This window comes from Homo sapiens, chromosome 2, assembly GCF_000001405.40.
Source record: "Homo sapiens chromosome 2, GRCh38.p14 Primary Assembly".
Classification (NCBI taxonomy): Eukaryota; Metazoa; Chordata; class Mammalia; order Primates; family Hominidae; genus Homo; species Homo sapiens.
This window is the reverse complement of record NC_000002.12, coordinates 240,652,072-241,743,497: the sequence shown is the minus strand read 5'-3', so window position 1 is coordinate 241,743,497 and position 1,091,426 is coordinate 240,652,072. Positions and strand designations below refer to the sequence as shown.

The following is a 1,091,426-nucleotide window of genomic DNA, read 5'->3' as shown; positions in this document are numbered from 1 at the left end:
GAGGAGAAGAGGCACCCCCACATCGCTGGCCCAAGGACGAAAACATCTGGGCCTCACAGGACCTTTATAATTATGGTGACACAAAAAAAAAATGAGTAACATGAAAAGAGAGGAAAAAACTTCCCACCCCCACACACACTCGTGGAAAGGAGTAGAAGAGGGAAGATTCTCAGCTGGGGCTGATCCTGCCCTGGGCATGTGGGACAATGCCTGGGTTGGGGGTGCCATGGGCACCTTGTAGGCGGAGGCCAAGGATGCTGCTCAACACCCAACAGTGCAGGCGCCCGACCACAGAGTGACCGGGGCCTGGAGCCCGGCCTTGCGGGGAGAGGCCCAGCTCCAGAGCAGGACCCTGGCGCCCTGGGTCAGGATCCCCTCATGCCTGCCACGCCCTGGCACCCTGGGTCAGGATCCCCTCACGCCTGCCACGCCCTGGCGCCCTGGGTCAGGATCCCCTCACGCCTGCCACGCCCTGGCGCCCTGGGTCAGGATCCCCTCATGCCTGCCACGCTCTGGCGCCCTGGGTCAGGATCCCCTCACGCCTGCCACGCCCTGGCGCCCTGGGTCAGGATCCCCTCACGCCTGCCACGCCCTGGCGCCCTGGGTCAGGATCCCCTCATGCCTGCCACGCCCTGGCACCCTGGGTCAGGATCCCCTCACACATGCCACTCTGCACCTCACACACCTCTAGAGCGGGATGGAGTCGGAAGGGACCAGAATGACAAGCCCTCACCAGCACGCATGTCTGGAGGGGCCGGGCGAGGTGGGGCTAGGCGGCCAGGCTACAGACGCTGGTTCTTTCCCCAGCGCCGGCCCTAACTCATTCACCCACCCAAGCACCCCACAGTTGCAGACGCTGGCAAGGAAGAACTCCACCAGCACCAGGAGGGACTCCTGGGCCCCGACGGGTGGCACAGGCTTACCAGACACGCTGTGGAAGCTGAGGACCCGGTTCATGCGGGCAGTGGAGAGGATGATCTCGTCAAAGACGGGGACGCTGCCACCCACCATGCCTGTGTTGCCCCCCTGTGGGTTCACGGCCAGGTTCCTCTCGTGGCAGTGCCTGGGATGAGGACAGGAGGGACGTTGGGGCTCTGTCCCCACCCCTACGCCACCATCCCCAAGGACACGCCGCAGGACCAGTGCCTGACTCCAAATCCTGATTACCCTGCCCTGCCTGCAGCCTCAGCGGGGGCTCCTCCCCAGCCCACGCATGTGAGGGATTCTGAGGAAGGACAGAGGCCAATCCGAAAGCTGTGCACAGGGAGACGGAAGTGGAGGCCCCGATTCTGACGTCCTACAAGGCTTCCCTCAAAGGACAGAACGTCCTACACGCCCGGCTCCCATCCTTCCCGTTCACACCATGCTCACAGAGGGTCCAGCTCAGGGTTCCTCGACCGCACTGCCCCCACTGCCTTCCACCCTCTGCCTGCATCTCCCCACCCTCGGCCCATTATCCCCCAGACGTGTGCCCAAGGATACCTCCCTCCCAACCAGCCTGCACCTTTGCAAAGCCCCAAAGCCTAGAGCACACCCAGTGGCTAGGGGTTTGGAGAAACCAAAGTTCCGTGCTCTGGGAAAAGGAATCTGCCCATGTACATGAAATAAACCCTGGAGACAGCAAGCCCCACACATGAAATAAACCCTGGAGACAGCAAGCCCCACACATGAAATAAACCCTGGAGGCAGCAAGCCCCACACATGAAATAAACCCTGGAGACAGCAAGTCCCACACATGAAATAAACCCTGGAGACAGCAAGCCCCATACATGAAATAAACCCTGGAGACAGCAAGCCCCATACATGAAATAAACCCTGGAGACAGCAAGCCCCACACATGAAATAAACCCTGGAGACAGCAAGCCCCATACATGAAATAAACCCTGGAGACAGCAAGTCCCACACATGAAATAAACCCTGGAGACAGCAAGCCCCACACATGAAATAAACCCTGGAGGCAGCAAGCCCCACACATGAAATAAACCCTGGAGACAGCAAGCCCCACACATGAAATAAACCCTGGAGACAGCAAGTCCCAGGGATGGAGTTTAACAGAGTAAGTGCACGTTGCCCCAAAGCACCTGCTGAGGATGATCTAAAGCACTGTCCACAGTCATGGACACCCGGAGACCAGTGCCACCCTGTAGTGTGTTCATGGGGGAGGAGCTTTGCTGTTACAGACAGTGCCAAGAAATGGGCATGGGCATTGCCAAATGGGGGGAAATGATTACACACCACAGATGCATTGAGATAGCACCGAAAAACCACAGAACAAACACTGAGACACACAAACCAAGATGTCATCGGCTGGCTTCGCACCGCGTCACCCCAGCTGCCCACAGGCTCCATGAGGAAATGACCCACAGGCAACAGGGAAGGCTGGGGGAGCCGGGAGCCACCACCTCACCTGAGGATGTGGGACACCTCCTCCGACGTCCGTGGCCTCAGCAGCACCTTGCTACAGCCTGTGACAGGAAGAAGATCCTATGAGACAGCGTGGGGGGAGCTGCAGATGAGGCAAGTGGTCACTCGCCCCAGAGAGCGAGTTTTTTTTTTTGGAGACGGACTCTCACTCTGTTGCCCAGGCTGAAGTGCCACGATCCTGGCTCACTGCAACCTCTCCCTCCCAGGTTCAAGCGATTCTCCTGCCTCAGCCTCCCAAGTAGCTGGGATTATAGGCACCCGCCACCACACCTGGCTAATTTTTGTATTTTTAGTAGAGACAGGGTTTCACCACATTGGCCAGGCTGGTCTCGAACTCCTGACCTCGTGATCCGCCCACTGCGGCCTCCCAAAGTGCTGGGATTACAGGCATGAGCCACCATGCCCAGCCCCCAGAGAGTGATCTTATTTGGGAAGCTGAGGAGGGAGAATCATCTGAGTCCAGGAGGTCAAGGCTGCAGTGAGCTATGATCGCAACACTGCACTCCAGCCTGGGTGACAGAGCAAGAAGCCATCTCAAAAAAACCAAAACTAGGTCCCACATGGGAGGTGGTGGGCCGGGCACTGGGCACAGTGTGCAGAAGTGGGTAAGGCTGGGCCCATGGATGAGAGTCCCACAGGCCAGGCATTGGCAGCTCCAAGGTTGCCCACCCACTTGTGGTGAGGTCGGCTCGGTCCCACGGTAACGGGATGTCTGCAGGCTTCCCTCCTGCCACGCCACCACACTTCCTTTCGTGATGTGTGTGCACCTCACAAGCAGACGCTTGAGACTATGTGGACATCCTGTTGCTCCTCAAGCTTCACCCATTAACATCTTTGATTATCCTAGACCAAATCAGTTACTAGGATGGTTGCCAACTGGTGATTTTCCTAAATCCATCTGTCCACCTACACTTCCTTTTATTTCTTTTGAAACAGGGTCTCACTCCGTCACCCAGTCTGGAGTACAGTGACACAATCACAGCTCACTGCAGCCTCAACCTCCTGAGCTCAAGCGATCCTCCTGCTTCAGCCTCCCAAGCAGCTGGGACTACAGGTGCCTGCCACCATGCCCGGCTAATTTTGATATTTTTAGTAGAAACAGGGTTTCACCATGTTCCCCAGTCTGATCTTGAACTCATGGCCTCAAGCAATCCACCCACCTCAGCCTCCCTAAGGGCTGTGGTTACAGGCATGAGTCGCCGCGCCCGGCCTCTTAGCTGACTCTGCCACGAGGGAGGGCTTTCCCTTCGCTCTCACTGACGTGTTTATGTAGCTGCTTATTCACAGTGATGTGGGCTCTCGGCTTCTCACTTTATTCACTGGGCTATAAGTCTTGGCCGCCTTATTTGCTGAATGCCTGGATGTGACCAGTGGGAGCCCTCTGAGCTAGTTCGCCGGTGTTGCTAACCACTGCTGCCCCAAGTGAGCAGGCGTCTTTCTGCCTTTGGGTTTCCTTGAGACGACTTTCCCAGGTGATGGGGGCTGCAGAGAGGCAGCAGGTGCAGTCACGGGAGCCTGTCACCTCTTCGTGGAGCTCTGAGAACCAGGCTGTGGTGTCCACCTTGCTTTTCTGATCAGAAAGCCACTTATGTCTCTTTCATCAAATGAGCAATTTTTGCAGAGGGGCCTGCTGGGCACCTGGGCCTCGGCCCGACACTTCAGTGCGGCACCTGAGGGAACCCTGGCACCTGCGCTCACTGCGTCCCTGTCCCGAGTGGGCTCAGGAGCCCCAGGACTCATGGCAAAGCTTTCGACTCGGACACACTTGTGACGCGCCTGTGGCAGGGTTCTCAACACAAACATGAGTACCCCCCAAGAATGCAGGCCAGGCCGCGTTCCAGACACAGAATGAGCACAGAATTTCCCACTCCTGTGATGTTTACCTTCTAACGGGAAAGATGAAAAGGAGGGCTCCCTCCCGGTGGTCCAGTGTTAACGATGGGAGCCCCACAAAGACGGAGGGGGCCATGGGGGCAAGGCCGCCAGAGGTGACACAGGGGCCCAGCCTGTTTTCACACCGCGAAGCTCCCACCTTCCTGCCAGTGCAGGCGTGCTCACTAAACGTCTGCAGCATCCATCCTGAGCAAATGGTCTAGATTTTTGAATATGATGCTTAATGAGTTTTCAGAAGTCTAGACAAGCTCTCTCTCCAAAAGCAAGCCACATGAAGGGATAATTCACCTAAAATTCAACAACTAAGCCTCACATCAGCAAACACCTACTGAGCAGACATTCAGGACCAAACCTGTGGACTCAAACATGAGTGAAATTCAGCCTCGCCCTCACCAAACTCGGGGCAGCAGGACGCAGAGGAAGGCGCCCTCCCACAGGCACACACAGACACCGAGGGGCGGCCCTGCAGCAGGACAGGGTGTCCATGGCCACGGATTCCCAAAAAGGTGCTGACCAGAGAGCGGGGACCCAGGGGGACAGCCAGTTCTTGCCCAGTCAGGCTCAGGCAAGGCAGAGGAGAGGAAGAGCGTGGTCACCCCTCAATCTCAGTTACAGCTTCCTCCCCGCTCCTGCATGCCCCGGGGAGGTCCCTTGCCCATGAGGGCAGCAGCGGCATAGCCCAGGGTGCTGGCCTCCGAGCAGGCTGGGAGCACGGGAACCCAAGCATTGTGCTCAAGGCTCACGCTAGGTTCCTGCCCCACTTACCCGCACGGTGTTCCTGAGGCAGTGGCTCCAAGTCCCATTTTGTAGGGCAGGCACTGAGGGTCATCTGCCTAGGGCCACCCAGACAGCAGTGCTGAGCCAGGACTGGGGCCCGACTTAGCCAAGCCCAGGGTGGGCGTCCATCCTCACCTGCCTCCGGGGACAACATTCGTGAGCCCACAGGCCCTGGGCCATGGTGTGCACTCAGGGCAGCAGCTTGAGATCGCCCCAGAGGGGTCCTTACTTCGGGAGCAGGGTGAGGGTGGGGGCCCTTCCACTCAAGAGAGCTCCTACACAGTGACCATTGGTCCAGCGATTTCCAGTGACTCCCAGCCTTTCTGCAGGGAAAGAGCTGCTTCCATTATCTGAGCCTAGACCCCAGTTCAACTTGCTAACTTTCTGAACTGTTTTAACATACGCTGCACTCCCAGATTACACGGTCTGGAAACTTTCTGAGTGTTCTTAATAATTTCAATCTTCTACAAGGGCCAACAAAAAAAAGATAAAAACAATTCCAGATCTTCCCAATGACAGCACACCCTATGTTCAGCCCCAGGACCTGGTGCCAGTTCCACAGGTTTAAATATATCATTTTGTTGTAAATTAAGAGTCAACCAATTCTCTTCTACCTCGCTTTACTATTTTAGCACACAGACACATGCCACCATACCCGGCTAATTTTTAATTTTCTGTAGAGATAGAGTTTCACCATGTTGCTCAGGCTGGTCTTGAACTCCTGGGCTCAAGCGATCTCCCACAGAACTGGGTTACAGGCGTGTAACCCAGCTGTAGTCCCAGCTACTCAGGAGGCTGAGACAGGAAAATCGCTTGACCCCAGGAAGTGGAGGTTGCAGTAAGGGGAGATCGTGCCACTGCACTCCACCCTGAGTGACAGGGCAAGACTCCATCTCAAAAAAATAAAAAAAGAGAAAACTGGGCACTGTTACCAAAAGGAAGTGCCAGCCCCAGAGGCTGAGAAGTCCCTCATTCGTGCACAGACTTGTATGCCACTGGGCAGAAGTGCAGTGGGAGGAGAGGAGCAGGCATTGTTGGCCAGGAGCCCTGCATCTTACCTAATGGGCTCCAAAAAGATACGTCTGCTTCCCAATGCCCCAAGACCTGTGAATGGGACCTTATTTGAAAAAATGGGGCTGGGCATGGTGGCTCATGCCTGTAATCCCAGCACTTTGGGAGGCCGAGGCAGGCGGATCACGATGTCAGGAGATTGAGACCATCCTGGCTAACACGATAAAACCCTGTCTCTACTAAAAATACAAAAAGAATGAGCCGGGCGTGGTGGCGGGCGCCTGTAGTCCCAGCTACTCGGGAGGCGGAGGCAGGAGAATGGCGTGAAGCCAGGAGGCGGAGCTTGCAGTAAGCCGAGATCACGCCACTGCACTCCAGCCTGGGCAACAGAGCGAGACTCCGTCTCAAAAAAACAAAAAGAAAAAACGGTCCAGCTAAGTGCAGTGGCTCATGCCTGTCATCTCAGCACTTTGGGAGGCCAATGTGAGTGGATCACCCGAAGTCAGGAGTTCGAGACCAGCGTGGTCAACATGGTGAAACCCCGTCTCTACTAAAAATACAAAAATTAGCCGGGCATGGTGGCGGGCACCTGTAATCCCAGTTACTTGGGAGGCTGAATTGCTTACACCCAGGAGGGGAAGGTCGCAGTGAGCCAAGATTGCACCATTGCACTCCAGCCTGGGCAAAAAGAGTGAGACTTCATCTCCAAAAAAAAAAAAAACGGATAAACGGTCTTTGCAGATGTAATTAAGTTGACAGTACTGAGATACGATCATCCTGGATTAGGGTGGGCCCTCAATCCAATGAGAAGTGTCTTTATAAGACAACTGGAGAAGAGTCACAGAGAAGAAAAACCTGTATGAAAAACAGAGGCAGAGACTGGAGTAATTTGGTACCTGGGGCCACCAGGAGCTAGAGCTACAAGAGGCAGGAAGGAGCCTCCTCTGGAGGCTTTGGAGGGAGCGCAGCCCTGTGATACCCTGATTTCACACTTTTGGCCTCCAGAGCTTAGAGAACAAACTTGTGGGGTTTGGTGGGGAGGGGAATTCTGTTTTGTTTTAGAGATGTAGTCTTGCTCTGTTGCCCAGGCTGGAATGCAGTGGTGAGATCATAGTCCACTAAAACTGGAACTCCTGGGCTGGAGTAACTTTTTTACTTTTTGTTTTTTCAATCCTGGGCCGGCTACTTTTATTTATTTATTTTTATTTTTAGAGGTGAGTGGGGCGGGGGTTCTGGCTATGTTGCCCAGGCTGGTCTTGAACTCCTGGCTTCAGCCTCCAGGGCAGCTGAGATTACAGGCAGAGCCACTGCGCCAGGCAAACTTGGGTTGTTGGCAGGGCGGGGTGGCTCACGCCTGTAATCCCAGCAATTTGGGAAGCCGAGGCGGACGGATCACGAGGTCAAGAGATCGAGACCATCCTGGCCAACATGGTGAAACCCTGTCTCTACTAAAAATACAAAAATTAGCGGAACGTGGTGGCGGGCGCCTGTAGTCGCAGCTACTAGGGAGGCTGAGGCAGGCAAATCGCTTGAACCCGGGAGGCAGAGGTGGCAGTGAGCCGACGTCGCGCCACTGCACTCCGGCCTGGCGACAGAGTGAAACTCCGTGACTGCACTCCAGCCTGGCGACAGAGTGAGACTCCGTCTTAAAAAAAAGAAAAAACAAAACAACAACAACAACAAAACTTGGGTTGTTCTAAGCGACTCGTTCGTGGTCATTCATTCCAGCAGCCTGTGGCGGTGCACACGCCCCTCTCAGCGCAGCCAGGGGCTGGCACCCCCATCCAGGTTGTTCTCAGCCCGCTTTGAAGCCTCCACGGGAAGGCGCAGCGGAGCAGGGACGCGGAAACGCCGCAGCTTCCCAAGCCTCACCCACCTCGCAGCGTCCGCAACCAGTCCACGTTGGGAGCCTGCAGCGCTTCCGGGTCCGTGACGACCCCGCCGGGCACGATGCGCTCAAAGGCGGCCAGGTCCTGCTTAGACACCGTGGAGAACGGCAAGCGCCGCACGGGGTAGCGCTCCCGGGTCAGCGGCACCTCGGGGGTCCCCGGGGCGGAGCAGCAGCCTCTGCGGGCCAGGGGGCCAACCGGCCGACCCCAAGAACCCGCGGCTCCCGGAGCACCCCGCAACAGCCACGCGGGCCACGCCAGAGGCCGACGGGGCAGCATCGCCGCCGGGACGGAGACCTCGGGCTCCTCCTTGGTGGGGGGCCGGTACTCAGGGCCCGGAGGGGAAGGGCAGGGAGCCGCTGGCTGCGCGCCTGGAAGTGGCCAAGGGTAATTTCATGTTTTATGCACGTTGTACAAATTGAAACACGCTTGCAGAAGCAGGGAGGGGGCAGGAGGGCAGCGAAGGGAAGGCTCCGAGCACCCGGGCCCTCCCCCTGCCCGGGCCGCAACCCCGCGAGCGCGCGAAGCCCCACGCAGCAGGCCTGGACTTAGCGACGCGCAGGCTCGGGGCGGCCTCGCCGGGACCTTGCCCAGGACCCCGTTCCTCCGAGCTCGCCCCCCGAGGGGATCCCGCGGACGCGCGCGCGTGTTCCACGCGGTCACGTGACGAGCTGCAGCGCCGTCCCCCTCCCCCCACAGGCACCGACTGGCTGACGGCGCCCGAGATCGCGCCCCGCCACCCCGACCCGCGGCTGAACCGCAGACCGGGACCCTCAGCCCAGCGCTCCGCGCGGCCGCGCGCACGCACCCACGATCACGTCCCGAGCTCCAACCCGCAGCGCCCGCCGCAGGCCCAGAGCCGCCGAGCCGGAGTGGGCGGGGCGACGCCGCGCCTGCGCATTGACGGCTCCGCCCAGCGGCCGAAGCCCCGCCCCGCGCGCCTAACGGGCCCCGCCCCGCCTGCCCTCCAGGCCCAGCCCTGCGCGCCTACAGTCCCCGCCCCGCCGTCCAAGCCCCGCCCCGACTGGCACCGGAGGCTCGACGGCCACCGCCTCGTCCTGCGTTTCCTGAGGGCCTCCGGCGCGCCGGCTGTCGGGCGCATCCCTCCAGGTAGAGAAGGGACTAGGCTGAGCGCAGCCCAAGACGCCCAAGCAGCAGCTGGAGGGTTCTCCAGAACGAGGCCCGGGACGTGGGCTCGGCCGAGGGACCTGGGGGCCGGCCCGCTCCTCCGAGGCCGAGCCCAGGGGGCGCCCCTTTCCCCAGCGGCCTCCCCAGCTCCTGCACGGACCACCCCTCCTGGGTCCCCAGCCTTAGCTTAGGGGGCAGCTGCCTCCTGCAGGTGTTTTCTTGCCTCCCTGTCCCTTCTGCCTGTTCAGCCCTCCGTGCCCTCAAACCCTTTGCACACCTGGGGAGCTCCTGCCCTCCTGACGCAGTAACTGCTGTCCCGAGGAGCCTCCCGGCCTGGGATCCCCTGCCTGAGGCATCGCCAGCACTTGTTTTGTGTTTTTTTGAGACAGGGTCTAGCTCTGTTGCCCAGGCTGGAGTTCTGGGGTTGATCTCAGCTCACTGCAACCTCTGCCTCCCGAGCTCAAACCATCCTCCCACCTCGGCCACCCAAGTAGCTGGGACTACGGGCGTGCACCACCACACCCGGCTAATTTTTTGTTGTTGTTGTATTTTTGTAGAGATGAGGTCTCATGTGCTGCCCAGGCTGGTCTCGAACTCCTGGACTCAAGCGATCCGCCCGCGTCGGCCTCCCAAAGCACTTGTTACTTCAGCTCACCCAATTCCATAGAACCCTAGCGGGTGCAGAGGATGCCAATCTCTGAGCAGATGAGGGCAGAGAGCAGGAGACCACACTTGGCCCGAGGCAGGACTGCGGAGCTGTGCAAGAGGTGGAGGCTACGCCCGTGACAGCAGATGGGTCCTGGTAGTCACACAGAAAACCGGCGAGCTGGATTTGTCCTGGTGATGAGGCTCTGGAGCAGCAGTTGCAAGGAGTCATTCCTGTCCTCCTTAACCACATCCCCAGAGGCCACTCACCTTCTTCCCAGGTGAATCATTCATACAACCCTGGAAAGGAGACATCCACCTGGCCCTTCCTACCTGGCTGGCCCTTGCTCTGCAGATGAGTGTGGGAGTTTGCCCATTGTCAAGGGTAACTGTTGCAATTACACATTCAGGAACTGGAAAGACGACCACAGATGAGGTCTGTGGACCCCCTTACCACCTGACCTCCACACGCCCTCCCTTTGACTAGCAGGCCAGTGGCATCTTGGACCCCTGGGATTAGGAATGATTCAAAACCCATAAAGATTACCACCCATACCATCCCCTAAAATAACTGATTTTTCTGACCAGGCACGGTGGCTCACGCCCATAATACCAGCACTTTGGGAGGCTGAGGCAGGTGGATCACCTGAGGTCAGGAGTTCGATACCAACTGTGGGCGGCAAGCCACCCAGGTGCCGAGGCAAGAGACCGAAGACACGAGCTGTTCCAGTATAATAAAATAAGAATAGTTATACCAGATATAGATCTTAGATATGATTATATATGAATATCATTAATCATTAGTTGGTAGCAATTACTCTTTATTCCAATATTATAATAATCCTCGCTCTACAATCATAACCTAGGAAAAACCAGGCCATACAGAGATAGGAGCTGAGGGGACATAGTGAGGAGTGACCAGAAGAGTGCGAGCCTTCTGTTATGCCCAGACAGGGCCACCAGAGGGCTCCTTGGTCTAGCGGTGACGCCAGCGTCTGGGAAGACACCCGTTACCTAGCGGACCGTGGTCTAGCGGTAGCGAAAAGTGTCAAGAAACACCACCCGCTACTTAGCAGACCGGAAAAGGGAGTCTCCCTTTCCCCGGGGGAGTTTAGAGACGACTGTACTCCTCCACCTCTTGTGGAGGACCTGACATCAGTCAGGCTCGCCCGCAGTTATCCGGAGGCCTAACCGTCTCCCCGTGATGCTGTGCTTCAGTGGTCACGCTCCTAGTCCGCCTTCATGTTCCATCCTGTACACCTGGCTCTGCCTTCTAGATAGCAGTAGCAAAATTAGTGAAAGTACTAAAAGTCTCTAATAAGCAGAAATAATGGCGTAAGCTGTCTCTCTGTCTCCTCTCTCTCTCTGCCTCGGCTGCCAGGCAGGGAAGGGCCCCTGTCCAGTGGACACGTGACCCACATGACCTTACCTATCATTGGAGATGGCTCACTCTCCTTATCCTGACCCTTTGTCTTGTATCCAATAAATATCAGTGCAGCCTGGCATTCGGGGCCACTACCGGTCTCCGCAACTTAATGGTAGTGGTCCCCCAGGCCCAGCTGCCTTTTCTTTTATCTCTGTCTTGTGTCTTTATTTCTGTACTCTCTCGTCTCCGCACATGGGGAGAGACCCACCGACCCTGTGGGGCTGGTCCCTACACCAACCTGGCCAACATGGTGAAACCCTGTCTCTACCAACAATACAAAAATTAGCTGGGCATGGTGGTCGGTGCCTATAATCCCAGCTACTTGGGAGACTGAGGCAAGAGAATGGCTTGAACCTGGGAGGCAGAGGTTGCAGTAAGCTGAGATCACGCCACTGCACTCCAGCCTGGCGACAGAGTGAGATTCTGTCTCAAAAAAAAAAAAAAAAAACTGTCTCAGAAAATAATAACAACTGATTTTTCTTTTTCCCAGGGCATAGTCACCCTAGCAAAGCCCACATGTACCCTCAGAGAATGCTTGGAGGAAAATACGGCATGTGCTGGTTTCAGCGTTGTGGGGCCCTCACCCAGCATCTCAGCCTCCTCTTCCAGCGAGATGGCAGGTGCTGGTTTCCGCATTGTGAGGCCTTCCCCCAGCATCTCAGCCTCCTCTTCCAGCGAGATGGCAGGTGCTGGTTTCGGCGTTGTGGGGCCTTCCCCCAGCATCTCAGCCTCCTCTTCCAGCGAGGACTCCAGTCTACGGATTGGTTTTCACCTGGACGGTGGGTGAGAGGCCGACTGTACCTCGTGATGACCAAGCTCTTCCCGGGTTCTGTTAATGCACTCCTCAAGGCAACATCTTGAGACCCATCAGCTCCTGTTATGTTTGTGTCCCCCAGAATTCGTATGCAGAAGCTGTAACCCCCAATATGGCCGTATTTGGAGATGGAACTTCTGAAGAAGTAATTAAGGTTAAAGTCAGTCACAAGGGTGGGGTCCTGATCCGACAGGACAGGCATCCGTAAAATAAGAGACACCAGAGAGCTCCCTCTCCCAGTCAGTTTCGTAGGCACACATGAGAAGGCAGTGTTCACAACCCAAGGGAAGAGCCCTGGACAGGCACCAGACAACCCCAGCGCCTTAATCTTGGACTTCCAATCTCCAGAAATATAAGACATTTTTCTTAAGCCTCCCAGTCTGTGGTATTGTGATAACAGCCTGATATGGTTTGGATTTGTGTCCCCGCCCATAATCCCCAATGTTGGGGGAGGGGCCTGGTAGGAGGTGACTGGCTCATGGGCGCAGATTTCCCCTTGCTGTTCTTGTGGAGGTAAGTGAACTCTCAGGAGACCTGCTTGTTTAAAAGTGTGGCACCTTTCCCCTTTGCTCCCTTTCTCTCCTGGTCTGCCGTGGTAAAACGTGCTTGCTTCCCCTCCGCCTTCTGCCATGATGTAAGTTTCCTGAGGCCTCCGCACCACGCTTCCTGTACAGCCTGCAGAACTGTGAGTCAATTAAACCTCATTTCTTTATAAATTACACAGTCTCAGGTCGTTCTTTATAGCAATACAAGAATGGACTAATACAGAGCCTAAGCTGACTCCAGCAGCTTCCAAAAGGCAAGTGCAACACGGTAAGTCTTGCCCTTCCAGAGCAAGCACAGTACTCCTTTAGAAAGCAACTGCAGCGGCCGGGCGTGGTGGCTCACGCCTGTAATCCCAGCACTTTGGGAGGCCGAGGCAGGCGGATCACGAGGTCAGGAGATCGAGACCATCCTGGCTAACACGGTGAAACCCTGTCACTACTAAAAATACAAACAATTAGCCGGGCATGGTGGTGGGCGCCTGTAGTCCCAGCTACTCGGGACACAGGCAGGAGAATGGCGTGAACCTGGGAGGCGGAGCTTGCAGTGAGCAGAGATTGCACCACTGCACTCCAGCCTGGGCAACAGAGTGAGACTCCGTCTCAAACAAAAAAAAAAGAAAGCAACTGCAGCATTCTCACACGTCTTCCTTGGAAGTCAACTTGAGCCCCAGCACTGGCCACTGAGCTTCCTGAGCAACCACCCAAGGTAAGGCACAGGGTCCTCCCCAGACCCCCAGCCAGCAAGCTCCGCAAACCACTCTCCAATCACTGCATACCCCTTCAGAATTCAATTTCACACACCTGTCTCTGGGCACAACACTGACATTTTACACCTGTTTCCCAAAATGATGCTGAGTCTTGGGGGTGGTTCCCCCATACTTTTCTCGTGGTAGTGAATAAGTCTCACGAGATCTGATGGTTTTTTTAAGGGGAAACCCCTTTCACTTGGCTCTCATTTTCTATTGTCTGCTGCCATGTAAGATAAGCCTTTCGTCTCCCGCCATGATTGTGAGGCCTCCCCAGCCATGTGGAACTGAGGGTCCACCAGACCTCTTTTTCTGTCAGGTGCGGTGGCTCACGCCTGTAATCCCAACACTTTGGGAGGCTGAGGCAGGCAGATCACCTGAGGTCAGGAGTTCAAGACCAGCTTGGCCAACATGGCAAAACCCCATCTCTACTAAAAATACAAAAATTAGCAGGGCGTGGTGGCACGTGCCTGTAGTCCCAGCTACTCAGGAGGCTGAGGCAGGAGAATCACCTGAACCCGGGAGGCAGATGTTACAGTGAGCCGAAATCATGCAGTGCCATTGCACTCCAGCCTGGGTGACAGAGCAAGACTCCGTCTCAAAAAAAGAGAAAAGAAAATTTTTTTTAAAAAAAACCTCTTTTTCTTTACAAATTACCCAATCTCGGGTATGTCTTTATCAGCAGCGTGAAAACGGGCTAATACAGATGCACTTTCAATTGTTTGTTCCAAAAAATACTTTATTTATTAAACAATATATCCATAATCTATAACATGATCCAAAAATACTGATATACATCTTTACATTATCTAATAAAAAGATTTACAACATTATCTTTCCTTTACAAAGGGAACATAGATAATAATTCCTTGAAAATAAAAATGTAACATTCATGTTAAAGCTGCATCATCGTTTTGGATGAAACGTGGTTAAAGGTGGACACCACAAAATACATACAGAGGAAGAAAGAAACTCCAACACAATCTCTCCTGAATGGGAACATTTTCTTACACTTCCCCTGGCTTAAAATTCCTCTCAGCACAAGTATTGAAGGCCAATCACTGCTCACTAAAAATTTAAGAAAACCTTAAGTCTTCAATGCCCATAATTAACATCCCTCACGGTTTTACTCTAAACCATGAAGACCTAACCTAGGACAGGGCAGACCCTCGGCTCTGGGGTCATGTGGGAAGCTGCTCTGGGCCAGCGTCATTGCTCAAAGCAGCCCCAGCCAGGGCTCCCAACGACAGGACAGGAGGCCAAGTCCGGCAGGGCTGCTGGACACCAGACAAGCTGGCCGGTGTCCCCATCAGTCCCAGCAAACCCTCCCACCGCCACCAGTCTGCACAGCTGCTTCTCGCTGCTCCAGGCAGACTGGAAAACACCCACGCCACAAAGCCCTGGCCAACAGTGAGACGGGCGGTCAGCTGCTGCTCAGGCAGCCACGTAGGCCTCCGCACGGCGTCCCTGGCCAACAGTGGTCTCATGTCCACCCGCCCAGGGGTCCCGTCCAGCATGAGACGGGCGGTCAGCTGCTGCTCAGGAGGCCACGCAGGCCTCCGCTTGGCATCCATGTCCCCAGCAGCAGCACCTAGGGCACATTCGCAGATGCAGAGGGCTCGGTTTCACCAGCTCCTGTTTTCACTGCAGCCTGCCTTCCCCTACAGGATTTCCTCAGATCACTGACTGATACCGCAGCACTGAAAACAAGGAAAATGGGTAGAACGCTCCTTCCCATCGAGGTCAATCGCACAGCCACAGAGGACCCACACCTTCGGCTCAGATGAAGCTGCCACAGTGACCCACTGGTTCCAGCCCACACACCCTCAATCCAAGAGATGGGTCTGGGGCCGGGCAGCTGTGGAGGGGGGTCTGGTCCGAGACCAAATCCTTGAATCACCCCCAGGGAGAAGGCGGCCAGGCCTTCTGGAGCAAGGCGTGGATGGTGCAAATGGTGTGGCTTCTGTGTCCCTGCAGGGCGGGGGCCAGGCCAGGGGCCATGACCTTCTTTTCTGGCCAAACGGCCACTCCTGAGTGTGTCTCTCCCACGGGTAGACAGCGTCAGCCACAGAGCACTCAGGATTCAGTTGGGTCCAAACTACAGCCCAAGGAATTGTCTCATTCTGCTCATGTTTTCTATGTTTCTTCCAAAACTCTATGCATATTATTTTGGTGATATTATTGTAAGTGGCAAAAGTAAACATTAAAAACACTAAGCACAGAAACTTGAAAAGAAAAGGTCAAAATTCAATACCTGGGATGGTGCACAGTGGCAGGCAGGACCACATCATCACGTGTCAGACAAAAGCGTCCCACAGGGAAGCCAGTCATCTTTCCCCAAAAAGCAGCGAGACCTCAGGAAGCCGGGCAGCCAAAAGCATCAACAACCCCAGCGCTTTCCAGGGGTAGCCACAGGTGTGAACAGCTCAAAGGTGGAGCGCAATATCAAATTCATTTCTGAAAAATTGCCAGGCGCTGTTTCAGCACAAACTCCCTGCACTTACCTATCCCTCTTCCCAAAAATGGTAAAAGAGAGAAAAACATTTTCCACAATGTATCCTCCACGATCAATAAACATCTGTGTTGGCCGGGTGCGGTGGCTCATGCCTGTCATCCCAGCACTTTGGGAGGTCGAGGCGGGTGGATCACTTCAGGTCAGGAGTTCGAGACCAGCCTGGCCACACATGGTGAAACCCCATTTCTACTAAAAATACAAAAATTAGCTGGGCGTGGTGGTGGACGCCTATAATCCCAGCTGCTCGGGAGGCTAAGGCAAGAGAATCACTTGAACCCAGGAAGCAGAGGTTGCAGTGAGCCAAGATGGTGCCATTGCATTCCAGCCTGGGTGACAGAGCAAAACTCCGTTTCAAAAACACAAAACAAAAAACAAAACACACACACACACACACACACAAAACCTGTGCTAACAAAAAGTTAAGTCATTAAATGAAAATTCATCTCCCAGCTGAGCGCAGTGGCTGACACCTGTAATCCCAGCACTCTGGGAAGCCGACGCAGGCGGATCATTTGACCCCAGGAGTTTGAGACCAGTCTGGCCAATATGGTGAAACCCCGTCTCCAACAAAAATACAAACTTAGCTGGGTGGCCAGGCGCGGTGGCTCACGCCTGTAATCCCAGCACTCTGGGAAGCCGAGGCGGGCAAATCGTGAGGTCAGGAGATCGAGACCATCCTGGTTAACATGGTGAAACCCTGTCTCTACTAAAAATATAAAAAATTAGCCAGGCGTGGTGGCGGGCGCCTGTAGTCCCAGCTACTCGGGGGGGCTGAGGCAGGAGAATGGCGTGAACCCGGGAGGCGGAGCTTGCAGTGAGCCGAGATCACGCCACTGCTCTCCAGCCTGGGTGACAGAGCAAGACTCCGTCTCAAAAAAAAAAATTAACATACAAAACCCACCCATCTCCAGTTTCACAGCCGTGGCGAAGGGTGTGAAGCACTGTAGCCTGCCCTCTCTGGCGCTTTCCCTTCTAAGCCGCAGGAAGGCACCGCTTGGAGGGAGCCCCTTCAGGCCCAGACACTGGCAGGGACGAGCAGCAGCAGTGGCCGACCGCCCGCCTGCACCTGCCTGGCACCTGCGCCCGGAGGATCCACTCCCACCCACACCCTCGGAAAAGGACAGGTGGCCCAGAGGCATCCGTGTGTTCAAGAACCGCAGAACATGAATGTGGACACCATCCCAACCAGGACTGTTCAGGGTGTTCTTGTTCTCTTGTTCTCACTCACTGACTACCAGCTTCTCGACGGGAGGGCCCCGTCTGAGACACAGAGCTTCACACGTTCCTTCTGCTTTATTTCCTCTCCCTAGTGAAACATTAAACACAGGAGGAAAAGATACAGATGTAGCCATCAGAAGGAAGTGAGGCTGTCATTCCAAATGGCCCCCCACCATGAAGAAACCCAGGCTTCTTAAATCAGGAACCTCACGTCTCAGTTTTCCCTCAGGTTTCTTTCTGTGGTGTGAGGACAGAAACAGGCGTCCCTGCATTCCTCAGCAATCCTCTCCTTCCTCTAAAGGCACGGGAGAGGATTTCCGAGCGCCTGCGATGCTGTGGGGAACCGCAGGCTGGGCACCGTCACCAACGCGTCACAACAGAGCAAATCTGCATAGCCTTCCCCAACTACCACCGAAAGGATGGCTCCGGCTCAGCTTGGTGAACGCTCATTAAACAAAAAGCACACTCGAGTTTCCTAGCTTCATTCCAGAACTGCTATTGTGGCACAACAAATTCACAACAAATTCACATCGGAGTCCCCTCGACCGGGAGCTGCGGGCCTGGGAATGCACAGCACAGGCAGAAGCATTCGTGGTTCGTCAGCTCCTGGCAGACGGGACTCACTTCACGGACACACAGACCCACGATCTTCATGCTATTAGGGTAATTTCATCTTCACAGTAAAAAATCACCAATTCCCAGAGAAACGGAGCATCAGCCCAGCTGTCGCACAGGGTCTCGCGGGTGCTGGTCACGGGACCTGCGGCCACTCCAAGCTAATGAAGAGCCGTTTACTCCGGAGGTGAGTCCCCGAGGGAGGACTGAAGTCCAAGCTAAAAAGGCGGCGCCAGCGAAGCGGAGGCCGCTTCCTCCAGGGAAGAGCCCCCAGCCCTCCCGGGCCCATCCGAGGCGCCCCACGCGGGAGCGCACGGTGGCCGGAGGCGGCGCGGAGCCGAGTGTGAGGAGGGCAGCCGCCGCCACGGCAGTGGCCCCACGCGCGCCTCGGTGGCAGGTGCTCCAGCGGGCGGGGCACGCGGAGCCCGGGCTGTACCGGACAGTCCTGGAAAACCACAGGAAAGCTACGCGAGGGTGGCGGCCGCCCTCCGTGGACCAGGTTACCATGTCCCCGCCCGCACGCCCGGCCGGGCAGCCCGAGCTCACGCGCGCCCGCCCACGTCCGCCGGGGTCCCTGCTGATGCTCGGGGGGAGTCCTGTAAAAGCCACACTGAGGTCGCGGCGGCGAGTCCCTGCAAGGTCGCCCTTCTGTGCGAACAGGCTTTGGTGGTTCTTGTTCTAGGAAACATCCAGCGCTTCAACTGGCCACGGAGTTACTAAGTATCAACCGAACAAGGTAGTTTTAAAAGGAAGGGAAATATTGCGACACGAATGAAGGGACAGATTAACTTGCTCCTCGGATCCGGGCACACAGCTCCTCCTACTTCTTCTTCCTCTTTTCCTGGACACACCGTGGACAGAACCTGTGACAAGAAAGGCGCAGTGAGGCCCTGGGCGCCATTTCCGCCAGCGCGCAGGGTGCCCAGGGCCCGCCTCCCCATGTCTCCCAGGGCTGCTGGACGCCGGCAGGAGGGCACCAGGAGAGGCACACGCAGTGGGGCCGCGGCCCTCCCGCAGGGAAAATGCGCCGATGCACGTGCGGCTCTATGCAGGACGCCGGTTCTGAAGCTGACAGATACACCATCAATGAGCAAAACCGATTTGACACCCAGGCGTTCCTCCTTAACAGGTGGGTCCTTCTTCCCCGGCCGATGGCAGGGTCGCTGGTGCCCTCTGTCTGCAGTCTGTGGGGGCTGCAGGTACCAAGCACGCGTTGAGAGCATGGCAGCCCCTCAGGCCCACGGAAACCCAGCCAGGCACCCTGCACTGGCCCTGGAAGCTGCCGTCTCACAAGTGCTCCCTGGTGACTCTGAGCAAGTTCTGGAGCTGCACGCACAAGGGGCTCCTGAACAGAGGCAGCTGCTGACCACAGAGGACATTCCATAGGTTCCCCACGCAGGAGGCAGCCGACTCGCATGACGGCAACCGTCAACCACCGCCTGGCCCAGGCCCAAGCCTGCCCAGGGCCCTCCGCCCTAACAGCCTCCGTACCCCTTCTCAAAACCCTCGGTGCACCATCCCCCAGCCGCACGGCGTGGGGCACCACAGTGCCATGTGTCCCTGTGACAGGACAGCCTGTGTTGACGCCACATGACACCGTGAGCTCGGCCAGCCTCCGAGACACGGCATCCTTTCCCTGTGTCCTCACACCGAACACCAAGGATAACTGGCTCTTACCAACTCGGGCGAGTCTGCCGGAGTTTCAAACACGCTGCCACGATGACCTCTGAGTGCCACACAGAAGAGCACATTCCGATTTCATTTTCAGAACATAGATATCCATTTTTAGATTTTCAGCACAGGCAAACAAAGCCAGGTTTTTATCTTTTTATTTATTTATTTGAGACAGGGTCTTGCTCTCTCGCCCAGGCTGGAGTGCAGTGGCGCGATCTCAGCTCACTGAAGCCTCGGACTTCCAGGCTCAAGCCATCCTCCCGCCTCCGCCTCCCAGGTAGTTGGGACCACAGGCACGCACCACCACGCCCAGCTAATTTTTGTATTTTTTGTAGAGTTGGGGTCTCCCGATGTTGCCCAGACTACAGGTTTTTATTTAAATGAAATCTGAGGAACAACAATGCAGAAAGTTGCCATTGCCAAGGGGATGCAAGGGTCAGGTAGAGAAAACACACCCTTCTCCACTAGACAGAGCCAGGGGCAGAGCCCCAGATCCATGCCCCGGCTTCAGGGCTCACATCTCATGCTATATTTCCCAAATTTCCCTAGGGGACAAGAACCTCTCATTTCTGATTTAAGACGATCCCTACCTCCCAGAGTCCGGAAGGTTGTCCTTCAGGAGGGGCCATTAACGTGAATATCACGTAACCTGGTAACCACCATTCCTGGGTGACGGCATCCCTCTGCCAGCTCGGACAGGCACAGCAGCAAAGGGGGGATAAAGCCACACCCAGAGCAGCCACCAGCCAGCCACACTCCTTGAGGCCACAGTGGGGCATGCCTACGTGGCTACCGTGTCCCGCTAAGCCCGGCAAGATTCTGCCATGGAGCACCTTCTCCTGGGGAGGCCAGCAGCGCAACACCCAGCAGACTGGGAGAAAACAGAGCGAGCGTCCCCACACTCACCATTTTCCTTTGGGTTTCGTGGTAAGGTCCACGCAGGCAAAGTGAAACCACTCAATTGGACACTGCAAAGTAAAGGGAGAAACCGCAGTCAACACGCCTCATGTTCTGTATGCAAAACACAAGAAATGCCAACATCCGCCAGCCCTGCCCCACACAAGACCCCGCCCCATGGCGCGAATCCTGCAGGCGACACTCACGTCTGGATTGTCACAGCCAATCATCTCCCCATAGGAGACCTGGTGGCACAGGCAGTACGTGGGTTCGTTTGGGTCCACGGGCATGTCCAGCACATCAGAGGGGTGCACGGACAGGATGGTGTCAGTGAACTCAGACCTGCAGGGGACAGGGCACAGGCACCACTGAAGGCCATGGTGGGAAGTGAGGCGGCACGGACACCACGGGCCCTTCTGTCTCTGACTTAAGGCCCCCTCACCCCAAAACTGTGAAGACAATCATTCCAAGGGGGAAATTGGTACCGTGCTCTGAGCGACACATAATGAATAAGCTTGCTTCCATTTTTCCCATTGTCCTTTAGAAATGAATGCGACTCCAGGGCCAGCCACTGCAGTCATGCACTAACTGAATACACACCTTGTGGACGTTTTCTTCCTGGAGCACACATTTTCAAAACCTCAATAACCCCTCTGAACACGCAATGTTCTAAGAAGGCGCAGCAAGAAAATCATTAAGTATACGAACAGATTGTCAGCTGATGCTAGAAAGAACAGTTACCCACAAAAATCCAGGAACAGCAGCAGCTGGCAGCAGAGGGGTGGAGACCTCGCGCCCACCTTCGGGCCCAGGCAGGGGCATGGGGGCACAGAGGGCCCCCAGGAGGCCGTGAAGCGCAGCACTCACCCACAGCACCGGGGTTCTGGTCCCACTCTGGGGACGAGTCCACTCTCATCTCGGTCCCTCCTCCCAGACAGGACTCCCCCGGGGACCTCTGGACTCAACCCACTTCTGGGCCATCCCTCCAAAGACCCCGGCCCCTTTGGAAACAAGCACACGTCACCTCTGCCAGCAGACGGCTGACACCTGAGAGAAGCCTGCCAGCCTCCCACTCCAGACTGACAGGTGTCAGAGCAGCCCGCACAGTCAACAGCTCTCCCGTAACTGTGACCTCCTCCCAAGAGAACAGCCATGCGTCCTGCGCCCGGGCCCTCCACGCACCTACTCAGGCACCTCTGCCCCAATACTGACTCAACCAGCAGCTCCCCACACACTCCCTGGACCGCCCACCACCCACCCAGCTGTCCACCTGGCACAGGGCCCCTTCCGACCACACACCATCCTTGTCACTCCTTCATCCCCATCAGCTCCCACGTGGGTTTCTACACAGCAGCCTGGCAGGTGTTCCACCCCGTCTATGCCTCCCTCCAAGCCTGCCACCTGTAGCACCATGGCCGTCCCACCAGGACCACAGACCTCAGGTGGAGACTTTCCTGTTTGAAAGGGATGCACTTAGGGGGAAATTTACGCTTTTATATTTCAGTATTTTTCAAATAAACTTACAAGCTGCAGGTACTATAGACAGTGTATTCCCATTAGTACAGAAAGAAAAAGTATCTTCCCTATCCCACCCTCCAACCCACGAATATCTAGTTGGTATGTAAACACAGCAGGTTAGCAGGAGGAACGTGGCCGTGAGAAAAACAGTCACGATCAGGGAAAGCCAAGGAGCAGAAGTCTGGGTCCCAGAGGGAATCAACACTCAGCTTTTCCTTGGATACCTGTCTAAAGCTTTTCTACGCCTTTGCAATTGCCTGTACACATACACACACACTCGGGCTCAGCATGCACCCGGCCTCCCCGCTGCCCTCTGGCACAGGGGCGCCCACCTAAGTCTGTCCTTTGCAGGTAATCTGCTCTTCTGCTCTTTCTCTCTGTCTGGGAATAGACAGGGGTTTCTCTTTAGAGCTGAAATCCATCAGCGTCACAAGTCCAGGTCCAGGTGCTGCCGACACTGCTTTCAAGCAACAGTCTCAAGTAGTCTTCGGGTCTCTCCTCTGACAGCAGCACGCAAGGGTCTACGTCTCAGCCTCCTGCCGATTCCGGGATGCCACCTGTGGCTTCACCTCCAAGGGGCTCCTGCGGTCTCCTCGAGTCACCTCTCACCCGCGGAGAGCAGGGCAGCACCCTCTGCTGCCAACCGTCCCCGAAACGCTGACGCCCTCCTCTTCTGCGCCGAGTCCAATTCTGTCCACAAAGCCCGACCTGACATCTTGAGCTGCCACTTGACCTGTGTCTCAGCATCACCAGGTTCGAGGGCGCTGGCCAGATTTGATGGCTGTGGGAGAGGGCCGGGGGCCTGAGGGGACCGCCCAGCAAGGGCACCCCAGAAGCTGAGGCCACCGTGCAGGCCTCACTGGCCTCTCAGTCTCGCCTGAGGGAGCGCCATGGCGTGTGGCCAGGGAGTGCTGCTATCAGCCCTGAGGGAGGCAACCAGGAGGCCATGGGGAGCCCTGTCCCTTGCACAGGCCAGGGTGACCCCAACTGTCAGCGGCTGCTGACTCCCTTCAGCACCACTGCCACAAGAGGCACCCTCTGTGCTAACTCCCCAGGGTGTGGCAGGCACCCCTCGCCAGACGGTGCCAGCGAGCCCTTCCGCGCCCGGCCCCGATGGCTTCCCAGCACTCCACGTGGCTCCTAGCAGGGGGCTGGCTGCCTGTCCAAGCCCCGGGATTCCAGGTGCTACAGGTGACACTGCCCTTCATCCACACACACAGGTTCTGCCTCGCCAGAGCAAGGCCACAGGGCAGCAACAGTGCAGGGGGCAGCCTCAGGTCACGGGATCTCAGACGAGACACGGAGCATCTGTGCAGTCTAGGAACACTGCATTCCAGGAAGAGCCCCGGGCACGTGGGGAACAGGCCTGAAGAGGGCAGTCCACAGGGACAGGATGGTGCGTGCGCCTGGGTCCCCAGCAGGGAACAGGACCTGCCTTGAGGCAGAGCGGCCTGGCACCACAGCGTGACCACGAGGGGCGTGAATACCCACTGTGCTGATGGGTCAGGGACGCGCACCACAGAACTCCAGAGCCCAGGGGCAGGCGGGCTCCTGCACACACCCAGGATGATGCCCTTGGAGGCACCCGAGTGCACACTCCCGCCCCGGCAGGCCAGGCTTTGGGTCCAACCGACTGGTCCTCAGGATGACCCGTCTGCCCACCTGCACCATCCTCCTGTCCCTCTGGAAGGGGCCTCCTTGGCGCCTTGGACGTCAGAGCCCAGCTTCAGAGCTGGCCTTACCAGCCTGTCTCGACGTCTTGCAATGGGACAGGAGCAGCACTGCCACTTGGGGGCACAGAGAAGAAAGAGATTCACACACAAGCTAGATCCAGAGCCGCAGGGCCCCGCAACTGTCGCCATCGGTGATCACCCTTCTCATCTGTCACTACTGGGACCTGCACGGCAGGCAGCGCTGAGCTCCCAGGCTCCGCATTGCTACTAAACAGTGCTGGTCAGCGCACTGTCAGGACAGGAAAAGCCATGAGGCCACAGTGGATCTTCCTGTGTTTGCAGAGGTGCTGGCTGTTCCTGAGGTCTCTGAAGCTGGGCAGAGCCCTCAGGGAGGAAGCCCCGACCCCAACAGGGAGCTGGAGTCTCCTTCACCCCCACGAGGACCCCCAGTGCCTGCATTCCTTATGCCTAGCATACCCTTGAGAAACAGCACTGGGTGAGGAAGAGACCAGGAGGAGTCCCACTTTCACGCAGAAAAGGCACGGTCGGGACAGGGCCTTCAGGTTCCGAGCAGGAAGGAGCAGGAAGACTCAGAACGCTGTTGCCACTGAGTTAGAAAACACAAAACCCAGCAAGTCACAAAAACCACATTCTCAAAGATGTCGGGGAGCTGTGGAGCAACAAGAGCTAGATGACCTGCAGCCAGAGTGGGGGGTGTTGGGGGGTTGGGGGCGGCGTCCGCCTGCCTCATGCACTGAGTGAGGGCTGGGCTGGCCACTGGGCCACGCTGAGCCCACACAGCCACACATGGCGGCCGCGTCCCCACCGACATTTATAGTCCAGAGGCTGCACAGAGCAACTAAAAGCAGAGGGAAAATCCCTGCAACCTCGGAGTTCTCGAGCAAGGGGTCTGCTCGGGCACCGCTGGTCTCCTCCCCCGCACTTCTACCAACTGTGGAAGCCGCTGGGGCAGGAGGCGAGAGAGGAAACCTCAAGGTCCTCAAGGGGCCTCGGTGGAGCTGAAGCTGAGACCCTGCCCCGCCCCAGGCCCCCAGCCCTATTGGCCTGGACTAAAACAGAACGAACACCTCCTGGGGAGAACAGAAATTTCCCTCTCCACGCTTCCTTTATATCTAAAGTCAGACAGCTAATAAATCATGAGACATGTACCCTCAGCAGGGAAATAGGACTGATTATGTTTTTTTAAAAGCTGGTTACCAAGGAATGGTGGCACATGCCTGTGATCCCGGCTACTCAAGTGACCCTCCCACCTCAGCCTTCCAAAGTGCTGAGATTACAGGCATGAGCCAAAGCACCCAGCCCTACAATCTCTTAAATGAAAAATGTATTAAAGGAGATTAAAACTAACTTAGGGCCGGGCACAGCAGCTCACGCCTGTAATCCCAGCACATCGGGAGGCCAAAAACAGGCAGATCCACCTGAGGCCAGGAGTTCGAGACCAGCCTGCATAACACGGTGAAACCCTGTCTATACTAAAAATACAAAATTAGCCAGTCATGGTGGCACGTGCCTGTAATTCCAGCTACTTGGGAGGCTGAGGCAGAGAATCGCTTGAACTTGGGAGGCGGAGCTTGCAGTGAGCCAAGATTGTACCAGTGCACTCCAGCCTGGGTGACCAAGCAAGACCGTCTCAAAAAAAAAAAAAAAAAGACAGAAAGAGAAAAGAAGGAAGGAAGGAAGGAAGGGAGGGAGGGAGGAAGGGAGGGAGGGAGGGAAGGAGGAAGGAAGTGAGGGAGGGAGGGAGGAAGGGAGGAAAGAAGAAAGGAAGGAAGGAAAGAAAGAAGGAAAGGGAAGGTGAGAGGCTGAGCTGGGCGGATCACTTGAGGCCAGGAGTTTGAAACCAGCCTGGCCAACAGGCTGAAACCCCGACTCTACTAAAAATACAAAACTTAGCCGGGTGTGGTGACGCTCACCTGTAATCCCAGCTACTTGGAAGGCTGAGGCGGGAGAATGGCTTGAACCCGGGAGGCAGAGGCTGCGGTGAGCGGAGATTGCGCCACCGCACTCCAGCCTGGGCCACAGAGCCTGAACCTGTCTCATAAATAAATAAAGTAATAGAAACAAATCAAACTGAAGTACAGAAAGAAAAAAGCTTGCAGAAAGTAAGCAGAGCCTCGGTGAGCTGTGAGAAAATCTAAGCTAAGGAACGCACAGGGAGCTGGACAGCAGGAAGAGGAGAAAGGAGAGCACAAAAATACTGGAAGAACTGTCTGAAAATTTTCCAAATTCGATGCAAAGTATAAACCAACAGTTCAAAGATGCTCAACAAGTTCCACGCAAAATATACACAAAAAAATCACACCAATACACATCATAACCAAACTGTTAAGAGCCAGTGACAATGAGAAATCTTAAAAGCAAAAAAAAAAAAAGAAACCACCAAAAATAATTATTATCAGTAATTTATCATCAGAATCAATGAAAGACAGAAGAAAATGAGAGAACATCTTTAGCGATAAAAGAAAAAAGGTCAACCTAAAATTCTATACGCAGTGAAATAAAAGCATTTTCAGAGAAACAAAAACAGAGAATTCATCACCATCAGCATACATGTACTGCAAAAAATGTTAAAGTTCTTCAGTAGAGGAGAAATGACAAGACAGAAATTTGCATCCACATAAAGAAATATACGTAAGCAGAATATGTATGGAAAAAAAATTTTTAAAGAAAGAAAATAAATATTAAGAAATAATAGTTGGGCCAGGCGCGGTGGCTCATGCCTGTCATCCTGCCACTTTGGGAGGCTGAGGCGAGAGGGTCACTGGAGGCCAGGAGTTCGAGACCAGCCTGGCCAACATGGCAAAACCCCATCTCTACTAAAAATACAAAAATTAACCAGGTGAGTAGGTGGGTGTAATCTCAGCTACTCAGGAGGCTGAGGCACAAGAATCACTTGAACCTGGGAGGCAGAGGTTGCCGTGAGCTGAGATCGCACCACTGCACTCCAGCCTGGGACACAGAGCAAGACTCTGTCTCAAAAAAAAAAAAAAATGAAGGTTACCAGAAATGGCAACTATATGAGGTAACTATATATGGGGTGACTTTTGTGGTGAGAACACTTAAAATCTACACATTTTTTTGAGACTATATTGTTATTAACTGTAGTCACCATGTTGTAAAACGGATCTTTTGAACTTATTCCTCCTATCTAAATGAAATTCTGTATCCAACGTCTCCCCTGACCACCCCAGCGCCTGACCACCATTCTACTCTCTACTTCTGTGAGTTCAACATCTTTACATTCCACATATATTTTAAGGCGTGTTTCACGTCATCAGTGGTTTGCATCTAAGGTAATAACGTGCTGGGAAGCTCAGATCACAGGCAAAGTGAAGGACAACAGCACAAAGGCAGGAAATGGAAGAACACTTGTGTGGAGCCACACGTTAAACATCAAATAGTGTAATATCTGAAGCTCACTGTGATAACTTAAGGAAACTGAGTGCACACACTAGAACAATCCTTAAAATACAGGGGCCGGGGCAGTGGCTCACGCCTGTAATCCTAGCACTTTGGGAGGCCGAGGTGGGTGGATCACTTGGGGTCAGGGGTTCGAGACCAGCCTGGCCAAAATGGTGAAAACCTGTCTCTACTAAAAATACAAAAACATTAGCCGGGTGTGGTGGCGCACACCTATAATCCCAGCTACTGCGGAGGCTGAGGCATGAGAATCGCTTGAACCTGGGAAGCAGAGGTTGTAGTGAGCCAAGATCATGCCATTGCAAATTGTACTCCAGCCTGGGCAACAGTGCAAGACTCCGTCTCAAAAAAAAAAAAAAAAAAAAAAGCATGGCTAATAAGACAAGAGTGGGGAAAAAAACGGAATACTAAAAAATACCTGATTAGTCCAAAAGAAGACAGCAAAGGAGCAGAAGGAACAAACAGAAAACTAATAGCAAGATGGTGAACCTAAATCCCACCATATCATTAATTATGTTAAATATGAACAGACCAAATATTGCAATGAAGGCCGGGTGCGGTGGCTCATGCCTGTAATCCCAGCACTTTACAGGGAGGGGAGGCCAAGGTGGGCAGATCATTTGAGGTCAGGAGTTCGAGACCAGCCTGCCCAGCATGGTGAAATCCTGTCTCTGTTAAAAATACAAAAATTAGCTGGCTTTCAAAGGATTTCAATTATGTAATGTTCTTTGACCACAACAGAAGTCAACTAAAAAATTAAAATTAGAAAGGTATCTGAAAAATCCCAAATTATTTGGAAATTGAGACACATACTTCTACATAAGTTATAGGGCAAAGAAGTAGCATGAAAAAAAAAATTCTAGGTCAGGTGCGGTGGCTCACGCCTGTAATCCCAGTATGTTGGGAGGCCAAGGCAGGCAGATCACCTGAGGTCAGGAGTTCAAGACCAGCCTGGCCAACATGGTGAAACCCTGTCTCTACTAAAAATACAAAAAAAAATTAGCCAGGCATGGTGATACGTGCCTGTAATCCCAGCTACCCAGGAGGCTGAGGCAAGAGAATTGCTTGAACCTGGGAGGTGGAGGTTGCAGTGAGCCAAGATCACACCACTGCACTCAAGCCTGGGCAACAGAGTGAGGCTCCGTCTCACCAAAAAAAAAAAAAAAAAAAAAAAAATTCTATTCCAGCACTTTGGGAGGCCAACGTGGGTGGATCACTTGAGCTCAGGAGTTTAAGACCACCCTGGGCAACATGGTGAAACTCCATCTCTACCAAAAATATAAAAAATTAGCCAGGCATGGTGGCATGCACTTGTGGTCCCAGCTACTTGGGAGGCCGAAGTGGGAGGATCTCTTGAGCCCAGGAGGTGGAGGCTGCAGTGAGCCAGGATCATGCCACTACACTCCAGCCTGGGTGACAGAGTGAGACCTCATCTCAAAAAACAAGAAAAACATTCTAAAATATTTTAAATAGGTAAACGAAATAAAAATTTAAAACAATATCAAAATTATATCAAAATCATAATATATCAAAATTTGTGGAGTGCAACAAAGATAATAATTAGAACAAGGAAGATATAAAAATCAATTATGCAAGCTACTTCCACCTTAAAAAGCTAGAATAGTATAGGCAAAGTAAACCTGAGTAGAAAACAGGAAATAGAGAGTAGAAACAAATGCAATAGCAAACAAAAAAATAGAGAAAACAATAAAAATAATGAAACTAAAAGCTAGTTCTCTAAAAAGATCAAGACGGCCAGACGCAGTGGCTCACGCCTGTAATCTCAACACACGGAGAGGTTGAGGCAGGCGGACTGCTTGAGCCCAGATGTTTGAGACCAGCCTGGGCAACATGATGAAACCCTGTCTCTACAAAAAATTAGCCAGGCATAGTGGCGCATGTCTGTGGTCCCAGCTACTCGGGAGCTGAGGTGGGAGAATCACTTGAGCCTGGGGACAGGGAGGTGGAGGCTGCAGTGAGCCATGTGCATGCCACTGCACTCCAGCCTAGGTGACACAGCTAGACCCTGCCCTCAGGGAAAAAAAAAAAAGGATCAAGACAAAATGAGAGAAACATAAATTACCAGTATCAGGACTGAAAGAGGGGTCATCATAACAGACACATCAGAACCATAATAATGCAAAATTATTAACAACCTGATGTCAAAAAAATCTGACAACTTACATGAAACAAATTTCTTGAAAGACACAGATTTTTTCCAAAACTGACTCGAGAAGAAATAGAAAGCCTGAATACTTCCATAACTTTAAAGGAACTGAATGCAACATCAAACTGTACACTTAGAATAACATTTTATTGTATGTAAATTATTCCTTAATAAAGTTAATTTAAAAGGTTAGAAAAACAACAGGACTAAACTATAATGTATAGTGTCTAGGAATGCACTATAAAACTATTAAAGAAACAAGGAAATAAACACTATAGAAATCTGGATCATGTTTATTTGGGGGCAGGAGGAGTTTATGATTTTAACAGGGCATATGGAAGGCCTTCCAGCAGCAGTTAATCACTGACTAGGTGCTACTTACAAAGATCTTCACTTTACGGAAATTAATTAAACCATGTTTGTTCTGTGCGGTTTTCTGTATCTGTGCACTACTTTACAATACGAGAATGTTGGGATTTTTTTTTTTTTTTTGAGACGGAGTTTTGCTCTGTCACCCAGGCTGGGGTGCAGTGGTGTGATCTTGACTCACTGCAACCTCCACTTCCCGGGTTCAAACAATCTCCCTGCGTCAGCCTCCCGAGTAGCTGGGATTACAGGCAGCTGCCAACTACTCAGCTAAGTATTTTGCATTTTTGGTAGAGACGGGGTTTCACCATATTGGTCAGGCTGGTCTTGAACTCCTGACCTCAGGTGATTAACCTGCCTTGGCCTCCCAAAGTGCTGCGATTACAGGCATGAGCCACCTCGCCCGGCCAAAAGGCTAAGCACTAGCTAAAAAACTGAAAATTGGGGCTGGGCACAGTGGCTCACGCCTGTAATCCCAGCACTTTGGGAGGCCAAGGCAGGTGGATCACGAGGTCAGGAGATCAAGACTATCCTGACTAACAAGGTGAAACCTCATCTCTACAAAAAATAAAAAAAAATTGGCTGGGTGTGGTGGCATGCACCTGTAGTCCCAGCTACTTGGGAGGCTCAGGCAGGAGAACTGCTTGAACCTGGGAGGCAGAGGTTGCAGTGAGCTGAGATCGCGCCACCACACTCCAGCCTGAGGGACAGAGCAAGACTCCATCTCAAAAAAAAAAAAAAAAAAAAACTGAAAATTGGGTCGGGTGTGATGGCTCATGCCTGTAATCCCAGCACTTTGGGAGGCCGAGGCAGGTGGATCACCTGAGGTCAGGAGTTCGAGACCAGCCTGGCTAACATGGTGAAATCCCATCTCTACTAAAAATACAAAAACTTAGCCGGGCATGGTGGTGCGCACTTGTAGTTGCAGCTATCCAGGAGGGTGAGGCAGGAGAATCGCTTGAACCTGGGAGGCAGAGGTTGCAGTGAGCCGAGATGGCGCCATTGCACTCCAGCTTGGGCAACAAGAGCGAAACCCCATCTCAAAAAAAAAAAAAAAGAAAATTGTCCCTTTTTTGTCAAGAAGAACTCTTTTTTTCTCTTTATTTTTTTTTTTTGAGACAGAGTCTCATGCTGTGGCCCAGGCTGGAATGTAGTGGTGCGATCGTGGCTCATGATCCTCCCAGCTCAGCTTTCCCTAGTAGCTGGGACTACAGCCCACACCACCACCCTCAGCTAATTTTTTCTATTTTTTGTAGAGATGGGGGACTCACTTGGTTGCCCAGACTGGTCTCAGATTCCTGGGCTCAAGTGATCCTCCCGCCTTGGCCTCCCAAAGTGCGGGAATTATAGGCATGAGCTACCGTGCCCAAAACTTACACTCTTTGACCCTCCCTCTGTGAGATCATCTCCACAGAGGCTTCGTGGCATTTCAGCATTTTCTCTTTAGTCTAAATGTCACTCCTCTGAGGTAATGCTACGATCTCTTTGGAGGGTATACAACACCTTTGGCAGGGAGGGTGTCAGTGGGAGAATGCTTTAAATAAAGTATCTCAAAAAACTTCAAGTTAAATGACATGTCTATTTAATAAATGTGGCCACATAATTAACAATGAATATATGCACACTATATGTTGACACATAAAATAACTGACAGATATACAGAAATCTAGCTACTTAAAGAGTGGTCTACATTGGCCTCTGTCAACAACACGTTGCTCACCATCCTCCTGTCCCTAGTGGGGCAGCACACACTGTGGCTAAGAGGACAGGCACTGGAGTCAGACTCCAGGTGCAGCCCAGCCGCACCACAGCAGCCCTAAAGCCTGGGCAGGTCCCTGCGACACTGAAAATGCCCCTGACAACGGCACCCCCTCAAAGGCTGCGGTGAGGACAGGCTGACGACAGGCGCGCAGCGTAAGAATCAGAATACCACCCGGCACACGGGGTGCACTTCACTCGGGTCAGCTTCCATCAGTGTTCCTACATCCGGGATACAGGCTATGGGTATTCGTTCTTTTGGGAAAAAGAGGGGAAAGCCTCTTACCCTCCTTTGTGCTTCTTTTTCTTTGGTGTGTCTTCCTCTGATGTCCTCCTGCCTCGGCCCCGGGACCCTCTTTTTTCTTTCTGACCCCGGCCTTCTGAAAAATAATCAAGATGCAAATTATTTTTATAGAATTCTCTAAAGCAAGGCAAGTTTTGTGTTTTGTTTTTAAAAAGGGGTCTCGCTCTGTCTCCCAGGCTGGCTGGAGTGCAGCGGAGCAATCATAGCTCACCGCAGCCTTGACCTCCCGGGCTCAAGCAATCCACCCACCTCAGCCTCCCGAGTAGCTGGGACCACAGGTGTGCACCACCACACCTGGCTAATTTTTAAATTTTTTGTTGAGATGAGGTCTCGCTATGTTGCCCAGGTTGGTCTCAAACTCCTAGCCTCAAGTGATCCTCCTGCCTCAGCCTCCCAAAGTGCTGGGGTTACAGGCGTAAGCCACCACACCCAGCCTGCAAGACAAGGTTTACCCAAATATGATACTTACCCTAGTGATCATACTTTAATGATTTACCGTGACAAAACTCTTCAAAACTCCATAGTTAACAGTAATAAAATAAAGAAAAAAAATTAACAGACTTGCTTTTTAACCCTCGCCCTCCGGAGCTTTCAAAATCACTGCCCTCCATCTTGTCCTTCAGATCTGCTTCAAAGCGCGCCAGGTCTGCATCAAGCCTTCGAATGTGTTTATCCACCTACAAAAGGATACCCAAAGTCTTATTTTAAAGTAAAACCAAAACACCTCAGAATCACGAATGTACAAAAGTATCCACCAGGAAACACCTTCTTGCCCTTTAATTGAGTCTCCAATGAACAAACCTCTGCTAAAACAAGGCCCACTATTTCAAAGTCCATGCAAGGGTCTTGTGCTTTTTCTGCATATTTTGACATTGCAATGGAATAAATCCCATTTAGGGAAAAGACATGAGTGTGGGCAATAATGAGAAGCAGAGTTGTGAAATGCAGTGAACAAGGCCTGGGATATCTGACGCTGAACCCTACTTTAAAATATGGCTACCTGGAGGCCAGGTGCAGCGGCTCACACCTGTAATCCCAGCACTTTGGGAGGTCGAGGCAGTCTGATCACCTGAGGTCAGGAGTTCAAAACCAGCCTGACCAACATGGTAAAATCCCATCTCTAAAATAAATACAAAAATTAGGGCAGGCGCGGTGGCTCACGCCTGTAGTCCCAGCACTCTGGGAGACCGAGGCAGGTGGATCATTTGAGGTCAGGAATTCAAGACCAGCCTGGCCAACATGGCAAAACCCCATCTCTATTAAAAATACAGGCCAGGCACGGTGGCTCATACCTGTAATCCCAGCACTTTGGGAGGCTGAGGCAGGTCAATCACCTGAGGTCGGGAGTTCAGGACCAGCCTGACCAACATGGAGCAACCCCATCTCTACCAAAAATACAAAATTAGCCGGGCTTGGTGGCGCATGCCTGTAATCCCAGCTACTCAGGAGGCTGAAGCCGGAGAATCGCTTGAACCCAGGAGGCAGAGGTTGCAGTGAGCCAAGATCGTGGCATTGCACTCCAGCCTGAGCAACAAGAGCGAAGCTCTGTCTCAAAAAAAAAAACCAAAAACCAAAAACAAAAATTAGCCTGTTGGTAGTGGTGCACACCTGTAATCCCAGCTACTTAGGAGGCTGAGGCAGGAGAATCGCTTGAGCCTGGGAAGTGGAGGTTGCACTGAACTGCAGCCATGCCACTGCACCCTAGTCTGGGCGACACAGTGAGGCCCTGTCTCAAAAACTAAATAAATAATACAAAAATAAAAAAATAAAACTACAAAAATTAGCCAGGCTTCGTGGTGGGTGACTGTAATCCTAGCTACTCAGGAGGCTGAGGCAGGAGAATTGCTTGAACCTGCGAGGCACAGGTTGCAGTGAGCCGAGATAGCACCATTGCACTCCAGCCTGGGCAACAAGAGCAAAAGTCCATCTCAAAAATAATAATAATAATAAAGTATGGCTACTGCATGCCTGTAATCTCAGCTACTCGGGAGACTGAGGCAGGAGAATCGCTTAAACCCAGGAGGTGGAGGTTGCAGTGAGCCGTGATCACACCACTGCACTCCAGCCTGGGCGACAGAGCAAGACTCTGTCTCAAAAATAAATAAATAAATAAAATAAATAAATAAAATAAAATATGGCCACCTGGAGGTCGGGCACGGTGGCTCATGCCTGTAATCTCAGTATTTTGGGAGGCTGAGGCGAGTGGATCACTTGAAGTCAGGAGTTCGAGACCAGCATGGCCAACAGGGTGAAACCCCGTCTCTTCTAAAAATATAAAAATTAGCTGGGTGTGGTGCTGCATGCCTGTAATCACAGCTACTAGGGAGGCTAAGGCACAAGAATCACTTGAGCCTAGGAGGCGGAGGTTGCACTGAGCTGAAATCACACCACTGTACTCCACCGTGGACGACAAAGTGAGACTGTCTCAAAAAAAACCCAAATGGTTCCTCCGAGCAGATACACAAACAAAAAGGGCCCAGAAAAAAAAAAAAAAAAAACAGGGATGGTCCTACATGAAGTGTATTCCGTCTGCACTTCCTCCAGCAGCGTCAGCTACCAAAGCCAGCCTTCCACTTGGCTATGCCCATTTCCGGGCAGTTTTTACATTTTGTTGCATGAGAGGCAGGAGTAGAGGTCAGAGGAAGAGCCATGGCCCCCGCCCCGCCCTCACCATCTCGTAGGTCTGCATGGCCAGCTGCACTTTGTCGTCACTGTATTCCTTGCACTTGCTGTAGGCGTTCTGGATCTTCTGCAGGCGCTCCACGCGCTGGTCTGGAGACAGCGTCTTCACCGTGGAGATGTACTCTGCAGCCAGGATGTCAATCTCTGCTTTCTTATCTGATGGAGAAATGGGGGAAAAGCTAGCCCTGCACAAGACACCATGATGTGCTCACCAGACTGGCAACAACTAAAGTCAGCCAACGCCAAGTTGTGGCAAAGATGTAGGCTGACATGAACTCACGCTGTGCTGGTGGGAGCGCAAGTGGGCAGAACCGTTCTGCACAAACAGTCTGGGATCGTGTGAATGTGCAGACTTTACGGCAACGTGCCCAGGACAGTCCCAGCTCTGAATGTTACACAGCAAGTGGTCACAGTGCCTTCTTCGACTCTCAAACATCCTGTATGAATAACTTGTAGCCACCTTTCCTATGACCTGGCATACTACTCTTTTTTCCCTTTTCTTTTTTTCCGGTAGAGCAGTCAAGAAAGAACACACTACTCTTAAATACCCTAAACAAACCTTATGTCACCTAAAGAAATCCACACGGGAAACATTCATAAGAGCAGAAAACAGAAAACAACCCCAATGTCCAATCCTCAGTAAAATGGAGAAATAAGCTGTGGTCCCTTCAGACAACAGAGTGCTACTCAGCAACAAAAAGAGCAAACTACAGCCACACACAGCAACACGGATGATTCCCAGAGAAGGTGACACGGAGCAAAAAGAGCAAGAAACAAAAGAAAACATACTGGATGATTCCATTAATATGAAGAGCAGAAACAGACACAACTCTTAACCCTTCAGTTTAGAGGGGTAAGAAAACTAGGCCAGGCGTGGTGGCTCACGCCTGTAATCCCAGCACTTTTGGAGGCCGAGGCGGGCAGATCACGAGGTCAGGAGATCGAGACCATCCTGGCTAACTTGATGAAACCCCGTCTCTACTAAAAATACAAAAAATTAGCCGGGCGTGGTGGCGGGTGCCTATAGTCCCAGCTACTCGGGAGGCTGAGGCAGGAGAATGGCGTGAACCCAGGAGGCGGGGCTTGAAGAAAGCCAAGATAGCGCCACTGCAGTCCGGCCTGGGCGAAAGAGTGAGACTCCATCTCAAAAAAAAAAAACAAAAGAAAACTGTTGAAGGCCATGCACGGCGGCTCACGCCTGTGATCCCAGCACTTTGGGAGGCCAAGGCAGGAGGATCACGAGGTTAAGAGATGGAAACCATCCTGGCCAATGTGGTGAAACCCCGTCTCTTCTAAAAATACAACAATTAGCTGGGCATGGTGTTACGTGCCTATGGTCCCAGCTACTCAGGAGGCTGAGGCAGGAGAATCACTTGCACCCAGGAGGCAGAGGTTGCAGTGAGCCGAGACCGTGCCACTGCACTCCAGCCTGATGGTAAAGCGAGACTCCGTCTCAGAAAAAAAAAAGAAAACTACTGTTAAAGGTGGAAGGTGACTGTCACCAAACTCAGGATGGTCACCCCTTGGTTGGGGAGGGGTGTCATGACTAGGAGGGTCACAAAGGCCTTCAGGTGCCAAAGGGCTTGATTTCTCCATCTCGGTAGCAGACAACAGAGAGGTTCACCTGGTAATATTTGTTAAGCAATCTATAATTGTTGCACATTCATTTCCTGAATATATGTTACATTTCACAATAAAATAACTCTCTGTATTCCCTAGTCAAGATGCTGTACCTAAGGAAAAAAACACAGCTATCTCAGTCTTGCAAAACATGTGCCCAGGCCGGGTGTGGTACTCACGTCTGTAATCCCAGCACTTTGGGAGGCCAAGGCGGGTGGATGAACCTGAGGTCAGGAGTTCAAGACCAGCCTGACCAACATGGAGAAACCCCGTCTCTACTTAAAATACAAAAAATTAGCAGGGTGTGGTGGCGCATGCCTGTAATCCCAGCTACTCGGGAGGCTGAGGCAGGAGAATTGCTTGAACCCGGGAGGCGGAGGTTGCGGTGAGCTGAGATCGTGCCATTGCACTCCAGCCTGGACAACAAGAGCGAAACTCCATCTCAAAACAAAAAAAACAAACCTGTGCCCAGCATAATGAATAAAAAATCTCAGGCCAGGCACAGTGGCTCACACCTGTAATACCAGCACTTTGGGAGGCCAAGGCGGGCAGATCACCTGAGGTTGAGAGTTTGAGACCAACCTGATCAACATGGAGAAACCCCATCTCTATTAAAAATACAAAATTAGCTGGGCATGATGGTGCATGCCTGTAATCCCAGCTACTCGGGAGGCTGAGGCAGGAGAATCACTTGAACCTGGGAGGCAGAGGTTGTGTTGAGCCAAGATCGCGCCATCGCACGCCAGCCTGGGCAACAAGAGTGAAACTCCATCTCAAAAAAAAAAAAAAAAAAAATTGCCACACCAAAACACATTATCATGAAATTTAAAACTTCAGAGATAAAGGAAACATCTCAAAAGCTTCTGAATAGGAATAACAAAAAAAAAATAGATCACACATATAAAGGACCAAGAATCCAAACGGCACCAGATTTTCTGCAGCAACGTGGAAGCTAGGAGACAAGGCAGCAATGTCGCCAACTTCCTGAGTGAAAACAATTGTCAACCTAGGATTCTATACCCAACCAAACTATCAGCTGAGTATGAGGCTAGAACAAACACATTTTCAGACATGCAATGTTACAAGAAAATCTACCTTCCTTTTTTTCTTTTTTTTTTTTTTTTTTGAGATGGAGTTTCGCTCTTGTTGCCCAGGGTGGAGTGCAATGGTGCGATCTCCAGGTGCAACCTCCGCCTCCAGGTTCAAGTGATTCTCCTGCCTCAGCCTCCCAATTAGCTGGGATTATAGGCGTGCGCCACCACACCCGGCTAATTTTGTATTTTTAGTAGAGACGGGGTTTCTCCATGTCGATCAGGCTGGTCTCGAACTCCTGACCTCAGGTGATCTGCCCACCTCAGCCTCCCAAAGTGCTGGGATTACAGGCATGAGCCACCGTGCCTGGCCAAGAAAATCTACCTTCCTATGTGCCTTTTTTTCAGGAACCTACCAAAGGAAAGGCTCTATCAAAACAGGAGAGCAAGGGCAAAAAGAAGACATTTAAGATTCAGGGAAGAGGGTCCCACACTGAAGAGGGGTGAAAGGAGATCCCAGGAAAACCTCAGGGCAACAAGTGTGCAGTTGGCATGGAAACAATCAGGACTGTGGCCTCCAGGACAGAGGGCTCTGCGGAAAGAAAGCACACACAGAACTGTCAGGGTAGACAGCCTGACAGACCACAAGGAAAAGCCCAGCTGGGGAGACAAGGGTCGAATGCAGAAAACAAAGCCAACAAACAGGGCCATGAGTAACTCTAAGAAATACACAAAGTTATTCCAAAGAGGTCATATAAGCACAGCAGGTGGCATGGCTCAGTGTTAAAGTACCTACACAGCTGCCCAATGGAAGTCCCATCACTGGTCTCACCACAAATTCTAACAACCTACAGCCAGGAGATGGGGGAGCCAGGTGAGGGCATGTGAGGGTGTGGGGGCCACTGGAGAAGTACAGCTGCCTGTGCCATATACGTCTGAACAACGTCTAAAACTGACGAGAGATAAAATAAGAAACAGCAACAAAAACATGTTGTTTAGAAACAGGGAGTTTAAGGGCCGGGCGCGGTGGCTCATGCCTGTAATCCCAGCACTTTGGGAGGCCTAGGCAGGCGGATCATGAGGTCAGTAGATCAAGACCATCCTGGCTAACATGGTGAACATGGTGAAACCCTGTCTCTACTAAAAATACAAAAAATTAGCTGGGTGTGGTGGCATGTGACTGTAGTCCCAGCTACTCGGGAGGCTGAGGCAGGAGAATCACTTGAACCCGGGAGGTGGAGGTTGCAGTGAGCCAAGATCGTGCCACTGCACTCTAGCCTGGGCAACAGAGTGAGACTCTGTCTCAAAAAAAAAAAAAAAAAAAAAGAAAAAAACAGAGTTAGGGCCAGGCGAGGTGGCTCACGCTTGTAATCCCAGCACTTTGGGAGGCTGAGGCGGGCAGATCATGAGGTGAGGAGATCAAGACCATCCTGGCTAACACGGTGAAACCCCGTCTCTACTAAAAATACAAAAAAAAAATTAGCCAGGCGTGGTGGCGGGCACCTGTAGTCCCAGCTACTCAGGAGGCTGAGGCAAGAGAATGGTGTGAACCCAGGAGGCAGAGCTTGCAGTGAGCTGAGATCACGTCACTGCACTCCGGACTGGGCGACAAAGCAAGACTCCGTCTCAAAAAAAAAGAAACGGAGTTAAATATCAAACGGCCAAAAAGTACTACCAAACTTTTAAAACAATGCACGCACTACACACTTTGAAAATTGAAAATATTTAAAAGAAAAAATTGGCAATAAATATTTTGATTGGAAAGGGTGATGGTTATAAAAACATGATATAAAGATGTGTAAGAACCCAAGAAACAATGTGGCTTCAAAAGTATCAACACCTACTGCAAGACACTGAGTGATACCCACGGCCCAGGGCTAGGCCAATGCCCCACTAACCTGGGTCCCCTCAAAACCCTCTGCCCCCAGCCTTCAGGAGCTGCTGGCTCCCACCTGTCAGAACTCAGTTCTGGTTGTATGGAGAGGTCTGAACCCACCTTCCGTCCTCTGGTCCAGCTCTCGCATCAGCTGGAAGTTCCTCTGAAGTTCGCAGGGAAGGTTCTCGATACCTGAAACGCAAAAACACAGAAGCCATGTACCTCTCAGCAGCAAGACAAAAATTCACCTCCAAAGGTTTTCTGTCTTTTTTTTTTGAGATGGAGTTTCACTCTTGTTGCCCAGGCTGGAGTGCAGTGGTGCGATCTTGGCTCACTGCAACCTACACCTCCCAGGTTCAAGTGATTCTCACGCCTCCGCCTCCTGAGTAGCTGGGATTACAGGCACATGCCACCATGCCCGGCTAGTTTTTGTATTTTTAGTTGAGACGGGGTTTCACAAGGTTGGCCAGGCTTGTCTCGAACTCCTGACCTCAGGTGATCCGCCCACCTCGGCCTCTCAAAGTGCTGGGATTACAGGTGTGAGCCACCAGGACTGGCCAAAAGTTTTATACTTCAAGTCTACAAGCCCACTCTGTATTCTGTCTCTGTCAGGGTTTGCGGAGCGGAAGGACTGTGATCTCATTTTTAGATGCAGGTACCAAACAGTGCTGACAAGAGGCTGTGTGCACACTTCGGAAGCTGTCAGAAGTCAAAGAAGGGAGAGGGAAACTTGGAAACCAACAGCACAGGCAGGGGAGGCCAACTGACCCCACCCTCTAGGCTGCCCCCCCTCAGTGAGCAGCATCTTCCAAGGCTCAAGCCAAAATCCCCTGGGTCCTCCTTGATCTTCCCCTACTTTACCCAGAAATCCAGTGCATTGAGCAGTGTAGCCACGCTGCCCACGCGACTTTATGCAAGGATAGAAATGTTTCCTCTCTCGGATGGGCGTGGTGGCTCATACCTGTAATCCCAGCACTTTGGGAGATCAAGACAGGCAAATCAGTTGAGGTCAGGAGTTCAAGACCAGCCTGGCCAACATGGTGAAACCCTGTCTCTACTAAAAATACAAAAATTATCCAGGCGTGGTGGTGCACAGCTACAGTCCCAGCTACTCGAGAGGCTAGGGCATGAGAATTGCTTGAACCTGGGAGGTGGAGGTTGCAGTGTGCTGAGATCATACCCTCCAACCTGGGCAACAGGGTGAGACTCCATTTCAAAAAAAATCAAAAAAAGAAAAAGAAAAGAAATGTTCTCTCTGAGCTGCCCAAGACAGTGGTGGCCATAGGGAGCTACTGAGCACTGGAAATGGGACTAACGCCATTCAATTTTTAATTTTACTTAAATAGTCCCTGTGGCTAGCGCAACCATTCCCCACAGTCTGCCAGGAGGACCCCCGTGCTGCTTTCGCGTCTGCTTTGTTACCCCCTAGACCAGGCCAACCTCCGCCCCCTGCACAGCTGACACAGGCTCCTAAGGGGGGCTGCCTCCTCCAGTCTTGGCCACCCTCCCATCTGCTGTTCACAGTTACCAGGCAATCATTTTAAACCTAACTCTATCTTATGCATCTGATGCTTCCAGCCCCAGTGTTTTCCCAGCTCCCCTAGAGGACAGAGGCACAGCCTCCCGGCTGGCACAGCCTCCCAGACACACACAAAGTCAACCCTCCTTGGGAGGCCAGCCCACTGGCTGGGCACCAGGATAGAGAAGGCCTCCCCTCCAGCGTGCTCCCCAGCTTGACTCTTCTACCCAGGGAACCCCCCACTACTCAGACCCCCAAGAGACAGCGGAGCACATGGGCAGAATCGGGCGTCCCTCTAGGGCAGCGGTCTCCAGCTCCAGGCCACGGCTCACTCGCCACTGTCTCAGCCCCTGGGCGGGTGCCAGGCCGAAGACCATGAGGATCCCCAGTGCAGCGCCCCCACAAGGGCCCTCCAGAGCCACCCGGCACAACCCCAAACACCGCGACCCCAAAGCTGTGCCCATCCCGGGCCGACGTCAGGGGTCCCGCGTGGGGTCTGCCCCTCTACGAGCGGGAGACCCTGAGCAGGCTGCTCGGCAGCGCTGGACCTTCCCTGGTGTGTAAAGTGAGGGAAAGCACCGTCCGCTCAGCCGCTGGGGGCGCCGACCTGCTGCCACCTGGAAACAGCACAGCCCGCCCACCAGGGCCGACTCGGCACCGCCCTCCCCGCCTCCGCGCCGCAGTCCCCAGTGCCGGGGAGAGACGCCCCGCGGCCCGCACGCCCTCCCCAGCCGCGGTCACACAAGAGGCCGGCGCACACGGGCGCACAGCCAGGCGGAGGCCCAGACCCCGGAGCCCCCAAGGCCCGGAGCCCCGCAGCGGGCGCCAGCTCCTCCTGCAGACGGGACAGGGACGGGCGGGACCTGGCGGGGCCGGGGCCGGAGCTGGGGGCGGAGATGAGGCGGGGCCTGGGTAGGGGCGGGACCTAATATGTGGGCGGGGTCGAGGCCGCAAGCCCCGCCCAGCATCGCCAGGCCCCGCCCCGCCGTGACGCACCTGGAATTGGCGCGACCCAGCCGGCGGGACCCCCCGCGCCCGCCCCCCGCGCCCTCCCCTCCCTTGCGGCCCTGCCCCGCCCCGTCCGCGCGCCCCCCGTCGCGCCCGGCCGCGCCCGCCGCCCTCCCGAGCCCACGGGGTCTGCATGCGGTGCCCGGCGCGCGGGGGGCTGCGGCACGGAGGACTCCGCGTGGGCGGCGGGCGCGGGGCCCGTGGGGCGCGCTTACTGTCCAGATAGTGCTCCAAGTACATGGCGGTCGCCATCTTCGTCCGCGGCCGCGCTCGGGGTCTGCGCGGGCGGGCGGTGCCGCGGGAGGCGGGGGCGGGGCGGTGCCAGCGCGCTCACTATTCATGAGTCGCGCGCGCTGATTGGTCGCGCCCGGGGGCGGGGTCGGACACGCCTTTCAGCTTCCGGCGGGCGGCGGGCTGCGGGGCCCGGGCGGAGGTTGTGGCAGCGGCGTCGGGCAGCGAGCAGGACCCAGGGCCGCAGCGGATCGGAGGCCGAGGAGGAGCAGGGGTTCCCGGCCCCACCGCCCGGCGTGCGGCCCAGGGCACCCAGGTGGGCGTCTCCCCTCCGCACCTGTCAGCGACCCCTGGGCCACCAAACGCAAACACGTGGTCCCGGGGACCTCACGCCCGTCCTGACGGCGCCCACGCGACCCCTGCTCCCGGCCGGGTCCCGGACAGGCCGCCACGAGGCCCTCCCTTCCCGAAGGCTCCTTGGGACCTGTCTGGCTCAGCGCCTTTCCCCCGGACCCCGAGCCCCCGGGGCCTCAGCCCGGCCTGAGCCGAGGGCCGGCACCGCGTGGCCCGGGCGAGCTGCCCCTCCCTCAGGGCCTGGGCCCTGGCGCCCTTCCCCCGCCAACGCCGCCCCTTCCCTCCGAGGAAAGCGGCCGCCCCGCCCAGCACCAGTGAGGGCACTGGCTCCTTTGCTGCCACCTCTCGAGGCAGGCAGGACCCGCACCATCTGGATGCCTTGGCCGAAAAGGCACGTGCGGCAGTATGATATAGTTAATAAGATGGCGTGCAAAGGTGTGCCGTAAGATGCATGCAAAAATACTGGAGAAGGCCGGCGCGCTGGCGCACGCCTGTAATCCCATCACTTTGGGAGGCCGAGGCGGGCGGATCACTTGAGGGCAGGAATTTGAGACCAGCCTGGCCAACGTGTTGAAACCCCGACTCTACTAAAAATACAAAAAAAAAAAAAAATTAGCCAAGCGTGGTGGCGCACGCCTGTAGTCCCAGCTACTCCGGAGGCTGAGCCCGGGAGGCGGAGGTTGTAGTGAGCTGAGATCGCGTCTGCACTCCAGCCTGGGCGACAGAGCAAGACTCTGTCTTCAAAAAAAAAAAAGAAAATTTTAAGAAAAAAAAAATACTGGAGAAACATAATTAAAATATGTTTCAGACTCGGCACGGTGGCTCACGCCTGTAATCCCAACACTTTGGGAGGCCGAGGCGGGCGGATCACTTGAGGGCAGGAATTTGAGACCAGCCTGGCCAACGTGGCGAAATCATGTCTCTACTAAAAATACAAAAATTACCCGGGCGTGGTGGCGGGCGCCTGTACTCCCAGCTACTCGGAGACTGAGGCAGGAAAATTACTTGAACTTGGGAGAGGGAGGTTGCAGTGAGAAGAGATCATGTAACTGCACTGCAGCTTGGGTGACAAGAGCAAGACTCCGTCTCAAAATAATAATAATACAAAAACTAGCCGGGCATGGTGGCAAGTACCTGTAATCCCAGATACTCGGGAGGCTGAAACAGGAGAATCGCTTGAGCTTGGGAGGCGGAGGTTGCAGTGAGCCGAGATTGCACCACTGCACTCCAGCCTGGCCAGCAGAGCAAGATTCCATCTCAAAAATAAAATAAAATAGGGCAGGCGCGGTGGCTCACTCCTGTAATTCCAGCACTTTGGGAGGCCAAGGCGGGAGGATCACGAGGTCAGGAGATTGAGACCATCCTGCCTAACACGGTGAAACCCCATCTCTACTAAAACTACAAAAAAATTAGCTGGGCATGGTGGCGGGCGCCTGTAATCCCAGCTACTCGGGCGGCCGAGGCAGGAGAATGGCGTGAACCCGGGAGGCTGAGCTTGCGGTGAGCCGAGATCGTGCCATTGCACTCCAGCCTGGGCGACAGAGCAACACTCCGTCCCAAAAAAAAAAAAAAAAAAAAAAAACTTAGCCGGGCATAATGGCTGGTGCCTGTAATCCCAGCTACCCAGGAGGCTGAGGAAGGAGAATCACTTGAACCTGGTACGTGGAGGTTGCAGTGAGCCGAGATCGTGCCACTGCACTCCAGCCTGGGTGACAGAGCGAGACTCCATCTTAAAATATAAAATAAAATAATTTAAAGTGTTTAAATATTAGTCTTTGGGGTGATTCTTCTCTGCCTCCAAACTGTGTAGCATCATCATGCAGTGCTCACCAGTACCCATGTCACTCCTCTTCCCACTTCACCACTGGACGCCCCCAAGCTGGGGATCAAACTCATCTCTGGCAGGTCTTTCATGGGTGAGGTGTGTCACTTCCCAGTCCTGTCTCCACTCCCTGTGATCTCAAGAGGACGTCCCAAAGGCTCCCCGAGCCCCAAGAACTGATGACCACTAGATGTAACGTGTAGGCCCCAGAACCCCCCGCCCCACCCCCAGCCACATCCTTGACTTCCGAGATGCAACGTTGCTGGTCACACAAATTAGCATAAGCTGATCAAAGGAGCAGTACTTTCATTATTTAAAATGCATTTTTAAAGATATTAAGCCAGCTGCTGTGACTCAAATCCGTATGATCACCATGAGAGGCTGAGGCGGGAGGATGGCTTGAGCCCAGGAGGTCTAGGCTGCAGTGAGCCATGATCAAACCACTGTACTCTTGCCTGGGTGACGGAGACCCCCACCTAAAAAAACAAGCTATGTCCCCCTTGGTGGACTCTTCCCTAAACCCCAGTCAAATATTGAAAACCAGAAACAATGTTTTTGCCACTATTATGTTCATTATAAAAATTCAGGCCAGGCATGGTGGCTCACGCCTGTAATCCCAGCACTTTGGAAGGATGAGGTGGGTGGATCACCTGAGGTCAGGAGTTTGAGACCAGCCTGACCAACATGGAGAAACCCAGTCTCTACTAAAAATACAAAATTAGCCAGGCGTGGTGGGCATGGGCCTGCAATCTCAGCTGCTCGGGAGCCTGAGGCAGGAGAATCATTTGAACCTAGGAGGCAGAGGATGCAGTCAGCTGAGGTCATGCCATTGCACTCCAGCCTGGGCTACAAGAGCAAACCCCTCCCCCCCCAAAAAAAAATTCAGCTGGGGTGGTGGCTCACGCCTGTAATCCCAGCACTTTGGGAGGCCAAGGTGGGTGGATCACCTGAGGTCGGGAGTTCGAGACCAGCCTGACCAATACAGAGAAACCCCATCTCTATTAAAAATACAAAAGTAGCTGGTTGTGGTGGTAGCTGCCTGTAATCCCAGCTACTTGGGAAGGTGAGGCAGGAGAATCACTTGAACCCAGGAGGCAGAGGCTGCGGTGAGCCAAAATCATGCCATTGCATTCCAGCCTGGGCAACAAGAGCAAGACTCTGTCTCAAAAACAAAAAAATTAAACAATACAGGAACTTTTAGCTTCCCACCTCCCCAGGGGGCAGGACTGTGATTGCCTTGTTCAGCTTTCAGTCCTAATGTTAGCAGTTTGAGTGCATCCTTACTGGCCTCATTTAATTATAGACTATTTTTCCATCAGTTTTAGGTTTATTGAAAAGTTGAAGAGAAAGTAGACTTCTCATATACTCCTCCACACACACACACACACACACACACACACACACACACACACACTCCTCTATTATAAACATTTTGCATTAATGTGATACATTTGTTACAATCGATGAAACAATATTGATACTTTTTTTTTTTTTGAGACCTCAAATTAGCTGGGCTCGGCTCACTGCAAGCTCCACCTCCCGGATCCACGCCATTCTCCCGCCTCAGCCTCCTGAGTAGCTGGAACTACAGGTGCCCGCCACCATGCCCGGCTAATTTTTTGTATTTTCAGTAGAGACGGGGGTTTCACCGTGTTAGCCAGGATGGTCTTGATCACCTGACCTCATGATCCTCCTGCCTTGGCCTCCCAAAGTGCTGGGATTACAGGCGTGAGCCACCACGGCGGGCCCGATACATTATTATTAACCAAAGTCCATCATTATTTCCATAAGGGTTCATTCTGCCTTGTGCTTTTTTTTTTTTTTTTTTGAGATGGAGCCTGGCTTCTTCGCCCAGGATGGAGTGCAATGGTGCAATCTTGGCTTACTACAACCTCCGCCTTCTGGGTTCCAGCCATTCTCCTGCCTCAGCCTCCCAAGTAGCTGGGATTACAGGCAGGCACCACCACGCCTGGCTAAGTTTTGTATTTTAAGCAGAGATGGGGTTTCACCCTGTTGGCCAGGCTGGTTTCAAACTCCTAAACTTAGGTGATCCACTGGCATCAGCCTTCCAAAGTGTTGGGATTACGGGCGTGAGCCACCACGCCCAGTGCCTTGTGCATTCTTATAGGTTTTGACAAATGTATAATGTCAGCTACCCCCCATTACATGTCATACAGCATAGTTTTGTGGCCCTAAAAATCCCCTGCGCTTCCCGATTCATCCCTCTCCCCCTCCCGAGGCCCCTGGCAACCACTGATCATTTTACTGTTTCCAGTTTGCTTTTTCCAGAATGTCATGTAATTGGAATCATACAGTATGAGCCTTTTCAGAATGGCTTCTTTCACTCAGCAATATGCATTTAAGGTCCCAGCGTGCCTTTCCGTGGCTTAATAGCTAGTTCATGTTTAATTTGAAAAATATTCCAACGTCCGGATGTTCCACAGTTTACCCATGTACTTTTTTTTTTTTTTTTTTTGAGACAGAGTCTCGCTCTGTCACCCAGGCTGGAGTGCAGTGGCAGGATCTCGGCTCACTGCAAGCTCCGCCTCCCGGGTTCATGCCATTCTCCTGCCTCAGCCTCCCGAGTAGCTGGGACTACAGGCGCCCGACACCACGCCTGTCTAATTCTTTGTATTTTTAGTACACATGGGGTTTCACCGTGTTAGCCAGGATGGTCTTGATCTCCTGGCCTTGTGTTCCGCCTGCCCCGGCCTCCCAAAGTGCTAGGATTACAGGCATGAGCCACAGCCCCTGGCCACCCATGTACTTATTAAAGAGCATCTTGGTTACTTCCAATTTTTGATTATTATATTATTATTATTATTTTGAAACGGAGTCTGTCTCTCTGTCACCCAAGCTGGAGTGCCGTGGCGCAATCTCGGCTCACTGCAACCTCCGCCTCCTGGGTTAAAGCGATTCTCCTGCCTCTTCCTCCCAAGCAGCTGGGATTACAGGTGCCTGCCACCATGCCCAGCTAATTTTTGTATTTTTAGTAGAGACAAGGTTTCGCCACATTGGCCAGGATGGTCTCTATCTCTTGACCTTGTGATCTGCCCGCCTCGGCCTCCCAAAGTGCTGGGATGAGAGGCATAAGCCACCACACCCAGCCTTGGTTATTATTATTTTTAGAGTCAGGGTCTTGCTCTGTCACCCAGGCTGAAGTGCAGTGGCACAATCATGGCTCATGCAGCCTCGACCTCCTGGGTTCAAAGGACCTGTTGCCTCAGCCCTCAATATCTGGGACTACAAGCACACACCATGACACCTGGCTAATTTTTAATTTTTTTTCTGTAGAGTTGGGGTATCTATGTTGCCCAGGCTGGTCTCCAACTCCTGGGTTCAAGCACTCCTCCAGCCTCAGCCTCCCCAAGTGCTGGGATTACAGACATGAGCCACCGCACCCAGCACTTTTGCCCATTTTTTCATGGGGTTGTTCTTTTACTGACTCACCATTTTTCTACTACTTTTCATTCTGTTTTGTTTTTTGTTTTGGGGGGTTTTTGTTTTTGTTTTTGTTTTTGAGATGGAGTCTTGCACTGTCACCCCGGCTGGAGTGCAGTGGCGAGATCCCGGCTTGTTGCAACCTCCACCTCCCAGGTTCAAGCGATTCTCCGGCCTTGGCCTCCCGAGTAGCTAGGATTACAGGCACCCACCACCACACCCGGCTAATTTTTTGTATTTTTAGTAGACACGGGGTTTCACTATGTTGGCCAGGCTGGTCTCGAACTCCTCACCTCGTGATCTGCCCGCCTCGGCCTTCCAAAGTGGTGGGATTACAGGCATGAGACACCGAGCCCAGCCTGTTTTGTTTTTTGAGACAGGATCTCACATTGTCGCCCAGGCTGGAGGACAGTGGTGTGATCACAGTTCACTGCAGCTTGACCTCCTGGGCTCAAGCAATCTTCTTGCCTTGGCCTCCGCAAATGCTGGGACTATAGGTATAAGCTGCCGCACCCAGCCTGTCTTACATTTTTAGCTGAATACTCCTTGTGAGCATCTGGCCCTGCTTTACTCACCCTGCTTTGTCCCACTGACTAGATCTATTTCATTGTAGTGGTGTATCAGACTTTAACAAACTCTTTACAGATGTTCCCAATATTTCAGTATCATAAATCATGCTGTAATGAACATGGCTATACATAGAACTGCAAGTATCTGTTCCCATTATGTATCACCGCCTTACAGACCCCTGAAAACTTAGTGGTTTAAAAGAACCATTTTTTTTTAGACGGAATCTTGCTCTGTCACCCAGGCTGGAGTGTGGTGGCGCGATCTCAGCTCACTGCAACCTCCACCTCCTGGGTTCAAGCAATTCTGCTGCCTCAGCCTCCTGAGTAGGTGGGACTACAGGCGCGTGCCATCATGCCTAGCTAATTTTTGTATTTTTAGTAGAGATGGGCTTTCACCAAATTGGCCAAGCTGGTCTTGAACTCCTGACCTTGTGATCCACCCACCTTGGCCTCCCAAAGTGCTGGGATTACAGGCGTGAGCCACCGTGCCGCCAAGAACTATTTTGTTATATGTGACAGCGTGCCAGGAATTTCAGCAGCTCCACCAGGTGACTGTCCTGTCCAGTGTGACAGAAAAGAGATCACTGGGGTGGCTGGAAGGCTGATGTCAGCTGGCACCGTGGGCCAGAACACCCACATGTGGCCTCTCCAGCACAGCAGTCTCAGTAGCAGCGGGTCTCACAGAGTCCCAGGAGGCTGGGGTGGAAGCCACCGGCTCTTGTGACCTCACTTTGGTAGCCCTAAGACATCACCTCACTACATTCTATTGGTCAAGCAAGTCACTGGGGCCGACCCAGGTTGAATGGGAGAAACATTATACCCACAACTAACAGTGGGAGGAGGAGCAAGAATACCACATTGTCTTACCAGTCCTTTTTTTTTGAGACGGAGTCTTGCTCTGTCGCAAGGCTGGAGTGCGGTGGCGCAATCTCGGCTCACTGCAATCTCCTCCTCCTGGGTTCAAGCGATTCTCCTGCCTCAGCCTCCCAAGTAGCTGGGACTACAGGCGCCCGCCACCAAGCCCTACCAATTTTTTTTGTATTTTTAGTAGAGACCGGTTTTCACTATGTTGGCCAGGCTGGTCTCGAACTCCTGACCTCATCATCCACTCGCCTCGGCCTCCCAAAGTGCTAGAATTACAGTGTGAGCCACCATGCCTGGCCGAGTATTGCACATTTTAAGTGCTGATACTTATAAATGAATTGCCCAAAGGGAAGGTTATACCAACCAGCATGGCCACTGGTTGCTTTCCATACTTCTGCCAACCCTAGATTTCATCAGGCTTTTTAAATGTTTAACCTTCGCTAACTCATTAGAGGGGGGAAAAAGCCAACCTTAAATATTTTAATCACATTTATTTCATTTTAAGTGAAGCTAAACTTTTTTTTAACATATTTGTTGCCTATTTGTGGTTCTGTCCTTTTCTCCTTTATATCTTTTACTGATTCTTTTTTTTTTGAGATGGAGTCTCGCTCTGTCGCCCAGGCTGGAGTGCAGTGGTGTGATCTTGGCTCACTGCAAGCTCTGCCTCCCAGGTTCATGCCATTCTCCTGCCTCAGCCTCCCGAAAAGCTGGGACTACAGGCGCCCGCCACCACGCCGGGCTAATTTTTTGTATTTTTAGTAGAGATGGGGTTTCACCATGTTAGCCAGGATGGTCTCGATCTGCTGACCTTGTGATCCGCCCGCCTCGGTCTCCCAAAGTGCTGGGATTACAGGCGTGAGCCACCGCGCCTGGCCATCTTTTAGTGATTCTCTGTGTAGAAACTGGTCTTCATGTATTTTGTCTAAAAAAAAAAAATCTTTATTATTAAGGGTTATTGGCCCTCACATATCATATATTAAATATAACTCTCCCAGAGATCAATTTGTCTTCTTTCATTCACACACACAAAACTGGCAAACCCTTTTGAAGGGACCCTGTTTTAGAAACTGCCAGAGAGGGCCAGGCGCGGTGGCTCATGCCTGTAATCCCAGCAATTTAGGAGGCCAAGGCGGGTGGATCACCTGAGGTCAGGAGTTCGAGACCAGCCTGGCCAACATGGTGAAACACCCCGTCTCTACTAAAAATACAAAATTAGCCAGGCATGGTGGTGGGTGCCTGTAATCCCAGCTACTCGGGAGGCTGAGGCAGGAGAATTGCTTGAACCTGGGAGGTGGAGGTTGCAGTTAGCCGAGACTGCGCCATTGCACTCCAGCCTGGGCGACAGAGCAAGACTCAGTCTCAAAAAAAAAAAAAAAAAAAAAAAGAGTTGTATTTCTCAGTGCAACAACTCTAATGTGAACAGGCGGGACAGCACACTCCATGGGGCCTCTCAGGGACCCACATTCCTTCTTGTATGGTGTCTGTCCACAAAGGGCCTTGCCATCGTCTGCCTGGTCAAGGCTGGGTTGCAACAAGGGGTATGTCGGAGAGCGTAGGGGATGCAAGCCTGCTGTGTGAAGGTCCACATGCCACATCTACCTGCAAGGAGGGTTGGGAGTTTAGCAGAGCAGTGAGTACCAGCACAACTCGAAGCTCCTGGGAGCAGGTGAGGACATGGACTGAACTGTGTCCCTCAAAATTCCTGTGTTGAAGCCCTGACCCCCAACGTGACTGTTTGTAGATAGGGCCCTTAAGGAGCTTTGCTTTTTTTTTTTTTTTTTTTTGAGACAGTCTCGCCCTGTCGCCCAGGCTGGAGTGCAATAGGGCGATCTCAGCTGCAACCTCCGCCTCCTGGGTTCAAGCAATTCTCCTGCCTCAGCCTCCTGAGTAGCTGGGATTACAGGCGCCCGTCACCACACCCAGCTAATTTGTGTATATTTAGTAGAGACGGGGTTTCACCACGTTGGCCAGGCTGGTCTCGAGCTCCTGATCTCGTGATCTGCCCGCCTCTGCCTCCCAAAGTGCTGAGATTACAGGCGTGAGCCAACGCACCTGGCCAAGGAGCTAATTAAGGTTAAATGAAGTCCTAATGTGATAGGACCAACAGTTTTCATGTGTCTGCTGCACAGTTAACAGACCCATGATGCTCAGACAGCAGGGTTTGCAGCAGAGAAAGAGTTTAACAAGGCCCAGGTGAGGAGGTGAAAGGAGACGTCTCCTCAAATACATCTCCCTCAGGAGTTCTGAGCTAAGGTTTTTAAGGGGATCATGGAAGGTGAGGGGCTGGAAAATGGGGGTCGCTGACTGGCCAGGGTAAGGAGGATGATTCACTAGAATGTGGAAACTGCATTCCTTGCTGAGTCAGCTCCTGTGGGGTCCTTCAGAGCAGCTGGCATCAGTACTTTCACTGGTATGCAGGGCCTGAAAGAATCTCAGGCTGGGCGTGGTGGCTCATGCCTGCAATCCCAGGGCTTCAGGAGGCCGAGGCAGGATGACCGCTTGGGCCCACCAGTTCAAGACCAGCCTGGGCAACAGGGCAAGACCCCGTCAGTATTTAAAAAAAAAAAAAAGCCAGATGTGTGTGCCTGTAGTTCCAGATACTTCAGATGCTGAGGCAGGAGGATCACTCGAGACCAGAACCTCAAGGCTGCAGTGAGCTACGATTGTGCCACTGCACTTCAGCCTGAACAAGAGTGAGACCCTGTCTCTAAAAAGAAAAAAAAATTAAAATAAAAAAAAAATCTCAAAGGGAAAAGTTAAGGTTTCATAATGTTCAAGTTGTTATCTCTGGAGCAGTTAAGGGTAACTGTAATCTTATAACAAGAGTCTACCTGATTCTGAGGCACGAGGCGCCAGCTCAGAGGGGCTCACCACATGACTGGTGCTGCGTGTGCTGCAAGCTCGGTTATTCCATTTCCCCCTCCCCTCTTCCTTGATTAATTTTGTGTTTTTAGTGACGGTTTTCTTTTTTTATATTTTTTTAAAAATTGAGACAAGGTCTCACTCTGTCACCTGGGCTGGAGTGCAGTGGCGCAACCATGGCTCACTGCAGCCTCAACCTCCTAGGCTCAAGTGATCCTCCCACCTCAGCTTCCCAAGTAGCTGGGACTATAGGCACGCCCACCTATTTATTTTGTAGAGATAAATAAATCTACAAATAAGTCTATGTTGCCCAGGCTGGTCTCAAACTCCTGAGCTCAAGCAATCTACCTGCCTCCCAAAGTGCTGGGATTGTAGGTGTGAGCCACCATGCCTGGCCAGGGATGGTTTCAATAAGGGTGCAACCCTAATCCGATAGGGCTGGTACCCTCATGAGAAAAGGAAGAGGTACCAGAGCATTCTCTTTGCTATGTGCAACTCTAAAAGACAGCCCGTACCAGGCAGCAATCTGTCGGGCACCTTAATCTTGGACTTCCAGCCAATAAATGCCTATTGCTTCAGTTCCCCAGTCTAAGGTAGTCTGTCGTGACAGCCCCAGCCCACTGACGGTGAGAGACTTTATTCCCTGCGTGGTGGAAGTTGCAGCACACTAAGAAACAGGGACTAGCAAAAGAGCTTTCCTGCTCCTTCAGTTTTTTTGTTTTTGTTTTTTTTTTTTGAGACAGTGTCTCACTCTGTCACCCAGGCTGCAGTGCAGTGGCATGATCTCAGCTCACTGCAACCTCCACCTCCCAGGTTCAAGTGATTCTCCTGTCTCAACCTCCCAAGTAGCTGGGATTACAGGCATGTGCCACCACACCCAGCTAATTTTTGTATTTTTAGTAGAGACGGTGTTTCACCATGTTGTCTAGGCTGGTCTTGAACTCCTGACCTCAAATGATTCACCCACCTCGGCCTCCCAAAGTGCTGGGATTACAGGTGTCAGCCACAACACCCAGGTCCTTTTTTTTAAATGGAAAATCTCAAACACAAGAAAGCAGATAACCTGGCTGGGTGCGCTGGCTCACGCCTGTAATCCCAGCGCTTTGGGAGGCTGAGGCAGGTGGACTCACCTGAGGTCAGGAGTTCAAGACCAGCCTGGCCAACATGGTGAAATCCTGTCTCTACTAAAAATACAAAAAATTAGCCGGGTGTTGTGGCGGGCGCCTGTAAATCCCAGCTACTTGGGAGGCTGAGGCAGGAGAATCGTCTGAACCTAGGAGGTGGATGTTGCAGCGAGCTGAGATCACACCACTGGACTCCAGCCTGGGTAACAGACCGAGGCTGTCTGGGAAAAAAAGAAAAAAAAAAAAAGCAAGCAGAGAACCTAATGAACCCACGAACCCATGTGTTCACCTGCATCTTTCTGCAATTATCAGCCTGTGGCCAACTCCATTTCACCTGTATCTCTGACCACACAGACCCAGCATCCCACCATTTCCCCTATAAAGTGGATGTACTCACCTATCAGGCCTCCAGAGTCTCGTGGAGTGACTCTTGCTCCCATTGCTCCTGGACAGACAGTGCTGGAAATCAGGCCTGAGGCTGTCAGTGGCAGTACGAAGGACACTGGATGCTCAGCCACGCAGACCCTCCTATGCCCACGCCAGGGCTGAGGTCAGCAGGCTGGGGTGTGGCAGTCATCCTTTGATCACGCAGGAACACCAAGAGAACTGCTAGGATGTGGACCAACCTGATGTCACTGAGTCACGGGAGCAGCTCCTGCCTGCCTAACACTGGACTTCATGTAATGTCAGATGATTAAATATCTTAATGCTGTGAGCCACAGGAGGCTGGCTGGTATTCTGCTACCTGTGCTAAAAGGTATCCTAAGAGAGGTACACCATGCTGGAATAGGCAAAAGCAAACCTGTTTCTTGTATCTTAGTAACACACTTCAAGGTGCTTATGTGCTTGAGCAATTCCTGCAGTCAAATGGGCCCTCCACCCCCCAGTACACAAGGCCCAGCCAGCCAGATTCCCTCCATCTTCACCCTCCTCCCCCGTCCCAGGGGAGCCAGGAAAGCCATGCATCCACCAAGGCGGATGCGCTGTGTCCCTCTGCATCAGCCTGCTGAGTCCTCCTGGACCTGATGAGAGACAGTACCGCAGCCTTGCCCAGCCCCGGGAAGGTGGTCTTCCTTCCTACAATCCCCTTCATCCTCTGGAAGGTGGTCTTCCTTCCTACAATCCCCTTCATCCTCTGGAAGGTGGTCTTCCTTACTACAATCCCCTTCATCCTCTGGAAGGTGGTCTTCCTTACTACAATCCCCTTCATCCTCTGGAAGGCAACAAGATGGAATTTTATAAGGAGACATCAATCAGAAAAAAGGATATTACTTTTATTACTTATCTATGTAAGGGAATAGTAAGTACTATTCTTAGTACTTGTAAGCGTTCGCTAGGTTGTGCTGTGGTAACAAAGGATCCCGAAGTCTCAGTGACTCGAAATCACGATGGTTTACTTCTTGCTGGTGCTGCCCATCAGCTACAACGGCTGTACTTCATGGGCCTTTGTTACAGGATCTGGGGTGAAAAACCAGCCCTCACTGTGCACATGCTGTGTTCATGCTGGGGGCAGAAGGGGAGGGACCAAACCACAAAACACCCTTTAAAGCTTCTGCCTGAACAGGGCACATGACAGCAGACTACTTTACATTACCATTTGGAAGTCTCACCACTAAGCTTGACGTAAAGGAAGAAAGGGTAGGCCAGGTGCAGTGGTTCACGTCTGTAATCCCAGCACTTAGGGAGGCTGACGTGGGCGGATCACCCGAGGTCAGGAATTTGAGACCGGCCTGGCAAACATGGTGAAAACCCATCTCTACTAATACAAAAATTAGCTGGGCGTGGTGGCAGGTGCCTGTAATCTCAGCTACTTGGGAGGTTGATGCAGGAGAATAGGTTGAACCCGGGAAGTGGAGGTTGCAGTGAGCCAAGATCATGCCATTGCACTCCACTCTGGGCCACAAGACAGAAACTCCGTCTCAAAAAAAAAATTAAATTAAAAAATAAATTGGCCGGGCGCAGTGGCTCACGCCTGTAATCTCAGCACTTTGGGAGGCTGAGATGGGCGGATCATGAGGTCAGGAGATCGAGACCATCCTGGCTAACACGGTGAAACCCCGTCTCTACTAAAAAATACAAAAAAAATTAGCCGGGCATGATGGTGGGCACCTGTAGTCCCAGCTAGTGGGGAGGCTGAGGCAGGAGAATGGGATGAACTCGGGAGGTGGAGCTTGCAGTGAGCCAAGATTGCGCCACTGCACTCCAGCCTGGGCAACAGAGCAAGACTCCATCTCAAAAAAATAAAATAAAAATACAAAAATTAGCCGGGCGTGGTGGTGGGCGCCTGTAATCCCAGCTACTCAGGAGGCTGAGGCAGGAGAATAGCTTGAACCCGGGAGGTGGAGGGTGCAGTGAGCTGAGATCGCGCCACTGCACTCCAGCCTGGGGGACAGAGCAGGACTCCGTCTCAAATAAAATAAAAGCAATAAAAGTAAATTAAAAAGGAAGAAAGGGCATAACTGGTAATAACAATATAACCCATATCCTTCCAGAACCCCAAACTGAATTGGGGAGGCTTCAGTCTGGAAAACATAAAGCTACTCTAGGTATGCAATGATAATATAATCGCGAGCTTACACAAATGCTGGGAGTAAAGTCCGGGAAATTGTTGCCAATGACCTCAGCCCAAAGCACTGAAGTGGGTGGTGGTCTCAAGAGCTCATGGGGAAAAAACCAATGCAAACTCAACACTTAGAAAGCTACCAGCAATTTCTTGGTCTACATCAGAGGCAGGTGGTTCTGAAAACAGAACAGCTTTGAATTTCATCTATATTTCTGGCTGAGGGTGCCTCCCAAGAATAATCGCCTCGAAAGGTAAGAGTGCCTCGTCTGGTAGACTGTAATCCAGGGCTACACAGATGATTCTGGGAAATGCAGTTCCTACCATTTCTTCTGCTAAGCAGAGAAAGTGATGTCTAGCTGACAACTGACAATATGGCACATATAGATAGTAGTATTTTAGATATCTAAAATAACAAAAAGTCTCACCTGAGAAATGTCCAGGCAGCCTGATATCCCTAAGATAACAGCAAACACTACTGAGCGCTTTCTAGATACCGGGGACACTTCGCGGGACTTTTTCCACCTCTCTATGGCAGAGACAGTTTTTCCTATTATCATCATGACCCACATTTCAGAGGAGTTGGAGGCATGGAAAGAGGAAACAACTTGCCCGTTCCCTCTCCGTGCTATAATTTGTATACATCATCTTTTAAAACGGACTTTTCGGCCAGGCGCGGTGGCTCACGCCTGTAATCCCAGCACTCTGGGAGGCCGAGGCGGGCAGATCACGAGGTCAGATCAAGACCATCCTGGCTAACACGGTGAAACCCCGTCTCTACTAAAAATACAAAAAATTAGCCGGGCGTCGTGGCGGCCGCCTGCAGTCCCAGCTACTCGGGAGGCTGAGGCAGGAGAATCGCTTGAACCCGGGAGGCGGAGGTTGCAGTGAGCAGAGATCGCGCCACCGCACTCCAGCCTGGGTGACAGAGCGAGACTCTGTCTCAAACAAACAAAAACAACAAAAACACACACACGGACTTTCCAGAGCCCTGCAGTTTTGCGCTTCAGGGACAACAGTGAACATTTATCGATCCCATGGTTCTCCTACAATTGCCACGTGGCCAGCGTCTACACAGCCCCCCATCCTGCCCCTGCTGTCAAACACAGCGTTTCCAGAACGCAGTCGTGCTGGGCTCCAGGTGAGCTTTGGGAGGAGCCCCGGCTGAGCCCCTGCACTGGGCCCCGCGCTTCGGGAAGCATCTCGCTCGTTCGTCTCGCGCGCCGCGTGACCGGAGCCCTCACGCTGGCAGCGGGCACCGCAGGGCCCTGAGAGTCGGGCCCGCTGCGCGCAGCCAGGGGCCAACGAGAGCCGACGCTGGGCGGGCAGCGTCCGGGAGCCCCTCCGACCCTGCGCTCCCCTCGTCCGCGCCCTGACCCCGCGTCTCCGGCCGTCCAGCCCGCGCCGCGTCACCTCCCCTCCCGGAGCGAAGGGCCCTGCTCGCCCGAGGACGGAGGCCCGCACGGGACACGGGGCCCCAGTTTCCGCCCCGGAAGCCCAGGACACGGCTCCAGTGGCGGCGCGGCCCAGGGCGCAGGCGCGGGTGTCGGTCCCACCGCGCGTCGTCCTCGCCCCGGCCCCGGCCAATCCCTTCGAATTTGGCCGAGGCCGGGAAATACTAGCTAATCACGGCGCGCGCTGTTGACGCCGGCCAATGGGAGCTCCGGAAGGCTGCGTGGAGACGCCAGCGGCGGGCGGTGGACAGTCATGGCGGCCCGGCGCGGGGCTCTCATAGTGCTGGAGGGCGTGGACCGCGCCGGGAAGAGCACGCAGAGCCGCAAGCTGGTGGAAGCGCTGTGCGCCGCGGGCCACCGCGCCGAACTGCTCCGGTTCCCGGGTGGGTGCGCGCGGCGGGGGGTGCGCCGCGGCCTTCGGTGCCTCTGCCTTCCCAGGGGCTCTTTGCTCCGCTTCGTTGTCTGCGGCTGGCGTGCTGTGAACTGTGCGGTTTTTATTTTGAAAGACGGGCTTTCCCTGTGTCGCCCAGGCTGGAGTGCAGTGGCGCCATCTCGGCCCACGGCAGCCTGGACCTCCCGGGCTCAAGCGATCCTCCCGCCTCAGCCTCCCGGGTAGCCGGGAACATAGGCGCGCGCCACCGCGCCCGGTCCACGCTGCGTGTCTTTAAGTGCGGGGTATGGTGATGACTGACGTGTAAACCCGCGCGAAACCGTGGTGTCTCCCCCAAAAGTCTCCTCCAGCTCTTTTGTAATCCATGTCTCGTTTTTGTGGGTTTTTCTGGTGTTGTGTTTTGTTTGATGGCTGTTCGCGCTTTCAGGGGTTTTATAGCATATATTTAAAAGTTTTCAAGTGAAGCATTGACCTTAATCTTTGGCCACCCAGTCCACAAATTTTATAAATGCTTTCTTTGAAGTCTCTACTTTCTACCCGAGTTCTTTTTTCCTAAAGCATTTTTCATCCCAGCTTGTTTGCAGATTGCTGTTATTGCTCAGAGAAATTCCTTTGGCTTCCGCAGAAGATCCAAGCCTGTCTAGAGATTTAGTAAAGTAAAATTCAACGTGAGACTTGAGTCCGGGAGAAATTCAGTCCAAACTATATTGTAATATAGAGGGAAAGCCTGATCTCACTTGCATTTTGTGTGTTTCTCTTTTTTTCTAGAAAGATCAACTGAAATCGGCAAACTTCTGAGTTCCTACTTGCAAAAGAAAAGTGACGTGGAGGATCACTCGGTGCACCTGCTTTTTTCTGCAAATCGCTGGGAACAAGTGTAAAAACCATTGCACACTGCTCCCTCTGCCCTTGCCACTTTCCTTCCTCCTGAGATTCAGTGAACGCAGCACTCGATTCTGAATGACAGTGACAGTAGTGCTGGGCCTGATGTTCTTCTGTTTAGCAGTCCTGTGGGCAGAGGTGGTGAAGCGCCCTAGTTCCCAAAGGGCGCTAATGAATGCTGTTTCGTCCTCCTGCTCCCCACACCCCATAACTAATAGACTTCAGTTTTTCGGGTTTTTTTAGACGGAGTTCCGCTCTGTCGCCAGGCAGAGGTGTGATCTCGGCTCACTGCAACCTCCGCCTCCCAGGTTCAAGCGATTCTCCTGCGTCAGCCTCCCGAGTAGCTGGGACTACAGGCGCGCCCCAGCATGCTCAGCTAATTTTTGCAATTTTAATTTACTTTATTTTTAAATTTAATTTTTGTATTTTTAGTAGAGACAGGGTTTCACCATGTTGGCCAGGATGGTCTCTCTTGACCTTGTGATCCACTCGCCTCGGCCTCCCAAAGTTCTGGGATTACGCAGGTGTGAGCCACCGTACCTGGCCCTTTTTTTTTTATTTTTAAGACAAGGTATTGCTCTGTGGCCCAGGCTGGAGTGCAGTGGCACCCGATCATGGCTCACTGCAGCCTCAACTTCCTAGGCTCAAGCAGTCCTCCCACCTCAGCATCCTGAGTAGCTTAGGGCCATAGGGGCATGCTACCAAGCCCGGCTAATTTTTTTTTTTTTTTTTAATGTAGAGTCAAGGTCTCACCATATCACGCCCAGGCTGGTCTCAAACCCCTGGCCTCATAGACTTAATGTTTTAAAGATAGCTTTAGGTATATAGAAAAACTGATCAAAAAGTAGAGTATGTAGAGCGCTCCCTACATACTACCCCTGCCTTCCCCCCTTCCCCATTATTTATGTGCTGTGTTATGTTACATTTGTTAAAATTGATAACCAATATTGATACATTAGTAACTGAGTTTATATGAACTCTCCTACCACCTTTTTTTGTTTTACATCATTGTAGTAGGTTTCCTCTTCATTCAACACTTAATGTTGATGTGTGTTCTTTCAATGTTTTTATTTACATTTATATACATATGTAGAAACTACTATAGTTAGAATTTTGTTTTTTAACATAAATGAGGTCATACCATACAAATTATTTGGCAGCTTTCTTTCTAACTCTGCCTTACAGATTTCTGCACTTACAGATCCCCTAACTCTGCCCTTCTCATTCTCTTTAATTGTCGTCGCATTGTCTCTAGAACCACGGTACGTGTAGCCAGTTCCCTGCTGGTGAATCTTCAGTGGTTCCTCATCATCCGTGTTACATGAAACACTGCATTACTCTCCTCCGGCTTAGCTTTGTGTCTTGCTTGGAAAGGCTGTCCCCACTCCAAGTCTTAAATGAAAATGAGACCATTTTTAATAATCTTTTTAACACATCTAGAATTTATGGAGGCAATTGTTCTTCTGATTTTGCTTTTTGTGGCTTTGTAGAAAAGTGATGAAACACGTATATGCCCAATTTAAAATGAAGAATAATCCTGATTTTACTTTTTAGATAATAATCTTATCCCAGGTACCCAGGGCTACGTCTCTTGTGTCCATCTATTCTCCTACAGGTTACTTGTTTCCCTAATAGATATTTAAGTTTCCTCTATGTCTAACTGTGGCTTGATAGTTTTTTTTTGTTGTTTTGTTTTGGTTTTTTTTGAGACAAGAGTCTCGTTGTGTTGCTCAGGTTGGAGTGCAGTGGCTCAGTCTCGGCTCACTGCAACCGCCGCCTCCCGGGTTCAAGCATTTCTCCTGCCTCAGCCTCCTGAGTAGCTGGGATTACAGGCGCGTACGACCATGCACAGCTAATTTTTATGTTTTAGTAGAGACAGGGTTTCACCATGTTGGCCAGGGTGGTCTTGAACTCCTGACCTCAAGTGATCCTCCCACGTCGGCCTCCCACAGTGCTGGGATTACAGGCATGAGCCACCATGCCCGACCAATAGTTCATGTCTTTTTTGCCCTAATTAATAGTCCCTTGTTTGGATGTACCATAGTTCATTACCTACTAAAGGACATCTTTGTTGCTTCCAAGTTTTGGCAGTTATAAATCTGTTATAAACATCCTGGTGCAGGATTTTGTGTGGTCATAAGCTTTCACTTCTTTTGGGTAAATGCCAGGGAGCACCACTGCTTTAATATGTGGTAAGACTATTAATTTTTGTGAAGAACTGCTAAACCATGGGTATCCAGTCTTTTGGCTTCCCTGGGCCACATTGGAAGAAATGTCTTGGGCCACGCATAAAATACACTAACAATTGCTGATGAGCTTAAAAAAAAAAATCTCGTAACGTTTTGAGAAAGCTTAACAAATTTGTGTTGGGCTGCATGCAGCCTGCGGGCCTTGGGTTGGACAAGCTTGTGGTGAACTGTCTTCCAAAGTGGCTGCAGCATCTTGCATTCTCACCAGCAGTGAACAAGGGTTGCTATTGCTCCAGACCCTCACCAGCATTTGGTGTTGTCAGTGTTTGGATGTTTGCCATTCTGATAGGTGTGTGTGGCATCTCATTGTTCTAGTTTGCATTTCCCTGCTGACATATGATGTGGAGTATCTTTTCATATGCTTGTTTGCCATCTGTGTATCTGGTTTCGTAAGGGATCTGTTGAGTGCTTTGGCCCACTCTTTTTTTTGGGACAGGGTCTCAACCAGGCTAGAGTACAGTGGCACGGTCTTGGCTCACTGCAGCCTCTACTTCCCAGGCTCAAGCGATCCTCCTGCCTTAGCCTCCCAAGTAGCTGGGACTACAGGTGCATGCCACCATGCTAAGTTTTGTATTTCTTTTTTGTTTTCCTCGAGACAGTTTCATTCTTGTCGCCCAGACTGGAGTGCAATGGGGCGATCTTGGCTCACTGCAACCTACGCCTCGCAGGTTCAAGCGATTCTCCTGCCTCAGCCTCTCAAGTAGCTGTGATCACAGGTGCCCACCACCACGCCCGGCTAATTTTTCTATTTTTTAGTTAGTGATGGGGTTTCGTCATGTTGGCCAGGCTGGTCTTGAACTCCTGACCTCAGGTGATCCACCTGCTTTAGCCTCCCAAAGTGCTGGGATTACAGGCACGAGCCACCATGCCCGGCCAATTTTGTATTTTTTGAGGAAATGTGGTTTCACCATGTTTCCCAGGTTGGACTCAAATTCCTGGGCTCAAGTGATGAGCCTGCCTCCGCCTCCCAAAGTGTTGGGAATATAGGCATGAGCCATTACGCCCAGCCTTGGCCCACTTTTTAAGGGGGTTGGTTGATTTCTTATTTTTGAGTTTTAAGAATTCTTTGTATGCTTTAGATAACAGTCCTTTATAAAATGTGTCTTTTATACATATTTTCTCCTAGGCTGTGGTTTGCCTTTTCTGTTTTCTCACTCTCTTTCTCTCTTTTCTTTTTTTAGACAGGGTCTCTGTGTCATGCAGGCTGAGTGCAGTGCGCAATCACAGCTTACTGCAGCCTCGACCTCCCGGGTTCAAGTGATCTTCCCACCTCAGCCTCCCAAGTAGCTGCAACTATAGGCACGTTAACACACCTGGCTAATTTTTGTAAAATTTTTTGTAGCGATGGAGTCTCACTATTGTTGCCCAGGCTGGTCTTGAACTCCTGGACCCAAGCAGTCCTCCTGCCTTGGTTTCCCAAAGTGCTGTGATTAGAGGCATGAGCCACCCTGCCTGGCCTTATTTTTTTTTAGGAGAAATGTCTTGCTCTGTTGCCCAGGCTGGAATGTTGTGGCATGATCACAGCTTACTGCAGCCTTAAACTCCTGGGTTCAAGTGATCCTCCTGCCTCAGCCTCTGGAGTAGCTAGGACTACAGGTGCGTGCCACTATCCCTGGCTAATTTTTACATTTTTTGTAGAGATGGGGTCTCACTATTGTTACTCAGGCTGGTCTCAAACACCTGGCCTCAAGGGATCCATCCCGCCAAATGGCTTCCAAAAGTGCTGGGCTCACAGGCATGAGCCACCACGTCCGGCTGTCCTTTCCTTCTCTTGACAGTGTCTCTCACAAAGCACAAAGTTATTATTTTCGTGAAGTCCATCTTAATCAATTCTCTCATGGGCTGTGCCTTTGGTTTTGTATCTAAACAGTCTGCCAAACCCCAGGTGATCTAAGTTTTCTCCTGTGTTACTGTCTAGGAGTTGCATAGTTTTGCATTTTACATTTGGGTCTGTGATTCATTTTGTCTTTTTTTTCCCCCACTTTTTGTGGAGAACGGGGTCTCACTATATTGCCCAGGCAGGTCTCGAGCTCCTGGGCTCAAGCAATCCTCCTGCCTCTGCCTCCTTGAAAGCTGGGATTACAGGCGTGAGCCACCGTGCCAGGCCTGTGATTCATTTTGAATTTATGTTCGTGGAGGGTATACGGTCTGGTCTAGATTTATTCTCTTTCATGAGGATGTCCAGTTGTTCCAGCAGCGTTTATTGAGGAAAATGCCTTTGCACCATTGCATCCCTCTGCTGCTTTGTCAGAGGCCAGTTGACTCCTTATGTGGGTGCCCCTGTGATTTGAAGGCCCCAGTGAGACTGGCTGAGTCGAATGAATCGGACTTTTCTTTCTCTGTCTTGAGCAGTGCTTCTCACTAGTGTCAGGCCCCGTGTCTTTGTACATCTGTGATCTTGGCAGCTGTAGGGATGATGGTGGACTTGTGGTATTTGGCTGAGAACATCCTTGCAGTCCAGGCTAGGGGTCATGAGCATGGATGAGTCACCTGCTGGCTGTGCCCACGCTTCCCCCGCCACCATCCTCTGCTCTCTTCTTTGCCTGTGCTTTCTTCTTCCTCGACAGGGTAGAGCTGGCCTCTCTGACCAAGACAGCTGACAGTGCATCTCCTTTCCCCTGCCGTGTTTCTGGAACATTGAACTTTACCAGTTGTGTTTGTTACTATTTAGTAAGGTTATCTTCTCCATGTTGGGTTTTGCTGGAGGTGTGGGTATGGCATCTTCTAGAGAAGATCCAGACCTTTTTGGATTAAAAGTAAGGTTACAAATCACTGTGCTGTACTTGTTGTCATATGAGATTTCTGAGTTGTATTGTTGGGATAATTTTCTTTTTCTTTTTTTGAGATGGAGTCTCGCTGTGTCACCCAGGCTGGAATGCAGTGGTGTGATCTCGGCTCACTGCAACCTCCACCTCCTGGGTTCAAGCAATTCTCCTGCCTCAGCCTCCCGAGTAGCTGGGATTACAGGTGCCTGCCACCATGTCCAGCTAATATTTTGTATTAGTAGAGACAGGGTTTCACCATGTTAGCCAGGATGGTCTCGATCTCCTGACCTTGTGATCCGCCCGCCTCAGCCTCCCAAAGCGCTGGGATTATAGGGGTGAGCCACTGCGCACAGCCTGTTGGGATAATTTAAGCTTGACAGTTCAAGGCCTATGAAACAGGACCAGGGCTCAGGAGCATCCTCTTTTTCAGGCCGTTAATTAAGGAAAAGTTGAGCCAGGGCGTGACCCTCGTCGTGGACAGATACGCATTTTCTGGTGTGGCCTTCACCGGTGCCAAGGAGGTGAGTGCCACTTGGCCTCCTGTCAGGCGAGCACAGATGTGTGGACCCAGGACTGCCCTTGAATGCGAGTACGAGTGACATGCCTCAGATTACTCTGCAGAGTTTCGTGATTCTTATATTCCTTTTATCTCTTTGCTAGATTAATTTGGTTTTATCAATAAGAAGAGCAAACATTTATGTAGCTAGAGATTGTTTCACAGATAGAACCATAGTTGGTATTTGGATTATATTTTCCACACGCTTTTTTTTTTTTTTTTGGGGAGACAGTCTCTCATTCTGTCACCCAGGCTGGAGTGCAGTGGCACGATCTCAGCTCATTGCAACCTCTGCCTCCTGAGTTCAAGCGATTATCCTGCCTCAGTCTCCCGAGTATCTGGGATTATAGGCATGCACCACCGTGCCCAGCTAATTTTCATACTTTTAGTAGAGACGGGGTTTTACCATGTTGGCCAGGCTGGTCTCAAACTCCTGACCTCAAGTGATCCACTCATCTCAGCCTCCCAAAGTGCTAGGATTACAGGCATGAGCCACTGCACCCAGCCTCCAGATGCATTTTCAAAGATGGTTCATTTGTAGTACTTTTTTCCCCCGTTTTTTGAAAGAGGGCGTCTCCCTCTGTTGCCCAGGCTGGAGTACAGTGGAACAAGCAAAGCTCGCTATAACAACTCTTGGGCCCAAGTGATCCTCCCGCTTCAGCCTCCCAAAGTGCTGGGATTACAGGCGCGAGCCACCGTGCCCGGCCACGCCCTCACTTTTTAATTCTGCCATTTCTTCATGTGTTAGCTTGAGTCCTTCCCCTCTGAAGTATTACGTTGTATAATAAGGAGGACAAGACTCATGATTCCTTTGCTTCTTCCTGCTGTGCGGATCAGCTGACAGAGCCGCAGGCTCTGTGGGAGGTTCTCGTGGACGCCTTCCCTCAGCTCATTGTGCTGTTGTGTGATGTGTGGCCTGCAGTCACAGCCTTTCTGGTCCTACCTTTCCTCCGGAAACAGGACAGCATTTGGAGGGAGATGGGATGAGTAAGGGAGGGAGAGAGGGTGCTGGCACAGCCCTGGCAAGAAGGGCCAGTGGATGAGACTAGGCTGGCACATAACAGGCTCTAGGAGTGCCTGTCTTCTTCCTGCTCTTCCACGGGAGAGGAGACCCTGGCGTGTGTGTGGCAGAAAAGACACTGCCAAGGACCTCGTGCCTGTGTCCGGACCCAGCTGCTCTGTGCTGCAGGCGTTCTAGGCCGGGGGTCTCCAGGGGTTCTGTACATAGACTGTTTGCTCCTGGCCAGCAGGCCTGTAGCTGTGCTGGGAGGGCCTCCATGGGGCCTGGGCTGTGGGTGGCGGGGACTGGCAGCCGTTCTATCTACCTACTTTTCTGTCCACTTGTCTGTTTACAAAGGAAAAACAAAGGTGACACTGGAGAAACCGACACGTTTGAGGTTCTAAAAATTAAACGAGCCACAATATAAACAGTCTCACATCTTGGTACCTCACCAAATGTCCCCTCATTTTTTCCTGTTTTTACGACTTTCGAAACAAAAACCTAGACTACACTAAGCTTTAACTGTTGGGTTCTTTCTTGGCAGAATTTTTCCCTAGATTGGTGTAAACAGCCAGACGTGGGCCTTCCCAAACCCGACCTGGTCCTGTTCCTCCAGTTACAGCTGGCGGATGCTGCCAAGCGGGGAGCGTTTGGCCATGAGCGCTATGAGAACGGGGCTTTCCAGGAGCGGGCGCTCCGGTGTTTCCACCAGCTCATGAAAGACACGACTTTGAACTGGAAGGTGAGAATCCCAGAATTGCACACTAGGAAGCGTGGAGAAGTGGCTCAGGATGACACCGTGGTGGCTGGCACAGTTGTGTCAGCAAAGCTGCTGCCGTTTCCGTCTGGTCCTCCCAGATGTGGAGCCCCGGGAGTAGTCGTTCAGGGGTTCTCGGTGCCAGCAAATTCTTTTTTTTTTGAGACAGAATCTTGCTCTGGGTGCCAACCCAGGCTGGAGTGCAATGGCACGATCTCAGCTCACTGCAACCTCCGCTTCTTGGGTTCAAGTGATTCTCCTGCCTCAGCCTCCCGAGTAGCTGGGATTACAGGCACGTGCCATCATGCCTGGCTAATTTTTTTTGTAGAGATGGGGTTTCTCCACGTTGGTCAGGCTGGTCTCCAACTCCTGACCTCAGGTGATCTGCCCACCTCGGCCTCCCAAAGTGCTGGGATTATAGGCATGAGCCATCGCGCCCGGCCAGTGCCAGCAAATTCTAACCCGATGAGTTTTGCTAAATGTTGACATTTGGCGCTTTGTCTGGTGGGTCAGGTGAGAGTCTGCGCAATCCTCCACATCCTCAGCCCCTCTTCAGACACGAGCGCCAGCCTGTTCCTGCCACTGTGTCCTCTGGTGCGGCCTCTCGCTGGGCATGGGCCCTGCAGCAGCACCTGGCCATCTAAGTTCAGGAGGGTGCTGTGTGCTGCCTCTCCCTTCAGTCCTGCCTCCTTCAATCTCAGCAGTCCCAGGTCTGGCTCTGCTCCCAGGACGCTGGACTCTCCCCTCCCAGTGGACTCGCAGGCTGGCCGCCTCTGCTCCTCCCGACCGCAGCCCCTACCTCTCTCCCAGACTCCAGTCGCCCGTGCCCACCGCTGCCCACGTGGCCTCTTTCCAGGCGGCAGCCAGGGCTTCTGGCACGTCGGGCGCCAGCACTGTCGCTTGTGGCCACGGCCCGCGGAGCTTCAGTCCCTTGAGCTCCTCCTCCAGAGCAGGGCCGAGGGTCTCGCCCCAGCCCGACTGGCTGTGCCTGCAGATGATGCTGGTCACGCAGCTTTTCGTTTCCCGGAACGCAGGTGGGATAGCAGTGCCCTTTTCTGGCAGTGCGGCATTCTCTCTGGCAGTCATTCCGCCCGGAGAGGCTCATCTTGGGCGGTTCTGGGCGACAGCTGTGTGGCTGCACAGTGGCCAGTGAGAGGCATCTGGGAAGGTGGCCCTTGTGTAGGGAGTCACTCTCCTTCCGTCACGGTCACACCTCATGAAATGGTTAGATTCTTCCAAGTGCCTTCTACGCCCCTGGCAGATTTTCTAGAATTTGCTGTCCCAGAAGCTTGAGAAGGGTCCGGTGCCACCCGACAGCAGAAGCCGGGATGCCGCTGAGATGCCAGCGCTTCTGAGTCCCTCTCACTGCCTGCCTTCTGGTGGAGAGAAGGCTGTCCTGCGGGCTTATGCCCTCCCCACGCTCCTCGCACCGTTCACGCCATTGTGCAGCACAGCTGTTAGGACCAAATTCATCTTCCCCGCAAGGACGAGTCAGGCCCAGTGTTGCACTGGTCCTGCTGTCTGGCTTCTGCTGCGGAACTTCCTCACCTTCCAGGCAGGGCCCAGGAGCCACAGGAGCGTGGGCAGGGCAGGGTCTGCCCTCTGTGCTTCCGACTCGCCGCTTGCGAGCTGGAGGGACAGTCACCTCGACCTGGTGGGCTGGGTGGGTCTGGCTGTGCTGTGGGCTGTGCCTCACTCCTGCAAGTGGGCACTCAGCGGGGTTGGGGTCACGAGGCTGAGGTCGGCTTAAAGCAGGAGTGGGCAGTTGGCACATCATGTTTCTCCTGCATCAGGGCTGTGGCAGGAATGCCGGGTGACTACCGTAGACACTTGTCAAGGTTGAGGTTCAGAGAAAGGTGTGGGGTATCCCGGAGGTCACCACAGTGTGCCAGGAGGTTCAGGTTGGCCTTCCAGAGCCCGGCCTGTGTGAAATCCCCACGAGCACAGAGGACAGAACGAAACATGGTGTTGTTTTGAAACAGGGTGTTACTGTGTCACCCAGGCTGGAGTAGAGTGGTGCCACATTTTTTGTAGAGACGGGGTGTCCCTGTGTAGCCCAGGCTGGTCTTGAACTCCTGGGTACAAGCAGTCCTCCCTCGTGGGCCTCCCAAAGTGCTGGGATTACAGGCGTGGGCTCCCGTGACCAGCCTGGAACGTGCTGATGAGCCTCTTTTTCTCCTGAAACCCCGGTGGGAACAGATGGTGGATGCTTCCAAAAGCATCGAAGCTGTCCATGAGGACATCCGCGTGCTCTCTGAGGACGCCATCCGCACTGCCACAGAGAAGCCGCTGGGGGAGCTATGGAAGTGACCCAAGGCTGCCCACTGGAGACGCCTCTCCCTGCAGTCCCCCGAGAGGTGGGAGACTCGCGGAAGGCCCCGTCCCCAGCAGAGTCCAGACCCCACAACTTCAGGAGCTCTTTCCCGGCAGCAGAGATCTGCAGGCTGCCTCTTCTGCCCCGGAGCTGGGGTGCACTGGGGACCCCCGTGGTGGGGACCTTGGCAGTGTGGACATGAGCAGAGCGATGGAGCAGTCTCCTGCCCTCTCCCCTGTCCTGATGGCACTCTGTTGTATTTTCTTACTGAAGTTCAGTGATAACTCTGAGCAGTTTCATTGTGATCACTGTAAATGGTAATCAGTTGGAATTCTCCTAAATGTCTTCCAGACACTAGTAAAAAACGACCTGAAAATTGTTTGTGGAACGCTTCACTTTTCTTAGACTGAGGACGGAGCTGGCTTTGAATGGGAACCTCCATCCCAGGAGAGAAGAGCCTTCATTGGGCCCAGTAGGGCCTTCCTGGACCCTGGTTCCTGCCTAGTTGAGGGAGTCCCACTGTGGGTCTGAACAGTTGCAGCCATGCCCTGGGCTCGCTGGGTCCAGCCAGGCTATATCCGAGTGTCATCACAGCTTACGTCCTGAACTCACCTAAGTTAACTCTGCTATTTTCATTGCAACCCTGGAGCTTAACTTCTCATCCTATCCTTTATTTTTTATTTTTTTGGAAACAGGGTCTCACTGTCGCCCAGGCTGGAGTGCAGTGGCACGATCGTGGCTCACTGCAGCCTTGACCTCCTGGGCTCAGGTGATCCTCCTACTTCAGCCTCCTGAGTAGCTAGGCCTACAGGCCTTCACTGTGCCTGGGTAATTTTTTTGTGGAGACAGGATTTCGCTATGTTGCCAGCCAGGCTTGTCTTAAACTCCTGGGCTCAAGTGATCTACCTGCCTTGGCCTCCCCAAAGTGCTGGGAGTACAGGCATGAGCCACCATGCCGAGCCCATTGCATCCCCTTTTAAGTGACACTTAGAAGGAATGATTTGACACTCCTGGCAGAATCTGTCCCACAGAGCACACTCCGCATAGACAGCAGCATACAGTGTGCTGGAGTAGAAGGCAGGCAGGGTCCCCCATCTGTGGGGGCAGCAGCTGTGGGTCTCAGCACCCTTCTGTGGCCAAGAGACAAACCCAGGCAAAACAAAAGGATTTCACTCTTGGGTAAGCATTGCCAGGGGCTGTGGGATGGGCCTGGGTGAGGAACCTTCAGATGAGACTTTCCTGGACTATCCAGGTGGGCCCAGTGTCATCACAGGGGCCTTTTTTTGTTGTCTTAAGACTGGGTCTCACTCTGTCATCCAGGCTGGAGTGCAGTGGTGCAATCTTGACTCACTGCAGCCTCTCTTTCCTGGGCTCAAGTGATCCACCTTAGCCTCCCAAAGTGCTGGGATTACAGGCTGGCGCCACCATGCCTGGCCCATCACGGGTCCGCATAACAGGGAGGCAGGCGGTCCGAGTCAGGAAATGAGATGCCAACAGCAAAAGCTGGAGAGATGCCATGTTGCTGGCTGTGTGGTTGGAGGAAAGAGCCATGAGCCAAGCAGTTTCTGGCATCCAGAAGCTAGAAAGGCACAGCAACGTTCTCCCCTAGAGCCCACAGCACGATATGGCTGTCTGCCCTCCGGGTCTGGAAGAGGCTGTGCTGTTCCAGGCACTGAATGTGATCATCTTTTAGAGCAGCCACAAGAAGCGAATACGAGCATCGGAGAGGCCACAAGTCCTCAGCCACCTCACCGGGGACCCAGCAGGGCCCCCTCCGATCTGGCTTTGGGCCCTTCACACCTATACCAGGGCTGCCCACAGGGATGCACTGGCCAGAGTGAGCAATGTCCTCACCAAGCCCCCTGCTGTGCCCCAGGCATGGCCTCCCACAGGCCAGGACAGTCACTGCGCACTTGGGGAAGGCTTTGCTATGATTCAAATCGAGGCAAACCCTGCAACTCCAGGCACTTCCTGTGACTTCCTCCTGCTGAAGATGGGAACCGCCATTTTACTTTCCTAAAATCCTATTTTCCTTGCACTTTTTCCTTCTAGGGTTGTATGAGGTGGCTGATGCCACGGCTGGTAGAGAGCCAGGCTGCAGGCAGGACAGGCCCCCTGCCAGGGCTGGGGACACACCTGCTCAGGGCCCCACAGCCCGCCACGCAGGCAGCCACATCCTTTACGTGTGAACGGGCTGAAACATTCACTTATTTTTTTTCTGGAACTCACATTCAATTAGAACTTAAGGAAAAAATAGACACAAGGTTTGTTTTCTACTGAAACTTATTATTTGCCATTAAGAATTGCAAACTATACTACTAAGAATGAACAACATTCTCTTCATTAAGCCTTTTTCAAAACACACGAGACAAAGCTCCCCTTTGGTCAAGGTGTCCCACACATTACCACTGCAGCTCCCAGCACAGCGGCGCACCATGAACTCGGACGTGGAGCCCAAGGAATGGAGATCGCACCAGCCTTCCCTGCTTCCCCACCCCAACTACACCCAAGGGAGAAAGGATACGAGGAAATACACTATGTCTTCAATGCTTGGGGGGCTGGGGGTGTCCTCTGCTACCAGGTGGGCCGGTCAGTGCCGACTGTCCGGCGCGCGTCCTCGGGGATCTCTGGCTCCCCGACCTACACAAGCAGCAGCAGCAGCAGCGAGTCCTGCCAACGCCGCAGTAGCTGCTCATGAGAAAAGTGCCCACGCTCCCCAAGCCCTCCTGTTTACATTTCCTAGTGGGGCAAAGATACTTTCCCAGGACAGGCAGCAGAGCAGCGGGGCAGAGTGCACTCTGGGACCCGGGACAGCAGGTTACACAGGGTCAGGCGGTGGTGGGTGCTGGAATCGGGGCTGAGGTTCTGGAAATGCCACCAGGTGATGCCACCCTGTGGTGTCTGCCCACCACACACCACAAGACTCAAGTGGTTTTCCCCTTTTGGCCCTAAACCACCTAACACCTCAGCGGCATGGGAGGGCAATTCTCAGCAAGGCAAGGACATGGGGAAGGCTCCTGGGAGAGGCACGCCGTCCACCCTCAAGCCTGGCTGTCACAGGTGGAGGCCCCGCCCCCCCCCCGTCACCACACCTGGGGAAGCTGCCACAGAATGCCACAGCACTGGAAAGGGACACTCTGAGGGCAGGCTCCAGCAGCAGCTCCAGGACAGCCAGCCGCCCTTCTGCCCAGGCCGCCCACGCTGTGTCCTGTGCACGCCATCTTCAGGTTTCCCACACACCCACTTCCTGAATACTTTTCTCCCCAAAGCAAGGAGGAACCTCGCCTTCGTTCCTCCAACCTCATCTCCCACTGAGGTAGCCCTTGGTAAGCCAGGCTGGGCAGAGAGGACACAGCGGTGGGCGCGCCCCCCTCGAGAGCAGCCCAGTCCTTGGGCGTGGGGCCGCAGTGTGGCTGCCGCTCCTCTCACGCCAGCCTGCACAGGTCTTCTGAGACTCTGACTCAGGGAGCGCCCAGAAATTCATGTCTGTGTCTGACAACTTCAAACAGGACTTTAATTCCAAACCAACCACAGAACCGGCGCCTGGGAGCAAGTGGGACTGAGGCCCAGGTGCTAACACGGGGCTGGCAGTGTCGAGAGAACACTCTGGAAGCTCCTAACAGACGGCTCCGCGTGCGGATGCACAGGCCCTGACGGGCACTCTGAGCTGGGCAGTCTGACACCAAGCAGTAAGGCCTCCCGGGCAGCGCAGCCTCAGTCCACGAGCACAGCGGGTGGCCCTCTGGGGGGAGGCAGCACGGGGCGCAGCCCTCGGCAGGCGAGCGGGCGGGATGGATGAAACGCAGCGGCACCAGGAGCCCCAGGCTCTCACAGGTGCCACCCCCGACCCCAGGATTTTCAAAGGGACAGGATTTCAAAGTCTTCATCTTCTGAGTCGAAGAATCTTTCCAGTCGCTCTACATCAGAAGAATCTAGAAGGAACAGGACATAGCGCATCAGGCATCTTGGGTGGGCCACCTGGGTGTGAGTCAAGGGCCCTTGGCGTGGGGCAGACTGAGCAGTGCCTGCTCTGCAGCCCACAGACAGCTGTCCCCATGCGGGTGTGAACAGGTCCGGGGGTTGTGCAGACCTGCGAATATGGGGGGAGGGAGCAGAGAAGAGGAGCAGGGCAGGGTGAGGAGGGCAGGGGGCGGCCGGCACAATCTCAGGCCTGAGGGGCCTCTGTCCCGCGTCTGACCCTCGTGGTCATCAGGAGTGGTTCCATTGCCATTGCCTTGTTTGTAGAGTTTCCCACAGGGAGACAGAGATGAGGAGGACGCGCTCACGGCCACTCACTTCACTGCACGAGCCCAGGCCGGCTCCTGCGGCACGCTGGCCATGGTCCGAGGGGTCTACGCCACCCATGGCCAGTGGTGCCCAAGTGAACCAGTCCCCCACCCAGGACTGCGTCACCACAGAGCCTGCATGTTCTGTCTGCTCCAGACCCCTGAGGACTCCATGGTAGCACGCCCAGCTCCACAGCGCCCGGGCAGGCAGCGCTGGTGGGGAAGACGAGGTGGGTCCTGGGCTGCTGGGCGCAAGCTTGGAGGAGGGGACGCTCCACTCCATACCTGGTCTCACAGGCGAACCACTGCCAAGTGCTCACGGCTCAGGCTCACACACACCTTAATGGTCAAAACCAAGGGGGCCAGGACTGGGGAAGCAAGGGCACAGATCGTACCTCCGAGGGACCCCACCTGGACTTGGCAGCTCTCACCTAGGGACAGGTTCAGGACGTCGGGGCAGGCCAGATGTGAAGGCTGCAGCTCCACCAGCTCAAACATGGGCAGGGCACCTCCAAGCAGAGACAGCTGTTAGTGAGACATGGCCGTTAGGTGCAGCCTCACCCCAGTGCTTGCTGCGGCCAAGAGAAAGGGGCCAGCCGGCCACAGCCAGCGGACAAACCTGTCATCCCATCTCACTGATGAGAAAACAGAGGCAGCTCCACACTAAAGGCTACACGAGAACCCAGTGTGGTGATCAACACACAGCACAGTCTGACCACCACGGCAGAGGGGGGTGGGCCACACGCACTCGGCCGGCGTAGCTCAGCACCCCATCACCACCCCCATCTCAACAGGAGACGGATGAGGACACTGGAAATCCCATTCTAAAGTCAACACGCAACATCCGTCCCCAGGGTTGTTAACTGTGTTGCCAGATGGGCAATCCAGGACGCCCCACCCTGCTCAGCTACATAGCTGTGCCAGGCGGGACAAAGCTCCCCACGGCCCAGTGAGGCTGCCTGAGACCTGGACGCAGGCCTTCGACCCCTGCACGCCCCACTGCCTGTCTCCCTGGGTGGCTCAGCTCGGCTGTGGGTGTGGGGCGGCTACAAACCTTTTTGACTTGCTGGCACCAATCATTGAAGTCATCTTCAGTCTTACAGAAAAACCCCTAAAACGAAATGACGATGAGCAGAACACGACACCCCCATCTGCAGTCGGCTAAGAGGTGGGGGCTTCCATTCCCACTGCCAGTGGCGCAGCAGAGGCCCCCAGCATGCAGGTGCTGGACATTCCAGCCTGCCTTGGCTCCTGTGGCCAGGAACGGAGCTCCGAGGGTGCCCTGTGCATGGTCCCCTGCACCAGTGCCCGGCTCCCCTCAGGCTCCACTGCGTTGCTGTGCCTTGATTCGCCCACGAGATGTTACGTGGTGTGCATCTCTCAAACCTCACCGAGTGTTCCGGGATTGGGGCAGGTTATGAGTTAGGGCCAAGTGGGGAGCTCTTCTCTCTGTGACTGTGAGGCAGGGCCGCTGGGTCTCAGCCTTCGCCCAGCAGCTCCCTGGAAGCTTGGCGGCAAAGGCCACCGAGAACTGCCCAAGGACACCGTGACACAGGGAGCCTCCTGCTGAGGAGCCAGGAGACAGGGGACCGGCCAAGGGTCACCGGCAATCACATCCTTAAAGCTGCCGCCTGTAATGACAGTCACTAGGAATTCTCAACGCTGCCAGATGCGCAGATGTTAACACAAAAAGAAACGAAATGGGGGGAGAAGCTCAAACTGGGCACTCTCTTCCCCTGAAGACACCATTCTGCCGCCTCGGCGCTGGTGTAGGAGCACTCTCCCCCGGGGACAGGGGACATTCCTCCTCCTCACGGGTGAGGACAGTTATCCCACCAGGTGGCCCCTTTGGTCTCAACTCAACGTTCACGCGTCCACTCCTCTGTCTGCGGTGGCTGGCTCTCTAGCCTGACCTGACTGTTAGAGTGCCAATCACTGTAAGCCACCAAGCTGCGTTTACAGTAACAAACATACCTAATTCTAGTTCGACGAGGAATTCGTGACTAGGTTCTGGTAAGAAGTGTGCGCCAGGCTGCGCGCAGTGGCTCACGCCTGTAATCCCAGCACTTTGGGAGGCCGAGGTGGGTGGATCATGAGGTCAGGAGATCAAGACCATCCTGGCTAACACAGTGAAAACCCGTCTCTATTAAAAATACAGAAAATTAGCCAGGCGTGGTGGCGGGTGCCTGTAGTCCCAGCTAATCCAGAGGCTGAGGCAGGAGAATGGCGTGAACCTGGGAGGCGGAGCTTGCAGTGAGCCGAGATCGTGCCACTGCACTCCAGCCTGGGCGACAGAGTGAGACTCCGTCTCAAAAACAAACAAACAAACAAAAAGTGTGAGCCACAGAGCTCCAGCCCATGTTCCCCACTACTGCCACCCTGCCCAGGAGGTGCATGGAGCGTGGTGTGCACTCTGGGGCTGCGCCACAGCTCAGAGACCGTCCCATTTCAGGCCCAGATCTGCCTTCTTCCTCCTAAATGGGGCGGAGCATCCACAACAGAGCCCCCGATTCGGTTAACTGCTTCCCTGAGCATGTCACCGTCATTCATGATTTCTAGGGGGGTTTTTTGGCCTCTTTCCCCATCAAATATATTTGAGGGCAGGCAGGTCTGCATAAATCACACACCAAAAATCACAACTAGGTAATCAAAATGGAAAAACAGGGAAGCTCCTTCTTAGGAAATCCCCCAGAGAGGTCAAGTCAGAGCCTCCGGAAAACAAAAGGTGGTGCAGGAGTGGGTGGGTGGAGGGGCCGCCCGTGTTTAAATGTGGGTGTGACGAAGGTGGTGCAGGGGTGGGTGGAGGGGCCGCCCGTGTGTTTAAATGTAGGTGTGAGGGGGACACACTCACCATGGCTCACACTCATCCATGCACACTCAGCACGCGCCCACACACGCTCACATCCAGACACACGCTCTCTGGGCCACTCGAAGGCCATGAAGGCTGCACAGGAGGTGGTGCCTGGGGGAGGGACGTGAGGGTGCAAGGACACAGTTCCGGCTCTTATACCCTTCAGATTCCCAACCACGTGAACACAGTACTTATCCCAACATGCTGAAAAAAAAAACGCAAAAATCCGAAAGTTTTCCTCGTCATTCCCAAACAGCATTCAGCACCAAATGCCTGTGTGCTCAGGTGGCCGCCACGTACCACAGCGATGGACGGGTCAAGCTCCGCGATGCTCATGCGGCACGGCGGGTGCTGGCAGTGGAAGCTCTCGTCCGGGATGAAGCAGCCATCAGTGGGCTCCACGGCTGGCTGCGTGGTGTGGGGGTCCAGGTAGATGAGCTCCTCACCTGGGAGGATGAGGCAGGTGGGCAGGTGGGTGGCCGAGCCGGCAGAGGAAAGGGACAGAGGAGGCCGCATTTCAGACCCACTGCACCCACATCACACTGAGAAGCAGTGGGCAGGAGGTGGGGAGGGAGCCGAGGGCACCAGACCATCAGGGAAAGGGGCACACAGGAGGCCGCCCGCGACCAGGCTGAAAATGAACCCCAGGGCATGCTGCTTTTCCACCAGTGGCCTCAAGTGGTCACCTGGGGTGTGGTACCTGCTCATGGAATGCCCTTAAAAGGCCCAGGCCCACAGGGACACGGTGGGAACCCTGGACTCACCAACGTAGCCGATGAAGTAGTGGGCGCTGTTGGGCTTCCCTCCGATGACGCCCAGGGACTGGGGCATCATGAAGCAGTGCTGTGGAGGGGCGGGGGACTGAGCACAGGTCCCAGGTGGGAGCAGACGGTCCCCCCACCCACTGCCATAGGGGGCCCAAGGGCCTGCTGAGGCCCAACTGGGTGACACAAGAGGGGACAGGAGGGGACATGGTACCAAAGAGCTTACTGTCCAGGAAAGACCACAGGACATCCCACAGGCACAAGAAACCCAATCTGCAGGCTCAGCTCAGGGAAGCTTCATGTCAGAGGTGGGCTTTGGGGAGGCCGGGAGTGAGGGGGCCTGGCAGGAGATGTGAGCAGGGGTGCGGGAGGTGGCCCTGCTGAGTGCTTTGACCTGACAGGGCAGAAGCGATGGAGACGGGGCCTATGTGTGGGGGCAGCTGAGACCCCACAGGATGGGCAGAAGGCTGGACGGAGGGGCCAAGTTCAGACAACTGAATAATTTTAACAGGAAGCCACATTTCAGTTCCATACAAATGTGACTCCTTGGTCTAAAATTTGAGTTACCTGAAGAAAGGATGGTTTTCCCTTCTGCTTGCTTTTTTTTTTTTTTTATTTGAGATGGAGTCTCACTCTGTCACCCAGGATGGAGTGCAATGGCATGATCTCGGGTCACTGCAAGCTCCGCCTCCTGGGTTCAAGAGATTCTCCTGCCTCAGCCTCCTGTGTAGCTGGGACTACAGGCGCGCACCACCATGCCCGGCTAATTTTTATATTTTTAGTAGAGACAGGGTTTCACCATGTTGGCCAGGCTGGTCTCAGACTCCTGACCTCGTGATCTGCCCGCTTTGCCCTCCCAAAGTGCTGGGATTACAGTCATGAGCCACCGCTCCCCGCCCCCTTTTGCTTTCATGACATGGGGGAGCCTGTGGCTGGAGCTCCTCACACAGCCCTGCCCATCCCCAGGCCCTGCCCACACGTCCCTTCCTCACAGGCCAACCCACCCTCCGAAGGGACCTCAGGCCAAGAGGGCTGTGGGGGAGTGGGGTGGGCATGCCTGGGGCACAGTGGAGACCCGGGAGGGGGCGGGGCTCCCCGTCAGGCCGAGGAGTGGCACCTGGTTCCAAGGACCCCCTGCAAGCGCCTCATGCTTTCATCCTCGACACTCGCCTTGACACTTGCAGAACGAAAGCAGCACGTGCCTACTGATGGACGTGCCTCACGCCCACTCACCCCTTGGGCAACGGTGTAAACCAGGGTTGTTTACCCCTCCCCCGAGAGCCGGCTGCACAAATGGCCACGTGACGACGATGCGCTGAAAGTGACTAAGAACTGGGAGAAGGGGACGGGGACTCAGGGCAAGCGCCGCACGGCAGGACCCACCTTCAGCGTCTCCACGTAGGCCTCGTTGATGTCCGTGAGCCCCAGGCGCAGGGGAATGAGAAGTACCAGGGGTCTCCATGGCGACGGCCTGTTGGTGACCTCAGCTCCGGCAGGGAATCCGTTGCAGTGCCGGTCGGAATCTGCAGGAAACGCAGTGGCGCCTGCACAGGGAACGCTGGTCCTGCACAACCTTCCTAGAAAGGGAGACATGCTTTCACTAACCAAGCAGACCTGTGCAAAAGTGCTCCCACAACAAGCAAGCAAATGATGACTGTGTAACAGAAAAAGGGCGGTACAAAGCCAGGTGCTTACAGTGAAATTCAAACTTGGAAAATATAGAAAAGCGTAAGAAAATTTTTTCATAATCTTGCCACCCAGAGAAAAAAGAAATAGTTTCTATGCATACTTAATTCAAGAGTTTTATTGTGAAATAAAGCACACACACGAAACAGTGCAAGAAAAAGCCACGTGCACTTGAGAGGAAAATCACAGAAGTACCCACGCAGCCTGCCAGCCTGGCTAGTGCCAGCACAGCCAGAACCCGCTCCCTCCGGGCCTCCTCAGCAACGCCTTTCCTCGCTTCCACCCCTTCTGCCTACACACACCCGTGAGTCAATGGTCCGGAGGACACATCAACCGGAGGGTGCGGTGATGGGAGAAGACACTCCGGGAGCATGGAGCATGCCCGGCGTCTAGATCGAGGTTTCTCAACACCACTCCCCACTCAGAGGAGCCAGGCTGATTCCAGGGCCAGGCAGGGAATGTTCAGAGGTGCCTGCAGCATCTGCTTAACCCAGAACATAAGGGAGGGCTCAAAACATAAACGAAAAACGCCAGAACACGGCAAAAGACACCACCAGACTGAGGTGGCCACCGGCCAAAGGTGGAACCGTCAAGCATCAAAAAGATGGACAGTGACAGGTGACAGTGACAGTGACAGGTGACAGTGACTGACAGGTGACAGACAGGTGACAGGTAGCACACTGCACACTAAGTGATGGGAGAAAAGGCGGCTCTTCTCAGAACGCCAACCAATAAACGTGAAAGGAAAGGACAGGCTAGAAAAACCACCATTATCAGGCAGGAGTCACACAGCTCACCAGGACATGCTCAGTGTCACCACTGGATTATTCATTAATTACAAAGGAAAAAAGACACCATCTCCGGGGATCTGACATAGTGTCCCACTGCAGGCCCCGGATGGGAGAGCAGAGGACACTGCCACCCAGAGGCTACTCTCAGCCACAGGCTCAACCCAAGCCCAACTGTGAGGAAGCAGACAAATCCAGCGTGTGGGATGGTCAGCTGACCTGAACTCGTCAAAAATGCCACAAAGCAGCAACAACCACAACAAAGAGGCAGAACCTTCTCAATTAAAGACTAGAAAGACATCACAACTATATACACACAGCACCGGACCCTCAACCAGGAACACAAATCAGCGGCACGGGTTGTTCCCTGGACAGCAAGGGGCCAAGACGGACCCTGGTGAGTCGTGGCGTCACCTCTTTTGTGGTGATGAGGCTGTGTGGCTCTCAGGAACACTCTCATTCGTAGGAGGCTTGCTCATAAAAACCAAGCGTGTCAAAACACAATTGGTGGATCTAGGTGGAGGGTTTGTGGCCATGACTCACTGAACTTTTTTGTAGGACTCAAATTTCTCAAAACAGACAGCTGGAAAACAAGGATTCTGAGACAGAACTTTTTAAATTTCTTTTAGAGACGGGGTCTCACTCTGTCACCCAGGCTGCAGTGCAGTGGTGCAACCACAGCTCACTGCAGCCTCAAACACCTGCACTTAAGCAATCCTCCCGCCTCAGCCTCCCGAGTAGCTGGAACAACAGGTGTGGGCCACTGTGCCCCCTGACTTTTCTTTTTTGAAGCCGATTCTCTGTTGTCCAGGCTGGAGTGCAGTGGCATAATCTCGGTTCACTGCAACCTCCGCCTTCTGGGCTCAAGCAATTCTCCTGCCTCAGCCTCCCCAGTAGCTGGGATTACAGGTGTGTGTCACCACGCCCAGCTAATTTTTGTATTTTTAGTAGAGACGGGGTTTTGCCACATTGGCCGGGCTGGTCTCGAACTCCTGACCTCAAGTGATCTGCTCACCTCAGCCTCCCGAAGTGCTGAGATTACAGACATGAGCCATGTGCCTGGCCTCATTTTTCTATTTCTTATAGAGAGGGAGTTGTCCAGGTTGGTCTCAAGCAATCCTCCAACTCAGCCTCCCTGAGAGGTGCGATTATGGGTAGGAGCTACCACGCCCAGCCTTAAGGGAGTTGTTTGGGTTTCTGTTTGGTTTTTGAGACAGGGTCTTACTGTGTCACCCAGGCTGGAGTGAAGTGGTGCAATCATGTCTCACTGCAGCCTCAACCTCCCAGGCTCATGGGATCCTCCCACCTCAGACTCCCGAGTAGGTGGGACTACAGGTACATGCCCCCATGTCCGGCTAGTTTTTTTGTTTTGTTTTTTTGTAGAGATGAGGTTTTACCATGTTACCTAGGCGGCTGGTCTCAAACTCCTGGACTCAAGCAATCTGCCTGCCTCCACCTCCCAAAGTGCTAGGATTACAGGCGGGAGCCACAGTGCTTAGCCAAGGGAGGGATTTTAACTTTGATTTTTTTAAAACATATATGTTATTGCTTCAAAGAGCCAGTTCTAGTATGTGTTAGTTCTAATAAATTTAATTTTAAAATTTATTTTTAAAATATTTTATAGAATGAGGTCCAGGCACGGTGGCTCACGCCTGTAATCCCAGCACTCTGGGAGGCCAAGGTGGGCAGATCATGAGGTCAGGAGATCAAGACCATCCTGGCCAACATGGTGAAATATGGTGAAACCCCATCTCCACTAAAATACAAAAAATTAGCCAGGCGTGGTGGCATGCACCTGTAGTCTCAGCTACTCAGGAGGCTGAGGCAGGGGAATCACTTGAACCTGGGCAGCGGAAATTGCAGTGAGCCAAGATCGTGCCACCACTGCACTCCAGCCTGGCGACAGAGCAGAACTGTTCCAAAAAAAAAAAAAAAATAGACGTCTGGCTATGTTGCCCAGGCTGGTCTTGAATTCCTGGCTTTAAGCAATCCTCCTGCCTCAGCCTCACAAAGTGCTGGGATTACAAACATGAGCCACTACACCTGGCCTAATACATTTCTTCCTTTAAATCATTAATTTCTGTATTTGTCTTTAATATTATTCTTTGGTTTCTTCAGTTAATTTTGCTTTTTCCGAATTCTTGAGTTGTATGCTTATTTCATTAATTTTCACTTTGTAAAGAACCCATATACTAGTACTGAAGATACACAGGTTTTCTTCTGAGTTCTGTACACATCAGGTTCAGATACATAGTTACGGTCTCTACACTTGACTTTTTTGAGGTTTCACATTTCCAGGCAGCAGGGTTTTGTCCTTTTTTCATTTTATTCCGCATTAGTTTCATAGAAATTCCCAGGCACACTCTGCTGTCACAATCTAGGGTTTGACACGTATCTACTAAACTCTGCCTGTTGTGTTATCTGGGTCCCCTGTAGCTTTGATCTTTCCATAGCTAATCTGTTAATTATTCTGTTTTCTATATATTTTTATTATTTTTTGTTGTTTTGGTTTTTTGAGACACAGTCTTACTGTGTCACACAGGCTGGAGTGCAGTGGCATGATCTCAGCTCACTGTAGCCTCTGCCTCCCAGGTTCAAGCAATTCTCGTGCCTCAGCTTCCCGAGCAGCTGGGATTACGAGGGCGTGCCACCATGCCCAGCTAACTTTTTTTTTAGTAGACATGGGGTTTTACGATGTTGACCAGGCTGGTCTTTAACTCCTGACCTCATGTGATCTACCCACCTTGGCCTCCCGAAGTGCTGGGATTATAGGCGTGAGCCACCGCGCCCGGCCCGCTTTATTGGTTTTGAAGTTGGGATTATAGGCGTGAGCCACCATGCCCGGCCCGCTTTATTGATTTTGAAGTTGGGATTATAGGCGTGAGCCACCGCGCCCGGCCCACTTTATTGGTTTTGAAGTTGGGATTATAGGCGTGAGCCACCGCGCCCGGCCCGCTTTATTGATTTTGAAGTTGGGATTATAGGCGTGAGCCACCATGCCCGGCCCACTTTACTGATTTTGAAGTTATGTTTTGATAGAAAGGCTTCCCGGTGGTGAGTTTCCTGCTGACTGGTGCTTTGTTACCTGCACAGACCCTACTGTCTCAGGAATATGATCGAACACATGAATCGGCTCAAGGGCTGATGCGTAGCTGGGCCGGTTGCTTCTGTGCCTCCAGAGCCCAGCACTGAGTGTGTGACCTACCACGTCACAAACACCCTGCTGTCAACAGGGTGCAACGGGCTTTTGCCTATTCCTGCCACCACCTGAAATTTTCTCGTGTTCTCTTTATATTTTGAACACATTTAAAATTTATATTTCTCTATCAATGACAACTACACAGTACACATACCTACTCTCACCTCATGAAGCCAGGTCTTTTCTCAGAATTCTAAACATTTTCCAGTAGCATTTGGTATGGCACAAAGATGAGATGCCCAGGCCAGTTGAGACTGCCTTTCTTCAAAGCAGCTTAGTAGTGATACTATTATTTGGATGTTTAGAGAAGTTTCCCTTTACTTCTGCAATTTGGAAATATTATCAGGAACATGTATGTTTAAGTACTTCTGATAAAAAAATTTGGGGGTCTTTAGCTCTAAAGACTCAACTCTCACCAACTCAGGGGAATTTTCTCCTACTCCTTCAGTGGCCAACTCTCCCGAAAAGTTCTAATCCACATACTCTGCTCTCAGCTGCCTCTATTTGGCTGCACTGCCTCTCAGAGAGTTGAGTTCCAGCTATTGTGATTCTCCTCCCCACTCTGTTTCTGACTGTGCTTGCTCTGGTATTTACTTTTCTTTCATTGGAGTCATTTGTCCTCACTGCCAGACTGACACGTTTTCCAATCTGTATTTCCTCCCTACATTCAGTGACATTCTGTCTACTGTCGTTAGAAAGGTCTAAGCCCATCAACGTTAAGGACAAGAAGAGCATGCTAAGGATGTCCTGGCTGGCCTTTGACTGGGGGTGGACAGAAGGATGAGTTGCGGGGGGGATGGGTTGGTGGATGGGGACACTGTAGGCAGTAAGGTCTCCCCTTACCCCACAGGCTTCACCTAAAATCTGAGTGGGAACACCGTCAGGCAGCTCTTTCGCTGCAGGAAGAAGCTTTAGTGGAATTTCTGAATGGCATCAGTCTTCTCCTATCTAACTGCTCCTTCCACAAGCAGTTCCGAGAAACTAGAAGAAAAGTCCTTGCTTAGCCAAGGACACGTCTGTTTCTCTAGCTTCGGCTTTGCGGACTTCTTCCTCAGACGTCCTCCCTTGCGCACTCTTAGCAGCACGACTGAAAAAAGCAGCCTGCTTCCTGCCCTCCCCCCACTACTCCCTCCTGGGGCTTTTGGTAGGGGTCATTCAGAACGACCCCGATGTCCTCCTCACAACACCACGCCACACTCAGGAACCCAGAAACCCAAGCCTTGTGCATCAATGCCAGTGCCTTTGCTGGCTGGATGTGGATGCCTTTCTTCCTAAATGGGGGCATCAGGCACCTTCCACATGCTCCTGTGAGGAACAGTGTCCTTTCAGGCAGCTGACGCAGTGAGACGAAGCCAGTCAGACCAGGCAGCCTCCACATCCTCCCGGGAGCCACCATCCCCAGGGGCTGGGAAATGCAGATTCAAGCTCTTCCAGGACCTGACTCCACTCTCACTCTGACAAGCCACGTTTCAGCAGCACTGCTTTGGGCAGCCCTGAGACTCCCGAAGGGACGGAGCTGGAGTCCACACAGACAAGCTGCCCCCAACACTCCCACCAGTGCTACCTGCACCCAGAGGGACGGAGGTTCTAGGAAGCCCTGACCCTTGCGCCTTCCTGGCCACTGCACCCAGCAACAGCCTCCCTAATCCGAGGCCAGGGACTGAGGTGTGACTTGGTGAGATCCTGAGCACGCGTGCGGAACGAGGGGGTAAGTGATTTCCCCAAACACGGGAGGGAGGATGGGGCAGTGAACAGGGAACTAAGGTATAATAGTATATTGTGTAGCCAGTTAATAATTACAATGCTGTCACTCATGGCCAGGAGAAAATACTTAGGAAACTATGTAAGTTTTTGAAAAGCACAGGAGAAATACTGAGAGTAAGAATGTCAAAATGCTCATATGAGTTATTTCTGAGTGGTAAAATCAATAATTTTTCTCTTTCTTTGTACTCTTCCTGTGTTTCCAATGTTTTATAAAAATTTCAAGAAACAGAATGGAGGAAAAAGGCAGATGGAAGAAACAAACACCCTTTGGTTATGATCCCAAGTTCAAGTCTCTGAGGAACAGAATCCTGGAAGGAGAGCCTGCTGTGGCAAAGCTCTCAATGCTGCAGAAGCCAGCCTCACTCTCCCTTATAAAGTCCTGCCTCACTCCCTCCGCTGTGTCACAATGCCCCCGAGGATGGCCAGACGATGAAGAAACAGAATGGAGAGGCAGGGAAGGGGCGTGTCTGTGACCCAGCACACACCTGTGTGGTGACCTGGCACACCCACAGTCACAGGGCAGGACCCACTCCCACTGTGAATCTGTGCGCAGTTACGGCTGTGGCTCTGAATGAGGTCTTTTTTTTGGGGGGCGGGGGACGGATTCTCGCTCTGTGGCCAGGCTGGAGTGCAGTGGCGTGATCAAGGCTCACTGCAACCTCCGCCTCCCAGGTTCAAGCGATTCTTCTGCCTCAGCCTCCCGAGTAGCTGGGACTATAGGCGCGTGCCACCATGCCCAGCTAGTTTCTGTATTTTTAGTAGAGACGGGGTTTCACCATGTTGGCCAGGCTGGTCTTGAACTCCTGACCTCATGATCCACCCACCTCGGCCTCCCAAGGTGCTGGGATTACAGGCATGAGCCACCGCGCCCGGCCTAAATGAGCTCTTTCTTATGGAAAATTGGATTCAAGGCAATAGCCTACATGTAGAACTTCAATAAAATTGGAATTGAGGGAGTTTTGAGAAGTTCCTTGGGAAAAAGGTGGCCCTGAGTGAAAAAGGCAATGAGGCATTTTTAAGAGTTCTCAGCTTGGCTACATCATGGAAGGTGAAACATGAATTTGGAACTCACTCAATGAGCCCATTTGTTAAAACTGAGCCACAGTTTTCCTCCTAGATGTAAATGTTGCCACGCCCAGGTTCCTTCAGGGTTGCAGCAGACCTTTCTTCCAGAAAGCTGAAAAGAGCTCTGCCTTCACGACGTGCCTTTGCTCGAGATGGTGCAGCTAGAGATGGTTGCTACATCTCTCTGTCGCACATCAAGGCACGCAAAATAACTTCACCAGAATTCCCACACGAGGGCGCCTAAGCACAGCAGGGCCTTCATAAACGATTTGTAACCAAGACACAAAACACGACGTGAGATACCAAGTCGCGGCCTCCAGACAGCCTGGGCTCTCCTCTCTTGGTATGACCGCCGGGATAGGAGAGCGAGGCCACCGTGCATCTGGCTTGGCGCACAGGCCCCACGGAGCACCTGCACGGCATGGGGCGACTGACAACACTCGCCGAGGCTCCCGTGGGGACTCAGGCGAGGAAGTGTGTATGTTGCCCGTGATTTCAACTTTCTTGTCCATGGAAACTCTGAGCCACTTACTGATTTCCTCCATCACAACAGTGTTGTCCATTGCAATGTGGACCGCCAAGGAGCTCCACGTATCGAAGACAGCAAGCTTCCTACAGAGAGTAGGAGAATGACCATAAGCTTTTGTACAATTCAAAGACGGTTCATCTTTGCAGCTATAGCTGCGCGAAGGAGGGTTCGCGTTAGAGGTGCTTCTCGGATGAGAAGGGCCAAGGCTCCTAAAATCCGGGGCACAGCCAATGCCACAGACAGGAAGAAAGCTGAGGGTAAATCTGCTTCTTCTCGCCTGAGGCCCAGGGGTCCTGCCCTTGCCCCAGCCTCCATTCATAGAGAGCACACGCAAGAGGCTTTTGAGTGGCCTGGTTTTCTGGTCTCACTGGCACAGAGGCAGGAACTAGAACATGAACGCAGCTCTGAGACGCTGTGGGTTTTGCCAACTTTGAGGCAGGCCTCCCAGCACCTTCACGCTCTGCTCTGCTCTCCCCTCCACCAAACACGCTGAGCTGACAACCAAGGAATCTGAGTCCTTATAGAGAAATCTGCAGCTTAGTGGGAAGCACGACTGTGCACGCCAGTGAGGAGGAACCATGGCCTTGGATTTCCCCTTCTGAGGGAAGGGCAGATTCTGCAGCCAAAAGTCTAACACGACTCTGATCTCATCTCAGGTCTGGCGGAGGTGGGGTCAGAGGACCTCAACAAAAGGTAAAACAATAGAAAAGGCCCTGAGGCAGCAAAGACCTGGTGCTCCCGGGGACAGAATGCAAGACCTGTGGAGGGGAGCTGGGTGGGGGTGGAGCAGGGGACTGGGGTGACCACACAGAGCCCCTCCCAATGCACAAGCCCAGGGGGGACACTGGGAGGACAGCCTGCCCCCCACTGCCCCCCTGCCCCACCACCTTCCTCCTCCCATCTCCAGCCCAGCTGCAGTGCTGAAGATGGGAGGACAGCCTGCTTCCCCGCCCCACTCCCACACCACCTTCCTCCTCCCACCTCTAGCCCAGATGCAGTGCCGAAGACGCACCCACACACAAGGGACACAGCAGCACTGGCAAAGCTGACCTGGCGGAGGGCAAACAAGGAAGCAGCAGCCACGTGGGCCGGTGGTCAACACTGCAGAGAACAGTAACGCAGGAACGGGGAGTGGCACTACTAACGTAGCCACAGGGAAGACCTTGGTGCCAAAGGGTACCTGGGCAGACATGGGGCGCAACCCAGGCAGGTGTCGGGGGAACAGGGTCCAAGTGCCAGGCACCACACATGCAAAGGCCCTGAGGCTGGTGTGTCCCAGGAGCACAACGTGTCATGCCAGGGAGGTCGGGTAGAGCCCCGCCTGAGTCAGCAGTGAAGAGCCAGGGCGGTTCAAGGCAGAGCAGTGGCCAATATGTTTTATGCAGATGGCTCTGCTGTTATTTGCTAAAGAGACTCTAGGATGACAAAGAGAGAAGGAAGATCAACAAGAAAGAAGAAGATGGGGCTGGGACCAGCACAGGGAGTGAAAGGATGAACACTGGTCAGAGTCTGGACATATTTTGAATGGGCCCACTGAAAGAAAGAGGAATTGATATTTTGAATGGGCCCACTGAAATAAAGAGGAATTGGCCAGGAGCGGTGGCTCATGCCTGTAATCCCAGCACTTTGGGAGGATGAGGCAGGTGGATCACGAGGTCAGGAGTTCAAGACCAGCCTGGCTAACATGGTGAAACCTTGTCTCCACTAAAAATACAAAAATTAGTTGGGCATGGTGGCATGTGCCTATAATCCCAGCTACTGAAGAGGCTAAGGCAGGAGAATTGCTTGAACTGGGACCCGGGAGGCGGAGGTAGCAGTGAGCCCAAGATTGCACCACTGCACTCCAGCCTGGACTACAGAGCTAGACTCTGTCTCGGAAAAAAAATAAAAAAAAAAAAAAGAAAGAGAGGAGTCCTGGCCAGGCGCGGTGGCTCACGCCTGTAATCCCAGCACTCTGGGAGGCGAAGGCAGGTGGATCACGAGGTCAGGAGTTCAAGACCAGCCTGGCCAACATGGTGAAACCCCATCTCTACTAAAAATTGAAAAAATTAGCTGGGCATGGTGGCGGGTGCCTGTAATTCCAGGTACTGGGGAGGCTGAGGCAGGAGAACTGCTTGAACCGGGACCCAGGAGGTGGAGGAAGCAGTGAGCCCAAGATTGCACCACTGCACTCCAGCCCAGGCTACTGAGCTAGACTGTCTCAAAAAAAAAGAAAAAAGAGAGGAGTCCTGGCCAGGCACGGTGGCTCACGCCTGTAATCCCAGCACTTCGGGAGGCTGAGGCAGGAGAATCACTTGGGATTCTGAGCAGAGATCATGCCACTACACTCCAGCCTGGCGACAGAGCGAGACTCCGTCTCAAAAAGAGGGGTCTAGAACAATCCCAGATTTTGGTTTGAGCACCTGAAGGACCACTGTAGGAGAAGCAGGCTGGGGCCAGCACGGGCTCTGGCTGTCAGGTCACCATGCACACAGATACCCAGGTGGAAATGCAGAATAAGCAGCTGGACCTGAGCTTGGAGTCCAGGGACAAATCAGCCCTGGAAGCCGTCCATGTGCCTGAGTGCCACAGCACTTGCAGGTTGGGGAGGATCATCCAGCAACAGGGGCGGGGGCTGGTGGGGAGCAGGCAGGGGACCAGGAGAAACAGCGAGCATGGCGAGTGGCCTGGTGCTTCCAGAGAAACAGCGCTGACTTGGTGGGGCCACTCCAGGCAGCAGCAAGAGAAGTGTGAGTGGAAGGGTGTGGTGGGGGCTGGGGAGCTGCTGGACAGAGGACTCTGAAGGGCATGCAGTAGGGACTGAGCAGGTGCCACGCCAAACACAGGGCGGGCCCTGGAGACAGAGGGAGCAGCAGGCTGGGGATGTGGGACGGGGGTGACGTGGGACGCGGGTGACGTGGGATGTGGCAGAGACGGACTTGTGCAGGACCCCAGGGAACCTGACAGAAAAGCTGGGTGGAGACAGTGACTGCCATGCTGAGGAGCAGGCTGTGGGTGAGGGGAGACAGGGCCATTTCAGGAATGTGGAACGTGGGATGCCTGAGGGCCTTGAGTGGGATACAGAACAGGCAGATGCAGAAGGAGAGGCTTCAAGGGGGCCGTGGCTGAAGACAGGCTGGGGAGACGCTGGCCCTCAGACCAGTGGGGAGGAGACCCTGAGGGGACAAGTCCTGGGGGATCTGGCCAGAGCCTCCCCAAAAATGCTGGGATGCCAGGACACATGGAATCAGACCAAATGACCCTGGATGGGTCAAGAGGAGTGAAGAGTGGACACGAAGCTGAAACCACAGGCAAGTTTCTGGAACTGCAGGGAAGGTCATCTCAGAGGAATCTGGGGGGCGGGCACGCAATGGGGCTGAGTGAGGTGCGAAAGGAAGCGGTGCGGAGCAGGTGCAGAGCACACTTTCAGACGCTGAGGTGTATGGGAAGGTGAGCGAGGCTACAGGGAGTCTCCGGGTAGAGTGAGAAAGGCAGGTGGCAAGGCCCGCGGAGGGCAGCCTCCAACAAGCCTGCAGAGGTGGAAGGGCCCGGCACCCGCACAGATGGCTGCAGACTAGCTTCAGCTGCCCACCCCATCAGAAGCCACCATTACAGGTGGATCCATGCAGCAAAGAACAAGGGTCCAATGTGCCAGCCAGGATGTGGACTACGGTGTTCATTTTGTTAGAAAACATAAATTCCTATTCACAAGACCTCAACACAGTCATCGCTGAGAAACCTTCTGAGGGCCATGAAGTAAATAATTAGAGACCCCTTATTTCCTGTAGCCATGAAGACTCAAGGAGAATTTAACCCCCAGGGAACATCCCTGCTGCCCCATGCTCAGCAGTGGAAGCGCAGTACATACTTCAGGACCTGGGCGACAGTGTTGGGCCCGTACCACTGGCCTATGGACTTGCCTTCGCCAACTCCCATTTGCGCTGCAGGGAACAGATACACATTAGCAACACACACCCGCCCCCAGCCCTGACCTCTGGTGGCACGTGGTGCCAGGAGACACGTCACAGGAAGGCCTGGACAGCACCCGACCCAGCCTCCAGACGGAAGGATGCCCCAACAAGATCGGGGGAGGCATGAGGGGGCAAACAAGGTCTCAGGGACTGTCCTTCACTATGAACTTAGAAAAGGAGGGGAAATGAAGGGACCACTTCCTTCTATAAGTGAAAACACAGTGCTCAAAAGCCGGCCTTGCTTGCAAGAAAGGCCAACTCTTCTTTACTCACTCCACTTCAATCTGAGCATTCAGATTCACTGATGGGGCGAGGCCAATTTCCCCAGACTGTGCCGAGCACCAGGCACTGCAAGCCGCATGGACAGCAGGAAGGGCAAGGCCCAGGGTCTGGGCCTGGGTGGGACGGGGGTGATGTGGGATGACACGGGGGTGATGTGACAGCAGCGCACAGATGGTCAGAGGTCAGTGTTTACAGGTTTACAGCCTCCTGCTCCACATCCCACGACACCAGAAAAGCTCTGAGGGGAAACCGACCACTCCACCCTCTCCAGACAGCCCGGGTGGGGCCTGGCACATTCTGCAGCCTCCCACCTATCTGGTGAATGGAGTAGTAACTGTCCTTCCTGTCGATGAATGCGTTGAGGACGCTGAAGTAGCTGTCTGGCTGCCTCTTCCTTTGTGTCCACCTCCAATCTATTGGAAAAAAAATTACAGGTCAGCTCTACCATAAATATGAGAAACAAGTTTTCACTTTCACACTAAAGATACAGATGGCATCCAAACCTTTTTCAGAATCTTTTTTTTTTTTTTTTTTTTTTTAAACAGAGTCTCGCTCTCTCACCCAGGATGGAGTGCAATGGCGTGATCTCGGCTCACTGCAACCTCCACCTCCCGGGTTCAAGCGATTCTCCTGCTTCAGCCTCCCGAGTAGCTGGGACTACAGGCACATGTCACCAAGCCTAGCTAATTTTTGTGTTTTTAGTAGAGATGGGGTTTCACCATGCTGGCCAGGATGGTCTTGATCTCCTGACCTCGTGACCCACCCGCCTCGGCATCCCAAAGTGCTGGGATTACAGGCGTGAGCCACCACACCCAGCCCAGAATCTTTTAAAAGTAAAAACCCATGTTCTCCAGGATTTCAAATACATATACGCCAAGTTATCAAAACAAATCTGTACAGAAAACAGTTTCAGTAATTTAAAACATTTATTAGCATTCTTCTTCTTCTTTTTTTTTTTTTTTTTTTTTCAGATAGGGTCTAACTCTGTTGCAGAGGCTGGAGCGCAGTGGTGCGATCTCAGCTCACTGCAGCCTCCATCTCCTGGGTTCTAGCAATTCTCCACATCAGTCTCCGAAGTAGCTGGGACTACAGGCAGGAGCCACCACGCCTGGCTAATTTTTGTATTTTTTGTGAGACGGGGTCTCGCCATGTTGCCCATGCGGATTTATTAGCATTCTTTAAAGTCAGTTTTTTAAATCAAGAAAAACAAGTGGCTCATTACTCAAGAAACCCCCAAGTTCTACTTACTGTTTTACCTGTGGTCTGCTCTAAAGAGCCCTGACCCCACAGTCCCCTTTGCTTCCTGAGAACACCGTGGCCATGCGCCCTCCCCAGGGCTGTGACTCACCTCGGCCTAGGTGCCGGCACACCAGGGCTTGGGCAAAGATCATCTGTCCACACCGCAGCATGCAGCCCCAGCCTGTGTCCGAGGTGGGGCCTGTCCCCCCTGTCGTGGCAGACAGAGAGAGAAGTGCTCATGGCCAGATGGCCCCACAGGCCACAAGCCCACTGGCAGGAGGCAGCCGGTCAGTCCCACACCACAGGCACCGACTCCCTCCTCCATCAGCTCCACCTGGGGCAACACACACCTCTTAGGACTCAGTAACGCCAAGGGCCACATTTACTGGAGAGTGAAATGTCCCGACAACCTCCTCAAAATGGGCAAAACACATGAACAAGTCAGTCACGGAGCAAAAGGAATGTCTGACAAACATATGAAGACACTGACCCCCGTAAGTCATCCAGAAAATGCAAAGTTAAACAAAACAACGCATTTTCCAATTATCAGAAAGGCAGAAATTCAAACGCTTGATGACATCCAGTGCTGCTGAGAGCACAGGAAGGGCCGCAAGGGCAGCAACTCAGCCCTTCCAGCACAGGTGCCTGGGCCCTGCCCTCACGGCCACTCCCTGGGGCCCAGAAAGATGGACAACATGCACCATGGAACTGCGCGGCATGTGACAGGCACGTGGGAAACACTGCCAGCCCATAGCAGGGGTCCAGTGGAAGGCCACTGCACAGCTGTGACAACAGAGAGGGCCACCTGTGCAGCAGACAAGAGGCTGCTAGGTGGCTGCACACCAGGGTGAGAAGCAGAGATTCAGGGGTCAGACCACAAGGTTCGCCCTGTGCCCACCTCTGGGCTTCCGGCAGCTTCTCCATGCACTGGCACGGACAATAAACCCTGTGTCTTGGGGTAGTGGTGGCCGTCACCCACCAACAACCCAATCAGCAGTGCCCATGGTCACCCTCGCTCCACTGCTGATCGCTCTACTGCTGATAAAAACGTATCTCAGAGCCAGGCGTGGTGGTGTGCACCTGTAGTCCCAGACACTCAGGAGGCTGAGGAGGGAGAACTGCTTGAGCCCAGGAGTTCAAGTCCAGCCTGGGCAACATAGCGAAACCCCATCTATTAAAAAAATGAAAGTAATAATTTTAAAAAATTATCTCCGTGGGGCTAAGAAGGAAACACAGCACACTGCCCTTCAGAACTGCGACAGGGCTGCTTCATGTGCAGGCTCATCCCCAGCCTCTACCTCCTCCACAAGGCCTCTGCCAAACCAGAAAGGCTTCGCTCCAGTCCTGTTCTCCTTCCCAGCACGCGGCAGGGTAGCTGTGAAGGAGATGGAGGCTGGGGACAAACCTGCATCCAAGGCGGCCAAGAGAGCAGGTTCAGCGCAGCTGCGAAACAAGCGGAAACTGTGGAATGAGCAACTATTCCCAGGGCACATCTGACAAGGTATGTCATTAAAATATATCATTACATATCAATATTCCCAGGGTACATCTCACAAGGTGTATCATTAAATATCAACCTAAGGAGACACTGTCGTATGTCCCTACGCGTCAGTGTTCTCCAATGTCCAGCCGTTGTGGCTATTTGACTTCCACCTCACTTCAGGATAAAGAATGAAACCACCCCTAGAAGAGGGACCAAACCCTGACCTGGCACTGAGGAAGCATGACGCCAGCCCGGCCCTCACCTCCGGCCTCAGTTCTCCGCCGGTGAGAGGCAAGGCTGAGAACCAGTCCCCATCTCCTTCCAGCTCCAGGGTATACAACAATGATGAATGGCTTTTAACAGAATGCACCTTAGTGTTACATAAAAACATGTCACATTCACCTGGCCCTTCAAATCTCCCCACAGGTTAAGTGTGGAAAATACTAAAAAAGATGAGGGCTACAGAGAATGGCTTCCAAACATTCTGGACCTAAGTAAGAAACACATTGTACAGCTGTGACCCAGAACACACACTCAAACATGCAAACGAAAACGAAGATCCCTGAAGCGCCATGCTGCGTGCCCGTGGCGGACACACACCGCTTTCTATGACATTCTGTCCTACATTTAAAACAACGTTGGTCATAACTCATGATACTGATTTCCAGCTCCAGTAATAAGCTGGGATTTGCAGTTGAAAACACACTAGCCTAGAGTCAGGCGCCGTGGATTCTAGCTTTGCCACTACTACACGTGAGGCCTCGGCCAATTCAGTTAAGCAGGATTGCTGTGAAGATTCAAATGAAGTCAGTGGCATATTGAAGTCAAATCTACAAGCGTAAGTTTTCCTCCTTCCTAAAAACATATTTTGTCCCGCGTTGTAATAAAACAGAGTACTTACCAATGGCTGGAAAGTTTTTCCTGTATGTAAACCAAAGTCTAGATGCCACATCAGACAAGATCTCGTCCTTTTCTAGAGGTTGTTTAAAAGAAAAAAAACACACACACACAACGCCTTAAGTTTGCAAGTCACAAGTTATGGCAGAGTTAGCAGAGAACAGTGATCACAAAATGCTTCTGCAGGCCAAGCGGTCAGACCAGGGTGGGCTCCAGCATGGCCGATACCTGTGAAAATGCTGTATTTTCTACCCAGTATCCAAACGGGCTCTGAGGTCTCAGGAAAATCTTCAAACTCAGCAAACCGGAGAGTGTCGTAGGTCAGAGTAGCTGTTGAAACCAAAGATGCACAATCATCAGACACTTATAATTTCATAAACTAGTATCGAAAGAGGCCATTTACAGCATTTCTGTGCTGAAGAGAACAACTGTAAATTCTTGTAACAGCAGCACTCCCTCTCGTATCTCGGGCCTACCAAGACACCCACCATGGATGGAGTAAACTCTTAGGAAAGAGAAGGAGGCCCTGCTGGGCAGCTGCTCTGCTAAGGTATGGGGACAGGGAGGTGGGGCCAGCATGCTACTTCCTGAGCCTTTCATATTCTGAGCCACTGAGTCAGTGTCTAACAGCTGACACGAGGGTGAGAGGCCAAGTTAGGGGCCAACCTGAGGGGTGAGAAAGCAAAAAAATGAAAACCCACCCGATTCAAGCACTTACTTTAGACTTAAAAAGTAAAGGACAAAAATAAAGTTAAACCACCTCCTTCATCCTTGTACGCAAGGGAAGCCAAGAAGAAACAGGGCAAAGAGTCGTTTTCCATGGCCATCCTAAGGTTTACCAGATGTCACCATGGCAGCGTGTTCAGAGTCACTGTGATGAAGGCAGATGCTCCGGGGCAAGAAACACTGAGCTGCTGGGAAGACTGGGGTTCTGGTCTACCCCAATTTCCTGGTTAGGAGCAGGTGCTGGAGAAGCATGGGGTGCTACTCTCAGGTAGAAAGTTAACCCCTGGACACTGAGAGATCAAACTCTCTGCCAAGTCCCCAGAGGTACCCGGGTACAAAAAGCCTAGTGATCAAGGACTGAACCTGTTTTCATTTCAACAATGCTACCAGAAGAGCATGCCACCACTTCCATGGGGCAACACCCCACTTTCTAAGGAGGCAGCTGGCTGCAGAGCCATGGTGCTTACCTGCTGGGCTAATGATTAGCCCTGCATGCCATCTTACTCTGTTTTACTTCAATTAAGAAACTAGGCCAGGCACAGTGGCTCATGCCTGTGATCCCAGCACTCTGGGAGGCCGAGGTGGGCAGATCACCTGAGGCCAGGAGTTTGAGACCAGCCTGGTCAACATGGTGAAACTCCGTCTCTACTAAAAGTACAACAATTAGCCAGGCGTGGTGGCGGGCGCCTGTAATCCCAGCTACTAGGGAGACTGAGCCAAGAGAATCACTTGAACCCAGAAGGTGGAGGTTGCAGTGAGCTGAGATTGTGCCACTGCACTCCAGCCTGGGTGACAAGAGTGAAACTCCATCTCAAAAAAAAAAAAAAAAGAAAAAGAAAAGAAAAAGAAAAAAAAGAAAGAAAGAAACTAGAGAGGCCCAGGGTCTTCCTGTCCACAGAACTGTGGCTGAGGATACCCATGTCCCACAATGTTCCTGAAAAGAAGGCGCCAGCCAGCAGCAATGCACCAGCCCAAACACCCATGTGGCGAGATGCCCATTGCGTATTCTGGGGCGGCACCAGAGGCATCTCTCTCCAGCTGCTCTTCAGGGAACTGGGAACACACAATTCCCATCTGCTGCCTCTCCAGCTCTGATGGTGTCTGATCACTCATCCTTCACCAGCAACTTTACAGCAATCTTTTGAAAATCAATCACATATGAATTTCTCCCACATCTAAATTTACTTTTTGATAACAACCCCACACTTCAATAAGAATGACATATGCTAATCATAAAAAATTCTGAAGACTACAAAAATACACAAATCACGTGAAGCCTCGTTGCCCAGCAATGACTCTTTCCAGAAGTCTTTATGCACAGGTTCGTACGTGAAATCATACTATGCCTGTGGTTTCCTCAGCATTCTACATAAACACAGATCTCCACCTAAGCTGATACTAAAAAGCATCGTGTGTGAACTTCTGTGCTGTGCACAATCCCCTTGGGGAGGCAGGGGGCAGTCAGAATTTAAAGCCCAGCTTGGGTACTGGTAAACTGTAGTTTCCTGGGCCACTCACTTAACTTCTAAGTGTGAATGTTCCCTCATCCATAAAATGGGATAACAACAGGACAGCCTCAGCATATGGGTGTGACGTTTCAATGAAACACTTCCAATGAGGTGCTGGCTGGCAGACAGAAGGGCTGCAATGTCCGCTCTGTCATTAACATCGAGGACTCAGAACCACAGGGTCAAAGGCACACAAATTTTACTATACCCAAAAGCCTTAATTGTATGCGCAGCTAATTCCCAAACACAGGGTTCAGAAGCACCTGCAAGCATCTCCCTCGGTGCAGGCAGAACTACCAAATCCACAATAGAGGGCCCTACAGGCACTGTTTAAAGGATTCTCAGCTGTGGGAGACCCAGGCCCCTCTCTGCCCCTTTCCTAGAGTAGTGCTGTGGCTTCCTGAGCAAGATGACGGGCGTTGTGGAGCGGCTGCAGCCAGATGAAGCAAGCTTTCCACAGCAGGGCTTTGTCCAAGAGCTCTGCTCCTGTTTTTTTTTCTTTTTTTTTTTTGAGACCGGGACTCATTTTGTCACCCAGGCTGGAGTACAGTGGTGTAATCACAGCTTACTGCAGCCTCAAACTCCCAGGCTCAATCAATTCTCCGGTCTCAGCCTCCTGAGCAGCTGAGACTACAGGCATGTGCCACCACACCCAGCTAATTCTTGTATTTTTTGTAGAGATGAGGTCTAATCATGTTGTCAAGCTGGTCTCAAACTCCTAGGCTCAAGCAATCCACCTGCCTTAGCCTCCCGAAGGCTGGGATTACAGGCATGAGCCACTGCACCTGGCCCCCAAGAGCTCTGCTCTTACATATTTCACTTGTCCATGCTTTCAGAGACATTATCAACCAAACTGCTTGGTGACTGTGAATAAATAAAGTCCAAGTTTACATTCTCTCCTGCCTTTTTATATATATGTTACTTGTTTCTGCACATGATTACAAAAACTGAATTAGGATGAATTAAGGTCCATGCCTTTTTTTTATTCTTTTGTGATGGAGTCTCACTCTGTTGCCCAGGCTGAAGTGCAGTGGCATGATCTTGGCTCCCTGCAACCTCCACCTTCCGGGTTCAAGAAATTCTCCTGCCTCATCCTCCCGAGTAGCTGGGATTACAGACATCTGCCACCATGCCCGGCTAATTTTTGTATTTTTAGTAGAGACAGGGTTTCACTGTGTTAGCCAGGCTGGTCTCGATCTCCTGACCTCAAGTGATCCACCCACCTCGGCCTCCCAAAGTGCTGGGATTACAGGCGTGAGCCACAGCATCCGGCCCACTCCTATCTTTTTAAAGAGCTGAAAAACATCATGATGTCCCTGCTACCTCTCTAAAGCCACTCCTGAATCTTCAGAAGTCCCTACTATTCTTTGACCTGTAGGCTTTATTCAATATATAGACTAAAATCCAGAAAACTTATTCTCAAGGAAAAAGGATGAAAACACCACCGGTCTAATTTCTTTTCTTTTTTTTTTTTTTTTTTTTTGAGACGGAGTCTCACTCTGTCGCCCACCAGGCTGGAGTGCAGTAGCGCGATCTCGGCTCACTGCAAGCTCTGCCTCCCGGCTCATGCCATTCTCCTGCCTCAGCCTCCTGAGTAGCTGGGACTACAAGCGCCCGCCACCACGCCTGGCTAATTTTTTGTATTTTTTTTAGTAGAGACGGGGTTTCACTGTGTTAGCCAGGATGGTCTCAATCTCCTGACCTCATGATCCTCCCGCCTCGGCCTCCCAAAGTGCTGGGATTACAGGCGTGAGCCACTGCGCCTGGCCACCACCGGTCTAATTTCAACACTGCAAGACAATGATTCCATCTTGCTGTTGGAACATTCTTCTCATGTTTGACACCGTTCCAAGGCACCAGCTTTGAACTAAAGATACACATATCTTTTATTTAAAGTACAGCAGAGCTAAATGAACACTGGCAAGTATCTCTTTGTAGACTACAGATGTTCCTTAATTAGGATGGGATTATGTCCAATAAACCCATTGTAAATTGAAAATACTTAGGTCAAAAATGCACTGAGGCCAGGCACAGGGGCTCATGCCTGTAATCCCAGCACTTGGGGAGGCCAAGGCGGGTGGATCACCTGAGGTCAGGAGTTGGAGACCAGCCTGGTCAACATGGTGAAATCCCATCTCTATTAAAAACACAAAAAGTTACTCGGGCATGGTGGCAGGTGCCTGTAATCCCAGCTACTCGGGAGGCTGAGGCAGGAGAATTGCTTAAACCCAGGAGGCGGAGGCTGCAGTGACCTGAGATCGCGCCACTGCATTCCAGCCCAGGTGGGAGAGTGAAACTCTGTCTCAAAAAAAAAAAAAAAAAAAGCATTGAATACACGTAATCTACCTAACATCATAGCTTAGCCTAGCCTGCCTTAAATGTGCTCAGAACACTTACATTAGCCTACAGTTGGGCAAACTCAGCTGGCAACACAGTGCCCTGTAGAGCAGGGGTCATTCCCCCTTCTCATGATGTGGCTGACGAGGAGCTATCTGGCATCTCGAGAGTATCTGGAGGCATACTGCTAGCCCAGAAAAAGATCAAAATTCAAAACGTCAAGTATGGTTTCCATAGAATGCATACTGCTTTCACACTATCGTAAAGTCAAAAAATTGTAAGTCAAACCATGGTAGTTTGGAGACCATCTGTACTTCAGAAGAATGTGGCGTATGTCATCAGGAAAAGGACCATATTGTTGAATCAGTAACAGTCTGCAGTAACAGAATCTGGAAGCTGAGAAACTTCTAGGATGTCTAGTTTCCCATATTAAAAATATAAATGGTAAAGGAATGAGAGAAGTATAGATAAGGAAGAAAAGGAAAAAGGCTCCCTCTGAAAGCAGGGTCACGAGGCCTGAGCGGCTGTGAAGTTGAGGGATTTTCATCACGGACGCAGTAAAATGCACAGCAGGTGTATTTCTTAGGTTTATCACCAAACTTTATAGGCAAGGAAGCCAACTTCAGAGTGAAGGGAATAAGAGGTGTTCCATTAAGTTCAAATACACCACCACACCTCCAGCTATAACTGTGAAAATTACAGGTGTGTGGCCTCAGATTGCTCACTGTATAAACCATCAAGGAGACCAGGAAACCCCAGGGGAGCAAATCCAAGGAGCAATCACGGTGCTTGGCAGTGAACAGGAGTGGCGCAGCCACGGCGAACGTGACCCATGAGGTCCCTAAGGAGGGCTCCCACACCGTGCCCCAAGCTGCTCTGCTCCTCCGTCCAGAGAAACGCACTCCGGCCCTCCCCGAGAATCCTGCCCTCTGTTGGGAGCGAGTCATACATTCCCCTAGGGCTAGTGGCGGACACTCTGAAAACATGATCCCTTGCTTCTCCCACCACACTGCACCCTCCTCTCGGTACTGTGGAGGACGCTGCAAGTGGGGAGTGTCCACACGTCACACCTGGAGCACGTTCCTGACAGCTGGAGCGCCAGCTGTGGAGTCAGAAGTCTGAGCCCACCACTGAGCAGTCACGCAACCTTACAGGCTAGTGACCTTCTTGTGACTTGGTGTCCTCACTGTGAAACGGACAAGTCAAGGTGCAGGAAAAGCTCTAAACTGCACGGGAGCAGTAACCACTCTTTCAGGGCCAGCCTTCTCAGATCACTGAAACGGGTGAGCAGTCACGAACCGGCATGGATGGGAGGTATTCTGTAAGCAGAGGTGCAGCACAGAGTACAAGGTCAACAGAGACCCAACCAAACATGAGTCTCTTTACTAACACTGAATCCAACATAACGTCCTTTCCTCCAAGAGTGACTGCATTTAGAGAGCAAGAGCCTGCCCCCGGCCTCACGGGCTGGCTCCAAGGACCAAAGAGACCTGCAGCGATTCCTACAAAAGAGCCAATAAAGACTCTCAGACTCGCATCTCTTCAGTTATGAGGAGGTCTTCCCTGTACTCTAGGGGCCCCACACTGTCCCTCTCATGCTGGAGGACAGGAAGGAATGCCCTCGGCAGGCCCTCCGAGCAGAACTCACCCCTCCTGGACACCCTCGCAGCTCCAGCTGAAGAGGAAGACACAATGAGGAGCCATGGACTGAGGCATCAGAACGGTACAAAGACCTCCCTGACCTTCCAGATCTTACTTTATAATGGAGGAAGATAACTTTTTTGGAATTAACACTTCTAATTTCTTTCTTTTTTTTTTTTTGAGATGGAGTTTTGCTCGTCACCCAGGCTGGAGTGCAATGGCACGATCTCGGCTCACTGCAACCTCCGCCTCCCGGTTTCAAGCGATTCTCCTGCCTCAGCCTCCCGAGTAGCTGGGATTACAGGTGTGTGCCACCACGCCTGGCTAATTTTGTATTTTTAGTAGAGATGGGTTTCTCCCATGTTGGTCAGGCTGGTCTCGAACTCCTCATCTCAGATGATCCGCCCACATCAGCTTCCGAAAGTGCTGGGATTACAGGCATGAGCCACCGCAACCGGCCGACACTTCTGATTTCTACTGAGGTTTGGTTCTGGAGTCTGACAGCCTGCTCGATAGCTACAGGCAGACCGCGCCCGGCCAACACTTCTGATTCCTACTGAGGTTTGTTTCTGGAGTCTGAGAGCCTGGTCGATAGCTACAGGACAGACACAGGCCTGGACTTCTTCCAGCCTCAGTCTCCTCACCCATGAAATGGGGCACAGCCACCAGTTTTCCAAGTGGGGTGAGAACCCACAATGGGTGCAAAACTAACGCTCACAATCACTAACATCTGCAGATCGACCAACACGATGATTCCATTCCCAAACGTTCCTTCTGGCTCTGTCACCCAAGGGTCTGGCTCTGTCACCCAAGCTGGAGTGCAGTGGTGTGATCTCAGCTCACTGCAACCTCCCCCTTCCGGCCTCAAGGGATCCTCCCACCTCAGCCTCCTGAGTAGCTGGGACTACAGGCATGCACCGTCATGCCTAATTTTTGTATTTTTTGTAGAGGTGGGGTTTCCCTATGTTAAGCAGGCTGGTCTCAAACTCCTGGGCTCCAGTGATCCACCCACCTCAGCCTCCCAAAGTGCTGGGACTACAAGTGTGAGCCACCACACTTGTTCCTTCACTGACTCTCAGATGTATGAGATCCACTTAGGCCTGACACCAGCTGCCTCAGCAATTCGCCATGGAGAGGTTCCCTTGTCTTATTTCATAGCCCCTGTCATAATTTCATCATCTTCCCGTGCCACATCATGTGATTTATAAGGTAATTCATGTAGCTCCTGATAGAAAAGGAGTCAAACTTCGGAAAAAATATCCACTCGCCGGGTGCAGTGGCTCACACCTGTAATCCCAGCACTTTAGGAGGCCAAGGTGGGTGGATCACCTGAGGTCAAGGGTTCAAGACCAGCCTGGCCAACATGGCAAAACCCCGTTGCAGTGAGCCGAGATCACGCCACTGCACTCCAGCCTGGACGACGGGGGGGGGGGAAAATATATACATACACACACACACACACACGTATATATATATTTATACATATATGTGTATATATTTATGTGTATATATACGTATATATATGTTTATATATATATGTACATATATACATAAATAAATATATAGACCCATCTCTAGACTTCCAGGTAATGATATTAATTTGAAATAAGATGACATGTAAGGCCAGGTGCCGTGGCTCATGCCTGTAATCCCAGCACTTTAAGAAGCCAAGATGGGAGGATCACTTGAGCCCAGGAGTTTGAGACCAGCCTGGGCAATACAGGGAGACCCTGTCTCTCTTAAAAAAAAAAAAAAAAAAAAAATAGCTAGGCGTGGACATCTGTAGTCTTAGCTACTGAGGAATGTGAGGCAAGAAGATCACTTGAGCCCAGGAGGTCAAGGCTGCAATGAGCTGAGGCCGCAACACCATACTCCAGTCTGAGCGATGAAGTGAGACCCTGCCTCAAAAAAAGATGACACGCAGGAGGAACAAGATGAAGAAGTAGGTTGGGTGTGGTGGTTCACCTGTAATCCCAGCACTTTGGGAGGCCGAGGCGGGCAGATCACTTGAGGTCAGAAGTTCGAGAACAGCCTGGCCAACATGGTGAAACCCCATCTCTACTAAAAATATAAAAAAGTTAGCCAGGCATGGTGGTGCACACCTGTAATCCCAGCTACTCGGGAGGCTGAGGCAGGAGAATCTCTTGAACCCAGGAGGCGAAGGCTGCAGTGAGCTGAGATAGAGCCACTGCACTCCAGCCAGTCTGGGCGACAGTGAGACTCCGTCTTAAAAAAAAAAAAAAAAAAAAAAAAAAGGACGGAGAGGTGCTGTACACCTTAAGAAAGAGTCCCCCTTAGAAGCAGTTCTCCCATTTGGTCGGCTGGATCCCAGACACTTGATTTTCCACGCCCTCTTCCCTGGGACTTCTGCGATCACAAGCAGAAGAGGGCAGATGGCATTTTAATAATATAGTAATTCCATCAGAAAAAACATGTGACTTAGTACTACTAATCTGACAGGCAGAAATGTAGGGAATTGTACTCAATGAATTTAACCAACTTCTCTCCATTTAGTACCAATTACACTTCATTCAACCAGAGAGGACTACAAAAAAAAACGAGTAAATTTAAGAGCTTACTGTAAACCACTTCATTTCGAAGAAACCTTCCTAAAACACTTAGAAGTTATTTTCCAAAAGATTTATATTTTATAAATTCAACAAAGGTTCTTCTTTTCCTTTAGAAAGCTCTTAGGTTTAAGATAACAGTTTGCATATGATTACTACTTTTTTTTAAATCTCCAAGAGTTTACATGAGAATGCTAGTAGTTCAGTCCTGAATGAAAACAGAGAAAGAGAGAAAGGAACTCCAAATTTAGCTACATCAGAAAGCTAGAAAACACTGTTTCAGTGCACACACTGGGCAGATTGCGCACATTAAAACCCACTCCCCTAGATCGCGCCCACCGCACTCCAGCCTGGGAAACAGAGCAAGACTCCATCTCAAGAAAAAAAAAAAAACCACTCCCCAGCAGCCTCTGCATTCATTACATGTTATGCTAACATACTGGATTTATGTTAAACTCTACAAACTGAAAGCTTTGATAGTAGGGGAATGTGTAGGTTATTATTAATTCAAGTTCTGTTTTTTTTTTATTACCAACCACATGCCAGACACAAGTGATGCACTAGAAATGCAAGCACAAGACACCAGCTCTGTCCTCAAGGAATGGGCAGTGTGGCTATTTAAGTGCTGGCACCTGCCAGTCGTCTGAATGGGGAGCATGCTTTTAGGGACAGTGCTAGGGACTGGTGGAGAACACAGCCACACTGTGGTCTGCCTGCCACCTCCTGGACCTCTCCACACCCGCAGAGGCCTTTGGCCTCTTTTCTTTCCCACCCACATTCACACCCTGGGTGACCTCATCTGATGTGACCTCCAGTCTATCTCCAGCCCAGGCTTATTCTTTTAGCTCCAAACCTGTAGACCCAAAAGCCCACTGGACACTGCTCTACAAGGATGTCTAACATCCACCTCACATTCAACACACATAAATCCAAACTCGCAACAGAAAGCTTCCCACCAGACAGGACCTCCCCAAGTCTTCCCCATCTGAGTTTCTTTTTTTTTTTTTTTTTGAGACAGAGTCTCGCTCTGTCGCCCAGGCTGGAGTGCAGTGGCGCAGTCTTGGCTCACTGCAAGCTCCGCCTCCCGGGTTCACGCCATTCTCCTGCCTCAGCCTCCTGCGTAGCTGGGATCACAGGCGCCCGCCACTATGCCCGGCTAATTTTTTGTATTTTTAGTAGCGACGGGGTTTCACCGTGTTAGCCAGGATGGTCTCGATCTCCTGACCTTGTGATCCGCCCACCTCGGCCTCTCAAAGTGCTGGGATTACAGGCGTGAGCCACCACGCCCGCCCCCCTCCATCTGAGTTGCTTAGCTCAGGCCATACACTATGGGGCCATCTTTAACTCCTCCCTCTCTACCCATCCCTCTCCCAACTTCCAATCTACAAACAAATTCTATTGTCTCAACCTCCAAAACACATGCAGAAGTCAACCTCTTACCCACCCTGAGCTAATCCACTGGCATCTCCTTGCTGGCTTGTTCAACAGTCTCTTAGCTGGTCTCGCTGCCTCTGCCCTTGCCCCTCTGCAGTACATTCTCAAAAGAGATGCCAGAGCAAGCCTGTTGAACACAGTCTATCATGTGACTCCTCCTCTAGAATGAAACCTTCCAAACGGCTGCCATCCTGTTCAGAATAAACACTGAGTCCTCACTATGAGCTGCCATCCTGTTCAGAATAAACACCGAGTCCTCACTATGAGCTGGCAAGGCCCCACTACACTGAGCCTAAGTCACCTTTCTATCCTCAGCTCCTGCTTCTCCCACCGCCACCCGCTGCACCTGAGCCACACCAGGCTCTTGCTACCTGCCCTTCCTCCTACACTGCTTTAAGTCTTCGTCAAAACTTAAACCTTCAGAGTGAGACCCTTCCTGGCCATCCTGGCTACAATTCCAATCCTCCTCATCCTTGGCCCAAATCACCATCCCCCAGGAGCCACGCACTTCGCTGCTAATGCTGGTCTCATGTCTAGAACGTTAGCTACCCCAGGGCAATGGTTTTCATCTATGTTGTTACTTCTCTAGTCCTAGTGTCTAGAACAATGCCTAACACATATCTGACAGTCAGTAACAAACAGTGTATTGAATTAATGACTATCAGAACAGAAACTGTATTACACATGGTCAAGGAAGGCAGAATCTTCAAGAACTCTAGAGATCAAAGGAGGGCAGATCATTAATCATCTCTGAAAGGAAATACAGCATCAAGTCAGAAGGAAAATTCCCCATGATATCCTACAAACATCATATACGTTTTTATCAGCATAAACAGAGACCTTTAAATGCAAACACCTTTTCTACTCTGATCCCACATGCAGCAACATCCAGTGTCCTATTAAAGTATCACCATGTCAACACAGTTGTCAAGGGAAAATAAAAGATAAAATAAAGTATCGCCATGTAACAACATAACTGTTCTCCCAACTTGAACATGATGATTTTCACATTTTAGGTCATATGATCGACACTGAACCGTGTTTTTGACCTTAGCCAAGTCTCTCATATGATACTCCAGCCTCAAGGTATCGAAATGATAGAGGCAGGAGGCAGACAAATCCTAGGCAGAGAGGGGTGGGTCACCAGTGAAACCCAACCTTCAAGCCACAGTTTAAAGCCTGAAAGCCAAGCGACGAGTCTCGGATAAATCCACAGACTGGATTGCGAACCTCTCTTCCTGTTTGGTGCGCTTTCCTCTAATTAATCCCCACCCTTCACCTATTTTACATATACCTACTTTTCTCTAATTGGTTTATTACACTGTTGTGCCCACCTTTGAGTAGTGACTTTGTTTTAACCTTTTTTGCATACTCACAGACAAATCAGCACACACTCCCCATTCTGAGCCTATAAAAGCCCTGGACCCAGCCACACCAAGGGAGACCACCCGACTTTGGGTGGAAGACCACCCTTGAGTCCCCTCTCTGCTGAGGGGTGTTTCATCACTCAATAAAACTATTCTCCACCCTCCTCACCCTTCGATTGTCAGTGTTAAGTGTAGTCTCATTCTTCTTGGACGTGGGACAAGAACTAGGGACCCAATGAATGCAAGTACAAAGAAGGCTGTAACACTGTGGCCCTGGGCCCTCTGCCGGCAAAGGGCAGCCACCCACTGTGACACCCCACGTGACAGGAGGCAGCAAAGGGAAGCAGCGGGGACGGAGCCAGCCCCAGAGCTATAGCCTGGAGCAGGGCAATGGGAGTAACAGGGCTGCTGACACTCTGCAACACCCCCTCTTGGGCTTCAGGGTTGTAAGCACCCCTGCTTGGGCGCCACTACCTTCCCCTTGTCTGGACACCAGAATCCACTGTCCCTTTGTCTGGACGCTGGAGTCCGCCGTGGGAGTTGCTTGCCACATGTCTAGCTGTAAGCTCTGCAGAGCCCACTCTGGTGCCTGCGCTTGAAACAGCTGGCGGGACCCGGCACTCACTCACCCACACACCCACTCCCGCCAGGGGCTGAGCATACAGTCATGGTGGCCATGGTATCCGTGCCATAGTGCAAACCAGGTGCCCACCGGTGGACCAAGTAGATGGGGTATCTCCTGCGGCGAGCCTGGACCCAAGCAAGGCCTGGGCAGGGGCCTCGCCAGCCGGAGGTCTCTGGCTGCCAGAGTGGCTGAGAAAAATCCTGCATCACAAACAATAACACCTAAAAAGATATAATACAACAGTTGTAAAATAGTAAACAACAAATAGTACACAGCTGCAAATAGTTCAACCGTGAATGACGGTTATTCTAAAAGACAAACTTCACAAGATATACACCTGGTCAACATGCTCCTTAGGGAGTCAGGGCTCCTGTTTCCTCCAGCCACCTACCACATTTAAGTGGTGAGCTGCTACAAATCATTTTAATAGATATTGGCAATACACATTACAGTTTTCCAACTCAGATCTTAATAAATTTATGTTGTAGCTACCAGAAAAATAAAAAGTAAAAACAATCCCATTCAGAATGACAGAATTAAACCAGATGAAAATCTTTCTTTACAGATGGGGGATACTTGGTAAAAGGCAAATCAGTTCCCACAAAGAATGAATGAGCTAAAACTTCTGTGTAAAAATATTTCTAGGGCTACTGGGCTAGCGATGGGTTTGGCGCTGACTTAAAATAATCTTGCTAGCAAAAATGGAGCGGAAGCATGAAAGGATAGGAAAAAAACCAACACTCCCTATACACACACACACACACTCCTTCTCTTTCTCTCTCTCTTAGGACCCCAAGAAACTAAGACCCGATGATACAAATTCACTGTTTCTCTTTCTCGTCACGGAAAAGCAGCTTGGAGAATCTACTGGTTACTAAATTGAAGACAAAAACAAAAAAGATACGTATACTGTGATGAACACGTCACGTTTCTCTCCTCCAACCTACCAATAACTTCATAAAAGTTAAAGAGCTTCCATCCCTTCACGCTCAGCTGCGGAAAGGCTACGCTTTCGCCCGCCGCTCGCGTCCCCGGCCCGGACCGCGGCCGCCCCGTTCGCCGCCGCGCCTCTCCCCGCCCGGCAGGCTCCGCCGCCCTCCACGGCCGACCTGGCGCAAGGGCCTGTGCAGCCACAACCTCCGGAGCGCTCCGGACGGGACCGGAAAAGCAGAAGCTCCAGCGCAACCGACGGCGGGTTCCGCGGCGCAGTGCGCCGCCGTCCCCCTCCCGCTCCCACCGCCCACCACCCACCAACACCGCCCCGCGCTCCCGCAGCGCCCGCCGCCCCGGCCCAGCCTGGCCCGCACCGGCGTGCCCCGAGGCGAGTCGCGGCAGCCCGACCCGAGCAGGGGAGGCCAATGATAAGGCGAGCACCTCCTGCGGAAAGACCGACCCCCGGCAACTCCTCACCTGCGTCCATCTTCCCAGTCCGGCCGCCGACTGACCCGAGCGGCGTCGCTCCGACGGGCCAGCAACGCGACGCGGCGACGGGACGCCGCGGGGGCCAATAGGTGTGCCGGCGCAGGCGGCGAAGACGATACGGCGCGCGAGCGGAAATACGCGGGAGCCGCCATTTTGGCGTACGGCCGGGCCGACGCGAGCCCCGGGGCGCCCTGCGGGCGGCATGGGGTCGTGTCGTGGGACGACGGCTGGTTCTGCTGTCCGACGGGACACTGTGTGCCATGGGTGGCGCTTCCTCCTCTTAGAGGACCCAGGAGCAGTTGTCGAGGCGGCAGAGGCGAGCTCTGTCCCCGTCCGAGCAGCCATCTTGCGGTACGGACGTGCTCGGCGCGCCCATGTCGCGGTACGGACTTGCCCCGCCGGGGCGACTCCCCCGCCCGTCTGCCCGCCTGCCGACGGACGCTGCGAGGGGCCTGCGGCGCCCCGCTGGTCCGAAGACGCCCGAACCCGCGGCTGGCGAGGACGCGGGCGGGGGCTGGGGCGGGGGCGGGCCCGCTGCGGGCGCCTGCGCCTCCATCTTGCCGTACGGCGCGGACGCCGCGGGCCGGCCCACGTCCCGAGCCGTGTCGCCGCCGCGCTCCCTCCCTCGGGGCGGTCCGCGGGCGGGCGGGCGGCTAGGGCCGGGGCCTGGCTGCGCGGCTGGGCCAAGGCCCGCGATGGTGATCTGCTGTGCGGCCGTGAACTGCTCCAACCGGCAGGGAAAGGGCGAGAAGCGCGCCGTCTCCTTCCACAGGTACGCGGGCCCCGGGCCGCCACGCCCCCGCCCCGACCCGGCCCTGCGGGGAAACTGAGGCCCCGCGGCCGGCCCGAACGCGGGGGGCGGGGGCGCCGGGCCTCGGCGGCCGGGGCGCGGGGGAGCGGGCGTGGGCGCTGTGTGACCTTGGCCCGGCCGCCGTCTCTGGGCCGGGCGCCTCGGGCAGCGCAGCCGCCCCCACCCCGGCCGCCTGGGTCCGCCCTGCGCGCGATCGATCCGGCCGGCGCCTAGGCTTCAGAAGCCGCACGCTCTGGAAGCGCAGGTCCTGGGCCGATTGTCCTGCTCGGCCGCGACTGCTGACTCTCCGGACCGCGCGGGCCGTCGGCCTGGATGTCTGCGAGCAGGAGCGACCGGGCAGACGCGACCTGCGCCTCCGTAGCTGACAGCCCCCGAGAGGGCTTTCCGGGACTGGGCCCCCGAGCCCAGGACGCGGGTACGCGCGGAGAGTCTACGGGACGGCCGGCTGGGGACGGCATCCTCCTGCGCTCCCTTAGAGCCTGGCCCGGGGCTCTCGGCCGCTTCCCACGTGGGCCCCCGCGGCAGGGCCCAAACCCCTCTAAGGCCTTGTGAGTTCAGCCTATTTCAGTGAGATTTCTGCGGATTACACGCGGGAGGCACCAGAACCGCGAACAGACTTTAAAAACCACTTTGGAGATGTTTCTGTTTTATGTTGCATGGTGTTATTTAAGTTTTAAAGACGGGAATGGCACGTGTTATTTATAGGGTTATTGAAAGTTCACAGTAGTTTGCTGTAAGTCTTAAATCATTACAATGTATTATAAGAATTAGTAACATTAGATTATTTCACAAGTCAGCCAGCGCACTTTCTTGACAATTTCCTTCAGAGCTTGTGTCCTAGAAGTTTTGTTATTGTTTTTTGAAAACGAGGCAACGTGTTGCAACGGTCTAACATGGTATGGGAGGAAAGGACATCGGAATTGGGGGTGGGGGGGTACCTTTGCAGTTGGCCTCACAGTGTTCAGAAAGGAGGTTAGAAGGTCCTGTTGCTTAGAACGGCCCAGTCCATCCTGTTAGGATTTGTCCTGGTCCACACTGGCCTCAGGTGGAGCAAATAGCAGTTAGAACTGACCACCCTGTCCCTTATGTGCACATTAGGGCCTGGTTTTTTTTTCTTTTTTTCTCTTTTTTTTGAGAAGGAGTCTCCCTCTGTCGCCCAGGCTGGAGTGCATTGGTGCGATCTCGGCTCACTGCAACCCCCGCTCCTGGGTTCAAGCTATTCTCCTGCTTCAGCCTCCCAAGTAGCTGGGATTACAGGCAAGCGCCACCACGCCTGTCTAATTTTTTTGTATTTTTAGTAGAGACAGGGTTTCACCATATTGGCCAGGCTGGTCTCGAACTCTGGCCTCAAAGTCCTGACCTCAAGTGATCCACCCGCCTCGGCCTCCCAAAGTGCTGGGATTACAGGCATAAGCCACCCCGCCCGGCCCAGGCCTATGTTCTTAAACACAGAGTTTGCCTTAATGAAGAAATGGTTATGAAGGATCTTTATTAGGTAATAAAGAAATGACTAAACATCCTATTCAGTATCTTCCTGCGCTGGTTGCTTTTTTCTCACCATTTTTAAATTATGGTATAATACATGTAACATGAAATTTACCATCCTAACTTTTTTTGGAGACAGAGTCCCACTCTGTCACCCAGGCTGGAGTGCAATGGTATGACCGTAGCTCACTGCAGCCTCAGCCTCCTGGACCCAAGTGGTCCTCCCATCTCAGCCTCCAGAGTAGCTGGGATCACAGGCATGAGCCACGGCTCCCAGCCTTTCCTACCGCTTTTTCAGTGTACAATTCATGGCAACAAATACATTCACGTTGTTGTGCAGCTGTCACTACCATCCACCTCCAGAATTATTTTTATTTTGTAAAGCGGAATCTCTGGACTCATTAAACATTAATACCCCAGTCCTCCTCTCCCTAGGCTCTGGGAACCCGCATTCTCCTGTCTCTATGAATTTGATTACTCTGAGTACCTCATGTGAGTGGTATCATGCAGTGTTTGTTTTTTTGCACCTGCCCTATTTCATTCAGTATAATGTCCTCAAGGATCATCTGAGTTGGTTGATTTTTTTTGAGGGGAGAAGACCGGGTTTCACTCTGTTCCCCAGGATGGGGAGCAGTGGTGCAGTCTTAGCTCACTGTAACTTCGAATTTCTGGGCTCAAAGAACCCTCAAGCCTCAGGCTCCCAAGTAACTGGAACTGCAGGTGAGCACCATTGTGCCCTGTCCCTGGGCTGGTTGACTTTTAAAAGGAGCATTTTTACTCCTGGAGGTGGGCATGCAACAGGAACACAGAACTGTAGCTCTGGAGTCTTCTGGAGGTCTCCAGATTCTCAGCTGCTTGCGCACAGCCAGGGCTGCCTCCATGCAGTCCTGACCTCTCACGCCCTAGTGTCTGTGGATGCTGGCCCTGGTTTTGGTACCCAGAGTCCTACCTTCCAGGCAAGTTGGGAGGGTTGGTTAGCAGTCAGCTTCTAGGAGCTATTTCCTGCTGTCCTGAGGCCATCCTGGCACTGTCTGTCAGCATCCTGTGTCCCCATTGGGCATTTACCACAGCCTGGGGAGCAGTTGGTTACCTTCTTTCCCATCCGCCCTACAGACTATAAGCTCTGTATGGGTAGACAACGGGTCTTTCAGATTTCTACTCCAGTAATAACTGCAGGTAGAAGATGTTCTTTAAATCTTTTTGAAGTATTTTTTTAAGTGGATGAAGTCAATACGGCTTAGGGTGCGTGCAAAAATACTTGTTTTGCTTTTACAGTTGATTATTTTAAGGGGAGACATTTAATTATTTCTAATTACTTTTTGTCATTTGTCCTGTAGGTTCCCCCTAAAGGACTCAAAACGTCTAATCCAATGGTTAAAAGCTGTTCAGAGGGATAACTGGACTCCCACTAAGTATTCATTTCTCTGTAGTGAGCATTTCACCAAAGACAGCTTCTCCAAGAGGCTGGAGGACCAGCATCGCCTGCTGAAGCCCACGGCCGTGCCATCCATCTTCCACCTGACCGAGAAGAAGAGGGGGGCTGGAGGCCATGGCCGCACCCGGAGAAAAGATGCCAGCAAGGCCACAGGGGGTGTGAGGGGACACTCGAGTGCCGCCACCAGCAGAGGAGCTGCAGGTTGGTCACCGTCCTCGAGTGGAAACCCGATGGCCAAGCCAGAGTCCCGCAGGTTGAAGCAAGCTGCTCTGCAAGGTGAAGCCACACCCAGGGCGGCCCAGGAGGCCGCCAGCCAGGAGCAGGCCCAGCAAGCTCTGGAACGGACTCCAGGAGATGGACTGGCCACCATGGTGGCAGGCAGTCAGGGAAAAGCAGAAGCGTCTGCCACAGATGCTGGCGATGAGAGCGCCACTTCCTCCATCGAAGGGGGCGTGACAGATAAGAGTGGCATTTCTATGGATGACTTTACGCCCCCAGGATCTGGGGCGTGCAAATTTATCGGCTCACTTCATTCGTACAGTTTCTCCTCTAAGCACACCCGAGAAAGGCCATCTGTCCCCCGAGAGCCCATTGACCGCAAGAGGCTGAAGAAAGATGTGGAACCAAGCTGCAGTGGGAGCAGCCTGGGACCCGACAAGGGCCTGGCCCAGAGCCCTCCCAGCTCATCACTTACCGCGACACCGCAGAAGCCTTCCCAGAGCCCCTCTGCCCCTCCTGCCGACGTCACCCCAAAGCCAGCCACGGAAGCCGTGCAGAGCGAGCACAGCGACGCCAGCCCCATGTCCATCAACGAGGTCATCCTGTCGGCGTCAGGGGCCTGCAAGCTCATCGACTCACTGCACTCCTACTGCTTCTCCTCCCGGCAGAACAAGAGCCAGGTGTGCTGCCTGCGGGAGCAGGTGGAGAAGAAGAACGGCGAGCTGAAGAGCCTGCGGCAGAGGGTCAGCCGCTCCGACAGCCAGGTGCGGAAGCTACAGGAGAAGCTGGATGAGCTGAGGAGAGTGAGCGTCCCCTATCCAAGTAGCCTGCTGTCGCCCAGCCGCGGTCAGTACCGGAGCCTCGCGTACCCATGTTCCCTTCCCGTTAGGAGGGGTTTCTCTGCAAGGTGGCCAGCGTCCCCTGAGCATTTCTGGGAGGTGTCACAAGCTCCCTGCGCTCTCAGGAGGAAGCTCTGGTCGTAACCATACCTTGTGGATGAGGGAATCCAGGTTAGAAAGCAGGCCTCACTGCACCTGGTCCCACAAGAGGCATCTGTGTGTGTAGGGATGTAGGCCGTGAAGGAGGCAGGCAGCACGCGTCAGCCAGGAGTGCCTGAACGCCTCCGTGGAGAGTGCACAGGGAAAGATAGCTTCTGTTTCATACCTTATGCAACAGAAATTCCAGATGAGTTAGGAACTAGATGGAAAATAAGAGAGTAAACTCTCAGAAAAAGCAAATATCAGAAACTGTTAAAATCATGAGGAGGTTCTTTCTGTTCACGTTTTAAGGAATATCCTTGAAGTTAAATCATCATGAACATTAATAATTATTTTAACATCTATTCAATTAAAACATCTGTTGAGGCTGGACTCGGTGGCTCACACCTGTAATCCCAGTACTTTGGGAGGCTAAGGTGGGCAGATCACTTGAGGTCAGGAGTTCGAGACCACCCTGGCCAATATGGTGAAACATACAAAAACATACTACTAAAACATACAAAAACTAGCTGCACATGGTGGTGCACGCTTGTAATCCCAGTTATTGGGGAGGCTGGGGCAGGTGGATTGCTTGAACCTGGGAGGCAGAGGTTGCTGTGAGCCAGGATTGCACCACTTCACTCTGGCCTGGGTGACAGAATAAGACTCTGTCTCCAAAAAAAAAAGACACACATCTATTGAAACACATTCTCAGCCGGGCATGGTGGCACACTCCTGTAATGCCAGCTACTCAGGAGGCTGAGGCAGGAGAATAGCTTGAACCTGGGAGGCGGAGGTTGCAGTGAGCTGAGATGGCACCACTGCACTACTCTTTGTCAGCCTGCGTGACAAAGAGCACAACTCTGTCTCAAAAGAGAAAAAAAAAAAAAAAGAAATACAATACATTCTCTGTTGCAAAAATTAAAACTGCAGAAATAGACTAAGAAGTGGTAAAAAAATTATTGTTTGTCATCCACCTCCCAAGTTCTATTCCTTGTTGTTATTAAAAATTTGGTGTGTAAGCCAGGCACAGTAGCTCTTGCCTGTAATCTCAGCACTTCGGGAGGCCGAAGAGGGAAGGTTACTTGAGTCCAGAAGTTCAAACCAGCCTGGGCAACATAGGGAGACCCCATCTCTATAAATAATTTAAAAATTAGCCGAGTACCATGGTGCACGCCTGTGGTCCCAACTACTTGGGAGACTGAGGCAGAAGGATAGCTTGAGCCTGGGAGGTCGAGGCTGTAGTGAGCTGTGATTGCACCACTGTACTCCAGCCTAGGTGACAGTGAGACCCTGTCTCAAAAAACAAAATTTCCTGTGTAATCTTTGTATGTATATTAGCTCTATTTCTGTTTTTTCCCATATTTTACTGTTAAGTATTTCTTAAAATTGGTTTCTAGATGTTTACATATGGCGGATGGTTTCCTTTGCCTGTCGTGTACATAGGAAAACCATATTCCTACCACATTGTTGATTTCATCTGGATCAATGCTTGTCAATAAGTATATGATAGTGGGACAAGATTTTCAGGACCTCCTGGATCCTCAGGGTAACAGCTATTAGCACAACCGAAAACAAAGCCCATCCGACATGTTCTCCAGATGTGTCCTGGGGAGGAACGGTGCCACTGAGTACTGCTGACCTAGATTTTCAGATCAAATCTAGATTTTCGGATTCTTGGGTTGAAATTGTATACTGTTTTTCTCTTGGAATTTTATTTTATTTTTTGAGATGGCATCTCACTCTGTTGCCGAGGTTGGAGTGCAGTGGTGAGATCTCAGCTAACTGCAACCTCTGCCTCCCGGGTTCAAGCAGTTCTCCAACCTCTGCCTCCTGGGTTCAAGCAATTCTCCTACCTCAGCCTCCCAAGGAGCTAGGATTACAGGCCCCTATCACCACACCTGGCTAATTCTTATATTTTTAGTACAGATGATGTTTCACCATGTTGGCTACAGTTGTGAGCCACCACACCAGGCCTTCTCTCGGAATTTTTTTTTTTTTTTTTTGAGACGGAGTTTTGCTCTTGTTGCCCAGGCTGGAGTGCAATGGTGCAATCTTGGCTCACCGCAACCTCCACCTCCCGGGTTCAAGCAATTCTCTTGCCTCAGCCTCCCGAGTAGCTGGGATCACAGGCATGCGCCACCACACCCAGCTAATTTTGTATTTTTAGTAGAGACAGTGGTTTCTCCATGTTGGTCAGGCTGGTCTCGAACTCCCGACCTCAGGTGATCCACCCGCCTCGGCCTCCCAGCTTCTCTTGGAATTTTAAAGCTGTTTGTAGTTATCAGAGCTAATGCTGCTTTAGACAGCTTCTCTCTGTTCCTCTTGGTTAAACTTCCTGAAGTTTGTCTCCATTACAGGTTTTTGCAAACAGCCAGCCCTTCGTGTCTCTGAGTTGTTGTTTATGCTGGTTAATCCTTACATCTTTTTGCTTTGTTGGGTTTTTTCTTGTAGTTCTGGTTCCTGGCGTGTTCCTTAACCCTGCAATGGAGGCTGTGGCTCTGCTGTTCCTTGGGCTGCGTGCCATGGATCTGCCTCTCTCTGCTTTTGTTGCTGTTCATTTCTGAGTCGTTTGTAATTCCAGCCTCGATGCCCCCTTTAACCCTGTGGTTATTTAAAAGGGTGTTGACAGATTTTTCAGTGCACACAGATTGGGCGAGGGGAGCAAATTTTTTTGTAGTTACTTTAAAATTTGATTGCATTAAGGTCTAATGGTAAGGACTGAAGGAGTTCTGCTTTTTGGAATCCTTTGAGACTTCACTGTGGCTAACACAGTCCCTTTTTGTGACTGTTGCAGTGTAGTGCTAGAAGAATGTATCCTCACCACTCCTTGGTTATATTGTTCCCGCCTGAAGCTGGGCACTTGCTTACTTGTGTTAGTCAGCGGACCAGAGCGTTCCCTAGCTTCTTGTCAGGCTCTCGGTCTGCTGATTTCCAGGAAAGGTGAGGTAGACCTCCCCTGTGGTTCTGGAGGTGCCCGTTTCTGCTTGTATGTCCAAGTTTTGCTTTCTGCCTCAAGACCATGCTGTTTGATGCATAAGTTTTCCTGTTACCAACACAAGAAACTCCTTTTTGTCCCGTTTAACGTCTTATTTCTTCATTTCCTTATTTTCAACCTTTTCATCTTATTTTATAGTTATATTTTTAACTCAATCCAAAAGTCTTTTTGTAGAGTAATTTAGTCATTTACAATTGTGATTACTGATAAGTGGGAATTCGGGCCTACCTTTTTAATTTGTTAGGCTTCCTCACCGTTTTCTTATTATTCTTCTAGTGGATATGTTTCAATTTTTTCTTTTCTTTTTTTTTTTTTAAGAGACAGGGCTTTGCTCTGTCACCCAGGCTGGAGTGTGGTGGTCCTATCACAGCTCACTGCAGCCTTGACCTCCTGGGCTCAAGCCATCCTCCCACCTCAGCCTCTCGAGTAGCTGGGACTACAGGCACATACCACCACATCCGGCTAATTTTTAAAATTTTTTGTAGCAATAGGGTCTTACTATGTTGCCTGGGCTGGTCTTGAACCCTTGGCTTCAAGGGATCTTCCCGTCTCAGCCTCCCAAAGCTCTGGGTTTATAATTGTGAGCCACTGTGCCCAGCCCATCTTTCAGTTTTAAAAACAAACACGTGAGCCCCTCTTTGTGTAACTGTTGAGAGCTGATCGGTCCTGTGTGCCACCTTCCCTAGGTGGAGGCTGTATGTCATCTTAGTTCCGGTGCTTCTTATTCCCCCATCAAGCAACCATGATTATTAGATTGAAGTATACATTTTACTGGTTACTTTATTTACCATTGTTTGCTGTATCCAAGTTTCCCCTCCTTTTTGGCAGTATTTAATGACTTTTTTTTTTTTTTTTTTTTTTTGAGACAATCTCAGACTGGAGTGCAGTGGCATGATCTCGTCTTACTGCGGCCACGACCCCCTGGGCTCCAGCGATCCTCTCACCTGAGCCTCCTGAGTAGCTGGGACTACAGGCATGTGCCATCATGCCCGGCTAATTTTTTGTGTGTTTTTTTGTTTTTTTGTTTTTTTTGTTTTTTGTTTTTTTTTTTGTAGAGATGGGGTTTTGCCATGTTGGCCAGGTAAGCCACCGCACCCAGCCATGACTTTAAAAAAAAAAAATCCTATTCCAGTACAGTTTTGAGGGGGGCGCTGGTGACTGTTGTGGCAGTCCCAGGGTAGATGGCGATGGCTCAGACTTTAGGGAGGAAGTGGCGGTGGTAGCAATGCTGGAGTACTGGCTGGGTTCAGGGGGTTGAGAGGCAAAAGATCAGCAGGCCAGCTACAGGGATTAGGCTTGAGCACCTGGAGGATGCTAAGTGGGAGAGGCTTTTGGGGAGGAGCAGGAGATGGGGGTGAGGAACGGAGTTTGAGATGCTCTTGGGTGCTGAGGCCAGAGTTTGAACAGGCAGTCTGAGGCCAGCAGCTGGCCTCTGGGATTTGGGCATGTGAGTGTGGGGGTGGAGGGCAGAGGTGTTTGAAGCCTTGGGGGGTCGAGTGTGGTTCTAGGCTGGGCTTCAGTGCCCGGCCCAGGAGCAGGCCTCGCTGAGAGAGGGGCAGCCGAGGCGGGTCCAGGGGAAGGCTGAGGGGTTGTTCAGGAAAGAAGGGTGACTTGCTGTGCTGGGTGCTACTCTGACCAGAATGGAGAGAAGGGGGCTGGATGTGCCCCAGGATAGTGGAGAGAAGGGGGTTGGATGTGCTCCCAGGGTCGCTGGTTACTGGAATCTCACTGGAGAGGCTGGTGGAGCTGGGCGGAGAGGGGGCCAGTGATGAGGGGTCAGGGCCAGGTTTGGCCGTGAAGTGGAGTGAGGCAAGTAGACAGGAGCCAGAGGGAGTGTGGCTCCAAAGAGAGTGTGTCAGTGGGGAGGGCTGTGAAGGGCCAGGCTCTGGAGAGCAAGGGACAGGTGCAGGCACCACCCTGCATGCCTTGTGCCCCTCCAAAGGTGAGGCCAGGCCACGGCTGGGCATGCGGTGTGGGCACAGGGGTGGCAGGAGCGAGGGTGTGGTGGGGAGAGGACATCCTCTCCCTGGGGTTGCAGTCTGTCACGCCGGCGTCGCAGGCCCTGGGGTCTGCACTCTGTGGTTCTTGCTGTCCGTGTGGATTTGTTCTTCAGTGACAGACTCTTTGGGTCATTCTTTAGGGATTTATGTGGAAAGCGCCGCACACTTGTCTATTCAGCTCGCTAGCCAGTGTCTGCTTTTGGGCAGGTTCCCCAAACTGAAGGATGCGGGCCAGTGGGCTTCAGAGGTGGGTTGAAGCCACGCTCCAGAGGCAGTGCCCGGTGGCGTTCTGTGGACGTAGTGTTCTTCTCCGCCAGCAGCGATTCCTTGAGGGTACATTGTTAGCACGTCTATGAACCACGTGTTCGCGGTCTTGCTTGCCCACTGAGTTATAAACGTTCTTGATACAGTAAGGATACCAACGCCTGTTAAATATTATTCACCTGTTTCCTAAGTTCAGCAATTTAACACTTGCTTCAAAATCTGTTTTCTTTTTATTCCTTTATGGATTCATTATCTACATATAATTCTTGAAATCTGGATTGTCAAAATCCAAGTACAAAACAAGTGAACCTTAATGTAAACTATGGACCCTATTTGTAGCAATGAATCAGTATTGGTTCGTAACTTGAGACACACATACCCACACTAATGCAAGATGTTAATCATAGGGGAACAGGGCAGGGGGTGAGAGGGTGAAGGAATTCTCTGTACTACCTGCTGGATTTTTCTGTCCTAAAAACAATCTGTTAATAAATAATAAATGGAAGCTGAAGAGTTTGGAGAAGTGCAGACAAAACAGGAATGTCAGAAGAGTGATAAATGGTGAAACTAGGGACATGTGTGTGGATTTATTACACTAATCTGTTTAATTTGTAATGTTCAAGATTTTTCACAATATAAAGTTGTTCAAAAATCCAGATTAGCTGGGCTCAGTGACTCATGCCTGTAATCCCAACACTTTGGGAGGCCGAGGCAGGCAGATCACTTAAGGTCAAGAGTTTGAGACCAGCCTGGCCAACAGGGTGAAGCCCTGTCTCTACTAAAAATACAAAAATTAGCTGGGCATGGTGACACGTGCCTGTAATCCCAGCTTCTCAGGAGGCTGAGGCAGGAGGATCACTTGAACCCGGGAGGTGGAGGTTGCAGTGAGTCGAGATCACGCCACTGCACTCCATCCTGGGTGACAGAGCGAGACTCCGTCTAAAAAAAAAAAACAAAAACTGTTAAGAAATAGCAGAAATAATAACAGTGTTTTTTTTCCTCCTTATGATGTGAGCTGTAGTACTTTGTTGTTGTTTTTTGGTTTTTGTTTTTTTGTTTTGTTTTGTTTTTGTTTTTGTTTTGAGACGTAGTTTCGCTCTTGTTGCCCAGGCTAGAGTGCAATGGCGATATCTAGGCTCACTGCAACCTCCGACTCCCTGGTTAAAGCAATTCTCCTGCCTCAGCCTCCCAAGTAGCTGGGATTACAGGCATGTGCCACCATGTCCAGCTAATTTTTGTATTTTTAGTAGAGATGGGATTTCACCATGTTGGCCAGGCTGGTCTCGATCTCCTGACCTCATGATCTGCCCGCCTCAGCCTCCCAAAGTGCTGGGATTACAGGCGTGAGCCACCAAGCTGTAGTTTTTTTATATGTCCTTTATCAAGTTGACAGAATTCCCATTTATTCCTGTTGCTGAGAGCTGTTATCATGAATGGGATGTTGGAATGTGTCAGATGATTTTTTTGCACCTATTAATGTGATCCTGTGATTTACGGTCAGATGATTTGCCTGTTGATGTGACGGGTTACGTTAATCAATTTTAGAGCACAGAGCCAGCCTTGCATACCTGGAATAGATCTCACTGGGTCATGGCAAATAATTCTTTTTATACATTTTTTTTATTCAATCGCAAATGTTTTCTTAGAGATTTTTGCATCTGTGTTCATGAGAGATATTTGTCTGTAGTTTTCTTTTTTCTTTTTTTTTTTTTTTTTTTTTTTTTTTGAGACGGAGTCTTGCTCTGTTGCCCAGGCTGGAGTGCAGTGGCACGATCTCAGCTCACTGCAAAAACCACCTCCCGGGTTCAAGCAATTCTCCTGCCTCAGCCTCCCTAGTAGCTGGGACCACAGGCGCCCGCCATGACGCCCGGCTAATTTTTTGTATTTTTTAGTAGAGACGGGATTTCACTGTGTTAGCCATGGATGGTCTCGATCTCCTGACCTCGTGATCTGCCTGCCTCACCCTCCCAAAATGCTGGGATTACAGGCGTGATCCACACACCTGGACTCTTTTTCCTTTTTCCTTTTTTTTTTTTTTTTTTGAGACAGTGTCTCACTCTGTCACCCAGGCTGGAGTGCATAGTACAGAGGTGTGACCTCGGCTCACTGCTGCCTCAACCTCCTCGGCTCAGGTGACCCACCTGCCACAGCCTTTCGAGTAGCTGGGACTATGGACACGTGCCGTCACACTGGCTAGTTTTTTAATATTTTTGTACAGACAGGGTCCCAGCCTGTTGCCCAGGCTGGTCTCGAACTCCTGGGTCCAAGTGATTCTCCCAGCTTGGCCTCTGAAAGTGTTGGGACTACAGGTGTGAGCCACCACACCCGGCCTGTAGTTTTCTTGTAGTGTGCGTGTTTTGGTATTAGGGCCCTGCTGGACACACAGAATGAGTTAGGAAGCATTTCCTCTGCTACTGTTTTCTGGTTTCATTTCTTCCTTGAATGCTTGGTAAAATCCACCAATGAAGCTAGCAGGGCTTGGTGCTTTCTGTTTTGGAAAGCTATTAATTATTCCATTTCTTTAATAGATGCTGTGACATAATAAAAAAATATATTTAGTCTCTGCCCCAGAATATGGCCCAGAGCTCCTAAAACCCTTGTCGTCTCCTGAGCAAAATGGCGCTCCGACCACCTTCCGTTCTCATAGTCGGTCTTTGCTCTGTTCGTCATACAGAGCTCCTAATCCCTTGGAATGTTCTAATAAAGTGATTCTTGGGGGGCTCCCAGATGAGGGCTGCTCACCAGAAAGACCAAGCCATAAACAGAAGCTAGGGGCTTTGAGCCCCACCCCCTCCATCCTGCAGGAAGAGGAATGGGGTAGAGTTAATAATTGATCATGCCTATGTAATTAAGCCTCCATGAAAACTTCAGAACTACAGAATTTGGAGAGCTTCCAGGTTGGTGAACACATCTGTGTGCTGGATGAGGTGATGGTGCACCCCAACTCCACAGGGACAGACGCCCCTTGCCCGAGACCCTTCCAGACCTCTCCCTGAGCTCTTCCTCTGACTGTTTATTTGTATCTTTTTTTTTTTTTTGAGAAAGAGTCTCACTGTGTTGCCAGGCTGGAGTACAGTGGCGCGATCTCGGCTCATTGCAACCTCTGCCCCCTGGGTTCAAGCGATTCTCCTGCCTCAGCCTCCTGAGTAGCTGGGAGTACAGGCACGCGCCACCACACCCAGCTAATTTTTTGTATTTTTAGTAGAGACTGTGTTTCACCTTGTTAGCCAGGATGGTCTCGATCTCCTGACCTCGTGATCTGCCCGCCTCAGCCTCCCACAGTGCTGGGATTATAGGCGTGAGCCACCACGCCTGGCTATTTGTGTCTTTTAAAATATCCTTTGTAATAAATTGGTATTAGTAAATAAACTCTTTTTCTGGGTTCTGAGAGCCTCCTAGCAGATTATCAAACCCAGGGAAAGGGCTGTGGGAAGCCTGGATTTGTAGCCAGGTGGGGCAGAGGCTGTGAGTAACCTGGGACCCACTACTTGCCATCGTCCTCAGATGGGGGCAGTCTTGTGGGACTGAGCCCTTAACCTGTGGGATGTGCACGAACTCCAGTTCGTGTCAGAACTGAATTGACGTGCAGGACACCCAAATGGTATCAGAGAATTGGTCAGTGTGGGAAAAGACCTGCATGTGGCCACAGAAGTGTCCTGAGTGTGCGTATAGAGAAAGAGATTGTTTTTTTCCATATATTCAATATAGGCCTGTTCAGATTATCTATTTCTTCTTGTGTGAGTTTTGGTGGAGGTATCTTTCAGAGAATTGGTCCATCTCATCTATATGATTAAATTTGTGGGCATGGAAGTGTTTATGATACTGCTCTATTAAGCTTTTAATGGCCATGGGATTAACAGTGATTGACCCCCTCCCTTCTTTTTTTTTTAAATGATATCAATAATTTGTACCTTCTCTCTTTTTTTTTTTCCTTTTTTCTTTCTTGAGACAGGGTCTTGCTCTGACACCCAGGCTGAAGGGCACTGGTATGATTTTGGCTCACCGCAACCTCCGCCTCCTGAGCTGAGGTGATCCTCCCACTTAGCCTCCTAAGTAGGTGGGACTACAGATGCGTGCCACCATGCCCTGCTAATTTTTGTATGTTTTGTAGAGACAGGGTTTTGCCATGTTGCCCAAGCTGGTCTGGAACTCCTGAGCTCAAGCTATCTGCCTGGCTCAGCCTCCCAAAGTGCTGGGATTACAGACGTGAGCCACCATGCTGGCCTATCCCTTTACTTTTAATCTATGTTTTTATATTCAAAGTGGGGTTTTTTTGTTGTTGTTTTATTTTTATTATTATTATTATTTTTGACAGAGTCTCACTGTGTCACCAGGCTGGAGTGCTGTGGTGCAACGTTGGCTCACTGCAGCCTCCGACTCCCTGGTTCAAGTGATTCAGGAGGCCTTAGCCTCCTGAGTAGCTGGGATTACAGGCATGCACTACCACACCCAGCTAATTTTTGTATTTTTAGTAGAGACGGGGTTTCACCATGTTGGCCAGGGTGGTCTCGATCTCCTGACATTGTGATCCGCCCGCCTCGGCCTCCCAAAGTGCTGGGATTACAGCCGTGAGCCACCGTGCCTGGCCTCAAAGTGGGTTTCTTATAGTCAACATATATTCAGGGCCAGGTGAGGTGGCTCACACCTGTAATCTCAGCTTTGAGAGGCTGAGGTGTGAGGATTGCTTGAGCCCAGGAGTTTGAGACCAGCCTGGGCAACATAGTGAGACCCCATCTCTACAAAAAAAAATAAGAAAATTAGCTAGGCATGGTGATGCACACCTGTAGTCCCAGCTTCACAGGAGGCTGAGGTAGGAGGATCGCTTGAGCCCCGGAGGTTGAAGCTGCAGTGAGCCGTAATTATGCCACTGCACTCCAGCCTGGGAAACAGAACAAAACCCTATCTCAAAAAAAGAAAACTTTTTTTTTGTTTGTTTTCTGTTAGGTCAATTAAGAATAAGAAAAGATTTTATTTTACCTTCACTTACTTCTCTCTGATGCTCTCCCTTTTTTTACATACATTTTAGTTTCTGACGTATATCATATTCCTTCTCCCTGAAGAACTTTTAATATTTCTCAAAGGGAAGAGGTACTGCCAGTGAATTCTCTGTTTTTATTTAAAGAAATTTTTTTGTTTGTTTTTTGTTTTGTTTTGTTTGAGACAGAGCCTTGCTCTGTCGCCAGGCTGGGGTGCAGTGGCGTGATCATCTCAGCTCATTGCAACCTCCACCTCCCATGCTCAAGCAATTCTCCTGCCTCAGCCTTCTAAGTAGCTGGGATCACAGGCGCCCGCCACCAGCCCCAGTGTCGTATTTTTAGTAGAGACAGGGATTCACCACGTTGGCCAGACTGGTCTCGAACTCCTGACCTCAGGCGATCCACCCGCCTTGGCCTCCCAAAGTGTTGGGATTACAGGCGTGAGCCACCGCGCCCGCGTAAATAAGTCTTTATATTGAGTTTCTTTTTCAGAGATTTAGAAAAAAATGGGAAAAAAGTAAGTTCTTTACTTCTCCTTTGCACCCGAAGAATAGTTTCACTGGATGTAGAGTTGCACGTTTTTGGTTTGGTTTGGTTTTTTTTTTTGCTTGCGTGGTTTCTGACAAGTCTGCTGTAATTCTTATTCTTTCTGCTCTACATGTAAGGATTTTTTTTCCTTTTGATTCTCTTAGTCTTTGGTTTTCTGCAGTTTGAGTATGACATGCCTATGTGTAGATTCTTTGGTATTTATCTTGCTTGATGTTTTCCGAGCTTCCTGGATCTGTGGTTTGGTGTCATCGATAATTTTGGAAAACTCTGAACTATGGTTAATTCAAATACTTCTGCTCCTTTTATCTCTTTCTGGCATTCCCATTATGCTCATGTAACACTTTTGCCCCACAATTCTCCAATATTCTGATTTTTTTTTTCCGTTTTTTTCTCTTTGCATTTCAGTTTGGGAAGTTTCTATTGACATATCTTCAACTCAGTGATTCTTTCTTCAGCCATATCCATCCTATTGATGAGCCCTTAGAGATTCTTCATTTCAGTTAGCATTTTTGGTTTGCAGCAATTTCCTTTTTGTTCTTTTGTCCATCACTCCTCTTACATTGCCCATGTTTTCTTGCCTATCACCCACTTTTTCCATTAGAGCCCTTAGCATATTAATTGTACTGATTTTATTATTATTACTATTATTTTGAGATGGAGTCTTGCTCTGTTGCCCAGGCTGGAGTGCAGTGGCACAGTCTCGGCTCACTGCAACCTCTGCTTCCTGGGCTCAAGCAATTCTCCTACCTCAGCCTCCCGAGTAGATGGGATTACAGGCACCCGCCACCACGCCCAGCTAATTTTTGTATTTTTAGTAGAGATGGGGTTTCACCATGTTGGCCAGGCTGGTCTCGAACTCCTGACCTCAAGTGATCCACCCACCTTGGCCTCCCAAAGTGCTGGGATTACAGAGGTGAGCCACTGTCCCCAAACTAACCAGTAATTTTAATTTCTCCGTGTGGTAATTCTAAAATCTCTGCCGTACCTGAGTCTGGTTCTGATGCTCACTCTCTCTCTTCAGATTTTTTTTTTTGCCTTTTAGCATGTCTCGTTATTTTTGGTTGCAAAGTAGACATGAAATATCAGATCCAGCCGTGTGCTACATGATGATGTTTTGGTCAATGACAGACCACATACACCATGGTAGTCCCGTAAGATTATAATGGAGCTGAGAGAGTCCTGTCACCTAGTGACATTGTAGCCATTGTAACATCGTAGTACAATTTTTTTTAATCGATTTAGTGTAGCCTCTGTGCAGTATTGAGAAAGTCTACCATAGTGTACAGTCATCTCCCAGGCCTTTGCATTCACTCACCGCCGCAGTCACTGCCTCAGTCACCGACTCACTCACCCCTCACTCACTGACTCACTCACCCCTCACTCATCCCTCACTCACTGACTCACTCACCCTTCACCCCTCACTCACCGACTCACTCACTCCTGACTCACTCACCCCTCAGTCACCGACTCACTCACCCCTCACTCACTCCTCACTCACCCCTCACTCACTCCTCACTCACCAACTCACTCACCCCTCACTCATCCCTCACTCACTGACTCACTCACCCCTCACCCCTCACTCACCGACTCACTCTCCCCTCACTCACTGACTCACTCACCCCTCACCCCTCACTCACCGACTCACTCACCCCTCACTCACTGACTCACTCACCGACTCACTCACCCCTCACTCACGACTCACTCACCCCTCACTCACGACTCACTCACCCCTCACCCCTCACTCACTCCTCACTCACTCCTCACCCCTCACTCACCGACTCACTCACCCCTCACTCACTCCTCACCCCTCACTCACCGACTCACTCACCCCTCACTCACCGACTCACTCACCCCTCACCCCTCACTCACCGACTCACTTACCCCTCACCCCTCACTCACCGACTCACTCACCCCTCACTCACGACTCACTCACCCCTCACTCACCCCTCACTCACTCCTCACTCACCAACTCACCCCTCACTCATCCCTCACTCACTGACTCACTCACCCCTCACTCACCGACTCACTCACCCCTCACCCCTCACTCAATGACTCACTCACCCCTCACCCCTCACTCACCCCTCATTCACCCCTCACTCACGACTCACCCCTCACTCACCCCTCACTCACCGACTCCTCACTCACCCCTCACTCACCCCTCACTCACGACTCACAACTCACTCACCCCTCACTCACGACTCACGCACCCCTCACTCACCGACTCACTCACCCCTCACTCACCAACTCACTCACCCCTCACTCACCCCTCACCGACTCACTCACCCTTCACTCACCGACTCACTCACCCCTCACCCCTCACTTACCAACTTACTCACCAACTCACCCAGAGCAACTGCCCATGCTGCACACTCCAGTGCTGGTAAGTGCCTTATGCAGGTGAACCATTTTTTGTCTCTTATGCCATATTTTTACTGTAGGTTTTCTATGTTTAGATGTGTTTTAGGTACACACACCCTTGGCACTGTGTTACAACTGCCTACAGTATTCAGTAACACACTGGGGTGTGTAGCCTGGGAGCACAGGCTGTGCCATACAGCCTAGGTGCGTGGTACGCGGTAAGTGCACTCTGTGACGTTTGTACAATGATGAACTTGCCTCATGACGTGTTTGTCAACGCATCCCCCATCAGTAAGTGCTGCTTGACTGAAAGGTGAAGTAAGTGTGCCTTGTTTGGAGGGCATCCATCCCCTTAACCTGGCTGGCACTCGGGCTGTGTTTAATCCTGCAGTGGCTGTAAAATTCCTCGAGTGTCCTTGTTTTGTCTCCCTGTTGTCGTGGAGTTTCTCCGAGCATGCCTTCCACAGCCTGCGCCTGGGCCCTTTCCACTCCCACCCAGGATGTTATGCTGGAGCCTGCAGGGCTGGGAGGGGAAGCAGGCTCCAGCCTGTGACTCGATTTAAGCCCTTCAGTGGCCCGTGTCCCTGAGCCGTGACCTTCACACGTGTCTTTCCCTTTCTCCTCCCCGCTTGGGTGAGACGGAAGACTGGTGGGGCTGGAGCAGTGAAATGCCCTTCCCAGCTGAGATGAGGTCCTGGTGAAGTCAGCTTCGCTACAGAGCAGGCCTGGCCTTTGCCTGGAGAACGCTCTGGGCTCATTTCAAGGTGGTCACCTCCCCCTCCTCATCCCAGAGACATGAGGTGTTTTTTTTTTTCTTGGCTTTTCGTGGGGAGAACCTGATGGGGTTCCTGGAGGTGAAACCTATGAAAATGTAGGACCCCAGGAGATTCTCACACCTGCCATGTTCAGCCTCCAGCATTTTGTCCAAATCAAGTTCCCACCAGTTCCTTCCCCTGTAGACTGTAGATTCTGCTCCACGTGAGCTGATCTCACTGCTATTCTCTGTGGCAGGAGAGACATCTGTGACCTCACTTCCTTATGGATCCAAGAAAAGTTGTTGATTTTCACTTCTTTCAGTGTTTTTTGCTGTTGTTTTAAGGCTGTGGTATATGACTCCTAAGCTCTTTACATGTGAGAGTGGAAACCGGAAGCTTACTCCCCACCCATTATTTTTCGGTTATTGCTAGCGTGTGGGAAAGCTACCCATTTTAGTAATTGGCCATCTTATCAAATTCACTTGTAGATTCTAATAGTTCTTCAATTGAGACTCAGATTAACGAGGAAATCAAACATAACATTTGCAAATTATTTGTATCCACTTTATGGCCTTTTTATATTTTATAGAAATACTTGCTGTATTTTCTCTCCATCATGATTTCTGTTTTTCCCCTGGGCATGCAACTCCTTCCGTTTCATGGTTGATAAGTTGAGGGCCTTGATGTCACTTTAAAACAACAGTTCCCTGCTGGTATGCCTTGTCAGTGGACCCAAACATATCACGGTGTTCCTGGACAGCTCCTCCCCACCTTGGGACAGCTGGTGCGGGCCGCGCACCCTCAGCTTCCATGCACCCTGTTGTACTAAGCAGTAAGTGTCCCTTTCTGTGTGTGCCTTGGCAGGAAACAACGTGTCACTAACACAAAGAGATGTGAGGGTGGGAGCTCCAGGAAGGAGCCGTCCCCAGGTCCCAGTGGGTGCATTTGCTCACTTCCTGTCCTGGGTTCCCGGGCCGCTTGCCAGGAGACAGGACAGTCTCTGGAGCCTCCATGTCCAGGTGAAGATGAGTCTCCAGCCACCCTCTAGGAGACAGAAAAGGACATGCCAGGGGTGGCCAGAGGGACTGCTCTGGAGAGAGAAAGCATTTAGGATGTGCCTGTCTCTGTGGTGTTGCCTTCCTCTGCTGTAGCTGGTGGAGGAGGCTGAGGGTAGAAGCCGCACTCGTCACTCCGCCCAGACCTCTGGCCAGTCCCTCTTTCATAAAATTCACCTAACCTCCAAAGCTCCTTCCAGCTCTGAAATTCTGTGATCTGGGCTGTCATTGTCTTTTACTTTCTTCTGAGACGTGATCTTTCATAGTGGAACTACAATTCCCAGAATGCACCATTTAAAGTTAGCATTCACTTCCTGCAGAGCCATTAAGAGCCAGGTGCAAACATTTCCCGTCAATTGGCAGAAAACAACCTTGAGGAACCTTGACGAGTGTCCGGAGTTTAGAAAACTTAGGGATGGGTAAGCCTGCTTTCAGTGTCTTGGGCCAAAACATGAAAATTTAAATTTCTTGCAGGAAATTTAAATTTTTGTTTTTGTGTTTTGGTTGAGATTTCAATAAAAGAAAAATGAAATCAGAAAAGAAATGCCTAGAAAAGCCTGTCTGGTTTATTTAAAGAGGTGGAAAGTGACAAATAGACTAGGTCCTTTATAGTATTTTTTGTTTCATGTTTAAATTTATTTTTTTCTAATGAAGTATAATTTACAGAGAGTAAAATACACAGATATTGAGGTCACAGTTTGATGGATCTTAACATATATCTAGGCTCAAGTAACCTGATGTTTGGATTCTAAAATTCTCTTACTGGTCGTCCTCACCCCCACCCATGCTTCAGTGACAACAAGGAGGGACAGTGGCTAGGCTGCTGCCACGTTCCACGCGGCCCGAAGTGGTGGAGGGTGCAGGGGGAGCGGCCCCAGGAGCAGGTTAACCTGGTGAGGTGCAGTGTAGACAGAAGGAGGCGCCGCCGCTGCTTGTTTACTGCCTGACCTGTTGTCCCTGTCCAAATTAAACTCCATTAAGATTCAGAGCAAATAACAGCAAGCCAGGAGGGCGACAGGAAGGGAAGTATTTCTCACAGCCATTAGTTGCTCACAGCCGTAAGCCTCCATCTAGTTGCTTAGCCGCGTGCTCCTTCCTTTCCAGTCTGATGTTATTTTTTCTGCTCAAAAGCGTTTCTTCTGAATTTCAGAGCTATCTTAGAATTCTCTAGTTTTTTAAAAAGAAATTGCCACATAAGTGCTGCGTCCTGTCCTGTCCCCAAGTGTGGTGTGGGCCCTGTGCCCCTGAAGCAGCAGCCGCCTGCAGGGTAGCTTCTCTCCAGGGCCCGCGGGACTTGCTTCCCTGACCTGGCATGCACATAGCAAAGTCCACTCAAAAGCTCACTTTTAGCCAGAATTTTTGAGGCAGCCTCTCCCTACCTGTTCTTACCAGGACACCATCCCCCTGCTCAGGTGCCACTGCTTACCCGCTCTGTGGTGGGCCTCTCTGGTCCTGATGCCAGGGCTCGCCCTCAGCTCTCGTGCGCCTGCACCCGCCCTTCTCACTGATGTCACGGGTCGCCTTCCAAGCTGCCAGCAATGCCAGCTGCTGGCCATCTCCAGCCCACCCATCCCTCTTATCTCACTCTCATTTCCATCTCCCTTGGGCTAGTCGTCGAGGCAGAAAGCCCGGGCCACGTCCCTCCTACGTAAAAGGTTCTGGCCCATCCAGGCCCACTTGGGGGAATAGATGGTCCAGTTCAACTTGACCAGACTTCAGATAAGCCCAGTTCTTCTGAGGAGCCAGCTGTGCTCACCTGTCCTTGCCAGCCCCCTGACTGAGTTCTCCCAGGCGTCTTGTGGCAGGGGCTCTGGGCTGCTCCAGCTGCAGGACTGGGGCAGAGTGTGTCCCCATGGGCGCCCTCCTTGCTTCCAGGCCAGCCGGGCTGGGCCTGTGTCTAGAACCAGCTCCCCAGCATCCTGAGGAACGCGAAACCTACTCAGAAACACGGCTGAGGGCGGCGAAGAGCTCTCCTGATGTGTCGGGAACCGTGGGCTTGGGGCACGGGGATGTGCTGGGTGGCTGCCAGTGGCGTCCTCACTCCCACCTGGGAGAAGAGAGGAGTGAAGAGGAGAGGTGGGAGGTGAGAGGCACCGGGCAGGGCGCTGTGTGTGGCTCCAGCCCTCTCTGGCCCTCTGCACCTGCCCCAAGGTATGCGACTCACACCACAGTGGTGTCATTTGTTTTAATTTGAACAGATGTTTAGAAATTGGGATATTTTAGCCTAAAATCAGCTTCTGGCTTTTCTCGAAATATTAGATCTGCAGTAGGTGCTGCAGCTTGGATGGCAGCAGACCCTGGGGCCAGGAGCCAAGGCCCTGAGCTGTGAGGCCGACCTCACTCCCCACCACATCCCCTGCTCTGAGGCCACCCAGAACCCTGTGCTGCAGTAACATAGTAAACACTCTTGGGATAAAATGCTTTTAGTTTTTTTAAGTTTTCTGCTTTTTGAAATATTAATTTGTTTGGGGAGGTTTTTCTTTATAACATTTTTATTGAGGTGTAATTCGCATAAGTGAAACACAAGCTCCTAGGTGTTCCCGTGGTGAGTTTTGGCAGGTGCAGGCGCTTGTGCAGCCACACCCACGTCCAGCGGTCCAGGTTCTCCTTTGCACTCCCCTCCAAGCCCCTCCCCGTCACCGTTCAGATTCCCCACCCTCCATCCTTTCTGCCTGGTCTCGAATTTCATCTAATTGGAATCATAGAATATATACGTTTTTGTCTGGCTTCTTTCTTTTCGCGCAGTGTTTTCAAGGGACACCTGATTGATTTTCATTTCTAGTCTCACTGCATTGTGATCAGACAGTAGACTTCTTTCTGCTTTCTGGAACTTACAGGCTTTCTTTGACCATTTAGAAGGCCAGTTTGCATGACTGTTCCAGAGGAACTTGAAGAAGGCATTCCTTAGTTTTGTTTTTGTTTTTGTTTTTGTTTTTGTTTTGAGATGGAGTTTCGCTCTTGTCACCCAGGCTGGAGTGCAATGGTGCAATCTCGGCTCACCGCAACCTCTGCCTCCCAGTTTCAAGCGATTCTCCTGCCTCAGCCTCCCGAGTAGCTGAGATTACAGGCATGCACCACCACACCCGGCTAATTTTTTGTGTGTTTTTAGTAGAGACGGGGTTTCATCATGTTGGTCAGGCTGGTCTCGAACTCCTGACCTCAGGTGATCCACCCACTTCAGCCTCCCAAAGTGCTGGGATTACAGTCGTGAGCCACTGCGCCCGGCGGTATTCCCTAGTTTTAAGCTACAGAGTTCAATATGTATCAGTCAGAACTACCTTATTAATTATATTATTTGGGAATTTTGTTTTATTTGTATTCATTCAGACTTAGAGGTGAATTGCAATTTCATTTAGTTTCTTTCTCTCGACATCTTCGTGTGTCATCAGTAATTTCTGCTTTATAGATGTTGCTGTGCTTGGTGCATGAGTATCCCTCACGGTTACGTCTTCATTGTGCATTCTGCCCTTCATTCGGGAGAGCCATTCTTTGTCTAGTTCCATGCATTTTACGTGATGCTAAGATTGGGAAGCCTGCTTCCTTATTGCTTATTGCCCAGCTTTCTGGACTCTCTCTCTGAATTGCTTTATTTTAGGTGCATCTCTCATTTACAGCAAAAGAGGTGAGGGTCTTGCTTTGTGGTCCAATCTGAAAAGCCTTTTTTTTTTTTTTTCTCAAGGCAGGGTGTCTCTCCAGTTGCCCAGACTGGAGTGCAGTGGCGCGATCTTGGCTCACTGCAGCCTCAACCTCCTGGGCGCAAGTGATTCTCCCCACCTACCCTCCCAAGTAGCGGGGGCTACAGACACGCACCACCATGCCTGGCTAATTTTTTTGTATTTCTGGTAGAGATGGGGTTTCACTATGTTGCCCAGGCTGGTCTCGAATTTCTGGACTCAAGCAATCCACCCACCTCGGTCTCTCAAAGTTATGGGATTATAGGTATGAGCCATCATGCCCGGCCTTGAAAAGCTTTTTCATATGTAAGTTCAAGCATTTTTAGTCTTGGTTCTGTCATCTTATTTTATATTATGCTTGTTGTGTTTTACTTTTTTTTGTTTTGTTTTTGTTTTGTTTCTGAGACAGGGTCTCGCTCTGTCACCCAGGTTGGAGTGTAGTGATGTGCTCTCGGCTCATTGCGATCTCTGCCTCCCAGGCCCAAGCGATCCTCCCACCTCAGCCTCCTGAGTAGCTGGGACGACAGGCACGTGCCACCACGCCCAGCCAATTTTTTGTAGTTCTGGTAGAGACAGTGTTTTGCTATGTTGCCTGGGCTGGTCTCAAACTCCTGAGCTCAGGCAATCCACCCTCCTCGGCCTCCCAAAGGGCTGGGATTACAGATATGAGCCACTGCAACCGGCCCAGTTTTTAAAATGAAATCTTCCACTGCTACTTCATTTGTAAGCCTCTGTGGTGTCAGCTCTCAGGGACAAGACCAGTGGGGAGTTCTGCCCCTTCAAGGGTCCTATGAGTTGAGTGTCATGCCTGTACGACCAGGCATCTACCACCTATAACCAGTTTTTTTTTGTTGTTTCTATAACCGCTTTTTTTTTTTTTTTGGCTTAGTACATTCAGTGTTTACGGAGGTTTCTTTCCGCATCATTTCCCTATTGTCTCCTGATGACATCCAGCTGCTGGTAATGTCCTCAGGGAGAAGACATAGAAACAAAGCTCCTTGGGTGCCAAGGGTTGAAAACTCCATTCCTGCACTGTCGAAAAGGTCTAGAGAGTGAGTCTCTTATGTAGTTTAATATTTTCTAATAGCTACATTAAAAAGGTAAAAAGAAACAAGTGAAATCGATTTTAATAATATATTTTATTTAACCCGATATTATCTAAAAATTATTTCAACAGGCAACCACCCATACTATAAGATTATTGAATTATTTGAAGACTTTTTGGACTGAGTTTTCGGAATCTAGTTTGTAGCTCGCACTCACTGCACGTGTCAGTGAGCCAGCTCACGCGCCTGCAATCTGGAAGGATCGCTGTGGCCAGCCGTAGCATCCTTGCCACTCACCTTCCCTCCTCATGCGCCTTCTACGTGTGACTCTAGCGTCTTCTGCCACAGAACGCAGCTGTGGAGAAACACTGACCCACGTTCTGTCTCTGTAGATGTGTGTGTTCTGCACCTTTCACAGAAATGGAATTGCAGAATATGTGCTCTTTTGAGCCTGATTGCTTTCATATGGTGTGTTGTCAAGGGCCATTTGAATTGCAGCTTATATTAGTGCTTCATTTTTATGGCCAAATAACATTCCATTGTCTGGATATACTGCAGTTTGTTTACTCATTGGTTGACGGACATCTGTGTTGTTTCCACTTTGGGGCTGTTGGGAATGGTGCTGCTGTAAACATTCATGGGCAGCGTCCTGTGGGGACAGGTGTGTCATTTCTGCTGGGAGTGCATGTCTCCAGGAGTGGCAGTCCTGGGCCACTGCTCCACACTTAACCTCTCAGGCACATGCCAGATGGTCTTCACTAGGCTGTGCCAGTTCACGTCCCCATCAGCAGTGTGCCAGGCGTTCCCGTCCTTCTAACTTTGTTTCCATTTCTCTATCTTTTGTCTTTTTTTTTAACTCATTTCTGTCCTCTGTGTTCCGCTGTGTTTCCCGGTGTTTGTTTCTCCCTGTGCTGCTTCCAATCTCCACTTCATTTGGGTGGTGGCTTGATTTTTTTTCTTTTACTTTCTCGACTTCTGCCAGGTCATGTTTCACCTTCTCCTCTTTCCTTGCCGTTTCTCTCCTGAGTTCTTACATGTTTAGTTAGTGGTCTTTCTTCATGGAGCAGCTTCATTCAACTACTCGGGAGGCTGAGGCGGGAGAATCACTTGAGCCCCAGTGGTCTAGGCCGCAGTGAACCGTATTCATGCCACTGCACTCCAGCCTGGGTGACTGAGCAAGACCCTTTCTCTTAGTTTCACCTTTGCCCCATCAACATTTTGCAGTTTGTATGTTTTGCTGCTCTTGTTCACACTTGGTGTCTTGTCACCTTTTGTCCATCTCTGAACTCAGGCAGTGTCTTAGAGTCCATTAGTCCATTGCTGGAGAAGCAGAAGGTCTTCAGGAGCAGCATGCCTTTCTTTCTTAATTTTTTTTTTTTTTTTTTTGGAGACAGAGTCTCACCCTGTCACCCAGGCTGGAGTGCAGTGGCACAATCTCGGCTCACTGCAACCTGTGCCTCCGGGGTTCATGCCATTCTCCTGCCTCAGCCTCCCTAGTAGCTGGTACTACAGGCACCCGCCACCACGCCCGGCTAGTTTTTTATATTTTTAGTAGAGATGGGATTTCACCATGTTGGCCAGGCTGGTCTCGAACTCCTGACCTCAGATGATCCACCCGCCTTGGCCTCCCAAAGTGCTGGGATTATAGGCGTGAGCCACTGCGTCCAGCCGGCAGCACCCCTTTCTTTCGGAGTGGCGCATTACTTCTCTATGGCGGGTGGTGGGTAACCCTGCATGGAGGCCAGCCTGGGCCTTCAGCACCTGGGCGAACACCTGGGGTGTCCTGGGCAGACGCGTGGGGTGCCCTGGGCCTGCTGTTTGCAGGAGCTCCCTGTGGCAGAGCGGGGGCCAGAAGAGCCTCCAGGCTTCCCAAGTCCAGGGCTCCCCACTCCGCCCCAGGCCTCTGAGCCAGGCCAGACCCTGAGGCTTCTCAGGGGCCACCCCCCCAGCTCCCAGAGGCCCCTCCTGTCCTCCAGCGAGGCACTGACCCACCACTTCTCACAGCATCCGTATGTGTGTTTTGGTGGCTGTGGGTTGTATCTGTGACCTATTTTCCCTCAAAATCAAGTTCAGGGAAAAGGTTTTTTCGTTATTTTTGTTTTTTTTAATTCTTGGGAGGGAAGGTGATAATATTGTTACTTACCTGAGAGTCCCCCTCGGAGACCCCCAGAAGCTGGTTTTAAGGGAAGAAAGAGTAAGATCCCTTTCTGTGTCTCTGTCTCTGGCCCCGTCTCTGGCCCCATCCCCGTGTCTCTCTGGCCCTGTCTCTCTGTCTCTGTGTCTCTGTCCCCGTCCCGTCTCTCGCTGTCCCTGGCTCTGTCCGTCTTTCTTCCCCATTTAAGGAGCGCCTCCTCTCCGGTCCCCTCTGAGGAGCGCTGGATGGAGGACAGGGCCTCCCGGAGAGGACTCCACGGTGGGTGGTGGGAGGGAAAGACCAGGGGGAGGCAGAGGCTGCCGGTGAGAGGCGTCTGCCAAGTAGATGAGGGGCCGGGAGAAGACCCCGTGGCTGGGGAAGCAGGAGTGGGGAGGGCGGGGCCTCCGGGCCGAGGGGCGCGGTCGCTGTGGTCTGTGGAGGGGCTGGCGAGGCTCCCGCCTCTGCTCTTGCTGGAGCTCTTGAGTGAGCCCTGTGACGCCTGCTAGGTGAGGTGGCAGCCAGTGAGCGCGCCCCACCGCCCAGCGCCGCCCAGCCTCCGCCCTGACTCCTCTGCCGCTCCCCAAACAGGGCGCGGTGGCGTGACCCTGGCGCTGGGGGGCGAGCGCGGCCCTCCCGGTCCCGCAGGCGCAAGAGAGGGCGGAGATGCGGCGCCTGAGGCGGGGCTGCGCTTCCGGGGCGGGGCCGGCGGAGGCTGGAGGGGGCCGCCCGGGAGCAGAGGCAGGACTTGCGGCGCGTGCCCCTCACCCTAGCCCGGGGCTGTCCTGCCTCGTGGGGAGTGTGAAGGCCATGCCCGGCGCCGCGGCCCTGGTGCCCCTGTTCCACTGGGACCCTGGGGGGCGCCGCCAGGCCCCTTGGCCTCTTCCTCGGGGCCCTCGGGACCCAGGGGCCGGTGGTGGCCGTGCCGGGGACTCGGGCGTGAGGGGTGGAGATCGCGGCCCCGGTGCAGCAGCTCAGAACCTGGACTCTGGATCGCTGCTCCCCAGCGCCCGGGGTGCCGCTTCCCACAGGGTTCAGCTCCCATGCAGGCTGCGCTCACCAGTGGAAGTGGGTCCACCCGGTCCCAGGAGAGCCAGAGCCCCGTGGCAGTCGCTGTGGGGTGTGCTCCGCACAGGCCAGAGAGCCGGCCCAAAAACCTGAGGTTTGCAAAGCCTCTTTCTTTCTTTTTTTTTTTTTGAGAAAACGTCTCTGTCGCCCAGGCTGGAGAGCAGTGACACGACCTCGGCTCACTGCAACCTCCGCCTCCCGGGTTCAAGCAATTCTTGTACCTCAGCCTCCCGAGTAACTGGGATTACAGGCGTGTGCCACCACGCCCGGCTAATTTTTGTATTTTTAATAGAGACAGCGTTTCACCACGTTGGCCACGCTGGTCTCAAACTCCTGACCTGAGGTGATCTGCCCGTCTCGGCATCCCAAAGTGCTGGGATTACAGGTTCAGTGAGCCATTGCGCCCGGCCCAAAGCCTCTTTCTTTTCAGTGCTGAGCTGGATAAAGTCTACCAAACTGAAAGGTCTCCAAGGCTATAGCTGGCTGTCTGAGAAATTATGGTGTTTGTTTAGCCCATCTTAGGACTTGGGCTATCCCAGGTGACTGAGTTTTGCTGTTTCACACCTCCCAAGGTTCTTCTCATTCTTCCTTTTCTCCATTAATGGTAACTTGTCTTCTCAATTGCTCAGGCCAGAAACCTCCGTTACCATCTTTTCTTACGTGTTTCACATCCAAACCATCAGCACATCCGGGTGGCTCTGCCTTCAAGATAGATCCAGAAGCTAGGTCCTTTCCACTGCCTCCACCACGGCCACCTGGCCCAGGCCACCCTCCTCTGCCACAAGGGTTTTTGCCATTGCCCTCCCTGGCTTCCTGTGGTTGCAGTCAGAGACCTCGTCCCTCCCACTCAGCCTTCTCGAGGGCTTCTGTCTGCTCAGAGTCAAGGTCACGGCCCTTCCGAGGGGTGAGGATCTCCTTCCCCTGGCCACACTGGCCTCCTGTTCCTCTCCAGCAAGACCAGGCCTACGTACCCAGGACCTCCGTCTCTGGCACTTCCACCTGGTCTGCTCTTCTCCAGGGTAGCTGCAGGGACCCTGATCCCCTGCCTGGTCTGTGCACACTTCTCAGGGAGGGTGTCCTTGTCCCTTTTGGGTAGGTTTTCACAGTGCCCCAACAGCCCTGTCTCCCTTTCTGCCTCATCTCCTAATGTACATTCAGTTCTGCATCATTCACTCATTTCTTGTGTATTGTCTGCCCTCGCTAGGATGTATGCTCCGTAGGGATGTATGACTGTTCCGTCAGCTTCTCCCTGGAAGAGTGTCCAGCACGTTGAATGATGAAAGAATTGATCAGCTATGATAGATCACAAGCCTCGTTCCAGAGGCCACACATTGGATTCAGAAGCTTCTATTCCTTATCTCCGTGAAAGATTGCAACGAAAATCTTGATTTAAAAATTCTCTTATTGTCTAATTAGGAAAGTTTTATTGAAGTCCAAATATTCCCATCCTCACCTTCCCACTTTTCACCGGGAGTCTGAGGAGGAAATACTGATATAAAAAATTTTTAAATCATCATTTAAGAAAAACAAAAAAGGAAATACTGAAAGACCACAGGCCAGTCTGGAAAAGGAGCGGACTCTCCCACTCTCCTGCTTCAGGTCACCTATGTTTGCCCTGTGCAGCCAGCAGGCAGAGTGCTCATTACCTGCTCTCCACCCTCGGTTCTCACTCTGGGCCCCAGGGCTCGGCCACTGGGCCAGGCCACATGTGCGGCCCTCCTTGGTTCCAAGCTGTTCTTGGACGTGGTCTCCTCCACCCCCAGAGCCTTTGCTTTCCTTTCCCCCGATCTTCTTTTCCCAGACTTCCTGGAATTTATAATCCAAAGGTTGTGTAATTTCAGAAGCTGCGATGGTTCCAAGAACTCCTGTCCCCGTCAGTCCGTCTTCTGCTTGCGCGGGCCTGGAGGAGACACTGGGGGTCAGTCCTGATCCCGTCCCCATCAGTCTGTCTTCTGCTTTTGCGGGCCTGGAGGAGACGCCGGGGGTCAGTCCTGATCCTGTCCCCGTCAGCTGTCTTCTGCTTGCGCGGGCCTGGAGGAGACACTGGGGGTCAGTCCAATCCTGTCCCCATCAGTCCGTCTTCTGCTTGCGCGGGCCTGGAGGAGACACTGGGCATCAGTCCGATCCTGTCCCCGTCAGTCCGTCTTCTGCTTGCGCGGGCCTGGAGGAGACACTGGGGGTCAGTCCTGATCCTGTCCCCGTCAGTCCGTCTTCTGCTTGCGCGGGCCTGGAGGAGACGCCGGGGGTCAGTCCTGATGTGCAGGCCGGTCTCTGTGCTTGGGCATCTTTGGGCTCCGTAGATGAGGCTTGTGCGGCCACAGAGCTGCTTCTGTCCCTGCTGCTGCTCCTGGGTGTCAGTGTCCGTTCTGTCAATTGAAGCACTGAGACTTGAGGGTTAAGCAGGCCTGGGAAGCAGGTCTTTGGGATTGCCTCTGGGGATCAGTCCTTCTCTTCCAGCGCCCCTGATGGGTAGCATGCAGTGGGGCTTTCCTGTGGTCCCCGCACAGGTCTCCCTTAGAAAATGAGTAAGAGCAGGGCCCGTGCATCCAGCCAGGGTGAGGGTCATGTGAGTGAATCCTGAAAAGCCGCTCGGGAGCACCCAGTCCTTGCTGAGCGAGGCAGGAAGCAGGGGTCCCTTTGAGTTCGCCCAGCAGAACAGCCAACCCAGCGGCCCCTCCCTGCTGTCCTGTCACTGCACCCCCACCTCTGAGTTCCAGGCCTGTGGTGTCATCCTTCACACTTAGTGGGATGAGAGACTGAACCCCACAGGAGACCTTCTAAAGGGGTCTCCTGGCCACTACACAGGCTGCTGTGAAGCCCCAGCCCCTCCTCAGGGAAGCGGGGTCTTACTTCCCTTTTAAACCCCGCCTGCCCCTGGGCCCTCACACTCTGGCTGCTCCGAGACCCTGCATCCCCTTTCATTTTCTCCCTGATGCTCTTTGTCTCCTTCACACACTCTTCACGCCAGGGCACCGTGCCTCCCGTGTGAGCTGCTTTCAGCCTTGCTGTAGGACATGGAGGACCCCTGAGCTATTTGGGGTCACAAGGAAGCTGTTAGTATGTGGTTCTCATATTCTTAACTGTACAAGAAAGCAAAAGCCCCTTGAGGTCCCTCAGTATCCCTTCCCACCACCTGCACCCCACAGGTGGAGAAATTGCCTGCTTTTAGGGAGATAGCAGTGTAGGCCTCTTTGCTTGCGCCCTGCCTGGCCCCTGTTGGATCTCTTTTCTCTGCAGGAACTGCAGAGGCTTCTGAAGCTGGATCTTTCACTATGACATTTACAGTTGCTTGACCATTTTCTCCCGCTCTTGACAGGTCCCCCAGGATTAGCTGTGGCCACCAGAAGCAAGCGTCGATATGGAACGTGCATTCTGCTTAAAGCTCAGCAAGGCATGGTTGGAGGGAGGCCACTGATAGTCTCATTCTTTTGTCCTCAGAGCCCCCCAAGATGAACCCAGTGGTGGAGCCACTGTCCTGGATGCTGGGCACCTGGCTGTCGGACCCACCTGGAGCCGGGACCTACCCCACACTGCAGCCCTTCCAGTACCTGGAGGAGGTTCACATCTCCCACGTGGGCCAGCCCATGCTGAACTTCTCGTAAGTTGTCTCCCTCCACCCCACCCTGCTTGACTCATGGGCCGCCTAGGTCTCTGAAAATAATTCCAGACTGATCAAAGACAAAGGCCAAGCAGGAAGGTGTAAAAGGAACTTGTCCATCTATTTCAGAAAGGTGTCCTCTTGCCTGAATGTGCAACTGAGACACAGAGTGGTAAAAATGATACTTTCTGGTTCTGTTATATTTTTGGAGATATTAAGCTGACCACCAAATTACAGGCTTGTTAATCCAAACATAAAAACAAATGCATGTACTTAATTTATGTATCAAAATTAATCACCCTGGCCAGTGCGGTAGCTCATACCTGTAATCCCAGCACTTTAGAGGCTGAGTCAGGAGGATTGCTTGAGCTTAGGAATTGAAGACCAGCCTGGGCAACATAGTGAGACCTTGTCTCTACTGAAAAGTATTTAGCCAGGTGTGGTGACACATGCCTGTAGTCCCAGCTACTCGAGAAACTGAGGTGGGAGGATTGCTTGAACCCAGGGAGGGCCAAGGCTACAGTGAGCTGTGATCATAACACTGTACTCCAGCCTGGGTGACAGAGTGAGAACCTGTCTCAAAAAAAAAAAGAAAAAAATTAGTCACCCAATATTACTGAAAATAATAGTGCATGTTTGTATTTTACACGTACCCCTGAGCTATTTGGGGTCACAAGGAAGCTGTTAGTATGTGGTTCTCATATTCTTACCGTACAAGAAAGCAAAAGCCCCTTGAGGTCCCTCAGTATCCCTTCCCACCACCTGCTCCCCACAGGTGGAGAAATTGCCTGCTTTTAGGGAGATAGCAGTGTAGGCCTCTGAAGTAGAGGAGAGCCACCAGGGATGGGGAGTGGTTGAAGTATCTTTATTTTTTAATTATAGAAGTAATACACAGTTTTTTTAAAGTTTAAACAAAATATAAAAAGCAAACCCTCCCTTAGTCTCCATTACACAACTATATGTTAAGAATCTTATTAAACCAACTTGGTACTATTTGTATAATGCCTAGCAGTTTCAGAACGGGGCTGGGCACCTGGCTCTCAGACCCCCAGCTCTGAGACCCTCCATCCCCTTTTAGAAGATCTCATTGTTTTTAAAAATATCTCCTACCTTTTTATATTATTATTGATTGAATGCATGAGGTCAAAGTAATACATCTGCACATAAACCAAAAGGTGAGAATTCTGGGTAATACAAAATAACCCAGAACCCAAGCAGTCTTTTTTAAACTATAGATTATAACCCACGAAAAGGTCAGAAAGTCAATTTTGTGACTAGCATTCGAAGAAAAATGAACCAGAGTGGAAAATATATTTCAGTAAATGTGATGGTATGTGTGTTTGTGTGTGTGTCCTAGAATATGGTATAAATGTATTTCTTTGTCGGGGTTATGTTAGTGAGCATGTACCATTCTAGAAGGTGTAGCACCATCACTAGCCCAACAGAAATTTATCTTGGCCCAGCGCGGTGGCTCGTGCCTGTAATCCCAGCACTTTGGGAGGCCAAGGCGGGTGGATCACTTGAGTCCAGGAGTCCAAGACCAGCCTGGGCAACACAGTGAGACCCTAAAAAAATTTGTTTTAATAAATAAATAAGTTTATCTTGGCCAGGTGCGGTGGCTGACGCCTGTAATCCCAGCACTTTGGGAGGTCAAGGCAGGTGGATCACTAGAAGTCAAGAGTTCGAGACCAGCCTGGCCAATGTGGTGAAATTGTGTCTCTACTAAAAAAAAATACAAAAATACAAAAATTAGCCGGGTGTGTGGCTGGGCACAGTGGCTCACACCTGTAATCCCAGCACTTTGAGAGGCTGAGGTGGGCAGATCACCTGAGGTTGGGAGTTCAAGATCAGCCTGACCAACATGGAGAAACCTGGTCTCTACTAAAATTACAAAATTAGCCGGGCATGGTGGCGCATGCCTGTAATCCCAGCTACTCGGTAAGGCTGAGGCAGGAGAATCGCTTGAACTCAGGAGGCGGAGGTTGCAGTGAGCCAAGATAGCGCCATTGCACTCCAGCCTGGGCAACAAGAGAGAAACTCTGTCTCAAAAAATAAATAAATAAATAAATAAATAAATTAGCCGGGTGTGGTGGGCGCCTGTAATCCCAGCTACTCAGGAGGCTGAGACAGGAGAATCATTTCAACCCAGGAAGCGGAGGTTTCACTGAGCTGAGACCGCGACGAGCCTGGGTGACAGAGCAAAAAAATAAATAAATAAAGTTTATCTCTAAGAATCATAGAGATGGATTCCCTATAGAAACTCATAAGGTTGGTGAAATGATAAATGAGGCTTTTTTTTTTTTGGTTTGGTTTTTTTGTTTTTATTTTTGTAGAAACAGGGTCTGTGTTGCCCAGCCCTGTCTCAAATTCCTAGGCTCAAGAGATCTACCCGACTGGGCCCCTGAAGTGCTGGGATTACGGCCTTGAGTCACCATGCCAGCGAGTTAGTTTTTAAGCCGTGGTTTTGTGCCCTCAGTTCAAGATGCAGGTGCCTGTCTTTTACTGTTGAGAATTTGCACTAATGATGAAGGGTGATAAGAAACCATACCATAACTCAGCACCTGTTCTGTTTTTTACCGTAGGAATTGATTAGATTCTTACACAAGAGCATAGCTCAAAAGAGAAAGATTGTGTTAGGGTGAGGTTTACTGCAAGGGAGTGCTGAGGGCTGACACTGTGTGAGGCCTGGGCTAACGGGCCCAGGGCAAGGATATGCCCTGAGGTGATTAAGAACAGTGCTGTCTTCAGGAGCTGAGGGTCAGCAGGCAAGACAGACACAGCCAAAATGAGCAAGGTGGTGGAGGGGGCGGGCAGGTGTGCGGGTGTGGCTGGAACAGCCCGTCTTCAGGAGCTGAGGGTCAGCAGGTAAGACAGACACAGCCAAAATGAGCAAGGCGCTGGAGGGGGCGGGCAGGTGTGCGGGTGTGGCTGGAACAGCCCGTCTTCAGGAGCTGAGGGTCAGCAGGCAAGACAGACACAGCCAAAATGAGCAAGGTGGTGGAGGGGGCGGGCAGGTGTGTGGGCGTGGCTGGAACAGCCCGTCTTCAGGAGTGGAGGGTCAGCAGGTAAGACAGACACAGCCAAAATGAGCAAGGTGGTGGTAGGGGCAGACAGGTGTGCGGGTGTGGCTGGAGCAGCCACCTGGAGGGCACCCTGGACAGTTCTGGCATCCACGCAGCCCACGCCATCTTGGAGGCCAGTGCCTGGGCTTCTCAACTCCAACTTCCCGTCCAGGTTCAACTCCTTCCACCCGGACACGCGCAAGCCGATGCACAGAGAGTGTGGCTTCATTCGCCTCAAGCCCGACACCAACAAGGTGGCCTTTGTCAGCGCCCAGAACACAGGTGAGGCCCAGCTTGCGGGGCGGGAGGGCTGGCCATGGGAGGCTGCTGCCTGCATTCGAAGCAGGGGTGCAGGGATGCCCATGTGCAACCCTGCTGAGGCATGTGCTGGTGGGGACCGTGGGGATGGCCCTGAGTGTTGAGAGTGGTCCTGGGAGCCTGCGGGGCCGACTGTGTAGCTGTAGGGGCCTCCGGCACACAGGTTGTGTGCGTGCAGCCCCCTGACCATGAGGGCCCGTTTACCCAGTGCCACGTCTGCAGAAATGGCCATCAGCTGTGTGCATTCATTAGGAATTGCTGGAAAACAGGTTGGGCACAGTGGCTCACGCCTGTAATCCCAGCACTTTGGGAGGCCTAGGTGGGCAGATCACTTGAGGTCAGGAGTTCAAGACCAGCCTGGCCAACATACTGAAATCCCGTCTCTACTAAAAATACAAAAATTAGCTGGGTGTGGTGGTGCATGCCTGTAATCCCAAGCCACTTGGGAGGCTGAGGCAGGAGAATCACTTGAACCTGGGAGGCAGAGGTTGCGGTGAGCCAAGAATGCGCCACTGCACTCCAGCCTGGGCAACAGAGCGAGATTCTGTCTCAAAAAAAAAAGAAAAAAAAAAAAACCAGCCTGCGTGACTCTAGATCAGTGTTTCTTCCTGGACGTCCATTCCCACCTGCGACTTCTGCCACTGTATGTGCTAGGGGTGGTTCTGCCAGGCTGATTGGTGGGTGGAGGTGGGAGGGCTGGGGCCCAGTCTGGAGAGGGTGGCCTTCCATAGAGCACCTGCCTGTTCTGTGAGGAGAGTTGTGGCTTTCCCTCCGTATCCACAGGGTGAAGTGGGGAGGAGGAGAAATATCGTTGCTTCCACAGCTGCAGAGTTGGGGCCTCCTGTGGAGTCCCGGCTTGCAGGCAAGGAGAGTCAAGGCTGCCTCTCTGCAAGCCGAGCAGCTGCTGGGTGAGCTGACTGCCCTTCCCTTGCAGGCGTGGTGGAAGTGGAGGAGGGCGAGGTGAACGGGCAGGAGCTGTGCATCGCATCCCACTCCATCGCCAGGATCTCCTTCGCCAAGGAGCCCCACGTAGAGCAGGTGAGCCCAGCCCTGCTCCCAGCACGCTCCTGTCTTCTGTTTGCAGCGGTCTGTGGAGTCAGCCTCTTCCTCTTCCGTGAGGTAGTGCGTGTCTTGCCACTGTGTCTCACAGGCCTGTCTTCACTGTCTCCTTCTTTTCCCTTCTCGGACCATCCAGGGTGGATGTTCCCTAAATTCATTGCCCCCTCCTCGGCTGGTCAGTGGTGTGGTTTTTTTGAGGTTTGTTGTTTGTCACAAACATCCTTTTGCATTTGGGTTGTCCACGTTTACAGATATATCCATATCTATTGATAAATTTTTCCCAGTTAAATTGCTGGATCAAAGGACAGGTACATTTTAAATTTGATACACACTGTTAGATTGTATTTCTTCATGATTATCCTCCCACTATCTCTTGCATGAGGGCAGCTGGTTCCCTACTCCTTAACAACATGGTGTATTTTCAGAATTTCGGTCCTTTCAAATCTGAGAAATAAAAGATGAAATCTCACTCATGTTTTGAATCTAACTTAGAAGCAGGAGGGCTCATTCCCCATGCTCACTGGCTGTTTACGCTTCTTATTCTGTGCACTTGATATTTAAAGTCTTTGCCTGTTTTTCTGTGGATTGTTCTTTTTTGAGGCGGAGTTTCGCTCTGTTGCCCAGGCTGGAATGCAAAGGTGGGATCTCGGCTCATCGCAACCACCGCCTCTCAGGTTCAAGCGATTCTCCTGCCTCGGCCTCCTGGGTAGCTGGGATTACAGGCATGCGCCACCACGCCTGGCTAATTTTGTATTATTAGTAGAGACAGGGTTTCTCCATGTTGGTCAGGCTGGTCTTGAATTCCTGACTTCAGGTGATCCACCCGCCTCAGCCTCCCAAAGTGCTGGGATTACAGGTATGAACAACCGTGCCCGGCCAGATTGTCCTTTTTTTTTTTTAAAGATTTGTAGGAGCTTTCTGTATGCCATGGGTTAATCTGTTGTCTGCTTTATTTGTGACACATACTTCCCTAGTCTGTGGCCTGGTCCATGATGGGCTGTGCCCCACAGGTGCTCAGCTTTCCTGTTGTTGCCTCTGGGCTGTTTCCTTTACAATGTCTGGATTTGGGTTCTTGCTAAGGAAGTTGTTGTCCACTCCAAAATGATAAAAATATTCTCTCATTTTCTTTCTTTTTTTTTTTTTTTTTGAGACGGAGTCTCACTCTGTCACCCAGGCTGGAGTGCAGTGGAGCAATCTCGGCTCACTGCATGTTCTGCCTCCTGGGTTCACGCCATTCTCCTGCCTCAGCCTCCCGAGTAGCTGGGACTACAGGTGCCCGCCACCACACCCAGATCATTTTTTTGTGTTTTTAGTAGAGACGGGGTTTCGCTGTGTTAGCCAGGATGGTCTCGATCTCCTGACCTTGTGATCCACCTGCCTCGGCCTCCCAAAGTGCTAGGATTACAGGCGTGAGCCACCGCGCCCAGCCTGTTCTTTCATTTCTTGTATTCTTACAGCTTTCCTTTTTACATTACCACCTAGACCTTTAATCTCTCTCACATTTGTTTTTTGAGTGACGCAGCGTATAATTCTAACTCTTCCAGATGAGTGACCCAGTAGTCCCAACACCATTCATCGAATTCCATCCTGACTCCACAGATTTGGAATGTCATACATACATTAAAGCACATCCACATAAATATAGGGGTCTGTTTCTTTTTTTCTTTTTTCCTTTTTTTGAGAAGGAGTCTTGCTCTGTTGCCCAGGCTGGAGTGCAGTGGCACAATCTCAGCTCACTGTAGCCTCCACCTCTCGGGTTCAGGTGATTCTCCTGCCTCAGCCTCCCGAGTAGCTGGGATTACAGGCATGTGCCACCATGCCCAGCTAATTTTTGTATTTTTAGTAGCCATGTTGACCAGGCTGGTCACAAACTCCTGACCTCAAGTGATCCGCCTGCCTCAGCCTCCCAAGTGCTGGGATTACAGGCATGAGCCACTGTGCCCAGCCTCGTTTGTCTTTCTTCGTCTGCTTGTCCACTTCCTTACCAGTAACACATTTTTAGCTCTCACAGCTGTATATTACATGTTAATGTCTAAGGGAACGTTTCCCACATTTTTTCTCCAAATTTTCTTACTCATTCTTAAGCATTTCCTCTTCTAGATGAACTTTTGAATAAACATCTCAAGGCTTATAAAATGTACATCAAGACTGCATTGAATACATGAATGAATTTGGGTAGAATTGACATATTTTCATGGGTAGCAATATGCAGCGTGACAGTGTATTACGGTGACTTTAGGTCATGTTTTGTGTATTTTAGTATATAGAAAAGCTTTATTTCTTTATAGTTTTAATTATACAGGTCTTGTACATTTCATGTTAGGGTAAACTCAAGTGTTTTATCATTTTTGTTGCTTGTAAATAGATTTTTTCCCATTTAATCTTCAGATTGATTATTGATAATTGTGTGGACACTTCTGATTTCTCTGTGTTGAACTGGGCCACTGGTGTAACTTTCAGACAGCCAGGATCTTAGGCACAGCATGGATAGAACAACAGGCGTGAATGTTTGTTGCATGCTTGTCCCTGACTCTAGTGGAAATAGTTCTGTGTGTCACCACCTGTAAGATGCTCACTGTAGATTACTTACTGGTAGATAAGAAGGTAGCTTTTTTTTTTTTTTGAGACAGAGTCTCAATCTGTTGCCCAGGCTGGAATGCAGTGGCACGATCTCAGCTCACTGCAACCTCCGCCTCCTGAGTTCAAGCGATTCTCATGCCTCAGCCTCCCAAGTAGCTGGGGTTACAGGCATGCACCACCACACCCAGCTAATTTTTGTATTTTTAGTACAGATGGGGTTTCACCATGTTGGCCAGGCTGGTCTTGAATTCCTGATCTCAAGTGACCCACCCGGCTCAGCTTCCTAAAGTGTTGGGATTGGGCATGAGCCACTGCGCCCAGCCGGATAGCCTTTTTTTTAGTTGTAAAATTTTTCTACTTTTTTTTTTTTCCAGTGCAGGTGCGTATCTTGGTAAAGGCAGTCTTTTTCAGGTTAAGAAGATTCAGTTTCTAGTATGCCAAGAATTGTATTCAGAAATGAATTTTGAATTTCATCAAATGCTTTTATAACCTGTTGGGGATGAATCTGTTTTTCCCCCTTGTCTTCCTCTTGAAGCTGTTAATGCAGTCCTCACTGCAGGAGGTGAGTGGCCAGCAGGTGAGTGGGCATGACCTCCTGAGCTCCACCTCCTGTCCATCAGGTGGCAGCATTAGATTCTCATAGGAGCACGAACCCTGCTGTGAATTGTGCATATGAGGGATCTAGGTTTTGCTTCTAATGAGAATCTAATGCCTAATGATCTAAGATGGAACAGTTTCATCCCAAAACCACCCCCACCCCCACAGCTGTGGAAAAATTGTCTTCCATGAAACCAGTTCCTGGGGCCAAAAAGTTTGGGGACTGCTGTAATAAATTATATTAATAGCTCATCAGTGTTGGATCATGGTTGTTTTTGGGGGATAACCCTGAGTTGTCATGATATGTTGTTTTTAGACATCATTGTCCATTTTGGTATTGGAGTTATTCACAGGCTAGCTGGGAGCTTCTTAGCTTTTGCAAATGTTCTCTGGCAAAGGGTGGCCCCGTGGGAGTTGGTCGGCCTCTCTGGGAAGGTATCTGGTAACCAGACCTAAGCTGTGCTTTTACTTTGTTCCGTGACTGCTTGTCTCTCCACGTTCTTACTTGGCTCCATCTGCAAATTCATGTTCTCCTGCAAAAGTGTCCGTTTCATGAGATTTTCAGAATTTTTGGAAGAAGTAATAGATACTGTTTTCTCTTGATGTGCTGTTCTATGTCACTTCTCTTTTACTGATGTTTTGTGTGTGTTTTCTCTTTTTCTTGATCATACTTGTCAGAGGTTATCTATTTTATCAGGGTTTTTTGTTTTTTTTTTTTTGTTTGCATGTTTATTTTTGCTAAATAACTAGATTTGGGTTTTATTAATTTAACAAAAAGTGGCTCTTTTTCTGCAAATAGAGGGAGGAGACAGAGACGATGGAGTTGCGAAGCCTGGGCATGGCGCTTAGGGGAAGGCTCTGTGCCATGCAGCCCCTGCACCCTGGGGGCTTTGGGGACCTCTACCGAGCGACTTAATGGACAGAAGCTGGAAGCACAACCTGAGGGGCTGGGCCTCCCCATTGGGTTGACATCAGCAGGACTGAGGAAGCCAGGAAGCACACACAGAAGGCAGGGACCTTGAGGCTAGAAGGAGAGCAGGAGGCAAGAAGAGCTGGGTCTTGGAGGGCCAGTCCTACTAGGCTTGTGCGGGGGTGAAAGGAGCTGTCCCTGTTATTACAGTGTTGGGGGAATTTCCTGGGACTTTGTTTGTAGCCAAATACAAAGTCAGTGTTTATCATCTTTCCAATATGTATTGGGGGAAATGTGTCTTCCTTGTTAGGTTCAGAGTTCTGTAGCTTTATGTGCTGCATAAAGAAGTTTTCCAGCTGGGCGCAGTGGCTCACACCTCTAATCCCAGCACTTTGGGAGGCTGAGGCAGGTGGATTACCTGAGGTCAGGAGTTCGAGATCAGTCTGGCCAACATGGTGAAACCCTGTCTTTACTAAAAATACAAAAATTAGCCAGGCGTGATGGCGGGCGCTTGTAATCCCAGCTACTTGGGAGCCTGAAGCAGGAGAATCGCTTGAAACTGGTAGGCAGCGGAGGTTGCAGTGAGCCGAGATCGCGCCACTGCACTCCAGCCTGGGCGACAAGAGCGAAATTCCATCTTGGGGAAAAAAGAAGTTTCCTTCAGTGACGGACTGACAGACCCCACTTATGATGGTCAGGCCATAAGATTGTAATGGAGCTGAAAAATTTCTCACTTCATGAGTGAAAGAAGCCATCTAATGTAGCACAATTACTTTTTAAAAATAAAAATATGTTTATAAATTTAATGCAGCCTAACTGTACTGTATTTATAAAGTCTATGGTAGTGTACAGTCATGTCCTAGACCTTCACATTCACCCATCACTCACTCACTGACTCACCCAGAGCAACTGCCAGTCCCGCCAGCTCCACTCATGGTGCCTGCCCCAGACAGGTGGACTTTTTGTTGTTGTTGTTGTTTTTGAGACGGAGTCTCGCTTTGTGGCCCAGGCTGGAGTGCAGTGGTGCAGTCTCGGCTCACTGCAAGCTCTGTCTCCTGGGTTCACTCCATTCTCCTGCCTCAGCCTCCTGAGTAGCTGGGACTACAGGTGCGCGCCACCACGCCAGGCTAATTTCTTATATTTTTAGTAGAGTTGGGGTTTCACCGTGTTAGCCAGGATGGTCTCCATCTCCTGACCTCGTGATCTGCGCACCTCTGCCTCCCGAAGTGCTGGGATTACAGGCGTGAGCCACTGCGCCCGGCCTTTTTTTTTTTTTTTTGGAGACAGAGTCTCACTCTTGTCGCCCAGGCTGGCATGCAGTGGCATGATCTCGGCTCACTGCAACCTCTGCCTCCCAGGTTCAAGTGGTTCTCCTTCCTCAGCCTCCTAAGTAGCTGGGATTACAGGCTTATGCCACCATGCCTACCTAAATTTTATATTTTTAGTAGAGACGGGGTTTCACCATGTTGGCCAGGCTGTTCTCAAACTCCTGATGTCAGGTGATCCACCCTCCTCAGCCTCCCAGAATGCTGGGATTACAGGCGTGAGCCACTATGCCCCGCCCCAAGTTGCTTTTAATTTTATGTTTGTTTGTTTGTTTGTTTTGGTTCTGGATTGGATCTTATAGGCCACCTTTAGATGTCTGGGGTCCCTTGGACCACCCCCAGCCAGGTTCACTGGGAGGCCTCATAGGACGTGGCAGGAGCTGACTTATTACAGCGGAAGGACATGGAGCACGGTCAGCACAGGGCAGGGCACGGGGCAGAGTCTGGAGGAAACAGGTGTGAGCTTCCAGCATCCTTTCCACGTGCAGCCCACGGGACGCGCTCCATTGCCCAGCATCGCATTGTAGCGACAGGAGTGAAATGTCCCAACTAGGGAAGCCCTTCAGAACCTCAGTGCCCAGGGTCGTTCCGGGGCTGGTCTTACAGCAGCCTCTGCCTGGTTCTTGCTCCCAGTGTCTGGGCACAGCTGAGGCCCAGATTCTCATGTCACCCTCTGCTGGTAGAGGGAGGCACAGTTGCCTCGGTACGGGGAGCTGGTGGTGGAAGCTGGGGAGTGACTGCTGCTGCCTTGTTTGTGTCCATGTTTGTTTGCCATATACCTGTCACTCAGCATGTCTCATGTATTTCTTCTTCTTTTTTTTTTTTGAGACAGAGTTTCGCTCTTGTTGCCCAGGCTGGAGTGCAGTGGCGCCATCTCAGCTCATCGCAACCTCTGCCTCCTGGGTTCAAGCGATTCTCCTGCCTCAGCCTCCCGAGTAGCTGGGATTACAGGCACGTGCCATCATGCTGGGCTAATTTAATATTTTTATTAAAGATGGGGTTTCTCCATGGTGGTCAGGCTGGTCTTGAACTCCTGACCTTAGGTGATCCGCCCAGCTCAGCCTCCCAATGTGCCAGGATTACAGATGTGAGCCACTGCACCCGGCTGTCTCATGTATTTTTAACAGCTCTTTAAAGATATAATGCAGGGCTGAGTGCGGTGGCTCACGCCTGTAATCCCAGCTCTGTAGGAGGCCAAGGTGGGCATATCGCCTGAGGTCAGGAATTCGAGACCAGCCTGGACAACATGGTGAAACCCCATCTCTACTAAGAATACAAAAAAATTAGCCAGGCGTGGTGACAGGCACCTGTAATCCCAGCTACTGAGGAGGCTGAGGCAGGAGAATCGCTTGAACCTGGGAGGCAGAGGTTGCAATGAGCTGAGATGGCGCCACTGCACTCCAGCCTGGCGACCGAGCGAGACTCTGTTATCAGAAAAGAAAAAAAAAGATCTTCACATACTATTCAGATCGCTCACAGTGTGCAATTCTGTGGTTTTTAGTATGTTCACAGCACTGTGTACCCATCACTACAGTTAATTTCAGAACATTTATCTTCTGTGGCACAATCATAACTCACTGCAGCCTCAACCCCCCTGGACTCAGGTGATCCTCCCACCTCAGCCTCCTCAGTAGCTGGGACTGCGAATGCGCACCACCACACCTGGCTCATTTTTTTGTTTGTTTTTGATTTGGGGTTTTTCTTTAAGAGAGGGTCTCATTCCATCACCTAGGCTGGAATACAGTAGCAAGATCTTGGCTCGCTGCAACTTCTGGCTCCCAGGCTTGAGCGATCCTCCCACCTCGCCCTCCCAAGTAGCTGGGGCCACAGGTATGCACCAGCATGCCCGGTTTTTGTTGTTGTTGTTGTTGTTTTGTTTTGTTTTGTTTTTTGTATTTTTAGTAGAGATGGGGTCTTGCCACATTGCCCAGGCAGGTCTTGAACTCCTGAACTCAAGCAGTATACCCACCTGGGCCTCCCAAGATGCTGGGATTACAGGCATGAGCCACCTAATGAGCACGGCTACTTTATTTGTAGTTTTTGTAGAGACAAGCTTTTGCCATGTTGCCCAGGCTGGTCTCGAACTCCTGGGCTTAAGCAATCCTCCTGCCTTGGCCTCCCAAAGTGCTGGAATTACAGGCATAAGCCACAACCCCTGGCCAGAACATTTTTTATACCCCAAAAAGACACCTGGTACCCTTTAGCTGTCAGCCCCAACTTCCATCTCCCCCAACCCCTGGCTACCACTAATCTTCCTTCTCTGTAGATTGCCTGTCCTGAGCATTTCATAGAATTGGGGCCATAGACTGTCACTTAGTGTAAGGTTTCCAGAGTGTATCCAACTTGGAGCATGCCTCAGGCCTCACTCCTTTTCATGACTGAATTATTCCATTGGTGATGTGCTGTATTTTGTTTATCCATTCCTCATTGATGGGCAAGTTGTTCGTTACTGAATCTTGGCTGTTAAGAAGAATACTGTGCCTCGCGTGGTGGCTCACACGTGTAATCCCAACACTTTGTGGGGCTGAGGCAGGAGATCACTTGAGCCCAGGAGTTCAAGACCAGCCTGGACAACATAGCAAAACCTGGTTTCACAAAAAATACAAAAAGTAGCCGGGCTTGGGGAGGCATGCCTGTAGTTCCAGCTACTTGAGAGGGTGAGGTGGGAGAATCGCTTGAGCCTGGGAGCCGGAGGTTGCAGTGAGCAGTGATTGTGCCACTGCACTCCAGCCTGGGTGACAGAGTGAGACCCTGTCTCAAAATAAATACATGAAATAATACTGAATTGCCTCTGAAACACATTTTCAAGCAAACCTGCTGTTTTCAGCCTTCATCCACGGCCACTGGTAGAGACACTCAGGCCACGCCACGGAGCTTTTGTGGGGTGTTAAGGCAGGCTGTTCGCCTGTCCCCAGTGCTGCATTCAGCCTCGGCCTTCCTGGGTCGGCTGTGTCGGGTCCCCGTGTGCGTCTCATTTCCAGCCCCTCACGTTCTGTGGCTGTGTGCCGCCTCCCATCTTTCTCCTGCGGATTCATGCTGTGGACAGCATTCCTTCACTGCCATTCCAGTCGGGGGCTGTTGCAGGAGACACAGTGCTGTCCTCACCCGGGAGGCCTCACCTCAGAGCTCTGTGCCGGCTTGCTGGGTGAGCAAGATTTTCATCTACATTTTACCGTTTTTTTTAATTTTTTACTTTTTATTTTATTATTACTTTTTTTTAGACAGAGCCTTGCACTGTCGCCCAGGCTGGAGTGCAGCAGTGCGATCTCGGCTCACTGCAGCCTGCACCTCGTGGGCTCAAGCGATTCTCCCACATCTTCCTCCCAAGTAGCTGAGACTACAGGCGTTTACCACCACTCCCCGCTAATTTTTTGTATTTTTAATAGAGATGGGGGACTCACTTTGTTGCTCAGGCTGGTCTCAAACTCATGGCCTCAAGTGATCAACCCGCCTCAGCTTCCCAAAGTGCTGTGGTTATAGGTGTGAGCCACCGTGCCTGGCCAGCTTTTCCTTTTAAGATGCATGGTATTTGGGATTATTGTTTCTCTGTAGTGTGAGGTAGCAGTCCCATTTTCCCTTTTTCCCCGTACAGACGTCCCGTGGCCCTTGTTAGGCACTGTGGCCCCGCTGACTGCTGTTTGGGGCATTTCCCTCCTTGGCTGTCAGGATTGATGCTGCCGGCCATAGCGTCAGACACGGTGTCTGCATGTGGATGCAGAAGCACCCGGTTTTTCCCCCTCGCTCTGGAGGAGCGGGCTGGAACCTCTCGAAGAGACCGAGGCTTATGTTGGGGAAGTGAGGCTTTCCTTTAGCTGCTCCGTGGCATCTGGGGGATCAGGCTGGGATGGGACGTGTGAGTGTCTTTACTGTTTGTGTGGGTGTTGGTGGGCATGGCCCAGACTGCAGGCCCCACAGAGGGTAGCAATGCCTCAATGAGCTGTGTACTGAGCCTGGTGGAGCCTGTGAGCTGCCGAGGGTCCCTGGCCAGCTTGCCCCAGGGACAGCTTGTCACTCATGTCCGGTGACTGAGCAGTGGTGGCACACCCCAGGGGAGAACTGAGTGTGTTGGAAGAGGCTCGTGTGACTCTTTTTGGGAGGGCCTGAGGGGTCCCCAGGCTCCCGCTGACCTGCACATTCCCTGTGCTGTGTGTGTCTGTGCTTTGTAACTTCAGGGCCCCATGCAGTCTGTGTAGCACGTGCCTTGCAGCAGCCCTGAGACGAGGCAGGTCCAGGCCAGGCCCCATTTTACAGTGAGGCTCAGAGAGGCCCCCAGCCTGGCAGAGCCTCCCCGCTTCCTGCCTTATGTGGGTGGCTCTGGACCTAGCTTTGCAGCCTGGGCTGCCACCGGTGACCTGCGAGCTTGAGCATCTTTTCACGTCGTTGCTGGGTCATCCTCCAGCGAGGTGCCTGTTCAGGTCTGGTGACCATTTCCACTGTGCCTTTTCTGGCTGACATGTCAGAGTTCTTTATATGATTTGAATAAAGCTCTGTTAGCTAAATGTGTTGCAAATAGCTTTTTCGGTCTGTGATTATCTTTTGAGTTTTACAAATTGTTTTTGAAGAACAGAGGTTCTGGATTTTATGTGGTTCAGTTTGCCAATCTCTTCCTTTATGGATTCTGTTTTTAATGTCTTAGTTAAGCAGTCTTTCCTCACTAACAGGTCAAAATATGTATTCTGAATTTTTCTGGAAGCTTCACAGTTCAACCTAAAATCTTTCCTTTAGGTCATTAATCCACCTGGGGCTGAGTTGTGTGTATAGTGTGAAGTGCTGTCCCCTCTCCTTGTTCTCAGATGAGGGCCAGCTACCCTGCACCCTGCATGAAGAGCCCGGCCCCCCTGTTCACCCATGCAACTGCCCCCTGAGCCCCTCAGTATCCTTCATCAGGGGTCTGCTTCTCACCCTCTCTCTGGTTCCAGGTGGTCTGTTTGTCAGTCCCTGTGCCAATACCACACTGTCTTCATTATCATGGCTTCTACTTTTTAAAAATCACCTCTATTGAGGTATACTTTATATGGAATAAATGCATACACTTCAAGTGTGCAGTTTGATACATTTGGACAAGCATATATAATCTTGTAACGCTGCGCCAGTCAAGACTGAGAACAGTCCCAGCACCCTAGAAAGTCCCCGTGCTCCACAGGCAACCCCCGCTGCCCTCTCAAGCCCCCGGCCTGGTTTCTGCCACTGTAGACCGAGCAGCTCTGAGTGTCCTAGTGCCCATGATCATCAGCCGAGCAGTTCTGAGTGTCCTAGTGCCCATCATCATCAGCCGAGCAGCTCTGAGTGTCCTAGTGCCCATCATCGTCAGCCGGGCAGTTCTGAGTGTCCTAGTGCCCATCATCGTCAGCCTGGCAGTTCTGTCTGTCCTAGTGCCCATCATCATCAGCCGAGCAGCTCTGAGTGTCCTAGTGCCCATCATCGTCAGCCGGGCAGTTCTGTGTGTCCTAGTGCCCATTATTGTCAGCCGAGCAGCTCTGAGTGTCCTAGTGCCCATCATCGTCAGCCGAGCAGCTCTGTGTGTCCTAGTGCCCATCATCGTCAGCCGGGCAGTTCTGTGTGTCCTAGTGCCCATCATCGTCAGCCGGGCAGTTCTGTGTGTCCTAGTGCCCATTATCGTCAGCCGGGCAGCTCTGCGTGTCCTAGTGCCCATTATCATCAGCCGAGCAGCTCTGAGTGTCCTAGTGCCCCTCATCATCAGCCGGGCAGTTCTGAGTGTCCTAGTGCCCATGATCATCAGCCAAGCAGTTCTGTGTGTCCTAGTGCCCATCATCATCAGCCGAGCAGCTCTGAGTGTCCTAGTGCCCATCATCGTCAGCCGGGCAGCTCTGCGTGTCCTAGTGCCCATCATCATCAGCCGAGCAGCTCTGAGTGTCCTAGTGCCCCTCATCATCAGCCGGGCAGTTCTGAGTGTCCTAGTGCCCATCATCAGCCGAGCAGCTCTGTGTGTCCTAGTGCCCATTATCATCAGCCGAGCAGCTCTGAGTGTCCTAGTGCCCATTATCATCAGCCGAGCAGCTCTGCGTGTCCTAGTGCCCATTATCATCAGCCGAGCAGCTCTGAGTGTCCTAGTGCCCCTCATCATCAGCCGGGCAGTTCTGAGTGTCCTAGTGCCCATCATCATCAGCCGGGCAGCTCTGAGTGTCCTAGTGCCCCTCATCATCAGCCGGGCAGCTCTGAGTGTCCTAGTGCCCATTATCATCAGCCGAGCAGCTCTGAGTGTCCTAGTGCCCATTATCATCAGCCGAGCAGCTCTGTGTGTCCTAGTGCCCATTATCATCAGCCGGGCAGCTGAGTGTCCTAGTGCCCATTATCATCAGCCGAGCAGCTCTGAGTGTCCTAGTGCCCATCATCGTCAGCCGAGCAGCTCTGCGTGTCCTAGTGCCCATCATCGTCAGCCGAGCAGCTCTGCGTGTCCTAGTGCCCGTCATCGTCAGCCGAGCAGCTCTGAGTGTCCTAGTGCCCATCATCGTCAGCCGAGCAGCTCTGAGTGTCCTAGTGCCCATCATTATCATCAGTGGAGTCACAGCACACAACTCATTTGTTTCCGGTCTCCTTTCCTCACTGAAACGCTCTCAAGATTCAGCAGTTCTGCTGCATGTGCCACGTCTGCTTGTTGCTGTGTGGTGGTCCACCAGTGAGCTTGTCAGTTTTGTTTATCCTTTCTGTTGATGGATGTTTATTTTATTTGTTTCCAGTTCCGGGCTATTAGGAATAAAGCTGTAAGCATGTGTAGACCTAACTTTGTGTGGACACATGTTTTTTTTCCTCTTGGGTGCATACCTGGGATTGGAACTGCTGGGTTCTGTGGTAAGCACCAATCTCTTCCAGAGTGGCTGTCCCCCTTGACACCCCAGCAAGGTTGTCCCACAGCCTCGCCAAGGGTTGGCCTTTGAGTTTTATCCTGGCCACTACAGGGTGGTATTTTATTGTGATGTTAATTTGCACTTCCCTGCTGAGTAACGATGCTGCTCATCTTTTTGTTGTACTTATTTGCCACTTGTATTTCTTGTTTTGTGAAATGAACATTCAGATTTTTTGCCCATTTGTTTAAGTGTTTGTGTTATTCCTGAGTTGTAAGAGCCTGTTGTTTGTTCTGGGTATAAGTCCTTTATCAGGTGTACTTGCCAACACGATATTCCTATCCTGTGCCTTGCCTTTCTGTTTCCTAGACAGTACCATTTGAAGAACCAAATGTTGTTTTTTTTGGTGGGGGTGGGGGGTTTCTTTTCTTTTTCTTTTTTTTTTTTGAGACATTGTTTGCTCTCGTTGCCCAGGCTGGAATGCAATGGCCTGATCTCAGCTCACTGCAACCTCTACCTCCCAGATTCAAGCGATTATCCTCTCTCAGCCTCCCAAGTAGCTCGGATTACAGGCTCCCACCACCATGGCCGGCTAATTTTTTGTATTTTTAGTAAAGACGGGGTTTCACCATGTTGGCCAGGCCGGTCTCGACCTGACGTCAGGTGATCCACCCTCGTTGGTCTCCCAAAGCGCTGAGATGACAGGCGTGAGCCACCATGCGCAGTCTAGAACCAAATGTTTTAATTCTGTTACCATTTTTTTTCTCTAGTCAGTGCTTTTTGTGTCCTGTCTTAAAATTTTTCACCTAGCCCAGGCAGCAAAGATTTTCACCTGCATTTTCTTCAAGAAGTTTTATAGTTTTAAGATATATGCTATTTGGAATTGCTATTTCTAGATGGTATGAGGTAGTAGTCACGTTTTTTCCATTTTTCCTCATACAGATACCTCGTTTCCAGCACCATTTGTTGAAAAGAGAACCCTTAATTTATTAAAGTATGCAGTGCTTTTGTCGAAAATCAACTCACTTTGTGTGTGTGGTTCTTCCCCAGGACTCTCTCTTCTGTCCCACTCTTCTCTGTTTCGGTCTTTATACTGTTACCATGCTGTCTTGATCATTGTAGCTTTATATTGAATCAGGTGATAGAAGTTACCCAACTTTTCTTCTTTTTCTTTTTTCCAAAATTGTTTTGGCTATCCTAGGACCCTTTGCATTTCCTTATGAATTTCAGAATCAGCTTGTCAGTTTCTAGAAACATTTTCATTGGAACTACTTGAATTTCTAAATTAATTTGGGAAGAAGTGCCATCTTAGGCAAACTGAGTCCTCCAATCCAGTGCCATGGTAAGGTGCTCCATTTATTTAGATCAGTCTCATCCTATATTTTCTTGTAGTTTTCAACGTATTGGTTTTGCACACATTTTGTTAAATTTATTCCTACATATTTTGTGGTTTGGGATGCTATTATAAATGATTTTTTAATTTTCCACTTATTTGTTGCAAGTATATAGAAGTACAATTAGCTGTTGTATATTGATCTCGTATCATGTGACTTTGTTAAATTCATTCATTTCTGTAGTTTGTTTCTTTATTTTTCTTCTTTTCCTTCCCTCCCTCCCTCCCTCCCTTCCTTCCTTCCTTCTTTTCTCTCCTTTTTACTTTTTTCTTTCAATAAAAACAAGGTATTCTGTGTTGCCCAGGCTGGAGTAGAGTGGCTATTCTCTAGTGATTTTTTTCTTTTTTTTTGAGATGGAGTTTCTCTCTTGTTGCCCAGGCTGGAGTGCAGTGGCGCAATCTTGGCTCACTGCAACCCCCACCTCGCCAGTTCAAGTGATTCTCCTGTCTCAGCCTCCCGAGTAGCTGGGATTAAAGGCATGTGCCACCACACCCGGCTAATTTTGTAGTGATTTTTTTTTTCTTTGAACAGGGTTATTTAGAGATATGTTACTTATTTTCCAAATAATTGAGAATTTTTTAAATAGATTCTATTGCTCAGGATTTTTCATTCAATTCTATAAGGCCCAGACAACATACCCTCTAATATTTTAGTCTGTTAAAAAATGTTGGAGACTTATTTTACGCCCCAGTATATGGCCTAACTTCATGAATATTTCATGTACACTTAACGAATGTAGCATTCAATAGTTATAAAAGTCCCCTCCACAAGCTGGAAACCCTGGGATGCCAGTGTCATGGCTCAGTCCAAGTCCAAAGGCTTCAGAACCAGGGAAGTCAGTGGTGTCACTCTTGGTCCTGGGCCAAAGGTCTCAGAGCCCTGAGGAGAGAGGAGGTGCTGGTGACATCTGGGAGTCCAAAGGTCGGGGGGCCTGGAGGTGTCCAAGGACGGGGGAGGAAGAGTGTATCCCAGCTCCAGCAAACAGATGGACATATTCGCCTTATCTTTGTTTTTATTTTATCTGGGCCCCCAGCCTATTAGATGGTGCCCACCCTCATGGAGGGTAGATCTTCCTCACCTGGTCAGTCACCTCTGGAAACATCTTCTCAGACATACTCAAAATAATCCTTTACCGGGTTTCTAGGTGTTCCTTAATCGGTCACCTTTGACCTTTGACACCTAAAATTAACCATGACACCCACACCCACCTCTGGCTGCTTTCAAGTTTCTATTTTCTTGCCTTTGATTATCAGCCAAAGTTTTGCTGTGATATAATTAGAATTTGTGGCTTGATATATTTTGTTAGGCTCAGAAAATTGGCCATGATCTTTTCAAATATTGCTTGTGTTCTGTTGTCTTTCCTATCTTCTTCTGGGTCTCTGGTTACACATGTGTTCAGTCTTTTGCAATTTTCAATGTGTCCCTTATGCTTTCATCCATATTTTCCATTATTCTCTAAGCTTCAATGTGGATATTTCCTACTGATCATTTTCCATTTTACTAATCCTTTCTTCATCTGTGTCTAATTTGTCTATTTCATTATTGGGGCCTTAATTTGAGTTATTATGTTTTTCAGTTGTAGAATTTATATTTTAATCTTTTTGATAAATTCTGATTACCTGCAGAAATTCTCCATATTGTCTTCTAATAACTCCAGTATTGGTATCCCCTGGGTGAGGGTGGGGGAGGTGTCTATTTCCTGTTTTTTCTTTTGATCTTATCTCCTAGTAACCTAAGGAGTTTTTCTTTTTTTCTTGGATTCTAGACAATATGTGTGAAAAATTGTAGAGATGACTTGAGGCTTCCTTTGATGTTATCCTCACCAAAGAGCAGTTCTGTGCTTCTGCCTGTTGGTCAAGGATGGACAGCTCGTGTTCAGTAGAGGCTGAGCTGGTTTGAAACCGGACTTCCCAGCCTGTTTCTGGTTAACTCTTACTCCTGGGATGGGACCCTTCAGGGACCCCACCCAAAGCTGGGGTGCTTTTTTTTTTTTTTTTTTTTTTCCTCTTCAGATGGAGTCTCGCTCTGTTGCTCAGGCTGGAGTGCAGTGGCGCGATCTTGGCTCACTGCAAGCTCCGCCTCCTGGGTTCACGCCATTCTCCTGCCTCAGCCTCCTGAGTAGCTGGGACTACAGGCACCCGCCACCACACCCGGCTAATTTTTTTTGTATTTTTAGTAGAGACGGGGTTTCACCCTGTTAGCCAGGATGGTCTCGATCTCCTTACCTCGTGATCCGCCCGCCTCGGCCTCCCAAAGTGCTGGGATTACAGGCGTGAACCACCGTGCCCAACCTCAGGGTGCTTTTTTTCTTTCTTTTTCTTTTTCTTTTTTTTTTCTTTTTTTTTTTTTTTTTGAGAAGGAGTCTTGCTCTGTCACCCAGGCTGAAGTGCAGTGGCATGATCTCGGCTCACTGCAACCTCCACCTCTTGGGTTCAAGCAATTCTGCTGCCTCAACTTCCCGAGTAGCTGGGACTACATGTGCATACCACCATGCCCGGCTGCGCCTCTCCTCCTAGATGGACACTGAATTCCAGTGTTTGTCCCTCCAGCTCCATGAGTCTGAGAAGGCCCCACTTAGCTTCTCAGCCTCTTAGCTACCACATCCCTCTCAGCCTCCACCCCTTGAACCCCTTGACTTCCGGGCAGCAAAAGCATCGGGGCCAGTTGCTCCAAATTGGGTCTCACCTCCACACTTCCTTCTCTTTGGGGTGCTGGTCCTCGCTGACTTGGTGGTTCTCTGACACCTTTAAAGAAACTTCTTAAAACCTGGGTTGTTATCTGCAGGAGGGTTGGTCAGTTACAGAGTAGTCAGCCATGGCCATAAGCAGAACTCCGTTTCATCCACTTCTGGTGCCCCCCACCCCACATGACCCCCCACACATCTGGGGCACTAGAGAGATAGTGCCCATCAGAGAATTGTCTTTTGACAGTGGTCACTCTCACAATTTGCCGGCAAACATTCTGGGCATATAGGGCTGACTCATTCGGGACTTAGCTGCCATAGGCTTGGATTCTTGTTGGAAACAGCTGCTATAATTTATTCTGATGAATTACTGTTCCAAAGATGGTATTTCTGAGCTTTCCAAGAACACACTGGACATCAGTTCTAGTTACAGTGAAAGTGGGAGGCAGTGGAGAAGGGAAGCACTGGAAGCTCAGCGCTTGTCTGATCAGGTATATGATTTGTAGAGACCAAAAAAAGGTGACTTCTCCCATCCAAGTACTAACCAGGCCCGACCCTCCTTAGCTTCCGAGGTCAGACGAGATCAGGTGCGTTCAGGGTGGTATGGCCGTCGACAAAAAAGGTGACTTCTAAATAAACAATCCCTGTGTTCCCCTGGTGGTCTTCTGGAGGCAGCTGAAGGGCACCTGGATTGTGACATGCCCAGGGGCCCTGGGCTGTGTGTCTACCCTCCTCTGGCAGGGCCACTGCCTGGCTCACAGCCCGTGATGAGTGTGTGGCATGCAGTGGGCGCACAGGCATTGATTGAATCTTTTGAAGATAAAACTAAGCTATCTTTGTTCCATTCTCCTGCTCAGATCACCCGGAAGTTCAGGCTGAATTCTGAAGGCAAACTTGAGCAGACGGTCTCCATGGCAACCACGACACAGCCAATGACTCAGCATCTTCACGTCACCTACAAGAAGGTGACCCCGTAAACCTAGAGCTTCTGGAGCCCTCGGGAGGGCCTGGCTACTGTGCCTCAACGGTTCGGCTCCTCAACAGACAGTCCCTGCGGCAGAAGTGGGTGTGGCCGTGAGCCTCTGCAGGCTCAAGAGTGTTGTCCAGATGTTTCTGTACTGGCATAGAAAAACCAAATAAAAGGCCTTTATTTTTATGGCTGAGGATTTTGAATATTATCACTTGCGTAGGCTGTACATTTTTTTTTTATCTGCTGATGTTTGTTTTCCAAAGCGTTCCCTAAGAAATTAAGAAGGGGGCTGGGTGTGGTGGCTCACGCCTGTAATCCCAGTACTATGGGAGACCAAGGCTGGCGGATCACCTAAGGTCAGGAGTTCGAGACCAGCCTGACCAACATGGAGAAACCCCGTCTCTACTTAAAATACAAAAAATTAGCCAGGTGTGGTGGCGCATGCCTATAATCCTGGCTACTTGGGAGGCTAAGGCAGGAGAATCGCTTGAACCCAGGAGTTGGAGGTTGCAGTGAGCCAAGATCGCACCACTGCACTCCAGCCTGGGAGACAAGAGCAAGACTCTGTCTGGAAAAAAAAAAAAAAAAAAATTAAGAAGGGATGAATCTCTTTCCTTTTCTTTCTTCTTACAGTTTTGACAAGATCTAAAATATTTGTAAATCTTCTATAGAGTTGGCCGGGCGCAGTGGCTCACGCCTATAATCCCAGCACTTTGGGAGGCCAAGGCGAGGAAATGGCTTGAAGCCAGGAGTTTGGGACCAGCCTGGGCAACGTGGCAAAACCCCATCCCTACAAAAAAAAATAGAAATATTAGCCGAGTATGGTGGTCCATGCCTGTGGTCCCACCTACTCAGAAGGCTGAGGTGGGAGGATCCCTGGAGCCCGGGTGGTGGAGGTTGCAGTGAACCAAGATCACACCACTGCACTCCAACTTGGGTGACAGAGCAAGACCCTGTCTCCAAAAAAAAAAGATGGCAGTCATTTTCTCATTACTTTTAAAGAGCCGAGTCTATATTTTCCTACAGATGGAGCATTCCCAAGAGGCTAGCTGTGATCTTAACATCATCATGTAAGTTTTAGTTTGTAACTCTAATACAGCTTTCGTTTTTGTGGGGTTTTTTTCACTATGAAAGTTTCCAAACATACACTAAACCCTTGTACCTGTCACCCAGCTTCAGCACCTGCCAGCATTTTGCCCAAAGCACTTCCATCTTTTCCTCCCCCACTTCTGCGGGAATACACGTAAGCAAATTCCAGACATATTGTCACTTGCCCCTAAATCCTTTGGTAGGCATCACAAAACAACACAAAGCCATTTTCTTTCTCTTAACTCGTTGCCATATCAGAAGTCTCACCAGGCACATGGAGACGAGGCTACACGGGTGTTGGGAAGCAGAGTCAGAATAGGTAGCACACAGGCTGCGCAGGGTTAACATCCAGGGTAGCAACCGCAGGTACCACCTCCAGGGCTTGGGGACAAAAAGTATTACCAGGGTGGGGTTTCAGGGACCTCAGAGCTTACAGGATGTGCTTGGTTCTCGCAAGAGGGGCAGGAGGGCCTAGGACTGTACTCCAGGAGCCAAGGGGGCACCAAGGGACCTGGTGGCTGGGCTCAGAGCTGTCTCTGCTCCCAAAGTGATGCTGAAATAACCTGGGAACACCAGGGAGGTCCCAGCCCCAACTCCTGCATCCAGGGCTCCAGCACACCCAGCTGGAAGGGTGTGTGGAAGGGCAGCACTCAGGGCAGAGCACAGACAAGCCAAGAGACAAGAAGTCAATAACTGACGGCACAGTGCTGTTTTCACAAAATGCATAAGAATTCTGTAATGTTCTCTAACAGTCCTATTCGTATTTCCCTTACTGCCTAAGAAATATCCTCACACGATTGGATTATCAAAGCTTTATTCACGTTTGTGTTTGGCTACAAAGTCTTTTAGGATCCTTTTGATCCTAAAAGTCCCCCTCTTCCCTCCCCTGTGCCCTTGACTTGTTGGTGAAGCTGGTCACTTGTCCTCGAAGGTGTCCCCAGTCTGGACTTAGCATCCTCCTTGTAGTGTTTAACTTGTTCCTCTGTCCCCTCTATATCCTGTCGTCTGGAAGTTGGATCTAAAGTTGTGGCTGGAATCACACCCGGACGGTGCTCAGTTCCTCGTGTCACAGCCTCATGTCCAATTGTGTCACTTTGTTGAAGCATTAATAAGCTTGGATGGCGACAGCCTGACCCCTTTATCGTCAGTTTCCCCTCAACTGTTCCCCTGACAGTTTTGCCACCTGTGGGTGACCATTGCTAGAACCAGAACCTTCACTGGGACTGCAGAATTCTCGTCTTCTGTCTCATCAGAAGGACATTTAGTGGCTGGAATTCTCTCAGACCTTCCCTTTATCCATTAGGGTAAGTCAGGTTACCCTGAAGTGCGTTCATACTAGAAAGGCAGCATAAGCACTTAATTATTTCCCTTTAATGATCAATTTTTGGAGTAAGAATGTCCTGGCACCCTCCAGTGGTGCCAAAGGACTGGGAGTTCCTCACACCACTGCACTTACCCTTCCCGCTTCCCTACTCATGTTACGAGCTTAATGCTTTCATGTATACAGTCTGTCCTCAGTATCCACAGGGGTGCGTTACAGGACCCACACGGGTACCAAAATCAGATGCTCGAGTCTCTTGTATAAAATGGCATGGGATTTGCATGCAACTTATGCACATTCTCACATATACCTTAAGTCATCTCTAGATTGCTTATAATACCTGATACAGTGTAAATGCTCTGTACGCAGTTGTTATACTGTATATTTTTGGGGTTTTTTATTGTGGGCTTTTGGGGAATATTTTTATTTTTATTTATTTATTTATTTATTTATTTTTTGAGATGGAGTCTCGCTCTGTTGCCCAGGCTGAAGTGCAGTGGTGCGATCTCGGCTCACTGCAAGCTCTGCCTCCCGGGTTCATGCCATTCTACTGCCTCAGCCTCCCGAGTAGCTGGGACTACAGGCGCCCGCCACCACACCTGGCTAATTTTTTGTATTTTTAGTAGAGACGGGATTTCACCATGTTAGCCAGGCTGGTCTCGATCTCCTGACCTCGTGATCCACCCACCTCAGCCTCCCAAAGTGCTAGGATTACAGGTGTGAGCCACCATGCCCGGCCAGGAATATTTTTTATACACAGTTGAATCCACAGAAATGGAGGGCCAACTGTATTTGATATCATTTTAATCAAGTGCTGCGTATATCTTTGGCAAACAGGAGATGCTCAGATTATCTCGTAATTGGACAGAGGAGCCCCTCCATCCAGTGGGCTTTGATGCCTCCTTGCTCTGGGGCCACAGCTGCCTCTGACTTTTCCTGCCCAGAACCTGGAACTACCCATTTCTCCAGAGCCCTGGTTCTCGTTAGTGGGGAGTGGGAATTGGAGGGAGTGGGAATTGGAGGCCACAGACTGAGCACTGACTGCTTATGATGGCTGGGCTGCTCTACCTCCCAGCCTTTCCATGGACAAAACCAGAAAATTGTTCTAAAATTTATTTTCTCAGCTAGGCGCGGTGGCTCATGCCTGTAATCCCAGCACTTTGGGAGGCCGAGGTGGATGGATCACCTGAGGTAAGGAGTTCGAACCTGGCCAACATGACAAAACCCCATCTCTACTAAAAATACAAAAAATTAGTCAGGCATGGTGGCGGGCACCTGTAATCCCAGCTACTCGGGGGGCTGAGGCAGGAGAATTGCTTAAACCTGCGAGGCAGAGGTTGCAGTGAGCCGAGATCACACCATTGCACTCCAGCCTGGGCGACAGAGCAAGACACTCTCTCTCAAAAAAAAAAAAAAAAAAAAATTTCTGGTTTATTTTCTCTGAATCGTGAGGTTGTATTAGAGATCAGGACCCTTCACCCTTAACTACTTTAGCATGGGATATACACATGTATTTTTGAAAAATATGAATTCATACTGTTTTCCATTCAAATGTTAAGATTATAAGGGTTTTTAAATATTCTTTGATTTTACCTCTTAAGCTGAAAATCTTGGTTCATTACAACATTAACATTATTTGCTTTATTCTACATATAAATGCATATAATCATTTCAAAATAAGCCTGGGCAACATAGTAAGACCCCACCTCTACCAAAAAAGGTATTGTTAACAATGACTACTGGTCAAAGTTTTTTTCTGCTAGCTTTTTTAGACCTTTCCCTTTGAAGATACAAAGTTAAAATATGATGTAATTGGATTAACTACTCTGCGCTTCTGTCACCAACTTGATACACAAGTCCATTTGTTTAAATTCTAGAAATTGTTATAATTTGTTTTGCGAATACAAATCATTTGACTGGCTTTCTTGTCAGAACTGTAAAACCAGGCACATTTGCTCCACACAGGCCTCTAGCACAGCTACCGAGTGCTCCGGTAAGCTCGCCGTGGGTTAGCTCGCCGTGGATTAGCTCACCGTGGGTTAGCTCGCCGTGGATTAGCTCGCCGTGGGTTAGCTCGCCGTGGGTTAGCTCGCCGTGGGTAAGCTCGCCGTGGGTTAGCTCGCCGTGGGTTAGCTCGCCGTGGGTTAGCTCGCCGTGGGTAAGCTCGCCGTGGGTTAGCTCGCCGTGGGTTAGCTCGCCGTGGGTTAGCTCGCCGTGGGTAAGCTGGCCGTGGGTTAGCTCGCCGTGGGTTAGCTGGCCGTGGGTTAGCTGGCCGTGGGTAAGCTGGCCGTGGGTTAGCTGGCCGTGGGTTAGCTGGCCGTGGGTTAGCTCGCCGTGGGTTAGCTGGCCGTGGGTTAGCTCGCCGTGGGTTAGCTCGCCGTGGGTTAGCTGGCGGTGGGTTAGCTCGCCGTGGGTTAGCTCGCCGTGGGTTAGCTCGCCGTGGATTAGCTCACCGTGAGTTAGCCAGCAGATCCCCTCATGCTGGGCCTTGGGTTGTTTCCAGTCTTTGGCCAATCAAATGTCAGAGTTGGACCCAGCACCTCCGTTGGGACTGCAGAGTGCTTGTCTTCTAAGTCTGGTTAGAAGGGCATTTCCACATCCTTGTGGATTCTGGCCATCGTATCTTAAGGATACATTTCTGGAAGTGGGATTGCCAGTCGGCGGGGAGAGGCTCATCTGGCTTGTCTGGGTGTTGTCCCTGTCCCCAAGGGGCCAGGCGTTCTGCATCCCCACAGCATTGTAGGAAGTCCCTGCCCCCCTCAGCAGCCGAATCTGGTGTCAAATTTGGATTTGGGTCAATCTTGTAGGTGAGAAATGGAGTCTTGGGGTGGTTTTGGTTTGCATTTCTCTCTCTCTTTTTTTTTTTTAATCATTTTCTTGATTTTCCAAACTCATGAGCTCGTTTGAATAAGGAATATTAATCCTAATATTTCTCATTTTAAGTTATAATTTTTATTGAGGTAAAATATACATAAAACAACATTTTTATCAGAGTCCTATAGATGGTTAAAAAAATTCACCATTTTAACCATCTCTTAAAGTCTACAATTTAGCAGCATTTAATACATTCATAACGTACAACCATCACTTCTGTGTGCTTCCAAAGCCTTCATCACGCCAGAAGGAGACCCCGCGCCCGTTCAACACCATCCCCCCACCCTCAGTCCCCGACAGTCACTGCCCTGCTTCCCACTCAAGTCACCGACACTTTGAAAATGTGCTATGTTATAAAACTTTTTTCCCAGTATACATTTTGTCTTTTATCACTCCTGGGTTTTAAGTCATATTTAAGAAGATTTTGCCCACTCCCCGGTGATGAAGGAATTCACTTTTTCCTAGTACTTTTGACCCATTTGGAATTTGTCTTAGTGTATGGTATGAAGTGCAGATTCATTTTCGTCTTTCTCCAAGTGGTTAACGTTTAACCACTTGTATTAACAAGTCCATCCTTTCCTCACCGGTATCATATGCTACCTTATAGACTGAATGTTCTAGGCACTGGGGTCTGTCCCCGGGTTTTCATGTCCCTGGGCCTGCTTGCCTACATGGGTCCTGGTGTCATGTGGTTCCATTACGGAGGCCAGGAGATGGTTCGGGGGCAGAGGACCTCTCCATTTCTTTTGCAGAGTTTTCCTGGCTATTTTTACACTCCTGTGCACTTCCTCTCTCACATGAACTTTATAATTAGTTTTCTAGATCTGGGGAAAAGCATGCGGCGTTTTTATAAGGATTACATTACATTTATAAATTTACTTTTGTAGAATTGTCTTGCTTAGGAGAGTTTTCTTATCCAGGAACATGGTCTTTCTTTCTGTCTTAATTCATTTTCTGTTGCTATGACTGAATACCACAGAGTGGGTAAGTTATAAAGAAAAGAATTTTATTTCTTACAGTTCTGGAGGCAGGGAGTCCAAGGTATAGGAGTTGCATCTGGTGAGGACCTTCTTGCTGGTCAAGACTCTGCAGTCTCAAGTGGTGCCGGGCATTATGTGAGGGTCTCATGAGAGACGGCAAAGCTGGCTTTTATAACCAGCCCCCTGGTGATAACTGCTCCACTCCCTGAGAACCCATTAGTCCATGAATGGATTAGTCCTCATGAGCCAATCACCTCCCCAGAATCCCATCCCAGCACTGCTGCATTGGAGTCCAGGTTTCCAACACATGAACTTTTGGGGAATTCATTCAAACCATGGTGGTGTTAAAATCGACTTTGGTGTCTTTATGGTCTATTTAAAGTTTTTCCCATTTAGGGTTTCACATTTCTTTTACGCATGGGGATTTTTATCTTTTTGTTGCTGTTAAAAATGGGTCATCTCTTCCACTCTGTCTTTGAACTGAAAGTATGCACAAAGATCTCTGTGTGCTACTTTAAATCCTGCTGTTTCTCTGAATTCTCTTAGTGTTTGTAACATCACTTTCTTGTGCTGGAAATATAACAAAGTATTTGATCCAAGAAGCATCTGGCAGGAAGCCTGGGCAGGAGGGGCACCTTGAGCATGGGCTTCCTCCTCCCCTTTCCTCTGTCTCTTCTCCTACCGGCTGCTTTCCTTCTCTCCCATCTGCTGTCCACCAGGCAGGCGTTGCCAGACCACCCCAGAGGTCCCCTCTTCATGTTTCTTGAGGCTGCGTGGGGGGAGGGCATGATAGAGGGAGGCAGGGCTTCGAAGGAGGCACTCGGGGGAGGGGGGGGCGAGGAGAGGATGGGGCATGCGAGGGGGCCTTGTCCTCCAGCTTTGTCAGAAGCCTAATGTGCCCTGTGGCCTGAGCTGGCATCAGACAGGCTTTAAGAGGAGAATGTCAGCTGGGTGCGGTGGCTCACACCTGTAATTCTAGCACTTTGGGAGGCCGAGGTGGGTGGATCCCTTGAGGTCAGGAGTTCGAGACCAGCCTGGCCAACATGGCAAAACCCCATCTCTATGAAAAATAGAAAAATTAGCCAGGCGTGGTGGCAGGCGCCTGTAATTCCAGCTACTCAGGAGGCTGAGGCACAAGAATCACTTGAACCCGGGAGGCAGAGGTTGCAATGAGCCAAGACTGCGCCACTGCACTCCAGCCTGGGCGACAGAGTGAGGTCCTAAAAAGGGAAGAATATCGCTGCATCAGAAAGCAGGAAGGTGGGGCCTGCCCGGGGCCATGGCCCTGCAATGAGTTTGGCCCAGAGGCACAGACAGACAGGAGACCAAAGTGAAATGAATGAAAATGGACTGGACCCGATCGGAGGACTGAGGAGAGCCAGGCCTCAGGGCACCTGGCATTTGTTCCCTGGATGGATCAGGGGAACTGAGGAGAGCCGGGCCGCAGGGCACCCTGGCGTTTGTTCTCTGGGCGGATCAGGGGAACCGAGGAGAGCCGGGCCGCAGGGCACCCTGGCGTTTGTTCCCTGGATGGATCAGGGGAACCGAGGAGAGCCGGGCCGCAGGGCACCCTGGCGTTTGTTCCCAGGGTAGGGGAGCTCTAGCATGGCACACAGTAGCAGAAGATAGCAGGTTGTGGTCGGCCCATGTAGAGATTTTAGAAACATCTCACACTTCATGAGATCTTAGAAACATCTCACACTTCAGGTTCAGTCACCCGTGTCCAGTGTCCACAGGAAGGCCTGTGCAAGGCCTCATGGGAAACAGGGTGGTCCACCAGGCCTGCCCTCAAGGGGGCCCCGTCCCGGAGAAGCAGATGCACAAAGCTGAGGGACACAGGTCGTGGGCCTTCTTGTGTGGCTCCTTGGCCACGGCACCGCAGCACCTGAGAGCCACCGCTGGAGAGGCAAACGAGCCCTGCAGCAGGCCCGAACCAGAGTTCCTGGGCACGGCCGCGTGCACCCAGTCGGGAGCTTCCCTGCTAAGGGTCAGCGAAGGCTTGGGGTGCTGGCATTAGGGCTGGGTCCTGAGGGAAGATGAGGGAGAGAAGTATAGGAGGAGGAGGGAGTTGAAGGCTGCAGACAGGAGGAGGAAGGGGAGGGAGTAGGGCTGCCAGGGGAGGGGTGGAGGGCTGGATAAGGAGGAGGGCTACAAAGAAAAGAGTAGAGCTGCAGGGAAGGAGGGTGGAGGGCTGCAGCGGGAGGAGGAGAGGGAGGAAGGCTGCAAGGGGAGGAGGAGTATTGCAGGGGAGGGGGAGGAGAGCTGGCAGGGGAGGAGGAGGAGGGCTACAAAGAAAAGAGAACTGCAGTGGGAGAAGGAGAGTGGTGGAGAGTTGCAGGGGAAGGGGAGAGGGAGGAGGACTGGAGGAGGAGGAGGGATGTAGGAGGAGGGTAGTGGAGGGCTGCAGAGGAGGAGGAAGAGGAGAATAGGGAGGACAAATCCACTCTAGCAGGGGAACGAAAGCAGCATGGGGCAGACAAATCCACTCTAGCATTCCAATCTCCCTAAGCCTTTGAATCCCTTCTTCTACACTAACCATGGGCGGCCAGGCATGTCCAGTTATCCCATGGTGGGCCATGTTTTGGCCCATGTTTCAGCCAAGCAGCCAACCAACCAATTAGAGCCCTTTCTAAATGCGGAATCTCTGCTTAGTGAGCCCGTATCAATAAACTTGGCCTGATCTAACTCTGTGTTCCTCCTACCATTCTCCCAGGCCCTCAATATGCATTCCCACGGTCCTGGGATTTCTATGTAAACTGGAAAACTCACGTTCTCTTTGGTAAGTGCATCTCCTCATGGTCACGCCCTGTATCTCTAGGGGCTGCCCAACATCAGTCTAGTTCCATGTCTAGAAGCAAAGAGGGGTGGGGGCAGATCCTGGGAAGCAGCAGCTTGGTCCTGCTAGTCAGCAGCCTCAGGGCAGTCCCATTTCCTCAGGCAGTACAGGGTTAACCCACTCAGATGGAGTTGGGGAGGCTACCACTAGGGTTAGGAAGGCCTCTTCCACTGAAGACTCATCAGGATTTAGGGGTTGTCTTCACTGTTCATCAGGGTCACCCCACACATCCTCATCCCAACTGACAGGATCCCATTCCTTCCTAACCAATGCCTTCATTTGCACAGCAGACACCGTGAGGCTGGGAGTTCCACATGTGCTATAATCCAGCCACTGGAAGGGCGAGATTCTGGGTTTGATTTTCAGTAGTCTCAGACCCGCAGCTAAAGGAGGTAAGAGTCTCTCTTGGGACAGTCATAACTTTCAGATTATTCATGTGACACTTCAGCTGGGAATCTGAATCCTGAGCTCACTCCCATGATACTTTTTCTGAGATGGAGTCTCACTCTGTAGCCCAGGCTGGAATGCAGTGGGGCAATCCCAGCTCACTGCAACCTCTGCCTCCCAGGTGCAAGTAATTCTCCTGCCTCAGCCTCCCGAGTAGCTGGGATTACAGGTGCCTGCCACCACACTTGGCTAATTTCTGTATTTTTAGAAGAGTTGGGGTTTTGCCATGTTGGCCAAGGTGGTCTTGAACTCCTGACCTCAGGTGATCTGCCCGCCTCAGGCCTCCCAAAGTGCTGGGATTATAGGCGTGAGCCACCACACACGGCTTTTTTTTTTTGAGACAGGGTCTCACTGTGTTACCCAGGCCGGAGTACAGTGGTACAATCACAGCTAACTGCAGCGTCAACCTCTCAGATTCAACCAATCCTCCCACCTCAGCCTCCAGAGTAGCTGGAACCACAGGTGCAGGCCACCGTGCTTGACTAATTTTATTTTTTAGAGATGGGATCTTGTTATGTTGCCTAGGCTGGTCTTGAACTCCTGGCCTCAAGCCATCCTCCTGCCTCCCAAAGTGCTGGGATGACAGGTGTGAGCTACTGGTCCTGGCCCATTATACTCTAGTTTGATGAAAGTGTTCAAAAGCCACCGAGAACCCTGCCTTCTGCAAGTATTTAATTAGGAGCACCCAGTGGTGATACTATGCATACCTCTATTGCCACATCACACTATGGACTATCGGTGTTCTTTTTACTACTGGAAATCAGCATTAGTGCCTTTACATCTAATCAGGATAAAGACCCAATTCCAGGAACCCTCCCATCCCCACCCTCTCGCCACTCCCCACCCTCAATTATTTTCAAGCAAACCCTCCGCACCTCTTACCATGTTGTGTATAGGTAGAAGCTATTTAACACACACACAGTGACATTCTGTCTAAAATGACAACGATCGTTTGGAGAAGTTTATTACCACCCCTACCCTCCAGTGGGATCTCAATGTCACGATGAGTCCGGGGCTGGCTTTCCGCCGGGACCCTCCTGTCCTGGCACATGGCCCACCCCAGCACGAAGCCTGGCCGGGAGGGCTCAGGTGGGTGGCTGCTAGGCCAGGCCTCCCCAGAACGACTGCCCCATGTCCAGCCTGTATCTCCTGAGTGCCATGCTGCACTGGGGAGGGACAGGGCTGGCTCGGGGCTCCAGGAAAGATGCCTCACATGTGCCTAGAAATGTAGGCGTCAAGGGAAGGCTGTGTGTGGGGGCACCTGAGGGGCTGGGCTTCCCAGGCATCTGAGTTCTTACGGAGCCCTAATAGGCACATCCCCAAATGGTTGTATGAGGATGAGCACAAAAATAGCAGATGGGGTCACCCTCACCCTCCACTGACAATGGACTGGGATCCGACTCATGCAACATTCCTTCTCGGCCGTAGGTTCCACATCCATGGGTTAGGTGTGCTGGCCTGGAGCCCGCCGGCCCCGGTCCCCACCGCACAAGGACCCCATCACAAGTGGGTGTCATACTCTTCCTCCAGAAACGGATTAAGCAACCAGCATGTGAACCTTACGCTCTGTTTACAGGCTGAGTCCCCACAGCTCTTCCAGCTTCAGCCAGGCCAGGGTCACCTTCAGATTGAATGTGCAGGGCCCCTGAGGACTCATGTCCTGAGATGGCCCTTCTTCCTGGGATGGGACCCCCGGGTTCAGGTGAGAGGTGTTCCCGGGCCCCTTCACCTGGGGCTCAGGTGACAGGAGGTGTTCCGGGCCCCTTCACCTGGGGCTCAGGTGAGAGGAGGTGTTCCGGGCCCCTTCACCTGGGGCTCAGGTGAGAGCAAGTGTTCCGGGCCCCTTCACCGGGGGCTCAGGTGAGAGCAGGTGTTCCGGGCCCCTTCACCTGGGGCTCAGGTGAGAGCAAGTGTTCCGGGCCCCTTCACCAGGGGCTCAGGTGAGAGCAGGTGTTCCCGGGCCCCTTCACCTGGGGCTCAGGTGAGAGCAGGTGTTCCGGGCCCCTTCACCTGGGGCTCAGGTGAGAGCAGGTGTTCTGGGCCCCTTCACCTGGGGTTCAGGTGAGAGCAGGTGTTCCCGGGCCCCTTCACCTGGGGCTCAGGTGAGAGCAGGTGTTCCCGGGCCCCTTCACCTGGGGCTCAGGTGAGAGCAGGTGTTCCGGGCCCCTTCACCTGGGGCTCAGGTGAGAGCAGGTGTTCCGGGCCCCTTCACCTGGGGTTCAGGTGAGAGCAGGTGTTCCCGGGCCCCTTCACCTGGGGCTCAGGTGAGAGCAGGTGTTCCCGGGCCCCTTCACCTGGGGCTCAGGTGAGAGCAGGTGTTCTGGGCCCCTGCATCTGAGGCCTGGGAGTTGACCCTGACTTCCTGGCCCCAGAAAGAAAAGGGAAAACACAGAGATCACAGGAGAAGGGACACAAGCGGGGAGGGTCGCAGGCTGCCCCAAAGCCCAGCTCCAGGCTCAGGAAAGCCCCTCCCCACTCACCCCTTCCGGAGGGCCTGGGTCTGCGGAGGAACGGGGCTTAGGGGGTCTCCGAGGGTTAGAGTGCTCCAGGCTCGGGTGGGGAGGAGGAAGATGTGTTCGGGTGCTGAGGGCCTCCTGCGTTGGGCCCAGAGGGCCAGGCTGCGGCCACTGCCAGGTGGGCAGCTCATCTCTCTGGCAGCAGCACGAAGAAGGCAGCCTTCAGGAAGCGGCCGAAGCTGCAGAGTGCAGCCACCAGCCAGTGGGAGCGGAGGCCAGGGTCTGTGCTGACCACACACTTGAGGACATCAGTCTGGGAGGGAAGAGGGAGACCGTTAGAAAGCAGAGCCAGCACCGCCAGGCCCCCAGCACCGCCAGGCCCCCCAGCACCGTGCACCAGAATATCAGCAAAATTGCATGAAGGGAATGCAGGAGACTGTTCGGGAAGGAGGTCTGTGGCCTGGACTGAAGGCTCCAACACAAGACCAGACCCGATGCCGTGCACATTCAGACAGTGTGAAGGGCCAGGAGGCACGGGAGGTGGGGACAGATGGCAGCCAGGCAGGCCGGCCGGAGGGCCCCTGCCGAGCAGGAGAGAGGCCTTCATGGCCCTCGCTGGGGCTCCAGACATCCAGACCAGGGTGCCAGCTCCCCTCGGCCACCTGCCTGCTGCCCCCCAGGGGCTACAGGTATGCCGCCGTCATCCTCCTGTGGGGCCTTGGAGCCTGGGCTACCAGGAAGGGGCAAACCCAGCTTCATTCAGACTCTGCCTGGAACAACAGCAGGGACTGCGTTTCCGGAAGCCCACGGACTCCCTGGACTCTGAAGTTCCTTCTGGGGAAGTGAATGAACGTCCAATTCTCTTATTCCCTTCACTTCCTGCTAATACATGAAGGCTTTTCCCTGCAGCCTGGACCTGTGGCCTTGGCGTTGCTCAAAGTGTCGTCGCCCACTGGGCACACAGTGCCCAGCCCCATGCCAGACTCCACAGGAGGAAGACAGGAGGGGACGGAAGTCTTGGGGTTTCTGTGCTGAGGGACACCTGTAGCCATGTGCGACATCTTGGGACATTGCCCTCTGCACCCCCAATTCAGCCTTCAGAGGAGACCACAGCCCCCGCAGACCACGTGACCTCAATCTCTCGAGATGCTAAAGCTAAGGCCCCAGCAGAGGGGTCTGAGCGCTGTCACCCCTGGCCGCTGATTTACACACCAGGCCAACACCCGCTGTACAGGAAAGAAGGCTAGACTCTCGGCAGGGGAGCCACCCTCCACACCCAGGGCCCAGCGGCAACTGCGGTCTGGCCGGAGCAGGGCAGGAAGTTGGGGGCGTGGAGACAGAGGAAGGGTTTGGCTCTGACACCCACCCCTCGGGGCCTTGCTTTTCCCACTCGGGAGGGCGGGGGCTGGGGCAGCGGGTCCTTAGCACAGGGGTAGGATCGGGGGTAAGTCAGTGCTGGATCTGGGCAGAGGAGAGTCCAGGGCCTGCCTGTAGGTCTCGGCCCTTGCCCCACCCCCTGCCTCACCCATCTCCCCCAGGAGTGCTCAGGTGACCACCCATCCGCCACTCCCTCCCGTACCTCTGCACCCTCGCACCCCAGCTCTCCCACCCCCACAGGCGCTCAGACACTCACCCATCCGCCACTCCCTCCTGTACCTCTGCACCCTCGCACCCCAGCTCTCCCACCCCCACAGGCGCTCAGACACTCACCCATCCGCCACTCCCTCCCGTACGTCTGTACCCTCGCACCCCAGCTCTCCCACCCCCCAGGCGCTCAGAGGCTCACCCATCCACCACTCCCTCCTGTACCTCTGCACCCTCGCACCCCAGCTCTCCCACCCCCACAGGCGCTCAGACACTCACCCATCCGCCACTCCCTCCCGTACGTCTGTACCCTCGCACCCCAGCTCTCCCACCCCCCAGGCGCTCAGAGGCTCACCCATCCACCACTCCCTCCTGTACCTCTGCACCCTCGCACCCCAGCTCTCCCACCCCCACAGGCGCTCAGACACTCACCCATCCGCCACTCCCTCCCGTACGTCTGTACCCTCGCACCCCAGCTCTCCCACCCCCCAGGCGCTCAGAGGCTCACCCATCCGCCACTCCCTCCCGTACCTCTGCACCCTCGCACCCCAGCTCTCCCACCCCCCAGGCGCTCAGACACTCACCCATCCGCCACTCCCTCCCGTACGTCTGTACCCTCGCACCCCAGCTCTCCCACCCCCCAGGCGCTCAGAGGCTCACCCATCCACCACTCCCTCCTGTACCTCTGCACCCTCGCACCCCAGCTCTCCCACCCACACGGGCACTCAGGCGCTCACCCATCCGCCGCGTCTCCGCAGCCAGGTTGCCAGGGTCTTGCGCACGAACTCCCCCAGGCAGTCCACGAGGGCGTGGACCATGGCAGGCTGGGCCTGCCTCACACAGTCCACGGCCAGCCCCGCGGCCACCGCATACAGGGACACCACCTTGCCCCACGTGATGCCTGCAGGGAGAGAGATGGTCAAGATCAGGACTTGAATCCCGCCCACGGGAGCACTTAAGGAAGGGGCTGGGCCTCTCTGAGCCGCTGTCCTGCTTGCCGTCCAGCTAATGACCAGGGACCGTCCCAAGGGGGGACCGCTCCCTGACAGGATGCCTGTCAGGTAGTTCTTGGGCAGGCAGGTTTCTCGGCCTCCACTGCACACCTGCCCAGCCCACGTCTGTGCAGGAGGCCGCAGGGACAACGTGGGGTGAGGCGAGGGAACTGAGGGCAGCAGCAGATGGAGTGAGCAGCCAGTGACCTCACGGGTGGCACCCCTGGGCTGCCTGTTCCCACAACAGGCCTGGCGTCCACATTTTACACATAAAGAAGCTGAGGCCCGCAGAGAAACTGCCTTCCCCAGACCCCTAACCTGCTGAGGCTGAACTGAGATGGGAGCAGCCTTGAAAGAGAGGACGAAAGATGGTGACAGCGGGGGAAAGAATAAAAGGCAGGACACGACGCCTCAACACGGAAAGACGTCTTATACGTGAGCGAGAAAAGAGAGGCTTTCAAAAAAGAACTATGAGCACAGAACTGGAACAGCTGATTCACAAAAGAAAATTATAATAAGAGACACGAAAAATGTTTACCTTCATTAATAACCAAAGAAAGGCAAATTAAAACAAAATGTAATCTGTTGCATTAAAAGCTTTTACGCCAGGCGCGGTGGCTCACGCCTGGAATCCCAGCACTTTGGGAGGCCGAGGCGGGCAGATCACAAGGTTGGGAGTTCAAGAGCAGCCTGACCAACATGGTGAAACCGTCTCTACTAAAAATACACAAAAAATTAGCCAGGCGTGGTGGCACGCGCCTATAATCCCAGCTACTCGGGAGGCTGAAGCAGGAGAATCACTTGAACCCGGGGAGGCGGAGGTTGCAGTGAGCTGAGATCGCGCCAGTACACTCCAGCCTGGGCGACAGAGCGAGACCCCGTCTCTAAATAAATAAATAAATACATGCTTTTAAATGGCAGTGTGAGGATTCAGGCCACTGCACAGCCTTGTAAACCTTGGTGGGAAGCCCAGCTTGAGGGCACTGGCAGTATCTGAATGGCCACAAAACATGCAGCCCAGCAGTGATCCCCGCAGGGAGTTAGCAGCGGTCCCCGGAGGGAGTCAGCAGTGGTCCCTGGAGGGAGTTAGCCTGAGGACACTGTACATGCAAAGATGAAGCACTGCTCTCCAATCCACCCTCATACAGCGGCCAACCTGGATTTGTTATGAAAACATAAATCAGCTCAAACAAACACTCAGTCACAGACATTCACAGCAGCCAATTCACAATTGCCAAAAGGTGGAAAGAACCCAAGTATCCTTCAACAGATAAATGGATACAAATGTGGTGGATGTTACTCAGCCACAGAAGGCAGGCTGGGCACAGTGGCTCACGCCTATAATCCCAGCACCTTGGAAGGCCGAGGTGGGCAGATCACCTGAGGTCAGGAGTTCAAGACCAGCCCGGCCAACATGGTGAAACCCCATCTCTACTAAAAATACAAAAATTAGCCGGATATGGTGGTGGGCGCCTGTAATCCCAGCTACTCGGGAGGCTGAGGCAGGGCAATCACTTGAACCCAGGAGGTGGAGGTTTCAGTGAGCCCAGATCGCACCACTGTACTCCAGCCTGGGAGACAGAGCAAGATTCTATCTCAAAAAAATAAATAAATGGCTGGGCGCGGTGGCTCACGCCTGTAATCCCAGCATTTTGGGAGGCCGAGGCAGGTGGATCACGAGGTCAGGAGATCGAAACCATCCTGGCTAAAACGGTGAAACCCCATCTCTACTAAAAACACAAAAAATTAGCCGGGCATGGCGGCTGGTGCCTGTAGTCCCAGCTACTCGGGAGGCTGAGGCAGGAGAATGGTGTGAACCCAGGAGGCGGAGCTTGCAGTGAGCCGAGATCACGCCATTGCACTCTAGCCTGGGCAATAGAGTGAAAAAATAAATAAATAATAAATAAATAAAAGAAGGCATGGGGCTCTGAGGCAGGCTGGGCATGGATGGGCCTCAAAAACACATGCTTGGGTGGAAGCTGCCAGGCATAAAAAGCCACATACAGTGTGAGTCCGTGGATGCAAAATGTCCACAACAGTCAGGGACAGAGCTGGGACGCAGGCTCACGGCTGGCAGTGGGCGAGGGGTGGGGAATGGCGGTGGCGGCCACGGGCACAGGCATTCTGGGGTGATAAAGACCTCCTGAGACTAGTAGCTGGTGGCTGCTCCACACTGGGAATGTGGCAGATGCTGCTGAATTGCACACTTTTAAGTGGATAATTATGTCATGTGAGTTTAACGTCAATTAAAAGAAATGGGGAAAAACACAACTCAGACCATGTCACTCCCCTGCATAAAGCTCTCGTGTTGCTGTGACTTCCCGTGTCCTTCAAAGTAAACCCAAGTTTGAATTCCCAGCTGAGCTGGCCCCTGGCAGACTCCAGCCCTTTTCCTGCCACCCCAACCTCGAAGGTGCCCTTGTCATTGGTGGGATGCGCACACCCGGCACAGCCCCTGCTCTACCCGCTGCACTTCCCCAGCACGTGGGGCTGTTCCTCCTTCAAGGGCACGGCCATGCGGGGAGCGGAGCCTGATGTCAGCACTGCGTGTGGCTTGCGGGACAACCTGTTCTGAGGTGTCCGGTTCCATCAGAACAGTGCATTCCACGCTGGGTGCGGTGGCTCATGCCTATAATCCTAGCACTTGGGGAGGCTGAGGCAGACGGATCACCTGAGGTCAGGAGTTCAAGATCAGCCTGGCCAACATGGTGAAACCCCATCTCTACTAAAAATACAAACATTAGCCAAGCATGGTGGCGGGTGCCTGTAATCCCAGCTACTCAGGAGGGTGAAGCAGGAGAATCGCTTGAACCCGGGTGGCGGAGGTTGCAAGATCACAACTCTTCATTCCAGCCTCGGCAAAAGAGCAAAAATTAAAAAAAAAAAAAAGAACATACTATGTTCCGAGTGATGGCAACATTTCCACTCCAGAGGGGTGGATGGGAAAGAAAGACAGGAAGACAGGAGTCCGGAGGCACCAGCCTCGGCGTCCACTGTGTCCTTCCAGCTCTTCTGTGTCTTTTTAACTGATATAATTCCATTACCATAAAATTAATCTTTTAAAAGTGGGATATCTTTGAGCATATTCACAAAGCTGTGCAACCATCACCTCTATCTAATTCTAGAACATTTTCATCATCCCACGAGAAACCCCATGCCCACTAGCAGTCACTCCCTATTTCACCGACAGCCCCTGGCAGCCACTCATCTTACTTTCTGTCTCTGTAGATTTACCTACCCTGAAAATTTCACATAAGTGTAATCACACGGCTTGTTCATTTTGTGTCTGGCGTATTTCACAGGTTGAGGTGGCAGGAAAAGGGCTGGAGTCTGCCAGGGGCCAGCTCAGCTGGGAATTCAAACTTAGGTTTACTTTGAAAGACACGGGAAGTCACAGCAACACGAGAACTTTATGCAGGGAAGTGACATGGTCTGATTTGTGTTTTTTCCCAGCACTGTGGGAGGCCGAAGTGGGTGGATCACCTGAGGTCAGGAGTTCGAGACCAGCCTGGTTGACATGGTGAAACTCTGTCTGCTAATAATATAAATAATACTAACAATACAAAAATTAGCTAGGCGTGGTGGCACATACCTGTAATCCCAGCTACTCGAGAGGCTGAGGCAGGAGAACTGCTTGAACCCAGGAAATGGAGGTTGCAGTGAGCCGAGATCGCACCATTGCACCTCCAGCCTGGGCAACAAGAGTGAAACTCCATCTCAAAAAAAAAAAAGAAAAAAGAAAAAAAAGAAAGAATAGGGTCTGCCTCTGTCACCCAGGCTGGAGAGCAGTGGCACAATCTCGGCTCACCGCAACCTGCGCCTCCCGGGTTCAAGCGATTCTCCTGTCTCAGCCTCCCGAGTAGCTGAGATTACAGGCATGTGCCACCAAACCTGGCCAATTTTGTATTTTTATTAGAGACAGGGTTTCTTCTTTTTGGTCAGGCTGGTCTCAAACTCCCGACCTCAGGTGATCCACCCACCTCGGCCTCCCAAAGTGCTGGGATTACAGGCGTGAGTCACTGCACCCAGCCATTTTTATTTTTCTTATAATAAAACTATAATTAGAAGAATTATATAAAATTACATATGTATTTATAGAAAATACAATTCAAATTCAAAGAAAAAAATAAACACTATTGCCAACTTTTAAATGGGGAGGAAAATTGAGTTCTACCACTTTGGAGATGAGTTTTTCCAAAGTCCTGAGCAGGAACTTTGAAGCCCTAAATGAAAACAGCCAGAAACAACATTTGTTGGCCTCTGCCTTCGTGGGAGTCTCCTGGGGCTGGAGACTTGGAGACCCCCACGGAGCCCTGCCCTGCAGCCCTCACACGGCTCACAACACTAGCCAAGGCCCCAGCCCTGAGGTGCGGGCTGTGCAGCTTGCCTGCAGTGGAGGGGCTGGGCAGGGCGCACACCCTCAAGGGCGCCTGCTAAGAGGAGGAGAGGGAGGAAGACCGGGGGTCAGAGCGTGCAGGGATGGCTGGCGTGGGAGGGGCCTCAGGCAGGGAGGCAAGGATGTGTAAAGCACTTGGAGGCTGGAGGCTCGCCCTGTAGACAAAAGGGCCCAAGAGGACTGGGATGGACAAAGGTGAAGGGGGCTGGGGGTGCAACTGCCAGTGGGCCTGAGGGGCAGAAGGGGCGGCCCTGCCCTAGCTCCCTAGTCAGGTGGCTCTGGTTCAGGGAGGTTCAGAAACCCGTTGCAGGTCACGAGGCTCTTGGGCTTCAACCTGCGTGGCTCCCCTCGGGCAGGGCCGCCTCAGAGTAGCAGCAGGTGGGGGTGTGGGGGCTGCCACATGGCCAGAGCCGGGCCTGCGTGGGACAAGCCTGGGGCGCTGGGTGGGGTGGGGGATGCTGACCACAGGGGAGTGGGCTCCGGTTTTCCAGTGAAAACAAGACTTAAACTGAACTCTACACATAGCCCGGGCCACCTGGCCGGTGCCGCCCACATTCCCCGTCAGCTGTGTGCCCGCTCGTCCAGCCATCCCCTTCCCCTCAGCCCTCCCTGGCCCCCAGGTGCCCTCCCAGAACCAACCAGAGCCTTCCTAGGCACCGCCCCCACCTCAGGCCAGGCCCTGCTCAAGCAAGGCCGGGCGGGTAGGGGCATCCTGGCCCCATCCTCTCTCCCTGCCGAAGGGGGAGGCGCCCCACCTCTGGGCAGGCTGCTGCATTCTCAGAAATGACTGTTCCTTTTAAAGCCAGCCTGCAGCTCGTAAACCCAGCGGCCCCGAGACAGACACCCGGGTGGCCACCCACGCGCCGGCGTCGGCCAAGGGAGGGCTGAGAGTGGTCGTCAGCCCAGGATGCCTTCCACCCCTGGCTTCCTTCCGGGGCCCCACCCACTGCCTGCCCCGTGCCTGCCTGGGTCACCCTGGCGGCAGGAGGGGCGGGCACCAGCTTGCCAGCTCCTGCCACCATGCTTCCGCTGCCCACTGTGCCGTGAACCCTGCCCCCTGCCCACCCGGCCCCTGAGCCACACCACCTGCCCACTCCCCAGCCCCTACCCATATGCACCCCCAGCCGACTCAGGTCTGCCCCATGACACGCCTCAGCCTGGCCTGGGCCCGGCCCCCCACCCTCAGCTGCCACGTGGGGGCCTTGGAGCCAAACTGCCAATGAGGATTCATTTACGATCTCCCAAAGGAACACAGGAGCAGTGACAGAGTCCAGGCTCTGAGGCCACCCCAGGAGCGCCAGACAGGGAGTCTCGCCCGCACCCAGCTTGGTTCCGCCTCCTGACCCCACACCACAGCCTGAGGTCACTGCCCCTCCCCAGGTGTGGTCTGAGGCACTCCAGCACATGCTGTGGCAACAAGACAAGCCCGGAGGCAGGACCAGACCCCGCCTGGACTCCCATCCCTGGACTCAGCCTTCCCGCTCCAGCAGCCTGCCAGGTCGCCGCTGCATCCCAGCCACAGTAACTTCTGTCCAGGGAGGTCAGCAGTGAGCAAGCGTGGCACTGGAGAGGCCGGATTCTGTCAGAAAATGCTCGCAGCCCCCGCCGCCTTGGCCTCCAGCCGAGGGTGTCAGCCCCGCTCTGTCCCCATCTGGCTGGCCCACCAGGGGTCGGAGGAGACGTCTGGGAGAGGAGCTGGAGGACACCCCACAAAGGTGGGGTCTGCCTGAGCGAGAGGCAGTGGTCCTCACACTCCTGGCCTCTTCCCCTTGCCCTCCGGTGGGTGGAGGTCCCGAGGCCATCTGAAGACCCCTGGCTCTGAGGGTCACCCCGTGGCGTGGGATGCATCTCCCACAGCGAGGGTGTGGCTTCCTCTGGCGCCTGATGCCTGGCTCCTGCTGCTGTCAGGACTGCCTGGAGACAAGGCAGCTGAGGCCACAGAGATGACAGCAGGCCACAGTCACACAGCTGACTGGCCACGGACCCACACCAGCTCCCAGACAAGGGTGTGCAAGGCCTCCCTGCTGTCAGGGGTCTTCCAAAAAACTGCCCCAGGGGAACAGCATGCCCCTCCTCCAAGCTTCAGGGAATCCTGCGCACCCCGGGGTTCACTGGCCCAGAGCTGTGCCCAGCACCTGGACAGCACTTGGAAAACAGCTGAGGAATGTGCCAATCAGGGAGGTGCCACATCAGGGCCGGCGCACCACTCACCCCAACAGCAGCACCCAGCGCCTGCCACACCCAGGGGCAGCTCATAGCACGGGGTGCCAGGACAGGACCCAAGGTCACAGAGGTCAAAGGCAGGGGGCTGAGGTCTGCAGGGCCAGACCTGATGACATGGGGCAAGCGGACAGAAGCCACACTGGGCAAATCCAGGCCAAGGCAGCTGGACAAGTGGACAGCGGGCACCGAGTAGGGGAGACAAGCCCTAAGCCTCCCGTGGGCCTAGAAGCATGTGGACAGCCGGGAGCAGCAGGAGCAGGGAGGCAGGGCCAGGAGATGCCTCTCCAGGGCAGAGATGGGAGCGCACAGGAGGGTCACAGGTGAGGCAGGCACAGCCAGGTGAGATGCGCTGCTGTTCTCCGGATGCCCTCCGGGAGCCAGTCTGCTTGGACCCCCATGCTCTCCCCTCTCCTGGACGCTGGAGCCCTGAGGCTCGCTTCTGACCATCAGAATCCAGCAGAGTTACCCGTGACTTCTGAGGGTATATCCTAACAGCCTGGCAGCATCTACTCGGGAGCTGTCTGGGAAACCTGCTCCTTGCCACTCCTCCTTGGGACACAGCACCATGCTGTGAGAAGCCCAAGCCCCGCTCGGGGGCCCCTGCAGGAAACCAGGCAGCCCTAGGACGTGCCACCCCACAGGACTGCAGGTCACGCGGCCCCACGGATGCTGGACCACAACTACAACCAATCAAGAAGCCTGTGCCAGCTGCTCAGCATGCCCACCAGCCTGCAGAACCACAAGAGACCCTGAATGCTGTGGTTTGAGCCCACGCTGGTGGCTGGGCAGCTCCTGACACCTGCAGCAGTGAGATGGCACCGGTGGGCACTGGGCAGCGCCAGGATGGGTGGGGGCCAGCTCGTGGGGTCCCTGTGAGCCTGAGCCACAGACCCTGGATCCCTCCCTGAGGTCCCATGGGACGGGCAGGCTGGGCATACCTGCAGAGAAGATGTGGCCAGCCACGGCCAGGAACGCATCGGTCACCACAGGCTCAGACTGCAGGGAGATGTGCAGCTGACGCGCCACGTTGCGGTAGACGCTGGGCCGGATCATCTCCAGCTCATCGCCTGTGTGGTCACAAGAGCAGGTGAGAGGCAGCCCACGTCCCAGCTTCCTGGGACACGACTGGCTTGGGGCACACCCTGCACCTGACCCCCACCTGACCATGCTTGAATTCCAGCCTGTTCCTCACTTGTCTGATTCCCACCTCCACTTGACCCCATCTGACCTCCCTTGGGCCATCCCCCAACCTTGGCCCCTAGGGACCAGAAGACCAAGGAAGTACTGAAGGCGCCCCCAGTCCCGCCCCTCTGACGAGCCAGCCCCTAAGCCTAGCCGGCCAAGCCGGTGGGGCGGGAATCCTGCGAGAGCGTGGGCCGTGCCTGCTGGTGACTCACAGCCGACAGGCAGCCGAGCTGCCCAGAGCAGGAGGGACCAGGCAGACGGCCAGACCCCGACGTGGGGAGGGGCTGGGCAGAGAAAGCACTGGGGTGAGAGCAGGGGAGCCCGACGTGGGGAGGGGCTGGGCAGAGAAAGCATTGGGGTGAGAGCAGGGGACAGCCCGAGAGCCCGGCTCAGGCCCTAGCATGGCTCAGGGACCACTCAGATGCAGAGGCTGAGCCGCTGTCCTGGGCCACCCGCACTGCCACGCTCCCACCTGGGCTGGCTGGGCCGCTGTCCTGGGCCACCCGCACTGCCACGCTCCCACCTGGGCTGGCTGGGCCCCTGTCCTGGGCCACCCGCACTGCCACGCTCCCACCTGGGCTGGCTGGGCCGCTGTCCTGGGCCACCCGCACTGCCACGCTCCCACCTGGGCTGGCTGGGCCCCTGTCCTGGGCCACCCGCACTGCCACGCTCCCACCTGGGCTGGCTGGGCCGCTGTCCTGGGCCACCCGCACTGCCACGCTCCCACCTGGGCTGGCTGGGCCCCTGTCCTGGGCCACCCGCACTGCCACGCTCCCACCTGGGCTGGCTGGGCCGCTGTCCTGGGCCACCCTCACTGCCACGCTCCCACCTGGGCTCTTGCTGCCAAGGGGATGTGCTTGGAGGTGGCACTGCATCAGCCCTGCCCCTGGCAGCCGAGGATGGCCCCTACAGGCCCACCGCCCCAGTGCTGCCTGTGGCACCCTTGGCAGCAGCAGCGCACAGGCACGGGGCAGATGGTGCCGAGAATGCCACAGGGCCCTGGGATTGGGAGTCCGCAGCCCGGCCAGTTCTCCAGCCAAAGCAAACAGGGTAATGCTGCTGACCGGACCATCCCAGCTGATAAAGGCTGCTCTGTATCTCATTAATTAAGATCTGGAAGCAGAGCAGAGCCCATGAGAGGCTGGCTGGGGGCGGGGGACGACATGGAAATTCCCAGGACTGACCCGGCAGCTCCCAAACACAGATCTCCGGGGCTGCTGCAGGCTGGCCCCAGACTGAAGGTGGGGACACAACCCGGGCTTCTTCCTGTCTGCACTGCCCAAGGGCAGGGAGACAGCGCTGGCCTCAAGGGACTGACCCTGAGCAGCCGTGAGGGCAGATGCAGGTCTGAGCTGTGTCCCTCTGGGGTCCCCCTAGACATCTGGGACTTCTTCCCAGCCATTCCAGGGGTCTGGCATCATCTTTTCAGAAGGCCACTAAAAGGATCCCCTAGGGTCATTCTCAGAGCCCGACTAGAGGCAGCAGCAGGCGGCGGATCTCATGGAGCCCCACCAACCCCCTAGCTCCCACCCAGAGACCTCTCCCTCCTTCTGAACTTCTCAGATGGGACTCCACCTCCTCCTGGAGGCTCTGTGCTGGTCCCCATGGATTCTGTCTGCACCCCACACACACTCCTGGGCAGGCCAGGTCTACACAGCTTTGCTCTCTGGGCCCAGCCCACCACGTAAGGGCAGGGGCCACCTAGAGCCCATGCCAGCGCCAGCCTGAGAGGAGGCAGCGTGTCCCCTCACGGGGTCGTGCCCTCCGACTCCAACCCCCTGCCTGGAGAGCCACCGATTCAGTTTCACCTATGCTGTCACCTCCCCTTCCCGGGCTCAGCCACAGGCGCCCCATGTGCCCTCTTCGGGCATCACATAAACATTCCCAGGTGACGGCCACAGCCCAGCTGTGGTGAGGGGACTGGACAGTCACAGTGGGGCTGGTCCCTCCCTCTTGGGTCCAGACCTTGGAGACGGTGGGGGCAGCCAGTGGACCGTGTGTGACCCCAGAACCGAGCACCCCCAGATGTCCTCACAGCACCAACGAATACTGAGGTTTTGGCTACCCAGCCCGGTGGGCGCAGTTTCCAATGGGGGGGCCTCGGAGGCCTCGGAATCCAGAGGGCAGCGGGCGGGATCTCGGCCAGTAACAGCAAGAATCTGTTTTCCAAAATAAACATCGGGACACGTGCTCCTACAAAGGGTTTCTGTGCCCAGCTGAGAACAAGGGTCACTGTGGAAGCTTAGCCACCCACTAATAGATTATTCTTTCTGGAGCTTTCTATTGTTTATGGCCAGCATGACTGAAATCTGGGCTGAGCAGGCAGCTGATGGGGGGGCCTGTGGCGTGGGAGGCCTGAGAGGGCAGATCCGGGAGCACCCGCCTGGGTGGCCCTGTCCCGAGCGCCTGGCCGTCCCAGGCAGGGGGTGGGCGCCCCTGGGCCGGACCCCCATCTCGGCCTCGGAGGGAGGCTGCGGCCCAGCAGGGGAGGAGGCGCAGCTGGGGATCCCACCAGGGCGCACTCACCCAGGCGCAGCAGCACCGCGCACACCTCAGCCAGGCGTCCCGGGACCGGCGCGGCACGCTCGGGCGCGCTCCAGGAGAGGCCGGCGCGCAGCAGCCGCGCGTGCACGTACTCCCGGCCCAGCGCCTTGGCCTGGGCCACCAGCTCCTTGTCTGTGGGCGAGCGGTCAAAGGCGTCCATGATCTCGGCGGCGAAGACCGAGGAGCGCCGCAGCACCTCCATGGCGGCGACGCGGGTGGGGGGCGCCGCACCTGCGGGCACAAGCGCTCAGCCGGGTGGAGGGAGGCGGCGCGGGGAACGGGGCGCGCGGGGCGCCGGGCTGGGCGTGGCCCTCGGGAAGGGCCGTAGCCGGCGCCGGGTCCGCTCTCGTTTTTTGTGCCCCAAATCTTTAAAAACCCAGCGCCACCTTCTTTCAGAGCCCGAATTCAGCTACAGACATTCCCCGAGGCTGCCAGGGACCGGTGGGGCCGCGGGGAGACGGCGGTTTGCTCCGGGGCCGCCGGGCCCGCCCTCGAAGACGAGTGCGTGGGCGGCGGGGGCGGAGGGCACAGCCCAGCGCGTCCCCCACGGCGACTGCCAGGACCCGGCCCTCCCCGCCCCGGCCCGGGGCCGCCCACCTCCGCCGCTGGCGTCCTGCGCGCGTGTCCCCGGCCTCGCCGTTCCCGTGGCACCCCGGGCACCCCGGCACGGACGCCACGCCCGCCGCGCTCACCTCTCCCGCCGCATGGCGCGGGCGCCGGGGTGGAGTTCTGGCTTCAGGATCTGCTCGCCGCCGACGACGACCTCGACCCTTCCATTCAGACCCGCGAGGACGCGCGCCCCGCCCCGGCGCCCGCCCCGTCCACGCCCGAGCCGGGAGCGCCAGGTCCACGGGGCTTCCCGCGCTCTTGGGGGGCTCCTGCCGCGGCGTCGGGGGCCTGGGCAGCGAGGTGGGCAGCGCGCGACTCCCAGCTGGCGAGAGGCTGGGCTTGGGGCTTGGCCTTCTAAGGGAAAGGCAACCCTGGGGGCGGAGTCGGGGAGACGCTTTCCGAGCTTCCCCGCTTAAGGAGGACCGAGCGAGTTCCCTGGATGCGCCCGGAGAAGGCGACCAGGCCGGAGCGGCCCCCGCAAGGCAGAGCAGTGGGGACCTAGAGCCAGCCCCAGCCGCCTGGGTGTTCCCCGGGGTCCATTTGAAAATTGGGTTGTCTTCTTCGTTCGTAGAGGTTCTTTCCAGAGTCTGGAGACGTGTTCTTGGTCCGGACGCATGCCCTTTGTATTGTAGATGGATTATTGGATTCGCATTTATTGAAGTTATTGCAAATATCTTCCTCTATTTTGTGGTTTACTTTTGCTTTGGATGAACAGGAGTTACTCTTAGTGATGTCCAATTTATCAATATTTTCTTTATGGTTAGTACCTTTTTATTGGGATATCCTCCTGTATTTCCTTTTAGAAGCTTGTTTTAGGGCTCATATTTAGATCTATGATTGATTACATATTAATTATTGTGAATGGTGTGGTACGGGGCTAGAGCTCATTTTTTTTCGTGTAGATATCCAATTGACCTGGCATCATTTATTGAAAAGCATCATTTTTTTTCCACCGAATTGGAGGAGTCCCCAACATCTCAACATAAATCAGCTGAAGAGTGTGTGTGTGTGTGTGTGTGTGTCTCGGAACTCTATCCCACTGGTTTATTTCTTTATCCTTGAATCAACCTCACACAGTTTGAACAATAGGATTAACCAACTTGGCCTAATTCACGTGTGTACAACACTATAAAATACTTATTCTTCCCATGTGCACATAGGATGTTTATCGAAATAGACCATATCATGGACCTTATACAAGTCTCAGCAAATCTCAACGGATTGAAATCTTACAGTGTGTCCTCTCTGAATTAAAAGTCAATAACAGAAAAATTACTGGAAAATCTGCAAATGCTTGGAAATTACATGTCACACTTCTAAATAATCAATGGGTCAATAATCACAGTGGAAGATTAAAATATGTTGACAAGAACAGTGAAAAATAAGACATATCAAATGCTGTACAGTGCAACTAAAACACTGCTTAGAGGAAATTTGATAGCTTTAGAAGAAGGATTGAAAATTAGGCCAGGTGAAATGACTCAGACCTGTAATCCCAGCATTTTGGGAGGCCTAGGTGGGCAGATCACCTGAGCTCAGGAGTTTGAGACCAGCCGGGTCAAAATGGTGAAAACCCCGTCTCTACTAGAGATACAAAAAATGAGTTGGGTGTGGTGGCAGGTGTCTGTAATCCCAGCTACTAAGGAGGCTGAGGCAGGAGAATTGCTTGAACCTGGGAGGCGAAGGTTGCAGTGAGCAGAGATCATCCCACCTGCACTCCAGCCTGGACAACAGAGTGTGATTCCATCTCAAAAAAAAAAAAAAAAAAGGAAAAAGAAAAATAAAATTACTGCTCTAAGCTTCCACTCAAGAAGCTAGAAAAGAACAATAAAACTAAAGATGAAAGGAAATAATAAAAATAAGAGCAGAAATTAATGGAATAAAGCAAAAAATAGAGAAAATCAACAAAGCCAAAAATTGGTTCTTTGAAGAGATTAATAGAACTGATAAATCCCCAGAAAGATTGAGTAAGAAAAAAGATAACACAAATTTCACTATCAAGAATGAAAAAGAGGACATCACTGTAGATACTACAAGCATTAAAGGGATAAAAAGATAGTATGGAGGACTTTTTGACAGTGCATTTGAAATTTTAGATGATACACAACTTACCAAAACTGACACTAAAAGAAATAGAAAATCTGGATAGTCCTACACCAATTAAATGCATTGAATCTGTAATTTAAAATCTTCCCACAAAGAAAATTCTAGGTTCAGATGGTTTCATTGAGAAATTCTTCTCAACAGTTAAAAAAATACCACCAGTCTCATACAAACCTGCACAGAGACTAAAAATGAGGGAGTATTTCCCAACTCATTTTATGAGGTCAATGTAATTTTAATACCGAAACCTGTCAGGAACATTACCAGAAGCTAGGAAAGCTATGGAACTTCTATCTGCTATGACTTTCCTGTCTGGGAAGTAGGAAGAATAATAATACCTACCTCCTAGGATTGTTGAGAGGACTGAATTCTTTTTTTTTTTTTTTTTTTTTGAGACGGAGTCTCGCTCTGTTGCCAGGCTGGAGTGCAATGGCGTAAACTCGGCTCACTGCAACCCCGCCTCCTGGGCTCCAGCGATTCTCCTGCCTCAGCCTCCCGAGTAGCTGGGACTACAGGCACCTGACACCACGCCCGGCTAATTGTTTGTATTTTTGGTAGAGAGGGGGTTTCACCATGTTGGCCAGGATGGTCTCGATCTCTTGACCTCGTGATCTACCTGCCTTGGCATCACAAAGTTCTGGGATTATAGGCGTAAGCCACAGCGCCCAGCCTGGGAGGACTGAATTCTTAATCCATGTCATGTAGTAAGTGCTCAGTCATTGTTAGCTGCTTTTTCAGAAAAGCTGTAGTACAGTAAAATCTGAGGGTGCATTTTAATGAACTCTTTAATGTAGAGTCTAGAGCTCCTTGGACAGTGTGCGCCTCAGATTTCTGAAGAGCAGTCAGGTTTGGGATTCCCTGTAGATAGCATTACAGAAATGCAGAGAGGGAAAAGATCTCGCCCAAGGAGTCACTGCAAGACTGGGCATGGCCAGACTGTAAACCTTGGGGTCTAACTCCATGGTTCCTGAAGTACCTCTGTCAGGGGAAGAGCCTGTACTTGCAGGCAGGAGACCAGGAAGCTCACACCTGCAACCTTCCCGCTGTGTAGCCTCAGGCAACTTCCTGCCCCATTCACAGGCTCAGTTTCCTCCTGTGCAGAATGAACTCATACTTCCTGCTTCCTGTCTCCTGTTGGAGCCGTCTCCTGGGCTCTGACATGGGGGTAGTGGGCCACTGGGCATAATTGATAGACATGTTCTGCATCCCAGGAGCTGCAGAAACCAGGTAAAGCTGTGTCTCTGGATGTTCAATATGGAACATTGCTAGCAGTAAGGAACTGAAAATGACCTAAGTGTGCCAGGCGTGGTGGCTCATGCCTGTAATCCCAGCACTTTGGGAGGCTGAGGCATGTGGATCACCTGAGGTTAGGAGTTCGAGACCAGCTTGACCAACAAGGTGAGACTCCGTTTCTACTAAAAATACAAAAAATTAGCCAGGCGTGGTGGCGCATGTCTGTAATCCCAGCTACTCGGGAGGCTGAGACAGGAGAATTGCTTGAACCCAGGAGTCGGAGGTTGCGGTGAGCCGAGCTCATGCCACTGCACTCCAGCCTGGGCAACAGAACGAGACTTTGTCTCAAAAAAAAAAAAAAATGACCTCAGTGTTTATGAAGAGATCAAGCCCAGCATGGTGACACCGCACTAGTAGTCCCAGCTCCTTGGGAGACTGAAGCAAGAGGATTGCTTGAGCCCAGGAGTTCAGGGCTGTAGTGCCTGTGAATAGCCACTGCACTCAGCCTGGGCAACTTAGCAAAGACGGGTTTCTAAAACAAATTTTAAAAAGAGAGCAGATGAGGAGATTAAGCAATCTGGAGTACCTAGACCGCAAACCCTTATTCAGACCTTAAAAAACTTGGGTCATGCTGGAGTTAGCTGAGGTCTTCCTGTCCACTGAGACCTGGAGGAGGCCCAGTCCCAGCCCTCAATTTCCCAAGAGTGCTTTGACTTCTTGGGAGCCTACATTTCTCCGGTCACCTTTGGCCCTGATTTTCTGTCTCTGCAGAACTCTTACATCCACTCTTGCCATGCAACTGACTCCTCTCTCTGCCCCAGTGTTGACCTAGCATGGAACTCGGTCCCTGGTTGGTGAGTGGGCTTCTGAGCGCTGATACCAGCCCACCAGACTGGCTTAAGCACAGGGCAGTTTGTTGATTTGTGTGACCAGAGAGAGGTCGGTTGGTTTCAGGCATAGCTGGATCCAGGAGTCTCTTTCCATCTGTGCTCCCCTGTGATGGCTCCACTCTCAGACAGACTGTCCTGGTGTAATTGCAGGATAAAGCCCACAGCTCCCTGTATATACCTCACAAGTTCAGGCTTTGCCAGTGGAAAAAAGTCGGGCTGTCCAGGTAGCTCTGGGAGATCCCTTGGGGTGGGCAGCTTCTGTACTCTGTCCATTTCCAAGCCAGCTGTGGCTGGACATGGGGAAGGTGTTAAGCAGTCAGGCCTGGGTCTCATACCTGGCCCTGGATGGTGTGGAAGCGGGTGGGCCCCCATCAGCTCCTGTGGAATGTGACCTGGAGGATGCTGGATTTCCATAAGAGCCTGCTCACTCAAGGCTGCTGTGTGGTCACAGAGTGGGGCGCAGAGGGGTCCATAACCCAGTGATGCCCACATTCAACATTGCAAATTCAAGCCAGCCCTCAGGCTTGGGATTCTCCCAGCCTAGCCATTCACCTCCTCATGGCTCCTCTCTATCTCATCTCTCATGTGACGGCTGCTTGCCTCCCCCACCCTGGTCCTCTCTCCTCCTTGGCTCAGGCCCTGCCATACAGAGCCAGCCCCTGACGGCACAGAACGGGAGCATCCTGGTTGTCCTCCTGGAAGGCTGCTGTGGCCTTGTGCCGCCTTGGAGACTGAGCTGAGCCCTCCCTCCCACGGTGACAAATGTGTGGTGCCCCCCAGAAGCAGGGCACCTTCCTCTGTGCAGCCACCTGCCCTGGCCGGCTGCAAATCTCAGATGCTGTGAGTAGATCTGTCATCCATTTCCTTTGCCCAGTGGGTCTGAGGCAGATCTGAGACTCTACCCCTAGCATGGAGTGGGGAGGGAGGTCTGCCGGTCTTGGAAGGCTTCCAGAGCCCCCCTCCCTGTCTCCAGTGACTTCCCTCACTGAGGGGTACCCCTTGGGGTAGAGGCCACTCTACCCCGTTGCCCTTGGCAACGCTAGACCCTGAAGTGAGTTGTGTGGGTGATACAGCTTGGATCTGTGTCCCAGCTCAAATCTCCCGTCAAATTGTAAACCCCAGTGTTGGGGGAGGGGCCTGGTGGGAGATGATTGGATGATGGGGGCTGATTTGCAGTGCTCGTGATAGTGAGTGAGTTCTCACGAGATCTGCCTCTTTAAAAGCGTGTGGCACCTTCCGCTTCACTCTCTTCCTCCTTCCGCCTCGTAAGACACGTCTCTTTCCTCTTCGCCCTCCGCCATGATTGTAAGTTTCCTGAGGCCTCCCAGCCATGCTTCCTGTACAGCCTGTGGAACCGTGAGCCAATTAAATCTCTTTTCTTTATAAATTACCCAGTCTCGGCTGGATGCGGTGGCTCACACCTGTAATCCCAGCACTTTGGGAGGCTGAGGCGGGTGGATCACCTGAAGTCAGGAGTTGGAGACCACCCTGGCCAACATGGTGAAACCCCGTCTCTACTAAAAATACAAAAAATTAGCTGGGTGTGGTAGCGGGCACCTGTAATCCCAGCTGCTCCGGAGGCTGAGGCAGGAGAATTGCTTGAACCCAGGAGGCGGAGGTTGCAGTGAGCTGAGATCGTGCCACTGCACTGCAGCCTGGGCTACAAGGGTGAAACTCCATCTCAGAATAAATAAATAAATAACCCAGTCTCAGGTACACTGGGGATGCCATGCCGGGGGTGGGTGGGACTGGGCGGGCGTTCAGCCTGCAGGCCACGGGGGTCGGTGGCAGCAGAGTCCTTGGACTTTGTGCCGGCCACCTCACTCTGGACTGGCCTCTCCACCCACTACCCGGTGGCCTTCAGATGGTCCTTTTTTTGCAAAACCAGGCAGAGGGTTGTGTGGCGAGCCGCCCGGAATCTTTCTGCTGGGTAGTGTGTGTCTGCACGTGCCCCAGGCTGGCACCCCTCCGTCACCTCCCGGTCACTGCAGGCTGCCTCTGAGGAGGGCAGTACCTGCCCACAAAGGCCCACGGAGCCATGGCTTCTTCCCAGTGGTGATCCCTGATGGGCTGGAAGGTGACCGAACCGCTTGTCCTTTATAAGCTGGGCTTGCTGCTTGCCGTTGAGGAAGAGCTTGTCATGGGTGTCAGCGTTTAAAAGTGGAATGTGAGTTTCTGAACGCGCTGGCATTGCAGGGGAAAGTACATACTTGCAGGGAAAAAGACACGAAGGAGACACAGGAGACGGGGGCGGGGAACGGAGGGTTCAGCAGCGGCGGCAGCCTCAGGCATAGGTGGGTCCTGCCTGGCCCTACCACTCCGGCCTCATTCTTTAGAGGGTCTGTTCTGAGCCCAGCCCCTAAGGGGTACTGAGCTGTCAGTATGTGCAGGGGCGTGGATGGTATGAGTGGGCCGGACAGGGTGTGGACCGGCATGGCGCGGCGTGGAGAGGCCAGAGGGACTGGGTGGGGCCGAACACAAGCGGCTCGCAGGAAGCCTCTGGAGTGCAGGGCGTGCTGCGGGTGCAAGAGACAGGCTGCAGCGCTCTGAGGGAGTCCCGCATTCTGAGTTGGATCAGAGCCTGGTGTCTCTGGTGGGGCCAGGACATTCTCATTGGCCAGTTCCTGTGCATGGGGTGACCCAGGCTGCATGGAGGGAGCCGCTTGTGGGTGGGCCACACCTCTCGTTCTCCTTTCAAAATGCTCCTGAGGTAGCAGCTGCCTGGCTGCTTCGCCATTGCCACCCCGTCCCAGCCGCGCCACCTCCTTCCGGACAGCCCCAGCACCCTCAGTGAGACCAGAGCCCCTCCTGCCTCTGCAGCCTCCTCTCCCGCTCCTCGAAGATTACTTTCCTTCTTCCTGGAACATTCTTCCCCCATCTTCAAACTCTGCCACCCGGCGTTTCCTCAGAGAACGCCCCCCACCCCACCCCACGGGTCACCCCCACTCCAGGTTCAAGTGGCCGAGGTGAATACTGGGTGGGCAGGGCAGGAAGTGGGCGGCAAGACACCTCCACCATCCCAGCCCACCCTCGCTGCGGTCGAACCTTCCCACTAGAACTAAAATGAGATTCCTGTGTTTTCACTTGGCCAGCGCAAGCCTTCCTCCTGGGCGGAGGGACCCCCCTGAGGTCTCCCCACCTCCCGTGGGGGGTTTCCCTGTGCCTGGGAGGCAGATGGGCTGTGGTGAGCCCTGAGTGGACTCAGCCAACAGCAGGGGCTGCTGCTATTGTGCCCCCCACCCCCTTAGTGGGTCCCCCCAAGTCATCTGCGGCAGTGAGACCAGCTTATTCTAAACCTCGGAGTCCTTCCTTCCCCTTCTGTCTCGTGGCCCAGAATGTCTACTTCTTCATGAAGCAACGAAATGCTTCCTACCTGCAGTGAGCGATGGGGTGCGCTGGTTCCGAGTCACAGAAAAGCAGCCTCACGCTGCTTCTAGAAGGAAGGGAATGTATGATCTGCGCCTCCAGAAAAGGCACCCCCAGGCCCCGGCCTCTCTCTGGGAGGTCTAGGGCTGGGCCATGTGACCGATGCTGGCATAGTGAGGCTGCCAGAGGATCCTTGACCAAAAATTTATAGCATCCTCAAGCCCTGGAGATGTTTTAAGAGGACCAGCAGCAGAAGCTAATAAAGTGGTTAAGTGGGCATCAATTTGCAAACCCTCTCGGCTTGGCCCAGGCCCCTGGATGAGGTCATTGCCCTGGTTTCCAGATCAGAACCCTCCAAGGAGAGGCTTCGAGGTGATGGGCAGAGTCTGCAGTGGGCCAGTTCCAGGGAGGGTCCCTTGGGTGCTTCTGCAAGCACCCCATCCCACCATGGGCAGAAAGCCAGGGACTGTTTGCACCCCAGGAGGCGCAGCACTGCACAATAACCCCTACAGTTTGCACGGGCTGAACGAGGTCCCGTGAGAGCTGCTGTCAGGGCAGGTGACCCGGGTTGCCCCCTCGGGAGAGGTGTGTGGTGCAGAGACAGAGGGACAGGAGCTCCCTGGGCTGGAGGCTCTCCTCCCACAAGCTGCCTGGACCCCCTTCCCCATCTGGAAGGGGGGACGCGCCCCTGGTCTGCTGCTCATGCCGGGATCTGTGGTGACAGATGATCAGATGGGATGTACCTGACCAAGGGGGCACCATACACTTTCTGTGCCAAGGCCTGTGGGCCTGTTGCCCCATTTGCCCAGATGGCTCCCTGAGCAAACAGCCCCTCCCCATTCACTTTTCCCAGAAGCTCATTCCTCTTACTAATGAAGGATCAGAGCTTGGACCAGAAGGGTTTTGTATAAACTCAGATGAGTGCTAAGTAAACAGCCGGGAACCCGCACGGCTGGAGAGTTTGTCCACTAGCCTGGCAGCCAGGCAAGGGCAAGTGACCACAGGCCAAGCAGGGGCCACAGTCTCCTGCTTTTAGCACCCCCCATGCACCGACCCCCTTCCCTCCCTGGCAGGGTCTGGAAGAGTGGGCTTCAGCCAGGCCAGGGGGTCCTGATGCAGCCTCATGTCCAGGCTCAGCCAGGCCAGCCACATCCTCTTCCACTGTGGATAGAGCTGCCCCGGCTGGAACCTACCCCCTCTGGCAGCAACCTGCCAACCCCTTGATATTACAAAATCTTTTTTTTTTTTTTTTTTTTTTGAGACGGAGTCTCGCTCTTTCACCCAGGCTGGGCTGCAGTGGTGCTATCTCGGCTCACTGCAAGCTCCGCCTCCCGGGTTCATGCCATTCTCCTGCCTCAGCCTCCCGAGTAGCTGGGATTACAGACGCCCGCCACTGCGCCCGGCTAATTTTTTGTATTTTTAGTAGAGACGGGGTTTCACCGTGTTGGCCAGGATGGTCTCCATCTCTTGACGTCGTGATCCACCCGCCTCGGCCTCCCAAAGTGCTGGGATTACAGGCGTGAGCCACCGCACCCGGCCGATATTACAAAATCTGTAAGTATTGCTGATCCGGCAGATGAATGGTGACACCAGGTGGCTGTACTGTGCACATCCCAGGCCACCTGTAAGGCCAAGCGTGTTTCATCCCCCTGTTGCTCATTGGACTCTTGGGATCTCTAGGTAGAGAATTTGCCCATTTCTCTGGGAATTTTTTTTTTGTTGGTTATAAATGCTACAGATATTTCTCACCAGACTTTCACTGCAAACTCTTTCTCTTCCTGTGCAGAGATTGCGCATTTTGTCAGAGTCAAATGTACCCATCCTCCGCAGCCTCGGCCTGAACGGGGCTTCCCCGCCCCGAGACCAGGCACTGCTCGCCCAGGCTCTGTCCTGACCTTCTCGGTGTTTTGTTGTTTTGGTGTTTCATGTTGGCCTCATTTTACTTTTATGTGGTATTTGGAAAGGACGTATATCAGGACTCAGGAACTGAAGTGTTTTTTTTGTTTTTATCTTTATTTTTTTTGAGACGGGATCTCTGCAACCCAGGCTGGAGTGCAGTGGCGCGATCTCAGCTCACTGCAATCTCTGCCTCCCAAGTTCAAGCAATTCTCCTGCCTCAGCCTCCAAGTAGCTGGATTACAGGTGTGCACCACCATACCCAGCTAATTTTTGTATTTTTAGTAGAGATGGGGTTTCACCATGTTGTCCAGGCTGGTCTCAAAATCCAGACCTCAGGTGATTCACCCACCTCAGCCTCCCAAAGTGCTGGGATTACAGGTGTGAGTCATTGTGCCCAGCCGGGAACTGAAGTGGTTTTTATTTTTATTTTGTTTCTGTATTTATTTTAGAGACAGGGTCTTGCTCTATCACCGTGGCTAAAGTGCATTGGTGCCATCACAGGTCGCTGCAGCCTCAAGCTCCTGGGCTCAAGCAATCCTCTTGCCTCAGTCTCCCGAGTAGCTGGGACTACAGGCATGAGCCACCACACCCAGCTTGAAGTGGTTTTCAGAACCATTTTTGTGAATGTGAGAAAGCATTTACCTTTTTTTCTTCCCCAGATTGGCTTGGCTGTGGGTCCAAGGTGTCATCTCTTATCTCTCTGAGGATTGTCATGTTAGGGACCTTTTTGGTAGGTGGCATTTTCACTGCTCCTTGCTGTGCCTCAGTTTCCCCCAGGTACTCCTCTGTGTGCTTTGGTCCTTCCTTTTTGGGGGGAAGGCCTGCCTTTCCATAGGAGGAGCAAGACTAGCAACTCCTTGTGGGGTGTCCAGGTAGAGCCTGGGGGCTGGCCTGCTTCTTTCTCGGGGACCCCAAAAGGAGGTCTTTTCCCCAGGCAGTTCAGCATCTCCCAGGAAGGCCCCTGAGGTCTCCTGCTTGGGGTTGGGGGTCCCTGTCTAGCCAATGGCAGCCTGAGCCGAGTGCAGGAAGGGTTCCAGGGGCCACAAGTCAGGAGGCAGCCCCTCCTCCACCTTCTCCCCAGACCTTAGCCATCCCGTGTCCCTCAGCTGTAACCCCTTAGATCCAGTTTCTCCAGAGAAGACCTTGTTTTGTCAGCTTTGGAAGGGCCATCGGGCCTGGCTGTGGGAGGCAGGGAAGGGGTGTGGGTCCCCCATAGCAACCTGGGCTCCCAGCCCCAGCCCCGCCATTCATCCATGCTGTGGTCACAGTGCTCGTCATCCACGCCTGTGGGAGGAGGACAGTGTCCTGCAGGTGGGCCTGGGGCTGGGCCTCCTGATGTGCCTCAGCCAGTGCGGCATGGGCAGGTGATGACAATCCCTCCCAGCAGACGTTTGAGGAGCTGTGCCCCTTTCCGGCACAGGACGGCTCTGTCTCAGGGAGGGCTGCTGGCTTCTGGGGTAAAGTGGGAGGAGGATGGGGTGTGAGACAGCAGCAGAGCATCTGGGATAGGCGTGTGCCTGCGTGAGGAAGCAGCCTGGGCTGCCGGAGCCACTGGGATTCCAGGGCTGTTTGTTACCACAGCAGAGCTCCACCGAGGCTGACAGCTACACCTGCTAAGTCAGTCACCCTCCTCAGCTTTGGGCTAAAATGTGGGGGACATCAAAATCTCTCATCTTGCCAAGTGCGGTGGCTCACACCTGTAATCCCAACACTTTGGGAGGCCGATGTGGGTGGACCACTTGAGGTCAGGAGTTCGAGGCCAGCCTGGGCAACGTGGTGAAATCCCATCTCTACTAAAAATACAAAAATTAGCTGGGCATGGTGGCACACACCTGTCATCCCAGCTACTCAGGAGGCTTAGGCAGGAGAATCACTTGAACCCAGGAGGCAAAGGTTTGCCCGGCCTGGGCAACAGAGAGAGACTCGATCTCCCACCAAAAAAAAAAAAAAAAAATCTCTCATCTACTGTTGTCTCCTCCCCAGCTTTTTTTCTTTTTCTTGTGGGCTTTTCTCCTTTAGAGGGAAGTTTTTAAAATTCCTTTCCTGTTATTGTAGGAGGGTTTGGGAGGGAGAGAGGGCTAAGGAGACACAGATAACAGGGATCGTGGCTGCCCTGCGCTCTTTGGTTTACGATCAGCGCCTGTGGACTCCAGTGCATGCTTTGCTGGCCTCTGCCTGCTGTGTGGCTTCATTCCAGGGCCTTTTGTTTTCTCGTGGACAGTGTTGTCCCGTCATTCCTTCCCTTAAGCAGGCTTGTGGGGGCAAACTCCCTGAGTCCGGGTGGGTTTGCAAATGCCTGGAATTCCTCTCATGCTTGAAAGATGATGACTGCGGATAGATTTGAAGCTGTCACCCATTGGTCTTTATACTCCAGTTGTACGTGTCAATCTGATTTGTGTTCCTTCTTTACCTCATAGCCTTCCTCTCCCCCTCCTCCTCCTCCCTCCCTCCCGCATTAGTTTCCTGACACGAACCTGGCGGCTTAGGACAACACACACTTACTCTCTCACAGTTCCTGAGGCTGGAAGTCCAGAAGTCGGGGTGCTGGCAGGACGTGCTCTTCTGAAGCCTCCAGGGCAGGGCCAGCCGCATGCCCGTCTCCTCGCTTGGGCACCTGCCAGCGGTCCCCGGCGGTCCCCGGCTCATTGCTGCATGGCTCCAACGTCCGCCTCTCCCACCATGTGGCCTCCTCCTGGTGTCTCTGTGTCCAAATCTCCCGCTCTGTCTAAGGATAACAGTCACTGGTCATGGGACCCATCCTAATCCAGGGTGACCTCGTATTAACCTCATCACATCTGCAAAGACTATTTCCAAGTCAAGCCACACTCCCAGCTGCTGGGGGCGGGACTTGAACATATTTTTTGTGGGGACACAATTCCCCTCTCAGGTTTTAAGATTTGTCTTTATCATTAAAGTTTTCAAAACTAACTATCATGTGTCAGGTCAACATTTTGTTTTCCCCTTTTCACCTGAAAACTTACATTTCTCTTCAATTTGGGGAAATTTTTCCTGTGTGTGTCTGTGTCTGTGTCTGTGTGTGTCTATGTGGTGTGTCTGTGTTTTCTGTGTGGGTATGTGTGGTATGTGTGTTTTCTGTGTACGTGTGGTGTGCGTGTGTAGGTGGGTGGTCTCTGGTATTTGTGTATGTCTGGGTTTTCTGTGTATGTGTGGTATGTGTCTGTGTGTGTGCTTGTGTATCTGTGTGTGTGTTCATCTGTGTGTACGTGTGGTGTGTATCTCTGTGTGTGTGCTTGTGTATCTGTGTGTGTTCATCCGTTTGTGTGGTATGTGTCTCTGTGTGTGTGTATGCTTGTGTATCTCTGTTCATCTGTATGTGTGGTGTTTGCTTGTGTATCTGTATGTGTGTGTTCATCTGTATGTGTGGTATGTGTCTCTCTGTGTGTGTGCTTGTGTATCTGTGTCTTTCTGTGTGATGCATGTGTCTGTGTGTTCATCTGTGTGTACGTGTGGTGTGTATGTGGGGGGGGTTGTGTGGTATGTATGTGTGTATATGGGTGGTGTGTGAGTATGCATCTGTGTGGTGTGTGCATCTGTGTGTGTGGTATGTGTGTGTGTGCATCTGTGGGTCTGTGGGGGTGTGTGTCTGGTGTGTGTGTGTGTATGGGTGGTGTGTGAGTAGGCATCTGTGCGCATCTGTGTGTGTGGTATGTGTGTGTGATGTGTGTATCTGTGGTGTGTGTGTGCATCTGTGGGTCTGTGGTATGTGGGGAGGGTGTCTGTGGTATGTGTGTATGTGTAGGGTGTGAGTGTGCATCTGTGTGCATCTGTATGTGTGTGGTATGTATGTGTCTGTGCGATTGTCTGTGGTGTGTGTGTGCATCTGTGTGTCTGCGGTGTGTATGTGTGTGGTGTGTGTGTGGTGTGTGAGTGTGCATCTGTGTGCGCCTGTGTGTCCGTGTGTGGGTGGTGCCTCCTCTCTGCCCTCCTCCCTCTCTGTCCTCCTTCTGGAAAGCCTGCTGGATGGCTACGACGACGACTTGTGGATCTCACCTCCGTGTTTCTCAGCTTTTCCTTGACAATTTATTTCTAGGTCCACAATCTGCGGAGTCGCCTTCCTGGGCTCAGTCTTCATCCTGTCAATGTTTTCATCTTCATCCATTTTGCTACTCAGTCCCTTCACGGTGGCGTTTTATTTGAATTCATGTTTGTACTGTTCCTTTTCTTTCTCCAGCTGATCCCTCTCTGCACACACAGCATTCTCCTGGCTCTCGCCGAGATGTCTACACACATTCCGGAGTCTCCTAATTGCTTTCTCAGTTATGTTTCCCAGGGGCGGGAGTGGGGTGACTCCTTCCCTCGGTTGCGCTGCCGTTTCCTTTCTGTCTTGGCTGTCTTCCATGCTTGGTGTGGTAGCTGAATAACGGCCCCCAAAGATGTCCTGGTCCTGATCCCTGGCACCTGTGAATATGGGACCAAAAGGGACACTGATGATATGAGTAAGTTGAGGCTCTGGAGATGGGAGATTATCTCGGATTATCTAGGTGGTCCTAATGTCATCACAGACTCCTTATAATATGGAAGCAAGTGCTTAACGATGGGAATACATTAAAAAAGGAAAAAATGAAAACGGAAGCAAGAGGGTCAGAGAGATACGCCGCAGTGGGAGCAGGCCGGAGAGAGGCTCTGCTGCTGGCTTTGTAGGTGGAGAGGGGGCCATGAGCCGAGGGATGCAGGTGGCTTCTGGAAGCTGAAAAAGACAAGGAAACCAATTCTCTCCTAGGGCCTCCAGAGGAACCAGCGCTGCCGACTCCTTGATTCTAACCCACTGAGGCCTATTTTGGATTTCTGCACCCCAGAACTGTGGGAGAGTAAATTGTGCTGTTGAAGCCACCACATTTGTGGTGATCTGTTCCAGCTGCAGTAGGAAGCTCGTATGCTTGGCAGTTCTGATTGTGAACTCACCTTTATGTTGGAGATTCCTTTACACATAAGTCCCCTTATCCACAGCGGACAAATTCCATGACCCCCAGTGGATGCCTGAAATCGCGGAGAGTACTGAATCCTACATATAATGTGTTCTTTCCTATATGTATATGTATATATCTATATCTATGATACAGTCTAATTTATAAATTAGGCACAGTGAGAGATTAACAACAATAACTAATAGTAAAATAGGACAATGATGACAATATAATGTAATAAAAGTTTTGTGAATATGGTCTCTCTTCTCTCTCAAAATATCTTACTGTAAAATTAGCTGGCCATGGTGGCGTGTGCCTGTAGTCCCAGCTACTCAGGAGTGTGAGAAGGGAGGATCACTTAAGCCTAGGAGGTGGGGGCTGCAGTGAGCCAAAGATTGTGCCATTGCACACCAGCCTGGGCAACAGAGTGAGATCCTGTTTCTAAAAACAAACAAACAAAAAACAAACTTACTGAACTTATTGTACTGATATTTTTGAACCATGGTCGACTGTGGGTAACTGAAACCATGAAAAAGTGAAACCACTGATAAGGGGGATTGCTGTACTCCCTGCTGTGTCAGTGACTCAGCCTCCCTGGTGGAGGGAACGGCTGCTGGGGAACACATTGGAAGCTGGTCTTCTGGGTCCCCAGGAGGCAACCTATTCATGAAAATAATATGTTCATTTTATACAAGTTGGAAAATATAGAATAATATAAATAATTTGCATAAGACTCATAATCTGGTTCACAGGCAACCATTATAAATATTTGAAAAAAATTTTTTTTTTTTTTTAGACAAGAGTTTCGCTCTTGTTGCCCAAGCTGGAGCGCAATGGCGCGATCTCGGCTCACTGCAACCTCCGCTTCCCAGGTTCAAGCGATTCTCCTGCCTCAGCCTCCCGAGTAGCTGGGATTACAGGCACCCGCCATGACATCTGGCTAATTTTTTGTATTTTTAGTAGAAACGGGGTTTCACCATGTTAACCAGGCTGGTCTCGAACTCCTGACCTCAGGTGATCCACCTGCCTGGGCCTCCCAAAGTGCTGGGATTGCAGGTGTGAGCCACCGCACCCGGCCAAATGTTTGAAATATTTTTATGCAACTACAGGAGGGAAGAGAGAAAGAAAGAGGGAGAAGGGGAAGGGGGAAGTTGGGACCTAATAGGAGCACTTTTTCTGTCTGTTTTCCCCACTTACATTGTAGCTTGTGAGCACCTTGCTAAGCCATTACCATGTTTTATGCACAATAGTTTGATGGCTGCGCCATACTCCATGGGATGGATGTCTTATATAAATTGTTCATGTCATTGCGTATTTAAGTTGAAACAGCCCAGTGACATTTGAGCTACATCATTGTGCATCTCTGACATTTTCTCAGCACTAACACTCAAAAGTGGAGCCGCTGGCTCAGTGGGAAGGGGCGTTTTTAAAGCTCTGCATTTGGAACAAGTTACAAAGGAGAGTGCCATCCTGCGCAAGCCCACAGCCAGGGTCTGCATGCCAGAGAGGGCCAAGGAGTCTAGGCTCAGAAGGTAAAGCCAGTGTTTGGTCTGGGGTCTGATGCAGTCCAGTTAGTGACCAGGGTTGGTGTTGGCTGCCTCCAGGAGGCTGGGCGGGAGCCAGAGGCTGGGCAGCCAGTTAGGAGGCACCCGAAGGCACCTGGGCATCACCAAAACGGGTTTGAATGTTCCCAAAACTTAAATTCAGCTTCAGGGCTGGGTGTGGTGGCTCACGCCTGTAACCCCGGCACTTTGGGAGGCCGAGGTCAGGAGTTCGAGACCAGCCTGGCCAACAGGGTGAAACCCTGTCTCTGCTAAAAATACCAGAAAAATTAGCCAGGCGTGGTGGTGCATGCCTGTAGTCCCAGCTACTCGGGAGGCTGAGGCAGGAGGATTTCTTAACCTGGAAAGCGGAGGTTGCAGTGAGCTGAGGACACACCACTGCACACCAGCCTGGGCGACAAAGCAAGACTGTCTCCAAAAATAGAAAAAAAAAAATCATCTTCATCAGATGAAGAGCTGCCTCTGGTGAGGACAGAGAAGTGACCGAATCCCTGGGGTGCTGCCCAGCACTGCAACCTCTTGGGATATGTGGGCCAGGCTGCTTGGCCCAAGTCCAGGCGGGCACAGGGTGAGTCCCGGCTCAGGAGGGTTTTGTGAAGGACACTGAGGGACGCTGTTGCCATCCACTTGGAAACGCTGAGTGCCCCAGAGTGGCAGACACAGTGTCCAGTCCTGGCACTGAAGAGCTTGACTCCCGTCCGTCCCAGCAGCCGTCTCCCATAGTCTGGCGAGGCCGGGAGGCCCAGGCTGCCACACCGCACGCGCCTTCCCTGTGTCCTTCACCCATCTCGCCCCTGAACGGGATGCCCACTCTACGCCCAGCTGGCCAGGCGCCGGAGACAGTGGTGGGCACACTGGACAGAGCTGGGCGTCCCCTTGGGGCAGACTCTTGTCCCTGGGTTACACAGCTTCGGGGGTTGGGTTGGGTGGGGTTGGGGCGGACGTCCCGTGCAGGGCAGGACAGGTCAGGGCGCACTGGTCGGAGCTGGGGCCTGAGGCTACCGGGCGCTGAGGACGGGCGGCAGGTGTCCGCGCACACACCGGGCGCAGCCCTGTCCCCGCTGCCAAACCCTCCGCAGCGGCCGCGCTTACTCCTCGGCCAAGCCTGCTCTGCAGAGGGGGAAACGGAGGCTCCGGCCAGCGGGGCCCCAGCTGGTCAGCGCGTCTCAGCCTAGCGGAAGCCTGCGTCCCTGGGCTTCCCTGGTGCCGCTTCCCCGCTGTCCGCGCCTGGCGCCCTGGGAGCGGGGGTCAGAGTCGTGACCCGAGGAATCTTGGGGCCGATGAAGCAGGAGGACAGGACCCTCCTGGAGCCGGGGGACGACGGTGCCCGGTGCCCGGCAGGTCAGGTGGCGCCGGAATCGCGGGGCAGGGGTCCCTCCGGCCGCGCCCCTTCCCTTCCGCGGCACATTCTGAAGGTTCTGCCGATGGAGAGAGTGGGGCTGGAGAGCGAGATGCTGGACGGGGCCGAGGGACAGGGATCTGCTGTTGGGGAACGGAGGGCTGCGCGGACCACGCACCGGCCCCAATCCCCCAATCGTCCACACCCCTCCTTGTGGCTGGAAACCCTCGGGTACCCCCACCTGCCCCAGGCACCCGTCTCCAACAAGGGCACTTCTGCCCTGTGGGGCCGCTACTGCGCTCTTGAAGCCGGGAGCTTCGCACCTGTGCGCAGAGAAGCCCCGCCCCTCCCAGCGGCCACGCCCCAACAACCACGCCCCCACGCGTGGCCCCGCACGGTCCTCGCCTCGGAGGCAGCCCCACCCCTCTCTTCGGTCCTCTCATGACCACGCCCCTTCTCACCCCGCCCCTGGTGACAGGCCCCGCCCCCGCCGCGGCCCCGCCCCACACGACCACACCCGCCTCGGCCCCGCCCCTCGCCTGGCCCCGCCTTTCATGGCCGCGCCCCGCCCCTGGCCGCGGCCGGTGTCGTCCTCCGTGGGCGCCGGGGCTGCTGCTTTCCTTGGCGTCGCGAGCGAGCGGTGGACTTGCCGGCTGGGTGCAAGCAGGGCGGGCGCGGAGCGGGGCTCATCTGGGGCGGCCGGGCCCCACCTGCAGCCGAGCGACGGACGGCAGGCCCTGTCCTCCCACAGGGACACCTGTCCTTTCCCTTCGCAGGCGTTCTTTTTCTTCAGCTGTTTCCCGCTTCCTGAGATCTGGAGGCCTTCTTTTTGCACAAATATGTTGTTTTGAAACACTGGGCATTGTTCTGAGGCTTCAGTCACGGCCTGCAGCCAAACGCAACTCGCATTTCAACCGAGCGCCCCGGCACTCTGGGGAATTAGGGGAGCGGATGAAAGATTTAAAAATCCACGGTCACTGTGCAGAGATAAGGAAATGTGATTCGTGTGTGGCTCTGAAACATGACTTTTCACTGAACGTCGCGTCCTGGGCATGTTCCCAGGCGATCCTTCACATTCCTAAAGGCCTGGTAATGCACCCATACCTGGAACCCCGGGCCACCCTCCAGAGTGACCTCATCCTCAGCACTGCCTCAGACTCAGACACCCGAAGCTGCAGAGGTGGGACCCCGCATCACAAGTGGGAAGGCGAGGCCTGCCTGGGGTGTGGACTCCCAGCTGCTGGAGGAACATTGTCCTTTGGCTCAGAAGAGAAAGCCAGTTTCTCTTCCGGCCTTTCCAGTTCCAGAGGAGCCCCCAGGGTGTCCCTGGTTTGGGGACAGTTCCCACTTACAAGCTGAAGGAGAATCCCACTCACCATTGGACAGAGGAGAAACAGGCCCAGCGAGGGGAGTGCTTGCCTGTACAGAGTGAGTTGGTGGGGAGGTGGATAAAAGTCTCGGGGTGGGAGAGACCCCCAGGGGTCCAGACTGAGCCCACACCAGGATGGTCGGACGACCCAGGGCCACCTCTGCCCCAGGAGCTCACCTGACAACCCAGGGGGCGGTGAGACCTCCTTGTTGGGGGCATCCTCCTTGATGATGCAAAGCTGCCAGAGCATCCCAGGGACACCCCCAGGGGCTCTGACACCTGCTGTCAGAGTCACTTTCCCCAAAAGGACCTTCTCCTGTAGCCCCCAATGTTGTCCTCAGCTCCCCCACTTCTCTTGATCCACCAGGCTTCATGGCCAAGATGGGTGGGCCCACTGTGTGACTGGGGGTCCCCTGGGGGAGAGTCAGCAGTCTACCCCACCCCTCTTTGAGGGCCCATGGAACCTGGGGATTCCCTTCTGGAACCCACTCCCAGGGAGAAAGCAAAGTACCTGGCCAGGAAGGTGAAGCCCAAAGACAGCCCGAGCCGCTCACCGCCCCCGCCCCGTGTTCTCTGTGAGGGAGCCCCCTGGAAGGGGGTGCTTCTCTGACTCTCCCAAAGTGGGAGAAGCCCACTGGGTGGCACAGAGGCCTCCAGCCTAGGCCCAGAGCAGGGGTGGCTGGCAGAATTCTATTCCCAGCACCCAGGTCACAGCATCACTGCTGCCACTCAAATGCCACAGGACAGACTGGACAGGCGGAGAGAGACAACAGCTTCACCTCCCCTCCTCCTCTAGGCCCCTGGGACCCCAAGGGAGAATCTGAACTCTAGCAGACGAGCCTCTGTCTTTGGCCTAATCATCTACCCACCTGGGAGACCGTTGCCCTCACACAGCATGGCCTGGCAAGGAGAGAGGTGTGGGCCACATCCCAGCCTTCTTGTTAAGTGTGAAGTCCAGGTCCTCCTCCCCCAGCACCTTTCTTTCCCACTCAGCACATTCAGAGCCTGGCTACGGCCACTTCCTTTCTGTTCCAGGTATGGGGGACGTCACACGGCCTTTAGGAACGTGAAGAAACACCTGGGAACACATCCAGGGCACGATGTTTGGCAAAAACACGTTTCAGAGCCGCACGTGAATTTTGTACAAATGTGAATTCTCTCACAAGCATGGATTTTTAAATCTCTCATCCACTCTCCTAATTCCTCAGAGTGCTTGAGCGCTCAGTTGAAATGCATGTTACGTTTGGCTGTGGGCCGTGACTGAAACCTCAGAACAATGCCCAGTCTCTGCCCCCCTCCCCCTGCCCCTCTCTTGAAGTGGCCTCTGCCCTGTGTGGTGACCCCCAACCTCAGCTTCTGGGTGGGCCTCTGGCTAAGTTGGAAGTGGCTGCCACCCCACACCTCAGAGTGTTTCTGACAACACTGAAATTGCACCTTCGTTTACGCTGAACCTTGCAGCCTAAATCAGCAGCCCCTTTCTGACTCCTTTAAATTTGGTGGAAAGATTTTCTCTCCCCATGGGACATCTTTCCTGCCTCTGGCTTGGCCACTCCTCCCTCCAGGAGGCTCACCTGGGCCCTCCTGGCTTTCACCTCTCTCCTTGTCAGCCCAGTGTCTGCACATCCGCTTTGCTTTTCCTTCGCCTCTGGGCCTGACATGTGTGTTTCTGGCGTGTTCCTTCAGTGAGTCTCGTATCACGTCACGGATTCTGCATCTGCCAACAGCTTCCATGACTTAAGCATACCTCCCTCCCTACTCCCCAGGCGGTTGATCCTCATCCTTCCAGGGGTGTCCCCCATCAGACCCACAGCCAGGACTCCCCATTAGGGACACAGATGTAATCGCAGTGAATTCATATCATTTTATGTTGCCCCAGCTTTCAATTTTAAATACTTTTATTTTACTTTTTTTTGGAGACAGAGTCTTGCTCTGTCACCCAGGCTGGAGTGCGTGGTGCCATCTTGGCTCACTGCAACCTCCACCTCCCAGGTTCAAGCAGTTCTCCTGCCGCAGCCTCCCAAGTAGCTGAGACTACAGGCATGCACCACCATGCCCAGCTAATTTTTATATGTTTAGTAGAAACTGGGTTTCACCCTGTTGACCAGGCTGGTCTTGAACTCATGACCTCAGGTGATCCACCTGCCTCGGCCTCCCAAAGTGATGGGATTACAAGCGTGAGCTACCGTGCCTGGCATATTTTACTTTATTTTTTAATTGATACAATAATTGTATAAATTTATGGGGTACATAATGATGTTTCCATACATATATAGTGATTAGATCAGGGTAATTAGCTTATCATCTCAAACATTTATCATTTTTTCATGTTGGAAACATTCAGTATTCTCCTTCTGGCTATTTGAAGCTATAGGAGATATTATTGTTAACTATAAAGCATCCATTTTGCATACAGATGCTCCTGGACTTACGATGAAGCTGCATCCCAATAAACACATCATAAGTTGAAAATATCGCAAGTCAAAAATGCATTGAATACACATAACCTACCAAACATCATAGCTTAGCCTGGCTTTCCATAAACGTGTTCAGAACACTAACATCAGCCTGCAGCTGGGCAAACTCACCTGGGGACACAGTGGCCTGCAGAGTGAGTCGCTTACCCTCCGCCTGGTGCGGCTGACCCGGAGCTTCAGCTTCCTGCCATGGGTATGGTAGGACGTATGGCTAGCCCAGGAAAGATCAAAATTCAAAGTACAGTTTCTACTGAATGCATATTGCTTTAGCATCATTGTAAAGCTGAAAATTCCTAAATTGAACCATCATAAGTCGGATACTCTCGGCATGAGTTCAACTTTCTTGTATCTGAAGCAGGACAGGCTCCGACAGTTCATGAAACTTGGCCACTCGCTTTAACCTTTTTCCATTTTAGAAAAAAAAAAATTCAGCTCCCTGCTAGCGCTCATTTAATTTTACATAAACATACTCTTTGAGGCTGAAGCAAATCTGACTAATTTTTAATGTGAAAATAAAATATAAATCTATTCTTGGAGGCCAGGAGTGGTGGTGCACACCTGTGGTCCCAGCTACTCAGGGGGCTGAGGTGGGAGGATCGCTTGAGCCTAGGGGGTCAAGGTGGCAGTGAGCTGTGTTCGTGCCATCCCACTCCGGCCTAGGTGACAGAGTGAGACACTGCCTCAAAAAAAAGAAAAGAAAAAACTGTTCTTGGAGTTATTTCTAAACAGAACTAACGTCAAAATCATCTGAATCATTAGAATGATCCATCTGGGGCTGGGCGTGGTGGCTCACGCCTGTAATCCCAGCACTTTGGGAGGCCGAGGTGGGTGGATCACTTGAGGTCAGGAGTTGAAGACCAGCCTGGCCAACACTGTAAAACCCCGTCTCTACTAAAAATACAAAAATTGGCCAGGTGTGGTGGTGCATGCCTTTAGTCCCAGCTACTCGGGAGGCTGAGGCAGGAGAACTGCTTGAACCCAGGAGGCGGAGGTTGTAGTGAGCCGAGCTGGTGCCACTGCACTCCAGCCTGGGTGACAGAGTGAGACTCCATCTCCAAAAAAAAAAAAGTAATCTATTTGTGAAAAATTTATCAAACGGATCTTCAGCCAACAACTGTTTGAGGACAATATTAACATCACGTGTAGGAATGCTGTGTTTTCTAGGACTTGAGGTTTTCAGCCATAGAGAATGACTATATTTTGTGAATGGAAACATCACTACTAAAGCCAGAATGCTATGAATCGTGACGTCTTTTGTTTCCGAAGTCAATATACCAGAGTGATGTGAAAATAATGAAAGTGAGATATTGTGTGGCAAAGTTATCTCTGGGTAAATGCTGCAGCCGCAAGCGCTGTTGGTGACTATTCTTGGGGCAAATGGGAAAAGGGTTAAACCTGCTAGTTGGAACTCCCCAAGGGGAGCCTGCCTGGGTAGGACCCTGGGGCCCAGGAAAGGGCTCAGCCACAGCCCCTCCCGCGCTGTCCGGCTCCCACCTGCTGGCTGACATGTGTGTCCCGGAAGGCTTCCTCCTTCCCACTGGCCCTGCGAGGTTTGCTGCCCTGTTCCCTCTGGGATCTGAGTCACGAAACTGCTTCTGTAGCTTCACGTGTTAGTGGGGCCAGCTCCTCTGTGTCTCCCCTGACTGACACACCTGAACCTAACTTCTTTCCCAGTTAGGGCTCTCCTAGAGAGTGGACCACTTAGCAGGAATAAACCCAACACAGGTCAGACCAGAGCCACAAGGGCACCTGCTGGTGTAAACAAGCCCCTGGTCACAGGTCAGGCCCCCAGGCATTAAGCCGTCTGCCAGGATAAAGAAGTGTCCCTGAAAGCTCACTGTGCCCACCCACCACCACCAGCTCCCCCGGAGCTAGATTTTATGTCCACTCTCCAGAGAGAGCAACCCTAGACCAAACTAGAGTAAAACACAACAAGAGTAGAAAAATGTAGTAAAATAATTAGGAAGTGATGAGTTTCCAGTATTTATTATCCATGTTTGTATTTGTGTGTGTGTTTGAGACAGCGTCTCAGCTGACTTAGCTAGACTCCCAGGCTAGAATGCAGCGGTACCATCACGGCTTACTGCAGTCTCTGACTCCTGGGCTCAAGTGATCCTCCCACCTCAGCCTCCTGAGTAGCTGGGACTACAGGCATGAACTGCTATGCTCTGATAATTTATTGTTTAAGAGATGGGGTTTTACTATGTTGTCCAGGCTGGTCTCAAACTCCTGGGTTCAAATGATCCACTCACCTTGGCCTCCCAAAGTGCCGGGATTACAGGTATGAGTCACTGCACCCACCTCTTATTATCTGTGTTTTTAAAATATAACTCATTTGGTTATAAGTGTTTATAATTAATTTTTAATAATGACTGTGTTTTAACAACCAGCTCAGAATTCCTGTAAATTTAAGGCTGGGCTCCCGAGACCCCCGGGAATTGGCTCCAGCACATCTCGAGGCCCTGCAGCTCCTACAGTGTTTCTTGGGTTCCCTTTTGCAGTCTGAACCCCACGACCTTGGGATGCAGACAACAGCAGCCTCCGCACCTCCAAAACTGTCACCCCAAACTCTCAACCCAGTGCCTTTTCCAGTGCCTGCCTGATCTACGTGTGGCCACATTTTCTCTGGAATTGTCCAAGGTTGGGGGACCCAGTTGCTGTCATAGGCCCTCTGTGAATATCTCAGGAAGTGCCCCCCAGCAGTCTCTGGGCGTCTGTCCTGGAGTGAGATGAGACTGTCTGTAAGCCACCCTGGGCCTCCTGGTGCCCGGGCTAATGGTGATTCTCCAAGCCAGTTACCCAGGCACAGGCCTCAGATTTGGGTCAGTCTCCCAGCTGTGGCCACTTCCGCAGAGGAAGAGAGGGGCCCAGAAGTGCTTCTTGTTCCATCCTGAGGTCAGTGACCCTCCCTGGGTGAAGCAAGGTCAGGACCCTGCCATTTAAAGCCAGTCCAGGCTGATGGGCTTGACCGACCCGAGGTGGCCTGAGAGCACTGTCTGGAGGGGGATGGGTCGACTCAGGATGCAGCGGGGCAGAGTGAAGTTCACAGCAGTACACTGTGGGTGGCAAGCAGCCCCGACCCGCACCAGCTCACCTGCGTCTGGTCCCAGCGTCCCTGGGGTCTCAGTCTGCGCACTGAGAGACGCCCACTCAGAACCTCTGGGGCTGCACCCGTTGGCTCCTGCCACCTTTCCCGGGGCCCTACCCCTCATTCTACCCTGCAGACCCCACCAGGGAGTGTCCACCTGGTCCCGTCTGGCCCTGTCCAGGGAGCAAGTCCTACCACTGAGCTCACCAAGACTGAAGCAATTTCAATTCCAGTTCCTGCTGGCTCTGACTTAATACCTTCATTCATTGCTTGGCTTTTCAGCCTCATCTCTGCAGTGGGGCTTGAACCCCGTCCTCCTGTGGGACATTGGTCCCCGCCGGCTGAGGCTGGACGCCAGGCCACTGTCGCCTGCTTCCAGACACAGAGCACAGCAATCCCAGCCCACTGCTTTGAGTTCCTCATCCGTTTCTATACCAGAGTCCAGCCATGTCTTCTTTCTAGTTTATCCCTCATTGATGTAGTTGGAGCTAGAAGAATGCCCTGTGAATTCACAGTCATTTGGGGCTGAGATTAAAGAATAGAAGTTGACATTGGGTGGGCCGGGACTCTTGGCCGGGTGCTGGGGAGGGATTCCCATCATCTGCCCCGTTGCTGCTGGCACCTGGATCCAAAGGTGGCACATTCTAAATGAGGTCAAAATGGCTAAAATGCCATATGGCATGATGCAGAAAAGGAATGCAAAGACTGAGAGAGACAAGCATATTATAGCAGATAACACTGCACCCTACTCTACCTAGGCCCCCAGAGGGACCCAAAGACCCTCCCTTCCCAAGGGGCTTAGAAATACTCTGGTGGGGCTGGGCGTGGTGGCTCATGCCACCCAGCACTTTGGGAGGCCGAGGCGGGCGGATCACGAGGTCAGGAGATCGAGACCATCCTGGCTAACACGGGGAAACCCCGTCTGTACTGAAAATACAAAAAATTAGCCGGGTGTGGTGGCGGGTGCCTGTAGTCCCAGCTGCTTGGCAGGCTGAGGCAGGAGAATCGCTTGAACCCAGGAGTCGGAGCTTGCAGTGAGCTGAGACCACACCAGCTGACTCCAGCTGACTCCAGCCTGGGCGACAGTGCAAGACTCCGTCTAAAAAAAAAAAAAAAGAAAGAAAAAAGACTTACTCTGGTGGGGGGATGCCACCCTGGGCCAGCTCTTAAGGACAGAAGGTGCACAGGGGCACCCTGCAGCTGGCATGGATACCTTGATGAAGCAGGTGCATTGAGTAGCTACTCCCTGACTGGCAGCAAGAGGGAGAGGTGGCAGGGGCTGGGGGGGGGCCTGCAGAGATCCCTGGTGCCTTCCGGTGGTTGTGGGATCCGCTGGACCACACAAAGGGCAGCCACTAAGGTTAACAATTGGTGAGGGCAGTGGGCTGAGAAAACCCAGGTCTGGAGCAGCCCTGGGGAAGTCCTCGCCCTCACCCAGCTCCCAGGCCTGAGTCATTCTGTGACCTGGGGCCCTGTGCTAAGGAGGAAGGTGGGCGACCTGGAGGAAGAGCATGGTCGTAGTCCCAGAAGTGAGACCCCCAGGCCTGCCCCCACACCTCGGGGTGGCCTTCCTTGTGTCGTGGGGGAGTGATCTGTCCTCCCTGCGATGGGGTCTGCACTCCTGGCTGCAGCACCTCTCAGCCATGGCCTCCTGGAACCCCTCAAGGGACAGTGAGTGAAGGGGCTGGGGAGCTGATGGTGGCCTTCCAGAAGCAGCTGCCGAACGGACGGACCGGCGGAGCTGATGATGGCCTTCCAGAAGCAGCTGCTGAGCGGACGGACCGGTGGGACCCATTGGAGGCTCCGTCACGGGGCCCTGGCTGGAGTCACACCTGGAGGTCTGCAAAAGGGCAAGGTCCTCATCCGTGAGGCCTACAGCCAAATGTGCAGCCCAGGGCAGTGACAGAGCTGCTGCCACCCTGCGGCCGTGCCCCTCTGACTTGGGGGTTTGTACTGGAGGGGTGGCTTGCCCAGTCGTGGCACTCCGGTGGGACTGAGGCTGAACTTGCTTTGGCGTGGTGGGTCAGCTGGCTCTGGGCCCTCAGCTCCCCCGGGCGAGGCAGCCCTGCTTGTTGTCTCCACATCTCCTCTTCCCTCCGTTTCCGTGGCCCCTGGTTGGAGGGTGGTGCTCACCCATCCTGGGGGCTTTGCCCTCCTCCAGCCCCTCCCCAAGGCCAAGCTGCAGCTTCTGCAGGAGACGGGGCTGGGGGCCTGGTGGGGTGTCCTTAGACACCCTGGGGTATGGGACTTTCCAGGAAGATGTGCCACCATCACACCACTGTACCCCAACTTGAGGGAGTGTGCAGTCTGATAAAGACCACCTGGGCTTGCGGGAGAGGAGGTGGGCTTCCCACAGAAGCCAAGAAGCCCACGAGCCTTGCCACCTACTGCCAAGCGCAGGAGAAGGGCGCTGAGGAACAGGGAGGTGGCACCGGGTCCAAAGGCCAGTTTGTGGCCTCCACAGACTGGAGGCTCGATATCCTCCGCTGCTCCGTTGCAGGGGCAAAAAGAGAGTTAAGAGACAAGGAAACAGGTGTGGAGGGATGGAAGTGTGAACCAATGGTATGCAGTTGCTCTTGGGAAATCCTATGTACAGATAGGAAATCTGGACACTGACTCCATATGGGATGACATTTAGGAATTATTAATTTAAAAGCTTTCATTTAAAAATTAACATACAGGGCCGGGCATGGTGGCTCACGCCTGTAATCCCAGCATTTTGGAAGGCTGAGGAGGGCGCATCATTTGAGGTCAGGAGTTTGAGATCAGCCTGGCCAACATGGTGAGACCCCATCTCTACTAAAAATATAAAAATTAGCGAGTATGATGGTGCATGCCTGTAATCCCAGCTACTCGGGAGGCTGAGGCAGAACTGCTTGAACCTGGGAGATGGAGGCTGCAGTGAGCCAAGAGCATGCCACTGTGCTCCATCCTGGGCTTCAGAGTGAGACTCCGTCTCAAAAATAAATAAAATAAAACAAAATTAACGTACAGCAGAACGGACTTTTTTAGTGTGGAGTTCTAGCAATGTTCCTGCCTGTATGGGTTTGTGCGATGCTCCCCTCTGCACACACCATCCACACGCAGCGTGATCCCATCACCCCAGAAAGCCCCTCATGGCGCTCCTCTGCAGGACCAGGCTTCCTGACCCCTGGAAGCCGCCGGTTACTTCTCCATGGCTTGTGTCCTTTTGACAACATTGGACAAATGGAATCATAGCCAGATGTGGTGGCTAGAGCCTGTAATCCCAGCCACTCTGGAGGCTGAGGCGGGAGGATCACTCCAGTCCAGGAGCTGGAGATCAGCCTGGGCAACACAGTGAGACCCTGTCTCAAAAAACTAATCATACATAATAATAAGTAAATGGAATCCTACAGTATGTAATGTTTGAGGCTGGCTTCTTTCTCTCCAACGTGCCTCCAAGGCTCACCCTTTCCACTCGGGAGCGTGATCTGCTGCATGCGTGCCCCGCAGCCTGGCCGCTGCTCACTTGATCAGATCTTGAAGGACGTCTGTGTCATTTCCAGGTTCTGGCTGTCACAAGCAGTCATGCTCTAGACATTTATGTATGGGTTTTCGTGTGAGGACAGGTTTCCGTTTCTCCAGGATAAACACCTGGTAGTGAGAATGCTCAATATTCAGTTTGTAGGTAACTGCCTGGCTGTTGTCCAGAGTGGCCACACTATCTCGCATGGCCACTGTCCCAACGTGTGAGCTCCAGATGCTGCCCGTGCTCGCCCAGAGTGACCAATCACTGCACTTTGTCCGGGTCTGAGGAGTTTCCTGGGATTTGAGACTTTCCATGCAAAAATCAGGAAACTCCTGGACAAACTAGGACATGGGTCACCTTTCTCTTTGATGGTTAATTTTACGTCAGCTCGACTGGGCTGAGGGATGCCTGGATGCTGGGGAGACACTGTTTCTGAGGGTGTCTGTGAAGGGGTTTCTGGAGGAGATGAGCATTTGAGCCTCCTACTTAGTAAACTGGATCTGCCCTCACCATGCAGGCAGCCAGCATCCAATCCACTCAGGGCTCGGGTAGAACAAAAAGGCAAGGGAGGGTGAATTTTCTCTCCGAGCTGGGACCTCCATCTTCTCCTGCCCGCAGCATCAGCCCACCGGTTCCTGGGCCTTCGGACCTGGACTGGGTCAGACTGCTGGCTTTCCTGGTGTGCCAGCTTGCAGACAACACTGTGGGACTTCTCAGCCTCCGTTTGGATGAGTCAATTCCTATAATAAATCTCTCTCTCTCTCTGTCTCCACCCCATATAGATATAGATACAGAGAGACAGATACATAGATAGATACAGATATATCTCCTGTTGGTCAGTTTCTATGGAGAACCCTGACTTATATACTTGTCAACACTTGGTATTATCAGTGGTTTGTTAAATTTTAGCCATTCTAATTGTTGTGTAGTTGGGATCTCATCGTGGTCTTAGTTTGCGTTTCCCTGGGGGCTAAAGGTGTTGAGCAGCTGTTCATGTGTCTCTTAGCCACTTGTAGGCCTCCTTTGATGGAGTGTCTATTCCAATCTCTTCTCAATTTTTTTCTTATTGGGTTGTTGGTTGTTTTTTTTTTTTTTTTTTCTTTGAGACGGAGTCTCGTTTGTATCACCCAGGCTGGAGTGCAGTGGCTCAATCTCGGCTCACTGCAACCTCTGCCTCCCGGGTTCAAGCAATTCTCCTGTCTCAGCCCCCTGAGTAGCTGGGATTACAGGCACACGCCACCACACCTGGCTAATTTTTGTATTTTTAGTAGAGACAGGGTTTCACCATGTTGGCCAGGCTGGTCTTGAACTCCTGACCTCAGGTGATCCACCTGCCTTGGCCTCCCAAACTGCTGGGACTACAGGCGTGAGCCATCATGCCTGGCCTTGATTTTCTTACTGTTGAGCTTTGGGAGTTCTTTATACATTTTTGAGACATATCCTTTGATGGATATGTGACGTGTCATTTTTTTTCTCCCAGTCTTTAGTTAATTTTAGTTTTTTTGAGACAGAGTCTCACTCTGTCACCCAGGCTGGAGTGCAGTGGCACAATCTCAGCTCACTGCAACCTCTGCCTCCCAGGTTCAACTGATTCTCCTGCCTCAGCCTCCCAAGTAGCTGAGACTACAGGTGCCCGCCACCATGCCTAGCTAATTTTTGTTTTTTTTAGTAGAGATGGGGTTTTATCATGTTGGCCAGGCTGGTCTCGAACTCCTGATCTCAAGTGATCCGCCTGCCTCAGCCTCCCAAAGTGCTAGGGTTACAGGCGTGAGCCACTGCACCTGGACTAGTTTGTCTTTTGTCTTAACAGTGTCTTTCTCAAAACAAAACTTAAAAATGTTCATAAAGTCCAATTTATCACTACTTTTTTATGGTAAAATATACATAATGTAAAATGTACCATGTTAACCATTGTTTTTGAGACGGAGTCTTGCTCTGTCGCCCAGGCTGGATTGCAGTGGTGCCATCTCCGCTCACCCACGTGCCACCACACCCAGTTAATTTTTGTATTTTTAGTAGAGATGAGGTTTCACCTTGTTGGCCAGGCTGGTCTCGAACTCCTGATCTCGTGATCTGCCTGCCTCAGCCTCCCAAAGTGCTGGGATTACAGGTGTAATTACAGTTTGCAGTGGTGCGATCTCCGCTCACCCGCGTGCCACCACACCCAACCTACGTTAACCATTTTTAAGTGTACAGTGGCGTTAAGTAAATTCACAATGTTGTGTCACTATCACCACTATCTAGTTCCCGAACTTTTTCATCACCCCAAACAGAAGCTCTGTACTCATTCAGCAGCATCTGCTGGTCCCCTCCCCACGTAACTTTGATTCCACTTTCTGTTGCTGTGAACTTGCCTATTCCTGCTGCTAGTATAAGTGGAATCGCACAATGTTTGGCCTTTTGTGTTTGGCTTATTTCACTCAGCATGTTTCCAAGGTTCATCTATGCTGTAGCATGCATCTGAGCATTATTAATTATATTACATTATATTATATTGTACGTATGTATTTATTTATTTTGAGATGGAGTCTTGCTTTATCACCCAGGCTGGAGTGGAGTGGTGCCATCTCAGCTCACTGCAACGTCTGCCTCCCGGGTTTGAGCGATTTCACCTGCCTCAGCCTCCCAAGTAGCTAGGACCACAGGCTTGTGCCACCATGCCCGGCTTTTTGTTTGTTTATTTGTTTTTTGAGACAGTATCTCATTCTGTTGCCCAGACTGGAATGACTGCTCACCACAACCTCCACCTCTCAGGCTCAAGAGATTCTCCTGCCTCAGCCTCCCTAGTAGCTGGGATTACAGGCGTGTGCCACCATGTCCAGCTAATTTTTGTGTTTTTAGTAGAGATGGGGTTTCACCATGTTGGCCAGGCTGGTCTCGAACTCCTGTCCTCAAGTGATCTGCCCACCTTTGCCTCCCAAAGTGCTGGGATTACAGGTGTGAGCCACCCGGCCCAGCCTATTATATTTAACTGTGGTAAAGTACACATAACATAAATGTTACCATCTTAACCATTTTTGTACAGTTCAATGGCGTTATGTTTACATTGTTGCGCAACCAGTCTCCAGAAGTCTTTTCATCTTTCAGAACTGAAACCCTTTATCCATTAAAGAACAGCTTCCCAGCCCCCTCCCAGCCCCTCGCAACCACCTTTCTGCTTTTTGTTTCTATGAATTTGACTAGATTTCCTCATATAAAAGGAATCAATCATGCAGCATTTGTCCCTTTGTGACTGGCTTATTTCACTGAGCATAAAGTCCTTTCGGTTTATCCATGTTGTGGTCAGGAATTCTGTCCTTTTAAGGCTAATAATATTCCAGTGCATGGATAGGCCACATTTTATATATCCATTCGTTGATGGACTTCGGGTTTTTCCCCACCTCTTGGCTATTGCGCATAATGCTGCTATGAACATGGAATACAAATATCTCTTTAAAGGGGCCGGGTGCAGTGTCTCATGCCTGTAATCCCAGCACTTTGGGAGGCCAAGGCAGGAGTATTGCTTGAGTCCAGGAGTTTGAGACCAACCTGAGCAACATAGTGAGACCTTATCTCTAATTTAAAAAATAAGAGGCTGGGCCTGTAATCCCAGCACTCTGGGAGGCCGAGGTGGGTGGATCACCTGAGGTCAGGAGGTCGAGACCAGCCTGATCAACATGGAGAAACCCTGTCTCTACCAAAAATTCAAAATTAGCCCAGCGTGGTAGCGCATGCCTGTAATCCCAGCTACTCGGGAGGCTGAGGCAGGAGAATCACTTTTACCCAGGAGGCGGAGGTTTCAGTGAGCCGAGATGGTGCCATTGCACTCCAGCCTGGGCAATAAGAGTGAAACTCCGTCTTAAAAAAAAAAAAAGAAAGAAAGAAAAGAAGGCCGGGCACGGTGGCTCACGCCTGTAATCCCATCACTTTGGGAGGCTGAGGCAGGTGGATGACAAGGTCTAGGAGTTTGAGACCAGCCTGGTCAGTATGTTGACACCATGTCTCTATTAAAAATACAAAAATTATCTGGGCATGGTGGCCTCGCGCCTGTAGTCCCAGCTACTCGGGAGGCTGAGGCAGAAGAATCGCTTGAACCCAGGAGGCGGACGTTGCAGTGAGCTGAGATGGTGCCACTGCACTCCGGCTGAGGTGGGTGGATCACGAGGTCAGGAGATCAAGACCATCCTGGCCAATATGGTGAAACCTTGTCTCTACTAAAAATACAAAAATTAGCTGGGCATGGTGGTGTGCACCTGTAGTCCAAGCTATTCAGGAGGCTGAGGCAGGACAACTGCTTGAACCCAGGAGGCACAGGCTGCAGTGAGCAGAGATCGCGCCACTGCACTCCAGCCTGGGTGACAGAGCAAGACTCTGTCTCAAAAAAAAAAAAGAAAAAAAAAGAAAAAGAAAAGAAAACAAATATCTCTTTAAGCTCCTGTTTTTAATTTGTGGGGAGTATATGCCCAGAAGTGGGATTCCTGGATCATACAGGGCTACGGTTTGAATGTGTGCAGCAAAGTTCATGTGTTGAAAACCTAATCCTCAAAATGCAGTGGTGTCGGGAGGTGGGGCCTAGTAAGAGCCATTTAGGGCACGAGGACTCTGCCACCATGAATGGTTTCATGCTGTTATCGCGTGAGTGTGTCAGTTAGCTCACAAGTGGCTTTGTTATAAGTGAATACGGCCCCTCTTGCTCTCGTGCCCTTTCGCTGTCTCTCTCTCTTGCCCTTCCACCTTCCACTACAGACGACGCAGGAAGGCCCTCACCAGATGCTGGTGCCCTGCCCTTGGACCTCTCAGCCTCCAGAACCATGAGTCAAATAAACATCTATTGCTTATCAATTACCCAGTTATCAGGGGAACCCGCTCCTAATATTTCAACGTAGGTTCTATTTTCCATAAGTGTCGGCTGGTCTGAGAAATAGAGAAAGAGTACAAAGAGAGGAATGTTACAGCTGGGCCGCCGGGGGTGACATCACATATCGGTAGGACCGTGATGCCTGCCTGAGCCACAAAACCAGCAGGTTTTATTAAGGATTTCAAAAGGCGGGGCGGGGGGGTATGAACAGGGAGTAGGAACAAAGATCACATGCTTCAAAGGGCAAAAGGCAGAACAAAGATCGCATGCTTCTGAGGAAACGGGACAAGGCAAAACAGAACTACTGATAAGGGTCCATGTTCAGCGGTGCACGTATTATCTTGATAAACGTCTTAAACAACAGAAAACAGGGTTCGAGAGCAGAGAACCGGTCTGACCTCAAATTTACCAGGGTGGGGTTTTTCTCTACCCTAGTAAACCTGAGGGTACTGCAGGAGACCAGGGCGTATCTCAGTCCTTATCTCAACCGCATAGGACAGACATTCTCAGAGCGGCCGTTTATAGACCTCCCCCCAGGAATGCAATTCTTTTCCCAGAGTATTAATATCAATATTCCTTGCTAGGAAAAGAATTTAGCGATATCTTCCCTACTTGCACATCTGTTTATAGGCTGTCTGCAAGAAGAAAAATATGGCTCTTTTTGCCCGACCCCGCAGGCAGTCAGGCCTTATGGTTGTCTTCCCTTGTTCCCTAAAATCGCTGTTATTCTGTTTTTTCAAGGTGCACTGATTTCATATTGTTCAAACACACATTTTACAATCAATTTGTACAGTTAACACAATTATCACAGGGTCCTGAGGTGACGTACTTTCCCAGTTTACGAAGATAACAGGATTAAGAGATTAAAGTAAGACAGGTGTAAGAAATTATAAGAGTATTATTTGGGAAGTGATAAATGTCCATGAAATCTTCACAATTTATGTTCCTCTATCGCAGCTCCAGCTGGTCCCTCCGTTCGGGGTCCCTGAATTCCCGCAACACCTGTCTTAGGTATTCTGCTATAGCAACACACAGTGAGCTATGATGTATGGGAATTCTGTTTTTAGTTTTTTGAGGAACCACCATTCTGTTTTCCACAGCAGCTATACCATTTTACAATCCCACCAACAGTGCACAGGTTCCAATTTTCCCACAGCTGTGCCAACACTGGTTATTTTATGTTTCTTTGATAGTAACCATCCTGATGGGTGTAAAGTGGTATCTCAGTGGGATTTTGATCTGTTTCCCTAATGATTAGTGATGGCGGGCATCTTTTTGTGTGCTTCTTGGCCATTTGTATGTTTTCTTTGGGAAAATGTCTATTAAAGTTGTCTATTCTTCAATTGAGTTGTTTGATGTTGCTGAGTTGTAGGAGTTCCTTATATATTCTGGATATTAAACTCTTATCAGATATATAATTTGCAAGCATTTTCTTCCACGGATTCTCTTTTCACTCTCTTGAGAGTGTCCTTTGATGTACACAAGTTTTAATTTTGATGCAGTTCAATTTAATTTTTCTTTTGCTGCTTGTCCTTTTGGTGTCACATTTCAGAAACCATCACCAAATCCAAGATCACAAAGATTTTTTTCTGATGTTTTCTTCTGGGAGTTTTATAGCTTTAGCATGGTTTTGGTTCTATGGATTGTGCTTTGGTATTATATCTAAGAACTCTTTTCCCAGGTCACAAGGATTTTAGATATTTTCACCTAAAAATTTTATAATGTTATATTTTTTACATTTAGACCTATGACCCATTTATATCAATTTTTGTATAAAGCTTGTGGTTTAAGTTGAGATTACCTCTTTTTTTGGTATATGAATGTCCAATTGTTCCAGCGCCCTTCATTGAAAAGACTATTCTTCTCTCTGTTGACTTGTTTTTGCACCTTGTCAGAAATCAGTTAGCTGTATGTGTGTGGCCTACTGCTGGATCCTATTGTTCAAATGACCTGTGTATATATCCCTTTACCCAAACTACACTGCTTATAGGAAGGCTTAAAAGTGGGGAGTACGATTTAACTTTATTTTTCTGTTTGAAAATTGTTTAGAGTATTATAGTGTCTTTGCTTTTCCATATGCATTTTAGAATCAGCTTGTCTATGTCTTGTCATAGCTTGTCCAGACCGAGAGACATCTGGGGACAACCAATGGGTAACTCATAGCCATTCAGTGGTACTTTGAATTCTGGTTGTATTAGTCCATTTTCACACTGCTGATAAAGACATATCTGAGACTGGGTAATTTATAAAGAAAAAGAGGTTTAATGGACTCACAGTTCCACATGGCTGGGGAGGCCTCACAATCGTGGCAGAAGGCAAAGACATGTCTTACATGGTGACAGGCAAGAGAGAAAATGAGAACCAAGCAAAAGTGGTTTCCCCCTTTTATAAAACCGTTAGATCTCGTGAGACTTACTAGTTACCATGAGAACAGTATGGGAGGAACCGCCCCCGTGATTCAATTATCTCCCACCAGGTCCCTCCCACAACACGTGGGAATTATGGGAGCTACAATTCAAGATGAGATTTGGGTGGGGACACAGCCAAACCATATCACTGGTCTTTCCTAATCCACCTGCTGCTATTTCCTGCTCAGAAACCTCAAGTATCTGCTCCATTAGTTGCGTCCAGATTTTATAGCTGCATTCCACAGGAGAGGCAGGTGGAACTTGCTTACTCCATCTTACCTGGAATTGAAACCCTCTTGTTAATTTTTAATAGTGTGATAATGGCATTGTAGTTATATTTTTAAAGCCCTTATCTTTTATTTATTTATTTATTTATTTATTTATTTTTTGAGTCGGAGTCTCGCTCTGTCTCCCAGGCTAGAGTGCAGTGGCGCGATCTCGGCTCACTGCAAACTCCGCCTCCCAGGTTCACGCTATTCTCCTGCCTCAGCCTCCCGAGTAGCTGGGACTACAGGCACCCACCACCACGCCCGTCTAATTTTTTTGTATTTTTAGTAGAGACGGGGTTTCACCATGTTAGCCAGGATGGTCTCGATCTCCTGACCTTGTGATCCACCCGCCTCGGCCTCCCAAAGTGCTGGGATTACAGGCGTGAGCCACCGCGCCTGGCCTTAAAGCCCTTATCTTTTAGAGATGTAAACAGAAATATATATGGATTAAATAATTATTTAATTATTTATTTATTTTTATTTTTTTGAGACAGAGTCTCGCCCTGTTGCCCAGGCAGGAGTGCAGTAGCATTATCGGCTCATTGCAACCTCCACCTCCAGGTACAAGCGATTCTCCTGCCTCAGCCTCCCAAGTAGCTGAGATTACAGGCATGTGCCACCACGCCCTGCTAATTTTCGTATTGTTAGTAGAGATGGGGTTTCACTGTGCTGGGCAGGCTGGTCTTGAACTCCTGACCTCTAGCGATCCGCCTGCCTCGGCCTCCCAAAGTACTGGGATTATAGGCATGAGCCACCGCACCTGGCCTGGATTAAATGATTTTTTTAAGCCACAATGAGAACTATTTTTAAAAAATATATCAGATTAGCAAGGATAAAAAAGTTTGTTAATGGAAAAGCAGCAGGAGGCAGTCGTGTGGACACTGCAGCCAGGCTTCCTGGGTTCCAACCCTAGCCCCTCACCTTCACAAACGTGGCCTTGAGCTGCTGCTAGCCTCCCTCAGCTGTAATGGGGACAATCATAGACCCTTCTCCCAGGGTGTGGGGTGGACAAAATGAGTTGAAAGGCGGAATCACTTACAACCTGCGAGTGAATCTGAGCTGTTTGTTACTTACCCCAGGGGTGGGGAGAAGTGTCAGAAGGGTGCAGCCCCATGGAGGGCAGTCTCCTGTGTCAGCATTTTCAACACTTGTCCCTGTTGACTCAGCAACTCTCCTTCTAGGAATCGTGCCTGTATGCTCTCATAGGGGAGGCCACTTCAGGGTTCGTGGTAACAGCAAAGGTCAGGAGACCCCTAAATATTCATCCACAGGGACACGTTCCATTATGGCTGAGTGCTAATTTGTTTAGAATAGAATCCTATAGATGTCTATTGTTCTGTTGTGGGAAGTTAGGTCTATGTTGTGGTGCAGAGGGAAGGGCACAGCCGGCTACCATTTGTATAAAAATAGAAGAATACACACGTAGGTGTGTCTGCCTCTCCACACACAGATGCTCCACAAAGGCCCCGAGGGCCCAGCAGTGGTGTCCCTCAGAGAGGAGAGCTGCAGACAGGTAGTGTGCGAGGGCAACTCAGTTTTCACCGAGTATCTTCTCTTACTTTTTTTTTTTTTTGAGACGGAGTCTCGCTCTGTCGCCCAGGCTGGAGTGCAGGGGCGCGATCTCGGCTCACTGCAAGCTCTGCCTCCCGGGTTCACGCCATTCTCCTGGCTCAGCCTCCCGAGTAGCTGGGACCACAGGCGCCCACCACCACACCCGGCTAATTTTTTTGTATTTTTAGTAGAGACGGGGTTTCACCATGTTAACCAGGATGGTCTCGATCTGCCGACCTCATGATCCGCTCGCCTCGGCCTCCCAAAGCGTTGCAATTACAGGCGTGAGCCACCGTGCCCGGCCTTTCTCTTACTTTTTAACTATTATAACATCTACATATATTATCTTCTCAAAAGAAGTTGAAAATAATAGTAAAAAGGAAATAATTCATACTATTGATCTATAGATTCCATGCAATTCCTCTCCAAATTCCAATGACATTCTTCAACGAAATAGAAAAAAAATCCTAAAATTGTTTAGAATCACAGAAGAGGCTAGGCCTGGTGGCTCATGCTTGTAATCTCAGCACTTTCCCGATTAACTGGGAAAGGTTTCTGGAGAAAACAAGAGTTGAGTGGGCTTTCTCACCTCCGTGCCTTTCCTTCAGTCACAGTACAGGACCGACGGGAGGAAGTGGGGGGCCGAGGTGGGACGATCAGCAACATAGGGAGACCCCATCCCTACAAAAAATGTAAAAATTAGTGGGGCGTGGGTGGCACCGTGGTCCCAGCTGCTCAGGAGGCTGAGGTGGGAGGATTGCTTGAGCATTGGAGGTTGCAGCTGCAGTGAGCTAGGATCATGCCGCTGTACTTCAGCCGGAGCCATAGAGCAAGACCCTGTTTTAAACAAGCCAACCAACCAAAAAATGTGATACACACACACACAAATATTATTCAGTCTTCAAAAAGAAGGAAATGATCCTGTCATTTGTGACAGACAACATGGATGAAACTGGAGGACACTGTGCCCAGTGAAACAAGCCAGGCATCAACAGACAAATACTGCATTATTTCACTTATTACGGAAAGCAAAAAGGGTGAACTCACGGCAACAAGGAACAGAAGGGGTAGTCACCAGGTCCTGGGAGGTAGGATAAACAGGGAAACGTTGGTAGAAGGGTACAAACTGTCAGCTATAAGATGAATAATCACGTCTCGTACACTTGATATTGGCTAAGAGAGATCTTGTATCCTAACCACGCACACACACACACACGCACACACACACACAAACGTAACTCTGTGAGGTGAGGAACATGTTAGCTCAATTGTGGTAATCATTTTAAAGTACGTATGTGCATCAAATCATCATGTTGCATGCCCTAAGTACATACAGTTTTAAATTTTGAATTGTACCTGAATAAAGCTGGAAAAAAATAAAAATTAACTGGGAAAGGTTTCTGGAGGAAACAAGGGTTGAGTGGACTTTCTCACCTCAGAGCCTTGCCCTCAGTCACAGTTCAGGACTGTGGGAGGAAGTGGGGTGAGGCCCCTCCCTTCTTTTGATTTAACTTTTTTTTTTCGAGATAGGGTCTTTCTCCATCATCCAGGCTGGAGTGCAGTGGCAAAATCACAGCTCACTGCAGCCTCGACCTCCTGGGTTCAAGTGATCCCCCCCACCTCAGTCTTACAAGTAAATGGGACCACAGGCAGCTGCCACCATGCCCAGCTAATTTGTAAATTTTGTGTAAAGGCAGGGTCTCCTTATGTTGCCCAGGTTGGTCTCAAACTCCTGGGCTCAAACAGTCCTCTTACTGTGACCTCCCCAAGTGCTGGATCATAGGCATGAGCCACCATACCCGGTCTTTTTATTTTATTTTATTTTGTGGGTTCAAGCAATCCTCCCACCTCAGCCACCTAAGAAGCTGGGACTACAGGCATACCCCATGCCTGGCTAATTTTTTAAATTTTTTGTATAGACTGGGTCTTGCTATGTTGCCCAGGGCTGGTCTTTAACCCCTGGCCTCAAGCAGTCCTCCCGCGTCAGCCTCCTGAGTAGCCAGGATTACAGGTATGAGCCACCATGCCCGGCAGGGGCCTTCTTCAGCAAGTTTTCTTCATTTTTTCATTGAATTATTACCCCCATATACTCCAAATAAACAGCCTCCACAAGCGTTTATCACTCCTATTTAGAAATAAAGAAATTTTAATTCAAAAAGGTTAAGTAACTTGCCCAAGGCCACACAGGGACGTGTGCCTGACGCTACCGCACACATCCGTCTTCCTGGGGAGAAGTGAGTATGTGGGAATAGGAGGCAGCAGTCTGGGGACTTGGATTTTAGCTCTACTCTACTAGGGAACCTGGAGCAACCAACCTCCGTGAGTTAAACTCAGAGTCCAGGCAGCTGTGGCTGAAGCCTCCCTTCTGCCTGAGGCCAGGAGGGGCTGCTGGAGGCTCAGATGTGTTGCTTTTCCCCAGGGAGGGTTTATGTCCTGAGTAAGTGCAGCTACCTGCGGTTTTTCACTCACTCCATGCGAACACATCCTAGATCGTCGCATGGCTCAATGGCACTCTTTGTTTATAGAAATTCTTCTTTCTGCCGGGCGCAGTGCCTCACGCCTGTAATCCCAACATTTTGGGAGGCTGAGGTGGGTGGATCACGAGATCAGGATTTCGAGACCAGCCTGACCAACATAGTGAAACCCCATCTCTATTAAAAATACAAAAATTAGCCGGGCGTGGTGGCACACGCCTGTAATTCTAGCTACTCAGGAGGCTGAGGCAAGAGACTTGTTTGAACCTGGGAGGCGGAGGTTGCAGTGAGCCGAGATGGTGCCATTGCACTCCAGACTGGGTGACAGAGCGCAACTCTGTCTCAAAAAATAAAAATAAAAAAGTAATTCTTCTTTCTGTTTCATTTTGCATATTTCTATCACTATGTTTTCAAATTATCTAAACTTTTAAAAAAATTTTTTTTTATTGAGATGGGGTCTCATTATGTTGCCCAGGTTGGTCCCAAACTGCTGGCCTCAAATGCTCCTCCCGCCTTGGCCTCCCAGAATGCTGGGATTACAGGCGAGGGCCACACTCACTAGGCTCTTCCTCTGCGGTGTCTTGTCTGCTGTGAATCCCGTCCTGTGTATCTTTCATATCACACATTGCAGTTTCAACTCTAGAAAATTACTTTCGGGCGTTTTTATAAGGTCCATGTTTCTACTTAACTTTTCTCATATGTAAAATACAGTTATAATAACTTTTAATATACTTGTCTGTTAATTCTAACATTCGTGTTAACTACGAGTTGTTTTTGATTGGTTGATTTTTCTCCTCAAGGCTAATATATATATATTTTGAGATGGAGTCTCGCTCTGTTGCCAGGATGGAGTGCAGTGCTGTGAACTTGGCTCACTGCAACCTCCGCCTACCGGGTTCAAGAGATTCTCCTGCCTCAGCCCCCTGAGTAGCTGGGACTACAGGCGCGCACCACCACACCCAGCTAATTTTTGTATTTTTAGTAGAGACGAGGTTTCACCGTGTTGGCCAGGATGGTCTCGATCTCTTGACCTCGTGATCTGCCTGCCTTGGCCTCCCAAAGTGCTGGGATTACAGGCGTGAGCCACTGCACCCAACCAAGGCTAACATTTTCCTGCTGTTTGCATGCCTGCTAACTTTCCATGAGATTATCATTGTCATGTAATTTACTTGGTTGGGTGCTGCATATTTTTGTATTCCTATAAATATTCCTGAGCTTTGTTCTTTGATGCAATTAAGTTACTTGGAAACGGTTGGATCTTTTCAGGTCTTGGTCTAATATTTGTTATGCAGGAATGAGTAGTTTTCAGTTGATGGGTAATTGTTCCTTTAGGGTGCTAGGTAAAATACAGAACACACAGTGGAATTTTAATTTCAGATAAACAACGTTTTAATATAAATATTAATATATCCCCTGCTTTTTTTTTTTTTTTTTTTTTTTGAGACAGGGTCTTGCTCTACTCCCCTCGCTGGAGTGGAGCAAGCTCACGGCTCACTGCTGCCTCTACCTTCCAAGCTCAAGTGATCCTCTAACCTCAGCCTCCTGAGTAACTGGGACCACAGGCATGTACAACCACGCCTGGCTAATTTTCTTAATTATTTGTAGAGATGAGATCTTGCTCTGCTGCCCAGGCTGGTCTCACACTTCCGGGCTCAAGCCATCCTTCCACCTCAGCTTCCCAAAGTGCTGGGGTTAGAGGTGTGAGCCACCATGCCTAGCCCTGCCCATTTTTAAATTGGGTTATTTATATTTTTATTATTGCATTGTAAGAACTTTTTAAAATATATATCTTGGATACAAGTCCCTTATCAGACAGATGATTTGCAGATACTTTCTCCCATTTGGTAGGTTGCCTTTTCACTTTCTTGATGGTGTCCTTTGAAGCATACAAGTTTTCAATTTGGTGAATTTGAATTAATCTATTTTTAAATTTTGTCTCTTGTGCATTTGTCATATCTAATAAGCTATTTTATAGTTTTAGCGCTTACATTCAAATTCATGATCCGTTTTTAGTTGATTGGGTCTAACTTCATTCTTTTGCATGTGGATATCCAGTTGTGTGTGTGTGTGTTGGATGTGTGTGTTGGGGTTTGTGTGTTGGGGTGTGTGTACGTGTATGTGTTGTGTATGTTTGTGTGTTGGTGTGGGGTGTTGTGTGTATTAGTGTATTAGTGTGTGTGTTGGGTATGTGTGTTGTGTGTGTGTTGAGGTGTCTACGTGTTGTGTGTTGGGTATGTGTATTGTGTGTGTTGAGGTATCTACGTGTTGTGTGTTGGTGTGTGTGTGTTTTGTGTGTGTTTCGTGTGTGTTGGGTATGTGTATGTTGTATGTGTTGGGGTGTGTGTTGGGTGTTGCGTATGTACATTATGTATGTATTGGGATGTGTGTTGGGTATATGTGTGTGTTGGGCATGTGTGTATTGGGGCTGTGTATTTGTGTGTTGGGCGTGTGTTGTGTGTATTGGGGGTGTATATGTGTGTGTTGTGTATGTTTGTGTGTGTGTTGGGTGTGTGTATATGTCAGGTGTGTGTGTTGGGTATATGTGTGTGTTGGGGTGTGTGTGTTGGTGTTGTGTGTGTTGGGTGTGTGTTTTGTGTATTGGGTGTGTTGTGTTGGGTGTGTTGAGTGTGTATTGGGGGTGTGCATGTGTGTGTTGCGTGTTGGGTATGTGTATGTGTGTTGGGTGTGTGTGTGTGTTGGGGTGTGTGTGTTGGGGGTGTGTGTTGGGTGTGTGTGTGTTGGGTGTGTGTGTGTTGGGGGTGTGTGTTGGGTGTGTGTGTTGGGTGTGCACGTTGTGTGGTGGGGTGTGTGTGTTGGGGGTGTGTGTTGGGTGTGTGTGTGTTGGGTGTGTTTGTGTGTGTGTTGGGGGTGTGTTTGGGGTGTGTGTGTTGGGTGTGTGTTCGGGGTGTGTGTTGGGTGTGTTTGTTGGGGGTGTGTGTGTGTTGGGGGTGTGTTTGTGTTGGGTGTGTGTGTATGTTGTGTATGTGTTGGGATGTGTGTTGGGTATATGTGTTGGGCGTGTGTGTGTGTTGGGTGTGTGTTGTGTGTATTGGGTGTGTTGTGTTGGGTGTGTTGAGTGTGTATTGGGGGTGTGCATGTGTGTTGCGTGTTGGGTATGTGTATGTGTGTGTTGGAGTTGTGTGTGTGTTGGGTATGTGTTGTGTGTGTGTTCAGTGTGTGTGTTGGGTATGTGTGTGTGTTGGGGTGTGTGTGTTGGGTGTGTGTTGGGGTGTGTGTGTTGGGTGTGTGTTGGGGGTGTGTGTTGGGTGTGTGTGTGTTGTGTGCGTGTGTTGGGGGTGTGCGTGTGTTGGGGGTGTGTGTGCTGGGGGTGTGTGTGTTGGGTGTGTGTGTGTGTTGGGTGTGTTTGTGTGTGTGTTGTGGGGGTGTGAGCACAGAGCTTATCTGCCCTCCCTGGGCATGCTGCCCTCCAGCAGCTTGCACATGTTCAGGTATCTGCAAGATCCCAGCACCATTTGTTGAAAAAATTACTCTTCCCCTTTGTTCACTGGCTGGAACAGAGCTAAAACAAAACAATTAAAATAAAGTAATTATTTCCCAACTGAATTGTCTTGGCATACTTTTAAAAAATCAATTGATCATAAGTCTATTTCTGGTAATGAATTTGATTTCATTAATCTACGTATCTTTTTTTGTTTGTTGTTTGAGATGGAGTCTCACTCTGTCACCCAGGCTGGAGTGCAGTGGCACAGTCTCAGCTCACTGCAACCTCCACCTCCCAGGTTCAAAAGATTCTCCCGCTTCAGCTTCCGGAGTAGCTGGGACTACAGGCGCCCGCCACCAGGCCCAGTTAATTTTTTTTTTTTTTCCCGAGACGTAGTCTAGCTCTGTCACCCAGTTTGGAGTGCAATGACACAATCTCAGCTCACTGCAACCTCCGCCTCCTGGGTTCAAGTGATTCTTGTGCCTCAGCCTCCTGAGTAGCTCACATCACAGACGTGTGCCACCATACCCAGCTAATTTTTTGTATTTTTAGTAGAGATGGGGTTTCACTATGTTGGTCAGGCTGGTTTCAAACTCCTGACCTCAAATGATCCGCCCGCCTCGGCCTCCCAGTGTTGGAATTACAGGCATGAGCCACCTTGCCCTGCTGTACTCACTCTTAATTATTATATGGTACATATGTAAACGTCCCGTAGACTTGGAGTTTTAAAACATTCTTTACCCACCGAAGTGTCCTATGCTTTCTTCTCACACCAAAAAAACCTTAGCTTTTGTGGCCAGGCAGCAGTTCATATTGTTGTCTTTGCTCTCGGTGGCTTGAAACTAAAAGTGATTCTGACATTTTCTGAACTAAGACTGAAGTGCAGTTTCCCTTTCTCTTCTCCTACTTCTAGATGCCATTTTTCTATCTTCTTCCTTACTTCTACTTCTACATGGTTAAAGTGGAAAACCTTCACGTTCTATAGAGAATAATTATAAATGTTAAAAATCAACATATGGGAATTACATTATTAAGCCTAAGACATTACTGCTGAGCCTGTGACAGCTATAATTCCCTCATCTTTGTGTTTTCCAAAGATGGCCTCAACATTACCTCCCTCCTCTATGTTTGTCTCACAATGTGAGTTACATGCTTTCCCCCCTTAAATCTGGGTGAGCCATGACGATGGTGGAAGTGGTGCTAACCAGCTGCCAGGTCATTACGAAGCCATGCACTGTGCCAGGTCATTACGAAGCCATGCACTGGCACCTTTTCCTTCCAGAATGCTAGCCTTTGGAATCTCCTGCTGCAGACTCATTTGTGTCTCTTCTACTCCAAAGTTCATATGCTGAAGCCCTAACCGTCAATGTATTTGGAGATAAAGCTTACAAGGAGTTAATGCAAGTTAAATGAGTTCATAAGGGTGGATCCCTGATCCAACAGGATCGGGCCCTCATGAAAAGAGACACCAGAGAGCTCTCTGTCTGCCATGTGAGGACACAGTGAGAAGGCAGCCATTTGCAAGCCAGGAAGAGGGCCTCACCAGGAACTGAATCAGCCAGCATCTTAATCTCAGACTTCCTAGCCTCCAAAACCGTCAGAAATAAATGTCTATTGTCATAGTCATAGGCTGGTATTTTGTTATAGCAGCCTGAGCAGACTAATGCAACCTTCTCATCCCCTCTCCTGCCTACCACACTGTGAGAAAGCTCGAGAAGCCAGTGAGAAGAATGGAGGCCCCAGGCTCACAGCCCTGGATGAGCTCCAGCCTTCAACCAGTACAGACCGAGTGGCCACATAAGCGAGTTTTCTTCAACTTGGATCCTCCAGCCCCAGCTGGCACATGTGAAGCAGAAAAGAGGTGCCCCATCAAGACCTGTCCAAATTGCAGATTCTTGAGCAAAACAAAGTATTGTTTTTAGCCGCTGAGTTTTGGAGTTGTCATGCAGCAACAGACACCTGATACATTTGCTTGTAAACTTTTTGCTTTCCCAAGTAGTGCAAATCTGAAAATGTCTTTATTACATTCTTATACTTGGTAACCAATTCTGTGTTGACAACTGTTTCACCTCTACATTTTGAATGTATTTCTCCACTATCTTCTAGCATCCCATGTTGCTGATGAGAAGTGATGCCCTCTGATTCTTCATCCCTTGAAGGAATTCTTTTTTTTTTTTTTTTTTTTTTTGAGGCAGAGTCTCGCTTTGTTGCCCAGGCTGGAGTGCAGTGGCACCATCTCGGCTCACTGCAAGCTCCGCCTCCCAGGTTCACGCCATTCTCCTGCCTCAGCCTCCCGAGTAGCTGGGACTACAGGTGCCCGCCACCATGCCCAGCTAATTTTTTTTGTATTTTTAGTAGAGACGGGGTTTCACGCTGTTAGCCAGGATGGTCTTGATCTCCTGACCTCGTGATCCACCCGCCTCGGCCTCCCAAAGTGCTGGGATTACAGGCATGAGCCTGCACCCAGCCCATCCCTTGAAGGAATTCTGTATTTTCCTCTTGGAAACTTTTAGGGTCTTCTGCTGATCCTTGCTCTCTTGGTTTTTCATACCAATGTGTCTTGGTTTGGTCCTCTCCTATTCACCATGGGGGGAGCTCAGTGCCTCCTTTTACCCAGAGACCAAAATCCTTGAACTCTGGGAAATGAAGATTTCTTGGCCGGACACGGTGGCTCACGCCTGTAATCCCAGCACTCTGGGAGGAGGAGGCCCGTGGATCACGAGGTCAAGAGATCAAGACCATCCTGGCCAACATGGTGAAACCCTGTCTCTACTAAAAATACAAAAATTAGCTGGGTGTGGTGGCGCATGCCTGTAGTCCCAGCTACTCAGGAGGCTGAGGCAGAATTGCTTGAACCTGGGAGACGGTGGTTGCAGTGAGCTGAAATCATGCCACTGCACTCCAGCCTGGTGACAGAGCAAGACTCAAAAAAAAAAAAAAAAAAAAAAAAGGAATTTTTGGCACTTTCTTCCTCTCTGGAATTCCCATTAGTTTGGTACTGGACTTGAACTTCTAAGCTTATCTTACTTCCTGAGTTCCTTAATTTTATCTTCCAACTAAACTTTTCTTTTCTCTTTTTGGAGACAGGGTCTCACTCTGTTGCCCAGACTGGAGTGCAGTGGTATGATCGCAGCTCACTGCAGCCTCCACTTCCCCGAGTTCAAGCAATCCTCCCACCTGAGCCTCCCAACTAGCTGGGACCATAGGTACACACTACCACATCCAGCTAATTTTTTTGCATTTTTTGCATACATAGTGCTTTGCCATGTTGCCCAGGCTGGTCTCAAACTCCTGGACACAGGTGATTCTCCCACCTTGACCTTCCAACATGCTGAAATTATAAACTTTTTCTTTTTTTTTTGAGACAAAGTCTTGCTCTGTCGCCCAGGCTGGAGTGCAATGGCATGATCTCAGCTCACTGCAACCTCCACCTCCCAGGTTCAGGCAATTCTTCTGCTTCAGCCTCCCAAGTAGCTGGGACTATAGGCGTGTGCCACCATGCCCAGCTAATTTTTGTATTTTTAGTAGAGACGGGGTTTCACCATGTTGGCCAGGCTGGTCTCAAACTCCTGACCTCAAGTGATCCACCAGCCTGAGCCTCCCAAAGTGCTGGGATTACAGGCGTGAGCCACCGCGCCCAGTCTAAACTTTACTTTTCTTAAAACATGTTATCAATGTCTTTGGTTCTGTGGGTTCACTGAGCCCAGCTGAGTGGCTCCTCCTAAGAGTTGTGGTGACAGAACCTAGGGGTGGTGCTGTCTGAAGGCTCACCTAGGCTGGAATTCCATTTCCATTCATGTGTCTGACATTGGGGTGGCCACACAGCTCAGGGCTGGCTCTGCATCTACCTTTGTGTGTCTTTTCCACATGAGTTTCTGGGTAGATTTCTTAGGCTGACTTCTCCAAAAGTAAGAATCCAAGAGCCTGCGGTAATTTTAATCTATTGTCATTTTATCTCCTGATAGCCTTTTCTTGGGCTGTTTCTTGAAGCATTCTGTGTTTGTTCTAGGAATGTTCTAACGAGGTTCCAGAATGCTCTTCATTTCTCTGTGTTTCTATTTCTTCTCACGTCATCTTTCTAATTTACGTTGGTCTCTATTGTTCATGTTGAAAGTCTTCCCAAATACCCAATATCCTTAGCAGTCTTAAAGAGACTAAGACTGAGGTGTTAGGAAGCTCACAAGGAGTTTGCATTCAAAAGCAGGACTTGTCAAGCGCTGGGCTTTGCTGTAGAGACTGTGTAGGAAGCCCACTCTCAGGCCAGCCTAAATCCCACCTTACAGGGGTGTCTTTTTCTGGAATACCCCCACATTATTTATGCTAGGAAACCCTGTTGCTGTATGATTTGTGTGTGTGAGGGGATGGAGGGATGAGGAGTGGGAAGCTGTTGACTCATGCACATACCTGTCTCCATGGTGTCTCTGCTGTCGACCTCCTCTCCCCCAGCTCCAGCCCCTCACCTTTCCAGGGCTCTGTATCCAATGGAGGGGGCTCAAGTGAAGGCTTCTTCCCCCCATTTCACTGTCACCAAGCTTTACCTCTGGACATTTGTGGCACTCACCTGCTGGGAACCCACTCCTTTCTCTGAACAGTTTCAGGGTTTAGCCTCCCTTCCTGAGCCCCTTTTGACAAGTTATCAGGTCCCTGGTAGGGAAAGAAGAACAAGCTCAAGTGCCCGATCTCTTATCTTAATCAGAAGGGGAACCCAGTTCTAATCCAGATGCTGCTATGCTGTCCTCTTTCTGGGTTTCATTTCCTTGTCTGTCAAACCAGAGGGTGGCTTGGCCAACTCACACCTGACCCAGGTTGACACAAAGTCCAACTCCAGCTTCTCTCCACTCCTACCTGAATTCCCAGCAGCATACAAACAGGACTCAGGAGACCTGGGTTCAATCCTGTCTTTGCCATATTCTGGTTGTGGCCTTGGGCACGTCCCTTTACCTCTTAGTTATCCCTTGCCTGCCTCGGAGGGCTGTTGCAGTCACCAAGTGACTGGACCTGAAGGTAAGCTGCCCAAGGGGCTCAATTGTGAGTGTTCCCTCCTCCCACCCAAGGTCAGCCTTGTCAATAATAAACACAGTGACTCTCTGAGCACCTGCCAAGGGCCAGGCCCGCCACATACGGTGTTATTCTCACAATCTACAAGAAAAGTACTATTAGCGCCATATTCCCAAGGAAGAAAGTGAGTGCCCAGAGAAAAAACTAAAATTTCTTGGAGGTGAAAAATAGAGACCAGGCTCAGTGGCTCACACCTGTACTCTGAAAGCACTTTGGAAGGCTGAGGCGGAAGGATCACTTGAGCTCAGGAGTTTGAGAACAGCCTGGACAGCATGGGGAGACCCCGTCTCCACAAAAATTAGCTGGGTGTGGTGACATGTGCCTGTGGACCCAGCTACATGGGGAGCTGAGGTGGGAGAACTGCTTGAGCCTGGGAGGTCGAGGTTGCAGTAAGCCAAAATTGCCGCACTGCATTCCAGCCTGGGTGGCAGAGTAAGACCTTATCTGGGAAAAAAAAAGAAAGAATCACTGAAAAGAAAATTTTTATATGAAAGTTGAAAGATAAAACCGAAGAATAAGGCCGAGCGTGGTGGCTCATGCCTGTAATCCCAGCACTTTGGGAGGCAGAGGTGGGCAGATCACGAGGTCAGGAGTTTGAGACTAGCCTGACCAACATGACCAACATGATGAAACCCCGTCTCTACTCAAAATACAAAAATTAGCCGGGGGTGGTGGCGCACGCCTATAATCCCAGCTACTCAGGACGCTGAGGCAGGAGAATCGCTTGAACCTGGGAAGCGGAGGTTACAGTGAGCCAAGATCGCACCACTGCACTCCAGCCTGGGAGACAGAGTGAGACTCCGTCTCAAAACAAACACACAAACAAACAAAAACCCCGAAGAATAACAGAAGTATACAACAACAAAAAAGAAATGGAAAACAAGAGAAACGGGATGAAGGGCCTGGAAGGTCAATGCAGGAAAAGACATGGTGATGATCACGTCCGGACGGCAGCTTAGCAAGACAGCAGCCAGGAGCAAAGGGTTAACAATTGGCCAAAAGCAGGCAAAGGCTGAAAAACTCTTCTAGGCACTTTTATTAATTTGTTTTTTGAGGCAGAGCCTTGCTCGGTCTCCCAGGCTGGAGTACTGTGGCATGATCTTGACTCACAGCAACCTCCAACTCCCAGGTTCAAGCGATTCTCCTGACTCAGCCTCCCTAGTAGCTGGGACTACAGGCACGCACTACCATGCCTGGCTAATTTTTGTATTTTTAGTAGAGATGAAGTTTCACCATGTTGGCTAGGCTGGCCCCGAACTCCCAACCTCAAGTGATCTGCCTGCCTCAGCCTCCCAAAGTGCTGGGATTACAGGTGTGAGCCACTGCTCCCAGCCTCTTCTAGGCACTTCGGAAAAGTGCAGCGATTACTGACCACACGAAGGCCAGAGATGCAGCAGGCATCTATTTACATGCATTAAATACATATATTATCTTCATGCATTTACACATTCATTCAACAAACATTACTGAGCGCCTGCCGTGGGCTGGCATGGTCCTGGGCACAGCTCCGCTTGCAGGAAGCCCACTTTCTCCTGGGGAGTCAAAGCACAAACAAAGCCAAGTCAGTACGTAAAGAAGCAGGGGTGATGAGAGATGCGGACCCAGGAGGGGTTCAAGGGGCTGTCCTGGACGCATGACAGGGAAGCATAGCTTCTTAAAGGACTCGGCAGTGCACCATGAGAAGACACGCACCAGGGAGCAGAGAGAAACGCCAGAACCCTCTCGAAGAAGGAGGGATGTGAGGAGGTCAGGATAGTCACCTGTGCTGAGCCATCATGGAGAGTGAGGGCCTGTAAGGGTGGACACAGTATGCAGGAGGGACAAATCTTCCTCACCGGACAGGTGGGGATCCCTGCGGTGCACTAGGGGAATGCACACAGGGGGCACTATGACCTGGCGGCCCACGGGGCACGGGGACGCACCAGGTAGCCTTGGGATCTGCAAGTCCCTCCCGGACCCTGGGGAGTGCCATGACGGCTTCCAGCAGCAGTCACTGTCCTGGGCGCGTCCCGCGCTCTAGCCCAGGTGGGTCCCACAACGGTGTGACCAAGGACGTCCTATGACCACCCCTTGACAGGTAAGGAAACTGAGGCAGGAGAGGCGAAGCAACTCGCCCAAGGAATGGGCTGTGCCGGTAGCTTCTCCAAGGCCTGGTGCGCCCTGGCCTGTGCGCGTGATCCCGGGCGGGGTCTCAGTACGAACAGGGGCTTCGCGATGTGGCCAGCGCGGGCTTATCTCCGTGCCGTGACGACAAGGCTAGAAGCCTGGGCGGCCGCGGTGGATCCTCGTGGCGAGGCGGGGAGGGCGCCGGGCCTCACTGGCCCGCTCGAACCAGGGCTGCGCAGGGCAGAGCCCAAGGGAGAGGGCCGCGCGGCCGCCGTAACGTCGGAGACGACGCCTGGCAGGCGCCAGCAAACGCAGAAGACCCGCGAGGGCGAGGCAGGGAGGGCGCGACGCGACAACGACCACGTGCCCCGCCCGCCCAGGCGCGCGGCCTGCCGGGAGACGCAGTCCAAACCTTTCGGGAGCAGGACTAGGGGTCCCAGAGAGCCTCGCGGCGCGCATGCGAGCCCCGGCCCCCTCTCGCGCAGCCTGCCGGGACTTGTAGTCCAACGCCAGCAGGCTTCCGGGCCCGGAGTGGGCGGTGGGACTCGGGGTCCCAGAGAGCCGTGCGCGGGCCGCGACGCCGAGCACCGCCCTCGCCGTCGCCTCCGGGCTTTCTCCGGTCGCTGCCGCCACCACCGTTGCTTCGCGGGCTGGGAGGCCCGGGGTCCCCGGGCGAACAGAGGCTGCGGGTGGGAGCCTTCGCGGGCGCTGCAGAGCGGGCCGGGGGAGGCCGGGATGGAGCCCCGCGGAGGTGGGCGCGCTGCCGGGCGGGGCGCTTGCGGCGATTGGGGAGGGGGCAGAGGGAGGGGCCCGGGGCGGGGCTCGGTGGCGGGGACACCGGGGCGGGGGCACCGGGAGGAAGCTGCCTTGGAAGAGGTGGGGGCGGCGACGGGAGGGGCGGCGAGCCCCCGGGAGCCTGGGCGTTAGGCCCGGGCGTGGCGGGGCCCCGGCGGCCTGGGGGGTCTCCTGGGCCCCCCCCCACCCATGGAGCCCGCCGCCCCGGAGGTCGGTCTCAGATGACTGAACTGGGCACCGAGCGCCCCTGGTGTCCCTCGCAGTGGACTGACGCCGCAGGGGCGAGCTAGCCGGCTCCGCGCCTCTCCGCGGGATCCAGACGCCTCCTGGGGCTGCTGGCGGAGGGTCTGAGGCGGCGCGGCCATGGCTCACCTCCGGGGATTTGCCAACCAGGTGAGAAGGGTGCAGGTCAGGAAGACTAGCGGCCTCTCACCGAGGGGCTCCAGAGTCTCCTGGGGGTTCAGAGGGGAGCGCCACGCCGGAGCGGGCAGTGGGGTGAGGGAAGGAGCGCGCGTCGTGCGACCAGCGGAGCCGTCCTGAGGTGGGCGCAGGGCGGCCCCGGGGCTCTGCCGTGTGCCTGTGGCGTTTTGCGTGGCAGAAGCTCGCAGGCCTCTAGAAACCGAGCCCCTGGTGGCTCCGCCTGTGCGAGGGCGGTGGAGGTGCGTGAAGAGACACCGGCGCAGGGACGGGGCGCTGCCCCCAGCGCGGGGCGGGAACCTCATGTCAGCATCCGAAGGCAGTGGAAGGTCGGGGGCCACCCTGCGGCCTCGGCCTGGGCCGCGGGTCATTCTGGCCGTGTTGGGCTGGGCAGGGGCTGTAGGGGAGACCCTGGCGGGCGCTGAGGGGCTGAGATTGTGGAGAAGCAGATCTGAGTGGCCGGTGTGCAGGGAAAGCAGAGAACACGTGTGTGCTTTGGCCCAGGGGAGGGTGAAAAGGCTGCTCTGTCAGGACCGTTTAACCCCTGCGACGGGCGGTTGCCCGAACATGAGACTCATCTTTCTTCTTTAAAGAAGTCGTTTCCACTATGGAGCCACCTTTAAGCGTCTGGTGGGACAGCCTCGGAGGGAGCCACTACGGCGAGCCCTTAGCCTGGAATGAGGACCAGCTGCTGGTGCCAAAGGGCTTGCCGGGGAAGGAGGGTGGGGTCAGCCAACCTGGGGCCTGGGGACTTGCATTCTCTACCCCTCCCCACTTTTTTGACTCTGGCCGCTGGGTTTTCTTACATCTTAGCTGTTCGGTTTTATTCTCCTTGATGCCTTGGCTCTACCTAAGGCGTTGGAATCGCCGCTAAAATGTGTGGCCCTCCTTGTTCACTCCTATGTGCTGAATGGAGAGTTGGGCCTGCAGTGGAACAGGAAGGGCGTCTGTTCGCGTAGGGGCAGGAACTGGAGTCAGGGCTGCTTTGGAGGAAACCGGACCAGCCTAGAGACCCGGAACACCATGTGCAGCTGTTGGGCCAGGCAACCTGGACCTGCGTGGTCACAGATGAGACTGGGGCTTGCTGACTGTTGCTGAATTAAGCTAACAGATTTTTGGTTTGCTTTTGGCATTCTGTATCTGGTAACTTACATGACTAAGGTGCTGGGAGAAAAATCTGCCACCAGTTTATTTTACTTTATTTTTATTTTTTTGAGACGGAGTTTCGCTTTTGTTGCCCAGGTTGGAGTGCAATGGTGCAATCTCAGCTCACTGCACCCTCTGCCTCCCAAGTACAAGCGATTCTCCTGTCTTGGCCTCCCAAGTAGCTTGGATTACAGGCATGCGCCACCATGCCCAGCTAATTTTGTATTTTTAGTAGAGACGGAGTTTCACCATGTTGGTCAGGCTGGTCTCAAACTCCTGACCTCAGGTGATCTGCTTGCCCTGGCCTCCCAACGTGCTGGGATTACAGGCATGAGCCACCGCGCTCGGCCACCAGTTTATTTTTAAGAACTGCAGAAATAACTCCTTTGGGTCACAGGATGAGAAATTGGAGCTCCGAGGTGCCCTGTAACTGTGTGCTATTGGTTCTTGGTGCGATCGCACACAGGGAAGGGAGTGCGGGCACATTGGAGAAGGGATTCCAAAGGTAGGAAGCTCCTTTTGTCCTTTTAGGGATCCCTTTGTCCCAGCCTGGATGATGAGAGACTTGACTTCATATAGTGGCAGAAAACCTGAGGGGCTGTGGTTTTCTCCTGAGATGGTTGCCATGGTGTCCTGTGGACCTGTGGGGCAGCCCCTTTGTGGGAGAGTGGGGCGCGTTCCCCCCATAGCCTGTGCTCCTGCCTTAGACTTCTCCCCTCTACCTGGCCAGTTCCTGCCTGGCCCTGGAGGGCCCGAATGGCTGTGGGGTGCCAGAGCACTGTATCACCACTCAGCTATGTGTGCTGGGTCATTCCCCTTGTTTTGTGGGGCAACACTGACAGCAGACACATTGGCAAGTGGAGGCCCCAGACCTGGCAGCCCCAGGGCTAATGTGGAGAACAGGTGTCCACCGCTCGAGTCAGCTGAGTGGCCCGAGTGATCATCCAGGCCACAGCTGCTGCTACATCCAAAAGAGGATTCGCAGCCTCCAGGCCAGGGGCCCACTTACCCTTTCTTCTCCAGGTGGGGGTGGGGATGGCTTGCCTTGGCTTGGCCTGCGATGTCATTGTAGGGCCAGGATCACAGCCAAGAGGGTTCCTGTCACACAGTTTCTGCTTGGGCTGATGAGCCCTGGCTCTGGCTTAGGGGTCCGCTGTGCTCCCCTGCTGTGAAGCAGTAGAGGTCTGAGTGCCCACCCAGGGGTTTCCCTACCGGGGCTGCTGTGATGGAGCAGATTCAGCTCCAGGCCCTGTGTGGAGAGCAGCATGGCCTCAGCAGGGAGCAGGGAGTAGAGCAGGGCGGGAGGACGCGTCATCCAGAGAGGCCTGAAGAGTCGGAGGGGTGGTGGTGCTGGGTAATGCTGCCAGGTCATGGCCCTGCTTTCTCCAGGCCCTCTCTCAGGCCACCTTAGACAGGAGTAGATGGGAGGACACAAGCTCAGGGCACCAACAGACCTCTGGAATCCCCAGGAGGACTCCCTTGGGGTCTTTCCGGGTGCTTGGGCAGGGTTGGGTTGAGGCTGAGGCCAGGCCTACAGGCTAACGGCTCGGTGGAGCAGCGTCCCAGGGCCCCGAGTAAGCGTTGATGGGCTGAGCAAACAGGGAGGATTTGACAAGGTGGCGTTGGGCCTGCTGGAGGAGGAGCAGGCAGAAGAGGGGCTGCTTCTGCAGATCACCTGAGGTCAGGAGTTCGAGACTAGCCTGGCCAACATGGTGAAACCCTGTCTCTACAAAAATTCAAAAAAAAAAAAAATTAACGGGGCATGATGGCGGGTGCCTGTAAGTCCGGCTACTCGGGAGGCTGAGGTGGAAGAATCGCTTGAACCTGGGAGGCGGAGGTTGCAGTGAGCCGAGATCACGCCACTGCACTCCAGCCTGGGCAACAGAGTGAGACTCTATCTCAAAAAAAAAAAGAAAAAGAAGAGGGGCTGCTTCTTAACCTTGTCCTGCACCTGGCATCCAGGACTGGGCTAGGAACGGGTGGTCCTCCACCAGAAATGGAGCAAACAGGGAGGAGGAAACGGAGATGATGCTCTCTATGGCAGGAGGGTGATATTTTAACACTGACTGCTTACCTATGACAGCCAGTGGGCTGATGAGCTTATGCTTTGACATGCACTTGTGGGCCCAGCTACTCAGGAGGCTGAGGAGACCAGCCTGGGCACACAGCGAGACCCCCCATCTCAAAAAAAGATTGCATGTTCTGGGTTGACTTTCCTTTCAGATAGGGGCTGGTTCTCACCTCATCTGTGCCACCCACCCTCAACCCGGAGACAGCTGAGCACCTGTGACTTGTCAGCTTTGAATTTTTCCTGGCTTCTCTTTAGAACACATGGTCAGCAGCAGTGATGGGGCTGGGGGCAGACACAGCTCACCTTGACCGGAATGACCCCAGGCAGTACTCAGCTCTCTCTATCCTGCCGAGTTTCTTGACCTTGGCTTTGGGGACTCCTGGTAGCAGGTGGGCTCAAGGCACCCCCTGCTGTTTCCTCCATGGGTACTGGCTTTAGGACTGGGCTGCTGTACTGATGAGAGAATGAGAAAGGTCACTTTTGACTCGACCAGCTGTCTCAACTGGCCAGACCTTTGGGCTAAGCAAGGGTCTGTGTGTACACTGCAGCTGGCCTGCTCTAGCTGCTGCATGGAGGCCACCTGCACACCCCCGGGCCTTGACAAGCCAGCCTTGCAGGGAAAGGTTAGGTGGCCTCTGGCCCTCCCCTAACTGCCTTTCCTTCCCCAGAGTTCCAGTCACCTCGAGGTCTGGCACTCAAAAAGGGATGTGCAGCGGCATGTTTCAAGGTGGGGGCCTGTGTGCCGCCCCTTCCACCCTCCTGGTTAGGAACCCTGGGAGGTCAGCTAATTGGCAGTTTCACACGGAAGTGTCGCCTCAGGCTGGTGCGATGTCCAGTTGGCTTCAGCCAGCTCCTCCGCTGGGCTTAGGCCTGGGGTGGACCCAGCACACAGGTGTCCAGGGGGTGAGTGTGAGGGCTGTGTGTGGTGTACCCCATCCTTCTTGGTGGGCACGGTCTCCGCAGGCCCAGGAACGTGCAGGGCACCCCCACCCAAGGACCTGTCCTGTCTTCAGTGTTTTTTTTTGTGGCATAATTAGTCGTTTTGCCTTTTTTTTTTTTTTTTTTTTTGAGACGGAGTCTTGCTCTGTCGCCCAGGCTGGAGTGCAGTGGCACGATCTCCGCCTCCTGGGTTCATGATATTATCCTGCCTCAGCCTCCCGAGTAGCTGGGACTGCAGGCGCCCACCACCACACCCGGCTAATTTTTTGTATTTTTTAGTAGAGACGGGGTTTCACCATGTTAGCCAGGGTGGTCTTGATCTCCTGACCTCGTGATCTGCCCGCCTCGGCCTCCCAAAGTGTTGGGATTACAGGCGTGAACCACCGCGCCCAGGCTGTTTTGCCTTTTTATGCTCTGCCACACTAAATTGGCATCAAGACCCTTGATGTTGTTAGGGGAGGGGCCGTGCGTGGTGGCTCACGCCTGTAATCCCAGCACTTTGGGAGGCTGAGATGGGCAGATCACCTGAAGTCAGGAGTTCGAGACCAGCCTGGCCAACATGGTGAAACCTTATCTCTACTAAAAATACAAAAAATTAACTGGGAGTGGTGGTGCATGCCTGTAATTCCAGCTACTTGGGAGGCTGAGGCAGAAGAATCGCTTGAACCCAGGAGGCAGAGGTTGCAGTGAGCCAAGATTGCACCACTACACTCCAGCCTGGGTGACAGAGTGAGAAGCCATCTCAAAAACATTTAAAAAAGGGTCGAGGCTTGAGGACACACCTCTGCTGGCTTCCCCTGGACTCTGGGCCTGGGCCACAGACCCCAGGCACCTTCCACACCACTGGCTCAGAAACTTTTAGGCATTGCTTCTTTAAATCTGAGGACTGTGTGAGGCAGCTTTCTGCATCAAGAAAGCATCAAGTTTCTAACTCCGCGCTGGTGTAGCTGTCAGGAGGACTTATGGAGGGGTGAGGGAAGCCCTTTCTAAATACGTGACTTTCAGGAGTGGAGGAGAACTTGGTTAACACATACTGAGGTTTTTTGTTTTTGATGAGGTTTTTTTTTTTAAATTTTTTATTTTTTTGAGACCTAGTTTCGCTCTTGTTGCCCAGGCTGGAGTGCGATGGTGCGATCTCGGCTCACCGCAACCTCCGCTTCCCTGATTCAAGTGATTCTTCTGTCTTGGACTCTCAAGTAGCTCGGATCACAGGCATACGCAACCTCGCCCGGCTAATTTTTTTTGTATTCAGTAGAGATGGGGTTTTACCATGTTAGTCAGGCTGGTTGCGAACTCCTGACTTCAGGTGATCAACCCGCCTTGGCCTCCCAGAGTGCTGGGATTTCAGGTGTGCACCACCAAGCCTGGCCTGATGAGTTTATTTTTTAGTAATTTCAGATTTATAACAAATTAAGTAAGAGCTCCCAAATCCCCCCTCACCCCCAGGGGCCATTCACCTATTAACATCTGTCACGGGGCTGGCATGTTGTTCGGGTTAGATGAGGCAACCTTCATGCCGTGTCATCACCTAAAGCTCCTGTTTCCAGCAGGGTTCATCGAGTTGGCCTGGCCTCTTTATACTTTCTGGGGACTTTTTCCCTTGCATGGAAAGTTCAGTTTAGGTTTTTTTGTTGTTGTTATTTGTTTGTTTGTTTGTTTTTTTAATGGAGTTTGATTCTTGTTGCCCAGGTTGGAGTGCAATGGTGCGGTCTTGGCTCACTGCAACCTCCGCCTCCCGGGTTCAAGCAATTCTCCTGCCTCAGCCTCCTGAGTAGCTGGGATTACAGGCATGAGCCGCCACGCCCAGATAATTTTTTTGTATTAGAGATGGGGTTTCACCATGCTGGCCAGGCTGGTCTCGAACTCCTGACCTCAAGTGATCCACCTGCCTCGGCCTCCCAAAGTGCTAGAATTACAGGCGTGAGCCACCACGCCCGGCCAAGTTTAGTTTTTGAACAAAAAGGGAGAAAGGAAGAAACCAGAGAAGAATTGAGGTGCGCTCCCTTGGACTCCCCCTTCCCTACAGGTCCCTTCCTCCCCAGCAGGGCAGCCTCTGCCTGTCCCCCGCCTCTTGTGACCGGCGCTGTCTGCCCTCTGTCCCCGCCCTGGCCCCACAGCACTCTCGAGTGGACCCTGAGGAGCTCTTCACCAAGCTCGACCGCATTGGCAAGGGCTCGTTTGGGGAGGTCTACAAGGGCATCGATAACCACACAAAGGAGGTGGTGGCCATCAAGATCATCGACCTGGAGGAGGCCGAGGATGAGATCGAGGACATCCAGCAGGAGATCACTGTCCTCAGTCAGTGCGACAGCCCCTACATCACCCGCTACTTTGGCTCCTACCTAAAGGTGCCTGTTGTGGGGAGGCGGGGACCCTGCTGGTGCTGTGCCCGGCTCTCTTCCATGTCAGAGGGACTGAGTGACATGCCAGAGGGTGCAAGGCGGTCTTGACGGTTCAGTGCATGCCCTCCGGGAAACTGCCCTGGGCAGGCAGGGTGTGAGCCCTCGTCCACGAGGGTCAGTTGGCTCTAAATGGCCATTGGGACCCACTTGCCTGCCTGTGGTAATGCAGTGAGGGCGCTGCTAGGAGCACTCTGGGGGGCCCCTACTGGCAGTGGTGAGTGGGCCTGTGAGGAGCAGGTGGCTGGTGGTGCCAGTGTCTGGGGTGTAGGGAACGCTGTGGCCATCCTGCCCAGGAGGGTGATGGGTGTGTCGGGTCACATGCTTGCCAGCCATGCCCTCTTCCCAGCCCTGTAGGACTGGATCAGCAGCCTGGTTTTTGATGGGGTCTTGGTGAAGTGGAGTCAGCCACTGCTGTGTGTACTCAACCTGTCCTCTGAGCATCTGTAGCAGTAGTGTGGCAGGAGGGGAAGATGGGCAAGGCCGAGAGAGCCCTTTCCTGTTCAGGGTTCTTGGCAGGGATGGGACCGGTGGGGCCTGGGCCCTGGCTGACTCCGGCCTGTGACTCCCACCCTGGAGCATGCCCTTCCTCTTGCTGCCAAATGCTGATGGGTTTGTCTCCGGTCCCAGAGCACCAAGCTATGGATCATCATGGAGTACCTGGGCGGCGGCTCAGCACTGGACTTGGTGAGGCATAGGCCATGGCAGTGGGGGGTCATGCAGTGTCCGAGTCCCCTGCCCCTCAGACTCATGGGCTCCAGGGGCCACCTCTCGTTTGGTGTCATGGCACGTTAGGTGTTAATTAGGAATCGTCTAAAGCAAAAATGAACTGCCATCTGCACGTCTGCCCAGTTGGTGCTGAAAGGGGTCCTGGCCTGTGGGAGTGGGCGGGGGCAGGCCTGCTGGGAGATGGCTGGGAGCCTATTTTTCTGTTACATGACAGTAAGGTGAGGCTGGTTTATATGCTTTAGAAAGAGCCTCCACCACCCCACTCCCATCTGAAACTTAGTTCTGTTTGGGAAGTAAAGGAACACGAAGCCCCCAGCTATCTGCAGGGACAGCCCTTCCCTGTGAGAGAGGCAGAGAACTCAGGCATTGGGCCTGGGACAGGAGCTGAGGCCCTGCTGTCGCACCTTCCTCTCCAGCTTAAACCAGGTCCCCTGGAGGAGACATACATTGCCACGATCCTGCGGGAGATTCTGAAGGGCCTGGATTATCTGCACTCCGAACGCAAGATCCACCGAGACATCAAAGGTCCTGCTGGGGGTGGATGTGGCTCTTGTAACGTCCTGAGCCCCACTGACCTTAGAGAGGCCGGGGCCTGTGAGGGGCAAGTGGCTAGTGGTGCCCAGGGTCTGGAGTATAGAGAACCTTGTGGCCACCCTGAAACTGAGCAGTCCTGTCTCGCTCCCTTTCCAGAAGATACTACTTGTAACGGTTTCCTTGTACGCTGAGGAAACCAGCTGTGGACTGAGTGTAGGAAAGGGCCACACTTGGCTGGAGTTGTTGGTTCCCTGTGGTGCACGGCACAGCAGCAGGTGTAGAATTGAGTAGCCCCAGCGTGTGGTCTGGCCCTGCTGAGAGCAGACGGGAGGCTGGGCCAGCCCATGGGGAGGGACTTGCCACTGGCAACGAGCCATCTCTGTCATGTAGGGGACGATTCTGGTGGAGCAGGGGGCTTCCTGGCAGGCCCGTGTTGGCTACACCCTTGGTCAGGGTCACCTCTGCGGTAGCCCCCAGTGGGCGAAGTCGCTTGTCGTTGGGATTTGTCGTAAAAGCCAAATGCAGGAAGAGCCCTGGAGCTCGGAGTGGAGCCGTTGGGCTCCTGCTGGCAGTGCCCCTGTGGCCCTAGGTGGCCCTGGGTTTGAGAGTGGCAAGGAGGGCTGAGGTCCTGAGGACAGCCCTGCTGTGCCCTAGGAGGCCAGGTGGATGGTACCCTGGCCCTTCTCAGGGGGCCCGGGGTGGAGCCACGTGGAGCCTGGGATGACGCCTGCCTGTCCTGTGTCAAGCAGCTGCCAACGTGCTACTCTCGGAGCAGGGTGACGTGAAGCTGGCGGACTTTGGGGTAGCAGGGCAGCTCACAGACACGCAGATTAAGAGGAACACATTCGTGGGCACCCCCTTCTGGATGGCACCTGAGGTCATCAAGCAGTCGGCCTACGACTTCAAGGTGGGTGCAGCGGGCGGGCAGGTGCGGGCACCATGCCTGGCTCGGGTGCTCAGGGCAGCAACAGTCCTTGTGTTCTGTCCAGGCTGACATCTGGTCCCTGGGGATCACAGCCATCGAGCTGGCCAAGGGGGAGCCTCCAAACTCTGACCTCCACCCCATGCGCGTCCTGTTCCTGATTCCCAAGAACAGCCCACCCACACTGGAGGGCCAGCACAGCAAGCCCTTCAAGGAGTTCGTGGAGGCCTGCCTCAACAAAGACCCCCGATTCGTAAGGCCCGCCTCTGGCCCGGTCCCTTCTAGACAGGACGTGGAGGGAGGGCGTTCGCTTGGGGTGGGCGGCACAGCCCGGAGGCCCAGGCCCACCAGCCTTGTAGCTGTGAGGGCCCGCCCCGGTCCAGGCTGCCTCACGTTTGCTTCCCTTAGGCAGAGCTTGGCTGGGCCCAGTGACTAGTGTTCCCCTGACCCCCTGCAGCGGCCCACGGCCAAGGAGCTCCTGAAGCACAAGTTCATCACACGCTACACCAAGAAGACCTCCTTCCTCACGGAGCTCATCGACCGCTATAAGCGCTGGAAGTCAGAGGGGCATGGCGAGGAGTCCAGCTCTGAGGACTCTGACATGTAGGGACCTGGTTTATCCTCATGGTGACCCTAGGTGCTGTGACGTGGGTGGTCCCCACTCCAGAAGCAGGGGCGTGGGCCCTGGGGGTGAGGGTGACCAGATATAGTGTTGGGCAGGGACCCCCTCAAGGCTGCAGGACAGGGCCTGCTGAGGCATCAGCTGGACCCCGTGGCCTGGCAGAGCCCCGTCTGGTACCTCGGGTTTCCCTTGGCCGTGAGGTGTGCCCTGAGGCCCTCATGCCTCCTGGCCCTCTCCCCACTGGCCCTGGCAACTCCTCATCCTCTTCAGTGATGGCGAGGCGGAGGACGGGGAGCAGGGCCCCATCTGGACGTTCCCCCCTACCATCCGGCCGAGTCCACACAGCAAGCTTCACAAGGGGACGGCCCTGCACAGTTCACAGAAGGTCTGTTCCTGGCCTGGCCTTTGCCCTCTGTGCACCCCTGGGGCCGTGGGATGGGCTGGATGCGGGACCCAGCTTTGTCCACCCAGTGTCTGGAGCTTGGACAAGGAGCTTGGGAAAGGCAGGGGTGGTCTGAAGCCCACTGTGGCACTAGGCCTGGTGTGGAGACCCCGAGCCCCAGCATGTGCCGGGAAGATGAGGGCCTGTTTGGAGCCAAATTTGTGAGGAGAGGGTGGGAGTCACAGGCCCTCAGAGTCAGGAGAGGGTGGGAGTCACAAGCCCTCAGAGTCAGGAGAGGGTGGGAGTCACAGGCCCTCAGAGTCAGGAGAGGGTGGGAGTCACAGGCCCTCAGAGTCAGGAGAGGGTGGGAGTCGCCCTCAGAGTCAGGCCATCCGGGTGGCTTGATGGTTTTGGGGCCGGCCCTGGACATGTGCCCCGACAGGCTGCTCCCAGCCTCTGTCTCTTCAAGGCTAGAGCCTGGGCAGGGATGGGAGTGCCCTGCCTGTCACCTGCACTGCCCTGCTCACCCTGGGCCTCCACTCCTTTGCAGCCTGCGGAGCCCGTCAAGAGGCAGCCGAGGTCCCAGTGCCTGTCCACGCTGGTCCGGCCCGTCTTCGGAGAGGTGAGGATGGGGCTGGGACTGGGCCTGGAGTCCCGTCAAGGACAAGGCTGTGACACTGTTGCACGGAGATGTCTCCCTCACAGCACTGTGGGGTGGTTTCAGCTTCTAGCTTTCCTGCAGCTGATTGTGGGCTGGGTTTTCTGAGTGGAAGGAGCAGAATCTGCTGCAATGACTCCTTTTGTACTCCCAGACCTGCCAAGGTTCTCTGGGTTCCTAGGGTGACTTTTTTTTCTTCAGGTGCAAACACAGATGATCCTTCTATAGAGAAAGCAGAGAAGGTTTAGTCGGGGTCCATCCCCGGGCAGGTGCCGCCCTGGTTAGTCACGTGACCCTGCATCAACGTCACCTGCTGATGGGCAGTCAGCACCGTCCTCAGAAATGTGATACAGCCAGGATCTGTGTGCCCAGGGCGTGGCCAGCGGGCTTGGGCCCAGGTGTGCCCTCCAGGAGCCCCACCTGGAGCCTGGGGAGGGAGGATGGAGGATGTGGGTGAGAGGTGGTGAAGGCAGGGCCTGCCTGAGGACGGCAAAGGGAGGAGCACGGTCGAGGGACGTTGGCCCCAGCCCATGTGGAGGCCCCAGCGGGAAGCAGCCACTCGGGTCCAGGTCCTGGGCAGCCTGCTGATCCAGCCACAGCCCCCCGAGGGTGGGTGACACCCGGTGACAGGAGGCTCAGATGCTGGTGTCCTGATGGAGGTCAGATCTGGGCCTGGCGGTGCCGTGTGCTTTGGGGGTTTCTGGGCTTCGTGTTTTTGGGTCTGATTAGACCCATTGAGTGGCTTCCATGACCCTCGGCTGGGAGGAAGCCATCTGGTCCCCTCCTGAGAACCGAGGTCCGAGATTCCCCGGAGTGTAGGGGGAAGGTAGGTGCTGTGGGGAAGGACCACTAGGGTCCCCGTTGGCAGGGCAGGGGCAGAGGCTTCCTTGGGCCACCTCACTTCCCGGCTTGCTGAAGGGCTCCCGGGTGTGGCTCCTAGGCGAGAGCCCTGAAGGCCTCCGGCATCACTGTGGCCGAGCAAAGGAGCAGGCTCCCTGAAGGCCTGTCCTGGGGTCCAGGGTCAGGCGTGGTGGTCTTTTCACAGCTCAAAGAGAAGCACAAGCAGAGCGGCGGGAGCGTGGGTGCGCTGGAGGAGCTGGAGAACGCCTTCAGCCTGGCCGAGGAGTCCTGCCCCGGCATCTCAGACAAGCTGATGGTGCACCTGGTGGAGCGAGTGCAGAGGTGAGGGCGGCCGTGCCATAGGGTCGGGGAGAGCACCCCCACCAAGAAGCTGGACGTGGGGTGAGGTCCAGTGCTCACTCGTGGGTGTGGCTGCATTTGGCACTACATGGGCTCGCTTCACTCTGGGAAGGCGCGGCGTGGCATCCTCTTCCTTGTTTGGACCCAGCTCACAGGGCCATGGAGACTTTGGGGCTGGAGAGAGTGGGCAGGGCCTTTCCAGTCTAAGGGTCTGAGGCAGTGTCTCAGGGTCCCGGCCTCAGTGGCCACATGGCTGTCCTCAGCTGGCCTCTGCCCCTCCACCTGGTGGCTCCCGGGAGCTACTCTGACACGCTGGTGGCAAAACGTCAGAGCTGCCCCTGTGCTGACTCGAGTCCTTAGCAAAGAGACAGGGCAGGACAGATGCTGGGCCCTCCACCGCCCAACGGACTTAGGGTCCAACCGCCATGCCGCCGGCAGATGCGCCAAGTCCTGGTCCACACACAGGGACCCCTTCCCGGCGCCCCTGGGCAGCAGCTCTGGGGGTGGGGTCTGGGCCAGTCATTGCTGCTCCTGAGACCCTGTGCATTGGGGACACCTTCAGACCCACGTGGTGCGGTGGCTTGTCAGGGCTGCCACCGCAGACTGCACACCCAAGAGGCCGTCAGGAGCCTGGGCACAGAGGTGCACGCACGCAGCAGTGGGCTCTTCTCTCTGCAGGTTTTCACACAACAGAAACCACCTGACATCCACCCGCTGAAGCGCACTGCTGTTCAGATAGGGGACGGAAGGTCGTTTGTTTTTGTTCTGAGCTCCATAAGAACTGTGCTGACTTGGAAGGTGCCCTGTGCTATGTCGTGCCTGCAGGGACACGTCGGATCCCGTGGGCCTCACATGCCAGGTCACCAGGTCACCGTCTCCTTCCACCCCTGCAGTGTGCTGTTGTGCACGTCAGGGACGCTGTTCTCTATGCCCACTGCCCTCCTCCCTCTCCTGGCCCAGCAGTATTGCTCACGGGGGCTCCAGCCGCCGGCGTGGCCCTCATGAGCTACGCCTGGGTCTTCTGCAGACTCATGCAGCCCTATGGCCGCTCAGACCAAGGCGCAGAGCAACTATCAGGGCAGCTCTGCCTCCTCCTCCCATGAGGTGGGGAGAGGCAACAGGGCAGCCCCCAGAGGAGTGTCCTGGCCGCTGTCCTCCCGGGGCCCATGATGGCCATAGATTTGCCTTGTGGTGTTGGATCAGGTACTGTGTCTGCTCATAAGTACTTGTGTCATCCAGAATGTTTTGTTTTTTAAGAAAATTGAATTACTTGTTTCCTGAAATATTCTGAGGTTAATATGTTAGTTTTCATAGAACATTGAGAGGCCCCTGCCACTTTCAATAAAGACCTGACTTGGAGACATGCAGGTGTGTGTGGTGGGGCCCGGGCCATGCGGGGCTGCAGCGTCCCTGGTCCCGAGTCCTCATCACAGCACGCAGAGACGGCAGCCCAGCCCCCCTTCGAAACTTCCCTGTGACGGATTCCTGGGCTCTGCTTGGCCCACCGGAAGAACAGAGCAGGCAGAGGAGAATGCAGGTGGGGAGATGCTGTTTGTTTATTTTTAATCAAATGTGTGTGAACAAAGCAGTCGCCCATCTACTTCCCGTTGGAAGGAATGCTGGGCAGTAATAAATTAGACGGCCCCACCCTCCCAGGGCACAGGGGGACTTTGGTTTCTGCTTCTCTAGAGGTACATGGGGAACAAGCGTGGCTTCTGCCAGACTTGTTTAGCTGTGACCTGCAGGGCAGGCCCCTGGGGCTGCCACTTGGTTCACCAGATGGAAGGTCAGCATGGCTGTGCCACGCTTGTCTGAGAGGGTCCTGGCAGTGGGTACGCAGGGTGTATGGCAGGGCCTCTTTTCCAGTGCTTGCTCTAGGCCAGTCCTCGGCAGGGACCCTGCTCTGGGGAGAGAGGCAGGGTGTGCCCAGGCTTTGGTCCGATGCCGAGAGCACTGCTCAGGCCTTGTCTGCGTCTTTGAGCCAGGGGCCTGGGAGCTGTGGCTTGAGCGGCTCCGCGCTCAAGACTCGCACATTTTTCCCAGGGCCCCAGATAGCTGCTGGCATGCACTAGGTCCTGGGTGGGGGGATGAAGCCCCTCCCAGATGTTACATGAGGCCCACCCACACTGCTGGTGCCAGTGGGGATCCAGTGAGACCACAGCCACTTCCCATCTGTTGAGAAGCCTCAGGACAGAGGTCACCTCTGTGTCCTGCTGTTCTTTGTAGTTGTGTCCAAACCTGGGCAGGTTGAGCGTCATTCCTCCTTCCCCCTGACCATCCCCTCCAGCCCTGAGGAGGGTTGGGGGCCATCCTGCACGATGCTTGGGGCCCTCCCGGCTGAGCTGCTGGCCCCCTGGATCACCTCCATCCACCTGGAGGAGAGGGCGGCCATCAGACCAGTGAGCCATCTTGTGCTCAGACACTGTCCCAAGAACAACCCAGGATATGGGACAAGCAGGACAAAAGAAGGGTTAAAAACCTGGGGCCGGGTGCGGTGGCTCATGCCTATAATCCCAGCACTTTGGGAGGCTGAGGCAGATGGATCACTTGAGGTCAGGAGTTCGAGACCAGCCTGGCCAACATGGTGAAACCCTGTCTCTACTAAAAATACAAAAATTAGCCAGGCGGCGTGGCGTGCATGCCTGTAATCTCAGTTACTCAGGAGGCTGAGGCAGAAGAATCGCTTGAACCCTGGAGGTGCAGGTTATAGTGAGCCAAGATTGTATCACTGCACTCCAGCCTGAGTGACAGAGGGAGACGCCATCTCCAAAAAAAAAAAAAACAAAGCATTGCTGTTTTTTGGAAATGCTGGAAGCATTGCTCAGCCCTTCCTTTCCAGGGCCCAGAAAACTTGCCTCCACCACCATGAGTAGAAATGGGAGCTGAGCGGACATCGAAATGGGCAGCTGACCAGGGCTGCCTCCTGCAAAATTACCTTTCAAATGTGTACTTGCTCTCAGCCCGGAAGAAGTAGACGTGGGATTTGAACTGGAGCTTGAAAACATAGTCTTTGTGTATGCCATCGGCCTCCCTGGGGATGCTCACGCTGTAGCCCAGCAGCGGGAGGCTGGCCAGTGGGTAGTCATCCTGCAAGACAGCATAGGGACACGGGTTCCAGGGGCTGGGTTGCCACAGGGAATGCCCATTCCTCTGCTACCTGCACAACGGTGGCACGTACAAATGCCCACGGGCCAAGGGAGCCAGTTTCCCTGTTCACACAGCACAGGGTGTGTGGGCAAAGCATGGGAGGGCAGAACCAAAATACAAAAGGGACACAGGTGAGCAGGGTTAAGTGTCTGTCTGCTAGCATCACCTGCATTGGGCTCCAGTGAAACTCCAGTACCTGATGAGTTTTGTAGAAGAACAAACAGAAGTTGGTAAAGACGACCCAGAGCTTCTGCCAGCCATGACTGTTTTTGAACTTTCTTAGCAGATATCCTGAAAGCTGGTTCTGTCAATAAAGGAAAAATGCAGGTGCATTAACCAGCACCCAGGACCCCTTGTGGGAGTGGGTTTGCTCCCCAAGACTAAGCCTCTGCATGCTTTCTCCAGCTGAGGCCTTGGTTTTACCTCTGGACTGCTATGAACAGCAGCTTTATCAGTACTTAAGTCCAACAGAAGCATGTTAAAAACCTAGAGTGACATTCCAGGCACCAAGTAAAGTGAGTTCCCTTTCCCTGTGCACAATAAAGTCAGTGTTCAGTAACCAACCATCCACAAACCCATCCAACAGCCAGAAGAGAGAAGATACCTTAAGAGACAGTACATTGAGCCAAGTCTGGAAGGTTCTTTAAAATGATGGGTGGGGGAGAGGCAAGTAAAGGCACACACAAGATGCCCCACTGCAGCCCTGTCCCTAAGCATGTGGCATCTGTTCTGCCAGGATTAGGCATGGCTTTGGCGCTGGAGTGGCTGGGCTCATGGGGCTCACATGAGCCTCCCGCCTTCAGGGTGGTATTCAGGGGTTGCACTCTAAGATGGCGGAGCGGGCCTAGCTAGGACCCTGCTTAGATCTCAGGTGTCCTGGACTGGCCATAAGCTGGTGGGCCCAGGTCAGGGACCTGCTGCACCCTGACCTACCCAGGGTCATCAGGGGAGAGGCTCGGGCTCAGCCCCCTCACGGGGGTGCTGGGGTAGCTCCTGAGCCCCTGCCCAGCCGATTGTGGCTGGGGTGAATTATGGGGAGACAGCAAAAAAGACAAGAGCTCTGGGTGGAGTAAGACAGCAGGCTTGGGGAAGGGTGTGGGGGCACCAGGCTGAGGAACCTGGTGACCCACAATGGCAGACCGGGCCCATGCAGTGAGATAGAGCTGACAACCTTCTATGGCAGGGTGCCTGGGCAGAGCCTCGAGCTCCAAGCCCGAGGTGAAGGGTTTTGGAGGCACTGGGACGGGGGGCTGCAGGGGATGTGTCTGGGAAGGCTTTTCTCAGCTCCACTACACACCAGCTCCAGGCCCTGAGGACACGCCCCGCCTGCTGGACTTCATCAGACACCAGACCTGAAACACCCTTTTCAAAGAGGGCTTGACTGGATGAGGGGCACTTTCCATACCAACTTCTACCAAGGGGAGAGTAAGAGGCAGTCCTCTGGGGCCAAGCCTGCCTGCTGGTACCCTCCTGAGGTCCCCTCCTCAGCAGCCAAGTGCAGAGACAGCTGGGAACATTCCAGATGCACTGAGGTGGTGCTCATGCGGTCGTACCTCGACAGCTGCACTGTGGTCTGCCCTGGACACGCTGGTGTTCCGGTACCAGCACACGTGCATTGTGGTGTTGGCCCGGTGCTGGCCATGCCCCTCCAGGGAGCTGCGGACACCCCGAGCATCATCTTCTGACTCCTGCTCCAGAGATACCTCGTTGGGGGATCCTGGGGAGAAGTCAGCAGCGTCTCAGGGGGAACCCCCTGTGGCCTCTGCTTGCCAAATACTTCCACCCCTTGGGTTCCTCTCGGGGGTCCTGGGGAAATGGGGAGCCCTTGGTGCTAGGCCAGCTGCTGGCTGAGAGCAAAACTACAGGTGCTTCTGCCAGAGCAGCTGATTGACACCTCTTCCCGCCCAGGCATGAGGCGTAGCCTGGAACATTCCTTGTGGAAGGGGATTGTGTGGGAACTTAGCGGGCCAATGGGGACCAAGGAAAACAGTTTCCAAAAAAAGCCTCCTTAGGTGTAGTGGAGGTCTCCTGGGGGGTTGTGGCCAGCACTCACTGGGGGGACGAGTGCACACAGTGCGGCCTGGCAGTGCAGGGGCCGTGTCACCGCCACTCTTGGCTGCTTGGATCGCGGAGTTCAGGTCCAGCATCCACTTCTCTTTCTCCAGCCGAGTGCTGCAGGGAGAAGGGCAAGGCTCAGTGGCTCTGCTCTTCCTTGTGTAGGGCCCCAGCCCTCAAGGGAGGGCGAGCCGTCAGGGCACCTGTTCTCTCACATTCTGCTTTGTCCTGCCTGGTGAGAGGACTGGGAAACGTGTCCCCTCCAGCGAGAATAGCAGGGAGGAGAGCTGGGAGGGACCTGCATCAGCCTGACCTCCAGGGTGCTGTGACAGGGTTGTGGGTGCCAGGGCAGGGCCCCGGTCCTAGAACAGGGGGTCTGCAGGGGTATTTGTTCCTGAAATGATGTTCTCTACATCTGTGATGCTGAAATGCAAGATTGGCCCTGGTTCATGATTAAGTGAGCATTTCCTGGTGGGAACTGAGTGCCCTGTGCTCTGATGCTGGCCAGGGCGCTGCAGAGTCAGAGCTGAGACTCCTCACAGAGCACAGTGTGGTGCTGGTGACCATGCAGGGGCCCCTGCATCCTGGCCGCCAAATGAGCTCAGTGTCATCCTTCTGTTGATCTTATCTGGGGAGGAGGGAGCTGTTTCCACTTGATTCTGTGCCATAGCCTGGGCTGCCTCATGTGAGTCTATACCACACTGGGACTGGGAGGCAGTGTTTGGCTGGGCTGGGTGTAAGCTGCCCTGTTGGGGCTTTGACCACTAGCTGCTGGCACTTCTTGACGTGAGGGTTGGGGAAGCGCCTGTGCCCTGGGAGACCACAGGAGCCTGCCCACTCACCCGTCCTGTCTTTGGAGGCACTGTGAACCGGAGGGCAGAGGGAGCGGCTCCACAGCACTGGGGCCTGCCACTTGTGGGGTGTTGTCAGGTTGGCAAGCAGCCCTGCCCCTGACAAGGGCGAGGCTGCTCCTTTGGTTGTGTGACTTGGAAGCAGAGCTCAGAGTCAAAGGGGGCACAACCCCATGAGGCTACATGGCTCCTCACAGCTCAGAGGACTCAGAGGCTCATGGCGAGGAAGTCCCCACCCCTCCATCCAGGGCTGCTCAGGATGGAGACATGGAAGACCCTTACCTGGCTGCCACCACGATTGTTTTCTGAGCCGCGTAGATGGTGAAACAGTGTGGAACAGACCACTCGTTATCACTTTCTTCCACCTGTGGGTGGGAGAAACGGTCCAAGTCTTGTGGCCAAGAAGGAACTGACAGCCTAAGCCTGAGCAGGACACAAGGTGACTGCTGGCAATGCTAGGTGGGGCTTGGAAGCCCAGTGCTGTCCAAGTGCACACAGACTCTACAAGAGGCCAAGGAGGACACTGGTATCCCTGCGCCATGGCAGCTGCACCCCAGGGGGTGAGCCATGGGCCAGAGGGCACCCAAATACTCACCGGGGGGTCCAGCACTATTAGCTGAAAATCAAGCAAAGGAAAAAATGTTGAGCATTTTGATTATCCAAAAGGGAGTTGGACAATTCATTTATGAACCAAAGACCAAAACCTAACAGAGCTAGATTCAAAGAAAACCCACTGTGGATTAATTTTAATTTTAAGTAGTTAGATGAAATAATTGCAAAATAAAATATTACCAAATCTAATCTAAAAGCATGTAACAAGGAATTGTCCCACGATCAAGTAAGGTTGTTTGGGGAATGCAAGGATCGTTCGGCATTAGAAAGCTGATTGATAACATTCATCCTATCAGAAGTCAAAGAGAAAAAGGGAAATCCATTCTCTACATGCTGAAAATGCCTTTGCCAAAATCCAAGGTGTTATTTCTGATAATACCTCTTAGAAACAGAAGGAAACTGTGTTAACATGATAAAGATGATCTTTTCAAGCCAAGAGCCATCATCCTTCCCTTAACAGTCAGGAACGAGGGCCAGTTCTCTGTCCCCAGGACCAGCCAGTTACCAACAACTCCACAGAATGGACAGCTTCCCTGTGCAGAGCCTGATACACCAACCAAGCCTCTCACTGGACATCAAAAATCTGAATCAACATAAGCAAGGGCAGGCAAAACATTGTCCAGATGTTAGTCTTCCCGTAAGTTAACACAAAAATTTAATGCAATTTCAACTGAAATCTCCATGGTGTTTTTGTAAGGAATTTGTCCAATGACTTAGAAGATTACTTGGAAGAATTAAATGCTTGAGAATAGCAAAGAATCTTTTTTAAAAGGAGGCAGAATAAGGGATGGAATGTGTTCACCAAACAGTGACTATCTCATATGACACCACTAATGAGAGAGAGTGGACTGATGCTGGACAGACAGGAATGGAGCAGAATGCCCAGAAAGAACTCGAGTGCAAAGACACAGGCTTCCATTTGATAAAGTCTGAGATCAGTGAGAAAATGAAGGATTCAACAAATAATGGGGAGAAATGTTACATCTCAATCTAATATCTATCAAAACAAATTCTAGGCCAGGCACGGTGGCTCACACCTGTAATCCCAGCACTTTGGGAGGCCGAGGCGGGCGGATCACAAGGTCAGGAGATCGAGACCATCCTGGCTAACACGGTGAAACCCCGTCTCTACTAAAAATACAAAAAATTAGCCACCTGTAGTCCCAGCTACTTGGGAGGCTGAGGCAGGAGAATGGTGTGAACCCAGGAGGCGGAGTTTGCAGTGAGCCGAGATCGTGCCTGGGCACTCCAGCCTGGGACACAGAGCAAGACTCCATCTAAAAAAAAAAAAAAAAAAACCAAAAAAGTAAAAAAACAAATTCTAGGGAGATTAATTAAATGAGAAAACTGAAACCATTAAAAGGTGCCAATATAATATTGGCATGGGGAAGAACTTCCTGAGCCCATACTAAGGATAGAAACCCTCAAGGAAAAGACAGCCAGAGCTGACCCTGATAGGCCCTGATTTTTCAACTTTATGATGGTGTGAAAGTGATAAGCATTCAGTAGAAACGGAACTTCAAGTGCCCATACGACCATTCTGTTTTTCACTTCCAGTTTGGTATTCAACAAATTATGTGAGATATTCAACACTTTGTTATAAAATAGGCTTCATATTAGATGATTTTGCCCAACTGTAAGCTAATGTATGTTCTGAGCACATTTAGAGTAGGCTAGGCTGGCTCACGCCTGTAATCCCAGCACTTTGGGAGGCCGAGGCGGGTGGATCACGAGGTCAGGAGATCGAGACCATCCTGCCTAACACGGTGAAACCCCGTCTCTACTAAAAAATACAAAAAATTAGCCAGGCGTGGTGGCGGGCGCCTGTAGTCCCAGCTACTCAGGAAGCTGAGGTAGGAGAATGGCGTGAACCCGGGAGGTGGAGCTTGCAGAGAGCCAAGATGGCACCACTGCACTCCAGCCTGGGCGACAGAGCGATTCCATCTCAAAAAAAAAAAAAAAAAAAAAGAGTAGGCTAGGCTAAGCTATGACATCAGAGAGGTTAAGTGTATTAAATGCATTTTCTTTTCTTTCTTTTTTTTTTTTTTGAGAGGGAGTCTTGTTCTGTCACCCAGGCTGGAGTGCAGTGGTGTGATCTCGGCTCAGTGCAACCTCCGCCTCCCAGGTTCAAGTGATTCTTGTGCTTAGCCTCCCGAGTAGTTGGGACTACAGGTGCCCACCACCACGCCTGGCTAATTTTTGTATTTTTAGTAGAGACAGGGTTTCGCCCTGTTGGCCAGGCTGGTCTTAAACTCCTGACCTTAGGTGATTCACCCACCTCAGCCTCCCAAAGTGCTGGGATTACAGACGTGAGCCACCGTGCCCTGTTAAATGCATTTTTGACTATACTATTTTCCTCTTACAATGGGTTTATCAGGGCATAGCCCCATCATAAGTTGAGGAGTGTCTGTTTCAATTCACACCTTCAACAAGCATTTGCTGGGTTCCCTATATGTGCCAGATGCCATTCTAGAGTAAGAGAAACAGAACCCATCAAGATGGAGTTTAAATTCTACAAGGTAAAACTAAATTGTAGGCAAAGTAAAAAGCAGTTACTGAGAAAATAATTTGTGACTTAATAGTGTTGGTGAGCATTATCATATAAACATTTCACTAATGTGTACAAAAAACTCACAGACCAATGGAGACCAGAGTGACCAGCACGCTGAGTGATTCCTGAGAGGAAAAGCATGGAATGCCAGGACACAGGGGCCAGGCTGGCCTCACCGACAGTCCGCAGGGATGCAAAGTGAAATGATGGGGCTGCTCGATGGGGCTGCTTACCTTACCCACTTGGGAAGAGTAAGAGAGACAGGTGCCTAGCACTTTCCATGGTGGAGGGAAAGATGCATGTTTAGACCTAGCTCCTGCAGGTGGGAAGGTCAGCTGGCGCAGGTGCTCCAACAGCAATTTAGCAGGAGTGCCCAAGGCCGTAAACACCTTTGCTCAGACAAATCTACATTTTGGAATTGATCTGAAGGACATAATTAAGGATGTGCAGAAAGACAGAGATCCAACAATGTTACAGTCCTCAACAACCAGCCACAGCCAAGCGTCCAGTGACAGGTGACTAGTTAAGTGAACTGGGGCTGCCATGAAAGGAAAGGAAAACCAGTGTCCTGACAAAACAGCCCGTGGGTGATGGCAACCATGCAGCAGATGCCTGCAGCCATCACTGCTGAGTGGGTACGATGATAGAGTTCTTTTTCTTGTTTCTTTTCTCTGTGTTTTTTTTTTTTTTTTTTTTTTTTTTGAGACGAGGTCTCACTCTGTCACTGGGGCTGGAGTGCAGTGGTACGATCACGGCTCACTACAGCCTTGACCTCCTGGGCTTAAGTGATTCTCCCATCTCAGCCTCCCAAGTAGCTGGGACTACAGGCACACACCACTTTTGCTCAGCTAATTAAAAAAAAAAAAAAAAAAAAAAGATTTTTGGAGATTTGGCTTCGCCATGTTCCCCAGGCAGGTCTCAAACTCTCAGCTTCAAGCGATCCTACCATCTTGACCTCCTAAAGTGCTGGCATTACAGGCGTGAGCCACAGCAACTGGCCAGTGATGAGTGATTTCTGTCTTATACTTTCAATTATTTTTTTCTATAATAAAGGTGTAATTTTTAAAAGTATACTTTAAAACAAATGGGGTCTGCTTCCGGTGGTGGCAGATGAGCTAATTCAAACTGACCTCTTCTTGCTGAGGGCCTGAGAAGTGGAATTAAATTTTACAAACACCTGCCTGAGGGTTTTGGCGCTCATTGTCAGGAGGAGGCAGTGCAGAGGGATAAGACCCTTGAAGAAAGAACAGGGAAAGAGGACCCCAGGGAGGGAGGACCCCACTGGGGGAGGAAGGACTCCAGGGAGGGAGGACCCCAGGGAGAGAGGATCTCAGGGAAGGAGGACCCTACTGGGGGAGGGCCCTGGGGGAGGAAGACCATGGGGAGGGAAAATCCCAGGGAGGGAGGACCACAGGGAGCAAAGGAGGACCCCAGGAAGGGAAGATCCTAGGGAAGGAGGACCCCAGGGAGGGAGATCCCAGGAAGGGAAGATCACAGGGAGTGAGGGAGGACCTCAGGGAGGGAGGACTCCAGGGAGGGAATATCCCAGGGAGAGAGGACTACAGGGAGCAAGGGAGGACTCCAGGAAGGGAAGATCCTAGGGAAGGAGGACCCCAGGGAGGGAAGATCCCAGGAAGGGGAGATCACAGGGAGTGAGGGAGGACCTCAGGGAGGGAGGGAGAAGCCGATGGAGGGAAGATCCCAGGGAGGGAGGGAGGACTCTAGGAAGGGAAGATCCTAGGAAAGGAGGATCCCAGGGAGGGAGGACCACAGGGAGGGAAGATGCCAGAGAGGGAGGGAAGATCCTAGGAAGGGAAGATCCCAGGGAATGAGGGAAGATCCCAGGAAGGGAAGATCCCAGGGAGGGAGGGAGGACTCTAGGGAGGGAAGATCCTAGGAAAGGAGGATCCCAGGGAGGGAGGACTACAGGGAGGAAAGACACCAGAGAGGGAAGACCACAGGGAGTGAGGAAGGACCTTGGGGAGGGAGGGAGGACCCCAGGGAGGGAAGATTACAAGAAGGGAGGATCTCAAGGAGAGAAGATCACTGACAGGGAGGACCACAAGGAGGGAGTGAGGACCACTGTAGCACTGTAGTCAAGGCAAATAAGCCAAGAGGGATAGGGCAGAGCTGGGGATTAGAGCCCCTGTCCTTGGCGCCCTGGCAGGCCCATGGGGAGAGACAGTCACTGTGACGTGGTGTCCTGGACGAATGGCACATCCTTATGGCAAGTCCTGGACTTGGCTACCTGTCTGTACCGTTCTAGGCCTAGTGCAGGGACACGCTCAGGGCAAGTGGACATAGCCTCTAGAGCTGCATGAAAGTCTCCCCATGACCTGAGAACAGTATTTCTATTGAACACAAAAAGCACTAACCACAAAGGACAAAGTTGATGAACTGGATCATGCTAAAATGAGGAATTTCTCTTCCCATCCCAGGCATGTGCCTACATGGGACAGAGGGCTGGCATGGATGTCACACAGGTGGCACAGCCTGAGGAAGATGCTGCTGCAGAGGCTGACTCTAAGCTTGCGGGGAGCAGGCCTTGTCCTGCCAGGTGCTGACAGAGACCACAGGCTGAGTCCAGGTTTCCCTAGAAGGGAACCATGGACTAGAGACAGGGCAGTTTGAGCATCAATAACAACAATGACCATGAGGGTCAGAAACAACCAACAAGAAATGCCCAGCAGGTGCTGCTCCCAGTGCGGCCAAATACTCAGCAGGTGCTGCTCTCAGTGTTGCTGGGTAAGGATTCGCCTCTGCAGGAGAGAGGTAGGTGGGGCCCAGCCCAGCACCACGTGGAAATCCCAGGCAGGGTGCAAGACCACTCACCAGCATGCCTTGGAGGGGAAGGAGGCCCCGGATCCGGAAGTGGCTGGTCCCTGCAACTCCTTTGCTTGTGTACAGCAACATATCTGAGAACTGAGAAGCAGCAAGCTTTACATCCATGAACTTCACAAACAAGTGTCTTAATAGTCAGACCAACTTGGACTCTGGCTGCTCATCATGTGGACATCAGATCTGTGCAGCTTGCTGGAGATTTTTGGCAGAAAGGGGACTTTTATTCATTCATTTGGTCGTTTTTGACCAGAGGCAGGAAAGGGCCACAGGAACCAGTGCATCTGCTGGGTCAGCTCCCAGCTAGCTTGGCTGAGAAGCTGGAGGCAGTAAGGAATTCTGGCTGGTGCTGACTCAGTTACCTCCTCATCCACATGTTTCAGGCTGGAACCCACTAACTGGTAGGAACAAGGACATGCTGGGAGGGGCTTCTGAGCCAACAGTGAAACTGTCCCGACTGGCCATTGGGCCATCAGTAGCACCTTCTTGCAGCCACATGTATGTGGACTTTACAATCTTTTGGCTTCTGTTTGTCCCATAGTCAGGTGCTCAGAACCTGGAATGAAGAAGGAGGCTGGCCCTGGGGTGGGTGGGGAAGCTGTTTTCTGCTTCTTCCCACTCTGTGACCCTCCCCTGGCCCTGTCTGACTCCAACGCTACCCACCTGGACCAAAGCCTCCAAGTGCTAAACTACCCAGAGGCCAATGGGCTGCCGCTGCAGGCGATGTCCCTAACAGAACTGCTGCCCATCCCCCTCGGGGGGAAGCACAGCTTGAGTGGGGAGAGAACCTACCAGAAAAAACATCCTCTGCTGCAGGCCCTTCTTGGTGAGCTTGTGAAGGCAGCCCTCACGGATGAACTCCTGAAAGACAGAGACAGAGTCCCCTTTCAGCGGGCTGAGGGCAGCTGGCGGATGCACTAGCCGGGCTGAGGGTCAGGAATAGCCTTGTGGCCGCTTGTGCTCCTCTGGCTCCTCCCAATGAGGGTCCTCTAGTGGAGCCTCCCAATGGGGCTCCTCTACCCTCAGCAGTGCCCTTGGTCACCAGGTCCTGTCTTGGTGCCAACAAATTCAGTCCTCAAACCATCTACTGAGCACCTGCTCTGGGCTAGGAGCCCTGGAGCCCTGATACAACCAAGAGGTAGAGCCCGGAGTATTGTTCTTGCTGAGGAGAAGCTTCTGGAAGGTTCAGCCACAAAGATGTCATCTGAGATCAGCTTTGAAAACATTGGACAGGAGCAGGTTCGAGAATGGGAGGAGGAAAGGAGGGTTCTCCTAAGTATTCAAATTAGCACCAGGAGCAGGTTCGAGAATGGGAGGAGGAAAGGAGGGTTCTCCCGAGTATTCAAATTAGCACCAAGAGCAGGTTCGAGAATGGGAGGAGGAAAGGAGGGTTCTCCTAAGTATTCAAATTAGCACCACCTCGTCCACCACAGGGCGTTAGATAAGAAAAAAGAATCCTGCCAGTATCAGACACCTGCGCAGATAGGGTAAGCGAGAGTCCTGGGAGCCCCTCAGATTCCTAACCTGGACTGCTCTGGAGCCCTTCCACCATCTGTTCCTTTCAGACAAACAGGAGGAGCAGCAGGTGTCCGGAGAATGTGCTAGGGGCCTCCTAGTATGAGCAGTCCCAACATACTGCGTGAAGGCAGAAGGAGGAGCACACTACACAGATAATCCTCACAGAAACGCAGGATGAAAAACCAGCCCAAACAGAAACGTCCACCCCACACAATGAAGAAGGTGGTCATATGGATGCATTTGCGTTAACTGGATGGGGCCGGTAACTAAGCTTGTGGCTCTCACTCCACATCTGCCTCCTAGCCCTACTCTGAGAGGCCACAGGGGCGTGACAGGGAGCCCTGGAGACCGCACGCCGAGGTCCCTGTGAGCTGCTGGCAATTGCTTGGCCCTGGGAGTGGCCGTTCCTTCCAGCCACAGGTAGCAGCATCACCCTCAGAGACCCCAGCACTGGCTAAGCAGCAGCCCCCTCTCCAGAGCTCCCTCACAGGATGTGCGTCCCAGACCCACGGGGCGCCTTCTCCACCATGCACTGGCCCCGCTGCCAGCTGTGAGGCTCAGCACCGTGGGCCTTTGACCAAGCTGTCAAATTTGTTCCCCAGCCCTAGGGTAGTAACTGTGGCTCACAGTTCTGCCACCTCCCTGACACTTCACAGTTCTTTTTACCCTTTGGCACCTCATCAACTTTATACCTGGTTAACAATCCTTGCTATTACATCCTCTGCTCAAATAACTGGCATGGTTTCTGTCTGTTGACTGACACACATATTTAACTCAGGAAGACAAGAAATTCTGGGCTATCCAGACATGACTTTAGAGATTTTGACTAATAATAACAAATTATTATTTGAATTTGCACAGCATCTACTTCATGCAAGGCCCAGGGCTGAGCAGCTGACATAGATTCCCTGTTCATCCTCAAGACCTCCTGCCTCAGAGAGGGGGCGCAGCCTGCCCAGGCCACATGGGAAGTGTGGAGAGCCTGAGTTTGATGCATGGCTCAAGAGCCTACACCTTTGCCTATGTAGCTACTCTCAACTGTCTTTTCATTGACAGTTCCCTGGGCCACCATCTATAAGACCCAGTGACAGTTCCCTGGGCCACCATCTATAAGACCCTGCACAGAGGTTACTAGGAGAAATAACACTATGTAACATGAGCCCTACTTCCAGGAGTTCCCAGCCAGCAGCAACAGCTCAAAGCTATGCAGCCAAGGAGAGAAATGAAAGAGTGGTGGTCCTAGCACCTGATCAAAGCCCAGACTCCCAAAGTGGGGAAGGTTTCCTGTATATTACAGGCTAATTCATTTCTCCAAGCTTGCAGTTCCACATTTTCAATACCTTCTTCTAACAAGGCTAACACAGAACATGATTCATACACATGCTTCAATGAACATGTGTGTGCAGAGACAGGAAACATCTCCATGTAATTTTTAAAACAATTTTTTATGTTGAGAGTATTGAGTTCAAAGCAAAAAGTACTAGTGACAGAAAGTAACTGGCCCAATGGACATATAGACCATGGGATAGAATCAAGAGTCCAGAAATAAATCCATATGTTTACAGTCCATTTATTTTTTTGTTTTTGTTTTCACTCTGTTGCCTAGGCTGGAGTGCAGTGGTACGATCACGGTTCACTCTAGCCTTGACCTCCTGGGCTCAAGTGATCCACTTGCCTCAGCCTCCTGGGTAGCTGGGACCACAGGTGTGTGCCACCATGCCAGGAATTTTTTTTTTTTTTTTTTTTTTTTTGGTAGAGACAAGGTATCAGTATGTTGCCCAGGCTAGTCTCAATCTCCTGGCCTCAAGTGATCCTTCTGCCGTGGCCTCCCAAAGTGCTGGGACTATAGGCTTGAGCCACTATGCCCAGCCCCCATTGAACTTCTACAAGGGTTACATGGCAGACAGTTCAATCAATGCTGCCGGGAAAACTGGACCTCCACATGCAAAAGAATGAAGTTGGACTCCTACCTTCCACTATACACAAAAACTAACTCAAAATGGATCAAAGATTTAAATGGAAGAGGTAAAACATAAAACTATTAGAAGAAAAGAAACAGAAGGGTAAATCTTCATACCCTGGGTTAGGCTTTCTTTCTTTCTTCCTTTCTTTTTTTTCATAAATACACAGTTTTGTTTGCTATTTTCAGGGGAAACTTAGGCATTCAACTATAAGCTGATAAAATACCATACCTAAAAAAGTATAAAAGTATAAATATCCCCTTAGAATAAATTTTAGTGAATTGTCTTAATATCTTTAAATTTAAAAAAAAAAACACAACACAAGCCTATCTATTGTATCAAGGTCAAAAATCAAACAATGCTAAGGGGCCAGCAGCTCCCCAGAGAGTACACCCTGAGGGCCCACAGTGGCTGCCTTCCTCCAGAGCTCTGCTGGGGAGGACAGGTCATCCCATGGCTAAGTCTGCCCTCTAGAAAGGCTTTTATAAATTGTCTAAGCCAAACATTTAACAGCATACAAGAGACCTTACAAAGAGGAGGTGGTAAGTCCTAATGCTGGAGAACTTGGTTAATCAGGTTATTGGCAAAGAAGAAGATGAGGCCTAGGCAAGAAGTCTCCAGAAGCACTGGAAACCAGACAGTGTCAGAGCCTCTGACCTGCACATGGGCAGCTGGTGGTCAGTCTGCACAGTGCCCCTTGGGAAGCTGGAGTTCCAGAAACAAAGAGCTTGGAGCATGCCCTGCACCCCAGGTCCCCAGACTCTGACAGGTCCCTACAACCAGCTGAGAAAGGTCTGTTTTCAAAGCATGTGGGCAGTGGTTTCTAAAAGAATCCTATCAGCTCCCATGTCATGTTGGGTGGAGCCCAGGAAGGTCGACTGAAGTCCCAAACATCCCAGAAAGGCTGCACAGTTATACAAAGAAAATGAGAGAGTGGTGAGAGAAAGGCATTTGTGATGCTCCATAAACATCTCGAATTTTCACTGTGATCCAGACCTTCAGCTCCAGAAGCCAGCAGACAGGCTTCCAGCCCAACCTCTATGCCAGGAGCGACATGGCACTGACAGGCACCAGCTCCCCCGTGAGCCCACAGAGTGGGGGACAAGGCAACACTGCTACCTCACGCTAACGGGTTGAACAGATCAGTCTGAATGCAGCAATCCTTGTGGGCACTTCCAGAGTATAAGCACTGGGGAGTCTATCCACACTGAAAAGGGGTACAAAGTTCTCTCGCCTGGAAAATACAAATTGAAAAGCCTTGACTGTCCCAGGCTGAGTCAGGCAGGATCATAGCCTGTGTCGGAAAGAGGCCTGGCCTTGAAACGGCACTCAGAAGTAGTGATGATGCAGAAGCCACCTTTGTCAGGAGCTCTGTGAGGCTGATAGCAACCAGCGATCCCACCTGGGAGGCAGAGCAGACTCCTGACTGAGCCTAAGGCCTGGCAGCCAGACCCGAGGCCACGGCGTGCTGGATGCCGATGAGGCCGTGGCCGCTTCCTGCCAGTGAAGCGCAGGCTGCTTTTACAGACTATGTGTAGTACCAAGAACTCTGTCCTTTACATGATCTTCGGGGATTGAGTGGGCTGACTGGGAGCATCTGCCTCAGTCTCTGGCCCCCCTCAAGAGATAGTACCCACCTGGCCAGAATGCTCCTCCCCTTGGGGACACCTGGCCTTGGACAGCTGGACCTGTCTCTCACCACCCACCTCAGAAGCACAAAAGGATTCACACCCAGATCTCTAGAAAAATGATCAAAAGCAGGTTCCTTCTCGCAGCCAAGCTTCCTGGACATGGTAGTTCATTGCATCTTGGGAAAGAGTAAATCATTTTTTCAGCTGTCAATACTGTGTCCCTCACATCCTTGAACCTTGTTCTTGCAAAATCTTGGCCTTCTTTCTGGGTTCACTGGCCATACTGTATGGGGTGTTGTGAAGTTTCTTGGACACCACATAGAGGAACTTGGCCTGATCTTCATTCCCATAGTTGTAAGAAGAGCCATTGCTGACCAGTTGTTCAAACTTCCAGCTGTCGGACATGGTGGACACCACCTGTGTGAGTTCCTCCTCCTGACACTGAAGCACGTGGTACACATGCTTCATGGGCACCTGTGATGTTTTGCTCTCTTGTTCTCTAATTTTGTCCTTTACAAGTTTTATTAATGAAGTGATACTGTAAAATTCTGCTTTTTCCAACACTCCTTCCTCCACAAGGTCTTTGTTAATCACCAGCTTGCCACGTCTCAGGTAGTTCAACACAGGCCCAAAATAGGTGGGGTCTCTGTCCATTAAATAGGCAACAGTTTCATCCTTGTCGGGGTTAGCCTGATACAAGGAGTACAGGAAGTATTTCAGGTCCTGGCACAGCATCTGCTGGGTGGTGAGAAAGTAGGTGCCACCAATGTTGAGCCAGAGCCATTTGGACAAGCTACCGGGTGCTGGGCCACGGCACTCTGAGTCTTGCACTGCAGCAGCACAGGTCGCCCCCGCCAGCCCTGCCCTAAGGCTGCCCCAGGCAGGTGGCAGTGCTCGCATTAATTCCTTTTTTTCTGAGACAGGGTCTCACTCTGTTGTCCAGGCTAAAGTGCAGTGGTGGGATCATAGCTCACTGCAACGTTGAACTCCTGGGCTCAAGCAATGCTCCTACCTTAGCCTCCCGAGTAGCTGGGTCTATAGGTGTGCACCGCTACACTTGGCTGACAATAGTTTCTTAGATATAACATCTAAGACACAAGCAACTAAAGAAAAAAAATAGATAAATTAAAAGCTTTCATGTTGTAAATGAAGGCCACATCAAGACAGTGAAAAGACAACCCACACAATGGGAGAAAATGTTTGCAAATCATAGTCTGATAAAGGTCTAGCATTCAGAATATATAAAGAACTCTTAAAACTCAACAGGTTGTCTTTTTACTATTGGGTTTTAAGAGTTCTTTACAATTTCTGAATAAAATAAAAGGTGGGCAAAGGATTTGAATAGACATTTCTCCAAAAAAGGCCTACAAATGGCCAATAAGCACATGAAAAGATGCTCAATATCATTAGCTATCAGGGAAATACAAATTGTAACCACACAAGACAGCATTACACACTCACTAAAATGGCTAGAACCAAAAAGTGACACATGATGTGAGAAACTGGAAGTCTCATACGAGTTGGTGGGAATGAAAAATGGTTCAGTCACTTTGGAAAACAGTTTGGCAGTTCCTCAAAATGTTAAACATGGAATTACCATATGAACCTGTATATGGTATATACTCAAAACTGAAAACATAAGTCCACACAAAACTTGTACATGAACGTCCACAGCAGCACTATTCGTAACAGCCAAGAAGTGGAAATAACCCAGTGTCCATCAGATGAGTGGAGAGACGTGTGATACATGCATGATGGAGTATGATTCAGCCACAAAAAGGAACATGAGGCCGGGCACGGTGGCTCATGCGTGTAATCCCAGCACTTTGGGAGGCCAAGGTGGGTGGATCACAAGGTCAAGAGCTTGAGACCATCCTGGCCAACATGGTGAAACCCTGTCTCTGCTAAAAATACAAAAATTAGCTGGGCATAGTGGTATGTGCCTGTAGTCCCAGCTACTTGGGAGGCTGAGGCAGGAGAATCACTTGAACCTGGGAGGCGGAGGTTGCAGTGAGCCAAGATCGCGGCACTGCACCCCAGCCTGGTGACAGAGCAAGACTCTGTCTCAAATAAAAAAAAAAAAAAAAAAAAAGGAACATGAATGAACCTTGAAAAGATTATTCTGAGTGAAAGAAGAGTCACAAGAGGCCACATTAATGTGTGATACCATTTCTATGAAATGCCCAGACAGGTAACTCCTTAGAGACAGAAAGCAGATCAGTGGTTGCCAGGGGTTAGGGAGCAGAACGAGGTCCCCACAGAACAGCATCCCCACCCAGAACAGGGTTACCTCAGAACAGAGTCTCCTGAGAACAGGGTTCCCTTCAAAATAGTGATGGGAAGTGACTGTTAATTGCTGTGGGGGTTTCACTTTGGGGTGATGAAAATGTTCTGAATTCGACATTGATGGCTACATAACCTTGTGAAGATACTAAAACCCACTCAATTATATATTTTTTGTATGTATGTATGTGTGTATGTATGTATATATGTACCTATTTTATTTTATTTTATTTATTTTATTTTGAGACGGAGTTTCGCTCATGTTACCCAGGCTAGAGTGCAATGGCGTGATCTTGGTTCACTGCAACCTCCACCTCCCGGGTTCAAGCGATTCTCCTGCCTCAGCCTCCTGCGTAGCTGGGATTACAGGCATGTGCCACCATGCCCTGCTAATTTTTTGTATTTTTAGTAGAGACAGGGTTTCTCCATGTTGGTCTGGCTGGTCTCGAACTCCCAACCTCAGGTGATCTGTCTGCCTTGGCCTCCCAAAGTGCTGGGATTACAGGCGTGAGCCACTGTGCCTGGCTGTATTTACTCATTTTTAACAGAGACAGGGTCTTGCTCTGTTGTCAGGCTGGAGTGCAGTGCTGTGATCAGGGCTTACTCCAGCCTCGACCTCCTTGGCTCAAGCGATCCTCCCATCTCAGTCTCCTGAGTAGCTGGGACCACAGGTGTGCGCCACCACACCCAGCAATTCTTTTTTTTTTTTTTTTTTTTTAATTCATAGAAATGGGGTTTCCCTGTGTTGCTCAGTCTGGTCTTGAACTCCTGGGCTCAAGCGATCCTCCCACCTCAGCCTCCCAAAGTATTCAGATTACAGGTATGAGCCACTGTGCCTGGCCAAAATTATACATTTTAAAATGGTGACTTTTGTGGTATGTAAATTATATCTCAATTGAAAAACCAAAGTAGCTCAAAAAACATTCCCAGAGCAAGGTCACTCACCCTGCCAGGAGCAATGAGGTTCTCTATGCCCACCAGGTCCCGCTGCAGCTCCGTTAGCTTCTGCAGGTTCTCCAGCCGGATGAGAATGTGCTGTAGTGTGGTGGTCACCTCTGTGATGGCTTTCAGGGCGTCTGTGTGGAGAGACCCCTCAGTACAGGTGTACAGGCAGTGGTGTGCACAGCACCCTCCACCCACCACCTTGTGACAGGAACCAGCATTCTAAAAGGCAGTTCTAATTAGAGGTACATCCTACTCGACTCCTTATAGCAGCGGTCCCCAACATTTTTGGTACCAGGGATGGGTTTCATGGAAGACAATTTTTCCACAGACCAGAGGTGGTAGGAATGGTTTGGGGATGAAACTGTTCCACCTCAGATCATCAGGCATTTGTTAGATTCTCACAAGGAGCATACAAACTAGATCCCCCACATGTGCAGTTCACAATAGGGTTTGTGCTCCCATGAGAATCTAATGTTGCTGCTGATCTGACAGGAGGAGGAGCTCAGGTGGTAATGCAAGCAATGGGGAGTGGCTGTAAATACAGAGAAGCTTCACTTGCCCGCCACTCACCTCCTGCCGTGTGGCCTGGTTCCTAACAGGCTATGGACTGGACTGGTACTAGTCCATAGCCATGGGCACTGGGGACCCCTGCCTTATAGGACTTATAGGACTGCTGCCTACTATGTGCAGCCACCAGGCGCCTGCTCCTGCAGATACCCCTGAGGCCTTCAGGTTGTTCAACCCAAACTGTTGGCCAGCCCATATTCTGGTTTGGCAAAGAGGATAGGCTTTGTAAATAACCATTTAATGTTATGGGTAAGGCAGTATTTGCTCTTAAAGGAAAATGATTTATTGTACTTTAAAGGCTAAATGATTTGCACCTTCAAAGCAATTGTAACTTTCTCTTTTAACCAGGAACAGATGCTAATCTTATAGTTCAAGCAAAGATAAGAGAAAGTTTATAATCTGGACAGGAAACTTAAAACACAAAGTTATACTAAGAGTGGTCTGCCCAGCTCTGAGGCCATGCTGAGAGTGGTGGCGTAGCATAGCTGAGCCTGCTCCCAACTCTGATGATGCCTGGAGCACAGGGTCTGCATCCTCCTTGCTGGAATCACTCATGGGGACCACTTTCCCCCTTCTTTCTTTTTATTTATTTATTTATTTATTTATTTATTTATTTATTATTATTATTAGAGACAGGGTCTCACTCTGTCTCCCAGGCTGGAGTGCAGTGGCACGATCTTGGCTCACTGAAACCTCCGCCTCTCAAGTTCAAGCAACTCTTGTGCCTCAGCCTCCCGAGTAGCGGGGACTACAGATGCCCGCCACAACGCCTGGCTAATTTTTTGTATTTTTAGTAGAGACAGGGTTTCACCATGTTGGCCAGGCTGGTCTCCCACTCCTGACGTCAGATGATCTACTCACCTTGGCCTCCCAAAGTGCTGGGATTATAAGCGTGACCCACCATGCCCGGCCACCTTCTCCCTTGTTTCTATCATGACTCCCTCTTATTTCCTGGCCACAAAGCTTCTCCATGACAAGGTCCACACCCCTCACCCAGCACTGCCCAGTGCTCAGCTCTAGCCCTGGGCAGATTTGTTAGCATGAAGTCACCTGACTGTTCCAGCTCTATCTTTTTTTTTTTTTTTTTTTTTTTTTTTTTTTTTGAGACGGAATCTCGCTCTGCGCTCTGTCGCCCAGGCTGGAGTGCAGTGGCACGATCTCGGCTCACTGCAAGCTCAGCTCCGCCTCCCGGGTTCATGCCATTCTCCTGCCTCAGCCTCCCGAGTAGCTGGGACTACAGGCACCCGCCACCACGCCCGGCTAATTTTTTGTATTTTTAGTAGAGACGGGGTTTCACTGTGTTAGCCAGGATGGTCTCGATCTCCTGACCTCGTGATCTGCCAGCCTCGGCCTCCCAAAGTGCTAGGATTACAGGCGTGAGCCACCGCGCCCGGCCTGCAGCTCTATCCTTTCCAGTGGGGGTGACAACAGCCCCTTACAGCTTTCAGAGGATAAAGTCAGAAAAGAATGAAGTAGGTGAAGAGATCATCATTGACAAAGAAAATTGACTGACAAAATTCACTTTCTGTCAATGATACCTGCATGACACTGAAAATGAGGAAGAACTTCAGTGAAGCCAGCATAGGTCTTGGCAGCTACCAACCCTATTGCTCTGTGCAGATTTCTAAGCTCCTGCCCCCATCCCCTGGCTCTCCCAGGCTGGCCATCCCTCAAGCACTTGGGTCTGAGCCCTTCCTTCCAGACATCATGTCAGGCAGAGACTCATCACGCCATGTCCATTTGCTGCATGGCTGCTTGAATCCACTCAAAGAGCACCAGTGCCACCCTGCCCTCAAATGCTGAGTCCACACAGTTGCAGGGCTGGGAGCCTGACTGCCACATGGACACTGTGCTGCACCTCGGTAGGGACTGGCAGCTGCTGGAAGCTCAGGACACATTTTGGACCTGATGGCACGATAATGATCCTATACATCACCTGACCTGCCTTGACATTCTCCACAGAACCCACAGAACAGGGTCTCCACAGAGTAGTGCCCCCTGCAGAACAGGGTCCCTCAGAAAAGGGTCCCTCTCAGAACATGGCCCCCACAGAATAGCATCTGCCACAGAACAGGGTCCTCTTGGAACATGGTCCCCTCAGAAGAGGGTACCTTCAGAACAGCATCTCACTCAGAAAAGGGTCCCCTCAGAACAGGGTCCCTATAGAGCAGGGTCACCACAGAACAGGGTCCCCTTAGAAAAGGGTCCTCACAGAACAGAATCCACACAGAACAGGATGCCCACAGAACAGAATCCCCCACAGAACAGAGTCCCCTCAGAAAAAGAGTCCTCATAGAACAGGATCCCCACAGAACAGCGTCCACCTCAGAACAGGGTCCCCAGAGAACATAATGCCCTCACAACAGGGTCCCCTCAGAACTGCATCACCCTTGGAACAGAGGCCACATAGAGCAGCAGCCCCCTCAGAACAGGGTCCCCACAGAAAAGGATCCCTTCAGAACAGGGTCCTCTCAGAATAGCATCCCCCTCAGAATAGGGTCCCCTCAGAACAGCATCCCCCTCAAAAGAGGTTCCCCTCAGAACAGGATCCCTCTCAGAACAGGGTCCCCGCAGAACAGCATCACATTCAGAATAGCGTCCCCTCAGAACAGGGTGCCCTCAGAACTGAGTCCCTTCAGAACAGCATCTCCCACATAAAAGGGTCCCCTCAGAACAGAATCCACACAGAATAGGGTCTCCTCAGAGCAGCAGCATCCTCAGAACAGAGTCCCCTCAGAACAGAGTCCCCTCAAAACAGCATCACCTTCAGAACAGCGTCTACACAGAACAAAATCCCTACAGAACACGGTCTCCTCAGAATAGCATTCCCTTCAGAACAGGGTCCTCTCAGAACAGGTTCCCCACAGAACAGGGTCCTCACAGAATGAGATGCCCCACAGAACAGGGTCCCTTCAGATCAGAATCCCCACAGAACACCATAAAACAGGGTCCCCTCAGAACAGGGTCCCCACAGAAAAGAATCTCCCTCAGAACAGGGTCGCCTCAAAACAGCATCCCCGTCTGAACAGGATCCCCCTCAGAATGGCATCCCCCACATAACAGAATCCCCACAGAACAGGGTCCCCTGAGAACAGCATCTCAAGGAATCCAAGCAGGATTCCTTCATAACAGGATCACCACAGAACAGAATCCCCTCACAACAGGGTTCCCACAGAAGAGGTTCCCCACAGAACATGGTCCCCTCAGAACAGGGTTCCCATGGAACAGCATCCCCCTCAGAACAGGATCCCCCTAAGAACAGGGTCCCCTCAGAACAGGGTCCCCTCAAAACAGCACTACCCTCAGAATAGGGTCTCCACAGAACAGAACCCCCCCAGAACAGGATCCCCTCAAAATGGCATCCCCCTCCAAACAGGGTCTTCTCAGAACAGTGTTCCCAGAAAACAGGTTCCCCACATAACAGGTTCTCCTCAAAACAGCCTCCTGCTCACAACAGGATTCCTTCAGAACAGGATCACCACAGAACATAATCCCCTCAGAACAGGGTCCCCACAGAACATGGTCCTCTCAGAACAGGATCCTGACAGAACAGGTTCCCTTCAGAACAGCGTCCTCACAAGAACAAGATGCCCCACAAAATAGGGTCTCCGTAGAACAGCAACCCCGGCTGGGCGCGGTGGCTCATGCCTGTAATCCCAGCACTTTGGGAGGCTGAGGCGGGCGGATCACGAGGTCAGGAGATCGAGACCATCCTGGCTAACACGGTGAAACCCCGTCTCTATTAAAAATACAAAAAAAATTAGACAGGCGTGGTGTCGGGCGCCTGTCGTCCCAGCTACTCGGGAGGCTGAGGCAGGAGAATGGCATGAACCCAGGAGGCGGAGCTTGCAGTGAGCCGAGATCCTGCCACTGCACTCCAGCCTGGGTGACAGAGCGAGACTCCGTCTCACACAAAAAAAAAAAAAAAAAAAAAAAAGAAGAAGAGCAACCCCCTCAGAACAGGGTCCCCACAGAACACGGTCCTCACAGAATCAAATCCCCTGTAGAACAGGGTCCCCTTAGAACAGCATCCCACTCAGAACAGGGTTTCCACAGAACAGGATCCCCACAAAACAGGGTCCCCTCAGATCAGCATCCCCTCAGAATAGTGTCCCCTCACAACAGCGTCCCCCTCAGAACAGTATTCCCCGCAGAACAGGGTCCCCTCAGAACGGCATCCCACTCGGAACAGGGTCCCCTCAGAACAGTATCCCGTTATAACAGGGTCCCCTCAGAAGAACATCCCCCTCAGAACAGGACCCCCGTCAGAACAGAGACCCCTCAGAACAGAATCCTCCTCAGAACAGGGTCCTTCTCAGAGCAGAATCCCCCACAGAACAGGGTCCCCTTCAGAACAGCATCCTCCTCAGAACATGTTCCCCCATGACACTATTCCCCACTTAGAACGAGATCCGCTCAGGGTAGTGTCCCCCCCAGAATAACATTCCCCTCACATAAGAGTTCCCTCAGGGTAGTGAGCACCCAGAACAGGGTCCCCCTCTGAATAGGGTCTCCTCAAAACAAGGTCCTCTCAGAGCATCCCCCTGCGAACAGCATCTCTTCAGAACAGGGTCCCCTGAGAGCAGCATCCACCTGAGAGCAGAGTCCCCACAGCACAGTATCCTCCTAAGAACAGGGTCCCCACAGAATAGAGTCTCCTCAGAGTATGGACCCCTCCCTCAGAGCAGGGTCCTCCTCAGTCCAAGATCCCCTCAGAGTGCATCCCCATCAGAACAGGACCCCCTGAGAGCAGTATCTCCCTCATAACTGAGTCCCCTCAGAACAGTGTCCCCCTCAAAAAAGGGTCCCCCTCAGAAGAAGGTTCTCTTAGAGTAGTGTTTCCCTCAAAACAGAGTCCCCCCTCAGAACACTGTCCCCTTTAGAACAGAGTCCTCCTCCAACTATGGTCCCCTTAGAACAGAATCTCCTCAGAGCAGTGTTCTTAGAACAGGGTCCCCTCAGAATTGGGTCCCCCTCCGTCCAAGATCCCTTCAGAGCGCATCCCCATCAGAACAGGACCCCCTGAGAGCCACGTCCCCTCGTAACTGAGTCCCCTCAGAAAAGGGTCCCCCTCAGAACAGGTTCCCCCACAGCAGTAGGCAGAGCAGGTGCATGATAGAATGGATCAACAACATACACTTAACATCCAGCACCCTTGGAAACTCTCATCAAAATGAAGGATAAATAAAATTGCAAGGCTGGCTTCTGCCAGCCCCAACAAATGTACTCCCTTTTGTCCAAGAGAATTCTATTCAAGTTCTCAGGAAGACCAAGAGGCTGGTAACATTTGCACACCAAAGGCCATTTTCCAAGAAGGCCCTTCTTGACAAGCATTCCTGTGTCCCACATTTGGAGAGTGGGGTCATGGAGGGAAAGGAGCCTGCCATAGTGTCAGCTGAGAATGTTTCATCGACTGGGCTCTCACTGCGCTTCAGAGATGGCTGAGGTCTGAAGCAAACCTAGGGAGGCTGATGGTTATCAGTGTTCTGTTGAGTTGACAACTTCAAAGCACTTTCACAAACAGCTTCACAGAGGTTTTGCACCAGTCTATACATTTTACTGATGAAAAACCTGTCATGTTGTGAGGTACAGGAATCCCTCCAAAGTCCTATGTACCTCAAGCACATGGTAGATGTGGCCAGAACCTGGGCCCCAGTCTTCTCCATGGCATGGCTTCCCTGGTGGCCCGGGCCCAGGCCAACCTCTGCTCCAGCACTCTGCCTACCTAACTACTGTGGTATAATGACTGACAATGAGAAACATTTTAAACATGGTGTGGTTATGTCATGTTTTCCTTAAAATGTTTGAAAATGTTTTCTATAATTTTGTCCTTCTCCTTTTTAACAAACATGAAACATTTTCTTTTAGAATGAAAAGAAAGAGAATCGTCAACATTGTATGATCCATTCTATTTCTTGCTAATCAGAAAGCATCCTTATTTATATCTATTCATGGCTATGGGAAACCAGCTAGAGGAAATGCTAAGTATTTTTTCATCTATTTTTAATGACAATGATAAAATTTACTTGTAAAAACCTCCTCATGTGGTGGCTCACACCTGTAATCCCAGCACTTTGGGAGGTTGAGGCAGGCGGATCACGAGGTCAGGAGTTCGAGACTAGCCTGGCCAACACGGTGAAACCCTATCTCTACTAAAAATACAAAAATTAGCTGGGTGTGGTGGCGGGCGCCTGTAATACCGGCTACTTGGGAGGCTGAGGCAGGAGAATCACTTGAACCCGGGAAGTGGAGATTGCAGTAAGCCAAGATCACACCACTGAACTCCAGCCTGGGCGACAAGAATGAAACTCCGTCTCAAAAAAAAAAACCACAAAACCATAAACATAAACAAAAACAAAAACAAAAAACCTCCTGATAAGCATAAAGTTCCCATCAGAACACATCCCCATTAGAATAGGTCCCCATTAGAGCAATGTTCCCCTCATGCCTGAGTCATCTCAGAAAAGGGGACTAAATTTACAATAAAATTAGAAATCCTATTTTTAGGTTAAAAAGGTCAGAGTTTACTCTTTTATCCCTTTAATAAACATCAAAAATTACAAAGGCTGCCTATGTTAAAAACTTCTAACAGGTCACCTTGGCCCAATCTTTTGTACGTTTTAGAGCCAAGGCCTCCAGGACAGAAACATCCATAGGCAGCAGGTTGCTCTGGGGGTTGCACCCCATTCCCCAGTGCACTTGTGGGGGCTGTGGGGTCCCCAGCAGGAGCATGCCCTGTGACTCCTGCAGGGCAATCAGAGTCATCCCCTACACTGCTCAGACGTGGAGATGGGCAGGGCCTTGCCTGAGGGTGGAGGAGCAGAATAGACAGAGACCTGGTGTAGCCTGGGACCTGCCCTCTGCCAGCAGCCAGAGGAGACGGGAAGGAAGGCCAGGGCCAATGCTGACCACTGTGGTCCAGGCCCTAATGGGGTGGACTCCTGCGCTTCCCAGTGAAGGAAGTCTTCAGGTCTGGCAAAGCCGCCCCTGCCTCCCAGCCACGCACGCTGATCCTTGAGATGCAGGGCCGCACCCACACTCACCATGGCAGTCAGCGTAGTCATGGTGCCCGGGGCTGTAATGTCCGCATAGGCGGCGCAGCAGCAGGCGGTAGTGCAGCAGCCGCTGGATGGGCTTCAGCAGGAACGTGTTGAGAGGCAAGTAGCAGACCTTCTGCAGCTCAAACTCCTTGTACACTGCCTCCAACTTCTTACAGCGTTTGGTAGCCTTTTCCAGTTCTGTTAGGACCTCGTCATGTCTTTGGAAGTAGCTGGTAAACTCCTGTGGAGGCGCAAGAGTGGGGCCTTTAGGTGAGGAGATGTAGGAGTCCAGGGGGAGACTGGCCTGTTTTCCTTGATGGCAGGTGCCGGCTGGAAATCCCCACAGGGCAAATGGACCAGTGGCCCAGCGTGCGCCAGCGGGGGCTTTCTAGCCTCCACGGAATGCATCTCAACCCGTCTCAGATGCCATGTGACCTGCACCTCATTCCACCAATTCACTGCTACATGCACCACTAACCGGCCCCATATCACATGCACTGAGTGGACCAGGGCCACCTCCCCACTGGACAGATGAAGAATTGAGGATGGGAAGGCTGCAGCTGGCTGCGTGGGACACAGTAAGGGAGTGCAGGGCAGGGGTTAAACAAAGCCCACCCGAGTCCTGCCCAGTCTTAGGGCTCGCTCCAGAAACTTCTCTCAAGAGTGGAACTAAGCGGTTGTGCTGGCACAGTTACTGGACAGAGGGAATAACCACACCTGACTTTTTTTTTTTTTTTTTGAGACTGGATCTAGCTCTGTCGCCCAGGCTGGCGTACAGTGGTGGGATCTTAGCTCACTGCAACCTCTGCCTCCCGGGTTCAAGTGATCCTCCCACCTTAGCCCCCCGCAAGAACAGGCATGTGCCACCACGCCCGGCTCATTTTTTAAATATTTTTTATAGAGATGGGGGTCTCACCATGTTGCCCAGGCTGGTCTCGAACTCCTGAGCTTAAGCAATCCACCCATCTCAGCCTCCCAAAGTGCTGGGATTACAGGTTTGAACCACTATGCCTGGCCCATATCTGATGATTTTACAACACATGTATACATGTATGTGGATTCTGAGTATTACACAGACATATTAAACTAAACTATTCTCTAACTTAAAGTTTTTTTGTTTGTTTGGATACAAGGTCTCACTCTGTCACCTAGGCTGGAGTGCAGTGGTGCGATCATAGCTCACTGCAGCCTCAACCTCCCTGGTCTCAGGTAATTCTCCTGCTTCAGCCCCCTGAGTACCTGGGATCACAGGCGCACACCACCACACCCAGCTAATTTTTGTATTTTTTGTAGAGATGGGGTTTTGCTATGTTGGCCAGGCTGGTTTCAAACTCCTGGACTCAAGCGATCCACCTGCCTCAGCCTCCCAAAGTGCTGGGATTACAGGCATGAGCCACTGCGCTCAGCTAAAGGGTTACATTTTTTTTTTTTTTAACAAAACACTTTTATTTGGTCCACTGGAGCCTGAGTCGGAAACCACTGTGGAGAATCCTATCATAAAGGAATGGGGACTGACAGTTGATAAAACAGCTTCTGTGTCACAAGAGCTGGCCGTATTTACATATTTAGGGGTTAAAAATATTCACAGTTCAGGGTACAGGGAGGCCAAAGGGGAGTGGGGAATGTTTCTCCAGGTGTAAAAGCTCTGGAAGCCCCTAGGAGGGTACGGGTGGTGGTGGTGGGGGGGGGGGTGGTTGGAAGGGGAGTGAAGGCGGGGCTGGCCCGCTGCCTGGGGGTGAGGGGTGGTGAGGGCCAGGTGGGGATGCAGGAAGCTGGGCTCAGATGTCTATGCATCCACACTCGCTAGGCTTCTAGCGGGAGGTGGAAGTGGCCAAGCCCTGCCGATGCCCATGATGGGCTGGGGTCCCTCTCTGTGGCAGGGCCGGGCCAAGGGACAGGGTTGGCTGAGGAGTCTGCTGGTCCCCGGCCTGCCTGGCAGTGGTGAGTGGTGCTGAGGACCAGTGCCCACCCACAGCGGGCCTGGCACCCACCTGCACCTGGTCATGGCTTCAATCCTGGCAGGCGCTCCAGGAGTTGTATAGTGTCGCTGAGGGGTGGCTGGCCAAGGGCCCCTCTTTCCAAGACAAGCACTACTCCGGGACTCACCACTCCACACCGGGGCTCCAGGGACCACACTTGCACTGTAGGGGGACAGGGGCCCGGGCTCTGGGGGAAAACTGACCTTATGCCCCGTGAGGGGGTGGTCCCTGATCCCAACCTGGGGTCTTGGCCTCTGACACCCAGATTTGGTTTTGTGGACAGAGCTCTTGGCTGCCTCCCCAGAGCTAAAGGGTTTTAATATCAAATCCCTTTGTTTTAATGAACATTAAAGATGACTACAGTATGATAATCTGGATCAAACAGATTTGTGTATATTTCAATTTTAAATTAGTGCAACTGCCTTTGGGATAAGTAGAACTTTCTCATTAACAACCTGACTCAGCTTCCGTCGAGGCAGGAAAAGGGCACCTAGGCTGAATGCAGTTCTTCAAGTGGGGCTATCTCAACACAGAACAGCAAAACCTATAGTCCCTTGGGAACTCTAGGTGTGAGGAGTGGCCAGAGTCTCGCAGGATTGGGTAGAAGGTGGGACAGGCGAGGGATGGAGGAGGGGGAGCTTGAGTCGTCGTCGTCACTGTGGCTCAGCTTCATGGTGTTATGCAGAGCTCCACACCTTGGGCGGTCACGTGGTGAACTCATGAGCAGCCTGAGAGGGAGGGAGAACTGTTCCAGGCACGTTAAGCAAGAGTGAGACCCCTGAACAGTCAATGCACGACCTGCACTGTTGTCCACATGTGAACACCTGTACCGTTGCTCCTATTGAAGAGAAATCTCACTTCCCCCAGTGCTGCCCCTGCCTATCCAAAAGTCTACTCCATTTTTGTGACCCCTGCTACATGCCCTTCGTGGAGCTGGAACACCTGAAAGAAAAACCTATGAGCCTAGCAGCCAAGGTGGAAACAAGTCCCAGGGCCCTGCCCTCCCCACAGCAGCTATGGGGACTCTGCCCTGAACAGGTCCTGCCCTGGGGAGGGGGGACTCTGTCCTGAGAATGATGTTCTGAGGAAGACTCTGTTCTGTGGGGAACCCTGATCTGAGGGAGGCCCTGTTCTGAAGAGGATGCTGTTCTGGGCAGACCCATTGAGGAGGACAATGTTCTGGGGGAGAATCCTGCTCTGAGGTGAACACTGTTCTGGGGGAGTCCTGTCCTGATGGAAATGGGGACACTGTCCTCAAGGGAATGCTATTATCAGTGGAGAAAAAGGTTCTGAAGAGAACAATGTTCTGGGGCTGGTAAGGGCCCTGATCTAAGGCAAACAATGTTTTAAGGTGGAGTCTGTTCTGGGGGTAGTTCTGATTGGAGGGAGACCATGTTCTGGGGGACCCTGTTGTGAGGGGTATGCTGTTTTCAGGGGCATCCTATTCTTGGAGAGCCCTTATTGAGGGATGCGGTGAGGAGGGAACTTGTTCTGAGGGAAACAGTGTCCTGATGGGGCCCTGGACATTGCCCTGAGCCAGACTCTTTTCTGAGGGAAACAAGATTCTGAGGGAGACCCCATCCAGAGTAGGATCCTGTTTGAGGAAGATAGAGTTCTGAGGAGACCCTGTTCTGAGGGTGATGCTGTTCTGGGGAACCTTGTTCTAATGGGAATGATGCTTCAAGGGAGACCCTGTTCTGAGGGGGCTGCTGCTCTGAGAAGGACTCTGTTTTGAGGGAACTTTATTCTGAGGGAATCCTGTTCTGAGAGCCTGAGGGGGATGCTATTCTGAGAAGACCCTGTTCTGAGAGGACCCTGTTTTGGGTGGACCCTGCTCTGGAGGGACCCTGCTTTAGGGGGGACTCTGCTCTGGGGAAACCCTGCTTTGAGTAGGAACCTGTTCTGAGATGGACTCTGTTCTGAGAAAATCCTTTTCTGAGGGGGCCCCTGTTTTGAGGGGTCCCCTGCTCTGAGGGGATGCTGTTCTGAGGGTACCCTGCACTAAGGGGACCCTGCTCTGAGGGGGTCCCTGTTCTGAGGAGACCCCGCTCTTAGGGGACCCTGCTCTGGGGGGACCCTGCTCTGAGGGGACCCTGTTTTGAGGAAACCCCACTCTGAGGGGAACCCTGTTCTCAGGAAACCTTGTTTTGAGGAGACCCTGCTCTGAGGGGGACCCTGGTCTGGGGGGGATCCTATTCTGAGGGGACCCTGCTCTGAGGAGACTGTTCTGAGGGGGACCCTGGTCTGGAGGGATCCTGCTCTGAGGGGGCCCTGTTCTAAGGAGACCCTACTCTGAGGGGGATCCTGTTCTGAGGGGACCCTTTTCTGAGGGGACGCTGTTCTGACGGGCCTCAGCTTCGGGAAGATGGTTTTGCTCCCATAAACAGCATTCATGTAGGCAGTAGTCACCATGCAGCCTACCTTTAACTGGCGCATGTTCCTGAGCAGGATGTCCCCGATTCGTTGATGACTGCCTTTTGTGTGGGCTTTGGAGGGCCCTTCCCTGAGTAAAAAGAAACAAAGTCATCCTAAACATGGTGAAAGCTTGCAGAAGGCACTGTAATCTGACGCAGGGTGACAGCTGCCTTGGTTCCAGCTGGAGGAAGGTGGTGAAGCTCTGAGGTGGAAGAGGCCGCAGGGCAGGGCCTGCCCTGGATGGAAGCTGCTATTATGTGTCTGGCCATTCTCTAAAACAGATAGTAACCAGGCAAAAAGGGATCTTCCATTTTTAACTTGCTCCTTGCACTCTCTTTTCTGGAAGAGGGTGAATAAAGGGTATTATTACATCTGTACCTCTCCCCACAGGCTCCTAAAAATATGCTCCAGTGAAAAAATGGCTCTTCTGAATTAGTTTCTGAAGCTGGGAAGTTCCTAAGAGCGGTGATGATGAGTTGGTGTGGGAGTCTCCCGTGTGGGGGCTGAAGGGGTGTTACCAGAGTGCCAGCCTCTGCTCCACCTCGCGCAGGAAGCCTCTGTGGAACTCATAGATGGGATCGATGTTGGAGAAGAGCAGCGTCATCAGAGTCGCAGGCATGGCGTCCTCCTTCACCACTGCGCTGCGGAACCACTGTGGGAAGAGTGTGGTGTGATGGGAGGTGTGGCTCTTGTTGGGGACTGAGAAACTGTGCCCCTGAGGGCCTGTAGCCATAGGTCACCCAGTGATGACCCTCCAGTCACCGCCTACAAAGAGGGTTCAGATCAGCACTACAGCCATCCTCTTTGTTGACCATCCAGTTTTCAAATATAATGAAACTATCCTACATCAAAAGTTTCAAATGGACACTTTGCAGCTTTATAGCTTCACAAAAACTTGGACCCAATGTTCTGACCTGACTTAGAATAGTTTTAAAACAGATATATTTAACAAAATATATACAAGCAAGTCTCATGATTATCAAGAGATATTTCTTGGCTGGGCGGTGGCTCATACCTGTAATCCCAGCACTTTGGGAGGCTGACCAAGGTGGGCAGGTCACTTGAGGTCAGGAGTTTGGGACCAGCCTGGCCAACATGGTGAAACCCCACCTCTACTAAAAATACAAAAATTAGCTGGGTGTGGTGGTGGGCGCCTGTAATCCTAGCTACTAGGGAGGCTGAGGCAGAAGAATCACTTGAACCCAGAAGGCGGAGGTTGCAGTGAGCTGAGATCATGCCACCGCACTCCAGCCTGGGTGACAGAGTGAGGCTCCATCTCAAAAAAAGAAAAAAAGAAAAAAAAGAGATATTTCTCTGTGTTCAGATGAGAGATTTATTTTAAAAAAAAATCAAAGTAATCAAGGACTTTCGTACCACGGTAATAACTTCTAAATCCTTGAGGTATGTTCGTTCTGTAGCGAGAATCTCTTTGACTATGAAGTAGGCCTCGTCTGCAGGCACGCGCTGAAAGAAGCAGAGAGCTGTAAGTGTGCGTCCCTGGGACATGGGACCCTCCCACGCTCAGGGAGCCTGAAGTTGGTAATGTTTGCTTTCTTCTGCTCAAGGTAACATCGTCATGGGGTTTTCACCTTCAACTTCTGAAGAGATTTATCCCTGAGTAAAAACATAATCCTGTTATTCTTTTGGAAAAAAGAATTGCTGTTCAAATATCACCATATGTAAACAGGGTTGAAGTTTATTATTGGTTTTGTGATAAAATCATTTTTTATATATCACTGCCAGTGGCATAGCTGGTTAGCAGACACAGGTCCATGAGTGTGTGTGTGCTTATAAATTATTAAACCTAACCCATACAAAAGTCATTAAAATGAGCAAACAGTGCGCATTCTAAGTGTGCCTGCATCAGAGCGCCAGACTTGCTGGTGCACTTCCTGATGCAGACGTGGAACATACCCCGGGCCCAGTTTTCCGTGCCCTGCTAGAGACAGCCCAGCCCTGAGCGATCCTATAGCTGGCAGGGCTATCTCTGCCCAAGGTGCTGGTGCCAAGCAGGCAAGCTGGCCATAGGGGACCCTCTACACCTCACCCAACACAGTGTTCCTGGCAAAGCACATGCCTCATGATGGCCTTGGCAGGCACTGGGTCCTGTCCCTGCAGGGCCTCTCCCCACCCTGAACCCTCCAAGAGCCACCCTCTGTTGAGGTAAAACTTAACAGCCTCTTCTCCGTCCTCTCCCTGCCCAGAAACCATGATCCTGCTCTGCCCTGGCAGCTCGCCTGCCCCACCTCCAGACTGTGGCCAGCTTCAGGGTAGGTGGGCCGTGCAAATATCCATGGAGCAGGTGTCAGCTCCGAATAGGCGCCTGGACACTGCCCCCTGCCCCTGTGAGGGTGTCCTACCAGGAGAAGACAGGCAAGAAGCACAGAGGGCTGTACAAGACATAACGCAGAGCAGAGGAGGGGCTGGAGGCTGGGGGACACAGTAGGCCGCAGCCTCACTCAGAGCAGACCGGGCAGCCTGTGGGACAGGTCAGAGGTCAAGGGGCTGGAGCAATGTGGGGAGGTCAGAGGGAATAGACAGGCTATTGGTGGGGAAGCAGGCCACGTGGGCCTTCTGGACCCTTTGGGGTCTACCTGAATGTGCTGTGACACACTTGGGCCCCAGGATGAGAGCAGACCAGGAGGGCAGAGAGGCTGCCGGTGGACCTCAGCACCACCCGGCGAGACAGCACTGGCTTGGGGGGCGCGGAGGGGTGAGGGGTGAGATCCTGGACACATTCTGAAGGTCCGGTGTGGAGGTAAGGTGTGAGGGTTGGAGGCAGGAGGGGTGACTGCCGCAGTTTTTGGCCTAAGCCAAGGGAAAGACCAGCTGCCATGACTGGAGGTTTGGGAGGAGTATCAGGAGCTGGGTTTGCAAGTGAGCAAGTAGCTGAGGTGGCATGTGGAGCCATGTCTTCTTCCTTGTACTGCTGTGAAGTTTAGCAGAGCCTGCAGGGTTGTCTACCCTCGTGGATGAGAGGACAACAGAGGCACATTTATCCTGTGAGTCCTGAGCCCATGGATATAGCCAGCTGTGAAGGGATAGCACCCTACAGTCTACTGAGATGCTGCTGCCTAGAGCCCTCCAGTGCCCAGGTGCTGTGCCTCCCCCGCCAGAGTCCTGCACACGTCCACTGCTGTTCTCTCAGCTCTTCCCCATGGCTGGCAGCCTGCCTGGCTCCCACAGCCCTGCCACCATGTGGCTCTGCCACCAGCTCAGCCCCCACCTCTTGGTGCACTGGCCTCCTCCCCACAGAGAAGCTGAACCACCTTTCCAGCCTTTAGGCTTTTTCTATTTTTTCTTTTTGAGCTTCATGATATTAAAAATGACTTTTTTATCTTTCAAATGAAAGGTTGAGCCCATCTTTCAAATCCAAATTCAGTAAAATCTCTTTACAAAGTCTTTTCTTGGCTGGATGTGGTGGCTCATGACTCTAATTCCAGCACTTTGGGAGGCTGATATGGGAGGATCACTCGAGGCCAGGAGTTTGAGACCAGCCTGGGCAACATAGTGAGACCCTGTCTCTTAAAAAAAAAAAAGGTTAGCCAAGCAGGTGGTCACACCTGTAATCCCAGCTCCTGGGAGCCTGAGTTGGGAGGATCACTTGGGCACAGAAGTACAAGGCTGCAGTGAGCTGTGGCTGCACCACTGCACTCCAGCCTGGGCAACAGAGACGGACCCCATCTCTAAAAAAAGAAGTCATTTCTCCACCTGAGCTTGATATGCCCAGTGAATTCTCTGGGGGCAGAGCTGGTCCCGTCCCCAGAGGCCCATGTTTATGGTCTGGGAGGCCCCAGCCTTCCCCACACAGCTGAGGGACAGGGATGTTACATGTTAATGCCCCACAAACTGTTGGCCTTGGGCCCTGGGGGAGAGTCTGGTAGAGGGAGGACAACTTCCTAGCCACAGTCACCGTGGCATGGAGTCCAAAGGCAATGTCCTAACTCTGAATGTTGTTCTATAGAAAGAAACAGGATGCTCGAGTCCCGGAGCAGCTCCACTCCTCCAGGGGCGAGGCACATAGAGACACATACGCCATCAGAGAGCCACAGCAGTCGCTGATGAGACTTCTCATCACAGGTGCCACCAGTGGGTCACAGGGGAGTCAGGGGAGCAGACTGGCCAAGAGAAGGGTCTTCCGTCCCGCCCCTGCCCCCGCCCCGCCCCGCCCAATCAGCCCAAGGAATACCGTGAGAAGACTCTCAGGGACAGAAAATACAGCAGCTGCCACGCTGCCCCCACCTCTAGATCAATGTCAAACCTGACCCCCAGCAAGCTGGGCTGCAGGCCAGGGATGAGACGGCGGCCAGGGATAGGCCCAGAGGAGCATGCAATTCCTGTGAGCTTCGCCACCTGTCCCCACATGAAGGGTCTATGTGCCCATGCAGAGCGTGGAAGAGGCTTCTGCCACCTTTGGCTTTCCTACCTTTCGACTGTGGCCGATCCTCACAAATCTCTATTAAAAAGGGGACAAACAGTGCATCAAGTGGGAGACACTGGGGAGGAGGGCACCAGCTGGCGAGGGTGGGCTGGAGGGTGGGCAGCTCTTTGCCCCTCCCCGCACAGCCCAGCAACTGGGTGCAAGTGCAAAAGCTTGACGGGTGGCCTCAGTGGCAGCACGTGCTTCTCAGACCCCTGTCACCCTGGCTCCCCAGGAGAGTGGTCTGCCAGGCCTTGCCAGCAGAACCGTCAGTGAATGTGGGGCCGGGGTCTCCCCAGAACCTGTTGCAGCCTGGCTGGGCACACTGGTTCATGAGGTCAGCACAGAGGGGTACTCTGGTGGGAACCTACCTCTGGGTCAAACCAGCAGCCCCTGCATGGTGATGAAAGGGCCATCCTTGCCATCTCGGAGCCCACCTGTGCTGGGCAACAGCCTTGCTATCTCAACTCACACACACAGAATTGAAGCAGAGCCCAGAGCCCTCCCTCCAGAGCCCAGGTGTTGAGGAGAGGCAACAGGAGACACCACGTCAGGGCTGAGGGTGCCCACACGCAGGGGCTGGGCCCAAGGGCTGCCGAATCTTTCTCTGCAGTGACCCAGCCACCAACTCCTCAAGGGCATGGCTCGGTGAGGACCCTGAGGTGCCCCCATCCCAGAGGGCCTTGCCATGCTGCTGGCCCCATGCCACGTCATGACTCACAGGCTTCTCCCAGGGCCACTTGCCACCAGCCCAATTATCCTCAGATGTGACAAGCTGTCATCCTATAGAACCATCTAAAGAATCAACTGATTTTTGTAATATAAAAAGTTACAAATTAAAATTTAGTCTTAATAACAGACTGCTTGGTAGCCATTTTTTTTTTTGTACCAAAGAAACAGTGAACTAAAGAGATTGTCATTAGGTTTCCAAAATAAAATAAAAAGACATCTTTTTTGGAAACAGTCTTGCTGCCAGGGCCCAGAACTAGCCCTCACTTGCAGGCCTCGTGCAGCAGTACGTTTAATATCCTTTGCTGCCTCCAGACCAGGGGGCTCCTTCCACTCCAGTGGGATCCAGGGGGACCCTCAGGGCACCAGGAAGGAGGAGACTGCCCTGCCTGTGCCATCCTACCTGCTGAGAGTCCCAGCATCCCACGGGTAGCCCTGGCATCTGGAAGGCAGGCCTTGGACAGAATATCCTCTGGCCAATTCGGGCCAAAGCAGGAGTGCTGAGGTGTCACAATGACATACCTCCCCCTGTACCAGCACTGACTCCCTCCCTCCTAGAGGCCCCATGGCCTCTTCCCATCCAGCTGCCACTCAGGGACCCCATGTCTCCCTTCTCTGTGGACTCCAGGCCCAATATAGTCTACAAACTCCCTGGACCCTGAGTCTTTTCTTTTAGGGTCCATCTGCAAAACCGTAGCTGTAGGCAGACTCCCCTGGGCTAGGAGAGTGGAGGCCACCCTGAGGCCACAGCATCCCTGCCCCTGGTTGCCCTGTGCCTGCCAGCAGTGAGCTTCTCTGCTCGGTCACTTTCTCCCTGCAGACTCTCAGTTTGTGCCCTTATTCCTATCATCTCTGATAAAAAGAGACCCATAGGGGACACTGCCTCAACTTTGTCATAAAGCCTCACCCCTGTCTGTGGCCCATGTGCCCCCCTCCCCGTGCCACAACAGCAGAGAACCGCCCCCTCGCCCCAGGTGGCTCCTCCACTGTCTCCAACATCGACACGGGGTCTCCCGCCCAAGAGCCTCTCCAGAACCCAAAGCGGTCCCTAGTGCACCCTCCCTTAGCACCCAGATGTTTCTACACTGGGTCTCCCGCCCAAGAGCCTCTCCAGAACCCAAAGCGGTCCTTAGTGCACCCTCCCTTAGCACCCAGATCTTTCTACACTGGGTCTCCCGCCCAAGAGCCTCTCCGGAACCCAAAGCGGTCCCTAGTGTACCCTCCCTTAGCACCCAGATCTTTCTACACTGGGTCTCCCGCCCAAGAGCCTCTCCGGAACCCAAAGCGGTCCCTAGTGCACCCTCCCTTAGCACCCAGATCTTTCTACACTGGGTCTCCCGCCCAAGAGCCTCTCCGGAACCCAAAGCGGTCCCTAGTGTACCCTCCCTTAGCACCCAGATCTTTCTACACTGGGCCTCCTGCCCAAGAGCCTCTCCGGAACCCAAAGCAGTCCCTAGTGCACCCTCCCTTAGCACCCAGATCTTTCCTCCCAGTTACTCAATTGTCAAAGTAGAAGCTTGACCAAGCAGGGAGAGAAGAAAGGAGCAAAGGAGGGAGGACGGGAGGGAGAAATGAGGAAGGTGGGAAGGAAGGAAGGAAGAGTGGGGGAGGCTGGAAGATCCAGCCTGACACATGGAGCCTGTGGGTTCCAGGGACCGTTTGCTAAATGAATAAGGAAACTCGTTTTTGTACGAAGGAACCTGGAGTCCCAGAGATAAGAGGAAAGTCTCAGGAAGGTTTTGCTAGGGAAGGCGGCCCAGTACCTCCTCTCTGCTCAGGAGGCTGGTAAGGCGGCTGTGAGTGCAGAGCCCTTCCCTGCCCCGCCCCAGGGTCCCCACCAGCACCACCCGAAGGAACAGTGAAAACAGGCCCACCCTGCAACCCTCTGCTAGCTTCTCAGCCTCGAGGGGCCCACCTTGTGTCTGGGCTCCTCGCAGTCCATCCCGGCTCCGCCAGCATCACTGAGGACAGGGCTCAGGAGTGGGGATGAGCCCTGTTCAGCTGGGCCCAAAGGCACCTGAAATGCAGGGCTCAGACTCAGGGGGCTCTTCCGGCTGGAGGGAGAAGGCTGAGGACTCTTCGTGGAAAGGCCTGGAAATGAACGGGGAGGGGGATGGAGCGAGAAATGAGAAAGGGCTGTGAGGCTGGCTTAGAGCCGCTACTACTCTCCTGACCATTCAACCGCCAGCCTCACACAGTGCCAGGCGCTTCCTGTAAAATGTGTATGTACAGCCTCTATCACACACAATTCTAAACATGACATAAAATGAAAATGAGGGTTGATGGTTCATCTACCCAATTTCAGAGAGCAATCCACAGACAGTGTGGATCCTCCCCGGACTCTAGGGGGGCCTGGATACCAACCTTGTGTTTCTAGGGGCTTCTTTTGGGCTCTGCAGAATATGTAACTATGATAAAACTAAGCACCACAAAGTGTGTAAAGCAAAAGGCACCACCAGGACGGGGGAACACTTTCTATGTGCATTGCTAGAGGTTAGAGACTTAAGATGTCAAACCAGGGCTAACATCTGAAAAGACAATGTCTATTTTAAGGCCAAACTTATTATTCATTAAAAAACGGATCATATAAAACTGCTCAATTCATGATACTGTTTTCCAGTTCCTTGAGTTTTTCATTAATGGGGATTTTATTTTGGTTTTCTAAAACACAGTAATAATTTTCCCCTTCTTAAAACCATGTTTGTTTTCGAATAAATAGGTGCCAAATTTGCAGCCCAATTCTAAAGATGATGAAATATATTTCATTGTGTATTTTATAATAAAAAAATCCTTTTCTATTTAAAAAAATTCTCAAAGGTTAATTTCTAATGTTTTTCTATGGGAAACCAGTAACTATTAAGTGCCAAATTTTAAAGATAACTTTACCTCGCTAACACGGTGAAACCCCATCTCTACTAAAAATACAAAAAATTAGCCGGGCATGGTGGCAGGTGCTTGTAGTCCCAGCTACTCGGGAGGCTGAGGCAGGAGAATGGCATGAACCCAGGAGGCAGAGCTTGCAGTGAGCCGAGATCGCACCACTGCACTCCAGCCTGGATGACAGAGCAAGACTCCATCTCAAAAAAAAAAAAAAAAAAAAAAGAAAACTTTAGAGTTTTAGAGAAGGAATTTAACTGCTGTTTAAAAATCACCAAAGGCCAGGCATGGTGGCTCATACCTGTAATCCCAGCACTTTGGGAGGCTGAGGGGGGTGGACCACCTGACGTCAGGAGTTAGAGACCAGCCTGGCCAACATGGTGAAACTCCATCCCTACTAAAAATACAAAAAATTAGCCGGGCATGGCGGCGGGTGCCTGTAATCCCAGATACTTGGGAGGCTGAGGCAGGAGAATCGCTTGAACCTAGGAGGCAGAGGTTGCAGTGAGCTGAGGTTGTACCATTGCCCTCCAGCCTGGGCAACAAGAGTGAGACTCCATCTCAAAACAAACAAAACTATCAAAGATGTAAATTTATGTTTCCAAGTGTACAGTGTTTGAACACTGAAACTATCATGATTTCTAACGATGATTGCTGAGTCAGCTTACCAAATGTTGCAACAGAAGTAACTCAATTTGAACCCCTGGTCGCATAAATGCCACACCATGGTGACTCCTTACTCCACCCACAACTGGTTTTAAAGCAAGATTCTCTCACACTACTGTTGGCACCTTCAGATGCAGTTGCTTATAGTGACCAGTTTATAGAACCCAAACTTGGTTCACTTAACCTAAAACATGTAAGTGTACAGGCAGATTAGTATAGAGCAGCTTCTTGAGAGCAGCTGACATCATGATTCCCTGTTTGCTGGGTTGGCATAAGCAACTCAACAGGTTAACCCTCCAGTGGGACATGGGAGATGGAGGGGAGGGAGTCCTTATTTTCACATTGACAAATCAGGAGCCCTGGAAAGATCTTGCCTGCTGCTAGGAATTCTAGTTATTAGGATTCTTAAGATGAAATATCAGTGCTCATGATAGCAGAGCTTTCCTCTGGAATTTTTCACAAGATACATTGAAAACACAAGGAAACATTCATTGCTATAGAAAACCTAGGTAACATCACTATAGGAAATTATTAACAACAAATTTATTAGAATTTGCTTTTATTACACCTTCAGTTAAAGTACACTAAGCAACCTTAAAACAGCATGAAATTCCTACTTCCGCCTTGCCTCACATACTGGGCCACATTTGGTCTTTGTCACTTCTGAAGGACTCAAAGTGGAACTGTGGCTTTGTGCTAGCCCCTGAAGCGTGGATTACTTCTTATGTTGAAAACAGGCATGTTTCCGAAGATGCGCTGTTTGGGGTTTGTGTTCCAGAATCTTCTTTGTCCTCAATAAGCCAGAATTTCACAAGGAGATATTTTATGTGATGAGAATTCGGAAAAAGTCTAGAAGCTACTAGTGTCTATTTACTCTTCACAACTGTGTTGCTCAGGGTGTGGCAGGAAGATGTCTCCCACTCATTGCTTCTGGAAGTCAGCGTCGGCCTTCACTATTCTGCCCTTGTGTCCTTCCAGGGGTCCTCACAGCACCTCACTCAGAGAAGTACAGTCCAACAGCAAGCCACTAGTTGACAGTTTACCAAAAAGTTGCTGCAAAATCTGCCTTTAAGTTGCAGGAGGTAAAACTTGAGGAAACGGCATACTCACGAGGCCCATCATAATGTGTGCTGCTATGACGCTGCTGGGGTTGCAAACAGGCCATGGCTAGGGTGGGGTAATAGGGCTGTAAATTAGAAAGGGCCACTCCTGGCCGGGTGCGGTGACTCATGGCTATAATCCCAACACTTTGGGAGGCCGAGGTGGGTGGATCACGAGGTCAGGAGTTCGAGACCAGCTTGGCCAAGATGGTGAAACCCTGTCTCTACTAAAAAAATACAAAAATTAGCCAGGTGTGGTGGCATGTGCCCGTAATACCACCTACTCAGGAGGCTGAGGCAGGAGAATTGCTTGAACCCGGGAGGTGGAGGTTGCAGTGAGCCACGATTGCACCACTGCACTCCAGCCTGGGCAACAGAGGAAGGCCCCATCTCAAAAAAAAAAAAAAAAAAAAAAAAAAAAAAAACCAGTAAGTGCCACTCCCAGTAAACAACCCCTCATAAAGGAAGGACACTCCACTTTAGGATACACTGCTCATTTGGAATAAACATTTTTGGTCCTACGGAGGTTAAAAGTCATCATTTGATAATATTATAAATACTTTTTTTTTTTTTGAGACAGAGTCTCGCTCTTTCACCCAGGCTGGAGTGCAGTGACACGATCTCGGCTCACTGCAAGCTCCGCCTCCCAGGTTCATGCCATTCTCCTGCCTCAGCCTCCCGAGTAGCTGGGACTACAGGCTCCCACCACCATGCCTGGCTAATTTTTTGTATTTTTAGTAGAGACGGGGTTTCACCATGTTAGCCAGGATGGTCTCGATCTCCTGACCTTGTGATCTGCCCGCCTTGGCCTCCCAAAGTGCTGGGATTACAGGCATGAGCCACCGCGCCCAGCCACAAATACATTTTTTGAGACAAAGTCTCTGTCGCCCAGGTTGGAGTGCAGTAGCACGATCTCGGCTCACTTCAACCTCTGCTTCCTGGGTTCATGCCATTCTTGTGCCTCAGCCTCCTGAGTAGCTGGGACTAGAGATGCACGCCACCATGCCCGGCTAATTTTTGTATTTTTAGTACAGACAGGGTTTCACCATGTTGGCCAGGTTGGTCTCAAACTCCTGACCTCAAGTGATCCGCCCGCCTTGGCCTCCCAGAGTGCTGGGATTACAGGTGTGAGCCACCGCTCCGGCCCTATTATAAATAATTTCTATTTAACAAAAAATGGTCAACTCACAACTTAGTGGATACATTAAAAAGTACCACAAATTACCGTTAAACATTTTTCTTTTTTTTTTTTGAGACCGAGTCTCTCACTCTGTCGCCCAGGCTGGAGTGCAATGGCATGATCTCGGCTCACTGCAATCTCTGCCTCCTGGGTTCAAGCGATTCTCGTGCCTCAGCCTCCCGAGTAGCTGGGACTACACATGCCCGCCACCATGCCCAGCTAATTTTTGTATTTTTAGTAGAGATGTGGTTTCACCATGTTGGCCAGGCTGGTCTCGAACTCATGACTTCAGGTGCTCCACTTGCCTTGGCCTCCCAAAGTGCTGGGATTACAGATGTGAGCCACTGTGCCCAGACTCTTTTTCTTTCTTTTTTTTTTTAATGGATGGGATCTTATGAAGTCCAATCTGAACTTGAACTCCTGGCCTCAAACAGTCCTCTTGCCTTAGCCTTCTGTGTAGCTAGGACTACAGGCATGCACCACTGTGCCTAATTTAAACATTTCTTTAAATGTTAGCTATAGCAAACCTTATAAATCAAGCCTACTTCAAATTACACAAACACAGATCCTACATGAAAGTCAGTAAATCTGTGGGGAGACTTTTTTTTTTTATTTTTAAAACAAGCAACTGGCGATGAATGTGTAACTTTATTTATACACGAAGTTGTTGGACTGTGTCCTCATGCCTGATTTTGTATGGGCTGTTGCATTTATCCCTGGGGAACAGGTTTAGCTGAAGTCACCAACACAGATGTACTCCACAGTGAGAAAACAAGTGTGGGAACATGGCTCTGAAGAGTGCTTTCCACAGTGACATACGACAGGATAAAGTTAGTGCCTTTTAGGCTCTGCAATTTTGAATTCTGTGGATATCATAAAAGGACACTTGGCCGTAGTGCTCCTCTGTCTTAGAAAATCTTTTTGACACTGATAATGCATATCAGAATGCATGGTTAAAAGCAGATGTTGGCCGGGCTTACGCCTGTAATCCCAGCACTTTGGGAAGCTCAAGCAGGTGAATCACATGAGGTCAGGAGTTTGAGAGAAGCCTGGCCAGCATGGTGAAACCCCATCTCTACTAAAAATACAAAAATTTGCCGGGTGTGGTTGTGCATGCCTGTAATTCTAGCTACTCGGGAGGCTGAGGTAGGAGAATCGCTTGAACCCGGGAGGTGGAGGGTGCAGTGAGCCAAGATCGTACCACTGCACTCCAGCCTGGGGAACAGAGTGAGACTGTGTCTCAAAAAAAGAAAAAAAAAGGCAGAGAAGTTTTAAAATGCTAAATATCAAGTTTTAGGTGCCACAGAATATGTTTAGCTTTACTTGACATGGTAAATAATTAATCTTAGGTATCTGTAAAAAATAAACTCTAAATCCGAGGTCATCTACTGAGAAACAGCCAGTAAGAATCAGTCTTGCTCTGAGTTTCGAGAGTCCCTTTTATAAAATTCGTATCATATACAACTCATAGGAGGACACACCGACCACACACAAAGATGAGGCCCAGCTATCTCACTATATCCTCAAGGACTGATTTCTTTACCCATAGACAAGACTTCAATTGCCAACATTAAAAGACTTGAAATTGAGAGATACAAACAGTAGTTATGTTTTACTGAGCTCTGCACTTTTGCTGGGATGGATCACAAACTGTCCACTGGCTGTTCACCAATGGGCTTCATTGCATAGACTGCACTTTGGGAAAAGAATAACATCTGAAATACTCTCAAAGCGGCAAATTGGCCAGGAGTGGTGGCTCATGCCTGTAATCTCAGCACTTTGGAAGGTCGAAGTGGGTGGATTACTTGAGCCCAGGAGTTTGAGACCAGCCTTGGCAACACAGTGAAACCCTGTCTCTACAAAAACAAAAAAATTAATAAAATTATCAAAAATTTAGCCAGGTGTGGTGGTGTGCTTGCCTGTAGTCCCAGCTACTCAGGAGGTGGAGGTGGAAGAAATGCCTGAGCCTGGGAAGTCAAGGCTGCAGTGAGCCATGATCAGGCCACCACACTCCAGCAAATAACAAGATTTGATCATCTTCAAAATATATATATTTATTTTTCTTTAGACAGTCTTGCTCTGTTGCCCAGGCTGGAGTGCAGTGGCGCAATCTCAGCTCACTACAACCTCCGCTTCCTGGATTCAAACGATTCTCAGGCCTTAGCCTCCCAAGTAGCGGGGATTACAGGCATGTGCCACTGTGCCTGGCTAATTGTTTTGTATTTTTAGTAGAGACAGTTTTTGCCATGTTGGTCTCAAATTCCTAGCCTCAAGTGATTGGCCCACCTCAGCCTCCCGAATTGCTGGGATTACAGGTGTGAGCCACCATGCCCAGCCTTTTTTGAGACTGAGTCTCGCTCTGTCTCCCAGGCTGGAGTGCAATTGCAGTGGCTCAATCTCAGCTCACTGCAGCCTCTACCTCCTGGGTTCAAGCAATTCTCCTGCCTCAGCCTCCTGAGTAGCTGGGATTACAGGCACACACCACCATACCCAGCTAATTTTCGTATTTTTAGTAGAGACGGGGTTTCACCATGTTGGCCAGGCTGGTCTTGAACTCCTGACCTCGTGATCCGCCCACCTCAGCCTCCCAAAGTGCTGGGACTACAGGCGTGAGCCACCGCGCCTGGCCTTTTTTGTTTTGTTTTTTTGGTTGAGACAGGGTCTTGCACTGTTGCCCAGGCTGGAGTGGAGTGCCACAATCATGGCTCACTGCAGCTTTGCCTTGACCTCCAGGCTCGATCCTCCCACCTCAGCCTTCCGAGTAGCTGGAATCACAGGCACATGTCACTGTGCCCAGCTATGTTTTAGTTTTTTGTAGAGATGGGGTCTTGCTATGTTGCTCAGGCTGGTCTTGAACTTCTCACTCCCTCCCTGGGCTAAAATGATCCTCCCACCTTGGCTTCCCAAAGTGCTCTGATTCCTGGCCAAAAGACATAAAATTTAAAACTGTTATTTCAGACTGTCGGCAGTGGGCATCTCTGGCAGATGATTTTCTTTTTTTTTTTTTTGAGATGGAGTCTTGCACTGTCACCCAGGCTGGAGTGCAATGGAGCGATCTCAGCTCACTCCAACCTCTGCCTCCCGGGTTCAAGTGATTCTCCTGCCTCAGCCTCCTGAATAGCTGGGATTACAGGCACCCGCCACCATGCCTAGCTAATTTTTGTGTGTGTGTGTATTTTTAGTAGAGATGGGGTTTCACTGTGTTGGCCAGGCTAGTCTCGAACTCCTGACCTTGTGATCCACCCTCCTTCGCCTCCCAAAGTGCTGGGATTACAGGCGGGAGCCACTGCGCCCGGTCTGGCAGGTGATTTTCTTTGTGGCAGTCTCTTTACTTCCAGAATTTTCTCAATATTCATCATATGATTTCTGAAATGCCATTTAAAAATCACAATGTTAATTAAACTTTTGTGCTTACCTTCACTTTTCCCTTCAAGACACTGTTTTTATTCATCTAACTAGATGATGAAAGAGAAATATCACATTTAGAGAAAAAGGTAAAGTTATTTTTATTTCATACTTTTAAATTCTCCTCTTTAAAACTCTAACAAATGATTCTTGAAAATATTTGCCTATTAGTGGAGGAAGAATCAGCTCCTGCTTGGCAAAATTCAAGGTCAAGTTGAAGGTTGACTTCAGAGGCGGTACAGGAAACTGAGGCTCAATGAATGAATTGTTACGCTTATTTTTTTTGTCTTTCTTTTTTTTTTTTCCTTTTTCTGGAGAACCGGGTCTCGCTATATTGCCCAGGCAGGTCTCGAAGTCCTGGGCTCAAGCTATCCTCCCGCCTCTTGCCTCCCTGAGAGCTGGGATTACAGGCGTGAGCCACCGCGCCCGGCCAAATGAATTGTTAATTCCAGAAGAAAAGGAAAATGTGGAACTATCCAAGGGATCCAAGTAAATGTGAACCTGATGAGTTAGCCGAAAATTATTTCTGGCTTCTCTACTGGAAGAGGATGTCATGAGTGGATCTTACACAAAATCTGGCTCAAAGAATACAAGCGGGAGATAGAAAAATGGTTAATGGCAAGGGGTCCAGGTATTGGTTCATCTCTTACTGTGCATTCAGCTCACCTCCCTACCCGGCATCACTGCCCACAGGACAGGACGTGAAGGTGTGATGCATGGCACAGCTTTCCCAAGGGCCATTTGGGGTTTTAACGAGCTGACACACGAAGCCTTGGACCACGGCTTGGTAGGCAGCACACGGTGGAGCCACCGCTGCTGCTCTCCCATGGTTCAGACAACTGTATCAACACACGAAGTGCTCCCAATAATCTTTGTTTCTTTCCTGTTTTGCGCTAAATAAACGAGACCTTTTCCTTCCTAAGAAAAACAGGTGTTCTAACCTATAACAGCAAGTTGTGCTTTGGGCCATTTGTCCAGATCTGCTATCTGCCAGGTGTACGGTCTCCTCTTGAATAAGTGAAGGTGCTCCACAGCCTCTATGTTTTTGTTCTAATACATTGTGTCCAAAACTTTGAGAAGCATGCTCTGACTTATTAATCTTTCTATTGGAACAATGGAGGCAAGGTCCCGAAAACAAACTATTAAAGTAAACTAAATAAAGGGTGATAGTTATTAGGATTAGGAAAGAAATATAATCTGAACTGACATATTTGAAGAACATAAAGGCCACATGGTTTTTACCATCTAAATCAGTCAACTTATAGACCTCATACAGAAATGCTTTTGAGCAGTTTCTTGAAATCAGGATTTAGGCACCCAGGTGCCTCCCACTTCATCCTTAGGCAGCGGATGCTGGGCAGGGGTGGCCCCAGGACCAGGAGGGTGATGGTCAGGGAGCAGGGCTGGCATGATGTAGGGGGGGTAAGTGAGGCCCCTGGGACTCTTTTCCCTCTCCTCTAAGTGGGAAGTAACTACCCATCCATGGGCTCTGAGGAGACCCATGAGTTTGTTCTGACAAGTGCCTTTCTAGAACATGCTGCTGCCACAGCCCCTCTGCTCTGGTGTGGCAGGTACAATTGCTGAGCTCCAGGAAGGGCTTACTGCCAGGTGCCTCCCACCCTGGCCTCAGGTGCTCACTGAGCACCCTGCCCACTGGGCAGCAGGTGCTTTAGAGCCCCGGGGAGGCACCACCACCTTCCCAGAGGCGCCTGACATCAGTGGCTGCAGCTCTGTGCTGCTCCAAGGTCCGAAAAGGGCAAGGTGAGGAGCCTATCCTCACAGGGCTCAAAAGCAGGAGGCAGTGTCCAAAGCCCTGCCCCCACCCCCGCAGGCGTGTGTGGGGCTAGAGAGGCATGGACATTCCACGGAGGCAGCAGAAACTCGTGTTGGCCAAATGGGAAACTCAAGCTCAGAGTGGAATAAAGCCTTGCCCAGAACCTGCAGAGCTGTTGCACTCTGGGGCAGGGGTCTCTTGTTCACGTCCTCCCCTGTAATTTACAGGGTGGTTTTGGCTGACTGTGGAAAAAACAGGCAATAATAACCTCATTTTCAGAATTTTAAGCCAACAGCATCTGTTCTGTGCACGGTAAAAGTGCAAGGACACAAGGCCCGCCCCGTGGGGTGTGGTGGGGGCCTGCACGGCACGTCCTCCCCGACACCCAGCTCTGCCGTGCAGGCCACACCAGGCGAGAGCAGGAAGCACTGACAGAGCTAAGACCAAGAAGAAGCAAGGCACCTTTCCCCACTGGCCTTCCACAGACATCATCACCCATATTAAAACAAGACAATCTGCACAAGAGTCATGGTGCCTGTTCCCTGTTTCTTGCTCAGAAGCCTATGAAGATGTCAGTGACACTGTTATAAAAAATATGCAGCTGCTTCAGGGATTAATATGCAAAAGAATCTTTAACTTATATAAATCAAAACTAAAAGTAGAGGGAAAGAAAGCTAAAAAGCCCATTTAAAAATTCACAGTAAATATATCCTTATTTTATTGAACACTTAAAAAAATCTAAATTAGTACATATCTGCAAATTTATAAATGGCAATTTCAATGGAAAACAAATTTTATAAGTACCACAAAGCAGACAACAAAAATGTCTCTTTAAAAAATGAACAAATTCAAATGTATAAGGAAATTTCAGCTCATTTTTTCTTCATTTCCTAGGGGAACGCAATTGTTTTCATGCTAAAGATGGCGCTTCCTTGAACTAGGGGACACGTCAGGCATGGACCACCACGTGGAGAGGGAGGCTAACAGCATCTGCCCACATCCCAGCCGCCTGTGACAGAATCTTCCATACACATGGCTCCCAGATGAGCACCAAAGGGAGACCACAGCAGATACGATTCTGTGGACTTGAGAACCAAATCTATACAAATATTTTCAACTCTAAGTCCCCAAGAGAACATTAACATTTTTGTCTATGAAATAATTTTTCCAGCAATGAATTTTTTTGATATTCCACGAGCTGGGAGGGAACAAGCATACCTTGAAGACATATGTATTGGCATCAAATGTCACATAAACACACAACAGCTGGGAACACACATGCTATGTATGTCACCATGTGATCACAACCACAGCACATGTGAAGTGCTACAATTACTCCTCAGAGCGGTGGAATGGCAGAGGAGCTTGCATGAAAAATCAGAACATACCCGTACACCAAAGCAATTCAAAAGGACCAAGTCACCCTCAGCAAAATGACATTAATGGGAATGACTTAACCAACAGGTTTAAATTTTTCATACTAAACTCTTTTTTTTTTGGTGTGCTATTGTCCATCCCTCAATCATCAGTACTAATTTAAAAATGTGTGTTAAGTGGAGCAGAGAATCCTAATCTAATTCCATATTTAGAGAATCTCTTGGTAATATAAAAAAGGCACATATCAATACCTAGTGATTTGAAAAATTACATAGCATATGCTATTACATATTTTTCGTGTAGTCAGTTGTATTAACATATAACTGTGCTACTGTTAGACTTGAAATATTTATACATTGGCCTACATAAAGTACCTGGACTTTTGGAAACTTAAATACAAAAACAGTTTGACAGCTAATAAAAATATTCTACCTAAAGCAGAGTATATAATTAGTGGTGGACTTCATGGGTCCAACAGGCACTGTCTGCTGGTGGCCTCTCATTGACGGGGACTGCTGCAGGATTGCGTCCCCTCTGAGTAGACACACCTGGCTATGACGGTGACCCATGGGTAAGTCCTCCTGGGAGCTACCAGTGCAGCCCCTGATGCGCCCTGCCTGAGACTGCGGGCGGAGGATGACAACTGTGCGGCTTTAAGGTTCTGGATGTAACTGAGGAGATCAATAGATTGAGAGAGAACTGTTAATATTTTGCAGGCACTTTCACCTCCACACTCTCAGTGAGCTGTATCCAGACACTTCCAGGAGTGCTGAGTCAAATCTGCATACTTCTTTCAATTTCAGGGTTTATCAGGCCACACCTCTCAGGCTGTGCACTACCCAACACTGGCTTGAAGAAGAGCCACAAAGCACAAAGCAGAAACAAAAGCAGAGCCCAATGCTGCTGCAGGGCACTATGGCCTCAGGCTGAATTGCTCCTGGAGTTTTGCTATTTAACCACTGTAAACTGTCTTGTTAAGGTGGAAAAGAGCAACGTCAGTGCCTCATTAACTGTTACAAGTGGAAAGACAGAATCTGTAGAGGGAAATGTCTTCCTTATGGTTCTAAAGCCATGGTGCCCACGCTTGCCTTCCCTTCCGTGTCTAAATCCCCTCTGGGTGGACATTACAACCCACTCACAAGAGAAAGGGGTAAGAGGGCTGTGAGCAGTAACTCGGAAGAAAGCCTTGATTGATTTTTTTTTTTTTTTTTTTTGAGACAGGGCCTCGCTCTAGCACCCAGGCTCATGCCTGCAATTCTGGCACTTTGGGAGGCTGAGACAGGAGGACTGCTGGAGCCCAGGAATTCAAGACCATCCTGGGCAACATGAAGAGAACCTGTCTCCACAAAAATTTTTTAAAAATTAGCTGGGCGCAGTGATGTGTGCCTGTAGTCCCAGCTACTCAGGAGGCTGGGGTGGGGGGATGGCTTGAGCCCAGGAGGTTGAGGCTGCAGTGAGATGTGACTGTGCCACCATACTCCAGCCTGGGTGACAGGAGTGAGGCCCTGTCTCTAAAACAGTAATAATAAAATACTTTAGCAACAAAATACCCAAGGAAAGAAAAAAGGCACAGCTGGGGCAAGCATGGTCAAGTGTGGGTAACACTGAATTTGAGGTGATGCGGGTTCCTTACATTCCTGCTTTGTATATTTTGAAAACTTCCTAAATAAAAAACTAAAGAATTATCTCTAGAAAGTGAGGTTCCATTAACACAAACCAAAAACAGCAAGATCTATTTTATAGGAGGCCTAGTAGAAGATGCCCAAGAACAAAATTTATTTAGAATCTCGCACATGAGCGAGTGATGAGATACCTCTGCTGGGGTAGGGGCATGATCCCACTCCTTAGGAAGGAACATTCCAGCTTCCACAGCATTAGCTTCACCAGGGAGCGGCCACCCCTGCCCCACAGCAGTGCTAGCTCAAAACCACCCAAACCTAACCTGCTGTCCAGACGCCAGGGTGGGTTCCCTTAAAAACAAAAAGACAACTTTGTTAGTTCACAGCATCAGCAAGGACCGTCGTCAGGCAACAGTAATGAAGGGGAGAGGAACCATCAGCTACCATATGAATACTAAGGTTTAGGAAAACGTTTTAAATGTTATCTATACTCATTTCTCCCCAGCACACAAATCCAAGGTTTATTTTTGGAGTGACAGTAAGAAAAGAAGAACCTCCCAAACAGTCCTGTCCTGACCTCAGGTTCACTGCTGCGCTTCTGTCTGTTAACATTTTCACAGGTATTTGTTAGCCAATGTAGAAAGCTGTGCCCAATGGCCCCTAAAGCATCAAGAAGGCAGGTCTAAATTACCAGGGACAGAATGAATAACAACTATACAGACTGAAACTTCTAGCTGCATAAGCAAAATGATGAGACTGCGGTTTAGGTATAACAAAGCTACAAAAATGGGAAACTGCCTGATGTGGTTAGCCACAAAACCCCTGCTGGCATCCAGCCAACACTGATGAGAAAAGGAAAACCAGCCCTTGCAAGATGCCCTCAATGGCTCAGACACCTGAGCCACGTGGTCCCTGTGCAATCACAGTAAATCCATCCAGGCAAAACATCAGAGATCTTACAATGTGAACAGGAATGAAATGTAAAGTTTCCACAAGACATTCTGGGAAGAGAATTAAACTTTAAATGTGGTATTGCACTACTAGGTAAGATCAGAAAAGAAAAACAACAAAAACCCCAACCCTATCTGTGGACTTGACAAATTGAACAGTGTCATCTAGGGCTGGCCTGAGACCGGCACTTGTGGGTGCTGAGCTGCATGGCAGTGGTTTCCCCATGACGTCCCTGGATGGACCTACCCACTCTGTGCCACAAACATCAGCCTTGACTTTTATGGTGGTTTAGACTGAGAAGCTCTCCATGTGGTACCCAGCAGGGCCCATGGCACCTGGTATGTGTTTACGGGTACGCTGGATGGGTGGGCAGGGCCACCTTGGCACACCTGCCCCTGGGACCCTTCCCATTGTCCTGGGACAGAATGATGCCCATGGTGTGTCTGGTTCTGCTTTTTTTGCAACCACGTATCTTCTAGTTCCCAATTAAGCTGAAGAAAAGAAAACAGCTCAAACTTACATAAGTGCATTTTAAACCAACGCCTCTCCAAGACCACTATCTACACACAGCACTATTTCTGGGTCTCAAGTCAATAATGAGGCAGTGGCCCTTTGACACCTTTAAAAAAAAAAATGACATGGTGCCTTTGGCACTGGGACAGTTCCAGGCATCCCCTCACCCCCAACCCCAGTGCAATGGATGACTGTCCCCCCAGAGTCCCAGTGGGACTCTTTCTCCACTTGTCTGTGCAAAAGGGTTGCTGAAGAAAAGGCTAATGTCTACGGGGGCCTTAGGGTCTCAGAGTCCCACGAGTTTGACCACAGCACACAGGAGGCCATGGCCTATGGCCATCTTTCCCAGGGTTAGGGCTGTAGAGGCATACTCAAGGTTTTGTGTAGCGCAGTGGCTGGACAAGTGAGACAAAACCTGTGTCCTAGTTAATTATAGGCAACAGGGCTCATCTTGAAAAGCAGCATCAATAGTGTAATACACATATTCTATTGAAGATCAACATGAACAGAATTGTGTAACATTCAGAATGTATAGCACCAGTTCTTACTTGAATCAAAGCATATGGCAAAAAACATAAACTACAAAGACTAATTTATCGGTCCTCTAGGAGGACTGGCTGGAGTACTCAGGTCTAAGACCGGAGGCATAGCTTTTACGTCATTCCAAGTGAAAGGTCAAATTTTTTGACATTCAAAAAAGTATAATAAATCAGGAAATTAAAAAAAAATTGAATATCTATCCATGAAATGAAAGTCACTTTCTGTGTTTAAACCAAACAATTCTGAGCTCTAAACCACACAGCGTGGGTGAGTGGGTTGCCTTGTAAAGGAACCCAGAGTGGTCAAGATGGGTTTTTATCTATTTGCTCTCCTGGAGTCAAATTCTTTAAATTGTTCTGTAAATCAAAAGGGACTCTTTCTCCACTTGTGTGTGCAAAAGGGTTGCTGAAGAAAAGGCTTATGTCTAGGGGGGCCTCGGTTTCAGAGTCCCATGAGTCTGACTCTGTGCTGCTGGAGTCCTCGGCCGTCGTGGGTGGGTAGCTGAGCTGCTCTAACTGGTCGATGATGTCAGAGAACTGGAAGGCCGAGCTGGACTCAGAGCGGACTGAGTAGGCTGGGAAGTTGACCATGGAGCTGGCCTCAGATTGACTGGCTGAGCTGCATGTGTGCACAGACAGCCCACCACGTAGTGGCATGTTATTGAGGGAGCTGTTTTCAGACTGGCTGTTTCTCAGTGAGCTGGTCTCAGAAGGACCCAGCAGGCGCTGCATCCGGCTGGCCTGCGCCTTCACCTCAAATAGCTCCGAGGTGTCTGAGGGGTGTGCGTTCCCATTGAAGTCACTTTCCTCCTCAAATGCAAAACCGTCTTCTGTGTTCATATCTACTGCCTCCATGGAGTACCTGTCTGGGCTGGACCGAGCAGACCCTGGAAGCTCACACAAAGGAGGGGCCACCAGAGGCTGGGCAGAGGCCTGAGATTCCTGTGGGACTACAGAGCCATAAGGAAAAGAAAACGCCTCAGAGCCTCCAGCAAAGAAGGAGATGTCTGCTGGGTCATCGTCTATGAACTCCTCAGATACCTGCAGCTGGGCATTTGTCAATGTGAAAGCAGGGGCCCCCCCACGACACTGCCGGTCACACCGGTGCTCCCCACCGGAAGGAAATGAGCCTGTGGTAAAGTCATCCCCACCATTGTCATTTTTACAAGCAGCGCTGAGCTCCCTACCGGCCCTCCCTGTGTCTAGGTCTAAGGCACTGAAACTCTGCCCCCCAGCACAGACAGAACCACAGCTGCTCACGACATGACAAAACCCGACACCTGGACCAGGCTGGAGTGCGGGGGGCCCGAGGGGCTGGGCCGATGGTGTGTCGGGGCCTCCAGCCACTGCTCCACTGCGCCTCTCTGCAGCTGGACTCTTGACGTAGGAAACCTGGGGATCTGTGAGGGAGCTGCTGCTGTCCTTAAACTCTGGCAGGCCAGAGGGGACCAGAGTGGAGGGAGAGAGCGAGTAAAAGGCATTCGCTGAAGATGGGGAGGCAGGAGTCCTCAATCCCTCGGGGAATGAGATGCTCTGGGAACCAAAGTTAAGAAAAGAAAAAAAGGATATAAAATTACAAATTACCACTAGAAGTTGCAAAGCCACCTGGCCTAACTTAGGGCATCCACACATTTCTATCACAGCTTTCATGAAAATGGGCAATTCACTAGACTTTCCCTTGTAGAACTGAAGATTTGTAAAAGTAGCATTGCAAATCAACCCAGGATCGTCTGTTTACAAACCCTTACAATTCCATTTTTTTCTCTTATGACATGAAATATCCACAATAAAGAAAAGTTTTTAAAATTAAATTACAATTTTTAATTTTTTTAGAGACAGGGTATTGCTCTGTTGCCCAGGGTGGAGTACAGTGGTGCCATCATAGCTCAAACTCCTGGCCTCAAGTGATCCACCCATCTTCGCCTTCCAACATGCTGGGATTACAGGTACATGCCACCATGCCTGGCCAAGAAAACCTCCATCTTGCAGAACCTAATGACACGTGGTCCACGTCTTCCTGGAATCCCGTTACCAGGAGATTCATAGTTTTGTTGAGGGGTAAAATACAGCTGGAGAGGGAGTGAACCATTCCACTCAGCCAATAGAACCCTAAACCACAGTACTGACAGGTGAGTAACAAGTCCAAGTTCTACAGTAATGCGCACTCATCTGTCAGAGATGTATCGTCGCGAGGGAGTTAGGACACACACCAATCCACTCATACATGTAAGGGAAGGTTGAGGGTCACTGCCTAGGATGCCCTTTGCCAATGGGAGTGGCACAAGAGACCTGGGGCCTTCCAAAAGCACAGGAGTGGCCACAAGTCTGAGGGAGAAGCAGCTCCCAAGCAGGATGAGGAAATACTGAGGGGCCAGGACCAGATGTCCAGTGGCTATGCTGCATCACCTGCTACTCCATAGGTGCCCTAACACATCCTCCCCTCATGGTTCCACACACAAGGACACGGCTGAGCCCCCTCTACTCACTAAGCGTCACTCCTCGCGCGCTATCACGGGATGCAGTCACGCTTTGGGGACATCCCTTACTATATATACACACGCCACATCGTTAAGAGTGTGGTCAGACCAAAATATAACCAAACACAACTGAATAACTTTTTGTGCAATATGTACACAGGCAATATACACATGCACGTGTTACCATATGTAAAAAGTGCAAATGTAACTGCACAAGGCTTAGTTACTAGGCTTTCAGAAACAAAATAGTAGGCCACAGTCCATAAGATTAACCTATTTTCAAATGCTGATCTTATCATGTCTCAATTATTCAACCATATTCAATATTCTCATGTGGCTTTTAAAATGGAATGGAAGAAAATTGAAAGCGTAAAGGTTTTATTTATTTATTTATTTATTTTTGAGATGAAGTTTCACTCTTGTCACTCAGGCTGGAGTGCAATGTGCCATCTCGGCTCACTGCAACCTCCACCTCCCAGGTTCAAGCAATTCTCCGGTCTCAGCCTCCCGAGTAGCTGGGATTATACGCGCCTACCATGCCTCACTAATTTTTGTATTTTATTAAACCTGGGGTTTCACCATGTTGGCCAAGCTGGTCTCGAACTCTTGACCTCAGGAGATCTGCCCGCCTTGACCTCCCAAAGTGCTGGTATTACAGCTGTTGAGTCACTGTGCCTGTCCTTAAAGGTAACTTTTAGATGATTCTTATTTTGACATTAAATTCTTTTGAAGGCCGGGCATGGTGGCTCACGCCTGTAATCCCAGCACTTTGGGAGGCCGAGTCGGGCGGATCATGAGTTCAGGAGATCAAGACCATCCTGGCTAACACGGTGAAACCCTGTCTCTCCAAAAAATACAAAAAATCAGCCAGGCATTGTGGCATGCACCTGTAGTCCCAGCCACCTGGGAGGCTGAGGCAGGAGAATCACTTGAACCCGGGAGGTGGAGGTTGCAATGAACCAAGATCGCACCACTGCACTCCAGCCTGGGCAACAGAGCGAGACTCTGTCTCAAAAAAAAGAAAAAAAAATTCTAACTTTGTGGTTGGGTATGCTGGCTCATGCCTGTAATCCCAACATTTTGGGAGGCTGAGGCAGAAGGATCACTTGAGCCCAGGAGTTTGAGACCAGCCTGGGCAACATGGTGAGACTCTGTCTCTACAAAAAAAAATACAAAATTAGCTGGGTGCGGTGGCATGCACCTGTAGTCTCAGCTACTTGGGAGGCTGAGGTGGAAGGATCACCGGAGCCTGGGAGGTTGAGGCTGCAACGAGCTGTGATCATGCAGCCGAGATGATAGAGTGAGACCCTGTCTCCAAAAAAAAAGAAAAAAAAATCAAACTGTGTAAAGGAACAATTAAAAATACATTTCCCTTTAATTTCAATTGAATTAACAAGAAATTTCTAAAGAGGAAACATATCTAAAAGAGTTGGCCGGGCGCGGTGGCTCACGCCTGTAATCCCAGCACTTTGGGAGGCTGAGCAGGTGGATCATGGGGTCAGGAGATTGAGACCATCCTGGCTAACACAGTGAAACCCCGTCTCCACTGAAAAATAAAAAAAAATTACCAGGCATGGTGGCGGGCACCTGTAGTCCCAGCTACTCAGGAGGCTGAGGCAGGAGAATGGCGTGAACCCGGGAGGCGGAGCTTGCAGTGAGCCAAGATCGCGCCACTGCACTCCAGCCTGGGCGACAGAGCGAGACTCTGTCTCAAAAAAAAAAAAACAAAAAAAAAAAACCAGAGAGTTTAAGAAGGTTTTCATGTACCCATGAAAAAACCTGGGATACCATGAGCTTTACTTTTTGAGACATTCTTACCCTGTTGTCTAGTCTGGGGTGCAGTGGTACAATTGTGGCTCACTGCAGTCTTGAACTCCTGGGCTCAAGTGATCCTCATACCTCAGCCTCCCAAGTAGCTGGGACTATAGTTCAGTGCCACCACACCTGGCTAATTTAAAAAAAAATCTTCAGATAGATAGGTCTCACTATGTTGTCCAGGCTGGTCTCAAACTCCTGGCTTCAAGCAATCCTCCAGCCTTAGCCTCTTGAGTAGTTGGGATTAAGGGTGTGAGCCATTGTGCCCAGTTCACATGACCTTTAATATAATGAGGTGCAAGTGTAGCTTCTGAAGTGCTATGACAGTATAAATGACAAACCATTAAAAAAATTGACACTGTACAGAGATAAAAGTTGAAACTGTAGCACCATGAAGAAAGAGTTATGATATGTTACATAAAAATAGCAAGATTCTGACTAGGCATGGTGGCTCATGCCTATAATCCAAGCACTTTGGGAGGCCAAGGCAGGCGTATCACTTGAGGCCAGGAGTTCGAGACCAGCCTGGCCAACATGGTGAAACCATGTCTCTACTAAAAAACACAAAAATCAGCCAGGCGGCTGGGCGTGGTGGCTCATGCCTGTATTCCCAGCACTTTGGGAGGCCGAGGCGGGCAGATCATGAGGTCAGGAGATCAAGACCATCCTGGCTGACACAGTGAAACCCCGTCTCTACTAAAAATACAAACAAATTAGCCAGGCGTGGTGGCGGGCACCTGCAGTCCCAGCTACTCGGGAGGCTGAGGCAGGTGAATGGTGTGAACACGGGAGGTGGAGCTTGCAGTGAGCCGAGATCGCGCCACTATACTCCAGCCTGGGCGACAGAGCAAGACTCCGTCTCAAAAAAAAAAAATAAATAAATAAATAAATAAATATATATATATGTATATGTCAGCGAGGCATGATGGTATGTGCCTGTAATCACAGCTACTTGGGAGGCTGAGGAATGAGAATCACTTGAACCCAGGAAGCAGAGGTTGCAGTGAGCCTAGATCATGCCACTGCACTCCAGCCTGGGCAAGAGAGTAAGACTCTCTCTGGTAAAACAAAACAAAACATGCAAGATTCAATGTAAAAATATGCTTGCATATGGAAGTTAACATGCCAGCATAAAAATGGGAAGGGACTGTAGTGAAGTAGACCTGAAACATGAGAAGGTCGCTGATGTCCCATCACAGTGGCACGGAACAGCTGTTGTCACATTCTGGGACATTCTTGTCAAATGTTTTTGTATGAAGTGTCTGTGTGAGTTGGTGTATCTTTGTTTTGATATAGTTGCAATCATGCCAAAGACATAGAGATACAAATTTGTTTCCTGCTTTTCATTTGTAACATAACAGCAAGAATTTCTCCATGTTACCACATACTCTTTTTAAGCCATGCTTTCAGCAGTTAACAAAAAATCCTACTAAGTGAATACAGCTAAAAACATAGTTAGTAAGTCATCTGGCACAGATGAGAGTTGTCAGGATTTTGTGGTGTATTACACACAACACTATGATGCACATCTCAACATACAGGCTTTCTCTCTTTTTTTTGAGACAGGATCTTGTTCTGTCATCCAGGCTGGAGTGTAGTGCCACTATCTTGGCTCACTGTAGCCCCAACTTCCTGGGCTCAAGACATTCTTCCACCTCAGCTCCCTGAGTAGCTGAGACTACCCGTGCGCCACCATCATGCTCGGCTAATTTTTGTATTTTTTGTAGAGACAAGATTTTGCCATGTTGCCCAGGCTGGTCTCGAATTCCTGGACTGAAGCAACCCTCCTGCCCTGGCCTCCCAAGGAGCTGGGATTACAGGCATGGGCCACTGCCCTGCTGGCTTTCTATTCAGGACCCCTTTCTGAAAACAGAGTCCCAGGATTACAATTGCTGCATTAAATAATATGATTAATTTTAAGACTCTTGTTACAATACTGACAGACTATTTTCCAAAAGAGTACAGGGAACTCCTACTGCCCCCATGTTGAACCGGAAGAGACTAACCTGTTTTGGTAGGTCTGCAGTCAGAGCTCGAACGGACGTGTGGGTCTTGCTGTGCCTTCTGCAAAACAGAGGACGAGCTGTGAGAAACCAAGCCCTCCCCTTCTCAGCGCCTGTTTTTAAAGCAGCAAGCATGTACTGTATCCATGAAGAAAACCTCACAAGAAAATGTAGCTAAGAGGTATCTAACTTGAAAGGGGCAGGAGAATGGAAAACAAGAATTCAAATAAAAAACAGAGGTCCCAAGAGAGGTAAGATTACACACCCACACTAAAGGAAAAAATTCCACGTGCGGAGAAACAACAAGAATTTTCAGATTAAATGTTTACTATAGGCCGGGCGCAGTGGCTCACACCTGTAATCCCAGCACTTTGGGAGGCCGAGGCGGGTGGATCACGAGGTCAGATCAAGACCATCCTGGCTAACATTATGAAACCCCGTCTCTATTAAAAATACAAAAAATTAGCTGGGTGTGGTGGTGGGTGCCTGTAGTCCCAGCTACTTGGGAGGCTGAGGCAAGAGAATGGCGTGAACCCAGGAGGTGGAGCTTGCAGTGAGCCGAGATCACACTACTGCACTCCAGCCTGGACGACAGAGCAAGACTCCATCTCAAAAAAAAAAAAAAAAAAAAAATTTACTATACTATGTAAAAATATATATAAGCTAAGCTATACAGAAGAGAAACTAAAAATATCTCTATGTGTATACAATGTCTATATAAAAATATTACAGGCCGGGGGCAGTGGCTCACACCTGTAATCCCAGCACTTTGGGAGGCCGAGGCGGGTGGATCATGAGGTCAGGAGGTCGAGACCACCCTGGCTAACACAGTGAAACCCCATCTCTACTAAAAATACAAAAGATTTGCCAGGCGTGGTGGCAGGCGCCTGCAGTCCCAGCTACTCGGGAGGCTGAGGCAGAAGAATGGTGTGAACCCGGGAGGCGGAGCTTGCAGTGAGCCGAGATCGCACCACTGCACTCCAGCTTGGGCGACAGAGCGAGACTCCGTCTCAAAAAAAAAAAAAAAAAAATTACAAATCCACTTTCTTTAAAACATTGAAACTGAACTCCTGTAAAAATACACATTCATGTATTTGAAGTGACTTTCAGTCAAGTAAAGATTAATATTTAAAATAGGCTGGGCATGGTGGCTCACACCTATAATCGCAGCACTTTGGGAGGCTGAGGTTGGAGGATTACTTGAGCCCACATGTTTGAGACCAGCCTGGGCAACATAGCAAGACCTTGTCTCTACAGAAAAAAAAAAAAAACAAAAAAAACTAGCCAGGGGATAGTGGTGTGCGCCTATATTCCCAGCTACTCGGGAGGCTGAGGTGGGAGGATTGCTTGAGCCCAGGAGTCTGAAGCTGCAGTGAGCCGTGATCATGCCACTGTATTCCAGCTTAGGTGACGGAGCAAGACTCAGTCTCTCTTTTCGCTCTCTCTCCATATATATATTTAAATTTTAATTTTAAAAGCACACACTTTACATCATAAAGGCCAGAGCTTACCTTTCATATGGAATTCTCTTCATTCCACTGTCTTTGAAATAATCTACTAGTTGTTTCTGAGTTCTTCCACTGTGAATAAAGATTCAGATTTTTAATAAAGAACAGTAAGTCAGCATTAATTTTTCAGAGTAAAAGACAAAAGAAAAGATTTACCCATCCTCTCTCATAAATATACACACATATATTTTATTTTTTGAGACTGAGTCTCGCTCTATTGCCCAGGGTGGAGTGCAGTGGCGTGATCTCTGCCTCATGGGTTTAAGCGATTCTCATGCCTCAGCCTCCCGAGTAGCTGGGATTACAGGTGCCCGCTAACACGCCCAGCTAATTTTTGTATTTTTAGTAGAGATGGGGTTTCACCATGTTGGCCAGGCTGATATCGAATTCCTGACCTCAAATGATCCACCCGCCTTGGCCTTCCAAAGTGCTGGGATTACAGGTGTGAGCCACCGGGCTCGGCCCACATACATATTTTAAAGTTATACTTTGTAGTAAGCGTAACTGAATTTGTAAGCAAAGTTTTTATTAAGCGTATTTTTTCCGTTATTTTATTTCATATGCTTCCTCTAGTTATTCTTTCACAATACCTCCACTTTGTGTGTAATTCTCTGAAATATTTTATAACACTTCTTTCTTGACTAGGAATTACCTATTTTCTCAGCTTTACAAACCAGTGAGGGGCCCATGCAAGCCACGGCATGGCCCCTACCTGTATCTGAAGGAGGAGCCCCGGCTGAAGAAGACGGCTTTTGCTTTTGGCTTAGGTTGGTCCAAAAGTCTAAAAAAGGTGTGATACTCCACACAAATCTTCCAGAAGTTCTTACATTCATCTCTACTACCCAACAAAAATTCTAATGTGTCCTGGTAAGGTCCCTAGAAACAAAACACAAAGGTTAATTAATTCAAGAATGAAGTATTGGACAAGAGAAAGTACATTTAGGAAGCAGATCACACGATAGGGAATTCCAAAATTAAAAATCAGTAAGGTTTTTTTTTGAGACAGGATCTTGCTCTGTGCCCAGGCTGGAGTGCAATGGCGTGATCTTGGCTCACTGCAACTTCAACCTCCCAGGCTCAAACAATCCTCCCACCTCAGCCGCTCCCCTCCTACTGCTCAGTAGGGACTACAGGCTCACAACACCAAGCCCAGCTGATTTTTGTATTTTTTGTAGAAAAAGGGTTTTGCCATGTTGGCCAGGCTGGTCTTGAACTCCTGAGCCCAAGTGATCTGCCCATCTCAGCCTCCCAAGGTACTGGGATTACAGGTGTGCACCACTGCACCCAGCCCAGGAAGGGTTTTTCTAAAAGTTGTATACAAAGTCTTCTGGTTCCATCTGCTTAATTAAGAAAAGATAGACAGTATATATATTCATAGTAGAACTAGCAGAAAAATGAAGTCACCCACAATCACACAACTATCAACATTCTGAATTCTATCTTTGTAAACACTTTTTCTACCTAGCCTTGGCATTTTTCATGCCAACTGACATATTTACATGTTATTACTGAATTGTTTCTACATGGTATATATTTTTAAAATCTAGGATATTTTAGATGTCCAGGACATGCAGTTTTCAGGCCTACAAATATTGCCCTGAAGGAACTGCATTCACTCTCAGTTATTCCTTAGGATAAATTCCTAGAAATGGAAATCTGAGCTCAAAGACTGCACATTTTTGAACCTGCTGATGTATGTTACCCAATTACCTTCCACAAAGACTGTAATACTTTGAATCTAACATTTAGTCTTTAAAACGTGCTTAGGTAAGTAAAATGTAACTTTGCTAAGTGCAGATGCAAACAGTTCTGGGCTTTGACTTATCGCCCTATTCAAGTTAATAGCTGCTTTGGTGAACTTTCCCTATCATCTCGAATAACTGCAGGAAACTTTTTTTTTTTTTACTTACAGAGTAAAACAGCTTTTACTTGTGTTTCGTATGTGTGTTTGGCATTCCTTCTACTTCCCCTTCATCCACAGGACAGATATTTGTACAACAATTAAAGCCACTTTCAAGCCTTCTACCAAAAGCAAACACACTTACACAAAGCACGTGAACCCAGTGTGTACCAAAAGCCCTACTACTCAAGTGCCTTTTAAAGGCGTAGGCAAAGCTTTTCTTCTGACTGGCCCAAAGGCTCTAAATCTCCCATAACCCAAAATGTGTCTGGGCTGACACAGGCATGGCCATCTCTTAAGCTTCAAACCCCATGGTAGCTTGGCAAATCTACTTTTTATTTTCTAACTCCTTTTGTACAACGGAAATGCAGCAACTGGAACATCTTTGAATAACTGGAAGTACTGGATTTTACCAAATACACTGCACAGGCATTTATTTTTTCCATTTTTACTCATTTCAGTAAATTCATATGTAATTATTATTTTATTAATGAGCAGTCAGTAAAGAAGGGAATATTTACTCCCTGATAATCAAGGCTTCTTCAATTAGAGCTATTCAAAGATCAATTTCTGAATGAAGGACACAAGAGAACACTGGGGATACTCCTCAGTTCATTCTGAAGCTCTCAGCTGCTGTAGGGCTTCAGATCATTTTGAGCACTTTGTTCTTCAGCTTCCTTACCTAGAGAACAAAGAGGCTGCAATAACCATGGTTCTTAGCAACCCCTAGGAGCTTGTCAGATGTGCACCTTCTTGGGTTCATCCCAGACCCGCTGAAGCTGAAACCCTGGGGTTTTGAGCCAGCAACACGTGAGTGACAAAGTTCCTGGGGGAGGTAAGTGTGAGACCAGCTAGGCAGACTGCCCTCAGCCCCTCCAGACCTAAGTCCCGAATCCTGTCCTTGAGTTCTTGTGTGCATTATGCTGAAATGATTTACAAAGTAATTATGTTTTAGCAGAATAAATTATGAGTTAAAAAATGGTCAAAATAGGCTGGGCATGGTGGCTCACGCCTGTAATCCCAGCACTTTGTGAGCCTGTAATCCCAGCACTTTGGGAGGCCAAGGCGGGTGGATCACCTAAGGTCAGGAGTTCGAGACCAGCCTGAACAACATGGAGAAACCCTGTCTCTACAAAAATACAAAATTAGCCAGGTGTGGTGGCGCATGCCTGTAATCCCAGCTACTTGGGAGGCTGAGGCAGGAGAATCGCTTGAACCCGGGAGGCAGAGGGTTGCGGTGAGCCGAGATCATGCCATTGCACTCCAGCCTGGGCAACAAGAGCGAAACTCCGTCTCAAAAAAATAAATAAATAAATAAATAAAATAAAATAAAAATAAAAAGTTGAAAATAATACTTACATGAACCTCTGGATGAAGTTTGATAAGAAATCTTTTCCTCTTGAAGCTTAGTTTACGGACCTTGGACCAGTTGAAAGTGTTGATTTTGGTGGTGCCCTGAAATGCAAGAGACAGACAGATTACATTTGTATCTGGCACATAACCCCTTTCTCATGAAATAGGGAATGCTTAAATTACATCCTTGCCAACACAGCACTCTACTTGGCATTTTACCATTATATCTGAGATAGCTGACTTAAAATGTCAATAACTAAACATATTAATCTATCTGTTCTAGAAAGATAATTTAATTTTTTTTTGAGATGGAGTCTTGCTCTGTTGCCCAGGCTAGAGTGCAGTGGTACCAATCTCCGCTCACTGCAGCCTCAAACTCCTGGGCTCAAGCAATCATCCTGCCTCAGCCTCTGGAGCAGCTGGGACTACAGACACCAGACACCACTCTTGCCTAATTTTCTATTTTTAATTTTTTTTGTAGAGATGAGGTCTTGCTCTGTTGCCCAGGCTGGTCTCAAACTCGAGGCACATCTGGAACACAAGGACACTGAAAGGTTCAAAGAGATGGAAAAAGATGTACTTAACAACTGACCAAAAGAAAGCTGCTGGAGCAATATTATCATCAGACACAGTGCATGAGAAAGAGGGCTTACATCATCTAAAAGCAATTCACCAGGAAGATACACTGGGACTTGTATCTCTCCTCATATTGTTTCAAATATTTATAGGAAATGGAAAATTAGAAGTGGAAAGATTTGCACTTTTTTTCTTTTTTTTTTTTGAGACAGAGTCTCACTCTATCACCTAGGCTGGAGTGCAGTGGTACAATCTCCATTCGCTGTAACCTCCGCCTCCTGGGTTCAAGCAGTTCTCCTGCCTCAGCCTCCTGAGTAGCTGGGACTACAGGTGTGTGCCACCACACCTAATTTTTGTATTTTTAGTAGAGATGGGGTTTCACCATGTTGGCCAGGCTGCTCTTGAACTCCTGACCTCAGGTGATTAGTCCACCTTGCCTCCCAAAGTGCTGGGATTACAGGCATGACCCACTGTGCCTGGCTAATTTTAATTTCTTTGATAAGGTTTTATTGCAAAATTTTAAAATCAATGTTAATATACATTTTTTGAAGTTCACTCCTGCAAGGAGGGTGGTCTGGAAGGGGCAGTGATAGTGGCCAGGCAGGGCAGGGAGTAGAGTCAGGTTTCTCACTGAAGCTAGAACACAGTGCTAGAGTGTAACAGGAGCGAATGATGGGAATTCCTGGTTTCAGCAGATACAGACACAGATATAGAGGTAAATATAGATATATGAGGTGAGTGGGTATATGTACATGTGTGTAGCATTGTCTGTTGAGAGGGCCAGAAGTGGTGATACCCCACAAAGCAATGGGCACACTGAGTGCATGGATCTTGGTCTCTAAATACCAGTCTTCACTAAAACGGCTGGGCTCTGTGGGGAAATGGCTGACTCCACAGTGAAGCAGGCAAAGTACAAAACAAGCCTGGCATGTCTTATTCTGTAAGAAAGCAAAGAAGTGTTCATAAAATGAAAGGACATGTGAGAAGGACACAAGAGGCAGCTTGAAGAGTCTCCCTTGGGCCAAATGTGGGAAAGTTAAAGATAAAAATAAATAATGAAACCAACAGATTATCAAGTATCAGATTTGAATCTATGAATCCACAGTGACATAAACTAAATAAATGGAGAGAAAACTCTTCCTTCCAGTAGTAGGAAGAATGGGATTTAAAGAGTCATCATTGGGCAACCATCATAGTGATCTAACTAGAAGATGAGTGTGATGAGGTACAAGATATTTACTTAGTCTCAAAGTATCGCTCCACAAAATACTTAGTAACAAAGGACAAAAAGTAACCTTTCTTTCCTTAAGAGATAAGGAGTCTCAAACTCCTGGGCTTAAGCAATCATCCTGTCTCAGCCTCTGGAGCAGCTGGGAATACAGGCACCTGATACCAATCCTGGCTAATTTTCTATTTTTAATTTTTTCTTGTTTAACGAGTTAAAGGCAGATGGGCATCTCAGGTAAAGGCCAGCAGGACCTTTTGTAGAGATGGGGTCTTGCTATGTTGCCCAGGCTGGTCTCAAACACCTGGCCTCAAGTGATCCTCCTGCTTCAGCCTCTGTTGGGACTATAGGCATGAGCCACTACCTAGTCAAAAACAACTTTGTATACAGAAAAGCTGGCAAACATCATCTTGACCAAGTGATCAATGTTACCACCACCACCACCAATGGGACAGATGGACCCTATGTGCCACATGAATCAGGACGCATCATCACTCTGGGAGTTTCTCACCTAGGCAGTGAGCCCAGGGTCTGATCCTGGGGAAGCACTGCACAATCCCATATCATAAACATTCTACAAAATGACTGCCCTGTAATCTTCCAAAATGTCAAGGTCATGAAAACCAAGGAAAGGAGGAAGAATGTTCCAGATTGCAGAGACCAGAGAGACATAATGCCTGGGTACAGCATTTGCTCCTAGATTGGACCTTCTGTAGTAAACAACACTGAGACAACCAGTTAAAGGCAGACGGGCATCTCAGGTAAAGGCCAGCAGGACCTTTCTGTGCTGTTTGTGTAGCTTTTCTATAAGCTTGAAATGGTTTCAAAATAAAATTTTAAAAACGTCTGAGACACTGCTTGGGCATTTCAGCGACTATACGTTTGATGTTACCAACATTTACTCTTACCTGCAAACTCAGTGTAAGAGGCAGCAAGGTTAGGGACACAGTCCCCTCAGAGACAGCTCCAAAGGAAAAAACAAACCCCTTTAGCCATAAGGAGTAAAACACTGATACATGCTACCACATGAGTGAACCTGGAAACAAGGAAACACTACACACAACAGACCGCATGTTTGTATGATCCCACTTATATGAAATATCTAAAATAGGGAAATCCATAGAGAGGGAATATCCTGATGGGTGCCTGTTCTGGATACCAGTGGTTGCTGGGGGCTGGCGGAGTAACTGCTAAAGAGTATGAGGGTCTCTTTTTGGGATGATGAAAACGTTCTGAAATTAGATAGTAGTGACGGTCATACAACTGTGTAAGTATCCTAAAACAACTGAATTGTATACTTCAACATGGTGAATTTTATGGCATACACATTTTATCTCAATTAAAAAAAAAAAAATCCTGAGTTAGATGTTCTCAAAGCCAAGATACAAACATTAGGGTCTAAATGAGGACTTAAGCTTCCTAGTTCCCAAAATATTGCCCCAACACTAAGTCGTTCTAATTTCTACTGAAAGTAAAATATTGAAGGCCAGGTGCTGTGGCTGACGCCTGTGATCCCAGCACTTTGGGAGGCTGAGGTGAGCAGATCACCTGAGGTCAGGAATTAAAAAAAAAAAAAAATTAGCTGGACATGGTGGCCAGTGCCTGTAATCCTAGCTACTCAGCAGGCTGAGGCAGGAAAATCATTTGAACCCAGGAGGCGCAGGTTGCAGTGAGCAGAGACTGCGCCACTGTACTCCAGCCTGGACGACAAAGGGAGACTCCGTCTCAAAAAAAAAAAAAAAAAAGTAAAATATTGGAGGATTTTCAACTACATTCTCAAAATTTCTGTCCTAAATTGTATTCTCAAAAACAAAGCAAAACAAAACATCAACAAAAGGAAACAAAATCCCCATAGCCCCAGTTCTAGATATTATTTATATATCCAGGACAGAGTCTTAAAAAACCGAGGGCCTAGGCTGGGCGTGGTGGCTCATGCCTGTAATCCCAGCACTTTGGGAGGCCAAGGCGGGCGGATCACGAGGTCAGGAGATCGAGACCATCCTGGCTAACACAGTGAAACCCCGCCTCTACTAAAAATACAAAAAATTAGCCAGACGTGGTGGCAGGCGCCTCTAAGTCCCAGCTACTCGGGAGGCTGAGGCAGGAGAATCGCTTGAAGCTGGGAGGCGGAGGTTGCAGTGAGCTGAGATCGCGCCACTGTACTCCCACCTGGGCGACAGAGTGAGACTCCATCTCAAAAACAAAACAAAAAACCGAGGGCCTGCCACGGAGGTAAGAGATGAAGCCCTCCCAAGAAGTGGGCCAACAATAGCTCAGAGGCCCCCAAATAACTGCTCCAGCTGCTTGTTCAATCCCTTCTGGTCAAAATAAGAAATTTCTACAGCTGTCTCTTGGTATCTGTAGGGGATTGGTTCCAGGACCCTCTACCCCAGTACCCCAATCTATAAATCTTGAGGCTCTGATAGAAAATGGTGTAGTATTTGCATATAACCTACACACACCATCTCTACAAAAAAACCTACAATTTTTGTAGAGATGAGGTCTTGCTTTGCTGCTAAGGCTGGTCTCCCGAGCTCTGGTGATTCTCTTGCCTTGACCTTCCAAAGTGCTGGGATTACAGGCTTGAGCTACCACGCTGGGCTTCCTGTATACTTTAATAAAATCATTTCTAGATTACTTATGTACCTAATACAATGTAAACGTCACATAGTTTTACTGTACTGTGTTAAATTTGTATTTTTTAAAAAATTACACAGACACATATATGTGTGTGTGTGTGTTTTGAGACAGAGTTTCGCTCTTGTTGCCCAGGCTGGAGTGCAATGGTGCGATCTTGGCTCACTGTAACCTCGGCCTCCTGGATTCAAGCGATTCTCCTACCTCAGCCTCCTGAGTAGCTGGCATTACAGGCACCTGCCACCACACCTGGCTAATTTTTGTATTTTTAGTAGAGATGGGGTTTCACCATGTTGGCCAGGCTGGTCTCGAACTTGTGACCTCAGGTGATCTACCAGCCTTGGCCTCCCAAAGTTCTGGGATTACAGGTGTGAGCCACCGCGCCCAGCCTGTATTGTTTTTTATCGTTTATTTTCCTGCGGATATGGAGGGCCAACTGTATATCCCAGGGTCTTGACCACCATGATAAAAGGAGAAATAAATAGAAAATCCAAGGACAATCACAGCTTTCATCTACTGCACCCTGACTTGACAGACTTTAAGACAACACTTTTAAACCTGCACAGTTAGCTGTGGAATGCTAAAATCTACTGTTTTCATTTTCATATTCATCCAATAATCCAGGGCATATCTGAAAATGCCATATAGACTACACGACTGGAAACAAACTGCCAGGTCAGGGTCACCCACTCCACATCAAGTCCTCTTCCTCAGACAGAACCAGCTTCACCTCTCTTGGCTGCCTTTCTGGGATTTACTCTCATGCATCCATTCATTCACCCGTATTTCTGAAAAGCACATTTATGACAGCTAGCACATTCTCCACTTTGAAATCTTGCCTCCTCAACATCTGTCACTGCCAATACCTCACACCTACCCCTCCCCACACTCTCCTAATTGTTGGTAAATTTTAAATTCAGTATTTATATTAATGGTCATGTAAGCATTGCTCACAAGCTGAGCTATAGTGAATTTAACTACTTTTTTTATATTATAAAGTAAAGCTTCCTTCTTCAAAATTTCCTTGAGAATCCTAATTGCCTCGTTTCATTTGCTTCACCGGCATGTACCTATCCCTAGTTAACACTCTTCCACACCGTCCAGCAAAAGAAATGAGTCCCTGGTCTACCCTCTCTCCCGGGGCCCTGCCCTCTGCTCTGGTATTGGTGGATGCTCTCTTGGCAGGCAGAACCTGTGTCTTCCTCTGCCTGTCTCGGATGTGGAGCACCCTATTTCCTTCTTTCTCACTTTTAGTTCATTCTCTCCTCTAGTTTTTCCTTACAAAGGGAGAGTAGTAGTTAAATTTTTTAAAAATCTACATGTGTGAAAAAAGGTTTTCTCTGTACAGAAGTCATGTGGAACAGAGCACAGAATTCTAGTCTAGAGCCCCACACACACCAAATTTAAAAAAAAAATCGCCAAATGCTCGGGGAAACTGATTTGAGTAATAATAAAACTGTAGTCTCAAAAAAAAAAAAACAAAAGAATTAGTTTGGAAATAATTTCCTTTTAATGTTTGAGATGCTGCCATTGCAGTGACATTGCACTCCAGCCTGGGCAACAAGAATGAAACTCTGTCTCAAAAAAAAAAAAAAAAAAAAGAGAGAGAGAGAAATTGTACCAGCTCTTCTTTGTACCTCTGGTTGAATTCAGCTGTGAATCCATCTGGTCCTGGGCTACTTTTTTTTTTTTTTTTTTTTTTTTTTTTACTTGGTAGGATATTATTGCCTCAATTTCACAACACATTTCTAGTCTATTCAGGGATTCAATTTCCCCCTGGCTCGGAAAGCCCCGTTGCTTTCTAGCTTCCAGTACTGCTACGGAATAGTTCCAGGCCATTTTAAATCACACTTCTTTCTCTCTTCTTCCTGGGAGTTCTTGGGTCTTCTCCACTATTATCCTTTGTTGGATGGATAGACTGCAAAATTTTTCTCCCATTCTGTAGGGTTGTCTGTTCACTCTGATGATAGTTTCTTTTGCTGTGCATAAGCTTTTCAGTTTAATTAAATCTCATTTATCAATTTTTGCTTTTGTTGCAATTGCTTTTGGCATTTTCGTCATGAAATCCTTCCTGTGCCTGTGTCCTGAATGGCATTGCCTAGATTTTCTTCCAGGGTTTTTTTTGTTTTTGTTTTTGAGACAGGGTCGCACTTCATCGCCCAGACTGGAGTATAGTGGCTTGATTTTGGCTCACTGCAACCTCCGCCTCCCAGGCTCAAGCGGTTCTCCTTCCTCAGTCTCTCAAGTAGCTGGGGTTATAGGCACCCACTATCATGCCTGGCTAATTATTATATTAGTAGAGACAGGGTTTTACCATGTTGGCCCCAGGCTGGTCTTGAACTCCTGACATCAAGTGATCTGCCCCCATTGGCCTCCGAAAGTGCTGGGATTCAGACGTGAGCCACTGTGTCTAGCCCTCATCTAGGGTTTTTATAAGTTTCTTTCTGGTTCAGTCTTGGGAGAGCGTATGTGTCCAGGAATTTATCAGTTTCTTTTAGATTTTCCACTTTATGTGCATAGAGGTGTTTATAGCATTCTCTGATGATCGTTTATATTTCCGTGGGTTCAGTGGTGATATTCCCCTATCATTTCAGATTGTTCATTTGATTATTCTCTATTATCTTCTTTACTAGTCTAGCTAGCAGTCTATTTTATTAATTTTTTCAAAAAACCAGCTCCTGGATTTGATTTTTTGAAGGGGTTTTTGTGTCTCTATCTCTTCAGTTCAGCTCTGATCTTGGCTATTTCTTGTCTTCTGCTAGCTTTGAGGTTTGTTTGCTCTTGATTTTTTAGTTCTTTTAGTTGAGATGTTAGGTTGTTAACCTGAGATCTTTCTAGCTTTTTGATGTGGGCATTTAGTACTATAAATTTCCCTCTTAACAATGCTTTAGCTGCATCCCAGATTCTGATATGTTATCTCTTAGTTCTCATTAGTTTCAAATAATTCTTGATTTCTACCTTAATTTCATTATTTACCCAAGAGTCATTCAGGAGCAGGTTGTTCAATTTCCATATAGTTGTGTGGTTTTCAGTGAATGTTTAAATCTTGAGTTCTAATTTGATTGTGCTGTGGTGTAAGAGACTGTTTGTTATGATTTCAGTTCTTATGCATTTGCTGAGGAGTGTTTTGCTTCCGATTATGTGATCAGTTTTAGACAAAGTGCCATGTGGTGATGAGAAGAATTTATATTCTTTTGTTTTTGGGGGGACAGTTCTGTAGCTATCTATAAGGTCACTTTATCCAGGGCTGAGTTCAGGTCCTGAATATTTTCAGAAAGTTAACTTTCTGTCTTGATGATCTGTCTAATATTGTCAGTGGGGTGTTAAAGTCTCCTATTATTATTGTGTGGGAGTCTAAGTCGTTTTTTAGATCTTTAAGAACTTGCTTTATGAATCTGGGGGCTCCTGTATTGGGTGCATATATATTTAGGATAATTAGCTCTTCTTGTTGAACCCTTTACCATTATATAATGCCCATCTTTGTCTTTTTTAATCTTTGTTGCTTTAAAGTCTGTTCTGTCAGAAACTAGGATTGCAAGCCTTGTTTTTTTCTGTTTTCCATTTGCTTGGTAAATTTTATTCCATCCCTTCATTTTGAGTCTATGTGTGTCTTTGCACGTGAGACAGGTCTCTTGAAGACAGCATACCCATAGGTCTTGGCTCTTTATCCAGCTTGCCATTCTGTGTCTTTTAATTGGGGGCATTTAGCCCATTTACATTTAAGGTTAATATTGTTATATGTGAATTTCATCCTGTCATCATGGTCCTAGCTGGTTATTTTGCAGACTTGTTTTTGTGGTTGCTTTATAGTGTCACTGGTCTATGTATTTCAGTGTGTTTTTGCAGTGGCTGTTAACAGTTTTTCCTTTCTGTATTTAGTGCTTCCTTCAGGAGCTCTTGCAAAGCAGGCCTGGTGGTGATGAATTCCCTAAGCACTTGCTTGTCTGAAAAGAATCTTATTTCTGTTTTGCTTATGAAGTTTAGTTTGGCCAGATATGAAATTCTGGGTTGGAAATTTTTTCCTAAGAATGTTGAATATTGGCCCCCAATCTCTTCTGGCTTGTAGGGTTTCTGCTGAGAGGTCCCCTGTTAGTCTGAAGGGATTCCCTTTGTAGATGACCTGGCCTTTCTCTCTGGCTGCCTTTAATATTTTTTCTTTTATTTCAACCTTGGAGAATCTGATGATTATATGTCTTGGGGCAGATCTTCTTGTGGAGTATCTTACTGGGGTTCTCTGCATTTCCTGAATTTGAATATTAGCCTGTCTCGTTAGGTTGGGGAAATTCTCCTGGATGATATCCCAAAGTATGTTTTCCAACTTGATTCCATTCTCCCTGTCTCTTTTGGGTAACCCAATCAGTTATAGGTTTGGTCTCTTCACATAATCCCATATTTCTTGGAGGTTCTGTCATTCCTTTTCATTCTTTTCTCTCTATTCTTGTCTGCCTATTTCAGAAAGATAGTCTTCAATGCTCTGAGATTCTTTCCTCTGCTTGGCCTATTCTGCTATTGATACTTGTGATTGCAATGTGAGGTTCTCGTGTTGTGTTTTTCAGCTACATCAGGTAGGTTATGTTTCTCTCAAAACCGGCTATAAGCTCCTGTGTTGTTTTATCATGGTCCTTAGCTTCTTTGCATTGGGTTACAACATGCTCCTTTAGCTCAGCAAAGTTCATTATTACCCACCTTCCAAAGCCTGCTTCTGTCAATAATGCTATCTCAGCCTCAGCCCCAGCCCATTTCTATGCCCTTGCCAGAGAGGTATTGTGGTCATTTGGAGGAGAAGAGGCACTCTGACTTTTTGAGTGTTCAGCATTTTTGTGTTGATTTTCTCATCTCTGTGGGTTTATCAAACTTTGATCTTTGAGGTTGCTGACCTTTGAATGGGGCTTTTATGGGTTTTTTGGTTCATGTTGTTGTTGTTTTCTGTTTTTTTTTTTGATACAGGGTCTCACTTTGTCACCCAGGGTGGAGTGCAGTGGCACGATCTTGGCTCACTGCAACCTCTGCCTCACAGATTCAAGCAGTTCTCCCTCCTCAGCCTACCGCTGTGCGTGGTTAATTTTTTTTTTTTTTTTTTTTGTATTTTTAGTAGAGATGGGGTTTCACCACTTGGCCAGGCTGGTCTTGAACTTCTGACCTTAGGTGATCTGCTTGTTTCAGCCTCCCACAGTGCTGGGATTACAGGTGTTTGTTTTTTGAGACAGTCTCGCTCTGTTGCCCAGGGTGGAGTGCAGTGGTGTGATCTCAGCTCACTGCAACCTCTGCCTCCCCGTGTTCAAGTGATTCTCCTGTCTCAGCCTCCTAAATAGCTGGGACTACAGGTGCCCACCACTACACCCAGCTAATTTTCGTATTTTTAGTAGAGATGGTGTTTCAACATGTTGTCCAGGCTGGTCTTGAACTCCTGACCTCAAGTGATCTGCCCACCTCAGCCTCCCAAAGTGCTGGGATTACAGGTGTGAGCCACTACGCCTGGCCTGTTGTTTTTAGGGCTGCTGCAGTTTGCTGGGAGTTGCTCCAGACCCTAGTTGCCTAGGTTTTTCTGTACCTGGAGGTATCACCAGCAAAGCCTGTGAAACAGAAAAGATAGCAGGCAGCTTTCTCCTCTAAAAGCTTTATATCCCAGGAGGGTACTGACTTGTTGCTGGCCCAAATGCACCTGTAGGGGGTGGCTCACCCAGTCAGGAGGAACAGGGTCAGGGGCCCACTTAAAGCAGCAGCCTGGCTGCTTTTTGCAGAGTACGTATGCTGCATGTGGGGGAACTCTTCCTTATCCAGACTCCAAAGCCAGCAGGCTAAAATGGCTGAGTCAACCAAACTAGAGATGGTGGCCACCCCGCCCCCGCAGGAACTTGGATCCATCTCAGGCAGATTTCCAGCCTGCTGCTGTTGGCTGGCTAGAATTCCAAGCCAGTGGGTCTTAACTTGTGAGGTGCTGTGGAAGTGGGCCTCACAGAATGATACTGCTTGGCTCCTTGGATTCAGCCTCCTTCTTAGGGATTTGTACAAACAGATTTCCCACCTTGCTGGGGGTCCTGAGGCTGAAGTATGTGAAACTCCTAGGTCTCTGTGTGTGCCTCAGTGGCTGCTCTGCTGAGACTGAACACAACTCTGTGTATTGGACCCAAGGTCCTAGTGGCATGGGCTCATGAGGAGATCTCCTGATCTGTGGGTTGCAAACATCTGTGGGAGAGGTGTAGTTTCCTGGGTGAGGTTGCACAGTCACTCACCATTTCTCTTGGCTGGGGATGGGGGTTCCTTTGGCTCCATGCTGCTCTTGGGTGGGCCATCAACCCCCACCCTCGCTTTTCTTCATCCTCTGTGGGTTGAGTTGTTCGCCTAGTTAGTTTCAGTGCAAGAACCTGAATATTTCAGTTGAAGGTGAATCCACTCACCCCTTTTCTTTCCTCTTCGTGAGTGGTGTGAACCTCAGTTGCTTCTAATCAGCCATCTTGGATCCTCCTATATTATAATTTTAAATATCTGTGCTTAGAACTGAGGCTGTCATAACTCTGTGGATGATGGAGATGAAATTGTGGAGCCCAGGGTCTGCTGGGGTTGGGTTCCTATTGTTGCATGTGGGGCCAGGCAGTAAACCTGCTAAAAAGTAGCAGAGCATGTGCCAGCACAACTCTGCAGGACAAAGAGGCTGATGACCCCTGCCTGGCGTGCAGACCAGGTAGGAGACATGGGGTGGGGATGGACTGGGGCAGCCTGTATTTTAATTTGCAAATGTTTTTATGTTCTCCATTTGTTTCTATCATGGTATCCTGCTCATTTCAGAGATGCAGTGTTTTATTCCTGTGAAGGTTTTGTGAAAATGTAATACAGTGATACATTCACAAGGCTCAAATTCTGAAGGTTCAAAAATGAGTCCACAGTGCAAGTCTCCCTCTCAGCACTGTTCCAAAGCCTGCCAGCTTGGCCACTCTTCCCTGGGGCCATTAATGTCACCAGTTCATTTAATAGTGTGGAATATAGTGCACATATAATTTTCTCTCTTTTCCCCACAAGCAGTAGCTACTATACAGAGTTTTCAATCTTTTCTCCATGTAATGATGCATCTTGAAGGATGTCTCATTATTGGGACATAAAGAGCTGCTTCCTTGTTTGTACAGTTGCCCAATATTCTGTTCACATGGATGCACCACCATTTATTTAGCTGGCTTTTATTTATGTACTTATTTAGAGACAGGGTCTCACTCAAGGTGCCCAGGCTGCAGTGCAGTGGCACGATCTCGGCTCACTGTAGCCTCGACCTCCTGGGCTCAGGTGATTCTCCCACCTCAGCCTCCTGAGTAGCTGGGACTACAGGTACATGCCACTACACCCAATGAATTTTTGGTATTTTTAGTAGAGATGAGGTTTCTCCATGTTGCTCCAGCTGGTCTCAAACTCCTGGACTCAAGCAATCTGCCCACCTTAGCCTCCCAAAGTGCTGAGATTACAGGTGTGAACCACTGTGCCAGGCTATTTAACTGGCTTTCTAACGGTTAATTCCCAGAATTTTACTATCACAAACAAGGCTGATAAAAATAAAAAAATTACAAGATAAAATTTTACATTTCTGATAAAGAAGTATTCCTATTTCTCATAAGCATGAACTGTGAGCCCTTTCTGGGGCTCCTGGGAACATGTTGGCTTGCACTGTGACTTTGCCGCTGAAGGCTGTGAGATTCCAGCCTTCCCTACTCTGCAAAGTCAGGTCCCACTCCCTGTTTCATTTCCCAGCTTCCAAACATTGCTGCTATCCTCATCTTTCGTGGGCTGTTTTCCCATTCTTTGTTCTTACGGATTTAAATGTTTAAAAAATTCCTTCAACTGTCATTGTGTTCAGGGTTTTGAGGGAATAAAAATAAATACATATATTCAGTCTGCTATCTTCAAACTGAAGTTTCTAATCCCTTGCTTTTACAACTTCTTTAGGTTGTATTATTTGTTTTTTTCTGGAAATGTGGCAATGGCTCAGTTTGGATATGAGGTTTTCATCTCTGTGCAATGGGGGAACACTCATCAGCAGGTGTAGGCAGGGGATGCTCAGACCCTCCACCTGAAGGCATGGATTGCTAAGGCTGGTCTCTATCATGGATTTTTATTGCTCTCTAATCACATTTAGTATGAAATGTAACATAATACTCTAAATTCAAAATTAATTTTTTTTCTGACAGGAAATTGAAACTTGATGGCTAGGTTAAGAAAAATAAGGAAAAGAAAACAATAATAAACATGGCTTGATGAGGGAGGCCTGAATCAGACCAAGCTCTTTTTGATAGTCACAGGTTAAAAGAGCCCACAAAGAAACAGCAGCTCATGCAGGCAATGGGCTCCCAGACTGCAATAGTGACAATTCCCACAATATTCAGCATTGAGGAGACCTTTTCAGGATTACCGTAGTCTATCAGAGGTGCAAAATTTTACAAGGGCCAGTGACTGGAGTGCTCCCAAAAGGAGGGGCCCAGACAAGTTGGACATATTTAGCCTGGGTGCGAGGGGACTTGGGGAGCCCCCGCAAGAGCTTTCTTCAGATATGCAAAGGGCCTGAATAAGGAGAAAAGCTCCTTCTAGTCGGCACTAGCAGTCACACTTAAGCTTCTTGGACATCACAAACCCCAGCATACACACACATAACCACAAATGGAAGTGAGCAGGCCATGCCCACCATTTATGTAATTATTTACCTATGCATCACAACTAATACAAACACTTCAGAAGACAACACTGACTCTTATCACAAGCAATCCCTCTGATATTTTCTATTCTATTCTAGTTTGTTTACTGAAATGATTACTGTAACCCACTCTAAAGCGCTCACAGTCCAGCCCAGATCACATCCACAGCACAGAGACTGCTCCACTGGAAAAAAAACAGGGTTGTGGTTTAGGATCCTAAGGGGGTAGGCCGAATCCCAGGAGGGAATGCGAAGTCCCAGAGGCAGTGGGCAGCCCTGGGGGGCAGGAGGCAGTGGGGAATCCAAGGAGGCGGGAGGCAGTCCCAGGAAGCAGTGGGCTCCATGACATGGAGGACAGTCACACGTGTGTCAGAGAAGGACAAAAGATTAATTTTCCCACTGAGTAAGAGGTTGGATTGGATGATATGCAAAGCCCCTCTTCCAAATCGAGGCCCGTACTCATCAGGACAAATATTTACTAACATCTATAAGAACAAACCCCACCAGGTTGCAGAAAACCTCCCCTGCCCTGTTCTCACCCCTCCCTTCCCCACTGGCCTACCTGGAACACGAGTACACCCATGTGGGAAACTGCCAGTTGAATCTTGGTTCCTTCCCTGTCAGAAGCCATGTGAAATCTGATGCCGTACATTTCCAACTTTCGAGCAATTTCGAGCACCTGGAAATCCGACTCAGCAGGTGTCTGGCCCCTGTAATAAAAAATGGTAGAATCATACACTACAAACACTTGATTTCTGAAAGAGCCAAAATGCATTATAGAAGCGATCAGGAAAACCAACAATGAAGGCTTTGTGTGTTTAGAGGGCAGATGGTTCACTGTCTGTGTTTACCCACTACAAAAACAGCATACCACACGTGCAGGCCAAAGACATCCTCAGTTTTCTTCTATTCTGTAACTACTTTGTAACGGGTAGAACACTTTCTTTGCATACACTAGCTACTCAGCCTTACATCTGCTCCATAGTGACAAGGTTATACACAAATACTACTGGCAGAGACAAATTTTAATCAGAAGAAACACCACAGAGGGCCGGGCACAGTGGCTGACGCCTGTAATCCCAGCACCTTGGGAGGCAGAGGCGGGTGGATCACCTGAGGTCAAGAGTTTGAGACCAGCCTGGACAACATGGCGAAACCCTGTCTCTGCTAAAAATACAAAAATTAGCCAGGCGTGGTGGCGGAGGTTGCAGTGAGCTGAGATCATGCCACTGCACTTCAGCCTGGGTGACAGAGCGAGACTCCATCTCTAACAATAATAATACTAATAATAAAATGAAATGAAAAAGAAAGAAAATGAGTGTGACGGGATAGTAGTGTTATCTATGGTATTTCTTTTCTTTTCTTTTTTTTTTTTTGATGGAGTCTCACTCTGCTGCTCAGGCTGGAGTGAAATGGTGCAATCTTGGCTCACTGCAACCTCTGCCTCCCAGGTTCAAGCGGATTCTCCTGCCTCAGCCTCCTGAGTAGCTGGGACGACAGGTGCACGCTACCATGCCCAGCTTTTTGTATTTTTAGTAGAGACGGGGTTTGCCATGTTGGCCGGGCTGGTCTCAAACTCCTGACCTCAGGTGATCCGCCCACCTTGGCTTCTCAAAGTGCTGGGATTACAGGCGAGAGCCACTGCGCCCGGCCATCTCCTTTTCATCTTAAAAAATATTTTTTACTATCTGAAACACTTGTGTCTTATAAACCCGTTTTCTCACTCACTCACTCACTCACCCACTCACTCGCTCATTCGTTTAGAGACAGGGTCTCACTCTGTCGCCCAGGCTGGAGTGTAGTGGCATAATCTTGGCTCACTGCAAGCTCTGCCTCCCAGGCTCAAGCGATCCTTTCGCCTCAGTCTCCTGAGTAGCTGAGACCACAGGCACGCACCACCACACTTGGCTAATTGTTTGTAGAGACAGGGTTTTGTCATGTTGCCCAGGGTGTCTTGAACTCCTGGACTCAAACTTGTTGGCCTCTCAAAGTGTTGGGATTACAGGCATGAGCCACTGTGCCCGACTTTTCTCTCCAGTTTCAAAGATCCAAAAGCAATGTGATAAAGTCAAGAAAAACACTTCTTTAATATCCTATTCAGTGATTATAAAGGTGTTTTCAGTGGATCACTGAAGAACCATCAGAATCATAAGACAATGTAAGAAATGTATAATAATTAAAATAAAGGTACAATATTGTCTTTAAAAAAAAACCTGAAGGATTATCAAAAGAAATAAGATGTGCAACGAAGCTGTGGTGACTGTGACAGACACAGTCTCAAATTAACACAGTGAAGGCCTACAACGTAGAGCAGAGCTTCCTGCTTCCGGGCTTATTCGGCAAGAGTTCAACTGTATTCCCGTATGAAGCAGACCACATGGCTCACCCTTCTCGTACCGGCTTTCTAGGGTTTTTAGCGGATACATGTGCACATGTAAGGACACACACATGCAGAGACACAGGCACAAGAACATGTGCAAGTACACATAACCACAGTATACAATGTACACAGGAACACACATCAACACACATGAACATATGAGCCACACACAGAAACACACACAATGCATGCATAGGAACACATATACATGCACACACGACCACACAGCCACACATGTATACACAGAACACACCCAGACACACACACACACACACACACACACACACACACACACACACACAGAACTACCCTGAGGGTCCAGTTCTTTGTTCTTCCACAGGCAGGCTTCTCGACATAAGTGCCCAAAGATGTTGTCACTGCCTCCTCACTGCACTTTCAGTGTACTTGAATCTAGAATTCACCCTCACCACTCACTGAAGCTGCTGAAGGCGATACACTGCCACACTGCCAAGCTCAGAAACCTGCTCCTGTGCCTACCTCCCCAGGCCTGTAGTCTCCACACAAGAGGCTGTGGCCACTATCCTAAAACATGCTCTCTTGGCACCTGTGCCCTTCCATGCTTCTGGCTGCTAAAGGCTCTTGTGGGTGCCTCCTCCTGCACTCAGCCTCTCAAATGTCAGTTCTTCAGGGGTTCATCCTGGGCTCTTCTCCCTTCCTGACCTGTATCTGCCCTCTGCCTAGCTGATTTCACCCACTGCACAGGTTAGCCCAGCCTACGTGCTGACAACACTCTCCCCAGCATCCCAAACCCACCCATCCACTAGGGACTGTCCTTCAGGTTGGACAGTTCGCAGCACAATGCCCAATTCTCCCTTCCTCATGTCCAGCCCCTGCTGTGTGTCTCAGCAGGGAGAGACTATCCCCAACCCTAGGAATGCAGACTGAACCAGTGACCGTTTCCTGCTGGGATGGCACACAACACTAGCAGAGGGCCCTTGGCTCCATGGGTCAAGGTCTGGATGTGACACTCAGAACAGCTGTACCTTCCTCACTACCAGCTAGAATAATGGCAACACTTGAAAGAGGCAAAGCCAAGGGTACCTGGGAGAATAGAGCAGGAGCTCTACCTGTACTGCCCTGCATGGAGGCCTCCTCAAGGTCAGGTCAGGCAAATGGATGAGAAGCACCGACTTACACACACAAGATGCCCCACACCGTCATGTCCGAGATGGAGCTCTGCACGCATGGTCTGACCGTATGTACAATGGAGTAAAACAGTGCATGCCATGATGTGGGTTTGAGGATTACACAAAAATGCTCGTAAGAGCTGTCCGTAATTGCCACTACAGCCTCTCCAGTATCAGTTGGCACTTCTACCTCCAGCCCTTGAACCCAAACTGCCCAAGCCATGCTGGAACCTCCCTCTCCTCTCTGCTTCCTTCTCCCTCCCTTCCCAGGCTGGTGCTTTGCCTGGAATGCTTCCTCCCTGGCTTTGTCCGCCTAGGTCCTCCCACGAGCCTCCTTGAGCCTGCCCTCGGCCTTCTTTCAGCTCACAGCGTATGAGCTATGCTCCCGCTACACTGCACACATTCTCATCTGTAGAAACGCATCTGTATATCTCATGACTGCCATGCTGTCGGGCACACAAAAGGCACTCCCCTGCAAACACAAGAGATCCCCCACACTGGGAGTGGTGAGGTGCACGAAATCCACACAATCTTACGGGGTAAGGTAAGATCTGTATGGGTAGGCACCTCAGTCTGTGCCGTTCAAACCAGCTCCCCAGTGCTGACAGCAGTGGTGGATGCATAGCTGGCACTCATACTTTGAAGGTGTGAAAGGGCAGCTGCCAGCAGGTCCCGGTAGAGCCTTAACGACACACATGAACATACATGATCTGACAAACAAACCTGCATCTCAACAGGATGTGTCACAAAGGCAAGGCTAAGTCCTCCTGACTCACTTTCACCAGCTGAGTGCTCCCCTTTGGTGACTAAAGCTCCCAGCCACCTGGGCCAGAGCCCAGAGCCCTTTCCCATACCGTTCTTCAATCCTTTTCCCCTTAGCTAGCACTCCTTCTCTAGGTCTCTATCACTTCCATCCAGAAAAACCCACCAGTGTCAAGTCTTAGAGAAATCAAAACAAGATGAGATGAAGGCCATGGGTGCCAGGCGATTCCCAATGCCCTGACACAGGCAGACACTGTTAGCCTCACACAGTCCCCTCCTCCTCTACCACAGCACAGTGTCTTCCCCGTAGAGGACTCTTTCTGCCACACTGCAGAGACACTGCAGCAGCTGACACCCCCCCAATAGCCACCCCATCCTGCTCAGTAGCATCCTCCTCCCCCAGACCCTGATGTCTTTTCCAGCACCTTTTTTTTTTTTTTTGAGACGGAGTTTCACTCTGGTGCCAGGCTGGAGTGTAGTGGCACGATCTTGTCTCACTGTAACCTCCACCTCCTGGGTTCAAGCGATTCTCCTGCCTCACCTCCTGAGTAGCTGGGACTACAGGTGCCTGCCATTAGCCCAGCTAATTTTTTGTATTTTTAGTAGAGATGGGGTCTCACTATGTTGGCCAGGCTGGTCTCAAACTCCTGACCTCAGGCAATCCACCTGCCTCAGCCTCCCAGGGTGCTGGGATAACAGGCATGAGCCACCGTGCCTGGCTTCTTCCAGCACCTTCTAAAGCAGCACATCGTGCAGGTGTGAAGGTGCTTCAGGCCAGGGCACCTGTGTGTCTGTGTGTCTGCCAAGCTGCCTCTGGCAGCAGCTGCACATCCTGAGGCCAGGAGCAATGGTCCTTATGTTAGAATCTTGCAGAAGTCACGACAACAGTCCTTTCTCGTTACACACTCTTTAGTCATTACTGTGGTGACAATGTGTTGACAGACAATTGTGATGACTTACACGTGCTTCTGATGGAATTCTAGTATCTTCTCAAGGCAGTGCTGCTGGCCAGGCAAATACTCGTTCACTTTGAGGTGCTCTCGGTCCAGCGTTTCATCGTAATCTCCTATTTCCGCTGAGATAGGTTAAAAGTAAGTAACTAATTTTTAAATAAACTACAAGCATTTGTATGTGTCATTGCATACATTAAAAGTAAAAAAAAATTATCCCAAATTTGTAGCAAAAGAATATATCCCTAAAAAAGCAAGATTTTTTATTTAATTTTTCCAAATATTTTATGCTGTTAAAAGGCAAATATAATGGGAAGTGAAGAGGATTTCTTGAAGAACAAAGGCCTGATTAGTAACTCCAGGGAGGCAAACATTGATGAGTTTAATGTGTTTATTATTATTTTGACACAAGGTCTCGTTCTGTTGACCAGGCTGGAGTGCAATGGTGCAATCACTACTCACTGCAGCCTCAACCTTCTGGACTCAAGCAATCTGCCCGCCTCAGCCTCCTAAGTAGCTGGGACTATAGGTAAGCACCATCATGCCCAGCTAATTTTTGTATTTTTTGTAGAGATAAGGTTTTGCCACATTGCCCAGGCTGGTCTCAAACTCCTGGACTTAAGCAATCCTCCTGCCTTGGCCTCCCAAATGTGCTGGGAATATAGGCATGAGCTACTGCACCTGGACTACTATTATTTTTAAACTACACCTTAAACCTAAATTGTCTCAAGATTATCATGATCAGGCTGAAGTATTTTATTTATTTTAGGATAATGTATTTTAAATGATTTTTTTCCTTCAGACCTTCTCAAATTTCTTGATGAATAATGTCTCTGTCTAATTTCATGTATTTTAAGGCCACAATGTCTTAATAACATAAAGTTCAATAATTTAAAGCAATATGCTTTTATTTTTAGACAATCTCATATTCACAGAGAAGTTACAAGCACAGTACAAGAGTTTTTTCTCCTTTGAGCCATTTGAGAGTGAGTTGCTAACATGTTACTTGCCATACTTCAGTATGGACTTCCTATAAACTATGACATTTGATACGGTTTGGCTGTGTTCCCACCCAAATCTCATCTTGAATTATAACTCCCACAAGTCCCACTTACTGTGGGAGGGACCCAGTGGGAGGTAACTGACTCATGGGGGCGGATCTTTTCCGTGCTGTTCTTGTAATAGTGAGACTTTCATGAGATCTGATGATTTTACAAGGGGCCATTTCCCTGTACAAGCCTCTCTCGCTGCCGCCACATCTCTATCAGCAGTGTGGAAATGGACTAATACAATATTCTTACCCGCAGCCTTGTAAAACTACCCAGATCAGGAACAGGGCCACGATCTGAGGCTCCATCCCAGATGTGGACCCTAGTCATATTTTACCAACTGCCCAATTATGTTTTTTATAGCAAAAAGATCTGGTTCAGTCATACATTGCATTCGTTGCCATGTGTCTACCTGAGAAGTCTTTCAGCCAAATGAGTAAGAACCAAAGTCACTTTGAAAACTTTTATTAATCAACACGTCCCCTGGTGGAGGATAGCAAACCCATAATAAAATTTATTATTTGAAGAAGGTATGTCTGGGGAAGGACCAAGGAAGCTGCAAATAACCTATATACTTATTAATTCCTAAAATTTTGGAACTTTCTATGTCATATTTCCTGGATTCAAATTTCAGAAACATTAGTTCTGTGCTAGCTGTGGTCCCACCTCTAGTCCAGGAGCAATGTGGGTATTTCTGTTTTTCTATTCCCATCGCTGGGGGCTCGGCAAGGTGCCAGAACCTCCTCTTACACTTCTCATGGTTTATTTTTGAAGTAACTATAATTCTTGACACAGTTCTGAACCATCTCTTGATCTGTGTGAGATACTGAAGAAATGTCTTCTTTTTCCTTCATGGCTAATGCTTTACTAATCTGAGAGGACTGTAACTTTTATCCCAGTGAGGCCCTTTCCAGGGTTTGCTCAGAGTTTGGTTTATATTCTGACTCTTAGACTGAATATGCATTGCTGGTAAAATGCACAAAGGCATAAATGAGAGACAACCCAAAAGAAGGAACGTGGCTACAGATTTTGGCCTTGGCCTGTGTTTGCTACGTGGAAACTATTTGCCTCAAGGAGTTCCACTTTACAGAAGTTAATCTGTAGCTTATAAAAAACACTGAAGTTGAAACACCTCATTCTATGGTCAGGCTCACTAACTAGGCAAATACATCAGCAACTAATTGTAGTTCTGAGTGCGGGTATATCTGTGCCATGGTCAGTGAATGCTCCCCGCTGGCGGGGAGATACTCACACTGCAGGAGATGGGACGTGAGAAGGGCCGCTGTGGTGTCAGCACAGGTCAAACGCTCTTCCAGCAGGTCTCTCTTAAGTTGCAAGGCAAACAAGTATCTAGAAGAGAGTTCAAAATAAGACAGAGATCAATTCCAAATGTTCTCTGAATGTAACATAGACATGTCTCCACAGCAAGACAGCAAATGAGCCCTGGGAAGTGGCAGTGACCCAACAGTGAGCAAAACGCAAGGCGGTCACGAAACAGCAAAGTCACAAAAGGCCTTTCATGAAACAAACAGTCACCAAGTGAAGGTCAGATGATAAACCAACTCAGCAGACTGAGTCACACACATGGGAGAGCGCAAAGGAAGTGCTGAACACACTAAGGCACTCTGATGTGAACAATAAAAAAAAGAAATTGGCCAGGGGCGATGGCTCCCGCCTGTAATCCCAGCACTTTGGGAGGCTGGGGCGGGTGGATCACCTGAGGTCAGGAGTTCGAGACCAGCCTGACCAACACTGTGAAACCCTGTCTCTAAAAAAAGTGCAAAAACCACCTGGGCGTGGTGTGCACACCTGTAATCCCAGCTACTTGGGAGGCTGAGGCAGGAGAATCGCCTGAACCCGGATGCAGAGGTTGCAGTGAGCTGAGATCATGCCACTGCACTCCATGTTAGGCAACAAGAGCGAAACTCTGTCTCGAAAAAAAAAAAAAAGAAAGAAATTAGCCTTTTCAGGCATACCATCTACCCACATATAATTACACATCTGCAGCCATACCTTCAAGGAGGAAGGTCACAAATTCACATTACTTCTGTTAGTCACATAAAACTGCACTCACAGTTTTGGATGAAATAGGAGAAATATCCAATGAAAACACAGCTTAAAGCATGGCTGTGAAATTTTTTAACGGATTGATAATATCTGGTCTTGGCTAGGATCTGAGAAACAGGCACTTTGGAATACCATTAGTGAGAATGTAATGAGAGAAGGCAATTGAAAATATTTATATGTTCATTTATTCCATCAGCAAATAATTACTGAGCGTGAATTACGTTCTAGGTACTGTTCTGGGAGCTGGAAATGCAAAGGTAAGCAAGACCAACCCCCTGTCCCTAGTGGAATTCATGCCCCAGTGCACAATATTAAAATTTACCACATTCTCTTAAAATTCAGGATGTACATACCCTTTAACACAGCAATTCCATTTCTACAAACTTTCCTAGACTAATATTCCCATAGTTCACAAAGGTATGTGAACAATGTTTCTCTGCAGCATTATAACAGAGAAATATTGGAAATATGGATGAATATGAGAATGATGAAATTATGTTACAGCCTAATTTAGTATATTTTTATATACGATATGGAAAAATGTCCACAGCATGCTTAATAAGTGGGGGGAAAAATCAACCTACAGTTCAATACGTATCATTTGATATTGTTTTATAACATTTGTAATTTCTTTAAAGTTCTGATATCTATGTGTTTATTGCACATCTATGCTTTCATCTGAAAGATACGTACTTATGCGGAGAATAAGGTGCTGAGTAAATGGAGAACTTTTACTTTTTACTTATCTTTGTTTACTTATTTTTTTTGAGACAGGCTCTCACTCTATTGCCCAGGCTGGAGTGCAGTGGCGCTACCACAGCTCACTGCAGCCTCAACCTCCTGGGCTCAAGTGATACTCCTGCCTCAGCCTCCAGAGTAGCTGGACTACAGGTGCATGCCACCATGCCTGGCTAATTTTTTGATATTTTGTAGAGATGAGGTCTCCCCATGTTGCCTAGGCTGGTCTTGAACTCCTGAGCTCAACTGATCCCCCCACCTTGGCGTCCTGAAGTGCTGGAATTACAGGTGTGAGCCGTTGCACCTGGCCCTTAGCTTTATTTGGAAAAAAAATTCTTTTACCACAAACATGTACATTTTTATAAACAGAAAAAAGAATCCTCCACATAAATATGGGGGAGAAGGGAGTAACTATAATACTGAGTTATCAGCATGAGTCCTAGAACTTGAGACCCAGGATCCTGAATGAGGGGACACTTTGTTATCCATCATTTTCAGGTATCTATCTATCTATCTATCTATCTATCTATCTATCTATCATCTATCTATCTATCTATCTCTATTTAAAAGTGATTCCCTCAAAAGAGACTTTTTTTTTGGTAAATGTCAGGCATTTAATACACTATTAAGATCTATGGTCACTCATAAAAATACTTTTTGCCATCTTTGGAGTTTCCTAAACCTTTAAAAATAAGAGGGTGAACTAATGTGGTCTCTCCATTTCCTTGCAGCTGACATTCTACGATTTTGTGTTGCTAAAATGATATGCAGAAACCTTTAAAAGAGAGTTCATAAGACATCTGATTCATTTATGAGTACACTTTTAGCCAGAAGGCAAAAAAGTTATTGATACCACTACAACATCATAGTTCTCTTTTATATCTAATTTTGGGTTTTCAGTTGCTTTTTAGGTTATTCCTCTATTCTTCATAATATAATTGATATGTGAACAAATACAAAAAATACAAAGAAAAACCTTCCATAACCTTACTGTCCAGATGAAACAATTGTTAATATTTTCTTTTTTTTTTTTTTTGAGACAGAGTTTCGCTCTTGTTGCCCAGGCTGGACTGAAATGCCAATCTCGGCTCACTGCAACCTCTGCCTCCTGGATTCAACAGATTCTCCTGCCTCAGCCTCCCAATTAGCTGGGATTAAAGATGCCTGCCACCACGCCTGGATAATTTTCTTTTCTTTTTTTTTTTTGAGACGGAGTCTCGCTCTGTCACCCAGGCTAGAGTGCAGTGATGTGATCTTGACTCACTGCAAACTCCGCCTCTCGGGTTCATGCCACTCTCCTGCCTCAGCCTCCTGAGTAGCTGGGACTACAGGTGCCCGCCACCATGCCCGGCTTATTTTTTGTATTTTTAGTGGAGACGGGGTTTCAAAACTGTGTTAGCCAGGATGGTCTCGATCTCCTGACCTCGTGATCTGCCCGCCTTGGCCTCCCAAAATGCTGGGATTACAGGCGTGAGCCATTGCACCCTGCCATCTTTAGATCATTCCTATAAAGAATTGATCTTTAATTCAAAATAGTAGCACAAAAGAAGTGACCCAAAGTATTTCTGCTCCATAAATCCATAAGAACTAACACACTGGGTACTTCTACCAATTAAGTATATTTTATTGATAAATAAGTATATATGAGCAAAATCCCTGAGAACCTTATGAACATGCATAAATCTATGTTCATTTGGAAAATGTAAGTTCAACATGACCCTAACATCCCATTCCATTTTTTATTTTCAAATTTGTACTGTAAACCTTACACTGAAGTCTTATTCACATGTGTTTGTGCAAGGGTCAACTGCCAACATGCTTCTGTTAACCACTCTACACTCATGGTCACTTTTCTGTGTATATCAGGCTTATTCATTCTTTCAATGAGCCAGGTGCTGTGGGAGATAACAGGTGAATACAAGATTCCTGCTGACAACAGCTTCAGCTCTGTGAGCTCTTTACCTTGTATATTCTTCTTGTAGCTGACCAGGATCAGGTGGAAAAAATTTTACAGCTAGGCGAAGCACCACATTCTTTGGCCCTATAACAAAAAAATTTAAACTTCACAAATAAGGCCGATCTTTGCATTTATTCTCTTTTCATATATTACTGTATAACTGAGGTCATGCTTCCAAGTGGACTGTTACAGCAAATCTTTTCAAATAATATGATATTAAGAAATTTCTGCCCAGGTGTGGTGGTGTGTGCCTGTAATCCCACCCCTTTGGGAGGCTGAGGTGAAAGGATGGCTTGAGGCCAGCAGTCTGAGGTTGCAGTGTGCTACAACTGCACCACTGCACTCCAGCCTGGGCAGCAGGGTGAGACCCTGTCTCCGAACAAAAGAAAAAACAAAGAAGCATTTCCTGTATATGAATTTATGAGTCCCAAGTACCAATCACATATATATATAGAATTTTAAAATCTTTTGCATTCAGCAGGGATTACTCAAGGAAGCCTTAAAAACAAGTAGGGCTGGGCGCGGTGGCTCACGCCTGTAATCCCAGCACTTTGGGAGGCTGAGGGGGGCGGATCACAAGGTCAGGAGATCGAGACCATCCTGGCCAACACAGTGAAACCCCGTCTCTATTAAAAATACAAAAAAATTAGCCGGGCGTGGTGGCGGGTGACTGTAGTCCCAGCTACTCCAGAGGCTGAGGCAGGACAATGGCGTGAACCCGGGAGGCGGGGATTGCAGTGAGCCGCGATCGTGCCACTGCACTCCAGTCTGGGCGACAGAGCGAGACTCCGTCTCAAAAAATAAATAAATAAATAAATAAAAACAAGTAGGAAATTGCACATTAAAAAATTTAAATAGGCTGGGTGCAGTGGCTCACATCTGTAATCCCAGCACTTTGGGAGGCGGAGGCTGGTGGATCACTTGAACCCAGGAGTTTCAGACCAGCCTGCGCAACATGGTGAAATCCCATCTCTACCCGCCCCTCTCCCCCCCAAAAAAACCCCAAATTAGCCAGATATGGTGGCGCATGCCTGAAGTTCCAGCTACTTGGGAGGCCAAGGTGGGAGGACTGGTGGAGCCCAGGAGGCAGAGGCTGCACTGAGCTGAGATCACACCACTGCACTCCAGGCTGGGTGACAGAACGAGATTGCCCACCCCTCCACACACAAAAACATGCGCGTGCTCTCTCTCTCTCTCTCTATATATATACACACAGACATATATATACCCACACATACATATATATATATATAAAGAGAGAGAGAGAGACATTTTTTCCCCAGTTTATGTTTTTGTTTTGTTTTGGTTTTTTTGAGACAGAGTCTCTCTCTGTCGCCCAGGCTGGAGTGCAGTGACGTGATCTCGGCTCACTGCAAGCTCCGCCTTCCAGGTTCATGCCATTCTCCTGCCCCAGCCTCCTGAGTAGCTGGGACTACAGGCGCCCCCCACCATGCCCCTACACCCGGCTAATTTATATTTTTAGTAGAGGCGGAGTTTCACCATGTTAGCCAGGATGGTCTCGATCTCCTGACCTTGTGATCTGCCCACCTTGGCCTCCCAAAGTGCTGGGATTACAGGCGTGAGCCACCGTGCCCGGCCCCCAGTTTATGTTTTAGGGAAAAAAATGATAAATGAAAAAGTTTTTTTTAAAAAAAAGTTAATGTGTTTACATCTACTTTTTTTTTCTCAGATGCAGTCTCAATCTGTTGCCCAGGCTGGAGTGCAGTGGTGTCATCTTGGCTCACTGCAACCTCCGCCTTCCAGGCTCAAGTGATTCTCCTGCCTCAGCCTCCTGAGTAGCTGAGATTATAGGCATGCGCCATCACGCCTAGCTAATTTTTGTATTTTTAGTAGAGACAGGGTTTCACCATGTTGGCGAGGCTGGTCTCGAACTCCTGACCTCAGGTGATCTGCCCGCTTGGGCCTCCCAAATTGCTAAGATTACAGGCATGAGCCCCACACCGGGCCAGTATTATTAATAGTAATAAAAACACATTATTTTTGAAATCTGATTACTGTAAAGGTACATTATCTTAGTTTATTGGTATAAAATAGTTATTTTTTCTTTCCTCAGAGATCCTTGTTCTGATATAATGAAGTTATTTCTACACGTTTTTCTTCAATTTATAATAGTAATACAAAAAATTATGGGTGACTCAGACAACTATAGACTTCATCTGACACAATTACAGAAGAACTGAGAAGTGCTACTACATGCCTTAGTTTAAAAAATTTAATAAGTAGATGAACGAAAATAATTATCTTGAGACTGAGGTGGGAAGACAGCTTGAACCCAGGAGGTTGAGGCTGCAGAGAACTGTGTTCACACCACTACACTCCAGCCTGGGCAACAAATAGCGAGACCCTGTCTCAAAAATAATAATATAATTGTTATTATTATATTCACAATTACAATTATGTTTATAACTGTAAAACAGTATCAACTATTTTATTAAAAGCTACTTAAAAGAAGAATCTCAATGTCTTTTCATAATCAAGGGAGAAACTGCAGTTATTTTTGCATATTGGCCAAAAATTAAGACGATATCAAACAGCATATGCTCTTATTTCCGAATGTGAAGCAAGTCACCTAGAATCTTCTGAGTTAAAATTACTAAAACTAAACAGCAAAATGACTTCCAAGTTTGTCCGCTATTGGTGATTACTTCTTGCTAACCATACACGGTGGTGAGAATGAACAGTTGAACATGCCTTTTAAACATTCCAGGACAACACATCTTAAACAAACAGATTTTAAAGAGTCAAACCAAGGACTTACTTCGTATTTGCCTAATGATGGGTTTCATAGGTTCAAGCCAAATCTAAAGAAGAGTTAACAGAAGAAATCCAATCTATTAAATAATGTCTCTATTTAACAAGTATGCTATAAAAACAAAAATGGTTATAATAAGATAAATTTTTATGTCAGGAAAATTTTGACTCTACCCCCCCTCTTAAAGGTTGAATCCTGATAAAACAAACTGTACAAGAAGGACAGCAATGCCTGCTTTGGGAAGCATGGGAAGACGTTAAAATTGCTATATGATACTGGGATACCTCTATTCAGTTGCTGCTATGCGCAGAATGGGTCCCAATAATTATTTGTGGGAATTTGTTAACACCAAACAAATATTTGGTACTACTGCATTTGTGAACAAACTGATGAGCGGGCTTCTGCAAAAAAGAGGTACGTCATGTCACCAGAACAGGAGACTTGGATAAATCTGGTCGCACTGCCAAGGGTATCTGAAAGGCTGGACAGAACTTAATAACGCTGACATGCTTTTTGAACTAAAGGGTTGATGTATGGTTCTTTAAAACAGTTCTATCTATAAATATTAAAACTCCACACTTTTTAAGGTTGCATCTATTAAGTAAAATGAGGCATAACTGGTTAAGTTTGCTACAAGTCCACTTTCGAAATGATTTTCATACAGGATGTATTAGAGGTTGCTTTTATACCTTTTAAGAGAGTTTCCTCAGCACATGTGCTAACAAACAGAACACATTTAGGGAGAGTGTGAATTCAGGCTTGGATTAAAGGCAGACATATTCTCTACAGCTAACAAGAATATATTTTAATAGCAAAAACATTTAATGCTGATGATGTGGCAATGATGAAAGATCTTGCGGCTGTCATCACAGCAGGCCCAAAGGCTCCACGCCTGGGCACGTCATAAGCACTTACCCAGTAGGACTGAGTATTTTGAAACTCCATCCCGAAGTAGTCACATTCTACCAGGTTTAAACGCTTCCACACTTGTGTCAGTAATACCTGGCCATCGCATTTAGGCTGTGCAGAGAGAGATGGGAAAAATAACAAGGATTGAAAGACTAAACAGCAAGGGTTTATGAAAACTGTGCATAAAACTACTTTCCCACACATAAAATCACTTTGTCTTCCAGTGTATAACTAAGATTTATAAACTATATATAAAAAAAAAAGTCTGAAGCATTTGTGCTCAGAAACTGGCAACAAAATAAATAAAGCTAAAAAATTCCTTCCATTTTACATTTAGTGTGTTTTCAGTCCTATTTCTTTGTAACTTTAAGCTATAGAAACCATTTCTAGTTTTGGTAAATATTTTATCAAATAATTTCGATATTTACACCAGGTGCGGTGGCTCACGCCTATAATACCAGCAATTTGAGGCTGAGGTGGGTGGATTGCTTGAGCCCAGGAGTTTGAGACCAACCTAGGCAATACAGTGACACCTCACCTCTACCCAAATTAAAAAATTAGCCGAGCACAGCGGTGCCCACCTGTATTCCCAGCTACTCAGGTGGCTGAGGTGTGAGGATTGCTTGAACTTGCAAGAAGGAGGCTGCAGTGAGCCATGATCGTGCCACTGCACTCCAGCCTGGGTGACAGAGTGAGACTTTGTCTCAAAAAAAAAGTAATTTTAATATTTACTAAAAAGCTAAAGTCTTAAGAGTCTTTATTTATATAAGATCCCAGTAAATAATTATTTGGTCAATCGGAAATTACAAAGAGAAAAAAAATATTATTTGGTAGCATTTCACATCAATGAGAAGAACTGTTCATAAAGGAGGTGGGGCAACGGACTCTCCCATTAAGGAAAAGAATGGGCTGAGCATGGTGGGATCACGCCTGTAATCCCAGCACTTTGTGGGGCTGAGGCAGGAGAATTTCTTGAGTACAGGAGTTCAGGATAAGCCTGGGCAACATGGCAAAACACTGTCTCTACAAAAAAAAAAAAAAAAAAAAAAAAAAAAAAATATATATATATATATATATATATATATATATATATATATATATAAATTAGCTGGGTGTAGTGGCGTGCACCTGTAGTCCCAGCTAACTCAGGAGGCTGAGGTGGGAGGATCACCTGAGCCCAGGAGGCAGAGGTTGCAGTGAGTTGAGATTGTGCCACTGCATTCCACCTTGGGTGACAGAGTAAGACCCTGTTTCAAAAAACAGAAGAAGAAAAATGGAAATAGAGTTTTATTGTACATTACTCACAAAAATAAATTCCAGTGGACCTAAAGACCAGAATCAAACAGAGAAGAATCTCTATAATCTTGGGAAAGGTAAAGTCTTCCTAAGCATAGCAAAAAGGAAAGATGGACAGACTTGACTTAAATAAAAGTGAAAAACATCTGAACAGAAACACATTTAACAAAGTTATCTAGAATCACAATGGAAAAAGTTACAATGTTTTATTTTGCTCTTATTAGATGAAGATGTACAAATGGCTACTATGCATTTAAAAAGATACTAAATTTCTTTAATAATAAAACAGTAAGATATTTTTCACCCATCAAAGAGGGTTAGAATGATGATGCCAATATTGGTGTGTCTGTGAGAAACAGCCACTTTCACAGAGTGCTGGGAAGAATGTAAGTTCATATGACCTGATAATTTGAAAACACCTTTGAAAATTTAAAGTGTGCATTTACCTTTGCCCAGTAATTCTACTTCTAGAACTTTTTCCTACAGATACTTTCATACAACTGTACAGACCTAAACATGTTAAGGACAAATTCAGTAAAGAATTGGTAAAATAGGCCGGGCACGGTGGTTCATGCCTGTAATCCTAGCACTTTGGGAGGCTGAGGTGGGTGGATCACCTGAGCTCAGGAGTTCGAGACCAGCCTAGCCAACATGGCAAAACCTTGTCTCTACTAAAAATACAAAAATTGGCCGGGTATGGTGGTGCACGCCTGTAATCCCAGATACTCAGGAGGCTGAGGCGGGAGAATAGCTTGAACCCGGGAGGCGGATGTTGCAGTAAGCCGTGAGCCAAGATTGCGCCATTGCACTCCAGCCTGGGCGACGAGCGAAACTCCGTCTCAAAAAAAAAAAGAATTGGTAAAATAAATAATGACATATCCATAATGGACAACTATGCAACCCTTAAAAAGAACACAGAACTCTCTATTGTGTTATCATTGAAAAAAGTCTACAACACATAGTTTAATTAAGAAAAAAATAAAAGGGACTCTGGGCATGGTAGCTCACGCCTGTGAACTCAGCAACCTGAGGGAGGAGGATTGCTTGAGGCCTGGAGTTCAAGATCAGACGGCACAACAGAGACCCTGTCTCTACAAAAGATAAAAATTAAAAGGAAAAAGAAAAAAAGGCCTCCATTTCTATACAATGTATAAAACGATTCCATTTTATTAAAAACACATATGCCCCATGGATACATTTATATGTAATAAAAATAAGTTTGGAAAGCTGTTCACTAAATCTTTAAAAGTAACCATCATTAAAGAACTAAGCAGAGGTGGAGGTGGGGCAAGAGCATTCTTACTTCTTCACTTCTATAACATCTCAATTTTTAACCAATAGGCATATATCATCTTCACAATTAATAAACAATATGTGCAAACTGGGGGAGGCAAATCTCATTGTTCCAAAGGACATTATGGCCCTTGAGGTTTAGTCACCAGATTCTCACTGTGTAAGAAATAAAACCTTGCAAATCCATTGTAACAAAGCAGCATACGGAATGAAAGTACAAGGAACGCCTCTTTAAAATGGAAAGGTGAGCTACGAAGTGACCTGACATTGTACATACAATTTCTAAAGAACAAAAGGGCAAATCTGTGTTGAACTTGCTCTGACATAATCTCTTAGGGCCTTCTCCAGTAAGAACTTACTCTGATGCCTGTGGGCATCTGGGAGGAGGCATGCCAGCGCTCCACATGTGGTCCATCAGGATGGGGAGAATGCAGCCAGACCAGGGTTTCTGAGACTGTTAACTAGTCAGAAATTATGAACCGTGGAGTATGCTGCACTAACTCACTGTGGGCCCAAACAACCCTATGAAGTTCTTTCAAAGCCATACTGTCTGTCCACACTTCCATCCAGGATCACCAGGACAGTCCTCCTCATGACTCTCCCTGAGTCAGTACTTGGGGTGGGGAGGCTACATACAACCAAGTCCCTCACCCTGATACAGCCTCACACTACCTGGCTTCACCTGAGTGCAGGGATAATGACATGCCCAGGCTATTCCCTTAGAGAAGAATTCTCTCTCACTTCCCTTCTATCAGTCTCCAGTGAATGCTTTGAGAATCTGATAAAAAGTCAGCTCATTTGTGGTCTCTCTTCATCCAGTCAATTCTACCTAATTACACACCAGTTGGTACTCGACTCTAGAACTGCCCTTTGGCATTGCTGCTGACTGTGACCCGTTTATTTGTTTGGGTGTGTTCCTCCTACCAGATGGCAAGTTTAAAGGGCAAGGACTGCACCTTCTCCATCCTAGTAGCTCCAGCTCTGGCTCACAGGAGAGGCACCACACACGGCCAGATTCCCGGACTGTCCACCACTGCTCCTGATTCTGACGGCTGTTGTGGGAGCTTGAGTGTGCACTTCAGGTGGCACAGAGAATATGAAATTCTCTTAGCTGTACCCTTTTTCAACTACCTGGCTGCCCCTGTGAGTCAATGGGGAGGTCAGGGTTCCCCGTCCTACCTGAGCCCCTGCACTGCCTAGAGTAGTGCAGCCAGAGTGTGCTCCAGGAGCCCTGCCTGACTACACTAATGAAGGCGATAGACACTAACCACGCAGGTGCAAGCACATTCACAAGGCACCTGTTAACCAGCAATGTCCAACACCCAGGACAGGGTTTGTAAATACGGGCACAAAAATTCACAGTTATATGGGTATTTGTATATATACACACAAACAAACATATGTATGTGTGTTTAACCTTCAGTACAGGGAGGATGATCTTTTCATGAATGGTGCCAGGGAAACTGCATATCCATACAGGTGAAAATAAGCACTGACTCCAACCTCACACCATGCACAAAATTAATTCAATATGAATCACGGAAAGGCACAACAATAAAGCTTGGGGTAGGCAAATATTTCTCAAACAGGACACAAAAAACACTAGCTCCCCCACCCCCAAAAGACTGATATCGACTACCTGAATATTACAACCTTCTGTATATCAAAAGACACTGTTAAGATAGGAAAAAGGCAAGCCACAAAATAGAAGATAGTTGCAATACAAAAACCCAACAAAGAGGCTGGGTGTGGTGGCTCATGCCTGTAATCCCAGCACTTTGGGAGGCCGAGGCAGATGGATCATGTGAGGTCAGGAGTTTGAGATCAGCCTGACTAAAAATACAAAACTTTCACTACTCTCTACTAAAAACACAAAAATTAGCCGGGTGTGGCGGCGTGTGCCTGTAGTTCCAGCTACTTGGGAGGCTGAGACAGGAGAATTGCTTGAACCTGGGAGTGGAGGTTGCAGTAAGCTGGGATCATGCCACTGCACTCCAGCCTGTGCGAGAGAGCTAGACTCCGTCTCAAAAACAAACAAACAAACCCAACAAAGGTCTTGTAGTCAACATATATAAAGATCTACAAATCATAAGGAAAAACCAGACAACCCAATTAATGACAAATGGGCCGAAAGACTTAAATAGGCACTTCACAAAAGAGGATATTCAAATGTCCAATAAACAACAAGAAAAGTTGGACAATATTACATCAAGGAAATGCACACTAAAACCACAATAAGATACCACTAGACCCTCACCAGAATAGCTGAGAATATAAAAATGGATAATCCTAATGTTGGCAAGAAAAGTAGAACATCTGGAGTCTCAAACACTGTAAATTTGTATTATCTCTTTGGAAAACTGACAGTATCTACTAAAGGTATACAGAAGTATACCCTATAACCTAGCAATTCCAGTCCGGGGTATAAACCCAACAGAAATATCTGTTTATAGAGACCTAAAGACAAATTCAAGAATGTCTGGTTGGATGCGGTGGCTCACGCCTGTAATCCTAGCACTTTGGGAAGCCGAGGCAGGCAGATCACCTGAGGTCAGGAGTTCAAGACCAGCCTGATCAACATGGTGAAACCCCATCTCTATTAAAAATACAAAAATTAGCCGGGCGTGGTGGCACAGCCTGTAATCCCAGCTACTTGGGAGGCTGAGGCAGGAGAGTTGCCTGAACCTGGGAGGCAGAGGTTGCAGTGAGCCAAGATTGCACCACTGCACTCCAGCCTGGGAGACAAAGCAAGACTCTGTCTCAAAAAAAAAAAAAAAGAATGTTCACAGAAGCTTTACTCATAGGAGCTCAAAACTGGAAACTACCAAAATGTCAATTAAACAGCAGAATGGATAAACAGTGATTTGTTTTTACAATGGAATACTACCCAGCAACGAACAAACAAGCAAACCACAGCTATACCAACAACACTGATAATTTTCACATAGTACATATTGTATTCATGTACCTGATAAATATATACATACTTAAATGAACCTGAAGATCTGGCAAAACTAATTTATAATGCTAAAGATCAAAACACTGGCTACTTTTGGGGGTCATAACTGAGACAGGCACAGGGAGCCTGTTCTACTCCATTCTCTGGGTGGGGATACATAAGTGTATACATATGAAAAATTATCAAGCTGCACACATAAGACACATGCACTTTCTTATGTAAGTTATATTTCAATAAGAATGTAATTAAAAGGAAAAAAGGGCCAGGCATGGTGGCTCACGCCTGTAATCCCAGCACTTTGGGAGGCCGAGGCGGGCGGATCACGAGGTCAGGAGATCGAGACCATCCTGGCTAACATGGTGAAACCCCATCTCTACTAAAAATGCAAAAAAAATTAGCCGGGCATGGTGGCAGGCGCCTGTAGTCCCAGCTACTTGGGAGGCTGAGGTAGGAGAATGGTGTGAACCTGGGAGGTGGAGGTTGCAGTGAGCCAAGATCACGCCACTGCACTCCAGCCTGGGCGACAGAGCGAGACTGTCTCAAAAAAAAAAAAAAAAAAGGAAAAAAGGTTTAAAAAACCTTTGGAGTTCATGAAAATTGATCTTTCACATTTTATAATAATCCTCTCTACAAAAGTCTCTGAGCTGTGAACTTCGCCTCTGCTTGATACACCAAGAACCTACAACTCAATGAAGCAGCTGATTCTACCGCTGGACAGTTCTGCTTGAAAATAATTCCTAGCCTTTCGTCTAAATGTCTCTCCAACCTCTACCTCCCTAAATCCTCACCTGATCAATCTCTTCTGGACACAGTTCAGCTTACCAAGGTCTCTTTTAAAATGGTCACGCAGAACAGAATACATATCACAGAAATTACCCAAAAAAAGACAAGTTTGGTACAGTGTCTACACTATGAAGTTTGATCACTTAACATAGATCACTGTATGCAAGTTAAGTTATTCAGAGAACAAAACTTTATACTTCATGAGAACAAATTTTCTAAGGGGACTACACCAAAACACACATCAATCTAGTTTATTTATTTATTTTTATTATTATTATACTTTAAGTTTTAGGGTACATGTGCACAATGTGCAGGTTAGTTACATATGTATACATGTGCCATGCTGGTGTGCAGCACCCATCAACTCGTCATTTAGCACTAGGTATATCTCCTAATGCTATCCCTCCTCCCTCCCCTCGCCGCACAACAGTCCCCAGAGTGTGATGTTCCCCTTCCTGTGTCCACGTGTTCTCACTGTTCAATTCCCATCTATGAGTGAGAACATGCGGTGTTTGGTTTTTTGTCCTTGAGATAGTTTACTGAGAATGATGATTTCCAATTTCACCCATGTCCCTACAAAGGACATGAACTCATCATTTTTTATGGCTGCATAGTATTCCATGCTGTATATGTGCCACATTTTCTTAATCCAGTCTATCATTGTTGGACATTTGGGTTGGTTCCAAGTCTTTGCCATTGTGAATAGTGCCGCAAGAAACACACGTGTGCATGTGTCTTTATAGCAGCATGATTTATAGTCCTTTGGGTATATACCCAGTAATGGGATGGCTGGGTCAAATGGTATTTCTAGTTCTAGATCCCTGAGGAATCGCCACACTGACTTCCACAATGGTTGAACTAGTTTACAGTCCCACCAACAGTGTAAAAGCGTTCCTATTTCTCCACATCCTCTCCAGCACCTGTTGCTCCCTGACTTTTTAATGATCGCCATTCTAACTGGTGTGAGATGGTATCTCATTGTGGTTTTGATTTGCATTTCTCTGATGGCCAGTGATGATGAGCATTTTTTCATGTGTTTGTTGGCTGCATAAATGTCTTCTTTTGAGAAGTGTCTGTTCATGTCCTTCACCCACTTTTTGATGGGGTTGTTTGATTTTTCTTGTAAATTTGTTTGAGTTCATTGTAGATTCTGGATATTAGCCCTTTGTCAGATGAGTAGGTTGTGAAAATTTTCTCCCATTTTGTAGGTTGCCTGTTCACTCTGATGGTAGTTTCTTTTGCTGTGCAGAAGCTCTTTAGTTTAATTAGATCCCATTTGTCAATTTTGGCTTTTGTTGCTATTGCTTTTGGTGTTTTAGAAATGAAGTCCTTGCCCATGCCTATGTCCTGAATGGTAATGCCTAGGTTTTCTTCTAGGGTTTTTATGGTTTTAGGTCTAACGTTTAAGTCTTTAATCCATCTTGAATTAATTTTTGTATAAGGTGTAAGGAAGGGATCCAGTTTCAGCTTTCTACATATGGCTAGCCAGTTTTCCCAGCACCATTTATTAAACAGGGAATCCTTTCCCCATTGCTTGTTTTTCTCAGGTTTGTCAAAGATCAGATAGTTGTATCATCACTCTAGTTTAATTTTTTAATATATCATTTTTAAAGTACTAAACATAAAAATAGATAATTTGTAGGCCATATGTTTCAGGAGGGCAGAAACCATATTATGAACTTTGATCAATAATTAGATCACCACACTCTTGGAGACTTTCAACAGAAAGAATTATCCCTGAGGACAGAATCCCAGGTAGTTCCTGATACTTCAACTGAAATTATTGGAAAACAAACAAACAAACAAACAACAACAACAAAAAAACAACTGTCAGGAGAGCCCTTTTTTCCCCCCACATAGTAGGCACTCAGATGTCTATTAATGAAAAAACAAATCACTTCATAACTGGAAGAAACATTTCTGTTATGACCATAAATACTGAAGTCCAACCTGACATAAGTTATTAAAAGGTGGGCAATTCAACATGACCAGAAGTAGCAGGCAGTGTGTGAGGTACAATGCAGGCCACAAAGAAAGGCTCTGCAAACCAGCCAGGTGACCACAGGGATCTGGGCCATTCTTGAGCTTCTCTGCAATGGCATAAATGCATGGTTTCCAAGGATGTCAAGAAATCTGGGAAGAGGCTGACCTGTTATTTTTCAAACCTAAAGAAGACCAAAATAGAAAAAACAGATTTAATTTGAATAGCTAAATGTAAGGAAGAATTGATGGTCAAAATGATAAATATAAAATAAGGTATAGAGATATATTTTTAGCTCTTTGAACTTTTTGGTATATTGTATAATCATCTCTAAAACAGTACCAACAGCCATTAAGCCAAGGGTCAGTCATCCTCTGCTCTAAGTAGAAGAGGAGCAGATATTCTCCAGGCCCTTTGTGGCTCCTGAGTTGATCACAAGGAACAGGTTTCCTCACACCGTCCTAAGGGCAGAGGCTTTGGAGTAGGAATCCTGGTTTCCACTTGGTGGGTATGCTTAGGCTCGGCTTCCTCAATTGAAGAACAACACAACTCTTACCCTGAATGGGTTTTATGGGAGTGTAATAAGGTAGCACAGGAAAGCCGCTGAGCACCATGCCTGGCACACGGCCTCTCCAAGTCCAATACTGCTGCTCGCTGTCTGCCCACACAGAACAGTGTGAGCATCACCAGAAAACATCACACACAGCGAGGGCTCATGCCCCTCCTGAGTAGGGAGTAGGGTTCATTCGGGACAGGTCCTCAAGCGTGCAAAACAGCTTCTTAATAAGGTCTACAAAAAGTAAGACCACAGATGAGAGGGAGAGCCCTTTGATTCCATGATGGGTGCATGTTACTCAACACAGCATCCAATAATTTCTTTTTCCTGCCAACATGTAAAACATATTTTAAAAATCAAAATATTTTCCATAATGTACTTTAAAGAAACCAAACTTTTTTCAAGAATTCTTGCCAAAGTAATTTTCCACAGGTTCACTCTCCATAATTTGTATAGATGCCTTACGACCTGGACAGTAGGTCATAAAGTGTCATAATCAGTTCTATTTTCAGTGTCACTTGTATCAGTCACATGTCTTTTTTTTTTTTTTTTTGAGATGGAGTCTCGCACTGTCACCCAGGCTGGAGTGCAGTGGCGCGATCTCGGCTCACTACAAGCTCCGCCTCCTGGATTCATGCCATTCTCCTGCCTCAGCCTCCTGAGTAGCTGGGACTACAGGTGCCCGCCATCACGCCCAGCTATTTTTTTGTATTTTTAGTAGAGATGGGGTTTCACCGTGTTAGCCAGGATGGTCTCAATCTCCTGACCTCGTGATCAGCCTGCCTCGGCCTCCCAAAGTGCTGGGATTACAGGCGTGAGCCAAAGCACCTGGCCCACATGTCCACTTTTATCCTTTCAAATCTTCTCGACTTAAAACATACCTTCTGGTCCTAAAAATACAGAAATTCACTATCAGGTGGACTACAATAATCACTGCATGTTCCCAAAGTACCAAATGATCAGATGAAACAAGATTCTCCCTGCACTAGGTCGGAAGGGCCTCACAGCCAGTTAGAGCACTGGCATCATCCAGATGCTCAGAATGGAAGAAAACCCCGCCATCACACTGTGCTTCCTGCTGAACTCAACATTGACTCAAATCAGAACTGTTTCAATACTAGGCTGGAGGAGAAACAGTATTAAGAACATAGTATAAAAAATACAAGTTAAAAAGCAAAACTTTTTGTTCAGTGTTTCCAGTTTTCTAGTTGGTCATGGTGTTAAGGTCCTTTTCCAGGCTTAGGTATAAACAATATTGTTAAAAACTTACATTTACAAAACTATTAAAGGTTGTGTCTAGATGAAAATGGGCGACAAAGGCCTGGCTAACAAAGTACTTCTTTATTCTTTGTCTTAAGCTCTGTGGGAAAATTCTTCTTGAAACAGCTTTTGTCCTTTAACTTGTTTCATGTGCTCATTTACAGTTCATTTGCCAAATTATAACTCCTCTATCTATCTAGATGGCCCCTCCTATTATATAATTCATATCTGTACTGTAAGTTTCATTACTTAAGATTTTTATTGCCTAATTAGATCAATCCCAAATTTCCTTTTATAATATTATACTGTACAATGAAAATAATCTTGAGCGCTCAAAAGGAAACTGTAGCTACATTCTTTGAAAGGTCACCAACATTTTTGATAGGCATTTCACTCTCATTTTGGCACATTTTCAAATCTTGGGTTCTCACATATTCCTAAAATACTGTACACCAAACTTCTACTCCAAATTGCACTAAGAACCATAAGGAGGCCGGGTGCAGTGGCTCACGTCTTTCATCCCAGCACTTTGGGAGACCGAGGCGGGTGGATCACCTGAGCTCAGGAGTTTGAGACCAGCCTTACCAACAAGGTGAAACCCTGTCTCTACTAAAAATACAAAAATTAGCCGGGTGTGGTGGCAGGTGCCTGTAGTCCCAGCTACTCAGAAGGCTGAGACAGGAGAATTGCTTGAACCCAGGAGGCAGAGGTTGCAATGAGCTGAGATGCCACCACTGCACTCCAGCCTGGGCAATGGAGTGAGATTCCATCTCAAAAAAGAGAGAGAAAAAAAAGAACCATCAGGAGTAGCGTTAAATCTCAGCAAAAAGATGTTAACTGCTACTTCTGCTTTTTTTTTTTCTTTTTTGAGATGGAGTCTCGCTCTATTGCCCAGGCTGGAGTGTAGTGGTGCCATCTCGGCTCACTGCAACTTCTGCCTCCCGGGTTCAAGTGATTCTCCTGCCTCAGCCTCCTAAGTAGTTGGGATTACAGGCATACATCACCACACCCAGATAATAGGTTTTGGATTTTTAGCAGAGATAGGGCTTCACTATGTTGGCTGGGCTGGCCTCAAACTCCTAACCTCAGGTAATCCATCCGCCTCAGCCTCCCAAAGTGCTGCAATTAGAAGTATGAGCCAACACATCCAGACTGCTACTTCTGCTTCTAAGGGAAGGGTTCTGTATCATAGAGGGACAAATGAATCCCCAGGCACTTCATCTTTCTAGACTGAAGAGACCAACTGGCAGATAAATCATCTCTACCATGAGATGTGGGCAAAAACTGAGCTTATGTATCAATGGATTCATTCATACCCTAGCTCTTCTACAATCGTTTCTCTTAAACTACTCAAGGAAACAGTACAACATGAAATCCCCCAATTTGAACCTGTTAATACTGGTGACTCAATTACTTATTTATTGCCTTTCCATTCCAAACCCACCCTTCTTTACCCTGCTTTGTGACACTGGAGTAGCACCCTGTAGACATTCCTTTTACACAAGCTGGCTTTGCCAGTAGAGGGCTCTGGGGAGATACAACAAGAAGGGCCTTCTCTCCCCATTTCTGGGCTTTTGGCTTTCTTGCTAGCTGTGTGCAGGAGAGCCAGCGGCTCACACCATCCTATGAGTTTCACTGGCATTCCGGTCCCACTGGTGGGCAGTTTCCTCCCTGCCAGCCGGTTCCTATGGCACCTTAGTGAACTTCACCATCCAATGCCAATGGGTCTGCACCTCAGCCTTGCGAGAGAAGGCCTCTTTCAACTTTGCTGCTTCTTTGGATATTCCTTCCCTCAGCCCTGGTGTGGCAGCTGCTCACCATATCTCCTGGTCCTATATTCTTTAGCATCTCCCTCCCGTCTTAGTAGTTAATCCTCTGTTGCTGGTTAATCATTATTTCTATTAAATTTCCCTGTTCAAATTACTGGTACAGTTTCTGTCTCCTGACTGGCCCTTGAACGATTCAATGGTATTCTCTGGAAAACGACTGTACAGCTTTAACATCTTGAGCTTGGGAAAAAGGGTTCTTCCCCAAGAGTGGGGAGAAAAAAAGCCAAATCCACAGTGGTCCTCCTAACTACTGCAATGTAGTGGTAGCAGAAGCTCTGCACGACCAGATGAGGTTGAAAACTGGAAGAAGAGTCATTAAATGGAGGTTCACTTGGCGTCTATTCTGCTAGCTGCCTACTTGAATTCCCAAATTCATCAGGAGAGAAAATTGTGCCTTCTAGTGCTCTCAGAAGTGGGGGAAGGTGGGCCCGAGAATACAAAACCTGCGATGAGCTTCCTCACAGAGACACCAGTGGAAATGTGGAGGGGATTGCCATCTGAGCACAAAAGCAGGTGATGTAGAACACTCGCCCATTACTGCTTTATGTCTATTAAAGTCTTCCACCTGGGCAAGGGCACATCAAGAAGGACACACCCCAAGGTGAAGGAGGCCCCGCTTCACTACAACCCCATCTTCCCAGCACATTTGCAGACAGTGTATGCCAAACACCAGAAGCCAAAGAAGCAACCTGCTACTAACTGGCTTGTTTTAGGAGTTGGGCACAAAACATATAATTATTTTCTTCTTTACTGTCTTTTACTTAGCATCTGAGAAAAAGCAAAACAGAAGAGTAGCTTAGTTCAGCAGTAAGATCTCTCAAAGCAAGCTCTTAAGCAATTCCTTTCTTTCTTCTTCATCAACCAAAAGAGTTCCAGCAGCTTGCCTGTCCTTACTTGTGCGTACTTGTGAAAACTCACAAAAAGGAAACGTGTCTGTCAGCGTCCCCACCCACTCACTATGGTCAGGACGCAGCTCACTCCCACAGCCCTGTGGCCAGGTGGCTGTCATTTTCAGAAGGGAAGCCTGCCTGGGAAATCAAATAGCAGCCTTTAAAAAAGGCCAATAAGACCATTATTGATCAACCTGAACCTCATTTGCAAAAATACACAGACACTAAGAATGGTTAGACATTTAAACCAAACTCTTGAACTACAGAGACCTACCTGAAAAGCAGAGAAATTAGTCACCGAAGAATGAGTAAACCTGGTATACCAAAGAAAACATAATCTAAAAAAATAAGATCCTATGTACAACTATTGCCTTTGTATAAAAATTAATAAAAATGGGAAAAAATTAAAATTAAAGAAAAAAATAAGATCCCCAAAAAGGTCAGTGTTAGAGGTAAAGGTATTCATAAAATGAGAGGAGACTGGAAAAAGAATCCAACTAAATAATGAAAAGGGGATATTACAAAGATGACTCCAGAAACCGAACCTCAACAGGAGGCCCAAACAACAGATGGACAAGACTTGAATTGGAATCAGTGGTGTGGAAAAATAAACAGATGCATTCTTCTAGAGATAAAAATGATGAAAGAAAATCCAAATTTAGGAATCACAAATGTGTCTACGAGGAACCTAGGAGAGGGGCTGTAGCAGACACTGGGGTATGATAATCCAGAAGATGCCTCGTGACTCCTGTCCTGAAGACGGCAGTGCCAGCTGTCATCTCCTTAGTCATTTGCTGGACTCGTTCAAAATCAAAAAGGTAAATAAGAAACTCTATTTTCAGCAAAAGTAGGAACTCTCAAATCCTGCATCACAAAACTGTGGGGAGAAGCACCACTAGCAATAGGGACAGAGCAAGGGGTTGGGCATCTGTAGTGGGGGCACAAGCACTATGCCACGGGGCCAACTTCAGCAGAAGCCCTAAGAACACTTATCAAAGGTGAAGGGCACAGTGAGGTGCAAAACTTCAGTCCCTTGCTTGTAAGAGCAAGGATGGGAAGAGACCTGGGTAGCAGGGTCCAAGTGTGGGCCCAGTTTGGCTTAGAAGAGCAGAGGTGATAGACCAAAGAAGAAATCTCAAGCAAGTCACATCCAAACCCACATACCAAGCTCGAGTCATGGCATGAACTTTACATTTCAATGAGTCTATGACCAGCCAATCCCCAAGAGAACCTCCTTAAAATAGCCAACCTGTGAATAACTTATCTGCTTCAAAGATGGGTGATCAAAATAGAATAAGCGCTGCAAATATTAAAAGGTATTCAAGATAAAAAAGAAACAGATATTAAAAACTATTTAATAAAGCAACTGCCTCTATAATACAAGAGCACAAAACTACAGTATCAGAGCTCCAGAAAGAGAAGGAAAGACAACTGTTATTCAAAGAAAGTGGATCACCTGGGTGAGAATTCTTGAGTTCCTGCGTAACCTTGAGTAAGATTTTAAATTGGGTTGTTTTACAGAGTTGTAAGATGTCTTAGTTGGTTCAGGCTGCTATAATAAATACACCATAGACTGGGCAGTTTCAACAACAAACATTTATTTCTCATAGTTCTGGAGGCTGGAAGTCTGCAGTCAAGCTGGCAGTAGATAAAGTTTCTGGTGATGTATAAGGCTTGGTTAACAGATGGCCATTTTCTTCTATTCACAAGTGGAGTAGCACAGAGAGAGAGGAAGAAAATTCCCTTATGTCTCTTCTTCTTTTTTTCTTTTTAAGTCCGAAGAGTTTTTGTTTGTTTGATTGTTTGTTTTTTTGAGACGAAGTCTTGCTCTGTCATCCAGGCTGGAGGGCAGTGGCACACTTGGCTCACTGCAGCCTCTGCCTCCCGGGTTCAAGCAATTCTCCTGCCTCAGCCTCCCAAGTAGTTGGAATTATAGGCACCCACCACAATGCCCAGCTGATTTTTGTACTTTTAGTAGAGATGAGGCTTTACCATGTTGGCCAGGCTGGTTTCTAACTCTTGACCTCAAGTGATCCGCCCACCTTGGCATCCCAAAGGGCTGGGATTACAGGCATGAGCCACCTCACCCCGCCTCATGTCTATTCTTATAAGGGCACTAATCCCACTCGTGAGGGCTCCACCCTCATGGCCTAATCACCCCAAAGGTCCTATCTCCAAATACCACCATATTGGTGGTAAGGCTTCAATACAAAACTTTTGGGAGAACACAAACACCTAGTCCATAGCATTAGAGATATTTTTTTGGGACAGGATCTCACTCTGTTACCCAGGCTGGAGTGCAGTGGCATGATCACGGCTCACTGCAGCCTTGATCTCCTGGGCTTAAGCAATCCTCCCACCTCTGCCTCCCAAGTAACTAGGACTCTAGGCAAGTGACACCACACCTGGCTAATTTTTTTTGTAGTGACGGGATCTTGCTATGTTGCCCAGGCTATAAGAGTTATTTTAAAAAGTATATTCTAGATGTAAGTTCCTTATCAGATATATCTTTTGCAAATATTTTCTCTCATTATTTTTACTTTCTTGATAGCATCTTTATTTGTTCTTTTATCACTTTGGAATTTGGTGTCATATCTACTCCTAGGTTTTCTTCTAAGAGTTTTACAGTCTCAACTCTGACATTTACATTAATGATCCATTTTAAATTAGTTTTTGAGTATGATGTGAAGTAGGGGTCCAAATTCATTCTTTGCATGTGGATATTCACTTGCCTAGGCACCATCTGTGGAAGACTATTAGTTCTCCCATTGATTGTCTTGACATTCTTTTTGAAAATATCAATTAACCATAAATGTAAGGGCTTATTTGTGGATTCTCAAGTCTATTTCATTGATCTATAAGTCTATCCTTATGCCATACCACATTGCCTTGATTATTGAAGCTTTACAATAAGTTTTGCTATGGAAAAGTGTGAGTCCTCCAACTTTTTTCTTTTCTGAGATTGTTTTTGGCTATTTTAGGTTTTTGGCTATCCCTTGCATTTCTATATACATTGTAAGATCTGCTGTCAATTTCTACTAAAAAGCTAGCTGAGATTTTGATGGAAATCATATTGAATCTGTAGAGCAGTTTGAGAGTATTGCCATCTTAACAATATTAAGTATTCTGATCCATGAACATTGTCTTTCAACTTATTTAGATGATCTTTGATTTTTTTCAATACTTTTATGATTTTCTGTGTACAAGTTTTAAGGTTCTTTTGTTAAATTGAATCCAAAGTATTTTATTATTTTTAATGCTACTGTAAATAAAACAATTTTCTTTTTTTTTTTTTTTTTTTGAGACAGTCTCACACTGTCACCCAGGCTGGAGTGCAGTGGTGCGAGCTCGGCTCACTGCAAGCTCCGCCTCCCGGGTTCACGCCATTCTCTTGCCTCAGCCTCCTGAGTACCTGGGACTACAGGCACCCACCACCACGCCTGGCTAATTTTTTGTATTTTTAGTAGAGACGGGGTTTCACCGTGTTAGCCAGGATGGTCTCGATCTCCTGACCTCGTGATCAGCCCACCTCAGCCTCCCAAAGTGCTGGGATTACAGGCATGAGCCACTGCGTCTGGCCAATAAAACAATTTTCTTAATTTTATTTTGGAATTGTTCATTGCTAGTGCATAGAAATGCAATTGATCTTGGTATATTAATCTTGTATCCTGCAACCTTCCTGAAATCGTTTATTAGTTCTAATAGCTTTTTTTAAAAGAGAGACAGGTATGTTAAACTTTTCTATATACAACGTAGTGTCATGTGTAAACAGTTTTTACCTCCTTTCCAGTGTGGACGGCCTCCCTCTCTTCCTTTCTTTTCTCCTCCCTCCTTTTCTTTCTTCCCAGCTGCTCTGGCTGGAGCCTCTAGTATCGGGTACGTCTTTCAAAAACATCTCTGTCCCTCCGTTTCCCAAGTATAAAAGAGAAGACTAGTTCTAACAGAGAGGACCGAATAAAACAACGCAGACAAGGGGTTTTAGAAGAGCAACTAGAATGTGGCGAACGCTCAACATGAGCCATTAGGCTGTATATAAGAAACATATTTCAAACACATTAAATGATTCAGAAAGGCTGAAAATAAAAGAAGGACATGGGTATCCCAAGTATATTCCAAACAAACAAAAAAGCAAGGGGACCTTGGTTACATGGTTGAATATAAGGTTGAATTTAGGCCAAAAAGGTACAAGTGAGACAATAAAAGGACACTTATTAGAGGAAAAAGTGTTATTGAAACCATATCCCAAACAGTTAAAGAAACCAGTGACTAACAGAAAAGCTTGAACTTACAGGATGGCAGATAAGAAAAACAGCAGCTTGCTGAAACTCCCTCTGTTTGTAAGATAACAAATCTGGGTGAAATTGGTGGGAACCAAGGTGGCCAGCTGGAGCCTGCACAGAAGGAGCTTGCTAACAGCACAGCTGGAATCTCTACCACGTTCCATACTCCCCCTGAATCTGCACATGCAATGCACGAAGACGCGTGAAGAGACAGCTGCACATGCCCAGGGGGCTTTCCAAACCTCCCCTTTCCCTTTGACAATCGCTAACCAATCTTTAAACGCTTCCCCCAAAATCTCTCCCTTAAATATACTGTCTTAAGGACAGAATGGGGAGACAGATCTGAGCCGGCCTCCTGTCTCCTTGTTGGTTGACTGGCAATAAAGCTTTTCTTTTCTCAAAATCCACTGCTGAGCGGGGAGCAATGACTCGCGCCTGTAATCCCAGCTACTCAAGAGAATCAGGCCGGAGGATCACTTGGGGCCAGGTTCACTTGAGCTCAGGCTCAAGCTAGCCTGAGCAACAACAGCGGGACCCCATCTCTAAAATTAAAAAATATATATTTTTTAATTGGCTGGGTGTGGTGGGGCACTTGGAAGGCTGAGATGGGCAGATCACTTGAGCCTTGGAGTTCAAGGATGCAGTGAGCTATGATCATGCTACTGCACTCAAGCCTGGGTTACAGAGCAAGACCCCATCTCTAAAAAAATCAAATCAAAGCAAGCTGGTGCCATATGCACATCAGGCAGCCAGCCCCTTTGCTCAGTAACCTTGTATCCATTAAGATCTAACAGTTATGTATATCTTTGGACAAATAACCATAGTGTTGACATTCATAAAATAAAAATTACAGGAGGTAAAGAGAGAAATACATATAAGCACATTCACAATGGGAAGCTAATTCTTCTCAGTACTTATGTAATCAAAAGGACAGAAGTAGTGATATAGATGGGGTGTGTGTATATAAAAGTGCATAAGTAAGTGCAAAAAATGTCTAGAAGAGTTAAATGGATGATATGACGTAAATGTTGAAGACGTTAATTCTGGGTGTGGGCAAATAGGTAATTAAAATTTTTTTTTCTCTTTTTTTTTGAGACAAGGTCTGGCTCTGTCACCCAGGCTGGAGTGCAGTGGTGCAATCACGGCTCACTGCAACTTCCACCACTAGGGCTCAGGTGATCCTCCCACCTTAGCCTCCTGAGTAGCTGGGACTACAGGCGTGAGCCACCATGCCTGGCTAATTTTTGTATTTTTAGTAGAGACAGTTTCGCTATGTTGCCCAGAATTGTCTCGAGCTCCTGAGCTCAAATGATCCACTTGCCTTGGCCTCCAAAAGTGCCGGGATTATAGGTATGAGCCACTGTGCCCATCCTACTCATTTATATTGACTGAATTTTTTGTTGGATGTATAAATTTTATAATTTAAGAAATATATTAAAAAATTTTCTAAGGTAGAAAACATACAATATACAACAAAATACTATTATTTTATAAACTACTTGACTTGAATGATTTAAAAAGCAGCATCAATTTCTTTACTGAGGAAAATTAACAGCAATAAAAGAGTTTTAGTTTTTATAACTTACTTTCTAGCAACCATTTCCAAAACAAGTTTGCCCTCCTCTAGTGTTCTCAGTTTTCTCCAAATTTGATTCCTCTAAATAAGTAAAATTTGAAGATTCATTACGAAATCCTGTGTTTTACTAAGAGCTGATGAAAGACTCGCAAGATGGTTGTTTTTGCTTATGTTAAGCTAACAAGTCTAATTTTATATGATGTTAGGACTTATGTACAATTTACAATTTCATTTCTTAATACAATTAATATTCATAATTAAATTTAGGACATGTTTCTATTATTTTCTATGTTTTTAAGAAATTTACAATTGATGTAAATTAAAGCCAGAAGCAAACAATATAAAGCTGAATAACCTTGATTTAAGATGTTTACTTTAAAAGAGCTCACTGTGTATTTTTAGCATGTATGTTCCAACATTTTTCCTAGGATAGTAATGTCTAGAGCCTTTAAGCCATGTTTGAGTTGTCTTAATTGAAAATTGCTTTAATAAAAAAGAGGTTTTTCTTCTGCTACAAAGATCTGACTTTACCAGTTTCAAATATCAATACATGCAAAAAGCATATGGATGCATATTAGCAAGGACCAAACAAATCTAAAAAGTGTAATTATGAGAAAACATCATCAATATCTAAAACCAGAAGATTAAGAAGGAATGTATTTTTCATAATCAGGAATATTAGATTTATTTCAAAGAAATATATTTTAGATTGATCCATGAACTTATCAGTTGCATCTCCAGGATGCAACGGATTCTCATCACTAGCTTTTCAGAAGTTTATTAGTTCCAGGCAAGTGTTTAAGATTGTGGATCAAGGAGGAAAGAATATCTTTCTGACTTTCCTAGAAACCAGAAAAAGCCTTTAAGTAGGACTGGGATCCCCTCTACCACTGTGGCAAAAAGCTGCTGCTATATAAAGTGCAAAACTGTACATGTAAAGCATCATTCATGTGCATAGAACATTCCAGAGCATTCCAATAACAACAGTTGGAAGTGCCAACAGATACTTTTCATGTTTCTCTTTAATGACCAGTCTAAATTTCTCTAAGAATAAAAGTTCAGAAGTCGAAGACTGATGACAGTTTAGAAAAGCTGTCTTTGGGTGACTGCAATGTCACCCAAAGGCTTCCACTAGGTCATGGTGAATGCCAAGTGTCAGAATATCTCTGACACTTGGCATTCACCATGACCCAGCGGGATAACAGTGGTGGCTTCACAGAAGGGCAATGTTAGCACCTTCTGGAAGGTCACAGCAATGGCCGCCTTGCATCTGGTGCACTGAAAAGAGCTCACATTCCTTCAGGACATAGCAACAACGCTTCTTCCCACCAAGCCCAGTGCCTGAGAACCCTCTCCTCAGATGCCTAATGAGCCTCTTCGACTCCACATGGCCCCAAACCAAAGCAGCTCTTCCCATGGGCTCCCTAGTGCAGGACATGGGAGCTCAGGCCCAGTCCTTGCACCATGTTGGCTCCTGGGTTTCTGATCCTCCACATCAGCACCAGCAAATTCTGCAGGCTCCACCTTCAAAATCTCTCCAGGATGCAACTGGTTCTCACTACCTCCCTTGCTCCCTTCTGCCCAAGCCACATCCTGGGTCACCGCAAATGTCACCCAAAGGCTCCCCTCTTGTCCTGACCTGGTTCTGGACCAAGTCATCACGTCCTGGGTGGAGTTCCATTTCCCTCCATGTGAGCAGAAGCCCTCCTAGATGCCTCTCTGCTCCACTCCCACCACATGGTCTCTTGCTAATCCCCAAACGTGCCAGATGGGGGTCACCTAATGGCACCTGCATGTGCTGTTCCATCCACCTGAACACTGTTCTCAAGAACAGAGATCTGTGCCGGCCCCTCCCACCACAGGAACAGGGCTGTGGGAGTGTGGGATGTGGATCTCCATCTGAGCGCAGCTCCATGTCTCCTGCTCCCTCCGTGCTTTATTTCTCTCCTGGGCACTAAGCACTTCGCAGTATACCTTGTCCACTGTTGAGCTCCCCACTGCCGAACAAGCGCAAGGAGGCAGAGCTCCTGTCTGCTACGTTCACTTTGGCACTCCCAGCTCCGACGGCAGAGGGTGGTGCACACCGAGGCTCAGCAAATACCTGCCAAACACGTGCTGGCCTAAGGCTGTTGGGGTGAGCACAGCCCAAACCCACATCCCATCTGTGTGGCTTTCCGTAATTTTTCTATCCTTTCCTTCACCATAAGTAATCACTTTCTGCGAAGTCTCCAGCACTCCTCGATTCTTATTTCCTTTTTTATTTTACTTCCAACACAATGTATTCAGTATCTTCCCAACTCTTAAGTTATTTTTAAACTTCAAATATGATGTAGACCAAAAACACCAAAAACTGCACAAAACAAAAAATAAAACAGACAAGTCTGATGAAAATGTGAATAAAAATCCTAACTTTTGCCTATTAAACAGGAGATGTTACTAAAAATTGTAATATGAAATGTCCATAAAGGTGAGAGAAATGAACACCTGCATATACCACTGGTAGGGGCATGAGGTGCTTCTGCTGTTTCTGGAATACAATTTCACAACATGTATCAAAGACCTCAAAACTGTACATACACTTTGATGAAGAACCTCCACTTCTATACGTTTACCCCAAGGAGATAATAAAAAATGTGTATAAAGATTTTGTATAGACTGGGTGTGGTGGCTCACACCTGTAATCCTAGCACTTTGGGAGGCTAAGGCTGGTATACGGCTTGAGCCCAGGAGTTCAAGACTAGCCTAGGCAACATGGGGAAACCCCATCTCTCCAAAAAATGCAAAATTAGCCGGGCATGGTGGCACACATCTGTAGTCCCAGCTACTTGGGAGGCTGAGGTGTGAGGATCGCTTGAGCCCAGGAGGCGGAGGTTGGATTGCACCACCGCACTCCAGCCTGGGCAACAGAATGAGACCCTGCCTCAAAAAAAAAAAAAAAAAAAATAGATTTTGTACAGAGAAACTGAAAATAGAACACTATATAGCCATTAAAAACTTTTAAAAGACCATATAAAAAAAGTTCAGAATATAATGTTTAATTTTTGAAAAGACTACAAAAATGCACATAGTTCAGTCCCAATTTTGTTTAATATAGGTGAACATATAAAAGGCCAGAAGGGTATTCAGAAAAATGTGAATGGTTGTTCTCTCTGGGTAGTTATCTTTGGCTGTGGGCCACTGTGAGTTCCTGTTTTTCTGCAGCGTACAAGTATTAATGGTATAATGAAAACCGAATTACATTTTGGATGAATTCCCTCTAAAAAAAGAAGCATGAGGAACCTTGAGAGATGGCGTTGATTGGTCTTCTAGCTGCAGCATGTAACCCAATGGGCCTTTGCTCGACATGCAGGAAAGGACTTGGGGGGCTTCACCAGGGGCAGCTTCATCCCCAGAAAGCTGAGATGCTGCAGTGCAAGTGTTAAACCACTGTGAACACATAATCTGTGAAATAATCATATAACTTGAAAAATATACATGTAACACTTGGTAAGGTAAAAAAGTAGAATGCACTCTCTCAAAGAACAGAGATCACTGTAATTCTACCATCAGCTCTCTGGAGATTCATGACTACTTTCTATACCTAAAAAGGAACAATAATGTAGAATTAGCTTCCTTACGTGAGGCCGATATGACTGAAAAATGCCCCCAGAAGTGAAGTGCCAGCAGAACCCTGAAAAGCACTGCACCTTCCAGCTGTGGAGAAGAGGGCTCTGAGGTCTGTTGTGTTCAAGGATGAACAGAAGGGGAGAAATGAGGGTGAGAAAGAAATGGCATCAGCAAAAGGTGCCTGATGGATGAGGCAGGCTGAGGGGAGCTCAGGTGGGAAGTCCACGCTCCAGAGCCTGTGAACTCTTCTCAAAGTCAGCGGTCCTCAATCCTGCCTAGAGCACCTTGAGGAATTTCTCCACAATACAACAACAAGCAGCAGGCCGGGGTACAGCTGAGTCTAAAAGGTTTTGGGCACTAGAGGGGAGTGGCACCCCAGGACAAAGTGGCTGGCGGTGGCAATCAGAACAGGCCAGGAGCGGCACTACTTATAGCCCACAACAGGCCAGGTACAGGGCCCACAGCAGAGTGGGGTTTCCAGAGGAGGGAAACGGACACAGAGAACAAAGAGACTGGCAGAACACCAGCGGCACGAGGCAATCCCCTAGGATGGGCCCATGTTGGGAAAGAGAATGTAATCTCCAGCCCTGGAAGAGACTCATGTCCACATTCCATCAGGGGGGTAAGGGCTGAGATTTAAAACCTGGTCCTAACCTGCCCCAGGTGGAAGCCAGCTACAGAGTGGGGATGGGCACACTGGTCATGGAGGCCCAGAAGAACCTGCTCAGTGGAGGCAGGGCATGTTCAACACGCACTACCCACCCACTCCTCCTCCTGATTCTGACCTCTTTGCAGGGAGTTGGGCCAAGAATGTAGACATTTGAAGTTTCAGGGGAGGGATGAGAAGAACTGAAGGGTAGTGGCAATTCAGAGGCAGTCAAGTAAAATATAGTATGGGTTGAGCATCCCATATAATATAATCCCATATAATATAATATATTATTATTATAATATAATAATCTGAAATCTGAAATGCTCCAAAATTCAAAAAATTTTAGTGCCAACATGATGTTCAAAGGAAATGCTCATGGAACAATTCAGGTTTTGGATTTTCAGATTCGGGATGCTTGACTAATAAGCATAATGCAAATATTCCAAAATCTGAAAAAAATCTGAAACTCTTCTGATCCTAAGCATGTTAGATAAGGGATACTCAACCTGTACAAGCTCAGCTTTTCTAGCCTCCCACGAATCAAATAACAACAGAATCAAATTCTCTCCTGATCAAAAATGGGGGAGTTACATGGGCACGAGTAGATCAAGGGGTTTCTGAGTTGGCGCTCACAGCTCACATGGGTCAGCCACTGCCTGTGTCACCTGATATGTGATCAACATTGGGTGCTAGAACTCTCAGGTGCTCAACAAATGGTGTGCGAGTCCAGGTGACCCAGTCAGCAAGTTTCATTCCCACAACCCTCTGCTGCGATCCTGAAATAACTTGGTTATTCTCTGCTATACAACCACTGTCATGGCGTCTTCACTGGTACAGGGATCAATAGGATGACATTTCCCTATTCTTTTCCATTTGCTGGCCTAACTTCTTCATCAGTCGCCCTTGCTGTGTAATCTAACACAGACTGTGACTTACCAACCTTGCTTGTGTATGTGTGTTAGGGCTTGGTGGGGGAGCTGGCTCTGGGAGTGCCAACATCACCACTGGAAAACTAAGAATAAAAATGTCCACATCTCTGCTGTGCACCACCCTACCACATTCTTGAGCATCAGGGTCAAAGGAATAGATCAACTTTCCAAGACAAAATAACAGGTTTTAAAAGCTAGGGCAGAGTCACATAATAGCTTGGTATCCCAGAAACACATAAGAGCTTTTGTATAAAACCTCTATTATCCCCAAATTTCAGAAGCTGAGTTACTTTTTCTTCTGAGGTCAGACCAAAATAAGTTCTAAGGCAGTTTATTTGCTATATTTAGGATGTTCGTGTGGGAGCAATGACAAACATCTGGCTACAATACTTTCTGGAATTTTGACTATTTCTTCCTGCCAGAATGAAAACATTAAGTTTTTACTGGAATAGCAAGTTAAAGTCTTCTAGCACAGAACTTCGTGACTGAGAATTTGTCTTCCTACTTGTCACTATTTAACCTAAAGCCTCTGCAATTCTAAAGAAAAAAAGAAAGAAAAGGAAAGTCCACCCTAACAACTGTGAGTATGTTAAAGAAAAGGGGAACGTGAGAAAGTAGATGAACAATAATGAAGAAAACCCTCATGCTCATTAGATGCAATCCCCACTTGTCAGCAAAGGCAAAGGACATTCGCTGCCAGGGGCAAGGCCTCACACCCTTAAACTGCATCCCAGGTTGTTCTTTTAATCATTACATATCTCTTCTCCATAATACTAACTTTCAGATAATAGAAAACCTTTAAATCGCATTAACTCCTAAACCTAAGAGTTAATTATGAATTAATGAGAGTATAATTGTTCTAGACATCTTACCCTCTAAAGATCTGGGAAGACTTTCTAGAACGGGGTCTCAGTTATGCACCTCAACTCTCCTTCCACTGCATCCAGCAATGGAGTTAGACACTTTTCACACCTGGCATGGTTTGGAGCTGAAAGTATTTCTACCCGATGACTTAGCACACAAGACAAGGCAAGCTGACACACAACTTTCAGATGGTTTTAAAACAATTATGGCTCAAAAACAAGATTCTTTAGAGCTGAGGCCAGATTTCTATGTTCAAAACCACAGAATTTGTTTAATCAACTAAAAACAAATCAAGACTTTCCTAGATAAAAAAACTAGTCACTGACCTTTGATTAGCTAAATATCCCATTAATAAATGCCAAAAGTGGCTTAAAATAAAACATAATTGAAGTCAACATCCACAAATAGGCCTCCACCCTAAATACATCATACAGATTTCTCTCCTGATCAAAAATCAGTTTACGAGTTGGCTTCTGGCTAGGTGTGGTAGCTCACACCTATAATCCCAGCACTTTGGGAGGCTGAGGCAGGAGGATTGCTAGAGACCAAGAGTTTGAGACAAATGGGTAATGTGGGGAGACCCCATCTCTACAAAAATTTAACAAATTAGCCAGCATGGTGGTACACGCCTGTAGTTCCAGCTACTCAAGAGGCTGAGGCAGGACGATCACCTGAACCCGGGGAGGTCAAGGCTGCAGTGAGTTTTGACTATGCCACTGCACTCCAGTCTGGGTGACAGAGTGAGATCCTGACTCAAAAAAAAAAAAATAGGCCAGGCATGGTGGCTGGCACCTGTAATCCCAAAACTTTGGGAGGCCGAGGGGGGGAGGCGGATCACTTAAGGTCAGGAGTTCAAAACCAGCCTGGCCAACATGATGAAACCCCGTCTCTACTAAAAATACAAAAAAAAAAAATATTAGCCGGGCATGGTGGTGGGCGCCTGTAATCCCAACTACTCAGTAGGCTGAGGCAGGAGAATTGTTTGAGCCCAGGAGGCAGAGGTTGCAGTGAGCTGAAATCATGCCATTGCACTCCAGCCTGAGCGACAGAGTGAAATTCTGCCTCAAAAAAAAAATAATAAAATAAAAATAAAAATATCATCTCAAACCACAATGAGATACTACTACACACCTACTAGGATGGCTAGAATAAAAAAGTCAGAAAAAAATAAGTGTTGGCAAATATGTGGAGAAATTGGAACATATAACATTGCTGGCAGGAATGCAAAATGGCACAGCTACTTTGGAAAACAGTCTGGCAGTTCCTTTAATGATTAGACCTAGATTTCCCATGTGACCCAGCAATTCTACTCCTAGGTATTCTGTCAGTCCTCTGTATCCACAGGTTTGGCATCCACAGATTTGATAAATCCACCTGATGATCAAAAAGGATAAAAACAACCCCACCAAAATGATAAAAAGTAATAGTACAATGAGAGATAATAGAAAAAAAAAGTCAATACAGTATAACAAGTATTCACATAGTGTTTCCATTGTATGAGGTATTATAAGTAATCTAGAGATGAGTTAAAGTACACCAGATGGCCAGGCGCAGTGGCTCACGCCTGTAATCCCAGCACTATGGGAGGCCAAGGCAGGTGGATCACCTGAGGTCAGGAGATCGAGACCATCCTGGCTAACAAGGTGAAACCCCGTCTCTACTAAAAATACAAAAAATTAGCCAGGCGCGGTGGCGGGCGCCTATAGTCCCAGCTACTCGGGAGGCTGAGGCAGGAGAATGGCGTGAACCCAGGAAGCGGAGCTTGCAGTGAGCCGAGATTGCGCCACTGCAGTCCGCAGTCCGGCCTGGGCGACAGAGCGAGACTCTGTCTCAAAAAAAAAAAAAAAAAAAGAAACCAACAAAACATCAAAATTTCCCCTATGTTAAAAAGGCTCCTGAAATGTAAACTTCCAATATCAACTTGGGGAATCTGCACAGCACCACACAATGTCAGTGTTTTCTGGCCATGAGAATACAGAAGAAGCTAGTGCTTTTCAAGTTTAATATCAGCACATCTCCCTGGAAGAACACTACTGTTTAAGACTTAAGTGAAATGATAATCTAGTAAACTGACAAATAAGATAGGTGCATATGGCCAGAAAACCCCAAAACAAAACAAAATTGAATTCCTGAGGTTAGAAAACACTGCTATAGAGGGAAAAATTCAAAACATTCTTAAAGTCTGTTAACCAAATCTAACTTTCGATTTCATTCATTTAACACGTTTACTCAGCAAGGCCCTGTTCCAAACACCAGAGGCACAGAAGTAGATACAATACAGCCTTTCCTTCCCAGAACTTGCATTTCAGGAGCAGGGAGACAGCAAGCAGGCACTAGGATGTGGTGTCTTCACCAAGACAGACCTGCCCAGCCAGGGGTCTCACTGCTCAGTGCACCCGACACCCTGTAGCCGAATGTCTGCCTCAGTCTACAGGTCCAACAGCAAAAACCACCTGACCACAGTCTGTCTCTTGGTTCCAATGTAAAGTCAAGAGGCAGAAAGACAGAATACGAATGAGACAAGTGGACAAACGACAGCAAGACAGTGATGGTGGGCTCGGGTCAGGCAACCAGCCTTGATCCAAAGACAACAAGGAAGGGGGGCGGGACAAGCCTGCCTCTGTGGGGCTATGCAGGGTGGACTTCCCCAGGAGGGGGACTCTGCCCACTCAGGGCAGGCCCTACACACCAGCCCACTGACACCAAACCTTAGAGTGGCACAGACAATTGCACTTCCAGAGGCTGTATCCTGGTACACTGGCAATATTTGTCAGGGTAGATTACAAAAAATGCTCACCAATTCCTGGCCGCTCTCTCATCAAGGTGCCTCTACTTCTCCACCCCTCGAATCAGAGCTAGCCTGGTAGCTTGCTTTGATTAATAAAATGTGGCAGAAGTGACAATGGACAAACTCCAAGCCAAGAGCCCAAAGGACACTGCAGTGCCCACTTCTGGACTGAGAACGTTTCTGTGACCACAAAAATGAGGCCAAGTGGGCTGGAGGGAGAATGAGATTCTGCACATGAGGTTCCAACCAGGGTGCCAAATGTGTGGGTAAGGCAATCCCAGGTTGCCCAACCCTCCAAGTCAGCCTAGTAGAGCCTCCAAACCAACAAACAGACCTGTGATTTAAGCTCCATGTTTGGGATGGTTTGTTACTTAACAAAGCTAACTGATGCAGTTGTGGAGGACAGGGTACTTGGAAGCAGAATACAACCAACTTACAATATATTGAATTTTAGCTCTCCCTAAAGGTGTGTATCAGCAGGCAACACAATGTAAAAAATACCCCAAGCTGGCACAGTGGCTCACACCTGTAGTCCTAGCTACTTGGGAGGCTGAGGCAGGAGGATCACTTGAGTCCAAGAGTTAGAGGCTGGCCTGGGGAACATAGCAAGATCCTGTCTCTTAAAAAAAAAAAGTACCCCATCCAACCCAGGATATTCAGAATATGCAAGACCATTTTCTTTTGCTTCAGATAAAAGTTCTTTAATTTCTGGTAACTCTGCCAGATATCTCAAATACCAAACATGACGGTTATATTTAACTGAAACCATAATCTCAATTTATTAAAACTGACAAGCTCTAAATATTGTAAAACCTTCACAAAATGGCATCTCTTATTTTCTTAGGTATAAAATGACTCATACTCAGTAAAGGTGAATTTCTTAGAGAAGAATTTACATCTTATTTATGACTCAACAACAAATGTGTGCTTTTTTCTTCTGGGTCCTAGTTTTAGTTGATAAAGTCCAGTAGGCAGAACAAAAAAAAAAGACACTCTAAAAGTAAACCTATTAGTACAATTATTTTTCTTTCACTTTTTTTCTCTTAAATTTTGCACCTATTACAAGCCTAGACAATGGTAAATGTGTTTATTGGAGGATGACTACATGGTGGAAATTCCTCCAAACACTTGATTGAAAAGATTTGGGGCTGGGCGCGGTGGCTCACACCTGTAATTCCAGCACTTTGGGAGGCCGAAGCGGGCGGATCACGAGGTCAGGGGATCGAGACCATACTGGCTAACATGGTGAAACTCCGTCTCTACCAAAAACACAAAAAAAGAAATAAGCTGGGCATGGTGGCGGGCGCCTGTAGTCCCAGCTACTCGGGAGGCTGAGGCAGGAGAATGGTGTGAACCCGGGAGGCAGAGCTTGCAGTGAGCCGAGATCATGCCGTGGCACTCCAGCCTGGGTGACAGGGCAAGACTCCGCCTCAAAAAAGAAAAAGATTTGGGAGCCTAATTAAGTGTCCAGACTTTAACCTATTTCCTACAGGAAAGTCACCCAAGAGCTGGTGAAAGGGCAGCCGACTGCTACTCTTCAGGGTTCAAAGGTTGCCCAGCTTCAGACCTCCTTCTCTGCAACAGAAGTGATGTGGGAAGTTGGACAGACAGGTCCTACCAGTTTCAGTTACCATGGCCCTGATGAAATTATCTTTCACTTCCTCCTCAGATAAGCACTTCAGAAAAGCACCCAGGTTCCCTGAGTTCTTACACCCTCCATACTTGCCTTCAAACAACACTCAAACCCAGAGACCACCTTGCTCAGAGCTTCACTGCCCCACCCACCAAGCTCCCCTCCTCTGTGTTCCCTCTTCCCTCCTTCCCACCCCATGCAATGCATTCCGCAATAAGGTCCACAGCTCAATAATAGTTTTGTTTTCTGTGTGGCATCTTGACTCCTCAAAAGAAATTCCCAAGTGTAAATAAACCTCCTGCTAGTTTAAATTCATTCTCTTGTCCTTACTTTTGTGCCATTAAGAGCAAGAAAAGCTTCTAAAGATGTTACTTGAAAGCCAGAAAAAATTAGAAAAAAGAGAATGTATTTGTGTATTACATATGAAAATAAATAATTTTAAAAAGAACTTTTGGCTGGGCACGGTGGCTTACACCTATAATCCTAGCACTTGGGAGGCTGAGGTAGGAGGATCCCTTGAGCCCAGGAGTTTGAGGCCAGCCTGGGCAACATGGCAAAACCCTGTTTCTACTAAAAGTACAAAAATTAGCCAGGCGTGGTGGTGCATGCTTGTAATCCCAGCTACTCCCGGGGTTGAGGAGGGCGGATCGCTTGAGCCCATGAGGTCCAGGCTGCAGTGAGGCATGATCGCACCACTGCACTCCAGCCTGGGTTGACAGAACAACACCCTTTCTCAAAAAAAAAAAAAAGTAAAAGATGAATAAAAAGAACTTTCATGCTAATAACATGTAGAAAAACAAAAAAATGTTTTCTAATACATCACATGGATCTAAAAAATAGTGTTACTTAAATATTGATATATGCATATATTCTTAGTATATTTAATTGTTCTTGCTAATATTACCAGTGCAATCTTCTATCAGGGAATTTTCAAAATAAAAACTGTATTATCATTGACCTAGAAAATTAAGTTATATGTTAACACCATACAACACCTCCTGCATGACAGGCTCTGTGTGTTTGCTCAATCCTCTCACCAGCAGCTCTGAGAAAGAGGGATTATAATTGTCCCTCTGTTTCAGAAAAGGAAGCTGACACACATGGAAGCTAAGTGGCATCCCCGCATCCAGGTGGCCTGGGCCTCGCTGAGACCAGGTGGCTTAAGCTGGGAAGGTCTGGGTGTACCATCTGGCTCCAGTCTGCACCTTCCAGCAGTCTCTTAGCCAGCCTCTCACGAAAGAAGATGAGTAGAAAGACCAAATTGTACTACAATTTTAAACAAAAGATACAATACCACTTTCCAAATAAAAGGAGAAATTCAGATTTACTGTTTCTAAGGATTTTCTCATGTGTTACCAAAGCTACTCTTGATCAACTTAATATGCAAAGTCTAACCAGCAAAATGGAATTTGGTACATAATTTGACTGTTAGAAGATATAAGGAAATATGCCTCCAAAAATCATGCTTCTTACCTCAATGTCAAATATTTCCATGGTGTTGTCCAGCAGCTTTACTCTGAGGTGCAGGTGCTTCTCTTGCATTCTGGGCAAGAGAGTCTGCCCAGGCTCAAGGGTGCTAACTCCCACAGGGGTCTGGGCACCCAAGCGCATCCCTGCAGTCTGCAGGACTCTGTATGTTCCTTCTATCTCCCCCATTCTTCACCATGAGTGAAGAAAACACTAAAATGAAAAAAAAAAAAACCACATGAAGGAATTATCACATTATTTAGGTACTAAAACAAGGTAAAAGACAAATTATCGGAGACACGGGAATCCTCTGTACTATTACTGCAACTTCTGTGAGTCTTAATCACGTCAAAAGAAAGTGTTACAAAAGATTATTTTCTACTCAGGCACTCATAGGTGGAGCATAAAATAACAAGCACCACCCTCAATAACAATATTTCCAGATGCTCTATGAGCCAGGCATACCCATTAACTCATTTAACCTGTTAGACCTCACAAACGAGTGACATCACCACCACCCACCCACCCAGCAGAGGCAAGAGAGCCCAGGGCTGCCACACCAACCCTAGGCTGCCCACTCCCTGGCACACCTCTCGCCACCAGCCCAAACAGTTATTGTGGTGATGATCCTTTTTAAGTACTAGATGGTGCCATTTCTACCAAACGTAAACAGGCTCCACAAAGCACAGCATCAACGCGTGTCAGGCAGTGCACAGCAAGAGCTGAGGCATTCGTGCAGCTGTTCTTCCCCTCTGCTGACTTTATGTGGAGTAAAGGGCTACTCCAGCTGAGGAAAAATGCCAATAAAGGAGATGAAAACAGCCAGGTTTGTCTTTGCCAGCTTTGTAACCCGCGATTTTTCTAACGTGTCTCGCCAGGGTGGAGTGGGTGCCACTGGTAGTCTGGGATGTAATTTCACATATGGAACTGAATGACAGCCTGGATAAGGGTAACAAGGACCACATGCCTGGTAGCAGGAGGCACCTGCCCCTGGTCAGGCCCTTCCCAGCTCCTGCCCATTCTCACAATAACCCCCATACTCACAATAACCCCCTCATCACTATCCACAGCCCACTTAACAGATGACAATGAGGGCCCAAGAAGGTCAAACACCTGGCCTAGGGAGGAGCTCAGGTCCTTTTCAACTCTCCTTTTGTGCCAAGGGAAAGGTCTCTGCTTGCAAGCTGTTAAGTCTAACAGTGCTATGCTTGTCATTATTTATTTAATGCACTGTAGATTTTATTTTTCCATTCAAATTGGGTATATATTTTTTAAAACAGATTTTATTGTGTATATTTGAAGTCTGCAACATGATGGCACGGGACACACAAAGATAGTAAAATGTGTCTTCATTGTTTTTAACGAAGATCAGGCTAGTATTAGGTACTAAATATTTAGTATTAAGTATCAGCTAAAATTAATAATACTAGCTTGTTTTTAATATTTATTAATAATCTATTATTTATGGCAACTTCCCTTGTGAAATGTCTTATGTTTAAAAATCAATTTTTAAATATTTAATACAATAAAACATAGTATGGCAAAAAATATGGCAAAACTGGTGGAGGTGAGATACAAATGCTCGGTGTTTAATCAACAAAGCATGTAGCACTGCACGCATTATTTTATCTCACCCAATCACTCTCAGAGTCTTCCGCTAATCTGTAACCTTTTAAAGAGTTAATCTCACTCAATTTCTAGCCCAGTCCCCTTGCACGACAACTTAATTGCTCCGAGTCTCCTGGCCCTTTCCTCTTTTTCATGCTTATTTTGTCATCAAGACAAGCAAATCAAGAACCCCCGGCTATTTTTGGAGACGGAGTCTTGCTCTGTTGCCCAGGCTGAAGTGCACTGGCCCCATCTTGGTTCACTGCAACCTCCACCTCCCGGGCTCAAGCAATTCTCCCACCTCAGCCTCTGGCGTAGCTGGGACCACAGGCATGCGCCATCACACCCAGCTAATTTTTTGTATTTTTAGTAGAGATGGGGTTTCACCATGTTGGCCAGGCTGGTTTTCAACTCCTGGCCTCAACTCATCCTCCGACCTTGGCCTCCCAAAGTGCTGGGATTACAGGCGAGCCACCACACCTAGAAAAGAACCTTTTTAATCTCTTAATTTCAAATAGGCTCTCAGTGACTTACTGCCAGGCATTTCCTACTGTACACTTAAACCTTACCCACAAAGACAACCTTTTGAACTTCTGCACACGTCCAATTTATCAAACAAGAAAGCAAAAAATGAAGAGCTAAATCCTCCGGGAGAAGCAAAATGTGAGTACTATGAACAAAACAACAAGGCAGTGCAAGGTCCCATCCTAATTCCTAAACAAAGCCACTGACTGACACATTTATTACCTGAGCTGCACGTTTGGCACAGGTTGGCAGTTACCCATCATCTTCAGCTGTCTTTCTCCATGCTGGATGCTCCTTGAGGGAAGGAACTAAATTCTTACTGTAAACATTTGCTAAGTATTTACTTAATGTCACTGGCACCAAAAAACATGAACTGGTACATCATGAAATGTACTGTAAAGATGATAACAGCAAAAGACAAAAGACTACAACCACAAACAGAACAACACTTTAACAAAATTACCGTTTTTGCAACACTAATATTAAACATGAGATATATGAAGTTCTGAGAATCATAAACGAGCCTTTTCATTTCAGTTCCACAAACTTTTACTTAATTTTTATGAGTGCATAATTGTACATGTTTATGGGGTATGTGATTTTTTTTCTTATTTTTTAATTGACAGAAATTGTATATACTTATCATGTACAACATGATGCCCTGAAATATGTCTACACTACGGGATGGCCAAATTGAGGCAATTAACATATGCAAGACCTCACAAACTTCAAATTTTTTGTGGTGAGAACACTTAAAATCCACAAAAATTAGTAATGTTCAGAAATACGGTATGTATCTTAGCAATTTTCAGAAATACAATACTAACTAGAGTCACCATGCTATATAATAGATCTTCTAAACTGCTGTCTAACTCAAGTTTTGTATCCTTATACAAGCAAACAATGTGTAATGGTCAAATTAGGGTATTTGGGATATCCTCGACCTCAAACATTTACAAATTCTTTCTGTTGGGAACATTCCAAATCCACTCCTCCAGTTATTTTGAAATATACAATAAGGTATTAACTATAGTTGCCCTATTGTGCTACCAAACAATAGATCTTATTTCTTCTTACTGCATTTTTGTACCCATTAATTAATCCTTCTTAATTTCCCACCCCCTACTACCCTTCCCAACCTCTGGTAACCATCACTTTTTTTCAGTTCCCACATATGAGTGAGAATATATGATATTTGTCTTTTTCACAAACTTTTATTTATTGAGTAGTTAATGCAAAAGTAAGAGAATGCAAATGAAGAAGACTTCCACTTTGAAGGTTCCTCCAACGTGAAAACATGAAAATAAAAATAAGTGATCTATATGTTCTTGGTCAGCTCACAACATTTATTAAATATAGAACCACCAACAGTGGGTTCTTCTGAAACAAAGGATAGGATGTTTTACTTTGGTCACCAAAGGCATTCTTTCCCTTAAGTAATGCTACAAATCTGTAAACATTTATACAACTGAAATACATTTTTAGAAGTCATTTCTCTTATTTATTCTACTGTATAATTCTCATTTATGTTTTCTTAAGTATAGCTTTAAAAATTTCTTCAGGTTCTTTCTCTTCTACTCATTATAAGAAAGTCATGTCTAAACATCTACTGCTAAAAAAAAAAAATAGACAAGACTAACCTGTACTCCCTAGAGGTGCACATTCCACTGATAAAACCATAAAGAGAAAACACCAGGAAGTTATTACTAAAGTGGTCCCTTCTTGATGGGAGAGAGGGACTGTCACTGGGATGGAACACAGAGAAGGAGTTCTTAGGTGGGCAGGGCACAGTTTTATTTCTTGATCTGGACAGTGTTCATTTTATAATTCATTAAGCCATATATCTGATTCATGTTTTTATGTGTGTTTATTTTATAACAAAAATGTTTAAAACAAGTTTTTTAACATTGCTTCCTCTTCCACGAGAACATGACACACTAGACAAATAAAAAACACTTTTCCTAGCTTAAGGAATATCAAACTCTCTTCTCAAATATGTGGCTCACAGAGGAAATCTTTACACGTTTGCACACTTTCCAAGCAGCGACTTACATCCTCATTTTCATTTAGCCCAGACAGACGTCAACATGGCTGCAGCTGAGATGCAGGGCCACAACAAGATACCCTTGTTCATGAGACTGATCTTAAGAAGACAGATTCACTTGAGAGGAGATGACCCTGTGGTACTCTGTTGCTGATATCCCAAAGAAAAATCTGTTTGTTGTCACATAATAGTAACGTGGCATAAACTATCCGTTTAATAATTACTCAGCTTTAAGATTAAGACTAAGACTTATATTTAAGACTTTAACACTAAATTTAAGACTAAGACTTAAGTTTAAGACTTTAAGTTTATTACTAAGCTTATGAAAACTTAAAAAGACCTTAATAAAGCCAGGAATAGTGGCGCACACCTATAATCTCAGCTACTCAGGAGACTGAGGTGGGAGGATCACTTGAGAATAGCAGTTTGAAACCAGCCTGGGCAACATAGTGAGACTCTATCTCTAAAGAAATGTAAAAAAATACATTAATAGAATACCGGCAGGTAACCCCATTGTTGTGACTGTCGGTTAACCTCGGTGTCAAAGCCTGTCAATCCCAGCTACTCGGGAGGCTGAGGCTGTTTCACATAAATTTTGACTAATGAAAATTACATTTGTTTTGCTTTGTGCGCTTATAAACAAGTATTAAAGAGGCAAGAACACACAGGCTAGACTAGGAACACGGCAAGGCCATGAACAGTCCTTGGCGCACCATGTTCTGTGGTCCCAGGAACCTGGTGCCAACCTCTGCCCATCCCTGCTCCTGCCAGCGAAACCTCCCAGATACCCAGAGGAAAGTGGCAAAGTAAACAACCAAGAATCTGTGGGGGACTCAGCTTATTGTGCCATCTTCTTTCAACGTGAATGAAATGCTTTGCAGTCTTCATTCCTAAAAACATTTCTGGTGGCCGATACAATTTGCACTACTGACATTTGGTCCTGCCTACTACAAACTCGGCTCTTGTGGGTATAGTCTCATTTAATAATAAAAGAAAACCCCGTGACATGTCATTTCCATTTTAAAGTTGGAAAATTCAGCTCAAAAGTCTGCCAAAGCTTTGGGTGATAATGATGTACTGAGTAGGTTTGTAACAAATGGACCACTCTAGTGACAAATGTTGACAGTAGGGGATGCTGTGTGTATGTGGGGGTGGAGGGTATATGGAAAATCTCTTTATCTCCTGCTTAATTTTGCTATTAACCTAAAACTGCTCTAAAAAATAAAATCTATTAAAAAAAAAAAGGCCTGCCAAGGAACAAATAACTCAGAAGTGACAGAGCTAGGACTTGGGCCCAGACTTGGCTACCAAAACTCTTCCCCTTCTGCTGGAAAATCAGCACATGGCTTTTTAGACAAAAGCATAGTCCACCATCCACAGTAACGGGTAGAGGCTAACATTTCTATTTTGCAATTTAAAAAAAATCACCTTTCCTAAAATATTTTTCACTGTCTGCTTTGGGAAAATAAAAAACTAAACTCCTCTACGACCAACCCAAGAAACCAGAATATGAACTTAATATTTCACTACACTCATCTAATATGAAAGTCCACTGCAGCATTGGGAAGAAACTTCACTGCTGATGATGTTCAAATGGAATTCCTCCTCAATCCCTCGGCCCTGGGGCGCATTACCTCTTTACTGCAGCACAGCAAGAGACGGATCCTTCTTTATTCTCTTTCTAAGCATTAGTAACTTTTAGAATAAGGAACTAAATAGTCAATGTGAGGAAGCAGAGAAAAATGTCAAGACCTGTACTGTAAAGTAAGGCCTTCAAACTGCTAATGAGAAATGGCTGGCTGGGCAGGTGGGCTTGCACACCCTCCCCAGAACACTGCTGCATAAAAACACACCAACACTGCTACAGTGTTGTCTGAAGGCAGTGTGGCCCCAGCATCACAGAAACCACGCTTGGCCCCAGAAGCTTGGGGAGAAGGGTGCTGCAGAACTCATCTGCACACACTTCTCCAGCAGGCGCTTCAGGATGGCTGTGTCACTTGCACAGAGCTGACCACTGAGGAGGATCCATATGTGGGCAACCCTGTCCCTCAAACACCAGGAAGGGCAGTCAACAACTCAAGAACTCTGCTGATGGAAGAGCGCTTACTGACACAGAAAGGTATCTACCAAGCTGTGATTTAAAAAAGACCAAATAAAAAGGCAGGTGCTAATGGGGAACAAGGAAGGAGGCAGCAGCAGCTGGGGATGGTGGAAATTCAGGGCCAGCACACTCAGGTTTCAATTTCAACTCTGCCATTAACAAACTGAGTCACGGCACCACTCCCAGCCCCAGCTTTTTCAACTGGAAAATGACAGAGGAAGGGAAGGGTTAATCAGATATTTTTCAGGTCTAAGAATCCATGATTCTGTGATAAGGCAGCTCAATGTGAGAACAAATGGAAAGAAAATGTGTTCTTGATTTCTACTAATTTATAGTGTTTGGTAGCCAAAAATTAAATATACCCCATAAAATCATGTTATCACAATCTTCCTACCTTAGCATAATGCAACAGTGGCTAAATGTGTGCAAGAAAAGGAAGATCACTTTCAGACAAATTCAGCAACATAGTACACAGACTAATTGTTCCAAAGAGATTTCTTTCTACATAACTAATATTTGAAAATCTTACTTTTACTCCCCAGGTTATTTTTTTTAATTGCCTGAACACTAAACGGATGTATTATTTCCTTTAGAGTGTATTTTAGATCCTCTACAACCTGGTATCCTGATTTTATGTTAAACAAAATTCTACAAACTGAAAAGCAGAAGTTTTAGGAGCTGAAGTGAATCTGGATAACTGATTCTCAACACTTCTGTGGGGGATGGTATGAAGCCATCCAATTTAACATCAAAATCTTTACAGAAAAAAGCAAGATCTGTATATGCTGCTTTGGTGTGAAAGTGAATAAAAGGTGCAAAACCAGGTGCATGGCATGCTAACCTCTGTTAAAAGAGGAAGAAAATATATATGTGTGTGTGTATATATATATATATACGTATATATATATATATATTTTTTTTTTTTTAGTAGTGATGAGGTCTCACTAGGTTACCCAGGCTGGTCTCGAACTCTCAGGCTCAAGTGATGCCACTGCTTTAACCTCCCAAAGTGGTATGTATTTGTTTATATTAAAAAAAAAAAAAGAGCATAAACCAAAAACTAATGAAAATGGTTACCTATGAGGGAGGAAGTGAAAGGGGTAAACAATGTTGGAAACTGTACACGGTGTTTAGTAGTTTTGATACGGGAACCTCATAAATGGTTTCACATAATTAGAAAGCAAAATTAAATCAATATTTTAGAAAAGCAAGTCCTAAAAACCCAAACGAAATGAAACAAATGGTCTTAACTGTAAATCAAGACATCAGCTAAACTAAAGAAAATTACTTCAAGTGACTTCAAAGCCCAGTAACTTCATTCTACGTCACCAGGAAAATATATCCTAAGGAATAAAAGAACCACAAAGAAATCCTACAGGAGAAATGACCTTGTCTCTTTGGTAAATGGCAACAAAAAAAGGAAACGGTGTGTGTATGTGTGTAAATAAAAACTACTAAGACATGTTATCTATAAGGTATGATGTTATCAAATGCTATATATAGGACCTCATTTGAATCCTGAATCAAATATTTACAGATCAGAGAAATACGAATGCTAACTAAGCATCAGATGATATTAAGAGGTTAATATTATTTTCTAGTGTTTTAGTGGTATTGTGGGTACATGAAGGGGAAAAAAGTCCCTCTCTTAGAGATGGATACTAAAGCATTTATGGATAAAATGAAATAATATCTAGCATTTACTTAAAAATAATCCAACGAGTTGGGGATCAGTGGAAGTGGGTACAGGAAAAAAAGATTGTCCATGTGTTGATTATTGATGCTGTATACATGGGCTTTGATTTATTATTTTCTCTACTTTTGTGAATGTTTGGAATTTTCCACAAGTCAAAACAAAAAACAAATCTAGCAATAATTTTTGATGTACATAAGGATTCAAGGAACCCATGCAAGAGTTCAAGCTGAGAGAGAGGGAGAGAGAAGCTCCTACTTTATGAAATCCTGGCCCAGTCTCTACTTTCCATAAGAAACTACAGCCTTGAAAACGAAGCTGCTTGCTCAAGGCCACAGACCTGATTTGTGCAGGGGTGAGACTAATATCCGGCATGGCTCCCAGTCCAACAGATTACAGTGCAAATTCTTCAAGACTAAAAAACATAAGACTATATTTACAGGGATTATTTCTACAGTTCATTACTAGAGAAGTTTCTCTCAGGATGTAGAGCAGAAAAGATATATTAAAAATGACTGTGAAGGAATAGTTGTCAAGAAAAAATGAAAAGTATTAAAAAGATTAAAAACAAACAAAAAACTGATTTAAAGAACTGTAAATCCATGCATTATGAATTCACTCTTTCATCCATTTTATTTCAGTTATTGTATTTTTCACTAAAATTCCCACTTCTTTATATCTTCTGTTTTCTTGCCAAGACTTTCTATATTTCCATCTGTTTCAAGAGTAGCTTTACTTCTTGGACTATTTTAATAATAGGGGCTTTATAAAGTTTTATTTATTTTTTAACTGTAGCCTTAACAAATTTCCACAAACTTAGCAGCTTAAAATAACAGCCTTTTATTATCTCACAGTGTCTACGGGTTAGAAGTTTGAGTGTAATGTAACTCACCAGAATTCTCTGCTTAGGGTCTCAAAAGGTCTAAGTCAAGGTGTCAGCTGACCTGGGGTCTTATGTGGATTTCCTTGGGGGAGAATACACTTACAGGCTCATTCAAGTCTGTGTGGGTAGAGGACTGAGGTCCTTAGTTCTTGCTGGCTGTCAGCTGTTTGTCATTCTCATTCCTTGGCTCATGGCCCCTTCCATCTTCCATGCCAGAAATGTTACGTTGAAAACTTCTTATACTTCCAGTCTCTCTGCCTTCCCCATCTGCTACCAGCTGGAGGAAGATCCCTGCTTTTAAAGGCTCATATAATTACCTAAGGCCCACCTGGATAATCTAGACAACGAATCCAGGCTAGTTGATTCGTACCCTTCATTACATCTGCAATGTGCTTTTGCCAAATCAGTCACATACTCCCAGGATAAACACTAGGAGGTCAAGCTCATGGAGGCCACAAATCTGCAGACCACAGTCTATCAGATAATTCCAACATAGGCACCACCTCAGCTTTAGCCTGTGTCTTTTTTCACGAGTTATTTTCCTGGTTCTTCACATGCTGAGTAAATTTTGCATTGTATCCTGGACATTTTTAACATCACACTCTTAGAGACTCTTGATCTTGTTTAAATCCTATGGGGAATGCTGGTATTTTGTTGAGCAGGCACTGGCCTGGCTGGATTCAGTCCCCAGGTCCTGACCAGCCTTCTGTAGAACATGGTATCAGTGTCACTTTCACTTTCAAAGCCTTTGCAGTGCTCCTCAGCAATGTCCTGCGGTCCCTACTTGCTTGGTGGCCAGCCTGCCTTCCAGGCGATGGTCTATCCCATAGCCGAGTTCCGTCTTTGGCAACCTGTTCTGGCTCACATCACGCGTGCATAGCTCAGTGTTGAGCCTATAAGTTAACTAACAACTTCATGGGGTCACTTTCCTGAGCAATTCCCTCTCTGGAATCTCCCTAGTATCCCTTCCAGTGACCTGGGCTCCCCTTTTCAGACTCCAACCAGAAACCTACGGCTTTAATTACTCCGTTTAGCCATGCTATTCTTGTGCCTGCATCTTGCCTGGGACTGAGCTGCAGGAGGGAAGAGAATAAAAAGGCAACTGGGGTTTTCCCCATTCCCTAAGAGTTTTAGGTGTTCACACACTCCTGCCACTGCAGGGCTGAGTGGAGGAGAGGAAGCAAGAGGGAAAAAAATAATGGCTTTCTCCCACTTTCTGTCTTGGGGCCCAACTACAAAACTACTCTGTAGCTCTCCCTGTTCATACTGGGTACCTGCCTTCAGGTTTTGGACAGCCAGAGTCCAGGGCAGGGGATGCTGAAGGGAAGACAAGAAACTCACTACTGGTGCAAAGTGGTGCTTCAAATTCTGGCCTTCTCTCCCATCCGCCTGTTACCGTTTACTTGTCGGAGTCCTCAACAGCTGCTCCATGCACATGTCCAGGTCTTACAGCCACAGACAGTGGGAGAGGCAAGATGGAGTATGCTCCCTCCACCTCCCAGAACCACAGCTCCACATCCATGCATTTTAAAATACATTTATAGTGGTTATCATTGGGAGGGGTAAGAGGATTGATTTTTATTTCCTTCTTCCTAATTTTCTGTATTTGTCAAATCACCTACAGTGACGAGTATACATTATCTTTGAAGTCAGATGGTTTCTCTGCAGAATCCTGCAGAAGTACTACCAGCTTTAAAAGTCTTAACTGATAGGGGCTACCTACAGTATGCCATTACTTACCTTCCAAGAGAAAGCTGGAATAACTGTCTTTCCCCTTAGAGTTGTATTTGCTCTTCTTTCAAAAATAGTTCAATTAAAAATTAATATATATATATATTTTTGAGATGGAGTCTTGCTCTGTCACCCAGGCTGGAGAGCAGTGGCGCAATCTCGCCTCACTGCAAGCTCCGCCTCCTGGGTTCACGCCATTCTCCTGCCTCAGCCTCCCGAGTAGTTGGGATCACAGGCGCCCGCCACCATGCCCGGCTAATTTTTTGTGTTTTTAGTGAGATGGGGTTTCACCATGTTAGCCAGGATGACCTTGATCTCCTGACCTCATGATCTGCCCACCTCAGCCTCCCAGAGTGCTGGGATTACAGGCATGAGCCACCACGCCTGGCCAAAATTAATATTTTTAAACACTCTCTGGGTTCCATTTCTTGTTCAGATACTGATACTTGTTTTCCAACATTCATCTTATTAACTACTATACTAACAAAGCAACTGAGATTTTAATCATAAAGGGGGACCGGGCGTGATGGCTCACACCTGTAATCCCAGCACTTTGGGAGACGGAGGCAGGTGGTTTACTTGAGGTCAGGAGTTTGAGACCAGCCTGGCCAACATGGCGAAACCCTGTCTCTACTAAAAATACAAAAAAATTGGCTGGGCGTGGTGGCGTGTGCCTGTAATCCCAGCTACTTGGGAGACTGAGGCAGGAGAATCGCTTGAATGTGGGAGGCGGAGGTTGCAGTGAGCCAAGATTGCACCACTGCACTCCAGCCTGGGTGACAGAGTGAAACTCTGTCTAAAAAAAAATAAATAAATAAAAAATAAAAATAATAATAATAATAAAGGGGACAAGAAATTTATAAAAGCCTAGTAATTTAAACAATTTCTAAAAGTAGTTCCTCCTTCACAAACACATTCCCACTAGCTCCTGGAAGATTCACTTAGCACCTTCACCTCACATTCCCCTACTGGGTTATCTGGCATCAAGCCAGGGACCAGGAAACTACCCCCACTAAAGCAGTTTGACTATAGAGCTAGTCTGGCTCAGGTTTCTGGGCCCTCACTTGCACCAACTCCTTCCAAGGTCCCGAGAAAGGCCCTAAGCAGAGTGTCCCTATGGTCATACACTTTTGTAAAATTTACCCCCAAAATATTCTAATTGCAATAAATTAAGACTACTGCCTTTTCCCACTGCAACTCTGCCTCTGTTCCTCTTCCCCTTCATGTCAGGTAGCTTGGGAGGTGCTGCTGGCATTTTTGAGATCCACGTAAGGGTACATTAAGTTGGAGAAAGACACTTAGTTTGGGTTTAACAGGACACATTTATGCTGTTTACAGTTACTTCTACTATGCAAACCTAGGTGATTACCAGCAATCTCAATGCGGGTATTCCTTCTAGAAATACTATCACCCACTGTGCTGGTTCACCAGGGCTTTTATGAAATAAAGGTGAAGGGCCAGGGATCCTGTGGCAATGTGAATAGGTCCAATGGGGTCTGACTCAGGGAAGTGTGTGGGCAGTGGAAAGGAAACATGGTTTGAAATGGAGGGAGCCAGTTGCTTGTTTGTGGGGAATTTACCATCAGACGTGCTAAAATATAAGCGAATAGATCAGTTACCAGAAAAATAATCAATATAGCAGTACAATTCTGTGTGCCTAAGATGTGTGTTTTTTTTTTTTTTCTTTTTTGAATGGAATTGTGCGAAACAGGATTTACCTGAACACCTGTTTTTCTGGGACACCAACCTGTAGCAGTACTAGAAACAGCAAATACGTCTATGTGAAACCATAAGTTTTATGTACCCTATCAACAATAAAAATTTATCTACTGTGCTAGAGGAATCACTGAGTTCTTTCTATATCCTGTCATATGAAAATGTGATTAAAAAGTACACAGCCAAAGGAAGAAATATTACACAGGTGTGTTAGATAATTAACAAACGTTATTTTTCTCAATTTAGCCATTTGCATTATTCATCAGCTTTTTCAAATTTGTTACGTTCTCATTCTAAATATTCACTTTTTTTTTTTTTTTTTGAGACAGAGTCTCGCTCTGTCACCCAGGCTGGAGTGCAGTGGCGTGATCACGGCTCACTGCAACCTCCACCTCTCGGGTTCAAGTGATTCTCCTGCCTCAGCCTCCTGAGAAGCTGGGAATACAGGCACATGCCACCACACTTGGCTCATTTTTTGTATTTTTAGTAGAGACGGGGGGTTTCACTGTGTTAGCCAGGATGGTCTTCATCTCTTGACCTTGTGATCCACCTGCCTCTCCATCTCTTGACCTCGTGATCCACCCACCTCGGCCTCCCAAAGTGCTATGATTACAGGCGTGAGCCACCGCTCCCAGCCTCACTTTCTAAATTAGTTTTTATTTGTAACTTTGCATTCTTTCTCTTAAAGAGTTCTCCCCTTCCCCCAAATTGTATACCTTCAAGCTCCATAAAACCTGGCATCTACCTCTGCCTCAGAAGAAATCTGATTAATTCATTCAAATATTTATTGAGCTCTATTCTGTTTCAGGCAAGTCTAAATGCTTAGGGATACAGGAGTTCCTAAGAGAGAAAAATTCCCCCCTATATAGTGGACAAATACAAAGAAGAGAGTACCTAATATATATTAAATGGTGATTTAAGTGCCTTGGAGTGAGTAAAGTGAGGGTGGTAGAGAGGAAGTTGGCAGCTGGAGGGAGACAGGGAGGAGGCTTCATCAAGAGGACAAGGTCCAAGACAAGGCCTCAAAAATGCACTGGTACACATTACAACAGCTACCGTGTCCTGTATGACCACCACTGCAAGGAGATGCATGTCAAGCCCTTCGCTTATGTCATCTCATTTAATCCTCACAATAACCATGTGCAGCTGGCATCAAGGAACTCAGGCTCAGAAAGGTTAGTGATTTGTTAGCAGTCACTCAGCTCCACAAGCGGCCTCAACCCCATCGTGATTGCATGGTGTGCACAGAGCACACAAAGATACAGAAGTTTAATTCAGAAAGGGAGACGACTGAGAAAGTAACCAGTACTACCTGCCCACTGCAGTCACAGAGAGAGCAGAAAGAAAGAGGCAGCACCGCTGGCTAGCCTGACCTGGAGCAGCTTTCCTCACAGGGGAACAGGAGACCAGGTGGACAAAGGACATAGTGTGTGCACAGGCAGAGGACTACATAGAAACTGCAGGAGCAGCTGGGAAAGGATGAGTATAGTTGGGCTGAGACACCCGAGGGGAGGTGGGGAGGTGGCCTGGGGTTGTGCTGCGCGAGCTCTAGTGGGCCAACTGGTTGGAATCTCATACCAAAGTAGGTTTTGCAGCTGGGATAGGACATGACCACATTTTCATTTTGGGAAGCAATCAGGAGGATGGGCGGGGAAGGGGAAAGATGGGATTAAGCAAGATTCATCACTGCATCCTACAACATTATAGGGCCTTTTTGTTTTTGAATTTTAAAATGGCAATAAGCTAAAACACCAGTTTAGGGGAAAACAATTCATGACTCTTAAAATAAAACCACTTACAACACTCTAACTACCCTCCTGATCCTGTTCACCTCCTCATGTATTTTTACAACACTATGATTGCTGTGTACACACCATTTCAACTTTTCAGTTAAGTCACATTTTAAAGCATATTTCCATGGATCAAAATGGTTCAAATTTTCCTTGGATGGGAGGATGGGATTCAGCTTGTGGAAGCATGTTTACTTGCTATGGAGTACTCTACCCTACTGACACAACAAAGTTTATCAGATTGTTTTGAAAAGTGTGATTCCAAAATCAAAATCTTTGCCACATACTGCTACTTTCCAAAAAGATTAGACCAATTTATAGAATCACTGTCAACTAAACGCTCCCCAGAAAATCACCAAAGACTGGGCTTTATCATATTGCTTTGTAGGATCCTCAACTTTTCAACTCCCTGTGGCATTGACAAATACGCTATGGTCAAAGGACTCTATATTCTGATCTCAGAGAACATGACCGGAATTACCTCAGCTCAGTATCCAACACTACAATGGGGTTTTGCCTGTATATCTAGCACTATGCTGTGTTTATGAAGCTCATGACGCACTGAGTAAAGGGGAAGCTGGCAAGCTGATATGAAAGTGGGTGAAGGAAAAATAAGAACAAAACTGAAAGGACAAGCAGCAGTAAGAAAAATCTGTTACTGTCCGAATATAGAAGAGGTATTGATGTGACTAGAAGCAGGGGTGTTTGGAAAGGAAGGAAGCAACTGAATTCTTTGGGCCAAATGGATTTAAATGAGCTCACATGGAATTGCCCATGCATTGATCTTTGCTTTGGCAATCCAGTTCATACCATTCCCTCTAAACAGGATAAATTTGCTTAATTATTGCCTAATTTTTTCTCTACTGTTTTTTGTAAATATCCAGGGTTAGCTTGTTCTACTTTCTACTCGGATTATTTGTCCACCTGATAATAATAATGGCTAACATTTATTAAGCACTTACCTTGTGCCAGGCATCTTGTTAACACAGCTTTTTTTATTTATTTTTTTATTTTTTTGAGACAGAGTCTCGCTCTGTCGCCCAGGATGAAGTGCAGTGGCACAATCTTGGCTCAATGCAACCTCCACCTCCTGGGTTCAAGTGATTCTCGTGCCTCAGCCTCTCAAGTAGCTATGATTACAGGCGTGCGCCACCAGCCCAGCTAATTTTTGTATTTTTAGTAGAGATGGGGTTTCGCCCTGTTGAGCAGGCTGGTCTGGAACCCCTGAGCTCATGCAATCTGCCTGCCTCGGCCTCCCAAAGTGCTGGGATTACAGCCACTGTGCCTGGCCAAGTAAATTTTAAACTCATTTTTTGAATAAGGAACCTGAGGCAGAGAGAAATGAATACACCTTATATCAACTTCCTCTTTGGGAAAGGAATTAGTATACAAGGAACCTGGAAATTTACTAACGACTGATAGTCCTATAGGTAAATAAGCCAGCAAACGTCTGCAGTCCAGGAAACTGCATCATCAGCATTTAGTTTGTTAACAGTGAACCACCTAATGAGAATCTGCAACAAGGATAGGGCACATGAGAAGTACAGATGGTATTTGCAAGTACCCTAGGTGTGACCCTAAACTGGTCATTCCACCTCTCTCAACCTCCCTTTCCTCTACTTTAAAACGGGGCTGTGCAACTTGGTCATGTCTCTGAAGAGTTTTGGAAAACTGAATAAATAACGAGCATGAAGTGCTTCCTAAACCTTTAAGGACCTCAAAAAACAAAACAAAACAAAACTTTCAACAAGCAGATGTAGAAAATTTAAATTATATTTGGCCTACAAGTAAAGGTTACTCCATGCTTCCCTACCTCAAATGTCCTCTCCCATCTCTCTGGTACTGAGAAAATCTGTGTCGCCTGTTATAAGGCAGTCTACACAAGACCAACACGCTAACCCACTGCCACCTCAGGGTTATCAAACATTTACACAGTGGCCCAGACAAAAATATCCCACGGAAACAAAACAAAAACAAAAACCCAGAGAGAAAAACCACCCTTTAAAGATTTGGCCTTGGGTTTTAAATTTGCCCATCCCTTTTTAACACTATGTATTGACAATCTTTCCTTCAATGATGCCTTGTTCTAATTTCTGCTTTTCACATCCATTAATGGCACATGATAGGCCAGGGGTTGCTGCCATAGCGTAAACGGAAAAGGTGCCCGTAATTCGGGTGTGTAATGTACTGGGCCATATTCTGGTCCCCAGTTTTCATGGGTTTCCCAAAGGCTACCCACTGGCTTATGAGTATTTCTAGCCCTTAGTGGAGTAAAAATATTAACACCTAACACTTGATTCCCACCTTTAAGATACAATTTAAAGAAATGCTAAAAAGGCAAACGGCTCAAAATGCCTCCACCAGGCACCTCCAGGCCCATACCCTGCGGGTCCCTATGGCCCACTCTGGGGTGTCCTTCCGGGATGGGACACTCCCCGGCCCACGGCCCTGCCGGCCTCCACGGGGCACAACTCAACCCGCGAGTCCACGCGGGACACTCCCCGGTCTACAGCCCCACCGGCCTCCTCCACGCGGCACCCCTCAACCCGGGAGTCCACGCGGGCCACTCCCCGGCCCACCGCCCCGCCTGCCCCCACGCGGCAGGCTCCCTACAGACGGACGCTCCTCTAACCCGGACCCGCCTAGGAGCTCCAGCCGCCTCACGATGGCCTTCAGAGGCCGGGCGGGACCATCTCTGGTGGACCGCGGCCTCAGCGCCCCCCCCGCCTGGGCCTCTCGCCTCGGGCCTCGGGCTTCGCCGCCCACCCGGAGAGGCCCACCCCTGCCCCACGCGCCCAGGCCGCTTCACGTCCTCACCCTCGGCCTCTCGCTCGCCCGCCGCGTCCTCACCGGCCTCGCCCGGCCTCCGCAGTCGCAAGCAGCAGCCGCCAGACTCGCGTCGGCGTCGCCTGCTCCCAACTGCCCGCCGGCAGCCCCCGCGCAGCGCGCCCCGCCCTGACCCCGCCCCCGCGACGCGGACGCGCAGTCGATTGGCCTGCGGGGCGCCAGGGCGGAGCCTTCCCGTCCCGCGGCCTGAAAGCGCAAGATCGAGTTCTGATTGGTGAACGGACGGAGAAGGGGCGGGAGCAGGCAGGCAGCTGCGTAGGATATAAATCTGTGCAGCGCTCGGCTCGTTGGGCGGGGCGTCGGCTTGCTGAGCGAGGCAATGTCCTAGGCGAAGCCAAGGCTCGCTGGGCGGGGCTAGATCTTGGGCGGGGAGTCGGCTCGTTGGGTGGGGCTAGGTCCTGGGCGGGGAGTCGGCTCGCTGGGCGGGGCTAGGTCCTGGGCGGGGAGTCGGCTCGCTGGGCGGGGCTAGGTCCTGGGCGGGGAGTCGGCTCGCTGGGCGGGGCTAGGTCCTGGGCGGGGAGTCGGCTCGCTGGGCGGGGCTAGGTCCTGGGCGGGGAGTCGGCTCGCTGGGCGGGGCTAGGTCCTGGGCGGGGAGTCGGCTCGCTGGGCGGGGCTAGGTCCTGGGCGGGGAGTCGGCTCGCTGGGCGGGGCTAGGTCCTGGGCGGGGAGTCGGCTCGCTGGGCGGGGCTAGGTCCTGGGCGGGGAGTCGGCTCGCTGGGCGGGGCTAGGTCCTGGGCGGGGAGTCGGCTCGCTGGGCGGGGCTAGGTCTTGGGCGAGGTCTAGGCTCGCTGGGCGCGGATAGGTGCTGGGCGAGGCCTAGGCTTGCTGGGCGCGGATAGGTGCTGGGCGAGGCCTAGGCTTGCTGGGCGCGGATAGGTGCTGGGCGAGGCCTGGCTCGCTGGGCGGGGATAGGTCTTGGCCCGGGCCTTGCCGGCTGTCCTTGCACCCTTTGGCTCAGTCCCTGGCTGCCAGCCTCCTCCTTCCTCCAACGCATTGCATCCCTCGTGGGACTACAGGGACCGAAGGGGATCATCGAAGGATCGCGCGAGGCTGTGCTAAGGCTGAGACAGGCTGCTCCGTGGTGGCGGCCAGGACGGCCTTCCTCTGGCCTAGGGACCCCCACCCGAGAATGGAAGACTGACTTGCTGTGGCACACTTCCCTTCTCTTGAGAAGTTCATTGAACTCCTATGTGTTCTTCAAGACCCTACCCATCGTGCTCTCCTAGCCCGGCCCTGTCACCCACTGTCACCATGTGGCTGTTGAGGGAATAATTAACTTCAGGAAACACCCGGGCACTTAAGAGACTCCTCCTATGGTGCTGTGGATTCCAGAGTGAAACCTGACCCTTCGTTTCCCAGAAGCCCAGACAGGAGAAATGCTGGCTCAGGGGAACCTCCATTTCTCCTGAGACAACTATGGGGTCTGAGACCCAGGCACACCAAGACTGGGCTCAGCTGTGCGGGATGCTCCCCTCATGTGCCACCCACCTCTGGGGCTTTTCCTTTAACCAACCCCCAATGACACCACCAGGCCCAGAGTGGTGCACACACCCCAGAACAGAGGATCCCTGCCTGCAGACGGGCAGGGCCGGGTGGGGATAGTGCAGGTGAGAGCCTGGCCAGAGGGTGGTACTGACCCCTGGTAGGATGCAGGGTGTGTGCTGGTGACCTGAGGCTGGCAGTCTGGAGGGAAGGCAGCAGGCGTGGCAGCTGTCAGCTGAGGAACTAGAGAGAGCAAGTTTCAGTATCCAGGGGTCTGTCTATAAGGAAGCTCAGAAAACACTGATAGCAAGGTAAAAGGGGCCCAAGGTGGTCCTGGGATGATCAGTCCAGTGGGCAGGAAGAAGGCTAGAGGCCTTGGAGTGTAGGTGTCCAGCCACCCAGATCAATTCAGGTTTCCAGTTTCCTTTACTCAAGTGGCAGAGCCGCCTTAGCCTATTCTTGAAAATTTATAGGTTAGAAATTTCTTCCTAGATATATTTCAATCATTCACTTATATTTCCAGTAATTTAGTAGTTGCTATTATCAATGCGATTTCTTTTCTCACTACATTTTCTAATTAGAAAATAGATATCACTGACTTCTTAGTGTTAATTTTCACCAGATGTCTTGTACTTTCTAAGTAGATGTTCTGATCACCTGTAAATAATTCCTTTCCAATCTTTTGTGCTTTCTTTTGGGCTGGATCTCCAATACGTACAAACTTGTCCAGTACTGACACTATTGATTCAAGTAATTTTTCTTGATTTTATACAAAGATGTTGTCAAGACTTTGAATTTTCCCAGAAAACCTCACAACTTTCCCTTGCAAATAACCAAGAGAAATACTCATTTAATATCTAAACAATAGTGCTTTATTGATAAAAGGTTAGTTTAAATGGATACAAAATTGCTGTGTAAAATAAGTGTTTTCAAAATACATTTCTATAGGTAGAGACTATGTCTTAGTAAAAGAGCAGTTATCTATTATCAAAAGTATCTATTTAGATTTGGGTAGTAAAACCAAAGGGGATCAGAAGTGTAGCAGTGTGGGTCCTCCCTCCCTGCATAGCTGTTACCAGGAGGCAGCGTGCCTGAAGTACTTTCACTCACATATGCGGGGCTTAGTCACTAGCAAACTTGTTTTTCTTTTTTACAGATTTTCCAGCAAAGTTATTAAATGTCAAACTCAAATAATGGACTCCGCATGGATGTACTCTGAAGTCATGGAACACCACTTCTTAGTTACCTTCACACAATAAGCCATAACATATAGCTTTTGGCTGTTCACAATTAAGCAACAGTGAAGGGCAAAGTTAGCAAGAACACCAGATTATTTTCTGTAGCACACCTTCATTAACTATTATTATTTAACTGCCTCATTTTATGTTTTTTCTAGCCCCCACAAAAATGAAAAAACCCTGTCTCATCCTCAGATTAAGCATTTTCTCCATCTCCCTACACAACCATTGTCTCCTTTCATCTGTCAATTTCTGGGGTTGAATTTCCCAACTTCAGTAGAAATGATAAAAAAGGCAACCGCTGGAGTGTACCATAAGGAGACACAAGAAGAAAGGTGACACTAAGGCTACAGTGCACAGAAAACAGACCAGGTGTGGCTTCGACTGTGCGGACCTGCCCACTAGCCTATGCTACAGATTTGAAATGTCTTTCACTTTGACATGACACACGGTTTATATTACACAAAATGAATGAAACGACAATGGCTAAAAATAAATGAGACAGCCTGCACACAAAAAGATGATGACTGCTACTTTCCTCCCATCAGAAAATTACTCAAAAAGGGAGTATTTAAAGGAAACTCAAATCAGGAGAACCCGGTAGGCATCAGAGGTTCAGGGCACCAAGGCCTTAGGGCGGGAACACTTTTCAACCCAAGCCAGGCTTCAGGGGCACGCCCACCAACAGACCCCAATTTCCACAGGGGAGGCAGATCTTCTATACCTACAGTGACAGAAAATACACTAAAGTGCAGTATAAAATATAAAAAGGTTTGATTCTGAATAGACCAACTGCTAATTTTCCTTAAAAAAATTTTTAATTTGGTTGAGTAAAAACCAAATTAGTTCACTGAATCTCATTTTGTAGGTAAGAGTCTTATTTGCAATACGAAAACTGGAGCTTATGACTGCTTTGATTTTCTCTGTAGCACAGGATAACCAGTATTAGTGGAGAACACTACAAAAGGTGGCTTGTGGTGAGTTCTTTGCATAGTGGTTTTAAAAACAACCTAGCATCAGAATTAAGAGACTTCTTTAAAACTCACCTCTAAAAAAGCTGTTTAAGTATAAAGATATATCTCATTAGGAAATTCTATTATGTTTTATTTGGTTAACAGATAAAATCGCAGACGAATCAACAGTATAGAATTATAGCAGCAAAACTGGTTTTAGGTGTTGTGTACAAACATAAAAGCAAGGAAGCAAAGATCTCCAAGTGGTGTGATGTGGTAAGCAGATGGCCTTGCACCAAGTCAGTGTATCTTTCTACATCACTAGGCACACACCTCTACCACTAAGGAACATTATGGTAAATCTGAATGTTCTAGATAAAAATCAGGAGTGCTCATCAATGGTTAGTCAGTTGTTAAGTCAGTTAAATCAAAGAAATTCAGTATTAAGTATACATGCCGATTCTTGGAAATCAATTCTAACATTAGTGGTTAGGGAGAAAGAAAAGGAAGACATTCACCTCACAAAACACAGAGTGTGACACAGCAATGAAATACATACGTTAAAAGTACTTCATACAAAAACACATCAAAGTCTTTTAAAAATTAAATTCTCAGGCACAGGTACTGTTAAAATGTGGATGGCACCCTCCCAAGGATTGAAAACACACAGCTGGATCATGCATCTGGAATGTTTTCTTTTTTATCCAGGAAAGTGTTTTCTAGAAAAAAGAAAACAAAACACACTTAAGTGGGAGTGAGGCAATGTCTGCTGCGTTAATTATTAACAGTTCTACTTTTCTCCTTAACAAAGGTCATAAACTGAGCAAAAGGCAGGGCTTACATGACCACAAAGTTAACTAAACCAAAAAGCCATTCATGAGGCTCCTGGAAACTGGAAATGCTGCAAAACTAGAAAGTATACAGAAATAAAATTTTATCGATCTAAAAGTAAAATTTTCATTCCATAAAGGTTGAAAATGAAGCTCAGAGAAAATAAGCAAACACCTGTCACTGCTTCCTGCTTCAAATGAGCTGCATCGCTGAGGCATCCTTGTCTCTTTCCACTGTACCCTCACTTCCCCAGTCACATGCCATTAACTGGTTATGCAGGACCAGCCTCTAGAGTCAGCAGGCCATCGTTTAAAAGTCATGGCACCATCAGCAAATACTTTTAAACTCTCGGAGCGGCAACAATTTCCTCATCAGTAAAGTGTGAACTAAGCACATACCCTCAGGACTATTCTAAGGTGTCACTGTGATGATGAAACTAAAGCAACCAACTTGGACTCAGTTGGGGGTGACATGGATGTTTTCCTTACAGTAACTTATTAAACTGTACATACGTATTTTTGTGCATTTTGTGTAAATACCGTATTTTACAATGAACACCTTTCCCACTAAGCTGCAAGAGCGTTTGGTGACTAAGGCTCCAGCAAGTCACTCTGGGTCCTTCCTCAGCCACCTGTCCACATGCTGTGGAGGCCTCAAGACTCCCTGCCTTCTGCCTAACCCACCCTGCCGTATGTCGTTGAAGGCTCAAGTCCCCTCCCTGTTTTCATGAACACACTCATGCTTCCAGAATGAGGTCCCTGAATTGTAGTAGAGACCTTCTACCAAATTCCCAGCGTTTCATCCTCAGATCTTGGCCAACTCAAACTCTCTTTCAAGCTCTAATCAGATCTCTTGTATGAGGTTTGTTTGCCTTTACCCCAGCTCCATGTGACCTACCCTCTTCTTTGGACTCTTAGGTCATTACTTAACTTTACCTTTCATGCTTTTCCTCTGGCAAGTGATGGGAGTGGCCACCTGGACAGTTCAGAGAGCCTGCCTGTCCATAAGATACATAAGATACAGGGGAGTGGGCATCTGCCTTTTCCTGGTCCTGAGTCTCTGGAGTCTGCAGATTCTTTTCAAGCAGGCAGACCAGCATACACCATGCCAGACAGATCTATTCACTAATGACCATCAGTCGGGACAAAGCTATCTGAGGAACAGGAGGTCAGCAGTCACCATCCAGGGAACCCTTATCTACCTCACATAATTCTTCTTCCTTGTGCCATCTCTACTTTTAATCTGTACAAGCTGTTTTAATAACACGTTTTTATTCCCTTTAAAGAGATGTTTTAACAATTAACAAATTTCCAATAATACAACTAATAAAAGTGCTTTAATACATAATTTCCTTCTAATGTTGGTATTTGCAAGCTTAGAAAATAACCTGCAAATGTACCCCAATAAAATAAAAGTTGAAATTATTTAAAAAAAAAAGAAGAGACAAAAATATGAAAAATCTTTACTAGAAAGTAGGTGGCAAAGTAGTGGCTTCTGTTTTTCAGGAGCAATCTCTCCTTGTTTAAGATTAGTGATGGAGTTACTTCAAAATGCAAAATATTAATGAGGCTTAAGGAGGAACCTGTCATATTTAAGCTGACACAATGTTAGTAACTGCCTGTCTTCCAGGCTAAGGGACAACAGGGCCTACCTCTGACTTCTTGATATGTGCACATCACCTTACACGTGGTGCCCGAGAGCCCCGCCATCGCCATCCCCGCCCTGCATCTGCATCTGCATCTGCGCCTGCATCCTTGCAATCATCTCTTGCATGCGGCGGAGCTGTGAACACACACACACATTATAGGTTTTCAAGGTTTGCTGTCTTTGAACATTATTTCTGGGTGTTCTGTGATTCCTAAAATTTCAACTTCTACACCTTCCCAAAATATGACAGGAGTTATTACATAAAGACTTTTTACCAATCAATAAAAAAAGCAACAGCTAAAGAGAAAATCAAGTAAATGATACGAATATGCAAGCCAAACAGAAACAATAACCAAAGAAAGATAAGACAATATGATAAATTTTCTTAAGACAGAGTCTCACTCTGTCTCCTAGGCTGGAGTGCAGTGGCGCAATCTCGGCTCACTGCTACCTCCGCCTCCCGGGTTCAAGCGATTCTCCTGCCTCAGCCTCCTGAGTAGCTGGGATTACAGGCACACACCACCACGCCCAGCTGATTTTTGTATTTTCAGTAGAGACGGGGTTTCACCACATTGGTCAGGCTGGTCTCAAACTCCTGACCTCGTGATCCACCCGCCTCCGCCTCCCAAAGTGCTGGGATTACAAGCGTGAGCCACCGCGCCCGGCCAATATGAGAAGTTTTCTAACCTAAAAGGAGGGAAAGAGACTGATGACAGTGAGAAATGCAAAGTAAAGGGGAATGGGAATGAATCAGCTTTTCTGGAGGGCAATGAAGGCCTCACAATAAAAATAATATATATACATACATATACATATATATATATTTTTTTTTTTTTAAAGGGATGGGATCTTGCTCTTTCACCTAGGCTAGACTGCAGTGGCACAATCATAGCTCACTGCATCCTTGAACTCCTGGGCTCAGGGGATCCTTCTGCCTCAGCCTCCCGAGTAGCTGGGACTACAGGTGCATGCCGACATGCATGGCTAATTATTTTTTAATTTTTTTCTAGAGAACGAGGGGGGTCTCACTCTGTTGCCCTAGCTGGTCTTAAACTCCTGGCATGAAGTGATTCTCCCACCTTGGCCTCCTAAAGTGCTGGGACTATAAGTGTAACCCACAGTGCCTGGCCAAAAATAGTAAATGTTAATTCATCTTTATCCTTATCATTATGATTTGTATGTGTTCAGAAATGCCTCCAGGAAAGTATTATAAAACATTTAAATTTTCTTCAGGTGACTTTGTGGTTATTTTTAACATTTAAATATTTGATCAATATTGAATTAATTTGACCAAAGAAGTATTTTCTTTTTGTTTCCAAAAGGCTAGCCCATTATGATCCTATTGTTTACTGAATAATGTGTTTGCCTTCCAAAACTCCAGCAGATCTGAATGCCACCTTTACAACAGAGCATATTTCCATATTTATGATCTACTTACAAATATCAGTGACATTACTAAATTGTCTCCAAAGTCTTTCAGCTAAATATATGAAGCATCATGTATGCTATGTAAATATCCATGTTTATTATTATATATAGATGTGTATATATAGTAATAAAGTAGTTATATGTATCCTCCTCAACAAATTAAAAAAAAAACTATAAACTTTAAGTTAATTACCAATGATATCTACGGATGTAAACAAAACACCTTCAGTCACAAGAATAGTACTTTTTGGCTGGGCACGGTGGCTCACACCTGTAATCCCAGCACTTTGGGAGGCCAAGGTGGGCAGATCACCTGAGGTTAGGAGTTCGAGACCAGCCTGGCCAACATGATGAAACCCCGTCTCTACTAAAAATACAAAAACAACTAGCCAGGCATGGTGGCGGGCACCTGTAGTCCCAGCTACTCGGGAGGCTGAGGCAGGAGAATCACTTGAACCCGGGAGGCAGAGGTTGCAGTGAGCCGAGATCACGCCACTGCACTCCAGCCTGGGCAATGGTGCAAAACTCTGTCTCAAAACAAACAAAACAACCAACCAACCAACCAACCAATAGTACTTTCCTACTTACCTCAGCTTCTTTTTCCAGCAAGATCTGGTCTTTATTCATGTCCTCATTCTCCACTTTCCTAAGAATCGAAAGAAATCAGAATCATAACACTGCAACAAATAGTTATTTGCTACCCCCCCAAAAAATTCTACTTTAAAATTTAAAATGACATGTATTTATCATTTCTCTTTTTATATTGAGATGGTGTCTCACTCTGTCGCACGGGCTGGAGTGTAGTGGCATGATCTTGGCTCACTGCAACCTCCACCTCCTAGGTTCAAGCAATTCTCCCACCTTAGCCTCCTGGGTAACTGGCATTACAGGCACGTGCTACCACGCCCAGCTAATTTTTTTTGTGTTTAGTAGAGATGGGGTTTTGCCACGTTGGCCAGGCTGGTGTTGAACCTCAAGTGATCCGCCCACCTTGGCCTCCCAAAGTGCTGGGAATACAGGCATGAGCCACCACGCCCAGCCTATCATTTTTCTAATTAAAGATATAATGAATAAAAAGGGAACAGAATGATTTTAAAAAGTTCGAACAACATGAAATGGAACATTCAAGAGACTTTTCTTACTCTAAGCTTGAGCGACAACACTTGCTGTTACCCACTCAAAAATAGGTATTATCTGAAGAATTTGCTTTGAGATGTTATTCTTTATTAATGCGAATGTAGTCACCACATTTAAGGAGCAGGATCTGCGTGAGTGAACGAGGGGCAAAGGGTAAGCTCCCCAAGCACACCTGAGAACTGTGCTCTGCAAAGCACACTAATCTCCATCTCAGGGCCAGCGCCTACTCAGCTTCCAGAGGGTGGAATTTTCTTGCTGCCTCTAAAATCTTTCTTAATGTCTCATTTCCAAACTCATAATTAGACTTCAATGTGTACAACATATGTATCTAGAAATCCATCAAATTATTAGAATGTGAGAATTTTAATGAATTACAACACAGGAAACTTTTGTTGTTGAGACAGGGTCTCACTCTGTTGCCCAGTCTGGAGCGTGGTGGTGCGACCATAGCTCACTGCAGCCTGGACCTACTGGGCTCAAGGAATCCTCCCCCTAGTAGCTGGGACCACAGGCATGCACCACCACATCTGGCTAATTTAAAAAAAATTTTTATAGAGGCGAGGTCTCCCTATGTTGCCAGGGCCGGTCTCAAACTACTGGGTTCAAGTGATCCACTTGCCTTGGCCTCCCAGAAAACTTATATAAAAACATATTAGAATGGTTAAAAAGAAAAGGTGAGTGAGGATGGCTGCAGGACTTTGCGAGGATCGAAGCTGCTGCTTCAACGGCCACTGGCTGCTTGGATGCCACTCATCCTGGCCTCACCCTTAACTCAGGTGCTGCAGTTTCCTAATGGCAACAAGTTTGTCCTCACGTACAGAGTGATGCTTTTGAAGGAGAACTCGACACAAGCCTCTGGCCTTTCCATCTAAAGTTTTTGTTTGTTTTTTGAGACAGGGTCTTGTTTTATTGCCCAGGATAAAGTGCAGTGGTGCAATTATGGCTCACTGCACCTCCCAGGCTCAACTGCTCCTCCCAACTCAGCCTCCCGAGTAGCTGGGATTATAGGTGTGTGCCACCATGCCCGGCTAAATTAATTTTTTTTTTTTTAAATTTTTGTAGAGATGGGACTTCACCATGTAATCTCATGGTCTCAAAACTCCTGCGCTCAGGCAATCTACCTTGCCTTGGTCTCCCAAGGTGCTGGGATTACAGGCATGAGCCACCGTGCCTGGCCTAAAGTTTTTACGTGCATATCATTAAATGTACTTTTTCTTAAAAAGGCTAAAAGAGCATAATTTGATTAAATTAACAACTCTTTTATAATAACTTTTGAGTAGGAAACCAAACCATGTTGCTTAATGGTCAAGAAGGCTGAGCTGAACACATAGAGGAGGAGGAACATTGTGGCTCAGGGTGACACAATACAGAGAAAGGGGCACAGTGTGATGACCTGCCGCCTCTCTTGAGTCTCTCAGAACGGAAGTTTTCATAATGAAGGTCCTGGGTCACCTCCTGGAGATCCTGCATGTGGGTGCTGAAAGAGAAGAGGAATGCACCAAGGTGGCATCATGCACATGACATTCTCATGAGAAAAAAAACCACCCATCAAGTACATAGAAGAAATAGCAGTAATTAAAATTACTTGGTAAATTGTACATAAAGCTGCTGGGATTTCAGGATAATGAGTATGGCCGTGGAAATGTCTAGTGAGGTGTAGCTCTCCCTTTCTTCCCCAATAAATGATATACAAACACAGGTCTCGACTGAGTCTCTCAGGGGGATTTCTGCTAGAGGCACTGCCACCCCTGTGTGAGGCCATCACTACCACAGGATGGCAGACAGATTTTAAGAGATTTTCAGGTCAACAATGTCTGAAATAGAAGACACTCTTCTAAAAGGACTTACGGAAAATGTAATGAAAATATTCATGCCTCCTATAACTCAAAATTTATATATTACTCTCATATGAGAAAAAAGAGTTGGTTAGCTTAAGCTATGTACAAGACCATAAAGTGAAGGACTAATATTCTGGATCCAAGAATATTAGTCAGCAACTTAACCTTCCATTCATCTTATGAAGCACTCTTAAAAAATTTTTTTTAATTGCCTAGCTTATTCAAAATACTTAAAAGCAGGCAAGAATGAGCAAACATTGTAACACGTTCCTATTGATTCAGGATCCAGGGAAATGGATTGAGATAGCCAAGGAGTGGCTCACTCTACCTCATTGTGAGAAACACACAACTGACACTAAAGTAAAGTCCCCAAACCCTGTCTTCAGCCTCTACACCCCCCTCAATAATGGGGATCAGGATAGCCACAAGGATGCAGCCCTGGAGGGGCTGAGTGCGCTTAACTTCTTACACAACCATTAAATTGTGTTTGACACAGCTTGGATGGTAACATGCTTACTTATTTTAACTCACTACAAATTGCTAAACTAAGTGAGACATGCGGCAAATATGTAGCGACTTTCAGCTAATCAAAACACTGATTTATCCACATCAGTCATTCTTTGAAGTCCTCTGATTAAAGAGGTATAGTTTAAGCAATACTCTCAGCCTGTTCTTTTTGGTTTTTTTTTTTGAGATGAAGTCTTGCTCTTGTTGCCCAGGCTGGAGTGCAGTGGCGCAATCCCGGCTCACTGCAACCTCCACCTCCAGGTTCAGGCGATTCTCCTGCCTCAGCCTCCCAAGTAGCTGAGAATACCGGCACCCACCACCACACTCGGCTAATTTTTTTGTATTTTTAGTAGAGACAGGGTTTCACCATGTTGGCCAGGCTGGTTTCACCATGTCGGCCAGGCTGGTTTCACCATGTCAGCCAGGCTGGTTTCAAACTCCTGACCTCAAGTGATCCGCCCGCCTGGGCCTCCCAAAATGCCAGGAGTACAGGCATGAGCCACCGCACCCGGCCTCAGCCTCTTTTTTCAAGAGTAAAAGCAATGTATGCATGTTACAATATGTGAAATTTATTTATTTAATTTATTATTTTTTTGAGACAGAGTCTCGCTCTGTCGCCCAGGCTGGAGTGCAGTGGTGCAATCTTGGCTCACTGCAACCTCTGCCTCCTGGTTCAACAGTGATTCTCCTGCCTCAGCCTCCTGAGTAGCTGGGATTACAGGTGCGCACCACCACGCTTGGCTAATTTATTTTTTGCACTTTAAGTACAGATGGGGTTTCACCATGTTGGTCAGGCTGGTCTTGAACTCCTGACCTCGTGATCTGCCTGCCTCAGCCTCCCAAAGTGCTGGGATTACAGGTGTGAGCCACCACGCCCAGCCATGAAATTCATTTTTAAAGAAGACTATTTTTGTAGTCAGGTCTGTAATTGCTATTAATAATAAATGGAAGACACAAAAAGCTAACCAGGGCCATACAATGAGTCTCAGACTGGTGAGCAGGGCACCAGGGGTGGCTCAGCCTGGAGCAGTGGACCAGGGGCCTATACAGCCTGACTGTTTCCTTACCAGCACTGGGGACCTCTCAGACCCCAGTTTAGGTTCTAGTCTCCTTTTCTCCTTTTAACATCAAAGATGTAAGATCTTAGCAAGAAGGAAAGGTACTGCAGGCTACAGGCCACAGGCAGAAGCGCTAGTTTAGTAGTGCCACAGAGGGCCCCTGGGTGAGGGTTCTCAGCACCAATCTGCAACAGCCCCACACCACTTCTGCGATGTGAGAAACACTGAGGGCGGCAATGAAGCTGCTGGCTGCAACTATCTTGGGGGCCAAGTGTACACCCCGTCTGAAATCCATATTCTTCACGCCAAATTCTGCCAGAAGGAACACACCAAATGTCTTACATGAGCATGGTTCTCAGCTTCAGAAAGTCATTGTGCTCTGGGTTCTCCACTTCCACAACACCCCAGGGGTAGAGGCGGCCTCTGACCTTCTTTCCTTTGGCTTCAATCAACTGATTGGATCCAACCACAGAGAATGGGATGCTAGCCTAGAAAGAGACACACAGAGTAGACAGGCTCCACACAGGGAACCCCAGAGTTCACTGGCAACACGAGAACATTAGCACAGACTTAACACATTGCTGTTGACTACAAAACTGAATTGGAAAGCTGGGGGTATGTAACATTTTCTTGAAAAGTGTCAGATACTTTCTACATGGGACAAATTGTACGAAAACAAATTAAACCTACAATAAAATTTCTAAGCTTTAGGTGATAGCTGTATCAAATTTTTTTTTTTTTTGAGACAGAGTCTTGCTCTGTCGCCAGGCTAGAGTGCAGAGGCGCGATCTCGGCTCACTGCAACCTCTGCCTCCTGGGTTCAAGTGATTCTCCTGCCTTAGCCTCCCGAGTGGCTGGGACTACAGGTGTGCACCACCACATCCACCTAATTTTTGTATTTTTGATGGAGATGAGATTTCACCATGTTGGCCAGGATGGTCTGGAACTCCTGGCCTCAACTGATCCATCTGCCTTGGCCTCTCAAAGTGCTGGGATTATAGGCATGAGCCACTGCATGAGGTCTTAAAATATATTGAAAGCAAAAATACTCTCGTAACTGAACATACCCAGGCAATCTCTCTCACCTCAACATGGACAACAGTAAACAGGAGTTATTTATGTTGTGGATCTGAAGCCAGTTCTTACCTTGAGAAGTCTAGTCTGCTCTTTAAAATCTTCATCTTCATCTGATTCTGCATCAGGTAAGTGATAGATTTTGATGTTATGTTCTTCAATTTCATCCAGAATCTGAGAGAATGACAAAACCAGGATCAATTTTAGCAAACTGCGTATGTTATTGTAGCCAATTCTAGCTCATCTTGTAAGAAATATATTGGAAATCATACAAATGTCAATAATCAAACTGATGACGAAAGTTACTGTCAAATAAATTTATAAAACTGCGGCCGGGTGTGGTGGCTCACGTCTGTAATCCCAGCACTTTGGGACGCCGAGGCAGGTGGATCACAAGGTCAGGAGATGGAGACCATCCTGGCTAACATGGTGAAACCCTGTCTCTACTAAAAATACAAAAAAATTAGCTAAGCGTGGCAGTGGACGCCTGTAGTCCCAGCTGCTGGGGAGGCTGAGGCAGGAGAATGGCGTGAACCCGGGAGGCGGAGCTTGCAGTGAGCTGAGACCACTGCACTTCAGCCTGGGTGACGGAGCAAGACTCCGTCTCAAAAAAAAAAAAAAAAAAAAAAAATTTACAAAACTGCTAGAAAGGTATTTATACTTGAATTTTGAGGATCCTCTGTACAGAATAAAAATAACATTAGCAATAATGCACCACTACCCTCAATGTACAAAGCAGCAGGAAGACTAACGATAGCCCCAGCACAACAGCTAAAATGGAAATCACACCACAATCAGCCTCAAGAAGGGTAATTGCCACAGAGAAGCTACAGGCATGAGAAGACCCTGGAGAACAGGCAGGAGTCTTAAAAGCAGAGAGAAGGGAGAAGTACCCCAGATGGAAAAAAAGGAAGAAAGAAAGAAAAAAAAACAAAACCTCGTCAAAGGCACAGAGAGGACACATGGGGTGCATTTTGAGAATAAGAAATTCAAAAGGTTGGAATCTAAGACATCCAGTTGGATAAGGAAACAAAAATTGGAATTACAAAGTGGAGAGTTCCATCAACACCAGGCTAGCGACCTGGGGATCTGTATTTCATTCAACAGGCAGCCAGCAGTCAGCAGTGAAATCCCACAATCGGACCTATCAAGCAGGCAGTAGTGTGGGGGATGGGGCTTGAGGGGAGAAAGAACTGGGCTGAAGTTGAAATACGAATGCATTCATCAGTCAATCAATTAAAACCCTAGCACTCAAATGCTCATTGCATGGTGGGCATTCTCACAGGCACCAGGCAGGCCACAGTTTTGTTTGGTCTCACCTCAGTACCTGAGCCATTCAGGGAAGAGAGAACAAGAGCAACGTGAGCAGAAAATATCCCGACCTCAAACTGTGCACTGGATTTGCTTTCTGGTTTTTAAGAATGGAAAGCCTTAATGTGACCTAAAAAGGGCCTTGAATGGTCAGAGATTTGGTCTTAGTACAATGTCTGCACTAATTCAGAACTCCAGAAAAGGCCCTCCTCTCTACATCCTTTACTCTGTAACTCGACCTTCAGTCTTTTCATAAATCCTTATTCCTAAATGGGAGGAACCATCTTATCTCTGGGAGAAACTGAGCAATAAGAAGCATGAACTTGCTCACCTGTCCTCATCTTACGGCCCCTTTCCTGGTCTACTATCCATCCATGCTAACCTCATCTTTTGTCCTATGCTGGCCTCATAAAGATGGAGCTTACACTTTGGAGGAGAGAAGAGTTCGGAAACAGTTAGTAAGCTATTTAAAAGTGAGCAGAGGAGTCAGAAGTGATGAGTAAAAAATAATTTACACATTTCTCAGTCTGGATGATTTCAAGAATTGTGGGACCATTTAAAGAGACAGGGGAGCTGGAAGGACAGGAGTCCATCAGTGGTCAAAAGAGGACTCCTGTGGGTAAATGTGGTTCACAACAAGAAATAAGATACCTGGAAGGGCAAATCAGAAGCCACAGAAATAATGTGATCAAAATAATACTAAGGAATACTGACCTTCAGGGATCAGGAAGGAAGGTGGTAAAAAACAGCAGATAGAAAAGCAAACACAGTGGTTCAGCAGCCAAGGAAGGGAAGTTTCAGAAGTAGAATTGCCAATCACACAAACCCCACAGGTGGGGCCCACATCTGAGAACTGAACTGTTGGCCAAGCCCATGAGAGAGCAATTGCAGGTGGATGACAGGAAGCCTGAGTGAACAGGATCATGGGGAGGGCAGATAACAGCTACCAGTAAGTGTCTGACTAGAAGAAAGGCTGGTGAAGGCAAGAAGCTAGTAGAGGCTGGCAGGAGGCAAGAGGTTCTTGTAGATAGGGCAGAATGAACAAACTGGTAGGCATCAAGGAGAAACTGGAGGAAGAGAAGTGATTAATGAGGCCCAAGAAGGAAGGGATAAAAGCTCGAAGTATTTCGATTCATCTCAGATGTTGTAATCCAGCACTAAATGTTTCGCATACAGGATTAGAGATTAGAATTACAGCATTCTAACCCTGACACCACCCCCATTTCTACCTCAAAGAAATTTAATATAGCAGAGTACAAAAGGTGAAGTTCCCTTAAGTAGGAATTACTAAAGTATTTATTAGCATAAAAACGTCTACGCTTCCAGGGGTTCTTCAAAGGTTCAAATACTTTCTAAAAAACTGGCAGGCACTTGAGACAATTTAGGAAAAGGCTGCCAAACATGACTACATGCTGCTTAAAAATTGCTTTGGAAAAAAGCACCAAGAAAAATGTGAAAAAATGAAAGTCAAACCAGGTGAAATCATCTGCAACGTGATAGTCAACATCTAAAAATAAGTATATGTGTTAAGTCAATAAAAAAGCAAGAGCCAAGTCCCTGCAACCTGAGAGAATACACCAACCGGCATCAACACCAGCACAGATACTCACATCGGCAATCAAGGAAAGGCAAATTCAAATGAGATACAATTTCTCAGACAGGAAACACATTACAAAAACTGGCAACATAACCAGGACAGTTTTAGGGGGTGGAGAGAAGAGTACACTTTGGAAATGTAAATTGTTACAAACTTACTTTAGAGCAAATTTAGTCATCCTTCAAAAATTTAAATGTATACTTATTTCCTAAGAATTCGTTTGGCTCACACAATTGTGAAAAGATAGATGTACACCAGTGTTCATTACAACAATTATGCAACAAATCTATTATGTGCCAGACATTATTCGGAACTCTGGGAATACATAAGTGAACAAAGCAGATTCCTGATCTCAGGACCTGGGGTCAGGGGTCAGGAGAAGCCAAAAAACACGCTAGAGAAATACTTTATGCAGTGTGGGGGGAGTGCTACCAGCAGAGCAGGGGATGGAGATGTGAAATCTTGTGTGCAGCGTTGGGCTCAGTGAGGGAGTTCCCCACACAGGTATCTGAGGGAAGACTGTTCCAGGCAGAGGGTATCACTAGCAAAAGCAGCGAGCAAGGGGCAAAGAAACAGTAAATTTGGTCAAAGAAGAAAAGGGGCCAGAGTAAAACAAAAAGTAAGCCAAATATTCATCAGCAGGAAACTGGACAAGTTAGAGTATATTCATATGGTGGAATGCTGTGCATCCAGGAAGAATTAGGATACAGTATATATATGAGGATGCTTCCAAATATTTTTAAATAGAAAAATCAAATGGCAGAATAGTATTACTATGTGATTTCATTCTGCAAAACCAAAAACATAAGCTATGTTCTAGAAGGATATATACTTAACAGTTGTTCTTTCTGTGGGTAATTACAGAAATTCTTTTTTTTTTTTCTTGAGACGGAGTCTTGCTCTGTCACCCAGGCTGGACTGCAAACAACCTCTGCCTCCTGGGTTGAAGCGATTCTTTTGCTTCAGCCTCCTGAGTGGCTGGGACTACAGATGCCCGCCACCACGCCCGGCTAACTTTTGTAATTTTTTAGAGACGGAGTTTTGCCATGTTGGCCAGGCTGGTCTCGACCTCCTGACCTCTGGTGATGTGCCTGCCTCAGCCTTCCAAAGTGCAGGGATTACAGGCGTGAGCCACCACACTCGGCCTAGAAACTCTTTTATTTTAAAAAATATATGTATATTATATTTATATATATATAATATATAAAAATGTATATATAATATGTATATAAATATAATGTATAAATATAATATTTATATATATTTATAAATATATTTATATATTATATTTATAATATATATTATATATATAATATATATAATAAATATATGTACAATTATATATATTATATATAATATATATAATATATATTATAGATATATTAAATATATATATTTTTATATATATTATATATTTATTATATATATTATATATAAATAATATAAATATAATATGTATTATATATAAATAATATAAATATAATATATATAAACAATATAAATATATTACATATAAATAATATAATATATATAATATATTATATAAATAATATAAATATAATATATATTACATATGTAATATAAATAATATAGATATAATATATATGTAATATATATTATATATATTTATTAATTATATATTATATATATAAAATATATATATATATTTTTTTAGAGACAGCGTATTGCTATGTTGCTGAGGTTGGCCTCCAACTTCTGGGCTCAAGTGATCCTCCTGCCTGAACCCCCTGCTGTATCCCCCTACCCTGCCCCAGCAACTGTGATTACACGCACAGATCGGTATGTTCATTTAGGGATTTGTATTTTTATGCACGTACCGGTATGTTCAGTTAGGGATTTGTATTTTTAGAGTTTAGCATATATAAACTATTTGGACTTTCTTAAGGAGCATATAATCAGAACAAAGTAAGCAATTTAAAAATATATAGCAGAGAATCAATAAAGAGGCTTTACAGACATACACGGAAGAGGCACTAAAACTGGGACACCACAGGAGCTGCTGGCGGGTGAGAGGCGCTTCGCTGGCTGACAACTGCTATGTTTCCAAACAGAACAGAGAACCAGTCTACTTAGATACATCCTTGTATGGGTCATTTGCAGTAAAGAATTTAGGTAAAATAACAAACTTCATGGAGAGATCACATTTCTATATTTGAGTCATTTAACTCCCATGGAAGGTACTTGTGTGTAACCAACTGCTACTCATCGAGGGCATTTTAAATATAAGGAGAATTTAAAGAATAGAAATTTGATACCTTCATGAAGGCAAAAATTAAAATTTGTAACCATCAGGTTCTCCTTGAAAACCACCACTAAAATGCAGGAAAAATTCTCCCGCCCTGCCTCCCGACACCTGAGCAGACTGAGCGTGGGAACACACTCCTTTCTTCATCCCCATGCCCCCGAGTCGCACCCAGAGGGAGGGCAGGACGCCAGCCTCACTCACCCTTTTCTTCAGCCGCTCCCGTTCCTTCAGGGTGAGAGTGTCAGCTTTTGCAATGACAGGCACAATATTCACCTTGTTGTGTATTGCCTTCATAAACGCCACATCTAAGGGCTTAAGTCTAAAATTAATTTTAGAATTGTCACTTATTTAAAAAAAATACATACAAAACTCTTCTCTCTCAAATTATCTTAATTCTTATATTAAAATACACAGTTTGGGTAAAACTTACAAACCCATGTAGTAAAGCATTTCTCCACGATAAACAATTACTTACCCATGTCCAAAAGGTGAAATAAAGTAAAAGCAACAATGCACCCTATTATCAATGATGTGCCGCCTGTTCAAGCCGCTCTCGTCATGCAGGTACCTCTCAAATTGCTCATCAATATAGGAGATAATTGTCTTAAAACTGAGAGAAACAGAAACATTAACAATAATCATAGGGTATAAAACAGGGGGTCCCTGACTTCAAAGGGAAAACAAGTGCCTCCGCCCAAATATACATAATTTAATAATTCATTTTCAAGATGAGAACAGAAGACTGACTTTTAGATTTGGCAAATGGAAGTTTTTGGAAACTATGCCAAGCATAACTGCCCCTAAGTGCTGAGAGTCAAAAGCCTGAATGGAATAGGTTATGATGCACCTGAGAGAGGGCCAGTGTAGACAGGGCTGCCAATTCGTTCTTTTTTTTTTTGAGACTGAGTCTTGCACTGTTGCCCAGGCTGGAGTGCAGTGGCGTGATCTCGGCTCACTGCAACCTCTGCTTCCAGGGTTCAAGCGATTCTCCTGCCTCAGCCTCCCAAGTAGCTGGGATTATAGGCACACGCCACCACGCCCGGCTAATTTTTGTATTTTTAGTAGAGACAGGGTTTCACCATGTTGGCCAGGCTGGTCTCGAACTCCTGACCTTGTGATCAGCCCACCTCAGCCTCCCAAAGTGCTGGGATTACAGGCATGAGCCATCGCACCCAGCCAGGGCTGCCAATTCTTTTCAGGAACGTGACTGTGAAAAGGGGCAGAGGAACAGGGTGGTAGAGAACATGGGTCAAGAACAGGTTTATCTGAGCTGGGAAACAGCATTTAACTGAGCTGGGAAACAGTACAGCACTTTCACATGTAAGAAGGGAGAAATTCCTAAATGTAGGAGAAAGATAACAGAACCTTCCCCTTTTCATCTAGTGGTGGAAACCTGATGCTTTATGTTGACAGGAATAGAACCAGGAGGGAGTTTGTACAACAAAAGTGGCATTCTTTGCACGGTACAGGTGACAGACTGCTCTATCTTCTACTTCTTCATTTCCTTATTTGTGAAAATGATGCCAATGAGCAGTCATTTACAGACACTACGACTCAACCCACTCTCTAACAGGTTTCACTTCCTTCCACATAGAAAGGATGTACTACAGTATCTCGGTCACCAACCACGGCTCAAATCCAGGTGTTTCATTTATACTAGCAGTCTATGGATGACTGGCTTTGCGATCTCAAATTACAGTAGAGTACCAGAAAAAAATTACTCTCTATAAAATTCCTTATTTAAAAAGTCAACATTTAACACGCTTTAAATTGTCTAGGTGTTTTATTATATACAGCAATCCCAAACTTAATAATCACTCATTAACACTATCTATAAATTTATGAAGTATATTAAGTAAACAAATGCAGATCCCTGGGCATGGGGGAGCATACCAATCTCTGCAGTTGATAGCGTCACCATAGCCAGGGGTATCTACCACTGTCAGGCGTAGCTTGACCCCTCGCTCTTCAATTTCAACAGTTGAAGCCTCAATCTGGACAGTTCTTTCAATTTTTTCTAGAAAAGAAACAAACTTAATAGGGAATATAAGCAGCATGTGAAGAGGAAAGCTCACGTTCTTACGACAGGTGACTTCAGAGTCTACTGCCTCTCTACAGAGGTAGGTTCTCCAAAGATACCATGGGGATTAAGAAAAAAAGATCCCAGAGAAGTCAGAAAGGGGAAGGTTAAAGCTAAGATTATTGTGCTACTGGGGAAGGTTAAAAACACAAATGTTAAAAATTATAATTTCTGTTCCTGGGAAAAAGAAAGCAATTTACGAATTCATTTAAAAACTGAATTCAAAAATATTCTGAAAGGGCTACATATTCTTGCAGCAGCCCAAGTCTTAGGCTCTCACTATGTGTGCCTATTTCATTCAACAGTCATTTGTGGATGCTGGTGTCCTGTGCTGGAACTTTCTGACAGTAGATGAATTCGAACATCTATCCTAGTAATCTTCTAGTTACACAGCATTTTTGATGTAAAACATTCTCACTTAATCCTTCCATCAAATATTTAATATAGGCAGAAACTACTTATTACATTTTACAGACAAACTCAAGAGAGGATGGATCCATGGATACGTGTCAAAGAAAGTCTACAACCCAAATCCAAGGACCTCGGTGCAGCACACCTACCCCATAAAAGTGTTTTCCTTGTGTTCAAAGCTGAACAAGAACAAACAAAACACACAGCTAAGACATAAAATATTAATTAGGCAGTCTTCAGCATCTTTCATGTAGAATTACACTTACAGTAACATAAGAATGTTTTTACCTGCTGCTCCAGGTATGACTCTTTCTGGGTACAGATCAGTTAGGAATAGGCTGTTTATGAGAGTCGATTTTCCTAGACCTGATTCACCTTTAAATAAAAAGAAAAACCTTGTCATGACCTTATTCATATGACACCATTCAATCGGTTAAGTGTTTACATAAGGCCTGGTACTGGGCTAAGTACCTCACAAACATCATTCTGTGTTTAGTACCTACAGTACTACTATGTTTGCAGTATGATCTTTGAGGGTACTCAAAGAAACTCTAATTTGCCCAAGGTCAGAGTACTATCCAGAGCAGGGCCAAGATTTGAATCCAGGTCTATGAGACTACAGAACTTGAACATCATATAATTAGAAACATAACTGTTCACAAATGTGAGGAATGTACTTTAGAGGTTGGTTTTTATTTTTGACAAATAGAATGCAAAGCAGGTTTTCAATTATCAGTTCTGCTAGTCACTAAACTCACCACATTTTCAGAAAACTGAACATATCTATCCCATAGTGTCAACAACCCTTGTGCTTCCCGAGCTGCAGAAACGTGTGAGCAGGACAGGGCCTGTGGTCTGGTGGGCTCACATGCACACCCTCACTCTGCAACCTCCCCCTTCTGCCACCTTGTCTTCTTCCTGCTTTAAATCCATCCCCGTTTCCCAGCACTGGCAACTGTCATATGTCGGGCAACTTTCCCGCTCACTTTGTTGAGTTCACACGACTAATTCAGGTGACACATATCCATGTAAGCTTTCAATGAGGTGAGAATCTCTCTTGAACTACTGTGACTACATATTCTGAATATTTGAAATTTAACTTCAAAAAAGATGCAAAATACCAAAAATTAAATTTTACATTTGAAGGAAGCACAAATCCCACTGCTTCATTGCAGATGATCATCTAGGTCTCAATTCTGCATGGAGAACTGCTTCTGATCTTGGTACTACTGGTGCTGGACTGTCCTCTGGGTACCCTAAACCACCCTCTGTTAAGTTCTGCAAAGCATGAGGAAGGAGTACACATCTCTTTTGAAAAATTATTTCTGGCTGGGCATAGTGGCTCACACCTATAATCCCAGCACTTTAGCAGACCAAGGCTGGAGGATCACTTGAGGCTAAGAATTCAAGACCCCGCCTGGGCAAAATAGTGAGACCCCCATCTCCCAAAAAACCAAAACAAAGTAAAAAAAACCCCAAAACCTTAGCCAGGTGTTGTGGCTTGTACCTAGAGTCCCAGCTACTTGGGAGGCTAGGGCAGAAGGATTGCTTGAGCCCAGGAGTTAGAGATTACAGCAGGCTATGATCATGCCACTGCACTTCAGCCTAGGTGACAGAGTGAGACCCTGTCCCTTACAGAATAAAACAATTCTGGGAAAATCAAGAACAAATAAGTGAATTTGCAATGTGCAGACGCACAGCCGGGCGCGGTGGCCCACGCCTGTAATCCCAGCACTTTGGGAGGCCGAGGCAGGCGGATCATGAGGTCAGGAGTTCAAGACCATCCTGGCTAACATGGTGAAACCCCGTCTCTACTAAAAATACAAAAAATTAGCCGGGCGTGGTGGCGGGCGCCTGTAGTCCCAGCTACTCGGGAGGCAGGAGAATGGCGTGAACCCGGGAGGCGGAGCTTGCAGTGAGCCGAGATCGCACCACTGCACTCCAGCGTGGGCGACTGAGCGAGACTCCATCTCAAAAAACAAAACAAAACAAAAAGAAACATGCAGACATACAAAATTAGGACTGCATTTTAAGTGAACTGCAATTTTCACACATGAAAAGAACAAAACAATGTGTTGAACATGCCTAAATATGAGTGTAAAAATTTGACTAAATGCCTGTTATCCCATTAAGTCATCCTTTTAATAAACGGTGGTGCAATGCCCCTTTACCTGTTTCTTTAGAAGTCTGACAAAATTTTAAAAACTGCCTTTCCTCTTCAATAGTCTCTCATTTACTAATTAGGTGTGTTAGGGTTTTCCTGATACACCCATTTTTCTTGAGCTATTAATACTACAATTTAAAAGTTGAGGATTCTTGTGGCTTTCTAGTTTTACTTTTCACTACTCACCCTCAACCCCCTACCTGTTTTATTTTAAAGCCACTTTGAGGCACGATTTACAAATACTAAAATACACCCATTTAAACTGTACAGTTTTGACAAAAGTAGATACTCAGATAATCAAACTCCACTCAAGATAAAGATTATTTTCATAACCCTAGAGTTGCTTTGTGTAACTGTGAAGTCTACCCTCTCCAGTCCCCACCGCAGGCAAACACCAATCTACTTTGTCACTATGTATCAGCTTTGCTTATTCTAAAACTTTTAAATGGCATCATACAACATGGCCTGTTTTGTGTCTGGCTGCTTTTGCTCAACAAAGCTCTGAGACTGATGCATGTTGTTGCATCTACGAGTAGTTCGTTTCTTTGTAGTGCTTGGCAATATTCCATTGTATGGCTACACCACAATTTGTTAATCCACTCTCTAGATACCTCTGCTGTCCCCAGTTTGGGGCTATTTTGAGAAAAGTAGCTATGAATATTCATATACAAATCTTTATGGACATGTTTTCATTTCTTGTGGGTAAACACATACAAGCAGTATTGCTGGGTCTTAACTGTTAAGGAAGTACCAAACTGGCTTCCATACTGGTTGTGGCATTTTTACATGCTCACTAGTAAGAGTTCCAGTTGTTTCACATCCTTGCTGACACCTGGAGTGCCTGCCTCTTAGTGGCTGGGTAGTGGCATCTCATGGTTTCAATGCGTATTCCCCTGACCACCAAAGATGTGGACACCTTTATGTGGGTTTATTGGCTATTTGTTTATCTTCCTTAGTGAAATGTCTATTCAGATCTTTTGCCCCCTCTTTGTAAGTGGGTCATTCGTCTTACTGATCTGTGCAATATTTTTATATATTCTGGACACATATCCTTTGTCAGATATGGTACTATGAATACTTTCTGAGTTCCTCACGTTTTATTTTCCTATTGATGTCTTTTCAAGAAGGCAAACTTTTAATAATGCACAATTGTTTTTATAATTTCTATTCTTCATGTCTTAAGAAATCTGCTTACTACAAAGTCATAAAAATTTTTTTGCCCATTTTCTTGTAGTTTTTATAGCTTTACATTTAAATCTACTATAATTTCAGGTTGTGATATACAGTGTGAAGCAGGAGTTGAAGTTCATTTTTTCACACATAATCATCTAGTTGTTACAGACTGTAAAAAGACTAAACTTGCCCCCACTGAATCAACTTGGCTTTTTTCTCAAAAAACGAAACCAAAAAAACAATTGAACTTATTATATTGATGGGTCTACTTCTTGGCTGTTGCTCTGTTTAGTAGATCTGTGTATCTACCCTTACCACACTGTCTTGATTACTGCTGTTAAGTCTTGAAATCAGGGACTGTAATCCTCCAACTCTGCTCTTTTTCTAAACTGTTTTTGTCTGTTCTAGGCCCTCTACATTTACATTTAAACTTCCGAATCAGCTTGTTAATTTTTATTTCTGAAAGTTGGAGCTGGACGCTGTGGCTCATGCCAGTAGTAATCCTTGTACTTTGGGAGGCTGAGAAGGGTGGATCACTTCAGGCTAGGAGTTTAACACCAGCCTGGCCAATATGACAAAATGCCATTTCTACTAAAAATACAAAAATTAGATGGGCGTGGTGGCGCATGCCTGTAGTCCCAGCTACTTGGGGAGGCTGAGAAACGAGAATCACTTAAACCTGGGAGGTGGAGGTTGCCAAAATCATACCATTGCACTCTAGCCTGGATGACAGAGCAAGACTGTCTCAGAAAAAATATGGGACAATTTGGGGGAGAAAGGGCATAATAGTTCCAATCCACAAATGGGGCAGATCTTAACAACTTTAGATTTTAATTTCTCTCAGCACTGTTTTGTAGTTTTCAGTGTATAGGTCTTGCACGTTTTGTTAAATTTATCTCTGAACAATATTTTTTGTGACTGTTAAGTGGTACTGTCTTAAAATTATTAATACTCTTGTTTGTGATTTTTTTCTTTTGTTTTTTTTGAGACGGAGTCTCGCTCTGTCATGCAGGCTGGAGTGCAGTGGCATGACCTCGGCTCACTGAAACCTCCCCCTCCCAGATTCAAGCGATTCTCCCGCCTCAGCCTCCAGCATAGCTGAAATTACAGGCACCCACCATCACGGCCGGCTAATTTCAGTACTTTACAAAAGTACTAAAGAGATGAAGTTTTACCATGTTGGGGGGGCTGGTCTTAAACTCCTGACCTCAGGTGATCTGCCAGCCTCGGGCTCCCAAAGTGCTGGGATTACAGGTGTTAGCCACTGCACTCAGCCTAATTTCTTATCTTTAGTGGGTCCTGGATTTTTACAAATTCGTTTTTCAGCTAACATCATCTTCCTCCTTGATAACTACACTGCATGACAATGACTTTGAATGTTGCATCATGTATTCCTAAGATAAACTCCATTTGTTTAGTCAGTCCTAATTTGAAAATGAGAATTTGTTCCAATGGGATTGATACATTACGGAACAATAGCAGAGTAATACAAATTTCGTATTTGCTTATTATATATGATCTCATTGGTGAGAAACTAGGAGAATACAGAAGACAGTGTTTAATTCTGCATCCAACAGAATCAAACCACTTGGGGATATTCCCAACACACACCCCTAAATATCTATCAGCTATCTTTCTTCACTGCCTGTTATGAGCCACACCCATTTACACGTAGTGTTATGACTTTCCAACTTTAGAAAACCCTCCCTCCACAGCTACACAAAAGCACACAAGCTGCAACCCTCCTGATGTCCACTTGCACAAACCAACCTCAGGGCTTCTATGGTGCAGTCATTATTTTTTAACCATTTACATGTGGACTGGTATAATTCTTACGTTCCTATCTTTTTTCCCATTGTGTCGCTGATGAAGGTTCTGAGTATTGTGTCCCTGTTTTCTGCACAAGCCCTGTGGTGTTTATTCATCATGCTGTATGGCATGGTGATTTTTTTAGAAACACACGGGTTGCATCATAGCAGGACTCAGTGCATTGACTTTTTATTTAGATATATTGCTGGACTCGGTAAGATTTAATTAAGATGTCCATGTCTAGCTCGTGTATATGTAAAAAGTAGAGGCTCCTCTTTAAAGGCTTTACTCCCCGTCTAATTAGGAATAATACTAACTTCTCTTAGAAGCATAATTTATTCAAAGACCTGTGCTAACATTCTTAAATATCTGCTGGCCGTAATGAGGAAATCAAAGTACTTTATGTTCTTAGCTCGCACAATTCAGCCTAAATATTTGCCCTGGCATGCTTATGCTGGTCCAAGCAAGCATTAGGTCATAGCCTGTTGCTCTTCCTTATTTGAAGGTGATTTTACCTTTCTCAACATTCCTCCTTCCTTTGTTCTCCTCTGCCTTTGCCTCTTTTAAGAAGTTCTAAGTTGCTAGCCAATCAGGACAAATACAGAATGTGAGGTACCGTTCCAGCCAGTGGAAACCAGACACAGCAGTAAGGTAGACGCATCAGGTTATAAATGACCCAGGTTACAAATGATCCTCTTTGTTCGGTGTACCCTCTTGACAAAACTGCTGGCGAGTGTACCCTTTCTGTAGAAAGTAAAAATGGCCTTGCTGAGGAAACTGAATTTATGTTCAAGTACTATTTCTTTATGGCACCGAAAAACAAGCATTTCTAACATATATTAGTCTGTAGTTTTCTTGTCATTTGTAATAGGATAATGCTGGCTTAATAAAATAGGCTGGTAGGTGTTTCCTACTCATCTATTTCATGAAGATGTCTGTGTAAGATTTATATTAATCCTAGCGCTTTGAGAGGCCGAGGCGGGCGGATCACGAAGTCAGGAGATCGAGACCATCATGGCTAACACGGTGAAACCCCGTCTCTACTAAAAATACAGAAACAAAATTAGCCAGGTGTGGTGGCGGGTGCCTGTAATCTTAGCTACTTGGAGGCTGAGGTGGGAGAATGGCGTGAACCCGGGAGGTGGAGCTTGCAGTGAGCCAAGATCGTGCCACTGCACTCCAGCCTGGGCAACAGAGCGAGGCTCCATCTCAAACCATCTCAAAAACAAAACACACAAACAAAACAACAACAACAACAAAAGATTTACATTACTTCTACTCCCCGCCACATACACCTTTTCTCATTTTTAAATCTCTACCTTTTTTGTGTGTGAGAGATGGAGTTTCACTCTTGTTGCCCAGGCTGGAGTGCAATGGCGCGATCTCGGCTCACCGCAACCTCCACCTCCCGGGTTCAAGTGATTCTCCTGCCTCAGCCTCCCAAGTAGCTAGGATTACAGGCCTCCACCACCATGCCCGGCTAATTTTGTATTTTTACTAGAGATGGGGTTTCTCCATGTTGGTCAGGCTGGTCTCGAACTTGCCACCTCAGGTGATCCACCCGCCTAGCCTCCTCAAGTGCTGGGATTACAGGCGTGAGCCACCGTGTTTTGAGATGGAGTTTCTCTCTTGTTGCCCCGGCTGGAGTGCAATGATGGGATCTCGGCTCACTGCAACCTCCACCTCCTAGGTTCAAGTGATTCTCCGGCCTCAGCCTCCCGAGTAGCTGGGATTACAGGCATGTGCCAACACGCCCAGCTAATTTAGTATTTTTTTTTTTAGTAAAGGCAGGATTTCTCCATGTTGGTCAGGCTGGTCTTGAACTCCCAACCTCAGGTGATCTGCCCACCTCAGCCTCCCAAGATGCTGTGATTACAGGCATGAGCCACCACACCCAGCCAATTTCTACTTAATTTTATTTTTTGAGACGGAGTCTTGCTCTGTCGCCAGACTAAAGTGCTGTGGCGCAATCTTGGCTCACTGCAACCTCTGCCTCCCTGGTTCAAGTGATACTCCTGGCCTCAGCCTCCCAAGTAGCTGGGTCACAGGCATGCACCACCACGCCCAGGTTTTTGTATTTTTAGTAGAGATGGGGTTTTGCCATGTTGGCCAGGCTGGTCTCAAACTCCTGACCTCAAATGATCCACCCGCTCTGGCCTCCCAGAGTGCTGGGATTACAGGCATGAGCCATCACGCCCGACCAGTTATGTTATTCCTAATGACAATTCAGTGGTCACTCCTCTTATCTTCAATCCCCTGTATGTAATAAATTTCTTTGTTCTGGCTACTTTTTTCTTTTCTTGAGACAAGGTCTCACTCTGTCACCCAGACTGGAGCGCAGTGGCACGATGACAGCTCACCATAGGCCTGACGTCTCAGGCTGAGGTGATCCTCCTGCCTCAGCCTCTCAAGTAGCTGTGACTACCGGCATCCCCCACCAAGGCTGGCTAATTTTTATATCTTTTGTACAGACAGGGTTTCACCATGTTGCTCTTGAACTGGTCTTGAACTCCTGGGCTGAAGTGATCCACCCATGTTGGCCTCCCAAAGTGCTAGGATTACAGGCATGAGCCACCACACCAGGCCTGATCTGGCTACTTTTAAAGACCTTTCTGTTTATCTATGGTCTATTTGCTTATTACAGGCTTTGGTGTGCTTTTCTCTATTATTTCTTCTGCTTGTTGTCTCATCAGTAGTTTCTGGTAGCGTGTTATGATGCGTCCTGGTGTAGTTTTCTTTATATTTATTTTGCCTGGTATTTGTCAAGCTTCTTGGATCTGTGCATTTACAACTTTGCTGAAAATTGCACAATTCCCAGGCATTATTTTTTCATGTTTTTTTTTTTTGCTTTCCTGTCTTCTCTGTGAATATAATCCATATATTAGACTGTTCACAATGTACCAAAGGACACTGAGGGCACATTCAATTTCTTTTTTTTTTCCAGCTTTTCCCTTACTGTGCTTCTACTGTGCTTTTTCTCCTGCAGTGTATAATGTGCTGTCAGGCTTATCATGAAAATTTCTTATTTCGGTTGTATCTTAATCTTTAGAAGTTCCACTTGGTTTTCTGTTGTATCTTTCCTTTATCTTATTATATTCATGCTTTCCTTTAAGTAATAGAGTTCTTCTTTGCCATCGAGATCCATTTCTATCATTTCTGGATCTGTTTCTATTGCCTGCTTTTTCTCCTGATTATGTACAGTTTTTGTTTCTTTGATGCCACACAATTTTCTATTAGACATTAGACATTGTGAATGTTACACTGTAAATGCCTGGATTTTTTTTTTTTTTTTTTTTTTTTTTTTGAGACAAGGTTTCATTCACCCAGGCTTGAGGCTTGAGTGCAGTGGCATGATCTCAGCTTACTGCAGCCTCAACCTCCTGGACTCAGGTGAGAGGAACTACAGGTACATGCCACCATGCCTGGCTAGTTTTCATATTTTCTGTAGAGACAGGGTTTCACCATGTTGCCCAGCCTGATCTTCAACTCCTGCCTGCCTCGGCCTCCCAAAGTGCTAAGATTACAGGTGTGAGCCGCCATGCCTGGCCTGGAGGATATTTCTGAAACGGGTCACTTACACAGCCATTGGCAGGCCTTGGTTCCTTACTTGGTGGGCTTCCCTGTAAGGCTGCTTGAGTGTTCTCTTGACATGACAGCTGGCTTCCTCCAGAGTGAGTAATTTGAGAAGAGGCAAGGTGGGGGGCCATAATGCCTTTTATGACCTAGTCTTAGAAAATGACAACACTTTCATCTCCACAATGTCCTACTGGCTACACAGGTAAAACCCTATTCAATGCAGGAAGGGCTGGCTTCCTCCAGAGTGAGTAATTTGAGAAGAGGCAAGGTGGGGGGCCATAATGCCTTTTATGACCTAGTCTTAGAAAATGACAACACTTTCATCTCCACAATGTCCTACTGGCTACACAGGTAAAACCCTATTCAATGCAGGAAGGGACAAGAAAGTTGTGAATACCAGGAGATAAGAATCACTGGGGGCCATTTTGGAGCCTAGCTGACACAATGAGTAAACTTTCACTACATATAAATAAGAAAGTGACAGAAAAATAATTTTGCTCCTGAGAAAAATTTTCTAATGAATACACATATATTTGTTCAAATTCTCAAGTTATTTGACTCTGCCAAATTTTCCTCTTTCTTTATAGGTCACGTTATCATACTCCAGAGATTGGAAAGGGGAGATATTTATTTAGTAAGTTGGAGACTATAGATTAATTTCTTACCGACCACCATCAGTGTGAACTCAAAACCTTTTTTCACTGATTTTCGGTGAACTTGATTGGGGAGGTTTGCAAATCCAACATAGCCAGGTGTTTCTGGATTTATAAACTGAGTTGGCTGTTGCTAAATAAGATTAAAAAACAAACAAACTAATAAACACCTTAGTAGTTGCTTTTAAGATATAATCAGTTAGACATGAAACAAACATAGGTTATCAGTTTTCACAAATTTTTTAAAAAGTATAAACACTTCCAGAAGGTCATACTTCTATCAGAAAACCAGTAGTATTCAACTAGGAGCATTAAAAAAAGAAAAACTTATCTAGTATAACTCCTTAGTTGTATGCGACTGAAAATTAACATTTTGTTAATCAGTATTCTGTTTAGGAATTTAACAATACATAGAAGATACATGCTTAATACATCTTAATGCAATTTCAAATTTCGACTTGAGAGACTATGGAGTTCCAGGAAAATCAGTCAAGCTTACAAAGTACTGCTACAGCTGACAGTACTTTGAATGAATGGTTTCATTCAACAAACTTGGCTAAAGAATAGCTTCTCCCAGGTATTAGGTGCAATGCATTTCTGAAAAGTATCGAGGAAAAAAGCATCTCTCTTGCTGTGCTTCTAGCTCTATAGAACAGAGTTTCATCAAGGGTGAGGCAGGCAAATTAGGGGTGGGATGTTGAGTATCTAGTGTCAAAGACCAAGAAAGAAAAGACAGAATGAGAAGATCATAGATGACTACACTGAAGCATCAATATTCCTTGACAGAAGGGTATCTGATGAGAGAGAGGACAGAGATATGAGAAGGCAAGAATAGCAGAAGTAACCAGAATCTAGACAGTGGCATACTGAAAATGAGAAGAAATTTTAAAAATCAATTTATTAATTGAAAAAGGCAAGATACAAAATAGTATTTCCTTTAGGATTACATTTTGTAAATGTATAGTCAAATGCACACACAGGTGAAAAAGAATATATGTAACATATTAACAGTGGTTATTCCTGAGTGGTGAAATAATGACTTTTTTTTTTGCTTATCTGTGTTCCATGCTAACACTGGTATAAAATGCAAAAACTGGTATGATGATTTTGCATTGGACAGTAATGAACACCCACAGGATTCAAAGATAAAAAAAAAACAGAAATAATAATCTTGCAATGTTAACCACAAGTTCTGCTTTTCTCAGAATATGTTCTTTAGCACTAATTTATCTCTGAACTAACTTGCAAAGGCTGATTTAAACCAATTTATCAAGTCTAAGAGCCCCATCAATTTCATCATAATAAATTATCAGAATTCTAAATTATCTGGTCTGCTGGGAATGAACTAAGGGGGCCAAAAGGACTGTTACTGATGTGTGTAGAGAAAAGAAAGTAGAAGCCTGAAAAAAGAGAAAGCTCCAAGCTTTTAAGATGACAATTAGGCCAGGCACGGTGGCTCACACCTGTAATCCCAACACTTCGGGGGGCCAAAGCGGGTGGATCACGAGGTCAACAGATCAAGGCCATCCTGGCCAACACGGTGAAACCCCGAATTTACTAAAATCCAAAAAATTAGCCAGCGTGGTGGCACGTGTCTGCAGTCCCAGCTACTCCGGAGGCTGAGCCAGGGGAATCGCTTGAACGTGGGAGGCAGAAGTTGCAGTGAGCTGAGATCATGCCACTGCACTCCAGCCTGGTGACAGAACAAGACTCCCGTCTCAAAAAAAAAAAAAAAAAGACAACTAAATTAGAACTCTTTGTGTTAATGAATCAAATGTATCAGTTGTATTAAAAATAATGAATCATATAAGTCCCGACTGTCAACAGTCTGAAAACATAAAGCAATTTCTCCTTATGCTGTAGATACATGAAGTATGATCTTACCTTAGACATCTTTTGTGAAGCTTCGTCTGTTAAAAAAAAAACACACAGACACACATAAACGCACATACATAGTATGTATGTATACGCACGTATATTTAACAGCGTGAACTGACCTGAAGAAGACTTACACATACATAGGCAATGTAAAAAGAAAATACAATTTCAGGACCTTCCAAATGCATTAGGCCAAAGGGAAAAGTTAAGCACTGACAGCTGGCTCGTGTAACATCACTACTTTTATTCTTTCTGACTTTTGTGTTTAGATGTATATATTAACCAGACCCCCTATTCTTTATTCAAAACTAGACTAAATGACTGGGAGATGAGAGATCCTTATGACTGTTACTTCTTTACAAAAGGAAGTTAAACAAATCCCTTCAAGTGTAATCAATAGTAGCCAATCAAATTTGTATCTTTAAATGAGCCTTAGTTCCGAAAATGTTATAATTCTGTTTGGCACCTCCATTTTGCCTATATAAACAATCCTCATTTTTCCCCACCCTGGGAGCGCTAATCACCATTCTTTGGTGTAGCTCGCTTACACTCTGTACTTAAATGAATTCTTTTAACTGAATCAGGAGCCTTTTGATTATTTTAGGTGACAGCATCTCAATTACTTCAAATATTTCCCTAGGAATAAGACAAGCATCTATCATTACAAAAATAAATTCGATTAAAAAAATTAGGCCAGACGTGATGCTCACGCCTGTAATTCCAGCACTTTGGGAGGCCGAGGTAGGCAGACCACTTGAGGTCAGGAGTTCAAGACCAGCCTGGCCAACATGGTGAAACCCCATCTCTACTAAAAATACTGATTCAGCCAGGCATGGTGGCGCTTGAGGTCAGGAGTTCAAGACCAGCCTGGCCAACATGGTGAAACCCCGTCTCTACTAAAAATACTGATTCAGCCAGGCGTGGTGGTGCGTGCCTGTGATCCCAGCTACTCAGAAGGCTGAGACAGGAGAATCGCTTGAACCTGGGAGGCGGAGGTTGCAGTGAGCCGAGATCATGCCACTGCACTCCAACCTGGGCAACAGAGTGAGACTCCATTAAAAAAAAAAAAAAAATTAGATGGTGGCTGGGTGCAGTGGCTGACGCCTGTAATCCCAGCAGTTTGGGAAGCAGAGGCAGGACTGCTTGAAGCCAAAAATTCAACACCAATCTGGGCAACATAGCAAAACCCTATCTCTACAAAAAATTAAAAAATTAAAAAAATTTTTAAGTTGATAAAAGCAACTGTATATATATATGTACGCACATATTCCATATTTTCAATAATATTCAAATTTTTTTTCAGTACTGACTATATGTTAGACACTAGGGACACAAATGGGATACACACGGATACATACTTCCCTGACCTCTGGAATTATGTCATTTCCCCTCTCTCTTTGAAACCTTTCAAGGAGTAAGGGACTTCATTACATAGAGCACTGTAACTTGAACATGTTTGCCACCCACTGGAGTTTCCTAGAGCTACCTGAGAACTAGATTTTGACACTGGGGTACAGAGAGCAATGTGAACTACATTTATGAGGAAAGGAAATAGTACTGAAGGCATCTGAGTGTCTGAAAAATGTGACAATATTTTTAAAGATATGTGGAATTTTTTTTTCTCTTTTCTTTTTTTTTTTTTGAGACGGAGTCTCGCATTGTCTCCCGGGCTGAAGTACAGTGGGTGATCTCAGCTCACTGCAACCTCCACCTCCTGGGTTCACGCCCTTCTCCTGCCTCAGCCTCCCGAGTAGCTGGGACTACAGGCGCCCGCCACCATGCCCGGCTAATTTTTTTTTAATTTTTAGTAGAGATGGGGTTTCACTGTGTTAGCCAGGATGGTCTCGATCTCCTGACCTCATGACCCGCCCGCCTCAGCCTCCCAAGGTGCTGGGATTACAGGTGTGAGCCACTGTGCCCAGCCAGAGATATGTGGAATTTTTAAACAAATTTTAGAAACCCTGAAGCTTTGGAAAGCATGGAGTCTGTTGGCTAACCTTCAGTAACAACCCCAAGAAAGATGACTGCTGTCAAATTTGGTTCCCTCTGGAGCTTAGAAACTTATTAAAAAGCTTCTCTCACTTTGCCTCTCGATTCCCCTCCCCCAAATCTTAACTTCCTGAATACTGTGTCCTCTGTTTCCCTTTTGACTGGAAATGTTCCCAGCTACTTTGGAAGAAATGAGATCCCTGCATCCCCAGTGTTATTTGGCTTGGTTAACCAAGGGATAGTAGCAGTAAGGTTCAAGAGCCTTTAATTTCAGCAAAACCTAAGAATTGAGAGCAAGTGTGAGTGTGGAGGAGTAGAACTTCCTAAAGGGAAAGAGAAGGGTCAGATGTAATACAGACAGTTTTGGCAGAAGGAGTTGGCATCTCGTTTTCAAATAATACAGAGATAAGTATCTGATTATGAAAGTAAAAAAAAAGGTAATCATTAAAGAAAATAACAATGAGAACTTCCAAATTAAGAGAAAAATATGGAGGAAACAGCAACTTCATCAAACCAGCAAAAATATGGAAAAGGAACAAGAAGAAACAAAATCAGAAGTAATCCTAAATCAAGACAATGGGGACAAAATTCAAGAATATCAGTTATCAGTATAAATGTGAAATAACCAAATTCTCTGCTTAAAGGAGAAGACAGATTGGCCTGAAAAACCAAGGGAAAAAAAAAACAAAAACAACAAACCGTCCAGCTATAACGTATATGCTTAAAGCAAAAGGAACAAAGAGAGGCTGAAAATAAAGGGACAAGGTAAAAAATAGCAGGCTAGTGCAAACATGGAGGAGAGACAACACTACTATCAGCCAAGGTGGGAATTAAAGTAAAAATAAGCAGAATAACAGGGATAACAAGCTATAATGATAAAAGAAACAATTTATAGGGAAGATGTAATATTCATAAGCCTGTATATTCAAATAATCACTGTAGATAAACACATAAAGCAAGGACTAGGAAAAATACAAACTTAAAAAAAAAAATTCAAGTGAGAAACTTTAATAGAGTTCTCTGAGAACCGGACAGATTCAGTAAACACAGTATGTGCAAGGACAGAGAAGAACTGAGTAATACAACAAATACATCTGATTTAGCAGACATAGAGAAATTTGAATCAATACCTTAAAAAATGTTTGAAGTCATGTATCTACCATAAAAAAAAGCCTAAACAAAATTTGAAAAACATTTTTACAGTCAATGTTCTCAAATAATTATCTGCTTAAATTGGGTGGAAAAAGATGAAAAGTAACTCCCAGTAATTTGTTACATTACTGGATATCCCCAGGATCAAGGAGGGTAACAAAAGCAAAGCCATAAGCAATCTCTAGAAAGCAATGGAAGGAAGATAAAAGCAAAACTTAGGAGATAAAACAGGAAATCAATAAAGAGAAAAAATGAATTATGAGGGGGGGAAAAAGAAGGGTAAACAAATCCAAAAGCTGGTTTTCTTTTTGTTTTTTGAGATGGAGTTTTGCTCTTGTTGCCCAGGCTGGAGTGCACTGGCGCGATCTCAGCTCACTACAACCTCTGCCTCCTGGATTCATGCAATTCTCCTGCCTCAGCCTCCGGAATAGCTGAGATTATAGGTGCCCGCCACCACGCCCAGCTAATTTTAGTATTTTTAGTAGAGATGGGGTCTCACCATGCTGGCCAGGTGAAACTTCCTGACCTCAGGTGATCCTCCCACCCTGGTTTCCCAAAGTGCTGGGATTACCGGCCTGAGCCACCGTGCTTGGCCGCAAAAGCTGGTTTTCTAAAACAAATTCCTCACAAGCCCAATTCAGGAAAAAATAGCAAATATAGAAAAGTAGCTAAAATAATGACAGAGAAGACTACATGTAGCAAAATGGCCCCAAATCTGAAAATGCAGAAAAAATGGGCACTGTAAATTACCAATACAGAACCAAAAACTGGAAAATCTGACTAAAACAAGTATCACTAAGCAGCTGATTAAAGACATACCAATGAAAAGGACCAAGACTTGACGTTAGAGTTGAACTCCATCTAACCTTGGACAAGACCAAAGTCATTTAACTATTCCAAGCCTCTACAGAGAAAAGGGAAAACAATTTGTTTTATGAAGACAGCACAGTTTTAATAACAAACCCAGATGGAGACATAAGAAAGGAACAAAGGAATGAATGAACGCCATAGGCCAATCTCACTCACAAATATAAATGCAAAAATCCTGAATACAATATTTGCTAGCAATTAGATTCCAGGAATGTATCAAAAGCATCTACCAATATTAATCCAACAACACAGTATAGGGGAAAAAAAATCATGCATTAATAGATGCTGATGAGGCATATGAAATTCAGCAACCAATCATAATGAAAACAGTAAGAAAACTGCTGGCAGAGTGTGGTGGCTCACGCCTGTAATACCAGCACTTTGGGAAGCTGAGGCAGGAGGAGCGCTTGAGCTCAGGAGTTCAAGACCAGTCTGGACAACATGGTGAAACACTGTCTCTACAAAAAATACAAAAAAATTAGCTGGGTGTGGTGGCGGGCACCCGTAATCCCAGCTAAGTGGGAGACTGAGGTGGGAGGATCCCTTGAGCCCAGGAGGTGAAGGCTGTAGTGAGCCGAGATGGTGCTGCTGCACTCCAGCCTGGGTGACAGAGTGAGACTGTCTCAAAAAAAGAAAAAAAGGAAAACTGCTTAAATCTAATTCAGGATATTTCTGAAAACCAAAGGCAAATACTGTTTTCTAAACAATAGAAAATTAAATCTATTTAAATTACAACCGATAATTCGGCAGGAATGCCCTTCCATAATTATTTTTAAGCACTTACATGAAAACTTTTACATGAAGACCTATACAAAAAGCAAACAAAACCCCCATGTGCTATCCATTATCCAGCTTCAACAATTAGCAACTGAAGGTCAATAATGTTTCATCTATTTCCACAATCATCAATGCCACTGCCTGGATGATTATGAAGCAAATACGAGATGTAACATTTCATTTATATTCCACTACACATATCTAAAAATAAGGGCTCCTAAAAATGACAAACCATTACACATAGCTAGTTCTTTAATGCAATCAAATATCCAATCAGTATTCATATTCTCTATTCTCTCATTTTTTTCATGTGAATCAAGATCCAAGTAAGATCCAGATATTGCAATTTCACCATGATTATTTAATACTACCTTGGTGAGTTTACTGAATATAATGAAACAAGAAAATCAAAAGAAAACACTTTTTTGCTGATTGGACTGAATACACAGAAAATACAAATACTCGGCTGGGTGCGGTAGCTCATGCCTGTAATCCCAGCATTTTGGGAGGCCAAGACGGGCATATCACGAGGTCAAAAGATTGAGACCATCCTGGCCAACATGGTGAAACCCCGTCTCTACCAAAAATACAAAAATTAGCCAGGTGTGGTGGCGCCTGCCTGTAATCCCAGCTACCCAGGAGGCTGAGGCAGAATCACTTGAACCCGGGAGGTGGAGGGTGCAGTGAGCTGAGATCGCACCACTGCACTCCAGCCTGGCAACAGAGCAAGACTTTGTCTCAAAAAAAAAAAAAAAAAGAAAATACAAATACTCTGGTTAAAAAAATTCTAGAATACGATAATTTAGTAAGGTAGCTAAATATAAGATCTCAAGTAAGTCAAGTACCAGCAACAAATATCAAGGAATAGAAATGGGGGCACATCATTTACAACAGAATTTTTAAAAATCCAAACAAGTAGGGACCAAACTAGAAAACAGGTCCTACATAAATCAAATCATTTTTATTTTCCCCAAATGAGTATGTTATTTAGTCCATTTCTAACTGGAATCCCTAACGGTGTGGCTTTTTTCTTAAAGGATTGGATAAAATGAGCTTTAAGTTCACATGGAAAGATTAAATGCCAATGCTGAGGATAGAAAAGAGCAGGCACTTACCTTATCACCTATTACATGTATCTGATTTCAAACCCACACAGTGCAACATAGAAATACCATAGAGCACCTCTCCCGCACCTCCACAGAACCCCTCAGCCTCACTGAACCCTGTGCACACATATGGGAAAATGGAGAAACTATTTGTCTTAAACTGACATTTCAACTTTGCTTTGACTTTACCAAGTTTCTCCTGCCATCTTTTTTTTTTCCTGTTTTTTTTTTTCTGAAACATAACTTGGATCCACAATGTTTTCTCTCATAATTTATTAACTAATGTGAAATGGAAGGTGAAAGAGGAATTATGAACCTCTGAAGCACATGGTTTTCAGTGAGAAAGCCTTGATCCAGCAACACAAACTGCCAAGCACTGTGATTAACTTAAACACTGGGTGCAAATTGGACCAAAAATGTAGTCAAATGAAAATTTTGTTCCTTCAGATCGTGTTTATTCCACATGCCAGAAGTTGTTTAAAGTTCTTTAATCTTGACCCACAGCTTATTTCTTCCACAGAATAACCCCAATACACATAAAAAACCAATTTTCGCAAAACAAAAGATAGAAGATGAACAACATCTGGCGATGTAGAACCCGGAAGGTCCATGATCTTATTCAAAGCATCTGGATTCTTTGGATTCGGGGAAGGTCCACGTTCAGTATACCCACATAACACTCCTAACAGGGACTGGGGCAGGGATAAGTGGCATGTATGACTACTAACAGAACAGACAATACAAATGGCCTTACCTCACCTCTGCTGCCAAATGAGTTTTGGTGTCCCCATTCCTCCAGACAAAAAAAAAAAAAAAAATACCCACAACTTCTTCTTTTACAGCAGTTTCTGTATGCTGGTATTGGGGATAAAAAGGGGCCCTGAATTACATTTATGAATGATAGAGGGAAACCCTGGCCCCTTTCCCTAGGTCACCTTGCTAGTTTAAGAGCCAGTCAGAATGTAAATCTGATCTAATTAAAACGCTCTTGTTCTTTATTCCTGGCTGTGGCACTGGTGAGAGAAATCAAGGTGGAAGTTGAGGAAAAAAAATCAGGACAACCTTTATAGCTAATGAGATCAATGCCAAGATTATACATAACAGTACACATCATGAGTTAGGATGCTGGGTGGTGCAAAGAACCCATTAATGGGAGCTATCAAAAATCACTGAAAACAATGAGGCTCAAATCAGAAGTATCAAGAATCAGCTTTCATGACCCCTACACCATGATGTTTTTCTTTATGACGGCAGAACTATTTTGAAACATTAAATATATCGGCAGGCACTGTGATTCAAAAAGTATTTGAGAACCTACTAGGTGCTAGACACCAACCGAGGCAATGAGTATGGGTGACAACATGTGCCCTGCCCTCACAGCACCAATAGTCCACTGGACAAATACCATCTGGAACATCAGGTAAACACCTAAGCCTGTCTGGAGGAAATCTAATTTGGGCGGAATCCCACAAGCACAGACTAGGTAAGGAGAAGGCAGTTAAGGTGGGAAGTAGCCAGATTTAAGAGTTTGGGCAATGGCCAAAGGTGCAGAAGTTTGAACTACAAGAAGTTCAGTGTAGTTGGTTCGTGTGTTTCCGTGGAGAGAGGACAAGGTCTGGTGGCACTGACAAGAATTAGACCGAAAAGGTAAAAAAGCAAGCCAGGTTTGTCTGGGCCAGTAGGCCAGGTCACAGTTGGGACTCCACTGAGACCACGGAAGCCACAGGTTTGCTCCTCATCCCCGGGCCAACTCGGCGGCCTCCAACCCTATACCCTACCCCCTGCTGCCTGTCCGTGCCTCGCTGGTGCAGACCTTCGTCGCCTCTCCTCGCCGAAGGTACCCGCAGACAGGGCCTAGTCGCTCTCCCCTCGCTTATCCACGGCATCCAGCCGATGGGCTTGGAGGTTTGGGGGCTGGCCAGTCCTCCACGCCTCAGGGAGGAAATGGCACCGTTAGAAAGACAAGATGGCCACACAAGCTCTAAGTGTTTGTCGGGCCTAAACCTGTATCCTCCCTCCAAGCACCAAACCTCCCGACCTCGACCGCACTCGACGCCCCGAGGCCCAGCACCGACGACAGTGCAGAGGAATTCCCGCAGGGTCAACAAGGGGTCACCGGAATCCCCACTCCCGCGCCCGGGCCTGCCCGTGTCGGAGCCACTGTCGCCGGCACTAGGACCGCCCGGGACGGGGGAGCCCACGATAAGTGCCGAAGAGCCTGGGCTCGGCCGCCCCTCCCCCACACCGCCCCGCCGGCACCCCAGAGCCAGCCGACCACCGCCCGAGAGTATGGGACGAGCGGCGCGTCCCCCGCAGCTCCTCGGGAGGGCCGGCCCACAACTTGTGCGGGGTACACCGGCGAGACACTCACCCGCCAAACAGCCCGAGAACAGGCGCCGACCGACCGCGCCGCGGACCCGCCCAGCGCTCGCGGTCCGCTCACAGCCCGCCCCAGCCCGCCCCGCCCCGCCCAGCGCGCAGGCGGATTGCGTCACCGCGTCACCCCGCCCCTTTGCCAACTGCTTCCTGGCTCAGTGCGACCTGGCCTTCTTCCCCTCCCCCATGCGGCCGGCTTCCGAGTGCGCAAGCCCAGAGTCGTCCGCGTTGTCCGCCTCTGCGCAAGCGCCGTGCTCCTCCCACGGCAGTTGGCCATATAGAGGCTGGGGGTGGGGGGGGAGGTCAAGCGTAGCCTCTTCTCCTTTACCAAGATGGCGGCTTGTCCCTGTTTCGCCACAGTTCCTACCTTATGAGCTCGGTTTTCTTATGCTTATAAGAGTGGAACAGGTAATGAGAATCTTCGCCTTGCGGTGGGTAACTGGAGTGGGGGGAAGGCCGTTTGTTAGAAGGAGACAAGTGCCCACTGAGGAGGAGAGAGGCGGTCGCGGGAGGGCAGGTGGTGGCGGGAGTGCGGAGCGATCACGGGGAGGGGGAGCCTTCGCCTCTCCTCCTGTCCTCCAAGAAGATGGCGGCAGCACCGAGCTGGGGCGCCGAGTACGACTGGGCGGGGGACGGCGAGCGGCCGCGCGAAACTCGTCTAGCCCACCACCGCCGCCGTCTCGATGATCGGGGGGCCTCTCTGGGATTGGCTGCGCGCACGTCACGTGGGGCCGACGGGCCCTGCGCAGACCATCGAGTCGGGCGTCCCTCCCCGGGGACGTGGCCTTCCTGTGCCCGGGCTGGGGCCCGCCGCCCCGCGGGGGAGGGCGGAGCTGGCGCGGCCCCTAGCTTTCTCCTTCTGGTGTGGGGCCCGAGGTGAGACCTGGGGAGTGCTCCGCGAGCCCACGAGCAGCGACGTGGCTCGGGGACGGGAGGGTGCCGTGCCTGGCTGCGGCCTGAGCGGGATGGGCGCGGGCGGCTCCGGCCCGCGGGTTGTGCCCCGGCCCGGGGTGTCCTTTCCTCCCTCCCGCGTGGCCTGGAGGCACTGCAACTGTTCGAGACTCACGTCAAGGCTTGGCGCAAATACCCCTCGTTCAGGAAGCCTTCCTAGGTTTCCCCCGCTTAGAGGAAACACTTCCTGAGTTCCTAATGGCTGACCCGCATGGTGTTGGGAACCTGAGCCTTTCTGACACCGTGGCATGTTGCTAGGGTATTTTTGTGCGTAGCTCCTTTGAAAAGTGGTTAGGTGCTCAAGGCTAGCTGCTACATATCCTCTCCATTCGACTTAAAAAATGAGAGGGTCAGACTTGACATGGTGTTTGGACGCCATGTAAAATCGAAGGAAGTCGACTTGGGCTTTGCTTATTAAACAGTGCCTATTATGGTGAAATTAAACGGCTGAAGGAATGTGGATGAGTCGTAATCTTAAGGAACATGACGATTTGCCCCTCAGTTTTGCGTTTTATGTCCTCAGATTCATAGCTACCTATACCCTAAGCCCTCAATCAATGACTTCACATTTATTTGGTGTCTGCTTAAGGATAGTCACTTTCTTAGCAGCTAACTTCCTTAAAACCCTATTAAGATAGGTTAAGTCACAATTAGGGTTTTGTCTAAGGCTCCTGGTAGCGGCACATTGCATAATAAGCTTAATGTTCATTTAGGGAAGCAAATCTGGGATGCTGAAACACTGGATGAAACGTAGTGCTTAGGTTTATATTTTGATTTTTTGACATGTAAAAGTATCCCTAGGCTAAATTCATTAAGTACACATGATATTAGGATGCTTGGCAACAGTATTTAAAAATAGTTGAAAAGGTGTTTGGGTAAGAATTATTTCCATCATTTGGATTACCGAATCTCTGAGTCTGAAACATCAACCTATCAAGTTTTAGACTTGGGGAAAATGGAGCTGGAGCCTACTGCCTCAAGTCTCAGGGACAGCGTTTGAAACCCCATTAAATAATTCATCATGAGGATTAAACTTTCCTGTTACTGCTATTAGTTTTGCTTGGTGCCAAGCACTGTTGAAGGGACTTAGCTCATCTTATCAGGAGTCAAATTAACGTCATTCGGGTAAAAGTGCATTGAGTGTAAGGAGAGCACCTCAAAGATATAGTTGACCTATATCACGTCCCTCAGCGCCACTAGGCTTACTTGAATCCCTGTTACAGTGTCCTCTCCAGTGGGCAAAGCTAACTTCTCAGTGGCCTGGTGGGAGAATTTCTTCTTGAGTAAATACGTATTTTTCCAGGTTTTGTTGTTTTGGCCTTCCAGTTGTCTGACTTCAGCCTCATGACCTCACTTCTTCATTTCAATTCAAAAAAATATTTGCTGGAAATTGCTGTGTAGGGTTAAGGGTTCTGCAGATACAAAGGTTGAGAGGATATAGTCTTTTCGACCAGGTGCAGTGGCTCACGCTTGTAATCCCAGCACTTTGGGAGGTCGAGGCGGGTGGACACTTGAGGTCAGGAGTTCGAGACCAGCCTGACCAACATGGTGAAACCCTGTCTCTACTAAAAATACAAAAATTAGCCTGGCATGGTGGCGCGCGCCTGTAATCCCAGCTGCTCAAGAGGCTGAGGCATGAGAATCGCTTGAACCCAGGAGGCGGAGGTTGCAGTGAGCCGAGATTGTAGCACTGCACTCTAGCCTGGGCGACAGAGTGAGACTGTGTCTCAAAAAGCCAACAAAAAAAGAGGATATAGACTTTTCTTTTCCTCAGGCAGCTTGTGGTCTAGTGTGAGAGACTTATTTGTAGAAGAGTAATTACATTATGGTGTGATAAGTGCAATGATAGAAATATGTGTAAGGTGTGGACATAGGAAATAGGCAGTGGTTACCTGTTGGAAAGTCTTCCTACAGAATGTGGTCCTTGAACTGCGGTTTAAAAGACGAGTAAGAGTTTTTCCAGGTGGTGCTGAGTGGACAGGAAGACTAGGAAAGAGGAGGCTGACATTTATAGTTGGTGGCATACGTGAGCAACAGGTTTAGAATTTGGTATACTCTTGCCATGGCAAATGGTAGAGGGCTTGGCTCAGACTGTGTACTGAAGGACTTGATGCCCTTCAGTGAGTTTTATCTAAGATACTCTGACCTGAACAGAATTTGAGATGATTGTGCCGGGTCCACTGGGATATCTTACGATCCTTCGTGGGTCATATGGATTCTCCATTAGTGCGTCCCAGCTGAAACTTACAGAAAGGGCTTAAGCAGAGAACATGCTTTTTGGAGTACAAAGTGATATTTTTATTTGGTATGGCCCGTTCATTGTGCATCCATCCCATAGGCAAATGGTGATACGAAAGCTTTTCCCTCTTTTGGTAAGAAGTAACCAAGTTCTGAAAGAAGCATATCATGCGGCTTTCCCAATTGCCAAGTTATGATGACACAAAGTCCAAAATGCGTGTAAAGGTTTTTGACCAAGTAGAAAAGCAGAGAACCCCAACCAGTATAATGTGTCAGAATGCTTTTTCTCTTCAATTGTAAAAGCACCACAACGTTCAACATCTGGAAACCAAGAAAATAATGAAAAGAACCTTTTTTCATGTGTATAATATTTTAAAACTTGGTTACATGTTATTTTTTGGTATTTCTAAAGTCAGAGACATTTTAGAAGTGAAATCCCTAGTAGGCTATTGTTTTACCAAGCACACTGAAGTTCCTCGAATACCGTTGAAGATGAGCTAGACATTTGTTCTGAGACGTGTCTGGACATCATGTGGTTGTGTTAGTCATCTTGTTGATACTTGTTGTTAATTTGGTAAGAATACATTGACTACATACTCTCCCTTACTACTTTTTATTAGCATTCATATTAATCTTATTTCAAATCAAGGTTACAGCTTCATGTCATTTGTAGAGTCAGATAATCCTAGAAAGGCTTGTAAGAAAGAAGTGCCAACATCCTTCCCCTAATCATGTTTCCTCCCCTGCAGAGTATCTACTTCAGCCTTAGTAGATTTCCTTGATCTTTGCCTCCAACTCTAAAGAGCATATTTGCTTGACGTCTGTATTTGTGTCTCCTACCCCTGTTTCATGTGATGTCTCTTCGCTTGACACTGAGAATAGGTAGGAAGTTCCTAGCTTTCTTTCACCCTCTGCCTTCTCAGTGCAAACGGATCCATGGCTGCCCAAAGTGATATATCCTTAATTTGGTTAGTTCAGTATTGATTGTTTATATTATGACTACATATTGCCATTTACAGCTGGACGAAGTGGTATAATAGGATTGTTTTCACTTTTCTGGATAACTTTTTGTTTTCCTGGGTTATTACAAGTCTTATTTGTTTTTGTTTGCTTGCTGCTTGCTCAGTTTTCTATATTTTGTCACTACAATTCAACCCCAAATTCTGAAGCAATTATCTAAATCTTTCAAGAAATTGTCCGTTTTCTTTTGAAGAAAATTAGTATTCCTATCATTTTATCTTGAATAAATCTCTCCCAGCGCCTCCAATCTGCTGCAGGCTTGTCTGTGCCTGAAATCTTCCTGTAACTCTCCTCACTCCCTCTTGTGTTGGAGCCTCACTTTTCTGGAACCTATGTCATTCTCTTGATTTGACTGTCTCACTTCGATGGAGCACATCCTTCACTAGTTGCCTGAGAAGTGCATGGCAGATGAAGTTTTCAGAATTTGTATGTACGAAAGTGCCTCGTTCTGCTCTTATCCTGAGTAGGAATTTGGACATCATTTTGCTCCGCGGTCTCTAAGTTTCCAGTGTTGTTGAAGTCTTAAGCCGTTCTGATTCTCTTTTATTGATACGTAACATTTTTAGAGCCTTTGTGTGTGACTATGTTTTCCTCCATGAAACCTGAAGGTTTTTGTTTCTTTTTTTTCTTCTTTCTTTCTTTTGTTTTTTTTTGAGACACAGCGTCTTGCTCTGTTGCTCAGGCTGTAGTGCGGTGGCGCTGTCATAGCTCACTGCAGCTGCAATCTCCTGGGCTTGAGTGATGCTCCTGCCTCGGCCTCCCAAGTACCTGGGACTACAGGCATGCACCGCCACACCTGGATAATTTTAAAAACTTTTTGTAGACATGAGCTCTCTATGTTGCCCAGGCTGATCTTGAACTCCTGGCCTCAAGTGATTCTCCTGCCTCAGACTCCCGAAGTGCTGGGAGTGAAGGCTTTGCATCTGGCCTCAGAGGCTTTTCTTTCTGTGAAATTCAGAACTCCCAGAACAGTGATGTCCCTTGGAGACTGTTTTCATCCATCGTCTTGCCTACTCTTTGGTCCTGTTTATTTGCAACTCATGTTCTTCAACGCTGGGCATTTTTTTGATTTATTGCTTTGATTTCTTCCTATTTGCTTTCTCTCTCTCTCTCTAGAATTCTACTCTTGGACTTTCTGGATTGGCACTCATAATTTTCTTAAGGTTTCTTTTTCCCCCCTCTAAAATTTTTGTTTTTGTTTTTATCTTTTAAATTGTAAATTGACAAATTATACTTGTACATATTTAGGGGGTACAAAGTGATGTTACGATTTATGGATACAATAAATAATAAAATCAAGTTAACATAATTCATCACTTCAAATACTTTAAGTTTTTTGTGGTGAAAGCATATGAGATTACTGTCAGCACTTTTGAAATCGACATTATTATTTACTATATTCACCGTGCTGTACAATATATCTCATAAAAGAAAACCACATTCCTCCTGTCTAATTGATGTTTTGTACCCTTTGGTTTTTCATTTTCTTTCTGGAAGTTATTCTCAAGTTTGTCTTCCAGCCCTTCTACCAAGGTTTTTCTCATTTCTAAGAGCTTTTTCTTGTTCCCTCTATTCCTATTTTATAACCTATTTTTTGTTTCATGAATGTGGTATCTCCTGTTAACTGTTGGAAGATATTGATGAGGTTTTATTTTTCCCTGTTTTCTTTTTCCTTAAGTCACTATTGAGGCTGCTCTGGTTTGTTGTGGGTTTTTGGCTTTTGTCAGCCTTTTCTGGGCTATGCAGTGATGTTCTTGTGCCTGCTCGTGAGTCAGAGGGCCTCTGAGCCTGTGTCTGTGGCTGACTGTGGCTTTCACTGCAGAGGCACCTGGCTGGGCCATTTCCTTACAGCACCCTTGTCAGCTTCTTTGGGTTTCTTCAGATTCCCCAGAGAAATATCTTGTAGCCCTTTGCCTGGCTGAGTGGCCAAGTGAGGAGAGAGGCCTGGGAGCACAGCAGTAACCATAAAAGAGCTTACTTCCCTCTTTTCAGAATTGTTTCCCTCCTCTGTAACTGGTGTCCCCAGTCCAAAGATTCTACTTCCCTTTGCAGACAGAAAAGCGATACCTTTTTGCCAGGATAGGAGAGGGACTGTGCAGGTTGGCTCTGTGTGGCTGTGCAGAGTTGTGGGGTGCATCTTAGGGATCTTCGTGCCTTTTAAACCTATCAGCCAACTCTGTTTTTAATTCAGGTCTCCTGGCTTCCAGTCATATTGCCAGTTGGCCTTCCCCATTGCCGATACAGGATTCAGCCCTTTTAGGTCTGTTTCCAGTTTCTAGCCTCCAGTATTTTAATGTTCTTATCTCTATTCTTATTCTTTGCTTTCGTGATTTGTATCTTAAAAAAAGAAAAAATCGTTTACTATCATTTTAGTGGTGCTTCACGAAGTAGTGTAAATGTATTGATCTGACAACGGCTCGTGCTGGAGACACTGTTCCAGGAAGTGGGACACAGTAAGGAAAATGCAAGTGTGTTCTCCTGCACTTTCACGGAGGTCACGTTTTGGTAAGCGGTGTCAGGCAGTCAGCAGACCAGCAGATATGCAGTATGTCCAATGTGGACAAGAAGAAAGGAGGAAAATAAAGTATCGAGGGGAGTGGAGTGGGGGACACAGTGGCAGTTTGGCATAGTGGGGAGGCCTTGCTGATTGAGCGACAGTTGATTCAAACTTGAGATGAGCAAACAAGCCATGGGCAGCGATCTGGGGAAGAGCGTTATAAGAGGAATGGACAGGAGGTGAAAAGCACGGGGGCAGGACTGTGTTGTGCACGTTAGAGGAATGTGGAACACCAGTTATTAGACCAGTGTGGAGCAGGACCAGAGGGTGTAGGAGACGGGCAGGTCAGGGAAGAAGCCGGGGCTCCTAGCAGTCGGATCTTGATGCCTTTGGAGAGCTGGAGCAGAGTGACCCAGTACTGGTGGTGGATCGTGGTGAAGTGACCATGGGCCACACCATTCACGACATTTCTTACTTTTCCTGTCACCTGTAGGAGGCAAGTATTGTTGTTATCACAGGTCGAGGTAGACCCTGAGGCAAAGGCTAGAGTTAGTGGTTTGGCTCCAGTTTGTGCCTTCAGCTACTTCACTGCTTCCCTAACCTGGCCTTGTCAGTCAGCCTCAGTCTACCATCTACCCAGGTCTGCATACCCCGCAAAACAGTATACACTTTGACGCTTTTCTGCAAGCACAATTACCTTTTGGGGGAGCCCTTCTCTTAAAGCAGAGTAGGTTAATGTTTGTGAATGAAACGGAACTTTGGCAGGCTGAGGTGTCTCAGGTCATCAGCTTACGTTGTCTACTGTGTGACTAATTGAGGCAAAAGATGTCCTTTTTAATAGTATTTTCTCATCACTTTTGCCTGGGTGCCCTTTAGGAATGTTATTTTTGGCATACAACTTGAGTTTCACTTAAATTTATAATTCTTTCTGTTCATTCCTACTGCTCTGTTGCCCAGATGTGGATTTTGCTTTGTCTCACAAGCGTTGCTGAAACACTGGTAGAAAGGTGGACGACGGATTGGTTGTGATTAGTTTGATCTTCACAGTACAGAAATTCAAAAGGTCAATAAGCTCAACAAGATTGCTGTCTCACTGATGATCAGAGTTGCCATTAAAATCGTATTTCCCGCACATCAGGCTGGAAAAAAGAATAAACATGATCATTTTAGTTGTCCTCAAAGGAGAAGAGGACAGGTATTCTGTAATCAGGTGTTGTGAGTGTAACTAGTTAAACTCTTTGGGAGGTGGGCAGTTTTACCTTGGCAATATCTATCAATGCATTGCCTGTCATCATATAATTCCATTTCCAATTCAATTTATCCTGTGGGGGTAGAGGCCCAAGTGAGCAGAGGATGTTCTTTCCAGCATTGTTTATAATCGCAAAAAAAAAAAAAAATTAGTTCAAGGGTCCTATCAGTAGGGGATTTATTAAGGTATGTTTACTCCACTCAACATGTAGTTGTTAACAAATGAGGTAAATTTGTATTTGGTACTCGGAAAGATGGCCATGGTGTCTTTTCAAATGAAAATAAGTGTAGCAGATGGTGAAAGAATGCATGTAAGATCCTATTTTTATTTAAATCATGTATTAAAATTATAATTAAAGTATAATTAAAATTACAGTTTTGAAGATACAGTTTAGAATATATTTTTTGGTAAAGCCTCATGGGGGGGTTGCCAGTTTTTACATTGTTTTGTTGAGTTATCTTTTAGAATATTTTTAAAGCTAAAAAATCAAGTTCCTTGGTAGACCATCACTACAGCAAGCCCACTGCAGTATTAATCTATTAATACTGTCAATGTTAATTAAACCATTATTCGTGTAGCCCCTACCCATCCCATTCCAGTCTCTCAGGAGGCTTAGCTGTATCCCAGAGACCCCAGTGCTATGACCGCAGGTCTCTCCTGGGGCAGGAAGAGGTAAGAAGTGGCTGATGTCAAAGTCAACAGTCAGCAAGTGGCGTGAGCAGTCTCGATGAATTCTTTCAAATAAGCGTTTTTCAGATCCACTCTAGGGCTTGCCTTTTCCCTCTGTTGTAGTCTCAGAAGTTCTTGAGGTAGACCTTGTGAGACCTGCAGCAGTACTTGCTGTCTTAGGTACAGAAGGCAGGATATTGATTATTTCTCCCTGACTCAACAAAGAGTTGAGATGTTTATCCAGGTTAGGATGACACTGCCCCCCTGTCCCCCCCGCCCCCCAAAAAAGAAACAAAAATGAAAGGATGGTGTCTTTGACTGTACTGGGAGTCAGGAGACCTCACTTCAATTTTGGGCTTTTCCTCGTTTTTTTTTTTTTTTTGAATAGGTTCAGAGCTACTCCCTGGACCTGTTCTTATCAGCCTTATGACTTGGGGACTTGGGATACTTTTTTTTTTTTTTTTAATTTATTGAGACAGAGTCTCTCCCTGTCACCCAGGCTGGAGTATGACAGCATGATCTCCGCTCACTGCAACTTCCGCCTCCCGGGTTCAAGCAATTCTCCTGCCTCAGCCTCCTGAGTAGCTGGGACTACAGGCATGCACAATAGTAGAGATAGGGTTTTGCCGTGTTGGCCAGGCTGGTCTCGAATTCCTGACCTCAAATGATCTGCCAGCCTCGGCCTCCCAATGAAGTGCTGTGATAATAGGCATGAGCCACTGCTCCCAGCCTGACTTGGGGTACTTTTTGACCTGTAGGATTTCAGCTCCTTTCTTTTAAAAATAAGAAAGCTGAGGCCAGGCGCAGTGGCTCACGCCTGTAGTCCCAGCACTTTGGGAGGCTGAGGCGGGCAGATCACCTGAGGTCAGGAGTTCGAGACTGGCCTGACCAACATGGAGAAGCCCCGTCTCTACTAAAAATACAAAACTAGCCGGGCGTGGTGGCTCATGCCTGTAATCCCAGCTGTGGGAGGCTGAGGCAGGAGAATTGCCTGAACCTGGGAGGCAGAGGTTGCAGTGAGCCGAGATCACGCCATTGCACTCCAGCCAGGGCAACAAGAACAAGACTCCATCTCAAAAAAAAAAAGCTGAATCTCTGAGTGGGTTTTTCATTTTTCATTTTTTTTTTTAAACAGATGCCTCAGAACCTGGGTAACTCAGTTTATCAGAAATTCAGTTTTCAAGTTTGGAAGGATAACACTTGGAGCTGGTAGTCACTCATAAAACATCTGATTTTGTGATCACGTTTAAGAATCCATGAATGATATAAAAATCCTCACCTATTAAAACTTTTTGGCCGGGCGCGGTGACTCACACCTGTCATCCCAGCACTTTGGGAGGCTGAGGTGGGTGGATCACGAGGTCAGGAGATCGAGACCATCCTGGCTAACACGGTGAGACCCCGTCTCTACTAAAAATACAAAAAATTAGTTGAGCATGGTGGCGGATGCCTGTAGTCCCAGCTACTCGGGAGGCTGAGGCAGGAGAATGGCGTGAACCCGGGAGGCGGAACTTTGCAGTGAGCCGAGATCACGCCACTGCACTCCAGCCTGGGCGACAGAGCGAGACTCCATCTCAAAAAAAAAAAAAAAAACAAATAAACAACTTTGTATTCATTGCTTCCTATATACTAGTCATCACGCTATTTATTTCTAGCAGTGGTTATCACCAGGGTGATTTTTGTTACCCAGGGCACATCTGGCAGTGTCCAGAGACCTTTGTGGTTGTCGTGACCTACAATCATCTGGTGGTTGTGGCCAGAGATGCTTACATCCTGTGGTACACAGGGCAGCCCCCGCAACAGAAGTATTCGACTCAAAATGTCAGCAGCGCTGAGGTTGAGGAGCCCTGCTGTAAAGGGTCAGTCCTTGAAAGGGCTCTAGGGTATAGCCATCACAGGCCCCGTTTTTTTGGTTGGAAAGAGTAGAGCCTGGCCAGGTCCGGTGGTTCACGCCTGTAATCCCAGCACTTTGGGAGGCTGAGGCGGGTGGATCACCTGAGGTCAGGAGTTCGAGACCAGCCTGTCCAACATGGTGAAACCCCATCTCTACTAAAAATACAGAATTAGCCGGGTGTAGTGACACATGCCTGTAGTCGCAGCTACTCAGCAGGCTGAGACAGGAAGATAACTTTAACCCAGGAGTTGGAGGCTGCAGTGAGCCAAGATCGCGCCACTGCACTCTAGCCTGGGAGAGACAGAGCGAGACTCCGTCTCAAAAATGAAAAAGTAGAGCCTGGTAGAGTGAAGCCACTTGCAGGAGTCGTTTAGTTAGGGCTGTGTTGCCTTACAGTGCTGGTGTCCTCACAGATGATAATAGTAATAAAAAACACCACACCGGTTTATTGTGTGCCAGCTCGGGTTAAGTGCTGTCTATGTATATGCTCATGGTAACACAAAAGGCATTAATATCAACTTTTTATAGGAGAAGAGACAGGCCCAGGAAATCAAGATCTGTAATTATTTCTTCTTTTTGTTATCTTGGCCCTTAACTTTTAGAAGTTCACACATTTAAACATTCCATCTTGACAGATTTACCCAGCGTTTGAGTGTCTGTGGGGCTTCTCTAAAGCTCAGGGTCAAAGGGGATATCCTGCCCACACAGCACTTTCTAGTTCAGGAGTGGGACCAACCAGGCCTTTGCAGCAAGATAGGTATTCGGTGCTGAAATACACGCTGTAAAGTTGTCCTGTGTTTCTTGGGATTTTGAATATCTTTCATTGATTCAATTGGCATTTATTTTTCACCAAGTACATATTCAGTAAATGTGTTTTGGAAAAACAGTGAACAAATCAAAGTCCCAGCCCTAAAGCCATTTAGGCACTCACGGCCTATCTCTGCAGTAACCTGCTGCTTGTTAGCACTGGGACCAAGTCCATCTGTGGCTGCCTTCGGGGGATTGGCTTCTAGTCTAGACTCTTGCTGGGTTAGTGTTTCCATCATTCTGTCAAGGATCCAGCTCTAAGGCTGATAGCCACTTCCCTGAATTCATGTGATGGATGCACAAGCCTCTTGGACTAACTCCCCTCTTCATTTTACTGCTTCCACCCCAAGCCTGGGTTACACGTGAAGCCATTGGTGTGCTATTAATGTATTGGTGATGCTTTTACTTGGTTTGGATCCCTATGGCTTAGCAGAGTAACTTGATCATGGCAGGTGCCATATACGTATTTTGAGGGATGAACAGATAGCATAGTGTTGATTGCTAAAAAGGTAATGATCTGGCCGGGCATGGTGGCTTATGCCTGTAATACATACACATGCACTTTGTAATCCCAGCATTCTGGGAAGCTGAGGCAGGGGGATCACTGGAGCCTAGGAGTTTGAGACCAGCCTAGGCAACAAAGTGAGACCCCCATCTCTACAAAATATAGAAAAAAGTTAGCTGGACCTGGTGGTGTGCCTTTGTGGTCCCAGCTACTCAGGAGACTGAGGTGGGAGGCACGTTTGAGCCCAGGAGGTCGAGGCTGCAGTGAGCTGTAGTCACACCACTGCACTCCATTCTGGGTCACAGAGTGAGACTCCGTCTCCAAAAAAAGAAGTAATATTCTGAACTTGTCCTTTCTTGACTTTTTGGTGAATTATAACGGGCTGCCAGAATCTAGATCAGCTTTTTAGGCTCTGAGAGATATGCTTCATGTAGAAATAATCCAGTCTGAAGGCCAGGTCTCAAGGTGTCACTTTTGTATTCTTGGATGACTGTTGAATGTGTGGTCTCGACGAATGGCTTTGTGGAGCAGCTTTCTCCAGAGACTTGCATGTGCTTGGATTAACAAACTTGCGATCCAGGGATGCTAAGCAGGTGCCTTCTGTGACCAAGCTCAGTATTGAGGGCGCTGCTGTCCTTGAGGCAGCCAAGTGTTCTTGTATACAGCTGTGTTGTGTAGCAGGTTAAGTGCTGCCTCTCTCCTGTTGCTTGTTTTCTGTAATATGTCACCTTTCTTGGCATGATTCCTTTGTCCAGTCTTCCAGCGTCCTGTTGTATGGTGTGGGTGGGCTGGGGACTGCATAAATGAGTTGGAGCAGTGATGTTCTTGGCCTTGCTCTGTCCTGTGAGAGAGGACCCTGCACCATCTGGGGCTCCTGGAGTGGCACCCTGCACCAGCAGGACGCAGCTCTTCCTGGCCCTTCTGTCGGCCTCTAAACACAGTGCAGGCTGACTTTCTTATCACAGCTCGTTTGGCTGGCTGGACCAAATGCTGCTTGTTTCTTTCTGGAGTGGGGAAATAACTTCAACCAGGTGCAGTCAGTGTGTATTCTTATCTCAGCTGCAAAAGCTGTTCTAAATGCCCTTCTAGGGAACTTTTGCGGTGTGAATTTAGTGGTTGTGCTGCGTGTTAGTCCTGCCCAACACTAGGCCCAGGCAGCTAGAGTTAAGTCGTTGGGCATTGGTAGGGCACTGTGAGCAAAGACTCTCTTACCTCGGGCCAGGCAGAGAAGGACACAGTGGCTGAGCTCACCTGCTCCTTGGTCATCCTTCAAACCTCTGAGTGTGTGTGGTTCCTTGGGGAGAGAAAGCAGTTTTCTCGTGGGTGCCAAGACAGCAGCTACCTGCATAGCAACTGCTCCTGGCCTAGTAGGAGATTTACATGTGGAGACTCTGGAGAGAGCTGCACTTCTAAAGGGGTTGCCACAACAGACAGCCTTAGGGGAAATGGGGAAACTGGAGAAAAGGGCTCTTATCCCAAAAGGACCAGATCCATTGGAACAGATAGAGGTAAGGAGGCAAAGAGAAAGCAACAGTACAAGTGTAAAATTGGGAGAAATAGTTTTTAAAGGGGGTCATTTATTTGGCACTTTTACCAATTTGTTTTGAAACAGAGTCTCAGTCTGTCGCCCAGGCTGGAGTGCAGTGCTGTGATCACAACTCATTGCAGCTTCTAACTCCTGAGCTCAAGTAATCCTCCTGCTTCTGCCGAGTAGCTAGGACTATAGGGTGCCTGGCTAATTTTTATTTTTTTTGTCAAAATGGAGGTTTGCTATGTTGCCCAGGCTGGTCTTGTACTCCTGGACTCAAGTCCTTCTGCTTCAGCCTCCCAAAGTGCAAAGTGCTGGGATTACAGGTGTGAACCACCTAACCTGGCCTCTAGTTTGTTTGTTTGACACAGGGTCTTGCTCAGTCACTAGTTGGAGTACAGTGACACTATCATAGCTCACTGCAGTCTCGAACTCCTGGGCTCAAATGATCCTTTTGCCTCCGCCTCCTGAGTAGCTGGGAAGCATACTACAGGCACTGTACCTGGCTAATTAAATTTTTTTTTTTTTTTTGTAGAGATGGGAGTTGTGGGGGGTCTCACTCTGTTTTGCTATATTGCCCAAGCTGATCTTGAACTTCCGACCTCAAGCAGTCCTCCCACCTCGGCCTCCCAAAGTGTTGGGATTACAGGTGTGAGCCACTGTGCCTGGCCCTCGGCCTCTTTTACCATTTTTGAAATTGAGGTTTTGAAACAAGTGACTTGCTCAGAAACAGTTTTACCCCTTAGGGCTTCCTTTTCAATATTATAAGATGTATGGTTTCTGATTTATTTATTAGAATAGGAAACTTTTTGCCTTAAATCTTTTTCTTGAAAAATTAAAAAAAAAAACAAAACGAAAGGAAAGGATGGCCCTTTGGGATCTTTTCTGCCTGTCTGCTGTAACCATTCGACAGTTGAGAACCATGTTGCTTGGTGTCTTGTAGCTTGTAAATAGAAGACTGAAGTGTGTGTGAGTAGAACCTTAAAATTCACTTTTCCTTTGCTTTGTCTTCTTTATGTTGGAGTTTGCTTACTCCTGAGTGTATATTATTAGATGATTACAGGTGTGTAGTATTCACCCCAGTATTTGCTGGCTAGTGTGAACAAAATGAAATACACTGCATCATCCGAATGTGTTTTATTTTGTAGCAATGTGTATATTACTCTTAATTTTCACTCTTCTTACGTGATATGCTTTCTAATTTTATTAATACCTAGCTCATTTGACTGTTTCAAATGATATTACTGATTTAATTATATTTACTTTTTAAACATTTGCTGATAAGTAGACGATTAGGTGGTCTTATAGCATTGGTTTAAATCAGTATGTGTGTGGCCGGGTGCAGTGGCTCATGCCTGTAATCCCAGCACTTTGGGAGGCCTAGGTGGGCAGATCACGAGGTCAGGAGATCGAGACCATCCTGGCTAACACGATGAAGCCCCGTCTCTACTAAAAATACCAAAAAAAAAAAAAAAATTAGCCGGGCCTGGTGGCGGGCGCCTGTAGTCCCAGCTGCTGGGGAGGCTGAGGCAGGAGAATGGCATGAACCCAGGAGGCGGAGCTTGCAGTGAGCAGAGATGGCACCACTGCACTCCAGCCTGGGTGACAGAGTGAGACTCGTCTCAAAATAATAATAATAATAATAATAATAATAATAATAATAATAATAGTATGTGTGCATGAAATCAGTTCACTTTGAAGAATACAATTTTTTTCTTTTGAAACAAGGCTTCTATTTTGATCTAATTGCTCATGCTTGGAGCTGCCTGGCCAGCCCCTGAGACCCAAGTTCTGTGTTCCCTTTGTCGTCTGCACAACGAGCTCAGCAGACTGCTGGCTGCGTGTTACAGGGCTCTGGGGTGTCCCCGGGTTCAGCCCTACTGTCTCAGAGAGAGGAGGACCTGGCCTGTGAAGGACTGAGGTGGTGATGTGAAGGTCTTTTCTCCATCAAATCTTGCGCCAGTTACCTTGTATAGTATTTAGATTGTTGTTATCAGTTGGTCATATGGCTTTATTGAAGGCTGGTTTAGCATATTTAGAACTTATTTGGCATGCATTAGGATTCTTCTTCTTAGAGTATTTTAATTCCAGTATGTACTTATGCTTGTCTTCTCTACCTGCCCCCAGTCTTGAAGTGGTGGAAATGTGTGTGTGTGCATGTGTGTGTACTTTCCTTAAGCCCTTGCTGATTGATGCAGTCACTTGCTTTCACCCTGCTTAAATATTCCTAATTCTCGCTGGGCAGTGTTCCTGTTACATGTCGTGGGTTACTCCGATTTGCCTAGTGTCTGAGTTTTGCCTCTTGTTCGTCTTTTAGGGCAGTGTACGACTGGGGCTCAGCAGTGCTAGTGGCTGGCCCAGATGGAGCACCGGGGGGCGCCCGCCTTCTACTAGGAAGAACTGGGCGGGGTGGGGGGAGTTCCCCATGTGGACCTCGAAGTTGTTTGGGATGTGCTGCTGTGCATATCTAGGTTGTGCTGTGGCTTTCTTGATGCTTTCTGGTGGTTTAAAAATCTACTTTCTCATGAAAGAACGTGAACCAGAAAAAAAAAATCTTTTATGAAGTTTGAGAAAATGATTGGGTGACAGACTTTAGAATCGTGACAATATGCTTTGCTACATAAAGTTTGGGTGCAATGTGCATTCATTTTGTAGTTGAACTCGTGATTAAACAGATATAGTCAAAATTTGTTTTTTGTTTGTTTGAGACGGAATCTCGCTCTGTCCCCCAGGCTGGAGTGCAGTGGTGGGATCTCGGCTCACTGCAAGCTCTGCCTCCTGGGTTCACGCTGTTCTCCTGCCTCAGCCTCCCCAGTAGCTGGAACTATGGGTGCCCGCCATCATGTGCGGCTAATTTTTTGTGTTTTTAGTAGAGATAGGGTTTCACCGTGTTAGCCAGGATGATCTCGATCTCCTGACCTCGTGATCCACCTGCCTAGGCCTCCCAGAGTGCTGGGATTACAGGCGTGAGCCACCGCGCCCCGCCCAAAATTTGGGTTTTGACTTTGAACTGGAATGGTCAGTGTTATCTGCCATCCCTCTCCTATATTGATGTTTATTTCCAAATTAGGGTGTTTAGTTTTCCTTTCTTTTTTTTTTTTTTTTTTTTTTTTTGAGACGGAGCCAGGCTGGAGTTCAGTGGTGCCATCTTGGCTCACTGCAACCTCTGCCTCCTGGGTTCAAGTAGTGATTCTCCTGCCTCAGCCTCCCGAGTAGCTGGTACTACAGATGCACGCCACCATGCCTGGCTAATTTTTGTATTTTTAGTAGAGACGGTTTCACCATATTGGTCAGGCTGGTCTTGAACTCCTGACCTTGTGATCCACCTGCCTCGGCCTCCCAAAGTGCTGGGATTACAGGCGTGAGCCACCGCGCCCGGCCTTAGGGTGTTTAGTTTTTCTAATCACAGTAGTAGTACATATCCTCCATTAATTTTTTTAAAAAACGATCCTGAATTTACAGAGGAGGTACGGGTACCGTACAGCTCTTTATCTGAACCACCTGAGAGTAAGTTGGGACTACGAACCTCACCCTGGGATATTTTGGTATGTTTACTTATAGACAAGACACCTTCCTCCTTAACCGCAATACAGCCATCAAAGTCAGGAAATCAACATGAATGCGTTGCCGCCTTCTGATCAGGCAGCGCATTCTCATTCCACTGAAAGGATCTAGTTCAGAACCACAGTTCATTGTCAGATCTCTTTAGTCTCTTTCAAACTGGAATGGTTCCTCTGCCTGAGCTTGACACTTTTAATGATTACCAGCAGTTATTTTGTGGGGTCCCTTATTGTGGGTTTGTTTGGTGTTTCCTTTTGATTAGATCTAGGTTTTGCGCCTCTGGCTGGAACAGTACAAGGAGGAGGCTGGGTTCTTCTCTGCATCCTAATAGGTGGTGCAGAATTCAGTTAGTCCCCTTAGTGGTGATGTGCACTTTACTTGCTTGATTCAGGTGCTGCCTTCCAGCTTCTCCACTGTGAAATCTTTGTAATTGTTAAGTATATAGTAGGGAGATACTTTTGAAATAAAATCAAACTTTCAGTTATCTCAACTATCTCAACTTTAATCAGAGTTCAATTTGCTTATTTATGTCAATATTGGCTCATGGTTTCCCCAGTTAATTCGGTTGATTGTTACCCTTTTGCCATGACTTTATTTGATGTTCATCATCTCAGGTTTGCCCCTGAGAGCCCCTCAAGCTCCTGTGTCCTTTATTTATTTATCTATTTATTTTTTTCATTATTATTATTTTTTCAGACTGAGTCTCACTCTGTCGCCCAGGCAGGAGTGCAATGGCGCCATCTCGGCTGACTGCAAACTCCACCTCCCGGGTTCAAGCGATTCTCCTGCCTCAGTCTCCTGAGTAGCTGAGATTACAGGCACGCGCCACCACGCCCAGCTAATTTTCTGTATTTTTAGTAGAGACAGGGTTTCACCACGTGGCCCAGGCTGGTCTCAAACTCCTGAGCTCAGGCAGCCTCCTGCTTCTGCCTCCCAAAGTGCTAGGATTACAGGCATGAGCCACCATGCCTGGCCCTTTTTTTTTTTTTTTTTTTTTTTTTTTTTTTTTTTTTGAGACAGGGTCTCACTCTGTCCAGGCCTGGAGTGCAGTAGCGAGCTCTCGGCTCACTGCAACCTCTGCCTCCTGGGTTCAAGTGATTCTCCCGCCTCAGCCTCCCCGGTAGCTGGGACTGCAGATGTGTGCCACCACGCCCGGCTAATTTTTTTATTTTTAGTAGAGAGAAGGTTTCACCATGTTGGCCGGTCTTGAACTCCTGACCTCAGGTGATCCACCCGCCTTGGCCTCCCAAAGTGCTGGGATTACTGTCTGTGTCCTTCTGATATGTCCTCATTATTCTCTGTCTCTTTCTCTTCTCTTCTCTTTCTTTCTTGTACCACAGGATATTCTGGGCTCTTCATGTACCTTCCCTGCCCCAGACCTGGATTCTGCCTTTTCTTCAAGAAGGCCTGCTTCCCTTTTATGGCAGTTGGCTCTCAGAGAAACAGGGTCTAGGCACCAGCTAGGTTGCTGGAGTGTTACTATACCCAGGCCCTCTCAGTCAACAGAGTATGTGTATACATACATATACAAAACATACCTACAGCTACATGCGTGTGTATTTTTAACACAGTCTCATTTTTTAATATCTCCATGTATTGAAAAGCATGAGTTTATTCCAGTACCCCCATTTCCAATGTAGTAGCACAGGGTTTATTCTAGTTTCTCGCTTTCCAAGTGGATAACTCCGTTTCCCAACAGTGACAATCTTAGATCCCAGTGTCTCTAATATGTTTACTTCCTTGATTATTCACCCTGTATGGAACGAGGCTCCTCTTGTTGACCTTCCTGCTTGGATGCCCGCTGCCTCCTCATCTCACTCAGCTGCTGTCATCCTGCACCTCCACCCACCATGAGCATCTTCCTCACTCCACTTGGGCTCTGATACCCTAGCTATGTAGATATTCTCTTATGTGGAAGCCCGTATCCCCAGTTTAAAAACAAAAAAAGTCCAAGTCCTACACGCTCTCTTTTTGCAGCTTGATCATTTTCATTTAATGTACAGTAGTCTGTGCTTTTTCCAGACTGATACGTGAGCCGTTGGATTCTTGTTGGTAACAGCGCCTTACTGTGTGGTGTCCTTGTCCCACTTAGTATGACTGCCTTCGTGCTGACGCACACTCGTGTTCTTCCAGTTCTTTGCCTGTGGCATGCTGTTGTGAGCCTCACCTGTCACACCTATGCTTCTGTATTCTTTTGCAGGCACTTCTGGAGAGTAGCATTTTTGAAGTGTGATTGCTGACTTAGATTGTATATTTCTATTTTTTGTTATGTGTTTCTAAATTGCCTTCTAATTTTATACTTCCTCAATGGTTGAGTAGTCTTTTTTCCCCCTCACCATTATAAACACTGAATGATCACTTTTGTTCATCTTTGCGGATCTCATAAAGGCTGCATGAAGATGAACATCTATTCGTGTGTTTGTGGGCAATTTTATGTTAATTTTCTGTGATTTGTGTGTTCATATGTCCTAACCTATTCAGATGTTTTCCAGACATTGAAAAACTCCATTTGTATCTTGACTTCTATATTAGTGTTCTATAAAATTCTTATGCTCTGATAGGGTCAAATAAATCAATATCTTCCTCAGTGGTTTTTACAGTATATGTTGTTGGAGACTTTTTGCAGCCCCAAATCACAGGTTTTCCTCCTTAATCTTCAGGGCTTCAGGGTTTGATTGTTTACATCCAGATCTCCAATCCAGCTGAAATTTATTTTAGAGTATGTTGTGAGGTAGGGATCAAACTTTATATGTTTTCAAAATGGATAACAAATTGGCCCAATTCCTTGCTGATTTGAAATGGCACTTGTATCAAATAATAAATTCACAGGTACACGTGAGTCTGTTTCATGCATCAAGTGCCTCTTTCTTAGCCAGTAACACCAAGTGCTAATTACCATTGCTTTGTAGTATGCTTTGCTAATTTTAGTTGAATCCCAGCTTTTTTTTTTTTTTTTTTGCAAAATTTTCTAGCCTGGTTTTATGTTTAGGTGAATTTTTAGGAGAATCCTTGTTAGAGTTAAAAAAATATCCTACTGGGATGTTGTGTTACTTTCCCAGGGCTGCCGTAACAAATTACCACACATTTGGTGGCTTACAACAGGAATGTATTCTCTCGCAGTTTTGGAGACTGGAAATCTGAAATCTGGCAGGGCCACACTCCCTCTGGGGGATAGGAGAGAGATTGTTCTTTGCTTCTTCGTCTTCCAGCTCCTGCCCCACAGTCCTTGGCTTGCAGCTGCATGGTTCCCACCCCTGCCTCCCTCTTCACGTGGCTTTCTCGTCTGTCACGGGTGGCATTTAGAACCCACCCAGATAATCCAGGATCATCTCCTCATCTTAGTATCTTTCACTTAATGTCATCTGAAAAGACCCCTTTTCCAAGAAAAGTAAAACAAATTTCAGGGATTGGGATTCCCTATCTTTGGGTGGCCATTTTTCAGCCTATCACAGATGTTATTTGGAGTGTGATTGGGGGTGTAGATGAACTTGGAATAGAACAGACATCTTTTGTGATGAATCTCCTGGCTAAGTCTTGGCATCATCTCCATGATTCAGGCTTCTCGTGTATATGTGTGTGTGTAAAATTTTTGTTTTGCCAACTTGCCAAGCTTGCCTTCACTGTTACTAGAGCTTCATTATAATAGAGAGGTTTTCTAAACAGGTCATCTGCAGACAGTGGTATTTGTCTCCTTGCTTCATTCTGTCTCTTTAGATGGCCTATTGGACAGTCTTTGACAATAGTAACATCTTGGTCATTCTGTTGCTTATTTTAATACTATACTATTAGCTTTTTAGTAAATATGTTACTTTGGGGAAATATTGTTCATATAGCCATTTGCTGATGTTAAACTCCATAGAAAGTAAATAATACATGCTGAATTTCATCAGTTTTTTGGGCATTTTTGAAATGGTCGTCGGTCAGCCACGTATATGTTTATTTGTCCTTTTTTTCTTTGAGACAGAGTTTTGCTCTGTCGCCCAGGCTGGAGTGCAGTGGTGCAATCTCGGCTCACTGCAGCCTCCGCCTCCCGGGTTCAAGAGATTCTCCTGCCTCAGCCTCCCGAGTAGCTGGGATCACAGGCACCCACCACCATGCCTGGCTAATTTTTAGTGTTTTTAGTAGAGATGGGGTTTCACCATGTTGACCAGGCTGGTCTTGAACTCCTGACCTCAGGTGACCCACCTGTCTCGGCCTCCCAAAGTGCTGGGATTACAGGTGTGAGCCACTGGGTCTGGCCTATTTGTCCTCCTTTTAGCCATAAGTATATATTTTCTAATTTTAAAACTGTATCCCTAGAACAGACCATTCTTAGTCATGATGTCTTGTTCTCTAAATTTAGTGATCAATTAATTAGGCTCGTGTTTTGTTTAAAATTTTACATGTTTTCTAGCTTGGGCAATATAGCAGGACCTGTCTCTTGGAGAAAAAATTAGTTGGGCATGGTGTACGCACCTGTAGTCGCAGCGCCTTAGGAGTCTGAGGTGGAAAGGATGGCTTGAGCCCAGGAGTTCAAGGCTACAGTGAGCTATCTTGCATCACTGTACTGCAGCCTGGGCAGCAGAGCGAGACTCTGTCTCAAATAAATAAATAATAAAATAAAATAGAAATTTACGTGTCTGTAGAATAGTCTATAATGATTAATCTCTGCAACATCTACTCATTGTTTTGGGAAGACAAAACAATGCCGATTTTCCTTTGGGGAACAACTCTTTCTACCATGTGTAAACCATGTGTTTTAGATAGAATGGCTCAGCTGCATGGGTGGACCTGGTTGGCTGTGGCTACTAGACATAACACATGCCCTTGGCCCCCTGATTATAGTTATTGGTCCCTAACGAGATCAGAACCCAATTAATGCCAATGAGTTACAAAAATAATTCGTGGCACCCGTGAGACAAAGAAGCTCTTATTTCCTTGGGAGCTACCAGAAGATACAATTACTGCCATTTATAACACTTCTTATTTCAAAACCAGGCAAAGATAATATTGTATCATTGTAATCTCGGGTGTGTGTTCTTTTCTTTTGTCAGGCTAGAGAGAGTTAATTGCTCTTCAATTGCTTTTTTCAAAGAAACTGATTTTGCTTTTGATTGACCAAGTAGCTATGTTTCTGTTTTTGTTTTTTTTTTTTTTTGAGGCAGGGTCTCGCACCCTCACCCAGGCTGGATTGCAGTGGTGCAATCACGGCTCACTGCAGGCTCAACCTCCTGGGCTCAGGCGATCTTCCTGCCGCAGCCTCCCAAGTAGCTGGGGACTACAGGCACGTGCCACCATGCCAGGCTAATTTTTTGTATTTTTGGTAGAGATGAGGTTTCGCTATGTTGCCCAGGCTGGTCTTAAACTCCTGGACTCAAGCGATCTGCCTGCCTCAGCCTCTCAAAGTGCTGGGATTACAGGTGTGAGTCACTGCACTTGGCCTGTTTTGTTTTGTTTTAATTTTTTTTGAGGCAGAGTCTCGCTCTGTCACCCAGGCTGGAGTTCAGTGGTGCAATCATGGCTCACTGCAGGCTCAACCTCCTGGGCTCAGGCGATCTTCCTGCCCCAGCCTTCCAAGTAGCTGGGACTACAGGCACGTGCCACCCAGGCTGGGAGTGCAGTAGCGTGATTATAACTCACTCACTGTAACCTTGAACTCCTGGGCTCAAGGGATCCTCCTGCCTCAGCCTCTCAGTAGCTGGGACTACAGGTGTGTGCCATCATGCATGGCTTTTCTTATTTTATTTTATTGTATTTTTTATTTTTTTGTGGAGATGGGGTCTTGCTTTGTTGTCCAAGCTGGTCTCAAACTCCTGGGCTTAAGTGATCCTAAAGTGCTGAGATTACAGGTTTGAGACACTGCACCTGGTCTTATATTTCATCAATTCTTTTTGTTCCTTCTACTTTGGTTTTCACTTTACATCTTGACTTGAATGCTTAGTTCATTCATCTTCATTAATAAAGTTTACAAGTTTGATTCACCCTGTGAGTGTAGCTTTAGCAGTGCTCTGTAGACGTTGATAAGTGGTCCTCTTTGCTCTTTCTTCTTTTCTGAGACGGGGTCTCGCTTTGTTGCCCAGGCCGAGTGCAGTGGCACAGCTCACTGCAGCCCCAGCCTCCCCGCACTCAAGTGATCCTCCTGCCTCAGCCTCCCTAGTAGCTAGGGCCACAGGTGTACACCGCCACACCTGGCTGATTTTTTGTTTTCTATTTTTATTTTTGTACAGGCAGTCTCACTATATTGCCCAGGTTTCTTTTCCTTTTTTAAACCTTGTTGGGAAAACTTCAAAATATACCACAAAATAAAAGAGAATAGAAGAGAATCATATGCCTGTCACCCAGCTTTCACAGTTGTCAGCATTTTACTATAGCCCTGCCCACTCCCAATATTTTATATTTTTCATTTGAGTATTTTAAAGCAAATCTCAGACTTTTAGTCACCTCTAAATACTTTAGCATGTATTTTTTAGGAAACGGCTTTAAAAAACATAACCACAATACCTTCATCATAGCTAACACCACCAACCACGCTCATTAATATTATCTAATATTTATTCTGTGTTTGGTTTTCTCCAGATGTCATAAAAAGCCTTTTTACACTTTGTTTGCTTGAATTGAAATCCAAAGAAGGTCTCCACATTGCATTTGGTTTAAGCCTCTTAGCTCTTTGAAAATCTATAGCTTGCAGCTTCTTTTCCCTTTTTTAGTTTTTGTTTTTAATGCCATTTATTTATGAAGGCAATAGGGTTGTTTGTGCTGTGGAACGTCCCAGGTTTGGGATTTGGTTGACTGTGTTGTGGCACTATCTAATGTGTTTTTCTAATCCTCATACTTCCTGTAGCTAGGTCAGGATGCTTAATTGGTTTCAGGCTGTTTGTTGTTGGGGGGGTGGGGGGCAGTGGTTTCAAGGATATTCCACAGACTGTGCTCTGTGTTGCACGTTGAGCAGCCAGGTTACATGATGTCGGGTGCGGTGTCAGTAGGTTGAATTATAGAGTTCTTTATCAACCAGTTCTCTACTGGGTTTAACGGCCATTTGCTTGTTGCTTGTACCCGTTATTTAGTTGGTGTATTACTTTCCTATTGCTGCTGTACCAAATTACAACACTGTGGCTGAAATCAGTCTCACTGGTCTAGAGTCTGGGTATCTGGGTGCCATCAGGCAGCTCTGGAGAGTATCTGCTTCCTGGCCTTTTCCAGCTCGTGGCAGCCATTTTTTGGCTATGGCCCCTTCCTCCATCATTAGAGCACATGATCTAAAGGACACTTGTGATTGTGGTTACGTCCCACCCATATAATCCAAAATGATCTCCCATCTCAAGATTCTTAATTCATCTGTAACATATCCAAATCCAGAAATTAGGACTTGAATATCTTTGGAGGCCATTGTTCAGCCTACAGCTGACAATTATAAAGTGAAGATTTTTCTAATTCTATTCTTATTTAAAGAAGATTTCCTGTATCAATTTTGGAGGTTCTGAAATGTGGTTCCTGCTGGGGAGAAAGAAGAAATGAATGATTTCTTTCCTTTATCAGTGTTTAGGATGCACTGGAACTAATAGCTTCCAAAGTTGAAGTTCATTTCTGTAGCATTTCCCCCTAGTACTATAAACCTGGGGATGTGATTGTGCTTCAACCCGTGGAAGCCGTATTTTGGTGCTTCTGTTGTTCTACCCAAGTTGGCTTGTGTCATCTTTGGGTGTGACTCCTTGGTTTGTGACTGCTCCCTGCCTGCCTGTCACAGGAGGGTGTTGTACCTCGTCCGTGTTCTGCTTAGACCTAGAGTCAGTCATGTTTCTAAGGAACCCCAGTCTCTTGCCGTGAGATGGTGTTTATATATCAGTCAGTTCAATGTGTATCATTTTCTTAGGCTAAAATCTTGGTTCTTAATGATATTAACTCGCTTACCTATTCTAAATTTTGTGACTCTGCTTTTCACTGATTTGTAGTAGCCGACGATGCTTAAGCATCTTTTATTCCCTTTCTAGATGGAGGCATCTTTGAAAAGTAAAGCGCCTCGTGTGATACAGAGCTTCCCCTCCTGCAGATAAGTCTCACAAACACTTAGCATGTGTCTGTCCAGAGTTTCCTGTTAAAACACACTTTCAGAGGCGTGTAGTGTATGAATAAGTGCCATTTTCATGGCACATATTTTTCATACAATATATTCTTACAGTAACGATACTGACATTATTAGGATATATCCCATTTGGAATATATTGTCAAATTATTGTGTTTTAAAGTTAAATAATTCTCTGATGCTTAGGCCGCCGCTCTGACATTGTTAGATACATTTGTTTCCATTTTCTAAGTAGACTTTTTATTGAGGTATAATAAACATGCACTTTTTAATGTATATAGCTCAGTGAATTTTCACTAACTGAACTCACTCATATAACCAGCATTGAGATAAAGAAGTGGAACGTTTTATTTTTAGAGTTTAGAGTCTGATTTTTTTTTTTTTCCTTTGAGACAGAGTTTTGTTCTTGTTGCCCAGGCTGGAGTGCAATGGCGCGATCTCGGCTCACCACAACCTCCGCCTCTTGGGTTCAAGCATTTCTCCTGCCTCAGCCTCCCGAGTAGCTGGGATTACAGGCATGTGCCGCCACGCCCGGCTAATTTTGTATTTTTAGTAGAGACGGGGTTCCTCCATGTTGGTCAGGCTGGTCTCGAACTCCCGACCTCAGGTAATCCACCCACCTTGGCCTTTCAAGGTGCTGGGATTACAGGCGTAAACCACTGTACCCGGCCTCTTCTGATGTTTATGGTTCTAAAACAGAGCTGTTACTCTTGTTCTGCTCAGATGAGCTTGATTTCCATCCCTGTCCCCTGTCCCTTCTTTCCTTACCCCAACATTTTCTTCTTGTTTCTTTCTGAAAATATAAACAGACATACACATTTCTATTTCTGACTCTTTCTTACAGAAAGGTAGCATACCCTGCACCTGCTGGCCTCCGTTGCTCTTTTCATTAACTGTGTACCCCGAAGACTATGCATAGTAGTGTATGGAGGCTTTCCTTCTACCTTTTATGCTATGTGTTGCTTCACTGCATGGACACAAAGTGGTTTCTTCAGCCCATCTGCATATTGAAGTTGTGTTACTTTCCAGATTTTTTTTTTTTAGCTTTTTATGTCTCGCTATCTCTGCTGTTGCCCTTCTGAAGTCCATTCATCCCACACGTGCAGTAGCTGGAGTTTCCTTTTTATCTAATACTTGAGTTTCCCACTGCCATACTCACCCCACGTTGATGCCTAATGTCTTCTTGAGGTTTCCTTTAGAGGGCACTCCTTACCTTTGGTGCCAGCCATTCTGCTATTCTGATCCTACTTCCCCTCATTACTGATCTTCCTTCTCTGCCATCCTGACCCCTTCCTGTCCTTGGATGCCTTTGGAGTTGCAGAGAAGCTGTCTTTATCTTCCTGGTGTGATACTTGTTTTCTAATAGTAGGAAATAGTGTTTTCTTGTTCTGCCCAGTTTTCTCTCTTTATAGATGAGACATCTAAGTTCCTGCTCCCTGGATGTATGTCAGTTTTTCTCTTACATGGTAATGTTCTGATCTGAGTCCGGTATCTCCATTGTCTAACTTTGCATAGAGGAACATACCTGTGCTTTGGTGGGGACGTTGTGCTTGTATTCGTGCAGTTTAATGTTGAATTAGCTCTTTGTGGAGACAGTTATATAAGTAAGCGTTTCTAGGGAGTCTTTATATCCAAAAGTGAGGCTTAATCTCTGAAGAGTAGACTGATAGGAAGAGAGTACCTGGAGAGATGATGCAGTCCCACCTTCTCATGAGACAAAGGAGGAAGCAGGCCAAGTGAAGAGGGTGATGTGCCAAGCAGTGTCAGCAGCAGATCGCACATTGGAGTGCCACATGCTCTCCACCCTTGAGAGGAGAAAACCTGAAGACTTGGGTTTTCCTGATGTGTGTTTTCTTGTTTGTAGAAAAGTATTGTTTCTATTTGGATAGGACTGAGCCCAAGATTAATCTTTCAGATTCTTAAGTATTTTCCACCCATGGCGTTAGCTAGCTTTGTATCCATAACAGAGTTCTTTATAAACATGAGCTAAGCTAATTCTAGCTCATAGAACTTTCCTATGTAAATTGTAGGAAGGAAAAAATCATCAAGTGTAAATTGTTGCCCTGGGTCAAACTTCAAATTATTTTGTTTCTTGTAGTTTAATGAGATTTATAGTGAGGAGATGGAAGGGATTTTTAAATTGCAGGACTAAAGGGGAATGGCCCTTCCTACAGCCATTCTGTTCCCATCCCCTTCCCAGGAACACCATTACAGTTGGGGTGGGGGCCTGCGTGGGCTTCAAGCCCTGGTGAGGAGTATGTGTGTGTGCAGGAGCTGCCATGAAACACCTTTCAGCGGCTCAGGGTGGCAGACTAGTGTTACCATGGCAGTTAGAGACATCAGTAAACCCATGGGTCATACGGATGCATTTCCACCTAGAAGCAGTGGTTTGTTTCTTCAGTGAGTCAAAGAAACTTAAGATGGAGGAGACCCTAAGGAGTCATGTAAGTTAAATGATCACCCAGTGGAGAGTACACTTCACAGTGGGAATAAGCTCTGCCCATTTTTTTTCCTAGGTGCTAATTCAGGAAAGCATGCTCACTCTTAGTGATCCTTTTCTTCATGTTGAGATGAAATGTGTCTTCAGAATTGTTCTTAGTTGTGCAGGCAACTGGACAGAACTCAGTCCCCCTTTAAATGCTCTCCACATGGTAAAGACAGCTCTTATGTATCTTGTTCTCAGTTTCCAAGGCTTGAATAGGTTCATGTAAAGTCATCACCACTTCCTCAAAAGGAAATTAACAAAAAAAAATTTTAATTCAGACGTCTTGCAGATAACGTGGCAATTGTAATGAGAATAGCACAGCAGAGAAAATAAATTTTGTGACTCTGTTTTTCACTGATTTGTAGTACCTGGTGATACTTAAGTGTCCTCTTTTCCCTCTCCAGGTGGAGGTATTTTTGTTGAAAAGTAAAGAGCCTCATATAATACAGAGCTTTCCCCTTCTGCTGATAACTCTCACAAACACTTAGCATATGTCCATCCATAGTTTCCTATTAAAACACACTTTGGGGGTATGTGGTGTAGGAATATGTGCCATTTTTCATGGTCTTCCCTCCCGTCTTCACATTCTACAGCTTCACAGCAGAATTGTCTTTTCAAGTCCATCTTTTACCCAGCTGTTCATGTTGATGCTTGTTGAGGACTGGGCTCTGGACTTCCTGTCCTTTTGCTATTCTCAATGACTTGAGTTTCCTTCTAGAGAGGTCTTATGCATGTACAAACATGTATATCTTTTAACACGACTGGTTACATATCAACGTAACACATAGCTGCAGGCCAGGCGCAGTGGCTCACACCTGTAATCCCAGCACTTTGGGAGGCCAAGGCAGGCAGATCACTGAGGCCAGGAGTTCAACACCAACCTGGCCAATGTGGTAAAATCCTGTCTCTACAAAAAAATATACAAAAATTAGCCAGGCATAGTGGCGCACACCTGTAGTCCAGCTACTTGGGAGGCTGAGGTGGGAGAATCGCTTGAACCTGGGAGGCAGAGGTTGCAGTGAGCTGCGATTGTGCTGCTGCACTCCAGCCTGGGCAACAGAGTAAGACCCTGTCTCAGAAAAAAAAAAAAAAAAGAAAGAAAGAAATAGGCCGGGCGCGGTGGCTTATGCCTGTAATTCCAGCACTTTGGGAGACAGGCGGGTGGATCACGGTGTCAGAAGTTTGAGACCAGCCTGGCCAACAATGTGAAACCCTGTGTCTACTAAGAATACAAAAATCAGCCAGGTGTGGTGGCGCACGCCTGTAGTCCCAGCTACTCGGGAGGCTGAGGCAAGAGAATCGCTTGAACCCAGGAGGCGGAGGTTTCGGTGAGCCAAGATCACGCCACTGCACTCCAGCCTGGGCAGTAGAGTGAGACTCTGTCTCAAAACAACAACAACAAACTGCCTCTTCTTGTTCACTGACACTGGGTGTATGGTTAAAGCCCCCTTAACTGACCTGTTTTGAGGCACAGAGGTTTATTTAATCACCAGTCATTTGATACAGGGTGAAGACCTATTTGAAATGGGACTGGCTGGATTCTACATGTTTTCTTTTTTTTTTTTTTTGGAAACAGGGTCTTGCTGTGTTGTCCAGGCTGGAGTGCAGTGGTGCCATCATGGCTCACTGCTCAACCCCTGGGGCTCAGGTGATCCTCCCACCTCAGCTTCCACACTGAGTAACTGGCACTACAGGTGCATACTACCATGCCTGGCTAATTTTTATTTTTATTTTTATTTTTTATTTTTTGGTAGAGACAGGGTTTCACCATTGTAAACCCAGGAAATCTGACAAGTCTCAGTTAATTTAGAAAGCTTACTTTGCCAAGGGTGAGGACGCGCACCCGTGACCCAGCCTCAGGAGGTCCTGATGACGTGTGCCCAAGGTGGGCAGAGCACAGTCTGGCTTTATACATTGTAGGGAGACATGAGACATCAGTCAGCATATACAGGACGAACATTGGTTCGGTCTGGAGAGGCAGGATGGCTCGAAGCAAAGGCAGGAAGACTCCAAGTGGGGAGGGGACTTCCAAGTCACAGGCAGGTAAGAGACAAATGGTTGCATTCTTTGGAGTTTCTGATGAGCCTCTCCAAAGGAGGCAGTCAGATACGCATTTATCTCAGTGAACAGAGGGGAGACTTTGAAGAGAATGGGAAGCACGTTGGCCCTAAGCAGTTCCCAGCTAGACTTTTCCTTTTAACTTAGTGATTTGGGGGCCCCAAGATTTATTTTCCTTTCAGACTATGTTGCCTGTGTTGGTTTTGAACTCCTGGGCTCAAGCGATCTACCCACCTCAACCTCCCAAAGTGCTGGGATTACAGGCATGAGCCACCATGCCTGGCCACATACTCTCTTCTTATGTAAATGAAATTGATAATATGTCGTCTAGGATTTTCAGCATTCATTTAAGTGGAACAAAAATTTAAGAAACTCATAATCAGTGTAGATTCTCTGAGATTTTAAAGGTTTTCCTCCATTTGACTTTTTCTTTTAAACAAACAGGTCTTGCTCTTTTTCCCAGGCTGGAGTGCTGTGGCACGATTGTAACTCACTGCAGCTTCAAATTGGGTTCAAATGATCCTTCTGCCTCAGTCTCCTGAGTAACTAGGATTACAGGCACAGGCTAATTGTTTTTATTTTTTATTTTTTTAAGAAATGAGGTCTCACTTTGTTGCCCAGGCTGGTCTCAAACTTTTGGCCTCAAGTGATCCTTCTGCCTTGGCCTCCCAAAGTGCTAGGATTATAGGCATGAGTCACCATGTCCAGCCATAATTTTTTTAAGGCAACTTGTTTTTCTTGAAATTTCAGTGTGGTAAATTTAATATCCATAGATAAATTTCTCTTCACTCCTTCATTATTTTGAATTATTTCTAAATGTAGTTACATTAACTAGTGAAACTGGCATAAACAGGTTTGAGAGCAAGTAAAACTGAGTCTTACTAAGCACACATCATCACTGGTGGGGATCGGTGTTCAGGGCACACTAGAAGGCACTCTGCTCATGACATCAATTAATATTTTACTGTGGGGGTGGAGACTTGGTCATTCATCAGGTCGTTTATGGAGGTCAGTGATAGTGCTTTGTGTTCTGCCACCCTTTGTTTACCCAGTCCCGGACTGAACCAATGCAAATGTTTAATCTTCTGACTCTACAAAAATGCTACAGTGCACATCAGGCACACTGCAGAGACACTGCAGGTTTGTGATACCACCACAAGAAAGCCTGACATCCCAATAAAGCACATCACATGAGTTTTACGTTTCCCAGTGCATATAAAAGCTGTAACATGTTTAGAAAAACAATGGTATATACTTTAATTTAAAATAATGGTTAAGGCTGGGCGCAGTGGCTCAGGCCTGTAATCCAGCACATTGGGAGGCCAAGGTGGGTGGATCACCTGAGGTCAGGAGTTCGAGACCAGCCTGGCCAACATGGTGAAACCCCGCCTCTACTAAAAGTACGAAAATTAGCTGGGTGTGGCGGAGCACACCTGTAATCCCAGCTACTTGGGAGGCTGAGGCGGGAGAGTCACTTGAACCCGGGAGGTGGAGGTTGCAGTAAGCCAAGATCAAGACTGTGCCACTGCACTCCAGTCTGGGCAACTGAGTGAGACTCCATCTCAAAAAATAATAATAAAATATTGGTTAAAAAATGCTCATGATCATTGAGCCTTCAGCAAGTCTTAATCTTTTTGCTGCTGGAAGGTCTCGCTTTGATGTTGATGGCTGCTGACTGATCAGAGCAGAGGTTGCTACATGTTGGGGTGACTGGCAATTTTGTAAAATCAGACAACAATGAAGTTTACTGCATTGATTGACTCTTCCACAAAAGATTTCTCTGTAGCACGTGATGTTGTTTGATTGCATTTTCCCACAATAGAACTACTTTCAGAATTGGACTCAATCCTCTCAAACACTGCCATTGCTTTATCAGCTAAGTTTATGTAATATTCTAAATCCTCTGTTGTCATTTCAACAATGTTCACAACATCTTCATTCAGCATCTACTTCCTGAGTAGATTCTATCTTAGGAAACCACTTTCTCTGCTCATCCATAAGAAGCAACTCCTCATCTGTTCACGTTTTATCATGAGATTGCAGCAATTCAGTCCCATCTTCAGGCTCCACTTTTAATTCTAGTTCTCTTGCTGTTTCTACCACACTTGCAGTTGCTTTCTCCACTGAAGTCTTGAACCCCTCAAAGTCATGGCATCCGGAATGGTGAATCCTTTACAGGAGGTTTTCAATGGACTTTGCCCAAATCCATGAGAGGAATAACTATCTATGGCAGCTGTAGCCTTAAAAATAATTTCTTAAGTATTAAGTCTTGAAAGTCGAAATTACTTCTTGATCCATGGGCTGCAGAATGGCTGTTAGCAGGCATGAAAACAACATTCATCTCCTTGTACATCTCCATCAGAGCTCTTGGGTGACCAGATGCTTTGCCAATCAGCAGTAATGTTTTGAAAGGAATCTTTTTTTTTTTTCTGGGCAGTAGATCTTAACGGTGAGCTTAAAATACTCAGTAAATCGTTTTAAACAGATGTGCTGTCATCCAGGCTTTGTTTCATTCATACAGCACAGGCAGAGTATATTTAGTGTAATTCTTCAGACCCCTAGGATTTTCAGAATGGTAAATGAGCATTGGCTTTAACATAAAGTCACTGGCTGCACTAGCCCCTAACAAGAGAGTCAGCCTTTTGAAGCTTTGAAGGCTTCTCTTAGAAGCGATCTAGCTATTGGCTGGGCGCAGTAGCTCACGCCTGTAATCCCAGCACTTCGGGAGGCTGAGGTGGGCGGATCACGAGGTCAGGAGATCGAGACCATCCTGGCTAACACGGTGAAACCCCATCTCTACTAAAAATACAAAAAATTAGCCGGGCGTGGTGGTGGGCGCCTGTAGTCCCAGCTACTCGGGAGGCTGAGGCAGGAGAATGGTGTGAACCTGGGAGGCAGAGGTTACACTGAGCAGAGATCATGCCACTGCACTCCAGCCTGGGCCATAGAGCGAGACTCTGTCTCAAGAAAAAAAAAAAAAAAGAAGCCATCTAGCTATCAAAGTCCTTAGATGGCATCTTCTTGCACTATGAGGCTGTCTCATTTACACTGAAAATCTGTTTAGTGCAGCTACTTTCATCAGTGACCTTAGCTAAATCTTCATAACTCACTGCAGCTTCTACATCAGCACTTGCTGCTTCACCGTGCACTTTCATGTTAGAGAGATCTTAAACTTCAAGAACCAACCTCTGCTAGCTTGAGACATTTTTTCCTGCAGCTTCCTCACCTCTCTCAGCCTTCATGGAATTAAAGAGAGTTAGGGCCTTGCTCTGGATTAGGCTTTGGTTTAAGGGAATTTTGAGACTGGTTTAATCTTCTAGCCAGACCACTCAAACTTTCTCCTTATCAGCGATAAGGCTGTTTCGCTCTCTTACCATTTATGTGTTCACTGGAGTAGCACTTTTCCTTCAGCCTTTTTTCTTTGCATTCACAGCTTGGCTATTTGGTGCAAGAGGCCTAGCTTTTGGCGTGTCTTAGCTTTTAACAACTCTTCTTCACGTGCCTTCTTAATCATTTCTAGCTTTTGATTTAATATGAGAGACGTGCAGCTCTTCCTTTCACTTGAACACTTAGAAGCAATTGTTGGGTTATTAATTGGTTTCCCCTCAATATTGTGTCTAGGGATCGGGCGGCATGAGGAGAGGGAGAGAGATGGGAGTGGCCAGTTGGAGCAGTCAGAACACACACAGCATTGATTGATTAAGTTCTCTGCCTTGTATGAGCGTGGTTTGTGGCACTCCAAAACAATTACAGTAGTAACATCAAGGATTACAGATCACCATAACAGATACAATGACAATGAAAACGTTTGAAATATTGCTAGAATTACCAAAATGTGCTGTTGGAAAAGAGGCATGGAAAGACCTGCAGAGTTGCCAAAACCTTCAGCCTATAATAAACACAATGTCTAAAAAACCCAAGTAAGAGAAGCACTGTAAGCTGAAGTGTGCCTCTATCTTTGGGCACATGTGTGAGAAATTCTTAGAAGTAGGAAGTGTTAGATCAAAGAATATTGATGTTTTAAATCTCAGTCCACAATCAAATATGTACGCTCTCCAAAGAGACCACACCAATTATTCCTCCAGCCACACCTGTTTTCCCACACTTTTTTTTGAGTCTTCAGATTTTATTTTTGCCAAACTGAGGTGAAATGTAGAATCTTATTCTACTTTTCACTTGCATTTTAAAATACAAATTGAATAAATGTTTCCTGCATTTCCATGAAAGGCCTGCTTGTATCTTTTGCCCATTTTTTAAAAATGGGTTATTAAAGAGTCCTTTAGGAAATACTGTAAACGTAACGTGCTCCTCTTTTCCCCAGAAATGTTTGAGCCTGCCACGTGTGCCATGTTTGTGTTTGTGGTAGAGGAGATGCTTTCATGATTGAGAAGAAGACGCATTTTATACTCTTTTCCCCTAATGTAAATTTATTCATTAAACACAAAAGATTTGTAATAAAATATTTTTTCCTTAAGATTGTTATATAAAGTTTACTAATGAGAAAAACTCCCTTGTCAGTTTATAGTTTAGCTTTGGTTTGAAAATACAGACACTGTAGCACTGCTGTCCAATATGAGCCACATATATTTAAAATTTTCCAACATCTGCCTTAAAAATATAAAAATAAACAAGTGAAGTTAATTTTAATAATATTGTTTCACCCAATGTAAGATACTACCATTTTACATGTAATCCATCCTAAAACTAATAATAAAATGTTTTAGATAGTATTTCTTGTACTAAATCTTCAAAATCTGATGTATATTTTAGACTTACAGCACATATCATTTTAAACTAGCCACGTGTGAAGGCTGTAGTGACATGTGGCCAGTAGATGTTGGCCAGCACAGCTCAAAAGAGTAGTCTATTTCTATGAAAATCCATCAATTTATTCTTTTGGACCTAACATTTGTCCTATCCTCTTTTTTATTTTTTTGAGACAGGGTCTCACTTGGTCAGCCAGGCTGGAGTGCAGTGTCACGATCTCAACTCATTGCAACCCCCACCTCCTAGGCCCAAGCAATTCTCCCACCTCAGCCTCCCGAGTAGCTGGGATTACAGGCACGTGCCACCATGCCTGGCTTATTTATTTATTTATTTTTAAGACGGAGTTTCACTCCTGTTGCACAGGCTGGAGTGCAATGGCGCGATCTCGGCTCACTGCAACCTCTGCCTCCCGGGTTCAAGCGATTCTCCCACCTCAGCCTCCCGAGTAGCTGGGATTACAGGCATGCACCCCCAAGCCCGAGTAATTTTGTGTTTTAGTAGAGATGGGGTTTCTCCCTGTTGGTCAGGCTGATCTCGATCTCTCGACCTCAAGTGATCCGCCCACCTCGGCCTCCCAAAGTGCTGGGATTACAGGCGTGAGCCACCGCGCCCAGCCCCCCATCTTATTAAGAAAATAAATTGTATTTATCTGACACATGTTCTTTAATTAGGCTCTAAGTAAATATTATTCTTTACTCAGCTGTAGAAATATGTGCTGATTGTTTCTGTATTTGTAAAATTAATGTAGTGGCATACTCCACTAAATGTATTAATTTAGTGGAAAGTAGTGAGTTTAGTGGTTTAGTGGAATTAAATGTTAGCATTCCCAAACAGTGAGATACCTATTAAAGGGCAGGTTCTTTTAGATACCATTTTCCTTGATCTTTTTAACAACTTGCAGAAAAGGCCCCAAAACTTAGAAATGTGAATTATTAAAGTTGAGAGCTTAAACAACTAGCCAAGGTGACCCAAATTATATCTGAGCAAGATTCTGAAAGCAGGTATCCTGGCAACAAGTTTGGTGTTCTTTATACAATTTGTTCTCATTATAGGTGCCTATAATGACTCGGATAAAACACAAGTTACGTATTTTCACCTTACCTAGAAATACGTGAATCAAAGAAATAAGCCAGAGAACAGTGTCACTGGAGAATATACTAAGTTACCTTTTCTGTTACTTCCTGAAAAGTAGTGAAACTGACAGAATTAGTTAGTGGAGAAAGAACAAGGCAAATTTACAGGAAACCCTGGACTGCAAGGTCTTTGTTTCTGTCTCATCTGAACTTTCGTGAGACTTTATTTTAGGGCTGGGAGTTTAATGTAATAATATATACTGTAATATATATTAGCAGTAAATACATGTGAGCCAAAGAAAAGTTGTTCCTTATTAGAATATGCTACAAGTCAAATTAAACTGAGTATAAATAAGCTTAATTATAAAATTAGTTTGTGCTAATAAAAATGTAATATGAGCCACATATAATTTTAAATTTTCAGCTTTCAAATGGGATGGAAACATTTCTTTGACCTGACTTTGACCACCACACTCAGTATGGGAGTGCAAATTGTGCTAAACTTAGCTCCCATCCCATGGTGCCAATAACTTCCTATAAGACTGCACTGCTGCCAAGGAAGTGGTGGGCGCCTGTCCTCCACATCTCTGCTCCCACAGCCTTGGAGATGACCCCTGGTCCGCTGCTCCTCCTAACCCCTTCAGCATGGCTCCACTGCAGCGGGTTCCTGTCAGGTGATAAGTTAAAGCAAAGAGAGGAGTAGGCTGCATAAATTGTATACCTCTGTTTATCCATGTTATCCACTGACAATTAGGTTCTTAAAAATTTGTTGACTATTACTAGCAGTGCAGTGAGATGAGCATTCTTGTACATATTTCCTTTTGCCCAGGAAAGCTTTTTCCTGAAGTACGTCTCCAGAAGTGGGATCGTTCGCTCGTGGAGTATTTGCTTCTTAAGCCTTAATAGGCCTTGCAAATGGTGTCAAATAAGGACCTAGTTTTTCCCTCCTACTGTAGATAACCAGTTTTCCCAGAGCCATTGATTGCATCATCCATCTCCCTGCTGATCCACACGACCACATCTGAGGCAGGCAATGTCAGTGTCTGTGGTGTCTGCGTTGGGCCCACTCTGCTGCTCCCTTGTTCTCTGTGTCTGTCCCCGGCACTAGCACCACAGCCTGAATTACTGACACTGGAGAGAGCAAGCCCTCCTCCACGTTGTTTTCTTCAGAGTTATATTAGCTGTTCTTGGTCCTTGATCTTTTGTATAAATTTTGTTGTGTAAATATGATTGTATTTGTAACTATTCTAAAAATGGTGTATATAAATAATTTTTTTTACAATTCAGTGTTTGCAATGCAACATTATAAAAATTACATATAGAAAACTTGTATAAATAAAAATTGTATAAAATCTGGTTGTAAAATTCCATACACACACATACCTTTTGGGATTTAAGTTACATTTGCATTGAATTTCTAGTCTAATTAGGGGAGAATTACTATCCATGATTAAGTCTTTCTTTAGATGACCATGGCCTGTCTCCATTTATTAAGGTCATTTCTGTATTTTGACAAAGGTTTTTATAAGTTCTATAAATCACATTTTTTTTCTTAATTAGATTTTAAAAAATTTTTTTAGAGGGGTGGAGAGGGGACAGAGTCTCACGCTGTTGCTCACGCGGCAGTGCAGTGGCGTGATCTTGGTTCACTGCAGCATCCGCCTCCTGGGTTCAAGCGATTCTCGTGTCTCAGCCCCCCAAGTAGCTGGGACTACAGGCATGCATCACCACACCCGGCTTAGATTTATTTTTAATAGTTTGTTGCTGGTGTTTTGGAAACATAATTGATTGTGTGTATTGGTTTTATTTCCAGAAAACTTACTGAACTTTTTAATTAGTTCTAATAGTGTGTCCATACATCCTCCTGGATTTTCTTCCAGCACAGTTATATTGTCTGTGAATACTGGCAGTTTTGGTTCATTTTCAATTCTGGTAACTTTCTTTTCTTGCCATACTGCCCTGGCTTATATTCCTAGTTGCTATTAGGAATGGGTTAATTAGTTGAGATTCTTCATTTGAATTTTTTTTTTTTTGGAGATGGAGTCTTGCTCTGTTGCCCAGGCTGGAGTGCAGTGGCACCATCTTGTTTCACTGCAACCTCCACCTCCCGGGTTCAAGCAATCCTCCTGCCTCAGCCTCCCAAGTAGCTGGGAGTACAGGCATGTGCCACCATGCCCGGCTAATGTTTGTATGTTTAGTAGAGACGGAGTTTCGCCATATTGGCCAGGCTGGTCTCGAACTCTTGACCTCAGGTATCTGCCTGCCTCAGCCTCCCAAAGTGCTGGGATTACAGGCACGAGCCACCGTGCCCAGCCTATTTGAATCTTTTGAAATGATCAAATTATCTTTGCCCCTCATGCTGTTAATGTGGCGAGTAACTTTACTCTGTTTTTCTAATATTGTACCCCCCCACATTACTGGATTAAACTTCATCGTGATAATATTTGTTTTTCTATTTCTGGGTCAGTTTGCAAGATTGTTTCAGGCTTTGGCTTTTAAATACCTAGGTGAGATTCACCTACTCCTTTGTCTGTGATGAGTCCAAGCCCCCTAGCTTTGTGTGGGAGATAATCTCTGAAAGCTTCCTTACAAAAGCATTTGGAGACCCGCCTTTTTGTTGTATTATTTTGTTGTTGTTGTTTTTTGGTTTTTTTTGAGATGGAGTTTCACTTTTGTTTCCCAGACTGGAGTGCAATGGCGTGGTCTCGGCCCACGGCAACCTCCACCTCCCAGGTACAAGCGATTCTCCTGCCTCGGCCTCCTGAGTAGCTGGGATTACAGGCATGCACCACCACGCCCAACTAATTTTGCATTTTTAGTAGAGATAGGGTTTCATCATGTTGGTCAGGCTGGTCTCGAACTCCCAACCTCAGGTGATCCGCCCGCCTCGGCCTCCCAAAGTGCTGGGATTATAGGCGTGAGCCACCTCGCCCGGCCTTGTTGTAAGTTTTATATTTGTTTCTTTGAAGATTGGGGAAGGTTGGTTATTGAAACTATATTTCTAACTCAGTTTGGGTAACTTATTTTTCTAGAATTTGCCCATTTCATCTGTTTTCGAGTTTTTGACACTACTCTTCTCAATAGAATTCTTACATGATTTTTCAAAGTCTCCATTTTAGCTGTAGTTTTTGACCCCCTTTTAATTCTTAATATTGCCTACTTATACTGTCCTTTTTTCAGGAATCATTTTTGCCAGAGATTGAACTTGTCTTTTAAAAAATTTGGATGTAGGTTTTGTTTATCCTTTGTGGTATATGTCTTTTAGTTCATTAATATCTTATCTTTATTTCCTTCTACCTTTCTTTTGTTTATTCTGGTGTTTTTTGTTCTAGTTTCAGTAGTGGATGATTAGCTTATTTTATTTTTTTCCTCTTCACTAATAGGATGGCTTAAAGTTACAAGGCTTTAAGCAACAATCTTGTTTCATTCCACAAGGTGGGATATATAATTGCTTAATGGCTTAGTTTTAAATGTTTTCAGATTTCTTCCTTGTTCCATGAGTTACTTAGAAGCAAGTTTTAAAACTTATATAGTCTTTAAATTTTTAAGTTGAGTTCTAATTGAGTGGTGGTCTGAGAATGTTACTATGATTTAATTCTTTACTATTTGTTTAATTTTTTTTTTTTTTTTAGCTCCTGGCCAGGTTTTATGGTTTTTTAAAAAGGTGTCACTTTTAATCATGTGTTCAATAAAGTAGATTTATTAATTGTGTTTGCATCCTCTATACATTTTCCAATCCCATAACCTGTGTTACCAAGAGAGTTGGGTCAGTCTCACCCTTTAACCTTGGATATATCAATTTCTCCTAGTAACCTTCAGTTTTTACTTTATATGTTTTGCAGCTATGTTATTAGATACATGTAATCAGAGTTACTGAATTTTTAAGTTCTTGACCTTCTCTGTTCTTAATAATGATTTTTATCCTACAGTCTGTGTTATCTGAAAATAATATAACCAACTTTCATATGGTTAGTATTTGCTCGGAGTACTTCTTCCATCTCTTTATTTCAGCCTATATGTCTGTATGGTTTAGGACTGTTGAATGGCCTATAGCTGCTGTTAGAGTTGGTCAGTTTAGTCTGTTAACACGTATTTAGATTACTGATGGGTTTGAATTCATTCCTCTCATCAGTTTTGTGTTTTATTTACCTTGCTTTTTCATTGCTTCTTTTACTTTTCTTGCCTCCTATTCTTTTTTCTTGTTTTCTCTCTTTTCTTTAACAATTATTAATACAGTATAATGTAACCAGTAATAATGTACATCGTAATGAATACCGCTGAACCTACCACCTAATCCAAGATCTAGAACATTGCCAATAACTTCCATTTGAGTAAGAGTTTAGTTTGAATGTTAAAAACTCTTTGTTTTTCCTAGATTGTCTTTAAATTTTTAACATTCATTCTCAACAAGGGCTAAAATTAGTATCTCTAGCCTCTCCCCAAATAATAAGAATCTTGAAACCTTGCAACTTCATATCCCCCTTCCACCTTATATATTATTGCTGCCTAAGCATTTTAATTCTGTCTTTTATTTTATTTTGTACTTGCATATTCTGCTTACGTACCTATCTATAATTTAATTCCCTTCAAATTTTATTGTTGATATTAGTATAGGGTCACCACTTGTTTCACTTTATCTAGGTTGCTGGTTTATCAGTATTCCTTCTTTCTGGTCTCTCTGGCTTTCATTTTCTTGCTGAAATATGTCCTTTAGTAGGTCTGTCAGCAGGGATCTATTGGTAGTAGTTGCTTTATCTTTGAATATGTCTATTCTCATTCTTAAATGAAAAAGAATTCTTAAATCCAAATTGACAGTTATTTCTTTCGCCATAATTTATATATAGCCATTATCCTCTGGTATGTATTGTTTTAAGTGGTCTGCCTTTGGTCTCATAGTATTCTTTATGAGTAACCTGTCTTTTCTCTCTAGTTGCTTTTAAGGTCCTGCTCTTGTCTTTGGTGCTCTGAGGTTACTCTGTAGTGTGTTTTGATTTGGATTAGTTTAAATTATCCTGCTAGACACCTTCTCTGTCTTTTTTGGGATGAGGGAAGAATGTTGTATCATTAAATCTTAGAATTTTCTCAGCTATTTTAAAAAATGTTTCTTCTCTGTTCTTTGGATTTTTTCTTTTCTCTTTTTGTTTTGGAACTCCAGTTATAGACATATGTTAGAGTTTCTCATTCCATGGTTCTTAGCTCTTTCATTCGTTCCATCTCTCGATTTTTTTTCTAAAATGTCACCTTTATGTCTCTTATGCTTTTTTATTGTCTCAATCTTAGTTCTGTCTCCCGAAGTTCTTGAGTCTAATCCTACTTCTAATCCATCCTTCCTTCTTTTTGAGCTTTGGGCTTTTAGCCTCTCTACCATTTGTGCTGATCTGTGGGTATCCTTTTTAGCCTGGTATGAGGTTTATTCTTTCCTGAGGCGGGGTGGGGGGGAATTGCTTTCTGTTTTGTTAATATCTCAGTTTGGGCTAGGGGTTCCTGGACAAATGGGCTTGGTTGTAGAGTACTAGTCCATTGTCCCTACAGCTCAAGAGATGCTTCTGTCTGCCAGCTCAGGATAGTCAGAGAAGGCATCCTGTAGTCCCCTCTACACTAGTGGGCTTTTCTTCTTCTTTTTTTGATCTACCTATCTTCTGGTAAGTGTAGCCCTTTTGGGGATCATGACTTTATGGAATAGGAGGGTATCTCTTCTCACCTCCTACCTTGAGCAGACCCAAACTTCTCCCCCGTCCCTTTGAGGGCTGAAAACTCAAATGTCACAGACAGACGTTCACACTTCATTTGGTCTGAATATTGCTAGCCATGGAATTTCTAAAATTTGCTTCTACGAACTATTTATTAGTTTCAGTGTGCTAAGCCTGCTGGGAGGAAATGCTGGTTGTGAGCATCAGCACAGAAGCATTCTGGACGGTTATTAGCACAAAGTTAGCATATGATTTTGTAATCTCTTCTGCTAACAGTGTTTTTTAAACTAACTCTTTACGGTGTCCTGTGTACTAGGTACTGTGCCTGTGCTGACTTCCTAGCTTTATTGGAAGTTCCTTGACAGCGGACCGAATCCCTACCCGTTACTCTTTCTCCATCTCCCTCTGCAGTGCTGAGCCCTCAAAAACAAAACAGCAACAAAAAACACACTTGCACTAGTTGCTGATTGGTTAATCCCCACGGAAAGGTTACCAACAAACCACAGCAGTGACACAGAAGGGAATGCCTATTTCCACATCTAGGGAGGCCCACCTGCCCAGTTCCGTGCTGCTGACTTAGAGCACGGCTTTGCTGATGATATCCTTGGCTCCTTCTCTGCGTCAAGCCGCAGGTGTTCTCTGCCTTCTGTGATTCTGCTCCCCTCCCTAGGTGGTGTCATGAAGTGCATGGTATTTCTGCTGGCTCCTAGGCTTTTCCCCTGACCTTGCACATACAGTTGCCTGCTCCACTTCCCCACCTGCCCAGTCAGGGCATCACACCCCCTTATCCATCCAGTCTTCCTTGAATTTTACCCACCTCAGTGAGGGCAGCTCTTCCCAGTCACTCAGGCCAAGAACCTGTGTCTTTCTTAACTTCTTTTACACCCCTCTTCTGGTCAATAAGGAACTTCTTGGTGCTTCTTTCTGAATATATACCAAATCTGGCCATTTATTTCCTCCATTATGCCCACCATAATGCAAGCCATTGTCATCTTTAGACTGAACTATAGTAGGCCTCCCCTGCCCTCCCCTCCCCTGCCACTTAGTGTCAGTGTTCCACGAAAAAAAAAAAAACACGTCTGATCCTGCCTTCTGCTGCTTGCAGCCCCCACCCAGCTCCCACCATCCTCAACAGCACCCGTGGCCTGGCTGCAGGCTGTGCGGACCTGACCCCATTCCCTGGGTAAGGCTGGGTGTGCCCCTACCTCTTCCCCTGTGTGGGACGGTCTTGTCCCCAGATACCTGTAGTTGATCCTGTGCCCTATGCAGGATTCTGTTGACCTGCGACTTTGCCAGAGGTTCAGACTGACATCTCTACAGATTGCTCGACTCCCTTTATACCCTTAAAAGAAACAGTGGCAGTTATCACTTAGTAAACACAATGGATGCAGAAGTGACAAGTCCTTCCCGGAGGGTGGAGACCCCGAGAGTAGGGATTCCGTTCCGCCCAGTCCTGCGTATCCACCGTGGGCTCAGAGGCCACACACCGGTTCTTTTGCGTGTATACATCTATGTAGAGATGGAGCCATAAGTAATACACGCTTTAAAGGAAGGGGATTTTACATTTTGGGGGGGAGATTAAGTTGATTGCCAAGGAATCGGGTGGGGATAGTTTATAAAAGTGAGGGACATAAGGAATAGGCACGCAGGAATGAGGGAATGAAAGCCCTGGAGCCGCCTGGGAGCCTCACTGCGCTGTAGGACCTCGTGCCAGTGTGGCCATCCGTTTACGATGTGGTGGGCATCCTTTGAGGTTTTTCTTCTGATTTTGGGGAGGTGGGCGGTACTGGTGACATCTGCTTCCAGAGCAGCCGTCCTTCCTGCTCCCTTTCTGGTCTTCGGTTGTTTCCACTCGGGTTCTTGCGGGGCGCGCTCCCTCTGCTTTCTGGAGGTGATTAATTTCCCAACTCCTCGGCACCGCCTTCCCCACCCGAAAAAAGGATGCAGAACCACGCCTGCAGTTGGGTGGGCCTCCCGGGTGCTGGGCGGCCCGGGGCGGCGGGGACCCCAGCGGCGGGGCGGGCGGGCGCTGACGTGTCCAGGCGGGATTGGGCCGCCGCCCTATATAGCAGCCGGGGCCCGGGCGCCGCGCCTCGGAGCGTCCCGGCTTCTCCCGCGCGGGGGGCGAGTAAGCCAGCGGCAGGACCAGCGGGCGGGGGCCCACGAGTGAGCGCGCAACACGGGGCTGGGAGGCCTGGGCGGGCGGGCGGACGGGGCGGGCGGGCTGCCGGGCGGGGGGGTGGGGGGTGGCTGCTGACGTGGAGGCCGCGGAGGGGGAGGGGCCCGGGTGCCGCGGCCCCCACCCGGGCCCCAGGCTGCGGCCCCCGCCCGCGGGTGTCCTGCTTACCGCGCGTGGCGGTTCCGGGCCAGACCTGGGGCCGGCTCCGAGTCTCTTCTGCGCGTGGCCGTGGCGCGGAGGGGCGCGCACAAACTTTCTCAAGTCCGGTGGCGCCGCTGGGCCGCTCTTGGCTGCAAGCTGGGCTCCCCCGCCTCCTCCCGGGGCTTCGGTGGGGCACCCCTGGTGCCGTGGCCGCACGGCGCGGAGGGGCGGCCGACCTGAGCCCAGGTCGCTGACGTTGGCGGGGCCGGCCCTCCCCTCCCCCGCTCCGGCGGGGGCGCCGTGTGCGGCCAGGGTGGGGGTCCCTGGGAGGCCAGCGGGGTCCTTCCCCCCAGGTGGCGGCGGGGCGGGGGTCTGGGCGCAGACCGGGCGGCGGGGCCCCCGCAGCACCTCCACCTGCCGCGCGGGGCCCGCGTCAGTCTACGTGTTCGGGGGTGGGGAAAGCTGCTCTTCTTGGGCCTGGAGTGCAACTTGGACGTGCCCCAGGGTCGTGGATGAAAAATACATTACGGAAAAGTACCGAATTTGGATGAAAGGCGGGGAGGCCGAGGGGTTGCTGTCCCTTTAAGCCTGTCCCCGCCCGCGGGCCCTCGTGGCCTGTGGGAGGGCCGTGCTGAGGTGGCATCTGCGAAAGTTCCTCCATGCAGGATGGGTGCCGACTTCCAGAACTTGGTGAGAAGTGCGGAGCGGAGCCTGCCTTCTGCTCGCCAGTCGCCTGTGGTCTCTCCTAGATTTCGATCTTGTGATCTCTGAGTGGATCAGGATTTTATTTTCCCATTCTGAACTTTGGTTTGTGGTCTTGAGTAATTTTAGTTTTGGAAGAGGAGAAGTCTGGGTTTCAGCCGGAGGCTTTTTTGGTGCCCTCCATACCCGGTCCTGTCTGGTGCTTTAAAGCACTTGCGGGTCTCATTAACTGAGGCTGAAATGAAATTCTTCCTGGAGTATTACTGATAATTCTCTTCGAAGACTGTTGCCCCTTGAATATGTAGTTGGCAAAACTTATCACAAGGGAATCAACTTAATTACTTCCTCGTTTAAAAGCAAAAAAGTAGAACCCCTCATGTGAAGCCTTTTTTGTTGCTGTCAGAAACCTGTTAGACTTGTGCTAAACTTGTAAGCACCAGGTTTCCCACGCAACACACAGCTCTGTCAGGACTCCACGTTTTGCTCTACACGTATTAGGGCGGAAAGGGGTCTTGGTTCCTGCCCTCCTTCCTTTAGTTCTAGTTCTGTTTGCTGAAAGTTAAATTCTGAGATGTGACCTTTTTTGCTTTGGATGTTTGCACTCTGGGAAACAAAATTAAAAGTCCAGGTTCAGTATAGTTTGAGGTTTACATTAGGTGGACCTGGACACTGATTGATCCGAGCTTCCTATGGGAAAAGTAGTTGGGAGAGCCAGAATCACGAAGGGACTGGGGCCATATGGGAGGGACTGAAGGAGACAGGAGATAGGGCTCACCTACCAGAAGGAGCCTTGGAGGAGAGCGGACTTGTTCTCCATGGCCAGAAAGGGGAAAGAAGTTGTAGATTTTGTCATAACTTGAGGTGGAGCGTTTACAGCCATGCAGGGGTGGACCCGGGCCCTGAGAAGGCCATGAATTTCCTGTCCCTGGTGGTATTAAGAAATGGGATTAGATTAATATCTGAGGTTCCTTTCAATCCTGATTTGGACAGTACTGTTAGATCCAGTGAGAATCTGAGATACCCGATGTTAGCCTCTGTTCTTGGGTATCTAGGCCTGCCCAAGGTATCCTGGGAACTTCAGATAGCAAGTGGAGTTGCCTGGCGCTGTCCTGGGGTTGCTGAAAGATCCACATGGAACAGGATTAAACCCTCGTGGGTGTTGTCTGTGAAGGCAGAGCCAGGAGCAGGGCGTAGCAGTGCGGGGTGGACATGGGGCTGTAGGGTCAGCTTCTTAGGTGCTGCTTTGTTGAACCAGAGGCAGGTGGACCCCTGGGCTGTGCCTCACTGGATTGGGAGCACAGAAGGAGAATGAGACTGACTTTTAAGAAAATCTCACCCAGAATTTCAGGTGGGGACAGGGTCTGCATTTACATGTGGGTCATCAAATGCTTGCTTAAAACGCAGTCTTCGAAAACAGGTTTTTGAGTTGTTTAGAAGAAAAACAAAATGTTGTTTGATGATACCAGAACCCTAGATGTTAAATGTGTCTCTAGTTGTGAACCATTCGTTACACGCTCTGACAAACTGCCACTTGGAATCTGGAGGCTAGGGACCCAGTATAGCCTGTCAAACCAGTCTGGAGTTTTCTGGAGGTCTGCCTTCTGCCTTACCTGGCTGCCTGAGGGTCTGTGCACGCCTGAGGAACATGAGAGGCTCTGCTCCAGGGTCTCCCTCAGACACAGGAGTAGGTTCCCTTATGTTGAGACTCCTTTCAGTATAGGGTCCGGCTGGACTTGGCTTCTGAAGGGTGTGTGAGTGGTCTCAGAAGAGACTGACACTGGGTGCACAGTGGGGATTGGCTCATCACAGCTCCGTGCTGGAGAGTCGGTGCGGGCTGACATGGACGGAACTGCATTTTGCAGACTTCTAGTGTGGCTGTCACTGGGCACTAGAGACTTGCCCAGAACCTAGCTTGATAAGGGGGTGGGTGTCTGGGTTTAAGAAGTGACATTGGAGCCCGGGACAACCTTGAGTGAGAGACCATGCCAGGTGAGAGTCAGCAAGCAAGCGTGGGAGGGCGGAGGGTGGATGCGGGAGACCAGAGGCAAGTGTCACTGGACACCTGTTGGGGCACCTTAGCCTGGAGTGCCCTGCCCTGTTTTGCTCCCAGACTGGACAGACACTTGGAATCTCAAGGAGCTCTTGCCGAGTTGTGAATGTGCTAATCTGACACTTTGGAGAAATTTTCTTACTTTAATCTTTAAAACTTGCAAACTAGAATTTTGGTGATGCTTTTAAATGGAATACTCTTGATCAGTTTGTCCCAGCTTTCCCCTTCAGTCTTGGGGTACATCTGTGTGTCTGGTGCATCTGGGGCCCCATAGTGTCTCTGGTTTGTGGCAGGTTCCCTGTGTGACTCAAGCCCTGTATTTAGAGTTTTTAAAAAACTCATGACCAAGATTAGAATCCAGAAATACCACCAGTCCACATCCTCTGCTGGAAAGGCGAGACCCTTTAATCCAGTCTACTGGATGCTCCCCCATTGCCATGAACCGCCTTCTCAGCTCCGGACCCATGTGTCGTAAGGGCAAGATTATTGTCACGGTACGAGTAGTCTTCTCCAGTTGAGTGGGGTGTTCCTGTTACTGTCATTGCTTTTCCCATTTTAGACACATGCCTCACTCCTGTCAGCAGTTCCACCTTTTCATGGTTGAGGAGCACATGTGGTCGCCAGCCTCCCATCTCCAGAGTCCCCTAAGGCAAGGTGACTCACCCTCCTACTTCACAGAGTTCTTGGTCCTCCCCAGACAGCCTTTGAAGGTTCCTTTCAATCCTGCGATTTCATGACCTGGTTTCTAGATCCCCAGTGGATTAGAAAGGACTGAAGGACTTTTACAGGCTAACAGCAAGAAGAACAAAGTAACTGCAAAATAGACGGAGAATTCTTGAAGACGGTAGCTCTTGGTCACCATAAGCGCTGCAGAGACCCCGAGGTCCACATTCTGTTGTAGGTCAGAGCCCAGCACAACAACCCTTCTTCTGGTTCAGCCGCCCAGCGGTTATGTGGGGTACGGGAAAGATGATCCAGCCATGCAGGAGAGCACCAGTGGTTCTGTGAGGATTTTACTTCAAAATAGTTAAGTTTAGAAGTTTGGCACTTAAAAGATCACTCCCTCAGGTCCCTGGAATAGTTGTCCTCTGCAAGTTGGAGCTGGTTCATGTTTTGTTTTAATATGTTTTGTTTCAAGCTAACGTTTTTTTTTTCTTCCAAGAAACTTGCCTGAGTATTGGTGTTAGTAACCAAAGCATAAATATCTTGACCTTTTCTGATTTTGAGGTAAAAAGATCTGAGTTGTAAAATGTAGATAAGTAACTTTTCTCTGGTTTCCTCTCTCTCCTCTCCCACTTCCCATCCCATACCAGCAAAAGCTGGCAGGCTGACAGAGGCGGCCTCAGGACGGACCTTCTGGCTACTGACCGTTTTGCTGGTAAGTTTGACCCTGTCTGAAGACTTCCTGTCCCTGGGCTGTGTGTGGACCTGGGGGCGCAGGGATGCGTATTTTCTTAGTCCTGTGTGTACCTTCTTTCTTTATATCACACCTTCAAGTTTCTCGTGGTTCGTCAGAGATGTCTCCATAGCTTCACCTCCCAGCAGGAACCATCTATAGACGTGTGTCCCTTAGATGTGTCATCTGGCTTCCGTCTGTTTTTAATCTTTTATTTCTTAAATGTGAATTATGTTTATTCAGTATTATCTGAATTGGGGTCTTGCTTCTCTTTAGGATTGCAGGCCTTAACTTTTCTTCAACTTGGGGAGAGGTCTTAATTATGTTATAAAAATTATGCAAAATTCACTCCTTATTACTTGGCCTTGTTGTGCGAGTAATTGATGCGTAATTGTGTAAAGAAAATGGGTTCTTCCTCACTGTAGTAGTTTGGAGCTCACCTGGAACTGGGGAGAGGGAAGGAGAGGGAAGGAGAGGAAGCTAACATTCCTACCTCAGAATGCTGAATGTACCCCATTTTTCACATAAGGGAGCTGTGGCTTTCGGAGCCCATATCCCGCTGAGCACTGTGGCTGTGCTAATGAGAAACTCAGCGCCCTTGGGCCAGGTTTCCCCTGCTGTGCGAGTTCTGTCCCACACCTGGAGGGATGGGAGAATAACCAGTCAGTGTGGATCAAGGGCATTTAGCGCAATTTGTGGGTCTGTTACTGTTGCTACAAAGCACTGAGGCTGCTTTTTCCTGTCACGCAGCTACCACTTATAACCACCTGGTTAAGTCGAGATTTGGAGGTGGTTTAGTTTGGGGCCTGGATGCACCTTGCAGAGAGAGACCGCTGGCTTTTTGTAGCAACTGTCATGATGCATTTTGTAAGCATTAAGAGGTGTGTGGTGAGCAAATTGACAGAATAACCAAGGTCGCTGTTAGGAGAACGATCCTGGTGTTGATCTATGCCTGGAGCCTGGGTCAGGCAGGTGGCAGGTTCCATGGTCCCCCCACCCCTGCGGTTAGGGGTGGTGTTGACTGTGTCTCTGTGGCCCCTGGGGTGGAGAAATGGATGCAGACTGCCCCAAGTGGAGGATGAGCTCCTCCATTACAGGCAACTTTTGAGGGGACAGTTAACCAGCTGTTCTAGGACAAACTTGTCTAACCCGAGGCCCAGGACAGCTTTGAACATGGCCCAACACAAATTTCTTAAACTTTCTTAAAACATGAGGTTTTTTTTTGTTTGTTTTGTTTTGTTTTTGTTTGTTTATTAGCTATCATTAGTTTATTTTATGTGTGTCCCAAGATCATTCTTCTTGCATTGTGGCCCAGGGAAGACAAAAGATTGGCCACCCCTGTTCTAGGACCTCCTTTACTTGCATTTTCCCCCCTTTTTATCACTTGGTGAGAGTTTGGGTATCAGCTTACATCAGAGGTTGTGAGGAAAATAAAAAGGTATAGTTTGCTGGTAAAAAAGAGAGTAAAACTTTGCTAAAACTCTTAGGTTAACAATCTCATAGATAATTGAGGGTTGTACTTTGACTTCTGATTTATTCTTCTTTGCTTTAGTGGTTTTCCCGGATTGTGTGTAGGTGTGAGATCAACCATGAGTTCCGTTGCAGTTTTGACCCAAGAGAGTTTTGCTGAACACCGAAGTGGGCTGGTTCCGCAACAAATCAAAGGTGACAGCCCTTTTATGTGCTCTTCCTGGTAATGTCTAAGGCATTGCTCCCTCTAAAGCCTTTACCAAATCCCATGCCCTTTCTAGAAGTACCTTTTGGCCCTGTGGTTGTGGGGCAGGGAGGGTCCAACATCTTGTGCACTGTTTTCGCATTGCTGTGCGTGCAGGGGCGACTGGCCAGGCATGAGGAAATGAATCAAGTACAGTGAGATTTAACATGTGGGCAGCTTTCTGGAAAGCCAGCGAATTTGACCATTGGTAATTAATGCAGTCCTTTTCAAAACTGCTTTTTCCTAATTGTGGTAAACTAAAATCTGGGCTCTGAAGCATCCCAGAGCATTGCTTAAGCCTGCCTTGAGGATGAAGGCTGGACCCTGGCTTCGGAGTTCTCGAACGCCACTGGCTGGGATTAAGAGCAGTGCTGTACAGTAGAATAGACTACAAGCCACGTGTACAATTTTTAGGATTCTCTGGTACTTATTAAAAGGGAACAGGTGAAATTAATTTTGATATTTTACCCCAATATGTCTAATACACTGTCATTTCAACATCTCTAATGTAAAAAAAAGGGGGGGAACCATTGATATTTGAGATTATTTCTCTTCGAAGTCTGATGTGTATTTACAACGGTGGGACATTTCCTTCCATTTGAATGCCAGATTTTCATCCAAAATCCTTGATCTGTGTTTAGATGTTATAAAATCTTCATTTGAAAGAGCAGATTGTTCTACTCCAGGTTGTTCGAAACACACTTAAAAGTTTTCCAATAACTAAATTGAGTATTAGTTCTTAAAATTAATTAAAATATAAAATTAACTTTTCCTTAGTCACACTAGCCACATTTCAGAAGCTCATTTCTGGTGGCTGCTGTGTCAGGTGTTGGAACCCGAGAAGCTGCTTTGTTCTGGGGGCCTGGGATCCTCCTCCTGGAGCCAGCTTCCCTGTGAAGTCTGTGTTTCCCTTTCTAGAGAGGGAAGACGGCACTGAAAGAATGCTTCCACCTGTCCTGTCAGCGCTGTCGGGTAGATGGGCATGCAGCTGGGAAGCGATGGGCCTGGACTTGGGCATGAGCCTGTCTGATTCCAGAGATCATCCCCCTGTTCTCTGTCACATCCATTCATGGTGTTTTTCACTGGGCCTTGCTATTGCCAAGACGCCATGCTCAGTCCTGGGGATTTGGGTTATCCAAAACAGTCACACCCTTGATTTCATGGAGATTGTGGCTAATGGCACAAACACATGAACAAATAGGGCACTATGGAAGATGGAAGTGATGATAATCAGGGAACCTGATTTCCACAAGCCTTGCTGTCCTCTGCCTTGGGCAGGGCAGGGGGAGATCAGCGGTGACAATTGCCACTGCAGTCTTTTTTTTTGAGACGGAGTTTTGCTCTTGTTGCCCAGGCTGGAGTGCAATGGCGCAGTCTTGGCTCACTGCAACCTCTGCCTCCCGGGTTCAAGCGATTGTTCTGCCTCAGCCTCCCGAGTAGCTGGGATTACAGGCATGCACCACCCACACCTGGCTAATTTGTATTATTAGTAGAGACAGGGTTTCTCCATGTTGGTCAGGCTGGTCTCGAACTCCCGACCTCAGGTGATCTGCCTGCCTCGGCCTCCCAAAGTGCTGGGATTACAGGTGTGAGCCACCACGCCCGGCCTCCACGGCAATCATTTTTAACCTTGTATGTTACAGTGGAAAATCAGAGTTTGCTTCAAAGGCAATTCTCACAGGTGGTGCTGGGTAGGACCATTGTTTTGCAAATGCAGGGGTCTGCTCTGTGCCTGGCATTGCCATAGTTGTGATTTTTTTAAGTGTGTTATTAGACTCTAGAGGACTTAAAAATTGACGTAGCAAGGCTTGCTTTCAAGGGACTCACCCCGTTAGGGGAGTGGGGCTCACAATGTCTGAGCTGATGTTTACCAAGGAGGCCATGTGGATGGGGGTAGGTTCGCTGTCAGAGACTGGGAGTCTCTGGCCTCCTCTAGCTCTCACACTCAGGGTGCTGGGCCTGGTGACCTCCTGGGGCCTTTTCCTATCACTATGAATTAGAAGAGAGGGGTGGGGGGAGTTGTCCTTGGAGCATTTGATGGTTCTTGTTTGTCTGTTTTTAAGCACTAAAACCCTTAAAAGTGTTTTTCATGTAATGCTAAAAGTAGTGCTTCCTTTTAATCTGTGTTGGCTGGTCCAGTTGCCACTCTAAATTCAGAAGAGGAGAGCGACCCTCCAACCTACAAGGATGCCTTCCCTCCACTTCCTGAGAAAGCTGCTTGCCTGGAAAGTGCCCAGGAACCCGCTGGAGCCTGGGGGAACAAGATCCGACCCATCAAGGCTTCTGTCATCACTCAGGTAGAAACACCATTCTTTCTTTTAAAAATTTTATCATGTAACATGTCTATGTAAATTTTTAAATTTTTTTTCTTTTTTTTTTTTTTGAGACAGAGTCCCGCTCTGTCGCCCAGGCTGGAGTGCAGTGGTGCGATCTCGGCTCACTGCACGCTCCGCCTCCCGGGTTCACGCCATTCTCCTGCCTCAGCCTCCCGAGTAGCTGGGACTACAGGTGCCCGCCACCACGCCCGGCTAATTTTTGTATTTTTAGTAGAGACGGGGTTTCACCATCTTAACAAGGATGGTCTCCATCTCCTGACCTCGTGATCCGCCTTCCTCGGCCTCCCAAAGTGCTGGGATTATAGGCATGAGCCACCGCGCCCGGCCAGTTTTTTAAATTTTTAAAAATTAATTGCTGTTCTTTCTTAACCTATCCTTCCAAGCGTAGAATCTGATGGAAGAGTTTCTGAATGTGCAAGATTGAGAATGCTTTGAGTAGCTAAAGGGAGAAGGCCTTCAATTTAAATCATCCCCCACCCCAGAGATGTTTCTGTCGACCACTTCTCTCATGTCCACCCTGTATGCTAGCACTCAGTAGGACAGGCACGTGGTCGTTTTGCAGGCAGTGTTTGTCAGATGAATGGGTCCTGTTTTCTGTTCTCTATTCATTATCCTGCTTTCTCGAAGAGGTTAACCAGTTTCCTGGTTTTCTTTGGCTTCAGTAGCCCTTCTCTCTGCTACCTGAATTTGAGATGTTAGTGAGTTTCAAAACTTTTATATAAATTCATATCATCTGGTCATGGTGGAAAATTACTATCTCGCTGCCAGTGTCTTCCCTGAATTTTAGGCTCATAAACAGTTGCATCCCAATCCTTCCATTTTCACCTGTCTGCTATCTTGTTAATGGTTTTGTTAAATGTACCACTGTCTACTTGGTGACTGTGGTCTCACACCAGGGTAGTTGATCCCTCTTGCTTCCACCTTGTCCCTCCTCAGTTCTTCTCCATAAAGCAACGGGAGGGACCCTGCACCATCAAGCAGAATGCCTCCTGCTGAAAAGCCTGTGTTGACTTTTACTACAGGGTGGGATGGGTGATCCTCTTCACTGTCCCCCTCTGGTGTGTGCACCAGGCTCCGCCCCCATCCACCTCCTCCGCTTTCCTGCCTGTACACCCTTAGTTCCCTCACCTCTTAACATGGATAGCTGCCTCGTGCTTCAGGACGGTGTTTCCTGGCCGTCCCCAGGGTCCACCTCCCACTTTCTCTCAAACTCTCTTGCCCCTGTTGATTTCATCACAGCACTTGCTAGCTGCCTCATTCATTTGTGCAGCTGATGTGGTTCTCTCCTTAGGATGTCAGCCTCTTGACCTTGGCCCTTTCTCCTTGTCTTTCGGCTGCTTTATCCCAGGGCTTCGAGCAGTGCCTGTGGGCAGGGTGGGGCTGCTTTGTGAGTGGATGGTGATGAACACATGTTCTTTACTCCCTATCTGTTGGCCTTCTTTTAATCTCTTAACCTTTCCTTTTTTGATCTTTTTTGAGCAGGTGTTCCATGTACCCCTGGAGGAGAGAAAATACAAGGATATGAACCAGTTTGGAGAAGGTGAACAAGCAAAAATCTGCCTTGAGATCATGCAGAGAACTGGTGCTCACTTGGAGCTGTCTTTGGCCAAAGACCAAGGCCTCTCCATCATGGTGTCAGGAAAGCTGGATGCTGTCATGAAAGCTCGGAAGGACATTGTTGCTAGACTGCAGACTCAGGTGGGTAGCCTGAGGCCTACTTCTCCCCAGTGACTGTGTACCCGTTCCATTACCCGGCTCCTGATGCAGGCTAGAACGTCACTGGACCCTTCCTACCAGTGGGACAGTTCCGTCTTTTGGAGGTAGGACAGCAACATTCAGAGTCCTCTGGCATTTTTAGTGGAAAAACTCACTAAACTAATAATAGAACTGGGACACTTACCATTTTTGCTCTTTGAGTGAATGAACTTGAAAGTAATAATAATTTTTTTTTTAAGAGACAGAGTCTCACCTTGTTGTCTAGGCTCTTGTGCAGTGGCTATTCACAAGTGTGGTTATAGTACACTGTGGCCTCAAACTCCTGGGCTCAGGCAATCCACCTAGCCTCCCAGTTAGCTGGGATTACAGGCACACCACCACATCTGGCCAAACTGAAAATTAGAAGCTTGTCCCAGAGTTTGAGACACTTAAAAGAAGCTGGGCTTGCTGAATGGTAAAGATGGGTGGTTCCCATTGCTTTGCTAGTATGTTCACTAACTACACATTTCCAGGCCCCAAATTGAGGAGATTACAAGTTCAAATTCTGTTTTAAGCCAGTTTCCTCGTCTTTGGCAGTCTGATGCCAGTACTTGGACTTTATTTAAGAACATTTGTAATAAGCAAATCTCTGATGCATTTCTCCCTAAGTGGTAGCACTTAAAGACCAAGAAAAATGTAAAGAATCTTACTAAAGTGTTGCGTGACTGCTGTTGTACTAGATAGGCTTATTTAGGAATGGGGGTTCTTCCCATCTGCTACTGAGTCTCCTTGATCTTGTGGGAGCTGGATCTGGAGCACCCTGGAGCATGGTGATTGGACGATGGGGATTTGATGGGAGAGGGCCTGAGGGGTAGGAGTGCAGGGTGTAGCCAGGAGGCGAGGCAGAGGAGTGCCACCTAATGCAGGTCCAGCTGTGCCACTTAACCACATGGGGGCATCGGGACAGTCCCCAACCCCAGCTGGCTTCATGGAGTTAAACCATTAAGTGTTAGGAAGGTGAAAGTGTTGCTTATAATTGTCCAGCATGGTGGCCAGTGCATAATAGGCTCTGAAAGTTTTCCAGGTGTCTGCTAGTCAGTGGATATTTGAGCTTCTGTTTTGTAATCAACACTGTAGGGGAAAGGGCCACTTCACTGAATATATGGATCAGAATGAAGACATTGACCCCTGACACTCTCCTACTCCTCAATTATCTTCAGACAAATCCCAGATACATTATTGTGCCTTAGTTCAGATCTTCCCGTTTTCATGTATACATATATATAGTCATTGTGCTCCTAACTCATGTAATCATATTGATAGTGGTTTCTTAATATTATACCTTTTTAACCCAGTCTCTGTTTGGACTTTCCTCATCATCTCCAAGATGTTTCTTTCAGTTGGTCTTTTCAAGTCAGTGTCCAAACAAGGTCACAATGTTGCATTTGATTATAGAGTCCTGTCTCTCATTCTTTAACAGTGCTTACTCCCTCCTACCCCCTTTTTTTTTTTTTTTTTTGAGACAGGATCTCACTTTGTTGCCCAGGCTGGAGTGCAGTGGTGCAGACACAGCTCATGGCAGCCTTGACCTCCTGGGCTCAAGTGATCCTCCTGACTCAGCCCTTCAAGTAGTTGAGACTGCAGGCATGCACCATCAGGCCCGGCTTTTTTTTTGTTTGTTTTTTGGCAGATGCGGGTTTTCACCATGTTGCCCACTCTGGTCTCAAACCCCTAGGCTCAAATGATCCACTCATTTCAGCCTACCAAAGTGTTGGAATTACAGGTGTGAGCCACCACGCCCAGCCAATCCTCCCCTTTTTTAATGCCATTGATTAGTGGGGACCGTAGGTTTTTGGTTCTGCTATTGACTGATTATTTTTGGTGAACTGGTGTTAGATCTCTAGGGGCTTGGTTACTTCCACAGTCAGCTTGTTGGGCAAGAAGACCCTGTAGGTGGTGCTGAGTCTGTGCTGTGATAGCTGGTTGTTCTGCTTTGAACTGATTTTGAGATTGATCATTAGGCTCAGGTCTGGGTCTTCCCTTGTAAAGTTCCCTATCAGTGCTTTGTGTAATCATTTTACTATCAATTGGTGATTGCCCAAATTCGTTAAGGGTTGCAAATTATGCTTTTCTAATTCTCTCCCTGCTCATACATTAGTTGATAATTCTTGTAAAGAAGAATTTTTCTTCATCAGCAGTTGGGTGGGAAGTACCAGATAAATAATCGATTCTTTGGCGCTCCGGCGACTTCAGTGTTGATCAGTGACTCTCTTTAGTGTCATTATGAACTCAGGCATTGTCCATCATTCTTCATGCTGGAGCTGCTTCATCTTTGGCCAGTGGGTCCCCTCCTTTCAGTTTTGTTCCCTGCAGCTTTCTGTCATGACCTATTAATATCAATACCTTCTGGCCAGGTGCAGTGGCTCACGCCTATAATCCTAGCACTTTGGGAGGCTGAGGCGGGCAGATCACCTCAGGTCAGGAGTTTGAGACCAGCCTGGCCAGTATGGCGAAACCCCATCTCTACTAAAAATACAAAAAAATTAGCCAGGCGTGGCGGTGGGTGCTTGCAATCTCAGCTACTTGGGAGGCTGAGGCAGGAGAATCACTTGAACCCGGGAGGCAGAGGTTGCAGTGAGCCAAGATCATGCCATTGCACTCCAGCCTGTGCAACAGGAGCAAAACTCTGTCTCAAAATAATAAATAAATAAATAAATAACTTCTTAATTTCTAACACAGAAAGATGCCTCAGGCTAATCTTACATATTTCCTTCCACAGACCTTGAGTCAGCTGTTTCTCTCTGAACTCTGAACCTTTTGAGTAGGAAATTGCAGTTGGAGACTCCAGTCTCCATAGGTGCACGTCGCAACTAGGTTGTCAGAGCTTCTAGGCTTTTTCAGAAGACAGAGCTAGGATAATTGTACTTTTAAGAAAGGAAAAGCAGGCGGTGACTCTCACGCCTGTAATCCTAGCACTTTGGGAGGCCGAGGTGAGCAGATTGCATGAGCACAGGAATTTGAGACCAGCCTGGGCAACATGGTCAGACCCCATCTCTACAAAAAATAGTGGTGGCGTGCTCACCTGTAATCCCAGCTACTTAGAAGTCTGAGGAGAAAGGATTGTTTGAGCCTGGGATGTGGAGGCTTCTGTGAGCAGTGTTTGCACCACCACAGCCCAGCCTGGGTGACAGAGTCCCAGAAAAGGAAAATCATGAGTTCAAAATCACTTGAAGTAATTCCTTTTTTCTGAGTTTTTCTGTCATCTTGATATAGTTAGGTACATTTGTTTCCATTTACTGTCAATTTTTAAAGTATTTCAACATTTACATGCTTGCAAAGTCAACGTTATATAATAAAGTACTTTCAGAGAAATCTCCCCTGCCTGTTACCTTCACCCTGCTCCCTCCTCACCTTTGCAGGCGGCCATTCCTGGTCCTGGTTTATCCTTTGTTGTTTGTTGTTTGAGAGCAGAAGCAAAATACAGCTTGCCATACACCCTGTTCTATGCCTTGCTTTTTTTCTTTTATTATTTTTTGGAGGTGTCTGCATATCAGTAAGTAGTGATTTTTCTCATTTCTTTGTTCAGCAGTGTAATATTCTGTGGGCGTACTGTAATTTACCCAGGCTTTCCTACTGATGGGCATTTGGGTAGTTTCCAGACTTTAGCTGTTACAAATTATGTTACAGTAGCAATCGTGTGCATATGCTATTTCCTGTTTTACCCAGTGTATCTTGGGATAGATTCCTAGAAGTGAGATGGCTGGGTCAGAGGGTGGCTGCATGTGGAATCGGGCCATCGGATGCTAAATTTCCTTCCTTAGGAATTAGTGTTTTGCCGTCTCATCAGCAGTATGCAAGAGCCAGGCTCTTCACATTCTTGGGTTTTAGCCGATGTGAGAGGCAACCAAATATACTTTAAATTTGCATTTTTCTGATGAGCAAGATTGAGCACCTTTTCAATATATAAGGGCCACTTGCATTTTTTATTATCTTGAGTCATTGTTAGGAAAGTTTTTTCACTATCAGGTCATAAGAAAGTTTATCTTTTCTTCTGCTGCTTGTAAATGTGTTCTTACATTTCAGTTTCTGATCTATTTGGAATTTATTGCAAATAGGGTTGAGGCACTGATTGAGTTTCACTTTTTTCCATACGGCTTTCGAGTTGTCAGCACTATTTTTTTGTTTGTTGTAACACAGGGTCTCAGCCTGCCACATAAGCTGAAGTGCCATGGCATGATCACGGCTCACCGGAGCCTCAACCTCCTAGGCTCAGGCAGTTCTCCTGCCTCAGCCACCCCAGTAGCTGGGACCACAGGCACACGTCACCATGGCCAGCTAATTTTTTTTTTTTTTTTTTTTTTTTTTTTGAGACGGAGTCTTGCTCTGTCGCCCAGGCTGGAGTGCAGTGGCGCGATCTCGGCTCACTGCAAGCTCCGCCTCCCGGGTTCACGCCATTCGCCTGCCTCAGCCTCCCGAGTAGCTGGGATTACAGGCGCCTGCCACCATGCTAATTTTTGTATTTTTGGTGACCTCGTGATCCACCCACCTCGGCCTCCCAAAGTGCTGGGATTACAGGCGTGAGCCACTGCGCCTGGCCTTGGCCAGCTTATTTTTAAAATTTTTGTAGAAGTCAGGTCTCACCATGTTGCCCAGGCTGATCTTGGACTCCTGGGCTCAAACAATCCTCTCATCTCGGCTTCCCGGAGTGCTGGGATTACAGGCGTGCCATCACTGTCTTGAAAAGACGTTTTGCTCTAGTGAACTTGAGTGGCTGCTTTTATCATGTCCTAAATGTTTATATTAACTTAGCTCTGTTTCTGGGTTTTCAGTTCAGACCAGCAGGTCTTTCCGTATACTGGTATTTCCTGTGTTAATGATAATGGTTTCATGTTTAATGTCTAGGACCACTGTTAACACCTCCACCCTGCACTATTCTTTTTCAGGGTTTTCTTGTTCATTTTTGTTGGTTCTGTGTTACAACCTTTATAATCAACTGTTTGAAATTGTATTAATATTTTAAAGTTAATTGGGATGATCGCCATCTACTTAAACCTTCTGTTAGCTATTTTAAGGAGTGTTTTCTAATTTCGAATGCACATACTCCACCTTGTGTTGGGCTTGTGTCTTGCTATTTTCTTGTCCTTTTTTCTTTTTTCCTTTTTTCTATTAGAAACACATCTTTTGGCCAGGCGCAGTGGCTCACACCTGCAATCCCAGCACTTTGGGAGGCTGAGGTGGGCGGATCACAAGGTCAGGAATTCGAGACCATCGGGGCCAACATGGTGAAACCCTGCCTCTACTAAAAATATAAAAATTAGCTGGGCATGGTGGCGCACGCCTGTAGTCCCAGCTAATCGAGAGGCTGAGGCAGGAGAATCCCTTGAACCCAGGAGGCAGAGGTTACAGTGAGCCAAGATGGCACCACTGCACTCCAGCCTGACGTCAGAGCGAGACTCCGTCTCAAAAAAAAAGAAACGCATCTCTTTCATTACATCTTCTAAGTAGTTGTTGTTTGTGGAAGTTAATGTTGTTAACTTCTTGATTTCAGTCTTTTCTCTTTGCTATAAATAGAATTTCACCCAGTAGTTTTTTCAGGGTTTCTGGATATGCAGTCATGCTTCTTCCTGTCCAGCTTTTGTGGATGTTAACTCTTGTCTCCCTTTGTGGGTGTATATTCCAGTGGATGTTAAGTAGTGGTGCAGATACACTCGAACTTACCCTAACCTGGGAGTCAGGGCAACCTTCCCCAAGCATGTGATGTTTAAGCTCATGCTGTTTTAATGGATGAGTTGGTGCTGCTGGGCAGGAATAAGCAAAGATGGTGTTTCTGCCAGAATGTCTTGGAAAAATATGCTCCTTCAGAACCTACAAATATTCTTGTTTTCTTTTATTCTCTTCTTGCTATAGGCCTCAGCAACTGTTGCCATTCCCAAAGAACACCATCGCTTTGTTATTGGCAAAAATGGAGAGAAACTGCAAGACTTGGAGCTAAAAACTGCAACCAAAATCCAGATCCCACGCCCAGATGACCCCAGCAATCAGATCAAGATCACTGGCACCAAAGAGGGCATCGAGAAAGCTCGCCATGAAGTCTTACTCATCTCTGCCGAGCAGGTGAGGCCTGTGTGAGTGCCTCGTGCCCCTGCCTACCTGCTTGTGCAGACCTCACTCCCTCATGGGTTGCCGTGTCCAGTGTGGACTTCAAGGCATAATGTGGTGGGGGTGGAGGGCTTGACTCCAACTCTAAAAAGCCCTGTCTGTCCCCAGTTTGTTTTCAAAGGCCTGTTCTCATCAGATCATCCCTTCCTTTCCAGGACAAACGTGCTGTGGAGAGGCTAGAAGTAGAAAAGGCATTCCACCCCTTCATCGCTGGGCCGTATAATAGACTGGTTGGCGAGATCATGCAGGAGACAGGCACGCGCATCAACATCCCCCCACCCAGCGTGAACCGGACAGAGATTGTCTTCACTGGAGAGAAGGAACAGTTGGCTCAGGCTGTGGCTCGCATCAAGAAGATTTATGAGGAGAAGGTACACGATTTAGAGGAGGCAAATCCCCATGGGCAGGAATAGAAATGAGGATTTGGGTCTGGAGATTCAGTTAAGGCCTGGTTCTGCCCCTTATCTTTTTGTCCTTGATGAAGATGCTTATTGTCTCTACACTTGAGTGACCCGGGTGAGATCGGTGCCCGCCCCCCCTTGCTGTTGAGCATCTGCCTGGCAGTTGTCCTTGCCGTCCTGGGCCTCTGACTGTGCTGACAGGCTGCCAGCTGGGCTGCCCCGGGTCAGATGCACATCCCGGACTTGTTCACGTCTTAGATTAAGCTGTTAGCTCAGCTTAGTGAACTTTGAGGTCTGAAACGTGTTCCTTAATTGAGGGAAAGGATTGGGTGTTTTGCAGTGTTCAAGGACGAAGTTATCAGCCGGCGGGTGACTAGACTGAGGGGAAAAATCCAGTCCTTGAACAGTGAAGTTTCTGGGGATTGGCTAGTCCTGATCACTTGTTGTTCACTTCTTGGGATCAGCATCTATAGTCTGGGCCGCTTTGGCTTGCTTTCTGCAGCAGTGGCCATGCCCACCTGCCCGCTTCCCACACCTTTCCCTTTGACTGCCCCTTATGGTGCTCTTATTTAGAAAAAGAAGACTACAACCATTGCAGTGGAAGTGAAGAAATCCCAACACAAGTATGTCATTGGGCCCAAGGGCAATTCATTGCAGGAGATCCTTGAGAGAACTGGAGTTTCCGTTGAGATCCCACCCTCAGACAGCATCTCTGAGACTGTAATACTTCGAGGCGAACCTGAAAAGTTAGGTCAGGCGTTGACTGAAGTCTATGCCAAGGTAACTGCCTCCGAGCATGAAGTGTGTCTCCTTTGAGTGGAGTCCGCGGGGCCTTCATGGATGAGCTCTCGATTTGTAAATCCTGGGGCCTGGACACAGTGCAGGTGCCCAGGTTTGGGGAGAGCGTGCCTCTGAGCCCCAGGTGAGCAGCCTGGCTTTCACTGTGACACGACCTTGAGCTCTGCAAACCCATGGCTGTTCTCCCATTTTCTTAGGCCAATAGCTTCACCGTCTCCTCTGTCGCCGCCCCTTCCTGGCTTCACCGTTTCATCATTGGCAAGAAAGGGCAGAACCTGGCCAAAATCACTCAGCAGATGCCAAAGGTAAGGACACGTTTTTCACCTGTTGTATTGAATTTGTCTTGTTTTCTGTCTTTCTGTTTCTGATATTGCTTTGTTGACCTTTGTACTGTGGATGCCCTTGAAAACTGGTGTATTTTTCTGAATTAACTGGCCTGTTTGACATGGTCAACTTCCGTGTTAGCTTAAAGAACAGCAGAATAAATGTCTGTAGATGTCTGTACCATCCTTCTGGCCTTTAACCAGAGAGGATTGTATGTTCTTAGGTTTCATAAGTATCTTAAGAAACATGTCATTTAGTAATTATGGTGAAATAACTTCATGATACTTTGGCGGGCCGGGTGCGGTGGCTCATGAGGTCAGGAGATCGAGACCATCCTGGCTAACATGGTGAAACCCCGACTCTACTAAAAATACAAAAAATTAGCCGGGCTTGGTGGCGGGCACCTGTGGTCCCAGCTGCTTGGGAGGCTGAGGCAGGAGAATGGCGTGAACCCGGGAGGTGGAGCTTGCAGTGAGCCGAGATGGCACCACTGCATTCCAGCCTTGGCGACAGAGCGAGACTCTGTCTCAAAAAAAAAAAAAAAATACTTTGAAGAGCAGAACTTGTATACAAATTGTATTAAGTGTGAATTTAAAGCGTTCTCAGTTTACCAAAGGAGATTGTAGCCCCCAGGAAACATGAACAAAAAAGAAATACCAGAGAATCCAACCATCATATTTAATTCCTGTTTTATTTAAACTTTGTTTCCAATTAATGTTACAGTCCTTTTTAAAAATTAAATTTTTTTTATTTTATTCCTTTTTTTTAGTGACAAAGCCTCACTCTGTCACCCAGGCTGGGGTGCAGTAGCGCAGTCATAGCTCACTGCAGCCTTGAACTCATGGGTCAAGTGATCCGCTCGTCTCAGCTTCCCAAGTAGCTGGCACTACAGGCGCCCCAGGCTAGTTTTCGTGGAGGCAGAGTCTTACTAGTTGCCCAGGTTGATCTCGAACTCGTGGGATCAAGTAGTCCTCCTACCTCAGCCTCCCAAAATATTGAGGTTATGGGTGTGAGTCACTGTGCCCAGCCCCTTTTACTTTGTATAGCTTCATATAAGGACCAGTCTGCCTTCCTTAACTCCTTACCTGGAGGATAATAAACCAGGAACTCTGGCAGCCTTGTCTATGTCAAGCAAGTTACTTTACCACCTTGGTACAGCTATACGAGTTTTAAAATTCCATCCGTGCTCTGTCTCATTCTTTATGCAACTCAAGAGGACCAGGCCTTGTAAAAGTTCAGATGGTGGAGGAGCATGTCGCATGTCGCATGCTTTATGTTAGTGGCTTCTGTGGGGCAAACGGTGTCCTTAGTGAGAGGCAGGATTATTCGGCCACAGTATTTAGTTTCCTGACTATGGCTCCCTAACCCTCCCTTTCAACTTTGTTTGATGGCTGTGGATATGTCCCTCCCTCCCTCACATCTATGTGAAGCAGTTTGGGATCAGAAGCCGCTCCGAAGAGAGCTCCCACTGGGAGCTCAGGGGCTGCAGCTGTGCCATTCTGTTTTAGCTATCTCTTTGGTTTTGGTGTGGTAGGTTCACATCGAGTTCACAGAGGGCGAAGACAAGATCACCCTGGAGGGCCCTACAGAGGATGTCAATGTGGCCCAGGAACAGATAGAAGGCATGGTCAAAGATTTGGTAAGGTACCCCTTGGAATGTTGTGTGTGCTGGTGACAAGGGAGGCTCTGAGTTGGGCATGGGCGGTCATCTCTCGATGACATCCCACATGTCCGGGCACAGACACCCAGGGCATCCTAGCTGGGTGAGTAATAGGTTCTGAAACAACCAGAAGCTGGTCGAAGTCCTGGAATAATCGTGGGTGGAGGAAACTTCATCTTGAAGAAGGCATCTTTCAGGGGAGATGCAGGGGCAGTCTCCAACAATTCCTGACAGCTGAGTGGTCAGAAAAGGCAACCGTGGAGACTGCTGGGTTTTGGTTCAGCTCATTGGCCAAGTAACCAGGCGCATCCATGGACCTCTGTGCTCCTCCTGCAGATTAACCGGATGGACTATGTGGAGATCAACATCGACCACAAGTTCCACAGGCACCTCATTGGGAAGAGCGGTGCCAACAGTGAGTGAGGCTGTCTGTTGCGGTGGGGCCAGTGTGCCCTGAGACCCTTGTGGGGGGTGTCAGCTGTGAGAACTGTGACGTCCGTGCAGACAGTCCAGGCCCATTGCTGCCTGTAATGGGAGTTACAGACTTTACATCCTCCTGCCTGCTGGAAGAGGCCACTTTTCCTTTTCCCTTTGGTGCAGTGGTTGGATTAGAGCTGCTTGGCCAGTGGGTGAATTGTCACTTTTGGAAATCCATCTAAGCCCTCCCCAAATAACCCACAGAGGCCATGTTGAAGGCATGCCCAAGGGCAGCATTCTCTATATTTCCGTCAGACCTGCTAGGTTAGCCAATCAGTGTTGGTAGTACTCATGCCTTCTGAACGTGGAAACTGCTGATCTGGAACTCACTGAAGAGTAAAAACATTCTAGATTTGTGCCCAAGTAAAACAACATGGGGAGGGATACTTTTTTGAGACAGGGTCTCACTCTGTCACCCAGGCTGGAGTGCAGTGGCGTGATCTCAGCTCACTACAACCTCTGCCTACCGGGCTCAAGCAATTCTCCAGCTTCAGCCTCCTGAGTAGCTGGGACTACAGGTGCATGCCACCACAGCCAATTAATTTTTGTATTTTTAGAAGAGACGGGGTTTCACCATGTTGGCCAGGCTTGTCTCAAATTCCTGGGCTCAGGTGATCTGCCCACCTTGGCCTCCCAAGGTGCTGGGATTAAAAGTGTGAGCCACCACACCCAGCAGGGGGATTCTGTTGAAGAGGCAGTGATATGTCAGCCAAGGTCGCTATATGCCTCACCTGTGCCAGGTTGTAGGTGTAGCACAGTTACAGGACACTGTTGGAAGTATGTCATGTGGGCCAAGGTCGCTGTGTGCCTCACCTGTGCCAGGTTGCAGGTGTAGCACAGTTACAGGATGCTGTTAGAAGTGTGTCGTGGGCATTCTGCTGCAGGTCCAAGGATGTTTTGTGTTGTTTGTTTGTTTTTTGGGACGGAGTCTCGCTCTGTCACCAGGCTGGAGTGCAGTGGCGTGATCTCAGTTCACTGCAACGTCCACCTCCCAGGTTCAAGCGATTCTCCTGCCTCAGCCTCCCAAGTAGCTGGGATTACAGGCGTGCACCACCACACCCAGCTAATTTTTTTGTATTTTTAGTAGAGATGGAATTTCACCATGTTGTCTAGGCTGGTGTCAAACTGCTGACCTTAGTTGATCTGCCCACCTCGGCCTCCCAAAGTGCTGGGATTACAGGCATGAGCCACTGTGCCCAACCAAGAATGTTTTTTTACACCTCTTTGTTTAACTGTATGGCTATACTCACACACTCGCGTGTTCTGAAAACAAGTGCACACGTCGCGTGTGTTACCTTTGGGTGGAAGGTGAGAAGGCAAGCACGTCCTCCATTCCTGGATAGTTCAGTGGATGAAGGAGCCTTTCCCAGGTAGTGGGACACCGACCTGCATAACATGACTGACGTCCGTGTATCCGTTTTTGTTATGAGTAAACATAGCCTTGGCAGCTGTGCTGTGGCCTGTGCAATGGTGAGCTCTCTGGTGTCAGTCTTATGTTTTGTGGGCATTTTACGTGACAGCGACGAGAGTCTGTAGGCACAAAGTGACCTTTTTGCGCACTACTTGAACCACACATACACCATAAACTTGCTTTTACGGTTTTGTTTTGGTTTTGGTTAACTGTAGCGTTTGTTTAGGCCTGACACGGTGGCTCTTGCCTGTAATCCCAGCATTTTGGGAGACCAAGGCAGGAGGATCACTTGAGCCCAGGAGTTCGAGATGAGCCTGGGCAACATAGTGAGACCCCTGTCTCTACAAAAAAGAAAAATTTAGCCAGGCCTGTGGTCCCCGCTGCTCTGGAGGCTGAGGCAGGAATATCACTTGAGCCCAGGAAGTCAAGGCTGCAGTGAGCTGTGATTGTATCGTGCCACTGCATTTTAGCCTGGGTGACAGAGCAAGACCCTGTCTCAAAACACATATATATGGAAGTACAGTAGTGTAAATCTAACATTAATTTCTGGTTTCTGCCCCCGAGAAATTGCAGAATGTAGCTTAGTCAGTCATGTCTGTTCTGTTTTCTTCTCATGCAGTTCCTAACTCTTGTCTTCTTTCGTAATCTAAAAAAACCTGCTGCCCAGCTCCCATGTCCTCTGCTTCTCTTGTCTTGTGTTGCTTCACCTGGCACAGCTGCATGTCCATGTTCCCCCCTCAGTGCATCGCCTCGTTGCTGCCTCTGCGTGTGCATGTGTTTGGGATGGACGCACAAAAAGCCCTCCTCGTGGTCCTTCCAGCAAGCTGGGCTTCCCTTTACTGCACAGTGGGCAAGATTCCTGCCTTGTTTCCTGATGATACGGCTTCTCCAGAGTTTGGGGGGCCTGGAACTCTTAACTTGGGGGTACTGGGTTCTATCCAGAGAGGTTGACAGCAGGAGGGTTTGCAACAGCACTTGTCTTGCAGACACAGTGAAGTGCTCAGTGTGAATCTGAGCCAACAGTAGATGGGGTCTCTGGGCAGCAGCATGGGCCCCACAAGGCTCTTAGGCGTCAGTGAGTGCTTTTGTGTGGAGTTAATGTGTGTGGTTTTTTTAACTTGAGAATAGTAGTTCCCAAACTTACTGCACATTAGAAACACCTGGAATCCTTCAACTATTCTGAAGCCCTGGCCAATACCCCAGACGAGCTAAATCCCAGACTGAGTGGCCCCAACCGTCAGTTATTTGAAGGTCTCGGGGCATTTCCAGCTTCTGGTCCAGGCTGAGAGCCTGTCCTCCAGAACCCTTGTGATCCAGGTGAAGATCATAACTGGCCCCCATTCTAGACAATGGAGATTTTTGTTTGGGAAGCTAAGCATCGTTTTTGGTGATGGGAATCACAGATAAGGTTATTTAGCGCTTTAGCGCTGTCCTGCCCAGTTATGTCATTGGCAGAATGTTGTTGGTCTGTGTCCTAAATGTGTTTCCTTTTGTGTTCCTAAGTAAACAGAATCAAAGACCAGTACAAGGTGTCCGTGCGCATCCCTCCTGACAGTGAGAAGAGCAATTTGATCCGCATCGAGGGGGACCCACAGGGCGTGCAGCAGGCCAAGCGAGAGCTGCTGGAGCTTGCATCTCGCATGGTAAGTGCCATGGCTGGGCCCTCTAGAAAGGCACTGGCCTTGCGTCTCTTGGCCCCCTCTAAGGAGTAGCGTGTTGTGGTGTGCGGCCTTAGAGAATGGAAGTCGACAAATCCCACGTTGCACTGGAACCGGATTGGACTCCCTGGGGCCACATTTCCTTTATCCTCCCCAGGTCACCTGCACGTCTTGTTCTCCATGGCTGTGTGCTGTGCTAGAAGGGCACAGAGACTGTGTGGCAGCGTCTTGGCCTTGGCCACACCCTGGGTGCCCAGATGCCTGGGTACCATCTCCAGAGATTGTGACAGACATTTCTGGATTCTCAAAGGCATCCCAGGTGGTTCTCATGTAAGGCCAGACTCGAGGATCACTGCAAACCTGAAGTGGGGGCTGTTGCTCTCTACCACCTGGCAGAAGCACTGCACTGCTCTGGGCTCCCCGACGTTTCATACATGCTTATGCCAAGCTGTGAGCACCCTTGCTTCTGTGAGTCAGATACCCACACTTGAAAGTCTCTGGGTGCCTTTAAGTATCCAGAGAAGTCAAATACTGCGTGAGTGCCTGCAGCAGCACTTTGGCCTGACTGTGTGAGGAACAAGCCCCAGGGTTCCCTGTCATTCGCTTAGGGGATTCTTTGTTCACCTCACCCCAGTACCCACACGAGGAATCTCAAATTGGCAGACCTCTTTTATAGCCCTGAGCTGCATTCCAGGGCGTGATGCAGCCTCCCACTGCTTGTGGCCTTCCCGGAGCTCATTCCCCAGTCTCATATTCCAGGTTCTCCTCTTAGCCTGGCCTCCAGCCCAGGTCCCTTGTCCTGGCTGCTTTATGCCCTTCCTGATTGCTGAGCCCTTACTTCTCTGTCAGCCAATAGCCGTTTGATCCAGAATCTCTCAGAATTCTTGGAAATGTTTGGTTGGCTGTTGGTGTTCTTCCCTGAATTCCAGCTCTGCTTATTCTGTATTTCTTCTGACATTTTAATGGGGCCTGTGGAGGAGTTGAGAGCCATGTGGGTTCAGTGCCCTGTGTTGAACGTTCTTAGCCATGCGGGGAAAGTGGTCCGAGCCACCCTCTGTTCAGAAGGGATCACTCACTGCTATGCAGAATGCCAGGCCTCCAAGTAGAAGAGCTGGGCCTCCCCTGTAGTACCTGTTAAAACAGAAGTGCTCACTGAATTGCTTTGGTGATTACTGCTATCATGATAGCACTTTTGGTTGAAGGGTCCTACAGCGAGTTCCTTAATTGGACTTTGTTCAGGGAAGTGACGTGCAGCCCATGTTGCGGAGTGTAGCGATGCTTGGTGAGAGCACTCATTATGCGCTGTGCACACTCTTAACAGCTGGTTGCTCCCGGGGTGCTACGAGGTGCCACCTGGAGACCACCTCACCTGCTCCATGAAGGACTGTGCCCAGGGCTCCCTGGTGTCCCCTTGTGTCAGTGGGGAGTTGCTCGCCGTGCTTGTGATAAATGACATCTACTTTAATTGTATTTTTAGGAAAATGAGCGTACCAAGGATCTAATCATTGAGCAAAGATTTCATCGCACAATCATTGGGCAGAAGGGTGAACGGATCCGTGAAATTCGTGACAAATTCCCAGAGGTAAAGTTTCCCAGAGACATTCTGTAACTCTATAGGAGTGATCCAAGTCACACTTCAGGAATATTTGATATTTGGGATATATGTCCTTCCTCATACTTGAACTTAGTCTCCCCATGATTTGTTCTAGGTCATCATTAACTTTCCAGACCCAGCACAAAAAAGTGACATTGTCCAGCTCAGAGGACCTAAGAATGAGGTGGAAAAATGCACAAAATACATGCAGAAGATGGTGGCAGATCTGGTAGGGGTGTTTCACATCCTTTCTTGTATGACAGCACCTGGGGTGGGTGGGGCATGCGTCCTGTCAGAAGTCCTGACCCCCACAGGACCCCTGCTCTGGGGAAAGCACATAGGCCCTGGGCTGGCCTTCCATCTCAGGGACTTGGGACAAAGTGGTGACGGCTTCTCACTTAATACCTGGATGTTTAGATTGGCAGTCATTGTTAAGACTGCAGTGTTTGTGGAATTCAGGTGGGGAGATTTGCCTTTTCTCATGCCCAGTTACCTTGTTTCCTTGAGGAGTCTTCAGATACTTAGAGAAATTGTCCCATCCAGTAAGATAAGAGGTATAACAGGTGACATGAGGAGTCATATACTGATTTATTATTTTTCTCAAAAACTGACGTGGGAACAGGTTTAGAAAGTGTAGTGAGTAGTGGATGAGAAGGCCACAGGCAGCCATGTATTTCCGTGGGCTTCACCTTAGCTGATGGCTGCCCTGGGAGAGGCGATGGTGAAGGACTCCAGCACTGTGAGCTGCTGTCACATCACTGCCGTGAGTGCAGAATTGCCCAGAGCGTAGGGGTCCGTGCTGTCTCCATGTGTGTTCTGAGCCCCTTCCTTAACCAGCTCTGATCCTGGCATGGGACATGAACTCTCTCTTAGCCAAAAAGTAGACTTGCATCGATTGACTGTAATTTGCAACGTAAGTTAGTTGTTGGACAAATGATCTATCTCACTTACCCTCATGACAAACCTCTGAAGGTTTGTTTGCAAATACCAGTGCTCTGTCGTGTTCATGCTACCCTTAGGGGTAGAAGGGATACTGTATTTTACTCTCTAGCACAGGTGGTGAATCGGGCTGTGTTTTTTGTCTTTAAGGTGGAAAATAGCTATTCAATTTCTGTTCCGATCTTCAAACAGTTTCACAAGAATATCATTGGGAAAGGAGGCGCAAACATTAAAAAGGTGATAACTTGTCCGCTGCATCTTGCTTCTTCTTGCCTTGTCCTCTGTAGCCCTGCACCATTTTGGTTTTAGACTAGGAGGGACTCTTCCTTACTTCTAGCCCTGTGCTCAACTGTGTCTCAACTCTGGGAGAGCTCTAGTCAGCTTCTCATGGTGATCTCTCTCCCTGTAGATTCGTGAAGAAAGCAACACCAAAATCGACCTTCCAGCAGAGAATAGCAATTCAGAGACCATTATCATCACAGGCAAGCGAGCCAACTGCGAAGCTGCCCGGAGCAGGATTCTGTCTATTCAGAAAGACCTGGTAATGGGAGATGTTTTCTAATGGAGATCCTCCAGTAAAATCTCTAACAGCCTCTAAGATTGAGCCTGGGGTTGAGTCACGCAGGGTCATTGGGCCAGCGCAGGCTGATGTGGAAGATTGCACCTTTCAATCCAGGCTACTGATGAGTTGGTCAGCAGTTTTCTGCCTTTGTCTCTCACGATACTTACTTACCTGGACCCTGCAGCAGTAACATTTGACGTGGGCACTTGTCTTATTAGACATTTTCTTCTTGTTACCTGAAAATCTTATCTGAAGGTATTTACGGTATTTTCTTTCCTTTAAAAAAAATTGACATGCAGTAAATTGTACATATTTACAGTGTACAATGTAATAGTTTTGACGTGTGTATACATCCATGGAATCATTCCCACCATCACCCCAAAAATGTCCCATGCCATTTTGTATTACAGTCTCCCTCCATCCCACTTGGCAGCTCCTGAAAACCACACTCCCCCCACCCCCACTTCTATCCCCAGGCAACCCCCAGTCTGCTTTCGGCCACAGTAGATGCTTTTGGATTGTCTACGCTTTTGTGTGAATGGAATCATAACATCTACTCTTTATTGGGCCCATCTGCTTTCACTTTGCAGGATATTTTGACATTTGTGTGTGTTGTCACCTGTATTGTTGGTTTGTTCTTTTTTATTTCAGGATAATATTGCACTGTAGGGATAGATCATCTGTTTCTTTGTGTGTACTTGGTAATTAGTGTCTTTCAAGGGGTTTTCTATTTTCTCCAAGGTGTCAAATGTATTAACATGAAGTTTTTTAGAATAGTCCTGCATTATCCTTTTGCTGTCAATACTGACGTCACCTCTCTTTCACAGTATATGTAATCTGTGCCATTATAAAATGATGCCTTTTCCCTGGTAGTATGCTTGGCTCCAAAGTCTATGTTATTTTTTTCCCCCTTATATTTAAAATTTTTTTGGAGATGAGGTCTTGCTGTCGTCCAGGCTGGAGTGCAGTGGTGCAGTCATGGCTCACTACAGCCTTGGCTTTCCAGACTCAAGCAGTCCTCCCACCTTAGCCTTCCAAGTAGCTGGGACCACAGGTGCATGCTACCGCACCAGGCTAATTTTTTTCTTCTTTTAGTTAGTAGAGATGAGGTCTTGTTATGTTGTCCAGGCTGGTCTCAAACTCCTCAAGTGATCCTCTCGCCTTGGCCTTCCAAACTGCTGGGATTACAGGTGTGAGCCACTGCACCCAGCCTCCTTTATATGATACTAAAGTGAGTTTCTTTTTGGCAGCTTGCTTTTTAAATTAAATCTATCTACTAATCCCAGCACTTTGGGAGGCTCAGGTGGGCGGATCACTTGAGCTCACAAGTTCAAGACCAGCCTGGGCAAAACCCCGTCACTACTAAAACTACAAAAAGAATTAGCCAGTAATGGTGCTGCATGCTTGTAGTCTCAGCCACTCAGGAGGTTGAGGTGAGAGGATGGCTTGAGCCTGGGAGGTGGAGGTTGCAGTGAGCTGAGATTGCGCTGCTGCACTCCAGCCTGGGCCATAGAGCCAGACCTTGTCTCAAAAAAAAAAAAAAGAAAAAAGATTATGATGTTTGCATTTAATTACAGTTGTGATTATATATGTTATATATCACATATTTATATTTATTACATATGTTTAACAAACACGGTTAAATAACTTACTGTAATTTTTTTCCTCAATTGTGGTAAAATATACATAGCAGAATGTATCATTTTAATCGTTTTTTAATGGTTAATTCAACTGAGTACATTCACAAGGTTGTGCAACCATCACCCTGTCCATTTTCAGAGCATTTCCATCATCTTACACAGAAACTACACCCATTAAACAGCAACTACCACCATCCCCACGTGCTCAGCCACCATGATGTCATGATTTTATATGATTGGCTTTCAGTCCACCATTTACATTATTAACCTTTAAAAAAAATTCCATTATTTTTTAAAGAGATTTAAATAATATGAAAAAATGTATGTATTTATCCACACAGTTGCCATTTCTAGAGCTCTTCATTTCTTGGCGTGATCCTTGTCTTCATTTTCCTTCTGTCTGAAGGAAACCACTCAACATCTCTCGTAGTGTGTATCCGGTAATGACTTCTTTCACATTCTGTATGTCTGCAAGTATTTTTTTCCTTCACTTTCGAAAAGCTGTTTCTGCTGCATAAAGGTTTCTAGGTTGGCAGTTTTTTTCCTTTCCAGACTTGGCTTCATTGCCGTCTCCTGTTGTTTCTGATGAGAAAGCTGATGGTGCCCCTGGCTTTGTTCCTCTGTCCATGACAAACCTTCTCCCTCTGGCTGCTGTTAGGGTTTTACCACCGTCTCTGAGCAAGTTAGGATGTGTCTCTGTGTAGTTTTCTTCATGTCTCTTAGCTTGGTGTTTATTGAGCTTCTTGAATATATGTGTTCAGAATTTCATCAAATGTGGACAATTTTTGGTCACTATGAGCATTTTGTTGTGTTAGCCCCTTGCTGTCTCCCCGTCAGGGACTCTGGTGACCAGGGTATTTAGTTGTCTTCTACTTGTGCTCTGTTTATTTGAGTTGAGGGGAGGAGCGATATTGGTTTTCTCCATGAGTTTCTTTAAATTCATTAATTCTTTGCAGTGTTCTAATCTGCCTCATTTCATCTAATATCATTTTCATTTTAGATGTTGTTTTCTTCCCTAGAAGTTCACTCTGAATTAGTATCTTCTGTATTTTCAGTTCTTAACATGTTCAGTCTTTCTGCTTTTGGCCATAGACAATACAGTTAAATACCTGTTTTTCTGTCCTTGGCTGGCTGATTCTAACACTGTCATTTCTGGGTGGTTTTCTATTTTCTTTTCCTCGTTATGGGTTTTCCCCCTATTCTTTGCATTTCTGGTGTTTCTTAATGAGGGTGTTTTTGTATTCCTCTGAATATTATTTTGTGTTTGTGAAGTCACTCTGAAACATTTTGCTCCTTTTAGGACTTGCTTTTAACGTTTATTAGGGAGGATCAGAGCAGTATTTAGTTCAGGCCCAAATATTTCCACTGCTGAGATAAGATCCTTCTGAGTACTCCACGTCCCAGAAAGTTGAAACTGCTGAGGACGGTTCTGGACCAGGCTCCGACTGAGCTGCAGGCACTGTTTCCTGGTGTCTGAGCTGTAGGTACTATACCAGGCCCCGACTGAGCTGCAGGCACTGTTTCCTGGTGACTGAGCTGCAGGTACTGTACCAGGCCCCGACTGAGCTGCAGGCACTGTTTCCTGGTGTCTGAGCTGCAGGTACTGTACCAGGCTCCAACTGAGCTAAAAGCACTGTTTCCTGGTGTCTGAGCTGTAGGCCACTATACCCGGCCCTGACTGACCTAAAGGCACTGTATGAGGCCCAGCTGAGCTGCAGGCACTGTTTCCTGTGATCCTTCTGGGGATTCTTTCCCAGGCCCAGGGTGATTTCTTCACGCGTATCAGTATATGAGTGGCTGGTCTCCGGATCTCAGAGGTTCTCGATGCCAGTCTCTTTGGGCTCTGATCTCCGGATGGTTCTGTTTCCTCACCTTCCCGTACTGTGGCAGCAACTTGGGGCAGCTGTAGGGCTCACCTTGTTTCCTGTCTCCAGGGTCTTGAAAGTCACCATTAGGCGGTAAGTTCAGTCCAGTCCCTGGTACTGCATCTTGGCTGAAAGCAGAATCTTTGGTTTTAATAGGAAAAGTTTATGTATCCATAGGCATATGGAGCCACCTCTGGCAGAGCCGGAGCGTTGACTGAAGAAATAGAGCATTATGTGTGGTCTGAAATTACCACGCTCCCACCTCCCAATCCAGCATAGATTCACGAGGACTCTGGGTCCTGTTGAGTTAAACACCTCCCAGCGCGCCTGCTCTGCTGGGCGCACCCCACTCTCCCCAGGACGTGCACTCTCCTCCCCCGTGCAGGTCAAAAATGGCTTGGAGAAGTTTGGTCAGTGCTTGTAAGTGGCATCTCCAGGGCTCTAGGCCTGCGTGTTCATCACCACCAAAGATGATAGTTTATCTTTTCCTCTGCCCTTTTTGCCACAAAAATGTGACTTCCTCCTCCTGCCCTGTGTTTGGTTTCAGGCCAACATAGCCGAGGTAGAGGTCTCCATCCCTGCCAAGCTGCACAACTCCCTCATTGGCACCAAGGGCCGTCTGATCCGCTCCATCATGGAGGAGTGCGGCGGGGTCCACATTCACTTTCCCGTGGAAGGTTCAGGAAGCGACACCGTTGTTATCAGGGGCCCTTCCTCGGATGTGGAGAAGGCCAAGAAGCAGCTCCTGCATCTGGCGGAGGAGAAGGTGAGCATGGGGAGGGAGCGTGACTCTTGGCAGGAAGCCTGGTCCTCAGTACAGTGTTCTCGCTTCTCACTGTGGAAACCCCTGAATGCCCTTCCTTTGTGGCGGGTCAGAAAACAGCTCTATAATGTACTGTTTATGCGTCTTTGTTTTTGCTGTTACTGGAGGGCCTTTCCAGGTCCAAACGCTCACATATGCAATATATAAAAGTTGGTCTTTGGCTTATTAGTTTTGGGGTGCTTTTGTTTTTTAAATATGATTTACAGTAAAATTGGCCATTCTTCAGGTATAGTTGAGTTTTAAGTAACATGCAGTCATGTGACCACAATCATCAAAATTCATTTTCCATCACCCCTAAAGATTGCCCATGGAATTGCTGTTGTCCTTGTGTCAAAACCCATCTGTGGGTATGTTTCCGGGCTCTTCTGGTGACACCAGGTTTATGGGAAGTCTGGAAATCAGTAGTGTGAGCCCTCTTAACTTTGGCTGTTCTACACCCCTTGCTGATCAGCCTGTCAATTTGTAGGAAAAAAGCACTTTCACGTTTTGATTGGGATTGTGTGAAATTTGAAGATGAGACTGGCGAGGATTGACAGCTCAGCAGTTTTGACTTTTGCAGGCATTTCTCCATTTTTTTTAGGTCTGTGATTCTTTATTGGTGTTTTATAATTTTTAGCACATTTTTATGTTCGACTTAACAGATCTAACTACTGTTACTCTTTTAGTGCTATTGTAAATGGCACTTTTTTTCCATTTCCAGTTGTTAGCACATGGAAGTGCCTGTGGTTTTTGTATGTTGACCTTCACGAGGCTGCTAAATAAAGCTCATGTATATTAGCGCCAGTCACTGTTTTGTGGATTTTTTTTTTTTTTTTTTTTTTTTTTTTTTTTTTTTTGAGACGGAGTCTTGCTCTGTCGCCCAGGCTGGAGTGTAGTGGCGCAATCTCGCCTCACTGCAAGCTCCGCCTCCTGGGTTCACGCCATTCTCCTGCCTCAGCCTCCCGAGTAGCTGGGACCACAGGCGCCCGACACCTCACCCAGCTAATTTTTTGTATTTTTAGTAGAGATGGGGTTTCACAGTGTTAGCTAGGATGGTCTCGATCTCCTGACCTCGTGATCCGCCCGCCTCGGCCTCCCAAAGTGCTGGGATTACAGGCGTGAGCCACTGCGCCCGGCCCACTGTTTTGTGGATCCTTATTTTATATGTCACAATCACGTGGTCTGTGGACAGTTACATTTCTCTCTAATCTGGAGCCTTGTATTTCTTGTCTTTTTTGTTGTTGTTATTAGATTGATGTTTTTGTCTTTGTGTTTAACCAGCCTTGCGTTTCTGGGGTAATCCCTGCTTGGTTTGGTAGGTTGTCTTTGGCCATATTGCTAGATTGCATTTGCCTAATTGATTGCCTAATGTTTGACTAATGCTGCTATTTGTGGATGTCTTTGAAAAGTAGCAGAGTCTCTAGGTGGTATTTGGTGAAACCTGCACTTAAAAGGTAGCAAAGTTGTTATTTAATATTTTTGTGCTAGCATGTTTTTCTTTGGTATTTTTGCTTGCGGGCCAGATCTTGGGTCCGGAGAAAGGCAAGAGCTCCCCGTGTGGACCTGAGTCCCGTGGAGCAGCGCCCTTCTCGGGGCCCCTGCGTGGGTCTGCCAGAAGCACTGGTGTCCACAAGCAGTGTCCGGGGCCTTTCCAGGACCCTCGTTTTCTTACTGCCACACAAGGGCGTCGCACTACACGAGGCCTCTGAGGACCGGTCTCTAACTGTAGCCTTGGTTGGCTTGTGTCCCTCTGAGCTTGAGCTTGAGCCTGGGGAGTGGCTGGTTTTGTGGAGGCTGATCTGTAGCACTCGTGGGAAGAAAGGGAGCCTGGCCCAGATTTGTGTGTGCTTGGTCTGGAAGCAGGTAGAAGAGTGGGAGCATGGTGCACACCTCTTGGGCAGCTTGCTTCCTGCTCTGCTGGGCACACCCCACGCTCCCCAGGACGTGCACTCCGCCAACATATCGTCCGGCGCGTTGCTCCCACCTCCCCCTGTGCAGATCAAAAATGGCTTGGAGAAGTTTGGTCAGTGCTTGTAAGTGGCAGGACCAGGGTTCTAAGCCTGTGTGTTCATCCCACCAGCATCTGGTTGTTGTGGAAGAGAAGTAGGTGTGCAGTCTGGGTATTCATCTGTTTATTCAGTGAGGTGTGCTAGCCCCATTTTGGGGGTATTGGTGCAACATCAGGACACTGGTGACAATGTAAGGGGAGCCCGAGCTTGCTGTCCTACAGACCCTCTTGTCTTCCTCACTGTGGTCCAGGCACGTGGTGTCAGGCTAACACAGTGGGATTGGTTTCTGCAGCAAACCAAGAGTTTCACTGTTGACATCCGCGCCAAGCCAGAATACCACAAATTCCTCATCGGCAAGGGGGGCGGCAAAATTCGCAAGGTGCGCGACAGCACTGGAGCACGTGTCATCTTCCCTGCGGCTGAGGACAAGGACCAGGACCTGATCACCATCATTGGAAAGGAGGACGCCGTCCGAGAGGCACAGAAGGAGCTGGAGGCCTTGATCCAAAACCTGGTAGGGAGCGGGCCTCGGCGGCCGACTCTGCTGGGGCCGTGATGGGGTGGCTTATCTTCCATCTCTTCTTAACACTGCAGGATAATGTGGTGGAAGACTCCATGCTGGTGGACCCCAAGCACCACCGCCACTTCGTCATCCGCAGAGGCCAGGTCTTGCGGGAGATTGCTGAAGAGTATGGCGGGGTGATGGTCAGCTTCCCACGCTCTGGCACACAGAGCGACAAAGTCACCCTCAAGGGCGCCAAGGACTGTGTGGAGGCAGCCAAGAAACGCATTCAGGAGATCATTGAGGACCTGGTAGGCACTTGGGTGCTCGGGGAGGGGTTCTCACCCCCCAGTGGCCACTCACCGAAGCCGTGTATGAGTGTTCGCTCCACCCTGTAGGGAGGTGACTCCCTCATACAGCCCTGGAAGGCTTCAGAAGGGGCTTTCTGGTGCTCGCTCTTCTTTCCTCAGCCTGTCTGGCCTCCTTCCTGATAGTTGGTGAGAATTCTGCCTGCGAGAAGCACTTAAAAAAAAAAAGAGAGAGAGAAGGAGAAGAGGAGAGGGGAGAGAGAGAGAGGAAAGAAAGCAAGAGAAAGAAAGAAAATGCATTCTGTATAAGGGATCAGGAAAAATGAAAATGCAGTCTAAGGGGTCAGCTCTCTTCTCCCCTCTGTGAAGGAAAGAAAATCGATTTGAGGGCATCCACGTGAATCCATGGGAAGTCATGAGAAGACGTGGTCTTTAGAAGCAGTCTTTAGAGAGTGTCCCCTCCAGGCCACTCCCCTGCCAGGGCCTTGGATTCCCTTTCCCTAATAATCAAGTCTGATGCCTCCTCATGGAGTCAGAGGCTACCCCAGGAGGTCCCACTCCTTTGGCTGAATTGGCCACCCTCCAGGGATGGCACCTGGCCTTCTGGGACACATTTCAGAGGAGGCCCACCCCCTTAGACCTGTCCTGCTACCTCCCTCCTCCCTGCGCCTGGAGCCCTGGACTCGGGAGAAGGGGAGCATCTGTGCCAAGTGGCTGTAGAGGACAGGGAGGAAGGTGGTGTGAAGAGTGCTGTAAAACTTGCCCTAAGGAATTTAATCTTTGCTCTTTTCTTTTTTCTTTGTGTACCTCCCTCCAGGAAGCTCAGGTGACATTAGAATGTGCTATACCCCAGAAATTCCATCGATCTGTCATGGGCCCCAAAGGTTCCAGAATCCAGCAGATTACTCGGGATTTCAGTGTTCAAATTAAATTCCCAGACAGAGAGGAGAACGCAGGTGGGTCCCCCATTAGCCCTGCTCTGCTTGTTAATAGTGGCGCCTCCCATGTGAGAGGCGGGGCTGTCGCACATACTGGTGAGGCTCTTTCCTGTCTCTGCTGGAAAACCATCTATGTATTCTGGGGGCTTCCAGAGGTTCAGGGTCACTCCCTGGCCTTTAAAAGATGGACCACGTCAGTTACTGACAGAGTGACCAGGTGACCTTCATAGGTCCTAGAGACACACAAGGTAGCCAGTCCCAAGGCGATGAGGAGCGTGCAGCCTCATCCTCGGGTGTCCCGAGTTCAGTCCCAGTGATTCTCATGACATCGTTTGGATCGCATGAGCCCCGTCGTAGAGCTTCCTCCTCCACATCTCCCATCACTGTGGGGTGTCCCCTGTGAGGCAGGCAGCTGCAGCCTCTGGCTGGCCAGAGGGCACCATCCAAGTGGCCGGCAGTTCTAGGAGAGCATTCAGTTCCCCGTACCATGCTTGCCCCCAGCTCTGCTCATGCACCTGGTGGTGGGGAGGCGACCTGTGGGATGCGGGTCGGTTGCCTCTCTCTCACTTGCTCTGCATTTGTGAAACAAAAGGTATGCCCTCCACTCTGTGTTATCAGATGCCCGCCCTCCACTCTGTGTTATCAGTCTTGGTTGAGCTGTTTGGGCGGCAGGTGGCCCTGCAGCCTGCTGAGTGCACATAGTGTCATCTCTCTGGGCATCCAGGAAGCATGTCACACACAGCCATTCAAGCCCCTTTGTTTTCCTGAGAATACAGGGTGTTTTGAGTAGGAAACTAATAAACTCATACTGCACTCTGTCTATGTTTTACACTTCAGTGGTTATTTAAAACTTTGATTTTGATAGAATTTCACAGAATAGTATAAAGACACATCCTGTGGCACCAGTTTCTTTTCTCAACTTCTCCCCTTTTACACACGTTTTTTTTCTGAATGTCATTTTTAGACATGTCCCTTTATTCATGGTGGGTATTTTCTTAGAACAAGGACATTCTCTTACATAATTCTAGCACATTTATCGGAATCGGATTTAACATTATATAACAGTAGTATCTAATATGTTGTCGGTATTCAAATTTGCCAGTTTTTCTCCTTCAGAAACACCTACTTCCCCATCCTAGGATCACCCTTGATTTCAGGCAGGCGTCTGTCTGGTCTCCTGCTCATTTATTTACATCACACACCTCCTGGGTTCTGTCTTAGTGATAATTATTGTTGTGTCTGTTTTGTGACACTTATTGTTGTGGTGTCTATTTTGGTACACACGCGGTGTCCCAGTGTGGCCTGTAGGAGCCCCTCCAGCTGTCTTCTGTGTCCTGTTCACACGCCTCTTCACTTCTGGGGCTCTCGCTTTCTGGCATAAGGAGCTGGCACAGGTTTACCTTGGCCTTGCCCTTTCTGTCTCCCCTAGACCTCTCACCCCCCTTCCCACTGCCTCTCCTGGGTGGGGCTGCGTGCTGGCCGCCTTCCCTGATGAGCCCTGCCTCACAGTCAAGCCTCACTTGTGCAGTGGGTCTGCCCTGTGTTCCTCCCATGAACTAACTCATCTGATCTCACTGAAGCCTCTGCTGTAGTTAGTTGCTGTTAGCTTCATCTTCAAGGTGAAGAAGGGAGACACAGAGCTCACGGCCTCCCGGCAAAGCCTTCATTGCCGCCCCCCCCCCCCCCCCCAAGGTCTGGGAGCCCTCTTTGAGGCTGCTGTGGGGACGTCCTATCTGCTCTCCCTGACCAGACCAAGACCTCCTGAAGGACAGGAGTGGTTTTCCCTCCCTTTTACCACCCAGCACCCAGCAGGTGCCTCACAGACATATGCATTCTGAACAAGGTGTGGGGTCTCTTCCAGCAGCTGTCAGCTGTCCCTTTTCCCCTTTCTCTCTAGTTCACAGTACAGAGCCAGTTGTCCAGGAGAATGGGGACGAAGCTGGGGAGGGGAGAGAGGCTAAAGATTGTGACCCCGGCTCTCCAAGGAGGTGTGACATCATCATCATCTCTGGCCGGAAAGAAAAGTGTGAGGCTGCCAAGGAAGCTCTGGAGGTATGTGTCCATGTGCCCCCCTCCACCCCCCGCCAAGGCCCAGTCAGCAGGCACCTGGGGAGACGCGTGGCCTGGATGGGATGGACGGTTGCCCAAGCGGCAGTGGCAGTGGAGGTAGCCCTCTTGCTCCTACCGTGTGCGCACGGGCTGTGCTTCTCGGCTGGACACAGAGTTTGGGGAGGCCACTTCCCTTCACCAAGGCTCGGGGTTCTATAGCCCCTTTCTGGGACAGCTGCATGGGATCCGGCCTCTCAGGCCCACGGTGGGTGCGGGGGCTGTGGAAGGGTCTCAGCTGCAGGGGGATGAATGTGACCTCCAGTTGCAACGTCTCCCCCCGCGTGAGTGGGGTTATCAGGCCTAGCTCACCTTGTGTGCAGTCAGTGTCGAGTGCCACCTGCGTACTGGATGCTGCTCTCAGTGCTGCGGTGCCACAGCACACAAAAATAGTTCTCACGTTGCCGTGGAGAGACAAGCAGTCAACGCAGATATATCCTGTGGCAAGTGATGGTAAATGCTGTGGCAAGAAAGCAGGTTCTGGAGGTGAAGGGCGGTGGGGGAGACAGGGCAGGGAAGGTGAGCAGCGGTCTGAGAGTCCCTTGTGGCACCTCGTGGGCATTAGCCAAAGCCGTCCTGATCCCAAGGGACAGGGCAGGGAAGGTGAGTAGTGGTCCGAGAGTCCCTTGTGGCACCTCATGGGCATCGGTCAAAGCCGTCATGACCCCGAGGATGTGCCAGGAGTCAGGGCCTCTCCTCCTACGTGGGCCTGAAGGGGCTGCTGTAATTCAGGAGGGTAGGCTTGGGATGAAGGGTCTGGAATTTCTGTCTGCCAGCATTAGCCTAATGCAAATCTTTTCCTATTCTTTTCTATTGAGTTAAAGGTCCTGGTGGCATTGTCGGGTGGGGCACATTGCTGTTGTCATAGGGCTGTTTGCCTTGTGTTTCGTGGAGCCCCATTGCTGAGCTTACAACGTCACTCTGCTCTCAGCTCCCACGGCCTAACCATGACCATCCTCCCTGCAGGCATTGGTTCCTGTCACCATTGAAGTAGAGGTGCCCTTTGACCTTCACCGTTACGTTATTGGGCAGAAAGGAAGTGGGATCCGCAAGATGATGGATGAGTTTGAGGTAGACCCCTTTCCCGGGAGGCCATGTCACAGGAGTGGCCTGTCGCATCCTCTCCCGAGTGCCAGTGTCCTTTCTCAACTTCCTGTTGACTCTGCCTCCTCCTGCTCGGACTGGGCACTGACTTCCCTTCACGGCGGGTGGCCTTCCCTCTCACCACTTCTGGGTCCCAGGGCCAATGGACTCTTTCCTGTTCTCTGGGGTCCTGAACGTCAAGTCAGCCCCCTCTTCACGTAGGTGAACATACATGTCCCGGCACCTGAGCTGCAGTCTGACATCATCGCCATCACGGGCCTCGCTGCAAATTTGGACCGGGCCAAGGCTGGACTGCTGGAGCGTGTGAAGGAGCTACAGGCCGAGCAGGAGGACCGGGTGAGCAGGAGGTGGCCGGGGCACTGCCCAGAGCCATGGTGCTCAGCTTTGGGCACATGTCAGAATCTAGGGAAGTTCTTCAGGATCCCAGCATCCCAGCGACATCTGGCTGGAGGTGAGATGCAGGCAGTGCCAGGACGCAGTCAGCATCCAGGGGTCTTGCTGTGGAACTAGCCAAGAGCATGGCACCTTTCTCTTTTTCATAAAAAAGTGACAAAGTTGGACTTCCGTGTAAATTTGCAGTTTCTCTCAAAACCAAATCAGAGTGGTACCTCAGACCTACAAGAAAGGTCAAGGTTGCGAGAGGCCCCCAAGCATGTGCTATGCAGTGAGGACGAGCATCGGGGACCCCCACTAACCTCTAGCACAGGGTGGTCAAAGGGCGAATGACTTCCTGGTAAGCAGGGATGAAACCCCCCCAACCTCTGGCAAGGCTGACGTTTGAAGGATTGTATGAGCGGAGCGCTGCAGACGCCCAGCCTCTGGCAGGGCTGACATTTGGAGGATTGTGTGAGCAGAGTGCTGCAGACAGGAGCAGGGGTTCTGGAACTTGGAGCAGACTGTGCTGGGGTGCTGGTTTGCTAAGGGGGTTGGCTTTCCACTCCTCCCGTGAGCACGTCGAGTCTGGTGAATGGGGTGGAGCTCGTGAACCTCACATGGTGTCAGTGTACCCCTGCGTGGACTCTGGGTTGTCTCCTGCAGCCAGGTCATACCTGTAGCCTTTGGCCATGGGTGTTCAGGGGCTGTGGCTGCCCCCTCTTCTTGGTCTGCATCTGCCCCAGTCCTAAAAAGATCCAGAGCATTTCTGTGCGTATCCATCAGATCCCTGTTTGACAAATGAGGAGAGCGGGGCCCCAAGCTCGTGACTCACTGCCTAGCTCTGTCAGTTCCTGAGCACGATCCTCGCAAGTGGTCCCAAGCCCTCTTTTGAAGGATTTATAGACCTCCTTGTGGAGCAGCCAAGTTCCCTGGTTCTCATTATTAGCAGATAATGGAAGGTGGCAGAGGTCGGACCAGAGAGATGGCGGACCATTCCGGACCACGGGTTACAGAACACTGCAGCATCTCCAGTGTCCTATGACCAGGGTGGAAGGGGAATGGAGTCACAGGGTGGATCAGCTCAATCTTTGCCTCATTCTTGCTCCTTTCATTTGTAGGCTTTAAGGAGTTTTAAGCTGAGTGTCACTGTAGACCCCAAATACCATCCCAAGATTATCGGGAGAAAGGGGGCAGTAATTACCCAAATCCGGTTGGAGCATGACGTGAACATCCAGTTTCCTGATAAGGACGATGGGAACCAGGTGAGAGCCTCGGTTGGAGCGTGTCGGGGGCAGAGGTGCTTGTTGACCTTTCCTGTGACTTGGGAGCAGTAACCAGATGTGCCTAGATGGGGGTTCGAGGGCCAAGTTGAGAGTGGCAAGTCTCTCAGGACCTAATTCTGGCTTGAGGTTTGGGCTGTGTCTCGGTACTTGCCAGATGGGTGAGGTCTCTGGCACTATGTATCATCTGGGGCCTGGAGCATTTTCTCCTGCGTCTCCTTCCAGAAAATGAGCAGGAGCTCCAGCTGGGTCCTTGATCAGTGGCGCCTCCAGGTGTAGCTCATTCACCTGTCACCCGGGCCTCTCTGAGGCTCCCAAGGGCTCTCATTCACCTGTCACCTGGGCCTCTTGGGGTCAGGTGGACATTTCTCTGCAGCCCCAGCTGCAAACACCGTTGTGCTTGCCAGATGGTCCTTAGTAAACTCTTGTTGTTACTTCCTCCAAATTGCAGTGCCACCCCCCTGCCACTGGCCCTCATGGCCTCCTGCTTCACTCAGAACAAAATGAAAGGCAGCCCCATCCCCTCTCTGGGCCCTGCCACCTGGCATGCAGGGCAGCCTCACCCAACACCCCCTCTTGCACACACTTCCCAGGCTTGGTCTTTCCTGGCTCTGGCATCCTGCTGGGGTGTCTGCTTCCTAGGCGTGTCCAGCACAGCTTTGCCCACAGTGGGAGACTAGCAAGCCTTGGTGGCCACAGTTGTGCTGGTTTCCAGAAACAGCAAACCCCCTGGCAGCAGAGCCCCTCCACGCCCCTCGCTCCCACTGTGGATGTGCCGCCCAGGGTTTTCCGCTGCTTCCCCTTCCCCTTCCCCTTCTTCCTCCCCAGCTTCTTGTTCCCTTTTGGATCTTTGAGTCACACACACACCAGCCAGGCCAGGAGGGCCCTCCTGCACCCTGCCTCCTCCAGCTCCCACGTCCTCTTCCCTCCCCACATACATTTTTTAATTTTTAGTCTTGATCTTGAGAGTTTAGTTCTTTTTTTTGAGAGAGATAGTCTTTGTCTTGTTGCCCCAGGTGGAGTGCAGTGGCGCGATCTCGGCTCACTGTAACCTCTGCCTCCCGGGTTGAAGTGATTCTCGTGCCTCAACCTCCCAAGTAGCTGGGACTACAGCTGTGAGCCACCGCTCCCAGCCCAAGAGTTTAGCTCTTTTAAGCCCCTCACCCTTATTGCCTTTTATTTCCCTCTACTATTCTATATAATTATCAATCTTAAAAGTCATTATAGGTGAGTCACAGTGGCTCACGCCTGTAATCCCAACACTTTTGGAGGCCGAGGCGGGTGGATCCCCTGAGGTCAGGAGTTCAAGGCCAACCTGACCAACATGGCGAAAGCCTGTCTCTACTAAAAATATGAAAATTAGCCAGGCGTGGTCGCGTGCACCTGTAATCCCAGCTACTCGGGAGACTGAGACGTGAGAATCGCTTGAACGCAGGAGGCGGAGGCTGCAGTGAGCTGAGATCATGCCATTGCACTCCAGCCTGGGCGACAGAGTGAGACTCTGTCTTTAAAAAAAAAAAAAAAAAGTCATTGTTTAGCAATTAGACTATTCCATCTAATACACCATGAGCCAAGTGGGGTGGAGCAGTCATTTCTTCACAGGCAGCTTTTTCCTGTGAGCTGTGCTTCCGATCTTGAGGTTCTGTACCTGGCAGCACGCGGGTGGTGCCTGAGGCTGTCAGCTCTGCTGGGCCACGGTGGGTGGGGCTGCTGCCTCCCACTCTGGCATTTTGCTTCAATCTGGACAGAAGCTTCTTGGGCTGCTGCTCTGTTGTCTCTAGGTTAGGTCTTTCTGCTCATTTCCTTTCCAGGCATTTGTCCCTGTCCTCTAGTCCTGTTGCGTGATGATGGTTCCGTGTTGTGATTTGTCCCTGTCCTCTAGTCCTGTTGCGTGATGGTTGTGATTTGTCCCCGTCCTCTAGTCCTGTTGCATGGTGGTTTTTGTGTTGTGGACATGTTGTTTTCGCCGATTGTGGGCTACAGGTGTTTTGTTACCACGTTTCCTTCTCTATGCCCTGAACTGTCTGCTTGGTCTGCTTGTCTGCTATCCCAAGTCTGGTATGGTGTCTCCTGTCCATTTGTGTGGCCCAAGGAAGGCCTGAGCAGGTGGGATCTCTGAGTGAGGGAGGGGCTCGCTGAGGAATGCCAGCCAGCCTCCAGCCTCCAGCACAAAGATGCCTCCAGACTGTGGCCCACGTGGGCAAAGAAGCAGGAAGCTGAGGGGCTTGGGGCTTTGTCTTTGCCCCGCTGTCCTTGAGTCCAGAATTCTTGCCTGTTAGTGTCTCTCCTTTGTCTTTGAGGACAAATGTCCTTTTTCGTTCTGTAATTCACTGTCTTTTGGGTAGAGTTTGGGAAGAGATGGAAGCTGAGTGGACATAGGTTTTTTGTGGGGTGTTTTTTTTTTGTTTTTTTTTTTTTGAGATGGAGTTTTGCTCTGTTGCCCAGGCTGGAGTGCAGTGGCGCAATCTCGGCTCACAGCAACCTCCGCCTCCCGGGTTCAAGCAATTCTCGTGCCTCAGCCCCGGGAGTAGCTGGGATTACAGGCGTGCACCACCACGCCCGGCTAATATTGTATTTTTAGTAGAGGCGGGGTTTCTCCATGTTGGTCAGGCTGGTCACGAATTCCGGACCTCAGGTGATCCGCCTGCCTCGGCCTCCCAAAGTGCTGGGATTACAGGCGTGAGCCACCGTGCCCGGCCCTGAGTGGACATTGTTAACCTCTTGTTTTAAATCAGCCGTGACGTTGCTTTCCATCTTCTCTCCTGAGCTGTTTTCCTCAGCAGTGGGGGCCGGCTCTTGCCCCTGACGGGAATCCCAGTAAGGCATCCCCTTTTCTGACTACATTCTCCTTTTTTAGCCCCAGGACCAAATTACCATCACAGGGTACGAAAAGAACACAGAAGCTGCCAGGGATGCTATACTGAGAATTGTGGGTGAACTTGAGCAGATGGTTTCTGAGGACGTCCCGCTGGACCACCGCGTTCACGCCCGCATCATTGGTGCCCGCGGCAAAGCCATTCGCAAAATCATGGACGAATTCAAGGTGAGCCGGCTGGAAGCACAGTGGGTGAGAATCCTCTCTCACCGGGGGCACCTGGCTGGCCAGAAGAAAGAGCAGGGCATGGCCTTCCCCTCAAGATGATGAGGCCACAACCCCAGGGCTGGCAGTGGAACTGTCCTCATGGACACCACGGGTCAGTGCAGGCGACGGCCTGTGTGAGGCTGCACTGCCACGGTGGCCATTAGGAGGGCATCTCCTTGACAGCTGCCTGGCGAGCTCGTCCTCTGTGGGTGGGAATTTCATGCAAGAGCGCACAGTACGTGCTGCGGCCCTCTGTCTGCTGGGAACAAGGTGCTCCTGAGATACACCTAACTTGGTGTGGTGATGAGGCTGACTGACTTCAGAACAACTCTGAAACCAGATTTTAAAACGTTTGCTAACTCAGAAAATGCTTCACTAGAAATTGACACATAATTTTAACCCTTTTCCTCGCTTGGAGTCCCCTCATCTGACGTTGTACACCCCTTCCAGGTGGACATTCGCTTCCCACAGAGCGGAGCCCCAGACCCCAACTGCGTCACTGTGACGGGGCTCCCAGAGAATGTGGAGGAAGCCATCGACCACATCCTCAATCTGGAGGAGGAATACGTGAGTCTCTGTGGGCCTTGGAGCCCTGAGGCGCCCTGGCACGTCCACCGGCCTGAGGCCCAGCCAGGAGCTTCAGGGGACAAGGTGGCACTTGTGTTTCCAGAGGCAGGCGAGGTGCAGGGGTGAGCAGGCGGGCGGGATGCTGGGGGTGCTGGGCAGACTGACCCTGTCTTCCTGTCTTCTGCCTGCAGCTAGCTGACGTGGTGGACAGTGAGGCGCTGCAGGTATACATGAAACCCCCAGCACACGAAGAGGCCAAGGCACCTTCCAGAGGCTTTGTGGTGCGGGACGCACCCTGGACCGCCAGCAGCAGTGAGAAGGTCAGATGCGGGCTTCTGCCCTCCTGGGTCCCAGGGAGGGTGGGCGGGCAGGCGGGCTTGGTGTCCTGAGGGTGGCAACTGCGTCGGAAGCTGCTTGCGAGTTGGGGAGCATCCCCTCCTGAAGCCGTGTCCTCTCTCTGCACAGGCTCCTGACATGAGCAGCTCTGAGGAATTTCCCAGCTTTGGGGCTCAGGTGGCTCCCAAGACCCTCCCTTGGGGCCCCAAACGATAATGATCAAAAAGAACAGAACCCTCTCCAGCCTGCTGACCCAAACCCAACCACACAATGGTTTGTCTCAATCTGACCCAGCGGCTGGACCCTCCGTAAATTGTTGACGCTCTTCCCCCTTCCCGAGGTCCCGCAGGGAGCCTAGCGCCTGGCTGTGTGTGCGGCCGCTCCTCCAGGCCTGGCCGTGCCCGCTCAGGACCTGCTCCACTGTTTAACACTAAACCAAGGTCATGAGCATTCGTGCTAAGATAACAGACTCCAGCTCCTGGTCCACCCGGCATGTCAGTCAGCACTCTGGCCTTCATCACGAGAGCTCCGCAGCCGTGGCTAGGATTCCACTTCCTGTGTCATGACCTCAGGAAATAAACGTCCTTGACTTTATAAAAGCCAAACGTTTGCCCTCTTCCTTTCCCACCTCCCTCCTGCCAGTTTCCCTTGGTCCAGACAGTCCTGTTTGTGGAGTGCAATCAGCCTCCTCCAGCTGCCAGAGCGCCTCAGCACAGGTGTCAGGGTGCAAGGAAGACCTGGCAATGGACAGCAGGAGGCAGGTTCCTGGAGCTGGGGGGTGACCTGAGAGGCAGAGGGTGACGGGTTCTCAGGCAGTCCTGATTTTACCTGCCGTGGGGTCTGAAAGCACCAAGGGTCCCTGCCCCTACCTCCACTGCCAGACCCTCAGCCTGAGGTCTGGTGAGTGGAGCCTGGAGGCAAGGTGGTAGGCACCATCTGGGTCCCCTGTGGCCGTCACAGTGTCTGCTGTGATTGAGATGCGCACAGGTTGGGGGAGGTAGGGCCTTACGCTTGTCCTCAGTGGGGGCAGTTTGCCTTAGATGACAGCTGGGCTCTTCTTCACACCACCTGCAGCCCCTCCCTGCCCCTGCCCTAGCTGCTGTGTGTTCAGTTGCCTTCTTTCTACCTCAGCCGGCGTGGAGTGGTCTCTGTGCAGTTAGTGCCACCCCACACACCCGTCTCTTGATTGAGATGTTTCTGGTGGTTATGGGTTTCCCGTGGAGCTGGGGGTGGGCGCCGTGTACCTAAGCTGGAGGCTGGCGCTCTCCCTCAGCACAGGTGGGTCAGTGGCCAGCAGGCCCATCTGGAGTGGGAGTGGGCACTTCCACCCCGCCCACAGGCCATCCGGCTGTGCAGGCCAGCCCCTAGGAGCAGGTCCCGGGTGACTGGCAGTTTTCACGGTCTAGGGCCGAGACGATGGCATGGGGCCTAGAGCATGAGGTAGAGCAGAATGCAGACCACGCCGCTGGATGCCGAGAGACCCTGCTCTCCGAGGGAGGCATCTGTGTCATGCTGTGAGGGCTGAGGACGGGGCCCTAGTCTCTGGTTTTCTGGTCTTAACATCCTTATCTGTGTCCGCCACGGAGGTGACTGAGCTGCTAGCGAGTTGTCCTGTCCCAGGTACTTGAGTTTTGGAAAAGCTGACTCACGCCCATCCATCTCACAGCCCTTCCCTGGGGACAGTCGCTTCCGCCTTGACACCTCACTCTCAGTTGAATAACTCAAGCTTGGTCATCTTCAGACTCGAATTCTTGAGTAGACCCAGACGGCTTAGCCCAAGTCTAGTTGCAGCTGCCTCGGCAAGTCCCCATTTGCTCAGGCAGCCCTGAATGGGCCTGTTTACAGGAATGGTAAATTGGGATTGGAAGGAATATAGCTTCCAGCTTCATAGGCTAGGGTGACCACGGCTTAGGAAACAGGGAAAGAAAGCAAGGCCCTTTTCCTGCCTTTCCCGGGATCTGTCTACTCCACCTCCACGGGGGAGGCCAGTGGGGAAGGGCTGTCACCTCTTCCCCATCTGCATGAGTTCTGGAACTCTGTCCTGTTGGCTGCTTGCTTCCAGCTCCCCCCAATCTCCATCGCAGCGGGTTCCTCCTGTCTTTTCTACAGTGTCATAAAACATCCTGCCCCTACCCTCTCCCAAAGGTCAATTTTAATTCTCACCAAGTTTTGCACATCTCTGTATGTCGCTTGATGTCTTAGACGCGAGCCCTTTCCTAAACTGTTCAGCGCTCTCTTTTCCTTTGGGTGGTTGTTGCAAGGGTGATGACATGACTGTCCCCAGGCCTGTCTCCCTGAAGCGTCTGTGCTGTCAGGACAGCCCTGGGCAGAGATGAGGCAGGGGTGAGGCGTGCGTGTGCTTTTCCTCCTTGTTGGATGTCTTCCATATCATCTGTTTCCATAGCTACAATCCATCCCTTGGCCTTAACTTTGGAATTTGGAGATTATATGCAAACATGTGTAAAGGCTCATGAATATGGATGACACTGGAATTTTATAAATTCTAAAATAAAACCCGAAACCAGATGTAGCATGCTGGGACTCATTTTGTCACGCTGCCGCCTGTGTGTTCTCTTTCTCGTCACCCTGGAGTGGTGACTGGCATCTGTGGGTAGTTCGTCTTTGGTGTGATTTTCTCAGCAGTTCTCAACACTGTGTTCAACGGCCCCTCGGGAGCCACACTGAGGGAGACCCAGGTGTGGTCATGGCAAGAGGGTGGCTGCCTGTCCCTGTCCTCTGGCTGCCAGACAGTCAGCAGTTGCCCTGCAGCCCTCATTGAGGGTGGACAACCGTCCTTGTGGAGCAGCACCTGCCACTCCCTTTTAGGACTCTGCCAGCCTCAGTGGCATTCCTGGCACCCTGGACCCGGCCTGTGAGTTATGACGAGCTGAGTTGGGTGGTGGGGGGTGCGGGCGGAGGCCTCGGCTGGAGGAGGAGGAGGGAGGGGCGTTGAGTGGGAGGAGCCACCCCAGTCACCTGAGTGGCAGGAGATAACGGGAAGAGTCAAGAGGGAATAGGTGTTCCTGCTGCTGACTGGGCTGGTCCCCACCTGGGAAGACGGGTATGGCAGTTCCTCTTAAAGCCAAACATGTTGGCCGGGTACGGTGGCTCACGCCTGTAATCCCAGCACTTTGGGAAGCCGAGGTGGGCGGATCACGAGGTCAGGAGATCAAGACCATCCTGGCTAACACGGTGAAACCCCGTCTCTATTAAAAATGCAAAAAATTAGCTGGGTGTGGTGGCGGGCGCCTGTAGTCCCAGCTACTCGGGAGGCTGAGGCAGGAGAATGGCGTGAACCCGGGAGGCAGAGCTTGCAGTGAGCCGAGATCGTACCACTGCACTCCAGCCTGGGTGACAGAGCGAGACTCCATCTCAAAAAAAAAAAAATGCCGAACATGTTTATCCCTGACCCAGCAGTTCTGTTGGGCCCTAAATATGCAACCCACAGCAAAGCACACAACTGCAAAATGACCCTAAGCCAAACACGAAGCAGCCCAGCAGCCAGGAGGGGCTGAGATGGATGCTCGGCACGGATGGAGCTCGCGCAATGTCCCACGGCAGACGCCAAATGCAAAGTCCCCAGTTCCATCTCTGCTTGGTGGCTAAGGTGGTGGCTACTCTGGATGGGAAAGGGTCACAGGCAGGGTAGGGCGCATGTGGGCATCAGGGCCCTGGATGGGAGAGGGTCACAGGGTAGGGCGCACGTGGGCATCGGGGAGCTTCCACGTCGGGTGATGTGGAACTTGCCTTTTACCCACGTGCTGGTTACAACAGTTTGTTCACCTGGAAGCCTGTATGAACTGAGCATTTTCGTACGTTTCAATAAATTCACCTTAAAACTTTGGAGTTTAAGACAGCAACAATAAAAAGCAACCAGCTGGAAGGAAGTACACGTGGGTTTGTAGTAAGCATTGTGCTGAGCGAAAGCACACGTGGAATGGCTGAGCTCCCCATCTGTGTAAAGTTTCCAAGGTTCCCGCCCCGGGCCGTGTGTGCTGTCCGCCATGCTCCGGCCGGTGGTGTCCAGCCCCAGGGCGCTGTGAGCCTGCATCCCTGCCGGAAGAGCCCTTCCATGGAGGCAGGGCACAGTGCTCCTAAGAGGCAGGTGAACAAGTAGCAAATCCTCAAGAAATGCTACAAGCAAGCACGCCGCCCTCAGGCCAGGCATCACGGTGGGTGAAATAGAACGCAGGCGAGGATGTTCAGAAAGAGGCCTTTTCTGTGGAGTAAGTTTGGCAGTACTCATCAAAGCACATTAAAACCACATATTCTTTTTGTGTGTGTGTGTTCCCGAGACGGAGTCTTGCTCTGTCGCCCAGGCTGTAGTGCAGTGTTGAGATCTCAGCTCACTACAACCTCCGCCTCCCGGGTTCAAACGATTCTCCTGCCTCAGCCTCCCAAATAGCTGGGATTACAGATGCCCGCCACCACACCCAGAATAATTTTTGCATTTTTAGTAAAGACAGGGTTTCACCATGTTGGACAGGCTAGTCCCGAACTCCTGACCTTGTAATCCTCCTGCCTCAGCCTCCCAAAGTCCTGGGATTACAGGTGTGAGCCACCACGCTCAGCTAAAAACCACATATTCTTTTTGACACTTAAGTTCCACTTGTAGAACTCCAAGGACATCAATACAGATGAGCACAGATCCATTTTTTAGCAAGCAGACGGCCACACTGGGATTGCTGCGGGGTAGCAAGTTAGCCAGGGGAAGCTTCATGTGGCTCCCCAGCACAGGGCAGAACTGCACGTCACATTATGATCCAGCGTGGAAAACAATTATGTATGAACACAAACTTCTGGGGGAAGAGCCACCAGATGTTACAGGTATACACGTTTCCTCCTCTCATCCCAAAACCTCCCCCATTTGGGTGCTTGCTGGGTACTAGGCCCCAAGGAACAGAGGTAAAAACAGCAAGAGGGGCCCTGGGCCAGGGGCCAGGAGCTGGGAGAGGGAGGGAAGTTGGGCAAGGATCAAAAGGACACATGTAATTGCTGCAGAATGCAAGTAAAGCGGCACTGTCAGAGGCTGCCTGTAGTGGCTAGGGGGAAAGCAGAGCCTGATTCAAGAAACAGAAGAATCCAGAGGACCCAGATAACTGGGAATGGAGGGAGGGGTTCAACAGACCTTTGCTGTGGCCTGGGACACAGAGCTGCAGGGTCCGAGAGCTGGGGCATGTGGGTGATGTCCCTGCGCAAACAGGGCAGGAAGGGGCGGGTGGGTCCAGAGGACACGAGGGAGAACGGCCCTGCGCTCTGAAACATTCGAAGGTCACCAGGTGTAAGAGGAGAGGGCGATGTGGCCAGGGGCGGCGAGGACCACAAAGCCCACCTGCCTGAGGAGAACTGTCGTGTCCAGGGGCCTGGGGAGGCCACCGAGGGACAGGGTCCCTTGGGTGCAGGGGCCCCTTGGGCTTATGTCTGGGAGCAGGAAACAAAGAGGGCCTTGTGAGCTGACGGTCCCTCCCTGCCGGGGATGGAGTGACAGGCGCTCTGAGGAGAGAAGCCGGCGCTGGGGGGAAGCAGGCAATGTGCCCAGAGATGAGGCACAACAGCAGCCAGCGGTTCACACAGCCGCTGCCTGAGGGAAGAGGAAAAGGACGCTGCTCGCAGGGCTCAGGAGGGGCCACTCCCCTAAGGACCACCAGATGTCCTTCCAGGCGTCACTGCTGCAGCTGGCTGGCCTTGGGAACCGTGAAGGGTGTCCAGTGGGAGCTGAGCTGGGGAGAGGGTTGGGGGCAGGGACAAGTCAGACTAGGGCCAGGAGCAGGCCATGGCCACGAGGCACAGTGGGCGGCTGGGCAGGGCCCTGTGACCTCAGGGAGTGCACGGGGCAGGGGCCTGGCTGCTCCCAGACTTGCCTCTGAGCCCTCGGGCTGCTCATCCTTTGTTCCGTTCGTTCCAAAAAGAACCTGTCCCCAAAAAAGGGCAGCAAGAGGAAGAGGGATGTGACTCAGTGTCCGGAGGTAGAGCAGCCACTGACAAGGATAGGGAGAGGGCTGGGGGGAGGGCCGAGACTGGGCTGTACAGTTCACCTCATTCTCAGCCAGTGCCTGCTTAGCCAGGTAGTACTCCCGCTTCACTTTGATCTCCACAGACTCTGGGATGTCAGGCACCAGGAGGTCCAGGAGGCGGCCAACGGAGAAAACCACATGCTGGGAGCAGAGGAAGGCACTCACGCCCACCCAAACGCCCAGAGTGGCCTTCACAGGGCCAGGCAGGCCGGGGCTCCGGCACCTGCTCCCAGCTGTGGGTGGAGTCAGAAAGCAGCTGTGCAGGAAAAGGAACCCCAGAAGGGGCAGAGGCCACCCCAGCTTTCGTGGCCCTGGGGCTCCTGTGGAGACACCCACAATGTCCACACCACAACCCAGGGATGAGGCCAGGCAGGGAAAACGCAGGTGCAGAGAAGAGCTCTGATTTGACCAAGATGACACAGCAGGAAGTGACGGCACCGACCCCTCACCACGTGCTCGAATTAGGCAAAGCACAGGGTCGGGGCCTCATGCCATGGATGGGAGAACCAGCAGGTGCCTCGGCTACCTCAAACACAATGACGAAGGCCAGGCGGATGGCAAGAAGATTCCAGTAGGTCTGGGAATAATGTCCATCGTCATCCCGGAAAGCCCGATACCTGCAGCAGACACAGGACTCAGTGCGCGCAGCCAGGGCTGAGTGTTGGCTGGGCAGGTGCCTCTGGAATTAGCCTATCTCCCCTTTTTCCACCATTTCGCTCTCTCATCCCATGTTCCTGGCCTGGCTCTTCATCGAGGGTGCCTGAAATGGGAATTCTTCCCAAACAGGATACTCTGACAATACCTTTAACTGGTGGGTTCCAAAGGTGGATGTGCTGGGTTGTCCCCCATTGGGCTAAACTGGACCCTCCCCACCCCCCAGGTGGCAGATGCTTTATTTTCTAGTAGATGTGACAGTCCAGTACGTCTGTGCTTCTACGGATGACTTCAGTCTACTTACACGGTGAAAATCCGCCGATTGCTGACCTCTGTGAGATCAGCAGTTCACCTGCTCAGAGACTGTCCCTGTCCAGCAGAGCCCTCCCTCCCTATCATAAGCTACATTCAGCTTCACTTGCTATTTCAGACTTTGACATCTTCCTGTGTCTCTGTCCCATGGTAAAGATGTGACATTCCATTTTCTAATATAAAGTTACATGTTGCACTCCATGAAAACTATTACCAGGGTCAACTTTGTAGGAAAATAAAAAAAACAAAAAACCAAATATTGCAAGTTAAAAATATAGCCATTGGAAAAAAAATCCCTCAAATGAATGGAATAAACTTTTAAGTGGCCAGACACAGCAGAAGAGAGACTGGGGACTGGGAGACAGTGACGACGAGACCACCCTGCGGCAACACAGAGAGCACACTTGGGGGGAAGCAGGCCACAGCCCAGTGGGAGTTCCAGACGACAATGGACAAGCAGAGAAGCACTGCTGGAAGGAGTAAGATGGAGACATTTCCAGAACTAAACAAAGACGTAACTCTTTCAGCCGGGCGCGGTGGCTCATGCCTGTAATCCCAGCACTTTATTTATTTATTTATTTATTTATTTATTTATTTATTTATGAGACAGAGTCTCGCTCTGTTGCCCAGGCTGGAGTGCAGTGGCGTGATCTTCGCTTACTGCAACCTCCGCCTCCTGGGTTCAAGCGATTCTCCTGCCTCAGCCTCCTGAGTAGCTGGGACTACAGGCCCGTGCCACAATGCCCAGCTAATTTTTTGTATTTTTAGTCAAGACGGGGTTTCACCGTGTTAGCCAGGATGGTCTCAATCTTCTGACTTTGTGATCCACCGGCCTCGGCCTCCCACAGTGCTGGGAATACAGGCATGAGCCCCCGCGCCCGGCCATCCCAGTGCTTTAGAAGGCTGAGACAGGTGGATCACTTGAGGTCAGGAGTTCGAAACTAGCCTGGCCAACATGGTGAAACCTCCGTCTCTACTAAAAATATAAAAGAGTAGCTGGGCATGGTGGCAGGCACCTGTAATCCCAGCTACTCAGGAGGCTGAGGCAGGAGAATCGCTTGAACCTGGGAGGTGGAGGTTGCAGTGAGCCAAAATCATGCCACTGCACTCCAGCCTTGGCGACAAGAGGAAAACTCCATCTCAAAAGAAAAAAAAGAAATAATCCCTTCCCTAGGCCAAGTGCAGTGGCTCAACACTTTGGGAGGCTGAAGTGGGCAGATACCTGAGGTTCGGAGTTTGAGACCAGCCTGGCCAACATGGTGAAACCTTTGTCTCTACTAAAAATACAAAAAAAAAAAAATCATCTGGGTGTGGTAGCGCACGCCTGTAATCCCAGCTACTTGGCAGGCTGATGCACAAGAACCCAGGAGGCGGGGGTTGCAGTGAGCCCAGATCACACCACTGTACTCCAGCCTGGGTGACAGAGCAAGACTCTGTCCCAAAGAAAAAAGAGAATAGGACGGGCGTGAAAGGTGGCTCAGGCCTGTAATCCCAGCACTTTGGGAGGCCGAGGCAGGCGGATCACCTGAGGTCAGGAGTTCAAGACCAGCTTTGCCCACATGGTGAAACCTCATCTCTACTAAATATACAAAAATTAGCTGGGCATGGTGGTGGGCGCCTGTAATCCCAGCTACTTGTGAGGCTGAGGCAGGAGAATCGCTTGAACCCGGGAGGCGGAGGTTGCGTGCAGTGAGCCAAGATCGCGCCATTGCACTCCAGCCTGGGCAACAGAGCAAGACTCCGTCTCAAAAAAATAATAATAAAATAAAATAAATAAAAAAATAAAAATATCATTTTCTTTGATTTGTTTCACCAGCAGGCATCTGTAAAGGTAGTGCTTTTTTCTTTTTTTCTTTTTTTTTTCCTGAGACAGCGTCTCATTCTGTTGCCCAGGCTGGAGTGCAGTGGCGCCATCTCGGCTCACTGCAACCTCCGCCTCCCGAGTTGAAATGATCCTCCTGCCCCAGCCTCCAGAGCAGCTGAGATTACAGGCGTGAACTGCCACAGCCAGGTTTTGTTTGTTGTTCTTGTTTTTCTGAGACGGAGCCTTGCTCTGTTGCCCAGGCTGGAGTGCAGTGGCACAATCTCGGCTCACTGAAAGCTCTGCCTCCTGGATTCACGCCATTCTCCCGCCTCAGCCTCCCGAGTAGCTGGGACTACAGGCGTCCAGCACCACGCCCAGCTAATTTTTGTATTTTTAGTAGAGATGGGGTTTCACGGTGTTAACCAGGATGGTCTTGGCCTCCCAAAGTGCTGGGAACATAGGCATGAGCCACTGTGTGCAGCCTTTTTTTGTATTTTTAACAGGGATGGAGTTTCACCATGTTGGTCAGGCTGGTCTCGAACTCCTGACCTCAAATGATCCACCTGCCTCGGCCTCCCAAAGTGCTGGGATTATAAGCATGAGGTACCATGCCCAGCCAGAAAAATTCTTAAATGCTATGAATGCTTCCAATCAGAAAAGCCAAGTCACAAAAGAATAATATTTCCAAAGAACTGAGAGAAAATAACTCGACCTATACTTTTATATCCGCTATTTGAAGGACAAAAATGCATGGCAATATTATCATACATATGCGTGATACATATTTCTATGCATACATATGTGTATGCATTTCTGCATGTGAAGACCCCACTAACCACATACCTTTACTGAAAGAATTACTAAAGGATATACTTCAGCAAGAAAAAAAAGACTCGGAGAAGGCAATACATAAGAAATTACTGTAACCACAGAAGTTAACAAAATACACAAATAAATTTGATGAACAGATGACTGAAAATGTTTTTTCATGTGTGTTTTTAACAGTAAAACTAAAACTCCATGTAACAATAATAAGATGGAGAGATTGCTGCTTACTAGGTGGTAAGGCATGTGAAGATCCTAGTCATACACAGAGAGAGGAAACAAAACTGAGTTCATTCAGGCTTTGTTAGGATAATATATAGTTTAGAACGTGTGCTAGCCGGGTGTGGTGGCTTGTGCCTGTAATCCCAGTGCTTTGGGAGGCCAGGGCATTGCTTGAGGCCAGGAGTTTGAGACTAGCCTGAGTAACATAACATAGTAAGACCCCATCTCTTTAAAGAAAAAAAAAAAAAAAAAAAGCCAGGCCTGGTGGCACACGCCTGTAGTTCTGGCTTCTCGGGAAGCTGAGGTGGGAGGATTGCTTGAGCCCAGGAAGTCTAGGGTGCAGTGAGCTATAATTGTGGCAGTGCATTCTAGAATGGGATACAGAGCAAGACCCAGTCTCTAAAAAAAAAGAAAAAAGAAAAGAATGTATGCTAAACATATGAGTAACCCCTAAAATAATAGAAATATATGCCATCGGTTCCAAATAAGCAAAAGAATAATAATAAAAAAAACAACCAGAACACTTTTACCCATCCACCAGAAGTCAGGAGAGGAGGAATAAAAAAGATAAAGAATAAAAGGAAAAAGTAAGTATCCATTATGAAGAGATCACAAGTATGAATTCGTACACAACTAAAAAGCTCAAAATACATAGAGCAAAAGCAAAACCTGAGAGAGACCGATATGAAAAGACTGATAACCCTATGGTTTCGTAATTTTACTGCTGAGATTTGCTCCAACATTAGGAGACTATGATGCTTTTCAAGTTTATTGAAACACATGCAAAACTTCATTGTAACCAGATCACAAAGGAAGTCTCCACAACTGCGGGTGAAGTACATCTACCTGCTCTGCAGGTTCTATTATGGTATGAGGCCACCACTTCTCCTGTTGTCCTTCCCAGTTTCTCCCCAACCTCCCCTTTTCCCTAGTTTATAAGACAGGAGAAAAGGAAGAAAGCAAAAAGCTGGAAAGAAACAGAAGATAAATAGCTAGATGACCTTGGCGCCACCACCTGGCCCTGGCGGTTAAAATAACAATAATATTAACCCCTGACCAAAACTACTGGTGTTATGTGTGAATTCCAGACGCTGTATGAGAAAGCACCGTAAAACTTTTTGTACCGTTAGCTGATGTATGTAGCCCACAGTCACGTTCCTCACGCTTACTTGATCTATTATGACTCTTTCACGTAGACCCTTAGAGTTGTAAGCCCTTCAAAGGGCTAAGAATTTCTTTTTCGGCGAGCTCCGCTCTGAAGACACGAGTCTGCCGACGCCCCCGGCCGAATAAAAAAACCTCTTCCTTCTTTAATCCGGTGTCTGAGGAGTTCTGTCTGCGACTCGTCCTGCTACACTATGACCAACTAGCAATTCACCTAGAATCCACGATTTGCCCTCCAGCCCCGCAAAGCTCCGTCCCTTACCGCGGGGAACCTCCCCCCAGCCCCTGCCCACGGCGCCCCCAGCTCCCCCCCTCCCCCGGCCTTGCCCGGCGGCGCCCGCCCCTCCCGGCTCCCCACCGCCGCACCCCCACCCCACCCGAGCCCCGCTCCGCCTCGTCCTCGTGCGCCCGCGGCCCCCTCCACCTGGCGCGGGGCTCACCTGCACGTGCGGTTGTGCGCGGCGGCGAAGGAGGACGGGGCTCGCGCCAGCGTGAAGTTGAGGAAGCCGCGCAGGTCGTGGGCGCGGGTCCACCGGTAGTAGGCGCGCGGCAGGAAGTCGGACGAGAAGGCCAGGAGGAAGGCCTGGGCGCCGGAGGGGTCAGCGCGAGGCGGCCCCCGCTCCGCCCCTGCGCGCCCCCGCTCCGCCCCTGCGCGCCCCCGCTGCCCCCCCGCCCCGCCCCTGCGCGCCCCCGCTCCGCCCCTGCGCGCCCCCGCTGCCCCCCCCGCCCCGCCCCTGCGCGCCCCCGCTGCCCCCCGCCCCTGCCCGCCCCCGCCGCCCCCCCGCCCCGCCCCTACGAGCCCCCGATGCCCCCAGCCCCGCCCCTGCGCGCCCCCGCTGCCCCCGGCCCGCCCCTGCGCGCCCCCGCTGCCCCCCCCGCCCCCGCCCCTGCGCGCCCCCGCCCCGCCCCGCGCTCCCGCCCGGGCCTCACGTTGCTGATGACCGCCAGGTGCGTGAGGCCCGCCAGGATGTGGAACCAGATGCCGATGTCCTGGGCGCGCTCGGCCACCGGGCGCCGGTACTCGCAGACGAACTTGCGCGCGTCCAAGCGGATCTCCACCCAGTTGTTGAGCAGGGCGAAGAGCGGCGCGAGCGGACAGGCGGCCACGAAGATGGTGACGAAGCCGAACTGCAGCACTGCGGGGAGGGGGTCACGGCCGGGCTCTCCGCCACCGTCCGCCCTCAGCCCTCGGAACGCGCCCCCCGCGGAGGACCGGCCAGTCCACGTGGTGCCGCCACCCCATCGCGGCTCATTCCGCCCCCACCTCCTGGTCTCCCTCGTCCTGGACCGCGCAGCGCCAGGGCCGCCTCTCCTGACCGGCCTCAGGCCGGCTGTCCTGCCCTGCGCTCCGTGCTTCTGGCTGGTCACGGGCCTTCTCCGGCTCGGTGAGCTCAGGAACTAACTCAGGGCAGGCGTTGGGGCAGAAACCTGCTCCTGATTTTACAACCAGCTTCTCCAGTCACCCCACAGGGGAGCTGTTAGGAGAGGGCTCTTTGGAAGGGGCTTCTGGGTCTTCGCCGAGAATTACTAGTGAGATCATTGGGGTCCAGGGTTCAGTGGAGGAGGGTCAGGGCGTCCACTCCTCGCCCTGGGAACTGGCCTGCTCCCTTTCCACAGATGCCGCGGCTACGCTGGGGAGCTCCGGGGCCTGCCGGCTCACATGCCCGCTTGCTAGGTTAAGAGCTGCCTGCCGGGCACAGTTTCTCACGCCTGTAATCCCCAGCACTTTGGGAGGCTGAGGCAGGTGGATCACCTGAGGTCAGGAGTTCGAGACCAGCCTGGCCAACACGGTGAAACTCCGCCTCTACTAAAAATACAAAATTAGCCGGGCGTGGTGGTGGGCGCCTGTAATCCCAGCTACTCGGGAGGCTGAGGCAGGAGAATTGCTTGAACCTGGGAGGTGGAGGTTGGAGTGAGCCGAGATGGCGCCACTGCACTCCAGCCTGGGCGACAGAGGGAGACTCCGTCTCAAAAAACAAAACAAAAACAAACAAACAAACTGCCTGATGATTCCTTCTCCCTTTTGTCAGCTCAGAGTCAGACCCTGCACTGCAGGGACGGCACAGGTGATACAGACCCACCCTCCAGAGTGCACCACCCGTGCAGGCAGTGAGCCCCTGGCACTGGCCACCACCTGGTAAGGTGACAGTGGTAGGTCTGCAAATAGCGTGGGCATTGAGATTTCTGGGAACATTGGCTCTCCAGGCCGCTGCCTCCCACTGTGGCTTCACCCTTGGAGGACTTCTGTCAGCCCCCAGGGCCTGCTCTCCTAATTCTTCCCTTGCTCTGGCCCATGCTTTCTAGGTCCAGGGACCCCAGGGGAGCTCTGCAACGGCCGCGGGGGCCTCCTCCCCGTGCCGGTGCCCCTCTGTCCTCAGCCAACCCTCTTGGGCACTCTCAGGGGAAAAGAATTCCTTTCTGGATTCTCCACAGGCCCGACCCTCTGTTCCCACCCCACCCCCACAGCACATTTCAGGGCAGATGCAGACACAGGAATGTCAGGCTGGGAGGCCCTTGAGCAGAGTGGCCACCCATCCCTGCCCACGGCGCCAGCCATTGCCGCAGCTGCTAACGGGCTCCTACCCATTTCCAGGTACTCGTCAAACAGACCCTCACAGGGCACAAGCTCATAGTCGTCCTCCCAGGGCCCCTGGCTAGCCCCTGCAGAAGCTCCCGCCTTCCTCTTCTTGGAGCGAAGCCGGAACTTCTGCCACCAGCCCTTTAGCTTCCTGGGGACGGGAATACAGGAAAATGGCCTTTGATCCAACATGGGTCTCAGTGGCTGCTATAGTCCTTGGGGGAGATGTGGCCGGGACAAGCCTGTTGCTTTGCAATTGAAGGGCAGCAGGGAGGGATGGGGTCTGGGGCTGAGGGGTGGACGCAGTGAGAGCCAACAGCTTTGCAGATCGGACTCAGTGAAAGCGTCTGTGTCTGTTGGTCAGATGTGGGAGGGCAGTCCACCCGCCCAGCCCCCCGCATTGTTCCTTAAGGCTTTAGGGGTAATGGGCTCCTCCCGGAATTGCAAAGCAGTGCCAAGAGCTCTGCCAAGGTTGGGAGGGAGTGGACGAGGACGACTGTGGTGTCCCAGGGAAAGCAGATGTGGAGGCCCACGTGTTGGGTTCGTCCTACACAGGGGCATGTGTGCATGTTGCCTTATCACACTGTCACTCATCCGTGCCCTGCTCCTGCCAGGCACAGAGCTCCACCCTGCACCTTATGGTCTTGTGGTTTCACAGCACCAATAGTTCCAAGAGGCAGGGCCATCTCTCGGGATGTGGCATGGCCACCATCTCCCAACTGCTATTCCTGGTGGCCCAGAAATGTCAGTGCTGATTTGGGAGCTGCCTTCTGGGGGCAGATCAGGTGTTCAGGGGGCGCTGGGAGGGCGTTCAGGTCAGTCTGGCCTTGAGCGGGAGGCGAGGCCCTGGGCAGCCTCTTTGAAGGACTCTGGCTATGGGAGCCTTGTGGTCAGGGTGTCCCTGGCAGGGGCATCTGAGGCAGACGTGTGTCTGAGGATCAACCCTGGGACCTCCTTTTCCTCCTCCCTCTTGTGCTGCGTTGGGGCCTGGGGATGCCAAGGAATACTCTGGCCCAGCCGCAGCATCTCTGAACGGACAGAGCCATCACCCCAGCCTTGGGTCCAGGAGCCCAGACCCCCTCCCCAGCCAAAGCTGGTCCCAGGGGTAGCGTCTCCCACAACTACAACCCAGAAGACCTCAGCCAGCCACAGGGCAGCTGCAGGGCGGGCAGCCCAGAGCCCGGGGCAGACGGCCGGGCACACTCCCCCTCCCCCTCCCCAGGCAAGGTGCCTTCCCTTCACCTCTTCTCCCAGCTAGGGCCGGGCTGGAGGCTGCTACTGCCAGGTGCTCTGGGGTCCCTCGGTCCTTGGATGCCACCCAGGGAGGAGTGGGGGACTCACGGGATGAGGACCTCCTGCATGTTGTTGATGACCTGCTTGCCCACCATGATGACCAGGAGCTCCTGTGCCAGCTCGATCAGGCAGCCTCCAGCCGCGCACTACGGCAGCAGGGCTCAGGTTAGCTGGGAGAGGGGGACCAGCCACTCACCCACGCATCCCTTCTTGTCTCAAAGCTGGCCCTCATCCCGGCCCCCACCTCCCTCCTGACATGCCTTGGGCACCTGGAGGGTTGCAGAGATGCTCCCACCATAACACTCCCTCCCGACCTCACAGGAGCCCCCAGGTCCAGCTGGAAGACTGCATTGGAAAGCTGCAGGGGGCACTGCTATATGTACCTAATGGCACCCCAGTTTTCCTTTGGAGACCCACAAGGGGTTACATGGGGCTGACTGTAGCCTCTGGCTTCAAGACAGACCCACGAGGCAGGCCCCACCAATCGGTGACCCAGTTCGAGCCAGTGGGAGGTGGAGTTCCTGGGAACACGTGCCTTGCAAGGGGTGCTAAGTCCGAGAGTGTCGGCCGCACTGCAGGGCACCTTCCCTCCAGATGGGGATAATCTTTCTGAGAACACAGGCAATGCTGGGAATAGCAGTGCAGCATTTTTAACACCTGGATCATTCATACCTAAGCCCGCGTAGCCCTGAGCGTTTTCAGTACAGGAGCCAAGAAAACTCCCTGCAGCCTCCACCTCCTGGGTTCAAGCAATTCTTCTGCCTCAGCCTCCCGAGTAGCTGAGACTACAGGTGCGTGCCATCACGCCTGGCCAATTTTTGCATTTTTAGTAGAGACGGGATTTCACCATATTGGCCAGGCTATTCTCGAACTCCTGACCTCATGATCCACCTGCCTTGGCCTCCCAAAGTGCTGGGATTACAGGCATGAGCCACCACGCCTGGCCGAAAACTCCCTTTTTCGTTTAAGCCAGTTTGAGTTGGGAACTTTTCCCACTTAACAATTGAGAGCCCTCTGGCTGGTCCGTTGTGGCACCCGCAGCCACACTCCCCACTCCATCCCCAGCCTTCCCTTTCCCCTCTCACATGAAATGGACACCACCCCTTTGGGGGCAGCCACTTTGCAGTTGGGCTGGCTCATGGCCCAGACCCCATGCGAAGTTTCTCTCCTCCTCCTCCTCTTCCAAAAGGAGAAGAGGTCTTTCAGGCCAGGGGTCACTCAGCAGGGGTCCACTTAGGTCCCAGCCCAGCCCAGAGGCCACCTGTGGATGGCTCCAGATGCACCCACCCTGCTGCCTGCGACCCCAGCTGCTGGGACATGCCTGGCCCTCACCCAGGAGGGGCTGTGCGTCGGGAACAGTTTTGAGGGCTTCTCTACGGTGTCTTGGAGGGGCTGTGGCACAGTGGAGACTACTTCTGGGGTGATGCACACGTCAGTTACTTGCACCAGAATCTCTGTCTTGGGGTCTGCTTTGCAGGGACCCCCGTGACAACAACGCTTCATCCTCCACCAGGTGAACTTCCATTTGCTTTCTGAAAAACCAGGTTCACGCCTGGCTCTCAGAGATACGGAGTAGCTAAGGCTCTTAGAGATACAGTCACAGGCAGAGCCCACTGTGCTGATGGGGAGAGGACAGCTGGCCACAGGGAGATCCCTGACAGCCATGGCGGCAGCACGCCAAGCCTGTGAGGAGGCCAGCCCCTGCGACCCCTGTGTGCCATGAGGAGGCCAGCCCCTGCGGGCCGTGTGCCATGAGGAGGCCAGCCCCTGCGGGCCTGTGTGCCATGAGGAGGCCAGCCCCTGCGGGCCGTGTGCCATGAGGAGGCCAGCCTCTGCGGGCCTGTGTGCCAGAGGCTCTGCGCCCACCGTAATGGCTCACACTTTTCTCAGGTGTGAATTGGGTTAAAATGGGGAAAGAGTAATACGGGCTGGGACAGCTGGGGTGGGGTAGGGTTTTTGGTTTGCTTTTTTATTAATTTTTGTGGCGATGAGGACTCACTATGTTGTCCAAGCTGGTCTCGTACTCTTGGGCTTAAGCGATCCTCCTCCCTCAGCCTCCCTAAGTGCTGAGATTACAGGCGTGAGCCACTGTGCCCGGCCTGGAGTGTTTTGGTGTGGTTCTGAATGGGGCATATCGGGGGTCAGAATAAGTGGTGAAGAGAGGCTGGGAGCCCTGAGTGGTCAGCTGCACAGCTGGCCCTGGCTGGGCGATGGAAATAGCCGGTGGTGGGAGGAATTGCTGCAAATCAAAGCTCGAATGGAAGAATGGAAGTGAGAGGAAGCACACAGCTCATCCCCCAGTCCCGGGCCTCAGGCACACTCACCTCCTCATTGCGGACTCCAAACAAGGTGTGGTAGTTGCCTGGGTATCCCACAAACCTAGGAGAAAGTCAAGATCATGAGCCTTGATGGGATCCTTCCTGTCTCCTCCCACTTCCCTGGGCTCTGGAGGCCTCAGCAGAGCTGCTGCACCTGCCCTGGAGGAAGCACGAACTGTGGCGTAGAGTCCCGGTTGTGAGCTGGGCCTCCTGTGGACCCCCGAGCTGGGTAGGGACCAAGAGGTGGGCAGCCCCTGTTTGCTCAGAGGTGCCAGGAGGCATGGGCCCCTGTCCCCTGCCTGGGTCTCCGGTTCCGTCCTCCACCTGCCTGAGCACGGCTGGATGACGCCTGGTACCCAGGCAGCGGGAAACATGAGCAGAACTAAGCCGGGACAAGCTGTGGCCAGAGGGAGAGGTGCCCACCAACCTGCCCTTGAAGAAGGCAATGTAGACGGGTGAGGAGTAGAAGTTGACGAACTGGAAGATGAACACCTTGAGGGTGAAGGCGTCCTCGAACTTGGTCTGGGTGCGGTGCATTTCTGTGGCATGGAGAGCCTGGGCTCAGTCCCTGGGGGAGTCACCAGCATCCAACTAGGGGCCCCCTCTCCTAGGACCACCTTGCCACACACGGGTGAGGAAAAGGCCATATCATCCAGATATTTAAAAGAAGGAGACAAAGTGTGACATTTCCGAAGTCACCCAAAAACATGTTGATTAACAGGAGTTGGGAAAATTGATAATACCCTATATCCCAACACTAATAATGAATGTGGTGCACACGGGTGAGTGGTCAGGGGATGGGTCAGAGAAACAGAATAGAGGCTCGGTGCCAAGGCTGCGCAGCGGACTGGGCTCCGGTGCAGGTGCCGGAGGCAGGAGCATCAAAGGCTGAAGGTTACAGGAGGGAAAGAGGGAGGCTCAACACCCCACAGCAACCCCACAGTTGCAGAAACAAATGGGTGGCTCCCCTCAGAGCCCTACCCTTGGCCATCCAGAACCAGGAACCTCTCCCTGAGACACCTGCCACCTGCAAAGGTCTTTCCCTGACACCCACCTTCCCCTGGCCACCCACCAGGAGGCACTTCCTCCTCAGCACTTAAGCCCTCTCCCATTCTCTGTAGCTGTGCAGGCAGCCAGTTCTGTCCCCTCTCCTAGAACCTGGGCTCCAGGGTGGGGCTGCCAGCTTTTGTTCAAGACTATTCACCCCCAGGGCTAGAGCAGGGCTAGTGAGAGGCAGCAGCTTATGGAATGAATAGGTTGGTCGTAAGTGTTTGTCCTCAGGAAATGAGACAGAGAAAAAGACCGATGGGAGAGGAAGGGGGAGGGAAGAACTGAGAGGTGGCTGCCCAGCCCAGCAGCCGATACCCCACACCACCCAACAGAGGCTCAGCGGCCCTATCCTAGAGGGACATCTCCCACCTGGGGGACCTTGCAGCCTGGAGGGGGGCCCTGTGGAGGGGTGAGAACTCTTTGGGTGCTGGAGTGCCCCCAGGGTCTTTTATCTCCAGGAAGGCCCTGCTCACTGCTCTTTTAAGGGGGCCTCTGGGGAGGCTCAGACAACTCCAATCTGTACCACATTTAGAAATAGGGAGCACTGGCTTCCTAACCCAGGGATTGTTTGTGTCCCACCTGGGGTGCCAAAAACAAAAAATAAGAGAAAGAAAACCAGGTGCTGTGGCTCATGCCTGTAATCCCAGCACTTTGAGAGGCCTAGGCAGGAGGATCCCTTGAGGCCAGGAGCTCGAGACCAGCCTGAGCCACACAGTGAGACCCCTGTCTCTATCAAAAAAAAAAAAAATTTCAGCTGGGCACAGTGGTCCAGGTACTGAGGAGGCTGAGGCAGGAGGATCCCTTGAGCCTGGGAGGTCAAGGCTACAGTGAGCCATGATCGTGCCAGTGCACTCCAGCTTGGGCAACAGAGTGAGATCCTGTCTCAAAAGAAAAAAGAAGAAAGAAATAGAAATGAGGGCCATGTGTGTCAGTGAGTGAGAAAGTCACGTTCTGGCTGGCGGCCGGCAGGGTGGGCCCCTGGTCAGTGCCTGGCCGGCCTCAGCCCACTCACCCCATCGTGTCAGGACGTGGGCCAGGGATACATAGATCTTGGAGAGGATGAGGATGAAGACGAGGTTCACTACAGACCCCGTGAGGCTGGCGATGCGAGAGGCCTAACGGGAGACAGGCCGTCAGAGCCGGATGAGGGGCCGCTCAGGGCCCCCCGAGGCAGGCAGCAGAGGCTCACCCAGGCTGCGAGAAGGGTGTTGCCCGACCTGGACACCACGATGGCCATGATGGCACGGTACAGGATGATAGACACGAGGCACATGACCACCACGGCCACCTGCGGGGGCAGGGAGGCCCGTGAGACCCTTCACGGTGTCTTGGGCACCCCAGCACCCTCAGGCCATGGCCCCCGACAGCTCTTCTAGTCCACTGCTGGCCCCAGCACTGCCACCTCTAGGAAGGCCCCTGCCTCCAGCCCCGGCTGTGCTCCCAGGCTATGTCCTTCCTGATGAGTTGCTCAGGCAGAGGTGGGGTGGGGTTAGAGTTAGAGGCTGGGCCACATCTGGGTGTCAAGGCAGCCACTGTGAGTGTTGGAGAGCCATCCCATCCCAGGAATTGGGGATTCCTGACATCTTGGCAGGGGAGTGAGAGGTCCTATTAGGAAGCCCCTTTGGCTGGAAGGCAAGACAGGGTGCAGTGAATGGCCCTGCTGGGGTGCCCGCCTCTCTTTTCCTTGAAACCAACCCCCTTGCTTGAAAAATGCCCCATGCCCGCACCCACGGGGAGACCCTCCCAGGCCCTCCGTATGACTCACACCTGCTCTCAGCCGGGACCCCACGGCCGAGCCCGGGCACATGGGGGCCTCTCTGCGGGGAGTGAGGGTTCTGTGCCCAGAGGAGGCATCTGGCCACGGCACCAAGGTGAGATGGGGGACAAAACCACCCCACATGGTGCAGGAGGATGGAGGCGTGAGCGGAGGGCAGGGGGACCGCATACCATCACCACGATCACCACAGAGCCGGCCAGCATGCGGCGCGCGCGGCTCCTCTCAGGGAAGTAGGGCTCGTCCTCACCCGTGATGGGGTTCGGGGCTGTCATGGGGGCTGAGGCGGCAAACTGGGGCCGAGGCCTCTCCTGGAAGGGAGCCGGTGCTCAGTGGCGGCCCTCGCCGGGTGTGACCGTGGTCCAGCGGGGGTGGCTCACCTCAGTGTCCTCGTAGTCAGAGCAGTCCCAGCGGTAGGCCAGCGTGGCGCTCTTCCGCTTCCAGTACTCCAGCAGCAGCACGGCCCACAGTGCCATGAACAAGCTGAAGAACACGGTGCCGCCGTGGTCGAACAGCCGGCCGGCCTGTGGCAGGGAGCGGGGGCGTCCAGACTTGCTTGGGACTGGAGGCCCCTTGTTCCTTCCAGTGTTCCTTCCTCCTGGAATGGGAGTGTGCATCCCACACACATCCCCCGACTGTGTATTTTTTGTTTGTTTGCTTGAGACGGAGTCTGGCTCTGTCACCCAGGCTGGAGTGCAGTGGCGCGATCTCGGCTCACTGCACGCTTCGCCTCCCGGGTTCACGCCATTCTCCTGCCTCAGCCTCCCAAGTAGCTGGGACTACAGGCGCCCGCCACCACGCCCGGCTAAATTTTTGTATTTTTAGTAGAGACGAGGTTTCACCGTGTTAGCCAGGATGGTCTCGATCTTCTGACCTTGTGATCCACCCGCCTTGGCCTCCCAAAGTGCTGGGATTACAGGCGTGAGCCACCGTGCCCAGCCCCCTGACTGTGTTTTGGAAGCACAGACCCACAGAGGGAGAGGAATTTTGCCTCAGGACGGCTCACACCCAGGTCTCACCCACACCTGACTTTGAGGATGCGATTTGGGACTTTCTGAGCTGATATTTTCATGAGGTTTTGGACCTAGAGTTAATGCTGTAAGAGGTTGAGACTTTGGAGGATGCTGGGATGAGGTGAGTGTATTTTGCACGTGGGATGGACATGAAGTTTTGGAACCAGAGGATGACCTGTAGTGAGTTGAATTCTGGCCCCCAAAAGATATGTTCGTTGGGAACCTCAGAATGTAATCTTATTTGAATAAGGGCCTTTGTAGATGTAAGGTAAGGATCTCCAGATGAGAGTACTCTGGACAAACCCTTACAAGAGGGGAGAAGAGGAACCAGCACGCAGACACAGAAGGGAAGGCCAGGTGGAGATGGAAGCAGAGATTGGAATGAGGCGGCCACAAGCCAGGGAGGACCAAGGACTGCCAGCAGCACCAGAAACCAGGAGAGAGGCCTGGGGCTGAGTCCCCAGAAGTGGCCAAGCCTGCCAACAGCTTGATTCTGGACTCTGGCCCCGGGCCTGTGAGAATAAGCTTCTGCTGTTTTAAGTCCCCATTTGTGGTCCTAGGAAACATCCAAGTGGATTCCCAGAAGTGAGGTCAAACGGCGTCTGGCCCACCAGTAGTGCCAAGGGCTCTGGGTCCAGTGCATGTGGGGTACAAGCGAGGCCCTGAGGCCCCTGGGAAGGTGGACAGACCCAGGAAGCATGCCAGGCGGGAGGGGGGACAGTGGGGCTCAGAGACTGCAGGAGCCTCCCGCCCAGGTCTTGTAAGTTGGGAATTCTGCTCAAAACCTTTGGTTTTGCCTGTGCCCTGGGGTCTCCAGGGTTTGTCCGCCTTGGAGCCAAGGGCCAGGTGCCCCCAGAGTGCCAGAGCTAGAGTCCTGGTGTGGGGTGTCCTCAAGTGGGAAGCACTAACATGGGCCACTCTGCCAAGTGCTGGGAGGTGTGTGCCGGGTGTAACCCCAGTTCCAGGCAAGAGAACAAAGGTTAAGGAGCTCATGGAGCGTTCTGCCTTTAGCTGGTGACAAGCAGGACAGGGGCTGGTGCAGGCAGAGTCAGGACCAGGACAAGGGGAGCTGCCCTCCTCATCCCCGACTCTCAAATCCCTTACCCCACCCACCTCTTCTCGTACCTGGGCCAGGGCACAGGCGCTGGAGAGCAGCCAGAAAGGGCAGTCGAGGCAAAGTGGGCACATCTCGAAGCTGTCCTTGCTGCCACACAGTTCCTGCCTGCAAGGCATGGAGCGGAGGGGTGGGAGCTAATGGGGGAGGGGGGCTGCTTGCTCCTCCCAGCCAGGCGCCTCCCTTGTCCTCTCTCTCCCTTGTCCTCTCTGTCCACCACTGCCTTTGCCAGGCCCAGCATTTCTTAAAAAAAATAGTTGTTTTAAAATATATGCCATGACAATGTCTGAGTTAAGTTTCTGAATTTCAGTTCCATGATAAACTAAAACACAAGCCCATTTATTAATATTATAAGAAAGCTTACATTATTATAATAAACAAGAGTGCCAATAAAATTAGCATGGGAGCACTCCTGCCCATCTGTCAGCCTTGGAACACTCCTGTCCACCTGTGTCAGCCTGGGAGCACTCCTGTCCACCTGTCAGACTGGGAGCACTCCTGACCACCTGTGTCAGCCTGGGAGCACTCCTGTCCACCTGTCAGCCTGGGAGCACTCCTGTCCACCTGTCAGACTGGGAGCACTCCTGTCTACCTGTGTCAGCCTGGGAGCACTCCTGTCCACCTGTCAGCCTGGGAGCACTCCTGTCCACCTGTGTCAGCCTGGGAGCACTCCTGCCCACCTGTGTCAGGCTGGGAGCATTCCTGCCCACCTGTCAGCCTGGGAGCACTCCTGTCCACCTGTCAGACTGGGAGCACTCCTGTCCACTTGTGTCAACCTGGGAGCACTCCTGTCCACCTGTCAGCCTTGGAGCACTCCTGTCCACCTGTGTCAGGCTGGGAGCACTCCTGCCCACCTGTGTCAGGCTGGGAGCACTCCTGTCCACCTGTGTCAGCCTGGGAGCACTCCTGTCCACCTGTCAGGCTGGGAGCACTCCTGTCCACCTATGTCAGCCTGGGAGCACTCCTGTCCACCTGTGTCAGCCTGGTAGCACTCCTGCCCACCTGTGTCTGGCTGGGAGCACTCCTGCCCACCTGTCAGCCTGGGAGCACTCCTGTCCACCTGTCAGCCTGGGAGCACTCCTGTCCACCTGTCAGACTGGGAGCACTCCTGTCCACCTGTCAGCCTGGGAGCACTCCTGTCCACTTGTCAGACTGGGAACACTCCTGTCCACCTGTGTCAGCCTTGGAGCACTCCTGTCCACCTGTGTCAGGCTGGGAGCACTCCTGCCCACCTGTGTCAGGCTGGGAGCACTCCTGTCCACCTGTGTCAGCCTGGGAGCACTCCTGTCCACCTGTCAGACTGGGAGCACTCCTGACCACCTGTGTCAGCCTGGGAGCACTCCTGTCCACCTGTCAGCCTGGGAGCACTCCTGTCCACCTGTCAGACTGGGAGCACTCCTGTCTACCTGTGTCAGCCTGGGAGCACTCCTGTCCACCTGTCAGCCTGGGAGCACTCCTGTCCACCTGTGTCAGCCTGGGAGCACTCCTGCCCACCTGTGTCAGGCTGGGAGCATTCCTGCCCAGCTGTCAGCCTGGGAGCACTCCTGTCCACCTGTCAGACTGGGAGCACTCCTGTCCACTTGTGTCAACCTGGGAGCACTCCTGTCCACCTGTCAGCCTTGGAGCACTCCTGTCCACCTGTGTCAGGCTGGGAGCACTCCTGCCCACCTGTGTCAGGCTGGGAGCACTCCTGTCCACCTGTGTCAGCCTGGGAGCACTCCTGTCCACCTGTCAGGCTGGGAGCACTCCTGTCCACCTATGTCAGCCTGGGAGCACTCCTGTCCACCTGTGTCAGCCTGGTAGCACTCCTGCCCACCTGTGTCAGGCTGGGAGCACTCCTGCCCACCTGTCAGCCTGGGAGCACTCCTGTCCACCTGTCAGACTGGGAGCACTCCTGTCCACCTGTCAGACTGGGAGCACTCCTGTCCACCTGTCAGCCTGGGAGCACTCCTGTCCACTTGTCAGACTGGGAACACTCCTGTCCACCTGTGTCAGCCTTGGAGCACTCCTGTCCACCTGTGTCAGGCTGGGAGCACTCCTGCCCACCTGTGTCAGGCTGGGAGCACTCCTGTCCACCTGTGTCAGCCTGGGAGCACTCCTGTCCACCTGTCAGACTGGGAGCACTCCTGTCCACCTGTGTCAGCCTTGGAGCACTCCTGTCCACCTGTCAGACTGGGAGCACTCCTGTCCACCTGTGTCAGCCTTGGAGCACTCTTATCCACCTGTGTCAGCCTGAGAGCACACCTGTCTACCTGTTTCAGCCTGAGAGCAGTCCTAGCTACCTGTCAGCCTGGGAGCACTCCTGTCCACCTATCAGCCTGGGAGCACTCCTGACCACCTGTCAGCCTGGGAGCACTCCTATCCACCGGTGCCAGCCTGGGAGCACTCCTGACTACCTGTCAGCCTGGGAGCGCCCCGTCTGCCTGTCAGTCTGGGAGTGCTCCTGACCACCTGTCAGTTTGGGAGCACTCCTGTCCACCTGTCAGCCTGGGAGCACTCCTGTCCACCTGTCAGCCTGGGAGCACTCCTGTCCACCTGCCAGCCTTTCAGCCATGTCCACAAGGCCCTCTGTGACACTCCTGAAGACAGGCATGTGCTCACCTCACACCTCAATCACCTCAAGCACCAGCTGTCTGCACAGGACCTAGCACCTAGGGGTCCCCCCGCCCCACACCCATCTGGAGGCCCAGCACCAGGCCCCAGAGCTGCGGAGAGGGAACACTCACGTGGGTATGTCTGAGAACACCAGGAAGCAGCCCACCAGGAACACCAGTGTGCCCACCACTGCCGCTGGCAGGAGCCAGCCTGTGTAAAACCCTGTAGAGAGGATGGCAGGGGTCCACCATCAGGAACCCAGGCTTGGGGGCCCCAGGTAGGGGTCTGCACAGCCATGCTTGTCCCCTAGGGACCACCCTCAGCCCAGCTTGGGGGCTGGGGCCCTATGTGAGGAGGCCAAGAGGTACACAGCTCTCCCTGGCAGCTCTGGCACGGCCCACCCTCCTGGGCCTCTGCCCTAGACTCTGGACACCCCTACCACATTGACCCCAACACCAGTGCTGCTGGGGCTCCAGCCCACCAGGCTCTCCACCTCTGGATGCCTTCTCCTCAGCCAGCTCACTCCAACCAACCTGCCCGGGACGGACAGAGAAGTCCCTCTACATCCTGCCCACCACAGAGCTGTGGGCCCACCCGTGTTCCAGCCCCAGGGAAACCACGAGTCATTCCGGGTACCTCCCTCCCCACCACCCAACCCCCACCCTGGCCCCTGCCTCATCTGACCACAGCCGCAATCCCTCAGTTACCCCAGGCCCTCAGCATGTACCCCCACTGCCTCCCATAGGGCTAGTCCAGTCCCAGGCCTGGTGTCCTGTCTCCTGCCTGACTCTCTGCTGGCCAAAGTGACTGCTGTGAAACGCAAGTCTGCCTGGAGCCCAGATCCAGCCCTGGCCCTGCTTGCCCCCAGAAGCCCCCAGCCTGGCCGTGCTGTCCCAGGGTTGCTGCTCCAGGTCCTGAGATGGCCGGGTGAGTCCTGGCACACAGGAGCTGTCCCTCTGCCCCGATGCTGTGCCCCGGCTGCCCTTCCATGCCTGCCGGCCCCGCCCGCTGCCCTGGCTGGCTCTATTGTCTGGGTCCACGGTGGGGCTGTGTGTGCGGATGAGAAAGGGCTTTGGAAGTTCTGGGGCACAGAATGAAGGGGTTGGGTCTGACCCAGGATGGGGAAGGGAGGGTGCCAAGAGCTGAGTGGGGTGAGGGCAGCCAGGACCCAGGAGGAACAGCTCTGGGGTTGCCTGGGGCAGATGGCCTGCTTGGAGGAGATGAGAGGCTTGGCCTGGACCCAGGCAGGGGCGACCTCCCTAGGATGGAAGTTCCTGGGGTTGCCCCAGGGCCTCATGGGCCAGTGACATTCGGGGAGGGAGTCAGGAGAGACCCCCACCAGCAGAAGCGGCTCTCAGCACTGTTACTGGAGCATTAGGAGGCCAGGGCCCGGCATCGTCATGGCGCCCAGTTAGAGTGAGTGGGCTTGAGGGGAGCCAGGAGGGCAGCCCGGTCGAGCCAAGAGCTGCGCCCACCGTCCAGGCCCCCACGCACGCTGCCCTCCAGGGGTACGGACTGGCAAATTGTTACAACCTGACACCAAGCTGGGGGGGCCCAGGTGGTCTGGGGGGCAGCGGGGGGGACTCACCGAGCCAGGCGAAGTAGAGGGCCACCTTCTCCCCGAAGTACCTGCGCACGTGGTCCAGGGGCTGGTACTTGTTCCACTTGCCCCAGCGCGCCCAGTGCTGGAAAAGGACTTGGCGCTGGTTGAGGCGTGGAGCCTGCGGGCCCTCTGGGGGCGTCTTGAAGGGGCCCTGGGGGCGAGCGGCCTGTGGGTGGGAGGCTCCCCCAGCTGACCCCACTGGGCACTGTTGTAGGTGCAGGGGCTTCAGTGTGGGACATGGGCAGACAGGCCTGGGAGTCTGGGATTGCTCCATGAAGAAAAAATAGAGTAATGTGGAGGGGTGGGTACAGGGTGGTCCGGGAGGACCTCTCTGAGGAGGGGACATATGTGGTGAGGCCCCTCTGACTCCTGGACTTCGAGGGTTCAGGGCGGGGAAGGGCCTGGAGAGGCCACCCTGAGAGAAGCCAGTGGCGGTGGTCCAGGGTCCAGCACCTTCTCTGGGTTGGAGAGTCCCCAGGCTCGTGTCCTGTGCTGTGCATTCTGGGCCCTGGCTGGCGGGAGGAGCCACCCCAGCAAGGTGGGACACCTGGCATTTCCACACCCACTTTTTCATTTAACCCTCATGACGGCGTTGGGGCAGGACTGGACCCCTGGCCATGCAGCAGTGGGCTCAGGCCTGACCAGGCCCCAGATGCCCTGGCTGCCTGCAAGGCCCCTCCCCTGCTCGGCCAAGGGGGAAGGCTTGGGCGGGTGGGGGAATAAATGGCCTTCTGCTCCCCACAGTGGCTGTTTTCTCAGGGATGATGGTAACGCTGATAGGAACAGGTGCAGCGGCAGCTGCCCTGGTCAGTGCCCGCTTTGGCATTGCCTCAGTTTACCCAGCTTCTGGAGGGGGATAGGAGACCTCACTGTCTTTCCCAGCAAGAGACGCTACCCAGAGAGACAGAGCCATAGCATCTAGAGCCCAGGGACCGGCCTGTTCCCGTGTTGGGCACCGCAGTGTGGGCTGCAGTCCCCGCAGAGCCGGACCTGAGGCCCCGGACAGGCCACGGGATGGCCTGATCACATCGCCGCATGTGTGTGCATTTAGTGTTCTGACTCCTGGGTGGCCACGCCGGCTGACCATGCCTGCCCCACACCCGCCTCCCTGGGGGCCAACAGGACCCAAGGGGACTCATCTCCCATACCCAGGCTGGAGCCCCCAGCCCCCGAGCTCACGTCATGCAGGGGGAAGGCGGCACTGAGGACACCCTCTGCCAGCAGCTGGTGGATCCCAAGCAGGTTTTTCTTCTCGTGGCCATACGGGGTCTTGGCCAGGATCTCAAACAGCTGCAGGGGATGTGGAGGATGGCGCAGGTCACTTGTCACGTGATAGCAGAACAGGGAAGTCCTAGCTAGCCTGTCTTTAGGCCAAGGCCATGGACGGCCTCCCTCAGCCTTCTGGTGACAATAGCGATCTGATGGAAAGGCTTGGGACTTTGTGTCACCACCGCACATGCACATGCAGGACGCCCCTGTGCCAGGGTAGTGCTCATTCTCCCACTGTGCAGGCTCAGAGTCCTTGACCAGAGCCACACGGCATGTGGGAGTCGAGTCTGCACCTGAAGCTGGGCCCCTGCCTGGCCGTGCGCAGCCCACTCTGGACCTGCACCCTGGGTGACGGTGAACACTGCAGCCTGGCAGCTGTGTCCAGGGTGTGCCCTGCCCCCTACCTGGGCAGCCACGTGACTGTGTGCCCTGTGGTGGTCAGCAGGGCCTCTCTTGGGTAGGCCTCAGGAACAGGCCTCCTGCCGGGTGCCTTGGGCCTGCCCCGCCTGGGGCCACCCTTCCTCCGACGCTGCAGGGCAGGTCTGCTCCCAGCCGGCAGGACCCACCCTGCCTGGGGCTAGTCTCGGCTGTCCCACATGTCCATAGATCCAATATCTATTTTGAGCCCTGGGGTCCCGGAGGGGAACTGGGCCCTTCCCCACCCCTTCCCAATCCCAGGTCATGGCCTGCCCTGTGTAGCGAGGTGAGGTCAGCCTCTAAAGTTTCCAAAGCCTCCGGGCTCCAGGCCTCGGCCCTCTGGTCTCAAGCAGGCCTTTCTGCATCCATGGAGGCTGGGGGCTGGCAGGATCCTCAGAGCCAGGTCAGGGTTTGGGGCCCGCGGCAGGGAACCCCCACTCACAATTTGGTGCCTCTTGGTGCTTGTGAAGAAGGTGTCCTGGTTGTCACTCCCGAGGAAGCTGTGGGCATGTGAACAGTGCAGAAGGTTTGGAGGAAGCTGTGGGCATGTGAACGGTGCAGAAGGTTTGGAGGAAGCTGCGGGCATGTGAACGGTGCAGAAGGTTTGGGGCCCGGGTGCTGGCGCGCACGCAGAAGCACAGGCCTGCGGACACAGCCCTCGCCCCAGGAGAAGCAGCTGGCTCCCCGGCAGGTCAGCAGCTCCCGATTATGCCTTTTCACATCCCCAGGAACAGGAGGCCACAGCAGGCCCCCAGATACCCAGAACCCCTCACCACACACAGGGTGGGGGGAAGCAAACTGTGGTTGGGCACAGGGCAGGGCGGTGTAGAGAGGGCCAGGCTGGCCAGGGAGCCCCATCCCGTGTGCCGCCCTGAAGCTCCGTCATGGGGCCGAGGGTGCTCGTGGGCAGTGCGGACAGTGACTGGGTAGGGGCCCTCCCTGGGAAACCAGAATCTTGGGAAGCCATAGGTGGGGCAACACGGAGTGAGGCTGAATTTCCCACCAGCCCCAAAAGGAGGCATCCCGTGTGGCAGAAAGGCCGCCTTCAGCACTGGTTCCCCGACAGTGGTCCCTGCCACTTCTGGACTCCCCTAGTCTGTAGGCCTGGTGCCATAGTGCAACTGGCTTTGTCCAGTAGTAATGTGTGTGGACGACACACGTGTCGTTTCCAGGAGGGAGCCAGCATGGGCCAAACGTGTCCCTGTATTCTACCTCCACAGTTGGGGACGCTGTGACGAGACAGAGCCTCCATCGCCCGGGCCCTGAGAGACCGTGGTGAGCAGGTACCGCGCCGCCCCACCACACGTGTGCCTGAGCAGGAACTAGACCTCGCGTGTCCAGCCACTGGGCCTTGGGGGGGTTATCTGTCCTGCAGCACAACCGCCCCAGCCCGGCTGACGCAGCGGCATTTGGAAATGCAGACACGCGATAAGCGTGCGCACCTGGCCTCAGATTCCCTGCCGAAAACTCCAGGTGAGGAGAGTCCTGGGGAAGCACCAAGTTCCGCTCACTCATTCACCGACTCCCACTCACTCCTGTTCTTTCCTCCGACTGGCAGGGCCCCTGCCTTACCGTGGCAGCTTGTTCACTCTGAACCGGCAGGAGTAGTACTCGGGGGGTACGTCTGGCACAACCTCCAGCAGGACGTTGGGGATGCCCAGCCATGCCAGCAGGCCGGCCGACCAGTTGGAGGCCTGGTTGGGTAACTCCTGGAAGGAAACGTCAGTGGCTCCTCCCACTCCCGGGAGGAGGGCAAATGCCCCAGGTGGGAGTGGAGGTTGTGCAAGTTTGCAAATTGGGCAATGGGCGAAGGGGCTCCAGCAGAGGGAAGGAGCGTGGTAGACCCTGTGAGGGCCCAGGTGAGCCCCTTCCCCTCTCAGGGCCTCAGGCTCTGAGGCTGCTCAGCTTGTCAATTTGTAGCCCAGAGACCCTCAAGTGGAAAAGGGGTGGGAACTGGTAAGTAGCGTGTCTCCCACCCGCACGCAGTGAGGGTCAGGCCAGCCAGTGCGGTGGGAGGCGGACCCACGTCCAGGCCCATCTTCCTGAGGTCACCTGGAGGCAGCCTTCTCCACCCCATGTTCATAGGCAGGGCCCTCAGCAGGTGGCCTGGCGGGGGTCTGGGCCTGGAGGGGCCAGCTCAGTGCACACGCACTGTTCACCCGACCCCACCTCCCGGGAGCCCACTGTGGGGGATGCCACCACCTGCCCTGTTTGCCCAGTGAGGTTTCTTGGGGCCTGGTGTCGGGGTGGGTAGGAGGAGCCCCTGAGGCCTCTGAGCAGGGAGCCCTCCTGAGGCTGTCGGCACTGGCAGCTGAACGCAGTGTGTGGGGACCGGGACCTCCAGGCCCACCCTGTCCCCATGCCTCCCACGTACCTGCAAGGGCAGCTTCAGGCGCAGGTCTTCGGCGTAGTAGCAGAGCACAGCCCAGGAGGCGCTGAGGAGGGCGTAGTGCACTGTGGTGTTCCCGTCCTGGACGTCCTGCTGTAGGCACCCAGGGCTCCGTGAGAGCCTGAGGGTGCATGTGTGCACGTATGCACATGTGTGTGTCCATTCGCACTCTTAGGAAAAGACTGGCATTTCTGTAGCCGTGGTAACAGCTGACTTTGAATCTCCTATTTGATACATGACACCTACTCCCATGGATACGCCTCTGAAAGCCAACCGGGCCTCGACAGCCCCGTTTGGGAGTCGGCCCCAGCAACAGATTTGCTGCAGACAGCATGCTGTTGGGACCGGCGTCACCTGCAGCCTCCCCTAAGGCTAGGGAGAGCCTTGCCCTGCTGGCCAGACTATGCTGACACACGCCTGCCTCCTGGCTTGAGGGGCAGTGCCTCCAGCTTTTGGTTTTCAACATCGAACGTCGCCTCACCTTTGATCGGTCACCAGGTGTACATGCATGCTGTGCACGGACATGTTTCCGTGTGTATGTGTGTGTACATATAGGTGAGCACTACTGTCTATGTTCACATGTGCACATGTGTGCCAACATGTGACAGGTGCTCCTGGAGCCCGGGGTGGGTTGAGACAGGGATCTGATTCAGTCCAGTGCAGAAGTGCCTCCTCTGAGTGCATAACTGCTTTTCAGCACCATCCCATTTAGTCCAGTGGTCCTCAGCCCTCACAGCCATCTGGGGTTCCCTAAGTGCCAAAGTCCCGGCCCCACCTTGGGCGAAGTGGAACAGAGTCAAGGGCAGACCCTGGCCCCCAGCTGGCCGTGATGTTCTGTGAGAGCTGAGAACTGTCCTGCAGACCGCAGACCAGGCACACTTTGGGCAACGTGCTGGGGCCACCGGCGTCCCCTGCAGTAGTCCCCCCTGCCCTCAACTAAAGGGCAAACCTGCTCGAGTCTGGATGATGACCTTGAAAACTCATGGGACCACGCCACCCAATCAGCTCTGTCCATAATAAAAGCAGGTGTCTTTCACCTCCACCTCCCAGACACTGAAGCAGATCCAAACTCAGGAGTGGGGTGGCTGTTAGCTCTGTGGGCTCCATGTGCCAACACCTGAGAAGGACTGGAAGGAAGCCAGGGAGAGCGGGGCAGGGAGGGGCACCCTGGGGTGGGGTGATGTGGCAAGTAGGGGCTGCTCCCTGTGTGTTCTGGACAAGGAGTAGGCAACGTGGGAATGAGAAGGTGGGTGAGGGAAGAAAGGCACGGAAGGTGGAGGGGAGTCGGACGCAGGACTAACTCAGTCCACAGCAGGTTAAAACCAACCAGGACACCATCATGACCAGGACAGCCAGCCAGGACTGGGGAAAGATGTCTGTCACACACGCCACCAGCAATGGCTAAGTGTCCAGAACAGACAACAAGCTCCTAAGCCTTAATAAGGAAGAGGGAGGTGAGGCCGGGCGTGGTGGCTCATGCCTGTGATCCCGGCACTTTGGGAGGCTGAGACAGGCAGATCCCTTGAGGTCAGGAGTTCATGACCAGCCTGGCCAACATAGGGTAACCCCGCCTCTACTAAAAATACAAAAATTAGCTGGGTGTGGTGGTACACACCTGTAATCCCAGCTACTCGGGAGGCTGAGGCAGGAGAATCACTTGAACCCAGGAGACAGAAGTTGTAGTGAGCCAAGATCACACCACTGTACTCCAGCCTGGGTGACAGATTCAGACCCTGTCTAAAAAAAAAAAAAAAAAAGGGCAGGTGACTTGGGAGGCTAAGGCAGGCAGATTGCTTGAGCCCAGGAGTTCCAAACCAGCCAGGGCAACAAAGTGAGACCTCATCTCTACAAAAAATTAGCCGGGCATGGTGGTGTGGGCCTGTAGTCCCAGCTACTCAGGAGGCTGAGCTGGGAAGATGGCTTGAGCCTCGGGAGATTGAGGCTGCAGAGAGCCGTGACTGCACCACTGCACTCCGGCCAGGGCAACAGAACAAGACCCTGTCTCGTTAGGCCTGGCGCGGTGGCTCACGCCTGTAATCCCAGCGCTTTGGGAGGCCGAGGCGGGTGGATCACCTGAGGTCAGGAGTTCAAGACCAGCCTGGGCAATACGGTGAAACCCCGTCTCTACTAAAAATACAAAAATTGGCTGGGCGTGGTGGTGGGTGCCTGTAATCTCAGGTACTCGAGAAACTGAGGCAAAAGAATCTCTTGAACCCGGGAGGTGGAGGTTGCAGTGAGCCAAGATCTCGCCATTGCACTCCAGCCTGGGCAACAGAGCGAGACTCTCTCTCAAAAACAAACAAACAAACAAGCACACAAACCACGGTGAGCCACCACTATATCCCAACTGGTTGGTAAAACGTTAAAAGTCTGCAGTATCAAGTGTTGAGAAGATACAGAGCAAGGGGCCTCAGGCCACTGCCGATGGTGGAAATGGGGCCACCACGTGGGGAGTGGTTGGCCATATGCACATGCCTCGGCCCGGCACCCCTACTCCCAGAAGTCCCTGCACACAGGCACAAGGACACACACACACACACACACACACACACACACACACACACACACACGAATGAATTGACAGTAGCTGATTTTCATAATCATCCCAGACTGGGAACAAGTCAAATGCCCATTCTCACGGCATCCATAAGCAAAGACCGGCATTCACATGTGAGCTGCCTGCGGCAAGGCAAGGGTGGGCCCCGGGGCAGCAGTCACTGGCCATATGGGCGGGCCTCACCGCAGGAATGACCCCGCATGAGATTCAGCTCTGCCGATCTCAAACAGACAAAGCCAGGCTGTATTGCTTGATTATGTAAAATTGGCGCTAAAATGGTAAAGAAACCCCGAGTGGGATGAACATAAAACTCAGGATCGATTACTCTGTGGAGAGGGAGAGGACAGGTGACAGCACAGCCTGCTCCTGGGGACAGAGGAAGGTGGTCAGAGGAGGGCAGAGAAGGAAGGAGCCGCTTGGACAGACCTGGCAATGAGTGGGGGACACAGCAGGGTGAGAGCTGGGCTCTGCACCCCAATCCCCAGCTGCCCCAAGCCCCACCTGCGCCTGCCTGTGCCCGCACACCCAGCATCCTCACGCCTAGTTCCTGTTTCTCACGCTCCCCGGACCTGTTGCTTAAATGATTCTAAGTGGTACCTACCATTATCACCGAAAGCAAACATGTGAAAGGACTTTTTAAGCTGTTAATTCTATAAGCACACTGAGAGTCATAAACACAAATGACACGCCTACCCAAAAGCTTTAATGTTGGAGACGGGACAGGTGAATGGCAAAGGTAGTGTCAGAGTTTTCAGGTGACCCTGAGGGCTCCGACTTCCATGAGAGAGCTGAGTGTGCAGGAGGGATCAATGTTTACCTCCGCCTCTGGACAGCAGCTCCCTAGCCACACGGAGGAGCTCACGGTGGCTGGGGGGTCCAGCAGGACTTTGGGGCCTGATCTGCTCTGGGACTCTGGACACCATGCCCTCAGGCCTCATGCGGCAAGGTCATGGGTCACTGAGTGGATGCAGGGCCTAGGGCCCTGCCCATGACAGCCTCCACGTACCTGGTCTACACACAGCCCAGCCGCACGAAGATTATCCAGAAAAGTCTCCCGCCAGGTCCTGTGCATGTCTGTTCTGTCCCGGGCGGCACTGTCCTGCTGCCTGTCTAGCTTCAGGTCCTCCTCCCAAACGAGGACGAAGTCTGCTGGGAGCCAACAGGGACAGAGGCAGGAGCCTGGCTAAGTGGCAGTGGCCGGCCCAGGGAAGGGATGCCAGCATCCCAGCCGGGACGCAGTGGGGAGCCATGCACTTGGACACTCAGGGCCGGTTCCTTCCCGATCCCCTCTCTGGTCCCAGCCAGGGCTAGGAGGACTCCAGGAGCACTTCCAGGTTCCAGGACAGCCCTGCATTGGCCTGGGTGGGGAACGGAGGCCTGGAGAGGGGCTGGGTATGGCCCTCTGAGATTCCTGCTATGGTGCTCATCCCTGCAGGGTAAGTCCCAGACTCCTACAGGGGTCTTCAAGGACCTCAGGTGCAAGTCACTGTCAGACTTCCCGTCCTGCCATAGAGAATCATCAAAGCTGAAGAAAGTTTCCGAAGCCCCTGATTTTCTGGCATGAGACAGCAATGGATGCTGGGCTCAGGCGCTCCAGATAAGAGGAGCGTGCGAGGTGAGCCTTCCCTTCCCTTCACTTCCTCCTGGGGCATTTCCCAAACGACAGGGAGGGCAATAGAGCCCAAGCAGAGGCATTGGTGGGTGAGGCGAATGGGCATTTGAATTAGGTGCTGCTAAGGGGGCTGGAGCTTGGGAAGAAGACGGAGCCACCGGGTCTGTGAGAAAGTCCCCCAGGCCCTTGGAGCACCAAGCTATTCATACACAGAGGCAGCTGCTGGAGGCCCATGGCTGACAAAGATTCCAGAGGATACACAGTGCTGGGGAATCTGAGCTCCAGCTGGAACACGCTGGTCATCCAGCAGAGACTCGCAGGCCACACCCGAGGAGTAAGGACAACGGAGTCCCCTTAACTGCAGGGGATCTATCCAAGAACCCGGTGGATGCCTGAAACTGTGCAGAGTAACAAACCTATATATACTGTCTTTCCCTATACATACCTATAATACGTACATACCTATGATATACATTCCTATGGTGAAGGTTAATTTATGAATTAGGTAAAGTAAGAGATGAACAATAACTAATAATAAAACAGAATAATTATAACAAAATGCTGCAGTAAAAGTTATGTGAATGTGGGCATTCTGTCTCGCTCTTTTACAATATCTTATTGTGGCTGGGTTTGGTGGCTCACGCCTGTCATCCCAGCAATTTGGGAGGCTGAGGCAGGTGGATCACGAGGTCAGGAGATCAAGACCATCCTGGCTAACACGGTGAAACCCCATATCTACTAAAAATACAAAAACAAAATTAGCTGGGCGTGGTGGCCGGCACCTGTAGTCCCAGCTACTCAGGAGGCTGAGGCGGGAGAATGGTGTGAACCCAGGAGACGGAGCTTGCAGTGAGCTGAGATCACGCCACTGCACTCCAGCCTGGGCAACAGGGCAACAGAGCGAGACTCCATCTCAAAAAAAAAAAAAAAAGGAAATAAATAATTTCTATATACCTATGACACATAGGCAGTGAAATTTTCCAAGTAATGCTATTTGGAATACATCTACTAAAAGATGTGCAAGATCTCACGAAAGCAGCAAAAAAAAAAAAAAAAAAAATTAAAGGCCAGGTACGGTGGCTCACGCCTGTAATCCCAGCACTTTGGGAGGCCGAGGCAGGCAGATCACTTGAAGTCAGGAGTTCGAGACCAGCCTGGCCAACATGGCGAAACCCTGTCTCTACTAAAAATACAAAATTAGCCAGGCGTGGTGGCACATGCCTGTAATCCCAGCTACTTGGGAGGCTGAGGCCAGAGATCACTTGAACCTGGGAGGTGGAGGTTGCAGTGAGCCAAGATCGTGCCCTTGCATTCCAGATGGGCAACAAGAGCGAAACTCTGTCTCAAAAAGAAAAAAAGAAAGAAAGAAAAGAGAAATTAAAGTAGACCTAAATAAATGGAGAAAATACCATATTTGAGGATTGAAAGACTCACTTTCTAAATATGGGAAATAATACATCAGGCATACGTTAATCCCTTTGACACAAAACAGAACACACAAAACTGACAAAACTTTAACAATACCAGGCCAAATGGATTTTAAGACACAAAGCATGATTATGGATAGACAATTTTCTAGGCACAATTAATATTGATAAAAGGCATGATTTTCTCAGAGGATAGAATATATTCTACCTTTATATGAAAGTTTAAAACGATTGTATCTTGGGAGGTGCTGTCTTGGAATGAAGGGTGGGGAGCTTCTGGTAGCAGGAGATGTGGTCTGAGGGCCTGGTGGGGCTGGGAGGGAGGGGTAGGCCTGTGGCTGCACAGGCAGCTGCGAGGATGCCTTAAGCCTCACACACACAGAGGGGGCGTGTGGAGGATTTTGAGAAAATAAGGGCTGTCTACGTTTTAAAAAACCATCTTAGGCTGGGCGTGGCGGCTCACACTTATAATCCCAGCACTTTTGGAGGCCAAGGCGGGCGGATCACCTGAGGTCAGGAGTTCAAGACCTGCCCAACCAACATGGCGAAACCCCGTCTCTACTACAAACACAAAAATTAACCGGGCGTGGTGGGGCGCACCTGTAGTCCCAGCTACTCGGGAGGCTGAGGCAGGAGAATGGTGCGAAGGGAGGCAGAGGTTGCAGTGAGCCGAGATTGTGCCACTGCATTCCAGCCTGGGTGAGAGTGAGACTCCATCTCAAAAAAAACACAAAAAACAAAAAACAAAAAACCAACCAACCAAACAAAAAACCATCTTAACCACATTTAAGTGTACAGGTCATTGGTACTAAGGACATTGACATTCTTGTGCAGCCATGACCACCATCCATCTCCACTGAATCCCTACGCCCATTAAGCACTAACTCCCCCTCCCCGTCCCCAGCCCCTGGCACCCACCATTCTACCTTCTCTCTCTATGAATTTGACTCTCTGGGGACCTCATATAAGTGGAATCACATTTGTCCTTTTGTGACTGGCTGATTTCACGTAGCATACTGTCCACAAGGCGCATCCCCGTTGCAGCCTGTGTCAGACTTTTCTGCCTTTTTAAGGCTGAATAAATCCGTTGGATGTAAATACCACATTTTGCTTATCTAGTCATCTGTAGGTGGACACGTGGATGGCTTCCACCTTGATATGGGCTGAACTAAGTTTCTCCAAAATTTGTATGTCAAAGCCCCACCCCACAGTCCTCAGAATGAAACTGTATTTGGAGATTAGGTCATTAAAGACACGTGATGGCTATTAGGGTGTGCCCTAATCCATGACAACTCGTGTCCTTATAGGAGGAAGAGACCCCGGGGGTGTGAGGACACAGGGAGAAGGCGCGTCTGCAAAAGCCAAAAGAGAGGCCTCTAAGCCACCAGCCCTGCCTCACCCTCACCTCGGGCTTCAGCCCCAAGACTGTGAGAAAAGAAAGTTCTGCCATCTAAGCCCCGCAGGCCGTGGTACTTTTTTTTTTCTTGGAGATGGAGTTTTGCTCTTGCTGCCCAGGCTGGAGTGCAATGGCGCGACCTCGGTTCACCGCTACCTCCGCCTTTTGGGTTCAAGCGATTCTCCTGCCTCAGCCTCCCGAGTAGCTGGAATTACAGGCATGTGCCACCACGCCTGGCTAATTTTGTATTTTTAGTTTCTCCATGTTGATCAGGCTGGTCTCGAACTCCCGACCTCAGGTGATCCACCCGCCTTGGCCTCCCAAAGTGCTGGGATTACAGGCATGAGCCACTGTGCCTGGCCCAGGCTGTGGTACTTCTTATGACAGTCCCAGCAGACGAATGCACGCCTTCCAGCTACAGTGAATGACATTGCGGGTGTACAGATATCTCCCCGGGGCCCCCATCCCGTGCTCGTGGGCGCTCACCCAGGGAAGACATACTGGCTTTTACGGGAACTCTGTGCTGAATTCTCTGAGGAACTGCTGTTTTCCTTAGCAGCTGTACCATTTTACACTCCCTCCAGCAATGCACAAGTGAGCCAGTTTCCGCTCATCCTCATCAACACTTGTGATTTTTTTTAAGTAGTAGCCATCCTAGTGGGAGGAGGTTAGGGTCTCTCTGGTGCTGAGGGGACAGCAGGGTGGGCGGGGTGGGTGCTGGGAGCCCGGCTGGTGCTGGTGCAATCCCCTGGAGTCGGTGGTAGCTCCGGGCAGACAGAGGCAGTGGGTTGGGGGTGGATCAAAGAGATTTTGAAGGTACAAAAGGGGTGGAGTGCAAGAGATAAGAGTCAGAAATGACCTGAGTTGTGGCTGAACAGCTGGAGGATGGTGGAGGGGACTGGAGCAGGAGGGAGGGGGCAGCCCTGTCCACTCTCCAGAGCCCTTCCGGCCCCACCCCATCAGTAGGGAGCCCCCTTTCCTGCTGTTCTTCCCACTGTGGTTTGCTCACCCCGAGGCCCTCACCCCAGTGCCCCATCCCCAAGCAACTGGCCCCAGAGTGGCTACTGAGGAGGCTACCCCAGCCTGCTGCCCCTGGGGGCACCCCCGTGGTGTCCCCACCCTCAGGACCAACACGGGTGTGGTACAGGTGCTGGGAGGGGCTCACCGATCCGGGGCTTGGCAGGACTCCCAGCTCTGCAGGCGGCCGCTTGCTGTCCACCTGGCTGGAAGGCATGGAGGATGGAGAAGCATATCAGCATCAGCATCTGCCCTCGACAACTACACCCACCCCGCCCCACCCTGAAGCCGTCCTCGCCTCCAACCCGTCCCCGCCCTGCCCCAGAACACTCAGGACCACAGAAGAATGTTCGGCGGGTGGGTAGGGGGTGGAGGGGGAAGCCCCTCTGCTGTGTGGGGGCACAGGATGCGCAGGCGCGGGGAGCGGCAGGCAGGGCCAGAGGGCACCACCAGCCCTGGGCCTCCAGCCGGCTCCCCTCCTCCTTGGGCCAGGCCCATGGCAAGGGTCAGGTTGGCGGGAAGCATGGCCAGGACCAGGGGTGCCTGCCTTGCTGGCCTCCAGGGGCAGAGGGGAGCCGGACTGCTCCCAAAGGGGCCCTGAGGACAGAGTTGGCCATGGCGACCGAGAGTGTCTGGATGCTTGAGGTGAGAGGCCCTGTGCCCTCCCTGGAGGCTCATCTCAGCTGTGCTTGGGGCGGCAGGAAGGGGTCCCGTGTCCACCCGCAGGCTGCTGGGGCAGACGTGTGGCCCAGGAGAACCAGGAAGAGGGCCCTCCACGGCCAGGGCCTCCCGCATGGCCTTGAAGGCCCGGGACCCAGCCTCTCCCCACAGGCTCACAGCGCATCCATGGCCTCCTAGTGACAAGGTGGAGCCCTACAGATGGCCCTGGGTGCTGCTGTGGCCCTGCACTGACTGGGACTGACACCACAGGGAGGGCCCCGCCCTGGTCTTGCCTTTGCCTGGCCAGGCCCCCCTTACCCTCCTGGAGCTCCTGTCTGAACATCAGTGGGTTCTGCTCGGTTCTCCACAGCCAGGCCAGGCCAGGAGAGCGGTGATCTGACTGTGTGTGTTGAGGACTGGGTGGCGAGGGCTTGGGGGTTGCCGGGGGATGCAGGAGAAACACGGTGATGCCCATCCACCCCCAGAGGCTCTGGGCCCAGGGTGGGGGCATAGACCCAGGCAGGGGAGGACCTCTCAAGTCGCACCACAGTCTCCTGGGTGCTGTTACCTCCGAGGCGTGGGCTGTGCTCCCGTAAGAGCCCCTCTTCTCTGCCTCAGGGGGGCTCACATCGATCAGGACGGTGCTGTCCTCTTCCTGGGCCCGTCGCCGCAGCATCCTGCTCCTGCACCCAGCAAGGCCGGGTGGGGATGGGGGTCAGAGAGGGGATGGGTGAGACCCGTTCCTGGGGCCACCACACTGCCTGCAGTGAGCTCACTTTACAGACTCGACTCGGAGTAGAATGGGGCTGGGCTGGCTCGGCAGACTCTCCTGGCCATGAGCACATGGAGAACCCCCTAGCCAGCCACGAGCTCCAGGAAGAAACCAGTGCCGGGGCGGGAGCGTCTGGCAGGCCTGGCACAGCAGGCGTCTGTCTGTCCATCCAGTGAGTGCCCGTGTCCCCCAGCCCTGAATGCCGTCCACTCTGCCTGGGTACTCAGTGGAGCCTGAGAAGGCCCAGAAAGGTGGGCCTGGAGTACAGACACCTCTCCCTCTCTTATCCGTAGGGTGGAGCCATGTGAGCCAGGGACAGGAAACCCCTCAAGTCGCCTGCCTTCGCTCATGGCCTGAGGACCCAGTGCCAGGACCCATAGGCCCTGAGCTCCCCAGCAAGGCGGGCCTGATGGAGCCCGGCCTCACAACTCTTGGGGGTCCCAGCTTCCTCCCGCACCTTCGCCCCGGGGGTCTCTCTCTGTGGGAGGACAGGTGCCGTGGCTCCTAGTCTTGGGCTGGCAAAACGGGGCCAGGAGCACGACATCTGTGGCCCTGGAAGGAGAGGGTTCGAGCTGGGGCTGGCATTTGGAGCTGCGACGATGACCGGAGGGTGTGACCATGGAGGCGCCGCAGGAGGTCGGAGGGGCAGCCTTCTAGTTCTACCCTTCACTTCACATTAGCGGAGGCCCAGAGGGACAGAGACTGAGCCTGGGCCGCCTGCACCTGCCTAACCCTGAAGCCCGAGCCAGGTCTCAGTGTTAGGACTCGGCCCCGGCCCCAGGCTGGGAGCCTCACTACGGACTGTGGGGTGTTCCTGGAGGAAAGTCCCCGAGGAGTTTCGGCCACCCAGCAGCCCCTCATGCCCCCATCCTTCTGTGGTGGGCAGGCGGGCCCCTCCTCAGAGCTCTCTGCAGAAAGAATGGGGATGCCCCCCACCCCAACGAAGGGACCTGCTCCATGGGGGAGCCCCTGGGCAGGCAGGAAGCCAACCCCAGCTGGGTGTACCCCGTCCAGAGCCGCACTGAGTGTGTGTCCCTCCTCGTGCCCCAAGGGGCTTTGGGGACCAGGGCGGGCCCTGGCACTGCCTCCCCACAGGCCAGGGTGTGTGAAAGTCCCGGTGGGCTGGGGTGCCGCCCTGCCTCCCTAGAGTCCAACGCTCCACCTTCTCCCTGTGGCCCACACGTCTAGGCTGGGTCCCCACCTGGCACAGTGGCTTCCGGAAGAGGTCTCGGAGGTCATGGCCCACCTCTCAGCGTGAGCCTGGTCTCGGCAGTAGAGTCCCGTCCTCACTGCGGGACAGAGGGTGGGGAGGGGTGGCCCTTGGAGCCCCGCCCAGGCAGTGGCAGCCATTCGCATGCCCTCACCTTGCCTGCAAGTGGGCCAGGAAGCAGGCAGGGGAGGTGCCCAGCACAGCTGGCCAGGGCAAGGCTTCCCGGCTCCTGGAGCAGGATCTATCTTTGTTTAAATAGGGGGTGTGGGGCTCAGAGCTGCAGACAGAGGCAGCCCACTTGGCTGGGCTTTCACACACCCGCATGCAAATGCTGCCGTCCTCCTGGGAACCTTATTTGCTTAGAGATTTCAGGGCTGGCATCAGCTGTCATAGTTGCTGCCTTGGAGGGTCTCGAGGAGGTGGGATTCCACAGGAACAGCCACAAGTGCCACCTCTGCTGGAAGCCTTGCCAGGCAGACCTCGTAAGCTCTGTTTATGTGGGGGGAAACTGAGGCTCCTTGAGGTTACGTAGCATGTGCTGAGTGGTGGGCCAGGGTTTCACCCGGGGGCTGGGGAGATTGGGAGACCCAGATCACACTGCTGGCTCTGCTAATGCCTGAGGGGTGACCTCAGGCACATCCCATGCTCAGGGCCCCATCTGCAAAAGGACAGGAGGGGTCCTAGCCTTCCTCCCATCCTTTCCGCCCTCCTCCTCGTCCTCATTCTCCTCCTAGCCCTCCTCTTTCTCCTCCTAGCCCTCCTCCCCCTCCTCCTTTCTCCCCCTCCTCCTATCCTTTCTCCCCACCTTCCCTCTCCTCCTTCTCCTCCTATTGTTTCTCCCCCCTACTCCTCCCTCTCCTTCTCCTCCTATCCGTTCTCCCCTCTCCCTCTCCTCCTATCATTTCTCCCCCCAACTCCTCCTCCTCCTCCTCTTTCTCCCCACTCCCCCTCCTCCTATCGTTTCTCCCCCTCCCCCCCACTTCTCCCTCTCCTCTTCCTTCTCCTCCTTTCTCCCCACTCCCCTCCTCCTGTTTCTCCCCCTCCCCCCACTTCTCCCTCTCCTCCTCCTTCTCCTCCTATCCTTTCTCCCCGCCCCTCCTCTTCCCCTCTCCCTCCCCCTCCCCCTTTCCTCCTTGGTGCCTGGCAGTGTCTGAGAACCTACCACCCGTGCTCCTCGCCCTCCATGCACAACTGCACTGGGGAGCCCCAAGCTCAGCTTGCTGTTCCAGGTGCCCCCTTCTGCCTGTTGAAATCCCTCCAGGCGGACCCTCATCCTGGCTGCAGCTTTCCCTTATACCTATGCCCCTCTGTGCTTGGCACCTCCCAAGGGGCCCTGTTCTTGGACCTGTGTTGTGCCTCGGAACAGCGGGAAGGCCCTGCAGGCCGGGTTCCCTGTCAGCACCAGCAGAGCCTGGGCGGCAGGACCTTGGGGCCCTGGGCCTCAGGGCATCTGCATGAGAGGTCTCTGCTTGGCCAAGCTCAGCCTGCAGGCGCCTGAGGTGGATCCCTGGACGAGGGCTGGACTGGGGAAGTGCTCCAGAAACCAGGAAAGGAGTCGGGAGGCAGGAGGGGAGGGAGGATGAGCGGGGCACCATCTCCCCAAGACCTGTGGAGGGTGGCCTCAGCCTGCCATGGGCACTCTGCAGGGGAGGCAAGACGAAGCGTTTCCTCACCTGGATGCAACTGTAGGCTCTTACTCTGCTCAGTCATTGGCCAAGGACCCTCCCAGGAAGACATGCCACCTCCCAGGAGCTCCTGGCTCTCTGCTCTTGGTGACAAAGTGGCTCTGGTGGCCTCAGGGCTGTCTACTCAAGAGCTTCAGGGCCGGCTGCTGGAGGTGACCACACCCCAGTGGGAGCCCTTTCAGCGACAGTGCACGCACAACACCTAAAGGGGGTTCGGCCCTGAGGAGTGTCTTTCCATTTTTACTTCATACAACTCTGTTTGGGTGGGTGGTTTTTTCAAGTTGTGTTACTTCTGAGGGAAAGGAAGGAAGGGAGGGAGGGAGAAAAGCCGCAACCAGCACAGGGGGCCCGCCAGGTTCCAGGCCTTGGGAAGAGCCCAGGCCCAGAATCTGCTGCACCATCTTTCTTTGGCTGTAACATTTTTTTTTTTGAGACGGAGTCTCGCTCTGTCGCCCAGGCTGGAGTGCAATGGCGCCATCTCGGCTCACTGCAAGCTCTGCCTCCCGGGTTCATGCCATTCTCCTGGCTCAGCCTCCGGAGTAGCTGGGACTACAGGCGCCCGCCACCACGCCCGGCTAATTTTTTATATTTTTAGTAGAGACGGGGTTTCACCTTGTTAGCCAGGATGGTCTTGATCTCCTGACCTCGTGATCCGCCCGCCTCGGCCTCCCAAAGTGCTGGGATTCCAGGCGTGAGCCACCGTGCCCGGCTGGCTGTAACATTTATGGACATACTTAGGGTGTAGTTAGTGGAGGTGGAAGTGGTGGTGAAGAGCCCACACTGAAGTTCAGCCTCTTTCTGAGGCTCCTTCTGAGGCTGGAGGCGCGTGCAGGGCTCCCTCCATGAGGACCCTGGCACTGCGCCCCAGCCACATGGGAGCCCTGCTGGACGGACGGTGGCTGGGTCGCAGGGGACAGACTCTTGGATGCCTGCACTGCCCGCTTTCTAACCTTCCTGTCTGCAGGTGCAGCCAGCAGCCCAGCTTCCTGTGAGCGGCGGCTCCACACAGGCCACTGGCCCCTGGTGTCTGAGTTGCCCACTCTGGCCCTTGGCCTGCGTTTCCGTCAGGATTCCTGTCTCCTTTATTTGATGTGTGGGAGTTCTAAATGGTAAGCCTTGCCAGTTTTAAAAGCTGCAAACGCCTTCTCTTAATCTACTGTTGCCATTATTCAGGTATTATTCATTATTTTTGTTCTATGTAAAATTTTATGTAAATAAACCCATCAAAATCTTGTCTTACAGTTGTGTTTGTGGAGTTTTTTTTTCGAGATAGAGTCTTGCTCTGTTGGCCAGGCTGGGGTGCAATGGCGCAATCTCAGCTCACTGCAACCTCCACCTCCTGGGTTCAAGCAATTCTCTTGCTTCAGCCTCCTCGAGTAGCTGGGATTACAGGTGCCTGCCACCATGCCCGGCTAATTTTTTGTATTTTTAGTAGAGACGGGGTTTCACTATGTTGGCCAGGCTGGTCTCGAACTCCTGACCTTGTGATCTGCCCACCTCGGCCTCCCAAAGTGCTGGGATTACAGGCATGAGCCACCGCACCCGGCCTTGGGGAGTTTTCTCTACTGCTAGCTCACATATCCGCCTTCCCACATTCTTTTTTCTTTTTTGGGGGTGTGAGACAGGGTCTCACTCTGTCGCCCAGGCTGGAGTGCTAGTGGCGAGATCTCAGTTCACTGCAACCTCTGCCTCCCGGGTTCAAGCGATTCTGCCACCTTAGCCTCCCGAGTAGCTGGGACTACAGGTGGCTGCCACCACGCCCGGCTAAGTTTTGTGTTTTTTTAAAGTAGAGATGGGTTTTCACCGTGTTACCCAGGCTGGTTTTGAACTCCTGAGGTCAAGCAATCCACTCGCCTTGACCTCCGAAAGTGCTACGATTACAGGCACGAGCCACCATGCCCAGTCTCCCACATTATTTTCTACTGATTTCCTATTTCACCACCGCCCATGAATCACCAATTGCTCTGGAGCCTATCCTGTGTGTGATGCCAGGGAGGGGCAGTGTTCATTTTTCCACATAGTGCACTCTGCCAACATCATGAGGACACTGTCCACCCCTCCCCGACCCCCGGACACTTTTCCCAGTCCCCGAGTCCCCTGGGTTCCTGCTGAGGTGTCCCTGTCTTGGTGCTGTTAGGTCAGGCCTCCCCCCACACTCTCACTGTGGGTTTGCAGCACTCAGGATCTGGTAGGAAAGCGTCTCTCCCAGCTCTTTTTCAAAATGAATTGAATCACAATGTTGACTTTTTTCTTCCATATACATTTTAGAATTTGTCGGGCACGGTAGCTCATGCCTATAATCCCAGCTTTTAGGAAGGCAGAGGTGGGAGGACAGCTTGAGCCTAGGAGTTTGAGACTTGCCTGGGCAATATAGCAAGACCCTGTTCGCCAAAAAAGGAAAAAGAAAAAGCCGGGCACGGTGGCTCACTCCTGTAATCCCAGCACTTTGGGAGGCAGAGGCAGGTGGATCATGAGGTCAAGAGATCAAGACCATCCTGGCCAACATGGTGAAACCCCGTCTCTTCTAAAAATATAAAAATTAGCTGGGTGTGGTGGCATGTGCCTGTAGTCCTACCTACTCAGGAGGCTGAGGCGGGAGAATCGCTTGAGCCCGGGACGCGGAGTTTGCAGTGAGCACAGATCGCGCCACTGCACTCCAGCCTAGCGACAGAGCGAGACTCTGTCTCAGAAAAAAAAGGAAAAAAAATTAAATTTTAGAATTTAATGTGTCTCAAAAAATCAAATGGTGGCTGGGTGCGGTGGCTCACCCCTGTAATTCCGGCATTTTGGGAGGCTGAGGTGGGCGAATCACCTGAGGTCAGGAGTTTGGGACCAGCCCGGCAACATGGCAAAACCCCATCTCTACTAAAAATACAAAAATCAGCTGGGTGTGGTGGCGGGTGCCTGTAATCCCAGCTACTAGGGAGGGTGAGGCAGGAGAATCGCTTGAACCTGGGAGGTGGTGGCTGCAGTGAGCTGAGATTGCGCCATTGCACTCCAGCCTGGGTGACAGAGAATGACTCCTTAAAAAAAAAAAAAATCAAATGGCATTTTGATTAGGATTGTGCTGGATTTAGCATACCTTTCCTCATCACTTCCACATTTTTTGTATGTTTGTAAAAATGTCTGTTAAAGAACAGATGGCTGGGTATTAATTTGGAGCCTTTTAAAACTTGAGACAGGGTCTCCCTCTGTCACCCAGGCTGGAGTGGGTACAATCATGGCTCACTGCAGCCTCGCCCACATTGGACAGTACGGTTCTAGAGTCCTGGTTCCTCAAGTAGACGGTTCTAGAGTCTAGAGTCCCGGAGGCAGAAGGGACCTTGGTGACCACATGATGTGGCCCTCATTCTGCAGGAGGAGAAATCTGAGACCCTGGGAGGTGACGATGCCCTGGTAGCATTAAATCCAGACTTCGGGTGTCTGTCAATGTACATTTTATATTAAAAAAGCCAAAATAACAATGGGGTGAGAACAGGAGGCCACTATACCAGTGGCCAAGAGTTCAGATCCTTGGAGGCCGTCTTTGGAGAGGCTCAATGGGACTCGTATTCTGGCAGCAGCACAGCACCGTGTGGGACACAGGACACCCTCCCCACACCTGAGCTTTCACCCACAGGCAAGGGATGTGGCGAGAACTGACGGGCACACGTGAAAACAGTCAGCCCTGCCCGGCGCTCTTTGAAGGAGAGCTCTAAGGAACACAAGCACACAGGGCTGAGTCAGCTTTTACCCAGCTTTTTTAACTTACCTAATTTTTAAAAAATTGAAAATGGCTGGGTTAAAAGACTAAAAAACCTCGGTTGTTGCAGGTCAAGACTGCCTGAACCCTGCACACCAGGACTAGGGCCAGCTAGGCCAGCCCCCGAATGCCACTCGGACAGCACGTGAATGCCTGTAAAGCACTCTCAGGCCCTGTGTTTCACACGACTCAGGTAGGGACTGTGACTGCCTTCTGAGAGAAGGAAACAGGGATTTCTAGCGAATGAACGCAACGTGTCTTATGTTCTCTCTGTGGCTACAATAACTGTCAACAATCACCCAGGAGGACAGTGTGGCAAGATTTAATTGCAACGGCATCTGAAAATGGTGTGTGACGTCGCGCGCGCCAGCTATCGTCAGTGCCTTTATTGCCATTGGGTTTGTGACTGTTGATATAGTGACGACCTCAGGAGCAACAGGTGGGTTAAAAACCCGTGGCTGGGCAGTTCTTCCGAGGAGAGGGACCACATGAGGAGCCAAGAAGGACTCAGAACCTGACGAACGTGGCATCGATCTGCCGCACGGAGGGGAGGGCGAGCATGACCTTCCGCCGGTACTGGGGGTCCTTCTGCAAGGGGTTCCGCTCCAGGTACACTGTCTCCAGGCTCCTGGCTCCCTTCAGCTCGTCGAGGTCGCTCCAGCTCTCAAGGAGATTGTCGTTCATCTGGGGACACACACAGCAGAAAAGCCTTTAGAACCAAACAGCCCAGCCCTCGACTCTGGTGGGGTCCACTAGCCACCCTCCTCCTTCCCACTCAGAAGATGGCGAGCAGGTGTGGGTCTTCCCTGGCACCTCATGGGACCTTCCATGGCCTCTTGGTGCATCCTGGCCACCTTCAGCTGCATCCCAAGTACAAGTTACCTGTCCATAGCCAACCCTGGGCCAGTCACTATGACGGGGCCAAGTCCACATTCAGGTCAGCAGAGGAAGGACAAAGCAGTTCTGGCCACCTGCCTGCTACACTTGTCCATAGGCAAGTGTCAAAGCAGGGTGGGCTGCACTTTCTACAAACCAGTTCTCAGCCATCATTCCCAAGGCTGCACTCTGCGCCATCACTGTGACACAGCAGACAGAGGCCGCTCTACTTAAAACTCTCAACTCTTCTGTAAATTACCTCTATGGCTCTCTCCACAAGGAAGTCCCAGCTGCTGCTTTCACCCAATACCAAGTGCAGGGACACAAATCGTGAGCAGGTGGGATTCAGAGGTCTGAGTTGCAGGCTACATTTTACCATCTTGGCCCTGCCATGCCCAGTTGGAGGGACCTGCCTTTGGCAGGAAGAGTTCTCTTGCATTTTTTTTTTTTTTGAGACAGAGTCTCGCTCTGTCGCCCAGGCTGGAGTGCAGTGGTGCCATCTCCAGAACAAGGGGAGCCAGTCCAGCTTCAAACCCTGTTGGTCTGACCCTCCCTTTCAAACACCCTGTGTGTAGAAATCACATGTTCAGAGCTGCCCGGCCTCAGGGCCTGCCAGGCAAACCGCGGTGGCAAGAGCACGGGCACTGCTCCTGAAGAGGCAGCTGGACTTGACTGTGAACCTACAATGGGCACAGGCAGGGGCACTCGTTATAGGGTGACAGACTTCGACTCCTTTTACAGGGAAGTTAGGAAGGGAACTGTCCATGTGGAACGGAAGGCAAGCAGGGGCGTTCTACTCTGGGGCCCACACTGCCCACTGCCCTGCCCACAGCTGTGGTCCGACTGGGGGGTCCCTGCATGGACTTCTGGACCTCTGCTCTGCACAGCTCCCCTTCTCTCTGGGGCCCTGTCTGGCACACTCTAGCTGCCAGAGATGTTGATCTCTGCCTCTTCCACTCAGAAGTACTGTGTTCTGCTTGGGAAACATCCCAGGTAAGGAGTGGGGTGATCACGGGGCTCGCGCTGGAACTCCCTCCTCAGAGCCTGCAGGTGCGTGCTGCCTGCTGTCCACTGCCTGAATAGAGTTGTTTCATATTTTTCTATCTGTCTGTGGCAGGAGGGCTAGTTTTGCACCAGGTCCACTGTCACAGCCAGGCTGTCTTTAGTAACTTACCGTGTGTCAGGGGCTTCCCAGAGAGGAATATAACGTGCATCTCACAGGTTTGCCTGTTTGAGGAACCCTATTTTCTTTTTTTTGAGAGGGAGTCTCGCTCTGTCGCCCAGGCTGGAGTGCAATGGGGCAATCTCTGCTCACTGCAACTTCCGCCTCCTGGGTTCAAGCGATTCTCCCACCTCAGCCTCCCAAGTAGCTGGGATTACAGGCACTCGCCATCATGCTCGGCTAATTTTTGTATTTTTGTAGAGATGGGGTTTCACCACGTTGGCCAGCCTGGTCTTGAACTCCTGACCTCAAGTGATCCACCCGCCTCAGCCTCCCAAAGTGCTGGGATTACAGGCGTGAGCCACTGCGCCTGGCCTGAGGGACCCTATTTTCACAGAACCTTTTGTGGGACTAGTGCGTACCAGCCTTGGGAAACCAAGAATTCCAAATCCTAGAGCTTAGCCCTTGAAGAGGGACTGACACCTGCTGGGAGGAGCTGCACCACCAGGGCTGGTGCCCTGCTGCTGCTGTCCCGACCAGTGCCTCCATGTGGACGGGACGTGAGCGTACCTTCTTAAATGCTACTCTGTTACTACACTCGCACCGCCCCGCTGGTTGTGTGGCCAGTGCAGAGCCTGCAACACTAGAATTACAGGGGAAGCCATCCACCTGCCAGGCCTGTGATTGGCCGGTCACTGGTCAGTTAACAGAAAGAGCCCCTTAAAGTGGAGAGTCACGAAAATGATGCACACACACGCCTTAAACCAAGCTTGTCCAACCCACGGCCTGCAGGCTGTAAATGGCCTAGGATGGCTTTGAATGAGGCCCAACGCAAATCTGTAAGCTTAAAAACATTTTGAGATTTTTTTGCGATTTTTTCACTTTTTTTTTTTTTTTTTTTTTTAGCTCACCAGCGATCGTTAGAGTATTTTATGTGTAGCCCAAGACAATTCTTCTTTTTTCCAGTGTGGCCCAGGGAAGCCCAAAGACTGAACACCACTGCCTTAACCACTTCTACCACAAAACACACAAAAAGGACATTCATTTAATGAAAGTAGCAATATCACACTGTTTGGAAGAAGTAAGATTTTCTTGTAGCATAGTCTATTTAAAAAATGATTCAAAACACCACTGGCAGTTGACTCAGGCTTTCAGCTCTGGCGTGGGAGGTCTTCAAGCTGTGTCACCTCCTTCTTTCTCGATATGTGATGTATTTGTGTTTGTCACACACCAGATGCTTCTTGTCTCACACATCACAGCATTTTCCAATGTCATTATTAGTCTAGATGGGCGGACCATCTTTATAAATTGCAGATGTTGTAATTTTCCATAGCACTGCCAATCTCAGAGCAGTTTTCTCCAGGACTTAGTAAACCTAACACGGGGAATTCTACTCACCACCAATGGTGCATTGTAAATAATGTGTAAATAATGTGTTTGATACTGGTAACTTTCAGAGATTCTTATCTTTGCATTTTTCCAAAATGGAACTAAAAACATTCACTTGTATGAGACTCTGTCTCCATAGACATTCCAGAGGCTCCTGAATCCCAGGATGGGGCAAAGATGTTACACTCATCATGGAAAAAAGATGACCTTATGTTTCTCTTATCAAGTTCTGCACACTGGGGCTGTCAGGGAGCCTGGCTGGGGAGCGCGGGCACATTCCTTTCCCCCAGAGGGACCACTTCAGTCTCTTCTAATCTTGAGCACCTCCCATGTCCTTCTCACACTGTTTTTTAAAAACTAAAATTGGCTTCTTGAAGAACTGTCTTGTAAAGTATCCCTCACTGTCATTTAGCTTGTTCTTCTAGCTCTTACACTTCCCATAAACTCAAAGTTAGGTATGAATGCTTGGTTAGATCAGACTAAACATTTTTGGTAGGTATACTGCACAGATGACTCACACTGGGGACACAGCACTTCAGGTGGTCCCACAATTAGGGATGCTAAGTTTTATCATGCAGATCAGCTGGTGACCCCAGATGACTCTGGGAACATGCTTTCCCTTTGCAATTAGCGAGTTCTCTGTGGCATGATCCTTGGGCCTGTGTGCAAACATCCCTTCTTCAACATCCTTCCCAGTAATCTCAGCAGCTGATCCCTTGCCCGAACCAACGGCTGGGATTCTGCTAGAGAACATCTTCTTGGCTGACGTTTTCCTGGCAGACTCTTTTGGTTTTTGGAACCCAAACTTGCATTTTGTATTTATGGGGTTTTCTATCTGTGTATTTTGCATATACATACATAGGATACCTGTATTTCCCTTCACAATTTTTTTGGCTGATATTATAGAAAATTCACATTAATTACCCCAAACTCAGTAATGTTTTAAGCAAAAGATGGGTAGAATTCTTAAGATACATTTCATAAACAACTGGTAGAATGTAAAAATCACTTATTTTCTGAAAATCTCCATGACAGTTTAACAAAGGAGATGCGTGACACAGGCACGGCCCATCAAGAGCCGTCCGTGGGGATGGTGAGGCTGCCAGACACAGGCACGGCCACATCGAGAGCTGTCCGTGGGGATGGTGAGCTACTCGGGAGGCTGAGGCAAGAGAATCCCTTGAACCCGGGAGGCGGAGGTTACAGTGAGCGGAGATTGCGCCACTGCACTCCAGCCTGGGGGACAGAGCCAGACTCCGTCTAAAAAAAAAAAAAAAAAATTAGCGGAGCGTGGTGGCGGGCACCTGTAGTCCTAGCTACTCGGGAGGTTGAGGCAGGAGAATGGTGTGAACCCAGGAGGTGGAGCTTGCAGTGAGCCGAGATCACGCCACTGCACTCCAGCCTGGGTGACAGAGCCAGACTCTGTCTCAAAAAAAAAAAAAAAAGCTGAAGACCAGTGACAAAGTAAAGTATCTGCAACACAGATGACATACTAAGGTTTAGTATCATTCATTGATAGAATCTCTATAAGTTAATAATAAAAGGGAAAATGCACTGGACTAAAGCTAGCAGAAAGTATCAAGAGGGAACAAAAGGACAAAGTGGTTGAAAACAGAGGCGCCAGGGTTAGACTCATCTGTAATTAAAGGAATGCAACTGAAACCTAATGAAATGGCCATCACTAGACTGAAGGGGAGCAGAAAGTGGGCCCAGGCCAGGCACACATGCTGGGAGGGAGGCACACAGCCTCTCCTCGAGCAGCCCCTACCTGTGCCCCCCGCTCCTTGCAGCTCACACCCAGACAGCCCTGGGTCAGGGGTGCCAAGCTGGCACAGGCTGCTTGTGCAGGGCGCTGCCTACAGGAAAGCATTCCATCAAGAGGGCTGAGGAAGCACAGCTGTGGCATGGAGCAGGCCTGCAATGTAATTTAAATGGCATCACTTGGCTTAAACGAGCGGGCAGCATCTGCCAACAGAGCATCTGGGAGGGTCCTGGGGAAGCCCCTGTGCCAGCAGGGCAGTGGGCAGATGGGCTCCATGCCGGCATCAGACACCATGAGGGTGGAAACTTTCCTGCCAAATGTTTCTCCTCCCCTGGCTACTGCCTTTGGTCACTGTGATGCTACCTTTCCCCTGGATTACTGGGAAGAGGGTGGGGGCCTGAGCAGGGCAGTGCTGGTCTCAGCCCACCCTCCAGGCCCTGGATGTCAGCTTGAAACAAGTCGCGTATGGCAGGGGCGGGATGCATCATATTGGTGAACTGTGTATTGCTATCCTCCACCTATTTTTCTATTGAATCGCTTTCTTTCACTTTAAAGAACTTTTTGTATGTCATAGAAAATAACCTTAACCTTAACCTCTCAGGCGACCAATGGACTCTTTCATCATGCAAAATACATACGCTTTATAAAATTAGATATACCTATTCTTTCTTTTTTCACTGATTTTTAAATCTTGGTTAGGAAGCTCTCTATGATTTTTTTTTTTTTAAGGTGGAGTCTAGCTTTGTCGCCAGGCTAGAGTGCAGTGGCACAATCTTGGCTCACTGCAACCTCTGCCTCCCAGGTTCAAGCGATTCTCCTGCCTCAGCCTCCCGAGTAGTGGTGACTACAGGCGCGTGCCACCACATCCAGCTAAATTTTTGTATTTTAGTAGAGACAGGGTTTCACCATGTTGGCTAGGATGGTCTCGATCTCCTGACCTGATCGTGCAGTGGCACGATCTTGGCTCACTGCAACCTCCGCCTCCTGGGTTCAAGCAATTCTCCTGTCTCAGCCTCTCCAGTAGCTGAGACTATAGGTGCATGCCGCCACGCCTGGCTCATTTTTGTATTTTTAGTAGAGATGGGGTTTCACCATATTGGTTAGACTAGTCTCAAACTCCTGACCTTAGGTGACCCACCCGTCTCAGCCTCCCAAAGTGCTGGGATGACAGGTGTGAGCCACCGTGCCCAGCTGCATGTGGTATTTTTAAGGCTCTAAATGCCCTACAGAAAACTTGTATGAAACACAGCTATCTCCGTAGTCACGAGAGTGCCTGCTGCCATCACAGGCTGGTTGCAGCTGCATTCTATGAGTCTTCACCAACCTGACAGATAACACTGTATCTCACTGTTTTAGTAGATTTTAAAAGTTAATGAGATATGGCCAGGCACAGTGGCTCACGCCTGTAATCCCAACACTTTGGGAAGCCGAGGCAGGCAGATCACTGGAGGCCAGGAGTTCAAGACCAGCCTGGCCAACATGGCAAAACCCCGTCTCTACTAAAAATACAAAAATTAGCCAGGCATGGTGGTGGCAGCCACCTGTAATCCCAACTACTTGGGAGGCTGAGGCAGGAGAATCACTTGAACCCGGGAGGTGGAGGTTGCAGTGAGCCGAGATCGTGCCACTACACTCTAGCCTGGACGACAGGAGCAAAGCTCCATCTCAAAAAAAAAAAAAAGAAAGAAAAAAAAATTAATGAGATAGGAAATGCTTTATGTATTTACAAGCAACTGTTACTTCTTGCTCTGTGAACACCCTAGTTTTCAAGTGGTACCTGGGTGTGAGCTGTTTTTAATGTAAGGATGTTAGCCCTGCATCTGACACATGTGGATAACATATTTTCCAATGTTATCTGTAGCTGGCCTCCACCCAGTTGGCCAGCCTTTTCTATGTTCCTTCTGCTCATTCAAATATGTTTCAGGCACTGACTGGGCATGGTGGCTCACACCTGTAATCCCAGCACTTTGGGAGGCCCAGGCAGGAGGATTGCTTGAGTTCAGGAGTTTGAGACCAGCCTGGACACCACAGTGAGACCTTGTCTCTACAAAAGATTTTAAAATGGTCCAGACATAGTGGCTCACTCCTGTAATCCCAGCACTTTGGGAAGCCGAGGTGGGCGGATTACCTGAGGTCAGGAGTTTGAGACCATCCTGGCCAACATGGTGAAACCCCGTCTCTGCTAAAAATGCAAAAATTAGCCAGGCGTGGTGGCATTCACCTGTAATCCCAGCTACTGAGAGGCTGAGGCAGGAGAATCGTTTGAACCTGGAAAGCGGAGGCTGCAGTGAGATTGTGCCATTGCACTCCAGCCTGGGTGACAAGAGCAAAACTCCATCTCAAAAAAACAAAAAACGAAACAAAACAAAAAACCCACAAATGTAGCCAGGTCATTGGTGCACACCTGCAGTCCCAGCTACTTGGGAGGCTGAGGTGGGAGGATCACTTGAACTCAGGAGGCCAAGGCTTCAGTGAGCCATGATCATGCTACTGCACTCTAGCCTGGGTGACAGAACAAGACTCTGTCTCAAAAGAAAAAAGTGTATCAGGCACTATTCCAGATGCTGGTGAGATAAGAGTGAACAAAACAATATCCATACTGCGGAATATTATTTGGCCCTAAAAAGAAAGGCAATTCTGACACATGCTTACAGAATGGGTGAATCTTCAGGTCAATATGCTGAGTGAAGTAAGCCAGTCACAAAAATAAATACTGCATGATTCCAGTGATATGAGGTCTGTAGTTAAATTCATAGAGACAGAAAGTAGAAGGGTCATTGTCAAGGTCTGGGAAGGGGAAAATAGGGAGTTATTGTTTAATGGGTACAGAGTTCCAGTTTTATAAGTTGAAAAGAGTCCTGGAGATGGACGGTGGTGATGGCTGTGCACCATTACGAATGTGCTGAATACCACTCACTGTACACTTCCACATGGTTAAGATGGTGAGTTTTATTTTATGCATGTTTTACCACAATAAAGAAATTGGGAGGGAAAACAAAGTAAACCAAACACTAATTTCCCTGCCCTTATGAGGTTTGTATTATACAGTGGGGGAGACAGACACAAAAGTAAGATAAATAAGTAGGACTTCTGTTTCAAGCCATGACAGAATAGCTGGTGCTGAGCTCCTGCCTTTGTCACAAGCTACTAGAAAATAGGATAGAATAGGCCGGGCGCGGTGGCTCACACCTGTAATCCCAGCACCTGGGGAGGCCAAGGCGGGCGGATCATGAGGTCAGGAGATGGAGACTGTCCTGGCTAACACAGTGAAACCCTGTCTCTACTAAAATACAAAAAAAATTAGCCAGGCGTGGTGGCGGGCACCGGTAGTCCCAGCTACTCAGGAGACTGAGGCAGGAGAATGGTGTGAACCCAGGAGGCGGAGCTTGCAGTGAGCTGAGATCGCGCCACTGCACTCCAGCCTGGGCGACAGAGCAAGACTCTATCTCAAAAAAAAAAAAAAGAGGATAAAATATATGAAATAATTGTTTTTATACATCAGACAACAGGCAACACAGATAGTGATTCTTGAGAGACAGGAAACAAATGAGGTGGGTGGTGTGATCATCCCGGCCTTCTGCCTGGAGGAACTTTCAGGACCACAAGGAGGCGGAACCCAAGCAGAGCCTGGTGGCCACACAGAGTTGAGATGGTGATTGTAGTTTGGGGAGGCAAAGGGAGCTGGAATGTATAGATAGGAGTGAGCTATGTAGGGAAAAAGCCTCCAGAAATCCACATGGTATCCTGTGGAATCCTGGACTGAAGATGAAGCTGTGCTAGGCAGAGTGAAAAGCTAAAGGCTGGTCGAAGAACTACTAAGCAGCCCCAAGATGCAGAATGCCCAGAGCTCACCCATAGCAGGTCCATGTTTGTGTTCCCGTCAACCACAGTGGAGAGAACTTAAATACACAGGATATTCACCAGAGATCCTAGGAGGGCCACAGCTTCAAAACAGTGCTAGATTAATCTTACGGAGTAGACTATTTAGATGTACTCTAATAAAGCTTAAAAACAAGCCTCAAAAGGATCAAGCTGTAACTTAATTGCCTGTCAGATAAAGTTCAGTATGTTTTGAAGGAAAACAACATAAATTCCAGACATTCAACAATTGAACACCATAAAGCCCAGGATCTAATAAAAAATTACAAGACGTGAAGAAGGAAGGACTTAAAGGAAAACATGAATCTAATGAAGAGAGAAAAATAATCTACCAAAAAAAAAAAAATAAAGCCAAATGTTCTTTTAGAGTTGAGAAAAATACAGTATCTGAAATAAAAAATTCATGACATGGGCTTAACAGCAGATAGGCTACTACAGATGATAAGATCATGATCTTGAAGATTTAACAACAGAAATTATACAAACAAGCACAGCAAGATGAAAGCCCAAGGGGTGGAGCAGGGTGGAGGCAATGGCCTCAGGGGCCTCGCTAGTGCCAGGGGAACATGCATAACTGGGTTTTCAGAGAGAAACCGGGGTGAGGAGCAAGGGCAGAAGCAGTTTTAGAGAAAATAGTCTCCAGAAGCTTTCCACATTTGATGAAGACCATAGATTCACAGACCCAGTTAACCCTGACACATCACAGAAAATAAACTACACCATGGCACGCTATATTCAAGTTGCAAAAAACAAAACAAAATAAGAAACAATGATTAAAAAGAACATTAAAAAGCAGCCAGAGGAAAAAAGATAAAAATGACTGCTGGCTTCTTATTAGAAATAATGCAAACCAGGGCCGTGTGTGGTGGCTCACACCTGTACTCCCAGCCCTTTGGGAGGCTGAGGCAGGAGGACTGTCTGAGCTCAGGAGTTCGAGACCAGTCTGGGCAACATGGCAAGATCCCGTCCTTTTTTTTTTTTTTTTTTTTTTTTGAGAAAGTCTTGCTCTGTTGCCCAAGTTGGACTACAGTGGCATGATCTTGGCTCACTGCAACCTCTGCCTCCTGGATTCAAGCGATTCTCCTGTCTCAGCCTCCCCAGTAGCTGGGACTACAGGCACGTGCCACCACGCCCAGCTAATTTTTGAATTTTTAGTTGAGACGGGGTTTCGCCATGTTGGTCAGGTTGGTCTCAAACTCCTGACCTGAAGTGATCCACCTTGGGATTACAGGTGTGAGCCACCGTGTCTGGCCCCATCTCTATTTATTTTTAAAAAATATTTTTAAAATAATAAAAATTTTATAAAGGAGAAATAATGCAAACCAGAGGATGAAAGAACAAAGTATTTAATGTACTTAAAAAGGAAAAAAAAATCTCTCAAGCTAGAATTGTGTATCCATAATATTAAATTCCAAAAATGCAGGCAAATTAAATAGATTTTTCAAACAAATCAAAGTGAAGGATTGGTTTACTGCAGAATGCACGACAAAACAATAGAATTCTTCAGGTGGAAGGGAAATACCAAGTGGAAACTCAGATCCACACGAAAGAATAAACAATGCCAGAAAAGGTAAAATAAGTGAGTTTTCTTGTTTTTAAATTTCTTTTTTTTTTTTTTTGAGACGGAGTTTCACTTTTTTGCCCAGGCTGGAGTGCAGTGGCACGATCTTGGCCCACTGCAATCTCCACTTGCCAGGTTCAAGTGATTGTCGTGCCTTAGCCTCCTGAGTAGCTTGGACTACAGCATGTGCCACCATGCCCAGCTAAGTTTTGCATTTTTAGTAGAGACAGGGTTTCACCACGTTGGCCAGGCTGGTCTCAAACTCCTGATCTCAGGTGATCCACCTGCCTTGGCCTCCCAAAGTGCTAGGATTACAGGCATGAGCCACTGCGCCTGGCCATTTTTAAATTTCTTTAAAAGATAAGGTATCATGGGGATCGTAAGATATTTAAATGTAAAATATATAGATGGTGAAAATTAAAAATGTATTTTTAAATTCTAATCGCTAAAACAACCCTCCCTCCAAACAATCAACAAGAAAACACTAATACAGAGGTATAGCAAATAAGCCAATAATAGAGTTAAAATAGACTGCAAAAAAAAAAAAGTCACTCCAAAAAGTAGGTAGGAAAGAGTAAACAAAGAATAGATGAGACAAATAAAAAACAAATACTAAGATGATAGACTTAAACTCAACCATTACACAAAATGTAATTAAATGTAATTATATTAAATGTAAGCAGTCTAAAGACACCACTTAAAAGGCAGAGATTCTCAGACTGGAGAAGAAAGCAAGATCTAGTTACATACTTTTTATGAAAAACACATTTTAATTATAAAGGCATGGGTTAAGAGGAAATGGATGGAGAAAGATTCCATGAGAGCGCTAATCATAAGACAGATGAAGGGGCTGTGTTAATAACAGACAAGATACCCTTCCAGGACAAGGATAAAGAGGATAAGCAAGAAAGAAGAACATTTCATATGATAAATGGATCAATTCATCAAGAATTCCTCAATTCTAAATATGTATGCACCTGATAACAGACTTTCAAAATACAAGAAACAAAAACTGATGGAACTGAAAGGAGAAATGGATCCATTGACAATTATAGTTGGAAGGTTTCAACATTCTCCTCTCAGTAATTGGAACAAATAGGCAGAAAAATCAACAAACATAGTATGTGGGTTATCAGAAACTTGTTAAGACTGGTTTTCTATTTCTGCCTTAGAGATGAATGATGTGCCTCTCAAATGTGATATGAGCATGGAACTGAGTTTGAGAATTCCTGGTTTGCAGCTTTCCTTCCTGGAATGCAATTCTTTACCTGTAAAATGGGGTAATATGACCTTATCCACATGGTTGCTGTGATAATTGGATCAGAATGGAGAGAGGTATGGACACCATAAAGCGCTGTGCAAATTCTGGCTATTTTTTACTATCTTTGGTGGCCTAAGGAACAGGATTCTTCTGTGTTACAGGGTCAGGCACTACCTGGCCCCTAGTGATTGATCACCAGCCTGCCTGCCTCCCTGCTAGCTGTGGTACCCAGGTTGGCCCCTGCCTGTGGTCTCAGCACTCTGTGCCCCATGCTCTGTTCCTAGGCAGGGCATGCAGAAGGAATCGTTACGCTTCAGGAACATTGCTTCAGTATCAGCTCGTTTCCCAAACCTGCTCCCTAATTTTTTGCCAGGTGCCCTTTCCCTATCACCTGGTCCTCTGTCTCTGGACTCCTTATTCCTGTTGTTTGGTTTCTTTGTGTTGTTCCCTGGCTTCTTTGCCAACTCCCTATGCACTAATTCAACCAGCCTACCACCAGCCACACCTTCCTTCAAGGGTGGGCTGCACATAGACCCACCTGGACTCATTGAGGCTCCCCCTGGCCTGGTACATCTTTATCACCTGCCAAATTCTGGCTCTGATCTTCCCAGACATGCTCTGGTATCCCATCATGACACTACTCAAGACCCAGTGCCACTAATAAGGGGCAAGGAACATTTGCAGCAGGCCACCTGTGTTCTAGGGAAACTTGGATGACCTTTTAAAGTGGGGAAAGGAGAAAGCACAGGACATAAGCAGGGTCAGCAGCACGGCTAGAGGAGAGACAAGGAAGAATGATGCCTTACACTCAGCATGAATCCTGGATTAGACTGAATGTATCTGAGGACACTACTACATTCCCAGCATCACAGGGTGACACCTGTGCCGCAGTCTCTGCAGGGCCACGTGCTAGCGGAAAGGCAATAAACCTTAGGAGATTTCTCTAAGGGAATCCTAGCACTGAAGACTTCCACTCGGGGATCATTTCCCAACCCCTTTAGAGGAACTGCAAAAACTTCTTATATTCTGTTTCTCTTCCTGCTGACTCCACAACACTACTCCTGAAACCATACCTGTGACAAGACAAATACAAGGCAAATTCCAAGATGACTAACTGCAGAAACCCATCCAACATTTCCTTCTGTTGTGCTGGAATATATCTGTAGGGAATGCGTCTGCCTCTCTGCTGAGGTTTGCAAACCATTTGGTCAAATGACAATTGTAGGTTCTACCCATACCTAGATCAGGGCTTCTCCAACCTTTGTGTGTACTGCAATCACCCGGAGTCTTGTAAAGCAAAGATTTTGACTCAGTTTTCATCTGGGCTATGGTGGGGCCCAAGATTTTGCATTTCTAACAAGCTATGTCAATGCTGCTGATCTGTGGCTCACGCTGAGGAGCACAGACAACACCCAATACAAGTCTACAAGAGCGCCCACCCCAAATCTCATGATGTGCGGAGTCACTCAGCATGAAGGCTTACAGGAGATTCTTGTATTCATTCATAAGACATTTTAATCAGTGAGACCAGTTTAGTCAAAGTGTCATCAACCCCAGCGTGTATTAAACTTACCCAGAACTCTTGCAGCTCTGTTAGATGGCTGATATTTTCAATCTTTTTGATTCTATTTGATGCAATGTCCAACATCGTGAGTTTGTTCTAAAAGAAGGAAATAAAATGTTTCCTGGATTACCTCTGATCAACAGTGATTTGCATGACCACGCAGGCAGTGTCAAGTGCTGACCTTAGGGCTGCAGGTGCACTGCCCTCTCTGCCCTCACAGGGTAAGGGCATGCTATGGAGGGTGACGAGACCTGCTTGCTTCCTGCAGCCCTCCCTGGGACAGTGTTTCCATCAGAGCCTGCCCAGCTATCTCCCTGAGCTCTCCTGATCGCTGGAATTTGAGACTGTGTCAGACTCCAAGCCCAGTCCTCCCAGATCCCTGTCCATTGAGACAGACCTAGTGAGACTGATGGTCCCAGGAAGAACCGAGTAACCCCCTGACGCTCTGAAGAAAGGCTGACAATTGTAGAAACATTTACTTAGTGCTCATCACGAGGAAATGTACGACCAAGTAATCTTCAAAACAAAGTTCCTCTCTTCATTTAGGGATGAGGAACTTGGGGCTCAGTGGGGCTAAGAATCTGCCCAGGCGCACAGTAGCAGTGGGAGAGGCAGGACTCTCAGACCCCAGGCCTACACTCTTGTCTGGGAAAAGGGTCCCGGGAGCATAAGTGCAGAGAAGGGACCCATGCTGAGGACTGGGTGCTGGGCCTGCTGAGCACCTGCTGCAGGGTGTGTGCCCCCACTGGGAGACAAGAGTGTGTTTTTAGGATCTTCTACTCTGAAAATGCACATCAGTTACTCACTTTCCAATACATGTTAGCTAAGCCTGAGTAATAATTTTGTTTCTCATCAAAAGGAAAACATTTACAAGCTGTCTGAGAACCTCTGACAAAGTTCATTCCCTTCTCTGCCCTCACGCTCTGCTCCCTCCTGAGTCCCTTCCTTGGTTTTCTACTGCATTTTTGGTATTCCAATTCCAAAGCCTTCTAAGTTTTAAGGGAAAGTTAAAAAATTTCTCAAAAGCAAATACTCCTCCCCCCATCTCCCCTGAAATGTACCCAGCCAGTAGCTTTCCCAATTCGAAAGCGCTATGGCTGTGGCCTGGGAGCTCCTCTGGCTGTACCACCCTTGCTGCCTTGGCGCCCAGCACCCCAGCTGGCACCAGCTGCGTGTGTCAAGTCTGACGCCACTCTCCAGCAGGCTATACGTGGCATGCTGCCTAGGAGGTGCCTTCAAACCACCCCATCTCGGTGCCCTGGTCAGGTCTGCTCACAGAGTATCAGGCTCAACAGTGTGCGAGGGAGCTCAGTGGGGCGGGTTCAGAGCAAAAAGGACTGCAGGAAAATGTTGCAGAAGACGCGACTGTGGGTAATCCAACGACACACCGCCTGGCGGTGGGGCTGGAACAGGCCTCTCTAGCACGGACGGCAGCTCTCCCCCGCACTCTGCACCATTCTGAGATGCTCATGGTCATCTGGTATGCAAGCCCAGAAACTGGCAAAATGAAAGTGGCCTGGAACACACGCAGGATTTGAGCCTCGTGAGGTCCAAGCACCAAGGCTCAGCACGAGGGGCAGAGCCGGTGGTGGGCTCTGGCTGTCAGAACCGGTCCATCACCTCTGAGCTCAGGGATCCATGTAGGCACTCAACACTATTTCACGTTTTTCTACAGGAGCTGGACAATGTTGTGAAAACTCATCCAAAAGCAAACTAGTAAGAACTGCTTAAGAAACAGAAAAAAAGAATGGAACAGGGTGAGGAGAGCAGGCACACCAAAGGGCATGACACAACGCCACAGAAACTACACCTGTCAGGGACCACTGCAAACATATTCTAGACCAACGGGAGAGCCCAGAGCTGGAGAAGACACGAAGAACAAGACAGGAGTCGTGAGACACTGGGATGGGGGGTGTCGTCTAAGTTCCCACCTGGGACAAAACTACATTTACTTTCTTATTTCCCACCATAAAAATAAATTCCAGATAAATTAAGAAACAAAACTTAGGAGAAAATATTTGTCTGATCTTTAGTTGAAAAAAATGGCAGAAGAAAGACTGTCACATTTGATCATGATGAAGATTACAATAACGTAATTACCTTTAATACAACAATTTTTTTTTTTCTGTTTTGTTTCAGAGGCCCAAGAATAATCTGGTGTTTAACCAAGATCACAGTGTAGCACTTCTACTGGTAAAATTCTGAACCACACTTCTTTCCAGTTTTCCTGGGACTGGCTGCTTATGTGAACTGTGCTGCAGATTGTCTGTCTCCCGGTGGATGCTTGGTGGTGACTGCAGGGCCTTGGCTCAGGGAGGCCAGGGTGCAGGAGGGCACCAGGGCTCCCTGCTGCGCACCCCACCCGGCCCCAACCCCAGCCCCTGCCACACAGTCCTCAGCGCCATTCCACTGCAGGCACGTCTCGACTTACCACTCTAAACTACACAGGTGAACACTTGGTTTGCATGCTAGTTTTATAAACTTTTAATTTCAATGCAAAGTCAAAGGAAGGTGACCAAACTTTCCACAGGCAAATTTGAATTTTTCCAAAATTTTATGCAGGTGTTGGTGAAATTTACTGCTGCCAACTAGGCCCTGGGGTTGAGGCACAAAGGCCTTTAATGAGATTGAAACACTATGTTTATAGACCAATCTGGTTGTATTTGCTGGCAATTTAACAAAACAGAAAAAAACAAGTAAAATTGAATGAGAAAAAGTCTTTTATTTGTCTTGAACACCGCACTGGGGCAGAGCAGGGTGAGCTGGAGGCAGCTGAGGAGGGTGGGGGCTCTGTGAGCACACTTCCCCTCAGTACGTGAGGCTGTCCTGCACCTGAGTGAGAAGGGCCGGGGAGGGAGGGAGGAGCATGAACAGGTGAGGACAGGTGTGGAAAGCAGGCAGGGAGGAATGGGGGAGGAGGAAGCTGCTCATACTGTAAGAAGAGGAAGGGGCTGGGACTGAGAGCTGGTCCTGTGCTCTCTGTGGGCTGGGAAGTAGGGGCTGAGGCCAGTGGACCCATGGACAGGTCAGTGGCCTAAAGGGATGCCAGTCACCCTCATACAGGGCCCTTTACGAGCAGGTTGGGTTTGTTTTTTTCAAATCTTGCAAAATGCCTGCAGTGCACAGTGGGTGTGCAATGGATGCTGCCCCATTGAGGAAGCCTAGGGAAGCCTGTGCTGAAATCCCACATAAAGCGTCAGCCCTTCAAGGCACACTCAGGGCAGAGGGCCAACAGGCACACACAGCTCCTGCACTTTTCAGTATGAGGAAAGGGTCCCTTAGTTTTTAGGATGGGAAGGTCTTTCTGATAAACCTCCAGAGGCAGGGCATCTTCCTGACACCGGCCCGAGAGGCCAGTGTGTGCTGGCTGGCCAGGTGCCTGCCCGCCTGGTGCCCACCGCCCACACAGCCCCAGACAGACAGTGGGTGTCTTACATTGTTCTCCAGGCCCTCGATGACCTCGATGCCATTGTGGCTAAGGTACAGCTCCCGCAGGTTCACCAGGTTCTGCAGACCCTCGATCTTGGTCAGCCGGTTGCTCTGCAAGAGGGAGAGCACACAGCTGTCAGAACAGTACAGAAGGTATGAAATGAAACGGTTTTTAGGAAACGAGGTTTTGTGTTATCTTGAAGAATTCTAAGAACAGAGAATTTCACTTAAAACATGCTAGAATGGGGCCGGGCGCGGTGGCTCATGCCTGTAATCCCAGCACTTTGGGAGGCCGAGTGGGGCAGATCACGAGGTCAGGAGATCGAGACCATCCTGGCTAACGTGGTGAAACTCCATCTCTACTAAAAATACAAAAAATTAGCCAGGTGTGATGATGGGCGCCTGTAGTCCCAGCTACTCGGGAGGCTGAGGCAGGAGAACGGCGTGAACCCGGGAGGCGGAGATTGCAGTGAGCCAAGATCATGCCACTGCACTCCAGCCTGGGCAACAGAGCGAGACTCCATCTCAAAAAAAAATATATATATATAAAGGGCTGGGCACGGTGGCTCACGCCTGTAATCCCAGCACTTTGGGAGGCCGAGGCGAGAGGATCATGAGGTTATGAGATCGAGACCATCCTGGCTAACACGGTGAAACCCCGTCTCTACGAAAAAAATACAAAAAAAATTAGCCGGGCGTGGTGGCGGGTGCCTGTAGTCCCAGCTACTTGGGAGGCTGAGGCAGGAGAATGGCGTAAACCTGGGAGGTGGAGCTTGCAGTGAGCCGAGATTGCACCATTGCACTCCAGCCTGGGTGACAGAGCGAGACTCCGTCTCAAAACGAACAAACAAACAAACAAAAAACATGCTAGAATGGGACTCATGTAGAGAGAAAAAGAGGATCAAAATTTTGAGCCTGCTGTACTGAGCTAAAATTCATGCATGGGAATTACATGTTTTTTATATAAAGAATTCATTGTTAGGCCAGGTGCAGTGGCTCTCACCTATAATCCCAGCACTTTGGGAGGCCAAGGCAGGAGGATCACCTGAGGTCAGGAGTTTGAGACCAGCCTGGCCAACATGGTGAAACCTGTCTCCACTAAAAATACAAAAAATTAGCCGGGCGTGGTGGTGCACACCTGTAATCTCAGCTCCTTGGGAGACTGAGGCAGGAGAATCGCTTGAACCCAGAAGCTGAGGTTGCAGTGAGCCGAGATTGCACCCCTGTGCTCCAGCCTGGGCAATAAGAGCGAAATTCCATCTCAAAAAAAAACCAAAAAAAAGAACTCATTGTTAAAAGATACATTTGGTGAAGGTTTACCTGATTTAATAATTTTAAAGTGTAAAAATTACTGAATATTTTAAAGTAAATTAATTATAATTTCTTTCTTTCTTTTTTTTGAGATGGACTCTCGCTCTGTCACCCAGGCTGGAGTGCAGTGGCACAACCTTGGCTCACTGCAATGTCCTCCTCCTGGATTCAAGCATTTCTCCTGCCTCATCCTCTTGAGTAGCTGGGATTACAGGCGCCCGCCACCATGCCTGGCTAATTTTTGTATTTTCAGTAGAGATGAGATTTCACCATGTTGGCCAGGCTGGTCTCAAACTCCTGACCTCAAATGAACCGCCTGCCTTGGCCTCCCAAAGGGCTGGGATTACAGGCGTGAGCCACCACGCCTGGCCTAAGAGCTTTTTTTTATATTTTTAATTTTTTTAGAGATGGGCTCTCACTATGTTGCCCAGGCTGGTCTTGAACTCCTGGGCTCAAGCGATCTGACCGCCTAGATCTCCCGAAGTGCTGAGGTTACAGGCATGAGCCACTGTACCAGGCCAAGAACTTTCTTAAAGAAGCCTGACAAACTTCTGCTTCACCAAGGGTTAAGAGCGGTTTCCACATGCCCCTCAGTATCAGTCGAAGGGATCAGGGATCAACTAACCATACCGGGCCTCGTCCCCAGAGCACTCTGTTCCATCTCGCTTCAAGGGTCCAATTCTGCTAATTTGCTTCCAACACAAAAGGTAAACAGGAGCCTAGGCACACCCAAGTGCTTACCAACTCCCAAATGCAGAAGTCTAACAGGGTTGATATTCTCTGTGCAATGGAAGGAATTGCTTTTACCATTGAGCCAAACACTTTAGAATTTAGAATAAGCTCCACCTTCTGAAGAAGTCCCCTTTGGCTAAAAACCATCTATGACTGCTACTGGGGCAGAAGGGGGAGGTGGGTGGGTGGAAAAAGCCAAAAACATGGCACTTAAGAAAGAAATTTTTTGGGAGGCCAAGGCAGGAGGTTTGCTTGAGTCCAGGAGTTCAAGACCACCCTGGGCAACATAGGGAAACCCCTTCTCTACATAAAATACAAAAATTAGCCAGGCATGGTGCTGTGTACCTGCAGTCCCAGCTACTTGGGAGGCTGAGGAGGGAAGATTGCTTGAGCCTAGGAGTGTGAGGCTATAGTGAGCTATGAATGCACTTGTCACTGCACTCCTGCCTGGATGACAGAGTGAGACCTTGTCTCTTAAAAAAAAAAGAAAGGCCACGAGTGGTGACTCATGCTTGTAAACCCAGCATTTTGGGTGGCCAAGGCAGGAAGATCACTTGAGGTCAAGAGTTCAAGACCAGCCTAGGCAACATAGTGAGACCTCATCTCTTCCATTCCTCACCCCCTTGACAAAATATTAGCTGAAGGTCGTGGTGCATGCCTGTAGTCCTACCGACTTGGTAGGCTGAGGTGGGAAGCTGGCTTGAGCCCAGGAGTTGGAGGCTGCAGTGAGCTATGACAGCACCACTGCACTGCAGCCTGAGTGACAGATAAAGACCCTGTTTCTAAAAAAGTGAAAAAAATAAATAAAAAATAAAAAAGAGAATCAAGTTTTTGCTTGGCACATGTGTGTATAAAGTCTATGGCATCTAATGTTTCAATTGCTTACTAATAGTGCAACGAAGTGCCAATTGTGAAGGCAGTGAAGGATAAAAACTAAGATTGTGTCCAGCAGCGCTGGCCCTGCCAGGGCTCGCAGGGAAGGGCGGCTCAGGAAGCTCCGTACCTGCATACTGAGGACTGTCAGGTTGGTGAGCGCATCCAGGTTCTGAAGTTTAGTAATTTTGTTTTTCCCCAAAAACAAACTCTCCAGGTTGGTTAAGGTGTCGATATTTTCGATTGCCTGTGGAAAGGACAGAACAGCAATGAGTACTGCAGTTGACAGGCTGCCCCAGGCAGCCAGCAGGTGCCTGGACCGGGGCAGAGCTATGTGGGCTTCAGCTCTGCGATGTGGGGCTAGTGACGTATCTGCTAAGACTTCCAGTGGAAATCCTACTTGAAGGTAGAATACAATAGTGGCGAGTCCAAGACTGTCTTGAGCTCATTCCCAACCCTCAGATTTCCTGGGGTGCTGAGGAACAGTCTCAGAACCCAAGGACCAGTAGATTCCCAAGTCCCTTCCAGTTCTAAATTTGTGAGCTGACACATTAAAATGTCCCCCTGTCGGGCGTGGAAATCCCAGCACTTTGAGAAGCTGAGGCAGGTGGATCACAAGGTCAGATAGAGACCATCCTGGCTAACACGGTGAAACCCTGTCTTTATTAAAAATACAAAAAAATTAGCTGGGCGTGGCGGCGGGTGCCTGTAGTTCCAGCTACTCCGGAGGCTGAGGCAGGAGAATGGCGTGAACCCAGGAGGCAGAGCTTGCAGTGAGCCGAGATTGTGCCACTGCACTCTAGCCTGGGCAACAGCACGAGACTCCGTCTCAAAAAAAAAAAAAAAAAGTCCTCCCAAGAGCCTCAGTCTCTACAGAAGAGAGGTACGGGGCACTCTGACCTCAAGTCTTTGAAATCCTGGGACCCTCACTTAGGATTCCTGGGGGGCCCTCACACCACAGCACTCTGCCCCTCTTGCCCAGTTTCCACACCCTCCTACATCACTCTTGCTGTGATCGTGTGCTCCTCTATTCAACCATAAACCTCCAGAGGCAGTGACCACGCTGCCCTGTCTGGTCTCCCCATGGTGACTTGCCTACAGCAGGATGTTTAATGACTGTTTATTGATTTGACTTCAGTTTCCCTCCTCTGTCAGTTCACTCTCTCTCAGAACAAGTCATTCTTTAAATATTTCAGCAGACACAAAATAACCAGATAAGGTGCATGCTAACCAGGTGGGGACTCTAGGAGGGGAGATGGTGTGCTAATCCACACACCACTGCAGGACTTGGCGGGGGCAGGGGCATCCTCACATGCTGTAGCCTGCATTAATTTGTGATGAGCCACTGTTGCCCTAGAAAGTTCCATAGTGAGACACTTGGTAAAATGCGGACATCTGGGCTGCTCTCTAGTTTTAAATGTGCTGCTTTGCTATTTGTGGCCATGACATCTCTAACAATAACTGTCAAGAGACTGTTGCCAAAACCACCCTCCCTTGGTTTGTATCCTGTCCAAGCTCTCAAGGGCCCAGGACAGACAGAGAATGCTGTAATACTTCCAGAAGCCAAGTAGAGGGGCATTCTGAACATGGGCAGGGGCGGATGTGCTTAGACACAGCTGCCAAAGCCACTAAGCCAGGCCGGGGGAGCAAAGGCTCCGTGCCATGACCCTGATTAGGAGCCAGGCACGGGGCTCAAGTGTTCTTCTGGCTGAGAGAAGTCCTCCTTCCTGCCCACGGGAACCCTCCCTCCTCCCTGCCTGGCAGATCCACCTCCAATGTCAGTCCTCCTGGGACGCCCTCCCAAGTTCCCCTCCAGCACATGACGGTGGTTATGAGTCAGCTGGTGAAGACTTGATCCTGCTTCTGTGGAACACCAGATCACTTTTCAAAATTCTTTTATTTCCATTCTGTCCCACGTTTTCAAGGTCAAATGGATCCTGGAGAACAGATCTAATCCTGCTGGGGACGGTGTCCAGGAGTATAAAGCTGTCCAGGGAGGAAGGCCCAACTCAGCACTGCCTTTGGGAGTGTGTCAGCATCAAGAGGTTTTCTAAAGCCCCCGGTATGTACATCAGTTCACTCCAAGTGACCACTTTGCTGGGCTTGGGAAACTTTCATCTCGAAGAAGCATGCCAGAGAAGATGACCATGATCAAGAGGCTTTCTAAAGCCCCGGTATGTACATCAGTTCACTCCAAGTGACCACTTTGCTGGGCTTGGGAAACTTTCATCTCGAAGAAGCATGCCAGAGAAGATGACCATGATCAAGAGGCTTTCTAAAGCCCCGGTATGTACATCAGTTCACTCCAAGTGACCACTTTGCTGGGCTTGGGAAACTTTCATCTCGAAGAAGTATGCCAGAGAAGATGACCATGATCAAGAGGCTTTCTAAAGCCCCGGTATGTACATCAATTCACTCCAAGTGACCACTTTGCTGGGCTTGGGAAACTTTCATCTCGAAGAAGCATGCCAGAGAAGATGACCATGATCAAGAGGCTTTCTAAAGCCCCGGTATGTACATCAATTCACTCCAAGTGACCACTTTGCTGGGCTTGGGAAACTTTCATCTCGAAGAAGTATGCCAGAGAAGATGACCATGATCAAGAGGCTTTCTAAAGCCCCGGTATGTACATCAGTTCACTCCAAGTGACCACTTTGCTGGGCTTGGGAAACTTTCATCTCGAAGAAGCATGCCAGAGAAGATGACCATGAGGAAGTTCAAGAGCAAGGCATTCAGGTTGGTTGGTTCATCTCAGGCAGAATGTAACTGGGAACAGTGTGATTCAGGGTCATGATCTGGATGAAGAGCAACTGAAATCTACGTGCGGAAGAAAGGCTAGACCACTCAGGACTTACTGATACTGACTTTCAGTTAGCATTTTTTCTTAAAAAAATAGTAATTTCCTTGTTCATGAAAAAAATCACAGCATTGTAAGAAATGCAGACTCACCATGCATTCTACATACACCCACTGAGTCCACACACAGCCCGCTAGCTGCCTCTCCCTGAATATACTAGTCAGGGCTGTCTGCACCTACCCGGATGCGGTTAGATCCCAGCTCTAGCATCTGTAGTTGATGTAAGTTGCTTAAGTTCTCAATTTTACTGATTTTATTGTTGACCAAGAAGAGTTTTTTCAGTCGTGTCAACTTGTCAACCCCTTCGATGTTTCTCAGCAGATTAAAAGAAATATCTAGAATCCTGAGAACAACCAAAACAGTTTTTTAAAAAAATTTCACGAGCATAGGTTGCATAGAACTCACAATTTAACCACTAAAGGTGGCGTCCCCATCAGGGGACGGCAGTCACTACCGGGTGGGAGAGGGTGGGGGGTTCTGACTGTGCCCCTGCTGCCGCCTGGCTCACACTGATGCTGTCATGAGGGATTTGGAGGCTGCCCAGGAGCCCGGAGCAAGCCAGAGGCAGCCTACAGGCTCCTGATGCCCTGGCTCCCAGTATGGTATTTGAGGCAGAAACTATGTTTTGTTCACACTTGTGCCCATGACAGGACCTCACACCAGGCTCTGCACACAGAAGGGGCCTGAGAAGTATTGAATTAGAAACAGAAACAAAACAAGCAAAAATGAATGAGCGACAAAGGGCAGAAATCCAGGTAAAGTTATAACTAGGACCTGGCTCCTTCTTTTTTAATTTTAATTTTAATTTTTGTAGACAGGGTCTTGTTATGTTGCCCAGGCTATCTCGAACTTCTAGGCTCAAGTGATCCTCCCAATTTGGCCTCCCAAAGCACTGAGATTACAGGTATGCACCACTGCACCTGGCCTAGGACCTGACTCCTTAAATTAGAAATGTCACTTTTTTTTGTAATTAAAAAAAAGAGTATTCAAAAGGCAAGAGGCAATTCTGGATTAACTTTCCTCTCTACCGATCTCAGTATCATCCCTGAATGGAGGCTTTCCAGAAGTCCCCACTGCAGCCTTCCCATCAAAGATTTACTTTGGAAGTCAGGATTGTTCAGGAAGCCAAAGACATGCATGAAGCCGATGAGGCCTCCTGGAGCCCTGAAAACAGGAGGCAGAGACTTGGGATTCAGATGCAGGGCAGGACCCTGTGGCAGAGGCAGCCTCTCAAGGGCTAAGAGCCAGCAGGAGGTTGGCTCTGGAGACTGGACACCCCCCACCCAGTGGCCTTCCCACCATGCTGTTCTCCTGTGGGTCTCATGACTCACTCCAGCTCTGTTAGCGCCTCCAGATTCTCAATCTTCTTGATCTGGTTGTCGTAAAGATCCAGCTCTCGAAGACTCTGTAGCTCCTCCAGATTCTCAATGCATTTAATTAAATTTTGGCGGAGGCAGAGAGTCTGGGGGATGGGAAAAGGGACAATTGACACAGGCAAGGGGGAGGCCACGAGAAGGCCTCAGCTGATACTGGAGGACACAAGAAAGGCCTTTCTGGTAGAAGGACATGTCTTCATTCTCCTGCTGTTTCCTAGAAAGGTGCTGACCTTTGAGAGGCAGGTGGGCAAGGGCACTAAGCTATAATTCCTTAACACACCTGAGGAAGGGCGGGAACCCAAAGGGAGGCAGGAGGCAGGCTCCCCACCAAGCAGGCCAGTTGGGGAGGGAGGCGTTGGCCTGGGGTGTGGGTGTCTGCCACTTCCTGGCAGAACATAAGAACCTTTGGTGGGCTCAATTTTGACAAATTCCAATGAGAGGCACGGAGGACTGTAAAAGTCAGCGAGTGCCTAATTGAACACAGGCACAGAAACCGAGGCAGGCCAGAGTCACAGGTCACTGGCTGCCTGGGCTCAGGAGAGCCAGCCCCAGGGCTGTGCCTCAAGTCCCTCGACTGCTGTCTCACACCTGCTGTGCTCCCAGTAAAGAAAGGCCTGCTACAAGGTGGAGGCAGCCACGCCGCCCACAGGCTGGGACAAGGACCACAACTCAGGACTGACTGCTCGATTCTGGACTTATCCACATCCTATGGGTGAGCGTCATAGTCCCCTCATAAGAGTCCCTCTCACCTTCACTTTCTTCAGTACCTCAAATCCTTCAATCTTCCCTATGCGATAGTGATTCAAATCAACATCCTGAAACAAAGCAGAAATCTATACTCAGCTATAGCAAAGTGGCTGGAGACCTGTGTCGTCCTAGAAGAGGCGGCCTGGAAGTGGGCAGCAGTGGGGGAGGCAGTGCCAGGTGGGTCTGCAGCAGACAGATGTCAGTGACAAGGTGTGCTGCGGGGGCTCTTTGGCTTAGTGATGACTAAGTTTTATGTAAAACTGGCCCTTAAAATGATTGGTACATGACATCTTTTTCTCATTCCTTAGATCCTGTATGCACAAAACATAAGCTCAGGTTCTGAGGATATGCACCCCATCCCATCACCATCAGAGACACGCTGTGGGCTCAGGAGGCCCAGTGGCCAGTCATACACAGCCTGGGGCCATTGGGACCCTCATGTATAATGTAATCATCAGACCCAGACAATGTATGAGTCAAAGGCATCTCATCTGCCACACAATCCTCAAGGGTCGAATAGACATGGGGATAACAATCACTGGTAAGAAAAACATGAACACGGGACTCTGACTCAACCAAGGGAGGCTTAGGCCACCTCTCTAGGGAAATAACTTACTAATCTCATACAAGATAACCTGACAGGGTGGTCCATCACCACGCCCAAGGCTGGGCTGAGCAGGCGGCATTACCTCTGCATCTCTGTCCAGGTTGATGGTTTCCATGTCCACAGGCAGCTCATGTTCTTCTGAAAAAATAAGAAAAAGAGATTTGTTCAGAACCCCATTAACAGGAGGCACTGGTGAAGAGCTGCTTCTGGCTGAGGTCTGGGGCTGTTTGGTGCCCAGAGCCAGCTCAAACCCCGAGGAGGAACCAATGGGAAGGTTTGCTGAGGACCTGGAGAATGTGGCAGGGTTAGACCCTGCTCCAACAATAGTGATGTTTTAAGCATTCTGAATTTCCTGAATTCAGATATTGGCAAAGGTCACCAAACATCCATCTGTGCCTTTGAACTTCCTGAGAAAGGAAATGTGTTTTGAACCTGTTAGTGGGAAGGAGGGGAGGAAGTAGCTGAGTGCAGGTGAGCAGGGTAGCACTACTGCCTTTCCGTGACTCCCAGAGCTGCAGAACTGGCAGCAGCCTGCCTCCCATGTAGCTTTTCTCTTTTTGTTTGTGGCAATAAACCAGGCCATTAGAATCTAGACCATGCTGGGCACATCAGATGCTCTAGGATGGGCCTTTTATTGCTTTGGAAGGTGGCCCAGCATCTACAAACACTTCCCTCTGCAAAGAGCAAAACAAAACAAAACATAGTTCAACAGATAGGATCAAAGAAGCTCACTGAATAATTTAAACACACTTCTCAGTGGGGAGACTGGTGAACTCACTCCAGCAGAGAAGCCCATTGGATTTCACGAGGACTCTCTACCCCGGAGCCGGCATCCTCTGTGCGGAGGAGGGAGAGAGCTGCTCTCCCTGCTGAGGCGACAGCTTCCCTGTTAAGCACTTCCTCATTTCATTTCATTGGAACCTACTTCAGCATGTGTGCTGAAAAGGACTAAGACACACACAGATGCACACACACACGCATGCACAAAGACACACAGGCACGTATGCACACTACACAGACACACGCATGCACAACAGTGGTATACACAGACTCATGCAGACACACAAACACGCACACTCACCCCTCAAAACACTTAAAAAAATTAACAGTAATTCCTCAATATCACCAAAGATTGTCAGTGTTCGTATTTCCTCAACTGTCTTAACATTTCTTTCCTTAGTTTACTTGCATTATGATCCAAATAAGGCTGTATATTGTGACTAGATGGTATTTCTCTTTTAAAAAACTTTTTTAAATTAATTTTTTTTTAAGAGACAGGGTCTCACTCTGCTGTTCAGGCTGGAGTATAGTGGTGTGATCATAGCTCACTGCAGCCTTGAACTTGTGGGCTCAAGCAATCCTTGTCTTAGGCTCCCAGGAAGCTGAGACTACGGGTGTGTGCTACCATGCCTGGCTAATTTTTTAAAACCATGTTTTGTACAATCAGGGTCTCGCTATGTTGCCCAGGCTGGTCTGGAACTCCTAGCCTCAAGTGATCCTCCCACCTTGGCCTCCCAAAGTGCCAGGATTATAGGCACGAGCCACTGCACCCAGCCCAGCATTTTTCTTAAATTTCTTTTTTCCCCTTGCAGTTTTCTGTTGTAGGAAAACAAGCTGTTTGTCTTGTAGTGCTTCTCCCAGTCTGGAGTCTGTGAATTATATGCATAGGATGTTCTTTCTCCTGTAAACAGATTGTCATTGTCACTACCTTACAGGGCTGTCAGTGCTGTTACTGTGGCTCTTCCTAGAGCAAACGTGCACTTGCTTCTGCAGGGGAGTGAGCTCACACAGCCCTGGACCCCATGCCAAGGGCTGGCTCCTCCAGCCTGGCTCCTCCTCTCACCTGGAGGCCTCTGAGAGGAGCACCTGACATCAGACCAGCTTAACAAAGTCATGATCCCACATGGTTGCATTCACTTCATTGTTTTCCACTATGCCTTTTCTATAACCATCAACTGTGGTTAGTTAAAAAAAAAAGTTTACTATAGTTTATCCACAACTGTAAAGGATACCAACCTAAGAATTAAATAAAAGGAACTGGGCAAAACCAAGAGATAGATAACAAATCACCTCAAAAGACAGTGTCAAGTCACCGTTCATAAACTCAGGAAGTTGCACTGGAAGAGGTGCTACAATTAAGGCAGGGCGCCCAGGTCATGTAGTCCAAACCAGGACCCTTTGAGAGCAGAAGGGCACAGTTATGCTGGGCCAGCAGGCAGAAACGGGCTGTGCCAGGCTCCTCAGGACACACGGTCGCATGGCTTTAAGGGGTCTTGTTTGTAATACAGCCAGCAGGGCTGGCCGCTCACCACTCAAAATGTCAGCTAACCTCTGAAACAAGGTTTCCAGCCTAGAATGCCCTTCTGAGTGTATTATATATTCATCATATTTTAAAAATAATTTAAGGAAAATAGGTAGAAGGTAACAGTTGACATGATTAAATTTGTTTTAATTGAATTTAAGACTTAAATAAATACAGGTAGGAGCAAGTCTTGGCTCCTCTAAGGGCTAGAAATGCATATTCCCAGAAAATTCATAATCAGCTAATCATCTCGAAGAAAAAACTTGGATTTTTCCAGGCCAGGCCAGCTGGTCTGCCTTGTAGCCGTGTGCCCTTGGACAAGCTGCAGAGAGTCTCATTTTCCTCATCTATAACACATTACCACACTGGTGTACTTACAGAACATGATGACAACATGATTAGCCTGTGCTAGTGAGCCAGGGAAAGAAAGCACACAAGGCTTGCTCTGCCAACTCTCAAGTCCTCCATAAACACCCAATGTCTCAGCAGCACCCATCTGAGGATAGCGGGGGCTCCTACCGCTCCACTGTTGGTGACTAAGTCAGGCGATGACGGAAGCTTCCATCTATCACTCCCATGCACTTTATTCCACCCACATCACTTCCAGAACATCAGCCTCAAAGTTCCAAAGTGAATGTGACTGGTACTTTTGTGGTAATCTCCTTGTGACTTAAAAGTAGGTTGCCATAGTTACCAATCATCTTTGCTGGCACAGAGAGCACAATGTTATTTTAAAAATTAGGTTTGTTTCTTCATAAATTTATTTTCATAAGGGATGCATGATTATTCATACACTGTATACAAATCTAGAAAACACAAAATGTATAGATCCTTCTTAAACCTGCTGTTTGGACAGACTCAGCCCGTTTGATGTGTTTTCTTTCTTTAGCAGGTAAAAGTACATACATGCATGCATACTGTTCAGAAACTTTTTTGTTTTGAGATGGAGTCTCATTCTGACCCCGGCTGGAGTGCAGTGGTGTGATCTCAGCTTACTGCAACCTCTGCCTCCCTGGTTCAAGCGATTCTCCTGCCTCAGCCTCCTGAGTAGCTGGGACTACAGGTGCACACCACCATGCCTGGCTAATTTTTCTTTTTTTCTTTTTTTTGTATTTTTAGTAGAGACAGGGTTTCACCATGTTGGCCAGGCTGGTCTCGAACTCCTGACCTCAAGTGATCCACCCGCCTTGGCCTTCCAAAGTGCTAGGATTACAGGCGTAAGCCATTACGCCCGGCCACATCTAGGCACTTTAGAAGTCAATCCTCAGGCCTATAAAAATGGTAAGGCAAGACTCAGAAATAATTTCTCTCAGAGATTAAAGGTTTCTATTGCTATGGTAGGACATAGAAACACAGCAGTCAGCCATAACATTTATTTCGAATCTCATTTCCTAAACATATGGTTAATATAACAATATTGCGGTTCTTTTCTTTTTCCTTTTTTTTTTTTTTTTTTTTTTTTTGAGAAGGAGTATCCCTCTGTCACCTAGGCTGGAGTGCAGTGGTGTGTTCTCGGCTCACTGCAACCTCCACCTCCTGGGTTCAAGCGGTTCTCCTGCCTCAGCCTCCTGAGTAACTGGGATTACAGGCACACGCTGCCACGCCCAGCTAATTTTTGTATTTTTTGTAGAGACAGGGTTTCACCATGTTGGCCAGGATGGGCTTGATCTCCTGACCTCGTGATCCACCCGCCTTGGCCTTCCAAAGTGCTGGGATTACAGGCATGAGCCACTGCATCTGGCCAACAATGTCATGGTTCTGTCTCAGACGGCATACTAGTACCCATATTTGTGCTAGGATTTGCCTTCAGTGGAATTGGAAAAAACCACATCCTTTTTGCAAACGCCATCAATGAGTCAGCCTGCTGAAGGAGCACCTCAAAGAGCATATCCACCTGCCCTGGGCCACTGAGGACCCCTAAGGAGCACGGCAGTCCTTCTCCAGACCGACACAGCACCCACACCCAGGGCCAGACCACGTGCAGCACAGCCCACATCCCCCAACCAGCAGATGTCCCCAAGGGAGCTGGGCCTGGTACCTTCTGGGTCCTCCTCCCCCCGCTCCTCCCCATCCTTCAGGCTCTGTTCACTGAGGTCGGCCACGATGCCACTGCTGTGTTTCTTCCCTTCTTCATCGCCGGATTCTTCAGACTCGACCCGCCTGTCAACTGAACCCACACATGTCAATGAGAATTCACATCCACTTTATGGGACTTTGAGGAACATATAATAAACACCCGGTTGTAAGTCAAAAGGATTTCATTTAAACATGTTTGTTGAATCCAGTTCAACGAACATCTGAGTGTCTCCCATGTCCCAGCACCATTTGAGGCATATGGCCGCGGGGAGAATGGGGAGCAGAGTGTGGAGCCCACATGGATACTTAGGTGAGGAACACACTACTTCTGCCCTCAAGGAGCTTGTGAAGAATTGCCCAGTGTTCTGAAAGCCTTGGATCACCTGTGATTAAATCCACTAATGGAACCCGGTAGTGAAGCACCTCCTGAGTGCCTTTCACTTTTGGGCTGGGGGATCACCACTGTGACCCTTCTGCCACATACCTCCATCCATGCTCCACTATTTATCTGGCTAAGAAAACCAGCCAAGTTCACAGGCCCACGTTCTGAAAGAAATCAAGACTAACTCAAATCAGACTGTGGGCAGGGAGGATCACTAAGGAAAAGGAGAATACAGCCAATAGTGCTGACCGCCCACAGAAAGCTCATTGGTGTGAAATGAGCTTTCACACTGGACACTGGACAGAGTGTTAGCAACTTAAGGCTTTTAAAGGTTCATAAATATTTTTTGAATTAAAGAATAAGGCAATTCAATGTGTCAGGTAAAAATTCTTTGGTAAGGTTGTCAAATCATTTTTCTTTTTTATAACTTTACTCATGACCTCTTTTGGAAGTCTGTCTGGAAAACATGAGGCACTAACACATTACTTGGAATTATCAACCATACTGAAAATACTCTTTCCTGACTATGGTTTATCTACAAAGAGATGTGCTCTTTGAGGGAAAAAGTTCAACTTCATCTTTGTACTTCCCGCTTAGCCTAGCAAAGTAAAACCCAAGAAAGGATTGCTGTAGAAAACAAGTCCTTATAAAACCCACCTCCAAAACCTCCAAATCCATCTCTTCTTCCCTACCCCCGCAATGACGGTGGCTCACTTACTTATTAGCTGCAGCCTGGGCTCCTGCCCTGCCTCCTAACTCGTCTCTGTGACTTGTCTTGCCCTGCTTAACCTATTCTCCCCTGCCAGAGAGTCTGATCTAATTCTAAAATCCAAATCTGATCTTTTGAGTCCAAAAGTATTTCTGGAATGCTCTTCCTGAGTTTGCATCTTGCTGCTAGAGATGCAGCTTTGGCAAATCGTTTCCATTTGAAAGCCTCAATCTCCTAGTCTGTGGAAGGGAGCTAGTATAGCACCTATGCCTCAGCAAGTTGCTGTCACGGTTAAATTAGAAAAGGCACAAGAGCAGTTAGCACGTGCATGACATGCAGTAGATATATAACAAATTAGTCACCACCAGGCACAGGTCACTTGGTGGTCCAGGCTCAGGGAGAGAAAGTTCTACTGCATGACAATCTGGCACAAAAACCCCAGTAAGAGGAGGAGTGGTGTGAGGTTAGCAAAGGCTTAGCTAACGAAGGTTGGCCAAAGTGAAGCCTGAGGGCAGCAGAGAGGGTCTGGAACATGGGACAGTGGCTCTGCATGTAAGAAAATGACTTTGGTGTACTGGGGATGATGGGCTGGTGAACAGGGACAATCAATCTAGCCTAGAGATGATGAAGGTCTGAGTTAAGGTACTGGCAATGGGAATGGAGGACGTATCGGAGATTTGGAGATACTTTCAAAAGTAAAAGTCAGAGCTCCTTGACTAACAGGACATGGGTGGGAGTGGGACAGTGAGAAAAGCCGGGCTTTTATATCTGTCATTTACCAAGACATGGAAACAGCTGAAGAGGGAGTGGGAGGATATGAAGAGGCGCTTCTTAAAAAGACTCAAAGGGTATGAAGTCCAAGACCCTTAACACTACCGCCCCCATCCCCACCACATACGATTTGGTCAAACTCTCCTCCACACCTTTTGACAGCAGTTTTCTCCGTCTTGAGTGATTCTTGCTCTTTTCCCTCACCCTATCCCCAACCTCGTTGCCTTCGAGTTATTCTTCAGGCTCCAGCTCAGAGCTCGCCCTGCTTCTGCAGCTGTCACCACTCCCTAACATGTCAGGCCTTCCTGCTGCACCCGCCCTCCTTCCCCAGCTCCACATTCCTCTTCCCTACCCCTTTCACATAAGGCAGTGACTGCTCTTCTGGGAGGTCTGTACCCCTCACCAAACCATGGGACCCAAAAGTACTTAAGCTGATGACACAACTGATTCCCCAGTTGCTAAGTGGGTGTGTGCACGCATTTTTACACACATACTGTACGTGCACGTATATGACTGTACCTACAGATATGCAGAAAATTATAAACACATGTGTACGTATAACATATACATATATGCATGTGGTTTTTTTTTCCAACAAAGTGAATGAGGAGGAAGAAAGTTGAATTCAGACTTTTTGGAACTATGACAGCTTTGAAAACAGGTATCACCTTGTGTAACTCAATCTTCCGGTTCCTTGTTACCCCTTCCCAACAGTCCATTCGATTTCAAGAGAAGACCCTTCTCCACCCTCACCACGTGAACCAAGGAGCAGACTCTGGTAGATCCCAGCGCCTCAGTTTCCTCGTCAGCTGACCGAGGAGGCTCCCCCGCCCGTCAATCTCAGAGGCTCGGGGCGAGGCTCCAACTGGACTGAATGGAGCCACCGCGTCCCATTCAGCCCCACCCCCGGCCTGGCCTCGCGCCGCCGCTCTCCCCCTAGCTCTGGGTCCTTCCCGGCCGCTGCCGCCCCCGGGCCGGGGCTCCCCCGAGGTCCAGCGCCTCCCCCGCTCCCCCGGGTCCGGCTGTCAGCTGTCAGGGGGCCGCGCGGCGGCGGCCAGAGGCAGGACGTGGAGTTTCTCTCAGGCACGGAGCAGTTCCAGCCCGCAGCTCCCCCCGCCCGCTGGGCCCTTGGGCCGCCGCCCGCAGGGGCCGCTCACCCTCCATCATCTCCTGCGACTGTTGCTGCCCCGCGCCGCGTTCCGCCGCCATGTTGGCTGCTCTTCCCCTTTCCGGAATCTGTCGCCTCAGACCCCTCAGCCAATCAGGGCTCCCGCCTCAGAGCCGGCCCTGCCAATGGGATTCCGGCGCGGCGACTTCAGCCGCGCCGCGCCTGCGTGGGCCCAGCGCCTCATGGGAGTTGTAGTTCCGTCATGAGGCCGCGCGCCGCGCCTCCCCCAGAGCAGGTAATTTCAGGCGGCGGAGCCGGAACAGTCTGGAGGCGAGAAGCTGGGAAGGAAAGCAGAGGGAGTCGAAGCGGGACGCACAGAGCCGTAGCTGCAGGCAGACGGAGTGGACGTCTAGGCAGAGTGGAGAGACGCCCTGGGCTTGAGAGTTGACTTATGTCACTGTCTCGACCTCGGAGGCGTGGAGGGGCCGCGGGCCAGGCGGATCTTTCCGTGGCTGCAAGGTGCGGGCCAGTCCTACGTGCATCCCTGACCTCTGCGAGCCTCGCTGGCTGCGTCTGTACAATGGGCCGAACGGCAAGAGCAACAACATTCTCCCGGCGTCCCCGCGCGGATTTTACCCATGCGAAATGCCGCCTTCTCTTGACGCTCGGAGCAGGCGGGCAGGTGCGGGGCACTTGCGCTGGTGGGGCCGCTAGCCAGCTGGCTGGCTCCGGGGCGCCAGCTGGGCTCCCCTTGCAAGTCGTTCCCAGCCCAGTGCGGACGCTGCAGCCTTCGTCTACCCTGCGGAGCCACCCGGCCCATGAACGAGCCGCCCCGCGTCCTCCGCCTTCAGAAAGAGGCCTCCAAGAGGCGAGCTCTGCGCTACTCACCCATTTTGATCGCGAGTCGGGAGGAAACCGCATCTGCCCGGCCCGGGGGCGGAGGCGCCCATTATTCCTTTGGCTCCTCCGAAGCGCCGTAGGGGTGTTTGGTGCGTCCCTAGCAACCCTTAGCGCGGGCTTCTAGACTCTGGCTAGCTTAGTCCCGCCCATACGCGCAAGTGGCTGGTCCGTGGAGCTTGTCAATCGGTGCTAGTCGCTGTGCGATTGGTCGGTGGGATAAAAGCGCGGAAGGGCTCCTTTCCGTGGTGTGTAGCCGGCTTGGCGTGACCCTCGCCTGATCCAGGTGAGATACCTGCGCTCGGGAGAGCGGGCCGGGCTCCGCCATCTCCCCAGGGCGGCTGTGGGGCCTGCGCGGCTCCGCGCCCCTGGCCCAGGAGGATCCGCCGCCCGACTCTTAGACCAGCCCGACCCCGGGTCTCCCGCCCCTGCGCCCGTCGCCCTTCGCGCACCGCCGAGCCCGCGTCCTCTCCGTGCCCAAATCGCGGCGGGGTTGCGGCCGTTGGCCCTGGGCCCCGCGCCCCCAGCGTCTTCGGGGTGCCCTTCAGTGTAGCCTGCCCGGTGGGCGCCGAGGCCCCGCGCCTCGGGTCGCCTCGGGACCCTGCGCTCTCTTCACCGCAGCCGGCCCTGCGGGGCGAGCTCCAGGAGAACCAGCCCGGATCCCGCCAGCCTCCTGCACTGGGCGTGTGGGTCCCTGCGGGCTCAGCCGGCGCCGCGGGGTCGGGGGCGCGCGCCGCCGGCGCTCGTGGTTACAGCAAAGACCTGGACTTGAGCCTTAATTTTTTCACTAATTTTTCTTTCCCAGAGTACGGCAGGGGCCTGCGCTGCCGTCTTGAGGCCTTTCTCGTCCTTACCTTCCGCATCTCAGTACCATTCGATGTCCATTTTTCTCTTAGGGGTTCCCTCTCTTCATCTTTCTGCTGCTACCTTAATTTAAGACTTTATAATTTCTTGCCTGGATTACTGTAGCCTTTCTCCTGCTTTCCAGCCTTGCACCGACATGGTCCCTGGAGTAATCTTTGTAAAATGCATATCTGGCCATGTTACTCCTAAGCATTGAATCCTTAAAAGTTCATTTTGGGGATAAAATTAAGACTTTGGGCAGGCATAGGAGGCTCTGGGCTCATGCTTGGCCCTTCCAGGCCCACGTCCACCTACTCTTCTGGGTACTGAACTCCTCTCTGGGAGGCTTTGCCTCTGAAAGACTTCTTCACTCTGCTTGGTAGGGCCCGGCTCTGCAGGTGCCTCCTCCAGGACTGACATCCTTGCTGTGTTCTACTGCACTGTTCACCTTGTTGGCCTCATCCTGAAACTGGTTCTCCTTTTTGTTGTACAGCTGTGCTGACAGCAATGGGAGCTGTTTGCTTCTTAGCTTATGTTCTGGTGGGAGGGGGACAGTTGCTTCTAGAAGTTCGCCGAGATGCTCCCTGCAAAGTTGTCCTTGCTTCTGTTTGGTCTGAGGTGGGGTCACTTGTGTCTTCTGGAATCAAAACTAGCAATGGGAATATGGTTACTCGGTGGCACCATTAGGTGCTGTCTGCTGGGTTTGGGTTCCCGTGTCTGCAGCTCACAGTGGATACAAAGGACAATTTTAAAAATTTGGGCCTGGACGTGCAGGTATTTCTGGTTAACGTCTGAGTCAAAATTTAGTGATCTAAGGTCATGTGAAGCCAGACTCTGTTCTTTCTTGAGGCCAGGCTGTGGCTGTGGAGTGCACGGGAGGCTCCAGGGGCCTATGCTGTTCAGTGACAAACTGGCCCACGTGGACTTCAGATGCCCAGGAGGCACAGCGGGAAAAAGGATGCATCTTTCCTGCTGTCCTCCCCGCTCCCGCAGAGGGTCCCATCAGTTTCCCTCCTGGATAGGCTTGTAACTCTCAGTAACCTAATTAAACTTCCACAACTTTAGTTGGTATTTATTTACTTTCTCCCATGAAGGACAAAAAATTGCATGCCCTTACCCTCCCTTTGCTTTTTTTCCCCCTTTCCATTTCATGTTAGTTACTTTTACAAAGAAACTTCTGTAACATTTACAATATATTCTGAATAGTTATATTACTTTTTTATTATTTTATTTTTTGAGACAGGGTCTTGCTCTGTGGCCCAGGCTGGAGTGCAGTGGTGCTGTGTCCTCTCACTGCAGCCTCCGCCTCCTGGGCTGAAGCGATTCTCCCACCTCAACCTCCCAAGCAGCTGGGACTACCAGCATGTGCCACCACACCTTGCTAATTTTTAATTTTTTTTTTGTAGAGATGGGGTCTCCCTATGTTGCCCAGGCTGATCTCGAACTCCTGGGCTCAAGTAATCTGCCTGGCCTCCCAAAGTACTGGGTATATGACTTTTTAAAATAGTTTTGTAACATTGACATTGCAGTCTGAAGAGTTATATTTTTTAGGAATTAAAGTTTTCTAACAATGTATTCTGAAGAGTTATATTACTTTTTTAAGAAAGTAAGGTTTTACAACATTTACAATGTATTCTGAAGCTATAATTAAGTGTCCTGAGCTTTGTCTATAGGTTGGTTCTAAAAGTAGAAAAAACTGCCTCACACTATAATCATGTCATTGTTATTTATTATGGCAATAATTAGTGCATTTGGATGCTTAGAGAAGGAGATGTAAACCTGTAACTAAAGGTCCCATTCATTGTTGCTGCTTGTAGGAAAGCTGCACACTCGAACCCCAAACCCTATATGTAATAGCTTCCTACACATCTGCAGGTTTGCAGAGCCTTTGCCTTCCAGGGTCCTAGGCTGGGTTTGTGTGTGAATGTCTCTGAATTTTTTGGCCGTATCAGTTTATTCATACAAAAGAATAAAGGCAGTGTTAGTCATGAATTGTACCAGCAGAGTGGATGCATTTGAACCCATCACCCTAGGAAATCAGGGGACCTGTGCCCTTGTGCCTCTTCCCCACTCTTGCACCTGCCTGACCCAGAGGGAACCACCTGCCTGAAATTTAGGTTTACCAGTCTCTTATTTAAGAAGTAGTTTAATTACATAGGTGTGTTTCCCTGAACTACTTATTTAGATTATTTCATGACAAAGGAATCCTCCTGCTGATTGTCTTCCGTAACTTGATTTTTTCCACTCGTATATGGCTAAGATTCACCCTTGTGTGTAGTTTATTTGTTTTCACTGCTGTAATTAGTGGTATGAATATACCAGAATTTAAAATCTATCTTCTTGTTAAAGAGTGTTTGGGTTTCATTTCCTTTTTTCCTCCCTCTCTCCCGCACTCCCTCCCTTTCTTCCCTCCCTTTTTTCTGCCTGTCTCTTTGCCATTGAGAACCATATTGTCCCGAACATTCTGGTGTCTTCTTATCTGTTTGCAAAAATTTCTCTGAAATATAAATCTAAGTGAAAAGTGCTGTATCCATATAGACAAATGTTTCACTTGAATTGTTTTCTAAAGAGATTATATTAATGTATTAAGAGTTCCTGTTGATCCAAATCCTTTTTGACATTGGGTATTACTAGATTCTTCATTTCTGCTGACTTAGTAGGTATAACATCATCATGATTAGGATTTCCTCTCCTGTAAAACGCTTGTTCCTATTTCTTGACATTTTTTATTGGGCCATGTGTCTTTTAAAAATGTTTAAATTTTAAATAGTTGATCTTTTAAAGCTATTCTGGATATTAATTTTCTGTTGGTTATGTATGTGGCAAATATCTTCTCCCAAATTGTGGCTTGTTCTTTCGTTTTCTTTATGGTATTCTTTGTGAAGCTGTGTTCTCATTTTTTTTTTTCTTTTTTTTGGGGGGGACGGAGTCTCGCTGTGTCGCCAGGCTGGAGTGCAGTGGCGTGATCTCAGCTCATTGCAACCTCCACCTGCCAGGTTGTGTCGCCAGGCTGGAGGGCAGTGGTGTCATCTCGGCTCATTACAACCTCCACCTCCCAGGTTCAAGCGATTCTCCTGCCTCTGCCTCCAGAGTAGCTGGGAATACAGGTGTGTGCCACCATGCTCAGCTAATTTTTTTTTTTTTAGTAGAGATGGGGTTTCACCACATTGGTCAGGATGGTCTTGATCTCTTGACCTCGTGATCTGCTTGCCTCGGCCTCCCAAAGTGCTGGGATTACAGGTGTGATGTGTTCTCAATTTTAACGTTAAACTTATTAATCTTATTTTATAGCTAGAGTTTTTTGTGCCTTGTTTAAGAAAACTTTCCCTACCCCAAAGTCTTACAGATAGCCTCTTTTCTCCTAAAAACTTAGTGATTTTATTTTATATTTTATTTGGTTTGACAGGTCTCGCTTTGTTGCCTAGGCTGGCCTCCATCTCCCTGGGCTCAAGCAATTATCCTGCCTTAGCTTCTAGAGTGGCTCGGACTATAGGTGCAGGCCACGAGACCTGCCTGGCTAAAAAGTTTAGTGTTTTGACTTCCACAGATCAGATCTTTTATGCCCTGGGCACCATAGTGAGACCTCATCTCCTAGTTAAAAAAAAAGATGGCCATGTGAAGATACATACAAACAGGGAGAAGTCGGCCGGGCGCGGTGGCTCACGCCTGTAATCCCAGCAGTTTGGGAGGCCGCAGCAGGTGGATCACGAGGTCAGGAGATCGAGACCATCTTGGCTAACACGGTGAAACCCTGACTCTACTAAAAATACCAAAAATTAGCCAGGCGTGGTGGCGGCTGCCTGTAGTCCCAGCTACTCGGGAGGCTGAGGCAGGAGAATGGCGTGAACCCGGGAGGCGGAGGTTGCAGTGAGCCGAAGTCGCGCCACTGCACTCCACCCTGGGCGACACAGCGAGACTCTGTCTCAAAAAAAAGAAACAAACAAACAGGGAGAAGCTCTGTGATGGCGAAGGCGGAGACTGGAGTGACGCAGCTGCAGGTCAAGAACACCAAAGATGGCCAGTATGGCCAGTAGCCACCAGATGCTAGGATAAGGCAAGGAGGGGGGACTCCTTGGAGTTCCATATTGGAAGAGGTGGTGTTGGGAGGGCCACCTCCCCTTTCCTCTTCACCCCAGGCCTGCCTTGTCTTGGAAGGGCCTCGTGTGGGCATCCTGCTAGCTTGTCCAAGCTCGCTATTCCTGGAAGGCTGCTCCTCAGCCAGTTCACGGCTATAGGTGTGCCAGTGTGGGAGGACCTGGGTGGAAAGAGGCCTGTGTGTGTCTTAGAAGTGGGCACCAGACCCTTTGGCTGGGAACTCTGGGGTTCTGGATACCCAGAAGGTGGTCCAGAAGAGGGTATATGGGGTGTGGTTGGGCTTGCCTTGGCCCCAGGGTCTCCTCATTTCGTGGGGGAAACTCCAGCCATGGTTCTGGTATTGGCCACAGCCTCCTCTTGCTGTTTATCTAAAGCCTGGATGACCAGGTGGGGGCTTCCTGCCAGTAGAGGAAATCTTCTTGCTTTAAGGGCTCTTTTTGTTGAGTTTGGCCATGAGGACAGGGTATTGGTAAATGTGTACTTGTGTTTCAAGTGCTTGCCAATATGCAGGATGGAACTCTTAAGTATCTCCACTCTGCAGGGTGGTCACATGAATGTATACATGTGACAAGACTGCATGGAACACGTGCTCACATGCGCGCACACACACACGCTCATGTACACATGTGCACACGCACACACACGCACGGACACACACGCACACCCACACACACACACACCTGCAGGTAAATGCCTTGAAATCTGGACGAGGCTGATGGATGGTATCAAGTCAGTTTCCTGGCTGTGACACTCTCCTGTAAGATGTCACCATGAGAGGGAACTCGGAAGAGTATGTGAGATTTTCCTGTATTTCCACCCTGTATCAGCATTTGAATCATGTATAAGAGAAAAGCTAAAAATACAAATCTCTGGTGCCAGGCCTGTCTCTAGGAGACATGGCCTCTTGGCCATGGCCCCCGCGACCTCACTTGTTGGCAGCACCCAGGTGATTCTGTGCACAGCTGGTCGGATGGTCAGGACTCACTGTTTAGGGGAAAGCTGAGACCATGGGAGCTGTGCAGCCCCCACGTGCTGATGGGTTCATCATGACCTGGGAGTATTTTCAGTTGGTGTGTACCTGCAGTCCCTGCCTTCCCTCATGGCTCCTTCCCACCCTGTTCTTTGTTTTCCTCTCTCTCTCCTTCCCTCTTTCCCATATCTTCCTATGTATTTTTCTTGGAAAGAGCTTCTTTTTTTTTTTCTTTTTTTTTGACATGGAGTCTCTCTCTATCGCCCAGGCTGGAGTGCAGTGGTGTGATCTCGGCTCACTGCAAGCTCTGCCTCCCGGGTTCACACCATTCTTCTGCCTCAGCCTCCCGAGTAGCTGGGACTACAGGCACCCGCCACCATGCCCGGCTAATTTTTTGTATTTTTAGTGGAGACGGAGTTTCACAGTGTTAGTCAGGATGGTCTCGATCTCCTCGATCTCCTGACCTCGTGATCCGCCCTCCTCAGCCTCCCAAAGTGCTGGGATGACAGGCGTGCGCCACCGTGCCTGGCCCGGAAAGAGCTTCTTTTAGCACCACTTTGGGTGGACCATTCTCCCATTGCGGGTTCTGACCCAGGATGGCGGTTGGTGGTGTATGTCTTTTGGGGCCGAGCTGAACTCAGCATTATAAATTAGTTGGTTAAACTGTCTTTGTGTTTTTGCATTGCAGATGTTAATCAGCTTCATGTTGTTTTCTAGTTGTTAGAGTTGGAAGCTTGGCAGTTGGCCTCCCTTCTTCCCATGGAGGACGGGGGCTTAACAGCCTTTGAAGAGGACCAGAGATGCCTTTCCCAGAGCCTCCCCTTGCCAGTGTCAGCAGAGGGCCCAGCTGCACAGACCACTGCTGAGCCCAGCAGGTCGTTTTCCTCAGCCCACAGACACCTGAGCAGAAGGAATGGGCTTTCCAGACTCTGCCAGAGCAGGACAGCGCTCTCTGGTAATGACCTTCGACCACTGCAGGCCTTAGCGCGTGGAAATACAAATGTGGAGTTGCTCTGTGTTCTCATGGAAACCCTCTCACCAGGGATTGAAGTCACTCTATTCCTGCAGAGAAAAGTTCGTGGTTTAAGTGCTCGGCTCATGCTGGCAGATGACTCCGGCAGGACCCTTCCTGCTGCTTTTACTCTGCTGTGATTCCCAGGCAGCTGGCGCTTCTTTTCAGGCAGCAGGTGGAACTCACCTTCACATTTCAGGGTCAAGTTACAACAAAATGTTATTTCTTACTTTAGAGTATGTGAGAACGCTGTTCTAGGTTAGGCTATTTTACTTAGGGAATTGCAGCTTTGCTCGTGCAGTTTACTGAGCTAAACGCGGTTTAGCTGGTGGACCAAGAATCATGGGGCAGAAGTCTGTTGGTGCCTCCTATGTCCAGATTCCGTTGGTGCCTCCTTTGTCCAGGCACCCCAAAGGACTGGGCCATGGTGAGGAAGGAAGCGTCACTTGCCTTTCAGGGGCTGTCTGATGGAGGCACTTGGGGAGACAGCAGGCTGTGTGCTTGAAGTTGGGGTAGACCTGGAAAATGGGGAAGTGGGGCATAGAGCTGCGGGAAATGGTGGCTGGGAGTCTGGTCTCCAGGTCAAGGAGCACTTCGACACTGGAGTAGGAGGGTGTTGGAGCTGAGCTTGTGCACTGGAGTGTCTGAGGGTGTAGAGCGGAGGGCCCTGTGGAGAGTGCCCAGGATACTGCAGGGAGGGGTGGGCTGGGAGGCACACAGCGCCCTTGGGAGTGGGCTTCACCCAGGCGCTGATCAGGAATGTTCTCAGTGAGTGTTGACAGGTGTGTTCCTTTTTTGGAGCATCATTCTGGTGGCTGCATGAGGAGCAGGGGTGGGAGCCGGAGGTACAGGGCCTTGAGACATGAGAAGGAGCTGCGCTTGGTGACTGCTGTCTGGGGAAGAGCAGGGGCGAGAGTGGCTGGATGGCCACGTGGTTTCCAGCCTCAGAGAATGGTCGGGGTCAGGCCACTCACTGAGAAAGTCAGGGGTCCTGGCTGGAGGACATGGAGGGGAGGGGATGGGAGAGAAATGGAAGGGTCAGGTCTTGAGTGCTTGGTTTTGAGCACTGGAAGAATGTATCTGGTGTCTCCAGAGATGGGGAAGCAGGCGAGTGGGCCGTGGGAGGTCCAGGCTGGAGGTGCGAGTGTGAGAGTCTTCAGTGCATTTCTAATTAGATGTATTTAAAGCTACCGAGGAATGGGTGAGATGGAGCCAGGGTCACTGAGAGGTGGGAGGTGGGGGAGCCCAGGTGCCCGAGGAGGGTGGTGTGGGAGGAGGGTGAGGCCTGAGGAATGACGGGGCTGAGGGTTTTGGGAGCCATTGGAGGCGTTGCTGAGAGAACGCTGCACAAGGAGCTCTTGAATCGTAGGAACGCTTCCAAGGAGGAGGTGACGGGGCAGCCACCGGAGTGGCCATGGGGTCTTGGAATGACTGACAGAGGACAGAAGGTGGGAAGGAAGGAACCTTTGAGTGTAATTAAGCTTTTTTGTTTTTTGGGACAAGGTCTGACTGTTGCTCAGGCTGGAGTGCAGTGGCGCAGTCATAGCTCGCTGCAGTCTCAAACTCCTGGGCTCAGGCAATCCTCCTGCCTTAGCCTCCTGAGTAGATGGGGCTGCAAGGGCACGCCACTATGCCCAACTGATTTTTACAAATTTTATTTTTAGTAGGGACAGGGTCTCGCTGTGTTGTCCAGGCTGGTCTTGAACTCCTGAACTCAAGCAACCTTCCTGCCTCAGCCTTCCAAAGAACTGGGATTATAGGCACGCCTGGCTTTGAGTGTAATTTAGACACAGAAGTGTTGATCTTATGCTGTTTGTGCTTCCGAGTGGACCTGGTGGTTGCCTAAGTGGATTCTGGGGACCATGTTCAGACACGCAGTGAGAGTGTGTGTTAGCTGTGCAGACTGACTTAATCCTTAGATCTTTTTGCAGGAGTTGAGGGCAAGGGCTGTGTGCTTTGCCTGTTTCAGAAGGTGGACTCTGGCAGCTGTGTGAAGTCTAAAGCTTCGCTTCGCTTCTCTTTTCAGAAGACAGATGGAGCTCCTATTGTCTATCATCACTGGCTGCCCAGAATATTTGTACAAGTAAACTGCACTGCCCTGCTGCCCCTGAGCACACGGACCCGTCCGAACCGCGGGGCAGTGTGTCCTGCTGCTCCCTGCTGCGGGGACTGTCCTCAGGGTGGTCCTCACCTCTGCTTCCGGCCCCTGTGTGCAACCCTAACAAGGCCATCTTCACGGTGGATGCCAAGACCACAGAGGTATTTGCTTCTCTTTTAGATCCAGCTGTGTAGATGTGGATTTGTGGTTTGTGCCTTAAACCTGGGATTTGTGTGTTTTAATGCAATTAGAAAAACATTTGGGCACTTCGGGAGGTGGGAAGTTTGCTTGAGCCCAGGAGTTCAAGACCAGCCTGGGCAACATAGCAAGATCCCATCTCTACAAAGAAATTAGCCAGGTGCGGTGGCACACACCTGTAGTCCCAGCTACCAGGGAGGCTGAGGCAGGAGGATCACTTGAACCCAGGAGTTCAAGGTTGCAGTGAGCTCTGATTGCGCCGCTGCAGTGAGCTCTGATTGCGCCACTGCACTCCAGCCTGGGCAACAGAGTGAGACCCTGTCTGTCAGGAAAAGGCTGGCTTCTGCATGGTCGTCCTGGGCTGTTCTGGGCAGCTGGTGGAGCTGCTGGGGATGTCTGCATCCTTGCTCCTCTTTGTGATTCCTCAGATCCTGGTTGCTAACGACAAAGCTTGCGGGCTCCTGGGGTACAGCAGCCAGGACCTGATTGGCCAGAAGCTCACGCAGTTCTTTCTGAGGTCAGATTCTGATGTGGTGGAGGCCCTCAGCGAGGAGCACATGGAGGCCGACGGCCACGCTGCGGTGGTGTTTGGCACGGTGGTGAGTGGATGCGGGTGCAGCGTTCAGTCTGGCCTCAAGACCAGCAGTGTGTGGCAGGAACAGCTCAGTGTTCCCTACCAGGAGCTCTGCTGGGGGTTGGGTGGCACCAGGACATCTCAGCTTCTTCAGCTGAAAATGTCATCCCAGGCGCCGTTTCCCCGCTTCAGCTGCAGTGGGGGTGGGGGCCCTTTAAGAACGAATCATCGCAGGAATGGACACTGTGGCTGTGGCTGGACTCCTGGGAGGTGTCGTGGGTGGCCCTTGCTTTGTCTGAGGGCTGTAGCTTCACTAATGTTTTGCAGTCCTGCCGGGCAGCACATCAGATGCTCAAGAGTAATATGGTTTTATTGTCTATTGATTTTTACATTCTGTTTGGTGTTTGTGGGAGCGGGCGGGGGTGTTGGCCTGGAAGCATTTCCCTAGACAGTGTTGATTCTCTCACCTGTGCCATGTGTCCAACCTGGATGTTGACAGGTGAGCTGAGTTGGATGTGGAGGACTGAGCCCAAGGCATGGAAAAAGCCCAAGGCATGGCTGATTGTAGGGTTTCCCCTCGTCAGCCGGTCGGGGACTGGGGGAGTAGCGTTGGAGGGCAGTGGAGGTTGGGGTATGATCTGAGGCTCTAGTAGTCATCCAGATCCTCCAGGTTGCCTGTTTCCCACCTAGTGTGTGGCTTTCACACAGAAGACCCCATTGCTTGAACTGAACTGATGTCACAGGCTTAGGACCAATTGTATCAGAAAATCACTGGTTCAAGAAACTGACTACTAAGAAGAAAAAAACTAAGATATTCACCATGTGTTGGTGTCTGTTTCTTTAAGAAATAACAGATACTGCTTTTTTCACCCTGCAATATTACCATGAACTGAGAATGAAATCTACTCTCTTGATAAAACTTGCACTTGGAGATTTTAATGTTCAGTATGGGAAATCTTGTTTGTGCTTTGGTAAATTTCTGAAATGAAAATCAGGTAAGCAGAAGTTGAAAACGTTGCAGTGCCTGGAGTTTGGGCCTCCTGGAGGCAGGTGCCCCACCCATACTGGTCTTTTGGGTTCATGGCATGCAGGTGTGAACCTGTCTGTTTCCACAGGTGGACATCATCAGCCGTAGTGGGGAGAAGATTCCAGTGTCTGTGTGGATGAAGAGGATGCGGCAGGAGCGCCGCCTATGCTGCGTGGTGGTCCTGGAGCCCGTGGAGAGGGTCTCGACCTGGGTCGCTTTCCAGAGCGATGTGAGTGTGCAACTTTGCCTCATGTCTCATGGACGCTGGAGCCGGCGTCGTTCTCCTCTTCAGCAAGTGCTGGTCCCTGTCTCATTCCTTTGGGAAGAAAGAGAGGATGAGGAGCCTGGAGGGTCTGCCCAGTGGTACCCTCGCTGATTGCGTGTGCTTGGGCAGGGAACGAACTTCCTATACTTCAGTTCCTCACCTGTGAACTGGGGCATAATCATAACTCCTCATAAGATTGTTTCAACATTTAAATGAGATAATATATGTAAACCCCCCAGGATAGTAGCTGGCATTAGAGACAGCCCTCATATGTGAACTGGGATGTTATTAATGAGCTGTGGTGTGGGCCAGGCTCCTGAAGAACAAGAAGGCCCACAATTTAGGTACGTCTCTGGTAGAAGGAGACAGATGATGAAGCTCTTATCAAATTCATGTGTATATGTCTCTTGCCCTTCCGATGGAGAAGTCATGTTGGGGTCTTGCTTTTGGCTTGAACATATTGAAGCTTAGTTAAATTTACAGCTGGAGCACAAGAAGCTTTTATGATAAGCACGGGGCTTTTCCTCCAGGGCACCGTCACGTCATGTGACAGTCTCTTTGCTCATCTTCACGGGTACGTGTCTGGGGAGGACGTGGCTGGGCAGCATATCACAGACCTGATCCCTTCTGTGCAGCTCCCTCCTTCTGGCCAGCACATCCCAAAGGTAGGGCTCCTGACCTCCCGCACTGTGTGATGGGGTGGAGTTCTTAGCTCTGAATCCATAACTGGAGACGCAGACCAAGGGTTTCTGAAGGCAAGGGTGGCCTTAGGGGTGGGACATGCTCAGTTTTGAGCTTCCTGTGCGCTGAGGCCTTGACCAAGGGCCGGAGCCTATGTGGTCTCCCAGCTGACCACTCTTGTCCCCTGAGTCTTCTCCCAGGAGCTGGGCCACCCACAGAGGTGGATGCTGGGACGCTGCCCAAGGCTGAGGGGTGGGAGGTAACATCCACAGCTGCGCAGCTGGTGTAGTGCTGCCTGTGGGGCCAGTATCCTGGTGCCAGATCAAGGATGGCACAGTTGCCAGTGGCGTGGCTGAGCCCCGAGCCTGAGCCCCACAGTCCTCCCTCCCTCCCTCCCTGCTGGTGCCCGGCCCCTCACTGGGGTGTCTCACTTGCCCTGGGGTTGCTGTGCCTGGGGCGGCTCTGGACACTGAGTCCTCCCCACCCACAGAAGGGCTCTTTCCTGGGCCAGCTGGGCCTGGGAGGAGAGGGAAGGCAGAGCAGTGTGGGTGTGAGATGTCCTGGGGACCTTCCCCGATGACGTGGGGTAGAAGTCGGGTCGGACGCAGCACAGACTCAGTGCTCTGTCCACGTGAAACACGGCTTAAGCCAAACGACAAGCCTTTCTTTCAGAATCTCAAGATTCAGAGGTCTGTTGGAAGAGCCAGGGACGGTACCACCTTCCCTCTGAGCTTAAAGCTGAAATCCCAACCCAGCAGCGAGGAGGCGACCACCGGTGAGGCGGCCCCTGTGAGCGGCTACCGGGCATCTGTCTGGGTGTTCTGCACCATCAGTGGCCTCATCACCCTCCTGCCGGATGGGACCATCCACGGCATCAACCACAGCTTCGCGCTGACACTGTTTGGTTACGGAAAGACGGAGCTCCTGGGCAAGGTGGGGCTGCCCTGGGCGCCTGGCTCCCGTTCCCTGGGAGGAAGCTGCTGTGCTCTGCAGTGCGGGCTTGCGTGTGGCACAGGCCTCGCACCCGGCAAGCTCTCCAGCTCGCTCCTTTACCCAGGAAGGACCTTGGGTCCAGGGAGGGAGGTCCCTGCTCATGGCTGCCAAGCTCCTTCCTCTCCACCCTTCCCCAGCAACCACCGTCGGAGGGAGAGGAGCACTGTGCTTCGAAGCCCTGAGAGATCTGGTCTGACTGATGGACCAGGGTTTACGACACAACTGCGGGGGTTCATTTCTCACCCTAGTAGAAATACTAAAAAGTAGCTAAGCTGAATTGTAGTTACGTTAAATTTAAGTTAGTTAAAAAGCAGTTAGTGTTCTTCCTGGATGAGGGGTTCCCACAGGAGCTGAGGGCATTGAGACCTTGCAGGGATTTTGGGGGCATGGACACTTGTGCCCTCTGTGAGGTTAGAGCGGGTTCTGGCATTACAGCTATGGGCAGTGTCCCGGTGAGGGGGCCACACACAGGTTCAGAGGAAGCATCTGTCAGAGCAGCTCCTGGCCTGGGAGGAAGGCCCCACAGTCCTTCTGTCCTGGGTGCATGTCACTGTTCCGGCCACCAGTGAGCCGCGTGAGGTGAGGCTTGCAAACACAGGCTCCCAGATCCATCTAAACATGGGGCCAAAGGCCAGATGTCTGCTCCAAAGATGTGTCGATGTCACTGTAACTTGCCGCAGAGTATGTTTTTACCTTTTTCTTAAGGGGAAAATCACAGATCACATGTTGAGCATCTGAGGGGCTTCAGGTGCGTCGAAGGGCATTTGGCCCGAGGCCTTTCCTGACCTTAAGGGTGAACCCTCAGGGACTGGCTCTCCTTGTGTTCATTCCTCCCCCAGGGGGACGGTCCAGTGGGTCAGCGTGGATCCTCCAGGTTCTGAAATGTCCCTGCTTTGTTTTCTAGAATATCACTTTCCTGATTCCTGGTTTCTACAGCTACATGGACCTTGCGTACAACAGCTCATTACAGCTCCCAGACCTGGCCAGCTGCCTGGACGTCGGCAATGAGAGTGGGTGTGGGGAGAGAACCTTGGACCCGTGGCAGGGCCAGGACCCAGCTGAGGGGGGCCAGGGTAAGACGTCCTCTTCCTCCTGAATGCGCCTGTAGCTGCTGAGCCCCAGACAGCCCCATGCCTCTGAGACAGGGCTGGGAGGAGCAGGAGCTATTGTCCCTCCAGAGGCTCAGGGGTGGTGGGGGGCGGAGTAGGGGGTGACTGTTTTCTGGTTTGATGTTCCTCTCTGTCTCGGGGGCTGTGACATATTCTTATAAACATATGAGCATAGAGAAGAGAATAGAAAACCCCCCAAGAGTGCATCACCAGTGCCCATGATATCCGAGACACAGCATCCGAGACACAGCTAACTGACCGTCTTGTCTTTTCTAAGTAAACTTATATAGCTTCATGTAGTTTAAGTGAAGCCATGTAGCATATCGGATTACCGCTGACCCTTGAACAACTGGGTTTGACATTAGAGGGTCCACTTATACACAGATTCTTTTCAACCTCAGAAATCCAGTACTGGTGGGAGGTGAAGTTGGCGTATATGGAGGGCTGACTTTCCATGCACCTGCGTTCCACGGGTGGGCTGTGGGACTTGAGGGTGCTCGGATTTTGGCATTCTGGGGGTCCTGGAACCCATCCCCTGAGTGTACTGAGGGTTGACTGCAATTCCTAAATTGAATGTTCTACCAGTATTTCCTGGTTTAATTATGTTTATCCCACATAGTTTTAATTTAACATTTTAAATGATTTCAACAAATACTCCGAGTCCCTTTCATATGCACAGTCTTAGGTGTGTGGCTTGTGAAGACAGGGTGAGCACACTGCCTCCTGTCCCGAGGGACCCACTCTGGCTGGGAGCAATGAGGGGCAGTAGAACCCGCTGATGTCCTGGCAGGGCCCACGCCTGAGCTCCTGGTAAGGAGCAGGCCCCTGGCTGCTTCCACAGTGCTCATTCTTGTTGACAAGCATGGGGTGGGGGTGCGCCCTGTCCCTGGCTCTGCCCTGGTGGGGACCCCGGAACTCTGCCTCCAGGGCCTCTGCCCACCTGGAGCGTGGGCTCACTGGGTGTGGTTCTGGAGTTCCTGGGGCAGGCTGGGGCCCAAGGGTCCAGGTGATGGTGTGGCAGGGGTGTCAGGTGGGGGGGTCTCTGTTCTATGGAAGGACACAGTGGGGGTGAGAGAGAGAGAGTGGCCAGTGCTGGCAGAAAGCACAGCCACCTCGGGGCTCTGCATCGTGGTGGGGCCAGGCGGGTCGGCAGGTGCTGGCTTGCGAGGTTGTCCTGCATGCGGTCACTCGGGTATCGAATGAGTGCGAAAGTGGATTTAATACAGTCACTGAGAAAAACTACAGCTTCACGAGACTGACCAGCCTGGTGAGATAAACATTTACCGTCAGACACTCTTTAGCTGTCTGGGCATTGTGTGAGTTCTTTGGCACATGCGCCCAGCCTCCTTCCCCACAGGGTCTCGCCTGGGGCATTAGAAGCTGGATTGTAACATTTGTTTTAAAAGATACTTTGTTAGGCTGTTGGTTCTCCTTACAATCCCGGCTTTCCTTAGCATGTGGTTCCCTTCATTGTATCTGGGTTTTTCTATCTCAGTCTGTCCTTTATACAAGCTTTTTCCTCTAGCACTAATTATATTCCCCTTCCCCTTTTTCCAGAATTCCAAATTCTGACCTGTGCATGCATGCCTGTGTTGAGTACATGCTGTTTGTCGGATATTTGGTGGTGGGGGGAGGGGATCACATTTCTGTTACTCTCGCATTGTTTCCTTAGGATGAATTCTTAGAAGTGGAACTTCTGGATTCAGGGAATGAACACGTTTGCTAGTTACTGTCAAAAATGCCTCTTGGAGAAGTTATGCCGAACCACCCAACTGTCCTGGTCACAGAGCAGGCTTCTCTCGGCTTGGGGCTAGGGTTCTTTCTGGGGTCGTCCTTTTTTTTTTTTTTTTTTGAGACAGAGTTTCGCTCTTGTTGCTGAGGCTGGAGTGCAGTGGCACCATCTCGTCTCACTGCAACCTCTGCCTCCTGGGTTCAGGTGATTCTCCTGTCCCAGCCTTCCGAGTAGCTGGGATTACAGGGATGTAGCACCATGCCTGGCTAATTTTGTGTTTTTAGTGGAGACGGGGTTTCTCCATGTTGGTCAGGCTGGTCTCGAACTCCCAGCCTCAGGTGATCTGCCCGCCTCGGTCTCCCAAAGTGCTGGGATTACAGGTGTGAGCCACTGTGCGTGGCCTCCCAGGGTCCTTCCTAATGCAGGCTGCTTTCTCTCATGTAACCAAGAGACATACATTCATCCCCTACCACGTGCCAGGCTGCACTGCGTGCAGATGCCCCTGCGCTCACGGGGACTGGAGGGAGCCAGGTGACATGGAGCCCAGGAAGTGGCCAGAGCTCGGGAGGAAGGCAAAGAGGGGAAGAGGGCATGCAGTCTTAGGCTTGGGGTCCCAGGAGGCCTAGGGAAGCCTTGTAGATACCCAGGTACAGCATTTCTGGGATCAGGAGCCATGATCCCAAGGCCTCTAATACTTCAGATATGGCAGGGAGGCCAGGTGGAGAGACCTGGAGGAGTGAGGCCACAGAGTTGGGGGGCCATGGCCGAGACTTCGGCTTCTATCCAGAGTCAGATGGGAGCTGTTGGAGGGTTGTCAGCAGGTGAGTGCCGTGCTCTGACTTGGGTGTTAATAGGATCATGGTAGCTGGCTGCAGGTGTCCTGGGCCAAGGAGCAGGGAGACAGGAGGCAGAGAAGAGGGCGCTGGGTTGGACCTGGGACGCCTGGGGTGGTGAGAGGTGGTCGATGCTGGTCATGCTGTGAAGCAGTCTCAGTGAGTTCCAGGCGAATGAGCAGATTCGTTTTAGGGAGTGCCTGTGAAGAGCAAACGCTCTTTTTTGGTGTTGCTGCCAGATCCAAGGATTAATGTCGTGCTTGCTGGTGGCCACGTTGTGCCCCGAGATGAGATCCGGAAGCTGATGGAAAGCCAAGACATCTTCACCGGGACTCAGACTGAGCTGATTGCTGGAGGCCAGCTCCTTTCCTGCCTCTCACCTCAGCCTGCTCCAGGGTAAGTCCCTTGGTGGGAGGTTGCAGGTTTACTAAAAGTCCAGACAGATGGTAGGTGAATGAGGAACAAGTCAGAGAGAAATGTTCAGCCTATTATTCATAGTAACATTGAAAACTCACATGTGTTGAGCACCTGCTCTCTTCCACACACACTGACTGCTGGGTTTTCTGTGCTGCCTGGCTGAGTCCTTATCAGCCTGTATGGGAGGGCACCATGGTGTTACTGTCTCACTGTAGGGATAAGGAAACAGGCTGTGGAGAGTTCCAGAATGTTGAGGTAGATTTCAGAGAACTGATGGAATCATAATTTTATCATTTTCTTTTTTTTTTTTTTTTTTTTTTTTTTTAGACAGAGTCTCGCTGTGTCACCCAGGCTGGAGTGCAGTGGTGCGATCTCAGCTCATTGCTCATTGCATTGCAAGCTCCGCCTCCCGGGTTCACACCATTCTCCTGCCTCAGCCTCCCGAGTAGCTGGGGACTACAGGCGCCCGCCACCACGCCCGGTTACTTTTTTGTATTTTTTTTAGTTTCACCATGTTGGCCAGGATGGTCTCGATTTCCTGACTTTGTTATCCACCCGCCTTGGCCTCCCAAAGTGCTGGGATTAATTTTATCATTTTCAAAGTCATATGAAGCTGTTCTCTTTGCACATTTTAAAATATTCTATTTAGAGTAAAGAAAGTTTATATTAGAGAATTAGGAACATTTGGAAAAGTAGAAATAAAAACTTGTTCTATTCTCATAGTCGTATTGTACATAGCACGTGTGTGTGTATTTTTAACCCATTTTCTTCTTCGGAATCTTTTTTTTTTTTTTTTTTTTGAGATGGAGTCTCACTCAGCTGCCCAGGCTAGAGTGCAGTGGCGTGATCTTGGTTCACTGTAACTTCTGCCCCCTGGTTCAAGTGATTCTCCTGCCTCAGCCTCCTGAGTAGCTGAGACTACAGGCACCTGCCACCACGCCCGGCTAATTTTTGTATTTTTACTAGAGGCGGGGTTTCACTATGTTGGCCAGACTGGTCTCGATCCCTTGACCTCATGGTCCACCCGCCTTGGCCTCCCAAAGTCCTGGGATTACAGGTGTGAGCCACCATACCTGACCCAGAATCTTTTCTTATGCACAGCATGCAGTAAAGGTGCCCAAACTGTAGGTGCCCAGGTGGCCCAGGACCCTTTCTTGGCTGCCTGCAGACCCTGGGTCCCTTCCTGCACTGTGCCCCCTACACCCTGCTGCCCTGGGTCAGGGCAGAGGTTAGACTGCCTGCCGTTGAGCCTGACGCATGCATTTCCTTCTGTCTGCCTTCTGCTTATTGCTGTGTCTGTGATATTTATCCACATAGTTGTGTTTTCTAGTCTTGAAATTATTTAAAAAATATGTAATAGATACATATAAAGTATGTATGTATGTTTAAAAATATGTAATGCATGGGCCAGGCGCGGTGGATCACGCCTATAATCCCAGCACTTTGGGAGGCTGAAGTGGGTGGATCATGAGGTCGGCAGATGGAGACCATCCTGGCTAACACGGTGCAACCCCGTCTCTACTAAAAATACAAAAAATTAGCCAGGCATGGTGGCGGGCGCCTGTAGTCCCAGCTACTCGGGAGGCTGAGGCAGGAGAATGGTGTGAACCTGGGAGGCGGAGCTTGCAGTGAGCCTAGATCGCGCCACTGCACTCCAGCCTGGGCGACAGAGTGAGACTCCGTCTCAAAAAAAAAAAAAAAATGTAATACATGCATATGTGTTTTTTTAATTATAGAAGAATAATGGTAAAAGCAATAGTTCCCCTGGCCGTCTTCCAATCCCCCTCCTCCAATCCTACTCTTTCCCCCAGGGGACCGCAGTCAGCAGTTAGAGCCTTCCAGGCCTTCTTTCTTGTGCATTTAACTATAGTTGTATATTATACTTCTATGTGTGCATGTGCATATGTGTGCTCACATGTAACTGCTTCTGTTCCCTGAGCACGGCTGGGATTATACCATACACAGTGTCCTAAATGTGTGTGTATGTGTACGCACACACATGTCCTGCAGATCTTCCTCTACAGGCCTCCTCGGAACCGAAGCCTCCTGGATGGCACCCTAGCTCATGGGCCACTTTCCCACTGGCCGATGTGCCGGTGCTTTCTCTTGTTTGCTTAGCCTCCCTGATTTTCCCTTTGCCACTGTGGGTCCGCGTTGAGTGGCGTGAGAGGGTAGCTGTTGGCTCTATTTGCTCTACTTCCACTGCGAGTGGAACAGAGCAGGCGCTCAACACGTGAGTTTTCAATATTACTATGAATAATATTGCTGTGCGCACCTCTCCAGAGGTGCCACCAAGCTGAAGTGGGGCGGCCGTGGTTGAGGGCCCAAGTCTGACCCGTGGGTGCTCAACAGCACTAGCGGCCGGGCCCCCTTGCCAGTGCTCCCGTTGTCTGGGACATCTTGGTGGACAGAGGCCACGTGGCCCGTTGCTATCCTCAGGACCTTGGACACAACTCATCTTCCAGGACTTGGTGGTACCAAGGGAGTTGCCCAAGATCAGCCAATTCCTAGTCTTTCTATTGCATTGGACGTTTCTGGATGTCACAGTTCTGAGAGTTTGATTAGCATCCACTGCACAGCTAGTGCAGTTATGACTATAGAGATTTATCCATTCATTCCCCGCTCAGTCATTCACTCACTCGTTCGCTTATTCAACAAATAAGCATTACAGAAGACTTGGGGTGTGTCCCTAAGAATTGTAGTCTGGTCAGGACAATAAGCTGAAACAGTAAGACAGAACAGGGTTAGGAAGCATGAAGGAAGGAGGTGAGCTGTACGGAGTGCTTTTGTGTTTTAGGGACTACGTTGGGTGCTTCCTCGTAAGTTGTCTCCTTTAGTTCTCCTGGTAATCCTGGGAGTGTAGTCTGATTTTTAGCAAATGGATGCTGAAGCTGAGTGAATTGTTACACTGGGCATCAGGTCCTCGAAGAGACCCCAGGTGATGTGCTCAGACAGCAGGTGGGGGTCTCGGGTCTCCACGGGGGTCAGGTCCTGGTGCTTCCCCACTGGAGGACCTACGGTCCCTGGGGCTGCCCTGGGTTGAGGTCCCAGCAGCTCAAGGCCTGTGTGCAGTCGGCAGATCACATCCTTCATGCCCTGACTGCATGCTGGCCAGAACTGAGTGGCGTGGCGATGCCTGGCTGCCAGGGCAGCTGGAGGATGTCCTCATGTTTCCTGAGTTGCTGTCATGCTGAAAGTCAGAGATCCACAGTTTCACAATCTCTTAGCCAAAATTATGAAATCCAAAAAGCCCCCAACACTGAAATATTTTTCTTAGAATTGATGCTAAAAGCATTGGACGGTCAAATTGGCCCTAAGCACGTGAGAAGCTGTTTGTGGTTTTCCCTTGACCTCTGCAGTTTGAGTGTTCAGAGGCCTTGCTGCAGACACAGGGCAGTGGATGCCCGTGAAGCCCTCTCCCCAGCCTGCTGGGGTCTCCCTAGCAAGTGGTCATATGACTTTTCTGAAATCCCCAAACACATCTGGCCCAAGGGTTTTGATGGAAGGGCCGTGGACCCAGGTGACTGTGGAGAGAACGGGTACTGAGGCTGCAGCAGCCCGCTAAGGCCCCAAGAGCATGGGTGAAGATGCAGTGCTGCCCAGGGGCCTCAGCTTTGTGTCTGGACTGTGCCCCAGAAGTTGCCCAGACTCTTTGGCAAGGGGCTTTGTGAGACCCTCGTGGTGTGCATTCGCCTCCTGTCTTACCTGATCCTGCAGGAGGATGTGCAGTTTCCTAGCATTTGCATGGGGTTTGTCTCAAGCATGGGATGGATGGAGAGCGGGAGAGGGAGGTACAGGGGAGAGAGAGATGGGAGACATGGAGGGAGAGAGGCGGGAGACATGGAGGGAGAGAGGCAGGCAGACGCAGACCCTCAGCCTCCCCCTCAGTTCCCCTCAGAAAACTGCTTTTCCTCAGAACTTGGCTCACAATCCCTTTCTCTGTGGAACCCACCCTTGGGTTGTATCCTTCCTCTTCCGTCTTTTTTTTTTTGAGATGGTCTTGGCCATTGCCCAGGCTGGAGTGCAGTGGTGCGATCACAGCTCACTGCAGCCTAGACTCCTGTGCTCAAGCGAGGTTCCCGCTTCAGCCTCCCAAGTAGCTGAGACTACAGGTGTGTGTCACCACGCTGGCTAATTTTTAAATGTTTTGTAGAGACGAGGTCTCACTATGTTGCCCAGGCTGGTCTCGAACTCCTGGGCTCAGCCTCCCACAGTGCTGGGATTACAGGTGTGGGCCACTGTGCCCGATCCTGTCCTCTTTCTGAGCCTCTGGTATACCTTTATTAGGTTGCTGATGTTAACCTGTGTGTCTGTCCCCGAGTGAGGTGGTGCGGTCACATTCTGTGCATCTGGTGCCCAGTGTCAGTCTGTCATGTGGAGGCCAGTGGCTGGGCTGACAGGAGGCCTGGGTCCCTTGGCTCTGTGATCATCCTGTCTGGACTGTGGCAGCCTCCTCATGGGTCACCATGTGCTGAATGCTGGAGGACATTGTGTGCCACCTCTTAGGAGCCGCCCTCACCAGCCTCCTCTCTCTTTTTCGGCCCGTGTCCCCTTCTTTTTTTGTTTGTGTTTGAGACGGAGTCTCACTCTGTCACCCATCTCACCAGTGAGCTGGTACAATCTCAGCTCACTGCAACCTCTGCCTCCCAGGCTCAAACCATTCTCCTGCCTCAGCCTCCAAGTAGCTGGGATTATAGGTGCCTGCCACCTCACCGGGCTAATTTTTGTATTTTTAGTAGAGACAGGACTTTGCCATGTTGGCCAGTCTGGTCTCGAACCTCCTGACCTCAAGTGATCTGCCCACCTCGGCCTCCCAAAGTGCTGGGATTACAGGCGTGAGCCACCACGCCCGGCCCCCTGGCCCCTGGCCCCTTCTGTGTGGGCCCCATCTGAGAGCCATTTCCCAAATCTGAGAGCCATTTCCCTAGTCGGCTGTGAAATCGGATGGTGTTTGTAGTCAATCAGTTGTTTTTTTACTGTTGTGGAGTTTACCAGGGACTCTCCAATCTCTCTCTCGTTTCCTCTCACACCTCCTCAAGGCAGCAGCACGGACTTCCCCTTGCAGGTGGGGCCGAGGCTAGGCTGCACGGCTGACGGGGGGTTTGGGGGCCCTGAGATGAAGCGAGAGCGCTGACCAAAGCATTGGCAAGTTCTCCTGTACTTTACTGTTGGGCTTTTGGTAGCATTCTCTGCAAAATCATTTCTAAATGTGGACTTAATTTGGAGAAATTTGAGACTAAGTGCTTTATTTTTTAACTTGGTCACAAAATTTGGTCTTTTTCTTGTTATAAATTGGTGGCATTAAATGCTTTGTACTTAGTTCTAATGGAGAATCGGTGCAATCTCTCCTTTTGACTCATCTGTGGCCCTACATGATGGTCACCCATGTCATTATCCCCAGGGTGGACAATGTCCCAGAAGGAAGCCTGCCAGTGCACGGTGAACAGGCGCTGCCCAAGGACCAGCAAATCACTGCCTTGGGGAGAGAGGAACCTGTGGCAATAGAGAGCCCCGGACAGGATCTTCTGGGAGAAAGCAGGTCTGAACCAGTGGATGTGAAGCCATTTGCTTCCTGCGAAGATTCTGAAGCTCCAGTCCCAGCTGAGGATGGGGGCAGTGATGCTGGCATGTGTGGCCTGTGTCAGAAGGCCCAGCTAGAGCGGATGGGAGTCAGTGGTCCCAGCGGTTCAGACCTTTGGGCTGGGGCTGCCGTGGCCAAGCCCCAGGCCAAGGGTCAGCTGGCGGGGGGCAGCCTCCTGATGCACTGCCCTTGCTATGGGAGTGAATGGGGCTTGTGGTGGCGAAGCCAGGACTTGGCCCCCAGCCCCTCTGGGATGGCAGGCCTCTCGTTTGGGACACCTACTCTAGATGAGCCGTGGCTGGGAGTGGAAAACGACCGAGAAGAGCTGCAGACCTGCTTGATTAAGGAGCAGCTGTCCCAGTTGAGCCTTGCAGGAGCCCTGGATGTCCCCCACGCCGAACTCGTTCCGACAGAGTGCCAGGCTGTCACCGCTCCTGTGTCGTCCTGCGATCTGGGAGGCAGAGACCTGTGCGGTGGCTGCACGGGCAGCTCCTCAGCCTGCTATGCCTTGGCCACGGACCTCCCTGGGGGCCTGGAAGCAGTGGAGGCCCAGGAGGTTGATGTGAATTCGTTTTCCTGGAACCTCAAGGAACTCTTTTTCAGTGACCAGACAGACCAAACGTCATCAAATTGTTCCTGTGCTACGTCTGAACTCAGAGAGACACCCTCTTCCTTGGCAGTGGGCTCCGATCCAGATGTAGGCAGTCTCCAGGAACAGGGGTCGTGTGTCCTGGATGACAGGGAGCTGTTACTACTGACCGGCACCTGTGTTGACCTTGGCCAAGGCCGACGGTTCCGGGAGAGCTGTGTGGGACATGATCCAACAGAACCGCTTGAGGTTTGTTTGGTGTCCTCTGAGCATTATGCAGCAAGCGACAGAGAAAGCCCAGGACACGTTCCTTCCACGTTGGATGCTGGCCCTGAGGACACGTGCCCATCAGCAGAGGAGCCAAGGCTGAACGTCCAGGTCACCTCCACGCCCGTGATCGTGATGCGCGGGGCTGCTGGCCTGCAGCGGGAGATCCAGGAGGGTGCCTACTCCGGGAGCTGCTACCATCGAGATGGCTTACGGCTGAGTATGTCCCGGGCCCCATAGGAAGAAGTGTGGTGCTCCCAGAGCACAGTGCAGTGGGGGTGCAGGGCCTTCCTTGTTCTGGGGTCTGATGGGGTTTCACCCTGGAATAGTGTTAGCAGAAATCATGTTTTCAAGGAGAATGCATATCATCCACCCCTAGAAAATTAAGATTACGAATGTGTGTGCCTGGGGAGGGTGGCGCCCAAGGTCCCAGGCCACCTGCCCCATGCCCGTCAGTTCCAGCTGTGCCCCCTGACTCAGGCCATACACTTAGAGAGCCGCTCCTCCCAGCAGCCTGGGGAGATCCCGTCGGGAGCAGGAGAAGCGTGGGGGTGTCACGCTAGAGTCTGTCTCTCCACCTCCCACCAGCCCCCACCTCAGTGGTCACACAGACAGGCCGAGAGGGATGTGAGCGTGGTGAGATGCTCACGTGTTCTTCTTCCGTGCTTTTGGTGTTTAGGCTGCCCTGATCTCTGAAAAACCTGCCCTTCTGTGAGGGTCATGTGATCGGGCCCCTCTGCTTGCCCCTTTGAGATTGATTCTGTTTTACTTTCTTTTTTATTTTCATTTCTTTTTTTTTTTTTTTTCTTTTTTTTTGAGACAGAGTCTCTCTCTGTTGCCCAGGCTGGAGTGCAGTAGCGCGATCTCAGCTTACTGCAAGCTCCGCCTCCCGGGTTCATGCCATTCTCCTGCCTCAGCCTCCCTAGTAGCTGGGACTACAGGCACCCACCAGCACGCCCGGCTAATTTTTTCTATTTTTAGTAGAGACGGGATTTCACTGTGTTAGCCAGGATGGTCTCGTTCTCCTGACGTCGTGATCCGCCCGCCTCGGCTTCCCAAAATGCTGGGATTACAGGTGTGAGCCACCGTGCCCGGCCTATTTTTTTTATTTTTTGAGACAGAGTCTTACTCTGTCCACCCTAGCTGGAGTGCAATGGCATGGTCTCGGCTTACTGCAACCTCCGCCTCCTGGGTTCAAATGATTCTCCTGCCCCAGCCTCCTGAGTAGCTGGGACTACAGGCGTGTGCCACCACACCCAGCTAATTTTTTTGTTTTTTTAGTAGAGACAGTGTTTCACTATGATGGCCAGGCTGGTCTCGAACTCCTGACCTTGTGATCCACCTGCCTCGGCCTCCCAAAGTGCTGGGATTACAGGCGTGAGCCACTGAGCCAGGCTAATTTTTTGTATTTTTAGTAGAGATGGGGTTTCACCGTGTTAGCCAGGATGGTCTCGATCTCCTGACCTCGTGATCCGCCCGCCTCGGCCTCCCAAAGTGCTGAGATTACAGGCATGAGCCACCATGCCTGGCTGTATTTTCCTCATTTCTTAATAGGTCCACATTATTTTAGCCAGTTGTTTCCATATTGCTGATTTTGTAGTGTTGATAGCTAGGGTTTTTTTCTTACACTTAAAAGAATTTTGTAAATAATACGTGTTATTTGTAGAAACATTAGAAATATAAACAAGAAGAAAATAAAATGGGCTGTAAACCCCCACCACCAAAGAAAGCTAACCACACTTATGTTGGTGTATAGCTAGGAGGCTGTGGAAAATGCACACATGCTTTCTCTATGTAAGTGGGTATGGAATTGAATATGGCTGTTAGTGAGTAGAGTAGGTACATGTGTACATGCTTTTAATGTAAGCCATTCACATTCTTGTCACTGGAAGGCCGAAGACCCACCGTGTGTAGGGCACGTTGAGTGCAGGTTCTCCCGGCTATTCTGAGTTGGGGGTTGTCTGCACCCTCCGCTACAGGCCTCTCTGGAGGGCTTCCTTGGCCTCTGGCTGCCCTGAGTGAGGAGGTGTGGTTGTTGCAGGCCTGCAGGCTATGCCCCAGGGGTCTTTCCCTGGCCGGCCCTGACAGCTTTCCTCCAGGCCTTGGTGCTGCCTGCCTCTGCCTGGGCTGCTCTCTGGTCTGTGTTCTGGGGATTGAACTTTCTAACTTAAAGCTGCTGGGGATTGGACTGTTGCATTCTGGGGACTGGACTTTTCTAACCTAAAGCTGCTGTCTAGCCAGGTCAGCACAGGCCTGTGCGTTCTTACCTTCTCACCCTTCAGGTATACAGTTTGAGGTGAGGCGGGTGGAGCTCCAGGGCCCCACACCTCTGTTCTGCTGCTGGCTGGTGAAAGACCTCCTCCACAGCCAACGCGACTCAGCCGCCAGGACCCGCCTGTTCCTTGCCAGCCTGCCCGGCTCCACCCACTCTACCGCTGCTGAGCTCACCGGACCCAGCCTGGTGGAAGTGGGTATTTGCAATCAATGCCTGCCCTGGACTTGCCTTGTACTGTGTGGCAAATATCCTAGTTGGCATCTCTCTCTGTTTCCTTGGGGACGGGAATACAGTCTGTTTGTAGCTTTTTTTTTTTTTTTCTGGGACGGAGTCTTGCTCTTGTTCCCCAGGCTGGAGTGCAATGGTGCTTTCTCAGCTCACTGCAACCTCTGCTTCCCGGGTTCAAGTGATTCGCCCGCCTCAGCCTCCCGAGTAGTGGGGATTACAGGCACGCGCCACCACGCCTGGCTAATTTTGTATTTTTAGTAGAGACTGGGTTTCTCCATGTTGGCAAGGCTGGTATTGAACCTCCTGACCTCAGGCGATCCACCTGCCTCAGCCTCCCAAAGTGCTGGGATTATAGGCGTGAGCCATTGCGCCTGGCCCTCTTTGTAACTTTTCACACTGTCTTTTAATATCCAGTGTGACTATGAAGCCACTTTAGGTCGGGCATGGTGGCTCAAGCCTGTAATCCCAGCACTTTGGGAGGCCAAGGCGGGTGGATCACGAGGTCAGGAGATCAAGACCATCCTGGCTAACACAGTGAAACCCCATCTCTACTAAAAAAAATACAAAAATTTAGCCGGGCATAGTGGTGGGCGCCTGTAGTCCCAGCTACTCGGGAGGCTGAGGCAGGAGAATGGCGTGAACCTGGGAGGCGGAGCTTGCAGTGAGCCGAGATTGCGCCACTGCACTCCAGCCTGGGCGACAGAGCCAGACTCCGTCTAAAAAAAAAAAAAAAAAAAAGAAGCCACTTTAAATCTGCCTAGGCCCATGTATATGGTGGGGTGTAAACACGTTTCGACATGTGTGCCAGTTGGGATCAGTGTGCTGAGGCTGCTTGGGGTGCCCTGTGGAGATAGGCTTTCAGACCTGTCTGAGAGCATGGGAGGAGAGGGGACTGGAGTGCAGGGCACACCTGCCTCGGGCGGCTGCTGAAGACGCAGGGGGACCACTGTGGGTGCTGCACCTCTGCCCGGTGCAGTTGCATGTGACCCCACAGACCTTCTTCTGCATTGCAGGTGCTCAGAGCCAGACCCTGGTTTGAGGAGCCCCCCAAGGCTGTGGAACTGGAGGGGTTGGCGGCCTGTGAGGGCGAGTACTCCCAAAAGTACAGTACCATGAGCCCGCTGGGCAGTGGGGCCTTCGGCTTCGTGTGGACTGCTGTGGACAAGGAAAAAAACAAGGAGGTAACCTGGCTGTGGGGGGGGAGTGGCGCCGGGCACCACTTCACATGGCTCTCGACTTTTGGTCCCAGTTCTCAAACCTGGGGTTTTTGGAGGAGTCCTCTAGGTATGGCACCAAGCACACAACCTGGCATGTGGGCGGTTTCCGGATTCAAAGAGGCTCTCCCAGCAGCACACACGTTGACATCCAGGGTTGCTGATCCCGTCCAATTGTAGATTCAGACCTCGAACAGGCCAGGCTCAGGGCTTCGCCTCCTGCCATTGTGTTGAGATCCCACATCTGGACCTGTGTTCCCTCCTTTCTGAGCCTGGGGCTTGCACCATTCTCCTACTCCCCACTGAGATGCTCATATCTCACGGGCACTGCACATGCATGCTGAAAACATGCTTAATCTTTTCAAATAACCTGCTTTGGGTTTCATTAATTTTTCTTATTTATAATCTATTTTCAATCTTGTGACTTTTCTCTTATTATAAAAAATTTTTTTCATTATTTTTTCTTACTTTGGATTTAATTTTATTTTCTTCTTCTATTTTCCTAAGGTGGTATCTTAGATCATTTATTTGAGCTATGCTTTTTTCTAATATAATCATTTAATGTTTTAATTTTTCTCCAACCCCAGCTTTATCTGTGTATCACATATTTTCATATGTTGTGCTTTCACATTCATTCATTTACAAATACGTTGTTACTTTGTGTTATTTAGAAGTGTGTTGTTTAATTGCCAATTATTTGGTGATTGTTCAGATATCTTTTTGTTTTTAATTTCTTTATAGAGAACATACTTTGTATAATGTCAGTTTCTTTAAATTTGTTGATGCTTGTATTATGTTTTGAAGTCTCTACCTATACTTGTGGATTTGCTTGTTTCCCTTTGTAATCCTCCCAGATTTTACTTCATATATTTGGAAGCTCTGTTGTTATAGGAATACCCATTTAGTATCATAGCATCTTCTTGATGAACTAATTCCTAATTTGATATGCCTTGTTCTGAAGTCTACTTTGATATTAGTATGACTACTCCAGCTTTCATTTGATTTGTGTTCACATAGTAAACTTTTCTCATTCTTTTACTTTTAGTCATTTATGTCTATATTTAAAATGGTCTTCTGTAGGCAGCATACACTTGGATCTTGCTTTTGAAATTCAGTCTGAAAGTCTCTAATTGAGGTGTTTATACCGTTGATGTTTAATGAAATTACTGATATGGCTGGATTTAAATCTATAATCTAAATCTAGATGTTTTCTATTGTTTCTGGATATTTCTGTGCTTTGTTATTTTCCCCTCTATTTTTCCTACTTTCTGTTGACTATATTTTATTATGTCATGTTTTTGTTTCTTGTTAGTTTTTAATATTTCATCATGATTTTTGGCATCGGTATTGAGATATAGTTCACATACCATATAATTCACCCATTTAGAGTGAACAGTTCAGTAGATTTTAGTATATACAGAATTGTGCAACCATCACCACAAACGAAGAACATTTCATGACCTCAGAAAGAAACCTCATACCCATCAGTAGTCAGTCGCATAACCCCCGTCCTGCTCGAATTTCCTCCATCCCATCCTGGGCAACCACAAATCTACTTTCTGTCTCAATAGATTTGCCTATTCTGGACACTTCATATAAATGGAATCATGCACAGCATGCTCTTTTGTCACTGGATTCTTTCATCTAACATAATGTTTTCAAGGTTCATCCATATTGCAGCATGTATAAGTACTTCATTCTTTTTTATGACCGAGTAATATTCCATTATATGAACAGACACCATATTTTGTTTATCCGTTTATCAGCTGATGGACATTTGTGTTGTTTCCATTTTTTGGCCATTAGGAATAATGCTTCTATGAACAATTGTATATAAGATTTGTGTGAACATATGTTTTCAGTTCTAGGCATATACCTAGTAGTGCACTTCATGGGTCATGTCGTAACTCTGTGTCTAATGTTTTGAGGAACTGCTGAACAGTTTTCTAAAAAGGTTATACTGTTTTTACATTCCCATCAGCAGTGTACAAGGGTTCCTGGTCTACATATCCTTGTCAACACTTATTATTGTCTTTTCATTTCTAGCCATTCTAGGGGGTGTGAAGGGGTAGCTCACTGTGGTTATGATTTGCATTTCCCTGATGACTAATGATGTCAAGTGTCTTTTCATGATCTTATTGGCTGTTTGTAAATCTTCTTTGGAGAAATGTCTGTTCTGATCCTTTGCCCATTTTTTTTTTCTTTTGAGACAGAGTCTTGCTTTGTCGCCCAGGCTGGAGTGCAGTGGCACAATCTTGGCTCACTGCAACCTCCACCTCCCAGGTTCAAGCGATTCTCCTGCCTTAGCCTCCTGAGTAGCTGGGATCACAGGTGCACACCACCAGGCCCAGCTGATTTTTGTATTTTTAGTAGAGATGGGGTTGCACCATGTTGGCCAGGCTGGTCTCGAACTCCTGACCTCAGGTTATCTACCCGCCTTAGCCTCCCAAAGTGCTAGGATTACAGGTGTGAGCCACTGTGCCTGGCCCTGCCCCTTTGCCTACTTTTAAATTGGGTTGTCTTTTTATTATTAAATTGTATGAGTTCTGTATTTTAGATACAATTTCTTGATCAGATATATGATTTGCAAATATTTTCTCCATTAAATGTGTTGTCTTTTCACTTTCTTGATGTTTCATTTGAAGCACATTTTATTTTATTTTATTAATTTTATTATTTATTTTCTCACATTGATTGTACTTTATGGATGGTTTATAGGAGGTAAGGACTTTCTGCTTAAAATATTTAAAATTTACATGTGTACACAAACATACACATGTTCCCCCACCCGTGGGGAAGGACAAGATGACTCTGAATAGAGGATGGAGGAGGAGGAGAGGGTGTAGACAGAGGGCCCTTGACTCCTACAGGGGCAGCAGGATAAGGAACAGAGTGGGGCAGAAGGTGGGTTATTAAGAAGCATCTTGCAGGCCGGGCGCGGTGGCTCATGCCTGTAATCCCAGCACTTTGGGAGGCCAAGGCAGGTGGATCACGAGGTCAGGAGATCGAGACCATCCTGGCTAACACGGTGAAACCCTGTCTCTACTAAAAATACAAAAAAATTAGCCGGGCGTGGTGGCGGGCACCTGTAGTTCCAGCTACTCAGGAGGCTGAGGCAGGAGAATGGCATGAACCCGGGAGGCGGAGCTTGCAGTGAGCCGAGATTGCGCCACTGCACTCCAGCCTGGGCGACAGAGCAAGACTCTTGTCTCCAAAAAAAAAAAAAAAAAGAAGCATCTTGCTTACTGACATGAAGCCACATGCCCAGCGAGAGCATGGATGAGGCCTCATTGGTGTAGAGGAGGCCCTTGGAGGGTGGGCACATGATGCCCAACTAGCCAGCCAAGGCCAACGTCCCAGGGGTAGGGCGGAAGTGGGGTGGCGTGCACAGGGCACGCAGCCCAGGCCTCTGCTGTCCCCACCTCCCTCCCCACCCTCCGAAAGAAAAGACAGTTTGGGCCTCAGCCATGGACGGACGCCGTTACTGGCAGCGTCTCCTTAAACTACAGAGATACAATGTGTATCAACAGGGTGATCGCTTCTGACCCACTCAGGCAGACACCTAGAGGTGCTGCATGGGCCAGAACCAGTCCTATGGTATCTTTGGTTTGTGGGCTTCCCTCCCGACTTGAATCCTCCCTCTGTCCAGCCTCTGGGGTGGGCCTCAGGGCTGGGAACGGGCTGCTCGATGGCGCAAGGCCCAGCCTGACAGCCCTTGGAGGCTGGGGGTGCTGCCCTTGCCAGCCACGGGCAGCTTACTCACTGGGGTGCTGGGACTTGTATGAGAAGATCTCGGCAGCCAGCTGCTGCGGGTCCAGGAGCTGCGGGAAGTGCCCCATCATGGCCTCCACCGGGTGCGGGGTGTGTACACCACACAGCTTGGTGTACACGCTGGCCTGTTCCTTGGCCAGGCTGTCTGCCCTGCGCCGTGGGCCCCTGCCAGCCCCTGGGCTTTGCACTGGGGGCTCCTGAAGACTGGGAAGCAGAAACATTTTAAATGGATGACGTTTAGTTGGTCTCTTTTACCGTTTGTCACTTGTGTTTTGGTGTTATATCTAGGAAGACTCTGCCAAGCCCAAGGTCATAAAGATTTACTCCCATGTTTTCTCTAAGAGTCTTATGGTTTTAGATTTTACATGTAAGTCTTTGATCTATTTTTGAAGTTAATTTTTGTGTGTGGTGTGAGACTGGGGTTGGACTTCACCCTTTCGTATGTGGATATCTAGTTGTACTAGCACTGCTTGTTGAAGACTGTCCTCTCCCCATTGAGTGGTTTTTGGCACCCTTGTCAAAAATCAGTTGACCATAGATGCATGGATTTGTTTCTGGACTCTGAATTCTATTCCATTGATCTATAGTCTGTCTTTCTATCTTAAGTGTGTCCTTAAGCCAGTACCACACTGTCTTGATTACTGTAGCTCTGTAGTAAGTTATGAAACTGGAAAATGCTAGTCCTTCAACTTTGTGTTTTTTTTTTTTCCAAGCTTGTTTTGGCTATTTTGAGATTGTTTTGGCCATTTTTCACTTTCTTAAGGATTTTAGGATGAGCTTGTCAGTTTTGCAAAAAAGCCAGCTGAGATTCTCATAGGAATCACATTGAATCTGTAGCTCACTTTGGAGAGTATTGTCATCTTAACAATATTTAGTCTCCTGATCTGTGAACGTGGAAAGTTTTCTATTCATTTAGATCTTTAATTTCTTTCGGTAGTGTTTTGTAATTTCAGTGTACAAGTCTTGTTGTTCTTTTGTTAAGTCTCCATTATTTTTATGTCCAGTTTCTTCTTTTTTCCAGGTTTATTTTTCATTTGCTAGAATATATTCGTTGCCAGTTTTTCCAGGAAGGATTCATGGGTACTATACATTCAGTCCTTGTATGTATTAAAGTGTGTTTATTTTTCTCTCATATTTTAGTGATGATATGCCTTTCTCCTCTCAGAACTTTTTAGACCTGTATCTGTTGTAATCTAGCATTATTTTGAAGTGAATTTTGCTGACAGCAAAACGTGATTTATTTTTCTTTCTAGATGTAAAATCTTTGTCTTTCAAAGTTTTCACCAGGATGTCTTTAGGGGTTTATGTTTGTGTGTGTTTTCTTTATTCTTGCTTGATACTTGGTAAGACTTTGATCTGAATATTTAAAGCTTCCGTTCTTTGGTTCCGTTAATTCTTTCCTTCTCCCTCCTCCTGACACTCATTTTAGGTGTGCATGGGCCCCCCTGGAGGAGCCTGCCCTCTTGTCTCCTTGGCCCTGCAGCTGGACAGGCCGCAGGCCTCTTCACCTAGAGTGTCAGGGCTCCCGCCCTCCCGGAGGCTTCTGGAGCTCTGCCACATCTCAGCAGGCCCTTCTTTTGCTCCTCAGGACCACAGCCTGCTTCCCCTCGTCTTCTTGCTTTCCCTCAGTCTCACTTCTGGCCTTTTGGGCCATAGTGACCCTCCCGTCAAAGGGTCTTCAGAATTTGTCTCCTTTCACCTCTCACAGGCTGGCACCCAAGTTGCCCCCTTCTCTCCTGATGACGGTGAGAGGCCTGGATGTTGCCCAGGCTCCGATGATTCTTCCTGCTCCCGCCCTGGCCCCGATGCCCTCCCGATGCCCACTTACGTTGCCTGCCCAGCCCCCCGCCTCCCTCACACCTCCTCACAGCTCAGGTGCGCTCTGCCACAGTCCTGTGCTCCCGCTGCCCTCTGCCTGGAGGGCCTTCCCCGAGGCGCTCAGAAGCTGCCTTCCCGGGACTCACTCCCTATCCCATGCACCTCGCAGGGGCTGCACCCCCGCGGCACTTCCTGCCCCATCTTTTTTTCCTTCTTGGCACTCATCGTTCCTTGGTGCGTGATCTCACTCAGCATCTCTTCCTGACACCTGAACAGGCCCATCCTGTGGTTGGCACCCGCTGGGTTGCCCATCGCTCCTTCAGCTGCGTGCCGACACCCACGTAGCAGCAGGCGTTGTGTTGGGCGACCAGATTTTCAGCGACTTGCAGTGTTCTTTCTTTTGTGAATGGTATCTTTTTCTGTTACACTTTGACTATCATTGACTGTGGTAGCACTGTTTTTCTTATATTTACCTTATGTCTGTCAGTCTTGCTAAAGTCTGATTAATCTCAGAGTCAATGTTGAAAACATGTCTAAGAGTGATAGCTTTTCTTTGTATTTTCTAGTTTTCTGGCTTCTTCGTTTATTCTCTTGGCCAGGGCTTTCCAGTCCTTGGTTGAGAAGTCGGGGTGACGTGGATGTTCTCCGGGGCACATGCCCTGAGGCCTCTGGGGCCCTCTCTCCAGCCCAGGTTATGGCTCCCTCAGCTCCACCTGGATTCTCCATCTCACCCATCTGTCCACCTTACAGAATGGGCAGTAATGACGCTGCATTTCTGGTCAGCTGCTGACCCCCTTCTGTGCTTCCTTGTGCTGCAGGCGTTTATCACTTTGTTTCTTCTTTCATGTCCGTGGGACTTAGGGGAGGTAAATGCAGGGGATGTGTCTGCCGCATGGACCAATGGTGGCCCTGGTGTAATGGGATGCTTGAGGACTGGGTGGCCCTGGTGGAATGGGATGCTTGAGGACTGGGTGGCCCTGGTGTAATGGGATGCTTGAGGATTGGGTGTCCCTGGTGTAATGGGATGCTGGAGGACTGGGTGTCTCTGGTGTAATGGGATGCTTGAGGACTGGGTGGCCCTGGCGTAATGGGATGCTTGAGGACCGATGGTGGCCCCTGGTGTAATGGGATGCTTGAGGACCAGGTGGCCCCGGCGTAATGGGATGCTTGAGGACTGATGGTGGCCCCTGGTGTAACGGGATGCTTGAGGACCGAGTGGCCCCTGGCGTAACGGGATGCTTGGGGACCGGGTGGCCCCGGCGTAATGGGATGCTTGAGGACTGGGTGGCCCCTGGTGTAACGGGATGCTTGGGGACCGGGTGGCCCTGGCGTAATGGGATGCTTGAGGACCGGTGGCCCCTGGTGTAACGGGATGCTTGGGGACCGGGTGGCCCCGGTGTAATGGGATGCTTGAGGACTGGGTGGCCCTGGTGTAATGGGATGCTTGAGGACCGGGTGTCCCTGGTGTAATGGGATGCTTGAGGACTGGGTGTCCCTGGTGTAATGGGATGCTTGGGGACCGGGTGGCCCTGGTGTAATGGGATGCTTGGGGACCAGGTGGCCCTGGTGTAATGGGATGCTTGAGGACCGGGTGGCCCTGGTGTAATGGGATGCTTGAGGACTGGGTGGCCCTGGTGCAATGGGATGCTTGAGGACTGGCTCCAGCTATTTCCACTACGCTCTGTCTTCCTCACAGGTGGTGGTGAAGTTTATTAAGAAGGAGAAGGTCTTGGAGGATTGTTGGATTGAGGATCCCAAACTTGGGAAAGTTACTTTAGAGATCGCAATTCTATCCAGGGTGGAGCACGCCAATATCATCAAGGTGATGGTTTCCTCTTCAGAGATACCCTAACTTGGCTCATGTCAAATGTCTTCAATTTGTTGACTTGAAGATGTTTTGGTAGAGTTGGACTTGGCTTTGTCTCTTCCTAGGTATTGGATATATTTGAAAACCAAGGGTTCTTCCAGCTTGTGATGGAGAAGCACGGCTCCGGCCTAGACCTCTTCGCTTTCATCGACCGCCACCCCAGGCTGGATGAGCCCCTGGCGAGCTACATCTTCCGACAAGTGAGAGCAGGCCAGAGCCGTGTTAGTGTGAACGCAGGCCTGGGTGCCTGGGTCCGGTGGCTGCAAAGATCAGTGATCCATACTCGGTTCTCTCTCTGAGCTGGATCTAGCCTTCTGTGTGGGGATTTCATGGAGTAGGATATATATTTTGAGAAGAAAATTCTATGATTGAAGTAGAGAAAGTGAGGTTGGGAAGGAAGGATGAGGCCAGATACAGTCCTGGAATGACTGAGAAAGTATGTTTAATGGTTAAGGTTTATTTACATACATAAAATATCCACAACAATCATAAAAATTAACCAGTAAGGGTTAGGATGCAGCCAGAGAGCGTCTCAAAGGCATGTGTGCGGCACAGCGGCCTGCAGGTTGTAAGTGCCCACTAAATGGTGGCTGTTGAGGTAATTAACCAGCAAAACTGAGATCCTGACATTCTCACTTTTCAGTAAGTATTTGTCTTGATCTGTTTCGTGTCTAATTACATATTGAACTTCGGCCATTATTTTATTGGAATGGGAGAGTGATGATCCAAATAGGAAGGCACCCTAGCAGAGGGACAGGGGGAAGAAACGGTAACTCGTGTTGGGTTTTAAGGAGAGGGTGGCGGTTCCATCCTGTACTGCTCCCAGCTCCCCCAGAAGAACTGGAGAAATACCAGCAAAGGGCTGTGTAGACAACTCACATTTGCTCTTGGATTGTTTGCTGGGGACAACTCGATTTCTAATGACAGCTTCCGTGAATCAACATTTCTTCCTTAAAGCTACACACTCTCGGGTTGTTGGGTTTCCGAAGTTTAGTTTCTCAGGCTCCTACTTGTAAGTTTCAGATATTATGGTTCTGCAAAAAAGGGTCACCTCTCTCCCTCTTCCTGTGTTGGAAGGTGACGTCCTCCCTTTAGTTTGTGGCCAACACTTGTTTCTGAAACTTTTTACAGCAAACAGAGTATCTGTATGAGGTTATGTTGAGGGTCGCTTGTTAAAAGCTGCTGCCTGACAGCTGTTAATTCTGGGGCTAGTGAGACACATAATTATGGTGTTTATACTCTAAAATTTTTGCCAAAAGAATCTCTACCCCTTTTGTAAATATATAGACATAAATGTTATTCTATGTAAATACAGATGCACAATTTTATAAAGTATATGATCGCACATCAATGTATGTAGGAATCATGCTGGTTCTCAGGGCATTGCCTGTCAGCTCCAGATTCATCAGGACCTGCTCAGCAGCGGGGTCGGGGAGCTGGGCCTGGGAACAGCCCTGGCTTGGTTCAGGCCGCTCCAGGGCAGCATGGCCAGTCCAGGGCACAGAAGCATCTGCAGGAAGAGCAGCTTTCTTCAAGTCGCTCTTTAGCCCTTTGTGGTTAATCTCTCAGTACTAGTTAATAAATCTTAATGAAACTTTCCATGTTCAAGTTCATGTGTGATTTCTGTCTCCTGATTGGATCCTGACTGATTTGTATATATCTACATATATATGTAAGTATGTATGCATGCATGCTTGTATATGTGTATTTATGTGTGTACCTATGTACAAGTATATGTTATGTGTATAGGTATGCACACGTGTGTATGCAGGTGTGTATATATGTGCACATGTATGTATCTAAATGTATGTATAAATATGCAGGTATGTATATATAAATATGCAGGTATGTATATATAAATATGCAGGTATGTATATGTTTGTATATATGTGTATAAATATGCGTATATTTATTAAATGTAAGTTAATCGGGCTTAGCTAACCTGTGATTATTGCTCCTGATTTGAAAGATACTCATTTGTAAATATAAATTTGTCTCAAAAGATCAACATGATACATCCATGAAGTCACTAAGTTGATTGGTATAATGGGTGTCCAAATTATGACAGTCAGACGTTTAATTCATCCTAGTTGAGCTAAACTGAAAGGCCGATGTTGCTGGCCTCTGTTATTGGAGAGGCAGAGTGGGCAGGCAGTGGAGCACTGCAGCTGCACCTCCGTGGGAACGAAGCCCGTTTCCAGTGTAACTGCTTTAAGTCTGCATCATTGAGTAGCCACACATTTGGGGAAAGGATGGCTGATACGTCATGCTGCTCTCTGAGAAGCCACTGAGGCTGTGCTCCCAGCTCTGCCCCAAATTGCTGCCTGAACTCTGGGCAAGTCACTTTCCCTCCCTGTGAGCTGAGGTTATCGACTTGGTGCTTTCTCTTGGGTACTTCCCACTTAACACCAAACCTGCACCCATTCACTTGCCCACCATGAGTGTCTTTGAGCTGTGGCTTTGTGGCCTGTCTTTCCTCCTGAAATAGGCATGGTGTGCGTTGGTGGGGGCGAGTGTCTGCTGGGAAGCTTTTCTCAGCAGCAAACAGAACTCACGAGTCTCATTGATGTTGCCACCTTGCCGGCTAACGTGGCCATCCCCAGTGAACACGCCTCCTGAAGGGCTTTGTTTCCTGTTTGCTTCCAATCATATCTTCAGCATTGAAAAATCTTTCCTGTCCCCAGTTCATTATGAGTCGGAGGTTTATTTTTTCTTTGTGTTTTTTTTTGTTCCAGTTTATTTTAAATGCATATTTTAGTTGAATTGCTTTTTTAAAAAGCCCCCTCTGGCCTCCTGATTCCAGCTAGTGTCAGCAGTGGGATACCTGCGCTTGAAGGACATCATCCACCGTGACATCAAGGATGAGAACATCGTGATCGCCGAGGACTTCACAATCAAGCTGATAGACTTTGGCTCGGCCGCCTACTTGGAAAGGGGAAAATTATTTTATACTTTTTGTGGGACCATCGAGTACTGTGCACCGGAAGTTCTCATGGGGAATCCGTACGTATGCGGCTGCGGTGCGGCCCGTCCTCGTGTCCTCTGTCAGGACCCTGAGGGTGGCTTGATTTTGGGTGGGAAAATGGCTTCCTTTGTGCCTCTTTGTGATGAGTGTTGAGTGGTCAGGGTGATATGCTGGAAAGTAAGTGGGCAGGCAGGCAAGGTCATATTGGGCAAAGGCACTGGGCGATGGATATAGGAGTTAATAATTTTATTTTCTCAGCTTTTATTTGTTTGGAGTTTCATATAATAAAAAGCCAAGAAAAATATTGAAGAGTCCCCCAAAATGGCACTCTTCAAATAAGTGAAGAGGATTCTTTTTAGTTAGGTTTATTTATTTTGATGACAGGAATAATATCTATTTCAATAAAATACCGCGGGGCTGACCATACAAGAAATCAAGCACTAGAGAAAGTCCCGAGGCAGAGGATTCGTGCTGAAGGTGGAGCCCTTGGCTGGAGGGGCTGTCGCTGACCAGCCAGACTCCATGTCACTGGAGTGGGCCAGCTGAGCCTCTGCTCTGCTGTGGGGAGAAGCGGCGTCCTTGGGTGTGTGGCTGAGTTTGCATCTCTGCAGTCTGGGGAGCCTGTGAGTCGGGGGCCGGCCTGGGCAGGGCCTCCTCTCGGGGGACTTTAGAGAGGAAAGCAAAACGGAAAGGAAGATTGTGGTTCATTTGTAGGGCCTGAGTGGAGACTGTCTGCTGACGTGCCCGATCACTGTCTCATCTGCCTGTAAACCAAATGTGTCTATGTGTATGAAATAGACTTTATTAAGTCAGAAATAGATAGCAGGTGTTTTCCACTAACACCTACATGTATTTTAGAGAGGTGTGGTTGGAATGCATCTCTAGGTGAGTTCATGGTTAGAGAGTCGGATGATCACAGCACTGCTTGGACCCTCCTGGCCCTCTGCTGCAGTGCTCTGCTGCACCGCCCATATCTGCTCCATGTGGTTCTCTAGGAGGGAAGCTGATGCTGCCCCCACAGGAGAGGCACACGGGGTCCCTCACAGACCTGCTGCACCTGACCTGGTGGCCTGAGGCCAGGGCATTTGCTCGCAGTCACGCACGAGCTCCATGCCGTGCCTTGGGCTCTCGGGAGGGCCTCAGCATTGGGGAGAGGAGTGGCTGGGCTCTGGATCCTGGTGTCTGCTTAGGCCATATTTCATTAGGAGGTGCAGGTTCCAGGCTGCACACCCTGAGTCCTCAGAGCCCAGCAGCCTCAGCCTGCGCCAACCTCTCCATGCCAGGCAGCGTTGAGCTCTTCTGGGCCTGGATGCCCTGTGTGCAGAGTATGGAGGAAGTGAAAATGGGCTCTTCCCCGCTAGAACCTCCATGCATCTTCAGAGCCACCAAACAGCGTGAAATATCGAAGGGGGTTGGTCTAAGAAGGGCCGTGGAGTTTCCCTTCAGATCTAGTTTGGTTGCCCTAGAGCCTGGTGGGCGCTGGTGGGCTCTGCCTGCCCTGCAGTGGTTGTCGTGCCCTCCGTGCTGGAGGGAACTGCCTGTCCCCTGTCCACTGACCCATGATGCCTGCTGCATGGCTTGTCACCCCTTCCTGTACCCAGGCCGTGAAGCTTGGGGAGGGTGCAGGGGGGATCCAACCTGGGCGAGAGCTCAGTGCTGCTTGGCCACCTTGGCCCTGCCTCCCAGAGCTGTGGCTCCCACCCTCTCCCTGAGCGCCTGCCCTGCCAGGGCTCTGCCCTGCCTCCTGGCCTCTCCTTTCTGGCTGTGAGCGGTGTACTGCTCCTGGGCCTGCGGGGCTGCAGGCCTCCTCTCAGGAGCTCCTTCCTCCCTCCTGCGTCCTCTCCCCATCTCCCTGGATGAAAGGGTTTCTGAGTTCTTATTCTCAATCCCATCCTCAGGGCCCTGGCTTCTGTCTTGTCATCTTCATCTCCGTCTACTCCAGGGTCGGCAGACTGTGGCCTTAGGTCCCTCTTCCCCTTCCTCAGGCCCTGGCAGCTGCCATTCTGCTATTTTCTCTATGAATCTGACTACTCTAGGGACCTCCTATACGTGGAATCGTACAGCATTTGCCTTTTGGTGACTGGCTTATTTCACTTTGCATAAAGTCCTCAAGGTCCATCCATGTTGTGGCCTGTGCCAGCATCTTCCTTTTCAAGGCTGAATTTGATTGCGTTTTCTGGATATGCTGTACTTATTCATCTGTCAGTGGACATTTGTGTTGCTTCTACCTTTTGCTTCCATCTTTATGTTGTTCGTGATGCTGCTACAAACGTGTGTGCAAACATCCCCTGCCTCTTGTTTCTATAAATAAAGTTTTATTGGAATGGAGCTGTGCTCATTTGCTTATGTGTCGTCTGTAGCTGCCTTTGTCCTACATGACAGAGTTGAGTTGCAGTGGGGACCATGTGGCCCAAAACCTGAAATATTTACTATTTGACCCTTCACAGGAAAAGTTTGCCAACCTCTGTTCTGTTCTATTGGATATTTCTCTTCAGCTTCTAAACATCTTGAAATCTCTCTAAAAAACAGAAACAACACAAAAACAAAAACTGCTGAAACTGATTTTCTTGCTCTAGCCCCTACAGCTCTCATCCGTCCGCTCAGCTTCCCTGCGGTCTGTGCTAGCCACCCCACCACCCTGCTGACTCAGCCTGGGGGCCCGACTTTCACCCACGCTGCTGCTCTGGCCTCTGTGATCTGCCCTCTTGAGCCCTCCCCTCCCCTCCCCTCCCCTCCCTCCCAGCCCCTCTTCTCCGAGTCCAGCCCGGGGCTCTGTCCGTGCCACTCTTCTCACTGCTGTGGTTTCTCTTGGCTCCCTTGTCTAATTCTGGTTCTGAGAACAGGCTGCTGCTTCCCAGACCTCTTCTGGGGACAGACCCCCAGCTGCGGACCTGGAGACGCATGGCCTTGGCCAGTGCAGGGGCAGGGCTGTGGGTGCTGGTGACCTGGCTCTGGTGCGTGCTTGGCAGCAACTTCACCTCACCAAGCCTTGCTCTTCTGTGCAAAATGAAAGTCATATTTATCTTGCTAGGTTGTTGTGAGGATTTGGGTTAAGCCATGTAAAATGCTGGTACAGCATTGGCATCTCTAGGTACCCAATAGATGGTAGCATGGATGAGGATGTTTACGGTGACAGGAAATAAATGGTAGCATGGATGAGGATGTTTACGGTGACAGGAAATAAATGGTAGCGTGGATGAGGATGTTTACGGCGACAGGAAATAAATGGTAGCGTGGATGAGGATGTTTACGGTGACAGGAAATAAATGGTAGCGTGGATGAGGATGTTTACGGTGACAGGAAATAAATGGTAGCGTGGATGAGGATGTTTACGGCGACAGGAAGTAACAATAGTCCTTTGGGTGTCTTCTCCCTGAAGCTTGCTCCTCCATTTGGCCCACTGTGTGAACACCCACCTTCACCACGTCCTTCTTGTTTGCTTTCATCCTTCGGTGTTTTTCCCTGTTCAGTCTCGTCCTGCAGCACCCTTCACATCGTCGCCACAGCCATCTTCCTAAAGGGCATGTGTGTCCATGGTCACACCAAGCCCGTTCACACCAAGATCGTGAACATGCCTGATCACGTCTGAAGGGCACGTGACCCTGTTCTGAAGTGGCCTGCAGCTCCCGTGGCCCTCAGCAAAGCCAATGGACGTGTACTCTGCTTCCTCCAGGAAGCCCTCCCCCCGCTCCCCCCTCTGGTAGACACGTCTTGTGGTTGGTGTCCACAAGGAAGTTCCTGATTAGCCTCGGAGCTGCCCGATGGCCTCTCCACTCCTGGCACATGGCCTGCTGGCTGGCCTGGGGCAGAAGTGCGTGGAAATGGAGGGCGTGTTTGAGGGGTGGAGTGACCCTCCTCTTGGGAAACCACTGCCTGGCCTGTGTGCTGGTCGGGAAGGGCCATGGTGCTTCCCATGGGCGGGCTTGGCAAGCCTGCGCTGAGTGCCGTGGCGTCCTGATGCCTCCTCCTCCTCACAGCTACAGAGGGCCGGAGCTGGAGATGTGGTCTCTGGGAGTCACTCTGTACACGCTGGTCTTTGAGGAGAACCCCTTCTGTGAGCTGGAGGAGACCGTGGAGGCTGCCATACACCCGCCATACCTGGTGTCCAAAGGTGAGCGTGAGCTGCAAGTGGTAGACAGTCGACACTGTCCTTAGAGACCAGCCACTTTTTTTTCCCATTTCCTCATTCCTCAGTGTATCTCTGTCCATATCAACAGTCTCATTTGTTTCTTTTCTATTCATCAAATAATTTGCATATGACTTTAAAACATCTTGATAATTTAGTTTTTGTTAATGTTCCTCTTTGGATCTTAGAGGCCCTCTTGTGAGAAACACACTTGCAGTCAGGACAGGGAGGCTCCAAGTGGCCCTGTTGACTTGGTGCCTACATGGTTAAAGGAACTGGGGCCCGAATCCAGATGCAAGGCTGGGGGCTTCTCTCAGCTTGTGCTGGCATCCCCTCACCTGTCATGTTAACCCTGCGTTATTCACAGCTCTGCATTGCCAGAGCCCCTGAGAATAGAGCAGTTAGGAACCTCTGCACCACCTGGATTTTGGTTGAGTGGGATGGCATCTTGAACTCCAAGCTTTCATTTCAGAGGCAATGAATGTTTCCTGCAGCTTCTGTCCAAGCACAGCTGGGCCCTGCACTAGAGGTTCCTGGGCCGCCACCTGCCCAGTCAGAGGCTCTGCGGGGGGGTGGTGAGCACCCAGGAATCTGAGATGTGCTCCACTTCATCCCAATCTGGACCTACCATCTGTGTTCTTTGTGTCCCCAGAACTCATGAGCCTTGTGTCTGGGCTGCTGCAGCCAGTCCCTGAGAGACGCACCACCTTGGAGAAGCTGGTGACAGACCCGTGGGTAACACAGCCTGTGAATCTTGCTGACTATACATGGGAAGAGGTGTTTCGAGTAAACAAGCCAGGTGAGGCTTCTCAGCATCCCTCCACCCCACATGACTTCACTTGGAATAACGAGGTCCCCAGGCTGCCTTCCTAGGTCAAAAGGAGGAAAAGGAGGCTCTCTCCCCCATGCTGTCTTGGACACAAATGTCAGGGCCTATAGCTGACCTGTCACCTGTGAGAGGGGGTTTGATTCTGTCCCGAGGCCTCTGGACACCACTGGGGTTCAGGGTGTGGCTTTGGACCTTGGAGGGTGGGCAGGTGTCATGGGAGCTCCTGGCAGAAGGGGTCGGAACCCTCAAAGATGGTTTGAGGAATGCAGCTGGTGATGGTCTGACTGGGCCGAAGGGGAGGATGAGGCCACAGATGCTGAGAGTGATTCTCTAGCAGCCGGCGGGGCCGAGGGCTCTTCAGACAAGGCTCTGGCCACAGAGCCAAAACCACTGCTCAGAGCATTTGGACCAAGCTGCGGTTGATGGCCCTGGGCTTAGATCCCCACCTTGGCAGGATCTGTACTTCCGGGACATTGCCAGTTGGATTTCTGAGGGCCTCACCTTAGGCTTTTGTTCTAGGACTTCTTCAAGTGAGAAGCAAAGTATTTTAGAACCTTAAGTTGTTAGCACGTGATACAGTTACCTTCTTGTTTCTTCAGAAAGTGGAGTTCTGTCCGCTGCGAGCCTGGAGATGGGGAACAGGAGCCTGAGTGATGTGGCCCAGGCTCAGGAGCTTTGTGGGGGCCCCGTTCCAGGCGAGGCTCCTAATGGCCAAGGCTGTTTGCATCCCGGGGATCCCCGTCTGCTGACCAGCTAAACACCAATTTCTTCCTGCTTTTCTCCACTTGGTTTGGAAAATCACACAGTTTTCAGGCTCCATCTGTTTGGAGAAAATACATTCTGAAGCATCCCCAATTCACCTTCTAAAAACTCATGTGCAGGTTTGATAAACACCAGAACAGAAGACAGTGATGCTGTATTATTTTAGATTTATTACATAGATTTGGAATTCACTTTTTTCATGACCTAGAAAAAAACATTCCAGTGTTCAACTGTTTTATATTATTAAAGGGCTTTTAATTTGTGAACTTCTGAAGGCATGAGTGTTTTCTCTTTCTACTTTTGTATATGTGCATGTTTTGTTTCCTCTGACTTGGTATATGCTCATCTGAGTGACGGATATGTGAAATTTGTAGAACTGGTTAGTCAAATGGCCAGACTATTTCATTAATTTATTTCCTCAAATGCTTTTCAAATTAAAGCACCTTTGTTAGTAAACAGTTATCCTGACTTGGATGTTGTGAACTGTTCCCGTGTGCTAAGTGTGAGAAATACCTGGTTTCCTCATTTTTCCATGTGTGCACCCCACTTGCCACAGTTGGAGAGAAGTCTAGCCTTGGCCATTCTGGGGTTCCTTTTACAAGCAGGCCCTGCCAGGGGTGGGCCTAGGGCTCTGAAGCTTGCTCCATCTGGTAAGACGGGGGAGGGTGGCTTCCTCAGGGACCTCCCTTCTGTCTGTAGCAAGACTCTGCTGTCAAACACGTGGCTGGCTCACTGCCAGCAGTCCCCAAATATCCCATGGCCAGCCAGCTCCCACCTCTGTCCACATGAGGGGCTTCCTGGCCCAGCCCCCACCTCTGGTCTGTGTGAGGGGCTCCAGCCCTGTATTCCTCCGAGCTGCTCAGGTTCCAGGGTGTTTGTCAGATACTCAACTGGCTGCTTCCCTCCCTTAGACTCCAGTCCATCCCCCTCAGACAGACTTGGCTAGGTCAAGTACTTAGGATTGTTTTATTTCATGTCTGTGTTAGAGAGGAGGGAATAGCTAGAGGTGAGAGCAGAACCTTTCATTTTTTTCCCCTGCTGAGACAGTAGGAAAAAAACCAAAAACCTAAACCCCTACCCTTTTCCCACATGTCATCACTTGCAGACGGTTTTTCCACATTCTGAGACTCCTGCCCAGAACCCTCTGGAAGCTGCCTGGGAGCCAGGCTGCCTCCTGCGTGGTTCTGAGCTATTTCTAGTGGTTATTTAGGAGGCACTCAACTGTTTTGGGATGATCAGAGTTAATTTTAGTCCCATCTAGTAGGATATGGGCTATTGCCATCCCTTTCTTCAGAAAGTGCTGCCTGAGCCTCGCTGCCACCACAAGTGACTGATGGAGTTGGTGGGGGAGGACCCTCCTCTATCAGGGACATTCAAGGTACAAGGGTTTTACAGGTGTGTATTAAAGTCAGTGATGTTCACTCTTCAGAATTCAAAGAGTTTTCTGATGTTTTAAGAACCCCTACCTTGTAGTGTTTATGGTGCTTATAACACAGAGGATGTTATAGAATGGTGTTTGTTTGTTTGTTTATTTATTTAGAGACAGAGTCTTATACTGTCGCCTGGGCTGGAGTGCAATGGTGCGATCTCAGCTCACTGCAACCTCCGCCTCCCAGGTTCAAGCAATTCTGCCTCAGCCTCCCAAGTAGCTGGGATTACAGGTGCCCACCACCACGCCTGGCTAAATTTTTGTATTTTTAGTAGAGACGAGGTTTCACTATGTTGGCCAGGCTGGTCTCAAACTCCTGACCTCATGATCCGCCCGCCTCGGCCTCCCAAAATGTTGGGATTACAGGCATGAGCCACTGCGTTCGGCCACAATGGTGTTTGCAGACAGGTGTTTAATGGGTTGAGAATGCATAGTCTGAGCTTTCTAAGAACTGTTACTTCTTTATAAGAAAAAATAATTAAAGCTCATCTGACTTCATGGCAGTGGAAGGTCTGGTATTTTGCAAACGTTCTTTGCAGAAAGAACCCAGAGAGGAAAGTTCTGAGGCTGAGGCTGACAATTTTTCCACTCCATTTTTTTTTTTTTTTTTAAGATGGAATCTTGCTCTGTCACCCAGGCTGGAGTGCAATGGTGCAATCTCGGCTCACTGCAACCTCCGTTCCCTGGGTTCAAGCAATTCTCCTGCCTCAGCCTCCCGAGTAGCTGGGATTACAAGTGTGCGTTATCACGTTACCTGGCTAATTTTTGTATTTTTAGTAGAGGCAGGGTTTCACTATATTGGCCAGGCTGGTCTCGAACTCCTGACCTCAGGTGATCCACCCATCTCAGCCTCTCAAAGTGCTGGGATTACAAGCATGAGCCACCGTGCCCAACCCACTGCATATTTTTAAAGTATGGTTCGAGAGAGCAAAGTTTTCACACAAGACTGAAGGTGATGTCAAATTTTTTTTTTTTTTTTTTGAGAAGTACTTTCGCTTTTGTTGCCCAGGCTGCAGTACAATGGCGTGATCTTGGCTCACTGCAACCTCCGCCTCCCAGGTTCAAGTGATTCTCCTGCCTCAGCCTCCTGAGTAGCTGACACTACAGGTGCCCACCACCATGCCTGGCTAATTTTTGTATTTTTAGTAGAGATGGGGTTTCACCATGTTTTCCAGGCTGGTCTCAAACCCCTGACCTCAGGTGATCTGCCCACCTCGGCCTCCCAAAGTGCTGGGATTACAGGCGTGAGCCACCACACCCGGGCTCATGTCAATTTTTCATAGTAATCCCCATGTCCCAGCTGTCATTTTATTTCTAGAGCTAGACAAACTGTTCAGGTTCCTTGATTCTTTCCAGGGAGTTGGGGTGGCTCATGGGATTTTCTTAGGCTTTTGGTGTAGCATTAACACAATTTATTGTGAGATGTTGACAGTTGAGTATTTTGAGAAGAAAATTACATTATAAAAAACAACAAAGGCAACCAATTTTTTTTTTCCTTTTGTTTTTTGAGACAAGGTCTTGCTCTGTTACGCAGGCTGGAGTGCAGTGGTGCAATCATGGCTCACTGCAGCCTCAACCTCCTGGACTCAAGTGATCCTCCCACTTCAGGCTCCTGAGTAGCTGGGACTACAGGTGCACGCCACTACTCCCGGCTAATTTTTTATTTTTTGTAGAGACAGGATTTTCCTATGTTGCTCAGGTTGGTCTTGAACTCCTGAGCCCAGGCAATCCCCCCCACCTCAGCCTCTCACAGTGCTGGGATTACAGGCGTGGGCCACTGCACTCTGCCAAAGCAACCAATTCTTTAGTTTCTACACGGATTAGAACCTTCCTTTTCTTTGACATAATCCTTTTGTCAAAAGACAGTTTTACATAAATTGTTTGGCACCCCACTCCATGCCTGGCGCAAAGCAGATATGTAAATGTGTGCCCATGCAAGAATCAAATCCTTTATGTCAGTCCAGAATGAAGTAGATAAAACAAGAAATGCTTATAAATTAAGGCTTTGGTGGCAGGATTTAGGCAGCTGAGAAAGCACACCTTTTTATTCTTCACAAGCATCACCTTGTGAAAGATGCCTACGCTCTTAGGTCGAGAGAGGAAATTTAAGAATGAATACACATTGGGCTAAAACTTTACTATATTTCATCCTAAGAGGGAACCAGACCTCGAAGTTGGGAAGGCTCTTGCTTATAAAGGGAAATGTGCCGTAATTCCTGTCATTTTACTTGGGTCTTTTAAAAACGGCAAATTCTCATCTTCCACTGGCTGAGAGTAAAAAGAAAGAAAAGCGGTAAAGACTTCTTTTTGTGCGTAGGTGGCCCCGGTGTTCACGCTGAATACAGATTTTTACACAATAAAATCTTAAATATCTCTACATGGAACGGAATCCATTTTTCCTGCCTCGGGAAGGATTTCTGCGCTCTCGGGTGAAGTTCCCGAAGCAAGGAACCAGTTCCCCTCTACCTGTACTCTTGAGAGGAATTCTCAGGTCATCTGAAACACAAGTATGGGCCAGGACGACCCATTCGTTCACGCGGCCCAGAGCTCTGCGAAACGGGACACGGCAGTGCAACGGGAACAACCGGACACCGAGGCCCCCGAAGGCTGAGGCCGCGGCAGAGGCGGCGGCACGGTGACGGGCGCGACTCCGGCCTTCCGGCTTTCTAAGGGGCGGCCCCGGGACACCTGAGCCCCGCGGGGCCGTGAACGCTCAGCACAGCTCCGGGCCGGAATCACGATCCACCACACCGCGCTGGCGCTGGGAACGGCGTCGGTGACGGACCGGGGGCCGGAAGTGAAGGACGGGGGAGGACCGCTGCTTCCGGCGCCGTAACTGCTGCCATCTTCTCCGCGCTATGGCTGCGTTCGGCCGTCAGGTAAGCTCGAGCTGGGCGCGCGGGCTTCTCCGGGTCGCAGGCGGGCGGGCAGCGACGCAGAGGAACCGCGGCCGCCGAGTGTTTCACGGCCAGGTCGTGGAGCCCTCCCGGAGGTCCGTGCACGCTGACCTGGTTTTGGCATCCTGGACCCGTGGCTCTGCTCAATTATTGTGGGATATAGAGTTGACATTTTTTTTTTTTGAGACAAAGTCTCGCTCTGTCTCCAGGCTGGAGTGCAATGGCGCGATCTCGGCTCACTGCAACCTCCGCCTCCCGGGTTCAAGCAATTCTACTGCTTCAGCCTCCCAAGTAGCTGGGATTACAGGCGCCCGCCACCATGCCTGGCTAATTTTTGTATTTTTAGTAGAGACGGGGTTTCACCGTGTTGGCCAGTCTGGTCTGTAACTTCTGGCCTCAGGTGATCCACCCGCCTCGAACTCCCAAAGTGCTGGGATTACAGGCGTGAGCCACCGCGCCCGGCCTGAGTTGACTGTTGAACAAGAGTTTGAACTTCACAAGGAAGATAACATGTACTTTTCATTAAGAGGAAGCGGAATCAGCATAGAGGTCTTTAGGCTTGAGCCCAGTTCCACGGGCCGCGCCCGCTGACCCCAGCGACTGCCAGGTGTTCCTGGCGGAGGGAGCATCTGGACAGGGGAGGCTGGAGAGCAGCCAGAGCTTGGGCTTGGCAGGGTGGCCCCAGGGCGACAATCGATGACGCTGGAGAAGGGGTTGGGACCGATGTGAAGGTTTTAGAGCAGGGGTTCCCCAACCCCCGGTACCGTCCCTTGCCTATTAGGAACCAGGCTGCACAGCAGGAGGTGAGCGGCAAGTGAGCCAGCCAGACTGTATTTACAGCCGCTCCCTTCGCTGGCATTACCGCCTGAGCTCCGCCTCCTGTCAGACCAGCCGCCTTAGATTCTCACTGGAGCGCGAACCCTATTGTGAACTGCGCCTTTGAGGGGTCCAGGTTGCGCTCCTTATGAGAATCTGATGCCCGATGATCTGTCACTGTTTCCCATCAACCCCAGATGGCACCTCCTGGTTGTAGGAAAACAAGCTCAGGGCTCCCAGTGATTCTACATTATGGTGAGTTGTATAATTATTTCATCTTATATTACAACGTGAAAATAACAGAAATAAAGTGCACAACAAATGTAATATGCTTGAATCATCCTGAAACCCCTCACCAGTCTGTGGAAAAATTGTCTTCCATGAAGCCAGTCCCTGGTGCCAAAAACGTTGAAGACTGCTGGCTTAGAGTGCCTGGATGATTTGTGCATAGTTTGTTAAGCACCAGCCTGAACCACTGAAGACTTTTGAGGTCAACTGGAATTGTGTATGCAAGTTGACTAATTACTGTGACCCTTGAACAACACAGGGGTTAGGGGCACCAGACCGCCCCCACACCAGTTGAAAATCAGTGTATAACGTTTGACTCCTCCAAAACTCAACTACTAATAGCCTACTCATGACTGGAAGCCTTACCGACAACATAAACAGTTAACACATATCTTGTATATATATATATTGCATTCTGTATTCTTAAAGTAAGCTAGAGAAAAGAAAACGTTATTCAGAAAATCATAAGGGCAAAACCCCGTCTCTACAAAAAATACAAAAATTAGCAGGGTGTAGTGTGCACCTGTAGTCCCAGCTACTCAGAAGGCTGAGGTGGGAGGATTACCTCAGCCTGGGGAAGTCAAGGCTGCAGTGAGCCATGATTGCACCACTGCACTCCAGCCTGGGCAACAGAGTGAGACCCCCGTCTCAAAAAACAAAAAGAAAATCCTAAGAGAAAATGTATTTACTATTCATTAAGAGGAAGTAGATCCTCATAAGGTCTTTAGGCTGAAGAGGAGGTGAAGGAGAGTTTGGTCTTGGTGTCTCAAGGGTGGCAGAGGCGGAAGAAAATCCACATATAAGTGGATCCAAGCAGTTCAAACCCTTGTTGTTCAAGGGCCAACTCTGTATCCCACAAGATTCTTCTCGTGGAATGAATTTAAGAACATGAATCTGGAAAGTAGTCTGAGGTCCAGACTTTTCTGGCACACATGACCAGGTGGCCTAGAAATAGTTTTTCCCTCTTCCTCCATGTCCCTGCTCCCATCCTTAAAGCTGCAAAAGCTAACAATATTGTACCTGCTTGACTCCCATCTCTGTGGCCTTGAAATACCCTGTTCTTTGTGAGCTTCCTTCTCTGTAGGCTTAAGTTCAGATAGGATTTTGCAGATTGCTTATAAAAATTGTATGTTTGTGTGGAACCAAGGCAGTAAGTACTCTGGCTCAGAAGTCTTATGGTGTCCATTACACTGGAATAGTGAGGAATTAATTGTCTTTTGGTCCTGTGTCTTACAGGTCCTTGATTGGCACCGCCTGATCCCCCTCACCTGGGCCTGTATGGCTAGGCAGACTCCTCATCTTGGAGAACAGAGAAGGACGACAGCTTCTTTGTTGCGCAAACTGACTACAGCCTCCAATGGAGGGGTCATTGAGGAGTTATCTTGTGTTAGATCCAATAACTATGTGCAGGAACCAGAGTGCAGGAGGAATCTTGTTCAGTGCCTCCTTGAGAAGCAGGGGACTCCTGTGGTACAAGGGTCCTTGGAGCTAGAGAGGGTCATGAGTTCCCTCCTGGACATGGGTTTCAGCAATGCCCATATTAATGAATTGCTCAGTGTACGGCGAGGTGCCAGTCTTCAACAGTTGCTGGACATCATTTCAGAATTTATTCTCTTGGGTCTGAATCCAGAGCCTGTGTGTGTGGTCTTGAAGAAAAGTCCCCAGTTATTGAAACTGCCTATTATGCAAATGAGGAAGCGCTCCAGTTACCTGCAAAAGCTTGGGCTTGGAGAAGGTACAAGAAGTTGCAGATTTTGGCTGGGTGCGGTGGCTCATGCCTGTAATCCCAGATCTTTGGGAGGCCGAGGCAGGCAGATCACTTGAGGTCAGGGGTTCAAGATCAGCCTGGCCAACATGGTGAAACCCTGACTCAACTAAAAATAGAAAAATTAGCTGGGCTTGGTGGCACGCACCTGTAATTCCAGCTACTTGGGAGGCTGAGGCATGAAAATCGCTTGAACCCAGGAGGCGGAGGTTGCAGTGAGCTGAGATGGCGCCACTGCACTCCAGCCTGGGTGACAGCAAGGCTGTCTCAAAAAAAAAAAAAAAGATTTTATATAGTGTGACAGGAGCCAGAGGTGGGGAAAGAGCAGCCTAAGGTGAGATGGATTAGGGGAGGTTTCTGAGTATGTCAGTGTTCCTGGAGAGGACTGTATAATTTGGCTTGGAGGTGAGGAATAGGAGTGGCTTTCTGTGCAGAATACATTTTGAGAGGGAAGGAGGAGGAGTTAAGACTAGAAGAAAAAATTGAGTGCCAGGGCAGAGACTCTTGTCTGCCTTGTTCACCGTGGGATCTTCAGCACCTAGTGCAGTGGTGGGCATATGGTATGTGTTCAGTGGGTTGATGCTGATAATGTGATGTTGATAAATATGTGTACATATAGCATTTGATGTTTAAATCAACATGAAATGGTCTTAGTGCTCTGTCTCTGTGATGTGATGTCAAACCAACATCTCTTGTAAAGACTTAGATTCTAGTCGAGTGTTTAGATTTACTCTGGAACATGAGAGATCTGGCCAGGTTCCTGGGATACTCGTGGAGTGGCCTTCCCTTCTATTTATCCCCCACTCCTGCCCCCAACAATATTCACATCTCAAGGATGCTCAAAGTTCCTTGAATCTCTTTAAGGGCCTTCTGGAGGAGTTGGGGGTCTCCAAGGACCCTTACCCACTTTGACCAGAGGAGTTCCACTATTATTTCTTTGCATTATTGACTCTTCCTGGTAAGATGTTTTTTGAGGCAGTGGTAGAAGGTTTAGGATCCACCATTTCACAGCATCTCTACAGGCCTCCTTCTCTAGAAGATAAGAAAAAGGTAGCCTTGTATATTTTTCTTAACAGATTCTTACAGTGTAATCTAAAAGTCTAAATATATTATGTGTGGTGGTGATTAATTAGCAAACTCAGCACAGCCTTAAGAAATGAAGATAAACCTAAACTGAAATTCCTCACATATTAAGATAATCACTAACTCAAATGTTAGGAAAATTTTAATTAACAGTTTAAATAGTTGACTTTAAGTTTCCCATTACTGAATTTTGCTCAGCTATCCCTAGGAAGGCCTGGAATAGTCCCAGTTTACACCAGTTAGTGCGGTTTTAATAGGGCCTCTTTCACTCAAGGTGCCCTGGCTTGGAGAAGATATATGGTGACCCTGGTAACCAGGACGTCAGCATTGGTGTTGTGTGTCCTCATGATTACTATTATTGTTATTACTGTTATGATGACGATGGTGATGGAACTCCTTTTCATTGAGTTCAGCTTGAGAATGTTAGTTGTGAATGCTTCAATGACTATTTTATTATAGAAGGAAACATCAACCCAAACCAGCAATATGGAGGAAACTACTCTCCCATATTACTCTCTGATCTTTCCAGTAAATGCCTGGGAAATTCTTTTCCAAGTGAGGAGGGCAAGAGGAGACCCAAAATACAAAGTTGGCACCTTTCAGGTGGGAGGCCAGAATAAAGCAGGAATATAGGGAGGGAAGGATGGTGAGTCTGAGGAGTGTCAGGAAGTCAGTGGGGAGATGTATCATTTCCATGGTGCTTCTGGGAAGATAGATCTGAAATTGCCACTTGCTCTGTGGAAGGAGAGGATCCTTGTTTGTTTTTAAATGTGGACTTAAATTGGGTGCAGCTAGCTCCTTGAGTTTCTGGAGTATCCTGAAATTATATGCTTGCCTTTTTTGAATGTTCTGCAGGGAAATTAAAGAGGGTGCTTTACTGTTGCCCTGAAATTTTCACCATGCGCCAGCAGGACATTAACGACACTGTCAGGCTTCTCAAGGAGAAGTGCCTTTTCACGGTACAGCAAGTCACCAAGATTTTGCACAGTTGCCCCTCTGTTCTTCGAGAGGACCTGGGTCAACTGGAATACAAGTTTCAGGTGAGAATGACTGATAGCGTGATTAGCGTAGTTTCAGGTGAGAATGACTGGTAATGGGATTAGCGTAGTTTCAGGTGAGAATGACTGGTACCGTGATTAGTGTAGTAACAGCAAGTTTCTCAGGTTTTTCAAATGTAGTGAAGGTCAGTTATATGGATAAGAAGCCTCGGACACCTCATATTTGAGTGGAGGAAGTGAAAGACTAGATTCTCTGCATACATCAGCCAAAGAGAAATCTTTAATTTCTTTACTACAGATCAAACCTATTCTTCAACTTTTCTGCCATTAATAATGAATGATCCAGTCCTATTCTTAGAGTCTAAGTGGGGACTCTGAAATAGCTAATTTTAAAATAGCTGAAACCTTCCTGTCCTTAGAATCTATTTTGCATGTTGATTTTGAAAATGTAATTTTAACAGTTGTCCGATTTTTTGGTAATAATTATGACAACTTAGGTCGAATTTCTAGATGTTTTCTGAATGTTTTGCCTATTCTTTCCATATTCATCCTTTTCCTTCCCCATTTAAAGAAAAATACCACCTCTTCCTTCTGCCCCTTCTCCCTCCTGCCCCTTTTCCCTCCCACCCCTTTATTTCCTGCTCCATGTTTCTCAGGATGAATTTGAAAGTGTTTTGAAACTGCTGGCTGTCACACAAATGTCAGTATCCTAGACTGGGTATTCGCTGTTGTCAATTAGGCAATTCTTTTTGAATCCTTTTGTACAACTTAAGTTTTTATGGTTTATAGAATGATAGGTTTCAATACTCTGTATCTGGGACTCCTAAGTGTGTTTGTGTCTTCCAGTATGCATACTTCAGGATGGGAATTAAGCATCCAGACATTGTAAAGAGTGAGTACTTGCAGTATTCACTAACCAAGATTAAGCAGAGACACATTTACCTGGAGCGCCTGGGACGGTACCAAACCCCTGATAAGAAGGGGCAGACACAGATCCCTAACCCATTGCTCAAGGACATTCTCAGAGTTTCAGAAGCTGAGTTTTTGGCCAGGACAGCCTGTACTTCTGTTGAGGAGTTTCAAGTTTTTAAGAAGCTCCTGGCTCGGGAGGAGGAGGAGTCTGAGAGCAGCACATCTGATGACAAAAGGGCAAGTCTGGATGAGGATGAGGATGACGATGATGAGGAGGACAATGATGAGGATGACAATGATGAGGATGACGATGATGAGGACGACGACGAGGCGGAGGACAATGATGAGGATGAGGACGACGACGAGGAGGAATAGCTGTGATGGAAGGACTAGAGCGAAAGGGCCCAGAGATATCAAGGAAGCTTTTCATTCTCTTAAAGCTTTTGGGTCCTTTACTTGAATCTTCTCAAGTTATTTTTTATTCTAAAACTGGTCTCTTGATGAAAAAAATTATAAGTCACCTGAGAGGCAGACAGATCAAACCAAACAGGAAACAGGAAATGCATGTTTGATCTGTTGTCACGTGTCTGTGGGGAGGGCCCTGTCCCATCCTGAATAAGATACTTATGTTGAGCTATTCACATCAAGGGGACTCAATATATCAACAATTGGTTTTATTTTTTTCTCTTTTGAATATGTTGGTGATAATTCCGTGACAGTTGGAAGATGGGGTTCATTCTTCCGGTTCAGGAATCACTATGTATTTCCTTCTTGTGATAAAAATAAAATTACGAGAAGGCAATGTGAGGTTTTAGTACATCATAGCACTTTATTTTATGAAAACATGTAGCAGATTTTCCACAAAAATGCTTATTTTTAATCCAAAAGTATATTGCTTCATAATGGTATTCAGTGCACAGCAGAGTAAAAGAAGTTAATTCATGATGTACTGGTTAATTTTGCATGGCTTCTTAAGGCCAGCAAAATGCTGGCAGTTTTCTTTATCTTTGTGAAGAACAGGCCCTTCCTGTTTGGGGAAGTTGGCTTTTATGTCAGCTCTTGGCCAGTGGTCACTTCCAAGCCTGGTGTCTCCGGCCCTGTAGTCTGTAGTGCCAGACTGTGCTGGCCTGGAGAGTGCTGGGGCAGGTGGAGGCCAGGGAATGGTCCCATACAGTTATCTCCCCTGCCCTGGTTACAGACAGCTTCGAGAACCAGAGGAGAAGAGCATAGGGTCATGGAGCAGGTGGGCTGAAGCCAGGGCCACAGGGAGCAATCCGTGACCCCCCAAGGTGGGTGTGGGGGGGGGGGGGGGCGTGTCACCTTAGGGAACTCAATGAGTCCGAAGAACAATTTGAAATGTTGGGAAAAGAGAAGAGGAATTTGATGTCAGCCGGGGTGATCCCTGAGATAGAGGCCTGTCTCTGATGGCATGAGCTCTAAGAGGGTCCTGGAGGATTGGTACATCCTAGAACATTCCAGTTAGCCCTCTTTTAGGGGAAACTGGCATAGGATTGATGCAGAAGGCATTTTTGATGATGGGACCAAAATTCAAGTCTCCTTGGTAGCATTCTAGGATCAACTAGATCCTAGGATCTGGTAGATTGTAGGATTCTAGTGGGTAGAGGCCAGGGGTGCTGTGAAACATCCTGCAGTGCACAGGATGGTCCCACAAGAGAGGATGATCCGGCCCAGAATGTCAGTGCTGAGCCTGAGAAACTCATCTAAGGCCTGGTCCACAACAGTAATGTGACTGTTCACTCGTGACAACTTCAGATGGTAAATGGACTTAGGATCGTATTATTTTATTTAAAAGAAAAATAAGGAGCTGGTTTTTCAGCCGGGTTCCTTTCCCCTATGCACTGGAATACCCCTGGTAGGTGTGAGCTGCATGCAATTGTGGGGATTCAGCACTGAAATCTAGGTGCTTTTGTTTTCTCCAGCAGCCTCGTCTTACAGCGTGACTGCAAAGAAAAAGACTTTTGTTTTGCAAAAGAAAAGCAGCTCGGTGACTCCGTCCACATCGCCACAGTTGAGTCAGATGGCAGTGGCAGTCCTTTGCCAGTGGAAGGAGTTCCTGCTAAGGGGAGGTGCAGGAGGTGAGCTGATACCTGAGTGGGGCCCTTGCCTGTTGGGTTCTCTACTGGAGGACAGTGGGCACAGCAAAGATTCCCTTACTTGTACCTGGCAGCCCACACGCAATGGGGAAAAGGGAGAGTTTGTCTTTATTGCCTTGCTTGGCCATAGGCAAAACTGTTTGGAAATGAGACATTTCACTGTGCCAGTGTTTTCATTTTCTCTTCCATTGTGGCATCCCGGTCACTGCCACCCTCCCTAGAACCTAGGCTGTTGTTGTACCCAGTCGGAGGACTAAGTAGAATCCTCAGTCTGCACTTGGTTAGATGATCAGTCCATCCCGGTTTCATTAGCAGATGGGTAATTCAGCAACTCAGGATTGCTTCTTTCATTTTGATACAGAAATCTTTATGCTCCTGACAGTTTTCTGATTCTATTATTACTAATTTCCTTGGGTGGACTTTGAGTATTTTCAAGGAAGCCATTTGAGTTTTTAAAAGAAGCCACATGGGAAAAGCTGTGGTGGCCTCTTTGGAATGTTTCAAGAACGAACTGTAATTCCTGAGCACCAGGAAGTCTTTTTACTTGATATTTAATGTGGAAAACATCCCAATGGGCAAGTCCTGTGACAGCACTTGGGACTCAGGAGCCAGTTCTTGTTGACACAAGGCTTCTAAGCTAACACTGGAGCATATTAGCATTTGCTGTGTGGCACCAAGCTTGGGACTCAGGAGCCAGTTCTTGTTGACACAAGGCTTCTAAGCTAACACTGGAGCATATTAGCATTTGCTGTGTGGCACCAAGCTTGGGACTCAGGAGCCAGTTCTTGTTGACACAAGGCTTCTAAGCTAACACTGGAGCATATTAGCATTTGCTGTGTGGCTGAGGGGCTTGAGGTCCTAGTAGGGAGTAGAAAGTTTCCTAGTAGGATTCACCTACTTTTCCAGTGATATCACTCGATCTTAGCATCTGCTAGTAATGCTGTAGCTTACATGGACAAACAGTGACAGGTCCCAGGGCGGCAGGAAGTCCGCAGTACGCGTTTGTGAACGTGGTTTCTCTCAGTTCACCCAGTGACCCTTCGCTGAGCTCGAGACCCTTCATTGAGCTCCACCTTCTGCTCTCAAGTGGGTCTGGAGCCTGGGGAACAGCTCGGGAGTACAGGTGAAACTTCGCGAATTGCCTGTTCCTTCTTTCTGAAAATGACAAATTGCAGAATACACAGACACATGCACATGAAATTTTAATAAAGATAAAAAGCCTAAAATATACTCTAACTCTTCAAAAAACATTTTTATGAAAGAGGAAAGGAAGGAGGCCCTCTTTGTGGCTGGAATGCTGGCTCTGAGCAGAGTCAGGGTGACGCGGCAGGGCGCTGGCTTTCCAGCTGGGTCAGCGGTCGTGAGGCTCAACACGAGAGGAGGTGGGGTGGCTGCTTTGGTTGTAACATTAGCAGGGGGAAGACAGCTGCTTAGAAGCATGGTGGGAAGCAGATGTGGTGAAGTGCCGTACTGTTCTGCTTACAAAGATGGGGATGTCTAAGATCGTGTTTACTACCTGATAGCCTAAAACAGTATCACTTGAGTCATGGACTAAAAGGAACCTTAAACATTGTCCAGCCCAGCCCAGGTGTCCATCTCTGTTGCACTGAGACTTGTAAGGCGTCCTTGCTGCTTCGTGGCAGTGTGCCTTAGCTTTCCAAGCAGGGGTCTGAATAGCTTTTTCCATGAAAATTCAGGGGTCTTTCTTTGATACCCTTGTGACTTGTCATTCAGGGGATGGCTTCCACTGTTTAAGGCTGAAGCCTAGGTGATCTCATAGAACAGGGTTCACCAAATAAGGCCCATGGGCCAATTTGGCCACCACCTGTTATTGTAAATAAGTTTTTATTGGAACATAGCCGCAGCCATTCAATGACATGCCTGTGGCTGTGTCTGCGCTACTGTAGCCACAGGGACCTCTGGTCTGCAAAGCTGAAAACGTTTACCGTCTGACCCTTGATAGAGAAAGGCTGCCAGTCGCGCCGTTGTCTAAAAAAGTCTGAACTCCACCTTAGTGTTAACTAGTCCATAGGATGGCTCGTCGACCTGCACGAGCGTCATAAACACGCTGGAGGACCAGAGCAGGGGCGGCTGTGTCTGCAACCCGGCTTTCCTTCTGACATCACCTGGTCTCTGCCCTTCAGCCCCTGCCCCCGTCTCTGTTTTGGAAGTGGTCCATCACAGTTCCTTCTCAATTTGTTGGGCCTCGAAGGGAGAATTCTTTCTCTGGCTTTGGAGTCTAAGAACAGGTTTCTGCATACTGCAGAAGCGTGGCTGACTGACAGCCTCACTGATTCCGGGGAATGGCGAGCTGTCATCTCATCCGCAGAGACACAGACTACACCTTCAGGAACTGCAGCTTGGGTGAGGGCACAGGCTGCTTAAACGCATCGCAGGACTCACAGGTGGTTGGTCCCAGAGGGGTCTCTCAGGGTGGGCTGGTGTGTGCACAGGCCTGGCCATCTGTCCTCTAGAGGCCTGAGGAGAGAGGTCACAGAGGGGACTGACTCCAGCTAGGACCTTTTCTCAGGGTGTCCTTTTTCATCCAGTTTTTAGACCTCATCTTCCTGGGTGTTAGAAACTCGTGAGGTTGGTGGAGTGTAACAAGAACGTCTTAAATCCTTTGAAGAAAAAACAAAGTGAAGCATGAGGAGAATGACAGGCATTCCCACTCCTCTTTAAATGGGCTGCTTCCTGCTTCTCTTAGTGGCCCTCAGGGCCTCTGTCACCCAGAGGACCCCACGTTCTTAGAGCACCAGGATTCTACCATATGGCAGTGCACACGGGGAGGACCCCGCGTTCTTAGAGCACCAGGATTCTACCATATGGCAGTGCACACGGGGAGGGGCAGCCTCCACCGACTACATCCCCATCTTTAGGAACATGTGGGCTCAGCATTGCAACTTTTAAATGTGAAATCACAGCCTGTTCCTCTTCCCTGCCCTCCTCCTTCCGGTAACGACTCTGGGTCTTTTCTCCAAGGGCACAGCTGTGTCAGGTTGCTCTGGGTTGAAATGAATTCTCGTGTTGTTCTTGGATGGGTGTCTGGGTGCGTGTGTTTCTGTTTCCTGCTTTTTTGTGTGTTGTCTCCATTATTTCAAGAATAGGTATTCTATAAGTCAGTATTTGATAATTAGTTGGGGGTTTCTGATTTGTTTTTATGGGAGTGGATGTGCTAGGCAAGCATTTAAAAAGATACATTAATATTTCAGGTGACTTACCACCGTATAAATATCTCAAACCCAAATTATGTTTGTGGATTCTTAATCCTAGTACAGTTAGGCACTGCACGATGAAGGACCGCGCGCATGACAGTGGTCCCATGAGATTACAGTGGAGCTGAGGTCATAGCCATCGTACAGAATTCTTTTTTCTTTTTTTTTTTTTTTTGAGACAGAGGGTCTTGCTCAGTTGCCTAAGCTGTAGTATAGTGGCGCAATCTCAGCCCACTGCAACCTCTGCCTTCCAAGTTCAAGTGATTTTCCTGACTCAGCCTCTTCAGTAGCTGAGATTACAGGTGCCCACCACCATGTCTGACTAATTTTTGTATTTTTAGTAGAGACAGGGTTTCATCATGTTGGCCAGGCTGGTCTCGAACTCCTGGCCTCAAGTGATCCGCCGGCCTCGGCCTCCCAAAGTGCTAGAATAATTCTTTTTGTGTTTGTGGTGATGCTGGTGTATACAAACCTACTGCACTGCCCTGTGTATAGAAGTCTAGCACATACAATTATGTAGAGTACATAATACTTGATGATAATTTGTGATGTTACTGGTTTACGTATTTACTATACTCTTCATCATTATTTTAGAGTGTACTCCTTCTACTTATGAAAAAAAGTTAACTATAAAATGGCCTCAGGCAGGTCCTTCAGGAGGTTTCCAGAAGAAGGCATCATTGTCACAGGAGGTGGCAGCTCCATGTGTGTTACTGGGACACGATGTGGAAGTGGAAGAAGGTGACATGGATGATCCTGCCCCTGTGTAGGCATAAGCCAATGTGTGTGTTTGTGTCTTAGTTTTTAACAAAAGTTAAATAGTAAAAAACAATTAAAAATTTTAAAAACAGAGAAAAGCACTAAGGACAGAAAACAATTTTGAACATCCGTACAGTGTGTTTGTATTTTAAGCTGTTATTAAAAAGAGTTAAAAAGTAAAAATTAAAAATGTATAAAGTAAAAAAGTTACAGTAAGCTAAGGTTAATTTCTTATTGCAGGACTAATTTATTATTGTGCAACTGCCAGTCCTGCGCATTCCAGCTACGCTAAGCGCCCTGCCCAGGTATACCATTTTTTATCTTTTATATCTATTTTTACTGTAGGTTTTCTACGTTTAGATACACACACACTTGGCACTGTGTTACGACCGCCTACAGTATTCAGTAACACGCTGTGGTGTGTAGCCCGGGAGCATGGGCTCTGCCACACAGCCTAGGTGCGCAGTACGCGGTGCCATCTAGGTTTGTTCTAAGTATGCGCTATGATGTTCGCCCAGATGAAATTGCCTCACAAAGCATTTCTCAGAATGCATCTCCATTGTTAAGTGATGCTCGGCTGTAGGAAATTGCTTACAAGCCTGGAGTGTGCTTAGTGTGTGTGTCTTTGGAGGGTGAGGTGGGAGCGGGAAGTGATTCCCTCGAGTCAACAGGAAGTGAATGCTGCCGGCTACTCTCTTATGGAGAGACTTTCCACATCCGAAGAGGCAGATGCATGCACTCTGTCATGGCCAACTCAGAGCTCAAGTTCCTGCCATGTGCGGAGCTCCGGCCCAGACCTTTCCCCCAAGGGGGTGTGGACACTCTTCCTTTGGTGTGTGTGAGCCTATATCTGAAAAGCTGTTTTGCTTCTGTTTGTTTTTAAAGGTTCCTGAATGACATTTCTCCTTTATTTTTTTAGGCACGTAACAAAACATAGACCTGTTTTGAAGTGGCTTGTTACCCAAGGGTGCCTCACTCATCTGCGCCACCAGGAAGATGAACTGTGAGGGCTCCTATAAGGGGCAGGAAGAGCAAAGCTGTCCTAGGCCAACCAGAGATTCATCTTTCATGCAGTGACATGTTGATAAAAAATGATGGTCAGTATGAAACTGGTAACAGGTTGTAGATGGCTTTCTATGGTATATCCCAGTCTCTTGCAAACGATTGTGAAGAATGCCAGTGTTGTTTAAGATTCGGCAGTTTGTGTGGGGAGGTGGGGGCAGGATGGGGTTTGGTTGCCAAAAGAGTTTGGGAAATGCTGGCTTAAACAAAGGCGAGAGGAAGTTCCTTTCACGTCAGGATTTATGAATGCCTATGAGCCCAGTGTCAGTGACGACTTTCTAGCGGCGGTCTTCAACACTTTCTAAATATTAAGCGATCAAGGCCCCTGCCCCACTTTTAGTTCCAACAGAATGCCGTTCACAAGATCTGGGAGGCACTCTCTCAGCCCTCTCCTGGAGCCCCCGGAATTTCTCAGCAGCCCAGGCCCTCCCGCTGCCCGTGGCCCCTCCTCCCAGGTGCCAGGTGGTCTTCCAGCCTCTCCAAGGGCCCACCCCCCTGCCTCTTCCTCCCACTGCAGCTGATCTAGGGGTTTCTTGGCCACATTTCCCTTGAGAGAGAGTGGGATTTGCCCTATCCACAGAGAGCCTCATTTCCACCTGAAGGTGTATTTGTCAGTGGCTAGACCAGGTTCATGTCTGTTTCCCCTTGGGGACTTCTGAACCTTCCTGCCCGGGAGTCTGTAACACAGCAGCACAGGACCGCGCTTCCTTTAGCAGTGCTGAGTAAGCAGGCAGCGGCACTCTGAGATCCCGGGGCTGGGCAGTCGCCCCCCACTTCCCAGCAGCTCTGTGGTAGTGGGGCGGGAGCAGCAGGGACGTACCTTAAGATTTCTCCAGTGTCTGACTCTTACTTTGTTTCCTGAAATAATTAGAGAAAAGTCGTTTAATGAAAAAGAGACTGTGTACCTTGAATTCTACAGCTACCTCAGTCCAGGCTGCCTGCTGAGATCCTGTCTTTAGCTCACATACATTCCACGGTGGGGGACACCATTAGTCCAGACACCGCTGTGGAGATTAGCATTTTAGTTTGTGTGCGCCCGCCTGGCTTGAGGCAGTAGTTTAGGAATGACAAGGCTAGAAACCTGGCTGGCTGTGAGTCAGAGAGAGAGAGGATGGACGTGGGAGAAAGCAAGCAAAAGCTACCCTAGGGAAGAGCCGGTGACGTGCACAGGCCGAGCAGCACGGCTGGTGAGCTGCAGGCTGCGGCCTTGCCCGGACACTTGGTAATGCCAAACAAGTACGTGTGGCTACTCATTGGTCTATGAGGACGATGACAGGCTTCGACTCTGTGGTTTCTAAAGCATATAATATTCTCACGTACTTCTTTCAGCAAACGCCAAACAGTAGTAATTCTTGTAACTACCTTGAACCCTTTGTGGAAAGAACCTGGGTGTGAGTGAATAAAAAGTAAAGAGCGACGCGCTATATCGGCCATTAAATACTCGGGGCTGTCCGTAACACCCTGTGCTTCCCAATTGTAGCACCATGTTCTGTGTGAATATGCATAACCAGAGTGACCCCCCCCAGCACCCAGCATGCCCGGCTGTGCCCCTCTGGGTATGCTCACATGCACATATATGGACATACAGTTTCGTAGCAGAACGTGGCTGCCCAGGGGCTGCCTATCTGGGCGAGTAGACCGCCTGGCTCAGCCCACAGGCCTGCAGCATCCCATAGCACCCCGCCCTTGCCCCATCACCCTGTGGGCTACATGCAGGACACGGCATGGGCCTGCTCCCCAGAGGCACCTGTTTGGGGTCTTCTTGAGGCTTGTGCTTTCACAGCTCTCTTTGAAGCAGATGTCTTGGTGAACTCGGTAGACTCTTTTATACCTGTTGTCACAAGAAAGCTTTGTAAAACCAGACAGTGAAGCAAAATGTTGCCAACTGCTTAACCTAGGCTATGTGAACCCACAGTAAACCTGAAGGTGTTTGAGGGAAAAACTGCTATTTTCTGAATGAAACGTGACCTCCTATTGATGTATTAAAATGTCTAACATAAAGGTCATGTGATTTGTAATAAATTTATTGTGGTACAGTAATATGCATAAAATAAACCCATTTTAATGTGCATTCTGATGAGCACTGACAAAGGATATGGTACTAAAAATAAAATGTGAAATGTCAAAGACATGTCAGTGCTAGAGGCAGCCACCTGGCCGGAGGCCTGGGGAAGGTATGGCCTCGCTTTTCTGTTTTTCTGGGTATTTCACAGAGAAGTTTGAGGAGTGTTGGGGATTCGGGATTCGGATGTAGGCATTGTAGAACAGGAGACCCGATTTCATCTCCTGCCTCTTCCATTTATTAACCAGGCTACTTTGAGCAAGTCTCTTCAAGTTTTAAGCCTCGGTTGCAGGTAAAAATGGGACCTACTCATACCATCTCTCTTACAAGTTTGTAGATAATAATGGATGGGAAGGCGTTTTGTCTTTTGTTAAAGTTCTCAAATGTCAGAGCTGTTTAAAAGGGAAATCCAAGGAGTTCAGCAGGCAAAGCTCCAACTCATATGCTAAGTCTCATAGAACCTTTAGGATCGAAAACCTGTGGTAAGACTTCCATTTCTGGACATGAAAGAGTAACAGAATCTGGAATTAACCTCCCAATGTGAACAACCAGAGAACTGGACAAAATATAGTAAGTAACTGTATGTCAGATGTTAGAAAACAGACAACACGAGACTGTAATCCCTGAGAGAGGAGAAACAGATGAGATGAGTCCTGTGGTCAGCCTGGAATTCAGCCTAGAGAAGTTTTTGGATGGCATCACAGAGAAAGGGGATCCAAGCAGTGGTCACACTGAGTTGAGGAAACAGAGATTGAAGTTGGGGAGACAGAGGCAGCTGGAATTTGTGGGGCAGTACTGAAGAGGAGGGAACTATGCAGAGGAGGAACTCCAGAATCTGTGTAGGGTCCCCTTGGGCCTGTGGTTGGAAATAAAGCTGTGCATGCATAGGGTGAATCCCCACAAGGCAAAGAAGAACTACTGAGGAGTTGAACGATTTCCAGAGCCAGAGTAGAGAGATCTTGTTTATTAGGCCATCCATAGAAACCCCAGACAGGGCCAGGTGCGGTGGCTCACTCCTGTAATACCAGCACTTTGGGAGGCCAAGGCGGGCCGATCACTTGAGGTCAGGAGTTTGAGGCCAGCCTGGCCAACATGGTGAAACCCTGTCTCTACTAAAATACAAAAATTAGCTGGGCATGGTGGTGAGTGCCTGTAATCCCAGCTACTTGGGAGTCTGAGGCAGGAGAATAGCTTGAACCCAGGAGGGCGGAGGTTGTAGTGAGCTGAGATCGCTCCACTGCACTCCAGCCTGGGCGACAGAGCAAGACACTGTCTCAAAAAAAAAAAAAAAAAAAAAAAAGAAACCGCAGAAAGGCCATGCCATAGAACTAGGGCAAAATTAACCCCAGAATAAAGGCTACTCCAAAGCCACCTAAAACAAGCCTCAGAAGGATCAAACTATACTCAGATAATGCCTTGCAGAGAAAAAACATTCTTGAAAAGAAAACAAACAAACAAACAAATCCAGCGTCAGTAACATAAAACTTACAATGCCCAGCATCCAATAAAAAACTATAAGACATTCAAGAATCATTTGAATAATCAAAAAAGTGACCCATAACCTAGAGAAAAATAATCAAATAGAATAAGACCCAGACATGAGAGTGATGACAGAAATAGCAGATGAGGACCTTAAAATATCTATTATAAATTTGTTCCACATGTTCAGTGAGCTAAAGGAAAATATAAAGATAATGAAGATAGAAATTGGAGCATCTAAGAAACAACTAAATGAAACTTCTGGAGATGATAAAACACAGTATTAATAAAACTTTTGTTGAACAGGATTAATGGTAGATGCTGCAGAAGAAAAGATCAATGACCTTGAGTGCATAGCAATAGAATCTGTCCAAAATGAAAAGACTGAAAAAGTTGAGAAGAGCTGCAGTGACCTGTGGGACAATATCAGTCTAATACACGCATAACTGGAGTCCCAGAAGTAGAAGAAATGGAGGGACAGGAAAAATATATGAAGAAATAATGGCAAAAATTTTACGAAGTTTGACAAAATTAAAACCCAGAAATACAAGAAGCTTAAACTCCAGAGAATCAAAACGTAGCCATACCGAGAAGCACATCATAATTAAATTGTCCAAAAACAGTCATAAAGGGAAAACATAAAAGGGGCAGGAAGACACATTCCATACAGTGTAACACAGGTAAGAATGACTGCAGTCTTCTTGTCTGGAACTATGCAAGCCAGAAGACAAAGCCATGACAACTTTTAAGTCATGAAAGAAAAAAATATAACTGTCAATCAAGAAGTCTATATTCAGCAAATATATTCTTCAAAAATGAAGGTGAAAAAAAAATAGTTTCAGACAAAAGCAGAGAGAATTCATCTCCTGCAGACCTGTGCTATAGGAGATGTTAGAGTTAAGTTCTTATGGCAAAGAGAAATGATACCAGATGGAATCCTAGATCTACAAAAAGGAATGAAGAGTGCTGGAGTCGGCAGGCAGATGTACAATAAATACAAAATACTTTACTTTCAATATCTAAAACAAGATAATTTTTGAGTGCAAAAATAACGTATAGTGCAGTTCACAGCATATGTGGAAGGAAAAAGTCTGATAATAATTCAAAGGATGGGAGGGAAGTGGAAGCTTGATGTCAGCCGCTGCCATGGATACTGAAGTTGTCTACTAGTGATTAAAGGTATGCGGCGTGAAGTTGAAGATGTGTATGGTAAATCCTAGACACTGCTGGCCGGGCACAGTCACTCACGCCTGTAATCCCAGCACTTTGGGAGGGCAAGGTGGGTGGATCACCTGAGGTCATGAGTTTGAGACCAGCCTGGCCAACATGGTGAAACCCTGTCTCTACGTAAACTTTGTCTCTACTAAAAATACAAAAATTAGCAGGGTGTGGTGGCAGGCGCCTGTAATCCCAGCTACTCGGGGGGCTGAGGCAGGAGAATTGCTTGAACCCAGGAGGCAGAGGTTGCGATGAGCCAAGATCGCACCATCGCACTCCAGCCTGGGGGACAAGAGGGAGACTTTGTCTCAAAAAAAAAAAAAAAAAAATCCTAGACGCTGCCATCATATTGAACTCGTACAATAGTAATTAAGGGTACATTGTGTTAAGGTGAAGATGTGTATGGCAAATCCCAGAGCAACCTCTAAACAATAAACCTAAGAAGTATAACCAGTAAGCCCATAGTGGAGACAAAATGGAATCCTAAAAAGTAATCCAAAATTAGGCAGGAAAAAAGAAAAAAGGAACAAAAAGCAGGTGGGAAAAATAGAAAACAAATAGTAATATGGCAGTTTAAATCCAACCACATCAGCCATTATGTGGAAGGTAGTAAATGGTCTAAATACTCCAATAAAAACCAGACTGTCAGACTAGATATCCAGCAAGACCCACCTCTATGTTAAATACTAGAAAGTCACTTGAAATATGCAGATAGGTTAAAAGTGAAAGGATAGAATGCTTTCAGGAAGTGAAGGGTCTTCTTGTTGGATACTTGGTGGTCACCAGCAGGCACTGGTGTAACTAAGCACAGCGGGAAGATGGCAGATACTGTGGATTCGGACTCTCACTGCATAGAATCCGAATTCAGTGGGCTGTCAACACGGCTTCCCAAATCCCAACACAGATTAGTATCTCATATGTGTTCCTGCTACATATTACACCTGGCTTCATGTCCAAGCTCTAATGAAGCTTCTACCCTTGCCCGTCTACATCCCATTCTCCACAGAGCATCCAAAGTAGTGTAATCGAACATGTCACTCTTCTGCTCAGAACCCTTCAGTAGCTCCTCCCCATTTCATGCCGGACAAACACCAGAGTCCTTCTGTGGGTCTCCATGGCCCCGAGGGTTCCCTGTCCCTCACCTCTCACCACTCTCCACTTCTCCCCCAACATGCCAGGGACACTCCTGACTTGGGGCCCTGGTAACTGTCCTCTGGCTCTGGAATGTCCATCCCTCCTCCATGTCTGTTCAGCATCGCCCTCCCCAGGAGGCTGCCCTCTTGCTGCACCAGCCCTGCCCATCCCCAGCAGGCTCTCCTGGTCTCGTCCTGTCATCTCGTCCTTTTTCCCTTTGCACTCACCACCTGCCACACCACACACCACACTCTCACTGCTGTCTGTTGTCTGTCCCCTCATCTGCAATGAACGGGTCCTGAAGGCAGGGCTTTGGTCTGCTCTGTTCTGATGTGTGCTGAGTATCTAGAACAGTGCCCGGCACACAGCAGGTACTCAGTAAGTCATCTGTTGACTAAATGGACAGTGCCCGGCACACAGCAGGTGCTCAGTAAGTCATCTGTTGACTAAATGGACTGTGTGACCGACAGAGTCATAGAGTGTTAGCAAGAAAGGACCTAAGAGATGGGCTGGGCATCTCTCCCTCCACAGCCCATTTTGGAGATGGGGGGCCTAAGGCCACATCATGAGTTAATGGCAGAACTGGGGCCGGCATTCTCATGAGCTGTTTGTTTTTCCAGGGGGCTCTGAGGAAGAGAAGAGAGGAAGGTCACATCAGTTGGCTCTGCCATCCAGTGGGGACTGGGCTGATGTGTGGGAAGGAAGGCCTGGGGGCCTGGGGACCAGGAGCCTGCGTTCTTCTCAGCCCCTGCTCCTGAGCTGCATGGACTTGGGGCAGTTATTCGGTTTTTCTGCCTCAGCTGCCTAATTTGTGACATGGAGGGAATCGATGGTCAAAGCAAGTCCCTTCTGTGACTGCAGCCATCGTCCCTCCTCAGGGTTAGCTGGGTAGCTTTGAGACAGCACTTTGAGGAGTCAAGAACACACGACAAATGCGGTAAGGCGGAGGACAGAAACCAACTTACACGTGGTGACAGACGCCTCCCTCCCAGACTGGAAAGGCCTTTGTCTCGGAGAACAGCCTTGTGCAGGGGCGGGACACCTTTATACAGGCTGCGACAAAGAAGGGCAGTGGCTCACCAGGTGCTCCTGACGGCTCCTCCTGCCCCTCTTGAGAGGCCTTGCCCAAGGGAGAGGGCCCGGGGGTCCTTAGGCTGGCTTCCTCCAAGGCGGGATGGTGGGAGAGGGCCCGGGGGTCTGCAGCTGGCTTCCTCTAAGGCCGGGGTGGGTTGGTATTGTGGGGGTGGAGAGTCCCTTCTCCTGACACCGCTCTGGCTGGGTCAGGGAGCCCTCCGAAGCTGTGCCTCGCATGCTGTGGCTGTTCTGACCCCCGTGATGGGCAGCACCTCTCATCCTGGTGCTTGGGGCAGCAGCGCAGCCCCTGGGGGCTCAGGGGTCAGCCCCGTGCACCAGACTCCCTGTCTGGCACCTCATCGTTTGGAGGCTCCCGTGGCAAACCCAGCTGTGGCCCAGCAGTCCTAGGCTGAGGCACAGGCTGTGTTGGAAGGGGCGCCCTGAGGCCAAGCCCCGACTTACCGAGCTCGCAGCGTCTGCCTTTGAACCCTGGCCCGCAGTCACAGCTGTGGGCGTCTGCGCCCGGCACACAAGTGCCTCCGTTCTGACAGGGGTTTTCTGAACAGTTGCCAGGGACGTCTGGAAACAGAGGTCACGAGAGGTTAGTCACTGGAACCCCAGGACAGGCCTGCCTCATGGACATGTTGCTGTCCCTTCCTTGATGACCTGATGCAGGGTGGCCGTGCACTCCTCTGTGGTGTGCTGCGGTGGCCTCCCAAACGCCTCTGGGCCCTAGAGCGTGGTCCCAGTTCAGGTGTTGAGAGAGAGCAGAGGTGAGGAGACAGGCCGCAGTGTGCTCGGCCCTGACCTCATTACTGGAAGGAAGGAAGACAAACAAAAACAAGGAGGAGGAGAAGGAGGAGGGAGAGGGAGGGAGGAGCGGGGCCTTCAGTGCTGAGCCCCCACTGGCCTGTGGCCCCTCCCCACCCCGACCCTTGCTGGCTTTGCCCCTGAACACGGTTTCTGCTGCTTGGATCCTGAGGTCCCTCCTGGTGCTCTAATGGATGTGACTTACTGCTCACTTGATCCCACCCCTGTGTTTCCTGTGAACTCTCACTAGAGAGAGGTGCTTGATAGGATTTAGGTTCAGATGGTCTTTGCAGGGCTGCTGCCCAGGGATGCGTGTGCACCCCCAGCCAGCCCAGGCGGCCTGTGATGTGTCCAAGTCCCACTCGAGTGACACGAGGACTGGTCACTGGTCCAGTGCTGGCAGCCTGACCAACCCAGAAAAAAGTCCCCACGGGCCTTGCACCTGATGGCTCGAGCAAGACATCGAGATCCCTGATCCAAGGGCTGTCCTCTCACAGACCTGTGTCTGTCCCTGTCGCTCCTGCCCTCACCAGCTGGAGAGTGGTCTGTGAAGACAGGCTTTCCCTCACCTACCCCGTGGTCACCCTGGACTGGTCCACACAGGCACGGCAGCGTGAAGGCTCCACCCTGCTCCTTTGCTTGTGTGCCTGCAGACCGAGTTGGTCCTCAGCAAGCTCCAAAGTTGCCCACTAGGTTGCTTCTTCTTTCTGAGCATCACGATGAACACAGAGATATTGGTATATTTCATGGGCTTCCGTCCATTGCTGTCAGTTGTTTTCCTGATGCTCAATTTATTCTGTCTTTGGACAGCGGGAGCCCTTCAGGTTGGCTCCCCGCCCTCAGGACATGGTCTGCTGTTTTGAAAGCTTGCTTGCTTTTTACACAACATGTCCTGGGCTTATTTTGTCCACATCCTGCTTCAGTCTTGGAATCACCCATTTCTCCAAAGATCACTGGCTTCTTGGTGAGAACGAGATCTAGAGCCCACAGCCTGGCACTCACACCGCTCCCTATTATGGGATGTCACAGCTTCAGGCCTTTCAATGAACAGAACTAGAAAATTAGGCTTCTTTAAAAAATAAACACATTATGAGTTCATACTAATATTTCCATTTCAAATTAACAGAATCAAAAGACAAACAAGATTTTATTTATTTATTTTGAGATGGAGTCTTGCTCTGTTGCCCAGGCTGGAGTGCAGTGTCGCGATCTCAGCTCACTGTAACCTCTGCCTCCTGGGTTCAAGTGATTCTCCCACCTCAGCCTCCCGAGTAGCTGGTACTACAGGCGCGCACCACCATGCCTGGCTAATTTTTGTATTTTAGTAGAGACGGGGTTTCACCATGTTGTCCAGGCTGGATTCAAACTCCTGACCTCAAGTCAACTGCCCGTTTCAGCCTCCCAAAGTGCTGGGATTACAGGTGTGAGCCACTGCGCCCAGCCAAAACAAACAAGATTTTTAACTTCTTTCATTTTATATTTTTAATTCTTTACACTGAAAATCTTGGTGGCGTTAACAATTATTTTCTTTATCCTACCATATACATGCAATCATTTCAAAATAACAATTCAGGTATTACTACTAACATTAAGATCACTGAGTATAGCCTAACATTCCTTGGCGATGCTTTTTATCCTTAGACCATATTCCATTAGGGGTGAACAGACTACTCTTATTAAAATCGCTTGCAATGATATTTTTTTCCTGTGTGGTTATGCCATCCACATGATAACTAGGTTTACTTATTTCAGTATGTTTTCAATTTTTAGGTGTTGCCTTTTCTTTTTATTGTTTTTAAAACCTTTTTTTTGGTTCTAAAGTCAAAACTGTAAAACAAGGTTCATTCAGAGAAGCCTCGCCGATCTCCAGTCCCATTATGCAGTTCTTTCCCTCCTCATTTAGTGAACCATCTTATTAGTTTCATTTCTTTATTAAAATGAGGACAAAATTTGTATTTCCCTTCTCCATTTTCCTACACAAAAGACAACATACTGAAAACACTGTTCTGCACGTTACTTTTTTTTTTTTTTTTTGAGATGGAGTCTCACTCTGTCGCCCAGGCTGGAGTGCAGTGGGGCGATCTTGGCTCACTGCAAGCTCCGCCTCCTGGGTTCATGCCATTCTCCTGCCTCAGCCTCCTGAGTAGCTGGGACTACAGGCGCCTGCCACTGCGCCCGGCTAATTTTTTGTATTTTTAGTAGAGATGGGGTTTCACCATGTTAGCCAGGATGGTCTCGATCTCCTGAACTTGTGATCCACCTGCCTCGGCCTCCCAAAGTGCTGGGATTACAGATGTGAGCCACCGCGCCCGGCCTTTTTTTTTTTTTTTTTGAGATGGAGTCTTACCCTGTCACCCAGGCTGGAGTGCAATGGTGCGATCTCGGCTCGCTGCAGCCTCCGCCTCCTGGGTTCAAGCAATTCTTCTGCCTCAGCCTCCTGAATAGCTGGGATTATAGGCGTGTGCCACCATGCCTGGCTAATTTTTGTATTTTTAGTAGAGACAGGGTTTCCCTATGTTGGCCAGGCTGGTCTCGAACTCCTGACCTCAAGTGATCCACCTGCCTCAGCCTCCCAAAGTGCTGGGATTACAGGCATGAGCCACCGTGCCTGGCCTGCACATAACTTTTTTAAAGCAGGCATTATTGAGATAATTCATATAACATAAAATTCACCCAAAGTGTACAATTTATTGGTTTTAAGCATATTCACAGATACAGGCATCCATCAGCACAATTTTAGAACATTTTCGTGACCTCAGAAAGAAACCTTGTACCTTTTAGCTGTTACTGCCTTCCCCATCCCCTCCACCCTCCAGTCCTGAGCAACCGCTAATGTACTTTCTGTCACTAGAGAGCTCCCTCTGCTGGACTTTCATATGAATGGAATCATAGTACATAGAGTCTTCTGTGTCTGGCTTCTTCCACTTAGCATGTTTTCAAGATTCATCCATGTTGTAGCATGCAGCATGCGTCCTTGTTTTATGGTTGAATCGTGTTCCATTGAGTGGATATACCATGTTTTGCTTATCCTTTCTTTTCTTTCTTTCTTTTTTTTTTTTTTTTGAGACGGAGTCTAGTTCTGTCTCCCAGGCTGCAGTGCAGTGGCGCGATCTCACCTCACTGCAAACTCCACCTCCCGGGTTCAAGCGATTCTCCTGCCTCAGCCTCCTGAGGAGCTGGGACTACAGGCGCCCGCCACCACGCCCAGCTAATTTTTGTATTTTTAGTAGAGACGGGGTTTCACCGCGTTGGCCAGACTTGTCTCGAACGCCTGACCTGGTGATCTGCCCGCCTCGGCCTCCCAAAGTGCTGGGATTACAGGCGTGAGCCACCGCGCCCGGCCACTTTTCCTTTCGTTAGTTGATTGACACTTTGGTGGTTTCTACTTTCTGGCTTTTGTGCTGTGCTGCTATAAATATTTGTGTACAGGACCTCATGTGGACATAGGTTTTCATTTCTCTTGGGTATATACCTAGGAGTGCAATTACTGGGTCATGCGGTAACTATTGGTTTAATCCTTTAAGGAACTGCCAGACTGTTTTCCAGAGCAGCTGTACCACTTTACAGTCCCACCAGCAGCGTAGAGGGTTCTGATCTCTCCACGTCCTCACCAATGCTTATTATTATCTGACTTTTTAATTCCCGCCATCCTAGTGGTTTTGATGTGCATTTCCCTGCTGACTAATGATGTCAAGGATCTTTTCGGTGTGATTACTGGCCATTTGCATATCTTCCTTGCAGAAATGTCTTTTTAGGTCCTTTGCCCCTGTCTGAATTGGGTTGTCTTTTTATTGTTTAGTTGTCAGAGCTCTTTATTTTAGATATGGGTCTCTGATCAGGTATGATTTGCCCATGTCTGAACTGGGTTGTTTGTCTTTTTATTGTTCAGTTGTCAGAGCTCTTTATTTTAGACGCGGGTCTCTGATCAGGTATGATTTGCATGTTTCCTCCACTCCACAGGTTGTCATGTCACTTCCTTGATGGCATCCTTTGAGGCACAGAAGTTTTAAGTTTTGATGAAGAGTAGTTTATATATAGATTTTTGTTGTTGCTCATACTTTTATTGTTGAGCCTAAGGACCCTCATGATCGAAGGTCATGAAGATTTACTCCTATGTTTTCTTCTAAGAGTTTTGGTTTTAGCTCCTAACATTTAGGTTGTTGGTCAATTTGTGGTAATTTGTGTTATGAGGTATATGGTACGAGGGCTCCGGCCTCATTCTTTTTGCATGTGGATATCCAGCTGTCCCAGCACCATTTGCTGAGACTATTCTTTCCACATTGAATGGTTTCAGCCCCCTTGTAGAAGTCAGTTGGCCATTGACGTGTGGTTTATTTCCAGACTCTCAATTCTTTTTTTTTTTTTTTGAGACGGAGTCTCGCTCTGTCGCCCAGGCTGGAGTGCAGTGGCGCAATCTCAGCTCACTGCAAGCTCCACCTCCCGGGTTCACGCCATTCTCCTGCCTCAGCCTCCGGAGTAGCTGGGACCACAGGCGCCCGCCACCATGCCCAGCTAATTTTTTGTATTTTTAGTAGAGACGGGGTTTCACCATGGTCTCGATCTCCTGACCTGGTGATCCGCCCGCCTCGGCCTCCCAAAGTGCTGGGATTACAGGCCTGAGCCACTGCGCCCGGCCCTGGACTCTCAGTTCTTTTCCACGGATTACAGGCGTGAGCCCCCGCGCCCGGCCCTGGACTCTCAGTTCTTTTCCACTGATCTAAATGCCTATCCTTAACCCATTACCACACCAACAGGTTTCACCATGTTGGCCAGGCTAGTCTTGAACTCCTTCCTGGCCTCAAGTGATTCACCTGCCTAGGCCTCCCAAAGTGCTGGGATTACAGGTGTGAGCAGGTCTGAGTTTTAAAAGGCAAACAATTAATCTTTAAAAGGATATGATTTTATATATATATAGAAAACCCCAAAGAATGTATGACAAGAATAGGAGAGTTTGGCAAGATGGTTGGCTATAAGGTCAGTATGCAAAGGTCAAATAAATATCTATACTCCAGTAATAAATAATCAGGAAAAGTAACTTTTAAAGTATATACTAGTATCAAACTATATAATAGTATCAAACTATAAAATACCTAGGAATAAGTCTGAATTCCATATAAAACTTTACTGAAAGATATTAAATAAGTCATAATGTCATATATGGAGAGACATCCCATGTCCATGGATATAGACTTACTATCCTAAAGATGTCAATTTTCACAAAAATGGTCAATGGATTGAATGCACACCCAGTCATCATTATCTCAAAGGCCTTTTCCATAGAGTGTGACTAGATTTGAAGGTGTATATGTGGAAGAAAAAAGGCCAAGGGTAGCAATGATACTTCTGAAGATGAAGAGTAAAGGAAAGGAACTTTGCCAATCAGTTCCAGGACTTACAAAGTTAGAGTGAACACAGGGCAGTATTGGCACAGATGTATCAAATTGACGCCGCCAGAATTCTACTTTTATATGTGGAATTTTGATACTGACAGTGGGGGAAAAAGGGACTTTTTAGCATGAAGAGATGAAAAATCCAGTTTACCCATATGCATAAAAAATGAAATTGTAGCCCAACTTCTCACACACACACAGTCTAACAGATTAATGACCTACAGGTCAAAAGCAAAACTTTACATCTTTGTGAAAAAAATATACATGAATAACTTTCTAACTTTGGTGTGGGGAAGGATATTTTTTAAAGAAGGCTCCCAACTTGTTAACCACTAATGCTTGATAAATTTGATTATGAACTTTTCTCTATTAGGAAGTACCACCAAGAACAGGGAAGGACAAGCCAGAGGCTGGAGGAAGATACCTGCAGAACACAGACCTGACAAAGGATCAGTATCAAAACATATAAGAATTTTGACAAATGAATAAAAAGAGTACAAATAACCCAACATAAAGTCAAAAGGCGTGATCAGGCATTTCACAGAAGCAAACACCTTTGGTGGATGCCCATGAGGAGAGGCGCAGTCACATCAGTGCCCAGGAGATGCAAACCCAGATCCCAGGGGTGTGCATCCCACCCGTTCTGCCTGTAGGATCTGCAAACCCGGCAAAACCTAGTTCTAGAGAGACTGGATTCACTGCATGTCTTCATCACTGCTGGAGGGAGCGCAGACTGCTATCGCCTCTTAGAAAATGACTTAGTTCTCATGTAATTTGGGCATTCACACATCCTCATCCTAGATCCAGCTTTTCCACTCCCGCACACGTACTGGAAAACCTGTACAGGAACATCCACTGCAGCACTGCTCATACCAAACACAACCTACATGTTCTCTGCACAGAGAGGGGAGAAGAGCCGGTCAGTTCACTCAGTGGACTCTGTGCTCAATAGTAGGTGTGAATAAGCCGCAGCCGCCCAGACCGCATGGGCCAACCTCAGTCCGAGAATGCGGAGTGAAAACACAGGTCTAACGATCACACATGGCAAGATAATTATCTTGCAAAGAAAACTCACTTATTGTTCTGCCATACATATATGTACCATAGAATCACTCCCCGCACCTTCCACTCTGAAAAAACAAAGGAATTCTAGGCACAAAGTTCAGGATCATGGTTAACTGAGGGGAGAGAACAGGGAGTATGATGGCAAGATAGAAGGTATCGTTCACATCCAAGTTTATAGGTTGGGTTCTTGATTTAGTCATTATTCAAAGGCTAATAACTAAATAAAAGGTAGCTAGCGTGAGAGTGCAACATGAACCAAAGATCATGACTGGCTTTGCGCATCGAGGGGCCATTAAAGAGTCTACTTTTCATGTTATCACTTAAAATCATTTTGCACCCACCAGGGCATGAGCATCTCGTGCTGGCAAACACCACATGACCGTGGTGACCTCAGGGCCAGCCCGGGGGTCATCTTGAATCTCTCCTGCTGAAGAGACCCAGGAGGGTAACACACGCCCCTCCAATCTCTGAGTTCTAGGAAATGAACACCTGGTATTTAAAGGGGCTGACATAATGCAAATCATCTGATGAAATGTTTGTTTTAGTTCACTTAAAGATCAACACGAGAGTCTTCACTCTGAATGGGCCACACCTGAATTAAGAGAATCCTTCACTCTCTGCGTCGGATGCACAAACCAGTCCTCCTGGTGCTCACAGGGGCTAGCAGCAAGTCCAGACCTTGTATGGTGAGGGCGGGGGGGGGATGGTGAACTTAGGGTTCAGCGAAACCGCCACTTGCAAACACACCCCACCGCAGGTGCCCTTGATGTGTACACATGTCCTTGAGAAGCTGGGGGCAAGGCCTTGCGGGTGAGACCACGCTCAGCAGCTCACACCTTTACCAAGTACTAGGACTTCTTTGGGGTTGGGTTGAGGGGTGATCCCAATCTGAGTCTATGGTATGACTCAGGGGAGAACAGGTCACCGGGTGCTAGGAGAGCTGTCCATAGAGGACACAGCCCCAAAGGATTAGAACCAGGAGAAAGGTAGAGTCTGACTCAGGGTGAGGAACACACATGTATTGGTGCTGCCCGAAGGGGAACTGCCTCGTGAGCGTCTGGGAACTCTTACTGCAGGTGCTCAGCAGATGCTTGGTGCCCTGCAGGGACGTGCTGGCCTCGATCCTCACGAGGCAGAGCCCCGGACTAGGAGACAGTTCAGGTCCTGCATAACCTGAGTGTCCACAGGGCCCAGCTAGTCCTCAAGCTGGGGCTCGCCCAGTGGCTGCTCCCTCTGCTTCTCCCATCCTGACTCCGCCTGCTCCTCTTTGGAGAAGTGAGGGGTGAGGGGCCCAGAGGCAGGGGCTGGGGTGGGCTCTGCTGCATGTGGAGGCGAAGGAGGAGAGGGGAGGGGAGGCAGCATCAAAGCCAGTCTCTCTAGCTCAGACTCTGGGTGGTTTGGGTGGGTCCTGCCCCCTGGCCTGTTCCCGTCTGTGGGGTCCCACTGCTTGGGTGGTGTAGCTTCACCCCATCTTCCCACACCGGGGTGCCTGGTGCTCAGCCTCCCCTCAGGTAGGCTCTGTGCCTCCTGATTCCTCACCGTGGGTGGTCCCTCCTGCCTGCAGCCTCTAAGGCCCCTGAGAGCAGTCAGTCAGTCCCAAAGTCCCCACCAGCGCTGCTGACTCACTTCCGATGTCCTTGCTGCCGTGTTCAGGGAGCTGGAGGGCCAGGCTGACCCGCTTGGGGGCTTCCTCCATGTTCTCGAGCTGCGCCGAGGCTGTGGGTTCTAGGAGAAGCCAGGCGGTGACCACACGGCGCAGCTGCTTTGCACCCGGGATGGTCCTGGGGCCACCCTTTTGAGTGCTTCTATATCTCAGGGAGCACGGATGTCCCTGGTGGGGACCAGGCTCCCTGCGTGGCCCCAGCACCTGTCGGCCCCAGAGCTGCCTCCCCTGAAGGGCTGGCCTCACCCTCCTGCTGACCCTCTGGAGGGGCTCGGCCTTCCCCTTGCAGGGCCCCCTCAGAGCTGCTTCAGGGACAGCCACCACTGATCATGCTGAGAGGCCCCATCCTCACGGCTGATGCGGTTGCTTTCTTCTTAGGGTCAAATTCTGCATTCCTCTCCTTCCACCCCTGCTTCTTGGAGGCTGTGGCACCCCCTGCTCTTTCTGAGCTGCCCTCAGTCTGTACTGACCTTCCTCATGCCCTCGCCCCCAACTGCATCACTTCTTATGCAGGGATCTCAACCGCACCCTCGGGCACTTCATATCCGCTTCCATAGCTGCAAGTACAACGGGCCCCCCTCTGTACTCCAGATCTCACCTGCCCACCACTGGGCATCCCGGGCAGCTGCCTGCCCTCTCCTCAGACACCTTGCTGGGGGCTCTCTCCCCTGCTCACCGTGCGGCAGGGACCCCAGGGCTCTGGTCCCTGCTTGCCACTCTCCTTGCTGCATTTCCCTCCCTCCTCTGCCTGAGGAGTTTTTGCTCAGAGCGTGTTCATTAAACTGGTGACTAGGCTCTGTTGGGGAGTTCCATGAGGATGACCACCTGGCCTTCCAGGTGAGAGGCAAGGGCCAGAGAGGTCCCCTCTGGGGCAGGGTCGCGCCTGCCTCACTCCTGCCAACATGTCTCAGGGCTTCTGTGTCAGAATCACAGGCAGATTCCCAGAGCGGCACTCACCCAGTAAACCCGGTGGGAAGGGCCCAAGGCACCTGGGCCCATCAGCCTTGCTGCCACCGGGAAGATCTTGCCAGGACAGTGGCGGAGGATTTGCCGGACCACACTCGGAGTGGCGGGTTAGACCCTCATGGCCTCCTGCCCATGGTTTACTAAAACAAAGCTCAGAGCCCTACTTTGGCAAATAAAGCTGCTGTAATGTCTCAGACCTGCTTCTAAAATGTTTATCTTCTCTTGCGTGCCCTACCAGCAGCCTGCGCCTCCAGCCCACACACTGACGTGAGGCCCTCACGAGCTGCCCCTCCTGCCATGGAGGTGCATGCTGCCGGCGGCCCACGAGCCCCGCGCCTTGTGCACAGTCGGGGTGGGGGTCACTGGCTGGAGACTGCGCTGGCGGTGGGGGTGGGCTCATCATGTAGGGGACAGGACCTGGTGAGAGTGGCAGTGAGGACGAGGGTGGGCCACCAAGGTGGGTGGGGAGGCCCTGGCACTCACGTGATCTCACGGTGGCTGCTTTGCTGGGTGAGCCACCGAACCTGGCGCTCACTCTTCCTCTGCCGTCCACAAGCTCCGAGAACCTGCAGAGAGGGTGGGAGGGTCACCACAGTCCGAGCGCCGCCTCGGGCGATGGGGCCGATGGGTGGGGCATGTACCTGGGGGGCTGGGTGGGGGTCTCGGGGGCGCTGTGGTCATTGAGCAGGCGCAGCTCCGGCAGGCGCGCCGGGGGCGGTCTGTTCTTGAGCACCCGAGGGTGGTGTCCTCCCTGGTGCCAGCGTCTGTCAGCGCCATCCCTGGGGGCTGCAGAGCAGGCAGGAGGAAGGGGCTGGTCTGGGGCTGCCCTCTGCTCCTGTCCCTGCCCCTGTGGCATGGGTGGTGCCCCTCACACTCAGCCGTGCTTGGAGAAGGGAAGGGGGGCATGTGCGTGGGCCGTGGTCATCCAAGGTGCTTGTGGCTTCCCCAGATGCCCTGGGTTCCCTTCCAGCCCACCCGCCGCATCCCTTCTGAGGAGGAGCCATGCGCAGCCATGACACAGGCGTGCACTGGCCTGGGAGTCATGAGGCAGGGCTGAGTCTAGGCCCCTGCCCGTCACTCAAGTTCTCAAGGGGCTGGGCACTCGGGCTCGGACTCAGGTCCCAGGCTGCCCTGGAGACACAGTGCTTCTCCCCAGTGGCCTCCTGATGGGACGCTTCAGCTGGGAGTCCCCACCCCAGCATGTGCCCTGAGAGTGAGGGTGCATCTGTCACCCTAACAGCGTCCTTCAGCCTCCCAGGCTGGGCCCTCCTTCCCCTTCCCTCTCCCTCTCACTCTGACGCCGGCTCACAGAGGTCCCAGCCTGCCCCTTCTGCCTGGCTGGTGGGCTTGGCCCCAAGCTGGTGGGGGTGGCAGGGTTGGGTCTGAGAACTCGGCAAGCTTATGCACTTCGTGTCCCCAGCACAGCCTCACGGGTTGGGGAGGAGCCTGGGGTCAGAGCCCTCTCTTCCCTGGGGAGCCGCGCACTGCTCTGCTCTGTCCCGCCGTGGCCTCTCCTCCCTGCTTGTCTCCGTCTCTTTCTTCTCTCCCTGTTCTGCTCCTGCATTTTCCCACTGCTCCTTCTGTGAACTTGGAAGACCTAAGTGGGGCGTTCGGGACCCTGGTGGAGCCTGGAAGGGCCACCCCTGCACTTGGGAGCAGACCTGAGCCCTTCGGAGCATCTGTCCCCACTCCGAGCGGCTTCTGCCCTGTGCCTCTGCTCCCCAGCATTCCTGCCTGCCTTGCAGGCCCCTGCCTGTGGCCTCCTGGCCCTTTGTCTGTCTGTGTCCAGTGGCTCTTCGTGGGTCAGGCCTGGGCTGCAATGCAGGCCACTTCCGGGGGCTTCCTCCTCGCTGCCACCCTCGGCACCCGTTTTCAGGTGATGCTCGGCCTGTCTGGGATCTACGGGAGGGTCCGGCACAAACTGAGGCTCAATGTGCTTATTATTCCAGTTGTTGGTGCCACCTGCCCATGAGTCCTTCCTTTCCTTGTGGGTTTGAAAAGCCTCCACTTTCATACACAGACTCCTCCCCTGCTAACACGGTCCTGTTTCTAGGCTGTCTGCCTGGCATCCCAGGCCCCTGCAGGGCCAGGTCAGTCCTGAACAGGGTGGAGGGCTGGCAAACACTGGCCCCGCCCACGCGCAGGGCCCACGGCACTCACAGGTGATGATGTAGAGGTGGGCGGGCTCGCTGTGCTGCGGCCCGAGCTCCGTGCTCTGCACTGCTATCACAGAGAGCTGGTACCGCCGTCCCGGCAGCAGGTCGCGCACCGTGTAGGACGCCAGCTTCCCGTTGGGGACATAGCGGCTCTTGGTGCTCTGGCTGGTGGTCACATTGATGACATAAGCCTCCAGCAAGCTGCCTGGAGTCGGGGCATCCCAGACCACGTGGGCAGAGGTGGCAGTGACTCGGGCGGCGGTCAGGTTTGCTGGAGGCAGGGGCCCTGGATGAGGCAGGAGCAGGGAGAGGTGAGGGGGTGCCCACAGGGTCTTCTGGCAAGAACACGGTTTGAGAACCGGACATGGGCTGCCGCAGCCTTGCTGGAAGCCAGATTCTTTATTATGGAGAATGGTACAGTGCCGAGGCGGGGTGTGGGCTGGCACGTACAGCACAATCTTCCAACCGAGAGACCTGCAGGCCCCTGGTTGCCACCCTCCCCTCGGGTTAGGATCCACCCTGTGAAGCCCCCAGGCCCTGGCCCGTCAGCTGGCGCCCTCCCTGCGGCACAGTCGGTTCCCCTGAGCCTGGCTGCGTGGAGCCCTGTGCAGACTCCCCTGCCCCACCAGCCTTTCCCATGCCAGGCGGGCAGCATCTGAGTGCACAGGTGGGCAGGGGTCTGCTTAAGCCTCTGTTCCTCACAGAGGGAGCTGCAGCCTCCCCTCTGCCCAGTTCACCTGTCCCTCCCCTGCGCGCTGACTGTCCATGCTGTCACCCCTCCCATGCACTGGGGAGGGGGTGTGGGCCTAGTGACACCAGGAACTTAGGGAGCTTAGCTAGAGGGGGCTGGTTGCAAGGTACAAGGGCCCTGGATAGCATGGGTATCCCTGGCCCAGTGAGGTCCTCTGGCCCTCTGGTCGGTGTCCAGTAGGAACTCCATGCTGAGGAGCTACCAGGAGCCTTTAGAGATGGAGACTGCCCTGGACAGCTGTCCCAGCACAAGGGCCCAGCCCAGCCCAGCGGCTCCTGCCCAGTGGCCCCAGCGGAAGAGACATCTGGGAGGCCAGGGGCTGGGTTTCTGGTGTTGTGGACGCTTTGGAGAGGACTAGGGGAGGCTGGAAGGAAGCCAGAGCTTCTAGAAGACGGCCTTTCGTGTGCCGGGGGCCGCGCTGCTCTACTCACGGGTCCACACGTGCGTCGGCGCGGTGGCCAGGCTCTCTGTGGGGTGCTCCTCTCCCCTGAGCCCACTGAGGGTGGTCAGCTGGATGGTGTACCTCTTCCCAGGCAGCAGGGCCCTGTGGGCAGGAGGTGACAAAGAGAGAACAGGGATGTCTGGGACCTGTGTGTGACTCTGCTGCCAGACCGCAGCTCCCCCAGGCAGGAGGTGACTGCGGGGAGGTCATCCTGCTGCTGGTGGCCCAGGCAACCTCCACGAGGGGCAGACTCATGGCCCTCAGAGCCGTGTGCTCCTAGGGCGGGAAGCCAACCCATAGTCCGGGCAGCGGAGGAGGATCGGGTGCGCTTGGGGCTGCTACAGTATGGTCAGAGGGCCGGTGTTCAGCTGGGAGAGGCCAGAGAAGGGGGAAGTGGTCACTGTGCAGGGATGGGGGACGGGCCCTCAGCACAGGTGAGTTGATGTAAATTCTCAGGAAACCACAGGACAACGTGAGGCCAATGCCACCCCAGCCCCAGGAAGCTGCTGGCTGGAGTCTTCCTTCCCACTCGCTCTCCGATCTTTTCCTGCACCCCTGCCTGCGCTGAGCACGATTCGGAAGCTTTCTCTTTGGTTGGCGACCAAATCACAGGGGTCCACTGTGGGACTCCTGGGAGAGCTCGGGGCTGCTACCATCTACCCTCGCTGGCCGCTGCTCTCTGAGGGGTCCACTGTGGGACTCCTGGGAGAGCTCGGGGCTGCTACCATCTACCCTCGCTGGCCGCTGCTCTCTGAGGGGCCAAGTCACTCTCATGATCTGTGTGGAAAGTGTGCCCCCGGATTTTCTGAGCTTTTCCTGCTCTTTTTGGACACTTTAAAACACTACCAAGGTGTATCCTCTCTTGGCAGCCCTGATGAGGTGAGGCGGGAGTGAAGCCTCCAGGGTCTGAGGCTGGCTCACCTGAGACCTTTGTCTCCGCTCAGGTGAGGAGCGGCAGGTGGTACAGTCCACACACGGAGAATGTGCCCGAGACCTGGGCCCCGTGTCCCCGAGCCCCCACCCCTGCCTTCACCCCAGCCCCATGCTCTGGGTGTCCCTTCTTACCTAAAGGTGAACCTGTCCACACTCCTGTCCACATCGGTGGCCTGGTCCCTGAGGGCCTCAGGGTGGCGGATGGACACACGGACCCCACTGACGGTGGCATGGCGGATCCTGTGCAGGGCCCACTGCACTGAGATGGTGCTAGCCGTCACATTGGTGACCTCGAAGCCTTCCACAGGGCGGGGTCCTAGGGGGAATGGACTGTTCAGCAGGTGCCGGCCCCTCCTTGCTCCTGGGGGAGTGCAGGGGCTCAAGATGAAACCAGGCTTGGGAGGGTGCTGGGGGCCACAGAGAGGCACTGGAGAGGGTGTCCCATCAACTGCTCAGGGAACTCGGGCTGAGTGGGATGCCCAGGCTCTGGCCTCCAGGGCTGACAGCTGCAGAACCCGCTGTGAGCATGACGGCTGCAGAGCCCGCTGTGGGCCAGCCCGTCTTACCAGAGGCAGGGGTCTTAGTCTCCATTTAGATGTGGCAGTGACATGGCAGGGGATGGGCCGGAGTCCCTCTGGACATGAGTAACCCGGACCTCCCCTTTTCTGTGCCAGTTGACTATTTTGGTCTAAGAGCACACATCCGGGCCTGGTCTGGGCAACGCTGTCTTAGGAGGACAGACATACAGAACTCCCAGCAACTGCAGGGAAGGGGCCACTTGTGAGCTCCGCTTCCCGCCCAGCCAGTCTCCTCCGAAGCTCCAGTGCCACTGCTGATGCACCAGGCAGAGCCCAGAGGGCAGCGCTCAGCTCCCGGCAACTCAGCACCCCGGTCTGTGGACAGCGGTCCCTTCCACCCACCATGGCTGGCTGGAGCCCCAACTCTGCAGCGGGCAGGGCGGGCTCTGTCTTCACTCCAGATACCTTCCGAGGGCAGATCTCACATGGGGCGGCCTTGCAGGTGCTTCTTCCTAAAACAGCCCAGGCGAGCCACCCCTACTCAGCCCCTGGCAGCTCCTGCTGACACCTGCTCAGTGCCACCCGCACATGCGCCCAGGCTCTCCACTGGCCGAGGTGTGCTCTGTGTCCTTGCTGTGTTGGGAACTCCAGCCCCTTGGTGGTCAACTCCTGCAGGACAGGCCCTTGTGGGCCTCTGGGTGGGCTCAAGCTGCCTTGAATGCCTTCTCCTGTCCCTCAATGCCCTTGGCATTGGCATCAAGCTAGGGCCCAGGTGTGGCCAGGAGGCTTTCCTCCTGTGAGAACCGCCGAGCTCCTCCCCACCTACCCGCCATGCTACCCATAGGTTTCACCAAACTCACGTGGCCGCCCCGCAGGGCCCTGCTGGATGCTTAGGCCTCCCTGAAGCCCTGGCCACCCACCCACCCATCCATCCATCACGCCACTTCGCAGCAGTCTGTGCTCTCAGCACCTTTTCCTCTTTCCTCGAGCCTCTAGCACCCCTTCCCCATTCTTGCTCCTGTGTCTGGAGGCCACAGGCATGTTGGGTGAGAGTCCCATGGCCCCATGGCCCTGCACCCCACTTGGTTCCTGCCCAGCCTGTTCCGAGATCCCCTGTGCTCTAGCTGATGCGGCCGGGCTCCGTGGAAGGCCAGCCCTCTGCTTTCTTCCGGCCCTGCCCCTGTCCGTCCACTGCCATGTTCTAGGGCTCCTTTCTCCTTCCCAGAATCCCTCCCAGCAGCACACAAGCCCGCTAAGCCCTGACGCCTTCCCTAGAGCGCTCAGCATCTTCTGCTCCCCGACACGGCAACAACCCCACAGGCTGTGCACAACCCGGGCCTCCCCTGCAATCTTGGTGGCTCAGGCTCTGAGGAGGCTCCTCCTAGGACCCCCTCTTCAGGGGTCACATCTGGTCACAGCTTTCAGTGCCAGCTCCAGGTGGAGGCTCTGGGTCTGTCATTCCATCTAGGGCCTGCCCCACGGCTCTTCCCGATTGAGCCACCGATGCCTCCCCTTAGCACACCTCAGCGCCTACATATCCCTGTGAGCAGGTGCCTCTTTCAAACTCTCCCCAGGCCTTCAGAGCACCCCAGAGTCCCAGCCCCCCCAAGCCCACCCCCGCGGCCCCTGTCTCCCACACTGGCTCCTTCTAGGGACCCTTTTGGGAAGCCCCCATTCCTCCCCAGTCCCACTTCCTAGCTCCATGCCTGGGGGTTGTGCTGCTCCCACTCTTGGCTCGATTCTATGCGCCCCAATCCCATGCCTGTATCTTGTGGACCCAAGGCCACTCCCACACAGCTCTGTCTCCAGCAGGGCGGTGCCTCCAACCCCCAGCTCAGCTGTCTGTCTTGCTGCTGCAAGAACTAGGAGGGTGGACGGCATGACAGCCGCCCTGCAGGTGCCGGGGCCAGCGCTGCCCTCGAGGGGCAGGGGCTGGGCAGGGACGGCCAGGCTCGGGGACACTCACGCGTGCGGGCCAGCAGCACGGCAGGCCTGCTGATGTCATTCTTGTTGTTACTGTTTCGCTTCACTGAGAAGACGGAGATGTTGTAGGCCCTGCCGGCCGCCAGGGCCTGGAGCTGGTGCGAGGAGCGGGTCCTGTCCACAAAGTCTGTGCGGCGGTAGGAGCCGTCGGAGGAGACGTAGGTGACCGCGTAGCCATCAAGCATCTGCCTGGCGGCTGGACCATTGGGCGGGTTCCAGGAGATAGAGACCCCACTCTCCTCCACTCTCTCCATCTTGAGGGCCGTCGGTGGGAAGAGCTCTTCAGGGTTTGGGTCAAAACAAGGGGAGGGGACTGGTCAGCCGTTAGCTATGCATGCCTGGCTCCCGTCGGCGGCTCAGCCGGGTCTGGCTCTTGGGCCTGACACAGCCATCGCTGGCAGAGTCCTTCTTTGTCCCTGGCCACGTACCTCCAGGAGGGTCACACTTTTGAATGTGTGACCGTGTTTCAAGCCCACCGGGGGATTTTATCCCCTCCCTGTTCCTCAGGGAAGGGGCCTGGGCAAGCAGCGGCCAGACGCTCTGCCCTTGGAGACCGTTGGGCCCTCTAGGGAGAGGGGACCCCCTCGTGGCTCCCTCACTGGAGGCGCCCTCGCCACCCACCTTTGGCGCAGTCCTCGCCCGTGTAGCCCACTTTGCAGGTGCAGCTGTGGGAGCCGTTGCTGGCCAGGCAATAGCCACGGCCCCCACAGGGGCTGGAGAAGCAGGGGTCACTCACTGAGGGGAGAAAAAGTGGCAGTGTATGTTGGGGCGTGGCCAGGGGTCCCTGCTCCAGCCCCGCCCTTGCTCCTGGGGCACTGGGTCCCTCCTGCGTGGGTGTGGAGGGGCGGGGGGCACAGGACAGCTACTGCCTCCCTTCGGTTCTGCCACCTCCACTGCCCTGCGGGGCCCAACCCAGCAGCTCCTCCACCCTCCACAGCGGAGTGCCACCAGCCGGACTGGCTGAGGGGAGGAGACACTGGATCAGGACAGGACAGGCCACCACCCCAGTGACAGTCCTGCTTGAGGAGGGGAGGTCAGTGGTCAGGGAAGCCTCATCAGGAGGTATCCCACTGGGGGCTGATTAGGGAGAATGTTCCAGATGGAAGGACAGCCAGGGGCCAGACCTGGGTGTGCAAGAAACTTGGCCTGTCCAAGGGCAGCAGGGCCTATGTGTGGACGTGAGGCCCCACCCCTGGGTGTGTCCTCGGGTGAAGAGGGGTGTCTGGGGGGTGAGCGCAGGAGATGGGGAGGTTTAGAAGGCACCATTGTGGGACCAAGGGAGACAGGCGGAGGGCCACTGGCCTGAGAAGGGGACTTCCAAGGCGGCGGGCAGAGGGCGGGGAGCAGGCGGGCAGAGGGCGGGGAGCAGGCGGGCAGAGGGCGGGCAGCAGGCGGGCAGAGGGCGGGGAGCAGGCGGGCAGAGGGCGGGGAGCAGGCAGGCCTGCCGCCCTACCTGTCTCGCAGTGGTAGCCGAAGAAGCTCTCTGGGCAGACGCACAGGTAGGCCCCGCCGCCGCTCTCACACCGGCCTCCATGCTGGCAGGGGCTGGAGTCGCAGGCGTCCACCTCTGGAGAACACCCAGAGAGTGGGCCCAAGCTGCAAGGGGGGAGTCTGGGGGAGGGAGGAGAGGACAGCGGGAAGAAGGGAAAGGAGGAGTCTAGGGGCGGAGGCCAGGAGAGAGGGGCAGTGGGCAGGTCCCGCCCCTCAGCCCTCCCCAGCACCCTCACCTCCACCCCTCCCTCCCAAGGTGGCCGCAGCCCTGGGGGTCCCTCTCCCCAGGTGGCCTGCCCAGCAGGGAATGTGGGGATGCCCCACCTCCTCTCTGATCTTCCAGAGGCCCAGGCTCTGCATGTGGGGCCCACTGGAGGGAGCCCCTACCTGTCTCACAGTGGACTCCAACGAAGCCTGCAGGGCACCGGCAGACATAGGCCCCTGGGAGGTTCCTGCAGGACCCTCCATTTCTGCACGGGTGAGCTCGGCACTCATCCCTCTCTGCACAGAGAAGGGGTGTCAAGGGTGTTGCTGGCTCAAGTCTGAGGCGCCCACATGCCCCCAGGATTCCGTGCATTTCCTGGGGCTTCAGTTACCCCTTTCCCAGCTGGGAGCAACTACTCAGGACATGTGCTTTTTCTTCCATCAGCCCCAAACCCACCCCTCCTCGGGAGGCGTGCCACCTCCACTGCCTGCTGGCAAAGCCCCACCTCCAGGCCATGCCTTCCTCCAGGCCACTCCGCAATGGGAGGCTCCCCAGGGCCACGACTGGGCACGGCTCCCTGGGCCTTGCCCTCCCTGGAGCCTGCGTTTCTCAGGCTTAGAGCCCTAGCGAGGTACAAGAGTGTGCAGGGCTCATGGGGCAGGCCTCCCCTCCCTCCACTGGCTGGAAGCACCGACCAGGTGTCAGAGACTGTGACCTGCCCTCTCCGACGCCCACCTTCTCTGCGCCCTGAAGCCAGGCCAGCATTTCTCAGCTGGGCTCTCAGTCTCCCCTGGGGAGGTGCAGGAAGGGATATTTGTAAAATCTTTGTCTTGGATGTCAGAGCTGGCAGGGGCCCGAGAAAGCATGCAGTGGCCACCCTGGCCATCCAGACAGAGACCTGTCCGGGGGACCCAGTGCCTCAGGCACATGGCCAGTGTGCTGCAGCTGTCACCCCAGCGGGGCCAGGGCCCCTCTTACCCAGCTCACAGTGGGCGCCCTCATAGCCTGTGCTGCAGAGGCACAGGTACCCAGCAACGCGGTCCTGACAAGAGCCCCCATGCAGGCACGGCTGAGACCGGCACTCATCGATTTCTGAGAGGAGAGAGCCCAAGAATAAAGCAATGTGGCCACGATTAAGCCAAATTAAGATGCACATAAACTAGTCCTGAGGGGCCAGACAGAATTCGATGATACATCATCAGTGGTTGGAAAGGCCAGAGACCAGGGCTGGATATCCTTGGAGTCGGGGCAGGGCAGTGGGCCTGGGGCTCAGTGCCTGGCTGTGTCTGTGAAGCAGCAGGGCGGGCTTGAAACCACCCCAGGGCTCCCAGAAGACGCTGTGGGACTTAATTCCAGTGGTTCAGGCCGACAGGACAAAGGCCTCAGGGGTTTGACAGAAAATGTCTCATGTCCCATCTTGCCATTTCAATGTATAATAGTCACCTGTGAAACCAGTCCATCTGGGACAAATCTTGGTTTTAAATGATTCACCACAGCTTTCTTTTCAAGCGGGAGTTGTGCTCCTGAATTTAAATATTTATTTTTTTAAAGTTTAATTTCATGCTTAAAAAGTAAATAAATGGTAATGACTTAGTGACATCTGGGACTAGCAGCCACCCCGGCAGCCAGAATGCTGAATGGGCTCATCCGACCGTGTACCCTTCTCTTCCCTTGCGATAAGAATCTCTGGGTTTATAATTTCCTTGTCTTTAAAAACTAGGTTTTCTGGCAGTAAAATATGTAATTAAAATTAGCTTAAAAATTTTATAAATTGCCTAAACAATAGTGAATGTTTTTGTTGTTTATGAACTTTATTCATAGTACATCATGATATATATTGTCTTCTCTCAGCATTATATGAAGAAGAGAACTCCACACTGTAGGTCACTGTGGTTCATAGATTTTCACTGCTGAATAACATTACACAGTGTGGTTATATCATACTTCACCCATTCTCACTGGCTGGGTCTTTGGGTTGGTTCTAGACTTTTTCCTTTTTTTGTTTTCTTTTTTTCTTTTTTTTTTTTTGGGGGGATGGAGTTTCGCTCGTTGCCCAGGCTGGAGTGCAGTGGCATGATCTTGGCTCACCACAACCTCCGCCTCCCGAGTAGCTGGGACTAAAGGCGCCCACCACCATGCCCGACTAATTTTTGTATTTTTAGTAGAGATGGGGTTTCACTATGTTGGCCAGGCTGGTCTCGAACTCCTGACTTCGTGATCCGCCTGCCTCAGCCTCCCAAAGTGCTGGGATTACAGGCATGAGTCTACGCCCAGCCTAGACTTTTTGCTTTTACAAAAAATGTTGCTGTGTATATTCTTTCCCATCTCCTGGTGCAGACGTGAAGTTTTTCTTAGGTTTATACCCAGAAGTGCAATTGCTGGAACACAGTTGACGTAAATGAGCAACAGTGGGCAGATTGCTCAACAGGCAGAGTGCCACATTGTTTTCAAAGTGCTTCTAGCAATTTATACTCTTGCCAGCAATGCATAAGAAATCTTGTTGATCCACATTCTCACCGGTATAGGCTTTTCAGACTTCTGAAAATTTACCAGCTGAATGTACCTCATTGCACTTTTGATTTGCATTTCCCTGATTACTAATGAAATAGAATATTTCTTTTTATGTTTGTTGGCCTTTTGTATCTCTTCTTCCATGAAATGCCTATGCATGTTTTTTTTTCTATTTTCCTATTAGGTTGTTTTCTCATTGATTTATCAGAGTTCTTCATGTAGTCTTGAGACTATTTATCTCTTCTCCCAGTTTGTAGTTTAGATTTCACTTTCTTAAGGTTTATGGATTTAGGTTCTAATTTTCATATGGTCAAGTATGTTCATCATTTCTTTTTAAATTCTTTTTGTGGCTTAAGGAGTCTTTCACTACCCCAAAGTCAAAAATATATTTACCTATATTTTCCACACAAAATTATATAGTTTTTTTTGGTTGTTTTTTTTTGAGACAGGGTCTCACCCTGTCCCCCAAGCTGGAATGCAGCGGTGCAATCACAGTTCACTGCAGCTTTGAACTCCGGTTTCAAGTGATCTTCCCACCCTAGCCTCCTGAGTAGCTGGGACTACAGGTGCATGCCACTACGCCTGGTTAATTTTAGTTTATTTTTGTAGAGTTGGGGGTCTCTCTATGCTGCACAGGCTGGGCTCAAACAAAACTCCTGTCTTGGCCTCCCAAAGTGCTGGGATTATAGGCATGAGCCATGTGCCCGGCCCTGTATAGTTTTTTTTTAAAGAAACATTTAGGTCTTTAATCCACCTGGATTTAATTCCAGTGTATGAAAAATAGAGAACCAATATAATATTTTTCCAAGTACAAAACCATTGTATTCCAGCTCTCATGAATATTTTCTCATATGCTTTTGTATTTCTTTCTTTTAGAAGTTTATAGTTAGGGACGGGCATGGTGGCTCGCGCCTGTAATCCAGCACTTTGGGAGCCCAAGGCGGGTGGATCACCAGAGGTCAGGAGTTCAAGACCAGCCTGGCCAACATGGTGAAACCCCGTCTCTATTAGGAATACAAAAATTAGCTGGGTATGGTGGTGAGTGCCTGTAATCCCAGCTACTTGGGAGACTGAGGCAGGAGAATCGCTTGAACCAGGGAGGCGGAGGTTGCAGTGAGCCGAGATTGTGCCACTGCACTCCAGCCTGGGCAAGAGTGAGATTCTGTCTCAAAAAAAAAAAAAAAGTTTATAGTTTTAGCTTTTACATTTATGTTTATAGTTCCTTTTACGCATTTAAAAATTTATCATGTTTTTGATGCTATTAATGTAACACTTTCATTTCAAAGTGTTCACTGCTACAACAGGTTCTATATACTGACCCTGTATCCTGGGATCTAGTTGAATTCACTTGTTAGTTCTATAGCTTCTTTTGTAGAATTTCCTTAGGATTTTCTATGCATACAATCATGTGATCTCTAATTCTTTCTTCCTTTCCTTCCTTTTATTTCCTTTTCTTGTCATCTGGCACTGTCTAGGGCCTCCAGGAAAATGCTGGGAATACGTACTGAATGGACACCTTGCCTTGTACGGATTCCAGGTGGAGTCTTTCACCACTGAGTACACTGGTAGCTGAGGTTTTTAATGGATGTCCTTTATCAGGTTGAGGAAATTATCTTCTACTCTTAGTTGACTAAGAATTTTAAATACCAGTTGAATTTGTCAAATAATTTCCTGCATCTATTGAGATATATAGTTTTCTCTTTCATCTCCTAATATGATGAAGTACATTGATTGACATTAAAAGTTAGACCAACCTGTGTCCTTGAGAAAAATCCCACTTGGTCATGACTGTATCATTCTTTTATATAGTACTGAGCTTGACTTAGTAATATTTTGTTTGGATTGTTGTGTCTATGTTCTTGAGAGATACCAGTCTGTAACTTCAAATTTTGTAGTGTCTGTGTCTGGTTTTGGTATCAAGGTGAGTTGAGAAGTTATCAAATAAGTTGGGTATCAATTGAGTTTGGTATCAAATGAGAAGTGTTCTTCCCTCCTAGATTTTCTAAAAAATATGTAGCTCTTTCTAAAAGAGGTTGTACAAAGTTGGTATCATTCCTTTCTTAAACATTTGGTAGAATTCATCCGTGAAGCAATCTGACACAGCTGTTCTGAGGAAGGTTTTTAATTACAAATTAAGTGTAACAGATATAAGGCTGTATATGTTTTCTATTATTCTTGTGTCAGTTCTGGTAATTTGTCTTTCAGGGTATCCATTTCCCCTAAGTTGTCAGATACATTGGCCTAAAATTGCTCATAGGTGTTCTCTTGTCCTTTAAGTACTGGCAGGATCTTTAATGTTTAAAGGACTCCACTGTAAACACGAGGTAGGATCTCCTTTTCTATTTTGATCTTGCTAATTTCTCTCTTTTTTTCCTGATCAGTCTAGCTAGGGTTTATCAATGTTAATGATTTTTTTTTTTTTGAAACAGAGTCTTGCTGTGTCACCCAGGCTGGAGTGCAGTGGTGCGATCTTGGCTCACTGCAAGCTCCGCCTCCCAGGTTCACACCATTCTCCTGCCTCAGCCTCCTGAGTAGCTGGGACTACAGGCGCCCGCCACCTCGCCCAGCTAATTTTTTGTATTTTTAGTAGAGACGGGGTTTCACCGTGTTAGCCAGGATGGTATCCATCTCCTGACCTTGTGATGTGCCTGCCTCGGCCTCCTAAAGTGCTGCGATTACAGGCATGAGCCACCGCGCCCGGCCCAATTTTAATGATCTTTTCAAGGAAATAGCTTTTGGTTTCATTGATCTTTCTCTGTATCTGTCTTTTTTATAATTACATTTTCTAATTGTTGGTTGCTGATACATAAGCACATAATTAATTTTGTTGTAATCTATATCCACTAAACATGTTACATTAGGCTTTTCAAAGAACTAATTTTGGCTTGTCCTTTCTTTTGTATCTTGGATCTCTACTTCATTAATTATGGCTTTTACCTTTATTCCTCTTTCCTTCTACTTTTTTCAGCATCATTTCGTATTTTTTTTCCTAACTTCTGAAGTCAGACATTTAATTAATCAAGTTTGAAATTTTCTTCTTTTCTAACATTGGTATTAATGTCAGTTTCTTAATTTTTGCTTTATATATATTGAGATTATTGTATTAGATGCTTGAATATTTATAATAATTGTATCTTCTTCGTGAACGGAACCAATTATCATTGAGAGACACCCTCTCATTCTTAATGATGCTTTTCGTCTTATACTCTTCTTTTTCTGATAGTAATATAGCTAATACGCCAGCTTTGATTTGTATACACCTATTTTTTTCCTTTCACTTTCATTCTTTGTATAGTCTTATGTTTTAGGAATGTCTAAGAGTGCTAGCTTGTTTTATACCACATCTGGCAATCTCTCACCTGGAGAGTTAGTCCATTCATATTTGTATTTTTTCTATCATAATTCTTTCCAATCTTAATATTTGCCATGTTCTTCTGATTACTTTTTTCTCCTTTTGGATAGTGACAAGTCTTACCATGAAATCTGATAACTCTCCCTTCTCTTAACTGGGTTTATCTTATTATCTTATTATTATCTTACTTCTTTCAGAAAAGGACACTTTTTTTTGCTAAGCCTCTGAAGCTGTGTTTGTATGAGAATATATTTTTTTATGGTCTCACATTTGAATAACAATTTGACTGAATAAAGATATTTAGGTATTAAGTTTATTTCTTAATTTTTAATTTTTTAGAGACAGGGTCTTGCTGTCACCCAGGCTGGAGGGCAGTGGCATGATCATAGCTCACTATAGCCTCGAATTCCTGGGCTCAAGTGATCCTCTCACCTCAGCCTCTTGAGTAGTTGGGACTACAGGAGCATGCCACCATGCCTGGCTAATTTTTAAAGTTTTTTGTAGAGTTGGGGTCTTGCTATGTGGCCCAGACTGGTCTTGAACTGCTGGGCTCAAATGATCGTCTTGCCTTGACCTCCCATTATATGTGTGAGCCACTGCGTATGGCATATATATATATATATATATATATATATATATTTTGAGATGGAGTTTTGCTCGTCGCCCAGGCTGGAGTGCAATGGCGCAATCTCGGCTCATTGCAACCTCCGCCTCCGAGGTTCAAGCAATTCTACTGCTTCAGCCTCCTGAGTAGCTGAGATTACAGGTGCCCACCACCATGCCCAGCTAATTTTTGTATTTTTAGTAGAGATGGGGTTTCACCATGTTGGCCAGGCTGGTCTCAAACTCCTGACCTCAGGTGATCCTCCCACCTTGGCCTCCCAAAGTGCTGGAATTACAGGTGTGAGCCACTGCACCCAACCTATTTCAATATTTATACTGTTTGGGATTTGCTGAGCTTTTTGAATTTGTGGGTTGATGTATTTCTTCATTTTTAGAAAATGTCCAATTATTATCTCTTCAAATATTCTTTTGCCCATTCTGTCCTCTATTTCTGGGACTTCAATTATGTGCTTGTTTGCCTGTTTGATATTGTCCCACAGATCTCTGATGCTGTTTTTTAAAACATTCACTTATTTGGCCCGGCGCAGTGGCTCATGCCTGTAATCCCAGCACTGTGGGAGGCTGAGGCGGGTGGATCACGAGGTCAGGAGATCGAGACCATCCTGGCTAACACGGTGAAACCCTGTCTCTACTAAATATAAAAAAAAATTAGCCGGGCGTGGTGATGGGCGCCTGTAGTCCCAGCTACTCGGGAGGCTGAGGCAGGAGAATGGCGTGAACCCAGGAGGCGGAGATTGCAGTGAGCCGAGATCGTGCCACTGCACTCCAGCCTGGAAGACAGAGCGAGACTCCGTCTCAAAAAAAAAAAAAAAAAATTTCACTTATTCAGAATTCCTAATTCATTTTTAAATTATTTTTTCTCTCTGATCTGCAGTTTAGATAATTTTGTTGTCCTGTCTTTGAGTTCTATGGTTTTTTTTCTTCTGTTGTATCCATTTTGTTGTATCCATTTTGTTAAGCCTATCCAATTTATTCATTTCAGCTGGGCACAGTGGTTCATGCCTGTAATCCCAGCAGCTTGGGAGGCAGAGGCAGGAGGATCTCTTGAGCTCAGGAGTTCAAGACCAACCTGGGCAACACCATGAGATCCTGTTTCTACAAAAATAAATAACAAATAAAACAATTTATTCATTTCGGATATATTTTCAGTTCTAGATTTTCTATTTTGTTACTTTTTTTCTCTGCTCAAATTTTCTATTCTCTCAATCATTCTGCCTCTCGTTTTTCTTTAACATAAAGAAAATTTTTCATGGAATTTTAAAGTCTTTGTCTAAATTCCAACACTTGGGTGATCCATAAGGTCTTTTTCTATCGATTGTTTCTTCTTTAGATTATGTGTCATCATTTCTTGCTTCTTAGACATAGTGCGTATAAGAACAGTGGAAATCAAAGTAGAAAATTTCACACTAGGATGAACATACTGTATTCTCTACTAGGTAGCGAAGCTGAGTAGCTGACCTGTGATATCATTAGGAGTTGAGCTGGGTTGGGGCTAGAGCAGTTTTAAGTAGTTTCAGCTCAAGATTGGTTTTAAACGCTTAAGGATTTGGACAGGCCTCTCCCTCCAGGTGGACTTGGAATCTAATCCTTGTGAGACTATGAAATCTATCTCTGCTTTACAGACCAGTCCCTGGCTTCTCATGCATTTGTAATGATCCTGTGGGTGAGACCTGGTAGGTGCTGAGAACTTACTCTCTGCATCTGTGGCTTCTCTTGATTTCAATCCATTGTGCTTGCCCCTGCAGCATGACAAATTTGGCTGGAGGATGAAAGCAGCCAACAGCCTCAACTTCTCTGCCTCCTCAACTCTTTAATAGGTGAAAAGATAGGATTTCATAGGCTTCATGATGTTCCTTTAACATTACAGTGACAGTGGTGGTATTCTGTGACTGTCTACACCCTAACCAAATGGATCTCTTCAGTATTTAAAAAAATTCACTGTCTTATATCTGATATTGCTGTTGAGAAGTTTGATGTCAAGCTGATTCTTGTTCCTTTGTACATGACCTGATTTTCCCTCTGGAAGTTAAAACTTTTTCTGTTTGTCTAGGATATTCTCGTATTTTACTATAATGTGTCTGGTGTTTGTTTCCCCTTTGCTCCTGTCTGACGTTCTGTGGGCCCTTTTAATCTGCTGTTCATCTGGAACTCTGGGAATTTAACTCCCTAGCCACTTATCCTTTACATTTTCATTTTCTCTTCTTCTTGGGCTCCGATTATCTCAGCTTTAGCACACCTTCTACCCTCTACAGCACAAATATTTTTTCTTTTTTTTTTTTGAGACAGAGTCTTACTCTATCACCCAAGTAGGAGTTCAGTGGCACGATCTCACCTCACTGCAACCTCCGCCTCCCAGGCTCAAGCGATTCTCCTGCCTCAGCCTCCTGAGTAGCTGGGATTACAGGCATGTGCCACCACACCCGGCTAGTTTTTGTATTTTAAGTAGGGACGGAGTTTCACTATGTTGGCCAGGCTGGTCTCGAACTCCTGACCTCAGGTGATCCACCTGCCTCGGCCTCCCAAAGTGCTGGGATTACAGGCGTGAGCCACAGCACCTGGCCCCAACATTTTCTTTTTTATTTATTTATCTTTCCCTGCTTCTTTCTGGAAGAGTTCTTCAAGCTGATCTTTCAACTCACTAACTTACTCTTCATCTGCATCCATTTATAAATTATGTCTGTTATTTCAACTATTATAGTTTTTAATCTGCTTATTCCCACTGTTTTTAAAATAATTTATCGATCCTGTTTTGGATGGCCAATGCCATGTTTACTTTGTAAATTTGTCACGGTTATTTTATACCGTTAATCCATTTTCTTTTTTTGTATGAGGTGGGGTCTTGCTCTGCTACCCAGGCTGGAGTACAGTGGCAGGCTCATGGCTCACTGCAGCCTTGACCTCCCAGGTTCAAGTGATCTCCTGCCTCAGTCTCCCAAGTAGCTGGGACTACAGGCATGTGCCACCACGCCGGGCTAGTTTTTAAATTTTTTTGTAGAGATGAGGTCTCCCTATGTTGCCCTTGCTGGTCTTGAACTCCTGTGTTAGTCTGTCTTCTACACTTCTGCTTCCGATCATACATATTTTCTGGACTTTTATTATTGTTTTCTGAGGCAATCGTACTTTTCAGGTGTCTCGATATCCTGGCTGGTTGCTCATATTCTCTGAGGATATCGGCTTCTCATCTTCTGGCAACATATAGGTGGGGAAGTAGCATTGGGAGGGGGGGTCATCTCCAAGACAGTCAGGAGCTCACCTGGGGCTTGAAATCCCAGAAGGAAAGGAGGGATGCTTGAAGCCAGGTGTTCCCAGAACCCTTCGCCTGAGACCACGCAGGTTGGCCTTGGCTTTGCGGGGCATGTGGGGGACAGGGATGGGCTTATGTGCCCCACTCAAATCTGGGTGCTGTCACCCACTGTTCCTAAGCTTGTTTTAAAATCCTTGCTTCGTAAAAACTAGCTCACATCACACAGACTTTCTGATGGACAGTTTGGACTCCTCTGGCATAATGCGATGCACCTGCAGGGTGTTAATGGCCCTACTTCTCCAGGGGCTTCGGTCAGAGGGAGCCTTGTCTCTAGGCTGTGCACTCCCAGCTCCCAAGCCAGACAGGGGTGGGACCTCAGTGGCAATGCTCTCTGGAGCAGCACTCCTCAAATGCCTGCAGGGGGAAGGGGGATCTTGTTCTGATTCCACAAGTCTTCAAGGGGCCAGGAGTAAGAGGTAGGTCCTGAATCCGTATCTGGCTCTTTAGGACTCTGCCCCTGGGCTACCTCTTGGCCTCAGCTGCTGCATCTGCAGAGTGGGTATTTGGGTGTTTGACCTCCTGCTCCGGGCTGCTCTGAGGATGGGGAAGCCTTTAGTGAATGCCCCAGAGCAAAGTTGACTGTGATCATCACCACTGTCACCCCAAGGTCCACATTCACAGACAGGAGACTGAGGGGAGCAGGGGCAGGACCAGGTCAGAGCTGGGCATCCAGGCTTGGGCCTGCAGCCCCTGTGCTCCTCCACATGGCCAGGATGAGGAGGGTGTGGGCCCCACCTGCCCCACCCCAAGGGCCCACAGAATCACCAAGGCACTGGGGAGGCTCACTCCAGACACCGTGTGGCTGGCAGACCCGGATGCGGCTGGGGGCGCTCAGGCTGTAGCCACGGTCACATGCATACAGGGCCACCGCGCCCAGCCGCGTGCCGTTGAAGCGCAGTGTGGCGTGCTTCACCTCCTCCGGGGGGCCGCAGTCCACCTCTGCAAGGCACGGCAGCCTGTCTCGCACGGTCCTGTGCCTTCCTGGCCCCTCCCCACCGCCCTGCCTCTGCCCGACCCGACTGCAGGGCCCAGGGATGTCCTGCTCCCACACTGCCCTTCACCGGGGAAAGGTGCCTCGACTTCTGGGGCCTGGTTGCCGTGATACGTTTCCTTCTTCCCATTCCTGCCTTGCCCAGCTCTGCAGGGATTAGCAAGAAATCCCACGCTCCCCACTTGACCCCCCTCTAGCCCTCTCACCTGCCTGCCACTGGTATCCCATGTACCCTGCTCGGCCCCCCGGCCATCTCACCTGCCTGACACCGGCATCCCATGTACCCTGCTTGGGCCCCCCAGGCCTTACCTGCCTGACACCAGCATCCCATGTACCCTGCTTGGCCCCCCGGCCCTCTCACCTGCCTGGCACTGGTATCCCATGTACCCTGCTTGACCCCCCCCCCCCCCGCCGACCCTCTCACCTGCCTGGCACCGGTGTCCCATGTACCCTGCTTGGCCCCCCGGCCCTCTCACCTGCCTGGCACTGGTATCCCATATATCCTGCTTGGCCCCCTGGCCCTCTCACCTGCCTGGCACTGGTATCCCATGTACCCTGCTTGGGCCCTGGCCATCTCACCTGCCTGGCACTGGTATCCCATGTACCCTGCTTGATCCCCCTGACCCTCTCACCTGCCTGGCACCGGCGTCCCATGTACCCTGCTTGGCAGTGGCAGAAGAAATCCGTGTCCCGGTCCTCGCAGGTGCCCCCATTCACACACGGGCTCCGGAAGCAGGGGGAGGGGGCTGCCAGAATGCAGGAAGGTCCTGGCCACTGTGTCTTCCCTGAAGGCTCGGGACTGTGTGGGGCATCCTGCCTCCTGCACCCAGCTCCACCTCCTGCGCCTCCAGGGCCTGGACCAGCCCTGCCCATGGGCCTGTTTTCACATCTGCAGAGAGGGTTCACCCCTGGCCGCCCTGGCCTGGCCTCCCACCCACCTTACCTATCTCGCAGTGCCGCCCGGAGAAGCCTGGGGGACAGTCACACTTGTATTTGCCAATGTAGTGGAAGCAGGTGCCGCCGTTGTGACAGGGGCCAGAGGCACACGAGTCTGGCTTCCCTGGAAACAGAAGCCAGGTCAGGGTCACAGCCCACTGCCCCTCCCACGTTCCCCAACATCCCAGAGCTGGGGCCTCTTCATGAGAAGCAGACCCACAGCTGGCAGGGAGGGTGCATCAGGGGCCCCAGCTCAGGGCTGGCCCGTCGTTCCTGCCCTCCCCCCTGCCCCTGGGGGCCGCACCGATCTCACAGTGCCTCCCAGTGAAGCGGTAGGGGCAGCTGCAGTGGTACTCGCCGCCCGCCTCCTTGCACGTGCCCCCGTTCCGGCAGGGCCCTGAGCTGCACAGGTGTGGCCGGGCTGTGTGGAAGGACAGAGAGGCAGATGAACGGGGCCAGGCTGCTGGCCCCACAGAGCCACTATACCCTCCTGGCATCTCCTCAGTCCTCTGGTGCTGGTGGGGCCTTCTCGACGAAGCCCTGGGGCCTGGCTGCAGCAGGGGCCAAGCAGGTCCGCACACATGGTGGGGGCTGGGGTGGGGCTCACAGGCTGGAGACCCCAACTCAGTCACAGGTGGGCCCTTTGCTTGCCTGTCCTCTTTTCTGCCCAGGCTCTGGCAATGGCTGGGCCCTTCCTGTGGAGAACCGGCCCCAACACTGCAGCGGGCGCAGCACTCCCTCCCTCCTGCACACGGGCATTCCCCATCTGACAGGAAGCAGCTGAGTCTCATCTGCCGTGACATCAGGGTCCCCAGCAGTCAATCTGGATTTCTGTGTGTTCTGTACCTGCATTGGCATTGCCACATTTTCCCTGGGTCCTAACAGTTCCTGGAACCCGAGGAGCTCAGACGGCCGGGCCTGTGCTTGAGGCAAGCACATATTTAAAGGTGTCTGCGAAACCAAGCACATCTGTCCTGCCACCTTGACAATCACACTGTCAAAGGGCCAGTGAGGAGTGCCGAATCCTTGGACCCCTGGGTGTTCTGAGTGGCGGGAGGGGCCTGCCCCACTGTGCTCGCTCCTCTCCTGCCAGCCATCCCACGCTGCAGGTCCAAGCTCTGGCTGCCCCACCCCTGAGGACAGCCATCCTTGTCCCTTCCGTACTCCCTCCGGGGTCAGAGGTGTCCACATTGGTGGCCTGTGTGCTCACGGAAGCTGGGATGCTGGGGGAGGGCTGTGCAGTTCCTGGGGCGGGCACAGAACCTTTGGGGCAGGGACACTGGGTACCAGCAGTCTGGTCTAGTGAGGAGATGTGGGCTCTGGTAGGACCCCCACCTTGGGTACAGTGGACTTCATACCACTGGCAGGTGTGAGCTGGAGTAGGGCCAGAGTCAGCTCTGGGCAGGGCCCATGAAGGGCCTCAGGGTGGTCCTAGGAGTGTGTTGAGAGACAAAGACCTCGTCAGAGCTTGCAAAGAACCAAGCAGTTGGGGTCTTCTCTTTGGAAACCTGTTCTACCTCTGCTGCAGTGGTTGGGGGAGCCACGGGGTCCAGGGCTCAGACTTCAGGGTCTTTCCCTCAGGGACAAGGAACAGAGCAGGGGAGGGGCCGTGGAAGGCTCCACACCAGTCCAGGCTGCGGGGGTGCCTGGGGCTGAGCCCCTGGAGAGGGTGCCAGGTCACTCTGCGGTCAGGCAGCCCCCTCTGGGCACTGACCACTGAGATGCTGAACAGGTCTGGGGGTGACTGATGGGAGTCCTGACTGTTGCTTCAAACTGCACAGAAGGGACAGTCCTGGGTGGGGCCTGGCGGGGATAGCTACGCCTGCAGTGTGCTTACAGAAGGACACTTCTATTCTCAAGCGACTAAATGTAATAAAATTCGACATTTTCCATGCTGAATTAGATTGAGCAAAATCCTATGGAAATTTTAAAAATAAAATTTGATATAATGATTCTAAAATCTATTTGGAAAAATGCTGAGCAGGCAATGAAGCCTATTTTCAGAAGAGCAAGGTAATGACCAGCAGGCCTGGCACTGGTGCAGATCAGAACCATCCAAACAGTGAGGTGCTCACCTCTAAATACACAGAACAGAGCAGCACATCAGGCAAGGCTCTAGACGAGGTCAGCAATTCGCGAAACAAGGAGAGAGACAGCAGAGAAGCAGGACGGCGGACCGCGGGCGCTCTCCAGGGTGCTGACGCCGGCCCGGACGCCCCTGCCCGCCATACCTTTCTCGCAGTGCTTGCCGTGGAACCCGCGCGGGCACTCGCAGGTGTAGGAGTCGTCATGGGCATCGCAGGAGCCTCCGTTGAAGCAGGGGTCCGAGTCGCAGGGTGATGGCAGGGCTGGGGGCGGGGGACAGAGGGTGGTCCTGGAGCTTACGCCGCATCTGTGCGGGCGGCAAGAGGCTGGCGGGCACCTTGCCTGCCAGGGTTACCCTGACATCCTGTCTGGAACCAAGGCCACTGAAAATACACTCTGTGGGCATCTTGATTCCTCAGAGTGGGCTCTAGGGCCCCTCCCTGGAATTTCTCTTTTTCTCGATTTTAGCAGAATTCACCCTTCCGTCTTCTACGAGGCAGGACTGAGCTGTGATACAGAAACGCCTTCCTGTCATCACTGCCAGCATCACATCATTATTCTATATAACTATACGTGATGCAAGTGATTAACCATCTCATCTATACACTAACAAACGTATAGTAGTGATACATTTCATTACACATGCCTAATTATGTATGCATTAAATATTTTAATAGCTTGTGTTGGGGCTTAGGTAAGATACCACATGGTGTTTGTATACTTGCAGAAGTGCTTTTCCCCCTGTGAGCTTACTCCACTGGGGAAGAGGAGATGTCTAGCCCCATATTACAGGAAGGCTATTGAGAGAGGCTTCCCCAGGTGCCAGCTCTCCCGAGAGTCAGAAGGGAAGTAGGGACTCTGGCCTCTGCCTGCCTCATCCACCGCTTTCTCCCTGGCTTCTGTCCGGGCCCCCGGCCCAGCAGGCTCGTCCCCGAGCTACTCACAGTGGCTGGCATTGTGGTCGGTGTGGCAGACGCAGAGGTAGCTCCCGCCGTGCTCCATGCAGTAGCCCCCATCTGGGCACTGTGTGTTCATGTTGCAGGGCATGGCTGTGATTTCTAGAGAGAAAGGAGGAAGCCCCATCCCATATTCCACATGTCTTCCAGCAGACCTCGAGTCCTTGTCAAGGATGGGGCCTCCCAAGACCCAGTGGCCCCAACAGGTTCAGGCACTCTTGTGGCCAGTCCCTCCTGGGTGGGGGTAGAACCAATGGTCGACAGTCTGGACCTACGGACCCCGGCCGAAGCCACCATTCATTTCCCGATTATGAGGATGCTCAGGGACAGGGCAGGAAGGGTGACCTGGGCACCTACCAAATTCACAGAGAAGCCCAAAGAATCCCAGGGGGCACTGGCAGAGGGTGGTGTTGGCGCCCAGGCATCTGCCTCCGTTGCGGCACTCACAGTCATCGGGGACTCCTGCCACGAAGAGAGGGAGGAGCCTCCCATGTGGGGGCGCAGAAAGATGGCACCCTCGCTCCAGACCCTGCCCTGCTCCTGGCCAACTTCCCATACAAATTGCAGTGGACGCGCACTCACACGTTTCTTTTCGGGGCGTTTCCTGCATGCACCCACAGGAAGGCCCTCCCTGGGTCTCCTGCCCCAGCCCTAAAACGGCAGCCCTTGCAGCCCAGACGCACTCTCCCTGCAGTCCAGGCCCATGAAGCCTTCGGGGCACTCGCACACGTAGCCCTGGTCCGCATCCACACAGGTGCCCCCATTGTGGCAAGGGGCCGAGAGGCAGGCGTCTGGCACTGGATGGTCTCCTGCAAGAAAGACGGCAGTCACCAGCGGCCACGCAGGGAATGTGGGGAGAGTGGTCTCCCCGCCCAGCTCCAATGGCACCTTTGGGTTTTCACCTCTGTTGTCATTCCCAAGTGGAATTTAAGCCAGAAGCTTATTTCTGGAAATGGATTTGTAGCTGCGCTGCACCCCATGGAGCTCAGCATCTCCCAGCTCCTTCCTCGACAGAACAAGAAGCACCAGAGAAACCACCCAGGATTGGACAGAACAAGAAGCACCGGAGAGACCACCCAGGATTGGACAGAACAAGAAGCACCGGAGAGACCACCCAGGATTGGACAGAACAAGAAGCACCAGAGAGACCACCCAGGATTGGACAGAACAAGAAGCACCAGAGAGACCACCCAGGATTGGACAGAACAAGAAGCACCGGAGAGACCACCCAGGATTGGACAGAACAAGAAGCACCAGAGAAGCCACCCGGGATTGGACAGAACAAGAAGCACCAGAGAAACCACCTGGGAATGGACAGAACAAGAAACACCAGAGAGACCACCCAGGATTGGATAGAACAAGAAGCACCAGAGAAGCCACCCAGGAATGGACAGAACAAGAAGGACCAGAGAGACCACCCAGGGGCCAGGGGCCTCCAAACGTTTCTGGTCAGGCATCCCTATCAGTGAAGTATTTGGGATTTTCCAGATATCTTTCTGCTGATCTCTAGTTTAATTTTGCTATGGTCAGAAAACACAATCCTTTTCAATGTATTGGGCCTTACTTATGGCTCACAATATGGCCTATGATGGCCAAGAGCACTTGAGAATAACGTGAGTGCTCTATAAATGCCAAGTAGGCCAAGCCCAAGTCTCCTCTAGCTTTACTGATTTCCTGTGTACATGTTCTATGAACCACTGAGAGGGGAGTGTCGAAATCTCCACCAATAATTATGGACCTATTTCTCCTTGCAGTTCAGTCAGCTTTTGCTTCATGTGAATAGGTGTTAATAGGTACAAGTATATCTAGAGTTATGTCTTCTGGATGAATTGACCCCTCTATCGTTATAAAAGGTCCCTCCTAATTCCCAGCAGTATTCCCCATTCTAAAGTTTAATTTATTCGATATTAATATAGCCACTGCAGCATTATCTTGATTAGTTTACCTAATTTACTTTTTTTTTTTTTTTTTTTTTTTGACAGAGTCTCGCTCTCTTGCCAGGCTGGAGTGCAGTGCAGTGGCGCGATCTCGGCTCACTGCAACCTCCAACTCCCTGGGGTTCAAGTGATTCTCCTGCCTCAGCTTCCCGAGTAGCTGGGATTATAAGCACGTGCTACCACACCCAGCTAATTTTTGTATTTTTAGTAGAGATGGGGTTTCACTCTGTTGGCCAGGATGGTCTTGATCTCCTGACCTCGTGATCCGCCTGCCTTGGCCTCCCAAAGTGCTGGGATTACAGGGGTGAGCCACCACGCCAGCTACTTTTTGGTTTTTAAAAGATGTTCAGTTTCTTCACGTGCTTTCAAAATGTGTCTTTGTAAATCAGTATACAGTAAAATTGACTTTTGTTCACCACACCTCTATGAATTTTAACACATATATAGATTTGTTTAACCCCCACCACAGTCAGGATACAGAACATTCCATCTCCCTGAAAGACTTCTTTGGTCTATCTCTTCAGAGTCACAGAGCTCCTGTTACCCCTCAGTCCCTGGCAACTACTGATTTGTTCATCACTATAGTTTTGTTTTACGAAGAATGCCATTTAGTGGAACCATACAGGATATAATCTTTGAGACTGGCTTCTTTCACTCAGCATAATTCCCCTGAGATCCATCTAAGTTGTCGTATGTATCTATAATTGGTCCTTTTTATGACTGAGTAGTATTCCACCATACAGAGGTTCCACAATTTGTCTATCCATTCACCCAGTGAAGGGTATTTGAGTTTTGGGGTTTGGTGATTATAAATAGAAATAATATAAACATCTGTATATGGATTTGTGTGTAAACATAAGTTTTCATCTCTTTAGAGTTAATACAAGGAGTGGGATTGCTGGGGCATATTATAAGCATATACTTAACCTTATAAAAAACCTGCCAAACTGTTTTTAGAGTGGCTGAACCATTTTGCATTTCCACTAAAAATGTGTGAGAGTTCCAGTTGCTCTGTATCTACACCAGGTCAGTATTATTTTTTTTAGGCATTCTAATGAGTTTGTTGTGATTCCTCGTAGTGGCTTTTATTTGCATTTCACTAATGGCTGATATTAATGACAAGAGTATTTTTCCATCCGTTTATTCACCTCCATATATGTATCTTTTGTGGCCAAGTATCCGTTCAAGTCTTTTGTCCATTTTTAAAATTGGGTTGTTTGTTTTCTCACAGTTGAGATTTGAGAATTCTTGGTGTATTCTGATCACAAGTCCTTTGTTGGGTATGAGTTTTGCAAACGTTTTCTCCTGGTCTGTAGCTTGTCTTTTTATTCTTTTAACCATGTCTTTCACAAAGCAAAAGTTTTAAATTTTGATGAAGTCTAATTTATCTTTTTCTTTTTAATGAATCATGCTTTTGCTGTCTTATCTAAGAACACTTTGCTTAAGACCAGGTCATAAATTTTTTTTTTTTTTGCCTATGTTTTCTTCTAAAAATCTTATAGTTTATGTTTTTCCATTTAGGTCTATGATCCATTTTGAGTTAATCTTTGTATAAGGTGTGAGGTTGAAGTTGAGGTTTTTTTTTTATACATATAAGGATATTTAATTGTTTCAACCCCATTTGTTGAAAAGATTATCATTTCTCCATTGGATTTAAATCTTTTTCAAAAATTAATTGGCTATATTTGTTTGGGCTTAATTCTGAATTTCCTCTCCTGTTTCATTGATCCATGTGTCAGTCCCTTTGCCAATATCACACTGAATTGATCACTGTGGCTTTACAGTAAATCTTAATACTCAGTAGTGTGATTCCTCAAAATTTATTCTTCATCAAAATTGTTTTGGTTTTCTAAATTCTTTTTCTTGCCATATAAATTTTAGAAGCAGTTTGTCTACATTTACAAAAGATTCTGCTGAGACCTCTGTTGGAATCATGTTAAATCTATAAATCAATTTAGAGAGCACTGCCATATTTACTACGTTGAGTCTTCTAATCCATGAACATGGTATGTCTGTCCATTTACTTGATCTTGATTTCTTTCATCAGCACTTTGTAGTTTTTCAGCATGCAAATTCTCTAATGTTTTAGTAGATTTATACTAAAGTCTTTCAATTTGAGAGGAGCTATTATAAATGGTATTGTCAATACAATTTAGATCAGATTACACAGATTCCTTCAACTTGGGGGAGCTCAGGAGTTCATAAGTAACTTTATGGAGTTGCTGTCCCAAGATTCACCCTCCAGTTTCCCCAGTACTTTCCAGTTTTCTGGGGCTACCTTTTTCAGTCCTCTGGCAAAAACGCTGCGGCTTTTATTTCCCTACCTTGCCACTTTTATAATGATGGCATTCATGGCTGGGACCAAGTAATGGGATGACAGACAAAGGGAAAAACAACAGGAAAGGGAAAAACAATACCCAACCCCTTTGAAACCACAGCACCTCCAACTGGAGAGGAAGGTTTCTTCCTTCGCAGTTTAAGGGCACTTGAGGATTCCCCAACTTCTGCACTGTCAGCCCTGCTTCTTAAGCTGGACTAGAGGGCTTCTCCTGGAGCACTCTTTCTGTCCGTGTGGATGCCCACTTCTGGTTTTGAGGTGGCTTTGAGTCCTGGCTGGGGGGATACCAAAGCAAAAAACAAAAAATGGTAAACTCACCACTGGTTTGGTGGTACTTCGAAGCTTGGTCTTCTTCCCCAATCCACCTGCTACTATTTACTTTTCAGAGTCCTCTGACAGCTACTCCATGCATTCTGTCCAGGATTGTAGCTGTATTCAGTGGGGGAGAGACAGGGGTAGACTGTGCTTACTCTATCTTTTTCAGAACCAGAAACCCATTCTATTACTTTACAATTACCTGTGTCTTTATACTTAGAGTGGGTTCTTGTGACAGCATATAGTTGGGTATTGCTTTTCAATTCAATTTGACAATCTTTGCCTTTTATTTGTATGTTTAATCATTTTACATTTTAATGTAACTACCAATATGACTAGACTGAACCTATCATCTTGCTATCGGCTTTTACTTGTCCCACTTCTTTCTTTTTTTCCTCTCTTCCTGCCTTCTGGATTGAGTATTTTTAGGATTCAATTTCTATCTCCACAATTGGTTTATTAGCTGTAATTCTTTATTATTATTTTTCACTTGTTTTGGGTTTACAATGTATATCTTTTACTTACACAGCCTACCTTCAAACAGTATATACCACTTTATGTAATATAGGGACCTTACAATATTATACTTCCATTTCTTCTTATCTTTTACATTGGAGTTGGTAAACTATAACCCACAGACCAAATCTTGCCTGCCATCAATTTTTAAAAGTACAGTTTTATTGGAACACAGCCATACCTATTCATTTACATATTGTCTATGGCTGGCTGCTTTCACATTACAATGGTAGAGTTGAGTTGTGATAGAGACCATATGGCTCACAAAGCCAAAAGTATTTACTTTCTGGCCCTTTACAGAAAAAGTTTGCACAGCTTGGTTTATGTTATTGGAGTCATCTATTTTATTTCTGCATGTAAGTTTTATTATTTTAAAATTTTTCTTTAAAGGGATTAAAAAGTCTTCAACCCACATATTTATCATTTTTAACACTCTTCATTCTTTTGTGTAGATCCAGATTTTCCCTTGGTACCAGTTTTTTTTTGCTTCTGACTAAATAATTTCCTTTAACATTTTTTTGTAATGCAGGTATGCTGGTGATGAATGCTCTTCATTTTTGTTTGTGTAAAAAAGTCTTTATTTCAGCTTAACTTTTGAAATGTAGTTTTGCTGGTAATACAGTACACTAGGTTGATGGTTTTTTCTTTCAGTGCTTTGAAGGTGTTACTCCAGTGTCTCCTGGCTTGCATTGTTTTTGACGAGAAGTCTGTTTCATTCTTGTTTCGCTGTATGTAATGTGGCTTTTTCCTCTGGCTGTTTTTGAGGTTTTTTATCATTAGTTTTCAGCAATTTGATTATGGTATGGCTTTGCATGGTTTTCTTCATGCTTTTCTTGGAAATGTGGGTTTTAGTTTTCATCAAATGTGGAAAATGTTTGGGTATTATTTCTTCACATACTTTTTCTATAACACTCCTTTCCACACCCATCTCCATCCTCCTTCGCAGACTCCAAATACGTGGATCCCAGGCTGCTTAATATTGTTCTCCATCCTCCTTTGCAGACTGCACATACATGGATCCCAGGCTGCTTGATACTGTTCTTCATCCTCCTTCACAGACTCCAAATACGTGGATCCCAGGCTGCTTGATACTGTTCTCCATCCTCCTTCGCAGACTCCAGATACGTGGATCCTATTACCCTAATATCGTTCTGCAGGTTGCTGAAGATCTCTTCTTTTTCTTTTAGTCTTATTCTCTCTGTGATGCATATTGAATTGTTTCTGTTTCACTCTTCAGGTTCATTGATCTTTCCTTCTGCAATATCTAACCTGCTGTAAATACTATTCAGTGTATTTTAAAAACTCAGATATATTTTTCATTTCTACAAGTTTTTAAAAATACCTTCTACTTCTCATTAGGTTTTTTTCCCCTCAACAATCTTGATTATAGGAGCATATTCATAATAGATAATTAAACATTTGTATCTGCTAATTCTGTCATTTCTGGTGCCTGTTTCTATTGATCTATTTTTCTCCTGACTGTGAGTTATATGTTACTTCTTTGTAGACCTGATAATTTTTGACTGGGTATTTTGGAGTTCTGGATTCTGTTGTATTATTGATATACTCCTGTTGAGGAGTATAGGATTTTATTCTGGCACATGGCTCAATGACTTAGGATCAGTTTGATCCTTTTAAGCTTTCTTTAAGATCTGTTAGGGCAGGTCGACATTAGTCTTTAGTTCAGCACTACTAAAGTGACACCCCACTGAGGACTCTATGCAATAGACTCCCAGCCCTGTTTGAGCTCCAGGAAGTGTTTGACTTACTGCTTTCTAGTGGTTCTTTCCCCAGCCTTGCAGATTTCATCCTGAGCCTGATAATAATAAGCCAAAATTCAGGGAGGTCTCCTCTTGATCTCATGCTCCCTCCTGCCTCAGGAGCACCATCCTGTAGCCACTGAACTAGGATCTTTGTCTCCTCAATTCAAAGGGACTGCTGGACTCTCAGTTCCTCCTCCCAGCACAGTGGAGTGGAAACTGCCCCAGGCAGAATCTGGGGCAATTGTAGGGCTCACCTCATTTGATTCCCTTTTCTCAGGGGTGACAGGCTTGTGCTGTCTGTTGTCTAATGGCTGAAAAGGGTTTCACAGATTTTGTCTGTTTTTCTAGGTGTTGATGGTGAGAGGGAAATTCCAAGAGCAGTTAATTCTTGTTGGCCAGAAGCAGAAGACTAGAGACTCTTTTTTGTAGTGTCCAATTTGTGGCCCACTTCCTGTCAGACCTGATTAGACTGTCAGCATCTGCGCCTTGTAATACAGTCAATCAGTCATTACGTTAGCACCACCGTCAGTCTGTTGTTTCTTTCTTCTTCCTCTTTTGTTTTTTTTTAGACAGAGTCTCACTCATTCTGTTACCCAGGGTGGAGTGCAGTGGTGCGATCTCAGCTCACTGCAACCTCTGCCTCCCGGGTTCAAGCAATGCTCCAGCCTCAACCTCCCGAGTAGCTGGGATTACAGGCATGCAGCACCACGTCTGGCTAACTTTTGTATTTTTGGTACAGATGGGGTTTCACCACGTTGGCCAGGCTGGTCTTGAACTCCTGACCTCAAGTGATCCGCCCGCCTCAGCCTCCCAAAGTGCTGGGATTACAGGCATAAGCCACCACACCCGGCCAGTCTGTTTCTTATTATTCACTCTACTTGCATCATTATTCTGTAGAAAACACGGTTTATTTGCAAAAAATTTTTGAAACCACTTATCCGTTTCCTGACATGAATTTAGTGAAATACATTGATATTTAGATAACAATCTGGGCAAAGTGAGCTGTGACACGGAACAGTGACTTTAAAGCAGCCAAATAGGTGAGGCTGCCTCCTCCCGCTCCTGCCCCACCCTCCCCTCAGGACACACCCTGGCCTCCCATGCACTCGGCAAAGACTGATGGAGGGCCCATGACCCTCTGTGTCTTACGGGTAAAACAGAATTTCCTCCTGAATTTTTTAAACTAAAAATAACCTGAATAGTTTGTCTTTAGCATCTCCCTGGAGAGAAGCAGCACCTGGTGCGTCCACAGAAGTCGGCACAGTGGGTGAGCCTCTGGAGGCAGGTGCAACAATCAGACACGAAAGCCATTTTTATACTGTAGGCTGCAATCTCCAGTTGGCCTTTTAATTCCTCTAACAAGTCACAACTAGCAGTTAAACAACACAAAATAGAATAGAAAATAGTGAAAGGTCAGTTTTCTTTCTGATTCCCGTTACTTTCCCTTGTGTGCTGAGGGTTCTAGAGTAGGAGAGGAAGATGTTAAAAAAGTCAAGAGTCACCCAGGCTGGAAGAGGAGACTTGTGAACTTTGTCATCCCTCCTGGCATTTCACAGATGGAAACCAAGGCCCAGAGAGGGGAAGGGGTTGCTCAGCCTCACACAGCACCCTGGAGGCAGCATCCATCTTTTGCTTCCTATTTTCCCTGCAGTTGGTGGCTTAGGATCCAGGCTGAGCGGGAAGCGCTGGGGAGTGGGAAGGGGGCAGAGGCATCCTCCCACCCCAGAGACAGGTGTGAGGTGAGTCAGATGGCAAGGAAGGAAGGGGAAAGTGGCTATGGGGGTGTTCACGGCACAAAGCCACCATCAGCCATGGTGGCCTGCAGGCACTTGGCCAGTTACCTGTCTCACAGCGAAGTCCCTTGAAGGGCTCGGCACACAAGCAGGTGTAATTCCCCACTAGGTCAACACAAGAGCCTCCATTCAGGCAGGGGTCAGGGCTGCAGTCGTCCACATCTGAGGGGCAGCAGAGGTGCGGGCTTGGCTTGAGCCAGGCCACAACCACCCTGTGCCCAGCACCTGGCCACGGGCAGGAGCCCCTCTCCAATCCGAAGCCAGGCCACTCACCCATCTCGCAGGCTGCTCCGGTGTATCCGGCCTGGCACACACACACCGCAGAGCCATTCTCCACCTGGCACTGGCCACCATGTTGACACTCTTTGGTGTCACAGGGGGATTGGGCTAGAGTGAGGAGGTGTAGACAGGACGATGGACTCCCAGTTATGGTTACCTGAGGGGACAGAAACCCCTGGGACGTACACTGAGCCCCACCCCCAACTGGCTTACATTGCAGGGGGGCCTGGCAGGCAGGTTTCTGAGCGGGCGACAGGCAAGAAAGAGGCCTGGCCAGGCAGTCCTGACTGGCCACCCGAAGCTCTGTCTGAACTGGGTCTAATTCAGCAAACCTGGGATGGAGGGATGGGTGTGTATGCTGGGCAGGGGCAAATGGGGGTGCATGGAAATCACTCCCACTCTTGGGGGATGGTCCCTCCCTAGGTGGCTCTTATTCCAAGTGGACTGTGAGAAGAGCTGTGGTCAAGGATGCAGGCTGTGACTGAGCCTGGAAGGGTGTGCAGCACCCAGGGTGTAGGAGTGGCCCCTGGGGCGAGAGGCTGGGTGGGGCAGGCAGTGGCCTGTGCAGGAACGGCCAGGGCAAAGGGACTCTGGCCCCCAGTTACTGAGTGGGAGTGAGCTAGGGGAGCCCACCCTCTGCCCTCCCTCCTCACCGGATGCTGGCCCTCCTTGAGTCCAGAGCACCTGGCCCACACATCCCAGGTCTCTCCTTTGCCCTGGCCAGCAGAGCCAGACGCAGAGGAGAACCACATCCCCTGTCTTACTGACAGCTCATACCCAGAACAAACTCAGAAACAAGAGTGATAGCCAAAGCGTGTGTCCCTCCCTGGAGTCATGGGGGAATGGTGGGGCCCTCTCTTTGGCATAGGAAGGAGACAGGAGGGCCTGACTACTCCCCCAGGAGGTGTGAAAGCCCTTTGGTGGCTGATGGGACATGGTGATCCCTGTCTCCCTGACCCCAACTCCGCTAGGTGGAGGAGCATGCACACCCTAGCCTTTAGTTGCGGGCGCCCCTGCTGTTATGGGTTCTGGGGGCCAAGGTGGCTTCCAAGATCAGGGAGCCCCTGTGGGGGGTCGAGGCGGGAAGGCTTGTACCCAAGGCTTGTGCCACAGCTGCACTGAGAAAGTGAAGGCTCACGGTCCGAGGCCACACGTACAACTGACATGCTGCAGACCCAAGACCTGAACCAGCCTCCTGGCGCCAAGCCTCAAGCCCTCTTAGGGGACCTCACCAGGCTGCACATCACAGAGGGGCTCCTGGAGCCTGGGGCATAGCCGAGGAGCAGCCCATTCCTGGGAAGCTCTGCCCAGTCACCCTTGGGGACCCTCATCATAGGCCTGGGTCCTCCCGCAGCCAGGCCCCTGGCCAGCACCGCACAGGGAGAGCACTGAGCAAGAGGAAGGAGATCCTGCCAGCCTCCCTGGCCTTTACCAAGGGACAGACGCCTGCAGGGCTGAGTCTGCCACGGCACCAATGCCACAGAAGCCCGACTCCCACCCGTCTCACGTTGAGAGCACGTGGGCAAGCAGGGCAGGAGTTTCTGGATGAAGAAAGGCTCCTATGAATGGAGCTTGCTCCGACACTGGCTGTGGGAAGACAGTGGCAGGGCTCGGGGAGCAAGGGATAACTGGGGTCACTGTGCTGTCACCTATGTGTGATCTGTAAACACACTGGCAAGCCCATCTCGCCAGGTGGGAATTGTGCTTCACTGCTTTGGACCTTGAAGTCACATTTCCATTGCATTCCTGCAGAACTTCATTCTAATGTACTTTCAGGTGCAAAAGTCCCTTACTGCCATTCAACTATAGCTCTCTCCAATACCAATATGTGTAAACACAGGAAGGAAGTACTTTAAAAAACCTCCCATGACCATAAATATCTGATAAGAATTGTTTTTTTCTAGATTGAGATATTGATATAGTCACTATTTGAATGCATTGATCTAAACAATCTATTACATGTTTTTGTAAGCGACTGTCACACAGGACACGCACACCTGGCTGAGCTGGGTGGGGAGCAGCAGGTCACGGTGCTTTGATTTTAGGGGCTCCCTTTGCAAAGCTCCCTGAGCAGAGCCCTATGGTGAGATGGAGAGCAGGAATTGGGGGGGGGTCCACCTTTCTTTACCAGGTGGGTGAAGGGCATGGGTGAGGGGCCTAAAGAGGTGCCGGGGGAAGGGCAGTAAGTAGAGGCTGACTCTGATGACAACTGCTTCGAAAGAGCTGGGCTCTGAACTGGGAGGGCAAGCTGAGGTTTGGTAGCAGCAGTGAGGATGGAGAGGGACTCCAGGCCCCACCTAGGCTGTGAGACCCCCTTTCCCTGAAGGCAGGGGCAGGAGAGAAACAGCGTCCAGGAGCAGCCGCAGGGAGCGGCAGGGACCGTGTGGCTGTGCCCTTCCTGCCCCACAGCCAGCCCATCTGACCCCAGAAGCACTTCACGTTCCCCTCAAGCTGGTCCTGGGCTGAGAGGGGGTCTGACGGCCCCACCACATCCCCAGCGGGCTCCCATCCGGGCTCTGGTGCCTGTCTGACCCTGATCCTGGCCTGGTTTGGGACCTGGGCACTGGCCTGTTCTGAGGCCCCATCCCTGGTCCGAATGCCATGGTCTAGGAAGCCTGTGTGACTGGTCATGGCTCCTGCCCCCTACCCAGATATGGGCCTTTCCCTGGGCATCTGGGCTCCTCCACTCCTCGAGGGTGGCTTCTCTGGGCTGTCTACCTTGCAGCATGCACAGCTGCTGGACCTTCCAAGACCTCAGCCTTGTCCAGCTGTGTCTCCCGCTATCCTGCCCCCAGCAGGGCCCCGTGGGCCCCGGTGGGTTCCTCTTACCTGTCTCACAGGTGGGTCCCCCAAAGCCAGCCGGGCACTGGCAGCGGAAACTGTTGATGCCGTGAGTACAGGTCCCACCATTCTGACAGGGCTGGGAGGCACATTCGTTCACGTCTGAAACATGGGGCAGGCTGAGGCCTCAGCGGCGGGAACCCGGATGAGGAGTTTTCTCTAAGGGCTCGGGTTGGGCCGGGGACGGAGGAGGAGCAAGCCCGAGATTGGCTCAGAGAGGGCAGCAACTGCACCCGCCCATGGTGCTCACTCCAGGGGGCCATGGCCTTTGGTCCCCAGTGGTCCCCTAAGCAAGTCACCCACACCCTGGGGACAGAGACTCCTGACCTGGGACCCTGGGCGCCCAGGGCCACTGGCGGAGCCTACAGTGCTCCTCCTGAGCCCAGCGCAGCCAGCGGGTGGTCCCGCCCTGGGCCAGTCACTCACCCAGGTGGCACCTCCGCCCCGTGAAGCCCGAGAGGCAGGAGCAGGTGTAGGAGGGGTTGCCCGTGACGCAGTCGTCGATGCACTTGCCGCCGTTGAGGCAGGGGCGCAGGGCCAGGCACACGGACGCTGCAGACATAGGGAGGGGCTGGAGCCTCAGCCGCTGCCTCCGGACTCGGCAGGAGAGCCACTCCCATCCGCATCTCCCTTCCCTCCCCTGACCCAAAAGGTCGGCCTCTGGGTGCCCGGGTGACCGCAGCAAAGCAGCCAGGTTTCAGGTTTCACTTTAGGTCGGAGCAGGGGAGCAGGGGAGCAGGGGCGGTGCTGTTGGCGTGGCCTCTGGGGAGGTGGCTTCGTGTGGGGCGGACTCCCTGAAGCGACTCACACCAGCACCCCGTCCCCTCCATCCCTCTCAGCGCTGCCGTGGACAGGTCTAAAAACTGGCACACTCCGCCTCCCCTCCAGGGTTCCTGGCGTGGAAAACCCGAGGCTGGCACTCAGCCGTCATGTCAGCGTTTCTGGGACAAGGCGGGCCACGCAGGGGGTGTGGCTGGGGGCTGCAGGAGGGCTGTGTCCCTCGGATGCTGGGCGGCCGCTCTGGGCTCCCCGCCCCGTGAGCCCGGACTCCCTAAGCTCAGATGCAAGCGGGGGCCTGTTCGTGCCCCAGTGTGTGGGTAGCTCGGGCTCCTCGGGCCTCCTTCGTCGCGGCACCACCTGCAGCCCTCAGATGGGTCTTCCCGCCCTGCGACTGCATCTTTCCTCTTCCCATGAGCGCGCGGTGCTCTCCCCACCCCGTGGCGCGCCTCTACTCCCCAACCCCCACCCCGTGATGCGCCTCCACCCCCCACCCCCCACCCTGTGACGCACCTCCACCCCCCACCCACCCCGTGACGCACCTCCACCCCCCACTCCCCTCCCCGTGACGCGCCTCCGCCCCCCACCCCTACTACGCCCCACCTCCAACCCCGTGGCACACCTGCACCCCCCACCCCTCCACCCCGTGGCACGCCTGCACCCCCCACCCCATGGCACGCCCCCACCTCCCACACCCTCTACCCCTCACTCCCAACCCTGTGGCGCGCCTGCACCCCCCATCCCCACACCATCTACCCCTCATCCCCAACCCTGTGGCGCACCTGCATACCCCATCCCCCACCCCCACACTCTCTACCCCTCATCCCCCACCCCATGGCGCGCCTGCACCCCGCCTCCGCCCCGACAGTGGTGCGCGCGCATCTGCTACCCCTGTCGTGTTCTCTGGGGACTCAGTGTTGCGGAGATGCGGCCCCTCTCCCCTCTCGTAGCCTAGATGCTCGCGGCTGGGAGGCGAGTCTGGGGCAGGTCCCGGTGCGAGCCTCACTGCGGCCCCAGGCTTGGCAGGGCTTGTGATGCGCCGCCCTCAGTGGAGCGGATCAGTCGCTTGCCCTCGCCCCAAGTGTAAGCAGTGATTTCTGAAGGCTCCTTGGCTCCCAAGGCCGCACAGCAGCAGGGCTAAGGCTACCATCTATGGCTCTGCTGCCGCCCTGGCTGTTCCCACAAACCACGTGCCCACCCCTGGGAGGGACACCCACCCCGTCCGTTTGTGCACTGTGGGCTGGAAGGACCCCTGGAACTCCCCTGTAGACGTGATGCTTGGGTTTGTCAAGCAGTCACCAAATCCCACCAAGCAGCAAGCCCGCTGGCAAAAATGAGGACCTGGGTGGTAAGAGGACCTGCCTCATGGGTGGCCCTGAGGGTCAGAGACCACATGCTGCTCCTCCCCCAGCCCAGGCAGGAGGCTGGGTGGGAATAAGGGGAGAGTAGGGACCACATGGTCCCAGGGAGAGGTGTCCCTGGGCTCCTCCTCCCCTGAGGACCCAGAACTCTTTACCCCCGAAACCCGCAGTCTCCAGAGGGTTCCCTCCAACCCACAGCAGTGTGTGTGCGGGATCTTCTCTAGGGCACAGTCTCCAGAGGGTTCCCTCCAACCCAGAGCAGTGTGTGTGTGGGGTCTTCTCTAGGGGAAGCTGAGGCTGCAGGACCAGCCAGGCTTTCCTTAGTTTCACACGCCTGAGGTGGGCTGGGCTGGACACCCAAGTGCTCCTGCTCTCCCCGTCAGCATCCAGCCCCCTTCGTCTCCACCTCTCCTCTGCCATCAACCCCCTTCCTCAGCCCGCTCCCACCCCAAGCTGCTCCTCTGTCCTCTTACTTGTATGGCCGCAGCCCCCCACGCGCACCTGGGCATCATCGATTCTGAACGCCCAGCGCCCGGGCACACCCACGTTGGTGGTGGTCTCCACCTCGGCCATGTCTGCTGTGCGCGAGCCGGGGATACTGAAGTAACGCTGCCCATCGCCTGCGTTGAAGCCAGCCTGGGGGTGGGGTGGGGGCAGAGTGAGGGAGGCCAGTTCCCCAGGTCTACAGAGGTGGGGGTTACCCTGCCCCCACCATGTTCCTGCCAGGGTCGGCAACCTCCCAGCCAGGTCCTGACCTCAGCCAACCGTTCCTGGGAGCCAAGGAGAGGGCTGGCCCTGGCTCCCCAGCCCAGTCCTCCGGCAGCTCACCTCTGGGCTCTTGGGCCTCCCCTGGGGCCAGGGGCAAGTATGAACCCAAGAGAAAGCAGGTGGCCAGGAGGTGAGTGGGGGTGCGCACAGCCCAAAGGCACTCTCGGGCCTGGGGAGCACTGACCCTGTGGCCATTGTCCTGTTTCATTCCCTCCACACCCGGGGTTTCCTGCCGGCTGTGGTCCCTTGTGTCACTGGCTAGGCCAGACTGCAGGGCACAAGGAGCAGAGGACATTTCTGTTGCTGTTGCAGCTGTTAAAGGGGACTGCAGGGGCAGGGCGGGGCAGGTCAGGGGGACAAAGGTGCCTTTGGGCCTGAGGATGTTTCTGTTTTTGGGCAGTGAGAGGCCTCAGGGATGGTTGTGGATGTCTCTCGTTGGCCTCTGCACGGTACTGGGGGATCTGCCTATGGTGAGCCCCTGCCTACCTCATCAGCTCATGACAGTCCTGGCTGTGGGGAGCAGGGGTTCTGAACACAGAGCACCGACTGCACTCGCCTACCTGGGCTGCGATGCCCCCGAGGCCAGTGGCGTTGCCCCCGCTGCTGGCGTGTGTGCCTGTGGTCCACACGATGGACTCATAGTTGAAGATGGTGAAGGAGAGCTTGCCGTCTGTGATGAGCACAGTCTGGAATGTGTTGACCTGCCGGGGAGAGGGGGCTGAACAGGGCCCTGCACTCCCCTTGGCCCAGGGAAGCCCTGCCCTGTCCACCATCCTGGTGCACTGTCATTGTCCACTGGGCCCCTGGCTTGCTCAATGTCTGTGTCTTCCAGCTGGACGGGCAGCCGAGGCAGGACCTTGGTGGCCTCATCCTCTGCTGTCTCCCAGCGCCTGCCACTCAGCAGAGGCCGTCTGCAACCCACAACTATTGCTGGGGTGAGTGAAACACCTGGGGTGGGTGCGGGGCCCACAGATGGGAGCAGACACTGTCCCCTGCCCTTAGCCAGATCCACAAAATCTCCTGTGTGAAATGAGCAAAATTGCAAAAAGGAAAAGAGGAAAGGTAAAAAGAAGCAAGGAAGAGCCGTGCTGCAGCGTTTAACAGTCAGGCCTTATGGTTTTCACAGAATTCTACTGCAAGGAAATATTGGCAGGCAGCGTACAGATGAGGTACGCCAGATGAGAATCAAGCAAAGGATCGGGACTGTTTAAGAAATGATCTTGGGACAAACAGGAAACCCCCTGAAAAAGAATCAGATCAGGGTCCTGCCTTTCACCACACACAAAAAGTAATCCCAAATCAAATAAGGTTTTAAAGTGAAAGAAAAGTCCTAGAAGAAAATACAGGCATATATGTATAACTCAGGAAAGGGAAAGGACTTTTAAGTGTGATGTTTGTTCACAGCAAAAACCAAAAGGGAGAATTAAACATTTGACTGCAAAGGGCTTCCGAATACTTAAAAAAATCCATAAGATCAAATTGAATGGCAAACAGCAATGTGAAAAACCTATTTATAACGCATACAGCAGATAAAATTATCGAGACCCTTAATTCAAGAACTACAGATCAATAAGAAAAAGACCAAAAGTATTACAGAAAAAATGTCAGAGGGTATGAAGAGACACATCACAGTAGAATACAAGTAACCAATAATATTAGAACAAATTCAGCACCCCTAGAAATTAAAGATATGTAAGTTAAAAAGTAGCACTCATTGTTTTGTCTATTGAGTTGGCAAAGTTGGAAAATGACAGCTGGGGTGCAAGGAAACCAGCACTTTTTTTATTATTTTTTATTTTTTATTATACTTTAAGTTCTAGGGTACATGTGCACAACGTGCAGGTTTGTTACATATGTATACATGTGCCATGTTGGTGTGCTGCACCCATTACCTAGTCATTTACATTAGGTGTGTCTCCTAATGCTATCCCTCCCCCGACCCCCCCACCCCACGACAGGCCCTGGTGTGTGATGTTCCCCTTCCTGTGTCCAAGCGTTCTCACTCATAGGTGGGAACTGAACAATGGAAACTGGCACTTCTAAATGTGGCTCCGAGTATGAACGTGTAGATTTTTTTTTTTTATTTGAGATGGAATCTCCCTCTGTCACCCAGGCCGGAGTGCAGTGGCATGATCTCGGCTCACTGCAACCTCTGCCTCCCGGGTTCAAGCAATTCTCCTGCCTCAGCCTCCCGAGTAGCTGGGATTACAGGCACCCGCCATCACACCCGGCTGACTTCGGTATTTTTAGTAGAGAGGGGAGTTCGTCATGTTGGCCAGGCTGATCTCAAACTCCTGACCTCAGGTGATCCCTCTGACTTGGCCTCCCAAAGTGCTGGAATTACAGGGGTGAGCCATCGCACCCTGCCTGAATATGTAGATTTTTGAGAGGAAAACTGGAATTCTGCAGGTGGCAATCTCCCTTCTAAACATGTGTACCAGGACAGGATCATGCATAAGGCGACTTGGGCTATGCCGTGCCCGCCTCAGGCCCCTGGTATTGCAGCTGTCCAGTCATGGGGTGCAGGTGAAACAAATTCACGTGCCGCTTGGTGCTGGGCTAGTTTGTAGTCACTGAGAAAGATGGGTGATCATACAGTGTACATTCCACTTATGTAAAAGTCAACATTAGAGAAACTACGTGCTCTGCTTCAGGAAGGCGAACGTAAGTGCTAACACTCGGAAAACAAACAAAGACGCGAGGGCCGTAGAATTGGGGTGGTGGCACCGTCTAGGGGACAGGGCGGACTAGAGCCAGTAAGGGCCCATGGTGGGGCTCTGGGAGCCGAGAGGCGCAATGAGGAGATGCATGAAGCTGAACTGTCCACTTTCTGTCAATGAACCTGCTCCTGGAAGTGCCCCTGGCTGGGTTATGCTTCTGAGCACTTCCTGATGCCTTGCTAGAGTGACCCCACGGGGCAGATGCGTCTTGTCTGCTTCGTCCAGGGCTGTCTGCCCAGTGCCTAGAACACTTGCCTGTCACTTGGAAGGTGCTCTTAAAAAGTGTTTATTAGGAGGCCGAGGTGGGCGGATCACCTGAGGTCAGGAGTTCGAGACCAGCCTGGCCAATATGGGGAAACCCCCTCTCTACTGAAAATACAAAAATAAGCTGGGTGTGGTGATGCATGCCTGTAATCCTAGCTGCTCAGGAGGCTGAGGCAGGAGAATGGCTTGAACCTGGGAGGTGGAGGTTGCAGTGAGCTGAGATCGTGCTATTGCACTCCAGCCTGGGCGACAGAGCAAGACGCCATCTCAAAAAAAAAAAAGTGTTTATTAAATGCATGAACAAACAGCTCTGAAAATGGCGGTTCTGCACCCAGCGCCTCTTTTCTAGGGAGTCACTGTCTGTCTTGCACAGTCATGACCCAGTGCCCAGTGCAGGCCTGGCCACAGTAGGTGCTGAGTAAATACATCTGCCACCGGAGTGGGCAGGTGTCCTCGTTAGGGAGTGTCAGCCCACCATAACTCATCAAGCCTGCAAAGTGGCTGATTATTCTTGAGTCAATGTTTCTGTCATGTTTGGCATTATCAAGGAAGGGTATAAAACAGAATAACCTTCCAGTCTAACCTTTTGAGTACTGGGCCATTCCAAATGGAAATCCTCCTAACACCTCTCTCTGACATGTGAGCTGCTGCTTTGGGGAATTTGGTGTTTCCTGGAGGCAAGTGGCTTCCAGGAGCATTGGGGAAGGTTGGGGACGTGTCCTCTTCTGCTCTGGCTCTGTGGTTTTGACCACGTGTTCCCCTCTTGGGTATGGACCAGTGACTGCACCACACCCACATCAGCAAGAGGGAGCCCTGGTGCGGGGAGACCCTGGGCCCTAGCCACACACCCACCCTCCCCAGGACAAGTGCCTGGACTCACAGGGGATGAGGAACTGCCTCCAAAGAAGGTCACTCGGTACCAGGTGGCAACAAAAACCCAGGTGGCATTGAAGTCCAGGAGCTCGGGGAAGTAGTGCCTGACGTCCTCCGTGGCTCGGCGCAGCATGGCTGGGTCGGTGGCCTCCCGGTAGTACACGTCGCCTGCACGCCGGTTGTCCACATCTGCCCAGAAGGCTGCCACCACGCAGCGGTCCTTGGCAATGGGGAAGGCCACTGGGGTGAACTGAGAAACCTCCTTCAGGAAGGAGATGATCCCGTTGTTGTTCACCTGGGAGGCAGAAAGCCAGAGCGGGGATTGACTGGGGGCTGTGGGCAGGCGGGTGGGCCCAGCAGCCTCCCCAGCCCCTGCCACCAGGCACCCTCTGAGGGGAAGCCAGTCCTGGGCAGGGTATCCCCAGGGTGGCCTGACAGCCCCCCGTCCCTGAGATGGGCCCAGCATGGCCTGCTCCACCCCCTCCTGTCATGCTGTGTGCTCAGGGCACAGGCTCTGACCTGTGTGCAGTACCCGATGCCCTGTGGAGTGCCCAGTCCTGGTTGGCTGCTATAGGGGGTAGGAAAGTCCCCCTTTGGGCCCTGGCCTCAGTCAGTGGGGCACTTGGGCCTGCCCAGCAGCTACTGCTCCTCAGCTCTGCTCCGGCTGGGGCCGCAGGAGGCGAGGCGGAGCCCCAGTATCTGAGCTAAGCCTGAAAGGGTGGGCAGGGGTCACACAAGGTGGGCTTCGGGGAGGGGTGCCCCCACTAGAGCGGAGGGGGATGGCCAGGGGCCAGCATGGCCGGGGAGGCTGCAGGGGCCAAGTAGGGGAGCCTGTGCTCGGCCTCCAGGCAGCGGGGAGCCCCATAACGTTTCTGAGCAGCACCTCTGCAGTGAGATACACATGCTTCCATCCTGGCCCCACACTCCATGCCACTGGCTGCGCATCCATCAGTGACACAGTTCAGCTGCCGACCTCTCTGTGCTCTGGTTTTCTTACTTATAACAGGGGGCTATGGTTGGAATGTTTGTGTCCCCCCAAATTCCTATGTTGAGATCCGAACTCCCACAGAGATAGTGTTAGCAGGTGGGGCCTTTGGAAGGTGATTAGGCAATAAAGGTAGAGCCCTGGTGAATGGGATTAGTGCCCTAAGAAAAGAAGCCCCAGAGAGCTGCCTTCTGCCATGGGAGGATACACAAGAAGATGCCATCTATGGCCCAGGAAGTGGGCCCTCACCAGTCACTGAGGCTGACTGACAGTGCCTTGATCTTGGACTTCCCAGCCTCAAGAGCTATACAAAATATATTTCTGTTGCTTATGAGCCACTCAATCTAAGGCATTTTACTGCAGCAGCTCGAGCTGACCAGGGCACTGGCTCTGACCTGACAGGGTGCTGGGCCCAGGTGAATGAGTTGCTGGTCACAGTGGTCAGCTCTGCGCTGTCATTATTTGCTACTGGGAAGAATGTGACCAGAACCATGCTTTTAGAAAAGACCCTCTGGACTTCCCCTTTGGGTGAAGCCTGGAACGGGCACTAAGGGGGTCCCAGACTGGCAGCACCCCTGCCTTCTACACAGAGGCAAAGGAAAACCCTCTCTGGAGGAAGATGGCATCATCTTAGGCCTCAAGTTATTCCTGCAAATAATTTTACAAATACGCAGTCCAGGACACAGCCAAAAATAATCGGGCACCCAAGGAAGCATGATACCACCAAGAGGAATAGACAGAAATGAGAGAAACAGCAGATACTGGAATTATCAGACTCAGAACATAAAATAACTAGGTTCAAAGAGATCAATGCAAACTTTAGAATTTTATCAGAGTAGTCAAAACAATCTTGGAAAGGAAGTACAATATTGGAGGACTTACACTTCCAGATTTCAAAACTTACTACAAATCTCCAGTAATCAGTGTGGTACTGGCATAAAGACAGATATACAGACTGATGGAATGAAACAGAACCCAGAAATAAGCCTTCGATATATAATCAAACGATTTTCACAAGGGTGTCAAGAGCATTCAGTGAGGAAAGGACAGTCTTTTTAACAAATGGTGCCAGCAAAACTGGACATCCACATACAAAAGGATGAAGTTGGGCCCTTACCTAACACCATATACAAAAATTAACTCAATATAGAGCCAAAACCTAAACATAAGAGCTAAGACTGTAAAACTCTTAGAAGAAACAATAGGGCAAAAGCTTCATGACGCTGGATTTGGAAATGATTTCTTGGATATTACACTAAAGGCACAGGCAACAAAAGAAAAAACAGACAAATCGGACTTCATGAAAATTAAAAATTTTCCTGCATCAAAATACACTATTAACAGAGTAAAAAGGCAGCCTGAAAACAAAATAACAGAAAATATTTGCAAATCATATATCTGATAAAGGATTAATATCCTGAATATAGAGAGAGCTCCTAAAACTCAACAACAAAAAACCCTTGTTTCAAAAATGAGAAAGGACTTGAACAGACATTTCTCCAAAGAACCAATGAGCACCTGGAAACATGTTCAACATCACTGCTATTAAAAAAACAAACCTGGCCCGGCGCGGTGGCTCACGCCTGTAATCCCATCACTCTGGGAGGCCGAGGTGGGTGGATCACGAGGTCAGGAGATCAAGACCATCCTGGCTAACATGGTGAAACCCTGTCTCTACTAGAAATACAAAAAATTAGCCAGGCATGGTGGTGGGTGCCTGTAGTCCCAGCTACTCAGGAGGCTGAGGCAGGAGAATGGCGTGAACCCGGGAGGCGGAGCTTGCAGTGAGCCGAGATCGTGCCACTGCACTCCAGCCTGGGTCACAGTGCGAGACTCCACCTTAAAAAAAAAAAAAAAAAACAGAAGAAAATAACAAGGGTTGGTGAAGATGTGGAGAAATTGGAACCCTTGTGCACTGTTCGTGAGAATGGAAAATGGTACAACTGCTGTGAAAAACAATATGGTGGTTCCTCAAAATTAAAAACAGAATTACCATATGACCCAGCAATTTCACTTCTGGGTCTATAACGAAAAGAATCAAAAGCAGGGTCTTGAAGAGATTTGTATTTGTACACACATGTTCATAGCATTATTATTCACAATAGCTAACAGCTGGCAGGAACCTGAGTGTCCACTGAGGATGAATGGGTAAACAAAATGTAGCACATCCATACAATGGAATATTATTTAGCCTTAAAAAGTAAGGAAATCTTGGCCAGGCACAGTGGCTCATGCCTGTAATCCCAACACTTTTGGTGGCTGAGGCAGGTGGATCACCTGAGGTCAGGAGTTCAAGACCAGCCCAGCCAACATGGCAAAACTCTATTTCTACTAAAAATACAAACATTAGCTGGGCATGGTGGCACATACCTGTAATCCCAGCTACTCAGGAGGCTGAAGCACAAGGATCACTTGAACCTGGGAGGTGGAGGTTGCAGTGAGCCAAGATCATGCCACTGCACTCCAGACTGCGTGACAGAGTGAGACCCTGTCTTTAAAAAAAAAAAAAGTAGGGAAATCTGTCATAGGTTACAACATAGTTGAACCTTAAAGACACTATGCTAAGTAAAATAAGCCAGTCAGAAAGACAAATACTATATGATTCCACCTATATGAGGTACCTAGCAGAGTCAAATTCATAGAGACAGAAAGTAGAAAGATGGTTTCCAGGTGTTGAAGGAAGAGGGGAATAGGGACTTATTATTTAATGGGATTAGAGTTTCAATTTTGAAAGATGAAAAGAATTCTGTGGGTGGATGGTGGTAATGATTACACAATAATGTGAATGTACTTTAATCATTGAACCACACATTTAAAAATGGCTATGATATTAAATTTTATGTTATGTGTTTTACCACAATGAAAAACTTGACAGAAAAGCACTAGATTAAAAAAATTAATCAGGAATGTAAATTATTTAATCAAAAGACATTTTAAAGAACCAAATGAATACGATATAAGTAACTAAATAACAGAAATTAAGAACTAACTGGATAGATTGAAGAGTGGACTTGATGCATTAAGAAAGAATTATGAACTGGAACTAAAAGGTCAGAAGAAACTATCCAGAATTTTAAAGGAGACAAAAAGATGGAGAATACAGAAGAAAGGATGAGACATAATGGAAAACAGTAAGATGACCAAACAAATGCACAACTTGGAGCACCAGAAGGAAAGGAGACACAAAGACAATGGTGAGAATTTTCCAGAACTGATGAAAGACATCAAGCCATATGCTCAACAATCCCACTGATTCACTAGCTAGAAAAATAAAAACAGGCTGGGCGCAGTGGCTCACGCCTATAATCCCAGCACTTTGGGAGGCTGAGGTGGGTGGATCATGAGGTCAGGGGTTCGAGACAAGCCTGACCAACATGGTGAAACCCCATCTCTACTAAAAATACAAAAAACTTAGCTGGTCGTGGTGTTGGGTGCCTGTAATCCCAGCTACTCAGGAGGCTGAGGCAGGAGAATTGCTTGAACCCGGGAGGCGGAGGTTGCAGTGAGCCAAGATCGTGCCACTGCACTCCAGCCTGGGTGACAGAGCAAGACTCTGTCTCAAAAAAAAAAAAAAAAAAAAAAAAGGAAAAGAAAAACAAAGCCACATCAACAAATGTCAGAAATGCACAAGATCAATGACAAGGAGACAATCTTCATTTTTTTTTTCTTTTTCTATTGCTGCTGCACAAATTATTCACAAGGAGACAATCTTAAAAAGAAAAAAACAGGTTACCATTAGGGGCATTGCAAGTAGACTGACAGCTGACTTCTCATATACAACAATGAAAGCCAGAAAACAGTGGAATCATATTTTCAACGTGCTAAAAGAAAACAACTGCCAACATAAAGTCTTATATCCAGATAAAATACCCTTTACTATGGAAGGCAAAATAAAGATAATTCAGGTAAATAAATAATAAACAGCAGACCCACACTAAAAGAGATGCTAACAGATCAACTTCAAGTCAGAGGGAAATGTAAGATCAGAGATGCAAGAAGGAAAGAAGGGCAAATGAAATATAAAGAAATAATATATATTGCCTTATGAAATGGTGTAAAAAATCTATAGAATTAAAACTCATTACAATAATATACATTGAAAGATGACAAATCATGTTGAAGTGTTCCAAGGTCATTGCATTTCCCAGGAGGAGAGTAAACGTATAAATGAACTTGGTAGTGAATATTAATAAGTTAAAAGTGTATATCGTGTTGTCTAGGGCAGTGGTCCCCAACCTTTTTGGTAGCAGGGACCAGTTTCATAGAAGACAATTTTTCCATGGACTGGGGTGGGGGTGTGGGGATGGTTTGCAGATGAAACTGTTCCATCTCAGATCATCAGGTATTAGTCTCATAAGGAGCACACAACCTAGATCCCTCGCATGCATAGTTCACAATAGGGTTTGTGCTCCTATTAGAATCAAATGCCGCCACTGATCTTACAGGAGGCAGAGCTCAGGTGGTAATGCTCACTCTCCTGCTGCTTGCTGCCTGCTGTGAGGCCACAGACCAGTACTGGTCTGCAGCCCCAGGGACTGGGGACCCCTGGTCTAGGGTAATCACCAAAATAGAAACAGTGTCCATATTCTATACTGATAGAGGGGATAATATGGCATGATTGGCCAGGCATGGTGGCTCATGCCTGTAATCCCAACACTTTGGGAGGCTGAGGCACATGGATCACCTAAGGTCAGGAGTTTGAGACCAGCCTGGCCAACATGGTGAAACCCAGTCTCTACTAAAAATACAAAAAAATTTAGTCAGGTGTGGTGGCAGCACCAGTAATCCCAGCTACTTGGGAGGCTGAGGCAGGAGAATTGCTTGAACCTGGGAGGCAGAGTTTGCAGTAAGCCAAGATCACACCATTGCACTCCAGCCTGGGCAACAGAGCGAGACTCTGTCTCAAAAATAAATAAAATAAAATAAAATAAAATAAAATAAGATAAAATAAGGCATGATTAAAATATTCAACATAAAACATGCCAAGAAAGGAGAGAGAGAAAAAATATAAAACAGTGGGAAATTTTGCACAAAAAAGGTAGTAGGGTGGCTGGGTGCGGTGGCTTACACCTGTAATCCCAGCATTTTGGAGGCCGAGGTGAGTGGATCACAAGGTCAGGAGTTCAAGACCAGCCTGGCCAACATAGTGAAACCCTGTCTCTACTAAAAATACAAAAAAAATTAGCTGGGTGTAGTGGTGGGCACCTGTAGTCCCAGCTACTTGGGAGGCTGAGGCAGGAGAATTGCTTGAACCTGGGAGGTGGAGGTTGCAGTGAGCCAAGATAGCACCACTGCACTCCAGCCTGGGTGACACAGCAAGACTCTGTCTAAAAAAAAAAAAAAAAAAAAAAAAAAAAAGGTAGTAGAGTGAAATACAACTACACCAGACATGCATTGAATGAAAATGAATAAGGTTGGGCATGGTGGCTCCTGCCTGTAATCCCAGGACTTTGGGAGGCCCAGGCAGGCACTTGAGGTCAGGAGTTTGAGACCAGCCATGGCCAACATGGTGAAACCTCGTTTCTACTAAAAATACAAAAATTAGCTGGGTGTGGTGGCACATGCCTGTAGTCTCAGCTACTTAGGAGGCTGAGGCAGGAGAATTGCCTGAACCCGGGGGGTGGAGGCTGCAGCAGAGATTCCGTCACTGCACTCCAGCCTGGGCCACAGAGCAAGTCTCTGTCTCAAAAAAAAAAAAAAAAAAAGGAAAAAAAAAGAAAAAAAGAGAGAAAATAAATTAAATGTTCCAGTTTAAAGATATACTATCCAAATGCTAATCAAAAGCAAGAGCTGGTATAATCACATTATTATCAGATTAAAAAGGCCATAAGGCAAAAAGCATTGCTAGTGGTAAAGAGGATCAATTCATCATGATAAAGATATAAGAGCTCTGCATTTGTGTATACCCTATAGCAAGGCCTCAGCATACATAAATGAAAAATTGACAAAAGGAAATAGTTCAACTCACAATCATGGTGGGATACTCAATGTATCTTCTCTAGTAAAAGACCAGGCACAGACAAAGATAATATGTCAGAATAAAGAAAATCTGAACAATGCAAATAATAAATGACCTAATAGATATCACAAATGGAACATTTTTTTTTTTACCACATATTGGGCCATAAAGCAATTGCCAACAAATTTCAAATGACTGCAAACCTTACAGAGCTTGTTCTTTATCCACAATGTAATTATACTAGAAATAACAACTTAAAAAGTAGAGGTTAAGAAATATAAATTCTAATCACCAGGAAATGGAGGCAAAAAGAAAACAGAAATATAAATAACTGTATAAAGAAATGTAACAAAAATGCTATTTAGCAAAAACTTGTGAGGATGTGAAGAAAGCAGAACTTCAATGGAAATTTATAGTATTGCATGCATATTTTAGTATCTATATATAGTAAATAAACACAAAATTTAGTAAACAAACTCATATATAGTAAGTAAATATACTAAACAAAGTTTAGTAAATAAAATCATGTATAATAAACTCCTATGTAAAAGAAGAAAAAAATAAAAATTAAGAGCAGAAGTTAATAAAATAGAAAAATACTGAATAAAGTGAATCATCAATGAAGCCAAAACTTGTTTAAACTAATAAAATACATAAACCTCTGGTGAGAGTGATCAAGTAAGAAAGAGAAGGCACAAATTGCTTAGGACTGAAAAAGAGGCTACCATTTCAGCCCCTGATGTTATCAGAGAAGGTAATCAGAGGATTTTATAAACAGCTTTATAATAATACTTTCAAAAATTTTAGGTAAAATAGAAAATTTTCTTGAAAAATGCAACTTACCAAAACTGGCTTAAGAAGAAACAATGGAGGGAAGAATGTTAGCATGACAGAATAATGACTTTCTGGAAGAGGAAGGACAAAGGCCACCATAGCTCATATTAGGAGAAATGAGAAGTCTTCCAGGATCCCAGTGGAGAATGTTCTCCACAAGTGGTAAGTGTTTGCAGTGGTGTGGGGTGGGGAGAGTGAGGTTCCTCTATATCCTACCTGTTGATGAAGCTGAGTAGTGAGAGGTAGGCTGGAAACAAGGCCAACTGATTTGGGTGTTGTCATGACAAGGGTGCCAAGGTTATTCAGTGGGGGAAAGAACAGTATCTTCAACAAATGGTGCTGGTAAGACTGGATATACTTATGAAAAGTATAAAGCTAGACCCCTACCTCACACCATATACAAAAATTAACTCAAGATGGATCAAAGACCTAATGTAAGAGCTAAAATTATAAAACTCTTAGAATAAAACAGAGGTGTAAATCTTTGTGACCTTGGATTATCCCATGGTTTCTTGGATATGACACCAAAAGCATAGGCAACAAAAGAAAACATAGATGAACTGAATATTATCAGAATTCAAAACATTTGTGCTTCAAAGGACACCTTTAGGAAATGAAAAGACAACCCACAGGATGGGAGAATGTACCTGCAAATCATAATCAGATAAGGGATATATATCTAGAAGATATAAAGTACTATTACAACTCAATAATAAAAGCTTCAATAGGCATTACTCTAGAGCAGATTTAGAAGGAGCCAATAACATACAAAAAGATGCTTGACAGCATTAACCATTAGGGAGATGCAGATTGAAAACACAAGATACCACTTTTCACCTGGCAGGATGGCTGTAATGAAAAAAGTAGATAATAACCCGTGTTGATGAGAAATTGGAACCCTCATACATTGCTAGTGGAATATAAAATGGTACAGCTGCTTTGGAAATAGTCTGGCATTTCCTCAAATAATTAAACAAAGAATTAATATACACACCAGCAATTCCACTTATACTACCATATATACTCAAGAAAATGGAAACATGTCCACACAAAAATGTTTATGTAAATATTCAAAGCAGCTTTATTCATAATAGCCAAAAAAGTAGAACCAATCCCAGTGTCTATCAACTCATGAATGGATACATAAAAACAAATAAAATATTATTTGGCAATAAAAAGAAATGAAGTTCTGATCCATGCTACAACATGAATAAACTTTGAAAACACTATGTTAAATGAAAGAAGCCAGTCCCAAAAGACTATGACTCTATTTGTATGAAATGTCCAGAACAGACAAATCCAGGGGAGACAGAACATAGATTGTGACTGTCTGGAGCTGCAGTGGATGGGGGGCTGGGGTGTGAGGGCTAAAGGGCATGGAGTTTCTATTCAGGGTAAGGAAAAATGTTCCACAATGGATTGTGGTGATGGATATACAACGCTGTAAATATATGAAAAGCTACTAATTCGTATACTTTAAAAGAGTGAACTGCATGGTGTGTGAATAAACAGGGAGGGAAGGACAAAGGAAGGGAGGGGCCTCTGAGCCTGGACCCTCTCTGGATGTGGGAAGCGCAGTGGTGGGGAAGAGCAATGGGCACTGACAAGGAGCTAACAGCTGGAGGGGGCAAGTGGCCCAGCAGTTCTGCGACACTCTCTACTCTTGTGGTCCCGGACAGCTGTGCTGAGCCCCCAATTCCTATGCATACTAAACCCCTCAGAGGTGTTCCCATAGGGAAGAAGGCACTAGAATTAAAGCGAGGGGGTTGCAGTGGGGATGCTTAAGTGAGCTTGAGGATGGAACCTGGGTGTGTGCAGCTGTCACATCTGAAGGTGGAATTGCTGTTGACGTGGTGTTTCCTGCCTGCATGTTCCCGTCCTGTGGTGTCAGGGGACTTTCAGGGACTGTGGCATGCAGAGGTAAGAGGGGGCCCGTAGATGGCCTCTTCCTGCTTCTTTGTCCCTTCTGCAGAAACAGTGTGGAGTCCAAGAGAAGGGAAGCCTGCTGGAGTCGAGAGGCCATTTCCCAGTCCAGCAGCAGCCCCTACCCAGGGCAGTACTCCACTGCACCCCCTTTAAGGTGGGGTGGCTACTGGCCTGCAGCGAGCACTTGTAGAAGTAGAGTGTGACCCTTGAGGGCTCTGTGACTCACTGACCTGACACCCCCATTTTGGGGGTTTTAAACTTGATCACATAAGGGCAGCGCCCAACAGGTCCTGGTGGCCTAAAGGAAATGGTATGTTCAAGAGTACCAAAGCCAAGAGCCATCTTGGATTTACAAGAAAAATGGCAGCTACCCCTTGGGGAAGCTCACCTTCCGGTCCAGTGCCTGACGTGAGCCACTGGCTCTGCGGGGTGCTCGAGTCACGGGGCCCCCGATGCCTGGGCCTGGTTCAAGGATGGTCCGGCTAAGCTGGAGCCCAATGGCGTCCCCTGGGCAGTGGCTGTCCAGCCCCAGCGCCAACTCTGGGAGACAGCAGAAGACCAGTGAGTATTGGGGCTGGGCTGGAAGCTGCCACCCTGGCCTTAGGACTCTTAAGGACCAGAAACATTGAAGTTTTACTGAATTTTGGTTGTTGCAAATGGTGTGGTCTGCCCAAGGGCCAGCAGACTTTCTGGGAAGGGCCAGATCGCAAATATTTCTGGCCCTGTGGACCACACGTGGTCTCTGTTGCATATTCTTTTTTGTTCTTTTTGTTTTTGCAGCCCTTTAAAAGTATTAAGAACATTCTTAGTTCACAGGTCATACACAAACAGGCCTTGGGTCAGATGTGGCCATCCATCCTCTGTGGACCCCAGCCTGGTTTCAGAAACAGGGTTTGTGGGAGCACGGCTGAGCACACTCACGTACTTACTGTCTACGGCTGCTTTTTCGTGACAACAGCAGAGACCCTGTGGCCTGAAAAGCTGAAAATAGTCACTACCTGGCCCTCTACAGAAAAAGCCTGCTGCCCCAGTCTGCGGTCTGGTCTGCCACTTGGAAGACCACAGCCTGAGACACTAACACCCTCATATTTGGGGCCCGCTGGTGTTGCAAACAAATCCTGGTCACTGATTTGACAGCCTGGGCCGCTCGTGCAGGTGCCCACGGTAAGGGTGCTCTCCGATCGGACCGCGCTGCCTCTTGGATCCCTCTTGGGCCGGAAGTGGCCATGCAGCCATCATTGTGGACGAGGCGATGACAGGGACCCTGTGCCGCCTGTGTGAGCTGGCGTGCATGAGTTGGCAAAAACAACTTCCACATACCAGGCTAAAGTCTCCTGACAGAAGCTGGCCTCCCTGCCTCACTGTGGGGCACGCCTGCCCCTGCCCCCAGGACCACCAGTGGGGTCTCCGCTCTCCAGGTTATTGTGTTGCTGTTCCAGTCCAATTAGCCTGCCCTGGCTATACCGCTGAGCGCTTTTGACTTTCTGGACGATTTGCATCTGACAGTGATGCTCCCTTTGTCTCAGGTCACTCAGCCATGGGTCACTAATCACGTATTGATGGATATTCCAGGATCCCTCCCATCCACAGGCTCCTGGCATTTTCAAGCTCTAGATCAGCCTCCTCAAGAATCAACTCCGAAAGACTCCAGCCTCTGCCTCCCTGCCTGCTCCTGGTCCACACACCATGGGCATGTGCTCCTGGTCCACACACCATGGGCATGTGCTCCTGGTCCACACACCATGGGCATGTGCTCCTGGTCCACACACCATGGGCATGTGCTCCTGGTCCACACACCATGGGCATGTGCTCCTGGTCCTGAACATGGTCATCCCATCCTCCAAAAGGGTTCTTCTCCGCTTGGCCACCCTTTGGGTAATGACAGGACAAAATGTGGGGCCTCTGCGGGGTGACACAGACCTACCTGGAAGCCTTGAGGTTTGGCCCTGACCGTTTCTGGGCCTGATAAGGCTCTTTCCCTGACAGCTGCCCCAGCCCGCCTGGTTGGTTTGCTCTCCAGGTGGCAGCCAGGCCAAAAAGGGGCCTCAGGAATTCACTCAGCTCTGGTTCGGCCACCTGGGTTCTCCTGTGGGGCTGACACAGTCCTGAGTCATGAACATGTGGGTGGCTTGGTTGACGGCACTGCTAGCTGGGTTCATCTGCGGTGGTCTGTGGGTGCCAGCCTGGGAGCAGGGCGTCTCTGTGGCTCTCACACGGGTGCTCCTGCTGGCCTTGTGCCTGCACCGCCCTGTGACAGGTCTGGGTGTGAGTTGGGGACAAACTGGGGAAAGGTGAGTGAAAGTTCCTGGGATGTGCATTCTGGCTTCCTGGCTGAAGAGAGAGAACGCCAGTCCCGGCTCCTGACCAGGGACCACCTTAGACCCCGGGACGTGCAGGGGGCTGAGTGAACAACGAATGTTCTTTGCCCCTTAAATCCAGCACCTGGCAAGGTGCCTCATGGCCTGCCTGAGTCAGGCTACTGCTGAGCTGGCAACCTGACCTGCGCTGGGTTCCCCATCTCTGTCCTGTGGATCCAGGTGGTATCTGCACCCAAACGTGCCCCCATGTAAGTGCATGTGTGGGCACAACCTTGCTTCCATCTTGCTGACTTGAATTCATAGCTTCCCCGTCATCTGAGCGCCTGTGGGTTACGTCGTGTATGGTGACCAAAGCTGCAAATGCGCGGTGACATGGCAAAAAGACTTAACCAAATCAGCACAGCAGGGACCACGGCAAGGCGAATGGCGGTTCTCAGACAGAGCTACTCGGGTTGCGTGTTACCTGGGAGGGAGTGAGCCTTGGAATGCCTCTCCAGTCGGGAAAGGGATCAAGGTACCCACCACCTTGGTTTGCCTGGAACTGAGGGGGTCCCCGGGACATGAGACTTTCAATTCCGGATAAACCAGGACGAGTTGGTCATCGTAGCGGGAGCTGCTTTTTTGGCTCATTCATTGCCTCTGTAATTATTGACGGTGGCGTCAACAGGGCAGTCAAACTCCTTGCATGGGCCACAGGGATAACAGCCAGGCCTTAGGCTGCATCCTGGCTCTCTCAAATTAGACCTACGGGGCTCTGCAGGATTCTTCACAGCTGGCTGTGCCTGGGCCCCTGAGGGTCATGGTTGAGGTCCCGCTGTGGGATTCCTGTGGACGGCAGCCTTCACCCACTTGCCGTGGGAGGAGATCAGAAGGATTTGGTTCTGGCTGCTGGCATGGCGTATACTGGTATGAACATTTGAGTTTGGCCAAGAATGTGTGGGGCTGAGGAGGTAGCTTGGTAAGAGAGGCACTCTGCTGTGCCTCTGCACTTTTTTGCCAACTACAAGAGAATACAAGGCCCTGTCCACTCTTTGCCTGGGTCATTTCTTAGGGTTGTGTTTGCAGAGATCCACCTTGAGGGATGAACCGTCGCCTTGGGGGCAAAAAGCAGGCTTGCTATGGAACAGCTGCACTCCCCAGGCTCCATGTTTCTTGGCTGTGATGTAAACCCACTGTGTACGGCGTCTCCTTGGTCCCCTCCACGCCATGCTGGCAGGACTTAGACAGCAACAGAACCCAACACAAACCACTCTTGCTACTTGCTGTGCCATGAGGCTCTAACATGAGAGTCTCATGCTTTCTGCCGGCACCCATCAACCAGTAACAGGGCAACTTGTTAGTTTGTAAGAAGGGTACAATCCTGACATTTTATATAAAATGAAAAATGTTCTAGAAAAATGCAACTTGGCTGGGTGTGGTGGCTCACGCCTGGAATCCCAGCACTTTGGGAGGCCAAGGTGGGTGGATCACCTGAGGTCGGGAGTTCGAGACCAGCCTGACCAACATGGAGAAACCCCGTCTCTACTAAAAATACAAATTAGCCAGGCATGGAGGTGCATGCCTGTAATCCCAGCTACTCGGGAGGCTGAGGCAGGAGAATTGCTTGAACCCGGGAGGCAGAGGTTGCAGTGAGCCGAGATTGTGCCATTGAACTCCAGCCTGGGCGACAAGAGCAAAACCTCCGTCTCAAAAAAAAAAAAAAAAAAGAAAGAAAGAAAAATGCAACTTATCAAATGTAAGTGGAAATAGAAAATGCAACTTTTTATATAATCATTAAATTGAATGAATATTCAAAATTTTCCCAGCAAGAAACTCTAGGTCCATATAGCATCACCAGTGAGTTACACCAAACATTCAAGAAATAATTCCAGAGACACATAGACTCTTCTAGATAGAAAAATCCATTTTATGAGGCTACCATAACCTGGATACTAAAATTTAACAAAGACAGTACATGAATGGACAACTCCAGGCCAATTTCACATTAAGTTGCTAAAACCTTAAATGAATTATTAGCAAACTGATTCAGCAATATACAAAGAGGATAAATAATCCACCATGGGCCGGGCGTGGTGGCTCACGCCTGTAATCCCAGCACTTTGGGAGGCCGAGGCAGGAGGATCATGAGGTCAGATCGAGACCATCCTGGCTAACATGGTGAAACCCCATCTCTACTAAAAAAATACAAAAAGAATTAGCCGGGCAAGGTGGTGGGTGCCTGTGGTCCCAGCTACTCGGGAGGCTAAGGCAGGAGAATAGCGTGAACCCCGGGTGGTGGAGCTTGCAGTGAGCCAAGATCGTGCCACTGCACTCCAGCCTGGGCGACAGAGCAAGACTCCATCTCAAAAAAAAAAAAAAAAAAAAAAAATCCACCATGACAGAGTGGGCTTTTGTTAGGAACACAGCTATGCTTTACATCAGAAAACCAATTAATTTAATTTGCCATTAAATTAACTTTATTAATTTAATTTGCCATTAAATTAACTTTATTAATTTAATTTGCCATTAATTTGATTAATTTAAATGACCAATTTAACAGATTAAAGGAGAAAATCATATTATCATCTGAAGAGGTATAGAGAAGGCATGGAATAAAAGTCAACGTCCATTTGTGATTAAAAACGCTGGGAATACAAGGAGAAGGCTGCCGGCAATCTGAAGAAGGCTTCAGACACACAAGTGCACACATCGTATTCAATGCTGAACCCGGAACACTTGCTTTTTGAGACTAGGAACAAGTCAAGGGTTCCACCAACACCACCGCTATGAGACGATTCACGGGAGGCCTTGGCCAGCACAGGCACCAACACCACCGCTATGAGACGATTCATTGGAGGCCTCGGCCAGCACAGGCACCAACACCACCGCTATGAGACGATTCATGGGAGGCCTCGGCCAGCACAGGCACCAACACCACCGCTATGAGACGATTCACGGGAGGCCTCAGCCAGCGCAGGAAGACACAAAAATGTGTCACAAAGTAAAATGAGTAGAAAGGAGCCCCACTGCTGCTGTGACTGAATGTGGATGTAGAAACCCCATGGACTCTGCACATAGATGATTTATCAAGATTCATATGGGATTTTGTCAGGCAGTTGGATATAAAGTTAGAAAATGTAAAAAATCAATTATAGTTCTATGTGCCAGCAATAACCAGAAAATGAGATTAAAGACACTATTTACGATAGTGTGAAAAAAACCAAGTACCTAAGAGTAACTCTAACAAAAGATGTGCAAAACTTCTCTGCACTCGATTCTGAAACCTTACTGAAAATGTTAAAGTCAACTAAGTAAATCCAGAAATATGCCAGGTTCCTAGATTGCACGACTCAATATGGTAAAGGTATCAGTTTTCCTCACATTGATCTGTATAGTCAATGCAATCCCAATAAATATCACAACAGGTGTGTGTATACGTGTGTGTAACTTGATAAGCCAATTCTACATTTTATGTGAAAATGCAAAGTCCAAAATAACCAAGACTGTCTTGTGAAAAGCAAGGTGGAAGGGCTTGTTCTAGGAGACACCAGCCTTTCTCGTCAGGCCACAGTTAGCCCAACGCTCCTGGCTCAGGGACAGAGAAGCAGGAGGGAGAGCCCGGGAACAGCCACAACGGCGCTGGGGGTGTGTGGGGAGAGGCGGCTTTTCAACAAGGGTGCTGGCTCTGCTTTCATTTCCTCCAAAATGGAACCTGCGTGACTCTACCTCGGGCCCCAAGAGAAGATCACCTCCAGGTGTATTAGAGACCTGCGTGTGAAGGACAAAATGAAACAGCTGCAAGACTGTTGGAAAGCAATATGGAGAATTTACTACAGTAAAATTAACACCTTCTATCCACCCAAGGATGCCATTAAAGAGGATGAAACGAGTGCAGAATGAGAAAAGATATTTGCAGCACCTATGACCTGGTGTTACCAAGAACCCCCACGAATCGGCGAGAAAGAAGATAACTCTGTAGAAAAGAGGGAAAACACTTGAACAGTCACTCCACAAAAGATGAAATCCAATGGTAAGTGAACATATGAGACTGGCTCAGCCTCATTCATAGAAAAGAAAAGGAGACCATGGTGACCTCCCACCATGTAGCTGCTCCATTTGCAGAAGCGTCGGCCGGGGTGTGGCCCTGGGCAGCATCCACACACAGCACATCCCACGGCTCAGAAATCCCACTCCTGGGTGTGGACTTGACACAAATGTGGACTTGTGTGCACTGGGACATGCCTTCAAGAGTTTTCACAAACAGCATTGTTAAGAGTAGTCTAGGCCTGGCATGGTGGCTCACACCTTTGAGAGGCTGAGGTGGGCAGATCACCTGAGGCCAGGAGTTCGAGACCAGCCTGGCCAACATGGTGAAACCCTGTCTCTCCTAAAAATACAAAACTTAGCCAGGCATGGTGGCATGCAGTTGTAATCCTAGCTACTTGGGAGGCTGAGGCACAAGAATCACTTGAACCTGGGAGGCAGAGGTTGCAGTGAACTGAGATCGCACCACTGCGCTCCAGCCTGGACAAGACAGCGAGACTCCATCTTAAAAAAAAAAAAGAAAAGAAAAAAGAGTAGTCTAAAGCTAGGAACAGCCCCACCTAAAAAATTAAAAATAGAACTGACATATGGCCTAGCAATCCCACTTCTGAGTATATACCCAATGAAATGAAACCAGTATCTCATAGAATAGCTGCACTCCCATAAGCAAGATATAGACTCAACCTAAGTGTTTGCTGACGGATGAATGGATAAACAAAATGTGGTGTATATATACAGACATATGTACACACAAGGGAATATTATTCAGCCATGACAAAGAGAGGGATCCTGCCATTTGCAACAACATGGATGAAACTGAAGGACATTATGCTCAGTGAAATAAGCCAGGCGCAGAAAGACACTTATATGTGGAATCTAAAATAGCTGAACTCAGCCAGGTGTGGTGGTTCACGCCTATAACCCCCAGCACTTTGGGAGGCTGAGGCAGGAGGATCTCTTGAGGCCAGGAGTTCAAGACCAGCCTGGACAACATAGCAAGACCCTGTCTCTACAAAAAAAGAAAAATAAAAAAATATAGCTGGAGGTGGTGGTGCGTGCCTATAATCCCAGCTACTAGGGCCAGCGGGGTGGGGTGGAGTGGGGTGTGGCTGAAGTGGGAGGATCACTGGAGCCCATGAGTTCGAGGTTACAGTGAGCTAGGCTCAGGCCACTGCACTCCAGCCTGGTGACAGAGTGAGACCCTGTCTCTCAAATAAAATAAATAAAATGAAAATTAAGTTGAGTTCATAGAAGCAGAGAGTAGAAGGATGGTTACCAGGGGCTGAGGTGGGAAATGGGGAAATGTTGATTGGAGGGTGCAAACCTTCAGTCAGACAGGATGAGTAAGTTCTGGGGTCTCCATGTAATGCATGGCAACCGTAGTTAACAGTACTGCTCGTGGCCGGGCGCGGTGGCTCACGCCTGTAATCCCATCACTTTGGGAGGCTGAGACAGGCGGATCACGAGGTCAGGAGATCGAGACCATCCTGGCTAACATGGTGAAACCCTGTCTCTACTGAAAATACAAAAAATTAGCGGGCGTGGTGGCGGGCACCTGTAGTCCCAGCTACTCGGGAGGCTGAGGCAGGAGGATGGCGTGAACCCAGGAGGCGGAGCTTGCAGTGAGCTGAGATCACGTCACTGCACTCCAGCCTGGGCGAAAGAGCGAGACTCCATCTCAAAAACAACAACAAAAAAAAAAAAAAAAGAAAAAAAAAACACAGTACTGCCTCGTTTAATTGAAATTTGCTAAGAGAGTAATCTTAAGTGTTCTTGTCACACACGTGCACACACACGGTAACTGGGTGGTGATGGATGTATAGATTCATGCGATTCTGGTCGTCATTTCACAATGTGTAGGTATATTAAATCACACAATTTTGTCTGTCAATTTTGTCTCAATAAGGCTGGAAAAATTCAATTAAAACAACAACAATAGCAGACCCAAATGTGTACCACTGTAAAACAAATAGCCTGTGGTCTATTCATACAACGATACAGAGGTGATGATGAAGTAACAGCACCACCAGAGATGTGGATGAGCCACCCTAAAAACACCAGGGAGGGAAAAAGGCGAGTGTGAGAAGGCGCTTTCACAGGCCGGAGGGGCTGCCCTGGGGTGGCGATGCAGGGTGGGGCGGTGGCAGCGTCTGCTCTCGGCCTGGCAGTGGGCCCACCAGGGTTTGCGTTACGTTTGATCTTTTTTTGCACGTTTATGTTTTGTACCCTTTTTGGCATGTGTTTTGGAAAAAAGAGCTAAGGGTTAGAAGTGACAAGTGGTACCTCTGGGTTGGGGGAGAAGCATCTGGGGGCAGGAGGCCGCTGTGGCCGAGGTCCCTGGGGCTGGGCCACCTGCCTGGTGTGGGGGACCTCCCTGCTCTGCCCCTCGCCGCACCCCCCATGCTCTTCCTTAGCTGGCCCCACTCCCTGCTTGGCTCCTGAGCCGCTGCCCTGAGTTTTCTGTCGGCCTTTGAAGTGGGAGCCTAGCTTGCAGGTGTGCGGTGTGCAGAGGCCTCGGGCCCACCCGCCGCCTGCCCCGCTCCAGCTTTCCTCTCTCCCCACCCCAGAGAGCTGCTGCCCTCCCCGCTGGGGGCTGAGCCAGGGAGGAGGCAGAACAAGCCGGCCCTGTCCCCTGCCAGGACAGGGCAGCCAGGACAGGGCAGCGCCAGCACCGCAGTGCAGGGCAGAGGCCCGCGGGACTTCCTTTCTCCAGATGTGGACGTCCCAACGTCTGGTGGAAGGGGGCTAGTGGGCAAGGCCCAGGCCAGAGGGCCCAGGAGCTAGAAGCAGGGCAGGGAGCCATGTGGCAACCCCTCTCTCCCCAGCACTGGGGTCCCTCTCCTTCTTCAGGGCTGGGAAAACGCTACTTCCCAAAAAGTGACAATTCTATTATTGTTATTTGCCTACTTGCTATAGCACCTTGTAAAACATGTCATAGAGATGTGGAAAACAAGGGGAAAGGATTAGCCTGTCTCCCAGCCGACGCCCCTGTTCATGGCTAGGTGTGGACCTGAGCACTCGTAGAGGAACAGTGCGGGTTTAGTCCCTCGTCCTGACTTCGGGGGCGGGAATGCCAGCAGGCTGCCCAGCGCTGGCACCTCAGACACCTGCTGAGGGCCAGTGTTTGTCTGCTGGGGTCTGGGGCCTGAGGCCAGCCTGGCAGTCCTGCCCAGCGCCACTGGGACACTTGTAGAAATGTAACCACTCCATGTGCCAGGAGACCCAGGAGACCTGCCACCCCCAGGAAACCCAGGAGACCCAGGAGACCTGCCACCCCCAGGAGACCCAGGAGACCTGCAACCCCCAGGAGACCCAGGAGACCCAGGAGACCTGCCACCCCCAGGAGACCCAGGAGACCCAGGAGACCTGCCACCCCCAGGAGACCCAGGAGAACCAGGAGACCTGCCACCCCCAGGAGACCCAGGAGACCTGCCACCCCCAGGAGACCCAGGAGACCCAGGAGACCTGCCACCCCCAGGCAGGGAGGGAGGGCAGTGTGCTTGTTCTGGGTCTGCAGGGTAGAGATGCTGCGGCAGGCCCTGGCTGCATCCCCCAGAACTCCAGTCTCTCCCTGTGGATCCCATCGTCCAGGGCCTCCCCGTGGCCACCGTCTGGTCTCCTTTGGGGTCCCGGCTCTGCCTGCAGCCTGAAGCCCAGGCCCTGGATCAGTGCTGGCATCGCTCTCCTCCCAGCCAAGCACCAGCTGCTGAGAAAAACAAGATTGCCACCTGGATGTTACAGTCCCAGGTAGGTGACAAAGGTCCTGGGAGGGGCTCACACACAGGCCGCCTGGAAAAAGCTCTGCGTTGGACACAGCTGAGCACCTTAGGCACCCCGGTGAGTGCCCCACGCCCCGCCCTCACCCTCCTCTCTCAGGCTGTGGTCAAGGCCAGCCAGCCTCACGGTGGCCTTGCCATGGAGGGGATGCTCTGACCCCTCTGAGCAGGCTGAGATTCTTGGGCTGCTGGTCAGCTGCTAACTGGGGAGGCCCCAGGCCACATGGAACCTGGAGCTGCAGTGACTTGGGGACTTGGAGGAGGCTCCTCGCCCTCCTCCATTGGGGGCGGGGCTGGCCAGGGGCACTCAGGGCTCTCCTGCCTTTCCTGCAGGACGGGGCTGACCCTCTGCTGGCTCAGGAGGAAGCACAGAGACGTGCTCCAGTGGCATTTCCGACTTGGATGAAAGCAGGAAAGAGCTGAAGCGTCTGGGGAGCCTCCAGGAGGTGACCTCGGGCTGAAAGTGCCGATATGCAACAGCCTGCTCCCCCGGACCTGAGCCAAGGGGCTGCTCTGAGCAGGGCAGGGTGGGCCTGGAGGGGAGCCAGGGACCCAAGAGACTTCCGAGGGCCCCAGGAGCCAGGAAGCAGCACCCTGGCTCCGCAAACGTTAGATCACAAAGGGCGGCTCTGCGGTTCCCTGCTTTGACTCCTCTGCCAAGAGTGAAACAGCACAGCCTCGAGGTGTTTTAGAAGCTTGTTTTGAAAAATGCAGGCATGTCTTTTATTTCCTGGCAGCTTTCTGGGCAATTAGGATTCCTCCCACAGGCACAGCGGGGGCTGGCGTCCTGGGCCGGGGGATGGGCAGGGCCTCCGGGGCTGAAGGGGATGGTCTCCTGCTGAGCGGCCTCACGCCAGCCCTGAAGGGAAGGAGGCTGGCCCCTGGCCCAGCCACCGACGGCAATACTGGGCTAGGCCTCCGGGGAAACACACATGGGACGCCTCCGGGGAAACACACATGGGACAGAAGCAGTCACCCAAGGGGTTGTTCCAGTGGGAGGGAAGAGAGCTACCACCAGGGAGAGCCAGGGTGACTTCCTGGAGGAGGGGACATCTGAGCTGCATTCAGCGCCCCCGGACAGGGGAGGGGTAAGGGAGGGGCTCCCAGGAGAGTGTTGATGCCATGTCCTCTCTCTCCTGCAGACTGAGGTGCTGGGTCTCCCTGTGGCTTCCCTGTCCCCATGGGGCCATGCCCCCAGCCCCCGTGCCCTTTCTCATGCCCTGTCCCTCTTGCTGCCCTCACAGCCTCTCCCTCTCCACCAGCCCCTCTGCTTCCTTGTGTTGACAGCAGCTCCTGCCGCCTGCTCCTTGCCTCACTTGCTTCCCACTTTGGCCAGGTGCTCCACCAGTCCCTATGGTCAGCAGGGCCACAGCCCAATCCCCTAGAGGCCCCAGGGTGTGCCTGGCCTGGAGGCAGTGGCCCCACACTGTCTGGGTGTCCACACCTGCCCTTTCCATCCATCTCCAGCCTGGGCTGCTGCCTCCTGGGCTCTTGAGATCTTGCTGCCTTCAGCCTGTCCACACCTCAGAGGGAGGGGCCTCCTCACAGTCACCCTGCATCTCTGCAGTGGCCACTGGGCCACTGTCACCTCCAGCCACCACCATCAGAGATGCAATCTTGAGATGCAAACCTGGTCTGTCCCCCACTCCCCACATACCTGAGAGTCTTACTCATGGGCACCCCCGTCACTCCTTCAGGACCCAAGCTCCATCCCCATGTCCTGCCCCCAGTGAGCCTCCAAGGCTGCCTTGCCTGCTCCACTTTGCCGCCTCCAACCCACCCCAGAGCTGATGGCAGGAAATGTTTGCTGAAAGATGGGTTTGAGGGCCCAAGAGGCCGTGCCTGACCCTTGACAAGCTCCTGGACAAGCTCAGAGGACAGTGTGATCCTGGGCTGCCCTCCTGTGTGGAGGCATTGGGGTCAGGGGCCTGGGCTGGCCACAGTCCTGCTCCCACTTGGTGCTCCCTGACTGGCCCGCAGAGCCCAGAGGCGACTTCAGCATGTGCTGAGCCCCGGGCACCACGGGAGCAGGGCAGGGGCTGCACACAGTGGTGTCTAATAACTGACACCTGCTGGCTGAATGAATGACTTGCCCTGCTTTGCAAAGAACAAGAGAATGGATGCCAAGGCACCTAGGTGTTGAGGCTGGTCCCCGTAGATGATGTATGGGGTGTCCCACCTGCCTGGTCGCAGACAGACGGCAGTGTGACCAGGCCCCGACCCTTCCAGCCTGTCTTGCCCTTGGATCTGCCCAGAGCTTCCACCCCCACCACCAGTCAGAACACCAGGACACCCTGTCTGGCCTAGAAGCCCATGGACAGAAGGAGTGCAAGGAGTGCTATCAGGTGGGACCCTGTGGGGGCAGCTTGTCCTGGCCACCCCTTCGTGGTGAATAGGAGGCAGGAGGAGACTGGAGCCTGCAGAGTAGGTTAGTTAGGAGTGCCCCGGGTCACCACGAGCAGCCCTCGGAGGGAGGGGCTGTGCTTCCCAGGTGGGGCTCTGAGCCAGCCCCAGGAGCCCCTGGTCACGGCACTGACTCTGTTCCCCCACTTGGGATCTGCCCTGGGTGGTCTGCATTCCTGCCACGCCCCCAGGTGGCCCTGGAGCAGCACAGAAGCCTGCTTTGGAGACACACGTGGTCCGGACCTGTCAGAGCTGGGGAGCTGCCACCTCCGGGCTGTGCTCAGTGAGTCAGGTGGTACGGCCGCCTTCACCCACGGCAGGGTGTAACTGCGAATGCCCTTCTGGGCAGTGGCAGACAGAAGGAAGGTGCCCTGAAAAGCTCCCTGCCTTGGATCCAGTGAGCCCACGTGGGGCAGTTTATTGCAAGGGAGGGAAAGAGAGGGAGGCCTGCACGAAGGCCCGTGTAGGACAGACACACATCGATTCAGGAGACTGAAACACCACAGAGCCAATAACTAGCGGCCGGTTAAACCAATCACAGTGTAGCCATAGAATGGAATCTTGTATTGTCATGAAAAAGCATGTTTTCACAGAAAAGTTAGGGCATGGGTAAATGCTCGTGGCGTAACATTGAAAGAAATAGGCAACACAGAGACCCATATGAGATGGTAACCCGAAGTCTGTTTTGTAAAACCCTACCCTTGAAAACAGATAAGGAAGAACTTCACCAAAATGTTAAAAGCACTTATTTTTGGGTGATGGAATTACGGATATATCATCCCAATGATCACAAGATGAACAATAGTTATTTACTGAGCGGCTTCTAGGAGTAGCACTGTTCCGGAAGCCTGACAGCACAGCGAACAAAACAGACAAAAATAAATACATTTAATACTAAAAAAAGACGCATTGCTGCTCTTCCGTCTCCTTAAATCAGAGCAAGGGTGCAATCAAGGTTTTGGACTGAAGGAACGAACAAATGAAGTAGTGAGTAAGTCAACAGTGAATGAATGCACCAAGTTTCTGTGGGGAGCTGCCTGGGAGAACGCGGTTTGGCCGGCTGGCCACTTCTCTGACAAGAAGCTCTAGCTTCACCTTATCACCAAAAACTCAGGAGGATATGAGAATAAGCTGTAGACCTCATGACCCTCTGCACCCTAAACATTTTAGTATTTCCCATCAACAAGGATATTCTCTCATGTAAGCATATACAGTCACCCACAGCAGGAAATTTAACACTGATGCAAAGCTATCAATACTGTTTTCCCCCTCATTTATATGTTTCATCATTTATTTACTTACATCAGTGTGAAGCCACGGATTTCTCCTTTAATAGATTAGAATCTGTACCTATCATTATTTGTTTTAATGCTCCAATTGTCCCAAACACTGCCAGTGGGAGCCCCTTCTGGAGGGCCTCTGTGTCCTTTTGATCCATCTCCATCCTTCTCCTAGTGTTTCCTTACTTTATGGCACAACAAGATGTTCCAGGCTCATCTTGCACTTCTCTTGCCACGACCCTAGGATCTCCAAGGCACCCTGGTTCTTTTTAGTGGAGACTAGTGTTTAGCAGCCAAGATCTGAGCATGGAAGTGCCCTCTGCTATTGAGGTATTATTGCTTCCATTTCTCTCAGTGGACAGAGCTAGGAACTGTGGATGTAGGTAGACACACAGATGTATATACCCATGTCTACACCCATCTGTCATAATACACACACGGAAATATGTGCTATGAAGTTATACTGATATGCTGAAGTCAAATCTAACACAAAGCCACAGGTTTCATTTGATGTTTCCTCCTTTCCATATCTGCAACTCGTATCTTCAAGAGAAGCGCATACCATTCTCAATCTATTTACTCACTGGCTCAACAGCCTCAACATTTCCAACCCATACCACTGTGGAAAACAATGCTACACTTGGAGTTTCATCATTGTTCACCATTCTTTTCACTTTTGTTCACAGATACATAGTCAAAGTATTGCATTAAAAAGTATATGCTGAAATTAGTAGACAGTAATTTTAAAGCAATTATTATAAAGATGAAAAATATGCTAGGATAGAAAAGGAAATGTCAACATAATGAGGGAAGAAATGAAAAATGCAGAAAAGATCCAAATACAACTTATAGGAGTAAAAAGTGAAATAGATGAAACAAACATACTCTGAATGGGATGAATAGGTTAGACCGTGTAGAAAAAAAAATCAGTGAATTTGAAAACATAACAATAGAAATATTCAAAATGAAGGACAGGCAAAAAAGACTTTAAAATAACAAAGCCTCATTCTCATTCTCAATGAGCTCTAGGACAATAGTAAGAAGTTTAATGTACATACAATTTGAGTCTTCAAAAGAGAGGAGAGAAAGGACAGAAAAAATATGTGAAGATGGCTGAGATTTTTTTCAAATTTCATGGAAACTATACGCTCACAAATCATGAGTCTTAATGAAACCAAGCAGAAGAAATATTTTTAAAGCCCTACAACAATACACCTAATAACCAAATTGCTGAAAAGCAGTGATAAAAAGAATATCTTAAAAGGAATCAGAGAAAAAAGATGCATATGCGGAGGGACAAAGATGGGAATGACAGCAGACTTCTCATTACAAACTATGCCAATCAGAAGACAACAGAGCAGCATCTTCAAAAAATTTAAAACACAAACAAAATCCAAAGTCAGTTTGGAATTCTACACCCACCCAGCAGAGCTATCTTTCAAAAAATGAAGATAAAGAGATTTTCAGATTTTAAAAAAACAGTGATAATTTATGCCAGCAGGTCTACACTATAAGAAATATTAGAGGAAGTCCTTCAAGCAGAAGGAAAATGATATAAAAATGGAAATCTGGGCCAGGCATGGTGGCTAAGGTCTGTAATCCTAGCACTTTGGGAGGCTGAGGCAGGCAGGTCACTTGAGGCCAGGAATTCCAGATCAGCCTAACCAACATGGTGAAACCTCATCTCTACTAAAAATACAAAAATTAGCTGGGGGTGATGGTGGGCACCTGTAGTCCCAGGTACTCAGGAGGCTGAGGCAGGAGAATCATTTGAACCCGGGAGGCAGAGGTTGCAGTGAGCTGAGATCATGCCACTGCACTGTAGCCTGGATGACAGAGTAAGTAAGAATCCATCTCAAAACAAAAACAAAAACAAAAACAGAAACTAAACTAAACTAAAATTTAAAAAATAAAAATTTTTTAAAAAAAGAAATCTGGACCTACACAAAGAAATGAAGAAGACTGGAAATAGTAAATATGTGGGTAAATATAAAAGACTTTCTAATTTTAATCTCTTTAAATGATAATTGACTGTTTTAAAGAAAAAAAACATTGGCCAGGCATGGTGGCCTACATCTGTAATCCCAGCACTTTGTGAGGCTGAGGTGGGTGGATCACGAGATCAGGAGTTCAAGACCAGCCTGGCCAAGATGGTGAAACCCCGTCTCTACTAAAAATAAAAAAAACTAGCTAGGTGTGGTCGTGGGCGCCTATAATCCCAGCTATTCAGGGGGCTGAGGCACAGAATTGCTTGAACCTGGGAGGCAGAGGTTGCAGTGAGCCGAGATCACGCCACTGCACTCCAACCTGGCGACAGAGTGAGACTCCATCTCAAAAAAACAAACAAACAAAAAGTTAACAGTGCATTATTGGGTTTATAACATGTGTAAAGTAATATATATGACAACAATAGCATGAGGGCCAGAAGGAAAATGGATGTATGCTGTTATAAGATTATTATATCATACTTGAAAGAGTATAATATTATTTGAAGGTAAACTATGTTAAAAATGTGTTTTAAATCTAGAATAATCACAAAAAAATAAAATCAGAGGTGTAGGTAATAAGCCAATAGTATAGATAATATGAAATTATTTTTAAAAATCCAAAAGAAGAAACTATAGAGAACAGATGTAACAAATAGGAAGATGATAGGTTAAAATTCAACCATATTGATAATTACATTAAATGTAAATGGTCTAAAACACTCTAATTAAAAGGAAGAGATTTGTCAGGCTGGATTAAAAAAAATCAGTACTACACTTCTTTTTTTTAGCATTTACAAGAAAGACAATCAAGGCCACAGTCATTAAGGTGTGGTAAGGGTTTTGCTGAAGATTTCACAGGAAGCCAGAACAAGAAGCCACAACAAATGCTCAGACTGCAGTTTTATCAGTGTTGTGCCCACTACCTATATACATCTCCTTTCTTCATGGCTCCCCTGGTGGGATGTGGGGATCATTTTGTGCCTCAAGCAGAGGCCAGCCTCACCCCCAGGCTCATCCCCACTCCAGGATCTTCCCCTCCATACATGCATCAGCTTCTCTCCTTCCTCACATAGGACAGCCTGGCCCTGTCCAGCCCAGGGGCTTCCAGCCCTATTCCAGCTCACTCAGCCAAGAAAGGGCTCATCAGAAACCAGAGATGTTAGAAGGCAGAGGGCAGTATAAATGATAACCAACATTTTTTTGGTCACCTTTACAAATTGCTGCTCCTGTGTGCAGCCTTATGGCTTCTCGTGGCCCATCACACACAGAAGTGTCACAGATAACACTTCATGTCAGTATCACACAAACTGACCTGTCTTCCCTGTGAGTCTCTTCTCTAAGCAGGTCACCTGCAGAGGTGGGGCAGTGCAGACAGAGACTTTCCTTATGGGGCCCAGCATGCAGCCAGGACCCCCTACCACACTACCATGTTCCAACAGCTGTGCCTGTGCCATGGGTCAGGCCAGTCCTGGGAGGGAGTCGGCTGTGGGCTGAGGCTGAAGTGTGCAGGTCCTGCATCTCTGTGTGGAAAAGCTGACTCCCAGGCTAAGGCTCACCCTGTCAGGGAAGGTGGGACTGCTTCTGCTTTGGGGAACACACGGTGCAGAAATGTGCTGGTGGCCAAGACCATGAGCCCACCATGTGGATGTGGCACAGGAGGACTTACTGCTCAGGGTGCAGGCATCTTGCTGCATGCATCCTCTGGCCTCAGCAGGGGTGGAAGAGAGAGTCCTTCACCAGGGCACCACCACCACTGCAGCCCCAGGCTGTCGTCTGAGGCCTATTCTGAGCCCAACACCAGAATGGTGGCATGAGGATGGATGTGGTCCCTGCCTTCATGGGGTGCACATCCCAACACCTCCCAAACAAGAAAACTAAGGAGCAACCCAGCTGAGGTCAGAACCAACAAGCTGCAGTGAGCACAGAGGGTGGGGCTGGGGGAGTGCCTGAGCGGGGGGCCCGGGGGAGGGCGGAGGGGGGCAGGGAAGCGTAGCGGGGATTCTGGCGAGGAGAGACAGGATCCCACTGGTGTTTTGTATGGCTCCCTTGGTCACTCTGCACAGAGGAGGGCAGGCTGGAGGGAAAGGCCAAGAGCTGGAGGTCAGCAAGGGGGTGCTGCAGGTGTCCAGGCAAGTGGGGATGGACAGCTGGGAAGTGGTCCAAGTAGAGAGGCAGGCGGAGCTGCTGCTGACGTGGAGGGTGAGGGAGAGGAGGGAGGCATTGGGGAGGCTCTCAGGGGTTTATTCATGGAGATGGGTGGGCGCCAGGGAGGAAGCAGGACTTCTGTTTGGGTCCCACTGAGTTTGGGGTGGCACAGTAAGAGGCAGCTGGACGCAGGAGTCTGAAGGCCCCTGAATCTGCATTCTGAGCCTCGGTTTCCTCATCTGCACTGGGCATGACGTCCTGCTCCATCCTCTCAGGGGCTGCCTGTGAGGTCCAGGCAGATCACAGCTGTCCTGGGCTCATGGCCTTGACCTGGAGTCATCAGGCTCTCTCACTCCAGCATCCTCCTCGACTCCAGCCCCATTCCACTTCCCCAGGATCCCCTTCCATCTGCTTCCGTCACACCCAGGCAGCAGCAAGAAGGGCATGCTGATGAGGGGCAGGACCACCTTGGCCAAGCCCATAGCAGGGGGTGGGCCAGCCCGGGAACCTCAGTGAATAGGGCAGCCAAGGGGAAGCCCAGGACCCTCCTCCCAGCCAAGGGGCTCCTGCATTTGCTGGGGTGTTCCATGAGCTCAGAAGAGAGCAGAGATGGCAGTGATTTCTCCCCACATGTCTGCTCCCAGATCCACTCATGCGCAGGCCTCGGTCCCACTGAGACAGTCCCTGTGGGTCAGGGTGGATTTTCCAGATGGCTTGGAGCTGGCGACCACACAACCGTGACAGTGATGGGGTGTGTCACAGGTATGACCTGATGGGGGAGCTTCACCACACAGATGGGGAGACAGAGGCTCAGGGAGGAAATGACCAGGCAAAGGTCACAGGCTGCATGTGAACTCCCACACCAGAGCAGCTGCCCTGGGCTCCGTGTTCTGGGAGGGGTAGGGCCGGGACTGTGCCTGGATGGTAATGTTGTGCAGAGCCAGAGCCAGCAGACTTGCGGTGTGGCACGAAGCCTCAGGGCACAGAGTGGGGGTTTAGCCAGCACCAGCGAGGGTCAGTCTGACTGTCCACATTCCTCCTTCTTGCCTGCGGGCTCTGCAGGGCACCACCCACTCTTGACCCTCAAATCCTCCCTGCCTCTGCTCAGGGCTCTGTCGGGGGTCCTGATGCCAAAGAAACTGAGATCCTCCCATGGCCCAGAGACCATGCTGTGGATGGGGGCAGTGCTTGGAGCCAGGAGCTTCAGTGTAGGGGGCACCAGGAAGATTTCGTCTCTCATTCCCTGCACCTGCCCCTAGGAAACCACTCCACCTGCATAAGCCCCACAGACCGCGGCAAGCTCCGTCTTAATGCAGACACTGGCAGTTCCTGCATGGCAGGATAGCGGCAGCATGCCACACTCCTCAGCACGCCACACTCCTCGGCGCGCCACGCTCCTCGGCTGCATTATCTTTGTCTGTGTGTAGAACCTTAGCAATAAAATGCACTTTCAACACTTTTCAGAGCCTTACGACTTACCACACACATACAGCTACTATGACATGAGAAAGAAGCAAAACAATGGGTCCCTTCTGGAAAGGGGGCCACTCCATGTGTGGCAGAGCTGTCTTGCTAGGGCAGTAATCCATGTGCTATTTCTGATGAAGACAGAAGAAGCACCCATCTCATGCAAGAGCACTTCTAATTTCTACCTGTGACTTGCAGGCAGTGTCAGAGGGAGGCACATTCATTCATTCAGACAACAAGCCTACTCTTGGTCAAGCGACAGGCTGGGGGCGGAGGAGCGCAGAGGTCACTGCAGTGGGATGGGGGCTGGAGGGTCCTGGCTGGGCCTGACATGGGAGTCTGAGTCCAGGGCCAGCAGACACGAGGCCCCTATAGACTGGAGCTGGACAAGGGCCAGAGCCAGGGGCCTCAGAAGAGGGTCCGCTCGGCCTGGGTGGGCGTGGGAGGCCCCAGGCAGGTCCACTTCCTTCAGAACAAATGCCTCCCTTCTTTCCACCTGGCTTCAGCCCTAACCTGCTGCCAAGCACCCCTTTCTCTCTCCCTGCTTGACCACAGAGTCCGCACAGTTACTTCAGGCAAGGTGTCCTGGGCAACGCAGCCTCAAGCCTCCTGCTGAGCAAACAGAAAGGTGAAGTGCACTGCAGGCACTGTGTCCACATCGGCAAATGGTTTTCAAATAATATCTTTGTTTCAGGAAAAAGCTCCGATGGAGATAAATGTTTTGTTAGCAGCCAGAAGGTTCATTTCTGACGAAACCCTAGTTCTCCTAGCAGATCTTCCCACGTTAGAGCTGTTTCCCCTAGTTGCTCTGGCAAGGGCAGATGTTTTTGGTGAGGCTGTTAAGTGGGTTAACCATTTTAATAATATTTTCACCTGTGACTGTGAGTGGGAAAGCTGAGCCTGGCCCAAATGCTTAAGGAGCCTCTTGAGTTCTGTTCGGATGGTGCCAATGTGAGTGTCCCATACCTCAAGTGGACAGGCCTCCTCCAGCTCGGGCCAACGCTGAGCACCATTCTGTCCTACCCACTTCGTACTTCCAGGAGTCAGTCCCGTTCCTCTGTCCAAGTCCCGGTCCAGAGGGACTTTCAGGGGGTAGCACCGACAGCATGGCTGCCCCTCCCACCAGTCAGGTCACCCAGTGCTGCCACCGAGGTGGGGAGGCCTTCCTGAGCAGGTGTGGAAAACGCAGTGGGCGCTGTGGATGGTGTTGGCAGTTGTGGGGTGGGAGGCGCACTAGAGGGCATGTGGTGGAGGAGGCCCTGTGGATGGAGGTGGGGAGGGATGATGACAACCATGCAGAGGATGTGGATGGTGACGACGGGAAGCTGGGGACCATGGGGAAGGTGGTGGTGGAGGCAGTGCTGCTGGTGGTGGGGTTGAAGGAGGTGGTGTTGACGGAGGAGTTGGCAGTACAGGTGGTGTTACTCCGGGCAGCACAGATGGCAGAGGCGATGTGGCTGGCAGTGGGTTGAGGCTGGAGGTGGGCGAGGGTATGAGAGGGCTGATGGTGGAGGTGGCCGTGGTGACGGAGCTGGAGGGGACTCTACTTGAGGCTGGCCCAGCAGTTTTCTAGATATGATCTGGGGTGTTTCAGGGAACCACCAGGTACCAGTGCACCGTGGCCTACTCAGGGCGAGTGCTCCATGCAGTTACCAGGTGCATTTCATTCCCTGGGCTGCCATAAGGGCTTGGCCTGGGGTCACACTCTGGGAGCCATGGAGACAGAACCGGCACTCGGGCCTGTTCCTTCAGCTGAGCTGAGCCTGCTGTCATGAGTCCCTGGCCCCAGGAGTCCCACTGGGAGTCCTGTTTGGAGAGTCTGAGCCTGAGCGGCCAGCCCCCAGACTGCGGAGAGGACGGCAGGGAGGGGCAAGCCTGTTGCTAGCCCGCCTAGGAGGGTCAGCGAAGAAGCAGGCCCTGCCCTGAGCGCCTGGGCAAGGGGTCCAGCCTCCTGGCTCTGGGCCGCACTGGCGTCCACGGGGGGCGGGGCTGAAATGGCCCAAGGAGGGGCTGCAACCTTCGCAGGCCCGGCGCCCCACTTGGGAAACTGAGGCCCGGGAAGCCCGTGCCCACGGCCACATTGCCATGTGTGAAAACCAGGGCAGTACCAGGACCCCTGCTCTCCCCTGGGAATCAGGCGCCGGGAAGACGCGCTCGGCAGGTCTGGCAGGGGCCGGGGCGCCGCGCTCCACTCGCCCCCGCCTCGGTGCCCGGCGGCTGCCGCCCCCGCCCCGCCCGCGCGCCTCTCCCGCGGGCCGCTGTCCGGCCTTGGCCGCCGAGGAGGAAGCGCTGTCCTCATTCCACCTCGGGCCGCCCCGGTGCCAAGTGGCTGGCGGCGGCGGCGGGAGTCCGGGCCCGGCGGGCAGCGGCCGGGGCGCAGCTCCCTCCCCTCCCGGGCGCCCCGCGAGCCCGGGGGTTACTCACGTAGAGTCCGGAGTGCTCGGCACCGAAGAACGGGAAGGGCACCGAGAGCGGCCGCAGCCCCGAGCCGCCGTCGTCCTGCTTGGGGGTGACGGCGTCGCCGCGCTCGGCGCCGAACGGGTAGAAGTCGGCAAGGGCCACCGCGCCGCGCACCCCGCGCGCCCCAAGCCCCAGGGCCGCGGCCACCAGCAGCGCCCAGGCGACGCCGTGCCGCATCGCGGAGGTGTGCGGGCGGGACGGGGCGCTGGCGGAGCAGGGCGCTGGGGGACTAGGCTGCGCGCGGGGGTGGCCGGCAGGGCCAGGCGGGGTGCGGGGAGCGCGGGCGCGCCCGCTGGCCGCGCCGTCGGGGGCTCCGCGTCCCGCGCCCGTTCGGCCGGGCCGCGCTCTCGCCGCAGCTCCGCAGAGGAAAGCGCCGGGCGGGACCGCGTTCGGGGCCAGCCCCGCCCCTGGGGCCACGATTTAAATATCCAGCCCGGCGGTCACTCGGGGGGGCGGGGCCATGCAAATCGGGCGTCTCTTAAAGCGCCAGGCCCCGTGGGAGGGCGCGGGCGCGCGGGGAGCTCAGTCCCCTGGCGTGGGCACAGGCAAGGTGAGGGCTCTGCGGGCGCGCGCCCTGTGGTGGGGCCATGCTCCGCCCTGGGTCCCTACCCTGGTGGAGGCGCCTGGGCCCTCAGTGCCGTCCTGGGACAGACCTGTGTCCCTAAGGCCTGAGACGCTGGGCCCGCCCTGAAGGCGTGTCATCACGCGGGGGGCGGGAGGGGACCCTGGCCAGGCAGTGCCTGAATGAACCCGTTCCGTGCTGCCCCCTTCCCAGCCCTGAGCATGGGGACGCCAGGCTTCCAGCCACAGGGGCAGACTAACCCCGGAGCCCACTCCCTGCCTGGGTCTGTGTGAGGAAGAGCCCGGGCCGGAGACTAGGAGGCATGGAACAAAGTGTTTGCATCTGCGTGGCCGCATCAGGAGAAATTCCTGGGAGGCTCGGGACCTCGGGGCGACCCCTGGGTAAAGCAAACCCTCCGTGGGGAAGACTGACCCACTCAGGCCCTGGGGGCAAGTGCGTGCATGACACCGGCCTTGGCAGGTGGGGGCAGGACTCTGAGTCCCAGTATTTGAATTCAGGGTCCCCACCCTGTGGCCTGCCAGCCCTGCCCCCTGTCTCTTGGGCTGCTGGCCTGGGCTGCCTGTCTGTCCTTCCTCAGGGCCTCAGCCGGGACCACCTCTATGTCCCCAGGCCCATGGCAGGGTCTGATTCCTGGAACTCACCCGGCCCACCGTGGTCTCTTCTCTTAGATCCTGGTGTTGGGTGGTGTTGGCTGCGTGCCACACTGGGGCCCCCAAAGATAAGAGTGCACCCCTCGAAGACAAGCAGGAAAGGCCGGGCTGATGGTAACTGCATCTACCACTGAGGTGCTGGGTGGTTTTTTGTTTGTCTTTGCGTTTGTATCTTCTGAAATATCTCAAGTGAGCACGTGTTGTTTTTCAGTGAGAGCCAGGCACAGTCAATGTTATTTTTAAGAAGCAGCGGAGGGTTCTCTGCGTGTGACTGGGTGTTGCCGGTTCTCACAGATCCTGCACTTGGTGTTTTCACTCAGAGGTTCATGACCCTTTAGACTTGGTGTCAGGGCCGGGTGCAGAATTGTTAAGGAGGAGCTGACCCTGCACTGGCACCTCCTGAAAGCTTGCCCCTGGCGCCTCTCCCACCCTGCATGGGGTGGCAATTCTGTTTGCAGAGAGGCAAACTGGGCCTGGGAGGGGAAGGGCTCTGTCCCGCAGTTAGCCCTTAGGTCACCGTCCCAGCTTTCAGAGCTCCAGGACAGCAGCACAGCCATGGTTCCAGGGCCAGAAAGGTCAAGGCCTCCTGTCTTTGGAGGGAGGCACCAGAGAGGGCGTGGAACTGTAGAATCCCTACTTGAGGCCGGCTCTCGGTGAGAGCCTGGCAAGGAGAGACATGTCTCCACGCACATGCACACACGTCCACGCACACATGCATACTTATTCACATGCACGGAGGCAGCATATGCCCATACGTGGGGCCTCAAGAACATGCTTTAACCCCTTCCTCAGCCCAGCCCTGGCCTCCCTGGTCAGGGAGGGCTGCTCCCACCTCTGGCTGGCACAGGCCGTGGAGTCAGGACAAGGCCCCATGTAGCAGCGTTGGGAACAGAGCTGCCAGGCGTCACCGTGGCGGGAATCAGGGAGAACGCTTTTCTATTTGTCTTTTTTCTAGAAAAACCTGGCAGCCCTCTACCCTCTTTTCAGTGCATTTGGGGCCTGGCTGGAAGGCCCCTCCGGTGAGTTTGCGAAGGTGGGAGGCGGCAGTGCCAACCCCAGGGCAGGATTTCTCCGCTGAAGAGGTGTTGTCATGGGGACGTGAGGCTTTGACCCCCACTAGGGCTGGCCCACCTCCTGCCCTGTCCCTACTACCCATCCACTTCCCACCACATGCTCCTGCTCTGCTCTCAGAGCCCAGCCTGGGGTGCTGCCTCCCAGCCAGCTGCCCAGGCCAGGCGCCCTTCTCCCCACTGCTGACCTTCTCTTGAGCACACAAGACAGGGACCTGGGTAACAACCCATTTCTGGGCTGGGTTTGGGTCAACTTGGGGGCAGGGCCGCCCAGGGCACCTTGGGGCACACAGTGGCACTCAGTGGCTGCACCGAGTGGAGGCCTGTTTCTTCAGGCGGGTGGGCTGGTGGGCCTCACGGGGGTCGCTGAGCAGTGCTGGAAACGCTCAGGCCCGTCCTCGTCCCAGAGAGTCAGAGCTCATGGGCCTGGGGCGTGGCTGGCAGTGGGCCAGACCCTGCTCATGGCCCAGAGAGGCCACACTTCCTCGGGCCTGTACCCTGCTGACCAGCCTCGGCCTGCACCCTGTGCAGATTTTCAGCCGGGCCCGGGGAGCTGGGGGTTAACAAAAGGCCCCGCTGCTGCTGGGCATTACATTTCATTAAAAAAAAAAAAAACAAAAAAAAAACAACACAACTCTGCAGGCAAAAAAGAGAAAAAAAAATGTTTTTCTCAGGTGCTAAAAATATTATCAGGAAATACTTTTCAGCAATGTGCTGTTTTAGGCTCCCCTCTGGACTCAAGGGCGCCTTTGTCTCTGCCACAGAAAATCCACATTTATCAAAACCAAAATTGTTTTATCAAGCAGGCTCATGTTCTGTGGCCAGGAAACCCGAGCCTCCCCAACCGGCCTGTGACATTTTAATTTAGGGCCTGAGCGTGTGTGCAATTTAGATGGGGTGCCCCGGGAGCTGCCCTCAGGATGCCCCAGGACTCGGGGCTCCACGCAGGCCAAGGTGGGGGTGCCCTCCCCAACCTGCACCTGGTTGGCTGGGCCTGTTTGGTCTTCACAGGGTGGAAGATCCTGGGGGTTCAGGCCTGAGCTGCCAGGGGCAGGGGCTGGCTGGCTGTAGCCCACCCTAACTTTCTCTCCTTCTCTCCCAGAAGTGGCAGGTGGAGTGCAGGTCCCCTGCCCCAGAAGCGCTGATCCCAAGTAAACCTCCACATGCTCCGGAATGAGGCCAGGAGGTCACAGGGACCAAGGGCCGCTCCACCTGCTCACCTGGTCACTGTCCTGTGTGGCTGGTTGGGGTCTTGGTGCAGTTGGCCCTGAGGGAGTGTGGGGGCCATGCAGCCTGCCCTGTACCTCCTCTTCTCATGCACACGGAGCCGCACACACATTGACTCCCATGACGGGACTTCTGTGGTTGCTCTTAGGGAAACGATGGGACTGGGGTTCAACACTTCCTTCCCAGGATGTTCACTGCTGCGTGGGCTCAGGCATCGGCTCTCCCTGTCCTGGGGATGACGAGACCCTGCCTCCCGTTGAGAGCCTTGTCCATCTCCTGAGTGCCCAAGACAGGACAGAGCCCCATTCTCTGTGGGCTCCAGGATGGCAGGGACAGCCAGCAGTGGAGGGACACTCAGGCCCAGGGTCCTCCGATGCCCCGGAGCTTCCGCAGCAAAAAAACCATGCTCTGAGACGTTTTTAGTGATTCGGGAAAACTCTAACGGTATTGTGTCAAGCAAAAGTTTTAAAAAATAGTACTCTGAGTAGCATCCACGCTATGGCCTCAACCGTCCTAAGCACACGTGTGCTAGAAAAAGGGAGAGTTGGGTGTCACCTCGGGGCTCTGCAGGTCACAGATTATGGTGGTGGTTACATTCTCCTTTCTATGTTTCCCTGCTAACATTTTTTGCAATTAATTTGAAAAGTATGAATGTTTTGGAAGCCCAGATAAACAATGCCCTTGGTTCCAGCTGGCCGGCTTCCTGCCCCGGCTTCAGCCAACCAAAGCTTGTGCTTCCCTCAACCTGGGGTGCTTCAGAGGGCTGGCCTGTCCTTGGGTGCCGCCGTCTGCGTTCAACATGGCCCCTCCTCCAGTGCCCCCTCCCCAGGGGGCCTTCCTCTCCCATTTGTCCCCTCCCTGTGTTGGTCTGCAACCCCTGGATGCCTGCAAAGGGTGCTGCCCCCGGACCCAGGCACCTGAGGGCCTGTCAGAGCGTCGGAGCTTCCTGGCCAGAGGCTGGATGGGACCCTCCAACAGCCCCTGCGTGCCCCACATTCCTCGGCGAGCCTCAAGGGTGGCAGGAATCCGAAGGGATTTTGTGTTCTGTCTCAGACAGGAGCTGGGCCCCTGCCTGCATCCCTGCCTTGTGTGGGGGAGGGTCTCCTGGCTTTCGGAAACCTCAGGCACATTTATCACCTCTGCCCACCGGAGAGGGCAGGCAGAGGAAGAGCCAGACCATGGAGGCCTCCAAGGTCGCAAGCGTATGTGTGGCTCCAGCTCCATGAGGTGGTTCTGGGGGTCCATCCCCTGCAGGGACAGGCCTGAGAGCCACCTCTGAGTTTTCACTGACACCCAGACTCTCTGTGGGTTCTAGAGGTAGACCCTGAGAGTACCCTCCCCTTGGGAACATCACGGATCTGCGCCGCCTCCACCAGGCTGGCCTCAGGGGCTGCTCCCTCGAGTACCCTGGCCCTGCTGGACCGTGGCTGGGGATGGCAGCAAGGAGATGGACATGGCACTCCCAGAGCCGTGGCTGCTGCAGGTGACAGTGCCTCCACCGTTAGCTGAGTGCTTCTGGCCTCAGCCTGGGCGATACTTCACGTAGGACACACCATGGCCCTCTGGGGCTGGGGTCACCCCACTTTATAGACAGGGAAACCAAAACCTAAAGAATCTGTCCAGGGTTGGGTTGCACAGCTGGTGGGGGCACAGCTGGGACCCCCGTGCAGGCAGGCCTGGGCTGGAGGCCACGCATGGTCTTTTCCCCTTGACTCTGGGGAGTGCGTGGGAAGGGGTCCAGCCCTTTCTTCCCTTGGCCTTGCCTCCATGAAGGGGCAGGGGGACCCCAGCATCTGGGGCATATCCTCTGGTTAACACGGCTCTGCCTGCCCCCTCACTGGGCAGATGGGTCTGGGGCGAGGCCGGTGGAGGGGGAGCCCTGGCCTGGGCTGTCGGGTCCCTGGGCCTGACCCCTCCTGTCGACCTGGTGCAGACTTGTCCCAAAGCAAGGCTTCCTCCTCATCTGCAAACCAGGTGCTCAAAGGGCTGCTGCGAGAACAGAGGGAGAGCTCTCCAAACCCCAGCACGGTTCTCAGTCATCATGAGACCGGAACACAGAGGCCCACACACGACCGCTGGACATGTTTAAGAAAATGCCAATGTATTTCCACTAGAAAAATCCTCTTTTCCTAAATACATGTCTCTATGTTGAATAAGTTAAAATAGCATCTCCTACGCTGATTCAACTATTTATTAAAATTCAAAATTCGGAGGCCCCCACATGCATTTCAAATGTTCCCCATGAGCAGCCAGGGCAAGGAGGGTCCTGAAACTGCCGAGAGCGAGCTGTCTCATCACGGGTGCCTTTCACTGTGACGCTGAGAAATCAGCTGGGCCCCTCCCACCTGCGGTGCGTTCCCTTCCTCTGCAGCCACGCTGGGCGCCTCCCCTGTGCTGGGAGCTTCAGTCCCTTTGGGCGCTGCAGGGATGCAAAGAGGGAGGCGTGGACACCGCATTCCCGGGGACACATGGGGGCTCCTGCTGCCGGGGGCTGGAGGGACCGATGCTGAGTCTCCTGCCCACAACTGGGAACCTTGAACTTCTGTTCCTCCCTCCCGCCCTGGCCATCCCTCAGGCCCTTCTGCTGGGCTGCAGAGCGGGAGGCCCCCTCTATGAGGAGACTGCGAATGGGGAAGGAAGGCAGGGAAGGGACATGCCTACTAAGTGCCAGGCCCTGAGCACCACACGCTGCCTCTCAGTGACCCCCTCCACCCACCATCTGGCAGAGCACTCTCCAGCAGTGGGGGCAGGCCTGCCTGCTGTCCTCCACCCCTGACTGGCCATGGCAGGGGGTGCCTATCGGGGCACCTGTGCCACCACTGACTCCTCCTTTGCCCAGAGTAACATCCACTCATGGGTCACCAAGCTCTTCCCCTCAGAGCCCAGGCTGAGCCTCAGAATCCTTCTCAACACAGCCACCAACAATCAGGCAGAGGTAACAGACAGGAAGGAGCCTATATGCCCACCTCTCTTGAGTTATTGATTTTGCATGATTTACAGCATATGGTAACTCCATTACTAAATCCACCAGAAAACCAGGTGTGCCAGGACAGACTATTTTAAGTCCCAGAGTGATCTTGAAATAGACACTGTTGCACATTCAGCCAAGGCTCACAGTAACTGTGATGGGGTGGGGGCCGGGAGCCTCTGGCCTTGCACCCTTAGGCCAGAGTCCTTGCGACTGGGACGGGAGGCCCCTGTGGCACATGCAGGGATTCACTGGGCTGGCTGGTGCCCCACAGATATCACAAATGACCACCTATAAAGCATGCGGCCCTTTGGAGAGGAGAACAAGTCACTCTGAGCAACGGTGATGGAGACGAGGGGTGCAGATGGACACAGGTGGCCCACGCCACAGGCCCAAGATGGCCGCCTGGGTCTCCATAGCAACCCAGCCGGAGTCCCACAGGACCGTTCCCAGCATTTCCAGGCCGGGAACATGGGAGGCTCTGTAACAGCTTTAAGTGTTACACTCCCCTTCTTCTGGCGGCCAGTGAGTCACGGGGACTTGAATCTGAGTCACTTCCAGCCACCTGCCACCGTGACGGCCGCAGTTCCTGGATGCGGAGGCTCACAGCCGCTGGGCGTGGGGATGTGGTGGCTGGCCTTGCAGGACATTATGTTTTTGGCTCCGGTTGGTGGAAATGTTTCCCACGTGTTTTCCCGTGTTTACAGAGCTGAGGGCACGGAATGAAGCCGGGGAAGCCAGCCTGACAGGGCCTGGCCCCGGGGGTCTGGTCAGAGCAGCTCCTCCAAAGCAGAAACGGAGTGCCAGGCGGGGGCAGGCTGGGAGGGTGCCAGGCGGGGGCAGGCTGGGAGGATGCCCAAGCCCCTGCTCTCTGCCGGAGGGGAAGGGGCTGTCAGAGATGAGCGACCCGCAGCATGGTCCAGCACCAGCTGCAGGCTGAGTCTCCAGGGGTGGGAGGAGCTCTGCGGTCAGCGGGCTCAGAGTGTGCCACTGCCTGAGGACCCTGAAGAGTGAGTGGTGGCCCGGGCGGTGGCTGCCTGCACCCTGTGCTTTCTGCTGTCATCGTGCCCACCCCATTTGAGCTTTGTCCCTCTTGTGCAGAGCACAAGGCATTGGTTTTCCCAACAGTGGTTCCCCCAGCAGCCTAGGGCCTCCAGCACCTTCCCCAGGGCCGCCTGCCCCTGGCCAGTCAGGGCTGAAGGCAGCTAGGCTGCTGGGTGGTATGCAGCAGGGCTCACTGTCCTGTCTGGAAGGCCTGGCCGAGGTGGGCCTGTTGCCGCCACTGCACTTCCTGGTCCAGTTGCTCCTTCAGGCTGGCCACCTGGGGACAGGACAGTGGCTCAGGTCAGGTGGGCAGGCTGCACGGCCAGGGCCCCAGGGCATAGAGGCATGGAGGGCTCTGTGACAGGAAGGGCTGGAGGCCATGGTCCACAGCTCCCAAGGAGAGGTGGCATGCATGGGACAGAAACATCAGGCAGACGTCAGACTGACTCCTTTGCTGCCAGAGAGGGATGCGCAGTTCCACCTCTCACCACGGATCCCCCACCTGTGGAGGCCTCAGGAGTATGGCCACCGCGCACCCTTGGTGGATGGGCCCGCTTCTGTTCAGGCACTCAGAATGAGGCTGGGTGCAGTGGCTCACGCCTGTAATCCCAGCACTTTGGGTGGCCGAGGTGGGCCTTGGGCATCAGGATCACCTGAGGTCAGGAGTTTGAGACCAGGCTGGCCAACATGGTGAAACCCCGTCTCTACTAACAATACAAAAAATTAGCCAGGCATGGTGGTGGGTGCCTGCAATCCCCGCTACTCTGGAGGCTGAGGCAGGAGAATCGCTTGAACCCAGCAGGTGGAGGTTGCAGTGAGCCGAGATCGCGCCACTGCACACCAACCCAGGTGACAGAGTGAGAATCCATTTCAAACAAAACAAAACAAAACAAAACAAAACACTCAGAATGATAAGGAAATAAATAAATGTCCTTTTGCTAATAAATTTAGCAAAAGTGCCTTGGTGGTTGGGGACCCTAACTTGGGGATGACACTGGGCAGTCAGGTCACCTCCTGGGCCTCAGTTTCCTCATCTGTAAAATGAACAGACAGCTCTAAGGTCCTGATAGCTCTGAGCTCTAAGGCTCAGTGGTTCAGCCCAGCAGGTCTGTCACGTGTACATATGCATGTGTGGGTGTGCAGTGCACACACACGCCCAAGGCTTGGCTATGCTTCCTTATCCACCTCACTGTGCCCACCTCATCCCCACAGATGCCACGTGTGCCATTGTTTTCCCTTTGTGACTCTGAAGGACAGGTGCAGAGGCCACCTCTGCTACAACTGTGCATGCTGGGTGCTGTCTAAGCACCTCACACATAATGACAGCTCAGTCGCCCAGTGACCCCTGACAGGAGCTGTCCTCACTACCCCACTTTAGAGACAGGGCAATGGAGGCTCAGAGAGGGTGGTGACCTGCCCCAGAATCCACACTTCACCTCCCAGTGGGATAAACCTCGTGCCGTCGAGAGCAAAGAAGTGCAGGCAGTGCCCGGAGCAGGTCTGGAGCCCACTGGGTGGCAGTGGAGAGCCCCTGTTGCTAGAGGACTTCAAGAAGTCACCCCTACTGGGTGACTGCGGGGATGCCAGTCCTCTGTCCCTGCCTCTTCCCTCACCCAGGGGGCTGGGGTCCCGACCTTACCTGCTCTTCCAGCACCTTTACCTGCTGCTGGTGGGTCCATTCTTGGGACTCCAGGGCCTGCGTGGCCTGCGGCCGGGCCCCATGGAGACGCTCTGCCTCTGTGGCCAGGTCCCGCTGGTGCTGAGCTGTCAGGTCCTGGAGCCGCTGGGTGTGGGCCTGCTCCATCTCTGTCATCTGGGCCTGGAGTGAGAACTTGGGCATCTCACTGCTGTCTCTCACTGAGGGCCGCACAGAATCCCAGGGCAGGAGTGCCACAGGGTGTTTCACCTGTCCTTGTGGGCCCCACTGCCCTCTGCCGGTGTTGACCTGGCCAGGACTGCCCAGCAGACCTGGGGTTAGGTGCACATGTTCAGCCCGTGGGCCTTGGGTTTGGCTTTGGCTGGGCTGGAGACTAAGCCACAGCCTCCAGGGTGGGCCTAAAATCTGTTTTCATGGCACCCCAGGTTCCTTTTGGCTGGGCTGGGTGTCCGGAGGGCATCGAAGTTTGATTCTTGCCCATCCTGCCCCCATCCCCTGCTGGTTTCTGAGGATGGGGGTATGTCCAATGTGGACAGGATGAATGAAGCCTCTGAGGCCCCTTCTGTGGGTGTCAGGCCCCTAGGCCTCAGGGGATTTCCTCGCCCTAACACAAGCAGGTAGCAGCCTCTGGCCATGCCCCACAGGCCTCTCTGACCTCCCTCACCTGGCCCTTGTGCTGCTCTACAGAGCCCGGGCCTGGCTCCCATGGGGACTTCAATGTCTCAAGAAGGGCAGGAGCCTTGGGTCCTGGTTCCAGCTCTGCCTGGGGCCTTGGTCTGAGTCTGTATCCATCACATGCAGAAGCTGGTCCAGCCACCCTCCCCATGTGTGCACGTGTGAGATGGAGGTACACCAGCCACCCCTCTGGAACTGACACCCTCCTGGATCCCACCCCAGGTCTGCCCCCAGGCCTGGGGTATGCAGAGCTCCACTGGCCCAGTTGACCTGCAGCTGCTGATTTTGCCTCAGGGCTCCGTCCACCTCCTGGTGCAGGCTGTTCAGAGACTGGTCCAGCTGCTCCTTCTCAGCCCCCAGCCTCGCCACATCCTCCTCCCTCTTCAGTGTCTCTTGCTCCATCTGCAGAGATCCCAGGAGGCAGAACCTGTGGCCTCCTGGCAGGGAGTGAGGTCAGGCCAGCCCTCCTCTGGGAGCACAGGGTTGCCTCTGGGAAGGACTCTGAATTCCCCTAAGAGCTGGCAGCGTCAGGAAGGGCACTGCCCTGGGCCAGGACCCCTGGCCTCACCCAGGTCTATCCAATATCTGCAGCCAGAGTGACAGCTTAAGGAGGAGCATAGGGCCAAGTCCCCATCCAGCTACAGAGCAGCAGATGGCCCCATCAACATCCTCAATGGGGGACTCCCTACATCTTTTAAGGTGACATCCCAGGAGCTACCCCGCAAACCCCTTCTCAGTGTTCCTCCAGGTCTCATGAGCCATGATCCCCTGCACTCTCTGGCACCTGCCTTCTGCTGTTGGCACTCAGGATCTGCTGAGCTCGTACAGGCACAGGCCCTGAGAGCTGGGTACACTTGCTGTCTCAATCCCAACAAGCCTGTGGCATTGGCATCACTATCCCCACCGTCTGTCCTCCTTGTAGGCTGTAGGCTGCCCCAATGTGCTCCCTCCTTAGTCACCCACTCCCTACCCCATGGGTACAGGTCAGGAGGGATAAGCTCCAGGTTAAAAATCAGGGAAGGTTACCCAGGAAACAGACATTTTCTATGGGAAAGTTGGCAGGGACCTTTTGTTCCCTTGCGAATGGGCCCTCTGGAGGAAAGGATTGAATCTAAGAGTTCTCTCTTACAGAGAGCAGCACTGGGAGAGGAACACCGTCCACCAGCCCCAGACAGCCTGCTTCCAGCACCCCCAGATGGCCTGGGGCATGCCTCATGGGGAGTTGGTGTGGAAGGGATCCCATGATGTCACAGGCTCATTGGGCCAGGCAGGCGCTGAGGCAGGCCTGGAACCCAGGCCCTGCTCTCCCAACCAGGCTGCCTCCAGGCTCTGCCGTGCCCAGCCCCGAGGGTCATGCCTGCTGGGGCTGTGTCCACAGGGGTGACAGCCTTGGGCTGGAGTGCCAGGTCAGTCCTCTGTTGGCCCCAATGCCCTCTGTCGGGTGCTGGCCCTGGCCCAGGATTGGGCAGCAGACCTGGGGCTCAGTGCACACACTTGGCACACCACAAACCTGCCCTCTTAGCTTCAGGGCTGGAGCAGGCCTGGTTTCGGGCCCTAAGACAGAGGGGATAATTTGCATGGGTAAAGTTTGTTACAGGGTCAGTGGTTGGAACTTTACAAAAAATAAGGGTTCCTTTCTTCTTCAGGACTGAGAAAAACAGAGAGTCCCCTGCACTGAAAAAGGAAGTCCTGTTTCTTTAAAAATCCAGTTACACTCCTGGAAGTGCATGTTATAAAGAGAAGAGAAAAGTGAAATCCAAAATAAATAAACGGCCACATCCGGGTTTCCCCTCCTGAGACACCAATAAAGGGTTTATGGGTTTGTGGGCCCCTCACAGCTGACCTCCTGGAACTCATTAGCTGTTCCTTCCCTCCCCCTCCTCAGGCTCCAGGGACTCACGGTGGGCACTGTGCCCACAGCTGGCTCTGCGTCCCCGGGCAGTGCTGTCGCAACCAGGGCTGATGCAAGCCCCCTGCTCCTCCACCCCCAGCAGCGTCCACGGGAGGCCCCAACACCCTGGCTCCATGGCGCTGGGCCCCCTTCAGTAATAGCAGCAGGGGCTGGTGACTGGACCCCATTGGCTGGCCCTACTCTGGAGGGCAGGTGGTCCTTTGTGGACAAGCTGGCTGGTGGCTTTCGTGACTGTCCTGACCTGCTGGCCCCTGTTCCCTGGGCAGGCTGGGCTGCGGGGCCTTCTGCAGGTGGCAGTGAGTCCTTGGGAAGGGCCACCCTGCTCTGGGGTTCACCCCTGAGGCCTCAGCACCTGCCTTCCCCACTTCACAGATGGGGGCCCCCTGCCTACTCCCAGAAGGGGGCTGTGAGGGCATCAGAACCCTGGGCCCACAGCTGGTGCAGCCCACTCTGCAGGGCCAGCCTGGGTGGCTGTGTGGGCACCTTCCCTGTTCCTGCAGGGCCTCAGCAGCACACAGCAGAGGGACAAGGGGCTGTCCCCCAGGCTCCACGGATGGAAGTCCAAAGACACCTGCCCTTCCCACCCCTCCCCCTGCGCCATCCAGCCTGGGATGGTGAACAAACTTCCCAAGGAGAACAAGCTCGAGTCCCCCAGGACGCTGGAGGTGGGAGCTTGTGGATGGGTCGTGGAGCCGGCAACACCGGCTCGGCTTTCCAGGCCTGTCCCTACAGCTGGGTGACCCACAGGTTACCTTGACCTCTGGCTCTCCTTGATCTTGGCGGCCACTCTGAGGCTGCATGAGCAAGGGTGGCAGGAGAGTAGCTGGGAGGGGGTGGGTGTGGGGCTCTGGGGTCAAGGGGCCATGAGGAGGCCTGGGTAGTGGGCAACAGGGCCCATGGATGCCGAGCTGGAGGCAGCCCCTCCAAAAGCATCCGGTCCAGAGGGAGGTGGGCACAGCTTCCGCGGGGACTCTGGCCTCAGGCCACCAGGACTACCCCACCCTGCACCTTGGACCCACAGGGTGGGTGGGAGCTGTGCCCATGTGCCCATGTGATGCACCACCCTCTCCACTCAGCCCCGTTTGTGAGCCAGTCGCGGTGCAGGACACTGATGGTGCCCTGGAGTCATTTAAACAACGCATGCTGTAGAAAGGGCAGTGTCCAGCCCTGAAGCCCTGGAGAGCCACCATGTCCCCATCAGGGAGGAGCCCAACTGTGCAGACAGCTTGAGAGGCCGGCATCAAGGAGAGGAGGATGAACAGAAAGAGGGATCGGTGTGAGGCCACCCCGTGGGCTGGGGCCATGTGCCCACTCTGCCCTCACCTGCCAGGTGGGGGCCCTGCATGCACCCAGACCCTGCTGTGGGGGGCAGTGAGACCCCCAGTGTGAGTGCCTGGGTGTGTGTGGAGTGAGTGCCTGGGTGTGTGTGGAGTGGGTGCCTGGGTGTGTGCTGAGTGCCTGGGTGTGTGTGGAGTGAGTGCCTGGGTGTGTGTGTGGAGTGAGTGCCTGGGTGTGTGTGTGTGGAGTGAGTGCCTGGGTGTGTGTGGAGTGAGTGCCTGGGTGTGTGTGCTGGGTGTGTGTGGAGTGAGTGCCTGGGTGTGTGTGGAGTGAGTGTCTGGGTGTGTGTGGAGTGAGTGCCTGGGTGTGTGTGCTGGGTGTGTGCAGTGAGTGCCTGGGTGTGTGTGTGTGGAGTGAGTGCCTGGGTGTGTGTGTAGAGTGAGTGCCTGGGTGTGTGTGTGGAGTGAGTGCCTGGGTGTGTGTGTGTGGTGGAGTGAGTGCCTGGGTGTGTGTGTGGAGTGAGTGCCTGGGTGTGTGTGTGTGGAGTGCCTGGGTGTGTGTGTGGAGTGAGTGCCTGGGTTTGTGTGTGGAGTGAGTGCCTGGGTGTGTGTGTGTGGTGGAGTGAGTGCCTGGGTGTGTGTGTGGAGTGAGTGCCTGGGTGTGTGTGTGTGGAGTGCCTGGGTGTGTGTGTGGAGTGAGTGCCTGGGTGTGTGTGTGGAGTGAGTGCCTGGGTGTGTGTGTGTGGTGGAGTGAGTGCCTGGGTGTGTGTGTGGAGTGAGAGCCTGGGTGTGTGTGTGGAGTGAGTGCCTGGGTGTGTGTGGAGTGAGTGCCTGGGTGTGTGTGTGGAGTGAGTGCCTGGGTGTGTGTGTGTGGAGTGAGTGCCTGGGTGTGTGTGTGTGGAGTGAGTGCCTGGGTGTGTGTGTGGAGTGAGTGCCTGGGTGTGTGTGTGTGGAGTGAGTGCCTGGGTGTGTGTGTGGAGTGAGTGCCTGGGTGTGTGTGTGTGGAGTGAGTGCCTGGGTGTGTGTGTGGAGTGAGTGCCTGGGTGTGTGTGTGTGGAGTGAGTGCCTGGGTGTGTGTGGAGTGAGTGCCTGGGTGTGTGTGTGTGGAGTGCCTGGGTGTGTGTGTGGATTGAGTGCCTGGGTGTGTGTGTGGAGTGAGTGCCTGGGTGTGTGTGGAGTGAGTGCCTGGGTGTGTGTGTGTGGAGTGCCTGGGTGTGTGTGTGGATTGAGTGCCTGGGTGTGTGTGTGGAGTGAGTGCCTGGGTGTGTGTGTGTGGTGGAGTGAGTGCCTGGGTGTGTGTGTGTGGAGTGAGTGCCTGGGTGTGTGTGTGGAGTGAGTGCCTGGGTGTGTGTGGAGTGAGTGCCTGGGTGTGTGTGGAGTGAGTGCCTGGGTGTGTGTGGAGTGAGTGCCTGGGTGTGTGTGGAATGCTCACAGAGGACAAGAGAGCTGCCTCTCAGGTGATGGGGAGGGGGTGTTGTACATAGCAGGCTCCTCCTCGGTGGGCCCAGAGTGACGGCTGGGGTGCAGGCTCCCAGAAGCTCTGCCTGCTTCCTGGAATGCCATTTCCTCTTTATTGGGCTGTTTCCCTATCAGTCGACCTGGCGGCTGTGCGCCCCTCATCTCCCCGCGAATGGTTCTGCTCCGTCTGGTTTCATGCGTGGAAGCCAGGTCCACCTGCGTCCAGGGTCCGAGCTCAGTGGCCAGGACCACTGGATCACCCACCCGCCAGCAGGGTGCCTCCACCTGGCCTCACCTCTGCGGCCCACCCCTGGACACAGTGGTCTACGTTTGTCTGACCTTTGGGCTTGGAAACCCTGTCTTGCACCGGGGAGGCCGGGGGATGACAGGACTGGGTGATGACCGTCACTTCACCCCTTGACCACTGAGCTCTTCCTGGTCTCTCACCCTGTCTGCCCAGGCCCTACCGGGAGCTCAGGGGCCACTATCCTTGTGAGCGTTGAGAGGGGAGGTTGTGGGGCACCTGCACAGGCTGGCCCACCTGTTGCTCCAGCCGCAGGGCACACCCCTGGGGAGGGGCTATCTCCACCATGAGCAGGGGCCTCTGGGGCTCTGGGGTGTGTGATGTGTCAGGCCACTCGGTTTCCAGCAAAGCTGGGCTCAGACACTGGAGACAAAGCCGGGGATTTGCCCCCACCCATGGTGCCTCCCCAGGGAGAGCCAAGGCAGGGCGCACACGACACCACTGGCAGGGCTGTGGCCACCTGCGGGCGTCCTGACCCTGAGCTTAGTGCCACCCCGCCGGCAGGTGAGGACACAGAAGCATGCGTGGGCCAGCGCCTCTCCCAGCCGCGCCCCTGCGGACCCCAGCCAGGAGCTCCTCCTTCCTCTCTAAGGACCACCGCTGCCGCCTACCTGTGCGAGCTGAGCGCGCAGCGCCGCGAGCTCCCCCTGCAGACGCGCCCGCTCGGTGCGCAGCGCCGCCGTCTGCTCCTGCAGGACGCGCCTCTCCGCCTGCGCCTCGGCCGCCTCCTGCCCGCCGCTGAGCCTCTGCGGCCTGCAGAGCACCTGGGCCGAAGACGCTGGGCGTGGGCCAGGGATTGGGAGGGCCCGAGTTTCTGAGAGCGGGGTCGTTCCATCTAAGGCTGGCTCTGGCCTCAACTTATTTTCTCCTAAACGGCGTGTCCACAGCTGACTCCTCTGTTGTAGGGGTGCTTACTGTACGGCAAGAAATCCAGCCCCCTGACTCCCTGTGGGCCCCTCCAGGCTCAGTTTCCCCATCTGTCAGCGGGGGACTGGATGGTGCCTGGGTCTCTGCAGGCCTGCTCACCTGCCTCCAGCATCTCTCTAGGCCTCCCTTCATGTTGAGGGACTGATTCTGCAAAGGACCACAGGGCCTCTTCCCTGTAGGCCTGTTCACCGCCTCCTGGTGACAGCGTACCCTGCCCTCCTGGTCACCCTCACCTGTCGCAGGGGCTCCAGCGATACCTCAGCCTTCTGGCACCTGTGCTCCAAGTTGGTGAGCTGTTCTTCCAGCAGCTTCCCCTGCTTGGCCAGACCTTGGCTGTGCCTCCTGCTCTCTTCAAGAGCCTGGCGCAGCGTTTCCAGTTGCTCCTGGGGGGAAGGAGACACAGGGTCCACCTGGAGACACTGGGGGTGGGAGGCCCTGCAGGGAAACCCTGGCCTCAGGGCATCTGCCTAGACCGTCTGGCAGGACCGTATCGCTGGGATGAAAACAGCAAGAACGTGGTTAAGGACAACCTGAAGTGCGTTGATCAGGTGATTGTGTTTGCAATGTAACCTCAAAGGTGTGGACCCCCAGGAAGCCTGAGACGAAAGTCCTGGGGGTCTGGTCTAGCGTGGGCAAAGACTTGGGCTTGGCAGGTTCTCTGCTGCAGCCAGTGGTCTCAGAGGGCACATCAGTGGCATCCCTGCCCTGCCTCCAGCCTTGGTGGCTCCTACTGCCCTTGGGATAAAGCCTGAGGTGACCCTCCCCAAGGCTCCTGGAGCCTGTTCGGCTCAGGCCCTGCTTGCCCCTTCTGCCATCACACTGCATGTTCTCCTGCTTCAGCTCCCACCTGGGGACATGGCTAGTCCCAAACTAAGCTCAGGAGCTCCAGAGTCCGTGAAGCTGGGATGGCCCATGATCCCCGCTGTGTCCCTCACCCCTGCGCCCTCTTCTCAGCCCCTCTGCCTTCAGCTTGTCCAAACCGCCATCATCCACTTGGGACCAGTGACAGCCCTTCAGTTTCCTCACTGTCCCCAGGTGCTACCCCATGATGGCTGAGGGTGCATTTCACTTGACTATCATCGGCCATGCCACTGCCTTGCTCTGGGCCTGTGGTGCTCCCAGCTGCCCCCAGGACACTGCCCGGGGAACTCGCCATCCCTTCGATCACGTGCACCTGCTGCCCTCTGTGCACAGCCTCCCCGCTGGCGCCCCCACCCTACGCTGCTGCCTTCTCCTCCTGCTTGCAGGAATCCTGCCTCCCTGTCATCCCAGGAGGGAGGATGGCACCCGACGTGTCCCCTGAGCCCCAGAGCTGGCAGCTGTTGGGCCTTGAGAGGACCCCAGACGTGTGAAGGAGATTGCAAGGCGTCCGTCATTGGAAGCTTGTTGACTGCAAGTTGGCCTGGTCAGGTCTTGATGAGCCCCGAGCCCTTGCACCTTCCTGAGGGTTTTGTGGGAGAAATGGCCAGCTCCTTCTGGGGTGGCCGGATTCTGAAAACACTTTTTTTTTTGGTCCGACACTTTGTTACTTTAAAAAAGGAAAAGAAGGAAGACAATGCTTGTACCTAAGACTGTGATGCTTCACCCTTCGTGCAATTTTGAAAATTATAATTTTCTATATAATTTTCCAGTAGAAAAGCAGAAGTTTTCTGCAAATATGGCTTAAATATTTCATGGCAGTTTTAAGAGGTCCCAAACCTCTTGTAATGACTCAGCTTTTATGGAATTTGAATGAACCGTAATAATTGAGTGGTACTCCCTTAATGCACAGCCCCACTGGCCCCAGTGAGTTGCTCTCATCTCTTGTGTCCCTTTGGCTCTAAATCCTGATGCTGTGTGAGAGGCAGGCTGGCAAAACAAACCTTGAAAACGTGGATTCAGTCTGAGGGCTTAAGTAGCTACAGGAAAGAACCCCAGCCCTTCTCCCCCAGAGCTGAGTGCTCAGGGATGAGCCTGGGCTCCGGAGGCTCCTACCCCAGAGCCTGAGCAGGGATGAGCCTGGGCTCCAGAGGCTCCTACCCCAGAGACTGAGCAGGGATGAGCCTGGGCTCCTGAGGCTCCTACCCCAGAGACTGAGCAGGGATGAGCCTGGGCTCCAGAGGCTCCTACCCCAGAGACTGAGCAGGGATGAGCCTGGGATCCTGAGGCTCCTACCCCAGAGACTGAGCAGGGATGAGCCTGGGATCCTGAGGCTCCTGACCCAGAGACTGAGCAGGGATGAGCCTGGGCTCCTGAGGCTCCTACCCCAGAGACTGAGCAGGGATGAGTCTGGGATCCTGAGGCTCCTACCCCAGAGCCTGAGCAGGGATGAGCCTGGGCTCCTGAGGCTCCTACCCCAGAGCTTGAGCAGGGATGAGCCTGGGCTCCTGAGGCTCCTACCCCAGAGACTGAGCAGGGATGAGCCTGGGATCCTGAGGCTCCTACCCCAGAGCTTGAGCAGGGATGAGCCTGGGCTCCTGAGGCTCCTACCCCAGAGACTGAGCAGGGATGAGCCTGGGATCCTGAGGCTCCTACCCCAGAGCTTGAGCAGGGATGAGCCTGGGATCCTGAGGCTCCTACCACAGAGACGGAGCAGGGATGAGCCTGGGATCCTGAGGCTCCTACCCCAGAGCTTGAGCAGGGATGAGCCTGGGCTCCTGAGGCTCCTACCCCAGAGACTGAGCAGGGATGAGCCTGGGATCCTGAGGCTCCTACCCCAGAGCTTGAGCAGGGATGAGCCTGGGATCCTGAGGCTCCTACCCCAGAGCCTGAGCAGGGATGAGCCTGGGATCCTGAGGCTCCTACCCCAGAGACTGAGCAGGGATGAGCCTGGGCTCCTGAGGCTCCTACCCCAGAGACTGAGCAGGGATGAGCCTGGGCTCCTGAGGCTCCTACCCCAGAGACTGAGCAGGGATGAGCCTGGGATCCTGAGGCTCCTACCCCAGAGCCTGAGCAGGGATGAGCCTGGGCTCCAGAGGCTCCTACCCCAGAGACTGAGCAGGGATGAGCCTGGGCTCCTGAGGCTCCTACCCCAGAGACTGAGCAGGGATGAGCCTGGGCTCCTGAGGCTCCTACCCCAGAGCTTGAGCAGGGATGAGTCTGGGCTCCTGAGGCTCCTACCCCAGAGACTGAGCAGGGATGAGCCTGGGCTCCTGAGGCTCCTACCCCAGAGACTGAGCAGGGATGAGCCTGGGATCCTGAGGCTCCTACCCCAGAGACTGAGCAGGGATGAGCCTGGGATCCTGAGGCTCCTACCCCAGAGCTTGAGCAGGGATGAGCCTGGGATCCTGAGGCTCCTACCCCAGAGCCTGAGCAGGGATGAGCCTGGGATCCTGAGGCTCCTACCCCAGAGACGGAGCAGGGATGAGCCTGGGATCCTGAGGCTCCTACCCCAGAGACTGAGCAGGGATGAGCCTGGGCTCCAGAGGCTCCTACCCCAGAGACTGAGCAGGGATGAGTCTGGGCTCCTGAGGCTCCTACCCCAGAGACTGAGCAGGGATGAGCCTGGGCTCCAGAGGCTCCTACCCCAGAGACTGAGCAGGGATGAGCCTGGGCTCCTGAGGCTCCTACCCCAGAGACTGAGCAGGGATGAGCCTGGGCTCCTGAGGCTCCTACCCCAGAGACTGAGCAGGGATGAGCCTGGGCTCCTGAGGCTCCTACCCCAGAGCCTGAGCAGGGATGAGCCTGGGCTCCTGAGGCTCCTACCCCAGAGCTTGAGCAGGGATGAGCCTGGGCTCCTGAGGCTCCTACCCCAGAGCCTGAGCAGGGATGAGCCTGGGCTCCTGAGGCTCCTACCCCAGAGACTGAGCAGGGATGAGCCTGGGATCCTGAGGCTCCTACCCCAGAGCTTGAGCAGGGATGAGCCTGGGCTCCTGAGGCTCCTACCCCAGAGACTGAGCAGGGATGAGCCTGGGATCCTGAGGCTCCTACCCCAGAGCTTGAGCAGGGATGAGCCTGGGATCCTGAGGCTCCTACCCCAGAGCTTGAGCAGGGATGAGCCTGGGATCCTGAGGCTCCTACCCCAGAGACTGAGCAGGGATGAGCCTGGGCTCCAGAGGCTCCTACCCCAGAGACTGAGCAGGGATGAGTCTGGGCTCCTGAGGCTCCTACCCCAGAGACTGAGCAGGGATGAGCCTGGGCTCCAGAGGCTCCTACCCCAGAGACTGAGCAGGGATGAGCCTGGGCTCCTGAGGCTCCTACCCCAGAGACTGAGCAGGGATGAGCCTGGGCTCCTGAGGCTCCTACCCCAGAGACTGAGCAGGGATGAGCCTGGGCTCCTGAGGCTCCTACCCCAGAGCCTGAGCAGGGATGAGCCTGGGCTCCTGAGGCTCCTACCCCAGAGACTGAGCAGGGATGAGCCTGGGATCCTGAGGCTCCTACCCCAGAGCTTGAGCAGGGATGAGCCTGGGCTCCTGAGGCTCCTACCCCAGAGACTGAGCAGGGATGAGCCTGGGATCCTGAGGCTCCTACCCCAGAGCTTGAGCAGGGATGAGCCTGGGATCCTGAGGCTCCTACCACAGAGACGGAGCAGGGATGAGCCTGGGATCCTGAGGCTCCTACCCCAGAGCTTGAGCAGGGATGAGCCTGGGCTCCTGAGGCTCCTACCCCAGAGACTGAGCAGGGATGAGCCTGGGATCCTGAGGCTCCTACCCCAGAGCTTGAGCAGGGATGAGCCTGGGATCCTGAGGCTCCTACCCCAGAGCCTGAGCAGGGATGAGCCTGGGATCCTGAGGCTCCTACCCCAGAGACTGAGCAGGGATGAGCCTGGGCTCCTGAGGCTCCTACCCCAGAGACTGAGCAGGGATGAGCCTGGGCTCCTGAGGCTCGTACCCCAGAGACTGAGCAGGGATGAGCCTGGGCTCCTGAGGCTCCTACCCCAGAGACTGAGCAGGGATGAGTCTGGGCTCCTGAGGCTCCTACCCCAGAGACTGAGCAGGGATGAGCCTGGGCTCCAGAGGCTCCTACCCCAGAGACTGAGGAGGGGTGAGCCTGGGATCCTGAGGCTCCTACCCCAGAGACTGAGCAGGGATGAGCCTGGGATCCTGAGGCTCCTACCCCAGAGACTGAGCAGGGATGAGCCTGGGCTCCTGAGGCTCCTACCCCAGAGACTGAGCAGGGATGAGCCTGGGATCCTGAGGCTCCTACCCCAGAGCCTGAGCAGGGATGAGCCTGGGCTCCTGAGGCTCCTACCCCAGAGCCTGAGCAGGGATGAGCCTGGGCTCCTGAGGCTCCTACCCCAGAGACTGAGCAGGGATGAGCCTGGGATCCTGAGGCTCCTACCCCAGAGCTTGAGCAGGGATGAGCCTGGGATCCTGAGGCTCCTACCCCAGAGACTGAGCAGGGATGAGCCTGGGATCCTGAGGCTCCTACCCCAGAGCTTGAGCAGGGATGAGCCTGGGCTCCTGAGGCTCCTACCCCAGAGACTGAGCAGGGATGAGCCTGGGATCCTGAGGCTCCTACCCCAGAGACTGAGCAGGGATGAGCCTGGGATCCTGAGGCTCCTACCCCAGAGCCTGAGCAGGGATGAGTCTGGGCTCCTGAGGCTCCTACCCCAGAGCCTGAGCAGGGATGAGCCTGGGCTCCTGAGGCTCCTACCCCAGAGCTTGAGCAGGGATGAGCCTGGGCTCCTGAGGCTCCTACCCCAGAGCTTGAGCAGGGATGAGCCTGGGATCCTGAGGCTCCTACCCCAGAGCTTGAGCAGGGATGAGCCTGGGCTCCTGAGGCTCCTACCCCAGAGACTGAGCAGGGATGAGCCTGGGATCCTGAGGCTCCTACCCCAGAGCTTGAGCAGGGATGAGCCTGGGATCCTGAGGCTCCTACCCCAGAGCTTGAGCAGGGATGAGCCTGGGATCCTGAGGCTCCTACCCCAGAGACTGAGCAGGGATGAGCCTGGGCTCCAGAGGCTCCTACCCCAGAGACTGAGCAGGGATGAGTCTGGGCTCCTGAGGCTCCTACCCCAGAGACTGAGCAGGGATGAGCCTGGGCTCCAGAGGCTCCTACCCCAGAGACTGAGCAGGGATGAGCCTGGGCTCCTGAGGCTCCTACCCCAGAGACTGAGCAGGGATGAGCCTGGGCTCCTGAGGCTCCTACCCCAGAGACTGAGCAGGGATGAGCCTGGGCTCCTGAGGCTCCTACCCCAGAGCCTGAGCAGGGATGAGCCTGGGCTCCTGAGGCTCCTACCCCAGAGCCTGAGCAGGGATGAGCCTGGGCTCCTGAGGCTCCTACCCCAGAGCTTGAGCAGGGATGAGCCTGGGATCCTGAGGCTCCTACCCCAGAGACTGAGCAGGGATGAGCCTGGGATCCTGAGGCTCCTACCCCAGAGACTGAGCAGGGATGAGCCTGGGCTCCAGAGGCTCCTACCCCAGAGACTGAGCAGGGATGAGTCTGGGCTCCTGAGGCTCCTACCCCAGAGACTGAGCAGGGATGAGCCTGGGCTCCAGAGGCTCCTACCCCAGAGACTGAGCAGGGATGAGCCTGGGCTCCTGAGGCTCCTACCCCAGAGCCTGAGCAGGGATGAGCCTGGGCTCCTGAGGCTCCTACCCCAGAGCCTGAGCAGGGATGAGCCTGGGCTCCTGAGGCTCCTACCCCAGAGACTGAGCAGGGATGAGCCTGGGCTCCTGAGGCTCCTACCCCAGAGCTTGAGCAGGGATGAGCCTGGGCTCCTGAGGCTCCTACCCCAGAGACTGAGCAGGGATAAGCCTGGGATCCTGAGGCTCCTACCCCAGAGCTTGAGCAGGGATGAGCCTGGGCTCCTGAGGCTCCTACCCCAGAGACTGAGCAGGGATGAGCCTGGGATCCTGAGGCTCCTACCCCAGAGACTGAGCAGGGATGAGCCTGGGATCCTGAGGCTCCTACCCCAGAGACTGAGCAGGGATGAGCCTGGGCTCCAGAGGCTCCTACCCCAGAGACTGAGCAGGGATGAGCCTGGGCTCCTGAGGCTCCTACCCCAGAGACTGAGCAGGGATGAGCCTGGGCTCCAGAGGCTCCTACCCCAGAGACTGAGCAGGGATGAGCCTGGGATCCTGAGGCTCCTACCCCAGAGACTGAGCAGGGATGAGCCTGGGCTCCAGAGGCTCCTACCCCAGAGACTGAGCAGGGATGAGCCTGGGCTTCTGAGGCTCCTACCCCAGAGACTGAGCAGGGATGAGCCCGGTCTTGGAGCCAGCATGTGGGGCTGCAGTGTCAGTCTCCCCATCTGGGGCATGGGTATGATGCAGTCTCACAGGGGTCTCGTTGAGACCAAAAGAAGGCTGGGCTGGGCGCTGTGGCTCATTCCTGTAATCCCAGCACTTTGGGAGGCTGAGATGGGCAGATTTTCTGAGGTCAGGAGTTCGAGACCAGCCTGGACAACACAATGAAGCCCCAGTCCTACTAAAAATACAAAAAATTAGCCGGGCGTGGTGGCGGGCGCCTGTAATCTCAGCTACTTGGGAGGCTGAGGCAGGAGAATCACTTGAACCTGGGAGGCAGAGGTTGCAGTGAACCAAGACCGTGCCACTGCACTCCAGCCTGGGCAACGAGAGCAAAACTCTGTCTCAAAAAAAAAAAAAAAAAAAAAAAAAAAGCAGGCTGGTTGGATGCTGGATTCTGAGATGCCCCCAGGGAAGCTGTTACAAATGAAGGGCTTGCATGGAAGGCTGGGAGCGAAGGCTGGGAAATATCTGAACAGGAGCAGAAGGGACAAAGGCCTCGTTAAGCGTCCTGCCGGCTGCACAGAGAAGGACAGGACACGTCATAAACACTCGCCAAATCCATCCTTTGGGCTCTGGAATTGGGGTCCTCAGCCTCATACCCATTTATCCACTGGGCGACGATGGGCCAATTTGATTGCCCACTGGCAGGTATCCCCTGGTCTCCCTGCACTGGCGAGCTGCCCCGTCCTGCCCTCAGGCCAGTCACAGGACAGAGTTAGCTCTGGACAGTCCTCAGATACAAGGGGATTGGAGCCCTTCACTCCACACAGTGGGACTCTGGGGCCAGACAGAGGGCAGGGTCTGGTGCCAGTTCATGGTGGCAGGGCCTCCTCTGGACTCTGGCCTGCCCTGCTGCCTCTGCATCTATTCTACCAGCCTCTCCTGCTTTGACCATACTAGCATTATAGCCTGTTGTACTATTCACTTTCAAAATTTTCTTGGAAAATCTCAAACATCTATTCTTTCCTGTAAACTTTGCAATCAGTTTGTCCAGTATTCTCTAAACACATCACAAACAAATAGACAAAACCAAACCAAAAAAGCAAACGACCAATAAACAACTGACAAAGCAGGAGCATAAACAAAGATCCACCCAGACACTGATCAAAAGAAAACCGTCATCCCTGCCCAAAGCCACAGCCTCTCCAGGAAGATGACGTAAGCAATAAAAAGTGGCACAAACACACACTCATGCTTTCAAATAACCCCCAAATTTAAGAAGAAATAAAAATGGAAACTTCTAGAAAACTGGTAAAAAGGAAAAGAACTCACATCAAAAACTGATGGGACACGTACCAAACCACAATTAGGGAAAATGGGATCACATTAAATGCTCTTACTATTAAAGAGAAAGCCCAAGCATAAACAAATTACTTATTCCTTTCAAGAAATAAGAAAAATTACAACAAAAAGAGGGTGTTGGCTGGGTGTGGTGGCTCATGCCTGTAATCCCAGCACTTTGGGAGGCTGAGGTGGGTGGATCACTTGAGCTCAGGAGTTTGAGACTAGCCTAGGCAACATGGTTTAACACCATCTCTACAAAAAAAAAAAAAAAAGAAAAAAAAGAAAGAAAATACAAAAGTTAGCCAGGTGTAGTGGCATGTGCCTGTAGTCCCAGCTACTCAAGAGGCTGAAGTGGGAGGATCGCTTGAGCCCAGGAGGTAGAGACTGCAGTGAGCCGAAATCATGCCACTGCACTCTAGCCTGGGTGACAGAGCAAGACCCTCAAAAAAAAAAAAAAAAGTAAACTAAAAATAAAAATAGAGTGTTCCTAGAAATAAAAGCTGAAATCAATAAACTAAACAAAAATAAAAGAAGAGATACATTGATTCTTTGAAAAGAGGAATAAAACATGAACCGTTGGCAAATCAGATTAAGGGAAAGAAACAAATCTCCAACACGAAGGAGAGAAACAGATATAACTCCACATGTAAATAAGGTACAACTACGCATATAAAGCAGGTGTAACTGCTGACAAGACCATGTATATAACGAAGATGATGCTAAGCAGACGTATGTGCAGGTCTTTGGCAACGTATTGAATGTGTAAGATAAGTTACACTCCCACAGGGCAAAACTGACCCGAGAAGAAATGGAAAACGAAAGCAGACCCTTGACAGAAAAGAGATTGGAAAGGGAATTAAAGTGTATTCTTTATGATGACAGCTGCGGAATATGTACAGGGGAGTTCAATGAACCTCTCAAGAAAAGTTATTTTGAGTGTTCCAGGTGATGGAAAAAGTGGAAAGCCCACCAACTCATTTTATAAAATAATACAATTTTCTTAACACAAATAAATCTGAAAACTATGTCACCATAAAGGAATTACAGATGCAAAAATTCTTGACAAAACACTGAGAGTAATCAAGTCTGACTGTGGCTCAGTGTCCACCTTGTGGGCCCCGCTGGCCCTAAGCTGCTCTGCTAGCTGTGGGCATATGTGGACCCCGGAAACTTTTAGAACCTGTGACTGACGCTGAGTTGAGCCCCCACAGGCGGGTGACCTGCAAGGCTGGCACTGGGGATGTGGGGAGCTGGGGGGGTGGGTGTGGCACGTGGGCACAGTGGGGGAAGGAGGCCTGGGCAAGAGTCCAAGAACGCCGTGAGCTTCCCTGAGCCACGGAGGCTGTGACTGGGCGCCAGTCCAAGGGTGGCATGGGGGGCCTTTCTGAGCGGGCATGAGGCTGTGGGTGATGCTGAGTGAGTGCCAGGCCTCCCGCCTGCTCAGAGACCTGGCCAGCTACTTGGGCACTGCTGCTGCGTTCCGTGCGTGTCCTGACACCACGGGCTGGTCCTGCACGGCTGTTCTATTGAATTCCCAGGGTAGCCTTGGAAACGGGGAGGGATTTGCTCTCAAACAAGAATCTTACTGTTTGCATAGCACAGCCTACCATTTAATTAGAAAAATATGTTTTTAATTAACTTTCTCTTGACAAACACATCGGCTTATGTGAAACAGGGGAAAAACCAACCCATGAAAGCAAAAGAAGTTGTGTCAAAGGCAGAGCTGGCTCTAGACTGTGCCGGGAGCTTGGCAGAGCCAGGAGAGGCACCAGGCCTGCCCTACTGGACCCTAGCACCCCCCTGCTCAGCAAGGGGCATGGGGCAGCAGGGAGCATGGCTATGTTCCCAGCCCCCTGGCTGGCTAGAAAATTTCAACCCTGAGCTCTCTGCCTGGGTTTGCTGTGTGTCAAAAGCGGGGGCCTCTGGTGACTTAGGTGTGTCTGAATCCAGAAACCTATCACAATGACTCATAGATTACAAAAAGTTGGGAAAAACTTTCCTCAGAGCTGGAGACCAGGGACTTGGAGGACTCCCGAGGGCAGATGAGACCAACTTGGCCTAAAAATGGGTGAAATAATAATTGCCAGAATTGTAAGAAAACGTTGACACCATAATGATAGATTTTAGCACATTTCACTAAAAAAGTTGAGCAAATTCTAGACCAAGCAGAAAAATGCATACAGACAAAGGTCTGGTCAATGTCAGAGACGTCCTCTGCACTCATTGTGGAGACCCAAAGTTGGACCCCCATGTCCCCATACCCTGACTCAGAAGGGCGAGGGCTGGAGGGAGCTGCAGGGGTGTTGGGGAGGCAACTCTGTACTACCAGGACCTCAGGGAAGAGGGTTGCTGTGGCTGGGGGACCCGGGGAGCCCTCCATCCCTGTGAGGCAAGCAGCTGGGGAGGTGGAGGACCGCACCGTGACCGTGCACCGGAGAGCGCCGCTCCCACCCCGCCCACTTCAGGAACAGAACAGCTCCGGGAGGGCCAGAACTCCACTGCTGGCTCCCCATATTCCCCATGGCTCCCTGTGGCTGCAGGATCTTGGAACCCTTCTCTCTGCCTTTCTTTTGAGCCTGAAATATTTGGATGGGGACACATAAAGTCCCTGATGGGTTCCTCTCCACTCCCAACTTCAAACGAGGCCAGAACTCCTTTCTTTAAAGACACGCAAAGGAAAAAAATCACAAAACTAGTATCCACTGGGGTTTGAGAAAATAAAGTCGATCTGAGGAATCAGATCTGAGAGTCTCTAATTAAACAGAGAAGTGAGCTACTGACACACACCAGAAGATGGTAACTAGTGTTCTCAAGGTGAGGACAGGGCAGGGGTCTTGAGGTGGACAATCCAAAATGAAAACTCAGGCCGAACGAGGCCACCGTGGGGACAGGAGCAGCAGACGAGATGCGGCAGATCCTGAGATTAGCTGAGTAGGAGTAAGACCTGAAATTCTCCTGGGACCTTGGGGAAAACCGAGATGACAAGGAGAAATTCAAGATTGAAGCCAGGAGGACAGGTCCAGGGGATCAGTATTGGGATGCTGAGAATTCCAGGACAAAAGAACAGAGAAGAGGGAGAAGGAGAAGAGATGTTTTTTTTACAGTGGAAGGAACCTCTGTAAACAGAAGGTAGATTTGATTCTGCAAGTAGGGAGGGTTTGCCGGGGTAGGTAAAAATAATGAAAGGGGCCGACACGCCCACATTTTGGTGACATTTTTGAATTTCAAAAACAAGGAGGCCTCTGGCTGCCACTCTGGAAAGAGCACTGACAAGAAAAACACAAAGAACCCAGGGAATCCGCACATTTCTTGAACCCATCTGAACTCAAGGTCAGAGGCAAACAAGGAGCCTGGAATCGAATGAAAGCCAGGCCCCTCCAGGAGAGATGCCATGAGCGGCCCCACCCATCAAACCAGCGGCATGGAGTTCACCAAAGCTGGTAACATGTTGCTCGGACCCACGTGGCAGGCAGAGCCCTCAGAGGGCCCTGTGAGCTCTGGCCCTGACGTTATCCTGTGATTACGTTGGATTCATGGCCAGGGGACTTTGTGGATGTGAAGAGTTGACTCTGAGTTAAGCAAAGGGTGACCACCCAGGTGGGTCTCACCCACTCACGCACACCCTCGGGTGTCGGCAGAAGGGAGCCATGAGGTGTGAGGCACGTGGAGATGGGGGGCGTGGGGTGCAGGTGCTGCTGCCACACTGTGGCACAGCCAAGGAAGCCCCTGGCTAGGAGTGGGGAGCCCTTGGCCGACCGCACAGAAATGAGGCTCAGCCCGACAACGCAAAGAGCTGGACTCGCCACGCTGGGATGAGCCCGGATGCCCCCAGAAGCACCTGGATGAACCCAGAGGAGGACTCTTCCCCGTGGCCTCGGGTGGCCCAGCCTACCCCATGACTGTGAGACCCAGAGGGGAGACGCCAGTCACACCATGCCAGGCTTCTCACCTATGGGACTGGGGGCTCAAAAGTGGGGTTAAGTCATCAGTAATTTGTTGCAAAAAGTAGTGCACCAGGTGTGGGCTGCTGTGGGTAGAGAGCCCTGGGGTCCACAGACACCAAGAGAAGTTCAACCTACAGGCAGGAGAGCCCAGAGCCCCCCTGGGGAGCAGGTTTGGAAGAGGGGATTGTCCAGAGCAGGAAATTCTAAGGAGCAAAAGTCTTAGCTCCTAGGGCGCAGGTGGAAGCAGTGCAGCTGGGAAGGGAAGGGACAAGACCCTCGGCCCCTGGAGGGGGCAGGGCGCTGTCCTGGCCCAGCCATAAGATGCCCTGGATGCAAATGCTAAGGGAAAAGAGGATGAATAAATCATCCCTGCCATGCAAGACAGGACAGGCAGGAAAGACACACGGAAAGGAGAAAGTGTCCTATGAACAACCTAAGGAAAAACAGAGCATGGGTTACCACAAAACTTCTACATGGGACAAATTCCCCCAGAAGAGGCAGAGACTCTAAGGTGAGATTGAAACCAGAGCCAGGCTGATGAAATGAAGGCTGAAACCACAAACACCAAAAAAGCAGAGGCCAAGAGGAAGACAAACAGCAGTCACAGGACATGCAGGCCACTCAGGAAAAGTTAACCGAGAAACTTCAAATTCGAAGAGTCAAGAAATCTAGAAGTCAAATACCCTTGGAAATAAAAGGAGACATTGACAAAAAGAATTGTAGTGGGAAAATTCAACACATCATCCTTAGTTTTGATAAATTCAGGAACTGGATCAAATGTGGCCTATTTGAATAATGCATTTGTAAAGGTTGATTTAAAAGGTGTATTTCAGAACTGGGCACGGTGGCTCACACCTGTAATCCCAGCACTTTGGGAAGCTGAGGCAGGCAGATCATTTAAGGTCAGGAGTTCAAGACCAGTCTGGCCAACATGGTGTGAAACCTGTCTCTACTAAAAATACAAAAAAATTAGGTGTATTGGCGGGTGCCTGTAATCCCGACTACTTGGGAAGCTGAGGCAGGAGAATCACTTGAACCTGGGAGGCGGAGGTTGCTGTGAGCCAAGATGGTGCCACTGCACTCCAGCCTGGGTGACAGAATGAGACTCCATCTCAAAAAATAAAATAAAATAGAAGGTCTCTTTCAAAATGTGTAACCTGTGAGCAGAGCACGTTATTTCTGCATGCATGTGGGAGACATACATGTGACTATACACATAAAATGAAACTTGGCCCAACTCAGCCCGCTCCAGGTCCCCTGACTTCTCAGGTGCCCCCATCTCCTGGGCATCTCACAAGTCCTGACCCCATCCCTGGCCAGGCCGCCTGGGTCTTTCCACAGACGTCTCTAGTCTTACTGCCCCAGCAGCTGTCACCAGAAGGGTCTTTCCAAAACAGAAATTTCCAAACTGCTGGCTAATGAGGACCTTGCTCTCTCTGCAGCCTGGCCTCTGCTCTCTGCCCCCTCCCCTCTCCCCTGCAGAAGCCACCTCCTCAGAGGCTCAGGGCCTACTGGGAACTCAGAGCCTGCCTGCTAGTCTGAGTGCTGACAGCCCTCTGGTGGCCTCTGAGGGCCACCAGGCTCCGGGGCTGAGCCCCGCGTGGAACAGCACAGGCCTGGCCGGCTGCCCTTGGGGCCTTTCTGCCAACCTGCAAGGCCGTCCCTCCTGATGGCTCACCCAGGCCTCCCTCATTGGAGGGACACTTGGAGAGGAGTGGCTCCCCGGTCTCTGTGCCCTGTCTCCTCTGCACTGTGCTGGCCCCCTCTTTCCAGAATGGGTTGAGGGACGCCTGGGGGCAGTTGCCCTGGGGAGCCTCAGCCAGGCACGCTGTTCTCTGGCCCCTGGGGCCTGCAAGGGAGCTCTCTGGAGCGGAACAGTTGTCCCCTGGCCCAGTCCTGACAAGAGGATCTCAGGACACCCCGGGGGCTGCTTGGACCTGTGGGGCTGGGCTGGCTGGGCCTGGGGCTCCCCACCAGCACTGAGGACCAAGGCCTGGGCCAGGCCTCCATCCACCACTGCCTGGCCGTTCCATTTCCAGGCCCAGGCTCCTCACCTGAAAACCTCAGACCCAGCGGGCACCTCCCCAGCACAAAGCCTGGCATGTAGGGACACTGACTTCAGCCCTTCCTGAGAGGCCCCTTCTGTGTCTGAGCCACATGGAATGAAAAGTGGTCTTGGAGCAGGACAGTGTGACCCTATAAAGAGCCCCAAGGCTGGGCCAGGGCCGCCCCATGCCTGCCGCTGTGGCCTCAGCAAGAAGAAAGGGCCTAGACTTGGGGCTCTGCCCCCCACTCGCTGTGCCCCCAGGGCCAAGTCCTCAGTTTCCCCAACCTGTAAAACAAGGGCTAGAACCACCGTAAGGACAGCTCTGCTAAGGACGACCCCAGTCCCGATGACCCCAAAGCCGCCTGCCACAGCCCAGCCTGCACCTCTGCCCCAGGGCCCCACCGGGCTGGCTCCAGCCCCGAACACCCACAGAAGCCCTTGCAGACCCCTCTCTCCCACCTCCCGGCCCTGTGGCCTCCCTGCAGGGTGTGAGGGTGACCGAGAGGCCTTGTTCTTGTGCCCCACCTGGGACCCACCCTGCCGCCTGCCCCACCTGCAGCCGCCGCTTCTCCTGGCCTGCCGCACGCACGCTCGCCAGGTGCTCCAACTCCAGCCTGCGGAGCGCCTCCTTCTGCAGGGCACGTGCTGCCCGGGCGCTGCTCAGCGCGCCCTCCACCCGGCGCTGGCCTGTGGGGCAAGCAGGGTGGCTTGAGGGGCCCCCATGCCCCTCCCAGGTCACAGGCAGGCAATGCAGGGCTCTGTGGACTTGAGTGACTGGCTCCCACGTGGAGGTGGGGGTCCATCCTTGCAGCTCAAGGGTCCTGGGGCTGCCCCAGGGTCCCGGCTTCCCACCCATCCTTCCCTCCTGCCTCTTTCCTTTAATTGAGGGGCAATAAGCAGAGAAACTCGTGAGTGTGAGGCAGTGGGGGGCAGAAGGAAGGGGCCTCTCTGAGGGGGTGACGAGGGGCAGGGCCTGCCCGGGGAGAGCCGTGTGGCTGTCTGGGGGAGAGGGTGCCAGGCAGAGGGCACAGCCAGGGCAAAGGCCCCCAGTGGGAACTGCAGGAGGCCAGGGTGGGGCAGGGGGGCAGAGGATGCTGGGGGCCGGATCGGGAGGGCCCTGATGGGCCTGTGGACGTCACTCCTCTGTGCTGGGGAAGTCGCTGCTGAGAACTCCGATGCCAAGCGCTGACCCAGCCTCGCCAGGCCTGGTGGTTTGGGTGTTGCCCCCAGGCTCCCTTCCCACCGAGCTGCCCCAGGGACTGAAAGCTTATAGCCGGCAGCAGTGGGGACATGGTGGTGCCACTCTCACAGCCACTCCCAGGGTGGGCGGGGCAGGGCAAGGGAGGTCACCTTCTTCCGCCTCAGCCAGGGCTTTCTGCAGCTGCCCCACGCGGCTCTGGGCCCGGGCACACCTGCACTCTGCCTCGCTCAGCCGGCTGCTCAGGGTCGCCATCTGGATGCGGGAGTCATCCTGGGCAGAAGGACTGAGGTCAGCGGGGGCAGTCCAATGGGCGGGTGGAGGGCCAAGGTGTCTGCTAGAGGGTCGGGGCCAGCTGGGGCCGCTCACGGTCTGGCCTGCAGGTGTGCAGGGCAGGGCAGTGGGTGGTGTGGGCCGTGGGCTCGGGGAAGGTGCGGGGAAGGTGATCACACTGGGAAGCTGCGCTGACCTGCAGGCCTGGGGAGGTGGAGGCGCCCAGTGAGACTCGGCCTAAAGGGTCCAGGTTTCAAGCACAGGTGTGGTGTGGGAGAGCTGGCAGGTGGCGGCCCACAGCCTGTGGTCAGGGGGACCGGTAGGGGCTGCCCCTGGCGGGACTTGGGGCTGAGTGCAGACGGGACCCTGCCCCCTGGGGCTGGCAGCGGTGGGAGGGTGGGCCCGAAGGGAAGGAGTGTGCACAGAGGACCCTGGCCAGGGCTCAGGGCCTGCCTCTGTCTTTCCCACAGTCCTGCCCACTGGAGTCATCCAGCGAGGTGGGAGGGGGCCGCTCACGGGTGGTTCTGTGGGAGCCCTGAAGCCAGGAGCAGCCACTGGGGAGCTTGGCCCCACCGGAGGGGTCTTTGGGAGCATTGAGGGGAGCTTGCTGGCTCTGTCCTGCAGTTGCCCAGCCCCGGCAGCTCTTCAGGGGTGGCATGAGTTGCAGAATGCCCTACCCTGGGCCCTGGTGGGTGTCACAGCAGGGCCTGGCTCCAGGGGCTTTTCAGCCTGGTATAAGGAAGGGGGCGGCCTCCAGCCACCCAAGGCACTTGGGCTTGGGGGCCATGGTGGTGCTGGTGTTTATCACAACAAACAGGACGGCCTGGACACTGACCCTCAGACCCAGGGACGCGCGGATGGATGGACAGCAGGTGTTCTTCCCAGAGACCCCCGGGGGGTGCCGCCGTGGGCGGGAGGACCCCAGCCCCCATTACCCGCTCCCGCTGGGCTTCCCGGAGCTTCTGCACAAAGTCCCGCAGGATGTCCTGCACGGTGGCCACATCCATGAGCTCTGAGCTGCGGCCTCCGGGTGTGGGCGAGGGCCATCGGAGGGGCGAGTGGGGCCTGGCTGGGGGGCTGGTACCCTGTTGCCCAGGGAGAGCCTGGGAGCTGTCGGAGCCTGCGGGAGGTGACAGCGGAGGGGTCGTGGACAGGAACACAGTGACAGATACACGCCCTTCCCCTTTCCTCTCTGCTGCCCCAGCCATGGGAGGTTGGGGAGACGGCCACAGGTTCCTACAATTGCCTGTCCGAGTCCCTCACTGTGTGAGTTGTGAGGCCTGAAAGAGAGGTGCCAGGCCAGGGACTGAGCTGGGAGAGGGGCCCGCCTGCCTCCACTGAGGACTCTGACCTTTGGTGGGGGAACCAGGCTGCTCCGGGGAGGCCCACGGGCTCTGTCTCTGGAGCCCCAGGCCACGGCGGAGCGTGGAGCACAGCCGGCCCAGCTGGGCCTCCGCATCCTGCCTTGCACCCTCAGCCTGGGCCAGCTCCTGCTCCAGGCTGTGGATTCGGTGACAGGCCTGGTCCAGGCGAGCCTGGAGAGCATCAGCCACACCACTGGCTTCCTGCAGCTTCCTGGTGACACTGTGCAGCTCTGCTCGGAGGGTCTGCTCAGCCCCCCGGCTCTCACGGAGGTGCTCCTGGAGCCGCTGTCCATGGGCCTCCCCTGCGGCCTCCACCTCTGCCAACTTCCTCTGCAATCCCAGGACCTGTAGGAGGGATGTTGGGGTGCGCCCGTGGGAGACAGTGAGGAAGTGGGGTGGGCCTCCTCCCTCTGCTCCCCGACGCCCAGCTCCTTCCCTTCTGACCACAGGCAGCCCTCCCACCTCCTTCCGGGCACCCTCGTGCTTGGCCTCTGCCTTGGCTGCCTGCCTCCGCAGCTCCAGCACCTCCTGCGAGCACTGCGCCTGCAGCTCATGGGCCTCTCCACTCCTCCTCTGGTTCTCGGCCTTCAGTGTCCTCACCTGGGAGCGTGGGGCCGCACGGACAGGGTCACTGGTCTCTGTGCTGGAACCCAGGCAGCCTCCCTGCCTCCTGCCTCCGCTCACACGTCCCTTGAGGGCAGCTGGCCACACTTAGGGAGGCTTGGGCTAAGGTGCCCCAAAGGACCTTGCCCTGGGAGTTGTCACCCTCAGCCACTCTGTAGACACCTACCTGGGACCTCCTCGGAACCTCCTTGGAGGACCTGGGACAAGGAGGAGGCTCAGGTGGGGCGGGGTGGGCACTGATTAGGGAGTGTGGGCAGTGGCTGGGGTGCATTGGACCCAACTGCCCCGAGGCCGCCATTACAGGAGGGAGCCAGGCCTTGGGGGGACCCGGCTTGCCAGCACCCTGCCCTGCAGAGGCCAGGCCTCCCCTCTAGCCTGCCTGAGTTCCCGAGCGCCACCGGAAGGTGTTGCATGTAGGATACTTCCGTGTGCTGCTGTGCATGCCGGAAGGTGTTGCATGTAGGATACTTCCGTGTGCTGCTGGGCATGGTTCCCTTCCTCCTCGCTAAAGCATTCCTGGTTTTGCCCTCTCCAGTCTTGTCATCTGTGCCCCATGGGGACAGACCCAACCAGGGACCCTGTGAGCCTGAGCAGGGCGTGGCCCAAAGTCTGGGGACAGAGTGGTTCAAAGGCGGCAGCAAGGCCAGGGCTGGGGGCTCCCCTGGGAGGAGCCGGGACCCACCAGGCGGGAGGGTGCCTGGTTGGATGTTGACCCCTCCCTGCCGCCCTACCTGTCTGTGGAGTTCCCGGAGCTCCTGACGGGCGTCCCCCCCTGCCTGCTCCAGCTCCCACAGGTGGGCCCGCAGTGCACTGGCCTCCTGCTGCAACGCCGCCTGGGCCTCCTCCAGGATGAGCAGCTTCTGCTCCTTCTCCTCCTTGGACCGCTTAAAACTGACGAGGGTGCCACAGGCTGGGGCCCCCGCACCTCCTGGTGGGGCCAGCACAGCTGCCCAGCAGGTCTCTGCCTCCCCTAGTGAGGCACTGGCCCCAGTCTTGACTCTGCACAGTGTCCTCAAACTCAGCCTCTGCAGGGTTCCCTGTCACCTTACAGACATATGTCCACCCAGGTCCCGGTGCCGGCCGCATGGCCCCTGTCCACTATCCACCTCTTCAGCCCCTCCTCACCTCATCCCTCCCTGTCTCCCCCTCTCTGTCACACTCCCGGACGCTCAACATCCAGCCTAGCCTGGTACCTCTGCCACCTGCTGTGAGGGCTGTGCCATCCTGCCCAGCTGCCCCACAGGGGCCTTTCTAGAGCCCCAGCCAGGCCGTTGGCCTCCCTCTGCTCCCCAGCTCTGCACCACCTCCTGGAGGCCACCTGTGACCTATCTTGCCTGCTGGATGGGAACTCCCTGTGGGCAGGGACAGGTGTGTCCATGTCCTCAGCCATCCCTCGCACTGGCCAGCATTGCAGACCTCTTGGACTGGGCAGCGGGAGGCCTGCTTGGCATGTCTACCCCACCATCAGTGGGGCCCAAGTCAACAGGACGCCCCTGCCTAGCCCCCTTGCCCCATCCTCCCTACGGCCTGGGTGGGCAGCAGGCTGCAGGGCACCCCCAGCTGCTCCTGGGTGGCCGCCATACCTGGCCTTCTCCTGTTCGGCCCTGCAGATGGTGGCCCGCAGCTCGCTGTTGAAAAGCAACAGTACGTCCTTCTCGCGGGCCTCGTCACTCAGCGCCCGGCGGGCCTCCTGGGCCTCCCTGTGCAGCCCCTCCCGGCTCTCCTCGACGCCCTGCAGCTCCTGGCGCAGTGCGGCCAGTCCCTCCTGGGCCACGGTCAGCTGTGCCCGCAGCCTCTCAGCCTGGGGAGGACCATTCAGCTCTAGAGGCCCGCTGGGGACCACTGCTCCAGGGATAGCCACAGGGGCCTGTGGCCTCTGACATGGTGTGGCAGGCACAGGTGCCCTGCCCAACTTGGTCCCCATGCGCTTTGCTCACCCCATGGAGCCACCAATCCCTAGTGCTGCGGAGGCTGCAGGGCGGCTTCCACGGGCTGAGGCAGGGCCAGCCTAAGAGCCCAGAAGACCCCACCTTGAGCCCCTGGGCCCGGCCCCACGCTGCGGCCTCTCTGGACCCCCAGGACGCTGACCACTGGTAAGCAAGGCCTACCTGGGATGCGGCTCAGCACACGTGTCTGCACTGTCACTGCCTGGGGCCCTTCCCACCTCCTGCCCCCGGCGTCTAGTCCTCTCCTTAGGTGACAGTGTGGTGCCCAGGCCGCTGCCTGTCCTAGTGTGGGCAGCAGCCTCAGCAGGCAGGCTGGGCCTGACCCTGGCACAGTGACCCTGGCCCAGTGACCCCGGCACAGTGACTCTGCCACAGTGGGGGCTCACCCACTCCCTTGGCCTTCCTTCCCCCGTTGGCATGGGAGGCAGTGGGAGGAGGATCTCTGGCAATGGGGGGGCAGTGGGAGGAGGGTCTTGGTTTCCCGCTCCGGACACCAGGCATCTCACAGTGCCCGGGAGAACCCAGGGGTGGGGTCCGGAGGACAGTTGCAGCCTGGCAGGAAGGCCCTCCCCAGCACCTACGCTCTGGGGGTGGGGACTTGCTGGGGCTCGGCCCTGGCGCCCAGTCTCCTGCCTCCCAGGTCTGAGCTCTGGGCCTGACCAGAAACCCTGGAGAAGGCTCCATTCCGGCTCTCGTGTGTCCCAGAGGAGGAGGCGGAGGTAGCCAGCGGGGCATGCCCAGAGATGGAAGCCACAAAGACTCCGCGATGTCAAGTCGCTGGCTTGACAAAAGCAAACCCCTCTTTCTGGCTGTTTTCACGGGATATTGTCCAGGCCCCCGACCGGCCTGGCTCCCGAGGCTGCCGCTGTTATTGTTGTTCTGTTTTTGGGAAGGGCCAGAGCCTCCCCTCCGCTCCCCTCCACCCCCACACGTGGGAGCCATGACCGTGCTGAGCATTTTCCGCCGAGCTCAGCAGAAACCCGCCCAGAAGGTCAAGGACCAGCAAAAGGGCCCATGCATCATAAAAGAAACTGTTTTCATTTCCCAGCGCAGAGGAGATGAAAACAAGCAAAACAAATGCAGGGGAGGGCCTGCCCCCACTCCCGCCCCCACCCCACCCGCTCCCTCTGCCTCATGAGAACAGCCATCCCTTTTACAGGAATTTTACGGCCAAATCACTTAATGTGATTATAATAATTATTTCTTTGCTAGAAATTGTATAAACAGCCTCTTTTAAAAATCTCCTACAGGGAGGCAGCTCCAGAGCTCTGCAGGGAGGAGGGGCTGTGGAGGGAAAGCAGGGGAGGGTGAGAGTGTGTGTGTGTGTGTGAGTGTGAGTGCGTGTGAGTGTGAGTGTATGTGTGTGCGCGTGTGTGCGTGCGTGTGTGTGTGTGTGTGTGGGTGATGAGTGTGTGTGTGGGCCGGTGCAAGTGTCCTCTCTGTACGTGGTGTGCATACGTGTGTGTGCATGCATGTGTGTGCACGTCCGTATGCCTGTGCATGCACTACGTGTGTGTGTACATGTGTGTGATGAGCATGTGTGATGAGTGTGTGCGTGTGTGTCATGAGTGTATGTGTGCGTGCGTGTGTGTGAGTGTATGTGAGTGTATGTGTGAGTGCGTGTGTGTGATGAGTGTGTGTGTGTGAGAGCCAGTGCAGGTGTCCACTCTGTACGTGGTGTGCATACGTGTGTGTGCATGCATGTGTGTGCACGTCCGTATGCCTGTGCATGCACTACGTGTGTGTGTACGTGTGTGTGATGAGCGTGTGTGATGAGCGTGTGCATGTGTCATGAGTGTATGTGTGAGTGCGTGTGTGTGTGTGAGTGTATGTGTGATGAGTGTGTGAGTGTGATGAGTGTGTGTGTGTGAGCCAGTGCAGGTGTCCACTCTGTATGTGGTGTGCATACGTGTGTGCATGTATGTGTGTGCACGTCTGTATGCCTGTGCATGCACTACGTATGTGCATGTGTGCGCACACATGCGTGTGTGTGCTTGGTGCACGTTTCTGTGCACGCCTGTGTGCACTGTGTGGTGTCCATATGTGATTCCAGCGTGAGTGTGTGTGAGTGTGTGAGGCTTGTGTGTCTGCATTCAGCATGCACACACCACTCTGAGTGTCAAGTGTACACCGGTGTGTGTGGTCTCACTGCGTGGATGATGTGTATGCATGTGTGTGCACACGTGTGGACCTCAGGCAGGGTCTGAGAGACTGGAAGTTCCTCCAGTTTAAAGGTTGTGAAAAAGTTATGGTTTCCATGGTGACCCTGGGCCAGCCTGGCGCCTGCACGGGCTCTGCTTGCTTTTCTCTGTGATTGTTCCTCTTGTCCCCCTTAACCGTCCTCAGCTTTTAGCCCCCACTCCCTTTCTGGGCACCCTGCTCTGTTCTGCTCCTCTGAGAGCCTGACCTTCCCATGAGGCCTGCACTCCCTTCCTTGAGGCCAGCAGAACCAATGCACCCCCACCCTCTCCACACCTCCCCCTCCCCCTCCCCCTGCTGCCCCCAGTTTTGCAATCTCGTTTTGCTTCCCCGTGTGGTCGCTGACCGGGCCTGACTTTGAAATCTGTTGAAAGGAGACCTTTCTCCTTGGGGCCAATGTAAACAGCCGGTCATGTTAAATCATGTTCTCTTCCTCTCTCAGCCTGCCTCTCGGGGGTGCTTGGGGAGGGCTGAGCCCCTCTTCTCACTCTCCCCTGCCGGCCGGCCCGGCCTCTGGGGCGTGGTGTGCGCCAGCCGCTCGCTCCAGCACCAGGTCAGCTGCGCAGCCTCCAGCCTTGGCAAGCAGCCCAGGGAGTGTGCGAGGTCGCCCCGTCCCCGTGGGCCCCGCTGGGGCTCCAGCTGACCCTCCCCTCCTCTAGCCCAGATCCGCGTGCCCTCCTGCCCTTGCCACACACAGGCGTCCCCCCGTCCTGCCAACCCCCCTCAGAAATGCCTCTCCAATCTGCCTGCCCGCTGAGCCCAGGTGAGCCTAGCCCTGGCCACTCTTGCCCCCTGCCCAAGACTGTCCCCCACCCCACGTCACCATCATGTGGCTCCTGGGGGCCTCCGTGTCAACCTCGGGCCCTTGGCCAGGCCCAGGCACACCCCGAAATCTCCACTAACCCACTTATTTTCTTGCCTGCTGCCCCAAATCCAGCCTCCCCCGACCTTAGTGTCCAGCCCAGTGAAGTCCGCGCCTCCTGCTGTGTGGGCAGAGCCCAGCTTGTCTAGGGCCTCCCCGTGCCTCAGTGGATGGCTCGATGGGCCTCTTGGCCAAGGGTCCGAATTCCCCTTCGCCCCAGGTCATGCCTGTCTCTCGGGAAGGCTTTGGGAGGCGACAGCTGCCCCAGTGCCTCCAGAGTCAGGCCCTTCCTGACTCCACTTTCTTAACTGTGCGTGGAACGAGGGGGCCGGCTGGACTCCTGGAGCCTTTGGCTGCGTGGCTCTGGCCACCCTTTCACATGCTGGCCCTCCCAGCGGCAGGTGTGCCCCTCCAGTGCCCTGGGAGCTGGCAGGTGTGCTGTGCACCTTCCCAGGACAAGCAGGGCAGCAGGAGCCGCGTCGGGACCCACGGCAGCCTCCAGGGAGCTCCCTTCCCACTCAGCTGGCACCGTGACCCAGCCAAGTCCACCTGACTCAGCCAGGCCCACTTTCACCCTGAAGTCAAACTCACCCCTTCAGGAGGCTTAGAAATGATGCCTTCTTTCCCCTGAAAACTGGTGTCAGCTTCCCTTAGCCAATGGCCTGGGCCAGGCACCATTTCATCTGCCCTGAGAGCCTGGGCTTGGCTTAGTGCGTGGTGTGAGGGCCCCTTGTCCCATGCCCCTATGGCTGTTTGCCTCTTCCTAGTCCCAGGGACTACTCTTCCCTTCTCTGTGGTACAGCCTCTCTTTCCTCCTGGCACCCCCACTCTCTCCTCTCTTGGTACCTGCCCTGCTTTCTCCTGTCCTCTGGCATCCCCAGGAGCCCCCCAGCCCTGCCTCTCACCTCTCTCTCCACATCGCCCCGCTCAGCCGCTAGGTCCTGGAGGCTCTCGCGTAGGGCCGTGGTCTCCCTCTGATGGGCTGTGATGGCATCCTCAAACTGGGCCTGGAGGGCCTTCAGCTCCTCAGTCGTGGCACTGATGGTGGCCTGCGGGGAGAAGGGAGCCCACGGTGGCACCAGGGAGCTGGGCCCAGCAGTGGAGGGTGAGGTAAGGCCAGGACCCTGGAGAGAGAGGTGTTGCAGTGGCCTGGGAGGGGGAGCCGGGTCCTGCTGATCGTGCAAGCCCCGGGGTAACTGGCCCTTGGTTTCCTAAACTGTCAAACAGGCTGCTGGGATGAGGAGACATCCACGGCCCCTGACAGCTGTGATGTGTGAGTGCCCACGGACACAGCAGGAGGCAGCCCCTCAGCTCAGCCTGCGCCCTGGGGCAGGGCCCATCCCTACAGGGACCACCACACACTGGGCAGCTCTACCCTCCATTTGGGACTGAGCTCAGCTGGAGTCGGCTCCCTGTCGCACACACCACCCGAGGTGTCCTCTCGGGCCTTGGGGCAGTGTGGCCAGCAGGGATCCTCGGGCCAGGAGGCCCCAGGCTCAGCCCATGGCCCCTTGTTCATGGACAAATACCACCTTCTTCACCCCAAGCCCCAGGCCCCTCGGGACACCACCCCGCTTCCTCTCAAGGCCCTCCCCACTGCACCCCTGCCCAGGTTGCGGCAGCAGGGCAGATGGGGCTCAGGGGGTCTCAGCTTCCTGGGCCTCAGTGTCCTCAACATGAAGGGTCCGAGCCCTGCCCTGCTCAGGCTCTGCACCCCTGGGTTCAGGGGACTGGACCAAGCCTCCAGGCAGCAGCAGGCGGCTGGCGGGGGGCGGCTGGTGGGGGATGGCTCCCTCCAGAGCTGGCTTTGTGTTCCTGGGGGCACAGGTGCCCACATGGCTGCCCCTGTGCCAGATCTCTGGAGCCCCTCCTGTCCACCTGGATTCTGCTAGGGTGGGGGTTCCTGCAGCCTGTGCCCCCTGCTCTTGGGAAAGGAGCCATGCTGCTGCCTCCTGTCGTCATTCTTTACAACCCCCTCTGGTCTCTCTGGACTGAGAAGGGCCATCTTGGGTGACTAGGCCATGGCTCTGTGCCTCAGCATGCCCCAACACTGCCAGTGATGGGTGCCCCTGAGGCCTGGCTGCAGGATACCCCTGTGAGGGCCTCAGGGACAGGGCATCGGCTGGGAGCCCGATGGCAGTGGTGACTCAGCCTAGGGGCGCACGCTGTCCTGTCATCTGGCGCCTGGTGCTCCTTGGCCGGCATTCCTCTCCTCCCGCTCCTCTCAACAGTTTTAATTTCCATTTTCTGAGCCGAGGTGGCAAAGGAACCCTTAACGAGCTCCCCAGGAAGGCCGGCTGGCTGGCAGGCCTGGTACCGAGTCCGGGGGAGACTCAGGGCCAGCTCAAGAGAAGGCTCCAGAAGCCAGCACTGGCTCCAGAGAAGGCCCCTCTGTGAGCCAGAGGCATCAGCTCCCAGGGCCCCAGGAGGGCTTTCCTGGGTCCCTGCCCACGGGGTGGAGCCAAGAGAGCTGCTGGGCCAGTGGTCGGGAGGAGGGAGGGGCATGGTCACAGGCCCGATGCCAAGCTTGGTCCTCCTGGGCCCCGTGGAACCCTCCAGGCCTCAGGGGCAGGAACAGAGCAGGGTGGGGCTTCATGGAGTGAGGGGCAAGTCTCCCCTGGGCTGCCAGGAGCTCCTCTGGGCAGCCCTGCTTGAAGGGACTAGGAGTCCGGGTTGTGGCATCAGGCAGGAGGAGGTGAAGCGACACTCCAGCAGCCGCCTCCTCATTGCAGCGCCCTCTCCCGCTGCGCAGTGCCCTGGGGATGGGGCACAAGCCCTCCATCCCGGCTCCGAGTCACCGAGCGTCCCCCAAGGCCCCGCTGCCTGGACGCCCCGGCCCCCCAGCAGGCGGCCTGCGCGTGCCTCTGTGCAGTCAGTGAGAAGGGCTCCCGTTCAGAATGGGCAGAGAAGGGGGCTGCCTCCCGCGCCTGGCACCATGGCCTGTGTTCTGTTCACTGCACACTGAACCATACATTCAACGCCAGTCAGGTAGGTGTCCAACCCTGCGTCCTTGCCAGGGACAGGGAGGAAAGGCTCGCCTGAATTTAAAATAAGCCAACAAGTACGGGAATGAACGGCCTCGTCACTGAACATGCTGGGAGCTGGAAGGACAGAGGCAGGAGGCAGGTGTGGGCCCAGCTAATGGGGTGTGTGTGGCCAGGGAGGGCAGAGAGCTGGGGGTTGGCGATCAGCCTCGCCCTCAATCCTACCTGTTCCTGGCAAGGAGAGGAGTGGCGTCCGGTGCCTTGAGCCCATTCCCTCCCTGCCCAGGGCACCCTCGCACCTGTGTCTATTCAGGGCCAGCCCCTGCCACCCAGGACAGCAGCCCCGACCTCAACACAAACAGCCTCTCCTCAGGCCGCCTGGGCCCTTGGAGATCCTGCTGTAACTCCTGCATCTATGTCCTATCGCTGGGCTCTGGCCACCCCCCACTGTGAGCCAGGCCCCCATCTATGTCCTATCGCTGGGCTCTGGCCACCCTCGCTGTGAGCCCTGCCCAGTCTCTTCATCTCCCATGCGGGACCTGGTGCCCCATCACAGATGGGCTGAAGCCTTGGCGTTCTGCAAGCAATAACAGTGGGTGTCCAGCCTTGCCCATGAGCTGGAGGCACAGGCCTCAGAGTCCTCCTCCCCTGCTCCCCAGAGCCCTCCTCTCCAGAGCGCTCCTCCCTATAGCCCTCCTGCCCAGTGCCATATTTGCTGCTGCCTGTCCAGCCCCCTGGACTTGGGCTCCAGGGGAGGACCCAGGGGTCCCAGGTGACCCCCGCTGGCAGCCTGCAGCAGCCTTTGTGCATGGGAGGGCCTCTGTTCACTGGCTGAGGGTGGGCGGCTCTTTGCTGGGGGGCTGTCCTAGCCCCTCCGCGGACGCTTCTCTCCTGGCTCCGCTCAGGACTCAATGTGGGTGTCCTTTCCTGCCGAGAGTTTCCTCTGGTGCAGGGCCAGCCGCCTCGGGTTGTTTCTCCTTTGGAAGGATCTCTCTGGTGAGTGAGTTCCACAAGGCTGGTGCTCATGTCCCCAGCTGTGCTTTTCTACGAGCAGCTCCAGTGCACATATGGGCTCAGCCACTCGCTGCTGTTGGCTCATGGGAGGCCCCCAGCTGGGCCAGGCCCCCTCTCTCTGGCCCCTGCCAGCCCCAAAGCTAAGGGAGAACTGAGCCAGGAAAAGTCCTGGTACCCACTGCTTTGGTTCACTTGGATCTTTCCTGCCCATTGAGTGCCCCTCCCACCAGGAGCCCTGGAGGCACCTGGGGGAAACTGAGGCTCAGGAAGGGAGGGGATGGAGAGGGTCATGCCACTGGGACCAGGCAGGAGGGGTGGCCCCCTGGGGTCTGCCAGCACCTGCTTGGCTGTGCACGTGGCCTGGCTGCATGGGGCTCACCTGCGCTTGCTCCTGCTGGCTCTGTGCCTCCTGCTGTACCCGCTCTAGCGTCCTCCTGGCCCTGGAGAGCTCCTCACTCAGAAGGCTCCGCTCTGTTTCTTTCAGGGACAGGGCCTGAACAGGACGGGGTATGCTTGTGAGAAAGTTGGGGAGTCTCGGGGGAGGGAAGAGGCCCCCCTCTAAGGAGAGGCTGTGGCAGAATGCTGAGTGCAGAGGCTCCCCTGGACACAGCACGTTCATGTTCCTGTCTGCACATCCCTGCCACTGGGGAGGAGGGGCAGCTCCTACAGAGGCAGCCCTGGGCCCTGGGCCCTTTCACCCTCTGAGCGCCTGCCCTCTGTCCGACATCGTCCCACCTCTGTGTCTGCACTTGGGCACGTCCCTGGGGTATCCTCCCCTTCCTCTGCCTGTCTAAAATCCTGCCCTTTCCCATGCAGTTTGGGGGCCTTCATGAGCCACCCCCATCCCTCTAGGCAACACTTGATGCAGTGCAGAGAAGAAAGCTTAAAAGCCCGAAAATGCTCCATCTCCCTGATGGTGTGGGAGATGCGTGTGAGCGAGACACCCTCAGCTCCAAGGGTGGCACGCTGCTCCGTGGACCAGGCTGTGGAAGCAATGCCTGTCAAATCCACACATGTATATTCTCTCTATGCCCAGGCCCATCTGGGGGAGGGCAGCCCAGAGACACGTGTGCACCTGTGTGGGCTGACCTATGCGCAGTGTCACCAATGTCTGTGACATTGCTGTAATGGCAACAAAGCTGGAGGCAACCCAGATGCCCGTGGAAGGAAGAACAGCCACAGGAAGACCCAGTTCTGGCAGCTCAGCATGCAGCCCAGAAACAGAAGAACAAAGCTGCAGATACACAGCTGGGAAAGGCCACCGAGATGCTTTGATAAGTGAGAAGAGGAAAGCCCAGGAGCCGGCATAGACTTTTCATTCCTTTTGTATTAAAAATGCAGTGTTGGGGAGGTAACGCTGTATATTTCTGTTTGCAAGCAATCTTTGGAGGGTGTTGCATAACAGAAGATGTATCAGGTCTTTGTCCTGGATCCTCGGAGGAAGCTTCTAAACCCTGGGGGTTTCTCAGAAGTGTGGAGCGTCTGCATTAGTCCTGGCGGGCCCCTGGGACCACACCTGAGTTTATGCTAATGAGGTGACTCAGGGTGGGTTCCTACTGAATTTCAGGATGGGGACTGTCTGCTGAAAGACCCGTTATTAGAGGGTTGGGGCTTTGAGCCACGGGATGTCAGCCCAACCTCCCAGCAGTCAGAGAAGTGGGCTTCAATCACCTAACCAATCACTCCACCGATCACGTTACACAGTGAAACCCCAATAAAACTCTGGACACCAAAATGCAGTGGAGCCTCCTGGCTGCTGAGCACACTGGGGTGCAGGAGGGTGCTGGGCTGGCTCACGGGGAGGGTGCAGCAGCCCCTGTCTGTGACGTGCCCACACCTTGCCTGTGTGTCTCCTCTTCTGGCTGGTCTTGAATTCCATGTTTGATAATGAATCTCTAAGAGTAACAGGAGGCTTTCCTGAGTTCTGTGAGTCATTCTAGTGAATGGCTGAACCTGAGAGAATCATGGGAACCCCCACACTTGTAGTCAGGTGGTCAGAAGTGTGGGTGGCCTGGAGACCCCCGGACTTGTGGATGGTGTCTGAGACAGGGCATCCTGTTGGGAACCATGCCCTGTGGGGTCTGTGCTCTCTGGGTCAGAATTGCATGGGCATATTACAGAGGAATCAAAGAGAAAGGACAACTGTTCCCTGAGTGGCCTAGTGAAGGGGAGGGGCAGGAGTGGGGGATTTTTCACTGAATGGCTTTCTATATTCTAAACAATTTTAAAAATCAGTGCTCCCCTTCCTCCCTCCCTTGAGGCCCTGCTTGTTTTGCTCGGCTGGAGGCCGGTTGGCTGTTTATAAATCTGCCCTTACTGGACTATAAGGTCTGCAAGGGTTGGGGCCCTGCCTCTCCCTCCTGTACCCCTCATTACTGGACACAGCAAGGGAGTATTTATTAGAATTTTAGGCAAAACTTCATCAAATATAGAAGCGTGTCGTTCTCTCGGGTGAGAGCTTCACTTTGCAAACAGGTGTGGGCAAGCCGCCATTCAGACACAGCGGGTCGGAGAATGGAGGGTTCCAGTGGAGACAGCCCCTCCTGGGCCAGCGGCTCCAGGTCTTTGGCTCTTGCTCCACATATAATTCCTCTTCTTCATTACAGAAATAAGATCCCCAAAGACTGTTTTGTGACTGGGTCATCACAGGTTCCTCAGGGAAGTGTGGGGAAGTGTCCTGCTAGACCCCGCAGCCCCACTTCTCCACTCAATTTCTCTACACAGGCCGCCAAGAATAAAGGGCAGCTGGCCAAGCAGAGGTCCTGGGAAAACTCACTTGCTGCACCGGCAAGGGCTCCCCACAGGCCAGCCCGTCTGTGCTGTGCCCCTGGGGTGCCCCTTATTGTGGTTCTGCTGTGGGTCCAGGGGAGGGAGGGCACTAGCACATGGTGTCTGTCTGCCCTCTTAGCCTGTGCTCCTGTTTTTTTTTTTGAGACAGAGTCTCACTCTGTCACCCAGGCTGGAATGCAGTGGCGTGATCTCCGCTCACTGCAATCTCAGTGAGAATCTCCTGGGTTCAAGCGATTCTCCTGCCTCAGCCTCCTGAGTAGCGGGGATTACAGGCACCCACCACCACACCCAGCTAATTTTTGTATTTTTTTTTTAGTAGAGACGGGGTTTCACCATGTTGGCCACACTGGTCTTGAACTCCTGACCTCAGATGATCTGCTGGCTTTGGCCTCCCAAAGTGCTGGGATCATAGGCATGAGCCACCAAGCCTGCACTCCTGTTTGACCGAGGTCCCCTCTCTTGGGGGCTGTGTGTGCCACTGGGAAGCTGGGATTAAATAACCACATGAGAACAGGCCACGTTGCCCAGTGGTTGGTCTCGGATGGGAATGAGGGGCTGCGTGGGGGCCTTGACGGGCCACCCACTCCCCAGATGTGTTGCTTCCCCTGGAGCCTCTTTTCTCATATATCCAATGGGAATAATATCACCACCTCCCAAGGGGCTTTGAACTTACCTTTCTCCTCCTTTGCCTGGCTCTCAGCCCCTCTCGCATGGACCCTGCCTCAGCCTCTCCCCAGTCTCCTGGCCCCAGACTCGTTTCCGCCCAACTCCTATCATATCACGCCTGCTCAAGAACATCCACTGGCTCCCTATCACCTGATGCTGGCGCCCAAGGCCCGTCCTAGCTCCACTGCACACCTCTCTCACTGCTTCCACTCACGTGCAGCCTGGCAGCTGTGCAGAACTTCATGCCATGCCCAGACATCCTGCCAATGTCCACGTCCTCTCCACTCAACACTACCATTCCTCCTGTAAGTCCTTCCCTTCCTCTATCTAAGGATGTGAGTAGTGGGGCAGTTAAGAGCACAGACCTCAGTGCCCAGCAGGTGCACTGCACAACCCTGTGCAAGGCATTCAACATTTGTGGACCTTAGTTTTCTCACCAGTAATATAGGGATAATTAGAGCATGTGCCTCAGAGTGTTGCAAGAATCAAATATTAAATGCAGAGAGTTTGACAATAAATCTTGGCTATTTCGGCTACTGTAACTCCTCCTGCAGTTTGTCATTTTTTTTTTTTTTTTTTTGAGAAGGAGTATCTGGATCTCAGCTCACTGCAAGCTTGCCTCCTGGGTTCAAGTTATTCTCTTGCCTCAGCCTCCCGAGTAGCTGGGATTACAGGTCCCCACCACCATGCCCGGCTAATTTTTTGTGGTTTTAGTAGAGACTGGGTTTCACTATGTTGGCCAGGCTAGTTTTGAACTCCTGACCTCAAGTGATCCACCTGCCTCGGTCTCCCAAAGTGCTGTGATTACAGGTGTGAGCCACAGCACCCGGCCTGTAATTTGTACCAACATCTTATAGTCCTTATCACCCCATGGGACACAATGTGGACGTGTTCATGTGTCCATTCCTTTCACTCAACAGTGAATTCTTCGGGGTAGCATGATATACTGGAACAGCCTAGACTCGGTAGCTTTTATAGGGCTAGTGGCTGAGTCTCAACTGCTGATGGGATGGAAGGATGGCCAGATGTGTGGCTGGTAGTTGTGTGCTTGGCTTGGTGTTTGAGTTGGATACACTGATGGATGATTGGATGACTGGCTGGTTGGCGGATCCAGGTAGATGGATGGATAGACACATGGATGGATGGTTGGATATGTGACTTGACAGCTGAGTTTGTGGACAGATGAAAGGATGTTAAGTGGATGGATGGATGGATGGTCAGATGGGTTGTGGATAGCTGTGTGGATGGAAGGTTGGGTGCATGGATAGTTGGATGGATAGTCAAATGAACTGATGAATGATTGCATGGATGGTGAGGTGTGTGGATGGACAGCTACGAATGTGGATGCATGGCCATATATCTGGGTGGATAGCTAAATGTGTGGAAAGAAGAATGGATATTCAAGTGAGTGGGTGGATGATGACAAGTGTGTGGAGGGTCATTCAAGTGCATGGATGGATGGGTGGATAGAGAGATGATGGACAGATGGATGAATGGATGGATAGGTGGGTGGATGAGTGTATGGATGGATGGATGGGCAGGTGGATGGGAGGATGGAAGGATGAACAGGTGGATGGGTGGATGGATGGATGGATAAATGGATGGATGGGTGAATGGATGGACAGACGGATGGATGAATGAATGGATGGACAGATGGATGGATGGGTGAATGGATGGACAGACGGATGGATGAATGAATGGATGGACAGATGGATGGATGAATGGGTAGGTGTGTGGATGAGTGTATGGATGGATGGATGAACAGGTGGATGGGAGGATGGATGGATGAACAGGTGGATGGGTGGATGGATGGATGAGGAGGTGAATGGGTGGGTAGATGGATGAGCAGGTGGATGGGTGGATGGATGGATGAGGAGGTGAATGGGTGGATGGATGGATGAGTAGGTGGATGGGTGGATGGATGGATGAGGAGGTGAATGGGTAGATGGATGGATGAGCAGGTAAATGGGTGGATGGATGGCTGGATGGATGGATGGATAAATGGATGGATGGGTGAATGAATGGACAGATGGATGGGTGAATGGGTGGGTGGTTGGATGGGTGGATGGATGGGTAGGTGGGTGTATGAATGGACAGATGGAGGGATGGATGGAGAGATGGATGGATGGATGGGTAGCTGGGTGGAAGGATGGATGGATGGGCAAGTGGATGGGTGGATGGATGGGTGAATGAATGGACAGATGGCTGGATGAACAGATAGGTGGGTGGGTGAGTGGACGGATGGTTGGATGGATGGATGGATGGATGGGTGGGTAGGCGGTTGGACCTGCCTAAGGTGTGGCCACATGCAGCCCTTGTGCTGGGCCAGAGGTGACAGGTGCAGTGGGTGTGAGCAATCCCGCTGCCCCCCAGCCTCACCATCACCTGTTGCATCTTGTGCTCCAGTTGGAGAAGGCTCTCGTCCCGCTCCTGCTTCAGGCTCTGAATTTCCCCCTTCAGAGCCTCCCTCTCAGCTGCACTTTTTGTCACCAGCTCCTTCTCCTGCTCCAGCTGGCATCTGGCTACCTCCTTCTCCTCTGCCAGGGTCAGGCTCAGGGTCTCCTGGGCCAAGGTAAAGGGATGGGCTGTGAGGTCCGGCAGGTGAGGCCAGCAGTTGTCTATGGTCCTGAGTGAGACCTGGCCCGTGGGATGCCAGGGCTGATGGACCCCAGGGGCTGTCCAGACCAGCCAGCTGCACACCCCCCACGTCTTCCCCTCAGGGTCAGCAGAGCAGGGAGGGCCTCTCTGTGTCTCAGCACCTGTCATCCCATATTCATCTATCAGTTTGTAAACCATTCCTGAGTCTCTGCAGTGCACCTGCCACGGAGGGGTGTAAAGACATGTCAAACCAGGCCTCCAGAAGCCTGTGACCTGTGGGACGGCTCTAATGGGTGTGGGGCCCCCTCCAGCCCTCATCCTTCAGACTGCACCAGACCAGCCAGCAGCCCTTCCAGCCTCTTCCATGAGGGAGGCCCGCCCCAAATACAAACCCAAGCCCAATATGAGGGCTCCACGGGGAAGGCCCTGGATGCCCACGTGAACTATAAAGAGTGAGCTGGTCCTTGCCCAGCCCTGGCCAGGCGCCTATGTCTCTGAGCTCTGTCTCCCAGGGCCCCCTCCTCCCAAGGGCCTGCCATTCCCCGGGACCTGGTAGCCTTCTAGGAAGCTACTGGTGGGCTCCTGGGAAGCAGACCTTCTCCCTTTGGAGCTGTGCCAGGGCCTCTCGGTGGGCCAACGCCTGGCTCTCCAGGGCCCGCTGTGCCTCCCGCTCCTGCTGTGCCACCTGTCGCTGGAGCCGCACCGTGTCCTGCCGCAGCTTCATTTCCTGGACCTCCCAGTCACTTTGTAGCTGCTCCATTTCCACTGTGGGGTGATGGGTGAGATGCACCAGGGCCTGGCATGTGGACCCCTGAACCCTTTGGGACTTCCTAGGGAGTGACAGTCTTGGGGGCAAGCACTGTCCACTCCAGGCTCCGGGAGTGGGTGGCCAGCACATGGCAGGGTGGGCTGAGCAGGGTCAAGGGTACAGGGCTGCAGCTGGAGGCTACATGCTGACCCTGTGGCCAGAGCCCAGTTCTAAGCCTCAGGCTGGCACCAGGTGCAGCCTGGGCAGGGTGTTGCTGCTCCTCATGGGCGAGGGTGGCCCAAGTCGCTCAGTCGCATGAGCTCCAAGCTCATGTTCATGCCCCTGTGGGCTCCGGAGAGGGGGTGCAGCACGTGTGGGCACTGAGCTCCATTCCAGGGGCCCCTCCATGGCTGACTTTCGGGGAAGGAGCTGAGGGAGCGCCCTTGGAGCACCTTGCAAGGCCTGCCGCGCGAGTCCTGCGCTCCGGGCTTCCTCCTCCAGCTGCTCCTGCAGCTTTGTGGCCAGCTGTTGGGCCTCAAGGAGGCTGCTCTCCAGGGAGTCCCTCTCCACCCTGCAAAGATGCAGCAAACAATGGGCAAGTCATCCCCAAGATCCTGCGTGTAAAATGCTCTCTATAGCTTTACACAGGTGTTAATGAGACTCAGCTGAAATGCAAATAAATGGAAGAATGTTTTAGAAATTATGGTGCATCTCTGGAGCACCATGTGCTGTTAACAAGGATGAGGAAACTATTTTCTATTCTCATGTCATGAAAAGAGTCCCCCCAAAAAGCCACGCACGCAACTGGACCCCCACATACGGCGTGATTCCATCATGTGAAAAGCCTGCTTGGTGCATTTGTGCATGGAGATGCCACTGTTCAGAAGACACCTGGAGCACACACCAACACACAGCAGTGCCCATTCCTGGGAGGGAGGGGTGATAAAAGACCTCACATTTCTAACAGTTAATTCATCAATGATCCAACCATCAATGGCAAGTTTCATTGTTGCTGTTCGCTGCCCTGTGCTGGGTGTTTATCCGTGAACAAAGCAAGGCATTAAACAACACGTACAAACACATCACAAAGACTCAAACACAGACACCCATATGAACACACAAATGGTAGGTGCACAACCCCAAACAGATGAGGTCAGGGTGGGCCATGGGCCACAGAGACCCTGGCAGCTCCTGATCAGGCCCTGCCTCCATTTCTCTTCCATCTTTCTGGCCACCGCCACCCCCTTCATCGGGGTAGAGCACATCCAAGCCTTCTGGGGCTCGCCAGGGCTCGCAGAGGGAAGTCCTCTGGGCTCAGGTCAGAACCCCCAGAGACCTCACTCTGCTGCATGCTACTCTGCTCCCTCTCCGGTCCCTCCTCCCGTAAGTGTTCCTCATGGCCCCCATCCCAACACTCCCAGGCTTGAGTGCTCTCTTCACCTGGCAGCTCTTCCCCCTTCTGCGTGTAGGAAACCTTTCCTTCAAGTCAGCCTGGAAACCCCTCCTCCTAGAGGCCCGCCTGGTCTCCTGTAAGGGATGTGGCCTCTGCTGCTCAGACATCAGATGTCTTTGCCTGAAGCTTGGGGACCTGAGCGTGTGCCCAGCCTCTCTCTCCTTGGGGGCCCAGGAGAAACTCCAGGGGCTCTGCCATTGAGACCCTGGACTGGAGGCCTGGCCCACCACGGGGTGCTCTGAGCAAGGCAGGGCTGCTTGGGGTGTGGGCTGGCGGGGACCTTGGTCCATCTTGCTGGCTGACAAGTGGGCCAGGACTCCATGAAGGGAGGGAGCAGGTCCCCACTGCTGAAGCCTTGTCAGGGCCTGAGGATCCGAGAGTGGAGCCCTTCATAAAGCAGACCCGTGGGGAGGCCTCATCAGAAGCAAGGAGCTGCAGCACGGTTTCCCACACTTAATGGTCCTGAATGTTACCTGCGAGCTCATCAATGGCAGCTTCCACGCTCTCTGGCCCCACTGGGCCAGTCAGATAAACACACAGAGTGTGTCCGGGCAGACGTGGCTTCAGGTCAAGCCCCTCTGTCACCAGAGGCTCAATGGGCCATCAGGATGCCCTGTTCAGTGGCCTGTGATGCTGGGGCCTGCAGGGCTGCCATGTGCAGGGACCTCGGGTCAGTGGCAGGGCTGAGGTAGGGGCAGCTGTCAGGGCAGCACCCAGGCTGCTGAGGGCTCTGGCTGGGGCCTGTGTTCTGGGCAGTAGACCCTGACAGCAGGAAAGGGACCTCCACCCCGGTCCTTGGAGCCCCCAGGGCCCAGGAGGGAGCATGGGCAGGAGCCCAACCCGCAGCAGCCTCCCTCAGGTTTTCCTTGCTGTGCAAGCTTTCATTTGGAGAAGAGGTTTGTCTGTGAAGCTCGAGGATCCCAGACTCCAAGGTTTCTCATGCCTCCCAGATTCTAGAATTCCAGGAGGAAATCTTTTCAACAAAAATGCTTAGCAGTGCCTGAGCAGGGCCCTAAGCAGGGCCTATAAGGCACAGAAGCCATCAGCTGTTGGGTTTCTGCAGAGGCTGCAGGACCCATTCAGATCACCAGGCAACAGCCTACACACATCCTGTTCTTGCCTGCGAGTGCCCGTCCCAACTTCTGGGAGTTGCCCTGAGGGCCTTTGGGCTCACCCGCCCACACTCTCCACCTCATGTGTCCCTGGGCTGACCCTGCTTCTGGCTCCAGGGATGGGTGTGCAGCCCAAGCCTGGGATCAGGCCCTGTGACTCCCAGCTCCTAGGATTGGTACAGGGATGTCACACAGCTCAAGACGGCCCATGGCAGCCGCTCTCAGGCCTTGCAGGGAGAAGGGTGCTCTGCATCTGCTGGAAGGGGGACCCTGGGGTGGCTGCTGGCCATCTTGCCACCTCTCAGAGTAAGCCTGCCTGGGAAAAAGATCTCAGAGTCAAGCTGTGCTGAGGGAGAGAGAAGCAGGATTCTGAGGGCACTGTGGGAGTGCCTGAATCCAGCCATACCTGAAGTTGGATTCACCCTGAACTCCTCAGCTCCATGAGCAAGACATTCCACATCTGCCTTCCCCTGGTCTGAGCTGTGTTTCTGCACTTGCCACCACCTCTTTCAGGAGGGTGACCCCAGCGCTTTCACTGGGTTGACCTCTTCCAGATGCCCTCCCCCAACCCAAAGGCTCTGTGCTCGCCTCCACTCACAGCCCATTTCATGGGCACACGCTCCCTCCCAGTCCTATGTCATGGTGCGATTGTCCCCATACCCTGCCACACTGCAGACTCTCTGTGGGCAAGGACACGTGGGACATGCCCTGACTGGCAGGCCCTTGCATACCTGAGATCAGCTGCCTCTTCAGCTGCGAGCCGGCCCTGCCTCTCCAAGGCCTCCTGCTTGGCCAGCAGCTGGGCCCGCTCCTCAGACAGAGCATCCTTTCCTTGCAGGGCTTGCTGCAGAGTGCCCATCTGGGCCTCCTGGTCCTGCAGGCTCTGAGCCAGCTGCTCCTCCAGGGCCTGTTTCTGGCATGTGACCTAGGGGAGGTGGGGAGGGGACAGTCGGCAGAGAAAGAGAGTAAGTGGGTGGGTGAGCATGGGCCTCTTGAGGGGAAGAAAGGACTTCAGAAGAAGTGATTTTATGCAGAATGGCATGGAGGTGAAAGTGGAAGAAGTGGGTGGATCTCAGAAACACATGTATGTTTTTACAATAGAGGGGGCATCCACTCAGGTACCCTGAGTGGATGGAGATGGTATTGAACTGGGCACTCCTAGGTAGGAGCCAACTGTCAATCTAAATGGTACCATTTGTTGGTCCTCCAGTGTCCAGGGGTCAGGAAATGCTGCATAGAAATGGCAATAGAAGGTAACAGAAAACTAGATTGCTGCAGACCAACACTTCCACCAAGAACATCATAAAAATCTAGAAAGAATATATCATAAGAATATGCAAGACACCTCAGACAGCTGAACAGACAGCTGGGACCGAAGGAGTGAAGATCTTGGAGAGAAGGGAGGTACAGAGGAATGAGCCCAGCATTTAATGTCTCCTCTTCCTCAAGGCATTTGCTCATTTAAGAGTTTGGGCTGAAAAATTGAGATGCCAAGAAGAACTTCTGGCAGTACCATGGCCTGAGGGGGACAAAAGTTAGGGTTCAGAGCCACCAAAACAGAGAGGCTCTGATAAATATCACAAGACATCAAGTTGTATTCACAGCAGGGCTTGACCCTAGTACTAGCGGTGAATCAGAAATAGACCATCCTTCATAGACACCGAAGCTCACGTGCGAATCATCCCAGTCACGGATTGGATTACAGTGACCTTCTACGTTCACTGCCTGCCAGGGTCAAAAGTAAATTCTGGCCAGCTGAGGCGGCTCACGCCTATAATCCCAGCACTTTGGGAAGCCAAGGCAGGCAGATCACTTGAGGTCAGGAGTTCAAGACCAGCCTGGCAACATGGTGAAACCCCGTCTCTACTAAAAATACAAAAATTAGCCAGGCACGATGGCACACACCTGTAATCCCAGCTATTCAGGAGGCCGAGGCAGGAGAATCGCTTGAACCCAGGAGGCAGAGGTTATGGTGAGCCAAGATCATGCCACTGCACTCCAGCCTGGGTGACAGAGTGAGACCCTCTCTCAAAAACAAACAAACAAACAACAACAAGAACAAAAATAAATGCTTTCTGGAAGAAGAATCGCATCATCAAGATCCTCAAATTATTTCTATAATTTATTATATATAAGATTGACTAATCAAGATCTGGCCTATCAGGAGACAGGACCACATGACAAAAAAACCACTAATAAGAACAGAAAATAGATATAGATCCTCCTACCCTGGTTATCTAGATATTGGAGTTATCAGACACAAACTTTAAAATAGCTGATTCACGTGTTCAAGAAGATGGATAGCAAGACGTAAAGTTTAACAATAGAACTGGATACTAAATATAAAAAAGACAATTTAAAATATAATAACCAAAAGTAAAAAAAAAATTAATAGACAATGGCAGATTAGACAGAATAAAAGAAAGGACTAATAACCTGGAAGAGAGACAAAGAATGTGTTCAGACTGAATCATAAAGAGATAGAAGGATGGATAGAAAATACACAAAAGAATGTTATAGACATATAGGACAAGCTAAAAATGCCCATCATATGTGTAATTACAGCCTCAAAAGGAGATGAGAGGGCACATTTGAACAGATACAGGCCAAGAATGTTCCAAATCTAATAAAATACATCTAGCCACAGACTTAAAATGAGCTGTAACCCCCAAAAGGATAAATTAAAAGAAAATGTCACATATATACAACTTAGTAAAGTTTCTGAATACCAAAGATAAAGAAAAATGTTTTTTAAAAAACAAAGGGAAAAAGACACATAGGCGTGAAATGAACAAGACTGACATTTGCTTTCTATGCAACAATGAAGGCCAGAAGATGATGGAATGACTTCATTAAATTTCTGAAAGAAAATAATGGCTATTTTAGTATTCTATACCCAGCGAAAACATTCTTCAAAAGTAAAAACCAGGACTTTCTGCTTCTGATAATGGTGAGGTGGGTTGTTGAAAACCAACCCTCCCATCTAAAGCAACTAGAAAAGCAATACAACGTACAATCCAATAATCTGTTTAAAAGCATTAGAGAGATACTAACGCAGTCAGGTCCCAGGTGTTCAGGCTACAGAGAGAAATATATTAAAGTGAGTCTGAAATTCTATGAATACAACAGATTTCCCCTTTGAGGTATCTGCCAAGTCCTAAGTGACAGGGGGTGTAGAGCCTCAGTATCCAAGAATAAAGCTTTAGGCCGGGCTTGGTGGCTAATGCCTGTAATCCCAGCACTTAGGGAGGCCGAGGTGGGCAGATCACCTGAGCTCGGGAGTTCGAGACCAACCTGGCCAACATGGCGAAACCCCATCTCTACTAAAAATACAAAAATTAGCCGGGCATATGCCTGTAATCCCAGCTACTCAGGAGGCTGAGGCAGGAGAATTGCTTGAACCCAGGAGGCGGAGGTTGCAGTGAGCCGAGATCACCCCATTGCACTCCATCCTGGGCGACAGAGCAAGACTCTGCTTAAAAATTAAAAAAAAAAAAAAAAAGCTTTAGCTAAAAGACTGGGAACATGGCCTAAGATTTCAGCAGGCTTATGAGATTGAAGAGATATAACTTAGAGTTCAGATATACCAAAGCAGCCGGGGAACGAAAAGAAGAGCGGATATCAGAGAGCAAGGAAATGCCTTGAGGTAAGCCTGAGATTGTATATTGCGATTTTAAAAAATGGTACTGCTGGCTGAGCGCAAAATCCCAGCACTTTGGGAGGCTGAGGCAGGTGGATCACTTGAACCCAGGAGTTTGAGACCAGCCTGGGCAACATGGCAAAACCCCATTTCTACAAAAAACACAAAAATTAGCTGGGCGTGGTCATGTGTGCCTGTAGTCCCAGCTACTCGGGAGGCTGATGTGGGAGGATCACTTGAGCCCAGAAGGTCGAGGCTGCAGTGAACCATGGTCATGCCACTGCACTCCAGCCTGGGCAACAAAGACCCTGTCTCAGAAAATAAAATAAATGGTACTGCTTTGAAAAAGTATGTATTTTTTATAATTCAGAAGTAGTAAAGGACCAGGAGACTACGAATCTGAACAAAAAAATAGCAGCTGACAGTCTGAGAAGTCAGATAGTACTTTTGAAAGTCCTATCTGAAATAAAGATAATAAAAAAAAGACAATAAATAAAAAGAAAATAAAACCTGGAGTTTAGGGCTAACTAAAGAGTAGGAACCCTGGTAAACACCTGAGATTTCCCATTAGGAACATAGGAGAGTTATATTATACCCTGGGATAAGCCAGAAATAGACGACTCCTCACAAAAGACTGAAGTACAGTTACAAAGCAGCTAAATCCTGGACTGGATAAAGGCAATTTATCCCTATTCTGATTTCCCAAAGTCAAAAGCAAATTCCCTCTAGAAGAAGCTTATATCATTCAAAGCCTTAAATTATCTCTATGAATTATATCTACAAAAACACAAAGTCTGTCATTCAATCAAAAATTATTAAGCATAATAAAAAAACAAACAATATTAAGCATACTAGGAGACAAGGCCAAACTACTGAAAATAAATAAATAAAAGACAATAGAAATAGCTCATTAGGGGATCCAGATGTTAGAGTTATCAGACAAAGACCCAAAAAGTATTGTAATTAATATGTTTAAAAACATACTCAAGAAGGAAAAGAATGTTACCAAATAACTGAAATGTTTGTGAAAAGATGATTGAGTGTGTGTGTGTGAATGGTTAAAAATAATCATTTAAAAGTAAAAAGTATTAATAAAGTAATGTACGGTTTATAACAACACACACAGAAATAAAATATAGAACAACAAGAGCAAAAAGTATGGAAGAGATGTCTTAGTAAATTTGTGCTGCTATAACAAAGTACCTGAGACTGGGTAATTTATAAAGAACAGAAATTTATTAATTTATCTTCTCACAGTTCTAGAGACTGGGAAGTCCAAAATCAAGGTGCTGGCAGGTTCAGCTGTCTATCAAGGACTACTCTCTGCTTCCAAGGCTGTGCCTTGATGCTGCATTTTCCGGATGAGAAGAATGCTGCACCTTCACATGGTGGAAGGCATAAGGGAAAGTGAGACACAAATGATGCTGCAAGCCCCTTTCATAAAGGCTTTAATCTCGCTGATGAGGGTGGAACCCTTATGGCCTAAATCACCTCTTAAAGGTCCCATCTCTTAATACTATCACAATTAGTAAGTTTCAACACCTACATTTTGGAGGGGACACATTCGAAACATAGCAAGGGATGAATGGAATGTATTGCTGGAAGGGTCTTACATTGTTTGTGAAGTAATATAATATTTGGATATAGACTGTGCATATCATAATTTTAGGGTAATCACTAAAACTAACAAAAAGAAACACAGTTTCATTCTTCTACATGTGGCTTGACAATTATCCCAGCACCATTTCTTGAATAGAGTGTCCTTTCTTTACTTTATGTTTTTGATTGTTTTGTCGAACATCAGTTGACTGTAAGTATTTGGGTTTATTTCTGGGTTCTCTATTCTGTTTCATTGGTCTATGTGCCTATTTTTATACCAGTACCATGCTGTTTTGGTAACTGTTACCTTATAGTATAGTTTGAAGTTGGGTAATGTGATGCCTCCAGATTTGCTTTTTGCATGTTCTTGCTTTGGCTCTGTGGCTTCTTTTTTGGTTCCATATGAAATTTAGGATTTTTTTCTAGTTCTGTGAAGAATGGTGATGATATTTTGATGGGAATTGCATTGAATTTGTGTATTGATTTTGGCAGTATGGCCATTTCCACAATATTGATTCTACTCGTCCATGAGCATAGGATGTGTTTCCATTTGTTTGTGTCGTCTATGATTTCTTTCAGCAGTGTTTTGTAGTTTTCCTTGTAGAAGTCTTTCACATCCTTGGTTAGGCATATTCCTAAGTATTTTTTTTTGCATCTATTGTGAAAGGGGTTGAATTCTTGATTTGATTCTCAGCTTAGTCCCTGTTGGTGTACAGCAGAGCTACTGATTTGTGTACACTAATTTTGTATCCCGAAACTTTGCTGAATTCATTTACCAGATCTAGGAGGTTTTGGGAGGAGTCTTTAGGTATATGATTATATCATCGGAAAACAGTGAGAGTTTGACTTCCTCTTTACTGATTTGGATGCCTTTTATTTCTTTCTCTTGTCTGATTGCTCCGGCTAAGAATTCCAGTTCTGTGTTGAATAGAAGTGGTAAGAGTGGGCATCCTTGTCTTCTTCCAGTTCTCAGGGTGAATGCTTTCAACTTTTCCCCATTCACTGTAATGTTGGCTATGGGTTTGTCATAGATGGCTTTTATTACCTTAAGGTATGTCCCTTCAATGCCGACTTTCCTGAGGGTTTTAATCATAAAGGGATGCTGGATTTTGTCAAACGCTTTTTCTGCGTCTATTGAGATGATCATGTGATTTTTGTTTTTAATTCTGTTTATGTGGTATATCATATTTATTGACTTATGTATGTTAAACCATCCCTGCATCCCTGGTATGAAACCCACTTGATCATGGTGGCACACACTTTAAATAAGCAGACATAGACAAGTTGAAGGTAAATATATGAAAAGGATATACCACGGAAACACTAAGCATAAGAAAATGGAAGTGGCTATATCAGTATCAAAAAAGTAGATATCAAAAAAGTAGATATCAAAAAAGAGTATTGCTAGAGATAAGAGGAGATGTTTTATAATGATAAAATACCAATTCCTCATGAAGAAATAAAATACTAAATATATATACACCTAATAATAGAAATTCAAAACACATGAAGCAAAAATTGGCTGTGGAAGAAACTAAGGGGAGATCTAGTGGAAGAAACAGACAATTCCATTATCACAGCTAGAGATTGTAATGCCCTTCTGTCACTGACTGATGCAGCAAGTAGACAAAAACAACCAATCAAAGAAATAAATCAACACACAAAAAAACCCCAGTAAGGACTTAGAAGATTTAAACAGCACTACTAAGCAACTTGATTTAATTTATATTTATAGAACAATGCACTCAGCAATAGCATAATACACATTCTTTTGATGTGTTCAAGATAGACAACAGACTGGGACATAATACATTTAAATCCATTCAAATAATACAGAGTATGTCCTCCGATCGTGATGGAATTATGTTAGAAATTGATAACAATTAGACATTTAGAAAACCCTATTTGGAAGTTAGGCCATATATGTCCAAATAATCCACGGGGCAAAGAATAAATCACATGGGGAAAGAGAAAATAGTTTGAATTGACTAATAATAAAAACACAACATGCAAAATTATTAGGATGCAGATGAAGAAACATAAATAAAAACTAATAAGAAATTGTAATAGATTTTATATCTGTTAAAGAAATTGAATTCATTATCAAATGCTTTCTCACAAAGAAAACCCCAGACTCACATTATTTCATTAGTGAATTCTGCCAAACATTTAAGAAATAAGTAATACCAATTTTACACACACACTTTCAGGAAACAGAGGAAGAGAGACTACTTTCCAGTGTATTTTAGGAGCACAACTCTGATTCCAAATCTGATGATTCCAAGGAAAGAAAATTACAGAAATATTACTCACAAATATAGATGCAAAAATCTTTAACAAAATATTTATAAGTTGAATAAAAAATATATAAAATGGATACTAACTCACGACAAAGTAGGGCTTATTATGTATGCAAGTTTAACATCTAAAAAATTAATCAGTGTAATTCACTACATTAACAACATGAGGAGAACAATGATGTGATCATCTTAATAGTTCCAGAAAAAGAATTTAGCAGAACCCAGTACCCATTTATAATTTTTTAAAAATGTCAGCATACTAGGAATGAAGGGAACTTCCTTACTCTGATAAAGGGCATCTATGAAAAGCCTACAGATAACATCATATTTAATGGTGAAACATCAAATTATTTCCCCATGATTGCCTTGGGTGGAAGTATGGCCACTCTCACCACTTATATTCAACTTTGTTCTGCAGGTCTTAGTGCAATAAGATAAGAAGAAGAAATAAAAGATATTCAGATCAGAAAAAAAGTAAAACTATTGTTACAGATGAATAATTATATAAACATACAACCTTAGTACTTATAAGTGAATTTGTCAAGGTCACATGACTCAAAATAAACATATGAAATTGTATTTCTATAATAATGAACAATAAGAAAATGACATTAAAACCGTAATATAATTCATGATATAAAAATCTAGAATTAACCTAATCAAAGATGTGGAAGAAAACTCTACATTGAAAACTACAAACATGGCTGAGAGAAAGAAAGTAAAGACATGGAGAGATATACCATATTCATGGATGTAATATTCAGTATATTTAAGATGTCCATTTCCTCAAGTTGATCTATAAATTCTAAACAATTTTAATCAAACTCCTAGTAGGCTATTTTGCAGGGGAGGGAAGAAGAAATTGACAAGATGATTCTAAAATGTATATGCATATGCAAAGGATTTAGAACAGCCAAAACGATCTTGAAAAAGAACAAGGTGGATGTGTGTACACTACTCAATTTCAAGACTTACTAAAAAGCTATCATAATCAAGACAGTGTGGTTTTGGTGAAAGAATGAATAGATTGACTTGCACAGATCAACAAATCCCACATATATGATCCGTTTATTTTCAACAAGTTGCCACATTTAATCAAGGACCAAAGGAGAGACTTGAAAAAAATGGTGCTGGAAAAACTGGGTATTAGTATGAAAAATAATGGACCTTAGTTCTTACATCATACCATACACATGTGGTCCTCACACGTTAGTGTGCAGCAGGATCCCAAGGAGGGCTAATTAAAATCCAGATTTCTGGGCCCCGCCCACAGAGTTTCTGATTCAGTAAGTCTTGTGTGAGGCATGAGCATTTGCATTTTTACCAAGTCCCCAGGTGTATCAGTCTGTTCTCACCCTGCTGTAAAGAACTACCTGAGACTGGGTAATTTATGAAGAAAAGAGATTTAACAGACTCACAGTTCACAGGCTTAATAGAAAGCATGACTGGGAGACCTCAGGAAACTTACAATCATGGCGGAAGGTGAAGGGAGAAGCAAGCACCTTCTTCACATGGTGGCAGGAGAGAGGGAGTGAAGGGAGAAGTGCCACACACTTTTAAACCATCAGATCTTGTGTGAACTCACTCAACATCAAGAGAACAGCAAGGGAGAAATCTGGCCCCATGAACAAATCACCTCCCACCAGGCCCCTCCTCCAATTTGACATGAGATTTAAGTGGGGAGACAGATTCAAACCATATCACCTGGTGATGTTTATGCTGCTAGTCTGGGAAGCACACGTGGAGAACCCCTGCTGTCCATAAAAATAAACTTGAAATGGATCATAGATCCAAATGTGAAAGCCAGATGAAAATGTAGGAGGATATCTTCTTGTCCTTGGGGTAGGCAAAAATTTTTCAGACAGAACCTAGAAAATACTAATTGTAAAACTAAAAAAAGAAATAGATAAATTGGAGTTTGCCAAAGTTAAAATTTTATGTCCATCCATAAAAAATATCATTGAGAAAATGTACAGGCAGCCACAACCTTGGGGAAAATAGTCATAGGACATGTATCTGACAAGGTACTTGTATCCATGATATATAAATTCCTGTATATTCATAACCAAAATGCAAAAGCCCAGTTTAAAAAATAGGAAAAAGATTTGAACATTTGATAAAATAAAGCATACGAATATCCAATACATGCATGAAAATGTGTTCAATATCTTCAGTTATGAGGGAAATGCAAATGAAATCCTCAGTGATGTATCACTTCACATATACAGAATAGCTAAAAAAACAAAAAACAAAACCCAAAAAAACAGACAATACCAAATGTCGAGAAGGCAGAGGAGCAACTGGAACTCTTCTACACTGCTGGCTGCAGCAAAGTGATTGAACCACTTTTGGAAAGCTGCCTGCTTTTTCGGAAAGCTGCTTGGTTGTTCCCTATAAAAGTTCAACACACACCTATACAGTGAGTGCACAGTTTTGGTCCTAAGTATTTAGTTAGGAAAAATAAAAATATATGTATGCGACTTGTACAAGAAGGTTTATAGCAGCCTTGTGCATCACAGTCCCATATCAGTCGCCTCCCAGCAGGCCCCTCCTCCAATTTGACATGAGATTTGGGTGGGGACACAAATCTAAACCATATCACCAAGTGTGTGTCACACAATGCAACATAAGTACAGGGCCAAGGCAGTAGAAGGGAGTCACATCACTTACATAATGGACCTAGACATAAGCCACAATGCTCTTTGTAGGCAGGGTTCAGGCAGAGAATTCACATCACCTGGGTGCTGGTCCCAGTGATATGTAAAAGTGCCCTTTGTAGGCAGGGTCAAGGAAGGACCTTGTAGGCAGGACCAGTATTGGAAACATTGTTGCTGGACAATCCAAATGTCCAGCAACAGGTGGATGAGTAAGCAGATGTGGTTTACTCATCCCAAGGAATATAACTATGCAGTTAAAAAGAAAGGGCTTAGTGATACACTGAACAACATGTATGGATCTCCAAGACATGATGCTGAGAGAGAGAAGCTGGACACAAAAGCGTCCACACTGCATGGCTCCATTTATAAGGAATTCGGAAACAGGTGCATCCAGTCCGTGGTGCTGCACATCAGAGCAGAGGTCACCTGGGTGGGAGCCGGGGGCTTTGGGCAATGGCTGAAGGCACGTGGGGGAACCTGCTGGACTGACAAAAATGTTCTGTGTCTTGATCCTGGTGGCGGCTACCTGGCTTTGTACAATTGTCAAAATTCATTGATACTGTACACTGACTTATTAAATGTCAATAGAAAAAGAGGAAAAAGGTGACCCCAGAAAAGGACAAGGCAGAATCTGAAAACGGAAGGAGGGTTGAGCTGTCCTGAATGTGACGGGGGCTGCGGAATCTGAGTCACAGGGGCCTGAAACTCAGCATGGACAGGGTTTTCACACGGATGAACGAGGCAGGATTGGAAAAAACCAAGACTGTTTTTTTCTCCAGTGAGTTGAGCTTCCTCAACAAAAGATGGGGAAATTGGGAATAAATGAGTGAGGCACCAGTGAATGTGCAGTCGCAGAGTTCAGCTGTGTGGATGTGGACCAGGGAGAAACAAGACAGAGGAGGAAACAGCAAAGCTCACTAAGAGCCCAGTGTGCAGAAGTCACTGGCCTGAGGCCCGGGCTCCCCTGCCAAGTGGCGGGATGGATATGGTGGCCAGGCCTGATGGGAATCTTCTTCTCTGCATACCTTCCCCCTGCCCCCACCCCCACGGGGAGGCCAGCACTGGGCCTGATCCGTTACCAAGACAGAAAGAGCTGATGTGGGCATCCTGAGCCTGCCTGACTCCCAGAAGTACCTTAGGCAAGACCTGCCACCCAGCCGCATCCCAGACGGCGGCAGCATGCCCTGCAGACGTCCTCACCTGGCCCACCTGCTCCTGGAGCTGGGCCTTCTCTCGCCCCAGCAGGGCTGCCTGCCCCTCCAGCTGCTCCTGCCGCTGCTCCAGGCGTCCGCAGGCCTGCTGCAGGCCCCTGCGCTCTGCCCGCTCCAGCGCCAGCTGCTGCTCCGCCTGTGCCAGCTGCTCCCCGGCCCGGGCCCGTTCCTGCTCCAGAGTCTTCCGCTGTTCCCGCAGCTGGTCCCGCTCCTGCTCCAGCTGCCACCAGGTGTCGGGGGCTCTGCATCCACTCCCCCCATCCTCGGTCCCTGTAGGCCAGCCATCCCCAAGGCCTGCCCCGGGGCACTGTCTTCCCTCCCTCAGGCCTGGCCCAGGGGCACTCTCTTCCCTCCCTCAGGCCTGGCCAGGGCTAGTCAGGCTCCCTTGTCCCCAAAACCTCAAACCAGGAGAGGAAGTGATCTGGGAGGATGGAAAGAAGGCCTAGGGCTGGGAGACCCACAGCCACCTGGGAAACAGGTTCCAGCGAGGCCCGCCCCACTGGCCCTTGTCTCACCTGGAGAGCCAGGTGGTTCAGGGCACTTTTGTCCTGAGCCAACCCCTCCATCAAGGCGGCCATTGCGGCCAGGGAGTCCCTTTGCTCCACTCCCTCCGACTTCAGCCGCCTCACAAGAAGCTCCAGGTCCGCATTGCTGCACTCGGCCTGGGGCAGGGAGGGGGATGCCAGGGAGGGACCTTCAGCTTCCAGGGCAGGGCTGTTGCCGCTGGGAAAGGAGTGAGCCCTGAGCCACGGAGGTGTGCAAGCCAGAGCTCTTGGGCGGACATGGTGGGAAGGTCGCCACAGTGGGGAGGTCTCAGGGCCAATGGTGGCTCCAGGCACTAAGGCTCCAGCCAGAGGAGGTGGCTGGTGGTCCAGGGAGAGGCCACAAAGAAGCAGGCGTGGCCAGCAGGGTTGACAGCAGCTGGGCCAGGCTGGTGCCTACTGGTTGGGGACGGGAGAGAACTTTGGTGACTTTGGGATCTCTGGTGATGGGCTGAGGGGCCCGGCAGGCAGGAGAGAGGGAGTGGGAGGCCAGGTCAGTGAGGCCAGGGTGGGTGGGGGCAGACAGGAGAGGGGGCGGGGTTGTGGGGAGCAGAGTGTACCCGCGCCAGGGCGCTGCGCAGTCCCTCCCTCTCACTCTCCACGACATCCCGCTGCAGCTGTGCTGTGCTCAGTGCCTCCCGGACCGATGCCAGCTCCTCTCTGAGCCCGGAGACCTTCTCCTCCAGCTGCTGCAGGCGGCCTTGACTGAGGCCCCAGACCAGAGGGCGGGAGGTCGCTCAGGGTGAGCAGTGGCTGCCCCATGGGATTTCAGGCAGGCGACCACCTGCAACTCCCTCCAAGCCCAGGGAGGCCCAGGAGGAGCATGGAGTCCCTGGAGGACCAGGAAGGCAGGGAGCCCTTCGCTTCCAGGCTTCATTTCCGGGGCAGGGGAGGCACAAGTGCCTCCGGGGGGACGGGAGGGGTGGGGCCCCACATCTGATGGGCCCACGGGGTGGTGGCCCAGGTGGGGCACTGGGCCAGAGGAAGTGAGGGTTGGTCTGGAGGATGGTGCAGCCTGGGGAGAAGCCTGGAGAGCCCCCGCCCCTGCCCTGTTAGGGCCACCACACCCTGAGATGAGACAGGTGAAAAAGCAGACCCGTGGCCCAAGGCCAAGTGGCTGATGGTGGCAGAGTGGGGTCTCTTCTGTGGGAGGGGCCCTGCCCACCCAGCCACGGCCGCGCACCTGGTCTCCAGTGCCCTGCAGCTCCGCTCCCTCCGCAGAGCCAGCTCCTCCCTCCGCTCTGCCTGCAGCAGGAGGCTTCTCTGCAGCTCTGCAGCCTCGGCCTCCAGCCCCTGCTTCTCCGCATCTGCAGCATCTGCCTTCCCTTTCAGCTCCTCCACCACCATCTCCAGAGCAGCCTTCTCCCTGGGGATGGTGGGGGCAGAGTTGGGGCGGCCCTGGACACATTCAAGGTGCACCGCGTGCCTTGGTGGGCATTGGGGGCTGGGTGGATGCCAGCCCCTGAGACTGCATGGGCAGAGGGAGCCTGAGAAGCAGACAGGGTCTCACTGGCGGGTGTGTCCCACCCTGGCCCACGCTCAACTGGTGCTCACACAACTCTGCTAGAAGGCAAGGACCCCTCCCCGGCTGGCAACCCCTCCAGCTCTAGAGGTGCTTGTCCTGACAGCAGCCCTGGGCCCTCAGGATCCCATACACCCTGTGCAAGGCCGTGCAACCCCTTCACCCCATTACCTCCCCAGGAGCTTGCAGGATGCCCGGCACTGCTGCACCTCGAGCCTCTGGGCCTCCAGCTGGCCCCGAAGAGCCTCTCGTTCCCGTGCCTGCTCCCGAGCCCGCTCCTGCTGGAGCTTCTGTGCGGCCCACAGCTCCCGCCGGCTTTCGGACAGCTGCTCCTGGAGACTGGCCACCAGTGCCTGGGAGGACTTCAGCTGCAGGCACAGCTCCTGCTCGGGTGGGGTAAGTTGTGGGCCTCTCTGGCCTAGGCAGGCTTTGCCCACCGAGGCCCACCAGGGCTTGCGACTCCCCAGAAAGGACACCCCCGACACTGGGGCCCCTCCCTGGAGCCATGGGGCTCAGGGGCAGGCCCCATAACTACCCTTCAGCCTGAGGGGCTCATGTTTCTGCCCTCAGGGAGACAGGGAGTCCTGTGGGCTGCGGCTGCCCACCTGTTCCCGCCGCCACCGCCTCTCTATGGCTGCCCGCATGGCCTGCAGTGCGGGGTCCAGGGTGGCTGGGGAGCAGATGTGTGGTGGGGACGCCCCTTGATGGGGGGATGTGGCACGTTGGGGGCTCCTCAGTGGGCGCCGTGGCTCCCCCAATTCAGTGATGCTGCTACCTGCCAGCTCCAGGCACCGGGCGTCCTCCTGGGCCACCTTCAAGGTGCAGAGAGGAAGGGATAGAGGGGCCCAGAGCACAGGGCCATGATTTGGTGGGGACCGCGCAGACAGTCCTGAGGGTCCCTGCGGGCTACCTCCACCTTTGCCACTGGGAGGACAGGCGAGGGGCCACACCTTCCTGACGTGCCTCAAAGTGCACTGCAGGGACCCCACCTTGCCCTGCAGGCCGTCCACTGCCGCACCAGGCTTCCTGTGGCAGGGGAGACTCCTGAGCAAGGGTGACAGACCCCTGCCACACAGCCACCCCCGTCCTGCCCACCAACCAGGTTCTGCAGGTCGGTTCTGAGGGCAGCGATGGTCTTCGCCTTCTGCTCATTCTGCTCTGTAAGCTTCTCCACCAGCAGGGTTTGCTCCGAGAGTCTGGGAGGAGTCGGGGGGTGTGGGGGTGAAGGGCAGGGCCCAGAGGACGGGCACCCAAGCATGCCCTGGCTCTGCCCGGACTCCTTTGTGCGGTGGCCCCCCTGCCGGTGCTGGGTGATGCCTCCGTCTGAGTGGCCTCTGTCCCTGGTCTGAGCATGTGTCTCTCCTGCCACAGAGCCTTCAGTGGCTCCCAGTGTCTCAGGAGTCAAGGCCCACACCCTGACCAGCTCTCCAGCCTCAGATGCAGTGGCTGCCCGAGGCTCTGCCTTGTCCTTGTGGCACAACAGAGGGAGTGCCCACCACAGGCCTTTTCCTGGCCAGTCCTTCTGCCTGGAGCACCTGTCACCATTAGTCTAACAATAAGTAATTTTACTGTTCCTTCCTTCCCAGGATGCACCTTCTTCCTAAAGACCCCAGGTCCCCCTTCCTGTGGCTCAGGCCCTGGTGTGCTGCCCCTGCAGCTGTATGGCACCGTTGGGCCCCCATGTCCTGTCTTGCTCATTTGGGGCTGGGTTGTGGTGTGTTTGACTCAGCTGGACCCCCTGAGGGTAGGGAGGGCTTCTGCCTGTCAGCCTGGTGGGGTGTTTGTGGACAAGTGGGCCCTGGACCCTGGGTTGTAAGGCACTGGCCCCACGGCCAGCAGGTTAGACCTCCACTGGGGAGCCGCCTCCCTACTTTCTGCTGAAGCTGCCCTCAAGAGACCTCTGAGCCCCCGATGTGGGTGGTGGGTCCAAAACCTTCCACAATCACGGCGGGGCTCATAGACCCCCAGAGAGGGCGTGGGTGTCCTTCATATCGGGCAGGAGGTGGCCTGGTCCCTCTTCCTGCCTCGGTTTTTATATGATTTACCTAAGGTGAGCTCTTGCCCCTAGAAGAATGTTCCTGCTTTAAGCCTGAAAACTCCAGTTCTGGGTGCTGACCCCCAGGACGCAGTCCCAGTGAGTTCCCTGCCGTGCTCCCTGAAACCCTCACTGTAGGAGACCCCAGTGTCTGCCTCCTGGGCATTAGGGGAGTGCCCTGCAGCCACTGGGATGGTGACTCTGAAGAGTGTGCACCACCAGTGACATCAGGGCCCCACCTGCCCTGGAACGGTGTGACCACATCTGGGATCCACAGCTGCTCGGCACGCTGGATGGGCCCCGACCCCCCGGGCCCTCCCTGTGCAAGCTTGCTGGCCCTGGGCGCCCACCTGGCCTGGAGCGCCACCTTCTCTGCGTCCCAGCGGCCCTGCAGCTGCAGCATCTCCCCAGCCTTGTCCCGAAGCTGCTGCCCCAGGGTGCTGGCCGTGCTGCTGGCCGACAGCCGCAGGTTGGAGTCGAGGTTCAGGCAGGCGGTGTGCAGGCGGCGGGCTGTCCTGGCCGTGTCTGCCTGCAGGTCAGCGAGGCCCCTGGGAGACAAGGGCAGCATCTGTGGCGGACTCAGGACCCATCTGCAGAGGGAGGGCCTGGTCCCATCAGCCCCACAGAGGACCCCCTCCTTGGCCATCGTCAGGAGAAGCCCCCACTGCATGGCATTGATTGTTCCCATGTGTCACCAAACACCAGGAAGGCAGCTGGGGAGGAGTGAGCAGGGGCAGGACCAGGTTGCACACTTCAGGCTTCAGCAGCCTTCACCGAGTCATCGACCCTCTGAGCCCCCGACTCCTCCTGCGCAAGGGGCTGCTACGTACCTAAGGGCTAGCAGGGTGGTACCAGGACTGACCTCCAGTGTGGCACCCAGCAAGGGCTGGACAGACTCCAGAAGCTCCATCTGGGTAGGTGTCCCCCACCCCACAGTGTCCTCTTCACCCTCCTCTCATCTCTCCTTGGTGTCCCCAACCTACCTCCCTGGCCTGTTTGTCCTTCTCCCCTACTGCCCTCCTAGGCTGCCCTCATCGCTGCTCCCACTGGCCGGCCTGAGGCCCAGCCAGGGCTGGGTGAGAAGCCGGCAGGCCAGGGCTACTGCACCCACGGGAGAGCCCGCCCTGGGCACCGATTTCCCCCTCCCCAAGGGGGTTTCAGCTCCCTGCAGCCTGGTGCCTGGCCCCAGGTGGGGCGGCTGGCACTCACCTCTCAGTGGCTACACGCAGCTCGGCCAGGTCTGTCCCCAGCACCACGGCCTGTCTCCACAGGAGGAGGAGGTCCCGGGGCTGCCCCAGGCCCCCTGACCGGGTCTGAAAGCAAGAGGCCTCCTGTCTACTTCAGGCTGGGGCCCCTTTACCCTCCCTGAAGCCCACTCTTTTCCAAGTGCATGTCCCTCTCCATGGGGGCTGGAAGTGGACCCAGCATCCCAAAGCCCCCATATCTCACAGGCAAATGAGCCCTGGGCTCCCCCAACCCCACCCTGGGGCCATACTGTGCCCCTCCCCAGGAGATGATCTGGGGACGTGACCACATCCAGCCCTCCCAGGCCAGCCTGCGTGCATGGAGGTGGGAGGGTGGGGTGCGTGGGCCCCTGAAGAGAGAAGGTGCTGACTCAGTCGCGGCTCCCCAGCTACTCTCAGGAACTGCTCAGGCTTGGAACACCCCAGAACCAGGCCTGGCCCCTGCTGGGGCAGACATTTCTGCAGCACAGGGCTCCTGCCCTGCCACTCCAATGGAAGAGGACGGGCTGCCTTTCTCCAGTACAGTCTTTCTCCTTACTCTGGAGGGCTCCTGAAGATGTCCAGGTGTTGGTCTGGCACTTCGAAGGTGCCAGGGACACAGAAGCAAGTTAGAAGCCTCTAGCACTGGGTACCCAGTTCAGCAGGGAGGAGGGTGGGAAGCCACAACCGAGACAAGGCCAGTGATTAGGCTGTAACGGAGCGGAGTGGGAGGACTCTGTGTGGGGGCAGGAATGGGGGGAATTGTGTGTGCACAGTGGTTCCAGCCTTGCAGGGAGCTAAGATGAAAGCCAGAAGTCTCAGAGTCTCCACACCACCTTCTAGGCCCTGCACTCACCTTCTCCTGCTCACTGACCTCTGGAACTCAGGGTGCTACTGTGTTTCTACCACCTCTGCCTGCCTGTGACAGCCCCACCCCTGCTCCTCCAGGGTGCCTTCAGGTAGAGCACTCACATCCTGCCCGTTCTCCAGAACCCCCAGAGAGGACCATGACCAGAAACCAGCGGAAACAATAGAACGAGACCTTGAAGAACTTCAGGTATTAGATCAACTCACCTTCATGAAGCTTGCCTGACCCCCTCACCTGATCCCACACCTGAGATTCCCCCCAGCTGAGCCCATAACACCTGGCCATACACCCTCCGGAGAACACATCCCTCTGTGTCCATTCCACCTGGCTGTACACCCTCCAGAGGGCATGCCCCTCTGTGCCCATTACACCTGGCCATGCACCCGCTGGAGGGCACGACTCTCTGAACCCATACCTGGCCATACACCCTCCGAGGGCATGCTCCTCTGAGCCCATTACACCTGGTCATACACACTCTGGAGGGCATGACTCTGTGAACCCATACCTGGCCATACACCCTCCAGAGGGCATGCCCCTCTGTGTGCATTACACCTGTCTGTACACCCTCCGAGGGCATGCTCCTCTGAGCCCGTTACCCCTGTCTGCACGCCCTCCGAGGGCGTGCTCCTCTGAGCCCGTTACACCTGTCTGCACGCCCTCCGAGGGCATGCCACCCCGTGCCTGCTGTACGGGGTAGACGCTTGCTTCAGCCGCACCGCCTCCTGCACTCCGTGTTCATCACAAGAGCAGGCTGAGACACTTCTTGGCAACATGGAGGTGTGGCTGCCAGATTAACCTGCCGCTTAAACTCATGAGAGTCCAGATTCACAGCCTCTTCCTGAATGCAGGGCTGGGCTGGCCTGAACGGCTGGAACACTTAGGCCAGGAGTTGGTGAAGTCACAGACCATCGGGGAGTGTACGCAATTTCTTGCTACACACACACACACACACACACACACACACACAAAACAGGCACACATGACCCTGCAAGAGATTATAAGGAAAACTGCCTGTCCAGAATGTCGGAGTTAAACAGAGAAAAAAGTCTTCCTTGTGGATATGGAAGCACACTACATCACCAGGATAGTCTCAAGAAAACTGAAGCTGAAAATGTACTTCAATGTGGCCCCAAAGACTGTTAGAGCCCCTTGGCATCTATCAGAAACAAATAAAAACCCTTCCTAGAAAATACTGTATTCACCTCAGGTTTCAAAGAAACTTCACAGAGTTCCAAGGAAAATAAGCAGCTCTTAGTTAAAAAATAAAAAATCACCAAAGGCACAAGGAAACAAAGGACCATGATCAGAAACCAGCAGAAACAATAGAACCAGACCTTAAAGAATTTCAGATATTGGATAGTCAGACACAGGCTACAAAAAGACTATTTTTAACATGGTTCAACAAATAAATAAAAGGCTTGAAAATGTGAGTTAAGAAGCCAGGCGAGGTGGCTCATGCCTGTAATCCCAGCATTTTGGGAGGCTGAGGCAGGCGGATCACCTGAGGTCAGGAGTTCGAGACCAGCCTGGTCAACATTGTGAAATGCCATCTCTACTAAAAATACAAAAATTATCCAGGCGTGGTGGCACACGCCTGTAATCCCAACTACTCAGGAGGTTGAGGCGGGAGAATCGTTTGAACCCGGGAGGCGGAGGTTGCAGTGAGCTGAGATTGTGCCACTGCACTCCAGCCTGGGTGACAGAGCAAGCTTCTGTCTCAAAAAGAAAAAAAGAAAATGTGAGTTAAGAGTAAGCTATTTAATATTTGGGAAAGAATCAAACAGAACTCTTAATGAGGAAAAATACAATATTGGCAATTTAAGCTAAGTAGGCAAATTTAACAGAGATTAGACATCAGAAGAGAAAACTGATGGACTGGAAAGGAAATTTGAAGAAATTATCTAGAATATAGTCTAGGGTAATAAAAAGAACAAATCCGTGAACTGTGCCTGGGAGACAGCGTAAGAATGGCTAACACATGTCTAGCCGGAGCTCAGAGGAGGGGAGATGGATGATGAGCCCCGGCAATGTTTAAAGAATATTGACTTCCCCAAAATAACAAGCGACACAGAGGTTCCGCGAACCCTAAAGCGGGATAAACAAATAAATCTACACGCAGACACAACACAGGGACACGACACAACAACAAGTCGGAGCAGGGGTCTTCAGAGCAGCCGGTGAGAAGACATGTTACTTCGATAAGGAGCCAGTCAGAATCCAGGCAGCCTGGAAGCTGACTTCTCAACAGCAGCAGCGGAAGGAGAAAGAGAAAGCATATCTTTAAGGTGCCGAGAGAAAGCAGCTGTCAACCAGTGAGAACAGTTCTCAAGGACAAAGGGAAAATAAAGACCTGGGTGATCGAATGCCAAACTGAGCTCAGGGACCCTCTCCTTCTGGCATTTGTTCTCACACAGCAGAATCGGCTCCCGGGATCCTCAGGTGACCTGTCCAGCGGTCCAAGGACAGGGACCAGGCAGTGGGAACATGAGATCTGCCTCAAACGCCTCGAGCCAGAAGGCCTGGCATAGGCGATGACTCCTTGCTGATAGCACGGCTCCCGCTGACGCTATGCAGAGGCCGGCATTCCCTCTCGGGGTGTAAACCTCGGCTGGTTTGTCTGACACCTGCCTTTCAGGAGCAGCAGCTGTGGGGGGCTCGGGGCTGGGACCTCGGGGGCGAGTGGCGGCCCCTCTGGGACAGGCTTGTCTGAGGGACGTCTGTGGAGGCAACTGGAGGCCAGAAACGCGGCTGCCCCTCCGGCTCCTGCCTCCACCTGGCGCAGCACATCTTCCGGGGGGCCCGTCTTCCTGGGGAAATCCTTGCCCGTGGTGCCCATAGCATGCAGGGGCTGGGCGTCCAGTCCCCCTTTGCTGGAGGGCTGTTGGGAACACCTTCAGGCCCTCAGGGACTGCCTGGCTGGAGAGCCACGGTACCCAAGGCCACAGCAGCTTCAGGGGGTCCCACGACCATGGAGAGATCCGAGCAGGGCATGAACACCTGGATGTCTCCCTCCCACAGGGGCTGGTGCCTGGAGCTCTGTGCCCTGACCCCCTGCATGCCTCAGGGTCTCAGAAGTTGGAGTGGGAAAGGCTGCAGGGGGACCTGGGGGGCCACGGCCAGGTGCTGTGAGCAGCAGTGCAGCCCCAGGCTCCTTCCAAGGTCCCTGCTCCTGAAGTCTGGCCAGGAGTTCGGCCTACGGAGAACAACCTGCCTCTCCAAAGAGCGTGGTCCACACCAGAGCTGGGGTGCGGCCCCAGTGCCCCATTCTGAGATCCCTGCCCTCCTTCTCCGGGTGGGGGGCAGTAGGGGTGGACCACGAAGTCCCTCACTCCACAGACTGCTGTGGCCAAGCCGGGTTGGGGACATGGTGTGGCAAGAAGCTGTGGCCTCGTCCCCAAGAGGGACAGCCACTGAGCCAGTGCACCCTCACCATGTCCCTGCCTGCTACCCAGCCATAGGCACCCAGACAGGCGGCCGCCATGAGGTGAGCAAGGGTTGGGGGAGCACCTGTCTCTGGGCCCAGCGCCTCAGCTCCAGCTCGCCCTGCAGGCGCTGCACGCTGCCCGTCATCCCGGCCAGCTCCCGGCCCAGCGCGTCATTGGCCTTCTTCATATGTTCCAGCTGCTCCCGCAGGAGCGCGTTCACCTGACAGAGGCCGGTGCTCCTGGACAGAGAACCCACAGGGCATGGTGGGGGTAGGAAGCCTCTCCTAAGAGAGGCGCTCAGAGTCCCCAAGTCAAGGGGCTTGAATGGAACCCCAAACCCTCTGGGCCTAACTGACCTGGGCTCAGGTGCACAGCCGCTGCTCTGCCCCCACCTGCCATGGGCCCCACAAAGGACCCCTAAACTGAGTGCCAGCATCAAGGTGGCTCTCCCAGGTGCCAGCCCAGTGCCCTCCTGCCTCCCTGCGATATCTGCCCCTGCCCCGAGCTCTCCTGGCTCTGGCTCTGCAACCTTGGCCCGTCCCTCAATGCCTGAGACAAGGTGCCAGGGGCTGGGAGGGAGGTGCCTTTCGCGGGGCGGGGTGACGCGGAGAGGGAGTCAGACATGCCCGTGGTGGGGGACGGCTTCTGCTGCACCCTGGGGACTTCCCCACCACAAGTAGGTCCACACTTGCTGCAGTAGGGGTGCAAGTCCGCCAGGTGGGTGGACCTCGGGAGCCGGCACCCCCGCCAGGCCTAAGCCTCCTCTTGGGTTATTTTTCTTCCCCCTCAAAACTGGTTTTCAAAAGTTTCTCAGCACTTTGATTCCTTTTCCAGATTCCTGGAGGATGAACCAAATGTGTCGATATTCTATAGACAACTTAACCTCCCCAGGTCTGGGAGACTGGTGGGCCTTGGTTGCTGTGCAGGGCTGGGTTAATGTGGGGGCTGGGTCAGTGTGGGGGGCCGGGTCAGTGTGGGGGCCGGGTCAGTGTGAGGGGCCGGGTTAGTGTGGGGGCTGGGTCAGTGTGGGGGGCCGGGTCAGTGTGGGGGCCGGGTCAGTGTGGGGGCCGGGTCAGTGTGGGGGCCGGGTCAGTGTGGGGGCTGGGTTAGTGTGGGGGCCGGGTCAGTGTGGGGGCCGGGTTAGTGTGGGGGCCGGATTAGTGTGGGGGCTGGGTTAGTGTGGGGGCCGGGTCAGTGTGGGGGCCGGGTTAGTGTGGGGGCTGGGTTAGTGTGGGGGCTGGGTCAGTGTGGGGGCCGGGTCAGTGTGGGGGGCCGGGTCAGTGTGGGGGCTGGGTTAGTGTGGGGGGCCGGGGTAGTGTGGGGGGCCGGGATAGTGTGGGGACTGGGTTAGTGTGGGGGGCCGGGTTAGTGTGGGGGGCCGGGTTAGTGTGGGGGGCTGGGTTAGTGTTGGGGGCTGGGTTAGTGTGGGGGCCGGGTTAGTGTGGGGGCCGGGATAGTGTGGGGACTGGGTTAGTGTGGGGGGCCGGGTTAGTGTTGGGGGCTGGGTTAGTGTGGGGGCCGGGTTAGTGTGGGGGCTGGGTTAGTGTGGGGGCCGGGTTAGTGTGGGGACTGGGTCAGTGTGGGGACCGGGTTAGTGTGGGGGCTGGGTTAGTGTTGGGGGCTGGGTTAGTGTGGGGGCCGGGTTAGTGTGGGGGGCTGGGTTAGTGTGGGGACTGGGTTAGTGTGGGGGCTGGGTTAGTGTGGGGGGCCGGGTTAGTGTGGGGGCCGGGTCAGTGTGGGGGCCGGGTTAGTGTGGGGGGCCGGGTTAGTGTGGGGGGCTGGGTTAGTGTGGGGGGCCGGGTTAGTGTGGGGGCTGGGTCAGTGTGGGGACTGGGTTAGTGTGGGGGGCCGGGTTAGTGTGGGGGGCTGGGTTAGTGTGGGGGGCCGGGTTAGTGTGGGGGCTGGGTCAGTGTGGGGACTGGGTTAGTGTGGGGGGCCGGGTTAGTGTGGGGGGCTGGGTTAGTGTGGGGGGCCGGGTTAGTGTGGGGGCTGGGTCAGTGTGGGGACTGGGTTAGTGTGGGGACTGGGTTAGTGTGGGGGCTGGGTTAGTGTGGGGGCCGGGTTAGTGTGGGGACTGGGTTAGTGTGGGGACTGGGTTAGTGTGGGGGGCCGGGTTAGTGTGGGGGGCCGGGTTAGTGTGGGGGGCCGGGTTAGTGTGGGGGCTGGGTTAGTGTGGGGGCCGGGTTAGTGTGGGGGCTGGGTCAGTGTGGGGACTGGGTTAGTGTGGGGGGCCGGGTTAGTGTGGGGGGCTGGGTTAGTGTGGGGGGCCGGGTTAGTGTGGGGGCTGGGTCAGTGTGGGGACTGGGTTAGTGTGGGGACTGGGTTAGTGTGGGGGCTGGGTTAGTGTGGGGGCCGGGTTAGTGTGGGGGCTGGGTTAGTGTGGGGACTGGGTTAGTGTGGGGGGCCGGGTTAGTGTGGGGGCCGGGTTAGTGTGGGGGGCTGGGTTAGTGTTGGGGGCTGGGTTAGTGTGGGGGCTGGGTTAGTGTGGGGGGCTGGGTTAGTGTGGGGGGCCGGGTTAGTACAGGCAGGGTGGGGGCCGGGCAGAGGCCCCCTTGATAAGCCCAGGCATGACATCGTCAGCTCCATCTCAGGGTGTGAGTGGGTGATCCACACACTGGACTCAGGTGTGGCTGGTGGCCAGGGTCTGTTGCCAGGGTCCTAATGTCAGTGCTCACTGACAGCGGTGGCGGGGGGGGCTCTGTCCCTCTCCGCCACTCTCTCCCTGTCATTCATGAGGCTCTGTCTCTCTTTGCCACTCCCTCCCTGTTATTCATGAGCCAGGTTGACCCGTGGCAGGGAGGATGGCAGAGCGTGGAGAGGCTGCCACGTGGAAGGCTGGCACCAGTCCCGTCCCCCATGGTGAGCAGCCCCTGCTCCTGGCCTGTGGAGCGGGGGAGGGGTCTGATAGCGATGGGTACAATCGTGATGCAGCTACTATAATAGGGATGCTGCTGAGCCGCTCTCAGAGGCTGGGACGGTGGTGCCTGGTTGCGTGAGAGGCCCACGCTGAGCCCAGGAGGCTGAGTGTTTCACTGTTTCCACTCGGCCTGGGGTCTCCCCACAGCAAGAGGGAGCGCGCTGCAGGCCCCCACACTGCCCAGCCACTCAAGTCAGTCCCCCTTCCCAGCCGTGCCTTCTCCAGCCCCCTGCCCTGCCCTGCCAGGCCATGGAGGCCTGGGTTGGCTCCCACAGGGAAACTGAACTCACAGCTGCTTTGGGAAGAGCTGTCAGTAGCCCCAAGGCACAGAGGGTCCCACTGCCTCTCGGGGGGATGGCTGTGCTTCCTGCAGCCCTGACTGCCCCGCACCTGGCCTCACCTCTCCTCGGCAGCCTCCAGACGGCCAAGGGCCTCCTCCAGATCCACGCTGTGCTCCAGCTCTGACCTCCGCAGCTGAGCCTCGGTGGTCTCCAGCCGGGCCTGCAGCTGGGGAGGAGCAATAGCCCACCTGGTCTGGCTGCTCCTGAACCCGCCAGGCAGGGGCTGGGGCATCTTGGGCACAAAGCCGACCTTAGTGGGGAAGAGAGGGCTCCCTGGGGCCCCACAGCAGGGGCTGGGGTTGGGTCTGGTGAGGCCCAGGCCCTTCCACACAATGAACCCGACAGGTGGCCTCCTGCCCTGTGCCAAGTGCCCACGGCTGGCAGAGGAGGGGAGGGGCAGGGGCATGCTGGGTTGCACTGATGTGCCAATCCCATCAGGCCTTGAGGACAGTGTGAGTATGGTGGCCCAGTGGGGGCATAGCTCTGGGGGCTGCTGGAGCATGCCCACATTTCATTTACAGATGGGTAAACTGAGGCCCCACTGCCCCAGCTACCTGGGCAGCCCAGCCGTCAGTGTAGGGGGAGGGGCTTCAGGGCTTGGTTCAGGCACACAGGGGCAGGATGGAAGGTCACAGGGCTACCTCTGGGGCTGCCCCCTGGAGATTGAGTGTGGTTCCTCTCCATCTGGGCCTCCTGCCTGAGTCCAGCACCTCACCTACAGGGAGCAGGACCACACCCACCATGATGTGGGCCCACTGCCCAGGGCCACTCTGCCACCACTGGGCCAAGACCGAACTTGGGCCCAGGAAATCAAGGGCCAAGGATGGCCTAGGTGGAGGGGTGGAGGGGAGGGCAGCAGGCCTGGGGCCTCAGCTGTGGCTATGCCTGGGCCAAATGCATGGGAGAGCCAAGGGGCCCCTCCTCAGCCACAAGCTGGAAGAGAAGGTGGCGTTGGAAGACCCTGGAGGAGCCGGGCGGGGTCTGGGGGTGCCACCCCAGGATGGAGATGCCATGGTCAGGCACTCTGGCCACCCAGACCCCGTTCCGCCTGTCTTGGGGGTAACTTGGAGTTAGACCCAGCCTCCTGGCACCCACACTTTGCCTGCTGAGCCGCCCGGGAGCTGGCGTGCACTGGGCTGCTGGCGAGTTTGGATCTGACTCACGCAGCTTACTAATCTGTCGGCAGCATTTCTGTGGCTTCTATTCCCACTGGCCTGTTCCCAACATCTCCCCACCCTGTGCTAGGAAGATGCCTCCCCCAAGGCCTCCCCACAGCTGTAGGGGCTCCCAGGAAGAGTAGGCTGGCTGGCAGCTCACGGATGTGCTGGGGCCCCCATCAGGTGGGGTGGACCCCAGCTCCTGCCCTCAGGGGCTCCCAGGGGTGCCAGCAACAATGGATGGAAACGTGTTTCCCGTGTGGGGGTCAGGGCGTGATAGAACTGGGTGGGGAGCAGAGAACGGGCCCCTCAGAGAGCTGAGGGCACCGCTGTGGGGCTGGTGCTGCCATGATCCTGGGAAGGACCCTTCTAGAAGGTGAGGCCCCCTGGGGACCCCTCAGGCATTCAGTACTGGCCACTGGTCAGGTGACTAAGAAGGGGCCAGATCTGCTTCAGGGGTTCAGATCTCAGCCCCAGTAATGGTGGTGTGGCCTGGGTGATCACTGGCTGGCTCTGAGCCTCTACTCCTTATCTGGAAAGTGGGGTCATCTGACATGCCATGCAGAACCAGGGGGGCTCTGAAGATGGCATGGGTGTGGCAGGGGCCCTGAGTACCCCACAAGGTGGGCTGGACACCCCACTCCACGCACTGGCTCCTTGCCAAGTCCTGCCTCAGAAGCCAGCATGTCTTGGAGCGGCTGACATAGGAGAGAGGCTCTGGCCTAGCAGGTTTCTTCACCTTTCTGCCTCGGTTTCCCTGTCTACACAATGGGAGGCCTTCCCCAGCTCCACATTTTGTGACTAAATATGCCTCTTGCTCACCTCACAGGTCACCCTGGAAGGCACTACAGCCACCAGGGGACCAAAGATACAGCCCTGCCTCTGTCCCCTCTCCTCTGAGGTCCAAGCGGCCCCGGCCAGCCTCAGTTGTCAGAAAAGGGCCAGGGAACTGGGGTGGAGCCATTTCTCTGCGAGCTCCATCTGGGGTTGGGGTCGGTGCCTGCTGGCCTGCTTTCCTCTGCTGTGCAGGTGCCAGCTTTGTGCCAGTGCTGGGCAGAGCACTGGGCCCCGCGAGTCAGGACTGGCCAGGCCACCCCACAGGGCTCCCGGGCAGGTGCGGGGACAAGTCAGTGCCTAAGCTAGGTTGCGAGACCTAGGGGACACGCTGGGCATCAGAAAGGCCTGGGCACGTGCTGCTTGGCCTCCCACCTCTGGCCTCAGTTATCCCATCTGTTGCCTCAGTTTCCCTGTCTGTTGCCCAGGGTTTGAATGTCACGTGGCTGACACTCTGTCTTTCCGAGTCTTAGAAATTGCCGATGGTCCCAGGCTCTGACTGCCGTCCCGACAAGTGACCCCTCACGAAGGGCCAGGCTGCCACCTCCCGCCTGCCCTGAGTCTGCTGCACACACGCACCTGCTCGCTGACCACACGGCACCTGCTGGCCAGCTCATCTCGCTCGGCGCTGGCCTGGGCCAGCAGGTCCCCCAGCCGGGTCAGCTCCTCCTGCAGGAGCTCGTTCTCCTCTTGCACTCGGGCCACAGTGGCTGTCGGCTCCTGTACCCCTGCTGCACGGTACCTGGGTCAGCCTGGGTGGCCAGACCAGGGCCCACCCACACTCAGCCTTGTGCCCTGTCTCCACGGTGGGACCCTGGGCTGGCCACCAGGCTCCAGCTGCTGGACCTGCCCCCATCTCCTGGGAGGGGTCCCAGATCTGAGCCCGGGACCCTAACATAGGGAGGCAGACTTCATACTCTGAGCCCCACTTCCTCTCATGTTAACTGCAATCCTACCACCTCGAACCCCAATGCAGACCCAGGCCCAGGCCGAGCCCCAAACCAATGGCAGCAGAGTGTGTGGGCGGCCTGGACGCTGGGCACTCGCGCTGTCTATGAAGTTGTGAGCCCTGTTGCTTCTGGGGGAAGGGACCTGGTCCCCGAGTAATAAGGTGCTTTTGTAAATACACACACAGCCAGTTCCCCGGGCCTGCAGGAGGCTGGACAGACCCTGGGAGAGAGGGATCCCTGGGACCCATGCACGAGGGAGTCCTGGGCACACACAGGACAGGCGGCCTGGAGCTGTTTCCTCAGCTGCCAGGTGGATAATTGGAGGCAGAGCAGGGGCCTGGGGCGGGTGCAGGACAGGCAGAGCCCAGGGGGGTGGGCGTCTGTGCTCCCTGAGTGCCAGTGTCCAGCATTTCCACGCTGAGGAAGAAACCACCAATGAAGCGGAGACGCAGGTGGCCACAAGTGTGCCACACAGCGGCAGCCCTGCTCAGGCCCTGCTGAGTGCCCTGTGGGTATCGATATGATGCCCCTGAGGGTGGCCCTGTGGGGGGTGAGGCCAGCCCCAGGCCCAGGACTGTCCCCCACGCCGTCACCTTGGCCAGCTGCAGGCCCAGGACTGTCCCCCACGCTGTCACCTTGGCCAGCCGCGGGCCCAGGACCGTCCCCCACGCCATCACCTTGCCCAGCCCCGGGCCCAGGACCGTCCCCCACGCCATCACCTTGCCCAGCCCCGGGCCCAGGACTGTCCCCCACGCCATCACCTTGGCCAGCCGCGAGCCCAGGACTGTCCCCCACGCCGTCACCTTGGCCAGCACCGGGCCCAGGACTGTCCCCCACGCCGTCACCTTGGCCAGCCCCGGGCCCAGGACTGTCCCCCACACCATCACCTTGGGGTGGCTCCTCACTCAGGCTGCCGGCCACGATCTCACGGATGCGGGTGGGCACGGGGGTGGGCGAGGCCTGCCGGCCTTCCCCACGCACGGTCAGCGCCCGGTCTTCCCTGCTGGCTGTGGGACTCAGGATGGTGTCCTCCAGTCTCTGAAAGACACCCCCAGAGATACCTGGAGATGGCAGCCCCCAACAGCTGCCAGGCACCCTCTACGATCCCACTGAATGGGAGCCGCCACAGGGCCACCCCAAGGCAGCAGAGTGCCCTGGAGAGGACAGGGTGAGGCTGGGCAGGTCACTCAGGCGCATGCCTTGGTTCTGCACCTGCGGAGTGGGGCTGCGCCTGTCCCCAGGTTCTGGAGAGGAGGACCACACCCAGCCGAGGTCAGCAGGAGCAGGTACTGCGCTTGGGGCTCTGCCCTGTCTTGGTGGGGGCTGGGCTGAGCGCTGGCTAAGCGGTTGCCAGTTCCCTAGGGGATGCTGACAGGCAGGTTCCTTTGCCTCTGCTCCACAAGAAACCCAACATCCTCGCCCACCTGGAGCAGGTGGTCTCACAGCTTGTTTGCACGGTGGGGCCAGAGGAGGGACCTAGATCCCACGCAGCAGTCACAGAGCCCAGTGTGTTTGTGTGTGTTTGTTGGGGGGTGGGGGCTGAGGATGGGTCAGAGGGCTGAGGCTGAACCCATCCTTCTCTGCTCAGCTGCCCACTGCCCCTCCACAGGCTCGGTCCATCGGGACCCAGGTGGGTCCTTCATGAAAGCCGACTGCCAGGGAAGAGGCTCCAATAGGCCCAGAAGTGGGCAGGAAGGCCCAGGACCTGGGCTCACACTCAGGAGGTGTTTGCTGAATGGCTGCCCTTCTGCCCCAGGAGTGCCTGGGTGTCCTGGGTACCCCAGCCTGGTTTTGAGGGTCTTGGGCTCTAATGGCATTTTGCCGGGCAGGGGCACAGCTTGGGGAGGGCCGGGACCCCAGGGCAGGGGACTCCTGCCAGGTGAAATAGATTACCGACTGTGGGCAGGACACACAGGCCGCCTGTGCCAAACCAGCAGAAGCCCAGGCAGGATCCCGCAGGAATACGCAAGGCCACAGCTGTCCCCGGCCTGCTGCCTTAAGGATATCTGAATTTCAGGCAGTGAATTAACTACTAAAGGGTGACTGGATGCTTGCCAGGGGAAGCTGGGAGGGGATGTCCACTCCTAGGGCTCTCCAGCATGGCACGCCAGAGTCCACCCAAGTCCTCCTTGCCTGGCTCCCACGCCAGCACAGAGGACCCCTCTCCCTGGGGTCCGCAGGGCAGCTCCCCCACCTTGTGCCTCCTGGATTTTCCTCCTGACCAGGGTCCACGTGGGTGACCACCTGGCTGCCTCCTGCCTCCCATCTCTTGGCCCTCCCTGAGACCCTGCTTGCGTCCCCGGACTCTGACCTCAGGCCTGGGCTGGTGGCTGTGCCCTGCTCCCCCACCCTCCTCCCAACCCCAGCCAGGCCTCCTGCACCTGGTGCATGCTGTCTGGCTATCCCGGATGCTCCCTGGACACAGGCCTCCTCCTCCATCTGCACCCCAAAGATCGCGGCCCCCCTCGCCGGGGTTGGAGAGTCACCGCAGACCCAGGCTCAGCATGGCGCCTGGAGAGGCCCTATTCCGACTCTGCTGCCCTGCAAAGGGCAGCCACTCAGCAAACGCCTCCCCACTATCAGCTGAGGTCTGGGGCCAGCCCGCCCGTCCTCCCGACAGCCCGTGCACCAGGGTCTGTCTCTCAGTCCCCTGGGAGGTCTTGGGAGGCGCCTTCACTGCAGGTTCCCCCATTGCCTCTTCTTCTGGAGGGAGTAATGGGCCCCCCTTGGGAGCAGCAGCCCAGTGGGGGAGGGGGAGGGAAGTCCCTGCTCCTCCTCCTGGGCCCAGCTGGGACCCAGGTGCCAAGACCACCAACCAGGAGGAGAGCTGCTGGAAGGGGCTCAGCCATTCTGTTCTAAACCCCTTATTTTGCACAGCGGAGAACGGAGGCCCAGCAGGGTGGCAAGAGGCACCCCAGGCTCCTTGATCAGAGACCGTCATGCTCCGCTCAATCCCCCAGACTGGGAAGGGCTCTGCCCCGCCCTCCCTCCGCCTGCTCAGCAGCTCCCGCCCTGCGCTCCCCCGGGCATCGGCGGCGCCACCCGCTAACGGGAAGGCTGCAGCGCGGAGTAAACTTGACTCATTCCTAACATTTACAGAGGGTCACTTATTAGCGGGACGTCCCGAGAGGCGCTGGGGCGTAATGGGTTCCATCTGTGGACGGGTGCCTGCAATAGGCCGCGGCCCAGCTGGAGCCGGAGGGGGGCGCGGGGAGCGCGGGGGGAGCGCAGGGGGCGTTCAGGGGGACACGGGGGGAGCGGGGAGCGCAGGGGGCGCGGGGGCGCGGGGGCACGGGGGGAGCGCATGGGGGGGGCGGGGGACGCAGGGGTCGTGCAGGTGGGCGGGGGGCACCGGGGAAGGAGGGGGCGAGCAGGGGGGCGCAGGGGGACGCAGAGGGGGGCGCAGGGGGCGTAGAGTGGGCGCGACTTTGGAGTGTGAGGGCAGCGCCGCCCCCATGGAACCACCCGGAGGAGAGAAGGGCTGAGGGAAGGAGCAAGCAGGGGAGAGGCAGGGATGGGAGAGGAGGGGAAGGAAGGGAAGGTGGAGGTCGGCGTGTCCGGAGGCCTGTGCCGCCAGCCTAAGCGCTTAGGACCCCGCCGATGCTGCTTCCTTCCCCACGGCTCCAGGGTGGTCCTGAGGGTCGGCACCGCCCACTCCCCAGGCCCCTCCCAGGGACTCTGCGCTGCCACCTGCGCCGGCGGGTACAGGCAGGGCGTCCCCTCCGCGACCTGTGGGTCCTTCTGGGCCTGCCCGTTTCCCGCCCGGGGCCTCTGCGGGGTGGGCCCAGGCTGTGGCCCAGCGTCCGCTGGAGGCTTGTATTCTAGAAGGCCTCGCAGTGGGAGGGAACACCAGGGCTGGAGGTCACTTTCCCCTAAGGCCCCAGACTCACAGCTGAGCCCGGCCCCTATCTCTTCCTCCTGCCCCCAGCACCTTCTTCAGCTCAACCTGCATTAAAGACCCCAGGGAGGTCACAGCCCCTGAGTGGAGCTACGCTAGGGGTAGCTGGCCCACTCAACCCGATCCTGGCCCTGAGGGGGGTGGCCCAGCAGGGAGAGCCAGCGGGTCCTCACTGCTGCGCCACCCCATTTGGTTGTGTGGAGAGGGACAGCCAAACCTTGGGGGAAATGTGGGCTCCCCATATCTCTGCCTCCACAGGGTTAGAGCAGGGCTCCCCTCTAAAAGAGTTGGACTGGGGTCCTTGCTATGCCACCAATAAACAGAGACCGTGGGTGTTACCCCCCACCTCATGTCCCCATCTGTGAAATGGGAGCGTTGGCCATCCAGGCCCTCCTGGATCCCAGGGCCAGGGGCTGAGGCTCTGTGAGGGTGCAGTGGATGGACCACGTGTGGCCTCAGCTGCCTGCCCCCAACTGGCCACCAGCCCCTGGGAAATGCAAGCTGCTGGAATCTTGCCTGGAGGCAAATGACCTCCCACACTCTGATGGAATCAGAACCCTCGTGTGGATCCAGGGTCCCACCTGCACTTTGGCACTTGCTGGGGACCGGGGGTTTCAGGGCTGCTACCAGGGCCTCTCCTCTTACACCCCTTCCCCATTCCAGGGCCTTGGCCAAGACCCTGGAATGGGGGGCCGGGAGGTCACCTTATCATCATGCTGCAGATGGGGAAACTGAGGCCAGGGACACGACCCCAGCTCTCCACTGGGGTGGGGTGGAGCCACAGCGCACCTGCCAGCCCATACTGCCTGCAAAAGGCTTCCGCCTGCAGGGAGGGCGCAGGGACTGTAGGTCTGCACCGAAAAACCCGAGTCTTGGCTTTATCTGGAGGCCACGCTCTTGCGCTGATTCCCATCCCTGCGCCTGGGGCATCACCTTGGAGATGCTGTCAGGGGTCAGAAGACTTGGAGGGAAATCCCCCACACCCTCGTCAAAGCCATCTGAAGCAGGGACGGTCAGGGGCCTGCTGAAGCTCAGACCCAAGGGTCACTGGCCCCACCAGCCCTCAGCAGCCCCACCACCCCGTCGTCCCGTCCTGCTTGGACAGCTGCCTGAGCTGGGGGCGGGAGGGGGAGCACGTCCATCGGGACCCCCGCCCACCCACCAGCAGGCTCCTCGGTCAGCCTGGGTCACCCTCATTGAGGGGTGGACCCCCGAGTGAAGGGTGGGGTGGAGGGCGAACCTCCTGAGTGAGGGGTGGGATGGAGGCAGCTCCCAGCCAGAGGGTGGAGGGTCCCTTCCCTGAGCTCCAACAGTGCCCCCGTGTGGCCGCGAGGAGCGCTGCAGGGGGCTGCCAGGTCCTGCTCTTGTAGAACGGAGGCTGGGGCTGGGGGTTTGGACGGCATCTCGGACCAGTGCTCAGTGGAAAATGAAAGATGTGTGTCCACGAGAGTGAAGGCGCGCGCCAGCATCGGCCCGCAGGGTTCTCCACGCTCTCCACTTGCAAACGTTTTCACATCCATTGTCCTGGCCTGCATTGGAGGCTTCTGGCCTCCGCCTTAATGGGTGAGGAGGGTGAGGCTTGGCACCTCTGAGACTTGCTCAAGAGCACCTGCTCAGCAGCAGCGTTAGGACTGGGACCCCAGCCTTGGGCCCCCACTCGCGCACAAGGGTGGTCACTGATGAGCCTTCCCAGCGGCGGTGTCTGGACTTGGCTCCACTGCAGTTCTCCTCCCCTGTGTGCCCCCTTCCCAGCCTGAGCAAAGGGCAGGGAACCAAGCAGCTTCCGGGCCGGGCGGCAGCCCCTTTCCTCCTGTGTCTGAGCCCAGCCATGCTGCGGCTGCTGCCTTTCTCTCCCGGGCCCTCCATGGCCCTCCCAGCATCCCTGGGCGGGGAAGTCTGGCCTTGCCAGGAGCAGGCACAGCTTGAAGAACACATCTGAGGACAGGGCCTCCGGCCAAGTCCAGCCACCGGACGTCTGCTTGCCGTCCTTCCGCAGCCCGGCCCGCCGCAGAGAGGGCCTTGGGCTGGGTGGCCTCCTGCCAGGCTCCATTTCCTTAGGAAAAAGAGCTTCTCTGTGCCTGGGATAACACCTGGCCTCCAAAATGCTGTATTTCAGCAATTGCTCAGTTTAAGTCTCTGTGTTTGTGGAGCACACTCTGGGCCTGGGCATCACCCAGGAGCGGGAACATGCCTCTGTGGGTGTCAGTTTGCTCCTCAGGTGTTGATAAATCTAGGCCACCCCTGCAGGCAGGACCCCGGCCGGCTAGGCACTGAGGCAGGGATTGTGGATGGGGAGAGACAACTTCTCACTCCCTTCTATGCCACCAACACAATGCTTGGCACACAGACAGGCTCGGACACAGCGCACTGCTCCTGCTCAGAAGACTGAGAGCTCAGCTGGAACTGCCTCAGGTCCGAATCACCAATGGCAAAATGACTCAGAACAAGGAACTCGAGGAGGGCAAGGACCCTGTCTTTCCTGTTTATCCCTGTGTCCCTGGCGCCCACGCAGGCTTCCTGGGGGAGGTGGGATAAGAAAGAGCCCACCAGCTAGAGAGCCCGGGCACTGTGTCCATGTGGAGGGAGCTGTGGAAGCAAAGGTGGAGGGGGTGCATCTCCAGGGGTCTGTGCAGGGTCTGGGGGAGGGGCAGTGGGGATGGGGGTGAGTGAGGCAGAGCAGGAACCTGGCTCCAGACCGTGAGGGCCTCAAATGTTCTGTGGAGGATTGTGGGACACGATCCTTGGACCCCGGGGCTAGTGGGGGTTCCTGAGCGGGAGGATGGGCCCGTGTTGTTAGCACAGTGGCCCTGGCTGTGCCTGACAGGGCCTGGATGTGGCCTGGGAGATTGGGAGATGGGCTGAGCATCTGCCTCTGGCTTGCTTGTGACAGTGCGGAGCTCAGCGACGGGCACCGTGGCCTGGCTGCTTGGAAACCATCCACCGCTCCTGTCCCGTGGTGGGGACCCTAGACTTGGTCCCTTGGGATCTCCTGAGTGATAAGCGTGTCTTCTGTTGGCCTATGAGACGACTGATGGCCAGGGCCCCTGGATAGCCGCAAAGTAGGGGCTGGTTACCAGAAAGACCACGGCACGATTAGAACGTTGGTGCTTTCAGCCCCACACCCTGACATCTGGGGAGGGGAGAGGAGCTGTCTCTGGAGCTGATCACCAACGGCCAGTGATTTAATGAATTTTGCCTACTTAATGAAGGTTCCATAAAAACCCTAAACCACAGGGCTGGGCAGGCTGGGTTGCTGAATACAAGGCAGTGCTGTGGGTGGTTGGTGTGCCCAGGGGCCTGGAGGCTCCGTACCTGCCCCCTGTACCTTGACCTGGGCACCTCTCCTTCCGGCTAGTCCTGAGTTGTGTCCTTTATAATAAACCAGTAATCAAATGGGAAAGTCACTTCCAGAGTTCTGTGAGCTGTTCCAGCAAATTATCAAGTTGAGCAGGGAGTTGGAAGAACCCCTAATTCATAGCCAGTCAGACAGAATACGGGAGGCCCAGGACTTGTGATTGGCATCTGAGGTGGGGCAGCTTTATGGGACTGAGTCCTTAAACTGTGGGTCTGTGCCCGCTCTGGATGGTTAGGGTCCGAACTGGATTGAATTGTAGGACAGCTAGCTGGTGTCCAGGGAGGTGGAGAATTGGCTGGTGTCAGGAAAAACCCACACATTTGGTGTTAAAAGTGGTATGAGTAACAACAGTACAGACAGATAAACCTTGCCTGGAGGGAAGTGCGTACGTCAGAGAGGAAAAGAAGCGGGAGGGTAAGACGGTGCGGTTACTACGGAAGACAGCATGACAGGTCTCCACAAAATTAAATGTAGACTCTCCGCGCGACCCAGCCATCCACTTCTGGGCATCTGCCCGAAAGAATTGAAAGCAGAGGCTCGAAGAAATATTTGTACTCCGAGGTTCACAGCAGCATTTTCACAGCGGCCGGCAGGCAGAAGCTACCCAGGCGTCCATTCAGAGATGAATGAATAAACAGAGTGTGGTCCCTCTATGAGTAGAACATTACTCAGCCTTAAAAAGCAAGGAAATGCTGGCGCCTGCTACAACATGGGTGGACCTCGAGGGTGTCATGCTCAGTGAAATAAGCCCGCCACGAAGGGACAAATACCATCTGATCCACTTAGACAAGGCTGCTAGAGTCACCAAGTTCATAGAGACAGAGAGTAGGATGGTGGGGGCTGGGAGAGGGGGGAATGGGGCGTGAATGTTGAATGGGGGCAGAGTCTCAGTTTGGGAAGATGAAAGTTCTGGGGCCGGGCGTGGCGGCTTACACCTGTAATTCCAGCACTTTGGGAGGTTGAGGCGCGCACATCGCTTGAGGTCAGGAGTTCGAGACCCTCCTGGCTACCGTGGCGAAACCTCGTCTCCACTGAAAATACAAAAAATAACTGGGCATGGTGGCGTGTGCCTGTAGTCCCAGTTACTGGGGAGGCTAAAGCACGAGAATTGCTTGAAGATGGGAGGGCGGAGGCTGCTGTGAGCCGAGATCGCACCACTGCACTCCAGCCTGGGCGACAGAGACCAACTCTGTCTAAAAAAAAAAAAAAAAAAAGTTGTGGACGTGGATGGTGGTGATGGTTGCTCAACGCTACGAATGTGCTTAGTGCCACAGAATTGTTCCTAAAAATGGTTAAAATGGTCAGTTTTATGTTATGTATATTTTCCCACAATTTAAAGAAAAATGAAAAATTTTTTTAAAAATTTATTTTATTTTTTTTGAGACAGGGTCTCGCTCTGTCTCCCAGGCTGGAGTACAGTGGTGCGATCTTGGCTCACTGTTACCTCCACCTCCTGGGTTCAAGCGATTCTCCTGCCTCAGCCTCCTGAGTAGCTGGGATTACAGGCGCCTGCCATCATGCCTGGCTAATTTTTGTATTTTCAGTAGAGACGGGGTTTCACCATGTTGGCCAGGCTGGTCTCAAACTCCTGACCTCAAGCGATCCGCCCGCCTTAGCCTCCCAAAGTGCTGGGATTACAGGTGTGAGTCACTGCACCCGGCCAGAAAAAAAGAAATTTTTAAAAAGGCTGAACAATCAATGAGTCAAGCACATATTTCCAGAAGTGAGATGAAGAACAAACCCAGAGAAACTGAAAGCGAAGGAAGAATGCATATGCAGGTTAAAGGAAGAATGCATATGTAGGTTAATGAAACACAAGATAAGAATACTATGAGCCGGTACGCGGCTAGTATCAGAAACGAGAAAGGGGATGCCACTTCGGGGCAACCACTTCCTCCCCACTGTGCCCAGGACTGGGGTTCCAGACCCAAGGCTGTCTGGAGTCCTGGGAAACCCCTGTCTCGAGCCCCTCAGCAAAGAGGGACAGCTGGTTACCCCACGGATCCTGCAGACATCCAAAAGACAGGAAGAAGATATTGTGAACAACTTTTGCCAATTTCAACAACTTGAAAATTTGGATGTAATGGACAATTTCCTAGAAAAATAGCACAAATCAAAATTCAAGCCAAGGAACGGGAGTCTGAGGAGCCCCCAGCTCTGAGGGGACTGGGCTTTCTGTGCTGGGTTCCTCGTCCGGGACTCTGCGCCATGCTTCTCCATCAGCTGCGGGTCTGGGTGCTGGAGATTCCGAGGAAGGGCACACCCCCACCCCTCAAGGCAGTCACAGATACCCCCCACTTCACGGGCAATTTCAGGGGGCTTTGCACTCCCCAAGTCCGACTTGCTCACCCCAGGGACAGAGGTTGAGAGTTTCCAAGCCTGCCCCTTTACATCCAATTCCAGCTCCAGGGTGGGGGCATTCTGGGGTGCTGTGCAGAGGTTGCTGGGGGGCTTCCAAAGGAGGGGAGAGCAGCTGTGGCCGGAGGAAGAGGGATGTCAGAGAGGCTTCTCCGGGCCTGGGAGCATGTTCGCCATCCGTCCAGAGCCACCACCCCTGGTCACAGGGGGCCTCCTGCATCCTCAAGCCACGGCCTTCCTCAGGCCCTATGGTCTCCCAGGCTATAGCTGGAGGGTGGAGTGTCCCTACGGTTCTGCTGCCCATCTGGACAGCTGATCTGGGCGTCTGGCACCCGCCTGCTCCCTGCTCACTCTGGGGTAATGGCATCAAGATCTCAATCACTACAGCAAAAATAACAGGTGTCAGCAGGGCGGGCAGAGCAGACTTCACTGGGGCCTGCGTAGCCTCCAGATGAGTTTCCTGGGGACAGTGGGAATTTGGGGGCAGACAAAGCTAAGCATCTCTCAGCCACATTTGCACAGTGCTCATGCCCCTGCCTGATGTCAGCATCGGCCTGGGATTCCCCCTCAGACCAGCCGCTAACCACAGCAGCTCCCTCCAACCCTTACGCCTCGGCTTTCCTGACATCCGAGGGGATGAGAATCCTCACAGGGCTGCAAGTGTCCTGCAAACGTAGTGTGCTGGCTCTCCAGCCTCCATTCACCAGCCCTGCTCTCAGAACTCATGGAGCCAACACCCAGGCAGAGCTGGCCGAGCTCCAGGTGGAGGAGGTAGAGGTCACCTGAGGTGGAGGAGGTAGAGCTCACCCCAGGTGGAGGAGGTAGAGCTCACCCCAGGTGGAGGAGGTAGAGGTCACCCGAGGTGGAGGAGGTAGAGCTCACCCGAGGTGGAGGAGGTAGAGCTCACGCCAGGTGGAGGAGGTAGAGCTCACCCCAGGTGGAGGAGGTAGAGCTCACCCCAGGTGGAGGAGGTAGAGGTCACCCGAGGTGGAGGAGGTAGAGCTCACCCCAGGTGGAGGAGGTAGAGCTCACGCCAGGTGGAGGAGGTAGAGCTCACCCCAGGTGGAGGAGGTAGAGGTCACCTGAGGTGGAGGAGGTAGAGCTCACCCCAGGTGGAGGAGGTAGAGCTCACCCCAGGTGGAGGAGGTAGAGGTCACCCGAGGTGGAGGAGGTAGAGGTCACCCCAGGTGGAGGAGGTAGAGCTCACCCCAGGTGGAGGAGGTAGAGCTCACCCCAGGTGGAGGAGGTAGAGGTCACCCGAGGTGGAGGAGGTAGAGCTCACCCCAGGTGGAGGAGGTAGAGCTCACGCCAGGTGGAGGAGGTAGAGCTCACCCCAGGTGGAGGAGGTAGAGGTCACCTGAGGTGGAGGAGGTAGAGCTCACCCCAGGTGGAGGAGGTAGAGCTCACCCCAGGTGGAGGAGGTAGAGGTCACCCGAGGTGGAGGAGGTAGAGGTCACCCCAGGTGGAGGAGGTAGAGCTCACCCCAGGTGGAGGAGGTAGAGCTCACCCCAGGTGGAGGAGGTAGAGGTCACCCGAGGTGGAGGAGGTAGAGCTCACCCCAGGTGGAGGAGGTAGAGCTCACGCCAGGTGGAGGAGGTAGAGCTCACCCCAGGTGGAGGAGGTAGAGGTCACCTGAGGTGGAGGAGGTAGAGCTCACCCCAGGTGGAGGAGGTAGAGCTCACCCCAGGTGGAGGAGGTAGAGGTCACCCGAGGTGGAGGAGGTAGAGGTCACCCGAGGTGGAGGAGGTAGAGCTCACCCCAGGTGGAGGAGGTAGAGCTCACCCCAGGTGGAGGAGGTAGAGCTCACCCCAGGTGGAGGAGGTAGAGCTCACCCCAGGTGGAGGAGGTAGAGGTCACCCGAGGTGGAGGAGGTAGAGCTCACCCCAGGTGGAGGAGGTAGAGGTCACCCGAGGTGGAGGAGGTAGAGGTCACCCCAGGTGGAGGAGGTAGAGCTCACCCCAGGTGGAGGAGGTAGAGCTCACCCCAGGTGGAGGAGGTAGAGGTCACCCGAGGTGGAGGAGGTAGAGCTCACCCCAGGTGGAGGAGGTAGAGCTCACGCCAGGTGGAGGAGGTAGAGCTCACCCCAGGTGGAGGAGGTAGAGGTCACCTGAGGTGGAGGAGGTAGAGCTCACCCCAGGTGGAGGAGGTAGAGCTCACCCCAGGTGGAGGAGGTAGAGGTCACCCGAGGTGGAGGAGGTAGAGGTCACCCGAGGTGGAGGAGGTAGAGCTCACCCCAGGTGGAGGAGGTAGAGCTCACCCCAGGTGGAGGAGGTAGAGCTCACCCCAGGTGGAGGAGGTAGAGCTCACCCCAGGTGGAGGAGGTAGAGGTCACCCGAGGTGGAGGAGGTAGAGCTCACCCCAGGTGGAGGAGGTAGAGCTCACGCCAGGTGGAGGAGGTAGAGGTCACCCGAGGTGGAGGAGGTAGAGCTCACCCCAGGTGGAGGAGGTAGAGCTCACCCCACGGCACCTCTTTGTCTTGTTGCATCGCCTGATTCAAATATCCTGCCCTTAGTCCTCATGCAGCCCTGTGTGTGAGCAAACCCTGCATCTACCCTGTCACTCGGTCACCTGCACCAGCTGTGGCCATTTCTCTTTTCAGGTGATCTGTATTGTTTGGATAGGGCCATGTCAGCCTGCCGTGGCATAGTTTTGAGATGCTAAGAGCTGGGTTAACAAGCAACCATGAGTAAGCCAGTTCGTCAGGGGTTCCCTGGGGTCCCGAGGGGTCCGTTGGAGGTGGGGCCGCCTGGCTGTGGTGGTCAGCAGCAGGTGACGGCAGTGCAGGGAGGAGGGATATCCGAGGTGGGACCGCAGGCTGGGTCCTAGGTGGGCTCTGGGAAGTAGGGAGGCAAGGGGAGAGGGACACGGGACAATTCCCAGCCACTGTTGTCACACACCAGGTGCTACGAAGACAGAACCAGAACATCTGGAAGCCACAGAATAGACACTAGGGCTGAGCCACAGCCTCCCACAAATGTGCAGCGATGGAAACACTGTCCCCCGAGAGGCCCTGCTGGCCCCACACTTGGCCATGGGAGGGCAGTGAACGAGGTCCCAGAATGTCAGCACCAAGGGCTGCCTGCCCATCCCCACCCCAGTGCGCAGCCTGCAAACCCGTGGCTGCCAGGGACGCCAGTCACCTGAACGTCCACAGCCAGCAGCGGCCCCGGGCTCTCTCTCCACCCTGCAAACCTGTGGCTGCCAGGGACGCCGGCCACCTGAGCATCCACAGCCAGCAGCGGCCCCGGGCTCTCTCTCCACCCCGCAAACCTGTGGCTGCAAGGGACACCGGCCACCTGAATGTCTATAGCCAGCAGCGGCCCTGGGCCCTCTCTCCCCAGGCTCTCTCTCCTGGCTGAAGGCTGCCTGTGTGTGCATGCAGGCGCGCCTGCTTGCATCCGTGACTGGCTGCACGCTCAAGGCAAACACGTGAGCAAGTGGAAAGTGCCCCGGGAGCCAGGAAGGTGCCTCCTGGCCATCCCCTCTCTTTGCCGCGTCCCTTCCAAAGTGTCCTGGCAACCTGCTCTCAGGAGGGTGCAGGGAAGTGACCACCCCACTGACCTGGATCACGGTGTCCAGCCCCAGTAGGGGCTGTTGGGAGGCGTCCCCATTGCCAGGCTCACTGGAGGCAGAGCTCATTGCAGCCCAGAGCGCAGGACCCCAGAGAAGTCTGGGCTTTGCTACCTGGCAGTTCTCCTCCAACTGGCCAGGGTCTTCCTTGGTCCACGGGCCCCACACCTGTGTGGCACCTGGCTCTGCAGTCTTGTGTCCCGAGCCTGGGCACCCAGTTGCTCTTGCCCTGTGGGTAAGACAGTATGGCCAGCTGAGCCCGTAGGCATTGCTGTGGCAACCGGGACGCTGAGAGCTGGGTTTCCCTGGAAACAGGAGTGCAGGACCCTGTTGCTGTGGGGACAAAGGAACGCTGTTGGCTGGAAGCAGTTTTGCCTGGAGACCTGGAGACGCCCTGGGTAAAACTGTCTACCTGAGCAACGGCACCTGGGAGGGGCTGGCCTTTCCCCCAGACACCCCCTCCCGCATTCGCTCCAGGGGGAGCCGTGTGCTTGCTGGACACACGGTGGGCAGAGGCAGCATGCAGAGCACTGGTCTTCCTTCATCTGGACTCATAAACTATGACTTTTGAAAAACATTTGTCAAAGAACGTAGTGGTCGTCGCAGGTGGTGGACTGAGACCTGGAGAGGGACGCTGCCTGCCTGAGGGGCAAAGGAATCTTGTCTTCCTGGCCTTGCACCTGTGAGTCCTTCTGGAGTCTGACTCCCGCTAGAGCCCTTCAGAGTCACCTGCCCATGGGTCCACCCTTGCCCTGGGAACCTGCACTGTTTCCCACCCTGTGGAATCGGAAAGGACCACCAGCCACCCTGTCCGAAGGGGAGAAGTCCCTGGTCAGCATGCGTGGTGGAGGGTCTGCAGAACTTGCCCACGGCTTCCCACCCCAGGGGCTGCCAGGGGCTGTCTGGATGCCAGGGCAGGGCAGCTTCCCATAGGTGGGGCAATGGGAGGGAAGCAGGGCCATGCCTGCCACCCCCAGGCCGGCTGTCCCTACAGACGCAGAGCTCTGTGGCTCGGAGTCTGGGCCTCCTGGGGCCTCAGATGAAGTCAGGTGCCTGGCAGGCAGCCATGCCAGCGTTTCCGCCCCATTCCACTCCCTCTGGGGCTCCTCATTCTGAGCTGGGACCTCCTTGAGCTGATGCTGGCAGGAGTCCCTCTGGGGAAGGGACAGCCGCAGAGGTGGGCCCTGCAGCAGGAGTGGCTGCCCTCCCATGAAAGGCTGCCCTGTTCAGGGGCCTCTGGGGATGGGTACATCTCCGAGTCTCTCAGAGACCCAGGTTCTTGGAGCCAGCCCAGGAGACCGGGAGGCAGCCTGCCCAGCAAGGCCACAGGGGCCCGGGCAGTGGAGGTGGATGCCAACTTGGGGGACCAGCATGTTTGTCCCTGGGGCTGCCGAGAGAGGGGCTGAGGGCCCAGGCCACCTCCTCAGAGGCGAAATTCAAGAAGCAGAGGCACCTGTACTCAAAAGGAGCCCTCCCAGAGAAACACCTGTGCTCTGTTCACCCCCACTCCTGAGGACAACCTCCAGGGTGGCCCTGCAGGGACAGGCCAGGCTCTCTGGCCAGACATGGCCCCATGGGCATCCGGGCTGGGCTTCACTGGACAGTCCCTGGGGTGCCAGGGGCCTGGTCAGTCCTTCCGAACCTCGTGCTTCTGGCCCAAGCATGACCTCTGGCTTCAGGTCCAGACTGAGGACACCCACTCCATGGGCTAGGCCCCTCCCTGAGCAGCCTCCAGATCCCCCAGGGACCCAAGACTGCCGGTCGCCCACCCTCAGAGTCCTGGGAGGCCCTGTGGCCATGGAGAGTCCTGCCCTCCATGCCTCAGCCTGAGTGGGGAGGGGCAGCGTTTCCTGCTGGGGCTCCGCTGAACTCCCCTGAGGTGGGTCAGGGCTTAGAGGGTGTGGCCCTGGCCTCTGGTGAGAGTTCCTGCTGGGGGCAGGGCGGGTGGAGTGAGGAAGGGGCATCCGTGTGGACCTGTGAACGGTGGGGAGTGGCTGGGAGGCTAGTGTGATCTCCCATGCGGGCCTCTTGGATAGGTGGAGATAAGACCTCATATGCCAGAAGCAAGTCCTGTGTCAGTCCTGACACAGATGCCCATGTTCAGGGGCGGCCCGGTGGCCTGAGTCGGGGTGTTGGAGAGACACCCTGACCTGAAGCCGTACATCCAGGCCAAAGGTGACGTGCACTGGGCCCAGCCAGGTGGAGACACCCCCTGTGGCCTCTGCAGGTGACGGCTCTCAGGAGGGCTGGTGGGCAGGGGCTCCCATCTGTGTTTAATTTTATTTTTATTTATTTATTTATTTTTGAGATGGAGTCTCGCTCTGTCTCCCAGACTGGAGTGCAGTGGCCCTATTTTGGCTCCCTGCAACCTCCCCCCACCAGGTTCAAGTGATTCTCCTGCTTCAGCCTCCAGAGTGGCTGGGATTAGAGGCACTCGCCACCATGCCCAGCTTATTTTTGTATTTTTAGTAGAGATGGGGTTTCACCATGTTGACCAGGCTGCTCTTGAACTCCTGACCTCAAGCAATCCTCCCGCCTTGGCCTCCCAAAGTGCTGGATTACAGGCGTGAGCCACTGCGCCCGGCCTGTCTGAGTTTTAGAAAGTTCCTTCTGGCTGTGGAGTTGCCCTGGACGAGACCAAACGTGAGGATGGGATTTTGTCGGTCCAGGTGGGCATCGCCTGGAGCCTCTGTGCCATCTGGGGTGGGCGTGGCCGCCTGCAGTTCAGCCTCCCCCGCCTGCGGCAGCTCCAAGTCCATGATTTTCCCAGATGTCCTCCCGTGCCCCTTTTCCTCAGTCACTGCAGGGTTTGCCCACGGAGGAGGGATTTCCTGGGAGAGTCCTGGTGAACCATGAAGGTTGGTCCCTCCTCTTGGTGGGGCCCTGACCCAAGGCAGGCCCTCCTTGCCGCCCACCTCCTCTTAGCCTTGGGGTCCTGGCTGCTCCACCGGACGCATCCTCGTTTCTTTTCCACTTCTCCCCCTTTGCTGCTTCTCCCCCTTAACCCTGCCCCCCTGTGTCTGTACAGGAAAGCCCACGCCTGCCGGCGGTGGCCCGGAGTCCCCCCAGGATGCCTTTCCAGGGCGCGAGGGCTGGCCCAGCCCCGTGCATGCCCCCCAAGGCCTCACTGCGGGGTGTCCATTATGGGGCTCCCAGACCAGGGCCATGGCTAGACTAGAAGAACCCACAGGGTAGGCCTTGGCCGGAGCCTGGCTGGGCCCCCCGGGGAACGCCCTGGGACAGTGGAGGATGGGATAGAGGGTCCTCCCTGAGTGCAGGCGTTCTGTGGGGTGGGCTCTCGGGAGGGCGGGGCTCGGGGGGCCCTGCCCAGTCCTGACCCACAGCCTGATGGGGGTTGAGCTCTTGTTCTCTGGACCTCACGCCTCCCTCCCTGGGACTGGGGAAAGTACTCGGCACCCATGGCCATTCTAGATGCGGTCCTCCTTGTCCTGCCCCACCTGCCTGGCTTTGGAGGCTGAGGAAGAACCCTCCTGGGCTCAGAGGAACACCTGTCTGTAGATACGCCATCACCGGTTTTGTCATTGTTCCCTTGAAACAGGAAACCTTGCTTATCCTTATCAAGGATAACGTTGTATCTCCTTATCAAGGAGATAAGGAGTTACAGCCTTATCTCCTTGGGGACAGTCCCTAATCCTGGCTGTGCTGGGCCCACATGGGGACACAGGAACCGATGATGAGCAGGCACAGACACTCTGGCCGCCAGGCACCCACACAGCCGGCCATGGGTGTCTTTTCCTGTCTAGCACCAGCAGGGGATGTGCCTCGGACAGAACCCAAAGAGGCTGTGACCCAGGTCAGCCCCGGGGAGCTATGGAGCCACTCCTCTTGAGCAGTCACTGGCTGTCCTCTCAGACAGTCTACTCTGCCAGGTGTGGACTTGGCTCTGAGGAGGAGACGCTGGCCCTGGGGGGTGCAGAGTCACTGAATGAGCTGAGACAGTGATGGAAGGCAGGAAAGATCCCAGTGTGATTACGGCAGGACGGGCAGCCCTGGAGGCTGTGAGGCTGGGACAGAGGGCGCCACATTCTGTCCACTGCCTACCCTCTCTGCAGAGCTGCCCTGCACATGAACTTTCTTCAGAGGGCATGGAAGTGCCACCCCATTCTGCACACAGCAGCCGAGTGGCACCGTCCCACCCCCATCTGTCGGGCGTGGACAGGAGGCCAGCTGAGGGCAGGGGTGGTGGCTGGTGAGGCAAGTGGTCTGATGCGGGAGAACAATGCATTTGGTGTGATTTTCAAGGTCTTTTCCACTCTCCTGAGAGGAGAGGCCAGCTGGATACATGTGCTGGGTTTTAGGGGGCATCCAGATGGTTGTGGGCGCAGGCAGGTCCTGAGAGGTTCTGTGGGGTGGGAGAGAAGACCTCGCTCTTCACCCACCCTGTGTTTATCCACGTGAGGGGTTGCCGGTGGATGCTGCCGTGGCAGGCCCTGGGGGACCTGGGTCCTGGGAGAGGCTGCAGGGCTGCCTGGGGACCCTGCTCTCTGGTGCTTTCTGTCAGCGTGGCAGAGGCTGAATACCACAGCACAGTGAAGAAAGGTGCCTGGGGAGGGACCTCCTGCCTGGGGACCAGAGGAGGCTTGGGGCTACTGGCCTGCCCAGGGATCCAAAGGTAAGAGCCCAAGCCATACAGAGCTTAGAAGAAAATGTAGGCAAAAGCTTCATGACACAGGATTTGGCAGTGATTTCTTGGATATGACATCAAATGCACAGACAATGAAAGAAAAAAATAGATAAATTGAACTGCATCAGAATTGAAAACTTGTGCATCAAAGGATGCTATGAAGAAAGTGAAAACCCACAGAATGGGAGAAAATATTTACCAATTTTATATCTGATAGGGGATTAGTATTGAGAATTTATAAAGAATTCTGGCCAAGCGTGGTGGCTCACACCTGTAATCCCAGCATGTTGGGAGGCCAAGGCAGGTAGGTCACCTGAGGTCAGGAGTTCGAGACCAGCCTGGCCAAACCCCGTCTCTACTAAAAAAATACAAAAAAATTAGCTGGACCTGGTGGCGTGCGCCTGTCATCCCAGCTACGCAGGAGGCTGAGGCATGAGAATTGCTTGAACCTGGGAGGCAGAGGTTACAGTGAGCCGAGATGGCGCCACTGCACTCCAGCCTGAGTGAGAGGGAGACTCTGTCTAAAAAAAAAAAAAAAAAAAAAAAAAAAGAATTCCTACAACCCAACAACAAGAAAACAAACAACACAATTAAAAATGAGCGAAAGACCTGAACAGACGTTTCTCCAAAGAAGATACACACATGGCCAACAGGCATGTGAAAGACACTCAGAGTCGCCTCATCCGAGAAATGCAAATCAAAAACCACAGCACGTCAGCACTTCACAACCCCTGGGATGGCTCTTACCCAGAACGCAGAGGATGAGTGCTGGGGAGGACGTGGAGAAGCCAGGGCTCTCGTGCACTGCAGTGGCGATGGTGTGACAAATCCTCAGAAAATTAAACAGAGTTCCCATATGATCCAGGAACCCACTTCTGGGCATATACCCCAAGGAACTGAAAGCAGAGACTCAAAGAGATATTCATACCCCTGTGTTTATAGCAGCATTTGCACTGCAGCCGATGGTGGAAGGAGCCCAGGTGTCTGTTCACAGATGATGTGGTCCGTCCCCACCGTGGAACATTACTCCGCCTTTAAAAGGAAGGAAATTCTCACACATGCCACAATCTGGAAGAACCCTGAGGATATAACGCCAGGTGAAATAAGCGCGTGCTAAGGCCGACGCTTACCTGAGGTCCCAGGAGCGCTCCAAGCCCTAGAAACGGAAGGTAGTATGGTGAGAGCCAGGGGCTGGGGGAGGGGCAGGAGTCAGTGTGGAGCAGGCACAGAGTCTCAGCCTGGAAGATGAGACGAGCTCTGGAGACTGACGGTGACAATGGCCGCGCCGCAACACGAATGTTCTTCATGGCGCTGAGCCACACACTTAAAGGTGGTCAAGATGGTAAAAGTCATGTTTATTTACCAAAATGTAAAAAACTAAAACGCCAACCACCAAGCAAAACAAAACCCACTGTGGCCAGCACCTGGGGAGACCTAGAGGGTTCCCCCACCCAGCTGCACGTTCCAGGGGAGCTGCAGCCTGTGGTCTGGCCCTGAGCTGGCGACTGGAGCCCCGGACAGACGGAGCTGGTGTCCCCGTGTGCCCAGGTGAGCGGTCTCCATGCCACCACTGAGAGAACACCCCCTTCCCCTCTCTCACACCGCCCTCCACCCACCCCTGTGCCGTCGAGCTTCCTTCTCCCCGGGACACCTGCCCAACCCCTGTCCTGGGCTGAGCCTGCCTCAGAAAAATGAGTCTGCTCCAATGTCTGCTCCCCACTGGATTTTCCAGGTGAGGGATCAGCCCGCCCTCAGCCCCATGCGGCTCAGCTCCTCAGGGTGGTCCAAAGTAGCCCCCAGCCCACGACCCCACCCACCCCGCCACACACCTGACTGTTCCCCAGCCATCTCCGTCCACCTGGGGCGTAACTGCCCATCACCTCCTTCCTCCCCCAGCCCCTGCTTCTTTGCTTTGCTCCTCCCAGCGGGGGTTCACCCCTACCGCTCAGTGCTGCTCCGAGGGGGGCTGCCAGGCTTAGCAGTGGAAATACAGGGATCCCTGTTCTATTCCAACTCCAGATCAACAACAATAAATGTTTGTGTGCCATGCAAATTAGATTTGAACTTCAGATTAATCCTAACAGCTGGGCGTCCTGCATTTTATTCGCCACCCTGATGCAGAGTTAGGCCATGAAGGGGAGGCCGCAGGGGCCGGGCATGTGCTCTGGGCGTCAGGACGCGGGTTTGTCCCTCGTGGTGAGCATTGCAGCTTTATCCTGAAGTCCAGACTGCTCATGTCAGCACGGAAGCTGCTTCCCCGCAGAGGCATCTGCGTAAAGGGCGTCTGGGCGCTGGGCGGCTGGATTCTGTCTGAGAGTCTGTCTCCTGTGGACTCCTCACTGTCCGTTGAGGACCTGGAGCCCAGGCGGGGCAGCGACTTGCTCAGGCCACACCATGGTGCCAAGCTCGTCTGCTCAAGTCTGACTTTTCTGCATCCGCACCTAAGCCTGAGCAGGCCTGGCAGGTACTCTGGGCACCTTGGCTGAATCGGACCACAGTGTCCTGGAGAGAAGGGCCCGATGCAGAAGAAGGGTCTCCTTCCCGGAGTACTGCAGGCATTGGTGGCTGGTGTAGACCTCGGCTGGAGACTCCTGTCTTGGTTGCTTTTGCATGCCTGAGGCTGCACAGAGCTGTGCCCACTGTTCCCAAACAGGTGGCTGGGCTAGGGGAGGGGCAGCAAGCACAGGGTCCCTGCAGGCAGCGCCCTGGCAGGGCTCCTGGCACGCGGTGGTATGGGGGCTGCTGACCGTAGCTGGCTGAGGAACAGCCACCTCCTAGTCCCCAGAACCTGTGAACAGGACCTTATAAAGCACAGGAGAGAGTGTGGCCTTACACGGTAACAGACTGAACCGTGGGTGAATTGAGATCTTACGTGGTAACAGACTGAACTGTGGGAGGCCTATGGGATGAGATCATCTGGGACGGCCTGGTGGCCCTAAATGGTCTCCCCAGTGTCCTTGTAAGAGAAGCAGAAAGAGATAGCACAGCTGCCCACAGGAGAGGGCCACGTGAGGACGGAGATGGAGAGACGTGGCCAAGGAACGCGGCTGCACTGGAGCTGGGAGAGGTGGGAGCTGCGCTTCCCTGGAGCCTCCGGAGGGAGCCCAGCCACACAACACCATGCTCTTGGACGTCTGCCTCCAGAGCTGTGAGAATTCACTTCTGTCATTTTACCTCCGCCGTGGTCTGTCGCACCCCTGGAAACATGCCCCTGCTGTGGGCTGCAGCTGCGTGGAGCCCCCACGGCTCAGGGTGTGCCCCTGTTGCTTCCCTAGGTTCAGCCCTGGGACTCTGTTCAGGCCGGAATGTCTGCTTCCCACCCCGCCTTTCCCAGCACATCCGGGACTTCCTGAAATACAGGATCCGTGCTCTGGCCCTGAGCTCTACTGAGAGACTGAATCAACACCCATCTGAGCATTTGCGGTTGCCACAGGTGCCAAGGAACCCCTTCTTGAGTTGCCAAGGCCCCAGGACACGTCTGGTTTCTCTGACCCTCCCCACCCTCACCACGCTACCCTCCTGGGGTCAGAGTTGGAGTCCTGGGTGCACTGTGGCTAGTGGCTGCCTGAAGGCCTCTGGAGCACTTGGCCCCTTTGTGGTCAAAGCTGCCCAGCCGTCCAGGGCGGGTGCCCGCATCCCCTCCGTCAGCAGCGGCTCTCCTCTCTCTCCCACAGGTCCAGCTTCCCGGGGACCTTTGCTTGTCCACAGTTCCCTGGTGTACTCCACATGCTCCTGTGTGCCTGGCATCGTGCCTGGCTCTAGGGTACACTGAGGAGTGTGACACCGTTCCAGCCATAGGGAGCTCACCATGTCATTCACCACCTGCCAGAAGGGCCAAGGGGCAAGGATGGGGCCTGGCCCATCAGAGGCTCTGACCTCAGCTGGGGCACAGGTGGAGAGAGTGGGGTCCCTTGGGGCAACCAGCTGGATTCAGCTCAGGAACTGGTGGGAGCCAGGAGGCCAGAGCCAGCGAAGGACAGGACAGGGTGTCAGCCAGGTGGAATCCCCTGCTGAAGAGAGGAAAGGGGGGACATGGTCTTGTGCTCTTGGTGTTGACAGCAGTGGAGAGGGGGCTTTAGGGGCAAAGGAGGATGCAAAGCCTGGGGGCCGCTCCCGAGGGAGAAGGGCCCTGCTCTGTGGCCACTGGAGGGAGCAGCTTGGGGGCTGAGAAGCCGAGCCCCTCCCATGGCTCAGAGCCCCTGGGCACTTTGGGTAGATTGGGGTGTGGTTGGGGGTCTCCTGGGCGAATTCAGAACACCGGGAGGTTCCTGGGAAGGAGGAGCTGGGACACTGAAGGTGTCATCAAATCACAGATGTTGAAGCCAAGGCCCAGAACAGGCAGATGAGCTCCCTGGGCCACTGCGGCCGAGGGTGAGGGGTAGGACCCCAGCTGCCCTGCAGCAGCGTCCACCTCCCCCAGGCCAGAGTCCTGTGGAGATGGAGGAGTGTGGCACACGGCTGTGTGTGGGGACCTAGGCAGGCCGTGGGTGAGGGCCCAGGACAAATGGGGCCTTGAACCTGAATGGCTGCCCTCGGGGAGGGGGACACGTGCTCTAAGCAACTCCAGGGAACAGGAGTGGGCCAGCTTGGAGGAGGGATATCTGTCTCTCGCTTGACCGTGGGCTACCCTGTGAGGTGGTGAGCTCCCTGTCCTGGGAGGCATGGAAGCAGAGACCCGCTCACTGGGCTGCAGCCCCTCATAGGGGCTTCCAAGCACCAGGAAGTGAGTGGCTGTTGCCCCCTGCCCCACCCCTCCTGGGATCCTGGTTCTGCCCACAGCTCTGACTCAGATGCAGCTCCCCGGGGGGTGAGAGGCCCACGTGCGGTGGCTACAGGGGCAGCATCTCCACGACGCCCCTGTGGGGCCATCTCCATGTTCACTGTTTGCAGACACCCCTGTGGCTGAGCACCCGATGCACTCGGCCAGCTGGCAGGGCCAAGGGTCGATGGGGCGGCTCCCTGCTGGTTGGGACTTGCACGGCCCTGAGCAGGGGAGGGGGGCGGGGCTGGCAGGGTACCTGGTGCAGGTGCTGGAGGGGGATGGTGGGGCGAGTTTCTCCACCTGGGTGAGGTGGAGCCACGGAGACTGCTTTTCTCCAGAACCAGACGAGCTCCAGCTCCCAGGCTAGGTGGGTGCCAGCTCCTCTCAGGTTGGAGGCTGGGCAGGGTGGGGTGGGGTGGGGTGGGGACTGGTAGCCCAGGGGTCCAGGGCCCAGATGGCTGGATGCACAGCTGGGGCAGAGGCAGGAGCCATGCCAGGACTGCAGCCTGTAAGCCGGGCACAGGTGTCTGAGGGGAACATTGCAGAGACGCAGCCTCCAGGTTCCCAGCCTTCCAGGCAGCCTTAGAGAGTCGGGGGCTCCCCCACAGCGGGGTCTGGGCAGCCACCGCCCTGCCTCCCCTTCCTCACTGAGCCACGGGGTGCCTTGTGTTCCCTCCAACCTGGCAGGGAGGCTGGGGCAGGGGGGCCTGATCCAGATACCCGGCCCCTGGGCTGTGGGGAGGAGGGTGGAAGGAGGCCCATCAGCAACACACAGAGGCTCCCATCCCAGGGACGGCACAGTCCAGCGGCAATATTTCTCCAGGGACCCCAAGCCTGGCTGGGACAGGGGCCGTGCCTTGGGCCTAAGATGAGAGAGCTCTTCTGAAGGGAGGGAGGAGGGTGGTAACCAAACCCAGCCCCCGCCTGCCCTGCATGGCCCCTGTGACATTCCCAATTGCTGGGGACTGACTCACCCCCACTTCAAAGGCCTTAAATAGTTCAGCTATTTCACCTGCCACACTGTGCTGTCACTCTGGAATTCTGCTGTGTGGGAGCTGAGGCCCCACCTGCAGACCTGCTGCTCACCTGGGCAGGTGCCTCCTCACAGCCCATCTGCACAGCTGGCCTGCGGAGTCCTCCTCAGGGGCCACTGGCCCTCACCTGCCACTGTTGAAGGGATGCCTGCCCCTGCTCTCCCCACCTCAGCCATGGCCGTGCAGGTGCCCCTGTGGCACCACTACCTGCAGGCCATCCGGTCCCGGGAGGCGCCGCGTGCCCAGGACTTCCAGCGCGCAGAGAACGTGCTGCTCACGGTGCTGGAGCGCGTGCATGCCCTGGACCCCCGCTTCATCGTGGACTACTCCCGTGGCCTGGAGGCCTTCCAGTTCGCCCTGCGCTCCTCTGAGGACCCAATGGACATGGAGGTGCCCCTGTGGGTGGATGCCGAGGCTCTACTGATTGAGGAACCAGAGGCCACCCAGCCGGAGGATGGCCTTGAATTATGCCACCTGGGTGTGCCCAGGGAAGGGGCTGGCCTGGAGCGGTGGACCACCGAGGATACCTTCACTGCCTCCTCGGAGGGTGACGCCAAGTGCCGTGGACACATTGTGCCCAGCAAGGTCCTGTGTGTCCTCAAGGACCTGCTGGTAGCAGCCATCGTACACTGCAAGCACCACAGTCTCATCGCACCAGGTACAGGCACAGCCCACTCTGCACGCGTATCTGCGTGTACCGAGGGGCTGCTGTGTGGGTGTCTGTGTGCAAGTGTGTGAGTGCACATGTGTGTGATTGCCATGTACGTGCACACAGGGTGGCGACTGTCTTCTGTGTGTGACTGCACGCACAGGCATGTGTGCACGTGTGTGACACTGTGCAAGTGTGAACAGTGTGTTGGGGCACAGAAGTCGGGAGACCTCACTTAGGTCTTCCAGCTCCAAATGCCTGTAACAAGACAGATGACGTGTTCCGTGTCGTGTGTGTTTGCACGGGGGTTCCACGGCTGCCAGTCGTCCAGTGGCTGGAGTCTGGGGCAGCTGCTTCACTGGTGGCCTTGCAGGAGGGTCCCTCACACGGCTCTGGGCAGGCGGCTCTCTTGCCAGTCACAGCCTGTGACCTCGAGGCTCCCCGAGGCCATCCCGTGCCCACTTCCAGTGTCTGATGATGTTGCACCAGGTGGGAGGGGTGTGTGTGTGCCTGCCTGCGTGCGCGTGAGTGCAGGGGTGTGAATGCGTGTGCAGGTGTGTGCCCGTGTCTTATCAGCTTATGGCTGAGTTGTCTATTGGTGTCTTGAGCCCCAAGTGGGCTCTGAGGCTGGGCTTCTGCGTGGACCAGGGGCTGGCCTCAGTCTCTCCTCTGGGGCCTTTTGTTTGTTTGTTTGTGAGACTGAGTCTCACTCTGTCACCCAGGCTGGAGTGCAATGGCACGATCTTGGCTCACTCCGCCTCCTGGGTTCAAGCGATTCTCCTGCCTCAGAATCCTGAGTAGCTGGGATTACAGGCATGGGCTACCACGCCTAGCTAATTTTTGTATTTTTAGTAGAGACAGGGTTTCACCATGTTGGCCAGGCTGGTCTCGAACTTCTGACTTCAGATGATCCGCCCACCTGGGCCTCTCAAAGTGCTGGGATTACAGGTGTGAGCCACAGCACCAGGCCCACCTTTGGGGCCTTGTTGATATGGTCCAGGGTGAGTCTGAGCCCAGGGCTCCTTCAGCAGGGGCTGCCTGGACGGCGACGGTCGCTGGGAGGACAGGGCTCAGCCTGTGCAGGGGCCAGGATGATGGGGACCCTGAGTGGTACAGCCATCCTCCAGGGGGTCAGGTTGTCCTGGAAGGGAACTGGGGACTGGAACAGAATTTGTCACATGTGAGTCACCACAGTCCTCACAGGGCTTTGTTGCCTCGAGTCACCTCCCTAGTATTCATCTGACCCTCATGTCCTCCGTGAGGTCAGCGGGTGGGGTCAGCTCACCTTCGCGAGAGGCCATGATCTGCTTGGGGATGCCCGGCGCTGGGGCCTGCCTGGAGGCAGGGGCACCTCCTGTGGGTTCTGGGGAAGGGTGTGCTGCCACCGCCGCACATAGCCAGGCCTCCAGTCTGCATGCTGGGAGGCCAGGAGGGTGGATTCTAACAGAAGCCCTCCCCAGACCTGTCTAGTGCCCTGGGGTAAGTGACTGACCTGACCTCTGGGGTGTCAGCTTCTGGTGCTCCCAGCCAGCCCTCACCCTGCCCCCAGCCCCTCGGGCTTCCTGCTCCAGCATCTTCTGAACCTCTAATCATGCAGGCCATGGGGTGGGTATTTCTATCTTCTTCCCGACCTCACTTGGCCCTGTCCCCACCTGTGAGACAGGCCCACCCATTGGGGTGAGCAGGAGGCCGTGCCAGGCCCTGAGTCATTCGGATTTGCTCTAAGCCGCCAGGCTCCTCACGCCCCCAGAGTGCCTCCTGAGAAAGCAGACTCGATACTGCAGGCCGCGCCCACAGCCCCTGAAGCTGCGCTGGGCTGGGCATGCAGGGAGATTCCAGGCATCGTTTCCTGACACTCACCTTAAAGGGGAAGTGGCAGCCTAGGTGACAGGGGTCAGGCTGCCCCCACCCTGGGAACCGGTGAGACCAGCCCGGGGCTGTGGCCTGTGGCCGGGCTGGTGCAGTTGCAGCTGCCTTCCAAGCTGCCAGGTCACGGGCAGTGAGCGTGCGTGGCCCACGGCAGATGAGGTGTGTGGCCACTAGAGGCGGCTCTGAATGGCAGGCACCTCAAGTGCTGCATGGGGGGGCCCTCCTTCTCTTTCATTGATGGGAACTGAGGCCCCTGTGGGATGGGCCGCCCAGGCAGCAGGGCCAGGGTTGCCCTGAGGTGGGCCCCAGAGGCGTCCCCAGAACTGCCCCACGGGAGATTGTGGGGGCTGAGGGGTCCACACAGCCAGGACCAGGCTCCCTCCGGAAGGACCCTGGGGCGGTGGGATGGTGGGAAGGCAGGCCCCATGCTCGCTCATGATGGGGACCTTTCCCAAGGCACATGCCAGGATTCCCTCGGGGAAACGCCAGCATGCTGCCTGGGCCCAGCTCCCTGTGACCTGGGCACCCTGGCTGGACAGTACTGGGGAGGGGAGGGGCGGCCTCTCCTCCGGTCCCTGGGCCAGTGTCAGGCGGGGGCCGTGTGGGTGTCTGCAGTCACCCTGAGTGACACCTCACCTCTTCATTCTCGGATATTAATTTGTTTTTGGGGGGGTAGGGCAACTGAGGCAGAGGCCAGAGGGCCCCTGGACTCACCAGAATGCCCCCAGCCCCAGCTCCAGCCCCATTACACCCTGGAACAGGCCCTCCAGGGACTCTGGGCTCTGTGTTAGTGAAGTGGGCACTGGGCTGGGTCCCGGGTGGGGTCCGAGGAGGGGAGGGAGTGGGAAACCTCTTGGTCAGAATGTGCCTCCTGTGGGGGACAGGGGCCATGGGGCTCTCGGGCAAGGGCTCTCTGGGAAGTGTAGGATCCAGACCTGGTCAGGAATAGTGGCTGAGCTCCGTCACTGTGAGCCTGCTGGCCTGGGCAGCCCAGAAACGGGGGTGGCTGAGCTCCGTCACTGTGAGCCTGCTGGCCTGGGCAGCCCAGAAACGGCGGTGGCCGAGCTGGCTCTCCACTACTGGCAGCTGCCGCCGCCTCTTCTCTCCATGGGAACTGAGCCTCAGCCTGGGCCTGTCCCTCTCTCCCCAGCTGCCCCCATCATGTAGACTGGTCCCCTAGCTGGATCCAACATGGGCTTCCCATGCATGCAGTTGATTTGAGTGGCAGGGGGCTCTCAGGGAAGCTTCCAGGGGCAGGGGCAGGGGGCAGGGGGCAGGGGGGAGGAGGAGGTGAGTTCTGGGGAGGAAAGGCCTAGCTTCGCTCCACCCTCTCCAGCTCTGGAGTGGGAGCCCTGTGGCCCCAGCCTGGACTGCTGCTGCCTCCTCCCCTGCAGAGAAGGCAGCAGAGATGCCAGGGCCATCGTCAGGAGGTAGGGGGCTAGCTGAGGGCTGGGACTTTGGCCCCAGGGCTGGGGCAGAGTGAGCAGGCTCAGGAAGGCCTGGGAAGGCACAGCAGGCGTGGTCCTGGGGTGTGGGGTGAGGGTGGTGCCTGGCAAAGGAAAACCTCATGTAGGACGCTGCTGTCATCACTGGTGCTGCAAGTCGCTGAGCTGACAGTTGTGCCGAGGACTGTCACCATTGGGCAGGCATGGTGGCCAGCTCCTCACTTGGCTGAGGTCCAGGGATGGACACAGGTGTCTGGGGTTGGGGAGCTGCAGCCTGCAGGTGGGGGCCAGCAGAGAGGGCTGCAGGTGAGAGGTGATGAGGGGCAGGGGCCAAGTTGGCAGCAGGAGGAGGGCTGTGGAGTGTCCTGGGCAGGTGAGGCAAGTCGAGGGGCCGGCGTGACTTGGGTCTTTGCAGGTTCGCTGAACGCGGCCAGCCTGAGGGAGGAGCAGCTCCACCTGTCCTTGCTGGTGTCCAGCGGCTGGAGAACAATCAGCTTCCACGTGGTGCCCGTGGTGAGAAGGAAGCTTGGGGCGCCTGCCCTGGAGGGGGTGCAGCAGATGCCCGGATTCCCTGAGGGCAGCTTGAGAAGGATCCTCAGCCAAGGGGTGGACCTGGTGCCGGCCAGCGCCCAGCTCTGGAGGTAGGCGCACCCTCCTGGTCACAAGGTTCTTGGGGAGGGGGCAGGAAGGGGCCACTGCCCCCATGCTCCCCTGGCCCCAGCCAGGAGGATCTGCAGGGTCCTCCGTCTGCCTCTGCCCCCATGGGCATGTGTGTTCCACTGAGATTACTGGGGTCTCTGGCTGTAGGGAGGGTGGAAATGTGTCCTCTCCCTAGTGGAAAGGGGCCTGGTGGCATCTGACACTGGGTGATGAGAGACCTGGAATTGTGGATGGCTGCCCTAGACCAGACCTTTCACTACCCAGCTTTTGCTTGGGGCAGGAAAATAGCTGAGAGGTCAGGCAACCTGTCCAGGCAGGTGGGTTCCCAGAGAAGCTGAGAGGGTTCCCACACAGTGGGGGTGCGTCCACATTGATGTCTGTGAGAGGAAGGAGAGGGGCACTGGGCACAGGCTGAGCTCCCCTGGAGACCCCTAGCCAATGGCCAGGGACCGCACCCCATCCAGATCTGACACCACTGCAACAGCCCCTCAGGGTGGCTCACCCCGCCTCACTTGCTGGAAGGATGGTTGAATCCACGCTCGTCAGTGGAGGGCTTTGCAAAGCTGGTTATGTCCCTCCTGTGGTTTTCCCCTGCAAGGAAAGGCTCAGCGGAGCGCCAGTCACCTGCCCTGCATTGCCTCTGACCCCTTCACGCGAGGCAGGGGCGGCGTCCAAGCTTGTGGAATAAACTACCTGCCCGCCTGCCAAGGAAGGGGAAGGGCTGGGCTGGGCAGAATCATTTTTGCAAGTAAATGGGAAAATGACATTTTTGGTGCCCCACATCCTGTAGGCTTGCGGGGGACACTGGGCGCGTTACTGGCCCCTGTTGTGGCTCCTTGAAGGGTGGGCCCATGAGGGTGCATTGCCAAGGCTCCACCACCTCAGCCCATCCAGCATGCACGCAGCAAGTCATCTGGTGTGAGCTGCTCTGAGCTGTGGGCATAGGCGGGGCTGGGGTGTGGAGCAGAGATTCTGAGCCCATCATGCGGCCACCCCTGGAGGCTGCCGCCCTGGGCTTCCTGAAGGGGCCATGAGTGGAGCTGTCACACCCCCGGGCTGAGTGGTTCCAACCTGGGCAGGTCTGAGAGGCACCTTCCTGTCTACACAAAGGGCCGGACTGGCCTGGAGGCTCCTACATCCCTCCGTATTCAGGGCCAGGGAGTCTCCACGAAAAGCAGGCGTGCACACTGCACAGCCGATGACAGCAGCTCCCGAGAAGCCTGGGTTCCGGCTGGGTCCCACCAGCAGACGCAGCACAGCACGACCCTGGCCAGGGCCCGAACCTCCGGGGCTCAGAAGCTCCCCATGCTGGGGGCCAACAGCGGCGGGGGCTGACCCAGTGCGTCTGTCTGGGCCCCAGGACCTCCACTGACTACCTGCTCACGAGGCTGCTGGGGGAGCTGGGCTCCCTGCAGGGTCATCGCCTGGACAGCCTCTCCATCCTCGACCGGGTCAACCACGAGAGCTGGCGTGACAGTGGCCAGACTGACGGCCTGACCTTTGGCCACCTGAAGGTACCCAGGGCGGGACTCGGCGGGTTGTCTGTCACCAGGGCCCAGGGGTAGGTGCACCCAGGCGTGTCCCTCCTGCCAGCCCTGACTGGCAGGCAGCTGCTATGAGTCCCAAGTCGGAGTTGGGGGGATTCTGAGGGCCTGCCCAGGTTCTGAGGAGGTGAGGCCGTGGCTCCTGAGGGTCAAGGGAATGTGGCCGCGGGTGCCGTGGTGCCGCAGGCTGGCCTTCGCCATCCCTAGGCCGTGACCTCGGAGGCCCTCCTGGCCCTGGGACACTGTTGGGTAGAATCTCAGGGTGGGGCCTCACAGAGCCCAGTGTTCCCGCCCAGCCAGCCTCCTCCCAGTGTCTGGGAATGTCACCTGGCTGGGACACCTCCCTCTGGGGGTTCCCAGGAGAGTCCAGGCACACCCTTCTCTCTGCTTCCTGGGCCACAGTGACATTCTGCAGAACCCTGTCCTTCTGGGGCTTTGTAACATCAGATGCTGAGAAGAACAAGGAACAGGCAGGGGCCAGGGATTCCAACCCACCCCAACCCCGAGGAAGCAGGTGGGGGCTGTGCTGTCTTGGGGTCTGCTCGGCTGGCCCCTTCCTGGAGTGTGTGGCCAGCCGGGCGCTGCTCCACAGATGGGGCTGGCCCCTCCACCTGGCTCAGTGTTGAGGGAGAGGTGCCCCTCCTGGTGTCCGGAGTCCCTAGGTGACCTCTGGCCATGCCCTCTCAGGCCCCCACCTGACCTGGAGCTTCCAGCCCCCCTTGAGGTTGGATGCATGGTGGTTCCCAAGCCCCAAACTCAACTGCAGGGTGAGAGGCCATGGGAGAAGAGGGTTTGAAAAGCCGCTGTGAGACAGGGCCTGTGAGACAGGGCCTGGGGCAGGATGGAGGGTAAGGGTGTCTGGAACGGCCGCAGGCAGCTCAGGTCTTGTGGTTCAGGCCAGGGGTCATGAGCACACAGGCTAGGACTGTGACAATGCCATGGGCCCGTTGGGTTGGGCTGCAGGGGGTGAGTAGGAGCTCAAAGGGGCGGAGGGAAGGAGAGAAAGGCCCAGAGGATGCTGGGAGCTGCAGAGGCCCCCAAGGGAGGTCCTGGGGGGTGAAAGGAGGAGCTGGGGTGGGGTGCGAGGGCCAGAGCCAGGCAGGGGAGGAGAGAGAGGGGTTCATGCCTTCGGGAGCCAGCAGGCTGGGGGCAGCGGGTGGGAGGGGCCTGGGACTCCGACTGGGACGTGGAGGGGAGGGCACAGGGTAGGAAGAGGTGTGGGTAGGAGCAGGGAGGGGCAGCCAGGGTGAGGGTGGGAGCGCAGGGTGGGAGCACAGGGTGGGCCGGGTGGGCCAGGAGGCCAGGGCTGACCCTGCTGTCCTGCAGATGGTGCTGCTGTGGGCCTCTGTGCTCTTCCTGGCGCCCGAGGACTGGGCAGAACTGCAGGGCGCCGTGTACCGCCTGCTGGTGGTGCTGCTCTGTTGCCTGGCCACGCGGAAGCTGCCCCACTTCCTCCACCCGCAGCGCAACCTGCTGCAGGGCAGCGGCCTGGACCTTGGTGCCATCTACCAGCGCGTGGAGGGCTTCGCCAGCCAGCCCGAGGCGGCCCTGCGCATCCACGCCACCCACCTGGGCCGCAGCCCCCCGCCGCGCATCGGCTCCGGGCTCAAGGCGCTCCTGCAGCTGCCAGCCAGTGACCCCACTTACTGGGCCACTGCCTACTTCGACGTCCTGCTGGACAAGGTGGGTGCTGGCTGCGGGGGCCTTGGGCAGGCCCGGGGGCATGGGAGGGTGGAATGGAGCCCTGGCCTGGCTCCCTGCCCATTCTCTCCCAGGTCAGCAGCCCCAGGAATGCTGAGGCCAGGTCAGGGCTCGGATGGAGAGCGTCTGCGGGGACATGTGATGTCTGGGGGTCACACGGGCCGTGGGGGTCCCCTCACTGGTGGCCTCACAGGGCCTGGGGCTTCTCCCTGGAACCAGGGCAGTGGGTCTGACCCTGCTTCTGTTTCCCACCAGAATTGCCCCCCAGCTCACACTTGGTAAATGCTCAGAGCCCCAGCTGCCCACCCTGGAGTTCCATTCCTCATGAAGGGATATGGCCTTACCTGGGCCCCAGAGGGACCATTTTTTTCTCCCTGGACTCAAGAATCCACAGCCGTGCTCCTTGGGACCCTGTGTCCCCTGGGCCACTTCTCGTGGGTGCCTGGAGGCTCCACCAACTGCCCCTCCCTGTGGCCCAGGCTCTGCCACCTCTGCTGAGCCTGCCTGGAGTCCACCCTGCTCCTCGCCCAGGGCCCGGCCCTCACCCTCATCCCAGGAGCAAACACAATCTCCTTCCAGGGCACAAACAGGGGTTTCTCAGCCACCCTCTCCTGTGTCCTAGTGGCAGTGAGGCCCCAGGGTAGCCACCCTCTGCTGGGCATCTCCTATCCTAATTTAGCAAACTTCCGCCTGTTGAGATGCTGATGGCCTCCTGGGGCCTCCCCTCATGCCCAACACTTAAGAATTTTTACCCCAGAGCCTGCAGATTAGGGGGCAAAGGCCATGCTCTGTGCTCTCAGCAGACCTGTGTGGGCAGGGTGCGGTGAGGGTGGGGTGGTCACCGGAGGCAGCCTTCAAGCAGCACCGTGTGGGGCCTCCTCCTCAGTGTAGGCCCATGCCAGGGACGCCGTGTGTGAGGAGGGGCTCAGGGAGCAGCAGAGGCTGGGGCCGCTCCGCCTCTAGGATGCCTGTCCAGGCAGATACCCGGGGCAGGAAGGCCCGGCATGGCCCAGGGAGGGCCAGTTGTTCCACGCTGTGCTCTCGGCCCTGAGAGCTTATCATGGGCTCCAGGGGTCCCTGTAACCCTTCTCCCCTGCAACCCTGCCTGTAGTTCCAGGTCTTCAACATCCAGGATAAGGACCGGATCTCTGCCATGCAGAGCATCTTCCAGAAGACCAGGACTCTGGGAGGCGAGGAGAGCTGAGCTGGGCCACCTGGTCTCAGCCACCTGTTCTTGGCTCCCCAACAGACTCTGCACTGCACCATGGGAGGCTCCTGGGATGTTTGGAAGAAGAAACGGGCTTCTCCTTGAGGGGGTAGTGGAGGGATTTTGTCCCCAGCAGTGGCCTCTGAGAGTCTTTCAGTGCCTGGTGGGGCAGGGCAGGCCTCTTGGAGCACCTCCTCCCTGGGTCAGGGCCTGGATGCAGGTGCCAAGCTCTCCATGTGGTGCATGTTGACCCAGCCACGTGGTGTTGTCAAGCAAACAGCATCGGCAGGAGACCTGGAGCTGAGGACTTGGCCCTGCCTGCACTGTATGCCATTCCTTGGTGACGAAATGCTGTATATTTGGTTTTGAAAAAATGAATGTGCTGGGTATACACAGCAGAAAGGGTACTGTCCACTTTTTGTATATCAGTGTGGAAAATATTTCCCCTAGAAGTAGAAAAGGCTCATGTGCTGATGGATAATTTTGAGTCTTCTCCATTCTCTGTGAATGACCCCCTTCCCCAGGCATCCCCACCTCCTACCTCGTTCTTAGAGCAAACTAAAGCCAACTGAGGGTGCACACACAGCCATGAGCCCACCTGCCCAGGACTACTCCCATCTGCTTCTTCCCGTCCCCGTGGAAGTGGCCCCTGATATGGATTGTATCTGTATCCCCACCCAAATCTCAGGTAGAATTGGATCTGTGTCCCCACCCAAGTCTCAGGTAGACTTGTAATCCCCAGTGTTGGAGGAGGGGCCCAGTGGGAGGTGATTGGATCATGGGGGTGGATTTCTCCCTTACTGTTCTCATGATAGTGAGTGAGTTCTCATGAGATCTGGTTTTTTGAGTGTGTGGCCCCTCCCCCTCTCCTTTTGCTCTCTTCCTCTTTCTCCGGCCATGTAAGATATGCCTCCTTCTCCTTCACCTTCCACCATGATTGTCAGTTTCCTGAGGCCTCCCAGCCATGCTTCCTGTATAGCCTGCGGGACTGTGAGTCAATTAAACCTCTTTATTCATTACCCAGTCTCAGGTAGTTGTCTACAGCAGTACAAGAACCTACTAAACATCCCCCCTCTCTGATGTAAGGTGTCCTCTCCTGGCATCTGATGCCACCCCCACTCTGTCCTTACCATTCTTTGTGCCCACAACTCACATTCTCTCATCAGCCCAGCACTGCCTGCCTGCAGCCCATGACCTGCATGGGTCCTGCCCATTGGACATTTCCTATTCTCCATCTTTGGCCTCTCAGGGGCATTGACCCCTCAGTGCCTGAGCCACAGCTCACACCTTTGGCTCTTGGAGGGGACCTGCAATTCATGCAGCAGCAGCTCCCTGGAGCCTCCTTGAAAGGGACCTCTGGCCATCTGCCAGAGGAAGCACAGACTCACGACAGGAGATGCCCAGGCCCCTTGAAGGCTGCAAGATCCAGGGCCTGAGCTGACACACACAAAAGGGGACACAAAATGCCATCACTCCTCCCCCATTAGAATGGGGGCTGGTAGAAGCAGAATCTTGGTTCACATCTGATTCATAATGGAACCGAAGGGCCAGGCCCACCCTGTGGCCATCCCCTTGGCATTTGATTGTGAAGCAGGGTGGCTGTACATTGCAGGAGTAAGAGCTGGAATAGCAGGAAGGGCCAAGGGGAAGTTTATTGCAAAATCATCCCTATTCCCATGGCCAAGATAACCCAGCAAAACATACCACATCCTGGGTGTACTAACGGAATTTAGTTCTACTTTCAGAGACTTTAATTCACCAATATGGCCCCAGTAGAAGCCAGATGGATTATGGTGAATGGTAGTGGGTTACATAAACTTAACCAAGCTGTAACCCGTAGTCCAGGTGCTGTGCTAGACGTGGTATCCTTAGTACAACAGGACAGCAGGGCCTCTGGAACTTGTATGTGGTCACTGGCCTGGGAGAAAGGCATTCTTTCCAATCCCCATCAGAGGGGAGGCTCAGACACGGTTTGCATTCACTTGGAAGAGATAACATTATAAGTTCACTGTCTGGCCCAGACTGATGTTAACCCTCTCTTCTCTGTCACAATGTAGGCCTAATGGGCCTTCATCACCTGGATGGTCTATAGAATATTACGCTGGTTCACTGTATTGATGACATCATGCCAATTCGAACTGGAGAGGATTGACTGGAAAGTTCTTTGGATGCCTTCTAAGACCATTCATTCCAGAGGGTGGGAGACAAACTTTACAGTCTCAGGGCCTGGCCCAGAGATTAAGACTTTAGAGGCTCAGTGGTCTGGGGCATGCTGAGACATTGCTTCCAAGGTAAAGGGGAAGTTTTTGTACCTTGCCCCACCTACTGTGAAGAACAGGCATGGTGCTGTGTGGGCCTCATTGGATTTTGGAGGCTGCATGCACCTCACTTGGAAATGTCCATTTGCTGGGGGACTCAGAAGGCTGTTGGTTCTGAGTGGGGCCAGGGCACAGGCAGGTTCTTGAGTAGATTCACGCTATGATACCACCATGGTGCCAATGGTATCTGCAGTAGAAAGGGGCACCATGTGGCATCTCTGGCAAACCCCAAAAGAGGAGGTGAAGTCCTGGAACGAGAGCAAATTGTCTGCAGCAGAGAAGTACTCACTGTTCAAAAGCAGCATTTGGTGTGACACTGGGCCCCTGGCCAGGGGACACCAAGTAACTGTGTGACCTGAGCTGCCCACCATGAGCTGAATGTTATGGGGTCCTAAGTTTGGGGGTGGCAGTGGTGGTGCAACAGCAATCCATTGTACATGGACATGGCCTCTTCAGGGCCAGGCCAAGCAGGGTGGGTGGAAACAAGTCAGTTAGATGAACAATGGCCTGGGTCACCCTATCATCACCTACGTGCACCTGTGCCTCTCCTTTAACCTCACACATAATCGCCTTGAGAGGGTTCCCTGGGACTAGATGACCGAGGAAGAAAATCTTGAGCCTGGTTCATGGATATGATGGCTTGGTCTTTTGGTGCGAACCAAAATGGACTTTCCCAACTCAGGGTTCCTAGAAGAGAGTGGTGAGGGAAAATCCTCCGCATGGGCAGAGTATCAAGAAATAGAAACTGGGCCAGGCGCGGTGGCTCACATCTGTAATCCCAGCACTTTGGGAGGCCGGGGTGGGTGGATCACCTGAGGTCAGGAGTTCGAGACCAGCCTGGCCAACATGGTAAAACCCCGTCTCTACTAAAAATACAAAAAATTAGCCGGGCATGGTGGCAGGTGCCTGTAATCCCAGCTACTCGGGAGGCTGAGGCAGGAGAATTGCTTGAACCTGGGAGGTGGAGGTTGCGGTAAGCCGAGATCCCACCATTGCACTCCAGCCTGGGCAACAAGAGCGAAACTCCGTCTCAAAAAAAGAAAAGAAAAGAAAAGAAAAGAAAAGAAATAGAAATCGTTCATCTCTTTTGTATGGAGAGACAAGTGGCCCAAGGAAAGAAAACACACAAACATTAAGACAAAGAGTATTACCAGAGGTAAGGGGCGATATTTCACAATGATAAAAATAGTCAGTTCATCAAGAAGGTGTAACAATCCTAACAACAGACCTTCAAAATCATGAAGATGAATGCATAAAGGGAGAAGGAGACAAGACCACATTCATGCTGGGAGAACTGAACACCCCACTCTCAGTACTTCATAGAAAAAGCAGGCAAAAAACCAAAACAAAACAAACAACAACAACAAAACCCCAGTGATACAAAGAAGACTTGAACAATGCTGTCATCCAGGCGGACCTGAGGATCTGTAGAAGCTCACACCTGACAATGACGAAGACACGTTCATCTCGTGTCCATGGGATAGTCACCGAGACTGCTGCTAGTTTATAAAACAGACTCTCAGTACATGTTCAAAATACTGAAGTCCATATACAGTATGAGCTCTGACCACAACAGACATAAATTTGAAATAAAAAACAAAAATACATTTAGAATATCCACCAAATATCTGAACATTACACAGTATAAGTCTAAATAGTCTGTGGTTCAAAGAATAAATCACAAGGAAATTATAAAATATTTTGATCTGAGTGATTCCAAAAACACCATTGATTAAAATTTGGGAGATGCAGTGAAGAAGGCGCTCAGAGGGAAATGTTTAGCTTTAAATGCTCATACTAGAAAACAAATAAATGTTTAAAATCAATTAAGCTTCTACCATAGGAAGCTAGAAAAAGAGGAGCAAATTAAAACCAAAGGAAGTAAAATAAAAGGAACAATAAGAGTGGAAATCAATACAAAGCAAACAATTGAGAAAATGATGGTAAATGTCGCTTTTTTGGAGAGACTAATAAAATCAGTAACCCCCTAGCAAGACTGATCAATGGGAGAAAAAAAAGGAGAAAATATAAATTACCAATACCAGGAATGAAACAGGGAAATCAATAGAGAGCCCGTAAGCATTAAAGGATAATAAAGGGATATTATGGATGATTTTATGCCAACACATTCAACAACTTGGAATCAAGCATGCTCTGGGTAACACAAATTACCAAAACGGGCACAAAGAGAGAGACAAAAATCTAAAGAACTCTATGTCTATGAAAACATTAGAAGTCATTAAAAAAATCCTTCCCATAAAGAAAGCTCCTGTCCCATAAAGCTTCACTGGACAATTCTACCAAAATATAAGGAAAAAAAAAATAGTCCCTATTCTAGACAAATTTAATTGATAAATAAAGGAAAAGAAAATACTGTCCAAACCACTTTACAAGACCAATGTAACCTTGCTATCAAAACCTGACAAATATATTACGAGAAAATAAGAGGTCAGTCAACAAAACAGCACATCCGTAGAATATAGAAACATAACTTTATGATCATCTCACCATAGGCAGAAAAGGTATTTGACAAAATACAACAGCTGTTAGTGATAAATACCCTCTGCAAACTAGGACAGGTGGGGACTTCCTGCCTGTGAGAGCAGGGCAGCTGCAGAAACCCCACTGCTGCCGTCAGCCTGACGCTGAGACATTAAACACGTCTCCAAGGCGAGAAGGTGCACACTCATCACTGAGATTCAGCACTGTATTTGTGGCCTACACCGTTGCAATGAAGCAAGAAAAAGTACATAAAAGGCAGAAGATGTACAACTCTCATTAGTCACAGAGAGTTTGATTATCTACTTAGAAAATTTAAAGGAATCTACAAAGAAGCTACTAGGCCTTGTGAATTTAGGAAGGTCAGAAGATACAAAATTAATATAGAAAAAAATGAGATTATATATTAAAAAATAAACAACTGGAAATGAAAATTTTCAAATGCCATTTATAACAGCATCAACAAGATCAAACACCTAGGAATAAATCTAACAAAAGATCTACGCCCAAGTGGGCTGTTTCCAGGAGGTTCTACTTGGAGGGAGAAGGGCCGCTGGGGGCCGGGGAGGCTGCCTGGTCCTGCCTCCTGGGCTGGATCAGTGGCTTTCCTGTTCCTGGGTTCCTGGCTTTCCTTAAATAACCCCCTCCCACTTTGCTGTATGTTGAAAACTAGAAACATTGCTGAAAGTAATTTTAAAATACTTACATTTCTGTTTGTGAAATGGAATTTATACTTTATTTCCATTTTCCTTAACTTGATATATAGATTTGGTGCAGTTCCTACCAAAATTTCAGCAAGCTATTCTGAAGAAATAGACAACATGAATCTAAAACGTACACAGAAATTCAAAGGATGTAGAATACAAAAAACCTTTAAAAGGGAGAAAAACATTGGAGGACTTGTTCTTAATTTCAAGAGTTATTGTAAAGCTACAATATTTGCAACAGCATGGGATTGACACGAGGATGCAATGAAACAGAAGAGAGGCTGTAAATAGACCTATGAATGTGTAGTCAACTGATTTTTAACAAAGTTGTCAAGTCAGTTCAATGGGGAAAGGAAAGTCTGTTTAACAAACGTTACTGGAACTGGGATATCAGTATGGATAAAAATGAACCTTGACCCCCTTTCTACACTGTGCACAAAATTAATATGAGGTGTATCATAGACCTAAATACAAAAGCTGACACTGTAAAGTTTCTAGAAGAAAACACAGGAAGATACCGTCCAGACCTCAAAGTAGGCAAAGGTTTCTTAGACAAGATACAAACAGCCCAGACCATAGAAAAAAACTCATTCATAAATACGACTTCACCAAAATTGAAAATACCTGCTCTTTGAAAGACACAATTAAGAAAATGAATAGGTAAGCTGGGTGTGGTGGCTCATGCCTGTAATCCCAGCACTTTGGGAGGCTGAGGTGGGTGGATCACTTGAGGTCAGGAATTTGAGACCAGCCTGGCCAACATGGCAAAACCCCGTCTCTACAAAAAAACACAAAAATTAGCCGGGTGTGGTGGTGCATGCCTGTAATCCCAGCTACTTGGGAGGCTGAGGCAGGAGAATCTCTTGAACCCGGGAGGTGGAGGTTGCAGTGAGCTGAGATCACACCACTGCTCTCCAGCCTGGACGGAGTGAGATTCTTTCTCAAAAAAAAAAAAAAAAAAAAAAAAAGAAAGAAAGAAAAAAGAAAAGAAAATGAACAGGTAAGCCACAGAGAGGGAGGAAATATTCATGCCACACGTATCTGATAGTATCTAGAATATATTTTAAAATGATCACACATTGACAATAAGAAGATAAAAATCCAAATATGAACAAAATATTTGAACTGACACTTTTCAGAAGATCTACAAACGGCCGATAGCTCATGAGAAGTTGCTCAACATCAATAGGCATCAGGGAAATGCAAACTAAAACCAAATCAGACAGGATTTTACACCCCCTAGCAAAAAAAGACAACATGGAGTGTGGGTGAGGACGTGGAGCACCCTGGACGCTGTAGCTGCGGGAATGAAACATGGAAGAGCCACTTCGGAGAATTTCGTGGCAGTCTCGTATAAGGTTAAGCCTATTGTATGACCCTGCAATTCCACTCCTAGTTATTTATCCAAGAAAAATGAAAATATATGGCCACACGAAGGCTTGAGTAAGAATTTCACTACCTCCGTATTCATAACAGCCCCAAAATAGAAATAACCCAGATGCTCAACTATGGTGATGAACCAACAAATCATGAGGTGTCCATATGACGGGACGGCACTCAGCAACAAGACACACCGGCGCCCACGACGCACGTCCATATGACGGGACGGCACTCAGCAACAAAGACACACCGGCGCCCACGACGGTACATGTGAGTGTCAAAAACAGTAAGTGAAAGAAGCTGGCACAGTGGAGGACCTGCTGTGTGTTCCACTGACCATGAAATTCAACTATGGCTGGGCACAGTGGCTCACGCTTGTAATCCCAGCACTTTGGGAGGCCGAGGCAGGTGGATCACTTGAGGTCAGGAGTTCGAGACCAGCCTGGCCAATATAGTGAAACCCCATCTGTACTAAAAATACAAAAATTAGCCGGGCATGGTGGTGCACACCTGTAGTCCCAGCTAATCCGGAGCCTGAGGCAGGAGAATCGCTTGAACCCGGGAGGCGGAGGTTGTAGTGAGCTGAGATCGTGCCACTGCACTCCAGCCTGGGCAACAAGAGTGAAACTCCGTTTCAAAATAAATAAATAAATTCAAATATGCCAGGCTGATCTATGGTCACAGAAGTCAGGCAGTTGAGGGGTGGGCACTGGCTGGATGGGAGCATAGGGGACCTTCCATTGGAGGCTTCCACGTGTCATGGGCTCAGGTCCTGGCTGTGCGCTCTCCAGCACGCAGGTACCCTTGTCCATGACAGGGGTCTCCAACCAGCCCTGTGCGCCGTGTGGGTTCACCTGGATGTGGTGCGTGAGGACGTTTGGGGGTGTGACATCTGGGGCTAGAGTGTGGTGACAGCACCTCCTCCAGGGGAGGATCTACCCTGTGGGCTCCAGGATGAGGAGTGTCCCCCTAAAGTCCACAATCAGGCAGCTCAGGGAGCAGAGATGCTCTCCTCTCACTCTTTCACAGACCACCCCACACAGTGAGGAGAGTTGGCCAGGCCCTTTATTAAACATTCCCGGGAGGCTCATGGCCTGGGGACTGCAGCTCATTTGGAAGGCACTGGGTTTTGCGCCCAAGTGGACTGTTTCCAGGAGGTGCCACTGGAGGGAAAAGGGCTGCCTGGGGCCAGGGAGGCTGCCTGGTTCTGCCTCCCGGGCTGGGTCAGTGGCTTTCCTGTCCCCAGGCCTGGAGGACCTTGCAGGGTCTGTTTGCTCCTGATCCCTCAGGGTGGGCATGGGACAGGTGTGTGCCAGTGCCAGCTGTGTGCCAGTGGGCAGGTCACAGCTTCTTCTTGGGGCAGTGCTGCAGGGCCGCCCTCAGGGCCTCCGTCACGCGGTCCACATTCTCGCGGGTGGCATTGCAGCCCAGCAGGCCGATCCGCAGCACCTGGGGGGCACAGGGCGGGCTGACGTCAGCCTCCCGCCTGGGACCTGCCTGACCCTGACCGACAGCTGGCCAGAGCCAGGATGGGCTCACCTGAGTGAGGACCACCCACCCAGCGTCCATGAGGGGAGTTGACAGCCCTGTGCAGGTCACAGAGGGGGCCCTTGAGCACCCAGGCCAGGGCAGGCTCTCCTCCCTCTGCACCCGCAGCCACACGGGAGGACAGGGTGGTGCAGTGAAGGTCCCTCCCCACTGCCACTCAGAGACACAGCCAGGCCCAGGCGTGGGGCTTCCGGCCTGGTTCCAGGGTCTGGTCAGAGGGAAGGAAGGATGTTCCGAGTGGAATCATAAAGGCTGCACCTGGTGACCTCAGTGGGCTGGGGTGGGAGCAGGGGCGACAGGATACGCTTTACTGGATACCCCTTGGAGAGTGGGCCCTTCTGGACGCTCCTGCAATCTGGGCTTTCGGATGACCCCGGCCTCCCCTGCACCTGGTGCACAGTCCTGCTCAAGGAGGGGTGGCGGGTTTGGTTTCTGCAAAAGGCCCTCGAGGCGCTCCCTCTCACCTTCCCCGTGGAGGGCCCAAGGCCACCCATGATCTCAATGTCGAAGTGGTCTATGACGTAGCTGACGATGTCTCTCCAGTCATAGCCAGCGGGTACAGCCACAGTGGTGACTGTGGGAAGCCGGAGCGCCTGCAGGAGGGGCCTGGCTCAGTGCGTGGGTGAGAGGCCCTGTACGGGCCTTTGTGACAGCTCTTGGCCTGCACCATCTGCCCCAGCTTCAGGTTCCAGAGGAGCCGGGGGAGAAAGGGCCGGGAGAGAGCAGGGACCCCACCCCTTAGGAGGCGGTGGATGGGCACCTTCCCACTGGGAGATCACAGGCCGTCCTGAGATCCCGCATCAGAGGCCGGGAGCTGTGACTTCGTGGCTCCTGCCGAGACTAATCCCTGGCACCGAGGCCACACCACCGGGCAGCCGCCCCCTCCTTCTCAGGAGCCAGTGTCCCTCTTGAGGGGGCTGGGCAAGAGCCCCTCATCCTTCCCCATGGGTGCAGGGCTGCCCAATGCCAGGGGCCTCCTTACCGGGTCCTTCACGAAGAGCTGCAGCCCCAGTGCCTGCAGGCGCCCATGCAGATACGCCGCGGCCTCGCGGTGCTGGCGCCAGCTGTTCTCCAGGCCCTGTGTGGGAGATGGCGCTGGTGGGCAGTGACATGGGTGGGGTGGGCAGGAAGCCCCGCCCTCTGTGGTGCGGGAGGAAGAACCTGACTCTGCAGGCCTTGGTGCAGGGGAGCCCCTGGAGCCCCCAGTTTGACTTTGCCTGGGGCAGGGCCTGGGACTACCCCAGGGCAGAAGGAAACATCTGGGTCTGGGAGAGACAGAGGAGGGTTCAGAGAGACAGAGGGGAGGTCTGCCTGTGGCCCCTGGGGGAGAAGAGTGGAGAGTGCCTTGCAGGGGGAGGGGACTGGGCAAGGAGGGGAAGGGCTGTTGGGCTACACAGGGCTGGAGTGGATCAGGGCCAGGGCTCAGGGTGCTGGCTCCCAGGCCCCCTCTCCTCTCAGGGCCAGCTCCCCCGACCTGGCATCCTCCGCAGCACTGCTCCTGCCTCAGCTCTGGACAGGTGAGGGGTGGTCTCTCCAGCCCTGGGCCCCTCAGTGCCATTACCTCTGGTCACGGGTCCTCCCGGCCTCCAGCCACCAGCTCTCATGGCCACCCCAGGTGGGTCCCCGGAGCAGCAGCTGCTCTCTACTCTGGCCCTGGCCCGTCTTCTCTGCGCATGTGCCCCTGCAATCTGCACTCTGCCAGGTCCCTGTGCCTCTGCCCTTGACTGTGCCCTGCTGTCTGGTCCTGTTCTCTTCCTTCTCTGCCCAGCTCACACCCCCCACCCACCTTTACGACCCTAGAGCCTTTCCCTGTGTGAGCGCCTGACCCCTCGCCTTCCCCCGCGGGTGCGGGTGGCATTTAGCTTACAGGGGCACCCTGGCACTAACCCAGCCCTAGGCAGTGGCTTTATGAGTGGACCCAGGAGGACAAACGTGGCAGGCACGGCCTTGCAACCTCATGGGAAGCTGGCTGCAGCCCGGGGATCCTTCCTGGACTCTGGACTGGTGGCTGGCAATGGGCCCTGTGGGACACAGGACCCAGATGAAAGTAGGTGGGACTTCCTGTCTCGTGGCCTGCAGAGCTGCTGGGCCTGAGGCCACTCTCAGCCGCCTGTGTCCTGAGAGTGTGGATGTTGCAGTGTCCTGAGAGTGTGGATGTTGCAGTGGCCAAATCAACCCCTGGTCACACCCAAGTGCTCATGCTCAGCTCTTGCCCTGCCATAGGAGCTGGACAAGCCTGCAGGAACTGCCAACCCTCACTTTACATCCACGCCCACCTATCTGTGGGCACATCTCTGGCCCCTTCGGCCTCCCCTTCTCCCAGCCCACCCACTCACTGGGCCTCACTTACTGCTTCACACAGCAATGGAAGGGTTGGGAGCATCCACACCTGCCCCATTGCTGCATCTGTCCCTGGGGCTGTATCCCCCTGGCCCTGCCCGCAGCCAGTGTACCCGGGGCCCTGTCCTCTCTCCCCCACCCCCACTGAGGGCCTCTCTCTGGCAGGCTCCCTTTTCTCTGTGCACCAGGGATGGTTCCTTCTCTGCAGGCCGCGCCCTCGACAATCCAGCCAGTGGCCCTGTCTCCTCCTGTGGAGTGCAGCCCATGCACCTGTTCCGCAATGAGGGCCAGGCTCTCTCTCAGGCTGTACAGGCTGATGACGGGGATTGTGTGATGGTACCTGGAAGACACGAGGGGGCTTGGTCCAGCACCATGGGCAGGGTTGGGGGCAGATGGGGCATTAGCTCTGTCTGCCCCAGCCCCAACAGCACAGGCTCTCTGACCACAGGCCGGTATCCTCCGCAGAGGAGTCCTGTCCGGGTTCAGAACTTTGGACCGGGAAGGCAGCTTCGTCTGCCAGGGAGAGCATGGCTTGTGTAGGGCCCAGCCAGGAGGCAGTGGGTGGCTGCAGGAGCAGAGACACGTGCCACCACCTCCCTGCGGAGCCCCTCAGTCCCAGCGTGCCTGCGAAGCCGGCACTGGCCCTCTGTGCCCACTGGGCTAGGGCACCATTCCTGGCGCCTTGTTCCTGTGTGTAACATAAGGGGCCTTGGGTTTATGGCCAAGGTCGTCTTTTCAGAAGGGGTAAGCTGAGGCCCAGGAGTGGGGAGATGTGGCAGGGCCAGGTCCAAAGTGCCCGAGGGTGTGCTGGGACCTCTGGGGGGACAGTGTTTGTGGAAGCGGCAGTGGGGGCCATGACCCTGCCCAGAGCCTCGGGCCAGTCGAGGAATGGGGGAACCCAGGGTGGGGCATTTGACTGCCTGATGCAGGCGGATTCTGGGGCTCTAGTTGGGGTTCTTGAGGCATGAAGGTGGGGGGCTTGGAGAATCCCTGAGTGCAGTGAGAGGCCAGCGCCCCACCTCTCAGCCATGCCCAGCGCCCTCCACCTTCCCATCCCTGCCAGGCCTCACATCCTGGGCTGGTCGTCACAGCCCCAGAAGTTGGCCAGCCACTTGATGTCCAGGTAGAAGGAGAAGGGCTTCGTCTTGCGGGAGTACATCTTCTTTCTGGGGAGAAAGAAGCAGGCTGAGCACCAGCCTCTCAGTTTGGGCTGAAGGCCAGGGCAGTCTCGCTGGCTGTCCTGTTTCACGGGAGTGAGACGGGGTGGGGCCCCCAGGAGGGCCCGCCCCAGCTGCATTTGTGCTCAGGGGCCAGAGTGGGACCGGGTGGGTCGTGGGTCCCTCAGCTGTCCAGTCCCGCTGGCCCTTGGGCCCAGCTGTGTGACCCTGCCATGGGGGCACCAAGGCCAGCTCCCTCCACTCTGTGTGCCCCTTTCTCTCCCCCAGCCCCTCCTACAGGGTCAGCCTTCATTTCTCACATCACCCAAAGGTGACTGCTTTCGGGCCCCAGGGGACACTGGCCAGGCTTGAAACTTTAAATGTGTCCGTCTCTACAACTCCAGATGGAGGGGCCAGCCCCGGCCTCTCCCCAGGCTCCTGACTCACACCCAGCCGCTTCCTTCACCCTCCCGTGTGGTCCAGCTGGCATCTCAGACCTCCCACGTCCAACACCGAATTCCTGACTTCTCCCCGAAGTCCTCTCTGTTCTGGGGAACGGCACCTCCAGTTGCCAGGCTGCAGCTGGATGGGAACCGCCTGTGAGGTCTGGCCCCCTTCCCCTACCCCCTGCCCGGCCTGGCTCAGAATCTGGACACCAGGAGCGGGAGGTGAGATTGGGACTGCAGGGGGCACTGTGTGTGGCCCACGTTGTCCCTTGGGGCAGCCCCTGGAAGCTGAGCCAGGGCAGAGGCCGGTCAGGGCACTGGGCCTCAGGCCCTCAGTCCTTTCCTGGTCACTCCTTGCTGTGAAGCTGGGAACTTCCAGAGCAGTGGACTCTGCACCCTGCACACGCCTGCAGCCCTCCCCTCGCCCGGCCTCCCCACTCCCTGTGAACGCAGTGCCTTTGGCCTCCCAGAGGGTGGGCGGGAGAGCGCCAGGTGCTGGAGGAGCATGGGGAGCCCTTCCTGCCTGGCTCCCGCCCCTCCCGCCTCGGGCCACCTGAGCTCCCTGCAAGCCCAGCCCTGCACAGAGGTGAGGGTCTGTGGGTCACTCACTTGGCCTTGTCACTGAAGGAGATGAGCGAGGTCCCTGGAGGGGCGTTCAGGGCCTTCTGGGAGCCCGAGTACAGGATGTCGATGCCTGTAGATGGGTGGTTTGCTCGGGACGGGTGAGTCCCACCTCAGGGCAGGCCAGTCCAGCGGGATGCCTGCCTAGCTAATGGGCTGGTAGGCTACGACCCTACCACGAATCCGTACACGATAGCAGGGGAGATGTGGAAGGGAGTCCTGGGTTCAAATCTGGGCACTGCTGCGTGGCAGCCATGACCTCAGGCCTGAGCGTTTTAGCGCAGCTTCTCCCTCTGCTGTGCTGGTCCCCAGGGACAGCCCTGCCACCCCAGGCACCGTGTCCCTGGGGCCCTCCCCAGGTCCCTGCTTTCAGTAGTAGTTTGAGGATCAGCCCAGAAATCCCTCCCTTCCTGCCTGAGAACTCCCAAATCAGGAGGGGCTCTGCAGAAACAGACAGGCTCCCATGGAGTGGGTGGGCAGGCACCGCAGTGGATGCAATGTGCAGGCTCTCTCCCGTAAGCGGATGGGCACAGGAGGCTCCTTGGCCCCTCGGCCGGCCTGGTTGAGGTTCCCTGCGAGGTGACCCTGACAGTGGTGCTCACTGCTATGGGCAGCCTGGCAGGGCGCAGGGCAGATGTGAAACTGAGCCTCTGGGGGGTTGGGCAGAGGGGTGCCCAACGCCTGATTGACTGGAGCCCTGGCCCTTCCTCTTCCCACTGCTTCTGCTACAGCTCTGGGGCATCTCAAATGTCCCCCACCAGAAGCTGTCCCTCCTGCCAGTCCCCACGCCTGGATCTGAAAGCTCAGTGGAAACACTGGGGTGCTGGGTAGTTCATGGAGCCGCTCTTGCCGCAGTAAGGAGTGAGTGTTTCCCTGGGCCTGGTGGAGATGGGGCCGAATCCGCAGCATCGGCTGCTGGACGCACGCTTCCAGCAGGGCTTCCTGCACGCGGAGCCCCAAGGCTGCTTGGGCTGGGTAGGGCTCTCAGAGCCCACCCTTACCTTGCCGGTCCATGTAAAGGGGGGTCCCGCCCAGGGATGCCACCGAATCCACCAGGAGCAGGCACTTGTACCTGGAGAGGTGGGGGACAGAATGGAGGGCAGCAGGTGAGGCAGGGGGCCACTGGAGGGCCTGGCCCCAGGCTGGATGGGGTTTCTGAGCCTCAGGCTGGCAAGGAAGGCAGGGCACCTCCCACCTCCACCCCAGGAGTTGGCCAGTTGCCTTCTCCTGCCTGTCAGGATCCATCAGGACCTGTGGCTCTTCCTTTCTCAGCCCTGAACATTGGAGCAGAGGGAGCTGGGGGAGTGAGGGAGCATCACGGCCCTGGTGAGACCCAGCTGCAGGGCCCGGCAGTGGTGCTGAAGAGGGTCAGCCGGGCAGTCTGTGGTTCCCAGGGACAGCGGGTGCCTGAGGGCCTGTGTGGACCCCAGGGACCAGGGTGGCACCAGGCTGGGCCTACCTCTGCCAACAGCTGCTCGGCCCAGCCACTGGCCAGAATCTAGGCCAGAGGGGACAGAGTCCCAGAACAGCCCAAGCAGCAGCGCCACAAACTCTCACCCTCCTCCGCCTCCATGTTCACGAACTCTCGCCCTCCTCCTCCTGCATGTTCACGAACTCTCACCCTCCTCCTGCATGTTCACGAACTCTCACCCTCCTCCACCTGCATGTTCACGAACTCTCACCCTCCTCCGCCTGCATGTTCACGAACTCTCACCCTCCTCCTCCTCCATGTTCACGAACTCTCACCCTCCTCCTCCTGCATGTTCACGAACTCTCACCCTCCTCCTGCATGTTCACGAACTCTTATCCTCCTCCACCTACATGTTCACGAACTCTCACCCTCCTCCGCCTGCATGTTCACGAACTCTCACCCTCCTCCGCCTCCATGTTCACAAACTCTCACCCTCCTCCACCTCCAGGTTTTCTTATAAAGAAAAAAGAGACACAGAAAGTATCTCGTGCTGGCCGCAGGTGGGGATGGCCTGGGTGTTGCTGAAGCTGGCCAGGTTATGTTTGTGAGCTTTATTCATGGCCACGGTCCATGCAGCAAGCTGTCTGGGCTGGGGGCCCTGTCAGAAGGACCCTCCCTGGCCGTGGAGTTTCTCTCCTCTGTCCTGTGCTCAGACCTGCAGACGGGACTGCTGGGTCCCAAGGGGCTCTGTCCGCATTTCTCAGGAATCCCATCTGACTCCATTCAAGGCCTTGCCCTGTGCACCCCCATGCGGGGATGAGGGAGGCTGGAGGAGGGAAGTGGAGGGCATCAGGCAGCTTTAGTGTCCTGGCAATCTCGGGGTGAGGTGGGGACAGGCCCTGGCAAGATATGGAAGTCTGCACCAAGCCCTCTTCAGCCCTGGGGACAGAGGTCAGTGGGCACTATGGGGGCGCTCGGCCAGGGAGCACCTGAGCCTGCCCTGGGACCTGGGGTTGTCTTTAGACTCAGCCCAGAGCAAAGAGGACCTGGGAGGTGCCTGCACCCCATACCATGTGACAGAGGCTGGGGTGGGGACCAGGGGCAGAAGGACCAGAGGGACCAGTGCCCACCCCTCCCCATAGCCTGGCTCTGAGCTGTGCTCCAGTCCACCGCCCTGGGGCCAGGCTCACCTGTGGCAGAGTTCCCCGAAGCCATCAAGGGGCTGCAGCACGCCGGTGGACGACTCCCCGTGGGTTAAGAACAGCAGCACTGGCTTGTGCTGGGCCAGGCCCTGAGGAAGCAGGGACGGCTGTGGGTGGAGCTCAGAGGGGCAGGGGCCAGAACACCCCCACAAACCCCCCATGGGTGGCACAGCTCCAGGTAGCAGGGGCTGGGCCTGCCTCTACTCCTCCCTGATGGTGTGCATGGGAGGAGGAGGCTGGGGCATCTCCGCTCCGGGACAAGGGCTTTTCCAAGAACAGGACTTTGGTGCAGAGATGGAGGAGGGTGCCCCCAGCCTGTTGCCTGGCCTGTGAGGGCTGTTGCTAGATGGACTGAGTCCCCACACTCCGGGTAGGCTGAGGTTGACTTCAGCCCACAGGGTGGGGTATCCTGAGTGTCAGGGACATGTTCTGCAGCCTAGACTCCAACTCGGCCTCCTGCCTCCAGCCTCTCTGGCCCTGCCTACAGGACCAGGCTCCTGACTCAGTTTCCCTGCCAGACAGAAGCCTCCTTACCAGTCTTCCCACCATTCCCAGGTAATGGAACCCTCCCCTGTGGCCGCTCACCAGATGCTAGGATGGGCTGAGGGTCAGCCACCAGCCTCCCGGCCATGATCCCACCCTGCTGGCTGGCCAATTCCAGGCAGCCCCTGAGCCAGCATGCCCACTCCCACCTCCTCCCGGCCCTGACCCCCACCCCGGGTCCCCTACCTCCTCCACCTCCTGCAGTGTGTAGTGGCCTCCAGGGTCCTTGGTCATCGGGTGCACTCGGGCTCCTGGGTGCAGGACAGAGTGGGCCGTGAGTGTCCCGCACACACTGTAGAAGCCAGTGTTGGGCACCCGTGGCCCTGCTGAGCAGGGCCCTGTGAGGGCTGGACCCCACCCACCGTGGCACCCTGGCTGCCTGCCTGAAGAGGAGGGTGGACTCTGCCCAATGAGAGCCTCTCTGTGTGTAGAGCCAGGGCCATCTTGACCCCCCTGCTGTTGGAGCCAACGCTCCTGGGGCACTCTTGACAGAGCTCAGCTCAAATGCCCTTTCTCAGGCCACACTGACCAGTGCCTCCCCAAGCAGAGAGTGAGCTCCCGGGAGTCAGGGCTGCACCTGGCCCAGGGCTGGCACAAAGAGTGTACCTGGTCCAGGGCTGGCACACCACAGGTGTGATGGATGACAGACTGAAGGATGAGGGGTGAGTGAGGCAGCAGCCTTGACCTCTGTTGGAGCTGGGGACTCCAGGAATCAGGCCCTCACCCCCTCCCTGTCTCTGCCCTATCCTGTGTGCTGTTCAGGGCCAGGTTGTGGGAGGGGAAGAACCTGCGGCCAAGGGGACAGAATGGGGAAAAGGGAAGCCATATACCACAGGCATCTGAGCCTGCGTGCCCTGATGTCCACTTGGGGTCCTGGCCTCTGCCGACCCTGGGTCCCCTTGAAAAGTTTGTGGACTTGGGGTTGGGACCCTCTTGGCTGTTGCGGTCGCGTATTAACCAGCATGGCCATTGTGGAGCTCACCAAGCTGATGTCCCTCAATGCCACAATCAATCATTAAACCCAGGGCACACTCCTGCTCCTGTGTCTCTCCCAGAAAAGTGTACTCCGGAGGCGAATACTCTGCCCATACCTCCATATTTTGTGTATCACATCAAGATTCCAGAAGGAAGGCTGCTGAGATTTGAGGGGAGGCTTCAGCTTCTGAAACCCCACCCTGTCACAAAGCAGAGCTGGTGCCTGGGGCCCTGGACAGCGGCCGGGGCTCTCAGGAGTGTGTGCTGGGACCAGAGGCTTCCCTGTAGTTCCGTCCTGCACATGCTCCAGAAACAGCTCAAGGAGACTGGGGGGATCGGGGCACCTGTGCTGCTCCCAGCCCTATCAGAGTCAGGCCTCATGAGTGCCCGACACCGCCTGGAGGAGGCAGTGGGCTGGCAGGAGGTTCGTGCGCACAGGGCCACAAGGTGGGTAAGCGCTCACCCAGGAACGGGGGCTGCCAGCTTCAAACAGAGGGAGGCCAGGGAGGCCTTGAAGGATGGATCCAGGGCCATCCCCACCTGGGCCTCTCCCTTACCTATGCGCTCCCCGATGTCCACGGCTCGCTGCCCCCAAATGCCATTGGCCCCAACCAGGAAGGAGTCCCCAGGCTCCAGCACATTGACCAGGGCGGCCTCCAGGGCACAGTGTCCCGAGCCAGAGATGACCAGTGTGAGTGGGTTCCTGGTCTGGAACACGTACTGGATGCCTTCCTTGATCTCGTCCATGATCTGCATGCGGGTGGTATAGGGTGAGACCCAGGCTCCCCGCCTCCCCAAGTGAGGAGGCAGTGACCCCCTTCCCTCGTCCACGATCTGTGGGTGGGAACATGGGTGAGACCCAGGCCCCCCGAGTGACCCCCACTCCTACCTGGTACATATCCTTGCTCATGGACCCGATCATCTGCAGCCCCCCGGCTGCCATGATGCGAGGAGGCAGGTTGGAAGGACCAGGCCCCAGCAGGAGCTGGTTGGGGATGGAGAGGGGCTTGAGCAGGGCCTTGGGGGGGGTCACCAGCAGCTTGTGAGAGGCCATGGTCCGCACCCAACCTGCCGCTCGGGAACCTGGGGCTGCACTGGCCTTGGCCAAAGCCTGGAATATTTCCCAGCAGGGCGGACACAGAGGTGAGAGGTGAGGATTGGTGGATGGGCTTCCGTGGCAGCCCTGCCTTTTGTTCCCTGAGGCTTATCTGTGCTTGTGCTGCGGGTCACGGCCAGGCAGCAGGGGACGAAGCCCTCAGGCAGAGGGAGCCCCCAGGGCTGAGTGACAGAAAAACAGAGTGTGACAAAGCTGTCCTCACCCCAGCCCTCCTCGCTCCCACTCTGAGTCCTGCACGTCCAGCCCCTCTTATTCTGCTTAGCTCAGGGGTGAGAGAAGTGTTTCTTAAAGGGTCGGAGCACAGATAATTGAGGCTTGGCAGGCCCTGTGGTCTATGTTGCAACAACTCAACCCTGCTGCGTGCTTGCAAAGCAGCTGCCAGAGGTGTGGGCGTGTTCCTATAAAACTTTATTTACAAAAAGCAGGTGGCAGGCCAGATTGGGCCCATGGACTGTGGTTTGCTGACCCTGGCGCAGCTGATGGGAAGGCTTGTAAACCAAAAATAAAATTCGAAGGCCCCCCAGCAACCATCTGAATGGGGTTCCCTGTCCGCCAGGGTGCTCTAAACTTTAACCCGGAAGACGTTCAGGCCATGCCACATCATAACCCCCAGCATTAACATCGACATAGACCTTAAGTCTGATAGGAAGCATTTACCATCTATTTTCTCTCTAAATCCCGCTACCTGAAGGCATCATCTGCTCCCTGCAACCCCTATTTCATAACCCAGACACTCCTTTCTGCTGATAATAATTCTTCAGTCAGTTGCCAATCAAAATATGTTTAAATCTACCTATGACCTGGAAGCCCCCCAATTCAAGTTGTCCCGCCCTTCCAGATGGAACCAATGTAAATCTCCCATGTATTGATTGATGCCTCATATCTCCCTAAAATGTATAAAAGCAAGCTGTGCCCCGACCACCTTGGGCCCTTGTGGTCAGGGGTGCACCCTTGAGCTTGGCAAGGATGTCCTCCCTCCTGAGGCTGTACCACGGGTGCATCCTTAGCCTTGGCAACAAAAACTTTCTAAATTAATTGAGACCTGTTTGAGGTACTTTTTGGTTTACAGGCTCAATTTAGCAAGCAAACCTGCATGGTATACAGACACACACAAGGCAGGGGTTGCACAGTGAGTTTCAGCATGCTGCATTCCAGAGATGTATAGAAATTCTAGTTATGTATAAGTTTTAGGTTGAAAAGAGGCCTGGAACCAGGTGCCAACTTTAGATAATAGGGAAGTCTAATTCATTCTACATTTCTCAAATAAAGAGGCTCCCCTCCACCCACCCCACCTGGGGCCTGCTTGATGGTCTCCAGGTGATCTTTGCTGTCCTCATTTTCCCTCTGACAAATATCTTGGTGAAATCTTTGACCCTTCCTTTTCTGCCATGCTCATGTCCACCTGCTTCCTGTTGGGGTCTCAAGAAAGGGGAAACGGCACAGTGAAGAGGGGTGTCCAGTGCGCCTGACTACTTGCTGCTGAAAGGGAGTTCAGGGGGGTAGGTCACGTTTTTCCCTTTCTTGCTCTCGGTCATGAAGGGAATAAAGGGTCATGAAAACTTGTGCACGGAGGCACGTGATGGGATTCCATCAAGAAGCCCCACGTAAATGGGAGCTGCAGTTGCAGGCCGGTATTTCCATCAAGAAGCCCCATGTAAATCGAGCTGCAGTTGCAGGCCAGTGTTGGGAATGCATAGCCTTCTGCAGGTGGAATTGTTCTCATGTAGAACATAGAAAAGCAATCAGAGCATTAAAAAGGCAGGGACCAAATATTAAAAGAAAAATGACAGAAGATAAAGGTCTAAGGAATGGGGGAAGCCAAGTGATTTTTTGAAAACCAATCAGTAAAAGTTTTGGCCCAGTCTTGGTTGCTTTGGGAAAGTGTGTGTAGCCATTTGGCTTGTTTGATGATTTCTTGGGCATCGGTTTCCACTTCTCCAGACACATAAATGTAGGTGCAACGGGTCCTGTTGATGACAGCACAGACCCCTCCTTGTTCAGCTAGGAGGTAATCCAGAACTCACCTGTTACCAGACACCAAAATCCTGCTTGTGAGTCTAATGACTTGTAGAGCTGATAGATGGGTGCCAGCTTTTGCTATTTCAAGGGAGGCGGTAGGTTCTCTTACTTGTGATTTCCTGGTAAGTAAAACCTCCCCAAGGGGTAAGAGTTGTGATAGTTCCCACAACTCCGGCCACAGTAAGTCCCAGGGCCCTTTTCCTTCTAGAAGGGAATTCTGAATTAGAAGTGATGTTTAAGACAGTGATTTGGGTGGGAGCTATTGTTCCCAGGCTACAATCACCATAGTGAAGAGAATGATCAAGGTGGGATAGGGCCAAAGCTTGAAAAGGGTTTAAATAGTTTTTAGTGGGGCTGCTAAGCCATAAGAGCCCAGGAGGGGCAGGATGATTATTTTAATTAAAATGTTGGGAAAAAAGGAAATGGGCCTTTTGACAGTTTTAAGAGGACTCATATGGGGGAAAGACTATGTTTATGTACTGATGGAGGAGGTTTAAAAGCAGGCGGGTGCCAGTGCATGGCATAGGATGTAAACCAGGTGGCACGGTGGTTATTTCCTGCACTGGTTGCATCATTATAGTAACATACATGAAGGTATTAGGAGTGCAGGGGTGCTGTATACTGGGAGCCCCACTATACTGGTCCAGTTTAACGGCTTATAAATTGGCAGTGATGAGATAGAGTCAGATTTTTTTTTTTTTTTTTTTTGAGATGGAGTCTCACTCAGTTGCCCAGGCTGGAGTGAAGTGGTGTGACCTTGGCTCACTGCAACCTCTGCTCCTGGGTTCAAGCGATTCTCCTGCCTCAGCCTCCTGAGTAGCTGGGATTACAGGCACCTGCCACCACGCCCTGCTAATTTTTGTATTTTTAGTAGAGACAGGGTTTCACCATGTTGGTCAGACTGGTCTCGAACTCCTGACCTCAGGTGATCCACCCACCTCTACCTCCCAAAGTGTTAGGATTACAGGTGTGAGCCAGCGCACCTGGCCAGAGTCAGAGTTTTGATTGTAGGAGGCGAAGGCCTCAAATGAGTCAAAGTTAGCTGCATGAGTGTCATTATAACAAGGTGTACCTCCCAAAATAACATTACAAGTTAAGGAAGTTTCAGTGATATTGTAAGTGTGGATGGTGGGGGAAGTAATATGATAGCACGAAGAGGGAGGTGGTTTCCAATTTACCAGCACAGAAGGAAATGGTCGGGGTGGGAAGGAGTGGTGAGAAGAATAATGAAATCCCAACAGTACAGTTTGATTGGAGACAGGGTGTGCTTACGAAGAAGAATCTACATGGCTTGGAGTAGCAGGTTGTGGACGGCAAAGCCAGCCACACAGAGTATTTTCTCCTCTCACAATAGCATGTGAGATGCTGAAGATGATATTGTCAAACCAAGAGGATTGGGAAGTTTTTATATGAGAGATAAAGAGAAAAACATGAAAGAAAGAAAAAAGGAGTCTCATTGTTCTAATTCAAGGACTGTTACAAAAGTTGCTCCAAGTATAATTAGAAAAACCACCCTGCAAATAAAAATCTAGTGCAAGCTGAATAATTGTATGTGGGTCTTGAGAAATGGGGATTGGATAAAGAGACAGTAAATTGGCTGGGTGTGGTGGCTCATGCCTGTAATTCCAGCACTTTGGGAGGCTGAGACGGGCGGATCACCTGAGGTCAGAAGTGTGAGAACAGCCTGGCCAACATGGTGAAACCCTGTCTCTACTAAAAATACAAAAAAAAAAAAAAAAAAAAAAAAATAGCCGGGCATGGTGGTGCATGCCTGTAATCCCAGCTACTCAGGAGGTTGAGGCGGGAGAATCACTTGAACCCGGGAGATGGCGGTTGCAGTGAGCCGAGATCGCACCATTGCACTATAGCCTGGGTGACAAGAGCAAAACTCTGTCTCAAAAAAAAAAAAAAAAAAAAAGTAAGTGAATTGAGGATAATCTCAGAAAATTGGAGGACCTAAAAACGCTTCTAGAGTACATAAGGAAATGAATGACAAGGGAGGGAAAGGAAAGTGAATGATAAACACAGCAAAAGGCTTACGTGGTATCCTTTGCTTTTGAAGAGAGGTTAGTGTCACCTGGTTGTTTGCAAAACAAAAATCATAGATCTTCCAAGGGCTCAAAGTGTAAGCAGGCTGGAGTTCTGGCGGCAGTACAGACTTTATGTGGCAAAGGTGGACCCAAGGGGAGAATCCCTGCAGTTAACAGCTGTGGGAGAGGCTATGAGGACTTGAAAGGGTCCAGTCCAGAGGGCTGGAAGGGGTTTTCTGTCTGGAGGCAAAGTTTTTAAATATACCCAGTCCCCAGGTTAACAGGAGGTCTTAGTTCTGATGAGGAGGGGTCAGATTTTGGACAAAATTTATCCTGGTATTCAGTAGTGGCCTGGATAGTTTGCCCAGGGAGGCATCACATTGAGACAGATAATGAGCCTCTGGATCAAGTAATAAGTCCGTTTGTAAAAAGGGGCATCCATAAATAATTTCAAAAGGGCTAAGGTGGGTTGAAACCTTTGGGAATTACTCTAGATCTTAACAGGGCAATAGGAAGAAAAGTTATCCAAAACAGTTGAGTTTCTATAGAGAGCTTAGTGAGAAGGGTTTTCAAAGCTAGCTTGGCCCTTGGATGACTGTGGGTGGTAAGCAGCATGTAAGTGATATTTTATTTGGAGGGCCTCACTGATTCCTGGAGTAATAGAAGAAATAAAGGCCAGGCCATTGTCTGATTGGAGGGATTGAGGGACCCCAAATCGAGGAATAATGTGTTCTAAAAGAGCCGTAGTTACTTCTGATGCTCTTTCTGTTCGAGTGGGAAGGCTTTAGTCCAGCTTGTGAAAGTGTCTATAAAGACTAAAAGGTATCTGAATCCCTTATGAGAGGGCATGTGGGCAGAGTCAGCTTGCCAGTACGCCCCTGGGACAGGCCCTCTACGTTGAATAGGTTGGAGGAGGGCAGGGGGTTCATTGCACCCTCAGGATTTGATTGACAGCAAATTGGGCAGGATTGGGAAATGTCCCATAGAGTTGGGGCTAGGCTAGGTTAGGCCCTTGAAAAAGAGGATCTCTTAAGGCTTGTAAAGTTTCCACCCCCAGGTGGTTAGCTTGATGGAGATTTTAGAGGATTTTCCATTGTGGAACCTCAGGGAGGAGAAGTTTATTTTCAGAGTTTTGAAGCCATCCTTCAGGAATGAATGTGAAACCCTGTTTTAGTGCCTTTTGTAAATTTTGTGGGGTGTGCTGGGGTTTTGGTGGGATTGGGTGAGGAAAGAGGGTGGCCAAGCAGTTGATTTAGTTTGTTTATCTGCATAATTATCCCCTCTGGCAGGATTTGAGTTATCTTTTTGATGAGCCGGACAGTGAAGGATTTTGCTATTTCAATCAGGAGATGTATGTCTTCTAGCAAGGTTGAAATTTCAGGGACATGCTGAATGGGGGTGTTATGGGCTGTGAGAGGTGCATGGTTAGTGGCGGTGTTCTGGGCTGTGAGAGATCCTCTTTGCTTCCAGTGGCTTCATGGGCATGCGTTACGTGACACACAGATTGAGTCAGGATGTAAGTCACTTGAGCTTTATTCCAGTCCCCAGTTAGAGAGCTATGGTAAGGGCTATTAGTTCAGCTTTTTGAGCCAAGGTGGTTCCTCTGGGTGGAGGACCTGATTCTATGACTTTAGTTAGGCTAACTATAGCACAGCCTGACACTCTCCTTCTAAAATGAACCTGCCACCATCAGTGCACCAGGTAGAATCAGGAATTTTATGCACAGTGTCCTTTAGATCAGCCCTAGCACTGCACGTAAGATCAATAGTTTCTACACAGGAATGTCCAAGAGCAGCCATAGGTTTTATAGATAATTCAGGAGTTTGCAAAAAAAGTGATTGGTACTTATGAATTCTATTATCTGAAATCCAATAGAAGGCTTTAAAATTTAGAATATCCAAGACCTGATGCGGGGATAAAAATCATTAAGGTTTGTCCTAGAGTTATTTTTGAGGCTTCTTGGACTAACAGGGCCACCACTGCTAAGACTTTTAAGCAGGGGCGCCATTCCTGGGATGCCAAGTAAAGGTTTTGAAAAATACACTACAGGGAACTTAGAGGGCCCCAGATCTTGGGCTAAAACTCCCAAAGTGATTCCCCTTCGTTCATGTACATTCAAAAAGAAAGGCTTGGTCAGATCTGGTAAGGCTAAGGCTGGGTCTGAGATTAAAGCCTGTTTTAAAGTCTTTAGAGCATGCTTCATATTATTAGTCCATGTTAGAGGTTGTCCCTCAGCTCCTTTGAGGGTTTCATGTAAAGGTTTTGCTATTAATCCAAAGGGAGGAGTTCATATTCGTACCCTCTAAGGACCCAAGCTGTTGTTTAGTTCCTGGAGTTGTCACGTTTAAGATAAGATCTTATATTTTGTATTTTATTTTTTAATTTATTATTTATTTTATTTTATTTTGTTTATTTTTTAGACTGAGTTTTACTCTGTCACCCAGGCTAGAGTGCAGTGGCATGAACTTGGCTCATTGCAACCTCCGCCTGCCAGGTTCAAACAATTCTTCTGCCTTAGCCTCCTGAGTAGCTGGGACTACAGGCACCTGTCACCACACCCAGCTCACTTTTTTTGTATTTTTAGTAGCAATGGGGTTTCACCTTGTTGGCCAGGCTGGTCTCGAACTCCTGACCTCAAGTGATCCATCTGCCTCAGCCTCCCAAAGTGCTGGGATTACAGGTGTGAACCACTGTGCCGGGCCTAAGATAAGATCTTTACAAGTGCTAGAGAGGCTCTTTGTGCTGGGAGTTAAGATAAGACCCCAAAATTGAACACCCTGTGTGGATATTTGTACCTCAGAAGGAGATACTTTGCACCTATAATCAGCACGTTTGTTTAGTACTAATACAGTATTTTGGTCTGGAACAGCTTTGCTAGGACTACAGATTATATGTCATCCACATACTGGAGTAGATTGCTATCTGGGAGAAGCTGCAGTGTGGACAGGTCTTTAGGGCCTGTCTAAAAAGGTGGGAGCTATCTCTGAATCCCTGGGGCAGAACTGTCCAAGTTAACTGTTGAGTTATTTGAGTATCTGGGCCTTGCCATTCAAAAGCAAACAAATATTGGCTATCTGAGCATACAGGAATGTAGAAAAACACATTCTTAAGATCAAGAACTGTAAAACAAGCTGTAGTGGAGGGAATCTGTCCAAAAAAGGTGTAAGGGTTTGGGACAATAGGATGAATACGAATAACAGCTTCAGTAATGACTCTAAGGTCGGAGCCATTTGGTTTCTTTACAGCTAAAAGGGGGGTGTTACAAGGTGAGTTGCATGGGTACACTCATCCACGGGTTAAACATTTTTGTTATTAGAGGTTTTAGCCCTTTTCATGCTTCTGGTTTCGAGGGGTATTGGGGGGTTCTGGGGAACTTATTGGAATTTTTAAGCTGAATGATGACAGGAGTGGCTGATATTGAACGGCCAGGAATAGAAGTTTTCCAAACCTCAAATGGCACTTGTTTTAGAATGTGAGGTTCTACAGATTGTAGCAGCTCTTTTGGTGATGTGTGAGTTAAAACAGCTAGAAGGTGAAGCCTTAGCTATAAATTAGCTTGTAATTTTGTGAGTAAGTCATGCCCTAATAATGGAACAGGTCAGCTTGGCAGGACTAAAAAGGAGTGCGTAAAGGAATAGCCTTCCATTTCACAAGGGAGTGGTGGTGTGAAACAGCCTCGTTGGGGTTTTCCATTCACACCTGTGAGGAAAATGAGGGACTGGAACATTGGGCTACAGTAAATATTTAAAGCTGAATAACTGGCCCTTGTATCCCTGAGGAACATTGTCTCTTGTTCAACCTCAATCAGATTTCCTCAGGGCTCCTCCATAGAGATAGAGAAGTTAGGGGCACACGGCCCTGTCAGTCATCTGGAGAATGACTTTCAGAGGCTTGGTCATCACCCAGGGAGAGAGTGAGAGGTGCCCGTCCTTGCCCTCATCCTTGTCCTTGTTCTGCAGGACCCCCTTGTTGGGTAGGTTGGCAAGGTTGTGGCTGTGATGGCACAGAAGGAAGAGGTGCCCCATGCCCTGTCATGGGGGAGAGAAGGAAAAGGCACTCTTCCAATGACCCTCTTGTTTGCAATGAGGACAGGGTCCCGGGGGCAGCTTATAACCCAGAGGTTTGGGATATTCTATACTCTAGTGTCCTGGATTCTTGAAATAATGACAGGCCCCTGTTCTGTTAGTGTTATAGGGACAAGCCTTGGGGTTAATAGCAAATGAAAAGAATGTGCCAATGCTGTCGCCATGTCAGTAGCTTGACCACACCATTTTTCCTCCTCCAACTGAGCCTTTCTTATTTTTAATGTTTCCTCCTGGTTACTGAAAACCTTAAAGGCTGCATTTAGTAAAGTAGGAAAGGGAGTTTGTGGGCCTTGCTCTAATTTTGGAGTTTTTGTCTGATGTCTTAGGGAAGGCTGACATAAAACGTGTGGCCAGAAAGGATTGGCCCTCAGGGGTTCCGGGGTCTAAATTGGTATATTTATGCATGGCCTACACCAGTCTAGCTTGGAAAAGGGCAGCGGTTCTCAGATGGCTCCTGAGTGATTTCTCGTAATTTAGAAAAATTAACGGGGTTTATTAGAGCTTTTTCATTCCTTCCAACAAGTAAGTTATAATCTCATCTGCCCCTGCCTCTGTCTGGGCCACATTGGCAGCCTGGTATTGCCAGTGGGTTCTGTTTTGGAGACAGATTTTTCCCGGCTCTATTATCATTAGGATTATGAGCATGAGCTTTATGTGCCCCAGCTTGAGCTAAAGACCATAGGCTTGATTTTTCTTCATGGGAACAAGTAGTTAATACACGAATGTGTCTTCCCAGGTCAAATCAAAGGCAAGAATTAAAGCTCGAAATTCTTGAATGAACTTAGTGGGATCCTGGCTAAATGAACCCAGTGTGGATTCGAGAAAGATCAGACATTGGAAAAGGGACATGAACTTGAATTGTTCCCAAATCTCCATTTGCCACCTTGTGGAGAGGTAAAACCCTTGTGGGATCTTCTGAGGACTCTTTGCTAGTGGCATATGTGACTCCTGTGTGAGTATGTGAGGGGGATAGAGTATCTGGGTATGGGGGCGGGAGATTGATTGGGGGATGGAGCAGACTGAAAGGGGGCAGGTGAAGTGGGAGCAGGCTGCAGAGAGTGTGATGGGCAAAAGGAAGGGTCATCTAAGACATCAGAATCAGGGAGGGAGGAAGTTCCTTAGAAGCATATGTGACAATTTTTGTGTAATTTTGGGTTTTGGGATAAAGCCAAAAAGACTTGAACACATGGGACCTCTGCATCCTTTCTGAGGTTCCAGCAAAACGAGTCTAGCTGTAAAATAATATTCCAATCCAGGGTCCCATTCAGAGGCCAATATAAATTATTGGGGAGCATATATTGAACCCCAGATATATTACAAAAGAAAACCATATGCTTCTTTTTAAAAGTTTGTGGGTCAAAATGAGACCAGTTTTGAAGAATGCCATCCAAGGGCGAGTCAGATGGAATTGAAGAATGAAATGGACCCATGTTGGGTTCAGATCAGGTACTACAAGATCCCCGAGGTGTCCCTGAGGGACTTGGACCTCACCTCTTCGGCTCACTCTATTCGGGGGCGTCTACCACAAATGGAGGGCCTGCCCTTGCCTGGACGACCACTCCAGGTGTGCCCGTGTTTGAGCGGTCAGCTCAGACCTAAGGTGAAGGAGAACTCACCCATAACTTGGGATGCGGTTCCCACTTGAAGTGGAATCCAAATGTGGGTCCGCAACCAGTGGAATGTGTCTGCGCAGAGTGGGGATCACTGCTGCTCATTTCCAAGGCATGGTTTACAGGGCATCAAGTGAAAGTGGACTTGCCACCCCAAAGGGCAATAGTAAATTCCCTCTTTTGTCTTGGCCTTCGGGTAACACCAGGTAGTGCCCTTGGCCAGAAACCTTCAATTGCCAAAGAGTACTCAAGCTGGTTCCCTGGCAGTTCAAAAACGGAAAAGAACCCTGGCTAATTCCTCACCCCTAAGGGCAGTGATGGAAAGATATCTCTTCTCTAGGGCTTCAGGATCCCACTGAAGAGTGGTCTTGGACAGAGCCCTCAGTTTCCGAGTAAAGAACCAGACCATCAAGGGAAGCAGGGAGGGAAAAGAAGGGAGAAATCCCAGTAAAGTCCTGTACGCACAACCGAGGTGCCTGGCGAGGTGTCGGAGCCCCAGCCTCGGGAAGGGGCCGACTCGAGGGCTGGTAAGAACTTACCAATGACAGTATGGGTTTGGAAGAGGAAAGTTTTATTAGGAAGAAAGAACGCTGCAGAGAAGTGCAGTGGGTGCCTCTGCCGGAGGACTCGGCACCACCAGGGATTTTCCTTAGGAGCATTTCTGGACCCCACGGCGGGAGCTGAAGGGTGATTTGCACAACAAATGCTACATTTGTAGACATTCTGGTGCCTTAGTGATGGCAGGGGGTGCACATTGATTTTCATCAGCCACGCATTCTGGAGATGTCTAGAAATTCTAGTTACTTATAAATGTTAGGTTGAAAGGAGGCCTGGAACCAGGTGCCAACTTTAGATGATGGGGAAGTTTAATTACTTCCAAATTCCTCAAATATGGAGCTTTGCCATGGATGGCCTGCCTGATGGTCACCAGGTGGTCTTAGCTGTCCTCAGCCAGCTCACGGGGCCTTCCCAGCTCTGCCTCCTGCCCACCCCCAAGCACACTCCCCTCTGCTCCAGTCAAACCCATGCGCCTGTGCCTTGGCATATGCTGCCCTCTCTGCCAGCAGTGCTTGCTCCTGTCTTTACTCAGCTCCCCCTCACTCCCCAGGGAGTCATCCCAATTGTCCAATGTCCTCAGCTGCCACCAGGCCACTCACCCCATCTGTTGCATCATCTGTTGACTGCCTGTCCTCCCTGGGGCGGGACCCCCTTTATGCAGCTCTGTGTGCCTGGCATGGCATGTGCGAGGGCATAGAAGATCTGGACACAGAGTTGGCTGACTGGTCCCGGAGGGTGGGTGGGCAGCCCTTGGAAAGCCAAGGAGGTGTGTGTGCTTTGTTCCAGAATGGAAGGTGTTGTTTGCTCATCCTTTGTCAAGGTAACCAGGAGAAGCTGTTGCAACCACCAAGGGAGGGTGTTTCCTCAGGCCGAGAGCTTATTGGGAGCTTCGGAGCTACGAACCACAGCAAGCTGCAGGGCAGGCAACTGACCTTTGTCACCCAGGAGTCCAGGGGATAAGGGCCACCTGGCCACGTGGCCAGGCCGTTCCAGCCAAGGCCAGCAGCAGCAGTGCCCTGGGAGTGGCCTCTCGCAGCTGTGAAACGGGAGCTGAGGGCACCACCTGCTCAGCTCAGCCGCCTTTCTGGGCCCTGGGGTGGGCCTGGGCTGGCAGGATGGGGCGTGAAGTCCGGGTCAGGACCCGGGACTGGCCTGCCTTGCCCTCCTGGGCAGGACTGACCTGGGGTTGTCTTAGTTCCCCAGATGAAGTCACCAGCGGAACCAGCCGGCCTGCTACCTGACACACAAGGCCAGGAACTGAGTATCTTTTAAAAGTTTAACTTGTTTTGTTATAACTGATATAAAATAATGCAAACAATTTCTTTGGGTCTGGTGCCTGTCTCACTAAGGCAGGCGAGCCTGTCGCCCTTAGGTGCTGTAGGGAGATGCTGTGCGGTCTGCCAGTCACACGTCCCCACCATGCACCATTTTAATTGAACCCCGGCTAAACCAGCCTATTGGGACATCCAGGCTGCAGGTGGCCATCAGGGCATTTGTCCTTCAACAGGCAGCAGCTGGGTCCCAAAAAGGGGAGGATTGGTGTAAAACCCACTGCCTTAACTGGAGGGCGGGACCCCTGGGCCGTGGGGCCTGTGCATGTGTAATGCAGTGGTGCCTTGAGGGTGTCCGGCACAAGTTGCCCCCTCCAGGTCACGGCCTGAATGGCAGGAGTTGGTTCTGGCAGGTGAGGGTCCTGCAGAACGGATGCCACCCAGTGGCTCCTGATGATAAGCCGTGTCCTGGGGTACCTGTTCTGGTGCTGTGTCCTGGGGTACCTGTTTGGGTGCTGTACCCAGGTCTGGTGTGCCACGAGGGCTGCCACCCATGCCTATGCTGTGACCCCATCCCTGGAACAACCCCTCCCATGCTGAGCCTGCTGCTGCATCCCTGCTCGGCACAGGTACCTATGCCCAGGACTGGGTGTAAAACCAAGTCCTGTGTGGACAGCCTGCCCGTGCAAAGCCAGGAGTCCAGCCAGGTGGAGGCAGGGCTGTCCCTGGACCTCTTATCTGTGAAGTGGAGGCAAGTTCTCCCCTGGGGTGACAGGGCAGAGGTCAGGGGCCACAGGTCATCACAGTAACGAGGGTTGTGGTGGAAAATTCCGGCTCCGCCTCTCCCACCTGGGCCAAGGCCGCCCTGACGCACTCTCCCCTCCCCATGCGACCCCGGCCAGCCCGAGGGTCCTCCCCGACAGGAGTGGGGGGTATGTGGAGCACCTCCCTGGGAGTCGGCACAGCCTCCTAAATGCTGGAGGACTCAGGAGCCACGACATCAGGGATTTCCAGGCAGCCTCCAGGGCTCCTTTCCCCAGGCGCCTCTGGCTGTGGCAAGTTCTTGGCATTGGTGGGTGGGGTGGGGGCAAGAGGTGGGTATAGAATCCAGCACTGCCTTCCTGGCGTTCACTCTGGGTTCCTAGAGGAGAGGAAGCCTTGGCCCCTGAAGACCTTCCCAAGCCCATGCCACAGAGATGTGAGCAGAGACCCCGTGTGGGGTTGGACAGGACAGGCCTGGCCCCCTTTCTGGAGGTGGCTGCAGGGGGCAGGACAGGTAGGGCCACCTCAACTGTGTGGCCCTGGCAGCTGCTTGTCCCACTGGGACCCCACGTCCTCATCTGCACAGCAGGGACACGCACTGGGGCAGCGAGGCCCACGGTGACTTGTGGGGAGAGGGCAACAGTGACTTGTGGGGAGAGGGCAACAGTGACTTGTGGGGAGAGGGCGACTGTGACCTGTGGGGAGAGGGCAGCTGCCCATTGCCGCAGTTTCTGGGCTTTGCTCCTGGGCCCCCGACCTGTCCCCCACCAAACTGGAGGGCCCCAGCACCCCAATTCCAGGACAGCCCATCACCCTCTTCTCCCAAGTGACTGTAGAATCTGAACCGGAAAGTAGAACAGATGATGAAGAAGATGCCCGGGCAGGTGTGGCCTCAGACTCTGCTGGGGCTGGCCCCATCTGCCGCCCCTGCCCTGCCTTCATGAGGCCAGCATTCTGGATACTGGGGAGTTCTGCTGGGGAAACAGCACCCTCCACACATCTCAGTGGTGATCAGTGGGTGCGGGGTGCATTGCAGCTCCCAGAATATGTGTGTCCTAGAACTAACCTCTGTGAAACTGACCTTGTACTAGGGTCTTTGCCAACGTGATCAGGTTAAGGGCATACTGGATGAGGGTGGGCCCTAGCCCAGATGAGGTAGGAGGCCAGCAGGAGTCATACTCCGGACTGGACTGAAGACAGGCCAAAAGCAGCAAGCAGCATGGAGGACACCCTCTGGCCACCCTCACTGCCCATCAGCCAAAACACCCCCCACCAACACCAGGACAGTTTACAATGGCACGGCAATGCACGGAAGTCATGGCCCATTTCCGTGGCAACAACTGGAAGTTACCGCCCATTTTCTAGCAATTTCTGAATAACCTGCCCCTTCATTTGCATGTCACTAAAAGTGGGTATAAATATGGCTGCCAATCACCCCCACATGTGGCTCACTGCTTATGGGTAAGCCTGCAGCACTGCCACTGCCTCCCCGAAGCTGCTTCCTTCCACTACCTGCTGGCTCTTGAATTCTTTCCTGAGCAAAGCAAAGAATCTCCCCTGCATCATAGTGACTGGTGTTCCACAGAGGCTGGCATGGATGCCATTGAGGAGAAGGGGGTCTGAGCGAGCTGGGTTCTCCTTTGTGCATAGCCCGCACCCACTCACGAGCCTCTCCACCTGGAATTCTGCCCTGTGGAGGGGGGATGTCCACGCCCACCCTGGCCTGCATCTCAGGGATTTTATGAGCATCATTGGGCATAACGTGCCACAGTGAAACCTGCCCAATTGTCCCATAGAACGGATGTCGATGGTTTCTTTTGAATAAACACAGAAATTGGCCCTCCCAGTCTTAAAACTTGAGAAAGCTACATCTGTCTTATCTGAGTTCCTTTCTCAGGAAATTGGCCTTCAGTCCTCCCAGATAGTCTGAAGGAATGGAGACTCACCAGATCGTGGCATCTAGACAAAGGGATGCCAGACCCTTCCCCCGTCATGGCTGCCTGTCCGGCCACCTGCTTCCTCCTGACCAACTCCTCTTCCTCACTCTCCCTAGTTCCTGTTTTCCTGCATATAGTTACATTTCTGCTCTGTAAACCTCTAATTTTAGTTGATCAGGGCGATGGATTTGAGATGCATCTCCCACCTTCTTGGCTGCAGCTCCCCATTAAAGCCTTCTTATTGGCTTTCTGTGTGGCAAGCAGCAGGACTGATACCAGACTCCTGGTGTTTTGGTAACAAGAGGACACTTGGGAAACTACAGCCACGAATCAGCTCAGCCCCAGTGCTGATGAGAAGCTGGTGGCCTTGCCCTTCTCAAGGATTTTCTCAGGAAAATCAATCTGATGCCTACTTGAGATGCACTTTTTAAATTGATTTTTTTTACAATAAAAGTATTGTGTGCTCATTGTAAACACTTTTAAAACATCAAAATACATTGTTTTAAAAATTAAATGCCTTTATACCCTCTATTTAGATGAGCCCACTTTTATTTTTTTTTGAGATGGAGTCTGGCTCTGTTGCCCAGGCTGGAGTGCAGTGGTCCGATCTTGGTTCACTGCAACCTCCGCCTCCCAGGTTCCAGCTATTCTCCTGCCTCAGCCTCCCAGGTAGCTGGGACTACAGATGTGCACCACCATGCCTGGCTAATTTTGTATTTTTAGTAGAAATGGGGTTTCATCATGTTGGCCAGGCTTGTCTCGAACTCCTGACCTCGTGATCCACCTGCCTAGGCCTCCCAATGTGCCGGGGTTACAGGCGTGAGCCACCACTACCAGCCAAAGCCCACTTTTACAACGGTGGGGGTGTGTGTCACTTTCTCATGTTTATTTTGCCACGTTTTTGTCCGTATAACTGAAATCATTCAATATACACTGATATTTGAATGGAGTAAACACCAGAACAATCTTGGGCCCCAGTGGAAGGTAAAAGAAAGGACAGACTGGTGCTGTGCACTGTGTGATCTACCATCCCACAGAACTTTTGAAAGAAACAACTGAAGTCATCTGACAGCACTTAAAGAGGCAGCGTCGCTACCCGTATGCATCGGAGTGACTTGGCCACAGCTTAAATTGAACGTTTTACCAAGGCATTTCCAGGGTGAATCTCCTTTCTTTGGATCTGCTGGATGCCAGGAAAGCGGTTTATCACTCTCGTGTAGGGAAGGGTGACAAGCAGGCCAGGGTGCTCCCTCGGCACTGGATCTCGGGGGTCCTCACCACCCTGGCAGATCAGAGAGGCCACTGCACCTAAGCTGTCTGTGCAGACAAGCGGCTCTGCTGGGCACCTGCTTTCCTCCCAGGGATCTGGGATCTGCAGGCATGCCGGGCAGAGGGTGCAGCATGACCAGCCCCAGAACAGCCCTGGCACTGAGGCTCTGAGGCACTGAAGGGCTTCCATGGTTGGGACATGTCACACGCGTCACCAAAACGTGGTGCTGGGGAATGGCATGCGTCCCGCGGGCTGCAGCTGGAGAGGACGCTAGAAGCTCGCGCTGGTTTCCTCCATGCTCTGCCCCGTGCCCTGCCCTGTGCTGACTGTGTGTGTGTCCTTTCCTTGTAAAAAAATCAAAGATCAGCAAGCCCTCCTGGAGAACTGTCAGCCTGGAGCCCTGGCAAACCTGCACAGCCACCTGTTTCCACCTCAGGCAGTGGTGTGGTTTCCCTCCACACGGTTGATTCTTGGTTAGAGCCACAGCTACTGTCCTCAATGCTGACAACCTTGTTTTCCCATCCTGGGCAAGTTCTGAGGTTTTGATTCATTAATTCATGTTTTTGTTTATTCACCATCATTTATTGATAATCTTCTCTGGATTAATCATAAGAGAATAAATGATCATGAATAAAACAGTGAGAAAATGCACAGGCTCACTGCTCCAATGTGCTGGCCCAGAAGTGGGGACCTGGGCAACCGCATGGTAAGACCTCAGAGGAGAGGCGGCCGCGGCAGGGAGTGAGCAGGAGGGAAAGGAAGACTTTCTGGCGGAAGCCACATCTGAGCCAAGATCTGCCTGGGGAGAATGGTTAATCTGGGCATGAAGATGGGGCCCAGAGCAGCAAGGCCTGCTGGACAGCACCCGCAAGACCCCCGGTAGGAGGGGAGGGTGCAGCCAGGATCAGAGGAAGGACAGTGTGGCCAGGGGGAGGTTGCAGGGTGGCCAAAGGGTGTGTGGGGCCACAGGAAGGATTTGGGTTTATGCTGAGAGCCCCGCGGAATCATGGGAGGATGGACTCTACCTACAGCAATGGCAGATCACAGCAGAGAGCCTGGAGGGTCTGCTCGGGAAGGCAGTGCCAGCTGGGGCTGGGAGGTGTTTTGAACTAAATTGTGCCATCCAAAATGTATGTGTTGAAGTCCTTGCCTCCAGTCCCTCAGGATGTGACCATATTTGGAGATAAGGTCTTTAAAGAGCTAATTAAGGTTAAATAAGGCTGTTAGGATGGACCCTAATCCAACCCCACTGTGTCTTAATAAGTAGAGGGGATTAGGACACAGACATGGGGGGCAGCCATGTGGAAACACAGGGAGAAGACGGCCATCTACAAGCCCAGGAGAAAGGCTTCTTTTGCTTAACCCCTTCACAACTCTTCCCCTGGTTCCCCAGCGTGTGTGCTCTAAATAGTCCAATCTCCACCGCTCCCGAAGTGGGTGGCCCTGCCACTCCCAGGCGAGGTCAGGATTACAGGGAACAGCAGGCAGAACGTGCGGGGCCTGCGGGTGTGCGAAACACTCAGCACACAAAGCTGTTCTCAGCATGAGAGTTAAGAGCTCTGGGCAGCGCCCGGAGTGCGGGCATCTTTTTGACCTGAGCATCCTCCCTGTGGGGTCCTGGCCAACGTCTGAGCCCCTGGGAGACCCCACGAGGCTCTGCCCAGATCAGTGGCCCCAACGCGGCAGCTCAGGCTTGACTTACATATCAGCAGGAAGCCCAGGGGACGGAGCTCCCGGTGGAGCCAGGACCAGCTCAGGGGGGACGGGTCTGGGGTCAGAGGTCACCACCCTGCCCAAGGAGCTGCCAGCCAGGGACTGCAGAGAGAAAGCATAGGGACAATGTGCTGGTCTCTGAGGAAACAGTGACACCTAGCGGCCGACTGTGGCCCCACCACAGGGCACACAGGATTCTTGTTCTTCCTGATGGTGCAAGTGACAGCTGGCATGTCCATGTGGGGCAGGAGGACCTGCAGAAAGGCCCAAAGAGGACCTGTGCCTCCCGCGCCGTCCCTGCCTGGAGCAAGCTCGGCCCGCGGTATGTAGGCACAGACTCCGCAGCCCGCCTGGGCCTGCAGCCTCAGGGAAGCGGCTGGACACCGACCTGCCTTGGGAATCCTGACGGGTGTGCTTGGCCTGGGTGACGTGACAGTGGCCACCTGCAGCACAGTCCATGGGGCTGAGGATGGTGAGAGACAGTGACAGGTGACCTGGCTCTCGGGGAGGGACCCAGCCAGCGGGCCAGGGCTGGTGGAGGCTTCCTGATTTGAAGGAAACTCAGGGGACAGCGAGGGGAAGGGTACCGAGTCACGGAGGGACCCCACGGGTCCCTGGCCTTCGAGGCTTCTGGGGTGGGAGCAGCCTGCACATGGGGTGGATGCAGTGGGGGACGGCAGCAATGGGGGACGGCAGCAGGGGGCCCAGAGTTCAGGCGTGACCAGAGGATGGTCAGGAGGCAGTCGGTCAGGTTTAAGCAGGGAGGGACTTGTTTGTGGATTTGTTTTTCCACTTGAATGACTCAGAGGGTACCCAGGTGGCTCTGACGGGGGTTCCAGTGGAAATGTCTGTGGGGTTCATGTGCCTCTTGCCTTCTGTAGCCCAGCCATCCTGTCTTCATCTCCCCGTCCAGCCTTGGTGCTCCCAGTGCCCTCTGACCCCCATCTGCCACCATTCGTCATCAACAAGCAGTGGGTGGGGCTTTCTCACGCAGGGCTCTGGCCCCTAGACCAGCCTGACTACCCTCCCTGGCTGGGCCTGCCCTGGGCAGCGCCCACCGCCCTTCACTGCCCTGGCTGGGCCTGCCCTGGGCAGCGCCCACCGCCCTTCACTGCCCTGGCTGGGCCTGCCCTGGGCAGCGCCCACCGCCCTTCACTGCCCTGGCTGGGCCTGCCCTGGGCAGCGCCCACCGCCCTTCACTGCTCCTGCCCCTGCACTGTCTCTTCCCCGTGGTGAGTGAGCTGCTATGAAGGCCCCTAGATTGGTCCTTCTGGCCGTCCTTAGGGGCTTCCACAGCCCGGTTCCTGATGGCACTTGGCGTAGCCATGGGCCCTGAACTTCGGGGCTGCTTCTCGGCCTTCTCGACAAGCTCAGTGCCTGGCTCTGCCCTCAACCTGCAGTGTGTCCTTGGGCAAACCCCATCCCTGGCCCAGCCTCCACTTCTTCTCAGGACAGCTCTGTAAGGTCTGTGGGGTGAGCCCTCTTGTTCCTCCCTCAGCTTAGCCCTGGGGTAATGGGGAGAATCTTCTATGGGGAAGGAAGCCAAACCTCCTTGTGAGGGAGGAGGGAGCCTCCCACTGAAGCACACGTCACAGCTGTCCCATTTTAAAATATCTTCTAAGTAATGAGGACGTTCTCCAATGGCACAGACATGAGGACAGTGAAACTGTTGGCGCCAGCACCGGCCTCAACAGCCGGCAGCGTCCTGCTGTCCAGCTTCTTTTCTCAGGACCCCCTCCGTATTACTTGTTTAATTTTGCTGAAGATTTAAAGCAAACCCCGACAGTGTGTTCTTCCACCCAGATCTTCCAGTGCACACCTAAAAAGATGGACCTTTTTCACACAGCCTCAATGCCATTGTCACACTTAAAAAAGCCAATAACAATTCCTTTCTATCACCTGGGAGCCTGGCCATAGACATGTTTGCCCAGTCATCTAAAAGACATCTTTTTAAAGAATTGAGATGTAAACAAGTCCCAGTATCACATGCTGTGGGGCCCAGGACTCAAGCTTTAGTGTCAGCGGTGCTCCTCACCCTCTGATGTGACTTGGTTGTGTCCCCGCCCAAATCCCATCTGGAATTGTAATCCCCTTAATCCCCGTTTTATATATATAGGGAGAGACCTGGTGGGAGGTGATTGGATCATGAGGGCAGTTTCCCCATGCTGTTCTCATGATAGTGAGTGAGTTCTCACGAGATCTGATGGTTTTATAAGGGGCTCGTCCCCCTTTGTTCCTCACTCTTCTGTCTCCTGCCGCCTAGTGAAGAAGGACGAGTTTACTTCTCCTTCTGCCGTGATTGTAAGTTTCCTGAGGCCTCCCCACATGCAGAACTGTGAGTCAATTAAACCTCTTTCCTTTGTAAATTATCCAGTCTTGGGTATTCCTTAAGAGCAGGTGAGAATGACTAATACACCCTTTAAACTTCAATAGTGCTCTCAGCCTCTAATGTACAGCGGTGCTCTCCACCCTCTAACACAACAGTGCTCCCCACCCTCTAAAACACAGCAGTGCTCCCCACCCTCTAATGTACCGTAGTGCTCCGCATCCTCTAACACAGCAGTGCTCCCCACCCTCTAATGTACAGCGGTGCTCCCCACCCTCTAACACAACAGTGCTCCCCACTCTCTAACACACAGCAGTGCTCCCCACCCTCTAATGTACAGTGGTGCTCCCCACCCTCTAACGCACAGCAGTGCTCCTCACCCTCTAACACACAGCAGTGCTCTCCACCCTCTAACACAACAGTGCTCCCCACCCTCTAACACACAGCAGTGCTCCCCACCCTCTAATGTACAGCGGTGCTCCCCACCCTCTAACACACAGCAGTGCTCCCCACCCTCTAATGTACAGCGGTGCTCCCCACCCTCTAACACACAGCAGTGGTCTCCACTCTCTAACACAACAGTGCTCCCCACCCTCTAACACACAGCAGTGCTCCCCACCCTCTAACGCACAGCGGTGCTCCCCACCCACTAACACACAGCGGTGCTCCCCACCCTCTAACACACATCGGTGCTCCCCACCCTCTAATGTACAGTGATGCTCCCCACCCTCTAACACAACAGTGCTCCCCACTCTCTAACACACAGCAGTGCTCCCCACCCTCTAATGCACAGCAGTGCTCCTCACCCTCTAACACACAGCAGTGCTCTCCACTCTCTAACACAACAGTGCTCTTCACCCTCTAATGCACAGCAGTGCTCCCCACCCTCTAACGCACAGTGGTGCTCCCCACCCACTAACACACAGCGGTGCTCCCCACCCTCTAACGCACAGCCCTGCTCCCCACCCTCTAACGCACAGCGGTGCTCCCCACCCTCTAACGCACAGCGGTGCTCTTCACCCTCTAACGCACAGCGGTGCTCCCCACCCTCTAACGTACAGCGGTGCTCCCCACCCTCTAACGCACAGCGGTGCTCTTCACCCTCTAACGCACAGTGGTGCTCCCCACCCTCTAATGTACAGCGGTGCTCCTCACCCTCTAACGCACAATGGTGCTCCTCACCTTCTAATGTACAACGGTGCTCCTCACCCTCTAATGTACAATGGTGCTTGTCACACTCTAATGCACAACCATGCTCCTCACTCTCTAATGCCTAATGGTGCACCTCACCCTCTAAAGTACAGTGGTGCTCCTCTCCCTCTAATGCCCAACGGTGTTCCTTACCTCGAATGTACAACTGTAGTCCTTCTTCACATGGTGGCAGGAGAGAGAAGTGCAGAGTGAAGGGGGAAGAGCCTCTTATAAAACCATAGGATCTCATGATAACTCACTCACTATCATGAGAACAGGATAGGGGAAACTGTCCCCATGATTCAGTTACCTCCCACTGGGTTCTTCCCATGACATCTGGGAATTATGGGAACTACAATTCAAGATGAGATTTGGGTGGGGACACAGCCAAACCATATCACCTGTTAAGCTTCCCAAACCTTATCTATACAAATAGCCCCCAGAACTTCGGAGCACCAACTCCCACTCTTTGGAGTCTGTGCTCCCAGGTGGCTGTCCTTATGCTCTGTGCTCAAGTTAACTGTCCATTTCATCCTGTTTTCTGAATCTCTTTATTTAGGGTTGACAGGGAAGGGATTGGCCATGGTGCCTGGCACACGGGCAGCTCCTGGCAGGAGGCCAGCTGTGCCACAGGTCCGGCCAGTGCTCTCTGCAGGGCTGTGTGGCTGCCCTGCCCTGGCTGCCTGGCCAGCCCACTCTCTCAGATTCTCTCACCAGGGTCCAGACTCCCTGTCCCAGGAGTTTCTGGGCAGCGGAGAGGGAGAGAAGGAGGCAGGCCTGGAGGCTCACCTTCCCCCAGGATCTGAGCTTCCACCAGAAAGGAAACCAAAATATATCCCCCACAAATAAACTTCTTTGACATATTTTGAGATGGCTGTTCAGAGGGCCTGAAAACAGAAGCAGCCCTGCAAAGCTTTCTTTTGTGGGGAAATTTGCATCTGTATAGAAAACCTGCATTGATGCAGCCAGGCTTTTGCTGAGGCCCTCATTTTTCTGTATTTAGGAAAGATAAGCTGAGAGTCTGTATTAGCCTGTTCTCACGCTATCATAAAGAACTGCCTGAGACTGGGTAATTTTTTAAAGGAAGGAGGTTTAATTGACTCACAGTTATGCAGGGCTGGGGAGGCCTCAGGAAACTTACAATCATGGCAGAAGGGGAAGCAAAGACATCCTTCTTCACATGGAGGCAGGAAGGAGAAAGAGTGCCAAGCAAATGAGGAAGCCCCTTATAAAACCATCACATCCCATGAAAACTCACTCACTATCATGAGAAAAGCATGGCAGAAATTGCCCCCATGATTCAGTTACCTCCACCTGGTTCTGCCCTTGACACATGGGGATTATTACAATTCAAGGTGAGATTTGGGTGGGGACACAGAGCCAAACCATATCATTCCACCCCGGCCCCTCCCAAATCTCGTATCCTTACATTTCAAACACAATCATGCCCTCCCAATAGTCCCCCAAAGTCTTAGCTCATTTCAGCATTAACACAAAAGTCCAAGTCCAAAGTCTCATGTGAGACAAGGCAATTCCCTTCTGTCTATGAGCTTGTAAAATCAAAAGCTTGTTAGTTACTTCCTAGATACAATGAGGGTACAGGAATTGGGTAAATACACCCATTCCAAAAGGGAGAAATTGACCAAAACAAAGGGGCTACAGGCCCCATGCAAGTCTGAAATCCAACAGGGCAGTCATTAAACCTTAAAGTTCCAGAATGATCTCCTTTGACTCCATGTTTCACATCCAGGTCATGCTTATGCAAGAGGTGGTCTCCCATGGCCTTGGGCAACTCTGCCCCTGTGGCTTTGCAGGGTACAACACCTCCCCTCCCCCCACCTGGCTGCTCTCATGGGCTGGCTATGGAGTGTCTGCAGCTTTTCCAGATGTACAGCGCAAGGTGTCGGTGGATCTACCATTCTGGAGTTTGGAAGATGGTGGCCTTATTCTCACAGCTCCACTAGGCAGTGCCCCAGTGGGGACTCTGTGTGGGGGCTCTGACCCCACAGTCCCTTCTGTACTGCCCTAGTAGAGGTTCTCCATGAGGGCTCTGCCCTACAGCAAACTTCTGTCTGGACATTCTGGAAATTCCATACATCCTCTGAAATCTAGGGATTGGGAGCTCCCCAAACCTCAATTCTTGACTTCTGGGCACCCACAAGCCCATTAGCACATGGAAGCTGCCAAGGTTTAGGGCTTGCACCCTCTGAAGCAATGGCCTGAGCTGTATGTTGGCTCCTTTTAGCCATGGCTGGAGTGGCTGGGACGAAGGGCACTAAGTTCCAAGGCTGCACACAGCAGGGGGGCCCTGGACCCAACTCAGGAAACCCTTTTTCCCTCCTAGGCCTCTGGGCCCTTGATGGAAGGGGCTGCTGTGAAGGTCTCTGACATGCTCTGGAGACATTTTCCTCATTGTCTTGGTGATTAACACTCAGCTCTTCATTACTTATGCAAATTTCTGAAGCTGGCTTGAATTTCTCCCCAGAAAATGGGTTTTCTTTTCCATTGCATCATCAGGCTGCAAATTTTTCAAACTTTTATGCTCTGCTTCCTCTTGAACAGTTTGCCACTTAGAAATTTCTTCCACCAGATACACTAAATCATCTCTCTCAAGTTCAGCTTTCCATAGATCTCTAGGGCAGGGTCAAAATGCCCCCAGTCTCTTTGCACAGCAAGAGTAACCTCTATTCCCATTCCCAACAAGTTCCCCATCTCCATCTGAGATCACCTCAGCCTGGACTTCGTTGTCCATATCACTATTGGCATTTTGGTCAAAGCCATTCAATAATTCTCCAGGAAGTTCCAAACTTTCCCACATCTTTCTGTCTTCTGAACCCTCCAAGTCTCTAGGAAGTTCCAAACTTTCCCATATTTTCCTGTCTTCTTCTGAGCCCTCCAAACTGTTCCAAACTCTGCCTGTTACCCAGTTCCAAAGTTGTTTCCACATTTTTGGGTATCTTTACAGAAGCACCCCACTCTCTGTGGTAAGAGTTTACGATATTACTCCCTTCCCATGCTGCATTAAAGAACTGCCTGAGACTGGGTAATTTACAAAGGAAGGAGGTTTAATTGATTTACAGTTCCACAGGGCTGGGGAGGCCTCAGGAAATTTACAATCATGGTGGAAGGGGAAGCAAACATGTCCTTCTTCACATGATGGCAGGAAGGAGAAGGAATGCCAAGTGAAGCCCCTTATAAAATCATCAGATCTTGTGAGAACCCACTCACTATCAGGAGAACAGCATTGCAGAAACCACTCCTGTGATTCAATTATCTGCACTTGGTTCCACCCTTGACATGTGGTGGTTATTAAAATTCAAGGTAAGATTTGAGTGGGGACACAGAGCCAAACCATATCAGTCTGTCACCCTTAAAGGCTAAAAGCAGCATTTACCATTTGCTAGCTGTGAGGTCCCCTAACCTGGTGAGCCTGGCCTCCTCTTCTCCCCCTCCCAAAACCTGCCATGCCACTGGGATCTGTTTTTGGCCGTGCTTGAGCCTCCATTCTTTCTGTAACCTGTTCAAAGAAAAACCAAACTCCATAAAATATTTAAAGAGGTTTCTTCTGAGCCAATATGAGTGACCATGGCCCGGGGAACAGTCTCAAGAGTTCCTGAGAAAGTGTGCCCAGGGAGTCGGGTCACCGCTCGGTTTTATACATTTTAGGGAGACAGACGTTACAGGCAAAGACATAAATCAATACATGGAAGGTGTAAATTGCCTAAAGAGATGGGACATCTCCAAGTTGGGGTGCTTACAGGTCACAGATGGATTCAAAGATTTTCTGATTGACAATTGGTTGAAAGAGCTAGACTTTGTTTAAAGACTTGAAGTCAGTAGAAAGAAAGGCTTGGGTTAAGATAAGGGGGTTGTGGAGAGCACGGTTCTTGTTATGCAGTTGAAGCCTCCCAGGTCGCAGTCTTCAGAGAGAATAGAAGGTGAATGTCTGTTTTCAGACTTTGAAAGTGTCAGACCCTCATTTAATCTCCCTTAGATCCGGGAAAGGACTAGAAAGGAAGGCCTGGCTGCATTAATGGAGATTCTCTACAGATGCAAATTTCCCCCACAAAAGATGGCTTTGCAGGGCCATCTCAAAATATGTCAAAGAAATATAGTTTGGAGTAAAATACTTTTATTTCCTTCAGGGTCTGCCATCTGTCGTGTGAGGTTACACCAGAGTCAAGCTGGAATTTGGTGTCTTATTGCCACAAGGAGTCTGCTCTATCACTCTCATGATCTCTACTTTAAGGTTAGTGCTGCTCAGCTGTGCCTAAATCCCAAAACGGAGGGAGAATAAGGAGGTATGTCTGACCCCACTTCCTGTCATGGCTGGGAATTCAGCTTTTCAGGTTTCAGTGGAGTCTCCTTGGTCAAGAGGGGGTTGTTAGATATAAGTTCTAAATTTCTAGTCAAAGAATCAATATGTCAGTATGTTCAATTCTTTGCCTTCTACTGTTAAACTTAACTTCCTCATAAAGCAACATTTTCAATTACCTACTTCACCCAGACTCATTCCGATCACCTGCTCCCCCTGACTCATTCCCATCACCTGCTCCCCCGACTCATTCTGATTACCTACTTCACCCAGACTCATTCCGATCACCTGCTCCCCCCGACTCATTCCGATCACCTGCTCCCCCTGACTCATTCCAATCACCTGCTCCCCCGACTCATTCTGATTACCTACTTCACCCAGACTCATTCCGATCACCTGCTCCCCCCGACTCATTCTGATTACCTACTCCACCCTGACTCATTCCGATCACCTGCTCCCCCGACTCATTCTGATTACCTACTTCACCCAGACTCATTCCGATCACCTGCTCCCCCGACTCATTCTGATTACCTGCTCCCCCTGACTCATTCCGATCACCTGCTCCCCCTGACTCATTCCAATCACCTGCTCCCCCGACTCATTCTGATTACCTACTTCACCCAGACTCATTCCGATCACCTGCTCCCCCTGACTCATTCCGATCACCTGCTCCCCCTGACTCATTCCAATCACCTGCTCCCCCGACTCATTCTGATTACCTACTTCACCCAGACTCATTCCGATCACCTGCTCCCCCCGACTCATTCTGATTACCTACTCCACCCTGACTCATTCTGATTACCTGCTCCCCCGACTCATTCTGATTACCTACTTCACCCAGACTCATTCCGATCACCTGCTCCCCCCGACTCATTCTGATTACCTACTCCACCCTGACTCATTCCGATCACCTGCTCCCCCGACTCATTCTGATTACCTACTTCACCCAGACTCATTCCGATCACCTGCTCCCCCGACTCATTCTGATTACCTGCTCCCCCTGACTCATTCCGATCACCTGCTCCCCCGACTCATTCTGATTACCTACTTCACCCAGACTCATTCCGATCACCTGCTCCCCCCGACTCATTCTGATTACCTATTCCACCCTGACTCATTCCGATCACCTGCTCCCCCCGACTCATTCTGATTACCTGCTCTGTCATAACCATTTTTCCCGCCAAAGCACTCACCCCATCACTCCTTTTAAATTAGCCGGTCAGAATTAGTTTAGCCTGTGCGGTCTAACCCTAGCCAGTAGCGGAACCACACAGCAGCAGGGGCCACATCCTTCAGGGTTAAGACCCGCTTCCCCTCCCTTGTCCAGGTGTGCGCTCACCATTGCTCCATCTCTAAGGGTACATCCTTCTATAGCAGTAACTTACCTTGCTGAGAATTAAAAATAAAATTTTATATTCGAGTGCTATTCCTTTTGCGGCACCAAACTTTATATATATAACGGGGTCTAGTCAGTTGGTTGAAAGGGCTTAGGACTTTATTCTTGGTTTACAAATCTCAAGGTGGTATAAAAACAGCAACTATCCTGCCTTTCTTTGAGTTCTTTTTTTTTTTTTTGAGAGGGGGTCTTGCTCTATCACCCAGGCTGGAGTGTAGTGGCGCCATCTAAGCTCACTGTAGCCGCCAACCCCCAGGCTCAAGTGATCCTCCCACTTCAGCCTCCCAAGTAGCTGGGACCACAGGCACGTGCCACCAAGCCCAGCTAATTTTTTTTTTTTTTTTTTGGTAGAGATGGGGTTTCACCCAGGCTGGTCTCAAACTCCTGAGCTTAAGCCATCCACCCACCTCAGCCTCCCAAAGTGCTAGGATTACAGGCATGAGCCACCGTGCCCAGCCTCTTTGAGTTCTATTTCCCTGACTCCTGTGTACATTAATAAATTTGTATGCCTTTTCTCCTGTTAATCTGCTTTCTGTCGGTTCATTTTTTCAGGGAAACTTCAGAGGGTGAAAGGAAAGATTTTCATTCTCCCTTACAACCCCAGTAGGCTTGAAGCCTAAGGCCTCACCTAATTCCTGGTGGGACAGGAGAGAGTGCTCTATGAAGGGTCACCCCAGGCAAAAGACCTCCCTTCCTCAGAACAGACCCCCGGATTCCTTTCCCCAAAGCCCAGCCCAGACCTTCACCTGGTAGCCCTGAGGGCCAGCTCCCAGCCCACATCCCTCAGGGCCCTAGGAATGTCCTAGCCCCTCCTGGGCTGCCCCCAGATCTGGTGCCTGTGGGTGGAGAGGTGTTCTGAGGTCACAGGCCTCCCGCTGACCTCTCCCCGCAGGGCTTCGAGTCCCTGAGACTGCAGATGTGGCCCAGGAGGCTGCAAGGAGGCTGGGAGATGGGGGGACCCTGAGAATAAGTTCATTCTTGCTGGCCCGACCAGGAGCACAGGCCACAGGCAGATCCTGGAAGGAAGTGGGCCCTCCCATGCCAGATCCATCAGGGAAGGGCCGAAACCAGAAGCCCAGCTGGGAAGCTGGATTCCTGTCCATCCTAGAAGCCCAGGAGTCATGGGAATGAGCCATCGGTGTGCCCTGTCCTCCACATTTTACAGAACTCAGCCAGTCCTTGCAGCCCCTTGAGGAAATTCTGTGTTATTTCCCGTTTACAGATGAGGAAACAGAGGCATGGAACAGGGAGTGACCTATCCAAGGGTCCCTCCTGTAAACGGAGAAGAGCAGCTGGGGAGGCTGGCCTGGAGGAGATGAGGCCAGCTGGACCCAGGCACCTATGTGGCTGCACTGATGGGGCTTCAGCTTTGAGGTGGGGCTCCCTGTGCTCAGCCCAGGGGGGCATGCCTCAGGAGCATGTGTCCAGGCACCCTGAGAAGAGGCGTGTTGGCCACCCAGCGACAGCTGGATCCTCCCGGGAAGGCCACACTTCTGTGGGCACCTGGGCCTGGGTGGGGACAGCCTCCCCCATGGGGAGGGGGCCTGGGCTGTGGATCCCGAGGCACACTCGCCCTGTTGGGAGCTCCTGTCTAACCTTTCCTGTCAGTTTTAGATGCATCCCTGGTTCTAATTCTTTTTCCCAGCAGGTGGCACTGGGGAGGCTGTTTGGAGCCCTCCAGGCCTGTGAGCTCAGGCCATGGATTGCTGGGATCCTTGTCCCCTGCTGACCAGCCCAGGGAACTCGCTGTCCATGGTGTCTGCAGCTCCCCCTTACGGGTCCACACAGGGTGTCCTCCATGGGTCACGACTGCCCCTGCTGTTGCCAGGATGCCTTCTCCACACCTCCCCACTCAATTTCTCCAGTCATGGCCCAGTGATTGCACCTGGGGCTGGGGGAGACAGAATTTGCCTGGAAGAGATGCTCAGTGTGGCCAGCTCACGGCCACCAAGCCCCACGTTTGCTCTCAGAGACAGCTTTGCACACAGCGGCATTGGCGGCATCTGGACTGGCCTCTTAGCTCCCCACACGTCCTCTTGAATAACAGAGGAAAAGGGAATTGATCCCCAAACTCCTTCCTCCAAGGTCAACTTCTCTTCTGCCAAGATCTAAGGAAAGCTTCCATCTCAGCTGCTCCTGCTGCTGGTTCTGTTTCTGCAGGTCATCTTCTGACCTTGAGTCTGAGTTAAGTCCCTTGCGTGCTGTGCTCCCTTGGATGGAAGCAGAACTGCAGACCCTTTGATGGAGCCTGAGTGGCAGAAGGGTCATCCGAGGTTGTGGCCTCTAAAAGACTCTCCAGTTTACAGATGGGGAAACTGAGGCTGGAGAGAGGGAGCCCTGCCCGGAGCCACACAGCTAGCATTGAGTAGACACTACCTGGGAACCGGACCCAGGTGTGCCCCCTCCTTACCAGGGTAGGAGCCGCCAGTGTGGGCTTCAGGGAAAGTCACTCTCTGGTGACCTGCACAGGAGCTGGGACCACAGAAGGGGACGAGGGGAGAGGGAGAGAGGGCTGCTCTATGCAGATGGCGCCTCTTTTTTCCCAGAAGCCACACTCCCCCTCACAGTGCGGGGCACTGGAGGTAATTCTGACCAGCGGCTCCGACTCAGGCTGAGCCCCAGGAACTCTGGGGTGCATTTAACAACACGGTGGCCAGCCCGGGTGCACCAGGTGCCCAGCCGCCTCTGAGAACCCCTGATGGAGACGAGGAGGCAGGGGCCCTGGGATCAGGAGATGTGTCCAGCTCAACCCTCAGTGCCTTCCTCTGAAAGTGCCATGGGGGCACTGCATAGGCTCGTGAATGTTAGCATCCTGGAACTCCAGGCCACACTGCGGTGAGGCACAGATCCAACATCAAACTTCAGCTGTGGGTGAGAGGCCTCCGGCTTGGGACTGACTCTGAGTCATCCAACCGTATGCACACATGGGCTATCCCCGCCGATGGCTGCCCTGCACGGTCAGGGATGGTGTCACCAGCCAGCACCCATCTGCAGCACGCAGGCTCGGGGAGGGGGAGCTGCCTCTGATCAGGCTTCGCTGCAGGGCCTGGCTTTTCTGCTCAGCTGGCCTCCAGTCTCCAGCCGCGCCTGGGCCCCTGCTGGCCGAGGGTGTCCCGCATCCATCAGACAAAGCCAACCCTGGCCATGGGCCTCCATGTGGGTGAGGCATTGGGAAAGAGCTGGTTCTCGCTGATTTACCCACTCACCCACTTGCTCCGGAGTTTCTGTTCTTAGGTTAGGTTTTAGTCCACTGGGCTTGTGCATGGAGCAGGGAGGGTTCCTGACTTTCCCTCTCCAGAGATCCTTCACCCAAGTGCAGCTGAGAAGGTTGAGCCTTTCCCCTACTAGTTTGAAATCCCGCCCTTAGCATGTGCTACCTCTATCATTTATCTTTTTGTTGGTTCCCTTGCCAATATTGAGTTGTTTTAATTATTATGGCCTTAAAGTTGTTAGGTTGATTTGCCATAGCATAGGTAAGACTCCTCTAGTAATTTCTCTTTGACTTGCTTCAATTTTCTTCTCATTATGCACCTTTTTTTTTTTTTGTCAGAATCTTGCTCTGTTGCCCAGGCTGGAGTGCAATGGCACAATCTCAGCTCACTGCAACCTCCGCCTCCCAAGTTCAAGCGATTCTCTGCCTCAGCCTCCCGAGCAGCTGGGATTACAGGCATGTGCCACCACGCCTGGCTAATTTTTATATTTTTAGTAGAGATGGGGTTTGGCCAGGTTGGCCAGGCTGGTCTTGAACTCTTCACCTCAGGTGATCCATCCTCCTCGGCCTCCCAAAGTGCTAGGATTACAGGTGTGAGCCACTGCACCCAGCTGTATCGATGTTACTTAGATTTTCACTTTTTGTATATGTATTTAATTTTAAATATTTTGTTTCTATAGTTATATCCTCTTGTCATTTTCAAAGAACCAATCCTTTTTTTTCCTAAGTCTAATTTGTGTTTATTTTCTATTTCATGACTTGGGGTTTTGCCTTAATCCCTTTATCCTGCCCTGTTGAATCGTGTTGTTGATGTTCATTGTCTAGATTCTGAGGTTGAACATAGAGGCCAATCATTTCCAACCTTTCCTGAATTCGTATCAATGCCTTTAAGCTTGAACTTCCCTCTCACAGCACAGCGGCTGCATCCCCTTGGTTTTGATAAAGAGCATTCTCATTTTCATTCATTTCTAGAAAGATTGCAACTTCAGTTATATTTCTTCATTTAACCTAGTAAGTTTTTTAACTTCCAAGGCATTAGACATTTTTTTCTTGACCATACTTTTCTTATTTACTTTTTGTTTTATCGCTTAGGCTCAGAGAACAATAACTTGTACAATTTCTTCTTTGAATTGTTTACTGGTATTTTGAGGGGCTCTCTGCCTGGTTATGTCAATGCTCGTGGGCTTTTGAGAAAGACCCGCATGTACCAGTGAGGGTTCCGGCAGGAAACCTCTTGCTATGCTCCAGGGGCACAGCTGCAGAGAGCTTGGTGACAGGCTGCTTACACAGGTGTGGACAGGGCTGGGGACCCACCAAGGGAGGTGTGGGTGGCATTGGGGTCTTTGCCAGTGCTGGAGGGCACGAGGAGGGAGCCAGTGGTGGAACTGGACAGTGCCATTCAGAAACTAAAGCCCTCAGCAAGAGGGCAGGCTGTCTGGAGTGATCTGAAAAGGTGGGGCCAGGAGTATCAGCCCCCTCCCTCCTTACCCTCTCCTCCTGCTCTCCAGCCCTGGCAGTCTCTCCTACTGGCTGAAGCCAGAATAGAATCTGGAGAGGCCACCCTCCCAGGACACAGGGGCAGGGACAGGCTGAGGAGGTAGGAGTAGGTCTGCACAGGGGAGAAGTCCACCTCGCACACCCTGGGCTCCTCCATGGCGTGAGGTCCCTGTCTTCCCTGTACTTGTGTAAGTGTCTGTCATCAGAAAGATGGCAGGTTGCCCTGGGGAGGATGGTGTCTTACTCGGTTCCGTCCCTGCCAGCATCTAGCACTGTGGTCAAGTCCTCTACATGCTGTCCCCAGAGAACCTCTAGTCCCCAGCCTCCTGCTCTGTGTGTAGGCTGACAGCAGAATCCAGACCCAAGTCACTGGGGAGCACCCAATTTGCTTCCTCTCCTCCTCAGCTAAGGGTGAGCAGCAGGGGTGACCCCAGCTATTAGCCCCACCTAGCACACAGCACAGCGGCCCTGCAGAGGGGCAGCCCTTCCCACTGCCATGCTGCAGCTCCAGACACAGAGGAAGCTCAGGGCTTCCAGGGTCTTTGTGGATGAACAGATGAGGGAAAACTGGAGGGACTGGGAGCAGCAAAAGCAGAGGGGTAGGGGACTTGGACTGACGTGTCAACAGCTAACACTTCGTTCTGGTCCTGGTCCCCAGGAGCAGCTGGTCCTGGTCCGGGAGCAGCTGCCTGCCGACACGGCTGCGCTGCGATGGGATCTGGCCCCAGCCCAGTTGCTGCTGGCCAGACACTGAGTCAGCACCCGGCCGTCCAGTGCGCCACAAGCAGATCCCGGCAGAGCTGCCCACGCTGTGCAGATCCCCGGTGGGCCTCCCGGGCTAGAGCCCGGGGACCCATTCACTTGGGGCCCTACCAGTCCCTACCCTTGGTTGGCTGGGGGCTGCCCAGCCTGGGCCCCACCCACCCAGGGCTCTGGTTTCTGAGTCCGGGGCCCAGCAAAGCCCCTCTTTCACTCCTTCCTGAAATGGGATCATGACCCTGGTCCTACCTCTGAGTGATTCTGATGTGAGATTAGGGATTGTGCAGGGATGGGGGTGTGATCCTGCAATGACGGACTCCTAGGCCTCCTCCCAGCCCCGCAGAGTCCAAATCCCCAAGGCAGGGGCTGAGGAGGGCGAGGCTCATAGAACCCAGGACTCCTGGGGGTCCTGAGCATCTGGGGCCTCCCGGCTCTCGTGACTTCACATCCTGGCCTCTTCCCACCCACTGGAGCTCTGAGGGTCTCAGCCTCTCTCCACTTGACATCTCTTTCTTTCTTTCTTTTTTTTTTTTTTTGGAGACGGAGTCTCGCTCTGTCGCCCAGGCTGGAGTGCAGTGGCACGATCTTGGCACACTGCAAGCTCTGCCTCCTGGTTTCACGCCATTCTCCTGCCTCAGCCTCCCGAGTAGCTGGGATTACAGGCGCCCGCTACAACGTCCGGCTAATTTTTTGTGTTTTTAGTAGGGACGGGGTTTCACCATGTTAGCCAGGATGGTCTCGATCTTCTGACCTTGTGATCTGCCCGCCTCAGCCTCCCAAAGTGCTGGGATTACAGGCGCGAGCCACCGCGCCTGGCCTTCTTTCTTTCCCACTCATGCGTGTATACATACACACACACAGACACACACAGACACACACACACACACACACACACACACAGACACACACACACGCCCCTTCCCAACAAACTGTCCCAAACCTAATGTGGATAAATACAGAATGTGGTGCTAAGTGTCTCCAAAAACGCAGCAAGCCTCGGCCTCCTTTTCTGTCCACTGCACTGAGAACTCCAGGTCTGGGAGTTCCCTGTGGTGTGAAGGGCACCTGTGTCATTTGCCGCCCAAGCCGGGCACTGTGAGAGTGAAAGAGGGCATGGGCACAAAAGCACAAGGCAGGACTGTCCTGCTGGGCCTGGACACGGGGTCACCCTCAGCAGCCCCAGGGTCAGAAACTGGCGCGACTATCTTCAGAAATCCCACGTTGGTGCAATTCATCGTGGCTCCTCCTCACCCTCTTCCCCTCAGGATGACCCAGTTTTGGGTTTGGTCCTCAAGAGTCTCCAATAAACATCTTCACCAGACCTGTTTCCTGGGGCAAAAACCTGGTTGTTTATTTCTCTTTATGACTTCTATAAACATTTGGATTTTCAGGAGAAAAACAAGAAATAGGGAGTGGACACTTGTTCTTCTAGCAGAGGAATGGGAAGGGCCATTCATCTGGCATCGTCTGTCCTGCGTCCTGGTCCTGACTCCCTTCTGAGCCTCAATTTCTCCATCCGTAAAATGGGGAGGAGGCCTGGACCCCAGTCCCAAGCACAGAGTAATGATTTTGAGAACATATGTCCACTAAAACAGGATGGAACAAAAACACAGTCACTGTGGGCGAGCATTTGGAAGTGTGTAAGGAGGAAATGCTGCTTTGCATCTTCTCTCTGCCCATCTGATTCTCCGGCAGGCAAGAGGTGATCATAGCCAGGACTTCTCCTGATTGATGGCTGCCCATGCCAGGGGTCCCAGGGCCCAGCCACACACAGAACCACTTGGCGTGCTTAACTAGGAGCCCCCATAACTCACGGAGAACAATGGAGTCAGGATCTCTGAGGGATACAGCAGGGTGATTCTGATCTGCAGCCAGGGTGAGCACCCTGCGTTAGAAGGTACTACCAGCCTCCATGGCTGAGCTGGGTGGAAGCTGTTTATGAATGACGAGGATTTGGGAGGGGTGGGCTTGAGTGGGGAGAGGTCATTGCCAAGCCTTAACATTAGTGCAGAGAGAGGCTGACCTCATGCCTCCATTGGTGAAAAGCCAGGCTGGGGGCTTCCTACCAGGGAACCTGCTTCCTCCCATCCTCTAAGCACTGCCTTGCTCTGGCCCCAAAGAAGCTACTGGAGTTGGGGGAAGGGTATTCAGCCAAAGACCTGGCTCAAGTCAATCTAGAGCATCCTCTGACCCTCAGGGGCCTTTTCAAGTGTCTCAGCCTTGGTGTCTTCATTTGCAAGATGGGGGCGACAATTGTGCCTCCTTGCGCCCTCTGTGGGTGCAAGTAAACTCAGTTCAGCTACTCAGAAGTAAGCATTTTGGCCAGGTGTGGTGGCTCACACCTGTAATACCAGCACTTTGCAAGGCCGAGACAGGTGGATCGCTTGAGGTCAGGAGTTCAAGACCAGCCTGGACAATATGGTGAAACCCCATCTCTACTAAAATACAAAAATTAGCTGGGCACCTGTAATCCCAGCTACTCAGGAGGCTGAGGCAGGATAATTGCTTGAACCCGGGAGGTGGAGGTTGCAGTGAGTCAGGATTGAGCCACTGCACTCCAGTCTGGGCGACGAGCGAGACTCCATCTCAAAAAAACTCCCCAAAACCCAAAACCAAAAACCAAAAAACCAAAAGTAAGCACTTGGCAAATTCCACAGCACGGATTTGGATGGCAGGGAGGGTCAGGGTTACTGGAGAGAGCCTGGGCAGGTGTCTGTGGGCTGGGATGGTGGGAAGGGTCAGGGTTACTGGGGAGAGCTGGGGCAGATGTCTGTGGGCTGGGCCTGAGCTTCTGCCTGGCTGCCCCTTTGCTGCAGTGTGGTCTGCCTGCTCCACACCCAGGTCCCCGGCTCCACTGCAAGAGCTGGGACGTGACCAGGGCTCTGCTGGGCCTCCTTTCCCTGGACCCAGGCCAGTGGCTGATGTCCTGTCTCCGCCCCATCACCACAGCCCCAGAGCATGTGGCAAACCTGCTGACACCACTGCTGAGGTTCCTGGACCTCTGGAGAGTCTGCGCTGCACCCCAGGCCATGAGCTAGGCCAGCTCCCACCCACTGTGGAGGGGTGGACACAGCCTGGTTAAGCATTCACCATGCCCTGACAGCCATTGTTTATTGGACACAATTTACCCGCCATGAAATTGATGGGTAATCACTTCACATTCCACAAACGGAGAGGCTGGGGCTCAAAGAGATGAATGACCACCCAGGTTCGAAAGTTAGTGAGGGGCAGAGCCAGGATTTTATTCCAGCAGCCAGTTCTCAGACAACTTCACTGCTATTGTCTCATTGACATTCTCTTCTCCAAACCTGAGGACTGCAGCGTCCCCACTGTACACCTGACCCCGAGACTCTCAGAGACAGGGTGCACAGAGCAAAATAGGCGTGGATGAAACAAATGAAACCCCAACCGCACCCTTAGGGCGTCTACTGTGAGAGCACTGCCTGGACCCAGCTCTCCTCCTGGCCCTGCCCTTCCAGGCTTCCCAGGCCCGAGGGGTTCCGTGGGGGGCAGCGTCTTCCTGACCTCCATCCTGGTGTCCACAGAGCCCCCCGGGCTGACCTCAGGTGACCCCTTTGCCCACCTGGGCCCCCCGTCCGTCCTGTAAGGCAGAAAGTCTTCATGGAGGAGGAGGGGGAAGAGGCATCCCAACAGGGCTTTGGGGGATGGGGAGTCTTCAGTTTCAGGGAAAGGCTGCAAAAGCTGCAGTGAAGATGTGACGACAGGGTGGGCAAGGCCTGTCATGGTGCCCCTGAGCAGGCGCCTGGAGGGGATCTGTGAAGACCAGGTGGGCAACGGGGCCTCGGCCTGACAGGGAGCTCTGTGGGAACAGGATCCAGGGTCCATGCCAGGAACACCACCCACAGGTCACCCCTGGGAGCCATCTGAGCAAAGCTGGGATGTAAAGGGTCCTGGCTAGGCCAGCAGGATTCTGCCTGGACACTAGTGCGTCAGCTTGGAGCTAGTCCCTCCCAGCGTTTTTCGATCTTGGCCTCAGTTTCCCCATTTGTAACATGCAGTTTCCCGTCCCAAAGGGCCTTGCAACTCAATCTATGTGGCTGGACCCCAACCCCACCGCGGTGCAGCGCGAGCCCACGGAGCCCCCCACGGCTTGGCCGCACTTCAGGGTCCGGGCACGGGACCCCTCGAGCCGCTCTCACCGCAGCCGGGGAGGCCCCGCACAGGCCGCACGCGCCCAGCCGCCATAGTCTACCCCACAGGATGCTCACCCTAGCTCAGCTCGCCCCGCGGGACCCACCCGCCGTTGCTATGGCAACGGCGCTGCTGAGAGGCTAGCGAAGCCGGCAACCCGGCGGCGGAGGGAGGAGGTTGCCACGGCAACCAGGGCGCGCCACCAGCGGGGCGAGGTTTCCTGCGGGGTGGGGCCTACAGCGGAGCGGGGCCTATAGCAGGCGGGGCCTACAGCAGGCGGGGCCTATAGCAGGCGGGGCCTACAGCGGGGCGGGGCCTATAGCAGGCGGGGCCTACAGCGGAGCGGGGCCTATAGCAGGCGGGGCCTACAGCGGGGCGGGGCCTATAGCAGGCGGGGCCTACAGCGGGGCAGGGGCGGGGACGAGGCCCCGTGGAACCGCGGGGCCGCGCGGGCTGCTGGCGGCTTCTTTCCAGACTGCGGGGCTGTTGCAGTTCCACACCCTGGGGTTCCACCCAACGCCTTGGCCTGGGACTTCATAATTCACCTCTTTTAAGATGACCTGTCTTTTCACTGTTTTGTCTCTGGTGTTCTGCAGACTTGCTTTTATTTGCTATTGGGGTCCTTATTGATTCCTAATCTGAGCGTTTCTGTCTGTAGGCAATTCTGGAAAATTCTGAGCCAATATTTCTTCGAATATTGTTTCTGTGCCTTTCTGTCCCTTCTGGAACTCCGCGAATCGTTCTCCAGCGCAGGTCAGGGCATCCCCTGGCTGCGGCTCTTGGCCCGACCCCACCCTCGGGGCGTCTCTGCTGTGAGTTCCCTGCCTGGACCCAGCTCCCCTCCAGGCCCTGACCTTCCAGGCTTCCCAGGCCCGAGGGGGACCGTGGCGGGCAGCGTCTTCCTGACTTGCCATCCTGGTGTCCACAGAGCTCCCCGCACTGACCCCAGGTGATCCCTTTGCCCACCTCGGCACCCCCGCCATCCGCGCATCCCGGCCCGGTTGCTGCCTGGACGTCACAGCACATGCGTCCCCAGGGCTCAGACTGGCTGCAGCCGCCTCTCGGTGTGGCACTTGCGGGTTGTAATTTTCTGTGTAAAAAGCTGGTTTCTGTATTTTAAATTTTGTGATATATTTTTCTACAATTTATTTTTATTAGATGGAACCATTTAAAATTACCACTTTTGTAGGTCAAAAGTAGACATCAGTAATTTGATATGATTTAACCTAATATTCTTTCCACATTGGTTTATCTAGAAGTCTACGCTCTGATAGGATTTTAAAAACGTTTTCCCTAATGTAGTATTTATTAGTAGTGTAGATTCAGAATGATACAAAAGAAAGTAAAATATGAAGGCATCTTACTCTCTAACTCCAATAGCGTAAAGAGTTACACCTAAGATTAAAAAAATTCAAATCATATACACAGAAAGTGGATATATTTAAAAAGAAAGAAGTGCGTGCCTTCTCAACAACCCCCACCAAGAGTCACCCCAGCCATGACAAAGGCTGCCAACAGTTTCTCGTGATTCTTTTCAGTGAAAAAAACGGGATGAGGGGGTTACATTGTGCACACTCTTCTGTGTCCCTTCTAAACAATTTAACAACAAATCCCAGTCATCTTCCCCCATCAGCACATACTTTTGAGACTCCTTCATTTTAGACGCTTTGGAGAAATCACTCCTGTGTATGCCCCAGTCCATTTAGCCCGTGCCCACGGGTGAACACCTTGATTATTTTTTATTTTATTTTATTTTTTGAAACAGATTCTCATTCTGTGGCCCAGGCTGGAAGGCAGTGACACCATCCTAGCTCACTGCAACCTCCAACTCCTGGGTTCAAGCGATTCTCCTGCCTCAGCCTCCCGAGTAGCTGAGATTACAGGCACGCACCACCACACCCGACTAATTTGTTTGTATTTCTAGTAAAGACAGGGTTTCGCCTTGTTGGCCAGGCTGGTCTCGAACTCCTGACCTCAGGTGATCTGCCCACATCGGCCTCCCAAAGTGCTGGGATTACAAGCATGAGCCACCGCACCTGGTTGATTATGTCGTTTTTAAATCCATATTGTGATCAATATTCTTGCCTATTTATGTTGGCAAATTTTTGTGTGTGTATATAACAGGCAAATTGCTAGCCATGGAATTACTGAATTGAGGGTAGGAGCAGGCTAACGCAGGTGCATTTTGACAAACTGCTGTCCAGAAACATTGCAGTCCTTGCCCTGGACACTACCATGGCACATTTTCCCATGGGCTGGCCACACTGGACATTACTAGACATTTTAATTGTATGAAATTTGATAGGTCAAAAAACAACCCCACTGTTTTTTGTTTTTGTTTTTTTTTTTGAGACAGAGTTTCTCTCTTGTTGCCCAGGCTGGAGTGCAATGGCGTGATCTTGGCTCACCAGAACTCCGCCTGCCGGGTTCAAGCGATTCTATTGTCTCAGCCTCCTGCGTAGCTGGGATTACAGGCATGCGCCACCACGCCTGGCTAATTTTGTATTTTTAGTAGAGACGGGGTTTCTCCATGTTGGTTAGGCTGGTCTCAAACTCCCGACATCAGATGATCTGCCTGCCTCGGCCTCCCAAAGTGTTGGCATTACAGGCACGAGCCACCGCGCCCAGCCAACAACCCTACACTTTGATGTGCAGTTCTTTAACTGTGTCCATATTTTTCCCTGCTATTGGCCCATTCTCTCCCTGTTTTTCCTTCTGCAAACTGTCCCTTTGTAGTCTCTGCCCATCTCTGGGGTCATCACTCAGATTGTTTGCTGTGGGTTTGCAGAGCTCCTTACACTGTCGGAAATCCCTGCATCTTCATAATTGTGGAAATAATTTTCCCAGTGTGGGGCTGGGATTTCCATTTGGCTTATGGTGTTGGGCCATAGAGATGCTGGGGTTTTTGTGGAGTCCTCATCTTTTCAGAGGGCTCAGGTGATGTGTCACGCTTTCTCCACTCCAAGATACTGCATACGGCCACCACGTTTCATCCCAGCCCCCTAAGGTTTTGTTTTCACAAATTAATATCGATTCCCTTGGGAATTTGTCTTGATGTCACTCACATGTCAGGTGGGGATCCAGCTCTATATTTTCCCACAGTATCTGACACTGTGGGAAATAACATAGTTATTAAATGATCTATTTCCCCAAAATTATTTGAAAGGACACCTTTTATCATAAAATTTTGATCTGTTTCTTCTTCAACACTGGCATCTTTTTAATTGTGAGAATTTCATATTATGTTTTAGTGTCTTATAGGGCGGATTCTCCTCATTCTTCTTTTTAACACATTTCCTGGTTAGTCTTGCATGTTCGTGTTTCCATGTGAACTTCTGTTGCTATTTTAATTGCATGGAATGTGTAGTTGTAATTTAGAGAAAACTAGCTCTTTTACAATATTGCCTCTTCCAAAAATACACTATGCTTTTCCACTAATTTATCTCTTCTCAGTGGATTTTCAAAGTTTTCTATATAATTTCCTTATGAATGAGAAAACTGTATATTTCTTGTTATTTCCTGCCATTGTATTTATTCTTATTTTTATTTTATGTATTCTTTATTTACGTATGCATTCTAGCAATTTTTGATTGCTATTATGATTGGACTCCTCCATTACAGGTTCTAACTGGTCACTGTTTTGTGGAAAGTGTTGCCTTCTTGGTGACAATTTTTCTTATCAGCTCCTAACTTAAAAAAACTTAAAAAATATTTCTATAACTTTAGGGGTACAGATGGTTTTTGTTTTGTTTTGTTTGAGACGGAGTCTCACTCTATCGCCCAGGGTGGAGTGCAAAGGCGCGATCTTGGCTCACTGCAACCTCTGCCTCCTGGGTTCAAGCGATTCTCCCGACTGGATTCAGCTACTTTCCCGAGTAGCTGGGATTACAGGCATCCACCATTATGCCCGGCCAAGTTTTGTATTTTTGTAGAGACAGGGTTTCACCATGTTGTCCAGGCTGGTCTTGAACTCCTGACCTCAGGTAATCCACCTGCCTCGGCTTCCCAGAGTGCTGGGATTACGGATATGAGCCATGGTGCCTAGCCTACAGGTGGTTTTGTACAGTGGTGAAGTCTGGGCTTTTAATTAACTCTTCACCTGAAAAGTGTACATTGTATCCAATATGTAGTTTTTCATCCTGTTCCCCACTCTCATCCTTCTCGCTTCGGAGTCTCTAGTGCCCACCGTACCACTCGATATGCTTTTGTGTACCTATAGCTTAGCTTCCACTTATGAGTGAGACATACAGTATTTGGTTTTCCATTCCTGAGTTACTTCCGGTACCATAATGGCCTCTAGTTCCATCCAAACTTCTGCAAAAGGCATTATTTCGTTCATGTTATGGTTTAGTACTATTCCATGGTGTATATATACCATACTTTCTTTATCCACTCATCGGTTGATGGGCACTTAGGTTGAGTCCTTATCTTTGGAATTGTGATTTGTGCTGCAATAAACATGTATATTGATAGTTTTTAAAGAATTTATATAATGATTTTCTTTTGAGTAGATACCCCATGCTGGGATTGCTGGACTGAATGGTGGTTCTACTTTTCGTTCTTTGAGAAATCGCCGTACTGTTTTCCACAGCGGTTGTACTAATTTACATTCCCATCAGCCGTGGGTAAAGCAGTCCCTTCTCACCACATCCGTGCCAACATCTATTTTTTTTTTTTTACTTTTTAATAATGCCAGCTCCTAACTTATTGTTCCCTATAGCTTGTCACTCATCCCTTAAGTTTTCTAGATAGATGATTATATCATCTACAAATAATAACTTTGTTTCTTCCATTCTAATATTTTAACCTGCTATTTAAATAGGAAAAAACAGCTGTTTATTCCCTGTACTGAACACTTGATACCAAATGTGAGGGTTATTTTCTCCACACCATCCAATTATCCAACTCTTCTGACGCCAGCTGGGTGTTCTACAATTTAGTGATGACACCAATTAGCTGGAATTAGCGCAGACCCCGCCGGTTAAGGACTTGGCCTCTGAAGACCACCCCCACTTCAGATGCCAGTGGAAAGTGGTGAGCCCTAGGTTACCCACACATACGTTCAACTTGGCTACAAATCAGAAGCTTCCAGGACCCTCTCCTCAGGCTCAATAATTTGCTGACAGCTCACAGAATTCAGAGAAACATTTGCATGTACTGGATTAGTATGGAGGGTCTAGAAGGGCTCCGAGTGCAGGAGCCTCTGTTCCTATGGAGTGGAGGGCACCACCTTCCTGACACGTGGGTGTGTTCACCGGCCCAGAAGCTCTGCAAACCCTGTCCTTTAGGGATTTTTATGAAGACTTCCTGTGCTGGTCTGTTCGGCTGCTAAAACAGAACACCTCAGACTGGATAATTGATAAACAACAGAAATGTATTGCGTATCATTCTGGAGGCTGGGAAATCCAAGATCAAGGCACCAGCAGATATGGCGTCTGATGAGGGCCTGTTCCTCGTGGGTGGTGCCTTCTATGGGTCCTCCCCTGGTGGAGGGGAGAAGGGGCTCCTCAAACTCTTTAACAAGGGCACTAATTCTGTGTGTGACAGCTCCAACCTCATTACTCAGTCACCTCCTAAGGGTCCCACCTCTTAATACAATCACATTGGGGATTAAGCTCCAACACATGAATTGAGGGAGGACACCAGCATTCGGACCATGGCACTTCATCACACAGCCTGACCTGCTGCTCAGTTGCCAGCCTCTCTCCTCTCCCCAGAGGCTGAGGGGGTGGGGCTGAAAGTTCCAAGATTTTAATTATGGCTTAATCTTTCTGGTGACCAGCCTCCATCCTGAAGCTATCCAAGAACCCACCAAGAGTCACTTAATTAGAACAAAAGACGTTCCTATCCCCCGGGAAAGCCCGAAGGATTTAGGAGCTCTCTGTCATGACCTGAGGTCCTGGAATCAAATATTTGGTCTGGGACGCAAATATCAAAACAAAGGATGGTCCTAGCACCCCATCACTTAGGAAATTACAAGCATTTTAGGAATGCAGTGTCAGAAACTGAGGGCAAAGACCAAATATGTATTTATGTCACGTATTTTCTTCTCTTTTTTAATTGCATAGGCGGATACTTCTAAATGCAACGGAGGTGAGAATGCACATCCTTCATTGTAATGAGGCTTTCTCTGTTGTTTCACCAGGTCAGCTATCGTTTATATAGGGCTTATGGTGTGTCCAGCCCTCGTCTCAGCATTTTACACATTAATTCATCGAATCCTTACCACTGCTGTATGAGGTTGGCACAGCTTTTATTCCAGCTGCAGAAGAGGTCATGGGCACAGAGGGCTAATGAACTTGCCCAGAGTCATGCAACTGATAGGCGTGAAGCTGCCCTGGGCTGCCCTGGGCTGCCCCTTGGCTGGACTCATCCACCAAGACCCTGCAGGGCTGCTCCCTCCTCAGGTGAAGGAAGAAGCCACGTTTCCCTAAAGGGTGTGGTTGTTTTCTTTTTAACTAGAAATAGATGGCTTCTTGGTCAAATGCCTTTTCAACATTGATTAAAATCACCCCATTTTTTTAATCCTATAACTTCCTAAAATGAATGATTATATTCATGCCATCTCTAATACTGTACCACACTTGTATTTTCGAGAAGAATTTAGCCATGTTACAGGATCATTCTAATGTACTACTGAATTCTATCTGGCTGTGTTATGTAACTTTTGTATTCATATTGCTGCAAAATTGGTTTGTGGTCTTCCATTTTGGGATCTCTCCACCAGGTTTTGGCATCAGTGTTATGCTGGCTTCACAACAAGAATTTCATCAGTCTCCTCCTTTTCATAGCTATGGGTCACTTTAAGTAATAGGAGAGCAGTCTAGATTTTTTAAGCTTAAAAGTCTGAAATTACCTGGGCCCAGGCCCGCAAGGTGGCTGCTTTTTGAAAACTTCTTCCATGTTAGTGATTTATTTGGGGGTGGGCAAAGCCTGCTTCTCAACAAGAGGTCAGCAGGCAGGGCCCCGGGGCGACCAGCATTCCTGGACTATGCCACTCCTACCCTTGGCCACTTGGACAGCTTGCAGCCTCTGGGTGTGTGCAGAGAGGGCAGTGGCGGGTGGGTCCTCAGTGCAGTTGTGGGGGCACTAATGTGAGAAAGTCTTGATCTAGTCTGTTGGAGGGTGGGGTTCAGAGTGTTGGTCCTGTCCTGCATCCCTGAACTCTGACCTCAGGAAGTGGGAACTGAGCAGGGATAGCAGAGGCAAGCCCCACAGCTTGTCACATGCTGATCTGCGTTTAATTTTTCTGTTTAGAAGTGGAGAAATGATCGAGTGTTCAAAGAAAAACAATGAGATTGACAGAAGGGAAAGGAGGAAGAGGAGGAGGGAAGATGAAGTGGGGGGAGAGAGAGAGAGGAGGGGAAAAGAAAGGGATGAAATCGACAGCCTCCACCACTGGGTCTGTGAGCTGCATCAGAGCAGGTGGCCCCGCACTCTTGGCTTGATGCTCTGCTGTCGCTGGCCCAAGATCCTTAATAATTTCATCTTTTGTGTTTTGTGTTGCCGATGGCATATTGAGGCAGGTGCAGAGGAGACGCACAAATCTCTGCCTGCTCCTGCAGCCCCATCCTGATCTAGTGTTCACAGTGCCATGGTATGGAGTTCAGCAAGACTCACTCCAGTGCCAGGTAGAGCAGGTCATGCCTGCAGCCCAGTGGGCGTGGCATGAGACAGCCCAGAAAGGCCACGTTTTCCATTTCAACCAGAACTTGTTCCAAATACAGAAAGGGGGCAATGGTGTTCTAAGGAACACAAAGGACATGGGACCCCTGTTGTATCTTTTCTTACTCATTTTACTTCCCTGTATTAGCCGAGCACTTTCACTGAAATGGTGGCATGGAAGGAAAGGGAAAGACAGGAAGACCCAGAGTTCTCCTTTTATCCCTCCTTCCTCATCAGTAAGCGGGAGGCAGAGAATGTTGGTGCCAGCATCAAGAAGTGAAATAGAAGCAGGCAAGTGAGTAGTGTGCATGGTTTTCATTGTTCTGGTAAGAACAGAAAACACACACAGATGAACTAGGAAATATGAGCTGTGTAATTTCAGTGATTCGGTGTATGAGTTGAAAGCTCTTCTATCTGCATTTAAAACTGGCATTCTACGATAGAAAGCTGAAGAGTAAAATTCATGCTAGCAATTTAAAATTTTAATTTTCTTTACTTAGAATGGCATTAAATAGCAAGAAAACACCATGGCTAATCAAGAGAGCCTGGGGAATGGAGGAAGAGGTTTGTATATTTAGCACCTTTAACTGCACTTTGCCAGGCTTTTGAACAAGGCGGCTTTATTTCATTTTGCACTGGGCCCCGCATGTTCTGTTACTGGGCCTTTTCCCACTGGAAAAATAGATGAGGTCTGTGAAGTGGGTGGAGGCTGCAGCCAGGGCAAGGGGGACGGGCAGGAGAGACACAGTTTAGTCCTGCTCTCCTGCCCGTCTTGGGATGGCCTGGACCACAGGAAGCCATCACGGGGACTGTTAGGGAGCTGCGAGGTCCTCCTGGGTGGGACGGCCCTGGAGACAACAGAGAGCTGTCCAGAGAGCCTCCTCTCAGATGCTACAGCATGATGCAGCACAAGGTAGGGAAGTGGCTCCTCTGTGGGCTCTGGGGAGGGAGGCAGCAAGGAGTGGTGATCAGTTTCAGGAAGGAGCCTGCACTCCAGGCCTTCCCTGTATGGGCCTGGCTTCTGTGCCTCCCCACTGCAGGCTGCCAGTAGAGCAGCTGCTGTCCCGACACCACTGGGCGCTCACAGGCCAGAGTCACTCGACGCCCAAGGAATATGGCCAGCTGGAGAGAAAAACATGCTCCCCGGGGATCCATGTCAGTCCATGTCTCTGTGGCATTAGAGGAGGGGCGAGTGGTGATTGGGAGTAAGCCCATGCAGGATAGAGGGGAGGGAGCAGGTGCAGGCAGAAGAGCTTCAGATCCTGAGGCAGGTCTGAGGCCTGCAAAAGAGACAGGGAAGGAAGGGGCTTGGGTAGGAAGAGTCTCAGACTGCAGTCCCCCTCCCAGAAGCTTTCGGCCAAGCTGATGGGTGTCCCTGATAAAGCTGCCCGTCGGAGGGGTCTTGAGTGGGACGGAGGGGCCAGCACTGGTATCTCAGACTCTGTCTTTGATGAGGAGCAGTCAGGGAACAGGCAGCAAAGCTTAGTCTTGATATAACAGTAATTGCTGTAAATGTAAGTGGGTTAAATTCCAATTAAAAGGCAGAGACAGATTACATTTAAAAATTTACACAATGGGTTGCCTAAAAGAGATACGCTTTAAAAAGATACAAAAAGCTTAAAATAAGAAAGTTGGCAAAAGACATAGCAAGCAAATATGAACCAAAGAAAACTGGATTGACATGTAATGTATGACATTCAAATTTAAGGCAAAAAATTTAAAAACTCCAAACGCCAGACAAAGAAGGGCACACATACATATGGGCGCAAGGAGCCACAGAATGATAATGCATGTCTATCACAATCATTCTAATATCTAAAAATATGGCCACAATACACAGCAAGCAACATGTGCCGGAACTGCTGGGAGAAGCAGATATTTTAACAATTCTAACTGGAAATTTTAAAAAATAATAAGCATAGTTCACATTGACAAAAATTAGCAGAAATCTCCAAATCCTGATCAAAATGATTAATAACCTTAAAAAGCTTTTCTATCTGGGATCTTACCTTACTGAGTCAAGAATTAATAATTTTGAACTAATACATAATATAGAGAACTCTCTGCCCATCAAGCAGAGAGTACAACCATTTTGAACACAGGTAGAACATGTATGAAATAGACTATGTGTTAGGACCTAAAGAAGCCTCAATGAATTCCAGAGGCACAGGGCCATGCAGACTGGGCAGCTAGTTTCTGTTTGTGCTTCTAAGTTCCCTTTGCCCATTCTTCAGGAGACCACCCGAAATGCACCATACTCCTTGGGTGCCCCTGACCTCCAGCTTCCCCTTGGGTTCAGCCAAAGCACTACCAGATCAGGGGAAGAGGGAGAGTGAGGTCCAGGGTTTGCTGCCCTGGCTCCCTTCCTAGGAAACTCTGGCTGGCTGCACCCCTCCACCTGAGCCTCTGCTTCTGCCCGCCCCGCTCCCTGCAGGCAGTAAGGCTGCAGTGCCACCAAGCCCCTGGGGCTCTCCGACCTCCTGCCCACACCTTTATCAATAGTCTCTTTATCAAACCCTTCTCAAATTACCCAATTTGAGTGTGCCATCTGCTTCCTGCCAGGATCTTGACTGAATACAGACTTGTTCTCTGACAACAATGCAATTAAATTAGAACCTGGTAACAAAAGGTTATAATTAAAGAAACACTATTGAAAAGTAAATAACATTATTAAATAACCCTGGGTTTAAAAGGAGATCATCAGGAACAGTAGAAAATATTAGATATGAATGATAATGAAAACATTTTATGTCCAAATTTGTGAGACTCAGCCAAGACAGTTCTGTAGAAGGAATTTTGTAGCTTTTAATACAGTAGATCTATTGGAAAATCAGAAGGCTTAAAAAGGAGCTAAGCATTTGGTTCAAGACAGAGGAACAGATCAAATCCAAAGAACCACAAAGGAAGGAAATAATACAGAAAGACAGAAGCAAATGAAATAACGGGAAAGACGTTTAACAGAACTAAAAGTTGGAGCTCTGAAAATATTTAAAAATATTAAAAGAGAAAAATGCAAAAAACAAAATACAGGCCAAATGCATGCCAGTAATCCCAGCACTTTGGGATGCCGAGGTGGGTGGATGGCTTGACCTCAGGAGTTTGAGACCAGCCTGTGCAACAGGGCAAAATCCTGTCTCTACAAAAAATGCTAAAATTAGCTGGGCGTGGTGGCACACACTTGTAGTTCCAGCTACTAGGGAGGCTGAGGTGGGAGGATTGCTTGAGCTGGGGAGGCTGAGGCTGCAGTGAGCCAAGATGGCACCACTGTACTCCAACCTGGGAGACAGAGCAAGACCCTGTCAAAACAAACAAACAAAACCATAAAAAGCCAGAATATAAAGAAAAAAAGATATGCTAGTCATTTAAATATTAACGTGAAATAGATTAATTCCTAGAAAAATGTCTATTGCCTCGAGAAATAGAGAACTTGCCAGATTAAAAAGCATGAGGAAAACGGAGGTGATAAAGACCCCAGCCCCAGAAGCCCAGATGGTTTTATTGTTTCTGCCAGGGTTAGGAAGAACAATTGATTTCTCTTTCATGCCGGCGGTTCCAGGAAATAGTGAAGGAGGAGGAGCTGTCTAGCTGGTTTCGGCGGGGCTGGGGCTGGGAGTGGGGGGCCCGTGTCTTGCAGAAGTGGATGTGAATCTCCCCCAGCCACCTGCAAGGCGCTCGCACGCAGCTGTCGGGACTGAGGTGAAGCCGGCTCTCCCAGGAGTGTGGATGAAATGGTTAACGGCGAGGCCGCTAGGGCAGCGCAGGCCCCTGCTGGGCGCCAGGGAGGCTTAGCCAGGCGACGCCAGGATGCCCATGGCAGGGGCTCGATGGCAGGGGCTGGGCTGGAGGGGACCCAGCCCCGGGGTTCAGGGTGGCCCGAAATCCGTGCACCCCCGCACCGCAGTGCGGGGAGGTTCCCATGGGCGAGCTGCCCAGAGGCTTTGTCGAAGTTGCCCAGCCCTGGGACGGTGGAGGGAGGACGGTGGCGCGCACAGAGATACCAGTCAGCCCCTGGAACTAGGAAGGCGGCTGGGGGCGGGTGACGCAGGCTGGGGTTTGCCGGGGTGGCCCCCGAGCGGCGTGTGACTTGGGGGTCCAAGGAAGTTAAACTGGACAGGCTGGGGTGAGGACAATGGGGGCCTGGAGAGGTGGGGCGAGAGGAGGGCGGGGGGTCCCCACGAGCCGCGGTAGAGGCGAGGCGGCGGGTCCGCGGGCGGGTTGCATCATCCGGCGGGGAGGGCCTGGGTCACTGCTGCTCTTCCCCCGGCGCCCCGGCCCCGACACAAGATGCGATTTCACCGCGCACCTGTTACACCCGGAGCCAGCATCCCTGGCGCAAGGAGCCCTCCCTCCCCAGCCCCGCCCGCCCCCCACGATGCGTCTGTCGCTGGCTCAGAGCGGGGGCAGGTGGACGTTTTACGATTTCACTCGAAAGGGGCCAGGGTGGGGGACGGCCCGGCGAGGGGTCCGCGGGCAAGTTCAGGTGCACGCGGGGCTTCGGGACGGGGCGCCGCCGGGTCCCTCCCCCGCGAGGTCTCAGGGGCACGCCGGGGGAGGGGACGCTGCGTCCGAGCCGGGTGTCGGTCCCCCACCCTCCGCGGGGCCCGCCGCGGTGTCAGCGGTGACGTCACAGCCCGGCCCCGGCCCCCTCCGTCCCCAGCCCCATCCCCGCGGCGGCCGCGTCGCCCGTCCCTCTCCCCGCGCGACAAACCAGCTGGCGACTGGAGCTCGGACGCCGCGCGCAGCCAACCAGCGCCTCGGGAGGGGCGCGGGGCGGTCCGGGCCGGGGGCGCGCAGCCCGTCACGCGGCGGCGCCGTCACAGCGCAGAGCAGCCGGCGAGCGGCAGCAGCTCCGGGCTCGAGAGCCCGCGCCCATGCCAGTGCCCATGCGGGGCCGCCGCCAGTGACGCCGGAGAGGTAAGGCCGCCGCCCGCCCGGCCTCCCGCGCCCGCGCCCCTCGCCCCGCACCTGCGCCCGGCAGCCCGCGCCCGCAGCCCGCACCTGCACCCACTGCGCCCAGGGCGGGGAGCTCCGGCCCGGCGCCCTTGTTGCCGCCCAAAGCGCAGGCACTGCGAGGCCCCTTCACTTCCAGACCTTCCTCCATCTCCGCAGAGAACAATGGGGGAAATTCAGGGGTGTCCGCCCTTCAGGTGCCGCTGGAAAAGGTCCCTTTGCCGCGATCTCGGCTGCAGCGGGACCCTCGGCTTAGGCGGGCGGGGGTCGCCCTCGGGAGGGCTCGCCCGGCCGGCGGGATCGGGATACCCCCGCCCTTCCCCGGCTATTCCGCTTCCCTGGAGAGGAGCCACCGGCGGGGCTGCGGGAGGGGCTGCGCCCAGACGGCGGGGGAGGGGAGGGATGGTGAGCGGGGCTGAGGACGCTGACGCCGCACCTGGGAGGGTGCGCGGCTGCAGCGCCTCGGCCCGAGGGGAGAGCGCGCAGGGCGGCCGGGCGCGGGCAGCTGCTCCGGTTCCCGGGGTGGGGGAGGGCGGATGCTGGAGCCGGGAGCAAAACAGGCGGGCGGGGCGGGGGCTGCGGCGTTGGGGCCTGGCCACCCGCTTCGTTGCACGGCCGGCCTGCCCATCACCCCCTCCCACGCCAGAGACCCCAGCTCCCTTCCAGAAAGACCCAGCACCTGGGAGGGGCCGCCGGCGAGCACTGCCTGCGTCTCAGCAGCCAGCGCCCCTGTAACAGGTGTGGCCCGGCGGCGAGGGAGGGGCTGCGGGGCCGCAGGGTCTAGGCTGGCGGCGCGCCCCCGGCGCCCGGGCTCGGATGACACGAAGGAACAGTGGCCGCGAAGACCTTCGCACTCCCGCTTTAAGCCGCTCCTCACGCTGACTTCCCCCAAACCAGCCGCGCTGCCCTCTCGCTGGGAAGGGCCGGGGCAGCATCCCCGCCGGGAGGGAGGGTCCGCAGGAGCGGGGCGCTGGGCGCCGGTAGGTGGGGTTGGGGGGGCCCTGCCGGCCGCAGGGGCGGGAGGGGGAGGGGAAGGAGGGAATGCCAAGTCATGGGGCCTGCTGGGCGCGAGCGCGACGTCGCCCGGCGCGGACCCGATGCGCGCCCACGTCCCCGGGAATAGGGACTTTCCCCCAGAGACTGGAGGACCCCTTCCCCAAGCGTCAGCCCTTTCCAAGGGGTGCCTGCATTGCTGGAATTAAAGGCCTGCCAGGGCAAGCGGATTGGATCTTGCGGCTGCGGAGAGGAGGCGGTGCGGAGAGGCCCCTGCCTCGCAGGGCTGGCACTGGCCTCACCCTGGGGACGCACAGCGCGACACCGTGCTCGGCTCTGCGGGACACCAGGTCGCACTCAGGCTGGCGGGGCCTTTGCCAGGGAAGCCATGCCAGCACCCTCGTGGTGTGAGAAGGCAGCAGAGGGTTTGAAGGGAAGCTCTGGGGTCCACGTGGGGGTTGGGGCTGCACCTGCGGCGGCCATTTTGCAGGTGTGGTTGGCCACCAGCCTTAGCCAGGCTGTGGAGTGGGGCAGTCAGGAGTGGGGCAGTCAGGAGTGGAGCAGATGTGGAGCTTGCGGTGCAGGGTGTGGGATGGGCCAGGGCCAGGGCTCAGGTCTGCCCTTGCACTGAACACACACCGTCTATTTAGAGGGGTTCCTTGTTTGGTTGATGGGGTGGTTGGAGTCAAGACCCAGGAACCCTCTGGACCGGAGGGATGAGGAGGGATGCGGTAAGGCCGCTGGCTGAGGGGCCCAGCGTGGGATCGGAGGAGGGCAGCCTTTACCCGGGGTGAAGTCTCGGGAGGGTGCTGGGTCCAAGGCAGGGCCCGGATGAACAGCTTCACTCCGGCTGCAGATGGATCTGAGGCCCTGCAGGTGTCCTCCCCGGGCAGGTCCGCAGGGTGGACAGAGGCTGGAATCAGTTGTCAAGGCAGGGGTCCCGGGCCGGGCCCAGGGAGGTCCCTGTGGTGAGGGCCTGCAAGATGTCTGCTGTGTGCCAGCCCTGCTCCCAGCCGGGTGCTGCCCCCCTGGGTGCCTCCTTTCCCCCTTCCCCACTGGAATGTCCCACAGACTGCCCCATCTGGGGCTCCAGCCGGCCAGCCACAAACAGGTGGAGCCTGGAGTTCTGCCCAAAGCCCAGGGATGATGCTTGGCTGGATCAGGATTAAAACTGGGGTCACTGCCCGGCCGCCCAGCCTGTGCCCCGCAGTCCTCACTGATGTCATGACTGCTGACCTTGGGCCCACCATGCCCTTTGGGAGTAGGGTAGGGCAGTCCTCCTGTGGGATTTGTGAAGGGTGGAGGGGGAGATGTGAGCTGGAGGAGGAGGCCCTGGAGGAGACTGAGGGCATCTCTTCAGGCCACTCAGCCGGGCCGGCCAAAGCAGGTGAACTGGGTGTGGTGGGGACGGGAAGGGAGACGTTCCCACAGAGCCCTGGTCCTACCAGATTGGGGTCTATGGAGGGGCTACCAGCATTAGGTCATTGGGATTTACTGAGCCCTGCACATGCCTAGCTGGCCAATCCCGTCAGGCCTGAGACCATCCGTGCACATCTATCAGTGAGCTGGGAGGGGCCTGAGCCGCTACCACGGGTGGAGAGTGGTGGGCCTGGGTCTCTGGGTGGCTGTGATTGGTAGGATGAGCACGTGGTTGTCTGCCTGCAGAGTCTGGGGACCTCTCTAGGTCATTGCCACATTCAGTGTTCTTAGGCCCAAAGGATGTGGCTCACCACCCACAATATGGGTGGCCAAAGGGACTCAAGGTGTCACCTCCCACTGCCCATCACCCACTCCATGCCCAGGAGCGTCTCTGAGAACCATGGGGGGCTGGGCCACACCCTGCCCCGAACCTGTCCATGGGTGGCCAGGGTACCCAGGGACACAGCCAGGCAGCGTTGGGCCTGCGTCCTTGCCGGCTTCTGCCCCTTAGGTGGTGGCCTCCGGCCATAGGCCCATCCCTGCTACAGGAGGGTTTGGGATCCCAGAGCTTTGCATCCCAGTCCTTTGGCATGGCACCTGGGCAGAGGCAGGGGCACAGTGGCCCCACCTGACGAAGCCAGCTTGCTCTTTAGCTCCTGAGCCCCACTGGGATCCCCACCCTCAGCCTGGCTGGCCTCTCGCCACCCCAGTGCCCCCACCCCCAGGGCCTCAAGAACCCAGGGAACAGCTGGCTGGGCTTGGCCCACGTGCTGCAGTTGGGGGTGCTGTGGGGCAGAGGGCACAGTCAAGGTCAGCAGCAGGTGGAGACTGAGCCTCCTGACCTCTCCTGCTCCTTGCCAGCCCATCCTGCCAGCTTTGGCCTCCTGCAGGCCTAGTGCATTGTAGAGATTGATCCGGATGTGTGGATATGGGACTTGGATGTGGGACTCAGAGGCTGGGGTTGCCGGAATGAGTAGGAGGGGCTGCTGCCTCTCTAAAGCCTCCTCACCCTGGATTTAATCTCCTAATCCCAGGCCTTGTGGTCTGGGCAGGCCCAGCCCTGGCTGCCACAGAGCCTGGGGATTCAGATGACCTTTGGGGGTCCCTCCTGCTTGCCATCCCTGCCAGATTTCAGGACGCCTTGGGGTATAGGGAGGGCAGGCCAGTGCCTGGCTCTCCAGGCATCCTCGTGCTTATTCCTCACCCCTCCCCACAGTGCCCTGGAGGGGTCCAGAGCAGTCACCCGGCCACACACACTCATAGTCACATGCATCCACTCGAACACACACAGATCCACATGCATATACACATACACACACATTGCACACACACTGACACACACATGCACGCACACCCACCCATGCATACATTCACACACACAGACACTCATACACACACATGCATGCTCATGCACACTCACATACCCACACATACATTCACATACAAACACACATACACACATGCTTATGCACGCATGCATACACACATGCATGCATGCAGATAGACACACACACACACACACACTCTGCATCCCTTGTCCCTGTCTTTGTTCTTGCCTGGGTTTCTTCTCAATACTTTCTACTCAACCTCCACATTAGGTTTTAGGTCCCCCTCAAATGCTGCCTCTGCCATGATGCCTGCTGTCACCCCTACCCCTCAGATTGGCACCCCCTCCACAACCATAGGTTTCCAGGGGTGGGGAAGAAGACAGAGAACACTGGTCATAGCCTGCACTGTGCACCTCATGTGCTTCCCTTTATCCCATGCCACTCCACACCTGAACAATGAGAACAGCACCGCTTGGCTCGGACCCCACTGAGCCAGGTGGTGGTGTTCCCATTTTCCAGGTATGGAGACTGAGGCTCCTGAGAAGCCCATGTGGCTTGTAAAGTGAGGACCTGGGACTCCGAGGATGGTAGCTCCTTTAGTGCTTTCTGCTCATCCCTCCACTTTCTCCTCCACCCCCATTACCCCCCACTTCTCCCACCCCCACGGGGGCCAGCACGGTGCCTCACACAGAGTGAAGACTCAGTCAGTGCTCTTCCATGGCTGAGCCGGTTGTTCTAGCCCAGGTACCGCATTTTCTGGTAGAGTCCAGGTTGAGCTTTGGCCACCCTCTCAGGGGTTGGGGTGTCTTTGGGTCTCAGTGTCTCTTGTTCAGAACCTATGGATTCCTGAGCCTGGCTTAGGAATGACAGGCACCCCCTTCCCTCTGGGCCTCCCGTGGGGCTCCTGAAATGCAGCTCTAGGGACAGGCATGGCCCCGGACTGCTCCTGCAGGGCCCCTTCCCTGAGGCTGGTAGTGCCAGGAATGCCCTCAAGGGGTTCCTGCCCCCACCTCAGCCCTGCCAGAAAGGCCCACCTGAGGGTGGGCCTCAGTTTCCTTCTCCATCTGTCATCAGCTCAAGCCAGGATGGTGCAGGACAGGGCTGGGCAGTCAATGCTCAAGGTCATGGGTCGGTGTGGCTCCTGAGGAGCTGCTGTGGGGCTGGGGTGGGACTGTACTCAGTTGCTTGGTGTCATCTGGTCCCCACTCTCCTGCTTCTGGGGCCAGGGCCCCACCATGGGTGCAGGTCCTTGGGGCCTGGGAGGGCTGCAGCTCTAGGACAAGTAGTGGCTGCAGTGGGCTAGGCGCAGACCAGAGGAGCACGCTTACGGCCCCACACCCTTTGCGTCAGCTCTGTACTTAGGCAAGATGTTCTTGGTTGGTGTTTTATTTTCTCCAGCTCTTGGTTATCTTTATTTTATTTCATTTTAGAGACAGGGTCTCACTCTGTCACCCAGGTTGGAGTGCAGTGGTGCAGTCACAGCTCACCACAGCCTCAACCTCCTGGGTTCAAGTGATCCTCCTATCTCAGCCTCCTGAATAGCTGGGACTATGGGCATGTATCACCACACCTGGCTAATTTTTTGTAGACGGGGTTTTGCCATGTTGCCCAGGCAAGTCTTGAATTCCTGGGCTTAAGCAATCCTCCTGCCTCGGCCCCACAAAGTGCTGGGATTTTAGGTATGAGCCACCGCGCCCAGCCTTTTTATTTTCTTGAATGAGTTTTTTCCCTTTTATCGCACCTCCAGAAGTGGCCTCTGGCAGCTGCTTGCCATGTCCCCTGGATTGGAGTTTCTGTTTCTTGGACCCTAGAGCTGCTTGTTTCTTGGTTTCCTGTCTTGTTTTGCTGGAGCACATCCTTGTGTGACTTCCTTGAAAGGGTGCATGAGTCTTTGGTGTGTGAGAGTGTTTTTGCTGTGTCCTTGCTCTGGGTGGTAGTGTCTGGGGTACTTCTGTTCCTAAGTAGCTTTCCTGGGAACTCTAAGGATAGGGTCACCATGGCTTTCTGCATCAGGTCACTTATGAGCAGGCTTTGTTGGCAACTCGTCTTTTCTCCCTGGAAGCTTTTAGGATCCTGTCTTTTCCTTGGTGTTCTAACTTCATGTCGACGGGTGTAAGGATGGGGTTCGCATTTATTGGCACTCGGTGGGCCCTTCACACTGAAGTCAGGGTCTCTACTTCTATTTGTTCGTAATTTCCTCCTTTTCATTTTTTCTTTTACCCTGAATTCATGGGTTGGTCTGTTTGGTTGCTTTTCTCTTGTATATTCTGTCTCCTTGTTTATATTCTAAAGTCCTTTGACTGCCTTTTCTAGGGTTTTTGGAATCTTGTACTTCATCTCTTACATTTTTCATCTCTAAAATCTTCACGTTTCTAAATGTTCTGTCTCATAGCATTCTGCCCTTGTTTTGAAAATGAGCATCTTCTTGAATCTCCCGGGTGCGTGGACAGAGGTTGTGCTCGGTTGTTTCGCGTCTGTTCCATGCTTTGCCTGTCCTTCCCGCAGGGCCTGTTTTCTGCTGGCAGCTCTGGTCCTTCCCTTTCACACTCTGTTCTCACGCCCGAGGAAGGCATTAGTTGGCACATCATGTGTTAGGGAGGCCATTGGCGGGAGCGGCAGGGCTGCTGCTGCTCACCCCGGAGTGGTTCTGACCAGAGCTGGGGTGGGGTGTCCATGGGGGGTGGGGTGTCCATGGCAGGCCCTGGCTTAGGTGAAGGGGTGGGGCTGGCTACCAAGCTGCCCCTGCATATCAGAATGAGGGGTACTGCATTCTTCAGCTCACTGAAGGCTTCACTCCTGCTATGGAGAAAGCCATTCAGCTGCTCACCTGGGGGCACTGGCAGTGACCACCCTCGGAGGGTGGATGGCGGGGCTGGGGGTGCGGGCTTCCATGTTAGCCTCACTTCTCACCCCTGCCTTCCACCAGGTGCCTGAGTTCCCATGCCTGAGCCCCTGCCCCTTCCCTGCCCTCTGCAAGCGGCACTCAGGGCTGAGGTCCCAGGAAACGCCTCTCCCACGCCCTTTGCAGTTGGGGGCTGTGTGGTGGGCTCTGGCCCTATCCCATGGGGTCTCAGAGCAACCAGTGTGCCTGCAGTCATTGGACCTGGGGCTCCTTACTCTCCAGGGGTGGCCAGGACACTCCTCTATGACAATCGGTTGTAATTCTAAGAAAAACCTGCTGTGGTTTTTTTCTCAAACTCTTCAAGAAGGATCAGTGTTTCAGGAAGTGGCCCATGCCGATGCTTTGTTCTGGGCTGGCCCTGCTGGGTGTGCACATGGCGGGCCACTTGTCTAACTGGGAGCAAGTGGATCCTTGAGGTGAAGGCAGATCCCCGAGGTGAAGGCGGATCCCCGAGGTGAAGGCGGATCCCCGAGGTGAAGGTGGATCCTTGAGGTGAAGGCGGATCCCCGAGGTGAAGGCTGATCCCCGAGGTGAAGGCGGATCCCCGAGGTGAAGGCGGATCCCCGAGTGAAGGCTGATCCCCGAGGTGAAGGCAGATCCCCGAGGTGAAGGCTGATCCCTGAGGTGAAGGTGGATCTTGAGGTGAAGGCGGACCCAGAGGTGAAGGCAGATCCCAAGGTGAAGGCGGATCCCCGAGGTGAAGGCGGATCCCTGAGGTGAAGGCTGATCCCTGCCTGAGGTGAAGGTGGATCTCGAGGTGAAGGCTGATCCCTGAGGTGAAGGTGGATCTTGAGGTGAAGGCGGACCCAGAGGTGAAGGCAGATCCCGAGGTGAAGGCAGATCCTGAGGTGAAGGCAGATCCCTGAGGTGAATGTGGATCCCGAGGTGAAGGCAGATGTCTGAGGTGAAGGTGGATCCCCAGGTGAAGGTGGATCCCCAAGGTGAAGGCAGATCCCGAGGTAAAGGCGGGCCCCTGAGGTGAAGGCAGACCCAGAGGTGAAGGGCGTCTGGGCTCCAGGCGGATGCCTGTGCGATGCTCTGCAGCATGGGCCTCTCCAGCAGCTGGGCAGGGAGTGCCTGTGCCAGGCCTGTGTCTGGCCCTCACCGTCACCCCATGCCTGGTCTTTCCTGGACACTCCTCGAGCTGAGGCACGCTTTGTCATCTGCCTTGGTGCCACCCCCAGCCCCCTTCCACAGGGACTTGGCTTTTTCTGCTGATGCCCCCACCCCAGGGTGAGGCAGGAACCTGAAATGGTCCCAGAGCCCCAAAGCAACAGGGGAGTTCCTCCGGGGCCACCCTGCCCTCTGTGCCTGCAGTGACTTGCGGGGCGTGGCCCGGTGCGCCCAGTGGGTTTTCTGCATGCATTTTTACCAAGTGAATGGATTCTGTTCCCCTCTCCTCTGTCCTGGGGCCCCTGGCTCAGGGCTCATGGTCTCCCTTTCCTGGAGTCATCACAGCCGGCTGGCCATACCCACATACCCACATGGATGGCCACCATCCCCCAGCCCTCTTTCCCTCTCCTGCCCTCGGGCCATCTTCTCTGCCCACTTCCTGTGGGTGCATCCTGGGTCTAGTCAGAGCCTCAGACACCCGTGGTGTTGCCTCTATGTCCCCAGCGCAGACCCCACCCTGCCACCACCAGCTTCTCGGCATCTTCTTTGGCTCTGAGCAGTCATCCCAACCCCTCTGGCTTCCTCCCTGCCACCCTTGAGCCTGTGCCCTCATCTCTGGCCACTCCAGCCAGCGTGACCTCACCCCACAGGACCAGTTCATGCTTCTTGTTTCTGATGACTTCCTGCCCCACCTGTCCCAGAGGTGCCCCTCTCTGTCTTTGAGGGGAGCTCACCCTTTCTCCTGGGCTCTGGCATGTGCTGTGTCTGGCACTGTGGACCGCAACCCCCCGCCTTCTCAGGGGTTCAGCTGTGTCAGACCCCCATCCTCAGCTTTGCCTTCTGCCATCAGCCACGCCCATAGGCTCTGGCCACCCTTGGGGCCACGTGGCTCCCTCTCAGGTTGGCTGACAGAACAACTTCTTGAAGATAGTTTCTTTTCTTTTCTTTTCTTCTTTTCTTTTTTTTGAGATGGAGTCTCACGCTGTAGCCCAGGCTGGAGTGCAGTGGCGCAATCTCTACTCACTGCAACCTCTGCTTCCCGGGTTCAAGTGATTCTCCTACCTCAGCCTCCCAAGTAGCTGGGATTATGGGTGCCTGCCACCACGCTGAGCTAATTTTTGTATTTTTAGTAGAGACAGGGTTTCAACATGTTACAAGCCAGGGTGGCCACTAACTCCTGACCTCAAGTGATCTGCCCACCTCGGCCTCCCAAAGTGCTGGGATTACAGGCACGAGCCACTGCACGCGGCCAATAGTTACATCTTTAAAAATTGTGTCATGTGGTAGCAAAAATATACAACAAGGAATACAGAATATTACAACCAACGGCCACATGCCCACATTAGCTTTCAAAATAAGGCATTTCCAACCTGCTCCCCAAGGGTAGCACTGGCAGAGGGCTCACCACCACCCGGCATCTCGGCCGACCCACATCACCCTGGGGAGGAAGACGGACAGATGGGGCCTGGCGGGAAGGAGGTCCTTCCACGTCACCATGGCGGGCACATCGAGTGGCCTTGGTGGCGTCCAGGCCCTTAGACCCCCTCCACGCCCAGCACCATGAATTCGGTGCTGATCGCTCCTGGAGTGTCATCGTCTGCCCTGAGTCTGTGGAGTGCTGCTTGTGTGTTTGAAACTTCGAGGGGCCTGCAGCCGACTCTGCATTCATCTGCATCTTGGATGCTGGGCATTTGGGCTGTCTCCATTCTTTTTGTAATGATAAGTCATTCTGCATTTGGGTGTATTTCTCCCTGTGAATATGTATAGCATCTCTACTTGCAGAGTTGCTGGGGCACAAGGTCTGCAGCCCCTCCAGATGTTACCATGTTATTTTCAAAGTGGTGGCACCCGTTCACTCCCAAGGTGAGCTGTAAAAGCTCCTGTGGCCTCCTTCTGACAGCGTTTGGTGTGCCCTACTTTTAAATGTTGCCATCTGGTGGATACAGTTTGAAAATATGGTTTCCGAATTACTATCGTGGTTGAGTATCTTTTCATGTAAATTGCCAGTTCATATCTTTTTGCCCATTTTCTTCTGTGATTTTTGTAAATTTTTATTTTTATCTGTCCTCTGTGTATTCTGCGTACAAATCCTTCGTTGAATTGTATGTGTTGCAGATACCTTCTCCAGGTGGGTGGGGTTCTCGTCACCGTTTTAGTGATATCTTTTGATACCCAAACTTTCATTTTGGTGTTTTCGGTGGGTTAAGAAATCTTTCCGGCTGGGTGCGGTGGCTCGCACCTGTAATTCCAGCGCTTTGGGAGGCCGAGGTGGGTGGATCACTTGAGGCCAGGAGCTTGAGACTAACCTGGCCAATGTGGCGAAACCCTATCTCTACTGAAAATACAAAAAATAAAAATAAAAATAAAAATAGGTGTGATGGCACATGCCTGTAACCCCAGTTACTTGGGTGACTGAGGCACAAGAAACTCTTTTTTTTTTTTTTATTATACTTTAAGTTCTAGGGTACATGTGCACAACGTGCAGGTTTGTTACAAAGGTATACATGTACCATGTTGATTTGCTGCACCCATCAACTCGTCATTTACATTAGGTATTTCTCTTGAATCCTGGTGGCAGAGGTTGCAGCGAGCCAAGATTGCACCACCGCACTCCAGCCTGGGCGACAGAGTGAGACTCTGTCTCAAAAAAAAAAAAAAAAAATTCCTTCCCTAGGGGTAGCGTGAAGATATAACTCTTCTTTATTTTCTTCCAAAACATTTTTTGTTAACATAGAGGTCTTTAATCCACATGGAATTTATTTGACATATAAAGGGATCTAATGGTGTATTCTCCATATTGCCAACCAGTGTTCCTTCCATCGCTGGTTCGGTCGTCCGTCCTCTCCCCCTTGCTCTGTAAAGCCACCTTTCCCAGATGTCAAAAGGGCTGTGCTTCTGCAGGTCTGTTCCTGGGGTCCCTTCTGTTGCACTCGTGATGGCCTCTTCCTGTCCCAGCACAGCCCGACTTCATGCCAGGGCTTTCTACCAAGGCTCGAGATCATAGGGCGTGTTGCCCTCTGCCCTCTGGTCTTTTTTTTCTTCTTCTTCAGACTTGTTATTGATGTTCTTAACATCTTACTCTACCATATACATTTCTAGAAGCAACTTGTCATGATTCACAAAAGAACTTGAGTTTTCATATGAAATGACATTGAGTTTTTGAATCAATTTGGGTAAAATTAAATGTTTTCAAGATATTGAGATTTATTTTCCACCAATAAGTTATAGTTCTCCATTTATTTAGATTTTCCGCAATGTTTTTAGTAAAGTTCTACAATTTTCTTTATAATAAGTTAGTGACGGCTGGGCGTGGTGGCTTATGCCTCTAATCCCAGCACTTTGGGAGGCTGAGGCGGGCAGATCACGAGGTCAGGAGTTCAAGACCAGCCTGGCCAACACAGTGAAACCCCATCTCTACTAAAAATACAAAAAATTAGCCGGGCGTGGTGGTGGGCGCCTGTAATCCCAACTACTCGGGAGGCTGAGGCAGGAGAATCACTTGAACGCAGGAGGCGGAGGTTGCAGTGAGTCAAGATCGCACCGTTGCACTCCAATCCCAGGCGACGGTGTGAGACTCCATCTCAAAAAAAAAAAGTTAGTGACATTTATTCCTAGGTACTCTATAGTTTGGGTTATTATTTTATTTATTTATTTTTTAGAGAGAAGATCTTGCTCTGTTGCCCAGCCTGGAGTGCAGTGGTGTGATCATTAGCTCACCGCAGCCTCGAACTCCTGAGCTCAAGTGATCCTCCTACCTCAGCCTCCCAAGGAGCTGGTACTACAGATGTTGCCACTACTCCTGGCTAATTAAAAAAAAAAAATTTTTTTTTTTTGTTTTAGAAATGGGTCTTGCTATGTTGCTCAGGCTGGTCTTGAATTCCTGGGCTCAAGCAATCCTTCTACCTCAGCCTCCATGGTAGCTGGGACTACAGGTGTGAGCCACTGTGCCAGGTTGGGTTATTATTTTAAAGGATACCTTAAAATATGTTTTAATTCTTTATCAGGTATATAAGAATGTTCTTGATTTCTACAACCTTATTGAACCTTCCTAATTCAAATATTTTTTCTGTGGATTCTCTTGATTTATGTGTAGATGAGCAAATGGTCTGCAGATAATGACAGTTTGGTTTCTTTCTTTCAAATTCATATTTATGTTGTTTGTTATTTTCCTGTCTTACTGGTTTGGCCAGAACCTCTCCTACAATGTTAAATAGAAGTAGAGATAGCAAGCATCCTGGACTTGTTTCTGAATATAAAGGAAATGTTCCTATCATTTTACCATTAAGTGTGATGTTTGGGTAGGTTTTTAGTAGATAGCTATTATGAGGTTAAAAAAGTTTTCTTTTATTCTAATATTGCTTAGAATTTTATCACAAATGAGTCTTGAAAATTATGGAATGCTTTTTTAGTATCTATTGAGGGCCTCATATTCTTTCTTCTTTAATTTGAAAATTATAATAATAGCTATCCTAATGTCAAGCTATACTGGTATTCCTGGAATATGCTTACCTGCATTGCCCTTTTTATTTGTTACTGTATTTTCTTGCTAATTTTTCAGACTTTTGTACCTATGTTCATCAGTGAAACTGGTCTATAATCTTTCTCAATTTTTTCTTGTTTACTTTGATGCTAAAATTCTATTAGCATCAGTGAATGAGCTAGGAGTACAGTTGGCTCTCGATATCTGTGGGTTCTGCATCTGTGAATTCAACCAGATCAAAATTTTTGGAAAAAAAGAATGGTTTGTCTATACTGAACATGTACAAATGTTTTTCCCTTGTCACTATTACCTGGACAATACAGTATAGCAACTATTTATTAATACATAGCATTCACATTGTATTAGGTATTATAACTAATCTTGAGATGATTTAAAATATATGGAAGGGGCTGGGTGCGGTGGCTCATGCCTGTAATCCCAGCACTTTGGGAGGCCAGCGCGGGCAGATCATCTGAGGTCGGGAGTTCAAGACCAGCCTGACCAACATGGAGAAACCATGTATCTACTAAAAATACAAAATTAGTTGGGCATGGTGGTGCATGCCTAGTGGCGCATACTAGGGAGGCTGAGGCAGGAGAATCGCTTGAACCCGGGAGGCAGAGGTTGCGGTGAGCTGAGATCACACCATTGCACTCCAGCCTGAGCAACAAGAGTGAAACTCTCTCTCTCTCTCTGTGTATATATATATATATATATATACACACACACACACACACACACACACACACACACACACACACACACACACACATATATATGAGGATGTGTAGGTCAAATGCAAATAGTACACCAGCTCATATGAGGGACTTGAGCATCTGTGGATTTTGGTATCTGTGGGGGGTCCTGGAACCAATCTCCTACTGATACTGAGGGACGACTTTATATTCTTTGGGTGTTTCCCTCTCTTTCCTCCATTCTCATAAAGAGTTTGTATAGGACTGATATTATCTTTTAAACAAATGTATGGTGGAACTCACCTATAAGAAGTGTCTGAATCTGCTGCCTTTTTTTGTGGGTAGATTTTTAAACTATTGGATCAATTTCTTTAATAATTGTAGGAAAATTCATGTTTCTATTGCTTATTTTTCTCATAGTTATGCATCACATTTTCCTGGTTCTTGGCAGGTCTAGTAATTTTTGATTGGATGCTAGACATGATTTTTAGTTTTTAGAGAGTCTGACTTCTATTTCTTGCTTTAGTGCATGTTGGGCTTTGTCTTGGCAGGCGCTTAACTTACTTGAAGACCAGTTTGATCAGTCAAGGCCTGTTCTTAAGCTTTTCTAGAGCTGGTCTAGAGTAGACCACCTGCAGGAATAGTTTAGTCCCCCACCTAGGGCATGCCTTCTCCAGGGTCTCCACGGAATATCTGGAGTGGAGGCTCAAGAGGACTCCCTGTTCTGGCTGATAGGATCACAGATGTCTCCTTACCTTGTGTGAGTTTTGAGAATTGTTCAGATTACAACGGCCCAGTCTTTTTGTGTCTGGATTATCCAGGAATGGACTAGTACTCTGAAAAGACTCAAGTGTACCCCGGTGCAAATTTCTGGACTTCTGCTGAGCAGCTCCTTTCTTCCAGAACTCTGACTCACAACCTCCAGCTGCCTCTGCCCACCCAAACTCTGACCACCATCTTCTCAACCTGTCAAAGCTGCCAAGGCGCTTGGGTCCTACCTTGCTGTGCCTGCCTCCAGGCAGATTTGGAGTGATCACAGGGCTCACCTAGTATGTGCCCCTTCTCTCAGGGATCACAGTCCTGCACTGCCTATTGTCTGATGTCTGAACACCAGTATTTTCGTATATTTTGTCTTCTTTGCTAGTTATTGTTTACAGTGAGAGGTTAAGCCTGGTCCCTGGGACTCTGTCATGGCTGGACATGAAAACTCCATGTTTTGCTATTAGTGTTTTCATTTCCATTTAGTAAGTATTTTTATATTTTCATCATGATTTTTCCTTTGGTTTGTTATTTAGAAGTTTATTTTTTAAATTTCTAAACATATGGGTTTTTAATTATTTTTAAATTAATTTTTAGTCTAATTGTGTTCAAATTACATGATTCATTTTATACAGGTCTTTGAAAGCTACTGGGAGTTGCTTTATGGTCTAGTACATGGTAAAATATTGTAAATGTTCCATATGTAATGGAAAAGAATGTTGCTCTAATTTTCTGCGAGAGGCACATATGTCCATTAATTTATGATTATTGTGTTATTCATGCTATGCTCTTATTAATTATATATCTGCTTGATCTACCAATTAGTGAGAAGTGTGTTAAAATCCCTGTCATGATAAATTAATGAATTCCTCCATATTACTTGACTCTGAACTTTGGTTTTATATTTTCGCCCTTTTTTTCTTTCTGGGATCATTTTGGGTAATTTTTTTCTGACATATTTTCCAGTTCATTAATTCTGTGTTGAGCTCCATTTAATTTGCTGATTAGCATGTCTGCTAAGTTTTCAGTTTTAAATAATTACATTTTATTTCTAAAAGTTCTGCATGGTTCTTTCCCATATGTTACCCCATTGTTTTTCAGTTCTGCTTATTTCTTAGAACATTTAAGCCAACTTATTTTTATAATCTGTATTTCACAATTTTAATATCTGAAGTCGCTGAGGATCTAATCCCTCTCTTCCCTTTCTCTTTCTTCTCCCTTCCCTCCCCTCTCCCTCCCGCCTCCCTCCCCACTCCCCTCTCCCTCCGCCCTCCCTCCCCTCTCCCTCCCTCCCCTCTCCCTCCCCTCTCCCTCCCCTCTCCCTGCCCTCTCCCTCCCCTCTCCCTCCCCACTTCCCTCCCCTCCCCTCCCCTTCCCTTCCCTTTCCTTCTTCTCTCCTCTCCTTTTTTGGTGACTCTTGCTTATGGTGAATTGCTTCTCCCAGTGTTTGGTAATATTTCATTGTGAGCTAACATTTGGCTGATGTTCATATGTGGGAATCTTGGGGCCCTGGGAAAGGAAGCCTTCTCCTGGGAGGATTTGTATGTGCTTTGTTAGGTGCTTTGGGGCCTAACTCCTGAGAACTACTCTGAGCTAACTTCTTGAATTTGGATTTCACTGATCATGCAGGTGTTGTAAATTTGAAACCCAAACTTTATGAGGACAGGCCTGTGGCCTTAAATTCTCAGTAACACTTGCTTTTTCACCACCTAGAGCTGGGCGTCATTCAGATTAATTCCCGTGTCCCTTCTTTTACCCAGCCTTCCATTTCACAGAGGCTGTAGCTTTGAAGGATTCAATTTTGTGGTGACTTGGTTCCAGTCATCACTTTTTGTCTCTTTGAGGTCCTGCCTCCCATTCCCCCCACAGCAGGTGAAACCAAATTCTCTGGTTTCTGGTATCACCAAATGCCTGTAGCTTTGTTGCCACCTTAATTCCATCTCCTTCTTCCTCTTTTTCCTTTCCTTCTGAGGAGTCCTCTAATTTTCTTCTGATGTTTGTTATTTATCCTGAATTTCTAGGTGCTTTATAATGGAGGGTGTCTCACCCACCATACTGCAGAAGTAGAAGCTTCCATTCAGCCCTTTTGCTCTCTGTTGGGAAATATTATTGTTATTATTATTACTTTTTTGAGACGGAGTCTCGCTCTGTCACCCAGGCTGGAGTGCAGTGGCGTGATCGTGGCTCACTGCAACCTCTGCTTCCCAGGTTCAAGCAATTCTCCTGTGTCAGCCTCCCGAGTAGCTGGGATTATAGGTGCCCACCACCACACCCAGCTAATTTTTGTATTTTTAGTAGAGATGGGGTTTCACCGTCTTGGCCATGCTGGTCTCAACCTCCTAACCTTGTGATCCACCCACCTCGGCCTTCCAAAGTGCTGGAATTACAGGCATGAGCTACCACGCCTGACCCGGGCAGGAAATATTAATTTTAATGAGCAAACTGATTTTTGATTTCACATATATCAGTATTTGTCAACCAAAATGAGGAATTTCTATTTATTTTACCTCAACTGTTTGGTAATGATTTTTTAAAATGATTCTTTTTAGGTTAAGTATGAGCACAGTGTAGAACAATCAAACATTTTATAAAATTTGTTTAGAAAATCAGCAGCCTTTGTTCCTCATACCCAATTTTTTTCAACTCTCTTAGCTGTTTTTAAAATTTAGCTGTATATTACTAATTAATGTGCTTGTTCTGCTAATTCGTGCCTGTTTTAGCGGTTATGTAGATAGAATTATAAACTGTTTACCCTTTTGCATTTGGTTTATTTTTTTCCATGTCCTGTTTGTGGTATTCATCCATTTATCATCTCTCCCTCCTGAAATGCCACTAAAATAAAGGTAAAGGTAAACCAAAAAAAGACCTAAACGCTCCCATAAGAATGAAACAGGAGAGAACGCTCAGCAGCCACGTTCTGGATGCTGAAAAGCAGACCTGCGTGGAGACTGATCTAGAAGATTCACAAGAGTGGAAGCCTGGGTCCCTCCCAAGGCAAGCCTTGGTGACCTCCTGAAAGTCTTCCCAAGCCAACCACAGCTCCCTCGGGGACACTGGGGTCTGAACCAACCTGGGGATGATGTGGGGCTGCCCTCCCCATCCCTGTGCCTTTAAGGCTATGTGTTTCCTCGTCAGTCCGGCTTTAGCTACCTTCCGCAGGACCTTTGCCACAGCTTTGAAATGTATCTTCATTATCACTCATTCAAAATGTTTTCTAATATCCAGTGTGATGACTTCTTTGACCCATGGGTTTTTAAAAATTGTATTGCTTAGTGTCCAAGCAATTGGGTTGTTTTGTAGGTGATTTTTTTTGAGGGTATTGATGTATAGCATAATTCTATTGTGGTCAGAGAACATCTGCCTTATAACTTGAATTTAAGATGGATATTTGTGGAAGTTTGCTTTATGACCAGCATATGGCAAATTTTAGCACACATTCTGTGTGCACTTTAAAAGAATATGTATGAGGCTGGGCATGGTGACTCACACCTGGAATCCCAGCACTTTGGGGAGCTGAGATGGGAGGATCATTTGAGCCCAGGAGCCCAAGACCAGCCTGGCTAACATAGTGAAACCCCATCCCTACAAAATAAAAAATTTAGCCAGGTATGGTGACATATGCCCATAGTCCCAGCTCCTCAAGAAGCTGAGGCAGGAGGATTGCTTAAGCCTAGGAGGTAAAGGCTGTAGTGAGCTAAGATCATGCCACTGAACTCTAGTCTCAGAGACAGGAGACCCGGTCTCAAACTAAATAAACAAAATAATGTGTACGATATATATTTTCTCCTCCTCAGTGGCTGATAGAACAAGCACAAATTTTCATCCTTTTGTTTTCAGCCTCTCTGTGTCTTTGTATGTAGAGTCTCTTATGAACAGAATATAATTTATAAAAATCTGGTCTGACAATTTTTAATGTTTTACTTGGTGTATTTAATTCATACTGAGTTGACCTTTTATCTGCAATCTTAACTCTTTCTTTTCCACTTGACAATTATGTTTTCATATTCTGTTTTTCTCCTTCACTGCCTTCTATTGGATTCATACAATAAATTTTAATTTTTTGGATATTTTTCTATTAACTTGTTAGTTATACATTAGTTTTCTACTTTCTAAATGATTACCCTAGCAATGACAACATGTATCCTTGACAATCGAATATAAATGATTACTGTTACCTCTTTCATGATCATGTTGAAATCTTGCAGTCTTGTCTTTTGGTTTCTATCATTTCTGTTGAGGAGTCAGTTGTCAATCTTATTTTTGCTCCTTTAAAGGTTACATGCTTTTTTTTTTTTTTTTTCTGGCTGACTTTAAGCTTTTTCTCTTCATCCTTGGTCCTAGCAGTGTTGCAGTGCTGTGCCTTGTGTGGCTTTCTTGTTTGTCTTGCTTTGTGTTTGTAGAGCTTCTTGAACCTGTGGATCAATGTGCTTCAGCAGCTTTGGACAATCCATGGTCATTAGTTTTGTAAATACTGCTTCTCCCCTGTTTTGGTCCATTCCAGCTGATACAACAAAAATATCACAAACAGGGTGGCTTGTGAATAAGAGAATTTATTTTTCACAGTTCTGGAGGCTGGGAAGCTCAAGAGTAAGGCACATTGGCTGAGGATCTGCTTTCTGGCTCCTAGACGCCTTCTTGCCCTGCTCTCACGTGGTGGAGGGGCTGAGGGGTGTCTCTGGCATTTCTTTCATAAGGGCATGATCCCATTTGTGAGGCCCCACCCTCATGACCTAATCACCTTATAAAGGCCCCACTTACTAAAGTCATCACTTGGGGGGTTAGGATTTCAACATAAGAATTTGGATGGGAACAGGGGACACAAACATTCAGACCATGGCACCCCCATTCCATTTCTTCTCCTTCTAGATTCCACTTACAGGTATGTTTGACCATTTCACTGTGTCCTATACTTTTCTGGCTGTCATGTCTATATTTCCTATTCTTTTTATCTGTTTTAAATTTTCTATATTTCTATTACCTGTCCTCCAGTTTACTAACACTGTCTTCAACTGTGTCTATCTCTTGAGTTCCTAATTTTAGGTATTTTGTTTTCCAGATCTAGCATTTCCATTTGATTTTTTTTTTTATAGTTTCCAGTCCTCTGGAAAAATTCTCCATTTTCCATTTATATTCTCTGTCCTTTTTGCTCTTATTTTGAATATATTTGTCAGGGTTGTTCTAAAGTCCTTGTTTAATAACTCCTAGATCTGGATCATGTTTAGATATGTGTCTTTTTTTTTCTCATGTGTTTATATTTTATTTTTCCTCTTTGTTTTTAATCAGAGTCCTTTCTTATTTTATACCTTCTAAGTTTTGATTGGATGTCACACATTGCCTATTAAAAGAATGTAGAGTACAGAGATTATCCTGGGTTTGAAAAAATAAAAATAAAAATAAAAGAGTGTAGAGGTTCCAGATGGCTTCCATTTTCTCTCCCAGGCAGCCAGACTGAAGTCCGAATTAAACCAAGCGAGGGCAGGTTGTAGTTTTCATAAGGTTCGTCCGAGCTATGGCTCTGCCCTGCTCTTAGGTTTCGTACCTTGCTGGGCTTTCAGCCAGAGCCTGGTGTGATCACTGGGTATTCTCCTCCCGGAGGACCCTGAACTCAAATCTTTGTTCCTTCCCACCTGAGACTGTGCAAGACTCCTCTTTGGTTTTCAGCTTGGGTTTTTAAAATCTCACCTCTCATATCCTCAGAATTTGGCAAATGTCTTAAGGGAAGGACTGGGCATTTGTTCATCTTAGTTGTTCACCTCTGTCTTCTGGAATCTTGGCCTCTCAAGTTTCTTTTTGCCCAAAAGCTCTGCAGCTTCCTCCGTCCCTCAGCAACGGCTCTCTGTCTGGGAAGACTCCAGATTCCCAGTCTCTTGCCCCGTGCGCAGAATGCAAATACACCCCGGAGGCTGTGCTGCGGAGGCCAGCTCCCGTCTTGGCAGCCCCTCCTCTGGAATGTTGGCTTGTGGCTGCACACTGATTCCTTCACACACAGTGCGGCGTGGTATCGGGCCTCTTGAGTAATGCATTGGTCGGCTGCTGGCCACTGCACCCACCAAGCCGCCTTCGCCTTCCATGCTTCGTGGTGTGCATATTCCATACCCCAGAGCCAAGAACAGAGGCTTCTCTGTGTCCTTGTACCACTTTTACATTTTAAAGATCAAGTTCTAGAATAGCTTTATTTTTTCAATACGGGAGAGCCAGTTGTCCCATACTGATCTTACCTCATTCCCTAAATTGCTGCCTTTTTCTTTAGTGTGTGTGTGTGTGTGTGTGTGTGTGTGTGTGTGTGTGTGTCTGCTTTGGACATGCTTAGTCTGTTCACGTGTCATTTCTAGACTTTGGAAATCATTGTAGCTCTGTAGGATATATGATAGCTGGTAGGGGATGTTTCCTCTCTTTGTTCTCATTTTTCAAAATTCTCTTATCCTGCCAAATTCCATTGAACATCCTGTTGGAATATTTTGCTTATCGGAATTGCACTGAATTTATATAGCTAAATTTGGGGAGAACTGGAAATTTTGCACTGTTGAATGGAATATCTGCTTTCATCAATATTTTCTTAATTTCTAAGTATTTCCGATTTTAGTACTTGGGATTACTGAGTCAAGGGATACAGACCTTCTTAAAGGCCCAGGGCGTGCTGCAGAATTGCTCCCTAGAAACCTTGCGGGATTTGTGCTCTAGCCAGGGACTGGTGAACTTGCCTGTTCCTCTCTCCATCCCGGCTGGAACGTCCTAAGACTTTTTCCAGTTTTAAAAGTGCAGGGATTTTCAACACAAGGAAACACAGATTCTCAGAGGTCATCCCCCCGTCCACGCTGGCAGCCACTCCTGGCTGTGAGAAGAGATAGTGGCGGAAGCACTCTGGAGTGTAGACGCGGCTGCACCTGGTGGCTCTAAGGGGCTGTGGTGTAGGCGGCACGAGTCCAGCCACATCAGGAACTTGTCCCCACTTAGCCATAGGGTGGCCTGGCACATCCCCCTCCCCTGTAGCCTCTGGAAGAGCTGTTTGCCTGAGGGACAGCCCTGCCCCACATCCAGCCTGTTCTGCGGAGGAGTTCTGGGGAGCCTGGGAGTGGCCTGGGCAAGGTCCAGGAGTTCAGCGTCTGCCCTGGTCCCAGGCTCACTGTGCCCCCTTTCCTTCTGCAGACAGACCCTTCCTGCTCTTGATCCTGTCCCAGGCTCGCTGTGCCCCCTTTCCTTCTGCAGACAGACCCAGGCTTGCTGTGCCCCCTTTCCTTCTGCAGACAGACCCTTCCTGCTCTTGATCCTGGAGCTTCCAGGGGCAGCCCAGAGGGGCTTGTCCCTTCTTCACAGCTATGAGGCTGGGGCACTGTAGGATGGGGGCTTTTTGCCAGATTCCCCCAAGGGTGGCACTTACAGATGGGGACGACCAGGCAGAAGGTTGCCTCTTCATGGAATGTCAGTGTGGAAGGGTTTCAAGGAGGCCTCCCAGCCTTTGCTCTACTTGGATGCCTCTGGTGATGTGGGACTCACCACTGAGTGGGCACCCTAGAGCATTTAGACAGCAATTGGCGAAAACCTCTCGTGTCAGGCTGCATGAATTCTGTTTCATGGAGTTCTGGCCATTCCTGTAACCAACAGCTCTGTCCCGAGGCTGTCCCTGTCCCTGTGCCCAGGAGCCCCATCGTTCAGGCCGCAAGTCCCACGGGGAAGCAGCAGCATCTGGCTGGTCAGCCCGGAAAGACCTTTCACAGTGGCTGCTTCGTCACTGTTTTGCGGGGAGTTTTCATCAGCCTTCCTCAGAGTCCCAGTACCCGAGAGGCCAAATCATTTTGGGGTTCCTGACCACCACCCCGTCATTTCACAGACGGTAAACTGGGGCCCAGGAAGCTGTCACACAGCTGGGGTAAAGGCCAGGCCGAAGCTGGTCCCCCAGCCCTGGCTTGTACCGAATTCCCCATGACTTGTCTCCTGCTTCTCCTCAGTGGGGCTCAGGAATGTTCCTCTCCACCTTCTGCGTGAATTACCAGCAGGACATTGGGCCGAAAACGTTGACTTTTGTCCCATTGCTTAGGGCTGTCTGTGCTGTTCTTTTCATTTCTGAGTAAAGTTCTTTCTTGCTAATTCAGAGACCACACTACTGCTGATGTGGCTACCAGCTGGCGCTTGGTGTGAAGGGTGTGATGGGGCATTCTAGAACACTGTTCTGTTTTAAAGCGTCCTTGACATGTCGATCTGGAGCCAGCACTGGCTCTTGGGGCCTGCGCGGACCTGGCATGGAGCCCACCAGCGCCTGCATCCACAGGGGAAGACCCTTCCTGGGGGGTTTGCCGTGGGTGTGAAGGCCACCTTCACGTTCACACCCAGGTCGCTGTGTTTCTGTTTCTTTTGTTGGGTTTCAGCTTCCTCAGGCTTGCGAAGCTGGGTTCCACTGGTCCCGCTGGGCTCCTGCTTTCTAGAATTATCTGCGCTGCCTCCTCTCCTTGTGGATTCCACCCCATGCATGTATCACACTGGGAGCTTTGGAGGGGAGTGGAAAAGACCTGTGGCTTCAGCTGCAGCCGGAGTGCCTGTCCTGCCTCCTCAGATATTGTTTCTAATTCATGTTTCCCTTTTTTCCAAGGTGTTCCCCCCACACTGGGGCTCCCACTACTGCGAGGAGTGACCCACGAAGGCCACAGAGATGGCCGGGGCTTCGGTGAAGGTGGCGGTGCGGGTCCGCCCCTTCAATTCCCGGGAAATGAGCCGTGACTCCAAGTGCATCATTCAGATGTCTGGAAGCACCACCAGTGAGTATCAGCCTGCACAGCATCGGGGTCGGCCATGGGTTGCTGGGGGCCATGGTCCTGTGCCTATGGGCCAGGCTCAGCAGTCAACCTGGCCCTGGCCGCAAGAGCACCTCCTTGTCTATGTGGCGTGTGGGTGTCCTGGGGCTGCTGTAACAAACTGCCACCAACGGTGGTGGGCTTATAAGAATAGAGATTTACGCTTACAGCTGTGGAGGCCAGAAGTCCAAAGTCAAGGTGCCAGCAGGGCCTCACTCTCTCTGAGCTCCTAGGGAGGACCTTTCCTGCCTTCTCCGGGGTCTGGTGGTTGCCAGCCACCTTGGCTTGCAGCAGCGTTGCTCTAGTCTCTGCCTCCGTCGTCACGTGGCCTTCTCCTCTGTGTGTCTGTGTCTCTGCTTTCATGTGGCTTTTTTATAAGGACACCCACCACTGGGTTTGGCTTTCTTATAAGGACACCCATATGTTTCCCCACATATCCAAACCGTATCAGTATCTTGGAGCAAGAACCAATTGTCATCTCTCAGTTCTGTGGCTGGCTGGGCTCAGCGGGGCAGTTTGTGCTGGGGCCTCTGGTGCAGCTGCAACTGCTGCTGCCGTCACAGGATCAAGTGGTGTCAGCTGCACTGAGTGGTGACATGAACAGCCACCTGGTCTTCAGGATGTGGACAATGACAGCCTTCCCATTCACAGGTGCCGTGCACCCATCCGACATGCCCTCATCTATTATCTACCAGGTGGGGAGGGGGGCGTCCCGAGGGGAGGGCACTCAGGTCCCATGGAAGCTTCCTCCCTAGGTTTAGTCTCCGAGGCCTGCTCAGGGGCTGGAGATTCAGGTGTCACTGGGGGTGTTCTGGGCTCTGTCACGTCCTATGGAAGTGAGGGCTCTGCTCGGGCCCTCTGTCTGGCCCAGGGATGATCCTTCCAGAAGCCCGTGGAGCTCTGTGGCTAATCATGGTGCAGTGGACAGGCTGGGGAGACCCTGCTAAACTCCAGGGTATGGAGGCTGCTGCGGCTGTGGGGCCCCAGTGTACTTCAGGGTTGCATCCTGACTGTTCTTCATGGTGAATTGTTTTGTCTGTTTGGTTCCTGGAAGCAGACCCAGAGATGAGGATTTGAGCACCAAGAGTTTATTTGGGAGGTGGTCCCAGGATGCACTGTGGGAGATTGGGGAAGTTTGAGGGGAAGCTGACAAAGGTGCGTTCGTAAGTGGGTGACCTCCGTGGCCGGGGCCCTGGCCTTGCCGGGGCCCGTGGATGAACACAATGCACCTACCGGTTGTCCTGCCCAGGAAGGCCAGTGCTTTTCCAACAACGCTCGCTGCATTAGCTGACTGCAGCCCTGGCCTTTTGTGGTCGGAGAAAGTGCTCAGGTGGCAGGACCCTTGCCTTTAAGAGGGAAGCCTCAGGCTGCGCAGAGCTGTGAGTCTGGAAATGTGACCTCAGGTGGGAAATGTGACCTCAGGTGCGAACCATGGCTCTGGGTGTGACCTTCGACTCCGGGTGGGAACCGTGACCTCTGGTGAGCACTGTGGCCCGGGGTGGGCAGAGGACGCCTGTTCCACGCTCCAACAGGCTTTGCTGTGTCATTGTAAGGTGACCCAGGACATCAGGGAGGGCCCTGTGAATCCCCTTCCATCCCCCACTGGGTGCCGGCAGCACAATTGCCACCTCAGTCTTGCATGTGGGGTCATGGGGAACTCCATGGTTGGCACAGTGACAAGAACCAGACCCGTCGAGCAGCTAAAGACCACCAGAAGCAGAGTGGATGGAAGAACAAAGCCTCAGAGATGGGACCCTCCTGCCCCTGAACCTTGAGAATGGCCCAGCCTCAGGCCAGACCCTAAATGACAGGGTTAGGCAGGTGGGCGGGTTGGAATGTGTGTCCCAGAAGTGACGGCCAGGGTGGGCGAGTGGCACCCTTGCAGCCTCCGACCTGCCCCCTGGCTCAGCCTCCAGGGGCACTGGGTAGGCGGCCTCCCCATTATGCATTTCCCCTCATAGGATCCAGAAACGGGAGGGTACAGCCTGGAGGTGAGCCAGCGTTGCCAAGACCTCGACACTGGCAGCACTGCCCAGCTGGTGAAAGGTGGTCTGGCTGAGGCTGCGCCGGCCCAGACCCAGAGAGCTGCCAGTTCAGAGACAGCAGTGCAGGCCTGGACCCGAGACCTCATGCCCCAGTGGTTTTTGCCTGCTTCACTCTACCCTCTCCTCTGGCCTGGAGAACAAAAGCTGAACCAAAGCTTTACCCCACGGCTTAGGAGCCAGAGGCCGGAGCCATATCTGTGGGCAGCCACGTTTCCTTTAGCCAGTGGGATTGAAACCTGAAGCGAGACACCCTGCTTCAAATGCCTGGATCCCGTCTGGCCCTGAAGACATTGGAGTTCTGGGATTTCGCCTATGTGCCAGCAGCCTCTGCTCCCCAGTAAGCTCTGAGCAGAAGTCTAGGCAAGCCCAGGAGGTCAGGAGGGAAATGCAGGAGCCCCTACACTTTTTTTGGGCAACTGGTAGGTCCTGAAGGAACCTCCCCTTCTCAAAGATGAACATATGCAAGACACCAACCTCTTCTGAGATGCCGATCTTCCGGGGATCACCAAACTAAATTAAATGTCTGTGGGGTTACAGCAAAGTTCTGAAACCAAGGAGGAGGAAAGGGCCGTGGACTCAGGGTAGGGGTGGAGAGCCTGCCAGGGCATTTCCTCCAGGACACCTGGAATGTTTCAGACATTGTCACTTTCATCCTCGGGAAACTGAAGAGCCACAGAGCCCAAACAACACATGAGATCAGTGTCCTGCCCACTGTAGCCGAAGACGCACCAAGAAAGCCAGGGCCCCAGGTTGCCGGCAAGCAAAAGGCAGGTTGTGAGGGTGGCAGGGACAGGCACCCAGGCCGCTTGCTGGGGACGGCCTGGTGATGGATATGAGACGTGTGAGGCCGACCTCACCAGGCTGCTTGCGTGAAATGCAACGAAGGTTATCCAGCAAGTGGTCAAAGGTGTGCGTTTGAAACGTTCACCTTGGTGCTGTTTTACCAAGCCCGGGGCAACCGCCCAAATGCCCGCCAGCTGGGAGCTGCTGAAGGGATGTTAAGTCTATCCCGGCAGCGGACCTGAGTGCTCCTGAAAGTTTGTGTTTACAGCTGTGAGAAAGTGCCACACGATGTTGTGGGGAAGGGGGCAAAGGTCAGCACGGAGCCCAAGAGTGAGGCCGTGTGTGGGTAAAGGGCAGATGGGCACTCACTGCAGGTCCTGTGTGCACTGGATGTGCACGTGCATGGGAGACAGCAGGGTGCGGGGGAGGGAAAAGAGTGGCCGAAGAATGAATAATCAGGAAAAATCTCTAGGAAAGCTGTTTTCATTTTGGAGAAAGCAAACCAGTGGTGGTTTTGGAAGAAAGTGCTGGAAGCTATGTCAGAAATCTGAGTGAAGGGCTGAGGGAGCTCAGGAGAGAAGGATGTCCCCTAGGCCTGGCGCAGGGAAGCCTGACGGAGGAAGGGGGTCATGGGCTTTTCTCCTGGAGGTTGAGGGGCCAGGGTGTTCCAGAGGGCTGACCTGCCCCCAGACAAGCCCCAGGAGGACACTGCAGACAGGGCATGAGAGGGTGCGGGTGGATGTCCACCTGCCAGGAGCACTCACAGGAGCCACCGTCCCTGGTGACTTCTCAGCTGCAGCTCAGATCAATAGAATTGGGAGTGGCTGCCCTGGCTGGTGTGCCAGGCCCCTCGGAAGATGGCGGGGACTGTGCGGGGCCCCTCAGAGGATGTCGTGGGGAAGTGACCTGGCCAGCCTGCCCTGCCTGTCCGGTGAAGCTGCTGACTGTTCCTGGAGTCTCAAAACATGAGGAGAGGCCCCACTCTCTAAAGCGTGCCTTGTAGCTCCGCTGTGACGCAGAAATTGGAAGCATTTGAAAGTAAATTTAACTGTTATCCCGTAATCATCACCTGCATAAATAATCCTCTTCATTTGAACACACCAGACCTAGCAGTTTTGTGAGCCAGCTGAGCTGTCCATTAGGTGCACTTCGGTCCGACCTGGCAGAGCTAGTGTAGGTTGGCCTGGGGGCAGAAGTTGAGTGTGAGTGCTTCCGTCCTCCTCCTCTCTCCTCACATTCTCTGCCCTGAGGACCGGAGGACGTGAGGGCCCTGAGCCTGCCCAGCCATTCTGCAGATGCTGGAGGCTGGCTGGGGACGCGGACCCTCAGCCATGTGCGGCCCCTGAAGTGAGTTCCTGGAGTGAGGGGCCTGGCTGTGCTCATGACTTACTCGCTGTGTGACACTGGCTAGAGGGCATCCCTTTGGGCCTCAGTTTCCCCACCTGTGCAGTAGTGAGGGGTGGTGCTGGGTACTCCCTGAGGTCCCCAATCATATCTGCACTCTTCTGGCCATGCAGAGGAGGCCCAGGGTTTGGGTGGCCTCTCATCTCTGCCCTTGCCCACAGATGGGGATCTGGACCCAGGGTGGGTGCGACCCAGGCCCCCAGCCTCCGCTGTGGGCTCCCCCAATCCCGAGCAGTCGGGGACCTGGGCAAGCCCCTCTGCACGGGCAGCAGTAGCACCCGTGTGGTCCCTGGGGCTGCTGTTACAGAGGGCTACATGCTGAATGGCTTCAAATGACAGAAATGTCCCCCCCCTGTTCTGGAGGCCAGACTCGGAGGTCCAGGTGCGCTGCAGAGTGGGCGTCTTAAACAGCATATGTTCCCTTCTCCGCAGTCTGGAGGCGGAAGTCCAATCAAGATGCCCACAGGTCTAGATCGTGGGAGGGCTGTCTTCCCAGCCTGCAGCTGCTGCCTTCCTGCTGTGTCCTTGCCTGGCCCAGGGAGCTCGGGTCCCTTCCCCTCCTTTAAAGCCACTCATCCCACCATGAGGTCCCTGACTTCGTGGCTTCGTCTCATCCTCATCACTTCACAAGGCCCCATTTCCAAATGCCAGCTGGTTGGGGGTCAGGGCATTGCATATGAATCTGGGGACACGCTCGGCCCACAGCAGGCTCCGTTGGGAAGAGCCAGCTCAGCTCGGCCCTCACACCTGGTGCTCAAGGCCGCAGGAAAGCTGAGACTCTGAGAAAACGGCTGTATTCCATTCCTTTCCCGTCCCCCTTCTTCCAGCTCCCCCCACTCCTCACCCCAACCCTCCCCCCGCTGTCTCTGTCGTCTCGGTGTCCAGTCCTTTGCAGGCCCATGCAGAGTCCTGGGAAGGCTGCCTGATACTGGGCACCTCGCCGGCCTTGGAGGGGCCCAGCTCTGGGGGCCTGGCCAGAGCCTGGGGTGGGAGGGGATGGGGGCCCTAAAGGGGCTGGCTGAGGAGCCCAGCCCAGCAGGCCCTGGGAGGACCTGTTTCTCCCTCCTCCCTCCTCAAACCTGCACAAGGAAAAAATTCCAGACCCTGGCAAAAAAAGCCCTTTCTCCAGCAGAATCGGGGAGGTCTCTGTGAGAAGCAGGCTGCTGAAGGAGGGGCTGCCTGTCTCCACAGGCCTGGCGGACCTCAGGGCTGGGAGGTGTTGCGGGGACCCTGGCTTCTAGTCTGGCTGTGCGTCGTGTGACCGGGGGAGAGGACCTCCCCTCTCTGGAGCTTGGGGCCCATCTGTAGTGACAGAGGATGGTTCCCAGCCACAGCACAGGGTGTGGGAGGGGTGGCAGGGCCAGGGTGGGGTGGGGCTCCCAGACACAATACATGGCCTGGGAGTGGGGTTGCCGGCAGGGTAGGGTGGGGGTCCCAGCCCCAGTGCAGGGCCTGGGATGGGGGTGTAGGCAGGGCCAGGGTGGGATGGGGGTCCCAGCCACAACACAGGCCTGGGAGGGGTGGGGGCCCAGGACAAGCAGGCCTGAGGGATTCTCCCAAGGGCCATTTACAGCTGCAACTGAGCCCCACTCCCGCCCACTCACCTGTGCTGCCCTCTGTCCCCCACCTACCTGGCATTCCTTGGGCACCATCTGTGCCCTGTCCCAGAGGGCCCCCACCTCATGGAGCTCATGGCCCATGTGGGGTGTGGCATCAGGGCTTCATCTGAGCAAGGTTGGCACCTAGGGCTGGGCAAGGGTGGGACAGGGAGCAAGGGCTAGTGGGGGTGTGGGGATGGGGGCCAGGCCTGTGCGGGGAGCCCGACCTGAGTGCAGCGGGGTGAGGCGAGGGGGTGGATGGGGCAGGAAGGGGTGTGGGGATGGGGCCAGGCCTGTGCGGGGAGCCCGACCTGAGTGCAGCCGGGTGAGGCGAGGGGGTGGATGGGGCAGGAAGGGGTGTGGGGATGGGGCCAGAGTGCGGCGGAGTGAGGGGATGAGGTGGACACGGTGGGTGTTGCTGGCTTGAGCAAGGGGCCCCAGGCCTCTGTGTCAGAGCTGGGAGGCCCAGCCGGGCTGTGCTAGGGAAGGCGCTGCAATTGTTTCCACAGCGCTGGTTGATCGTGCTAGGGTTCTGGAGGCGGCGCCACGGGTGCTGTTGGGTCCCGGCAGGCGCTGAAGTCGGGACAGCTTGGCCTTCTCTCTGCCTCTGCTCCTGGCCATAGCACGGACGTGGCCCCTCTCACCTCCGAGGACAGGGCTGTGATGGTCAGTCCCCAGCTCCCTCCTGCTGGCTGCCCGGGGTGCCTGGGTGTTTCCCAGAAATCCTCAGGCCTGGGATGGGGGCGCAGGTGGGACCTGAAACTGGATCTGCCCTGGCGACAAGGCTGCCAGTGATGCCTGTGCTGTCAGCAAGACGCTTGGCCAGAGGGGGTCTCAGTGCCCTGAACTGCCATAAGGAAGCACCGCAAACAGAAGTGTGCTGTCTCGTGATTCTGGAGGCCAGAAGTCTGAGATCAAGGTGGTGGCAGAGGTGGCTGCTCCTGAGCCATGAGGGGCACCTGTCCAGGCCCTCCAGCTTCTGGGGCTTGCCGGCTGCTTCTGGTGTTCCTAGCTTGTCATCACCCTGATCTCTGCCCTCATGTTCTCATGGCACCCTCCCTGTCTCCAAATCTCCTCTTTTATAAGGACATGGCAGCACTAGATTAGGGCCCGTCTTCATGGAGTAGGACCTCATCTTAACTAATTACATCTGCAGCAACTTTATCTCCAAATGAGGTCCCATTCTGAGATACTGGGGGTAAAGGCTTCAAAATATGAAATTAGGGGGACACAGTTTAACTCGTAACTGGGGCATTTTGTTCTCCGTGGTCCTGGTGGCAGGTCCCCAGGGTGCATGCTGGCACGGAGGGTGCGGGCATACTGGAGGCTGTGCCGCTGGCCCCCAGCCCACGCTGGCTGAGGAAAACCAATCCGGGGCAGACACAGCCTCATCTCCAGCCTTCATCTCCAAGCATAGGACGGTGCCATGAGGGCTTCGTTCTTCAGGTTTGCTGATGTGATGGTGGTGGTCTCCGGGGGCTCCCTGACCAGGAATGGCCAGTGTTCCTCCTGGGTGTGAGAACCTGGGAGGGGACTGCCTCAGGCCTCCAGGCCTCTGTCAACACCAATTCTGGGTTCAGACAGTGTTCCAGGGGGCAGCGGGTCCTGTCCTTCCGGCCACTGAGGACATGCAGTCTGCAGGGTCCAGGCCCGTCCAGGGCCTGGGAAATGCTGGGGGCAAGGATGGAAGGTGGCAGTGGGTGTGCTGGGTCCCTGAGATACTTGCAGGCTGTGTGGGTGGGAGGAGCTCCTGGGACACTCATACTGGGACAGCTCCTGGGAAACCCCCCCAGGCACCGGCTGTGGGCGGGGGCATCATCACGTGTTCATGGATTTGTTCTGGGTTTGAGGAACAGATATTCTGTGAGCACTGCCTGAAGCCAGCCCAGGGTGCCTGGGACTGGGCTTGAAGTTGGGTGGAGGAGGGAGGGGGAGGAGGGACTCTGGCAGAAGACAGTCCCATAGAGCTCTGTCTGGAGTAGCAAGCCTAGAAGAACCGCACAGGCGTAACACAAACGTGATGGACGCCCAGGCTTCCAGCGCTTCTCGGGCACGTGCACGCTGAGCCGGAGCATAAAGGCCTGAGCAGGGGGCGGGGCAGGGCAGGGGCTGTGAGCCCAAGGTGGACACCAGAGATGGAGGGGCCGCAGCTTGCAGGTGGGAAGGATCCTCCCCGGGTGGCTGCCTTTGAGGGGAGCCAGTTGCATTTGGCGGGAGAATGACACAGAGCCTTGCAGGCTGGTATGGTGGTACCCTTGGACATCCATGGGTGGCAGCGTCCACCATAAGGAGGGGGCAGAGACAGCTCATCTGCCTGGGAGTGGGGTCCTAGGTCCCCTCCAATTTGGGGGCCTGGCTTGTCTGGGGCCCGAGGCCTCTTAAGACCATCTCCCCACCTTGGAGTGTAGATGCCAGCTAGTCAGGGGCCCTCCCAGCACAGCGCTAACCACCTGTGTTCCCTCCCACAGCCATTGTTAACCCCAAACAGCCCAAGGAGACGCCCAAAAGCTTCAGCTTTGACTACTCCTACTGGTCGCACACCTCAGTAAGCCGGGACCCCGGGTCGGGGGAGGCGGGGGCAGCAGTGCATAGGCCATGTGGCCCTCGGGGTCCCTCAACTTCTCTGAGCCGCTCATTCCTCTCTAACTGGGGCGAGGACCCCACCCTGCTCCCCTGGAAGGTCACCCTGAGCGGTCCTCAGCGAAGGCAGTGATGGAGGCTGCAGGAACTGAGGGGCCTTCAGCTCCGTGTGGGTAGTTTCCAGGGTCAGAGCTGTGTGTACGTCCATCTGCTGGTGACTTTTCCCCCAGACATCCCAAAGTCAGAATGCCCAAAGCTGACCCTGAGCCTGTCTGGAAGCTGTGCCCTGCATGCTGGGAGCCCAGGAGACCCCTGGACTCTTCTCCTTCCCTCCTCCCCGATCCAGTCCACACTGAGCCCTGTCTTCCACCTGCCACCTCCTGGACCCTTCTAGAAGAAGGCATGCAGCCTCCTCATCTAAGCCCCTCATATCTATATCTCTGAGCACCTGCCCCCCATAACAGCCCCAGGGCTCCCCGCTTCTGCCTTCCCCATCCAGTCCTTCCTCCTTCCAGGATGACCCCCAGCTAATCACCCTGTCCCCCTGCCTAAAGTGCCCCACTGTCCTCAGGACAGTGTCCAGGCGCTGTAGCCCAGCCTGTGGGGTCTCTGGGCCTTTGCACCCTGTCCCCAGTCTCAGCTCTTGTCACCCCTGCTTGTCACGGTCACATGGAACTTACTTTGGCTTTGAGGTCTCACCTCTGGGCCTTTCACATGCTGTTCCCTCTGCTGGAACCCGTCCTGCCTCCTGCCTGGCTGGCCGCTCTTCATCCCGCATCTGTGACACAGAGGGCTTCTCCTCCAGGAAGCTACCCCACAAGGCAGGAGTAGGATGGGGGGCAGGCATCCCTCCCCACTGTGCTGCCCTGGCACCCTGAGGCCCTGGGCATCCCCTGGCTCCGCAGACATGATGGGCTGAGCCTCGGATGCACCCAGCCTCCTGCAACTTCATTCCTTCCTCGTCCTCCAGCCTGAGGACATCAACTACGCGTCGCAGAAGCAGGTGTACCGGGACATCGGCGAGGAGATGCTGCAGCATGCCTTTGAGGGATACAACGTGTGCATCTTCGCCTATGGGCAGACGGGTGCCGGCAAGTCCTACACCATGATGGGCAAGCAGGAGAAGGACCAGCAGGGCATCATCCCACAGGCACGAAGCGGGGGGCGGGCGGGGGCAGCCCTGGCAGATGGGGCGGGACCAGCTGAGGCTGAGAGCTCCGGGCCAGGCACCCCTGAGAGCAGCCCCCAGAGAGCAGGGAGTCAGGAGGGGAAGGCCAGCTGGGTCAAGAGTGGGGCTGGGGCAGGTGAGAGCCAGATGTGGCTGTGAAGCTGCAGACCCAGGCCCCAGGTGCAGGAAGGGCCCTGGCCTTGGACAGGGTCCACCTTGATCATGTGCCTAAGACACAGCAGCTGGGAGAGCCCTGGCTGGGGCAGCTGATCTCTGAAGGTGTGAGGGCTGGCAGTGTGGGCAGAGAGAGGTGCTCAGGACAGGGGTGGCCAAACACCAGACCCAGCAGCTCCTCATTTGCTGCAGGAACCCTGAGTCCCCAGCCATTCCCCTGGGCAGGTCTCTGGACGTGAGTTGGTCACTAGTACTTTGCCTGCTGAGGGAAGGGAGATGGCTGGGATGTCTGTAGGATGGCAGAGCCAGGGGGAGGGGCAGATGACCCACACCAGCCAGGGACCCCTGAGTTAAGAGGGAGACACTGGCTCCTTGGCTACAGACTTTCTCAGTGCCTTTACCATGACGTGTGTGGTGAGGGTGCAAGAGGGGCCTGAGAGGGTGGATCCCGCCTGGCACAGGCTGCCCACAGTATCGCAAGGGGCAGGGATCCAGGGAGCAGCCCCAGCCCTCCCTGGCTGACTGTCCCCCCATTCCTGCAGCTCTGCGAGGACCTCTTCTCTCGGATCAACGACACGACCAACGACAACATGTCCTACTCCGTGGAGGTAGGGCTCCCCGCCTGCCGTTGGCCGCTGGGGCAGGGCTGGGAATCTGGTGTGGCTGGCAGTGCTTTTCTGATGCAAAGTGAGTGCCCACCACGGGTCTGCACGCCCAGCTTGTCCCTCACTCATCCAAGTGGCAGGCAAGACGGCGGGCCTGGGCAGGGCTCGAGACCCCCAAAGCACAGAGTGATGAGGTGATCCCCACCTGGCAGGTGCTTCTCCAGCAGCTGCTCTGTGCCAGGGCATGGGCAGGTGCCTCAGAGCTCAGGGCCTGGCCATGCCTGCCGTGGCTGGGGTGGCCCTGGCATGTGTGTGTCCTAGAGCCCAGGATGGCCGTGGTGAGGGAGGCCACATTGACACCCCTGCCTCGAACATACACACAGGGGCTGCAGACTGGGAGCCCTCTGCTCAGCAGGCAGCCCCCACCCTCTCACTCAGGGGTCCTGATGGCAGCCCCCACCCCCTCACTCAGGGGTCCTGATGGTGGCCCCTACCCTCTCACTCAGGGGCCCAGCAGGCAGCCCCCACCCCCTCACTCAGGGGTCCTGATGCTGGCTCCCATCCCCTCAGGGGTCCTGGTGGTGGCCCCCACCCCCTCACTCAGGGGTCCTGATGGCGGCCCCCATCTCCTCACTCAGGGGTCCTTATGTTGACCCCTACCCCCTCACTCAGGGGTCCCCCCAGTGGCAGCCCCACTCCCTCGCCTCAGGGGCCCCTGATGGCCTGGCTCTGCCCTGCAGGTCAGCTACATGGAGATTTACTGTGAGCGCGTCCGTGACCTCCTGAACCCCAAGAACAAGGGCAACCTTCGCGTGAGGGAGCACCCACTGCTGGGGCCCTACGTGGAGGACCTCTCCAAGCTGGCTGTCACCTCCTACAATGACATCCAGGACCTCATGGACTCAGGGAACAAGGCCAGGTGGGTGGAGGGACTCACTGGACCTCCCTGCCCTCCTGTCCTGCCGCCTCTCCCCGGAGGAAGCCCCTTCACCTCGGTCCTGGCCCTTTTTGGTAGGGTCCATCTGTGCCCCCGCGGAGGTGTGGCCTCCTGAGCCCGAGGTCGTTTAGGCCTGTGCCAGCCCGAGAGAGGCCGAGGGCTCCCCCTGTGCAGGGGACACTGTCACCTCCATGGGGCTTCTCCTTCATGGGGGTCTGCGTCCTCCGGCTGAGGTGCCCGGGGGGTGCTGGCAGCATCTGTGGCTGCTGCTTCGATGGGGCAGCTGCTCTGCTAGTCCCAGGGGTCCACATTCTGTGTGGGGGCCAGTGTGCTGGGGTCAGGGGGCATGTGGGGAGGGTCGGCTGCAGTGCTGCAGCCATAAGCAACCTGGCTCCTTGGCCTCTGCTGCCCTGGGCCTCCTGCCTGGGATGCCCTGGTTGTCATGGCAACAGACTCCCTCTGCCACCCGGGACTTCCTGAGGGTGAGGTGATGGCCCTTGTCACTCTCAGCTCCTGAGGTCGTGAGTCACACTCTGCGCCATCCTGCACCCCTTTGGTGGCCCCACAAGGGCTGGTGGGTGGGGGTGCTGTTCCTGATGAGGCCCACAGCGCACCCTGGCCGTCATTGTGACTCCGTGCTGGAGGTGGGCCCTGGGCTGCCACATCCCATGTGCTGAGTCTTGGGAACCTTCCCTGAGGTCCCTGGCAGGTCAGGGTGGCATCAGGACCAACTCCAGGCCACCCTCAGCAGCCTTGGGCTTCCTGTTCTGGAGGACCCTGCCGAGACCCATGCCATCTCCTGAGGGGTGTGGCGGGCTCCTTGGGCTTCCCAGAGCCGCGGGTGTGGGCCGTGGTAGGGTGGACAGTGGACAGCCCTTTCCCCCTTCCCCTCCCATATCATGGCCCTGGAGGGCTCCTGCCCAGCTGGGCACTGCATGGGCTTCTCTGTGCCCAGGAGTGGGAAGCTTTCGCAGTCACTGCTGCCCTGAATATACCAGCAAGGGCTGGGGCTGAGGACGCCACTGTGGGCAGGTGGCCATGGGCCCTGCTGGAGTCCTGGCAGGAGGCGCCATCAGTGCCAGGCCCAGCAGGGCGGCCCCTGGGGTCTGGGGGAACTGCCCCCCCCGATGACCTGGTTCAGAGGGCTGGCACCACCGGCGATCTCGCACCCGGCCACAGGACGAGGGGTAACCGTGCGTGGCTTTCTGCTCCTCAGGACCGTGGCGGCCACCAACATGAATGAGACCAGCAGTCGCTCCCACGCCGTCTTCAACATCATCTTCACCCAGAAGCGCCATGACGCAGAGACCAATATCACCACGGAGAAGGTGAGTGAGTGGCCTCACAGGCGGTGCCACCAAGGGCAGTGGCTGGTGGTCAGGGTAGGGGTGGTGGTCAGGCCAGTGGGGGCAGCACAAGGACAGGCCCAATGCTGGCCTGTGCAGGGCGGGTAGTGTCCTCACACTTACACTGGCACCAGGTGTGGACGTCCCCCCCCCCGCCCCAGAGGCCCTTCTCCCATGCCTTGGCATTCTCCATGGACCAGGCCAGGGGGCCATCTTCTGGGGCTTTTGCCTGGACAGCCAGTCCAGGCTTACGGGAGGGGCAGCAGGAGGGCACCCAGCCTCTCCCTGACCATCTCTTACTCTGTCCCCTGCCCTCATGCCCCAGCTGTCCAGGCCCAGGGGCACCTCAGCCACCACCTGGTTGGGGGCTCGCTCAGGCAGCCGTGTGGGGAGCGCAAAGGGGCTGGGTGGAGTGAGGGCTGCTCAGTCCCTGATGGTGCTGGAGGTCCGCCAGGCACATCCTCCTGACCGGGACTCCATGAAACAGTGAGCGGGGGCTCAGGATGGCTGAGGTGGGTTGGGGGACAGACGAGGGTGAAGCTGGACGAGGTCGGCGCGGCTGCCTGCCCCGCTGCCCTCACTGGTGGGCACCGAGAGGGTCCTGTGGTGTCCGTGGGCAAGTCCTGCCCTGTAGCTATGGCTCAGGAGGGGCCAGGCCTCCCGGTGCAGGGCCTCCCACCCCAGACTGCGGGTGCCCCTGTTGGGAGCCTGGCCGGTGCCCACCTCGCTAGGTGCAGCCATGGCCCGTGTGGTGGCTGAGCAGGGCCAGGGCCTCCTGGAGCTGGGTTCTAATCCAACCACGGACACTGAGCACCATCTATGGAAGTGGGGACAGTGACAGTCGCACCTCGTGGATGCCATAGGGAGCGAGTACGCCCTTGTGTGAAAACCACCCAGCGTGTGGTGGCAGCGCCCGTGCTCCCCTGGGGAGGTGGCTGGGCACTCAACTCGGGCAGGGCCTTGGGAGAGCTGGGACGGAGGTGCGGGTGGAAACTGCGGGGTCAGGACTGCTGGGCCTGGGGAGGGGCGGCGCCTTGCAGAGGGGACGCTTGGCCAGGGCTCCTTCAACAGCTGTGGAGACCTTGCCCAGGGGTCCTGGGATGCCCCCGCGCATCTTGTGGCCTTTCCTGCATGTGATGTATCTACTGTTTCAGGTGAGCAAAATCAGCCTGGTGGACCTGGCTGGGAGCGAGCGGGCTGACTCCACGGGAGCCAAGGGCACGCGCCTCAAGGTAGGGGCCAGGCCGCCATGCGGGGACCCGTGTCCACATTTGGCCTGCTCCAGAGTGGGTGGCAGGAGGGCTCTGTTGGGGTCCCGGGGGCCTGGGCCACCCTGAGGGTGAGCCTGCATAGGGAGGGTGGGCATAGGCTGGGGTCTTGGGCTGCCAGCAGCCGAGGGCCATGCCCGGGGCACCAGCGCTGGGCACACAGGTCAGGGGTTTGGCGGGACGGTGTCCTCTTTCGGGCCCCAAGGACCTTGCGCCCAGAGGCCAGGTCTTCCCTGGGGAGATTGGGGCACCACCCGGGAAGCAGTGCCGGGGTCGGGAAGGAGTGTGTTTCCTCGACCCCTGCTGGCCTCAGCACTAGATGCTTGGGCAGGGGACCCGGAAGCATTTCAGGGGGACATGGGATGATATCAGGGTTTGCATGGGGCTGAGGGCAACACTGGGGGACATGCTCCTGGCCAGAGGCTCCAGCTGGCTTTCTGCCAGGGCACCCCACGCCCAAGTGGCCCCAGAGATCAGCAGCTGCAGTGGTGGCCTCCACTCCACACTGCACAGGTCCACCCAGGGCATCCCTCCAGAGCAGGAGGCCCCACGGGTCCCCAGCATCCCAACCCCACTGTCTTTTCTGCCCGCAGGAGGGGGCCAACATCAACAAGTCGCTGACCACCCTGGGCAAGGTCATCTCCGCCCTGGCTGAAATGGTGAGTGGCCCGGCCCGGCTTCCATAGCCAGAACCCCAGAGGGTCTTTGGCGCCCCATCCTGCCCCTGTCACCCTCGTTTCCGGGCCCTGTGTCTGGGAGGTGGCCAGGTTCAAGGGAGAGCCCGGAGATGGCCAGAGTGTCACATGCTGGAGAAGGGGTAGGGGCCCTGGTTTCTCCCGGGACCCTCAGTTTCCCCGCCTGTAAAGTGGGGCTATGGCCACAGTTGGCCCCGTGCAGCAGGCAGCCCAGGCCTGGGCCCGGGAAGGGCGGCCCTGGAGGGACCCTGCCTGGGGGAGCTGCTGTCTAGGAGACCACGGGGTGGTAGAGCCTGAGTCATGGCCAGGGCGAGGCAGCCGGGCCGCCTGCTCTTCCGCCCCCACAGCCCGCGCCAGCTTCGCTCCGGGCCTCAGCCTCTCTCTGTCTTTTCCTTTTCAGGACTCCGGACCCAACAAGGTAAGCGGCTTCCTTCAGCCCCGGGGCAGGTGCGGGAGGCTGGTGGCGGTGTCTGCCCTGCATTGGCGCCCTGTGGTGAGGGGCGGGGCGGGCAGTGAGTGCGCTGGGAGATGGGGGACGTGGGGGTGGATCCCGGGAAGGAAGAAAGCGGGTGTGGGAGGCCCCGTGCGGTGCCTGTGCCTGCGGGGACGGAGGGCGTCCGGGGCGGCCTCACGGCAGGGCCTGGGGCGGGGGCTGCTGGGAGACACCGAGGTGGGAAAGTGTGGCCCGGGGGGCGTGGGGGCCCTGGGAGGAGCTGAAAGGGGCGCGGAGGAGCCCCTCGGACATGGAGAGGGCTGGGGAGCCCTGAGAGGAAGCGGGTGACAGGCGTGCTGGACTCTGAGCAGCCGTAGGCGTGACGGGGCCACAGGGGGAGGCGGGCGCGTGTGGAGTCGGAGGTGCCGCGGAGCGCGCCACGTGTGAAGCTGCCTGGGGCGACGCTGGGGACTGTGTGAGGAACCGCGTGGGCAGCCGTGAAAGCGTTCGAGGGACCGGCAGGAACGGAGTGAGCCAGCGTGGGAATGCGTGAGACAGGGCGGGCGCCACCACGGGGATCCGCGAGGTGCTCACTGGGAAACGCACAGGGAACTCGGCGGTGGCTGTGTGGGGACAGAGAACTGTGTGAATTGTGAAGAGCTGTGCGGCCCGTGTGAGGAGTTCCAAGAGACTAAGAACACGTGGGGCTGCAGGAAGAACTGGGAGAAGGCGTGTGGACTGAGTGGGGAACTGTGGAGAACGGTGTGGCGAACCCGAGTGGGAGCCAGGCGAGGAAGCTGAGGGCCCCTGTGGGGAACTGTGTGGGGAACTGTGTGGGAACGGGAGAGGAAGCGTGTGGGAAACGGCACAGGACACTGCGTGGGACTGCGGGAGACGGAGGACCTGCGTGGGGAATTGTGTGTGGAGCGGAGTGAACTGTGAGGAGCGGTGATAACCGCGTGGAACTGTCAGAGAACGCTGGGGAATGGCGTGGGCGGCGTGGGGAGGAAGCGGAGAACGATCCGCTGTCCAGATTGTGCGGGACTGTGAGGAGCTGTGTGTGTGTGTGTGGAGCTGTGTGTGGAGCTGTGTGTGTGTGTGTGTGTGTGTGGAGCTGTGTGTGTGTGTGTGTGTGTGTGTGTGGAGCTGTGTGTGTGTGTGTGGAGCTGTGTGTGTGTGTGGAGCTGTGTGTGTGTGTGGGGAGCTGTGTGTGTGTGTGGAGCTGTGTGTGTGTGTGGAGCTGTGTGTGTGTGTGGAGCTGTGTGTGTGTGGAGCTGTGTGTGTGTGTAGCTGTGTGTGTGTGTGTGGAGCTGTGTGTGTGTGTGGAGCTGTGTGTGTGTGTGTGGAGCTGTGTGTGTGTGTGGAGCTGTGTGTGTGTGTGTGTGTGTGGGGAGCTGTGTGTGTGTGTGTGGAGCTGTGTGTGTGTGTGGAGCTGTGTGTGTGTGTGTGGAGCTGTGTGTGTGTGTGGAGCTGTGTGTGTGTGTGTAGAGCTGTGTGTGTGTGTGGAGCTGTGTGTGTGTGTGTGTGTGTGTGTGAGCTGTGTGTGTGTGTGTGTAGAGCTGTGTGTGTGTGTGTGTGTGTGTGTGTGTGTGTGTGTGTGTGTGGAGCTGTGTGTGTGTGGCGCTGTGTGTGTGTGTGTGTGTGTGTGGAGCTGTGTGTGTGTGTGTGTGGAGCTGTGTGTGTGTGTGTGGAGCTGTGTGTGTGTGGAGCTGTGTGTGTGTGTGTGGAGCTGTGTGTGTGTGTGGAGCTGTGTGTGTGTGTGTGTGTGTGTGTGTGGAGCTGTGTGTGTGTGTGTGTGTGTGTGGAGCTGTGTGGGGAGCCTGCAGAGAACTGTGTGTCCAACTCTGTCAGAAGCCGGAAGAACCTGTGTGAGGACCAGAGGAATAAATGCCTCAGGAACCGTGGTGGGAACCCGAGGAACTCTGGGGGCCTGAGGGTAGCTGCGTGGGAACATGAGCTGTGCGTGGTGCCGGGACAGGACGTGTGTGCCACAGGGTGGGGAGCTACGTGGAATCATGTGAGGGAACCGTGCAGAGCTCTCTGTGCAGCTACGGGAAAGTATGTGAGAAACCGTGTGAGGAATTGCGTGGGGAACTGTGGGAGGATTTGTGAGAAACTGAATGTGACTGTGTGGAGAAGGCGGGGAAGCAGGCGGGAAGTGTGTGGGGAATCGCTTGGGGAAAGTGTGCGCTCGTGTGGGGAACCACATGGGGGCTCTGTGGAGCTGGAGCTCCGCGTACTCTGAGGACCTGTGGAAATGGGAGCGGAAGTGTGTGGAGGGGTGTGGGGCCGCGTGGGAATCGTGTGAGGGACGCCGAGGAGCCATGCAGCTGCTCGGGGAGCGGTGCTGGGCTGGGAGAAACTGCGGGGGGCCAGGCGGGTGGCTGCTGGGAAAGGCATGAGGAACCGTGTGAACGCTGCGTCAGGGACTCGGGGGATCTGTGGAAATGTGGAGGACACTGTGGGGAAGCGTGCGGGAACTCGGAGGAACTCGCGGGGGCCTGAGAGGAGCCACGTGAGCCCCCGTCTGAGGCACTGTGAGAGGATCTGCTTGAGAAACTGTTTGTGGAACTGTGAAACTGTGAAAGTGGGTGCAACGGGGCTGTGTGGACCTGTGTGGAATGCTGTGGAGAGCTGTTTGAAAACGGAAGCACCGTGGGGCGTGGGGAGGCCTGGGGGGAAACATGGGACAGCCTGCGTGTGGAGCCATGTGGGAAACAACAACTGGGAGGCAGTGCATGCGGCTGCGTGAGGAGCCGCAGAACCGTGCGAGGAAGCGTGTCAGCCAGTGTGGGGAAGTGTGGGAACTGTGGGGAACTATGAGGAACTGAGTGTGGAACTGTGAGGAACTGAGTGAGGAACTGTGAGGAACTGAGTGAGGAAGTGAGTGTGGAACTGTGAGGAACTGAGTGTGGAACTGTGAGGAAGTGAGTGAGGAACTGAGTGTGGAACTGAGTGAGGAACTGTGAGGAACTGAGTGTGGAACTGAGTGAGGAACTGAGGAACTGAGTGAGGAACTGAGTGGAACTATGAGGAACTGAGTGTGGAACTGTGAGGAACTGAGTGTGGAACTGAGTGTGGAACTGAGTGAGGAACTGAGTGAGGAACTGAGTGTGGAACTATGAGGAGCTGAGTGAGGAAGTGAGTGAGGACCTGAGTGTGGAACGATGAGGAACTGAGTGTGGAACTATGAGGAACTGAGTGAGGAACTGAGTGAGGAACTGAGTGTGGAACTATGAGGAACTGAGTGAGGAAGTGAGTGAGGAACTGAGTGTGGAACTATGAGGAACTGAGTGAGGAAGTGAGTGAGGAACTGAGTGTGGAACTGAGTGAGGGACTGAGTGTGGAACTGAGTGTGGAACTGTGAGGAACTGAGTGTGGAACTGAGTGAGGGACTGAGTGTGGAACTGAGTGTGGAACTGTGTGGAACTGTGAGGAACTGAGTGTGGAACTATGAGGAACTGAGTGAGGAAGTGAGTGAGGAACTGAGTGTGGAACTGTGAGGAACTGAGTGTGGAACTGAGTGAGGGACTGAGTGTGGAACTGAGTGTGGAACTGTGTGGAACTGGGTGGGAACATGGAGGTGCTGTTGGGGACCCGTGAGGAGCCGTGTGGAGCGCTGTGTGTAGGAACGGGGTGCACACGGGCGAATGGCCTGAGGAAGTGTGTGGAAAGTGTGTGTGCACCCGCATTGGGGATGGCGTGAAGGGTTGTGTGAGGAACGTGTGAGGAAGTGTGTGAGCCATGGCGGGAGGAGCTGTTTGGGAAACGTGGGGAGCGGTGAGGAACCGTGTGTGGAACGGTGCGCAGAATCGTGAGGAAAGCTGCAGAGACGTGTGCGAGGGGTTGTCGGGGAGTGTGAGGAGCTGGATGGGAAGCTGCGGGGACCTGCTGGGCGCCGCGTGGAGCTGTGGGAACCGGGAGGAAGTGTGTGGAAGGGGGTGGGGAGCTGTGTGGGGACGGGGGCCGAGCTGAAGGGGTTTTCGGGAGCTGCGTGGCTGCTGTGAGGCCCGTGGGACACTGAGAAGCCTGTGTGTGTGTGTGTGTGTGTGTGTGTGTGTGTAACGCTGTGCGGGAGCTGCGAGCGCCTGCTGAGAGCTCTGAGAAATGGAGGATCGTGTGAGGCCTCCCGTGGGGAGCCGTGTTAGGAAATGTTGGAGGAATGTGGGCAAGTTTCTCTGGAGCTGTGAGGAACCGTGAGAGCGAGTGTGTCAGGGACGGTGGGGACTGGCGTGTGGAGAATGGTGAGGAACGCCTGTGTAACGAGGCCCTATGTAGAGACCTAGGTGAGGATCGCGTGGAACTGTGTAAAGAACTCCACAGAGAACTGTGACAGAATTGCGTGTGGAACTTGTGGGGAAACTTGATGAATGGTGTGACCGGCAGCCATCCCGTGGGTGGGGTCCGCATTCGAGTGACTGCCGTTTTCCTGAATGGAGGAATAAAGGGGGAAGCAGGAGGAGCTGCGTGAAGAACCGTGTGGAGAAACGCGAGGAAGTGCGTGGGGAGCGGGAGGAGCTGAGGAACTGTGTGGTGAGCTGCGAGCAGCCGCGTGGGAACCGTGCGGGGAACGGCGAGAGCTCCTTGAGGGACTGAGTGCTTGAGCGTGCGGGACTGACATGTGGAAGCACCGCGTGGGAACCGCGTGACTGTCTGTGTGAGGGACTGGGAGGGAAAGTGCGAGGGACCCTGCGAGGGACAGTGACAGAGACTTTTGAAGGAGCCGCGCGAGAGGGTTTTCGAGGAACTGGTTGAGGAGCCAGGCCCAGAGCAGGGAGGCGAGGCCGGCAGGAGCCGGGCCCGTCTGAGGATCCGAGGTCCCTCCCGGCTTGTCAGGAGCTGCCTGGGGGAGCTTTAGTGGCAGCAGCGGGCGGGTGTTCAGCGGGGCTCACAGTGTCTGCTTTAGCCAAGGGTGCGTCCTCAGGCCATGTGCGCTGGTGACGGATAGGTCGGGAGCAGGTGGCCTGGTGCGGCAAGTCAGGATGGAAGGTCAGCGTTCCAGGCTTGGGATGGTGGAGGCTGGGGGGCCTAGACGGGAGAGCGGGGTGGTCCTGGGAGATGGCAGAGCACGACTGGACAGGGAGGCGGTGAGGGAGCAGGAAACCCAGGGGGCTGCTGGGCTCCTTGCTGAAGTGGCTGAATGGCTGGAGGACATTTATGTGGAAGCAAGGAATGTGACACATAGCAGAGAATTCACCCTCAGGAATTAAATAATCAAAAACCAAACTAGAGGCCGGGCGCGGTGGCTCACGCCTGTAATCCCAGCACTTTGGGAGCCCGAGGTGGGTGGATCACGAGGTCAAGAGATCGAGACCATCCTGGCCAACGTGGTGAAACCCTGTCTCTACTTTAAAAATACAAAAATTAGCCAGGCATGGTGGCACACGCCTGTAGTCCTAGCTACTCAGGAGGCTGAGGCATGAGAATCGCTTGAACCCGGGAGGCGGAGGTTGCAGTGAGCCGCGATCGTGCCACTGCACTCCAGCCTGGTGACAGAGGGAGACTCTGTCTCAAAAAACAAAAACAAAAACAAAACAAAAGAAAAACTAGAAATAGAGTAGAGTTAGTCCCTACTAAGTTTCCAAAGAAAAAAGAAAGCAGTCAGTTATGCTGCTGAGCTGCGAGATGGACACCCTGAAACCCTGCTCGCAGAGAAGCCAGTGCAGTATTCTGGACCCCCTTTGACTGGGAGTCTCAAGAGCTTTCAAATTTTATGTGCCTTGTGAGCTGGTGGAGCTTCTCCTGGGGTTGTCTTCAAGAACAATGATGTCTGTGTGTGCTCCCAGCCCTTGAGGTGGCATCTGCGTGCATGTCCTGGGGTGCAGGCTCCAGGGTCAGAGGCCTCATCTGCCGGCCCAGCAGGTGCTCTGGAAATGCTTCATAAGCCAATGCATACATGAACCAGTAGACATTGGAAGTCACTGAAACCCACAGTTAGTGGGATCATTAAGTCAGTCACAGAGTGTCTGTCAGAAGCAATTCCTGGCAGGCATTATGTGGATGGAGTCCATATTTTAAAGAGCCAAAGAGGCAGCAAGAGCATGGAGGATGCTTCATTCTGAGGGGAGGGATGGGAGAACAGGCCGTTAGAGGAAAGCTTGTGAGCTGGCTTCTGCAGGACCATAGGGAGTTTGATGGGGGAGAGGGCGGGTGAACTCTGGGTGAAGGGGAGATTTAAGCTGGCAGGGAGGTAAGCGTGGCAGAGGCCATAGGGGCCTGGAGGGCCACATTTAGCTGTGGGGCCTTTTCCCTTGGGTCAGGAGTCGCTGATGGTGTTCGAGGAGGGGCCATGGACTCAGATGAGTCCTTCAGACAGAGTGGAGGGAGGACACACTTGCTGGTGACATCAGCACTCCTGGCCGGTGTCCAGCTGGGTGGCCCAGGGGCAGCAGGGATGGAAGAGGGAGGAACCTGAAGGACATGCTAGCAAGTCCCTGACTGTGGCCTAGAGGAGGCCTCTGGGGTGGCGGCCTGGGGTCTGGGCAGGGAGAGGCCTGGGCAGCCTGAGAATGTGTCCAGCAGAGCGGGCCCCGCCCCTTGCCCAGCCTCCAGCTTTGAGGACCCACTTGGCAGGGCCTGCGCTGGCCCCTCCCTTTCGCTTCCTCTGCAGTGGGCTCGGGCTTGACCTTGAATGTTCCTCCCCCACAGAACAAGAAAAAGAAGAAGACAGATTTCATTCCGTACCGAGATTCCGTGTTGACCTGGCTCCTCCGGGAAAACCTGGGTGAGAACTTGTGGGTTTGCCTGTCCCCAGGGCTCTGATCCCACCCTGGGCTGTGCCCTTCTTCCCCACTGAGGGGGTGCCCAGTCGCCAGCAGGCCTCTCACCCTTTCTGGGCTGAGGCTGGGAGGTGAACCTGGAGGGTCCAGTCAGTTCGTGGCCCTTCTGGAGGACCTGGGGCAACGGCCAGCAGTGGGTTAACGAAGCGAGTGTGGGAACCAGGACAGCCCAGGGGGTGGCACAGCACACACCTGCCTGTGTCAGTGGTCCTGGGTCAGGTGGGCTGTGACACCCAGGCCAAGTACTCATCCTTCTCTGGGCCTTGGTTTCCCCATCAGTCACGGGGACCTGGGACGCGATCTGGGAGCTCTGCTTGCTGGATTTTGAGGGGCTGCCATAAACCTCCTCTTCTCCGTCTGAGTTCTGAGCAGTGAGACTTAGACGGGGAGGTGGGAATTGAAATGCACCCGACGCTGATCCCGTCCATCCCGGAATAACCTCAGAGTCCTCCCCAACTGCATTTACAGCTGGAGAGGCTGATGCCCAGGGAGGTAAACTGAGTCTTGGGCTGACCTGGTGAACATAGATGACTGGGGGTCCCTGGCCTCCCTCAGCCGCATGGCTGAGGTGTGCAGAGCCCTGGCTGACCACCTCTGCACCCCACAACTAGCCATGCTTGCTCCCCAGCTCAGGTCAGTATTGCAGACCGCAGCAGGCCTGCGGATGGATGGGCCCCGCTGAGAGAGGAGGAGAGTGTGTTCCTTCACCTGAGACGTGGGCTGGGAAGGAGCCGCCTGCTCCAGGCACACCCAGGTTCAGTCCCAGGGCGGGGGCAGGGGAGTCCTCCCACAGAGGCTTTCCTGGGGCCCGTGTGGTATGTGCCCAGCCCTTCACACCGTCTCTTCAGTCCCTATGGGGACCCACTGGGGACCCATGCCCTGGGGACATGGCCCTGAGGATACACAGTTCCCTGGGGTCAAGCAGGCAAGATCATCTGTCCAGACTTGAAGCACCGCCAGGCAGCAGTCCTGAGGGCTGGCGTGGAGTCAGTGGTGATCTTTTCCGATGGCTGAGGTTACCTAGACAGGATTCCCTCAAGAGAAAGAACACAGTCTGTTCCTCATGCCACGCATTACCTGATGCTTTGATCCTACTAACCTGGGCCAGGAATCTGATGTTAAATACTGAGGAATATATTTCAAATGAAAATGATAGAAGTGCTTGAAAAAAATATTGAACATAAATGGTATTTATTTTGGAGTAAATACTTTAAAACCCTCCACAACTTTCCTCTCTGCTTTGGGGAAAGGAAGGCCTGATGGTTGTAAAATGGCCCCAAATGTGAGAAAAACACAAGTAAAAGAGAAATAATAGCGGTGCCTGGTTCAGAGATGAAGGAGCAGCCAAGGAAGGCCAGGTCCTTGCTGTTGTCTGTGTTCATGGGGTGGGGGTGGGGGGGGGGGTAAGCCTGTGACTCAGTTTACCTCTCTGGGCCTCAGCCTCCCCATCTGTAAATGTGGGGGGAAGGGGGGAGCAGACATAGCCCTGGGGCCTAGATCCCCCTCTGGGCACAACCTGGTCTTCTTCCCACAGGCGGTAACTCAAGGACAGCTATGGTGGCAGCCTTGAGTCCTGCAGACATCAACTACGATGAGACCCTTAGCACGCTGAGGTGAGTTCTCCAGGGAGACAAGCTCTGCTTCCCGCTCCCTGGTCTTGGGGGATGGATCCTCTCGTGCTTGAATTAGGAAGCACCAGTGACCAGGGGCGACTCTTTGTGAGGGGTATACCCTGGACTCTGTGAGGCTGGAAGAGACTGTTCTGAGGCTCCTGGGCCTGCATAGGCCCTGTTCTATTCCCTCCATGGAGCCTTTGGGGGTGTGCTTTGGGGCTGCAGGCAGCCCAGGGCCCCGTGGCACCAGACTGGGAGAGCTGTGCCTGCTGGGCGAAGCAGTTTACACTCACCTGCCGGCCGGGGTAACCACTGGGGATTTTTAGATAGCAGAGGGGACATAGGTGTGTCTTATGGGCAGGGTGGGCACCTGGGGTGGGGAGCCTGGGCCCCTAGCCATGCTAGAGGCTGCTCGGTTGTTTGGGTCAGTGGTCTCTCCCTTCTTTCGACTGTGCACCACCAGTGCTTAAGAGAAACAAAGGGCGTGTGGCCCAATAGAGGTTCATGTACTAGCTGGAAACGTAGACATGTGCATCGGCTGGTACACGGTGTGAGCACAAGCCTATGCACACATAGATGTGCTCACATTTTCCCACTGGACTTTCTCCCTCTACCCTGGGACCACTGGGGGAGAGGACACCACCCTGTCCCTTCTCACCTGGGCCTCAGTTTCCCCAAGTGGGCGAGCGGGAACTGGGTGACCTCCCTTGTAAGTCTTCTCTGGCCTGTGGCCCCAAATGCCCTCCCCAGCGACTTGCCATGGGGGCGATTTCTCACTCTGTGCCAGGCTGTGCTGGCTCAGGTCCACCTTTGGCCTGGCTGCTGAGCCCAAAAGGCTGGGTCTTGGGCAGGGCTCTAGGCACCCTTGGGACCTGCCAGATGTGGACCTGTCCCGAGCACAGCCCACAGCCCCCTCTGCCACCCAGGTATGCTGACCGGGCCAAGCAGATCCGCTGCAATGCTGTCATCAATGAGGACCCCAACAACAAGCTGATCCGCGAGCTGAAGGATGAGGTGACCCGGCTGCGGGACCTTCTGTACGCCCAGGGTCTTGGCGACATCACTGACAGTGAGTGCCTGCTCCAGCCTGTCCTGGACAGGGTTGTGGGGCCTCAGGCTCAGGGGCCTCGCAGGTCATCACATCCTCTCTCCTGGGGCCACCACTTTGCTGGCTGCACCCTGGGCTGTGGCAGCTCCACACCGCTCCCAGAGCCCCTCTGGGCCAAATCCCTGTCCCTGCTCCACGTTCCTGGGCAGAAATGCCTCTGGGTGGGAGGCCGGGCGGGGGCCCTGGACAAGGGCAAGTTTCCTGGCCTTGGCCTGGATGGTACCACATGGTTTGGGTTCAATGCTGATGCAAGTGGGCCAGAGACGGCTCCCCTGGAAGCCCCATAGGCAGGCTGTGGGTGCTGGGGTCACCGAGGTCCCCCGCGTTCTGGAGCTGAAGACCTTCACCACCCTGCTTGTGGCCACACACCCACTGCTGGCCACCCTGGCCTGTGAAAGGCGTGCCTGACCCTCTGGAGACAAACCTGTTCTTCTGTTTCTCTGTCTCTCCCCCTCCCCCACGCTTCCCTCCCCCATAGCCAACACTGTGCCTGGAGGACCCAAATGTGTGTATTCCCTTTGCTGCTCTCTGCATCTCTGCTTCCAGCCCCAGCCAGCATGAGGGCCTAGGGTGGCATGGTCAGGGAGGGGTGAACCCCAGGGTACCTGCTCTGCTTTCTTCTCCTTTTTGGGGGGCAGAAAGCACTGCTCTCCCTCAGCCACAGGGCCCTGCTCGTAGATGTGGGATTCTGTCTGCCTCTGAGCCCACACTCCTGGCTCCTTCCCACCCATATGGTCTACATGAGAAACCAAAGCAACGGGGGAGTCAGGGTGTCGCTGAGGCCTTCTCAGGCTAAACATGGCCGAGATCAGGTCCTCTGACCCCCTGTGCACCCAAAGGCCTGCGAAGGTCAGGATATCAGCACCAAAGGGCCAGGAGGGCTGGAGGGACTGTCCTGTCCCCAGCTCTTGGCTCAGGCCTCCATCTGCAATGCCATTTCTCCAGCTGACCTGACCCCCCACGCCCAGGCCCTCAACTCTGGAAATGCCAGAAGCTCAGCTTTCACAGCGGATACTGCCAAATCCCACCCAACCTTTGTGCCTCCTGGCCTCGGGTCTGGCTCCATGGGGCTCAGTGCCTCCCCGAGCTTGGCTGCAGGGCGCCCTCCACTTCCCCCACACCCCGTGTGGTCCCGTGCTTGCTGCTGCTCTGCTGTGTGTTCGCTTCCGCTAGGAGACCCCTGGCACCACCCACTTCAGAGATGTCACAGCCCCACCTCCCGGGCCTTAGGGATGCATGAGGCCTAGGCTGGTGGGTGAGCTCCTCGTGGTGGAGGGGAAGGGCCTCCCTCATGAGGGTCCCATGTTCACCTCCTCCAGGATGGTCTCTGGGCCAATTTCCATGTCAGTGGGCTGAAGGTTAGCACAGCCTGGCCCCACAGCTCGGGGGTGTGTGGTGTCCCAGGCTGACGGTGGATGTGAGGGGTGGGAGGACAAGCGTGGGGGTCTGCACGGGGCGCTGCTGGGTGACCACGCCAAGCCAGTGGACAGGGTGGGAAGATGCAGGGAGGACTGGCTCCCAGCCCTCAGGTGTGGGGGCTGTAGGGTGGCCTGGCAGTGGGGCCTGGAGTGCAGCTGTGGGAAAGCAAGAAGCCTGGCGCAGGGGGTGCAGGGGAGCTCCAGAGTGCCTAGGTCTGTGCCATGCTGCTGCTGGGGAGGGCAGGCCTGGGGGGCAGGCGGGCAAGTGCGCGCCACTGCTGGCCCCGTCCCATCGTAGGCAAGGGGTGGCAGGAAGGCCTTGCATGCGCTTGTCCTGGGCCTGGCAGGGCTGCTGTGCCTCGTTGATGGTTTCTGTTTCTTGCCTTCTCTGGGCCCCATCTCTTACTTTTTCCCATCTTCATCTTTTTTCTCTCCCTCCCTCTGTCTGTCTGCCCGCCCTACCCCTCCTCCCCATAGACGTGTCCGACCTTGAGAACAATAACCTTAACCGTGGCGGGACGGTGAATGAAGCCCCTGACCCTCTCTCCACAGTGACCAATGCCCTGGTGGGTATGAGCCCCTCATCCTCGCTCTCAGCCCTGTCCAGCCGCGCGGCCTCCGTGTCCAGCCTCCACGAGCGCATCTTGTTTGCCCCGGGCAGCGAGGAGGCCATTGAAAGACTGAAGGTGAGGGCACCACCTGGGGCTTCAGGGTGTCAGACTCTGGGAGTGGGGAGCTCGGAGGAGTTAGAGAGGCACCCTGCCCTCCTGGGTACAGCCCATCCTCATAGGGCCATTGTGGAGCATCAGCAGGAGCCTCTGGCGTGTGGCCACCCAGGTGCCCAGTGGTCTATCTCCAGACCACCCACAGCAGCCAAGGCAGCCAGTTCACTTGGGGGTCCCCAGGCTGTGGGCTGCACAACACTCAGCTGCTGGGCAGGAAATGCGCCTGCAGGACCCTAGACCTGGGTGTCTGGATGGCCTGTGCCCCTACCCATGCCAAGCCTGGACAAGGGAAGCTCCAAGAATGAATGTCCAGGACTGAGACTCTTCCTGTCGAGTCTTTAATTGTGTGAGTGGGTGCTTGTTCAAGGAGCAGTGAGCTGGATGGCATCTGTGGGTGGAGAGGAGTCTCGTCCCTCCCCACCCCGCAGCATCCCCTCCACTGACGACAGTCCCAGGTCACAGCAGCTTCCTCCCTGGCGTCCTATAGAATTATACCCCCTGAGAAGGGCAGTGAGTGTGGTGCAGGTTCCTGAGCTCCCTCCAGGCCATCCTGTGTTCACACCTGCACACCTGCCTGGGAATAGTCACCACCTCCCACCGCTCAAAGGCACAGTGTGCTCCCTGGTGCCCAGCAATGGGCCGGGATCATTTTAGGTTTCTAGACACATGCCCCTCAGTGAATGGCTGTGCAGGGGCAGGTGAGCCACACGCCTGGAGACTGAGGGGCTGAGGGGAAAAGGCAGAGGCCCCACTGAGGCTGTTGTGAGGAAGGGGATGGGGGCGAGGTTGGGCCTGTGACCCTGGAGCAGAGAGCCCTTCTGGGGTGTTGGGGTCCCACTGGGCTGTGGGTGGGAAGAAAAAGGAGAGACCAGGCTGATGTTGGGCAGTGTCGTCCATGTCCTGAAGAGGGCTGAGCACCTGGGCCTCTTGGCAGCAGCGAGGATGGCTGTGCTTTAGGAGCCGAGGCTCAGAATCTCCCAGGAGCATTTGCTTCTCTTTTCCTTCCAGATTTGTTTTGCGTTTTCTCCATTCTCCTGAGTGTGTCTAAGGGAAAGACAGACATTCTCTGAGCTTTACCTTGGTCTTCTGGATGCCTCGTTGCCTTGTCGGGCCCAGGAATATGGCGCTTGTGCTTTGCAGCTCCTTCTCCTGGCACCCGTGTCTCCATTGTCCTCTCCCTTGGCCCTAGCCCCGGCAGCTCACTGTGCTCTGCCTCAATCCCCAGGAAACAGAGAAGATCATAGCTGAGCTCAATGAGACCTGGGAGGAGAAGCTGCGGCGGACAGAAGCCATCCGGATGGAGAGGTGTGCAGCGGGGAAACTGAGGCCCAGGGGGAGGGGTGCAGCCAGCAAGCCCGGAGCCTGGGCAGGATGAGCACTGAGCCCTGCCCTCCAGTGCTGGGCACCTGCACCATGGGGTGGCCACATCCCAGCCCAGGGCAAACCTGTTCCCTCATCGCCAATGACCCCCACCTTGTGTACTGCTGGCTGCTAGCCACCAAGGCCTGAGAGACCTGAGGCCTGATAGACCTGATCCCTGACCATGGTGCAGAGGGGCCAGTCCCATCAGCAGATGCCCTAACCCAGTGACCAGATGGGACACGCATGGGCACCACCCAGGCCACGGTGGCCACAGGCCCGCTGCCCCCATTGGTCAGCCAGGGCTGAGGCCAGTGCTGGAAGCCTTGTGGAGCTTGTGCTGACCTCAGCTCTGTTCCCCCAGGGAAGCCCTGCTGGCCGAGATGGGTGTGGCCATGAGGGAGGATGGCGGCACCTTGGGCGTATTCTCTCCCAAAAAGGTAGGAGCTATCTCAGTTCTGTGGTACTGCCCTCATCTGAACAGGACCAGGTGAGGTGCTGTCTCAGGTAGAGCCAGAGGGGGCTCCTGGAAGTAGGGGAGCACGGTGGGGCTCTGGCCCAGGCACTGGGGCTGTGAAGCTCACCCATAGTCACACTTTGCTTTTTGTGGAGAATTCTGTCCCCACATTCTCATGGTGGGGCATGCTGGTGGCTTTGGGACATCAGATGGGTCTCTTAGTGGCCTGGAGTGTGGACTGGGCTCTCCAAGGTCAGAGCAAGGCTGAGGAGCCAACACCCAGGCTGGAGACTGAGACACGAGGGGCCTGGACCTGCCCTGGAGCCTGGGCTGCTCACAGAGCTGGGTGCCAGCTGCCTTCTTGGAACTCAGCTAGAGTCAGGTCTGACTGTTCCAGTGGGGACCCCTCTTTTCCCACCAGGCCAGGCCTAAGGGGTCTTTCAGCTGGAGGCCCTCACATGGCACAGAACCCCTGGGCAGCTGCTTCAGAGTGTATATGACTCCTGTGCCCCCATCCAGCAGCCCAGGTGGGGCATGGCACAGCAGCCCAGGTGGGGCATGACACACACACTTGGGAAAAAGTCTTTCTTGTGGTTCTAGTCCCCAACCCCCACACACCCACCCCAAAGATGGCCAGGACATGGGGACAGACACCTGTGTGTCCATAGCTTGGGAGGGGCTGGGCAGGGCTGTGCTCCAGGCCGCCGGCCCAGCACGCGCTGAGGTCCGGAGACAGGAAGGGCCTGAGAAGAGCTGTAGGGAGATTCCAGTCCCAGGCAGGGCCGGGACAGGCAGTGTCCTAATGGGGCTTCACTATACACGTCTTCTAGACAGGCCTTTGGTTTGGTCTGGAATGGATTGTTCCCTGCACTGTTTCAGACCCCATCCCCTTCCTGGAGGGATAGGGTGGAACTCCAGGGGTGCAGCTTTATTGGTTGCCCTGGGTCTGGGCACTGCCCAGAAGTGGGACCACTGGGGACCCCCTTCTTGAGAAGTTCAGTGTTCTTGGGAATCACGAGACGTGCACAGGCCAGTGGGGTCCCAAGGCTGTAGCCCCTACTCAGCCCCAAAGCTGTGGGCACAGCCCCTCCTGGCTGGACATCTTCCCCACTCAGGGGGCAGGGACAGCTGGGGATGGTCTGTCCCCTTCGTCCAGTGACGAGGTCTCCACCTCTCTGCATGGGGGTGCCTCAGGTGGCTCATCAAGGATCCCTTCACAACTGCTTCACTCCCCAGACTCCAGGGCTGAGCCCTCCATGGTCAGTGTCCTGATCCTTCTTGGCTCTTGGCTCCCACTGGTGAACCCATGGTTTCTGGGCTGTCTGAGCTGGAATGGGGTCCTAGAACCCCATTTTACAGTCCAAAGCTGGGAACCCAGGACCCCATGGGACAAAGCCTGTGGTCTGCACATCTGGGGGCTCACCCCAGCCTCAGAGGGCCCCAGGGCCCCCACATGCTGAGAGCTGGGGCTGTCTGCCCTTCTGGAAGCTCAGCTTCTGCTGCAGTGCTGGGGCTGCTGTGCCAGGCTTGGGTGTATGCGGGTGGTCGGGTCCCACCGGCCTGCTGCTGTTGGTGGGCTGGGCCTTCGGCTTGAGCTTTCTGTGTTCCTCATTTTCCTGGCTTGGAGTGACCAGCCTGGTGGCACCAGCCAAGTGCGGGGGCAGGGACCCTGGTGGTAGTCTGGTGCCTGGAGAGAGGTTGGAGGGGGGTGTGGCCAGCATCAGGCTCCTGCCCCTCTGCAAGAGAGATGATCCTCCTGTCTCCCTGCAGACACCACACCTCGTCAACCTGAACGAGGACCCGCTGATGTCTGAGTGCCTGCTCTACTACATCAAGGATGGGATCACCAGGTGAGAGGGGACCTGGCAGCCACTCCAGCCTGGCCAGGCCCTGGGATCTGGCAGGGGAAGGCTGGACTCCCCATTCCTGCTTCTGCAGAGGGGCCACTGAGTTTGGACTTCCCCAGCGACCCCACTGATGTCTGCGCTGGGTGTTTCCCAAACAATCCTGGTTGGGCGTCCCTGGAGGCCAGTGGGTGGCGTCCTGGGTGTATTGGGTCCCAGCTGCCGTGCTGATGGTGCCCCCACCCCGCAGAGTGGGCAGGGAGGATGGCGAGAGGCGGCAGGACATTGTTCTGAGTGGGCACTTCATCAAGGAGGAGCACTGCGTCTTCCGGAGCGACTCCAGGGGAGGCAGCGAAGGTATCACCACCCTACCGTCCCTACCCGCACCCATGCCCCTGTGCCGTGATGATCAGGCCTGAATGAGGTCACCCTCTCCCAGCTTACCCAGCACTAAGTGGGTCGCGAGTCATACTTCTAGGCAGGACGTGTGTGTGTGTGTGTGTGTGTGTGTGTGTGTGTGTGAGAGAGAGAGAGAGAGAGAGAGAGAGATTTGGAGAGAGAGAGAGATATTTGGGGCCAGCCTTAAAAACAACTTCCATTAGGTTGGTGCTTGGGAAAATGCCTGGTACTTTCTGTGGCCAGGGGTAGCTGCTGCCTTAGGGAGCTGAGCCTCCTTGAGGGCTGGAGGTGGGGGCACAGGTGGGCTGCTGGCCGGGAAGCGTGTTGGGGCCCAGGGTGGAGGATGTTCATGGCGGGAGGACAGTGAGCCATGAGGATTGAGCCCAGATCTAGGGTGGAAAACTATTTCCAGACCTTGGTTTCCTGTTGGCTGTGGGCGGCCATCTGTCCGTTTCCCCTGCCTGCCCAGTGGTCTCCCTCCTGGAGATGACGTGGGGCTGTCCCCATTGCCTGGTGCTGCCCAACTTGGGGATGGGCCTGTGGTGTCAGTGTGCCGTCACATGGCCCACAGCCCAGGCTAAGGGCATCTCCCGGCAGCATCCAGCCAGCCTCTGGCCTGCAGACCTGTGACTGACACCCACTGTCCAACTTGGCCACCTCAGGGTGATGGCCCTAAGTGGTGTTGGGACGATTGGCTCTCCTGGAATTCTCTGACTGCAAAGCCCTGCCTACCCTCTCCTGTGGGACGGCCCAGGCCCCATTAGCTGGTGTTTTTATCCTTGTCCACCTGGGGAGCTGGACAGGGCCCTGGGTGATTAGGCCCAGCACAGCCTCTTGGCTTCAACGTGGGCACATGCATCCTCCTTCTGGGGGTCACTTTCTTCCTCTGTTAAGTGGGGTGAGACCCCTAAGCTCCTCTGAGGCCCAAATGAGTGTTGCCAATGGTCACGGCCTGTGTAGCAGGGAAAAGAGAGGCGAGAGGCTTGGAAGAGGCCATGCCCGGGGGCCAGGTAAGCCGAGCTGCTGTAGGTGACAGCCCCTCATAGTCCTCCTCTCTGCCCCTCCCACCTTTCCTGTAGCTGTGGTGACCTTGGAGCCCTGTGAGGGGGCAGACACCTACGTCAATGGCAAGAAAGTCACAGAGCCCAGCATCCTGCGTTCAGGTATGGCTGGGGACTCCGGGGGCCAGTCAGGTAGGCAGAGGCATGAGGCGAGGCCTCTGTTCCCATGTCCAAGCCACCGCCTCCTGTGCACTGTGCGGGATGGCAGCTCTTAAGGGCCGCTGGGCAGGTAGGGGAGGGGGCTGCGGGTATCCAAGCAGCTCATGTGCCTCCCCAGTCCCCCAACTCCAGGAACACAGCACTACAGGCCCCATTCACACAACACAGGGGCCCCGAGACACTGAGTCCGTGCTGTGGGCTGAGTGAGGAGCCAGGGTGTGCCTGCCTAGGAAGAAGCTCCTGCCTCCTGGCCCAGGACTCTGCCCTGTCGGGCTGGTCTGGGGGATACAGGGCAGTGGACAAGGGCTTCCCAGAGCTGAGGTGTTGTGGAGCTCAGTGGGGTGGGCTGCTCCAGTCTCTGAATGCAGCACCCCGGGTGGGGTTGGGCTCTGTTCCCAGACACTGCAGTGTCTGTGATGTTCAAACACGTGCAGGCACACGTGGCATAAAGTCCCTTCTTTAGAGAAGTCAGACAGTCAGACAGGGGGCCCTCTTGAGTGGTGTGTGACTATTGCCCACGCAGTTAGGGTTCTGCCAGAGAAACAGCAGCAGCCTGATGCACAGACATGGCTGTAGACATGTACCGAGATGTAGTGAGATAACGTACAACCATGTCTAGGTATAAAGAGATTTATTTCAAGGAATTGGCTTATCAGATGGTGGGGCTGGTCAGCGAAGTTTGAAATCCATGGGCAGGTGGCAGTCTGGGAACTCAGGGCAGGCTGGGAACTCGGGGCAGGCTGGGAACTCGGGGCAGGGTGGGAACTTGGCAGGAGTGGACTCCATCCGCTGGGTTTCTTCTTCCTCAGAGGAAGCCCCAGTTTGCTCTTAGGTCTTCACCTGCTTGGATGAGGCCCACCCCACCGTTGGGGGCCTCCTTGATTTCCATCAGCTGATTGCAGGTGTGGAGCACATGTGCAGAAACCTCCACACAACACCCAGGGAGGGTGTGGCTGAATCACTGGGTGCTGTGGCCTGGCCAGGCTGACATAAAAGTGACCATTGGCTTGGAACAGGGGAGACCCTTTCCTAACCCTGTCTTAGGGGAAAGCAGAGGGGGTGAGGAGGGGCAGGTGACACCCAGTGGCCCCACTTCTAGCCCATCTGCCCACCCCCGAAGGCTTTCGGAGGAGTCTTCGGGACTCAGGAGTCCTGCCTGTGGGGTCCCTGGGCAGGAGGGCAGGACACACTGAATGTCCTGAATTCGTGGGGTGGCCTTGTAATGGGGAGTCGGTGTGGCTAAGCCTGGGCGACAGCTGGTCAGACGGACAGAGAGACAGCTGTGCCCATTCTCCCTGCTTGTTTTGGGGTTGGCCCTGGTGCCTGTGGGGCTCAGGGCAGGGCCTAGGCTAAGAGAGGCCTTAGCTTGGGGTTTCCCTCCCAGTGTCCGAGGTGGGCTGCATACGGCCTGTGGACAGGGAGGACAGAGGAAGTGGCCAGCTGAGAGCAGCCAGCAAGGAGGTGCTGAGGGGGGACAGACCTGCAGGCACGGGCCACCTGGGTGGGAGGCAGGGCAGAGCCGGCTCTATGGGGCCCCAAGACAGAGCTGCAGCTACTAGGGAAAGTCAGAGGAAAACTAGGCCATCCAAAGAGAGCCCCTGCAGGCAGGACTGTCCCAAGACAGTGAGTGCTGCCCTGGAGGGCCCTGCAGATGGGGCAGCCCTGAGGGGGGTCCAGCCGGGTGCTGGGGTGGGAGGGGCTGGACTGATGCCCATGCCTCGGTGGCCCTGATGCTGAGGCTCTGCAGCCACCTGTGCCTGCTAGTGGCCGTCCCTGCTTCCTTCTTGTGGTCTCTGGACTCCGGACCCTGGACCCCAGCCCTGGGCACAGGGGACCTGCCCCAGCCCTGCTTCCAGTCTAGTCGGGGAGACAGATGGAAAGGAAAGGTCCTGTGCCCTGCAGCAGTGCTCTGTGGAGGGCCCAAGTCCAGCTCTGGGGGCACCGGCCCCAGACTGGATGTGAGAAGGAGGGTCCTGGCTCCCATGTGTGCACAGGGGCTTGGGGGCAGGAGGCAAGTACAAGGCTGGCCTGGGGAGGGGCGGGGACACTGGAGCACAGCAGAAGCCCCAGATCTGTGGTTTGCAAATGTCACTGGATGCTGAGTGGAGAGTGGCCAAGGGTGGATTTATGGGGAGAGTGAGGAGACACATTCAGGTCCCAGCGAGGGCTGAAGAAGGAGTGGCTGGGAGCTGGGGATGGTGGGGTGCCTGCACCCGTTCCCCTTTCTCCTCACGCCTCCCCGCTTGAGACCATCAGGGACCTGAAGATCCCCATCCCTCAAGGCCACCTGTCCCTCTGTTCCCCAGGAAACCGCATCATCATGGGTAAGAGCCATGTGTTCCGGTTCAACCACCCCGAGCAGGCCCGGCAGGAGCGTGAGCGCACGCCTTGTGCGGAGACGCCAGCTGAGCCTGTGGACTGGGCCTTCGCCCAGCGTGAGCTGCTGGAGAAGCAGGGCATCGACATGAAGCAGGAGATGGAGCAGAGGTGAGGCGGAGGCCACCCCCAACTGCCTGCTGCCCCTCCTGCCCTCCCGTGCTCACCCCAATGCCCCCTTGCAGGCTCCAGGAACTGGAGGACCAGTACCGCCGCGAGCGGGAGGAGGCCACCTACCTGCTGGAGCAGCAGCGGCTGGTGAGTGACGTGGCCCCGCCCTCCCTGCCCAGCCCCCACCCACACCAGGGGACCCCTGTCCTCCCACGCCCCCACTCCTCCCTGCTTGCCTGGCCCCATCTCTTGCATCTAAACAGTGGGATGTGGTGAGGCCCACTGTCTAGGCGCAGTGTGAGAGGCCCAGGCAGGTAGGGCCGTAGTGGAGTCACAGGCCTTGCTTTCTGCAGGACTATGAGAGCAAGCTGGAGGCTCTGCAGAAGCAGATGGACTCCAGGTACTACCCGGAGGTGAACGAGGAGGAGGAGGAGCCCGAGGATGAAGGTGAGGGGTCACTGGGCCAGCACCTGCTGCGTCAGGAGGGTCTCAGCATGGAGGTGGGCAGCCCTGGGCCTCTCCCTGGAGGTCACTGGTCAGCACTTTTGCCCTGGGGTCTGGACCTGTCTCTTTAGGGAAAGACCTCCTTGCCCTGGGAAGCACCGTGGAAGCAGCATTGGGGGAGGGGGGATACTGTGCCACAGCTGGCAAGCAGCTCTGCACACTCACGCACTGGCGTGTGTACACACATGCACACATTCACGTGCACACATGTACACACGTGCACACACATGCTGCCTCTAACAGGAGTGGCTGGATGATGATGGGGAATGGGGCTGGTAGGGGCTCACCATGCTCATGCGTCCACTCTTCCCATCCTGCTGACCACAAGGCTCATGGGGCCCCCGAGGAAGAGTCCACTGTGCACATCACCTCAGGATTCCCTCAGTGAGCATGTGCTCCGGGGGCCAACCCAGCTGACCTCCCGCAGCTGTGGGCAGAGGTGGCCCACATGCAGGTGGGGAGGGGTTTGCACCCATCTCAGCCTCTGGCCAGGTGGTCAGCAGCTTTGTGCTGGCATGACCTTGGTATCTTCCCCTGTTTGGCCTCATTTACCCAGCGAAGCTCCCTCCCACAGCAAAGCTCAGGCGTGCCAGATTGGGGGCAGCCAAAGGCGTGTAGTGCTGTGTTGGGAGGAGGGGTGGGGTCTCAGCACAAGGACAAGTCCCTCCTTGTGTCCCTGCTTGTCCTTCTCTCAAGGGCCCAGTGGACAGACAGGGCATGGGTCGGGGAGAGAGTGTACGGGCCAGGGCCACCTGGGAGCACCTGGCCTGCCCTCCTGCCTCCTCTCCTGTGGGCCCTGCTCCCCACTGCTGGCCCCAGATGGTGTGTGGCTGTCATTGACGGTGTTGCTCCCCCAGCCACTCTGATCTTCAGCCTGACTCACAAGGCTGCTCGTGGCGGCCTCTCCTTTGGGGCATGCAGAGCTTTTCATGTTGCTCACTGTGACAGAGCTCTCTGCCGGTTTCTTCTTTCTGTGTACCCAAATAGTTAGTGTGAAACGGGGTGGGGGGCAAGCACAGAGCTCTCCCAGCCCAGACCCAGAGTGAGAGGAAGCCTGGGGAGAGAGGGGCCTGTCCACCTCTGGCCTCAGTGACCACAGGGGGAGTAACCTTCCAGCCTTCCATCTTGTTACCTGATAACCACCCGGCCGTGATGTACACAGAGCACAGGGTCAGCTTAGGCAGCCCCATGGAGTGGCCGACCAGCCTGACCTTCCAGAGGGCGGGGCATGGTGGGCAGGGTCATGGCCTTCCTGCGATGACCACGTGTGACCTCTCCCCACAGTCCAGTGGACAGAGCGGGAGTGTGAGCTGGCGCTCTGGGCCTTCCGGAAGTGGAAGTGGTACCAGTTCACGTCTCTGCGGGACCTGCTGTGGGGCAACGCCATCTTCCTCAAGGAGGCCAATGCCATCAGCGTGGAGCTGAAAAAGAAGGTGGGCTGCCCACTGGCTGTACCGTTTCCTGTTGGAGAGAGTGTGTCACCTCACTCATGACGGGGACAGCTACTTGGGACTCAGCACTTGGCTCTCTGCCGGCCCCGGGGGTGGCATAGCAGCCCTGCCTGACCTGGCCCCCCAGAAGGGTGGGCAGTGAGGGAGCCCAGACCTGGCCAGGTGGGACTTGGCTGCTCACGGGAGACGGCGGCCGGGTGGGCAGGCAGGAAGTAGGTGGTCCCCCCTGGCGGCTGTCTGAAAGGTTCCAGTGAACCATTGTGGGGCAGGCAGCTGAAATCTCCAGAAGGTGGGAAGGAAGCCTTTTTGGGGACCTGGCACCCTGTCCCCCAAGGAGCTGACGAGTGGTCATCTTCCCCTGTCACAGGTACAATTCCAGTTTGTCCTCCTGACGGACACACTCTACTCCCCTCTGCCACCCGACCTGCTGCCCCCAGAGGCCGCCAAAGACCGAGAGACGCGGCCCTTCCCCCGCACCATTGTGGCCGTGGAGGTCCAGGACCAGAAGAACGGGGCCACCCACTACTGGACGCTGGAGAAGCTCAGGTGGGGCTGGAGGGCCGCTGGGTGGATGGTGGGAGGGTCCTCCTGGGCAGGGCTGAAGCCACAGGAGCGGTGGTAGGCACAGGCTTCACAGCGAGTACCTGCAGACACCGCTGTTCCTCCTGTTCCAATTATTTTAAAATCAGAAGAAAAATGTGAATAGAGTCCAGCCTTGTAGAATCCTCATTCTCTTTCTACCAATGCAGCAATCATACATAAAAATAGATTTGGACATTTTCTTTCGGAGGAAAGGACAGATGAGGGGAATGCTCCCTAGGCCCACAGGGGTCAGGACGGTGCAGTGGAGGGGAGGGCAGGCTGTGGCACCGACAGAACAGGCTGGCGGAGCGCCAAGAGCGGGTACAGCAGGGCCTGAAGGGTGGCTCCCCAGAGGGACTGGGAGAGGTGGTGGGGGATGGAAGGAATGCCCCCTTGCTCCTCCATTCAGGAAGCTGCCGGGAGGTGGATCCCTTAGCTGAGCCCAGTGGAAGGTGGAGGAGGAGCTGAGGTGGGGGTGGTGAGGAGGAAGCCTGGGCTGTGCCCCTCTGTGCCCAACGTGAGCTGGTGTCCTTCCTAAAGCTCGGCCTCTGCTGTCCCCACATGCTCACGCTGATTTGTCTTGAGCCCTTAATTTTTTTTTTTTTTTCTTTAAGAGACAGGGCCTTGCTCTGTTGCTCAGGCTAGAGTGCAGTGGTGTGATCATGGCTCGCTGCAGCTCAAACTCCTGGGCTCAAGTGATTGTTCCACCTCAGCCTCCCAAGTAGCTGGGACCACAGGAATGGAGTGCACTATGACACCCAGCTAATTTTTGAATTTTTTTTGTGGTAGAGATGAGGTCTCGCTCTGTTGCACAGGCTGATCTCTAACTCCTGGCCTCAGCCAATCCTTGCACCCTGGCCTCCCAAAGTACTAGCGTTATAGGTGCAAGCCACTGCACCCAGCCAGGCCTCAAGTTACGGGGGTGACTGAGTCACCATGTGAGGTCAGCGCCATCAGTGGGGGAGTTGAATGTCACTCACAGGCCCCTGGGAAGCAGAGCATGGCACGCCCCACCCTGCAGGGCTACAGGGGGAGGCACCAGGCAGAGAGGAGTAGGAGTAGGGGAAGGCCCAGGCCACAGCCTGGGGTTGTGGGAAAGGCCAGGCAGAGCAGGGAGACAGCTTAGGCTTGGCTAGTTTGAATAATTCTGCAGGGCTCTGGGGCATAGGGCTGTCCCTAGTTGTCTGGTACCTTGTCCTGGGTGATTTAGGCCAGGGGGAATATTGGCCTGGTGTGTGAAAAAGTTAGAGAAAGGAGGTGGCTGGGGTACAGACTTGGGATTGGTTGGTTTGTGTAGGAAAGGCAGGGGTGATGGCAAGTTGCTGACTGTCTCTAGGAATTATCAGGACCTGGGCAGCCCTCCCCAGCCTGCAGTGCCCCCCAAGGAAGTCAAAACATCACAAGATACAGAAAATAAAAATATGATTAATGCATTCATACACACATACACATTCATGCAAACACACACACACACACACACACACTCATAAGCATTCATGAAGATGTGCACATATACACAGCATACACTCCCACACTCACCCTCCTCACTCTTCTGCCCTGTTCTCCCAGGTTACGTGGCTTGGAAGGACGGACAGCCACTGTTGATGTGGTTTCTCTTATACCTGAGATCTAGGGGCACAATGATTGCTTTTCCTTTGTCCTACATTAAGTTTTTCTTGGGAATAATAATTTGTAGGCTATTTTCTCTGTCTTCTGTGTCCCTACCCCCAGTTTGCCCTTTATTCCTCGAGCTCTTGCGCCTCTGTGGCCTGATCCCCGTTTCTGAGCTTCACTTGGGTTCTCTTCCCACCTCTCCGCCAGCTTTCCAGCAGCCCAGTGCCGCCAGCCCCTCTAGCCCCTCACTGCTTGTTCCCCAGCCCACCCCCTGGAGGGAGTTTGGGAGGAGCTGTTGGTGACCTTGCGTGCTTAGCTGAGTACGTTACTTGTGACTGACCAGCTCTAAGGGTCACAGAGGGGGTCTGTCTAGCAAGCCCCCTGGACCTTGATGACCCTGAGCTGGATGTGGTGGCCAGAGCTAGGCTGAGCCCACTGTCCCCAGGAGATAAGGGTGTGCGGTGCCAGCTGCTGAGCGCTGGGCCTGGGTCCACATTGACCCCTGCCGTCCCTGCAGGCAGCGTCTGGACCTGATGCGGGAGATGTACGACCGCGCTGCAGAGGTGCCCTCCAGTGTCATCGAGGACTGTGACAACGTGGTGACCGGCGGAGACCCCTTCTATGACCGCTTCCCCTGGTTCCGGCTGGTGGGCAGGTGGGCGCCTCCTCCCTTCCTTGGCAGAGAGAGAGATTGAGAGAGAGAGATGGCAGTGGGGGTAGGAGTGGGCCCTGGCCTGATACAAGGAGCGGCCCTGACAAGTGCTTTTCCAGCCCCATATTCCCAGCCCTGTCCTCCCTGGCCTGAGGTTCCTCCCAGCCATTCCTCTCCACACACCACAGGGCCTGTTATTTCAGGGGACGTGGGATGGGGTCTTGGCACTGCCACCCAAACCCACTGCAGGGCTGTAGCCGCCAGAACCCATGGGTCCATGTGTATGAATATGTGAGGCTCCCAAGCAAACTTTCCAGGTCACCTGTTGGTCCTGAGGGTGGGAACATGGAGGCAGGGCTGTGTCACCTGAGCCTTACAAATGGCTGCCTCCTTCCCCGGTCTCCAGTCTGGGGTCTGCACCCAGCCCCCTTCACCCCATGGGACCGTGGTATTCTGAGGCCTCAACGTGGCCAAACTCTCGAGGTCCTCATATGGCCTCAGCCACTCCCAGCCGAGACCCCTGTTCTCAGTCCCACCTGCAGGTGTCCTCCGGAACCTTCCGGAACCTTCCTGCTGGCCATACATGTGATTTCTTTCCAAGCCTGGGGGCACAGTTTTGGTTCTCTCATCTTTTAAAGCAGCATTCTCGATGGTCTGTGTGTTTGGTTTTGGTTTTAAACAGAAGCCCCCCAGCCCCGGCCCCGGCCCCTGTTCGTCCCTGCGAGTCGCTGGTGTTAACTTCTCTCTGTCTTGTCGCACTAACCTCAGTTCAGCCATCTCTGGCTGCAACAGCTACCCTCTTCTCAACACATGCATGAGCGAGCGCATGGCTGCTCTCACCCCCTCCCCCACCTTCTCGAGCCCCGACTCCGACGCCACCGAGCCTGCCGAGGAGCAGAGCGTGGGGGAGGAGGAGGAGGAGGAGGAGGAGGAGGAGGATGAGGAGGAGGAGGACCTGGAGGACGACGTCTTTCCGGAGCACGCGCTGTGCGACGGCCGGGACCCGTTTTACGACCGGCCCCCCCTGTTCAGTTTAGTAGGAAGGTTGGTGAGGTCGAGGAGAGCATGCTGGGGAGGACCCAGCTCTTTTGCACAGGAGCACTGCTGCGGGCACAGAGGAACCGCTGGGGCCTGGCCCGGGCCCTCCCAGGGCAGGCGAGGCAGGTGGAGGGGCTGGCCTCCTGAGGAGAGCACCCGAGGGCCCCCGGGCCCTGCATCCTTGCAGTGGGGCTGCTCACCCATCCTGGAGACGGTCGCTTTGGGCCGGCAGGGAAGAGTCTGGGTTCCAGGTACAGAAGAGGTAGTGCACCCCGGAGCTTGCAGCTGTGGCCCCAGGCAGGTGGGACTATTTCTGCAGAGAGGCCGTAGGAACCCCGGAGTGGCTCAGGCACCCAATGGCCGAGTTCCTCCCTGAAAGTCCCAGTGCAGGGCCCAAGGGGCATTTGATAGGTGAGGGCCAGCCGCCCCCAAGCAGGATGCCCGTCCTGTCATTCTCCTGGGAATCAACACTGTCCTAGCGGAGGCAGCCTCACCCCAGCTCAGCTGTCATCCAGAAGAGACAGAGGCTCCCGGCTGCTCTCAGTGCTCTCCACTCTCTTTGGGGAAAGGAGCTGAACTCAGAGGCAGCCATCCTGAGGCCACTTTTAGGAGTGGGAGGCAGCTGCTAACCCTCCCATCTCCCTCTGAAATGATGGGGCCTGGGCAAAACATGCCTGTCTAAAGGTGAGGACTACTCCATCCCTCCTGACCTCCTCGGTTGTCATGGCCAGAGATGGCGGCATGTGGCCCAATGCCCTCATGGAATGTGCCCTTTGCAGAGAGAAGCTGGTTATCACGTTGCCCAAATGGATGAGAAGCCACGGTTGGGAGACAGAATGGAGGCTGGGGAAGCCCAGACCCAGGGAGCAGACGTCCCACCCTGCTGGCAGATTTGGCAAATCCAGCTGCCTTTCTGTTATCATGGAAGGGAAGTCAGGTGAAGGAAAGATCTAGAAACCTGGCTGTAGTAGTCAGAAGGTCAGCTCACGAAACAGCTGAATTTATATATTTTACATATATGAATGTCATAAGATAATTCTTAATAGCAACCTTTTTTTGGCGATTAAGATTGCTTCCCTGGGCTAGGCCAGTGGAAGTTTTCAAAAGTCTGGAGCTTGGAGCAGCAGTGCTGACAGCTGAAGGCTAAGGGTGGCCCCAGATCGCAGGGTTTACACGGGCTTTACTCTGTCCTTGGGTGGAGATGGTGGAAGGAAAGCCTCACCCTCCCTCTTGGAAGACAGCAGGTCCTCATGGGCAGGTGCCATGGATTTATTCTGATTAATTTTTCATGAGTGTTACTAGGCTGTGAGGTGAGATAAGCTGGCCTACCAGATAAAAACCTGTGGCACTCTCCCTCCGAGATGCTCTGGGCCTGTACTTCCCACTCTGCAGGGCCCAAGAGGGAGCAGTGGACCCCAAGGCCAGTTCCATGCAGGCCTCTCTCAGAAAGCCCCGGGCCGTAGGGCCAGGCCCCCTGCACCTCCTGGGCCCCAGGAGTGGCTCCGGGTGTCAGGTAGGTGAGGGATCAGGACGCACAGGGGGATGAGGACATCAGGAGAAGTGGGGTGGGGCTCTCGCAGTCTCAGCCAGAAAGAGCTGGGTCCTTCCAACATTTTTTTCCCCTTTTGTGGATTTGAGATTTTACGAAACTACCAAACCAAACAAAAGTCATCAAAGAGAGACCTGGCCCCCATATTGCGGGGTGGTCTGTGAAGGGCTTCATTGGGAATCATCTTGATCTTTTTGGTTTGGCAAGAATTGGCTTCTCCCATGCAGCAGCTGTGCAGGCCCGGCCCTGGGAAGGCCCCTCGTTGATTTTCCTTTAACCTTCTGGTAGCTGCTGGCTCTCTCTCCAAAGCTTCAGCGAAATTGGGGCACCCACTCTTGTCCCCTCTGGAAAGGCTTCCCTGGGTCCCAGCATGCGTCTTTGCACCTCACCAATCTGTGGTTAGCACCTGCCTCCTCCCTCCCTCCCGCCACACTCAGCCCTCGCTCTGTCTGCCTCTGCTGCTGCCTCTCTTGGGCTGGGTTTCAGTCTGCTTCAAGGTACCCTGGCCTCTGCGGAAGGCCTATCCAGCACTGGCCTCCTGTGTTCTGCACTGGGGCTCCTCACCCAAGGCCAGGGTCAGCCCCCAGGGGCCTCTGCCTCTGGCGGTCTGGGGCACCAGGTGACCTGGGGAGGCAGGTGGGTTGGTGACCACTGCCCATATTCCAACAGGAGTGGGCCTGGGGCTCTGATTTCCCCTGGCATAGGAGGGGTAGGAAACACAGGAAGGGTGGGTGGGCACAGGAGCTGCAGAGAGAGCAGGGCGAGAGGCTGACTGCCTGGGATAAGGGTCCCTGGGAGGGGAGCAGGGCTGGGGAGGGAGCGCAGGTGTCTAGGGCTGGGTCGATAAACGTTGCTCCAGCTCGAGGGCTTCACTCTGGGTCAGCTCTGTGCCCTCTGGACTGGCAAGGCCACGCCACTCCCTTGGGTCCCACATGGTGCTCTTGGTGGGCTGGGGCCCCTCTGTCTTGGTATTTGTAGCATGGCTGCGGATGGCGTCTCTCGGCCCGAGATCCTGAGAGCCACTCTGCGTTGGGTGTGTCTGTGGCTGGTAGGGACAGGCCTGGGCTACGCTCTGGTTCCCAACTGATGTCAGGTTATTTCTGGCACCTAGAGGGCAGGTGGGGGCATGGCCTGCCCAGCATGTGAGACCTGCGGCCCTGGAGGGTGTCTCCACTGGGCAGAGACGCCAGGCTCCAAGATGCCAGGCACCAGTGCTCTGCCCCATCACCTCACACTTCGGGTGCATTGGTTGGCATGGGCTCTTCGCAGAGTGGAGGGGCACCTTCCGGGCCCAGCTCACAGCTCTCTTGAGGCTGGTGCTGCCACTGGGGCAGTGGATTCAGGGCCCTAGAGGTCCCTTCTGGCTGAACAAGTCTATCACCGAGCCAGGCAGACTGGGACGGGCAGTGGGGAGAGGAGAGCACCCAGCACTAGAGCCACAGCCAGATCCACATGTCCCACCGGTGGCCTGGGGCCCGAGGTCAGTGCCATGAGGATGCTCACAGGGTGCTGTAGAGATGGGGGAGCATTTGGTGTCAGACCTCCGGGGTCCTTTTCATTGTATAACCTCTACCTGGATGTCCCTCGGGGCCCCACCCCCAGCAGTCCCCACCTTTGGGGCACAGTCTGGGCTGCATCTTGCCCATCTGTTTGAAAGCAGTTAGCAGCAGTCTGTGATGCTACAGTGTCTGGGTCCTCCCAGCCCCCAGCATGAGGACAGTCCAAAAAAGCATGAAACAATCGATCTGCTTAATCAATCAGCTGTGATAACTAAGCAGGTGCCCAGGTGAATTGCCCACTCAGAGTGGGTGAGGAGGTGCCCATGGAAGCCAACCCTGGCCCTAGAAGTAGGTGGTGGAGCTTGGTGTCCACACAGTTGAGCTGGAGATGAGTCCCTTGCAGGCCCTTGCTGCCAGGCCCTGGTGACTTCCTTAATCTCTTTGCCTCAGGGTCGTCCTCTGTGCGATGAGGTATAAGTACCATATTTCATCGTTCTAATGTGCTGAGACCCTGGGTGGATTTTTTGCATCTCTAAGAAAGAAGGGTGCAGCTGGTTGAGTTGAGATGGCTGTTTATTAGGACGTGCCCTGGCGAGGAGATGGGGGTGCACTGCCTCCCAGGAGGTAGAAGAGCAAAAGGCCCTGTGTGCTCGCCACTGTGCTTGGCCCCTAGGGAGCCTCCACAGATGCCGGCTGCTGTGATTTCTGCCATGTTGCTTCATAATGGGATGATCTGAGCCTGGGGTTGCGAGGGGCTTGGGCCTCCTCCTCGAGCCCAGCCCCTGTCTGATTTGTGGGGCACTCGAGTCTGTGCTGTGCTGCTGGAGCCTGAGCCCACAGTTGGCAACATGGCAGAAGGCGTCTCCTCAGAGTCAGTTCCACACAGCGTTTGTTCAGCAGGGAGCCCTTGTGGAGAGAGCCAGGATGGGGCCTGCCTGCTACAGCCTCACAATGTGACCTGGGATGGGCCTGGCCCCTGCCTCAGTTTACCTCTCTATGCACTGCCTCAGACCCCCTTGGACCTGGCCTTTCAGGGCAGTGGGGGAGAGTGAGGAGGGGATCAGTGTGAGACCCTGAGAGCTAAGAGTGGGAAGGGAGTGGCCCCTTCTCTAGCTCAGGTGCAGAAGTCTCCTCCCTCTGGGTGTGGTCCTGGGTAGCTCAGAAGTTGGTGGGTCACCTTTGTGGTGCCATGAGTGGCACATGTGGATGGCCCCAGAGCCCAGGGCTCTGCTCACTGCCAGCAGCCCCTGTGGAATTGCCCTAAGCTTTGGGAAGGCAGCTGTGGTGATGGGTCTTTGGGGGTAGGAAAGGTAGTGTCTGACCCTGTCTGGGTGGCCCTGGACAGCTCTAGCCTCTCCTTCCTGTGAGCTGCGCCAATGGATTCAGGAACCCCGTGCCTGAGTGTCCTCACCTGGCCCACAGTGGGAGTGGTCCCAGGTCCTGCCCCCTCTCCGAGCACCACCCCATGGGCTTCCTGCAGAGTGGGGTGGGGGCAGTCTCTTCATCCTCAGTGCCCTTCTGCCCTCCAACCCTGGGATTTTTGCAGTGGGCACTAGCTCTGGGAAAATGTGGGGTGGGTGGGGGCTGGAGGGCAGGGGCTGGCTCAGAGCCCCACAGCATGGGCTGTCCCGTCTGGTCTCATTATGTCTCCCCCAGTGTGGTGCGCCAGCCACGGGGAAGAGCCGTGCTGTCTGGCGGCCCAAGTTCTGGCTCTCCCCACCCCCACTCCTGGACAACTTAGCTTTGCTCAGTTTGTAGCAGCCCCTTTTCCCACCCCCACTGTCAAGCAGAGACCCTTGTCCAGGAGCCCGGGGTGCCCTGGGGAGGGAAGGCATTGCCGTCCCCCTCCCAAGGGGATGCTGGTGAGTCCCTGCCTGCGGAGCACCCAGCAGGACTGTGGGGAGGGGCCCCGCCCTGTGGGCCTCAGTGTCCTCTCGTGACTAGGGCCAGGGTGAGCTTCCATGGGCGCTTCTGGACATAACCTGGGTGGGTGGCCCAGGGCAGTGGAGCTCCAGCCCCCACACCTAAGTCAGGCAGAGCCGCCTGCAGCCCTGTGGGTAACAAGTCCCTGATGGGCTCCATTGGTGTGGGGTACTCGCTTCTCGGGGGGCATCTTCAGAGGGGGCGTTGTGCTGGGGAGAGGGCCCAAAAAGCCACCAGGGGCTTCCTTTACCCCCGGAGAGAGGCCTGAGGAGACTTTCAGGCCCCTGGAGGGCAGCAAGACCCTTTTCCTGTTGCGAGCCTGGGCCATTTTGCAGTGAGGGCGTTGGTGAGGTCTCAGCTTAGCAGGGCCACTCAGAAAGCGAGGGAGGTGCCATGAGGATGTGTAAAGTCAGAATGAACGAGACGGCCAAGGGGAAGGTCCTGACAGTGACTGGGATTCTGGGGCCTCTGAGGAGGCTTGAGGCCGCAGATGAGATGGAGGGTAGGGCTTCTGCATTGGAAACAGAGACACCCGGGGCATCCATGGACCCATGGGCCACAAGGCTGAGCTTGACTGTGCTGGGGAGGCAGGGCCTGGACCCCCAGGGCCACATGGGGCATGGACACCCCTGCAAGGAGCTTGAGTGTCACCAAGGGCATGGGGGGATGTGTCTGACTGGTGCCTTAAGACCTTTCTGTCTGCTGTGGGGGCCATGGCAGGGTGGCTGGTGGTGATGGGACAGTTGAGGGGGGCTTCTTGAAGACTTTTGAGGTGGAACTGATGGATTTGATGAGTAGGAGGGGCCCCTGTGCTGCTGGTTTCTGACTTGCTGCTGCAGGAAGGTCAGGGGTATTAGGGTGTGGAGGGAGCAAGGTCAGGAGCCCACCTGAGAGAGGTGTTGGGCGTTCACAGCCCGCTGAGTCTCACTCATCCCCTCATCAGTATCTGCTCTGGAATCGAGGGCCCCAGGCACGGCCCTTTCCCATGCTGGAGGTCATGGTGCTCAGAGCCACACCTGCCTGGAGCAGGAAGCAGGGTATCCTTCCGCCTGGCTGTGTGGCGTGGGGTCTTCCAGGGTCCTCTCTGTCCTCCCAGCTGCCCACATATTGGTCAGCACAGGGAACGCAGCAGCTATCTGGCGACCGTAGGTACTCGTGGTCTCTGCCTAGGCCGGTCCTAGGAAAGGGGGATCTTGGTGCTCTGGGTCTCTGACAGGGCAGGCTGGGCCGCACCGTGGCCCTGGGGGTGTCCTCAGGGCTCCATTCAGCACCTCCCTGGGCCCTGGGCTGGGGGTGCCTCATCTTGGCCAACTCACCTCGGAGCTCCCACCTGCCGAGTTTCTGTCTGGGGAAGGGGTTCTGCGGGGTCCGTGAGCATCAGGGACCCCTGGGAAGTGGGCAGGAGGCAGAGCGATGCTGGCCATCAGTGCCAGTGTGAAAAGGGGGGCAGTGCAGTGTGGTCTGGGTCCTGGTCTGGCCCCCGTCCTCCTTGAAGCAGGCTGAAACCTCCCTCCTCGGCTGCTCCCTTCTCAGGCAGCCAGGTCCGGGCCCAGCTGGACTGTGCCTCTGCTCTCCGCAGCTCATTCCTCGTCCTCCTCTCTGTCCCTCCACCTCCTGTCTCCTGTGAGTGCCTGCCCTGCCTGTCCCCGCCCGCTCTTGCTGTCCTGGCCTTGGCTGTCCTGTCCGGCGGCTTCCCTCTGCTTTGCAGCTCCATGTTGTGTCGTGAGCCAGGCCATGCTGCCACCGCTGCCGTTCAGAACATGCGTGGAGGGGTGGCCCATGACCGCCGCCTCTGCTTCTCCCCAGGGCCTTCGTGTACCTGAGCAACCTGCTGTACCCCGTTCCCCTGGTACACCGTGTGGCAATCGTCAGCGAGAAGGGCGAGGTGAAGGGCTTCCTCCGCGTGGCCGTCCAGGCCATCTCAGGTGCGTGTGGGCCAAAGGCCGTGTGTGGCATTGGAGCCCCTGGGGCTGGCTCTGACCTTTGCAGGCAGAGGCGTGGGCCCAAGAAGGGCCTTCTGGCATCATGTAGTGGTTAGTGGGAAGCTGGCCTCAGCTGGCCCTCCACTCTCCCTGGGGTCAACCTGAAGCTGTTTTTCCACGCTGTCCTGGGCTGGCGCCCCGGGCTGCTGCCCCGCAGTGGGCCCTGGAGGGGAAGCCCCTGCTGCCCAGCTCTTGGCTCTGGACTCCCCAGGGTCAGCTGGAGGTGCCTTGGGGGCTGTGCAGGCTGAGCCCAGTGCCATCTGAGCCTGCTCTGGTTGGGGGTTTCCACCTTCCCATCAGGCAGTCCCATATGGACCCAAGACCACCTGGATCCCTCCCCCAGCCTGCTGCAGAGCAAGTGCTCTCTGTCAACACATTCCACCCACCCGGCTGTCTCTGCAGCCCCAGGAAAGGCGTGTGAGGCCCAGTCCCTGGCCCCTGGGCCCTGCTCAGGGCAGCCCTCCCTGGGGTGCTTCTGGTTCCCTGATGCATTCCCTGGTCTCTCAGGCACAGGCCTGTCCCCCTCCACACTGGGCCTGAAGACACAAGCCCCTCCCTTGTGGGAGGTGGAGACTGGTGCTGCTCAGCCTGCTCCGGATGGCCAGAGGCACCAGGGCAGCCCCAGAGTGTCTGAGCCTTGGTTTGCTCACATGTAAACGGGATCCGTTGTAATGCTCCCCACCTGATAGGAATGTTGAAGGGTACTTGAGAACACAGATGTGAGAGCGCTTGGCTGCCTGGAAGCTGCAGGGCAACAGGCGGCTTGTGCCGTGAGGGAAGGTCCCACTCCCTTCCCTGCCTGCCCCGGGCTCCTCCACCAAGGTCTCCCCTCACCAAGGAGCACTCTTTTTCCTCTCAAAGGCCTTGGCTGCCTGGGCACCCTAGGGAGGGAGTAGTACAGACAGACAGACACACAGACAGGCAGATGGATGCAGAGAGGACGTGCATCCATGGCTGCAGGGGGGCTCCTGGCTGCCGGGCTGGGGCTGCTTAGAGGAGCGACCTGGAGCAGGCTGAGATGGCCATACCCCTCCCCAGATGGCAAGTCCCCCAACTCCGAGATGGCTCATATTCTCCACCCTGAGTTACCTCATATCCCCTGCAAGATGCAAGATGTCTGGTTCTCCCGGCTCTGCTATCCTGGCTGCCTTGGGTGATTTTAATCCCACCTAATTAATGAAGTTAATTTGACTCTAATGTTAAATTCTCCTTAGCCCATAATTTCTTTCTTTTCTTTTTTTTTTTTTGGACAAAGTCTTGCTCTGTCGCCAGGCTGGAGTGCAGTGGCTGGATCTCGGCTCACTGTGCAACCTCTGCCTCCCAGTTCAAGCGATTCTCCTGCCTCAGCCTGCCGAGTAGAGTAGCTGGGACTACAGGGGTGCGTCATCACGCCCAGCTAATTTTTTTATTTTTAGTAGAGACGGGGTTTCACCATGTTGGCCAGGCTGCTCTCGAACTCCTGACCTCAAGTAATCTGCCCATCTCGGCCTCCCAAAGTGCTGGAATTTCAGGCGTGAGCCACCACGCCTGGCCAGCCACCCTGCCCAGCCTAGCCCATAATTTCTAAATGCTGTTTATAGCACCTCCCACTGGCCATGTCATTGCTTGTCATCCAGTCACTGTGATACCACAGTGCTGAGAATCAGGGGGCCCAGCTGGGGAGTGAGGGTGAACACCAGGGAAGGGCCCCAGCCCTGCTGCTGGAAGGTGGGGTGTTTACCAGGGCTGCAATACTCAGGGAAGCTGGGAACACCTATCACCTCTGTCTCCCCTCCAGGAGGTGCCACCCCCACCTCACCAGGTCCTCCCAATCCTGCCTTGTGCCAGCAGCTCCCACCAAGTGGTCAGGATGGCTGAGCGGAGCCATCCTGAGCACTTCCTCCCACTGGCCCCCACCCTGACAGCCACTTCCTGAGAGTGGGGCTGCACCAGAGGCCGTGGGGCCGGCCCATGTCCTTGTGAGGGCAGCTGCCGTCCTGGTCTGCCCTTGGTCAGAGGAGCTCTCTGGGGTCCACATGGAGGTTTCCCATTTCCCAGGATCCGAGTTCAAGCTCAGTGCAAAGCTCTACCTTTGTCCTGCACCCTATGGGGTTGAGAGGTACCCCCACCTCTCAGATGAGTGTCGCCAGTTAGGAAGGTGTACAGCAGCTCTGAGCCCAGGTCTGTGTGCCCAGGTCCACAGCCCCTGCTATCCCATGTCATATACTGGGAAACCAGACTGGGATAGTGCCTAGGAAGTGCTCCTATCCTGGGCTGCGTCGCCAGGCCTCCTGCCGGCCATCCTACAACTGGATCATTTTATGTTGGGTGATACCTAATTGTTTCCCTGTCTAATGGCTGTGGTGGTGGAGAAGGGAACTTAGAAAAGGCACCGGCCCTTGCACTGGTGGTGTCAGAAGTCTCATCAGCCCTGCCCGTGACCCGGGCGAGGTCAGTTTGCTGTTCCCTCAGCACTGACTCCTGCATGAGCAGGCGCTGACTGTCACAGACCATGGCAGGACAGAGCTCAGGGCTTTAGGCAGCAGGTCCACTGAGAGCTTTGAAGGCTGGGGAGTGTGGGCGCATGCACCGGCAGGCCTGGGGAGTTGCGTGGAGGGGCGGTTGGTGGCCCTTGAATGTCTAGGCAGGTGACAGGTGGTAGCTTCACCCAGATGGTGGCAGAGGCACTTTGTGATTCTGGAGGTGGGACCAGCAGGGCTGGTGGGGTGGTCTCTGCACATGGGGATGGGGAGGGGCTACCTGGGTTCTGCCTGAGCACCTGGGAATGCGGGCAAGATTTGGTTTTGAAAATATAGACTTTGTGACTCCTATCAAGGTGGGCTGTGATGAGGCCGTGGCTGCTTTGGGGCCCCTGGGCAGGCGGGTGGTCAGTGTGCCGGGACATGCCCTGGTTGTCACTGAGCCACGGGTGGCAGATTCGGTCAGGGGTCTGCTGCCTGCTCTGGCTCCTGTGCCCTCACTTTGACTGCGGGGTGGCCCAGCCTGGCTCTGCCCACACCCACCTCAGGGGACAAGCTGGGCTCCAACCATTTGCTCTGTTTCTCCTGCAGCCGATGAAGAGGCCCCTGATTATGGCTCTGGCGTCCGCCAGTCGGGAACTGCTAAAATCTCCTTTGATGACCAGCATTTTGAAAAGGTACCAAGCTCCCTCCCGAGTCCCAGACCTGGAGGTGCCTGGCGCTCACTGGAGTCCTGTGCACTTTGCTCCTCTAACACCCCTGTGTCCCATCCCACGGGCCCTGAGTCCTCTTGGGGTTCTTCCCTCTGGTCCAGAGCACTGAGCCTGCCCCATCTCTAAGCACACTGCGCCCCTTTTCCCGGGTTTGCCCTGACCCCTGGATCCGCCCATCTCCCACCACGGCCGCTCCAGGGTCCAAGTCGGGGCGCAGAGCAGGTGGACAACACGAGCCTCCAGAACAGACACTGAGGTGCAGCCACCCCCACCCTGTCTCCCTTCTCTGGACCAGCTCTCCTCTGGGTCCCCACAGTACGGCGCGTTCCCACTGCCCCCTTCGCCTGCTCCTTCGCCTGCTCCTGGGCTGCCCCCCTGAGGCTGCCTACCTGCGGTCCTCATGTGAAGGGCCGGCGCTGTGTCCAGTGGCACCTGGACCACTCAGTCTCCTCTTCTGCTCTTGAGAGAGTGGTGGAGGAAGGTCCCCAAAGTGCACCCCATGCCACACTCAGGTGGCTCCTGTCCCCACCTTCTTAGACTCGCTTCTCACCCCTGCCCACCTGGCCGTGCCGTCACCTGGAACCTGGGTGCCCTACTCCCTGAGCGAGGGTGGTCTGTCTGCCCAATGCCTTTTCTCTTGGAGGGGCTGTCAGTATTGGGGATGCCCAAGAAGGGGAGGGGAGAGAGCTAACCTGCTGGACAAGGGGCCCTGGCAGGCGGGGGTCCGGCTGAACTGAAGACCAGAGCAGAGAGGCAGGTGGTGAGTTGTTTCCAGGACAGCTCAGAACTCCCATGGCCATAGGCTGTAGAATCCAAAGACACACATCCACAGCAGGGAAAACTGAGACCTGGGGAGGTGGATGCCCCCCTACAAGGCAGGCACAGGTCTGGTGCGTGGGTTCATGGAGGCCCCAGCCCAGGCTCTGGGTGGCACAGCCCTCCCGTGGGCCTGTGGCAGGGTCTACGGTGCCCCTCCTCGGCTGGCTCCTGGCTCTCTCTGACTCTGGTCCCCCTCTGATCAGTTCCAGTCCGAGTCTTGCCCCGTGGTGGGGATGTCCCGCTCGGGAACCTCCCAGGAAGAGCTTCGCATCGTGGAGGGCCAGGGCCAGGGTGCAGACGTGGGGCCCTCAGCCGATGAAGTCAACAACAACACCTGTTCAGGTGGGTCGCCCACCCCAGCTGCCCAGGGCGTAGGGGATGCTGAGACCTGGTTCCTGAGCCCGGCCCAGGCCTGTGGCTGGAAGACAATATGGCCTGGAGGTCCATGACTCTCTCCTTGACTCCCAGCAGCAGTGCCCCCAGAAGGCCTCCTCCTAGACAGCTCTGAGAAAGCCGCCCTGGATGGGCCCCTGGATGCTGCCCTGGACCACCTCCGCCTGGGCAACACCTTCACCTTCCGTGTGACAGTCCTGCAGGCGTCCAGCATCTCTGCCGAATATGCCGACATCTTCTGCCAGTTCAAGTGAGGCCCTGCTGCCTTTGTGTCCCTGCGCTGCGCAGGGACTCTGTGCCCAAGGCTCCCGTGCCTGGGTGCTGGGCAGGGAGCAGGCCATGTTGGTGCTGTGTTGGCCCAGCCCGCAGGCCCTGAACGCCCCAGCGCCCTCGTGTGAGGTGGGTTCCACCTGGTAAGGTCTCATCCCAAGTCCCCCACCCCACACCAAAGCATCTCCTCTGCTTTGCAGCTTCATCCACCGCCACGACGAGGCCTTCTCCACAGAGCCCCTGAAGAACACAGGCAGAGGCCCCCCACTTGGCTTCTACCACGTCCAGAACGTACGTTCCTGGGCACTTCTCCCCATCCCTGCCACTGACTGACCCTCCCAGGGCCTCTCTGAGCATGGCTCATTCTCCCTCTTCTGAACACCAGTTGTGGGCCAGGACTGCCTTGTGCACCGGGAACTCCAGTGCCAGGCAGGGTGTAGGAGCGATTTCTGGGCAGTGGGAGACCCTTGATGGATTTACAGCTGGGGCATGGGGGCCGCTCAGAGCCCCTGGGAGCTGCTCATAGTGAGCATAGAGCCGATGGGGAGCCGGATGCAGGTGCAGTGGGGCCTGGGATTTGTACTGAGGGCCGGGGGTGCTCAGCCAGGGCAGCCCTGGCTTGGGTGTTGGGAATGGGAAGGAGGCAGGGCCACAGGGGCTACAGGGTGCCGGCAACGTCCCGAGAGGTCTGGAAAACTCCAGGCAGGAGAGTGATGGCAGCTGGGCTGCTAGGATGATGGAGAGGAGGGGCCTTTAAGGCGGAGCAGCTCCTTCTCCAGGCGGGAGAACTGGGCTCCTGGGGCAGCAGGGGAAAGAGTGCCTAACGGTGATAAGGAAAGCTACCAGGGAGCCAGGCCTTGAGTGCCAGGCCACGGGTGTGGATTTGGCAGGGGTGATAACCTGGAGACTCAGTGGGTTAGTTGGCTGGGACTTCTGTCACAAAGCACCACAGGTGGGGGCATCTAAAAACAACAGAAATGTGGCCTCCCATCGCTCTGGAGGCTGGAAGCCCGGGATGAGGGTGTGGGCAGGATTGCCCCCTTCTTAGGCCTCTATCCTTGGCTTATAGAACAGCCGCCTCTTCCTTGTGTCTGTTCACATGGCCCTCCCCCTCTGCGTGTGCCTGGGCCCAAACTTCCGCTTTTCATAGGGACAGCAGCCATGTTGGATTGGGACCTACTCTGATGACCTCTCGTTAACTCCGTTTTCTCTGTAAAGGCCCTATCCCAGGATATACTCTCATTCTGAAGTCCTGGGGTTGGGACTTCAACATACGAATTTGGTGAGGGGACATGGTCCAACCCATAACTCTTGCTGAGTGGGGCAGGACCTAAGAAGGGGAGTCCTGAAGAGACCAGCGCTGCCCTTTGTCACCTTTCCCAGCTCCGTGTTCTGAAAGGGCAGCTGAGCCACGCGGCCCCTGTTCGTCCTGGAGAGAGAGCCCGAGGGACACACTCCAGAGTCTGTCTGGGGCACGTGGTGGGAGGAGGGGCTGGGCTGAAGGGCCTAGAGGAGGCTGCTGCCCCTGGGCAGACGTGGGCCCAGCTAGGGGTCCCAGATCTGGGCCTGAAGCGCTTAGCTCACTGATGTGACTCTCCTTCCCCCTTGAATGTGACCTGGCCGTGCCCTCCTGTCCTCCCACCTGCCTGCCCACCAGATCGCAGTGGAGGTGACCAAGTCCTTCATTGAGTACATCAAGAGCCAGCCCATTGTTTTCGAGGTCTTTGGCCACTACCAGCAGCACCCGTTCCCGCCCCTCTGCAAGGACGTGCTCAGGTTAGCGCCCTGGGTCGGGGGGTTCGGGGCTGCTGTCCTCAAAGCCCCTGCCCAGATCTTTTCATCCAGCTGTCTTGAGGCTGCAGAGCCTATGCACCCCCTGAAACCCACCTCCCCTGCCCATCCAGGAGGCCTTTTGCCCAGGGCTGGCAGGACTCAGAGAGCAATTAAGAGCTCTGGGCCTGCCTGCAGCTTCTCTCCTTCGGGACTGCAGAGAGTTCCTTGTGAGCATTGCTTGACCTCCTGCTGGCCTGGGCAGTGTGCAGGGGCTGCCAGCTGTAGGATGCTGGGGTGGCCCCGGGGAGACCACTTCTGCTGCCCACCGAGGACCCCAGGAAAGGGGCCCAGCTGTGCCACACCCTGGGGAAGCCCGGCCTAGCTCCCTCAGTCCACGCAGCCTCCTGAGGCCTGGAAAATGGGGGCTCAGAGAGACTTGCGGGGCTGGGGCATGAAGTCAGGACTTCCACTCAGGCCATCTCACCCAGACCCTTGAAGGTGGACAGGAGTGTCTACCCTGGGCCAAGCCGACCCCTCCTGGGCACCTCGAGTGCAGAGAGAACTGCAGAGAGGCCTCGGGTGGGCCCTTTCTTCCCATCTCCATCTCCCCTCAGCTGTCAGGCAGGACTGGGAGCTCAGGGGCCCTCCAGGGTGTCAGGGAAAGAGAAGGGCAATGAAGGCTTTGTTCTGGGGGTGCTTGTCTGTCCTCGCGAGTGCCTGAGGGACTCTGGACTGGGAGCCAGAGCTTGACCCTTGCCCTGGTTCCCTGTGGCCTCTGGGGTGGGAGCTGGGGTCCCAAGGGTCCCTCCTCTTCCTCCCACCCAAGCTGGTGGACGGTCTTGGAGAAGAGAGGGTGGGAGGGGCCGGGATGGGCACCTGGGGCCTGTAGCCCTTCTGTCTCCTTCTGACCCCTCCCGCCCAGGGTCCCGCAAACACCTCACACTGGTCCTTTCTCCACAGCCCCCTGAGGCCCTCGCGCCGCCACTTCCCTCGGGTCATGCCACTGTCCAAGCCAGGTAGGAAGGGTCTCTGGAGCCGTCTCAGGGCAGTGAGCTCCCCTCACTGTGGGTGCTGTAGTGGGCTGGGCCCCCGCAGTGAATGCTGTCCTCTGTGACTGGGCTGTGCCCTCCCAGGCACTCTGGCGCCACCCTGAGCCTGTCAGGCCTCACGGGGTCCCCATGGAGCAAGGGTCTGCCCTGTGCCCAGAGAGTAGCCTGGAGCTGGTGGCAGAGGTGTGGGGAGCCAAGGAAGGAAGGCAGCAAGAGGGTCGGGGGCTTTGAGGGGACTTCAGGCATCTCAGCTGAACGCAGAGAGGTGGAGATTTGGGGATGAAAGGCAATCTAGGACGCTCCTTCACGGGGGTCTGAGGCTGGAGGTGGGAGCGAGAGTGTGGGGTCAGTCGGGGAGAAGTATTTGTCAGAGCTTTTGCCTGGAGCCTGGAGCCTCTGCCTGTGGGAACAGGTGGGTCATGGAATAGCACTTGAGATCCACTGGCTTTTAGTTAAAAGAGTGGAGTTTATTTCCTGCAAGACCAAAACCCAGGGACATGGTCGGGGGAGAGCTGAAGACAGCCAGACTGAGGCCCAGCAGGTGTGGCCGAGTCTCTCATAGCCCAGAAACCCTCCTGAAGGAGGGAGTGTGGTCCCGGGCACCAGCACCCCAGAGGGTAGGGGCCTGTGTGAGAAGCTGCTTCTGCAGCTGGTGGGTGGAGGCACTGGGTCTGCACACATGGTGACCAGGTGTCAGCCTCTTGTGCCTGCCTTGCAAGGACCCTGTCCTCGGAACCCCTGTAAGATGAAGGTTTGCGGGCTGAGGACACTGTGGGAGGACACCCTCCAGCTGCTGCAGAGCCAGTCCCTGGTCTGTACAGGCTTTGTGGCCCGCAGTATGAGTTCCCTGAGATTCAGTCCTCCCCACAGCCTGCAAGAAAGACCTGTAGATCCATATTTGTAGGAGAGGCAGAGGAGGGGACTTGCTAGAAGAGGACCTGTGTGATGGGTCTCAGAGAAGGGAGTGGTAGACAGAGGTGGGTGAAGGATGTGAGGACAGAGGCTGTTTGTCAGGAGCTGGACACGAGTGGAGGGTCAGTGGGAGCTGAGGGACAGGTCCTCTCGGGCCAGGCCTGGGTGCTGGTGAAATGTGCTTGGACAGGTGTAGTAGGCTGTGGCCAAGGTGTGGTGTAGGCAATGGGCCTGGCAGCATGGCAGAGCGGCCCCGTGAGGGTTGTGGGGCTTTTGAACAAGGGTATGTGCGGCTGCCCTGTTGGTTCTTGGGGTCTTGACCACTGTCCTCCTCATGAGCTGTGCCGAGTGTACATGGCCATGTGCCTTTCCTAGCCGGGGCACAGAGAACGTGAGCGTCCATGTGACGTGCTAAGGCCACAGAGTGCCCAGGACCCGGTGTATCTTGGGAATGGCTGGGGTTGGCTGGTTGTTTCCCTTGAGGAGGGGGAGGTGCCCTTGCTGCCTCTGAGTCCCTTTGGCCCCGGCATCTCCTCCTTGAGTGTGCCCTTGGCACGTGATAGGTCAGGTCTCCCATCCATGCATGCCTCCCTCCTGTCCCTACAGTGCCCGCCACCAAGCTCAGCACACTGACGCGGCCCTGTCCGGGACCCTGCCACTGCAAGTACGACCTGCTGGTCTACTTCGAGATCTGTGAGCTGGAGGCCAACGGCGAGTGAGTGCTGGTGCTGGGGCCCCCAGGGCGTGAGTGTGTGTCGGGGGGTGCGCGGAGAGGGACGAGGACTTGAGCTGCCTGAGGGTTGCCAGCATCCAGAGTCGTTCTTCCAGCGGGTGTTCACTGCAGACCTCTTGTGGGCCCGGCCTCATCTAGGTCTTGGGGAGTAAAAGCAGACAAAGTCCTGGAGGAGCTGGCATGAGGGGCAGGGAGGTGCTGGACAGATAAGCACCTGAATTAGTGTCCCCATGGTCCTGAGCACTAGGACAGCAAACCAGGGTATGGCTCAGGGGCAGGGCAGGGAGGCAGACAGCACTTACAAAGTGATCAAGGGACTTTTGAGGGAGGTGGGAGGGGAGCCCTGAGGCCCTGGGGAGGCAGGTTCCAGGGCCCCAGGGTGGAGGCCAGTGGGGGTCTGCCTGGTGCCCTGGGGGCAGCTGGGAGCTGGGCTGTGGCTGGCAGCTCAGAGTGGGGCCTGGTGGAGACTCGGATCCTTGCCCAGAGTGGGACAGGAGCCTTAGATGTTGGAGAAGACGAGCCCATCTGCTGGGATTTCCTCTGGATCCTCTGGCCTTGGGTTGCGGATCTGCAGGGCATGAGGGGAAGCAGAGGACCCTTGGGAACTTACAAAGATCCAGCCCAGAGGGGCCAGGCTGTGCCATACCGTGTCTCCTTGTTGGACACCCTGCCAGTCCAGTGGGCAGGGCTGGGAGGTGATAGCCAAGGAGGCCTGGTGGGTTTCTGTGCTCAGCTGACCGTGGTCTCCATGGATCAGACCACCTGATCTTCACCAGAGGGAGCTGCTGACTTTTCCCTGTTTTTGCTCCCGTCCACTGTGTCCTGTGCTGCGGGGAGGGCAGAGAGGAGGGGCTGGCCGCTCCTCACATGTGTCTCTCTCTTCCAGTTACATCCCGGCCGTGGTGGACCACCGTGGGGGCATGCCATGCATGGGGACCTTCCTCCTCCACCAGGTGTGAGCCCCTCTTGCCCCTACCCTGCCTGTGTCCCCTCCCCCACCCCACCAGGTGTGAGCCTCTCCCTGCCCCTACCCTGCCTGTGTCCCCCTCCCTCACCCTACGTAGCCCCCTGAGCCGTCTGACCATATCCTCTCACCTGGCACCGGCAGGGCATCCAGCGACGGATTACGGTGACACTACTGCATGAGACAGGCAGCCATATCCGCTGGAAGGAAGTGCGCGAGCTGGTCGTGGGTGAGTGCGGTGTGGGGGCTGCCTTGGTGGGTGGGGCTGAGCTGGTGGGAAGAGTACAGGCCCTGAGCTGGATACCCGGGTTCTAACCACACCTCTGCGTCTGTTGCTGCGTGACCCTGGCCGGGTCACATAATCTCTCTGTGACTCACTTCCTCACCTGAAAAGGAGAGCCTTGGACCTGGGTGACGATCTGCAAATTTCTGTTTAATCAGTGTATTGGAGTTCTGGGGCTGCCATGACAAAATACCACAAACCAGGTAGCTTAAAACAGCAGACATTTATCATCTCACACTTCTGGAGGCCAGAGGTCCAAAATCAAGGTGCCGGCAAGAGGCGCGCTCTCTCTCTCTGAAACCTGTTGGGGAAAATCCCTCCCTGCCTCTTCCAGCTCCTGGTGGTGGCCAGCATCTTGGGCGACCCTGGCCTGCAGACGCATCACTGCATTTTCGCAGGCTTCTCCTGTCCTGTGTCTTCCTGTGGCCCTTTCTCCTAAGGACACCAGGCAGGTTGGATTAGAGGCCCATCCTGCTCCAGGGTTGACTGCATCTTTACTCAGTTTGATCACCTCTGCAAAGCCCTACTTCCAAATAAGGTCCCCTTTGAAGGTCCTGGAGGTTAGGACTTCCACGTATATTTTTCGGGGACACAATTCCTCCCATAACCATCACCAAGGATCTTACACTCTTTTCTTCCATGACCTCATGTTTCGAATTCGGGTCCGCCAAATGTTTCCTTTGCTAAAGCGGAAAGAATTTGTCTTCTCAGTTTTCATTCAAGGAGGCAGACAGTCATCCATTCAAGTGTGTCACTAGCATGAGGCCAGCCCAGCCCTGCCTTGCCCCAGACATTGCCATGGCCGGGCTGGGTGGCTGCTCAAGGTCACTTCCCTGAGGCTGGACCCGTCACCTTGTGTCCCAGTGCAGGACTGTAGACAGGAGGTTCCAGGTACACCAGGATACATGCTTATGTTTTACAAGTTTTGTGTCTAATTTCACATGAATCAGAAAGTCATGGAACAAGCACCCAAACCCTCCTTTCAGAGGTTGTTTAGGGCAAGCCTAAGAAGAGTGAATTGATTTATAGGCAGAACGTAAGCAAATACACAGCTGGTTTATGGACCCGGCCACACGGTAGTTGAGGAACGATCCCTGGGGCAGCACTGCCCTCACATTCTGAGCCCTGGTCTCACTTCCCTCAAGGCAGACAGGAGAGAAGGAAGAGGGGAAGCTGGATCTGCATGGTTGAAAGGACGCATCCTTCGGGCCTGGGTCTGTCACCACTCAGGCCCCGCCTGCTCAGATCCACCTTCTCCCCACCTTCTTTCTAAAAAGGCCAACAGGAGTGTCTGTTTATGTGGGGTTGGGTGATCAGGGATGCTATTTAAAGGGATCTGGGGAGATATGGTATGAACCCCAATGCTCCCCTTCAGGCTAAGGGGTTTGGGCTCAGCCTCTCTGGGCTTCGTGACTGAGCAGCCCTGTGATTGGACTCAGGGCACAGAGCAGCCAAGTCACTTTCTGGGGAGCACCTAGCCTCTCTCCTGCTCCTCACCTGGGACCCAATCTCACTGTTCACAGCCTTCTCCAAGCTCAGCATCCCTCCCAAGAGGGCCATGGGACTTTCCAGCCCTGTGAGTTGGACAGGACTGGGCACAGGGTCAGCGAAAGGGATGAAAGTCGAGGAGAGACCCCGGGTGTCCATGAGCAGTGGGTGGGTGCACCCTTTGAGGCAGGGGAGGGAGTCAAAGTGCAGACAACAGAGGGTCAGGACCCCAGCCCAACCCCTGGCACTCTGTCCAGACCAGCGGGCTCATGGGTGTCAGTTTTGTGGGCCAGGTACTTGGTCAGACGCAGAGCAGGCTAAACACTGCTTAAGTGCAGGCCCCGAGGGCTGAGAGCAGCTGCGCTCCCCTCCCCGAGGGCTGAGAGTGGCTCTGCCCAGGCAGCGATCTCTGCAGCTGAGCCTCTTCCCTGCCATGGGCACTGCCCAGCATGGACCCAGAGGGCCCTGGCGTGGGGAAGGGCACTTTGCTGGGATCCACCTGCCTCTTCCCAGGACCTAAGTGCTGCAAAGTCATGGGTCAGAGTTCCAGCAATGGGATGGGGCAGGCCCAGTGTGCACCCATCAACACAAAATCCTAGCGTGTCCTGGGTTTTATCTTGTCCATGCATGGCGGAGAGGGAAGGCTGCCGTTCCTTCCTGGCGCAACAAAGAAAATGTACATGTGTTTGTTTACTCCTTTGAATGAGCAGAACTGTCACTGTCTGGCCAAGAAATTACTAGGTGAAGCCACTAGACAGTTTTCCTGCCTGATAACGGCTCTGGTTTCTTTCACAGAGACAGACAGACACCCCCAGTGCATGCAACTTAGCGGGCTCTCCTGGAAATGCCCCTTGTAAGAAGAGGTTTTATGGCACAGAAAGTGTTCTCTCCTATCCCTTCCCATCCCTCCCCTCCTCTGCTCTTCTTTCCCTCCCTCCCTTCCTCCCTCCCTCCCTCCCTCCCTTTCCTTGTTATTATCATGACTTTTTGGTGTAAGAAGAAGCAGGAACATTCCTCCTCTGTGTCTTGCTTAGCCTTCCTTTTCCAGCAGTCAGGAAGGCCGGTGGTTTCCAGGCTAAGCACCTGCATTTGTCAGTGTGTGTATACGGGGGTGTTCACTGTGGCCGAGAGACAGACAAGAAAGACCGTGGAGCAGCAACTACACATGGCACCTGGGTTGCTGAGGACCCTGTAGGGCCTCCCTGTTCCCCCTGGCACCGCCTTTGACAGACGCTCTAGTGACCATGTGGGGAGCTGGCTTGCTGACAGGACCCCCACCTGAGGCAGCCCCCCAGGGTCCCACCTGCCCCCTGGGAAGTGACCTGTGGCCCGTTGCCTTTTCTGCAGGCCGCATCCGAAACACTCCAGAGACCGACGAGTCCCTGATCGACCCCAACATCTTGTCTCTCAACATCCTCTCTTCCGGATACATCCACCCAGCCCAAGATGACCGGTGAGTCGGAGACTCCCTGGAGACAGGGCCCAGGGCATGTTCCCAGCCTGCCAGGCCCTCAGCCAACCCGGCACAGGGTTCAGCCACACAAGGTGACCCGCTCAACGCTCTCCCGGCCCTCCCTCCTGGCACCTGCAGGAGCTGTGCGGTGAGGGGCTGGTGGCCTCTGCACCCCCGGCTCCTCGTTTGTGCACCTCGTTGCTGGTTCAGGCATCCCCATGCCCATTTGTTTATCACCAAGCAGAGGGGCCAGCGCAGGGGTTGGAAGATGAGCTGAGTTCTGTCCTCGGGAGTTTTGTGGTTGCGTGGTGTGGGGACAAGTGGCTGTATGTCCAAGGACCATGCTGCTGTGGATGAGTCAGTGGCCTCTGGCAGGCATCCTGGGGCTAGAGGTGGAGCAGCTGGGGTGGGCGCCCATAGGCACTGCTTGGCACAGGCCCCTCATCACCAGGCTGCTCCTTCCTACACTCCTTGCACGGCCAAGACCCCACAGTCTGGGCGGTCCCAGCCCGACCGCATTTAGGCTGGGGTTTTGGCGCTCTGGGATGTCTGTGGCAGCCCTATCGGGGTCTGCTGGGGTTAGGGGATGGGAGAGGGAGGCAGCCCCTGCGGTTGGCCTGGGCAGGTGGCTCAGCACTGCCAGGGGCAGCCCTGGTGGGTGGGGACGTCCCGCGGGCTCCACTGCGTCCCAGACGCTGCCTTCCAGGGGCTTGGGGAAAGTGAGGCGGGGGCTCCAGTGTCCAGTCCTGGCTGCTCCCTGGGGGCTCGACCTGGCTCATGATGCACAAGCCCAGAGTGGACCCTCAGAGCTGAAGCCGCAGGTGTCTCCATGGCTGTGTTTGTAGGAAAACGTCTTTGAGGGCCTCCCTGCAAGGAGGGTCAGGGTCATAAGGAAGGAGGGTCCTGGCGGGCGTCGTCTCCTATTCTTCTGACTTGGGTCCACACAAAGCTTTGGTTTCATCAGCAACACCCAGAAAGTGGGCTATCGGGGCTTAGCACTGCAGTAAGGAGGGCACTGCAGGGGCAGCCAGGGCAGGGGGCAGCTGGATAGTCAGGGTGGGCACAGCGCTGAACAGTGGGGGGTGGGGGTTGGGCACAGACCTGGGCAGGGTGGATGCAGCTCTGGTCCCAGCCCTGCCTGTGGCCTTCCAGAGGGAACTTGCCCTGCACTCATGTCCATAGGAGGGTGGAGAATCCGGGGGGTGTTCTATGTGGAGGTGGTGCCATGAGGGGGGAGCACGTCTGGGAGAGGGAGAGGTGAGGCAGACCAGGTGGGACGGGCCGGGGCTTGGGGCTTCCCCGTGCCTTGCTTCTCCTGCCGCCATGAGAATGCTCCCTGGTGAGGTGTGGAGAAGGCCTGGAGCCCCCAGCACGGGCGCTGCCTGCAGAGTGTGGGCTGCTGTGCCTGGGCCATGGGGGACCAGGAATTGGAGTAGGGGGTGGGGCCCGGAAGGGCGGGTCTGCCATGTGAGATGTGCTTTGGAGCCTGGGAGATGACCTCATTACCTTATTTTCCTGACCTCTGACCCCCCTCAGCCCAGGCAGCTCCTGGGGTGGGGTGGGCAGGGGCTCCAGCCCCCCAACCCCACCTGCTATCTCTCTGCACAGAGGGCTGAGTTTCTGAGGTCTTCCTCAGAAGACCAGCTGCCATGGGTGACGTAGGAGGGAGCGGCTCATGGCTGGACCTCAGGCCACCCTGTTCCTGGATGCCTGAGAACCTGTCACTGAAGGGGCTTTGGCCCCACACCCTGAGGGCTGAGACATGAGGCCGGTCCCAGGGTGCCTCTGGGGTTGAGGCAGCCCTGTTCTGGGGTCAAGGCCCTGGGTCTGAGAAAGGAGGAAGGCGCGTTGCGTGGGCGCGGCCTCCCCGAAGCGGCTTTGGCCCTCGCTTGGCTCCTGCCCGTGCTGGCAGCTCCCACCCCTAGCCCTGCCCTGGAGCAGTCTTGGGGACTGTCCTCTGCTGGCACCCCCAGGCAGGCACCGTCCTGTGGCTTGGCTGACCAGGCCAGTGGGCCTTCCTGTGCCATGGACGGTGCTGGCGTCCTCAGCCCCATGATGGGCCGGGCTGCTCCAAGGCCGCTCTCCCTGACGTGCGGAGGCTCAGGATCCCCGGCTTCTGGCTCCAGCCTGGGGCCTTGGCCTTCCATGCGCTTTTCCATGGCCTTGCCTCCTGCCCGCTCCCAGGCCCCACGCTTTGCAGCCTCCCTGGCTCAGAGTGGGCCTGTGGCCACAGGCCGCTTCCCTCTGCCTGTCCCCCACCCCGCTCCCGCTGCGCTGCCCGGCCCTCACTAACCGTGTGATTGTTTGTGTTTTGCAGGCAGTTTCTTGATTCGGACATACCTAGGTATCATCTGTGACCCTTGGTTTACCCTTGGTTTCATTTCAGCCTCTTCTTTCCTCCCTGCTCCTCCCCTGACCGCCCCCCATGCCCCTGAGAAGTTAACTTCCAGCTTCCTGGACTCCTCACACACGTGCTCACCTGTCCTCCTGTTCCTCCCGTCTTCTTTCTTTTTATTCTCTTGGAATCTTGGTTTGATTTCTTTATTGCTTTCCCACCCTGTCCTCTTGGCTGAGTCCCTTCTTCCCCCACTCCTGATTTTGGCTGCTTTGTAGTTTCCTGCTCCCTAGTAGACACTGGCTGGCCTCCTGCTCCTCCTGCCCCAGCCTTGCCTGCCCCGCGCCACACCCTGCCCTGTGGATGGGCTCGGTGTCCCGCACGCTGCTGGCTGGCCCGCTGCCCTTGGCTGCACCACCCTGTGAGGACCAGCCCCGCTCCCCTCTCCCTGCAAGGGGCTGTAGCAGGCAGAGCCATGAGCACAGGGGTTGGGGAAGGGCAGACAGGATCCAGCCCAGGAGACCCTCACACTCCGGCACATTCCACAGCCTCTCGTGAGTCCCTCACCTGGCCAGGCCAGGAGGAGGGACAGCGGCTCCAGCCACGCTCCTCTGGCCGTGGCCACCGAGCATCCTTTTGTGGAAGTGGCGGGTGGTGAATTCATGAAGAGACCATAGAGTCCCAGACTCAGGTTGTCCAGCAGGAGGCTCCCTTTTCCCCGGCTGCAGTGAGGCCCCTGCCCGTGCCAGCCTGGGGCAGGGAGTCGGCGAGACCTTGGGGATGGAGGGCCTCCAAGTCCCTAATCCAGGCACTGGTGAGAACTCGAGTCCGTTCCGAATGGAAAATCAAGGCTGCCTGCTCCTGGGTCCCTGCATGACTGTGGCCAGCGTCACGGCAGTTATCCTGTGGGGTGGCGTTTGTGAAGTGAACTGAGCAGCAGAAGGCCTTTCAGACCAATGATGGGCCTTTAAGCCCTGTAGTTGTGAGGTGTGAGGCCGCTCCTGGCACAGAGCCCCAGGGCAGTGGGGCTTGGCCAGCACTTTCTGAGGCCACATCCTTGTCAGGTCGTGTTGCGATGGGTCAGGACAGATGATTGACAACTGTGGCAGAGGGACTGTGGCCAGGAGAAGACTCTGCCCAGGGGTGGCCGGGCCAGAGTCCCCATTGGCATGGTCCCTTGAGCACGTGCACACACACCTCTTTCCATGAACAGATCTTTTCTGAAGGCTGCCGCACCAGCCCTCCCTGGGGACCTGGATGCAGCAGAAACCCTGTCAAGGGACCCCTGTGATGGTGGCTGGGCTGAGGAGGGAGCACGGCCCTGCAGGGCCTGAGCAGGGGCCTCCCTCTCCCTGCAGTGAGTCTGGCGGGCTTGCAGGAGGAGGAGATGGCATCGTGCTAGCTAGTCCTGGAGTCAGCTGGCCTGCCTCTGGGAGTTTCCCCATGCTCGGAAAGATCTGGGTCTGGGGAGCCCATCAGCTTGGGCTCTAATTTAGGAGCTGTTTTCTGGGCATTGCTGTGCCATTGGTGGGGCCGCAACATTCACCCACGCACTCATTGATCTTTCACGTGTGACTAAGACACTCATGTGAGCCACATCCTGTGGGATTAAAGGCAAAATCAGGAAAAGTCTGTCCAGGTGGGTCAGAGCCTGGCCAGGAAGCTCATTCACCCTCTCATCCCCCCCTCATTCCCCCTCATCCCTCCCTCATTCCCCCTCATCCCTCCCTCATCCCTTCCTCATACCCTCATCTCTCCCTCATCCATTCCTCATCTCTTACCCTTCCCCATCCCCTTATCCCTCCCTCATCCCCTCTCTTCCCCATCCCTCCCTCATTCCCCCTCATCCCTCCCTCATCCCTTCCTCATACCCTCATCCCCTTATCCTTTTCTCATTCCCCCTCATCGTCTCGTCCCTCCCTCATCCCCTCATCCCTTATCCCCTCATCCCTTATCCCTCCCTCATTCCCCCTTATCCCTTCATCCCTCCCTCATTTTCCCTCATCCCTCATCCCCCCTCATCCCCTCATTTCACCCTGTCGTCCCTCACCCCCGAACTCCTCATCCCCTTATTAGCTCCTCCCCTCATTCCCTCATCTCCTCATCCCTCCCTCATTCCCTCATCCATCCCTGATCCCTCCCTCATCCCCTCATACCCCCCTCATCCCCCATCCCTCCCTCATTCCCTCATCCCCTCATTTTACCCTATTTCCTCACTCAATTCCTCCTCCTCTCACCCTTTCCTCCCCTCACCCCCTCATCCCTTACCTCCTCGTCCCTGCATTCCCTAATTCCCTCACCCTCTCCTCCCCTTACGCCCTAATCATGCCTCCCTTCATTCCCTCCGCCCCTCTTCCCTTCATTTTTTCCTCCCCTCTCTCCCTCACTCCTTCACCCCCTCATTTCCTCATCCCCTCCTCCCCTCATTCTCTCCTCCCCTGATCCCCTTCTCCCTTCATCCCTCCTCCCCTCATGTTTCATCCCCTCTTCCCCTCATGCCTCATCCCCTCCTCCCCTCACGCCTCATCCCCTCCACCGCTCATTCTCTCCTCCCTTTATCCTCTCCTCCCCTCCTCCCCAATCCCTCATCCCCTCCTCCCCTCCCCTCATCCCTCCTCCCCTCATTCTCTCCTCCCCTCCTCCCCTCTTCCTCCTTCCCTCCTCCCCCATCCCTCATCCCCTCCTCCCCTCATTCCCTCCTCCCCTCATTCCCTCCTCCCGTCATCCCCTCCTCCCCTCATTGGCTCCTCTCCTAGTCTCCTCCCCTAGTCTCCTCCCCTCCTCCCCCCATCCCTCATCCCTCCTCCCCTCCTCCCCTCCTCCCCTCCTCCCCTCCTCCCCTCATCCCTTACCCCCCAATCCCCATAGCAGACACTAACCAAGCAGGCTGTGTCCTGGCCCTGTGGCACAGCAGTGATGGGGACTGCTGGCCCTGGTTCTGGAGCCAGAGTCCAGCGACAGTGTCAGCCAGGGCGAGGGGGACTGTGGGGGTCTTCCCAGTGGGGAGGGCTCACCAGGAAACAGTGAGCTTGCCTGAGCTGGGGGCACAAAAGGAGCCCATGAGCAGAGGTGGAGGGGAGAGTGGAAAAGGCAGCTCCCGGTCAGGGCCGAGCCCCTGACCTGCACTGCCTCTGAGGCCAGATCTGGTCTAGGATTCTCCTCCTCTGAGGACAGCGACCTCCAGGGCCACGCTGTCTGGTGGAGGTGGTGGGGAGCAGTGACATGCTGGTTGTCTCCCAGCTGGCACAACTTCAGGGGTGGCATGCGGTCGGGGCACCAGCTCTGGCTGTGTCAGCGGCTGCAGCCCAGCGCTGCTGGTGGAGCCAGGGCCAGAGCCGCATCCGATGTTGCTCAAAGTCCGTGCATTCCTCAAGCCTGTGGGGACAGGATGCAGCTGTCTCCAGCTGCGCCCCCACCCCCTCCCTGCCTCTGTTTAGTCTGTGCCTGGCATCTGGCATACCTGGCATCTGGCATGCCCACCATCCTAGCCCCTATGTCTAAGTCCTTGGTGGGCTTTGAAATCCAGCTGCAGTGGGCCCTCCTCCAGGCACCTTCCTGACTCCACCCACCTCCTTCTCACTAGCCTAGCTGTAAAATCTCTCCTGTCTCTGTGTGGATCTACTGCAGATTTGCCCTCAGGCCAGGTTTCGAGCTTTAAAGGGCAACATCAGCCTTCCCAGCTGTACATTTCCCCACAGGACAGAGCCCAGGGCAGGGCTCAGTCAGGCCGGGAGGGAGCCTGCAGCTGCCCTCAGGGGGCTTGGAGGGTGGGGCCAGTACTGACCAGGACTCAGGCTGGAGGTGGAGAGGCTACAGAGCAGGCTCATGCTGCGGCCCTCAGGGGTGCCTGGCCCAGCCTCCTCCAGTTGGCTGGGCCCTGTGCGAATGCTGCATCCAGCTTTCATCCCAGAGACAGATGGGCTGCCTGTGTTCTCTGCTCCATTCTTGGGCTGCTTGGTGGATGGTGCCACATGACTGTGTTGTGTCATGTCCAGATCCTGTGAACCGTATCCCTGAGGTCGGGGTTCAAGCACAATCCCCTGCTCTTAGCTGTGTGTTCACATCGGATCAAGTCTCCTGCTGGGATCATGTTCCCTTCGGGCGAGGAGGGTCAGCCCTGGCTGCCATCTGTGGCCTCAGCCTGTTAGATCGCCTCCCTGGAGAACCTGGGCCTCCACATCTGGGTTGCATGTTTCCTCTTGTGATGATTCTGAGGGTTTGGGTGCTGTCACGTGGGATAGAGTGAGGGAGGCTTCAGGGGACAGGGCCTGGAGCAACCTCGTGCCTGCTCCTGGAGTGGGGGTCCTGGAGTGGTCTCCAAGGCCCTCCCAGCCCACATCCTCCAGTTTTTGCCATGGCAGGGTGATCTTGGCCACCTCTCAGCCTCCCTGGGTCTTGGTTTCCTGCTGTATGATCACAGGGCACCCATCAGTGGTTCCCATGCTGTGCCCTGCAAGCCCGGTGGGCCCCAACTGGCAATGTGGGTCCCATGTGGGTCCTGTGTGGGTGAGCTGCTACTCTGCCAGCCTGCTCCTCCCTGATCCACCAGCTGTTGTCTCCTCTAATCTCACTTGGGATCTGGGTAAGACTTGTCCTCCCTTTGTAGAGGCTTGAGGGGCATAGGGGGACTAAGGAGTGTTGCCAGGGACCCTCCTGGCCCGAGATTCCAAGGTCTGCTGCCCGTGACCAGGTGGAGCCAGGCAGGATGTGGGCCAAGGGCTGGTTGCGAGGCATTTAGGGTACAGCTCCCCTGGGCAGAGTGGGAAGCCTCTGGGGCTGACCAGCAGTTTGGAAATGACCCAGGGGCAGCACCATGGCTGTGCCCATGTCAGACCCTGGTCCGGCTAGCCATCTTGGCACCTGGGGGAGGGGACAGTGGTCTGGAAAGGGCCCATCCCTGCTGTGCACACAGTCCTGTAAGGCTCCCTCCCACCATTCTCTCCCCAGCTCACAGGTGAGACTCCACCACAGTCAGGTTCTCAGAGAGATTCTAGTCCACTGGGGTCTGAGCAGGGCAAAGCCACATACTACCTGAACTGAGAAATTCTCTGCTAGGACCCCCAAGGGGGCTGTTGTGGGCCTCATGTGGAAGTGGGTTCATGTTCTACTTACAGCTCCAGGCCTGGCTCCAGCAGAGTCCACTTGCTCCTAAGGAGCAGCCCCTGGCTGGGCCTTGGAGTCCTGCCTGCCTCACTGGGCTTGTTCCTTTGCTGTGTCCCACTCAGGGGCCAAGGAGCCCCAGGATGGGGCAGGGACGTGGTTCCTGATGAATGAGGAGTGCCTGGGCTGGGAGGACCTGGTGCTCTCTGAAGGGCACAGAGAAGGGAGTAGGTGCTGATGCTGGGAAAGACCTGCTGGTTCTGATCCTGGGGCCCAGGGGTGAGGGGCAGGTGGGCTGTGTCTGCACACACGGAGATGGAAGAGAAGGAAGGGGAAGAGAAGCAAGCTGAGGCCCTTTAGGGACTTTGGAGGCAGAAGACAGAGGGTCCAGCACAGGACCGAATGCTTGGGCCCAGCAGGAGAGACAGGGCTGGTGGGACCTGCAGGCTGGGTCTTACCCAGTGCATAGAAGTAATGAGGATGCTAGAGTGTACTAGATAGTGACGTGTGCCAGATAGTTACACTGATGTGTACCAGACAGTGATGATGACATGTACCAGACAGCGGTGCTGACGTGTACCAGACAGCGATGCTGACGTGTTCCAGACAGGGATGCTGACGTGTACCAGATAGTGATGCTGATGTGTACAAGCTCCAGGCTCTGTTCTCATCGTGCTCTAGTATTAGCTCATTTAATCTGCAAGACATCTTGAGGTAGGGGCAATTACTGCCCCATGGTACTTACAAGGAAATGGGGCACAGAGCTGTTGGTGACATCCTGAGGCCACACAGCTGTGAAGTGGCTCTGTGGCATTCCAGCGGTCTGAGGCACTTGTTCCAGGCCAGGCTGCAGTGGCTCCAGCCCTGGCCTGCAGGCCTGACCCTCCACAGGATCCTGCAATGTTCCAGGAGAGGAGCAAATCCCTCCAGGCCTTTGTCCTGGCTTCTGGGCATCCACCTGGCCCAGCTGAGGACAGACGCAAGGCTCTCACTGCAGACCCCAGGGAAGGGGGTGTCTGCAGGGCCAGGGCCAGGGGCTCCACCTGGGGCTTGCACCCCAGCCCTGTGTGCAGCGAGAGCCTGGGGGCCGTGAGATCCGGCGTGCACCTGCCGAACTCTTAAGTTTTCTGCCCTGGGCCTTGTGCCGGTGCTTGTTCTGACATCTCCATTTCTTCTGTATGTGTACGTGTGTGTCCTGGCTGCCTCCACCTTTAGCGTTTCATTGGGAAATGACACTAGGTACAGCTCACTTTTCTCTTCCGCCCTTGCTTGGTCTGTCCTCTTCTGCTCTTCCGAGTTCCTTTCTCCTCGGCGTCTGCCTGCTTCTATGCCCTTTCTCTGACCACCCGCTGTCCTCACTCTCCCAGGATTGCTCCTCGGTGACATGTGTCCGACAGCAGCCCTCCCTGGTCCTTCTGCTTCCTTCCACACCCCCGACTTGTGAGATCCATGCCCTGCGTCCCAGACCATGTGTGCAGTAGACAGGGCAGCCTGGTGCCACCTGTGCTCCACCGCGGTCTCGGGAGGGGCCCGGCCGCCTTGGAGCCTGCGTGGCCGCCCAGCTGTGTGTGTTGATGTCTCTGAACTGTGTCCTTGCGAGGATGCTTGGAGGGGAGCTGGGTGAGGCTGGGTGGATGGTGGGGTGGGCGAGCTGAACGTGCTGCTCAGGGTCTGCAGAGTAGCCACATTCTGGAGTCAGGCAAATTGTCCACCTCGGGTATGACCAGTCCTCCCTGTGAGCACCAGGCCTGAGGAAGTAGCTCAGTCACTGCCATCCAGAAGGCTGAAAACAGGAACTCTCACGTAACAGAAAACCCTGTTCCGGAGCAGAGGGCACCCAAGGTGTTTGCGGAACGTGGTTCGACCCCATGGGGATGTAAAATCCCAGGCCCCTGGGGCTGGCCCTGAGCCACCCTGGGACAGGGTTTGTGGGTGGCTGGCTCAGGCCGTGCTCATCATAACTCCAGGGTGGAGATTAGGAACACAGCGAGGCCGCCGCTGTCTCCCGTGTGCTAACAGAGACGCTTTTGCACACGGCCTTGCAGCAGCCACCCTGCCTCCATGCCAAGCATCCTCCCCCCGGGGCCTTCCTCTTCCCAATGGACCAAGGGTGAGTCCATTGTCAGAGGAGATGGACCATGGAGGTTTTTGGCAAACCCGGGCAGGTCCCCTTCAGGTCCAGGGAGAGATGGTGGCGCCTCCTTACTCAGACTGAGGCTGGGGTGGGCCCGCGCAGGCTCTGCCCTCTCCCTCCCTGCCTCTGTCCTTCCTCTCCTCCCTGCCTGAGTCCTCTCCTCCTGCCCTCCCCTCTCCCTTCCCTGTGTTCCCCACATCCCAGCTCCCTGTCCTGCCTCCCTCCTCCCTTCCCTCTCTGCCCTTCTTGTTCTCATTCCCTGCCGCCTCCTCTCCTTCCAGCCTCAGCGTGACAGCTGGGGCACCATTTGTGGTGGAGCTGGGAAAATGCTGGGCTCACCCTCATCGGGGCGTCCAAGAGACCCTACTCTCTGGGTCCTGAGTAAGGAGGGACCTGTCCTTCCTGGCACCGCCGCCCGGGCTTCCAGCCTGTGCCCCCAGCCGCTCCCTTGCGGCTGCCCCTTGTCTGTCGCTCTGTCTGTCTGCATGTCCCCGGCCTGGCTGAAAGCAGCCCCCACGCCATCAACTTCTACTTTGTCTCTGCTTCCTTTCAGGACCTTTTACCAATTTGAGGCTGCGTGGGACAGCTCCATGCACAACTCTCTCCTGCTGAACCGGGTCACCCCTTATCGAGAGAAAATCTACATGACACTCTCCGCTTATATCGAGGCAAGGCACCTATGCCAGGGCACTCCACCAAAACCACTCAGCCCCTGAAGCTTGAGGTTCTTGTAAGCTCTGGACAACCCCATATGACCCAGACGACTTCTCTAGTTCTCAAGTCCCTGGGTTAAATTTGTGTGCCTTTTAAAAAACAAAAACAAAAACTGGACTGCAAGGTTGAATCCATAAATCCATAAATCCATGTGCTGTTTTTTTTTTGTTTTTGAGACCGAGTCTCACTCTTGTCGCCCAGGCTGGAGTGCAATGGCGCAGTCTCACTGCAACCTCCGCTTCCCAGGCTCAAGCGATTCTCCTGCCTCAGCCTCCCAAGTAGCTGGGATTACAGGTGCCTGCCACCACGCCCGGCTAATTTTTGAACTTTTAGTAGAGATGGGGTTTTGCCATGTTGGCCAGGCTGTTCTCAAACTCCTGGCCTCAGGTGATCCACCCACCTCAGCCTCCCAAAGTGCTGGGATTACAGGTGTGAGCCACCGCACCCATCCTCCATGTGCTTTTAATGGCAGTTAACTCACTCTACCATACTTAGTGTGTGGGTGTTGTCCTTGGGATGCAAGATGGCTGCAGCACCACCAGACATTGTGTCTGCATTCCGGGCAGCACAAAAACAGAAGTGTTCCATCCCCACAGCACCCCCAGAGTCTGCAGTACATAGGCCGTGGCCAGACCTGGGCTGTGGCCTCCCTTCCAAGTGCAAGAGGTGACTGGAAGTGTGGGCGTTTCTTGCTGGTCATAGTAGTGAGGGAGAGGGAGGGTGGGGAGCAGTGGGCAGGGGCATCTGCAAGCACATCCCCTCTCCTTAGTTACAGCCGAATTATTCCAGCTTCACATGGGGATGGTGTGACCATCTCACCAGATGGTGGTGAGGTTGCCGTGAGGAGGCGCTGGCAGAGCTCTTCCCAGCGAGTGCTTGGGACTCTTCAGCCATGCACAGCAGCTGCCCCCACTTCAGGAAGACAAAGGGGCCAGCTGTTCAGCAGTTAGCGTGTCATCCACCAGGAAGTCATTTTCTGTGGTGTTTGGGTTAAAATGTGCACATTCAAACAAGACCTGGTTTGATCCTCACAGACATTCCAGGGTCGGGGAGGGGTCACCCCAATTTTATGGTGAGGCAGCTGAGGCCCGAGCAGTGAGCCTATGTCTGGGACCCTCGGGGTCCCCACACATGGAGACCAGTCCCTCAGGCAGCCCAGGGGTGGACAGAGCTGTGGCTACCTGTCCCCAGTGGGGTTTTCTCGAGGGCAGGAGCAGAGACTTTCTCCTGCCTGCGTCCAGGCCACACCTGAGGCCCTGGGAAGGCCCTGGGGCTGCCTGTCGGTGCTGGGCATTGTGCCCCCAGGAGAAGGCTGGAAGGGCACCTGGGCACTCGGGGTGTCCTTGTGCCTGAGTCCTGCTCCCGCCTATCTCAGATGGAGAACTGCACCCAGCCGGCTGTTGTCACCAAGGACTTCTGCATGGTCTTCTATTCCCGTGATGCCAAGCTGCCAGCCTCGCGCTCCATCCGCAACCTCTTTGGCAGTGGGAGCCTTCGGGCCTCAGAGAGGTAAGCTCCCAGGGGTGAGGACCACATGGACTCCCACCCTGGTCTCGGTGCGGGCCAGGCAGGGCTCTGCCTGGCAGCGGTCCTTGGGCCACCCGGCAGCTCACCCTGTGCGAGGCCCAGCCACACTCCTGGCTGGCTCCCTGCGCTCAGTCCCCTCCTGCTCACCCTAGATGAAGACTCTGTGGAGGCCATGGTTCCTGCAGGGGACACTGACACCACTATGAGGGACTTGAGGGCCAGCCTGCAGCGGATGGGAGGAGGGGCAGGCCCAGGGTGCCCACCTGGGGCCTCCTGTGGGTGATCCTGGGGCCACACCGTTCCCCCCCCCCCCCCCCCGCCGCCGGTGACCTTCTTCCCTGAGGACCACGGAACCTGTGCCATGGGACTGACTGCCCACAAGGCACTGAAGGAGGAGCTGGATAAGTGGGCGGTGGCTGGAAGGGGGCTCTGGACACAGCTTCCCACAGGACCTGCTGGGTGGCTCTTCTTGGAGGCTGTCAGCACCTTGGGGAGCCACACACCGAACACCAGGACCAGCCGTGCTTGCGTGCTGAACACGCTCCTGATTCTTGGGGGTGGGGGAGAATGAGCCGGAATGTCAGGGCCCTGACAGCAGGGCTGCCGAGGCTACCGGGCACCCGTGGCCACCTTCAGTGGGTCTCCCTGTGGTCTGCCACATGGACCTGGTGTCCAGGTTCACACTGGGCACAGCTGGGAGGAAAGAGCTTGGGGGTCAGGATCCAGTGTCCTTGAGGGCTGGCTGTGGTCATTCTGGAGGTCACTCAGTAATTGTGGGATGCCACCGACCTGTCTGTGGGAGGGTGGCCGAGGTGCTCTCAGAATCTGTCCGGGGCACAGTGGGGCTGCTCTGTGGGGTATGGGGCCTGAGGGGCTCTCGACGCCGTGGAGGGACTGGAGATGCCAGATGCTGTGCTCATGTTGCCTGTACCCCACTTGGGCTGGGACAAAGTGGAGGCTGCTGTGGGGGCCTGGCCTCACGTCACAGCCCCATGGGCACCTGAGCAAGACCAGCCAATGCATCTTTTCTCTGGGGGCCGGAGGGAGTCTGGGATGAGGACTCTGAACAGGGGCTGTAGCTCAGGGACCTCAACACCCCATCACCCCAGCCAGGCTGACTGTGCGTTTGATAGTGGGGCAAGTCAGCAGCCAGGCTGGCTGTGTGTCCCTGTTGCGGGGCCTGGTGACTGCATGTCACTCCTTCTACTCCCCACAGTAACCGTGTGACTGGTGTGTACGAGCTCAGCCTGTGCCACGTGGCTGACGCGGGCAGCCCAGGTAGGTATCTGCCCTGCTCTCACTGGGTGGGTTCCTGGCCTGCTCAACCTCTGCCCACTTGGGGTGACCACAGCGAAGCTGCCATTTGCAGGGGGATCCCTCACAGAACCCAAGCACTCACCTTGTGGCTTCTGGAGTTGTTCTGAGATGGGAGGAGAGCGAGGGAGGAGAGTCAGGCCTGCTGGCTTCCTTGGGTTCCCAGGGCACAGCCGAGATGGCCATGGGACGCCGGGCTGGATAACTTCCTATGGAAGAGGCCTACATGGCTCTTTGGGCCCCAGGGTGGACCAAGGACCAGGGGAAGCCCATCTCCACTCCAGAGGGGAGACAGCTTCACAGATGGGCGGACCTCTAGGATGGGTGGGAGGAGCAGCCACCCATCAGGTAGGGGTGGAATGTCCACGTGCCCCATGCAGGGATGCAGCGCCGGCGCCGACGAGTCCTGGACACATCTGTGGCCTATGTCCGGGGCGAGGAGAACCTGGCAGGCTGGAGGCCCCGGAGTGACAGTCTCATTCTGGACCACCAGTGGGAGCTGGAGAAGCTGAGCCTCCTGCAGGAGGTGAGGCAGCCTCAGAGGATGAGGCCCGCACGGTGGTGTCCATGTGGCTTTGTGTGCAGAGCAAAAGCTGGAGAGGGCCCAGGGCCTGGTGCCTACTGGGGGGCAGCACAGCTGCTTGGGAGTCACAGCCACCTGCAGGAGGAGCATGTGATGCTCCAGTGTGCACTGCGGGGCTGCGTGGTGTATGACAGAAACATGGCCAGTGTAGCACAGAGGCATGCTCTGGAATTAGCCGAGGAAGACTATCGGGCATATAGACAGAGGCCAGAAAGGGACCCGGAAGGAGAGTCGCGGGGCTGGGCTGCCCTCTGCGGCTTTGATCAGGGAAACCAACATGCAGCATCTAGGCACTGCCTCGGGCCGAGTGTGTGTGTGACACGTGACGCGTGACGTGTGAGATGCGTGAGGCCAGGGCTCTGCCCACCCCTCGGCCCTCTCCTGAGGCCTCCAGCACTGCAAGGCAGCACAGCCCTGCCCCAGAACCTGGCGCGTGAGATGGATGTGTCTGAGAGGAGCAGCTTGCTTGCTGCCCATGAAGGTGGCAGGGCTGGGGTGGGGGCTGAGGGCTGTCAGCCCCGGGGCGCCAGGGTCTGTTCCCTCATTTCACAGCTGAGGGCTGTCAGTCTTCAGTCTTAGCCCAGGGGAGGGTGGGCTCTCCGGGGTCTGCCCAGAGGGTCATGCTGCTGCTGAGGCTGAGCACAACTCCGGAGGTCACCCCTGAGGTGCAGCAGGTAAGGCCTTGTGTCCTGTCTGAAGGTGGAGAAGACTAGGCACTACCTGCTCCTGCGGGAGAAGCTGGAGACCGCCCAGCGGCCTGTCCCGGAGGCACTGTCCCCGGCCTTCAGCGAGGACTCTGAGTCCCATGGCTCCTCCAGCGCCTCCTCCCCGCTCTCGGCTGAGGGCCGCCCATCACCCCTGGAGGCTCCCAACGAGAGGCAGCGGGAGCTGGCCGTCAAGGTGGGTCCAGCTGGTGGGCAGTACAGCCGTAGCCCCAGGCCCTCAAGGGCCCTGAGTCATTTCTGGGCAACTCCAGCAACCCGGCCTTGCCCATGGCTGCTCTGGTTAGCACCACCAGGAGCTAGGAGCTTGAGGGGTCCCTAGGGTCCCCTTGCCCACTGACTGCACCCCACCTGCACTGAAAGTTGGGTGCCTTTTGCAGCCTCCCTTCCCAAGCGATGAATCACTCTCTTGAATACCTGTGCTGATGGGGAGCTCACCACTTCCACCCACAAGTGGCTCTTTTGGCGGCTGAACGGGCCTCTGGGAAGGCTTCCTGCGCCTCCTGCACTGGAGGCAGCACAGCCTCTGGCCCTCACACCAGGCCCTCAGCCGGTGCCTGACCCTGGGAGACTTCCTGGGCTCACCCGATGACCTGGGCGGGGTGGAGGTGCTGCCCACCTTGACCCACTGTGCTCTGGCGTCGGAACCCACCTGTGTCTGGGGAGGGGTGGGTAGAAGAGCCTGCAAGGCTGTCTGAGCAGGGTCCCGGGAGGCCTGGCCCCTGACCACGCGTGTGCTCTGTCCACAGTGCTTGCGCCTGCTCACGCACACATTCAACAGAGAGTACACACACAGCCACGTCTGCGTCAGTGCCAGCGAGAGCAAGGTGGGTGCAGAGGGGCTGCACCAGGCTGCCCCGCAGGGCTCGGGCTCCCATAGGCAGTGGTCCCTGAGGAAAACTCCCATTCCAAGTGGGAAAAGGCAGTTAAGAGTTTCCTAGGAACACGTCTCAGTGCAGAGGGACACCTCATACCTAAGTGGCTGGTTTCCCTGGGTCGGCCTGGGGTCCATGGGAGGTGGGGATGTGAGTGAGGGGCCGGGTGGGTCCTGTGGCCTTGGATGCACCCATGCACTTGCAGGCTTCTGCTGTCTTCCTGGCCCCCACCCTGTCTGGCCATCACCCTGTGGCCTCTGGCCCAGTCAGTCAAGCTCCCACTTGGCTGTCCCTCCTCCTCCTGGGACCGACCCCACCCCTGTAGCCTGGGAAACTGCTGCTGTGCTGCATTATGCGTGGAGCTCCAGCCCTGGCCCATGGCCTTCCTTGTCCCCATGGCATCACCCAGCGCCACCTCACGCTGGCATGGGCAGGAGGCGGCAGGGCAGAGCTTACCCAGCCCACTCCTCGAGGCATTGGCAGGGTGGCTGCCTGGGTCAGGCCAGAGCCTGAAGTGATGGGAGGGGCCGGCCAGGGGCCACAGGGGCTGGAGGGGGCCGGGGGTCTTGAGCTGGCCAACTTTGAGCCAAGGCTGCTGGTAGGAGGGGTGGGGTGCCCTAAGCAGCAGGTGTGGGGTAAGCGCAGGCACAGGGAGCAGCTCCCACAGAGGCCGGAGACCCCCCTTCCCTGTGTCCCCTGAAAAAGGCCTCTCCTCCGCAGCTCTCCGAGATGTCTGTCACCCTGCTCCGGGACCCGTCGATGTCCCCTCTAGGGGTGGCCACTCTCACCCCCTCCTCCACTTGCCCCTCTCTGGTTGAAGGGCGGTACGGTGCCACTGACCTGAGGTGAGTGAGCTCCAGGCTCCCGGAGTGGCTTCTGGCACCACGGCTGACCCATGACCATGGCCGTGACTCGGGCACAGAGAGCACAGAACAGGGGGCCCCAATGGCCGAGTGCCTTGGGGTGGCCACAGGCTGAGGGAAGGGCCTGGAGGAGTGGAGTCCGCAGCCCTCTCAGAGGGTGCCTGTGCCCCGCCAGCTCCATCCTAGTGTGTGTGTGTTCTCTTCCCTGAAGAAGACCAGAAATGGGTGGAAAATAAGCTAAAGCTCCCCTTTCCTGAGACAGTGCTTATAAAATAATGGAAAAAGAAAAGGTTACGAAAGAGGGCATGAGAGCCGTTAGAGTCAGTATTGTGGAGGGGACACCTGGCCCCTGCAGGTCCGCATTTGGAAGAGACCTCGTGTGAACCCCTTATGTACAATTCATAAGCAGGCAGATGCTTTTCACTCTTGTTTTAAGCGCCTTAAGGGTTCCAGATTTTCATTTAAATAAGAAAGACGGTGGCATCAGCTGGCCTTGTCTTCTGCAGGCCTCCTTGACCACCAGGTCGAGTCGCGTGGGGCCTGGCCCATGTGGGGGGCCCATGCGGGAGGCCATCGGCACCCTCTGCTCCAGTGGCTCCTTGGAACCTCGTGTCACCTTCAGTCTAGTTGTGGAGATGAAGAGATGCTGGACTTGCTTTCACAGGGTGGAGGTGGGGGCAGGAGAGCCACTGGGAGAAGGGCGTGGAGTGGGGCACAGGCTCCCTGGCTGGGCCCCGAGGTTCCTGGGGGACCCTGCCCACCAAGCCCAGCACTTCCTGGAATCGGGCACAAGCTTGGCTATCCTGGTGGACGGGCCCCGGGAGCTCCCACTGTGGGCACAGCTGGAGAGACCCTGCGAAGGTGCCCTACTGCACCTTCTGAGGTGCTCTGAGGAGGGTGAAGCCTGGGGGAAGACGGCCCCAGGCCCAGGGAGGCCTGCAGTGGGCAGCACTTCCCTCTGCTTCCCAGGACCCCGCAGCCCTGCTCCCGGCCAGCCAGCCCAGAGCCCGAGCTGCTGCCAGAGGCCGACTCCAAGAAGCTCCCTTCCCCTGCCCGGGCAACAGAGACAGACAAGGAGCCCCAGCGCCTGCTGGTCCCTGACATCCAGGAGATCCGAGTCAGGTGTGTGGGGCCTCCCTGGAAAGCACCGCCACCAGCTCTGTGCTGACAGGGGACAGGCAGGCCACCCTGCTCCCCATACTGGGGGCACAGGGACCCTCATACTTGGGGAGACAGACAGGTTGCCTGATGCCCATACTGGAGGTTCAGGCAGGCTGCCCCTGACCCACATGGAGGGACAGCTCCATGCTGGGAGGTCAGGCAGGGCCCTGTGACCCACATGCCTAGGCTGGGAACCAGCACAGAGCACAGGGGAGTGGGTGGGGTCAGAGCCAAGGCCCAGGTGGGGAACTCGTGGTCACTGGGTACAGTGTGACAGCCTTCAGCAACTTTAGCTTATTTCTTTAAGTTTTTCCATTTTATGGTGGGGAAACTGAGGCCCAGAGCTGGCTTGGTGGTCTGGTCTCCGGCCTGCTGGGTTGGGGTTCTGCCAGGTGCCCTTCGATGCCTCGACCCACTTTCTGGCTGGGGAGGTGGTTGGCACTGCTGCGTCCCAGCTCTGGGTGGTAGATGGTGAGTGCCCGAGTCAGTCGCTGCCCCCACCGAGGGCCCCAGCGAGCAGCTCTCTCTGCCTTCAGCCCGATCGTTTCCAAGAAGGGGTACCTGCACTTCCTGGAGCCGCACACGTCAGGCTGGGCCAGGCGCTTCGTGGTGGTGCGGCGCCCCTATGCCTACATGTACAACAGCGACAAGGACACCGTGGAGCGGTTCGTGCTCAACCTGGCCACTGCCCAGGTGGAGTACAGTGAGGACCAGCAGGCTATGCTCAAGGTGCGGCTGGGCCCGGCTCAGGCTCGGGCACCAGGAACCCTAGCAGGGCAGGAGCTGAGCCACCATCCTCTGCAGCCCTGCGTCAGAGCAGGAGGCCCATCTGCTCACCCCAGACTCCGTCCTGTTCCACGGAGGCTGGGCTCAGGGACTCAGCCTCAGGGATCCTCTGTCCTTGCCCCAGGCCTCTCTGCCTGCCCATGAGGCGCATATTCCTGGTGACAGCTAGTGGGGATGGACTCCGGTCAGGGCAAGCATTAGTATTCTCCTGTGTGATGGCCACAGCCATGTCCCCTCCTCCGGAGTCACCCAAGGTGGGTGGCACCAGCCCTGCAGGAATGGGCGAGCCACAGGGCTCAGAGGAGCCCTCCTGCCCCCACTCTGCCCAGCCCCTCCGTCTGGAATGGCCCTGGACAAGTTCAGGAGCCTGGACTCCTTCAGGCTGGCTGGAGGAGAAGTTTCTCTGAGCCATCTGGAGGCGGCCCCAGTGTCTACGAGATGGTTTTTTGATTCCCTGTGGTGGGAGTGGGTGGTGTGAACCCACATCTGCACCAGCAGCCCAGCCAGGGTCCCAGGGAGCAGGGGCCATGAGGGGCAGTCACGTCCCGTGGGGAGGCATAGCAGTGGTGAGGGTGTCCTGGGACCACCGGCCGCAGATGCGTCCAGAAGGCAGTCACAGCCCTGGCTGGGTCAGCCTTCCCCTCTTTGTCCCCTCCGTGTCCCCTCCCTGGGACTTTCCTGGCAGTGCCCCTCCCCTGCCTGCCTGGGCCCTGGGGAGCAGGAGGGTGGTGTGCTGACCACGGAGCCTGGCACCTCCTCACCAGCTGCCTCCCTCTGCAGACACCCAACACATTCGCGGTGTGCACGGAACACCGCGGCATCCTGCTGCAGGCCGCCAGCGACAAGGACATGCATGACTGGCTGTACGCCTTCAACCCCCTCCTGGCCGGGACCATACGGTAGGGCCGCCTGCAGGGCGAGGTTGCTGCCATGGGGGTCCTGCCCTCAACCGGCTCCTGGCCAGGACCATTTGATAGGGCCCTGCTGCAGGACAAGACTGCTCTCCCAGGGGTCCTGCCCTCAATCCCCTCCTGGCGGGGACCATTCAGTAGGGCCAGCCGCAGGGTGCGGTTGCTCTGCCAGGGGTCCTGCCCGCAAGGCTGCCTGGGGAAGCAGTGCGGCCAGTGGAAGGCAGCGCGGCCTGCCCTCACTTATGTGGGCTGGGGATGCCCTTAGGGCTATTAATGCTCCCTCTGAGTTGTGGCTTCTTGTGGAGTGATAAATCCCAGGCCATACTTTCAAAATTACATCCTAACCCGGTGGCCTCGGCATGGGGAAACCGTGTGCCCTTGGGCAGGCTGCGGAAGGAGCTGGTCCCTCCCACAGCAGGGATGTGAAAAGCGGGGTGCAGGAGGGGATGGGCGGGCTGAGTCCTACACACCAGAAGCAGAGATTCAGTCCCTTCCCCAGGTGGTGAGGGAACCAGCGGGGACATGGGGTCTGTGGCTGCCCCTCACGGCTGCCTGCCTGTGCAGGGCACGGTGGATATGGCCTGCAGGTGTTCCTGGCCTGACCACGCCGCCTCTCCCAACTCTTCTGCAGGTCCAAGCTCTCCAGAAGGAGGTCTGCCCAGATGCGGGTCTGAACCTGAGCCCTCCCGTGACAGCCGGCAGGCCCAGCCCATCCCCTCCCTCATCCTCGTCTGTCCTGTCACCTGCCGCCCAGCCCCTCTCCTGCCAGACAGCCCACGACCGGGTCGACCCCCCAGGGGACGCCCATGCCAGGCCCGGGGACCTGTGCCACACGACCAGCTGTGCTCCCAGCAGAGGCTGTGCGTGTCAGTTCTTCTTGCAGAATGTGCTCTGGTGGAACAAGTTGGGAGAGGCTGGGGGGGCCAAGGGCACAGGTTACGGGGGTTCTTGCTGCCGTTCTAATATTTTTTTAAGCATAGACAGACTTATAATTAATATACGTTAGTTAGTGACATTGAAACAGTCAACTCGGAAATTAACTATAAGACTTGTTCTATTTATAAGTATTTATTTCTAATGCCTCCACATAGCCCTGTAATATTCAGATGGAACCCCCAACCACCTCCACCCTGTTTGTTCCCACATGTGTCTCCCAAGCCTGCTAGGGACAGGCAGGGCAGGGACAGCCACCTTGGAAGGCCGCAGTGAGGAGCTGTCTGGACCAGTGGGGCACCTTGGGGCTAGCACACGGGTGTATCGCCTGGGCCCCAGGCTTCTCCATGGCCACATGGGTCCTGGGTGTATGTGTGGGAGAGTGGGGGGGTGTCTTTGGTGCCTGAAGTCTGCGCGGCATGGAGGGTGGTGTGAGTTCCTCTGGTGGGAGGGAGAACGCACATCTCTTCTGGGCGGCCACCTGAGGAGTGACTCCAAGAAGAGTTCCGGCAGCTTTCCCCAGGAAAGGGTGAGGGGTGACACTCGGCTCTGGCTCTGAGATGAGGCAGACGGCACCCAGGCTGTGATCTGTCCTGGGCGGGGACCAGGAGGGAGCGGGGTCGGGATCACCTGCCAGTGTGCAGACTCTGGGACTGCGTGCTGTCTCCGGACCATCAGGGTAGGGTGGTGGGTTGAGACCAGGAAGTCAGGGAAGATCGGAATTCAGGGCGACGGTCTAGGTGTCGAGGGCTGTGGCGCAGCCTCTTCAGCTGCGGCGAGAAATGGAGTGAGTCAAGGTAGCTTCTGGGAAGAAATGCTGCCATTAGCAGGTTTCTTGCAAAGACTTTCCTCTCTTTGTTCCCAGGGCAGAGAGTTTCTGTGAGTCCCACTGAGAAAATCCCATGGGGTGGGGGTATCCTGGTCGGTCGGCAATGGAGGGTGGCTGGCTTGGTGGTTATTGTCTTCAAGGAGCTCTTCGCTGCTGCATCTGCGGTGTCCCTTTGTTCTTGTCCCATTTCACCCCCTCTGCAGACACCAATGTCCGAGGGCCACCCAGGACAGGACGGGGGTCAGCCCCAAGCTGAGAGTCTGGTCATAGGAGTCATGTCCAGAGGCCTAGGGAGGTTTTAGGGCCCTCCCCACCCACACCCACAGGTCGATTTGGTCTCTTTTTAGCTCAAGGAAAGACAGTAGCCAAGCAACAGAGCCCCTCTCCCGCCGTGGCCCGTGGGAGCAGTTACATCGGGTCTGGTGCTCCAGACCTAGGGCCCAGCACTTTCATCAGATCCTGCCTCCTGGAGTGGGGGAAACGCAGCACCCCACTGGTTCTGAGGCCCCTACCCTCCCAGGCTGTCCCACGTGATGCTGACATGAGCCTCAGAGACCCCAATCCCATGCCTGGGGGAGAGACAGCGGCTCAGGAGTGGGGGAGCACGGGCCTTCTACACCACATGGGAAGGCTCTGGCATGAGGTTTTCCTTTGGGAAGGTTGTTTGGGCCCCTGAAGTTCCATCTCCGAGAGTGGTGTGCAGGGCAGGCCAGGGCCCATGCTGGCTGCAGTCTCTGTGGCTGCCTGCCTGGGCCAGCCTGTTTGGGAGCTGGGACTGTGGGCTCGCCTTTTCGTACCTGGGCTCAGGTGCGGTGTGGCCACCGCCACCCTCATCCCCTGCCTGGGAGGCTCTCCCAGGGGCTGATGGGGGGGTTCTGTGAGGGAGAATCAGGGCTCGGGAAGCCACGCCTGGGAAGGCAGGACACAGGACACAGCAGCTTTCTTTGGAAATCTCCCAGGTGAGGATTCACATCCCAAAATAAAATTCAGAAGCCAGGTGGCCTGTGCTCCCCATGGGTGACCTCTGGAGGCAGTGGACCAAGATGCAGCAAGGAGAGGATGCAGAACAGCTTCTTGCAGAAGCACCTGCTCCGGCATCCAGCGCTGCCTGGAGGCAGGAAGGAGAGGCAGGGCAGGACACGCTGGTCTGAGATGAGGGGGAGCCCCACGGGCCCCAGGCAGGCTAGAGGAGGCACAGGCCCTGCCACGGCCAACTCAGGTCAGCCAGCCTGAGGCTGTGGCCTCCAAAGGGTCTGGGCGCACCCCCCAGGTCGCAGGTGTCTGAGGCCAGCCAACCTGCAGAGCACTCGCGGCGTGGGTGGGCTGAGTGGAGGTGCCTGGGAGCTGCCTAAATTCAGAAGCCTCCACTGCCATGGAGACTGCCTGGCTGTGTCCTCTCAGCCAGGTGCCGTGTTGGCCTTGGCTAGGACCCAGAGCCACACTGCAGCCTCCGCCGACTCCCTCCTTCCGGGCCTGCTCTAGTGAGGAGTGCCTAAGCCAGGACCCAGAAACTCAGAGTTGATGGTGAGAGGAGGCCGCCTGAGTCAGGACACCTGGCTTCTTGAAAAGTTCGCTCTGCCAGAAACCACCTAGGGACCACGTTAGCTGCCTTCCTTGAGCTCCCCAGGAGTCGGTTTCCACATCTGTGAGGTGGAGGGCTGGTGTGGAGGTGCTCATGGGGTGCGGTGCTTGGGAGACAGCCAGGCCCAGGGTGGCTGCTGCTTCCTGCTAAGTGGGGGAGGTGAGACAGATCTGGAAAGCCGTCTCCCTCAGATGGTTTCATTTAATGCTTTATACTGCCGAGTCTGGGGGCTTGTTTTGGTTTGGGGGCAGCCATCCTCCACCAGAAAGGGGGAGCTCCTTCCGCTGCGGCTCCAGATAGATGGGGATGCCGGGCTCCAGGCCGACCAGCACTTGGGATCTGATGGGACACGGCCAGTGCCTAGGGGTGCCAAGTCCAAGGCCTCCCACTGGGAGTCATCGCTGAGAAGATGCCAATGTTTCATCCACCGGCTGCACAGGCACAAACTCCCCCACCCAGGACGGCTGTGATGAGGTGGCCCTCCCTGTCAACCCTGGTCCCTGGAGTCCCCAGCACCTGGGGCCCTGGTGGGGCTGATGTCACAGGTGTTTACTGTGCTGCTGCACTGGTCCTATGCCAGCCTCACCCATGTGGGGACCACGGAAGGCACACTCCCTTACCCCCGGTGCCGGGCCGTGCGGTCCCCCAGACGGACAGCAGCTGTGGCGACCTGCGTTTCTCCCTGGGCCTGTGCTTCCTGTAGTTAGTCCGTCCCCTGGTTCCCCTGTGGCTCAGAGGCCGCGTCCCTGGCTTGTACATATGTGATTGCTGTGGGCACACCCCAGACCCCATGTCATAGCTGCCGTCCCGACGTCACGACGCCTGTCCCGATGTCTTACACCCGAGTGTTAGCCCTAGGCTCCTGTACTGTGCGTGCACTTGAGGCTCTGTCCAATTAAGAAATAAATGTGGCTCTTACTCAACACAGTCCCATGGGCTCTGCTGTGGCTTTATTTGCGTGTTACGTGTGTTGCAGGGCCCCGGAAAATGGCTGTAGGTGCATGCATCCAGCGTGGTCCAGAGACAGTACCCCTCTCCCAGTGATGAGGCAGGGAGGGGCTGGCTCTCGAGGTGGGCATGGGGAGGTGGTGGGGAAGGTGTCGAAGACTGAGTGTACACAGGGTGCTGGTCTTGGAGGATCAACCTCCACCTGCCTCCCGTGACCGGTTGCACCCCTGTGAACCAGCCCCAGGCACCTCCCCAGGGACACAGCACCTACCACCCTCATACCAGGCCACTGCACCCATCCCAGGCAGCCTCAGGCCTGGACCCTTCAGAGTCTCTAGTCCATGGGGTCTGCGCCTGGGCCCAGATCCTCAGAGCCTCCTGGAGTTCCAGAGGCCGCACCATTGCACACGAGGGCCTTAGTCTTGTCCAAGGTATGGCAGGAGTTTGTGGACCAGCGTCACACTGATGGCCGATGGGAGGATGGGGTGACAGCCTTGCACTTTGGGGGACTCTGGGCAGGGCCCCCAGTCCTTAGGAGCCCCCAGGCCCTCCAGAGGTGAGTGGCTTTGTCACAGGCGACAGCCATCTCCAGGACATTCAGTGAGGGTGGCACCTGCTCGGAAGGCAACGCCTCTCAGTGGGCCTGGGAGGTGGACCCTACTGGCTGGCACGGGGGCTCCGGGGCCTTGTGTGGGGCCACCCTCTGGCTACAGGTGGGAGGGGCTGTGTCAGGGCTGACATAGATACCGTTCAACCTGTGTGGACTCCTCCTGTCTGAGAGGTCGTAGTCTTCCAGTCCTGAGATTATAGACAGAACTTTTTGCCAGCTGGGTGAAGGGCGCACACAGTTCCTCTCTGTGCTGTTTTTTTTTTTTTATAACTTCCTGTGAGCCTACCATTATTTTAAAATGAAAAATAAAGAAAAAACCTTTTTATTCATCGGATTTTCTAGTTTCTCTACAATGAATTTGTGTTACCCGTGTAATTCTTTAAAAATTAAGAGTGAGAAGCAAATCAAACCAGAATTCAGTGACTGGGCAGAATCATAGCGGCCTCCTCACTGGTTGAGGAGGATAAATGAGTTAGCTTTGGAAAAGGCGTAGGACGGGGCCTGACACAGACTAAGTGCTGTAGAAGGTTTCTGTTTTTTAAAACAATGAATGAAACTAACAAAACATTAAGTAACAATTGGCTGTGCCTTCCAGTGTTAAGGAGAAACCTGTCGCTACCTCTGCTTCCACCTGACCTTGTTCTTGGGGCCCCAGGGATGACACCCATCGTCCGAAGGTTCTGGAAGACGAGGGAGTAGAACCAGGAGTGTGGGCTGAGTGGCGCTGGGCTTTCATGGTTGGTGCCTTCCACCAGCGGTGTGACCGGGCTCTGGGACCTGGGACCACTTCTGTGTCCAGGGCAGTGCTAAGCTGGGCACGGTCATCCTGTGCCCTGTGGGGCCTGGTTCACACTCCCCAGCTGCACTCTCTCCTGGCTGGGATGGTCTTTCTGTCCATGTTGGTGCCTCAGTGCAGCCCTGGCTGGTGGTTCTCTGAGGCCTGGGAGCCATTCAGACCCTTTTGATGCCTGCAAGTCTCTGCTGCCGTCCAGCGAGGGCTGGTGGCACAGTGGACTCACACGGACAGACAGACTCACGTCTTAACTCAGCAGATGGCCACTGTCACTCCTGCACTGGGGGCGGTCCTTTAGGGGTGTCGACTAAAGCTTTCACAGCCTCCAGGATGTGTAGAGGGCAGAAAAGCCTGGAAGCCCCAGCCTTGAGGACAGAGTCCACCCCTGTGCAGACAGCCAGTGATAACCCAACCCAGTCCCCAGGGAGAGGTGGCCCGTAATGCACCTGGCTCCCTTCTGCTCCAGCCTCCTGCCCATCTTGACACCTCCTGCTGCTGCCCCAAAAGCCTGACTTGGCCCAGGGCCCCTCCTGTGTCCCCTGTGAGCTGGAGTCTGAATGCTGAGTCCAGGCCCTGGGGAGGCTCCCTAGCTCCTGCCTGTGCGGCAGATCCTGAAACTGAGGCCCAGACCCTGAGATGGTTCCAGAACCCTGGACTGAACCTCACTGGCCCATCCAGCCTGTGCTCTCCTCTCCCCAAGACCTTAAGGCTGGCTCCGTGGAGCCTGGAGCAGACCAAGCCACAGTGTGGGTGTCTGGAGGCTCACGTGTCCATTGGACGCGTTGTGTCTCTGGGGAGCTGAGCCCCGGCCTTGGGGACACCCAGACAGGATCCAGCAGATTCCTCATCCTACTGGGGTGACACCCATTGGCCAGTTAGACCCAACTGGACCCAGGGCCAGAGGGGCGCAGGCATGTCCTGTCTACAGTCCAGGACGCAGGAAGCAGGGACTTAACCCCTCACCCCCGTGGCCTTCTCCTCTCCCTACCAACCACCACCTGGAGCCCGCCAGGCCCCCAGCCAGGAGATCTTGACTTTATAGGTGTGTGGGGTGTCAGAGGATCCCACTGCACAGCAAATGGTATTTCCCAAGAAGAATTCCCATGAGCTGCCCCTCTTCCCCGCAGTGTGGGCTTCCAGGACCTGGCCTGAGAGCACCCCCCAGCTTCCTGCCTGCTCTGCACTCCACACCTTCCTCCTCTCGTGTGTGGAGTGAATTGGTGCTTTCCTGATTCTTCCAAACTGTACTTTCCAGTACAGTAAACAACAGAGCGACATGGGTCCTTACACATGAAACCATGCTCTTATCCTACTTTTGGGGACAAAGTCCTAGCTGGAATTACTGTGTGGGAGTTTATATAAATTCATATGTGCATCTTACGTGTGTGTGTGTGTGTGTGTGTGTGGCACGCGTGTGCACACATGTGCGCACACACACACACGGCTTCTGAACATAAAGCCCATCATCGTCTCACTGCATGTCTGAGTCTTTTTAGTCCTCCCCCTTTGGCAGGTGGTAAGTGGCACCTTATCATTTTTCAATTTTATTTATTAGTGTTGCTAAATTATTTTCATGTGTTTTATATATATATATATATATATATATATATATATTTTTTTTTTTTTTTTTTTTTTTTTTTTTCTGAGATGGAGTCTCACTCTGCCGCCCAGGCTGGAGTGTAGTGGTGCAATCTCAGCTCACTGCAACCTCCGCCTCCAGGGTTTAAGTGATTCTCCTGCCTCAGCTTCCCGAGTAACTGGGATTACAGGTGCCTGCCCCCTCACCTGGCTATTTTTTGGATTTTTAGTAGAGACAGAGTTTCACCGTGTTGGCCAGGATGGTCTTGAACTCCTGACCTCAAGTGACCCACCCACCTTGGCCTCCCAAAGTGCTGGGATTACAGGCGTGAGCCACCGCGCCCAGCCAGATTATTTTTATTTCTTTTGTGACTTGCCTATTATGTCTCTGGCCAAATTTTCCTCTTAATTTGCAGTCAGTTACACATATATCAGATAGCTCATTCCTTTGTCATATGTTTTAATTTTCTAACTTTGTAATTTTTCTGTTTTGATAATATTTTATTTTGCCTTATAAAATTATGTTGAATATCTTTTAAAGTCAAATATAGTTTATTTTTCAAAATTTCTAATCTTGGGCATTTTGCAGAAAAGAATTAGCCCAACAGGCTTGCACCTGCTATTCTTTAAATGTCTGCTGTGAGGTGGAGCCTCAGACGGCTTCTGGGAACTTGGCACTTGAACTGTTCCCTGAATGACAATGAGGGTTCACTGTGCCCAGACTGTACAAATACTATAGCCCTCGATGCACTTTCCTTCTGAGTCTGGAGTTTGGTGTGTTCCAGGCAGGGCATGGCCAGCTTCTGGTCAACACCACAGGCACTGAGTCTCTACTGAGCTCCCCGACGGGGAGCCCTTAATATGGACGGCCATGCAGCGTTGCTGGGAATGAAACACGTCCTGTGTTACTCTGTGGGGAGAGAGGCCTTGGAAGCACGAGCCTGGTTTTCTTCACACCACGCCCCATGCCTTTTGCACCCCATGCTTTTTCCGTTCACAGATGTGGTTTCAGAGCCTTTTGCCGTAACCAGTCTCAGCCATGGCACCACTGTATGCTAGATCCTGTGCATCCTTCCAGAAAGTCTCTGAACCAGGGATGACCTTGAGGACTTCATGATACAAGAACACACTTTGAAACTCCTTTCCCATTCATTTCACTTATCTCTAATAGTGATTTCATTTATGTCATCAAATAATTAACCTCTCTCGCATGATATGACCATGTAGAGTTTACTCTGGGAATGAAGAGGTCACTTCATATCAAGAAATCTATTAATAAAATCCATCATATCAATAGAGCTAAGAAAAAATGGTCATCACCACAGATGCAGAAAAGCTAGGAACAGAGCAGAACGGCATGCTAGCATCACCACTATTCAATGGCGTTTTGAATTACTAGCTAATTTCTTTACACAAGAGAAAGTAATCAGAGGGATAAAAACAGAGAAGGAAATGTAAAAATTATCTCTTTTGCAGATGATAGAATTACATATCTGGAAATCCCAAAAGAATCCATGGGAAAACCACAAATAGCCTGAATTTGAATCTGAAGGGTCAATATGAAGATATGATAGATTTCATTTTTCTTTAAAAAATACACATTTCCTAGTTCCATCTATTGAAAAGGCCTGGAAACAACAACCAGCTCCTTAACAGTGACACATTCCTAGAACCGAGATTGTATTGTCTAAATAGAACTTCTCTCTAACACTGGGAGAAATCACTAGTTCCAGAGCGGGGATGAGAATTGCACAAGATTATCATGAAAATCTTTTCAACAAAAACATTATCACACTCTAAGAGTTTTGCCAATAGGACCCAAAGTCATTGTCAGACTTCAAGAGTTGTGTCAAAAGGACCCAGGATCCAACTTAGAGGCTCCCACTGGCCTAAGATTGGGACACTTTGAACATCAGTAAGGCTAATAAATGTGATGACTGGAACACATGTGATATGGTTTGGCCCTGTGTGCCCACCCAGATCTCATCTTGTAGCTCCCATGATTCCCATGTGTCATGGGAGGGACCCAGTGGGAGATGACTGAATAATGGGGGCGGGTCTTTCCTGCGCTGTTCTCGTGATAGTGAATGGGTCTCACGAGATCTGATGGTTTTAAAACATGGGAGTTGCCCTACACAACCTCTCTTTTTGCCTGCTGCCATCCACGTAAGATGTGACTAGCTCCTCCTTGCCTTCTGCCACGATTGTGAGGCCTCCCCAGCCATGTGGAGCTGTAAGTCCAATAAACTTCTTTCTTTTGTAAATTGGTCAGTCACGGGTATGTCTTTATCAGCAACATGAAAACAAACGAATACAACATGTAATATGATTACATCTATTGGTTTATAATGACAATTAAAAAATAGTAAAAAAAAAATAGTTCAAAATAGCTCACTGGTAACCATCAGAGGATGCAACTCATTTCGGAAACAAGTAAATCAGGAAAAAGAAACAAGCATTATCCTGTCTTCCCTTAGAAACTGTACCTAAGCATAGCCAGGTAGCCAAGGAGCAGAGGTTTGTCTTTGCAGAAGTATTTTTCCTATAAAGGAAGAGAGAAGGTCATCCTAAAACCCCATGGCTGTGTAATCCCCAACACACGAGCAAATGAATGAATGAATGCGGCTAGGCAGTGACATCACCAAAGACACAGCAGGGCAAAATCTACCTCTGGATGGAATGGCACAAGCCCACCTGAGGGGTGGTTTACAAAAACCTGGCACTGAAGCTGATCACGTGTCCAGATCCGGCTGTAAGAAACACGGGGGAGACAGGCTATGCCGACAGACACTGCGGGATGCCTGCATCGAAACCCAGACGTGGGAGACTTCACTCACAAACGACCTCTGCTCTTCAACAGATAAATTACAAGATGAGAAGGTGAGGGAAATAGGTTAAAAGAAATTTAAGAGACCTCATGTGGATCCTCAATTTTTAAAAAGTTAACAACATTAGGTGAGTGCCTTTGGTGCGTAAAGAGCTTGGCAGTCACGAAGCTCATCCTTACAGCAAGAAAAGCTGACAAACCTGAAAATCAGTGTTTTCTTTCACCGATCAAAGCTTTGAGCTTGCAGGGCATACTGCAACCCCAAACTCTGAAGAGACAGCACAGAGTCTCAGCGGAGACCGGCGCCCTGGAGCAAAAGCCACTGGAGCCGCTGCTGGCAGGAGGCCCTAGATGGCAGTTCTAGTGAATTGCTGGAGGCTGTGTGTGGACCAGCTGGAGAGAGAGAGGGTCCTGCACCCCAGACTGGGGGGACGCTCATGTGCTCGTGGGTTTTACTACCATGAACCCCACCAAGTTCTCAGAGAGAAGAGCAAAGAAAAATCCCCTCATGTTCCCATCAGGGGGAGGGGCAGAGTAATCATCTCAAAACATGCCGAGAACTTCCTCCACAGCAAAGGACTCTGGGGTGGAGGTGAGAAGGAAAAACGAGAAAGAGATGGGAATTTCCCCAGCTTGGTGAAGAACATATACAAAATCCCGCAGCTGGCATCACACTTAACGCCCGAAACTGGCAGCTCCCCCGCTTAGACTGAGGGAGGGTGATGGTGTTCCCTTTCAGCACTCCTTTCCGCATCCTACTGGAAATTCTAAGTGCAACCAGACAAGGAAAGGGAATAAGAGGTATACAGGCTGGGAAGGAAGAAATGGAAGTATCTTTCTTTGCAGACGATAGAGTTTTCTGTGTAAAAAATGCCAAAGAATTGACAAAAAAAGAAAAAAAACTCCTGGAACTAGGAAGTGAGTACAGCAAGGCCACAAGATACAAATTAATACACAAAAGTTAAATAATTTATAACTATTGTGTATTGCTTTCCTATAAACCAGCAATAAATCATTGAAATTTTAAATAAAAATGCCTTTTATAATAGCATTAAAAAAGAAACAGAAATAAGTAAGTATAAATCAAATAAAATATGTAGAGGATCTGTATGTAGAAAACTACAACATTTCTGAAAAGAATCGAAGAACATCTAAAGGAATGGAGAGACATTCTGTGCTTACGGATTGGAAGATTCAGTGTTGTTAAGATGTCAGTTTTTCCTAGTTGGTGCTATAGATTCAATGCATTCCCAGTCAAAATCCCAGCAAGCTAATCAGATACTGACACACTGATTCTGAAGTTTATACGCAGAGGGGAAAGACATAGAATAGCCAACACATGAGAAACAAAAATCATGTTGTAAGGCCTCCAACTGACTGAACAGATCCCTTCTTGGCCAAGGGGACCCAAGAGAAACCTTGAAAGCTGAGTTCCCGGCCACGATGGGACAGGAGGCCAGACACACCTTGTTATACCCTCTTCCTCACCAACTGCCACTGGACGTTCTTTCCTAATTGGGGAACAGAAACCAGCCCTTTTGAAAGACTTGCCAGACCCCTGATCCCTTTTTCTGGTTTCAATACAACAACCAACTAGCATCTCTTCCCAGTAAGAGACCACGGACCATGGACTGGTCTGGCCGTGTGTCCTCTGTGTCACCTCTTGACATACAGGGGCCTACATTTTCTTTTTCTTTTTTTTTTTTTTTTGAGACAGAGTTTCGCTCTTATTGCCTAGGCTGGAGTGCAACGGTGTGATCTCGGCTCACTGCAACCTCCGCCTCCTGGGTTCAAGTGATTCTCCTGCCTCAGCCTCCCAAGTAGCTGGGATTACAGGCATGTGCCACCACACTCGGCTAATTTTTGTATTTTTAGTAGAGATGGGGTTTCATCATGTTGGCCATGCTGGTCTCGAACTCCTGACCTCAGGTGATCCACCCGCCTCAGCCTCCCAAAGTGCTGGGATTACAGGCGCGAGCCACTGCTCCTGGCTGGGGCCTACTATTAATGCACTGAAATGAAAGTCTCTGCCCCAAAGGGAACATGCATGTAGCAGGCATGTGTGCTTACTATGTGTGCGTGTGCTTCCCGCTTCATGAATATTCATAGCTCCTCCTAAATTCTGTTCAATATGTGTATGTAGACAACCTGTTCAGCATAGATTCCTCTCCCACTTCCCACTGTTAAAGTGCCTTTTTCCAGTTTCTGCCAGAGGCTATGCTTCCCAGCCTGCGATGGCCAGGCTGCAGGCTGCAACCCTTCGTAAGAAATGAAGCTCTCCTCTCAAAATCAAGAAGCCTGTGATCCGTCAGCTGGCACACAATACTGAGGAACAAAGTTGGAGGACTCACATGACCTGACTTCCTGACTTACTGTAAGGCTTACATAGTCAGGATCATGCAGGATTCACAAGACTGGTCCTATCGGTGCACCAAACAGAGTAATAGGGAGCCCAGAGGAGACCCACACCAATGGCGCCAACTGGTCCAAAGGAGCAAAGGCAAGTGAGTGGAGACGGGGAGTCTTTCCAGCAGAAGGTGCTCCGACAAACGGATGCCCACATGCAGAAGGAGGCACACACAAAGCACCAGAAGGATGTGGTCACAGACCTCCCACCTTCTACAGAGGTTCAGCCAAAAGGAATCCCAGACCTAAACGTAAAACGCAAAACTACAAAACCGTTAGAAGAAAACATTGGAAAAAATCTGGGTGATCTTCGGTTAGGCTCTGAATTATTTAGATAAAACACCAAAAGCATGATCCATAAAAGAGAAAATCAGTAAGATGGACTGTATAAAATTTAAAATGGTTTGCTCTGCAAAGGGAATGTAAGGAAAGCCACAGACGTGGAGGAAAATCTTTGCAAAATACACACCGGACAAAGGACTGGCATCCAAATATAGGAAGAATGCTTAAAATTCAGCAACAAGAAAACAAAGAGCTCAATTAAAAAGGAGGTAAAAAATCCAAACAAACCTCATCAAAGAAAACACACAGAGAGCAAGGAGGTAAAAAATCCAAACAAACCTCATCAAAGAAAACACACAGAGAGCAGAAAGCACAGGAAAGATGCTCTGCACCGCGTGTTGTGAGGGAGCTGCGGACTGAAGCCGCGGTGAGAAGCCTCTGCACACCCACGGGAATGTGGGGCACCCACCTGACTGACGACATGGAGGCCCGGGAGCAGCGGCAGCCCCGCGCCTGCGTCCGGCGGGAGCGCCACATGGCAGAGCCGCCTGGGGGCAGCTCGGTGTTTCTCACAGAAGTCGCCACGGCCCCACACAGACCCCAGTGTCACAGTCCTTGGCAGACCCAGCTGATGGGAAAACTCCCCAGAAACAGGGTGTAGGTGGTGAGGATCTAAAGAGGAGGAATCAGGGGGGCTGGGCTGGGGAGGGGCTTGTTTGGGGGGCACTCCCTCATGCACAGAGAGTTCTGGAGGGTGTCAGGGAGAGAGGGGTGAGTTAGAGGGCTGGGGTTGGGGCACAGTGGGAGGGAGTGGGGAGAAGTGAAGGGTCAGGGTGGGAGGGTTGGGAGAGGGGGTCAGAGAGGCATGGTCAAGGGCTTGTGGAGGGAGGTGCAGTGGGGTCTGGCCGAACCTCACAGAAGGGCCCCCGCTAGCCACACCCCCCGTGGTGGGACGACTCTGCTCTCTGGCTGGACAGGACCTGCTGGAGCCACCTGAGTGGCCACAGTGGTCACTGAGCAAACCTCAGACACCCAGGGAGCTGCAGCATGGGCACCCCGATGAGCACAGGCCAGCCCCTCCTCCCCACCCGCTGCACTGGACAGACTGCTGGAGGTCTGGGGCCAAGGCATGGAAGGAACGGGGAAGATGGTGTCCTGAGGGCCAAGGACAGGGAGGAAACAGCCCCTCCTAGAACCCTCAGCACCGGCCGACTTCACTGCTGAGTGACCCGGAGCAAAACCCTCTGTGTCTCAGAGCCTCACTTCCTGCCTCACAATGGTCAGGTGAGACCCATCCCAGGGAGCTGAGGGTTGGGTGGGGCAGAGAAAGCTGAGGTGCTGTATCTGGGGGCTTCAGCAGAGGGTAGGCCCCATCCCTGGCCCCTGAGCCCTGCCCCTCTTGCGCGGTGGCCAGGTCAGTGTTATCGCCAGCCTCCTCCTCCAAGCAGGCTCCCCTCCTCCCTCAGCTGTTGCCTGGAGACCAGGATGCCCCGTGTATCCATCCCCAGCAGGTGCCGAACAGGGTCCCCATCCTGCAGCCCACCCTGGTGGGGATCCCCCAGGAGAAGCACGACCTTCCCCAGGGCCTCTCTGAGGGCCACCTGTGCCTTATGGGCTCCCAGCCCAGGAAAGCAAGGCCACAAGCCAATATTTGCCCAGGCAGGCATGCGCCTGACCCCTCTGCCTGCTTTTCCACCCCAAAGTCTGTGCTGCTGATCTCCCGAGCTGGAGGAGCCTGCGGGTGTTCCATATGAATCATGGGCACTCAGCCCTCCTGGAGGCCAGCCCCTGCCTAGGAAGCACTGCTCTCCAAATCCCTCTCTCCCTCATGCACAGTTCCACCATTTGGGAGTCACTCCTTTAGCTAGATCACAGTGTCTCCAAAAGCTGTAAAGGTTACACTTAAAGACACCAACACAGGGCAGGTGTGGGCCCTGATAAGAGGGTCGGTCTGCCCAGGTGAGGCAGATATGAGGCTCGGTAGCAAGGCTGGGTCTAACCCCTCTGAGGAGGCAACTTCCCAGCAACCTGCCCGGCTGAGGCAGCAGCTAAGTGGGCTCACTGATGACATCCCCTGGAACCCAGGTCATTTCAGCCATGAGAAGTGGACACTCAGAGATGTACTGAGGTCCCCTGGCAGTCACCCTGCAGACCCTGTCTGAAAGCCTGGACTTCAGCCCCTGGGTTTCGGGGAGCCAAGGAGGGTCTTGAGGAAAACGGGCACAGTGAGATTTCAGTGTGACTTAGATGGGGCTGGACAAGAGGGGCAAGACTGGAGGGGTGACCAATTAGGAGGGAATGCGGGAACGTGGGAGACAGGGGGCGGCCTGGGCTTGGGCCGCCAGAGGGAACAAGGTCAGGGAGGACCCTAGGGGTGGTGAGATTTCAGGGGAGGGCAGGGGTGAGTGTGACCCCCACGTGTCTGGCCTGGCTGCCTGGGTGGCAGTCCTGAGCCTGAGGACATAAGACAGACTTGGTCTCGTGGTGACTGGGGTGGGGGACATGGGGACTCCGAGTTCAGTTGGGAGCTGCAGAGTTCACGGCTTCTGCAGGGCACCCCCGGCCATGGCAAGGAGGCAGTGGGGAGGTGACCATGGAGATGGGGGGAGTGTATTGGGGTGGTGACGATGGTGACGGGGGAGGTAACCATGGTGGTGGGGGGAGTGCACTGTGGCGGTGACGATGGTGACGGGAGAGTGCAGTGGGGAGGTGACCATGGAGATGGGGGGAGTGCAGTGTGGAGGTGACCACAGTGACCAGGAGAGCAGTGAGGTGGTGACCATGGTGGCAGGTAGGAGTGCCACGGGGTTGGGTGAGAACACTTTGTGTGGAGGTCAGAGGGGTGGGAGGAGGGAGGTCCTAGGGAGGGAGAGGAAGGGTCTCCTGAGTAGCTGAGGAGGCTCTACGAGAGGGTAGGGGGCTGGGAGCAAGAGGCCAGGCAGGGCATGGCCATTGCGGCAGATCCTGACCCAGGGCCACTGTGGAGAGGAAGCGGCCTCTGGTGCCTACAGAGGGGAATGGCTGACACCCTGGACATGGCCAGCTTTGGTCCCTATTCCCCAGACCCTGGGACCCTGCAGCCCTCTCCAATAATTTAACCGCCTTTGCGAGGATGCCACTGGAGGCGACCTCCACAGCCCACTCAGGTCCCTCCGAGGCAAAGCCCGGTGGATCCCGTCCCATTGCAGAGGGGGCTGGGGGGCTGGGTGGAGGGTACTCACTCCCAGTTGCTTGCCTTGGAGCCCTTGGAGCGTCCCCAGAGCCAGCAGCCCTCCTAGGCACACAGGCCCTTCCCCAACAGGTGTGGCGGGTCCTGCCCGGAGACACCGCCTTCACCACCCTGCGGGACCCGGCCCGCGTCCTGGAGTCCACCTTCTCCTGGTACAAGATGGCCTCGCCAGAGAGCCCAAGCCCGGAGCCTGCGCCACTTCCAGGGCCACACCCGCACCTTCTATGAACCCCGACGGCCAGACAGCCACTAGGGCCTCAACTTCATGGCCTTCGACCTGGGCTTCGACCACAGTGCGCCGCCGCCTGGCCCCGAGGGTGGAAGCGGTGGCCACGCGCTTCGATCTGGGGCTGATTGCCCAGCACCTGGATGAGTCCCTGGGGCTGCTGCGCCGCGCTGTGCTGGGGCCTGGATGACCTGGTGACCTTCCCCGTCCAGTGGCGTGCGGCCTTCGCCCAGGAGCCGCTGGAGCAGCGCGTGGAGCGCAGGGCGCGCGCCTAGAACGCGCTGGACTTGGCGCTCTGTGCACACTTGAACCTCACGCTGTGGGCGCGGCTGGGTGCCAGGGGGGCTGCGGCCGGAGGTGGTGGCGCTGCGGGCCCGGTAGGCGCGCACCTGCCTCCTGTATGGCGAGGCCTCAGGGCCGGGCGCGGAGCGTGACCCGCGGCTGGCGCCGCAGCAGCACGGCCTGGCGCCCATCCTGGGCTACCGGCTGCGGCCAGACCCGGACCAGGCCACCCGCCGCCATTGCCAGGACCTGGCCACCCCAGAGCTGCAGTTCGCCAGGCGTCTGTACCTGCGCCAGTTCCCGGAGCGGGTGTGGGATCCGGGACGCCCTTGGGGAGCAGAGCTGCAGGCCAGGCGGCCTCGCGCGGCAGGCCCAGGCCCAAGGGAAAATGTGGGTCGTGTTCAGAGGCGGGCGGGGATCCGTAGGGCCCTGGAGCAGAAGGGCGCGCCCTCAGCCCCTGTTACATGGGACCCCACAGGGCGGGCGACGGTGGCCAGGAGCCCCAGCCGAAACTGCTCCGTCCCGGCTCCCTTTTCTGCACATCCTTCAGTAGTTACGGGAAACCTGATTTTACCAACTTGCTTTTCTTTTCATCTACTTGAAACGCAGGTAGGTTGCCCGAGGCAGATGCACGATTCCAAGTCACTTTGGCAGTTTTTAATGTGGAGAAGGCTCTTTCTGCAGAGGGAACGTTGCGGAGCTGCTGGGAGTGTCTCATAGGCTGTGGCGACCTGGGAAGCTGCTCTGCGGAGCCACCGGAGGCGCAGATTTCAGCACATCGAGAGCAGATGAGCGGCTAGTCCCAAAACTGTCCGCGCTTCAGACAGATGACTTTCGCAGAAGTTTGAGTGTGCTTGTAGATGCAAATCTATCGTGATTATGTTTCCTCGGACGTTTCCTGTGCTTGTGGAGCTCATAGGAGAGACTGAAGGTGAATTCACGATTGCACACAACTTACAACATCTGTTTGTGGATTCCATCAGTGTATCTTCAACTGTAAGAAAAATTAATTTCAAAACTTCTGCATTAATACCTGGATACTCCAACATCTTATAGGAAAATTGTGCTTGTTTCTGTCCAATGCAGTGGCCCTTGCTTCAGGGTTTGTGGATTTTGCTGAGAATTTCGAGATTGTCAGAAAGAGATTCTAAGCTGGAGTAATTCTAACAGCTTCCTGGTTATGTTACTGGGATAAGGCTGTGTCTGCTCCTCCCATGCTCAGTTACTGATACAGTTACTGCCTGAGCACCGGGACCTCCACTCCTGGAAGGATCTGTGCAGAGGCTGCAGGCACTGGTGGCAAAACAGACACACCTCCGGCACCCAGGGGCCTCGTGCTGCCACCGGAGGAGGATCCCCTCTCCTTCCTGGGGCTCCAACCCCTGCTGCTGCTTCTGCTGCCATGTGACACCCAGGCATGGCCAGGCCCCCACGCAGAACGTCTGTGAGGGGAGCTGGTTGGCCCCACCCCATCGGCTCCCCTGTGTGCTCAGCAGCCCTTTGCCTGGCAGGGTCTGGCAGCCCCATCGGGGCCTCTGGATGCCACACAGGACTGGCTCTCAGGCCTGTCCCATGGGATTCCTGTCTCCAGTCCACAGCAGGGAAGAGGAGCCTGGGGCTCCAGAAAGAGCCAGCTCTCTGCCTGTGTGGGAGGGGGCTTTCTGGCGGGGAGGAGGGTGTGTGTGTGAAGGGGCAGCTTCGGGGAGGAGGGTGTGTGTGTGAAGGGGCAACCTCCGGGAGGGGAGAGGATTCTTCTTTCTCTCCCTCCACCAAACGCTCGTCCAGGAAAACGTGGCCTCACCGGCATCCCCAGGGAGAAGCCCACGCACCATGAGACGGGAATCATACAGGGTGGTCAGAGGGGAGTGGAAGTTCCAGGCAGCCCCTTCTCATCTCTAGCAAAAGGAAACCCTGCAGCAGCGAGTGGCTGACAGGACCCAAAACACCGGGGTGTGGCCGTGCTGGCTGAGACCGCCTGGACCCCACAGGGCTCTGGCTGTGCCCCGGTGTCTCCCGCGACCTCACGGTGCGCTCATTAGCACACTCGTCACACCCCCACCAGCGCGTGATGGCTCCAGAACACCCAGATTTGGTGTAAGAAGTGGGCGGCGCCGCAGCTCTGAGACATCTCCACGTTTTCCAGGAATCCTGTGGATTCCTCCAGCCCCAGCGCCCCTGCCCGGGACGGGACTCTAGAGGGCGCCACACTCCCTTTCTCCAGTGGGAGCTTTGGGCTTCGCAGGAAATCTCTGGTCTTTCACTATTTGCCAACTCGCCCCTGAATTCCTTCTCACGATGGTGTCAAGAGCCTGGACGCTGGCCGGGGTGGAGGTCTCACTGGGGTTGGGGTGTCCCGTAGCCCCCCGCATCGAGGACATCTCCCTGCTTTCTCCTCTCGTCCTTCCCCCATAGCAGAGCGGCTGGGCCCAGGGCTGCTGCCCACCAGAGGACGGGGTACAGCCTGTGGCAGGAGCACCGGCCACCTCACTCCCTCCCTCTGGGTGGGGCAGCAGGACCCATAGCAGAGGGCCCTTATCTCCTTTGGGTGGAAGTTTCCAGACCGGCTCTGTTCTTTGGGAAGGAAATGGCTGGAGGTGCCATGCCTCCAGGTCCCAGTTCTGCCACCAAGGTCTCAGTGATTGACCTGGCTTTGGGCGGCGAGCGGACCATGGTCCTGACGGTCGCGAACTCAGGGCCCGTGGGACTGGGTGCCCTGTGCCTAGTTCACAAGCCTACAGCCTCAGGCTCCAGCACTATCCTCAGCATCCCATCGGGTCTCAGGCCTCCGTGGCTGTGGGCTCCCTCCCGGGCATGTCCAGGGCTGCAGCATCATCTTGGCAGACTTGGGACCTGGCGGACTCCCTGGGCTCTTCCCTGTCATCCTGCCCTTTCCTCTCCTGCTTCTTCTGTAACAAGAGGCAGGAAGGAGCCCGCGGGAGATGAGGAGACTCGGACCAGCCTCACCGTGTTGCCGCACACCCTTGCCTGCCCCTCCAGAAGCCTCTCTCGGGCCCAGGGGGACACACAGGTCTTAGAAATGGTTTATTGACAAATGGCTTCTGGGGAGGGGGCCAGGATTCCCTCTTAGCTACAGAAGGTTCCAGGGTCCAGCTACAAGCAGGGCCCTCGCACGGGGCTCACACAGAGCAAGGCCACTCAGCTGGAATGTGGCCCCTCAACACCACTGCGCCCAGGCTCCCGGACACTGGACCCCTTTGCAGGGGTCTGGGTGTCCCCTGAGGCCGGGGCCGGCTTCCCTCGGGGTGCTCGGTACTTGTTCTTCTGGCCGTAGAACAGGTTCCTCTGGAAAAGGTGGGGAAGGCGGCCCTGGTGCAGCAGCACAGCCAGGACCATCCCTGCAAGAGAAGGCAGGTCCCAGGTGGGCCGCGGGGCTCCTGGGCCCAAACACAGACAGGACACCCACTCCCAGGCCTGTGCCAGGACAGGCGAGCCAGGCAGCCTGGCCAGGAGCCCCAAGAACCCTGAGGCCCAGCTCCTGCCTGGTCCTGGTCTTCCCGCCCTGGTCATGCCCCTCTCTCTGGGTATGCCAGCCATGGGGACGGGGGCAAGCCGGTGGGGTTCCTTGTACTTCTGGACCACCCTCTGGGATGAGTGACTGGAATTCCCCTCCCCCCACATTGTCCTGAGCCACTCCCAGAGCTTCTGTGGCCATTTTCCTCCGGGACCTGATGTGGCGTCCCAGGGTGGCTGCTTGCAGGGCTGTGGCCTGGCGTAGAGGTGGGGGATGTGAGTGGACAAGAAAGATGTGGATGCCCCTGGGTGGGAGGCTGGGCCTGGCTAAATCCTCATGCGAACGTTCTCCCAGAACTCCAGGAGCAGAGACTCCTAAATCCCCGCCTGCCTTCCAGGTCATTGGGAAGGGCAGGTGTTCCGGGCAGAAGGGGAGAGTAGATCCTCTTCAAGTTTGATCTCACTCCTCTAAGGATTTAACCCACAGTGTGTGAGCTCCACTAGGGCTGGCCTGAGGGGGCCCTGCCTGTCACCACCTGCAGCTGCTGTGGCTCCTGACAGTGGCCCCTGTGCCTACAGCTTGCCTACAGTTGCCCCTCACTCGGCCCTCCAGGCCCACACTGGTCCTAGCTCTGTTCCCAGGAGGGCAGGCCCAGGGAGGCGGGATGACCTGCTCAGGGGTGCTGCCAGCAGGTGCCGGTGGCCGCTCACACCCAGGGAGATAGCCCCATGTCCACACCTGGCTACGGGGCTCCTGGCTGCAGCCTTGGAGCTCCCCAGGGCTCATGCTGATACTGAACTTGTGGATAAAGGGGTTAATGGAAGGACACAAGCCTGTTTTTCGGTTTCCTGAAGCTGCCCTAAGATGACAGGAAAGGGATGCTGTCAGAGGTGTCAAGCATCCAGATGGATGAGACGGGAAGAGACGCAGGAGCACAGCGTGGGGCTGACAAGCATGTGGACGACCAAACACTGCTGACATGGAGGGGCCGGATCGCCCCTCCGCAGGGACGAAAGCTGGGAAACAACCCAGTTCTTCCGCAGATGCCCCATGCTTTCAGAAGCTGGCGCCCGGGTCCCTGTGGGATGGGGTGGCCCTGGGACTCGCCTAGGAGGAGGGACGGCAATTCCGCATGGGAAGCTCCAGGGCCCCAAACCCCAAAATACAGAAGCAGCCAGTGCCCCCCTCCCTGGCCCTGGCAGGAGACAGGTTCCTCTCTAGAGGGGGCATGTGGACTCGAGTATCAGGCCCGCCCAAGCCTGGAGTCCCGCCTGAAACACGGATCCCAGCCTCCTCCTACTTGGCTCCTAGAAGCCGCAAATGCCCTTTGGGCTTCTCCACAGAGGCAGTTCTACAGTGAGAGGTTGCAGCCGGGTGAAGAGTATTTCCCCAGCGACACGCCCTTCCCAGAACACAGGATGTGCCCTTGTTAGAATACGGCCTGGGACATAAAATCAGTGAAATCACGGTGACGTCATACTTGAGTAGAGTGAACCTCCAATTCAATGACTGGTGTCCCTATATGAAGAGAACAGACAATGACACAGAGGAGGCGGCCAGGGGAACCGGCAGACATGGGAGTGCTGCGTCTCCAAGCCCGGGGACACCGGGGGTGCCAGAGGCCCCCGGAGCCCGGAAGAGGCAGGAGGCTCCTCCCCAGCAGCCTCCGAGGAGAGCTGACCCTGTCAGTGCTGCCAGCTCAGACTCCAGCCTCCAGAGCTGGCTGAGCATACAACCCTGTCACGTGAAGCCTCTTCGTTTGCGTCCTTTGCCTTGTAGCCCGTGAAGCCACCACAGGCCATGGTTGGGGCCTGAGAAACTCAGGACGAAACTGAGCTCCCACCCGGAACCCTGCCCAGGCCTCACCGACACTCAAGTGCAGGTCAGAACCAGGACACTATTTCAGACACAGGAGGTCTGAAGTGTACCTGCCAGGTCCCCGTTCTCAGGAAGCTACTGTGAGACGGGCACCAGCAAAAAGAAGGAATCAACCGAAACAGGAGGCGATGAGGAAAGCAGGAAACAGAAATACAACCAGGATCAGTGAAGGGCAGCACCATACCGGAGATGGACGCCTGCGGGTAACCCGGAGCTGCGGATCCTCGGGGGAGACGCTGCCCACACAGAGCACTGGTGCTGAACTAAGGAAAGCACCCAGAAGCCTGGGCAGGAGAGAGTCCAGGACCTCGTCACCCGCAGGAAGCAAGGCCTGTGCAGGAGCGGAGAGGCCTCCGGGGCCACCACAGCTCACCCGGGCCGTGTTTCCATGCCAGGGAACTAGAGGGGGCTCTGGAGCTGATCAGGAGGAAGAGGCCGACCCACCCGGAGTGAAGGATCCGCAGGAGGAGCGTGGGGAGGCAAGGAAAGAACATCCGCCCCCCACATCCCAGGAGACAGCCCAGGGTTGATACCTGAACTGAAGAGTCTCGGAGAAGCCCTGCAGGCCCAGTGTGTGGGGACAGAGAGGCCAACACGGAGCTGTTCCTAGCAGAGGGCAGTGCTGCCTCGGCAACGGGGGCAGGAGGGGGTTCCTGATGCACTTCATATGCTTCCTAGGACCCTGCACATGCCTGAGAGACTGTGACCACATCAGAACCATGGCGACAAATCACGATGACGTCAGTGTCACCATCGCAGGGCCAGGTGCCTGAGAGACCCCCAGCTCCTGTCTTTCCCCCCAAGGGGAGGCTGAGGCATTGCCCCTGAGACCTCCCCAGTGTAGAGCCAGCAGAAGCTGAAAAAAGCTTCCAGAATTCCATAGGAACCCAGCTGCCCTTCTGGTACCTCAGTGAGGTGGAGCCGAGTGTCTGAGAGCAGGTGCAGGAGAAGGTGTGGGCTCCACCTGGGCCTCTGAAGCCAGGGGCCAGAATCCCCAGATCTAGGTCCAAGAGGGGGCTCCATGACCTCCCCATGCTGCTCCTCTGCTTGGATCCAGGATATAAGAAAGGAGGGGCACACACTGTGGGGGAACTCTGGGGTCCCCTGTGTGCATCAGCGAGTCCCGGGTCTGCCCCACCAGGATGCAAAGGGCCTGGCTGCTCCAGCCCCATGCTCACAGCCCTATAAGTGCACGATGGCACCCTATATCATCTAAGCGGGGCTCTCTGCCTCCTGAGGCTTTAGGGACACCAGAATGAGCCCCCCTCGGCGGAGTCTGGCTCTGGGTGTGTGGAGATGCCACCTGGGACGGGAACCCCAGGTGCATGGAGCCCCACTGCAGACACCATCCCCCGTGTGCCCAGCACCCCTTGCAAGGTTGGCCTTTCCCCAGCCTGTGGCCTCCTTACCTGGCTGCAGCTTGCTCGGCACCGGGACGGTGTCCACAGTGAGACATGCCGTCACAGCCCCTACCCCCGAAACCATGCCCACTGCAGAGACCTCCCCAGGAGCACTGACCAGGCACCCTCACCTCCACCCTGCAGGACCCCACGTGCCAGGATGCTCTGTGGGCCCCAGCAGCCCTAGGGACCCCACCCTGCCCCTGCCCTTACCTGTCAGAGGGCCCAGCCAGTACACCTGCACGTACTCCAGTAAGGTGTGTCCCGAGCAGGCAAAGGTCACAGAGGCGGCCAGGGCAGGGTTGAAGAAGGCAGACGTGAAGGGCCCGGCTGTGGGCAGAGCACAGACAGCCCTGGTCCCCAGCCCTGCCTGACGCCCCTCTGCAGGCCAGGACCTGATCCCCGCCACCGAATCCACACCGAGAGCCCCACTGTGTGCAGGCCTGGGAGCTGCTCTCGGCTCCTGAAGCCCCGCCTGGTCCCCCGCACCGATGGACACACGATGCAGCAAGGCCGGGTCAGCCAAGGTCTGGGTCAGGGGCAGCAGCTTGGGGGCCCCCCAGGGCCGTCCAACACCCTCGCGACATCTCACCGGGATCCCGTGCCCCGCCCATGCTGCCCTCCAGCACCCCACCCTGTGGGATGTGGCCTTCGAGAAAGACGGACAGAGAGAGATGGAGAGAGACACTAAGAGAGACAGATAGTGAGAGAGAGACAAAAAGACACAGAGAGAGACAGGGAGACAGAGAGAGAGGAGAGACAGAGAGAGAGAGGAGAGACAGAGAGAGAGAGGAGAGACAGAGAGAGAGAGGAGAGACAGAGAGAGAGAGGAGAGACAGAGAGAGAGAGGAGAGACAGAGAGAGACAGGGAGACAGAGAGAGAGGAGAGACAGAGAGAGAGAGGAGAGACAGAGAGAGAGAGGAGAGACAGAGAGAGAGAGGAGAGACAGAGAGAGAGAGGAGAGACAGAGAGAGATCTCAGAAATAAACGAGCAGCAGCAGAGGAGAGAAGACGACATGGCTGTGCGATGTGAGACAAGGGAAGGCGGCGGCAGCCGGGCCGCTGTCCTGCAGCCCCAGGCCTGGGTGACCACCCCAAATAACAGAATCCACCAATACCGGGGACCTGCCTCTGGGCACGGAAGAGCAGGGAGTGGGCCTAGCGGAGGGCAGGGACCACAGGGACATGGAGTCTGCGGCCGCCCAGGTGTAAACCAGGACCCTGAGGATGGGCAGCTCCGTCCCTGAGACCAGGCGCCCTGTGCCTCGTGGAGGCAGGACCCTTGACGGGAGCTCTCCGGTGCCACCCAGGACAGAGGCCCGGGCAATCTGCCACAGAGCCGTGTCCCTGCAGAGCTCCCGCTCACCCGTGCCTCAGTTTCCCCATCTGTACAGGGCTCTGGTGGCACCTTCCTGTGGCCTTTGTGGTCCAGATTCCGTGGTGTCTGCCCAGTGCTGGGTCGTGGGCAGTGCCATGGACCTAAGTGCTGGTCCTGTCCTGATTAGGACCTCGGACCCCCGGAAGGAGACCTGGCACCATTCTCCCTGCAGCCCTTCCTGTGGTGCCTGGAGCACGAGCCGGCTCCCCTGGCTCTCCCTGCAGCCCCAGCGCTGTGGACACCTGTCCTGGGAACTTGCTGAGCAAAGGCTTTCGTGGTGGTGGAGCCTAGCGCTCGGAGGGGAAAGCAGACATGGGGGACTGGATCAGACGGAGGGTCTGAGTGGAGGGAGCTCACAAGGGGGTGATGGGACCATGAGAGCTGGGTGCCACGGTCGGTCCAGGTGCAGGCAGAGATCGCAGGATGCAGGTGTCAGTAGGAGGCCAGGGAGGCCAACTGGGGCAGGTGAGACAGGACCTGTCGCTCTGGAAGGGGTGATAGAGGGTGCAGGGACTCCCACACCAGACCAGGAAACTGGGCTGGGCCTTGAATCGTCTGCCTCGGCTGTCCCTACTACCCCAGAGGCAGAACTTCTGGGAGGACCAAGAATAGCTGCGACTGGGGAGAGGTGCAGTGGGCAGGATGGCCCTGGCAGGGGACAGGCTGCTCCACCGCACCCCATGTCCAGCGCAGGCCCTCGTCTACCCGCCAGATCCCAGGAAATCACCGCCTCTTCTTGTGGGTTTGTTGGCCACCCGGGCCAGCAGCCCCCTATCCTGGGTGCAAACGGGCCTGAGTGTGCATGGAGGCCACACAGGTGAGAGGTCCTCAGGGGCCCAGGGGAAGGGGAAGCAGTGCTCACCCGTGTAGGCCGTGACGGTGACCAACAGAGCCACAGCGGGCCCGCTGTAGGCGGGAGGACTGTGCCGCAGGTGCAGGAGGGTCAGATGGAAACAAAAGGCGCAGGCGGCCTCCACAAGCGCCCCGTGGGGCACGGATGTGCGCAGGGCCGAGCTGCAGCTCTGGGCCATGAGGCTCTGCAGCAGGTGCAGGTCACTGAGCTCCCAGGCCCAGCAGAGGCGCATCAGGGTGCAGGCGGCCTGCATGCCCAGCCCCTGTGCCGCCAGCTTCAACAGCGTGCCAGGCAGAGACTGCTCGGCCATGAGGAACTCCTGCAGGGACACAGTGGGGTTGGCCGAGGCCCCGTCCAAGGTGACCCCGTGCGCCAGGAAGAGCAGGAAGAGCAGGGTGAGCAGCAGGTCAGGCCCAAAGTCCCCAGCCCAGGGCCCGAGCTCGACCAGCGTCCTCATCTCCAGGCAGCAGGGCCCGAGCTGCACCCGCACCCACCGCCTCCCGGGCGAAGACTTCATAGGCGCCCACTGGGAGCAGGGCCTTGGAGGCCCGCCTGGCCGCCTCACAGAGGGCGAAGGTGGCAAAGAAGAAGGAGAGGGACACGTTAAGACCTGCCATCGGCCTGGGCCCCCCGAGGAGCTGTGCCTGCAGGACACCTGAGGGGACAGAGCAGGAGCTGGCTGGTTCCCACAACCCAGAGGGCCCAGGCGTGTGGGAGAGGGCACCTGGGCCTCTGGGAACACCACAGCTGCAGCCCCAGCTCCCGCCCCACTGGCTGCCACCCAGGTGCACAGCCAGGATGGCCACAGGGGCCCTGCCCCACAGCCTGGCATCATCCCGTCATGTGACACACCCGGACCCACTGGCCACGCTCGGCCAGCCCTGGGCGCTGGAGACTGGCCCAGCTCTTCAGAGCCTCCATCCGAGCTCCGCTCCTCCTACCTGCGCTCTTGGGTACCGGACCCCAATACCTGCTCCCTGCACCTGGCCCCTCTTGAGTCAGGGTCTCCCAGATCCTGCACCCCCTCCAGGTCCCTGCCTGAACAAGGGCCCCCATTTCCGCCTCCCTGCATGGATGCTGTGTCCCCATCTCAGTGAGGGCCCCAGGCTTATTGCACCTGCACTGTGTCCCCACTGGGGTGAGACCCCCACTGAACCTGCACTGTGTGTCCGCCTGGGAGGCCCCTCATGGCCCCTGCACCTGTTCTTTGACCCAGCCTAGGTGAAGCTCCCTCCTGCCTGCACCTGTAGATGTCTTCCCTTGAGTGAGTGCCCTCTGCTCCCTGCACCTGGCTGTGTCCCCAGCTAGGCCAGGCCCCCTGCACGTGGGCTGTGTCCCTGCCTATGGGAAGGTCCTCTCATTCTTGGCTCCCTGCACCTCCACTGTGTCCCCACCTCAGCAGGGACCCCCAAGCTTGTTGACCTGCCTGGGGTCTGGTCTGGGTGAGACCCTCCTCCACCTGCTCTGTGTCCCCTCTGGTCAAGAGTTGGCAGCAGCCCTTGCCCCAGCCCCACATTCCCTGCCCTGTACTGCCCTCACCTGCCCTCAGGAGAACTCAGGACCACGCCTCACATCAACGTCCCTCCCACCTTCCCGCCCCGAAAGCGCTTTCCAGAGATGAAAACCGAAAGTGCCATCGCCATTCACTTGAATTTCCTGCAGAGGGGCCAGCTACCCACAGCTGCGTGGAGAAGGCGCTGAGCCTGGGCGTCTGCAGTGGGAGATAGCTGGGCTGGGACCATCCAGAGCTCCGGACCCCGAGGGGATGGGACATGAGCCCTGTGGGCCCTGCGATGGGCCGTCTGTCACCCTGCAGCATGGATCCTGTCCAGTGAGTCTGCACCCAAGCACTGGGACACCAGCCATGGCCATATGGTACAGCATGTGGGACTTTCTGGATGTCCCGCCCGCAGCCCTTTCCTTCTCCCCCAGGACTCACTCCAGCACCCGAGGCCCTTCCCCCAACCTGGCCCAAAGCTCCCCTTTCTCTGAGACTTAAATTTCCTTTTGTTTTTGGAAACCCAGTTGGGTCCCACCTGGCGTCCCCCTGGCACAGCTGGGGAGACTGAGACCAGGAGGGAATGGACCTGCCTGAGGGCACATAGGAGGCAGCAGCTCGCAAAACAAGGGGCGATTTTATTTCAGCTTTGAACTTTCCAGGTCTGGGGTTCAGAATTTCCTCCAGTTAGGGAAGGTGTCTGGTCGCCTCCAAGGAGGGGAGGCCCCAGGCTCTTCGACTCCCACAGGAAGGCCGCCTGTCCCCCTCCCCAACCCATCCACTGACCTCTTCCCAGGAGGCAGAGAAACCCTGGTTCCAGTAGGGCTGTGGCTGCCTTCGGCTGCCTGTTCCCTGTGCAAGTGCCCTGCCCTCTCAGAGGAGCAGAGGAACCTTCTGGAACCTGTAGAGGCCTGGCATCTGCACAGGGAAAAGCCAGGCTTTCCCTCGTGGGATCCTGTGGAGAATGAGCTCAGACGGATTCCTCATATTCTAATCCGACACCACTGGAGACCTTGACTCCTCCTTCCAGAGCGGGAACCCCCTTGTCCAGCGTCGCGGATACCGGGCCCCACAGTCTCCCTGCATCTGCATTGACCCTCCACGGAGCTCACAGCAGGGAGGGTCTGCGTGGTCCACCTCTACCCCACGCACAGGCAAACCTGAGAAGGAACGTTTAATCACCATTCACAGCCCTTGCTTCTTTCTAGAGAAATAAAACAAACTTACACCAGAATATGAAAACAACGTGAAACACACAAAAGTTAAGTGTGAGCCCGTGCACTGTGACAGGTGTCAGCAGCGTGAGTCTCGCCAGCGTCAGGAGCTGGAACGTCTTCATCATCCCCGAGTCCTCTGGTCCTCCCTGCCCTTCCGCAGCGGGAGGGTCCACTCTTGTGGGTTCCCAGTCCTCCCTGAACTTCCCCAGAGGGAGGGTCCACTCTTGTGGGTTCCTGGTCCTCCCTGAACTTCCCCAGCAGGAGGGTCCACTCTCGTGGGTTCCCGGTCCTCCCCGCCCTTCCCCAGCGGGAGGGTCCACTCTTGTGGGTTATGTGATTCTAGCTTCCCGCTTTCTGTCCGGAGCCTGCAGAGGAATGGGACCACGAGCTACACGTGGGTTGGACCTGCCTGTTTTGAGAGAGGGCCCTGTCCCTGGGGTTCATGTCCCTTGAACATGGTTGAGAATTTTGTTCCTTTTCATTGCTGACTTGAAGCCATGTCATGAAGAGCCACAGCTTGGCCGTTTTTCTGATGATGCCCATGTGGGTGGATTTTAGTTCTTACTACTATGAATAAAGCTGCTGTTAGCATTTTGGTCTATTCTTTCTGTAAACGCAGACTTTTATGTCTTTTGGGTAAATTCCTAAAATGCCCCGGGTGAGCTATGTCCACTGAACAAATCCCACATCTATAAATTTGGAAAGAAGACTTTATTTCCTATAAAGGGGTAGGGCCTTCAGGGTGGCCGTCCTGACACCCTGGGCACCTCAGCCTCTGGCAGAGCCCAGGCCGGGCACCTGGAAGGAGGGGGTTGGGGCAGGAGCTTCATGCTGAGCAGGTCGGCTAAGCATTCCCAGCCTTGCCTGGGCCTGGTCCTCTGGGGCGATGGGGAAGAATGGTGTTCCAGGACGGGGTGGGGGGCACCTGCCCAAGGCCTTCTGCAGGTGACCTGCTGGGCCTGGCCTTGAAGGAACCCCAAGTACACTCACCTGTACCCCTCACAGCCACCTCAAAATGGGCCCGCGATGTCTCAGCTCAGGACTTCCTGGGAGGCGACCTCACCCAAGGCTCCCCAAGGTTCCAGTCCTCAATGTCAGGGAGGGGCAGAAGAGACCAGCGGCTTCTCATCCAGGCCCCACAGTGCTGTGCTGAGCCCCATATGCCCCCCGCTCAGGCGGGTCCAGCACTCCCTGTGGCTCTCGGGGGAGACGAGCTGAAATGGAGTGGGGTCCTTGCTCAGCTCACAGCACCCTCTCCTCAGCCTCACCCCATTGGAAGGTGGCCCCTGAACCCTCTGCCTACCTGTCCTGTGCACTCCTCTGGGTTAGCTCTGAGAAGGCTGGGAAGGCCCTCGACCCACCTTGAGCCAGGTGTGGGAACAGAGTGGTCAGTCTGCGCCCTGGAACAAAGATCAAAGCCAGGGTGAGGCTGGTCCAGAGACGTCCCCAGGCCCTTCCAGGGTCAGCTTCCTTCACCCACAGGCTCCTGGTTCCCCTGGAGGGACCAAGCAAAGCCAACATAGCAGGGAGCCTGCACTCTGCCAAGCCTAGGGGTGCCCTGGCTTCTCCCCTTGCCTGTGTGTGTGGGTGTCTGAGGATCCCAGGGTGGAGATGGGGAGGGACGCGGTGTGGGAGGCCCAGTATTGGGCAGCACCGTTGGAGGGGACTGAGCTCGTCGGGGGGTGACCAGCCCTCAAGGCTTTGGCTGGCTGAGGGGTGAAGGGCCTGTGCCTTGTGCTCCAAGCCTTTCCCGCCTGGACAAAGAGACCCCTGGGCCCGCAACAGCTTCCACAGGAGCCTGGCCCTGCCCCTCCTCGGGTGGCCTGTGGCCACAGGGACCCTTCTCCCACCCTTTTCCCAGGCTCCCTGTGTCCTCACAGCCAGCCCCCACATCTGCAGAGCCCTTCTCTGAAATGCCAGACAGGAAGACACACCACTGAACCTGGAAGCCCCAGCTGGCAGAAAGGGGGTTGGGCACCTCAGGCAGGCCTCACCTGCATGCCCACGCCATGCTGCCCACGGCAGGGCCAGGCCACTCCAGGCCCCTCTGTCCTGCAGGCGAAAAGCCAGGAGTGGAGCTGCACCAGGGTTGGGTCCTGAGCAAGGTGAGGCCCCAGCCCCATCCCCACTCCCCCCAGGGCAGGCCTAGGGTGCGGTCCTGAGGGCGCCTGGGGCTGGCCTGCCCGTGTGCACCCCCCACCCACAGAAAGGGCTGGAAAGAAGTCCCACCTGTAGACGGAGGCCAGAGGAGGGGACAGCCTTGTCCTTGCTCCCCACCCTGCCTGTCTGCACGGGAGCCCACGGTGGGGCCCAGGAGGCACCTCCCTCAGGCCGGCTGTCCCTCCCCACCTGGGGCCCATCAGCTGGGGGTACTGCCAGGTGCTGGAACAGGGCCTGGGGCCTGCTACAACCAAACCTCTAGGCCCCCATATGTGAGTCAGGGTTCTCCAGAGAAACAGAGCTGCTGGGCGATACGTTTAGGAGGAGATTTATTACAGGAATCGGCTCCTTGATCACGGAGGCTGAGAAGTCCCACAAACCGCTGTCCCTAAGCCAGTGAACCCGAACAGCGGGTGGCGTCATTCAGTCCAAGCCCAAACCGCTGGTGTCAGTCCCAGAGCGCAAGGCCTGGGACCCAGAAACTCCTGTGTCTGCGGGCAGGAGGAGATGGACGCCCCAGCCCAAGAAGACAGAGGAACCTCCGGAGTCTGGGTCTGCAATGGGCTGGGTGCTACCCACCCTCATAGCTGAGGCCAGATCTGCCTTCCTCAGCTCACTGACAAATTACCATCTCTTGTGTGACCTGAGAGTGCACAAACACTTCCTGGCAGGGAGGAAAAAGCAGTGACAAGCACATTTAAAAATAATCAATTTGGCTTTATCCGAAGGAAAATGCTCTAGTTATCAAAAGACACTACAAAGAAAATGACCAGGAAGTCTGGGGAGATACTGCAAAACAAATCCCACACAAAAATCTTGTATCCAGAATATAGAAAGAATGATCATAAATCAATAAAAAGATACACAGCCCCACTTTAAAAATGAACAGAAGAGATTGGAATGGACAGACAGTTCATGACTGATGGTTTCACACTTTTTGTCATGAGGGAAATGCAAGTTTAAGCCACGAACAGATAGAACCACACAATCAGCAGAAGAGGTAGTTGTGAAATCTTGACACCACCGACTTTTAAAGACACCAAAACTGTCACACACGACTGGTGAGAGTTAAGATACTACAGCCACTTCGGGAAAGGTTTGGATAGTCCCTTATAACGTTTTCACTCACCTGCCATGTGAGAACTAAAAATGAAATCCTGAGCTCCCGCACCAACAAGCTGAATGGACCCTTCTTGGCCAAGGGGATTCCAGAGAAATCTGAAAAACATGACAAAAATCCCGCCATGACAGAGTGGGAGGTGGGACCCGCCGCGTGACAGCCCCTCCGTCTGTGGTTGGGACACCACACTCACCAGCATGAAGGTGAACATAAAGAGGAGACTGACAAAACAGGTTCCTTGTGGTGATAAGACAGCAAATGATCAACAAGACCTGAGGCCCTGCCTGGCAGGGGTGGAGTCACGCACAAGACACTGAAAAGCAGAAACCAGGGGCTGCCGGCCAGGAGGGTTCTTTTTCTCTAGCAGCTAAACCAGCGCTGGCCACTAGGAAAGCCACACTCACTCAGGTGCAGCTCACCCCCTCCAGATGCTGACACACAGCCCCACTCTTCTGTGCCACCAGCCCTAAGTTTGATTGGCCAAGAGGCTGATTTCTGTAATTCTGACTGGGGACCACCCAGCAGGGACTGGTTCTGGCTGGTTTTCAGGGGCCGTGCAACGAGTGCCTTGGTGTTGCTGCTTCACCTTTCCAGGCAAGGGCCTCACAGGAACACATTTAGATATCACGTGTCCACCCCCAAGGAAACTTGAGACGCATGTCACATGCATGTTTGTTCAGTATGCATGAGTGAGGACCCCTTCCTGAATGTTCACGGCTCCTCCAGCAACCCATGGAGTGTGTGTCCTTAGCCGACCTGTTCAGCATGAAGCTCCTGCCCCAACCCCCTCCTTCCAGGTGCCCGGCCTGGGCTCTGCCAGAGGCTGAGGTGCCCAGGGTGTCAGGACGGCCACCCTGAAGGCCCTACCCCTTTATAGGAAATAAAGTCTTCTTTCCAAATTTATAGATGTGGGATTTGTTCAGTGGACATAGCTCACCCGGGGCATTTTAGGAATTTACCCAAAAGACATAAAAGTCTGCGTTTACAGAAAGAATAGACCAAAATGCTAACAGCAGCTTTATTCATAGTAGTAAGAACTAAAATCCACCCACATGGGCATCATCAGAAAAACGGCCAAGCTGTGGCTCTTCATGACATGGCTTCAAGTCAGCAATGAAAAGGAACAAAACTCTCAACCATGTTCAAGGGATATGAACCCTCAGGGACAGGGCCCTCTCTCAAAACAGGCAGGTCCAACCCACGTGTAGCTCGTGGTCCCATTCCTCTGCAGGCTCCGGACAGAAAGCGGGAAGCTAGAATCACATAACCCACAAGAGTGGACCCTCCCGCTGGGGAAGGGCGGGGAGGACCGGGAACCCACGAGAGTGGACCCTCCTGCTGGGGAAGTTCAGGGAGGACCAGGAACCCACAAGAGTGGACCCTCCCTCTGGGGAAGTTCAGGGAGGACTGGGAACCCACAAGAGTGGACCCTCCCGCTGCGGAAGGGCAGGGAGGACCAGAGGACTCGGGGATGATGAAGACGTTCCAGCTCCTGACGCTGGCGAGACTCACGCTGCTGACACCTGTCACAGTGCACGGGCTCACACTTAACTTTTGTGTGTTTCACGTTGTTTTCATATTCTGGTGTAAGTTTGTTTTATTTCTCTAGAAAGAAGCAAGGGCTGTGAATGGTGATTAAACGTTCCTTCTCAGGTTTGCCTGTGCGTGGGGTAGAGGTGGACCACGCAGACCCTCCCTGCTGTGAGCTCCGTGGAGGGTCAATGCAGATGCAGGGAGACTGTGGGGCCCGGTATCCGTGACGCTGGACAAGGGGGTTCCCGTTCTGGAAGGAGGAGTCAAGGTCTCCAGTGGTGTCGGATTAGAATATGAGGAATCCGTCTGAGCTCATTCTCCACAGGATCCCACAAGGGAAAACCTGGCTTTTCCCTGTGCAGAGGCCAGGCTTCTATGGCTTCCAGAAGGTTCCTCTGCTACTCTGAGAGGGCAGGGCACTTGCACAGGGAACAGGCAACCGAAGGCAGCCACAGCCCTACTGGAACCGGGGTTTCTCTGCCTTCTGGGGAGAGGTCAGTGGACGGGTTGGGGAGGGGGACAGGCAATCTTCCTGTGGGAGTCGAAGAGCCTGGGGCCTCCCCTCCTCCTTGGAGGCGACCAGACACCTTCCCTAACTGGAGGAAATTCTGAACCCCAGAACTGGAAAGGTCAAAACTGAAACAAAATCGCCCCTTGTTTTGCGAGCTGCTGCCTCCTCTGTGCCCTCAGGCAGGTCCATTCCCTCCTGGTCTCAGTCTCCCCAGCTGTGCCAGGGGGACGCCAGGTGGGACCCAACTGGGTTTCCAAAAACAAAAGGAAATCTAAGTCTCAGAGAAAGGGGAGCTTTGGGCCAGGTTGGGGGAAGGGCCTCGGGTGCTGGAGTCAGTCCTGGGGGAGAGGGAAAGGGCTGTGAGGGGGACATCCAGCAGGTCCCACGTGCTGTACCCCGTATGGCCATGGCTGGTGTCCCAGTGCTTGGGTGCAGACCCAGTGGACAGGATCCATGCTGCAGGGTGACAGACGGCCCATCGCAGGGCCCACAGGGCTCATGTCCCATCCCCTCGGGGTCCGGAGCTCTGGATGGTCCCAGCCCAGCTATCTCCCACTGCAGACGCCCAGGCTCAGCGCCTTCTCCACGCAGCTGTGGGTAGCTGGCCCCTCTGCAGGAAATTCAAGTGAATGGCGATGGCACTTTCGGTTTTCATCTCTGGAAAGCGCTTTCGGGGCGGGAAGGTGGGAGGGACGTTGATGTGAGGCGTGGTCCTGAGTTCTCCTGAGGGCAGGTGAGGGCAGTACAGGGCAGGGAATGTGGGGCTGGGGCAAGGGCTGCTGCCAACTCTTGACCAGAGGGGACACAGAGCAGGTGGAGGAGGGTCTCACCCAGACCAGACCCCAGGCAGGTCAACAAGCTTGGGGGTCCCTGCTGAGGTGGGGACACAGTGGAGGTGCAGGGAGCCAAGAATGAGAGGACCTTCCCATAGGCAGGGACGCAGCCACGTGCAGGGGGCCTGGCCTAGCTGGGGACACAGCCAGGAGCAGGGAGCAGGGGGCACTCACTCAAGGGAAGACATCTACAGGTGCAGGCAGGAGGGAGCTTCACCTAGGCTGGGTCAAAGAACAGGTGCAGGGGCCATGAGGGGCCTCCCAGGCGGACACACAGTGCAGGTTCAGTGGGGGTCTCACCCCAGTGGGGACACAGTGCAGGTGCAATAAGCCTGGGGCCCTCACTGAGATGGGGACACAGCATCCATGCAGGGAGGCGGAAATGGGGGCCCTTGTTCAGGCAGGGACCTGGAGGGGGTGCAGGATCTGGGAGACCCTGACTCAAGAGGGGCCAGGTGCAGGGAGCAGGTATTGGGGTCCGGTACCCAAGAGCGCAGGTAGGAGGAGCGGAGCTCGGATGGAGGCTCTGAAGAGCTGGGCCAGTCTCCAGCGCCCAGGGCTGGCCGAGCGTGGCCAGTGGATCCGGGTGTGTCACATGACGGGATGATGCCAGGCTGTGGGGCAGGGCCCCTGTGGCCATCCTGGCTGTGCACCTGGGTGGCAGCCAGTGGGGCGGGAGCTGGGGCTGCAGCTGTGGTGTTCCCAGAGGCCCAGGTGCCCTCTCCCACACGCCTGGGCCCTCTGGGTTGTGGGAACCGGCCAGCTCCTGCTCTGTCCCCTCAGGTGTCCTGCAGGCACAGCATCTCGGGGGGCCCAGGCCGATGGCAGGTCTTAACGTGTCCCTCTCCTTCTTCTTTGCCACCTTCACCCTCTGTGAGGCAGCCAGGCGGGCCTCCAAGGCCCTGCTCCCAGTGGGCGCCTATGAAGTCTTCGCCCGGGAGGCGGTGGGCGCGGTGCAGCTCGGGGCCTGCTTCCTGGAGATGAGGACGCTGGTCGAGCTCGGGCCCTGGGCTGGGGACTTTGGGCCTGACCTGCTGCTCACCCTGCTCTTCCTGCTCTTCCTGGCGCACGGGGTCACCTTGGACGGGGCCTCGGCCAACCCCACCGTGTCCCTGCAGGAGTTCCTCATGGCCGAGGAGTCTCTGCCTGGCACGCTGCTGAAGCTGGCGGCACAGGGGCTGGGCATGCAGGCCGCCTGCACCCTGACGCGCCTCTGCTGGGCCTGGGAGCTCAGTGACCTGCACCTGCTGCAGAGCCTCATGGCCCAGAGCTGCAGCTCGGCCCTGCGCACATCCGTGCCCCACGGGGCGCTTGTGGAGGCCGCCTGCGCCTTTTGTTTCCATCTGACCCTCCTGCACCTGCGGCACAGTCCTCCCGCCTACAGCGGGCCCGCTGTGGCTCTGTTGGTCACCGTCACGGCCTACACGGGTGAGCACTGCTTCCCCTTCCCCTGGGCCCCTGAGGACCTCTCACCTGTGTGGCCTCCATGCACACTCAGGCCCGTTTGCACCCAGGATAGGGGGCTGCTGGCCCGGGTGGCCAACAAACCCACAAGAAGAGGCGGTGATTTCCTGGGATCTGGCGGGTAGACGAGGGCCTGCGCTGGACATGGGGTGCGGTGGAGCAGCCTGTCCCCTGCCAGGGCCATCCTGCCCACTGCACCTCTCCCCAGTCCCAGCTATTCTTGGTCCTCCCAGAAGTTCTGCCTCTGGGGTAGTAGGGACAGCCGAGGCAGACGATTCAAGGCCCAGCCCAGTTTCCTGGTCTGGTGTGGGAGTCCCTGCACCCTCTATCACCCCTTCCAGAGCGACAGGTCCTGTCTCACCTGCCCCAGTTGGCCTCCCTGGCCTCCTACTGACACCTGCATCCTGCGATCTCTGCCTGCACCTGGACCAACCGTGGCACCCAGCTCTCATGGTCCCATCACCCCCTTGTGAGCTCCCTCCACTCAGACCCTCCGTCTGATCCAGTCCCCCATGTCTGCTTTCCCCTCCGAGCGCTAGGCTCCACCACCACGAAAGCCTTTGCTCAGCAAGTTCCCAGGACAGGTGTCCACAGCGCTGGGGCTGCAGGGAGAGCCAGGGGAGCCGGCTCGTGCTCCAGGCACCACAGGAAGGGCTGCAGGGAGAATGGTGCCAGGTCTCCTTCCGGGGGTCCGAGGTCCTAATCAGGACAGGACCAGCACTTAGGTCCATGGCACTGCCCACGACCCAGCACTGGGCAGACACCACGGAACCTGGACCACAAAGGCCACAGGAAGGTGCCACCAGAGCCCCGTACAGTTGGGGAAACTGAGGCACGGGTGAGCGGGAGCTCTGCAGGGACACGGCTCTGTGGCAGATTGCCCGGGCCTCTGTCCTGGGTGGCACCGGAGAGCTCCCGTCAAGGGTCCTGCCTCCACGAGGCACAGGGCGCCTGGTCTCAGGGACGGAGCTGCCCATCCTCAGGGTCCTGGTTTACACCTGGGCGGCCGCAGACTCCATGTCCCTGTGGTCCCTGCCCTCCGCTAGGCCCACTCCCTGCTCTTCCGTGCCCAGAGGCAGGTCCCCGGTATTGGTGGATTCTGTTATTTGGGGTGGTCACCCAGGCCTGGGGCTGCAGGACAGCGGCCCGGCTGCCGCCGCCTTCCCTTGTCTCACATCGCACAGCCATGTCGTCTTCTCTCCTCTGCTGCTGCTCCTTTATTTCTGAGATCTCTCTCTGTCTCTCCTCTCTCTCTCTGTCTCTCCTCTCTCTCTCTGTCTCTCCTCTCTCTCTCTGTCTCTCCTCTCTCTCTGTCTCCCTGTCTCTCTCTGTGTCTTTTTGTCTCTCTCTCACTATCTGTCTCTCTTAGTGTCTCTCTCCATCTCTCTCTGTCCGTCTTTCTCGAAGGCCACATCCCACAGGGTGGGGTGCTGGAGGGCAGCATGGGCGGGGCACGGGATCCCGGTGAGATGTCGCGAGGGTGTTGGACGGCCCTGGGGGGCCCCCAAGCTGCTGCCCCTGACCCAGACCTTGGCTGACCCGGCCTTGCTGCATCGTGTGTCCATCGGTGCGGGGGACCAGGCGGGGCTTCAGGAGCCGAGAGCAGCTCCCAGGCCTGCACACAGTGGGGCTCTCGGTGTGGATTCGGTGGCGGGGATCAGGTCCTGGCCTGCAGAGGGGCGTCAGGCAGGGCTGGGGACCAGGGCTGTCTGTGCTCTGCCCACAGCCGGGCCCTTCACGTCTGCCTTCTTCAACCCTGCCCTGGCCGCCTCTGTGACCTTTGCCTGCTCGGGACACACCTTACTGGAGTACGTGCAGGTGTACTGGCTGGGCCCTCTGACAGGTAAGGGCAGGGGCAGGGTGGGGTCCCTAGGGCTGCTGGGGCCCACAGAGCATCCTGGCACGTGGGGTCCTGCAGGGTGGAGGTGAGGGTGCCTGGTCAGTGCTCCTGGGGAGGTCTCTGCAGTGGGCATGGTTTGGGGGGTAGGGGCTGTGACGGCATGTCTCACTGTGGACACCGTCCCGGTGCCGAGCAAGCTGCAGCCAGGTAAGGAGGCCACAGGCTGGGGAAAGGCCAACCTTGCAAGGGGTGCTGGGCACACGGGGGATGGTGTCTGCAGTGGGGCTCCATGCACCTGGGGTTCCCGTCCCAGGTGGCATCTCCACACACCCAGAGCCAGACTCCGCCGAGGGGGGCTCATTCTGGTGTCCCTAAAGCCTCAGGAGGCAGAGAGCCCCGCTTAGATGATATAGGGTGCCATCGTGCACTTATAGGGCTGTGAGCATGGGGCTGGAGCAGCCAGGCCCTTTGCATCCTGGTGGGGCAGACCCGGGACTCGCTGATGCACACAGGGGACCCCAGAGTTCCCCCACAGTGTGTGCCCCTCCTTTCTTATATCCTGGATCCAAGCAGAGGAGCAGCATGGGGAGGTCATGGAGCCCCCTCTTGGACCTAGATCTGGGGATTCTGGCCCCTGGCTTCAGAGGCCCAGGTGGAGCCCACACCTTCTCCTGCACCTGCTCTCAGACACTCGGCTCCACCTCACTGAGGTACCAGAAGGGCAGCTGGGTTCCTATGGAATTCTGGAAGCTTTTTTCAGCTTCTGCTGGCTCTACACTGGGGAGGTCTCAGGGGCAATGCCTCAGCCTCCCCTTGGGGGGAAAGACAGGAGCTGGGGGTCTCTCAGGCACCTGGCCCTGCGATGGTGACACTGACGTCATCGTGATTTGTCGCCATGGTTCTGATGTGGTCACAGTCTCTCAGGCATGTGCAGGGTCCTAGGAAGCATACGAAGTGCATCAGGAACCCCCTCCTGCCCCCGTTGCCGAGGCAGCACTGCCCTCTGCTAGGAACAGCTCCGTGTTGGCCTCTCTGTCCCCACACACTGGGCCTGCAGGGCTTCTCCGAGACTCTTCAGTTCAGGTATCAACCCTGGGCTGTCTCCTGGGATGTGGGGGGCGGATGTTCTTTCCTTGCCTCCCCACGCTCCTCCTGCGGATCCTTCACTCCGGGTGGGTCGGCCTCTTCCTCCTGATCAGCTCCAGAGCCCCCTCTAGTTCCCTGGCATGGAAACACGGCCCGGGTGAGCTGTGGTGGCCCCGGAGGCCTCTCCGCTCCTGCACAGGCCTTGCTTCCTGCGGGTGACGAGGTCCTGGACTCTCTCCTGCCCAGGCTTCTGGGTGCTTTCCTTAGTTCAGCACCAGTGCTCTGTGTGGGCAGCGTCTCCCCCGAGGATCCGCAGCTCCGGGTTACCCGCAGGCGTCCATCTCCGGTATGGTGCTGCCCTTCACTGATCCTGGTTGTATTTCTGTTTCCTGCTTTCCTCATCGCCTCCTGTTTCGGTTGATTCCTTCTTTTTGCTGGTGCCCGTCTCACAGTAGCTTCCTGAGAACGGGGACCTGGCAGGTACACTTCAGACCTCCTGTGTCTGAAATAGTGTCCTGGTTCTGACCTGCACTTGAGTGTCGGTGAGGCCTGGGCAGGGTTCCGGGTGGGAGCTCAGTTTCGTCCTGAGTTTCTCAGGCCCCAACCATGGCCTGTGGTGGCTTCACGGGCTACAAGGCAAAGGACGCAAACGAAGAGGCTTCACGTGACAGGGTTGTATGCTCAGCCAGCTCTGGAGGCTGGAGTCTGAGCTGGCAGCACTGACAGGGTCAGCTCTCCTCGGAGGCTGCTGGGGAGGAGCCTCCTGCCTCTTCCGGGCTCCGGGGGCCTCTGGCACCCCCGGTGTCCCCGGGCTTGGAGACGCAGCACTCCCATGTCTGCCGGTTCCCCTGGCCGCCTCCTCTGTGTCATTGTCTGTTCTCTTCATATAGGGACACCAGTCATCGAATTGGAGGTTCACTCTACTCAAGTATGACGTCACCGTGATTTCACTGATTTTATGTCCCAGGCCGTATTCTAACAAGGGCACATCCTGTGTTCTGGGAAGGGCGTGTCGCTGGGGAAATACTCTTCACCCGGCTGCAACCTCTCACTGTAGAACTGCCTCTGTGGAGAAGCCCAAAGGGCATTTGCGGCTTCTAGGAGCCAAGTAGGAGGAGGCTGGGATCCGTGTTTCAGGCGGGACTCCAGGCTTGGGCGGGCCTGATACTCGAGTCCACATGCCCCCTCTAGAGAGGAACCTGTCTCCTGCCAGGGCCAGGGAGGGGGGCACTGGCTGCTTCTGTATTTTGGGGTTTGGGGCCCTGGAGCTTCCCATGCGGAATTGCCGTCCCTCCTCCTAGGCGAGTCCCAGGGCCACCCCATCCCACAGGGACCCGGGCGCCAGCTTCTGAAAGCATGGGGCATCTGCGGAAGAACTGGGTTGTTTCCCAGCTTTCGTCCCTGCGGAGGGGCGATCCGGCCCCTCCATGTCAGCAGTGTTTGGTCGTCCACATGCTTGTCAGCCCCACGCTGTGCTCCTGCGTCTCTTCCCGTCTCATCCATCTGGATGCTTGACACCTCTGACAGCATCCCTTTCCTGTCATCTTAGGGCAGCTTCAGGAAACCGAAAAACAGGCTTGTGTCCTTCCATTAACCCCTTTATCCACAAGTTCAGTATCAGCATGAGCCCTGGGGAGCTCCAAGGCTGCAGCCAGGAGCCCCGTAGCCAGGTGTGGACATGGGGCTATCTCCCTGGGTGTGAGCGGCCACCGGCACCTGCTGGCAGCACCCCTGAGCAGGTCATCCCGCCTCCCTGGGCCTGCCCTCCTGGGAACAGAGCTAGGACCAGTGTGGGCCTGGAGGGCCGAGTGAGGGGCAACTGTAGGCAAGCTGTAGGCACAGGGGCCACTGTCAGGAGCCACAGCAGCTGCAGGTGGTGACAGGCAGGGCCCCCTCAGGCCAGCCCTAGTGGAGCTCACACACTGTGGGTTAAATCCTTAGAGGAGTGAGATCAAACTTGAAGAGGATCTACTCTCCCCTTCTGCCCGGAACACCTGCCCTTCCCAATGACCTGGAAGGCAGGCGGGGATTTAGGAGTCTCTGCTCCTGGAGTTCTGGGAGAACGTTCGCATGAGGATTTAGCCAGGCCCAGCCTCCCACCCAGGGGCATCCACATCTTTCTTGTCCACTCACATCCCCCACCTCTACGCCAGGCCACAGCCCTGCAAGCAGCCACCCTGGGACGCCACATCAGGTCCCGGAGGAAAATGGCCACAGAAGCTCTGGGAGTGGCTCAGGACAATGTGGGGGGAGGGGAATTCCAGTCACTCATCCCAGAGGGTGGTCCAGAAGTACAAGGAACCCCACCGGCTTGCCCCCGTCCCCATGGCTGGCATACCCAGAGAGAGGGGCATGACCAGGGCGGGAAGACCAGGACCAGGCAGGAGCTGGGCCTCAGGGTTCTTGGGGCTCCTGGCCAGGCTGCCTGGCTCGCCTGTCCTGGCACAGGCCTGGGAGTGGGTGTCCTGTCTGTGTTTGGGCCCAGGAGCCCCGCGGCCCACCTGGGACCTGCCTTCTCTTGCAGGGATGGTCCTGGCTGTGCTGCTGCACCAGGGCCGCCTTCCCCACCTTTTCCAGAGGAACCTGTTCTACGGCCAGAAGAACAAGTACCGAGCACCCCGAGGGAAGCCGGCCCCGGCCTCAGGGGACACCCAGACCCCTGCAAAGGGGTCCAGTGTCCGGGAGCCTGGGCGCAGTGGTGTTGAGGGGCCACATTCCAGCTGAGTGGCCTTGCTCTGTGTGAGCCCCGTGCGAGGGCCCTGCTTGTAGCTGGACCCTGGAACCTTCTGTAGCTAAGAGGGAATCCTGGCCCCCTCCCCAGAAGCCATTTGTCAATAAACCATTTCTAAGACCTGTGTGTCCCCCTGGGCCCGAGAGAGGCTTCTGGAGGGGCAGGCAAGGGTGTGCGGCAACACGGTGAGGCTGGTCCGAGTCTCCCCATCTCCCGCGGGCTCCTTCCTGCCTCTTGTTACAGAAGAAGCAGGAGAGGAAAGGGCAGGATGACAGGGAAGAGCCCAGGGAGTCCGCCAGGTCCCAAGTCTGCCAAGATGATGCTGCAGCCCTGGACATGCCCGGGAGGGAGCCCACAGCCACGGAGGCCTGAGACCCGATGGGATGCTGAGGATGGTGCTGGAGCCTGAGGCTGTAGGCTTGTGAACTAGGCACAGGGCACCCAGTCCCACGGGCCCTGAGTTCGCGACCGTCAGGACCATGGTCCGCTCGCCGCCCAAAGCCAGGTCAATCACTGAGACCTTGGTGGCAGAACTGGGACCTGGAGGCATGGCACCTCCAGCCATTTCCTTCCCAAAGAACAGAGCCGGTCTGGAAACTTCCACCCAAAGGAGATAACGGCCCTCTGCTATGGGTCCTGCTGCCCCACCCAGAGGGAGGGAGTGAGGTGGCCGGTGCTCCTGCCACAGGCTGTACCCCGTCCTCTGGTGGGCAGCAGCCCTGGGCTCAGCCGCTCTGCTATGGGGGAAGGACGAGAGGAGAAAGCAGGGAGATGTCCTCGATGCGGGGGGCTACGGGACACCCCAACCCCAGTGAGACCTCCACCCCGGCCAGCGTCCAGGCTCTTGACACCATCGTGAGAAGGAATTCAGGGGCGAGTTGGCAAATAGTGAAAGACCAGAGATTTCCTGCGAAGCCCAAAGCTCCCACTGGAGAAAGGGAGTGTGGCGCCCTCTAGAGTCCCGTCCCGGGCAGGGGCGCTGGGGCTGGAGGAATCCACAGGATTCCTGGAAAACGTGGAGATGTCTCAGAGCTGCGGCGCCGCCCACTTCTTACACCAAATCTGGGTGTTCTGGAGCCATCACGCGCTGGTGGGGGTGTGACGAGTGTGCTAATGAGCGCACCGTGAGGTCGCGGGAGACACCGGGGCACAGCCAGAGCCCTGTGGGGTCCAGGCGGTCTCAGCCAGCACGGCCACACCCCGGTGTTTTGGGTCCTGTCAGCCACTCGCTGCTGCAGGGTTTCCTTTTGCTAGAGATGAGAAGGGGCTGCCTGGAACTTCCACTCCCCTCTGACCACCCTGTATGATTCCCGTCTCATGGTGCGTGGGCTTCTCCCTGGGGATGCCGGTGAGGCCACGTTTTCCTGGACGAGCGTTTGGTGGAGGGAGAGAAAGAAGAATCCTCTCCCCTCCCGGAGGTTGCCCCTTCACACACACACCCTCCTCCCCGAAGCTGCCCCTTCACACACACACCCTCCTCCCCGCCAGAAAGCCCCTTCACACACACACCCTCCTCCCCGAAGCTGCCCCTTCACACACACACCCTCCTCCCCACCAGAAAGCGCCTTCACACACACACTCTCCTCTCTGAGGCTGCCCCTTCACACACACACTCTCCTCTTTGAAGCTGCCCCTTCACACACACACCCTCCTCCCTGCGAGAAAGCCCCTTCACACACACATCCTCCTCTCTGAGGCTGCCCCTCCACACACACACCTTTCACCCCTCCATAAAGCCCCCTCCTACCCAGGCAGAGAGCTGGCTCTTTCTGGAGCCCCTGGCTCCTCTTCCCTGCTGTGGACTGGAGACAGGAATCCCATGGGACAGGCCTGAGAGCCAGTCCTGTGTGGCATCCAGAGGCCCCGATGGGGCTGCCAGATCCTGCCAGGCAAAGGGCTGCTGAGCACACAGGGGAGCCGATGGGGTGGGGCCAACCAGCTGCCCTCACAGACGTTCTGCGTGGGGGCCTGGCCATGCCTGGGTGTCACATGGCAGCAGAAGCAGCAGCAGGGGTTGGAGCCCCAGGAAGGAGAGGGGATCCTCCTCCGGTGGCAGCACGAGGCCCCTGGGTGCCGGAGGTGTGTCTATTTCCCCATCAGTGCCTGCAGCCTCTGCACAGATCCTTCCAGGAGTGGAGGTCCCGGTGCTCAGGCAGTAACTGTATCAGTAACTGAGCATGGGAGGAGCAGACACAGCCTTATCCCAGTAACATAACCAGGAAGCTGTTAGAATTACTCCAGCTTAGAATCTCTTTCTGACAATCTCGAAATTCTCAACAAAATCCACAAACCCTGAAGCAAGGGCCACAGCATTGGACAGAAACGAGCACAATTTTCCTATAAGATGTTGGAGTATCCAGGCATTAATGCAGAAGTTTTGAAATTAATTTTTCTTACAGTTGAAGATACACTGATGGAATTCACAAACAGATGTTGTAAGTTGTGTGCAATCGTGAATTCACCTTCAGTCTCTCCTATGAGCTCCACAAGCACAGGAAACGTCCGAGGAAACATAATCACGATAGATTTGCATCTACAAGCACACTCAAACTTCTGCGAAAGTCATCTGTCTGAAGCGCGGACAGTTTTGGGACTAGCCGCTCATCTGCTCTCGATGTGCTGAAATCTGCGCCTCCGGAGGCTCCGCAGAGCAGCTTCCCAGGTCGCCACAGCCTATGAGACACTCCCAGCAGCTCTGCAACGTTCCCTCTGCAGAAAGAGCCTTCTCCACATTAAAACTGCCAAAATGCCGGGCGCGGTGGCTCAGGCCTGTAATCTCAGCACTTTGGGAGGGCGAGATGGGAGGATCACGAGGTCCAGAGATCGGGACCATCCTGGCCAACATGGTGAAACTCCGTCTCTACTAAAAAAAAAAAAAATTACAAAAAATTAGCTGGGCGTGGTGGCGGGTGCCTGTAGTCCCAGCTACTCAGGAGGCTGAGGCAGGAGAATCGCTTGAAACCAGAAGGCGGAGGTTGCAGTGAGCCAAGATCGTGCCACTGCACTCCAGCCTGGGCAACAAGAGCGAAACTCCATCTCAAAAACAAAACAAAACAAAAAACAAAAACACCTGCCAAAATGACTTGGAATCGTGCATCTGCCATGGGTGACCTACGTGGCTTTCAAGTAGATGAAAAGAAAAGCAAGTTGCCAAAAACAGGTTTCGAGGCCCTGCAGAAGGATGCGCAGAAAAGGGAGCCGGGACGGAGCAGTTTCGGCTGGGGCTCCTGGCCACTGTCGCCCGCCCTGTGGGGTCCCATGTAACAGGGGCTGAGGGCGCGCCCTTCTGCTCCAGGGCCCTACGGACCCCTGCCCGCCTCTGAACACGGCCCACATTTTCCCTTGGGCCTGGGCCTGCCGCGCGACGCTGCCTGGCCTGGAGCTCTGCTCCCCAAGGGCGTCCCGGATCCCACACCCACTCCGGGAACGCGCCTGGCGAACTGCAGCTCTGGGGTGGCCAGGTCCTGGCAGTGGCGGCGGGTGGCCTGGTCCAGGTCTGGTGGCAGCCGGTAGCCCAGGATGGGCGCCAGGCCGCGCTGCAGCGGCGCCAGCTGCGGGTCAAGCTCCGCGCCCCGCCCCCAGGCCTCGCCATGCAGGAGGCAGGTGCGCGCCCACCGCTCCCGCAGCGCAGCCACCTCCAGCGGCAGCCCAGCGGCCCCCAGCGCGCCCAGCCACGCCCACAGCGTGCGGTTCAAGTGCGCACAGAGCGCCAAGTCCAGCGCGTTCTAGGCGCTCGCCCTGCACTCCACGCGCGGCTCCAGCGGCTCCGGGCCGAAGGCCGCGCGCCAGTGGGCGGGGACGGCCACCAGGTCATCCAGGCCCCAGCGCAGTGCGGCGCAGGAGCCCCAGGGACTCGTCCAGGTGCTGGGCGATCAGCAGCAGGTCGAAGCGCGCGGCCACCGCTTGCACCCCCGGGGCCAAGAGGCGCGTTGCCACCCTACAAGGCGGCGGCGCGTTGTGGTCGAAGCCTAAGTCCAAGGCCATGAGGTTGTGGCCATGGTGCCTGTCGGGCCGCCTGGGGTCGTAGAAGGCGCAGGAAGTGGCGCAGGATCCGGGCTCCGACGAAGGGAGAGGCCGTCTTGTAGAAAGCGGACTCCAGGACGAGGGCTGGGTCCCGCAGGGTGGTGAAGGAGGTGTCGCGGGGCAGGATGCGTCGCATCTGGGCGGGGAAGGGCCTGTGTGCCCACGAGGGCGGCTGGCTCTGGGGACGCTCCAAGGGCTCCAAGGGCAGCAGTCGCCTTGAGCCCCACCCAGGCAGAGCTTCCATCGCCTGGGCCTCTGGAGCTCTGGCCTGTCCATCCAGAGGCGCCCGGAGGAGGCGAGCCCCACCCTTATATTTGAACTCGGAGCCCCCCACGGACCACTTCCCACAACCGCTAGGACAGGAATGGCCCCCCCAGCGCTCTGCCTGCAGCCACCTCCCCTCCCTGCTCAGGGCACCGTACGTCATAATTAAGTTCAAGGGAAGGTACTATGCCTGGATGTGTACCTAAACCAGATTGATGTTTCTCTCCACCCAAACATCTCAGTGGAGTAAAGAATAACAAGGCAGCATTGCGGCAAACATGTCTCGCCTCTCACCACAGGGCGGTTTTTCTCTCATCTCGGAATTGAACAAATGCACAATCGGGTTTTAAATCGAGACATTCAGTTCCCAGGGGCAGGCAGGAGACAGTGGCCTTCCTCTATCTCAACTGCAAGAGGCTTTCCTCTTTTACTAATCCACCTCAGCACAGACCCTTTACGGGTGTCGGGCTGGGGGACGGTCAGGTCTTTCTCATCCCACGAGGCCATATTTCAGACTATCACACGGGGAGAAACCTTGGACAATACCCTGCTTTCAAGGGCAGAGGTCCCTGCGGCTTTCCACAGTGCATTGTGCCCCTGGTTTATTGAGACTGGAGAATGGCGATGACTTTTACCAAGTATACTGCCCGTAAACATTTTGTTAACAAGGCACGTCCTGCACAGCCCTAGATCCCTTAAACCTTGATTTCATACAACACATGTTTTTGTGAGCTCCAGGTTGGGTCAAAGTGGCTGGGGCAAAGTGGCTGGGGCAAAGCTACAAATTAACAACATCTCAGCAAAGCAATCGTTTAAAGTACAAGTCTTTTTCAAAATGGAGTCTCTTACGTCTTTCCTTTCTACATAGACACAGTAACAGTCTGATTTTTCTTTCTTTTCCCTACATGCCAGAGGGAAGATTAAGCATGGAGACAGTCACACAACACTGCCATCTTTTACCCAAATAAATAGTCATCACTTTACAGTCTTGTGCCAAAGCATTATCCATTAGCCAGACTGCCTGAGAAAGGCAAAAGACTCCCGACATCTGGAAATCTTGCAGGCTTTCAAGGCTGCCTATCTGCTTATAAAACAAGGATGTGTCCGTTATAGCTTTAAGTCTGCACTCTATGTCTAGCTCCTAAAACTAGAGTCTGCCAGGTTCCACGCTGATGATGCTCATCTTCCTGGGTACAGAACAAAGACAAGATAAGGTCAACCATTCTTCTGCCACCCGCCATCCTACAAGCCTTCTCCCTGTAAGGAAATATGTAAATTCTAAACCTCCTGAAAACCTGTTTGGATAACGTCAGACACAGACATGTCTGTGACTTGTGTTTTTCCCCAACACACCCTCAAGCTCTGGCTTAATAAAACTTGATCAATTGAGACTCCTGTGTCTGTCACTAATTTTGATCAACAGGTAACACAGTAGCTGCAGGGGGCCACAGATTGTAAACCAAAAAGCATCTGAGACAAGTCTCAATCAATTTGGAAGGTTATTTTGCCAAGGTTCAAGATCATGGTCTGTGACACAGCCCCTGGAAGTCCTGAGAACATGTGCCCAGGCGGTTGGGTCACAGCTTGATTTTGTACATTTTAGGAGGGCAGAAGTTACAGGCAGACATCAATCAATACATGCGAGGTATACACTGCTTCGGTCTGGAAAGGTGGGACATCTGGGGTGGGGTGAGAGGGCTTCCAGGTCATAGGTAGATGCAAAGATTTGCCGCCTGGCAATTGGTTGAAAGAGTTAAGTTTTGTCTAAAGAGTTGAAGTCAACAGAAAGAAATGCTTTGGGTTAACGTAAGTGGGGGGTTGTGGAAGCCAAGGTTCTCGTTTCGCAGATGAAGTATCCAGGTAGTAGGCTTCAGAGACAATAGATGGTAAATGTCTTCTTATCAGTCCTTAAAAGGTGCTAGACTCTCCTGAAAAGATTTAGTAAGAGAAGGAGATTCTCTACAGAATGTAAATTTCCCCCACAAGAGACAGCTTTGCAGGGCCACTTAAAAATACATCAAAGAAATATATTTTGGGGTAAAATGTGTTGATTTCTTTCAGGGCCTGCTATTTGTCACACGATGCTATACTAGAGCCTGTTCCAGAGGTCTCTCCTGGCTTCTAGTGTTGCTGGCCATCCTTGGTGTTCCTGGTCCTGTACAAACATCACTTGAGACTCTGCCTCCATCTTCGCATCTTCCCTGTGTGTCTCTGTTTCTGAGTCTCTTCTCCTCTTTGTATAAGGACACCAGTCATTTTGGATTAGGGCCCACCCTAATGACCTCATCTTAACTTGATTATATCTAAAATGGCTGTTTTCAAATAAGTTCACCTTCACAGGTACCAGGGTTTAGGACTTTAAGTATCTTTTTGGGAAAACATAATTCAGCCTAGCACTTGTAGTGTATAATATTGTTCAACATTATTGGACTCCATTTTCTAATAGTTTGTTGAGAATTTTTGTATCTATGCTCATGAGAGACATTGGTCTGTAGTTTTCCTTTTTGATAATGTCTTTATCTGGTTTTGGTATTAGGTTGACGGTAGCCACAGAGAAGGAGTTAGGAGGTGAGCCCTCTGCTCCTATTTTCTGGAAGAGATTGTGGAAAATTCCTATAATTCCTCCCTTAAATGTTTGGTGGAATTAACCAGTGAAGCCATCTGGGCTTGGTGGTTTCTGTTTGGGAAACTTATTAATTTTTCATTTATTTAATAGGCCTTCATCTATAATAGATATAGGCCTATTAAAATTATTCCTCCCTGTGGCCAGGATAATCCCAGCACTTTGGGAGGCTGAGGCGGGCGGGTCACGAGGTCAGGAGATCGAGATCATCCTGGCTAACACAGTGAAACCCTGTCTCTACTAAAAATACAAAAAAAATTAGCCAGGCGTCGTGGTGGGCCCCTGTAGTCCCAGCTACTTGGGAGGCTGAGGCAGGAGAATGGCGTGAACCTAGGAGGTGGAGCTTGAAGTGAGCCGAGATCGGGCCACTGCACTCCAGCCTGGGCGACAGAGTGATGCTCCATCTCAAAAACAAAAAAAATTATTCCTCCTTGTGAGTTTTGGTAGTTTGTGTCTTTCAAAGAATTGATCCATTTCATTAAAGTTATATAATTTGTGGACATATATTTTGTGGACATAGTTTTCATAGTATTTTTTTTATGATTCTTTTAATATTTATGGGATCAGTAGTGGTGACTTCTTTTTCATTTCCGATATTAGTAATTTGTGTTTTATCTCTTTTTTACTTGGTCAGCCTGGCTAGACATTTATCAGTTTTATTGGCTTTTTTGAAAAAGGTTATGAAAAACAAAGTTATGATCCCATAATTTTCTCTCTTGTTTTTCTGTGTTCAATTTTATTGATTTCTGATTTAATTTTTATTATATCTGTTATTCTGCTTGCTTTAGGATTAAATTGTTATCTTTCTACGGTTTCCTGGGATGGAAACTCAGATTACTGAATTTAGATATTTCTTCCTTTATAACATATGCATATGTCATCTACCTATAGCCCTATCCAGACACTGCTTTTGCTGCATCCCACAAACTTCATGAGTTGTATTTTCATTTTCATTTAGTCAGAATATTAATTTTTATTTACCTTGAGAATTCTTTGACCCATGTGCCATTTTAACATGTGCTATTTAATTTCCAGATACTTGGGGATTTTCCAGCTGTCTTATTGTTATTTGTTTCTAATTTTATTTAATTGTGGTCTGAAAGATCCTTTGTATTTTTGTTTTTCACATTTGTTAATGTATGGCTTATGGCCCATTGTGTGTTCTAATTTTGTGAATGTTCCATGAGATCTTAAGAAGAATATGTATCCTCCTGCTGTTGTAATTAAATTAGCTCCTCTCACATTCTTTTGATTAGTGTTGGCATAGTATATCATTCTCTTACTTGACTTTCAACCTATCTAAATCTTTGTTTTTTAAATGAGTTACTTATAGATAACATATAATTGGATCTTGTTTTTTTATCCTCACTGACAATCTGTCTTCTAATTGGTATATTTAGACCATTCACGTTCAACATGATCATTCATATAGTTGGATTAATATGTATCACATTTGTATCTGTTTCCATTCATTAATTTCACTTTTTTTTTTGTTTCTTCTTTTCACCACAGACACCTCTTTTTACCGTCTACTCTGGTTTTAATGAAGCATTTTATACAATTCCAATTTAGCTCCTCTATTAGGCCATCACTAGGGTATCAAAACAATATGTTTATATTTTTAAAAATTTTAGTGGTTGTCCTAGAGCTCCCAATATACAATTTTAACTAATGTAAGTTGAACTTTGAATAGCACTCTATTGCTTCATGTGAAGCATATGTACCTTAAGCAGAGCGTTTTCAATTCATTTCTATGTAAGTGTTCCCAATCTGTATGAGTCAAGACACAGATGGCCTGAATAGCACTAACAATCACCTTGATCTTACTGACATTTCTGGAATAACCCATCTAATGTGTAGGATATGCATTATTCTCAAACTCTCATGGAACACTCATCAAAGTAGACCACATTCTAGGCCATAAAACACACATAAACAAACATAAAAAATAAAAACACAAAGGATCTTTCAGACCACAGTGGAATAAAATTAGAAGTCAACAACAGTAAAATAGCTTTCCCCAAATATCTGAAAATTAAACAGCATAGTTTTAAATAGCACATGGATCAAAGAATTATTATCAAGATAAATGATAATTAATATTTTGAACTAAATGAAAATACCACTTATCAAAATTTGTGAGATGCAGGAAATGCAAAGCTTAGAGGAATATATAGCATTAAAATGCACATATTATAAAGAAAGAAGTATCTAAATTCAACAACCTAAGATTCCATCTCAGGAAACCAAAAAGAGAACAATTTAAGGCTAAAACAAGCAGAATAACAAAAATAATAAAAACTAGATCGGAAATCAATGAAACATACAATGGAAAAAAGTAGAGAAAATCACTGAAACCAAAAGCTTTTTAAAGGAGATCAATAAAATTGGCACAAACTTCAAGCCAGACTGCACCAGAAAAAAAGAGAAGACACAAATTACTAATATCAGAAATGAAGAAGGAATCATCACTACTGATTCTTTGGACATTAAAAGAATAATAAGGGAATACCATGACCACTCTATGTCTGCAAATTTCATAACTAAACAAAATGAACCAATTCCTTGAAATATCAAAAATCAAAAATCACAAAAAAAGAAAAAGATTATCTGAATTGCCATGTCTACATGTATATAATAAAGAAGTTGAATGAATAATTAATGATTTCAACAACAACCAAAAAACCACAGTACTTTCAGACAGTTTCACTGGTGAGTTCTACTAAACCTTTAAGGAAGGTAAAATTAATATTAATTCTCCATAATCTCTTCCAATAAAGAGAAGTAGAGAAAACACTTTTTACTCATTCTACGCTGCTAGCATTACTCTAACACCAAAGGAGACAAAGAAAACTACAAACCCGTATCTCTTATGAACATACACACAAAACTCCTCAACAAAATATCAAGTCAGATCCAACCATATAAAAAAATAAATTATATACTGCTACCCAGATATCCAAGGTTGTTTCAATACTTGAAAATTATTCTAATAACCATAGCAACAGGCTAAAGAAGAAAAATTATATGATTATATCAAATGATTTAGAAAAAGCATTTACCGAATCCTACATCCATTCACGAAAAATTCTCAGCAAATTAGGAATAGAGATGCTGTTTCTCAACTTGATAAAGCTCATCTACAAGCAAACTTACAGCTACAAGGAAACATCACACTTAATGGTGAGAAGCTGGTCACTTTCCCACTAAGATCACAAACAAGGCAAGGATGTCCCTGTTCACCACATCCACCCAACATTGCACTGGAATTCCTAGCATATGAAACAATACAAGAAGAAGAAATGAAAGGTATATATATTGGAAAGAAAGAAATAAAAATGAAGAAATAAAGGAGAGTAGTTATTTTTTACTAACAATGCTGAAACAAACAGAAGTCTATGTGAAAGTAAACCTAGACATGAGCCTAACACTTTCTCCCCAAATTAACCCAAAATGGATCATAGACGTCAGTGTAAAATGCAAAACTATAAAATGTCTAGAAGAAAACAAAGGAGGAATTCTGTGTGACCCTGTGATTGATGATGTTTTTGGATACTACTCCAAAAGCATAATTCATGAAAGAAAAATTAACTTTGGATATTAGATAAAATTTTCTGCCAGCAAAAGACATTGTTAACAAAATATAAAGACAGTTCATGGAATGGGAGAAAAATCTTCGCAAAATACATATCTGATAAAGGACTTATATTCAAACTATACAAAGAATTATTAAAATTTAGTAAGAAAACAACCCAAATTAAAAATGAACAAAAGACCAGAACAGACAACTAATCAGAAAAGATACAGAGATACCAAATATGCATATGGAAGTGCATATTTGTCAAATGTACATTTCCATATGCATATTTGATATATATAATTGCATAATTCATCATTAGAGAATTAAAAATTAAAATAATAACACACCTATTCGAATGGCTAAAATCCAACAACCTGATAATACCAAATGTTGATGAGCATGCAGAGCAATAGGAACTCTCACCCATTGATGGTGGGAATGCAACATAGTACCACCACTTTGGAAGATAGTTTGGCAGTTTCTTACAAAGCTAAACATAGTCTTATCATATGATCAGGCTATCACACTCCTAATGATTTTCCCAACTGATTTGAAAACTTTATGTCCACACAAAAACCTGCATGTGAATTTTCATAGCAGCTTCATTCATAATCACCAAAAATTAGAAGCAACAAAGATATCCTTCAACAGGTGAATGAATAAGCAAACTTTGGTACATCCATACAATGGAATATTATTCAGTAATAAAAATAAATTAGCTGTCAAGCCACAGAAAGACATGGAGACACCTTAAATGCATATTGATAAATGAAAGAAGCTAGTCTGAAAGGTGATATACTATACAGTGGTTATATAGCATATATCAATAATTATGATATAACATGGAAAATGTCAGTGGTTGTCAGGGATTTGAGGGGAAAGAAGAAAGTTAAAAAGGTGAAGCAAAGGAATTTTTAGGACAATAAATCTATTCTTTAAGTACTATATTCTGTATAATGCTATAATGGTGGATACTTGACATTATGCAATTCTCAAAATCCATACTACTTTACAGAATAAAAGATAAATGTTAACATATGCAAAATTTTAAAAAGTCATTTAGGAGGTTGGAGGCTCTCAGGAAAGAATGCAGACTATGACAAAAACATCTAACTGTATTACAAGTGTATAAAACAACCTCACTGAAGGGAGTGGAAAGAAAAGGTGCTCACCTAAGTAACCTTGGAAATGAGTGTTGCTGCAAGACTGAAGGCAAAGGACACTGCACATAAGCACTGTACTCTACCTGATAATGTCATTTCCCACAGGCGTGAGGGTGAACAATTCTTATGCCACTATATGTGTATGCTAAGGTTGGACAGTTAGGCTAATGGATGGCAGATGGTGGGTGCCAGGTTTCTTACTGGGTGGGATAAGTAAGGGAAGGAAACTAGAATAATCTACATGGTAATAGATTTGGAAACATCAAATGAAGTCATGATTACTTAGAGAAATATTTATAAATATATGTATATACATGGGATAGAATACACACATATATTTCCTCATTGTGTCAGCAGAGAGAGCCTAAACAAATCAGCACCTCAATAGCAACAAGCATACCCGGCTTCCAGATCTTGATTTCTTTTTTTTTTTTTTAGATGGAGTCTTGCTCTGTTGCCCAGGCTGGAGTGCAGTGGCGTGATCTCGGCTCACCACAACCTCCACCTCCCAGGATCAAGTGATTCTTGTGCCTCAGCCTCCTAAGTAGCTGGGATTACAGATGTGGGCCACTACACCTGGCTAATTTTTGTGTTTTTAGTAAAGACAGGGTTTCACCATGTTGGCCAAGCTGGTCTTGAACTGCCAACCTCAAGTGACCCATCCACATGGACCTCCCAAAGTGTTGGAATTACAGGTGTGAGCCACCATGCCCGGCCCAGATCCTGATTTCTAAGACCACTCTCCAATAAAAGGAGCCAAGATTTCTTGGAGAAATGGATGACTCTAGGACCGGGGCTAGAAATATAAAAGATGAGCCTAAAGCATCTTGTAGTGCCAGAAAGTTAGGAAGTGCTGGACACAAAAACCCACACTGGTGGCAGCACGTCAGAGAGACACAGGAGCCAACCGAAAGAGCTCCCCGGTGGCCAAGATTGGAATAGAGTTAACAAAACAAATAAAATAATATTTAATCATAGCCCAAAGTATAAAAAAAAATCCATGAATCCATGCTGATATAAATTAATTGTAGAATAAATAAGTTAATGGGGTAGAAGAAACAAAAGTCATGTGTGGAAAAATTCTAAATATTTTATGATGCTACTCTTCCCTCAAGGAGAGGAAGCATAACTTCCCACTCCTAAACTGTGGGTTGCACATGAAGACTTCCTTCTAAAGAATACAGTATGGAAAGGAGGGAGGGGAAATAGTCACTTTACAGTGGAGAAAACTCACCACACTACCTCAAGGTCAACATCAACAGGGATAAATGATGTTGATACGATGTCAATAGTATGTACCCTTGATATAATGTGACAAAAATGGTACTTTACTTCTGTAGTCTTCTCCCCAAAACCCATCATTTCAGTCTCATAATGAAAAAAGTCAGATAAATTCTAATAAAATTACATTTTACAACATACCTGAGCAGTTGCTCTGAGAGCCCCCAGCTAAACTGGGGTTCCAGTACCACAGCAGCTAGCAACCCTGCCCTAACAGAAAATGAAGAGGGTCTGGACATGGGTGTTTACGGTATCCTTTTTTTTTTTTTTTTTGAGATGGAGTTTTGCTCTTGTTGCCCAGACTGGAGTGCAGTGGTGTGATCTTGGCTCAGTGCAACCTCTGCCTCCCAGGTTAAAGCAATTCTCCTGCCTCAGTCTCCTGAGTAGCTGGAATTACAGGCATGCACCACCACATCTGGCTAATTTTGTATTTTTAGTAGAGACAGGGTTTCTCCATGTTGGCCAGGCTGGTCTTGAACTCCCGACCTCAGGTGATCTGCTCACCTCGGCCTCCCAAACTGTTGGGATTGCAGGTGTGAGCCACCGTGCCTGGCCTACGGTATCCTTTCATGGGCTACTTCTATCACCTGGAAGACAACCTAATACCTAGTGTCTGACCCGTGACCAGGGAGGTTCCTTGCACTGGAAACTTGTTTATACTGGCAGATAGCTTAGTGGCCCTTGTCTGACTCATGTCTAGCTTATGTCTGCCTGATCTTCATTCTGTGTCTGCCTGACCATCACTCTGATGCTGGGAGCCTGACCTTGTGTTCTTCTGGTGGAAGGTGCAAATTCAGTACACCACCACAATATGAAATATGTTCAAAGATTTATTACAAATAGATCTTGGACAGTAAGAGCACAGTTAGGAGGGAAGTCCTTCATCCTCCAGCCACTTGAAGTTCATGGGGAAATGTCTGAAAGGTTCATTTGAAAGAAGCCACAGGAAAGCAGGGAGCCCAGTCTGCTGGGTGTGGAAGATGCCTCTAAGTTCATTTTTGTTTGTTTGGTTTTGGTTTTGAAGATCTTGTTGCATACCAGACTTCTAAGTTCTTCTCTCTAGCCACTGGCTTCAACCATTTGGATGTTCTACTTCTAATGCCTAGGGAGCAAACATTGCTGTGGCATTCTCATTACATCAGCACTCCTCAAAACTGTCAAGGCCATCAAAAACAAGGAAAGCCTGAGAACCTGTCACAGCCAAGAAAAGCTTAAGGAGTCATGACAGCTAAATGTAATGTGATAGCCTGGATGACCTGCTGGAACCGAAAAAGTGTGTTAAATGAGACATAAATATAAACAAAAAAATAGATAAAAACTAAACTATCAGAATAAACTACCACGTTAGATAATGATCAATATTTGTACATCAATTGTAATAAATGTACCATATCGACATAAAATGTTAATGATAGGGAAAACTGGGTGCAGAAGATATAAACAAACAATTTATGTTGGCAGATTTGTGGCTCTTGTTCAACCCACGTCCAGTTTATGTCTCCCTGATCATCACTCTGGGAACTATTTGTACTATCTTCTCAACTTTTCCATAAATCTAAAACTATTTTTTAAAATAATTTCTATATAAAACAAACAAAACAGAAGGAAATACACCATGACAAAGTGGAATTTATTCCAAGTATGCAATACTGGTTTAAAATTAGAAAGTCAATTAATATAATCCATCACATCAACAGGCTAAAGAAGAAAAATTATGTCACAACAATAGGTGCAGAAAAAGCATTTGACAAAATCCAAAACCCATTCATAATTTAAAATCCTGAGTAATCTAAGAATAGAGGAGAAACTTCCTCAACTTGATAAAGAATATCTACAAAAAAAACCAAAAAACAACCTACAACTAATATTGTACATAATGGTGAGAAACTAGATTTCCTGCTAAGATCAGGAGCAAGGATGTCCCCTGTCAGCACTGCTTTTCTACATTGTACTGGAAGTCTTAGCTAATGTGATATCACAAGAAAAAGAAATAAAAAGTATATAGATTGGGAAGGAATAAATAAAATTCTTTATTTGCAGATGACATGATCATTTATGTAAAAAAAAAAAAAAAAAAAGGACAAAAAAAAACCCTCCTAGAACTAACAGGTGATGTAGTGTCCCCAGCAAACCTCTTGTTGAATTGTAATTCTCAGTGTTGGGAATTACAACAGTGGGGCCTGATGGGAGGTGATTGGATCATGGGGTAGATTCTTCATGAATGGTTTAGCACCGTCCCCCTGCCTTGGTTCTGTATAGTGAGTGAGTTCTCACAAGATTTGGTTGTTTAAAAGTGCGTGGCACACTCCCCTCTCGGTCCTGCTCCTGCCACGTGAGATGCCTGCTCCCGCCATGTGAGATGCCTGCTCCCGCCATGTGAGATGCCTGCTCCCGCTTTGCCTTCTGCCATGAGTTAAAGCTCTCTGAGGCCTCCCCAGAAGCAGATGCCACCATACTTTCTATACAGCCTGCAGAACTATGAGCTAATTAAACCTCTTCTTTATAAATTACCCAGTCTCAGGTATTTCTTTATAGCCGTGCAAGAACTGACTAATACAGGTGATTACAGCAAGGTTGCAGGATACAACATTAACATACAAAAGTTGGCCGGGCGCGGTGGCTCATGCCTGTAATCCCAGCACTTTGGGAGGCCGAGGCGGGCAGATCATGAGGTCAGGAGATCAAGACCATCCTGGCTAACACGGTGAAACCCCATCTCTACTAAAAGTAAAAAAAAATTAGTCGAGTGTGGTAGTAGTCCCAGCTACTCAGGAGGCTGAGGCAGAAGAATGGTGTGAACCCAGGAGGTGGAGCTTGCAGTGAGCTGAGATTGTGCCGCTGCACTCCAGCCTGGGTGACAGAGCAAGACTCCATCTCAAAAAAAAAAAAAAAATACAAAAGTCAATTGCTCTTCTATATACCAGCAATGGACAAGTGGAATGTGAAATTAAAGACATATTACCATTTACTTCAGCATCCCTCAAAAATTAAATACTTAGTTATAAAGCTAACAAAATATGTATATGACCTATATGATGAAAACTACAAAACTCTCATGAAATAATTTTTTAAAAACTAAAGAAATGGAGAGATACTTCACGCTCATGGACAGGAAGCCTCAATATTATTAAGATGTCACTTCTTCTCAACTTGATGTATAGATTCAGTACAACCCCAATCAAAATCCCAGCAAGTAATTTTGTGGATATCAACAAATAAATTCTAAAGTTTCTGTGGAGGCCAGGCACGGTGGCTCACGCCTGTAATCCCAGCAATTGGGAGGCCAAGGCGGGCAGATCGCTTGAGGTTAGGAATTCGAGACCAGCCTGGCCAACATGGTGAAACTGCATCTCTACTAAAATACAAAAAAATTAGCCAGGTGTGGTGGTGCTGAGGAGGCTAAGACAGGAGAATTGCTTGAACCCGGGAGGCGGAAGTAGCAGTGAGCTGAGATTGCACCAGTGCACTCCAGCCTGGACGACAGAGTGAGACTCCGTCTCAAAAATAAATAAATAAATAAATAAATAAATAAATAAATAAAGTTTATGTGGAGAGGCAAAGGACTCAGAGTATTAATACAATACTGAAGGAGAAGAACAAAGCCGGAGAACTTACTTGACTTCAAGACTCACTATGAAGCTACAGTAATCAAGGCAGCGTGGTACTGGTGAACAAATAGACAAAAGATGAATGGAACAGAATAGAGGCCCGTAATAGAAGCACATAAATATAGTCAATGGATCTTTGACAAAGGAGCAAAGGAAATACAGTAACAAAAAGATAATCCCTTCAACAAATGATACCGGAACAACTGGACATCCATGTGTAAAAAAAAAAGAATCTAGACAGACTTTACACTTTTCACAAAAATAAACTGAAAATGGATAACATCCTTAAATGTAAAACACAAAACTGTAGACCCTTAGAAACTAACATAGGAGAAATTCTAGAGGATCTTGGGTTTGGTGATGACTTTTTAGACACAACACCAAAGACAATAGCCATGAAAGAAAGAAAAGGTAAGTTAGACTTTGCTGAAATTAAATATTTCTGCTCTATAAGAGACATTGTCAAGAGAATGGAAATGCAAGCCACAGACAAGGAATGACATGTCTTTGCAAATGATGTATCTGATAAAGGACTCTCATCCAAAATATACAAAGAACTCCTAAAACTCGAAAATAAGAAAACAAACGACCCAATTAAAAGATGGGTCAAAGACCTTAACAGATACCTCAGCAAAGAAGATAAGCAGACAGTAAATAAGCATACGAAAAGATGCTCCACATCACATGTCATCAGGGAAATGAAACTTAAAACAACAACATGCCACTACACACTTATTAGAATGGTCAAAATCCAGAACACTGACAACACCAAACGCTGGTGAGGATGCAGAGCGACAAGAAGGCTCATTCACTGCTGGTAGGAATACACAATGACACAGCCACTTTGGAAGACAGCTTGGCACTTTCTTACGAAACTAAATATACTCTTACCATATGATGCAGCAATCATGTACCTTGGTATTTATCCAAAGGACTTGAAATCTCATGTCCACACAAAAACCTGCAAACAGACGTTTATAACAGCTTTATTCATAAATGCCAAAACTTGGAAGCAATCAAGATGTCCTTCAGTAAGTGAATGCATAAATTCAGACAATGAAAATAAGATTGACCTTAAGCAAGATTAAGCAAAAAGAACAAACCTGGGTAGATATCCAGTAGTGGGATTGCTGGATCAAATGGTGGTTCTACTTTTAGTTCTTTAAAGAATCTCCACACTGTTTTCCATAATGGTTGACCTAGTTTACATTCCCACCAGCGGTGTAGAAGTGTTCCCTCTTCACCACATCCACACCAGCATCTATTATTTTTGGATTTTTTATTATGGCCATTCTTGCAGGAGTAAGATGGTATCACATTGAAGAAATGAAGTCATTATACGAAAAAGATATTTGCACACGCATGTTTATAGCAGCACAATTCGCAATTGCAAAAACGTGGAACCAACCCAAATGCCCATCAATTGAGTGGTTAAAGAAACTGTGAAATATATATATATATATGGATGGAATACTACTCAGCCATAAAAAGGGATGAATTAATGGCATTCGCAGTGGCCTGGATGAGATTGGAGACTATTATTCTAAGTGAAGTAACTCAGGAATGGAAAACCAGACATTCTGTGTTCTCACTCAAAAGTTGGAGCTAAGCTATGACGATGCAAAGGCATAAGAATGACTCAAAGGACTTTGGGGACTCAGAGGGAAAGGGTAGGAAGGGGGTGAGGGATAAAAGGCTACAAATTGGGTTCAATGTATACTGCTCGGGTGATGGGTGCACCATAATCTCACAAATCAGCACTAAAGAACTTACTCATGTGACCAAACACCACCTGTTCCCCAGTAACCTGTGGAAATAAAAAATTTTTAAAAAATACTATTGGCATTAAAAAGAAATGAGCTATGAAGGCATGAAAAGACATGGATAAACCTTAAATGCATATTACTAAGTGAAAGAAGCCAATCAATCATATATTATGTGATTCAAATATATGACATTCTGGAAAAGGCAAAGCTATGGAGACAGTAAAGAGATCAGTGGTTGCCAAGGGATGGGGAAGGCGGAAGATGGATGAACAGGTGGAGCACAGAGGAGTTTTAGGTAGGATGCTCTATATGATACTGTCATAGTAAATACATGAGGTAGGATGCTGTATATGATACTGTCATAGTAAATACATGTCATTGTAGATTTGTCAAAACCCATAGAATGTACAACATAGAATGACCCTTAATGTAAGACATGGGCTTTGGGTGATAATGATATATCAATGTAGGTTCATTAATTGTAACAAACATGTCACATTGGTGATAGATGTGGGCAATGGAGAGGCTAGGCATGTGTTGGGGGGAGGGAGTATATGGGAAATCTCTGTATCTTCTGCTCAATTTTTCTGTGAACCTAAAATGGCTCTAAACAATAAAATCTATTAAAAATGAAGTTTATTTTAAAAATCAGAGGGAAAAAACAGTAAACAGAAAATAAAATGGCAGGATTAAGCCCTGTTATATCAGTACTTACATAAAATGTAAATGGACAAATATACCAATTTAAAGATATTGGCAGAATGGATACAAAAACATGATCCCGATACACGCTGTGTTTCAGAAACTCATTTCAACTGTAATTATTATATGATTAGGCTGAAGATAAAAGGATGGAGAAAGGTAGACCATGAGAACATGAACAAAATCAAGTAATCATGGCTCTATTAATACAGATAGAACCTTCAGAGCAAAGAAATTACCAGGGACAATTACTCATGTGCATGCAGCAAACAGAAGAACTGTACCATTATCCTTCCCTCACGGAAAGACTTGTATAATTATATGAGTTCTCCCCGACCCCCTCCTCCCCAGCTCCCCAGAAAAGCAGAGGAATCTCCCCAGCAGGGACCCTCCCTTGGCCCCTCATGTTCAGTGTGAGCACACACCAGCCCTTGGTGCCTATAGCTTCTTTCTTTTTGGAAAACCAGTGTTTCAATTGCCTGTTTCAATTCTTTCTCAAGCCATTGCTCTGAAGATGAGTGTGTTTCTTGATGTGAAGAAATGTAACTCAGCAGTGCACACTGGCATGAAAGCTTCTGTTCCAGCTCTTTTACAGCACTCTGTGTATTTGCATGTACCACTGGGCAAGCAAAGCCCAGCCCAGAGTCAGTGTCTGTTCCTTTCAGGACCTATTTGTAGGCTTCTGGGGCTACAGAATCAATTCTACTTGCCAGCTATGTGCAGGGCCTCCCCCTTACCCCCCTCTGCTTCCAGGTAAATCTGCCCTGCAGCCATCTGCAGTCTCTGTCTCTGTATCAGCAGATAGTTGCATCTCATGGCTCCGAGGGTGTGTTGAGGGGGAGGACATGTTTAGGCGCAGCCCTTCCCTGCGCCGCTGCAGCCTCCACATCCACGGCTTCCATGGGCCCTTGTGGCCATCCCAAGTGAATGCACCAGGACTCCCATTTGCCAGTTCCGATCACCTTCTGATCCTGGAAGGGGTTCTTCTGATGGATATTGTCATGTTCTACTTTAATGCACCCCTGAAACTCCCACGGTGATTTTCAAGGGGCCCTTTCTTTAATAGACTAGTTTTCCACTGGCTATCTGCAATCACATGGCCATGTCACCGGCCACCCCTTATGAGTCAGTAAAAACCCAAACAGGAAAACCACATGCAAGTCAGCCCACTGAGCTAGTTTGACTTTTCCTTCTTCAATCAGAGAATCATGCCTGTAATCTCAGCACTTTGGGAGGCAGAGGAGGAAGAATCACTTGAGCTCAGGAGTTTGAGACCAACCTGGGCAACATAGCCAGACCCCATCTCTAAAAAAAAATTTTAAAACTTAGCCAGGTGTGGTGGCGGGTGCCTGTAGTCCCAGCTACTAGGGAGGCTGAGGCAGGAGGATCACTCAAGCCTGGGAGTCTGAGGCTGCAATGAGCAGTGATCACACCACTGCACTCCAGCATGGGTGACAGAGCAAGACCCTGTCTCAAAACACAAACAAAAAAAACAAAACAAAACAGAGGGACAGCCTTCCAAACAGGATGCTCCCCATTCTGCCTGAACCTGCTGTCCATAAACCAAGCAGCTTCCTGCTGATCCGTTGGGCACTGTTTTCATGGTGACAGCATCTGGCAGCTCCTCAGAGGATTCCAACGTCCGTCCTCGGGGAAAAGAGGCTCTGCTCATGGGGTGATGAGCTCCTCCTACCTTCCCCCAGGAGCATGTACCTGTACCCGAATACATAAATTAAATAAAATTTCCATTTTATTCCGGAATTCTTTTGGGCACTGACCTCTCCATGGGAGTGTTTCTCTGGCAATGCTTAAGACATTCTGGGTATTTCAGGTTCTGGGGTTATTTTATGTCCTTCAGTCATAGGAACAGTCTTAATCAAAGCTCAGTAACCCGCAAATTGTCTCTCAAACAGAAATTTCCAGTCCAAAATCGCACTTCTCACTGCTGGATGGTGCTCACAGGCTTGACTGTGAGTCCTGGTCTGCCTCACACAGGGCTGGACCATACAGAGAATGTGTGCCTGCACTCCTGCTTCTAACAGGGCATTCATTCAAGTGGTAAGCCCTTTTTGTCCACCAGCTGTTTAATACTGTTTCAAATTAATGACCTCTGTGGGCTTAGACAACGTTATTGGCTCCATTTAGCATGCCCAGCCAATATTGGCTGAAAGGTAGATTTACCTGTTGATATGGTTGATATGGTTTGACTGTGTCCCCACCCAAATCTCATCTTGAATTGTAACTCCCACAATTCCCACATGACATGGGAGGAACCTGGTGGGAGGTGATTGAATGATGACAGCAGGTCTTTCTATGATAGTGAATGAGTCTCACGAGATCTGATGGTTTTAAAAATGGGAGTTTCCCTGCACAAGCTCTGTCTTTGCCTGCTGCCAACCACGTAAAACATGACTTGCTCCTCCTTGCCTTCTGCCAGGATTGTGAGGCTTCCCCAGCCATGTGGAACTGTAAGTCCATTAAACCTCTCTTTCTTTTGTAAATTGCCCAGTCTCAGGTAGGTCTTCATCAGCAGTGTAAGAATGGACTAATACACCTGTCTTCTGTTTTACATGTGACCTAAGGGAAGCATCTGCCAGCCAGATGCAGTATCTACCCCCATGACACATTCAGGTGCAGCAGGTGCAACCACATCACATAAAATCTGCTCAAACATTCCGATATTCATCGGAACTTTCACCTTCATCCCATCAACCTTTGCTTCCTGCACCCTCCCACCCCAGCTGTAGCTTCTACAGAGACTTCACCAACAGGTTTGGAATCACAGTAGGAGAACAGCCTGTTGCTGTGTATTTATCTCGAAGCAAAAACACCATGATGACCAGTGTTTGATCCCCACATACCAAGGTGTTCTGCAGTAGGGTCTGTAGACATTGCCTGCAGCAGAGAGAACCCTTCAAAAAGACGTCTATCTAACCTGCTCAGTGGACACACGTCTTGGCAAGAATGTCCGAAGATATGACCAGCTGCACACGTTCTATCACACAAGCTTGCTAGATAAAGGATACTTTCTGGCCTGATGTGAGTGACTCACACCTGTAATCCCAGCACTTTCAGAGGCTGAGGCAGGCGGATCACTTGAGGTCAGGAGTTTGAGACCAGCCCGGCCAACATGGTGAAACCCCATGTCTACTAAAAATACAAAAATTAGCCAGGTGTGGTGGCACATGCCTGTAATCCTAGCTACTTGGGAGGCTGAGGCAAAAGAATCACTTGAACCCAGAAGGCAGAGGTTGCAGTGAGCTGAGATTGCACCACTGCACTCCAGCCTGGGTGACAGAGGGAGATTCCATCTCAAAAAAAAAAAAAAAGATGCTTTCTGGAGGGCAAGTGGCTCACAGCCCCTTGAGACGTGGCTTCTGTTCATAAGTCCCTATTTTTTTTTTTTTAAGATGGAGTCTCGCTCTGTCGCCCGGGCTGGAGTGCAGTGGCGCAACCTCGGCTCACTGCAAGCTCCACCTCCTGGGTTCACGCCATTCTCCTGCCTCAGCCTCCCGAGCAGCCAGGACTACAGGTGCCTGCCACCACACCTGGTTAATTTTTTGTACTTTTAGTAGAGACAGGGTTTCACGTGTTAGCCAGGATGGTCTCGATCTCCTGACCTGGTGATCCACCTGCCTCGGCCTCCCGAAGTGCTGGGATTACAGGCGTGAGCCACATAAGTCCCTATTCTATATTTCTTTCTGAGAAGCTGTATTTGTCAGCTTCTTTCTTCGGCCTCTCAGCTCCTGGGGCCTTTGCGGGTAGGTTTGCACTGACCTGCTCACCATGGAGCAATCTCAGTGCATGGGGCTCTCGTGTTGAGGAGTCCCAGAAACATTTCTTCTCCATCCCCTGAGCATTTTACCCACTCATGGGTGTATAGCATTGGGTCCCCAGCCAGGGGTCAGGCCAAAGGATGCCTGACCCTCTCATCAATCAAGCCCTTATCTTGATTGGATTGCAGGAGCATCACTCTAGGTGACTGGAGGCCAACTTGCTCATGGTCACCTTTGCCTTCTAATGTTTTCTATTTCTCCAAACTGGATGAACATAGGTTTAGGCCCTTTAGTTTGGGGCACACAGGAGCTCCCAGCAGTTCCAGTTTCTGAGAGTGCTGCCGTAAGAGTGTTGTTTTAACCCCATTAATGTCTGCTTTGCTCTGCCCATGTCTGTCTGTCTTTCTTTCTTTCTTTCTTTCTTTCTTTTTTTTTTTTGATGGAGTTTTGCTCTTGTCACCCAGGCTGGTGTGCAATGGCGTGATCTCAGCTCACTGCAACCTCCGCCTCCTGGATTCAAGTGATACTTGTGCCTCAGCCTCCCGAGTAGCTGGGATTACAGGCTCCCACCGCCACACCTGGATAATTTTTGTATTTTTAGTAGAGACGGAGTTTCACCATGTTGGTCGGGCGGGTCACGAACTCCTGATCTGGGATTAGAGGCGTGAGCCTCCGCGCCCAGGCTTATTATTATTATTTTAATTAGAGATGAGGTCTTGCTATGTAACCAGGCTGGTCTCAAACTCCTGGCCTCAAGCGGTCCTCCCACCTCAGCCTCCCAAAGTGCTGGGATTACAGGCATGAGCCACTGAGCCCGGCCATGTTCTTTCCATTTCTTAATAACTGTTGAAGGATGTTCACCTGCTGGGATGGGCTCCTTCACTCTCCCACCTGACTTTCCTCATTCTTTTGCAAAGCAGTCTGAATTTCCCCACAATCTGTTGTTTCCACACAACTTTTTCCTTTGGCCCTGAGGCCAGCGACTATAGCTTGGACCTCCCAGAACCCAGGATTGGTGCAATGTCAGGATTCAGCCCAACATCTTCCTTACCTTTCCCTCTAACCTTCCCATCGGTCATGGCCCCAAGGCAACCACCTCGGCCTCACTACCCATTGGCTCAGGCTCAGAACCTCTCTCTTGCTTTCATTTCAGCTTTTACAGAAACAATAACTCACAGTGGACCCATATGAAGTGCCACTAGTGATGCTGGAAGTGCCCAAGAAGCAGAGAAAAGTCATGACATTACAAGAAAAAAGTTGAATTGTTGGATACGTACTGAGGTCTGCAGGTGCGGTTGTGCCATTTCAGAGAGACAATTCATCTTGTAAACAGATGACAGAAAACTTAATGATATTGATAAATACAGTACAGTACTGTAAATGTATTTTCCCCTCTTTATGATTTTCTTAATAATAGTTTATTTTCTCTAGCTTACTTTATTGGAAGAATACAATTTATAATACCTATAACATACCAAATAAGTGTTAATTATTTATGTTATCAGTAAGGCTTCGGGTCAACAGCGGGCTGTTAGTAGTTAATAGCCTACTGTTGTGTCTCCGTGGTAATAGCCTATCATTGTAATTGTCAGAAATGAGAGTGGTCTTGAGGACTGTTTTCTCTGCCTTTACAGTTTGATAAAATTCCTGCAGCTGAAAGTGGAATTCACTAGAATGTCC

General features: G+C 51.8%; 21 protein-coding genes, 14 long non-coding RNA genes, 1 other non-coding gene and 3 pseudogenes across 338 annotated transcripts in view, besides 164 other annotated features; 19 read left to right on the top strand and 20 right to left on the bottom strand.

Moving 5' to 3' along the window:
- D2HGDH (D-2-hydroxyglutarate dehydrogenase) overlaps window positions 1–8,868 on the bottom strand; it is a 34,182-nt gene extending 25,314 nt beyond the window's left edge. For 36 of the 37 annotated variants that reach the window (NR_109778.2, XR_007081557.1, XR_007081578.1 and 33 more), the window contains exons 1-4: window positions 8,803–8,868; window positions 7,982–8,365; window positions 2,408–2,465; window positions 924–1,063 (exon numbers count right to left, since the gene is read on the bottom strand). Coding sequence is in view for 31 of the 37 variants with exons in the window: in XM_011511750.4 (XP_011510052.1) it covers window positions 924–1,063; window positions 2,408–2,465; window positions 7,982–8,273 (490 nt within the window). In the remaining 6 variants the exon portion in view is untranslated. The remainder of the gene's footprint in view (window positions 1–923; window positions 1,064–2,407; window positions 2,466–7,981; window positions 8,366–8,802) is intronic. The other variant, NM_001287249.2, reaches the window with a different exon arrangement.
- Window positions 3,853–3,952: an enhancer, noted in NCBI's record as "active region_17431". NCBI's record gives its function as "activates an Ori minimal core promoter by ATAC-STARR-seq in GM12878 lymphoblastoid cells {active_cell/tissue: GM12878}" and the evidence as "EXISTENCE:reporter gene assay evidence [ECO:0000049][PMID:35858748]".
- Window positions 7,802–8,041: an enhancer, noted in NCBI's record as "active region_17430". NCBI's record gives its function as "activates an Ori minimal core promoter by ATAC-STARR-seq in GM12878 lymphoblastoid cells {active_cell/tissue: GM12878}" and the evidence as "EXISTENCE:reporter gene assay evidence [ECO:0000049][PMID:35858748]".
- Window positions 8,082–8,191: a silencer, noted in NCBI's record as "silent region_12559". NCBI's record gives its function as "represses an Ori minimal core promoter by ATAC-STARR-seq in GM12878 lymphoblastoid cells {active_cell/tissue: GM12878}" and the evidence as "EXISTENCE:reporter gene assay evidence [ECO:0000049][PMID:35858748]".
- Window positions 8,202–9,251: a silencer, noted in NCBI's record as "silent region_12558". NCBI's record gives its function as "represses an Ori minimal core promoter by ATAC-STARR-seq in GM12878 lymphoblastoid cells {active_cell/tissue: GM12878}" and the evidence as "EXISTENCE:reporter gene assay evidence [ECO:0000049][PMID:35858748]".
- Window positions 9,292–9,341: a silencer, noted in NCBI's record as "silent region_12557". NCBI's record gives its function as "represses an Ori minimal core promoter by ATAC-STARR-seq in GM12878 lymphoblastoid cells {active_cell/tissue: GM12878}" and the evidence as "EXISTENCE:reporter gene assay evidence [ECO:0000049][PMID:35858748]".
- Window positions 14,020–56,478, bottom strand: ING5 (inhibitor of growth family member 5). 21 transcript variants are annotated; one of them, XR_007082548.1, is made up of 9 exons: window positions 55,436–56,478; window positions 52,845–53,660; window positions 38,774–38,845; window positions 34,116–34,282; window positions 32,010–32,121; window positions 31,427–31,520; window positions 20,424–20,559; window positions 19,324–20,288; window positions 14,020–18,509 (listed from the first exon to the last, which is right to left on the bottom strand). XR_007082548.1 is itself a non-coding variant. In XM_047446012.1 (9 exons), exons 2-9 carry the CDS (start codon window positions 52,885–52,887, stop codon window positions 18,467–18,469), a joined length of 729 nt encoding a protein of 242 aa, XP_047301968.1. In that variant the 5' UTR covers window positions 52,888–53,660; window positions 55,436–56,478; the 3' UTR covers window positions 14,020–18,466. The 21 variants fall into 21 exon arrangements, 11 of the variants coding, with proteins under 11 accessions (XP_047301968.1, XP_047301969.1, XP_016860587.1 ...); XR_007082550.1 differs by lacking the exons at window positions 52,845–53,660; window positions 55,436–56,478 and adding an exon at window positions 41,396–41,459 and having other exon boundaries at window positions 14,020–18,839; window positions 19,324–19,707; window positions 20,227–20,288; XR_007082546.1 differs by lacking the exons at window positions 52,845–53,660; window positions 55,436–56,478 and adding an exon at window positions 41,396–41,459 and having other exon boundaries at window positions 14,020–15,453; window positions 15,553–18,509; window positions 20,227–20,288.
- Window positions 40,341–40,970: an enhancer, noted in NCBI's record as "H3K4me1 hESC enhancer chr2:242641943-242642572 (GRCh37/hg19 assembly coordinates)". NCBI's record gives its function as "activates a minimal SCP1, AML or CMV promoter by ChIP-STARR-seq in primed H9 embryonic stem cells {active_cell/tissue: H9 hESC(primed)}" and the evidence as "EXISTENCE:reporter gene assay evidence [ECO:0000049][PMID:30033119]".
- Window positions 40,341–41,255: a biological region, named in NCBI's record as "H3K4me1 hESC enhancer GRCh37_chr2:242641943-242642572".
- Window positions 40,696–41,255: a silencer, noted in NCBI's record as "silent region_12556". NCBI's record gives its function as "represses an Ori minimal core promoter by ATAC-STARR-seq in GM12878 lymphoblastoid cells {active_cell/tissue: GM12878}" and the evidence as "EXISTENCE:reporter gene assay evidence [ECO:0000049][PMID:35858748]".
- Window positions 41,209–42,041: an enhancer, noted in NCBI's record as "NANOG-H3K27ac-H3K4me1 hESC enhancer chr2:242640872-242641704 (GRCh37/hg19 assembly coordinates)". NCBI's record gives its function as "activates a minimal SCP1, AML or CMV promoter by ChIP-STARR-seq in naive H9 embryonic stem cells {active_cell/tissue: H9 hESC(naive)}" and the evidence as "EXISTENCE:reporter gene assay evidence [ECO:0000049][PMID:30033119]".
- Window positions 41,209–42,165: a biological region, named in NCBI's record as "NANOG-H3K27ac-H3K4me1 hESC enhancer GRCh37_chr2:242640872-242641704".
- Window positions 41,346–42,165: a silencer, noted in NCBI's record as "silent region_12555". NCBI's record gives its function as "represses an Ori minimal core promoter by ATAC-STARR-seq in GM12878 lymphoblastoid cells {active_cell/tissue: GM12878}" and the evidence as "EXISTENCE:reporter gene assay evidence [ECO:0000049][PMID:35858748]".
- Window positions 41,440–41,603: a silencer, noted in NCBI's record as "fragment chr2:242641310-242641473 (GRCh37/hg19 assembly coordinates)". NCBI's record gives its function as "represses an EF-1alpha promoter that drives an FKBP-Casp9 reporter gene in an ReSE screen in K562 erythroleukemia cells {active_cell/tissue: K562}" and the evidence as "EXISTENCE:reporter gene assay evidence [ECO:0000049][PMID:32094911]".
- Window positions 56,194–56,723: a silencer, noted in NCBI's record as "silent region_12554". NCBI's record gives its function as "represses an Ori minimal core promoter by ATAC-STARR-seq in GM12878 lymphoblastoid cells {active_cell/tissue: GM12878}" and the evidence as "EXISTENCE:reporter gene assay evidence [ECO:0000049][PMID:35858748]".
- Window positions 56,194–56,736: a biological region, named in NCBI's record as "ReSE screen-validated silencer GRCh37_chr2:242626177-242626439".
- Window positions 56,474–56,736: a silencer, noted in NCBI's record as "fragment chr2:242626177-242626439 (GRCh37/hg19 assembly coordinates)". NCBI's record gives its function as "represses an EF-1alpha promoter that drives an FKBP-Casp9 reporter gene in an ReSE screen in K562 erythroleukemia cells {active_cell/tissue: K562}" and the evidence as "EXISTENCE:reporter gene assay evidence [ECO:0000049][PMID:32094911]".
- Window positions 56,683–67,751, top strand: DTYMK (deoxythymidylate kinase). 8 transcript variants are annotated; one of them, NM_001320905.2, is made up of 6 exons: window positions 56,683–56,844; window positions 57,621–57,729; window positions 60,583–60,699; window positions 63,179–63,269; window positions 64,849–65,046; window positions 67,261–67,751. In NM_001320905.2, the coding sequence occupies exons 1-6, from the start codon at window positions 56,715–56,717 to the stop codon at window positions 67,369–67,371; spliced, it is 756 nt and encodes a 251-aa protein (NP_001307834.1). In that variant the 5' UTR covers window positions 56,683–56,714; the 3' UTR covers window positions 67,372–67,751. The 8 variants fall into 8 exon arrangements, 6 of the variants coding, with proteins under 6 accessions (NP_001307834.1, NP_001158503.1, NP_036277.2 ...); NR_135492.2 differs by lacking the exon at window positions 60,583–60,699 and having other exon boundaries at window positions 57,621–57,691; NM_001165031.2 differs by lacking the exon at window positions 60,583–60,699 and having other exon boundaries at window positions 64,921–65,046.
- Window positions 56,784–57,093: a silencer, noted in NCBI's record as "silent region_12553". NCBI's record gives its function as "represses an Ori minimal core promoter by ATAC-STARR-seq in GM12878 lymphoblastoid cells {active_cell/tissue: GM12878}" and the evidence as "EXISTENCE:reporter gene assay evidence [ECO:0000049][PMID:35858748]".
- A 1,889-nt stretch (window positions 67,752–69,640) lies between the features above and the next one.
- On the bottom strand, window positions 69,641–105,805 carry ATG4B (autophagy related 4B cysteine peptidase). 8 transcript variants are annotated; one of them, NM_178326.3, is made up of 13 exons: window positions 105,774–105,805; window positions 92,387–92,488; window positions 92,163–92,234; window positions 89,888–89,986; window positions 88,851–88,952; window positions 88,155–88,227; window positions 84,311–84,390; window positions 76,660–76,853; window positions 75,277–75,355; window positions 74,813–74,958; window positions 72,716–72,772; window positions 72,073–72,186; window positions 69,641–71,307 (listed from the first exon to the last, which is right to left on the bottom strand). In NM_178326.3, exons 1-13 carry the CDS (start codon window positions 105,781–105,783, stop codon window positions 71,293–71,295), a joined length of 1,143 nt encoding a protein of 380 aa, NP_847896.1. In that variant the 5' UTR covers window positions 105,784–105,805; the 3' UTR covers window positions 69,641–71,292. The 8 variants fall into 8 exon arrangements, with proteins under 8 accessions (NP_847896.1, NP_037457.3, XP_047299697.1 ...); NM_013325.5 differs by having other exon boundaries at window positions 72,093–72,186; XM_047443741.1 differs by lacking the exon at window positions 105,774–105,805 and adding an exon at window positions 105,311–105,567 and having other exon boundaries at window positions 72,093–72,186.
- Window positions 74,313–74,812: an enhancer, noted in NCBI's record as "H3K4me1 hESC enhancer chr2:242608101-242608600 (GRCh37/hg19 assembly coordinates)". NCBI's record gives its function as "activates a minimal SCP1, AML or CMV promoter by ChIP-STARR-seq in naive H9 embryonic stem cells {active_cell/tissue: H9 hESC(naive)}" and the evidence as "EXISTENCE:reporter gene assay evidence [ECO:0000049][PMID:30033119]".
- Window positions 74,813–75,314: an enhancer, noted in NCBI's record as "H3K4me1 hESC enhancer chr2:242607599-242608100 (GRCh37/hg19 assembly coordinates)". NCBI's record gives its function as "activates a minimal SCP1, AML or CMV promoter by ChIP-STARR-seq in naive H9 embryonic stem cells {active_cell/tissue: H9 hESC(naive)}" and the evidence as "EXISTENCE:reporter gene assay evidence [ECO:0000049][PMID:30033119]".
- Window positions 77,409–78,014: an enhancer, noted in NCBI's record as "H3K4me1 hESC enhancer chr2:242604899-242605504 (GRCh37/hg19 assembly coordinates)". NCBI's record gives its function as "activates a minimal SCP1, AML or CMV promoter by ChIP-STARR-seq in naive H9 embryonic stem cells {active_cell/tissue: H9 hESC(naive)}" and the evidence as "EXISTENCE:reporter gene assay evidence [ECO:0000049][PMID:30033119]".
- Window positions 81,873–82,372: an enhancer, noted in NCBI's record as "H3K4me1 hESC enhancer chr2:242600541-242601040 (GRCh37/hg19 assembly coordinates)". NCBI's record gives its function as "activates a minimal SCP1, AML or CMV promoter by ChIP-STARR-seq in naive H9 embryonic stem cells {active_cell/tissue: H9 hESC(naive)}" and the evidence as "EXISTENCE:reporter gene assay evidence [ECO:0000049][PMID:30033119]".
- Window positions 82,373–82,874: an enhancer, noted in NCBI's record as "H3K4me1 hESC enhancer chr2:242600039-242600540 (GRCh37/hg19 assembly coordinates)". NCBI's record gives its function as "activates a minimal SCP1, AML or CMV promoter by ChIP-STARR-seq in naive H9 embryonic stem cells {active_cell/tissue: H9 hESC(naive)}" and the evidence as "EXISTENCE:reporter gene assay evidence [ECO:0000049][PMID:30033119]".
- Window positions 85,247–86,022: an enhancer, noted in NCBI's record as "H3K4me1 hESC enhancer chr2:242596891-242597666 (GRCh37/hg19 assembly coordinates)". NCBI's record gives its function as "activates a minimal SCP1, AML or CMV promoter by ChIP-STARR-seq in naive H9 embryonic stem cells {active_cell/tissue: H9 hESC(naive)}" and the evidence as "EXISTENCE:reporter gene assay evidence [ECO:0000049][PMID:30033119]".
- Window positions 97,673–98,174: an enhancer, noted in NCBI's record as "H3K4me1 hESC enhancer chr2:242584739-242585240 (GRCh37/hg19 assembly coordinates)". NCBI's record gives its function as "activates a minimal SCP1, AML or CMV promoter by ChIP-STARR-seq in naive H9 embryonic stem cells {active_cell/tissue: H9 hESC(naive)}" and the evidence as "EXISTENCE:reporter gene assay evidence [ECO:0000049][PMID:30033119]".
- Window positions 98,246–98,746: an enhancer, noted in NCBI's record as "H3K4me1 hESC enhancer chr2:242584167-242584667 (GRCh37/hg19 assembly coordinates)". NCBI's record gives its function as "activates a minimal SCP1, AML or CMV promoter by ChIP-STARR-seq in naive H9 embryonic stem cells {active_cell/tissue: H9 hESC(naive)}" and the evidence as "EXISTENCE:reporter gene assay evidence [ECO:0000049][PMID:30033119]".
- Window positions 104,324–104,857: an enhancer, noted in NCBI's record as "H3K4me1 hESC enhancer chr2:242578056-242578589 (GRCh37/hg19 assembly coordinates)". NCBI's record gives its function as "activates a minimal SCP1, AML or CMV promoter by ChIP-STARR-seq in primed H9 embryonic stem cells {active_cell/tissue: H9 hESC(primed)}" and the evidence as "EXISTENCE:reporter gene assay evidence [ECO:0000049][PMID:30033119]".
- Window positions 105,257–106,184: an enhancer, noted in NCBI's record as "H3K27ac hESC enhancer chr2:242576729-242577656 (GRCh37/hg19 assembly coordinates)". NCBI's record gives its function as "activates a minimal SCP1, AML or CMV promoter by ChIP-STARR-seq in naive H9 embryonic stem cells {active_cell/tissue: H9 hESC(naive)}" and the evidence as "EXISTENCE:reporter gene assay evidence [ECO:0000049][PMID:30033119]".
- Window positions 105,348–105,487: a silencer, noted in NCBI's record as "silent region_12552". NCBI's record gives its function as "represses an Ori minimal core promoter by ATAC-STARR-seq in GM12878 lymphoblastoid cells {active_cell/tissue: GM12878}" and the evidence as "EXISTENCE:reporter gene assay evidence [ECO:0000049][PMID:35858748]".
- Window positions 105,528–105,717: a silencer, noted in NCBI's record as "silent region_12551". NCBI's record gives its function as "represses an Ori minimal core promoter by ATAC-STARR-seq in GM12878 lymphoblastoid cells {active_cell/tissue: GM12878}" and the evidence as "EXISTENCE:reporter gene assay evidence [ECO:0000049][PMID:35858748]".
- Window positions 105,738–105,787: a silencer, noted in NCBI's record as "silent region_12550". NCBI's record gives its function as "represses an Ori minimal core promoter by ATAC-STARR-seq in GM12878 lymphoblastoid cells {active_cell/tissue: GM12878}" and the evidence as "EXISTENCE:reporter gene assay evidence [ECO:0000049][PMID:35858748]".
- On the top strand, window positions 105,922–159,093 carry THAP4 (THAP domain containing 4). Of its 5 annotated transcripts, none has more exons than XM_017004256.2 (6): window positions 105,922–106,136; window positions 109,419–110,581; window positions 137,025–137,184; window positions 140,419–140,528; window positions 141,499–141,602; window positions 158,773–159,093. In XM_017004256.2, exons 1-6 carry the CDS (start codon window positions 105,988–105,990, stop codon window positions 158,890–158,892), a joined length of 1,806 nt encoding a protein of 601 aa, XP_016859745.1. In that variant the 5' UTR covers window positions 105,922–105,987; the 3' UTR covers window positions 158,893–159,093. The 5 variants fall into 5 exon arrangements, with proteins under 5 accessions (XP_016859745.1, XP_011509593.1, NP_057047.4 ...); XM_011511291.3 differs by having other exon boundaries at window positions 141,499–141,683; NM_015963.6 differs by lacking the exon at window positions 105,922–106,136 and adding an exon at window positions 106,340–106,557.
- Window positions 106,158–106,507: a silencer, noted in NCBI's record as "silent region_12549". NCBI's record gives its function as "represses an Ori minimal core promoter by ATAC-STARR-seq in GM12878 lymphoblastoid cells {active_cell/tissue: GM12878}" and the evidence as "EXISTENCE:reporter gene assay evidence [ECO:0000049][PMID:35858748]".
- Window positions 106,538–106,607: a silencer, noted in NCBI's record as "silent region_12548". NCBI's record gives its function as "represses an Ori minimal core promoter by ATAC-STARR-seq in GM12878 lymphoblastoid cells {active_cell/tissue: GM12878}" and the evidence as "EXISTENCE:reporter gene assay evidence [ECO:0000049][PMID:35858748]".
- Window positions 106,678–106,817: a silencer, noted in NCBI's record as "silent region_12547". NCBI's record gives its function as "represses an Ori minimal core promoter by ATAC-STARR-seq in GM12878 lymphoblastoid cells {active_cell/tissue: GM12878}" and the evidence as "EXISTENCE:reporter gene assay evidence [ECO:0000049][PMID:35858748]".
- Window positions 125,846–125,965: an enhancer, noted in NCBI's record as "active region_17429". NCBI's record gives its function as "activates an Ori minimal core promoter by ATAC-STARR-seq in GM12878 lymphoblastoid cells {active_cell/tissue: GM12878}" and the evidence as "EXISTENCE:reporter gene assay evidence [ECO:0000049][PMID:35858748]".
- Window positions 127,140–127,946: an enhancer, noted in NCBI's record as "H3K4me1 hESC enhancer chr2:242554967-242555773 (GRCh37/hg19 assembly coordinates)". NCBI's record gives its function as "activates a minimal SCP1, AML or CMV promoter by ChIP-STARR-seq in naive H9 embryonic stem cells {active_cell/tissue: H9 hESC(naive)}" and the evidence as "EXISTENCE:reporter gene assay evidence [ECO:0000049][PMID:30033119]".
- Window positions 132,219–132,739: an enhancer, noted in NCBI's record as "H3K27ac-H3K4me1 hESC enhancer chr2:242550174-242550694 (GRCh37/hg19 assembly coordinates)". NCBI's record gives its function as "activates a minimal SCP1, AML or CMV promoter by ChIP-STARR-seq in primed H9 embryonic stem cells {active_cell/tissue: H9 hESC(primed)}" and the evidence as "EXISTENCE:reporter gene assay evidence [ECO:0000049][PMID:30033119]".
- Window positions 132,937–133,506: a silencer, noted in NCBI's record as "silent region_12546". NCBI's record gives its function as "represses an Ori minimal core promoter by ATAC-STARR-seq in GM12878 lymphoblastoid cells {active_cell/tissue: GM12878}" and the evidence as "EXISTENCE:reporter gene assay evidence [ECO:0000049][PMID:35858748]".
- Window positions 132,956–133,456: an enhancer, noted in NCBI's record as "H3K27ac-H3K4me1 hESC enhancer chr2:242549457-242549957 (GRCh37/hg19 assembly coordinates)". NCBI's record gives its function as "activates a minimal SCP1, AML or CMV promoter by ChIP-STARR-seq in naive H9 embryonic stem cells {active_cell/tissue: H9 hESC(naive)}" and the evidence as "EXISTENCE:reporter gene assay evidence [ECO:0000049][PMID:30033119]".
- Window positions 133,457–133,958: an enhancer, noted in NCBI's record as "H3K27ac-H3K4me1 hESC enhancer chr2:242548955-242549456 (GRCh37/hg19 assembly coordinates)". NCBI's record gives its function as "activates a minimal SCP1, AML or CMV promoter by ChIP-STARR-seq in naive H9 embryonic stem cells {active_cell/tissue: H9 hESC(naive)}" and the evidence as "EXISTENCE:reporter gene assay evidence [ECO:0000049][PMID:30033119]".
- Window positions 134,865–135,034: an enhancer, noted in NCBI's record as "experimental_58008 CRE fragment used in MPRA reporter constructs". NCBI's record gives its function as "activates a minimal promoter by MPRAs in K562 erythroleukemia cells, with activity observed for both the introgressed and non-introgressed 2:242547964 variant alleles {active_cell/tissue: K562}" and the evidence as "EXISTENCE:reporter gene assay evidence [ECO:0000049][PMID:34662402]".
- Window positions 152,108–153,002: an enhancer, noted in NCBI's record as "H3K27ac-H3K4me1 hESC enhancer chr2:242529911-242530805 (GRCh37/hg19 assembly coordinates)". NCBI's record gives its function as "activates a minimal SCP1, AML or CMV promoter by ChIP-STARR-seq in naive H9 embryonic stem cells {active_cell/tissue: H9 hESC(naive)}" and the evidence as "EXISTENCE:reporter gene assay evidence [ECO:0000049][PMID:30033119]".
- Window positions 153,003–153,899: an enhancer, noted in NCBI's record as "H3K27ac-H3K4me1 hESC enhancer chr2:242529014-242529910 (GRCh37/hg19 assembly coordinates)". NCBI's record gives its function as "activates a minimal SCP1, AML or CMV promoter by ChIP-STARR-seq in naive and primed H9 embryonic stem cells {active_cell/tissue: H9 hESC(naive and primed)}" and the evidence as "EXISTENCE:reporter gene assay evidence [ECO:0000049][PMID:30033119]".
- Window positions 158,423–158,530, bottom strand: RNA5SP122 (RNA, 5S ribosomal pseudogene 122; annotated as a pseudogene).
- Window positions 158,671–159,199: an enhancer, noted in NCBI's record as "H3K4me1 hESC enhancer chr2:242523714-242524242 (GRCh37/hg19 assembly coordinates)". NCBI's record gives its function as "activates a minimal SCP1, AML or CMV promoter by ChIP-STARR-seq in naive H9 embryonic stem cells {active_cell/tissue: H9 hESC(naive)}" and the evidence as "EXISTENCE:reporter gene assay evidence [ECO:0000049][PMID:30033119]".
- Window positions 163,027–163,526: an enhancer, noted in NCBI's record as "H3K27ac hESC enhancer chr2:242519387-242519886 (GRCh37/hg19 assembly coordinates)". NCBI's record gives its function as "activates a minimal SCP1, AML or CMV promoter by ChIP-STARR-seq in primed H9 embryonic stem cells {active_cell/tissue: H9 hESC(primed)}" and the evidence as "EXISTENCE:reporter gene assay evidence [ECO:0000049][PMID:30033119]".
- Window positions 163,527–164,028: an enhancer, noted in NCBI's record as "H3K27ac hESC enhancer chr2:242518885-242519386 (GRCh37/hg19 assembly coordinates)". NCBI's record gives its function as "activates a minimal SCP1, AML or CMV promoter by ChIP-STARR-seq in naive H9 embryonic stem cells {active_cell/tissue: H9 hESC(naive)}" and the evidence as "EXISTENCE:reporter gene assay evidence [ECO:0000049][PMID:30033119]".
- Window positions 167,253–167,753: an enhancer, noted in NCBI's record as "H3K4me1 hESC enhancer chr2:242515160-242515660 (GRCh37/hg19 assembly coordinates)". NCBI's record gives its function as "activates a minimal SCP1, AML or CMV promoter by ChIP-STARR-seq in naive H9 embryonic stem cells {active_cell/tissue: H9 hESC(naive)}" and the evidence as "EXISTENCE:reporter gene assay evidence [ECO:0000049][PMID:30033119]".
- Window positions 169,367–192,105, bottom strand: BOK (BCL2 family apoptosis regulator BOK). 7 transcript variants are annotated; one of them, XM_011511696.3, is made up of 5 exons: window positions 184,410–184,753; window positions 183,795–184,043; window positions 181,022–181,150; window positions 173,210–173,373; window positions 169,367–171,201 (listed from the first exon to the last, which is right to left on the bottom strand). In XM_011511696.3, the coding sequence occupies exons 2-5, from the start codon at window positions 184,012–184,014 to the stop codon at window positions 171,076–171,078; spliced, it is 639 nt and encodes a 212-aa protein (XP_011509998.1). In that variant the 5' UTR covers window positions 184,015–184,043; window positions 184,410–184,753; the 3' UTR covers window positions 169,367–171,075. The 7 variants fall into 7 exon arrangements, with proteins under 7 accessions (XP_011509998.1, NP_115904.1, XP_047301543.1 ...); NM_032515.5 differs by having other exon boundaries at window positions 184,505–184,753; XM_047445587.1 differs by lacking the exon at window positions 184,410–184,753 and adding an exon at window positions 183,234–183,427 and having other exon boundaries at window positions 183,795–183,846.
- Window positions 172,818–173,442: an enhancer, noted in NCBI's record as "H3K27ac-H3K4me1 hESC enhancer chr2:242509471-242510095 (GRCh37/hg19 assembly coordinates)". NCBI's record gives its function as "activates a minimal SCP1, AML or CMV promoter by ChIP-STARR-seq in naive H9 embryonic stem cells {active_cell/tissue: H9 hESC(naive)}" and the evidence as "EXISTENCE:reporter gene assay evidence [ECO:0000049][PMID:30033119]".
- Window positions 183,731–183,860: a silencer, noted in NCBI's record as "silent region_12545". NCBI's record gives its function as "represses an Ori minimal core promoter by ATAC-STARR-seq in GM12878 lymphoblastoid cells {active_cell/tissue: GM12878}" and the evidence as "EXISTENCE:reporter gene assay evidence [ECO:0000049][PMID:35858748]".
- Window positions 183,911–183,980: a silencer, noted in NCBI's record as "silent region_12544". NCBI's record gives its function as "represses an Ori minimal core promoter by ATAC-STARR-seq in GM12878 lymphoblastoid cells {active_cell/tissue: GM12878}" and the evidence as "EXISTENCE:reporter gene assay evidence [ECO:0000049][PMID:35858748]".
- Window positions 184,011–184,090: a silencer, noted in NCBI's record as "silent region_12543". NCBI's record gives its function as "represses an Ori minimal core promoter by ATAC-STARR-seq in GM12878 lymphoblastoid cells {active_cell/tissue: GM12878}" and the evidence as "EXISTENCE:reporter gene assay evidence [ECO:0000049][PMID:35858748]".
- On the top strand, window positions 184,355–199,114 carry BOK-AS1 (BOK antisense RNA 1). The gene is made up of 2 exons (NR_033346.1): window positions 184,355–184,721; window positions 198,654–199,114. It is a non-coding gene; the product is annotated as a BOK antisense RNA 1 (long non-coding RNA).
- LOC105373974 (uncharacterized) lies at window positions 190,657–196,840 on the top strand. 2 transcript variants are annotated; one of them, XR_924069.3, is made up of 3 exons: window positions 190,657–190,814; window positions 193,440–193,567; window positions 196,425–196,840. It is a non-coding gene; the product is annotated as an uncharacterized LOC105373974 (long non-coding RNA). The 2 variants fall into 2 exon arrangements; XR_007088385.1 differs by having other exon boundaries at window positions 193,437–193,567.
- Window positions 191,223–192,033: an enhancer, noted in NCBI's record as "H3K4me1 hESC enhancer chr2:242490880-242491690 (GRCh37/hg19 assembly coordinates)". NCBI's record gives its function as "activates a minimal SCP1, AML or CMV promoter by ChIP-STARR-seq in primed H9 embryonic stem cells {active_cell/tissue: H9 hESC(primed)}" and the evidence as "EXISTENCE:reporter gene assay evidence [ECO:0000049][PMID:30033119]".
- Window positions 191,315–191,553: a silencer, noted in NCBI's record as "fragment chr2:242491360-242491598 (GRCh37/hg19 assembly coordinates)". NCBI's record gives its function as "represses an EF-1alpha promoter that drives an FKBP-Casp9 reporter gene in an ReSE screen in K562 erythroleukemia cells {active_cell/tissue: K562}" and the evidence as "EXISTENCE:reporter gene assay evidence [ECO:0000049][PMID:32094911]".
- Window positions 196,021–196,554: an enhancer, noted in NCBI's record as "H3K27ac-H3K4me1 hESC enhancer chr2:242486359-242486892 (GRCh37/hg19 assembly coordinates)". NCBI's record gives its function as "activates a minimal SCP1, AML or CMV promoter by ChIP-STARR-seq in naive H9 embryonic stem cells {active_cell/tissue: H9 hESC(naive)}" and the evidence as "EXISTENCE:reporter gene assay evidence [ECO:0000049][PMID:30033119]".
- Window positions 202,002–202,191: a silencer, noted in NCBI's record as "silent region_12542". NCBI's record gives its function as "represses an Ori minimal core promoter by ATAC-STARR-seq in GM12878 lymphoblastoid cells {active_cell/tissue: GM12878}" and the evidence as "EXISTENCE:reporter gene assay evidence [ECO:0000049][PMID:35858748]".
- Window positions 202,202–202,321: a silencer, noted in NCBI's record as "silent region_12541". NCBI's record gives its function as "represses an Ori minimal core promoter by ATAC-STARR-seq in GM12878 lymphoblastoid cells {active_cell/tissue: GM12878}" and the evidence as "EXISTENCE:reporter gene assay evidence [ECO:0000049][PMID:35858748]".
- Window positions 202,502–202,551: an enhancer, noted in NCBI's record as "active region_17428". NCBI's record gives its function as "activates an Ori minimal core promoter by ATAC-STARR-seq in GM12878 lymphoblastoid cells {active_cell/tissue: GM12878}" and the evidence as "EXISTENCE:reporter gene assay evidence [ECO:0000049][PMID:35858748]".
- Window positions 222,530–222,754: a silencer, noted in NCBI's record as "fragment chr2:242460159-242460383 (GRCh37/hg19 assembly coordinates)". NCBI's record gives its function as "represses an EF-1alpha promoter that drives an FKBP-Casp9 reporter gene in an ReSE screen in K562 erythroleukemia cells {active_cell/tissue: K562}" and the evidence as "EXISTENCE:reporter gene assay evidence [ECO:0000049][PMID:32094911]".
- On the bottom strand, window positions 233,603–234,626 carry LOC107985788 (uncharacterized). Its single transcript, XR_001739177.2, has 2 exons — window positions 234,401–234,626; window positions 233,603–234,060 (listed from the first exon to the last, which is right to left on the bottom strand). It is a non-coding gene; the product is annotated as an uncharacterized LOC107985788 (long non-coding RNA).
- STK25 (serine/threonine kinase 25) lies at window positions 233,926–250,828 on the top strand. Of its 16 annotated transcripts, none has more exons than XM_011510494.3 (12): window positions 234,914–234,993; window positions 235,363–235,492; window positions 241,790–241,970; window positions 242,702–242,758; window positions 243,217–243,325; window positions 244,084–244,241; window positions 244,324–244,509; window positions 244,714–244,859; window positions 245,149–245,263; window positions 245,811–245,882; window positions 246,964–247,100; window positions 247,797–250,828. In XM_011510494.3, the coding sequence occupies exons 3-12, from the start codon at window positions 241,932–241,934 to the stop codon at window positions 247,834–247,836; spliced, it is 1,059 nt and encodes a 352-aa protein (XP_011508796.1). In that variant the 5' UTR covers window positions 234,914–234,993; window positions 235,363–235,492; window positions 241,790–241,931; the 3' UTR covers window positions 247,837–250,828. The 16 variants fall into 16 exon arrangements, with proteins under 16 accessions (XP_011508797.1, NP_001269234.1, XP_011508796.1 ...); NM_006374.5 differs by having other exon boundaries at window positions 241,790–242,020; NM_001282306.2 differs by having other exon boundaries at window positions 234,914–235,055.
- Window positions 234,510–235,279: a silencer, noted in NCBI's record as "silent region_12540". NCBI's record gives its function as "represses an Ori minimal core promoter by ATAC-STARR-seq in GM12878 lymphoblastoid cells {active_cell/tissue: GM12878}" and the evidence as "EXISTENCE:reporter gene assay evidence [ECO:0000049][PMID:35858748]".
- Window positions 235,560–235,609: a silencer, noted in NCBI's record as "silent region_12539". NCBI's record gives its function as "represses an Ori minimal core promoter by ATAC-STARR-seq in GM12878 lymphoblastoid cells {active_cell/tissue: GM12878}" and the evidence as "EXISTENCE:reporter gene assay evidence [ECO:0000049][PMID:35858748]".
- Window positions 236,040–236,089: an enhancer, noted in NCBI's record as "active region_17427". NCBI's record gives its function as "activates an Ori minimal core promoter by ATAC-STARR-seq in GM12878 lymphoblastoid cells {active_cell/tissue: GM12878}" and the evidence as "EXISTENCE:reporter gene assay evidence [ECO:0000049][PMID:35858748]".
- Window positions 237,245–237,781: an enhancer, noted in NCBI's record as "H3K4me1 hESC enhancer chr2:242445132-242445668 (GRCh37/hg19 assembly coordinates)". NCBI's record gives its function as "activates a minimal SCP1, AML or CMV promoter by ChIP-STARR-seq in primed H9 embryonic stem cells {active_cell/tissue: H9 hESC(primed)}" and the evidence as "EXISTENCE:reporter gene assay evidence [ECO:0000049][PMID:30033119]".
- Window positions 248,657–387,213, bottom strand: FARP2 (FERM, ARH/RhoGEF and pleckstrin domain protein 2). Of its 12 annotated transcripts, none has more exons than XM_011512233.1 (28): window positions 387,110–387,213; window positions 370,208–370,414; window positions 339,566–339,670; window positions 338,657–338,699; window positions 335,883–335,961; window positions 332,368–332,465; window positions 330,077–330,191; window positions 325,389–325,536; window positions 311,724–311,819; window positions 309,177–309,340; window positions 308,468–308,536; window positions 306,960–307,017; window positions 301,942–302,194; window positions 286,576–286,751; window positions 280,886–280,975; window positions 280,030–280,163; window positions 279,518–279,599; window positions 275,121–275,358; window positions 267,511–267,641; window positions 259,965–260,033; window positions 259,167–259,256; window positions 253,767–253,787; window positions 253,454–253,536; window positions 252,319–252,437; window positions 251,819–251,982; window positions 250,462–250,569; window positions 250,054–250,205; window positions 248,657–249,490 (listed from the first exon to the last, which is right to left on the bottom strand). In XM_011512233.1, the coding sequence occupies exons 2-28, from the start codon at window positions 370,388–370,390 to the stop codon at window positions 249,373–249,375; spliced, it is 3,186 nt and encodes a 1,061-aa protein (XP_011510535.1). In that variant the 5' UTR covers window positions 370,391–370,414; window positions 387,110–387,213; the 3' UTR covers window positions 248,657–249,372. The 12 variants fall into 12 exon arrangements, with proteins under 12 accessions (XP_011510535.1, XP_024309027.1, XP_011510536.1 ...); XM_024453259.2 differs by having other exon boundaries at window positions 387,143–387,213; XM_011512234.2 differs by lacking the exon at window positions 387,110–387,213 and adding an exon at window positions 370,792–370,876.
- Window positions 252,257–252,772: an enhancer, noted in NCBI's record as "H3K4me1 hESC enhancer chr2:242430141-242430656 (GRCh37/hg19 assembly coordinates)". NCBI's record gives its function as "activates a minimal SCP1, AML or CMV promoter by ChIP-STARR-seq in primed H9 embryonic stem cells {active_cell/tissue: H9 hESC(primed)}" and the evidence as "EXISTENCE:reporter gene assay evidence [ECO:0000049][PMID:30033119]".
- Window positions 252,773–253,286: an enhancer, noted in NCBI's record as "H3K4me1 hESC enhancer chr2:242429627-242430140 (GRCh37/hg19 assembly coordinates)". NCBI's record gives its function as "activates a minimal SCP1, AML or CMV promoter by ChIP-STARR-seq in primed H9 embryonic stem cells {active_cell/tissue: H9 hESC(primed)}" and the evidence as "EXISTENCE:reporter gene assay evidence [ECO:0000049][PMID:30033119]".
- Window positions 259,454–259,954: an enhancer, noted in NCBI's record as "H3K4me1 hESC enhancer chr2:242422959-242423459 (GRCh37/hg19 assembly coordinates)". NCBI's record gives its function as "activates a minimal SCP1, AML or CMV promoter by ChIP-STARR-seq in naive H9 embryonic stem cells {active_cell/tissue: H9 hESC(naive)}" and the evidence as "EXISTENCE:reporter gene assay evidence [ECO:0000049][PMID:30033119]".
- Window positions 259,955–260,455: an enhancer, noted in NCBI's record as "H3K4me1 hESC enhancer chr2:242422458-242422958 (GRCh37/hg19 assembly coordinates)". NCBI's record gives its function as "activates a minimal SCP1, AML or CMV promoter by ChIP-STARR-seq in naive H9 embryonic stem cells {active_cell/tissue: H9 hESC(naive)}" and the evidence as "EXISTENCE:reporter gene assay evidence [ECO:0000049][PMID:30033119]".
- Window positions 264,309–265,188, bottom strand: KCTD5P1 (KCTD5 pseudogene 1; annotated as a pseudogene).
- MIR3133 (microRNA 3133) lies at window positions 265,516–265,593 on the bottom strand. The gene has a single exon (NR_036083.1). It is a non-coding gene; the product is annotated as a microRNA 3133 (primary transcript).
- Window positions 274,586–275,148: an enhancer, noted in NCBI's record as "H3K27ac-H3K4me1 hESC enhancer chr2:242407765-242408327 (GRCh37/hg19 assembly coordinates)". NCBI's record gives its function as "activates a minimal SCP1, AML or CMV promoter by ChIP-STARR-seq in primed H9 embryonic stem cells {active_cell/tissue: H9 hESC(primed)}" and the evidence as "EXISTENCE:reporter gene assay evidence [ECO:0000049][PMID:30033119]".
- Window positions 295,851–296,500: an enhancer, noted in NCBI's record as "H3K4me1 hESC enhancer chr2:242386413-242387062 (GRCh37/hg19 assembly coordinates)". NCBI's record gives its function as "activates a minimal SCP1, AML or CMV promoter by ChIP-STARR-seq in primed H9 embryonic stem cells {active_cell/tissue: H9 hESC(primed)}" and the evidence as "EXISTENCE:reporter gene assay evidence [ECO:0000049][PMID:30033119]".
- Window positions 350,287–350,346: a silencer, noted in NCBI's record as "silent region_12538". NCBI's record gives its function as "represses an Ori minimal core promoter by ATAC-STARR-seq in GM12878 lymphoblastoid cells {active_cell/tissue: GM12878}" and the evidence as "EXISTENCE:reporter gene assay evidence [ECO:0000049][PMID:35858748]".
- Window positions 356,590–356,884: an enhancer, noted in NCBI's record as "tiled region #5168; K562 Activating DNase matched - State 8:EnhW". NCBI's record gives its function as "activates a minimal TATA promoter and a strong SV40 promoter by Sharpr-MPRA in K562 cells {active_cell/tissue: K562}" and the evidence as "EXISTENCE:reporter gene assay evidence [ECO:0000049][PMID:27701403]".
- LOC105373973 (uncharacterized) lies at window positions 370,758–382,620 on the top strand. Its single transcript, XR_924066.2, has 3 exons — window positions 370,758–371,027; window positions 372,961–373,123; window positions 382,498–382,620. It is a non-coding gene; the product is annotated as an uncharacterized LOC105373973 (long non-coding RNA).
- Window positions 386,876–387,425: a silencer, noted in NCBI's record as "silent region_12537". NCBI's record gives its function as "represses an Ori minimal core promoter by ATAC-STARR-seq in GM12878 lymphoblastoid cells {active_cell/tissue: GM12878}" and the evidence as "EXISTENCE:reporter gene assay evidence [ECO:0000049][PMID:35858748]".
- On the bottom strand, window positions 389,471–428,143 carry SEPTIN2 (septin 2). Of its 45 annotated transcripts, NM_001282973.2 has the most exons (17): window positions 427,516–427,573; window positions 426,958–427,076; window positions 425,899–425,999; window positions 425,154–425,261; window positions 419,257–419,282; window positions 417,385–417,505; window positions 408,286–408,372; window positions 408,147–408,176; window positions 407,400–407,523; window positions 405,982–406,116; window positions 405,708–405,825; window positions 400,405–400,506; window positions 399,601–399,746; window positions 397,249–397,332; window positions 395,307–395,364; window positions 393,295–393,425; window positions 389,471–391,531 (listed from the first exon to the last, which is right to left on the bottom strand). In NM_001282973.2, exons 5-16 carry the CDS (start codon window positions 419,263–419,265, stop codon window positions 393,324–393,326), a joined length of 1,116 nt encoding a protein of 371 aa, NP_001269902.1. In that variant the 5' UTR covers window positions 419,266–419,282; window positions 425,154–425,261; window positions 425,899–425,999; window positions 426,958–427,076; window positions 427,516–427,573; the 3' UTR covers window positions 389,471–391,531; window positions 393,295–393,323. The 45 variants fall into 45 exon arrangements, with proteins under 45 accessions (NP_001269902.1, XP_024308689.1, XP_024308688.1 ...); XM_024452921.2 differs by lacking the exons at window positions 408,147–408,176; window positions 425,154–425,261; window positions 427,516–427,573 and adding an exon at window positions 427,888–428,143 and having other exon boundaries at window positions 389,471–391,555; window positions 425,904–425,999; window positions 426,943–427,076; XM_024452920.2 differs by lacking the exons at window positions 408,147–408,176; window positions 425,154–425,261; window positions 427,516–427,573 and adding an exon at window positions 427,888–428,143 and having other exon boundaries at window positions 425,904–425,999; window positions 426,943–427,076.
- Window positions 426,376–427,100: an enhancer, noted in NCBI's record as "NANOG-H3K27ac-H3K4me1 hESC enhancer chr2:242255813-242256537 (GRCh37/hg19 assembly coordinates)". NCBI's record gives its function as "activates a minimal SCP1, AML or CMV promoter by ChIP-STARR-seq in primed H9 embryonic stem cells {active_cell/tissue: H9 hESC(primed)}" and the evidence as "EXISTENCE:reporter gene assay evidence [ECO:0000049][PMID:30033119]".
- Window positions 426,376–427,110: a biological region, named in NCBI's record as "NANOG-H3K27ac-H3K4me1 hESC enhancer GRCh37_chr2:242255813-242256537".
- Window positions 427,051–427,110: an enhancer, noted in NCBI's record as "active region_17426". NCBI's record gives its function as "activates an Ori minimal core promoter by ATAC-STARR-seq in GM12878 lymphoblastoid cells {active_cell/tissue: GM12878}" and the evidence as "EXISTENCE:reporter gene assay evidence [ECO:0000049][PMID:35858748]".
- Window positions 427,101–427,825: an enhancer, noted in NCBI's record as "NANOG-H3K27ac-H3K4me1 hESC enhancer chr2:242255088-242255812 (GRCh37/hg19 assembly coordinates)". NCBI's record gives its function as "activates a minimal SCP1, AML or CMV promoter by ChIP-STARR-seq in naive H9 embryonic stem cells {active_cell/tissue: H9 hESC(naive)}" and the evidence as "EXISTENCE:reporter gene assay evidence [ECO:0000049][PMID:30033119]".
- Window positions 427,101–427,850: a biological region, named in NCBI's record as "NANOG-H3K27ac-H3K4me1 hESC enhancer GRCh37_chr2:242255088-242255812".
- Window positions 427,301–427,650: a silencer, noted in NCBI's record as "silent region_12536". NCBI's record gives its function as "represses an Ori minimal core promoter by ATAC-STARR-seq in GM12878 lymphoblastoid cells {active_cell/tissue: GM12878}" and the evidence as "EXISTENCE:reporter gene assay evidence [ECO:0000049][PMID:35858748]".
- Window positions 427,751–427,850: an enhancer, noted in NCBI's record as "active region_17425". NCBI's record gives its function as "activates an Ori minimal core promoter by ATAC-STARR-seq in GM12878 lymphoblastoid cells {active_cell/tissue: GM12878}" and the evidence as "EXISTENCE:reporter gene assay evidence [ECO:0000049][PMID:35858748]".
- HDLBP (high density lipoprotein binding protein) lies at window positions 427,826–516,207 on the top strand. 25 transcript variants are annotated; one of them, XM_047444079.1, is made up of 31 exons: window positions 427,826–427,928; window positions 452,407–470,737; window positions 474,203–474,297; window positions 474,393–474,544; window positions 474,957–475,021; window positions 476,592–476,704; window positions 478,893–479,050; window positions 480,572–480,787; window positions 486,692–486,898; window positions 487,099–487,314; window positions 487,918–488,124; window positions 488,340–488,447; window positions 490,001–490,105; window positions 490,463–490,541; window positions 493,518–493,657; window positions 495,150–495,254; window positions 495,382–495,495; window positions 496,356–496,442; window positions 496,615–496,746; window positions 500,820–501,038; window positions 503,376–503,597; window positions 503,678–503,896; window positions 504,711–504,849; window positions 506,729–506,883; window positions 507,904–508,008; window positions 508,243–508,377; window positions 509,535–509,678; window positions 512,554–512,739; window positions 513,229–513,345; window positions 513,537–513,665; window positions 515,088–516,207. In XM_047444079.1, the coding sequence occupies exons 6-31, from the start codon at window positions 476,629–476,631 to the stop codon at window positions 515,118–515,120; spliced, it is 3,753 nt and encodes a 1,250-aa protein (XP_047300035.1). In that variant the 5' UTR covers window positions 427,826–427,928; window positions 452,407–470,737; window positions 474,203–474,297; window positions 474,393–474,544; window positions 474,957–475,021; window positions 476,592–476,628; the 3' UTR covers window positions 515,121–516,207. The 25 variants fall into 25 exon arrangements, with proteins under 25 accessions (XP_047300035.1, XP_047300024.1, XP_047300027.1 ...); XM_047444068.1 differs by having other exon boundaries at window positions 513,811–516,207; XM_047444071.1 differs by having other exon boundaries at window positions 474,393–474,669; window positions 513,811–516,207.
- Window positions 427,871–427,920: an enhancer, noted in NCBI's record as "active region_17424". NCBI's record gives its function as "activates an Ori minimal core promoter by ATAC-STARR-seq in GM12878 lymphoblastoid cells {active_cell/tissue: GM12878}" and the evidence as "EXISTENCE:reporter gene assay evidence [ECO:0000049][PMID:35858748]".
- Window positions 428,191–428,570: a silencer, noted in NCBI's record as "silent region_12535". NCBI's record gives its function as "represses an Ori minimal core promoter by ATAC-STARR-seq in GM12878 lymphoblastoid cells {active_cell/tissue: GM12878}" and the evidence as "EXISTENCE:reporter gene assay evidence [ECO:0000049][PMID:35858748]".
- Window positions 428,801–428,850: an enhancer, noted in NCBI's record as "active region_17423". NCBI's record gives its function as "activates an Ori minimal core promoter by ATAC-STARR-seq in GM12878 lymphoblastoid cells {active_cell/tissue: GM12878}" and the evidence as "EXISTENCE:reporter gene assay evidence [ECO:0000049][PMID:35858748]".
- Window positions 431,968–432,017: an enhancer, noted in NCBI's record as "active region_17422". NCBI's record gives its function as "activates an Ori minimal core promoter by ATAC-STARR-seq in GM12878 lymphoblastoid cells {active_cell/tissue: GM12878}" and the evidence as "EXISTENCE:reporter gene assay evidence [ECO:0000049][PMID:35858748]".
- Window positions 433,593–434,094: an enhancer, noted in NCBI's record as "H3K4me1 hESC enhancer chr2:242248819-242249320 (GRCh37/hg19 assembly coordinates)". NCBI's record gives its function as "activates a minimal SCP1, AML or CMV promoter by ChIP-STARR-seq in naive H9 embryonic stem cells {active_cell/tissue: H9 hESC(naive)}" and the evidence as "EXISTENCE:reporter gene assay evidence [ECO:0000049][PMID:30033119]".
- Window positions 461,764–462,264: an enhancer, noted in NCBI's record as "H3K27ac hESC enhancer chr2:242220649-242221149 (GRCh37/hg19 assembly coordinates)". NCBI's record gives its function as "activates a minimal SCP1, AML or CMV promoter by ChIP-STARR-seq in naive H9 embryonic stem cells {active_cell/tissue: H9 hESC(naive)}" and the evidence as "EXISTENCE:reporter gene assay evidence [ECO:0000049][PMID:30033119]".
- On the bottom strand, window positions 466,559–471,334 carry HDLBP-AS1 (HDLBP antisense RNA 1). Its single transcript, NR_168372.1, has 2 exons — window positions 469,814–471,334; window positions 466,559–469,495 (listed from the first exon to the last, which is right to left on the bottom strand). It is a non-coding gene; the product is annotated as an HDLBP antisense RNA 1 (long non-coding RNA).
- Window positions 470,441–470,720: a silencer, noted in NCBI's record as "silent region_12534". NCBI's record gives its function as "represses an Ori minimal core promoter by ATAC-STARR-seq in GM12878 lymphoblastoid cells {active_cell/tissue: GM12878}" and the evidence as "EXISTENCE:reporter gene assay evidence [ECO:0000049][PMID:35858748]".
- Window positions 470,991–471,300: a silencer, noted in NCBI's record as "silent region_12533". NCBI's record gives its function as "represses an Ori minimal core promoter by ATAC-STARR-seq in GM12878 lymphoblastoid cells {active_cell/tissue: GM12878}" and the evidence as "EXISTENCE:reporter gene assay evidence [ECO:0000049][PMID:35858748]".
- Window positions 471,441–471,520: an enhancer, noted in NCBI's record as "active region_17421". NCBI's record gives its function as "activates an Ori minimal core promoter by ATAC-STARR-seq in GM12878 lymphoblastoid cells {active_cell/tissue: GM12878}" and the evidence as "EXISTENCE:reporter gene assay evidence [ECO:0000049][PMID:35858748]".
- Window positions 492,750–492,956: a silencer, noted in NCBI's record as "fragment chr2:242189957-242190163 (GRCh37/hg19 assembly coordinates)". NCBI's record gives its function as "represses an EF-1alpha promoter that drives an FKBP-Casp9 reporter gene in an ReSE screen in HepG2 liver carcinoma cells {active_cell/tissue: HepG2}" and the evidence as "EXISTENCE:reporter gene assay evidence [ECO:0000049][PMID:32094911]".
- On the bottom strand, window positions 503,190–554,821 carry ANO7 (anoctamin 7). 31 transcript variants are annotated; one of them, XM_047444599.1, is made up of 25 exons: window positions 554,732–554,821; window positions 553,327–553,441; window positions 552,247–552,304; window positions 547,653–547,795; window positions 544,075–544,210; window positions 543,273–543,409; window positions 542,143–542,238; window positions 541,194–541,304; window positions 540,000–540,165; window positions 538,543–538,633; window positions 535,816–535,924; window positions 534,070–534,213; window positions 533,863–534,000; window positions 533,105–533,203; window positions 532,928–533,030; window positions 531,293–531,404; window positions 530,872–530,926; window positions 528,596–528,693; window positions 527,260–527,405; window positions 525,607–525,812; window positions 525,117–525,259; window positions 520,222–520,312; window positions 519,717–519,836; window positions 519,543–519,593; window positions 517,522–519,401 (listed from the first exon to the last, which is right to left on the bottom strand). In XM_047444599.1, exons 1-25 carry the CDS (start codon window positions 554,767–554,769, stop codon window positions 519,345–519,347), a joined length of 2,763 nt encoding a protein of 920 aa, XP_047300555.1. In that variant the 5' UTR covers window positions 554,770–554,821; the 3' UTR covers window positions 517,522–519,344. The 31 variants fall into 31 exon arrangements, 29 of the variants coding, with proteins under 29 accessions (XP_011509569.2, XP_016859718.2, XP_047300555.1 ...); NM_001370694.2 differs by having other exon boundaries at window positions 535,828–535,924; window positions 542,143–542,200; window positions 544,075–544,182; XM_047444603.1 differs by having other exon boundaries at window positions 535,828–535,924; window positions 542,143–542,200; window positions 544,075–544,182; window positions 547,653–547,792.
- Window positions 507,389–507,600: a silencer, noted in NCBI's record as "fragment chr2:242175313-242175524 (GRCh37/hg19 assembly coordinates)". NCBI's record gives its function as "represses an EF-1alpha promoter that drives an FKBP-Casp9 reporter gene in an ReSE screen in HepG2 liver carcinoma cells {active_cell/tissue: HepG2}" and the evidence as "EXISTENCE:reporter gene assay evidence [ECO:0000049][PMID:32094911]".
- On the bottom strand, window positions 514,266–516,819 carry LOC105376810 (uncharacterized). Its single transcript, XR_001739176.3, has 2 exons — window positions 516,731–516,819; window positions 514,266–516,606 (listed from the first exon to the last, which is right to left on the bottom strand). It is a non-coding gene; the product is annotated as an uncharacterized LOC105376810 (long non-coding RNA).
- Window positions 518,518–519,478: an enhancer, noted in NCBI's record as "H3K4me1 hESC enhancer chr2:242163435-242164395 (GRCh37/hg19 assembly coordinates)". NCBI's record gives its function as "activates a minimal SCP1, AML or CMV promoter by ChIP-STARR-seq in naive H9 embryonic stem cells {active_cell/tissue: H9 hESC(naive)}" and the evidence as "EXISTENCE:reporter gene assay evidence [ECO:0000049][PMID:30033119]".
- Window positions 519,600–519,769: an enhancer, noted in NCBI's record as "experimental_57796 CRE fragment used in MPRA reporter constructs". NCBI's record gives its function as "activates a minimal promoter by MPRAs in K562 erythroleukemia cells, with activity observed for both the introgressed and non-introgressed 2:242163229 or rs2305070 variant alleles {active_cell/tissue: K562}" and the evidence as "EXISTENCE:reporter gene assay evidence [ECO:0000049][PMID:34662402]".
- Window position 519,684: a transcriptional cis regulatory region, noted in NCBI's record as "Neanderthal adaptively introgressed variant 2:242163229 (GRCh37/hg19 assembly coordinates) or rs2305070 in the experimental_57796 CRE". NCBI's record gives its function as "modulates activity of the experimental_57796 enhancer by MPRAs in K562 erythroleukemia cells {active_cell/tissue: K562}" and the evidence as "EXISTENCE:reporter gene assay evidence [ECO:0000049][PMID:34662402]".
- Window positions 524,462–524,561: an enhancer, noted in NCBI's record as "active region_17420". NCBI's record gives its function as "activates an Ori minimal core promoter by ATAC-STARR-seq in GM12878 lymphoblastoid cells {active_cell/tissue: GM12878}" and the evidence as "EXISTENCE:reporter gene assay evidence [ECO:0000049][PMID:35858748]".
- Window positions 525,905–526,034: a silencer, noted in NCBI's record as "silent region_12532". NCBI's record gives its function as "represses an Ori minimal core promoter by ATAC-STARR-seq in GM12878 lymphoblastoid cells {active_cell/tissue: GM12878}" and the evidence as "EXISTENCE:reporter gene assay evidence [ECO:0000049][PMID:35858748]".
- Window positions 526,669–527,200: an enhancer, noted in NCBI's record as "H3K4me1 hESC enhancer chr2:242155713-242156244 (GRCh37/hg19 assembly coordinates)". NCBI's record gives its function as "activates a minimal SCP1, AML or CMV promoter by ChIP-STARR-seq in naive H9 embryonic stem cells {active_cell/tissue: H9 hESC(naive)}" and the evidence as "EXISTENCE:reporter gene assay evidence [ECO:0000049][PMID:30033119]".
- Window positions 529,839–530,398: an enhancer, noted in NCBI's record as "H3K4me1 hESC enhancer chr2:242152515-242153074 (GRCh37/hg19 assembly coordinates)". NCBI's record gives its function as "activates a minimal SCP1, AML or CMV promoter by ChIP-STARR-seq in primed H9 embryonic stem cells {active_cell/tissue: H9 hESC(primed)}" and the evidence as "EXISTENCE:reporter gene assay evidence [ECO:0000049][PMID:30033119]".
- Window positions 552,248–552,748: an enhancer, noted in NCBI's record as "H3K4me1 hESC enhancer chr2:242130165-242130665 (GRCh37/hg19 assembly coordinates)". NCBI's record gives its function as "activates a minimal SCP1, AML or CMV promoter by ChIP-STARR-seq in primed H9 embryonic stem cells {active_cell/tissue: H9 hESC(primed)}" and the evidence as "EXISTENCE:reporter gene assay evidence [ECO:0000049][PMID:30033119]".
- Window positions 552,749–553,249: an enhancer, noted in NCBI's record as "H3K4me1 hESC enhancer chr2:242129664-242130164 (GRCh37/hg19 assembly coordinates)". NCBI's record gives its function as "activates a minimal SCP1, AML or CMV promoter by ChIP-STARR-seq in primed H9 embryonic stem cells {active_cell/tissue: H9 hESC(primed)}" and the evidence as "EXISTENCE:reporter gene assay evidence [ECO:0000049][PMID:30033119]".
- Window positions 554,183–554,866: an enhancer, noted in NCBI's record as "H3K27ac-H3K4me1 hESC enhancer chr2:242128047-242128730 (GRCh37/hg19 assembly coordinates)". NCBI's record gives its function as "activates a minimal SCP1, AML or CMV promoter by ChIP-STARR-seq in primed H9 embryonic stem cells {active_cell/tissue: H9 hESC(primed)}" and the evidence as "EXISTENCE:reporter gene assay evidence [ECO:0000049][PMID:30033119]".
- Window positions 554,867–555,551: an enhancer, noted in NCBI's record as "H3K27ac-H3K4me1 hESC enhancer chr2:242127362-242128046 (GRCh37/hg19 assembly coordinates)". NCBI's record gives its function as "activates a minimal SCP1, AML or CMV promoter by ChIP-STARR-seq in naive and primed H9 embryonic stem cells {active_cell/tissue: H9 hESC(naive and primed)}" and the evidence as "EXISTENCE:reporter gene assay evidence [ECO:0000049][PMID:30033119]".
- LOC105373971 (uncharacterized) lies at window positions 555,076–575,822 on the top strand. The gene is made up of 3 exons (XR_924064.3): window positions 555,076–555,222; window positions 557,390–557,534; window positions 575,761–575,822. It is a non-coding gene; the product is annotated as an uncharacterized LOC105373971 (long non-coding RNA).
- Window positions 556,747–557,269: an enhancer, noted in NCBI's record as "H3K4me1 hESC enhancer chr2:242125644-242126166 (GRCh37/hg19 assembly coordinates)". NCBI's record gives its function as "activates a minimal SCP1, AML or CMV promoter by ChIP-STARR-seq in naive H9 embryonic stem cells {active_cell/tissue: H9 hESC(naive)}" and the evidence as "EXISTENCE:reporter gene assay evidence [ECO:0000049][PMID:30033119]".
- PPP1R7 (protein phosphatase 1 regulatory subunit 7) lies at window positions 559,846–593,925 on the bottom strand. Of its 9 annotated transcripts, none has more exons than NM_002712.3 (10): window positions 592,951–593,031; window positions 589,894–590,022; window positions 585,636–585,691; window positions 584,949–585,014; window positions 584,155–584,285; window positions 583,004–583,166; window positions 580,097–580,213; window positions 577,057–577,161; window positions 573,631–573,717; window positions 559,846–560,851 (listed from the first exon to the last, which is right to left on the bottom strand). In NM_002712.3, the coding sequence occupies exons 1-10, from the start codon at window positions 593,000–593,002 to the stop codon at window positions 560,675–560,677; spliced, it is 1,083 nt and encodes a 360-aa protein (NP_002703.1). In that variant the 5' UTR covers window positions 593,003–593,031; the 3' UTR covers window positions 559,846–560,674. The 9 variants fall into 9 exon arrangements, with proteins under 9 accessions (NP_002703.1, XP_011509690.1, NP_001269341.1 ...); NM_001282412.1 differs by lacking the exon at window positions 592,951–593,031 and adding an exon at window positions 593,790–593,925 and having other exon boundaries at window positions 559,848–560,851; XM_011511388.3 differs by lacking the exons at window positions 589,894–590,022; window positions 592,951–593,031 and adding an exon at window positions 588,234–588,480.
- Window positions 576,257–576,756: an enhancer, noted in NCBI's record as "H3K27ac hESC enhancer chr2:242106157-242106656 (GRCh37/hg19 assembly coordinates)". NCBI's record gives its function as "activates a minimal SCP1, AML or CMV promoter by ChIP-STARR-seq in primed H9 embryonic stem cells {active_cell/tissue: H9 hESC(primed)}" and the evidence as "EXISTENCE:reporter gene assay evidence [ECO:0000049][PMID:30033119]".
- Window positions 584,687–585,187: an enhancer, noted in NCBI's record as "H3K4me1 hESC enhancer chr2:242097726-242098226 (GRCh37/hg19 assembly coordinates)". NCBI's record gives its function as "activates a minimal SCP1, AML or CMV promoter by ChIP-STARR-seq in primed H9 embryonic stem cells {active_cell/tissue: H9 hESC(primed)}" and the evidence as "EXISTENCE:reporter gene assay evidence [ECO:0000049][PMID:30033119]".
- Window positions 592,610–592,949: a silencer, noted in NCBI's record as "silent region_12531". NCBI's record gives its function as "represses an Ori minimal core promoter by ATAC-STARR-seq in GM12878 lymphoblastoid cells {active_cell/tissue: GM12878}" and the evidence as "EXISTENCE:reporter gene assay evidence [ECO:0000049][PMID:35858748]".
- Window positions 593,151–637,399, top strand: PASK (PAS domain containing serine/threonine kinase). Of its 8 annotated transcripts, NM_001252120.2 has the most exons (19): window positions 593,276–593,541; window positions 593,670–593,890; window positions 600,424–600,661; window positions 602,745–602,977; window positions 603,443–603,613; window positions 604,704–604,844; window positions 605,411–605,545; window positions 606,234–606,494; window positions 607,459–607,627; window positions 610,468–610,624; window positions 616,047–617,302; window positions 619,365–619,549; window positions 620,599–620,766; window positions 628,085–628,210; window positions 628,321–628,455; window positions 631,059–631,258; window positions 635,198–635,331; window positions 635,999–636,145; window positions 636,775–637,399. In NM_001252120.2, exons 3-19 carry the CDS (start codon window positions 600,466–600,468, stop codon window positions 636,930–636,932), a joined length of 3,972 nt encoding a protein of 1,323 aa, NP_001239049.1. In that variant the 5' UTR covers window positions 593,276–593,541; window positions 593,670–593,890; window positions 600,424–600,465; the 3' UTR covers window positions 636,933–637,399. The 8 variants fall into 8 exon arrangements, with proteins under 8 accessions (XP_047299692.1, XP_047299691.1, NP_001239049.1 ...); NM_001252122.2 differs by lacking the exons at window positions 593,276–593,541; window positions 593,670–593,890 and adding an exon at window positions 594,026–594,084 and having other exon boundaries at window positions 605,516–605,545; NM_015148.4 differs by lacking the exons at window positions 593,276–593,541; window positions 593,670–593,890 and adding an exon at window positions 594,026–594,084.
- Window positions 593,240–593,399: an enhancer, noted in NCBI's record as "active region_17419". NCBI's record gives its function as "activates an Ori minimal core promoter by ATAC-STARR-seq in GM12878 lymphoblastoid cells {active_cell/tissue: GM12878}" and the evidence as "EXISTENCE:reporter gene assay evidence [ECO:0000049][PMID:35858748]".
- Window positions 594,080–594,439: a silencer, noted in NCBI's record as "silent region_12530". NCBI's record gives its function as "represses an Ori minimal core promoter by ATAC-STARR-seq in GM12878 lymphoblastoid cells {active_cell/tissue: GM12878}" and the evidence as "EXISTENCE:reporter gene assay evidence [ECO:0000049][PMID:35858748]".
- Window positions 594,500–594,559: a silencer, noted in NCBI's record as "silent region_12529". NCBI's record gives its function as "represses an Ori minimal core promoter by ATAC-STARR-seq in GM12878 lymphoblastoid cells {active_cell/tissue: GM12878}" and the evidence as "EXISTENCE:reporter gene assay evidence [ECO:0000049][PMID:35858748]".
- Window positions 594,610–594,659: a silencer, noted in NCBI's record as "silent region_12528". NCBI's record gives its function as "represses an Ori minimal core promoter by ATAC-STARR-seq in GM12878 lymphoblastoid cells {active_cell/tissue: GM12878}" and the evidence as "EXISTENCE:reporter gene assay evidence [ECO:0000049][PMID:35858748]".
- Window positions 594,913–595,072: an enhancer, noted in NCBI's record as "active region_17418". NCBI's record gives its function as "activates an Ori minimal core promoter by ATAC-STARR-seq in GM12878 lymphoblastoid cells {active_cell/tissue: GM12878}" and the evidence as "EXISTENCE:reporter gene assay evidence [ECO:0000049][PMID:35858748]".
- Window positions 603,144–603,644: an enhancer, noted in NCBI's record as "H3K4me1 hESC enhancer chr2:242079269-242079769 (GRCh37/hg19 assembly coordinates)". NCBI's record gives its function as "activates a minimal SCP1, AML or CMV promoter by ChIP-STARR-seq in primed H9 embryonic stem cells {active_cell/tissue: H9 hESC(primed)}" and the evidence as "EXISTENCE:reporter gene assay evidence [ECO:0000049][PMID:30033119]".
- Window positions 610,520–610,609: an enhancer, noted in NCBI's record as "active region_17417". NCBI's record gives its function as "activates an Ori minimal core promoter by ATAC-STARR-seq in GM12878 lymphoblastoid cells {active_cell/tissue: GM12878}" and the evidence as "EXISTENCE:reporter gene assay evidence [ECO:0000049][PMID:35858748]".
- Window positions 615,327–615,376: a silencer, noted in NCBI's record as "silent region_12527". NCBI's record gives its function as "represses an Ori minimal core promoter by ATAC-STARR-seq in GM12878 lymphoblastoid cells {active_cell/tissue: GM12878}" and the evidence as "EXISTENCE:reporter gene assay evidence [ECO:0000049][PMID:35858748]".
- Window positions 615,517–615,826: an enhancer, noted in NCBI's record as "active region_17416". NCBI's record gives its function as "activates an Ori minimal core promoter by ATAC-STARR-seq in GM12878 lymphoblastoid cells {active_cell/tissue: GM12878}" and the evidence as "EXISTENCE:reporter gene assay evidence [ECO:0000049][PMID:35858748]".
- Window positions 616,040–616,209: an enhancer, noted in NCBI's record as "experimental_57732 CRE fragment used in MPRA reporter constructs". NCBI's record gives its function as "activates a minimal promoter by MPRAs in K562 erythroleukemia cells, with activity observed for both the introgressed and non-introgressed 2:242066789 variant alleles {active_cell/tissue: K562}" and the evidence as "EXISTENCE:reporter gene assay evidence [ECO:0000049][PMID:34662402]".
- Window positions 616,673–616,842: an enhancer, noted in NCBI's record as "experimental_57727 CRE fragment used in MPRA reporter constructs". NCBI's record gives its function as "activates a minimal promoter by MPRAs in K562 erythroleukemia cells, with activity observed for both the introgressed and non-introgressed 2:242066156 variant alleles {active_cell/tissue: K562}" and the evidence as "EXISTENCE:reporter gene assay evidence [ECO:0000049][PMID:34662402]".
- Window positions 617,653–617,822: an enhancer, noted in NCBI's record as "experimental_57723 CRE fragment used in MPRA reporter constructs". NCBI's record gives its function as "activates a minimal promoter by MPRAs in K562 erythroleukemia cells, with activity observed for both the introgressed and non-introgressed 2:242065176 variant alleles {active_cell/tissue: K562}" and the evidence as "EXISTENCE:reporter gene assay evidence [ECO:0000049][PMID:34662402]".
- Window positions 631,800–631,849: an enhancer, noted in NCBI's record as "active region_17415". NCBI's record gives its function as "activates an Ori minimal core promoter by ATAC-STARR-seq in GM12878 lymphoblastoid cells {active_cell/tissue: GM12878}" and the evidence as "EXISTENCE:reporter gene assay evidence [ECO:0000049][PMID:35858748]".
- Window positions 632,120–632,419: an enhancer, noted in NCBI's record as "active region_17414". NCBI's record gives its function as "activates an Ori minimal core promoter by ATAC-STARR-seq in GM12878 lymphoblastoid cells {active_cell/tissue: GM12878}" and the evidence as "EXISTENCE:reporter gene assay evidence [ECO:0000049][PMID:35858748]".
- Window positions 640,885–641,424: an enhancer, noted in NCBI's record as "H3K27ac-H3K4me1 hESC enhancer chr2:242041489-242042028 (GRCh37/hg19 assembly coordinates)". NCBI's record gives its function as "activates a minimal SCP1, AML or CMV promoter by ChIP-STARR-seq in primed H9 embryonic stem cells {active_cell/tissue: H9 hESC(primed)}" and the evidence as "EXISTENCE:reporter gene assay evidence [ECO:0000049][PMID:30033119]".
- On the top strand, window positions 641,211–700,912 carry MTERF4 (mitochondrial transcription termination factor 4). 13 transcript variants are annotated; one of them, NR_138463.2, is made up of 7 exons: window positions 641,211–641,245; window positions 643,604–644,102; window positions 646,071–646,255; window positions 647,060–649,221; window positions 653,454–653,518; window positions 654,133–654,310; window positions 667,816–671,330. NR_138463.2 is itself a non-coding variant. In XM_047443428.1 (6 exons), exons 1-5 carry the CDS (start codon window positions 641,225–641,227, stop codon window positions 654,148–654,150), a joined length of 759 nt encoding a protein of 252 aa, XP_047299384.1. In that variant the 5' UTR covers window positions 641,211–641,224; the 3' UTR covers window positions 654,151–654,310; window positions 700,483–700,912. The 13 variants fall into 13 exon arrangements, 6 of the variants coding, with proteins under 6 accessions (XP_047299384.1, XP_047299383.1, XP_047299385.1 ...); NR_028049.2 differs by lacking the exon at window positions 667,816–671,330 and having other exon boundaries at window positions 647,060–648,368; window positions 649,066–649,221; window positions 654,133–656,346; NR_138465.2 differs by lacking the exon at window positions 667,816–671,330 and having other exon boundaries at window positions 647,060–648,414; window positions 649,066–649,221; window positions 654,133–656,346.
- Window positions 641,425–641,964: an enhancer, noted in NCBI's record as "H3K27ac-H3K4me1 hESC enhancer chr2:242040949-242041488 (GRCh37/hg19 assembly coordinates)". NCBI's record gives its function as "activates a minimal SCP1, AML or CMV promoter by ChIP-STARR-seq in primed H9 embryonic stem cells {active_cell/tissue: H9 hESC(primed)}" and the evidence as "EXISTENCE:reporter gene assay evidence [ECO:0000049][PMID:30033119]".
- SNED1 (sushi, nidogen and EGF like domains 1) lies at window positions 647,930–745,848 on the bottom strand. Of its 23 annotated transcripts, XM_011510931.3 has the most exons (33): window positions 745,708–745,848; window positions 723,012–723,163; window positions 712,927–713,214; window positions 709,623–709,763; window positions 708,768–708,930; window positions 706,583–706,708; window positions 706,145–706,258; window positions 703,310–703,423; window positions 703,085–703,198; window positions 695,058–695,183; window positions 694,732–694,836; window positions 694,363–694,476; window positions 693,565–693,681; window positions 691,638–691,754; window positions 691,341–691,457; window positions 691,030–691,143; window positions 690,172–690,345; window positions 680,594–680,707; window positions 679,798–679,911; window positions 679,373–679,486; window positions 678,541–678,654; window positions 677,903–678,199; window positions 675,551–675,734; window positions 674,475–674,587; window positions 673,297–673,578; window positions 671,778–671,922; window positions 671,620–671,702; window positions 670,134–670,232; window positions 661,705–661,821; window positions 661,134–661,221; window positions 656,023–656,106; window positions 655,096–655,133; window positions 647,930–651,860 (listed from the first exon to the last, which is right to left on the bottom strand). In XM_011510931.3, exons 1-32 carry the CDS (start codon window positions 745,838–745,840, stop codon window positions 655,097–655,099), a joined length of 4,314 nt encoding a protein of 1,437 aa, XP_011509233.1. In that variant the 5' UTR covers window positions 745,841–745,848; the 3' UTR covers window positions 647,930–651,860; window position 655,096. The 23 variants fall into 23 exon arrangements, 14 of the variants coding, with proteins under 14 accessions (XP_011509233.1, XP_011509234.1, XP_047299841.1 ...); XR_002959254.2 differs by having other exon boundaries at window positions 655,096–656,106; XR_007071512.1 differs by lacking the exons at window positions 723,012–723,163; window positions 745,708–745,848 and adding exons at window positions 742,537–742,632; window positions 744,448–744,880 and having other exon boundaries at window positions 655,096–656,106.
- Window positions 669,540–670,056: an enhancer, noted in NCBI's record as "H3K4me1 hESC enhancer chr2:242012857-242013373 (GRCh37/hg19 assembly coordinates)". NCBI's record gives its function as "activates a minimal SCP1, AML or CMV promoter by ChIP-STARR-seq in naive H9 embryonic stem cells {active_cell/tissue: H9 hESC(naive)}" and the evidence as "EXISTENCE:reporter gene assay evidence [ECO:0000049][PMID:30033119]".
- Window positions 679,272–679,431: a silencer, noted in NCBI's record as "silent region_12526". NCBI's record gives its function as "represses an Ori minimal core promoter by ATAC-STARR-seq in GM12878 lymphoblastoid cells {active_cell/tissue: GM12878}" and the evidence as "EXISTENCE:reporter gene assay evidence [ECO:0000049][PMID:35858748]".
- SNED1-AS1 (SNED1 antisense RNA 1) lies at window positions 679,380–730,008 on the top strand. Of its 2 annotated transcripts, none has more exons than NR_187212.1 (3): window positions 679,380–679,418; window positions 709,895–709,997; window positions 727,481–730,008. It is a non-coding gene; the product is annotated as an SNED1 antisense RNA 1 (long non-coding RNA). The 2 variants fall into 2 exon arrangements; NR_187211.1 differs by having other exon boundaries at window positions 720,671–730,008.
- Window positions 701,410–701,639: an enhancer, noted in NCBI's record as "active region_17413". NCBI's record gives its function as "activates an Ori minimal core promoter by ATAC-STARR-seq in GM12878 lymphoblastoid cells {active_cell/tissue: GM12878}" and the evidence as "EXISTENCE:reporter gene assay evidence [ECO:0000049][PMID:35858748]".
- Window positions 702,090–702,139: an enhancer, noted in NCBI's record as "active region_17412". NCBI's record gives its function as "activates an Ori minimal core promoter by ATAC-STARR-seq in GM12878 lymphoblastoid cells {active_cell/tissue: GM12878}" and the evidence as "EXISTENCE:reporter gene assay evidence [ECO:0000049][PMID:35858748]".
- Window positions 706,569–707,512: an enhancer, noted in NCBI's record as "H3K27ac-H3K4me1 hESC enhancer chr2:241975403-241976346 (GRCh37/hg19 assembly coordinates)". NCBI's record gives its function as "activates a minimal SCP1, AML or CMV promoter by ChIP-STARR-seq in naive H9 embryonic stem cells {active_cell/tissue: H9 hESC(naive)}" and the evidence as "EXISTENCE:reporter gene assay evidence [ECO:0000049][PMID:30033119]".
- Window positions 707,513–708,454: an enhancer, noted in NCBI's record as "H3K4me1 hESC enhancer chr2:241974461-241975402 (GRCh37/hg19 assembly coordinates)". NCBI's record gives its function as "activates a minimal SCP1, AML or CMV promoter by ChIP-STARR-seq in naive H9 embryonic stem cells {active_cell/tissue: H9 hESC(naive)}" and the evidence as "EXISTENCE:reporter gene assay evidence [ECO:0000049][PMID:30033119]".
- Window positions 708,455–709,398: an enhancer, noted in NCBI's record as "H3K4me1 hESC enhancer chr2:241973517-241974460 (GRCh37/hg19 assembly coordinates)". NCBI's record gives its function as "activates a minimal SCP1, AML or CMV promoter by ChIP-STARR-seq in primed H9 embryonic stem cells {active_cell/tissue: H9 hESC(primed)}" and the evidence as "EXISTENCE:reporter gene assay evidence [ECO:0000049][PMID:30033119]".
- Window positions 717,914–718,083: an enhancer, noted in NCBI's record as "experimental_57691 CRE fragment used in MPRA reporter constructs". NCBI's record gives its function as "activates a minimal promoter by MPRAs in K562 erythroleukemia cells, with activity observed for the non-introgressed 2:241964917 variant allele {active_cell/tissue: K562}" and the evidence as "EXISTENCE:reporter gene assay evidence [ECO:0000049][PMID:34662402]".
- Window positions 724,560–725,060: an enhancer, noted in NCBI's record as "H3K4me1 hESC enhancer chr2:241957855-241958355 (GRCh37/hg19 assembly coordinates)". NCBI's record gives its function as "activates a minimal SCP1, AML or CMV promoter by ChIP-STARR-seq in naive H9 embryonic stem cells {active_cell/tissue: H9 hESC(naive)}" and the evidence as "EXISTENCE:reporter gene assay evidence [ECO:0000049][PMID:30033119]".
- Window positions 725,061–725,561: an enhancer, noted in NCBI's record as "H3K4me1 hESC enhancer chr2:241957354-241957854 (GRCh37/hg19 assembly coordinates)". NCBI's record gives its function as "activates a minimal SCP1, AML or CMV promoter by ChIP-STARR-seq in naive H9 embryonic stem cells {active_cell/tissue: H9 hESC(naive)}" and the evidence as "EXISTENCE:reporter gene assay evidence [ECO:0000049][PMID:30033119]".
- LOC107985787 (uncharacterized) lies at window positions 731,553–736,046 on the top strand. Of its 2 annotated transcripts, none has more exons than XR_001739175.3 (2): window positions 731,553–732,711; window positions 733,074–736,046. It is a non-coding gene; the product is annotated as an uncharacterized LOC107985787 (long non-coding RNA). The 2 variants fall into 2 exon arrangements; XR_001739174.3 differs by having other exon boundaries at window positions 732,422–732,801.
- Window positions 732,161–732,764: an enhancer, noted in NCBI's record as "H3K4me1 hESC enhancer chr2:241950151-241950754 (GRCh37/hg19 assembly coordinates)". NCBI's record gives its function as "activates a minimal SCP1, AML or CMV promoter by ChIP-STARR-seq in naive H9 embryonic stem cells {active_cell/tissue: H9 hESC(naive)}" and the evidence as "EXISTENCE:reporter gene assay evidence [ECO:0000049][PMID:30033119]".
- Window positions 732,765–733,370: an enhancer, noted in NCBI's record as "H3K27ac-H3K4me1 hESC enhancer chr2:241949545-241950150 (GRCh37/hg19 assembly coordinates)". NCBI's record gives its function as "activates a minimal SCP1, AML or CMV promoter by ChIP-STARR-seq in naive and primed H9 embryonic stem cells {active_cell/tissue: H9 hESC(naive and primed)}" and the evidence as "EXISTENCE:reporter gene assay evidence [ECO:0000049][PMID:30033119]".
- Window positions 744,829–745,248: a silencer, noted in NCBI's record as "silent region_12525". NCBI's record gives its function as "represses an Ori minimal core promoter by ATAC-STARR-seq in GM12878 lymphoblastoid cells {active_cell/tissue: GM12878}" and the evidence as "EXISTENCE:reporter gene assay evidence [ECO:0000049][PMID:35858748]".
- A 4,338-nt stretch (window positions 745,849–750,186) lies between the features above and the next one.
- CROCC2 (ciliary rootlet coiled-coil, rootletin family member 2) lies at window positions 750,187–837,162 on the bottom strand. 2 transcript variants are annotated; one of them, NM_001351305.2, is made up of 32 exons: window positions 836,907–837,162; window positions 824,622–824,772; window positions 823,364–823,515; window positions 820,853–820,959; window positions 817,618–817,774; window positions 813,229–813,332; window positions 812,370–812,567; window positions 811,084–811,180; window positions 810,590–810,796; window positions 810,156–810,367; window positions 809,646–809,828; window positions 809,023–809,167; window positions 808,436–808,582; window positions 807,910–808,140; window positions 797,245–797,438; window positions 794,401–794,519; window positions 793,796–793,965; window positions 792,988–793,164; window positions 787,526–787,639; window positions 784,054–784,197; window positions 779,725–779,942; window positions 778,873–779,032; window positions 777,980–778,117; window positions 777,505–777,862; window positions 777,089–777,273; window positions 776,033–776,153; window positions 775,236–775,369; window positions 760,469–760,618; window positions 754,628–754,759; window positions 753,665–753,844; window positions 752,220–752,302; window positions 750,187–750,432 (listed from the first exon to the last, which is right to left on the bottom strand). In NM_001351305.2, exons 1-32 carry the CDS (start codon window positions 836,982–836,984, stop codon window positions 750,417–750,419), a joined length of 4,962 nt encoding a protein of 1,653 aa, NP_001338234.1. In that variant the 5' UTR covers window positions 836,985–837,162; the 3' UTR covers window positions 750,187–750,416. The 2 variants fall into 2 exon arrangements, with proteins under 2 accessions (NP_001338234.1, XP_024308883.1); XM_024453115.2 differs by having other exon boundaries at window positions 750,187–752,302.
- Window positions 757,361–761,983, top strand: TANAR (TWIST1 associated long noncoding RNA regulated by androgen receptor). The gene is made up of 2 exons (NR_186276.1): window positions 757,361–757,599; window positions 759,813–761,983. It is a non-coding gene; the product is annotated as a TWIST1 associated long noncoding RNA regulated by androgen receptor (long non-coding RNA).
- Window positions 759,129–759,635: an enhancer, noted in NCBI's record as "H3K4me1 hESC enhancer chr2:241923280-241923786 (GRCh37/hg19 assembly coordinates)". NCBI's record gives its function as "activates a minimal SCP1, AML or CMV promoter by ChIP-STARR-seq in primed H9 embryonic stem cells {active_cell/tissue: H9 hESC(primed)}" and the evidence as "EXISTENCE:reporter gene assay evidence [ECO:0000049][PMID:30033119]".
- Window positions 759,636–760,143: an enhancer, noted in NCBI's record as "H3K4me1 hESC enhancer chr2:241922772-241923279 (GRCh37/hg19 assembly coordinates)". NCBI's record gives its function as "activates a minimal SCP1, AML or CMV promoter by ChIP-STARR-seq in primed H9 embryonic stem cells {active_cell/tissue: H9 hESC(primed)}" and the evidence as "EXISTENCE:reporter gene assay evidence [ECO:0000049][PMID:30033119]".
- Window positions 759,667–759,786: an enhancer, noted in NCBI's record as "active region_17411". NCBI's record gives its function as "activates an Ori minimal core promoter by ATAC-STARR-seq in GM12878 lymphoblastoid cells {active_cell/tissue: GM12878}" and the evidence as "EXISTENCE:reporter gene assay evidence [ECO:0000049][PMID:35858748]".
- Window positions 759,797–759,876: an enhancer, noted in NCBI's record as "active region_17410". NCBI's record gives its function as "activates an Ori minimal core promoter by ATAC-STARR-seq in GM12878 lymphoblastoid cells {active_cell/tissue: GM12878}" and the evidence as "EXISTENCE:reporter gene assay evidence [ECO:0000049][PMID:35858748]".
- Window positions 759,957–760,116: a silencer, noted in NCBI's record as "silent region_12524". NCBI's record gives its function as "represses an Ori minimal core promoter by ATAC-STARR-seq in GM12878 lymphoblastoid cells {active_cell/tissue: GM12878}" and the evidence as "EXISTENCE:reporter gene assay evidence [ECO:0000049][PMID:35858748]".
- On the top strand, window positions 776,047–788,881 carry UICLM (up-regulated in colorectal cancer liver metastasis). The gene is made up of 9 exons (NR_033841.1): window positions 776,047–776,171; window positions 779,322–779,509; window positions 779,752–780,234; window positions 784,080–784,258; window positions 784,376–784,421; window positions 785,881–786,136; window positions 787,038–787,128; window positions 787,631–787,653; window positions 787,999–788,881. It is a non-coding gene; the product is annotated as an up-regulated in colorectal cancer liver metastasis (long non-coding RNA).
- Window positions 780,028–780,878: an enhancer, noted in NCBI's record as "H3K4me1 hESC enhancer chr2:241902037-241902887 (GRCh37/hg19 assembly coordinates)". NCBI's record gives its function as "activates a minimal SCP1, AML or CMV promoter by ChIP-STARR-seq in naive H9 embryonic stem cells {active_cell/tissue: H9 hESC(naive)}" and the evidence as "EXISTENCE:reporter gene assay evidence [ECO:0000049][PMID:30033119]".
- Window positions 780,879–781,730: an enhancer, noted in NCBI's record as "H3K4me1 hESC enhancer chr2:241901185-241902036 (GRCh37/hg19 assembly coordinates)". NCBI's record gives its function as "activates a minimal SCP1, AML or CMV promoter by ChIP-STARR-seq in naive H9 embryonic stem cells {active_cell/tissue: H9 hESC(naive)}" and the evidence as "EXISTENCE:reporter gene assay evidence [ECO:0000049][PMID:30033119]".
- Window positions 784,915–785,484: an enhancer, noted in NCBI's record as "H3K4me1 hESC enhancer chr2:241897431-241898000 (GRCh37/hg19 assembly coordinates)". NCBI's record gives its function as "activates a minimal SCP1, AML or CMV promoter by ChIP-STARR-seq in naive H9 embryonic stem cells {active_cell/tissue: H9 hESC(naive)}" and the evidence as "EXISTENCE:reporter gene assay evidence [ECO:0000049][PMID:30033119]".
- Window positions 788,339–788,909: an enhancer, noted in NCBI's record as "H3K4me1 hESC enhancer chr2:241894006-241894576 (GRCh37/hg19 assembly coordinates)". NCBI's record gives its function as "activates a minimal SCP1, AML or CMV promoter by ChIP-STARR-seq in naive H9 embryonic stem cells {active_cell/tissue: H9 hESC(naive)}" and the evidence as "EXISTENCE:reporter gene assay evidence [ECO:0000049][PMID:30033119]".
- Window positions 788,910–789,481: an enhancer, noted in NCBI's record as "H3K4me1 hESC enhancer chr2:241893434-241894005 (GRCh37/hg19 assembly coordinates)". NCBI's record gives its function as "activates a minimal SCP1, AML or CMV promoter by ChIP-STARR-seq in naive H9 embryonic stem cells {active_cell/tissue: H9 hESC(naive)}" and the evidence as "EXISTENCE:reporter gene assay evidence [ECO:0000049][PMID:30033119]".
- Window positions 793,857–794,374: an enhancer, noted in NCBI's record as "H3K27ac-H3K4me1 hESC enhancer chr2:241888541-241889058 (GRCh37/hg19 assembly coordinates)". NCBI's record gives its function as "activates a minimal SCP1, AML or CMV promoter by ChIP-STARR-seq in naive and primed H9 embryonic stem cells {active_cell/tissue: H9 hESC(naive and primed)}" and the evidence as "EXISTENCE:reporter gene assay evidence [ECO:0000049][PMID:30033119]".
- On the top strand, window positions 810,293–812,356 carry LOC112268440 (uncharacterized). The gene is made up of 3 exons (XR_002959483.1): window positions 810,293–810,380; window positions 810,986–811,144; window positions 811,356–812,356. It is a non-coding gene; the product is annotated as an uncharacterized LOC112268440 (long non-coding RNA).
- Window positions 838,009–838,509: an enhancer, noted in NCBI's record as "H3K4me1 hESC enhancer chr2:241844406-241844906 (GRCh37/hg19 assembly coordinates)". NCBI's record gives its function as "activates a minimal SCP1, AML or CMV promoter by ChIP-STARR-seq in naive H9 embryonic stem cells {active_cell/tissue: H9 hESC(naive)}" and the evidence as "EXISTENCE:reporter gene assay evidence [ECO:0000049][PMID:30033119]".
- Window positions 840,321–840,820: an enhancer, noted in NCBI's record as "H3K4me1 hESC enhancer chr2:241842095-241842594 (GRCh37/hg19 assembly coordinates)". NCBI's record gives its function as "activates a minimal SCP1, AML or CMV promoter by ChIP-STARR-seq in primed H9 embryonic stem cells {active_cell/tissue: H9 hESC(primed)}" and the evidence as "EXISTENCE:reporter gene assay evidence [ECO:0000049][PMID:30033119]".
- Window positions 840,821–841,322: an enhancer, noted in NCBI's record as "H3K4me1 hESC enhancer chr2:241841593-241842094 (GRCh37/hg19 assembly coordinates)". NCBI's record gives its function as "activates a minimal SCP1, AML or CMV promoter by ChIP-STARR-seq in primed H9 embryonic stem cells {active_cell/tissue: H9 hESC(primed)}" and the evidence as "EXISTENCE:reporter gene assay evidence [ECO:0000049][PMID:30033119]".
- Window positions 846,171–846,806: an enhancer, noted in NCBI's record as "H3K27ac-H3K4me1 hESC enhancer chr2:241836109-241836744 (GRCh37/hg19 assembly coordinates)". NCBI's record gives its function as "activates a minimal SCP1, AML or CMV promoter by ChIP-STARR-seq in naive H9 embryonic stem cells {active_cell/tissue: H9 hESC(naive)}" and the evidence as "EXISTENCE:reporter gene assay evidence [ECO:0000049][PMID:30033119]".
- Window positions 846,659–857,450, top strand: MAB21L4 (mab-21 like 4). Of its 4 annotated transcripts, XM_011511877.2 has the most exons (6): window positions 846,659–846,689; window positions 847,431–848,014; window positions 851,735–851,960; window positions 853,340–853,493; window positions 854,850–855,206; window positions 856,336–857,450. In XM_011511877.2, the coding sequence occupies exons 2-6, from the start codon at window positions 847,501–847,503 to the stop codon at window positions 856,426–856,428; spliced, it is 1,344 nt and encodes a 447-aa protein (XP_011510179.1). In that variant the 5' UTR covers window positions 846,659–846,689; window positions 847,431–847,500; the 3' UTR covers window positions 856,429–857,450. The 4 variants fall into 4 exon arrangements, with proteins under 4 accessions (XP_011510179.1, NP_001078906.3, NP_079137.4 ...); NM_001085437.3 differs by lacking the exon at window positions 846,659–846,689 and having other exon boundaries at window positions 847,342–848,014; NM_024861.4 differs by lacking the exons at window positions 846,659–846,689; window positions 847,431–848,014 and adding an exon at window positions 851,463–851,568.
- Window positions 848,079–848,714: an enhancer, noted in NCBI's record as "H3K4me1 hESC enhancer chr2:241834201-241834836 (GRCh37/hg19 assembly coordinates)". NCBI's record gives its function as "activates a minimal SCP1, AML or CMV promoter by ChIP-STARR-seq in primed H9 embryonic stem cells {active_cell/tissue: H9 hESC(primed)}" and the evidence as "EXISTENCE:reporter gene assay evidence [ECO:0000049][PMID:30033119]".
- Window positions 862,998–874,674, bottom strand: AGXT (alanine--glyoxylate aminotransferase). Its single transcript, NM_000030.3, has 11 exons — window positions 874,468–874,674; window positions 874,136–874,328; window positions 872,790–872,854; window positions 872,049–872,149; window positions 870,449–870,519; window positions 869,436–869,520; window positions 868,294–868,389; window positions 867,494–867,563; window positions 865,866–865,961; window positions 865,348–865,476; window positions 862,998–864,784 (listed from the first exon to the last, which is right to left on the bottom strand). Exons 1-11 carry the CDS (start codon window positions 874,630–874,632, stop codon window positions 864,677–864,679), a joined length of 1,179 nt encoding a protein of 392 aa, NP_000021.1. The 5' UTR covers window positions 874,633–874,674; the 3' UTR covers window positions 862,998–864,676.
- Window positions 874,655–875,155: an enhancer, noted in NCBI's record as "H3K4me1 hESC enhancer chr2:241807760-241808260 (GRCh37/hg19 assembly coordinates)". NCBI's record gives its function as "activates a minimal SCP1, AML or CMV promoter by ChIP-STARR-seq in primed H9 embryonic stem cells {active_cell/tissue: H9 hESC(primed)}" and the evidence as "EXISTENCE:reporter gene assay evidence [ECO:0000049][PMID:30033119]".
- Window positions 903,805–904,305: an enhancer, noted in NCBI's record as "H3K4me1 hESC enhancer chr2:241778610-241779110 (GRCh37/hg19 assembly coordinates)". NCBI's record gives its function as "activates a minimal SCP1, AML or CMV promoter by ChIP-STARR-seq in naive H9 embryonic stem cells {active_cell/tissue: H9 hESC(naive)}" and the evidence as "EXISTENCE:reporter gene assay evidence [ECO:0000049][PMID:30033119]".
- Window positions 910,234–911,230: an enhancer, noted in NCBI's record as "H3K27ac-H3K4me1 hESC enhancer chr2:241771685-241772681 (GRCh37/hg19 assembly coordinates)". NCBI's record gives its function as "activates a minimal SCP1, AML or CMV promoter by ChIP-STARR-seq in naive H9 embryonic stem cells {active_cell/tissue: H9 hESC(naive)}" and the evidence as "EXISTENCE:reporter gene assay evidence [ECO:0000049][PMID:30033119]".
- Window positions 910,234–911,233: a biological region, named in NCBI's record as "H3K27ac-H3K4me1 hESC enhancer GRCh37_chr2:241771685-241772681".
- Window positions 910,764–911,233: a silencer, noted in NCBI's record as "silent region_12523". NCBI's record gives its function as "represses an Ori minimal core promoter by ATAC-STARR-seq in GM12878 lymphoblastoid cells {active_cell/tissue: GM12878}" and the evidence as "EXISTENCE:reporter gene assay evidence [ECO:0000049][PMID:35858748]".
- Window positions 922,095–1,029,731, top strand: KIF1A (kinesin family member 1A). 28 transcript variants are annotated; one of them, XM_047444819.1, is made up of 50 exons: window positions 922,459–922,582; window positions 945,686–945,851; window positions 954,186–954,262; window positions 955,268–955,447; window positions 956,182–956,247; window positions 956,985–957,163; window positions 958,398–958,509; window positions 959,682–959,759; window positions 960,389–960,454; window positions 960,891–960,908; window positions 967,572–967,647; window positions 969,237–969,315; window positions 970,242–970,384; window positions 970,902–970,928; window positions 972,319–972,527; window positions 973,792–973,871; window positions 974,290–974,365; window positions 976,153–976,232; window positions 976,477–976,583; window positions 977,705–977,788; window positions 980,152–980,332; window positions 980,407–980,479; window positions 980,686–980,779; window positions 982,121–982,269; window positions 982,655–982,833; window positions 985,001–985,138; window positions 985,904–986,179; window positions 992,951–993,069; window positions 996,177–996,262; window positions 997,321–997,459; window positions 997,589–997,760; window positions 997,981–998,071; window positions 999,438–999,556; window positions 1,000,514–1,000,569; window positions 1,002,121–1,002,229; window positions 1,003,134–1,003,200; window positions 1,003,356–1,003,440; window positions 1,006,330–1,006,435; window positions 1,008,753–1,008,779; window positions 1,016,558–1,016,672; window positions 1,018,094–1,018,227; window positions 1,019,462–1,019,523; window positions 1,019,940–1,020,085; window positions 1,020,842–1,021,042; window positions 1,021,614–1,021,691; window positions 1,022,460–1,022,584; window positions 1,023,572–1,023,724; window positions 1,024,300–1,024,492; window positions 1,025,330–1,025,448; window positions 1,026,092–1,029,731. In XM_047444819.1, the coding sequence occupies exons 2-50, from the start codon at window positions 945,746–945,748 to the stop codon at window positions 1,026,132–1,026,134; spliced, it is 5,478 nt and encodes a 1,825-aa protein (XP_047300775.1). In that variant the 5' UTR covers window positions 922,459–922,582; window positions 945,686–945,745; the 3' UTR covers window positions 1,026,135–1,029,731. The 28 variants fall into 28 exon arrangements, with proteins under 28 accessions (NP_001366582.1, XP_047300775.1, NP_001366564.1 ...); XM_047444821.1 differs by lacking the exon at window positions 922,459–922,582 and adding an exon at window positions 923,279–923,376 and having other exon boundaries at window positions 972,394–972,527; XM_047444820.1 differs by lacking the exons at window positions 922,459–922,582; window positions 1,008,753–1,008,779 and adding exons at window positions 923,279–923,376; window positions 1,015,086–1,015,109.
- Window positions 922,293–922,867: an enhancer, noted in NCBI's record as "H3K4me1 hESC enhancer chr2:241760048-241760622 (GRCh37/hg19 assembly coordinates)". NCBI's record gives its function as "activates a minimal SCP1, AML or CMV promoter by ChIP-STARR-seq in primed H9 embryonic stem cells {active_cell/tissue: H9 hESC(primed)}" and the evidence as "EXISTENCE:reporter gene assay evidence [ECO:0000049][PMID:30033119]".
- Window positions 926,224–926,863: an enhancer, noted in NCBI's record as "H3K4me1 hESC enhancer chr2:241756052-241756691 (GRCh37/hg19 assembly coordinates)". NCBI's record gives its function as "activates a minimal SCP1, AML or CMV promoter by ChIP-STARR-seq in naive H9 embryonic stem cells {active_cell/tissue: H9 hESC(naive)}" and the evidence as "EXISTENCE:reporter gene assay evidence [ECO:0000049][PMID:30033119]".
- Window positions 931,155–931,765: an enhancer, noted in NCBI's record as "H3K4me1 hESC enhancer chr2:241751150-241751760 (GRCh37/hg19 assembly coordinates)". NCBI's record gives its function as "activates a minimal SCP1, AML or CMV promoter by ChIP-STARR-seq in primed H9 embryonic stem cells {active_cell/tissue: H9 hESC(primed)}" and the evidence as "EXISTENCE:reporter gene assay evidence [ECO:0000049][PMID:30033119]".
- Window positions 944,486–945,327: an enhancer, noted in NCBI's record as "H3K4me1 hESC enhancer chr2:241737588-241738429 (GRCh37/hg19 assembly coordinates)". NCBI's record gives its function as "activates a minimal SCP1, AML or CMV promoter by ChIP-STARR-seq in naive H9 embryonic stem cells {active_cell/tissue: H9 hESC(naive)}" and the evidence as "EXISTENCE:reporter gene assay evidence [ECO:0000049][PMID:30033119]".
- Window positions 945,456–945,956: an enhancer, noted in NCBI's record as "H3K4me1 hESC enhancer chr2:241736959-241737459 (GRCh37/hg19 assembly coordinates)". NCBI's record gives its function as "activates a minimal SCP1, AML or CMV promoter by ChIP-STARR-seq in naive H9 embryonic stem cells {active_cell/tissue: H9 hESC(naive)}" and the evidence as "EXISTENCE:reporter gene assay evidence [ECO:0000049][PMID:30033119]".
- Window positions 945,957–946,457: an enhancer, noted in NCBI's record as "H3K4me1 hESC enhancer chr2:241736458-241736958 (GRCh37/hg19 assembly coordinates)". NCBI's record gives its function as "activates a minimal SCP1, AML or CMV promoter by ChIP-STARR-seq in naive H9 embryonic stem cells {active_cell/tissue: H9 hESC(naive)}" and the evidence as "EXISTENCE:reporter gene assay evidence [ECO:0000049][PMID:30033119]".
- Window positions 1,002,806–1,004,005: an enhancer, noted in NCBI's record as "P300/CBP strongly-dependent group 1 enhancer chr2:241678910-241680109 (GRCh37/hg19 assembly coordinates)". NCBI's record gives its function as "activates an origin of replication core promoter dependent on BRD2, BRD4, P300/CBP, MED14 and CDK7 cofactors, with strong dependence on P300/CBP, by STARR-seq in HCT116 cells {active_cell/tissue: HCT116}" and the evidence as "EXISTENCE:reporter gene assay evidence [ECO:0000049][PMID:35650434]".
- Window positions 1,009,253–1,009,753: an enhancer, noted in NCBI's record as "H3K4me1 hESC enhancer chr2:241673162-241673662 (GRCh37/hg19 assembly coordinates)". NCBI's record gives its function as "activates a minimal SCP1, AML or CMV promoter by ChIP-STARR-seq in primed H9 embryonic stem cells {active_cell/tissue: H9 hESC(primed)}" and the evidence as "EXISTENCE:reporter gene assay evidence [ECO:0000049][PMID:30033119]".
- Window positions 1,030,777–1,031,584: an enhancer, noted in NCBI's record as "H3K4me1 hESC enhancer chr2:241651331-241652138 (GRCh37/hg19 assembly coordinates)". NCBI's record gives its function as "activates a minimal SCP1, AML or CMV promoter by ChIP-STARR-seq in primed H9 embryonic stem cells {active_cell/tissue: H9 hESC(primed)}" and the evidence as "EXISTENCE:reporter gene assay evidence [ECO:0000049][PMID:30033119]".
- Window positions 1,035,838–1,035,997: a silencer, noted in NCBI's record as "fragment chr2:241646918-241647077 (GRCh37/hg19 assembly coordinates)". NCBI's record gives its function as "represses an EF-1alpha promoter that drives an FKBP-Casp9 reporter gene in an ReSE screen in K562 erythroleukemia cells {active_cell/tissue: K562}" and the evidence as "EXISTENCE:reporter gene assay evidence [ECO:0000049][PMID:32094911]".
- Window positions 1,044,264–1,045,047: an enhancer, noted in NCBI's record as "H3K4me1 hESC enhancer chr2:241637868-241638651 (GRCh37/hg19 assembly coordinates)". NCBI's record gives its function as "activates a minimal SCP1, AML or CMV promoter by ChIP-STARR-seq in naive H9 embryonic stem cells {active_cell/tissue: H9 hESC(naive)}" and the evidence as "EXISTENCE:reporter gene assay evidence [ECO:0000049][PMID:30033119]".
- Window positions 1,045,015–1,051,632, bottom strand: AQP12A (aquaporin 12A). Its single transcript, NM_198998.3, has 4 exons — window positions 1,051,462–1,051,632; window positions 1,050,977–1,051,424; window positions 1,048,949–1,049,065; window positions 1,045,015–1,045,341 (listed from the first exon to the last, which is right to left on the bottom strand). The coding sequence occupies exons 1-4, from the start codon at window positions 1,051,582–1,051,584 to the stop codon at window positions 1,045,142–1,045,144; spliced, it is 888 nt and encodes a 295-aa protein (NP_945349.1). The 5' UTR covers window positions 1,051,585–1,051,632; the 3' UTR covers window positions 1,045,015–1,045,141.
- A 2,743-nt stretch (window positions 1,051,633–1,054,375) lies between these two features.
- LOC285191 (uncharacterized) lies at window positions 1,054,376–1,057,164 on the bottom strand. Its single transcript, NR_149021.1, has 3 exons — window positions 1,055,677–1,057,164; window positions 1,054,986–1,055,082; window positions 1,054,376–1,054,896 (listed from the first exon to the last, which is right to left on the bottom strand). It is a non-coding gene; the product is annotated as an uncharacterized LOC285191 (long non-coding RNA).
- A 2,523-nt stretch (window positions 1,057,165–1,059,687) lies between these two features.
- Window positions 1,059,688–1,067,080, top strand: AQP12B (aquaporin 12B). Of its 16 annotated transcripts, XM_047445561.1 has the most exons (10): window positions 1,059,689–1,060,667; window positions 1,060,958–1,061,267; window positions 1,063,030–1,063,146; window positions 1,063,291–1,063,350; window positions 1,063,717–1,063,853; window positions 1,064,060–1,064,226; window positions 1,064,476–1,064,575; window positions 1,065,120–1,065,157; window positions 1,065,779–1,065,899; window positions 1,066,754–1,067,080. In XM_047445561.1, the coding sequence occupies exons 1-10, from the start codon at window positions 1,060,443–1,060,445 to the stop codon at window positions 1,066,970–1,066,972; spliced, it is 1,494 nt and encodes a 497-aa protein (XP_047301517.1). In that variant the 5' UTR covers window positions 1,059,689–1,060,442; the 3' UTR covers window positions 1,066,973–1,067,080. The 16 variants fall into 16 exon arrangements, 14 of the variants coding, with proteins under 14 accessions (XP_047301519.1, XP_047301517.1, XP_011509975.1 ...); XM_011511673.3 differs by having other exon boundaries at window positions 1,060,613–1,061,267; XR_922992.3 differs by lacking the exon at window positions 1,065,120–1,065,157 and having other exon boundaries at window positions 1,060,613–1,061,267.
- LOC100420500 (galactose-3-O-sulfotransferase 1 pseudogene) lies at window positions 1,070,401–1,071,095 on the bottom strand (annotated as a pseudogene).
- On the top strand, window positions 1,070,734–1,072,638 carry LOC124908016 (uncharacterized). Its single transcript, XR_007088291.1, has 2 exons — window positions 1,070,734–1,070,821; window positions 1,072,160–1,072,638. It is a non-coding gene; the product is annotated as an uncharacterized LOC124908016 (long non-coding RNA).
- Window positions 1,087,118–1,087,167: a silencer, noted in NCBI's record as "silent region_12522". NCBI's record gives its function as "represses an Ori minimal core promoter by ATAC-STARR-seq in GM12878 lymphoblastoid cells {active_cell/tissue: GM12878}" and the evidence as "EXISTENCE:reporter gene assay evidence [ECO:0000049][PMID:35858748]".

Excerpts from the sequence above, each read along its gene's own strand:
- ING5 (XM_047446010.1), bottom strand. The coding sequence starts at position 39,831 with ATGATCTCAGCACACTGCAACCTCCACCTCCCAGGTTCAAGCAATTCT. Across the intron at positions 38,846-39,614 it reads CCAAAGTGCTGGGATTACAG|GTATCGAGAACCTTCCCTGC; the intron begins GTATGAGCCACC and ends TTTGCGTTTCAG. Across the intron at positions 32,122-34,115 it reads CCATGCAGACCTACGAGATG|GTGGATAAACACATTCGAAG; the intron begins GTGAGGGCGGGG and ends ATCCTTTTGTAG.
- DTYMK (NM_001320905.2), top strand. The coding sequence starts at position 56,715 with ATGGCGGCCCGGCGCGGGGCTCTCATAGTGCTGGAGGGCGTGGACCGC. Across the intron at positions 63,270-64,848 it reads CCTTCACCGGTGCCAAGGAG|AATTTTTCCCTAGATTGGTG; the intron begins GTGAGTGCCACT and ends CTTTCTTGGCAG. Across the intron at positions 65,047-67,260 it reads ACACGACTTTGAACTGGAAG|ATGGTGGATGCTTCCAAAAG; the intron begins GTGAGAATCCCA and ends CGGTGGGAACAG.
- ATG4B (XM_005246992.5), bottom strand. Across the intron at positions 76,854-84,310 it reads TGTTGTGATGGAGGAAATCA|GAAGGTTGTGCAGGACCAGC; the intron begins GTAAGTGGCTCA and ends CTCCCTTTCTAG. Across the intron at positions 75,356-76,659 it reads CCTACGTGGAGACGCTGAAG|CACTGCTTCATGATGCCCCA; the intron begins GTGGGTCCTGCC and ends GCCCCTCCACAG.
- THAP4 (XM_011511291.3), top strand. The coding sequence starts at position 105,988 with ATGGGGTCGTGTCGTGGGACGACGGCTGGTTCTGCTGTCCGACGGGAC. Across the intron at positions 137,185-140,418 it reads CAGCCCATGCTGAACTTCTC|GTTCAACTCCTTCCACCCGG; the intron begins GTAAGTTGTCTC and ends CTTCCCGTCCAG. Across the intron at positions 140,529-141,498 it reads TGTCAGCGCCCAGAACACAG|GCGTGGTGGAAGTGGAGGAG; the intron begins GTGAGGCCCAGC and ends CTTCCCTTGCAG.
- BOK (XM_011511696.3), bottom strand. The coding sequence starts at position 184,014 with ATGGAGGTGCTGCGGCGCTCCTCGGTCTTCGCCGCCGAGATCATGGAC. Across the intron at positions 181,151-183,794 it reads CGCGGTGCTGCTGCGCCTGG|GCGATGAGCTGGAGATGATC; the intron begins GTGAGTGCGCCC and ends GTGACCACACAG. Across the intron at positions 171,202-173,209 it reads TGCGGAGACGCGGCGGATGG|ACTGATGTCCTCAAGTGTGT; the intron begins GTGAGCGCCTGA and ends CTTCCCTCCCAG.
- STK25 (NM_006374.5), top strand. The coding sequence starts at position 235,463 with ATGGCTCACCTCCGGGGATTTGCCAACCAG. Across the intron at positions 244,242-244,323 it reads AGTCGGCCTACGACTTCAAG|GCTGACATCTGGTCCCTGGG; the intron begins GTGGGTGCAGCG and ends TGTTCTGTCCAG. Across the intron at positions 245,883-246,963 it reads TCCGGCCCGTCTTCGGAGAG|CTCAAAGAGAAGCACAAGCA; the intron begins GTGAGGATGGGG and ends GTCTTTTCACAG.
- FARP2 (XM_011512233.1), bottom strand. The coding sequence starts at position 370,390 with ATGGGGGAGATAGAAGGAACATACAGAGTCCTGCAGACTGCAGGGATG. Across the intron at positions 311,820-325,388 it reads TGGGTGTACTCGTGTTCCAG|GGCACCACCAAAATCAACAC; the intron begins GTAGGCCAGTGG and ends CTTGCATTTCAG. Across the intron at positions 286,752-301,941 it reads CGCACTCCAGCCTGGTCCAG|GCCTTTCCACGAAGAGTCCT; the intron begins GTGTCGGGTTTT and ends GTTCATTTCCAG.
- SEPTIN2 (XM_024452921.2), bottom strand. The coding sequence starts at position 427,030 with ATGCCGTGGATAAGCGAGGGGAGAGCGACTAGGCCCTGTCTGCGGGTA. Across the intron at positions 405,826-405,981 it reads ATTTCACCTTTTGGACATGG|ACTTAAGCCCTTAGATGTGG; the intron begins GTAAGTAATTGT and ends AATTAATTTTAG. Across the intron at positions 397,333-399,600 it reads AAGCTGAGAACCATGCTCAT|CACCCACATGCAGGATCTCC; the intron begins GTAAGACATTTG and ends CTTCTCTTTCAG.
- HDLBP (NM_005336.6), top strand. The coding sequence starts at position 476,629 with ATGAGTTCCGTTGCAGTTTTGACCCAAGAGAGTTTTGCTGAACACCGA. Across the intron at positions 490,542-493,517 it reads TGGGAAGAGCGGTGCCAACA|TAAACAGAATCAAAGACCAG; the intron begins GTGAGTGAGGCT and ends TGTGTTCCTAAG. Across the intron at positions 495,255-495,381 it reads TTCGTGACAAATTCCCAGAG|GTCATCATTAACTTTCCAGA; the intron begins GTAAAGTTTCCC and ends GATTTGTTCTAG.
- ANO7 (XM_047444596.1), bottom strand. The coding sequence starts at position 554,769 with ATGACCTCCGAGACCTCTTCCGGAAGCCACTGTGCCAG. Across the intron at positions 553,442-554,731 it reads TCCGGAAGCCACTGTGCCAG|GAGCAGGATGCTGCGGCGAC; the intron begins GTGGGGACCCAG and ends TGCTGGGTGCAG. Across the intron at positions 538,634-539,999 it reads CCTCTACTTCGCCTGGCTCG|GGTTTTACACAGGCTGGCTC; the intron begins GTGAGTCCCCCC and ends TCCTCTCTACAG.
- PPP1R7 (NM_002712.3), bottom strand. The coding sequence starts at position 593,002 with ATGGCGGCGGAACGCGGCGCGGGGCAGCAACAGTCGCAGGAGATGATG. Across the intron at positions 585,015-585,635 it reads ACCTGGACAGAGATGCAGAG|GATGTTGATTTGAATCACTA; the intron begins GTAATGCCGCCT and ends GCTTTGTTTCAG. Across the intron at positions 573,718-577,056 it reads TCGAGGGCCTGGAGAACAAT|AACAAACTCACGATGTTGGA; the intron begins GTAAGACACCCA and ends TCCTTCTTTTAG.
- PASK (NM_001252119.2), top strand. The coding sequence starts at position 600,466 with ATGGAGGACGGGGGCTTAACAGCCTTTGAAGAGGACCAGAGATGCCTT. Across the intron at positions 602,978-603,442 it reads TGGATGCCAAGACCACAGAG|ATCCTGGTTGCTAACGACAA; the intron begins GTATTTGCTTCT and ends GTGATTCCTCAG. Across the intron at positions 606,495-607,458 it reads AGACGGAGCTCCTGGGCAAG|AATATCACTTTCCTGATTCC; the intron begins GTGGGGCTGCCC and ends TTTGTTTTCTAG.
- MTERF4 (NM_182501.4), top strand. The coding sequence starts at position 641,225 with ATGGCTGCGTTCGGCCGTCAG. Across the intron at positions 641,246-643,603 it reads TGGCTGCGTTCGGCCGTCAG|GTCCTTGATTGGCACCGCCT; the intron begins GTAAGCTCGAGC and ends TGTGTCTTACAG. Across the intron at positions 644,103-646,070 it reads AAAGCTTGGGCTTGGAGAAG|GGAAATTAAAGAGGGTGCTT; the intron begins GTACAAGAAGTT and ends AATGTTCTGCAG.
- SNED1 (XM_011510931.3), bottom strand. The coding sequence starts at position 745,840 with ATGCAGTTACCATCAGCCCGGCCTTTCCTGCTTGTCTTCGAGGGGTGC. Across the intron at positions 703,424-706,144 it reads GGGACCCACCTGTGAGACAG|CCCAATCCCCCTGTGACACC; the intron begins GTAAGAGGAACC and ends TCCTCACTCTAG. Across the intron at positions 680,708-690,171 it reads TGAGCCTCCCCAGTGCCTTG|AAATCGATGAGTGCCGGTCT; the intron begins GTGATTCTGTGG and ends CTCTCCTCTCAG.
- CROCC2 (NM_001351305.2), bottom strand. The coding sequence starts at position 836,984 with ATGAGCTCTGCCTCCAGTGAGCCTGGCAATGGGGACGCCTCCCAACAG. Across the intron at positions 793,165-793,795 it reads CACAGCTCCAAAGGGAGAAG|GAGACCCTGAGCCTGACCCT; the intron begins GTCTGCTTCCCA and ends ACCTTGGCCCAG. Across the intron at positions 784,198-787,525 it reads GCCAGCAGGAGCAAGCGCAG|GCCACCATCAGTGCCACGAC; the intron begins GTGAGCCCCATG and ends TTCTCCCCGCAG.
- MAB21L4 (XM_011511877.2), top strand. The coding sequence starts at position 847,501 with ATGCCTGCCCCTGCTCTCCCCACCTCAGCCATGGCCGTGCAGGTGCCC. Across the intron at positions 851,961-853,339 it reads GCCAGCGCCCAGCTCTGGAG|GACCTCCACTGACTACCTGC; the intron begins GTAGGCGCACCC and ends TCTGGGCCCCAG. Across the intron at positions 855,207-856,335 it reads TCGACGTCCTGCTGGACAAG|TTCCAGGTCTTCAACATCCA; the intron begins GTGGGTGCTGGC and ends CCCTGCCTGTAG.
- AGXT (NM_000030.3), bottom strand. The coding sequence starts at position 874,632 with ATGGCCTCTCACAAGCTGCTGGTGACCCCCCCCAAGGCCCTGCTCAAG. Across the intron at positions 870,520-872,048 it reads TTCGGGGAACTCTGCCACAG|GTACAAGTGCCTGCTCCTGG; the intron begins GTGAGCCTGGCC and ends CCACCTCTCCAG. Across the intron at positions 867,564-868,293 it reads TGTGACGACCAGCCCAGGAT|GTACCATCACACAATCCCCG; the intron begins GTGAGGCCTGGC and ends CGTGTCTTCCAG.
- KIF1A (XM_047444819.1), top strand. The coding sequence starts at position 945,746 with ATGGCCGGGGCTTCGGTGAAGGTGGCGGTGCGGGTCCGCCCCTTCAAT. Across the intron at positions 976,233-976,476 it reads ATCAAGGATGGGATCACCAG|AGTGGGCAGGGAGGATGGCG; the intron begins GTGAGAGGGGAC and ends CCCACCCCGCAG. Across the intron at positions 1,021,692-1,022,459 it reads TCAGTGCCAGCGAGAGCAAG|CTCTCCGAGATGTCTGTCAC; the intron begins GTGGGTGCAGAG and ends TCTCCTCCGCAG.
- AQP12A (NM_198998.3), bottom strand. The coding sequence starts at position 1,051,584 with ATGGCAGGTCTTAACGTGTCCCTCTCCTTCTTCTTTGCCACCTTCGCC. Across the intron at positions 1,051,425-1,051,461 it reads AAGTCTTCGCCCGGGAGGCG|ATGAGGACGCTGGTCGAGCT; the intron begins GTGGGTGCGGGT and ends TGCTGCCTGGAG. Across the intron at positions 1,049,066-1,050,976 it reads CACCGTCACGGCCTACACGG|CCGGGCCCTTCACGTCTGCC; the intron begins GTGAGCACTGCT and ends CTCTGCCCACAG.
- AQP12B (XM_011511673.3), top strand. The coding sequence starts at position 1,060,661 with ATGGCAGGTCTTAACGTGTCCCTCTCCTTCTTCTTTGCCACCTTCACC. Across the intron at positions 1,063,351-1,063,716 it reads GCCGAGCAAGCTGCAGCCAG|AGGAGCAGCATGGGGAGGTC; the intron begins GTAAGGAGGCCA and ends GGATCCAAGCAG. Across the intron at positions 1,064,227-1,064,475 it reads TCCGAGACTCTTCAGTTCAG|GCTTCTGGGTGCTTTCCTTA; the intron begins GTATCAACCCTG and ends TCTCCTGCCCAG.